Source organism: Rhineura floridana, chromosome 4 (genome assembly GCF_030035675.1).
Source record: "Rhineura floridana isolate rRhiFlo1 chromosome 4, rRhiFlo1.hap2, whole genome shotgun sequence".
Classification (NCBI taxonomy): Eukaryota; Metazoa; Chordata; class Lepidosauria; order Squamata; family Rhineuridae; genus Rhineura; species Rhineura floridana.
Window position 1 is genome coordinate 56,683,930 of NC_084483.1, and position 1,076,461 is coordinate 57,760,390.

Genomic DNA, 1,076,461 nt, shown 5'->3' on the forward strand with positions numbered 1-1,076,461 from the left:
ATCTACTCTGAGTAGCATTGAAATACCATCATAAGTCTCCTAGTTACCATAAGGGCTCATAAAATCCATATCACTGGTCATTCCCATCACAAGGGCAAGGCTATCCTGATCCAGGAATGGCCAAGATGGTGCACCAACTAGTCAGGGCTGGCCCAGCGAGATAACTGCTTCCAAACGCCTTGTCCTGGGGCCTTTAATCTGAACTGATCCTCAAGTGCAGTGGGAAATGCTATCCTGTTTCTAGTGAGAGTCAACTGCCAGTGCAGTTTGCTCCTGTTTGTGGCATAGGGAGGGGTCACCCTCTTATGCTTTGCATCAGGTAGCAAAATGTTTTAGGCAGAGTGAGGCTGCCATCTCAGGCAGCAGACACTGGAAAGCAGGAAGCAGTCATGAAATGCTGAATAACAGAGCTGTGTGAATAAAGAAGCCCTTGGAAGGATGGTGTCCCATTACCAGTGTCAAAATAAGATACAACTACTAATTTGTCCACTTCTGAACATGGAAGAGGGAGAATCTTGTTCCTTGCCTACAGCCAGAGCTGGTAATAGGGACTCCTCCATCTTGTCAAGATTTAGCTTCAGTTTACTGGATCTCATCTAGCCCGTTACTGACTCCAGGCATTGAGTGAATACCAACACAGCTTAATCTGTACCAGTCTGGGATTTAAGATCATCTGCCTCTGGTCTCCTCTGCCTGGAATAAAATATGTTAGATTGACAGGCACACGGGAGCTTTTTCAGCGGTGGCCCCCATCTCTGGAATACCCTACCCCAAGAAGCCCGCTCTGCTCCCTCCCTGTTGGTTTTCTGGAGACTTCTGAAAATGATCTTGTTCCGGAGAGCCTTTGGGAGGGACTGTAGGTAGAGCCTGACACTGATTTTATGTCTTCTGTGTTAAATTTTACCTTTGTAGTCCCTTTAGTACAAATCTCTCTCTCTCTCTCTCTCTCTGTATATATATATATATATATATATATATATATATATATATATCAGAGCTTGGAAAAGTTACTTTTTTGAACTACAACTCCCATCAGCCCAATCCAGTGGCCATGCTGGCTGGGGCTGATGGGAGTCGTAGTTCAAAAAAGTAACTTTTCCAAGCTCTGATATATATATATATATATATATTGTATTTTATGTATTTTAAATTATTGTAATGTTTTTGTGATTTTACTGCTTACAATTTTATTATGTACATGTCTGATTTTATTTTTGTAAACCACCCTGAGTGCCCTGATATAGTGTAGAAGGGCAGGATAGAAATATTTTAAATAAATAAATAATCTGGTTCAGATGGTATAGAAAAATAGAGCTGGGTCTCATCTGCATACTGGTGACACTGAGTTCCAAAATCCCTGATGAACGTTTCCATCAGCTTCATACAGACGTTAAATAGCATAGGGGTCAGAATGGACCCCTGCAGAATCCCATAGCACAGGTGCAAGGGGTTGAGCAGAAGTCTCTCAAGGCCCTGCAGGCAGGAGTGGAACCACTGCAACACAATGCGTCCGATTTCCAATGTGTGGAGCTGTTCCAAGAGGACACCATTGCTGATAGTATCAAAAGCTGCTGAGAGATCAAACCGTATCAACAGAGGCACATTGTCCCTTTTTCTTTTGCAATTAAGGCCGTCAGCCAGAATAACCAAATACGTCTCCGGACCAGAACCAGACCTAATGCCAGATTTGAAATGGGTCAAGATAATCTGCTTCATCTAAATGTACCTGAAATGGCCGGTCACTCCTCTTTTGAGCACCTTGTGCAAAAAGGGGATTTGGAAATTGGGCACTAGTTATTACAAACTGGTGTCTAAGGGAGGGCCTCTTAGGGAAGGGGCACTCTACTACATCTTTCAAGGTGGAACAAACACCCCCCACCACTCACACACACATAATGAGACTCTTAACAGTTGCCTATTATCATTATCAATGGAAAATAATGAAGTTTTCCATAATGCTGTGTACCTCAAGATAAACTGGTCTGGTAGTGGCTATTGCTACTTTGGAAGGGCAAGATAAAAATTGAAATAATAATAAATAAATAATATATTTTTGTATCTCTTAGGCCAGCCTTTCCCAATTAGTGGGCCACCAGATATTGTTGGACCGCAATTCCCATCTTTCCTGACCACTGGCAATGCTGGCTGAGGCTGATGGGAGTTGTGGTCCAACAACATCTAGTGGCCCACTAGTTGGAAAAGGCTGTCTTAGGCAATGTCTACATCTTACTTCTGATCAGAATACTGCTCAGTTCACATTTATTGTAGCATGTTTGTATATGGTCACCCACTCCTTTTACTATTCCCATATTAAAAGTTCATTCTTTGTCATTATGGGGTTACTAGTCTGGCCCAAAGATATCTGAAGTATGCATATATGGATTGTTTTACATGTTACTCCTTAAACCTTTTGCAAGGAAATGTCTGGAAATAAACTAACATTATTTTTGCCTTGTAATTGTGCTTGTTTTGAATTTTCCCTATTATCAGGTATAGCACAGTGGGGAGGACAGCCTGGCTGGGAGTCCAGTAGGGTTGCCAGGCTCAGGACATGAGAATGATTCTGTATCTTTAAGAGAAGAGAAAATTCAGCCAAGAGAAGTTTTTCTTGCAACACTGTAATGGGAAAAACCACAAGGTGAACTTCCCCCTTCCCCCTGCACAACTTTTAAAGATACAGAAGACCTCTTGGAGGTTGGGCCTGACAACCAAGAGGTCTTCTGTATCTTTAAAAGTTGTGCAGGGGGAAGGGAGAATTCCACCTTGTGGTTTTTCCCATAACAGTGTTGCAAGGACACTTGCACTTGGCTGAATTTTCTCTCCACTTAAAGATACAGAATCATTCTCATACCCTGAGCCTGGCAACCCTAGAGTCCAGAGTCTGTGAATTCAAATCCCGCTTGTGTCTCCTGGGTGTCAAGGGCCAGCTACAGATCACCCCCACAGTGAGTGGCTCAGGGGTTATGTGCCCTGCCACCTGTGCAGCCGTGGGCAAGCTGCATAGTCCTAAGGAGCTCAGTTACCCCCAGCTGGCAGTTGCGGACAAGGAAGGGGCTGGCTTGTGCAGTTGTGGCAAGCTGAGCAGGCCCTAGCCAGCTGGGGAGGACTAGCCTCAGAGGGAGGCAATGATAAACCATCTCTGAATACTGCTTACCATGAAAACCCTATTCATAGGGAAGCCATAAGTCAAGATCGAATCAAATGCAGTCCATTTCCATTTTTTTCCATCATAGAGATGACAGACTTATCTATGAAATCTGAAGCATTGCACTTTTTATTATGCAAAATATAAACCAGGAGAAACAATATTCACATGCTTCATCTTTTGACCGAGGGCTATTGAAGAATGATGTATTGGGCAAGCAAGATAACAAACACCTTTTGGAGTCTGTCGACACACAGAAACCATTATGACATCTCTTGTTCATCCACCTGCATTTTTGAAGCATTTTTGAAGTGGTAGCCAAACATTTGCCCTGTCTTCAACCAGTACTATTTTCATTGCATCAGTGTCATCCTTTTCGGCCTACACAGTATTGGTATTCCAAACAATAACAGACTCCAGTCAAAGCTTTATTTTGGGGTGTGGGGGAACTAGTTCTATACAGGCCCGTACAACTTGTTAGCTACCAAGCCAAATGCAGCCTCCCAGCCATGTATCTTGGCTGGACAAGTGCTTGACAAGCCCTTTGTTTTTGCAGCCCCAGGCTGGCAACAAAAATAGGAGGTTTATCAAGCCCTCACTGGCATGTGTTCAGCTTGCAGGTTCAGAAGCTGCGCAAGCCTGGATTTGATTGCATTGAGAGGGAGGTTTAGCAACAAAGAGAATCATAGCACCACAACGAAAAAAGTGGTGGTTTTATTCAATTGAATAAATAAGAAAAATACTTTTGCACTTCTGTGCAGAACATTTTTTCTATTCTGTATGCATAATGAAATACGCCACAAATATTCTTTACTGAACGTGACTTGCTATGTTCAGGGGGGCTGATTTGGATCACAAATATATGCATTATATAGATGAGTGCAGTTACCATATGAGAACAACGTTCTCCAATATGAGTATGGTTCTCACTTTGGCTGTGTGCTATGCACAAAAATACTCTTTACTATTCCCAGTGGTAACAGTGCATCAGTGCCAATATGCAGTAGCTAACATGATAGAGACATTTTTGTCATTATTTTATTCCTCTGCATTGGGCACTTGTGTTCATTGTCCTCAAGTCTTATCCAGAGTATAGCAGGCTTTAGTTTTCCAGCCATTTTTGCTATTCAAGCCAGCATTTTTTCAAGATCAAATTGCTTTGTTTCAGAACATTTTTGAAATGTTTGTCAAAATCCAAGTTTATTGGCAACCCCAAATAGAACAGAACATCCCATAAAGCAATGCTTTTCTAAAAAGGGTTTGAACAAGATCTTTTGAGACCAGCAGAGCAGCTATAATTGGCTCACCATTTTAGGGGTCTTTTGTGGGACACTTGTCTCTCTCTCTCTCTCTAGTTATGTTAGCAGCAGGATTTGTATATCCAGATGTGGCAATAACTACAGCAGTATAAGTATTGTGTAAAGCAATTAGGTTTGTGAGTCTTACTTTATTGTTAGGGAGGTTATTACACTTAAACCATACCGTAAGATAACTTTAAAAAAAAAATTATATAGCATATAGGTCACAATTGTGTAACTTTTCATTTCTCAGAACCAACGTTGAATATATTAACTATGCTTTGTCATTTCTCACTAAAAGCTGTAGAAGTCTGTAAAATAGAAAGTGCTCTAAAATTTGTGAATTACTCTAATGTGTCATCTCTGTTTTTTTCACTATATCCTGCTTTCATTTGTTTCATTCCCACATGACCATGAATGGGTGGGAAACAAAACTAGCAATTGACCAGATAACCATCAGCAAATTATCATCATTATCCAGAATATTCAATATACATTACTTTTGTTCTGTATATTTGATTCAATAATTTGATTCAAGACAATCATAGGTGCAATCCTGTGGTCCCTGGCAGAGTGTTTTATGGACTATAGGATTCAGCAGGGGTGGGCAGAAGGTTGATCGGGATATACTGGGAGATCAGTTAGTAATTTGAGTAGATTAGCAAGGCATCAGACTCAATTGTTTAATAATAACAACAAAAATGGCCTTTTCTTCTTCTTCCAAATTACACTGCTCGGGTGAAGAAACCTTAGGGGGAAATCCAGGGAGGGATTTTGTATAGCAGGACTGTGAGCTCAGTTCCGGTCTTGAAAACTTATTCCTGGGCTGAGCATGTGCCCTAAGGGACACAGTTTCTTACCTATTATTTTGCACCTGGCTCCAGTTGATGGATCTGAGTTCTAGGGAAGACACACAGGGCAGATCTCCCCCTCTGTCTGCAGAGGAAGCCCACAGGTTGAGGGGGGAAATCCACCTATACAAGCCACTTTCTTGTAGGCATGGAAACTTGTGCCACCTTTGCCACTCTAGCAAAAAGGGGGGATGCTGGGGTAGATCAGGGGAGGTTTTGGAACTATTGGAGCCAAAGCCTTCCTGTTCCCCCAACAGACCCCAAGAATAGGAGGAGGGGAATGCCAGTCCTGGAGCTGGCGTACTGATTTTCTTTCTCATTGAGCCCAATGCAAGGAAAAATCTGTAAAATAAACACTGGGTGGTAATCAACAAATGTGTCCTGTCAGCACAAGGATTTCTGCTTATGCGATAGGACTTCCCCCCTCTCCTCCCCCATACATGACCCATGTCCTCTGGAGTAGATTTGGGGAGGATTGGGGGAACCTCTAGAACAGATTTAGCAAGCGGGGGGAGAGAAGGGAAGAATATTCAGTCATGCTAGTAGAAATCCTTGCACTGATACAATGTTCAGGTAACACTACTTTGGACACAACCCACTGGCCCAAAGGGGGAAGAAATGAACATACACACACACTTTCCATCCTGCTGGTACAAGCCTAACAGAGTTTTGGAGGTAGTGGTTCCTCTACCTTTGGATTGCTCTGCCCACTATACATTTACATTTCGATATTTATCAAAAACATTTGCTTGCTTCTAACATCCCTTTTTATAGTTTTCCTAATTGTTTCTTATTAGTTATGGTCTCTAGCCATTATTGTTTGCTAAATGCTAAAACTGTCAAAAATGTAAAAGCAATCAAATTGCAATGACTTAAAAAAAACCCAAGTTTTAATTTACCATCAGATTGTCAGTGAATTTCTAAATACTTTTGTTCTAGGGCTTACAAAAGTGCAAATAACTTGCACTTATTATTTATCATTTCTGATAGACATGGATCTTGCTAATGGTGAGATCTGGAGGTCATCACGATTTCACTGTGGACAAGTAACATGAGTCACCACTTCAGACCGTCTGATAAATAATATGGACAAACACAAATAAATCATGTATAAAATACATACATTGTTTATATGCATTACTTAGAACTCAACTGGACTACTGTTAAATGCTCTGTGTGAGACTACCCTTGAAAACTAGAAACATCAATTGATGCAGCAGAATGCTGCCACTGAAGTCTTTACCGGTCATGTGGCCCTCTTACTATTTCAGCTACACTGACTTCCAATTCATATCTATGTGCAATTCAAGGTGCTGATTATTACCCATAAAATCCTAAACAGATTGAGACTAGGCTACTTGAAAGATTGTCTCCTCTTATGTGAATTTGCCAATCTTTTAAGATCATTTACTGCACCCATCTTATGTCTTACATTGACTTCTGAGATAACACTGGTAGCAATGTCCATGAAGGCAGTCTCTCTGGTGGAGCCCTGTATGTGGAGTTCCCTGTCCCAAAAGGTTCCTCTTTATTTAATCCAGTTAAACAAGTAAAACATAATGTATTGAATCTAGACTTCCCATGAGCAAATGTTATTTTCATTGAATTCCTCCTTCACCCCCTGAAAAGCTACTCTGAAGTGTTAAGAGAACATGGGCACTCAGGGCTCGAAGGGGAACTCTCCCTCTTTCTCACTCACTCACATACACACACACACACACACACACCAGGTCCTCCAGCTGAAGTCTCTGATAGTCACTTTTGCAAACAGAAGGAGCCTGCCCTACCATTTGCACAATGGCATGTCTGAGGTGAACCCACTGGGTATATTTAAAAGGCTTGATTCCACTTCCACATGCCACCACCAAAGCTTGGTAAACTGAATGTCAGGAAGGTGGCTCCATGACTCAGCCCCACCATACACACCTCCTGTTACACCCCTGCTACTGTTCTCAACCTAACACTGGTACTCCTGGGCCTGGTAGCCTCTCCTTCCTATCAGGACCAGTGCCAGGCATGACTGGGCCCTTGGGCACCAGCCTGCCCTGGGCCCCCAGCCCCCCCAACTGTGTGGGACAGTTCCACCTACCTCGTCTCTCTTTCTGTGAATGCCCTGCGTGCTAGGCACCCAGGTCACTGCCATCAACCAAGATGGCAGTGCAGGCTTCTCTAAGGGGCTGACACCCCCATCGCCATCTTCATTGATGGCATGTATGAGCACTAAGCTGCATGTGTGCAGATACCTGACATCAATCAAGATGGTGGTGGGGCATCAGCCCCTTAGAGAAGTTTCTGCTGCTATCTTGGTGGATGACAGCTGCGCGTGCAGTGTACAGAGCATTTACAGAAAGGGAGGAGAGTAGGTGGAGCAGGCGGGCACCGCAGACCTGCACAGACTGTAGGGGGGGCTGGGAGCTCCATCTCTGTGAAATGCGGCAGGGTCAGGAGTTGACCCTGCTGAGGATCATGGAAGGGGAGTGCTACCCCCATACCCTAAAGAGGGGCCCTTCAGGGGCTCCTCCGGGCAGCAGGAGTCCTTGGCCAGGGCCCAACCTGGCAGCCCTTTGGTGCCAGCCCTGCTTCCTATCCCACTTTCTTCCTACACTAACATCAAGCCAAAAAACCCCCTCCTTTGAAGTCCCCCTACTATTCCTACAATGCCTCAAAATGGAATATAATCCCTCCACCCCATATTTTGGTGTCTTGCTAGCCATTATCAGGGCACTGAGAAAGAGAGAGAGAGAATTATATTAACCACTTTTAGCTCTGGACATACCTGCTCCTAGCTATGGCCCTGCCAAATGCTGGCCCTGCCCTCATCCACCACCAGTTTGCGGCCCCAAACCAATTACCTACAAAGGAATGTGGGGCTCAACATAAAAAAAAAATTATGTAGGACTTCCGGGAAGGGTGACTTCGCTTGTGCCTGCTTTTGAGACGGGCTCCTGCCGCAGAAGAAGCTTATTCAGATATAAATCAGTCAGAACTTTTTTTTTTTGACTGATGAAATTTCTCCCAGGCAGGGAGAAACGTAGAGATCAACCTCAAAAGCCTGTTTTTGTTGGGAGGACTGGATTTCATTAATTTATGAGAAAAGGTCCAGCCAGCAATGCCGGACGGACTTCCGAACAAGCTCTATCTGATTAATGCGATACGTTTATCTTTTCTTCAAAGAGAAAACGGACTAACAGGCAAGCACCCTTCTTTCTATTATTTTTTTTACTTGGTTTAAATTGTTGCAGCAAAAAGAGATTTGTCAAATGAATCAGCTTTAAAGAACTTCTGGGTGAGCTATAACTCTTCTTCTCTGTTATTCACGAAATTAACAGCTTATCTCTGTTTCTATTGCAAAAAGCTGTCCTGGAAGTGCATTCTAAAGATATAAACAGAAGAGGGATTTCTATTCCGAGGAACATTATATTGTCTGGGACTATTCTCTTTTTGGTCTATTTTATTTTGACGAATCTGCTTCTTCACGACGCCACTAACTGTTTTGATGCTGGGAACTAAATTTGTTTTGTATTCTTGAACATAGAGAGATAAGGCAGGCTGCTCTGTTTATACTGTGATGTCATCAAGCCTGGAATATTAACCCAATTGTTGCTGAAATAAGAAGTGGTTCTTCTTTATTTTTGTTTTGTTTTGTTTTCGTGGTTTTAAAAATGGCAATCAAGAAAGTGGCTGAGAATCTGGAAGTAATTATGTTTCAGAAAATAATGGATGAGATTGAGATAACGAAACAAACCCTGCGACAGGGCAGTAAGGAGCTGAAAATGGAACTGAGCAAAATGACGCAGGAGCTTAAAGAAATAGGGGATCCTGTGAGAGAGGAGAATGAGATCAGAGATGAGAAAAGAAAAAATAAAGGGAAGATACAAGCCCTGGAGATTGGAACAAATGTGGAATTGGAAAAAGATCTGGAGTTTATGGATATTAGAAATAAAATCTACTGTTTGGAATTTAACGTTATCTCTGAAGAAATTAATGAAGATATTAGAGATAAAGTTATCAATGGCTTGGATAATCTTCTGGACTGGAAAGACGTGATGGAGCTTGATATAGAGAAAATCTATGGAATTAACTGCAGCCATGTGACAATGGAAAAACTCTCAAGAGATGAGCCAGTGCATTCTGTAAAAAAGAAGAACAGAGATATGACTTTACAACAATATTTCAGCAACTTATTCAGAATTGATGGGAAGAAAATATTTGGGATAGAGGAAATTCCCATCAGACTCTTATTATATGACTATGGCTATGACAGCAAGATTATTATGGAATACTGATAATGGAAGATTGGACACTGAAATTACTGGACTTAACAGGACTATTGAAGATGGAAGATGGAATTAATATGGATAATGGAATAATGGCTATTGAAATTATTGGACCTAACAGATTTTGATGAGATGGATTAATCGATATGTTTATTTGGACTATGGTTATGACAATAAGATTATTATTATTATTAACGAGATGGATTAATCGACATGTTTATTTGGAGAAAAATTGATAGATATATTTCTTAAAGAATTGAAACCTCTCTTTGACTTTTTGTGGAAAGAATAAAGTAATGTTTATGAGATTTGATGATTAATTAAGATAACTACTGGAGGAAAGTGATTTTATAATATAATTTAAGAGACAGGATTGTTATATATTGTAGACCTATAACTGATTTGATCTGTGACAAATGGGAAGTCAACATTTTATTTTTTTGTTTAATCATTTTTGTTTTGTTTTGTTTTTTGTCTTTGAATGTTTTATGATTTTGTTTTGTATGTTTTATGAAAATTTGAATAAAAATTATTGTAAAAAAAAAAATAAAAAAAATTATGTAGGTCTCTATAGTATTTATTCCATCAAATGAACAGCCTCCTGAACTTAAAATAAGTTTTGGTAATAATTAGAGATGGGGTTCACTATCTGATACTTTTCCATTTTGCAATTTGTCAAATGGGCTTCCAGTTCCTATTCACTATAAATTATGTTTCACTAATTATCGCTCTCCCTCTAGGATGGAAGCAGAAGATGGAGAAGTTCCATACTTTCTGCAAAAACAAGACCAGGAGCAGACTGCGCTACAGATCATGAACCAGTAATATCGAAAATCAGAGTAAAGATAAAGAAGAACAACAAAGCAATCATAATGCCAAAATACAATTTAAATAACATCCCAGAAGAATTTAAAGATCAAATAAGGAACAGATCTGAGGCTTTAAACATAGCTGATAGAGAACCAGAAGAACTATGGATTGAAGTCGGAGACATTGTCAGGAAAGAATGCAAAAAGACAATACCTCTAATTAAAAAGACCTCAATGGATGTCTGACAAAACTCTTAAAAGGGTTAAGGATAGGGAAAAAAGCAAAAGCAAAAGAAGAGAGAAACATGGTTAGAACCCTAATACAGCAACTAGTACGAAGGGACAAAGAGAACTACTACAATAATTATTGTACAGAAATAGAAGTGGATAATAAAAAAGATAGAACCAGAGCCCTATTCCAAAAGATTACAGAAATCAAAGGGAAATTCAAACCAACAGTAGAGATGTTGAATACTCAACAGGGGAACACACTGAATGATCGAGATAAAATAAAAGGATGATGGAAGCAATACACTGAAGAATTATATAAAAGAGATGCAAGCATAACAGATTCATTCACGGAGAATGAAGAAGAACCAGAAATTTTAGAATGTGAGATGAAAGCTACACTTTAAATACTTGGAAGAAACAAATCACCAGGAATAGATGACATACCAATTGAGCTGCTACAAGTTACTGAGATGGAATCTGTCCAAAAAATTGTCAACAAATATGGAAAACTAAACAATGGCCCACAGACTGGAAGCATTCAATATACATCCCTATTCCAAAGAAAGAGGACCCCAGGGAATGCAGTAATTATCAAACTATTGCCTTCATATCCCATGCAAGTAAAGTAATGCTCAAGATTCTACAACAAAGGCTCTTACCATAAAAGGAGCGAGAAATGCCAGATGTCCAAGCTGAATTTAGAAAAGGAAGACGTACCAGAGATCATATCACAAACATATGTTGGATAATGGAACGGACCAAGGAATTTCAGAAGAAAATCACCCTGTGCTTTATAGATTACAGCAAAGCCTTTGATTGTGTAGATCATGAAAAACTATTGAATGCTTTAAAAGAAATGGGGGTGCCACAGCATCTGATTGTTCTGATGCGCAACCTATACTCTGGACAAGAGGCTGTTGCAAGGACAGAATATGGAGAAACTGACTGGTCCCCCACTGGAAAGAGTGTGAGATAGGGGTGTATTTTATCACCTTATTTGTTTAATCTATACGTAGAACATTTCATACAGAAAGTGGGACTGGACCACAAAGAAGGAGATGTGAATATTGGAGGGGAAAATATCAATAATTTAAGTTATGCAGACAATACCATACTACTAGCAGAAACTAGTAATGATCTGAAACTAATGCTGATTAAAGTTAAAGAGGAAAGCACAAAAGCAGGACTACAGCTCCACGTCAAAAAGACTAAAGTAATGACAACAAAATTTATGTAACTTCAAAGTTGATAATGAGGACATTGAACTTGTTAAGGATTATCAATACCTTGGCATTGTCATTAACCAAACTGGAGACAATAGTCAAGAAATCAGAAGAAGGCTAGGACTGGAGAGGGCAGCTATGAGAGAACTAGAAAAGATCCTCAAATGCAAAGATGTATCACTGAACACCAAAGACATTCAGACCATGGTATTCCCGATCTCTATGTACGGATGTGAAAGTTGGACAGAGAAAAGTCAAATAATTGGGTGTTAGGACAAATTAAACCAGAACTATCACTAGAAGCTAAAATGATGAAACTGAGGTTATCATACTTTGGACACATCATGAGAAGACATAATTCACTAGAAAAGACAATAATGCTGGGAAAAACAGAAGGGAGTAGAAAAAAAAGGAAGGCCAAACAAGAGATGGATTGATTCCATAAAGAAAGCCACAGACCTGAACTTACAAGACCTGAACAGGGTGGTTCATGACAGATACTATTGGCGGTCACTGATTCATAGGGTCGCCATAAGTTGTAATTGAATTGAAGGCACATAACACACACACAATCATCACTATTCCCTGTTTTTCCTTCCCCCCCATTATTTTCTCTGTTATTCCTTATGCTGCTGTATAATGTACCTTATGCTGCTGTATTATACGGCCACGAGAGTGGCTGTATACTATAGCTAGTAGGAATCTTTTGCGTTCTACCATGTTAAATGAAAATACACACACACACACACACTTTTCTGGTGCTTTCTATAGTCCTAATTCAAAACAAAAACTTACAAGTCTTATACTGTTGGATTCAGAACCGCTTGCTCTACAACTCTGAAAGTTTTCTTGGTGGTACACAACCCCCCCATGGAGAATTCACAGGTAAAAGTGAAAAACGGGAGAGAGAAAAACAAGAAGCCGTTTAAACTTTTTTCTTGAGAAGTTGTCATAATCTGTTGTCGTTTATTAAAACTCAAAGATGACTGTAAGGTATCTCTAATCAAATCCCTGAGCTTGCCCCAAACACAGGGCTTCATCTTCAGTATGTTTAAACTAAAAAAACGGCATGGTTTGTTTTTAATTAATAGATAAAAAATGCATTACCGTGGGTGATAACGTCACACAGGCACAGTAGAAACCAGGAGTTCTTTTGTTTTTCTCCCCTCCCCCCTCCCCTTCCAGTTACTTGGAGGAGGCAGGGGAAGTCTTCTGCTCCTGTAATTGGTGGGCAACAGACATGTGACTCACACTGGCCTTCTTCTCAGTGTTGCTCTTCCCTCCTGCTCTGTGTGAGGAAGCATGAGGGAGGAAATGGAGAGCCAGACGGTCAGGAGAGAGAGAAAAAAATGGACGGTGGAAGGAGAAAGCCAGAGGGCAAGGATGACAGAGAAGGCAGCAGCAGAATGGAGTTGAGTGATGGTGATGTGCGTGTGTGTTCCCACCCCCGCTGTCTCCCACAGCCTGCTCTTTCCATTGGATCAATCACCCTGCCAACCCCAACCCCTATCCTTAAATGGGTTTATAAATGACAAAAGCTCAAATACTTTTTGTTTGCAGTGTGTGTGGCTGTTTGACCTGTGCTCATAACATTGTTGTAGTTATTTTGAGATTGTATGAGACTCTTTGTTTGTAACACTTTAATCCTGAATTTAGCTTTTGGTTCCTCTCTCTCTCTCTCTCTCTCTCTCTTCTTTGGCCTTCCTCTTTTTCTACTCCCTTCTGTTTTCCCCAGCATTATTATCTTTTCTAATGAATCATATCTTCTCATTATGTGTCCAAAGTATGATAACCTCAGTTTCATCAGTTTAGCTTCTAGTGATAGTTCTGGTTTATTTTGTTCTAACACCCAATTATTTGTCTTTTTCGCAGTCCATGGTTCCCGTCCATTTTAGTTCACTCACACCAAGTATTGTGATGTTGATGCGTTCCATTTCTTGCTTGACAATTTCTAACTTTCCTTGGTTCATGCTTCTCACATTCCATGTTCCTATTATGTGCGCCGTACAACTCTGGACTTTCCTTTTGCATCTGTGCGCATCAATGAGCTGAGAAATCATTAAGCACATTGAGTGTTACTAAGAAATTTTAAAAATGAGTTTTAATTCTTGAACTTTTTAAAAATTAACTTTTAATAATTTCAGTGCATCAGTTGAACAAAAAGTGGGAGGACACACATGGTTTGAGAAATGTCTTAACAGTTTCTATAGCTGCTCATGCTCAAAACAAAATGATATGTTTAGAGGAGAAAAAGTGACCTGTTTAAATGTTGTGAAATTGCACACTTAATTAGATAGCTTGTTTTGACGTATAAAGAGGATCACCAGATGACAAGGTTGTTTTTAAAAAAGTTTTATTTTAGAAGAGTACTTTTCTACATTCAATCTCCCTCCACGCCCAGGCTATATATTAAAAGAATGCTTATTTTAAAAGATTTTTTAAAATGTTTTTAAAGGTGTTTTGTTTTAATATATTTTAATGTCTGTTTTTATGATGTTTTAGACTGTTTTAGTGTTTTTGTTTGCCGCCCTGGACTCCTACTGGGAGGAAGGGCGGGATATAAATTTAATAAATAAATATTGTTAGACAGGAAGCATTCATCCCATGATCTTCTTTATTAATAGGCTCACTTCCACTAAATGACTAAATACGCAAGAAAACTGGTAGCCTAAGCAAAATGAAGTGTCAGATCTATCGATCTATCTATCTGTCTGTCACATACAGTCAGGCAAAATGGTTAGAAAGCTGAAATATTGTTCCTATGCTATCTGGCATACCCTGATTATCAGAAAAGTAAAAAAGAAAAAGAAAAAACCATTTTTATACCTCTTTCCTGCAATGCACAATATGAAGTTTGCCTCATAATAGAAGCCACCACTCCAGCACTTCAGGGGGGAAGAGGCTCGACAGCACAAACCTATCTATACATGTCCACTCAGAAGTAAGTTCCACTACATACAATGGAGCTTCCTCCCAAGGATTGCTTCCTTAATTACTCTCATGTTTAAAACAGCTACTGCAAAATATTACTATCTTGCTATTAAAAAGGAAAAGAAAAAAATGTAAGAAAACTAATAATTAACCCCCTTCCCCATGGTAACAGAGGCTGCAGCAATAAAGCCACTGGAGTGGTAAATAAATCACATTAATCCCCTAGCTGGAATCAACAGCAAGCAATACAATGAATGATCTGGATTCTGCAAACAGGAAGTGTCTTTGAAGGCACATCCTCCCACTGAAAAAAGCCTTAATAGTGCTTATTTATTACAAAATATCACCACAAATCAAGTTGGGAAGGGGGGACAACCATGGAAGGACAATACAGAAAACACCAGACAACAACAAACTGACGTTGTCTTTCAAAAGCTCTGTAAAAACTGAGTGAGCAAAGTGAGTGGAACTCCTAGGAAAAAAAGGGCTAGTGTGAAAACAGCCCAAGTGCCTTTCACTTATTTCTTTAACCCAGTGCCATTTTCTCCTTGGCTCCTGCATGTTTCTGCTGTCTCAGGTACCTGCACAAGTATAAATTTGCATTCTGATGTAGATGGGTGATAAACTCAAAGCTTTGTGGTCATCATTGGTTGGTGCTGACATATTGGGATAATGCACATTCAATATATGTGTAGCTGCATGAACCAATATACCTCATTTGAGAGAACTGGGCTCTTGCGCCTAGTTACAGTTCATGGTTATATTGCAAGTGATATATGATTCCTATTTTTGCGTTTCATCTGTGACATACAAAATGGGGGACTGAGGATAATTTATTATTTATTTATTAGATCTATATCCTGCCCTTCTTCCTAGCAGGAGCCCAGGCTGGCAATTTATGCTTCCCTTTAATCTTGCAAGCCATCATGCCCCAAACCATCAGCTCTTTATCAGAAGCCAATGCTTCTTTTAACACCAGGAATGCTAAACAAATTATGCTCTTTGACCTTCGCTTTTGTATCCTTTGACTTGTATGCAGAAATAACTTCTGAGCCATGTACACATTACACACTGTAGACAGCATCCAATGATATATTCAACAGTCTTCACAGTTTCTCTTCTCCCTCCCCCTGCTTCTCTAAAAAATAAGAAAAAACAACTTCTCTGGAGGGATCTCATTAAACTTACTTTGTTCTATATTACCACCCTTCCTCCTCTTAGAACTCACCCAAACCACCACCACTCCCCTTAGAGTGTCATTGGTGAGGTGGGTAGTGGCAGCAGAGCAGAATGGTTGCTGAGAAGCTGCCCTGGCCTGTCAGTACTGTTCCTCTGCGACTCACCTGGGACACTGGCCACCTCCTCTGCTGCCCTCTGACACTGCTGTGATGGCCCAGCAGCATTTAGAATTACAACATGATGACATCCTTAGATTTTTATGTATATAGAGGAAATAAATAATAAGATAAGTTTGAAAATCTTTAAATCTTGTAGGAAAAGACTGTCTTCTTTCCTATTACAATACATTCTAATTTTTTTTCTGTTTTTTCTCAACAATTATTAATCAACAGTTGCCGTAATTTCATCTTTATTTTATCATGTCATAAGAATATGTCTCAGTAAAAAGTTTATCTTTGAAAGGATACTCATTTTTATTATCACCATCTTCCCTAAGAAATATAATTTAATACACCCCCATTCTTCCATATTTTCCTTTATCTTATTTTCCAAAATATCATAATTTAGCACCTTCAACTATTCATTTACTCTGAAGAAAACAATCTTTAAGTATTTCATTGTTAACAGAGCAATCCAACTCATGGGAAGCCAGCGGAAGGGGGACTGGCAATGGAGGAGCTGATGGGAAGGTCCATTGCATCCATTTGGCATTTGGGTGCCGGCAGGTCAACTGAGGGCGGGCTCAGCCAGGATCTGCATGCAGGGACCGAAAAGTAAAAGCTGACTCTCACAAATAGAAAGTGCTCCTCATTGACCTCCATTGTAATTATTTTCTTAGACTGACCTTTTTCCTGGCATAACTTTGGCCCAGATTTGGACCTGCAGGAGCGCTCTGAACTGGAATTGGATGTTGCCTAAGTCCCCCTCTCATCCCCACCTCTGACATGCCCCTGGAACACTCCTTTTTGGGCCTCACACCAGCTTCTGCCAGCACTCCTTCTACTGGGCTGGGCTTTCCTGTTGGCTCCCTGGCTGAGCTAGCAGCATCCTGATGCCAGGATGAGGGGATTTTTCTGGCAGAGCCCGGCTGAGCTGGGACCTTGCTGGCTAAGCCGGGGGTCCACCATATCCAGCTTCCCTCAGCCCAGTATAAATATGAGTTGAATTGCACCCTAAATCGAATTTTCTCTTGTATTCAAGATTTTTTAATTCTTGGTCTGTAAGACAAAAAAAGTTAACACTTCTGTTTTTTCTATGCTGAGTCTATAGCCTGCAATTTTATTTATTCTGCAACTTTTAGGAATTCTGTATTAACCAAAGCTACATTGTCTGCATTTGTGCAAACCTTATTTCCTGTTCACCTATCGTTTGCCATTTATCTTAACATTGTTCCATATAGCAATAGAAAAGGTTCTAAATATGAATGAAATACATACTACTGACACAAAGGGCAGCCCTATCTGGTTCCTCTTGAGAAGTGAAATTGAGAAGATAATTCAGTGACCCATACTCATGCCTATGGATAACTATTAAATACTGCTTATCTGTTTTCTAAACCTTGCACCAATTCCATAAAATTTCAAGGCTTGTAATAGATATGAATATTCCATCCTGTCTGAATTTTTTTTCCATGATCCTCTGAGTTACTTTGAAGGGTTTGATTTCACATTAGTTCTTGGAATTTAAATGGATCTCCCATCCTAATCTTTCACATAACTGAGACACTATGATCTGTTATGTAAGCTAAAACAGCATTATTTATTTATAAAATATCAGAAGATTTTGACTACTATGAACTAGGATATATATAAATAAGAATGCTAAGAGTTCAGTGAGTCCAAAGGTTAAGAATATTTCTTTATAGTTGCTTCTTCCCAAACAGCCTCAGATGATGCTTGGCCAATTCCTTTAAAAAGCTGCCCAGTTTCAAAATCATTGTAAGGTATAGCATTGGAATCCTCTGTTCCAAGACAAAACTGATTCTTTTTACTTCATTAGTGCAAGCTATTGCATAAACCTAAGTAACTCTTTGGATCCTGGCCATGGTTTCCTAGCAACTAGAATACATACTTGTTTTTAAAAGGCTTGCCCTTTTAATAAACGATTACTGTCTTTTGTTGGGGTTTTATAACTATAACTTTGACAACTCTATCTTACAGTACTGTGTTTTAACAATTTTATCTGATTACCTCATGCTGGTCATTGACTGTAACAATAAACACATATATATATAAACGATTAGTAACCATACAATTCTATACATGTCTACTCAGATGTAAGTTCCTATTATGTTCAGTGAGACCTACTCCCAGGAAAGTGTGCACAGAATTGCAGTCTAAATAGTTCTAATAGTCTATTTATTGTTCTCTAACTTTAATTATTACTAAGGATGGTATAGAATATTCACAAAATTGGATTTGGTATCGAATTCTGGGATAATCTGCACGTTCATCTCATCATCGAGCAGATTCCCACCTTTTGCATGCATTTGCAGCTGTTAGCGACACTATAATTTTTTTTAAAAAATCTGCCATGAGATTTATGTAATTATTTACATAATTATTTTTGTAATCTGCTGCTGTTGTATACATTATATAAATATTCACTAAATATTCACTAATATTCACTAATAGTGAATATTCACTAATGAGCATATGGTGAGTGGTGGCAACATCTGCCATTTCCAAAGATAGAGAATTATATTTTTGTATGTTTGCTGGTGTTCTTCTTACTTTGCTTCTTTCCTGTCTTACTAATGTTTCTACAGAGAATCTAAACTAGAAAATTTTATTTTCCTCATTATTCATCCCAGAAATCTGTGTCAAATTTATTTTTATTAATTTCAAAGCCTTTTTACTGGTCAGTGTCATATGATGGTGAAGACAGCCTTTTGTGTTTCAAATTGGAGGTTATGTTCTATTTCTATTTTGGGTGCATTAACCGTGGAATATGAAACTATTTCTATTTTGGGTGCATTAACCGTGGAATATGAAACTGTAGTTTGATGTAAAATCAGACTGATTCCAATATGTTGCTCCTTCAGCAATGATTCTAGCTGTTGGGAAAAAGAGGATGCATGTTTTCAGCCTGCTATGTTTAAACCACTTCATTTAAGACAAGGTGGGCACGGTCAATTAAAAACATAGAGCACACCTAGCATTTTGCTAGAATATATTTCACCACCCACTCTTTTATCTTGTGCAAATTGAGACACTCCTGAGGCCCACTGGAGACTATTGTGCAGAATAGTCAGTGCCATTATTATGTTTGGAGTTTTTTTAGTGTAAATTTTGCAAAGTGTTGCTGTACACAAATTTGCAGAAATAGAAACAAAAGAAAATGATTTCGTATAGGAAACTTCACTAAAATTGCAAAGGAAATCAGAGATATTCAAAGTGACCATCTGAACTATATCAACTGTCTTAATAATGTTGCTTCCTCCCTGCTAAAACAAGATCAGCACAGCACATGTCTTCTTTCTATTCTTTGGCTGATTGCAGGTGTTGCCACCACTCACCATATGCTCAGAGGCATGTTACCAAATTCTTCCAAGCTACACAGGAAGTGGATTGGACTGTGAAAGACCAACCCAAATGGTGTTTGTATTTTGACCAATTTGTAGGGCAGTCCAATATCTCAGAGAGGAGTTCAGGTCTCCTGCTCCCCTGGTGCATTCACTATAGCTGCCCAATTTCCCTGCTTTTTAAAGTTTGATAGAAATAGTTGTGGGCTATAGGTAAAACTGCAAGGTTTTTTGCCTATTAGTGAATTTCCCTGTTTTTTAATCTGGGAGGTAAGAGATGGGATCCTGTGCAAGTTAGCACCAGCAGTGACAGAAATAGTTCAGCAGTGTATTTTAAATGTTATATTACCATCAAGAATGCCTTTACTTTTACAAGAGGGTCATGGCTTAGTGGCAGAGAACATGCTTTGCATGCAAAAGTCCCCACATTCAGTACCCAGCATCTCCAATTAGGGCTGGGAGAGATCCTTATCTGAAACCTTGTCAGTCAGTACTGAGCTAGATGGACCAATGGTACGACTTGGTATAAAGCAGCTTCCTATGTTTCCTATACTCTACAGGGGATACACAAAGAAATATGCTTGAGACCCTTTCTTTAAACATTGTGCATCTTGCAATCTATATGACTTTGCAAAGTATCAGCAGTTACTACCTGTTCTGCTTTAATCTCTGAATGCCAGTCATAGGGCTCACTGTGACAGATTATACACTTAAGAAGCAACTGTGTGTTCTGAGATTCTTAAACCTGGAAAGAGTCACATTATCCACAGTATGGAAAATACTGATTAAAATTAAATCGTAGCAGACAACAGCAGTGTTGCAAAGGAAGGCTATATTACAGCCAAGTCACTTTCCAAGCTAACCTCTGACTTATTTATTATTTAAATTGAGCGAGTGAGCAAGCAGAGACGCAGGAAGTGGGAGAGAGTGGGGTTGGGGGGCAGGGCGATTGAGCGAGTGAGCAAGGACAGGCGGGAGGAGAGAGCAGGGGGATGGGCAATTGAGTGTGCGGAGACGCAGGTGGGAGAGAGAGCGGGGGTGAACTCTACATTGCAGTATATGGATGCAGGAGGATTTTTTGTTTAAGTCACAAACAGTAGGGTACTCATCCAGGGTCTCAGGGGGTCTTAGACCCTTTACTTTTTTAGGAGCAGAGTCCCAGCAGGGTCCCTATGTGTCCAGCATCTTATGAACCAATCAGCATGAAATGGGAGTGTGTTAGCTGCTGAGAAGAGTCTTCTAAAATGCTTTCTTGTCCTTTCCTACTGATTGGAGACAATCAGAATGAAATGAGGTGAGTCAGTCACTGAGAAGACTCTTTTCAGTAGCTAATACTCTCGTCTTTTGTGCTTATCCTACGGACGTCTATTGTTATGGGAGAAGGCATTAAAAAGGATCTTATTCTCAACCCAGCAGCAAAAAAAGAAGGAGGGGCATGGCTGTGACTATCATGAAGAGACCCTGCACTTTTTAATTTGCTACTGCACTACTGGTCACAAACAGAAAAACCACTTGGCCACCTCATTAGTGTAATATGGTATTACACTAACTGCAAATGTTTGATGCCCTTGCAAATGTTTGATGAAGACCTTCTATTCTCTGCAAAAGATGAAGAGGAAAATGCCTCTTCCCTATACAGCAAAGGCTTTCACAAAAGTTGGAGGTAGTAGCCAACAAAGCACTAGTTTCAGATGGGGGCTTCAACACAGGACTAATTTCAGATAGTGAGTGAGTGAATGAGTGAGTGAGTGAGTGAGTGAAAGAGATTTAAGATTAAACAATCGAGCTAAATTCAAGATTAAAGTGTTAAAAACGAAGAGTCGCATCAAATCTCAAAATTACTACAGCAATGTTATGAGCACAGGTCAAACAGCCACACACACTTTAAACAAAAAGTATTTGAGCATTTGTCATTTATAAACCCATTTAAGGATTTATACCACCAGCATCAACCCAAACACAAGAAGCCTCTATTTTTCTCCCATGAGTGGGAAAGCAATGATCCCTCCACCCATTGCCGCCCTGGGCTCCTTCTGGGAGGAATTGTGGGATATAAATGTAATAAATTAAAGAAATAAATGCTGCTGCTACAGTCAATTTAAAAGTTCTTTTCAAAAAAGAAAAAGAAAAAACACAAAACCAAGAGACTGAACAACACTGGACTACACTTCAGGGTTGTCATCCACAACTCCCTCTCAGCCCCCCCAATATCTGTACAGTCACACTAGGCTACTTTGCAGGGCTGCTATATCCACCCTCCCCACTGCTGCACTATGCATATACTAATGATTGTGTGTTTGTGTGTGTTTGTGTGTGTTTGTGAGAGAGAGAGAGAGAGAGAGAACAGAAGGGAGTAGAAAAAGAGGAAGGCCAAAGAAGAGATGGCTTGATTCCATAAAGGAAGCCACAGACCTGAACTTACAAGATCTGAACAGGGTGGTTCATGACAGATGCTGTTGGAGGTCGCCGATTCATAGGGTCGCCATAAGTCGTAGTCAACTTGAAGGCACATAACAACAAGAAGAAATATTTGTTCACATTGACACTTCTGTACTTATCCTCAGGTACTTCATTTTTAAAAAAAAAATTGCCTGTAAGTTTCACAGTGGATTTGGTCTTTCCAGATTTAATTAGATTTTAACTATACTACTACTACTAAGAAAGCATAAGACCTAACTACCAAGTTTAAATATAGATGTTCTGGAGTTAATGGTTAATCATCACTGGAATTTTTATCTCGGTTCTAGGAATGGCATAAACTATAGTAATAAGTCCTGATTTGGTTATAGCAGAGGATGAGGATCCTATGGCCCTCCAAATGTTGTTGGACTACAACTTCCATCATCTCTGACCATTGGCCATGCTTACAGGGCCTGATGAGACCCCCACTGCAATACTAGAGATGCCAGCAAGGTTTGCCTGGCTTAGGATGGGAAATAAATTTCAGGGCATAGTAATGCACACCTCAAGGAAAGGTGAGCATTGAAAGTCCCTGAATTCTTCAGTTTAGATTAAAATCCAAGCTGGTAACGACTGCCAGACTTAACTTTCCTTTTGAACAGCTCACTCATGCCTGTTTTTTCCAAGGACAGCCCTTCAACTTAGTCTCCTATGAAAACAGTACAGAGGTTTCTCTGTTACTTTGCCGGGGAGGGGTGATGCATGTGATGAGCTACCCTTGGCAAAACTGCTCAGATTGGCTTAGATTGAACATGATCTTCCTCCTCCTGTGGTAAAGAAGGCTGCTCATTTCTGAGTTGATATAAGGCAAGCACGGAGACCTTGCCCATCTCTAATTTTTGTAATTCATTATTATTTCTGTCCATCTACAGATATTAATTGTGACTGTATAGGGAAATAAGGAGGCAAGATGCAGACTGGGTGAACTGGGCCACATTTATTTATTTTAAGACATCAGATCTGCAGTGGGAAACCAAAGGTGTGGGATACTAACCGCACATAGCAAACTGGGTGAGTCAACTCTACCAAGGGTGAGAAGTAGTGTTTCATCTACCCCATCCCTTAAACCCACCCTTTCAGGTGTGTAGGATTCTGGGAGAATCAAGAGCCACTACTTGTTCCCTTGACCCTTGCCCATCCTGGTTAATCATATATGCCAGAGGGGGAGTGGCTGACTGGTTGGCATATTTAATTAACATCTCCCTAAGGGAAGGTTCTATGCCAACATTGTTGAAGGAGGCTGTTAATGAAAAACCCTTCATTAGACCCTGCGGATCTTAACAACTTCCATGCAGTCTCTAATCTCCCCTTTCTCGGCAAGGTGATTGAGAGGGTAGTGGCTGCTCAGCTCCAAGTTTTCCTGGATGAATCAGACTATCTAGATTCTAGACCCTTTTAAAACTCCCATCAGCCCAGCAACTGCTGGCTCAGACTGAGGGAGGGCACTAAGTTGGGAAAGACAAACTGTGGTGGTAAGTCTTCATAGTATCATGCCTAATGGGGGGGCAGCTTACCCCCAAACCCACCTTTCACAGATCACATCTTGGTAAGGTTGATATTCAATATGCACCCACTAGACAGTGTTTTGAGCAGATGCATCCTATAAAACTTAACTTATCATGTACCCTGTAGATTCTAAAGATTGTCTGTCTGTATATTCTACAAGTGCACATTTTTGCCATTCACAAAAGGATATGATATATTTCTGTAAGGCAGCCTTTCCCAACCAGTGTTCCTCCAGATGTTGCTGGACCACAACTCCCATCTTTCCAGACCATTGGCAATGCTGGCTGAGGCTGATGCGAGTTGTGGTCCAACAACATCTGGAGGCACACTGGTTGAAAAAGGCTGCTGTAAGGCATTCATTGACTATCTTAAGAAATAATAAGAGGCTGCAATTGTTAGAGGAAGAATTATGGGGGGGGAGTACATGGAAAATCTACAGGGGGCAGAAAAGAATGTGTATTAGCCAGCACAAAGGGAATGTGAGGATGGCTCAGAAGATGTCATTATCGCTATTCCAAATGCTTAAATTATTATTTTTAAAGCATCTATCACACAACCAGGATCAGCAGGGAAAGTATTCATGATATGACACTATATTGTTATAAGCTGGGCAGTTATACAAGAAATAATTGCCATTTGGAGAATATTTTGTACTATGTGGAATTTTGCCCAGTTATTAACTTTAATTTGCTCTGGAGGTTTAATTTAGAATATCTCCAACATAGACAAAATTCACAGGAATGATTTGGAAAGAGAGTCCTTGAGTATAGATCTGATGTATCAGAGCACCTTTTTGTATGTGTGTAAATTTTAGGAAATGTTAATTATTAGCTCTAGGGTTTAATTGAAAGTGATTCGGTTCCATGATTTAAGTTTGCACTCAATTGAGCCATTAAGTGTAGAACATTGCCATGCATTGCTTAATAGCTAACAATAGCTGAATTTATATCATCTGCACTAAACAGAAAGCTGAATCATAATATACTGACACCCTAAAAATATCTAATTAGTTTTCCCTTCCTCATTTGCTGACTTGTAAGAGGATGAAGTATAAATTGTTCTGGAAACTTGAGGGCAGAAATTAAAAAGCCTAGTGTAACTGTTTTGAGGAGAGAAAACCCTAACTTTACTGAAAGGTGGATGAGTTTCAAGCAATATGCCCCTTCTATGATGAGCTTCCGCCGGGCCTTGAAGACCTGGCTCTTCAGGCAGGCTTTTGGGGTGGGTTAGGTTTTTATTGTTATGGTTTTAAATGTTAACGTTTTAATGTATTGTTTTTATCTTGTACGTCGCCCAGAGTGGCTGGACATCCAGCCAGATGGGCGACTAATAAATTTAATAAATAATAATAATAATATAACTCTTCCACATTTATGTAGGAGAGATATTCCCATTGAGGGCTCTGTGAAGAAGAAAGAGGGAAGGGGAGTGTGCTGGTGGGAATTGTTTTGGGGTGGCAAGAGAGCAGCAGGGAGGCAAAAGGGATGGAGCAATACCTTCTTAGAGTTCACTTTGGCTGAGAAACTCTTCTGGGTTTTCCCTGGTGGGCTTGGGGGCAGAGGATGAGCCAAATCAAGAAGCTTGGAGGATTTGCTGTACAGTGCCAGCAATAAGGTTGCTTCCCATGCCAGTGTGGATGGTCCTCAGGAAAAGGTGACCCTGGTGTGGAGCCACATCACTCACCCCATCTACATTATTGCCATCCTTTCAACATTTTTGATCAGCTGTTTATTTGCTCCCCACACCCACACCTCTGAATTTCCTTTACCTATATTATTTGAATCCTACCCATCATCAAACAAACAATCCCAGGATATTGTGAAAGAAAACAGAGCTTCAAGTTATGGTTAATCCAGATCTTGCCAGAGACACTTTTATTGAAAGGAAAACAAACAGCTGTTTGGAGAGAAAATTCAAACTGACTAGGAGGCTTCCTATCAGTCCAAAACGTTCTTGCCCTCAATCCAAAAAGTTATCTCCCATAAACAATATTCAGCTCATTCTTATAGCAAATTTTCTAAGGTTTATAGAAGCAGATTTCCATTACCACACTGACATATTTCAACTGTTTCCAAAAGAAACACCTGAGCTACACACATGTGCTATCTACTTTGTGTTTTATAGAAGGTCAAACATCACAGTTTTCTCAGACATTCTGTAACACAACCTGTACATGTACTCTGCAGCATATTCCTCGTCATTTTACCCATCATTCCCTTTGTGTCTGCAAGGTTCAAACCAAAGTTTGAGGCCCACAGAATTTTAATTCCACAATATGTAACATAAATAAAAAGTAAAATCATGGCACAGTAACAATCCATAAAACATTAATGCCACATAAGGATAGTATCAACCTTTCTGTCTACTCCTTGGAAAGAAGTGGAAAGGGTGAGGCTTTCACTGGCACCAAAAGGCAGCCAGTGGTGTTGCCAGCTGTATCTTGGGGGTTTTTTTATTTACTGGCTGTAACAGAATGTTCCATAGATATAATATCCATCAGGGCCGGCACCAGAGGGCTGCCAGATTGGGCCCTGGCCAAGGGCCCCCTGAAGAGCCCCTCCTTAGGGTGGGTGGGTAGCACTCCCTTCCATGATCCATGGCACCATTGGCTCCCAACCCTGCCACAGATCGCAGAGAGGGAGCTCTCAGGCTCCCCTACTACCGCATAGGCCCGCAATGCCCACCTGCATGCCGCATCTACCTCTCCCTTGAAGTAAATGCTGGCTGCGCTGCAGGCGTAAGCCTGCCATCAACCAAGATGGCGGCCGAGGTTTCCCTAAGAGGCTGTTGCCCCTGCTGCCATCTTAGTTGATGGCCGGTATGCACACGTGTAGAACGCATGTGTGCCATCAACCAAGATGGTGGCGGAGGCATCAGCCTCTTAGGGGAGCCTCGGCCTCCATCTTGGTTGGTGGCAGGCATGTGCACACAGCATGGGCAGCATTCACTTCAAGGGAATGGTAAGAAGAGGGGTATTCACACGTTACTCTGTACCCAGGTAGAAGCCCCCTGTACCTGGGTACAGCTGCTCATGAGAAAGAGTGTACACTTGGTGACTTCAAAAATTACCACGTGTACAGGTACCTTGAAAAAAGCCATCTTCTGCTCACGTGGTGATTCTCCCTGCATACTGTCCCGGTGGAGCTGATCGTGAGCAGTTTTTCTCCCTGGGGACTAGGGTTGCCAGGTCCATGGCCTGAGACTGATCCTGTATCTTTAGGAGAAGAGAAAGTCAGCCAAGTGCAGGTGTTCTTGCAACGCTGTAATGAGAAAAACCACAAGGTGGAATTCTCCTTTCCCCCTGCACCACTTTTAAAGATACAGAAGACCTCTTGGAGGCTGGGCTTGGCAACCAAGAGGTCTTCTGTATCTAAAAGTGGTGCAGGGGGAAGGGAGAATTCCACCTTGTGGTTTTTCCCATTACAGAGTTGCAAGAACACCTGCACTTGGCTGACTTTCTCTTCTCCTAAAGATACAGGATCAGTCTCAGGCCATGGACCTGGCAAACCTACTGGGGACAGCCTCAGCCTTGTATCAGCAGCAGCAGCAGCAGCAGCAGCAGCAGCAGCAGCAGCCAATCAGAAATGGGCTGAAGAAAAACGTCAGTTGCTGGAGCCACGGAGAGGGAAAGAAGAATAAAACTAAAATGGAGGCAAGTGCAAGGAAGAGGAAAGGGAGACCAGCCTGAAGCAACAAAAGAGCTTGAGGGAAGGAAAGAGGCAAAAAACGGGGGGGGGAGGCAAAAAATGGGGGGAGAGCTTTGAAGGACTCTGCAATTTTTAAAAAGTCTACTCAGAAGTAAGTCCCATTGAGTTCAGTGCTTCTGTGTGCTGGCAGTGATTGAGTTTGAGGAAAGGAAGGAGAAAAAAATGGGGGAGAGGGAAAGCTTTGGAGAATTCACATTTGAATTTTAAAAAGGTCTACTCAGAAGTAAATCCCACTGAGTTCAGTGGGGCTTACTCACAGGTAAGTGGAGTTAGGATTGCCTAAAAAAAAGCAAGTGTTCTGCCAGAGAAGCTGGAGCTAGGCACGGACATTGTTAAAGTACAATCCTAACCCCATGCCTACTCTAAAGTAAATTCCATTCAGTTTGGTGGGACTTACTCTCAGGTAAGAAGCATTAAGATTCCAGCCTCTTAAAATAAACAGTTGGGGGGGGCAGAGAAAGGGAGGGGAGTTTGCCTCTGTGTCTGCTCACAGTCCAGTACAGTCCTACCCATGTTTACCCAGAAGTGAGTCCCACTGAGTGGGGCTTACTCCTGAAGTGAATGTGAATATAGAATTACAGCCTTTAACTTCTAAATTCAATCCTTTCCTTTAAATATTAGGTGATTTATCAATAAATATTATAATTTATAATGCCTGTTAAATGTTCAGTGTGTCATCACGTGACTCTTACTGTTGCTTGTTACAAGTAGTACACCTACTATTCAGGATAGTGCCACAACTAGATTCCAAAACTTGCTCCAACCCCCCTGTGCAGGTAATGAATAATAGCTGCTATCACAACTGCAATAATAAAATACTTTAATGGCTAGGTAACACATTGCTCAGAAATGATAGTTATCAATAAATAATAGAAATTTTGGGTAATAGCTATCCCTTGTATCTTAACAACATAATCCCAAAGCAGGATTATCGAAAGTAACTTTCACAGTTCAATGGAGCTTACTCTCAAGTAATTGTGCAAAAGATTGTAGCCTTAATCTTATTTAATGCCTTATTTCCTTTACGTGTCAACTTTCTTGCAAAGAGCTCAGTGTGGAATACGTAGTCCTGCACCTCTCAAATATATCCTCAGAACAGCCCTATGAGGTAGTTTAGGCTGAGAAGGTGATTAGCCCAGAAGTCACCCAGTGAGTTTCATGGCTGAATGAGGGTTTGAATCCAGGTCTCCCAGGCCCTAGCTCAGTACTCTTATCACTACACCACACTGGCTTTTGCAGAACTTGTACACTACAGTACCTCTATAAATCCAATATAAATTACCCACTATACTTCTCTTCCTTGGTCTTTTAAAACCTATTGAAATCAATGGTAAGGTAAATTCTGTTGTGTGCTTTCTATTTCCTCTTAAAGGTCAAGAAGAGAAATTTAGCCAAGACTCTTCCAATAATTTGATGACATAGGTCAGCAGTGATACTGGGGGGAGGGGGGAGAATGGCAGTGGCACAGAGATGGCAAGGTTGGCAGTACTTTGGTGGAATGCAGCACAAGCTTGCAGGTGTGTGCCCACGTGCTGCAGGATGGTGGTGCCACCAGCCCTGAACTTGCAGGCACCTTGTCTCATTCAGTGAGTGGCAATGTTGCCATTACTGAGAGAGCACTGCTATTGCAGAGTCAGGGATCTACCCTGTGTTTTACTAGAACCTCAAGAACCACCAACTGCAGCTAGCTGCAAAAGACATACGTCTAGTATGAAAGAACATGGTGTCTGAGAAGCTGCTGAGCACAGGGTTATCAGAACCGAGATGAGCTCACAGTCTTTCCACACATTGATCTATTCCTACTTTCCACAAATATTCTTAATTTCAGTTGTCAGATTTCAAAACGGATGTGTGCCCTTTTGTTGCTATTAAACAATTGGAAGCCAGAAGCGCTTGCCAATTAACCACAAATCTCCCAGGGATCTACCAATAGATTACAGTCTATCTTCTGGCCATCCCTGCACTAAATCATTTGTATGGGCACAGACCTACCTTGCAGGGTTGTTGTAGCATGGTTCAAAGGAGTGCTTGCAAGAATGAAACTACAATAGCAGAGGTAAGACTCTTCAAAACATGGCCAAAGAAGGCATTCTCAAAAAAGCGATGTCACCTTTCTACTGTGCATCCAGAAATTGAGAAGAAAAAAATTGTGGATTTGCTCATCTCTCTGCAGCTCTTACCTTTTATGTCAAGTGTCGTGCATCAAACTTAGACACACCTGATGGTCAAACACATGGTTAATGGCTGCCTCCATTAGAAACTGCTGTCAGGCGTAGCTTCATCACATGGTTTTATGGTAACACAAACCTGCCTTGTAGGCTTGTAATGTTTTGATTATTTATTTATTTATTTATTTTATTTATATCCTGCCCTTCCAGCAGGAGCCCAGGGTGGTAAATACTCTATGGTTCGGATGGTTAGACTTCATGGTTCGACTAGATAAGGATCTAATACTCTAGATCAGGATGGTTAGACTTCAGGGTTTTGGTATTAATTTTATTATTATTATTACAAAAACCCAAGATCCACCAACCACAGCAAGCCACAAAATATATGCACTTAGAGTTAAATAATTCTTAGCCCAGGAATTTGTGTGGAGTTCCAAAATTGAACTGAGCTCACAGTATTTCCACACAAAAATCCACTCAGATTACCCCCCCCCCACACTTTCTTCATCTCAGCAGTATAATGGTGGGGTGGTCATTTTCTTGTTTTCATTGTGAAACAGGAGTCTGAAATCCTCAGTGATCTTCTATGAGTCATCCTGAGATACACCAATACATTTTGATCTACTTTTTGCCCACCCTGCATTTAAAGTGCTGTCCAAAAGCTAAATATTATGACATAGATCAGCGGTTCCCAACCTGGGGGCCGCAAAGTAATCCAGAGGGGGCTGCAAACAGTAAAGAAATTTTTTAAAAAAATTTTTTTAAAGTCTTCACTCCCTGGACACTGTCTGCTCCCCACTGCCACTATAAATGACACCTCCTTGCTCCAAATGAGAGGGGAGGACTTTTGCTGAAGTGCTAGAGCATCTTTCAGGCGCACCAAAGGTATAAAATACATGGCAGATACCAAAGGAGGCTGAGGGTGAAGCTACCAGAAAGGAGGGAATTACTACCACTGACTTCCATCTCCTCACACTACCACTGCTGCTGATGCCCTTACTCAGAATGAGAAGGCTTTTAGTGAAGCAAAAAGAAGCAAGGCTGCAAGCAAAGGCTGCTTTCCCCCTTCCTTCCTGGCAGCCAAGCTGCCTTCCTGGAGGGAGGTCACAAAAATTTTTGAGCTTATAAAGGGGGTTCCGTACTCATAAAGGTTGGGAACCACTGACATAGATCATAAAAAGAGATACGGATGATCACTTTGATACTGAGCTACAAACATTTCTACTGAAAAACCATAGAAACCACAGTCCAGAGCTTTCCTGTTTCCCAAATACCAGGAAAGGCTTTCCAGGGGACAGAGTATGTTACAGTGGGAGCAGTAGGCTGGAAAGCCCAATTGATAAAGAATTTTCCCCACATTTATATTTTGAGTGTAGTTTTGTGTATTAAAACACATGATATCCTCAAGAAAGAATCAGGTGTACCATGTTGGAAGAATAGTTTCAGTTTATACTCTTTTAAGCAGCTTGTTTTTGTTGCAGCCCCCTCCTGAAAATATTTTCATATATAAATATTCAATATATTTAGGTCTGCACTTTCGCAGATTTATCTATGAGTAAGCCCTATTGATCTCTATAGAACTCTATAGACATGTATAGGATTGCTTCATGAAAGCCTACATCAAAAACCATACATACTATAATAACAGGCAATGAAAAATGCAATATTTTAATAACTATAATTATGATAGTTACAGGTGAGTATTTTCTTTTTAAAAGTTGGGGTTTTGATTTTAAAACTTAAGAATCTGCAGGAAAAATGAAAAGAGTAAAACTATATTCCTGTTTCTGCCAAAACTCTTTCTATTGAATGTACCCCTTGACAGGAAACAGTTTCAGGAAGTATAACAGACCCAGCATGCCTTGCCTTGTTGCCAGTAAAAGGGAATTGCTTCAATGGCGCATTTAATAAGTGTCATTGAAGCCATTTTCTTTCCCTGGCAGCAAATGTGTATATAAGAGACAGTACACTCGTTGAATGTTACATGTGAATAACTGTACAAGTGTACAGCCCAGCTACTTGTGTACCCAGGTACACAGACTGTACACTCGTTGACTATTACATGTGAATAACTGTACGAGTGTACAGCCCGACTACTTCTGTACCCAGGTACACAGACTGTACACTCGTTGACTGTAACGTGTGAACAGGGCCCAGGTGTGGCGTGCATGTGGGTGCCGGGGCCTGGGGCAGGCTGGTGCCCAAAGGCCCTGGCATGTCTGGCGCCGGCTCTGATATCCATATATGGAATCAAATTCTGTATTTCCAATTCTCTTTGTATGTGGAGAGCTGATGAGATGGGGTTTTTGTTCAATCTGCCATTTTGCCTGCAATAAAATTACTGGCTTATGTGAAATACGGTAGGGCTCTCATGACTTAACCTAGATTTATGATGGAACTTGTAAAAGTATTTGATTTCAATAAATCGGATAGATTAAACACCATTCTTGTTAACATTTGATAGACATCCTCTTTTAAAGACATCAAATTGGCAAAGAACCTATGCAACATCACTATTAAAATCAAAATTTGGACATGAAATAGTGATATCTCTCAGCAATACAGGTCTTGAGCAATATGCACAATGACCTTTTTATAGTGATCAGAAAATGCATGACACATTTTTTAAAAAGAGAAGAAAAGCATGTAAAGTGACTTAATTAAAAAGCAAAAGCTCTTTTGAAAAACGAGGAAGCCTTTTTTACCTGCCTCAAGTAAAGGAACTTATTTTCTGCAATATTTAGGTGTTAAGTACTCCCGTGCCTCTCTCTAAGGGGACTATAAAATGCTTTTGCAAGCTACAGGGTGAAATGAAGTACTAGAAAGAGTTATTAAAATTGACAATTTAATGCAAGTAATCTGTTACATATAGCATTAGAAATGCCTTCTGTTCAATGGATAATATTCTAAAGATCAATGTATTTCACTTCAATGTTGACTGGTGGTCACTGCTATGGTATTTGTTTAAGTAACCTTAGACTATACAAAGCAATAGTCCAAAATCCATGGTTCAGTGGTGTTATTAGACTGGATACTGGGATGAAATGTAGAGAGAGAGTTGTCTGTAGGAACAATTCATGCTCACTTGGTGGGCCCATGCAGGCACCTTGGAGATATGAAGTGCCACTACCAGGCTAACATTCAGACACTGCTCATATGGAGGTGCCATTTGTCCGAACTATGGCTTTCATATGGAAGCTTATTTGTGGCCGTGAAAGTTTGCACTATCATGGAAATCTTTGCAGTCATCATATATAAAGGCGAATTCATACAAACAACAGTGTCTCATCCGGGGGACATTCTCTTTTACTGAGGCACATATTATGGGGCCTCCAGCTAATGTGAAATGGTCCCTTAGAATAATTTTATTATTTTTCCAGAGACATGTATGTGCTTTCCAAGTGGTAAATCATAGAATCATAGAATAGTAGAGCTGGAAGAGGGCCTACAAGGCCATCGAGTCCAACTTCCTGCTCAATGCAGGAATCCAAATCAAAGCATTCCTGACAGATGGCTGTCCAGCTGCCTCTTGAATGCCTCCAGTGTTGGAGAGCCCACCACCTCTCTAGGTAATTCGTTCCATTGTTGTATGGCTCTAACAGTTAGGAAGTTTTTCCTGATCTCCAGTCGAACTCTGACTTCCTGCAACTTGAGCCCCTTATTCCATGTCCTGCACTCTGGGATGATCAATAAATGACCTTCTAGGGCAGTGTTCTTCAACCCTGGGTCACCAGATGTTATTGGACTACAACTCCCATCATCCTAACCATTGGCTAAGAGGGCTGTGGATGATAGGAACTGTAGTGCAACAACATCTGGGGACCCAGCATCTTGGGCCTAGCATATTGGTTCTAGGGTAGGGATGGGTAATCTGTATCCAGAGCTTGAAAGGAATTAGTTACAAAAAATGAATTACTTGTAATTTATTCCTTTTTTTAGGAATTAGTGGGTAATTACATTTTTATTGTAACAAAACGAGGAGTAATTGTAATGTTTCCAGCATTACTTTTGAGCATTACCGGGGGGGGGGAGCAGGGAAAGTCTTTTGCTCCTGATGTGGCTCAAACTGGACTTCTGCTCAGCGTTGCTCTTCCCTCGTGCTCTGTGGGTATTTAGGAGGCATCGAGGGGAGGAGGTGGAGAGTGAGATGGGGGGTGAAGTAGAGAAAACAATTGTTTAAAAAATGGACAGAGGTGGAGAAGAATGGAGTGGAAGGAGAAAGGAGCTGGAGGGCAAGGATGTGGATGAAGGAGGAGAAGGAGGCAGCAGCAGAATGGAGATAAAGAGCTGTGGAGATGGTGTGTGTGTTACTATTGTTTTAGCACCTGGCATGCAAAGCTGCCTCTGCCACCCTCCCTGGCTACTTTGCTACATTTGTCATTTTTAAAACTTTTTTAAACCCCAGGGGAAAATGTTTGCTTAGGTGGGTGTGCCTTAGTTGGTGGCAGGGCAGGGTCCAGGAGGTGCTTGAGTTAGATGACGCTGGCTGGCTGAGAGTGGGGGGGATTTGCACTTGGTTTGATGTGGAAAGATCTGAGCGGTGGGCTCTGCCTCCCTCCCTGCCTCCTTTCCCTGTGGGCAGACCACCATTGCTATCTTATGGATAAAAAGAATTATTCCACCACCTCTATGTCTGTGTGTTTATTTTTAATGTTGTTTTAGATGACTTAGGTGTGCAGCAGCCAAGGCCAGGATCTTGCAGGCACTCTAGTTTTTTTTTTAAAGTAACTCAACTTTAATTGTAGTGATTACTTTGGAGTAACAGTAAAGTAATTGATTTGTTTCAAAACAATTGTAATTGTAGTGGTGATTTATTCCTTTTTGGGGTGATGTAAACAGTAATTATACCTTTTTAAAAGTAGCCTTCCAAGCTCTGCTTCTATCCCTCCAGATGTTGTTGGACTCCATCTCCCATCAGCCCCAGCCAGCATGGCCAATGTTCAGGGATGATGGAAGTTGCAGACCAACATCTGGAAGAATCCCAATTTCCCCACCCCTGCTCTAGGGTTTCTTGTTTTTGTAACAGTTACAAAAACAGTTTTTATAGTAGCATCAGGCAGACACTCTTGCTGAACTGTTTCAAACCCTGCTAAAAACTTTTTTGTTTCAGCAAACCTACTCAAATATGGGATATTATTATGTATACTTGTTTTTAAATTGTACTGATTTTATCTGTATTTTGATCATTTTATTATGTATACTTTTTAAAAAATTGTGTTGACTTTATCTGTATTTTTTATAAATATTTTATGCTCACTTGTGTACACTGGTTTGAGGCTTTGGGTTTTATTAAGAAGTCTACAAATTTTGTTAAACAATAGTGCAATCCTATGCATATCTACTCAGATGCAAGCCCCACTGAGTTCAATGAGATTTATTCCCAGGTAAATGAGAGCACAAGCACAATTGCAGCATAACAGCACAAGCCTATTCATGTCTAGTCAGAAATAAGCCCCAGTGAATTCAGTGGGATTTACTTCTGAGTAGAGAAAGATAGGATTGCACTGTAAGTCTACTAAGAGCTTGTCCACACCTGAGTTTACTGTGTGTTTTCAGTTGTTTGCGTTCCCATTTAATTTGTGTAATCCATATAACATTACCCTCAAACAACACCAGTCTCCACGCTTTTCCCCCTGTAAAATTTGGGTTAACCCAGTATGTGGATAATGAGATATTCTGGAAGAAATCGGACTTGGGGTCACAGATGATTTGTTTCAGTGCTTGGGAATGAATAGATTGTCACTTTCTGCTACTCCCTTTTCCGTGCCCACTACCTCCACCATGCTTTTATTTCTTTTCCACCTGTGCTCATAACTATTTCTGATGCACTTCTGAATGGAGAAGCATAGCCATGTGTGTCTGTGTGTGTATGGCAAAAAATGAGGTGCCGGTACTCACAACTTGATAAAAGTACTGTGGGTGCCAGAACAAAATGGCTGGCAAGGGCAGCAAAACAAACAAAAGAACAAGAAGAAAGTTGCTGGTACTCTGTACCAGTGAGTACTGTTACAAAAAAAAACACCCTTGATCCTTAAGATTTGGGCAAAAAATAAACTGCACAAGGAAGCCACATTAAAAATATCTATATCTGGAACATTAGTTTTCTGGTTGTGCAGATTTCCAGATATCCAGAAAAGAAACAATGGAGGGGCTAGCTATTCTGCTATTTTTCTCACTGCTCTGGAAGTATACAGTTGCATACTTCTTTCCCGGGAGGAAACCAGTTTTTTTAAAAAGACTCTCATGTGCAGGTCGAACAACCTCATGAATGCCCTGTTTGTCTGCAAATGGTGGGAGTGGAAATATCAAATTAGAAGGCAGGGCCCAGGGCTGGCACGAGCCTGCCTTGGGGACCAGCCTGCCATGGCCCCCCACCCCCCTGTGTGTGCATGCATGTGCACACCTGTGTGCATGCAGTCACACTTAAATATGCACTGGTTGCTCCACCTTGTGCATCAGTGCACATGCCCACCATCACCCATGTTGACTCCACCATCACTACCATCTTGGGTGACAGCAGGTATGTGCACTGATGCATGAGGTGGAGTGGCTGGCTGTATTTAAGCACCTGCCGGCCGCACACACAGGCATTGGTGATGTCATCTGGGAAAGCAGAGCTCCTGCTCTGCAGTCCGTGCCACCGTCCGGTCGCAGCCCGTGGTCCAATGCTGGTTGGATCACAAAGCAGAAGCTCCACCTCCCAAGCTACAGGGGCCCTCATCTAGTGCCAGGGGCCCTTGGCCAACAGCACGGCCCTTGGCCATTGCCAACCTGGCCACCCACTCGCGTTGGATCTGGCAGGGCCACAAACAAGCATCCTGATTGACCCAACATACTGGAACAACACCTAGTATGACTGGGAATGGAGCCCGCTGTGCAGGCCACTGTAACCAAATTCAAAGTTAAAAGGAGTGTTTTTGCAGCGAGACACTGTTCACCTGTGGAGAAGCCCTAAATTCTGCCTTCAGTTCCAAGGTACCAAGAGAACTCTGGAGAACAAGGGAGATGTGATTCCTTACAAGTAAGCATGATTGGAGCAGAGCAGAAATAATCAAAGAAGTAGCCTGTAGGGTCCATCTGAATGTATTGCATTTTAATATTTATTTGCCTCACCAATCCATTGTCATCTTAATGACTCAGGCTAGAAACACACTCCCTGTTCTGCCGGTTCCTCCACTTCTCTCTTCTGAAAACGGGGGGGGGGGATACAACACTAGTCAAACCCTTTTTACAGGAAATCCTGGTGGGAGCAGCTTGAGTGCATTTTTTTTAAAAAAAATCAGCTTCAAAATTATTTCGTAACTGATCAGCTGATCAACCACTTCCCCCTCCAGGTGTGGCTAATGGAAAACCTTTGATCTGCCGACCAGTACGTTCACAGCCTAAGTCTACACTTACTCTGAAGGCCAGGATCTTTTTCCAAAAGGGTTTTCTTTCTGTCCCATTTAGGTATTAATAAGAAGTGCTTTCATGAGCTGTTGGGTTACATTGAATATTCCAAAGCATAGGTGAGCAATCCAGGAAAACCCCTTGACAACACATAAGAATTATTTATAATGCATAAAACCAACAGGAAGGAAATGTTTTTACAATATGTCATAAAAGACTAGGGATTTTTTAAAACTCATTGGTGCTTTATAATTTTGTTGCTGTATGCTGAGTTTTATCTACTGTGTGTGTTTTCCCTCCATAAAGCAACCAGAGAGACTAACAATCTGAAATTTTAGAAAACCCAATTCCTCAAAACAATTGCTTTCTACAAGCTCCTTGGACCTTCGTTTCTGCATTGATGGTCTTTATTGACATTCTTGTCCTAGAAATAGATGAAGGAAATTATACCCTATTGATTAAATCTGTCAACATTCTATTATATCTGTGATTCTGAGGTATTTGTTGTCATTATTAGAAGCCGGGCACAAATGTGCAAGAGTTTTTCTTAACCGGGAGAATCCAAAGAAAATTGTCTACAGGGATTTATACTGAGTGTGCCTCTGAAACTCTTAAGAACGGAGTTTCCGTATTGTTTGGCACATCAAGGCAACTGCATTACAGTTTAGTGCTATCATAATTGTGTCATGTAGATTAGCATTCTAGTGGGGAAGAGAAGGAATGCAAGGCCACTCCACTGGTACAGCTGAGAGATCAGCAACTTGTGGCTCCTCTTTTTGAGCTTTTCCAACTCTAGGGTCATCAGAAGAACTTGCAACTTGTACCTGAGTTTGCATACTTCCTCCTCCCAATTCATTTTCCTTTTGTGTCCTATCTTTTAAACCATGTGTGAGGAACCTTTGGCCCTTGATGTTGCTGAACTACAACTCTCATCAGCCCCAGCCATTCCAGCCAATGGCCAGGATGATGGCAATTGTACTTCAGCAGCTGGAGGGCCAAAGATTCCCCACACATTTTAAATTGTAAGCCTGAGGGCAGGGACTGCCATGTTAGATCTGTAAGCCACTCTCAGAGCCTTTTGAAGGGCTAAAAAGCAGGATAAATAAATAAATAATCTGCTTTTTACCATGTGTCAGACAAACTTTTGTTTCTTTTGTTTTTAAGAGTTACGCCAAATTTTGCTCCTGGGTATTTAAAAAAAAGATGAAAGAGGGATTTTGGAGGATGCAAAAAACCCCAACAGTATCTTTTTGCTGTTTTTCACACTGATTTACGCCTGGAAAATGCACAGGCTTGGGAAATGCACTGGAAAATATGGGATAACACTTGGATGGAATACCATCTAACTTCCCAGCAACTTACCAGGATGAATGCTCAATAAACAGGTCATCTGGGAGTGACCTCCTGGCTTGCTGTGTGTCATTTTCATTGCAGCAAAGAAAGACTGGAAGCATTCGGGATGCACGTCCAGCTGTGAATTGCTTTCAGTGGAATGCACATACAAATGTTCATGTCCATCCATATTCTGAGACAACTAGTCATGTGGAATTATGCACAGTTGGTCTAGGGCTAGGGATTACAAACTGCAGCATATGCTGAAGAATATAGTTCTTTCTTTCTTTTCATTCGTGGCAGTACTCACATTTCTTGGTCTTCATCTTTCAGGAGAACACTTTGTAACTAGGGAGCACTGGACCATTTGCCTTGGCAAATAGATGCATTCCCTCCCCTCCACAAATATTTTGATGTCCCTTTAAACTCCCCAATTAGCCCAAAGGTGCGAAAATGTTCATGAAACGTTCCTCCTTTCAGATGACCTCTCATTTTTGTTTTTATTTTAATTGCTAGAATTATAACCAAAATCACTTTTCTGGGAAAACAATGGCACTATTTTTAGAAGTGCTTTGGACCACTGTCTTCTGTTTTTATCAAGAAAGAATTCCTTTTTAAGCAGCTTTATTTCATTTAATCCTGCATAAAGAAATTGGATCAAAGTTTTTTAAAGTTTCATGCTTGAAAGGAAGCTAGCATTTGAGTTCCTATTCTATTTAGATGTGTCACTTCTGATTGCTATTTAGTGACAGATTTAGTGACAGATTTCCTAATGTTCACCAAGCATTCATGCATCTTATGGTTGTCGCTGTATGCATCTTGAAATGCTCACAGCTCCACTGATTTGGTCATTTTGATTTCTGCTGCTGATTCAAAAAGACTTTGCAAGGGGGCGGAAAATAACAGAGTGCATAAAGCATGGTGACTTCTAATGTAAGCCATTCAATGCTATAATATTACAAAATGTATGCAAAATCTAATAAGAATCTGGTTAAAAATAAACAGAAACACTAAATTCCATTGAGTTGCATCCAACTGTGTTTTACAGAGTAGATCTATTGAGATTGATGGATCTGAGCTAGTCATGCCCTATTATTATTATCTGAATTTATATCCCACTCTTCCTCCCAAAGGAGCCCAAGGCGGCAAACACATCATCATCAATAACATCAAAGCATTCTAAAAACAGTTACAGTTAAAACAGTTACTGTTAAAAACATTCTTTTATTCAGTGGGCCTGGTAGTTTACTAGCAGCCAATGCAGTACTTTCAGGACCAGTGACACATGGTCCCATTGGGCCGCCCAACTTACCAGCAGCCACGTTCTGCACTAGCTACACCTTCTGGATCATCTTCAAGCATAGCCCTCATACAACAAATTACAGTAATCCAGATGAGAAGTCACCAGAGCTTCATGGACAACTAAGGCCAGTCTATCCCAGTCCAGGAACAACTGTAGCTGGCGAATCAGCCTAAACTGGGCATAAGTACCCCTAGCCACATAAGCCACTTGGGACTGTAGTAACAAGTTGGAATCCAGGAGTACTCCCAGAGTACAAACCTGTTCCTTCAAGGGGAGTACAACTCCTCCAAGAACAGGTCACACACTTAATTCCCAGACATGGGAACCACCCATCTACAGCACTTCCATCTTACCAGGATTCAACCTCAGTTTATTGGCCCCCATCCAGTCCATCACTGCTTCCAGATACTTGTCTAACAACTTCACAGCCTCTCCTGATTCCAACAAAATTGAGAGATATACCTGCATGCTGTCAGCATACTGATGACACCATGCTCCAGATCTCCACATGACAGCTCTCAGCAGTTTCATACAGATGCTAAATAGCAAAGGAGACAGAATGGACCTTTGTGGGAACCCACAGCCCCAAAGCCATAGAGCTGAGCAACAATCTCCTAGTACTACTTTCTGGTAGCAGCCCTGCAGGCAGGAGCAGAACCACTATGATACAGTACCTCCACTTCCTTCAGTCACTCCAGAAGAACATGATGGTCAATGGTAGCAAAAGCTGCTGAAAGGTCAAGGAGAACCAAAAGGGTCACACTGCATTAGCATAGAATCATAGAATAGTAGAGTTGGAAGGGGCCTATAAGGCCATCAAGTCTGACCTCCTGCTCAATGCAGGAATTCAAATGAAAGCATTCCCAACAGATGTCTGTCCAGCTGCCTCTTGAATGCCTCCAGTGTCGGAAAGCCCACTACCTCTCTAGGTAATTCGTTCCACTGTCGTATGGCTCTAATAGTTAGGACGTTTTTCCTGATATTCAGTCAAAACATTATTCCCATGAGCTCATTATTCCATGTCCTGCACTCTGAGATGATCAAGAAGAGATCCCGGCCCTCCTCTGTGTGGCAACCTTTCATGTACTTGAAAAGTGCTATCATATCTCCCCTCAGTCTTCTCTTCTCCAGGCTAAACATGCCCAGTTCTTTCAGTCTCTCCTCATAAGGCTTTGTTTCCAGTCCCCTGATCATCCTTGTTACCCTCCTCTGAACCTGTTCCAGTTTGTCTGCATCCTTCTTGTGCGGAGACCAGAACTGGATGCAGTACTCAAGATGAGGCCTAACCAGTGCTAAATAGAGGGGAACTAATACTTCACGCGATTTGGAAATTATATTTCTGTTAATGCAGCCTAAAATAGCATTTGCCTTTTTTGCAGCCACATCACACTGTTGGCTCATATTCAGCTTGTGATCAACGACAATCCAAAGATCCTTCTCGCATGTCATATTGCTGAGGCAAGTATCCCCCATCTTATAACTGTGCATTGGGTTTGTTTTTACTAGGTGTAGAACTTTGCATTTATCCCTCTTGAATTTCATTCTGTTTTTTTGGACCAATGCTCCAGCCTATCAAGGTCCCTTTCAATTTTGTTTCTGTCTTCCACGGTATTAGCTATGCCCCCTAATTTTGTATCATCTGCAAATTTGATAAGCATGCTCTGTACCTCCTCATCCAAGTCATTAATAAAAATGTTGAAGAGCACTGGGCCCAGGACCAAGCCCTGTGGTACACCACTTGTTACTTCTGCCCAGTTTGAGAAGGAACCATTGATAAGCACTCTTTGAGTACGATTCTGGAGCCAACTGTGGATCCACCTGAGAGTTGTTCCATCTAGCCAAATTTAGCTAGCTTGCTAATCAGAATATCATGGGGCACTTTGTCAAAGCTTTGCTGAAGTCAAGATATATTATGTTCACAGCATTCCCGCAGTCTACAAGGGAGGTTACCCAATCAAAAAATGAGATAAGATTAGTTTGGCAGAATTTGTTCTTCATAAATCCATGTTGGCTTCTAGTAATCACTGCATTGTTTTCAAGGTGCTTACAGATTGACTGCTTTATAATCCGCTCCAGAGTTTTCCCAGGGATTGATGTTAGGCTGACTGGTCTGTAGTTCCCCGATTCGTCCTTTTTGCCCTTTTGAAGATAGGGACAACATTAGCTCTCCTCCAGTCATCCGGCACTTCACCCATCCTCCATGATTTCACAAAGATAATAGACAGCAGTTCTGAGAGTTCTTTAGCCAGTTCCTTCAATACTCTAGAATGCAGTTTATTGGGCCCTGCCAATTTGAACTTGTTCAAAGTGATTAGGTATTCCTTGACCATTTGTCTATCAAGCTCAAGCTCCAGTCCTGCCCCTTCCACTTCATGTTTCCTGAGAGGGCCATAGACCCTCTTTTGGAAGAAGACTGAGCCAAAGTAGGAATTCAGCACTTCTGCCTTTTCTTTGTCATCTGTTATCATTTTGCCATTCTCATTGAGTAGCTGTGCCACCATTTCTTTTCTCTGTCTTTTACTATGGACGTACCTAAAGAAAGCTTTTTTGTTGCTTTTAGCATCTCTCACTAACCTCAGCTCATTCTCAGCTTTAGCATCAATCAGAGTGACCAAGACTTTCGGGGTGCCAAAACCGGGGCTGAAACCAGATTGAAATGGATCTAGATAATCTGCTTCTTCCAAGTATACTTGTAGTTGTCACCACCCTCTCAAACACCTTGCCCAGGAACGGAATATCAGAGACTAGGTAGTAGTTCCCTAAAATCTCTGGATCCAATGAGAACCTCTTCAAAAAGGAGCATATTTCTACTTCTTTCATGGTGGTAGGCATGACTCCTTCCCATAGTGAAGCACTGACCATTCCCTGAACCCATCCAATCAATCCCCTCATACTATCTTTTATCAACCATGGTGGGCAGGGATTGAGAGGGCATGTAGTCAACCTCACCATTGCAGGTGTCCTGTCTACATCCTCTGGCTGCAACAACTGAAACTGATCCCAGAAGCTGTAATTCAACGGTGCTCCAAGGACGTCCAACAAACCTAAGACAATTGTGGCATCAAGTTCAGCATGGATCCAAGTAATATCCCCCCCTCAAGTGATTCACAAATCTCTCACAACGGGCTATTGAGTAGCTATTGAGTAGTCCATTGTTAATGGACCATCTGGTTTACCAATCTAAACAGCTCTGCTGCGTGATTCTCTGAGGATGCAATAGAGGCCAAGAGATATGCTCTCTTCACTGCCAGCACTGCCATGTGGTAGAAACAGCTATGTTCTTGTATCTCTCTTTGAGGTCCACTTGATCAATGGGTCTACTGTGAGTAGGACTAACATTGCATACAGTACAACCCCTTGTGCTTTAAAGCAATAAGAGACATTCTATCTGTGTAACGTCAAGGAGAAATATAAGGAATTATGGGGGGAAATCCTGGAAAAGGTGAATAGGTACCTTGACTCAACATCCGTTGATCCCATTACCACCTTGAAAGGAAGCAAAGATCTTCCATGAGTCCACTCTGCATTGGACTACCCAAAACATAAAAAAATAAATGACTCTTTTGCACACTACTGGAGACAAAGAGAGTTCTTCTTTTCCTTCCTTTTCCTTTATTTAAGAAATGTTTGCATAAAATTGCTTCAGCTCATGGCCTACAGTATTTTAATAATTCTGTATCTACAACACCTACATAGACCTGACACCTGTTTTCACAACAGCAGCAGCAGCAGTAGAGCTGCAAAAAATGTCTGCAAATATCAGTAGCTGATGCTGAGAAATGCAAATGTCGTGTTCCCAATAGACTAGTCCCTACTCAAATCTCTTGCCAGCAAACTTTAAAGCTTCATGGAGGTGTCAGCAGTAGGCAACCTGACCTCCTTGCTCATAAATTGCACCTCCATTTTGTGCTAGATGTTCAGGAAAGCTCAGAGATGTGTCAGGATTATAAAGACCTTCAGATGTCAGGTTTTGTCTTGAATTCCTCCCAGTCAAACTAGGCTGCACCACACAATACAACAAAGTAGATGTCACCTTCCAAAGCATGGTGCCATGAATCCATCCAGTTTCCCAACAATCAAGAAGACATTTGTAATGTAATAAAAGATAAGGCATATAAAACCAGTGCAGATGGAACAGTTCTAGTACCCTAACCATGGTTACAAGAGTGTGTTGGGACCATGGGATTGTGCAACTCACTATCCCAGGTCCCTCCCTCCTTTCACAATACTCTGCCTACCCTACGAGTCTTAACTGCAGTTTTGTGTCTCATAAGCACTAACAGTAGTCGTAGTAAAAGTTCTCTCTTGATTATGGAAGCAGCCTCAAAACCCTGGTTTCAAATCTTGGTCAAGAGGAAACTCTGGTTAAGGCTGGCAGGAGAAAACTGAGCCAGAGGAGGGAAGGTGTGTGCAATCCTATTGCTCCCAATATTTTCTTGTGTTGCCTGCTGTTTTAAAACCTGTTTGTTTTAAACTGCTGCCACTTTTGTTTGTAACATTGTTTTAGTTTTAGATTATATTTTATCTTATTTTGTACTACACTGGTTATGTATAAGCTATTTTGTTTACTTGTGTAGAAAGGCAGGGTATAAATGAAATCATCATGATTATGATATCAACAATATCAGTAATAAATCAAATGGCTCTAAAATCTTTGGAACAGGAATAAAATCTTAATACAAGGGAGCTTGCGTGCATCTGAATACAAGCTTAAATAAAAGAGAGCTTGCATGAAACTGCTCACTTTTTAAATTCCCATAGCTTTCTTTTGTACAGTGTTCATCTATTCACCAGCACCCTTGGAAGGACTGGAATCTTCATTTAATCAGAATCCCAGGGTAGAAACACACTCACTGTTCTGCCAGTTCCAGTGCATCCCCACCTCTCTTTTCTGAAAATTGGGGCACATGACACTAGTCAAACACCACCCCTTTTCACTGTAAAACCTGGTGGGAGCAGCTTGAGTGTAGTTTTTTAATTCAGCTTCAAAGCGATTATGCAACTGATTGGCAGATCAACCCATTCCCCCTCCAGGTGTGACTAATGGAAATGGCAACTAGTGTGTTTACAGCCCCAGTTTAAAAATCCAAACTCTTAGCACATCCATTTTTCAAAACACATGCAAATCAATTTTCTTGGATTCATGTCAGATACTGCATCCAGTTCTGGTCTCCGCACTTCAAAAAGGATGCAGACAAACTGGAACAGGTTCAGAGGAGGGCAACAAAGATGATCAGGGGACTGGAAACGAAGCCCTATGAGGAAAGACTGAAAGAACTGGGCATGTTTAGCCTGGAGAAGAGAAGACTGAGGGGAGATATGATAGCACTCTTCAAGTACATGAAAGGTTGCCACACAGAGGAGGGCCAGAATCTCTTCTCGATCGTCCCAGAGTGCAGGACACGGAATAATGGGCTCAAGTTGCAGGAAGCCAGATTTCGACTGGATATCAGGAAAAACTTCCTAACAGAGCCATGCAACAATGGAACGAATTACCTAGAGAGGTAGTGGGCTCTCCGACACTGGAGGCATTCAAGAGGCAGCTGGACAGCCATCTGTCAGGAATGCTTTGATTTGGATTCCTGCATTGAGCAGGGGGTTGGACTCGATGGCCTTGTAGGTCCCTTCCAACTCTACTATTCTATGATTCTATGTGGTCACTTCCCACTGACAAAGGATAGTTTTTTAATTCTGGAAACTTAATCTCAAAGTCTTCAACAAAGAAGCCTAATGAAATCAGTTCCACCTCCTAATCAAATGCTATTGGTTTTTGGTAGCCTAGGTCCAGTAGTATATAGCTAATCTGCCAAATAAATCCAGTACAGATTCATGAGAGCCAGTGTGGTGTAGAGGGTAGAATGTCAGACTACAACTAAGGAGACTCAGCCTCTAATTCACACTCAACCATGAAGCTCATTGAATGACGTTAGATAAATCACTGTTTCTCACCTAGGGAAGGGGTAGAAATTCAATTCAGTTCATGCTTAAAAGTGAACCTACCTAAAATGCAATTTCCAAAGCAATACACAAAACAAACCACAGCCAAGGATGTATACAGAGACACTGTCTGCTAAATATCTTGGTCCCAAGTTTTGTTAGGACTTTATATGCCAACAGCTAAACCTTGAACATGGCTCAACAGCTAATAGGCAGCCAGTGCAGTTTTTCAATATAGGTGAAATATGTGTGTAGTGAGAAGCTCCACTAAGCCCCCTAGCTGCTGTATTCTGCATCAGCTGCAGTTTCTTGACCAAGCATAAAGGAAGCCTCACATAAAGCACATTACAGTAATCTAACCATGAGGTAACCAATGCATGAGTCACAGTAGTGGGATCTTCCTATCCAGGAACGGGCATAGTTGTTGCACCAACCAAAATTGGTGATGGACACTCCATGTAACTAAGGCCACTTGGGTCTCCATGGAGTAAAGATAACTCCAGGAGCGCACTCAAATTATGTGCCTCCTCCTTCAGAGGAAGTGCAGTGCCATCCAGAACTGGTAAACTACCCAGTTCCCAGACCCAGGAACCACCTACCCACAGCATCTCTGTCTTTTCTGGATTCAGCTTCATTTTATTAGCCATCATCCAACCCATGACTGCATTTAGACACTGATTCAGGATGTGCACTGATTCAGGATGTGCACAGAGTCTCCTGATTCAGATGTTATGGAGAAACAGAGTGGGATGTCATCAGCATATTGATGGCAGCGTACCCCCAAACTCCTAATGACCACTCCCAATGGCTTCATATAGATGTTAGATGGGGACAAAATGGTCCCACAGTTCAACTTCCAGGGCCTTGAGACACAGTCACCCAATGCCATTCTCTGGAACCAACCCCAAATATACCCCCAACTCATAGAGGCAGATCGGGAGGATATCATGGTCTGTGGTATCAAAAGCTGATGAAAGATTGAGCAGAAGTAACAAGGTCACACTCCCTCTGTCCCTTTCCCATAAAATGTCACCCATCAGGGTGACCAGGGCAGATTCTGTTCTGAAACAGAGTCTGAACCCAGACTGAAAAGGGTCAAGATAATTAGTGTCATCCAAGAGCGCCTGCAAATGAATCACCACCACTCTCTACAGTACCTTGCCACAAAAGGAGTATTTGCAATAGGGTGGTAGTTAGCATAAAGCTCTGGATTCAAGGAAGGTTTTTTGGGGAAGTGGTTGTACCACCTGATCACACAGAGATAGGTTCATCATTCAAGCCCAGGACCAATCAGAGGGGGGACCAGGAGGATCATTGGGCCTGGGCTTCAAGTTCAAAGAGGCCCTCACATTTAGACCCTTGTTAATTTAAGGGCATTTGATAAGCTTTGCAAGTTATTTTTATGCTTACTAGACCAAAATGTGGCATATACTTTCAGCTTAAATCTGCAAATTAGCACACCTGCATAGAAAAAGTCTAGGAAAACATCTGTTAAATTAAAAAATATTCAAATTATGTCTCTCTCTTTTTTTGGTGCCTTGTTTTCTTTTCATGTATCATCTTTTTTATTATTATAGCTAAAGGCCTCAAAAGGTAGAAGTGGTCCAGACCTCTCTCAGCCTCTGAGAGGACCTGCTCAAGCCATGATGGGCAAGGGTCCAAGACAGTATGTAGTGGGTTACACACATATAAGAGTATTGTCCACATCTTCATGCCTCAGAAACTGATCCCATAAAATAAGACAAGATAGTTCACTGGATGCCTCAGCTGACTCTGCATCAAGCTGGCATGAAAATGAGTGGTTTTGTCCTCCAGGTAATCTTGTGTATAAGCTGAAGCACACAAGCCAGTATCTTTCCTCATACGTGTGTTAAAACTCCCTGTAGCATCTTTCACTTTAGTGTCAAAAGTCCCAAGTGTACAGTGCAGCAATGGTGCACATTTAAAAGAAACTATGGATCCTTTTCAGCTCCTCAGGTCACATGATTGCTCTTCATGGTCCTACTTAAAAGAAGGGTCCTGAGCATTTTCTTTACATAATGCAAAAAAAAAAATTAATGGAACATTTGCATTAATCCATACACTTTATGCAGCATTAACATACAAAATTGCTTTACTTTTGCTAGATTACTTAAAGAAAAATCTTCAGACCAGAGGAGCTGAAGACAGGGCTGAAACTGAAGGTTGGAACTCCTCCAACAGAAAACACGATCCCTTTCAGTAGAGGTTGGTACCCATTGGGACTTGTAGGGCACAAGGCAGGGAGGCCAACAGTAGGTGGATCCAGAGCCAATGAACAGCAGAACCAACTAATTCTGGTTTCTATCTGCATCATCCTTCTTGCTGAGTTCTACAAAGGTAACACTGCAACTAGGGAGAAGGAGGCAGGCCGATGGGGGTTGGCTGAGGACAGGTTGAGTTTGGTGGGGCAGTGCCCCATTTGCCCTAATGGATCAGCTCCCACTGTACCCTTCCACTGTACCCTTGGACAGAAGCCATAATTCCCCCAAAGAAGCAGGAAAAGAAATCACACAATGGCCATTTGGAATTGCCAGGGGATACAAATAGATAGGGGCAGGGGTGGGAGAGAGAGAGCAACCAGACCAGTAGCCTTATATTGGGAAGACCTGTTTTAGACTATGGGCTCTGCCTGCCTGCATATCTTTTAAAAGAACACTGTTTTCTAAGAGCCAATAAAACCATCTGCTTCACTGATCCCACAGTGTCCAAGGCTTCATTTGCATCTCGGTGTGAAGTACAGCATTGCATAGTTGTGCCCGGTTGCAGATTATCTATCTTCCCTCAAGCATTGCATTTTTATCTCAGCGATAAACTTAGATCTCAGTGAATTTAGAGCTCCTGCTTCTTTGGGTTGATGACAGCCTTCATAAATGACTAAACTAATCTATGAATAGCTTTAAAGTCATGTTTGTTCTTTTCACTCTTGGTTTTTTATATATATTGTGAGAAGACACTGTGTCAGCAATGTAACAAAATAACTTTTTATTTTCTCAGGGATAGGGGTGCCATTGGACATGTTTGCATTCTGCACACTTCATGAAGTTCTTAGCATTCAGGTGGCTGAATGGTATACTGTAGATTAAAGAGGCAGATAAGAAAGCCCAGTTTGTTATTTGATCCAAAAGATATTACTTGGTTTTATTGTTTACACCCAAACTTCCCTGAGCCTTGAATTCAAAACAGCCATGGTCATAGGCAGCTATAGCATGTTCAGATATCTACATCATTTTTTCCCTAGACTAAAAAAGTATTTCTTCAATTTTGGATTGCAAAATTGTGCACTTTTAAAATCTGAAAGCTACAGCAATTCCTTAAGAGAAAAATAAAGGCAGAAGGAAAAAAGAGTCAATAATGCAAGATTGGTGAAGAAGTTCTATTTAAAGAGCATTTGGTTACCTAGCAACTGCTGTAGGAGGTAACGGATATCCAAACTTTTTTCCCTACTAGCACTTCTGACATGTGCGTGTGTGTGTGTGTGTGTGTGTATATATATATATATATATATATATATATATAGTGTGTGTGTGTTCATTAGACCACGATGCATTGTGAAAAGGTTTTTAACAGTCAGGAGATGTGACTGTATTTAAGATTCCTTTTTCCAGTCACTAGTTCATTGTCAGCAGCAGTTACAGAGCAGCTTTATATGCTTTTAGACACAGCCAGGAAATTAGTCCTGCATGACTGAGTCAGAGAGAGCACAAAGTATAACTATCATCATCCATTTCCTTTAACAATTGTTTGTTTCTTGGGATGATAACAGAATTCCATGCCACAATAACAGACCTGGGTAGGGTTCCCACACACACACACCAGTTTTAGAAAAGAAACCAAACCTCTAAGGAAACCATGACCTTCTTTGTCAATGATATTCTATGTCCACTCCCAGCTAATTTTTTAAAACTTTTTATTTTAAGCTAAAAAATACTCAGTGATCTAAAGCTTATTGGGTGGCTTCCTTTTTCTTCCCAAGCTCAGCAAAGCTGTTAGGTTGGAAGAAAAGACAAAACCTGGACTGAAGTTAATTGAACATAGAGCAAGCTACCCAAAACCATATCCTTGAAATGAAGGATTCTGTTTCTTTAAAAATGGAGTTTCCATTAATTTAAAATGGGTTTGGCTACAAAAAGGAATGCGGGGATGTGGTTATGGGTTAGTTAGGGTACTGCAATGGGATTCTGAAGACCATGGTTGTGTCCTGATCATTCCATCCCTTCAGGCAAAAAAGGATCTCTCAACTGCAAGAAATATACGTCAAGGTATTTATTTCATTGAAGGGAATTGGGAAACCACTCAATGTGAGTTCTAATGAGCATATGGATCTGGATCAGGCATGCAATCCAAAAAAAAGTTGAGTACCAAAGTGATACTCAAAGGCTGAATCCTTTTCTGGACTGTAGCTGGCCAGCAGCCAGCTCCAGCTCTATACTACATTGCAATGCCTACCTGCTCCAAGGGAGGGAATACCATTTAAAAGCAGAGCTTGGAAAAGTTACTTTTTTAAACTCCAACTCCCATCAGCCCCAGCCAGCATGGGCACTGGGGATTGGGCTGATGGGAGTTGTAGTTCAAAAAATTAACTTTTCCAAGCTCTGTCTAAAAGCCATAGACCAGTTGTTCCTCTGCCTGTCAGTGCCCTGCCATCCCAGTGCCCATGAGGGTGCGCCACTTCACAGCCGGTGCCCTCATGTGACATGGACAGCAGCTGCCAGAAGTAAAGCTTGGAGGGAAGGTGGGTTGGATGGCAAGGCAGGACTTCCAGGAATAAAGTTTCCTTCCTCTTGGTGGTTGAGGGGGCAAGGGAGAGGAGAAGCAGCCACAGCTAGGACCCAAGAAAAGAAGACTCCCAAAGTAGGCAGAAAGTTGCCAGGGGGGTTGTTAGCTCTACCTGCCTTGACCAAGAGCACTGCTCCCAAGGAGACAGCCAGCTACTGCCCAAGCTCACATCCTTTCCTCAAGGCAAGCAGTTTGTTTATTCTGACCATTTGTATTGTCATCCTGCTTAATTACTGTTGTCTCTAAGCAGTGCACAACAGACTCAATCAATGAAACTAAAAATGAGTTCAAACTATAAAATCAGAATTCAATTACAATGTCTAACATAATTTTTTTAAGTCTTTATTAGGCACTAGAAGTTAATCAGGAAGGGAGCCTGTCTGATTTCAACTGGAAGAGAGTTCCATAAAATTGGGTCCACAATACTGTGCACATGGCTCCTGGTGGATCTGAGCCTTGGGGAACCATTAACAGTGACTCCCCCAAAGACCACAGTGATCGGATAGAGATATAAGGGATCAGGTGCTCCCTGAGGTATCCTGTACCCAAGTTGTTAAGGGCCTTGTAAATTAATATAAGAAACTTGAACCTGGCCCAGATCAGACCTAACCAGGAAGGGCATGGGAACCTCCACTACATCAACTTCTTGTTTATTTCCTTTCCCCTGTGAATTGCAAGAGTCTGACTACTCTGCAGACTTTTTTTTGTTACTCCTTGTCTTTTCCTGTTAATCTTGCATAGCCTCAGACAAAGTTACCATTGCCCTATTAAATGGGACCCTCAGCTTCTCAGCTCATTACTACCATCCAGGCCTCCTTCTCTGTGGTAGGCCTCTGTTTTGTTGGGTGCACCAGGAACTCAGGAAGCTGCCTTATACCAAGTCAGACCATTGGTCCATATAGCTCAATATTGTCTACACTGAGTAGCAGTAGCTCTCCCAGGTTCCAGACTGGATTGTCTCCCGGCTCTACCTGGAGATGCCAGGGATTGAAACTGGGACCTTCTGCATACAAAGCAGATGCTCTACCACTGAGCTATGCCCTTCACCATGAGGCCCCCGGTCTGTAACAGCAGTTATCTAGCTGAATTAGAACCTCAGCTCCTCCAGCATTAACTGCTTGATTCCAACAGGGCTTTGCCCATTGTAAGGCTAACCTTCACCTCTACCCATGCTGAACTCATATATAACATATTTATTTATTTATTTATTTATTTATTTATTTATTTATTTCATTAAACTTATAGACTGCCCCATAGCCGAAGCTCTCTGGGCGGTTTACAAGAAAAAGAACAGCATCAGAAATACAATATACATATAACAATATAAAACATTAAAATTTTAAAATGTTAAGATTAAAACAGTTCCAACATATACTAACTAATTAAAATGCCTGGGTGAAAAGTTTTAACCTGGCGCCGAAAATATAGTAATGTTGGCGCCAGGCGTATTTCCTCAGGGAGGTTGTTCCACAGTTCGGGGGCCACCACTGAAAAAGCCCTTTTTTGTGTTGCTGCTCTCCAAGCTTCCCTATGGGTAGGCACTCGGAGGAGGGTCTTCGTTGATGAGCAGAGTGTACGGGCAGGTTCATATCGGGGGAGGCGTTCCAACAGGTATTGTGGTCCTGTGCCATGTAGGGCTTTGTAGGTTAGAACCAGCACTTTGAACCGGGCCCAGAAACATATAGGCAGCCAATGCAAGCAGGCCAGAACAGGTGTTAAATGGTCGGACCGTCTGGTCCCCATTAACAGTCTGGCCGCTGCATTCTGCACAAGCTGCAGTTTCCGAACCGTCTTCAAAGGCAGCCCCACGTAGAGTGCATTGCAGTAATCTAGTTTCGAGGTTACCAGCGCATGAACTACTGAAGCGAGGTTCTCCCTGTCCAGATAGGGGCGTAGTTGGGCCACCAGCCGAAGTTGGTAAAAAGCACCCCTTGCCACCGAGGCTATCTGAGCCTCGAGTGACAGGGATGATTCTAGAAGAACTCCCAAACTACAAAGTTGCTCCTTCAGGGGGAGTGCAACCCCATCCAGAACAGGTCAAACATCCACCAACCGGTCAGGAGAACCACCCACCAGCAGCATCTCGATCTTGTCTGGATTAAGCCTCAGTTTGTTAGCTCTCATCCAGTCCATTGTCGCAGCTAGGCATCGGTTCAGCACGTTGACAGACTCACCTGTAGAAGATGAAAAGGAGAAATAGAGCTGCGTGTCATCAGCATACTGATGGCAACGCACTCCAAAGCTCCTGATGACCGCACCCAGTGGCTTCATATAGATATTAAAAAGCATGGGGGACAGAACTGACCCCTGCGGAACTCCATACTGGAGGTCCCAGGGTGCCAAGTAATGCTCCCCAAGCACTACCCTCTGGAAACGGCCCACCAAGTAGGAGCGGAACCACTGCCACGCAGTACCGCCCACTCCCAAATCAGTGAGTCGGCCCAGAAGGATACCATGGTTGATGGTATCAAAAGCCGCTGAGAGATCAAGGAGAATCAGCAGAGTCACACTCCCCCTGTCTGTCTCCCGACAAAGGTCATCATACAGGGCGACCAAGGCTGTCTCCATGCCAAAACCGGGTCTAAAGCCGGACTGAAATGGATCCAGAAAATCAGTTTCATCCAAGAGTGTCTGGAGCTGGTTTGCAACCACTCGTTCCAGGACCTTGCCCAGGAATGGAACATTAGCTACGGGCCTATAGTTGTTAAAGTTTTCCGGGTCTAAAGATGGTTTCTTCAGAAGTGGTCTTACTGTCGCCTCTTTCAGGCGGCCAGGGACCACTCCCTCTCGCAGTGAAGCATTAATCACTGCCCTGGCCCAGCCGGCTGTTCCAGTCTTTTATTAGCCAAGAAGGGCAAGGGTCCAACCTAGAAGTGGTCGCACGCACCAGTCCAAGCACCTTGTCGACGTCCTCGAGCTGTACCAACTGAAACTCATCCAAAGAATCAGGACAAGACTGTGCACTGGACATCTCATTCAATTCAACTGCTATAACATTGGAGTCCAAGTCCTGGCGGGTGCAAGAGATTTTATCCTGGAAGTGCCTAGCAAATTCATTGCAGCGTGCCTGAGATGACTCCACCATGTCCGTAGGGCCAGAATGCAAAAGCCCTCGGACGATTTTAAAAAGCTCCACCGGACGGCAGAGAGATGATTTAATGGTGGCAGCAAAATATTGCTTTTTTGCTGCCCTCACTGCCCCTAAGTACAACTTAATATAGGCACTTACCAGTGCATAATTGCATCCATCAGGCATTCGCCTCCATCTGCACTCAAGCCGTCTCCTCTGCTGTTTCATCGCTGTCAGCTCCAAGATATACCATGGAGCTGCATGAGCTCTACACAAGAGAGGGCGCACAGGAGCAATCGTGTCAACCGCCTGGGTCATTTCTGCATTCCACAGGTCCACCAGGGCTTCAACAGGAGCGCCAGCCTTATCAGCCGGAAAACTCCCCAGAGCCCTTTGAAAATCCTCAGGAATCATTAGTCTCTGGGGGCGGACCATCTTAATGGGTCCCCCACCCTTGCAGAGGGGAGAGGTCGCAGTAAGTCTAAACCTCAACAAGCGGTGATCTGTCCATGACAAAGGGACCGATGTAAAATTCCCTATATACAGATCACCATCCCCCTGTCCCGTGGCAAAAATTAAGTCTAGAGTATGTCCTGCTATATGTGTTGGGCCAACAACATATTGTGACAGCCCCATGGTTGCCATGGAAGCCATGAAGTCCTGAGCCGCTCCAGACAAGGCGGCCTCGGCATGGATGTTGACATCCCCCAGCACCATCAGTCTAGGGCATCTCAGCAATACATCCGAGACCACCTCCGTCAGCTCAGTTAGGGAGTCCATTGGGCAGCTGGGTGGGCGGTACACCAACAGAATCCCCAATCTGTCACGTTGGCCCAACACAAGATGCAAACACTCCAGACCAGTAACCACAGGGACAGGGTGCCTGGAGAGGGAGATGGAACTCCTATAGACCACAGCCGCCACCCCTCCCCATCCCTCAGATCTACCCTGATGCTGAACCAGATACCCCGGTGGACACAGCTGGGAGAGACCAACTCCTCCCTGCTCACCCACCCAGGTTTCCGTAATACATGCCAGATCGGCTCCCTCATCCACAATTAAATTGTGGATGAGGGAGATCTTATTTTGTACCGACCTGGCATTTAGGAGCAGCATCCGGAGATCCGAGAGCTGGCTGATAGGACAACCAAAAAACCTGTGGGTGTGAGGGAGACCGGAACAAGGCACAGTCATTAGCTGCATGGGCTGAGTTCTCCTCACCTGGCAAGTCTTCCTCACAACGCCATATCTGCCTCTGCCCGTCACCACGCCAACTGGGGCCCCCTCAGATCTCTCCACTCGATTCTGAGTCCCTTCCCCCAGGCACATAATGTAAACCTAAGACTCACACACCATTCACAAACATCCACACTCTCATCACACATAGACCACCTCACTCCCACAAAAACAGAGCTGCAAATACGTGCTGACAATATTGGCAGTTCTTCTCCCAAAGATAAAAAATTGGGGGCGATGGTAACAGCCAAAGAGCGATAACAGGGGCAACTAGTAACAATCGCGACTCTCCCTCGTCAAGTAATAGTGACGTCCCTTCCCGGCGAACAGGTGGAGAGAAAAAGATTAGTCACAGCTGGCGGGCATCCAGGGCTCAGTCCTGCAAAGCACCACACCAGCCAAACTACAGCAGTCCAACCAGGAGAATATAACTGCCTAGCATTAGCAATTATTACAGTAGCAAGGTTTTTATAATATAACTCACTTTGGGGTATCCATCCACATTGAAAGAACAGCTTCAGATTACTCACACTTTCTTTTTTTGGCCCTCAATGCAATCTTAGAGAGCAAAGAGCAGAAAGGATAGCTAAAATGTCTTTTTTTTCTTTTTTGAGGATCTAAAGAGAGTGCATCCTTTCTCCACACATCCCTCTTTCTCCACACTCTCCTGACATACACCAACTCACACCCACCTCCAAACTCCACCAAAACAACCCACTCACGTCCACTAAACACCTCTCAAACAACCCACTAACGTCCACCCAGATTCAACTGTCATCCTTCCATTTATACTCTCAGCCATCCAAACACTCAGCCAATCATCCAGCATTCTACTGCTCATTTACTCCCCCCTCCTCTTTCATTCCACTTGCCGTGTATCTTCTATACAAACAGCACTTACCATATATACATTAACACAGGAACATCACATTTCCCCCCCCTTAAAAATAACGGCAGAGTATTATTCCTGCTCTAGGATTCATACGCCGCGTTAACAATAAAACCAAGTCTTTATGGGGAAAATGTCTTTTTTGTTCCTACGTCTGCGTCACGTCACTGCAGTCCCAGCCACCTGCCTTGACAGTCCATTGGCCAATACATTGCCCTTGCCTTTTATGAACTGGAAGTCCACTTGATAGTCTTGTAGGGCCCAGGACCACCTCTGCAGCACAGTGTTATGGTTTTTCATAGTCTGTAACCTAAAGAGAGTGATGGCATGCAGCAATTCTCAAGTGGGAAGTAATACCCTGTGTAAGCCACCAAGTTTCACCTGAGCAGCAACAACAAAATGAATATCAAAAGTATGCCACACTGTAGATTTTTGAAATCAGCCTCCCTTCCCTGTGTCAGAGCAAAATACCAAAAATCATATTATTTACCTTTATTTTTTGTTTGTCTTCTCCCCTTATGTAGCACTACATTCCTTCAGGATAGAAATACTTTCAATGGAATTTTGATATCACTTGGACCATTTAAATGCAACTGAAAACAATCACTCATAAGGGGGAAAGTGTATCAGGAACCATTTAAATAATAATTACAATCTGTCACTTCCATGCAAGAGAAAATGTTCTCTTTTGTTATTTGCTTAATTGATTTATTTGCTTATTTATATATCAGTTTAATTGGCTAGGCCTGTTTTGTACCAGTGTTTCATCCTTTATCACTGCAAAGTGACAATAGTCACAATTTGCAAATGTTCTACTGCTGGTGTTTTCTTTGGTGTTAGATAAGAAATATTTTTCATTAATTCTCCTTGTCTGTACAAAGCATCAGCTTTATGTTGATACAACACAACTTGTACAAATCAAAACAGGCCTGATTTGTCCGGTGTCTTTCCCCCCTGTTTACAAAAACCCCTTAAGAATATTCTTAATTAATAAAATACAGATGATAAAAAAGCACAGAGTTTATTAAATACATGCAAAAGTTGAAAGATTTTGTTTGCTTCCTCAGTGCCTTTTACTTGAAAAGATTGCTGAGTCACTTGGGTTTTCAATCTTGAATGGGTCAGTGGAAACCAATGAGCAATGGGAAAAGAGTGATGTGTTTCTGCTGTGAAAGATGTCCTAGTATAAGGAAAACATATTAAGTAGCAGGGGTGAAGCCAGTGATTTGGATTTTGCGTACATTCTGTGTGTTCTGCTGTCTTTCACCTGCAGCTTGGCTATAATCTTCTTACAAACACTGTAAGAGCTAACATAGCCTGTAAAATTAGAAGTAGCTATCCAACAGAACGTTAAAAGAAACCTTGAGGCAGTATCAAAACTTCCCATTTTTCCATAGCAGATGCTAGCCACAGAAAATATATGAGATTTGCCAGTTCCCAGACTCCTATGATTTGGTCATGCAGTCGCTCAGTTGCTGCATACCCTTCAGTCTTCTAAGAATGGTGCAGACTGCCAGGGCCGGCACAGACAACCCCACCTTGCTTTACTCTCTCACTACTATAGCACAAGGGTAGTGAACCTTTTTCAGACCAAGGGCCACATTCACATCTAGGTAACCTTCCAGAGGCCACATGCCAGTGGCAAGCGGGGCCCAATGTAAAAGTGGCAAAACAACAAATGTAAAATGTACCTTTGTACAGTATGCTAGGTTTTAAATACACTTGGTGTTGGCCAGGGCCCATTGGGATTGGTGGGGCAAAAAGCAGACCACCCGACAGGAGGTGGATCCAGAGCCAATAACAGGCACAGCCAACTAATGCTAGTTTGGCCCCTCTCCTCCTCCCTTCTACAAAGGCAACACTAAGAGTAAGGGAAGTTGACAGCCAGTGTCATCCTCTGGACTGTTTGTAAATAAGAAGGCATGCAGGTGAGAAATGGCTGAGGGCAGAATGAGGGTGGTAGGACACTGTCTCACTTGCCCTCAGAGACTAGCCACCACAGAACACACTCACAGACCCCTCTCTATCTTCCATCCAGGCAACCAAGAGGTATTATCAGAGTTCCAGGATGCATTCCAGCCAGGCAAAAACACTCAAGGAGGGCTGATTAAAAGTGTGGTCTGGGAAAGGGGGTGTGGCTGAGAAGAGGATGTGGCGTGCGGGCCACATTTGGCCTTCAGAACTGAGGTTTCCCACACCTGCTGTAGCAGTGTCACATGCACCAAGGAATATACTGTTGCCCACAGATGCACTGATCTCTAGGGAAAGAGAGGGTCCTGGTTGCCTCAAGGGCAAAGCAGTTATCATTCCTCCATAAAACAAGGCATGATGCTAAACATGCCAGGCTCCTTTTTATAAACAAATTGGTGCCACATGGGTGCCCAATTTTCTCAAGCCAAGTGCAGGGGGGTTAACCCTTTTCTCCCCACCACAGTTCAAATGAAAATTCTCCAAGGAATGGAAGCCTCCATTGGCTTGCCTCTTACAGCAAATCAGAGCTTCAGAAGAGGGATGGTTTTCATTGGGACTGCTGGGGTGGAGTTTGAAAGGATTAACCCCCTTTCCTACGCACAATGGTCCCAAAAAAAATCCGCTCCCCCAGTGGCTATTTATAGTTGTTAAAAGGGACACAGCACTTGAAGTGATACATTTAGCATCATATTTAGTTTTGCTTTTGGTGCTTGCAAGTTAGCAGCCCAATTCAGGCAAGTGAGAGAAAAGGCTGCCTACTCCAGTTATGTGGTTTGTGTTGGAAGTGTGGCACTGAGCTCCATTTGGAAGGGTGGAACTGGTCTCCTGGGAGAAAGGACGGGATATAAATTTAATTATTAAAAAATAAGAGCCAGTGTGATGTAGTGGTTAAGGTGCTGGACTATGACCTGGGGGACCAGGGTTCGAATCCCCACACAGCCATGAAGCTGACTGGACGACCTTGGGCCAGTCACTGCCTCTCCGCCTCAGAGGAAGGCAATGGTAAACCCTCTCTGAATACCGCTTACTATGAAAACCCTATTCATAGGGTTGCCATAAGTTGGAATTGACTTAAAGGCAGTCCATTTTCAAGAATTCCTATTTGCATACCTAAGGGGAGAGAGAGACAGGGTCCTCCAGCTGGCTAGGCTTCCTAACCTTACCTGTGTTCCTCTACCTGTCTTCCTTCTGTTGTAAACTGATACTCTCAGGAAGCTGCTCTCACTTCCATTCTCTCCTTCCTTCTTTTTCTCCATTCAGCTGAGGAAGAGGAGACATTTTTGTCTTTGTTCCTCCCCTCTAATATGGGGAGAATAAGAATAACCAAGCCTAGCCATTGCACCTCCAACTCAGTTAGATAGAACTAGTTATGCCTTTCCTATCAGCTATGTATTTCTATAAATGAAATAGCTTTTTTTATTTTACAAAGTCTAAAGGCTCAGTGATTTGAGTGCAGGCTAACAGCCTGCTCCTTTCAGGTAAATCACACAGCACACATAACTCCGCAGCATCTTAATTCAATTCTCTGCTAACATATAGCAATAGGTCATGGACCGCAGTTACCTAAAATAAGCTGCAGTGTGTTGAATCCTGCTAAACAGGTTCTGCAAGACAGCCAAGAGCTGGAAAGGTGTGTGATTTACAAAGGATCAAAGGGAAACAAGACCAGAAAGGAAAGCTTAGGATAGGAATCATGGCTGAAGAATCTGCATTTGAAATATATATTGAAAAGTTGGAAAAAATAACTATGCCCTCTGGAGATCACAGCATTTCTGCTAAGACAGGATCTAGTGGAAGCCTTGACTGAAGAGTAGTCTCCAGACGGAGATGAAGCTGCATCAGCTACCTGGAAGCACAGAAATGGTAAAGTTTACAGCATTTTAATCTCTTCAATTTCTGATGAAAATTTGAATTTGTGTCTGGACTGTAGAACTGTCAAAGAAGTTCGGAGAAAGCTTAAGACAGTGCATGAAAAGAAATTTAAAAACATGTTATTTTTTGTACAAATCACTGTACTTGCTCAAGAAAATTCCTAGTGAGTCTCTGGATGAGCATCTAAATAAATTTACAAGTCTGCTCAGAGACCTTAAAAGATGTGGGAAATCTATGGATAAGGAACAGCAGAAAGTTATATTGTTAAATTCTGTCAATGAATGTTATAAAATGACTGCATATTGAAACGAACAGCTACAAATCTAGATCGGATTATGACATATTTGGATGATGAGGATTTTAGAAAAAGGAAAGGTGAAGTTCTCTCTGAGAATGCAAATTCTACTGTGGGCAGAGACAACAAATAAGAGTTATGAGTTATTCTCATGCCTCAAAGCCTCAACAAGGCACCAGAAGGAAAACAAACAAAGAAAGGCATGTCACATATGCAAATCTCATAATCACCTACAGAAAGACTGTCCAAGCAAACAGAAAGGGGAGAGGGCTGGTTTTAAAGAGAAGCAAGCTAAAGGAAAAACAGATAGCAGAGCTAAAGCAAAGCATTCCAGTTTTGCAAAGGGAAATGTATCAAAAGAAAGATTCTTAATTGACTCCAGGGCAATGGCCCACATAATATAAATGATAAATGACTCTTTAAAACCTTAAGCCCCCGTATCAGGAATGTGACTGTGGCAGGAGGAAAAATTTTCTTCTTGAGGAACTGGGACTGTGGTGCTTCTTTGCAAAATGCCAGATAGCACTATAGAGCTTGAATTGAAGGGCTCTCCTTTTGTTCTGGAATTTAAAGACAACCTTATTAATGCCACCAGGATTATCACTTGTGGAGGTAAACTGTATTTATTTGATAATACTTGTAATGTTATGAATCAAGGAGAAATCTGTTGTGCTGCAAAATTGAGAAATGGCCTTTCAGAATTGGAATATTACCCAGCAACACTTGCTAATAAAGTTAAGGACAGCTGTGATTTAGACTGTGTTGATATCTGACATAGAAGAATGAGGCATGCCAGCTTGGCTGGAATCAATGCCCCAGAGAAAGATAGTTTGGGTAGAGGCATTAAAATTGGACAGTGCAAATCCATGGAAAAATGTGAATATTACTTAAAGACTAAACGTGTGAAGCCAAAATTTCCTAAGAAAAGTAGAAGGAATCTCCTCTAGAGCTAATCCACACAGATGATTTTGGACCCTTTAAAATGTCCTAACAAGGCAGAAATATTTATATGTTCTCTTTCATTAATGATGATGATTTATTAAATTTATATCCCACTCTTCCTCCCAGAAGGAGCCCAGGGCAGCAAACAAAAACACTAAAAGCACTTTAAAACATCCTCAAAACAAAAGACTTTAAAACATATTAATCAAATCAAATTTTATTATGCGGCCACAGACCCAATATACAATTGATTGAACAAACAAGGTAAAACAAATATAGCAATTCAATGCGGTAATACAAGATGGCTTTATCCTAAAACAAACAAATTTAAAAAGTACCCTTCTTACGTAAACTCTGGACTGAATTAAAAAACTTTGCAACTGACTCTGAGATTGACTTGTCTGTATCAGACATTAGGTATTTCAAATACCAATCTGTAGATCTACCTGGGAAGCCTTTGATAATAGGAAAGATAAATCTGGAGCGTTCGGCATTATAAAAGTTACGGACGAAAAAAACATGGGCTATTGTTTCAACATCGACAGACATACAGGGACAAACTCGTTTCTCATAAGGAATACCTTGAAAGCGGCCCTCCAATATCGCAGAGGGGAGACAATTAAATCTAGCTCTGGAAAAAAGGTATCGATATTTCGGGATGGTCAAATTTTCCAGGTAAAACATATTAAAACAAAACATCTTAAAAAATCATATTAAAACAAAACATCTTAAAAAATCATATTAAAAAAAAATCTTAAAAACATCATTAAAAAAACAACTTTAGAAACATCTTAAAAAGCAATTCCAGCACAGATGCAGACTGCAATATGGTATCTCCTTAAAAGGCTTGTTGAAAGAGGAAGGTCTTCAGTAGGTGCTGAAAAGATAACAGAGATGGCACCTGTCTAATATTTAAGGGGAGAGAATTCCAAAGTGTCAGTGCCACAACACTAAAGGTCCTCTTCCTATGTTGTGCAGAACAAACCTCCTGATAAGGTGGTATCTACAGGAGGCCCTCGCCTGCAGAGCACAATGATCGACTGGGTATATACGGGGTAAGATGATCTTTCAGGTTATTCGAGGTATAATACAATCTACCAACTTAAAGAGAAAACTCACGTCCTTCTGAATTAAAGGACTACATCAGAGTTATTTCTAACAAATTTGGAGAAAGCCACAGACCATAAGGTCTGACAATGGCAGAGAGTATGTGTCTAAAGCAATGGAGACCTTCCTGTGTGAAGAAGGAATAGATTATCAGACTACTGTCTCATATTCTACAGAACAGAACGGCTTGCGAGAACAGAAGAACTGCACTCTTGGATATATAATTCATTCCCTGTTGGAAGATACACAGTTACCACTGCAGGATGCTTCTGATTGTACATTTGGATATATCCCCCCTTTTTTTTCTCCCCCCATCCCATTAAGACAAAGCACTGACTGAGGAAATATGCAAGTTGTAATTGAAGAGATACTTGAATTGGTAAAATGTACACCGTTGATCTTGGATGTTAATGTTGTGTTGTCGACCCTGTTGTTTCAGGGGTCTACAGGATTATGTCATTACAGTAAAACTTTAATAAAAACGTTATTAAAAAAAGAAATATTGGGGGGAAGTGGCAGTTACTGCCACCTATCTGCAGAACCAACTTCCTGCAACTGCATCAAGACACCATTTGAATTATGGCATGGGTGCACACCAAGCATGGCCTACCTCTGAGTATTTAGATGCAAAGTCTTCATGTACATCCCAAACCAAAGAAGGTCAAAACAATACCAAGGGAGGCATAATAATTCAGTATTCCACAAAGCAGAAGGAGTACAGTCATAGACCCCAAGACTGGCGAAGGTGGACTGTACAGAGCTGTGCACTTTGATGAAGGAAAGTGGCAACACCAACCAGAAGGGACACCACAGCAAACAAATGATAGTGATGAGGAAGTGGGAACTGAGTTGTTCTTCCACAACAAAAGAGGTGTTAGTGATGGAGAAGATGAGGAAGGCAAGGAGTCTGGGGCAGAAGAGCCAACAGAACCAGAAGGGACCAGTGAAATGCCAGCATCCAGACTCTCTGAATGCACCAAAAGAGGTGTACTACCAGACACACTGGCTTACCTCATGAGAGGTTATGAACTCCCAGAAACAGAGACCTGGGAGGACACTGAGGCCTTACCTAAAACTGAAGCTGAGAAGTGGAGGCAGAAGCCAAGGAAGAGCTGGAAGCCCTATGCAAAAATAAGATGTGGACACTGACCAGGCTTCCTCAAGGGAGAAAAGCCATGGGCTGCAAGTGGATCTTCAAGAAAAAGCCAGAAGCTGAGGGACATGTGGAAAGATACATATACAGTATACAAAAGATACTCTCAGAAATATAGAGTAAACTACAACCAGATATTTGCTCCAGTAGTCAAGAGTGCCACCATCAGGAAACTCCTGAGTGTTGCTGCCAACAAGAAAATGTGAATGGAACACATGGACATAAAAACAGCATTCTTGCATGATGAGATAGAAGAAGAAATCTACACATGCCAACTACCAAAGAAACCCTAGTGTGCAAACTGCAAAAATCCATCTATGGACTTAAACAAACTACTAGAGCATAGAATGAGAAACTAAGCCAAATGCTCTTGAAAGAAGGCTTTGTACAAGGCATAGCAGAGCCATGCCTGTACAATAGATTCAGAGATAATAGACTTACCTTCTAAGTTACGTAGATGATCTACTGTTAGCTTATGAGGACTCACCGGACAAGAAACAACTAGAGAATCTTCTAAACAAGGAGGTAGAGATGAAGTGCCTAGGTGATGTCACTCTCATTACCTCAGAGTACAAATTGAAAAGGAAAGGGAAGAAGTTGGATCTTTCTTGATGAGTCAAAGATAAAAGATCCAAGATCTTCTTGAGAATCTGGGACTGAAGGATGCACATCCAGCACCTACTCCAATTAAAGTAGGATACCTGAAACCAGACCACAACAACCAACTATGGGAAGACCATGAGAGCTACAGACAAGCCACTGAGAAACTCCTGTACATCAGCATGTTACCAGGCCAGACATAGTGGCAGCAGTGGAATACCTGTGCAGGAAAACTAGCTCACCAACCAAGAAGGGCTGGGAAGGAGTCAAAAGAGTGGTGACATACCTGAAGGGCACTCTAGACTTGAAGTTGAGGTTAGCAGCTACCCAAGATACCAAACTACTAGGATACACAGATGCTGGATGGGCTGAAGACACCACAGATCAAAAATCCACCAGTGGAAACATCTTCTGCTATGGAGATTCTGCTATGGAGATTCAGATCTGTTGGGCCAGCAAGAAACAAAAGAGACTGTAGCACTCCCTTTCACAGAAACAGAGTATGTGTCATCTTCTGAAGCAAGCAGATAGTTGGCATGGCTGCTTTCACTATTCAATGGATTAGGCATCTCAAGATGGAGTACTGTCCAACTGAAGAGATGACTGCAGATGCTATGACCAAGGCATTGGACAAAGGCAGACATCAGAAGTTACGAGGCAAAATGAACCTCATGGCCTGAACCAAAAACTCATTAAGAAGGGGTGTTGGAAGTGTGGCAAGAACTTCCATTCTCTCCTTCCTTATTTTTCTTCATCCAGCTGAGGGAGAGGGTATATTTTTGTCTTTGTTCCTCTCCTCTAGCATGGGGTAAATGACCAAGCCTGACCATTGCGCCTCCAACTTAGCTAGTTAGACTAGTTATGCCTTTTCTATAAACTATATATTTCTATAAATAAAGTAGTTTTTCTTATTTTACAAAGTCTAAAGTCTCAGTGATTTGAGTGCAGGCTAAAAGCCTGCTTCTTTCAGGTAAATCACACAGCACACATAACTTAACTCTGATGCATCTTAGTTAAATTCTCTGCATAACAATTTGATGCTATGAAGAAGCAGGTCCTCCAGATCACCCCCCTTCCCCCTGTTACAGGCTCTGCCACTGTCCCCTCATCTTTCCCATGTGTAGGAAGTAAGTGGCCATTGGGTACAATCAGACCCCATAAAAACTATACATTTAAAGCAGTATCATAACCACTTTAAATAATCCTGGCTTCCCCCAAAGAATCCTGGAAGCTGTAGCTGGTTGAGGGTGCTGAGAATTGTTAGGAAACCCCTCTCCTCACGGAAGAGTGATTTAAAAGTCCCTTTTTCCAGGGAACTCTGGGGATTGTAGTTCTGTGAGGGGAAGAGGTGTCTCCCAGCCACTCTCAGCACCTTTAACAAACTACAGTTCCCAGGATTCTTTGGGGGAAACCATGACTGTTTAAAGTGAGATGATACTGCTTTAAATGTATAGTGCAGATGAGGCCTCAGAGAAGAAGGAAAGTAGATGGGTTCTTTTTCTTCCTCCTTTTATCATCCTTCTAGTTTCCTAGGATAGCAGCTAATAAAATATCTGATTTTCAAAGCTGATGTCTCTAAAGGAGGTCAATGGAGCTATGAAAAAGAATCAGTCAAAACACATTCATGTAAAGGTAAAAAACCGGTTCCAATTCTGACTGAAAGCAGAGTGATCTCTTCTCCAGACTTCTGGATCAGTACAGACTGAAAGACAACCTCTGTTCCTTCAATAATTTGTACAGGACTGATTTAAGCAAACTCCAGCCAAACTCTAGTGATTTTCGTGGAAGGTGGAAGTGTTTCACTCCTATGATTCACACCAGTGCAGCAAACTCTTATGCATATCTGCTCAGAAGTAAGTTCCATTGAGTTCAATGGAGCTTCTTCCCAAGTAAGCAAGGATAGGATGTGGTTTAACAATCAACCCTTCTTCCTAGGAAACCTTTGGAACTCTAGTTCTGTGAGGGGAACTGGGGTCTCTTAACACCTCTCAGACCCTTACAAACTACAGTTCCCAGGAATCTTTGTATGAAGTCATGACTATTAAAGTGGTATAATAGTACTTTAAATGTATGGTGCATATGTGGCCTTAGTTTATTGTTGATAATATTCCTCTGCAATCTCCTGCAGGAAACACTTCTTTCCAAGTATGAGTAGGAAAGAGGATAATCTAAAGAAGCTATAGACAGGATAGCTGTTTTGAAAGTTCTCCCATGGAGCTGATAATTGTTCTTGTTTTCTTTGCATTTGCACATAAATTACCCTTGTAAGGTCTTCTGCTGTATTGTGTGAGAATATTGATTAACAGCATCTTTAAATGCTTATTCACCATCAATATAATTAAACTTTTTATTCACGTTGGAGCTTCTATAGTGTGTGTTTAATTTAAAAAGAGAGAAAGTTAGAAAAAATCTTATCTTAAGTAGCCTTAATAACCTAAGTAATGCTAATAATTTCACAATGAAAGGGATAAGAGCTCATTGATTGCGAGCAATTAGTCTATAACAGCAGGCAGTAGATTTTATTTCATTGAAAACCTCTCCTTATCTTATCATCAGCCTTATTTTTATACATTTGAAAGACTAAATTGAAAAGAACAGTTAAGACAGGCATTTAAGTAGAATTGCAAAGTAGGAAACAGTGCAGGGAGCCATCTGAGGAAGTAGATGCTGTAGGCACAGATGCCTGGCCAATCTGTGTTTGAAACCTCCCAAGGACTAGATTCTAGAACCTCCTTTCTCAGCATATTCCACAGCTGAGCTGCTCATATAGTTTTATCCTAAGGATATAACCATGCTTACTATGAAGAAAGTCCCACTGAAATTAGTGAGATTTATGTCCTTCAGCATGCTGAAACTCATTTCTTCATATTCTTTCAGTCTCTCCTCATAGGGCTTTGTTTCTAGTCAAAATCACCTGAAGATCTCATACACTGTTGTTGTTTAGTAACTTAGTTTAACATGTACAAGTGGTGCTATTACATTAAATAATTACATAAGAATCAGAGGGGGAAAAGGAACTGATAGGCTTATCTTATGCTTTTGAACAGGTTAAACTGAACATGTGTATGTATGTATAACTTTATTGCTTAGCCATAGGCCATCGCACAACAAATAACACATGCAGCATTTCAGTACACAAGTTATAGTTAAAAATTAAATTAAAATTCATGCGTTGGATACATACCAACTAAAACCTGAAAGTCACAACAGACTGTTGTGCTTCCCAGCTAAAGGCCCACTGTTAAATGATTAAAACCCTGTTAACACCTACAGACTGTTACCATAGGGCATCCCCCTGACAGTTTATTGCATGATCGGAGATGTATTTTGTACGTAGCTTTCGGGCTGCGAGTGCAAAAAGGGCAACCCTATATGTTACGAAAATGTCTAAATCAGACATAAGATAAGAGATGGTTTGGAGAATCTGGTCCGGGCACAAACGGGCCAACAAATAATTCAAGTATTTAGCTCGGGGACAGGAGTATAAAGGGCAGAACAGTAGATAATGAGGCAGATCTTCAACCTCCGAGACACCACATATGCAAAGACGCTGGGACCAAGGGGTCTGTGTGTAACGACCATCCAGCACAGCGTTCAGCATAGTTTGGAAACGAAGCGCTGTAAATGCTTGCCTAAGTTTTAGATTTAAAGGCTGGGTCAGGTATGCAGCTCTATGATGGTCACATTTATAGAGCTTATACCATTTGGAGAATTTAGAAACATTAATGACCTGCCTGCCTAAAATGGCACTGTGCTGATAAATTTCATCTCTAAACTTTAATCTGGTGTTTATGGTAAACGGTACCTGTCTCTGGATGTGATATAGATGATAAAGACTATCGACTCTTGAGGCCCAGTATTTAACTTTTGGTTCTTGCTCAAGGCACAATTTGAGTAGTGACTTGGCTGGGGCTAGTTTGGAGATGTTCCAATAATTAATCAAAGCGTAGTGAACACGGGCTCTAACTGAGGGCAGACCAGTCTCTGCTTGAAGCAGGGCGGCTGGGGTACCATGAGGTAAAAACAGTAACCTTTTCAGGAAACTATTTTGAAGAGACTCAAGCCTTTTTAGCTGGTTTTCTTCCCACCCCCAGACTGCCGCACCATATAAGATCTGCGGAAGAACCTTAGTCTGAAAACTTTTTAAGGCAGGGGCAATTAAATTGGTGACTTCCGGGAAGGGTGACTTAGCCTGTGCCTGCTTTTGAGACGGGCTCCTGCCTCAAAAGAAGCTTATTCAGATATATCAGTCAGTTTTTTCTTTTTTTTTTGACTGATTAAACTTCTCCCGGGTAGGGAGAAACGAAGAGATTAACCTCAAAGCCTATTTTTGTTGGGACGACCAGATCTCATTAATTTATGGGACGAGGTCCAGCCGACGAAGGTGGGACGGATTTTCAACAGCAAGCTCTATCTGATAAAGCGAACGTTCATCTTATCTTCTAAGAGAGAACGCACTAACAGGCAAGCACCCTTCTTTCTATATTTTTCTTTTATTTGACTTAAATTGTTGCTGTTTAAAAGAGATTTGCCAGATTGATCGGTTTTTGACATCTCACTGGGGAGCCATAACTTCTCTCTGCTACGCACTAATTAATAGCTTATCTCTGTTTTTGTTGCAAAAAGCTGTCCTGGATTTGCATTCTAAAGATATACACAGAAGAGGGATTTCTATTCCAGATTTTTATTTTGAAGAATATTATATTGTCTGAGACTACTCTCTTTTTGGTCTATTTTATTTTGACGAATCTGTTTTCTGACGACTGCCATTAATTGTTTCGATCCTGGGAACTGCATTTTGTTTACTTAACTATGGAGAGATAAGGCTGTCTGCTCTGTTTATACTGTGATGTCACCAAGTTTGGAGTATTAACCCAATTGTTGCTGAAATAAGAAGTGGTTTTCCTATATTTTTCTTTTAAAATGGCAATTAAGAAAGTGGCTGAGAATCTGGAAATAACTATGTTTCAGAAAATAATGGATGAGATTGAGATAACGAAACAAAACCTGCGACAGGGTTGTAAGGAGTTGAAAATTGAATTGAGTAAAATGACGCAGGAGATTAAAGATATAGGGGTCCCTGTGAGAGAGGTGACCCTGGAAGGGGTACCTGTGAGAGAGGAGACCCCGGAGATTGGAACAAACGTGGAACAGGAAAAAGATTTGGAGTCTATGGACTTTAGAAATAAAATCTATTGTTTGGAGACACAGGAGATTAAAGACATAGGGGTCCTTGTGAGAGAGGAGACCCTGGAGACTGGAACAGGGGTCCCTGTGAGAGAGGAGACCCTGGAGACTGGAACAGGGGTCCCTGTGAGAGAGGAGACCCCGGAGATTGGAACAAACGTGGAACAGGAAAAAGATTTGGAGTCTATGGACTTTAGAAATAAAATCTATTGTTTGGAACTCAATGTTATCTCTGAAGAAATTAATGAAGATTCTAGAGATAAAGTTATCAATGGCATGGATAATCTTCTGGACTGGAATGATGTGATGGAGCCCAATATAGAGAAAATCTATGGAATTAACTGCAGCCATGTGACAATGGAAAAACTTTCAAGAGATGACCCAGTGTATTTTGAAAAAAAGAACAGAGATATGATTTTACAGCAGTATTTCAGCAACCTATTCAGAATGGATGGCAAGAAAATATTTGGGATAGAGGTAATTCCCATCAGACTCTTACTATATGACTATGGCTTTGACAGCAAGATTATTATGGAATACTGATAATGGAAGATTGGATACTGAAATTACTGGACTTAACAAGACTACTGAAGATGGAAGATGGAAAATGGAACTAATAGGGATAATAGAACAATGGCTACTGAAATTACTGAACCTAACAGATTCTGATGTGATGGATTAATTGAAATGTTTATTTTGACTATGGTTATGACAATAAGATTATCATAATTAGTAATGAGATGGATTAATCGATATGCTTATCTGGAAAAAAAAAATTGATAGATATATTTCTTAAAGAATTGAAACCTCTCTTTGACTTTTTGTGGAAAGAATAAAGTAATGTTTATGAGATTTGATGATTAAGTAAGATAACTATTGGAGGAAAGTGATTTTATAATATGACTTAAGAGACAGGATTGTTATATATTATAGACTTATAACTGATCTGATCTTTGACAAATGGGAAGTCAATATTTTACTCTTTATTTTTTATTTTTATTTTTATTTTTATTTTTATTTTTTTTGTTTAACTATTTTTGATTTTGTTTTTTGTCTTTGAATGTTTTATGATTTCGTCTTGTATGTTTTATGAAAATTTGAATAAAAATTATTGAAAAAAAAAAAAAAAAAAAGGCAGGGGCAATTAAATTGCCACCTACCGTGCAATAAAATTTAAGTATGGCTCCAATTGTTTTTAATGCAGAAGCTATAGTCATATCCACATGCTTTTTCCAGGAAAGATTTTCGGAGAAGTATACTCCCAGGTATTTAAATTCACGGCATTGTTCAATTTGATGTCCTTCAGTTCTCCATGTGAAATTATTGTGCCTTTTGCCAAACACCATCACCTTTGTTTTCTCGTAATTGATCGTCAACTTTTCTTTAGCACAGTAATCACTAAGTTTCAACAGTAGCCTCCTTAGACCATTGCGAGTGATAGATAATAGTATCATATCATCCGCGTATAGTAAAATGGATATTTTCCTAGTTCCAATTGAAGGTGGAAAAAACTCCGGCCCAGATAGATAAGGGACTATGTCATTTATATAGAGGTTAAAGAGTATTGGGGCCAAAAGGCACCCCTGCTTTACCCCTTTATTTATAACAATGGAATCAGTTAGGGAACCAGATATCCCCACTCTTACTCGCGGCGAGGTATTTGTGTGCAGTTCTCTAATCAGGAACAATAGACGTTTGTCAATGTTGGTATTTGCCAACTTAGTCCGCATTAAGTTCCTGTCGATGGAGTCAAACGCTGCTGCCAGGTCGACAAAGGCAGCATATAAACGCTTGGTGGGACCTGCCATACACTGTTTGGCTAAAAAAAGGAGGGTCAGGCAGTGATCAATAGTGCCTATTCCTTTCCTAAATCCATCCTGTTTGGGGTGAATAACCTGGTTAGAGGATTCCCAGTCCTCTACTTTTAACAAAAGATATTTACTATAGAGCTTGGAGCCAATATCCAGGAGGCTAATGGGGCGACATGTGAATCTGCAGGCATGAAGTGCAATTCTACTTAGGTTCTTGGAAGTAAGCACTCTTGTGTTCAATTTAATCCTATGTAATTATGCTTAGTCTTGAGCCTCAGACCCCATGTGCATGATCCAAAATCTCTGATGATAAGAGAACAGTACTGGTATTGTTTTGCTTCCCTCAGCTACATATGCATTTCCTGAGGAGTAAATCAATGGATTTATAACTCTGCTGGACATTGGAGATACACTATAAGGAATAACCGTAGACAGTTGCTGGGAGCTCTCTCCCTTGCTGGACTTGTAAAAACTAAAAATGTTATAGTCGCAGTGCTATTCCCTTACTGCCAGGGATATAATACTCTCCTGTGCACTGGAGTTATTACACTAACTCTTGCTAACAACTGCTATAATGTTTTATCCTGTATACACTCCATGCAACAAAAACCAACATCTGTGGTGGCTGGTATGCCACCACAATTCATTTTACTTTGTGCTTTCTGTCAAATTTTATATTTTCAAAAATGGGGGATCAGCCATTGTGTGTTTCTTTGTCACAATACTCCCATGTGTCCTGAGACCTAACACTTCATAGAGCATAATCTGAAATCTCCCTTCCAATTTAAGACTACCCTTCCAATTTATGATTGTTGACTAAATATAGACTTTGGGTCTACATCATCAAGCCAGTTTTTCTTCTCCGCTCCCTGACCCCTGTTTTGCTTAACAGCCAGCCTGATGAAAAGTTCTGGAAATCAAAAGCTTGCTTATTAATTTGTGACATTTTTAATTGGTCCTAATAAAAGTATTGCCTTATGTGGATTTTATAATTTTTCTAACGGGCTGACAGACTTACTTTGCTTTTGGTGTGCTATCATGATCGCTGTAATGGCCATTAATTTTGGTTTGCCTTCTGTCCATTGTGATAATTGGTAAGATATGGGTTTTTGTTAATAATCATGTCTAGTTATCGCATCTTGCATTTCAGTAATCTCCTGTGGCTAATGTGGAAATAAATCTGAACTGGTTGTTACTGTGGGGTTGTTACCCCAAAACTAAGAGGCATAGAAGGTTTTACAAACCTAATAAAATTAAGCCTTACACATGGTTTGCATGTCAAATGCAGTTCACCTTCATCAATTCCTGCCAAGTATTATGGTCTGCCATGTGCTTGGCAGTTTCCCCTCCCCATTTCTTTTTGTAGTTTCAGGTAGGCAGCACAACCACAAGGCTTATTGAGCCCCTGGTGGATCATCATACACGGCTAATAGGTTACCCTTGTCCCAGCAGGTCACAAGTTGTGTACACCTTAATTAATATTCATAATATGCCAGATTAATCAGTATTAGAGTCTGAAAAGGCAGTATAGTGAAGTCAATGTGACTACACTAATGTAAGTGCTAACTGAATCTTGGGTATTTTATCTGTTCAGTCATGGAAGAATGTTGCCAAAGAAATCTCTAAGATAACAGTGAACTATCTTGAGTAGACAAGTCTACTCAGAAGTGAGCATCATTGTGTTCAATGGGGTTACTCTTTCGTACGTTTATAAAGGATTGCAACCAAAATACATGCAAAGAGATTGGCAATCTACTATTGGAAGAAACCTTAGCTAGATTATCTAAAACAGTGCCATTCTTCATTTTATCTCAATATCTTGGAGATCACTTCAAATGGCTTCTTCGTGACAGCCTCTCTCTTATTTTTGCCATAGAATTTAGAACTAGCCACCATTTTGTTCTTCCACATCACATGGAACCAGAATGCACATTCCTGGCAGCAGATGGCACTACACTGGTGTGGGTATGTTCCATGTGATGCAGAAGGACCATATTGTGGCTGAAGAAGCTGTTTCAAGTGGGCTCCAATCAAGGCAACCTGCAGCTGAGTCCAAAAATAAATTATTGTTCCAGTTCATGTTTCGCTTCTTCATGACAGTTTTTCTTGCCTTACATTTTTGTAGAAACAAGCCTCTTAATAGGCTAAAGAAAAAAGCAAGGCAGTTTTCACCACTAGATTGTTATAAATTTAAAATTAATTAAAGACTGCCTTTTTAAAAAAAAAAGTTGGCCTATGCTACTTCTTTTAAGAGCTTTAAGTGTTTTAATTACTACATTGGAAATTAGGTTGAAAATATTAAAGCTAACTTTGAACCTCCAAAAAAGTCAAGAGGCACTAAAGCAGAGATAGTGTATCTATTCAGGCATTAATACACTGAACAGGAAGTGAGGATGAGTACATTTCCCAGATGTGATTTATTTTCTCCTCAGACCTGGATTATCTTCAAATATGATCTTCAAGAATCCAACATAGACCAGACTTTTAAAAGGTCATTTTTTGTTATCATAATATTGGAAAGGCCCTATTTTCAAATGTGCTCAGCACATTTACCATATGTACCATATATGGTATTTATAGGACTGCAAACTTGTATTAGTTTAGTTGGTAGGTGTTGGGGCTAAGTTATAGACAGCAATCAGAGGGCAGCTGAGAATGTAAAGGAATACCTTTAATACTGGGGATTTTTCATTCTTTGATTCATCTCAGTGAACCAAAGTATGGAAGCCTACAAGGTGCAGAGAATCCTGGGAAACAGCCCCTCTGTGGAATCGTGAGCTACCTGTAAATGTCAGAAGCCAAGGGGCACAGACATCCTGACTCTCATGGGAAGAACCCAAAATTTATGAGTTTATGTATTTGTAGAAAACAGATGCTTCTAACAAACAACAGGACCATCTGGACAAAGGTCATGATACCTTTTGACCTTTAGGGGTTAAAAGATCAATCACCCAAAACCAGGAATTTACAGTAAACATTTTTCAGAAGACAAGAGTCTTATCAGGAAACTCATCTGGTAAAGCCAGAGCCCCTATTGGCAATTCCAAATTTCCACATTCTTCCAATTTCTGTACAGCCCAATGGAGACCCAAAATGTATTTAAACATAGCATTTTGAGGATCGACAGCATGGGCTGGTTCACATATGAGCCAAGATCCGCATTAAAAATGATGCTTTTTCCATTGCAATTGATTTTGACAGTTCCGCCCTCGCTACAAATAAATTGGCTTGAAAGAAAGGAAATCACCTACAGCTGCCCCCTTCCCTGCGGTGCAGGCTTTCTCCCATCCCAACCTGTGGCTGTTAGGCTGTCCCTGTGTGAGATTGGTATGCCTTTGGCACCCCGGAACAAGCCTCAGCATGCATTCTGGGAAACATAAAAAAACCCCAAACAATTATCTTTACTAAAGAAAGCATTGACCATTTAATATTATCGCTCTCCGTGAGTGGGATGAGTGGAGCAGATGCTGGGATGAGATGCCAAGGCAGCTCCCCTTTCCCCTGCACTTTTGGGCACTTATAAATTACCCCAGTGGCACCTTCACCAGCTTCCTCTCGCCATGGCTGCGTGCACTCCAAGCCTGGGTGTAGCTCCAGCGAGCGGCGCATAGTGGCTTGCTGAAACACGCACACACACAGCTCAAGCAAGACAGCCAGCCAAGGCTGAAGGGGAGTCTCCCTCTCTGGCGGCAGGGCAAGCAGGATTTCCCCAGGAAGGAATTTCCCGAGCTCCAGCTCTTCCCTGCTACCCTCGGGGAGTTGTTGGTGTCACTGCAGAAGAGAGAGAATGAAGGGGTGGGGGAAAAACCTGCTCACATCACACGCAGAGAGCTTTCACAGAATTAGATATTCTAGGGTGAATAATTTGGATGAATGTGATTTTGTTTAAAGGAGCAGGGGAGGAAATGTATTGGGAGGGAAGCGGGAGAAAGGGAGGCAAGAGCGACCGGAAGTTGGTTTGTCAACGGCAGGAAACAAAATGACACCCAGAGACAGTTAAAGGGGCAGAGAAAAGGGAGGATGTAATGGCGAAGAAACTGCGCAGCCAAAAAAAGGTGCTTAAAAGGTAATACACGGTAGAAGCACACCGAAGCAGGTGCGGATTTTAAAAGCAATTTCGGGTTTTTATTGCATCGGTTTAATCTGGAGTTAAAGGCAAAAGCAGCAGAATGTACTTGCATTGGCAAAAACATCATGCAAACGGTCCAAATTAAAAGGATCTGCAAAAAGCATCAGATCCAGATTATACCAGCATCTGATCAGGCCCCACTTCTCTCTCAGGGGCGCAACTGCTACCTTACTCTACACAACACACCCTAGGAACAACATCGGGGCTGCAGAGAACCACAAGGACTAGGGAAGGGTTAGATCTTTTGTATCCGGCAAAGGTAATAGGAGGTAAAAGGTGGAGCTTTGGCTCATGGCTAGATTCAGAAGTTCCCTTCTGAACTTAAGACTCTCACTGCAATCTTTAGGAAAGGTATATTCACCTTCAACTCTTGAGCTCCTTTCTTTTTTCTCTCTCTCTCTGTGACTTGACACAACTCTGAATGTGCTTAGGTTTAGGTTCTCTGTCTGATTCTATCTATTCTAGAGCATTAAGGAATGAGTGACTGGGGTAAGAATTAGATGCTGCTCTCATTGACTGTAGTTATAAAATGCAATATTTTTCTTGTTTCTTCTAATAAACTAATCTTTATTTTACTTTCTGTATGCTTTATTGGGGTCAAGGGTAAGGTTATACACACATAAAAGCAAATGATACTGCTACATTCTCAAGGGATGGCATTTGAATTTCCAGTGAGTATACAAGCATGTGGGGATTAAAATGTACATGTGTAACAAGAACCACAAGCTGGGCCAGGGATACAGAACTGAGGGCCCTGCCAGAACACACCCAAGTCAGAAACACTATTGTTGCTCAGGCAAAGTCTCAGCTCAGACTGGAAGCCCTTTATACTTCTTTCTGTTCAGGAGGATCCAATGGTTTAGTCTGGGTAAGTTGGGCCAGTCCATAGCCTCAGAATATTTCATTGCCCAAGGTGGTGCTCTAGTCTGTACTTCTTGTGGTCACTTTATGGGACAGCTGCAAACAGATTTCCAGTTCTTATGACTCCTGAAAGTAGGTAAACCAAGGCATTGTCAGATTAATCACTGGGGAAATTTTTAAACAATAGGACCCAGAGTTAGGGATACATTTGTTTGTTAGTTTAGTGTAAGCTCTTTGCGTTCTAACATATGATTATACTAAGGAATGATAAAGGAAATATTATAGATTTTTTTCCTAATAAGTGGTAGTTTTTGTTTAAGTTGCAAGCTGTGCTTTTCTTCCTGCAATGAGATCAATCCAGTGGTGCTCCTCCACATGCTAAAGGCATTTTCCATTCACAGAAGGGCTGTTTTACCAGGATGTTGCCCTAGAAAAAAATGAAACCGATTCCAACAATGTTCTTTCACAATGTTCAATTGTTTGCACAACATATTGCACAAATCTTGCTCAAATGGAAGCTAGAGAACTGCACTGGAACTTGTTCAAAGTATTGCAGATGCCTTTGGGGAACAGCACTAGCATCTATTTTCCTAACTCTTTGGATTCAACCAAACATCCCCAAATAACACTTTTATTGAAGCTTTGGTACTGTAACATATTTCAAGAACTGATTGATCAGTTAATTGGTCACAAGGTAGCTGGCCAAGCAACAATGAATTATTTAATTGGTTATGTGCATGTGCATTCTCACTACAGTTCAGCAAGTGTACATGAGCGACTGCAAACTGTCTAAGACCAACAACTGAATGCACAGATTTGGAGAGGGAAAACATTCATGCATTAGGCTGGAAGCTAGTGACTATTGTCTCAACAACGTTACCATTGTGCAGGTTGACTGAAAGAGAGTCCCCATCACCAATCCATATGTATGTGTGTGTAGGAGTGAGAAAGAGAGAGAGAGTCCTGCGATATATACCTGCAACTGAGTGATAATAGTTCATGCATCTGATGAAGTGGATAGTAGTCCAGGAAAGCTCACACCATAATAAATTTATTAGTGTTTAAGGTGCCACAAGACTCTTTGTTGTTTTTGCTGCAACATACTAGCATGGCTAGACCTCTGGAAATTGCTACTACATCTTTATTTCCTTTCCTAGCATGAGATTTCCAAGTAAATTTTTTAATGCAGAATGCTGTGTCTGGTCAGCGTTTTATGTTTGTTTATGCCTTATATAGATTTTTTGGGGGTTGTGTGTTTTTTATTTATGCTAACTTGTGTTACTTTTATACAGGTATGAGGTTCCTTTTGTTTGCCGGATGCTTGCTTTGTGATGGTCTGATAAGTAGATACAAATAAATAAATCTGAATCCCTCTCCCTCTGAGAGAAACCAAAGAATGTCCAGAAATCACTGTTCATGTATCATGTAGCCCTTGCTACTAGTCACAGGGTGGGAAATATTCATGGGGTTATCTGTGGCACAGACAACCCAAGAACACCATTCACAGAGTCCTTCATATGAAGACATCTAGAAACTCTATGTTTACCTATGGTGAATGGATGTGATCTAGAGTCCACTTAATTTTAGTGATGGATCACTGGGCTGAGTACTTGTAGACCTAGAGTTATGCTACATCTCAGCTGCTCAGTTTCTGTGATGTAAATGATGTCTGCACTGTCACTGATAGAAGGATATGCTCTGCATTCATTGAATTGGGTGCATATGTTCAAAATCCAAAATTTGTTTGTTTGTTTCCCCAACAGGTTTTTCATTCATTCACCATCTGGAACTTCTTGATGAGTCCTCACCCATTATAGGCATGAACTGCAGATATAATTCTTTGATTTGTCTTTGATAAGTGCCCTAATGGACATGCAATAGACTCATAACCCTTGAAAGTAATGGTGTGAAACTGTTCTAAAACTTGCTTGGAAAATAGATATTGTGTTTCAGCACTGGATCTCTGAGCATCTGCAATCCCATATGCTTCATCTATCATAGAAGAGAGGTGGCATAGTGAGATTCTGGTTATACCCTCAAAAAAGAATGGATTATTATACACAGTTAACCAGTAATTTAGATCCTCATTTTAAATTGTTTTATGCTATTAGCATTTTAAAAAGAGAGAAATTTTAAGTATTGCCTATATGTTTGCCACCTTTGATTGTTTATCAGGCTAATTCATTTAGCATAAGGGATATGGATAATTGTGAAAAGGAATTAGCCAGCAGTGGGCTGAAAGCTTTGCTTTGCTGTAAATATTGTGCCTACAAATCTGATACATGAAACATTTGCCAAAAAAAGTCACTCTTTTCATATGTATTTTTAAACACATAGTTCTCTAAAGGAATAGTAATTTTTTTATTAAAATGTAATTTCCCAGAGAGTGTACTATTATATACAGGCTACCATCAGTATTTATTTGTCTGTCTGTCTGTGTAGTCTCTTAAGTGGAAATCTTTATCCTAGTATTAGAACTAGTTTTAATTTTTCTATATATGAAATGGTTTTAAACTGTTTTTATTGTTGATTGATAGGTGTTTGTTGATGTATTGCTTTGTTAGTAGCAAGAAATTTGATTATTCGCATTTTAATTAGAAACTACCTAATTCAAACTTCTTGAGCCAATCCAGTCATCCTTCAAAATTCACACTTCAAATTTTGCAGTGCAGTTTTTCAACCAAACAAATGTACAAAAATGCATATATTGGGAAAGTGTGCATATAAATCCATGCATTAGTGATAATAACATATAGAAATGCATTATATATGGGGAAAATTCTATATTACTCAAAACTGCATGCAAAACTACATACAAAAATGTCTATATCAGGAAAAATTCACACTAAAATGCTGATGAATTTTCATGCAGATTTTTTAATAGCAATTTTCATTGTGGAAATGTGGAAAAATGAATCTACACTGGAAAAATGTGAAACTGAGACAATCTGAAATTGACAGATTCATCCATCCCTATTTGTCACTGATGTGTTTGCTGCCCTCAGATCCTTTTAGAAGAAGGGTGAGATATAAATCTAAATCAACAACAACAACAAAATTCTAGACTATAGTAATGCACTCTACTTTGGTTGCCTTTGAAAAGTATTCTATTATTATTATTATTATTATTATTATTATTATCATTATCATCATCATCATCATCATCCACCCTTCACCCAAAAGTCCCAGGGTGGGTCACAAATGTTTTAAAATACATCATTAAAAACAGTTAAAAACAACCTATAATCATATAACAAAAAATAGGGTGAGTCCTAAAAAATATACATCTCACGTGTTGAAGGCCAGGGCAATGAGGTGTGTCTTCAGCAATTACCAAAAACTGTACAGTGAAGTTGCCAGACACACCTACATGTGGGGGGAGTTCAGCAACTTAGGGGCTGCCACAAAGAATGCCCTGTCCCAGGCCACCACTCCTGCAAGCTTCTGAGGGTAGTGGAACTATCAAAAGGGTCCCCTCTCTTGATCTCAACACCCAATCTCAGCTATAACTGGTCAGGACAAGGCTATAGCCATGGAGTGGGGGGGGAGGCACTGTGGAAGCCTGGTTCAGTTCAGGATATTCAAACCCCCTCCCTCTAAATGTTCAGCTTTCATTTTTAAAAGTGTCTGTAGACTGTTTACTTGTGAGAAAAGGGAAAACATAGCTAAAGTTTATGTGAAATAGACATGAATACTCACTGATTCTTCTTCCTACAAATTAAACTTTGATAAAAAAATGTTTTTCCATATGTTGATTAAAATTTGATAGAACCTCCAAGGGTCAGATAAAGGTTCTTCAAGGCCTGATCTACCATGTAGGCCTCCAGTTGACATCTCTCTCATGTTCCATTCCTCTTCAAAACAACAGACTTTGGGAGCTTTGAGAGTATTATCTGCTTTTTCCCATTCAGAGGAATTCTTCTGGAGAATAAAGCAACTCATTTCACTGCCAGTACTTCACTCCTCTTCATAGTTTCTTCTTCCTTACTAGCTTAGGCAATGAACACCAAACACCAGATTAGAATAATGCTTGTTTTCTTTTAATACAGGATATACCTGAAATCACACAACAAAAATGATAGGTGTTGCAGTAGGATGAAGACCTAGAATGCTGCAGTCCTTTTTCTCTGATAACTAAATTTAATATAAGAGATTTACCACTGACTGACTGACTGACATGAATTTCCCAGTCCTTAAGGCCTGAATGGAGTTTTATTCTGGAATTTGTCTGATTCAAACAAGCCCTAAAGGGAATCAAATATCCTATATCACTAAGATGTGTGACTCACCTGCCTGCATTGGGCCTTCCTCTCCTTTTCTGAAATGCTCCACACTCACATCACCATAAGTGAAGGAATATTTTTTTCCTCAGTTTCCCAGCTGGGAAACACACACACATCTGGCAGTGAGAGGAGTAATCCTCTTTTTCATGCCCATAATATGGCCATTTCTTCTCCGTTATTTTTTGGCTTAAGAAGGGTGCTTACTGATGCACCATACCTTTAAAGCACTATTATACCACTTTAAGAGTCATGGCTCCCCCCCAAAGAATCCTGGGAACTATTTGTTATGGGTGACCTGATATTCCCCTCACAGAGCTACAATTCTCAGAGTGGTTTAACAATCGCAGCTTACAATCTACGACAGCCCTGACCTTCTCCTCTGTCATGAATATAGTGTTGTAAGAACAAATGGTTGTCCTAAGGAGTTAAACATCCAAGGTTGCCATTCTATATCCATTTACCTAGAAATAAGCCTCACTGAAATCACTTCCAAGTAATCATGTATGCGATTGCACTGTAAGTTGGGAAAGGTGACAGAACAGAAGAATCATATACGGGTCAATTTAAGTGACAGTTACAGAAATATGTACCATGGCTCTGTATGCTTCTTATAATTGTGACTATTTTAAATATAAATACTTTAAACTTCAAAGATTTGTTTCTTATTTGAGCTGGTTTTCAACATTAAGTTTTTTTCTTTAATGTAACCCAAACCTCCAATTATAATTATGCATATTAATGGTAAAATATAACAACACAGATATAATAGCCTAGCAAAATGGGTCATACATACTGCAACTCAAGGATGTCTGAATCTATGTAAATTGTGCCTTTGGAACCATAAAAACATTTGAAGAAAAAATGCTTTTTAAAAAACACAAAATTATTTCTAGAACCGGCAAAATGTATATTCAGGAAGTCTGAAGCAAATCAGAGTAATCATTTTATACCATACCCATTTCTCCCCTTTATTATTTTTTAAAATGAGCTGCTTTTCAGTGATATATGATATTTCACAAGTGTTTCCATAACTCGCTATTCCTTCATATGATTAACTTGTGTGACCTTGTAGGTGCATGTTATAAATGATTTGTATGTATTAAGTAATCTAGCTAGCAACTTCTTACTGAGTAAGACTGTAGCAATTTAGCTCCTAAACAGTATGAAAAATTCAGTCTAATTCTATAACATGAAGCATTTTAGAAAGTATGCTCACTTGAGCTGTACTGAAAGTTGTCTTAGGACAATCTTTGGCTTGAATTTCAGGGTGGCAGAGGGCAGAAAAGAGGCTGAAAATCCCTTGGAATGTGTGTGACAGGGAGAGATTCTATGCAAGTTGTGGAAACATAGCAAATGGTGGTAGTGGCAGAAGCTTTTTCTTTGCATCCTAATATAGGGTTCTCAGGGCTGGGGGCTGGGGTGCAAATAGCACAGACCCATTCTTGTAAACTTTAAATTGTATCCAACCAAGTTGTCCCATGAGCACAAGGACTTCCATTTGGGCAACAGATCTTCCCCTTCCTCTCCTCTCCCTGTGCACCCCATGATCCCCAATTAATTCCAGGGGGGTTGAAAGAACCTCCAGAATAGATTTGGAGAGCACATTGGAGGAGGGGAAGTTCCATTGCACAAATTGAAGTTCGTGCACAAATGGGACAATTTTGTTGGATACAACCCTATATTTCCATTCAAAGACTCAAATACCCAAGCTAAAAAAAAAAGTCAGGTGAAATTTGCATATCGCTGAAGTCATTAGGGTGGAATCAAATTGGTACCCTTGACCTCCTGGAACAGCTGTTGATCCAGTGGAGGAGATAGCTAATAGAAGAGGAGAGGAAGTGATTGTTTCCAACAGTGGTGTAGTTGTCTGGGGGTTTTGACCCTTTACTTTTTTGGGAGCAGGATTCCAGCAGGGTCTATATGTCTCCAGGATCCTACAAGCCAATCAGCATGAAAGGAAAGTGTGTTAGCCCCTGAGCAGAGTCTTCCAGCATGTTTCCTTGTTCTTTCCTGCAGATTGAAGCCAATGAGAGTGAAAGGAGGTGAGTCAGCCACTAAGACGATTTTCTTCAGTACCTGACACTCTCCACTTTCATGCTTATTGGCTCCTAGGGGTGTCTATTGTTGTGGGAGACGGCATTAAGAAGGATCTCATTCTCAACCCACAGCAAAAAAGGAGGGCGTGACTGTCACTATCATAGAGGTTCTCTGCACTTGTGAACTTGCCACTCCACTACTGGTTGCCAATTTCCCCTCTCCCTGTAGCCCCTAGCCCTATCACCACCCCAAAAAAAAACTCCAGAGAGTTGGGGGACCCTCCAGAACAGGGTAGAAGATGGTATGTGAGGTGCTGGAAGGGAAATTGGCAAAAAGTTGCCTCCCCTTCTCTTTCATGAGTGGATGCCTCTGCTGGATTAAAAGCCCTTCTGTTAGCAAACGGGCACCAATTGGATTCCAGCCATGGATTCGAGTATGTGGTCAATGATTTAGGCCTGGTGCTTTTGCTACAATTGTTTCACTCAAGGTTGTGAGTATAGTCATGTTGAACAAATTTATTAGCAGTCCTGGTCATGCATAGAATAGCGAGTTGGTGAGTCTATGCCATGTCTTCATGTGACAGTGGACACCTGTAGCCCTATAAAGCTGTCTTGTACTGAGTCAAATAATTGGTCCATCAAGTCCTGTACTTTGGTTCTGACTGCCAGTAGCTCTCCAGTGTCTCAGACAAATATATTTTTAATTGGGGATGCTGAGAACTCAATCTGGGAAATTCTACATGCAAAGGCTGTGCTCTGTTCCCTGTATGGGTTTAACAAGCTAACACTTCATCCAGACAAGACTGAGATACTGTCAGTAAAATAAAATTAATAAAAATAGTGCTCTAGTGAGGTGCTTCAACTTTTTTTGGATGGGGTGGCACTCCCTTGAAGAAGTAGGTATGTAGCTTTCCCTAGGGGATTTCCTCAGGTAATTTCTAGGAGTGCCTTCTATCAGCTCTGATTGCCATGCCAAATATGGCCTTTCCTGCAGAAGTCTTGGTTTGCTTCAGTTACCTTCAGGCTGGGCTACTGCAATGAATTCTATGTGGGACTGTCTTTGAAAATGGTCCAGAAACTTTAATTGTTCAAAAATGCAGTTGCCAGACTTTTGTCTTTCTCATCTGTCTTTCAGTATATCAACAGGACATTTATACTGATTGTCAGTAATATGCAGATGTGTTTAATAACTTTCTAGAAAGGCCAGAGTATAAGAAGCTGCCTTATACCAAGTCAATTGGTCCATCTAGTCCAGTATTGTCCACACTGACAGGCAGTGGTTTTCCAGGGTTTCAGACAGGGGACATTTCCTGCCCAAACTAGAGATGCTAGGGACTGAACCTGGGACCTTCTGGAGCTGGATGCCAGATGCTTCCACTCTGATCTAATACTGGACATTGCTTCCATATCTCCTGACTTGACATGAAGGCAAATGAGTGCTAAGGGTAGGGTGCAACATTACGAATAGAGTGCAGTACCGGCAACATTTCAAACCCTAACATTGACCAATCTTGCAGGCATATGTCTGTAGAAATGTTTAGGTTTAGGGAGGAAGTCATGTTCTCCATTTTCCAATGTTGCACTGTTCTGTGTAAACCATAGGTGAGCAGCTGAAAGATTTCCCAATATGGAGGTATACTTTTACCATTTCTAAGCAATAACATGGGGTGGGTAGGGGAGAAACAGTAATAAGGTAATTATCTGCACATAATCTTCATTTGTGATGGCAAATCTCCTATACAAAGCACAAGTTGACCAAAGGTAAATGCACTCAGCACAAAGCATTGTTTCTCTCTCAAATACTTTGAAACAGGCAGACGTGGAACCAATTCATTGAGTGTAAATTGCTGCCAACTTTAGGTGGAATAACATTATGCTCCTGAGATTTCTCAGATGTCTAGCCACAGGGAGCTACACAGGGATTTTTATTTTTTTTAAACACATCTGCGAAATGCAAAATCTATCACTCGGGGACATTATGTGGATTTGTCACACTGCCTGAAGGACTTTGTGATCCATAAACCAGTGAATGAATTATACTGAACCATGAATCTAATTTGCTCATCTGGATAAGATACACCATGGATATCCTCCTTATTCATATTTTATCATCTTCATTTCATAAATAACTCTGGTGTAATTTGACTTCTTCATGACTAATTTTTAGAAGGGATTTCATGCTCTGAAATTAAAACAAATGAGAATAAACATAATGGATTTTTTAAAAGGAAGTCTCAGAAGGTATTGCAGCACAGAATGGTCAGGTAAAATGCTATCCCTGAGTTATATGATTGTGACAGCCTGAAATAGGAATTCAAAACCAATAGCAAACTTTATGCATGTTAAATTTCCTGGTGAAAACATATGTCAGCAGAATGATCTTGCTGCTGTAGTCACATCAGCAGCAGTTGCTTTCTCCTTGCAAGAAAACACCAAGACTCCTTACAAGAGTAGACCAACCAAGCTAGGGTTGGATAATGAAAGCACTCAAGCTTTATTTGCCCTGAGTCAGTAGCCTCTACTGGTAGATAAAGGCTTCTTTTTCTGTGATGCTTCAGTAAGAAACAAATGTGTGAACTGGCTCAATGGGATCACAGATAAATGTCTATGAAGCTGATTCTGCATTGTAGTGGGTACAAATATTGAAATGCCATTTGGTTTGTCAACAAATATTGTATTCATTTTGTTGTTTCAGTTCTACAAATTACATTTGATTCATTATTTATTTGTTAAAATGATATCCATTTCGTTTCTCCCATTCATCTTTGGGGTTGTTTGGTTGGTTGGTTGGTTGCACATACACACACTGCCATTTCCTATGGTGATGCACCACAGCAGATTTTGGCAGCTTTCTAGTAACTGCCATCCCCTCTCCTCCATGAATGCTCTCAATGTTACATTGTTCTGGGGCATTTGGGGAGGGGAGTGGCTGCCCCACAAAAAAAAGAGCTCCACTGGTGGCAATAATTGTTCTGAGGTGATGGCTGTCTGTGCCAGCATGTCCCAGGTTCCTGGGAAGGGGAAGTGTTGGCCACTAGACACAGCTGCAAGGGTAAGCTCCTTTGCTACTGCTGCTTCTGGAGACAGGTAATTCCTCCTCAAACAGTGCAGATCAGAGTGCTGAAGAACTTACCCATTTCTACATCTGTGCATTCATCAAACAACTTTTAAATTTGAAGCAAGTATGGGTAAAACCACCTCATAAGACGATGTCGGCAAAAATCCAAAAGGTAACTGTCAAGATTTTGCGTAGGTGGCATTAAACTCCACTTAGGCTCTATCATATTAATAAGGAACTATCCCCTTGGTGTTGGAGAAGTTGTGATGCTCTTGGGTCTTTTAGGCATATGTGGTGGGATTGTGCTCTTGTTCAGGATTTCGGGACCTCTGTTTTTCAAGTAATGTCACAAATTTTAAGTCGGACCTTACTCCCTGACCCAGTTCTGGCACTCCTGTTAGTGTATTTACCAGCTGCAGCCAGGCTAGCAATGTCCGCATAATGAAAAACAGGCGGTGATGTCACAATTCAGTACTGGATGGATAAAGTCTGGGATATACCCCTCTCAGAGCACTTTCTGAGACATAGCAAAGTGGTCAGGGGTGTTTCTAAAAAAGACTGCTTTGACGCTATGTGGTTTCCCTTTCTGAGTTATGTGAATTCTTCTTCCATACAGCCCCTGGTTACTTATGTTTTTTTATGAAGGTAGTATGTAAATGCATCAGAAAGACCAACCCTGGAAGTAAATGGATTCGTTTTTAAACAGTAGTGTCTGTATGTTTCACGGTCAATATTCATTGCAGTTTTACCAACACATTACATCCGTGTTTGTAATGGAAGAAATCATTTGTACTCCACGATTATTATTTATTAGATTTATATCCTGCCCTTCCTCCCAGTAGGAGCCCAGGGCAGCACTAACCCAGTTTCACTACTGAGGAGTCTGGGTTTTGTTGTTCAGGTTTATTAAAAATTTGAATAAAAATATGTTTTTTAAAAAAGTAAGTCCCATTGAATTCAGTGAGGCTCACTCACAGATAAGGTGGTATAGGATTATATCCTTAAGCATATAGGTGATAATAGAAAACCAGATAAACAGGAAACCAAGTGTGATCACGTTAGAGTCTCTTCCTTTAGTAACTCTGAATATGCTTTGAAGCCTGACAGCCTTCCTTCCTCCTGCCATATTCTCTGCCACCTTTCTGCTGTTTTGTTGCTTTTGTTCTCTAGCCATTCTCCAAGAAATCATCCTGACATGCTAGTCTGTGAATAGTAATAATTTGTTACATAATTTGCCTATCAGTGAGTAAGTAGGTGAAGTCTAAAGCTGATGCCAATTCACTCTATATTATGGGAATAGGAGAATATGGGAATATCTTCTTTTACCATGCCTTTCACATATTCCATTATATTCTGAAGGCAGCAATACTCTGTTCATTTGTCAGGGTGCAACTGAACCTGAGCCTTCTGAAGAAGAAACCATTTGGTTGCGCTGCATGCTACACTATTCACGTTGCAACACAGCAAACATTTTTATAAGCTTGATTAAATGAATTTTAATCAATTATTGACCTTTACTTGATCAACTAATCTATTAATTAAATTTACATGTCTTTGCATATGAATAGAATACATTTAGAATAGCCTTTGCATGTGAGTATAAAAATATTTCTCAAGCAAGAAACATATTTTCTTTGTTTTTAGATTCACGTGCATGTCATGTCATCTTAGAAGAGGCAATCCTTCTGGTGTGTGAGAGAAGGGAGAAAGCTTCTTTATAATGATTGTGCTTATCATCTACAGTTTTTATAAGCACTTGTACTAAACGTAACCTTTACTTTTTTTAAAAAATGTTCCCAATTAATCAGGGGCACCTTTTACTTGAATAACAGGGTTTTTAAAAAATCAGTTACTGTAACTACTGAATCAATTAAACTTTGCAGTTCTCATTTTTATCTTTGATTTGCTCTAGATAAAGTTGGTGAAATTAAATGGATTTTAACCAGGTACTGGAAAGCAGTACTATTGCCTTCAAATTCTGTTTCTGGGCTTCCCAAAGTCACCATGTGGCAAAAGGAGGCTGAATTAGGTGGACATATGATCATACCAAGCAGGGATGCTCTTACGTGCTTAACCATGTTTTCAGTTATATGTGGAAATAGGATGTGTCTGTTGAGCCAAACTACAGCCACGAAAGAAGAAAAAACATCCACAAGACGTTTCATATTCTCCTTCAAAGGGATTAACGTTCTATCTTCTGACACCTACCTTTCTGATAGTAAATTTTTGGATGTATATTTGTTCTTTAATTTGGATACTATGCTCTGTCCTTATTCATAGACTGATATCTGCCAAATAGCCAATATAAAGCCACTTTTTTTGAATCACCACAACAGGGTTCTAGTAGCAAAGTATGGTTGCGCACCACCACAATCTTTGAGCAGTGTGAGACTTCCAGGGGTTCTTGCACTTACCCAGGGTTTGGTTTCCTTGCAAAGAAGGTCAGCTGAGACTATGGTGTCTTATAGTATATATGTTTTTATTTACATACATTCCAACCTGAGCTTGAGATGGAGGGGGTCAGAGCATTAGCAGTCCATCAGTTCTTGCTCCCCATGGCCCATAGCTTTGGGGTTACAGAGAGCAAGCAAGCGTCTCTGTCTGTCTCCAGTTCCCAGCCTTGCCTCCCACTAGACTAAAAAACGCAAGCCTCTCCTTGGCTCCAGGATGGGAGGGGAGTTCCAATAGCTCCCCTTGAATATGCAGATTGATCATTTAATAAGTCAATTTAACTCACAGGCTAACTTAACAAAGGAAACTAGTCTGACCAGTAGAACAGGTTTCTTGCTTGCATATCCCAACTTCAGATACAAGATCACAGGCTTGAAGGGGACACAAAAGAAATTGTCTGTCTCATCCCTCAGTCCCATAACACTACCCACTTCCCCTGACAAAGGTCTGTTCCACACCTGCAAACAAACAACAGAATAACAGCTTTCCATGTAGAGAAATAACAGACAGGTTGATAAAGACACTGAAGCATACATCATCAAAAGCATAGTCATAGCACCATCACATTTCCACACAACACAAGTACAAAAATAGTCCATTCCTTTACAGCAAGTTTTCAGTTAATTGCTGTCTCTTTAGGCTTCCTCTTCTTTCTTGGAGCCGCAGTTCTGCATTTAAATTGTTTATCTAGTCCTCATACTTGGCAGTGCCCAAAATAGTGAGTTTCTGACATGTTTAAACCAGATTACAGCCTCAATACTGGAGCTCCTTTGTCCTGCCTTGTGCCACTGCAGTATAGCAGCCCTCAAGAAAACACACATTTTCACTTTGCTCTCCCAAACATACACAAAATCTAACAGGCATGCTACAGCAAATCTTAAATATCAAAACCTTACAGCATAAAGCTAGCAAAATAATTCCTTAAAAGTTCAATAAACATTTCCTACCACCACTAGCATGCAAAGAGCACAAAATAAGTGTACCCTTAAAGATGCCAGTGCATTCATTGCTGCAACATTCTAGTCAACTACCCCATAATGGCTATGGCATTGCTTTAAGTTGCCAGTAAGAGGAGACGTAAATTCAGGGCTAAAACTGAAAAGAGTTCGACTTTTTGTGGAGCAGTGGCTTTTTAACATCTTCAGAGGACTCCTGCTGTAGAAAATGTTGTTTCTTAAAATAACTGTAATGAAAATAATAAATTACTGCTGCTTAGATCTAATGAAAACCTTGCACCTGTTTTTGCTTTAAAATAAGTGTACCTTCAGGTAAGATATCCAAAGGGACTCGGGAAATTGTTTAATGATGCTCCATTATTATTATTTATATCCCACTTATCCTCAAGAAGGCAAACACACCTATCCTCTTCTCTAGTTTATCTTCACAACAGCCCAATTATTTATTAGCCCAAGGCCACACCCACTGAGCTTCATTACTGAGTGAGGATTTGGACCTGGGCCTCTGAGGCCCTAGTCTAGCACTCTAACCACTACACAATGGTGACAGGATAGCATTTCCATCCTAACAAATTCATCTTGGTGTTTGCATTGGCTTTTAAGCCAGACTGGGTATCATCATCATCACTCTAATCTAGCAAGAATAGCAAGAGTTTGTCATGACTTGTGGAGATAAATCTGCTAGCCACTTGCTAATTCATTTCAGCTTTAATAATAATGCACACGCTTTAATGATACTGCACAGTGTTGCAGATTTAACTAGCTTATATAGTTATATAGTTATTGTGTATTGTATTTACATTGTATTTAATATATTTACTTGTATTTTAACCTGTTTTATTATGCTGTACACCGCCCTGGGAGCTTATTGCTATAGGGCGGTCTAAAAATGTAATAAAATAAATAAATAAATAATAAATAATGGGAAACTCCATAGAAGGACATAACAATGTAATGAAGTTTGTTTGACAAAGACCACTTTCCATGCAATCATGCTCGCTAGCATAAATGTAGATGTCTCATTTTCAAACCTTAACAATTAGGTTCATGCTACTAATGCCACACATACTTCCTTCCCACAGCAGTTCCAAGACTTTTTTCTTCAGACTGTTTTGAGATGATCTTTCTCCTACTATTCTAGGCCATCTACCTGTGTGAGCCCTTCAACACCTGCTCCCTGCATTGCTGGCTAAACTTCCACCTGGCCTGGAACTGCTGAAAGGGTGAAGAACCACCTCCCTACTAGTCCAGAAAGACCAGCTGCTCAGAATGGCTATAGGCTATTGGGTGGGAGTTTTTTCAGGAGTTCTTTATGGGGTAGAGATTTAATTTTAGATACTAATTTTTGCTGTTATTGGGACTATGGCTTTGCATTTTTTCTTGTGAGACATTATTATGATTGCTTGGTTTTACTGTATATTTACTGAGATGTTATTCATTTATTGTTTGACTACTTACATTTTGTTTTGGTTTTGTACCTGTTAGAATGAATTAAGTAATTTTTGATGTTGTAAGCCACCTTGAGCATGGCTTAGCTATGGAAAGGCAGCATACAAATAAATGATGATGATTCTGTCAAGACAGCTCCATACTTAGCACACACAAGCACTGTGGCTATGGATACACCAGTATAATAGTAGTATAGGGGTGGGGAACCATTTTCAGTTCAAGGGCCACATTCCCTTCTGGGCAAACTTCTGGGGGCCCAATGCCAGTGGTGGGTAGGGCCAGAGACAGAAGTAGCAAGGGATTTTTAATAATAATAATAGTAATAAAATTTAATTTATGTGTCGCCTATCTGGCCAATGGCCACTCTAGGTGACGTACATATAGTAAAATACAGCAAAATACAATACAATAAAATACAATATAACAATATAAATTATAAATTATGATAACAACAATACAGGGTAGGAGGCATTTCGATCATAAGAACATTAAGCCTCCCCAGAAGTCCCAAAAGCCTGTTGAAAAAGCCAGGTCTTTAAGGCCTTGCGGAACATATTCAGGGAAGAGGCGTGCTGAAGATCTTGTGGGAGGGAGTTCCAGAGGGTGGGGGCCGCCACTGAAAAGGCCCTCTCTCTAGTTCCCGCCAACTTAGCTGATTTGGTTGGCGGGACTGAGAGAAGGCCTTGTGTGGCCGATCTTGTCAGGCGGCATAATTGGTGGCGTTGTAGGCGCTCCTTTAGATAAACTGGGCCGAGACCGTATAGGGATTTAAAGGTTAATACCAACACCTTGAATTGGGCCCGGAAAACAACTGGAAGCCAGTGTAGATCGAACAACACTGGCGTGATGTGGTCCCGGCGACGACTGTTTGTAAGTAGTCGAGCCGCCGCATTTTGTATAAGTTGTAGTTTCCGGACCGTTTTCAAGGGTAACCCCACGTAGAGCGCATTACAGTAATCTAATCGAGAGGTGACCAGGGCATGTACTACCAGTGGGAGCTGATGAACAGGAAGGTAGGGTTGCAGCCTACGTATGAGGTGTAGTTGATACCAAGCTGCCCGGCTCACTTAATAATAAGTAATAGCTGTGTGTCCGAATGGACACCCAGTGGACACAAAGGGACACATAAAAGTTAATCAATGAACCAAGACTACAAATTCAGATTGGAAGCCAGTGAAACACTGACTATGAAATTTTAGTGAAATTAAATAGAAACAGTAGAACAAAGGGGTACATAACATATGTCTTTCTGAAAAACTTCTCTTGACAAAATCTGTCTCCCTGTACACTGTGATGTCTGGTTCTCTGTATCTTTGTTCTTTTATCCTTTTCCTTTTTTCCCCCTTTTTTGGAAAGAATTCTGCTGCAGCAGGGCATGGATCTTTAAGCAGCAGTTTTTTAAATTGTTTTTTAATTCATGTGTTTACTGGTGGGTGGGCAGGCTAGTAAGAATTTTGCTAGGTTAGTAACTTTGTTAGTAACAAAATGTATTTGCAAGGCTGTATTCACTCTTTTCTTCCTTTTGTATGAACCATTTTCACCTCAATCCAAATGTCAGGGCTTATACATGGTATTATTTATTTATTTATTACATTTATACCCTGCCTTTCTTTTCATGATTGAAACCCAAGGCGGCTTACATATGGTTCCCAGGTGGTCTCCCATCCAGGCACTGACCAGACCTGATCCAGGGTGCTGCTGGCCTCATGTGCCTTCAGACCATAGCCTGGTAGAGATGCTTCCACCTGCAAGCCATTTGAATGGGGGGGAAATTGACGCTCAGTAACAATGCCTTTAAAAATGCCCTGAAAAGTAGGCAAAGTGACAAATATAAATATTACCTTTGTATGGTAAGGTAGTTTCTACACACTGTATATTCCATCCAGACAAACCAGAGGCATTATCAGGGTTAAAGGACACAATTCAGTCAGGCAAAAACACTCAGAATGTGAGGCAGTACCGGACTTCCGGGAAGGGTGACTTCGCTTGTGCCTGCTTTTGGGACGGGCTCCCGCCTCAAAAGAAGCTTATTCAGATATAAATCAGTCAGAACATTTTTTTTTTTTTGACTGATGAAATTTTTCCCGGGCAGGGAGAAACGTAGAGATCAACCTCAAAGCCTGTTTTTGTTGGGAGGACTGGATTTCATTAATTTATGAGATAAGGTCCAGCCAACAATGCCGGACGGACTTCCTAACAAGCTCTATCTGCTTAAGCGATACGTTTATCTTTTCTTTAAAGAGAGAATGGACTAACAGGCAAGCACCCTTCTTTCTATTATTTTTTTTACTTGGTTTAAATTGTTGCAGCAAAAGGAGATTTGTCAGATTGATCGGCTTTGGACAACTTCTGGGTGAGATATAGCTCTTCTCTGTTATTCACGAAATTAACAGCTTATCTCTGTTTCTGTCGCAAAAAGCTGTCCTGGAAGTGCATTCTAAAGATAATAAACAGAAGAGGGATTTCTATTCCTGATTTCTATTCCGAGGAATATTATATTGTCTGGGACTATTCTCTTTTTGGTCTACTTTATTTTGACGAATCTGCTTCTTCACGACGCCACTAACTGTTTTGATGCTGGGAACTAAATTTGTTTTGCATTCTTGAACATAGAGAGATAAGGCAGGTTGCTCTGTTTATACTGTGATGTCATCAAGCCTGGAATATTAACCCAATTGTTGCTGAAATAAGAAGTGGTTCTTCTTTATTTTTGTTTTGCTTTGTTTTCGTGGTTTTAAAAATGGCAATCAAGAAAGTGGCTGAGAATCTGGAAGTAATTATGTTTCAGAAAATAATGGATGAGATTGAGATAACGAAACAAACCCTGCGACAGGGTAGTAAGGAGCTGAAAATTGAACTGAGCAAAATGACGCAGGAGCTTAAAGAAATAGGGGACCCTGTGAGAGAGGAGAATGAGATCAGAGATGAGAAAAGAAAAAATAAAGGGAAGATACAAGCCCTGGAGATTGGAACAAATGTGGAATTGGAAAAAGATCTGGAGTTTATGGATTTTAGAAATAAAATCTATTGTTTGGAATTTAATGTTATCTCTGAAGAAATTAATGAAGATATTAGAGATAAAGTTATCAATGGCTTGGATAATCTTCTGGACTGGAATGATGTGATGGAGCTTGATATAGAGAAAATCTATGGAATTAACTGCAGCCATGTGACAATGGAAAAACTCTTAAGAGATGAGCCAGTGCATTTTGTAAAAAAGAAGAACACAGATATGACTTTACAACAGTATTTCAGCAACTTATTCAGAATGGATGGCAAGAAAATATTTGGGATAGAGGAAATTCCCATCAGACTCTTATTATATGACTATGGCTACAACAGCAAGATTATTATGGAATACTGATAATGGAAGATTGGACACTGAAATTACTGGACTTAACAGGACTATTGAAGATGGAAGATGGAACTAATAGGGATAATGGAATAATGGCTATTGAAATTATTGGACCTAACAGATTCTGATGAGATGGATTAATCGATATGTTTATTTGGACTATGGTTATGACAATAAGATTATTATAATTATTAACGAGATGGATTAATTGACATGTTTATTTGGAGAAAAATTGATAGATATATTTCTTAAAGAATTGAAACCTCTCTTTGACTTTTTGTGGAAAGAATAAAGTAATGTTTATGAGATTTGATGATTAATTAAGATAACTACTGGAGGAAAGTGATTTTATAATATGATTTAAGAGACAGGATTGTTATATATTGTAGACCTATAACTGATTTGATATGTGACAAATGGGAAGTCAACATTTTTTTTTTGTTTAATCATTTTTGTTTTGTTTTGTTTTTTGTCTTTGAATGTTTTATGATTTTGTTTTCTATGTTTTATGAAAATTTGAATAAAAATTATTGTAAAAAAAAAAAAGAAAAAAAAGAATGTGAGGCAGTACCAGTGAGAGGTATGGCCTGGAGAGAGAGGATATGATCTGCAGAAGGCCAGATAGAGAGGTCTGGAAAGCCCATGGGTTAAGGTTCTCCACCCTGTACTAGTGGTGCAAAAGCATAAAGGGTTGTCTATGTAGCTATGAACCCGTGAACATATATCAAAGAATTCTGGCCCAATCTGTTTCCAGGTACACGCACATCTGTATTTAAAGATGGAAGGATATCACTCACAAGTGTTTGCTGTGGGAAAAATCAGATTAACTCTTTCTCTCTCTCTGCTATGGTTCCTAAGAAAAAGGACACCCCCCCCAAGAAAAACCCTTTTCAAGGTTGCTATTTGCATTTCAAGGGGAGCCTTCAGTGGAGACTTGCCTTGAAATGTAAATAGTAGCTGCAAGCAAAGAGAGATGGAAATGGAAATGGACTGCCTTCAAGTCGATTCCGACTTATGGCGACCCTATGGATAGGGTTTTCTTGGTAAGTGATATTCAGAGGGGGTTTACCATTGCCTCCCTCTGAGGCTGAGAGGCAGTGCCTGGTCCAAGGTCGCCCAGTGAGCTTCATGGCTATGTGGGGATTCGAACCCTGGTCTCCCAGGTTGTAGTCCAGCACCTTAACCACTTAAGAGATACAGGCAGAGAAAGCGAGAGTTAAGCTCCCCTGTCCTGATCCCACACCCTCCAGAAGCTGCTTGGGCTTCCCCACAGCTGCCTGTATTTTCACAACAAAAAAGGGCATATTAGTTGCACTCACACAATTCATGACAAATTTTGTTTGTCCCTCATTTATTTATTTTATTTAAAATATTTCTGTCCCACCCTTCTACCCTATAATAGGGCACTCAGGGCAGCTTCCAAAAATAAAATCAAACACGTACATAATAAAATTGTAAACAATAAAATCACAAAAACTTTAAAATAAATTAAAATACATAAAGTACAATTAAAATACATAAAATACAATTAAAATACATAAAATAATACACACACATATACATATATGTACTAAAGGGGACTACAAGGGTAAAATTTAATATAATTCAGTATAATGTGGTGTGCTGGAAGCAACCATATCTGCTTTGTAAAGCATTCATGCCATCCCCAGAGGCATAAATTATGCACTCAGGTCAAAGCACTCAGGAGAAAAAGGGAGGGAGGTATAACAGTGCAATCCTATATGTGTCTATGCAGATGTAAGCCCCAATGAGTTCAGTGGGACTTGCTCCCAAGTACATGAGTGTAGATTGCAGCCTAAATGCTTCAAATGAATGAACAAATAAATAAGTACATTTACACTTTAGAACAGGAAACGCAATTACTCAATGTACAGTAATGTTCCCTTCAGGGCCTCTGCCCCAGCACACTATCCTGCTTCTGTGCATCTGAAGATGAGTGTCTCTAGACACTCTTCAAACGCACAGAAGCAGTATGGTGTGCTGGGGCAGAGGCACTTACCTGACCTCCCAGGAGGTGAGTTGCCATTTATTTACCAGGGGGAGGACGAGGCAGGGGGAGGGGGCAGTGACGGCTGTGCAGCGTAAACATAATTTGATAATTGTACTAGAAAACCCTTTGGAAGGAATTCATATATTGATGGACAAATTAAAAGAATTTGGACCGTTAGCAGGATTTAAGATCAACAATCAAAAAACAAAGATGTTGGTGAAAAATTTAACTTTAAGGGAACAGAAAGAGTTAATGGACAAGACAGATTTTACAATAGAAAAAAAGTTGAAATATTTAGGTATCATTATGACAAATAAAAACTCAAAGTTGTTTCATAATAATTATGAAAAATTATGGACAGAGATTAAGAAAGACTTGCTAAAATGGGATAAACTACAACTGTCATTAATGGGTAGAATATCTGTGATAAAAATGAATGTATTACCGAGAATGATGTTTTTGTTTCAAACAATACCTGTAATATCCTCTGATTTACCTTTTAAACAATGGCAAAAAGATATCTCTAAATTTGTATGGCAAGGAAAAAAACCAAGAGTTAAATTTAAACTACTACAAGATGCCAAAGAAAGAGGAGGACTGGGATTACCAAATCTGAGACTTTATTTTGCTGCCTGCTGTTTAGTCTGGATAAAGGAATGGATTTTATTGAGGAATAAAAGACCATTGGATTTGGAGGGCCATAATTTGAAGTGGGGATGGCATGGATATCTATGGTATGACAAAGTAAAAGTAAATGTAGACTTTAACAATCATTTTATAAGACGTCCTCTGTTGAAAATATGGAATAGATACAAACCAAGGTTTTATTCGAAAATACCATTATGTGTCTCAAGTCAAGAAGCGTTTTATAGAAGAGAAATGACTGGAAAAGAGAAATGGTTAACTTATCAAGAACTATTAGAAAATGTACATGGAGAATATACAATGAAAGAGAGAGAACAACTGACAAAGGAAGGATATAGTTTTCAATGGTTTGCCTATTTACAATTGTTAGAAAGATATAAAATGGACAAGAAAATGTATGGGTTTGAAATAAGTAAATCTGATTTTGAAATAGGATTGTGTACAAATGATGAAAATATAATTGCGAAAATGTATAAACTCTTATTGAAAATGGATATGGAGGAAGAACAAGTAAAAGAGTGTATGGTAAAGTGGGCAAAAAATTTTGGTCATAACATACAAATGGATCAATGGGAAAATATGTGGAAAAAAGGTTTGAAATTTACACTATGCTATAATCTTAAAGAAAATTTTTATAAAATGATGTACCGTTGGTACATGACTCCAGAAAAGTTGTCAAAAATGTATAGTAATGTTTCTAATGTTTGTTGGAAATGTAAACAACAAGAAGGATCATTTTATCATATGTGGTGGTTATGTAAAAAGGCAAAATCATTTTGGGCACAGATAGGTAGGAAGATGCAAAAAATTCTAAAGATAAATATTCAGTCAAAACCAGAATTTTTTTTATTGGGTTTTATGGATAAACAAATAGAAAAGAAATATGGAAGAATAATATTATATATGATTACGGCAGCAAGATTATTATATGCACAAAAGTGGAAAATGGAATCAACACCAACAACGGAAGAATGGCTATTGAAATTAATGGACTTAGTAGAGATGGATAAATTGACATGTCTACTTAGAGAAAAATCGACAGATACATTTCTTAAGGAATGGAAGCCTCTCTTAGACTTTTTGTTGAAAGATCAAAATAAAATGATGATACTGGGATTTGACGATTAATCAAGACAGCCTACGGAGAAAAGGGATTCTGTATGTATACATTAAGGGACAGGTTTGATGTATATTATATACTTATAGCTGATCTGCGACAAATTGGAAGTCAACTATTTTATTTTCATTTTTTGTTGATGTATTGTTATGTTTTTTTGACTTTGTTTTGTTTGTCTTTTGAAAAATTTGAATAAAAATTATAAAAAAAAAAATGAATGAACAAATAAATAAGTACATTTACACTTTAGAACAGGAAACGCAATTACTCAATGTACAGTAATGTTCCCTTCAGGGCCTCTGCCCCAGCACACTATCCTGCTTCTGTGCATCTGAAGATGAGTGTCTCTAGACACTCTTCAAACGCACAGAAGCAGTATGGTGTGCTGGGGCAGAGGCACTTACCTGACCTCCCAGGAGGTGAGTTGCCATTTATTTACCAGGGGGAGGACGAGGCAGGGGGAGGGGGCAGTGACGGCTGTGCAGCGTAAACATACCAGTGATGCCAATCTGGCACTGTTTTGCACCATACCACCCTCCCCACTACCTCACCCTTCCCCTTTCCCTCCCAACAAGCAGTAGCAACTCACCTTCTGGCCCATCACACCATCCGCTACTGCATGGAAAACATGCACCAAGGACCCCCAAACATGAGTCCCTGGTGCTTGTCCCCAACTGTTGGAGGTAAGAGACTTCCCTTCTTGCTACAGGAAGTATTGGTATAACAATGGAAAATATGCCCCCCAGTATTGTATGAATCGGCCCTGGTACCCACATTATTAACACACTGGTGGTTTAAGACATCAGCATTCAGTTTTCCTTTTGCATGTAGTACATATTGGCCTCACTTTGTGCTTTACATATCATGATTAAGGTGATGGAAAGATCTCCTTATAATGCCAGTCAGTCATTAATTTTATTGTACATAGCCAAAGGCCTTTACAGTATATAGAATGTATTAAGAAAAATTCCAATGCAATGCTTTGATTGAAAAAGAATTATCTTAAATAGTTGATGAATTGCTTTGGATCAATCCATTTCTGCCATCCTCTAGGAAGGATTAGAGTCTTGGATCTTAAGGACTGATACTTATACATTATGATTCTTGATGTAGCAAGAATGTACCTGCTTAGCTGCCAGTGCAAATTGAGCTACCAAATACATAATAAACAGATGATTATCGGCTAGAAGCCCTATTATCACTTCCTAGGGTGTTCAATCTGAATATAACTGAACAACGGGTGATGAAAAATATTCTCTAGGATCCAGATACAAAGAACAGAACAAGTAATGAGTTATATCTTCAGTCTAGTTACAGCCAAATACACATTTCTGTTCTGTGGTTGGAATTCCAAGGTATCTCCCTTCAACATATGCAGAGGGTATCTGCTTGGAACCTAAGTTCTGTAAAAGCCCCACGAAGCTGCAAAAAAGTCAATACCTCAAAGTAATATGACCTTGCATGATTGACCTTAAATTGAGGGTACCAAATCGAAAATCATGCACCAACAAGAGTTGCCCTGTCTTGAGTAGCATCATGATGAAAGATCCAATTCCTAAGAGCATAAGGACTAAGACATAAATATTTATCCACAGGGAGATGCCTTATAATGCATTACCTCACCCTGCAAGAGCATGGTCTTTGGATTTCCTACCCTAACCTCCTCAGCTTCTGCATTCATAACTGTAATGGTAAGAGGTAACTAATTCCAAATTTCTGATTGTGATCAGGGCTTGGAAAAGTTACCTTTTAAAACTACAACTCCCATCAGCCCCAGCCAGCATGGCCACTGGATTGGGCTGATGGGAGTTGTAGTTCAAAAAAGTAACTTTTCCAATCTCTGATTTGTGATTCATCTTTTAGTGATTCATTAACGTAGACTTTTGGATTTATTGAATTCCATTTAAATGTTGCCATTTTCTGTATTTTTATAATAGCCATTTAACAGATGGTATTCTCTTAAAGCTGTACATCGGAAACCATTTCTGTACCATCATTTCAAAGGTATAGTCATCTGCATCAATTTCATTATCCTAAAAATACTTTGCTGCAATAATAGCATCAGAACATTATTTAATCTAATGTACAATTTTGTTACAAGATGAAAAGGAAATGGACTGCCTTCAAGTTGATTCTGACTTATGGCGACCCTGTGAATACGGTTTTCATGGTAAGCGGTACAGTAGGGCCCCACTCATATGGTGAGTTATGTTCTGGACCCCCGCTGTAAAGCAGAACTCATTGAATAGAATGGCACACGATGCCTGAAAACCACCGTAAAAGCAGAACAAGCACCGTATGAGTGGAGCTTTAGTCTAATTGCGTCTGAGACAGCTGTATTAGCGAAGCGCTGTAAAGCGAAGCGCTGTAAAGTGGGGCCCTACTGTATTTAGAGGGGGTTTACCATTGCCTTCATCTGAGGCTGAGAGGCAGTGACTGGCCCAAGGTCACGCAGGGAGTTTCATGGCTGTGTGGGGATTCGAACCTTGGTCTCCCAGGTCATAGTGCAACACCTTAACCACTACACCACACTGGCTATATTCCACATTAAAGCATCCCTCATAAGGCTACCAGCTTTTTTTCTGGTGACGCTCCAGTGCCTGTAACAATTTCTCTCCTCACAGACATGCAGTGGCAGGAAAAATGTTTACATTTTGTTTGAGATCAGGTTACCTGCTGGATCGCCTTGTTCCACATGTACCTACCTGGCCCTTGAGATCATCCTCAGGGGACAAAGCTTTTTCACTGGTGGCACACATGCACACACTCCACTGCAGAACATCTGTCTGCTCACTGGCTGTCTTCTTTGTGGTGTTTTTGGCACCAGATGAAGGTCTTATTTTCCCAAGCCTTTAAAAATTTACTTAAAATATTGTTCGTGTTTGAAAATTTTAGATTTCTGTTTTTATTTCCTGTTGCTGCAATTTTTGATGCTGCATTATATATTCTTATTATATCATATATTCTTATAAATGTGTATTATTTATTTATTATTTACATTTGTATGTCACTTTTCCATATACATATGATCAAAGCAGCTCAAAACATAACAAAAATGCAAATCAACACAATAGCAATCATATACTAAATCATTTCAAAACATAACACAACAATCCAACAAATAAGTCAGTTTGATTAATTTAATGTTTTTATTGTTATTGTAAGCTGCCCAGAGAACTTGATTATTGGGTAGTGCATAATTACTGTTAATAAATAAAACAATAACATTTCTATGTGTTATGAAGGTGTTAATGGCATAAGAGCTCCAGCAGAAAAATAAGCTGGCAACCCCACTAAGAGTTCCACCAGAAAAAATAAGTTGGCAACCCCACTTGAGATGAGCCATAACTGGAAGCATAATTCTGTCTCCAGTTGTGATGTTAGCCATCCACAAGTGGCCTTAGTGTTCCTTATAGCAGGTTTTACTGGGAGAAAGGTACAGTGCTAGTGTGTGGAGATCCTGTGACCCAACAGAATTCTGGCCCATCATCAGCCATTAATCCTAAATCAGGGGGAGCATTCTACACTATTTCTTTCATTTTAAAAAAACATGAAACTTTGGCTCCATTTATACTATACCAGGAAGGGGAGGTAGCTGTTCTCCTGTGGTGGCCCCCATGCCATTCCCAGTACCATCCACTACCTTTACTCCCATGTTAGGGGTGCATGAAGCCCTGTAGCCAGCCTTCCTTGTTAGGTGGAGCAGCCACATTTCTAGATGCGGCAGTCATATTTCTATGTGGGACATAGGGAGGAAGAGGCAATTAGCGCCAGCCAATCCCCCCCGATGGAGAGGATGTGAGGGTCAGTCCAGGGGAAGGGAAAGGCAGTGACCTTCCCCCTCACTCCTCCTCCATCCAGAGAGTGTGTTAACTTACATGGATGAAGTTTAATTGGTTGAACTGGCTCATCCTTTTTTGAGAGATCCAGAGTCAAAAGCTTGCTTTGCGTATAGCTACAGTCCTCTGTCACCATGTGGTCTGTCCCTGTGTCTGGATTCTTCATAAACTGAACTACTTTGGTAATGATTGTGAGCTTCTGAGCCTGGCTTTGATGCTGCATTAGGTATCTCAGTTTTAAAGTCCACCTGAAAAACAAACTTGTCCATACTACAAGTTTAGGGAAGGGCAGAGAGAAAATAAATATTTTAGGGTATGTTTGTTAAATCCTGCTTGTAGTCTTGTTCCTGGCCTTTAGATTTTCCTTTCTGTTGAATAATCAAGGGAAAGCTTTTTAACTGGCTGCTACATAAAGGACTAACATACACAATTGGAAACTGTGAAAAGCAAATTGATTTTTTTTACTGTTTTTTCTGTTTTACTGTGATTTTTCTGTTCACATACCCTGAAACGGCCTCATGCTGAGCTGCACATATTGGGAAAATCAGAAAATAGGCCTGAATTACAGCCTGGGTGGCCAGGTAGTCAGCTAGCTAGCCAACTGCAGTATATCAGGTTGCCAGGTCTTCGGTTTTTGCCTGGAGACTCTGGATTTTTGGGGTCCTCTCCAGGTGAGTCACCTTAATCTCTGGACTCTCAACTTTCATTTTAAAAAAATTAAGTTTCTAGGTGGTCTGGTTCATGAGATATAGACCAAAACATCAGCCACTCCCTCCACGCAACTTCTGCCTAATGGGCTCATAGCTGGCTGCTCTTACCCCACCCTTTCAGGTTTGTAGCCAATAAGTGAAGTCAGGGCTCTAACCCTGCCCTTTCAGGTTTGTAGCCAATAAGTGAAGACAAGGGATTTGTAGACCCCATTGCAAGGCCAGAAACCTTGTTTTTTCCTGCTTATATGAAAATCTCATAAATTGAGTAAATATATAGCTTTCAGTCTTTTTCTCTCTTGTGTGCAGGAGTCAAACAAGTTTAAATCTTCCTGGGCTATTGAAGAGGGCAATGTTTTGAAAACCTTCCCAATATAAAGCTTTAGTCCAATACTCTTTTTTCTGGGAGTAAAGCTGCAATGCTAATCTCACATACCCAGAGTAAACTTGATTGAATTCAGTAGGGCTTAGTTTTGAGTAGACATGGTTAGGATGGTGCTGTAAATTAATGAAACTTTTGAGTGAACATAGCAAAGGATTGTGTTTGTGTTGTACATTTTTCTCTCCCCCTTCAATCCTATTTTTAAAGCAATTAGGCAGGGTTTACTTAGATATCACTGCTTTTATTATGTATAGAGTTGCCAGGTCCATGGCCTGAGACTGATCCTGTATCTTTAGGAGAAGAGAAAGTCAGCCAAGTGCAGGTGTTTTTGCAACTCTGTAATGGGAAAAAAACATAAGGCGGAATTCTCCCTCCCACCTCCACAACTTTTAAAGATACAGAAGACCTCTTGGAGCCCGGGCCTGGCAACCAAGACATCTTCTGTATCTTTAAAAGTTGTGGAGGGGGGGAGGAGAATTCCATCCTGTGGTTTTTCCCATTACAGAGTTGCAAGAACACCTGCACTTGGCTGACCTTCTCTTCTCCTAAAGATACAGGATCAGCCTCAGGCCAAGAACCTGGTAACCCTAATTATGTAGGAAATTAATACTGATTTGATTTTATTGTTTTAAAAAACGTTCTGCAATGACCAACTGGTTTTGACAATAAACTATTATATGGGGTGAATGTATTTTTGCATCTCCAGTGTATGTGTATATGGAGTCTTTCCAACAACCCTATGAGGTAGAGTTGCCGACTAGAAACCAAGGCAGCTCAGAATAAGAAATAAATCCCTTTAAAATCCAATAACCATTAAAAAAAGTATAAACAGTTGCAAAACAGTTTAACGTGGCATGATTCTGAATTTTGGATTGGGTGAGTGAAGTGCACGCCTGTTTGAGTAAGCCCCATTGAATACAAGTGGAAAGAGACTCAAGGGCTAGAGTAACTCCAAATTTTATTTATGTATTTTATTTACAACATTTATATACCACTTTACTATAAAGAACTTCAAAGTGATTTACAGAAGGAATTAAAACAATAAAATTATTGGCAAAACAGTTAAGGACAGGTATTTAAAAACATTCAAAATAATAAAATAGGCCTGCCTAAACAAAAATGTTTTTAGCAGGTGTTGAAAAGAGTACAATGAAGGCATCTGCCTAATGTCAATAGGCCGGGGGTTCCAAAGCGTAGGTGCTGCCACACTAAAGGACTGATTCCTTACAAGAGCAGAACAAGTACTATGTAGCACCCATAACATGGAAAGAACACCTTGAACTTGACCTGGTAGCAAATCAGCAACCTGTGCAGATTTCAGAGCAGAGCTATTATGTGCTGATATGGTCTCACTCTTGTCAGCAATCGTGCCACAGCATTCTGTACTAACTGCAGCCCCCCAGGTCAGACTGTGTTGCATGGGGATCTCTGTGACCTTGGCTGACTAGCTGCCAGGATTTTTTTTAGTTTTCATATTTGGGTAGGAATCCTAGGGATGCTGAGTTTTCTGCCTTACTCATAGGAATTTTGTTGTTGGTGGTATGGTATTGCATTTAGGACTGTCTTTTATTTTTATTTTTCTGTTTGCATTTCATTTACCTATAACTCCCTTTCATCCATAGAAGCAACAGTGGTTCCATGAGCTCGGCTCAACCCCCTGAAACCCACTGATGATGCACCTTGTTGTTTGCATAACATGTAATATTTACAAGATTTGAAATGAACTACAAATACTGGTTAGAAGGAACAAACTTTACTTAACAGTGTGTTGCTGCAGAATCAAGAGTTGTAATGCTCTTCTTTCATTTTCCTGCTGGTCCCACCCCAAACTGATTCCCCCATACAACTATTTCTAATTCACTTGAGTTCCTACTCACATTACATAACAGTTTGTTTCTTGCCCAATACAGGAAAAAGAGAATTCACATACTGGGAAATGTGGCTGTTGTTCCCAAGCTGCTGTCTGTGAAGGTAGACCAAACCATGTGTGTTTTCTCTGTTAATTATTACTCACTGGAATTGGGTTGGCTATCAAAGTGAGTTTATAGCAGCCCACAGGCAGCTAGACAGAAAAGAGTAGATAATCTTCTTACTCTTACTCATTTCTCAGACCTTTTTCTGAAGTGAAGGGTCAAATCTGTAAAGACGTTTGGAGCAGCAAGGCATTCCAGGCAGGGGGTTGCCAACCCTACTTGGATATAGATATCTTTGCAGAGGATCCCTAGTCAAGCTTTACCAACAGCACAATCCAAACCATATCTTCTCAGAAGTAAGTCCTATTGAGTTCTATGGGGTTTAGTCCCTTAGTGTGTTTAGAACTGCAGCCTTCAGAGGAATCCATCTTTACTCCTGAGTCCTCCCATCTAACATCTCCACAACAGTAGGCTCCTTTCTTCCTACAATGGCCTTCTGAGGGCACATAAATCCTTCTTGTCAGAAGCAAATAGGCTAGATTAAATGTTCCCTACCCAGGTTCCATCTTTTAGCTAAGATTTCTATCTTAATTTCCAATCAGAGAAATGTTTTTGTTTGAGTGGTATGCTCCAAGCAACTGTGGTTGATGCTTAATATATGCTTAATGACCTCACTAGGACCCGTTCTTGTGTCATCACTCAGGACTGCCCCATGACATCACTAGGGTCCACTACCACCCCAACATCACTAGGGCTTGCCCCTGAAATCTCAGGATTTTGGATGCTTTTGGCCTGGCAACCCTAGACACAGCAATATTTCTATTCCTCTGGGGCTGTTTTCATTGTTTGCTATCAATTACTCAGGAAAAAGAAGAAAAAATAGCCACTATGAATGTGAGTATATTGCATGCTCTAAAAGAGTAAAGGGTAACTAATTTTTCAGATCACTAAGTTATCTCTTTATTTCACCTAGTCCTGCTCTATTTATTGCAATAACTGCATAATAAACCAACATTTACTTCTTATTGCAGGGAAACAAACATGTTTCTTTATTGCTGGCTGGATAGAAAACACAAATTAAAATTAAAATTAACAGAGCAAAGGAAAGTCCAAGGCGTGGAGTCTAACTGTAGTCCATAATACAAAGTCCTAATATTTAACTCTTAAAGGGTCATGTCACTATAGAGACTGTTTTTTTTCTGGGTCACTTAAATAATTACAGGGCGATTGTGATAATGAAAAATCCACCCTCAGGGAAAATCTTGAGTGAGCAGACTTTGGGGGCTCTTCCAGATGAGGCTTTTGTTGTCCACACACCCTGCCTTATTCACTGAATTTTTCAGAGGGTCCTATTCTTAAATTGCTCCTGTTCTTAAAACAAGCTATCATTCTTTAAATGGAGGTTATCATATTCTGTTGTGTCACAAACTAAAAAGAAGACAATTTCCCCAAAAAATCCTAAGGGGAGGCAAAACACAGCTTGGGGTGTGTGCAGAGCTTGGAAGTAACTCGTCATTTTTAACGAGTTACTTGTAATTCGTTACAATTTTAAATAACGAGTGGGTAATTCCATTACATTTGGCAAGTAACGGAACAACTAGTAATTTCCCTACTTTTCAGCTGCAACTTTAACGTTTCCACGTTAGGTTGCACGTTACTTGGGGGTGGGAACAAGGGGAAGACAGCTCCTGGCTGTGATTGGTTAACACAAGACATGTGCCTCACACTGATTGGACCTCTGTGCAGACTCTCTCTTCCCTCGTGATCTGTGTTAGGATGCATGAGGGAAGAGGTGAATAGGCAGGGCCTGCTAGCATCTGAGAGGACAAAATGGACGCCGGAGGAAAAAGCCAGGGCAAGGACAACGGAGAAGAAGGCAGCAGCAGAATGGCGAAGAGCTGTGGAGGTGAGTGACGATGATTTGTGTGTGTGTGTGTGTGTGTGTGTGCCCCCCCTTGGCACCGTTCTGCCCCCCCGCCCCCCCCACGGCACTGTTCTGCCCCCCCACTGCCTCTCCTTGCCTCTGCTGCCCCCTCCATCAATCGCAAGGCACTTCCAAAACTTCGGCCTACTTCTCTTCCTTCCCCCCCTTTTTGAACTCTCCCCCTTGTTCCCATGCCTACCTGTGTGCTGTATTTATCCAGACAGAGCACTCCTGCCTTTTAAAATGCCGGCTAGCTTTTTATTGTATATTTATTTGAACTCCATCTTTCTTTTTATTTGTATTTTTGTCCTGTTTAATCACAAGACTGAATTGTATGTGGGACAAAAACTGTCTCAGTAATAATAATAATAAAAATAAAAATAAAAAATCATTAGGCATATAATAAATGGCTTAAGGCTGATTTTTTTGTTCTTGGCAGAGATGAGGTGAGAAGTAGGGTCCTTGCAGCTCCTCCTCTCAGTCCCCCCGCTCTCAAACTCATGTTCTGTGAGAAAGAGAGAGATTCCCAGTCCCAGAGAGAGATAGACTGTTGACAATCTCTGCTAATATCTATACAAATGTACATAACATGCATCACCTGAACTCACATGATCTAGAGTTACCTTAGATCTTGCAAGATTTGCAAATTTATTTATTTATTTATTTATTTATTTATTTTTAAAACTTATATACCGCCCGACTAGCAATAGCTCTCTGGGCGGTGAACATAAATACAATAAAATACAGGAAAATACAAAAGCATCACAATCTAAAATCAAATTTCACAATCTAAAAACTGCATAACTAAGATCAAATTACAAACATTACCATCATTAAACAAAAAATTAAAATGCCTCGGAGAATGAGAACGAGAAGCAATAGGGTTTTATATTAGTTCTGATTGTCTATTGGGCTATCATAGGTTATATGTTTTTTTCATTTTCTATGGCAAAAACTCCAACTTCAGTGGAATTTATGTGATGTGTTCTAATCATTTGAATTTGGCTAATGAATGCTTTATTATTTCATCAGAACTTTAGCAGTAGTACTAAAATATTAATAAAAAAGAAAAGGGAAAGAAAAAATACTTTACATACATCATTCAGCTGTATTGCTAATTATAGATATAGATATAAAAGATAAACGGCATTTTGTCAAAAGTATTTTTGTCTACATTTTATACCTCATCCTTGGTTTTCCAAGCTTGGCATGGAATGCTTCTCATACAGAATTAATTTGAAATGCTGCATATTTATTATCATCATCATCATATTCAAAATAAAAAATATATGTACCGCCTTCAAGTTGATTCCAACTTATGGTGACCCTATGAATAGGGTTTTCATGAGGCTGAGAGGCAGTGACTGGCCCAAGGTCACCCAGTGAGCTTCATGGCTATGTGGGGATTTGAACCGTAGTCTCATTTTGTTCTCACAACAACCCTGTGAGATAATAGGTTAGACTGGCCCAGGCAGGGTTATTCAGTGAGCAAAAATGATGCAAATATGATCTCTTTTAATTGTGCTATCGACCTGCTTACTTCCACTCTGACTGGGGGATCTTGCAGCATGGGGAAGAGATGGGGGCACAACACAGCTGAAGTTCACCGATATAGGAGCATTATCTCTGGTTTATTACAGAGACGCCTGTTGCAGGTTTTGCTGCTGAGAGCAGCAGTCAGTTAGTGCGGCCACTTGAGTCACAGCTTGTTGATCCTGAGGAGGCAAAACTAGAAAGTGAGGTTCAGAAAGGAGGCCCTGTGCACGAGGAGGAGGAGGGCATGAAGCAGTGCCAGTTGCCCACAGCCACATCTGCAGAACAGCAAGTACCATGGTTTGGCTTTGAGAAAGCTTGTACATTTGTGAGCCAGAGTGGGGAAAATGTTGTACGATGCAATTACTGCCTTCCAAGGATCAAAAATCTGAGATCAGCTGTTTCCTCCTCATCCAATGTGAAGAAACATTTTGAGGTAAGCCTTTGTCATGCTGGTCCTCAAAGAGTGTCCATTGGCTATTTATGTTTAAAATGTGAAGTTCCTCTTCCATTTTTTCTTGGATTCATGCTTTGTTCTTCTTCCTCAGAGGGCACACCCTGAGAAGCTGAGAGCAATTGAAGAAGCAATAAAGGCAAGGAGACGTGGCCTTCCTGAACCAATGCATGACACCCCTCCTCCCAAAATGCTGAAGCAGCAGCAGACAACCCTTGAGAGGTGGGGATCTGGCAGGGAGCCTGTCACCCAGAGCAATCTCGACAGGAGAATCATTGATTTCATTGTAGAGGAGACATTACCACTTCAGACTGTGGACAAACCATCATTCATTAATCTGGTTCGCATTGGACTCCCCAAAGATCTCACCATCATATGTGCCAAGACTCTGAGAGACAGAATTGAGAAGAGAGCATGCCACATGAGAGAAACTCTTGCAAACCGAATGGGTGCTGTGGCATATATAGCAACCACTGCAGATGGTTGGACCAATGGCAAGAAGAGTTACTTTGGCCAAAGAACCAGTGGAAGCTGCAGGCACCAGTGACAATGATGGTGATAACCAGGAGGAGGAGGAGGCTGAGGTGGAGTTTGTGCCTATCTGTGAGATCCTGGACACAGGACCTGAGGCAGAGGAAGAAGCTGCAGACTCAGGAGAGGATTTTGTTTTACCACCACACCAGAGATGTGCTAGCCACACCCTCAACCTTGTGGCAATACAAGACATAGAGGCCAAAAGTAGTCTTCTTGGTCCTTTCAAGAAACAGTTTCGTTCCTTGATGGGAAAGTGCAGCAAGTTGTGGTCCAAGCAGAACCAGTCAGCCCAGATTGCTGAGTATATCCATGCACAATGTGGTGTGTATCTGAAGGTACCGAATAAGACCAGGTGGAATTCCACCTTTGATGCGTTGAAGCAACTACATGAGCTCCTGTCAACTGTGCCACTAAAAATCCATGCCATAATGGACCGCTGGTCCTTGTCCAGGATCACAGCTGCTGAGATTGAAGTGGTACAGGAATACACAGAGATTATGGAGCCACTAGCCCAGTCCCTAGATATCCTGCAACGGGAGAACAGCATGTTCATGGGGTATTTGCTACCAATGCTCTGCAATCTGGACCGCAAGTTAGAAGGACTGGAAAACAAACCTGAGAGGTACACATACTGTTTTCAGCTGCTGAGAGGTGTGCGCAAAGCCCTAAGAAAGCGGTTTGCAGCTATCTGGGAGGACAAGAGGCTTCTTCTGGCAGCCTGCCTACACCCTCGCTTCAAACTAGATTGGCTGGAATCGTGTCAGGCCACCACCCATACCAACAAGTAAGAACATTAGGGAAGCCCTTTGGGTGGATTACTCCAAGGGAAATGTTGTCTCAAGGGAGGCATCAGAGGGCTTAAGGTGGTAGGCAGGGGCTGGGCCTTTTCTTCCTCGGGCTCCTCATCACAACCTTGGGTTGCTGCAGGTAATCCTTAAGGGTCTGCTGTGCTGCCCCATGAGTGTGGTGACTTGGTCACCTTCCTACCTTCCATGTCATCATCCACAGGCTCAGGCTGGACCCTGAACCAGGGGACATGACAAGCATCAGGAAATGAAGAGCAGATGATGGTTTCCTAACATATATGTGTTAACATATCCTCTCTCTTTCTTAGATACACAATGGAAGCCTTGCTGAAAGCTGAAATAAAGATGGGTGTACTTAATGAGGACAGTGATCAGTCTTCAGCTAAAGACCAGGAAGGAGATGACTTAGAAGATGACTTCTTTAACTTTCTGCCCCAGGGCAAGAAGTCAGCAGTGGACACTGCTGAGGAGGAACTGGTGAGGTACCTGAGGTCTTCCAGCAGGGAAGTGTCATCACTCCATGGCTTTCCACGTGTGCTGCGGTGTTTTTTGCAGCACAACACAGGCATGCCTTCAAGCGCCGCAGTAGAACGCCTGTTCAGTACTGGTGGCAACGTAATGACTGTAAAAAGACATTCCTTGTCTGACATGCTCTTTGAGCATCTTGTTCTTTTGAGACATAACAGAAACATATTATAAAAGCATTTCAAGTGTAAAATTTGATTTCAAGAGTTGGGGTATCTTCATTGCTTGGGGGGATGTGAGATTCTGTTATGCCATTATGTTAATCTTATGGATAAAATTTTTTATTCTACTACCCCCTGTGTGTGTGTGTTTATTTTTAATATTGTTTTAGGTTTCTTAGATGTGCAGCAGCCAAGGCCAGCACCTTGTAGGAGTTTTTTTTAAAAAGTAACTGAAATGTAATTGTAGTGATTACTTTTGAGAAAAAGTAAAGTAATCAGTTACTTTCAGAGCAATTGTAATTGTAACGGTAATTACTACTTTTTTGGGCCAAGTAATCGTAACTGTAATTTATTACTTTTTAAAAGTAATCTTCCAAGCTCTGGGTGTGTGTGACATCCCCCATTGGCCCCTTCCCAGCAACAGGCTTGGGTGTGTGTCTCTAGTGTATTATGTAATCATGCATTACACATTTAACCACATGAATGAAGATTTCAGAAGTTTTCAGGAATGGCATGGGAGCAGCCATGGGGCAGCAGTACCTATAATGGTATTCAAGGGCCCTTTGAGGCTTCAAGTAATAATACTGTACCTGCTCGATAATATTGAGAGTTTATCTTTCAGTGAGTTTTCAGTTTCAAGCAATGAAATGGAAGTAGTTTTGCAGTATCAACAATACATATTACATTCAAAGGATGAATTCATTCAGTGTAATATTTTCTGTGTAAAGCTTCAGTCTTCATAACTACTACACATTATATTGCTTTCCTGTAGTATTGGTCATGTATGGATGCCTTTTCTTAAGATTTTCTCATTTGATTACCACAGTGCAAATTAACACCAGCAGATGACATGTTGACAGTAAAATCACAAAGGTCAAATATATATCAGATGAAGAAAACAGAGGTTTGTTGGACAATAAGGACTATAATGAGCAAGACTGCCTTCTTCTGGCACAGCTTCTGTGTCCTTAACAGCTGTGTGATAGGCAGAAATTCAAGAGATGGAACTTTCTCCATGGCGGTTAACTCTATGTTGGGAAAGCACCATCTCTTGTTACCATGGTTGCTCAGGTCACATCTGCACATTATTTATTAATTACCATATTTATAACTCACTCTGTATCAAACTGTTCTCAGGGCAGTATACAAGCACACATTTAAACAGTCATTCCATTAATAAAACAAGAGCAGACAAAACAATAAATAACAATGATCTTAAAAACACAGAAGAGGTGACGATTCCAGGATGCAAGGCAGACAGCAGTTAGCAGTCCATGAGGTAGGAGAAGACTCAGGGGAATAAAAGACTAGGGGAGGACAGAAGTCCAACTGAAGAGCAGAAAGAGATAGAAAGAAAGAGGTAGGTAAGACTTGTGTCCAGGCAGTGATAGACTTTCCTTACACAGGAAAGGGGATAGTCCTGGGGACTTCCGGGAAGGGTGACTTAGCCTGTGCCTGCTTTTGAGACGGGCTCCTGCCTCAAAAGAAGCTTATTCAGATATATCAGTCAGTTTTTTCTTTTTTTTTTGACTGATTAAACTTCTCCCGGGTAGGGAGAAACGAAGAGATTAACCTCAAAGCCTATTTTTGTTGGGACGACCAGATCTCATTAATTTATGGGACGAGGTCCAGCCGACGAAGGTGGGACGGATTTTCAACAGCAAGCTCTATCTGATAAAGCGAACGTTCATCTTATCTTCTAAGAGAGAACGCACTAACAGGCAAGCACCCTTCTTTCTATATTTTTCTTTTACTTGACTTAAATTGTTGCTGTTTAAAAGAGATTTGCCAGATTGATCGGTTTTTGACATCTCACTGGGGAGCCATAACTTCTCTCTGCTACGCACTAATTAATAGCTTATCTCTGTTTTTGTTGCAAAAAGCTGTCCTGGATTTGCATTCTAAAGATATACACAGAAGAGGGATTTCTATTCCAGATTTTTATTTTGAAGAATATTATATTGTCTGAGACTACTCTCTTTTTGGTCTATTTTATTTTGACGAATCTGTTTTCTGACGACTGCCATTAATTGTTTCGATCCTGGGAACTGCATTTTGTTTACTTAACTATGGAGAGATAAGGCTGTCTGCTCTGTTTATACTGTGATGTCACCAAGTTTGGAGTATTAACCCAATTGTTGCTGAAATAAGAAGTGGTTTTCCTATATTTTTCTTTTAAAATGGCAATTAAGAAAGTGGCTGAGAATCTGGAAATAACTATGTTTCAGAAAATAATGGATGAGATTGAGATAACGAAACAAAACCTGAGACAGGGTTGTAAGGAGTTGAAAATTGAATTGAGTAAAATGACGCAGGAGATTAAAGATATAGGGGTCCCTGTGAGAGAGGTGACCCTGGAAGGGGTCCCTGTGAGAGAGGAGACCCCGGAGATTGGAACAAACGTGGAACAGGAAAAAGATTTGGAGTCTATGGACTTTAGAAATAAAATCTATTGTTTGGAGATACAGGAGATTAAAGACATAGGGGTCCTTGTGAGAGAGGAGACCCTGGAGACTGGAACAGGGGTCCCTGTGAGAGAGGAGACCCTGGAGACTGGAATAGGGGTCCCTGTGAGAGAGGAGACCCCGGAGATTGGAACAAACGTGGAACAGGAAAAAGATTTGGAGTCTATGGACTTTAGAAATAAAATCTATTGTTTGGAACTCAATGTTATCTCTGAAGAAATTAATGAAGATTCTAGAGATAAAGTTATCAATGGCATGGATAATCTTCTGGACTGGAATGACGTGATGGAGCCCAATATAGAGAAAATCTATGGAATTAACTGCAGCCATGTGACAATGGAAAAACTTTCAAGAGATGACCCAGTGTATTTTGAAAAAAAGAACAGAGATATGATTTTACAGCAGTATTTCAGCAACCTATTCAGAATGGATGGCAAGAAAATATTTGGGATAGAGGTAATTCCCATCAGACTCTTACTATATGACTATGGCTTTGACAGCAAGATTATTATGGAATACTGATAATGGAAGATTGGATACTGAAATTACTGGACTTAACAAGACTACTGAAGATGGAAGATGGAAAATGGAACTAATAGGGATAATAGAACAATGGCTACTGAAATTACTGAACTTAACAGATTCTGATGTGATGGATTAATTGAAATGTTTATTTTGACTATGGTTATGACAATAAGATTATCATAATTAGTAATGAGATGGATTAATCGATATGCTTATCTGGAAAAAAAAATTGATAGATATATTTCTTAAAGAATTGAAACCTCTCTTTGACTTTTTGTGGAAAGAATAAAGTAATGTTTATGAGATTTGATGATTAAGTAAGATAACTATTGGAGGAAAGTGATTTTATAATATGACTTAAGAGACAGGATTGTTATATATTATAGACTTATAACTGATCTGATCTTTGACAAATGGGAAGTCAATATTTTACTCTTTATTTTTTATTTTTATTTTTATTTTTATTTTTATTTTTTTTGTTTAACTATTTTTGATTTTGTTTTTTGTCTTTGAATGTTTTATGATTTCGTCTTGTATGTTTTATGAAAATTTGAATAAAAATTATTGAAAAAAAAGGAAAGGGGATAGTCCTGGGAGAGAGCTTTCCAGTCACAAGCAAAAGAAAGTTGTTCTCAGTTTGATTAACAAGAGAAAAGGAGGAGAAGCATTATGTGAGTAAGAAAATGACATATGGAAAAAATATTAATCAAAAAGATTTCATACTTTATGTGGGAAGGGCAGGTTACAAAAACATTCCTTGGAACAATGTCATAAAGTACCAAAATGTAAGAAAAATAATGCTATATATAAAGATTGACTGGTTTATATAAGACATGGACAACAGAAAAATTCAATTTATGTAAACAAAGTATTATATGTGCTGAATTGCATATAATGGAGTGAATGATATAACAAAGTTTCTACATATGTTTTGAACTGTTGGTACTTTTCTGGAATATCTGTGGAATTAATTAATAAAATTATTTTTAAAAGTACAAGGAAGGAAGGTAACTGAATTTTCTACAGTAAGTATAGCATTTCATGTACAGTATCTTTCCCATTCCAGGCTTTCAATGGCTAACTCAAAAGGTGTACAGTGAGGCTTGATAACGTTATGCACAGAAGTAAGTTGAACATTCGCAACCTTAGGAGGTCCCACACTATCTGAATAGGGGCAGGACTACTCCCTTATCCATGTCAATAGAGATTGCAACCCAATTTGCCCTTTGTGACCAGTTCTGTCCTAGATCACTTTTTCAGGCAAAAGGGAGGCTTTTTAAGTCGAGGTGCTATGAAAACATCCAAACGGTTGTTCTATATTGCTTTTAAAGTTTCTTCATGTAGCTGTACACTGCCCTGATGTTTGATGAGAGGGAGGTATATTAATATTTTTATAAATTAAATTAAATAAATGGTAGGAAAACATCTTCTCTTGGCAACATTTTTGAAATTCGGCACAGGAGCCCTGTCAGAAATTCAGAGAACAGCACAGGAGCACTGTCAGAAATGAAAGGTGGCAATCTGTGAGATATGGTAGCAGAGTCAAAGTTTAAAGGCTTGTGTTGCTTCTCATTGTATAAGAGTCATCAGGTACTCAGCTGGAAACTGTATGTATCTTCCAATGGGCTCATCCATACATTCATATAATGCAGTGGTTCCCAACCTTTATGAGCACGGGACCCCCTTTATAAGCTGGAAAAAAATGTGACCCCCTCCCCCCAGGGAGGCAGGCTGGCTGCCAGGAAGGAAGGGGGAAAGCAGCCTTTCTTTGCAGGCTTGCTTCTTTTTGCTTCACAAAAAGCCCTCTCCTCTCATTCTAAGCAAGGGCGTTGCCAGTAGTGGCAGTGCAAGGAGACCAGAATCAGTTATAGTAATCCCCTCTTCTTCCTGGTAGCTCCACCCTCAGCCTCCTTTGGCATCTACCATGTATTTTATAGGCAGATGCCTGCCCTTAGTGCACCTGAAAGACGCTCTGGCATTTCAGCAAAAGGCCTCCCCTCTCGTTTGGAGCAAGGGGGAGGTGTCATGTGCAGCGGCAGTGGAAAGCAGACAGTGTAGAGGGAATGAAGACTTTTTTAAAAAAATTAATAAATAATTCATTTCTTTACTGTTCATGGCCCCCTCTGGATTACTTTGCGGCCCCTTGGGGGTCCTGGCCCCCAGGTTGGGAACCACTGATATAATGTATAATGTAAGCCCCTTGTGCCTCCATTAATTCATCCTCATCCATAAGACATTCTCCTCCAATCATTCCCTTCCACACTTTCCCCTCCCTTGATCTGGACTTTGCAATACCAACTGTACCCCAAAAAGGAAAGAAACAGCAATTTCAAAGAGGAGAGATGCTGGTTGCTTTGACTTACATTTTAACCTCCTTCCACACTTTCTGCTTCTGTTGGGTTCCCATTGGTTCCCTCTCCCTTCTAATCTGAACCAATCAGCAACACAACAAGACGAGGAGGGAGAGGGGGAGTTTGTAAACAAAAAAGGGCATGCCTCAAAGTGTGGGTGTGGAAAAAGTTTGATTCAAGCACAAAGAAAGTGCAAAGCAATCAGGTTTGGACTACCAGAAGTAAGGAAAATGTGGATACAAAACATTTGTTTTGGGGTACAACAACAAATCCATCTTGCTTCTGCATCCAGGAGGAGGAGGAGGATGGGGAAAGAAACTAGTGGAAGAGTCAAGGCTTGCTTCTAGCTCATACCTCTACCCCTTGACTGGATACTTAGACATAGTTCCTAGAGCAGCTGTCTCACTTTCTGTGATACTGATCATATTCCCATATGTTAGCATTTTCAACGAAATAGCAGTAGCTGTGCAGCCCCAACTTTCTATTATCTTCCATGTTCCTTCCCTTTCACAAAACATGTAATATTCTAACCTCATAAATTAACCAATGTCAACTAGCAGCAGCAGCAGCAACAACAATTGCACAGTGACCATCATAGGAAGCTGCCTTACACTGAAACTGCCTTACACTGAAACAGGCCTTTGGTCCATCAAGCTCAGTAATGTCCATCAACTGGCAGTGGTCTTTCCCAGAGAGAGAAAATGGTGGAGACTGAACCTGGGACCTTTTGCATGCTACACATGTGTTCTACCAGGGAGCTATATCCTTCCTATTAAAATATTCTTTCCTGCCCCAGGTAGCCACCAAAATGTCCAGTGGCTGTGTTGTGGACCCCACCCTTTGGGAGCTGCCTTCAAAAGCTATGACTAGCCTTTTTGGAAAGAGGCTGGACTTCACCCAGTGTGCAGATAATGGGAACAGACCTACCAGGGAACTATGCCACATTAAGCATAAAGAAATAGCCGGGTTTGGATGTAAAGTACACTGTGTTGCAGAATGTTAATTAGATCATCTCAGTCCATCTTCAAATATGTGTGACTATTACAATGTGTGACATTACAATTGGCCCCTTGGGGCATATGACAATCTCATTTAATATGCAGGGCATTCCAGTCATGCACTAGCAATTCCTAGTGAAAAGCATCTGCTATTTTGCCATAGATGGCTATTATTATGGTGACTGCCTATGCTATCTATTTGCTACAACGGTCACAGTCAGCTTGTCCTGATGCATCCATTGTAAGAGCAATGACTTTCACAGGCATAGTAATATAGCTGATTTTAAAGGCCATTTTGTTGGACAATAAAAGTGGTCTTCTGGAAAGAACAGTGCAGAAATATACTTCACTATTGATTCTGCACCATTGCAGAATCTATCCTTTGGGAGTCCTCAAATGCAAATGGCTGCCAACGTATTATTTTCTATTGCTGTACCTTAGTGACACAGCAGGCGGCAAATCAAATGAAGTACAATAGCTTGCTAATTCACTAGAGTGCCTAACATGGGCTATTTTACATTTTTGATTGCAGGCATACTTCCAGGACCCAGCAGGACAGCAGGAAATTCCTGCTATTTTTCCCCTCTTTATTGGATGTTGCTTTCTTAAGCTACACTGGACCCATTGTGTTCTTTTCTCAAGCCTTATCGCATAGGGTTCCATAGCTGGATAAGAAATTATCTACATAAATTGGTGTTGTGCACCCATTTCCTGGTCAGATCCAGAAGCCAAGATGACACTCACATAACCCCTGCAAAATTATCAGCAATCAAGCTGATAATCCGTTGGAGAGGAGGAGCTGGGGGCTAGATTCAGTCCTTCCTGCTCACCCCCCATACATTTATAATCAACACTGTTAGCTATGATCTGCCTCAAACAATATTCATGTAGACCCAACATCAGCCTACATTTTATTTACAGGTGATGTATTAGGCCCCAAAATAGTTGTGCCTCTGTGACTAAACTCCCTAAGTCCTATTTTCCAACTACCCACCTGAACTGACCTTGCCATTTATTTTAAGCAGGAAAACTGGCAAGTATGTGGATTTCTTGTTTTTTGCAATAAAAAACTCAGAGCATGTCTTAGATTTTGTTCTTTTATTGTACTGCTTGTTAGCCTCTTAATTAGGAATCATAAGCACACAATTGATATAAATTAAAGGTGAATATTGCAGTGTGGGGAAAATGCTTTATTTGAGCATTTGATAAAAAGCGACCAGTTCAGCTGGGTGTCTCCAGAAAGAAGTAGTTCCAAAGTTTCAACAACACATTTCTACTGGAGCAAGTTCTAATTATGAAAATAATGTTTTTAATGACCGTACACATTATTCCTTCTTGCACCATTTATTAATAGCATTGTAGAAACAGTGAGCTGACTATATGGTTCCCACAGTTGAACAAACACCCACAGAGGCCTTCCCTGGCACCCACAGTTTCCCATCCCCTCCCTGCTGACGTTAGATTTTAAAGAAGTGTTCTGTTGCAGGCAAGAGGATTTTTTCAATCATAATTGTGGTTCAAAGGTTACAACTGTTTCCTCATAACACTAAAAATGCCCCCCATGCCATAATTAGGCTTCAATGATGCCTTCTGTTGGCAACCATTAAACTTGAAAGAAGTCAGATTGTAATGTAGGGGCAATTTTGGGGGTGTACAGATGAGTTACCACCACCACCACTGAAAATGCCCCTGTGTCTTTTCCAGCTGCAACCTCCCTGAAATTGCCTCTCCTCTACTGCAATTAGAGAAATGGGGGGGGACATTTTTGAATCATAATTGATGTGGAGAAGATCTTCCTGAAGACTGCAACTGAGGAGGGAAGATTAATTCTTGTCTACCCTTAGGTCTTGTCTTCGCTTACATCATGGTGTATGTGGGGGAGCAAAAACATTTTCAAGCCAAATTGCTGGCAGAGGTACATGTGCTCGGTTATAGTACATGCATGTGTGTGGGTGTGGTTGCCATGCACATATGTGCACGAGGTTGTGGTGTACATGCATGCATGTGTGTGTGGTGTGATTAGTGCCCACAACTATATCTTCAGTTTGTAAATGTGCACGCAGGCCCAAAAGGGTTGGTGACCCCTGCATTATACAATAAGAGGCTCTCATATACTCTTCTTCAACTTTGGGTTCCCAGATGTTGTCGAACTACAACTCCCATCAATACCAGCCAGCTCAGCCAATCACCAAGGATGATGGGTGTTTTAGTTCAACAACATATGGGGATCTAAGGTTGAAGAACAGTGCTCTAATATCATAATAAGAAGCACTGCAAACTAATGGGAGAAAAAGATACATCCAGTATTCTCTTTATTTTTGTAAAAGTATATGCCTGTTACAGTGATTATTCCATTACTGTTTGTTGTTGTTATGTGCCTTCAAGTCGATTATGACTTATGGCGATCCTATGAATCAGGGACCTCCAAGAGCATTTGTCATGAACCACTCTGTTCACATCTTGTAAGTTCAGGTCTGTGGCTTCCTTTATGGAATCAATCCATCTCTTCTTTGGCCTTCCTCTTTTTCTACTCTCTTCTGTTTTTCCCAGCATTATTATCTTTTCTAGTGAATCAGGTCTTCTCATGATGTGTCCAAAGTATGATAACCTCAGTTTCATCATTTTAGCTTCTAGTGACAGTTCTGGTTTAATTTGTTCTCACACCCAAATATTTGTCTTTTTCGCAGTCCATGGTATGCACAAAGCTGTCCTCCAGCACCACATTTCAAATGAGTTAATTTTTCTCTTATTCACTTTTTTCACTGTCCAACTTTCACATCCATTCATAGAGATCAGGAATACCATGGTCTGAATTACCTTGACTTTGGTGTTCAGTGATACATCATTGCATTTGAGGACCTTTTCTAGTTCTTTCATAGCTGCCCTCCCCAGTCCTAGCCTTCTTCTGATTTCTTGACTATTGTCTCCATTTTGGTTAATGACTGTGCCGAGGTATTGATAATCCTTGACAAGTTCAATGTCCTCGTTGTCAACTTTAAAGTTACATAAATCTTCTGTTGTCATTACTTTAGTCTTCTTGACATTGAGCTGTAGTCCTGCTTTTGTGCTTTCCTCTTTAACTTTCATCAGCATTCTTTTCAAATCATTACTGGTTTCTGCTAATAGTATGGTATTGTATGCATATCTTAAATTATTGATATTTCTGCCTCCAATTTTCACACCTCCTTCATCTTGGTCCAATCCCACTTTCCGTATGATAGGATCTGCATATAGATTAAACAAATAGGGTGATAAAATACACCCCTGTCTCACACCCCTTCTGATGGGGAACCAGTCAGTTTCTCCATATTCTGTCCTTACAGTGGCCTTTTGTCCAGAGTATAGGTTGCCCATCAGGACAATCAGATGCTGTGCTACCCCCATTTCTTTTAAAGCATTCCATAGTTTTTCATGATCTACACAATCAAAGGTTTTGCTGTAACCTATAAAGCACAAGGTGGTTTTCTTCTGAAATTCCTTGCTCCGTTCCATTATCCAATATCGTCCCTATCTGGACAGACATAACCTGGCTTCAGTTGTCTATACTGTGGTAACTTCCAAATTAGATTACTGCAATGCACTCTACGTGGGGCTGCCTTTGAAGACAGTTCAGAAACGGCAGCTTGTGCAAAATGCAGCGGCCAGATTAGTAACAGGGACCAGACGGTCCGAACATATAAAACCGATTCTGGCCCGTTTGCATTGGCTGCCTGTATGTTTCCGAGTTCAATTCAAGGTGCTGGTTTTGACCTATAAAGCCTTACACGGCTTGGGACCACAATACCTGATGGAACGCCTCTCTCGATACGAACCCACCGTACACTACGTTCAAGATCAAAGGCCCTCCTGTGGGTGCCTACTCCAAGGGAAGCTTGGAGGGTGGCAACAAGGGAGAGGGCCTTCTCAGTGGTGGCCCCAAAATTATGGAATGATCTCCCTGACGAGGCGCACCTGGTGCCAACACTGTTATCTTTTCAGCGCCAGGTCAAGACTTTCCTCTTCTCCCAGGCATTTTAGCATGTGTTTGAAATTGTTTTTATATTGTTTTAAATTTTAAAATTGTGTTTTAAATTGTTTTGAAATATGTGTTTTAATTGTATATTTGTTTTAATGTTTTTGATTGCTGTAAACTGCCCAGAGAGCTTTGGCTATGTGGCAGTATACAAGTGCAATAAATAAATAAATAAATAAATAAATAAAATATATGTTTGCGATATGATCTCTGGTGCCTCTTCCCTTTCTAAATCCAGCTTGGACACCTGGCATTTCTCACTCCATATATGGTAAGAGCCTTTGTTGTAGAATCTTGAGCATTACTTTACTTGCATGGGATATTAAGGCAATAGTTCGATAATTACTGCATTCCCTGGGATCCCCTTTCTTTGGAATTGGGATATATATTGAACACTTCCAGTCTGTGGGCCATTGTTTAGTTTTCCATATTTCTTTACAATTTTTTTGTCAAAATTTGGAGAGATTCAGTCTCAATAACTTGTAGCAACTCTATTGGTATGCCATCTGTTCCTGGTGATTTGTTTCTTCCCAAGTATTTTAAAAGCAGTTTTTACCTCACATTCTAAAATTTCTGGTTCTTCATCATATGGTTCCTCCATGAATGAATCTGTCATCCTTGTATCTCTTTTATAGAGTTCTTCAGTGTATTGCTTCCATCTTACTTTTATTTCATCTCAGTCAGTCAGTGTGTTCCCCTGTTGATTATTCAACATCCCTACTCATGGTTTAAATTTCCCTTAATTTCTCTAATCTTTTGGAATAGGGCTCTTGTTCTTCCCTTTTTGTAGCTAATATGTCAATTCAGAAAGTAGAAATTGGTCATTAGTGCCCAACAGTTCTAAGCAACATATGACCTTCTCCCCGGTTCAAAGGAGGAGCTTTTTCAAAACAATTTATCAGTTGTTTGATGAGGGAAGGCAGAACAGCGAGGTCAGAGCCAGCCCACCACCCATTCTGGTGATGGGCAGATTCAAACAATTTCTGAAATGGACTTTGCACACGCAGCTCCAGATATTAAACTGAAGCAGGAACTATGCACTCAATACCATTTTGAACATGCGCTTGCCCATTCAGCTGGAGGTATACATAGAGCTTACTGGTTCAAGGCAGTTACATACAACCCACCTAACTTTCAGGAATGTATCCAGTTCTGTGTTCTGCATTCTACGTTCTGGGCTCCTACTGGGAGGAAGGGCAGGAAATCAATCAGTCAGTCAATCAATCAATGGTGTAGGTCCATTTAAATTAATGGACCTATGTTAGTTATGTCCATTAATTTCAGTGGGTTTACTCTGAGTAGAACTGACATTGGATTCAACCCTGAGTTTTTATCATTCAGTTTCTCAAAATCTTTCTTCCCCTGTAAAAGAGCTTTCTGTTTTTGTGCCTCAGTTGCAGGGAACTTTAGAATTGCTTTCTAATTTCAGTGGGTGCAGGGTTGAACTTTAGGGTTGCTGAGACGTCAAACCGAATCAACAGAGGCACATTGTCCCTTTTTCTTTTGCAATAAAGGCCATCAGCCAGAATAACCAAATATGTCTCCGGACCAGAACCAGACCTAATGCCAGATTTGAAATGGGTCAAGATAATCTGCTTCATCTAAATGTACCTGATATGGCTGGTCACTCCTCTTTTGAGCACCTTGTGCAAAAAGGGGATTTGGAAATTGGGCACTAGTTGTTACAAACTGGTGTCTAAGGGAGGGCCTCTTAGGGAAGGGGCACTCTACTACATCTTTCAAGGTGGAACAAACACCCCACCACCACTCACACACACATAATGAGACTCTTAACAGTTGCCTATTATCATTATCAATAGAAAATAAGTTTTCTATAATGCTGTGTATCTCGAGAAAAACTGGTCTGGTAGTGGCTATTGCCACTCTGGGCTCCTTTGGAAGGAAGGGCAAGATAAAAATTGAAATAATAATAAATAAATAATATATTTTTGTATCTCTTAGGCCAGCCTTTCCCAATTAGTGGGCCACCAGATATTGTTGGACCGCAATTCCCATCTTTCCTGACCATTGGCAATGCTGGCTGAGGCTGATGGGAGTTGTGGTCCAACAACATCTAGTGGCCCACTAGTTGGAAAAGGCTGTCTTAGGCAATGTCTACATCTTACTTCTGATCAGAATACTGCTCAGTTCACATTTATTGTAGCATGTTTGTATATGGTCACCCACTTCTTTTACAATTCCCATATTAAAAGTTCATTCTTTGTCATTATGGGGTAGCTAGTCTGGCCCAAAGATATCTGAAGTATGCATATATGGATTGTTTTACATGCTACTCCTTAATCCTTTTGCAAGGAAATGTCTGGAAATAAACTTTTGTTATTTTTGCCTTGTAATTATACCTGTTTGAATTTTCCCTATTATCAGATATAGCACAGTGGGGAGGACAGCCTGGCAGGGAGTCCACTAGGGTTGCCAGGCTCAAGGCCTGGGAATGATTCTGTATCTTTAAGAGAAGAGAAAATTCAGCCAAGAGAAGTTTTTCTTGCAACACTGCAATGGGAAAAACCACAAGGTGAACTTCTCCCTCCACCCTGCACAACTTTTAAAGATACAGAAGACCTCTTGGAGGCCAGGCCTGGCAACCAAGATGTCTTCTGTATCTTTAAAAGTTGTGCAGGGGGAAGGGAGAATTCCACCTTGTGGTTTTTCCCATTATGGTGTTGCAAGAACACCTGCAGTTGGCTGACTTTCTCTTCTCCTAAAGATACAGGATCAGTTTCAGGCCCTGAGCCTGGCAACCCTGTTGAACTTATCACATTGTCGTGAGGAGGAGGAGGCTGCTGTTTGTGCTTTTCTTTCCATTCAACATTTCTCCAGTGTTCTTCAGCATGTCTGGCTGCCCATGTTTTCTAATCTGAAAAAGCCCCATGGGAGGAATTACTTTATGACACCTTCCCCTAAGATTTAATTGAAGTGTGGAAAGTTGGGGAGGTTGTCTACAAAGCTCCTGAAATCAGTACACTCAATTATTTTGTTTTTAAGGGAGGACCATCATTTTACATATTTAAAAATGATTTCATGTAAAAACACAACAAAGAGCTGCTGTTAAGAACATAGCAGCCAGTCTCCCTGGCTTCCCAAACGTAACAGGAAAGTCTACTGTAAGCATTTTCAGGAGGTGAGGGGACCTGGGACAGCTGCAGAATGCAGACCATCAGAGAGATAATTTGTAGAATGAAATAAAGGACACTCATAAAAACACCTCAGCCACCTCAAGAGTAAGGTAAGCACAGTGAAAAAAACCCATACACCTATAATTTCACCAAATTTCTCCTCTCCCTTTAATTATTTTTAAATGGAATTTCTTTTCTCATTAACTGATGGAGAAAGGTAAAACACTGCGGAAAGAATTTTTGGCAGACCACTAGTTTCAAATGCTTCACAACAGGCCTAGATTTTAGGGGAATATAACTATGTGTCTTAAGAATAAGCTGCCAACTGAATGTCAAGTAATATGACATGTGGTCAATATTAGCTCTTAGTTCAAAAGCTAAAATCCCAGTTATTTAGGGGTGTGTGTGTATGTATGCATTTGTTTTTAAATGAATTATTCAGACTCACAGAGCAGCCAATATAGGGCACACTAAAATTTCTGGACTAAATTCATATAGAGAAAGAAGAGAAAACAGAGAAGCAAGACCGTGGACACATTTACAGACATGCACTAGTAAGCTTCCTGAACTTACTTCCAAATGTTCTTGTTCTTGTTCCTCTATATCAGGTGTGGGGAACCTTTGGCTCTCCAGATGTTGCTGGACTACAACTCCCATCATCCCTAGACATTGGCTATTGGTCATGCTTGCTGGAACTTGTAGTTCAGCAAAGTCTGGAGGACCAAAGGTTCCCCACACCTGCTCTATATCTATCTACTTTCTCTATATGAACCTCCTCAAAATCTTACAGACATATGCCAATCTTTTGGTTAAACCTAAGATTGTCCTCCCTATTTTACACCACCCTGTGTTCCCATTCTCTTGCAACTCTCTATCACTGGCTAGAATACCCTATCTGACAATTTCCCACTCTTTGTTATATTTAACTGCCTCCTTAAGACACAGCTGTTCACCATCACTTTCCCCAAACAATTATACCACCATTCATGTTCTCCTTAATGTGTCTTGTTTTGAACCTTATAATGTAAGCCAGCTTATTGAAGAACTATGTAAAAAGTTCTCTTTATTATCTCTTGATGAGTATAATAGCTCACAATGCATTAGGATTTTTACCTTTTATTAAACAATCTTGATCACATTGAACTATTGTTGCATGATACACTTTTCGATTAATATAAGAACAAAAGAAAAAGAAAGTCACCAGGAATAGAATGTTTACAAAAGTCCACTTCATGAGGCTTGAAGTGAGAAGTAAGTCTGACTGCGAAAAACCCTCACAATCACATGGCCTTAACATAGAAGGAGTTGTGTGGGCAAAATATAAAAACTGAGGACTAGAAAGTCCAGTAGGAGAGATACTAGGAGACAGAGAAGCTAAGATTTTAAGGCTCTAATGTGAATTGTATGTTTTTATGTTGTGCGTCGCCCAGAGTGGCTGGACAACCAGCCAGATGGGCGACTGATAAATTTAATAAATAAACAAATAAACAGAGAAGCTAAGAGACATTGAGGCAAGAAACTGGGTGGCTAAAGAAGGGGGCAGTGAAAGTAGAGGGCTGATAAAACTGGAAGGAAGAGTAGTTAGAGAAGAAAGGGGCTTGAAGAACAAAAGATCAGGAGAGATAGGGAGAAAAGAACAATCTCTGTGAATAGGGAAATCGGCTGCCTCTGTTCTAAGGATACAACCTCCCATTAGTTTGGTATAAATCAGCTTTATTCCATCCACTTCATCATGGTAATACTGTTTATATCCACTAAGCATCCACTCCTGACTCTGTCCAAGTCCACAGAAATAACTGGAGACCTTGAACTTAGATAGAAATCAAGGAAGTCTAAAGTGTGTATGAACCTGGGGGTACTTTCTACGTACATCCTGCAATGCCTCTGAGCTGTACATTACTGAAATGAAATGGCAAAGTTAAAAGGCACATACTAAAAGACAAAAATGGAAAGAACAAAGTGCATCGTTATAGTGATCCCATTTAAATTCAGTGTGATTCCATTTGCATGAAAACCTGAACCAGTGCTGCCAACTTTTTAAGAATCAGTCTGTTTAAACAGCTCTAACAGGCGCAATGCTAAAATAATTCTTTCCAGGGATAAACAGCGCTCCCGAGAAATTACTGGTGAAGGCAAATGACATATTATGTTCCACCAAACATAATGTTTATCACCTTATGAAAGGTACAAACTGTAAACTGGAAAGTGGAAAAGATGATAGGGGGAAAGGAGGAATGGGTACTAAAGTCAGGATCATTCAGACCATGGTATTCCCGATCTCTATGTATGGATGTGAAAGTTGGAGAGTGAAAAAAGCGGATAAGAGAAAAATCAACTCATTTGAAATGTGGTGTTGGAGGAGAGCTTTGCACATACCATGGACTGCAAAAAAGACAGAAAATTGGGTGTTAGAACAAATTAAACCAGAACTGTTACTAGAAGTTAAAATGATGAAACTGAGGTGATCATAGTTTGGACACATAATGAGAAGACATAATTCATTAGAAAAGACAATAATGCTGAGAAAAACAGAAGGGAGTAGAAAAACAGGAAGGCCAAACAAGAGATGGATTGATTCCATAAAGGAAGCCACAGACCTGAACATACAAGATGTGAACAGGGTGGTTCCTGACAGATGCTCTTGTAGGTCACTGATTCATAGGGTCGCCATAAGTCGTAATCGACTTGAAGGCACATAACAACAAATCTGTTGGGAGTGATATTTAGTTTATTTGAACTACTCCTTGTATATTGATAGATTGCAGAGATGGCCCAAGATGGTTGGTGACACACAACTGTGTTTGTCTGCCAATGGAACAGACTTCTGCTCACAAAACAGGACTTCCCCTTCTCTTCCTCTTCCCTGTAGTCTGCCACACATATCCAAAATCTGTTCCAAAGGACTTTGGGACCTCAGCCACATATTTTGGTGGCATGGGGGGCTGTAGGAAGAGATGAGATGAAGGGGAACTCCCATTGTGTGTGCAGAAGTCAACTTGTACGACATTGGACATAACCTATTTTGATGGAGAGAATCACCCATACAATAATATAAGTAATTTGCTGCCCTTGATTGATTCTCCAAAATGTGCCACATAGCCCAATAGCCAGTCCAGCCCCAGTAGAATGATCTCCAACATATCCATTTTCCACTTGTTTCCTTCATTTAAGAATATATTGCACCAACATGATTAACCTGTAGGTTGACACACTCCAGTTCATTAAACTATAGTTTAGCATATAGGATTGGTCACCAGGACCATGCACTTCCACCTAATCCCTTCCTTCCTCTCATTCCTGTATTGGCACACTGTTTTGCCAAAGGTGTTTTTTTCCCAGAGGCAAGAAAGTTTGGGATCTCAAAGACCATGAAAGACACTTGTGAAGAAGGAAAATTTAGTTCTTTATTGAAGCAAAAACTGTTGGTTTGGCCAAGCAGGCACTTACACTTAAAAGAACTAATGATGAGCACAGATCTTATCTTTCATTCTCCTTTTTCCTGTTGGAAGCCCCAAACAGCAACAGCAGGAGACATCCCCTTTATGGCCCTGTTTGGATTTACACTGTGCCACACTTCCCTTCAGGCCGGTGTTGAGGCCCTTTATTTATACCAAAAATCCCTCTGGGAGGGGACACAGGTGGCACCCATACCTGTGAGATTTTTATCTTTCCCAGGGGTCAGTGTCTTTAGATCTCACACTTCTGATTTTTGTTTACCACTGAGTGGCCTTGATGTTGTTACAGTCTGGCATGAGAACACAGCTGTGAAGCCTTCCCCCGCCCCTGTCAGTGTATGTGAAAGCATTTGTCATAATGAGCTAATCTACGGTTTGTTTTGACTAATTAAACAGCCTTTTCCCAGCTTGTGTTTTCAGCACAGGCAGAGTGAAAAAGCCTCTTCCCAGCTTTTTGTCCTAAACAGAGTTAGAAAGCCTGCAAATTCCTGCACAGAGCTTTCTCAAAGTCCAGTACTATGCAAGAAGTCCACAAAAGCAATAAACAACCGTATAATTCAGGGATATGAGACAAGAATTATGAGACAGGGGGAATGGGGCATGCCACACTAAGCCTCCTCGTTACATCTAGATGTCTTGCAGATTTATTTTCCCCTACACACACCAATCTTATTTAGCTTAAGTTTAAATCCTATTTAGTTCAAACCATAATTTAAGATCTTGGTTAGTAAACTAACATTTAACTACACTTTCCTGTTTTGAATGCAATGAGGAACCTTAGTTTAAAGTAACCAGGACTGGCATACCAAAGCTAGGGGGATGCAGGGAAGGTGTAGTCCTGATGCTTTTTCCTAGCTACTAAATAATGGCTTAGCAAGCCAGAATGTATGGCTGAAATGGACCAATGTGAATTATGCTACACTGGGTGTCTGTCGTTGCTAGGATGACATGAGTGCTTGTTGTAGCAATTGAGACTTTTGGGCTCACAACACATTATATTTTGAGAATCTTTACTTTGTGGCCTGGGATTTTACAGACTCAGAGCAGATGCCTAATGTCACTCACTGAGCAGGCTTGTACAGCACATAAACAAAATGAAGGCATAAGAAGACAGTACAAGAGTTTAGTACTAACAATTTAGTACTAACAATGAATTTCTCAGGTTCTGTCGAAAATCTGCTAAGATGGCGGCTTAGGCGGAGGAGCTTGTTTGGAGCTCCTGCTGCTTAATTTATTTTAACATCTTTTTAAGTCTTGTTATCACCATCTTTTACTATTTTTTAACATCTTTTTAAGTCCTGTTACCATCGTATGGCTTTCAGGGGAGTGTGTGGCTGAGCAAATTGTTTTTGGCACTACCACTTCCCTTGTTCTGCCAAACTTGGCGACTGCGGACAGACAGAGACAGCTGCAACTGGAAGGTGTGGTAATTGAAGCCGGGGATTCGGCGAGGCCTTTTACCTTTCTGCTGGCCCGTTGCTGGGCCTCGCTGGGTTGGTCTCGCTCCTGCTCTTGCCTCGTTCTTGCTTCGGCTTGGGCTTCCTGCTGCTGCTGCTGCCACCGTGGCGTGTGTGGGTCCTGCCTGCTTGCTGTCACCGGTTAGAGTCGTTGGGCTGCTTCTGCTGCTGTCGCCTGTCCCGCTGGCTGTGGGGGTCCTGCCTGCCCGTTGTCGCTGTCGCTGTCGCTTGGTGTCGTCGTCATCTGTTGTCGCCTGTCGCTGCTGCGTTATTCCTGTGCCTGCTGTGTTCCCGTGTTGCTGATGCTGTTGGTTTGTCGGTCGTTGCTGCGGCCGGGTATCGTCTGTCACTTGCCGGGACTGCGACTGGCAGTTGCTGGGTGGTCCGCCCGCTCCTGTTTCTGTCGCCGTGGCAGATCAGGCCCTTGTTGCTGCCCCTGCTAGGAGCTTCACCCTGCATTGCAGCCTGTGCCCCGTGGCGGTGGCGGCTTTGTTCCTTGCTGCTTCTGGCGTTTTTGCGGCTGTGTTTATGTTTTTCCATCATCGCCGCTGCGGTTGTTGCTTCCTGTTGGTGGCCTATGTCTTTTGTCACCACTGCCATCTGACTGTTTAGGAGAGATCTCGGAGCCTGCTCCTACGCGCACAGAGTGCGGGACTGCATTGGTGTGTTGATCTGGTTGAGATGAATGGCTATCATAACCCGGTTCCTGTTTTAAATTGGTGTATGTATGGATGTATAGTTGTATGAATGTGTGAATGTGTATGGACTGAATTGTATTGATTTAGTTAATTAATTTAATTTGATGTAATTTAATTAGTTTAATTAATTAATTAATCGGTTTAATTACTTTATTTTAAATTAGTAAATACTGCTGCTATAGGGTACGGAGGCGGGTCTCCGGACTAATTTTATTAGGGTGGGTGGCCTGCTGATAAGCAGATAGGGATTGAGGCATGTGCAAGCCGGAGAGGGAGGTGGGGGGGCAAGTTATAGGAAGTTTGGGCGGCAGGCGCTGGAAGGGTGCTGCTAGCAGACCACGCCGGAATAGGGGAACACAGGACAGATGCATTATATCCATCCCATGTTCCGGGTCTGCTCAGAACCAGACGGAAACTGGGGGACGCAAAGTTCCTACCGACCTTCGACTGCTGTTATGTAATGCCAGGTCTGTGGCTCAGAAAACCTCGCTCATCCATGATATGATCTTGGATGGGCGCGCAGACCCGGCATGTATTACGGAGACTTGGCTGGACGAAGCCTCTGCTCCAATTCTTGAGGCCATGTGTCCGCCAGGTTTCCGTTACGCACAGCAGCCGAGGGTGGGAAGGCGGGGAGGGGGTGTGGCAGTCATCTATCGATATCCTTGGTTTTTGCCAGACCTCCCCTCCATAGGACTCAATTTGTTGATTGTATGTACTGGAGGTTGGGCCCGAAGGGCAGTTTAGGGATCTTGCTGGTGTACCGCCCACCCCGCTGCACGGCAGATTCCCTGGCCGAGGTGCTGGAGGTGGTCTCGGCTGTACGGGCATTGTCCCCAGAGCTGTTAGTTCTGGGTGACTTTAACGTGCATGCCGAGGCCGCTCTCATAGGAGCCCCTCGGGATTTCCTGGAAACCATGGCTTCCTGGGAACTGTACCTAAGTAATACTGGGCCCACCCATGTAGCCGGTCATGCTCTCGACCTAGTATTTGTCCTGGGAGAGGAGAGAAGTGGTCTGAAGTTGGGAGTGGTTCATTCCACCCCTGTGTCATGGTCAGATCACTACCTGGTAAACATGGACTTCTCGATGCCATGCCCCCTCCGCAGGGGTGAAGGACCTATTAAAATGGTCCGCCCCAGATGCCTGATGGATCCGGGTGGATTCCTGACTGCGCTTGGGGAATTGGAACCTGCTGAAGGTCGCCCGGTCGAAACCCTGGTGAAGGAGTGGAACGTGGGGATCACCAGGGCATTAGACTGGGTGGCTCCGAAACGTCCTCTCCCCCTGAATAGAACTCAGCTAGCACCATGGTATACACCACGGTTGCGTAGTCTGAGACAGGAGGTGAGATGACTAGAGTGCCGGTGGTGGAAATCCCGCTCCGAAGATGTCCGGACACAGGTTAGAGCAGAAGTAGCTGCCTACCAAGTGGCAATAAAGGTAGGAAAGAAGGCTTTCTTTGCTGCCTCTATTGCGTCTGCGGAGTGCTGTCCCAGGAGGCTGTTCCAGGTGGTCCGAAGCCTGGTCGGTCCAGTTGCTCAGGAACCCTTGGAACAGTCAAAGGCCTCCTGTGACTTATTAGCAAAACACTTCGCCGATAAAATCGAACACTTACGGAACTCGATCCCGTGCGCCGTAGACACAGTGGATGAACCAGAGTTGGCCAGCTGCATGCCGGTAAATTGGGATCGGTTTCGGCTTCTCCCTTCTGAGGAAGTGGACAAGGTGCTTTCATCTGTGAAGCCAACCACTTGTCTTACTGATCCTTGCCCTTCGTGGCTCCTTGTGAGCTGCAGAGAGAAATTGGGCGAGGGGATCAAAGCGGTGGTAAACGCATCCTTGAAAGAGGGTGTGATGACATCAGCCTTCAAGGAGGCAATTGTAAAGCCCATCTTAAAGAAGCCCTCCTTGGATCCCCAAGTATTGGATAACTTCCACCCAATTTCGAATTTACCATTTCTGGACAAGGTCATTGAGCGAGTGGTGGCCAACCAGTTGTCAGCACACTTGGATGAAACGGATTATTTGGATCCATACCAATCGGGTTTCAGGACTGGTCACGGAACTAAAACAGCCTTGGTCGCTCTGGTAGATGATTTGAGGAGGGCATTAAATAGGGGAGAATCCACCTTTCTTGTCCTCCTCGATCTCTCAGCGGCTTTTGATACTGTCGACCACAGTATCCTTCTGCTTCGCCTGGAGGGATTGGGAATTGGAGGCACTGTATTACAGTGGTTCCATTTGTTTCTCTCCGATAGGTACCAACAGGTAGCTTTGGGGGAGGAGGTATCAGACCCTTGGCCTCTCAATTGTGGTGTGCCACAGGGCTCTATCCTCTCTCCCATGCTATTTAACATCTATATGAAGCCGCTGGGGGCAATCATCAGGAGATTTGAGCTGCAGTGTCATCAATATGCGGATGACACTCAGCTCTATCTCTCGTTTAAATCTTCACCAGAGTTGGCTGTGGAGACCTTGTCCAAGTGCCTGGAATCCGTGAGTGGATGGATGGGAAGGAACAAGCTGAAGTTGAACCCTGATAAGACCGAGGTACTACTTGTGGGAGACAAGAGAAGGTTGGGCGACATTGACCTGAAGTTCAACGGGGTGAGTCTACCCCTAAAGGACCAGGTCCGCAGCCTTGGGGTTGTACTTGATTCCAGGCTGTCCATGGAGGCTCAGATTTCGGCAGTGAGCCGGGCAGCCTGGTACCAACTACACCTCATATGAAGGCTGCAACCCTACCTTCCTGTTCACCAGCTCCCACTAGTGGTACATGCCCTGGTCACCTCTCGTTTGGACTACTGTAATGCGCTCTACGTGGGGTTACCCTTGAAAACGGTCCAGAAATTACAACTGATACAAAATGCGGCAGCTCGACTACTTACGAATAGTCGCCGCCGAGATCACATCACACCAGTGTTGTTCGACCTACACTGGCTACCAGTTGTTTTCCGAGCCCAATTCAAGGTGTTGGTATTGACCTTTAAATCCCTACACGGTTTCGGCCCAGTTTATCTCACGGAGCGCCTTCAACACCACCAATTATGCCGCCCGACAAGATCAGCCACACAGGGCCTTCTCTCAATCCCGCCAACAAAAACAGCCAGATTGGCGGGTACTAGAGAGAGGGCATTCTCAGTGGCGGCCCCCACTCTCTGGAACTCCCTCCCACAAGATCTCCGGCACGCCTCTTCCCTAAATGTGTTTCGGAAAGCCTTAAAGACCTGGCTCTTTCAGCAGGCCTTCGGGGTATCCGGGGAGGGTTAATTGTTATAACTGTAATGCCTCCTGCCCAGTTTTAATATTGTTGCTGCAGATGTATTGTTTTTATATTGTATTATTATATTTTATCAATTGTATTCTAACAAATTTGTAAGCCGCCTAGAGTGGCCATCGGCCAGATAGGCGACGAAGAAATTAAATTTATTATTAAATAAATTTATTATTATTAAGCACCTCATCAGGGAGACTGTTCCACAGTTCGGGGGCCACTACTGAAAAGGCCCTGGTTCTAGTCATCACCCTCCGAGCCTCTCGATGGGATGGTACTCGGAGGAGGGCCTTAGATGTTGAGTGTAGTGTACGGGTAGGTTCATATTGGGAGAGGCGTTCCACCAGGTATTGCGGTCCCATGCCGTGTAGGGCTTTATATGTCAAAACCAGCACTTTGAATTTAGCCCAGAAACAAATAGGAAGCCAGTGCAGACGGGCCAGAACAGGTGTTATATGAGCGGACCTTCTGGTCCGCGTCAACAATCTGGCCGCTGAATTCTGGACTAGCTGTAGTTTCCGAACAGTCTTCAAGGGCAGCCCCACGTAGAGCGCGTTGCAGTAGTCCAATCTAGAAGTTACCAGAGCATGAACAACTGAAGCGAGGTCATCACTGTCCAGATAGGGACGTAGCTGGGCTACCAATCGAAGATGGTAAAAAGCATTCCGTGCCACCGAGGCCACCTGGGCCTCAAGAGACAGGGAAGGATCGAAAAGAACTCCCAAGCTACGAACCTGTTCCTTCAAGGGGAGTGTAACCCCATCAAGAACAGGATGAACATCCACCATCTGAGCATAGAAGGCACTCACCAACAGCGTCTCAGTCTTGTCTGGATTGAGCTTCAGTCTGTTAGCTCCCATCCAGTCCATTATCGCGGTCAGGCAACGGTTTAGCACGTTAACAGCCTCACCTGAGGAGGATGAAAAGGAGAAATAGAGCTGCGTGTCATCAGCGTACTGATGACAACGCAGCCCAAAACTCTTGATGACCGCACCCAGCGGCTTCATGTAGATGTTGAAAAGCATGGGGGACAGTACTGATCCCTGCGGGACTCCACAGTGGAGAGTCCAGGGTATCGAGCAATGTTCCCCAAGCACTACCTTCTGGTGGCGACCCACCAAGTAGGAGCGGAGCCACTGCCAAGCAGTACCCCCAACTCCCAACTCCGTGAGTCTTCCCAGAAGGATACCATGGTCGATGGTATCAAAAGCAGCTGAGAGATCAAGGAGAATCAACAGAGTCACACTCCCCCTGTCCCTCTCCCGACAAAGGTCATCATACAGGGCGACCAAGGCTGTTTCGGTGCCAAAACCGGGCCTAAAACTGGATTGAAATGGATCAAGATAATCAGTGTCATCCAAGAGCCCCTGGAGCTGGCCGGCAACCACCCGTTCCAGTACCTTGCCCAAGAACGGAACATTCGCCACAGGTCTATAGTTGTTCAGGTTATCTGGGTCCAAAGAGGATTTCTTCAGGAGTGGTCTCACTACCGCCTCTTTTAGGCAGTCAGGGACCACTCCCTCTCTCAAAGAGGCGTTTATTATCTCCTTGGCCCAGCCGGCGGTTCCGGTCCTGCCAGCTTTCACCAGCCAAGAGGGGCAAGGGTCCAGAACAGATGTGGTCGCCCGCACCAGTCCAAGGATCTTGTCAACATCCTCAAGCTGTACAGACTGAAACTCATCCAATAAATAAGGACAAGGTCAAGGAATACCTAAACACTTTGAACAAGTTCATATCTGCAGGGCCCAATGAACTGCATTCTAGAGTACTGAAGGAAAAGGCTGAAGAAGTCTTGGAACCACTGTCTATTAACTTTAAGAAATCATGGAGGATGGCCAAAGTGCCAGATAACTGGAAGAGAGCTAATGTTTTCCCTATCTTCAAAAACGGCAAAAAGGAGGAACCTGGGAACTACAGACCAGTCAACCTGACATCAATCCCTGGGAAAATTCTAGAGCAGATTATAAAGTGGTCGATCTATAAGCACCTTGAAAACAATGCAGTGATTACTAAAAGTCAACAATATTATACAGCAACAAGAGTGGCTGTATACTATAGCCAGCGTGGATTTTTCACATTCCACAATGTTAAATTGAAAATACCCCCATGCCATTCTGATGCTTCCCATAAGCTCATTTCAAAATAAAACCTTACAAAATTAATAGTTCTGAACTCAGAAACGCTTGCTTAACAACCCTTTCAATTTTCATGGCGATAAACAAAACAGTCAGAAAGTCTAAAGTGAGAGAGAGAGAAACCCAGACCCCTTTTGGACTTTTTCTCTCAGAGTTCTCGTAATCTGTTGAAATTCATTAAAAATCATCCACGTTCACAGAGTACTGTAATCCTATTATGGACCTTGCCCCGTACTCTGACCTTCATCGTCTGCAGTTTAAAAGTTTTTTTTTTAAATGCCTGGCTGATTTTTAATTAATTTAAGAAATTTTGGCTGGAACCCTATAACTTCGGGTGTGCTCAGTAAGAACCAAGTGTCAGAGTTCTAAAAGCCAGACTCCCAGCTGCTGGACTTGCCTAATCAGGGGGCCACACCCACACAAGACTTTGATTTCACGTGAGACAGTCATGGCTTCCCTCAGAGAATCCTGGGAAGTGTAGTTTGTGAAGGGTGCTGAGAGGAGACTCCTATTCTCCTGACAGAGGGCCAGTGGCCAGAATGGTTTAACAGCCCCTCTGATTAAAGCTCTGTGAGGGGAACAGGGCATCTCCTAGCAACTCTCAGCACCTTTCACTAACTACACTTCCCAGGATTCTTTGGGAGAAGCCATGACTGTCTAAAGTGAAATAAAGGCTATATGTGCCTGCTGTAGAATAAAAAGGTGGGGGAAACCCTGAAAAGCAATGATACTGTTCACAATGTTTTCCTTTTGGAAAGGAAAGGAGCCCAATGCCTGCCCACCCAATCTCCTCCCCTCCTCCTCCCCTCCCTGCCCCTCCCCCAAGTCAGTGTTGGACTACGACCTGAGAGACCAGGGTTTGAATCCCCACAAAGCCATGAAGCTCACTTGGTGACCTTGGTCCAGTCACTGCCTCTCAGTCTCAGAGGAAGGCAATGGTAAAAACCACCACTGAATATCTTTTACTATGAAAACCCTATTCATAGGGTTGTCATTTCATCCATCCTTCCAGTACTTAGAAGAGGAATAGAAAGGGAAAGGGAAATACTCCGTGTGAATGAATGGCTATGAAGTTGGTGCCGACATGAGAGATTTGGATTCTGGGACCACGGGCTATACTTCCTAGAAGATGGACTGCTGGCAAGTGATGGGTTGCATCTCACAAGGACTGGGAAGAATGTGTTTGGCCACAACATGGAGAAGTTCATCAGGAGGGCTTTAAACTGAATCCTAAGGGCGAGGGAGACGTAAACTTGGTGGTAACGACTGATGAAGGCTTGTGCACAGTAATGGGAACAGAGAGATCGGCTCTAATAGGGCCTAGTAACAGTCCTCAGAAAAAAGCAGTAAGGAAGCCAAGACATAAATCACATGGTCTTCGATATTTGTATACTAATGCACAGAGTATGGGAAACAAGCAGGATGAACTTGAACTCTTAATACAGGAGGGCAATTATGACTTGATAGGTATAACTGAAACTTGGTGGGATGACTCCCATGACTGGAATACAGCAATTGAAGAATATAACTTGTTCAAAAAGAACAGGAGGAATAAAAAGGGAGGTGGAGTCACGCTATATGTTAAAAATATATATCCCTGCACAGAAATACAGGAAGATGAGCTTGGTAGCTCCACTGAGAGTATCTGGATTACAATTAAAGGGGCAAGTAATAAAAGGAATGTGGTGCTTGGAGTCTACTACCGACCACCTAATCAAGGAGAAAACGAGAATGCAACTTTTGAAAAGCAAATTGCCAATGTTTCGAGGAGTCATGATGTAGTAGTAATAGGGGACTTCAATTATCCCGATATCTGTTGGGAGACAAATTCTGCCAAACATGACCCCTCCAAGAAATTTCTGACTTGTGGTGGATACAACTTTCTCCTACAGAAAGTGGAGGAAGCAACTAGAGGATCAGCTATCCTGGACTTGATTCTAACCAATAGAGATGATTTGGTGGATGAAGTGGCAGTTACGGGAACTCTGGGGAAAAGTGACCACACCATACTTGAATTTGTGATTTTAACATAAGCAAAAGCTGAGAGTAGCCATACACGCACCGTGGACTTCAGGAAAGCTGATTTCAATAAACTCAGAACAATTGTAAGTATGGTTCCATGGCAAGCGACCCTAATGAGAAAAGGAGTCCAAGATGGGTGGGAGTTTCTAAAAAAGGAAATTCTAAAAGCACAATGGCAAGCAATTCCAACAAGGGGAAAAAAGGGGGGGAACAGCAGAAGAAGCCAATGTGGCTTCACAAAAAGCTTAGAGATGACTTGAAAACAAAAAAGGACACATACAGGAAGCGGAAAGAAGGCCAGGCCACAAAGGAAGAGTACAAGCAGGTATCACGGAATTGCAGGGATGGTGTCAGGAAAGCTAAAGCTGAGAATGAGCTGAGGTTAGTAAGGGATGCTAAAAGCAACAAAAAAGCTTTCTTCAGGTACATCCCTAGTAAAAGACAGAGAAAAGAAATGGTGGAACAGCTACTCAATGAGGATAGCAAAATGACAACAGATGACAAAGAAAAGGCAGAAGTGCTCAATTCCTACTTTGGCTCAGTCTTCTCCCAAAAAAGGGTCTATGATCCTCCCGGGCAACACGAAGTAGAAGGGGCAGGATTGGACCTTGAGATTGACAGACAAACGGTCATGGGATACCTAATCAATTTGAATAAGTTCAAATTGGCAGGGCCCGATAAACTTCATCCTAGAGTATTGAAGGAACTTGCTGAAGAACTCTCACAACCACTGGCTATTATCTTTGCGAAATCGTGGAGGACTGGTGAAGTGCCAGATGACTGGAGGAAAGCTAATGTTGTCCCTATCTTCAAAAAGGGCAAAAAGGAGGAACCGGAGAACTACAGACCAGTCAGCCTAACATCAATCTCTGGAAAAGCTCTGGAGCAGATTATAAAGCAATCGATCCGTAAGCACCTTGAAAACAATGCAGTGATTACTAGGTGCCAACATGGATTTATGAAGAACAAATCCTGCCAAACTAATCTTATCTTGACTGCGTAACCTCCCTTGTAGACTGTGGGAATGCTGTGGACATAATATATCTTGACTTCAGCAAAGCTTTTGACAAAGTGCCCCATGATATTCTGATTAGCAAGCTAGCTAAATGTGGGCTGGATGGAAAAACTATGAGGTGGATCCACAGTTGGCTCCAGAATTGTACTCAAAGAGTGATTATCAATGGTTCCTTCTCAACCTGGTTGAAGTAACTGCTAGGAATGGAACCATATGACAATGGAACCAATTACCTAGAGAGGTAGTGGGCTCTCTGATATTGGAGACATTCAAGAGACAGCTGGACAGCCATTTGTCGGAAATGCTTTGATTTGGATTCCTGCCCTGAGCAGGAGGTTGGACTTGATGGCCTTATAGGCCCCTTCCAACACTACTATGGTTCTATGAAGGCAGTCTATTTCCATTTTCAAACATTATTGCACAGAAATAAATCCCACTGAATTCAAAAAGTATGCAACTGATCAAACCCACCCTGCCTTCTCCTCCCTCCTATCCCCACCCTCTTGCCCCTTCCCTCCCCCTCCAATCCCCTCCCTCCCCCTCCCCATGGTCATGTTTACCTATCTTAAGCATGATTGCATGGGAGTAAATACCATTGAACTCAATAAGCATGCAAATGATCAAAGCTGCCCTCCCCTGCCCCTTCTTTTGCCCCTCCCCCTCCAACCCCCTCCTCCCCCCTCCCTTCCTTCCACTCTCCTCTCCCCTTCCCCTGGAGGACCCCCATGGTCAGTTTTACCACTCCTAACCATGATTACATAGGTGTAAATCCCATTGAAATCAATAAGCATACAAATGATCAGACCTGGCTTCGTCTCCTTCCCCTCTCCTCTCCTCTCCCTTCCTCCTCCCCTCCCCTCTTCCTTCTTCCTCCTTCCCTGTCCACTCCAGACATCCCTCCGTCCCTCCCCCGGTCAGTTTTACCTATCCTAAGCATGATTGCACGGGAGTAAATCCCATTGAACTCAATAAATATGCAAATGATCAAACCTGTCCTCCTCCCCTCCTCCTCCTTCCTTCACCTATGCCCCTCCCTCCCCTCCCTCCTCCTCCTCTCCTCCCCATCCCCTGTGGTCAGTTTCACCTATCGTAAGCATGATTGCAGGGAGTAAATCCCACTACAAGCCAACATGATTAAACTGAGGTTTTCATACGTTGGACACATCATGAGAAGACATGATTCATTAGAAAAGACAATAATGCTGGGAAAAACAGAAGGGAGTAGAAAAAAAGGAAGGCCAAACAAGAGATGGATTAATGCCATAAAGGAAGCCATAGACCTGAACTTACAAGATCTGAAAAGGGTGGTTCATGACAGATGCTTTTGGAAGTCACTGATTCATAGGGTCGCCATAAGTCGTAATCGACTTGAAGGCACATAACAACAACAACAAAAATCCCACTGAACTGAATAAGCATGCAAATCATCAATCCATTCTCGGCAAGCTTGCATAGGATCCCATTTCTTACCTCCCGGATTAAAAAGCAGAAAAATTCACTAGTGAATCTTATCTCATTTTTTTTATCAGGTAACCTCCCTGGTAGACTGTGGGAATGCTGTGGACATAATATATCTCAACTTAGGCAAAGATTTTGATAAAGTGTCCCATGATATCCTGATTAGAAAGCTAGCTATATGTAGGCTGGATGGAACAACTATCAGGTGGATCCACAGTTGGCTCCAGAATCGACTCAAAGAATGCTTATCAATGGTTCCTTCTCAAAATGGGGGGACATAATGACTGAGGTCCTGGGTTCAGGGCTCTTCAACATTTTTATTAATGAGTTGGATGAGGAGGTGCAGGGAATGCTTATCAGATTTGCAGATGATACAAAATTGGGAGGGATAGCTAATACCCTGGAGGACACAAACAAAATTCAAAGTGATCTTGATAGTCTGAAGCTTTGGGCTGAAAACAACAGAATGAAATTTGACAGGGATAAGTGCAAAGTTCTACACAGTTATAAGTTTGGGGATACTTGGCTCAGGAATACTACATATGAGAAGGATCTTGGAATTGTGATCACAAGCTGAATATGAGTCAACAGTGCAATGTGGCTGCAAAAAATGCAAATGCTATTTTAGGCTGCATTAATAGAAGTGTAGTTTCCAGATCTCATGAAGTACTATTTCCCCTCTTTTTGGCTTCTGGAATTACCTCTCCTATGATATAAGGCAAACACCAACTGTGATGTTTTTTCAGCACTTGCTAAAAACCTTTTTTCCCAAGCATTTGGTAGTCATTAATAGCTGGCTTGTTGGGATTATTACGTTATAATTACTCTGGTTACTGATGTATTTATTGTTTTAATGTAATGGTTTTATCAGGTTTTTATATTGTTGTGAACCACCTTGAAACTTTTAATGAAAGACATTATAGAAGTGCTTTAAATGGATACATAAATTATGACTGAGGCAACAGAAAGGTGATGATGTGTCCAGGTTCTCACTGAGAACTTGCATGGAGCCTTTTAGCATACATTAGAGGTTATTAAAGACCCTTTTATCCTAAATAGTACAATAGGCTAGGTTGCTTGCAGGGGGCAAACTACCACCAGCACATAACACCTTGCTTGCAGGATTTGCACTGGCTGCTGATCTGCTATGGAGCCAAATTCAAGGTTTTTGTACTAACATATAAGGGCCTATATAGTTCAGGACCAGGTGACAGAGACCCCCTTATCCCTTATGTACAGACTGGGTCACTGTGTTCTGTAGAGAACTTCTCCTGCAAGTTCCAAAGATCTCAGAAGCGCACTCTGAGCAGGGAGTAACTTGGGCCGGGCTTTTAGTGTGGATGCCCCTGTTCTGTGGAACAGCATTCCACAGGTGCCCACTATCTGCACTATCCGGAAATAATTGAAGACATTTTTTGTGTTCACAAAGCTTCCCAGCTGGGTAAATTGTTTCTGCCTTTGGTGTCTACTTGATTTCTTTTTAATCTTTTGCTACTTTCTGTATTACTTTAAACTTATTTGTAGTTGTTTTTGTTGCATTTTGTACGTCGCCTTGAAACGCGTGATGAAGGCGATAGAAAACTAACTAACTAACTAACTAACTAATTCTGGAATGTTCACTGGTGGTGGTGGTTGGGGTCCTAAAGAGGGCAGGTTGTACTGTACTCTCCGTTTCCTCAAATATATTATTTATTTATCTTTTATACAATTGTATCATGCTCTTTCTCCTAAGAGGTCAGGGCAGACTTTACAAGGTCCTTACAAGAACCTTGTATGGTTGCTTAGACTGACAGGGAGTCATTGGCCCAGAGTCCCCTAGTGAACTTCATAGATAAGAGGGGATTTGAACTCAGGTCTCTCTGGTCTTACATCCAAAACTATTACATTGTCTCATCAAAATGCCACCCCATATTACTTATCCATATTAATCCTGATTTACAGTTTGCACAGAAAATCTAATAAACAAACAAACAAACTTCAGAAATAGTAATTCTGAATTCAATGGGGAAATAAAATATGGAATGACATCTTGATGAGGATAGCACCATAGACATTGCAAAAATCTTGCATGCATGAGCAGCAACAAGTCCACCATAAACTGCTGTGTGAAAGCATCGTAAGTCCCACTGGATTCTTGAGGTTTACTCTCAGGTAGCTTTTGTAGTTTAATTCCTATGCATTTTAACATTTCAGCTAAGCACATGCTGAGCTCGCTCCAACTGAAATATATGAGATTTTGTGAAGCTTTGATTAGATTGTGTTCATTGTTTTTTTTCCTGATGACATGCAAATGAATGGTGGTGAGAAGCATCTTATTCTGTATTTTGTTATCTTCTTATTTCTGTATTTAGCAATGGCTTAGTGTCACACTTTTCTGGAAGTGCCAATCTAAATACTGTAACAGCAGAGCAATGTGTGGTTGCTTAATGAGCTGACTCTGTTTGTACAGAAGAGCAAAGTTGCCAAGAAGAAAAATATCCTGATTGTCAATTTATTCAAAGCTTAAATACCTTGTTTCTGCTCACAAAACCAGACTTTCCCCAGTACATAAAGGCTTTGTTGTTGTTGCGTGCCTTCAAATCGACTACGACTTATGGCGACCCTATGAATCAGCAATCTCCAACAGACATAAAGGCTATTTGCATACAATATGGGCCACTTATTTCATCTCCAATCAGCAGGTGTGGAGAACCTCTGGCCCTACAGATGATGCTGAACTACAACTCCCATCATCCTTGACCCTTGACCATACTTGCTGGGGCTGATGAGAGTTATAGTTCAGCAACTTCTGGAGGGCCAAAAATTCCCCATAACTGCAATATTGAAATAATAAATCTCTCATACTGTCAAATGTTGATAATCTGGTATAAATGATGTAAAAGTGGACAGGGGGGGAAATGAAAAATTTGAATAGAATCCAGACAAAATTAAAACACTTTTAAATCCCAACCATCTCAATGGAAGAACACCTGCTTAGAATACCATTGAAATCAAGGGAGCTAAAAGGAGCTTTACTTTCCTGGGATTGTACCTCTTGGGTGATTAGTATGATAACTGCACTACTGTTTGTTATCCCAGCAGATACCTGAAAGACCATCTTACCCCTTATGTACCCAGTCAATCACTGTGTTCTGCAGGTGAGGGCCTCCTGCAGATATCATCTTATTGGGACATCTGTTCCACACAACATAGGAAGTAGACCTTTAGTGTTGTGGCACGTACCCTGTGGAATTCCCTTCAATTAAATATTAGACAGGCACCATCTCTGTTATGTTTTTGGTCCTTACCTTCCTCTTTCAACAAGCTTTTTAAGTAGTTTGGAATTGTTTGTTTTGGAATTGTTTTTAAAAAAATGTTTTTGAGATGTTTTAAGAGGTTTTTAGTGTTCTGTCCTTTGGTTGCCACCCTGGGCTCCTTCTGGTATGAAGGGCGGGATAGAAATTTAATAAATAAAAAATAAAAGATAAAACAATAAATGGAACCAATGAGAAAAAATCCAATGAGGGAGGTATTAGAAACTTGCCCATAAACAGCCTAATGTGTTCATGGCATGCCATCAACCAAGATGGCGGCGGAGGGATCAGACCATTAGGTAAGCCTCGGCTGCCATCTTGGTTGATGGCAGGCATGCAAGCACAGCGCGAGCAGCATTCACCAAGGGAAAGGTAGGTAGGTGGAGCGTGCGTTTGTGTGTGTGTGCGTGTGCCGGGGCAGGCTGGTGCCCAAGGGCCCTGGCATGCCTGGTGCCAGCCCTGAGGATGGGTTATGGCTGGCTGGCACCTGGAACAGTAGCATTTCCCTTACTGCAACAATTAACATTTCTGTCACTGCAACACCTGATTAACACTAATAGATAATCAAGTTACCCCATGATTAACTATTAGGCACTTGAGAAAGCTATAACAGACTACAGTTTGCAGACTGTATTAGTATGATCATTTCTAGATATGTAGAGTACTTTGCTGAGCCTATGCCCACTCAGTTTCAAAATCTGCATCGAATCTGTTTTGCCATAAACTGGCCCTTGGCCATATGTCCTGCAGGGGCTATACCTAACATCAGTGTTATTTCTGTTCAGCATTGTTTCTTGACCATGCAGATGAATACTAGTTTTTCTTTTGCTTATCTGTGCGACTTGTTCCTAATCTTCATGAACTGATTTCCACTGATGAGTCTCCCAGAAATTCACTGGGAAGCCTCCAAATCTGACCTCTTTATAGAAGTTAATTATAGGGTGTGTTATCTGGAGGTCTGCAAGAAACAATATCTCATCATTAGCATAGTTATAGTTTATACAGGGTTTTTTTAAAGCACACCTCACCATGTTTGCAATCATGCCAGCTGCTGCAGTTTGCAAAAGGTTACACTAGTCTGTCACTGGTTAGTGTTTTGAATTAAACAGATCATTAAAAGTAGCTTAGGATGTTCCTGACCCATCATGTCTTCAGAACTGATATAAATTCATCTTGAATTTTTTTTGCATTGCAAATATTAATTTAGCATGATTTCAAATCAACATGGTATGAACCAATCTATTCTAAAGAGTGTCAAAATAACGAGATTGCCAACAGTTCAAATATAAGAGATCTTCACCTTTCTCCTGAAGTATGGCAGTAGTGGAGTTCTCTACTATGAAGGGAGTCCTAGAGGCTTGGTAGCGGATTCAAATTTTATGCAGGACAGTTTACCTGCCAATCTGCTATTCCTAAAAATAGGGTAAGGATGAACATGTAAGACTTTTAGCATTATGGCCTATGAGAAAGTAGAAATGAGCCAATGAGGGAGTGCTTTTTCTGAAAGCTTCCAGCATTCTCAGCAGTGGTGCCCTGTTTACAGAACTCCCTTCCAAGTGCCATCAGGTTGTCCTCTGCTTTGGCCATATTCAGGTGAAATTTAAAAGTTCAGATATTTATTTAACCAGGCCTTTGGGGGATAAGGAGTGTTATGTCCCTATGAGACATTGTTTCTGCTGCTGTTATTTACAGTGTTTTATGATGGCTGGTTGATTGTTGTTTTAAATTTTTATTGTTATATTATTTTGTATTGCTGGTAGCCCTGTTACGCCAAAAGGCTCTTTACATCTGGAGGAAGCTTCAATAATCACCAGATGAGAAACCAGAGATATAAAACAACACCTTTATTGATTACCAAACATCTTTTGCAAAAGAGAGACAAAGTATTCGGCTAACGCCCGAATCCTGGTCTGAAAGCATAGCTACACAGATTACATTGATATATGGCTCCAAATCCTCCTCACACATAGCCCCTCCCTTATTGCTTGTTAGCAACACTTGTCAGCGACTCCATTGTCTTTGCATTTAGAGCATTCTAATCTTGAGCGCTCCCTGTGCTGTTCCTACCTCCCCCAGGCACAGCATATTCTAGCTTAGTCCCTATCTTCTTGGAAGGTGTCCAGTTTCATGAGAAGAGCAAACAAGCATTTTAAGTATCAAACAGCAACTGAGCATCTAGCTTCTCAGGCACTTTTAGTATCCACAGAGGAATTTTGCTTTTCTGCTTCTAAGTTAATTCAGGTTAATCCATTTTCTGCTGTGTCATATTAACACTACACATACTATAGTTCCCAAACTATATATCTCATTTATCAGAGCCCTGGCTCTCTTTTTGGGAGGAAGAATGGGTTAAAAGAAAAATAAGTGTGCTGCCAAGTTTCCTGTGGCTGTTACGGGGGCTGTTTGTTCTGCTTTTATGGCATTATGTGTTTATATTTATGTTTTGAATCTGTTGTAAGGTGCTTGGAAATCTTTGGGTAACAAGCGACTGACAAAGCTAATAATAAATAGATAAATACAAAATAAAAGCTCCTTTTTCTTTTCTTAATAACATATAATACATTTACTTCAACTATAAGTAACAAAATATTAAAATTATATTACAAATATTCAAATTATCTAAAATAAAGCTTGGTTAAACTATTTAGATGTTTTCCATCTCTGCCACAACTTCAGTGTTACATTTACTAACCCAGTTGTTCATTGCATTGACCATTACTTCTTAGTCAGAACTGAAAGAATCTGTCACCTCTGTTTTCCACCATAATCTCATTCTCTCCAACGTATATCTCTAGATAGGTCACCCTTTTTCAGCAGTTTCTCAGGAATTGCTCCAAAAAGTGGTGAAAATGTCCATCCACTCAGAATGACAGCACTGCTGATCCAGAAACCATTGCCCTAACTCTCAAAAGCTTTGGGATGTCATGTAGCATCTTCAATGTGCTGGAGGGAGTGTCAAAAAAAAGGCACGTATATACGTATGTGGTGGGAGTGTCAAAAATTTGCAAATTTTAGGCATCTGTAATTAAGGAGATTGAACAGATAACACAACAAAAATCACTCTGATGCCGCAGGTAGCAATATTGAAGATCTTGATATTAAAAATAAGAAGTTGGTAAGTTTTTTGCTCTTAGCAGCAAGGATTACTATTCAACAATTTTGGAAAGATCTTAAAGGAGCAAATATAGATCTTGGTATAAAACAGTTTGGGTTATAGCTCTACTGGAAAAACTAACAGATAATTTAGAGAGCATGACGACAAGGTAAAGGGACTAATTTCCTTTCAATATGGTATGATTTTATTAATAACTTACATTTCAAGATACAAGGATCCCCCTGCCAATAGCATACGTGTGGATATGGTACTATTATTAAATGGTCCACCAAATGAAATGATAGGAATAATATTCAACAATCCTGCAAGAAACAAAAGGAAAGGGGAAAGTATTACTATGCAAATGAAAATTATGTTAATAATTTACTATGGATAATCAAGATATAATCTTTATAAGCAGTGATTATGATCCACATAGTATATTGAAAATGGAAATGGACTGCCTTCAAGTTGATCCCAACTTATGGCGAACCTATGAATAGGGATTTCATGGTAAGCGGTATTCAGAGGGGGTTTACCATTGCCTCCCTCTGAGGCTAGTCCTCCCCAGCTGGCTAGGGCCTTCTCAGCTTGCCACAGCTGCACAAGCCAGCCCCTTCCTTGTCTGCAACTGCCAGCTGGGGGACAACTGGGCTCCTGGAGACTATGCAGCTTGCCCACGGCTGCACAGGTGGCAGGGCACGTAACCTCTGAGCCACTCACTGTGGGGATGATCTTTAGCTGGCCCTTGACACCCAGGAGGCATGAGCGGGGATTTGAACTCACAGACTCTGGACTCACAGCCAGGCTCTCTTCCCCACTGTGCTGTACCAGCTGTTAGACATAGTATATTATTTTATGTTATTTTGTTGGTTATGTTTATTTTGAAAATTAATAAAGTTTAATTAATTAAACGAATGCTTTGGGATGTCATCATGCAGCCCAATAAATAGCTATGTAGCACTGTGATCTCATCACATTCACCATGTAATCCGTAATTGGCTACTGTGACTATTTCAAGGAAGAACACCCAGGGGTTTGCTGTTTTTGTTGTATTCAAAATGGCACAGAAGCAGCAGCATTTTAGGAAAACAATCGAAGGTGTATTTAGGGAAAATGTTTTTGGTAATAAAAAACACTACGTTTGCCCTGAAAATAGTGGTGTCAGCAAACAATCCTGTGATCCCTCCCTTTTTGCGAGGGGTTATGTCCCTCCCTCCTTTAAATATTGTGGAGGGGGAGTTAAGGCCCGGCACTGGCACATGGCCGGGTAGGGCACTGGCCCAAGGGCCCATGATCTCACACAGGGCCCCAGGGGGCTGTCCTGGGGTAAGCACAGGCCAGCAGCAGAGGAAGGAATCAGTGGGTGGCAGCACACACAAGCCTCACCAGCTCTACAGCAACAGAGTCTGTCTTGCTCAGCTGCACCGTTGCAGGGGAAGAGAAGTGCCAGGATGGTTGCTAAGGAGCTGCCCCGCCTGTCCCGAGTTTCAGGCCTGGAAAGAAGGGTGGAGCTTCTTGGCCTGTAACAGAAGAAGCGAGGCAATGCTGAGGGGAGGAAGGCCCTGAAAAAGAGCCTAACTGTGTCTATTCTAACTGCTCAGAAGTAAGCCCCGTTGAATTCAGAAGGGCTTCCTCCCAGGTAAATTTAGTTAAAATTACAGCCTAAGAGTGGGCTGTGGAGCTTGGAAAGGAAGGTAAGAAGGCTTTCCTGGTTTTCTTAGGCTGCAACCCAATAATGTCTACTCAGACGTAAGCTCCATTGGGTTCAATGGGACTTACTCCCAGTAAATGCATTGGATTGCAGCCTTAATTACATAATTATTGTCTCCCCAACCCCTCATTCCCTTTGCCCCACTGATCAGAGAGAGAGTGAGTGAGTTAAGAGCTTCCCTCTCCTTTTACAGTCAATCTTCCATTGTTCAGGTCTGTCCTGGGCAGGGCTGGTTCTAAAGGGCGGCCAGGTGGGGCACTGGATCCCCCTGTCCCTCCGGTCACCGGACAGGAGCTTCTGAGCCACCCGCCATCCCCCCAGTTCACCTACCTTTCTACACGCGTGCATTGCTGCCATCAACCAAGATGACGGCAGAGGCTTCAGCCCCTTAGGGAAATCTCGGCCGCCATCTTGATTGATGGGAAACCTGCGCATGCAGTGCGTGCAGCTGCAAAAAACAGCAGAGAGAAAGGTAGGTGAAGCGGGGGATGGCGGGTGTCTCAGAAGCTCCTGTCTGGCGAGCAGCGGCTGCTTCCATGGATTATGGAAGGGGGGCGGAGGGGCCCAGGACAGGCTGGTGTCCAACGGCCCCAGCATGCCTGGGGCCGGCCCTGGTCCTGGGGCTTTTGTGTACAAATTCCCTCTCTCTCCCCCCTGCCTCCCCATCACCCCAGTAGTAGCTGGGAAGGTCTTATTATTTTCCATTGATATCTTACTTTTTCTATTACGAGCTCAAAGATGGTTCTTCCCCTCCTCATTTTATCTTCTCAGCACCCTGTGAGGTAGGTTAGACTGGGAAACAGTTACTGCGCAAGGCCATCCAGCAGCTTCATGGCTGAGCAGGGATTTGAAACCAGGTCTGGCAGGAGGCCCTACTTATCATGTGTCTTTTAAATTGGAAACTTGTACATTTATGATGTTTGGTGGTAACATGGCATGTTCAGAGACTAATAGTTTGCCCCTAGCAAGACCCTTTTCTTCAGTCCTTCATATGAAACGCTATATTGGTAATACTAATAGCATTAAATCTCCACCAGTGCTGTGTATTTATTCTGCACTAGACATCAGAGGTGATTCCTCTTAGTAGACATGTTTATGAGGATTTCTGATGGATTGAGGCATGCTGGAGTATTGTGCTGCATCTGTGTTTATATGGGTCTACAGTATCTGAAGGTTTCTCTGCATGTAACCCTATCATGTGGAGGTATCCTTTAGTGTCATTTTTGTACACCATGCACACTTCCTAACATATAGGTGCATTGTAGCTGAATTATTGTGAATGCCTTTTTTTTTGAGAAATGGTATTTTAACTTTTAAAAAATAGTATTTGCTTAAAAGGGCAGCCTTTAGTCTACTCTTCTGTCCTTGGCTTGCCCTGGGCTCTGATTCAACAGTGCCACGTGGCAATAAGAAGTTTTAAGGTTAATTCTAGAATGCCTCCTAATATCTCAGCACAGTCGAGTAAGTTGTGAGTGTAGGGAAAGGGCCGTTGCAGCATTTGCCTTGCAGGCAGAAGGTCCCTCAGGTTCAATCTCCAATGGCATCTCCAGGTAGGAGAAGTGCTATCAGGGACTGAACCCGAGCGGCCTTCCGGGAAAGATTCCTGCCTGAAACTCTGGAGAGCTGCTGCCAGTCAGGGTAGACGGTACTGGGCTAGATGGACCAATGATCTGACTCAGTATAAGGCAGCTTCCTGCGTGAGTAGAAAATCCTGGTGGAGAATTGAAATGTTCATTTGAAGTGCTTTTTTAAAAGACCTTTGCAAAGGACAGGAAAGGATGGCTTCAACCCATCCATAGTATTTTGTCAGTGAAAACATTAAAGTAGAGAAGCCAACAGAAACAGAACAGTTAGAATTATTTCTCAGTACTGTACATTTTGTGGAAGATCCCAGGCTCTGATACTATTCATATAATCTGCCTATCATCTGATCAAACGCCCCAAGAAATGGTAGTGGAACTTTTAGCTGACAAATATTTATATATCACATATTCGGTAGCCCAGTTTGCATTGGCAGCTAAGACGTTGAGGGCTCTTCATATTAAGAATTATGCGGTATTATAAAATTTTATCTTTAAGGCCCGAGTGTTTAGCCTTTTAACGGATGTTTTATTTTAATAAGAGCTTTGAGTAAGACGGGTCTTTTAAGCAATATTTTGTATACATTTTTAAGGCCTTTGGCTATATACAATAAAGTTTTTTGTTATTTGATTTATATCTGCCTATCATTAACATGGTAAACCAGAATAAATTCTTAGGAGCTGAGGCCTACACAATAGGTAGATTTACCCCAACAAATTAAATCAAAAGTTTGTTTTTTTATTTTGCAGCACATAGCCAGGAAATGAAGAGGCAAGACAAGATGAAGTGTGGGTAAATCAAGGGCGCCGTTTATTTAAACAAAGCCAATTCAGTGCTTGATTGTATAATAAATGATCTGTAGAGAAACATGTGGGACCTAACTCTTATCCAATCGGGTGAGGACACCCTGCCATGGAAAAGGGGGTGGTCCAATCCCAATCCCCTTCTCTGGCCCTCATCCCTGCAGCGTGGTTAGGGAGGCCTTCCAGCTCCACCCCCCCCAGGACTGCACAACTCTGAGTGGGTGTTACAGGTTAGCCCCAAAGTTGAGCCTTATTCTGCCAACTGGCTGCACAGCCCAGAAGGCAAGCCTCAGATTCCACCTTTCACTTTAAAGGGTGCCTAAGACCAGGGTTCAAATCCCGACTCAGCCATGAAGCTCACTGGGTGACCTTGGGCCAGTCACTGCCTCTCAGCCTCAGAGGGAGGCAATGGTAAACCCCCTCTGAATACCACTTACCATGAAAACCCTATTCATTGGGGTTGACTCATATGGTGAGTGGTGGCAACACCTGCCATCTCCAAAGATAATTACATGTTTGTATGTTTGTTGGTGTTCTTCTTACTTTGCTTCTTTCCTGTCTTACTAATGTTTCTACAGAGAATCTAAACTAGAAAATTGTATTTCCCTCATTATTCATCCTAGAAATCTGTGTCAAATTTATTTTTATTAATTTCAAAGCCTTTTTATTGGTCAGTGCCATATGATGGTGAAGACAGCCTTTTGTGTTTCAAATTGGAGGTTATGTTCTATTTCTATTTTGGGTGCATTAACAGTTGAATGTGAAACTGCAGTATGATGTAAAATCAGACTGATTACAATATGTTGCTACTTCAGCAATCACTCTAGCTGTTCAAAAAAAAGAGAATGCATGTTTTCAGCCTGCTATGTTTAAACCACTTTATTTAAGGCAAGGTGGGCATGGTCAATTACAAACATAGAGCACACCAGAATTTTGCTAAAATATATTTCACCTCCCACTGTTTTATCTTGTGCTAATTGAGACATTCATGAGGTCCACTGGAGACTATTCTGCAGAAGTCAGTGCCATTATTCCACAATTATTTTTGGACTTTTTTAGTGAAATTTTGCAAAGTGTTGCTGTACTTCACATATTCACAGAAATAAAAGCAAAAGAAAATGATTTCCTATAGGAAACTTCACTAAAATTGCAAAGTAAATCAGACATATTTAAAGTGACCATCTGAACTATATCAACTGTCTTAATAATGTTGCTTCCTTACTGCTAAAACAAGATCAGCACAGCACATGTCTTCTTTCTATGATTTGGGCTGATTGCAGGTGTTGCCACCACTCACCATATGCTCAGAGGCACATGTTACCAAAGTCTTCCAAACTACACAGCAAGTGGATTGGACTGTGAAAGACCAACCCAAATTGTTTGCATTTTGACCAATTTGTAGGGCAGTCCAATATCTCAGAGAGGAGTTCAGGTCTCCTGCTCCCCTGGTGCATTCACTATAGCTGCCCAATTTCCCTGCTTTTTAAAGTTTGATAGAAATATCTGTGGTCTATAGGTACTTTCTTAAACCGCAAGGTTTTTTGCCTATTAGTGAATTTCTCTGCTTTTTTAATCTGGGAGGTAAGAAATGGGATCCTGTGCAAGTTTGCTGAGAATGGATTGATCATTTGCATGCTTATTGAGTTCAGTGGGATTTACTCCCCTGCAGTCATGCTTAGGATAGGTGAAACAGACCACAGGGGATAGGGAGGGGAGAATGGAGGGCTGGAGGGGGCAGGGGAGGAGGAAGAAGGAAGAAGGGAGGGGAGGAGCAAGGGGGAGGAGAGGGGAAGGAGGGAAAAGGCAGGTCTGATCATCTGCATGCTTATTGAGTTCAATGGGATTTACTCCTATGCAATCATGGTTAGGAAAGGAAAAACTGACCATGGGGGAGGAAGAGGGGGAGGGGGGAGGAGCGTATTAGAGGGAGGCAAAGGATGGGGAAGTGGAGGGCAGGTTCGATCATTTCCATGCTTATAGAGTTCAGTGGTATTTACTTCCGTGCAATCATGCTTAAGATTGGTAAAACTGACCATGAGGAGGAGGGAGGGGAGGGGGAGGAGGGGGAAGAATGGGATTGGAAGGGGATGGGGAGGGAGGGACAAAGGAAGGGGGAGGGAAGGGGCAAGAGGGAGGGGATGGGAGGGAGGAGAAGGGAGGGTGTGTTTGATCAGTTGCATACTTTTTGAGTTCAATGGGATTTATGTCTGTGCAATCATGTTTGAAAATGGAAATGGACTGCCTTCAAGTTGAGCTCGACTTATGGTGACCCTATGAATAGGGTTTTCATGGTAAACAGTATTCAGAGGTGGTTTTACCATTGCCTTCCTCTGAGGCTGAGAGGTAGTGACTGGCCCAAGGTCACCCAGTCAGCTTCATGGCTGTGTGGGGATTTGAACCGTGGTCTCCCAGGTCATAGTCCAACACTGACCTGGGAAAGGGGCAGGGAGGAGGAGGGGAGGAGAATGGGTGGGTGGGCACTGGGCAGAAGGGAAGCCCCTTTCCTTTCCAAAAGGAAAACATTGTGAACAGTATCATTGCTTTTCAGCGTTTCCCCCACCTTTTTATTCTACAGCAGGCACATGTAGCTTCCCACCCAAATTTAAACCAAAGTTGTCCCTGGCCACATCTATACCAGGCCTTTATTTCACTTTGGACAGTCATGGCTTCTCTCAAAGAATCCTGGGAAGTGTAGTTAGTGAAGGGTTCTGAGAGTTCTTAGGAGACGTCCTGTTCCCCTCACAGACCTTCAATCAGAGTGGCTGACCGTTAAACCATTCTCTCAGGGGAATAGGAGTCTCCACTCACTACCCTTCACAAACTACACTTCCCAGGATTCTCTGAGGGAAGCCATGACTATCAAGTGAAATTAAAGTTTGGTGTGGGTATGGCCCCCTGATTAGGCAAATCCAGCAGCTGGGAGTCTGGCTTTTAGAACTCTGACACTTGGTTCTTACTGAGCATGCCCGAAGTTATCATAGGGTTCCAGCCAAAATTTCTTAAATTAATTAAAAATCAGCCAGGCATTTTTTTTTTACCTTTTAAACTGCAGAAGATGAAGGTCAGAGTATGGGGAAGGTCAGTATTAGGATTACAGGTACTCTGTGAACATGGCTGATTTTTTAATGAATTTCAACAGATTATGAGAACTCTGTCAGAAAAAAGTCCAAAAGGGCTCTGGGGTTTTTTCCCTCTCTTTTTACACTTTGAACTCTCTATTCTCTCTGACTGTTTTGTGTATCGCCATGAAAATTGAGACGGTTGTTAAGCAAGCATTTCTGAGTTCAGGACTATAAGTTTTGTAAGGTTTTGTTTTGAAATGAGCTTATGGGAAGCATCAGAATGGCATGGGGGTATTTTCAATTTAACATTGCAGAATGTGAAAAATCCACGCTGGCTATAGTATACAGCCACTCTCATGGCTGTATAATTAAATGCTTGATTGCATAGTAAATGATCTGCAGAGCCACTTGCAGGACCTAACTCATACCCAATCAGGCGAGGACACCCTGCCATGGAAAAGGGGGCGGTCCAAGCCCAATCCCCTTCTCCGGGCCCCATCCCCGCAGGGTGGTTAGGGAGGCCTTCCTGCTCCACCACCCCCTCAGGGCCGCACAACTCTGAGTGGGTGTTACAGGTTAGCCCCAAAGGTGAGCCTTATCCTGCCAACAGGCCCACAACCCAGAAGGCAGCCCTCAGAACCCACTGATCACCTGAAAGAGTGCCTAAGGGTGCTCACCAAACCCTACCTTGTGAAATTCCCCACATATCTGCCAAACGTGACCAAATAAACCTATTTACAGATTAAACTACTAGGCCAGGCAACAAATCAGGCAAATCAAAATTAAGCCCAATAAAGACAAGCCAATCAGCCAAATTAGAAGAACACTACAGGGTAGATGAGGGGAGACGGAGCAGGGTTTAATTAGCCCACTATGTGACAGGCATGTGTGGCCACACTGCGCCCAAGGGGAAGGGCTTTGAAGCCATGCCAGGTCTTCCCCGGCATGGCTGCAAAGGCCCGCCATCACCAGAGCCCTTGGGTCTGATGATGGCAGGAATTATAAGAGGGGGTTATAATATTGGTGATTATTTGTTTTCTTTGAAAGGAGTGGGGCCACAAAGGAGGAGGAATGTGGTTTGAGGAGGAAGGAGAGGAGACAAGGGCCCACTGATACCCTGTGCCTGAGGGCCCCCAGAAACCTGGAGCTGACCCTGGGGGAGGCAACAGAACATTTGGTAACAGTAGTGCTGACTGAGTTTTGTTGATGTTTTCCTTGTGTGTTTTATATTTATGACTTGTTCTAGGCAATAATACTGTTAGACCCCTAAAGCACACATGGATTTGCTGAATGTGTAACAACCCTCTGAAAACTTAATAGACAGGGTATGCTGACACTGCAATTGGGAAGGAATATAGGCATGTGATTCCTGCAACCTACTCATGAACATAATGGAGGGTTGAGTTAATTTTGATGATTAAGAAGGAAATGATAAAAACTAATTTATTATATGCACCTCTGCATATATATGTACTCTTATTATATGTACTCTGCAAGTACCTATGTAATCCCCCCTCATAAAAGGACCCCTGAAAAAAAGACCAACAAGAAAAATAAACCCTATCATCTCCCCACCTTTATGCAACCAGGCAATTATTTCCTCAAATATTTGGCATATGACAATCTAGTTAAAAGTTGGCAGTAAAGGGGCAATGTCATCAATGAAGCCTGGAAACAAGGAATTCTAAAGATGAAGACTCAGATCTCTAGTTGGCAGTCATATTCTACTCAAACCTGGCTGCTGAACATGGATGTAGTAAAGTTGAATCTGCTAAGTATCCATGAAGCAAATTATATGGCAGCTAAACTAACAATTTGTTTACAACTGGAAGTCAGTTGAGTTCTTGCAGAGCAGACCTTATTCCCAGATTTTCAGTTGTAACAGCAGATGTTTTATAACCAAAAATTTATTCTGGACTTTCATATACAAAAAATAATATATAGTGAGGAAGAGAGATAAATGTTCTCTTCTTTAGTTCCTTGTGTCAAAGGTTGTTCTGATCAGTAACATTACCAATCAGAATCCATGCAGTGTGTAATTGCAACAATAAAACTTCCCTTTTTTAAAAAAAAAATCCAAACCTTCATGATTACAAAAATAATTGGACTGTATGCTCTCTGGAATGTTAATGGATATTTTTCTGACATTATTTCAATCAACAAAAAATGCATCCTGCCGCTAACCAAATGAACTTTAAAGTGAGTGACATTGCCAGATTTAGCAAAGCACTCTCTGAATGCTCTGTTCTCTTTGTGGAATTCAGCAGAGGTGAGCGAGCTACAAAATGATGCCCATTCTAGCTGTGGTGTTTGTTAGAAAGCAATGTACTCTCCCACCTCTAATTATAATACACTTTTTTCTCCAACATCTAAGAGCACTGGCTAGTGAATAGTTCAGCACACACGTGTGTGTGCACGCAGGAGCGTGCACACGCGCACACACACAGAAACTCAGAATCAACAAAAGCAAGCAGGAGAGTGGGAAAATGCTTGTTGAACTTAACCAGAAAGCACCACCCTACCAAGATTTTGTTTCACTGCCTTGCTAACAATAGCCAGCCTGAAATAAACTGAATAGGCAAGGATGTAAAAAGGGAGATTCTAAACAAACTGAAGACGGCCAAATGCCCACATAGCAATGGATACATCTGCATAATAACTGGAAGGAAATAAGGAATAGAAAACAAGTGACAAATGTGAATGGGCTTTTAAAAACACATGCTTCAAAACTGCTACAGTGAAAGAGGGAGGAACTTTAAGAGAGTAACAATGGACCTAGGGAATTGTTCAAAGTAGAAATGGGAAGGATAATGTTTAGAATACAGTAATTGTGGGATAACAAGAATGGTTTTTATGGAATCACTGTGTTGTTGCTAATGCAAAAGTTATGAGCAGGGCTCAATAGGATCCTTTCACTTCATATTAGTTTGCATTTGGTCTTCTGGTGTGGTTTAGTAATTTTTACTTTCATATCCTGCCATTCTTCCACCAGGGAACTCAAGGTGGAATACGTGTGGTGCTCAGACAGTCTCCCTTACAGGTGCTGCCCAGATCCAGACTTACTCAGCTTCAGAAAAGCTTTAGCAAGGCACTAGCTCCATGTGCCTTCAGAACCAGAACCAGTGTATGGATAGAGTGTTGGATGTAGACTAGGCAGATTGGGTTCAAACCTTTATTCAGCCATGAAGCTCACTAGATGACCTTGGGCCAGTCATCATCTCTCAATAGATTGTTGTGAGATTGAAATGTGGGGAGACCATAGATATATATCCTCAGTTCCCTGGACAAAGGGAGGGATAAAAATATAACTAATAAAATGAATGAATGTATCTTTGACATAGGATTTGTACTTCTGTCTATCAGTAACTGTAGATTTTGTTCTTACTTATGCGCTATATTTTAATCCATTGGCGTTCTGTAGTTGATATGGTACTTGGCAGCTTTGACTGAGGCGATAACAGAAATTGTTGTTCTAAGTACAATAGGTGACAACATTTGTACCATATACTTCTTTATGCACTAAGTATTTATTCACAGAAGGGTGGGCACAGTATTTTTTTCCTCAGGATGCACTTCTTACATATTCCATGAAGACTGCTTTTATGTGAGGAAGACAGTAGTCATTGTTATGGTTTTTCCACCACTGTTGATTGTAGCTTCCATTGGTATCTATGCCTGCTTGTAATTTCATTCTGTTAACAGGATATCCATCAGCTGTACCTCTTTCTTGGACAAGTGTACACATGCACACCCACACACAACCAGTCTTCCATGAGTTTGCATTTCTTTACCTCCAATAAAATCAATTAATCGGGCCACACAACTAGTAGTTAAATAAATAATTTATACTGTGCCTTCTCCTTCAAATGCTCATCCTTATCAATCTGCTTATTCCATCACACCATAGACATTTCTTTAAAATTCCATCATGGGTCCATTCAGTAATTTCTCCAATTTTCACAGTCTGTTTTTATCACCCACCCCATACTCTTTGTCACTCCATCTCCCATCAATAGTCTCCTTGGTTGAGTACATGCATTTCTTGCTTCATTCCAAATTAACCATTAAAATGCTTCCACATAGCCATCATGTTGCATATAATTCATTCCCAGTGCACAGTATTCTCCTTGCCATTCTTACCAACGCAACACAGATGTGTCTTTCTCGTTCCTAGAGTCCTCCTCCATGTCCTGATGCCATCCTGTGTGACATTTGTTCTGACTGTGGCTTCTCTTCCCCCCCTTCCCCCTGTTCCATATAATTCAGTCATAGCTTTCTTCAACCCACTATCCTGATTTTGAATTCCATCTGATCCCTTATTCTCCACATTCTCCTTTATGCCATTCAACCCACTTACTGTACTGCCTGTAACCTCCACTTTCTGATTCAACTCACCACAATATACTCCTTCGCCCATTTCCCAGAGCTGCTTCTGAGTGAAGTGACTGCACTGACTCTACATGGGCTGTTTAGGATTCTGGCTTATTCCCTCAACATTCTCCCTTCAACATTCCCTCAACATTCTGCTCTGCCTCTAGGACTCAACAGCCTTGCTAACCCTCTCCTCTTCCAATGTCATCCCACTTCGAGAACTGTCCTCTCCCAGTGGTACTGCTGCACAGCCTGTCTATCCTTGTTTCACTTTGGGAATACCCATTTTGTGGTGTCACATCGGGCACTGTCATATACCTCTGTGCTCTGGACATTGTTATTTTACTGTCAGTTTGCTCTCCATTCCATTGCGCTGCCATTACCATTGACACTCTAATCTGGACAATATCATTCCATGCCCATCATTCTCTCACCTAGACAATATCATTCCACAGCCATCCTTTTTCTGGACACCGTGATTCCACTGTCATTTTGCTTTTCAAATTGTTTCCATTTCAGTGACGATAATTCAGGTTTGGACACTGCCATTAGACTCTGGAGACTAACACTGCATCGCGGTACACATTCTTTCCTATTCCTAGACCCATCCTCGATATTTGTGCCTGGTAGCCTCCTCATAGCAGTTTCCCCCCCTTTCTTTCCTCATCCACCCCCAACACGCACACATCTTTGTGGCATCCCTCTGGGTTCGCTGAGTCCCACTGAAAAACCCCGTGGCTCAGAAACACAGCTGACCTGCCTTCCCTTTATTCTGCAGTGCTGTTTTGATGCATTCATATCTATTGTCATTCAGCTGCGTTCCTTTTGCTTTCAAGAATCATTCCGGACAGGCTAATCTTACTTTCGATGGCCATTCAGTTTTCTGTCATTGGTTTTAAAATGCCCCAGCGCAAAAAAAGATGTTAAAAACAACAATATCTGATCGCATATTTACGCCATCAGGCACCCCCCCTCCCGCGCGCGCAATCGTGCCACAGAAACTAAAGCAGGCGAAACTCCTATCGCTAGGAAGAACGGACAGGCAGAAATCAGTGCAACAATTCCCTCCCTTCAAATCCACCCGCCCTCCCACAGACGGTAACTTAGCGGAAAGAGGGGGAAAGAAGCAGGAATCACAGGCTTCCGGAATCACTTGCTATTGCAGACTGACTGCATCTCTTTCCAGCCATGAAAATGCAGCAACAATCCTAAACCAGAGCCCCTAGATTTGGGGCTAAGAACAAACAAGGTGTTAATTGCAGCCTCGTTGAGAAAACTGCTATTGTTCCCGACAGTGGAAGGCAGCACTTTGAAAGCGGAGAGCTGTGATGTTTTTCCTTGGAGCGCCAGATCATTTAAATCTGTATCGCGGTGGCGAAGTGACAGCTCTTGGGGCTGCGACATAGGGCTTTACGCTTTAAAAGCCAAGACCGAAGGCAGGAGTGGAGAGGGGTGGGGGGTGACAGTAGGAGAAGGAGAGAGGGAGAGAGATCAAAGGCTGCGCTTGGTCTTCTCTCCCGCGCGCTCTCCTTCTCTTGCCCAGTCTCTGAGTTCCGCTCGCAGCCAGGCACAGCCGTGTGGGAACTGAAGCTGGAAAAACCTCCCAGACGCAGAAAAAGACTGGGCTGTTGTGGGGAGGAGGGGGGGGAGGACAGGCAGACGTGCTTAGGATTGAGTAGCTGTGACGTGCAAAACCACACCGCCGCGGCGGTCCCACTTGCCGGAGACGAGGGGGAAGCCTTCATCACGCACGCGCACACAGCGGGGAAAGGCGCGGAGTGGACACTGAGCGGAACCGCGCGGTGGTTGCGCTTAGAGAAATCGGCCCGGGAGAGGGGAGCCGCAAGGAAGAGCAGCGACCGCACAAAAGCACTCGGCACGGGAGACAGCGCGAGAGACCATCGCGCGCGCTCCCACACACGGAGGAGAGGCAGGAAAGCGCACACGCGCACACCAGAGCGCACACACATCCCCATTCTCTTTCTCCCTCACACAGACTCGTGCGCGCGCATACACACACACACACACACACAGTGGCTTGCTCTTCCCGCGCTCACCCAGCGCTTCATCACTCTCCCTTCGCTCTTTCGCTGACTCCTTCCTCTTCCCTCAGCTATTCGACATCCTTGGCCGAGGATATAGCTTCTGTGAGAGATTTTGCGTTCTCCTCCTCCTCAGTCGCTGTCCTTCCCTCAGGTACTTGAGAGCCGGGGGGGGGGGAAGACGAAGAAGGCGAAGAGAGGAACGAGAGCAAGTAGATTGACAACAGCAAGCAAGAGCCTAAGCCCGCCAACAAATCTGCAATAGAGCTGCCGGATCTCTTTTGAGTTTGCTTTTTTGGTTCATCTCTTTCGCTGGGTCTATCTCTGCTGCTGGGTTAGAACACTTTATTTTCAAGTAAAACAAAGCAAGAAAAAGATCTCTACTGTTCAGCCAAGTCCACTTCCTGCAGTCTCTCTCTGGTTTGGGGCTTTTGCCCGGCCCCCCCTTTTATGTGGATTTTGTGGATCTGGAAGGAAGCAATTCTTTGGCCGTGCGGAGCCTCCCTCTCCCCTCACTTCTGCGGTTCCCCCCCTCCCTCATCCCTCTTCTCTCTTCTGCTTTGGTTGTGAATGCGAGCTGAGGAAAATGGGCAGCGGTGCTTCCGCCAGAAGGGGAATCTCTTCGTGCCTGTTTTTGGGACGTGTCCCTGTGGTGGTAGGATCTTTTTAGAGAAATAGCCTGCCTGCTTTCGGAGTGGAAGGTAAGGCATCTGCGTGTCGTGGGGAGAAGGCTAGGGTGTATTAAGCTCGGGGTGGCGGGCAGGACGGCTGGGCTGCTGCTGAAGGAGAGCGGGGGAGGGGGCGCGGAGAGACGCGACCCACAATCTAACGGCATCCCTACATCCAAGTGCTCCCTCGCCTATCGAAAAGTTAGAGAAGTCTCCTCGGCGAGTAGGCAAGTAATTGCCAGCCAGATCGCTCGAAGATTCCCCCCTCCGCAGGGTTTTTTTGGCATGACCGGGGTAATTTTCTTGCGAGGAGAGGAAAGAGGGGGATCCTGAGGTTAATAGGAAGTTTAAGGGAAGTCTGTGGGTCTTCTGTTGTGGAGCAGATCAGTGGAGTGATGGCGCCTTCTAGGCTCGATTAAACTACAGTGTCACCCAGAAGGGTGGAAAAAGCAGGATGCTTCTTGGTTGGAAAGATTTCGGCCCCCGATGAGCAATCTTAGGTCTTTGGGGATCAGTTTTTTAAAGTAGATTTCATCCCCCACCCACCCCCCAAAACCTGATCCATCGGAGCTTCCTGAAATGCGTGAGAACTTCTCATTGCCATTTGCTGCATCGCTGCCCAAAATACCCTCCTCTCCTGCCCTATCGAGTGTACCTAAAACATAGCCTTCTGTAATTGACGGAGGATTGCCTCTTTCCTCTTAAAAAGAAAAGCCAAAACGTTGTCCTTTTGACCATGCTTTAATGGGAACACCTAGCACTGCAGACCTTAGTCTTTTAAAAATCTTATCAAGGTGTTCCCCCCATTCCTTAGGCTTTTTTTTGGTCTTCTTAAACAAAACAAACACATTCCCTTCAAATTTTGAAAGAAATCCCCTCACACTGATAGAATTCCTAATTCAACATTCTCATGCCACATTGTCTTTCAATGCCTAGACCCTCCCGAATAATACTGCGCAGAACTGCAATGCCTGCAAAGTGCTCCAGTAAAATTTGTAAAAGAGTAGGTGATTTTTGCAGGATTTACCCATAGCAAGTTTTTCATTTCTCAGCCTTAACATGGCCTATCAATCCTGTTTTTTCCAAAGAAGCCATTTGCTTGTGATGTAGAGCAAACAGAAAAATCTAATGATTTGAATAGTTGGGGGGGGGAGCTTAATTTCCACAGCTATACCTCTACCCCTCCCCAAATATATATATACACACACACACACACACACACACACACACGTTTAAAACCACACATTTAAAGATAGTCACTGACTGCTGATTTCCTCTTCTCAGTGTTTAGAATTTACAGTTTATAATCTGGGAAGCATAAAATTTCTTTGAGGGAACTGAATCCCCCGGATTGTTTAGCACTACGCAATTGGGGGTGGGAGATGCCTGATCATTCAGAGGGAAGATGAAAAAGCAAGAGTGAGAAAGACTGTGTCAAAAACTCAGTAATTCTTTATATGTATGCCTCCAGACAATCAATGGAAGAGGTTACTGATGCCAACTCAAAATATTAGCTTGACATCACTTTTATCAGCTGCTGCTTATGAAAAGAACAAAAATTACTAAGGGCTATACAACTACATAAAAATTAATGCTGAAAATGTGCTATATGACATTTATTCAGTATGTAGATAAATATATCCAGGACTCACTTCCTTGAATTACACCTGTATAGGAGAAAAGCAACTAGAGATCACAGGCAGAGAACTATAATATAACTACTGTATTTGGAGAGGGACCTGGTAAAGAGAAGATGTGATCGTATTTTTCATCAATCAACATGTTAAAAACACAATTGATAGTAGTAGAGGGCAAAGGACAACCAGAACATATTATCCAGGTTTACTTTAAAAGGAAGTTCTAGCACAAAAATGCTGCCTGGATCCATCTTTGCTTACATGTATTATAGATCCACTTTATGCATCCCAAGAGGCTATATCACACAGAAATTGTAGTATTCAAAATTCTGAATTTCAGTTCTGCTGATAGCCAGCAAAAAGTTCTTCCTGTCTAACCAGCTGTACTTCACCTGAAGATGATGCTTCCAACATTTTAATGTTGCTGAATCTTGATATATCATTCCAACTTTTTGTTTTAAATGAAATTTTAATATAACCAGGATGCTACAGCAATGGCATGCAGCCATATGGGAGATAATGCCCCATCTGTAGCAAATAATAATTGGTGCATTTTAAAAATCATGACTGTAATTCATCACCATTATTTCTAAAACCTAATAGAAAATGCATTGTGTAACAACAGCTGTTCCCAGCTTTTTTCTGGTATGTGAAATTGTTATATAGAAAGGCTCCTTATCTTAAAAATAAATTAATATTCCTCTTGTGATCTATCAGACAAAGACCATTGAACTTCAATTCAAGGTGGAAAGATTCACATCCTGGCAAGCTGAATATATGTTCAGCAAGATGAGGCATTCCAATTAATAGAGTGTGTGGTGTGTGTGTGTGTGTGTGTGTGTGTGTGTGTGTGTGTGTGTGTGTGTGTGTAATTTGACAGCTAGGCTGGCCGCATGGTGGCACTGTTCACTCAGCATCCAAAAGTTCCTTGCATTATAATTCCTTTAAAATTTTTAATAAAAATTACCTGCCCTTCTTTAGGGAGAAAATACGTATACATTCTAACTGGAATATTGAAAACATCTGGCTGAAATTTTGGAAGGTGTTTGGACTTTCATTGCATGAAGCGTTCAACCTGCATTTTTCTTTCCTTTCCTACAGGCCAAATGACATAGGATGAAGGCTGTTCGTAATTTGCTGATTTATATATTTTCCACCTATCTACTGGTTATGTTTGGATTTAATGCTGCCCAAGACTTCTGGTGTTCAACGCTGGTGAAAGGGGTCATTTATGGATCATATTCTGTAAGCGAAATGTTTCCCAAAAACTTTACAAACTGCACTTGGACGCTGGAAAACCCAGATCCAACCAAATATAGTATTTACCTGAAATTTTCCAAAAAGGATTTTAGCTGCTCTAACTTTTCCCTCTTGGCTTATCAGTTTGATCATTTTTCCCATGAAAAAATTAAGGATCTCTTAAAGAATAATCATTCTATAATGCAGCTCTGTGATTCCAAGAATGCTTTTGTATTCCTGCAGTATGATAAGAATTTCATTCAGATACGCCGGGTCTACCCATTCGATTTCATAGGATTATACAGAAAGGAAGATGATCAAAAGTCTTTCTTTGAATTTTTGGTGTTGAACAAGGTGAGCCCAAGCCAGTTTGGTTGTCATGTGTTATGCACTTGGCTTGAGAGCTGCTTGAAGTCTGAGAATGGGAGAACTGAGTCCTGTGGGATCATGTATACAAAATGCACCTGCCCTCAGCACTTGGGAGAATTGGGGGGAGATGACCATTCCCTGGTGTTGCTCAATAACGTAGTGCTGCCCCTTAATGAGCAGACAGAAGGTTGCCTCACCCAGGAGCTGCAAACCACCCAGGTCTGCAATCTTACCAGGGAAGCCAAGCGACCGCCAAAGGAAGGTAGGTGCTCTTCAAGAGGGCTCAGTTGTCTTACAGCCCTTTCTTGTTATTGATTCCACTAATAAATAAGCCTATCTGAGTTGCACTCCACACCAGCTGCCTGTGTGAAAGGATTTCTGAAGGTCTGCAGACACTCATCCTCTGGATTCCTTCCAAGAGGAAGGATTTAATTTTTCTTATTTAATCTGATAGAAATGTGTTTTTTATTTCCATAAAAGAGTTTCCTCATATTTAACTGAGGACTTCTGGTTTTGTTTTCAGACCTACTAAGAATAATGCTGACAGGTTGGAAGCCAAGTTATTATCTCTCTTCTCACTGCAACCACCCAGCTACCATATGCCTATTCACCAGTGATCCTGTTGTTTTGGCTTTGTAAGGAAGTTATTTCCAAAGGCATATGGGTAACTTGAACAAAGTTCCAAAGATCCAGATTGGCCAGGATCCCAGAAGCCAAGGGGGGAGGGTAATCATAAGACACCTTGTGACATCTCTTCTGAGGTATGCCGAAATAAAAAATCATCAGTTATGGAGCTTTGTAAGAAGGAGCCATTGTTAACCCTAGGTCAGACTTTAGGAAGCACACACACTGGAGACATTCAGTATATTCTCTTCTAGTGTGTAGATAAATCCACAAGGAGACCAGCTTCTTCTTCTTTTTAACTGCTAGGCAAAATAAGTCTCAGAAGTGATGGTCTCAAAATGAAATATGATGATATGGAGATTAATAACATAGGTTTCTGCTTATTTATTTAAGTAAGTAGATAGCTGAGCTATGTGGAATGTCAGGATATTATCTAAGACATTATCAAGACATTTCTAAGTTACCTATCTCATGAAAGATTCAGTCAGCTGCAATTATATACACGCTTAAATAGGGGTAAGTTCCATTGAACTCAATGGGACTTACTTCTGAGTAAATGTGTATAGGATTATGCTGTCAGTCACTTCTTTCTGCATGCCTTTTTATCTTGGCTGCTCATGGGCAAGCGCAAAGAGGAAGAAAATGTGGGCGTTGCAAAATCTTAGGGAAACAAACATGATGATCAGAAAGCTACATAGAATGAGATGTTATGGGCACAGAATGGAGGCAATGACATGTAGAAATGTTGATTGAGATATAAATATAGAAAACACAGATGTATTAGTAAAATTTAAAATGACCTAGTACATAGGCTTATATTCCCTAACGTAGTCCCCTGTGCTGAAGAAGGTTGCATTTTAATGCAGGAAATGTTTTTCTCTCCCTGATTTTTACATGGTCACAAAGCTCTCTGTCTGTCGAGAGGCAGAGCCAAGCTCCCAGTCTCCCTAATAGAAGTTGCCTTTGTAAAGGAATGCAAAATTGACACGTTGTACTGTGAGGATTTTCTTTAAGGGCAGCCAAGGCTGAGTAGTGTGGGAGAAGAAAAGTTGAAGCTGCTCAAACTGCTGAGCTGCCAAAGATACTCTTAAGGGATGGGGGCAGGGGAGAGCAGCTCAGCTCTGTTCGGGCTAAAGGAGGATGAAGGTGGGGGGGGGAAGGAGCATACAGGGAAGTCAGAGATGGGGAAGGGGCGTACAGTAAGGGAGCAAGACTTGTGTTGATTTCCTTCAGGTCAGTATTTCTCCATATATAGTGTGCAGCTGGGGATGAAGACTACAGAGTGATTTTAAATTACTCAAGTGCTTGTTTCTTGTAAAGATCCCATAGAAGCCCTTGTAACGGCAGGGATGGTATTTAACATAATTTAAAGCTAATTAATGTCCCTTAGAATAAGAAATTTCCCCCCAAATTGTGGATGCTTGAAGCTGACTGTTAAGACAATTAAACCGCAGAAAGTGTCTGAGAGACATGGGAACCCATTAGCATTTGAAGGCTGTAATTGTTCTTGGGAACAGTTGCGGGCTTTAACCTGTTCCTGATGGCAATGGCAAAACAAGTCTTCATTCCACCCACTTCAGTCCCCAAAGGCCAATTTTTATTAGAAGAGCAACAGCTGTGGGGCAGTTTGCTGTTAACACAATTGGAGGTGGGTGGGTGGATTTACAGTTTTCTGGTTGTGTTTGTGATGAATGCATTAAGATAGCCTTGGGATTTATGGAGAGTGTGACTAATGAGGCTGCCCAGTTCTTTGTTAGCTCACAATTAAAGTTAAATGGAAATTGCCACAAATATGCATCACAGTGGTTTCCCCCTTTTTGAGAAAAAGGCACAAACATTGGAGAGGGATGTGGTAGTACTTGGAATTCCACAGTGTAGAGGAGGCTATATTATTATTTTTTAGCTTCCTTGCATTTTATTGTTTACAGTTTCATAAAGTTAAGATTTTATAACCCTGACATCTATCCAGGGGAGCATAGTGTATGTACCCATGATAATCTATCAAGCTGCCAAATTTAGGGGAAAGGCAAAGGGAGATTCCTTCAAAGTGAAGCATGTATTTTGAAGTAAAAGGCATCTGGCAACCTTAATGTTCATATACCAGAAGAAGTCAGACCTGAATGTTCTTTGGAAAGTGTTCTAGGCTAGTCTGACAGCTAGCACACTTTGGCAAATTGGGGTTTATCACCCCCACAGAGCTTTAGATGGAGCAGTCATTCACTGAAGGCAGAGGGCATGCAGTAAGAGCATTTATAGTGTCATTTCTCAGCTGCTGTATTTTGGGAGCAATTAAATTTTAATTGCAAAAGAGATGCCATTCCTCTTATCGTGTGTGCTTCTCTCAACATCCATGCCAGTTAAGCCACAGGATACTTAGGAAATGAAGACATGTGTGGGTGATAATTATGTTTACCAAATACATGTTTCTACCTAATTTTTTTAATGTAGGTGGAAAGTGTGACTCAGTGCTTGCAGTAATATACCTCATAGAGAGGAGAGTTTGCGAAAACTGAGTTTTATTGCTATGTTTTAAAACATGAAAGTTATAGACCATGCAGAAATGTATTTCACTTTAAATTTTAATTATATTTTATTTGCACTGACTCCTATTTATCATTGATAATATCCTCATGACATTAGCAAACATACCACATTAACATTAAAAAGTCTTCATGTTCTATCTCTTTCACTGTAGGGGATAGATTTGCTTTTGTATGGTGTTAGATTTTGATGAGAAATACATTTTCATAAGTGTGTATTTGTGAAAATTGCATTCAGCTTTGTACTGTTCTTAAGTTTTCAAAGGGACAATATATTTCTTAGAGATAACATCATTGTTTTAGGGTTAGGCATACTGTGTATTGGTAGATTTATTTAGTTTATTCATTTTCAAAATTTCTAACCCATCCATTTATTCAAAGAGTGTCAAGGCAGCTAACAAACAGCAATAAAAGCAGAACTGAACAAACATAGCTCTCCCTTGCATGTAAAGCTAAGCCAAACCACAGCTTAGCATGAACAAGCAAATGTGTAGGCTCTTTGAAAAGGAGGTTATGGCCACTTTGCTCCTCACTGGTTGTTTTGCTGCTGCACTGGACTAAGTTGTGGTTTGTCTTAGCATGTTGTCCAAACCCAGGTTCATGGTTTAGCTCTCTCAGACAAACCACAAGCTATAAACAAAAGGAAAACCTTTGTTACATCTTGTGGTTTGTCTAAAGAGAGTTAACCCATTACCCAGGTTTGGATGACATGCTAAGGCAAACCATAGCTTAGCGCAGCACAGCAGCAAAATGACTGGGAGGAGAGGAGAGTGACCATCATCTCCTCTCCAGGAGCCCACATATTTTTTCATTAATGCAAAGCCATGGTGTATTTACTCTAACTCTGGTATATGGCTCAAAACATGAGCTTGAAAGCTACAAATCTTTCAACATAAGAACATAGCTGAAAAGGTTTCAGGTTTATTTTGATTATCTATGTGTGATAAGAACCCAGATTATAATTTAGCATGTTGAACAGACAAGCCTTACAGACATAGAAGTTGCACAAGGAAACATGTTAGTCTTTTTCTAGTGATGATAGTAGAATTGGTTGCTGTTGCCCTGGGCTCCTTTAGGAGGAACAGTGGGATATAAATTAAATGAATAATAATCAGGGCTTTTTTGTGACAGTACTCCCAACATTTTTATTAGATATTAATTCAAATTTTGATGTGGTCTATACCATCATTATGTAAACAGATATGGAATGGAGATGGACTGCCTTCAAGTCGATCCCGACTTATGGCTACCCTATGAATAGGGTGTTCATGGTAAGCGGTATTCAGAGGGGGTTTACCATTGCCTCCTTCTGAGGCTAGTCCTCCCCAGCTGGCTAGGACCTGCTCAGCTTGCCACAACTACACAAGCCAGCCCCTTCCTGTCTGCAACTGCCAGCTGGGGGGGGCAACTGGGCTCCTTGGGACTATGCAGCTTGCCTGCGGCTGCACAGGTGGCAGGGCACGTAAACCCTGAGCCACTCACTGTGGGGGTGATCTTTAGCTGGCCCTTGACACCCAGGAGACATGAGTGAGGATTTAAATTCACAGACTCTGGGCTCCCAGCCAGGCTGTCCTCCCCACTGTGCTGTACCTCACTTTATTCCATTGACATTGTTTATTATGGGTAACATAAAATGAGTTCTATGTTTTAATTGATAGCTGCTTTGAATACATTTAAGTTACCTGGGAGTAAGTCCCACTGAACCCAGTGGAGCTCACTTCTGAGTAGACATGTATTGGATTGCAGCCCTAGATACACAGCAAATGGATAGATACTTGCTTGAATTAAGAGATCTGTTTGAACCTATGGAAAACTAGTTTAAATGTTTGAATTTCATCTTTGGTGACTATATCCCAACTGGACGGCTAGTTAACATGCCCAATGATGCATCATTGTAATATTTTGTTTTCAGTATTTATCTCATTATTATTTGGTTTATAATTATATTAGAATTTATTCGTTGAATGGTTATCCTGCTTTTTCAACAAATGCTCTCAAGGCAGCTAACAACAACACAAATGCAATGAAAGTATAGTAAAATAAAATAAAACGGCTATAATACAAAAATTAAAATACACATACATGAGAACAAAGCTGGTAAGATATTGATAAAAACAAAATTAAAACTAGTTTCATCTTACGCATTGCACTACAGAGGCCAGCTAAGTAAGACAACCCCCTGAGTTCTCCTTCTCCCCTTACTATGGTAAGATTCCATTGATATTGCTCTATTCCCCTGTAACCCCCAGACACCCCTCCATCTGCTCTAGAGGGCTCCCCAAGCCTTTGGAGCAAATTGGGTGGGATTGCAGAGGGGAAGAGGAATCATGGGAATTTTCCTTCCTCCCTGTTCTGCTGACGGATGCCTTTTGTCAGGAGAGTGACACAAATTGGATTCCACCTAAACTTTTTTGAAGTATAAAAAGTGATTAATTACATCACAGGACCAAGCCAATCAGTACTGTGCACAGCCAGCTTCTGCTGCATCTTAGTATTATGGGCTTCCCTGTGGGCTCAGTGCAGAAGAGAAAGTTGTATATCTGTCTGTATTTCACAGCAGCTTCTACAGAAATTACACACATCTATAATCAGCTTCTCATGACTACTCCTTTGGAATTCACTGAAAGACGATTAGTTGTTCTTTTAGTACTCTGAAATAATAGGAGTGTTTTGTTACTTTGCAAGTTAGACTTTAATTTGCTAGTTTTTCAGTGTGTAGGTTGCAGCTAGGGCTGAGCCAAATATCTTCCTGTTCTCTTTTCACCTTAAAATAGTAATTCCAGCCAAGCTCATAGCACATTCTGAAAAACTCCTTAAACTATTGGCTGTTTGCAGCTTTGCAACCCTTGCCTTCCAGCTGCTGTTTCAGTGACATATTCTCCACCCCTCTGTTTCATCCTACTTTGAGTAATCCTACCCAGCCACAGATTCTAGCCTATGTATCTGCTCTTCATTGATCTTTAAGGAGTGAAAAAGCCCTTCTAAAGTCTTGAAACTGCCTACTATTGTCCATATTATTTCATTGGTGCAGTCTTCAAAATTTGAACAAGAATGTTTATGTTGACCAGACAAATACTACTAATTTATGGGACAAGCTTAATCTCTTATTAATTTTATATGCTTTCAACTAAGAATAAAAAAGAGTGAATTTAATTTGCTATAAATGTAAATATTGGAAAGGAACTGTTAAAATCCGGTGAAAGTAGTATGCGGATAAATATTACAGATATTTACTAATATGCTGCCAGGAATGCCGCTGATGAGTATTTTAAATTGTTATTTGTAATCCATTGAGAAAGGATTATCAAATTTAATAACACTCTTGTACCCTGCTTTTATGCTAAGTCTGTTGTACCAGACAATGAAAACATGCTTTGGAACATGTACCAAAAACCTTGCATTACAGATAGAGATAATAATTAGATATTTTGCAGGAAGTAATTCATTTAATTTCTGTGTACCCGTTCAGTGATATATCTTGGGAAATAAATGGCTCCCCGTTTCCCTTTACAGTATCTAATATTAGAAACTTCTGTCTTTAGTTTTGTTCCAATAGCCTGAGCACACTAACAGTTGCTGCATGATTCTTTTGGCTTAGTAGTGACTGCAAATGTACAGTATTTTAGGTTGCGTTGTATTTTGGTAGGTTGGGGAATCTTGCAGTTGATTCATCTGAGAGAATGCAAAAATAGGAAAAACTAAACAAGAAAATGGTGGTTTCATTCAGTTCTCAGTTCACATATACAATTTTATAACAAGTTTTTGAAATTACTTTTATATTCTCCCAAGTTATTTTTAATATTATCATCTTGATATATCAGCAATGCAGTGTTCAGTTTTCAGTTTTAATTTGTAGTAGAATGATCTGTTTAACATTTCAATATAGAGAAAGTAATTGATTCAGAGAAGAGTTCTTTCTTCTAAGGGAATTAATTTTTATTAAGCTTTTTTCAGTCATACTCTGTGGGCTCTATCAAAGCATTCAAATTCAGTGTTGTTGTGGTTCTTTAAATCTCAAATTGAAGTTTAGCTGTTCCACTGTAAATCTACATTAGTTACGAAAAATAAAGGTCACAGTAGTATTCTATTGGGCATTATTTGTATTTACTGCTAACAGAAAATATAAAACCAGGTAAAGAAAGCCATTATGCAAGAGGGAAAGTGCAACTTTACAAATTATACATCTATGAATATACTAGCAATTAAACTTTTTGTTATTTTTTTTGTTCCTACTGAAATATTTTATGAGTAATATAATCATATTTGTATTGTGTGTAAATACATTTTTTAATTTATTATTATGATGGTTGCCATAAAACTGCCACTGCTTAAAAGCTGTATGGTACAATCCTATGCTCATCTATTTGTGAGTAATCCACACTGAATTTAATGGGACATTTCTGAGTACACAGGATTGCACTGTAATTATTATACTCAGGATTTAGAGTTTCTGTGTAATAAATTTGTGAGCAAATTCCCTTAGATATACAGTCAGATACAGTATGCTTCTCAGTGTCTCTTGCCAGGACCCACAGAAGGGGAGAGTGCTCTTTGCACTCAGGTCCTGCTTGTGGGCTTCCCACGGGCATCTGGTTGGCCACTGTGAGAATAGAATGCTGGACTAGATGGGCCATTGGCTTGATTCAGCAGGCTCTTCCTATGTTCTTATACAGTAAGAAGCTTCTGCACACAGAATAGCATTTTCACATAGTAGAGAAACAGATTTGAATAGCCTTCTTTCATGATCGTAGGTTGGTACAAGGTCTCTTTGCATGTGGTTAAGCTGATCAATAGGTATTGATTGGATCAATGAGAATAAATGTGCATTGACATGGTAAAGAACATGCAACCCAGTCAATGCAATCTGCATTGTTTCTACACTCTAAATTAAACTATGCATTTCTATTCACCTTGATGTGGAAGGATATGCATATTGTGTACTCTGTGGGACTAATGCATATGTCTCTTCCCCATGCAGTACCCGTATTGCACTTTACTACAATTCAGTTGTCAGTTCATATTATAAGAGATTAACTGGATAAAATAAAATGGTTTTCTGGGTATAATTAGCCCAGATGGTAAAAGAGCCATAGCTCAGCATCTGCTTTGCATGCAGAAAGTCCTAGGTTCAATCCCTAGCTTCTCTAGATAAGGCTGTGAGAGTTCCCTGTCTGAAACCCTGGAGAATCATTGATGGTCATTGTAGACAAAACCTAAGTTAGATGGGCCAATGGTCTCACACAGTACAAGGCAATTTATGTAAGAGGAAATATTTGCAGCTGTTGGACTGGTGTGCAGTTGGATTCATTTTAAATTATGTATAGATTTCTAATCCATTGTGTGATTAATGTATGAAGTGTTTCACGTCAGTGCTTAAATAACAATGAGTCTTGTGACACCATAAAGATTAACCAATTTATTGTGGCATAAGATTTCATGGCCCAGAGCTTGCTAGAAGAAAAAAATATTGCAGAGACTGTTAGAACTACAGTAATGAAGTCAGCCTTATGAGAAGTATATGTAAGGCACAATTAGCTTAAAGAAACTGGAGGTCCATTATTTGACCACATTTTTGAAAGATTCAAATCAGGACCTTGGTGCTTGTGGAAGGGTTAGGCATTTCCCTCCTGCACAATTTTCCGAATGAAAGTCCTAGTCCCACAAAGCTGCTATTTGCTCTGTTAGGAAAAATGTAACATGGATCTCCATCTTGTCTAGTTTGTCACCTAGTTTGTCCCAACGAGTGCAGGATACAAAACTGTGAAATGGTTCAATGAGTTTACAAGCTTATGGTGAGTCTTTATAGCCTGCAACAAGTAGTACTGAAGAGAGAGAAAGAGAAACCAGATTGGCAGGTGGTTTGCTATTTAGAATGAACTTACACTTCAGAAAAATCTAGAGTTATGGGAGTAGGTTGTGATATTTCAATTGTTATACATCTGTTTTCCTTAAAAAAAAAAAGATTTACAGGAGAATGCCCTGGTGGAGTTTGGCCTTGTTTAGTAGTGTCCATATGAATAATTAGGTTTGTTGACATACTAGCACCATATATTTTGCTTTTGTGTAATGTGTAGGGTTGCCATATTCCAGTTCCACAAATCCATGTAGGCTAATTTGCACATTATGCAAATTAAGCATATTAATAGTTGCATTGTCCAGTTGTTTTGTAGATCTTACTAATAATTACAACCAAAAACTGGGAGAGGATGTGAGGAATCTTTTTTTTTAATTACATTTTGAGGCTTAAATGCCTGGACTCTAGTTTCCAACACTGTGGAATATTTATTTATTAAGAGGATTTATATCCTGCCCTTCCACTGTTAAAAATAGAGCTCAGGGCAGCTTACACACGTAATAAAAATAATAAAAATACACAGTCAATATAAAAACATAATAAAACACAAAATAGAAACAAACATCAAACAAGTCAATGCAGCAGTATAAAAATCCAGCATAAAACAAAAATCCAGATCAATTAAAAGCAATGTTGTGATTGAGAGGTTATCTGCACCAACAATTAGGGAATGTGAAATGAACACACCACTACAACTTGTAAGGCAGATAGAAATAAATATTTCAATATTATCAATTCAGTCATTCATCTTATCTAAAGACAGTTGTGTCTGAGCATGTGAGAAATGTCTTTAGTTCACTAATTCTCACCAGATAAGGGAGAGGGAAAACACAGCCTTCTATGGTAAAGGCTGGAACTTGATGGAAACTTGAGTGCCTACACTTATTTAAATAAATAAATAAATCAGTGGTTTTGTAGAGACCTGACAAGCTGTGTTAGCATTAGTCAGGGCAGCTGATTATTTATTTATTCATTCATTTATTACTTGATTTATATCCCACCCTTCCTCCTAGCAGGAGCCCAGGGCAGCTGTTCCATTCCTGTTGGTCTTGGGGGGGGGAGGCTACACCCCCACTGCATTTTGTGTGTGTGTGTGTGTGTGTGTGTGTGTGTGTGTGTACACACCAATCTATCCTGGGGGAGGAAATTAAGTAGTGTGATCTTTAGTGGGGAGATGCCTGCTGGTGATTTTGAAGAATGTTGTGTATCAAAAAATAGTTTTTAGCCTTTTTTGAATTGCTCAACAAAGGCTCTGCTGGGCAACAGAGTGAGCAAGATTGCATTCCTATGCAACTACTTGGGAGTAAACACCATTTAACAGGGTGGGGGCAGGGCTGAAAAATGCAAATGCTAATATCACAGCCTTTACTACAGAGAGGTTTGCTTTGCTCAAGGGAGGGAGTGTTTGGTGCATTTATTCCCCTTTATTCCATCATCCATGATGGCAGACAATTCACCACTTAAGACACATACCCTGAGACACAGAGGCAATTGAGATGAAGGCTGCTTCTCCTTACTGATTCAACCAGAGAATCTATGACTAAGGGATGGAACTGCATGTGTTGATCAAGTGAGCATGTGCAGTTTTCTAAACTGCTAGTTTCTGCATATGCAGCAGGCAGGCAAACTAAAATTCTTGATTTTTCCAGGATAGTTGTGGTGTCCCTCATTGGTTAAGAACAATGGAAGGCGGGAATAGGCTGCTTTCTCACAACATGGGCAGAAAACTGCCTCCACATTTTGCCTTGTATCTCTGGATCCACAAGGGCTAGAGACTTGCTCTTTTATTTTTTAATGAAAGGTGGGTATCCGAGCCATCTAATGGGCTAAGCACAGGGTAGCATGGCTAGAATCCAGGTAAAATTCAGCTAACCAGGTGATATGGCAACCTTAGTAACATGAATCTTAGAAAACTTTAGGCAGTTATCTATGCTATTCTAAATATTCTTCCTGTGAAACCTAACAAGGCGAAAGAAATAATCTTTTTTATATAAGGTCATCTGCCATGAGCATAAATGAGGCAAAAGTCATACTGCATGCCTGCTCCTTACTGTGGTAAGGAGTACACAGTACTAATTGTTGGTACAGATAACCTCTCAGTCACAATATTGTTTTTAATTGATACGTTGCTGCCTCCAATAGCTTCTGGCATTGAGACACATGATAAGAAATCACTGTTGAATCATTCTCTGGAAATTGAATGGAGGGGAAGCAGCCCAGCAAAAATATTCAGAATCAGTTAAAGCTTGCAGGGAAAAGATAAGGTTGTTTTAAAAAGAGAGGGAAATGAGGAGAGAAGTTTATATGTTAGCCCAAGGGGTTAAGATAATAATAAGAGCTTTTATATTAAAATCTGGAGGCAGAGAGAAAAGACTGTGTGCATAGGAAAGAGATGAATTAATTGTGATTTTCAAAAGGGAGACTAAGGAAATTATTGGAGCAATGACAAAAAGGAAAAAAATGCTGGGAGATGGCAAACCATGTAAATACTTTCCATAAAAAGAAAGGAAGGTATCTAAAATATATTTTTTTAAAATAGGAAGTTAGCATAATAAAGAAGTATATCTAAAGTATTCTGTAATTATTACCAAAGAAGCATGTATGTAAGGTTATAAAGTGATGGGAGTACTACCATTTGGAAGTATTGTTTTGTCTGTGACAAATAGAATGCTGGTGGACCACTGGTGGAGAGGCTTGCAGGCATTAATATCTATATATGCTTGGACAGAAAAGTTATCTTTACAAGATACATCTATTAAAATACATTGCAATCTATTATTGAAATTATCTTATGTGACTAAATATGTGCAAGATATAATATGTAAAAATAAAATGACATTTTAAATGAAATGATAGCTAAAGATGGATGAGTGGTCAGTTTCAGGAGAAAAGAAAGCGGATGGAATCCAGTTAGCCTTCTTGTGCTGATAGAATGGTTTTTGATCCAGACAGGCATCAGCAAATTGAAGGAGGTAAATTTGGTGATTTTCCTCCTCACTCTCTGCAGCCCCTCAGTACCTGAAAATATTAGCTCGAGTGCATTAGGGGATGCTTCAGATCAGTGGTTTCAATCTGCTTACCCACACTTAAGGTTCACTTACCTAATGAGATTTTAATTTATTATTTATTTAAAGCATTTTTAGCCCACTTTGCATCTGAAGCAGCTTACAAAAATCAGTAGTAAAACAGACCCTGCTCTCAAGCTTGCAAACTAAAAGGTATGCTACAAAAAGGCTTTGGGAGGGAGGAGAAAAACTGGTTTGCTCAATTGCAAATGTATCTATTTTACTCAGAATGTATCTATTCTGGATTTGATTGTAGTCTGAAAGATTAGATTTGCACTACATCTGTTCTCCTTCTGGGGTGACCTGTTCTTTGCTAGCCTCTCAGTCTGTGGCATCTCAAGAACCTTGGAGTTCAGAACGAGGAATGATATCTTCGTGGGCTTCTGCTACCTGTTGTAGAAAGTGTTGAGTTATATGTACCAATGGTCTGATGCAATATAAAGTAGCTCGTTTCTCCAAATTTGAGACACCTCAGAGGACAAAATAAACTAAACACCGATTCTAAATGATATCACTCCGAAATGTGGCAAATGTAACTACTGGCCTTCTGTTTCTTTCACCTTAAAAGGTACTTAATCAGTTTATTAAAGCTGGCTGTGTTTTGGCATTCTAAGTTGTTGGCAAACACTTTGAAACATGCCTTTTGATGTTTATGGTTAGCACAAAAAAAGTGACAAGCTTTAACAGCATACAATTTAGAGTAACAACAGTGAAGTTTAGTATTACAATTTGACCTTTGAGAAAGATGAACTATTCACATCAAATGTTATCCTGTATAATAGCACTTTCATATACAGTAGGGCTCCACTCATACGGCGGGTTATGTTCCAGACCCCCACTGTAAAGTGGAACTCATTGAATAGAATGGTAAGCAGTGCCCGAAAACCACTGTAAAAGCGGAACAAGAGCCGTATGAGTGGGGCTTTAGTCTAATTGTGTCTAATTGAGACCGCTGTATTAGCAAATCACTGTAAAGCGAAGCGCCGTAAAGCAGAGCCCTACTGTAATGGCTATTCATTTGACTTACTACAACTGTTGCATTAGGCAATAATTCATTAATAATTCTAGTGCAAGAGATACTAGTATAAAATAATATCCTTGTTGGACCAACTAGTTATTTAATGACTGGACCTAGGACATGTTGTGCCATCAACCAAAGGCTTAAGTTGGAACTGGTGTGACAGTGGAATGACACAAACAGTACTGAATTGGAGGACTGGTGTGCTGAAATATTCCTGTGCTGCATTTATTTTAATGATGGGTTGTAAATAGGGTTGCCATATTGCCCGGTTAGCCGGGTTTTACCCAGATTCTTTGCATGCCACCCGGCGCCCGTTTAGCCCCTTAGGTGGCCCAGATTCTCAGCTTTAATTTAAAAAAAAAATTAAGGTGGTCCGGTTCTCGAGATACACATAAAAACGTCAGCCGCCCCCGATTGTTAAATCTTTTTTTAAACTACTGTATAGCACTTCGTAGCTTTAACCCCGCCCATTCAGGATTGCAGCCAATCAGTGAAGTGTTTGGTTGACCTGTGGCAGTGTCTAGAAAACCTCATTGCAATGCCAGAAAATGGTGGTTCCCCCCCCCCCCCGTTTATCTGAAAATCTCATAAATTGGGTAAGTATATACATTTCAGTTTTTTCCCCTCTTGTGTGGAGGAGTCAGATCCTGGGCAGTGTTTTGAAAACCTTCCCAATTCTTGCTTTTGTGGGGGTAAAAGCATTGCTAATCCCGTATGCCCAGAGTAAATCCCATTGAATTCAATAGGACTTACTTTTGAGTAGACATGATTATGAATGTTGGAGTGAATGTAAAAAAGAATTGTGTTTGTGTTCTCTTTTTGTCTCCCCTCCAGTCCTATTTTAAAGCAAGTAGGCAGGGCTTACTTAGGTATTACAGTTTTTATTCTGTAGGAAACTGATTTTTTTTAAACTAATACTGATTTTTCTGCAATGACCAACTGGTTTGACAATAAACTATTATATGGGCTGTATGTATTTATACATCTGCAGTATGTGTGTGTAGTCTTTCCAACAACCCTGTGAGGTAGGGTTGGAAACCAAGGCAGCTCACAAGAAGAAATAAAGCCATTTAAAATCCAATAACCATAAAAACAAGTATAAATAGTTGCAAAACAGCGTAAAGTGGCATGATTCAGAATTTTGGGTTGTGTGAATGAAGTTGCTTATCACTTGAGGTTGCAGGTCTGTCCCTGTTTGAGTAAGTCCCACTGAATACACTGGGACTTGCTTCTTTAAATATCTTTACAGTTTGTGTAAATAATAAATATATTTGATAGTCATGCTTATATAAATATTTCATCATTTATCATATTTTTGGTTTTTGGTTAGGAATCCTGACTGGTTGTGAGATGCTTAGTTTTCTGCCTTACTCATAGGAATCTTGTTGTGGTTGGTATGGTATTGCATTTAAGAAATCATGGTACGAAATGGCCTGAATCAGTATAAGGCAGATTGCTTGGTTCCTAAAAGTGGGAAGAGACTCAAGGGCCACAGTGACTCCAACATTTATTTATGTATTTTTATTTATAACATTTATATACCGCTTTATTGTAAAAAATCTCAGTGGTTTACAGAAAGAATTAAAACAATAAAATTATTGGCAAAAGCGTTAAGGACAGATACTTAAAAACATTCAAAATAATAAAACCAACAATGAGTTAAAAACAGATTTAAAAACACAATAGCTTCTATATGCCTGGAGAGGCTTGCCTCAAGAAAACAGGTGCTGAAAAGAGGCGCCTGCCTAATGTCAATAGGCAAGGAGTTCCAAAGCGTAGGTGCTGCCACTTTACAGGACTGATTTCTTACAAGAGCAGAACAAGTACTATGTGGCACCCATAACATGGAAAGCACAGCTTGAACTTGGCCTGGTAGCAAATCAGCAACCAATGCAGATTTCAGAGCAGAGGTATTATGTGCTGATAGGATCTCACTCATGTCAGCAATTGTGCTGCAGCATTCTGCATTAACTGCAGTCCCCAGGTCAGGTTGTGCTGCATGGGGATTTCTGTGACCTTGGCTGACTGGCTGCTAGGATTTTTTTAGGTTGGGTTTTTGGCTATGAATCCTGACTGGTTGTGGGATGCTGAGTTTTCTGCCTTACTCATAGGAATCTTGTGGTTGGTATGGTATTACATTTAGGAAAGTGTTACTGCCTTTTGTGTTGTTTTTTTCCTATTTGCATTTCACTTATCTTTAACCTCACTCCATTACAGCCATAGAAGCAACAGCAGCATATGCAAGATAATTAACTCCCATTAGTGATAAGAGCAAGAATTTATAATTATTATTTTAATTAAAACAAGAGGCTTATGAGTACTTTGAAGAGGACCAGATATTAATTTTGTTTCTGAGCCCAGGACTGGGTCTTTCATGATGCCCGGGGGGGGGGGGGAGCAGGAGAGTAGTTGATAAGACAGACATCCTGGCATTGGTAATCTAATTAGCAAGGTATGTGTGGGGTTGTTGCACACTTCCAGGCCCAGTTTCATTTTGAGTATGGAGGTGGAACCTGTGTAGATGTGGTTGATCAAAGGGAGAAGAAATTTTGAGTTCAGCAAAGCTCTGCTTTTATAAAACCTAAGAAACATACAGATACTTTGAATGTCTGAGTGCCTGCATTAGTGGAATAGTGGAGGAACTTGTAAAACTTGCTGCAACAGTATTTAGAACTGAGCATGTGGTGTGAAAAACTCCTTTTCCTAACATTTTGGCGTCTTGTTTTTCTCCACCCACCACATCTCTGAAATATATCGTATATGGTTAACCGTACTGCTGCCCTGACTTACTTTGTTTGTTGCTATTTTGTGTTTTTATTATGTTTTTATATTGATTGTGTATTTTTATTGTTTTTATTATATTTATAAGCTGTGCTGAGCTCTGTTTTTAACAGTAGAAGGGCAGGATATAAATCCTCTTAATCAATCAATCAATATTCCATAGTGGAAACTAGAGTCTAGGCATTTAAGGCTGAAAATGTTGTTTTTTTAAAAAAAGATTTCTCACATCTTTCCCCAGTTTTTGGTGGTAATCCCTAGGCACAAAAACAAAACAACTGGACAATCCAAATATTAATATGCACATATTTGCACAATATGCACATATTTGCACAATATGCAAATATTTGCACAATATGCAAATAATGTGCAAATAATATGCATAATATGCAAATTAGCCTGCCTGGATTTGTGGAACTGGAATATGGCAACCCTAGTTGTAAAAGTTTTCCCAAACGAAGCCTTTTACAAGTAGGACATAGGGTACTCATTCAGAGAACTTGTTAAAAGCTTGCAACATTTTTGAGCAACTAGGTTGTTCCATTTTTGTTTTTGTTTTATAAATCACCTGTCTTGTACTACAGTCAGTCCTAGATTTGATTAAGGCTTTGTTGTCCTGTTAATGAATAAACTTATGCTCATTATATTTTTTTTGCATTTCTATCTTTACAAAGCAGACAGTATCAGTATCTCGTTTACTTAAAAGTGGGCCCTACTGAATCCTGTTACTTCCACAAAAGCATCAAAGGACTGAGACACGTTTTGCTTCTGGCAGACATGTTATCCTTCTGCAGCAAGCAGGTTTTCTGAGTAATTTGCTATAAGCAAATGCTTTATTTTGTTCAGGCAACATTTAGAAGATTTGTAGAGTAACACTCAGGAAACAAAAAGTAAAAAGACCACTCATGTGGAACAATTTTATGTAGAATATACATACTATGCGTGCCATAAATACTACACATATATACCACAAATATTAATTATAAGGTTTCAAGCAAATGATAATACTGTATGTAACTTTTGTGAAGATTCAACTCTTAATGTAAAAAGGGCAACAGGCTCTTGGAAAGGATTATGATAAAGGGTCTTTGAAGCATATCTGGTGTTGTAAATATGTAAAGAATTCTGCCAAAAATAAATAAAATGAAGCATATTAAAAAGATTGGAGGCCATAAAATTCTCCCCTTCCCCAAATTAATCTTGTTGCATGATGGTTGGAAATATATTTAATTTATACTTACAAAGTTATCTTAATTCATTATTTAATAGCAGTAAAGTTATGTGGAGCCTAATATTGGGGGGAAATTCAACTTCTTAAAATTATACAGTAGGTATGTAAATTGTAGTGATGCAAAAGCTAGTGGATAGTTCAGACGCTTCAGAAGAAAAGTAAATTTCTTGAAAACAGGTCTCCCTTTCTAAGCTATGCAGATTTATGTAATAATGGTATAAAATGGAGACATTCAAAGTCATTTGTATGTTATAAAGAGTGAAATGGATATTTTGGTAATACATAGTGTACTATGTTAAATTATCTTGCCCTTTTAAGCCTTTGGTGGGTTAGGACTGAGGGGTTTACAGCACAACACTATGTATGTTTACTCATAAGTAAGTACCATTGAATTCAATGGAGCTTGCTCCAAAGTAAGTGTACACAGGATTGCACATAAGTATTGTTGCCATCACCATTATTATAATACAGATTTTTTGGTTTGTGAATTTCTCTCCAAAGATCAGTAACATTATCAAATAAAAAACCACAGAAAATATATGACCATCATAATCTCCCTCACGCTGTATACTATGAATAGATGGGTATCTATGCAAAGCAAAGAAGGTGAATATGTGTTGCATGTGTTACTAAGGAGCTCAGTTTCACTGTCATATTAAGCATACCCCTAGTACCCTGACTCTAAGAAATTCATTTATTTTTCTGGAAAAGTGAACTAATGAACTAAGGAAAGGCTTAGGAAACCAGTATGAGACCACCCTTTAACTTCAGGAGTGACTCTTGACAATTATGCAAATAATTAGAAATGCAAATTCATTACTCTACACCTGGTTTCTAATTCACTAAACTCATCCAAGCATTCCCACTATTTGGCCCTTTCAAGAACCCTCACAGAGAAATGGGCATACCTGAAGCATTGGAGGACCCATTGGCAAACATATTATAGGTAGGCAGTCATCAGCCCACATTAGCAGCCTTTTAGGTCAGGAACCTCCACCCAAATTATGCCCACAGAACCCCTTTTGCACCCTGCACTTTGCACAACACACAGGCAAACCCTGTGGCTTGGCAGCTAAAATGATGCACGTCTTCCCTGAAGACTCTCTTCTTTCCTTTTTACTTTGATTTTGTCTTTCTTACCATGCCTCTATTTTTCTACCTCTCTTAACCTCTCAAGGAAGTTAGCCACACATTTGCCTACATTGATTATACTCAGATCCCTTCATCTAAACCAGGCTTTCAGTGTGTCTTCCTAGCGCCTGTTTCCTTCCTTTTCTTACTGGTATAAGGTCCTCTACCACCCCTTAGATTTAATTACCATTCTTCTCCTTTTGTAATAAACTTGATACTTTTACTCGAAACTCTGGTTAGTTGGTTGACTGTTAATTTCCCCTTATTTAAGTGGCATTTGCTCCATAGCTTGCCATGGGTTGAATTCTCAGAATAGACCAATTGAAATCAATGCATTTAAGTTAGTCATGTTAATTGATTTCAGTGGGTCTACTCTGAATATGATTTAGTTGGATTCAACCTCAAGAATCTTCGCTAAAAAGCCAAGCATATGTTATCGGGTACATGTATACATTCGAGTGCATGTACAGATGAAGACATGTGGTAATACATGTCTCATGCCTTCTGCAGTATTCAGAGATTGTATAAAGGAAAACTGTGTTTGCTCTTGGAATTATTCAAATTGGAACATATTAGACTTGAAATTGATGTGATGTATGCAGATGCTATTAATCATGCAACAGCTCAGCAAGCTACATAAGAAGAGCTTGTAAGCTACTGCTTTTGTCAGTCTTTTCAACCCCTCCCTTTACCCATGAAGAAGAACTGATAAAATCCTCTTTAAAGGGTTAGAAAAGAGGTGCTTATTTCTAGATGATTAAAAGACAATGGGCATACTATTTCACCTCAAAAATTGATTAGTTTGGCAATCGTGCCCAAGATTAATCTTACTCATCTACTACTACCAAAGCTTTTCAGTTCACTCTGATTTTAGAGGTATGTTGGTTGTATCAAACAAGAAGAAATTGGGAAATACAGAAAACCATGATGCCAATCATTCAATGAAATACTGCTCCCAAAAAGAAAAGGCTATTGATCATCACTTGGCAAGCAAAAAAAATAGCTTAGACATGAAACATGATTGATTTAATGGCCATGTGTAAAATTTTAATGATGCTACATTGTAGTGTGAAAAATTCAATAAAAATTATTGTTTAAACATAGGTTATAAAGTAGGCAAAATATATAAAGCAAAAGCCTCAATGTATATTATAAATCAATGACTCCAATCCAAGTTGTTTATATGATCCAATAAAGTACACATTTTGCCGCAAGGGAAACAAGTAATTGCATAAATAATAAATTATACAAATTAAATCAGTATTTACCTTGCATAGTTATGCCTCCAAGGTTTTCAAAGAATTTGCCTTTTTGTGTTTTTCAGGATTATGGCAAAGAGGGCAGCTAGGTACAGTAGTTGGAAGGAAGGGCATGAAGTAGATGGGCTATGGTATAAATTAGTAGGCTACTGTTGTTAAGTCTTGGTTCAGAGGCTTCGCTAAGCACTGTCTACATATTTTCTGATTAGATTATTTTACTCTTTGAACAGCATATTTATTCACACACAGAGAGAAGCAAATCGAGGACATCTGTCAAATAATATGATACACTATTGGATGCTTAGGGTTAGATCCAGTCAGATACCAGTTGTCATTTGAGATTGCTGTTCTCCAACATTTCACCAGTTTCCTCTATTTCTTTAAAAAGTTAAATACTCAAATCTTTCCCTTTGAGAATCTTCTATACAGAAAATACCTAGTAACATCCTGTCAAACTGAGTGGCAAAATGTAGAAGATATTCTTCAGGACTAACACCAGAATCCTAGCCGTGTCTGTTCATAAGTATGTCCTACTGAATTCAATGGGGCTTACTCCCAGGTACGTAGTGTTAGGATTCCAGCCATAGTTCTGCGAAGGGAACAAGGTGCTGGCATTTGCAACACCTTCTCCCTAACCTGCAACTCTGGAGCTGGCTTTGGAGAAGAACAATGGGGCAAGGCATCATAAGCTGCTGTGCTACATGCTTGAACTGGAAAGCTTGTAGCCAGCTCGACACCTCTACACCCATCAACTATGTGGCAGCAGGGGAAGGGGAGAATGCAAGCATCAAACCACTCATAAGATGTGAGGTGGGGAGAAGGAGCCACAAGTGGCTAGGCAGTGCAGTGATTGACAGGCTAGGCCTGGCTGCAGAAGTAGGAAGAAGTGTGTGTGTGTGTGTGTGTGTGTGTGTGTGTGTGTGAGAGAGAGAGAGAGAGAGAGAGAGAGAGAGAGAGAGAGAGAGAGAGATGAGAAAGCAACAGTGAGATGGCCAGGACTCATTTGGAATTTGTGATTGTGGCTCACTCACAATGGAATAGAATAGACTAGGCTGTGTGCTGCTGACTGGCAGGAAGCTGATGGATAATCCTGGGCTATGGCTGGACAATAAACCAGAGCTTAGAAGTATTTAGTTACAAAAAACAAATTACTTGTAATTTATTACTTTTTTGAGGAATGAGTGGGTAATTTCTTTACATTTTGATTGTAATAGAATGAGAAGTAATGTTATTAATTTTGAGGAGTAATTTATTATTTATTTATTTATTTATTCAGCTTATATCCCGCCCGACTAGCAAACAGCTCTCTGGGCGGCAAACATAGCAACATATACAATAATAAAATTACAAAGTCAGTATAACAAATATAAAAATACACCATCTAAAATAGAAATTACAGCATTTACATAAATAACTTAAATTAAAATGCCTCAGAGAAGAGAAAGGTTTTAACCTGGCGCCGAAAGGATAATAGTGTAGGTGCCAGGCGTACCTCCTCGGGGAGACTATTCCACAATTTGGGGGCCACCACTGAGAAGGCCCTAGATCTTGTTACTACCCTCCGGGCCTCCCTATGGGTCGGGACCTGGAGGAGGGCCTTCATAGTAGACCGTAGTGTACGAGCCGATTCGTAACGGGAGAGGCGTTCCTGCAGGTATCATGGTCCCGCGCCGTATAAGGCTTTATAGGTTAAAACCAACACTTTGAATCTGGCCCGGTAGCATATTGGAAGCCAGTGCAAGCGAGCCAGAACAGGTGTTATATGCTCAGACTGCTTAGTTCTTGTTAGCAGTCTGGCCGCCGTATTTTGCACTAGCTGTAGCTTCCGAACCGTCTTCAAAGGTAGCCCTATGTAGAGCGCGTTGCAGTAGTCCAAACGTGAGGTTACCAGAGCATGAACCACTGATGTAAGGTCCTCCTTACTCAGACAGGGACGTAGCTGGGCTACCAACCGAAGTTGGTAGAACGCATTCCGGGCCACCAAGGCTACATGGGCCTGAAGTGACAGGGAAGAGTCTAAAACGACTCCCAAACTACGAACCTGATCCTTTAGGGGGAGTGTAACCCTGTCCAGGACAGGGTATGTATCCACCATCTGACCAGAGAAACCATCCACCACCAGCATCTCAGTCTTATCAGGATTGAGTTTCAGTTTGTTAGTTCTCATCCAGTCCATTGTCGCGTCCAGACAACGGTTCAGCACATCGACCGCCTCACCTGAAGAAGATGAAAAGGAGAAGTAGAGCTGCGTGTCATCAGCGTACTGATGACAACGCACTCCAAAACTCCGGATGACCGCACCTAATGGCTTCATATAGATGTTAAAAAGCATGGGAGACAAGACCGAACCCTGCGGGACCCCATATTGGAGAACCCACGGGGTCGAGCAATGTTCCCCAAGTATTATCTTCTGGAGACAGCCCGCCAAGTAGGAGCGGAACCACTGCCAAGCAGTGCCTCCAACACCCAACTCCGCAAGCCTCTCCAGAAGGATACCATGGTCAATGGTATCAAAAGCCGCTGAGAGATCAAGGAGAATCAACAGAGTTACACTCCCTCTGTCTCTCTCCCGACATAGGTCATGACACAGGGCGACCAAGGCCGTCTCAGTGCTGAAACCGGGTCTGAAACCCGACTGAAATGGATCTAGATAATCGGTTTCATCCAATAGCGCCTGGAGCTGGTCAGCAACCACTCGTTCCAGGACCTTGCCCAAGAATGGAACATTTGCCACTGGTCTATAGTTGTTAAAGTCCTCTGGGTCCAAGGAAGGTTTTTTCAGGAGTGGTCTCACCGCCGCTTCTTTCAGACAGCCAGGGACCACTCCCTCTTGTAAAGAGGCATTTATCACTTCCTTGGCCCAGCTGGCTGTTCCATCCTTGCTAGTTTTTATAAGCCAAGAGGGGCAAGGATCAAGTACCGAAGTGGTTGCACGTACCTGTCCAAGCACCTTGTCCACGTCCTCGAACTGAACCGACTGAAACTCATCCAACAAAACATGACTAGACTGTGCTCCAGACACCTCATTAGGACTAACTGTCATAAAATGGGAATCTAGGTCCCGACGAATGCATAAGATCTTATGCTGGACGTGCTCAGCAAACTCATTACAGCGGGTTACCGATGTATCTGCCATGTCCTGTGGGCCAGAATGGAGTAGCCCTCGGACAACTCTAAAAAGCTCCGCTGGGCGGGAGAGAGATGCCTTAATAGTGGCGGCGAAATGTTGTTTCTTCGCCGCCCTCACCGCTCCTACATACTGTTTGGTAGAAGCACAAACCAGCGCATAATTGCATTCATCGGGAGTTCTCTTTCCCGTGAAGCCCAAGCTGGTTTAGGCAAGACAAGTGAATTATAGTTTTACAAGCACTGGGGTTTTCAATTTATCCCTAACAAGACGAACTCCCGATGAATGCAATTATGCGCTGGTTTGTGCTTTGAGACCGATTTGGCAACCCAAGCAAGGAAATACAGCTACCTGAGAGACTAGTCAGTCTCTCAGGGCTGAAAGGGGGGACTGTTAGGGATAAATTGAAAACCCCAGTGCTTGTAAAACTATAATTCACTTGTCTTGCCTAAACCAGCTTGGGCTTCACGGGAAAGAGAACCAAAGTGGCCTTTATTTGACTTTTGATATAAAATGTCGGTTTATTTCCAGGTGACCTGACCCTTACCTACATTCCAGTGGCTTGCATAATAAAAGCCGGTTTAAGCTGGAAACTTCCCTACTATGCATTTCTGTATCACATTTATGCTTATGGCCTTGCTTGTTGTTACTAATGTGCCTTGCATAGAAATGTCAAACGCTATTCCAATGCCCCTCATATCCTTGACTTGTAATATTCCTTTGATATGTAAGCAGAATAATATCATGTCTGTCTCTAGTTTAGGGGGCGCCCGGTTGCAGTTGGGCCTCCCCTCAATAGTTGCCTTTGTCTGTTGCTGCATAGTGCTTATCTCAAGGACATGCGAAATATGCAGACATGGAGTCTGAGAGATAGTCTTGATGTTTCCACTTTGTCCTTCCCCCGGTACCCCTTTACCTCCTTACATATGCCCCAAAGCTATGACAGTTAGCAATTGTTTCTTTTGTATTTTATGTCGTGAACCCGATATTGTAAACTTCGGGGTAAACCTATATAAACCCTTGAACACCAATAAACGAGGTTCCCATGCTGACCTGCTTCGGCTTGTAAGTATTGGGTCCCCTTTGCAAAGGTTTTTGTCTCGTGTTACTTGATCTCTGATAGTGGGTTCATTTGCACTCAACTCCACACTCTTCCCGGGTGTAATAAGCGAGTTGGGGTTGACAGGGCGACTTGCGTGTTGGGTTTGGACCTAACAGTCTCCAACTCCGCTCAAGCCGTCTCCTATCTTGCTTCATCGCTCTTAGCTCCAGAGTATACCAAGGAGCTGTATGAGCTCTACAAAGGAGAGGGCGCACAGGAGCGATCGTGTCCACTGCCCGGGTCATCTCTGCATTCCACAGATTAGCCAGGGCTTCGACAGGAGTGCCAGTCCTATCAGCCGGAAAATCCCCCAGAGCCCTTTGAAAACCTTCAGGATTCATTAGTCTCCGGGGGCGGACCATTTTAATAGGTCCCCCACCCTTGCAGAGGGAAAAGGCCACTGAAAGTCTAAACTTCAGCAAGCAGTGATCTGACCATGACAAAGGGAGAGATGTAAGACTCCCCACATCCAGATTACTATCCCCATGTCCAGTAGTAAAAACAAGGTCGAGAGTATGCCCCGATGTATGTGTTGGGCCACTAACACGTTGAGACATGTAATGTTTCCAGCATTTTGGACATTATGGGGAGGGGAAGCAGGGCTAGTCTTCTGGTCTTCTGATTCGTGGATGAAAATCATGTGCCTCAAACTGGGCTTCTGCACAGTGTCACTCTTCACTTGTGCTCTGTGGGTGTTTAGGAGGTGATGAGGGAGGAGGTGGAGAGTGAGACAAGGGTGGAATGGAGAAAACAATTGTCTGAAAAATGGATGGCGGTGAAGAAGAATGGAGCGGAAGAAGAAAAGAGCCGGAGGACAAGGACGTGGATGAAGGAGAAGGAGGCAGCAGCGGAAGGAGATAAAGAACTGTGGAGGTGAAAGACGACAACATGTGTGCGTGCATGGGTGAATACTGTGTTTGTACTCAGCACACGAAGCAGCCTCCGCTGCCCTCCATGGCTACTTTGCTGCATTTGCACTGTTTTAACTTTTTTGCACCCTAGGAGAAAATGTTTGCTTGGGTGGGTGTCCCTTAGCTGGTGGCAGGGCAGGGTTCGTAGGTGGTTGAGTGAGAGAGATTAAACTTTCTGGCTGAATGTGTGTGTGGGTTGCACTTGGTTTGACATGAAGAGATCTGAGTGGTGGCCTCTGCCTCCCTCCCCGCCTCCCTTACCAGCAGAGAGACCACCGTTGCTATCTTACGGATAAAAAGAATTCTACCACCTCTGTGTCTCTGTGTTTATTTGTAATGTTTTATTTATTTATTTATTATTTGATTTATATCCTACCCTTCCCCCCAGCAGGAGCCCAGGGTGGCAAACAGAAACGCTAACACACTTTAAAACATCATAACAACAGACCTTAAAATACATTAAAACAAAACAATGTTAAAAACATTTAAAAAAAGGGAAAAAAGCTTTAAAATATATTTTAAAAGGGTTAAAACATATTATTAAAAAAATATATGAAAAAGCAATTCTAACACAGACATAGATTACTTTTAGGCTACTTAGTTGTGCAGCAGCCAAGGCCAGCATCTTGTAGGCACTAGGTTTTTTTTAAGTAACTGTAATTGTAGTGATTTTTGAGTAACAGTAATCAATTCCTTTCAGAACAATTGTTATTGTAATGGTAATGTATTCCTTTTTGGCGCCATGTAACAGTAATTGTAATCTATTCCATTTTAAAAGTAATCTTCCAAGCTCTGCAATAAACATACCTTCTCAGTGTACCATCATAGAGAGAGAGAGAGCTGCTGGCCTGCTGTATTCCCAGAACTAGGGACAGAGCGGAAGGCCTCAGTGGCCTGGCTTGGTGAGATGGAAGAAAGGCCCATGGGAAGGCATCATATTCATAGCTTTTGTGGGGGGGAGGGGGGAGAAGACAGTGGAAAACACTGAAAGGGCTTGTGGCTTCTGGAGGGTTGACAATGCTTCATGGAGTCTGGGGGCTCTCTATATGAATCTCCTTTAACTCTACATTGTTCCCTCTTCTTATTCCCCCTCTTTCTAGAAAAAGCTAGTATCAGCCTCGTTCTTTGAGTCATTGCATTATATCTCTGTAAAATAGCGATGATGAGGCCTGTTTTCTGTGATTTTTGAAGCCCTGAGTGCAAGAGCTGGAATTCTTTTTATTTTATCTCTGGGCATTCGCCTAAATTTTCATATATGCATATTAATTAGCATATTAGTTACACATATTGTACGCAAATTTTCCTGTGTGCCTTTTAGCACCTAGCAACACCCCTGAGGTTACTAATATATAAGATTTAGCCAAGGAACATAAATGCAAATAGCAAGGGTATTATTTTGTTTTAGGGCACACACTCACTAATGAGTTTCCACCGCTACTCCAGCCTTCACTTATCTGGAATTCCAGGGCAAAGAGTTTGGCTTCCAGGATAGCTTGAGCTTTACAGTGGCAGCCATATGTTGTTGTGGGCCCGTGTGAAAAATATATTTTGTGGCACCCTCTCTTCCAGTTTAGTTTGATTATACCCCAGTATCCAATTACATCCCTTCTTATAGGAGATTAAACATTATTATGGGAAGAACTTTATTAAAATATGAAATACATATTTTCAACATACATATAAATTATGTATGCATCTTTATATGTAATAATATGAAAATATTATAATGGCAGAAAGTCAAATGGTATAAGAAGTGCATACTGATGTCACTTCATCAGTGCATGTCTTATTCTCCAGGAAATTCTCACTATGGGCTTCTCTGATTGAGAATGCAGGTGAGCTTCATACCTGGCATGTTTCTGTCTAATTAAAAAAAAAGCCAAAATGATTGTATAATTGCACTGCATGATGAAATTACCATATACAATAATTTAAAAAGGTTAGTGGGTTTGGTGGATCCTCGTGGACCTTATGCCCTGTATGCCATATATGGCTGCCACTGGAGCTTTGGTACATTTTTTTCCCCATCAAACAATGCTACCTTACAGTTTTGTCCCACACAGAAATTTGGCATGATGGTATGCCATGACTAGTGTGCAAGGCACAGTCTTCTGTGCCAATGCAGCACTTGCAGACTACTCATTGTGTTGCAGGTAATGATATTGACTCCCTTTTCAACATAAAGTTAGGTATACTTGAACCCATTGATTTCTCAGTCTGTGTTGGATTGTGGTGGCAGAGCAATCATTATGCCTTATTCCAAAGTTCTTTTCTCCTGCTGCAGTTCATAGCATTGTGCTGTTAGATTTTCATCAGTCAAAACTGTTTTGACCGCCACACTGTGAAGATTTTGCCAGAGGTCTTACTCCAAAATAATGATGTGCTCATCTGCCCTAAATGAAAACTTCATTTCTTGAGGATGCAACAGTGTGAAAGAGAAAAAGGAGCTGTTTCTCTCTTCTTTTTTTATGGCCAGAAATTATCTCCTACTGCCCTTGATGTCTCTACAAATGTTACTTGTTTTAAACAAACATCAGAGAATTCTTGCACAATTGCTGATGCATCCTGCTTATTTCCTTGAAAGCCAAATGTGTACACCAGAAGGCAGAGATATGTCCCAGAGATATGATTACAGATCACACATTTTAGAATTACTCCTTTAGGCACATGTAGCTAGCTGTTCTATATAAGACTTGATGTTTCACTCTCTTTCATTTTTAAATAAACTGTTTTAGTAATTATTAATTTTGTGTATCTGATGAAAGCTAGAAAGAAAACAAAATAGCAGATAAAATAGGGTTCCAATCATCTTTGTAAATTATAGACTAGTCTGAATGAAAACTGGATGGCAGAGAAGCTTCAATGCAATTTAATTTTCTCTAAAAGCATGTAAGTCAACAGCAAAATTGCAGAGTCAATAAATTTTCCACACATGCACACACAAATCCTTCAGGAGATAAAAGGATTATATATGACCCAGGTAAAAATAATGGACGAATTGTAGCAATGTGGACAGATTTACCTACACTAAGAGCACAGAAAAATCAAGATGTTCAACGTTGGCTTTTATTTTTGTCTTGTTTTTATTTTTATCACAAAATTTGAGTATTGTGTGTTTACATCAGCTAAGGCCTTGTTCTTCTCTGCCATGTTAATCCTGTGTCTGTGCTGTACTATTTCAGACTGGAATCCTCTGGGGTAGAATCCTATATACAAAAAAGCAAATCCCACCTATAAAAAATAGATGCTAGGAAGAAAACGATGCTAGAACCCTTCTCCCTCTGACATTTAGTATTCTGTGTACTGGAGATGATATTCAACTAAGGCATCCCATCAGTGCAAGAATTTTCATTTGTGCAATGGGACACCCCCCATGTGCCCTGCATCCTTCCCATATCTGCTCTGGAGAGTTGGGGGAACCCCTAGAACAGATTTAGGGGGTTCACAGAGGGAGAAGGGGTGAACTCACACTGTGCATGGAGAAATCTTTGTGCTGATGGGATTGTGACTTAGCACTATGTTGAATACTATCCAGAGGCTTCATTTTTTATATATATGGCACCACATTTTATCATATGAGCCCCTACCTGTAGTCTTAAATAATAGAGCCCAGATACAGGCTTACCCCTCAGTGAGAATTAGATGTAAGGACAATTAGTTGTTCAGTTATGTGTCTTTGATACATTACTGTTCATATCTACATGTACAGTTTAACATCATCGGCAGTTTAACATCATTTGCAATATCCAACTTTGTCTCTGCCTCCTGTGCCCGGCAAGATTTGCTTCAGAGGGTCCTCCATTGCATTAGCAAAGGTCCATTCCACTGGTGGGCAAATACCACTGGATGTCACCCCATATCACTTTAATGTTGTTCCATAGTCAAATGTACTAAGCAGGAGACCAAGTCACTACAAATCAGTTTCTATGCTTTTTCAGTGTGAGCAACTCCTTACATTTTCTACACTATTTTAAACCAGGATTTAAAAAAGATAAGTATGCTGTCACTGAAATGTACAATGCAGTTTAAATTTAAACAATTCTTATAAAAGCTTTTGACATAACTATTTGCTAAACTGAAGTCTAAACATCATCTTCCTTACCACAAATACTATCATTAACTATAATCTGGTGATACTTTTAAAATTATTTTGGACTTTTTTATTTTACTTAACTTTCATCCTGATTTGGGAAAGAAACCACAGTAATGGTTTTGGGGGTATATTTTGACCCAATGGGATTTCCAGTGGTACGGTGGGGTTATTTTTTATCCCCAGAAACCATTTTTGCAGGGTGTAAGCACAAGTGTGCTTGACAATACCCAAACACCCAGAGCCAAAAAACACTTATTTAGAGGAGGTAGAATTTTTCTGAGCAGCAAACACTTGCCCCTTCTATATGCATATTGAGTGTACAACAAAATTTCTGATCCTTTAAAAAGTTATGATTTTAATTTTCTGTATTTATTTATTACTTGATTTCTATCCCACCCTTCCTCCCAGCAGGAGCCCAGGGCGGCAAACAAAAGCACTAAAAACACTTTAAAGCATCATAAAAACAGACTTTAAAATACATTAAAACAAAACAACTAAAAACATTCTTTAAAAAGCTTTGAAGACATCTAAAAAAAAGTTTTAAAACATTGTTTTTTTAAAAGGTTTTAAAACATATTAAAAAGCAATTCCAACACAGAAGCAGACTGGGACAAGGTCTCAACTTGTTGACAGAGGAAAGTCTTCAGTAGGTGCCAAAAAGATAACAGAGATGGCACCTGTCATTTAAGGGTAGAGAATTCCACAGGGTAGGTGCCACCACACTAAAGGACCATTTCCTGTGTTGTGCAGAACGGACCTCCTGATAAGATGGTATCTGCAGGAGGCCCTCACTGGCAGAGCACAGTGATCGACTGGGTATATAAGGGATAAGACAGCCTTTCAGATATCCTGATCCCAAGCTGTATAGGGCTTTGTACACCAAGACTAGAACCTTGAACTTGGCCTGGTAGCAAATGTGCAGCCAGTGCCATTCTTTCAGCAGTGGGGTAACATGTTGGCGATACCCTGCCCCAGTGAGCAGTCTCGCTGCCGCATTTTGCACCAGCTGCAGCTTCCGGACCAACCTCAAGGGCAGCCCCTCATAGAGCGCATTACAGTAATCCAGCCTGCAGGTTGCCAGTGCATGGACAACAGTGGTCAGGCTATCCCGGTCCAGAAACTGGGATTTTCAATTACAATGATGTATTAAAGTAAAAAAGAAGAAGTTAAAATGGCATGAAAACACCGTAAACTTTAGAAACAACTTTAATTTGTTACAACAGAAAATGAACATTGATGGTTTTCTGGGATATTTTCTGACCCTATTAATAGATCTGCAAGAAAACTGTTGGCACTGGGTGCTCTCTGATGATGTTCCTGGTTGTTCTGTGGTGAGCGGTTCCAAGAGATATCCTCCAGGCCCTTCCATTTCTTCCTCTTGTATGCCCAGCTAGATTGCAAAAGGGGGAAAATGCCCTACCTTTAATGCAGCCAGACACACAGCCTGCAGTCTGCTTGGTATACCCAGCTAGATTGGCATAAAAATAGGGAGGGGGAATCCTACATCTCCCAGAACATTGGGCAGGGTGGGGGAAGCTTGGGTAAAGAAAGGGATTTATAATTCCCACCAATTGTAAAATAAACCTTACTTTGCTTGTACAAGCCATGCTTTCTTCTTCCAAAAGCCAAAGGTGTGTCCTGCAACAATGAGACCTTGGAGATGTGATTGCAAGTTTGTTCAGTGCTTTGTCATGTGACTTTGTCCAAAGAGTGCAAACTTGTTTGCCTTTGCAAAAGTGGAAGGATTTGATTCCTGTGCCCTTTGGTTACCAATCCCTAACCTTTCTTTCTATGAAAAAACAATGGGGTCTTTTTTATCTCAATCCACTAACATTGGCGGGGGTAAAAGGGACTCCAGTGGCTAAATTCAATGGTTTTCTGGGGTACATACTGACTCCAGGTGTTTTCTTGTTTCCAGAAGAAAAACAGTAAGTTGTTCTGAGGCTGACAGTTTGTGCCAATGTCCAAGGAGGACCACCCTGTTGGTCTACTTTTGTGTAAACTGAAGAATTAAAAGTATGCATGGGTGAGTAATTGACCCCAAGAAGCAGGATGATGATTAAACACAAACAATCAGGGCTGTTAAATAGTGCTTTAAAAATTCTATAGTGGAAGTTACACACACCCCTTGCATACATTGGATCACTTGGTGTAGGAGGGTGTTTTAGGTTTCCAGCAAAATATGTGCACAAACCATGTGTCAGGTTGCAGAAAAGGTAAACTAGTTAAATTGACATCTCTATTGACTCACCAACTCCCACCCCAAGCAGTATTCAGTTGAATGCAAACACAGTGGAAATCTCAAATAAAACTGGTTGTGCTTGCTAATCTATATATTTCTATAGAATGTAATTAAACTAAAATCCAGCAACTATCATAGTCCATTGCAATTGCACTCTGCATGGCTAGGCACCCAAGGCAACCACTTCTGTAGTCTTATTTTAGAACCAGCCCTGCTTCTATCTGTTCATTGTGTAGTGGTGAGCACAGGAAACAAATTGAGAAAAGTATTAATCATCCCAAACCTTTCATCCTTGGCTTATTTGCCTCAAATGAATCTTTACAGATTTCCATCTCAGTGATACTGTCTGCAATCTCATGTTTCTGACAAAGGGTCTTAAAGGGTGGGTTGATTCACTGGCGGTACATTGCATGTCTGGGTCTCAACCAGCTTTGGCTTCCTATTATGTTTACCCTTGCTGTTATTAGACAGCCACTAAGACTTTTCCAGGAAAATTCCCAGAGCTTCATACCACAACTCTCTACCTCTTCTTTGTGAGATTATCAGTGTTGTTAATTGGGAAGCTCTGTTTATTTGGGACGCCTTTTGTCCTCTTAATAGGAATTGTAAGTTAACATAAGATATTACTAACATATATTATTACCAGTAATGCTATACAAATAATAGTACTCTATTGAGGTTTCTTGATTTTGGAGAAGTTAATAGGATCTTGGGGTTGCTTCAGACATTATGAACCTGATTTCACTGTAGGAATACCCATGAAAACTATGTATGTCTGTTTTGCTTGGCTTATATGCAGTATATACATGCTGGAAATCACAGACATCTAGGCACTTAAACATGCAGTGAAATTGACATAAGTGGAATAACACATGGCAATTCACCTGCTTTCTGCATTTTTTTTACAAGCACAAAATCAGTCATATTTTAAGTGGCCCTTAAAATACGGTCCTTAAGCATTCTTATTTGGAAAATAAATATTAACATTGGTAGTTTTTACTTCCATATATATGTATTTGGCATTAAGATGGAAGTGCCTGAAGTGAGGGCTTCTGTATGCATGCTCATATTGCAGTCATTCATTTGGTGAAAGCAAACTGCCCCATGCAGACAGAGTTGAAATTATTAATTCTGCTTCCTGTTTGTTTTGTGGCAATGAGCTGTTAGCTAAGAAGCAAAATGACAAAATTAGCATAAAGGAGACAAGAAAACCTAAGCGACATTGAGGCTGTAAACCTATGCACAATTACTTGAAAGTAAGCCTTTCCGAAAACATGTCTAATGCAAGGCCCTGAAGACGTGGCTATTTCAACAGGCCTTTGAGATCTTTGGGATGGGTTAATCTCCATGATTTTGTCATCTATTATATGCTGTATATGTAAATGTTTTTATAAATGTACTGATGACTGTCCAGTATTTTATTTATTGAGATTAATGTGACTGCATTTGATACTATTGTATTTTATCCCATTTTAATGTACGTCGCCTAGAGTGGCTATCTGCCAGATAGGCGACACACAAATTTATTATTATTATTATTATTATTATTATTATTGGTCTGTAAATCACTTAAAGGTGTCTCCATTAAGTAGATTATGATCCCTATTAATCACTCAATGTTGTATCATTGGGTTTAAATGACTACAGGATGTATCAGCTTGCTTACAAAAGGTACAGTATCTTAGGGGTGCTGACATATGATCCTATTGAATTTCATGAGCACTATAGAACCTCATAACTTAAGAACTTATCCCAAATCTTAAGAACTTATAACTTAAGAACTTATCCCATATCTGTCCTAAGTATACCTTGTAGTTTAAGCACTCCTGAAGTAAGATTGCAATAGCTGTATCCCATAATGCTATGAGTGTATTATACAGGTTTCCCTATATAATCATTAGCCATGCTTATGAATGGCTCTTCTGAATTCACATGAAAGCCATGCCAAGATCTACACAGTTTGTATCCATGAAGAAAAAGTCCTAGAATTTTATGTATGTTATAATTACTGCCTCTAGTCTTACAGTCTCGGAAGAAGACTAGTCTCTGAAAAATCTATAATGTTCTACAGCTATCAAATGCATTTTAACATTTCCAGTCCAAGCTTAATAATTTGACACTGGAAAGAGGGGCTGACACAACTGGCAAGAAAAACTAAAACTCACATATGGGATTGTTGAGCAGTTCACTGGCAGTATAGGTCAGTTAATTTCATGGATATAAATTGTAGGTCAGCATACTCAACTAGATGGCCCTAAGATGTTTTTTTCTAAAATAATATTGTTTAAGAAAATTGTGAGAATCTCTCATTCGTAGGCATTGTTTATATATTTAAAATATTCATATGCCGCTCTTCACCAGATTTGATTTGAGGGTGGTTTATAGAATTGGAATTTACCTGGGAGTAAATGCCACTGAACTCAGTGTGGCTTTCTTTTATAGGAGTACACTGTTAACCTTCAAAACTCAGTTCAGCTCTCCTTTCAAACTTTTCTCTCTGCTTACAAAGAAGAAATTGGAAAACTAAAGTCACGTGGAGGCCTTATCTCTTCCCTAAATGCAAATGTACCCCCCTCACACACACCAATAAGATGTATATGGTGGTTATCTATACATAATGTATAAAGCAGACCACTAATTTTCAAGATTGCAGTGAAAGCTTATGAGCTCTACCAACTTGCCTTGCATACAGTGCCTTGCAAAAGTACTCAGACCCCTGACCAATGCTTTCATATTACTGAATTACAAATGGTGCATTGTAATTTCGTTCTGTATGATATCTTATTCACTAACAGGCAAAAAACCTTGCGGTTTAAGAACGTACCTATAGCCCACAGATATTTCTATCAAACTTTAAAAAGCAGGGAAATTGGGCAGCTTTAGTGAATGCACCAGGGGAGCAGGAGACCTGACCTCCTCTCTGAGATATTGTACTGCCCTACAAATTGGTCAAAATGCAAACACAATTTGGGTTGGTCTTTCACAGTCCAATCCACTTGCTGTGTAGCTTGGAAGAATTGGGTAACATGTGCCTCTGAGCAATAATGTTGCTTCCTCCCTGCTAAAACAAGATCACCACAGCACATGTCTTCTTTCTATTATTTGGGCTGATTGTAGGTGTTACCACCACTCACCATATGCTCAGAGGTGACATTGGTTTTATGTTGCGAAATGTTTGTAAGAAACATAAAAAACTGAAACATGTTGTTTGCATAAGTATTCAACCCCCACACATTAATATTTGGTAGAGCCACCTTTCGCTGCAGTAACAGCTTTAAGTCTTTTGGGGTGGGTATGTACCAGCTTTGCTCATAGTGTTGAAGGGATTTTGGCCCATTTTTCTTGGCGTGTTCGCTCTAGGTTGTTCAGGTTGGTTGCACATCACTTGTGGATCACAATTTTCAAAGAGTGCCACAGATTCTCAGTGGGATTGAGATCAGGACTTTGACTGGGCCACTGTAGGACATTCAACTTTTTGCTGTTGAGCCACTCCAGTGTTGCTTTGGCCTTATGCTTGGGATCATTGTCCTTCTGAAAAGTGAATTTCATCCCAAGCTTCAATTTTTTAGTGGACTGAAGCAGGTTCTCTTTCAGTATTTCCCTGTATTTTGCTCCATCCATTCTTCCTTCAGTTTTAACAAGATGCCCAGTCCCTGCTTATGGGAAGCATCCCCACAGTATGATGCTGCCACCACCATACTTGAGGCATGGGCACTGTTAGGCTTGCGCCACACATAGTGCTTTAAGTTTTGGCCCAAAAGCTCTACCTTGGTTTCATCTGATCACAAACCCTTTTCCCACATCGCAGCTGGGTCACTCTCATTGTTTCTGGCAAACTCCAGACGTGCTTTCAGATGGTACTTTTTGAGTAACAACTTCTTTCTTGCCATGCTCCCATACAGGCCAGTGTTATGCAGAGCTCTTGATATGGTTGACTGGTGCACCATTACTCCACTCCCAGCCATTTAAGTCTGTAGCTCCTTCCAAGTGATTGTTGGCCTCTCTGTGGCTTCTCTCACAAGTCTCCTTGTTTGAGCGCTGAGTTTTGAGGGACAGCCTTTTCTTGGCAGTGCTTGGGTGGTGTGATTCAGCTTTCACTTCCTGATTATTGATCCAACTGTGCTCACTGGGATATCCAAACACTTGGATATTATTTTGTACCCTTTTCCTAATCTATGTATTTGTATTACATTATTGCTCAGTTCTGTAGAATGCTCTTTGGTCTTCATTTTCCTTCAATGATCCTTCAACAGTGAGGTTTTTATCCTGACAATGTGACAGCAACTTTAATGGTTCACAGATGGAGGCCAATGGTAAGGTAATTGTGTCCTTAATAAGGCAATTTCTTTTATCTGTGTAAACTGGGAGCTTCCACAGCACAGGGGTTTGAATACTTATGCAAGCAACATGTTTCATGTTTTTATGTTTCTTACAAACATTTCCCAACATAAAACCAATGTCACCTTACAATAATTGATTTTGAGTTTCAGTGTTTCAAAATAAAATATCATACAGAATGAAATTACAATATACCATTTGTAATTCAGTAATATGAGAGCATTGGTCAGGGGTCTGATTACTTTTGCAAGACGCTGTATGTAATAAACATTTTCTATTCAGATGTATCTTGAATGGTATTTATGTTTTAAGCTATCTCAACCCAATTATTTTTTCTGCACTATAGTGCTATAAGGTTCTTAGGTGGTAGGGAGTGAATAGCTAAGTAAAATCCTTTTATATTAGAAACAGAATATAAAAATTAGAAACCACCAGGACTGGTTATAGTCCCCCAGCCATACAGCAAATGCCTTTGCACAAGTACATTGTGAAAGCTCATTTTGTTATGACCATGAGGATTAAATGTTTGAACAAAATAGCACATCCATTTCTAGCTTTTTGTGTTGTTTCTTAATTATGAGACACTTAGAACATAGTATTATAATAAATAATGGAAAACGTAAATTAATTGTAACTTATCAATTGAGCTTCATGACGCTTTCCCACATATGGGAAGTGTGTTTTGTGGAGGGACATATAATGCTATGGATGCTCTTAAAATAAATGCATTCTGTTTGATATACAGAGTTAAGGACAAGTGCAAGAAGGAAACCTGTGTGGAAGTTCACCCTTAAAGAGGAATGTCCATGTCATTTGTATCTGTTTACCAAAAAAATAAAGGGATGACTTCCTTTTCCTTGCATTGGCTTGGCTTGGCTTAATTTTAAACTATAATACTTTTTTTAGTGGAATACAAGTAAATTATAAAATTGTGACTTCTGTCACTGGATCATCCCTGTGTAGAGTCCAACTAGGTTTAATGCAGAGAAAAGAAAATGGTGTGTGAGGCTGTGAATGATAAAAAAAATGATTTTTTTTTCATTTGAAGCATTTAAAAGAAAGAATGGAAAGGCAGTATTCCAAAAGTGCTTTTGAGGGAAAGCCAACAATGAAGCAACAAATCAAAATACTGCGGAATAGTTGCAAATGCTTCCTAACTACCAGTGGTTTGGGTAGCTTACTGGGAGCTGGAGTAACTCTGAAAATCCTTTCCTGGAGTGTTTAGCAATTCTGAGCCAGCCGTGCTGGCATGACATGATGGCATCAGGTCTGATTTATTTATTTAACATAATTTATATGTTGCTTAATTGTAATAAAACCTCTAAACAGTTTACAAATAATATTAAAATTATCAATAAACAGTTAAAAACAAGATAAAGATAAATGTAAAGATAATCAAAATTAACAGTAGATTAAAAAGAGATTAAAACATGTCAGTGTCTATGTGTCTGGTTAGGGTTACCTGAAGAAAAATGTTTTCAGCGGGCACTGAAAAGAGTACAGCCAAGGTGCCTGCCTATGTTAATACGCAGGGAGTTCCAAAGTGTAGGTGCTGCCACACTAAATGCCCAATTTCTTACAAGTGCAGAATGAGTAGTATGTGCCACCTGTAACAGTGCCAGTTCCACAAATCAAAGCAGTCAAGTAGGTACATATGGGAAAAGGTGATCCCACATGCAAACTTCTCCCAAGCTGTTAAGGGCAGCCCTATCCGGGCAGGCAATTGGCCAATTTGTCAAGAACCACTTACCCACAGTGCCTCCATCTTGCCAGGATTCAAGCACAGCTTATTTTCCCTCATACATCCCACCACTGCATCTAGGCACTGATCCAGGGCCTGCATGATCTCTTATGATTCTGATATGTAGAAATAAATCTGAGTGTCATCAATGTACAGATGGCACCTGGCCCCAAAACTCCTAATGACCATTCCCAGCAACATCATATAGATATTAAATAGCATTGGGAATAAAATTGTGCCCTGTGGCACCCCATAATGTAACTGCCTCTTGTAAGTAGGACCAGAACCACTGTAACACAGTTCCCATTCCATGGAACTAGCCCAGGAGGATACCATGGTCAATGGTATTGAAAGCTGCAGAGTAATCAGGAAGTAGGAGCAAGGTCATGCTCCCCTTGTCCTACTCTCTATAAAGGTCTTCCATCAGAGTGACCAAGCCTGACTCAGTCCCATGCCAGGACTGAATCTAGACTGGAATGGTTCTAAATGGTCTGTGTCATCCAAGAATGCTTGCAGCAACCCCATCACCATTCTTTTGTCTACCACCTTCCATGGCCAATAGTTATTCCAATCCAAGGGTCCAGGGCCAGTTTCTTTAGGAGTGGCCACACCGACACCTTTTTTAAGGCAACAGGGACCACCCCCTGAAGTAATGAAGCATTTACCACGCTCTGGACCCAACCAGTGAAACCCCCTGTGCTAGATTTAATAAGCCATGGGGACAGGGGTCAAGGGGGCATGTGATCAGGCATATAGCTGCTGACTGCATAAACTGAAACCAATCCCACAAACACTACTAACTGGCATTAGGTACTTCATCTGGAACGGCAACAACAGCAAAGTCAAGGTCACTCTGAAGTCCAGTGACTTCATCATCAAGCTGTGTAGCCAGTTGGTCACAGTAGGTCCTTGAATGTTCTGGAAGTCTCTCTCCCTCAGTGGGAATCAGAAAGCTCTGGACTATCCAAAATAACTCCACTGGCCAGTTACTAGAGGATGCAAAACCAATTGCATAATGAGCCTTCTTCCACAGCCTACACTGCGGCTGCTTAATGGTAGGCATGACTGTGTGCACTAACCAGTGTTCGGATGACTTTAGAGTGAGATTTGTGCCACTTGTGCTCTAGTCTTCGTTTGGCTTTCTTCACAGCCCAAAGCACCCCCGAATACCAAGAAGCCACTCAAGCTCCACAACATCGAAGAGGATCATGTCAATTGCCAGTTTCATCTTGTATTCCATAGGAAGATCAGGGCTTCAACAGGATCTTCATCTTTCTCAACTGGAAACTCCCCCAGAGCATTCAGGAACACATCCAGGTTCCATCAGTTTCTGAGGACAGGCAATCCAAATGGACCTCCCTCCCTTACAGGGGGAAATTGGCACTGCTTGTGTCCAAACTTTACTGGACACTGGTCTGAATGTTCTGGTCCTCTTCACTACACCAGCAAACACCCATAGTGAAGAGGCATTTTTCCCTCCCCCCCACACACCTTCTGCCCTGGCCAGTGCATGTTGTGGGGCTGTGGATTTGGTGGTGGCTACACTACTCTGTTAAGCCCCACTGCGGGCAGCCCAGGGGTTTGGATTTCACAGTACAGCAGATTTTTCTCAGACAGAGGAAAGTGAGTTTTTATAGAATAAGGGAAGAAATAAGTAAAGAGAAAGCGCATTCTGAGACAGAATGATGGGGAAGGGGGAGTGTTGCCAGGGAACGTAATGGAACTTGGATGACAAAGAAGATGAGAAATGTGCATTTTTGTGACAAGAAGAAAATGCAGAGTGATGAGAAGTTGGAGATCATGTCTTATCTTGCCGCTTCCTCTCTCTGAAGAAGACTATGAGGTCAATGCTGATAGCAGGAAAAGCTGTCTGAGGGGCAAATTATTTCAAATCAAAGAAGGCGAGTAAGGGCTGACAGTTGCATTACAGTGCACACACATTTTCTGCATATAAATCCAAGTTTAATTTTCAGAGAGATACCCTTGGATGTTTATAAGAAGATATGTGAGCTCAAACATTTGTGTTTCATGAAACGTGTGTGTTTGAGGAAAATTGAATTTTGCTTTATGATAGAGATAGGGGATTACGAAAGATAATGGGTGGTGATTATGAGTTATCAGCCTTTCTTACTTGTAAAGCTTTTACAGTATGTATCTCAGCAGTTACATTTTTTGAATAAAGTTAAAATCAGCAAGAATGCAGTATATATCACAAATTAGAGTTTCTCACTGATGAACTCTCATTCTCAAAAAACAACATAGTGATGTTTCACTTACATTCAGTGAGAACAACAGATATAGCATGCAAACACTGCATCACTACTTCCATCTGTTTCCTTAGCAGGTTCCTTGAATTATGGTAGTTTTCCTAAATGACAGTTTCATTATACCTATTCATTATTGAGGACAGCCAATATGCATTTTTCCCTACAAAAAAACATTTGTTATACTTACAAGATAAAATAAAAAAATATCAGTTAATGACAGAAATTATTGTTGTGCTATATGATCTTTAGGAACTAATGTTCCCCCAAAGCCTTGCTAATTACCACATCACAAATATTTCAACTTGCTGTTCAGTCTTCTTTCATGTCACGATAAGCACCTGCTTAAATATCAAACTATATTTTTTTAAAAAAATATTTTGAAATAAAGTTCTGCTGAAAGATTTTGGGTCAGTAAAATTAAATTATCCCATTCAGAGTTCTTGTGAAGCACACATGGAGCTTTTGCATATTTGAGGTTCTCATTTAATTTTAATGGAAGGGGTTTCCTTCATCTGAGGTGTCATTCTTCTGAAAGATATCACTCCCATTGAAGAGAATGAGGGAGCACTTACTGACACAAAAACTGCATCAGAGCCTACATTGGAGCCATCATGTCCAGAAGTTATTGCTGGATCAAGACACTTCTATGTGTTCTTCAAAAATTATTTAGATTCAGTTTTTAAAAAATATTTTATTTTCCTATTATTTTTGTTCTCCGTCATAAAATTTTGAATCTTGGGTTGCATCCAGTGATGCATTTGACTTAACAGAAAGTGTTTCTACTTGCACTTAGTTTTCACAAATTACCTCTACCTACTGAAGCCCTCCATGCTATAACCCATTGTATTTCACAGAGTCCTCCAGCCCTCAGGACCAGATTTTTCAAAAGGGACAGAGGCTTTTAAGTAGGCGGGGGGGGTATCAAGGAAAACTGGGTGTCCCATCTTACGATGACACTTTCTGCTAAGGCAAAACCACCATGGGATACAACCCTATGGCCACAGTGTCCTTCATATCAGTGTCCTTCACTTCCAGGAGTGGAGATTCAGGATGCTCACTAATTCAAACCCTATCACTAATCTCACATTGGTCTCACATAAGAATGGGCTAACCAATCCTTGGTCCACCTCCCCTTCTCTTAGCTAGAATTAATTGCCTTTTGGACATTCTCTAGGGAAAAACTATTGTTATCCATCCACTAGGGTGATTAACAAAGCTTCATAAAACTAAGCTTTGTCTCACATATTTCCTAAATATTTTAAAACTAAAGCTAGGTTACTGTTCAGGATACAAAAGATGTACTGATCAATAACATTTCACAGCAATAGGCATTATTACAATTGCCGAGCTGTTTCATTCCATTAGATTCAGGAGTGTATTTCATTTAAAAATGCAAATAAAATTGATTTTTTACACCTTAGCTTTAGGCTTATTTTTAATTAATCATACTGTCTGTTTAAAGGAGCTGTGGCTTGAATTATGATCAATGATAGCTTGCTCAGTGCTTAATAAATACTTAGATGAATTTGTCTTCATTGTCTTATTGTGGAATCCTTTGAATACCAATATACAGAAGTTTGAAATTGTTTACCTGTTACATAGGACATCTGTCTAGATCTTCTGATTAAGAAGATTTGGCTAACTCAGAGCTTGGAAAAGTTACTTTTTTGAACTACAACTCCCATCAGCCCTAGGCAACATGGCCACTGGATTAGGCTGATGGGAGCTGTAGTTCAAAAAAGTAACTTTTCCAAGCTCTGGCTAACTTATTTTCTCGCTAAAACTCAGATTAACTTTAACCAGAGTCTTGGTACTTCTCTCGAAAAGAGAAAAAAGGTGAACCAATATGAATGAATTCAGTGTGTGGGTATACTAAAAACAGATGTAATTATATCCTCCTTCAAAATCACATACGCCTCCACATGCTTGAAAGCTAGATACAGGCACAAAAGAAATATTCTGGTCCATGGAGATGCCTACCACCATGGATAGGTGATGGCCCAAGGAAAGGGGAGGTTAGTAGTCCTAGGGGCCCAGGCAATACAAGGCAAGGAGGATCAACACCTTAGAGAGGGACCTAGATATGTGTATCAGTACCACTGTTAGGTTCCTGAAGCTGAGACAGAAAGCACAAACTGTCTCAACAGTGTCCTGGAGCAACTGGCACACCTTTGAAGCCTGGGCTAGGTATTTATGGACTAGAGTCCCCACCTCCCATATGCTGCATTTGGCCCATTAAAAGACTGATGCCATCCTATGCAGCCATAGGTTTTTCTAGGTCCTAAGGTTTGAAGCTGTGGGGATATTGTGTTGGGTCTCTTGATCTTCCAAAGAGTCTGTGGAGCTTAGTGACAGAGTTGTCTCTTTGGGATTCAGGAAAGGAGATGCTGGCTCCAGTGGCTGTGGCTCCACATGGAATGGATTAGAGAATGGATTGATCTCTTCCTTAAGACTGTTGTCATTTGTAGAATTCTGTGTCCAAGGATTCCTGGTCTGAAGCCATGATAAGATAGGCCTCAAAAAGTGAATGAATGAAACTGCTTATAGTTCATAGCAGCAAAATGCAAAGAATGCTGTGCCAACTTGGATACAAAAAGGCTCATTGTGTTATGAGTTCTTGATGCAACAGTCTACTGGGGCAAATGCATGGGTTCCTAGAGAAGCTTTAGTCCAAAAAGTATTTCAGATAAACTGATATTAAATGGAACTCTTAGGGCCAAACTCAACATGATGTGAAAGACCTGTGATCTCTCAGTATATTTTGCTTTGGTTAAAAGCAGCCAGGGGCGGGGGGGACGATGATTAGGACAATGGTGCTGGGGAAAAGGGAGCTAACTCTTAGCTTAATAGTTGAGCACATGCTTTGCATTTATCATTCTATTTCTGTTCAGAGGTCAGTGTGGATCTTTGTAGCTGAAAAACCATGAGCAATCAGCAAGAAAGAGGTATCAGCAGATGTTGGGGAACATGATAGTTTTGGGGGTAACCCTAAGTGAGGGGAAGAAACGCAAACCATCTGATTGATGACTGAGCACACAGCATGGCTGTGCAGTGCTGGTTGTTGGTTTTTTTGGAGGGTTAGAAAAAACAGTTGGAAATGGGCATGGAATCATATACCATGGAGGAGGATATGGTTGAATGGACTGGAACACTGAAGAAGAGCATTCTATGATGCAACATTTATCCCACTTACTGTATGTGGTTTAAATTTTATCTTTGTTGGAAGCTGTTCTGACAACATGGTTATATGTATAGCTCAGTACCCCAATATCTCTTGGAGCACCACTTCTATTATGAACCCACCCAGATCTTTCGCCCTACCAGGTCCTACCCAGGGCCTTCATCCGAGGCCCCTTGCAGTGATGATAATGATAATAATGCAGCAAATAATCTTTTAAAGAAATAAGTGATTTTCAGTGATAGAATGTTGTGACTGCAGTTGAGAACAGAAGTCCCACCAGGAGCCAGACTAACAACCTGATGCAGAGCCTGATAAGGCTGTAGAAAGAGGAACAGTAAAGAGCTGTGAACAAGCAGTAGCTGATAAGACTATGGGAACATGCCTTCCCTTAGGTAAAAAGTGTATAAAAAGCCAGGTTGTATAGCACTCAGGATCCCTCAGCTCTGCTGGAGTGTGGGGGGGGTGTCGAAGAAAGCAGGAGAGAACCATCCATCGATTCCATCCATGACATCTGATGGGTGATGTATCATGATATGTATTTCCATGTACTTTGTACTTTGGCTCTATGATGTGACTTACAGTTTAATTTAGTCCTTTATCTATTGTAACTTGTTTTAACTAAGATGTGCCTTCAGAGTCTTATGCTTTGATGTTAAATGGATATCCAGCAACGTCTTTCATGCTGATATATATTTCTGTTTTTCTGTTTCTGCAATGTTGCATTTTATTAGTTGTGGTGTGCAAGATATGAATAAATAGCATTTATTATAAAGGCTGTTCTGCTGTCTGAAGTCTGACTCCCAAACAGAAAATTTCTGGTACCTCCCAAGACTCCCAAGACTCAAGGATTCTTGAGTGGGGTCTCCTTTATTCTTCGCCTACACTATTGATTACCTGTGTGTTTAGGTGAACTAATGTTTACATAGAGTCTTTGTCTACATAGACATGGAGGAAGGGAGAAAGCAAGAACCCTTGACCCTATACTTTCACTGGTAAAGGAGCTAATCTTGCTGATATCACACTGGAGAGTCACTGACAGAGCAGACAGTACTGGGCTAGATTGACCAGTGCTTTGATTTAGTATTATTACTATTTATATATTTATCACATATATATCTCACCTTTCATCCAAGGAGTTCAAGGTGGCCTACACAGTTCTCTCCCTCTCCATATTATCCTCACAACAAACCAGTGATGTAGATTAGACTGAGAGACAGTGACTGGCTGAAGGTTACCCAGTGAACTTCATGGCTGAGTTGAAATTTGAACCTAATTCAACACTCTAACTACTGCACCACACTGACTCTCTAAGGTGGCATAACGTAACTTCATATGTCACATGCCTGCCTCCCTGTTTCCCCAACAAATTATTTCCCCTTGAAGCTGTGGTGTACCTAATGTGCCTGGGACCTATTGGTGAAGAGCAGGCAATAACCATAAACATAATCATTGTCATGGAAAAGAACCACACTCAGTTTAGGGTCCAAGTCAGCAGAAAAATTTATTCAGACTGCTTCCAGGAAAGAGCTACAAAGGTCTCAGCCCCCAAGCAGGACTCAGGCACTTAATATAGTAAAAATGATGGGATTTTTTTTTATCAGTTTCTATGTATTGCTAAGGAGTATTGCAAGCAAGTGAGACATTTTGCAGTCAGGCTAGAAATTACAAGGCCAGCCATAAAACAATGCCTTCAAAGGCATTCTTTTTATCACCAGAAGCTCCAAAGACATTCAACAAACAGTTCTTATCAGTGCTTTCTCATACTCAGCACATTTCTCATTCTCTACACATCTTCCCCTCCTTACTGCACATACAGAACCAATCTTCAGATGCCCAGGATCCTTTTCTTCCACAATGAAACTTTTTTCATTTTCACATTAATTACAATTCATCATCATTAACCCTTCAGTTTTCCTTCTTTCTACTTCCTTGCTTTCCTCCCAGTCCTTCAATGTATTTATAACCTGTGTGGGTTTCTGCGTGCTTTTGCTAAATTTCTTAAAGCATAAATGAAGCATGCATAAGAAAATCTGAATGATTACATACAGGACCACAATGCATAATACAAACATTAGGATGCTATAAAGAATCTTCCTTCCCCAAGCTCCTATATCAGGGAGCCAGGAAGTCAACCAAGACCATGGGTCTAAAGGCTATCAGTCTTAGTGGACCTCAGGTTGTACTGAAGCTTGATTTCAAAGGAGTGATTACTAGCACAATCACCCTGATGCTCCCTGCTTGCCTGAACAAGGTTCTGGGGGTCTTGGATCCTGGCCCCAGGGAATGAATAGTTGTCATGTGGTGGTGTCATCTCCCAACCAGTCCATTGTTTTCCCAGTCGATGGCATCTTGGACCAACCTGTCCCGGGAGGTTGGAATATTGTCCTTGCACCAACTTGTCCTCATTTCACCATACTTAGGAAAGCACAATGAGTCAGAAAACTCACTGTGGGGTGGGAAATGTAGTCCAGAATACTCCAGGGCCTTGCCACCCCCTGAACTCCGAGTTCAAAGGTTTAGATATTTGTTTCATTGTCCAGCTTGAGCAACAGCAGACAAACATTTATGACAGCATAAACTCCAATTAATATAGCAAACAATATCAATAAGCCATGTATTATGGTAGAGCCAAGTGATTCAAACATAGACCTGGACCATGACTGTGAATCCCAATTAATAAATAGTTCTATATGTTTTCATACCTGGATGTTTAAACTGTATTTAGCATTAAAGTACTAGGGTACTGAGACATTAAGAATCATTTAATTGATGGCCACCAGAGCCATACACCTTGGGAAAGTTTCACCTTGGTGCTGCAGTCACAAAGGTCCATGGCTTGCTTTCCCAGGTACGTTCTGGCTAGAAATGCAGAAGCCAGACTAGTTCAGAGAGTAGAAGTCACACAACAAGCCACACCCACTTCAGCAGAGCTTGGAAAAGTTACTTTTTTGAACTACAACTCCCATCAGCCCAATCCAGTGGCCATGCTGGCTGGGGCTGATGGGAGCTGTAGTTTAAAAAAGTAACTTTTCCAAGCTCTGCACTTCAGCAAGTAGGATCTAGGCAGAGGGTTTCTTTCTTTCTCTTAAGGTGGTACCTAGTCTGTTGAATTTTGTAGTGGCAAATCCTCTTCGCTATGGAGTGGCAAATGAGTGCTTGGCTTACCACTGGACTTCCATTAAGGGCATTATTATGGCCCTTCGCTGAAGGTTTCTTCTATAATATGCTGTCCTGCTGGCTGGCACTAGGTTCACTACCAGACTGTGGAGGCTTTTAGTCTCCCTCCAAAAAAGGGAAACCGAAGCAGGAAGAAAGTTGCCAAAACAATGAAGAATGGAACTAACCAAACCCAGGAACAAAGCCAAAAGTCCTCTTCTCCTTCAGGACCGAGATGTCCAGGGGACTGACTGGTGCTGCTACTGGAGTCATTAGGTTCTGGCAGTGAAATCTTCTTGCAGTGTGACGCATGAATCCATGTCTGGAGTCCTTGGTGCTTTACAGCAATTGTGGTCAGCAGTACCTGGAAGGGGCCTTTCCAGTGAGGTTCTGGCAAAGACTTCCTTTGATGTACCCAATCGTCAGGTTGCAGTGGGTGGCAGGGCTCGTCTGGTTCCTTTGACAACACTTCTTGGACCTGTGAATAAAAAGACCTGACACACTTCATTAGTGCCTTGCAATATGAAAGAACACTATCATCAGTCAGCTGGAGGTCCACCTGGTGTGGAGGTGGGGGCAGTGAAACTGGTAGCCTCATGGGGCATCCCATGAGGATCTCATGTGGACAGAGTCCATGCTTTCTGTTGACAGTACTTCTAATATACATTAGGGCTAATGGAAAAGCCTCTGGCCATTGAAGTCCGGTTTGAGCCTTCAGCAGTCTTTTGGTAACTGTGATGGTGTTGGCCTTTGCACAGGAATAGGTCTCAACCCATCTGGAATACATACATACGATAACAGGAACAAATTCATAAGAACAACATTTATGCATTTGAATAAAATTAACCTGAATATTTACAAGGGCCCTCATGGTGGAGGATGTGCTGCCCTCTTTGTCCTTACAGCTTTGCCTACGTGGGCTTGGCAAACAGGGCAGGTGTGGCAATATTGCTGGGCCACAGTTGGAAAATTTGGAGCATGCCAATCTTGCTGTACTAATCATCCCCCTTTGCTAGAGTGGGCCATGCCATGGTGTACCCCAGTAAGATAAGGAAGAAGGACCATGGGTGCCACAAGCAGCCGTCTGTGGATTGCCACAAATGGTCCAGGTGCAAGAGGCAGCCTGCCAGTCTCCATTTATCTTTTTCAGAATCTTGGGCCTGATCTTTAATGGTTGCTGTTGGAGACTGGGTCATGGTGGAGAGATAAACAGAAGTGGCCTGAGGTGTAGAAACTTCAACATAAGGGATTTGGTGAGCAACACATTTAACAAGAACAATTTCAGAAGGCAATAGCAAAGCATCAAGAAGCGCATTTAGATATGGACTATTGGTAATCTTTACTCCCCCTGAGGTGAGGAAGCCACATTTCCAGAGTTGCCCATAATCATGCACTGCACCAAAAGCATTCTATTATTTCATGCTGAGAACAAACAGCACCACCAGCAACAAGGTCACCCTTTGCATTTCTTTGGCATGAATCATCTTTAGTAATTATGATTGAGATCTCCTTTTCATAAGAAACCAAGGCTTTGGTGCTGGGATATTTTTTTTCCAGCAACACCTGTAACTTTAAACAATTTTGCAGTGCTATACTTATATCTAATTAAAAATCTAAATGCAAGAGTTAAGAAGGTAGAAGTACTAAAAAAGAGAGAGAAAGGAGCTGCAGAGGAGAAATGAAGCTTCTCTTTGTAGGATGCTAAGAGGGAAAAATCAATCTATAGAAGAGAAAAGGGGAAGAAGAAAAACCTCCCTTAGGCACCGGTGATTAAAACCAAAAATTAAGTAAAACATTTTGTAGTTATGTAACAGACAGACATAAACATTGATAAGACATTAACAAACCTCCCAAAATCTTCTTCATTGGTCATGACTTGGCTGAAAAGAATCAGCAGGTGACACAGTTTATGAAGATTGCATTATGTTCTGAAAATGTGAACTTGGCTTTCTCTAAGCAGATCCATCAAGGCATTATGTTGTTAAATACCTTTGGTTGTTTTTTAACATCAGTGAGCTGGAGTTATTACCGTCTGTTTTTCTGTCCTGTAATTAAATACTAAATGTGGGTAAACTTACGGGTACAGACTTCCAATATACAAATTTATACAGATCTTATCGCCCCAAAATGACAAATTCTAATTTTCTGGGCTTTTTGGAGCCCCTAGCCTCTATCCATGCACAGAGTGCTGCACATGAAAAGTTGCTCTGGAATTCCCATATTACGATGCCAGCATCAGGCTCACTTGTAATCAAAGACTAGCCCAATGCAAACTTTAAAACTGACTCAATTTGTACACCCAAATGTTCTCTAGAGCCAATTAAAATAGAAATACAAATACAAAGATGCTGTTTTAAAAGTGGGCTGGAAAGGAGGGGTAACTGATATTCCCCCTTTCTCCAAGCCTTGAAGTGTGACTTTGCAATTATTTACTGATCTCAAGCCTGCTCCAGAGACCAGGGGAAGAGGAGGCTGAGCTGTTAGCATTAACCCATTATCTAGCTGTCTCCCTTTTGTTCATTTATTTACCAACAAAACATTTCTTAACCCTTCCAAACCTTTGTTACCTGCAAAGTAAGATAGGTAAACAGAAAAATAGTTTTATTCACAAGTCAGACAGCAGGAAAAAACTTATTTCATAGCATTATTTAGACAAAACTTCATTTCAGTTTCAAGTGGGAATGTAAAACTAGACAAAAACTGTCTAGTGAAAAATCTATGATATCTTCAGGGGTCTCTTCTTTAGATTCTTTGGGCTTCAATAGGGGGTACAAGGTACCTTAGGAGGACTGGCAGGCATACCTGGGGTGGTGCACATTTTTTTCCTTTGCTTCTCTTAATTGCTGCTTCAGTTTCTCTTGGGAATCCTTTAGACTCCTCACTTGAGATTCATGGTGCCTTTTTGTCATTCATTTTTTTTCGTACCAACTATAATAGGCATCTGTAAATTTTCTGGAGTCCTCCTGTTATAATTGTGCCATTTATCTAGACACTTGCAAATCTTGGGAGAATCATTCATATACATACAATATGCTTGGCACTTGTTTTGACTGTCCTGAACCCATTATTAAATCAGACCACTCTCACAACAAAGGATTGGCTTATTGAGGGCAGGGGGAAAGTGTCTTGGCCCTGTCTGTCAACCGAGACCAAGCTTATTCAGAGACAAGCGTAGGAAAGTAACAACCTCTCAGTGATAACCATTCAATCGGGGCTGCACACATACTCACATGGGGAGACAAGGAATTTATTTATTTATTTATTTAATTAAGCTTATATACCGCCCGACTAGCAACAGCTCTCTGGGCGGTGAACATTAAAAATACAATAAAAATAACACAATACAATATGTCACAATACAAAACTGTACAAAAAACTGTACAGTCTAAAATCAAAATATAATAATTTAGAATTAACAGGAATTAAAATGCCTCAGAGAAGAGAAAGGTTTTAACCTGGCGCCGAAAATATGATAATGTTGGCGCCAGGCGCACCTCCTCGGGGAGACCATTCCATAGTTCGGGGGCCACCACTGAGAAGGCCCTAGATCTTGTCACCACTCTCCGGGCTTCCCTATGAGTCGGAACCCGGAGGAGGGCCTTCGTAGTAGACCGTAGTGTACGGGCCGGTTCATATCGGGAGAGGCGTTCCGACAGATATCGTGGTCCCACGCCGTATAAGGCTTTATAGGTAAGTACCAACACTTTGAATCTGGCCCAGAAGCATATTGGAAGCCAGTGCAAATGGGCTAGCACAGGTGTTATATGCTTAGACCGCTTAGTTCTTGTTAGCAGTCTGGCCGCCGCATTTTGCACTAGCTGTAGCTTCCGAATCGTCTTCAAAGGTAGCCCTACGTAAAGTGCATTGCAGTAGTCCAGATGCGAGGTTACCATAGCATGTACCACTGATGTGAGGTCCTCCTTACTCAGATAGGGACGTAGCTGGGCTACCAACCGAAGTTGGTAGAACGCATTCCGGGCCACTGAGGCTACATGAGCCTCAAGTGTGAGGGAAGAGTCTAAGATGACTCCCAGACTACGCACCTGTTCCTTTAGGGGGAGTGTAACCCCATCCAGGACAGGGTATATATCCACCATCCGATCAGAGAAACCATCCACCAACAGCATCTCAGTCTTGTCAGGATTGAGTCTCAGTTTGTTAGTTCTCATCCAGTCCATTGTCGCGGCCAGGCAACGGTTCAGCACGTCGACTGCCTCACCTGAAGAAGATGTAAAGGAGAAGTAGAGCTGCGTGTCATCAGCATAACTTATTTAGGAAGTTTGTTCCCCTCACAGTTCACCCCATGTTCATTGGCTGCTGAGAGGAACCACTCAGTGACCCGAGGGACAATTAATTGGAGTACACATTTTGGGAAAACATAAAAAGGGACCCTTTTGGAACTTGCAAATGGCAAGCCCTACTGGAACAGGTGGATGAAACAGCAGGGCTAGCTTACAACACTTTACCAGTTACCACCCGAGTCTTTTAACACCAGACTGAAGTCTCTTCGTGCTGGGCAGCCTGATGACTGACAGGTGCCCCTTGGCTGGACCTTCGGAGGTCCTCAAGCCTGTCAAGCATTCCCAATTCATACTGACAGTCATTCCAAAAGCCATTTCCCACCCCCACGCCACTTCAGATTACACTGAACCCAAGGTGTGGAGTTCCATGGAAATGCTTAAACACTTCTCCCTATAAGTCGGCATAACCAGAATTCTTACTGACTAGAATGGAATATGGACTGCCTTCGATTCTGTCTTATGGCGACCCTATGAATAGGGTTTTCATGGTAAGCGGTATTCAGGGGGAGTTTACCATTGCCTCCCTCCGAGGCTAGTCCTCCCAGCTGGCTAGGGCCTGCTCAGCTTGCCACAGCTGCACAAGCCAGCCCCTTCCTTGTCTGCAACTGCCAGCTGGGGGGGCAACTGGACTCCTTGGGACAATGCAGCTTGCCCACGGCTGCACAGGTGGCAGGGCACATAAGCTCTGAGCCACTCACTGTGGGGGTGATCTTTAGCTGGCCCTTTACACCCAGGAGACACAAGTGGGGATTTGAACTCACAGACTCTGAACTCCCAACCAGGCTCTCCTCCCCACTGTGCTATACCAGCTGTCCTTACTGACTTAGGACTGCAAAAAAAAAAAAGTTCAGATCCCATTACCATGGATCTGACTCAAGGCTATGGGCAGACCTCCACCAAATCTCCATGATATTTTTTTAATGAAGCATCTCTTAACTTCTGGGAGTGACACCAGGGTTTGAAGGGAATCTGTCCATGGTCCTATGGTCCAGTACCATGTTCTGGATCCTGCTGAGTACACCAAATTGTTGTGGAAAAGAACCACACTCAGTTTAGGGTCCAAGTCAGAAGACAAAATTATTCAGACTGCATGCAGGAGAGAGCTACAAAGGTCTCTGCCCCCAAGCAGGACTCAGGCACTTAATACAGGCATACCCCGCTTTAACGTTCGCAATGGGACCGGAGAGTATACTTTAAGTGAAAATCTACTTTAAGTGAAGCAATTGTCTTCACTTGTACTGCACGCAATCACCACTAGATGGCAGCGACGTCATGCCAATAAAATGTACATTATTGCAAAGCACGTGAACGTTAAGCGGGGTATGGGGACGTATGGAGCATGTACGTTATAGCGAGGCAACGTTAAGTGAAGCAACGTTAAGCGGGGTATGCCTGTATAGCAAAAATGATGGAAAAGTTTTCTTATCAGTTTCTACGTATTGCTAGGGAGTACTGCAAGTGAGACATTTTGCAGTCAGGCTAGAAATTACAAAGCCATCCATAAAACAAGGGACCAGAAGGTTCAAAGACGTTCTTTTGATCACCAAAAACTCCAAAGACATTCAAGAAACAGTTCTTATCAGTGCTTTCTCATACTCAGCATTTGTCATTCTCTACACATTTCCCCCTCCTTACTGCACATACAGAACCAATCTTGCAGATACACATAATCCTTTTCTTCTACATCATCATTATCATACCTTACACCTAAAAACAGCTTTGGATATGAGATTTAAACTGGGGTGAGGATAAAGGGTTACCCCCTCCCTTGGTCCTCCAGCATGAGAGCCTCAATCCAAAACATGTCCCTATGACTGTTTTTAACCAAAGCAACAGACATTGGGAGATTTGGTCATGGATCTCCCATGCCATGTTCAGTTTGACTTTTCCCATTACTATAATAAATACCTACAGTTACACACATACACGTTTGTTCCTTGTACCTCTGTCACTTTAAGGCAAATAAAATACAAGGAGTTGACTAATCTGAACAAGAGTGGCTCTCAGGCTGAGGTTCCTCCTGCACCTGCTTTGTGATGGGCGGTGCAGGGACTGAACAAGTGACCTTCTACATACAAAGCATGTGCTCTACAATTGAGATTTTGCATTTCAGAAACTCCATTAAGTTTTTTTAAATATCAGTTTTTTATGCTGAGCCAATACGATTTGTTTTCTTTATGCATTTCTGTTAACTTTGCCTTTGACTTGACAGTTAAGTTGACTTTTGTTTTTATGGTCTTCATACAAGCAAAGTTGGCTTTAGTCCATAAATGAAATTTAAACTGGAATTAATATTTTCAAAGGAACTGGTTTGGAATTTAACAAAGCTATTTATAGAAGACAAAAGGGCTAGCTGCTTCCATCTTGAAAAAGCTCTTAGTGATTGAATGGAGACGCCTCATAAGGAGTGTAATAAAAATTGTTTATTCTAAACAATGTTGTTATAACAGCATTTTGCCATTTATCTGCTAGCCTCAAAGGTGTGTTGTATGAATAAATTCATACATGGGGTTGGAGGAAACATATTTTCTTCTACAAAGGTCTTGGATGCCTTTGTTACTCATTCCAGGCTGAGCCATAAGCAGGTTATGCAGGTCATTCAATTTTATTTATTTATTTCAGGCTTATATGCCATGTTCTGTTCTGTATGGATGATACTCAAAGCAGTGTACAGTCACAATAAAACAAATACAAATAATAAAACACAATAAGATGTAAAACACAGATTAAAGCCAGAATTGATTTTTTTAAAGCCAAAACCATGTCAGCAAAAAGTCCACCTGAAAGAAACCAACATTAGCTATCATTAGCCACCAAAATACCTTCTGAAAAAGCCATGACATGACACTATAGTAGTTGATATGAAGAAGAACGCATGGATAACTGAAGTCACCTCCATATCTGAGTGAAACAGTAGCATCTGGCTCATCAGCCTATGCTAGTGAAAGGCACTCCTGGCCACCTCTGCCACCTAAGCATCCAGAGGCATGAAGGAATAGCCCCAAACTACAAACTTTGTTCCTTAAAGAGAGTATAACCCTACCCAGAATAGGTACAACAGCCATCCCCCCGGCTCTGGGTTGACCCACCCAACAACCTCTGTCTTGTCTGGATTAGACTTTAATTTGTTAATTCTCATCCAGTTCATAATCATATTCAAGAACAATGCTACATCTCTTGATTAAAATGAAAATTAAAGGTTAATGTCATCCGCGTATGGATGTCACCACTTTAAATTTCCAAATGATCTCTCCCAGTGGTTACATATTGATTGGGGTGGCTGACGTTTTTTGGGATGTGGGCCACATTGACTCATAGTCAACCATCCAGGGGCCGTATGTAAAAATAGACTTGGCCAAAGTGTAAACGTGGTTGTAGCTGAAGTGTAAATATGGGTGTGGGCATGTAGAAAAATTAAAAGACAAATGTTGGCAGTCACAAAAACCTTTTGGCAGCACAGAAACATAGCAAGGGACCTGTGGGAGTGGGATTTTTTTTAAAATCAAATTAGGGGGACACAAAAACTTTTTGGCAACACAGTATCACAGGGGTATCTGTGGGAGGATATAGTACAAATATTTTAAAAATGAGTTTAAAAATTAAAATGGACAAATTTGTGGGGGGTTTAGAGGGCCACAAAAACCTTTTGGCATCACAGTGTCACAGCAGGGGACCTATTGGAGAAATTAGTTTAAAAAAATTAAATGGAAAATTAGGTGGGGCTTGGTGAGTCACAAAGTGCCTTTTGGCAGTGTGGCATCACAGTTGGGAACCCATAGGAATGGTAAAAAAATGGGAATGTTTAAATTATTATTTTTTACAATTACAAAGTTGGGGAAAACAAAAATCTATTTGGGGATAGGGACAGGCCACCCCTGATACAGATGATTAAAAGTACTGGGGATGAGGAAATCTTGCAGTGTCCCACAAGCGAAATCCCATGAGTCTCACCAGAAAGCACTCAGTCCTAATTTGAGGCATTGGTACATCATACAAGAATGGAGCTATAGCCACGTAGTACCCCAAATACCCAACTATCTTACACAGTACAAAAAAGATTTGGTAGTCTATAATATCAAATGCCACAGAGAAATCCAGGAGAAAGAGATGAGTTATAATCACTTTCTCCAATACTAACATTAGATCAGAGTTTGGAAAAGTTACTTTTTTGAACTACAACTCCCATCAGCCCAATCCAGTGGCCATGCTGGCTGGGCTGATGGGAGTTGTAGTTCAAAAAAAGTAACTTTTCCAAGCTCTGCATTAGATACAGAATCAGTGAGGGCAACCAGGGCAGTTCCAATCCAAACTCCTGCTCTAATTATTATGAAATGTCTCATCCAAGATTTTCTCCAGCTGTCCTACCACTACCTGCTCTTATTCAGGTCCCCAAGCTTGAAGAAAACTTGTTTTTCAAGGGTGGTGAATTACAGCTTCCTTTAAATGGACCTTTCCTCTAGTTCCCCATGTTTTGTAAAAACATACACACAAGCACAAACAAACTCAAGTAGATTTAGCAAGGTTCTTAAGTTGTGCTTGCTCAGAAGCAGCCTGTTTCCCCACATGCACTTGTGCTGTTCCCCTGCAATTTCATATTCTAGAACTCTGGTGTGTATCAAAGAGAAATCTGTGTTAGTTACCTGATTATTTCACCTAGATACTCTGTTATGTCATAAGACTGGACAAAATGGCCATCTCCTCCTCCTACTCCTCCTCAGTATTATTATTATTTAGGCTATTTCTGTCCTGCTTAAAGTATCTAAATGGTGTAGAGAAGGGTAAAAAAAAACCCCATACAATAAAACCATAATACAAATACATACATAATACATAATATAAATTAACAAATATGTACCAAAACAATTCCCTACCCTTCCCCACTCTTAACCTCCTGGCTCTCACCCATGACTCCACCCATCCACCCTGGCTGTCATCCAGGGCCCAACAAACACAAATCACTCCCAAAGTCTCCCAAGAAGTAAAATTCCCAGGAGACCCCGAAGATGGCATTTAGGACAATTTTGTAGGCTTGGGAACAATCTTGAATGTTGAGGTTTTGTTTCCCATGAACTTGCTGAGTTCTCTGTTGAATTCTCAAACAGGAGCCTGGGATTGTTTCAGCCAGCTAATGGCTACACTTTGAGTTGACCTTTCATTAGTATTCTGTCAGCTGACATCTTGTGCTTGGGCTACTCACCTTCAGCTGAGAGCCACAAGACGAGAGCCCTTTTGTTCTTGCCCTTCAGCTTGTGCCAAAAGCTCATGCCCTTGCCAGGCACAAGGGTTATATACTGGGGGAAGTTGGAGAGAGAAAACAATGAGACACATTCTTCAGTCAGATTTATCTCCTTCTATATCCAGACCAGCCCTACACTTCGGTACCAGGCCTGTAGTCGGGGGGTGGGTACTGGGGACGCTCCACTCTAGAGTTGTACTTTGCCCCCCCCTGGGGTTTTGGGGGAAAATTGTCGTCATTTTAATTTGTGACATGACAGATGACAACCTCCATTTAAAGAATGACAGCTTCTTTTAAGAACAGGAGCAATTTAAGAATAGGATCCTCTGAAAAATTCAGTGAATAAGGCAGAGCGAGTACACAACAAAATCTCATTTGAAAGAGCCCCCCAAAATCTGCTCACTCAAGACTTTCCCTGACTGAGGGTGGATTTTTCATAATCACAATCACCCTATAATTGCTTAAGTGATTCTGAAAACAACAGCCTGTATAGGAGCATGACCTCTGAAGAATTAAATATTAGAACTTTATTTTATAGGCTACAATTAGACTCCATCCCTTGGACTTTCCTTTACTCTGCTTTTCATTTTCATTTTCATGTGTTTTCTACCCAATCAGCAATAAAGAAGCATGTTAGTTTGCCTGCAGTAAGAAGTGTTTATTTATTCTGAAGTCATTATAATGAGTAAGAGCAGGAGTGGGTCCTTATTGCTAAAGGATGAAATAAAGAGAAAACTTAAAGTGATCTGAAAAAATGGCTACTCTTTACTCTATACTCAGAATCATACTGGCTATTTTCTTCTTTTTCTTGATTACTTGATCGCAAAGGAAGAAAACAGTCCTAGAGGAATAGGAATATTGCTATGTACAACACAGTTAGCTATCTGGCTGGCTGAACACCTCACTTGTAACTCAGGCCTAATTTCTGATTTTCCCAATATGTGCCGCTCAGCATGAGGCCTTTTCAGGGTTTCTGGACAGAAAAAAACCAACCCAGCAACCAGTAAAAAAAAAATCCAATTGTTTTCCACAATTACCTTTCAATGGCTTAGTTCGTCCTTTATATAGCAGCCAGTCAAAAAGTTTTCCCTTGATTGTCCAACAGAAAGGAAAATCTAAAGGCCAGGAGTAAGAGTATAAGGAGGGATTTTCAACAAACACACCCTATAGTATTTATTTTCTCTCTGCCCTTCCCTAAACTTGTAGTATGGATGAATTTGTTTTTCAGGTAAAATCTAAAACTGAGATACCTAATGCAGCATCAAAGCCAAGCTCAGGAGCTCACTGTCTTTACCAAAGTAGTTCATTTCATGAAGAATCCAAACACAGGGACAGACCACAGGTGAAAGGGGACTGTAGCTATAAGAAAAGTCAAGCATTTGAGTCTGGTACTCCTGAGGATCTCTCAACAGATTAAAGTTCATTTATGTAAGTTACACACTCTCTGGATGGAGTGATGAGGAAGATCACTGCCTTTCCCTTCCCCTGGTCTGGCCTTCACATCCTATCCACCTGTGGGGTGGGGGGATTGACTGGCATTATGCACCTCTCCCCCCCCATGCCCCACCTAGAATGTGGCTCCCCCACCTAACAAGGAAGGCTGGCTACAGGGCTACCCTTCACAAACAGTTCTAGCCAGGCACAAGGTTTAAGTATTTGGGTAGATTGGAGAGAGGAGGGTAAAACACACAATGCTAGTGGAAAAAAAGGCTGGCATCAACTAAAGCATTCTGTAATCCAATTGGATCCCTTAGGGCAGACAATCTGTACTGGTTTCCAGAGTTTGGAAAAGTTACTTTTTTGAACTACAACTCCCATCAACCCAATCTAGTGGCCATGTTGGCTGGGGCTGATGGGAGTTGTAGTTCAAACAAGTAACTTTTCCAAGCTCTGCTAGTTTCACAGGCCCTTGAAAAGCAAAAAACTGACTGGTGACCAAGTAATGGATTGTTAGACTGCCATGGAACACTTCCTTTCCTGGGAAATTGCCTGCATATCTGCCTTCTATTTGCTCACATGAAATGTGACCAAATGCACACTGAGCTCTTTAAAGTTGATGGAGATTAAGGGACATTACAGTGCTCTATTTGGGATAGTTAGACATTGCCCAACTGGATGCCCAAAGGCAGAGGATCTAGTACACTTTCAACTGGAGTGCCCTTAGAGTTGAGGATCTGAAATCTTGAGCCCCCTATTTTGGGATTAGCAATAACTCTCTTTTAAGCAAAGGTTTGTTCATATTGGCTAGAACAGATTATTATATGGCATATGGGGCTGCTGAATGTGTTCAATTGGCCTTAGAGAAGCAACAAGCACATAGGCAGTTTTGCTAAATGTAACATTTTACCATTCTGATTTGACCACAGCTGGGCTCTGCAGTTCAGAAACCTAACTCTGCCTGCATATTGATTAGGTTTGCTATTTCACAGTTATAGAAATGTGATAAATAAATGTTGTTTTCCTTAAACCATTGGCTTCAATGGGATTGTAACCAGTCTTGGGGACCTGTTCTTGATATACAAGATATCAAGGAAAGCATGTCTTATATGCAGGTTGAATGGGTTGAACCTGAATTTAAATGGAAAAATACATGTGCTGTGTCATCAACAGTAAATGGTTCATATGCATTTAAATGGCCTTGTTGGTTATTAGGCTTTGTGGTAGAGCAGTTGCTTTGTGTGCAGAAGGTTCTAGGTTCAATCACCAGCTTCTCCAGGTACAGCTGGTAAAAACTCCTGTCTGAAACCGAAGAGAGCCACTACTAGTCACTGTAGAGATGACAGTATAAAGCAGCTTCCTAAATTTTTATGTTTATTACAAGGAAATCCAGCCATTTAAATGTGTGTGGGACATTCAGAATTGGCAACATTGCTATGTTTTTGTACCCAAGTTCAAAATGGAAAATGTGAATTAGCTCTAGACAATGTAGATGTAAGCTGACTTGACTACAGAAGTCACCATGGAGTGAAATAAAAATGCAGAAAAAGTTGTCTGGCCCCAGACTGCAGCCTAATAAGAAAGCATGAGGAGGAGGGAATGCTCAAAGTGGAGTGGGTTGTGATTCCACTTCTTTTCTGGAAAACCCATAACCCACTTATTTTCAGACACACCTACCTAAGCTTGGCCTAACCATCCCACTTTGGGCACTGGGAGTAAGGTGCATTTTGGACATTGTCTCAGTAAAATACTTCTTTATTTTCTGTTTGAATTGGAGGACGTTCAGATTTCTGAAGCAAATGCAGATAGCTGTAAACCTAAAACATTAATAGACCAACATATAGGAGATACAGCTAATTAAAAGCTCCTGCTGTAGTCCGCTTTTAGGAAGTGTGAAAGCACTAGATGTTTAATTCACCAGTTCAATAAGAAAGGTGTCACCAAAGGGAGAAATAGTTTAGAAAATCAAAAGTTGTTTCCACTGAAGCACAATCTCATTTACTTGAGTGCAAGCTTATCTGGGATGCAACTGAATGATAGTTACACTGTGTGACTAGAAAACTGTTTAACTGCTACCCCCAGTATATTTGATTCATTATGATATTAATAAAACTCATAGAAAAGATTTTCCAAAGTGTTATAGAAGATTTCCCCCCTAGAGTTCTTTATGTACAGAGAAATTAGGTTTCTGATGGCCCATGATATGATTCATTAATCCAATAAAAATTTTCTCTTGATTGAAAAGTTGCTAATGTAAAAGGACATAATTTTATTTAACTGGTAAGTTTCTACCATTGTGTCATAGCAGTGTAATTAATGCAGAATATTAATTAAAAAGCTGTTTCCTAAGCCAGATAGAGTTAATCATATGCAGGGAGCTAGACAAAAGGTATGATAGGATTTGAGAGCTTTTTTCAGCTATAAATGTTTATTTTTTTTAAAAAAAAATTGAAGTATAATAAAAGCACAGATGTATTTTACAAGTCCATTTGTTGGATATACCTAGTGCATACTAATTACGTGTGAAATATTTCAACTTGTCTATACTGTGTATCTCATTTACAGTGTTTTATAGGCATGAAGGTTGTAAAGAAGACACTACAGTTTATTGGTGTTTGTGTGCTTGGTTAGAATTGTGGGGGTTAAGAACATAAGAACATAAGAAGAGCCTGCTGGATCAGGCCAGTGGCCCATCTAGTCCAGCATCCTGTTCTCACAGTGGCCAGCCAGGTGCCTGGGGGAAGCTGCCTATGTGCTTGTTGCTTCTCTAAGGCCAATTGAACACATTCAGCAGCCCCATATGCCATATAATAATCTGTTCTAGCCAATATGAACAAACCTTTGCTTAAAAGAGAGTTATTGCTAATCCTTGAAAAGTTGAATCCAACTACGCCCCTACCTTCCCAATCATCTGCTCCCACCAGTGGTACATGCCCTGATCACCACTCGCCTAGACTACTGTAATGCGCTCTATGTGGGGTTACCCTTGAAAACGGTTCGGAAGTTACAATTGGTACAGAATGCAGCAGCGCGTCTGATTGCAGGCAGCCGCCGTAGAGATCACATCACTTCTGTGTTGAAGGGGTTGCATTGGTTACCGGTTGTGTACTGAACCCAATTCAAGGTGTTGTTTTTAACCTTTAAAACCCTATACGGTTGTGGCCCAGCCTATCTGAAGGAGCGCCTCCAGCACCGACAGGGATGCCGCTCAACAAGATCAACCTCAGAGGGCCTTCTCTGGATCCCACCAGTCAAAACAGCCAGGCTGGTGAGGACTCGAGAGACGGCCTTCTCAATAGTGGCCCCCGCCCTTTGGAACTCTCTCCCTAGTGACCTACGCCATGCCCCGTCTATAATGAGCTTCCGCAGGACCCTGAAGACTTGGCTTTTTAGGCGGGCGTTTGAGATGGGCTAGTTTTCTACTGTTTTTAAATTTTAATTGTTTTATATACCGTATATTCTGGCGTATAAGATGACTGGGCGTATAAGACGACCCCCAACTTTTCCAGTTAAAATATAGAGTTTGGGATATACTTGCCGTATAAGACTACCCCTGCTGATGACATGCAGGTACTTAGCAGGAAAACTGTCACTTATAAACTTATAAATATTAATATTTGGATTGTCCAGTTGTTTTGTTTTTGTGCCTAGGAATTACCACCAAAAACTGGGGAAAGATGTGAGAAATCTTTTTTTTAAAAGCAACATTAAATGCCTAGACTCTAGTTTCCAACACTATGGAGTATTTATTGATTGATTAAGAGAATTTATATCCTGCCCTTTTGCTGTTAAAAACAGAGCTCAGCACAGCTTACAAATATAGTAAAAACAATAAAAATACACAATCAGAGAAAAACAAGCCAAAATGTTAGGAAAAGGAGTCTTTCACACCACATGCTCAGTTCTAAATACTGTTGCAGCAAGTTTTACAAGTTCCTCCAGTATTCCACTGGTGCAGGCACTCAGACATTCAAAGTATCTGTATGTTTCTTAGGTTTTATAAAAGCAGAGCTTTGCTTAACTCAAAATTTCTTCTCCCTTTGATAACCACATCTACACAGGTTCCACCTCCATACTCAAAATGAAACTGAGCCTGGAAGTGTACAACAACCCCACACATACCTTGCTAATTCGATTGTCAATGCCAGGATGTCTGTCTTATCGACTACTCTCCTGCTCCCCCCCCCACACACACACACACCGGGCATCATGAAAGACCCAGTCCTGGGCTCAGAAAGAAAATAAATATCTGGTCCTCTTCAAAGTATTGATAAGCCTCTTGTTTTAATTGAAATAATAATTATAAATTCTTGTTCTTATCACTAATGGGAGTTAATTATCTTGCATATGCTGCTGTTGCTTCTATGGCTGTAACGGAGTGAGGTTAAAGATAAGTGAAATGCAAATAGGAAAAAAAAAATACAGAAGGCAGTAACACTTTCCTAAATGTAATACCATACCAACCACAACAAGATTCCTATAAGGCAAAAAACTAAGCATCTCACAACCAGTCAGGATTCCTAACCAAAAACCAAAAATATGATAAATGAAGAAATATTTATATAAGCATAACTATCAAATATATTTATTATTTACACAAACTGTAAATATATTTATAGTGCAATCCTAAATTTATTTATTCAGAAGCAAGTCCCAGCGTATTCAATGGGGCTTACTCAAACAGGGACAGAAATGCAACCTCAAGTGATAAGCAACTTCAGTCACACAACCCAAAATTCCGAATCATGCCACTTTACACTGTTTTGCAACTGTTTATACTTGTTTTTATGGTTATTGGATTTTAAATGGCTTTATTTCTTCTTGTGAGCTGCCTTGGTTTGCAACCCTACCTCACAGGGGTGTTGGAAAGACTCCATACACATACGCACACACAGCAGATGTATAAATACATACAGCCCATATAATAGTTTATTGTCAAACCAATTGGTCATTGCAGAAAAATCAGTATTAGTTTTTTTAAAAATCAGTATTAGTTTCCTACAGAATAAAAACTGCAATACCTAAGTAAGCCCTGCCTACTTGCTTTAAAATAGGACTGGGGGGGGGCAGAAAGAGAACACAAACACAATTCTTTTTTACATTCACTCCAAAGTCCCATTGATTTTCAGCACATTCATAATCATGTCTACTCAAGAGTAATTCCTACTGAATTCAATAGGATTTACTCTGGACATATGGGATTAGCACTGTTTTTACCCCCAAAAGCAACTATTGGGAAGGTTTTCAAAACACTGCCCAGGATCTGACTCCTACACACAACGGGGGAAAAACTGAAATGTATATACCTACCCAATTTATGAGATTTTCAGATAAACAGGTGGGGAAACCACAATTTTCTGGCCTCGCAATGAGGTTTTGCAGACACTGCCACCAAACAAACACTTCACTGATTGGCTGAAATCCTGAACGGGCAGGGTTAAAGCTACGAAGTGCTATACAGTAGTTTAAAAAAAGATTTAACTGGGGGGGGTGCCTGACGTTTTTATATATATCTCGAGAACCGCACCACCTAGAAACTTTTTTTTTTTTAAATGAAAGCTGACAATCCGGGCCACCTAAGGGGCTAGCCGGGCGCCGGGTGGCATGCTTAGAATCCGGGTAAAACCTGGCTATCTGGGCAATATGGCAACCCTAATAAGACGACACCCGCCGTATAAGACGACCCCCGACTTTGGAGAAGATTTTCCAGGGTTAAAAAGTCATCTTATACGCCGGAATATACGGTACTGTTTTATCTTGTACGTCGCCCAGAGTGGCTGGACAACCAGCCAGATGGGCGACTAACAAATTTAATAATAAATAAATAAATAAATAAAAAGAGTAGCTTTAAACTGATTACTTGCTCCTTCAGGGTATTCCAGATAAGGATGCATCCCACTAATCTAGTCACGGGAACCACCCACTAACAGAGTCTTTTCTGGATTGTCAGTTTCTTGGCTCTCTTACAATCCATGACCAAGGCCAGATACCAGTTCAGCATATCTACCACCACATCTGCTTGAGTTCTAAAGGAGAACTAGAGTTGTGTGTCATCAGCATACTGATGACAATGCATTCCAAATTTGCAGAGGACTCCACTCAGTGGTTTCATGTAGGTGTAAAAGCATGAATGAGAATATCATACTTTGAGGAACTCCACACCAGATACTCCACAAGGCAGAGCAACATCCGCAAGAACTGGAACTGGCCATCCAGATATGAGCAGAACCACCACAAAGTAGTGCCTCCATCTCCCAGCCCAGTTAGCTGCTCCAGAACGATTCGACGGGCAATGGTACCGAAAATTGCTGAGATGTCAACAGGGCCACACTCCCCCTATTTTTCTGCTGACACAGGTCATCATACAGGGTGACTAAGGCAGACTCAGTGCTGAAGACAGATCTAAACCCTGACTGAAGTGGATCTAGAATCTGTCTCATCTAAGAATTCTTGAAGTTGGTCAGCAAACAGCAAACAGCTGGACAGAACAGACAATGTTGGGCTATATGGGCCAATGATAGGACTTAGTATATAGCAGCTTCATATATTCAGTTATGGAGGCAGATAGATCACAATTCTTCATTCTCGGCATGTGAGGTGAGTGTCTTTGTACTTCATGCATTTTAGAGTTTATCAATTATATGGTAATTATATGGTGAATTGCTTCTGGATTATTATTATTATTGTTAATTTCATAGGAGCAGGATTCAGTATATTCTAATTTTGAGAAAAATATTTGTTAATCAACTAAATCTTGGCATCAAATGTGGGTCACCAAAACAAAATGACAAACCAAACAGTGGCATTGTCAAGTACGGAGAAGGAAGATAGACTTAGAGGTGAATTTTATATTCAGAATAAATGGTTCCTTAGTGGTGTTCTGTCAGTGATTTATTGTTGCCAAGGCCTTAACAAAGCTGTTCAACCTATTGGCTGCATTCCTCCACAAAAAATCAAATTCAGGAATGATGGTTAATTTACATGCACATATAAGAATGGAACAGGTTTTACCAGTTTCCATTCCAGTCAATTTGTTTGTGTCAATTACAAACAAGATCATGGTACACTCCAGAAAGGATGACCAGTGCATGGAAAAAAGGCTACTTTCACTGAATTCTTCCTGCCTGCCTAGATTATTGGAGGGGTGGGGTTGGCACCTACTTCCCATCTTTCCTGCAGGTGATTTTATTGTCAAAGCTGATGGCACTGATGATCTGTTGCTTTGGAGAAAAGAGGTGATCCTTGAGCAGAGTCATGCTGTATGTGAACACCTATGAATTAAGGCAGTGTTTTTCAACCTTGGGTCCCCAGATGTTGCTGGACTACAACTCCCATCATCCCCAGCCATCTTAACCAATGATCAAGGGTGATGGGAGTTGTAGTCCAGCAACATCAGGGGGCCCATGTTGAAGAACACTGGATTAAGGATATTGTGTGCAAGGAATTTGAATTCATACCATATATCTTTGCTTACTCACTACTCCATTTTATACATTTATATGAAATTAGATTCCCTATACTTTTTTGCTGCTTGATCTTGCTTGTTCAATTATAGCTAAATTTCTTTCAATGTAATTTACTGATTCCAGGCTTCAAAGAGACCAATCTGAAGTGGACAGAATCTCATTGTTTGAAATGTCACTTGACATTGGGCCTGAACAAATGCCTAAACATTTAGACAAGTTGAACTACAGAAGTCCTAATATATATCCGGAAGTCATAATTTGCAAAAGCTCTATCTGCAATTTCTATATTTCTTTAAGTGATTTGGTCAGTGGAAATCCATCTGCCAGTCAGCCAAATGCCAAGGCATTATTGCAAAACCTCTCTAGACGCTACAAAGTTATGGGAATATTGTAAATTCCTAATATAATTTACTGTGTAGGTATCAAGTTATTGGAAGAAGATATAACGTCCTAAAGAATTTAGCATAGTCGATTAGCAAAAGCAACACAACAACAACAACAATAAAGAGCTACATTGTTGGGAAGAGCTATAGGTCTGTAGTAGAATGCATGCTTTGTAAAAGGGTCCAGGCTCAATCCCTGTAGAGCCACTGCCAGGCAGATTCGACAAACTGAGCTTATACGGACCAATAGTCTGACTTGGTATAAGGTAGCTTCCTATGTTCCCCTCTATGTGTGTAGATTCAATGGCAAAGTGATATGTGATGAAGGGAAGTTTCTTTCTTCCTTTCTTTAACAAATATCTATTGCTTCCACTAGTCCTGTCGTAGAATTCTCATGCAAAAAAGCAACATGTGCAACATTCAGAGTTTCGATGTCCACTTTAGAGTTAATATCACATTACAAGAGGAATATTTTGTGTTCCTGTTACTATGAGATATGTTAGTATGAAACGGTGAGAATTAAGGTGGTATTTGACTAACTTTTGGCATTAGCACAATGAGGGTCCTGTTTCTCCTTCCCCTTGCGTGTCCTGCACCATCCCAAAAATCTGCTCTGGAGGGTTAGGGAAAAACCCAGAATATATTTAGGAGGCCGACAGGGGAAGAAAGAGATTGTTCTGTCAGGCAAGGAGCAATCGTTGCGCTGATGGAATGATTGCCTTAGCACTATGTTGAATAAAACTCTTAGTAATTGTACTGTTACCTATTCAGAGTGGTAATATGCAAAGTATATATATGATTCTTGATAATAAAATCAGACATCCATGAAACTAAATAATTTTAAAAATAAACTTAATATTTCATACTGGGAAAAATGGATTGCAAATGTAAGAATCATGTAAGAATTCATGTCATGTTTAGCCCTAAAGTAATCGCAGCACAGCTGTAATTCAACTAGATATTTTAAAATGTTATTTAAAATATATCCGTTTAATACTTCATTTTATAAATTAATACAAGCAATACATCTGGAATCAGAACTAAGAAATAGCAGCTTGTGAATCTCCCTTCTGCTACTTCATCCAGGAAGAAGACTACTGCTTTGGGGTGATGCCTAATATGAGTGAAAGAGGCCGTAATTAATTGTACACATATTAGACACGCTAATCTAGAGTAAAAGACTAAAGAAATATCTATGACAGCAGAGCTGGAAGAGTAAACAATTTTGGGATTAATTCAGAGAGCCATGATGCCTCCAGATCAGGGGCTGGAGAACTGGAGCAGAGAAGGTCCAATCCAGAGGTCAGACTAAGAAAAATAATTGTTGAAACTGAAGAAAGTTCTTGAAGTGAACAACAACAAAAATGCTATAACTCATACCTCAAGTGTTTCAGAATACAGGGTTTTCAAAGCTCTGTATCTGTGATTTGTTGTAAAAAAATCAAGGGGGAGTAAGAGTAATATTTTAGACTGCAATGCTGTACAGGCATTTTAAATCCCATTGGACTTCAGTTGTATAACTCTGGGTGGTATTCGGTGCTAGCCCTACTCAGAGTATGACTAGAAGTTAATAGACATCATTGACATAGGCTCATTAATTTCAGTGGGTCTACTCTGAATAGGACTTAGTTGAAAGCAACACTTGTATACAAGATGTACAATCTCCAACATAAATTGCAGTATAATAATAAATGGTAAAACCTGTGTCACTAATAATTCTGACATGTTCCTTGCAGAAATGGCTTTAGTACAATCCCTATTTCACTCACATATCAAGTCATGCAGCATGGTGCCCCAAATGCATAGAACAACAAGCACACAGGTGAGAATTCTGTGATGTGGAACTTTGATGAAAATGACCCTTTGTATAGCAGGAGCACTTTGCATGAAGTAACAAGCAGTCAAGGCTTACAACAAAGTAGGGAGGTTAGACTCAAACTGTATATGCAATCTGGCTTGGGATTAGGGTTGCCAGGTTCCTGGCTTGAGACTGATCCTGTATCTTTAGGAGAAGAGAAAGTCAACCAAGTGCAGGTGTTCTTGCAACACTATAATGAGAAAAACCACAAGGTGGAATTCTCCCTTTCCCCTGCACATCTTTTAAAGTACACAAGACCTCTTGGAGGCTGGGCCTGGCAACCAAGAGGTCTTCTGTTTGTCTCTGCTTTTATGATGGTGAGTAAACAGGAAATATCTTCCTTAGTGAGAAACAAGAATAAGAAGCAAAGTAGATGTCTTTATGAAGAGGATCATTTAACAGGAAGGGGTTCTCCCCAACTCCATCTTACTTTACCAGGGTTCAAAGTCTGCATTTTGCCAGTAGCCTTGATGCAAGAATATTATGAAGGAATTGTTTTTAGGTCTAATTTCTCTAAAGGTGTGATCCTAATTTAATTATAAAATCTGACTTTAGATAGTCCTTCATAAAGGTGGACTAGCCTTTGGACAGAACCATTGGACACCAGAAATAGATTTAAAAAATTATTATAAAAAGAATTGTCCCCAATACAGAATTAATAGGCTTTAAAGATTGCCAGCACTAGATCAAAGTACATACTCACACAATCCAGAGTGTCTTAGAATGACAGAACCCCATGTGAAGGCATTTTACACCCCCGAAGGTGGGACCTCTCAGATTCGAAGAAGACCCCCATTATTTTCCTTGAACTTCATTAAATATCCTTTCCAACTGCCTTTGCCAAACCCACTGTAGCTTCACCAATGAGGTGAACTTCCTTATTGATTCAGCATCATAGCATGACCAATGAGGTGAACTTGTACAGTAGGGCCCCACTCATATGGCGGGTTATGTTCCAGACCCCCTCCTAAAAGCAAAATCCGCAAAAAGCGGAACTCCTTCAGTAAAATGGTGCCCGACGTCCGAAAAATGCTGTAAAAGCAGAACAAGCACCATATGAGTGGGGCCTTACTCTAATTTTAGCTCTGTGATATGACAAGCTGCATCTACTTTCTCTTCATTTTTGTGGGCGATCTGTTGTTGATCTAGCTAGGAGTTTCATCTCATTTGCAAAACAGCTGTTTCTCTTGATATAAACTCCTGTATAGCAACTCATGTGTGCTGAAACCCTGTCTGTTAGGCACACTATGGTCAGCGCTCTGAAAATCATGTTTCATTACTGGCATAATTGCTTTCCTGTAGGAAATTAGGTTTTGGGGGTGTTTTGTGTGGTTTTTGATGTTTTTCTTGCTTGCTCATCTTGAAGAACAGCATGGATCGTAGAAATATTCCATTTAAATGGTTAGTGAAAAAGCAACAGATTTAATCAGTGGGTAGTGAACAGAAACTGTTTGAATTAATTGAGAATAGGTCTCCTCTAATGGTGTTACAATCTTTCTTTCCTGAAGTCTATTACCTCTATGCTATATGCTGCTGTTATCCCTCAGGTAAAAGGGAAAGGGGCATGCAACAGATGATCACATGCCAAGATGTGGATAATTAATCAAAACCTCCTCAGAAATTAAGCTTATGTTAGAAAACTGCAGGATATGTAACCCTGACACATTGGAAGATGAAATGTCCAAAAAAAAAACGTTACAGAAAATGGATTATATGGTGTCTCAACACTGTGCTGAGAGCAGTCCTCCTCCGTGCCTGAGGACTGGAAAGTGGCAAATGTAACGCCAATCTTCAAAAAGGGATCCAGAGGGGATCCCGGAAATTACAGGCCAGTTAGCTTAACTTCTGTCCCTGGAAAACTGGTAGAAAGTATAATTAAAGCTAGATTAACTAAGCACATAGAAGAACAAGCCTTGCTGAAGCAGAGCCAGCATGGCTTCTGCAAGGGAAAGTCCTGTCTCAGTAACGTATTAGAATTCTTTGAGAGTGTCAACAAGCATATAGATAGAGGTGATCCAGTGGACATAGTGTACTTAGACTTTCAAAAAGCGTTTGACAAGGTACCTCACCAAAGGCTTCTGAGGAAGCTTAGCAGTCATGGAATAAGAGGAGAGGTCCTCTTGTGGATAAGGAATTGGTTAAGAAGCAGAAAGCAGAGTAGGAATAAACGGACAGTTCTCCCAATGGAGGGCTGTAGAAAGTGGAATCCCTCAAGGATCGGTATTGGGACCTGTACTTTTCAACTTGTTCATTAATGACCTAGAATTAGGAGTGAGCAGTGAAGTGGCCAAGTTTGCTGACGACACTAAATTGTTCAGGGTTGTTAAAACAAAAAGGGATTGCGAAGAGCTCCAAAAAGACCTCTCCAAACTGAGTGAATGGGCGGAAAAATGGCAAATGCAATTCAATATAAACAAGTGTAAAATTATGCATATTGGAGCAAAAAATCTGAATTTCACATATACGCTCATGGGGTCTGAACTGGCGGTGACCGACCAGGAGAGAGACCTCAGGGTTGTAGTGGACAGCACGATGAAAATGTCGACCCAGTGTGTGGCAGCTGTGAAAAAGGCAAATTCCATGCTAGCAATAATTAGGAAAGGTATTGAAAATAAAACAGCCAATATCATCATGCCATTGTATAAATCTATGGTGCGGCCGCATTTGGAATACTGTGTACAGTTCTGGTCGCCTCATCTCAAAAAGGATATTCTAGAGTTGGAAAAGGTTCAGAAGAGGGCAACCAGAATGATCAAGGGGATAGAGCGACTCCCTTACGAGGAAAGGTTGCAGCATTTGGGGCTTTTTAGTTTAGAGAAAAGGCGGGTCAGAGGAGACATGATAGAAGTGTATAAAATTATGCATGGCATTGAGAAAGTGGATAGAGAAAAGTTCTTCTCCCTCTCTCATAATACTAGAACTCGTGGACATTCAAAGAAGCTGAATGTTGGAAGATTCAGGACAGACAAAAGGAAGTACTTCTTTACTCAGCGCATAGTTAAACTATGGAATTTGCTCCCACAAGATGCAGTAATGGCCACCAGCTTGGATGGCTTTAAAAGATTAGACAAATTCATGGAGGACAGGGCTATCAATGGCTACTAGCCATGATGGCTGTGCTCTGCCACCCTAGTCAGAGGCAGCATGCTTCTGAAAACCAGTTGCCGGAAGCCTCAGGAGGGGAGAGTGTTCTTGCACTCGGGTCCTGCTTGCGGGCTTCACCCAGGCACCTGGTTGGCCACTGTGAGAACAGGATGCTGGACTAGATGGGCCACTGGCCTGATCCAGCAGGCTCTTCTTATGTTCTTATGTTCTTAGCAGTGGGATTCAAAGCTTAAAGAGATAATGCACCTAAAAACATGCTTATTGAGGGGGAAAACTTACAAGAAAAGTATATGCATGCAGAATACTGAAGTCTTTTTTGAGCCTAATACATTGCTGAAATTGCTCAAGAACATTTCATCTGTGTACTAATGTGACCCCCATAAAGCTGCCAAGGTGAACAAGACCCCAAATGATCTGCTGTGTAAGACCCAATCATGCAGGCTAAAACTGCCTTCAGGCCTGCTATATCTTATAATACTCACACCCTTCCTTCCTTCCTTCCTTCCTTCCTTCCTTCCTTCCTTCCTTCCTTCCTTCCTTCCTTCCTTCCTTCCTTTCTTTCTTTTAAAAAGAACACAATGTGTTGATTGCAAACTATTCACATCTTGATCTAGGGAATTTTCCCTTCTCAATTTGGACTCATTTACAATTCATATTATTCATATGGTACAATTTATATTAATCCCTTCTTTTCTTCTTATGCCTTTGTTAACTCACATACCTTACAAAATGTATCTGAGTTTGATGCTAAAATTTAGAAATACAGGGTTGTAAATGCATGAGCACAACAGGACACCTTCCCCTACTTCTGTCCTGCAACTGCCCATGTGCCCTTAATGTCTTCTTTTGAGAGTAGAGGGAACCTACAGACCCGTTTTGGAGACACATGGAGGTCTGCAGAGAGGAGGAGGAGGAAAAGATTAAGTCCCATTTCATGAGCAAAAGTCCACTTGTACAAAGTTGGATTCTACCCACAGGGCCAGCACCAGGCATGACTGAGCCCATGGGCACCAGCCTGCCCCGGGCCCGTGGCACTCTCCGCATGCCACACCTACTGCTCCTGTCACCTCAATGTGTATGCCATGTGCTCTGCGTGCATGGCTGCCATCAACCAAGATGACAGCAGGGGTTTTCCTAAGGGGCTGATGTCCCCACTGCCATCTTTGTTGATGGAACACATGTGTGCTACGTTACACTCGCACATGCTGCCATCAACCAAGATGGTGGCAGGGCAGTAGCCCCCCTTACGTAGCCCCCCTATAGGAGCACCATCTCCCTAAGCAAGCACCCTGTTCATGTGACTACTGATCTGGAGTGTTTGCACCTTATGTTGGGTCAGCGGGACAGACTGGGGATTCTGTTGGTGTACCGCCCACCCCGCTGCCCAACAGACTCCCTAGCTGAGCTGACAGAGGTGGTCTCGGGTGTACTGTTGAGATCCCCCAGACTGTTGGTGCTGGGGGATGTCAACATCCATGCTGAGCCACCTTATCCGGGGCGGCTCAGGATTTCATGGTCTCCATGACAACCATGGGACTGTCCCAATATGCCATTGGCCCAACACATGTAGCAGGGCATACTCTAGATTTGGTTTTTGCAACTGGACATGGAGTAGGTGATCTGAATGTGGGGGGCCTTGCATCGGTCCCTCTGTCATGGACAGATCACTGCTTGTTGAAGTTTAGACTTACAGCGGCTTTTCCCCTCTGCAAGGGTGGGGGACCTCTTAAGTTGGTCCGCCCCCAGAGACTAATGGATCTTGATGGTTTCCAAAGGGCTCTGGGGAGCTTTCCGGCTGATAGGGCTGGCGCTCCTGTCGAAACCCTGGTTGAACTGTGGAATACAGAAATGACCCAGGCGGTTGACATGATTGCTCCTGAGCGCCCTCTCCTCTGTAGAGCTCGTACGGCTCCATGGTATACCCCAGAGCTGAGAGCGATGAAACAATATCGGAGACGGCTTGAGTGCAGATGGAGATGAACTCCTAGTGGATGCAATTATACACTGGTAAGTGCCTATGGTAAGCTGTATTTAGGGGCAGTAAGGGCAGCAAAAAAACAATACAGGCATACCCCGCTTTAACATATGCAATGGGACCAGAGCGTGTATGTAAAGTGAAAATGTACTTAAAGTGAAGCAATTATCTATGCATGTACTGCACTGTAATCGCCACTAGATGGCAGCGGCGTCATGCCATTAAGTGTCCATTATTGCAAAGCGTGTACGTTAAAGTGGAGTATGGTGGAGTATGGAGCATGTACTTTATAGCGAGGCGACTTTAAGTGAAGTGACTTTAAGCGGGGTATGCCTGTATTTTGCTGCCACTGTCAAATCATCACTCTGCCGCCCAGCGGAGCTCTTCACAATTGTCCAGGGACTATTACACTCTGGCCCCAGGGACATGGTAGAACAATCTGAGGCCCGCTGTAATGAATTTGCTAGGCAATTCCAGGATAAAACCTTTAGCATCCGCCAGGACTTAGACTCCAGTGTTATAGCAGGTGAATCAAGCGAGGTATCCAGAGCACAGCCTTGTCCCGATTTCTTGGATGAGTTTCAGTTGGTACAGCTTGAGGACGTTGACAAGGTGCTTGGACAGGTTCGTGCAACCACTTCTGTGCTGGATCCTTGCCCTTCTTGGTTAATAAAAGCTAGCAGGGATGGAACAGCCGGCTGGGCCAGGGAAGTGATTAATGCCTCCCTGCGAGAGGAGATGGTCCCTGGCTGCCTGAAAGAGGCAGTAGTGAGACCACTCCTGAAGAGACCCTCCTTGGACACAGAAAATCTTAATAACTATAGGCCGGTAGCAAATGTTCCATTCCTGGGCAAGGTTCTTGAACGAGTGGTTGCAGGCCAGCTCCAGACACTCTTGGATGAGACCGATTATCTGGATCCATTTCAGTCAGGTTTCAGGCCTGGTTTTGGCACGGAAACAGCCTTGGTCGCCCTGTATGATGACCTTTGTCAGGAGAGAGACAGGGGGTGTGTGACTCTGTTGATTCTCCTTGATCTCTCAGTGGCTTTCGATACCATTGACCATGGTATCCTTCTGGGAAAACTGGCCGAGTTGGGAGTGGGCGGCACTAGATTGTGATGGTTCCACTCCTACTTTGCAGGTCGGCTCCAGAAGGTGGTGCTTGGGGAACATTACTCGGGACCCTGGACTCTCCAGTTCCACAGGGGTCAGTTCTGTCCCCCATGCTGTTCAACATCTACAAGAAACTGTTGGGTTCGGTCATCCGGAGCTCTGGAGTGTGTTGCCATCAGGATGCTGATGACATGCAGCTCTATTTCTCCTTTTCATCTTCTTCAGGTGAGGCTGTCAATGTGCTGAACCGGTGCCTGGCTGTGACAATGGACTGGATGAGGGCTAATAAACTGAGGCTCAATCCACACAAGACTGAGATGCTGCTAGTGGGTGGTTCTTCTCACCAGATGGTGGATGTCTAACCTGTTCTGGATGGGGTTGCACTCCCCCTAAAGGAGCAGGTTCTCAGCTTGGGGGTTCTCCTAGAACTATCTCTGTCACTTGAGGCTCAGGTAGCCTCGGTGGCACGGAGTGCCTGCTACCAACTTCGGTTGGTGGCCCAGCTGCGCCCCTATCTGGACAGGGATAACCTGGCTTCAGAAGTCCATGCTCTGGTAACCTCCAAGTTACATTACTGCAATGCACTCTATGTGGGGCTGCCTTTGAAGATGGTTCGGAAACTGCAGCTTGTGCAAAATGCAACGGCCAGATTGGTAACAGGGACCAGATGGTCCAAACATATAAAACCGATTCTGGCCCGCTTGCATTGGCTGCCTATATGTTTCCAAGCTCAATTCAAGGTGCTGATTTTAACCTATAAAGCCTTACATGGCTTGGGACCACAATACCTGATGGAACGCCTCTCCCGATATGAACCCACCCGTACACTACGCTCAAAATCTAAGGCCCTCCTCTGGGTGCCTACTCCAAGGGAAGCTTGGAGGGTGGCAACAAGGGAGAGGGCCTTCTCAGTGGTGGCCCCCAAATTACGGAATGATTTTGTTGACGAGGTGCGCCTGGCGCCATCACTGTTATCTTTTCGGCGCCAGGTCAAGACTTTCCTCTTCTCCCAGACATTTTAGCATGTGTTTTTTAAATTGTTTTAAATTTTAAAACTGTGTTTTAAATTGTTTTTAAAAGATGTGTTTTAAATTTGTATGTTTGTTTTTGATGTTTTTAGTTGCTGTAAACCACCCAGAGAGCTGTGGCTATGGGACGGTAAACAAATACAATAAATAAATAAATAAATAAATAACTCAGAAGAAGTCTAGGAGTGGGGAGGGCACCTGCGAGAGAAGTAGAAAAGATCCTCAAATGCAAAGATGTATCACTGAACACTAAAGTCAGGATCGTTCAGACCATGGTATTCCCCATCTCTATGTATGGATGTGAAAGTTGGGACAGTGAAAAAAGCGGATAAGAGAAAAATCAACTCATTTGAAATGTGGTGTTGGAGGAGAGCTTTGCACATACCATGGACTGCAAAAAAAGACAAATAATTGGGTGTTAGAACAAATTAAACCAGAACTATCACTAGACTCTAAAATGATGAAACTGAGGTTTTCATACTTTGGACACGTAATGAGAAGACATGATTCACTAGAAAAGACAATAATGCTGGGAAAAACAGAAGGGAGTAGAAAAAGAGGAAAACCAAGCAAGAGATGGATTGATTCCATAAAGGAAGCCACAGACCTGAACTTACAAGATCTGTTGGTTTATAACAGCTGCTACTGGAGGTCACTGATTCATAAGGTCTCCATAAGTTGTAATCGATTTGAAGGCATATTACAAGATCCAAACCTACAACAAAAAGTAGCAATCTTCATACCACATGGGATTAAGGGAAAACACACTTGATTACTACCAGAAACTGGAACAGTAATTGAAACTGAACTGAACTGAACAATTAAAGTAGAAACAGTTAATGGTTACAAATATGGGAGATCTGAGAGATGAAGAAAAAAGGCAACCAATTGCAGTTTTTCTTATAAGAATTGCTGAGTCTCAGTATTTCAGACTTATCTTCTGCCACAGTCAGCCATCAACAAAGCACCTATAACTATGTATATGCAGAACAATTACTATGTTTATTTTTCTGACATCTGACTTAAATGTTTTTTACCCAGCTGCTCTCATTTTCCTATTATCTCTTGAATAAATATAATGAATTAGAGCAAAATTCAAGCTTGGCCAGAAAGAAAGAAAAAGTTCTTTTAGATTTTCCCTTCAGGCAAAGTAAAGGCGTGGTCAAGAGAAGAGAAAGGGAAATGGAGGAGGAGGAGAGAGAAAGAGCCTAAGGGCAAGAGAGGCCAAGAGAGAGAGAGAGAAATAGGACCTTTGCTGCTTGCAGACCTGTGTGTCTGTGTTTGTATGCCTGCACGCACATATCACATCACCTTACATGTATACACACGTACATGGTTGGACACTTTTTCGATGCAGTAATTTTACCATTATACAGCTAGTACAAGAGGACATTTGAACATCCTCATTCAGCACACAATGGTAAGCAGAAGTACACTTAACACTATATGCAGAATCAAGTTTATGCTATGTGCAGTGTTTACATGCACAGACAAATATCTCTGGAGTCCATATGACCACCATAGGCAGGAAACAGCCCATGATATCATAGCTGCCCCACTAGGGGAGGACACAGTAAGGACAGAAATTCCTTGGCTTTATCTTCCAAGGAGGTTTAATGAAGAGGATAATGGCTCATCATCAAATCCTCTACTTAAATATGGGTAAAAGCTTTCGTGTTTGGAGCAGAGGAAACTATAAAGAGGGAATGCTTGCTACCCTTGATGAGCTTGTTTGGAAGATGGACAAAGAATCTTTGCCTTCACACCTTCCAATCCTGGCAAAGACATTGTAGCTGGGGATGATCTGACTCCAGATATTTGATCAAGGACATTCTGGTACCCTTGGCTTAGCCACCTATCAAGGGTGTTTTTTTTAAAAAAAGTGGGGAAAATGCATAGGGTTGAATTCAGTTGTATTCAGAGTAGACCCATTAAAATTCATGAACCTGAATTAGTCATGTCTTACTAACTTTAAAGGGTCTACTAGGAGTAGGATCAACATTGAATATCACCCATAGTTGAATATATATGATGGTCATGCTGTGATAACAAAGAAGGATACTAGAAGAGACAGGTTTATGCAAACAAATAGCAAAGTGTTATCTCTCATGGCATGTAAGCATCTCAGAGAGGGGCCATTTGAGCCTTGTTTCAGCAATACACTTTTTTTTCTATGGAGGTACTATAGTTATCTTTAGTTATTTTCCAGCATATAATGCCATGTCATGCACGCACAGATGTTTAAATTCCTGTACCTGAATGTGTGGAATGTTCTCAGCCTTCCAATTTGCTTTCATATGCATGCACTAATATATCATCATGCAGCTTTAGACTAGTCTGCTGTCTGATGCTAAGATGGCAAAAGTGATGCATGTTGTTTTTCAAAGTAAAATTGAGTGTGAAAGTCCTTAGTCAGCAAAATCTCCACACAAGTTGTTGCTATGTGCCGGCAAGTTGATTACAACTTATGGTGACCCTGTAAATCAGCAACTTCAGGTAGCATCTGTTATAAACCACCCTGTTCAGATCTTGTAAGTTCAGGTCTGTGGCTTCTTTTATGGAATCAATCCATCTCTTGTTTGGCCTTCCTCTTTTTCTACTCCTTCTGTTTTTCCCAGCATTATTGTCTTTTCTAGTGAATCATGTCTTCTCATAATAGCCATCGTGGATTTTTCACATTCCACAATGTGAAATTGAAAATACCCCCCGTGCCATTCTGTTGCTTAACAACCCTCTAAATTTTCATGGCGATACACAAAGCAATCGGAGAGAATAGAGAGTTCAAAGTGTAAAAAGAGAGGGGAAAACCCCAGAGCCCTTTTGGACTTTTTTCTATCAGAGTTCTCATAATCTGTTGAAATTCATTAAAAATCGGCCATGTTCACAGAGTACCTGTAATCCTAATACTGACCTTGCCCCATACTCTGACCTTCATCTCCTGTACTTTAAAAGTTAAAAACAATGCCTGGCTGATTTTTAATTAATTTTAAGAAATTTTCCATTGAACTGTATGATAGTGTCGGGCATGCTCAGTAAGAACCATCAGTGTTCTAAAAGCCAGACTCAAAGCTACTTGGCTTGCCTAATCGGGGCCACACCCACACAAGACTTTGATTTCACATGAGACAGTAATGGCTTCCCTCAGAATCCTGGGAAGTGTAGTTTGTGAAGGGTGCTGAGAGGAGACTGATATTCCCCTGACAGAGCTCCAGTGGCCAGAGTGGTTTAACAGTCAGCCACTCTGATTGAAGATCTGTGAGGGGAACAGGGCATCTCCTAGCAACTCTCAGCACCTTTCACTAACTATAATTCCCAGGATTCTTTGGGAGAAGCCATGAGATTCTTTAGGAGAAGGCCTCCCTAACCACCCTGAGGGGATGGGGCCCGGAGAAGGGGATTGGGCTTGGACCACCCCCTTTTCCATGGCAGGGTGTCCTCGCCTGATTGGGTATGAGTTAGGTCCTGCAAGTGGCTCTGCAGATAATTTACTATGCAATCAAGCATTTAATTATACAGCCATGAGAGTGGCTGTATACTATAGCCATCATGGATTTTTCACATTCTGTAATGTTAAATTGAAAATACCCCCATGCCATTCTGATGCTTCCCATAAGCTCATTTCAAAACAAAACCTTACAAAACTTATAGTCCTGAACTCAGAAATGCTTGCTTAACAACCATCTCAATTTTCATGGCGATACACAAAACAGTCAGAGAGAATAGAGAGTTCAAAGTGTAAAAAAAAGAGGAAAGAAACCCCAGAGCCCTTTTGGACTTTTTTTCTGACAGAGTTCTCATAATCTGTTGAAATTCATTAAAAAATCAGCCATGTTCACAGAGTACCTGTAATCCTAATACTAACCTTGCCCCATACTCTGACCTTCATCTTCTGGAGTTTAAAAGGAAAAAAAATGCCTGGCTGATTTTTAATTAATTTAAGAAATTTTGGCTGGAACCCTATGATAACTTCAGGCGTGCTCAGTAAGAACCAAGTGTCAGAGTTCTAAAAGCCAGACTCCCAGCTGCTGGACTTGCCTAATCAGGGGGCCACACCCACACCAGACTTTGATTTCACTTGATACAGTCATGGCTTCCCTCAGAGAATCCTGGGAAGTGTAGTTTGTGAAGGGTGCTGAGAGGAGACTCCTATTCCCCTGAGAGAATGGTTTAACAGTCAGCCACTCTGTTTGAAGGTCTGTGAGGGGAACAGGACATCTCCTAACAACTCTCAGAACCCTTCACTAACTACACTTCCCAGGATTCTTTGAGAGAAGCCATGACTGTCCAAAGTGAAATGAAGGTCTGGTGTGGATGTGACCAGGGACAACTTTGGTTTAAATTTGGGTGGGAGTCTACATGTGCCTGCTGTAGAATAAAAAGGTGGGGGAACCCTGAAAGGCAATGATACCGTTCACAATGTTTTCCTTTTGGAAAGGAAAGGGGCTTCCCCTCTGCCCAATGGCCACCCATCCAATCTCCTCCCCTCCTCCTCCCCTCCCTGCCCCTTTCCCAGGTCAGTGTGGGACTACAACCTGGGAGACCAGGGTTCAAATCCCCACACGCCCATGAAGCTCAGTGGGTGACCTTGGGCCAGTCATTGCCTCTCAGTCTCAGAGGAAGGCAATAGTAAAACCACCACTGAATACCGCATACCATGAAAACCCTATTCATAGGGTCGCCATGTCAGGATCAACTTGAAGGCAGTCCATTTCCATTTTCAAACATGATTGCACAGAAATAAATCCCATTGAACTCAAAAGTATGCAACTGATCAAACCTACCCTCCCTTCTCCTTCCTATCACCTCCTTCTCGCCACTTCCCTCCCCCTCCCCCTGCAATCTCCTCCTTCCCCCTCCCCATGGTCACTTTTACCTATCTTAAGCATGATTGCTTAATTGTAAATACCTCTGAACTCAGTAAGCATGCAAATGTTCAAACCTGCCCTCCCCTGCCCCTTCCTTTGCCCCTCCCCCTCCAATCCCCTCCCTCCCCCTCCCCTCCTTCTGCTCCCCTCCCTTTCTCCTTCCCTCTCCTCTCCCCTCTCCTGCTCCTCCCTTATGGTCAGTTTTACCTCTCCTAACCATAATTACATAGGAGTAAATCCCATTGAAATCAGTGAGCATGCAAATGATCAGACCCGGCTTTCTCCTCCTTCCCCTCTCCTCTTCCTTCTTCCTCCTTCCCTACCCACTCCAGCCATCCGTCCCTCCCTCCCCCCCGGTCAGTTTTACCTATCCTATGCATGATTGCTTGGGAGTAAACCCCACTGAACTTAATAAACATACAAATGGTCAAACCTGTCCTCTCCTCCCCCTCCTGCCTGCTCCCCTTCCCCTCCTCCCGTGTGCTTCCCCTCCCCTTCCTCCTCTTCCCCTCCCCATCCCTTGTGGTCAGTTTCACCTATCCTAAGCATGATTGCAGGGGGGTAAACCCCACTGAACTTAATAAACATACAAATGATCAAACCTGTCCTCCCCTCCCCCTCCTGCCTGCTCCCCTCCCCCTCCTCCCGTGTGCTTCCCCTCCCCTTCCTCCTCTTCCCCTCCCCATCCCTTGTGGTCAGTTTCACCTATCCTAAGCATGATTGCAGAGGTGTAAATCCCACTGAACTCAATAAGTATGCAAATGATCAATCCATTCTCATCAAGCTTGCACAGGATCCCATTTCTTACCTCCCGTATTAAAAAGCAGAGAAATTCACTAATAGGCAAAAAACCTTGCAGTTCAAGTGCGTACCTATAGCCCACAGATATTTCTATCAAACTTCAGAAAGCAGGGAAATTGGGCAGCTATAGTGAATGCACCAGGGGAGCAGGAGACCTGACCTCCTCTCTGAGATATTGGACTGCCCTACAAATTTTTCAAAATGCAAACACCATTTGGGTTGGTCTTTCTCAGTCCAATCCATTTCCTGTGTAGCTTGGAAGAATTTGGTAACATGTGCCTCTGAGCATATGGTGAGTGGTGGCAACACCCGTAATTAGCCCAAATCATAGAAAGAAGACATGTGCTGTGCTGATCTTGTTTTAGCAGGGAGGAAGCAACATTATTAAGACAGTTGACATAGTTCAGATAGTCACTTTAAATATGTCTGATATACTTTGCAATTTTAGTGACATTTCCTATAGGAAATCATTTTCTTTTGCTTTTATTTCTGTGAATATGTGAAGTACAGCAACGCTTTGCAAAATTGACACAAAAACCCCTCCAAAAACAATTGTGGAATAATGGCACTGACTATTATGCACAATAGTCTCGAGTGGACATCAGGAGTCTCTCAGTTTGCATAAGATAAAACAGTGGGAGGTGAAATATATTCTAGGTGTGCTCTATGTTTTTAATTGACCATGCCCACCTTGCCTTAAATGAAGTGGTTTAAACATAGGCTGAAAACATGCATCTTGGGCAGGTCACGTTTGTTTTTTCCAACAGCTAGAGTCATTCCTGAAGTAGCAACATATTGTAATCAGTCTGATTTTACCTCAAACTGCAGTTTCAGATTCAACTGTTAATGCACCCAAAATAGAAATAGAACATAACCTCCAATTTGAAACACAAAAGGCTGTCTTTGCCATCATATGACATTGACCAATAAAAAGGCTTTGATATTAATAAAAATAAATTTGACACAGGTTTCTAGGCTGAGTAATGAGAGAAATAAATATTATAGATTAGATTATCTGTAGAAACAATAGTAACACAGGAATGAAGCAAAGTAAGAAGAACACCAGCATAAATACAAAAATTTAATTCTCCATCTTTGGTGATTGCAGGTGTTGCCACCACTCACCATATGCTCAGAGGCACATGTTATCAAATTATTCCAAGCTACACAGGAAGTGGATTGGACTGTGAAAGACCAACCCAAATGGTGTTTGCATTTTGACAAATTTGTAGGGCAGTACAATATCTCAGAGAGGAGGTCAGGTCTCCTGCTCCCCTGGTACATTCACTAAAGCTGCCCGATTTCCCTGATTTTAAAGTTTGATAGAAATATCTTTGGGCTGTAGGTACATTCTTAAACCGCAATGTTTTTTACCTATTAGTGAATTATGTGTCCAAAGTATGATAACCTCAGTTTCCTCATTTTAGCTTCTAATGACAGTTCTGGTTTAATTTGTTCTACCACCCAATTATTTGTCTTCTTCGCGGTCAATGGTATCTGCAAAGCTCTCTTCCAACACCACATTTCAAATGAGTTGATTTTTCTCTTCACTTTTTTCACTATCCAGCTTTCACATCCATATATAGAGATTGGGAATACCATGGTCTGAATGATCCTGACTTTAGTGTTCAGTGATACATCTTTGCATTTGAGGACCTTTTCTAGTTCTCTTATAGCCGCCCTCCCGAGTCCTAGCCTTCTTCTAATTTCTTGACTATTGTCTCAATTTTGGTTAATGATTGTGCCAAGATATTGATAATCCTTGACAAGTTCAATGTCATCATTTTCAAATTTAAAGTTACATAAATCTGTTGTCATTATTTTTGTCTTCTTGATGTTCAGCTTTAGCCCTGCTTTTGTGCTTTCCTCTTTAACTTTCATCAGCATTCGTTTCAAATCATTACTGGTTTCTGCTAGTAGTATGGTATCGTCCGCATATCTTAAATTATTGATATGATATTTCTCTCTCCAATTTTTACACCTCCTTAATTTTGGTCCAATCCCACTTTCCGTATATGTTCTGCATATAGATTAAACAAATAGGGTGATAAAATACATCCCTGTCTCACATCATTTCCGATTGGGAACCAATCAGTTACTCCATATTCTGTATGTACAGTAGGGCCCCACTGATATGGCGGGTTACATTCCGGACCCCTGCTGAAAAGCAGAACTCATTGAATAGAATGGCACGCAACGCCCGAAAACCGCAATAAAAGCGGAACAAGTGCTGTATGAGTGGGGCTTTAGTCTATTTGCATCTAATTAAGACCGCTGCATTAGCGAAGCGCCATAAAGTGAAGTGCCGTAAAGTGGGGCCCTACTGTACTCCATATTCAGTAGCCTCTTGTCCAGAGTATAGGTTATGAATTAGGACAATCAGTACCCCCATTTCTTTTAAAGCATTTTATAGTTTTTCATGAACTACACAATCAAAGGCTTTGCTGTAATCTATAAAGCACAGGGTGAAATGAACAATTGAGACAAGGTCATGCTCTGTTAAAGGGTGCAGGATATTTTGTCTTGGGAATCATTGGATTAGGCAAAAACATTTTTCCTGGGATGTCTGAAAAGTCATAGATTCAGTGTGGGGGATTTGTCTTTGTTATTGTTATTTGTTCTGACATCACACAATAAAAATGTAACACAATGTGTGGCGTTCTGAAGCCAGAATAGTCTTGCCTTCCCTGATTATCCTAGAGTGGCTTTTACATGCACTGGACAAAGAGACAATTTTTGTTTTTGCAACTGTCCTTATGTCTGGACAGCTATCTTCATTAAAAAGTTTATTGGTATCTGCTGTGATTAGTTTTGATAATGTCTCCATTAGTTGGCTTCACAAAACAAGTGTTATTTCTCTGTTGGCTTCAAAAATATTTGAAGCAAAAGGCACTATAGTTCACTGCAAATGTTTTCATACGCAAACCTCATTCATTTTAGTGGCCATGTAAAAGCAGATTGTGCCCAAAGCAAGAAAAAATATAGCTTGCGATGAATACAAATTTGTTTTAAATATTAATATCCCATCCTTCAAAGTAGGATGGCTTCAAAACTATTAATAAGCCTACATAAAAGTAAGACAGCATCAAAACCAGAGGCAAGCTTAAATCCAAATATATGAAAATAATAATATTTTAGCCTGCTTCATAAAAATGTGTTTTTTTGATTACCTGGCTTTTAATCATATTTGTAGCATTGAGGTGGGGTGGAGGCACTTTCCTGATCTTCTGGCAGGTGCATTGCTGCTGCTTACAAGGAAAGAGAGGAGGAGGAGGGAGGAGGTGGCAATTGTATGGAATTGGCACACAGAGCAGAATCTCCTCATGATCATAAAAAGGCTCATATGTACCTTTAAACTATGGTAATCCTTCAGCTGCTCCTTTAACTATGTTGCAGTAAGGCCTTAATTTATAAATGCTAATGAAAAGTGCATTCAGCTTTGCACAATTTGGTTTTTTTGTACTGAAAGTTCATGGATTAGATACATCACAAGTATCTTTTTTTAAAAAAACAACACTCAATTATTTTTCTTCTTATTGATATGACTTTCTCACATGACTTAGGGAAATAATTAAGTCTCATTATAAGAAAATGTTTTGTGACCTCCCAGCAAGTGAGTCACTGCTGCTTACTGGAAGGGGAAAGGGAGTCCAGCTTGTTACCTTCCTTGCTGCCTCACCCCTCCACCTCCTGGTAAGTGGGAGCAACTTATCTGTCAGGAGGTGTTGCTGATCGCATGCTGTGGAACACTCTTCCAGCACAGATTTAGCAGGCATCCTTGCCTTTGACTTTCAGGTTTCTCTTAAAAACGTTTTTATGCCAACAGACCGTTTTTATGCCAAAGTAGACAGTCATTTCAGTAATTGTTCTGTATTGCTTTTAAATGTTTTTATGTTGCTGGACACTGCCCTAATGTTTTCAAGAAGGTGATATATATAAACTTTTATAAATAAATAACACTTTGAAAAAATGGTTGGTTGACTGATTCCAAGGACTGGTTCATAGAGTAGCCTCTGAATTAACTCAGGACCTGTGGCACATAGGAATAAAAGCCCATTGGACACTCATGCTTACAATTTCAGTGGGCTTTTTGAACTAGATTTCAATCAATAATATATTATTTAGATGCAAACGTAAGTGGAGCTGCTTTTAAAAATAAATGAATAATAGCACACATAGAGCCAGCACAAAACCATCCACAGCTTTTCTATGCGGACAGGAGATTGTTTGGCTTATTACAGAAAGTGAAAAACAAAGGCAAAAAAGTGCAGTGAGGGGGAGTCTTGGAACCAGCCAGAGCTGAGCTCCTACGCTTAGTCTGTTCTGTTCTGCCTTCTTAGCCTATCGAGAGGAACAGCCCATAAGGGTTAATGAAGTAAAGAAAACCGTAAGCAGGAGGGAATATTGGTGACAGTTGGAGGAGGTCTCACTCATGAAAGAAACAAACAAGAAGAATCATATAAAGCTTTATGTTAAACCTTTAAAAAATGAACAGGAAAGCTGCTGTTTTAAAAGATCCCAACTTCACTTGACACATTTTTTATTCATTTATATTACAATAAAGTTTTACTGTTGCTTTGAGAGAGACATAGGGAGCAATCCAACTCACCCTTCCGCTGGGCTGGGGTGAGTTGGATGCTGCGGATCTCTGGTGGTGCCGGGAGGCTCCCAGCTACACGGGCTGTGCCAGCCTCCACTGGCAGCAGTCCTCTGCTACAGTGGAGATGTAGCTCCGCCAGGAGACTCCCAGTGCCACCATGGGTCCATCAGGGATGGCGAGCCCAGCAGACAGAGGCCTGGCAGAAGCCATCGGAAAGTCCCAAAAGGGGTGTTCCGGAGGCATGGTGTGGAAGGAGCCACCGGGGGAACTTACCCAAGATCCTTCTCACGTTCAGACCCCTCCCCCAGGTCCTGATCTCCCTTTGGATGCTGCCAGCCAAAAGGCCGGCAAAGTAAAAAAAAACACCTCCCATTCAGGCTTACAGAGAGTCCTTACTGCCCAGGACTCCTGTTGGCTGGAGCTGGCACTTTCCAGCCGGCTCGTGTGTGTGGCTCCTGATGGAGCCAGCATTCAGCCGGGCTGGCAGCTCCTGAACAGGAGGAGGATCATGCAGAGCTTTTCACTGGCTCCTCCTCCACCCCCCCTTCCGCCGGCTGCCCGGCAGTTGGATTGGTCCCTTAGAGAGCAATCCTAACTATAGGAAACTTGTGTAAATTATTCTGGCATAAGTTATGCCACCATAAATTTCCCCATTCCAAATTCAATTTTACTGGCTAGGTTCCACCAGTTGCTAGGTCATGAGACCAAGCTGAAAGGGTTTTTAAAAAAGTGTACATCTCCCTTGCCCCATCCTGCCCCTGCCATGCCCCTTTTTGGGGTCTTAGGCTGGAGTAAGCTATACCAACAAGTTCCACCAGCTAAGCTGCGCTGAGGGGTTTATGCTGGCAAATTTGTATTTTAAAACTGTTGAAATCTGTCCTGGGACGTTTGGGTGAAAAGTGGGTAACAAATTTATTATTATTATTATTATTATTATTATTATTATTATTATTATTATTATTATTATTATTATTATTATTATTATTATGGGAAGAAGGGCAGGATAGAATAATAATGATAATTATTTATTTTATTTATTTATTTGTTTCATTTTTAGACCGCCCATAGCTAGTAGCTCTCTGGGCGGTGTACAAAACAGATTAAAAATACAATATTATAATAAAATCAATCACATATATCAACAACAATATTAAAATAAAGTGTAGACATAAACATTAACATTAAAAACATTAAAAAGCCTGGGAGTACAGCCAGGTCTTAACCTGGCGCCTAAAAGAAAGCACCGTAGGCGCCAGGCGTATCTCTTCAGGTAAGCTGTTCCACAATTCGGGGGCCACTACAGAAAAGGCCCTAGATCTGGTAACAACCCTCCGGGCATCCTGGTGAGATGGTACCCGGAGGAGGGCCTTAGATACTGAATGAAGTGAACGGGTAGGTTCATAGCGGGAGAGGCGTTCCACAAGGTACTGTGGTCCCACACCGTGTAAGGCTTTATAGGTCAAAACCAGCACCTTGAATCTGGCTCGGAAACAAATAGGTAGCCAGTGCAAACGGGCCAGGATAGGTGTTATATGCGCAGACCGATTGGTCCTCGTCAATAGCCTGGCTGCCGCGTTTTGCACCAGCTGAAGTTTCCGAACTGTCTTCAAGGGCAGCCCTACGTAGAGTGCATTACAGTAATCCAGTCTAGAAGTTACCAGGGCATGAACAACTGAAGCGAGATCGTCACTGTCCAGATAGGGGCGTAGTTGGGCTACTAAACGAAGATGGTAAAATGCATTCCGAGCCACCGAGGCCACTTGAGCCTCAAGCGACAAGGAAGGGTCAAAAAGGACCCCCAAACTACGAACCTGTTCTTTCAAGGGGAATGTAACCCCATCTAGAACAGGATGAACATCCACCATCCGGGCAGGGAAATAGCTCACCAACAGTGTTTCAGTCTTGTCTGGATTGAGTTTCAGTTTATTAGCTCTCATCCAGTCCATTATCGCGGTCAGGCAGCGGTTATAATAATGATAATAATACATGAAAATGAAGGTGTCCATATATATGTAAATCTTTGCAGCTTGGCCTATCTGTATTTTCATTCTACGGTATTGTTTATATCCCTGTAATTATTTTAAATGAACATAATTATATATTCACGGTAAATTTGTTTACAAACTGTTTGGGTCTATGACCGTAATAAAGTTGTATGTATGATAATAATACATCTTCATCATCTCTGGCTCAGCCAGATGAGGGACAACACAAGATCCACCAAGTTCAAACTTTCTTATCCTGATCAATCTTGGATTTGGATTGTGCTATTAGAGTGCTTCTAGAGGGGTGTTTATGGTGGGATTTTTGCTCCTGATGCATGCAAGCTTTTTTACAGTGTCCACACAATGGTATTGTCATCAAAATGGCAGCCTGCATTCTCCACCTCCACCTTTACCTCCACATCCATCACAATTTACTGGGAACTTACCTTTTCCAGGGTAATATTACACAGTTTTTTTGAAAGTGTGGTTTATAAATATTTAAATAAAAATTAATAAAATAATTTAAAAACCTGTTGCTGACAACCTACTTTCAATATCTTCATGAACCAGCCCCACCTGCAAGCACTTTGATTATAGTTTTTATATCGCTTGTATTAAACTTTTTTTAAAAAAGTGTTATTTAAACATTAAGTGTGCGTGGGTATACCTACAAGTATGAGGACAGGTGTTTGGGTTATTAAAGCATAACAGCAGTTAATAAGTACAATATGTCAATAAGATACCTTTTCCCTGTTGACATTTGGGTTCCACTTCAGGCAGCAAAGTGTCTTGGGCTGGCACTATCTAGGCCAGTGCCTTTCAACCTTTTCAGACCCAGGTCCCATTTTTAACCGAAACATGCATCTGAAGACCAACTTTTTTATTCCCCCCCCCAATATATATATATATATATATATACCAGTAGTTCTGTTGTTGCGCCATCCACTTTAGATAAGGCTGCAACCCAGTACTGGGTTCCATCCCACCAGGTGGAGACCAGTGGTCTAGAGGAAAGTACATGCACATGAATGTATGCATGCCATTGAGATATTAAAATAGTAGTGTTACATGTGCAACTCTTGGATAGTGTGAGATATAGTCTCTCTGCATTTTCTCTGAGCAAGAGCATTGATTTAATTTATAGAGTTCTTCTTTAAAGTATACATCAAAGATGCACCAAGACCTCTCTAGGGCTATATTAAAGGACATAAAAATGTTAAGTCAAATGAAATTAGGGGATCAATAAAGCCTTTGAGTAACAACCCACCCTATTTCTCTCCTGTGAGAACTCCTGGACCGAGAGCAGCACGTATTTATGCAGCATTCCTTACTTCTGTTCGCCACATCCTAAACTGCCGATGAAATCCCCACCTTGCAGTACCATGGGTATTCTCTTTATACAGGTGTACTACTATTTCAAATTGTTTTATAATTAGAAAAATAGCCTTGTGGTGCTCATGTTCCCATGCTCAGAAAATTGCTAATCCAGCCCTCACGTGTTTTTAAGGCCATTTAGAAAAGAAGATTAAAAAAAACCCACTAACATTTATACTGATCTGAAGCTTTTTCAGTAGTGTATTGGCATTGAAAATGTCCTGCAAACATGACTATTTTCCATTTCTGGTTTGACTCAGTCTGAAGTGAAAATGAGAAAGGAAAACTTTGAGCTGAAACTTTTGATATGCATTTGTTGTTCTTTATTATACAGCGACGAGAGTGACTGTATACTATAGCCACCGTGGATTTTTCACATTCCGCAATGTTAAATTGAAAATACCCCCATGCCATTCCCATAAGCTCATTTCAAAATAAAACCTTATCAACCTTACAGTCCTGAACTCAGAAACGCTTGCTTAACAACCCTCTCAGTTTTCATGGTGATACACAAAATAGTCAGAGAGAAGAGAGTTCAAAGTGTAAAAAGAGAAAGAAAAAACTCCAGAGCCATTTCGGACTTTTTTCTGTCAGAGTTCTCATAATCTGTTGAAATTCATTAAATATCAGCCATGTTCACAGAGTACCTGTAATCCTAATACTGACCTTGCCCCATACTCTGACCTTCATCTTCTGCAGTTTAAAAGGAAAAAAATGTCTGGTTGATTAATTTAAGAAATTTTGGCTTGAAGCCAGTGATAACTTCGGGCATGCTCAGTAAGGACCAACTGTCAGTGTTCTAAAAGCCAGATACACAGCTGCTCGGTTTGGCTAATCGGGGCCACACCCAGACCAGACTTTGATTTCATTTGAGACAGTCATGGCTTCTCTCAAAGAATCCTGGGAAGTGTAGTTTATGAAGGGTGCTGAGAGGAGACCCCTATTCCCCTGAGAGAATGGTTTTACAGTCTGATTGAAGGTTTGTGAGGGGTACAGGGCGTCTCCTAGCAACTCTCGGCACCCGTCACTAACTACACTTCCCAGGATTCTTTGAGAGAAGCCATGATTGTCCAAAGTATAATAGAGGCCTGGTGTGGATGTGGCCAGGAACAGCTTTGTTTTACATTTGGGTGTGAGTCTACATGTGCCTTCTGTAGAATAAAAAAGTGGGGAAAATGCTGAAAAGCAATGATACTGTTCACAATGTTTTCCTTTTGGAAAGGAAAGGGGCTTTCCTTCTGCCCAGTGCCCACCCACCCAATCTCCTCCCCCCTCCCTGCCCCTCCCCCAGGTCAGTGTTGGACTATGACCTGGGAGACCAGGGTTCCAATCCTCACACAGCCATGAAGCTCACTGAGTGACCTTGGGTCAGTCATTGCCTCTCAGCCTCAGAGGAAGGCAATGGTAAAGCCACCTCTGAATACCATTTACCATGAAAACCCTATTCAAAGGGTCGCCATAACTCCAGTTGATTTTCAATTATGATTGCCCAGAAATAAATCCCACTGAACTCAAAAAGTATGCAAATGATCAAACCCATCCATCCTTCCCCTCCCTCCTACCCCTCCTACCCCCTCCTTCTTGCCCCCTCCCTCCCCCTTCCTTTGCCCTTCCCTCCCCCTCCCCTTCCAATCCCCCTTCCCCCTCATCCCCCTCCCCTTCCTCCTCCCCATGGTCAGTTTTACCTATCTTAAGCATGATTGCATGGAAATCAATATCATTGAACTTTATAAGCATGCAAATGATCAAACTTGGCCTCCTCTCCCTCTTCCTTTGCCCTCCTCCAATATGCTCCTTCCCCTTCTCCTCCCCCATGGTCAGTTTTACTTATCCTAATCATGATTGCATAGAAGTAAATCCAATTGAACTCAATAATCATGCAAATGATCAGACCTGCCTTTCCCCTCCTTCCCCTTCCCTTCCCTTTCCTCCTCCCCTCCCCTCTTCCTTCTTCCTCCTCCCCTACCCACTTCAGCCCTCCTTCCCTCCCCCTTGGTCAGTTTTACCTATCCTAAGCATGATTGCACGGGAGTAAATCACACTGAACTCAATAAACATGCAAATGATCACATCTGTCCTTCTCCCCTCCCCCTCTTGCCTGCTCCCATCCCCCTTCTCCCCTCTGCCTTTCTTCCCCTCCCTCCTTCCTCCTCCTCCTCCCTTCCGCATCCCCTGTGGTCAGTTTCACCTATCCTAAGCATGATTGCAGGGGAGTAAATCCCACTGAACTCAATAAGCATGCAAATGATCAATCCATTCTCATCAAGCTTGCACAGGATCCCATTTCTTACCTCCCGGATTAAAAAGCAGGGAAATTCACTAATAGTCAAAAAGCCCACAAATATTTCTATCAGACTTGAAAAAGCAGGGATATTGGGGAGCTACAGTGAATGCACCAGGGGAGCAGGAGGCCTGACCTCCTCTCTGAGATACTGTACTGCCCTACAATTTGGTCAAAATGCAAACCCAATTTGGGTTGGTCTTTCTCAGTCCAAACCACTTGCTATGTAGCTTGGAAAAATTTGGTAACATGTGACTCTGAGCATATGGTGAGTGGTGGCAACACCTGCAATCAGCCCAAATCATAGAAAGAAGACATGTGCTGTGCTTATCTTGTTTTAGCAGGGAGGAAGCAACATTATTAAGACAGTTGACATAGTTCAGATAGTCACTTTAAATATGTCTGACTTACTTTGCAATTTTAGTGAAGTTTCCTATAGGAAATCATTTTCTTTTGCTTTTATTTCTATGAATATGTGAAGTACAGCAACACTTTGCAAAATTGACACTAAAAAAACTCCAAAATTAATTGTGGAATAGTGGCACTGACTTTTGCAGAATAGTCTCGAGTGGACATCAGGAGTGTTTCAATTTGCACAAGATAAAACAGTGGTAGGTGAAATATGTTCTAGCAAAATTCTAGGTGTGCTCTATGTTTTTAATTGACCATGCCCACCTTGCCTTAAATGAAGTGGTTTAAACATAGGCTGAAAACATGCATCTTGGGCAGGTCACGTTTGTTTTTTCCAAAAGCTAGAGTCATTCCTGAAGTAGCAACATATTGTAATCAGTCTGATTTTACATCAAACTGCAGTTTCAGATTCAACTGTTAATGCACCCAAAATAGAAATAGAACCTAACCTCCAATTTGAAACACAAAAGGCTGTCTTCACCATCATATGGCACTGACCAATAAAAAGGCTTTGAAATTAATAAAAATAAATTTGACACAAATTTCTAGGATGAATAATGAGGGAAATAAAATTTTCTCATTTAGATTATCTATAGAAACATTAGTAACACAGGAAAGAAGCAAAGTAAGAATACCAACAAACATACAGAAATATAATTGTCCATTTTTGGAGATGGCAGGTGTTGCCACCGCTCACCATATGCTCAGAGGCACGTTACCAAATTCTTCCAAGCTGCAAAGCAAGTAGATTGGACTGTGAAAGACCAACCCAAATTTTGTTTGCATTTTGACAAATTTGTAGGGCAATCCAATATCTCAGAGAGGAGGTCAGGTCTCCTGCTCCCCTGGTGCATTCACTATAGCTGCTCAATTTCCCTGCTTTTAAAAGTTGGATAGAAATATCTGTGGGTTATAGGTACGTTCATAAACCGCAAGGTTTTTTGCCTATTAGTGAATCTAAGTTGTGTTTTCCAGAAAAGATTATAAATCAGTTGGGCAAGCAGTGCCTGTTGGCAGAATTAAAATTCATTTAACTTGCATTGTGGATCATTGAAAATATAGTTCAACTTTTTAAAGCTCAGTGCCCCAGTCATTTTCAACCTTTTGCCTCATTAACTGCATTTATATTAAAATACCCCTCAATTTAAATGAGACAATAATTATAACTCCTAGGATCAAATGAGATATTACTGCAATGAACAACTCCAAAATGAGATGCAAATAGCTTACTACTGCTGCATATCTGCACTGGTCACATTGATTTCCCCCCCACACACCTGTATTACAATATTGCATACATGCATTGCATGCATCTAAACACTAAGACATGGGGTGGGTCAGGGTATCTTTCGCTCGGGAGAGGAAATTTTATTTGAAATGTATTGTTCTTTTACTGTATGTTGTTGAATTGTGTTTTGTTGAAATATGACTTGTATTTTAATATGTATTTTGTATTTTCCTTTTACATGTGTTTAATTGTGGTAGCCTATGGCTCTGAGCAATAAAGATTCATTTCATTTCATTTTCGTATTGCATACTGATAACAACCTAAAGTATGTTAGATTTTAAATACTTAGGGAGAATACAGAATAACAGTTTATGACTCCTGAATATGTGGTGGTGCCACCTATATAGGGTGTACTGTACTCTCCACCTCCTTTTATAGTGGTGTTCATTCCTTGACATGAACCAGGCTTTTGATGGTTAATGTCTGTCACACTGTGCCAACCTTCCTGACACCTTGCCCATACCCTTCTCTCTCCCCATAAGCAGCAGGATATCACTGCCAGGAAACTAGCTTTGTGGCTCTGCCCTGCTGGGCAAGCTTCTTCTGTTAATAGGTTACAAACTTTCCTAGTGCACAGAACTTTCTTTCACTTTTAAAGTGTCATTTGAATATTTGTGTATCCTGACTTTTTTTCTTAATGCTGCAGCAACCATTTGTGACATGTTATATTATTAGATATTAATCACTTCTGTGATATTTTATATTATTAGATGTTGAATCACACACCTAGTGTAATTGATTGGGGGGGTCATTCATACATCACTCTAAACCATAATTAATCTTAACTATGGTTTAAAGGTGAACATACAAGACAGTGCATGGGACTAAAATTGCAGGTGCTTTGCTCCTCTCCTGCTGCTGCTGCTGAGAGCTAAGCCATGATTTGGCTTAGCATTACATCTATCCCTGGGTTCATGTTTTGCTTCTACCAAATACACGAATGGTAAGCCAGTAGCAAAGTGCCCACAGTTTTAGCCCTGTGTACTAACACACTACACATTCACCTTTAAACCGTCATTAAATTTAACTATGATTAAAATAACATGTGAACTAGACCAATATTCATTAAAGTATATTTCTGTCTCCTACAAATAATAGGCAACAGTTACATCTAAGAACATAAGAACATAAGAACATAAGAAGAGCCTGCTGGATCAGGCCAGTGGCCCATCTAGTCCAGCATCCTGTTCTCACAGTGGCCAACCAGTTGCCTGGGGGAAGCCCGCAAGCAGGACCCGAGTGCAAGAACACTCTCCCCTCCTGAGGCTTCCGGCAACTGGTTTTCAGAAGCATGCTGCCTCTGACTAGGGTGGCAGAGCACAGCCATCATGGCTAGTAGCCATTGATAGCCCTGTCCTCCATGAATTTGTCTAATCTTCTTTTAAAGCCATCTAAGCTGGTGGCCATTACTGCATCTTGTGGGAGCAAATTCCATAGTTTAACTATGCGCTGAGTAAAGAAGTACTTCCTTTTGTCTGTCCTGAATCTTCCAACATTCAGCTTCTTTGAATGTCCACGAGTTCTAGTATTATGAGAGAGGGAGAAGAACTTTTCTCTATCCACTTTCTCAATGCCATGCATAATTTTATACACTTCTATCATGTCTCCTCTGACCCGCCTTTTCTCTAAACTAAAAAGCCCCAAATGCTGCAACCTTTCCTCGTAAGGGAGTCGCTCCATCCCCTTGATCATTCTGGTTGCCCTCTTCTGAACCTTTTCCAACTCTATAATATCCTTTTGGAGATGAGGCGACCAGAACTGTACACAGTATTCCAAATGGAGCCGCACCATAGATTTATACAACGGCATTATGATATTGGCTGTTTTATTTTCAATACCTTTCCTAATTATTGCTAGCATGGAATTTGCCTTTTTCACAGCTGCCGCACACTGGGTCGACATTTTCATCATGCTGTCCACTACAACCCCGAGGTCTCTCTCCTGGTCGGTCACCGCCAGTTCAGACCCCATGAGCGTATATGTGAAATTAAGATTTTTTGCTCCAATATGCATAATTTTACACTTGTTTATATTGAATTGCATTTGCCATTTTTCCGCCCATTCACTCAGTTTGGAGAGGTCTTTTTGGAGCTCTTCGCAATCCCTTTTTGTTTTAACATCCCTGAACAATTTAGTGTCGTCAGCAAACTTGGCCACTTCACTGCTCACTCCTAATTCTAGGTCATTAATGAACAAGTTGAAAAGTACAGGTCCCAATACCGATCCTTGAGGGACTCCACTTTCTACAGCCCTCCATTGGGAGAACTGTCCATTTATTCCTACTCTCTGCTTTCTGCTTCTTAACCAATTTCTTATCCACAAGAGGACCTCTCCTCTTATTCCATGACTGCTAAGCTTCCTCAGAAGCCTTTGGTGAGGTACCTTGTCAAACGCTTTTTGAAAGTCTAAGTACACTATGTCCACTGGATCACCTCTATCTATATGCTTGTTGACACTCTCAAAGAATTCTTTGAAAGAATCTAAACAATGCATGACTTGTTTATTGGTTATTAAGAACAATCCAGTCTAAATTAAGCATTATCAGTCTCATCGCTTTCAGTTGGAAGAGACTTCCAAATGAAATTAATGGGACTTAAAAGTGCTTAACTTTCACTGGACTGTCCCATGTTTTCTAGGTGGTAAATGGCTGTTACTTTAATATTATGGATTTTTCTCAAAGGTAGACTCTCATAAAAGTCAATGTTTATAAAATGTGATAAATTATTTCACAGCTAGGGTTACAATTGCAGAAGTGCAGGTGGTGTGTATTAGCCACATGCAGTGCAATTTATTATGTTTTGACTAATAGGCAATCTGGAACACATAGGCAGAACACAATTCGTCAGAATTCCCTAGTAGTAGAATGCAAATGGCAGACTGACATTAAGCTAAACTTGTTTTGGGGCCAGAATCCAGTTAAGCCTTTTTCTTTTTGTCATTAAGCGTTGTTGCTAAAAAAAAAAAAAGATGACAAATTACTTTCTATTTAATTCTCATTCTTGAGCAGTTAGCAAAACAACAAAAATGTCAAGGAGAAGGTAACAGGCAAAATATGTGAAATGTTATCTTACACTTGATGAAGGATTTTTTGGAGAAATCTTTCAAGCTTGCAAAGCACTTCGTGCACCGGTAAGAAGCATGGACCTTGCTTGTGATTGCACAGCAAGAAAGATTTAAGTGTTCATAAAATTTCAGAGAAACACCAACAGTAGATATTTTCTGCTGATTATTTTGTTGTTGTTTTGTAGTAGAGCCATTCAATTCCTTCAAAGAGAATAAAATTACACACAAACTGAAGAGATCTTTACATATTTAAATGTATAAGTAACACAGCATGGATAGTGCCCCATTTTTGCATCTTTAATGTCATATATAATTGTTAGACACAGCTGTGTGTCTAATTCTAGTTTTGCGGGGGCCACAAACTATGATTATGTAGAGGTGAGTCTCCTTGATTTTAATAGAACTTACATCTAAGGCAATATAAACCATAAGCCTGAATGTTTTGTGAGGTTAGAGCTTTTAAGAATAAGAGAAAGGAAATAGTCACTGCAACCCTGTTGAGTTGTTTGCCATTTATTGGATTTTCAAGAAAGGTCACTTAAAGTCTGCTTCCTAATCCATTATTACATGAGACTGATATTTTAGCTTTGAGCCAAATAAATTATAAACCTTTAAAAAAGTTGTTCAGCTTCTAATAGGCTAAAGAATTAAATTGGATCATCCACTGAGAACTGGATGTTTGTCCTTATCCAGGTCAGCTAAAGGTCAGTTCTACACCTAGTGGTGGCTTATTATGCAGGGGTGTCGTCGACCAGGGACTCAGGGGGTCTTGGACCCCTTACTTTTTTGGAGGAGCCAGGTCCCAGCAAGGTCCCTATATCTCCAGCATTCTGTGAGCCAATCAGCATTAAAGGAGAATGTGTTGACTAGAAGTGTTTAGCATGCTTCTTTGTCCTTTCCTGTTGATTGGAGCCAATCACAGTGAAAAGAGGTGAGTCAATCACCGAGAAGACTCTTCTCAGTAACTAACACACTCCCCTTTCATGCTTATTGGCTCCTAGGGATGTCTATTGTTATGGGAGAAGGCATTAACAAAGCAGTATTCAAACCTGGCCAGATTATTCTATAATCTTAGAAGGTTGTATCATCTTAGAAGCAGTGTGGCAATGAGGGGGTGTGATTGTGACTATCATGAAACGACCCTTCGTTTCTAAATTTGACACTACACTGCTATTAGTATGACATAAAAAGTGTACTTTACTAAATAAGAAGTACCCAAACAAGAACAAATACCTGCTTCTTGATCTCAGGAACTGTCATGCAAAATTTGATTACAATTATCAAGAGGTGTATAAATGCACAGCAAACAGATAAACAACTTTCCAAAATATATAATAGATACTATGGCAAACCTTTCCAAGTGACTTTGTGAAGCAAAAGTTATTTATTTATTTATTTTAAATATTTATAAATCACACTTTGATAGAAACAGTAACAAGGTGGTATACAACATAAAATGCAATACTACAACAGCATCAGTAAAAACATCAAAAACATGTCAATAAAAATAGTTTGAACATTTGTGCATGCAGTCGAACAACCACTTGAAAGGGGCTGGTGCTGCAATATACAAAATGCTGGTTGAACATTCTGTGGACTCAGCAGAGGGTCTCAGGTTAGCCTGGGAGGCAATTAAATGAAGAAGAATGGAATGTGATTTGGAGCAAACTTCCGCTACTCACAATTTGCTCTCAGTTTCAGGAAAGTAGATTAAAAACTGTATTGCGATGGCATTGGAATCCAACTTATTTATCTCACATTATCAAGACCATCCCACCCTTCTGTTGGGGGGGGAGGTGCAGGGCGAAGAGTTCTCAGGTTCACTTGTGGTGGGAATGTTGTAAAGTTGCTCCTGTTGGGAAGGCTGTGTTCTCAGGGATTTCATGTGTAATTGGCAGGATGATCAAACCCAATCCAGCTTTGGTTTTGTTACCTATAGACACTTCAAAGACCCACCCCTAATTCATAAGGAATTGGTCTTTTTGATGCTAGCAGCAGTGCAAAAGGAAGTGGCACAGAACTGGAAAGATCCTGACGGCCCTTTAAAGTGTGGCTGGTATGAAAGAATCTGGGGCAGAACGGTTGACAAAATATAGGAAGGTGGTCAGGGGGTAGACAAAACATGATCAATTTGGTAAGACATGGTTTCCATTCCTTAGACATATTAATGAAGTCACACATTTTCCAAGACCTCCACAGTCACAAGCAGTGTTGTGGAGAGGGTACTTGGTAAGGCTACAAAAGGATACTACCATATTAAGGAGTGCAATTGATTATTCTCATTTTTGGTGGTTCCTTGGCCTGGAATATGAACGTTCATGGAATTGTATAGTCTTCACACTATTGAAGTGTTGTTTGTCCTTTGAGGTTTGTTTGTATTTATTGAATATCAATAAAAATAGTCAAAAATAACAATGTTTTTAAAAGACATCTAAAAAAATGCTGGGATGACCCCTTCCACACTTCTATTGGCAAGGAATTCCACAGGGCTGGGACTGCCACACTGCTAAAAGTCAGTTGATATGGAAACCTTTATTCTTGCATGTACAAATAAGTGACTTGGTGAGATCCAGAGTTGTGTGAGAGGAGGCTGCTTGTGGAACAGGCCTTGCCCACATCCTCCATCCCCTACAGCTCCTTACTAGGGATGAAAAGATCTGTCAGTTTAGATTCTCTCCGTTTCTCATTTTTCTAGTCTTAAGTTTTGCAGCAATTTTCATTTTTTTTAAAAAAAATCCTCATGAAAATTCTTCAGCATTTTAGTGCAAATTTCTGCTACTATAAACACATTTTTGTATGCAGTTTTGACTAATGTGCCTATAGTTGCAAGCATTTTTCCTAAAGAATGCATTTTTGTATGTTATTTTCACTAATATATTCATTTTTATGCACATTTCCCCCTTATATATGTATTTTTTAAAACATTGGCTGGAGATTGCATCACAAAATTTGGGTAAGTGCAAATTTTGAAGGATGGTTGCACTGTAGTTCTCACATTGTTTTGGAAAGTGTGAATTTGATAAATTTGGCTTCAAATGTGAATCAAATTGGGTTTCTCCCCCATCCCTACTCCTTACACAGTCTATCAGGATGCTCCAGAAGAATGTGGAATGTGGCTCAGGGAACTGTAGTGGGAAAAGGAATCCACAAAAATCAGGTGGAGGCACTGAATCTACCCTCATATTTTAAATATATGGAAAGTTACAGAAGAATATATCACTAAGCTTTAGTGAATCTGATTATAGGAGTGTTTAGAGACCCCTAGTAAAAACATTGATGGAGGAACACAGGAAGCAGCCTTCTACTGAGTCAGACCATTGGTTCATCCAGCTCAATATTATCTACAGTGACCAGCAGCGGCTCCCCAGGATTCCAGACTGGGTACATTCCCAGCCCTACCTGGGGATGCCAGGATTGAACCTGGAGTCTTCTGCATGCAAAGCAGATACTCCACCACTGAGCTTCCCCTTCTGATGAATATAACTCTGATATCCCACTGCTACACCACTACATGTGGCAAAACAACTACCTGTTCTCTTTTTGTGACCTTTGGGGTTTGAGTCTACAGAACTCCCTTCCTTAGGGGAATTCTCAGATAGACCTCACAGTTAAAGAATGTTGAATTAACTATAAATCCTTTAATTGTTGCTGTCAAAATAAACATTCCATACCTTATACGTACCCAATCACTTGGATGCTTAGGAATAGGTATGGGATTGACACTACCACTAGAGATGAACAAAACTGATATGTTTATTAAGGGAATTATTTATATAATGGAATAAAGTGTTGCCTTTAAGATTGCGTAAGTGTACTGTTCTTAATTATACAATGTTAAATATGCATCATTACAATTCCTGAGATTCAAGAAAGTCTTCCCCAGCTAAATAAGCCCACAATAGGTTTTCCCTCAGGCCTGATTTCCCTAACCTTCACCCTAGTGAAACCATTCACAAATTGGAACAGATGTTATGCTGGTAACACAGCTTCTTGTTCTCCCTAATGCTAACCCTAAAATTATAGGAAAACAAGTCTTTGGTTGTTTCAACATGAAATATAGACACTGGATGCCACCAAAGCGAGTAGATTTTATCCTTAAAGTGATATAATTCTTTTGAAATTAGTTTTGATTATAGCCAAAGACCACATGAAAATGGGTCACAGGAATGATTTCCCTGCTACATATTTTGAGACCAAATGAGGTATAGTATATAGAAATAAGAAAGAAATACATGGACAATTTCAAGATAGGGTTACTGCAGCTCTATGTGAGTCTTCGCTTATGATTGGTCTGGACACTACAGATGAATGCTACAGCCCAACTGCTGACAGCAGTTAGATCCCACCAGCATGTCACTCTTCCACTGAAAGTGCTGTGCTGGCAGAATAATTTGATTCCATCACAATTACTGAAAACATGGAACAAATATAAAAATATTTTTATTATTTATTTATTTATTTATATCCCACCCTTCCTCCCAGCAGGAGCCCAGGGCGGCAAACAAAAGCACTAAAAACACTTTAAAACATCATAAAAACAGACTTTAAAATACATTAAAACAAAACATTAAAAAAATTTTTTAACCTTTCAAGACATCTTTTTTAAAAAAAAAAAAAGTTAAAAACATTGTTTTTAAAAAATTTTTAAAAAACATATAAAAAGCAATTCCAACACAGACACAGGCTGGGATAAGGTCTCAACTTAAAAGGCTTGTTGAAAGAGGAGGATCTTTAATAGGCGCCGAAAATGATAACACAGATGGTTCCTGTCTAATATTTAAAGGGAGGGAATTCCACAGGGTAGGTGCCGCCACACTAAAGGTCCGTTTCCTATGGTGTGTGGAACGGACCTCCTGATAAGATGGTATCTGCAGGAGGCCCTCACCTGCAGAGCACAGTGATTGACTGGGTATATAAGGGATAAGACGGTCTTTCAAGTATCCTGGTCCCAAGCTGTGTAGGGCTTTGTACACCAAGACTAGAACCTTGAGCTTGGCCCTGTAGCAAATGGGCAGCCAGTGCAATTCTTTCAGCAGTGGGGTGACGTGTTGGTGATACCTTGCCCCAGTCTTGCTGCCGCATTTTGCAGCAGCTGCAGCTTCCGGACCAACCTCAAGGGCAGCCCAACATAGAGCGCATTACAGTAATCAAGCCTAGAGGTTACCAGTGTGTGGATAACAGTGGTCAGGCTGTCCCAGTGCAAAAACAGCCGCAGCTGTCTTACCACCCAAAGCTGGTAAAAGGCACTTCTAGCCACGGAGGTCACCTGGGCCTCTAGCAACAAAGATGGATCCAGGAGCACCCCCAGACCTGCTCTTTCAGAGGAAGTACAACCCCATCCAAAGCGGGCAACTGACCAATTATCTGAACTTGGGAACCACCAACCCACAGCACCTCTGTCTTGCTAGGATTCAGACTCAGTTCATTGGCCCTCATCCAGCCCGCCATTGTGTCCAGGCAGTGGTCCACGGTTTGCATGGCCTCTCCCCATTCAGATGTTACAAAGAAATAGAGCTGGGTATCATCAGCATACTGCTGACACCTCACCCCAAATCTCCTGATGACTGCTCCCAAGGGCTTCATATAGATGTTAAACAGCATGGGGGAGAAGATGGTACCCTCCTGCACTGCACAGCACAACTGCCAGGGGGCCGAAAGACAGTCACCCAATGCTATTCTCTGAAAATGACCTTGGAGATAGGATGGGAAACACTGTAAAACAATGCCTCCGGTACCCATCTCACCAAGTCGGCCCAGAAGGATACCATGGTGAATGGTATCAAAAGCCGCTGAGAGATAAGTAAGAGTAACAGGGTTGTACTGTCCCTGTCCTTCTCCCGGTAAAGGTCATCCATCATGGCGACCAAGGCCAATTCAGTCCCATAACCAGGCCTGAACCCAGTCTGGAATGGGTCAAGATAATCTGTTTCATCCAAGAGCACTTGCAGTTTAAAGCTGTGGGCACACTAGTCGCTTGAAAAGCAGCCAGAATGGTTTTTCCAGCTGTGTTTGAAGTGACTCTACCCTCTGCTGGCCATACCTCCCTTCCCCACTGCTGACTTCAGATCTTTAAGTACCATCCACAGCAAAGCGTTGGGCCAATCACTGTGTTTGCTTGAGCCTGCAGCAAAGAATTTCCATTGGCCGCATCTGGAGGACAAATGAGGTGATCTACCAGCAGTTGCAAAATATGCCTGAAACTAATTTTTTTTAAAAAAACAACTCTCACTCAAGCTGATCCAACCAGGGTTTTTAGGGTAAAAAGGGGTGGAGTTTGACTAGTGTCATCTGCTCCCATTTTCAGAAAAGAGAGGTGGAGACGCACTGGAACTGGGACAATAATAAGTGCAGAGCTTGGAAGATTACTTTTAAAAAGTAATAAATTACAGTTACAATTACATGGCCCAAAAAGTAGTAATTACTGTTACAATTGCAATTGCTCTGAAAGTAACTGATTAATTTTTCTCAAAAGTAATCACTACAATTACATTTCAGTTACTTAAAAATGCCTACAAGGTGCTGGCCTTGGCTGTTGCACATCTAAGTAGCCTAAAACAACATTAAAAAAACACACATACAGAGGTAGTAGAATTATTTTCATCCATAAGATAGCAATGGTGGTCTCCCTGCTGGTAAGGGGGGTGGGGAGGGAGGCAGAAGCCACAGCTCAGATCTTTGCATGTCAAACCAAGTGCAACCCGCCCGCCCCCACTCAGCCAGCAAGCATAATCTCTCTCACTTAACCACCTCTCAGACCCTGCCCTGCCACCAACTAAGAGACACTCACCCAAGCCAACATTATCCCCTGAGATGCAAAAAAGTTAAAATACTGCAAATGCAGAACAGAGAGGGTGGTGGAGGCCACTTTGTGTGCCAAGTGCAAATACAGTATTCACTCACTCACTCACTCACTCACTCACTCACTCACTCACTCACTCACACACACACACACACACACACACACACACACACACACACACACACACACGTTATCTTTCACCTCCACAGTTCTTTATCTCAATTCTGCTGCTGCTGCCTCCTTCTCCTCCTTTCTCCATGTTCTTGCCCTTCAGCTCCTTTCTCCCTCCACTCCATTCTTCTCCACCACCATCCACTGTTTTCTCCACTCCACCCCGTCTTGCTCTCCACCTCCTCTTCGTTGCCTCCTACCCACCCACAGAGCGTGAAGGAAGAGTGATGCTGCATAGAAGCCCAGTTTGAGGCACATTATTTTCATCCACGAATCAGAGAAGCAGAAGACTTCCTCTGCTCCCCGCCCCCAAGTAATGCCCAAATGTAATGCTGGAAACATTACAATTACTCAACAAAAGTAATAACATTACTCCTAGTTCTATTACAATCAAAATGTAAAGAAATTACCCACTTGTTCCTCAAAAAAGTAATGAATTACATGTAATTCGTTGCTTGTAACGAATTACTTCTAAGCTCTGAGTAAGTATATTTCTACCCTAAGTCCTGGCATTTCTCCTCTTGCATCTAAGTCTTTGCAGATTTTAAAAGCTCAGCTGTGTAGGAGAGTTTAAAAATTTGGAAAAGTATGGCATCTCAAAATTTGTAGGTGTAACTGTAGATGGACAATTGTTGTCAAGACAAAAAAATTCCCAGAAAGCAGCAGGGTGGATGCCAGCATGGTATCAATATGTTCAAACGCAGACCTGCTTACTGGAATTGTTGGGCCGTGGATTCACATCAAGATAGGAGATGTTATGGGGGGCAGAATAGCGAAAGATAAAATAAAGATACTCTTGGGGGGGGGAAGATGTAGAGTTGGGGAAGAAAAGCCGAGTAAACAGACTGAAGTGGAACAGGGAACTGGAATGAGCCATTTCCAAATGTCAGTGGAATCTGATATGGCTTCATGCTGAAAAGTCCTCATTAAGTCTTTCAAGCCATGTTGAAAATATCTGGCAGGGAACACATACTTGCTACATATAGGGTGGGAATGTTAACTAGCATTTAAGTTTTGGAGGCAAATTGTGTATAATTTCTGTGATATGATTGGGGTCACGTTGAGTCTTACTACTAAACCGATTTTGTTCATCTTCATAATATATCTATAGATTTGAATTAATTAGTTAGGACTTTGATGATAGTAGCAACATTGTGTAGGCTAGGAATGGAGGTGCCAACAAACTCCAATCAACTGGGAATGGTTACTGAAAGTCCAGAACTTGCAGAAATGGATAAATTAACTGTACTGGTCCATCAGAGAAAAGATTGGGGGGTAACAATTTGATTGAGTGATTAATCTGTTTTGTTAATTATTGGAAAGTAAAATATGGGACTATAAGACTGGAAAGGAATCTGTTGTTGTTGTAATGTTTAATGATGAATTAAAAAAGGAAGGGAGATCTGAACTGACTGCTGATTTGCTACCAGGCCAAGTTCAAGGTCTTCCTAGTAGTATATAAAGACCTTAACAGCTTGGGACCGGTAGTGTAGTAGCAAATTCAGAAGTGCAGGGTCCCTTCATGATAGTCATTCCATGCCCCCTCACAGCCACACAGGATTCACTGTCCTTTCTGCAATTACAGAATTATAGAACCACATTACAACAGCTGTGTGCACAGGCACACCTCCCTCCCAAAATCTCTTACTCTCTGGTGGCTAAATGTTGCCAAATATGGGACTAGGATTTGAGAGACCAAGGTACTTTGCCATGAAGCTCACTTCTCACCTAACCTAGGAGCCCATCAACATGAAAGGGGAGACGAGTGTTAGCTAGTGAGAAGAGGCTTCTCAGTGACTGTCTCACCTCCTTTCACTCTGATTGACCCCAATCACCATGAAAGGACAAGGAAGCATGTTGTTAGCCAAGTGGGAAGACTCTTCTCAGTGGCTAATGTACTCCCCTTTCAAGCTGATTGGCTTGTACAAAAAAGTAAGAGTCAATGACCCTCCCATGACCCTGGACAACTACATCCCGGTTTGGGACCAGTGCAACTGAGGTATCGCCTGGCCCCTTTGTGTCTACTCAGCTACTTCTACCTGTGGAACTTGCCCTCTTGCAAGTACCATATGATGTTCAGTGTACATCTTTGAGGAGTTGAGCTTTCAATGTAGGAGCAGGGCTTGGAAAAGTTACTTTTTTGAAGTACAACTTCCATCAGCCCCAGCCAGCATGGCCACTGGATTGGGCTGATGGGAGTTGTAGTTCAAAAAGTAACTTTTCCAAGCTCTGTGTAGGAGCATCTGTTATGTGGAACTCCCTGCCTATTAACATTAGTTCAGGCACCTTCATTGTTTCAGATGCCTATGAAAAACTTTTTTGTTTCAGCAAGCCCCTCTGGACATTTTATTTGTATATTGATAATTGATAATAGTTTTAAATTGTTTTTGGTACTCTGCTTAAGGATTCTTTGATTAAGCTGTTTATAAATTCTTCTAAACAAATAAATAGTATGCTCTAAAGCAGTCTTCCCTAACTTGGTAGCCTCCAGATGTTGTTGGACTATAACTCCATATATACCTACCAGATCTTTATGTTCAGCTAGATAGGCACTATTAAACATGCCACATGATGTTCACCTTGCATCTACTAGACAGAGGGCATTTACTATGTTTGTGTCTAGGCTGAACTCCTTGCCTATTACTATCAAGCAAGCGCCATCAGTTGCGGCCGATGGGTGAAATAAAACGCAGACAAAAGCAATTAAGTTTGAAACAAAGGGCCACTTTATTAAATATATAACAAAACCCATTAAAGCGACCTGCAGAGGGAAAACCTAGGTACAGGAACTAAACCTTAGGCAAGCAGCTTGCCCAACAGCTTTCAGGTGACCAGCCCCTACTGGGGCAAAGGGCAAGCCCCTTTTGCTTACTTACCCCTTGCCCCGGCCACACCATGTAGGTGAGTAGTGGGGCCTTCCTGCATCACCGTCCCCCGGGGCCATAGAACCCTCGGGTGGATGAGGTACGTTGGCCCCAAAAGCAGTCCATATCCTGCCCTCGGTCCGTAAAACCCTAAGAGACAGGCCTCCAGAACCACCAATTACCTCCAAAGGTGCCTAAGGGGGCCACCTAGCTGATCTTTCCCTGATTCCCTTCCCGTACCTTCCCGCCACAAAAGGGGGACAAACCTCTATTTAGTCCCCCTTTACCCCACTGCCGAGAAGCACCTCTCACAGACACCTCTGCAGGTCCCCCAAAATAAGTCGTTACCTGCATCTAACAGGTGAACGCCCGGCCCTATATAGTTCAACCTTTCAATGCTGTATGTGGGGCTGCTAATACTAAACACCCCATGCCCAAGAAGAGCCAACTGAATCTGCTGGTTGACCTTCCTCGTTTGATCAATCCCCCATGGGTCCCTTGCACCACACCTCACCCTGTGTCGGAGCATGTCTGACCACAGCAGATGCGCCAGAGGCCATCCTTGCCTTGTCAACTGCATGTCCTCACATGCGTGCATCAGAGGACCTTGCCTCAAGTAACTGAGGTCATTCCCATCCGGGGGAATGACCACCACCTGCAGCACCGTCCGTACTGAAACTTGCTGGAACCGAGCGGGTAGGAGCCCATCTCAATGCATTCCTCTCTGGCCACGCACTGCCTGCAGCCCCTCAACTGAGGCCCAACTGTGAGCCCATGCTCGTATATTAGGATGTGCTTCTGCTCTGCCCCCGTCCAGCAACCTGTCAAAACAATTATACTTATTAGGCATTCGAATTCCCAGGCCCTCCAAAAGGGGCAAATATAGCCCTTATAAGCACCAGAGGACCAGCGTCCAAAGGCCTGCAACTTTGCCTGGGAAAATCCAAAACCTGCCACCGTATAAGCAGCTTTAAAAGAGGGCAAGTGTAGCCCTTGTAAGCACCAGGGGATCAGTGTCCAATGGCCTGCACCCTTGCCTGGGAAAGCCCAATACCTGCTGCCGCAAAAGCAGCTCCAATTCTAAAAGATGGGATTCCAGAATCTGAGGGGTCATGCCTTAGCCCCTGCGAGGCCCGCTTTGTGAGCACCCAAACAGGTATTTTGTGAGGAGATCCTCACTTGCATGGGTGAATGAATACCCTTCTGTGTCAGGTAGGTAAATCCACTACCTTGTAGGCAACCAATGTCTGGAGGAGCATGATCCGAAAACCCCCCATGGGGTCTGCCGCAAGGCCTTGTGATGCTAAACCACACTTTATGTGGGGAGATCCCTTCTCATGAATATCAGACAACCATGCCTGGAGTCTAAATTATCCAATAACACTATGATGCCCTCACAGTGCAGGTGTCCAGTCCTAGGGCAGGAGAAATGATGGTGTGACCCTTGGGTTGTATTCAATGTACCACTAAGGCTAAGGTTCCATCAGCACAAGGATTTCTCCTTGCATGACAAAATTATGTCCCCCATTCCTCTTCATGTGCCCACCTAAATCTGTTCAGGGTGTTCCCCCAACCTTCTGGAGCAGATCTGGGGACAGTGTGGGATGAGCAAGAGGGGAGGAGAGGAGGGAAATGCCCTTGCACTTGTGCTAATCGTTGCCCTAGCACAGTTAGTTGAATACAGCCCAGTGTATTTTGTTCACTGTGGTAAGCAAGATACTTGTTTTGATTATGACTATTAAGGATAATTAAGGGACTTTATTTCTTAAAGGATGTGTGAATCATGATCGAGACACCACACTATGTACAGCCCACTTATGTTGGCACATTCCCATTGAGACAGTGAGAACTTGGCATAATGCAATGGTTAACAAGATGAGTCATGAACTTGCTTCATACCAACCACCATTTTCTCGGCATCAGCTCTGAAATGTAGCGGTAATAATAATACTGACCTACTTTACAGGGCTTCTGTAACCAATATTGAAATAACATATGTGAAATATTTGGAATTATTGAACTATTTTTGCCGAGTATCAGAGAGCTGTTCAGTCCACAGCCCAGTTACATCAAGTAAATTAGCCTTAAATCAACATGGTTCCTTCCACTAGAATTAGGTCTATATAACCTGCATCATTTATATCAAACTGATTAAGTCAAATTCCCTACAATTACTTGGGCTTCACTAGGTTGTTGACTGGGATGCAAATGATCTCTCCTTTGACTTTTGAGAAGAGACAGACAGACAGACAGACAGACAGACAGACAGACAGATAGATAGATAGATAGATAGATAGATAGATAGATAGATAGATAGATAGATAGATAGATAGATAGATAGATAGATAGATAGATAGATATCACTGTTGCACACGCAACACACATGTATATCAGGATATGAAATGAATAAAATTAAAAACAGGCTGGGGAGTACGTCATGAATAATTCTATTTTCTGTACATGTCAAGTTGCTAAAAAGTAAAGAGCCTCTCCTTAGCTGAAGGAATATCAGTTAACTAGGAAATATTTTTAAAGAAGCTGTTTTGCTTGGCTGACAGTTCTGTTTAGTCCTGAATATCAGCTCACCTCATAAAAGTATTATGAAATCCTTGCAATTAATTGGGGTGCGGGAAGGGGTGCATAGTGATGTTATGAACTTGACTGACTGAATACTTTGACAATGGAATTCCTTATAAAGAATGGGCTGCAGCCAAAGCTGTGCTCAGGCAAGGATGTCCATGCAAGGAGAATAGGGAATTCCTCCACATTACAGCCACCCTGCAAAGGCCTTTCATGAGAATCAGGGGACCTTTACAAAATTACTGGGATATGAGGCAGAAAGTGCAGGGGGGAAATCAAGTGGAGGCAGCTTGAGCAAGCAGAACTCATATGGTGGGGAGCAGATGCTGGATTATTCCCCTTGTAGATATATCCTTGCGAGACCATAGCATTAGCTGCAACTCAGTGTCTTCTAATTATGTTTATTTGATTGGGCTGGTTTGCAAAGAAACTATTGTAGTATTCCAGAGTTCATATATCTCAAAACAATAGATGTGTTATGCATTACGTTGCTGATTCACATGCAGCAGTATCATCCCATTGATTATAAAATTACACCAACTTAATTAAGGGCAAGATCTGATGAGGCTGTAGTTCCATGAGATGTTATACTATGAGGCAGGTACACCTCTTCCTAACAGCAGATATGCAGCTACTTTCTCGCCTCCCATCCCCCAATCTTGACTACTATGAATTATGGAGATGAGCACGAGCGATCTGTGAGGCAGTTTGCTAGGCCAGTGTTTTTCAAAATGTGGGCTTCAGTTGGCTTCTGCACTGCAGCTTCCTTGCTTTCACCTTTCCCAGTCACATTGTGGTGTTTTGTTTGGACTGAACCCAGCAGCAACTAGGGATGTCAGAGAATTATAATGGAAACAGAAACAGGCAAGACTTGCCGATGTTTGCTAATTCGTTCCATGTACAGAACAGAAATCAATCCAGCAAATATGATCAGTATTTGCTGTTGTTTTTAGTCCACGAATGACTACTTTTTCCCCAGTCCAGTCTAGGCAAGAGTTACTTTGCATTCTAAAAAAAGATTTTTAATCATTGAAGTTTCTTTCAACTGGAATTTAAGAATATACATTTAAGGTTAGAACTGATTAGCCCCATAAAGTGTAAGATACATTTTATGACAGTGTCTAAACTTTGAAAAGGGTTGTAGAGTAGCCAGGAAAAGTATATTTTGGCAGCATACTGTGTTCAAGCATTGTTCTATCACTTGGCAAACTCAACAGTTCTCACAATTTAAATTTTATTGGCACTGTTATATCCATATTAGTGAAATACTTCAGTGCCGAAAGAAAGTGATTTAAATGGCTGCATCATGATATGGTTTTGTGATTTTGTGAATTTGGCTAATGTAGCTACAACAGTCAGGGGGGAAACAATATAGTAAAAAGTATAATAAATCATTGCATTTCAGTCACTATAGTAAGTTAGCATAATCTTTTGTGGAAACAATCATTTAACTGCTGCTGCAAGCTTGAAAAAAATAAGGTAGTTAACATTCTGAAGTGGCGTCTATTGAGGATTGTGCAAGTGTTAAAAATGTATTAAAATGTCCATATGGAGCTATGGGTTGTGGGCAATAAAAACAATCATGTTAGATATAATACCAAACCAAACAGTAATTCTACATATTTTGCCACAATAAAAGAGCTGTCTCTCTGAAGAATTGCAGAGTTCACAGACTTATTTCAGATTACACTTAATGGTAGTAGCTCAACTATGCACAATGCCTTCTTCTAATGAGCAGTGGCATGAGCAGATGTCCCCATGGCACTACTAGCATCAGAAAGTGCTCACTGTGGGGAATTTAGGTTGTGCTTCTAGCATCTTAATTGTACTGGTATAGTAATTATACATCTTGTTAAAGTACAGTTATTATTCTTGCAGTTCCTTTTCTATATTGGCAATTTATTTCAGTGTATTCTTTAAAAAATGATGATGATGATGATGATGATAACACAGCCTCCTGAATCTTTTCTAATCTGTAGATTCTTAGAGAGCAGATATAAACCAACCCTCTGGTTAGAGTACTATGGGGAGCCTACATTGCTACATTGTCCCTTTTTGGGGCTTTAGTGTGATTAGAGCTAACATATGTGTGTTCCTAGAATGGAAGAGTTTTAACAATTTATTTCTATATGCAAGAAGAACAGAACACAGAATATGTTATAGAGCTCAAACGGATAACCCCCATCCCAAATTCTCTACAAATTTCTCTGCAAATTCTGGTGCTGAATAGTTTCCAAATGCCCTCAAGTGTGTGAATATTTGGCATATGTTTGATCTTCAGCACCAGTATTTGACATCAAAAGATTTTCAATACCACTATCTGATATACAGCAGTCAGTATTTACCAATGTTTTACAGCTGGCATGCAGGACCAATCAATATTTCACTGTTTAAGGCATGTAGTAATTAGCCTTAACGGGTTGGACCCAAAGTCCTCCTACTTATGGAAAGTACTTTTATACAGCAGAGGCTCCTGTGACCAAATGAGAAAGGCAATTTTTATAAATTCCCCCTGAAAATCTGTTTCAGAGGGTTGAGGGACCTGCAATAACAGGTGTGATGAGGGACTCCAGGTGGGAAGGGGAATTTGTTAAGTTAAGCTCACCTCTGGTTCCCCCTTCCAAATGTGGCTCTTATGTTCAAAAACAGAAGCACCAGGTGATAAATATGAGAGCTGGACATAAAACAACCTGCTGACAACTACCATGCATTAGTAATCAGTATTTGATAATATCTGGCATGAAGAAATAGTTCACAAGGCTGGACAGCTGGCATGCAGTTGTTGTTGTTATGTTCCTTCAAGTTGATCATGACCTATGGCGACCCTATGAATCAGCGACCTCCAATAGCATCTGTCATGAACCACCCTGTTCAGATATTTTAAGTTCAAGTCTGTGGCTTCCTTTATGGAATCAATCCATCTCTTCTTTGGCCTTTTACTTGCATGGGATATTAAGGTAATAGTTTGATCATTACTGCATTCCCTGGGATCTCCTTTCTTTGGAATTGGGATGTATATTGAATGCTTCCAGTCTGTGGGGCATTGTTTAGTTTTCCATATTTGTTGACAAACTTTTGTCAAAATTTGGACAGATTCAGTCTCAGTAGCTTGTAACAACTCTATTGGTATGCCATCTGTTCCTGGAGTATTTTAAGTGCAGCTTTCACTTCACATTCTAAAATTTCTAGTTCTTCATCATACGATTCCTCCGTGAATGAAACTGTCATCTTTGCATCTCTTTTATAGAGTTGTTCAGTGTATTGCTTCCATCTTCCTTTTATTTCATCTTGGTCAGTCAGTGTGTTCCCCTGTTGATTATTCAACTTCCCTACCTTTGGTTTAAATGTCCCTTTAATTTCTCTAATCTTTTGGAATAGGGCTCTTGTTCTTCCCTTTTTGTTGTCCTCTTCTATTTCTATACAATAACTATTGTAATAGTTCTCTTGGTCCCTACGTACTAGTTGTTATATTATTGCATTTAGGGTTCTAACCGTGTTTCTGTCTCCTTTTCCTTTTCCTTTCCTTCTCTTTAACTGCCCATGAATCCAAAGATTTTGGCCTAGCCCATTTGTGCCCATTTCCTCAGTTACTATTGGTAGTCAAACAGATTCCCTAAATCTAGCACACTGAACAAATTATTCAGAAATAATTTGTTTAGTACTATGCTATCTTTAAATATTACCTACTTTGTGTGTGGAGTGTTCTTGCTTATAATTTATTTCTATGTGTAAACAACTGTTAACTTCAGTAGTTGCAAAATGTGATGCCTTAATTTGGGAGGTACAGGAAAGAATGATGGTACTAAATGTTTGCTTCTCTTTTGGGTAGCAGAAAATTGCAAAGTTTTAAGGTAAGTATCGGCAGTGTTCTCTGATCACAGCTTTGATGGCTAAAAAGGAAATCATTTAAAAGATTTTTTGTGCACATTGGCAACCTGTGCCTGCTATCTATGGATTCAAGAACATCCAATGCATTTAGGTTTAGTGGTACAGAATAAAGCAATGGAAATGGCATTTAGCTTTTGGATTACAGTGGTTACAGTGGGATTCCTATCTGAGCTGTGTTGTGTAATGTGAATACATGGGGCAGCCTAGGACAAGTTGCCCTGTAGCCAAATTGGTACTCCTGTTTGCTTTAGAAGTGTTTGCATCTGGTAAAGTATACATAGCACAGTGTTAAACATGAAGGCAAGTTAATTGTGCACATTCTAATTATGAAAATAATCTGAGACATCTCAAAAGATGACAAGATATTTACATATTTTAAAGCCTGTTGTGATCATGGCAGGGAAACAGCTATGCAAATGCTAAGACAAGTCAGTTAAGCCTATAGAATCTCACCAATTAATGTGTCATTCCTATCACCAAGTATCTGTCTTGTGAGGGCTATTTCATGTGCATAACTGTCCCAATCCAGAGGAATGTAGTTACATTTAATTAATTTATTTATTACATTTATATACGGCCCCATAGCCAAAGCTCTCTGGGCGGTTTACAGCAATTTAAGTATCTTGTAAAGTAATGGAGCACATGGACAGCAACTAACTGAAGTTCCATTTATTTCAATAGAACTCAATGTAAGTGACAGTGGATTGGGAACTGGATTTGACTACATCCTTCTGCTATATACATGTAATGATAAACATGCACTTGACAACATATAACATGTGAAATAGCCTAAATAGCATGGCTTGCTCAAACTTTCTAGCCCTGTTCCAGCTAAAATTAGTCATGACTAAAGCCCACTAAAACATACAGAACAAGTCAGTTGTGGATAACAGGTCTCATTGCTTTCAATGGGATTAATTTTAGATGGGTTTAGCCTTTCCCAACCTTTGGGTCCCCAGAGGTTGCTGGACAACATCCCATAATTCCATTGGCCATGCTGGCTGAGGCTGATGGGAGTTGTAGTCAAGCAACATCTAGGGACCCAAAGGCTGGGAAAGGCTGATTTAGAGCTTCTGACAGCATCTGAATATCACCTTTTCCATTCCTGTACTGAAGATGATATAGTACATTTTCATTATTAGCTATGTGTGCGTATGTGTGTGTATATACAGTTCAGAACTCATTATATAGTCAAAGCTGATGGGATAAGCATAGGTGCAATTTCATTTATTTGATTTCTTTTATAATGCTGCCAGTTTAACATGAAAAGTTCAAGGACATGCATCCCCAAGGGTGATTGTCTTATGCTTCAGTAATGGAGATTAAATTTGTGGTAGTTAGCCAGTGAGCTCTTTTTCTTACAAGGGAACTAAAATTCATTAAAAACTAATTAGGAATGTATAGGAGGTTAATACTCCATGTAAAGCCTTATTAATGGGAGATAATTCATAAAGTAGCAAAGAACTGAGAACAGACAAACTTACAGTACCAAGAGAATTATAGTATCAAAAAATACTTTTAAGTGACATTAAGCATCTGGCTTACACCCATCAACACAGAGGTAAAGTAAAATATCTGGTGTTAACTTATTAATCTGATGATTTTGGATGTTGCAGGTGAGTATCACTTCATGAAAAGAGATAAAGGGTAGCATAAAAGTGATATTCCACCATGATAACCTCTAGCATTCATTAAAAGAATACAGCAGTCACTGAGAAAACATAGATTATTAACCCAATGAATGCTATTGTATACATAAAAACAAAATAAAAACATGATTGCCTTCTGGTGAAGATCATAATGACTACAAGGCTTCATCTTTTGATTCATGAAAAAAATTGATACCAATTAGACACTTGTGCATATAACTTGTACTTGTAGCCTTCATCAATAAACCATGTTATTCCAATTGCTTTTCAGCAACAGGGACTTAGCTTTCTAATGATCAAATAAATAATGTGGCTAAATCATTCCTGCTGATTTTATGAAACATTATACCTAAAAGAACATCCTCGTAAGTCATAAGCTTATTCATTTTTCATCTCCCTTGAATTTACAAGTAACTGCATTTTTTAAGTTTATGTTTTTTAAATGACTCCTAGGTTAGCATTTCACTGAGTGAATGCTTTGTACATATCTTCAGAGGGTGGAGCATATGTTAGTTATTACCAGCATTGGCATGGAAGTCATAATTTATACTAAATCCTAGGTTTCCCCAAATCTAAAATGAAAGCTACCAAACTAAAAATGATTCCCAAATGGTGGGTCTTGATCCAGAAAGAAGTCACATAAGTGCCATTTGTGGTAGTCCCCAACATACTAAAACTGAACACTAGAAAAAGAGGAAGGCCAAAGAAGAGATGGATTGATTCCATAAAGGAAGCCACAGACCTGAACTTACAAGATCTGAACAGGGTGGTTCATGACAGATGCTCTTGGAGGTCACTGATTCATAGGGTTGCCATAAGTCGTAATCCACTTGAAGGCACATAACAACAACAACAGGATAATTACTTCTTGTCAATATAGTAAAATAGTCACCAGATTTCTTTGGTTGGGGCATCTTTAGTTGAAGAGGTTGTACTAGGTTCTCCAGCTGCCAGGACTTCAGTTCTCAGCGACAGCTCCCTGTTCTTATGAAATAATTCCAGATATTTACCTATTTAGCTGTTTGATGCAGAATAAAGGGTGTGTTAATCCCAATTCAATCAGGAGCATCTATAAGGGTGTTGTAAAGCAGTCAAAAGTCATCTATGCTATCAGCATATTACACTAATGTGTTTCTCTTACAATGGCACAAACGAATCTTGGAAGGACCCAAGAGCCAGGTATAAAAGACCGAGTTATAGAACACATTTTTAGCTTAGCAATTTGTTTTCAGCCCCAGATCTGAACTGTGTTCACAATATTTCTGCATGAAAGTTCATTCCTGGTTAACTTTCTCCATTTCAGCAGCTTCAGTTCGCATGGAAGTCATTTCATTGTTGAGAAGTGAAGAAAAGAAACCCTTGCTGATCAAATGCAAATCACCCAGATTTCTGCCAGTAGAATCTACCTTCTGCCTAGCCCTGTCTTGGGGATTAAAAAAAAAATCATGGGAGAAGGCTATCAATGATTTCTAATTATGATGGCTAAGTGCTACCTTTAGGTTTGCAGGCAGTATGCCTCTGAATAGCAGTTGCTGGGTGTTATGGATTCACAAATTAAAGGTTCTTAGAGTTCAATCAGTTTTCTTTCATCAGAGGAAAGCTGTGAATTCTCATCCTTAGACCCCTCCTGGAAAATTTATTGTTGCATACAAATTCCTGGCTTCGTGCCCAGGCTCCTTGTTACCCTAAACAAACCTCCCATTCACATTTTAATTACCTCCTCCTGCAATTTCTCCAGATGGTATCCTCCTGGACCAACTCAGTGGGATGGGTATTTGAGGCACTGCATTACAGTGGTTCTGCTCTTACCTTCAGGGTTGCATCCAGAGAATAACACTGTGTGAGTGTTCCCAGCTCCCTGGCACTTGTGCTATGGGGTTCTGCAGGGTACCATTCACTCCTCAGTGCTATTCAACATCTATATGAAGCCATTGGGAGCAGTCATTAGGAGTTTTGGAGCAAGGTGTTAGCAATATGCTGACGCCATGTAGCTCTATTTCTCCATAACATCTGGATCTGTGAACACTGGATCTGTGTCTAAATGCTGTAATGGACTGGATGAGGGCCAATAAACTGTGCTTGAATCCTAGGGAGGCAGGGGCTGTTTGGGTAGGTGGTTCCCATGTCTGGGAGATAGGCAGGTTACCTGTTATGGGTGGGGTTGCACTCCCTCTGAAGGACCAGGGCCGTAACCTAGGGGTACTCCTGGATTAACCTTTGTCACTAGAGGCAAACAGTATCCTCTGTGGCTAGGAGTGCCTTTTACCAGCTTTGTCTGGTTCATCAGCTATGGCTATTCCTGGACAGGGATAGCCTGACCTCTGTAGTCCATGTGTTGGTAACCTTGAGACTGGATTACTGCAATGCGCTCTATGTGGGGCTGCCCTTGGCCCTGGTTTGGAAACTCCAGCTGGTATAAAATGCGGTGGTCAGATTGCTGATGGCGGCACATGGCTGACAATATGTGATTCCACTTTTAAAATATCTGCACTGGGTGCCCATCTGCTACCAAGCCAGGTTCAAAGTCTTTGTAGTAATTCACAAAGCCCTGAACAACTTAGGTCCTGGGTATCTTAGGGACTACCTGAAACCTTATATCCCACCTTGATCACTAAGATAATCTGCAGGAGCGGCTTTGGTCATCTCCCGAGTTAGCAAGGCTCATTGTCAACATGAAATCAGTGTCATCGGCCCAGTTCTCTGGAGAGATTCAGCAGACACCTTCTGTTTTAACTTTTAAGCGCCTGCTGAAAACCTTTGTGTATCATCAGGCTTATGCAGGTAATTAAGAAGATGGGGTTTTTTTTTGCAAAAGTTGACTTTGGTTTTTATTGTATTTTTCATGCTTTTTATTCTATAGTGGCAGTGGTTTTTAACGTGTTGTCAACCACTTTGATGATTTAATGAAATAGTGGTATACAACTATTTTTATAAATAAAAAAATCGTGTCACATTTTCAGATATTTGGGAAAACTGGTAGAGAAAAAGATGTAGCAATTAAATTAAGAGCAGAGTAAAACATTAACTGTCATTCTGACTTCACATTCATTCAGAAAAACTGAAGCTAAAATCCTTTTCAAGGTCAGAATTTCACAAGACTAGTGTAGATTGCCTTTAGGCTATTTTATTCCACAAAGAGAAGTCCCCTGTACATTTTAGAGAGGATGTGAGAAGGAAATAGGTAACTAGTTATGGGGAGAACCAATAGAGGGAAGTATTTCCATTCAAAGGGATTAACAGTAATGGCTTCACTGGAAAAAAAATATTTTAAGGGAGTTATTTGAATCAAAAGAAAGTGAAATTACTTGACAAGTTAAACACATAAGAAATAAGTCTTACATTTTAAAGTTCTTTCTATCCCAAAGGAGCTCTAAGTGCTTTACAAACTGCAGAGATGGATTATTTCATGCACCACTAATGTTCAGCTACTTTTCTAGGTAGAACACAGACTCTGTTTAACAGAGCACAACCACATGACACAATTACATTGAAGGGGAATTCTAAATGTTACCTGGATTTTAGACTCCTGCAGTTCAGCTCTGGGCATACAGAGGAACCAGCTATGTGCAGGTCCTTAAGTGGAAACTTTTCTCTCAGTCTTATGGACTGGTCAGTAGGGAGTAGAAACATCTGAATTTACACAGCTCTCACTCTTCTTTATTTACATCTTCAGGACTGGGAATATATCTTTTGTCATTAGAGCAAAATATGTTTGGTCAATTGACAGATCAATGTTGGTCAAATATTAGTCAAGTATTTTTAAAGCATTAGTATTATTAATATATTTTATTGCTGTTCAGAGCAACATTTCATTATTGTTCATCAGTTTTTGTTATTAGAACAAAAAATTAATCTTCAACAGATTTGATACTTGTGCTAATTGCAGAAAAAAATTAGTTGACTGTTGTGAAAATATTGAATTAACTTTTATAAACATAATGGATTGATTATGCCTTTTAATATTGTTAGGTAAAGTTTCTATAAATGTGAATGAAGTACTGAACAGTTCTTTTTGGCTTTTACCTGGGAACACTGGATTCACTGAGCCCTACAATTATAAAAAAAAGAAAGAAAGAAATGAAAACAGAAGGACTGTATAATGACCATTTTTTCTGTCTTCAACTGTTTTTACCACCAATTTTTTTTAATTCCTCCTGTAAACTGCCCTGATGTTTTTTTACAATAAAGCGGTATATAAATGTTGTAAATAAAATAGTAAATAAATTTTGGAATCACTGTGGCCCTTGGGTCGCATCTCACTTTTAGGAACAAAGAAATCTGCCTTATACTGACTCAGCACTGACGACATGGACTAGCATTGGCTGTCCAGAATTCCAGGCAATAGTCTTTTCCAGAAATTGGATTTGGGTCCTTTGCATGCAAAACATATGCCCTCCCACTGAGCTAAAGCCTTTCTCCTGTTTTAAAAAAATCTTATAAAATTGTTCTTTTCAATTCACTAATGAATGCACAGCATACCCAGGGCAGATCCACACCATTCATTTAAAGCACATTCAACACACATTTGAAGTACATGAATCCCACCACAGAATCATGGGAACTGCAGTTTATTATGGGTGGTGGGAACTATAACTGTGAGGGAGAAACTACACTTGCCAGGATTCTTTGGGGGCAGTCATGCACTTTAAATGCTAGTTGGATGTGCTTTAAATGTATTGTGTGGACCTACTTCATAAACTTTGCCTGCATGTAAATTGTCTTAATTGTTTTTTTAAAATTGAAGTGAGCTGTAAAGTTTATTTGGTGACCATGGGCTACTTACCATCCCTCTGCCTAATCTGTCCCTTAGTATGAAAACAACAAAGGGGAACCATGACCACCCCAAGGAGGAAGGGCACACTTAAAATGTAGAGGAAATAATACTGTACAACCATAGTGTGAAATCCGATACTTATCGGGGCATAGTATGAAGAAATATTTATGTAAGCATGACTATCAAAGATGTTTATTATTTACACAACCTGTAAAGGTATTTATAGTGCAATCCTACACATGTTTACTCAGAAGCAAGTCCCAATGTATTCAATGGGGTTTACTCAAACAAGCATGCACTTCACTCACCCAACCCAAAATTCAGAATCATTTTATTATTTATTTATTTATTTATTTATTTATTTATTTATTATTATACTTGTATACCGCCCCATAGCCGAAGCTCTCTGGGCGGTTTACAGAATCATGTCACTTTAAGCTGTTTTGCAACTGTTTTATACTTGTTTTTATGGTTATTGGATTTTAAAGGGATTTATTTCTTGTTATGAACTGCCTTGGTTTCCAATTGGCAACCCTACCTCACAGGGTTGTTGGAAAGACTCCATTTATACACACATTGGAGATGTAAAATACATACACCCCATATAATTGTTTATTGCCAAAACCAGTTGGTCATTGCAGAACATTTTTGTTTAGAAATAAAATCAGTATTAGTTTCCTACATAATAAAAGCAGTGACAAGAAAGCCCTACCTACTTACTTTAAAAAATAGGATTGGAGAGGGAAAGGAAGATTTACAACACAAACACAATTCTTTGCTATGTTCATTCAAAAGTTCCATTAATTTACAGCACAGTTCTAATCTTATCTACTCAATAATAAGTCCTAGTGAATCCAATGGAGTTTACTCTGGGTATGTGGGATTAGCATTGCAGCTTTACTCCCAGAAAAGCAAGTATAGGATTAAAGTTTCATATTGGTAAGTTTTTCAAAACACTACCCTCTTCAACAGCTGAGGAAAATTTAAACTTGTGTGACTCCTCATAATTAGAAAAGCACAACACATTGTAATGACATTTAGATCTCCTGCACACAAAACAAGAGACTTTTGCTACTGTTGAAAGCTATAAACCTACTCAGTTTATGAGATTTTCAGACAAGCAAGAAAAAAACAGTTTTCTGGACTTGCAATGGGTTCTAGCTATTGCCTGGGGGTCAACAAATCCCTTGTCAAACACAACCCTGACTTCACTTATTGGCTACAAATCTGAAAGAGTGGGGTTAAAACAGCCAGCTACGAGCAGAGTCTGTGGGCAAAAATTGGAGACCTGGCAATGAGCAATGCCAATTCCAATAGAGATACAGACTGGGATTAAGATCTCCACTTAAAAGGCTTGTTGAAAAAGGAAGGTCTTCAATAGCCACCAGAAAGATAATACAGATGGCACCTGCCTGATTTCTACTTGGAGGGAGTTCCAAAGAGCCAGTGCCACCATGCTAAAGGCCTAATTCCTGTATTGTACTGAGGAGGATTTCCACAGGCGGCCTTCTGCAGAGTGCAGTGATCAATTAAGTAGATATGGGGTGAGGCAAACTTTTATGTCTCCTAGGTCCAAGCAGAATAGGGCTTTGTGCACCAGTAACACCTTGAACTTGGCTTGATAGCTAATTAGCAGCCAGTGCAATTCTTGAGGCCATGTGTCCAGCTGGGTTCCTATATGTGCAGCAACCGAGGGTTGGGAGATGGGGAGTGGGAGTGGAGGTCATCTATCAGGGGTCCCTGGTTCTCACCAGACCTCCTCTCCATGAGACCAAGGTTGTGGATTGCATGTACTGAAGGTTGGGCCCAAAGGGCAGCTTAGGGATTCTGCTCGTGTACCGTCCACCCCTCTGCATGACGGACTCCCTGGCCGAGGTGCTGGAGGTGGTCTCAGATGTGCGGGCGCAATCCCTGAATTTGCTGGGGCTGGGGGATTTCAACGTACATGCTGGGACCGCCCTCACAGGGGCACCTCGGGATTTCATGGAAACCATGGCTTCCTGGGAGCTGCACCTTGTTTCCATGGGGCCCACCCATGTAGATGGTCATGCACTTGACCTTGTATTTGCCTTGGGAGAGCAGGGAAGTGATCTGAAAATGGGGGCTACATCTCTTACCCCCTTGTCATGGTCAGATCACTATCTGGTGAGAGTAGACCTTTCGATGCCACACACCCTCCGTGGGGGCAAAGGAAACATTAGGACGGTCCATCCCAGGCATTTGATGGATCCAGATGGATTCCTGAATGCGCTTGGGGATTTTATGGAGCCTGCAGACGGGCACTCAGCTGAATCCCTGGTGAAGGAGTGGAATGAGGTGATCACCGGGGCATTGGACCAGGTGGCTCTGAAACACCCTCTCCCCGAATAGGACTCAGACGGCACCGTGGTATACTCCACGGTTGCGAACTCTGAGGCGGGAGGTGAGATGGCTAGAACACTGGTGGCGGAAATCTCGCTTTGAGGACGATCGGACATGGGTTAGAGCGGCTGCAGCGGCCTACCATGTGGCAATAAGGGCAGAAAAAAATGATTTTTTTGCTGCCTCTATTGCGTCTGCAGAGTGCTGTCCCAGGAGGCTGTTCCAAGTGGTCTGAAGCCTGGTCGGTCCAGTTGCTTTGTAACCGATGTGACATTCTAAGACCGTTTGTGATGAGTTCGCAAAGCACTTTGCAGATAAAATCGATCGTCTAAAGAGTACAATTCCGCATGCTGTGGATACAGTGAGTGAGCCAGAGTCGGCCAGTGGTTTTCTGGTGATGTGGGATCGGTTCCAGCTTCTTCCTTCTGATGAAGTGGACAAGGTGCTTTCAACCTTAAGGCCAACCACCTGCTTCCTTGATCCTTGCCCATTGTGGCTCATTATGAGCTGCAAGAACAGACTGGGTGAGGGGAACAAGGCGGTTGTAAATGCGTCCTTGGAAGAGGGCGTGATGCCATCAGCTCTCAAGGAGGCAGTAATAAAACCAATCTTAAAGAAGCCCTCCTTGGATCCCCAAGATCTGAACAACTTTCGCCCAATATCAAACTTACCATTCTTGGGCAAGGCAGTTGAGCGGGTGGTGGCGAAGCAGTTGCAAGCGCACTTGGAGGAAGCGGATTATCTGGATCCATTTCAGTCGGGCTTCAGACCGGAATATGGGACTGAAACAGCCTTGGTTGCCTTGGTGGATGATATGAGGAGAGCGTTGGATAGGGGTGAATGCACCTTCCTTGTCCTCCTGGATCTCTCAGCGGCCTTTGATACCGTTGACCACGGTATCCTTTTGGACCGATTAGAGGGGTTAGGCATAGGGGGCACTGTTTTGCAGTGGTTCCGTTCCTTCCTTTCTGATAGGAACCAAAGAGTAGCACTGGGGGATGAGGTTTCAGACTGTTGGCCTCTCACCTGTGGGGTGCCACAGGGCTCCATCCTCTCCCCGATGCTATTTAACATCTATATAAAGCCGCTGGGGTCTATCATCAGGAGATTTGGGCTGCAGTGTCACCAATATGCGGATGACACGCAGCTCTATCTCTCATTTAAATCTTCACTGAGGTTGGCTGTAGAAACCCTGTCCAAGTGCCTGGAGTCGGTGAGTGCCTGGATGGGAAGGAATAAACTGAAACTGAACCCTGACAAAACCGAGGTACTGTCCGTGGGGGACAAGGGAAGGTTAGGGGACTTGGACCTAGTGCTGAATGGGGTACAACTGCCCCTAAAAGACCAGGTCTGCAGCCTCGGGGTCATTCTTGACTCCCAACTGTCCATGGAAGCTCAGGTTTCGGCTGTGAGCCGGGCAGCACTGTATCAACTCCATCTGATATGGAGGCTACACCCCTACCTTCCCAACCATCTGCTCCCATTGGTGGTACATGCCCTGGTCTCCTCTCGCCTTGACTACTGTAATGCGCTCTACGTAGGGCTACCCTTGAAAACGGTCCAGAAGCTGCAACTGGTACAGAATGCGGCGGTGCACCTGATTAAAGGCAGCCTCCGGTGAGATCATGTAACTCCAATGCTCAAAGAGTTGCACTGGTTACCAGTTGCTTGCTGGGCCCAATTCAAGGTGTTGGTTTTGACCTTTAAATCCCTACACGGTTTTGGCCCAGCCTATCTGAAGGAGCACCTCCAGCATCATCAGCTATGCCGCCTAACAAGATCGGCCTCAAAAGACCTTCTCTCTATCCCACCAGTCAAAACAGCTAGACTGGTGAGGACTAGAGAAAGGGCTTTTTCAATTGTGGCTCCCACCCTATGGAACTCCCTTCCAAATGATCTCCGCCAGGCCCCTTCTACAATGAGTTTCTGCCGGGCCGTGAAGACCTGGCTCTTCAGGCAGGCCTTTGGGGTGGGCTAGATTTTAACATCATTGCTTTTAGATTTTAATGTTATTGTATTGATGTCATTTTATTCTATTTTGCTTATTTTGTATGTCACCCAGAGTGACTGGTTAGCTAGCCAGATGGGCGACTAAAAAATCCAATAAATAAATAAATAAATAAAATAATTTCAGCAGTGGCATTTAATTAATATGTTTTGAGCATCAAAAATAATTTTAGGGACACAATGTACAACATAAAAACTGAGATTTTAAACAAAATATTGTACTGTAATATTTGATATAAGCTGAACACCATATTAATACATCTGCATAGTTTATAAATGTTTTCAAAAATGCATGATAATATCCATAATGCATTAGCTATGCTCTTTTGCACTCTAGGCAGAACAATATGTAATTTTAATAAGCATATTCTTGATATGTATAGTTTTACTGGTAAAGCTATTCATTATTTACTGCTATTAATTGTGCCTTGTTTTACAAAGGCATTAAAATGTTCATGATACTGAGGAGAGCATAGTTAAAGAAAAGAGAAGACAATGTCAAAATCTTACCTCAGGTTCTACAATGTTTGATAACTTGTTACTAAATTATATCATGTCTCGGTGTTTATTTGCCCATTTTCCCAAAGTTTAGACCAAATCCGTCCATTATCTGAACATCATGGGAGTACCTTCGGTGTAGTTGTTTTCCACATCGTTCTAGTCATGCTTGAAGGGAAGTGGCCCAACTTTTATGCTTACTTTGCACACCATTATCAACCTGCTCTGAGCTCTATATTATGACCTTAATAAATCCGATCAGTAGTGCATGAAAAAATGTGTACCATATAAATTAAATAAAAGTCAAGGCTCCATAAATGGTGCCTCTGTAAGGTGACTGCCACCTGTTACATGTCATTCACAACCAAAAAACAAGAAGCAACTGCATGAGATTCAGACTTGAAATCAGCACTTCCTGGCTTGCAGTTGTGAACCTGATTGATATCTAGGGACGTAAAGTAGTGGTGGTGCACCTCCAGGCACTCTAGAATGAAACTGATTAGCATGACTCTTTCCAATCTAGGTTCAAGCTTGGATTCACAACTGAAACAGCCTTGTCTGCCTGATGGATGGTCTTTACCAGACAAACAGGGGACATGGGACCCTGTTGCTTTTGCTCAATTGCTTAGCTGTTTTTGATACTATCCATCATGGTTCAGTATCTTGCTGGACCAACTCTGTGAATTGGGAGTGGGGGCACTGCATTACAGTGATTCTTCTCCTGTCTGCAGTGTTGGTTTCAAAGAGTGGCATTGGGTGACTATACCTCAGAAGCTTGGATGTTTCACTGTGGGGTGCCACAGGATTCCTTTTTGTTCCTAATGCTGTTTAATATCTGCATGTAGCCTTTGGGAGAGGCCATTGGGGGATTTTGAGTCTGGTGCCATCAGCATGCAGATGACAATTTATTATTATTATTATTTATTAAACTTATATACCGCCTGACTAGCAATAGCTCTCTGGGCGGTGAACAACAAAAAATACAATAAAATTACACAGTAATACAACAGAGCATATAAAAGTACAAAATCTAAAATCAGATTACAACACATTTAAAATTAAAATTAAATTAAATTAAATTAAAATGCCTCGGAGAAGAGGAAGGTTTTAACTTGGCACCGGAAAGATAATAATGTCGGCGCCAAGCGCACCTCCTCGGGGAGGCTATTCCACAGTTTGGGGGCCACCACTGAGAAGGCCCTAGATCTTGTCGCCACCCTCCGGGCCTCCCTATGAGTCAGAACCCAGAGGAGGGCCTTCGTAGTAGACCGTAGTGTATGGGCGGGTTCATATCGGGAGAGGCGATCCAACAGGTATTGTGGTCCCACGCCATATAAGGCTTTATAGGTTAATACCAACACTTTGAATCTGGCCCAGAAGCATATCGGAAGCCAGTGCAGGCGAGCCAGAACAGGTGTTATATGCTCAGACCGCTTGGTCCTTGTTAGCAATCTGGCCGCCGCATTTTGCACTAGCTGAAGCTTCCAAACTGTCTTCAAAGGTAGCCCTACGTAAAGCGCGTTGCAGTAGTCCAAACGCGAGGTTACCAGAGCATGTACCACTGATGTGAGGTCCTCCTTACTCAAATAGGGACGTAGTTGGGCTACCAACCGAAGTTGGTAGAACGCATTCCGGGCCACCGAGGCTACATGAGCCTCAAGTGAGAGGGAAGAGTCTAAAACGATTCCCAAACTACGAACCTGCTCCTTTAGGGGGAGTGTAACCCCATCCAGAACAGGATATATATCCACCATCCGATCAGAGAAACCATCCACCAACAGCATCTCGGTCTTGTCAGGATTGAGCCTCAGTTTGTTAGTTCTCATCCAGTCCATTGTCGCGGCCAGGCAACAGTACAGCACATCAACAGCCTCACCTGAAGAAGATGAAAAGGAGAAGTAGAGTTGCGTGTCATCAGCGTACTGATGACAACGCACTCCAAAACTCCTGATGACCGCGCCTAACGGCTTCATGTAGATGTTAAAAAGCATGGGAGACAAAACCGAACCCTGTGGGACCCCACATTGGAGAACCCACGGTGTCGAGCAGTGTTCCCCAAGCACTACCTTCTGGAGACGGCCCGCCAAGTAGGAGCGGGACCACTGCCAAGCAGTGCCTCCAACTCCCAACTCCGCGAGCCTCTCCAGAAGGATACCATGGTTGATGGTATCAAAAGCCGCTGAGAGATCGAGCAGAATCAACAGAGTTACACTCCCTCTGTCTCTCTCCCGACATAGGTCATCAAACAGGGCGACCAAGGCCGTCTCAGTGCCAAAACCAGGCCTGAAACCCGATTGAAATGGATCTAGATAATCGGTTTCATCCAATAGCGCCTGGAGCTGGTCAGCAACCACTCGTTCCAAGATCTTGCCCTGGAATGGAATATTTGCCACTGGTCTGTAGCTGTTGAAGTTTCCTGGGTGCAAGGAAGGTTTTTTCAGAAGTGGTCGCACCGCCGCCTCTTTCAGACAGCCAGGGACCACTCCCTCTCGTAAAGAGGCATTTATCACTTCCTTGGCCCAGCCAACTGTTCCATCCCTGCTAGTTTTTATTAGCCAAGAGGGGCAAGGATCCAGTACCAAAGTGGTTGCACGTACCTGTCCAAGCACCTTGTCCACGTCCTCGAGCTGAACCAACTGAAACTCATCCAATAAAACATGACAAGACTGTGCTCCGGACACCTCATTAGGATCAACTGCTATAAAATGGGAGTCTAAGTCCCAGCGAATGCATAAGATCTTATGCTGGAAGTGCTCAGCAAACTCATTACAGCGGGCCACTGATGTATCTACTATGTCCTGTAGGCCTGGATGGAGTAATCCTCAGACAACTCTGAAGAGCTCAGCTGGGCGGGAGAGAGATGCCTTAATAGTGGCAGCGAAATGTTGTCTTTTCACCACCCTCACCGCTCCTACATACAGCTTAGTAGAAGCACAAACCAGCGCATAGTTGCATTCGTCAGGAGTTTGTCTCCATCTCCGCTCAAGCCGCCTCCTATCTTGTTTCATCGCTCTCAGCTCTGGAGTATACCAAGGAGCTGTATGAGCTCTACAAAGGAGAGGGCGCGCAGGAGCGATCGTGTCAACAGCCCGGGTCATCTCTGCATTCCACAGATTAGCCAGGGCTTCGACAGGAGCGCCAGTCCTCTCAGCCAGAAAATCCCCCAGAGCCCTTTGAAAACCTTCAGGATTCATCAGTCTCCGGGGGCAGACCAATTTAATAGGTCCCCCACCCTTGCAGAGGGGAAAGGCTACTGAGAGTCTAAACTTCAACAAGCAGTGATCTGTCCATGACAAAGGGAGAGATGTAAGACTCCCCACATCCAGATCACTATCCCCATGTCCAGTAGCAAAGATAAGGTCTAGAGTATGCCCTGACATATGTGTTGGACCACTAACATATTGGGACAGCCCCATGGTTGTCATGGCGGCCATGAAGTCCTGAGCTGCCCCAGACAAAGTAGTCTCAGCGTGGATGTTGACATCCCCCAGTACTAATAGTCTGGGGGATCTCAACAATACCTCCGAGACCACTTCCGTCAGCTCAGTTAGGGAAGCCGTTGGGCAGCAAGGTGGGCGGTACACCAAAAGGATTCCCAGCCTGTCCCTCTGGCCCAGCACAAGGTGCAAACACTCCAGACCAGTAACTGCATGGACATGGTGCTTGGTGAGTGAGATGGAACTCTTATAGACCACAGCAACCCCACCTCCCCGACCCTCAGATCTACCATGATGCTGGACCAGGTACCCCGGTGGGCAGAGCTGGGAGAGACTAACTCCTCCCTGTTCGCCCACCCAGGTCTCGGTTATACATGCCAGATCGGCTGCCTCGTCCACAATCAAATCATGGACGTGGGAGGTTTTATTATGTACCGATCTGGCATTTAAGAGCAGCAACTGGAGATCTGAGAGTTGGCTGAGAGGACAACCAACAACCCTGCGGGTATGAGAAGGACCGGAACAAGGCACAGCGACTACATGTCTGGGCCGCGTTCCCCTTACCTGGCACGTTCTTCTCATAACGCCATACCTCCCTCTGTCCGTCACTACGGCAATTGGGGCCCCCTCAAGTCTCCCCACTTGATGGAAAGACCTCTTCCCCAGGCACATAATAAACTATAAGTACAAAAAACTCATATACACAAAAATACACACTCACTCACAACATACACTCATACACGCACCCACTCATCCAATTCAAACCAACACGGCAAACAGAGTCCCGCATTCTGTGCGCACAGGCGCCAGCTCTAAGCCTCTCTTCTTCACACGAAAAAATGCCACCCTCAAAGAGTCCAGATGATAACGAAGAAGTGTGGGCCGCCAAGGCAAAGCGCAAACCGCAGCGGCAGAGATGGAAGCACGCAGGCGGCCAAAAAACACCAGCCGCGATGGCAGCAGAGCACAAGCCACAACAGGGACGAAGCGCAGCAACAGCAGCAGCAACGAAGGGCACGGCCACGCCCACGATGGAGAAGCACAAACCGCAGCAAAAAACGCCGCGGCCACGACGGCAGCAGAGAAGAAACCGCAGCCCAGCAACGACCAGCCACAAGCCTGGCAAGCAGCAGGGCGACCCAAGCTACACGAGGCAGAAAGCGGCGCCCAGCAACAGCGGCAAACAAGGGCGCAACAGCAGCGACAACGACAGCGACGACAAACAACGAGGACAGCAACAAAGACACAGCGACACAACGACAGCGAAGGGCGCCGCGGCGACAGCAACGGAGGCGGCAACAAAGAACACGGTGGCGGAGGCAGCAGAAACAACGCAGGCGACGCAGCAGGTGACCGCAGGAACCCACACAAGCCGCAACGAAGAGCAGCACGGCAGCAGCGGAAGCACAACGCAGCGCAGCACGAGACCAGCAGAAAAGGTAGGAAGCCTCGCTCATCCCCGGCTTCGATTTTTACATCTCCCACTTCGAGATCCAGCCATCGACAGCATCCACAACGCAGTCACTATTCCACATGTTTGCGAAAGGGCCTTGAGAACAATCAACTCTGTTTCTTTGTTACAATTAAATCAGGTGTGGTTGTCCAAGTCCTGAGCCAATGCCTGGATACAATGGCGGGGGGGGGAATAATCTGAACTTGAATCATGACAAGATGGAGGCCTGGTGGGTAGGTGGTTCATGGGTCCAAGAATTAGGCAATTTGCATGTTTCGGGTAGGATGCATAGTCTGGGGTGGGTGCTCATTCATCATTGTTACTTTGAGGCCCAAGAGGCTGCAGTTACTTTAAATGCCTTTGACCTGACTGGTGTGCCAGCTATGGCCATTCCTGATACTTGCCCACAGTGATCTGTGCATTGGTATTCAAGACTAGACAACTGTAATGTTCTGTAAGTGGGGCTGCCCTTTGAGTTGGATTGGAAGCAGCAGCTTGCATAAAATGCTACGATTAGGTTGCTAAGTGGAACGGCCTACCGTGATCATGTAACACTATTGCTGAAAGAACGGCACTGGCTACCAAGTTGCTACTGGGTCAAGTCCTGGCTATCTGAAGGAATGCCTTCACCCATATTGATCAGCCCAGGTATTGAGATCTCAGGATTGGGCTCTCTTGGTTCTTCTACAGCTTCATAAGTTGTCTGGTAGCAACCAAGGGGAGAGTCTATGGAACCATCACCCCTTAAAATCAGGCAGTCCCCAGCTTTGTTGAGTGCCTCCTGAAAACATTTATTCATCCAGGTTTTTGTGAGTTACTGGTACCAAGACTTTGAGAAATTGTCTGGCTGTTGTAGTTAGTGCTGTATTTTAGTTGCTTGATGTGTTTTCGTTTTGTTTTATTATTTTACTGTGTTATTTTTTAATATTGTAAACCACGTTGAGATTTCTATGAAAGGCAGCATAAAATTGTTTTAAATAAGTAAATAAATAACTGACCTTTTTAAAGTGCTGAGGTCTGGAGGTCCCATTATTTGAACTTCTCACCCTCAGCACAGACCATTGCTGCTCTCAGCTACTGTCATGCTCACTATATCTGGTTCCCAGTGTCACTCCAAAGTGGTCTTAGATGACATGGGCAAGCGAGCTCTTGGCACCCTTTATACACCATCCCTGCTTGAGGACATGGCTCTCCCATCATTCTCAGACTATGAAGATTACTCCAGTGCAGCTTCTCCTGCTGCAAAACCGTGTAGGAGCATGTTGTACCTCCACTGTCAGAGGCAGTATGCCTCTGAGTATCAGTTGCTGGGAATTATAGGTGAGGAGACTGCTGTCGCACTTGGTTCTTCCTATATTCTTGTGGTGCCAGAATAAACTATGGGCCCTTTAAATGCTCCAGGAGGAGGGTAGGCTGCCCTGGAAGGAAAGGCCTTGCCAGCCTTCTTAAGCCTTCAGATGACTCTGGTCCTTTGCATCTTCCATAGTTCAAGCAGTAGGGCATGGTTGGAGCTGCCCAGTGGCCTGACTTGCCTGGAAGAGGCTGTGGCAATAGCTACCACATCCATCATGAGCCCCAAGCCCATACGAACAGAATAGTTATTGATCGTTGCATCCTCTTCCTGTTCCTTCCAATCACTTATGTCACAGGTGGCATTCAATAATAACTGCATATATAGCATGATGTCCTCATGTTCTTTTGAGATTCCTATACACAAGCCTTCCCCAGTCTGGTGCCATTCAGTTGTTATTGGACTACAGCTCCTATCATCCCTGGCCATGGGCCATGCTGGCAGCTTTCTTCAGGAGTCTGGTTGGAAGGCACCTTCTTTTCCTTTGTTCCTCTGATCATTTTTATCCCAACTATCAGTCTAGTTCTTAACAAGAAACTTTTCACCTGGGCATGAAAATACACATGCTCATTGCAGTTAATTGAAATTATGGGCAGTCGTGCTGTGAGAGCAAACTTTGGCCTAACATTAATTTTTCTGCAAAACTACAGATTGTGCAGTTCTGTTTATCACTGAATTGACAGTTACACTACACATTACATTTTATATGTAGCCTGAATCTATATATCTGCTTTTTTCTTACTCCAACAAAGATATGGCAATGTCAGGCCTGGGGCCCGAATGTGGCCCTCCCGGCTTTTCTGTCTGGATCTTGGGACTCTCCCTAGGAAACACTCCCTCCCCAAGCCACACCCCTTCTTATCAGGCCACACCCCTCACTGGCACTGCTCTGTAATCTCCTTGAGTACTATTGCTGGTGGGAATATGCCCTTGAACTATGCTTTTAATTTGTCTAGATTAGCAATTCCCAATGTGGGCAGTAGCGCCCCCCTGGGGTGTGTTACAGCCTTTCAGGGGGGCGTTGGCATCACTACAAACTTTAGGGGGGCGTTTGGGTTCATTAGGGGGACATTGACATTTGGCGGTCTGAAGTTGAAGCATTTAAGTTTGCCTCCACAGATAGAGTAGAAAGAAAGGCGGAAGCACAGCATCATTCTTTGCCCCACACTAACCTACCACAGCTAAAGTACTGAAACATAAGGAGGATGTAGCCAATCCAATCCAGGCTTACTTAACTGTACCTCGAGTCACATGTATGCTACTTCAGAGTAAAGCGGGTTATTTTGCCAGTAACATCGATGTTGGCTATAGATATGTTTGGGGGAATGGAGGCAAGGGTTGCCTGTGGGAGTTCTTGAGCTGTAGGGGAAAGGCCCCATGATCTGCTTATATCCCCAGAGACAAAAGAAGGGAGACTGTAGGCTCAGTCTGGTAAGTAACCTACAGATTTCTTTGGGCAGGGTGGAAAAAATGAGGGGGTTCTATTATTACCTTACGGTGTTGATTTTGCCCTGTTCTTTGAGGTAGGTTTCTCTCCTACGTTCTGATTCACCCTAATTTAAATATGCTCATACCCTCACTCCTTCTATGAGGATTTAATGAGAAGCCAGGATAAGAAGGCAGTTCAAAGCTGACAAAGCTGTGTTCTTTTGGAGGGTCGGGGTGAGGAGGAGAAGTATGTTTATTTATCTGCTTTGCAGCTGTTTTCAAAACGTCTCACCTTCTCAAGACATGTAAGCTGGAGGCTAGAACTACAGAGCTGTGAACTCATCAACATATGAGGGGGTCTGAGTCAGATGGCAAGACCCTGCAGGAGCGGCATGCGCCTTTGCAGTAGGAAGTTTTTGCGGTACGCAGTCTTTTGCCACTGCAGACACTTGCAAATCTTGCAACTCATGCACCTCCCTCTGCCTTCCTCCCAGGTGTCTGACTAACAAGGCGTTATTTGCTCAGGCTGTTGTAATTCTGTCTGTATCATTGTGTCCTGTTTGTGGCAGTGAAGAGACACGGCGCTCGGTTTGCTTGTGTTAGCAGGTCTTTCCTTGCCCCTGCGTGGATTTTTCTTCCCAGTGAAGGCCTTATATGTGTTCAGGTGTCTCTAGGTCAGCGATTTCCAACGCTGAATAGCGGCCAGTGTCATAAGTGTGGACTTAAGTAGTTTTTGCTTATGTTTTTAGGATTTGTGAAATAAGAAGAATAGGAAGCATTGGCATATACTTAATCTGAGGGGGGCGTTGGGCACAAAAGGATTTTGCAAAGGGGCGTTGGGTTGAAAAAGGTTGGGTAACGCTGGCCTAGATGGAGACGGGGTGTGCAGTGTAGTGGCAAATTCAGAAGTGCAGGGTCCTTTCATGTTAGTCACAGCCACACACCCCTTTGTGCTGCAGGGCTGAGAATAAGATCCTTGTTAATGCCTTCTACTACCTCTAGGAGCCAATAAGTATTAAAGAGGAGAGTGCTAGCTACTGAGAAGAGTCTGAGAAGACTCACCTCCTTTCACTCCGATGGGCTCCAATCAGCAGGAAAGAACATGCTATTCAGTTTGTATTTTAATTAATTAATTAATTAGATTTATATCCTGCCCTTTCTCCTAGTAGAAGCCCAGGGTGAATCTACCTAATTTGCACTTTCCAAAACTCTATGCAAATCAAAACTTAGACATTTGCACTTCTCTGAATTTTGCAATGCAGTTCTCCACCCAAGTAATGTCTACAAAAATGCATATACTAAGCTGAGGTGTGCATAAAATGTATATGTTATTTATTATTTACTTATTAAATTTATATCCAGCCCTTCCACCCAAAAAGAGACAATAGTGAAAATAACATACAAAAATGCCTTTTTTTTGGGGGGGGAGATAAATATTTGTTTACTTATTTATTATTACATTTATACCCTGCCTTTTTTTTCTTGGTAGAAACCCAAGGCGGCTTACATATGGTTCCCAGGCAGTCTCCCATTCAGGCACTGACCAGATCTAACCCTGCTAGCTTCAGCAGGGAGCTGTCCTCATGTGCCATCAGACCATAGCCTGAAGGGGAAATATGCTGTGCAAAAATGTATATATTAGGCAGAATTGCTTGCAAAATGAGCCCTTTAAAAAAACAATGTGCAAGCTGAGGTGAAATATGAAGTACTGAACTGAAGAGTGAAAAAATGAGAACAGAGAGAAACCAGCTTTGACAGATTCACCCATCCCTAGTAGAAACCTCTTGAATTTTGCATGGCTGGAATTTAACCTACTGTACAAAGGAAACAGTCACATCCACCGTTTCATCTACATTTGCCTCTGAACCCACCCATCGCTGGCATGTGCCCCGTGGAAGATTTCTGATGAGTCAGTGTGGCCCTTGAGTTGAAAAAGGTTCTCCACCCCTGCTCAAAAGTGAGTATGGGCTTCTTGATCTGTATTGGGACTCCATCACCTGGGAACAGGAAGTTTAATCCCTCCCTCACCAAACCCCTCTCCCCCCAAAATCCTCACTTTCCCCATGGCAGTTAGCAATAGCACAAAGAGGGGTTGTGGCTGGGGAGGGAAAGATTATACCTTTACACGTGCTGTGGCCCTGACCCAGAATGACCTCACACTTACTTTTGAGTACAAGAAAAGCACACATGTAGCTGCAGGTTACAAATTGAATGCAATGTGTAGTTTGACCCTGAGTTTATCTCAGGAAGTGCCTTAACATCATGCCTATACACCATGTGACAAATTCAGAAATATTACACACTGCCGCCCTGGGCTCCTACTGGGAGGAAGGGCACGGTATAAATCTAAATAATAAATAATCTAAGTAATAAATAAATAATACATGGACACTAGAGCATTGCAGGAAGACTTTTTGGTGTTGGTAAATGGTATATGCCTGCATGTATTGCCGTATTGTAGTTTGATCATTGTAATTACCATTACTTTCTTCAATGTGAATGTATCTTCATTGACAAAATTTTGAAGTTGTTTACACAGGTCGTTCTTAATTGTTGTCTGCTATCATATATTGATTGGTTTTGCTGACAAACCGGTCACAGTTTGTGATGCAGTAAATAAATACACAGTTACATTAATAAGATTACAGTTTATGATCTTGATGTAATTAATCATTTAAGAGGGATTTGGTGTAGCTCCATGGAAATCAGTGATTTAAGCAGGGTTTTAAATTTTAAAAAGTGACACTTTTGACTTCTGCTTTAGAGAACTGTACTTCATCACTTTCAGGGTTCACAATGGAGGTGCTAGTTAGTGGTTATAGGCAACCAGCAATGGCAATAGCACAATCTCTTTCTTTTTTCCTATAGGCATTTTTTTTCACGCTACTTCAATTTGCAGCAGCATCAACTATACTGGCAACGAGGCCACCAAAATGCTCCAGATTTACAAAGCAATCCAGACTCTAGGAAGCTATCATAAATTATGCTGGAGTACATTATGCCAAAGTAATTTACCCCTATTCAAAACTCCATCCAGGCAGGGGGTGATGCTGGCTGAGCTGACCTGAGCCTGGCAATGGGTAGTTGCCAGAGGGAAAACAAGTCTTTAAAATAGAGTTTGACTTCCATCACCCTTTTTGCCAGTCTAACTTCTACTGGGTTGTAAGGTCATGTGACAAAGCTAAATGAAGTTTCAAATAGGGGTTAGTCTTTCGCTGAGGCAGCTGTGCCCCAGCTGAGTCGAGATGGAGGATTTCATGCCAGAGACTTCTGCTGGATAAGTCAGATATCCACTCATCCCTCCAGGTCTTGGGTTTGAATTGCTCCCGTAGATGTTTAATTAGGGAAACATTGGCTTTTCTCACTAGTAAAGGAAAGGAGTAGAGCAGGCAACAATCCAACAGGTCATTTGTCTTCCTCATTCTCATTTCAAAGCACATTGTCTTTTTGCAGATTTGCTGTGAAAGGCTTCTCTTGAGTGCAGCAATGACTTTTGCAGCAGACCTGCAAAAAGCAGGTTTCTTCCCCCAGCTTTTTGTAGATCTAATGCTAGAGGAGCTTCTCTCCAGCACAGTGATGCTTGTGACCAGTGTCTTTCTCCCCACCCAACCTCTTGGCAAGGGGGCAGAAAACAGCTTTGCCAGCTGTATGCTCAGCACTTCAGCAGCGCAGGGCTAGCAATGCCCCTTATGCTGCAGTTCCCAAGCACCAACAACCTGCTGGCTGTTGGGCACTTGGGAACACCACAAGGGATTTTTGACAAGTGAGCAGGACACTCCACTTGTCAATCCTGTGATGTCATAACAACATCATGTAATTGACAAGGGATTTTGACAGGTGAGCAGGACACTCCATTTGCCAATCCTGTGATGTCATAATGACATCATGTAATTGACAGGTGGGCAGCCTTGTCCACCTGTCACATTTAGCCTGTAAGGCAGATCCTGATCAGGATCTGGCCCATAGAGCCAAAAAGGTTCTCCACCCCTAGGGTAAAGCATTTTACTCTAGATTTAAAGAGGAATCTAGTTTACTCAGCAGTCAGTGTACAAATGCAGATGTATGAAATATGAGCCCCTACAGCATGAGCATTTTAATGCTATTCATAGTTAACAGGTAGTGAGGGGAGAGATTTTAGGAGGTGAGGAAACAAAAAGGACAGTGGCAAAAGGGTTTTTAACTCCCACAGCATGCATTGTCAGCAGAGCTTGGAAAAGTTACTTTTTTGAACTACAACTCCCATCAGCCCAATCCAGTGGCCATGCTGGCTGGGGATGATGGGAGTTGTAGTTCAAAAAAGTAACTTTTCCAAGCTCTGATTGTCAGTGCTTGGTATGAATTAGTTTGGTTGAATGAAGTTAATTGAATTAGTTCAAAAAATTCTGAACTACACCTGAAAGTAGTTCCCACAATTGCCAGGTGAACTGAACATGAACTAAATTCATTGTGGGGTTGAACTCTGAATGATTTCAAGTTCATCTGGCATCCATTTTATGATAGGCCACAACTTGGGTGCCCATTGAATAGGGCCCATGGCACTCTCAAAAATCCAAATTTGCCTCCAGGCCCAAAAGGGTTGGTGATCAACTGTTCTACTATACATGCATTTTTTGAGGTTTTCTTAGTCCTATTACATGCAAGGTTTTTAATGCTTTAGACTTTTTGGACTTCTAAGCTTCAAGATCATAATCTTTTTAATCTTCTGCTTGCATAATATATAAAGTTTGCTGCTGCAAATATTATAAAAAACATACAGTATTTACAGTGGTGTTTTCTGGTTGATCTGACTGAAGTTAATCCATTGGACTAAAAGGAATGCTCTTCATTGATTCCAGAGAGTGTTAGATTGGCCCTCTAATGACAATGTTAACTAAACCACATTGGTTGAATTAGCAAAAGTAATTGGAAGGGGAAAGAACAAAACTGCAAAAACATTATCCACAATGACAATGAATAATCTGACCTTCAAAAACACACGCACACCCCACACACAGAAAGACACTGAAAGTTCAGCTTGGTGCATGATCTGCTAAAAGATGTGCATGTGCATGCGTGCGTGAAGAATTCAAAGTTTCTAATCAGAGAAAAATTATTCTGCTTTTGTCTGTAACTAATATATATGAGATTAAAGAGTAATATACGGAGATCAAATTAAGTCAAACTTTTAAAAGCCCCTTGGGCTAGTAAGCTAATAGAATATAGTAACCCATTTACATTTATTGAAGTAAATCTTCCAGAAAGTCAGTACACGCTAATTTATTTGTAGGAAAATGTAGTTCTAGTATTGTTTATTTTGCCTGCCACACACACTTAACTGCTACACTTAGATAAATAAGCTTTGGCAATATTTACATGTAAACTTTTACCTCCTGGATTAATATGATGAAAAATTCTCATTTGACATTAAAAATTAATTGAACCAATTTAAACTTCATTATTTTTGTGCTTTATTTTGCAGCTTAAGGCAAGCAACAGCTTAAACTTGTTTGCAGTACATGTTGTAGGAAAGAATTTCCATCAGTGGGACCAAATTTATAACAATATGGAAGCAAAATATGTTGTTGCCCACATCTGTCCATCCGTCTGTGTCTAATCTCTTCACATGTTCCACTTTTTCCAACATATACAGTGGGCATGATCATGATTAGGCTTCTTGCAAAGCAGTGGGTGGGCCCTCCAAGTTTCACCTACTGGCCTACCCCCTTCATTCAACCTTCTGCATGTAAGTACAAGTTGCATGTGTGTAGAATGCATATGAGTACATTAAAAGATCTGATTAATGCTGAAGTTGTGGGTGGGCACTAGAGACAGCAGGTAGAATCCCACTCTCCTCGTCCTCACCAGACACATACAAACAAACATTGATTATGCACAGATTTGTCTGAACAATGCTAATCAGATGTCATGCTATCATTTCTGGGTGAATAGATGGTAAGATGTAGCTTTCCACTTTGCACTGAGAGACACAGTATGGTTTAACTTAGAGGTTACCAAGATTCCAGATTCGAGTTATTGCCCTTATAATTTAAGAGATGGAGGGGATCCACATTTTTTTTAAAAAAATGTTTATATTATCAGTCTGTAGGAGCATAGTGGCTAACCCCCCTGCTGATAGGGGTCCTCATCTCAAAAATTTAAATTCCTGTTTCCTAAACCCCTAACCCCTGCCTTTAGGTGCTTGGTCACAAAAGTTCTAAGTTCAGAGAATCATAGAGTAGTAGAGTTGGAAGGGTCTGATAAGGCCATCAAGTCCAACCCCCTACTCAATGCAGGAATCCAAATCAAAGCATTCCTGACAGATGGCTGTCCAGCTGCCTCTTGAATGCTTACAGTGTTGGAGATCCCACTACCTCTCTAGTAATTAGTTCCATTGTTGTATGGCTCTAACAGTTAGGAAGTTTTTCCTGGTGTCCAGTCAAAATCTGGCTTCCTGCAACTTGAGCCCATTATTCCGTGTCCTGCACTTTGGGACGATTGAAAAGAGATCCCGGCCCTCCTCTGTGTGACAACCTTTCATGTACTTGAAGAGTGTGATCATATCTCCCCTCAGTCTTCTCTTCTCCAGGCTAAACATGCCCAGTTCTTTCAGTCTCTCCTCATAGGACTTTGTTTCCAGTCCCCTGATCATCCTTGTTACCCTCCTCTGAACCTGTTCCAGTCTGTCTGCATCCTTCTTGAAGTGCAGAGACCAGAACTGGACGCAATATTCAAGATGAGGCCTAACCAGTACTGAATAGAGGGAACAAATACTCATGCGATTTGGAAACTATACTTCTGTTAATGCAGCCTAATATAGCATTTGCCTTTTTTGCCGCCACATCACGCTGTTGGCTCATATTCAGCTTGTGATCAACGACAATTCCAAGATCCTTCTCACATGTTGTAATGCTGAGCCAAGTATCCCCCATCTTATAACTGTGCATTTGGTTTCTTTTTCTGATGTGTAGAACTTTGCATTTATCCCTGTTGAATTTCATTCTGTTGTTTTCAGCCCAATGCTCCAGCCTATCAAGGTCCTTTTGAATTTTGTTTCTGTCTTCCACGGTATTAGGTATGCCCCCCAATTTTGTATCATCTGCAAATTTGATAAGCATGCTCTGTACCTCCTCATCCAAGTTGTTAATAAAAATGTTGAAGAGCACTGGGCCCAGGACCGAGTCCTGTGGTACCCCACTCGTTACTTCCGCCCAGTTTGAGAAGGAACCATTGATAAGCACTCTTTGAGTACGATTCTGGAGCCAACTGTGGATCCATCTGATAGTTGTTCCATCCAGCCCACATTTAACTAGCTTGCTAATCAGAAGATCATGGGGCACTTTGTCAAAATCTTTGCTGAAGTCAAGATATATTATGTCTACATCATTCCCACAGGGAGGTTACCCAGTTAAAAAATGAGATAAGATTAGTTTGGCAGGATTTGTTCTTTATAAATCCATGTTGGCTCCTAGTAATCACTGCATTGTTTTCAAGGTGCTTACAGATCGACTGCTTTATAATCTGCTCCAGAGTTTTTCCAGGGATTGATGTTAGGCTGATTGGTCTGTAGTTCCCCGGTTCCTCCTTTTTGCCCTTTTCGAAGATAGGGACATGCTGACTATAGCATACAGCCACTCTAATGTACAGTATTTTGTTCTGTTAATGAGCTTTCTTACTGTATAAATTAGGCAGGTATTTCTGATTCTTCATTTGGTGAAGCAGTATCTGATATTTTGGTAAATCATCTTGAGATTTTCATTGGATTTCCCTTCTAAACTTGACTAATGAACATTTTTATATTATCTGTGGGTGATAACCAACATTAATCATATTCAGAGTAGACCCACTGATATCACCCTCCGTTCCATCTGATGATATGTGATCATAAGTTCATTCAGTTATGCAAGTCTGCATAACTTACTGTTTTTATCAGTCCTTCCTACTCATTAGCAGTGGATCTTGGGCTGCCACAGAGGGTCACCAGAAACAATCAGGAAAGCACAGCTGAGATTGCTATTGCCCAGACAGAGTCCCAGCCTAACCTGGAAATGCTTCCAGCCCTTCTAGTCAGAATGACCTAATGGTCTGCCTTTGTGGGCAGCATCACCCTTGGGCTTAGAAACATGTTACAGTCCATGGAACCTTTTAAGTCTGTGGTGGCTCACCACACATGCAACAGCAGTGCAGCAATCTGAGGGTTTCTTGTTCCGTTCCTGGCATCTTCTAACATTCCTTCATGTTTGTATGAAGCACACCTGGCACTATCACCATCTGACATTCTTACTCACTAAGGCCTTTGGACCTTATTTTTTTGCTTATGTATATATATATGTATATATGATGTATTTTAGGTTTTTTTAATCCTTGTTTTTACATTTGCTTTTAATGTTTGTTTTTGTAAGTCACCTTGAGTTCACTTTTCTGAAAAAAGCAACTAAATAATAATGATGATGATGTTGTATGCTTGCTTGAATGTATATTTTTCCAAGTCAGTTTCTGTATGGCTTGCAGTAAGGGCTTATGTAAACTTTTCCTTTTCATAGTCATCACTATGTTCTAGGTCAAGCAATCTGGTATATACCGGTGCCTGCAAAATGTAGTGGTAGAATTGCACATTTGCTGGTGGAGTAATATTCTTTGATTGCAAAGGACATATATTTGACTCTTTTAAGCCAGTGTTCACATTTGGGCCCTAAAGTGCAGTGAGATTCATCAACAGGATATTCAAGAAAATTAGTGAACATTTTGAAAGCTTTTCTAAACATAAACGTTATAAGTTTATAATTGTAGCAGCTGTAAGCTTTGCTGCCTCTGCTTTAGCATAAACATTTCTGGTTCCAATACGCAAACTACTCTCAGATTAGTGCTTGCATACCTCTTCATAGAGGCCCATGTACTTGCAGCACTGAAAATATCCACTGACATAAAATATTTATGCAGAAATATAGATGTTCCTACTGAAATGGAAATTCTAGGCTTGTTTTGTGTTAGCCTAAACCCCCCATCATTTCCAAATGTGACAGTTCCAGTGCCAGTAGGAGTGAGGTAGAAGTACTGTTAATTACTGTTTAATTTGTGTTATTGTTGGTGTAATTATTTATAATTAGAGGGGGAAAGCATATTTGGTTGGGAGAAAGGGTGGGGAAGGGAAAGTGGGAAAACTGTTAGGGGAATTGTTGGACATTAAAATAAAATGTAAAAATCTTGAATAAATTATTAACAACAATAAAAAGAAAAGTAGTTGAATCTCAGAAGTGCAACCATTTTGGGAAAGCTACTGAACTGCAGGAATATATTAAAAAGTAACTACATGTGTGTCTCTGTGTTTGTGTTCTTGTTTTTCCTTTCTTACTGTTGTGGTTCGTTGTCACTTTTGTTACCTGTATTGTGTTTCTATGCACTGGAAGCCTCTAAAATACACGAGGCTTGAAACTTTCAAAGGTAAAAGAACTGGACAGTTTTATTGTGTGTGTATCATGTTCTGCCAGGGCACAGAGCAAAGATGCCTTCCTTGCCTTCCCAGGATGCCTTCTGCTAGACCAATCTCATATATGACCTGGGATAGATTACATTCCTCTACAGTTCTGGCTAGTCTCCAACAGCACCTGCAGCAAAACACACACTCGCACATAATTGTACTCTGTATCTCTTAAAATTTATAGGTCTCCCACTGTTTGTGTCAGTCACCTTTCTTAAGCAGTTGCAAAACAATACCAAACGCTGCTGCAGTTTAAAAGTCTTATTGCCAATACCATACCAAGCTTAGTTTATTAATGTAATTTTAATTACAAATGATGAGTATTTTTTGTTGTAGTGAATCTCCATGTCCCCATGTCCCCAAATGAACAAATGAAGAGGAATGAAGTTCCTCTTCATTTGAGCTATATCTGGAATAAGAAGTGTCATTGGAAATCACATTTCAAACTTTAAGCTCAGATTCTCAAAGTGCATTGATCTCACTTGGGTCTGTGAGTCTAGTAGAACTATTTAAGAAACCTCTAGCCTGGTGTTTAAATATAGATTAAAGTACCTAACTTTAGACTCTCACCTTTTAAAATGTCCCTTGAGGATTTTCCATAGAATGTGGAACACTGCAAGAATTGTGAATATATTACTGATTTTGTACAAGCTATTAATAACGTATGGTTTATGTAAGTATGAAAGAGGTAATGGGGTAAGTTGTAGCAAGATGCCATTCAAATTTTAAAGCAGAAGACTGGAAAACTACATTTTGGGATCCTAGGAATGTAATCCACGATTTTACATGCAGCAATGGTCAGTCAATTAAAGGGATTAGAATGTGATCCTGTGGTCCCTGGGAAGACATCCCAGGAGCCAAAGGATACTGAGGAGGGAGGGGAAGGTCCACGCATGGTGAGGGAGGGACGGAGGGCCTAACTTGACTGGTGGTGGAAAGTTCTGCCACTGTGGATGACCCACCAGCAATACTCCCCAGGTGTTAAGAGGGGAAAAGGCATTTGGGGAGCATGTGAGGGGAGTGTCTGAAATGGTGAAACCCTATAGCTGCCTTAGAATGAGACAGGATTTAGAATTATTATTATTATTATTAACAACAACAACAACAATAATATAGGAAAAGGTAAAAATCCGCCCACCACCTTCTTCTGTGGGGCTGGTGTGAACCGGTTGTGCTCAGGTTATTGTGGTACCTTTGCCATAGACTCTCCCTATTGCTTTGTTTGTCAATCAATCAGTGTATAATTAATCATAAAGGGACATGGATTAGAAATATAACATGGAAAATAGTTACATTTTATATACAAATATATTCTGAGAGCAGTTACTTAAATGTTTCATTTAACTGTTAGAAAAACAACAACATAAGTTTAAGGAAAACAAAGAGCATATATGTCAAGGAGGAGTTTGTTATCAGAGAATAAATCTTGGTACAGCTTGTTGTTTGTCTGGAGCAAGACAAACCACGAGTCCAGGTTTGGATGTAATGCTAAACCAAACCATGGGTTAGCCCTGGGTAGCATGACAGCAGCAAGACCAGGGAAGGGGCGCTGCAGCCGTGATCTTCACTCCAGTAACCCACCATGGTTTGCCTTAACATTACGTGTGAACTTTGTCACTGCAACCCTAACTGATTACTGTCTGGGATCCACATGACTGATGTTTAATATTCAGGTTGGGCAGTTTTCAAAGCAGATATACTGCTATAATGTATTTATTCACTTATATGTTTTTGTTGCTTTGAAAACAGTTGTTGCTTTTTAATGGACAACTTTTGTTTTCTAAAAAGATTCTTAAATGTAAATGTACTGCAATTAAAACATGCAAAGTAAAGTTTAAGGTATACTTATTAAGGGTTTTAGTAGTAATCTCCGGAGCATATTAAAACTTAATATATGTTGTACAAAAGGAAAAGATTAGCATACAGAGTATTTTTCACTCTAATGCTGACTAGGTTTAATTAGGTGCAAAATGACTGCTCACATGGGGTATAATCAAAACCCTGTTGACTTAATGATATGTGGATCAGATCTCATGACTTCTGGATGTGAATAGTTAAGAGTGTTAATAGCAAGATGGATTTCTTTTTTAAAAATCTGTTCAACTTTTTTCACAAATTGGACAGAATATATCATTAGCAAATTATCTGGAATAATGACACTATGATATTCTTCAACTAAGATAGCAGAAAAAACTATATTTAAGTAAATATGATGAATTTTGACCTATATTCAGTAATTCTGGTTGTCACACATCCTAGTTTTTACATTTTTTTACTTTTTAAGAATATGATTTTTGACAAATTGGATTTCTCCCTCCATCTTGATACTTTTCATTTCCTCTTAGAGCAACTCCTAGCCACATGGGAGGAGCCAATGCATTTTTAAGTAATAGTTATGTGTCCAAATGGACACCTAGTCTTAGTTTTTGGACACCCACTGGAAAAAAAGGTACACACAAAGTTTAATCAAGAACACAAATTCAGATTGGCAGCCTCTGAAACACTGACTAGAGGTATGAAATGTTAGTGAAATTAAATAGAAGCAGTAGAATATAGGGACACATTACACAATAATGCTTATGGTTCTTATAAACCACCACTATTTCTGAAAAATTTCTTCAAAAAATCTCTCTTCCTGTACACTGTGATAACGACTTCTCTGTATCTTTGTTCTTTTTTTCATAAGAATTGTGCTACAGCAGGGCATGGATCATTCAGTAAAACCAGAGCCTGGAAGTAATTTGTTACAAGTAACAAATTACTTGTAATTCGTTAGTTTTTTGAGGAACAAGTGGGTTATTCCTTTACATTTTGATTGTAATAGAACTTTATTACTTGTGTGGAGTAATTGTAATGTTTCCAGCATTACTTTCGGGCATTACTTTCTGGGGGGGGAGGGAAACAGGGGAAGTCTTCTGCTCCTCTGATTTATGGATGAAAATCATGTGCCTCAAACTGGGCTTCTGTGAAGCATTGTTCTTTCCTTGTGCTCTGTGGGTGTTTAGGAGGTGATGAGGTGGAGAGTAAGACAGGGTGGAGTGGAGAAAACAATTGTTTAAAAGATGAACTCTGGTGGAGAAGAATGGAGCGGAGGGAGAAAGGAGCTGAAGGGCAAGAACATGGATAAAGGAGGAGAAGGAGGCAGCAGCAGAATGGAGATAAAGAACTGTGGAGATGAAAGATGACAACGTGTGTGTGTGTGTGTGTGTGTGTGTGTGTGTGAATAGTGTATTTGCACTAGGGTTAGCAGGTGTCCAGTTTTTGGCTGGATTCTCTGGTTTTTGGGGGTCCCCTCCAGGTCTCTGGGTAACTCACCTTAATCTCCGGACTCTCAGCTTCAATTTTTTAAAAAGATTAAGTTTCTAGGTGGTCTGGTTCCCAGGATATACACCAAAACATCAGCTGCCCCTGCAATTGTTAAATCTCTTTAACAGGTCTGTTCTAGCAGCTCCTAGCTCTAACCCCGCCCTTTCAAGATTGTAGCCAAGAGTGAAGACAGGGTTGTGATTTGTTGACCCAGGCAGTGCCTAGACTTAATTGCAACATCAGAAAATGGTAGTTTTGAGATTTTCAGTTTGTTTGAATAAGTAAGAATATGGCTTAAAGTTTTTTTTCTCTTGTGTGCAAGAGTCAGACCCTGGGCTGTGGGAGAGGACAGTGCTTTGAAAACCTTAGTAATATGAAAGTATTTAATCCAATACTTGCTTTTCTGGGAGTAAAGCAATGCTAATCCCATGTACCTGGAGTAAACCCCATTGAATTCATTAGGACTTACTTTTGAGTAAATATGGTTAGGATTGTGCTGTAAATTAATGGGACTTTTGAGTAAACAGCAAAGAATTGTGTTTGTGTTGTACATATTTCTCTCCCCCTCTAATCCTATTTTTAAAGCAATTAGGCAGGGTTTACCTAGGTATCACAGTTTTTATTATGTAGGAAACTAATACTGATTTTTTAAAAAATGTTTTGCAATGACCAACTGGTTTGACAATAAACTATTATATGGGGTGTATTTTTACACCTGCAAGTGTGTGTGTATCGAGTCTTTCCAACAACCCTGTGAGGTAGGGTTGGTGATTGGAAACCAAGGCAGCTAACAATAAGAAATCAATCCCTTTAAAAACTAATAACCATAAAACAAGTATAAATAGTTGCAAAACAGCTTAAAGTGGCATGATTCTGAATTTTGGGTTCGTTGAATGAAGATTGTTTATTTATTTTTATTTATTTATTATTTGATTTATAACCCACCCTTCCTCCCAGCAGGAGCCCAGGGCAGCAAACAAAAGCACTAAAAACACTTTAAAAATCATAAAAACAGACTTAAATATATTAAACAAAACATCTTTAAAAACATTTTTAAGGCTTTAAAAACATTTTTTTTTAAAAGAAAAGGTTTAAAAACATATTAAAAAGCAATTCCAACACAGACACAGACTGGCATAAGGACTGAACTTAAAAGGCTTGTTAAAAGATAAGTTCCTTATCACTTGAGGCTGCAGTTTTCCCTGGTTGAGTAAGCCCCATTGAATACACTGGGACTTGCTTCTGAGTAAACAAACAGGATTGCACTATAAATATCTTTACAGGTTGTGTAAATAGGGTTGCCAGGTTCAGGGCCTGAGACTGATCCTGTATCTTTAGGAGAAGAGAAAGTCAGCCAAGTGCAGGTGTTCTTGCAAGACTGTAATGGGAAAAACCACAAGGTGGAATTCTCCCTTCCCCCTGCACAACATTTAAAGATACGGAAGACCTGTTGGAGGCTGGGCCTGGCAACCAAGAGGTCTTCTGTATCCTTAAAAGTTGTGGAGGGCGAAGGGAGAATTCCACCTTGTGGTTTTTCCCATTACAGTATTGCAAGAACACCTGCACTTGGCTGACTTTCTCTTCTCCTAAAGATACAGGATCAGTCTCAGGCCCTGAACCTGGCAACCCTATGTGTAAATAATAAACATATTTGACAGTCATGCTTATATAAATATTTCTTCCAATTTCACCCTATGGTTGTACAATACTTCCTCTACATTTTAATTGTGCCCTTCTTCCTTGGGGTGGTCATGGTTCTTCATAGTTTTCATCCTGAGGGGCAGATGGGCTGAGAGATGGTGAGTAGCCCATGGTCACCCACTACACTTTATAGCTCATTTGCATTTTGAAAAATTAATTAAAACAATTTACATGCAGGCAAAATTTATTAAGTGGATCCACACAATACATTTAAAGCACATCCAACTCGCATTTAAAGCGCGTGACTTCCCCTAAAGAATCCTGGGAAGTGTAGTTTCCCCCTCACAGTTATAGTTCCCACCACCCTTAACAAACTACCGTTCCCATCATTCTGTGGTGTGATTCATGTGCTTCAAATGGGTGTTGAATGGTGTGGTTCTGCCATGGGTATGATGTGCACTCAAGAGTGAATTGAAAAGAACAATTTTAAAAGATACAGGGGAAGGGTTGTGGCTCATTGGTAGGGCATATGCTTTGCATGGAAAGGTCCAGAATTCAATTTCTGGAAAAGAGTATTGCCTGGAATCCTGGAGAGCCAGTGCTAGTCCATGCCATCAGTACTGAGCTATGTAGTACCAAATGGCCTCAGTCAGTATAAGGCAGATTCCTTCGTTCCTAAAAGTGGAAAGAGACTCAAGGGCCACAGTGCCTCCAAAATTTATTTATGTGTTTTATTACAACAGTTATATACTGCTTTATTGTAAAAAAAACTCAAAGCAGTTTACAGAAAGAATTAAAACAATAAAATTGTTGGCAAAAACAGTTAAAGACAGGTATTTAAAATCATTCAAAATAATAAAACCTACAATGAGTTAAAAACAGATTTAAAAACACAATAGCTTCTGCATACGTGGATAGGCTTGCCTAAACAAAAATGATTTTAGCAGGTGCTGAAAAGAGGCGTCTGCCTAATGTCAACAGGCAAGGAGTTCCAAAGCGTAGGTGCTGCCACTTTGTTGTTGTTGTTCTTATGTGCCTTCAAGCTGATTTCAACTTAAGGCAACCCTATGAATCAGTGACCTCCAAGAACATCTGTCATGAACCACCCTGTTCAGTTCTTGTAAGTTCAGGTCTGTGGCTTCTTTTATGGAATCAATCCATCTCTTGTTTGGCCTTCCTCTTTTTCTACTCCCTTCTGTTTTTCCCAGCATTATTATCTTTTCTAATGAATCATGTCTGAAGGCAAAGGCAAACCACCTCTGAATACCTCTTACCACGAAAACCCTATGAACAGAGTATCCAGAATACTGCCACTTTAGTTTACAGGACTGATTTCTTACAAGAGCAGAACAAGTACTATGTGGCACCCATAACATGGAAAGCACAGCTTGAACTTGGCCTGGTAGCAAATCAGCAACCAATGCAGATCTCAGAGCAGAGGTATTATGTGCTGATAGGATCTCACTCATGTCAGCAATCATGCTGCAGCATTCTGCATTAACTGACTGGCTGCCAGGATTTTTTTAATTTTGGTTTTCCGTTATGAATCCTGACTGGTTGTGGGATGCTAAGTTGTCTGCCTTACTCATAGGAATCTTGTTGTGGTTGGTATGGTATTGCATTCAGGAAAGCATCACTGTCTTTTGTTTTTCATTTTCTGTTTGCATTTCATTTATCTTTAACCTCATTCCCTTACATCCATTGAAGCAACAGCAGTGGTTGCATGTGCTCAGCTCCACCCCCTAAAACCCATTGATGATGCACCTTGTTGGTTTCATGGCAGTTTGTTTCTTGCCCAACAGTGGTAAAAGAGAATTCACATATTTGAAAGTGTGGCTGCAATTGTTGTTGTTCCCAAGCTGCTGCCTGTGAAAGTAGACCAAACCATGTGTGTTTTCTCTCTGCCAATTATTCCTCACTGAAATTAGGTTGGCTGTCAAAGTGAGTTTATAGCAGCCCACGGGGTAGACAGAAAGGGTAGAGAATCTTCTTTCTCTTACTCATTTTTCAGACCTCTTTCTGAAGTGAAGGGTCAAATCTGTAAAGAAGTTTGGAGCAGCCACGTTAAATGATAAGGGCAGGGCATTCCAGGCAGGGCATTGCCAACCCTGCTTAGACCTGGATGTCTTCGCAGAGGATCCCTAGTCAAGCTTTACCAACAGCACAATCCAAACTATATCTATTCAGAAGTGAGTCCTGTTGAGTTCTATGGGGCTTAGTCCCTTAGTAAGTGTGTTTAGAATTGCAGCATTCAGGGGCATCCATCTTTACTCCCAAATGCTCCCATCTGACTTCTCCACAACACTAGCCTCCTTCCTACAGTAGCCTTTTGGTTACTGGCCTGGCCTGAAGGCACTTAAACTCTTCTTGCCGAAAGCAAATGGGCTAGATTAAATGTTCCCTACCCAGGCTCCATCTTTTAGCTAAGATTTCTATCTTAATTTCCAATCAGATTTTCTTTAATTGTATGCTCCAAGCAACTGTGATTGATGCTTAATGTATCACGCTTAATGACTTCACTTGGGCCCACCCCTGTGACATTACTTGCCCCCCCGTGATATCACTAGGGCCCACCCCCGTGACATCACTAGGGCCTGCCCCTGAAATCTCAGGTTTTGGGATGCTTCTGACTTGGCAACCCTAGTTTGCAATTGGCACACAAAGCGGCCTCCACCACCCTCACTGGCTACTGTGCTGCATTTGCAGTATTTTAACTTTTTTGCATCTCGGGAAAATGTTTGCTTGGGCAAATGTCCCTTAGTTGGTGGCAGGGCAGGGTCCCGGAGGTGGTTGAGTGAGAGAGATTATGCTGGCTGGCTGAGTTGGGGGTGGGCGGGTTGCACTTGGTTTGACATGCAAAGATCTGAGCTGTGGCCTCTGCCTGCCTCCCCACCTCCCTTACCAGTGGAGAGACCACCATTGCTATCTTATGGATAAAAAGAACTATTCTACTACCTCTGTATGTGTGTGTTTATTTTTAATTTTGTTTTAGGCTACTTAGATGTGCAGTAGCCAAGGCCAGCACCTTGTAGGCGTTTTTTTAAAAAAGTAACTGAAATGTAATTGTAGTGATTACTTTTGAGAATAAGTAAAGTAATCCGTTACTTTCAGAGCAATTGTAATTGTTAACGGTAATTACTACTTTTTTGGGCCATGTAATTGTAACTGTAGTTTATTACTTTTTAAAAATAATCTTCCAAGCTCTGGGTAAAACAAACTTATTTCCTCATTTTGTATGGGTGACAGTATTTATTGATTTATAATTTGATTTATATCCCACCCTTCCTCCCAGCAGGAGCCCAGGGCAGCAAACAAAAGCACTAAAAGCACTTAAAAATAATAAAAACAGGCTTTAAAATACATTAAAACAAAACATTTTTAAAAACATTTTTTTAAAAAGCTTTCAAACATCTTTTTTTTTAAAAAAGGTTAAAAATATATATTTTAAAAAATATATTAAAAAGCAATTCCAACACAGACGCAGACTGGGACAAGGTCTCAAAAGTATTGGCAAGTGCAGTGACAGTTGACTGAGACTTAGGATTGGTTTCAGTAGATTTGAACTTTCAAACCATTCCCCTAGGTAGTTAACTCCCCTCGCCAACTGTGTCTCATCTGCCATGGGCCTGCTGGCACTCCTCGCCCTCTTGTCTTGCCTGTTCCTGTATCACTGCAGTCCAGCACTGCTGCCCCACACCACAGTCTGGAGCAAAGGGATGCCTCTCATGAAGCAGATCTATGGGTCGTCCAGGCCATCACTGTATGCATGCTGTCCCACTGTCTGCTCATGTTTGGCTACCTTCCTTCCCCCTCTGCACCACTTTGAGCCCAGTGTGACTGAGTCATGCTATGCAATTTGCAGTGCTGCCTATCTGCGATGCTGCAAACTGCATAGCAGGACAGCAGGACACATTGTTATTATATGTACAGACAGAAATCATACAGCATTTTACACAGTGGATTACAGTTGCTGCAATAGGCAGAAAAATCATTACGTGGTCAACCAAGACCCTCAGCAATTTTCAAGTGGAAAAAAAGGTTTAGGAACCACTGGCTTAGAGGCTACAGAGGAATTTTATTAGTAGTGACTCAATGTGGTATTGAAATCACGTTGCTCCAGGTCTGAAATCCAGGACGAATCAAGCCCACAGATGTTCTGAGAAAAGTGATATACAGTGTATGTGTGTGGATGTCCAGCTACAACTGCAGAACCTTGTTCTTCTAAAGAGGTGTTGCGGGCCGGGGGGAGGAGTAAGAGAAAACCTCCTTTGCAGAAAGCTAAAGCATTGTTTTTTTATTACAAAATGGAAAAATGAAATAAACTTATTTTTTCGGTCCTGTCTAATCCCAGAACAATTATTCTGTGATCTTAAAGTTTGATCTTAAAGTTCTGGCATTAGATTCAGTGTTTTTATTCTGTGCTGTGCAGTTTTTTAAATGCCTTCTTTAAGTTACTACAAAACAATGATTCATGTATTTACTGGTGGGCTGGCAGGCTAGTAAAAATTTTGCTAAGCTACTAACTTGTGAAAGTGCATTTTCAAGGCTGTATTCTTTCCTTTTGTTTGTTTTGTTTTTTAGTTTGAATCACTTTCACCTCAACCAAATATCAGGGCTTATATATGGCAGAGAGGCTTCCATGTGCAAGCCATTTGAATGACAAAGTGGATCCCTAGTAAAAATTCCCTAAAAATGCCCTGGGAGGGGCAATTTCCATTTTGATATGTGCTAGGGAAAGAAGAGGTAAGACTCCCTGTACACCCCGTGCCCCATGTAGTAAGCCTAAAATGTAGTTTGCCACTGAATTCCCAAGATTCAAGCTTCAGTGAGACTGACAACGGACAAGGAGCTTGCAAGCTTAAATGCAAACTTCTAAAGAACAAGCGTTTGTTAATAGAGTGTCATCCTCAATAAAAAGAGATTGAGGGATTCAAAACATAGCTTCAGTCTGAGCAGAGAATACCCTCCACAGGGTGATTACCGTATTATATGGAAGGACTGAATTTATATCAGTCTTGCATGATTTCCTTAAAAAAAAAAAAGAATCCCATGGCCCACTCTGTGTCATAAATTTATAAAGCAAGAGTCTTTGATATCTTAACAAATAAGGGAAAACCACTTTGTGTAGACATAATGTAAAAGGAGACCTCACAGAGCATTCTTCAGGCCCACACAGGTTTTAGTCTCTTTTTATCTTATATGCTGCTTTGATAGTTTTATGCTGTGAAGTGGTCTGTACATTTATATCATCATCATCATCATCACCATCATCAAACTTTAGTCATGCATGTAAGCAAATCAAATGCTATGCTAAGCCTTTTAGTCTTGTCCCAAGCCACATGCTCCCTCATTTCCACACTACTGTCTCCTTCTCCACCTTCAGCTGGGAAATCAAACCCTTCTGTTGGATTCCTGAAATGGTAGGAGTTTGTACAGCTTTTTTCCCATGTATTGGATATCAATTCAGTTGATTTTGGCTATGTAGTGACATAGAAGCAAAAGCAACGAGAATGAGGGCAATGTTTTCTGGATTACGCTGTAATCCAAAACACGTTTACCTGGGAGTAAATCCCATTGAACCCAATGGAGTTTACTTCTGAGTAGACAAGTATTGCAGCCTTAGTCCTATAGATGAACTCAGCCAATCAGCAATCTTGTATATAGCTTGTACAGACGTTCTGATGAATATTTAGAGGTGGGACTAGCAAGTGCAGTTATGCACATCAATGGATTATGGGATTCTGCACATATTTATATGGCTATGTCAAGGCTAATTCAGTCTTGGTTCTGAAGTATTCCCTGGAGAATTCCTGTATCTGGAAATGCCCTAGGTGGAAGCAGGCCATAGAATGTAATATTGGATTGCAGAAATTCCTCCAGCAGAAGTAAGAAAATATAACAAAAATACAGGAGAGCTACTAATATTACATTACAGACCATCCTATCTGCTGGGAGATGATAAAACCAGCCTGAAAAAAATAACTTTTAAAATGCATGTTTGCTATGCTGGTATTAATTATACAGAGCGTGGGATCCACACAGTGCCTTGGGCAAATTTATTTGCTTAATTTAATAATGTCATAATATGCTTCCTTCAAGCAAGGATGGGTACCAACCAATGGAGACTAAATTATTTCCAAGTGTAATGTGTGAAAATATAGGAACAGAGTGGTTATAATATGCTCTCACTGCTCCCTATTCCGAAGTAGTGTGCGAGATATTTAAATCAGTGTGTAGAATTGCTTTATTTTCTGCAGCATTTTAAAAATATAGAGTGGTATCCAACTGTGTCCAACCACTGATGGAAATCCATTCGTGGAATAGAGCAGAAAAGCCATTTTCTGTGATTCTCCCTCCCTCTGTATCTTCCCAATCTCCCCTTCATAAATCTGCTCTGGAGTGTTGTCCAGTCCTCCAGAACAGATTTACAGTGGGGGGCTGTAGAGTGAGGAGGAATAGCCAAAAATTGCCTCCTTTCTAAGTTCTGCTGACAAGTTCTGTCCATCAGCAGGTATACTGCACTGAATACCAACCAGTCTCTCCCAGCTATGCCCGCCAGGGTACCTGGTCCAGCATCAGGGTAGACCTGAGGGTCGGGGAGGGGGGGTTGCTATGGCCTATAGGAGTTCCATCTCCCTCTGCAAGCACCCTGTCCATGTGACTACTGGTCTGGAGTGTTTGCACCTTGCCCAGTCTGGTCAGCGGGCCAGACTGGGGATTCTGTTGGTGTACCGCCCACCCAGCTGCCCAACAGACTCCCTAGCTGAGCTGACGGAGGTGGTCTTGGGTGTACTGTTGAGATCCCCCAGACTGTTGGTTCTGGGGGATGTCAACATCCATGCCGAGGCCACCTTATCCGGGGCGGCTCAGGATTTCATGGTCTCCATGACAACCATGGGACTGTCGCATTATGCCATTGGCCCAACACATATATTTATTTATTTATTTATTTTATTCAGCTTATATCCCGCCCGACTAGCAAACAGCTCTCTGGGCGGCAAACAACATAGAAACATATACAGTAATAAAATTACAAGATCAATATAACAAATATAAAAGTACATCATCTAAAATACCAATTACAACATTTACATAAATAACTTAGATTAAAATGCCTCAGAGAAGAGAAAGGTTTTAACCTGGCGCCGAAAAGATAATAGTGTCGGCGCCAGGCGTACCTCCTCGGGGAGACTATTCCACAATTCGGGGGCCACCACTGAGAAGGCCCTAGATCTTGTTACTACCCTCCGGGCCTCCCTATGGGTCGGGACCCGGAGGAGGGCCTTCGTAGTAGACCGTAGTGTACGAGCCGGTTCATAACGGGAGAGGCGTTCCTGCAGGTATCGTGGTCCTGCGCCGTATAAGGCTTTATAGGTTAATACCAACACTTTGAATCTGGCCTGGTAGCATATTGGAAGCCAGTGCAGGCGAGCCAGAACAGGTGTTATATGCTCAGACCACTTAGTTCTTGTTAGCAGTCTGGCCGCCGTATTTTGCACTAGCTGTAGCTTCCGAACCGTCTTCAGAGGTAGCCCTACGTAGAGCATGTTGCAGTAGTCCAAACGTGAGGTTACCAGAGCATGAACCACTGATGTAAGGTCCTCCTTACTCAGATAGGGACGTAGCTGGGCTACCAACCGAAGTTGGTAAAACGCATTCCGTGCCACCGAGGCTACATGGGCCTCGAGTGACAGGGAAGAGTCTAAAACGACTCCCAAACTACGAACCTGCTCCTTTAGGGGGAGTGTAACCCCATCCAGGACAGGGTATGTATCCACCATCTGACCAGAGAAACCATCCACCACCAGCATCTCAGTCTTATCCGGATTGAGTCTCAGTTTGTTAGTTCTCATCCAGTCCATTGTCGCGTCCAGACAACGGTTCAGCACATCAACCGCCTCACCTGAAGAAGATGAAAAGGAGAAGTAGAGCTGCGTGTCATCAGCGTACTGATGACAACGCACTCCAAAACTCCGGATGACTGCACCCAATGGCTTCATATAGATATTAAAGAGCATGGGAGACAAGACCAAACCCTGCGGGACCCCATATTGGAGAACCCACGGGGTCGAGCAATGTTCCCCAAGTATTACCTTCTGGAGACAGCCTGCCAAGTAGGAGCGGAACCACTGCCAAGCGGTGCCTCCAACACCCAACTCCGCAAGTCTCTCCAGAAGGATACCATGGTCGATGGTATCAAAAGCGGCTGAGAGATCAAGGAGAATCAACAGAGTTACACTCCCTCTGTCTCTCTCCCGATATAGGTCATCACACAGGGCGACCAAGGCCGTCTCAGTGCCAAAACCAGGTCTGAAACCCGACTGAAATATAGCAGGGCATACTCTAGATTTGGTTTTTGCAACTGGACATGGAGTTGGTGATCTGAATGTGGGGGGCCTTACCTCAGTCCCTCTGTCATGGACAGATCACTGCTTGCTGAAGGTAAGACTTACAGTGGCTTTTCCCCTCTGCAAGGGTGGGGGACCTCTTAAGTTGGTCCGCCTGCAGAGACTAATGGATCTGGATGGTTTCTAAAGAGCTCTGGGGAGTTTTTCGGCTGATAGGGCTGGTGCTCCTGTCGAAACCCTGGTCGAGCTGTGGAATACAGAAATGACCCGGGTGGTTGACATGATTGCTCCTGAGCGCCCTCTTCTGTGTGGAGCTCGTACGGCTCCATGGTATACCCCAGAGTTGAGAGCAATGAAACAATATCGGAGACGGCTTGAGTGCAGATGGAGATGAACTCCTAGTGGATGCAATTATACACTGGTAAGTGCCTATGGTAAGCTGTATTTAGGGGCAGTAAGGGCAGCAAAAAAAAATATTTTGCTGCCACTATCAAATCATCAATCTGCCGCCCAGCGGAGCTCTTCAGAATTGCCCGGGGGCTATTACAGTCTGGCCCCATGGACATGGTAGAACCATCTGAGGCCCACTGTAATGAATTTGCTAGGCACTTCCAGGATAAAATCTTTAGCATCCGCCAGGACTTAGACTCCAGTGTTATAGCAGGTGAATCAAGCGAGGTATCCAGAGTACAGCCTTGTCCCGATTTCTTGGATGAGTTTCAGTGGTGCAGCTTGAGGACATTGACAAGGTGCTTGGACAGGTTCGTGCAACCACTTCTTTGCTGGATCTTTGCCCTTCTTGGCTAATAAAAGCTAGCAGGGATGGAACAGCCGACTGGGCCAGGGAGATGATTAATGCCTCTCTGTGAGAGGGGGTAGTCCCTGGCTGCCTGAAAGAGGCGGTAGTGAGACCACTCCTGAAGAAACCCTCCCTGGACCCAGAAAATCTTAATAACTATAGGCTGGTAGCAAATGTTCCGTTCCTGGGCAAAGTCCTTGAATGAGTGGTTGCGGGCCAGCTCCAGACACTCTTGGATGAGACCGATTATCTGGATCCATTTCAGTCGGGTTTCAGGCCTGGTTCTGGCACAGAAACAGCCTTGGTCGCCCTGTATGATGACCTTTGTCAGGAGAGAGACAGGGGGAGTGTGACTCTGTTGATTCTCCTTGATCTCTCAGTGGCTTTCGATACCATTGACCATGGTATCCTTCTGGGGAGACTAGCTGAGTTGAGAGTGGGAGGTACTGCTTTGCGGTGGTTCCGCTCCTACTTGGCAGGTCGCCTCCAGAAGGTGGTGCTTGGGGAACATTACTTGGCACCCTGGACTCTCCAGTATGGGGTTCCACAGGGGTCAGTTCTGTCCCCCATGCTGTTCAACATCTACATGAAACCCGTTGGGTGCAGTCATCCGGAGCTTTGGAGTGCGTTGCCATCAGTATGCTGATGACACGGAGCTCTATTTCTCCTTTTCATCTTCTTCAGGTGAGGCTGTCAATGTGCTGAACCGGTGCCTGGCTGCGACAATGGACTGGATGAGGGCTAATAAACTGAGGCTTAATCCAGACAAGACTGAGATGCTGCTAGTGGGTGGTTCTTCTAACCGGATGGTGGATGTCCAGCCTGTCCTGGATAGGGTTGCACTCCCCCTGAAGAAGCAGGTTCGTAGCTTGGGGGTTCTCCTAGAATCATCTCTGTCACTTGAGGCTCAGGTAGCCTCAGTGGCATGGAGTGCCTTCTACCAACTTCGGTTGGTGGCCCAACTACATCCCTATCTGGACAGGGATAACCTGGCTTCAGTTGTCCATGCTCTGGTAGCCTCTAAATTAGATTACTGCAATGCACTCTACTTGGGGTTGCCTTTGAAGACGGTTGGGAAACTGCAGCTTATGCAAAATGCAGCGGCCAGATTGGTAACAGGGACCAGACGGTCCGAACATATAAAACCAATTCTGGCCCGCTTGCACTGGCTGCCTTTATGTTTCCAAGCTCAATTCAAGGTGCTGGTTTTGACCTATAAAGCCTTACACGCCTTGGGACCACAGTACCTGATGGAACGCCTCTCCCGATATGAACCCACCCATATACTACATTCAAGATCAAAGGCCCTCCTCCGGGTGCCTACTCTGAGGGAAGCTCGAGGAATGGCAACAAGGGAGGGGGCCTTCTCAGTGGTGGCCCCCAAATTATGGAATGATGTTTCTGACGAGGTGCGCCTGGCGCCAACACTGTTATCTGTCATGACTGTCATGACTCTAACACTGTCATGACTGTTAAGATAAAGTCTATAATACAAGTAATCCGTAAACGTGAAATACCTGGCTGTAAACTGATTTACTCCTTTTAATATACTTGGGATCAAAACTTTTAGATCTGAATGCTTCATGTTACACTCCAAATTTTGCATTGGATTGCATTTTCAATACACAAACTATATCAGCAGCTTTTAACTGATTTATTTATAACTGGTTTTAGTGTTTTTATTGTTCAACTTTTGTATTATAGTTTGTATTTTTAATGACCTATAAACTGCTCAGAGAACTCAGGTATATAGGTATACAAATGTAATAAATAAATACAAAAGTAAATAGAATGAGCTTTAAAATACAAAATTAATTTGTATACAGAGGCAGGGAATATGATCATGAACATGAGAAAGATTAATAAAACAAATATAAAGAGTGAGAGTCACTGCCTGCCAACTGTGTCCAACCACTGTTGGAAGAAATCCATTCGTGGAATAGAGCAGAAAGACCATTTTTGGTGATTTGCCACAAATCTGTATAGCAGGATCCAAGGGCAAATGTTGTTTGCTTGTGAAAAGCTAAACATTTGCCAATGTGTTAACATCTGAAATTGGTAAAAGACAGACCTCTTTTGCTGACAAACTGCTGCTCAACAGCGGCTGCTCTTGTCTGAGTTAACCCTCCTACCTAGCTGACATTTTCTAATGTAATAGTACATACTTGAGCATGAGAAATATAACTACAATATGGTGGTCAAGTGGTATGACAAGCAAGGGGACTAATTCCATCATGGGATCACAGGCATCAGTGATAAGAGCACAGGAGATAAACCTTAATGAACTGGGTAACTTCTGTTTTAATCTGAGAAAATGGCATATTGCTAGAAGAATGGCATATGGCATATTGCTAGAAGAATCATCAGGCAACTCCAAAACTGAGGTGTTCAATAATATTTAATTTCTGAGATGAGAGGTGCCATGACAGAACTTTATCTAGATGCGCCTTGAACCATAATGCCACCACTCACCATATGCTCAGAGGCACATGTTACCTAATTCTTCCAAGCTACACAGGAAGTGGAATGTGAAAGACCACCCAAATTGTGTTTGCATTTTGACAAATTTGTAGGGCAGTACAATTATGCCATTGGCCCAACACATATATTTATTTATTTATTTATTTATTTTATTCAGCTTATATCCCGCCACAGTCTGGCCACTGGAGCTCTGTCAGGGGAATAGGAGTCTCCTCTCAGCACCCTTCACAAACTACACTTCCCAAGATTCTTTGGGGAAAGAGTGAAATAAAGGTCTGGTGTGGGTGTGGCCCCCTGATTAGGCAAGCCAAGCAGCTGGGAGTCATGCTTTTCGAACACTGACAGTTGGTTCTTACTGAGCATGCCTAACATTATCATTCAGTTCAATGCAAAATTTCTTAAATTAATTAAAAATCAGCCAAGCATTTTTTAAACTTTTAAACTGCAGAAGATGAAGGTCAGAGTATGGGGCAAGGTAAGTAATAGGATTACAGGTACTCTGTGAACGTGGCTGATTTTTAATTAATTTCAACATATGAGAACTCTGACAGAAAAAGTCCAAAAGGGGTCTGGTTTTTTCTTTCTCTTTTTACACTTTGAACTCTCGATTCTCTCTGACTATTTTGTGTATTGCCATGAAAATTTAGAGGGTTGTTAAGGAAGCATTTCTGAGTTCAAGACTATAAGTTTGGTAAGGTTTTGTTTTGAAATGAGTTTATGGGAAGCATCAGAATGGCATGGGGGTATTTTCGATTTAACATTGTAGAATGTGAAAAATCCATGCTGACTATAGTATGCGGCCACTCTCATGGCTGTATCAAAAGAATCAACTTTATAAAACGTTTCCTAGTTGGTTGCCTGAATATAGTTGTTACTTGTCACAGATGATAAAGTGAGCAGCTATTCTGAAGCCTAGTTTGAAAAATTGCTACAGATCATGAAATTGTAACCTTCAGATTATATATCCTGTATGTGCACTGAGTTACATATGCTGATTCCTTGGTGTTCATCCAGTATTGTTTTTATTGGGGGCAGGGAGTGAGGAGAGTAAGATTGTATACTTTCATATTGCTCAAATAAAGAAAGACACAGAGGATGAGTGACTGCTTTTTCTACAGCTAACCTGTTCCATACTTTACCCCTGAAATAATAACAAGATTTACTTGCCACTTGCAAGTGCCAGTTAGACACAGGGAAACATTCCTGGTTTTATATTTTATGGGTGAATCTTCATGTCACTTTATGATATAGCATATGTGGTGTTTGAAACTAGTCAACCCTGAACAGTTTCTGTACAGTTTGTTTTTCTAAAAAGTCATAGTCTCCAGTAGTATTTCTGCGGCTACTTTCCCAACCAAGGCTGCAATTCAATACACACTTATCTGGGAGTAAGTCCCATTGAACCCAATGGAGCTTACTTCTGAGTAGACATGTATTAGATTACAGTCCAATTCTTTGTAACAAAGGACCTGATTTTTTACAAAATCATCTGGTTAGGTATGGCAGTTTTTTTAAAAATTACTATTCATTTTGGTATTAATATGAATAATGAAAGATCAACTACACTACACTGCCTGTAGCAGATTAATTCATAGATAATTCATTAATACACTGCCTGTAGCAGATTAATTCATATATTCAAATGATTAAAGAGTAGATTTTTGTGTACTAGTTTCAATAATTTTACTCTTTGTAAGGTTCAAAACACACTATGTTCATTAAAACTGAAAATGCTTTTGGAATAGTCACATTTTAATAATAAAGCCCAATGAATAATCTCTTACTAATGGTGGATTACACACATGAAGATTTTTATGGGTACTTCCAAGACAACAAAGGGCTTCCAGTGACTAAATCCACAGGGTATAAAAGTCTCTGAGCAGCACCACTGTTAAGTATTAATAGAGACAGCAAATGTTACAGCAAATGTTAATATCTAATAAACTAAACAAGTTAATAATGAACTCTTGAGGAGTGCAAGAATGGTGCCTACAGAATTAATGACAAAATTAAAGAGGGACTTTCTCTGCACCCTGCCCAGCCTCCTTTTTATTTGTTCCTAATTTAAACACACACCCTCATCCTGAATTCTAAAACAATGCTAGCTAATATATAAAGTCATTTTTATAATTCAAATGATTATAGGGCAGAATTTACCTTTCCTTTTAATTACCAGTTCTCATATATCCTTAGTAAATTTGCTCTGTGTGATAAAGACTATTTAGGACAATTGAAAGTATAATGAGCTGTGTGGCTTATTTTTGTGGTCTAAATGCATCTGCAAATACATTTGCATAAAGATATAAACCTGCATTTTTCACTGTTTTGTCATTTTGAATTTGTTTCTATTGTTGATTTTTCACAGATAGCTGAGAATTCCCAGCCCATTAGTGATGCTTTTGCCTCCTTCCTTTATCTGGGCCTTTCACCTATGCATTCTTGACATGCCTGTCCTCCTTTAGGCTGCATCTAGAACAATCTTCAGCCACCAACCTGGATGGCTTTAAAAGAGGATTTGACAAATTCATGGAGGATAAGGTTATAAATTGCTACTAGCCATGATACCTATGTTCTGCCTCCACAGTCAGAGGCAGTATGCTTCTGAATATTAGTTGCTGGAACCCGCAGGAGGGGAGAGTGTTCTTGTGCTCAGATCCTACTTGTGTGCTTTCCATAGGCATCTGATTGGCTACTGGATACTGGACTAGATTGGCTACTGACCTCATCCAACAGACTCTTCTTTTGTTCTTATCTTTTTCTTCAGTATACTTAGTCGTGTTGGATTACAACCTGGGAGACCAGGTTTCGAAGCCCCACATAGCCATGAAGCTCACTGGGTGACCTTGGGCTAGTCACTGCCTCTCAGCCTCAGAGGAAGGCAATGGTAAACCACCTCTGAACACCGCTTACCATGAAAACCCTATTCATAGGGTCGCCATAAGTCGGAATCAACTTGAAGGGAGTCCATTTCCATTTCACTTCTCAGAAACCACATGCGCTTCCTAAGGCATGGTTCAGATCCGTCCTTTAATTCTTATCTAAATCCTTCCTATCTTTATATTTTACGACTTCAAAGTAAACCGCTGTAGCTAACCCCATATTCCCAGTACCTTTAAAGGGATCAACACATGAAACACTAAAGATCTATCATGAGTAATTGCCTCCAACTGCACCATAGTTCGGAACTTCTTTGGGGAAGTCAAGGAGACCATCTGAATAGTCTACATTCAAGGAAGATAGGATACTGCTTAAGGCAGTCTTTCCCAACCTTTGGGTCCCCAGATGTTGCTGGAGTACAACTCTCTTCAGCCCCAGCCAGCGTGGTGAATAGTCAGGAATTATGGGAACTGTAGTCCAGCAACATCTGGGAACCCAAAGGTTGGGAAAAGCTGGCCTAAGAGATAATCATTATTGACTAAATTAAAAAAAAACTTCCTGAGTAATTGAATTTGAAAAAGCATGAAAACATGAAAGAAATTGTGATCAGTGCCCAGAGTAGCCATGACCTAAAATCATCCCATTTCTTTTTAATAGCCTGATTTAGTTGAAGCTAGGCTAATTTAAAATGAAACCATCCCACTTTTCCCTCTTTAACTCAGAGCTGTTTGAAATAATCATTTTTTAAATATTCTTTGCATCACTTCGGTGACACAATGAAAAAACACCCTATTTTTGTTTGAGAGAGAATGCTTTTCTGCTTAATTCTACATATAGCAGTAGAGGCTGCTCTATTAGGGCACATGAGGCACTGCCCCACCAACCTCAGATTGCCCTCATCCAGCTCCCAACTGCTTACCTTTACTTACAGCCAGTCTGGGACCAGGTAACACTACTTACCAGCCGCCGCCTCCTCCATCTCAGTGCTGCCCTTGTAAAACTCAGCAGAGGAGAGAACAGGAAGAAAACTAGAATCTGGCACCCTAGGTGAAAAATGCAATCAGCACCCTCACCCCCAAACTCCAAGGGCAGATCTAGGCCAAAGTTTTTATTAAACATTTTGCCCCTCTTTTCCATTTAATGTTGTTTAAGCATATTTATTTAAAAAGAGGCATAATTATTCAGTTTGTCTGTCCAACAAATGTTTCTGAGATCAGACAAAACAGAGACATAAAGTTTTCAGAATATATTTGTACACAACACCTAGATGATATTTCAGTCTGATTTCAAATAAAAATGCATTAAAAATGTTAATTATAAATCTTTGTATTACAAATCCAAAATCATCCATTACACTATTCTGCTTTAACTGCCATTACCATCACATCCAATATAGAAAGAACTAAGAAAACTTTTCAATGAACGTTAACCTGTAATTACAAAATACTCCAAATCAAAAACATGTTGTGCTCTTAAAAATTATTTTTCTTGTTTTAAGTTTTGAAAATTCAGCCACTAGTTCTTTTAGATCTAGCTTTCCAGCTATTTCATGTTCCATTATCATTGTGACAAGACCAACAGGTCTCTCTTGCACCATTGTGGGATGCAAAAATGTTTTTATCAATTTTAACTTTGAGAAGCTATGCTCTCCGCTAACTATGGAAATGGGCAAAGTTAAAAGAATCCATAGACCTATAAAATGTTTGGTAAACATTATTTTCACAAACAAACTTCATTCCTACTTCAGTATTAAGTAACCATCTCTAAAAGGCACACAGAGTGAGGGAATTCTATATATGTCCTTCAAACCGTAAAAGCAGTCATTAAGGTAATAACTATGTATTGCGTCTCCACCCTTTTGGGCCCAAGGGCACATTTGGAATTTTGAGAAAGTGCCATGGACACTGCCACAAAAGAGCTGTCACATGCAAGGTAGGGCTAGTCACACAATGGCTGCCATGGGGTGTTAACAACTACTGCAAACAAAACATTCATTTCACAGAAGACCTAAAGATAAGCAACTTGCTCAAGAACTTTACTAAAAGGCTGAGGGGGACATATGAGCCCCAAAACATAAAGCCACTCATTTGAACCCAGTCTTCTGCTCCAACATAACATTCATTTCACAAAAGGGAAGTCATTTCCCCAAATTGCCTCCAAATAAAATACACCAATACCCACATTCCCTTTCCCTCCTACACAGGTCCTGGGTCCTCCATTTTTCTTTCTTCCTTACCCAACCCCTGGCTTAGTCCCTCCATTTTCTTTCTTCCCCCACAATAAGTACCTTTCTTTCTTCCGCTGAGGAACAGGAACAGCTGCTCCCTGGCTATCTCCACTCTTCTTCTCTCTCCTTGGAATTCAGAAATGCTCTCCTGCTGCTGAGAGTGTCCAGTTAGAACTATTCTCTCTTCTCTCTATTATTATTGTTATTGTTGTTATTATTAATAACAACAACAATAATAATAATAATGCGAGTTGGATGTGTTTTAAACGTATAGTGTGGATCTTCTTAATAAACTTGGCCTCCATGTAAATTGTTTTAATTAATTTGTCAAAATGGAAATGAGCTATGAAGTTTACTGGGTGACCATGGGCTACTCACCATCTCTCAGCCTAATCTGCCCATCAGGATGAAAACAACAGAGGGGAACCATGACCACCCCAAGCAAGAAATATAGCACTTAAAATGTAGAGCAGTGGTTCTACAAAGTAATCGGGGGGTGGTGGCTGCGAACAGTAAAGAAATAAATTATTTCTTTATTTATTTAAGTTTTTCCTCTCTGGATGCTATCTGCTCCCCACTGCCACTGCAGATGACACCTCCCCCTTGCTCTAAAGAAGAGGGGAGGACTTGCTGAAGTGGCAGAGTGTCTTTCAGGTATGCCAAGGGCAGGTGTCTACCTATAAAACATATGGCAGACGCCAAAGGAGGCAGAGAGCAGAGCTACCAGGAAGACGAGGGGATTACTATCGATGACTCCTGTCTCCTTGCACTGCCACTGCTGATGATGCCCTTGCTGAGAACAAGATGAGAGGGCTTGAAGCAAAAAAGAAGCAAGGTGGCTAGGAAAGGCTGTTTCCCCCCAGGGGCGTCACTACCGGGGTGCGGAGGGTGTGGCCTGCACCCAGGTGTCACCATGAAGGGGGTGACACCCAGAGCCACCCGTGCCGTTGCCCGGCAAGGCTGCTCCAACTCCTCCTCAGAGGCGGGCGGGCGGGCGGGCGAGACCGGGAGCAGCGTCGGCGGGGAGAGGGAGGCGCGCCAGCGTTCCCAGGTCTTCTCCGGCTGGGTGCCGCTCCAGCGCGCACCCTCCCAGGGGCATGGATGGGGTGGCTGGCCTCGAGTGCACGCGCACCCACGCAAGCCCAGCCCCCTCATACATGCCCCTGGGAGGGCACGCACCGGAGGTCCGCACCCCCCCACACTCCCGCTAGTGACGCCGCTGTTTCTTCCTTCCTGACAGTGGGCCAGCCTCCCTTTCTTGGCTCCTGCTTTGCTACCACCTCCATTTAAAAATTATTCTTATATGCGAGGCTGTCCAGATCTCAACTTCAGCCCAGACAGAGCCAAGAAGCAGTGAGGAAGCACAGGACTTGCTCACCCTCCATTTCTGAGGCTGTGTGTGCCACTGTCCCTCCTTTCTTCCACCTACGCTCCGCCTCCCCAGTCTCTGTCTCCATGATGCTGCAGCAGTTGAGGGCTTTCCCCCTCCCACGTGCCCAAATGCATGCATGCCTGCAGATGCTTGCAGGAAGGGCTGGTGTGTTTGTGTGTGGGAGTGCGCTGATCTTCTGATCCGCTTTCATTCTCCAAGTGCACACTAATCAGGTCATCAGTTCTGATGATCATCCCAAGGCCTAAAAGCACTAACCCCCCCTCCTCAATCTGTGCACCTTGTTGTACGCAGTGCACAATCTAGCATCCCCATCACCAACACATTGCTGCTTCTTGATTATTATTTTAAAAAGAAAAGAAAAAAAGCTCAGAAGGTTGGTTGAGGCTGGGATCCTGGTATTGCAGCAGAAATTTATTTATTATTGAATTTATATCCCACCTTTCCTCCAAGTTGCTCGAGGCTCCTCCCCCCCTTTCCATTTTATCCTTACACCAACCCTGTGAGATAGGTTAGGCTGAGAGACTGTGTTTGGTCTAGGGTTGCCAGGTTCATGGCCTGAGACTGATCCTGTATCTTTAGGAGAAGAGAAAGTCAGCCAAGTGCAGGTGTTCTTGCAACACTGTAATGGGGAAAACCACGGATTCTCCCTTCCCCCTACACAACTTTTAAAGATAAAGAAGACCTCTTGGAGGCCCGGCCTGGCAACCAAGAGGTCTTCTGTATCTTTAAAACTTGTGGAGGAGGAAGGGAGAATTCCACCTTGTGGTTTTTCCCATTACAGAGTTGCAAGAACACCTGCACTTGGCTGACTTTCTCTTCTCCTAAAGATACAGGATAAGTCTCAGGCCAAGAACCTGGCAACCCTACTCCTCAGCCATGACAACCTCACTGCCTGGCCTGTTTCATAGGCTTGTGGTAAGAGTAAAATAGGACACCTCCATGAGCTTCTTGGGGAATAACTGTGATGAAAAAATGAAAGCTTTGAATATAACTTCATCATATTTTACAAGTGTACACTGGGAAGTATTATATCCAAAGAGCATGAGCTGTTCTATAGGTGAACATAATTGGAAGAAGTGTACTTTTACATGAATATTGTAATATTGAATATTACATGAATATGTGAAAGTCATCTTACCAGTCATCATAACTTTACATCTGTTGGGAAAGTATATGCTGATAGAACTGAGCCATGTGTCGTCGTCCCACAAATTGTTAAATTTCATTGGCAGAGGGCTATTTCTAAGCAGTTCTGTTCATTCTTTAATTCAGTAATACATTCAGTAATACAGACTTCCTTGTTCTCTGGTCTGAAGGAGAAAGAATTTTCGCAAGACTGCCTGGAGAGGCTTGCTGGAAGATTGATTTTTCAATCTAAAGATCATTTGAGTTAAATGGTGCAATCCACTAGGTTGGTATTTATGTAGTTTCCACCTTTTTAGAGCTGTCATCTGTTGCCCCAAAGAACTCTAAATGTATCTGAGTTTAGGTCATCAATCATTTTACTTGCAGGTGGAGAGTGTAATGTGATACCCATTTTCATAAGACTTTGTGTAGAAGATTATGCCAAATTGTTCCCTCTGGCTAAAATAATAAATAATTAGACATTGCACTGAAAGTTATTTGGCTTCTCATTCCTCCACAAGGATTGACTTTTAGAGTAGGCTTAACAAGATGCAATATACCTATATTACCCTTGTTGTTAGGAATATTAATGTATTGCCATAGTGTGAGTTTAAGGAATATATAAATAAATCTGTGGCTAGAGGTTATGTTGTCATGTGTTAAAATTGCAAGTTAAGCATATTTAACATAGAAGTAAGTTCTACTTAAATTAGTAGGGCTTTCCGCCAAGTGATGAAGTGTACCACAGTGATGGACTTGCTCCCTTTTCTGTGTCTTCTGAGGGGTAAAAACACTTGATGTTACATGTGTTCACATGCACTTAAAAAAAAAAGCAAATAGCACCTGCTGTAGGGAACTAATAATTTTTGTTATCACAACAGGTGTGCAGGGGGTATTTAACCCTTTCTTCCCTTTTGCAGACCTTTCGAGAAGCAGCTAATTGCATTGGAAGGAAATCCTATATTGGCACCAGGAATTTCTAATACAGGGGAGTGAATATAAGAAGAGCACATAGAGAAATCCTGTTGGTATTGAATTATGCAATATGAGGGTAACTGTATAAAGTGTAAATCAAAACTGCATTCTTTTCTTGCTTATTTACATACCTCTCATGCTATCAGATTCCCCATTTCCAGTGTTTTGGAGCTACCTGAGTTAGACCTTAGATCAGCCTTTCCCAACCAGTGTGCCTCCAAATGTTGTTGGACCACAACTCCCATCAGCCTCAGCCAGCATTGCCAATGGTCAGGAAAGATGGGAGTTGTGGTCCAACAACATCTGGAGGCACACTGGTTGGGAAAGGCTGCCTTAGATAATGAGAGGCTGATGCACTGCATATTTCTGTGGCCCTGTGACAATCATCAATGACACGGCCAGAGCTTGGAAAAGTTACTTTTTTTGAACTACAACTCCCAACAGCCCAATCCAGTCGCCATGCTGGCTGGGGCTGATGGGAGTTGTAGTTCAAAAAAGTAACTTTTCCAAGCTCTGGACACGGCCTGTCAATAAGGAAACAAGTCATGTTTTTAAGAAGAAAGAAACTATGTTAGATACAAGATTTCCTTAGAAAGAGTGACTGGCTGATACCATGGCTTGGTAAAGGTATTCAGCAGTGCATTCACACTGAAATCTGTTCGTCTTCACAATGCACTGTTCTGTAAAGATGGCAGTTTTAATAATCCTATTTAAGAGATGCCAAAAATGTTAAAAAGAGAATTAAAATTATTCACCTATGCACGGAGAGAGAAAGACATACCTATATACCATCATTGTCATCTGCAAAGGGAGAGACAGTTTCTGATAGCATGCAGAGAGTTTTCCGGATGTACATGCATGGCCCCTCTTTATTTGTCCTTATGAACACCCTCTGCCCATGTTCATTTTCCATGGATATTAAATGCCTGAAAGGGGTTTATATCATGTCCAGATGTGTATTTAGAGAGATATTTTTGCTAACTCCACAGTTCTAGAAAGTCCTTCTCCCAAAGCCTGCCTAACTTGAGTCCAAGCATTTTCAAGAAGCACTATAAAACTTAGGATTCAGCTGTTTCCGGATGGTGGCTGTACATGAAAAATAAGGTAGCTTAGATCTGGATCGCTGTTAGTATCATTGTTTGTTTTAAAGTTTATTGAAATAGGATTTAAAATGTCCAAACTAAACAAACCATGAAAAACATTTGCATTGTCCTGCACATTAGGTTAAATATGCAAAATTTCTACACATTGAACATCTGTAATCTATATATATAATAGGATTACTATCTGATTGATGTGGTGTGAAAGGGTCCAGCTTTGGACAGAAAAGAGTTAATGGGGCTAGAAGGATTAGTTTAAAAAGTGGCTAGGTGTGCCAGAAAGATTTTGTCAGGGAAATCACATGTAAATGGCCTGGGATAACCATGAAATAACTCAATCTTCCTTTAAAATTGAAAGAAGAATTGTGTAATTTACATTTGTGTGTGCTGTTAGTGGCAGACAAATATTTGGTCCACTGACTTTCATAAGTTTTGGAAAACAAAAAGATTAATCTTCTAGCATGGGCAAAGTCCTAAGATCTTTCAGGGGGTAGTCTGGACTTTCTTTTCTTTTAACAACAACAATGTGCCTTACAGCTGCTTAAATTGACATCCTGGTTATATTCCTGGGACAAAATGCTCCCTTGGGATGACACTGTATCATGACATAGTGTATTTCCAGTGGAATACTTGGGGAGCAGGAAGGTGGCTACCTTCATTCAGACAACCCTTTGTAGTAACTAACAAGTCGAATTTTCCCTTTACTTAACAAAATAAATATATAAGAACTGCATACTAATAATAATGATTAGCATTTATGTAGCACCCTTCATGCATTTCAAGTGCTTTGCATACATTATATCAGATATTCTTATAGCCACCTGTGAGGAATATTATTATTTTCAAATTGCAGGTGGGGGACTTGGGGACTTGCCAGCTTGCAGCTCACCTGGCTTGCTATCATGCTGTACCAGGTTGAATTCCTTTTTGCTTCCACAGTGCATGACCGCCACTTGTAGGGAAAAAGATAATATTGAAGTACCATATTAAGAAAAAGAACAAAAGAGAAAATGCCAAGCTGTTATTTAATACAGGAAAATATAGCATACCAAACTAGGGAGGTTCAGTTGAATAAAACAGGCACTTCTGGGGATGTAAGAGAATTGCTTATCTCATTCAGTCATTTTCTGCTGCAGAAGAGCCTTCCATTTTTGCTGCTTTTGCACATCTTTAATTTAAATCAGACAAATCCTAAAACCTGATGTCCAAAAGCCTTTCCTGCAGGGGTGCGGGTGGGGTGCAGAAAGGAATTTACTAAAGAACAAACAAAATGGGCCAAGCCGTTCCCTTTGATGCCATTGGGCTACTCTTGAATGGTTTTGCTTAAGAAGTTCCTTTAAATCTCTGGCTTGAGACAGAGTGGTATGCAGATTTTCCCCTGTCTAAATATTTTCAACAAGCCTCTTACAGCTTCTTCATTTAAGATGCTTAACTCAGTAATAAGTACATTTCTAAGCTTTTAAAACGTAGAGCAATATTCACAGGGTTGCTATTTCTAACATTACCCTTTCCCTTGATGGAAAGCACGTCCCATATTATGGCAGAAAAAACCATGAAAATGATTTCATTTTGTGGGGCATGTGCTGGGAAGTTACAGCTCGACAGGGCTTAGTATAAAGATACTAGATGTGTTTGCACCATGTGTGCGTAAAATGTAAGGGACAAAGAAGGAAGGGTGTTGGCTTCGTGCCCTTCTTCCAGACATCACAAAGGTATTAGCAGAGCTTGGAAGATTACTTTTAAAAAGTAATAAATTACAGTTACAATTACTTGGCCCCAAAAAAGTAGTAATTACCGTTACAATTACAATTGCTCTGAAAGTAACTGATTACTTTACTTTTTCTCAAAAGTAATCACTACAATTACATTTCAGTTACTTTTTTAAAAAAACTCCTACAAGGTGCTGGCCTTGGCTGCTGCACATCTAAGAAGCCTAAAACAATATTAAAAATAAACACACACACAGGGGGTAGTAGAATAAAAAATTTTATCCATAAGATTAACATAATGGCATAACAGAATCTCACATCCCCCCAAGCAATGAAGATACCCCAACTCTTGAAATCAAATTTTACACTTGAAATGCTTTTATAATATGTTTCTGTTATGTCTCAAAAGAACAAGACGCTCAAAGAGCATGTCAGACAAGGAATGTCTTTTTACAGTCATTACGTTGCCACCAGTACTGAACAGGCGTTCTACTGCGGCGCTTGAAGGCATGCCTGTGTTGTGCTGCAAAAAACACTGCAGCACACGTGGAAAGCCATGGAGTGATGACACTTCCCTGCTGGGAGACCTCAGGTACCTCACCAGTTCCTCCTCAGCAGTGTCCACTGCTGACTTCTTGCCCTGGGGCAGAAAGTTAAAGAAGTCATCTTCTAAGTCATCTCCTTCCTGGTCTTTATCTGAAGACTGATCACTGTCTTCATTAAGTACACCCATCTTTATTTCAGCTTTCAGCAAGGCTTCCATTGTGTATCTAAGAAAGAGAGAGGATATGTTAACACATATATGTTAGGAAACCATCATCTGCTCTTCATTTCCTGATGCTTGTCATGTCCCCTGGTTCAGGGTCCAGCCTGAGCCTGTGGATGATGACATGGAAGGTAGGAAGGTGACCAAGTCACCACACTCATGGGGCAGCACAGCAGACCCTTAAGGATTACCTGCAGCAACCCAAGGTTGTGATGAGGAGCCCCAGGAAGAAAAGGCCCAGCCCCTGCCTACCACCTTAAGCCCTCTGATGCCTCCCTTGAGACAACATTTCTCTTGGAGTAATCCACCCAAAGGGCTTCCCTAATGTTCTTACTTGTTGGTATGGGTGGTGGCCTGACACGATTCCAGCCAATCTAGTTTGAAGCGAGGGTGTAGGCAGGCTGCCAGAAGAAGCCTCTTGTCCTCCCAGATAGCTGCAAACCGCTTTCTTAGGGCTTCGTGCACACCTCTCAGCAGCTGAAAACAGTATGTGTACCTCTCAGGTTTGTTTTCCAGTCCTTCTAACTTGCGGTCCAGATTGCAGAGCGTTGGTAGCAAATACCCCATGAACATGCCGTTCTCCCGTTGCAGGTTACCTAGGGACTGGGCTAGTGGCTCCATAATCTCTGTGTATTCCTGTACCACTTCAATCTCAGCAGCTGTGATCCTGGACAAGGAGCAGCGGTCCATTATGGCGTGCATTTTTAGTGGCACAGTTGACAGGAGCTCATGTAGTTGCTTCAACGCATCAAAGGTGGAATTCCACCTGGTCTTATTCGGTACCTTCAGATACACACCATATTGCGCATGGATATACTCAGCAATCTGGGCTGACTGGTTCTGCTTGGACCACAACTTGCTGCACTTTCCCATCAAGGAATGAAACTGTTTCTTGAAAGGACCAAGAAGACTACTTTTGGAGGAGTCAGAAAGCATGGCCTCTATGTCTTCTGTTGCCACAAGGTTGAGGGTGTGGCTAGCACATCTCTAGTGTGGTGGTAAAACAAAATCCTCTCCTGAGTGAGCAGCTTCTTCCTCTGCCTCAGGTCCTGTGTCCAGGATCTCACAGATAGGCACAAACTCCACCTCAGCCTCCTCCTCCTCCTGGTTATCACCATCATCGTCACTGGTGCCTGCAGCTTCCACTGGTTCTTTGGCCATGAAAACTCTGAACGCTTGCACAAAGTTGGAGCCATTGTCTGTAGTAGTGCACATAACTTTGTTGTGGATCCTGTACTGCACATGTACATCATGCAGTGCTTTTGAAAGGACATTGTATGTATGGCGCCCCTTCAGACGCTTACAAGCCAAGGCCCCGACCTCACGTTTCAGGGTAGTTGGGTTGATCCAGTGGGCTGTTACCCCAAAGTAACTCTTCTTGCCATTGGTCCAACCATCTGCAGTGGTTGCTATATATGCCACAGCACCCATTCGGTTTGCAAGAGTTTCTCTCATGTGGCATGCTCTCTTCTCAATTCTGTCTCTCAGAGTCTTGGCACATATGATGGTGAGATCTTTGGGGAGTCCAATGCGAACCAGATTAATGAATGATGGTTTGTCCACAGTCTGAAGTGGTAATGTCTCCTCTACAATGAAATCAATGATTCTCCTGTCGAGATTGCTCTGGGTGACAGGCTCCCAGCCAGATCCCCACCTCTCAAGGGTTGTCTGCTGCTGCTTCAGCATTTTGGGAGGAGGGGTGTCATGCATTGGTTCAGGAAGGCCACGTCTCCTTGCCTTTATTGCTTCTTCAATTGCTCTCAGCTTCTCAGGGTGTGCCCTCTGAGGAAGAAGAACAAAGCATGAATCCAAGAAAAAATGGAAGAGGAACTTCACATTTTAAACATAAATAGACAATGGACACTCTTTGAGGACCAGCATGACAAAGGCTTACCTCAAAATGTTTCTTCACATTGGATGAGGAGGAAACAGCTGATCTCAGATTTTTGATCCTTGGAAGGCAGTAATTGCATCGTACAACAACATTTTCCCCACTCTGGCTCACAAATGTACAAGCTTTCTCAAAGCCAAACCATGGTACTTGCTGTTCTGCAGATGTGGCTGTGGGCAACTGGCACTGCTTCATGCCCTCCTCCTCCTCGTGCACAGGGCCTCCTTTCTGAACCTCACTTTCTAGTTTTGCCTCCTCAGGATCAACAAGCTGTGACTCAAGTGGCCGCACTAACTGACTGCTGCTCTCAGCAGCAAAACCTGCAACAGGCGTCTCTGTAATAAACAAGAGATAATGCTCCTATATGGGTGAACTTCAGCTGTGATGTGCCCCCATCTCTTCCCCATGCTGCAAGATCCCCCAGTCAGAGTGGAAGTAAGCAGGTCGATAGCACAATTAAAAGAGATCCTATTTGCATCATTTTTGCTCACTAAATAACCCTGCCTGGGCCAGTCTAACCTACTATCTCACAGGGTTGTTGTGAGAACAAAATGAGACTAGGGTTCAAATCCCCACATAGCCATGAAGCTCACTGAGTGACCTTGGGCCAGTCACTGCCTCTCAGCCTCATGAAAACCCTATTCATAGGGTCACCATAAGTTGGAATCAACTTGAAGGCAGTACATATATTTTTTATTTTGAATATGATGATTATGATAATAAATATGCAGCATTTCAAATTAATTCTGTATGAGAAACATTCCATGCCAAGCTTGGAAAACCAAGGATGAGGTATACAATGTAGACAAAAATACTTTTGACAAAATGCCATTTAGATTTTATATATATGAGCCTTGGTAGGGAACATTTAATCTAGCCTACTTGCTTTCAGCAAGAAGGGTTAAGTGCCTTCAGGCTAGGGCAGTCACCAGAAGGCCACAGCAGAGACAAAGGAGCCTAGTGTTGTGGAGATGTTAGATGGGAGCTTTGGGGAGTAAAGATGGAGGCTCCTGAAGGCTGCAATTCTAAACACACTTACTAAGGGATTAAGCCCCATAGAACTCAACAGGACTGACTTCTAAGTAGATATAGTTTGGACTGTGCTGTTGGTAAACCTTGACTAGGGTTCTTCTGCAAAGACATCCATATCCAAGCAGGGTTGGCAACCCCCTGCCTGGAATACCCTGCCCTTATCTTTTAATGTGGCTGCTCCAAATGTTTTTACAGATTTGAGCCTTTACTTCAGAAAGAGGTCTGAAAAATGAGTAAGAGTAAGAAGTATCTTTTAAAATTGTTCTTTTCAATTCACTCTTGAATGAACATCATACCTAGGGCAGATCCACACCATTCCTTTAAAGCACATTCAACACCCATTTGAAGCACATGAATCCCACCACAGAATCATGGGAACTGCAGTTTGTTAAGAGTGGTGAGAACTATAACTGTGAGGGGGAAATGACACTTCCCAGAATTCTTTAGGGGACGTCATGCGCTTTAAATGCGAGTTGGATGTGCTTTACACATATTGTGTGAATCCGCTTAATAAATTTTGCCTGCATGTAAATTGTTTTAATTAATTTTTCAAAATGGAAATAAGCTATAAAGTGTAGTGGGTGACCATGGGCTACTCACCATTTCTCAGCCTATCTGCCCCTCAGGATGAAAACAATGGAGAACCATGACTACCCCAAGGCATACTTAAAATGTAAAGGAAGTATTGTACAACCATAGTATGCAATTGGATACTTATAGGGACACAGCATGACAAAACTGGGTGGAAGTAATGAGTGGGGTACCACAGGACTCGGTCCTGGGCCCAGTGCTCTTCAACATTTTTATTAACTACTTGGATGAAGAGGTACAGAGCATGCTTATCAAATTTGCAGATGATACAAAATTGGGGGGCATAGCTAATACCGTGGAAGACAGAAAGAAAATTCAAAGGGACCTTGATAGGCTGGAGCATTGGGCTGAAAACAACAGAATGAAATTCAACAGGGATAAATGCAAAGTTCTACACTTAGGAAAAAGAAACCAAATGCACAGTTATAAGATGGGGGATACTTGGCTCAGCAGTACGACATGCAAGAAGGATCTTGGAATTGTTGTTGATCACAAGCTGAATATGAGCCAACAGTGTGATGTGGCTGCAAGAAAGTCAAATGCTATATCAGGCTGCATTAACAGAAGTATAGTTTCCAAATCATGTGAAGTATTAGTTCCCCTCTATTCAGCACTGGTTAGACCTCATCTTGAGTGCTGTGTCCAGTTCTGGTCTCTGTCTCAGACAAACTGGAACAGGTTCAAAAGAGGGCAACAAGGATGATCAGGGGACTGGAAACAATGCCCTATGAGGAGAGACTGAAGGAACTGGGCATATTTAACCTGGAGAAGAGAAGACTGAGGGGAGATATGATAGCACTCTTCAAGTACTTGAAAGGTTGCCATATAGAGGAGGGCCGGGATCTCTTCTCGATCATCCCAGAGTGCAGGACACAGAATAATGGGCTCAAGTTGGAAGAAGCCAGATTTCGACTGGACATCAGGAAAAGCTTCCTAACTGTTAGAGCCATACAACAATGGAACTAATTACTAGAGAGGTAGTGGGATCTCCAACACTGGAGGCATTCAAGAGGCAGCTGGACAGCCATCTGTCAGAAATGCTTTGATTTAGATTCCTGCATTGAGCAGGGGGTTGGACTTGATGGTCTTATAGGCCCCTTCCAACTCTACTATTCTATGATTCTATGAAAATATTTATATAAGCATGACTATCAAATATGTTTATTTATATAACCTGTAAAGATATTTATAGTGCAATCCTATGTTTGTCTACTCAGAAGCAAGTCCCAATGTATTCAATGGGGCTTACTCAACCAGGGAAAACTGCAGCCTCAAGTGATAAGGAACTTGTTCTTTTAACAAGTCCTTTAAGTTGAGAGCTTATCCCAGTCTGCGTCTGTGTTGAAATTGCTTTTTAATATGCTTTTAAACTTTTTCTTAAAAAAAATGTTTTAAAGCTTTTAAAAATGTTTTTAAAGATGTTTTGTTTTAATATATTTTAAAGTCTGTTTTTATGATTTTTAAAGTGTTTTTAGTGCTTTTGTTTGCTGCCCTGGCTCCTACTGGGAGGAAGGGTGGGATATAAAACAAATAATAACAAAAAATAAATAAAAAACTTCATTCATTTTTTTAAAAAATGAGTATTAGTTTCCTACATAATAAAAACTGTGATAAACCCTGCCTAATTTCTTTAAAAATAGGGTTGGAGGGAGAGAGATTTACAACACAAACACAAGTCTGCACTATGTTTACTCACAAGTCCCATTAATTTACAGCACAATCCTAACCATGTCTATTCAAAAGCAAGTCCTAATGGAGTTCAATGGGGTTTACTCCAGGTACATGCTTTACTCCCAGAAATGGCTTTACTCCCAGAAAAGCAGATATTGGATTAAATACTTTCATATTTCATAGCCCAGGGTCTGACACTTGGACAGAAGAGGAAAAAAAACATTAAGCCATATTACTTACGCAAACTGCAAAAAACTCAAAGCCACCATATTCTGACGTTCAGCCTAGGCATGCCTGGATCAACAAGTCACAACTCTGGCGTCATTGGCTACAATCATGAAAGGTCGGGGTTACAACCAGAGCTTTGAAAAGTTACTTTTTTAAACTACAACTCCCATCAGCCCCAGCCAGCATGGCCACTGGATTGGGCTGATGGGAGTTGTAGCTAGAGCATGGATCTGTTTAAAAAAAAGTTGTGCGGGGGGGGGCGGTTGACGTTTTGGTGTATATCTCGGGAATTAGACCACCTAGAAACTTACTTTTTTTTTAATTGAAGCTGAGAGTCTGGAGAGTAAGGTGTGGTAGCCAGAGAGCCAGAGCCCCCCCCAAAAACCAGAGACTCCAGCCGAAAACACACACCGGGGCACACACACACACACACAAATCATCGTCACTCACCTCCACAGCTCTTCGCCATTCTGCTGCTGCCTTCCTTGCCCTGGCTTTTTCCTCCGGTGTCCATTTTTTCCTCTCAGAGTCAGACGCTAGCAGGCCCCCCCGCCTATTCACCTCTTCCCTCGTGCCTCCTAACACAGATCACGAGGGAAGAGAGAGTCTGCGCAGAGGTCCAATCAGTGTGAGGCACATGTCTTGTGTTAACCAGTCACAGCTAGGAGCTGACTTCCCCTTGTTCCCGCCCCCAAGTAACGTGCAACCTAACGTGGAAACGTTAAAGTTGCAGCTGAAAAGTAGGGAAATTACTAGTTGTTCCGACTTGAACTTCCGGGAGGCAGCATCCGGTAAGAACGTTTCTTACACAGCTCTTCCAAACATAAAACTCAGAAATTCCATAAACTACTTAATCAACTAGTTAAACAACGAAAACTTTCCCTCTATGAAAGGCAAAGATTAGGAGCACTCATTAACGATGTTATTACTTCCCAAAGCTGCTTCAAAGCTACTAGTCGTTCCGTTACTTGCCAAATGTAATGGAATTACCCACTCGTTATCTAAAATTGTAACTAATTACAAGTAACTCGTTAAAAATAACGGGTTACTTCCAAGCTCTGGGTATTAGGCTAGGCAATCTTGGAACCAAAGTGCTGGGCTAGATGGACCCTTACAGAATAGTAGAGTTGGAAGGGGCCTATAAAACCATCGAGTCCAACCCCTGTGATCCAGAAGATTCTAAGTACACTCCTGTGTTTTAATGAAACATATATTTATGCAATCACACTAAAGATCATCAACATGAAGTTTTCACATTTTACAGAAGTGTTTTTCAGAAGCAGCTCTTAGTTTGGTAATTTTTGCAGAAAGCCTCTAAATGATATTGGCACAAACTGCTGTCCAAGGACGCAATCCAGCTTATATTTCTGCTGGGCTGGGGGGAGTTGGATGCAGTGGACCCCTGGCTGAGCTGGCAGGTTGCCGACTTGCCAGGCTGCACCAGCAGAAACCCCCTGCTGCTGCTGAGCCATGACGCCACCAGGACCATGCTGGCACCGCTGGTGGTCCACCAGAGACAGTCAGCCTGGCAGATGCAGAGCTAGCAGAAGCCCCCAAAATGGGGTGTTCCAGGGGTGGGGTGGGGCAGGAGCCACAGGGGGGACTTACACGACTTCCCCTCAGAGCACTCCCCCAGGTCCTGATCCCCATGATACTTCTGCCACCTAATAGGCTGGCATGGTAAAAAGAATTACAATGGTGGCCGACGGGGGAGCCAGTTCTTCCTGATGGAGCTGGCACTCAGCTGGGCTAGTGGCTCCTGAGTGGCAAGTGGATACCGCAGAGCATTCTGCTGTCTCCTCCGCCACCGCCCCCCTTCCCCAGCTTCCCACCATTTGGATTGCTCTGCCCAGTTAGTAGGTACTTGACAGACCCATTAACCTACTTATCCTCTCTATTAGATTAACAAAGGAGACTCATCTGACCAGTGGAACAGGTTTCTCAGCTGCAGAGCCCACCTCCAGGTGCAGGGTTCCAAATCAGAGGCTGGAAGGGGACTCATAGAAATCATCTATCTTAATCCCCAAAACCATAACAATATGTAGCAAGGGTTATTTTCTCCCCCCATGATTTGGTCCCACGGTACACAAAAATAATGTTGGTATCCAGAAACCAAGTAGGATGATTGGATGTTGCTTTGCTAAGGAAGTACACACCTTAAAAAGATTGTCTCTCTGTATGACACAAAAGTAAATCCAGTGTGTTGGATCCAGAGATATTCTGGTGGCAGGCATTCTGTATGCACAACAGGGTTTTTTACACATACTACACAGCATGTTCAGAGAGCTGCTCCTAGGGCTTGACAGGCCTTCTGGAACAACATGGAATGGAGCACGCAGAGCTGCAGCAGGATGGTGAAATTGGAGCAATTTGGTAGGGCTGCCTTCTGCAAACAAGTAATTTTCCATTCATGCAAGACACCTCTGGATGCAATTTGTATTTATTTATTTATTTTATTTATATACCGCCCTAAGCCCGAAGGCTCTCTGGGCGGTGTACATAAAAGATAAAACAAGCGCAGTGTATAAGTACAATAAATACAATAAATCAAGAACCAAAAACAAACAAACAATAAAAGAACCAAACAACGTCCAAAATACAAGATAATAGTGAAATACTGTTAAAATACACTTTAAAATGCCTGGGAGTATTAAAAGGTTTTCACCTGGCGCCGAAAGATAGTAGCGTCGGCGCCAGGTGCACCTCATCAGGAACACTGTTCCACAGTTCGGGGGCCACCACTGAAAAGGCCCTAGTTCTAGTCACCATCCTCCGAGCTTCTCGATGGGATGGCACTCGGAGGAGGGCCTTAGATGTTGAGCGCAGTGTACGGGTAGGTTCATATTGGGAGAGGCGTTCCACCAGGTATTGCGGTCCCATGCCGTGTAGGGCTTTATAGGTCAAAAACAGCACTTTGAATCTAGCCCGGAAACAAATAGGAAGCCAGTGCAGATGGGCCAGAACAGGTGTTATATGAGCGGACCTTCTGGTCCGCGTCAGCAATCTGGCCACTGCATTCTGGACTAGCTGTAGTTTCCGAACAGTCTTCAAGGGCAGCCCAACGTAGAGCGCATTGCAGTAGTCCAATCTAGAGGTTACCAGAGCATGAACAACTGAGGCGAGGTCGTCACTGTCCAGATAGGGACGTAGCTGGGCTACCAATCGAAGATGGTAAAAAGCATTCCGTGCCACCGAGGCCACCTGGGCCTCAAGAGACAAGGAAGGATCGAAAAGAACTCCCAAGCTACGAACCTGTTCCTTCAAGGGGAGTGTAACCCCATCAAGAACAGGATGAACATCCACCATCTGGGCAGAAAAGGCACTCACCAACAGCGTCTCAGTCTTGTCTGGATTGAGCTTCAGTCTGTTAGCTCCCATCCAGTCCATTATCACGGCCAGGCAACGGTTTAGCACTTTAACAGCCTCACCTGAAGAAGATGAAAAGGAGAAATAGAGCTGCGTGTCATCAGCGTACTGATGACAACGCACCCCAAAACTCCTGATGACCGCACCCAGCGGCTTCATATAGATGTTAAAAAGCATGGGGGACAGTACCGATCCCTGCGGGACTCCACAATGGAGAGTCCAGGGTATCGAGCAATGTTCCCCAAGCACTACCTTCTGGTGGCGACCCACCAAGTAGGAGCGGAGCCACTGCCAAGCAGTACCCCCAACTCCCAACTCCGTGAGTCTCCCCAGGATACCATGGTCGATGGTATCGAAAGCCACTGAGAGATCAAGGAGAATCAACAGAGTCACACTCCCCCTGTCCCTCTCCCGACAAAGGTCATCATACAGGGCGACCAAGGCTGTTTCAGTGCCAAAACCGGGCCTAAAACCGGACTGAAATGGATCAAGATAATCAGTGTCATCCAAGAGCCCCTGGAGCTGGCCAGCAACCACCCGTTCCAGCACCTTGCCCAAGAATGGAACATTCGCCACAGGTCTATAGTTGTTCAGGTTATCTGGATCCAAAGAGGGTTTCTTCAGGAGCGGTCTCACTACCGCCTCTTTTAAGCAGTCAGGGACCACTCCCTCTCTCAAAGAGGCGTTTATTATCTCCTTGACCCAGCCGGCAGTTCCGGTCCTGCCAGCTTTCACCAGCCAAGAGGGGCAAGGGTCCAGCACAGATGTAGTCACCCGCACCAGTCCAAGGATCTTGTCAACATCCTCAAGCTGCACAGACTGAAACTCATCCAATAAATAAGGACAAGACCGTGTTCTGGATGCTTCATTAGATCCCACTCCCATAATATTGGAGTCTAAGTCCCGGCGAATGCATGCGATCTTATCCTGGAAGTGCCTTGCGAACTCATCACAGCGGGCTACAGATGAATCTATAATATCCCGAGGGCCAGAATGTAAAAGCCCTCGTACAATTTTGAAGAGCTCCGCTGGGCGGGAGAGAGATGCCTTAATTGTGGCAGCAAAATATCTCTTTTTTGCTGCCCTCACTGCTACTATATACCGCTTAGAACAGGCACTTACCAAGGCATAATTGCATTCGTCGGGAGTTCGCCTCCATCTGCACTCAAGCCTCCTCCTCTCTTGCTTCATCACTCTCAGCTCCGAGGTATACCATGGAGCTGTATGAGCTCTACATAGGAGGGGGCGCATGGCGCATGGCATATTCTTCTCCTAGGGAGGCCTAGCTGGAAAGTAGTTACCTGTATCCAGTGAAACAGTCTACCCCAGTAATATTGAGTCCAATACAAAATGGTCTAGCTAATCAGAAAGCCTGGAATGCCTTGGAGTTTAAAACTAAACTTGTTTAGTTTTCCATATTTGTCGACAAATTTTTGTCAAAATTTGGACAGATTCCGTCTCAGTAGCTTGTAACAACTCTATTGGTATGCCATCTGTTCCTGGTGATTTGTTTCTTCCAAGTATTTTAACAGCAGCTTTCACCACGCATTCTAAAATTTCTGGTTCTTCATCATACAATTCCTCCGTGAATGAATCTGTCATTCTGGCACCTCTTTTATAGAGTTCTTCAGTGTATTGCTTCCATCTTCCTTTTATTTCATCTTGGTCAGTCAGTGTGTTCCCCTGTTGATTATTCAACATTCCTACCCTTGGTTTAAATTTCCCTTTAATTTCTCTAATCTTTTGGAATAGGGCTCTTGTTCTTCCCTTTTTGTTGTCCTCTTCTATTTCTATACAGTAACTATTGTAATAGTTCTCTTTGTCCCTACATACTAGTCGCTGTGTTATTACATTTAGGGGTCTGACCATGTTTCAGTCTCCTTTTGCTTTTGCTTTCCTTTTTTCTTTAACCATTTTAAGAGTTTCTTCAGTCATCCATTGAGGTCTTTCTCTCTTTTTAAATAGAGATATTGTCTTTTTGCATTCCTCCCTGATAATGTCTCTGACTTCACTCCATAGTTCTTCTGGTTCTCTGTCAACTAAGTTTAAAGCCTCAAAACTGTTCCTTATTTGATCTTTATATTCTTCTGGTTTGTTATTCAAATTGCATTTTGGCATTATGATTGCTTTGTTGTTCTTCTTTAGCTTTACTCTGATTTTCAATATGACCAGTTCATGATCTGTACTACAGTCTGCTCCTGGTCTTGTTTTCACAGAAAGTATGGAACTTCTCCATCTTCTGCTACCAATTATATAATCAATTTCATTCCTATATTGATCATTTGGTTATGTCCACGTATACAGTCGTCTTTTTGGTTGCTCAAAAAATGTGTTTGCAAGAAACAAATTATTGGCTTCACATAATTCAATAAGTCTTTCTCCTGCTTCATTTGTCTCCTAAGCCCCATTTCCCCACAATTCTTAGTTCTTCTCTGTTCCCTACTTTTGCATTCCAATCCCCCATGATTATCAGCACATCTTGTTTTGGTGTGTGATCGATTTCTTCCTGTACTTCTGCGTAAAATCTCTCCAATTCCTCTTCTTCTGCATTTGCCATTGGAGGATAGACTTGAATGATGGTTATGTTAATAGGTTTCTCATTTAATTTCATTGATATAACTCGCTCAGACCTTGCGTTGTAGCTCCTAATTGCTTTCGCTACATCACTTCTCACTATTAAAGCAACCCCATTTCTTCTTAATTTCTCATTTCCTACATAAAATATTTTGTAGTTGCCTGATTGAAAATGTCCCATTCCCGTCCACTTTAATTCACTCACGCCAAGTATTGTAATGTTGATACATTCCATTTCTTGCTTGACAATTTCTAACTTTCCCTCGTTCATGCTTCTCACATTCCATGTTCCTATTGTGTGCGTCGTACAACTCCGGAATCTCCTTTCACATCTGTGTGCATCAGCCTCTGGGCTTCCTTTCGGCTTTGATCCAGCGGCGTCATTAGTCACAGCACTACTCGTCCTTGTCGTTTGTTCTTCCCCAGTAGCTCGGTGAGTGCCTTCTGACCTGGGGGTCTCATCTTCCAGAACTATCTCGTGTTGTATTTTGGATACTCTGTTCATAGGGTTTTCGTGGTAAGAGATATTCAGAGGTGGTTTACCATTGCCTTCCTCTGAGTTTGGATGCAGCTTAGTCTGTGTCTCAGCTTTTGACCATTCCACCTTGGATGCCCCTGCTAGGAGTCTAGCCTCTTGGTCTAGACTCCTGATGGCGTTGCTCTCAGCATCTTCAACACTCTCTAACCCCCTCACCACGTTAAAGTGTGCATCCTAGACAGGCATACAGTAGCAGTTATTATATGATATTTACAGACATGCAGCAATCAATATTTGATAGTATCTGATAGGAGACATGGAGCAGCACCAGGGTTTCACTGCTGATTTGCAACAAAATTTGGTACATGCTTTTAATGTAACATTCATGGAAATGTTTAGATATATTTTATAATTGTTATATTCTTTCTTTTTGTTTTGTGTATGATTCATTTTGTTCTCATGTTATGTATATTGTTTAGAGATTTATTGTTTAGTTATGTTTACTTAAAATGTGAACTATTGTTTTTTATTATGTAGAATTTATATTGATTTTTTTATGTTGTAAACCACCCAGAGAGCTTCGGCTATGGGGCGGTATACACATTTAGTAAATAAATAAATAAATAAATAATACATTCCATATTAACATATTTCATTAGAAGCACAATCCTAACCATGTCTATCCAAAAGTAAGTGCTGTTAAATTAAATGGGGCTGACTTCTAGATAAATTGGATTAGGATTGTAGATTCATGTTTGATATGGGATTTTAAACTGCAATCAGATGGAAAAGCAGTAATGGATATTTTAGGAGGATGTTTTTCTCCTGCCAGAGCTGGCATGGTGACTCATTATATCAAGTGGTACATTAACAGTAGAAAACTTTGCAGAAAATGAAAATGCTCCTTCATGTGCATTTGGAGTCTATAACTCATGGTTTAATATGTGAAATCATATTTGTCCAACATACATTGGTATATTAGAACAATTACACTGGCTTTAACAGTTCAGTGAGTGAGGGTCAAGGGAAAAAAACTTTTTTGCTAGAAAATCACAAACAAACCAATATTTAAAAATCTCTTTTTTTGCATGAGAGGTAGTGCTATATCTTTGAATAGTTCAATATGTTCACAGCTTTCATTGTGCTTGGTTGATAGTTTAGTTAGCAGGAATATAACATTACAACAATGCAATCCCTTAGATGTAAGCTGTAAAGACAGCTGTCTGCAAATAACTTAAACTTCGTCCTTCAAAACAATAGTGGCAGATTGGACTTTCATTAAAACTAAAGTTTTTATTTTACTATGAACCACAATCAGTAGTAGTTGCTTTCTCCATTAAGAAACATTGTTTTTGACATTTACATGACCAGCATTTGATATTCCTGAACACTGAAAAGAATTTGTCCTTCATCGTCTTCTTAACATAATAAAGGTAAGAGAAATGCACAAAAAATAGCAAAATACAACCCTGGAATGTTTTCATGTAATAGAAACGTGCTTCTTGCTACAGTAAGGAAACAGCATTGAGATTAGTGCATCCCTGCATATGTCACATGAAACTTGAAGAGGTTTTTTTGGGGTTTTTTGGTAGCATGTGTCATTTGAGACATGCAGGAGAAAAATGAAGTGTCATTTACCAAATGGTTGCTAGGAAACCACAATTTATAATTCTGATAATGAAATAATCTGGTAGGTTTTTACTGCTTGATGAACATTTGGAAGAGATTATAAAAGTGTTTTTTTTAAAAAAAATAACTTTATTATATCCACAAAAGATAGGATTCGATTACATTATTTACATTAATAATAGCTGTTAAATAATGAAACAATTGGATTCCGAGAAGACTACAGACATGAACAAAAATGGTTGGGCTAGGTCCAGAATTCCTATGAGTAAAGTTCTGCTAATGGTGTGCTCTTTTCAAAGGAGGAAGGCAATTTTAGACAATTCTTCCTTCCCCTCATCGCCCCCTGTACTCCCTAGAAAGCTACTCCAGCTGAGTCTCCAGAACAGCATGAGAGTTGGCACTCAGGGCTGCAGGGGGAGATTGACAAAAATTGCCTCTCTTCCCTTTCTCCAGCAGGAGCCTTCACTGGACTGGAGTTCTCCATGAACAGAAGGAGCCCCTCTACTTGTGGCAGGGCATGTCTGGATCCAACCGAGGGGTTTTTGTCAGTATTTAATGCCAGTTCATACATTACAAAGCAACAAATGTGAGGGATTACCACAGTAAAAAGGAAGCTGCAGTTAATTACACGTCTTAATGGGAATACCCATATGATATGTGGTGGGTTTTTTGTGTTTTTTAAAGAAAAGTTTATCACATTTACACTTCAATTTTTACATGGACAGTTTTTGAAAAAACAAAAATCTTAGGAGTACACCTAAAAAAAAAGTATTCAACTAACTTACTCAGAGTAGACCTAATGAAATGAATGGACCTAAGTTAGTCATAGCCATTAATTTCAATGTTTAGCCTTAGTAAAAGTTAGTAGAATACAAGCTATACAGTGTACATGTGGTTGACATTGTTATGAACTGCTAGGTTCAGAACAGGATGCAAAACATTTAACAATCAGATAGGTCTCTCTCACACACACACACAGAATTTCTCATTTATTTGCGAACTGTATTACAAACTTGACACCCCATTGTAATAACTATAGTATCCCTCTAACAGTGCAATCTTATGCATGTCTACTCAGAGGTAAGTCCCACTGATTTAAATGAAACCTACACCTATGTATAGAATTGCCGCTTTAATCTATAAGGCCAGAAGTGGGTATCAGGAATTTTTGAAATTTTAATTTTTGAAGTTTAATTTTTTTTAGTACTACCTTGCTTCTTCCATAACAGACATTCACATGGCATAGCTAACGAGTTTGCTGTCTGACACCAAAAGCTAAAGTTTTGTAAAGGGACTATAAACTGCTTGATTAAGCAGAGCTATGTAAAACTGCATGGTTAATATGAGACAGTTTTTTTTTTTTTTTTTCAATAATTTTTATTCAGATTTTCATAAAACATACAAGACAAAATCATAAAACATTCAAAGACAAAAAACAAAATCAAAAATAGTTAAACAAAAAGAAAAAAAGAAAAAAAAAAACAAAAATAAAAAATAAAGAGTAAAATATTGACTTCCCATTTGTCAAAGATCAAATCAGTTATAAGTCTATAATATATAACAATCCTGTCTCTTAAGTCATATTATAAAATCACTTTCCTCCAGTAGTTATCTTACTTAATCATCAAATCTCATAAACATTACTTTATTCTTTCCACAAAAAGTCAAAGAGAGGTTTCAATTCTTTAAGAAATATATCTATCAATTTTTTTTTCCAGATAAGCATATCGATTAATCCATCTCATTACTAATTATGATAATCTTATTGTCATAACCATAGTCAAAATAAACATTTCAATTAATCCATCACATCAGAATCTGTTAGGTTCAATAATTTCAGTAGCCATTGTTCTATTATCTCTATTAGTTCCATTTTCCATCTTCCATCTTCAGTAGTCTTGTTAAGTCCAGTAATTTCAATATCCAATCTTCCATTATCAGTATTCCATAATAATCTTGCTGTCAAAGCCATAGTCATATAGTAAGAGTCTGATGGGGATTACCTCTATCCCAAATATTTTCTTGCCATCCATTCTGAATAGGTTGCTGAAATACTGCTGTAAAATCATATCTCTGTTCTTTTTTTCAAAATACACTGGGTCATCTCTTAAAAGTTTTTCCATTGTCACATGGCTGCAGTTAATTCCATAGATTTTCTCTATATTGGGCTCCATCACATCATTCCAGTCCAGAAGATTATCCATGCCATTGATAACTTTATCTCTAGAATCTTCATTCATTTCTTCAGAGATAACATTGAGTTCCAAACAATAGATTTTATTTCTAAAGTCCATAGACTCCAAATCTTGTTCCTGTTCCACGTTGGTTCCAATCTCCGGGATCTCCTCTCTCACAGGGACCCCTATTCCAGTCTCCAGGGTCACCTCTCTCACAGGGACCCCTGTTCCAATCTCCGGGGTCTCCTCTCTCACAGGGACCCCTTCCAGGGTCACCTCTCTCACAGGGACCCTTATATCTTTAATCTCCTGCTTCATTTTACTCAATTCAATTTTCATTATCTCAATCTCATCCATTATTTTCTGAAACATAGTTATTTCCAGATTTTCAGCCACTTTCTTAATTGCCATTTTAAAAGAAAAATATAGGAAAACCACTTCTTATTTCAGCAACAATTGGGTTAATACTCCAAACTTGGTGACATCACAGTATAAACAGAGCAGACAGCCTTATCTCTCCAATAGTTAAGTAAACAAAATGCAGTTCCCAGGATCGAAACAATTAATGGCAATCGTCAAGAAACAGATTCGTCAAAATAAAATAGACCAAAAAGAGAGTAGTCTCAAAACAGTATAATATTTTTCAAAATAAAAATCTGGAATAGAAATCCCTCTTCTGTGTATATCTTTAGAATGCAAATCCAGGACAGCTTTTTGCAACAAAAACAGAGATAAGCTATTAATTAGTGCGTAGCAGAGAGAAGTTATGGCTCCCCAGTGAGATGTCAAAAACTGATCAATCTGGCAAATCTCTTTTAAACAGCAACAATTTAAGTCAAGTAAAGGAAAAATATAGAAAGAAGGGTGCTTGCCTGTTAGTGCGTTCTCTCTTAGAAGATAAGGTGAACGTTCGCTTTATCAGATAGAGCTTGCTGTTAAAAATCCGTCCCACCTTCGTCGGCTGGACCTCGTCCCATAAATTAATGAGATCTGGTCGTTCCAACAAAAATAGGCTTTGAGGTTAATCTCTTCGTTTCTCCCTACCCGGGAGAAGTTTAATCAGTCAAAAAAAAAAGAAAAAACTGACTGATATATCTGAATAAGCTTCTTTTGAGGCAGGAGCCCGTCTCAAAAGCAGGCACAGGCTAAGTCACCCTTCCCGGAAGTCTTGCCAATATGAGACAGTTTTTTTTAAAAAAAAAAACTATCACAAGTAAGGCAGACTTGTGCTGCACCCCTGAATTGCTTTCATTAGGCTGCTTCATGCACATAGTGTAGGTTTGTATTGTACACATATAAGTTAACTGGACAGCTTTGTTATCTAGGCAACTATGGTTAATTTTATATTTTTTAAAAATAGCTTGCATCAGAGCGCTCTGTTGCAGGCGTGGGCTCAAGGTAGATCGGGATCTAGCAGTAGATTTCTGGATGTTTTCCAGTTGATAAGCAAGGATTTCTGACTCCCAATTGCAACTACAGAATGACACACACATACCAAATTACACTGCTGAAATTAAGAAAGCTGGGGGCAGGGTAATCAAGAGTGGATCTTTCTGTGAGCTCTTATGGTATTATTATTTTATTTATTATTTATGAGATTTGTTAGTCACTTGATGCCCAAAGGTTTCTAAGCAACTTACAACAATATTAAAAACGAAAACAAAATATCATACTATAAAAACACAACAACACCACCATACAGTCACAGGAAGCTTTAGCAGCATGCTAACAACAAACATCATCCCAGTCTATCAAATGCCTGGGAGAAAAGGTAAATCTTTATTTGGTACCAAAAAGATGTCAGTGAAGGTGCCAGGTGGACCTCACTGGGAAGCATATTCCACAAATGTGCAGCCACAATGGAAAAGGCCCTCTTCCTTATCACCACCCTCTGAGACTTCCTCAGAGGAGGGACATGGAGAAGGGCCTCAGAAGAAGATCTAACAGTCTGGGTAGGTTCACATCAGGTGAAGTGTTCCAGAAGATATTGGGGTCCTGAGCTGTAAAGAGTGTTATAGGTCAAAACCAGCACTTTGAATTGGGCTTGGAAGTATACATGCAGCCAGTGTCAACAATTGGGCAGCCACATTCTGCACTTATTGAAGCTTCTGAACTGTTTTCAAAGGCAGCCCCTCATAAAATGCATTGCAGTAATTCAACCTTGAGGTTACCAGAGCATAGAGTGGTCTTACTCAGTAGTGTAGTGGCAAATTCAGAAGTGCAGGGTCTCTTCATGATAGTCACAGCCACACCCCCTTTTCCACTTTCCCTCATCTCCCTTGCTTTCCTTGTCTCACAAGTCCACAGTCTACTACAACAGATGTCAGCATGAAAGGGAAGGCTGTGTATTAGCTGTTGAGAAGAGGCTTCTCAGTGGCTGACTCATCCCCTTTCACTCTGTTTGACTCCAATCAGCACAAAAAGACAAGGACTTTTTTCAGTGGCTAACATGCTCCCTTTTCATGTTTATTGGCACATACATAGGGGCCTGGCTGGGACCCTGCTCTCAAAAAGTAACAAGTCTTCAACCCCCACCCCACCCCATCCTGGATGACTACACCCCTGGACTACCATCTCCTTCAGGCAGCCTGGCACCACTCCTTGGAGAGACGCATTAATTATTTCTCTGGCCCATCCAGCTGTCCCCTTCTTGCCAGATTTTATCAGTCATAAAGGGCAACGGTCTAAGACACAAGTGAATGTATGAACCCAACCAACTGCCATGTTCACGTCCTCAGGCCACAACAACTGGAATTCATCTAATGACCTCAGACAAGAAGATGCTCTAGACACCTCACCCGGATTATCAGCATCAACAATGGAGTCCAAAACCTGGTGGATGGAAGCTGTTTTGGAGGGCGGGTACTCATATTCCTGGGCTTGGGATTCTTTAATTCTTTGTGTATGTCTTTTTGCACATAGCTCTAGTTGGTGGATCTTGGGACTTGTTTTTACCAAAGTAAATCCCACAAGGCTGCAGTTTGACCATCCGTGATTTATAGGATAGAATTTTTTGATAGTTGTAGAAAACAGAGGAATTTTAAACATAATAATTGCTTTGTTCTGAGCCTGTGATTTAGAGCACTGGAAATCCAGTTGTGTATGCCCAAGAGAAGATATGCAAGATTCTGGCTTGCTTTGTTTTGTATTCCTCAGGGAAAGATGAACATTTTATTCTCCTTTGCCCCCCATCTTCCTGTTCTCTCTGAATATAAGCATTGGAATAAAGTTATACATACACCCACAATTCTTATCTTACACAGGCTACTGGTTCCTCTGTTTCTCTTCTGGTTAGGTATCAGTGACTCATAAAGATGAGCAGATGCTTACTTTCCTCCATATGATCAGAGATACCATTTCATATTTCAGGGTAAGGGTTGGCAAGATACTTTAATAAAGAAACAACATTCACAGCAAGATTCAAAATTTTACTCTTGGATATATTCAATATTAAGTTAAAAACCTAGGGGGCTTCCAGACCGTTGCTATTGGGGAGGTATTCAAGTGTATACAGACAAATTTGGGTTGCATAGTAATAAATTTCGTGCTCTTGTGCAGCAGACTGTTTCTAAAGAAAAAATTGGGCCAAAAGGTGATAAGGATTGTGATGTCAACATACTCTGATTGCTTTGGGATAACGATTGCTTGTTGTGATGTCATATAACCTCCCTGCAAACAAATCTGAATGTAAACACATCTCAATAAAAAGTCAAACTTTATGTGAACAAATCAAGGCAAATGCTCAATAAAGAGGTAATCTAAAATGACCCGTTTATTTGTTATGGTTAATTATTTTATACCTCTGAAAAACTGTAGTAATATTTTCATTATGGGTCAGTCAGACACCCTCCTCACCCGTTTTTAGCTTTCTACATTTGACATGCATGCCTAATACTTAGACCCATTGAATTATGCCTCAAAGCCAGTTGCTGGGAATCACGTGGAGAGTGTGTTGTTGCACTCAGGTGATTGTGGGCTTGCTATAGGCATCTATAGGATTGATCACTGTGAGAACCGGTTGCTGGACTAGATGGGTCATTGACCTGATCCAGCAGTTCTTAGACACTATGTAAAACCTGTGAGCTAAATATAAATGCTCCTGGGTGATAATCACAGATGATCTATAGTTTGAAACACAGGTGAGAACTCCTCCCACTCTGCTGTCTTTCCTGAATGGCATTCCCCCATGTTAAGTCCTCCCTATGGAATTACATTAATAAAAGTCATAAGTGGCCATTTTGTGTATATGAACAAGGTTTCTATAGAATCCATTCTAGTTTCACACACATACACAAATAGCTAATTCACTTTTTTGCAAAAAACCCAACCCACTTTTACTATGTTGGCCACCGCTAACTGAAACCTAGCAGTAAAGTTGCAAAGGTAATAGCATTTATGCATAATAGGTTAGTTGTATTTGCTTTAAAGCCTGTTGGGTTTACTTTAAGGTTACCAGATATCCGTTTTTCAGCCGGAGACTCAGGTTTTTGGGAGTCCCCTTCCGGTCTCCGGGTGACTCACCTTAATCTCCAGACTCATTTAAAAAAAAAATTTAAGTTTCTAGGTAGTCTGGTTTCAGAGATATACACCAAAACATCAGCTGCGCGCCCCCCACTTCTTAGTTGCTTTAAATTCTGCTCTAATCCCTGCCCTTTCAAGTTCTTAGCCAATAAGAAGTCAGGGTTGTGATTGACAAGGAATTATAGAGCCAAAAAAACAATAGAGTCGCATTGTCTTCCTTCAAGTTGATTCTGACTTATGGTGACCCTATGAACAGGGTTTTCATTGTAAGTGGTATTCAGAGGGGGTTTACCATTGCCTCCCTCTGAGGCTGAGAGGAAGTGACTGGCCCAAGGCTCAGAAAACGTGCTTTTTCTTGTTTTTCTGAACATCTCACAGATTTAATAAGTAAGCTTTCCGTCTTTTTCTCACTTGTGTGTAGGAGTCAGAAAGGTTTAAATTTTGAAGAGGGCAGTGTTTTGCAAACTTCCCAATATGAAGCTTTAATCCAGTACTTGCTGTTCCAGAGTAAACATGCCCAAAGTAAAACTCATTGAATTCAATAGGACTTCCTTTTGAGTAGACATGGTTAGGATTGTGCTATAAATTGATGGGACTTTTGAGTGAACAGAGCAAAGAATTGTGTTGTATATCTTTCTGTCCCTCTCCAATCCTATTTTTAAACCAATAAGACGGGGCTTATTAAGGTATCACTGCTTTTATTATGTGGAAAACTAATACTGATTTTATTTTTTTTAATGTTCTGCAGTGATCAACTGGTTTTGACACTAAACTATTATATGGAGTGTATGTATTTTTACTTCTCCAGTGTATGTGGAGTCTTTCTAACAACCCTGTGAGGTAGGGTTGCAGACTGGAAACCAGTCTGTGACCTTGGCTGACTGGCTGTCAGGATTTTTTTAGTTTTTGTTTTTGGTTAGGAATCCTGATTGGTTGTGGGATGCTTAGTTTTCTGCCTTACTCATAGGAATCTTTTTGTGGTTGGTAGTGTATTGCATTTAAGAAATCATCACTGTCTTTTGTTTTCCTTTTTCTATATGCATTTCCTTTACCTTTATCCTCACTCCCTTTCATCCATAGACGCAACAACAATGGTTCTGTGCGCTCCACTCAACCTTCTTAAACCCACTAATGATGCACCTTGTTGTTTGTTTCTTGTCCAATAGTGGTAAAAGAGAATTCACATACTGGGCAGCGTGGCTGCAATTGTGATAGTTCACAAACTGCTGTCTATGAAGGTAGACCAAATCATGTGTGCTTTATCTGTGTCAATTATATTCACTGGAATTGGGTTGGCTGATGAAGTGAGTTTATAGCAGCCCACAGGAGAGACAGAAAGCGTTAGAGAATCTTCTTACTCATTACTCAGACCTCTTTCTGAAGTGAATGGTCAAATCTGTAAAGAAATTTGGATGTTAAAAGGTAGGGGCAGGGCATTCCAGGCAGGGGGTTGCGAACCCTACTTGGATATGAATGTTTTTGCAGAGGATCCCTAGTCAAGCTTTACCAACAACACAATCCAAACCAAATCTACTGAGAAGTAAGTTCTATTGAGTTCTATGGGGTTTAGTCCCTTAGTAAGTGTGTTTAGAATTGCAACTCTTCAGGGGCATCCACCTTTACTCCTCAGTGCTCCCATCTAACATCTCCACAACACTAGCCTCCTTTCTTCCTACAGTGGCCTTCTGGTGACTGGCCTGGCCTGAGGGCACTTGAACCCTTTTTGACAAAAGTGAATTCTCTAGATTAAATGTTCCCTCCCCAGACTCCAACCTATACTCTGGACAACAGGCTTCTGTAAGGACAACGTATGGAGAAACCAATTAGTTCCTAGTTGGAAAGGGTGTGAGACAGGGGTGTATTTTATCACCCTATTTGTTTAATCTGTATGCAGAACATATCATATGGAAAGTGGGATTGGACCAAGACGGAGGTGTGAAAATTGGAGAGAGAAATATCAATAATTTAAGATAAACAGACGATACCATACTATTAGCAGAAACCAGCAATGATTTGAAATGAATGCTGATGAAAGTTAGAGGAAAGCACAAAAGCAGCACTACACCTCAATATCAAGAAGACTAATGTAATGACAACAGAAGATTTATGTAACTTTACAAGGAGGACATTGAACTTGTCAAGGATTATCAATACCTCAGCGCAGTCATTAACCAAAATGGAGATAATGGTCAAGAAATCAGAAGAAGGCTAGGACTGGGGAGGGTGGCTATGAGAGAACTAGAAAAGGTCCTCAAATGCAAAGATGTGTCACTGAACACTAAAGCCAGGATCATTCAGCCCATGGCATTCCCGATCTCTGGATGTGAAAGTTGGACAGTGAAAAATGCTGGTAAGAGAAAAATCAACTCATTTGAAATGTGTCGGAGGAGAACTTTGCGCATACCATGGACTGTGAAAAAGACAAATAATTGAGTGTTAGAACAAATTAAACCAGAACTGTCACTAGAAGCTGAAATGATGAAACTGAGGTTATCATACTTTGGACACATCATGAGAAGACATGATTCACTAGAAAAGACAATGATGCTGGGAAAAACAGAAGATAGTAAAAAAAGAGGAAGACCAAAGAAGAGATGGCTTTATTCCATAAAGGAAGCCACAGACCTGAACTTACAAGATCTGAACAGGGTGGTCCATGACAGATGCTCTTGGAGGTCACTGATTCATAGGGTCAGCATAAGTCATAATCAGCTTGAAGGCACATAACAACAAACCCAGGCTCCTATTTTTTAGCTAAGATTTCTGTCTTAATTTCCAATTAGATAAATGTTTTTGTATGAATTGTATGTGCCAAGCAACTGTGGTTGATGCTTAAAGTATCATGCTGAATGACATCACTTGGACCTGTCCCATGATATCACTTGGACCCACCCTGTGATGTCACTTGGACCCACCCCATGACATCACTCAGACCCACCCCGTGCCATCACTCGGGCCTGCCCCCAACGTCTCAGGGTTTCTGACCTGGCAACCCTAGTTTACTTCCACATTTTGAACAAGCTCTTTTTGCCCTTTGGGAGCAGACTATTTAACAGTAACAAGGCAGTAACAAACAAACAAAAAACTTTTAGCAGTGGCAGTTTTGCAAAGAACCAGCCCAGAATGGAAAGGTCAGAGGCAGTCCAGTTCCAGGTTTCTGGGGGCCTCAGGCACAGGGTATCAGTGGGCCCTTGTCCCCTCCCTTTCCTCCTCAAACCACATTCCTCCTCCCTTGTGGCCCAACTCCTTTCAAAGAAAACAAATCTTCACCAACATTGTAACCCCCTCTTATAAAAGAAAAAAACAAACTTTTGATTTAATTTGTTGGGGTAAATTTACCTATTGTGTAGGCCTCAGCTCCTAAGAATTTATTCTGGTTTACCATGTTAATGATAGGCAGATTATATGAATAGTATCAGAGCCTGGGATCTTCCACAAAATGTACAGTACTGAGAAATAATTCTAACTGTTCTGTTTCTGTTGGCTTCTCTACTTTAATGTTTTCACTGACAAAATACTATGGGTGGGTTGAAGCCATCCTTTCCTGTCCTTTGCAAAGGTCTTTTAAAAAAAGCACTTCAAATGAACATTTCAATTCTCCACCAGGATTTTCTACTTACGCAGGAAGCTGCCTTATACTGAGTCAGATCATTGGTCCATCTAGCCCAGTACCGTCTACCCTGACTGGCAGCAGCTCTCCAGAGTTTCAGGCAGGAATCTTTCCCAGAAGGCCACTCGGGTTCAGTCCCTGATGGTACTTCTCCTACCTGGAGATGGCATTGGGGACTGAACCTAAGGGACCTTCTGCCTGCAAGGCAAATGCTGCAACGGCCCTTTCCCTACACTCACAACTTACTCGACTGTGCTGAGATATTAGGAGGCATTCTAGAATTAACCTTAAAACTTCTTATTGCCACGTGGCACTGTTGAATCAGAGCCCAGGGCAAGCCAAGGACAGAAGAGTAGACTAAATGCTGCCCTTTTAAGCAAATACTATTTTTTAAAAGTTAAAATTCCATTTCTCAAAAAAAAAGGCATTCACAATAATTCAGCTACAATGCACCTATATGTTAGGAAGTGTGCATGGTGTACAAAAATGACACTAAAGGATACCTCCACATGATAGGATTACATGCAGAGAAACCTTCAGATACTGTAGACCCATATAAACACAGATGCAACACAATACTCCAGCATGCCTCAGTCCATCAGAAATCTTCATAAACATGTCTACTAAGAGGAATCACCTCTGATGTCTAGTGCAGAATAAATACACAGCACTGGTGGAGATTTAATGCTATTAGTATTACTAATATAGCACTTCGTATGAAGGACTGAAGAAAAGGGTCTTGCTAGCAGGGCTGTGGAGTTGGAGTCGTGCAGTCAGAAGCAATGGGTGGAGTCTGAGTCGGTAGAAATGTACCGACTCCGACTCCAGCTTCAAAATAAAAACTTATAATATTATAACAAGAAATGGCCCGCAAACTTGGTGTTTCTCTGGAAAGAGATACCATTAGAAAAATAGTGATTGAAGAAGCCCTTAACCAAAAGGAAGAACTTAAAAAAACTCTGAAGGGACGCTTTGTATTGCTTAAAATGGATGCCTGCACATGCCACAGAGTGAACTATTTTGCCATCAATGTCCGATTTGTTTGTGACAAGAATGAAATAGTTACCAAGACACTGGCAGTAAAAGACACAGAAGCTCATCACACCAGCGAGTTTCTCTAGGTCTTAGTGGAAAAGGTTCTGCAAGATTATGAACTTAAAAAAGAACAAGTACTTTGTATTGTAACTGACAATGCTTCAAACATGCTAAGTACAATTAAACTAATGAATGCAGATAATGAAGGTGACCAACAGCTAGAACACCACTTCAGAGATATAGGAATGTTTGAAATTGAAGAGCATGCTCATGCAACTGAGGAACAAACTGAAGTTGCTACAGAACAAAAACAAAATTTGTTATTACTAGTTAATATACATTTGCCATTTATGAAGGAGTCGGAGTCGAACAGTAGAAAAATAGAGGAGTCGGAGTCAGAGTCAAAGGTTTGGTGTACCGACTCCACAGCCCTGCTTGCTAGGGGCAAACTATTAGTCTCTGAACATGCCATGTTACCATCAAACATCATAAATGTACAAGTTTCCAAGTGAAAGAAACACATGATAAGTAGGACCTCCTGCCAGACCTGGTTTCTCCTGCCAGACCTGGTTTCTCCTGCCAGACCTGGTTTCAAATCCCTGCTTAGCCATGCAGCTGCTGGATGGCCTTGGGCAGTAACTGTTTCTCAGTCTAACCTACCTCACAGGGTGCTGAGAAGATAAAATGAGGAGGGGAAGAACCACCTTTGAGCTCATTATAGAAAAAGTAAGATATCAATGAAAATAATAGGAGCTACCCAGCTACAACTGGAGTAGTGGGGAGAGAGGGAATTCATATACAAAAGCCCCAGGACAGGCCTGAACAATGGTGGTTTGACTGTAAAAGGAGAAGGAAGCTCTTAACACTCACTCACTCACTCACACACTCACTCTCTAATCAGTGGGGCAAAGGGAATGAGGGTCTGGGGAGGCAATAATTATTATGTAATTAAGGCTGCAATCCAATGTATTTACCTGGGAGTAAGTCCCATTGAACCCAATGAAGCTTACTTCTGAGTAGATATTACTGGGTTGCAGCCTAAGAAAACCAGGAAAGCCTTCTTACTTTCCTTCTAAGCTCCACAGCCCACTCTCAGGCTGCAATTCTAACTACATTTACCTGGGAGGAAGCCCTTCTGAATTCAACGGGGTTGACTTCTGAGCAATCAGAATAGACATAGTTACGCTCTTTTTTATTGCCTTCCTTCCCTCAGCATTGCCGTACTTCTGCTGCTACAGGCCAGTAAGCTCTGCCCCTCCTCCATGCCTGAAGCTCAGGACAGGGAGGAGCAGCTCCTTAGCAACCATCCTGGCGCTTCTCTTCCCTTGCAGCGGCGCAGCTGAGCAGGACAGACTCTGTTGCTGTAGAGCTGGTGGGGCTTGTGTGTGGTGCCGCCCACTGATGCCCTCCTCTGCGGCTGGCCTGCACTTATTCCAGGAGGGCCCCCTGGGGCCCTGTGTGAGATCATGGGCCCTTGGCAGAGCTTGGGAAAGTTACTTTTTTGAACTACAGCTCCCATCAGCCTAATCCAGTGGCCATGTTGCCTAGGGCTGATGGGAGTTGTAGTTCAAAAAAGTAACTTTCCCAAGCTCTGGTTGGTCCAGTGCCCTACGTGTCCATGTCCTAGTGCCAGGCCTGGTCAGAGGAGTTATCCCAGAAGTGTTGTGCACAAAAAGCTTCTAGGCTAGTCTGTATTAGTAAAAAGTGCCTGGTTGCTGATAGGTTAACAAGCAATGTAGACCTGCGTCATCTGAGAAATCTTTAATCTTGTTGTAATTGTGTGTCAGATAAAAGGTTTAAAAAGGTAAATCCCTGTCAGATTGCATTTTCCCCATTTATTGAAATTTTGTTTTTCATATTAGAAATTTCCCTAATGCTGAGAAACCAGGGAGGGTTTGCCTTGTGTGTGTTTGTGTGTGTTGAAGCGCAATAATTAATCCTGGCCTCAGTCCAAAGAACATGATGTGTGTCTTGTTGAAATCAGCAGGATGCAAGTTAGTTGCAGTTTACTTCTCCCATTGTTTTCAGTGGGAGTTAAATGTAACTAGCTTTTTCTGGATTTGGGCCCCCTATTTTAAGAATGTAATTATCAAATAATTAAGAGTAATTATACTCTCTGACATAATCATGCTGCAGTTTTAAAATATGGTAATAAATGTTTGTATGTATAATGGATGAGTATAAATACAGTTAAGGTTTCAGAATGGCTTTCTCAACCTTCAAATATTAATTTAAAGGATGCATTTGTCCATTCAGTTTCTTAAATGCAATCATATAAATTGTAGGTATCTTTTCGTGATATAGATATATGAGGGAAAGGGTAGGGACCAGGAGTATGCATTGAAATGGAGCATTTCAAAACTAAACAAATGTCAGGGAAGCCGGTCTAAGGAGGTCACAGTAATGCACTGGCAATTCTTTCTCCATGTTTTGCTACTGGGTTTCAGTTTATTTTAGCACTTTTAAAACTGAAGGACAGTGTTAAGTAACATGGAAGTAGTGTGAATAAGCATGTGGGGGTGGGGTGGGGGTATTCCAGCCAGTCTCAGCTCTCATTTTATATGCTTTAGGCTGCAATCCAATACACACTTACCTGGGAGTAAGACCCAATGAAGCTTATTTCTGAGTAGACATGTTTGGATTGCAGCCTAAGTCTCTACAGAGAAAATTGATACACCTCCTGCAGGAGTTGTATCTCCGGCATGGAGGGAAAAAAGTGTATGGGGGGGGGGAGAGAGAGAATGACAAGTGAAATACAAAGTGCTGGAATTTAAACAGTCTACAAGTTTTTTAAAGGAATATGGCTTGCAGTTGTGAGAGTCAATAATCCAGCCTGTTGAGATGCCCAGGTTGGCTGGCATGTATAACCGCCTGAAATTTCCCCTGGCAAACTTCTAGATTCCCCATTGGAGCTGCCCCAAACTAACTTCTAAGTACTCCTGCAAAGTTGCATAAGGTCAAGGAAGCCATCACTGCCCCAGTGTTGTATCCAGTGATATTGCCTGCTCATTCCCCTTCTGATCTGCTTTTAGTCATTCTGAAACAAATATGCATAATGGCGTGCTCCCAATTAAATCCTCTGTTGTATCAGCCAGTCCAAAGTAGACCAAATATCACATTAGTACCATCTCAGGGGCAGCAAAAAGGCTACTGGCTTTGGTTCTGAGTCTGACATCCCAAACTGGGGGTTGCCGACCCAGTACCTGTGGGTGCCATGCTGCCCACAAAGGCCTTCATTTGTGTCCCAGATAAGGCCCCAGACTGTGAGGTCTCTAGCCCAGGTACCCTTCTAATTTATTTCTGTGAAATAAACCAGCCTGACAGCTCCCACCTGTCAGTGTTTTTAGCCAATGAGTGAGTAGAGTGGGTATGGGATGGCAGCCTAGGCTTTGGTTGAGAACCGCCATTAGGGAAAGGAGGATTATTGTGCCTTTAACAGCTATATCTCCACAATCAGGACCAGCAGGACATAGCTGACTCCGCATGGTAAACATGAGGTTGTCGGAGAGGGGAACTCAATAACTACCCTCTCTAATTTTGTGTTATGCCATGCCCCCATGGCAGCCATTTTGTGACTGGTATCTTCAGAACTCTCTCAGTTTTAAATGTGCTCACTGGTCAAAAAGGTTGGTCATCCCTGTCCTAAGCAATAATGAAAATAAATCAGAATATTCTCTTCTCCATTTTCCTGCTCAGTTGTAGGAAGCTCAACAAAAATGATGCCCCAAATTAGATGCCCTGTTTGGCCATAACATCTCATTGAAGTGTATGGTAGTAAGTGCACATTTGCTGACCAAAGTGCCCTCTAGAAGAAGGCCACTTGAAATGCCTAACTCTGAGACATTCCTTTGACCACATAATGGCACACGTCTATCTTCACCCTGCCGTTTATTATCTCATGATCCTACAAACATTCTGATCCTCTGCTGCCCACCAAAGGCCACTTCAGAAGTTACACTTTACTTAATTATATAAGTGCATAATATGTGGTTTGTATAGTTCAGATGAGCTTCACAAACATTGCTGTGGTATTACTCAGGCTCTACCCCAGTGTTACAGCCAGACATATCAGCTTAGAATTATATTACTAATGAGTAGAACTTTATTGGGAGGCACTTTATTGGGGGATCCCCCCCAATTTAATGAAACTGCTGATAAACCTTAGCTACTGATAGACAATATCAGAACAAAGCTGAAAAGTTAGATCTGATATATTGAAAAGAGGAAAATGCTTCTCTATATTTGAGGCCAAACTACACATTATTATGAATAGTTTTCTTTCTTTCTTTCTTTCTTTCTTTCTTTCTTTCTTTCTTTCTTTCTTTCTTTCTTTCTTTCTTTCTTTCTTTCTTTCTTTCTTTCTTTCATGCAAGCAACGTTGTATGGCTTTGAGATTTCATGGAGGACTTGGGGGGGATTACTCAACCCTTCCTTGAAGGACATTTGTATACTCCAAATGCCCCCATCCCAAGCTGTGTTTCCTTCTTGTGAAGAATTAAAAAATGGGTTTCCATAGCCTTCTCTTCATGGAGGGCAGTTCCGGGCAAATGGCTGGCAGGGAAAGGATTAAGCCAGTATTTTTCAACCTTGGGTCCCCCAGATGTTGGTGGACTACAACTCCCATCATCCTCAGCCAGCTTAGCCAATGGTCAGGGATGGTGGGAGTTGTAGTCCACCAACAATCTGGGGATCTAAGGTGGAAGACCACTGCATTAAGCAATGTCTCGCGCTTGTTCAATCTCAGAGCCCCTTAAGGCCACGTTTGGCTCTTAAACAATTTCTGTTTAATGAAGGTCTTCCTATCTAATTAATTGCATTATCAATAGAGAATATTTATTGAAACATACCAGTTTTACTTTCTCCACTTTTCTGTAATATCCCCAAATGAACAAAATGGCTTGATTATACATGATGGAAACCATCAGCACAGCTGGAACCTTACTTGCTGTTTTCATGGCAACCTTGCCCACTGGATGAAAGACAAATATCCATTTAAAAGGTAGTTTCTCTCAACAATGGACATTTCTGCAGAAAAAGAAGCAAACAAAGCTCTGGCTTCGTGTCTAGTTCTGTATCATACACATATGTTCCTACTTTGCATTCAGCCAATAAATACATTTTACATGAAACAGTAATTATACATAGTAAGATATTAAACCTTTTAAATTTAGCCTAGTTTTGATATCTTGTCTAGACATGCATCTTTTGAGGATCTATTCTAAAGACCATTAGAAAACGGTTGGGATTTGTTAAGGTGTATTTATAGTTATGGTGAATAGTGCTTTTATTCAAAAGTGCTGTAGAGCTAGGTCAGACAAACTGTTAGGTTCACACCTTGATCCGTTAAATCCAAATCTTTACCTTTAACCACTATTACACGTAAGACTAGATTAAGCTCTAATTTTGATCATTACAGTTTTTCTGCTGAACAGTTCTGTGCCACCTGCCCAGATGCCACTAATAAAGCAGTGTCTGTTCTATTTGTTTTGAAGTTGGGCCCTTGTGGATGTTTAATGGTAATATGGCCTCACAGTATGACATGCTTACATTTAATCATGGATTTGAATTTTATTTATTAGATCACTCTAAATTTTCCTCAAGTAAGGCGATTTACTGTTAAAACCCAGCAGAAGCCACTGCCAGGTCAATAGAACAAAGAAGTGCCCAGGATCAAGATGAGCTAATAGTAGCTACTGGCTTCTGCTGGCTTGGGGGCAAATTGGGGGAGCTGACTTGCAGTGCTAGTAAGAGAGCAGATGGCTTAACCCTCTGCACGTTGATGTGTTTGGCGGTTAATGTAAATTGAGGTGAACCTTGTCCCAATCTAATCCACCAAAAGGCTCTTTCCATCCTTCTTAGTTAGCATCAGGAGAGCGCGCAGGGGCGGGGGATAACTTTGGAAACTGCATCAAAATTCAGACAGGGAGCCTTATCACTTTAGTCCTCTATAGGCAAGACTGATTTCATTTTGGACCTAAAGCAAAATTATATCAGATTTCTAAAGCTTCCGGTGCCTCTCTCCACTGAGTGACCATATAACAGCTGCTGCTGTCAGTGCAAGCAGGGACTGCTCTGAAAGTAAGTATAGAGGCTGCTGTCAAAGGGGGAAAATAAAAGCTGTGTTCCTGAGAACAACCATTCAAGGGGGAAAACTCACCCCTCTCCACAAGAACCTCATTGCTCTAAAAGTCCTTTGTGGGGGCTCGGTTCCCCTCCCCCCCAGCAGCCGTTTTCAGTATTGAAGTCTGTATTTTCTCCCGTGCAATTAAATGGACAATATTGTCTCCTTTTACTTGCATTGGGGGAAAATAACCCCATATCAAGAATGCACAAGGCAACATGCCTTGCTGGGCATTTCCTTTCCCTCCCCCCAGTAATTGTTTTTTAGGTTTTATTTACCCCCTTTGCCTGTTATCCTGTTATGCACCTTCAGAGCAGCCCCTGATCAAGCTATCAGTGTGAGCAGGAGCTGTTCTGGAGGTGGTGCATCAGGGTTTAGATACCCTATGAAGCTCAAATGATACCCTATGAAGCTGTGAAGTGAGTGCAAAGCTCTGGCACCAGACCACGACCTTTGAAATGCTTCAGGAAAGACTCAGTTCTTTGGAGATCTGAGCACCTTCAAAGTGACCGGCTTCAGTTTGGTATTTGGGCTTTGTCCAAGGTGAATGCACACCACTAGCTAGCATTTGAATGATAGCCTCAGTTTCTGGGAGAGTCTTGTCCTGAACTACAGTAGGGCCCTGCTTTACAGCGATTCGCTAATACAGCGGTCTCAATTAGACGCAATTAGACTAAAGCCCCACTCATACAGTGGTTTTCAGGCATTGCACTCCATTCTATTCAATGGGTTCCGCTTTACAGCAGGGGTCCGGAACGTAACCCGCCGTATGAGTGGGGCCCTACTGTACCTATGAGCGGGAATCAGAGTCAGATAGGTTAGTATGCTCCTAAACAGCAGCCCAGTTCAGACATTACAGTCTGTCTCATAAACTGAATGAATGAATCTTTATTTTTACCCCACCCTTTTTCCAAAACTGGAACTCGGGGCGGCTTACAAATAAAAACTACACATAGGTAAAAAAATACAAAAATATACAATTAAAATAGAATTAAACTATTTGTGACATTAAAACCATGAAACATACACTTAAGATACTAAGACAATTTAAAACATTAAGAATAGGACCATAGAACAATACAACAGACCTTATGAGGCCCTATCTTAAACATCTTCTAGTCCAAAAGCCTGTTGGAATAAAAAAGTCTTTGCCTGCCGACGGAAGGATAGCAAGGAAGGGGCCATTCGTGCTTCCCTAGGAAGAGAGTTCCAGAACCTGGGGGCAGCCACCGAGAAGGCCCTATCTCATGTTCCCATCAATCGAGCTTGCGAAGGTGTTGGGACTGAGAGAAGGGCCTCTCCTGAGGATCTCAACGCCCGGGCAGGCTCATATGGCGAGATACGGTCTGACAAATAGCCTGGACCTAGGCTGTATAGAGCTTTATAGGTCAAAACCAGCACTTTGAATTGTGACCGGAAACAAACTGGCAGCCAGTGGAGCTGTTGTAACAAAGGGGTTGTATGGTTCCTGTAACCAGCCCCAGTTAGCACTCTGGCTGCAGCTCTTTGTACCAGTTTAAGTTTCCGAACAGTCTTCAAAGACAGCCCCATGTAGAGCGCGTTACAGTAATCTAAACGGGATGTAACTAAGGCATGCATCACTGTAGTCAAATCAGGCGTCTCCAGGAACAGGCGCAGCTGGCGCACCAGTCTTAACTGGGCAAAAGCACTCCTGGCCACTGCAGAGACCTGGGCCTCCAAGTTCAAAGCTGAGTCCAGGAGCACACCCAAACTGCAAACTTGTGTCTTCAGGGGGAGTGTAACCTCATCCAGCACAGGCTGAATCCATATTCCCTGATTTGCCTTTTGACTAACCAGGAGCACCTCTGTCTTGTCTGGATTTAATTTCAATTTGTTCACCCTCATCCAGTCCATCACTGATGCCAGGCACTGGTTCAGGACCAGGACAGCTTCCTTGGCTTTAGGTGGAAAGGAGAAATAGAGTTGGGTGTCATCTGCATACTGATGACACCGAACCCCAAACCCTTGGACAACCTCACCCAGCGGTTTCATGTAGATGTTAAATAACATGGGGGACAAAACTGAGCCCTGAGGGACCCCACATGTCAACGGCCAAGTAGTCGAACAGGAATCCCCCAGCACCACCTTCTGGGTTCGTCCCTCCAGGAAGGAGCCAAGCCACTGCAACACAGTGCCCCCAAGTCCCATCCCGGCAAGGCAGCCCAGAAGGATACCATGGTCGATGGTATCGAAAGCCGCTGAGAAGTCCAGTAGAACCAACAGGGACACCCTCCCCCTGTCCAACTCTCTGCGTAGGTCATCCACCAAGGCGACCAAAACCGTCTCTGTCCCGTAGCCGGGCCTGAAACCAGACTTAAATGGGTCAAGATAATCCGTTTCATCCAAGAATCTCTGGAGCTGGGCAGCCACCACACGCTCTATTACCTTACCCACAAATGGAATGTTGGAGATTGGCCAATAATTACCCATTATAGAGGGATCCAGGGAGGGCTTTTTCAACAAAGGTCTTACAACTGCCTCTTTTATTCACATAGGAATTCTACCTTGTTGTAAAGAGGCATTTACCACTCCCCTCACCCAGTCAGCCAGTCCCCCTCTGGCACTCTTAATGAGCCAGGAAGGGCAAGGGTCTAGCAAACATGTGGTGGCTCTCGCCTCTCCAAGGATCTTGTCCACATCCCTGGGCTGTACAAATTGAAAAGAATCCATTGTTATTGGACAAGCAGGAGCCAAAGTTACATCCCTTGAGACTGTATCAATTTTAGCGTCCAAGTCGGAGCGAATCTGAGCGACTTTATCTGCAAAGTGCTGTGCAAATTCTTGACAGCGGGCTGTTGAGTGGTCTATATTACCCTCTCGGGGGGCTGAATGTAAAAGACCCCTGACCACTCGAAACAGCTCCGCTGGACGGCTCCTGGCAGACGCAATGGTGGCAGAAAAGAAAAGTTTCTTCTTTGCCCGCACTGCCACAGAGTAGGGCTTCAAATAGGCTCTAGCCCATGTTCGGTCAGACTCGTTCCCAGTCTTCCGCCAACGTCGCTCTAGTCCCCGTCTTACTTGTTTCATCGCCACCAGCTCCCTGGTAAACCAAGGAGCTGGTTTGGCTCCACTCCGTGAGAGGGGACTCTCCTGGGCGATCGTGTCCACCGCCCTGGCCATTTCCCCATTCCAGAAGTCAACCAGGGCTTCGACAGAATCGCCTGCTGAGGTGACAGGAAAATCCCAGAGAGCCATCAGGAAACTATGGATTTTAGTTTGATAAACCATGAATTATTAGATGAAAACAACTGTTGTGCCTGTGTGCTTCCTCTTTCTTTCTGTTGCAAGCCTTAATTCAATATAGATCTGAACTGGAAAATTGTGGTTTAAGTTCTCACTGCAGTCAGTCAATTATGGTTTTATCCTTGTTTGCTATCCAGGATTGTAGTCAGAGCTTAAACCAGCTTCCTTGTTCAGACATAAAAGAAAACTGTAGAAGAATTAAGGCTTTCAAGAGAGGGGAAGAATGAGTGGGCAGGCACAAAAGTAGTTTACAGTGTGATAAACCATGGTCATGATCATGGCATCACTTTCCTGGTCTCTTGACTCCTAATTTTTATTTTTTGTTTTGTAGGCTGCTTAGTTTTATTTGTGATACATGGTTGTGTTTTATTTTTATAAAGTTTTTATGATATTTTATTAAATGTTGCTGTGTTTTAATTGTTTTTATGTAAGTTGTTTAGAGGTCTTTATTATATTAAGCAGTATATTTTTTTATAAACAAGCGATGTCTAAACAGAGTCACTGAGGTTTAGGCAAGTCTTGAGCACTCTCTCTCAGTCTCCCTCTCCCTCTCCCTCCCCCCCCCCTCTCTCTCTCTCTTTGCCAGATTCACAAACAAGCACATGATCTCTGAGAAATGACATGCCTTGAATATAATGTACATGTTCCTAGCTAATAGTATATAGCTATAACTTAAATCATTATAAGTAACTTGACATACTTGCTGTACTAAGCTTTTGACACAAAACATAGCAATGTTTCATTAAATAAAAGAAAGTATCTGCCTCTCAAAATTCAATTGGCTCTACAAACGGAAAGCTGCCATGATTTATTTTAACGAAGCCAAGTCATTCCACTTTATTGACATAAGCCAAATCTTTTTTTCTGGTTACGTCATCGGCAGTGCAGATGAAGTGCGAGCACATTCTTCAACATTTATAGCTCACTTAATAAGAGGCCATTGTAAGCATCAGTGGACAGATCTTTGATTTGTCTCCACAGTAAAGGGAGAGGTTGTCATTGAAACCTGTTGGAGATCAAATAAGAAAATACTGCAGATTGCCATCTACCATGATTGATAAAAGTTAAATGTCTGTTCAGCACCATAATCAAGCACAGGAGGCTAGAAAGGAATTTGTGAGAGGATTGTTTAAACAGAAGTTAGGTGATACAGGAGTTAGTCTGAAAAATGAAATTTCATTGCAGACTGAAAAATGAAGTTTCTCTTTTCATAGGAACAAACAAAATGGAAGATAGCAGCTGACCTTAACCAACTGACACTTAATTAATGCTTTTTATCTCCCCAAAATTTTCTGTTCCAAAGGCATAGGAAACTGGCTTATATACCAGGTCAGAGTATTTGTCTATCAGGGTAGGAAGCATGTTTTATGATTTCTGATGTTCAGCGAACTCTCTGTTCCTATTTTTAATTCACAATGTGTTTTATCAGGTCTGGAGCTGCATCTGGATGACTGGTAGGGTTGCCAGATGTTTGGTTTTTGTCTGGAGACTCCGGATTTTTGGGGTGCTTCTGGGTGAGTCACCTTAATCTCCAGACTCTCAGCTTTCATTTTAAAAAAATTAGGTTTCTAGGTGCTCTGGTTCCCAAGATATACACCAAAATGTCAGCTGCCCCTCCTGCAACTTCAGTTAAATGAGCTCATAGCTGGCTGCTCTAATCCTGTCCTTTCAGGTTTGTAGCCAATAAGTGAAGTCAGGGTTGTGACTGACAAGGCAGTAACTAGAGCCCTTTGCAAGTCAGAAAACTGTTTTTTTCTGCTTTTCTGAAAATCTCATCAATTGAGTAAGTATATAGCTTTCAGTCTTTTTCTCTCTTGTGTGCAGGAGCCAAACAAGTTTAAATTTTCCTGGGCTGTTGAAGAGGGCACTGTTTTGAAAACCTTCCCAATATGAAGCTTTAATCCAGTACTTGTTTTCTGGGAATAAAGTTGCAATGCTAATCCCACATACCCAGAGTAAACCCCATTGAATTCAATAGGACTTACTTTTGAGTAGACATGGTTAGGATTGTGCTGTAAATTGCCGGGACTTTTGAGTGAACATAGCAAAGAATTGTGATTGTGTAGTAAATCTCTCCCCCTTAAATCCTGTTTTTAAAGCAATTAGGCAGGGTTTACATAGGTATCACTGCTTTTATTATGTAGGAAACTAATACTGATTTTATTTTATTTTTGTTCTGTAATAACCAACTGGTTTTCACAATAAACTATTACATGAGGTGTATGTATTTTTACATCTCCAGTGTGTGTGTATATATATGGAGTTTTTCCAACAACCCCGTGAGGTAGGATTGCAGACTGGAAACCAAGTCAGCTCACAATAAGAAATAAATCCCTTTAAAATCCAATAAACATAAAAGCAAGTATAAACAGTTGCAAAACAGCTAAAAGTGGCATGATTCTGAATTTTGGGTTGGGTGAGTGAAGTTCCTTGTCACTTGAGGTTGCAGTTCTCTGCATGCTTCCCTTTTTGAGTAAGCCCCACTGAATACATTGGGACTTGCTTCTGAGTAAACAAACATTGGATTGCACTATAAATATCCTTACAGGTTGTATAAATCATAAACATATTTGATAGTCATGCTTATATAAATATTTCTTCATACTATGTCCCGAAAAGTATCTGATTTCACACTATAGTTGTACAGTATTACTTCTTTGGGGTGTTCATGGTTCCTCTCTGTTGTTTTCATCCTGAGGGGCAGATTAAGCTGAGAGATGGTGAGTAGCCCATGGTCACCTAGTAAACTTTATAGCTGACTTCCATTTTAAAAAATTAATTAAAACAATTTACATGCAGGCAAAGTTTATGAAGTCGATCCACACACGTTTAAAGCACATCCAACTTGCATTTAAAACACATGACTTGCCCTAAAGAATCCTGACAAGTGTAGTTTCCCCCTCACAGTTATAGTTCCCACCACCCTTAACAAACTACCGTTCCCATCATTCTGTGGTGTGATTCATGTGCTTCAAATGTGTGTTGAATGTGCTTTAAATGAATGGTGTGGATCTGCCCTAGGTATGATGTGCATTCAATAGTGAATTGAAAAGAACAATGTTAAAAGATACTTTTTTAAACGGGAAGGGTTGTAGCTCGGTGGTAGGGCATATGCATTGCATGCGCAAGTCCAAAATTCAATTTCTGGAAAAGACTATTGCCTAGAATCCTGGAGAAACAATGCTAGTCCATGTCATCAGTACTGAGCTAGATGGTACGAAATGGCCTGAGTCAGTATAAGGCAGATTCCTTTTTCCTAAAAATGGAAAGATACCCAAGGGCCATCGTGACTCTAAAATTTATTTATGTCTTTTATTTACAACATTTATATACCACTTGATTGTAAAAAAATCTTAAAGCAGTTTACAGAAAAAATTAAAACAAAATTATTGGCAAAAACAGTTAAAGACAGCTATTTAAAAATACTCAAAATAATAAATCCAACAATGAGTTAAAAATAGATAAAAACATAACAGCTTCTACATGCCTAGATATGCTTGCCTAAACAAAAATGTTTTAGCAGGTGCCAAAAAGAGTACAATGACGGTGTCTGCCTAATGTCAATAGTCAGGGAGTTCCAAAGCATAGGTGCTGCCACACTAAAGGACTAATTTCTTACATGAGCAGAACAAATACTGTGTGGCACCCATAACATGGAAAGCACACCTTGAACTTGTCCTGGTAGCAAATCAGCAACCAGTGCAGATTTCAGAGCAGAGGTATTATGTGCTGATAGGGTCTTACTCATGTCAGCAATCATGCCACAGCATTCTGTACTAACTGCAGCCCCCGGTCAGGTTGTGCTGCATGGGGATTTCTATAACCTTGGCTAAGTGGCTGCCAGGATTTTTTTCGTTTTCGTTTTTGGTTAGTAATGCAGACTGGTTATGGAAAGCTGAGCTTGCTACCTTACTCAAAGGAATCTTGTGGTTGGTATGGTATTGCATTTAGGAAATCATCACTGTCTTTCATTTTTCTTTTCCTATTTGTATTTCATTTACCTTTATCCTCACTCCCTTTCATCCGTAGATGCAACAACAGTGGTTCCATGTGCTCCGCTCAACCCCCTTAAACCCACTAATGATGCACCTTGTTATTTGCATGACAGTTTGTTTCTTGCCCAATAGCGGTAAAAGAGAATTTACATACTGGGCAGCGTGGCTGCAATTGTTGGTGTTCCCAAGCTGGTGCCTATGAAGGTAGACCAAACCATGTGTTTTCTCTCTGTCAGTTATTCACTGGCATTGGGTTTGCTGTAAAAGTGAGTTTATAGCAGCCCACATGGTAGACAGTACTGGCATAGTTGCATCATTGAATGTTTGTTATTATGAGCTATAATTATACACTGTTGCATTAGAGGTTGATCGTACTGCTTTTTTATCTTAGCATTTGATGCACAGTTGTTGACATCCTTGGAATTAGCCCATTGGTTATCATCCTTTTGCTTTCAAGATTTATTTTCTTGCATTTGTAGGATGTTCAGACAACACATCTCTTTCTTTTTAATATACAGTGACTTGCTTAGAGCCTGAAGGAACACAGCTCTTAGTTGCTGTCTGTCTTTTGTTTTATAACTTTGGCAGATAGAGCTTGGTATCAAAAATATTTTTTTTAGATTCTAACACAGAGCTTGTATTGATTCAGCACCATGTGTTGCCCTATTAATAATGTATACTCTCCTAATCTCAGCACAGTTGTCTAAAGGAATCACAGCAGACACACCTTTCCCCCTAGTTTATTCTTATTGTTGTTTATTGTATAGACTCAGCAACATGCTAGGCACTTTAAAGAATAGTCAAGCAAAAGGTTCCAGCTCTGATCTGTATATGTGTCAGCCCAGTCTTTGTTGTAATTTGTTCACGCGAAAGTATATAGCATCCTTCTTTTGAAGAAATGACAGTACTGTCAGGTTGCTGGTGTTTTAGAAAACTTGATCAATTATTTCTTCCCACATTATGGGATATGTAAGTGTACTAAATTGGATCTAGATTTTGTGCTTGTGATTTTAGAGTATTAAGAATAAAATTGAGAAATCTAGATATGTCAGTATTTATTCATGGAAAATGTAACACAAAAAAGATCTGTGGCTATTTACATTGTAAAATATTTAAGGTGGGAAAAACAATGGTTTCTCATCCCAGCAAGCTATATGGATGCTCATGGTGGATAACTTGTTTTCAGAATGTAAAGTTATGCTTTGGAACTGATTTCTAACTTTGGCTTGGTGTTGCTCATGTTGCTAAATGTGGTATAAATGGTTGCTGTGTTACTATTAGAGATTACAGAAATGCAGGCATAGTGATATATTTTATACGAGCATGTAAGTTTTTGTGTTGTCTGATGTTGATTTTTACTCAAGAGCTGCTTTGTATTTCTTAATTCCTTAACCTTCCTTGATCTCTCTCCCAAACTCTGTGCGAACAGATGTCCATCTATGTATTTTATGGTAGGTTTCATCTGCACTCTGTTGCTACATCAAAACATTTCTTTGGAAGAAGCAACAAATGCATTATTCAGTTGAAATGATAGGACAAAGTTAAATAAAGTTGCATTTTGAATATAGCTCAAGGACACTATGGATAATGACTTTAAAAAGTAAGTGTTATGCTTTGTTGTGTGTTTGTTTTTAAGAGGGAAAGTTGTGGTAAATATGTCACAAACGGCCATGGGGTGGTTTACTTATCCCACCACTGCCCGCCAATTGTGGAGTACTCAACCTCTGGACCACCATAAAGGTGTGATCTCCCACTGCTGGACCACCAAGCTGCCCTTTCATTTTTCAATTTTTTAGACATATTTCTAGGTGTAAGATCCCATCTTTATTTACCTTATGCAGGATCCCTTCTGGATACAGCATAGATTATAACTACTCATTTTCCTTATCCCTTTTATATCCCACTGCCACCATTTGTTTCAAATAAATAGTACCCTTGTTCACCTTTTATACAGTAGTTGGATTTTGGCATAGGACAAACAGATAAGAAGACTATCACTTGAAAGTCAAACAAGTATGTTATAATTTCTTAAACCTGACTATAGCATAAAATAATAGGTTTATTTGCAGGTTGATTATAACAATACTTAGTTTGAAGATGCTTGAAGATGTTACTATTGCTTTAAATATGTTGCATTTACTTTAAGGATGTTACTGTTGCTTTCAGGAAGCATCTATAGGCTTGCTCTAGTTCCCATCCCTCTATCAAACCATTAGACAATTACCTTTTCTACTTCTTCCCCCTGTTAAATCACAGGCTGTTCACCAGAACTCTTGTCTCTGACAAGGTTTTCTTCGCACCAGTTACCTTACAGGTTTTACTTAGGACTTTACCAGAAGTTGTCTTTCTTTGGGTTAACTGTCAACTACTGTCACTCTGGCTTGAGCCGTCCCAAAAGCCTCCTGCTGAAGTCTTCTTCTCTCCTTGAAGGCCTTCCCTCTTGAACATAATATATTATTCTGCACAAGAAGAAATACTATGTTGCAGTGGAATGACAACAAACACGCTGATATTTTTAAAGTAAAAAAAAATCATAAGTACATAAAATATATATCTTCTTTGCCCTCTCACCTATTTGAACACAAAGTTATATCAACTACAGTTTATCAAGACATACGTTTTCCTTCTCTCCTCCTCTCTCCCTTCCCCCCTGCTAAGACTGCGTTCATATTTTTTGAGGTTATAAAACCAGCACATATTGGTCCTGATTCAGATAAAGTTAGTCAGCGCAATCCTCTGCATCAGAAGTAAACCATATTAAGTTTAATGGGGCCTAGTAGTAAATGATGTAGTAAGAGGTAGTGCAAGTGCTGAACTGGTGCGTGGAGGCACTAATGGGTTGGATGTGGGCCAGTAAATTAAATACAAGATGGAGGTACTATGTGATGGATTCTCAGGTCCAGAATTTGGAGAGACATCCTGTTCTAGACGGGGTTGCACTCCCTTCGAAGAAGCAGGTGTGTAGCTTGGGGGTGTTCTAGGAGCCAGCCTTGTCACTTGAACCCCAGGTGGCTTCAGTGCCTAGAAGTGTCTGTTGAAACTATAGCTGGTTCACCAGCTAAGGCTTTCCTGGACAGAGATAGCTTGGCTATAGTTATCTACACTCTGGTAACTTCCCAATGGTCTAGAGGTGGCTACTATTGCAAGATGTGGTGGCCATGGTTCTAATTTGTGCTGCTGGTCAGTTGCACCTAACACCAGTTTTTGAAGAACTGCACTGGTTGCCAAATATCTTCCCAGTCTAATTCAAGGTGATTGGGATGACATATAAAGCCCTAAGGAACTTGGGGCCCGGATATCTGAAAGAATGCCTCCTCCAATACCAATCTGCCTATGCATTAAGTTCAGGAAGCCCTGCTTATGGCCCCGCCATTGAGGGAGGTCCACAGTGCAGGGGTGCACTGAAGTGCCTTCTTTGTGAAGACAACATGCTTATTGAATGAACTTCCCCTGAGGTGTATCATGCATCAACATTATTGTCACTTTATCAACAGGTGAATTGAATTGAATTGAAACTTTATTTTTACCCCGCCCTTTTTCCAAACTGGAACTCAGGGCGGCTTACAAATAAAACTACATGTAGTTAAAAACATAGAAAAACATACAATTAAAATACAATTAAACTATGCACAACCTTAAAACTGTGAAAGGCACTTAAAAATCTAAAAACAATTTAAAATAATACAGATAATAATATAAAACAATAAAACAAGCCTTGTAAAGCCCAATCTAAACACCTTCTATCCCAAAAGCCTGTAGGAATAAAAAAGTCTTTACTTGCCGATGGAAGGATGGCAAGGAGGGGGCCATTCGTGCCTCCCTAGGAAGGGGACGATGTACCTCTTTGTCCAGGCTTTTGGGACAGGTGAAGTTTAATGCTAGCTGACAAAATCAAACAAATTCTGTTCGTACTCGCCATGTATTTATTTATTTTATTAAGCTTATATACCGCCCGACTAGCAACAGCTCTCTGGGCGGTGAACATTAAAAATACAATAAAAAATAACACAATATAATATAACACAATACAAAACTGTACAAAAAACTGTACAGTCTAAAATCAGATTATAATAGTTTAAAATTAACATGAATTAAAATGCCTCAGAGAAGAGAAAGGTTTTAACTTGGCGCCGAAAAGATGATAGTGTTGGCGCCAAGCGCACCTCCTTGGGGAGACTATTCCATAGTTCGGGGGCCACCACTGAGAAGGCCCTAGATCTTGTCACCACCCTCCGGGCTTCCCTATGGGTTGGAACCTGGAGGAGGGCCTTCGTAGTAGACCGTAGTGTACGGGCCGGTTCATATCGGGAGAGGCGTTCCGACAGATATTGTGGTCCCATGCCGTATAAGGCTTTATAGGTAAGTACCAACACTTTGAATCTGGCCCGGAAGCATATTGGAAGCCAGTGCAGGCGAGCTAGCACAGGTGTTATATGCTCAGACCGCTTAGTTCTTGTTAGCAGTCTGGCCGCCGCATTTTGCACTAGCTGTAGCTTCTGAACCATCTTCAAAGGTAGCCCTACGTAAAGCGCATTGCAGTAGTCCAGACGCGAGGTTACCATAGCATGTACCACTGATGTGAGGTCCTCCTTACTCAGATAGGGACGTAGCTGGGCTACCAACCGAAGTTGGTAGAACGCATTCCGGGCCACCGAGGCTACATGAGCCTCAAGTGTGAGGGAAGAGTCTAAGATGACTCCAAGACTACGAACCTGTTCCTTTAGGGGGAGTGTAACCCCATCCAGGACAGGGTATATATCCACCATCCGATCAGAGAAACCATCCACCAACAGCATCTCAGTCTTGTCAGGATTGAGTCTCAGTTTGTTAGTTCTCATCCAGTCCATTGTCGTGGCCAGGCAATGGTTCAGCACGTGGACTGCCTCACCTGAAGAAGATGTAAAGGAGAAGTAGAGCTGCGTGTCATCAGCACGCATGTAGATGTTTATTGATGGTTTAGCTATGGTCAATGTACAGTATTATTTGTCTTAGTTTTTTAAATATTATTTTAAAAATAATATTTTATTAATATATTATTAATGTTTTAATGTATATGTATTCCCATCCCAAGACCATTTGGTAAAGGGCAGTCTATAAATATTTTAAATAAATAAATAAGCGTTTTAAGACTGCAGCCTATATCTTGGTGAGTTCGATGAGGAAAGTTAGCTGTTGTGACTATCCTGCAAGTACAATCCTGTACATGTCTACTCTTAAGAAGTTCTTTTTTTTTTTTTAAGTCTCCCATTTTCTTGCTGCACAGAGAAACCTACTGTCAGGTCCACCATAAGTACCAGGTATCCTCAGGCAGCTGCCAGAACTCTAGCACCAAGCAAATCTGTGGCTGGTAATAAACCAGATTGCACCATGCTGAATGCCCCCTCAAACCTGGAGCCAACTCTGCAGGATGCTGGGGGGAAATAATTCTGAGTTTCCGTGTATTTTGATGCCTAAGATTTCCAAACTTCATGTTTTAACATAATGCTATGCTCATGCTGCCATCTTATATACTTACCTAGGAGTAAATCTTATTGACCAAGGGTATGGACTGAAGGCACATGAAGCCACCACTTTGCTTGAAGCTAAGCAGGCGTGGGTCTGGTGAGTGGGTGACTATCTGGGAACCTCATCTATGTAGGCTGGGGTTCTATGGTAGAAGAAAGGCGAGACATAAAAGGGAAGAAAATAAGTAGAAATCAATTGAACCTCTGAGCAGACTTCCATTAGTTATCACATGGAAGGGCTGTAGCTCAATGGTACAGCATCTGCTAGGCATGCAGAAGGTCCCTGGTTCAGTCCCCAGCATCTCCAGGCAGGGCTAATAAAGATTCCATCTGCAACCCTGGAGAGCTGCAGCCAGCCAGTTCAGAGGATCCTGAGCTAGATGGACCAATGGTCTGACTCAGTAAAAGGCAGCTCCTTGTGTTCTTAATTCACATTGTGCTGCAATCTTCTATGGAAAATGTTTCCAAAGCTTCTCATGAATGTTTCATTGCTGTTTTGGCTTACTGTTAGTTTGTTATTTTTATATTTCAGATTAAAAAATGGTTTTTATTCAGGAAAGATCCCTTATGCTTCTCAGCCTGTGCCGTGCCTTCATTTGCTGAAACCTGCAGTTGGATCATTCAGTTCCCAACAATGTAGTATTTTTAGTACTGGAATTTATAATAAAAAGGACATATATCCCAATGACTAAAGTCATTTAGCAAAAAGGGCTACAAATCTTGGATGTATGTGCAGTGGATAAAGATGACAACATTTCAGATAATATATGTAGAATCTTAATCATGTGCTAATTGGAGAAATAGTGCTAATGTCACATGTGACCATTTTTTTAAAGCAAGGTTGATTTATTTTGGAGAAAGAGAAATTATCAAATGCTTGCCAGAAGTAGCCTACAGCCTCTACCAATAATTCCATTTCATTGATATTAAATAAATGCATTGAAACTGAATAGCACAGCTTTTTAAAAAAAATTAATGCAATGTGAAACTTCAAAAAATCTACTTATTCTAGGACTGGTTCCAAAAAATCAGTTTTGGCATCCTTTTAAAATAGCCTTGTTATGCTATGCTACTGCTTATAGATATTATAATTGTGAAAATATCTCTTCTTTCCCCCCTCCTTCTAAAAACTTTATTGCCTACAGCATTATGTGATGAACAATGCAAACTGTCAAAAGACAAGATAACCAATTTACTGAGGAAGTGAATTAATACCTTCCTGATCTCACATTAATTTTCTTGGAATTTTGTCTCAAGTGAAATCCACTGACTTTCAGGAGAGTAATAAGAATAACTTATTTAGGCTCAACAGACTGAAATGTCAGGAAGATAACTTATGGGTTTTATCCAGTTTTGGCTACTACTGCTTTGGGGATCTTGACTGAAGAAGACTGTACTCCATGAAGATTATTGCAAGGGACATGATTACTCTTTAAATCCAAATATTGTCTTGCTTATTTGGGGGGAATTAGCAAAAGCGCAATAGATGGCAACATTATCTTGCTTTCTTAGTGGCATAAGTAGGAAACACACAATTTACTAATGTTAGAATATTTATTTATGGCTGACACTGATTAAAATGGCTTTGTGGCTTGATACAGTAGTATGTGGTATTACAGAATAGTAACGGTGGTTGATACAAGGCAAAACACAGACCACCCCAAGCCACATTGCCTGGACCATGAGCTTTGTTACTATTACTGAGATAGCAGGGAGAGGCTTAAGACAGGAAATTTCCTCTTTTGGAGGTCTGAGACACTCCTTTAGAAATGGAGCAGAGTGGTAGGGAGACTGAAACAACCAGGAAAGAGAAACATTCATATGCATATCATTTTAGTTCAGATCTCATGATAGCTATAGGTAGGAAGTCCTACAAAGTTCTAAAGGTAGAAAGAAGTGAGAAGGGTGGAATATTTACCTGTCTTGAGGAAGAAGGATCAATCGGAAGTGGTTTGCTGTGTTTTTACTGTGACTTAAAGATGCATGGTTACAGATGACTCCAAAGTTGCAGGAGCAAATTGATTATTTATTTGAGAAGACAGTGGTATTCCTGACAGTTATTCAGAGACAAACCAATATGTCTCTGATTTTTGTTCAGGTAGTCCAACCAGCCATTAGGCTTCGTTTGTCCTGATAAAGCTTAGAGTTAGGCAAGCCAAGTCCAATTCCACCCTCCCAATATAGGTAAAACTTTTGGGGTAGGCACTAGCCTGTGGTTCTTGTCATGCTTCTGACTCCTTCGGAATGAAAAATTACAAATATGGCAGGGAAACAGAGAGGGGGAGGGCTCTAGCTAAGCTGAAGATGATGTCTGGCTCCTACAATGATTTATAGCGTTAGGGCATTTTGGAAAAGAATAGTGTGTAGTAATATGCTGGGCAAAACCAGAGCAATGTGGATTATGGAACAGTCTGGGTGGGGAAAAGCTGGATAACGCGGGGATTAAGAGGTTCCCAGTTATAGAAAAGTGCCTTCCTGATGGACATGGGCTGTGATTTTGTAAAGGTCACGACTAGACTGAAGGTTCATTGTATGACAAAGGGTGCAGGTAGTAAGCTCATTTAGCTATCATAATATTGTTTCCACACCACAGAGTGCACAGACAGTTCAAGAGGAGTCTCTAGGCCAATCAGCTTGCTCTTAGAATACAAATTTGTTTACTTCAGGAAAGGTACCAATGCCTTCCCAGGAAATGTAAATTTAAGGGAACGTGCTTGCTGGAGATTACCTTCATTATTTTAATTAATGATAAATAAGGGTATCTGGTTGCTTTAGATATAGAAGAGGTTCTAGGGACCAATGAGGCATGCACTTACATGATCAATTATACATGTTGGTCACTGCAGAGGAATCCCCCTGAACATCAGCTACTATGAAGAGGACATTTGGCAGGAACTACTGAGCCTTCCCATGATATTTAGCTTGAGCTACCCTTACTTGCTTCAGTTCCCTTGAAAGAGCACCACACGCATTGCTTAGAGCAAATCCAAAAGGTACACAGAAGTGCTTTCCATTAAAGAAAAGTCATCAATGTATACTAGTTTATGTCACCAGTGTGATTAGGATCTTAAGTGACAAATATGACTGACTACTCCATGCACTGTTCAGCAGGGAGATACTGATTTAACAGAACATAATAAAACTGAGAATGTATTTATTATGTGCACTTGAACTAATCTGAATGAAATCTCTCTCTCTCTCTCTCTCTCTCTCTCACACACACACACACACACACACACACACACATTGTAATTATACTGCTTTCGCTCCCCTCTTCTACTTCTATTTTTTTTACATATAAATAGCATATATGATTGCTTGTATTTATGCTTTAAAACTTGTACTTTGTGGCCCTGGGCTGCTCCTGGGAGGAGTGGTGGGATATAAATTTAAATAACAACAAATAAAATAAAGTGATTAAAAGGAGGAGCAGAGTGTATTCAGCCAGTCAACAAGTTTTTCTGTCATGAATTTGACAGCATTCTGTGATTTTTGAATAAATGAATAAGGTTAATTAGAACTTTCCTTTATACCCATTCTGACTGAAAGGGTCTACTGGGGTCTGAGAGTCAGCATATGCTTCAGCTTGCTTTCTCTCTCACACTAGCCTGTCTGTATAAAAACAGGAAAGAGAAAAAATGGCTCAGCTTTCCTGGTTGCTTGCACCTTGCTGGGGAAGCCATTGTTACCAGACCTTCAAATGAGTCACTGCTATCACAAGAGTGTATAATGAAATCACTTATGTAATTCTTAAGTTTCCCACTTTTATTTTACATCATATAGAACAAATTCTGAGGTAGTTTGTGTATTCGCTTCAAAGGCTGTGTACACACCATACTTTTAATGCATGCTGGAAGCACGACTCCCCCCCCCGAATCCTGGGAACTGTTATTTACCCCTCACAGAGCTACAATTCCCTACAAACTTAATAAACTACACTTCCCAGGATTCTTTGGGGGAAGTCGTGTGCTTTAAATGTAAGGTATCTTCCAGATGTTGTTAGACTCCCATCAGCCCTAGCCAGCTGACCAGTAGTCAGGAATGATGGGAATTGTATAGTCCAGCAGCATGTGGAAGGTTGCAGGTTCTCCATGATCCAGATGAAAATCCCACCTTCAGCCTTAGGGGGAAAAGTTCCCATTACCACCAATGTACCAATTTGTTGGGACTGCAGCTGGGGAAAGAAGGTTTTAATATCCTATCTTTGTACAATGTGGTCCCAAAACACTTCCCTCTCTATGCCAGCTAATACATTTCTAAAAACATACCTTGACATGCTTTCTAATATTGATTTAACATCACAACTAGTGTAGTCCTAAATCTTAAGAATCTCCAGATATTGTCTTTAGTGGTGATGGGAGGTACCATGTTTGTATTAGCCAAAGCTCCTCCTTGTCTAGAGCTTAGGACTAGATCAAAAGTTACAGACCCAACATACTGAATGGCCAAAACAGAGTGAGTTAGAAGGGATCTCATTGGTTCTTATGCCATGGACAGTCTGTTTTCCAGGCCAGCTGTCTACGAGTGAAGACCCCCAAACCAATGATGTGACCTATTCCATCTGTTCCAGCACCATCTTGTGACTTAATCTATGCAAGGATCGTGGCTCCTAAAAAACAGAGAACTCCCATTAACCCCAGGCTGCGTGGTCAGGGACGACCATTATTCTAATCCAACAAAATCTGGAGGGCACCATTTTAGTAATTTCTGCCTGGATGAGGGGAAGAGCGTGGCTTCTGTTCTGAAAAATGAATTTACCGGCTAACATTTAAAATGCTGTATGCAAGGTAGTATGCTTAGCTAGAATTGCAATGTCGTTACATTTTCTTTGTAAAAATCAATGTTCCTGTTCAGTGAGCATTTTACTTAAAGCTCCTTTTGTCTTATGGTTGCCTGGGACAACTTCTCAGTAAAATACCATGTATTCTGTTAAAGAGTAAACCAAGCAATTAGGATAGGGGTTGCCAACCTTTTTAAGCCAGTGGGCAAATTTGGAATTTGGAGAAAGTGCTGTGGGTGCCATTCACACATGGCTGCCGTGGGGTACAACATATAAAAAATGTCTACTGTGGCATAACTCAAAATGAATGGCTGCTGCATTGCATTGCAAAATGGCTGCTACATCTAAAAGAGCAGAAAAATAGATAGGACCACAAAATGTTGCAAGTGCCCCCCCTATCAATGGGAGAAAGGCACCTACCTCCGCTCTTTGCACCTCTCCTTTATTCAGAACAGATTGGAAGGTGGGTGTCCAATCCTGGCATCAAATGAAGTGTGGGCATGTTTAAGGGTGTGTAATGTGCAAGAGGCTGAGCTACTGGAGATAGGAACTGAGCAGAAAAGCAAATGCACTGTGGATTTTTGAGGAATATTTACTGATACCTTTCATGAGCACCATAAAAAGTACTGGGAGGCATGACATTAGTAACTACCAAGTTAGGGGAATTGGGAAGAGAACTAGCCTTAGTAACTAATGCTGGTGTAGGTTTTTTGTGTCTTTTCAGGCTAGGACAAATCAATTCTGGAGTATAACAAAAATAACTTTTACGGGACAGTGTGGGATGCTGGTAATTAGAAAGGAATGTGGATTCCTTTCTGTACTCCAATCATGCCACTTTTTTATTTTTTAATGTTTCTTTGACAGACTACAATGTACAACAACATAAGAGACAGTATGGCTAAGTGTGAAGGCAGAGGGGCACTGGCAGTAGCCAGGCAGTTTGTTCTATTGTGTGGCTATTGGGGAAGATATGATGATGCACATTATCTTCATTTCAAACAAATATTCTAATTGCTCATGCAAGTTTTCTCCCTTTCTTTTCTTTTTGTACTTACCTCGAAAATTGCTTGTGTAGGTTTGAATACTTATCTTAAAGGTTAATTAGCCTGTAAGCAAACATTTGAATGAATCAAAGTGAAGAAGATCAAGCTCACAGTGATATGTTCCACCATATTAACATTTCTCCCCTCTCCAAGCAATAAGTCTTGCCTTCCTCTATTGCTCAAGTTTCAGTTCTTAGTATTTAGGGTAGTTAATGATTATGTCTGAAATTTAAAAAAGCTAATGTTGGAGTAGTGCAATATACTGCTCATGATACTCAAAGATAACAACACCCTGAAGTCTTTGTCTAAGAGTTCAGTAGTTCTTTCCACGGAGGCTGAACCTGTGATAATGTTATTATTATCTTATAGTACAATCCCCTCTGTACAATGCTTTACTATTTAAAATCTATGATTTGCTAGTGATAATTTCATGTTATATCTTTTTGCTGAAGACAAGGCCCCCCTGAGCTCTTTCAGCAGACAGGGCAGAATAGAGAAATATCATCATTATCCAAGAAAATGTCCATATAAGAAGGTGGAAATATTCACACAAGAAAAGGAAGAGGCTTTGCCTATCCTTACCCGACTCTGATATCAAAATCTATGGCAGAGGCAAGGGTGGCTTGCATGGATAGGGACATAGGAAGTTGCTGTATACAGGCATACCCCGCTTAACGTTGCTTCACTTAACGTTGCCTCGCTATAACGTACATGCTCCATACGTCCCCATACCCCGCTTAACGTTCACGTGCTTTGCAATAATGTACATTTTATTGGCATGACGCCGCTGCCATCTAGTGGTGATTGTGTGCAGTACAAGTGAAGACAATTGCTTCACTTAAAGTAAATTTTCACTTAAAGTATACTCTCCGGTCCCATTGCGAACGTTAAAGCGGGGTGTGCCTGTACCGAGTCAGGCCATTGGTCCATCTAGCTCAGAATTGTCAACACTGACTAGCAGCAGCTCTCCGGCATTTCAGCAGTGTTCTCTCCCAGCCTTATCTAGAGAGGCTGGGGATTGAATTAGGGACCTTCTGCATGCAAGGCAGCTGTTCTATTACTGAGTTACAGCCCATGCAGTTTAGCAGCTGAGCCATCTATGCTAGGATTAAAGAATGAAGACAGGTACAAGTGAGCCAAAATCAGTTATCAGGACTCATCTGGAGCAGGCAAGTCAAGGTTATTTGTGAATGAATTGATCTGAGAGGAGTTGATTGGGAATTACAACAGGTAGGATGAAGGCAAATGCAAAGTCAAGAAAGCAAGGAGCTGTAAGGTGGAAAGACTTCATTACAAGGCGGCGGCGGCTCTGAAGGGGCAGGCCAAGTCACCTATGGCTCAAGCAAGCTGCAGGCTGCATCTGGAATGAAGCAAGGACCAATCATCTGCCTCTAGGATGGAGTCACAAAAAGTGGCACCTTTGCTGATCAGAGGCTCCTGCTGGGGCCAGCCTGGACCCTAGGGAGAGGTGGAATTCTCAGAGGTCCCAGTTAAAAAAATGTATGCTGAACAGGTATCTACTTGAACTCCTTCTACACACACACACACAGTTACAGCCCTCACTATTATATAAGCAGTTTCTGATAGAGCTGTCTTAGCTGCTTTTCCAAAAATAAGATAGCATACTATGAATGCAAATGATACTACATGCTTCTCCACATTAGGATCACAACTTACTGCAAACTGGTGCAAGCTTTCATAAACTTCCCTGCTGATTTGTCTCTGTAACTTAATTTTATCCTTTGAACTTGTATGCAGTTTTTCAGTATGTATTGCAAAGCTGCTGGACTTTTACAATACATACAGACTGAATGAATATTATGTTACATATAGAAGCCCAAAGCTTTTCTTGTTCAGAATAAATTTAGATCCAGGTCAGTAATGCACTAGATATGTTTTTTCATTCTAAATCATGTCAGTATACTTAATGGCTGAACCAAACATTTTACTTAACTGAGTTCTTCTTTTATATTACTGACCTCAGCCAGAGATAAGTTAGCCACTTGAAGTTGTAATATGGCAAGTTCCATGAGTCAGCCAAAAGAGGGTCAAGCTGTTCCATTTTCACCAGCCTGCAACATATGAATTTGTGCGTAAGCACAATTTTACTAAGCATTTCTGTTCCTTTTAATATGCTTGAAAAGTTTGTAAGTAAACTGCTCTTAGATGCTGTAGTCCATGGGGCGTTCATGTAATCATTGCAATGCATATGTATGGCTATTTTTATATGTATACTTGCCTTTAAAAGGTTAAGATTTGCAAATGGAAGCTTATAATGATGTTTTCTCAGCTTTGAGCACCTGCAAGAAGTTCAGCTTGTTAGATTGGGTCAATGGGTAAACAATCTTCACCCAGCTGTGTCTTATCTAGAAGGCTAATGGGCTGGGAAAGGACCGTTTGATGTACCCTCAAGGATAGTAGCCTTGAAGCTGATCCAGATAGCTCTAATGAGCTGCACGTGTCAAGGAACAGTAGCGCATGTGCCAAGCGAGGGTGGCATAGAGAGGTCAAGATGACCTGTTTACACCGGAACAGTGTCCTCTCACATAGATAGGATAATCCATCAAGTGCCTTGACACCCGCCTAGATCAAGAGACTGTGATACTTCAAAGATAGTGAGTTAGTAGCTATAGCCTATTAGACATAGGGAAGCTTTGATGCCTAGTCTGATATAGCATAATTAATCACGTATCCTGTCAAGATGTGATGATCTGATGTAAGATAGTGGCTAATGATATATTCCGTCACCATTGTGCTTTGCCAAGATTTTCCCTATAAAAGGTACCCATGTAGCCCAGTTCAGTGTTCAGCCTGCAAGTGTCTATGCCAGAACCTTGTAGCCCGTTCCATGTTATTAAGTATGCCTGTGTGCTTGCTAAATTACTCAGTAAATGTCTCCTTTGTGAGTAAACCTTGAATCTGTCTCATTGATTCCTTGGTACTGAAATTTGAAGCAGCCCACGGCCGGGGCAATACAGATGATTTTACCTAAAAGCACTTTTTCTCAATTGGCAGAATGAGCTCTTTCCTGCGCAGGCACCTGCGCTGGGGAGAACCAATTAGCCTTGGTCTGTTGGAGGAAGGAAGAGAGGGTTTGACCTGGTATTGTAGTGCAAGTGTACACTAGTACTTTCTTGGTGGTCATCCTGTGAGTGTATGTACAATCTGTCCATATGGGCATAACACATTTGGCAGTTGACAGAAGAATACTGCAAGGTAAATGTAATGTTATATTATGTAATGTTATTCTGTCCCTCTAAACACGGATGGAGCTCCTGCTGATGCTTATACTTGGAAGTACAGAAATGGAGGACAGAGTAGGCTGACAATCTGCATTGTGAGCAAATGTGTATTTTAAAATATTGACTGATATGTGATACTAAAAAAAGAGAGAATGGAACTTCAGCCAATTTTTATACACGTTTAAGTGCTTACTGTTCTGCATGTGGAAGAGGTTCTTATAATAACCAGCTGATAGGGTGGCCATGTGACCTACTTTACAGAGCACAGCTCTCTATTTGAAGGGCTGTCACAGAACATATGAAGAGAGAGGAGGTGTCCTGCCCAAAGTTGAAGAACTCAGACACGGTTGTGGTTTTTTCTTGTAGTAAGAGACAGCTTCAATTCAGTGTGCTTCATGAATCTATCTACGTTTACTCAGAACTCAGCATCTCTCTAGATCTAATTAGGCACAACTTCGCTGCACTAAGACATTGAATCAGCAACTACTCCCCCCCCCGAGTCCTCTTAAGTAGGCTGGGGGACTTTCCCTCCTGCATGTGCCAACTGTCAATGCTGAGAGCACACACATAAGTGAAGGCTCCGCCTTAACTGAGTCTGTTGAATTTCCCACCTCATTCGCCTCCTGGCACGAGGCAAAGGCGCCCAGGGCCTCAGCCACTTTCTTGTCTTCCCCCCTCTGATGGAGGGGGGCTGCTAACTGACAGTCTGGAGAGTGAACTGGGGGTGCATCCAGCTGGGAAATGTCTTATGGGCCAGGTTGAGTTCCCACAGGGAGGTCTGGAGTTGTGGGGGCTGGGCTGTCAAGGACAGGAGCTAGGGCACCTTCTAAGTCTGTTCCGCTACTTGGACCCTCCCTGGGTTGTTTGTCCCAGTCCAAGTCCTTAATCTCTGCCTCCCTCTCATCAGTCCACCCCTTTCTGGCAGGGCTCATGACAGGAGAGGCCTTGAAGTTACCCATCCAGTCTGTATCTGGACAATAGACTGAGCAGAGGACATGCATCCCAGTCTATGTCTAAATGTTTCATTTTTCTTTATAAAAAATTGTATCTATAAAGTTAAGTCATCATATGCAAATTTTATGTAAATCTGTTGTATATTTCCTCTTTGTTGGTGATTCATCCTACCAGTTAGAATGGAAACAGTTCAGGGAGAAGAGAAGCAGAATGGAATTGGTTTCTCAGCTATTTTACCCTGTAGTAGGCTTTCCTAAGCACCTCAACTCTCAGAGCATTCACATCCCTCTCCTACACCAGAGGCCAGGACTTAGAAATATTCTTGGGCCTAAGAGCCTCAGCTCATAATAGGATAGACAACAACATATTCTATGCTACAAAACTTTAACCATGCACCAGATCTTCCACAGAGGTGTTTCTGCTTTTCCCCACTCTGTCTTCTGTGACTTATAAAGCAGAAACAACCCCTCTCCTCTTTTCAGCTTCAGCACACCCAGGCTTAATTCTCAGCAGCTGATGTGGGTGGGAAGGCAAGCAGCCTCAGCTACTCCTCCAACCTCATCACAGACCCAAAGCCTTTCCCCTGCACGAAGAACTGTTATTGCAAAGTGGTGGACTGGCTTTTTCTTTAAATAATTGTTTTTTTAAAAAAATCCATGCAATGAAGTTTACAAATATCTGTGTAATGCTGCTACTCTTATGCCTTCCAAACTTCTCTTCGCCACAGTATCCTAGTTCTCATGCCCAACTATAACTAAGCCTAAGTGTATCTAAATGTATGTTTGTTCTTTCAGTGTGTACACCAGCTTCCATTCCTGCCCCCCCTCCTCAGTTGTCTCCCCTGTGTTGATCTACAGACAGTAAGCTCTCTGGGCAGAGACTTGCCCTCTTCTACATTGCAAAGTAGGGTTGCCAGGTTCAGGGCCTGAGACTGCTCCTATATCTTTAGGAGAAGAGAAAGTCAGCCAAGTGCAGGTGTTCTTGCAACACTGTAATGGGAAAACCCACAAGGTGGAATTCTCCCTTTCCCCTGCACAACTTTTAAAGATACAGAAGACCTCTTGGAGGCTGGGCCTGGGTCAGTGGGACAGACTGGGGATTCTGTTGGTGTACCGCCCACCCCGCAGCCCAACAGACTCCCTAGCTGAGCTGACGGAGGTGGTCTCGGGTGTATTGTTGAGATCCCCCCAGGCTGTTGGTTCTGCTCAACATCCACACCAAGCCACCTTATCCGGGGCGGCTCAGGATTTCATGGTCTCCATGACAACCATGGGACTGTCCCAATATGCCATTGGCCCAACACATGTAGCAGGGCATACTCTAGATCTGGTTTTTGCATCTGGACATGGAGTTGGTGATCTGAATGTGGGGGGCCTTACATCAGGTCCTCTGTCATGGACAGATCACTGCTTGCTGAAGTTTAGCCTTACAGCGGCTTTTCCCCTCTGTAAGGGTGGGGGACCTATTAAGTTGGTCCACCCCCAGAGACTAATGGATCCGGATGGTTTCCAAAGGGCTCTGGGGAGTTTTCCGGCTGATAGGGCTGGCGCTCCTGTCGAAACCCTGGTTGAACTGTGGAATACAGAAATGACCCGGGCGGTTGACATGATTGCTCCTGAGCGCCCTCTCCTGTGTAGAGTTCGTACGGCTCCATGGTATACCCCAGAGCGGAGAGCAATGAAACAATATAGGAGACGGCTTGAGTGCAGACGGAGGTGAACTAGTGGATGCAATTATACACTGGTAAGTGCCTATGATAAGCTATATTTAGGGGCAGTGAGGGCAGCAAAAAAAAAAATTTTGCTGCCGCTATCAAATCATCAATCTGCTGGCCAGCAGAGCTCTTCAGAATTGCCCAGGGACTATTACACTCTGGCCCCAGGGACATTGTAGAACCATCTGAGGCCCGCTGTAATGAATTTGCTAGGCAATTCCAGGATAAAACCTTTTTCATCCGCCAGGACTTAGACTCCAGTGTTATAGCAGGTGAATCAAGTGAGGTATCCAGAGCACAGCCTTGTCCCGACTTCTTGGATGAGTTTCAGTTGGTGCAGCTTGAGGACGTTGACAAGATGCTTGAACAGGTTCGTGCAACCACTTCCTTCCTGGATCCTTGATCTTCTTGGCTAATAAAAGCTAGCAGGGATGGAACAGCCGGCTGGGCCAGGGAGGTGATTAATGCCTCTCTGCGAGAGGGGGTGGTGCCTGGCTGCCTGAAGGAGGCAGTAGTGAGACCACTCCTGAAGAGGCCCTCCCTGGACCCAGAAAATCTTAATAACTATAGGCCGGTAGCAAATGTCCCATTCCTGGGCAAGGTCCTGGAACGAGTGGTGGCAGGCCAGCTCCAGACACTCTTGGATGAGACCAATTATCTGGATCCATTTCAGTCAGGTTTCAGGCCTGGTTTTGGCACAGAAACAGCCTTGGTCACCCTGTATGATGACTTTTGTCGGGACAGAGACAGGGGGAGTGTGACTCTGTTGATTCTCCTTGATCTCTCAGTGGCTTTCGATACCATTGACCATGGTATCCTTCTGGGGAGACTGGCTGAGCTGGAAGTGGGAGGGACTGCTTTGCGGTGGTTCCGCTCCTACTTGGCAGGTCGCCTCTAGAAGGTGGTGCTTGGGGAACATTACTCGGCACCCTGGACTCTCCAGTATGGGGTTCCACAGGGATCAGTTCTGCCCCCCATGCTGTTCAACATCTACACCCGTTGGGTGCAGTCATCCGGAGCTTTGGAGTGTGTTGCCATCAGTATGCTGATGACACGCAGCTCTATTTCTCCTTTTCATCTTCTTCAGGTGAGGCTGTCAATGTGCTGAACCGGTGCCTGGCTGTGACAATAGACTGGATGAGGGCTAATAAACTGAGGCTCAATCCAGACAAGACTGAGATGCTGCTAGTGGGTGGTTCTTCTGACCAGATGGTGGATGTCCAACCTGTTCTGGATGGGGTTGCACTCCCCCTGAAGGAGCAGGTTCGTAGCTTGGGGGTTCTCCTAGACCCATCTCTGTCACTTGAGGCTCAGGTAGCCTTGGTGGCACGGAGTGCCTTCTACCAACTTCGGTTGGTGGCCCAACTACGTCCCTATCTGGACAGGGATAACCTGGCTTCAGTTGTCCATGCTCTGGTAACCTCCAGATTAGATTACTGCAATGCACTCTACATGGGGCTGCCTTTGAAGACGGTTCGGAAACTGCAGCTTGTGCAAAATGCAGCTGCCAGATTGGTAACAGGGACCAGACAGTCCGAACATATAAAACCAATTCTGGCCCGCTTGCATTGGCTGCCTGTATGTTTCCCAGCTCAATTCAAGGTGCTGGTTTTGACCTATAAAGCCTTACACGCCTTGGGACCACAATACCTGATGGAACGCCTCTCCCGATACGAACCCACACGTACACTACGTTGAAGATCAAAGGCCCTCCTTCGGGTGCCTACTCCAAGGGAAGCTCGGAGGGTGGCAACAAAGGAGAGGGCCTTCTCAGTGGTGGCCCCCAAATTATGGAATGACTTCTCTGACAAGGTGCGCCTGACGCCAACACTGTTATCTTTCTGGCACCAGGTCAAGACTTTCCTCTTCTCCCAGGCATTTTAGCATGTGTTTTAAATTGTTCTTATATTGTTTTAAATTTTAAAATTGTGTTTTAAATTGTATATTTGTTTTAATGTTTTTGATTGCTGTAAATCGCCCAGAGAGCTTCGGCTATGGGGTGGTATACAAGTGCAATAAATAAACCAAGAAGTCTTCTGTATCTTTAAAAGTTGTGCAGGGGGAAGGGAGAATTCCACCTTGTGGTTTTTCCCATTACAGTGTTGCAAAAACACCTGCACTTGTCTGACTTTCTCTTCTCCTAAAGATACAGGATCAGTCTCAGGTCCTGAGCCTGGCAACCCTATTGTAAAGTCCCTTGCACACTGATAGTGCTACATACATACATTACCAATGGGTGATAAAGCACCCCCTGTACTGTGAATCATTTAAATATTGTACATGGCTATAATTCTGGATAAAAGTCTCTCTTTAGCGTTTGCTACTATCTATTTATTAAAAGCTGGCATGTTTTGGAATTGTTGGGAACTGCCATTGAAATTTAATTGATTCAGCTTGGTCTTGTGTATGTGTGTATGTGTGTGATGTGGTATTTTGTGTTTTTCTTTTAAAACATTTTCCTGTATACCTCGAAGCAATTCTTGCTGTCCCGCTCTGGATCTATATGCACACTTAACACCTAGTTTATTAATGGGGGAAGTCATATATCTTTAAGAGATCATGGTGCTATTATTGCATGAGGTGCCTGTTATGGTGAGTACTCATAGAATAACAGAGGTATCAAAGATCATCTAGTCCAGCTTCCTGCTGCCAGAATATCAGAACAATATCCGTAATGGATGGCCATCCAACTTATGCTTGAGTACCAGTTGCCTTGGAGCACAAGTAGGGAGAGTGCTGTTGTGCTCATATTTGCTTGCAAGCTTTCTGTTGGCAGCTTCCCATAAGCCACTGTGAGTACAGGATGCTGGACTAGATGAGCCTTTGGTCTGATCCAAGCAAGGCTCTTATGTTCTTTGTTTTCAGAACCTCTGCTACAGGGTTGACTAACATGTGACCCTCCAGATATTGTTGGACTCCAAATGCCATCAGCCCAGTCAGCATGGCTAATAGTCAGGGATGATGGGAGCTGCAGTCCAACAACATCTGGAGAACCACAGATTTCCACCCTTGCTCTAAAGTGATCTCACATCTTCCAATATTTATTTTATTTACATCCTGATCTTCCTTCCAGAAGGAGCCCAAGGTGGCAATAGAGGTTTGCTCAATTTAAATATGGCATTTGATATTATCTAGATGTGACAATAACAAAAAGCTGTCTTCTCTCACCCATCTAATTCTTTCAACATCCTTTAGTTATTAAATGTGTGCTACAAATTATCAATTTATTGTGTAACTTTGCCAAATATCGGGGAGAGATGTTAACATTTGCCCAGTGCTTTTGAAATGTAAAAATAGACTTATAAATGATCACCAACTCCCTAACTTTACATAACTACTACTAAAACTATATATTAGTTACAAATTACTGTTAGACACATCATTGGTAAACGCACTTTGGAAAACTTCCATGATGTGCTTAGCTGTAATATGGGTCTATAGTGGTGGAATATGCTCCTGTGACCTAGCTACCATGAGGGAATTGCAATCTGGAATTAATTATCCATGGATATTAATTTTGTGAAAAGGGTGGTTTGAAAAGCAGAAAGAAATCATATTCAATAAGCTTTATAGTAATTAGGTGGCAACTTAGGAGCTACTTACAGTGGTGATGTCCTCTCATCTTAATATAATTCATTCCTTTAATAAGTTGTGTGGGCTTTAATGGGACTACAGTAGTGCAAATAGCCATTGATTCTCTCACTTATATTAATAAAGCAAAGCAAAATGATTAATCTAAGGTGACTGTACTTCACCAAGCAATTAAGATTCAATCACACAGCTTATTTATTTAGTAAAATATTGCTTTCTTTACTTTATGAATCAGCTTGAGTCCAGAATTCTGCTGCAGAAAGCTATATCTATTGTAATGTTTCCTCACTAGGTTTTTTAAAGCCTCGTGGCTTCTGAAGCCTTGTGGACTGAATTTTCCATGGCTGGTATTTGCCTGCAAGTAGGGTTGCCATATTCCAGTTCCAGAAATCCAGATGGGCTAATTTGCATATTATCCAATTATGTAAATTACATATATTAATGGCTGCATTGTCCAGTTGTTCTGTTTTTGTGCCTAGTAATTACCACCAAAACTGGGGGAGGATATGAGGAATATTTTTTAAAAAACTTACATTTTCAGCCTTAAATGCCTAGACTTTAGTTTCCAGTACTATGGAATATTTATTTATTAAGACGATTTGTATCCTGCCCTTCCACTATTAAAAACAAGTCAAAATTCAGATAATAATTTTAGAAATACTATAAGAAGTTCTAGATCTAAATCTATTGTGCTACTGGTCCAACTTTGTAAATAATATCTCCCTGCTGATTTTGTTCCTTATAGTTCTTCAACATCTGTTGTACGTTACTAATTCTGTATTGCAATACCGCGATGCTGGTCTGTACAGAAGACTGTAAAATATATGAAATATCTCTCACTGACTTGTGAAACGTTACACTGAACATCCTTGCTAAATGAGGCAGGCAGAATAGCCTTAACTGGGAACAATAACAATATATTCCAGGGCTATGGGAAATTCTGATCATATCCGCAGTATGAGGTAGTGAAAGAAAATGAACAAAATCTATTTGAATTACTCCACATATCTCTTTTTTAAAAAAATACATAGAAAATCTAACAAACATAAAAAAATAATTAAGGCTGCAATCCAATACACACTTACCTGGGAGTAAATTTCATTGAACCCAATGGAGCTTATTTCAGTAGACATGTATTGCAATGTAAATGATACAAGTTTACTAGTCTCAAAAAGCACATCTAAAGTACATTTAAAAGTGCATATAAAAGAGACGGTCTGATCATATATTCCACTACAGTAATCAACACATTTATTCTGTTTCTCTAAAAAGATACATTTTGACCCTCTACATATAATATTTATTCCTCATCTTTTTAGCTCCGTTTAAAAAAAAAACCTATAGGATAACACAGGGGCAGAGTGGCTATAACATGTGATCAATGCAGTTTGTAGCAGTGTACTACACAAGAGAATGCTATTATATACTACGAATCAAAGTCTATGTAGAACACTGGTGTGATATTAGTTACCCAAGAGAAAAGGTTTTAAATCTTTTACAGAAATTGTGAAAGGATTTTAGACTTGATTTTGTAGACTAGACAAGAGATTAGCAGGACCTCCTTTATTACTAAAGTATGTTCTTACATTGATCCCTTTGGATTGAACATTGCCTGGGACTCAGGAGCCACCAGTCTCCCCCCCCCCAAGGGCCCGTGGCACGACTCAGCTCACGTACGAGGAACACCATCCCCTGGACTCACCATAGCAACCTGACCAAGCAAAGGGTGACTGCGGTAACAACAAAAAATTATTCCCGGGCAGCACGTGCACCCGCCAAAGCTCTAAAAGAAAAAGCAAGGAAGTGACGTAGTCGGCTTTATGGATGGAGATTGGTGTCGCTTTGAAGCCCTGGTCATCTCTATGCTGAAAACTCTATATACTTTGCATTGGAAGTCTGGGCAAAATGGGCAGAAAACTGCCTCCACGTTTTGCTGTCTATCTCTGGATCCAGAAGGGCTAGGGAGTAGCTTCTTTTTTAAAAAAAATGAAAGCTGAGAATCCGGGCCACCTAATGGACAAAGCTGGCACTAGGTGGCATGGATAGAATCCAGGTAAAACCTAGCTAACCGGGCAATATGGCAACCTACCTGTGCAAGTGATTGTTTAAGAAGAGGGTACACCTTCTCCCTCCCTCCAATTATATATATTTTAACAACAAGGAATGCATGAATGCAAAACAGTGACTGGGGAAAAATTAACTTCCAATTTGTGCATTCCAAAAAGATAACTTGTTTCTTCTGATGTACTTGATTATAAATGTTTCTAGGAAGTACAGATAGAAAATAAAAGAAATTCAAGTCACAGGGGTTATAAACACTACAATCCATTGCAAATTGTTTGCAGTTAGGAATGTCAACCAGCTAGTTAAAAAAATGACCCGGACTTTCTTATTTTTTTGAGTTGTGTGCCAAAACAGCAAGGGACAAGCGCTTTATTTCCTTGCCTTTGGTCATTGGGCCTTTCCACACTTACCATTTATAGTGGTATTGTTGCTGTTTGATCCAATTTTTTAAGATTAAATTTGTACTTGATTGTCTGATGCTTTTGGTCACATGCTGCTGTTATTAGAGACTGAGTGCAGAGTTTTCTTTTCCAAACTAGTATTGGGTTGTGTCTGAATTGAGAAAAGTTCTGTGGTTGTAGTCACATCTCTTATGCAGCCACGTGTTCCTCCAGCCGGTAACAATGCCCACCAACCTCCATCCCCTCCACACAGAACCAGATTGATGCTTATATACATGTCATACAAATGAAAATACTGAGGATCCATTCTGGATTTTTCACAAAAGTCAGAATTTTTGCAGTAGAAGAAAAGGCAGATTTCTGAGTACATTATTCTGGAGCACTGGTTGAATAATGACAACATTGGGTAGCAGCATGCCAAAAAATCTGGGGGGGAAACCCCAGGATATACACCACTATAAATGGTAAGTGCAGAAAGGCCCATTGTCCGTACATACTAACATTTCTTGAGTTTGCTCTCCGTTCTCCCGGACCAGTCACAAACCTGTTGAGCTCCTCCCTTGTCCCACTGTGTGCCCAGATACCAGCGTTTTGTTTTGTTGGAAACCTTTTTAATGTTTGTTTTCCCCTTCATATGTTTAGTAATTTCCCTTATTTAAATAATATAATCGGAACTCAAATTTCTGGATTTAGTTTCTGTTCATATCTATTGTTACTTTTTGAATAAGCGGTCATTTTGTGATGGGTCCTTCCAGAAATGAAAATGGCTGCTCACAATGTCAGGCAGTGAAAAACTGAGTAGGTTGATTATATTGGGAACTGACCGCTTGTGAAAATCCTTGTACCTTGTGTAAGGCTGCAATCCAGTACACACTTACCTGGAAGTAAGTCCCATTGAACTCAATGGAGCTTACTTCTGAGTAGACATGTATTGGATTGCAGCCTTAATCTGTTAAAAGATAATTGGTGTGCCTTGTGAATAGGGTTGCCAGGCTCAGGGCCTGAGACTGATCCTGTATCTTTAGGAGAAAAGAAAGTCAGCCAAGTGCAGGTGTTTTTGCAACACTGTAATGGGGAAAACCACAAGGTGGAATTCTCCCTTCCCCCTGCACAACTTTGAAAGATACAGAAGACCTCTTGGTACAGCCTCCAAGAGGTATTCTGTATCTTTAAAAGGTGTGCAGGAGGAAGGGAGAATTCCACCTTGTGGTTTTTCCCATTACACTGTTGCAAGAACACCTGCACTTGGCTGACTTTCTCTTCTCCTAAAGTTACAGGATCAGTCTCAGGCCCTGAGCCTGGCAACCCTACTTGTGAATAAACCTCATGCCTAAATATAATTGGGGAAGTCTTACAATATATCTGATTCTTCATTTGCTACTTCATTGTGGGAGGAAGCAGTAGAGAGCTCTTACTGGAAGGGCAGGATATAAATAAAATAAAATAAATAAGATACTTTCCACTTTGTTGAAAAAGAATAGTGGCAGGAAAGAACTCTGCAGTTTTGCGGTTGCCCTTCTTTCCCCCAATGCATGGCGTCTTATCAGAGAACATACTGAGTTTCCTCTGGCTGTGATGTCGTATGGCTTTTGTGAGGCAACTGCAAAATCTACGGGAAATCATAATGTTTCTGCACCATATTGCAAAAATCCCACCATCACCATTATGAGAATATACCTGAAAATGACAAGATTCTGGAGATGTGCATCAAATACAGTTCCTGCAAATATTCCACAGTGCCTTTGGAAAACAATGAGAGAAACATCCCAGAGAGAGATGGCAATCTCAGATATACAATGACTCTTTTTGGAATATATTTACAGCTCTATTTCAGCAACTTTTGATTTTTTGCTATAGATTTTTCCATTTTTACTGCCTTTACAATTTCTCAAAATTTTAATCAGTCAAAGTTAAACAGTGATCAGCAAAAATGCATCCTACTGAAGCAAACTGAAAGAAATTCAGTTTCATAATAACCATGATGTACTGAATAAATATCTCTTTGCTTTTTTATTACAACATTTGGTTTAGCCTCAGCTGAAAAGTGCACCTTAGTCTCTAATAATTGTAGCACCTCTAAGTGGGAATGCAAAGATGATCCTGGTTCTCACGCTGATAATGATCAATAGAAATCGATCATTTCTGTAAGTGGGATTTATTAAAAAATGAAAGTTTAGAATACCTGTCATAACAAAATGCTAGATATGTCAAGCTGCTCAGCTGAGTATTCTGAAAACTGCTATGTGTTACCTATTTCATGGAATTTCTGTGGGTCAATTTGTTCATGCTAGATTAAAGTCCTCCTTGTAGGGAAAGCCATTGTTGTAGCCACATAGAAGAAGTAACATGAAATGTCACCAACACCTTAAAAAGTGTTGCTTTCTGGTAGCAATTTGGGCACATTTTCCAGTCACTCTGCTCATGCAATTCGCAACCAGGAAGCTGCATATGGCAACATGGTCTTGCCTCCATACAGCTGTGCCCATGAAACTTCTCCATTTAGAAGATTTTAAAATGTATGAACTCTTCCTCTTCTTCGTCCTGTTCCAGAAAAAGTTAAGCAAGCTTAAGCTCCAATCAGGTGTTCAGAAAATAATGCCTAGTAGTGCATTTGATTCACACTGAGTCCAAGCGGAATTAAGCATAGGCTGCCCCATCCTTTTTTCAGATTGCAACCATTATTACACCAAGCTCCAGGGTCCTAAGGTAGGCAAACCATGCTTCTATGTTAGCAATGGCTTGCCATTCAAACTGTGTTAGGGGCAGTTTCATACGGGCAATACAGAACCACACACAGAGCTTTTTTTTAATGCTGAAGAAGTAGGGCAGCCCTACTATTGCACAGAGTGAGATAACTCCCTCAGGTAGTTGATTATGGGTGTAAGGACAGCAAATGTTTAATAATTTTCAGTGCAAGCCTAACCATGTCTACTCAGAAGTAAGTCCTATTGAATTCAATTGGGTTTACTTCCAGATAAGTGAGATTAGGATTGCAACCTTAGTTTGTTCTTGTTTTATTTTTAGCGCCTCAGGAGCCAAAATTTGTCCAGCCTGGGAGATTACGTGCCTTGCCTGTAAGGGGGACAGGGGTTCATCATTTGCTGCGACAGCCTTTTGTGTAAATAAGTAGTGAAACCTTTATGCCAGGAGTTTCCAAACCAGGACAGGCCAGAAGTGATGGGAAGAGGAGACTCTGCCTTCCTCAGAAGAATAAAGATGCAGCTAGCAGCAAGATGGAGCAAAGTCCCAAGTAGCAAATAGGGCGACAAGGCATTTGAAAGGACAGAGAGTTGATTCATGAGAATGAAAGGAGCAGAGAGAAAGAAGGGAAGAAGCTAAGAGTTACACCAAGCAAAAAAAAGAGAGCTTTGTATAACATACCCAGCACATCCATCACATTAGAATATTGATACTGGTTTTTTAATTATCTTTTTCCTGCTTCTTTTTATTTTGTATTTTATTGTATTAAAAGTATATATATACTTTAGCATCAAGTACAGTGCATTACAATTGCTCAACAGGCAAAAAAAATTAAGTGGTCTGCCAAGACCCTCAGCAATGTTCAAGTGGCTCCTTTTGCGTATGGAGCTCTCATGGAATGGAGCTAAGTCATATGACCTCCTGCATTGTGGGAACTATTGCTCACATTAATATTACCCAAACAAAGGTAATCATGTGACTGCTGTTTGTACACATACATTTGTACATGGCATGGATTGTTGCTCACCACTGAAGCAGCACAAAAATACCACCTTTGAAGGCATGCACAATGTTCATGTGCAAAGTTTAACAATTGCCTAATCATTGTATTTCCTGCAAGGTTTGAAAGGCAAAATTTGACTTGCTTATGGTGTGAATGTAAACATTTGCTGGAACATATTAGAAAATAAATCTAGAAAGCATGAGATTTTACTATCATGGTAATTTTGTTTGTGCAAGCTGTAGTCTAACACATATTAAATATATTTTTACAAGATTAAGGGTAATATAAAGCCTCCTTAAAAGGCTTCCCTCATTTTCTATTAAAATAACCATATGTTGATAAAAAGTAGCTGCGATCACACAGATAGCTGCTAAATTGAATTTACTTGATAGATGGTTGGTTTTCTTTGTACAGTCAAGTGCTTGAACAAAGATGCAAAAAGATAATATTCATTACAGTTTTGATGTTTGATTTACAGAGAGGACTTTTAACCGCACTTCAAAAAAAAATCCACATTAGCAACAAAAATTAGCAGCCAAGAGTGTTGGGGTTTCTAGCATGGAAAACATGGTTAGCCTTTGTTCAAAAGCTTCAAAGGCTAATTTTAAAAGTTTAGTGTATGCAGAAAACTGTAGAGCAGGAAAGACAAAAAGTAAACAACATTTGCATAGCAAAAGCAAATTGACAGCTCAATTCATAAATATTGCAAATGAGGTGAAACTTCTGTTTTAGATTCACAGCTAAATAAATAAATCCTGTTTGTTTTATCTCAAATCGTCTTCTATTTTGATGAATAGTGTATTTCATATATGTGAACCTTGTGAATTCTTTGAAGAGCAGGCTAATCTGAAGTATTATAACACGCACACACACACACACATTTCATATTTGCAGTTTGTGTACTTCAGAGACAGTTAAGAATATTCAGATGTACACTGATTATTATTATTTGCTTGTGCTCACATCTGGTGATTTTGATGAAAGTTTAATAGAAATCCCATGCCCTTTGGGTTATGGGTTGTTGCAAATGATATTTCCTTATTTTGTCAAGTACTTATATTAATAAGGATAATGTGATACATGGGTGTAAGACTTTTCTCAGGGACTTGTAGGAATGAAAAGGGATTTCTCAGGCATCATTGCAGTAGACAGGAAGTATTTCCCCCCCTTCTGTTTTCTTAAAATAAAATAAAAAGTCTCATTAGTATGGCTACCTATCTGGTTTAAAGCAAGTGCACCCTCACAAGATTTTCATGAGAATAAAAAGGGTGGGTGAGAGGGTGGAGGCTTATGCATGGCAGTGATTTCACTGGATGAAGGCCAGGATAAACTGGAATAATTAGTTCAGTTTCCAGTTTTGGCAAATACTTTTGAATAATGTTTAAGATCTTTGTTCATGAACATATAATGGTTTAGTCTGATTTGCAGTGTTGGTTCAGTCTGATCCATCAAAAGCACCCATGTTTACATTAATAATGATTCTGGAGGATCCAAGTGTTAAATTATGTTTCTGTAGTTTCTGAGTCCCAGTACATTCTTTTGAAAATCCTATAAGTAGTGCAGTGGGACGTTAAGGTCACACTTCCTGACCATGCCCTTAGTTTAGCGGGTGTTGTTTGAATCAGTTTTGACTGAAATGAGTTTCCCTTCACAAAGCTCTGACATTCACCTATCAAGAGAGGATCTTAGATAAAGATTTGACAACAACTTCACAGATTATCATCTTTTTAAAAGAAGAAAAAGAAAGGTTGTCTTTGTGCTTAACCATGATTTACAGGTATGAACAATGCCATGGCACCCACAGCAGCAATTATCCAAACTGTCATTCTGTGACTAAGGTTAATCTATAGGGTTTAATCCAACTCAGTTCATGATGTGTCTGTAATCATCTGTCGCACAAAATGAAAGGAAGTATTGATGCCCATAATACAAGCTTTTTCCTTGTCTTCATGTACTGAGAACAGGGTTGCCAGATCAGAAGCATCCCAAAACCTGAGATTTGAGGGGTGGGCCCTAGTGATAATAATAATAATAATAATAATAATAATAATAATAATAATAATAATAATAATAATAATAATAATTGTATTTCTAGGCCGCCTTTCTGGCTGCGCCAGCGGCCACTCTAGGCGGCGTACAAAATCAAGTAAAATACAGCATATAAATGCACACAGATGTCATGGGGAGGGCCTGAGTGATGCCATGGGGTGGGCTTGAGTGATGTAACGGGGCAGGCCCCAGTGATGTCATTAAGCATGATACATTAAGCATCAATCACAGTTGCTTGGAGCATACAATTAAAACAAAAATCTGATTGGAAATTAAGATAGAAATCTTAGCTAAAAGGTGGAGCCTGAGTAGGGAACATTTAATCTAGCCTATTTGCTTTCAGCAAGAAGAGTTAAGTGCCTTCAGGCCAGGCCAGTCACCAGAAGGTCACTGTAGGGACAAAGGAGCTTAGTGTTGTGGAGATGTTACATGAGAGCTTTGGGGAGTAAAGATGGATGCTCCTGAAGGCCGCAATTCTAAACACACTTACTAAGGGATTAAGCCCCATAGAACTCAACAGGACTGACTTCTAAGTATATATAGTTTGGATTGTTGGAATGTATGAGGTTCAACTCCAACTTGGTGGGTTGAGGCTGCATGGGGTAGCTAGAGAGCTAGACCTCTTGCTGGTTGAGGCTATACCTGCCGCCTCTTCCCTTCCTGCTAGGCTGATAAGCAAAGGAATGTTGATCTCAGTTCCTTCCCGCCTTTCTCAGTGTTCTTTTTCTCTCGAGAGAGGAGCAGACATCTTCTCTTTGTCTCTTCTCTCAACCAGGATGAGGGCGAGTACTGGGACCAGTGCTCGTTGCTCCAGCATAGCTTGTTAGCTAGATATAGTAGGGCCCTGCTTACCGGCGCGTCACATTCCAGCGTTCCGCTAATGCGGCGGTGGGAAATTCCCCTTTTTAAAGCCGATTTAGTGATTTTATGACATTTTACGACATTTTCACATCATTTTCACGCAATGGCCCCATTATAGTCTATGGGTCCCGCTTTACGGCGATTTCCACTTTACGGTGGGGGCCTGGTCCCTAACCCACTGTATAAGCGGGGACTTACTGTATAGAACTCTTTCCTATCAAGCACGTACTTCCAGAATAAAGTAGTTGTTTCTTATTTTAAAGCTTAAAGTCTCTGTCTGACTAATTTGCAGGGAAGGTAGAATCTTAGCAAAGATTCAAACACACACACACTAAGCTCACTCAATACTCTCCGTTCCGCAGCTCTTTGCAACTCTGCTACGCAACTCAATAGATTTCCGACATGGATTGTGCTGTTGGTAAACCTTGCAGGGCTGGTTCTAAAAGGCGGCCAGATTGGGCACTGGCCCAAGGGCCCCGGAGCTACAGGAGCCCCTGAGGGGTCCTCCACTCCCCTTCTGTGATCCGTGCCCCCCCACGCCCCCCACTTACCTGTCAGCCAGCTTTTTAGTATTGCCCATAATGAAGATGGCGGCCGCAGCTTCCCTAAGGTACTGAAGCTGCTGCCGCCATCTTAATTGATGGCAGAAATGTGCATGCCTAGTACACACATGTGCCATCAACAAAGATGGCGGCGGAGGCTTCATTCCCTTTAGGGAAACCACGGCCACCATCTTCATTAAGGGCAATGGTAAAGACTAGACAGGTAGGGGGCTGTGGGGGGGCGAGCGGGGGGGCCACATGCACATACACACCGGGGGGCCAGGGCAAGCTGATGCCCAAGGGCCCCTGCATGCCTGGAGCCGGTCCTGAAACCTTGACTAGGGTTCTTCTGCAAAGACATCCATATCCAAGCAGGGTTGGCAACCCCCTGCCTGGAATACCCTGCCCTTATCTTTTAACGTGGCTGCACCAAACCTTTTTACAGATTTAACCCTTTACTTCAGAAAGAGGTCTGAGAAATGAGTAAGAGTAAGAAGTATCTTTTAAAATTGTTCTTTTCAATTCACTCTTGAATGCACATCATACCTAGGGCAGATCTACACCATTCCTTTAAAGCACATTCAACACCCATTTGAAGCACATGAATCCCACCACAGAATCATGGGAACTGCAGTTTGTTAAGAGTGGCGAGAACTATAACTGTGAGGGGGAAATGACACTTCCCAGGATTCTTTAGGGGAAGTCATGTGCTTTAAATAAGAGTTGGATGTGCTGTAAACTTATTGTGTGAATCCGCTTAATAAAATTTGCCTGCATGTAAATTGTTTTAATTAATTTTTCAAAATGGAAATGAGCTATAAACTGTAGTGAGCGACCATGTGCTACTCACCATCTCACAGCCTATCTGCCCCTCAGGATGAAAACAATGGAGAACCATGACTACCCCAAGGCATACTTAAAATGTAAAGGAAGTATTGTACAACCATAGTGTGAAATCGGATACTTATAGGGACACAGTATGACAAAACTGGGCGGAAGTAATGAGTGGGGTACCACATGGCTCGGTCCTGGGCCCAGTGCTCTTCAACATTTTTATTAACGACTTGGATGAGGAGGTAAAGAGCATGCTTATCAAATTTGCAGATGATACAAAATTGGGGGGCATACCTAATACCGTGGAAGACAGAAAGAAATTCAAAGGGACCTTGATAGGCTGGAGCATTGGGCTGAAAGCAACAGAATGAAATTCAACAGGGATAAATGCAAAATTCTTAGGAAAAAGAAACCAAATGCACAGTTATAAGATGGGGGATACTTGGCTCAGCCATATGACATCTTGGAATTGTCGTTGATCACAAGCTGAATGTCATGGCCCGGCAGAGGACTCATCAGACGAGGATGACTCAGGAGTAACAGCAGCAGACCCAGAAGCAGATGACCCAGAAGAAGAAATGGAGGAAACTCCTGAGAACCCAGCTCCTTCTCCCCCTCAGCTGGAGAGCACCCCAGACACAGCTGAAGCCCTTCAGCCAGACGCAGGCAGTGAACAGGAGACTCCCACCTCACCTGCAGAATGTAGACAACAGAAGGTCAGGCAGAAGAGGGGCAGGCCTGTCCACTTAAGGCCAAAACGCTGAGGGCTCACACCTGCTGACAAACCTGCTCCTTAAAAATCAAACCTTGGGTTCAGCTTGTTGCTGACTACAACGTCATGTGTGACCACTGTGTGTCTTCCTATCCCCTGAACCTTGACTTGGACTGATCTCTCGGCAAACTAGACCCGGACCTTCACGGACGTCTCTTCTGGATTTCTGGCTTGGCATGTAAGCTTGGAACGGCCTCTGCCCTTATCTTGCTTCCTCCTTGCTAGCCTGGCAGATTTATAGCCAAGCTGCCGGCTGAGGACTTACGGCCTGGCAATTACCAAGGAATCTCCAGCCCTGCCTGCATCCCCACCGACACTGCTGTCTCAGTGAAGAGCTGACACTGAATATGAGCCAACAGTGTGATGTGGCTGCAAAAAAGGCAAATGATATATTAGGCTGCATTAACAGAAGTATAGTTTCCAAATCGTGTGAAGTATTAGTTTCCCTCTATTCAGCACTGGTTAGGCCTCATCTTGAGTGCTGCGTCCAGTTCTGGTCTCTGCACTTCAAGAAGGATGCAGACAAACTGGAACAGGTTCAGAGGAGGGCAACAAGGATGATCAGGGGACTGGAAACAAAGCCCTATGAGGAGAGACTGAAAGAAGTGGGCATGTTTAGCCTGGAGAATAGAAGACTGAGGGGAGATATGATAGCACTGTTCAAGTACTTGAAAAGTTGCCACACAGAGAAGGGCCAGGATCTCTTCTCGATTGTCCCAAAGTGCAGGACACGGAATGATGGGCTCAAGTTGCAAGAAACCAGATTTCGACTGGAGATCAGGAAAAACTTCCTAACTGTTAGAGCCATACGACAATGGAACCAATTACTAGAGAGGTAGTGGGCTCACCGACACTGTAGGCATTCAAGAGGCAGCTGGACAGCCATCTGTTGGGAATGCTTTGATTTGGATTCCTGCATTGAGCAGGGGGTTGGACTTGGCCTTATAGGCCCCTTCCAACTCTACTATTCTATGATTCTATGAAAATATTTATATAAGCATGACTATCAAATATGTTTATTATTTATGCAACCTGTAAAGATATTTATAGTGCAATCCTATGTTTGTTTACTCATAAGCAAGTCCCAATGTATTCAATGGGGCTTACTCAACCAGGGAAAACTGTACCCTGAAGTGATAAGGAACTTTTTCTTTTAGCAAGTCTTTTAAGTTGAGACCTTATCCCAGTCTGTGTTGGAATTGCTTTTTAATATGTTTTTAAACCTTTCCTTTAAAAAAAAAATGTTTTTAAAGCTTTTAAAAATGTGTTTAAAGATGTTTTGTTTTAATATATTTTAAAGTCTGTTTTATGATTTTTAAAATGTTTTTAGTGCTTTTGTTTGCCGCCCTGGGCTCCTACTGGGAGGAAGGGCGGGATATAAATCAAATAATAAATAGAAATAAATAAATAAACTTCATTCACCCGACCCAAAATTTGGAATCATGCCACTTTAAGCTGTTTTCCAACTGTTTATACTTTGTATGGTTATTGGTTTTTAAAGTGATCTATTTCTTGTTGTGAGCTGCCCTGGTTTCCAATCACCAACCCTACACACACACACATATATATGCAGGTGTAAAAATATACCCCATATAATAGTTTATTGTCAAACCAGTTGGTCATTGAGGAACATTTTTTAAAAAATCAGTATTAGTTTCCTACATAATAAAAACTGTGATAAACCCTGCCTAATTTCTTTAAAAATAGGGTTGGAGGGGGTGAGAAAGATTTACAACACAAACACAAGTCTGCACTATGTTTACTCAAAAGTCCCATTAATTTACAGCACAATCCTAACCATGTCTACTCAAAACTAAGTCCTAATGGAGTTCAATGGGGTTTACTCCAGGTACATGGGATTGGAATTGCTTTACTCCCAGAAAAGCAGATATTGGATTAAACACTTTCATATTTCATAGCCCAGGGTATGACTCTTGGACAGAAGAGAAATATAACATTAAGCCATATTACTTACGCAAACTGCAAAAATCTTAAAGCCATCATTTTCTGACATTGAAATTAAGCCTAGGCATGCCTGGATCAACAAGTCACAACCCTGGCTTCATTGGCTACAATCCTGAAAGGGCGGGATTATAGCCAGAGCTTTGAAAAGTTACTTTTTTAAACTACAACTCCCATCAGCCCCAGCTAGCATGGCCACTGGATTGGGCTGATGGGAGTTGTAGCTAGAGCAAGGAATTGTTCTAGAGATCTGTAAAAACAGACGTGCGGGGGAGCGGTTGACAGTTTGGTGTATATCTCGGGAACCAGACCACCTAGAAATTTATTTATTTTTTAAATTGAAGCTGAGAGTCCAGAGATTAAGGGGTGCTAGTTGGACAGCTGGAGGGCCCCCCAAAAAACAGACTCTGGCCAAAAACCAGAGACCTGGTAACTCTAACTGGGAAACTATTCCCAATTGCAGGCCTTTTTGTGGCAGCTTTGGGAGTTTTTGCACTACAGTATAATCACTATCCCTGATCTCAAATTCCTCTTGATTTACTTTTCTGTTGCTCATTATCACTCCTGCTTCCATTCCTTGCAGTAGGGCCTGTTTTCCCAAAAGACACCACATACCTTTTGACACAACCAGAAGGATCCTGTGAGTCACTAAGAAATCTGCTGCATATCAACTTCCTGTTTTGACAATCTCAGTTACTTGAGAGCTGCTGGTTTTTGGAAGAACAAGAAAACATCGAACAGGAGGCACATTTGAAAGAGAGAAGTGGCTCTATCAATGGTGGCTTTGCCTTAATTAGCAGTTCCGCAAATCAGGCCACCTGATTTTTGCCAGTACCTCTTACCAGCTGTGCCATGTCCTATTCTGTTCCAGAGGATTCCCCAACCCTCATAAGCAGACTTTGGGGGTTGGGGGTGCTTAACTGGATTGTTTAAAATCTGGTACTTCATCTTGCATGAATATAAACATCTTCCACTAAGGCAAAATGATCATTGCATAAAATAAAGTGATAATTTTTAAAATCTTTAACCAAGATGGGAGGATGATGTTTCAGAAGGTGATGAATATTTTGATTTTATTTTTCCAGCAGGGAAAATTAATTCAGAAAAAGCAAGGGGCAGTGGAGAAAGGGTGGGAGATGACCCCACTTCTTTTCAACTGCCAAACTTCAAGAAGTGGTGGGGGCAGGAGGGAGTGGAAATACCGTGCAGATCAAAAATATTTGCACGTGCCCAGTAACTGAGCAACCAGAGGGAGTAAAAATGTAAAATTAGAGGGTAGGGTCACAAGGAAACAGCAACGCTAAACCTTCCCAGAGGAACACCTACTTTTGTGAATGGAAAACAGCAGATTTGAAGCTATCATTGAACAGTACAGTAAAAGCAGTGTATTTGCTATGAAGAAATGCTCCCATGTGGATAAGCCCATTGTGTCTGGTTAATTAAGAAAGTTCTAATAATAAGGCTCTGCTCCATCTATGAGCTAGAAGCTAGCAAAAGTATCAATATTTTTATTGGAGGAAATGGATTAAATTATATTTCGATTCTAGTCCTACTTACTGGAAAACAAGAGTTCTAAAAAAACACCACTCACCTTCCCCCCCCGCCTTATTCACCACGTTTCACCATCTAAACCCATAATTTGGTAGCATCTAAGCAGTCACCTTTCATTCTTTATAACTGGTAGAGCAAGGGTCTGATGAATTTAACTTATTTAAATAACTTATTTAATAGTGTTACCTATTATTTTAAAATACTTTAAAAGAAGTGTTTTTGGGTTGAAAATAAATAAATAAATGCTGGAATTTGATCTAGAGAAAGTAATATTTACTGCTCAACAAAACAGAAGTATTATTTACAAGAAGCTTGCAGCATATATTTGCATTTCATTTGGTTTAACTTCATTATCTATTGAAGTTGTACCTGTTAGTTATACATTCTTAATCCCTTTAATGGAAAAAAGACTGAGCCCACACAACTGGCTCTGAATTGAAGTCAAAAGTTTTAAAGTACCCTTTAAAAACAAATCCATCTGCTTAAAAACAAATCCGTCTGCTTTTACACATTTTTCATTAGTTTTATAATCATTAATGTGGTAAGGAAGCATAAAGGAAAGGATTGAGATAATTAAGCAGGAGTTAAGTGAAAATATGTTTTCACACGTTATGGATTTTCTGCCTGCAGAGATTTCCATGTAGGAGAAGATGTGTTTCCTATAATGTGTGAAGTGTGATACAAAGCCTTGTCTTGTTCCTTGATTATATGAACTGAGTAACCCAAGTTAAAAGAGATCCGAGAGAGAGCACATCTATGTGGTTATAAATATGCTATTACTGTTCATTAATATGATGCTCTACATCCTGGGTATTTTCCATTGTTCAATTTCCCCAAATGTTGGCATGCTTAAGGCCCAAATCAAACATGAGCAGGCATGATGTAAATAAATATTTCTTAGTCCACCATGTTCAAGTGGGGTTTGAGGTAAATATGTGTGGCAACTGCACCACAACTGTCTTATTTTTAGGTTTCCTTCAGAAAATTAGGTAGTGATGCTTTAGTAAGCCATAGATCTTTCACATATTAAGCAAGAGAGGGGAAGATAATTGTCTCTGTCCAACCTTTCCCTCTTGTCAGAGGAGCAATCCCCAATGTTCTCTACAGAGAGCAGCTTGCAACGTAATCCTGTTCATTTTTACTACCACTCAGTTCAGTGCTGCTGACTCCCAAGTAAATATGAAGATGATTGCGGCCATACTCGGGAGTAAGTTCCATTGAACTAAGTGGGGATTCTTTAAATGTGCAAAAGCTCAGTTACTTGCTCTGAGACTTTAGAAATGTGACCTATAATTCGAGGCCTTTGCACTTTTGGCAGTCATTCACAAACAGCGCAGGCTCCTCTTTACACCATCACCCAATACATTATTTTGCTTTATCATCAAGAGTACCATGATTCAGCAGACAAAGGAGATTTTCTAAGCTTCAGGACTCTGAGGCCAGGCTGCAGCTGGAGGAGGCCAAGTTTCACTTGTCAGTGGCTATTTATCAGCTACATCTTTATCTATAGGACTCTAGTGCCTTTCTGACTTGCATGGTGGAAGTATATATCTTGCTATTTTCCCTTTAAAATATATTATATGTGGTGTAGTGGTTAAGGTGTTGGACTATGACCTGGGAGACCAGGGTTCGAATCCCCACATAGCCATGAAGCTAACTGGGTGACCTTGGGCCAGTCACTGCCTCTCAGCCTCATGAAAACCTTATTCATAGGGTCGCCATAAGTCGGAATTGACTTGAAGGGAGTACACACACACATACACCCCGAAACACTGAGCCAGTGCCAGAGGGTGGCCAGGTTGGGCCCTGACCAAGGGTCCCTGGGTCCCAAGGGGCCTCTGAAGGTCCCCTCCTTAGGGTGGGTGGGTGTCGGCTCCCGACCCTGCCATGTATCATAAGAGGGAGCTCCCAGGCAGCCCCTCTACTGCTACGCAGGCCCGTGATGCCCGCCTGCATGCCCCACCTACCTCTCCCTTGATGTAAATGTTGGTTGCACTGTGGGCACAAGCTGATACCCCTGCCACCATCTTGGTTGATGCCAGGGATGCATGTGTGTGGCACGCATGCGTGCCATCAACCAAGATGGTGGTGGAGGCATCAGCCCCTTAGGGAACCTCGGCCACCATCTTGGTTGATGGCAGGCATGTGCACACAGTGAGGGCAGAATTCACCAAGGGAAAGGTAGGTAGGTGGGGCCTGTGTGCGTGTGCTGGGGCCTGGGGCAGACTGGTGCCCCAAGGCCCCAGCATGCCTGGTGCCGGCTCTGCCAAAAATATATATCAAAAACTCTTCCTTTCAGAGTTACTCCAGTATCTTTCAGAATTAACTGCAATTTCTTGAACAAATGTCTGAACCTGGTATCAGGTTCACCAAACCTCAGGAGATAGAATATTGAAGCAGTATAGTTTCAGATAAAGCATTCTGCCTTGCATCAGTCACAGAAAGTGAAGAGATGCAAGATTTTTTAAAAGTGTCCCTTTGCTGCAGTTTGGATGTATGTTGGATTAGTCTCAGCCAGAGGTGTTCCTTTTTCAGCACCAACAGCCACACCCTATAGCCATTGGCCTGATGTGTTTACTGCCCACAGTGCATCGTCCAGTTATTTCATACTCTGACTGGCAGTAGCTTTCGAGGATAGTATTGTGCCAAAAAGTTCTTCTCTGCATGTGTTTTACCCATTCTCAAACAATTAATGAGAAAAGAAATTGCATTCTAAAACTATCAAAGGGGAGGGAATTCTCATAGGTGGGATGTTTTTGTTGCCCTTCCCTTACTTTCAAGGTGGTGTTAAAGGGGTGTTTGTTAGTGTGCTTTCTTTCATTATACAAATCTTCTCTCCAGTGGTCTGCACTCTTCAGCCTTCCTGGGTGCCCACGCTTCCTGAAAATCCCATTAACTCCTCGGATGATTTTCATATAAGTGTGGGAAGCTGGGGGGCCTGACCTTGTACCTGACAGCTCACACACATAGTGGAGTGTTTTTACTTTTATAAAAATTAGTGTGGAAACATTATTTCAAAGGGTGAAAGGAAGCACTTACCTTAAAAACAAAAGCAGTGAGCACACTGATCTCAGGTGTTCAGTAGCCACCTTTCTCAGCATTCTTCATTTCTGTTAAAGCCCAGAGAAAGACATCAGGAGTTATTTTCTCCCATGAGGCTTTTTCAGATCAGAAAGCACGGGCAGCTGGGGAGGCTGCAGAGCACTGCAGAAGTGTGTAATGGAAAGAAACATAGATACAACACCCTCAGCTACCTCACAACAGTAGGGTAAATTCAAACCCACGCTCACTGGAATTCTAAAAAAAAAAGCTAAAGCCCCCTGTAAATGATGCAGAAAAAACACCTTTCACTGAAAAAAGAAAACGTTAGAGAAACTGGACAACAGGTTTCAGTACAGCCCTACTCCTGGGTCTCAGGCTTAGGCAGGGCTTTCCCACCTTGTAATACGTGGTCCTTTTAATGGGAGACACCAGGGATTAAACTTTGCTCTACTACAGAGTTTTGGTCTATTCTCAAAGTGTGTGAGGTGGGGGGATGTCAAACAACTCGGTGACAGCATTTCTGCATTCTGCAGGTTCAGATTCATGGGAATGATGTAGCCACAGCAGCACCTGCCCTGTGCAAAACACTGCCCATTGACATTAGACAGATTTTGACATTTATACATTTTATCAGATGTGAAAGACTTTTTCTTTTTTCAGGCTTTCCCAGAAGGCTGAATTTACTCACAGGCAGTTGTTATTTTTGTGGTTTTTATTATAGAATTATGGAATGTTATGTGGTATGTTATTTTTATATTTATATCCCACCTTTCTCCCAGGAGCTCACGATGGTGTACATAGTTCTTTTCCACTCCATTTTATCCTCAGATAACCCTGTGAGGTTGGTTAGGCTAAGTGATGGTGCCTGGCCCAAAGTCACCCAGTGAGCTTCATGGATGAGTGGCGATTTGGACCCTGGTCTCCAGGTCCTCACCCACACTCTAACCACTACACTTGTTTTATTTTTATTGTTGTATACCACATATGGGTACTATTGCAATGACTAATTGTTTAGTCAATGTATTCCTTGTAAATAAATAAATACATATAATAGCTAATTTCATTTATTTAGTTCAATTTTGTTATAATAGGTTGATACCACCACCTAGAGAACTACAGTGGGCAAGAATGACAGACTATAGGAGTCCAATTCAGTTGACCATTTCACTATGAATTCTTTTTTTAAGAAAATATCAAGATAACTAGAAGAAATGACCTCATTAAAGCCAGTTTCTTTGATAGTGTGTGTGTGTGTGTGTGTGTGTGTGTGTGTGAGAGAGAGAGAGAGAGAGAGAGAGAGAGAGAGAGAGAGAGAGATCCACATTCAGGGAAGTGCTTGTGATTTTTCTACTCAAAATCTCTTCTATGTCACACTTCTTTAATCAGTGTGGAAAGCTCCCTTTCTTTGTCACATTTACTTGTGATGGAGGGTATGACAACAAGGTATCTATGACAGTCCATAACATGCAGCTTCCATGTTTAAAAACATGCAGCTTCCGTATCTTTTAATATTATCATAGTTTCAATGTTAAAAGTAACTGTGGTTGCACTGGAGTTTCTTTAAAAAATATACATATGCAAAAAGAAGCCTGTAAATATATAAATTCCAGCTTGGAGCATAAACATAAGTAACAAAATAGGGTTTGGCCCAAGTTAGCCTTTAGCTCTAAATCCACTGAAGTCACTGTAGGACAGAATTGGGTCATAACTATCCAAATGGCATTACAACTTGGCTTAATTTATTATTTATTAGGAATTGGTTTTATTGCCTTAAGCAATCCATACTCTGTACTTAAAAGTAAAAGATGTAGGTAAGTTAACACACACAGACTTTATAAAGGTTAATGTTTGTGTGTGTTGGGTGAGTCTCTCTGATAGCGGTTCTCTTTTTTTCTCTCTCTCTCTCCAAAACATCTACAGGAGAGAACTGAGCATGGGTATTTTCTGATTGCCAGTTCCCAATAATTGCTGAGAAGGCTGCCATTTTTATGGGCACACCTACACAAAGCTTTTGAGAGTGCATTAAATCACACTTTTTCAGCATATCCAGTTCCTACAAGCCATGTTGTATTTGCCGGTTTCACTATCTTTCTGCACCACAGCGGACTGTTCTGGGATCAGCACAGATTGTGGGCTCTGCATGCAGCACTCAAGCAGAATGTCATGAATCATGGCTTCGTGTGCATGGACCAACGTGGCTCCTGGAGAGGAAATCATGGCCGCTTGGCTGCTCCCTGGATGTTTTGCTGGTACATTGCATTTACTGCACTGAGCTAAGCTGTGGTTTGGCTGAACGTGTTGTCCAAGCTCAGGCTCATGGTTTAGCTCTCTCCCAGACAAACAAAGAGCTGCAATCAAGGCTTGTCCTATGGGATACAGCTCATAGTTTGTCTGTGAGAGCTAAACCACAAACCCAGGTTTGGACAACATGCTAAGCCACACCACAGCTTAGCTCACTGCAGCAGCAAAACAACCTGGGAGGAGCAAAGTGGCCACAATCTCCTCTCCAAGAGCCCACACATTTGCTCCTTCACAGTAAGTCATAGCTTGGCTTAGCAAACAAGGGCGATATCAGATGTTGTTTAACACTGACATGTCAAAGCAGGATAGCTAAAAGCTCATATGCAGACATGCCTGAATACTACTGGATAGTATTGTGTTAAGCCAGAAAAAAAATATTTGTAAATAAGTCACTGATTCGACTTTTATTTCAGTACATTTATTTGTGCAGTTTGCCATATATTTCTGTTATATTTTACCCATGCACACTTTCTCTTTTCTCATAGCTCTTAAGGGATTCGTTTCTTTCCCATCATTACATAACAAAAACCGGCATCCTACCATGTCTATTTATTACCATAAGTATCTTGTTATCATCCCACTGTTTCTCTTTTCCATATTGTTCTTCCAAACTTCTACTAGTAAAGGGACTCTTATTAAGAGGACTCTTATTAAGGTCACTGGCCTTGAAGATGAATATGGGTTGGGGACTGCAGATGCCGAATTTCACATTCATAACTACTATCTGGTGAGCTTCTTTCCTTGGATTTCATTTAGGGTATGGATATGAATAGTGTAGCACAGATGTTCAAGTCATTTTATTTATTTTTAAACAATTCTGCCTGGAGTTGTGTATTACCTTTAGGGAAGCATAATATAAGGGAGTCTTAACAGTTCAGTATTTCACAAGACCTTGAAGCATCTCAAGTGAAATAAGCATATGTAGAATATTTGAAGTGTTTCTGTTTTATCTGAATAGCACCAAAAAGGGAAGTTGTTTTTTTTCCCGTTGGAACAAGAAACTATTGGCTACATACAATTCTCCAATTTGCCCTATAGTTATTGGGTATCTTGCTGTACATCTACCTGTCAAACTGCAGAAACACAAAGGCTGATGTTTGAATATGATAGCTTGAAGGGAGAAATAGAACTAGAGCATAAATAAAAGATGATAAAAGTATCTCAGTGTGAAGAGATAGGAAGAAAAACATTTCAGATTAGACAAAGAAAAGAGATCTAGAAATCTGTTAACTCTCCATGAATGCTATGCAAAGAATGCTGTGGAAAATAAGCAAGGGTTTAGAGCCAATACTATTCATTCTCACTGTAGCTGGGAGCTTCTGTTACATTTATTCCGAATAGCATTGACAGGGTGGTTTGAAAATGTTTTAATTCCTTAATAAATAATCAAATTAAATACATTAATTCTTTAATAATCAATTAATCATGTTTTAATTCCTTAATAAATAATTGTATGTGTGATTGTTTTCCAAATGGAACAACAGTATGACCTGAATACACATGATGTATCAACAGTCTTGCCAAAGCAAGTCCGGGACCAGTCAGTGTCTGGATGGCAGATCACTTGGCAATCCAATATATGCTGCCTGAATTCTTTAGGAGAAAGGGATGAAACAGAGGTCACCATGGTGCCCCAGGGTACAGTGGCCCCTTGAGGTCTTCCTCTGGAGCATATGAGGCTTCTGAGATCCTGCCCCCTCAGTGCCTCCTTGGTCATGGGTGGCAGCTAGTTGCCTTTTTTCTCCCTTGAATGATATACAGAACTGAGGGAGAAAGTTGACAGAGTGACACTCTTCCCCACATCAGCTCGATAGGATTTTAATGGCTCAGATTACTTCTGCTGGATCTGACTTTTACCCAGATCCCTTGGGAAAGTGATGTGTGTGTGTGCATACGTGTGTGCGTGCACACACTTTCTGACTTTCTAGCTTTTGGGGGGAGGAAGTGTTGGGGTAAGGGAAAGAAAATAACCAGAGCAGGTGATGCCCATGACACTCACTTGGATATATGAATGTGCCCATAAACCTAAATAAATAATGAATGTGCAATGCATAAATGCTGTTGTGGAAAAAGAAGTCTGATCACGTTAAACATAGACTGCAATGACTTTATTCAAAACCCATTCACACAATTGCTGCAGCAATTGAGAGAGAGATGTCCCAAAAGAAGATAGAAAAAGCTCTCTCTGCCCTCCATGAGCAGGTTGCCCAGTACTTATACACAAAGTTACAAGCAAGCCTCATTAAGTATGTGAAGATATGAAAAGAGCAAACAAAGCTATGGGTGGTGTGTCAGTGTTTGGGGTATTTTTGCAAGGGGCTTTCCAGAGTACAAAAATAATGTTCTTTTAACATACCAGGCCCAGGTGTGTTTCTCGGTTACTTTAGAATCTTCCCCAACTGGCCGACCACAAATGGTTTTATTCTATTCCTAGCATTTAGCTACTTTCATACTTCTGAGAAATAACTTTTATATCAGGCAAAGGAGGTATGTGAGAACAAAATGGATGCTAAGGACAAGATGGATTCCAGTTGCTCATTTCCCCCCAACTATGCCCAGTACTGAATATTTCATTGCCAGTGATGTGTAACATTGTCTCCCATTCTTTGTCTAAATGCAAAGAAAGCAAAGTTAGTAGAATGTTTTAGGTGGTATGAAGGAAACCACAGGACACTGGTGGACCTGCATAGCAAATTATGGCCCATAATGGTTTGCCCACAAATAGGAGCCACCACTCAGATTCAGATTCAAGAGGATCTTTGTTATTTTGGTGTCTATCAGATCATCATTTAAGTAAAATTCACAAAAAACACAAAAATGTAGATGAAAACTTAAATTCTTCCATGCAATTAATTTCTCATTCAGTATTAGCTATATTAGAAATCTGTGCCACGCATAAATGAATAATCAGTGTTGTGCTATCCAATGATGTCCATCCTCTTGTACAACTTCACCTTCCTCTCCTTTCCCCAGCAACCTTTTATATGCCCCCAAAATCTGCTCAAGAGGGTTAGGGAATCCTTTGGAAACAGATTTCAAGGGGTGCAGGAGAAAGATGAGGAAGGAGAGGTCACACAGCATCCAGTATTTGCATGCTCCCCTTCCTCAAAGGAGTCCAGGGTTGCATACATGAGATTTACCATGCCATCCTAACCAAACCCCTGTAAATTAGGTGGGCAGAGCAATACAAACCATGGATCTGCTGTGCTGGAGGGGGTTTGGATGAAGCAGAGGTGTCCTTCCACCTAGTTCTGCCCAGCTCCTTTGGCCTTCACCAGCAGGGGAGCCCCTCCAGCCCCAATGCACTCATCTAAATGGCAGACAGAAGCTACCACCAGTGGTATCCCCACCAGCAGTAGCCATCAGAAACCCCTGAAATGAGGCTTTTGGGGAGTGGGGTAGGGAACCTGGGCTGACATAGGATCCAGAGCCATCTCTTCTGCTATCACATGACTGTAACATGCCCAATCTGGTCCTCTTCACTGGGTCAGCCTGGGAGCTGATGTAGTGAAGAGGCATATTAACTGCCCCCACCCTGGCGCTGGTGTGTTCTGTTAAGCTCTGCCTCTGTCAGCCAGGGGCCTGGATTTCATCTTAACTTAAACAGTGACATTTACCAGGTCACCCATTTTACTCCCTGGTTAAGCAGAGATGTGGGAAAGCTGGGTTTCTGACATGGAAGCAGACTGTTTTAGCTACAGTTCTGGCTTAAGCTTTCACCCAGTTCTGGCTACACTTACAGTGGTGCATTTATTATTACTGTATGTAGAAACATGCAGTTATTTATTAGAATGGAAACTGAGATATTTAAAGTTGAATATAGAAATCTGCTGACAATAAGCACAGAACTAAATAATTTTATTGCAGACTTCTCCAAACAAAGCAATTATAGTAGGATGATCCATAATACTACATTCTGGTATGTACATTAGGGGTTCCATATTTGTTTGAAGAATGATAATGGCATTTGATGGATTTCTTGTTAGACAGAGTATGATGTGCCTCTTATTTTAATAAGCATAAACAGAGAAAAAGCAGATCAATTAATGATGTAAAGTGGTTATGGCCACTGATCAGCATCTCCAATGAAGTTTGAAAATGCCCCCTAAGACACAATACCTCAAGCAAAAGATAGAGATGATCAATGTAACTTTATCCCTGTTCTAGGGTGTAGCTGTTTCTTTAGCTCAGCAGCCTATCCATCATATTCTATCAAACAACCTGGAGGTAATATAGTCATTGTTTTGACCCCCTCTCTCCTTTTGCCATAATTGGTCTACAGTGTGTGGCTTAGGCTTAGGGGGCTTCCTGTCTCTCCACTAGTGTTTGTATCTTGTTATTATGATGGCTTAGCTCCAGACCACTTAAATTTGCTTCATTTCTTCTCCCCCCCATGTGTATTTATGACATTCTACTTGTCACATTTTAAAATTTTATTTAGCAAGGTATTTTGGTGCAGGAGGAAAATGGAACATGACAGAGGGAGGGGTAGAGATTTATGAAAGCCTTTCTTTAAGGTTGAGGATTTTCAATGAGGGGAAAGAGAAGGGCTGTTGTTTTTTTCCTTCGCAGAAGTGTGGTCCAAGAATTGTAATTTGGGTCTTACGCAATAGGGGTCTTCCCAGGTTATATTCAATTACTGTACAATCCATGTACGCAAATAGTTGATTGTACACTCATATATTTATTCACATATAACATTCAGCTAATGTGCAGTCTGGGTACTTGTACACAGTAGCTGAGCCGTAAAAATCAAGTGCACACAGTTTTACACAAATATTTGTACATGTGTAGCAATAGCTTGTAGCTGTGTTTGGTATAGTGTGTGAACAAGCCTAATGTCATACACATACGGGGAAAGGAATGTTCAATGGGCTGAAGGTAGCTAAGGTGGAACTGGCAAGACACCATTAGGATGGGATGTATAGCCCGTAGAAAGCCCTGACTGAGATACAAAAGGTCACACAACTACCCACATTTTCTAATGGTTTGTTTCCTTCTGCTATTCTTTGTGTACCCTCAAGAGTTACTTCTTAGGGTCAGGAGACTCTCCAGCATAACATCTGATGCATCAGGAGGGAATGTAGTAGAAGGAAAATTAGCATATGCAAAGAGGTGGGTGGAGGTTCATTCTTAGAACTGCTGGGACAGGAGATCAAGGCTGCAGAGCTAAGTTTACACTGAGCGGTCCAAAAGGTATAAGCACACTGGCCACCAGGGGTGTAGTCATCCAGGGTCTCAGAAGGTCTTCGACCCTTTACTTTTTTTGGAGCAGGGTTCCAGCAGGGTCCCTATGTTTCCTGTATCCTGAAGGCCAATCCATTATGAAAGGGAGTGTGTTAGCCACTGAGAAGAGTTTTATAACATGCTTCCTTGTCCTTTCCTGTGGATAGTAGCCAATCAGAGTGAAAGGAGGTGAGTCAGCCACTGAGAAGAGTTTTCTCAGTGGCTATAACTCTCTTCTTTCATGCTTCTTGGCTCCTAAGGATGTCTGTTGTGGGAGAAGGCATTAACAAGGATTGTATTCTCAACTCAGCAGCAAAAAAGGGGGAGGAGGTGGCTGTGACTAACATGAAGAGACCCTGCACTTCTTAACTTGCCACTATGCTACTGATGGACACCATAAATACAGCATTCATTTCTTTCATTTGGTTTATTCTGTTCATATAGAGCATTCTTGTTCTAGGACTTAATTACATCAACCAGTTTCTTACTGTCATCCTTCTGATGCAGCATAGACTATGAAATGGTTATATGGAAAATAAGAAACATGCTCACTCTGGGACACCTGCATGACTTTCTAGCAAATGCTCCTCTCTTTTCCCCATATTTATGATCAGCTTGCAAATGTATTTTCTTGGGGGGGATGGAGGGAAGACTATTTTTGTGTGTGACTCCTTTCTAACAAGCTGAAGAGCTTTGGAGCTATCAGCACTTGGATAATCACCAGTAACTTGCATTTATCTACGTTACCTGGTCAATTTGAGAAAGGTCACTCTGGGTTTACTGCAAGCCATTTTTCATTTGGCTCTTTGTTTCAGCATTGATTTGAGTCACTCATTCCAGGCAGGTCTTCCCAGTTTACCCATCCTTTACATGTGAACAGAGCAGAGATGATGGAGAACAAGAAAAAGAGAGGGTTCCCCCCCCCCCACTTGTTTGGGCACAAATGTTAACAATAGTGTGAAGAAAATCACTAGGATATATTATATTTGCAAGCGTATATATTTTGTACCTAGATACATATTTGTAGTATCATTCAAGAATTCACAGATTTCCATCATTTCTCATTTCTTGACTGAAACCATAGCAAGCTAGGACCCACTATAGCCTGTTATGACAGTGGAGCATAGGATCCAGTGTGTAGTGTCAGAATGTAGGCGAGAGGCTTCTTGTTCCTTTATCACAGCATGTAAGCAGAACCTTTTTTATGTTTTGCACCACTTGTCACCAGCAGCCATGTTGGGTGCAGCTATCCTGCATAGATTTGGATTAAAGTTGAAGGGAGAATGGTGAGGCCAATAATGGACACTTTGCCCACCTCTGAAAAGCCATCAGCATAACCCTGCCTCTCTAGTGGTGACACATGATTGTACTGACAAAACTTTATAAGGAGTTTTAGGGCTTTTCAAAGGTAAGTGGGGCAAAGGTACAAGGTACTTCCCCGTTTATCTAGTATATGATTCTTACAGCTAAAAGTAGCATTGTAGGGGATGGATCTGCCCCATTAAGTTTTGCCCAGTGTTGCACTATGAAATATTCTTGATGTTATGCTTCGTGTCTCTCGCCTCCCACTCCAATTCAGATATTACTGAGTCTGGATTGTTTGCATTCATCAAATGGTTTCCAGATTTATTAGAAGTACTGTTTACTGCCTGCAATATCTGCAGATGGTGGTAGGGAGATTAAATGCTTTTTAGGGACTTCATTTTTTACTGAAAGGTTTGTTTGCATACACATAGTATATTATTGGTAAAGGTTTATTAAAGTATACTGTGTGCTGAATATTGTATACGATTGTTCATATTTCCGCTAAGAAATTAGATTAATAGAATCTGCAATGGGCTATTGAAATTCTCAAATTAGGTTTTTGCATAAACCTGGGTATTTTTTTCTTGTCAGATGTTTATGTAGCATCTGTGAGTTAAGGAATGTTAACTTCTATATACAGTTAGATCAGATCCTCTTTCTGTTCTGCATCACCCACTGTGTTTTATAATGTTGGAAGATATCAGCACTATAGTATATACAGTGCGTTGCAAAAGTAATCAGACCCCTGACCAATGCTCTCATTACTGAATTACAAATGGTACATTGTAATTTCATTGTATGATTTTTTATTTTGAAACAGTGAAACTCAAAATCAATTATTGTAAGGTGACATTGGTTTTATGTTGGGAAATGTTTGTAAGAGACATACAAAAATGAAACATGGTCTGCTCTGAGTGTGCTCTATGTTTTTAATTGACCATGCCCACCTTTCCTTAAGTGGAGTGGTTTAAGCACAGCAGGCTGAAAACATGCATCTTGGGCAGGCCAAGTTTGTTTTTTCCAACAGCTAGAGTCATTGCTCAAGTAGCAACACATTGGAATCAGTCTGATTTTACATCAAACTGCAGTTTCAGATTCAACTGTTAGTGCACCCAAAATAGAAATAGAACATAACCTCCAGTTTGAAACACAAAAGGGTGTCTTCACCATCATATGATATGGACCAATAAAAAGGCTTTGAAATTAATAAAAATAAATTTGACACAGATTTCTAGGGTGAATAATGAGAAAAATATAATTTTCTAGGTTAGATTCTCTGTAGAAACAATAGTAACAGAGGAAAGAAGCAAAGTAAGAAGGACATCAACAAACATACAAAAATATAATTTTCCATCTTTGGAGATGACAGGTGTTGCCACCACTCACTATATGCTCAGAAGCACATATTACCAAATTCTTCCAAGCTACACAGCAAGTGGATTGGACTGTGAAACACCAACCCAAATTGTGTTTGCCTTTTTACAAATTTGTAGGGCAGTACAATATCCCAGAGAGGTCAGGTCTCCTGCTTCCCTGGTACATTCACTATAACTGCCCAATTTCTCTGCTTTTTAAAGTTTGATAGAAACATCTGTGGGCTATAGGTATATTTTTAAACCGCAAGTGTTTTTTGCCTATTGGTAAACAGCTATTAAGTACCAAAACTGTACTTGTCATGAATTAATTTATTTTTCTTCAGTGGATTCAGCTTAAGTTGATCTCTGCACCTTTCATTTTCCAAAGCATTCACAATGGTCTAGGCCTGTTCCCTCCCATACCATTAATTTATTAATTAATGCCAGGATAGGCCTCTAAGTGGTTTGCAAAATATAAGAGTCAATTACACAACATTAAAATATAAAATATACAATACCATTAGACATTTAAATATAAGAATCTATAGTTGAAATATGCAATAAAATAAGCCCATTAAAGCACAATTATTAAAATAGGAGACTTGGGTGAAGATGTCAAGGAAATGCCTCTATAAACAGGTGTGTTTTCAAACACCAATAGCATGCCAATACAGAAGCCCTGCTCTCAAAGCATTGTCACCCCTCATTCTGCTTCCACTTTCATCCACTCCCCAGGGAGATAAAGCTGCCTCTATACTATCCAAATGGTTGCCCAAGAGGTCTTCTGTATCTTTAAAAGTTGTGCAGGGGGAAGGGAGAATTTAACTGTGTGGTTTTTCCCATTACAGTGTTGCAAGAAAACCTGCACTTGGCTGAATTTTCTCTTCTCTTGAAGGTACAGAATCATTCTCAGGCCCTGCACCTGGCAACCCTAATCCTGACTGATATAAAAGTAGCAGGGGGCAGCTGAGGCATCAAGCTGAGACAGCGATTAACAGCACAATTCTATACATATTCAGTGCAGTTTATTGCCGGGTAAGTGGGCATTGGTTAGTAGCCTTAAGCTGCATGAACCAGTTAGCCCAGAGGTCACCAGCCATTAGGGACCAGAGGGCCTATTTCAAATTTTGAGAGAGCTCTGAGGGCTTCAGTCAGAAAATGGCTGCTGTGGGATGTGTAACATAACACAAAATTAGAGAGTAGTCATGATGACGTTTTTCCCATAATTGTATTTCCATACTAGAAAAGGCATGAATTTCTGCCTGCTATACAGCTGTTAAAGGTATAAGAACCTTGTTTTTAATCAGTGCCGACCCTAAACCAAAGCCTGGGCTGCCATCCTGTACCCACTTACCTGAATAACCAATACATTGTACTGTCAGTTAACTATACAGTGAATTCTTAATGAGTCCCTGATCTTTAGCTCTTGAAAAGCAAGATAAATGCCTAAGCCTCTGCAAAGCTTTCATATTTGGGAGGAGGGAGATTTTTTAACATTAATTCAGATTTATTGTATTGTAGTATTTGCAGAAAATAACTTCTAGGCCCTACTTGATCTCAGGTGAACCCAGCATAGGAAAGATGGTGTCCAAACAAGCCACTTGCCTGGTGTCCAAACAAGTCACTTATCAATCACAGCTCTGACTTCACTCATTGACTAATAACATTAAGCAAGTTGGCTCATTTCACATAAATAGCTTGGAAGAGTGCCTGCACATTTTGCTCCATAGTGTTCTTTCTAGAAGTGCAAGAGACTTGCTTAAAAAAAAGTAAAGCTCAGATTCTGGGCCACCTGCTTGGGGGTACTACTGAAGGTCTTTGTGGGCAGAATGGCACCCATGGGCAACAAGTTGGTGACTCCTGAGTTAGCCCATAGGCAGGCCAACCCAATTTTTTAAAGTTTGCATTAGCTGCATATATCTTGCATTATATATAGCTGCTAATTTAACTGTTTATTTGATATTGTGTCTTTGGACTGAAATGTTATTATGATGCATGTATTGCTTAAATATCATTTCTGTTCTGACACTGGTAGGTAATGCAGAATCTATCTGAAAATGCAATCCAAAACAAAACGTAGATGTGTATGTGTGTAGTCCTTTGTGTCCAGTTATTCCCAATTTAGTCATTTAAAACAATAATGAGATTACAAACAGGCATGTGTACTACATCCCTGTAATCCTCAAACCAATCATTCTGATCTCAGTGGTAGTACTCTTAACTTTGGTAGAAGGTGCAGCCTAAAGAGGATTCATCTTTCATCCAAGAATCAGGTATTAGCAGAGGGACTTCTGAATGGTGTACTCCTTCCCTTGGAAGTGCACTGAAAGGCCACTTGTTAGCCACTTCACTGAGAGAAGGCCTCCCTATAGGTCAGATACATACAAGACATCCTTTGTTAGGATCCTGGATCTGCTTCCAGATGGCATAGCACTGCTTAGAAATCCTTGTCTGCTCCCGCCCCCATCATAATGCTCTTCCCATTGGCAAGGAATACTTTTGTCTATTGCACTTCGGCAATTTTTGTGAAGAATCCTTCATCACAGGTCATGTGGCTTATTGCCCCTGAGTTGCTGCACCAGCCTGTTGTGTCACCTCCCTGAGTAACTTTAAAGGAGCTACTCCATTCTTCTGCTATGGTTTCCTTGCTGTTGCCTTGACTCCTTCTTTGGTTGCTCCAGGCACCCTCTTCCATTGCTCAGCCTTTCAGATTGAGCAGTCTGTCTTTAGATGTCCAGTTTTTTGGCAGTAAAAACACATTCTAGTTTCTGTCCTCTGCCTTCACCTGCCTAGAGAACTGTCTCTAGTCCTTCACTGTCCTTGTCTGCCATGTTTTCCTTCCTGCAGCCTGCCTTTAACGTATTCTAGAGTCAGTTCTGTTTCTAACCTTGTCGCAGGAGCATTAATCAGAAATTGTGTGATTCATGGAAACTGCATAGCAGTAGTACTGTGACATGATTGTCTTTCAACTCCTCCCCTCCATAATTTCCAGCATGGAATTTGCATGCTCTCGAATCTCCTGGTCTCTTTTCAGCCTCCTCCCATACAGGTTACATAGCAGGCACAGTTTACTGTTCAAGTTTGCATGCTCACACAGTCTTTGTCAGGCATTCCATATACTTTTAGGTATATCTTCCTTATGTGAATGGGCTGGTCATCTTCTGCAAGCAGGATGATCACGGCCTTTGCCTGCCTATTTTTTTTTGTCCCAATTGTCAGAGTTGTCAGCAGGTCTGTCTGTGTTCAGCCCTTCCCAGAGGTCATCCTTGGAGAACAGCATTTCTAGTTTGAATTTAAATAACTGGTCATCCCCATTGGTCAGCTTTGTAATTCCCAATTTAAAGTCTGAGCAGCTTGCTATTTTTCTCAGAGGTCTGCTTTGGGCCTTCTTTCCTTTTCTTGCTGAGTCACAGTCACTGTTTACAGTAAGTGTGGGGAACCTTTGGCACTCCAGATGGTGCTGAGTTAGAACTCCCATCAGTCCACCAAGCACAGCCAATGACTAGGATTACAGCAACAGCATTTCTGGGCCCATAACCTACTATGAGAGGCACTTAAATAATGCAGATGGAACTGAGAGAGAAAATTCTGATAAAAGTTTACTGGACAAACTGAACTAAACTGTATACAACTTAAGTAGCAAGAAACAGAGGGGTTTTGCCTTTTGAAAGCCTTTGTTGAGAGCAGGGAGACATTAACATAAACATTCGCAAGAAAGCTCCCTCCCAGCTAAACATCCTGACAAGGAACGTGATACCTCACTAATCATCATGCTACCTTCCCTAGTTGCTGTGTAGCACCTCCACCCCTTTTGGCTAGTTGACTTACTGACAGCAGAATAAAACCTTAAGTTGCACATTGAATGATTTCTGCTGTTGTACTTTCAAAATCAGGAGCTATTTCAGATTTCAGTTTGAGGGCTGGGAGAGGGTAGGCCACATTTCACAACAACTTTAAATTGTCTACCTTTGTGATGTGTGCATAGGTTTAAGTGAGCTTTCAAGAGTAAGTTTCTCTTTCTTCCTTGAGGCCTGGGTGGACCCTCTGTCTCTCAGGGCCAAACTAACTAAAGTTAGCAACATAAGTATACATCAGCAATATATTGTAGTGATTTTTATTGTTGTTGTTTATACAAATTGTCAGCACAATGGTGGGGGGATGATTCAGATTGGGGCCTAGTGTGGAGGTAGGAGCTATGTCCCTGTTCCAATTTGCATTGGGAGTGAGGAGATCTTGTGATCACTTCCATGGGAGCTTCATTTCCTATGCAAATTGCAGTTGCTGGCCATTTTGTAAAAAAAAACACCACTGCATTGAAAGGTAGAGATACATAGCTTACATGACACCTGTTTTGGCTGTTAATGCTGGCCGTGGAATTGTTGAGGAGTACTTCCTTTCTGCATGTAATATAGTTCCTTAGAAGATAAGTGTTGCTTATGTTTGGAAGTAATAAAGAAGCCTGTTGTTGAAGTTATCAGAATCTCTTGTGTGCTGTCTAGAGAGCAGTGCCAAGGGGTGGACTGCAAGCTGGGCAGATAAGCTCACCACCATACCAACCACACTGGAGGGTGTCAGAAATGGGCTGCACTTCTCAGAAAAGAAGAGGCTTCCAGGATCACAAACTGGTATCAATATGAAAAGATGTTGCATTTCCAAGCTCTCTGAAGGTTAAGCTTTACTGAGAAAAAATTACAAACGCTGGGGAGGGCAAATGGCTTCAAAAGTACTGTTATGCTGCACTTCATAGGAGAAAGGGCATAAGAAAGATGTAACACTGTCCTTGATATTGCTGTAGACCCAGCAAACAAGACACAAGTAAAATATTGTGAATTCAGGAAAAACCCTGCTTTTAAACAGTTCCTGATCTGGTATGTTTGTCTTTGCACCAGGCATAGATTCTTTTGTCACAGCAATAAATCCCAGTACGCTGAATTTGTGGCCTCCAGAGATCTAATGCTGAGATATAAGCGAAAGGATAGGCGCAGTAGCCGGAATATCTGCAGAGCATTATCTTGCCATCTACTACTGCTCTGCATTTGCTACATCCCTCTCTGTAAGAAGAGAAGAGCCGTCAGCCCATCCCTGAAGGAAGATCCACTCCCCCACTGATTTTCAGCAGCTGGCTTTGCGGCCAAGACTCCTGGGTGGTGGATGAGTGGGAAATTCCTAGGATAACACAGCTGACCTTGGGCTGGGAACTGCTTTGGTTGCCCTCTACAATGATCTGTGTTGGGAGAGAGACGGGGGAGTGTGACTCTGTTGTTCATCTATCTTTCAGTGGCTTTCAATACCATCAACCATGGTGTCCTTCTGGGGTGACTGAGTGTTGTGTTGGGGGCACTGCATTGAAGTGGTTCAATTCCTGCTTGGATGGCTGACTCTAGAAGACGGTGTTTGGAGAGTCTTGCTTGACTCCATGGGTTCTTCAGTATGGGGTCCCATAGGGGTTGGTTCTGTCCCCCTTGTTGTTCATCTACATGAAACTGCTGAGTGGGGTCATACAGAGTTTTGAAGTGTGTTGTCATCAATATGCTGATGGCATGTGGTTCTATTTCTCCTTTTCATCTTCTGCAGGTCAGGCAGTGGATGTGCTGAATCAGTGCTTGAGTACGATAATGGACTGGATGAGGTCCAATAAACTCAGATGTTGGTGGGTGGTTCCTCTGACCAGCTGAGTGGAGTGCAGCTTGCTCTAGATGGGGGTCACACTCCCTCTGAAGGAGTGAGTTCATAGTTTGAGAGTTCTCCTGAATTCATTGCTATTGCTTGAGGCACAAGTGACCTCAGTGGTGCAGAGTGTCTTCATCAGCATAGGCTGGTGGCTTGACTGCTAACCTATCTGGATAGGGATAGCCTAGATACAGTAATCAATGCTTTGGTAACCTCAAGGTTGGGTTATTGCAATGCGCTTTACATGGGGTTGCCTTTGGTTCGGATGCTTCAATTATTGCAGAATGCAACTGTCCAATTGTTGATGGGTTCAAGGTGAACAGTTCATATAACACCAATCCTGTTCCAGTTACACCGTCTGTATGCTTTTGAGCTCAATTCAAAGTGCTGGGTTTGACCTATAAATCTCTGTACGGCTCAGGAACCCAATGTCTTCTAGAACGCCTCTCCCAATATGAATCTACCTGAACCCTTAGATCTTCTTCTGAGGCCCTTCTCTGGGTCCCCCCTCTGAGGGAGGTTTGGAGGGTGGTGACAATGGAAAGGGCTTTTCAGTTGAGGCTCCCCATCTGTGGAATACACTCTGCAGTGAGGTCCACCTGGTGTCTTCATTGACATCTTTTCGGTGCCAAGTAAAGTCTTATTTTTTTGCCCAGGCATTTTCCATTCAGCCTCTGGGCTCAAAGAGATCTGGGGGCAGAGGGCTTTGTGGCCACACCAGGAATAAAGCCTGGCTTGGCTTCAGCCGCACAGTGTGCGTAGGACACACGGTGCGTTGCTGGAGGGTGTGGTTAGGTGCGGGTCTTTTAAGCCCTCTCTGCCACCCTCTTTGCTCTTCAAAGCGCCCACCCACCCTCCCTACTTTGGCCCAGTGCAGGTCTCACTGGTTGCCTTTAGAGGGCCGAGTAGGAGTTTTTTCTGGTCAGCCATTCTTTGGTGACTAGTTTTGTTGCCTACTCTGCATTGTGTCACTCATTTGGCTGATTCAGCTGTTTATTTCATTTGGCTTAATCTGGCTCCTGATTTGGATTGGCACATTAGTTGTGTAAATAGGTTCATTCAGCCATGTTAGGCAGGTATGTGTGAGAAATCTCACAGGTTAGCGTATTGGTGAACACCCTTAGGCACCTTGAAGGTGAAAGATGACACCTGAGACTGGCCTTTCATGTTTGTGGGGGGCCGTTAGCCACATAGGGATGACCTTTGGTGCTAACCTGTGCTACCCACTTGGAGTTGTGGGGCACCAGGAGGGGTGAGTCAGGAAGGCCTCCCTACCCATCTTTAAGGATTGGGCTAAGGGAAGAGGGTGGAGTTAAGGCCACCCCCTTTTAGTAGGCAGGATGGGTCTCACCTGAGAGATTAACATCTAGCTTCCTGAACAGTCACACTGCAGATAGTTTGGTTTATTTTAATAAAGTTGTTGAAGTTTATTAAAGTTATTTACCTGGCCCAAGTTTTCACCCAACTTCACCTGTGTCATGCCTCTTTATTTCATGGTTATGGCTGCAATTGATAAGGTAAGATAATGTTGTTTGTATTATCGTCCTGACAAAGCTGTATGGGGGTGGTTTTGTTGTGTTATTTTGTTTTATGGTATTAAGTATTTATTTTAGTTTTTAACAAATGTGGTAAACCGCTTGGAGACCTTCATGTAACAATCAGCTAATCTAATCTAACCTAATAAATATATAAATAATACAAGACTGTTGTCAGCTCTTCAGATAGCAAACTCAAAGGGAGGCTCTTGGAAAACTCTAATTTGACTCTACCTGAAGCAATCAACATCAGCAAAGCAAAAGCTTTGCTAGGTAAGATGTTGCTAGGTAGGATGCTGACAGCCAGGACTTCTGAAGTAGTATTCTCAGTACAAGGCCAGCTAGACAGGCGCAACATTGTAGTTTCAATGTGTTGAGGAGATAATGTTGTAAGGAGGAGGAGTTTGGATTTGTTAGGCACTGGGGAACATTTTGGGATAAGCCAGGCCTGTACAAAAGGGAGGGACTCCACTTGAACCGGGATGGAACCGGACTGCTGACACTTAAATTAAAAAAGGTGGCAGAGCAGCTTTTAAATTGATTGAGGGGAAAAAGCCAACAGGAGCTGTAGAGGGTCTGGTTTGGAATAAATCTCTTGCCTGAGATAAAGACCACTCCAAATGATGAAATTTTAAATGGAGGTAAGCCTTGAACTAGGCACTGAGAATGGAAGGGCACTAGATAGCCATCCACAGAGGCAAAAGTACCACAGGCCAAACCAAAAGTGCCAAAGACACTTGAAGAGATACACTGTATACAAGTGTTTATACGCTAATGCTAGAAGCCTCAGAGTCAAGATGGCAGAACTGGAATGTTTGGTCTTAGAGGACAGCATTGATACAGAGAGCTTAATGGAAACATGGTGGAATGGAGAAAATGGAGAAAACCAGTAGGACATGATTATCCCCGGATTTAACGGTATCAGAAGAACAGGGAAGGAAGTATTGGGGGGGGTTGCTCTATACATGAAAGAGGCCACTGAATCCAGCAAGCTAGAAATTCCCAAAGAAGCAAACTCCTCCACAGAACTATTGGGGGTGGCGATACTGGGCCCAAGAGTAATTTAGTATTGGGGGCATTATCATCCCCATAACCAAAATGCTGAAGGAGATCTTGAGATGAAAAATGAAATTGAGGAAGTATTCAAACTAGGAAATGTGTGACTTCAACTACCCTGACATAGACTGGCGACATATGTGCTCTAGTTATGACAAAGAGGTAAAATTTCCAGGTACCCTAAATGGCTGTGCCCTAGAACAGTTGGTCATGGAACTGACTAGAGGGATGGAAACCCTAGACTTAATCTTAAGTGGCACCCAGGAACCGGTGCAAGATGTAAGTGTCAAACCGATTGGGTGCAGTAACCATAGTGCTATTAAATTAAACATACATGTAAATTGCCAGTTGCCAAGAAAATCCAATACGGTCACACTTGACTTCAAAAGAAGAAGCTACCCCAAAATGAGGGGATTGGTATAAAGGAAATAGAAAGGCCAAGTCCAGAGGGTCAGATCACTCCAAAATGCTTGGGAGCAGTTTAAAAACACAATATTAGCTCAACTGGTGTATATATCACAAATTAGAAAAGGTACCACCAGGGCCAAGGCAATGCCAGCACAGTTGATAAGCACAGTCAAAGAAGCTATTAGAGGCAAGAAGGATTCTTTCAAAAAATGGAAGTCTTGTGCAAATGAGGAGAATAAAAAGGAACACAAACTCTGCCAAAAGAAACGCAAGAAGACAATAAGAGATGCTAACAAGGAACTTGAGGAGCACTTTGCTAAAAACATAAAAACCAATTAAAATGTTTAAATACATTAGAGGCAGGAGACCATCTAGGCAGGCAGTTGGATCCTTTGGCAAGGGTGTCAAAGGTGTGCTTAAGCATGATAAGGAGATTGCGGAGAAGCTAAATGAATTCTTTGCATCTGTCTTCACAGTGGAGGATATAGGACAGATCCCTGTGCCTGAACTAACTTTTGCAGAAAGGGAGTCTGAGGAACTGTCCCTAATAGTGGTGACAAGAGATGAAGTTCTAGGCTTAATAGACTAAATAAAAATGGACAAATCACCCAGTCTGGATGGCATTCACCTGAGAGGTCTCAAAGAACTTAAATGTGAGATTGCTGATCTTCTAACAAAAATATGTAACTTGTCCCTCAAATCTGCCTCCATACCTGACAACTGGAAAGTGGCAATGTAACACCAATCTTCAAAAAGAAACCCAGGAGGGATCCTGGAAATTACAGGCCAGTTAGCTTAACATCTGTCCCAGGAAAACTGTAGAAAGTATTGTTAAAGATAAAATAACCAAGCATATAGAAGAGTGACAGTGGCGTACCTAGCGTATTTGACACCCGGAGCGGATCACTTTTTAATCCCCCTCCTCTTAATAGTCCCCTCCTACCAAGACCCTCTGCAATTTTGAAGTGGTCCTTGGGGGGAAAGGTTTGGGAACCCCTGCGCTAGATTCCCCCCCCCATGAACTACAAACAGACATGTTTAAAAGTGGAAACATTTGACTCCTCTCTACTGGCATTCCCACAGTAACAACCTCAATGTGATTCCTGCTGCCGACCTCAAAACTGTCTTGGAATTTATTTAACAAGCTCCCATCCAGCTAAAACCATGCACAGGGGGGTATTTTATTTGCTTATATGATGGCATCACTGTTCCTAGTGCTTTACAGGTACAAGAAGAGAGGTCCCTGCCCCCAGGAGCTTCCAATCTAAAACTTCCACAGGGGCGGGGGAAGCAGAAGGCAGCCCGTGGAGGGTTACTTACAGCCGGGCACGGGAACTCACAGGTATTCAGAGGTGGTTTACCATTGCCTTCCTCTGAATTTGGACACATATCATACTTTGGACACATAATGAGAAGACATGATTCACTAGAAAAGACAATACAGAAAAAAGAAGGGAGTAGAAAAAGAGGAAGACCAAACAAGAGATGGATTGATTCCATAAAGGAAGCCACAGACCTGAACTTACAAGATCTGAGCAGGGTGGTTCATGACAGATGCTATTGGAGACCACTGATTCATAAGGTCGCCATAAGTCAAAATGGACTTGAAGGCACATAACAACAACGAAGTGGCAGCACCTACGCTTTGGAACTCCTTGCCTATTGACATTAGGTAGACGCCTCTTTTCAGCACCTGCTAAAATCATTTTTGTTTAGGCAAGCCTATCCATGCATGTAAAAGCTATTGTGTTTTTAAATCTGTTTTTAACTCATTGTTGGTTTTATTAATTTGAATGTTTTTCAATACATGTCTTTGTTTTTGCCAATAATCTTATTGTTTTAATTCTTTCTGTAAACCGCTTTGAGATTTTTTACAATAAAGCAGTATATAACTGTTGTAAATAAAATACATAAATAAATTTTGGAGTCACAGCTTTTAAAAATGTTTTTAAAGAAGTTTTGTTTTAATATATTTTAAAGTCTGTTTTTATGATTTTTAAAGTGTTTTTAGTGCTTTTGTTTGCTGCCCTGGGCTCCTACTGAGAGGAAGGGTGGGATATAAATCAAATAATAAATAAAAATAAATAAATAAACTTCATTCACCCAACCCAAAATTCAGAATCATGCCACTTTAAGCTGTTTTGCAACTGTTTATACTTGTTTTATGGTTATTGGTTTTTAAAGGGATTTATTTCTTATTGTGAGCTGCCGTGGTTTCCAATCACCAACCCTACCTCACAGGGTTGTTGGAAAGACTCCATACACACACGCACACGCACACGCACACACACACACACACACACTTGTAAAAATGCACCGCATATAATGTCAAATCAGTTGGTCATTGCAGAACATTTTTTAAAAAATCAGTATTAGTTTCCTACATAATAAAAAATGTGATACCTAGGTAAACCCTGCCTAATTGCTTTAAAAATAGGATTGGAGAGGGAGGGAAAGATTTACAACACAAACACAATTCTTTGTTATGTTTACTCAGAAGTCCCATTAATTTACAGCACAATCCTAACCATGTCTACTCAAAAGTAAGTCCTAATGAATTCAATGCGGTTTACTCCAGGTACATGGAATTAGCATTGCTTTCAGGGCTGGCTCCAGGAATGCTGGGCCCTTAGGCATCAGCTTGCCCTGGGCCCTGGTGTGTGTGTGTGCGTGCACGCATGCGCGCACACACACGTGGCCCCCACCTACCTGTCTGCTGTCTTTTACCATGGCGCTTAACAAACATGGCGGCCGCAGTTTCCCTAAGGGGATGACACCTCTGCCACTATCTTTGTTGATTGCACACATGCGTGCTACGCACGCACATCTCTGCCATCAACTAAGATGGCGGCAGGGGCTTCAGTACCTTAGGGAAACCGCTGCCACCATCTTCGTTAAGGGCAATGGTAAAAGACAGCAGACAGGTAGGTGGAGGGGCGTGGGGGGGCGCAGATCACGGAAGGGGAGCAGAGGGGCGGCTGAACCAGTCTGGCCAGTGCCCCACCTCGCTGCCCTTTAGAACCGGCCCTGATTGCTTTACTCCCAGAAAAGCAAGTATTGGATTAAATACTTTCATATTGCCAAGGTTTTCAAAGCACTGCCCTCTCCAACAGCCCAGTGTCTGACTCTTGCACACAAAAGAAATGTTAAGCCATATTCTTACTTACTCAAATTTAAGATATCAAAACCACCATTTCCTGACATTGCAATGAAGCCTAAGCACTGCCTGGGTCAACAAATCACAACCCTGGCTTCACTTATTGGCTATAATCCTGAAAGGGCGGGGTTAGAGCCAGAGCTTGGAAAAGTCATTTTTTTGAACTACAGCTCCCATCAGCCCAATCCAGTGGCCATGGTGGCTGGGGCTGATGGGAGTTATAGTTTAAAAAAGTAACTTTTCCAAGCTCTGGAGCTAATACAAGTACAGTGTTGGTACTTAATAGCTGTTTACCAATAGGCAAAAAAGACTTGCGGTTTAAGAATGTATCTATAGCCCACAGATATTTCTATCAAACTTTAAAAAGCAGATAAATTGGGCAGTTATAGTGAATGTACCAGGGAAGCAGGACACCTGACCTCTCTGAGATATTGTACTGCCCTACAAATTGGTCAAAATGCAAACACCATTTGGGTTGGTCTTTCACAGTTCAATCCACTTCCTGTGTAGCTTGGAAGAATTGGGTAACACGTGCCCCTGAGCATATGGTGAGTGGTGGCAACAGCTGCCATCTCCAAAGATGGAGAATTACATTTTTGTATGTTTGTTGTGTTCTTCTTATTTTGCTTCTTTTCTGTGTTACTACTGTTTCTATATAGAATCTAACCTAGAACATTCTATTTCTTTCATTATTCATCCTAGAAATCTGTGTCAAATTTATTTTTCTTAATTTCAAAGCCTTTTTATTGGTTCATGTCGTATGATGGTGAAGACACCCTTTTGTGTTTCAAACTGGAGGTTATATTCTATTTCTATTTTGGACGTGTTAACACTTGCAGTTTGATGTAAAATTAGACTGATTACAATATGTTGCTACTTCAGCAATGACTCTAGCTCTTGGAAAAAACAAACTTGGCCTGCCCAAGATACATGTTTTCAGCCTGCTGTGCTTAAACTACTCCACTTAAGGAAAGGTGAGAATGGTCAATTAAAAACATAGAGCACACCTAGAATTTTGCTAGAATATATTTCACCTCCCACTGTTTTATCTCGTGCAAACCGAGACACTCATGTCCATTGGAAACTATTCTGCAGCACAGCCAGTGCCATTATTCCAAAGTTGTTTTGGGAGGTTTTTTTTTTTAGAGTGGGGGCAAGAGCACACCCTTGTCTAACACCACGTGAGTAGATAATCTCTTTAGAGAAGTGACCTCGATTCCTACAGCGTACCTGAGCAGATGTGTTGTGATACAATGTGCGGATCAAAAACCATAGCCTTTTCTCAATGGAGTGCAGTTCTAGTTTGCTCCACGGGCGGTCACGTGAAATGGAATCAAAGGCAGATTTTAAGTCTATAAAGGCTGTGAAAAGTTTACCTCCTCTTGGTTTAGAGTGTTTGTGCACTAAATGGGCCAGCACCAAACAGTGATCAAGGGTAGAACATCCGGTTTTAAATCCTATCTGCTCTTCCCCCAAGATGTTATTGTCATTGATCCACATTTTCAATTTAAGACCTAGAAAACTAGCATATACTTTCCCTACTATAGATAACAAACTGATAGGTCAATAATTGCTTGGATCGTCCTTGGGGCCTTTCTTGTAGATAGGAATAATGAAGGGTTTCAACCAGGCTGCAGGGATTATACCAGATTTATTTATTAAATTAAAAAGGGAGGCCAGCAATGGGGCCCACCAGCTGATATTGCCTTTCAGCAGCTCCAAGGGAATGCCATCTGGTCTGGGAGCCTTGCCTGACTTTAGCTGGAGTAATAATTCTTCAATAGTGTTAATGTCAACAGGTGGCCATTCAAGAATATCGGGGTGCACATAGGGGGAGGAATTAGAATTAGATATGTTTGAATTGTAAAAAATTGAACGAAAGTGATGTTCCCAAATATTTGCTGGAATATGACAGTCAGGGCTTCCATTGTTATCGCTTAAAGCTCCAGAGACAAGCTTCCAAAAAGATTTAGAGCTACGTGTGATAGATGCTGCAATCGGCATTTGCCATGAGTCCCTAATTGCCTCATTTTTTTATGGTGTAAAAGCTTCTTATATTCTTTCGGTAACATGGTGGGAGCGATAAGTAGAATGAATTCTTCTAAAGTTAGCACACTCCCTGTCAAACCACTTATTTGTTCTATCTGTTGAATGCTTTATAGTATCAGCTGAATTTTGGAGGGAGAGATACATATTCTGCATCACCTCCTCGAAAGCTGATATACCCTTCTGCAGTGAATTGTCCACTGTTACTTGTTGTAGAGTGTTTATTGTAAGAGGAGAATGAACAAAACTATGGGAGGCCTGCCCTGTTTTGTTAGACAATTTGATCTTTTTAGATCTGACCATGGTAGTTGGACTGGGAGGTAAGTGATATAGCATGTTCAACTTTAGCATGCCTGGTATAAGAAGGGATAGTTCCAGCGGCAAATGATCACTGTCAGAGCGGTCTGCTACTCTAAAGTTATAGCCCAAAGTTTTCACATATATGTCAATAGATTTGTGACCTTTTGTTTGCCTGCACTCCCTACTAAGGGAAAGGGTAGGGCCAGTCAGGGACTGAGCTTCTTGGTTTCTTCCTCTCTTGATGCTAAGATAAAAGAGCTTCCTAACTGCGACTCTTTTTTGTCAGCATTGACCTTGGAGATGAGGACCACTCAGCTGACCCTGCTTTTGTTAAATGTTTATTTTCCCCCAGCGGCATGCAGGGAAGACGCTATGTCAAATTGGCTTAAAACTGAATGTTATTATACACAATGGATGGCTAAATTTCCTCACATGTTACTTATAATTGCAGGTGATTTTAACGCAAGGACTGAAACCTATTTGGTGGATGTTTCCACCCCATATGTCTATCCCTCTGTAGGCAAGGATCAACTTAAGGGCAGTTTACGTCATTCAACAGATGCCTTTGTAAACCCTACGGGGGTTGGCTTGCTTCAATTTGCCCCCACCTGCCTGTCTCCTGTCTTTTACCATTGCCCTTAATGAAGATGGCGGCCGTGGTTTTCCTAAGGGGATGAAGCCTAATCATGATTAGGATAGGTGAAACTTACCTGGGGGAGGGGCAGGGAAGGGAGGAGAAGGGCAGGAAGGGGGAGGGAGGAAGGGGGAGGGGAGAATGGGTGGGCACTGGCTAGCAGGGAAGCCCCTTTCCAAAAGGAAAACATTGTGAACAGTATCATTCTTTTTCAGGGTTTCCCCTACCTTTTTATTCTAGAGCAGGCACATGTAGCCTCTCACCCAAATTTAAACCAAAGCTGTCCCTGGCCACATACACACCAGACCTTTATTTCACTTTAGACAGTCATGGCTTCTCCCAAAAAATCCTGCAAAGTGAGGTTAGTGAAGGGTGCTGAGAGTTGCTAGGAGATGCCCTGTTCCCCTCACAGACCTTCAATCAGAGCAGGTGACTGTTAAACTACCTTGGCACTGGAGCTCTGTCAGGGGAATAGGAGTCTCCTCTCAGCACCCTTCACAAACTACACTTCCCAGGATTCTTTGGGGGAAGTCATGACTGTCTCAAGTGAAATCAAAGTCTGGTGTGGGTGTGGTCCCCTGATTAGGCAAGCCCAGCAGCGGTGAGTCTGGCTTTTAGAACACTGACAGTTGGTGCTTACTGAGCATGCCTGACATTATCATTCAGTTCAATGCAAAATTTCTTAAATTAATTAAAAATCAGCCAGGCAGTTTTTTAAATTTTAAACTGCAGAAGATGAAGGTCAGAGTATGGGGCAAGGTCAGTAATAGGATTACAGGTACTCTGTGAACATGGCTGACTTTAAATTAATTTCAACACTTTATGAGAACTTGGTCCAAAACGGGTCTGGTTTTTCTCTCTCTCTTTTTAAACTTTGAACCTTTGATTCTCTGAGTGTTTTGTGTATTGCCATGGAAATTTAGAGGGTTGTTAAGCAAGTCTGAGTTCACGACTATACGTTTTGTACGGCTTTGTTTTGAAATGAATTTATGGGAAGCATCAGAATAGCATGGGGGGTATTTTCAATTTAACATTGCAGAATGCAAAAAATCCATGCTGACTATAGTATACAGCTACTCTTGTGGCTGTATAATTAAGAGGAACAGTATGTTAAATTCCAATACCAGAATTATAAAAGCATCATCATAATACAATTCAGGATTAACTTTCTAATGTAAAAAAGACGCATTGCTCGGATCTGAACCACCAGGAATATGTATTGCACAACATCTGTGGAAATACTGTGCTACAACACTAGGTCATAACTGCAATAATAGTTTTCTTAACCATTTCTGCATTTTTGTGGGGATTTTTATGATCAATATGAAAGTGCTTTAGAGTAGTCCAGAAATATTTTACTTGCACTGTATCTTGACAGTTGTGCCTTGAAATCCTTTTGACACTGACACTAGGAGACTATCTCCTAGTAAGCATGCATAGTATTAAGTTCTTACAGCAATATGAGGGCCAGTGTGGTGTAGCGGGTAGTGTCAGATTGAGACCTCGGAGAGCAACGTTCAAATCCCTGCTTGGCCCTGAAGCTTGCTGGGTGACCTTGGGCCAGGAACAGTCTCTCAGCCTAATCTACCTCACAGGGGTGTTGTGAGAATAAAATTGGGAGGGGGAGAAACATGTTTGTACACTACCTTGAGTTCCTTGAAGGAAAGGTAGAATATAAATGTAATAATAAATAAAATAAATATCCTATGCATGTTTACTCAGAATCAAGCCCCACCAAGTTCAGTGTGTTTAGGACTGCAGCCTTACAGTTACAAACAAATTTAGTGATAGGTTATGTACACAATATTGCAGGTAGATTGTACTGCCTGTTGCATTGTTTGCCTTTCATACAGCTGTATGCATTTCTGTGCTATATATGTACACAACACGCTGGTTTTAATGTTGAGTAGAGCTTCCATTACTGAACATGTATTTGGTATGAGCAATATGCTAGGAACTGTACAAGAACACCTGCGCTTGGCTGAATTTTCTCTTCTCTTAAAGATACAGAATCATTCTCAGGCCCTGAGCCTGGTAAACTTAGGCCCCAGCTGGCAGGCTTACAATTAATTGGAAAATGAGTTGGGCTTCATTTGTGTTGCAGTAGATAAGATGGCAGCCTACCCTTCCAAGTGGGATGGAGGCATCTTTTAAATTGGGCCAATAAGACTTGCAGTCTTTGAATTTTGAGTTTGACACAGGTATACAAAATCCCTCTAGCAAAAGTGAACAGATTTGGAAAGTCAAGGGTTAGATTAGGGAAGGCCTGTTGATGAAAGTAGATGCATGCCATCCATATTTTATATCTAACAAATTTGGTATTGTAATAGAAGGGATGTAGCTCAGTGGTAGAGCATCTGCTTTGCATGTAGAAGATCCCTGGTTCAGTCCTCGGCATCTCCAGGTATGGCTGCAAGGGACCCCTGACTGAAACCCTGGAGAGCTCTTGCCTGTCCAGTGTAGACAATACTGAGCTAGATGGACCAACGGTCTGACTTGGTATAAGGCCACTTCTTACTTTCTGCTTTACCAAATGTGAAGTTAAACTTGTGGAGAATAAAGTATGATTAGAATGTAGGATGAGATGAGGGGCAATTTACATTTGGAAATCTCTTTTTGCTTTAGGCTTAATTTGGTCCTTAATTAGTTTATTTTATCTTGTACCATGGCTGGAATGAAATACAGGAACTGCTGTATTTTAGATGTCTTTAGTTTCTGTTACTGGCCTTATATCATATGTTTGCAAAATTATTTTTGCATGGCTATAACTAAATAGATAAAGCATTAATATTGGAATCATGTCTTACTTTATTGCAACTTGATAGATGTAGGCTGGAACCTTAAAGCTTCCTTGAAATAATGGCTTTTATTCCACTTTTGTATATCTTCAGATATTCAGATACTTCAGATAGAAATTGGTTTTGCACATTCTATAATTATTTTTTGTATTTTACTGGTGAGTGGAAATGGGTATACCTAATAATGAAGATGGATATTACATGTTATTTGTATATTTTCTTTAAAAATAAGCTCATTTACCTAGGCATTCTGGAGGACATAACTGTTGTACTTGGATGAATATCTGGAAACCATAGGGCTACATAAACAAACTGGGTGGAAGACTGTATAATACAGCATCCCAAGAATAGTTCTGATAACTAAAGTTTAAAAGCACACAAGAAGTATCTTTGTTTTCTAATGCAGAGTTACGTTTAACTATCTCAGTGAAATAAATGCGACTTTGAAGTAATGTTAGTTGGATCATGCCCAGGTAAATATAATTCTTAAACTACAAAAATGATGAAATATATCCCCAAATATAGAAGGAAAATGTTGCATTTATCTAGCACTGATAACTCTAACCATATGAGACAACTTATTTTGGAAATGCAGTGCAATAGCATGCTAAAACAAGGAAAAGATTATCATAACAGATTTTAATTTTAAATATTCTTTAGGACACATTTATCTCATTTTTCCTCCAAAGAACTCAGGGCAACATAGATAGAGTTAATCCCATTTTATCTTCACAATAATCACTTGAGGTAGGTTAAGCTGAAAAAATTTGTCCCAAGATCAACCAAATAGTCTTATGAATGTAGAGGGATGATTTGAGTTCAGATCTTCCCACTCAAGTTCAACAATCGATCCACAGCAACAAATTTATGGAACAGAGGTTAGTTGTTTGTTAATTAGAAAGCCCCTCTGCACTTATAATTTTACATAATAGCATATATTGCTCATTTTAATTTAATGCAATGACTTTTTCAGATTACAGCCTATTGACAAGTTTATCCTCCTCCAAATATAAATACCCTCTTTAGTTTTTTCAGAAGCAGTTGCTCAGGAGTGATGACTTAAACATCTAACAATGTTCTTATTTTTACTTTGTTATCAAGGGAGTCCCCATTTCTTTTCTCATTATGCCTGTAAAACTACAATTCAGATAATTATGCTGAAGGTGTTACATTTACCCAGAAATAAAATAAGAATGCCCAAAACTTCATCAAAAGAAACAATGAAAACATGTACTCAGCAGGAGCATCACTGAAAGCAAAGCATGTTTGCTATCCATGCTGTAATAAAACTCTGGAGTAATATAGGCTTGCTCATTCAGTGCTGTCAGCTTGACATCATTAAAAAAAAATAAGAATCCTGCTCTGCTACGTAACTTCTACGTTAAAAGAATTGAAAAACTCTAATTGCAATATGCAAAATTTCCAGTTATTCCAGATGTCCATTTTATCAGACTGAGTCATCTTACTAATAGTACCGGTAGTTTAGAGTGATAACTATATGTAGCACGTTTTATGAGGGTTGAAAGCACTTCACATCATAACAGTCCTGCAAGTGGTTATAATAGTTATCATTTATATCATTCATATATCTCTTTATATGGGTGAGTGCTGTTGCACTTAGGTCCTGCTTGCAGGCTTCTCATTGGCATCTGGTTGGCCACTGTCAGCACAGGATGCTGGATTAGATGGGTCTGGCCTTTAATTTAATCTAGCAGGGCTCATTTTATATTGTTTAAAGCATATCAGCTCAGCAATAACTACAATAACATTGCAAGGTAGGCCAATATTATTCTCTTAATGCAGGGGGATCAAAGAGGTACTGGGCTGTTTCGGATATAATGCTGAACTATAATTTAATGTTCCAGTCATGAGCCTAGGCAAGCCTTGGCTCATGTGCTTCCCTTCTCCCTCTCTGGTGCAGCTATCCCTTGTTTTAGATTAATCACAGCTTGCTGTGTCATTGAACCCAACAAACTTAACTATAATTCATAAGATAAATTGTTTTTAAATTTTTTTAAATTGTGTTTTTAAATTTTTTTGTGTGTTTTAAAATTTGTATATTTGTTTTTAATGTTTTTAATTGCTGTAAACTGCCCAGAGAGCTTCAGCTATGGGGCAGTATATAAATAAATAAATAAGAAGAACCTGCTGGATCAGGCCAATGGCCCATCTAATCCACCATCCTGTTCATACAGTGGCCAACCAGATGCCCAAGGGAGGACTGCAAGGAGGACCTGAGTGCAAGTTGCAACAAGCCAACTTCATACCATAGTTTAATTCAGTCTTTCCTGGCTTGGTGCCCTCCAGATGTTTTGGACTAGAACTCCCATCATCCTTGACCATTGCCATACTTGCTGGGGCTGATAGGGGCTGGAGCCCTACAACATCTGGAGGGCACCAGGTTGAGGTAGACTGATTTTAAAAGTTGGCCTGTTTCAACAAACCATAGGTAAGGTTAACTACAGGGGGGTTGGGGATTGGTTCAGAGTGTAGTGTATTGGCCCTCCAGACTTGCCATACCAGGAACTGCAGAGTCAGCCCCAGGCTGTGGCAGTTTCAGTTCCAGGCCTGCCTTACAAGTAGCACCATGCTGTGGGCCTTGTTCTCTGTATATAATTAGTTATAGTAAAGTTCTTGTTACTTTTCACAGACATCATGCTAAACTGTGATTAATCTAAAATAGAAGAGGAAGCTTCCAGTCTCTTCCTCATGGCTATGCCATTGAGGAGAGTACAAACCATGGTTTGACATAATGTGTGTGTACAAGGCCAGTGGTTTGTGTGAGGCTGTCTATCCCAACTCATACCGGCAGTGAGATTTGAAGCAGGAGGACTTTCTGGCCATCTGTTCACATTTATAAAAATAGACTACCCCCCCCAATTCTCTGTGGCATTATTCTTAACCCTTAAGATATTCTTCAACAACTATCTCGGGGAGGGGGGATCATTAATGCCAGAGGGTAGTTTGTTACTTCCCCCCCCTCTTTTTTCATCATTTTGTCATCATACTGAGGAACTTCCCAGGGAGAATTACCATGTGGGAATACATTGCCAGAGAGTTCCCTTGTACATTTCAAAATGGAATGTACTCAGAAGCAGAAGTGATGCACTTTGACACTTCCGTCCTGTCACTTCAGTTCGTTTTGCAAAGTACATGGTGAATCACAGAGACTCTCAGAATTGCCCTCTTTTCTTCATCCTTTATTAGATCATTTAATTTTAGGATTGTTTTTCACTCAAGATCTATCCTACTGATATTTTTGTTGAATTTGGTTTGCTGGAACAGAATATGGAAGGAGTGAAAACAAACAAATAGCACTTAGATCCTCATTTTTACTGCAGACATGTTCAGCTTAAATTAAGGCACATCCTGCCATCTAGTGATGAAAACAAAATTATACCAGCCAGATGTGGGTGTGACTAAAACACCTATTTAGAAGAAATTTAGAAAACAACATCAAGTAACTGCAAATGATGCTGAAGACTCCATGCTGTTTCACTTGGTGTGACAGAACTGTGTTAAGAAATATGGAAAAAAGAATAATTCATTTAAAAGTGTCAGGCTTCCTGGGTCTTAAAATTAACCTTATCTATAGAAGCAAAGCAACTTTACTGGTTTCAGCATTAATAGTCTAATACAGCTCTTCATACTGATTATTTGCAGATTTCTCCAGACAGACAGCATTGCATTTTGGCTGAGAAATTTTCATATATACTGGTACCATATCAAGGAGCAGTACTTGGAAAAGTTACTTTTTGAACTACAACTCCCAACAGCCCAATCCAGTGGCCATGCTGGCTGGGGCTGATGGGAGTTGTAGTTTAAAAAAGTAACTTTTCCAAGCTCTGGTCCGAGGTAGCAATAATTTTGGTACAGAATTCTACCTTACCCCCCACCAATTATTCAAATCAAGTGTATCACACCACAATAGCATGGATGAGTTTTAGAAATGAAACCAAGTGTGATGTGGAGCACCAAAGCTGTTCCACTATCCAGAGAAATACATAGAGGCATCCACATGCACAATGAGGATCCTGTTCTTCTATTCCCCCCACCCCTTGTGCCACATTGCAAGGTGCTTTTGGGGGAAATGGGATATGTTTTGTATCCAACACCTCATTGCTAAACAAGTTGGCCAGGTCTCATATCCAGTAATGTGCAACTAGAAGCACATGACATCAACAAGTTCTGGAATGGTATATCTCAGAACAATTCGTAAGTCGGCCCATTTAATCTCATCGTGATGTTGCACCAGTAGGGGGAACCTTTGCACTTTTATCCTCAGCACTCTGATAACTGAAAGACTGCAAGGCAGTGTTCCTTAAGCTATAGCAGCCTTTGCCAGCCTGGTGCCCTCCAGATGTTGTGAACACTGAGATATGAACTATAGAGATTCAGCAGGCTGGCATCCGCTGTTACTGTTTATACATTTATTTTTTTTAAATGGTTTCAGGTGCATTAAAATCCAGGAGGAGCACTAGGGTTGCATACCTTTTCTCTAAGGTCCCATCTGCATTACATATTTAAAGCAGTACCATACCACTTTTAACAGTCATGGCTTCCTTCAAAGAATCCTGGGAACTGTGGTTTGGTAAGGGTGCTGACAGTTGTTATTCCCCTCATAGAGCTACAATTGCCGGAGTGATTAACAATCAATCCCTCTTCTCAGGGAACTCTGGGAATTGATACTGCTTTAAATTTATAGTGCAGATGGAGCCTAAGACATATATATCACAATACAGTAGGGGCCCACTCATATGGTGGGTTACATTCCAGACCTTCGCCTAAAAGCGAAACCCGCCAAAAAGCAGAACTCTGTCAATAAAATGATGCCTGACACCCAAAAAACGCTGTAAAAGTGGAACAGGCACCGTATGAGTGGTGCCTTACTCTAACTGAAAGCCGCTGTATTAGCAGAACGCCGATGTATAGGCATTATGCCTTGATGTACTTTCAGATTGTGATGTTATGCCCACTACTTATCTATAAAATCACTGGAGAACAAGTACAAATCAAGTCATTCGGTTTGGTCTACTATGAAGTTCTAAAATCCACTAACACAGAACATTTCATGTTGCTACATGTTATTTGGAGAAATAATTTTCCCTTAGGTATGTATCTTTTCATATTGTTGGCAGCACTACGTTGCTGGGTAATAAAATATAATCAAACCCAGTTATTATCCCATCATTTAGAGCCCATGTGGCTCAGCTTGGATTGGGTTCTGCCTTGTTCTCTTTCGTCTCCAGTGAAGAAGAACTGAACCTCATATTGATTCCATTATTCATACTGCTCAGGTTAGATAATTACCTAATATCTTAAGTTTACAATCCTATGAATACATATATGAGAATAAGTCCCATTTAACTCTGTAAGACTTACTTCCAAGTAAACCTGTATGGTCTGTGCTGTTAGGATTTCTGTTTTCATCAGGGGTTGTTCCATACAGTATAACTAAATGGGCTCCAACAACCATATCTCTCAATACCTCTGGAACTACTTCTTATAGCAAAGCAATCCCACTGTTGCAGTCTTCCATTCTGAAAATGGTACCAAGTAGCATACAAGTAACATTCAAGAAAGAAACAAAGCATCCTATCTCTCAGCTGCTTTATGTGTAGGCCAAAATGCCATTTTTGCAACAGGCCTGCACAATTTTTGCGTGTTTATTTCCCCAGTTCTGGAAAGCCTTGCACATTCAAACATGACAGCTTGCTGGTCATGCACAGGATTTTGGATCTTCAAGTGAGCTATTGGTTTAGCAAGAGTCTAGCTCACAGAGAAAGTTTAGCAGCTGAAGACTCTGCCCCTTCCTGTTTGTCAGCCAGATCCTGATCCAAGGCAAGCTAGCCAGATAGCTAGTGGACCCGAAGCTCATGCCTGGCTCACCACCTCCTTTGCCCCTGTAGCATAAGCAAGTGGGGTCTGAAAGTTATCCGAGAACCCAGGCAGCTAGCACGGAGACCTCCAGGTCTGCAGTTGTACTGTTTGGATCCAAAGACACTGGCCACATACACACCATACATTTAAAGCACCATTATTCTACTTTACTAAGTCATGGGTTCCCTCAAAGAATCCTGGGAACTGTAGCTTGTTAAGGGTGCTGAGAGTTAGAAAACTACTTCACAGAGCTACAATTCCCAGAGTAGGGAACTCTGGAAATTGTCGCTCTGTGAGGGGTATGGGGATCTCCTAACAACTCTCAGCATCCTTAACAAACTAGTTGCCAGTATTCTTTGATACAACCATGCATTAAATGTTAAGATGCAGATGTGGCCTTTGAGTGAACAGTGGATTTCTCGGGGTTTCTGGCAGTGCTGGGATTTGCTGGGGACGGGTGTCCTGCTCCCCTTTTCTGAAGATATCTCATGTTCCAGGTCTGGTTAGCTCTGAACCTTGACAGTGAGCCACTAAGCTAGACACGGCCTAATAGGGGCTCTGTGAAATTCCTGGTTTTGCTGTCTGACTAGGATTCCAAACATAGAAGGGCTGTCAAGCACCTGGCAGGTCTCAGAGTGTAGCTGATAGCAGGGCCGGCATCAGAAGTCAGCATCACTAGGCACCCTTTGAGGCCCATGAAATGGGATGGGGCCCACTGCCAGTCCCTGGTGCTCCCTACTTTTTTTTCTCTTTTTCTTTTGTTGCCTGCTCATGATCTGCCCTTTTCAAGTGAGCAACCCTCAGTGACAGGAGTGAGAAAAAGGAGCATAAGTCTCCTTGCCCTTTGTCTTCTTCCTCTGTGAAGTGCAACGGATTGGGTCCAGAGGGATAGGCTAGGAAGAAGCAGTGGCAACAGTTGTGGTGGTAAGGAGGAGGGGGAGACTCCTGAGACCAACTTGCTCAAGGGCCCCTCAGAACCTGGAATTGGCACAACCTGATGGGCCTCATATAGCTTGGTGGAACACAATTATTTTACTGGTTGGAATGTGTATATTTGACCCCATATTTACAATATTCATTTAATTACAGATTTTAACTATTGCTCCCAATGAGCTCAATAATAATAATAATTAATAATAATTTTAAAATCTTTCTCTTCTACACCAGGAAATGTAAATCACATAGGTAAAATAAAAATAAATATAAACTTGGCTTTTGGGGAATAGGTTGAATATTTAATCTCTGTTAAATAATATAATTATGCTTGGTAAATATTTTCAGAATTCATGTAAAATGTATAATAAAATTCACAAATATATTTTATTAATTAGTTGTTTAAAATAAATATTATCTTTAGAATGCAAAATGTGTGACTCTTCGTACGTGAATAATTAGTTTTTTAATATATGATTGAACCATGAATATTTACAGAGAGATGCTATTTTGGAAACGTAAAAACCTGTCAGCTATCAAGGAAAAACTGTTCAAAATGCCTCAGGAATGTGGGGGCTGCTACTGGACTCATAGCAACTCACAGAGGGTTGTGTGCCATTTGTGAGCACTGAGATCTGCATGCGTGCCACTTAGAGCACTCATCAATGTGGCCTGCAACTGGCACCCTGATGCTTATTGTGATAGCATACTTGCCTCCGTTACTCATAATGGAGCACCATGTGCTGTGATGCTGCACTGCTGTAGGTGCAGGGGCACCCAGTCATAAGCACTTATATACTGGCATAGCAAATCTTAGACTCGAGCTGTTAGAGGTTAAGTGATTTGCCAAAGGCAGTGGAGAAGATTATCAGAGTTGGGCTTTATTTTAAATACCATCTCATGATTCCCACATGGGAGTTTTTAACATAGATTTTCCCCTATTAAAATCAAAGTAAAGTTCTGTTTTAGAATCAACAGCAGAAAAAAAGCCTTGGGCCTTCCATGGTCTTTGAAATAAATGAGAGTTTTCTGAAGCAACAAAAATAACAGACACAGCTGCTATTGCATCCAGCTTATCATTAAGCATTTTATGGCCTGCTTCATTATGCGACATTGGCTCTGTTCTCATGAAAGCCTCCTTGCCAGTCCATCAGTCTGAATGAAGAGTAGGAAAAGTATTGATCTCTGCAGGAAACACTAGCTTCTGTCATAAACAATAACACTTTACTCAGTGATGGCAGTTTTCTGGTGTGGTTTGCACTGATTTAAAATATACTGAGTACAATGTCTTCAGTTTAACTGGTTTTGTCCCACAGCTGATTTTTAGTTTGTGTCACCATACTGATATGTTTGTATCTTTTTAAAAAAATTAAAACAAGCTTCTGGTTTAAACCTCTCTCCAGACACAGAGTTAAGAATATATATAATTTTTATAAAGTCCAGCAAGCCAACTCGATGTTAACTGTCATGGTCTGAAGCTTTACCAGTGCCCTCTTCAGGTGTTTTTTGACAAACATATTGCATGAGATAGTATGTAACTTTTTGAGAAATGTCTTCGCACAAGCTTTCATAAACCTTTATTCTGTCTTTAGAATTTGGAATGATGGGAGATCATACAATTAAAAGTCAGCGACCTCGATCTGTTCATGAGAAAAGGGTCCCCCAGGAACAAGCTGATGCTGCTAAATTTATGGCACAAACTGGTAATACATTAGTTACATTTTTCTACTTATTGTGTTTAATTTTAGCAAAGCCACTGCATGTCTCCATAATCTTTTGCTGCATATTTGTCAGTTTTCTAAGCTGATACTTTTTTAAAGCCATTTCTTCTTATTATTTTTACCACCAGTTAAAGTCCATAAATAAAGTAGCTGAGGATTAGACAGATTGTATAAAAATACACATTATCAACTGCTAATACTGTTAATTTGTCATTCTTTAAACAAAATATTTCTTTTAATATATAATAATAATAATAATCTTGAATATAAACTTTTAAAGAAAACCACATGAAAAGACCCACACAACTGTTTAGAAGGAAATTAAATACAGCATATATTAAATACACATAACAGTTGTTTCAAAAATAGATGTCAAGGAAGAAAATAAGATATTCAGAATTTCTGAAGATAACTAATAGAGTAGTACCAAGCTGGCAGTCCCAGGGCCAAATCTGGTGCTCCGAGAAGTGCCATTTCTCCCCTCGCCCCTGTCAGTTGCCAGTTAGCAGGCAATATAATAATGAGGAACTGGTGTCTATAGCAATGAGACTGGCTGGCAGTTCTCTTGGGTGGGAGAGGAGTTGGCCCATTACCCTCTATTCTCCTCGGAGTTACTGAACAGTTACTGAATGGGGAAACAGAACACCAGAAGTCTAACCTCTGCCTTCTTAATGGATCAGGTACATTAATAACTAAGAGAAAACATGCATTCATTTGGCATATAATATTTAGTGGAACATAAGATGTTCTGTTTTCTAAATGTTTTTTGCTGCTAAATTCAACTACCCATAAACAACCTACTAAAGAAAGATAAAAGAATCACAGTGTTCAATTTCTAAGACATGTTTTTAAATTAGCTCCTTTAATAAGACCCAGATTGTCCATTTTTGTTGACTTGGAAAAATCTACACTTACTGTACAAACATATATATGTTTACTCAAAAGTAAACATACATTGGATTGAACAAAAGTATCACTGCCTTATTCCCAGGGAAGTGTGCATAGGATTAGTCACATATTAGAAAGACACATGCGCTGCTAATGTAGATTGGATTAAAATGTTCATCTGACTGTGCATTTGCACTATGATGTGCGTTTGGGTGCTAGACATTCAGTGCAGCTCTCGTTAGCACTACAAAGTGTATATGAGACAGTACTTACCCAGTGTGTTGCAATGCAATGAGAATGTGCACCGCATATCATTGTCCTGCACTGTGCATCCATTGTTGCAGATGACTATATCTGCATTAAGGCCCAGTAAGTTTACTAAATCAGATAGAGCACTTGAAAAGTAGCTAGTGAATCAGATCAAATACACCAACACAATATCATAAAGAATTATACACCCTGACCATTAAATGTCAATATTTACCAATAGCAATTACACTATAGAAATTAAAAGACTACTGCCATTTTCAGGAAGCTCAGTGCCATTTTCCGTTTAAATGAGGATTCCTCTCCAAAAGCATTGCTCAATCTAGGATTATAGTTGTCAGACTACTTCTTCCACAATATATACATTGAAGTCGGATTATTCAGAATTAAAGTGCAGCTATTAGCTGACCTGTTTATTTAACATTTTAAGGCCACAAGCATCCAACCACTTACTCCATGGTATTCCATGAAATAAGTGAATGAATGACAGAGTAAATTGTATGAAGAATTTAGTTAAGGAATAGATTCTATCAGTTATGACATGTTTTGTAACATTTATCAAAACCCAACATCTTAAAATTGAGTCCTTGTTATGTAAGGAAGAGGTGAGTCCTCATAAGCATTTATCCTATAGCCAATGTGTGCTAGTAGGCCATATGACAACCATATCTACTTTCTCCTCAATACCCTTTGCTAGGTAATTGCCTGATATTATCAGTGGTCCCTTTTATCTGAATATGCAGAGTGACTGATGATAGAAGTTTTACAAGTTCAGGTTTTCAGGTGATACCTTACAGTTTTCACCCAAATAACACAATGTCTGAACTCACCATCTGTTGTTTACGATGTAATGGCACACTGTGTTTCCTGAAACATCTTGTTCTGTACAAGATATTTAAACCAACCAACCAACCTCCTGTCTGACTTTTTCAAGCACAGTGCTTATAGACCCACATTAGGACAATAAGAAATGAACTACAATTTAATCATGATGCAACCTTACTTTCATAAGTATAGGTAAAACACACTGCATTTCTCATAGAATAGGCACATTCAAAACATTCTAGTAAAATTCAGCAAAAGACTCTTATCGCGAACATTACAATCTGAAAAACATCACATCTAAGGCTTCCTTACAGAGTGGAAGCTGCTTCAGTGTGGTACTGATGTGGCCATGTGGGCAGGGCTGACTATTTGCATTTTCCCTGTGGAACTGGCATCCTCTCTCACATTGACATACCAATTCCATGGAAAAGACCCATGTGAACAGCCCCACAAAAGCAGTTCTGCACCATTTACACATATACCCATGCAGTAAGGTATAATATCAGTTTGAAACAGCTCCCACACTTTATGGCATGTCTGTGAAGAGAGCTTAATTGGACATGGGAATTGGAGGCTGTGAGCTGATGCCACATCACAAACTTCTGATATAAATTACTCTCACACTCAAAAGAGGCATTCTTAAAGGGGATCCCTGAATCATGCTTTAGGACTTTACAGCCCACTTACCAGAGCTGGGAAATATTAGTATGGTCCATCCAAAGTTAAACATTGTTAAGTCCCATTGGTTTTAATGGGAGAGTTAAATATATGCTTTAAAATCTTTGCTGTAAGTGTTTCACTTTGGATAGATCAGTGCCCCATCTACAGCTGTAAATTATACATAAATTTCCAAAAGATCTTTAGTCACATATATCTTTTCCAGGACCACCAGCCTTTATTGATAATTCAAGCAGGTTTATGATATCCGCTTCTTATAACCCATGTGCTTTTAGTCTGCTTCTTAGTTCCAAAGAATTACCATAGAACTGTGCTATAGTCTGCTGTAGCTCTTCTTGTGTATGCAGTTTGCTTGAGCATATACTTCAATGCACTTACTTTGGTCCATAGAAAATTGTGTTATAAATGCACTCTCTCTTCATTGTAAAAATATGAAGAGGTGATTATGGGGGTAACAGGAAGAGGACATGAATGTTAAATTTCCTCCAGCTTATTTTCCCAAAACCTGGCTTGAAAACATGTGTCTGCTTTTTCAAACAGAACCTACTTTTTTAATATTGAGGGAAAAATGACCCAGTTTGCATGTAACACTAAACCAAACTGTGGCTTGGTAAGAATAAGCATATGTATGGGTCCCTAGAATTAAAATCATGACCCTGGTCCTGCAGCATTACCTGGAGCTAAGCATGATATGAACCCAGACTCATGGATTGACTCACTCCTCTCACAAACCATGAGCTGTCACCAAGATTTTCTTTGGTTTACTGCTTGTGGTTTGTTTGGAGAAGACAAACCATGAGCCTGGGTTTGCATGCACCACTAAGCCAAACCATAGCTTAGTTCTTGGTAGTGCAGCAGCAGGACCAGGGGAGGAGTGAAATGGCTGTGATTTTTGCTCTGGGTCCCCAGATGCTTGCTTATTCTTACCAAGCCATAATTTGGCTTAGTGTTACATATGAATTAGGCCATTGTGTAGTTTGCATACTGTAAGATAATTTATTTTACAAAATATTGTGCTCTTTTTTTCAACATAGTTACTAATATCCATCTCTTCTTTTTTCATATTGATTTTCTTTTTGTACTGATCATTGCTTATGTGGTTCACTGTGCAGCTTTTCTTTTTCTTGGTTGTATTAATATGTATCTCCTTCAGTAGAATCATTAGGATCTTCTAACATGCATCGTAGATTGACCTGTACACACTCAGAACTTAATAAGCCTGATAAATAGAGTTTTGGAAAAGGCATTCATTTGTTTATGTGACTCAAAATTATTTCTCATTTACTTTCTTTTATGTACTGACAAATTAATAAAAGAGTCTAGAAAATAAAATCCTGGTTATGTGTCATGTCATACAGTTATTTATGAGATATGGTCAAAATTGTTCAGAATAATGCATTTGTTCCCATTCAACCCATACTTGCCCCATCCAAAATTCCAGAGATATTACTGAAATTGAGGAGGGGAAAGAGTGTGTGTGCTTGGAATGGTGGTTTTGGTGTGACTGATAGCAGGCAATGCAAGATGTACAAATATTTTGTGGGTAAAATTATGCTACATTCATGCACCTATTTAGTTTACCCCAACACCACAGTCTAGAGAACTTTCCTCTGATGCACACACAGAGCTTTTGGACGTACAGATTGACCCCTTCGCTTCAGTGGAACATGGAGGGCCAGTTCTGTGCATGTATTCTTTGTCCCCTCTGTTGAAAAGAATAGAGAAATGCTTGTGGAATACATGTAAACTGTGAGACAAACATATATAAGAAGATATAAAGACAAGATAACATGATCTTTGCTCATGCAGAGTTGTGGATTGATTTTGGGTCATTCTGAAACAGTCATCATCTTGCATCTCCATGCCTCCTATTTCCCTTTCAACGAATGATCAGCAGGATTGAGGTGGGTGAGAAACATGTTAGTTCATGACTAAACTAGGAAGCTGAGTGCATGGTGATGGAAGAAGATGATGACTTTATCGTATGTCAAAGCAAGCACATAGCTTACTGCAAGCAGGACATCATGCACATTGGTCCTAAAAGGACATAACCACAGCAAGACTGTCTGTTTTTCTCCAACCATACATTATGCTTTCCTCCAAATTGTCCTGTCTTTAGGTGTAATGGATTATAGAATTATAATTCAGGTAAGTGTTACATGGATTCATGAGTTACCCCAGTCAATGCGTTATGTTTTTGCTACCTTTTAAAATTAATTTTACTATTTATTTGTAGCCTAATTCATTCTCAATGCTTTGGGAAAGTAACAAGGCTTTTAGGACTAAACCCATAACAAAATAAAATCATACTAATAGTACCTCCTCATTTACTACAAGCCATTAAATGAGAACTCAGAAGCCCCTGGCCAACTCCTACATGCATAAGGAGCTCCCTGCAAGTAAGGAAGCAAAGGGAATGCAAAGTCCTTGTGAGTGGGAGCTTCACATACATACTGTCAGAGTTTGGAAAAGTTACTTTTTTGAACTACAACTCCCATCAGCTCAATCCAGTGGCCATGCTGTCTGGGGCTGATGGGAGTTGTAGTTCAAAAAAGTAACTTTTCCAAGCTCTGCATACTGTTCCCAGATCCTCAAAGATCTGGGAACAACACCTCACATTCTTTTTAGTGAGTAATCAACATGAAGTATAGGTAGTAGTTCAGTCTATAGAAAATGTTGTTGATAATAGAATTACACAAGTATTCACTTGTGATATGCATGCTTAAGCTGCAAACAATTCTACAAAAATCCCTACACATAGATTCATCAGTAGGGTAAGCAGATACAAAGGAAGACAAAGCTCCAGTGCATTTAATATTTGTGAGTAGGGATGATTCAGTTTTCAGAACAATACAGAAACCAAAACACAACAATTTTTCAAAATTCACACTTTGAATTTTGAAATGTAGTTCTCCAGCAAACTAATGTATACAAAAATGGGTATACTATGGTAAAATATGCACAACGTTAAAATTCATTATATTAGTGGGAATTGCTTTGCAAAAGTATGTATACTAGGCAAAATGTGCTGGTGAGTTCTCATGATTTTTTTTAAAAAAATCGCTAACTGATGCAGAAATGTGGAGAACTGAATTTACGAATGGAAAAAATGAGAAACTAAGAGAAACCAAAATGGACGCATTCACCCATCCGTACTTGTGAGGGAGGAAACTGTGGAACAGGTGAAGCTTGTTATGCAGGGCCTTGAGCATTGTCCTCCTTTGCCTTTCAGGCTACCTGTTCATCAGTGCTTTTCACTACCAATAATTGAAAAATCCACTACCCAGTCATGTTACTTGTGTTCTCCCTTTTGACAATTAAATTGCAGAACCCACCCCATGCTGAAAATGAACGTTTCAAGAATATGAATATATTATTATTGAATACTTAAGTAAGTAAGCAATACTTACTTGTAATGCTAATTTACATAACGAGGAACAAACTGAGCACAGCTTTGACTATTGGTACTATTTGGCCTTTCTTTTAAATCACCTTGACAAGGGCAAAAACAAGTGTAGGAGTGTAGGAAATTAACTAAAAGGCCTTATAAAGAATAGGAATGTAGAAGATTGTACTGCAGCAAAGCAGAGTGTTGAATCCAGAGAAAGTTATTAATGGTTTAGTCCCATTGAAATAAATGGGAAAAGTTTGTCATGAATAACTTGTCATGACTAACTTAAATTCCATTGAGTTCAATTGATGGCTCTTGCTTTTAACAAAGAGATAAGATATGTCCAAAGGATGGCTTAAGTCCGTGCACTCAAAGCATGCAATTTCACAGAGAATGTAGGGAAGGACTATAGTTCAGTGGGAGAGCATCCGTTTCACATGCAAAAGATGCCAGGTTCAATCCCCAGTGTTTATAAGTAGGGCTGAGAAAGACCTTAGTCTGAACCCGAGAGACTCACTGCCAGTCAACATGGAACTGTACTAAGGTAGATGGACCAATGGATCTGACTCAGGGTAAGGCAGCTTCTTATGAAAATAGCGACACACTTCTGCACTTGTAAACTGTCATACTCATTGCACGGCACCCCACCCAACTATTACATATTGCAGAAGGCTCTAAGCCTATTTCATATTATTTTATATCTCAGTATCTGAAGCAGTATGTGTCATTAAGCTGACCGTAGTTGTATCCTTAAAAAAAGTAAGAATGAGAATGTTCAATAGACAACATTTAGTCTCACAAAGGATTCATGCTGTGCAATCCTAGGTTTGATCAGAAGTAAGTCCCACTGTGTCTAATGCGAGTCATTCCCTAGGAAGCGTGTTTAGGATTGCAGCCTTCATTGTACTTACAGATAGAGTAGTAAACATATTCAGCAAGTGTTAGTTTCTAACAAGGCAGTTCTACAAGGGTGCAGGGAAAACAGTGCACTAGCATTTTGTGTTTAGACAATCAGGAAAGAATGAATTGGTCACATGAATTGGAAGTACTGCCAGGGGAGGGGGGCCATAATTCTCCTATACACAAGTTTTTCAAAACCTAAAAAATGAACCAGGCTGCAACATAAGAAATGCAAGGTTCTACACTAGAAGATGCCTTCATCATCATCATCCTATGAAGTAGCAAACCTTAAAATATACCTTTAAAAATGTTCCCCGTGATTGATTAAAATATCCAAAGGTGACAGAATCTAACCAATGCATTAACAATGAAGAGAATTACCAAAACAAAACCCCACAAACAATACACAAAACACAACCACCACCAAATATATTAAAAGGTAAATATATCTTTGATAAAATTGCAAACTCCTTAGAAATATTTTTTAGGTGGCAACACATTGTAATGGATGAACATAATAACCAAGTGGTTATTATGACTCAACTCCCTATATGACACAACTCACACTGGCAAATGTAATATGTTTAAAGCATCAAAAAGTGGATCAACTTCCATAATTTTACCATTCTCTCCCCACCCCCAGACAGTCTGCTAAAGAAATAATAAGAACTAGTAAAATCCCATCATTGTAACAGGGATGGTGTATGTGCACTGACTGTACATTTAAAGTACTATGATACCACTTTAAACAGTCATGGCTTCCCCAAAGAATCCTGGGAACTGTGGTAAGGGTGCTGAGAGTTGTTAGGAGACTCCTATTCCCCTCACAGGGCTATAGTTGCCAGCATTCTCTGGGAAGAGGGATTGACTGTTAAACCACTCAGGGAATTGTAGCTGTATGAGGGGAACAAGGGTCTCCTAACAACTTTCAGCTACCTGAACAAGGTACAGTTCCCAAGATGCTTTGGGGGAAGCCATGATTGTTTAAAATGGTATGCTACTGCAGATGGGGCTGAAGATTTGGACATTACAAAGACCTTCAGGATCCTCTACACATACACATATCCCATGGGATCCCATATAAGTGTGTGTCAGAGTACCTGGTGTCAGGATTAGTAGATCAGTTTGGCTCACTCCTCAAACATTTTCATCAAGACACAGTGCTTTACATTTTCCCATAGGTATAAATTACAAACTTTCACTTTATATAAAAGAAGGAAAAGGAGAACTCTTGATAATTCACACTACACTCCATCTGTCCTTAGCCTCTCTCTTCATTTTATGTAGAGAATAGGCCTGCTATATCTCACTTATAGTGAGAGTGAGGAGTCCTAGATGACATTATGTGTTGACATATTGTAGTGAACGCAATCAACACCCTCCCCTCATAATACTGCAGAAGCAGAAAAAGGAAGAAACAATTTCCTTTTTCCATCGTTCTGTAGAATATGGAAAGTGAGCCTTTTGTAACAGAATCTCCAAGTAACATTGAACTTCTTTATTCCAGTGTTTCGCTAGTGGTTTGTGTAACTGTAAGAAGAAACCATTATTTGTTATTTATGAAACACAGGCTGGATTAAGAAGTTTAATCTTTTAAACATTTGGGGCTTTTCTCAATAGAAAAAAATAGACTGAAAGAAGAAACATACATTACATACTTCAAGTAAAAAAAAATGATTTTTTTACTGTCATCACCCCACTTTCATTTTGATGTGATAATTACAGTTCAGGTACATTCATTTGTTCTTCTGTCATTTAAAATAGATTTCTCTGTTGTTGCAGGGTCCAGAGAGCAGTGTAGTTTCTAGAACAGTGAAAGGCAGTGGATTAAAATTGTAAATCCTGATAAAACTAGATCCAAGTGTGTATGTTTTTAGTGCCACATATTATATGATTTTTACCTTTTTGACAGTTTATTTTCTGTTTCACTGCATATTTTTCCATAGGTGCTTTATTTCAGTGATCTTTTATTTTAAATATATAGCATCATCATCATTATTTTCTATATGATACTTGCATGCCATCAATTATTTTACTACAAATCTATATTACTACTCATTGCGGTATTCATGTTTGTTTATTGTCTTGGATACAGGTGAATCTGGTGTTGAAGAGTGGGCCCAGTGGAGTACATGTTCAGTTACTTGTGGTCAAGGGTCGCAGGTGCGAACCAGAACTTGTGTATCACCTTACGGGACACACTGCAGCGGCCCTTTAAGAGAATCAAGGGTTTGCAATAACACTGCCCTCTGTCCAGGTAGTGTTAGCAGCCAATAAATGAAATTGTGGATGTTATTGAACTGTTTAATGCTAAGCACTTGAAACGCTACTATTTAAAGATGTGGCTTGCTCATAGGCACTTTAATTAGGACAAGTGAGTGGAAGTATTAGTCATCTGTTAAATCTTTATTGTGTGTTCTTGCTTCTGGAACTGTTGGTGAACTGTAAGAGGGTTCCAGCAATTTTAAGCAAAAGCCTCCCATATCACTCTTTGTCATACTTTGGATAATAGCCCCATAATATGTTTTTATATCTTATTGGTTTACAAGACCACATGGTTAATCTGAAGCTGAGATGATTAAATATGACAAAGACTGCTGGGCAATGAAAGTTTCTTGCCTTGCCTCTGTTTTGTATTGAGATGTCAAAAAAAAAATTTTTACATCCTTATTATAAGCAGTGGCATGACATTGTAGAACTACAACATCCTAGGGTTCCCCCCCCCTTTGTGTAAGATAGTGATTGGTTCAGGACAATCACTCTGAATCTCTCACCTCTGAATTAATTTTGGGTAGCAATGATAATGTAAACAAAGCTTGGCCAAAGGCCCGTTCACACCACCAGTCAGGGCACAGAAGCCACCATGGGTCAAAGTTAGCCTCTGCTAGCTCCAACTTCTGGAAACAAGCAGGTTGTGTGAAACCCTTTGCCCCATGCTATGACACTAGAGAGTTTGGTGGAGTGAGGGGAAGATGCTGCCACTTTTCTCTATTTTGGGGTGGATGGGATTTATTTATAGCATTTGCAAGCTGCCATAAAACAGAGTTCTCAAGGCAACTTATAGCTGGCACCTCATTTCCCCCCTCTTAACATTATTCCTCCCCCCTCAAAAAAACCACACACATCTGCATGTACACATGCATGGGGTTTCCACTGGTGAGTTGTTCAATAGTTATTACACTTCCACTTTAAACAGTGCAGTCCTATATGTGCCTGCTCAAAAATAAGCACTGAGTTCAGTGGGATTTATCCTCAGGTAAGTGTGCAGTGGATTGCACCCTAAAAGGAATAGATAATACTTTTTAATGAATTCTTCATGATATTACCTCTGGGAACATCACATAGTAATGTCTGCTAGCATTTCTTTCCCCAGGAAGAAGTCTGAGGGAATCCAGAGACTCATTCTCTAGACATACATAGACATAGACATATACACACCCTTTCTATTCAGCTCCAGCACAGCATATGAGAATGACAAAATCTGTACACGTAAACAGTTAGTTGGTACAAATGTAACACTGACTCCTTCCTTAACATGGTTAAGAAATGGGGAGCTGGTATAGGGATTGTGTCTTCTTTCTCTCATCTCTTCCCCTCTCAGGGGCAGATTTCCCCTTCTCTGTCACCATGTTTAAGGGAAATGTTGGCACCAGCCTTAACCACAGTTAATGCTGACCAGGGTCTGGATTTCACCATGATCTGAAACTGCTGTATAATATTGGGCTCAGATCCTGGTTAAGCAGGAGCTTTTGTTACAGTTAACTGCAGTTATGTGGGTGGAGGAACACGATCATGAGACAGCAGGTTAAGGGGGAAAGGAGGAACCATGTGGTCCTAACACTGGCTCCTGATCTCTTAATTATTACACTCCAAAGGAAAACATGCCTGAAACTGAACATAAAATTCTATACTGAAGTGAAAGGCATTAGTTAAAACTGAATATATTATCTAAGTAAGCAATTAGCTTTCATAAGAATGTCTATCCATAGCTGCTAGTATTACTTAGGGATGTGTCCCATATGCCTGCACATATATCACTGAATCAGAAATCTGGTGTAAGGGAAAATAAATCCTAAGAACTTCAATTTTCATTTTTAGTGTTGCTATTTGTAGAGTAAGATTTAAATGTATATAAATAGCAATTAACCACTAAGGGCTCAAAAATGAGAGGAGGTTTGGGGATTCACAGTAAGAGAATAGTAAGAAAATAGTGCAGTTTTTACTTAATACCACGTTCCCTTTCTGTATAACATACTTCATAACACAAAATGGGTATTTTCTTTGAATACAATTTGGATTCTATTTGGCCAAAGAATCTGCATACATTGTTGCAACTGAACACTTCAGATATAGTTGCAGAACAGGGTTGGACCAGCCTCTGTGGCTGCAATGGGTAGAAGAGACTATACCACTGTTTTAAATCAGAGAGACGCAGCTCTTAACAGAGCTGGTGCAACTCTTCTTGGAATTGACAAATGTCAACATATTTTGCACAGGATTCAGGAGCTTTCATCTTTAAATGTAGTTCAAGGCATAATAATTTCAGCCATTTGGTATCTGAACCAGTGCTTGATAACCAAAAGGCCTGATTGTGTCATTGAGGAAGATATATAAATACTAAACATGCATGGACATCTAGATCTCTGGTCCACCTCCATTATCTATTTTTGATGTAGTGTGTCACTGATGCATACCAATGTAGAATATAACACTCAAAGATTCCTTGGGTTTATATGCATTGGACTCTATCTGGAAACATACCAGTTATACACTACATCAAATGTCTATAGAGTAGGTGGTTCGAGGGCAGACAGGCATGGTCCTGGTGTTTCACCCCATGCTGATTCAGCATACCTTCCCATTTGATTGAAGAAGGCTAACCCTAAACCCCACTTGTCATGCTTCCTTTGAGATACTGTGTACAAAGTCCCATTGACAGCAGACAAGTAAAACTGCTCTGGACATTTAGTTAATTAACTAAAACAATTTATAAAGGAATTTAGTCTTTTCATCTCCATTGCATTTAGAGGATAACACTTTTAGTAGGTGATATCAGTAGTTATGGGTCAAATGAGACAAAAGGAAAAGACTTTCAGGGAGTGTTTGCTAGCATTTTCTTTATAGTAATTAGTATACACGCTGGACACAATCCAAAAGATTGTGGGCATGCTTAGGTTTGGGTCTCACTGGGGTGGTAAACCTCTGCCTAGACTGTACAGAGTAAACAGCGGGTGGTGGCTCACATGATTAAATATATATATTCCCTACTTAGAAAAATGACATGTCGGGGCCAGAAAACTAGGCTAAAGCCTTTCCCTGGATCTACTTTTCTCTGTGGAGAGAATGGATTTTTAATTATTATTTATATAAAGGAACGTTCATTCCTGAGCTCTCCTCTGCAATAGGAGGAAATATAGTCAACATACAGATTTGCCACCTGAATGAGAACGGAGTCATAATGTTCCATTGAAATGGTATTTGTGCTGGGAGTGCATCCATGCATGCAACTATTGATTTCAGTGGACTTAGTGTGCTTAATGTTCTCTTGATTATGCTCATTGGTTTACTAAATATGTTATCTGCATGTGAATGTATATGAATATATGTATAAAGTTTGGTGTTTATGTTTCATACTAATTTAGGAAAGCAACTGAAGCAACTCTTATCGATTAACTTATGTAAAACTGATAAATGGGTGACATTTTGTTATTTAATGCAGTAAAGTGCAACTAATTCTGAAGTGTCATGTTTCTAACTTATATAAAACCCCTATTGTCTGCTGTATGTTTGCTTGAACCATTTGCTGTTCAGAATTTTCATATTCAAAAATGGACCCAGATCAGTAACCCCAAGATGAATTTTGTCTTGTGTATGGTAAACAATCTGCAAGAGCCATTGAGCAATTGTCAGGTATAAGTGATCATTTACTGGCTCATGTCCATCCATCTGTCCACCTGATGGTAACAAATTTGTTTTGTATTTGTCACATGATTACTAAATACATGTGACATAAAACTGGCCCCATTATGGGTTAATGTAGTTGCCTTTGTTACAGTTTGTTGTTGCTGCTGCTGCTGAAGAACACTTATACCATATTCAGTGATCTATTTCAGGTCCAAGATGTCCCAATGCATCCCTGAAGCTCGCTAACAATATGGAGTCCCATTCATTTCTGTGGAAGAAGCAGATTTTATCTAAATTTCCTTTGTAAGTGTAGACCAGCTGTCCATTGGAATGAATGGAGCAGATAGCAGACAAAAGAGAGATGCATGTTCTTTGGAACACAAATAGATCTCTGGATTAGGGTCAAAGGCTGTGATTATATCCATATGTACAAATCTATAAATCCCATTGACTGCATTTGATTTTTGATTTTTTTTAAAGAATAGCATACAAGGCTACAATCATAAGCCTGGTTTGGTGATCAGTAAAACTGCAATACTCTTGCATTAATTTATATTTATGAATGGTGGAACTGCTGTTGTTATTGTTTGTATTCCTTCTGATGCTGGCCATTAATTCCACTTATAGTTTTACTATGTTTGTTTTCAACCCACTTGGTTACTCATATTCTTTTATTGTTAAAGCTTCTTTGCTTTATTACAGTACATGGAGTTTGGGAGGAGTGGTCACCTTGGAGTTTGTGCTCATTCACATGTGGTCGAGGCCAAAGAACTAGAACAAGGTCATGTATACCTCCCCAGTATGGGGGAAGATCATGTGATGGACCTGAAACACAGCATAAGCCTTGCAATATTGCTCTTTGCCCTGGTGAGCATATGTAGAATAACTGTTTGCTACTTACAAGGTTTGTTTGTTTTTCCAGTGTAGTTCCTTTGTGGTCTCCATTGTTATTTTGTGCAGTTTAAGCCTAAAATCTACAAGAAGGATGCATTACTGTAGTTTCTGGGGGCACTAATAGGACTGTTCAGAGGCAGGCAAGCAGACTTGTGCTTTCCCTGAAAAAACATTTGTACACCTTAGACCAGCCTTTCCCAACCAGTGTGCCTCCAGATGTTGTTGGACCACAACTCCCATCAGCCTCAGCCAGCATTGCCAATGGTCAGGAAAGATGGGAGTTGTGGTCCAACAACATCTGGAGGCATACTGGTGGGAAAGGCTGCCTTAGACTGTTAAAGTTGAATGCTTGGAAGTCCTCAGGGGAGTTCTCTGAGTATTCAACTCGATGCTCAAAGGGCACAAATGCTGGATGCTTCCTAGTCATCTTCCCCCAAGACAAATAAATAGCTTCCCAAGGAAGACTGGAGGGTCCCAGCAAGCCACCATTTGGCCAGAAATGATTTCCTTCTGAGAATCATGTAGTCTAGTCCATAATTCCCCAGTGGAAATAGGCATTCTGTATGTCATTTCCTGCCAGATAGGCAGCCCACTGGGAGCTCCCTTCCCCATTCACTAGCTATCACCCCATTTTCCCACTCTCCATACTTAGGTTTTTTGAGTGTCTTGAGAGAGGGGTTGGAGGTGCAACAAAATGAAATCATGGGTCTCGGTCCTGTTCATGGCATGTCAAGCAGAAGTGCTTGCAAAGTCAAGCATCACTGTTTGAATTCCTAACCCATATTTAGGGTTAGGGCTTTATTGTGCTCAGTTTCTTATCCATGAACCTGGAGATAAAAAGGATCCACAGAACTGTGCAAGTAGTTCTATGAAGGAGTCTTCAGGCTTGTGTTTTTCAAAGAGAACCTCCTCTCGTCATCCACATGGGAAACCATTTTGACATGAAGGGGACTTCGTAAAATAATTTTTGAAATGGCAGAGAGATCCATTACTCAAAGAAGAGGAAAATCAGAATCAGTTATGCCTTTAGTCTTACATTAACTAGCTCTTTGAGTCCTGATCGCTAAAGATAAAATGTATAAAAAATGCCTTAGATATATGTGCATCTAATGACCAAATGATGACTTAACAGTGGGCAAGACTCAGAGAACAAGAAACAGCTCTGCTCATGCAATCGGACTTTCCCACCTTCTTGCTGTAGCCTCTTGCATTCCCCCAAGGCAATAGTGAGGGTCCGGGGACTCTCTGGAAAGGTGTGGGAAGAGGCATGGAGAATACAGCTCAGAGAAAGACTTGGCAGAAAGAGGACCCCATTTTATACTCTAGATCCCACCCATGTTTATAGGTTGAAAAGCTGTGTTTGCAACAATATTACCGAAGACAGCAGTGGGTTAAGGAAGATAGTTAAGTAGATCCTGAACAAGCACAAATTTCCATTAACATTAATTAGTATTTTGGAAATTGTGATATAAGGTGCGGCTTAAAATTTGCATTTTTGATTTTGTCCAATGTTATCCAAAGATAATACTAATATTATCTAAAGATAATACTAATATTATCTAAATATATCTATTTATATTATGAACAATATACAGTACCTTATGAGAAATTCTGTAAATGCCTGTTTTGTACTGCATGCTAATCCATTTATATGAAATACTCAGTGTGTTGGGGCAAAAGGCATAGTTAATGGGGTGGAAGAAGTACCACTCATGATTTTGGATTGCCGGTATGATGCCCTGGTGATAAATAGGTGATCCTGAAGTCTTTGATGGCTACTCCATGACTACAACTGAGTAAGAAGCATAACTGCATCCATGTGTGCATCACAGCCTGTGTAGCACTACTGTTGGGACCATAAGGAGAAGGTCTCATGTTCAGGTTCTATTACTTCAATGATTTTTCCCTCTCAACTTGCTAGTAAAAGCACACAGAAATGTATGTGGTGAAAAGGCAGCAACAATCCCTATGATTAGGAGCAATATTAAATGATAGAGTATCATCAGAGCCGCTTAACAAGTTTAGTAGAAGGAGGTATAAGTCAAGTGTAAGGACTACAGAGCAGTCCATGGGCAGCGGTAGCTAGGAAGAGTTGGGTAGCTTGCTAACCATTCATTTCAACCAATTATTTCACAATACACAATCATGTTTCACAAACACAAGTCATACTCTGTAATCATTCTTTGGCCTGCCTGTTGCCTGTAATATACTGCACTGGATTTGAATTAGAAAGAAATTAAATTTAATTTCTGCAGGACTTCACCTTTGTGTGAGGCCACAAAATATGCAGATTCAGTGGATATCCATATTTGGAGAGGCTTCTCCAATTTCCTATTCAGGATGGTGTAGTCCTTCATAAACTTGTGCAGCCAGCTATATTATGAGATTTTGGCAGACTTTCTGATGAAACTAATATATCCGCATTCAGATAGTTAGTACTTGGCACATGGTGTTGTTTTCAGTAGTTTTTGTGTTATAAAATATAGGCACAATTCCAAGGATTATAACAGGAGTTAGATATTTATCACACAATTGTCTGTTATGAGTCTCCCACAATCCTCTTGTTAGTACATCCCGCCATATGTAAAAAGCCTTTACTGCTGTCCAAACCTCTGTCCAACTTTTTTGTATGATTCCTAAACCTTGGAATAAATGAAGAATGTACTGTTATATAAACAAATTGCTGTTAATCTTTGCGTAAGTTCAGAGCTTTATATTGTTGCCATGATTTCAATTATTCACAGTTGTTGCATTCTGCTCTTGAAATGCCATTTCTTCTCACTCTCAGATGCACTGAGTAATTTTTTCCTCCTACAATATAATGGACAAAAATCTGTTAATATCTATGTAGCTGGCAACTCAATCATGCAACAGAATCCTGTGCATGCTTACTCAGCATGCTTACACATGCCTAATGTGCATGCTTACACATTTCTAATGTGGCTTAGTCCCTACTAGTGTTCAGAATTGTTGCGTTAAACACATTATATTGAAGTCCATTCCATCAAAGTCAGTGCAACTTACAAGTGTAGAACAAATGCAACCTAATGAGACATTGTTTTTTTGCATTGTTGCACCTAAAATAGTCTCTCATCTTACTCTTCATCTGTGGAATACAGCCATCCATCTCTCCTCACATGCCTTGGCAGACACCCTTTAGAAAAAACAAGGCACTTGACTGGATGGATAGATAGGCCCTGACATCTCTCACAGGGTTGTTAGGTTGCCATGCTTCAGAATAAGTGCCATCCCTGCTAGGTCTTTGAATGTATAATGCAGTGTCAGCCTGTAGGAGGACTGACATCAGGTACTAGTGCCCATGGTGGGATTAGTAGCCTCAGCAAGATGCTATAAGTCAGTGATGGGCAATCTGTTATGGCAAGTCTGCCACAAATCAAGTCTGAAATAATGCTACTCGGTGCTCTGAACAGTACATGTGTACCCTGGGATGGTTTTGCATCTCGTGTACTGTGGTGGGAATCAAGCAGTAACACAGAGCAAGAGTAAAAGCAAGATTCTGTCTCATATTCAGGCTTGGGGGCCAACCAGCTGACTGTACTACTTGTGGCTCCCATGATGGTGTGGGTTGGATAATCATGCTGTAAGTACTATGCCTAGAGAATCAGATTTACTTTTAAGGCTCCAGCCACAGTGAGACATATGGCTGGTGAGGTGGGGTAGTAGGCAGTATTTGCCCATTACCAGTAAGGGTGACTAAGAAAGGGAGGACTTATGCCCTTATAACAGGACATCATAGAGTGGTGTCCAAGGCAGGTGGTGCCTGATGGTGGTGGAGGAGGTGTGTGTGGCCTATTCTGATGAGAGTTCTGCCATACTTGAGATGGTCAAAACATAATTCAGTGACCACTCTTTCACCTACACCTCAAGGGCACCTATGATGTAGAAAGGGAAGTCATGTGTTCTTTTCCTGTATTGTCCCGTCTCTTTCTCTCATCCCCAGCACCTGGGTTGTCAAGTTACTCCTGCCCAGACATTTTAAACAAAGGCTGCCATTCTTCAAGCTATTTGTGTGCTGAGGGGGAAGGAGGGCCCATTGGTCCCTTTGACAGCCATGGGACACATCAATACCCCCAGAAGACAGCATCCTCAGTTTTCTGAGTGTGCCCTAATTACTTGTTTGAACAATATTTTCTATAGCAAGCCAGCTTTTGTCATCATGAAATTATAATTTAGACTAATCCAACAAGAAACTTATCATGGTAGCCTTGCTGGTAAGGTAATCTGGAATTTATTTCTGTTTTGTGTGTATTGCAATAGTTGATGGACAGTGGCAGGAGTGGAGTGCTTGGAGTCAGTGCTCGGTGACCTGTTCCAATGGCACACAACAGAGGAGCCGACAATGCACAGCAGCTGCTCATGGAGGCTCAGAATGTAGAGGTCCATGGGCTGAAAGCAGGGAGTGTTACAATCCTGAATGTACAGGTACATAAGATCCTCCAGGAGAAAAAAAAAAGTATTCTTATGGGAAAAGATTTCAATTCATAAAAAGGATATTTTAATCCTCCCTTTTTCCTCCACAGAGTTTAGGCTTGTGTACAAAGTCCCCCTCCCCCATTGTATCCTCTTAACAGCCCTTTGAAGTGGGTTAGACTGAGAGACACTGACAGGCCCAGGGTCACTCAGGGAGCTTCATGCCTAAATGATAATTTCAACCCGGGTCTACCCACTCCAACATTCTAATCACTATGGCATTACTGACACTTTTTGCTCCATAAACTGGCCTGTGGCAACGTGACATGTTTGTTCCCTGCTAATGGAAAATGATCCCTTACTTATTTTTAGGGCACATGTGGGAAATAATGTAAACATGTGGAGCAGTCCTATTTTTTTATTTTTTGTTTGGGGGAGGGCAATATAGACCCAGTCCAACCAAAGTAAAAAACGTTCAAGTTCCATTGATTTCAGTGTGAGGTATAAGCCTGAAATGTAAACTGAAATTGCTTAATTTTGGCTGGATCACGTCTTGTGGTACTAAATTTGCACCAGCTGGGATCTTCACGTACAGAGATAGCTTGGCTGCAGTTATCCATGTTCTGGTAACATCTCATTTCGATTCTACTAATGCTTTGTAATTAGAGCTACCTTGGAAAAGCGTCTGGAAGCTTTCATTGGTGCAAAATATTGCTGCTAGATTACTGACTGGGCCAGGATTTACATATATCACCAGTCTTAAAACAATTGCACTAGTCTCCAGTTCACTTCTGAGTACCCTTCAAAGTGCTGCTGTTGGTCTTTTAAGCCCTTTACAGTTCGGATCAAAATATCTGAAGGACTATTTGTTCCCTCACGAATCTGCCCAGATGCTGAGATCCTTCTCAGGGGCTGTTTTTCACACCCCTCTGCTAACAGAGATGAGATAGCTTTTTTTGGATGGCGGTTTCCTGTATTTAGAAAGCCTTTTTCCAAGGATGCTTGTCTGGTGACGACATTGTTATCTTTACAGTGCCAAGTGAAGAACTTTTGGTTGGGACAGGCTTTTTAGTGCCATTTTAATAATGGTTTTAATCATGCTTCACCCTGGTTGTAATCTGACTTTAATATTTGTTTCTACTGCTTTATTATTGCATTTGTTGTTTTTATTTTTTTATTTGTAACCACTCAGGGAACCTTTTGCAAAGAGCAATTTAATATATGAAATAAATAAAGCGTATCTCCAAGCAAGTGTATTCAAGGGGAAATCCAACATACATTCCTTGAAACTATGGCCAGGGGATCTACAGATGACTCTTTATAGGAAAGCTATGTTGGATTCCTTCAGTTTTGAATTTGTTTGGGAACACTATTTTTAAATAAAAATAATAATCTTGAAATACATTTGAAAGGTTAAAATAATTCCAAAATATTGGCAGAATGAGCAAACGCTGCCAACAGAAATTATTTCAACTGTTATAATATATTAAAAGGATTCTTTCTTAGACTTTTTGATATGAGTTACACAACAGTGAAGTATTAATGAAAATCATACTGAGAACAGCATAAGGGACATGAACAAAAAAAATACAGATGAATGCAAAGAAAAGAGTACAGGACAAAAAAATTACTGAAATGTTAGTGTAGCAGTTAAAATAAACATAACTTGGGATAGCTTTTTAAAATACTGTGTTTTATGCATTCCGGTCATGCTTTGAAACCATGGTTGCCAACATCAGTCCATATTTACAATGCAATCCTATGCATGCCTACTCAGAAGTAAGCCCTATTGAATTCAGGGGAACTTTCTCCCAGGTAAGTGTGTTGCAACCTGAGTTCAGGGATACCATTGTCTTTGCTTTCTATAGGCCATTGAAATCCAATGGTGTCCATGCATGAGCAGAACGGACTCCCACTTCTGCAACAAAATTTCCACTTCCCCTCCTCCCCCTATATGTCACTGCCCTCCGGTACACCTCACAAATCTGTGTTGGTGGATTGGGGGATCATCTGGAACAAATCTGAGGAGGTATTGGGGGAGAAGAAGAAGAGGAAGTTCCACTGCATGAACAGAAGGCAATTTGTGTGATATTGGGTACAACTCATGGGGCTTGGCATAGACAATGTTAAGCATATTGAATTCCCATTTATTCCAGAGAAGTTTTAAGCACATGCTTATCTCTCTCTCATTGAACTGAAAGAGAGTTATAAGTGATTAGATTTGGCTGGACCATGTCCATAGAATTGTCTTTAATTAGCTAGCTCATTTTTGAGTTGTTCCTTTTGCTCATATACCAAGCTTAGCCACTTTTTAATTGCAATCAATCCTGATGACACTCAGCTCTATTTCTCCATAACATCTGCATCAGGAGAGGTTGTACAGGCCCTGGACTAGTTCCTGGATGCAGTGGTGTGCTTGATGAGGGAAAATAAACTCAGCTTGAATCCTAGCAAGACAGAAGCTCTGTGGGTGAGTTGTTCCTGTGTCCGAGAAATTGGTCAATTGCCTGCCCTGGGCAGGATTTCACTCCCTCCAAAGGAGCAGGCCCACAGCTTTGTCAAAGAAGGGTCAGATGGTCTTCGTGGCCAGGTGTACATTTTGCTAGTATGGTAGCTACCATTCCTGGCCTGGGATAGCTTGACCACAGCAGTCCAGCCATAGGTAACTTCAATACTGCAATGCAGTCTCAGGCTATGGTCTGAAGGCACATCAGGCCACCACCCTGCTGAAGCTAAGCAGGGTCAGGTCTGGGCAGTGCCTGGATGGGAGACCACCTGGGAACCATATGTAAGCTGCCTTGGGTTTCTATCATGAAAAGAAAGGCGGGGTATAAATGTAATAAATAAATAATGCAGTCTATGTGGGGCTTCCCTTGCGATTGGTCTGGAAACTGCAATTAGTGCAGAATGCTGCAGCATAATTGCTGACAGGAGTGAGATCCTATCAGCTTATTACACCTCTGCTCAAAGATCTGCACTGGCTGCTGATTTGCTACCAGGCCAAGTTCAAGGGCTTTTATTATTAGTATATGAATCCCTTAACAGTTTAGAATCAGTTTACTACAAGGACCACCTTGCCCTTATGTGCCTGCTTAGCCACTTTGATCTTCAGAACTTGCACTTTTACATTCTGCATCTGTGAGGAGTCTATATTTTAGGGTTGCAGCACCTATGCTTTGGAACTCTCAGCTTATTAATATTCGGCAGGCACCATCGCTATACTGTTTTAGATGTCTCCTAAAAATGTCAGCAAGCCTACCCAGATATAAAATTTAGATATGTAGATATTCAGATATGATTTTATGTGTATTATTGATAATTATGTTATATTATTTTATGTGTACACTTCTTAGAGCAGCCTTTCCCAACCAGTGTGCCTCCAGATGTTGTTGGACCACAACTCCCATCAGCCTCAGCCAGCATTGCCAATGGTCAGGAAAGATGGGAACTGTGGTCCAACAACATCTGGTGGCCCACTAGTTGGGAAACGCTGTCTTAGAGCTTTTTATTATTATTTAAGTAGTTTATAATTTTTTTCTAAATTGAAAAATAAAATAAAAAATTGAAATTGACCATTAGCTAATTTTAAACAAAGGGCTGGTCTAAGGACATGGCTAAGCCAACAGTGAGGCTAGGCTTGGGAGTGCGGGTGGGAGAGGCTAAACTGTCTGATAAAATCTGTTGGTTTGGTTTAAGGTTTGGTAACAATCCTATATGTACTTTAACATTTGCAATCATGCCATTTGTTTGTATCTTGACTGTTACATTCTTCCAAGCAGCTAATGGTCATTGGAATCACTGGGGCCATTGGAGTGGGTGTTCCAAATCATGTGATGGTGGCTGGGAGAAGAGAATAAGGATATGTCAAGGAGCAGCTGTTACTGGGCAACAATGTGAAGGAACTGGAGAGGAAGTTAGACGGTGTAGTGAACAGCGGTGCCCAGGTAAGAAGCTTATGTTTATCGTATACAGTTTAGTGCACATTTCTAGCTGAACACAATCACATTTAGGATTTACTTTTAAGAATAAGAGAACAGTTAACAAAAATCCATCAGAAATAATGCCATAGTACTTTTCTTACAAAATAATAGTAATGTTGAAACTATATGCTTAGTCAGTGTTCATAATTTGTTACCCCACTAACTCATGAATTCAGTTTTAACTTTGATACAAGAGGCCATTCTAATGCACCAAACGCAGTGCAATTCACAGCCAAGTTAAGTTAAAATAGTTTGAGGTAAGGTGATACGAAGCAAAAGAGTGTTTGCCAATTGGGGTTTGGGAGACAAAATCAGGTCAGAATTGCAGTGTTATGTTACAATGAATGCCTGAAGAGTGAGGAATGTTGACAGTTACATTTCAATATTCACAATGCCAGGTAAATTTTCTGTGGATGTTTCAAAACTCAGAGATTCACTGGTGAATGCTTACTGTTGTTTAAATGTGATTGACAGGATTCACACATGTATGTCTGAAAAATGATTGACAGTACAACTCTCTGGGGGCTTTCATAAAATTCATCTGAAATTGTGAACATTTGCATGTGAATGCCAATCATTCAGCAGATTTGGGGCATCCATAGAGAGAACATAGGAAGCTCCCTTATACCAGGTCCATCTAGTCCAGTACTGTCAGCACTGACTGGCAACTGTTCTCTAGGATCTCAAGCAGAAAGATTTTTCCAGTCACCTAGTACCTGAACCTTTTACCTAGGGATCCTAGGGACTGAACCTGGAACCTTCTGCATGTAAAGTGTGTGCTCTCCATTGAGCTACGGTCCCTCGCCTGTAATATATACTATGAGAACTATGTAAGAGAGATGTCTTTTAAAAAGTAAGGCTACTATTTAGCCAAAGCACTTCTAAGAGTGATTTCCATGGGGATTTAAATAACCAAAAACACTTAAACATGCTTAATTTTGGCTAATTTGTGCTCAGATATAATTTATGGATTTTTTTCTCTTGGCAAATATAGCAAGGACAAAGTTTAGTTAAATCATCTGTAGTAATAACTGGGCAAAATTAATTGGTGAAAATTATTCTTTATGTCCCTGGTTTTCTGCAAATGGGAAATTAGGAATTTATTTATTTAATTATTATGTATTTTGGCCTAGCACCATCAAAGTTACTTTCTGATTTTTCCCCTTCTCATTATATTTTTTATATTTATTTTATTTATTTATTATTTGATTTATATCCCACCCTTCCTCCCAGCAGGAGCCCAGGGCGGAAAAGAGAAGCGCTAAAAACACTTTAAAACATCATAAAAACAGACCTTAAAATACATTAAAACAAAACGTTAAAAACATTTTTTTAAAAAAGCTTTAAAAACATTTTTTTAAAAAAGCTTTAAAAACATCGTTTAAAAAAGGGTTAAAAACATTATTAAAAACATATTAACAAGCAATTCTAACACAGACGCAGATTGGGATAGGTCTCAACTTAAAAGGCTTGTTGAAAGAGGAAAGTCTTCAAAAGGCGCCAAAAAGATAGCAGAGATGGCGCTTGCCTAATATTTAAGGGGAAGGAATTCCACAGGGTAAGTGCCACCATACTAGAGGTCCGTTTCCTATGTTGTGCAGAACGGACCTCCTGAGAAGATGGTATCTGCAGGAGGCCCTCACCTGCAGAGCGCAGTGATCAACTGGGTATATAAAGGGTAAGACTGTCTTTCAGGTATCCTGGTCCCGAGCAGTATAGGGCTTTGTAAACCAAAACTAGAACCTTGAACTTGGCCCTAGCAAATGGGCAGCCAGTGCAATTATTTCAGCAGCGGGGTGACATGTTGGTGATACCCTGCCCCAGTGAGCACTCTCGCTGCCGCATTTTGCACCAGCTGCAGTTTCTGGACCAACCTCAAGGGCAGCCCCACATAGAGCGCATTACAGTAATCCAGCCTGTAGAAACACGAAATATAAAAACACAAATACTACAAACAACAAACAACTTTTGTTATAATTCGAGGGTAGTTGGATAGCTTGGTTTATGGTTTTAGTAGTTCAAGACTTGCTGTTCCCTGTTCTGAAGTTCATCATGTGGGTCTGTTTCATTGATCATTCCCAATGCAAGTACTAGACCTGTGAATGGAGGGATCAACATAAGGCTCAACAGAGCCCTTGTTCTCTACTCCTTCTTGGTGAATGTATATGGCAGGGCCAGCACCAAAGAGTGGCCAGGTCGGGCCCTGGCCGAGGGCCCCTGCAGCCCAGAGGGACCCCTGAAGGGCCCATCAGGGTGTAGGGGTAGCACACCCCTTCCACGATCCTTAGCAGGGTTGACTCCCAACCCTGCCACAGATTGCAGAGATGGAGCTCCCAGCCCTCCCACACACTGTGGGCCTGGGGTGCCTGCCCACTCCAACTACCTCTCCTCCCTTTCTGTGAATGCCATGCATGCTGCAGAATTAGGACTGGTCTGAGGGCACATGAGACCACCACCTTTCGGAAGGTAAGCAGGTCTGAGTTCGGTGAGTGCCTGAATGGGGGACCACCTGGCAACCACATGTATACCGCTTTGAGTTCCTTGATGAAAGAAAGGAGGGATCTAAATGTAAGAAAATAAATAAATAAGTAGGAGCCCTCAGATTTGCATGCTGCTGTCACATGTGGTAAGGTTTTCGTTGTGCCCATGCCTGCCATCAGTCAAAATGGAGGTAGGGGCATGAGCCCCTTAGAGAAGCCTCTGCCGCCATCTTGGTTATTGGCAGCAACCTGTGTGTCCAGCACGCAGGGCATTCACAGAAAGAGATAAGAGGTAGGTGGAGCGGTCCTGCACGGTCGGGGGGGCCGGGAGCATGGGTCCTGGGGCAGGCTGACGCCCAAGGGCTCAGTCACGCGTGACGCCGGCCCTGTATATGGGTACCTATGACAACAGTGCAATGAGCGATTACAGGGAATAGTGTGTGCACAGCCATCCATTATAGGCAATGGGAAGTATATGCACGCTTTCCATAATCCCATCCCTCTTCACCTGGTCAAATTACATGAGCTCTAGAATGCCTGTGCTATACCTTAGGCAACGATTAAACAGGAAAAAGTAGTCAGATAAAGTGGATAATCTTGTTTCCCAAAGCCATAGGCAGACCTGGAAACCTTTATCATCCTTCCAGATTAGAGAAAGCAGAGCCACTTTGGAGTTGTTTAGGAATATATCATGGTCCAACAAAAGCTCCAACCTGCAGTCCTAGAGCCTTCCCACACGTGACAGCAGCATGCAAATCTGAGGGCTCCTACTTATTTATTTATTTTCTTACATTTAGATCCCTCCTTTCTTTCATCGAGGAACTCAAGGCAGTATACATGTGGTTCCCAGGTGGTCTCCCATTCAGGCACTGACCAGACCCAGACCTGCTTAGCTTCAGAAAGGTGGTGGTCTCATGTGCCTTCAGACTAGTCCTAATTCTAGCCCTAGCAGCTCCTGACTTGGAGCTTGTTTGAGGACCAATTTGGGGAGTGGGGTGGTGGTGATGAAGGGAGGGCTGGATAGCAATATGGGAGTTATGCATGCACTTCCCACTGCCCATAATGGATGGTTGAGCATGCTTTACGGGGATTATTCTCTCTCTGTGTGTGTGCTGCACCCAATGCAAGCAAGATCATACCTATTGTGTTTGCTATTCAATTTGTATGCCACTTTCCACAAAATTTGCACACAAATGCAGCTCATTATGCTCAGAAAACAGAATCCATAGAATCAGCACTTCAAAAAGCATACTATTCAACCATCAGTTCCATGATATTCAGAATATAATTAGAAAATGAATTAGCTGCTCTTTATCTCCATAGAATTCTGGAGGCCGAGACAGAGTTTAGATTTGATTTTCTTGATGAACAATCCCTGAATGCACTGTAACAAATGGCTTCTAAAAGTGAGAGGATTTTCAAAAGCAGCTTGTGATATGGCATGTGAAGCTTAGCTGTTTGAAGCAATAAAACAAAACAAATTCACGATTCTGGGCCAGCACAAGCCACTTGCATAGGCTCAAGTAGCTCTTTCAGTTCAGGCTTAGTATCCATTTGTACACAGTATTTTCCTGTCAGGTATCTAGAGTAACAGAGCTGCACAAATCTGTTGTGCAAAAGGTGTCAGTAGGGATCAGCAACTGGAGTTTCCCATACCAGATTTAGCCCCCTGGAGCTAAATCATTTCGTCTTCCATTTGCCAATCCAGAGGAGGAAGAGGAGGAGTGCAGACCAAGGGCTGACTGGCAAGTCACATTGAGCAAGGCCAATAAGACTTGGGGCAGGGGCCCTCCACACCTCACTTGGTTTGCAAAGTGGTTCTCCAGAAAAATCTAGTTGCTGACCACAATACAGTCAAAGCCAAGTCCAAATTATTTCAAGCAGGAAACTCCGGGCCGGCACCAGGCATGACTGGGCCCTTGGGCACCAGCCTGCCCTGGGCCTGCAGCGCCGTAGCCCCACACACATGCCCATAAAGATGGTACGGGGCTAACCCTGCTGCAGATCACAGAGAGGGAGGTTCCAGGCACTTTCCCCAATACAGACAGCGTGGGCTTCAATAAGCCCACCTGCACTCCCCACCTACCTCTCGTGTCATGTGAATGATATGCGCGCATAGTACGCGTGCCTGCGATTAACAAAGATGGCAGTGGGGGCGCCAGCCCCTTCGGGTCAGGTTGCAAGACCTGATGCTGCCACAGATCGCAGAATGGGAGTGCCACTCTCCCACCCAAAGGAGAGGCCCTTTAGGGGCCACTGGGGCCCTCAGCCAGGGCCCAACCTGGCCCCCCTCTGGTGCCAGCCCTGAGGAAACTATCTGTACTGATGATGAGTATCTTCTCTTTAGTGGATTGCTTTAACATTGTTTGACTTGAAGTGGTTATAATATGTACTATTCAATAAAGCATAAGACTAATGTGAATCTTTTTGAAAAGAAGAGTCAGATGAACAGCACAGAAAATATTTCTCATAGCTAGTAAATATTTCTAACATATCCAGTTTTCCTAGATTGCCACCTGCTGTTAAAATATTTTACAAATGGTTTTAAGTAACATGTATTTAGATTGTGTTCACTTATTTTGTCTGTGGAGTTTATTCAATCTTAGTCACAATCAGGATGCCTATAGGAATTACAACTGATGTTAACACTAACCTCTAGAGCACCTTCTAGAGCATAAATAAATTAATAAATATCAATTTATGATTTGATACAGGCATATACATATGTAATACTAACAATTATTATTGACATATGTCTTCACAAAATTATAGTTGGAGATTTTCATGTTGGTTAACAGTGCAATTCTATACAATTCACATTACACTGGGAGCATCACCAGTGTGTCTCTGCCACCATCTCCAGTGTATACTCAGGCCAGAAGGGAAGCAGAAAAGCACAACACCAGCATATATAAAAAGGCATAGAACTACAGACACTCCTGCAGTGTCTCTGCAACCAGCACCACAGCCAGCCAATTAGGGACTGTGTTGGCAATGATGCCCAAACACTTCAGACACAGAGGCAGCCAATCCAGGGGCATGTCCCTCACACCGCCTTGCTCCCAACATATAAGAAATGCATATTAGAACTAGGCAGCTGTCACAGGCACAGACAGGGGAGCCCTGTGGCACCATCTGCTATGGTAGCCACAAACCCACACTTAGGAGGTTTCTGGTTCCACTTCCCCCATGGGTAAAACATTTTTCTGCATCCATCCCCAACAGAAGGAGGGCATAAACCCAGACAATAACAACAAGATGAAGCAGTAAGGGAATTACATGGTGTAGTCAGAAAGCAGGTATAAACATGCTCAGGAGAATGCTGGTTTGAATCCTTCATGGGCAAAACATTTTACCTCAACTTTCACCCCCACCCCCAAGCCCCAATGGAAGGAAAGCAAAACTGGGCAGGAGCATCAACAAGCAAGAGTTGGACTGTGGCATAGTCTGTTATGCAGGCATCAACATGCTCAGGAGGTTGCTACCTCAAATCCACACAGGGTCCCTCCTCTTTCCTGGTAGCCATTGTTAATTGAAGGGGATAATCAGTACAGTTATGAAGAGACACAAACAAATAGAATAGAATAGAATAGAATAGAATAGAATAAAATAAAATCATAGAGTTGGAAGGGGCCTTGTAGGCCATCAAGTCCAACCCCCTGCTCACAGCAGGAAATCCACAGCTAGAGCATCTCCCGCAGATAGCTGTCCAGCCTCTGCTTGAAGACATCCAGCGAAGGGGATCCCACCACCTCCCTAGGCAGTCGGTTCCATTGCCGAACTGCCCTTACTGTCAAGAAGTTCCTTCTAATGTCCAATCTGAATCTACGCTCCTGCAACTTAAAACCATTAGACCTAGTCCTACCCTCTGGGGCAGCAGTGAACAAATCTGTACCCTCCTCTATGTAACAGCCCTTCAGGTACTTAAAGAGTGTAATCATGTCACCCCTCAGCCTTCTCTTCACCAGACTGAACATGCCAAGTTCCTTCAACCTTTCCTCATAAGACTTGTTCTCCATACCGGCTATCATCCTTGTCGCCCTCTTCTGAACCCGCTCTAACTTGTCTATATCCTTCTTAAAATGAGGTGCCCAGAACTGAACGCAGTATTCCAGATGAGGCCTGACCAATGCAGAATATAGTGGGACTATTACTTCCCTCGACCTGGAAACTATAGCTCTGTTTATGCATCCCAAAACCACGCTTGCCTTTTTTGCCGCAGCATCACACTGCTGGGTCATGTTCAACTTGCGATCCACTACAATTCCAAGGTCCTTCTCACACGCACTACTGCTAAGCCGGGTATTTCCCATCCTGTACCCATGCATTTTGTTTTTGTGGCCTAAATGCAGAATCCTGCATTTGTCTTTATTGAATGTCATTTTATTAATTGCAGCCCAATTTTCTAGTCTATCCAGGTCCCTTTGGATTTTATTCCTGTCTTCCATTGTGTTAGCTATCCCTCCCAGTTTCATATCATCCGCAGACTTCAAAAGGCTTCCCTCCACCCCATCATCTAAGTCATTGATAAAAATGTTGAAGAGTATCGGCCCCAGGACAGAACCCTGTGGCACTCCACTCGAAACCTCCTTCCAGTCCGAAGCAGAGCCACCGACGACCACTCTTTGAGTACGGTTTTCCAACCAGTTGTGAATCCACGTGACAGTATTTCCATGTAGTCCGCATTTGATGAGTTTGCTAATCAAAATGCACACATTCTCACATGGGCTCTGGTTCAAAGAACCCTAAATTAAACACGTACACCTAACTTATGCAACACTTCATATTGCATGAGAAGGTTTGAAACAGGATGTTCCCGAGAAGGAGCCAGCACCACACCCGGGCCAGGATGCACATAGCATCATGGACCAGCAATGCATCACCATGGACTTCTCTGGGGTGAGGTAAGCATGCAGCTGCCGGGGGTGGGGGGAAAGGGTGTAGCCATGAGCACCAGGTTGCTGGGCCAAGGTGAATAGTCAGGTTGGATAGCCTTGCCAAGCTAACCAGACACTGTACCTGGGGGCACGGGCATTGCCAACATCCTGGCACTGCGCATTCTAGGGCTGATGGGTACTCCAGAGACATGCCCACAACATCATAACGTGATCCCTCACTATAAGATGGCTGGTTGGGGTGGAAATGTCTACTCAGACATACCTGCTACTCAGAGATGCTCAGGACTTCTCCAAGATGACTACAAATCAGTAACGGGCACCATGTACTTTGAGGGTGGTCTGAGGGGGGTGGTGTGAGAGAGAGACATAGCATGCTGTCACATGTGCATCCTGATGAAGTTGTCACCAAAGCTGGCCTGAGAGTGTGCCCGGCAATGACTGCAGAAAGGAGACTAGTGCCTGTTCTGCAGTATGAAGGCTGTTAGACCACATCTGTCAACCCTGATAGGAAGCTCCACAGTCTCAAACAGCAAGGCTTGGAAGGCGGTCTAAGCCAAGACAGTATGCATGGAGGGACAATGAGTGCTGCACAGCCCAGCTACACAGGCAGCAAGAGGCTGAGAAGTCCACCTTCCACCAAAAGGAGCATGGGCATCAGGAATGCCACAAAGTGCTTAGCCATGACCTGCCTGCCTCCTCTGACTCCATACTCTGAGTCTGGAAGTTGGTTGGGAGGCCCACAGTCTGGCACAGGTACGCACAGGTAAGTGCCTGGGAGAAGGAATGCATGAGAGGGGTGAGCTGAGTGAGGTTGATCCCCAGCTCTGCCATGGCCATTTCCCCTTCTTCCCACAGCTGCCATACCATGTAGCTCACCACCACTGCAGTGGGAGTGCACCACCATTCAGTGTATTGCCACTGCCTTGAGGATGCCTGCTGTCTCCACCACTCGATCCTTGGCATCCTTGCTGCCAGTAGTCAGCAGCTCTGAAGAGTCCATGGCACACCGGGGTGGATGAAGCCAGCCTTCAGGAAGAGCAGGAAGAGCAGATGCCACAAACTGCACAGATACCACCACTATCCATGCAGGCAGTGATGCCAACCAGCTGAACAGCACCTCCTTCTGCAGCATGAATGTGCTGACAGGACTTGGCCTCTGAGTATGCTGCTTTGGATATTTTTTGAATGGTTTGGATGGCAACTTTGGTTGCATCATGTGAATCTGCAAACCTGAAGGTTGAGGATTCTTCTTTCCTTCTGCATTCCTCACAAGGGATTGGTGTGTTTGCCCCAATGGGCATCTGTTGCTCCTTCCCACAGATATATGCACAGAACTGGCTTCCTCCATCCTTGGATGGGGAAAGGGTTTTGAACTTTTCAGTGGTCAGCATGTTTTGCCTGGCATGCTTGCCCAGCCCATATGCTTTACCAGTGGCCCATCCTTTCCCTGTATCCTGTGACATGGGGGGCAGGGGATGCAGCGAAAGCACCTCTGGGTGCAGCTCAGCTTCCCTGGGGACTGACACATTTCCTTCCCTCTCCTGGGAAACAGGAGCTGGGAGGAGAGGCCAGTTCTTCTAACACCATTGGCTGTCCCCTCACCGGCATACCAATCTTCCAGCATGACTATGGCTAAGCAAAAGGGGAGGAATGAGGGGCTGGCCTTGATGGCCTTCTGTCTTCTTTATTTCCACAGGTTGTTGCCTTGGATGCTGCCTCCTGACTGGACAGAGGCACATCCTGTATGGCCAGGTGACAGTCTGGATGGTGTGGAACACCAATTTGGCAGAGGGATGCCTCTGGGGCAGCATGGGGCTTGGTGTCTCCAGAGGGCCTTGGATCAGGCTGAGTGTCCTGTGATGCACCTCCAGATGGACCTGATGCTGCAGCCGCAGCATGCTGATGCTGAAGGAGCAGCTGCCTGTCCTGGCTGCTCATCATCCTGCCCCTGTCCTCTTCCTGCTCTACTACCCCTGACTTTGTATAAATCCCTTGCTCCCCTTCCCACCCTGACTCCATGCCCTTCTCTGTTTCTCTCCCCTCTCCCAGTTGGTAATCACTTTGTAATGCCCCCTTCTGTAAAAACAAACAAACAAAAAGCCATTCTCCCCTTTTCTACCAGTTTCTCTGTCTCTTTTCCATTTTGGGGTCAGTGGCTTGCCTGTGCATGGTCTTGGCTTTCTGTGTAGGTAAGGCAGGGAATTTGAGGGGTGGGCCCTGCCCTGCTGCCAAGCTCCCATTGGTCTGGCTGCTGCTCAGGCTCCAACCCATGGCTGCCTAGTTGGCCAGTTGCCTGCCAGTCATGTCCTGACCCTTCGCTCCCAGCCTATGTCCACCCAGCAAGGGGCCTGACTGCACAGCCCTGGCACCTCCCTTTCCTTGGCTCATGCCCAGATATCCAGGCGAGACCATGTGCTGACTGGGATCCATTCCTACCTACTCTATTGTATTTTCACTGCTGGTGGGGCTGCGTAGGGTCTCTTACCACCCTTGCTATTTCTCCACTGTCTGGCTGGGGCCTGTTTACCCATGGGTGTGAGAAAGGATCCCTATCTGCCTACCATCACCCAGTGAATACAGAAACAGCACATGTGGCAGGGTAATGATATTTACTGCCCAGCACCTGAGATCTTGAAAAGCAAAGGCAGATGTCTGGGGTTACCAGCCAGGTACTCCAGCAAGGCTGCAGAGCAGAGAGAAAAAGGTGAGATTTCCCTTATAGCACCACGCGGAGAACATCTTCACACCAGACAATCTGTTACGGTCTTCTACACTGGAAATCAATGAGGGATGAGGAAGCTGTGGCTCTCCAGATGTTGTTGGACTCCATACCTCATCATCCTTGATAATTGGTCATGTTGGCTGCAGCTGATGGGAGTTCTAGTTCAATAACATCTGGAGGGACATAGGCTCCACTTAGGACATCCATGTAATAAATGGAAGCCATGGTGCCATAATATCTTTTTTTTTAAAAGTACTTACGAGCAGTATACATAAGGCACACAACAAATATTATAATCATTATATTTACAGTATATCGGGAAACACAGTGATGATTCAATAGCCACAATTCAGAGGCTCCTTACAGACGTAAGGGCTTGGATAAGAAAATGAGGTTAGAGACACACTTCCTGTTCTGCTGGTTCCAGTGTGTCTCCACCTCTCTCTTCTGAAAACTGGCACATGACACTAGTCAAACCCTGCCCCTTTTTACTGTAAATCCTGCTGGGAATAGCTTGAGTGGTGTTTTTTAAATTCACCTTCAAAGAGATTTCACAACTGATCAGCAAATCAACCCATTCCCTCTCCAGGTGTGGCCACTGGAAACACTTTGCTGTAGGCGACTATTATGCTCACAGCCTCTAGCTCTAGCATGCAAAAAAGGCTTTCCCATTAAATGAACAGGAACTGGTATGTTTCCCCACTATCTGCCTAGAGCATACTTTGCACTGAACAGAATGGGGAAATTTATGCTAGGCTGGTGTATCTGCCGAACTCCAGATTCAGCTCAACAATTGCTTGCACTAATTTGAAGGAATTGTTTATCACAAGGTAAACAGTTCAATCTGTGTGCAAATGGAGAAATTGTTAGATCTGCCTGTTGTGAGGATAAACCAGATAAGACTTGCAAAACACTTACAAAATGCTGTAAAGTGGTAAGTAATAACACACAAATCACAGCCCATCATTTTCACATTTTGCTTAATTTCTTCCTCCCTTCCCCAATGGAGGCACTATACATTTTGTTTTCAGAATAAAATATTCTCTTTTTTATGATACTTATAATACTGGGTTGGATTCAGATGTAGTTATGCTTAGAGTAGGCTCACTGAAATCAAAGAGACTTAAGTCAGTCATGACTAATAGGTCTTCTCTAAACAAGACTAACTCTGGATCCAACCCAATATCTTTAAGTGATAATTTTTGGAGGTTGAAAGCTTCCAATTATTTTTATGGTATTTAAAAGATATTATTCACGCTTCACTTAATTTTGATGCAAAACAAATATGTCAAGTAAGGAACAGAGCTGCTTTTCAGCTAGAAAGGAAAAAAACTCACCCATAATAAAGAAATGTTTGTGACTAGATAATTAATGTATGTAATGACATAGTAGGCTTGGTATTAACCTAAAGATGAGGGTTCATCACCACTTTTGTTAAAGTACAGCTATGATTTCTTTTTGAGTGAAGGCAATTCAGCAGCTCCAAAGACACAACCAGCGCAGTGATAATATGGCATAGAATAAAAGAAATCCTTTATTCATTGACTGAACATTAATGGTGACAGTTAATCTGAAAACTTGGATGAGACATAAGTTAGCACTGCCTTGTACAGTGTTTTGCAAATTAAAATTGACTTGATGTTTTTTTTTTTTGTTCATAAGTCATGTGGCTCTGAAACATAAAGACTTTAGTGAGCTAGGATCAAAAGATTTCCTATTTTAAAGTATTTTCATTTCTTGTCCAAAAGGCTTAGGGTGGCTTATAATATATTCCACAGTTAGGCCAAGACATTTTGTTGCCTGAGGCAGACCAACAAATAACTGTGTATGTCTCTTTGCAAATATATGTAAACATCCAGAAGAATATATCCAATATATGCGTACAGCTGTGCCAGTAGTACTGGTATCCATGTGGGGACTTTGTTGCACATATGTGATTCCATAGTCTGCCTCAATCATGGGATATGTTACAGAGCATTTGCAGACACCTGATACAGTCTGCAGGATATCCTTGGCCATAGCTGGGTGAAGAAAGCAAAAAATTAAAAAGAAGTACTATATTTTCTGCTACATCTATGATACGGAGAAATACCATGTGAGATATTTGTCATTTTCTTTCAAATAGAACAATACTGTGGCTATGAAATTCCAGATACAGTTTAATGTGCTGTTCAAGTAAAGAAGGGATCATAGCTCAGTAGTAAATCTATAGTTTGCACGCAGAATGTCCCAAGTTCAATCTATGGCATCTCCAGGTAAAAGGATGGTGATGGGATAGACCTCTGCCGGAGACTTCAGAGAGCTGCTGCCAGTTAGAGTAGACAATATTAAGCTAGATGGACAAATAGTCTGACATGGAGTAAAGCAACTTTCTGTATTCCTAATCATGGGCAACCACCCTTAGCAGTGAGCACGCTTGTGCTTGGGAGCAGGTGAGGTAGAAGGAGCCTGTGGGCTTCTGGATGGTCCAGGGGTGATGCTTCACACTGGCTCTTCAGTAAACTAATCCTGGCCCTGGTAACTGGCTAGGAGGTGAGGTGTTGGGGTGGACCAGAAAGAAGAGTTCTGTTCTCTGGGCTGTGCTGAGTCTTTAAAATCCCAGATTTTCTGCCCCTGACGACTTCAGGGCTCATGGTGATTTCCCCACTGTCCTACCCTTGTTTTAAGTACTCTTGCAATGGACATCATCACTAGTTCACAGGGCTGGGAAGGAATTTTACTCTCCACACAATTGGCCTTTTCACGGTGAGGCTTTCACCTTCCCCATAGCAAATGTAGTTTTGTGTGTGTTATGTTGCTAATTTTGTCACAACTTTGGGGGTCTTGGCTTTGGGGGGGGGAGTTGAGGCAAGTCACCACACACCCAGGCTGTGGGTGAGGCCTAGCCAGAACACACTGGGTTGGAATGGGCCCCTTTTCCCCTTTAAGATATTTGTGGTTTCTGCAGGTGGCGAACTGGGGGAATTGGCCAGCAGGCAGGCTGCCTGATCACTGGGTCCTAGCTCTATGCCATGCTAACCCAGTTTATGACTGTAACCAAAAAGGGCAATAAAATGATTTGGCTTTGTTGACCCCAAACCAGTCTCTGTGTTATTGGCTCCTGGGCTGTCACATTATGCACATTAAGTACATGAGTACTTCTTAGCAATGTGCAGCATTGTCCTTTTTAAAGTCTAAATATGCACATGGCTGTCTGAACAAACATTCATTTTTAAGTTTTTTTTAAAAGCAACACGGATCAAATACATACAAATATTAGTTCCAGAAAACGCAGGTTTTAACCCCCCCCCAAAAAAAAACTCCATGGCATTTAAAGAAATAAATGGCATCATACTCATACCCTAACTTCAATGTAAGAGAAGGCATCAAGTATGTATCCCTGCTGGAGGGGAGGGGGAAGCAATATCTCTTCCCCAACACTTTAGAATTCTTTTTCTATGGCACTTAGGGTGAAATAAAAACAACTCCCTTTCTTAAACATTTACCATTAAGACATATTCTTGCTCTTCTGGCACTGTCAGCTTTCTTGACAAGATGTGAGAGAACTGATGTTGAAACATATTTAGCAACCTATTTTATATGCTTCTTACTAGCATCACTGAAACATCTGCAAGTATCATTTTGTCAAGGCACTTACTTGTTTCCACCATTGGTCTCGCTCATTTCCACACTCATTTCCATGAACTAAATTTTGTTTGTAGCTTTATGGCAAAAAACAAATTGTCCAAGTAGACAGGGGTTGACTTCAGACTATCTCTATTTTGTGAGAGGGATTCAGTCGCATACCAGAAATTTCAGTTTGTGCAACCAAAGTAGATTCAAGTACTCTGATGGAAATAAAACAAAACAAAATAAAAAATAACCACCTTTGAAAACTCAAGACTTTTTGTGGTTTATTGATCAGAAACCATATAACCCCTGTGCAACAAATCAGGGTGAAACTAGGATGAATGCTCATTGCTTTATTACCTCCCTGCAAACAAATCAGAACAAACAGACAATAAAGACTGGCAGGGCCGGTTCTAAGGGGCGGCCAGGTTGGGCACTGGCCCGAGGGCCCTGTAGCTACAGGAACCCCTGGGGGGCCCCTGAGGGGTCCTCCACTCCCCTTATGTGATCTGCGGCACGAGTCGTGCCACGGATCACAAGACAAAACCTTCCAAGCCACCCGCCATCCCCCCCACGTCACCTACATTTCTCTGCTGTTCTTTGTGGCTGCGTGCACTGCGTGCACAGAGTTGCCATCAATCAAGATGGCAGCCAAGGTTTCTGTAAGGGACTGAAGCCTCTGCCGCCATCTTGGTTGATGGCAGCAATGCGTGCGCTGAAAGGTCGGTGAAGCGGGGGGGATGGCAGGGGGGTGGCAGGTGGCTCGGAAGGTCTTGTCTTGCGATCCGTGGGATCACAGAAGGGGAGTGGAGGGGTCCGGGGCAGGCTAATGCCCAAGGGCCCCCACATTCCTGGAGCCGGCCCTGAAGACTGGCTATATATATACATTTTAAAAATATGTTTTTAATGCTTTTTATTTAAAATGTTTTTAAAGATGTTTTGTTTAAAGTTTAAAGACCGTTTTTATGATGTTTTAAAGTGATTTTAGTGCTTTTGTTTGCCACCCTGGGCTCCTACTGGGAGGAAGAGCAGGATATAAATGTAATAAATAAATAAATATAATCTAAGCTCCATGCAAGCTTTGTGCAAGCAAATCAGGATGAATGCTCAATAAACAGATTGTCTGGAGGAGCCAAAGTCATTTCTCATAAAAATGTCCAAACACAAAAATAGTTGCCCAATAAAGCTGTAGCAGAAGTAAGACTGCACAACCATGCCAGGGTGGTGTAGTAGTTAGAGTGTTGGACTAGGACCTGAGAGACAAGAGTTCAAATCCCCACTTAGTCATGAAGGTCACTGGGTGACCTTGGGCCAGCCACTGCCTCTCAACCTATCCTACCTCACAGGGTTGTTGTGGGAAAGAGCCATGCATGCCACCTTGAGCTCTTAGGAGAAAAGGTGGGATATAAATGCAATGAATAAATCAATATATTTGTGTGTGCGCACACTGGGGATGGGGGAGAAAATGGATTCCATTCACATTTAAAGCCAGGTTTATCAAATTTGCACTTTCCAAAACGATATGAAAACCAAAACGCAGCCATCCTTCAAAATTCGCACATATCTGACTTTTGCAATGCCGTTCTCCAACCAGGCAATGTTTATTAACATGCATATAAACATAGGGGAACATGAATATATGCAAAATGAACATATTGGTGAAAATAACAAACAAAAATGCATTATATTAGCTTGCAAAATGTGTATATCAGTCAAAACTACATAAAAATGTATTTATTAGGAGAAATTTGCACTAAAATGATGATCATGAGGATTTTTTAAAAAAATGCAAATTGCTGCAGAGATGTGGAGAACTGAATTTAAGATTAGAAAGATGAGAAATGGAGAGAACTGAAACAGATAGATCCTTCCATCCCTAGTGCACACACATAAAAATGTAATGACTCATTGTTCCAGTCATGAATTACTTTTAAAATATCTGGTTGACTACGGTCTTGCCAGCAGCAGCAGCAGTAGCATCTTCCAAACAGACTTCTCTGCCGAAAGGCTAGTCCTGCCAATGGAGAGGGAAAGAGAGGTGACTTTTGTCAGTTTCCCTTTCCCCCTGCAACCCACATTGCCACCTCCCTCCCTTTTCCGCCTTATTTCTGCATAAATGGGTGATATTATTTTTAAAACTACTTACATTTGCACCAATTTGGGGGCATAGGAGGTCTTCTTTGAAAAAATAAATAAATAGGATTTTCCTGGGGGAATGGGGGGGTCACTCAAGTCTGTAATGAATGTCTCCCATTACAGCACTCTTCAGTGTTTTTTTTTTCACTCAGTGTGCCTGCATATCAGTTACCCAGTTTATTAAGAGCGGTACAGTAAGAATTATTTACACTACAAGCTTAATCCTGAAATTATTGTTTTTATGATGGTACTGAACATTCTCTTTTTAAAATCTCCCTCCCTCCCCCACAGATTCAGGAGGGAAAGCCACATTAGCCTGTTGCAGCAAACTGATGAAATGGGCTGTAATTCACAAAACCATATGCCAGGCTTGGGGAACCTTTTTCAGCCCAAGGGCTACTGGCCCTCATGAAGAACCTTCCAGGGGCCACACACCAATTGTGGGTGGGGGCAAAGACAAAAGTGGGTGGAGCAATGCTACATTCCAGCCACAAGTCACAGGTGTATACACATCCACATCCACACCTCCATCTTTATCCAAGCAAGTAAGAGACTCAATCACAGTTCAAAGACTCATTCTAGCCAGGCAAAAGCTCTTGAAAAGTGTGCAGAACACAGCCAGTTTCTGGTGTGGCTTAGGAAGAAGGAGGTGGCCAGAGGAAAGGCATGGGCTAGAGAGAGTCCCAAAGGCCAAATAGAGAAGGCCACATTTGGCCCCTGGTCCTGAGATTCTGCACCCCTCATGTATGCTATAATAAATTTATTAGGTTTTAAGGTGGTATAGGAGTCTTGATTGTCAAAAGTCCCAGAGGTTAGGAAAGGCATAGGTTAGTTAAGCAACTTCAGTGCCATACTGGAAGCATTCCCAGATTTTGGTGCTAAAAGCAAATGAGAATTGAGTCTCAGTGAGGGGAATTAAGACTGCATGTGCATATACAATTGTCAAAGCCTCCATTCATGTTCCGCATGTTTAAATTACAGCACCTTATGAAATATGCCCTGAAGATTATTTGATATCAATGGTCTGGAAAAGGACCCCTGCAGGTGATCTGGCATTCAATCGGTGTCCCCTTAATGCTACAGGTACATCTATTTATTTATTTATAAAATCCAACATGCATGAATATTATGAAATAACAAGGAGGTTATATCCATCTGATATATATATATATTTGAGCATAAGTTATACTCAAAGCAGATCTACAGAAATGAATGAATTTAGCCATGTCCATTAATTTTAATGGGTCTGCTTTGAATAGGACTAATGTTGGATACAACCCAGATTTAAAAAAAAAATCTGACTGACTTTTCATCTGAGCTTCCCCTGTCCTAACCAATCATCTAGATGAAATGTTTTAAATTGGATTATTACAGTTAGCCCTCATGTATTAAACAGTAATGACAGTAATTGATACCGTATATAGTTGAGCCAGCTTGCTGGACATTATGGCACCCTCTTTCAAATTAAAGAATGCTTTAAAGGTCAAGCATTGCAGGGAAAACCCAATTGGCTCCTGAATAAATGCTAATTCTTCCTTGCATGAAATTTTATTTGTGTGTGCTTGCTTAAAAATAACATGGATAGGCTTCTTAGGCTCTGAGTCTGTTGTTTCAATTCCATAAATGTCTTTTCTTTGTTCTTTGTGATTTGCAGGCACCACTAGCAGACGCTGCTCTCTCAGTCTTCATGGAGTGGCCTTCTGGGAACAACCTAGCTTTGCTAGATGCATATCAAATGAGTACAGACACTTGCAGCATTCAGTAGGTGCAAAGCCAGCTTTAGTACTTGCTCTATTTATTCCTTGCTAAAACATTGACATTAATGGGATTAACTGTTTGCTGTCTAGTTGGATCTTCTGTGTAAAAGGAAAGAAATACTACTCGAGAGATGAAAAAAGGGATAAAAATCCATTAGATGCAATTTATTTTCTTCCTACTTTTTTTTAAACCATCATCAGCGTTCCTGTAACTGTTAAATCATTGCAGTTTCTGGGTTTTTTATTATTCCCTTTATAAAATGTTTATAGGGAGTGGAAGGCAAAGAACATATTTAGGGTTATTGGGAAACGTGATAGTGAATAAATTAGATTTACTGGAGATACTGTAGAACATTTTATAACTCATTCAGCACTTTAATGGCATGCACATAAATCAGTGACACTGATGGATCTTTCTCTGTTCTAACCTTGCTCTTCAGCTGGGGACAGCGTAAATTACCATAGGGAAACTACAAAAGAAAAACAGTAACTAACTTCATATGCTGAAGTGCTGAATGCTTTTCAGAAGTAAATAAAAAGCCATAGCCAATATTCTTAGAGTTTCAGCCTTAATCAGGTATGCTATTTCTTAGACGCAAATGGGGAACATATTCATCAGCCATATGTCAGCTGAATGGCTGAATAACCTGCCAGAGGGCCTCAGGCACCTGGAAGCAGCACTATGGAAATATGTATTTATTTCCATACAGGAAGAATTAAAGGAGGAGGATGATGATGATGATGATTAATAATAATTTATTAATTTATTAATTATTTGATTTATATGCCGCCCTTCCTCCTGGCAGAAGCCCAGGGTGGCAAACAAAAGCACCAAAGACTTTAAAACACAATAAAAACAAACTTTAAAGCACATTAAAACAAAACATCTTTAAAAATGTTTCTTAAAAAAGCTTTCAAAACATTGTCTAAGATTAAAATCATTTAAAAAAGGTTTATTAATAATAATAATACCTTTTATATTGCTTGTTTTCATTTGCATCCCACTGTAGTTTTCATATGTAAAATTGTGGGATTTGTCTTCTAAGGCAAGAAACACACACAGGTATTTGGTCTTTTTGGATATGACATTTCCTAAATCATGTTTTAGGAAGCCAGGAACAAGCACGCATCCCATGTGTTCTGCCTTCATTCCTCCTTCACACACCAATTATCTTGGTCTCTTTAAACCACAGTACCCCAGTTTGTCCAAACTGGGTAACTGGTTTAATGTTGGCTTACTAATTGGAATCTTAAATTCCTGTTACATCCTTGTTTAATCTATTTAGTAAGCCCAACGTTAAAATTCAGATCCCCATTTTGGATGTAACAGGGAACTGTGATTTAAAGAAGCCAGGATCATAGCACTAAAATCGGGGGGGGGGGGAAGGCAGGGATGGGCAAGAAGCACATCAACCTGAGGATTAATCCTATCTTAATAAACTATGGTTTGTGAAGCCAGGAAAGTTACATTCAAACTGGCTTACTGTGGTCTAAAGGTACAAGAAATTAGAAAATGGAAACATCTTTGAATTGTTGATAAACTGGAACAGCAGGATTCATACAACATTTCTGTGGTGTAGAAATCACATCTCAGTTAAAGCTACATCCCAGCCTAACACATTGGAAGCCACAAAGGCAACAAATCCTTGGTTATCAAAAATATTATAATATATCCCATAAAAATGACTTCTGTGCTCCTTACAAGTTCGTGCCATAATTTTGCTTTCACCCTTCCCTCACATTACTGCAAATGCTGAGATGAAATGTAATTTGATCAAAAGAACTTTGAGGTGAATAATGATTTGCTGCAGCTCATTAGAGCTGATTTCAATTTTTTCCCAAATTACATTACAACGGCCGCATATCATCCAGTCTCTCCCTTCCTTGATGAAATGAGTGCTCCAATACTGGGAATGAAACGCTTTCTTTTGCACAATTTATTCTTTCCCCAGACAGTTTATTAAAAGGAATCAGCCTGAAACATTTATTATTATTATTATTATTAATCATAATCATAATTATAATCATAATAATGATTTCTTTTAATAAATAAGTTAATAAATAACTTTCCTCTTTCAACAAGCCTTTTATGTTGACACCTATCCCAGTCTGCATATATGTTGGAATTACTTTTTAATATGTTCTTAAACTTTCTTTTTTAAAATGTTTTTAATCTTAGAAGATGTTTTGATAGCTTTCTTTTTTTAAGTAACGTTTTTGAAGATGTTTTGGTTTAATGTGTTTTAAAGTTTGTTTTTATGATGTTTTAATGTTTTTGATGTTTATGATGTTTTAATGTTTTTAGTGCTTTTGTTTGCCGTCCTGGGCTCCTGCTGGGAGGAAGGGTGGGATATAAACATCATAATCATAATCATAATGATTTGAATTTGGAATTATAGTCCTCCACTGCCCGCAAAGGGTCTCTATTTTTACCACTGGCCTTTGTTTCAAGACCACTCCTCTCCACTCACCCATATCATACTTAACTGAGAGCCAACTTGTAAACTTGCAGTTGAATAGTCCTCCTTTTAGAAAGCATCTGTTGGCCTGTACAACCTAGGGACAGGCTGTAGCTCAGTGGTAGAGTTCATGCTTTGCATGTAAAAGGATTCAGGTTCATTCCCTGGGACCTGGGAAAGACCTGTCCAAAGAGTCCCTGCCAGTCATTGTTATCAATATTGAGCTAGGTGGACCAATGGTCTGACTTGTTATAAGGCAGCTTCCTGTATATCTATGTACTAAGACATTCTCTTCCAACTGCTAATTGGGATCCCTTCTATGATTTTATGAGACACTTACAGAAATGCATAAAAGGTATAGTCATCTTTTCAACACAAGAGTTTTATTTTCCACTGGTGTGACAGGGATTTGCTTGAACTACTACTAGTATTCCCTGATTGCAGTGATACTTAGCTAAATCAGACTATGATCAAATGATGCTCTACTTCTTCCCTCTCAAAAAAGGGAAATAAAGGCCATTTTAATTCTCTTGAAAAAGGGACAATTGCATGAGGTCTGCCTCATTTCTTCCAGAATGCATTGGACTTTATCTAATTCCAGAACAGTAATTATGTTCGTTTCTTGTAGCAAAAAACAACCAGGAATGTTTTGTGGCCTAAAGTAGTTCTTGCTTCAGTCAGTTTGTAATGCAGATATATAACCTACATCGGCCATAGGGTTGCTAGGCTCGGGGCCTCAGACTGATCCTATATCTTTAGGAGAAGAGAAAGTCAGCCAAGTGCAGGTGTTCTTGTAACACTGTAATGGGAAAAAACACAAGGTGGAATTCTTCCTTCCCCCTACACAACTTTTAAAGATACAGAAGACCTCTTGGAGGCTGGGCCTGGCAACCAAGAATCCTGAGTCATGTGTGTTCTTAAGACTTTTAGATCACCTGTCTTAAATAAGAGATGATGGTAAGTTTGACTACAATATATTATCCTAAGATATTTATTTGTCGCAACAGAAGATTTATGTAACTTTAAAGTTGACAACGAGGACATTGAACTTGTCAAGGATTATCAATATCAAATTAGTCATTAACCAAAATGGAGACAATAGTCAAGAAATTAGAAGAAGGCTAGGACTGGGGGGGGCAGCTATGAGAGAACTAGAAAAGGTCCTCAAGTGCAAAGATGTATCACTGAACACTAAAGTCAGGATCATTCAGACCATGGTATTCCCAATCTCTATGTATGGATGTAAAAGTTGGACAGTGAAAAAAGCAGATAAGAGAAAAATCAGCTCGTTTGAAATGTGGTGTTGGAGGAGAGCTTTGTGCATACCATGGACTGCGAAAAAGACAAATAATTGGGTGTCAGAACAAATTAAACCAGAACTGTCACAGGAAGCTAAAATCATGAAACTGAGGTTATCATATTTTGGACACATCATGAGAAGACATGATTCACTAGATAGACAATAATGCTGGGAAAAACAGAAGGGAGTAGAAAAAGAGGAAGACCAAACAAGAGATGGATTGATTCCATAAAGGAAGCCACAGACCTGAACTTACAAGATCTGAACAGGGTGGTTCATGACAGATGCTACTGGAGGTCGCTGATTCATAGGGTCGCCATAAGTCATAATCAACATGAAGGCACATGACAACAACAAACCCAGGCTCCATATTTTAGCTAAGATTTCTATCTTAATTTCCAATCAGATAAATGTTTTTGTTTGAATTGTATGCTTCAAGCAACTGTGGTTGATGCATAATGTATAATGCTTAATGATATCACTAGGGCCCACCCCATGACATCACTAGGGCCCACCCCTGAAATCTCAGAGTTTCAGATGCTTCTGACCTGGCAACTCTATTCAATGCTCATATGCTCACAAAGGCAGAGGGGCAGGAACAGACTCTCTCTATTGAGCCTATGGACCTGGTGAACAGAATATGAGCAGATAGGATTTTTAGTTTACAGCAGTAATTTGAGATTCATTACAATATGACAAATAGAGATCATGTTAGTAGGATATATATCAATAGACAGAAATACCAATCTTTATATGAAATTGAAGTGCAATGTAAAAAACAGAGTTCATTTGAAGTACAATCACATGTAAAACCCCAAGCTTTAATTCCCTGATAAGAAGACCCATGCGATTTAACCCCAGGCTACATTATGTCTGTCACTATATATGTGTGTATTTGTATGTATATATGTATATGTGTGTATACACACACACACAGACTAGGGATGGGCAAGAAATTAAATTCAGTTCACACTTGAATCTCCACAGCCATCCTTCCAAATGTGTACTTACTTGTATTTTGCTATGCAGTTTGCCATGAAACAGTGTTTATAGAAATGCATATGTTAGGGGAAAGTGCATAAAAATGAAAAATACATGAGTGAAAACAGCATACAAAAGTGCAATATATAAAGAGAAATTACTTGCAAAAATGTCTACATCAGTCAAAACTGTCTATAAAATATGTTTATTAGGAGAAACTAACACCAAAATGCTAGAGAATTTTCAGGAAGAGTTTTTTTTAAAAAAATTGCAAATTGCTGCATAAATGTAGAGAACTGAATTTAAGACTGGAAAAATGACAAACTGAGAGAACTGAAATTGACATTCCATCAGTAATACGTGTGTGTGTGTGTGTGTGTGTGTATTATAAGTTTTTCAGAGTCATCATTCCCCTTTCTCTTGATTTTTTTCCTCTTGCCAACTTACATTATATAAAGAGAGAACACAAAATCTTAACGACATGTCCCATGGTTAAATAACAACTGCTGCCACCAAACTGCTCACACAGCATTCCAGTGTCAGCAGGTTTAATCACAGACAATTCCAGTATTAAGAGGTAAGACATAAAGCCATCAAATAAATGCTATAAAGCAGACCCAGGGAGAAAATCAAGCATGAACCTATTTCTGGGGCTGTGTCCACTACATTTGCTCTATCAGTCCTTATCCTTCAAATAACTATTGTACCTCCTAGTCCTATAAATACTATGGGTTTCAATTCTATTAGCTTATTTTTATTTATTTATTTTGTACTATTGTAAAAATTGCCTCCCTGCAAGACTCTTGAGAAAATGTACAACAAAAGAGTAAAAGCATGGATATTTAAAAACCATTCAAAATAATCCGACAATTTAAAAAAATCACAAAAACAAAGAGTAAAATTCCTAAGGCAATAATACAGCCACAGCAGTAGTTTCACCCCAAAGCCAGACAAAATAGGCAGATATTTCTGAGTAAGTGGTAAATATATTGCACAGGAATAATTCTAAGCAGAATAAAATACAGAAATACTGTATATAGGGGACAAATTCATTTACATAAAAATACCACTCATAGAGCAGACCTATTGAAAATAGTCATGGCCATTAATTTCAATGGGTCTGCTCTAATATTGGCTACAACCCATAGGGTACAATCCTATGACCTCTGAAAGGATGTCACATGAGCCGTAGGATACATCAGAGTTTCTGCTCCAGTGTTAGAGGGGGAGATCCAATGTTGAATCACTACCACTGCAGCAACCTCCAGACTCCAGGCCCAAACTGATGTTGATAGCACCTAAAAGGGATGGGTGCGTGCCAGAGCAGTTGAGGGATGTGCCAGGAGAGGACTGTGAAATTTCTTGGATCCAGAGCATCCCAGTGCCCTGACAACTCCCCCTCTCCCCCTCCTTTTTTCCTCCCAGAATTTCCAATTGGAGAATTAGAAAAAAATCTTCAAAACAGCAGGAGAGCTCCTCCATCCTCACTTCCACAGCTGTCCTGCTGACATGAGCCCAGCAGTGCATTAACTGGGTGGTCAAACTACCTTTGGATTCCCCACTCCACCTGTATTAGGAGTTCACCCATATATGCCTGAAGTGATTGGATTTAGTATCTTTATGATCCTAGTATGAGCAGCACTCAGGCTTCTGCTTTACTCTGGCATTCCATTATAAAACCTGTATGGAACACACCTAAATTTATGAGGAAAGTTGAGCTTTGGGAGTTGATGCATTTGTGTAGGCTATTGGCTGCTAAATGGCATTAGCAACAAGGATATAAAACATTATGCATTAGCAATTGCATCCATAAAGCAGCTACCACAGCAGAAAGGACTTGGTAAGCAGTATATGCTATTAGATCATAACATGTTCACAAATCCATTTTCTAAAACTGTTCAGAATGTTGTGTGGAGCTTTCTATATTAAAGTGCTTTGTTTCAAAAGGAAAGCTTCTGATCCATCCATCTACATTGCTAGAGAATTTAAAACTCAGCATTATTTCTTCTTGCTTGCTGTGCTTTTTGGCACAAAAATAGAACAGTCAGGGTAAACAGATGCAGCGAAAGATAGGGCTGCTCTGCCTATAGGAGGGAAAACAGCAGATGCAACTTGGCAGATCATATGGCTAACATTCCTTTTCTACACAAGTCTTAGAAAGCACAGGAGGCCTGTCCTCTATTATTAGGGTTGCCATATTGCCTGGTTAGCTGGGTTTTACCCAGATTCTTTGCATGCCACCTAGCGCCCGTTTAGCCCTTTAGGTGGCTTGGATTCTCAGCTTTAATTAAAATAAAAGTTTCTAGGTGGTCCGGTTCTTGAGATATAAATAAAAACGTCAGCTGCCCCTGACTGTTAAATCTTTCTTTAAACAGTACTGTATAGCTACACTTCGTAGCTTTAACCCCGCCCGTTCAGGATTGCAGCCAATCAGTGAAGCCAGGGTTGCATTTGGTTGACCTGAGGCAGTGTCACTCTAGAAAACCTCATTGCAATGCCAGAAAATTGTGGTCCCCCCCCCCGTTTATCTGAAAATCTCATAAATTGGGTAAGTATATACATTTTAGTTTTTTTTTCCTCTTGTGTGCAGGAGTCAGATCCTGGGCAGTGTTTTGAAAACCTTCCCAATACTTGCTTTTGTAAAAGCAATGCTAATCCCATATGCCCAGAGTAAATCCCATTGAATTCAACAGGACTTACTTTTGAGTAGACATGGTTATGAATGTGCTGAAAATCAATGGGACTTTGGAGTGAATGTAAAAAAGAATTGTGTTTGTGTTCTAACTCTTTCTGTCCCCCCTCCACCTCCAGTCCTATTTTAAAGCAGGTAGGCAGGGCTTACTTAGGTATTGCAGTTTTTATTCTGTAGGAAACTAATACTGATTTTTAAGAAACTAATACTGGTTTTTCTGCAATGACCAACTGGTTTGACAATAAACTATTATATGGGCTGTATGTATTTATACATCTGCAGTGAGTGTGTGTGTGTGTGCGTGTATGGAGTGTTTCCAACACCGCTGTGAGGTAGGGTTGGAAACCAAGGCAGCTCACAACAAGAAATAAAGCCATTTAAAAGCCAATAACCATAAAAACAAGTGTAAACAGTTGCAAAACAGCCTAAAGTGGCATTCGGAATTTTGGGTTGTGTGAATGAAGTTGCTTATCACTTGAGGTTGCATTTCTGTCCCTGTTTGAGTAAGCCCCACTGAATACACTGGGACTTGCTTCTGAATAAATAAACCTAGGATTGCACTATAAATATCTTTACAGTTTGTGTAAATAATAAATATATTTGATAGTCATGCTTATATAAATATTTCTTCATTTATCATATTTTTGGTTTTTGGTTAGGAATCCTGACTGGTTGTGAGATGCTTAGTTTTCTGCCTTTCTCATGGGAATCTTGTTGTGGTTGGTATGGTGTTGCATTTAAGAAATCATGGTATGAAATGGCCTGAATCAGTATAAGGTAGATTCCTTTGTTCCTAAAAGTGGGAAGAGACTCAAGGGTCACAGTGACTCCAACATTTATTTATGTATTTTTATTTACAACATTTATATACTGCTTTATTGTAAAAAATCTCAAAGTGGTTTACAGAAAGAATTAAAACAATAAAATTATTGGCAAAAGTGTTAAGGTCAGATACTTAAAAATATTCAAAATAATAAAACCAACAATGAGTTAAAAACAGATTTAAAAACACAATAGCTTCCACATGCCTGGAAAGGCTTGCCTCAAGAAAACTGATTTTAGCAGGTGCTGAAAAGAGGCGTCTGCCTAATGTCAATAGACAAGGAGTTCCACAGCGTAGGTGCTGCCTCTTTACAGGACTGATTTCTTACAAGAGCAGAACAAGTACTGTATACTGTACTATGTGGCACCCATAACATGGAAAGCACAGCTTGAACTTGGCCTGGTAGCAAATCAGCAACCAAATGCAGATTTCAGAGCAGAGGTATTATGTGCTGATAGGATCTCACTCATGTCAGCAATTGTGCTGCAGCATTCTGCATTAACTGCAGTCCCCAGATCAGGTTGTGCTGCATGGGGATTTCTGTGACCTTGGCTGACTGTCTGCTAGTTTTTTTTAGTTTGGGTTTTTGGTTATGAATCCTGACTGGTTGTGGGATGCTGAGTTTTCTGCCTTACTCATAGGAATCTTGTTGTGGTTGGTATGGTATTACATTTAGGAAAGTGTTACTGCCTTTTGTGGGTTTTTTTTCCTATTTGCATTTCACTTATCTTTAACCTCACTCCGTTACAGCCATAGAAGCAACAGCAGCATATGCAAGGTAATTAACTCCCATTAGTGATAAGAGCAAGAATTTATAATTATTATTTTAATTAAAACAAGAGGCTTATCAGTACTTTGAAGAGGACCAGATATTTATTTTCTTTCTGAGCCCAGGACTGGGTCTTTCATGATGCCGGGGGGGGGGACAGGAGAGTAGTTGATAAGACAGACATCCTGGCATTGGTAATCTAATTAGCAAGGTATGTGTGGGGTTGTTGCACACTTCCAGGCCCAGTTTCATTTTGAGTATGGAGGTGGAACCTGTGTAGATGTGGTTGATCAAAGGGAGAAGAAATTTTAAGCAAAGCTCTGCTTTTATAAAACCTAAGAAACATACAGATACTTTGAATGTCTGAGTGCCTGCACCAGTAGAATACTGGAAGAACTTGTAAAACTTGCTGCAACAGTATTTAGAACTGAGCATGTGGTGTGAAAGACTCCTTTTCCTAACATTTTGGCTTCTTGTTTTTCTCCACCCACCACATCTCTGAAATATATCGTATATGTAATGGTTAACCACACTAAAAAATGTAAATAAGTTTATTTCAGTCAATGACCAGCAAAGGTTAACCATACTGCTGCCCTGACTTACTTTATGTTTGTTGCTTTTTTGTGTTTTTATTATGTTTTTATATTGATTGTGTATTTTTATTGTTTTTATTATATTTGTAAGCTGTGCTGAGCTCTGTTTTTAACAGCAGAAGGGCAGGATATAAATCCTCTTAATCAATCAATCAATATTCCATAGTATTGGAAACTAGAGTCTAGGCATTTAAGGCTGAAAATGTTGCTTTTTAAAAAAAGATTTCTCACATCTTTCCCCAGTTTTTGGTGGTAATTCCTAGGCACAAAAACAAAACAAGTGGACAATCCAAATATTAATATGCAAATAATTTGCATAATATGCAAATTAGCCTGCCCGGGTTTGTGGAACTGGAATATGGCAACCCTATCCATTATGGACACCCTAGTTAATAGATCCCTGACCCTACCAATGGCTCACTGTGTAAATATAATGCTGATTGGTTCATATGTTTAAATATTGAGTGGGTGTGTGAAAGAAATATGGCCATAACAATGGACTATGGCCAAATGGGTACACGAATACTATCTCGGTATCTTTCCCTGTTCCATTTGTGTGCCTCATTTTCACTTTCCTTGGGCCTGTTCCCTCCAGTCCTCTTTTATTTGTCCCCTTGACTTGGTCCCATACCTCATGTGCCCCTTCCCTCAGGCCCTGCTCCCTTACCATGCCCCCCTTGTTTCATAATACCACAAAAGGGTGTGGCTCACCATGAAGTATAGAATCAAATGTTTCCTGAAGATGACTAGTGTGGTGTAGTGGCTAGATGCTAGAGCAAGGGAAGGGAATCATTTTTTGGCCTGAGGTCGATATTTTATCATGAGTGACTTCCGAAGGCTGCATATGCAAGTCATAGACCGGAACAGAGGCAAAAAGCGGTCAGAGTAATGGATATGGCTCTTACCTTTGTACAGTAGGCTACATTTCAGTCACACAAAAGTCAGAGATTTCCACGCACACACATGCATGCACACACACTTCCATCCCACATGCAGGCAAGCATTATTACAATTCAAAGACACATTTCAATCAGGCAAAGCATTCAAGGAATGTGTGGAGCAGTCTGGCGAGAGAGAATTCTGAGGGCCAGCTAGAGAAGCCTCCAGGCCTCAGGTTCCCCATCCTTTAGCTAGAGCACTAGACTAGGCCTGGGTTTGAATTCCCATTCAACTATGAAGCTTCTTGGTTATCTTGAGCTACTTACTTTCTCTCAGCCTAAGTTACCTCAGAGGGCTGTTGTGATGATAAAATGTAGAGAAGAGAGAGCCATATATGCTGCTCCTTGGAGGAATGGCTGGATAAAAATGTAATAGATAAATAAAATTGCCTTGTGAGATTTGACTAGCCTTCTGTCTCCACCAGTGGACAACAACAAACTGCTAGGAAGCTCACACATAGGGTGTGATGGAATCCTAGTGACATTATAGTGAACCAAACCATCAAGTGTAATTCCACTGTTCTATATATTGGTTGAATTTTCTTCAATATTCTTCCTTACAAAAAGTAATGCAACATTAAGTATTTTTGTTTCTTATGTTAAACTGTATGTTATGAGAATATGTGAAGGCAGGTTCCATGTTGGGGTTATAGTGGTTCATTGTTCAGAACAAGTTATTGTTATGGCCCCGTCAGAGGACTCATCAGACGAGGATGACTCGGGAGTAACAGCAGCAGACCCAGAAGCAGCAGACCCAGAAGGAGAAACGGAGGAAACTCCTGAGAACCCAGCTTCTTCTCCCCCTCAGCTGCAGAGTACCCCAGACACAGCTGAAGCCCTTCAGCCAGACGCAGGCAGTGAACAGGAGACTCCCCCCTCACCTGCAGAACGTAGACAACAGAAGGTCAGGCAGAAGAGGGGCAGGCCTGGCCACTTAAGGCCAAAACGCTGAGGGCTTACACCTGCTGACAAACCTGCTCCTTAAAAGTCAAACCTTGGGTTCAGCTTGTTGCTGACTACAACGTCATGTGTGACCACTGTGTGTCTTCCTATCCCCTGAACCTTGACTTGGACTGATCTCTCGGCAAACTAGACCCGGACCTTCACGGACGTCTCTTCTGGATTTCTGGCTTGGCACATAAGCTTCGAACGGCCTCTGCCCTTATCTTGCTTCCTCCTTGCTAGCCTGGCAGATTTATAGCCAAGCTGCCGGCTGAGGACTTACGGCCTGGCAATTACCAAGGAATCTCCAGCCCTGCCTGCACCCCCACCGACACTGCTGTCTCAGTGAAGAGCTGACAGTTATAAATAAATAAGAAATAAAGGGCTTTAAACGTTAAAAAGAAAAAGAAAAAGTAATTTTGTACATGTGTATAGCACCTCTTCTTAAATGCCAGGACATTTTATTATTTTTAATGTACTGTTTAATGTTGCCTCAGAAATATAAGTGAAAAGGAAAATATAAGGAGAACCAGTTGACACTAATACAAGATGTATAGTTTAAACCTATATAAGCTATTCAAACTAGTACTGCAGAATACGCAACCCATTAGAATTTGTACAATGCCATTTTCCTTTCATCTACTATATCTTTGGTCACATTGGGCCTTCTGAGGTGTTTCTGCTACTTAAAGGACACACCACACTCAAAGCACAGCATAACTGACAGAAGCCAGGGGGCTGATTTTCTATGTATTGACATTGGCTGTTTGGCAGCTTGTGTGCTGCATCTGCTATCCACCCCTCCCTGTCCCTGATACGGAGTTGTCCTGGCCAGGCCACAAGGAAGGCTTCAAAACTATCCTTTCATTTTGCCTTAGAAGGGCATTGACTTAATGTGTCATTGGAGTTGTGTGTGTCCCACCCCTCTCACGGACGACATTATCAGGATTAGGATGACAGTATTTGGGGAAGGAGGTTCAATCCTTTCCTTCCATGTTGCTGTGCTGACAAAACTCCCTCTCCCCCTCCAAGCTGTTTTTTTGCTCAGGAGGAAAGTGGCTATTGATCCAATGGAAGCTCTTTTCCTACAGCCAAGAAGCACTTGGGTAGTGTTTTTACAGGGCCATAGGATGGAGGAATGGATTAACCCCCTCTCACTCACTAGAGTTTTTTAGACACACAACTTCAAGAGACACATTTAGCATCACACTTGCTTTTCCCCCAATTTCTTTAACCAACACACATTGAATGAATGCATACCAAATTACTGAAAAGTAAGTAAATTATATTGTTCACACAATTGATCTTTCTATCCTATCAAGTGGAAATGAAGTAGCTGTTCACTGTACTTTGGCTTCCAACTTTGCACTGTGTACTGTGTTTTGACAAAATAGAGTACTGTAGATCCCGGATCAATGTCCAGTAAGTACTGAAAGACAATTTTACATTGACATGTCTATTGTGAGATGGCAACTGAAGTACTGCTTTAACAGATGCTTTATTCCACTGTCTTGTGGCTCATAAACTATATCTTTAATAAGCCTGTGTGTAAGAACACTAAAAGATGACCTTCACATAGAAAGGATGACATTGTTGAAAAGAGCAACTTTCTCGAGCAACAGAAAGCTCTTTTTCTGTCACTTTGCTTTCTGACTTACATGTTAACATGATAGGTATGGGAAGCTGAATTCATATTTTTGAAGGGTCTCAATAAAAATAGGTATCAATTAACTCTTTCTCTGTTCATTAGCTTGGAACACAACATGTTTGCCTCACTTTATATGGCCAGAGGCCCCCAAAGAAGCCACCCATCTGAGCCCAAATTACTATTTCCAAATTATTCCAATAGTATTTTCAGTCTAAAATGGGGTAGCTAACCTATAGCTCTCCAGATGTTGTTGGACCCCTGTCCAATTGCCATTAGTTCCAGCCAATATGGCCAGTGCTCAGAGATGATGAGAGCTGTAATTAGGTTCATCTGGAGGGTCACAGGCTCCTCACCTGTGATATAAAGGCCACTTTAAGGCAGCCTTATTCAATGTATGGAAGTTATATTGTAATGTATGGAATATGTGATGAGTGGATAGTTTGCCATGAATATGCAGAATGAACAACTGGTAAGTGTAATAGCTGTCCAATGGATAAAATCCCTGTGGACACTTCATAGTTTATACTTAAATAAAACACATTGTTTCAGATATTTTCATCTCCATACAAATATGAACAAATGACACTTCTTACTGAAGGAACTACTAGCAATTATCAGAGCCTAAGGTAAACAAAAAGAGGGCTCAGTATCACATTATGGAAGGCCCTTCACAAGAAACCTCTTGTTCAGGCAAAAAAATAGGGTGTTTATCCTAAGTATTCACAAAACTGATTAGGCAGAAGTGACATACCCCACCGCTTTGGATGAATCTGTCCTCCATCCTGTCTTTCCCTGGGCCCATTTGAGCATTCTTGCTGTTCATTCTTGGGCCCCTTATTGACAGTGATAAGGGGCAATAAAAAAGACGTTGAGAGTGCTTTTTTTCAGAAGAGATGTCTCACAGAACAATTTCTAATTCTTGTAGCTGCTGCTGCATTTATCTCTCTGCGGTTCTTTATCATTTATCCTTTGCTCTTTAGGGGGATATCTTTTACTTTTCTTTTTTTCTCCTGGTTTAATATGGTACAAAGATTAATGTGCTGGCTTTATAACATCCCTCTGTTGCATGTTGTAAAATATCTATTTATTTTGTTTAAGGAGTAGCTGAAACTATTGGATTTGCACCAACTGGCAGCTAAGGAGAATGTGGTTTAGAAGGTCCCCATATATTCTGTGTATACATATAGCAATTCATAGATCTTGTCTTTACACCAAAACAATTTCCTTTTGTCATCAACATTTAGATGGATGAGCAGGTCTATTATAATTATTTTTTAAAAAACACTAATCTTCTGTTATTTTTATAACTGTTTTGTAACATTAAGCTGTTTTTATTATATTTTGTACATTGCCTTGGGACTTGTGGAAGGTGAATAATAATAACAATACATATAAACGCATGACTGTCTGTCATAAGAACTGTGATGACATCAGCTGTCAAGGCCAGTCCCGTACCTTGAAGTAGGTTCCTTTTTTAATCCACTACTATTCAAATAGATTAGGCCATGTCATCCAAACAATCTTTTTTTTCTTTTTTCAAACAGAGAGGAGAAAAAGGAAAAGAGAACCATGTGAATATCACCTGGAGACTACAGGGAGTGGAACTTTTGTATCTGTGCAAAATAGAGTTTATTATGCCCAAATAAGTTCCAATGTGTTTTGAACCTACCAGTTGTTGTTTTAGGGGTAAATTGCTCAAAAATTGTCACATTCTATTGTGGTACTCTCTTTGCAGAGACACAAAGGAACCTATAAGTCAATGTTTTGCCAGTGACTTGAATACAATGTAGGTTGCTCTCATAAAATTGTTATTTACATACATATCCATTATATATATATATATATATTAAAATTTTAAAAATAATATGTCCAGATTCTCCAACTCAGTGGCTTACTCTGACCCACCATATTTCTGTGTGAAAGAGTTAAGAACCCACCCAAGCAGCTGCCTTGTTTTCTGCCAAATGTATTCCATGACATCCTATGTAAAAGCGACAGCACGCCTAAGCTGCAAGTTGTTACAGTTTCTCTAGAATATTATCATAGTGATCTGTCAAGTTCATGTGCTGGTGAATCTTAGAATATATAGTAAAGCAGGTTCTAATAGTTATCTCATTGTTTTAATTTTCACAGATTAAAGAACATCTTGCAAAAGGACAGAGGACACTGGCAGGTGAAGGAATGTCCCAGGTGACAAATACCCTTCTGGATTTAACCCAGAGGAAGAATTTTTATGCAGGGGATCTCTTGGTTTCTGTGGAAATTCTCAGAAATGTTACAGATACATTTAAAAGAGCAAGCTACATCCCTGCATCTGATGGGGTCCAGGTAAGTGAAGCTGTAGTTATAGAACAATGTGGGGAGGGCCATAGCTCAGTGGTAGACATCATGCTCTGCATGCAGAATTCAACCTCTGCTATCAACTCCTGCCATCTGTAGTTAAAAATATAACAGATAGCAGAACAGCTGCCTGAGACTCTAGAGAGCTGCTACCACTTAGAGAGTGTATGGTTGGACATATCATTCCCTGACCTGGTGCCTTCCAGATATTTTAGACTGCAACTTCAATCAGCTCTAGCCAGCATAAGAAATGGTCAAGAATGATGATAAATGATCAGGGAGATGTACAACAACATCTGGAGGACACCAGGTTGCGGAAGGCAGGGCTAGTTGGACTAATGGTCTGACAGATGTGTAGAAAGTAGCTTCATATGTTCATAGAAAATTTAATGCTATGGGCATAGATTACTGTTATCAGTTTCTCTCGGAGACATATTCCACATTGTAGGGCTTAGGAGGAACAGTAAGTGTTGGTTTTGAATCTAGCAGAGCCAGGTTAAAAAACCCATTGGTTCACTGGATGGTTAAGGGCCAGTTCATGTACTCACTAAAGCTGAGTTTTGTATGCATAGCTGGGCCTGCTTGTGCTATATTTATCCTCCTTAGCCAACAGATACAGGCACTGACACAAAGGTTTAGCTTCAAATGTAATGGCAAAACCATGGATTGGCTGCCAGGTCTGAGCCTTGAGCTTGAACTATCCTTCCCTTCCATGTTTCAATTTCTTCCCTGACTTTCAGTTTCATGCAAACCATATTTTGTCATTACTTCTAATCAGCGAATCATCGTTTCCATTTGCTCTCAAAACCACAATTGGAAACCCACTTTAAACCATGGTTTCCTGTTCTGGTTTGAAGGGCAAGCATAAAACATTGCTTGCCCTGAAAAATAAGTCAGCGTGGAATTGGGACATGTGAGAAGGGGGAAAGCACAAGAGTCCCAAAGCCAAACTATGGTTTGGTCATTATGTTTGAACCAAGTCTTCCTTATTCATGCCCAAACTTTCTTTTCCTATTCATGAAATCTTTTACCATCTTTGCAATATTGTAACCCTCTTCTTCAGGCTAGCCAGTCCATAATGTGCTCAAGCTCCTCCTGCTAGCATCAAGGACTCTATTCCCACAAAATGTCATTGCACAACATGAGGTCCGGTGTGCTGGGACCACTTATGTTAAAATGTACCTCAGTACCTTTTGTATGTTTGTGATGACCAATTGTTTTCAATAAATAAATTTGACTGACTGGTAGATGGTATAATACAGGTAACTGTAGAAGTAATGCATAAAAAGGTAAAGGTGTCCCCGCACTTACAGTGCGAGTCGTTTCCGACTGTTAGGGTGACGTCTTGCGACGTTTACTAGGCAGACCATATATATGGGGTGGGATTGCCAGTTCCTTCCCCGGCCTTTCTTTACCCCCCAGCATATGCTGGGCACTCATTATACCGACCACGGATGGATGGAAGGCTGAGTGGACCTCGACCCCTTTTACCGGAGATTTGACTTCCTCCTTCCGTTGGAATCGAACTCCGGCCGTGAGCAGAGCTTCAGCTGCGTTACGGCCGCTTACCACTCTGCACCACGGAGGATCTTGTAATGCATAGCCTATCTGATACTAAATCCTGGATTTTGCCTAAAACTCTGTTAAACAAAGTCAGAGTCAGGAATGTTGTTGCCTATTTCATATGATGTTATACCCTGTCTAAAATGTATAAAGTTCATTAAAATAAAATCTTAGCAGGAATCGCAGATGATTTATTGGTAATTCATTCTTATCACAAAATTCAGGTGTACATTATGAAAAAAGTGTAGTACATCATTTTCAATATGAAATGCTAAATGATTAGTCATAGAAAGATTGATGAATGATGTGTAATGCATATTTAGGTTGTAATCCAGTGAGCCCCTTTATGTATGCACAAGGGATTGTGCACATGTGGCATATGCTAATATATATAACTGTCAGGCCCAGGATGTGACTCAGGAACCAGACCAGCGGTTGTAGTTAATTCGTGTTTTATTAGGGTAATGTCCAAACAAAGACTGCGTTTTCTCATGAAGCAATACAGGGATACAGGTCCTGCGGCATTGGGAGAAAGTTGACAGAGCAAGGGACTTCTTCCCGCCTGTTCTTTAAGAAGGGGCCAAACGGGCGCGCAATCTTTCGCTCCTCCTTAACTGCCCCTCAGGTACTGCCCGCCTTCCCCCCTTCTCTCCTGTCTTTTCAGCTGTCTGCGTGTGCGCGGTGAGGGGGGAAGCATCACCCCCTCCTCTTCTGAAGTTTCCGATTCCAGGATGGGGGATAGGGGAGGGGCTGATGGTAAACTGCCTCCCCGCTTTTCGGCTGTGAGCAGCCCTCCCTCTTCCCCCTCTTGCTCTGAGCCTGAAAGAGGGGGAGGCGTGAGAATGCCAGGGAGGGCTCAGGCTCCCCGTTGCTAAGCGACCTTATCACTGGCAGTTCCTCTGTTTCGTCTTCGCTCCAAAGGGGGGAAGTTCCTCCCCCTTCCCTCTGCCATCCATCCGAATACTCTTCTCCCAACTCTCCAGGATCCAGCTCCCCGGGATTGGGACCCCAGCTCTGCCTTCCGACAACATCCCCCCTCCCAGGCTGTGCCCCCCTCCCCTTGTCTGGCTTGGGACGGTGGGGAAAACGTTGATGGAAATGTTTTACCAATTCTGGAGCATGCACATCAGCTGCATCTTCCCATGATCTGTCAGCCACCCCATAGCCTTTCTAGTGAATCAAGTACTGCAGCTTGTGGTGTCTGATCCTGGAATCTAAGATCTCCTCAACTTCAAACTCAAGCTGCTCATTTACCAGGAGTGGAGCTCCGGGAGGTTCCTCCGGCCGTAACTCACTGGGAGGGGCGGCTTTCGTTAAGAGGGATCGATGGAACACAGGATGTATTTTAAACGTGTCAGGCCGCTTTAGTCGGTACGCCACGGGATTAATTTGAGTTTCTATTTCGAAAGGACCCACCCTCTTGTCTTGTAATTTTCTACATTTGCCCGGCATCTGGAGGAAGCGGGTGGACAGCCATACCTGGTCTCCTGGTTGAAGGGGGGGGGCCCTCCTTCCTGTGCAGGTCAGCAACTTGCTTGTAGTCCGTTTTGGCTTCGTTTAACTGCTGTTTCAGTGTCTGTTGCGCCGCTTGCAATTCCTTAAGGAAGTTCTCAGCTGCCGGTACCAGCATTCCTTCTGAGCTGCTTGGAAAGACTTTAGGATGGAATCCATAATTAGCGAAGAACGGGGTTTGTTGAGTGCTGGAGTGCAGAGAATTGTTGTAGGCGAACTCTGCAAAATGCAAATATGATACCCAGTCAGTCTGTTGATAGGACACATAACTTTGTAAATATCTTTCCAAAACGGCGTTCAAGCGTTCCGTCTGCCCATCTGTCTGGGGGTGATGGGCGGAGGAGAGTTTTAATTCCGTCTGCAACTGTTTCCACATTGCTCTCCAAAATTTGGCTGTGAACTGAGTTCCTCGGTCTGAGACTACGCTGTTTGGCAATCCATGCAGCCGGTAGACTTCTTTTATGAATAACTTGGCCGTTTCTTTAGCCTCTAAGGCCCCTGCACAAGGAAGAAAGTGTGCCATTTTGGTAAGTAGATCCACCACTACTAAGATGGCTGTCATTCCTTGGGACTTGGGTAGATCAGTTATAAAATCCATGGAGAGGTTCTTCCAGGGTTCGTGTGGGACAGGCAACGGTTGTAACAGTCCTGCTGGTGTCCCTGTTTGTGTTTTTGTCCGCAGACAGACAGAGCAGGACTTTACATAACTCTCAATATCCCAACGCATTTTAGGCCACCAGAAGTCCTTGGCCACGTTCTGAATGGTCTTGTAAATCCCGAAGTGTCCCGCTGTGATGGAATCATGACACTGGCGTAGGATTCTGAGCCTTAATTCCCCTTCTGGCACATATCTGGCGGTTTTGAACCATAATAGTCCATTTCTCCAGTGAAAGGTTACTTCTGAGTCTTGACCTTGTCCCGTCTCCTGCTGATATTATAGCATGTCTGCATCTTCTTGTTGTGCCTTTTTGAGTTCCTCTTCCCATGAAGGCTGGCATACTCCCAACGTTAATTTCTCTGGCGGGATTACGTACTGAGGCTGGTCCTCGGATTCACTTTCTTTGTATTGTGGCTGTCTGGATAAGGCATCCGCTCTCTGGTTTTTGGCTTGGGCATGGTAAGTAATCTGGAAGTTAAACCTAGTGAAGAACTGGGACCATCTTATCTGTCTCTGGTTCAGCTTTCTGGCTGTTTGGAGGCTTTCAAGATTCTTGTGGTCGGAGTGCACTTCAATTCGATGAGAGGCCCCCTCTAGGTATTGTCTCCAGTTTTCAAAAGAGTCCTTGATGGCCAGCAGCTCCTTCTCCCAAACTGTGTAGTTCTTCTCTGCAGGCTTTAACTTCCGAGAGAAGTACGCACAGGGGTGCAGCTCCTTCCCTTCTTGGTCTAATTGTAGCAGGACCCCCCCGATGGCAAAATCTGAAGCATCTGCTTCCACTACGAAAGGGCGGTTCGGATCAGCAAAGCGCAGAATGGGCTCAGTAGCAAACCTTCTCTTCAGCTCCTCAAAGGCCTCGGTGGCGTTCTCTGTCCATTGAAACTTCTTCTTCCCCCTTAAACAGTCAGTCAGAGGAGCTGTTAATTTGGAAAACCCTGGAATGAACTTTCTGTAATAATTGGCAAACCCCAAAAACCGTTGTACATCCTTTTTGGTGACAGGTTGGCCCCAGTCCAATATGCAGCTTACTTTCCCTGGGTCCATCTCCACGCCTTCCGCTGAGATTCGATATCCAAGGAAGTCTAGAGACTTGAGGTCAAATCCACATTTCTCTAATTTAGCATACAGGTGATTTTCTCTCAGTCTCTTCAACACCGTCTCCACATGCTGGTCGTGGTCTTCCTGGTTCTTTGAGAACACCAGGATATCATCTAAGTAACAGATTACATACGTGTCCAACAAGTCTCTAAACACGTCGTTCATGAATTTTTGAAAAATTCCTGGACTTCCACAAAGCCCGAACGGCATGACCAGGTATTCATACTGTCTGTAAGCGGTCAAGAATCCTGTTTTCCATTCATCTCCCTCCTTCATTCTGATCAGATTGTACGCTCCTCTCAAATCCAACTTCGTGAAGATTTTTGCAGAGCGCAGTCGGTCCAGCAACTCTGAGATCAGGGGCAGCGGGTAGCTGTTGGGGATGGTGATCTGGTTCAATGCGTGATAGTCGTTACAGGGTCTGAGTCCCCCCCCTTCTTTTTCACAAACAATAGTGGCGCTCCAGCATGGGATTGTGAGGGGCGTATGAATCCTCGCCTCAGGTTTTTATCCAGGAATTCCTTCAGGGCCTCCCTCTCATTCTCTGTGAGAGAGTAGATTCTCCCTGATGGGATGCTGGCTCCTGGCACTAGATCAATAGCACAGTCGTAAGGGCGGTGGGGGGGTAAAGTCTCTGCCTCTTTTTCATCAAACACATCTTTGAATTCTTCATACTTTGGCAGCAGGGTCACTTGCTCGATCTCTTGCACTGCCCCCGCTAAGGTGTTCTTGATTCCTTCAGGTTGACAGTTCTCCTGGCAATACTGTGAGGTGAACCACACCACCGCCTCCTTCCAACTTATTTTGGGTTCATGCTTTGCTAGCCAGGGCATTCCCAGAATCACCTCAAAGTTCGAGAGATCTGACACGTATAGCGAAATGAACTCTTCGTGCCCAGGGATTTGAAGTTTCACTTCCTCCGTGGCTTGTGTCACCCCTCCTGACTTCAGGGGTCTCCCATCGATAGTCTCCACAGCTAGGGGAGCGTCCAGTTTCCACTGGGAAATTCCATGACGCTTGACTAACTTTGCATCAATAAAATTTGTGGAGGCTCCACTGTCAATTAAGGCAGTGGAATTAAACACCACTCCTCTGGAAGTTGTAATCCGAATCGGCAAGACCAACACCCCCTTTGAGGGAGGTTGGATCGTTGGGGGGCCTTTATACAACGCTGCCCCCAGTCCACCGGCCTGCACGTGGACTGGGTGTTCTAGTTTCCCGACGGCTCAGCTTTCCCCCCTTTCAGTCCACAGTCTCTGGCCACGTGGCCCGGCTTTGAACAATAAAAGCATAAACGTTCCCGACGGCGTCTTTCCTTTTCTTCTTCCGACAGTCTTGGCCTAGCCCCTCCCTGTCCCTCAGTTGCATTACCTGCCATCCCTGCAGAAGGAAGGATCTTGCTGCGGGATGCCGAGGCTGAGTATCTCGGGACCTCCTGCTTCCTTTCCAGGTGCCTTCCTTCCATCCGGTGATCTATCTGTAGGCATAGCCGGATGAGCCCTGGTAGGTCAGCGGGGGGGGAGGTCCTGGCCAACTCATCCAGGATTTCAGCATTTAATCCACTCCGGTACATAAACATCAGGGCGGTGTCATTGTAACCAGTTTCCAGGGACAGAATTTTAAAAGCGTTAGTGTACTCGGAAACAGTCCCTTTAGCTTGCTTCAGAGCGCCTAGTTGCCGCGCTACTGTTTCAGCTCTTTGCGGGTCTTGGAACATCTCGGTCATCTCCTGTATAAATCCTCTGTACCTTCTTAAGACAGTATTCTTTCTCACGAGATATGGAGTCACCCATTTTGCAGCTTCTCCCTCCAGGAGGCTAATCACGAAGGCCACTTTAGCCCCATCGTCTGGAAATTCCGTGTACCTGACATCCAGATATAACTCACATTGAGCCACGAAAGTTGCCAACTGATCACTTTGTCCCACGTATTTTGGGGGCAATCCAATGGGAACCTTTACTACGGCAGCTGGAGGGGCTGTTCGCATCTGGTCTATCGTGGCCTTCAAGGTTTGATTATCCGTCTTCAGCGCCTTGACTGCTGCTATCAGGGCTTGAACATCCGTCTGCAAATCAGCTACCTTAGTCCTCAAGAGTTTCACTTCTTCCGTCTCAGAAGTGGGGTTCGTCCCCCTCGCTGCTCCCTTTGACATCTTGTCCCAGTCAAGTGAAGAGAGCGTTGAGGGTGATTTAGGTGGCTCTGTCAAGCTGTCAGGCCCAGGATGTGACTCAGGAACCAGACCAGCGGTTGTAGTTAATTCGTGTTTTATTAGGGTAATGTCCAAATAAAGACTGTGTTTTCTCATGAAGCAATACAGGGATACAGGTCCTGCGGCATTGGGAGAAAGTTGACAGAGCACGGGACTTCTTCCCGCCTGTTCTTTAAGAAGGGGCCAAACGGGCACGCAATCTTTCGCTCCTCCTTAACTGCCCCTCAGGTACTGCCCGCCTTCCCCCCCTTCTCTCCTGTCTTTTCAGCTGTCTGCGTGTGCGCGGTGAGGGGGGAAGCATCACCCCCTCCTCTTCTGAAGTTTCCGATTCCAGGATGGGGGATAGGGGAGGGGCTAATGGTAAACTGCCTCCCCGCTTTTTGGCTGTGAGCAGCCCTCCCTCTTCCCCCTCTTGCTCTGAGCCTGAAAGAGGAGGAGGCATGAGAATGTCCAGGGAGGGCTCAGGCTCCCCGTTGCTAAGCGACCTTATCACTGGCAGTTCCTCTGTTTCGTCTTCGCTCCAAAGGGGGGAAGTTCCTCCCCCTTCCCTCTGCCATCCATCCGAATACTCTTCTCCCAACTCTCCAGGATCCAGCTCCCCGGGATTGGGACCCCAGCTCTGCCTTCCGACAATAACTAGGAACTGCTAGAGTGCTAAAAGTCTACATCAGCCTTTCCCAACCAGTGTGCCTCCAGGTGTTGTTGGACCACAGCTCCCATCAGTCTCAGCCAGCATTGCCAATGGTCAGGAAAGATGGGAATTGTGGTCCAACAACATCTGGAGGCGCACTGGTTGGGAAAGGCTGGTCTACATAAAAGTTCTTGTATCCCTGGTGCAGACAATTTTCTTGAATTCACTGCCTGTCCAAGACTACCCAATTTATTTTCTGCTGGAGGAAAATGTTATTGGATCGATGTATAGATGTTCGCATAATCTAAGTGAAGGTTGGTTTAAGAGTGATGTACATCCAAATTGCTAAATAATCTGAGTCAAAGTCCACATTTGGATATGCATCCTGCTAGCAGTTACTAAATGCAAATTATCAGAGACACCATGCAGAGTTGCTATGGACATCAAAGGCCATGGTGTACAAAAGGGGAATACCTCAGAGTGGAGATGCAAAGGCGCAGAAAAACCCTGGAAAAATTAGGAAAACAGTTTTTCCAATTTTTTTACATAAAAAGCATCCTGGGCCTTCACATCTCTACTCCAGAGTAACAACGGGGGAAATTGCCATATCTGTACAAGGCAGTAAATCACCACAGAGAGATGCTGCAATTTGACAAGTATTGGAACTAATCAAATTTTGAATCTCTTTATTTTACATGAAATTAGTTTTTTAGGCTGATAATTAAGTATGAATGATGGAGGAAGTTCCATACATGATACATGCAGCTATTCTGCCAAATTGTTTTATGGTTAGAAACACCATTAAACGTTTTACATATTTCAAGTGTATTTTAGCAATTGAGATGTATTTACATAACTCCTGGCAGAACAAAAACATCCTGCACATGCACATACACAGATCCCACCCATTTAAACAGCATGCAATACACATGTTTGCACATCTCACTAACCAGATGTTGCTGAACTCCAAGTCCCATCATCCATGACTATTGACCATGCTGGCTGGGGCTGATGGGAGTTGAAATCCAACATCTGCAAGGAGACAGGTTACCTCTTTCCTGTTTCTTCCTTGAGCACATCCTTCCTTGAGCTCATCCTCTCAGACCCTGTCTAAGTGAGGCTAGAGGCACCATTCAGTTTGTTCCTGGGTGGTTTTTGCTGGAACAAGATTCTCTAATCTGAATTATGACCATGATTCTGAACTAGAACCAGAATCCAGCAGATTCTGGCATAGCTGCTCTGTGATGATAAAAAGATCCCAGAATAACTGTTACGTTTCTAGAATGCCCTGCAGCTCAATGTAATAACATAATTACACAATGAATATGTATAGCATGTCTGGAGTCTTTGGACATATGTAGGGAGGCCATGAAGCATGCTAAGTATTTAAGTATTTCACAGGAGGGAAGATATGTTATGTGGGTAATGACACACATCAGTGTTTGTGTACCATGTCAGGCCTCACATGCGTGTGTGGTAATGTCAAATATTTGAGGCTGGGAGACATTCGCACTAGGTGCTGTATGCACAGATACCACCATTGTAGCATGCATGTCAGTAGTGCTGTCAGCCCTTGACATGGTAGAGACCTCCACAAATGTCCAAGGACTGGTAAGGTCCAAATACTTACAATAACCTACTAAACCTATTGACAGCATCCAACAAATCTTATTTGGAACCATGTCTGTCCCAGTCACTACCTTCCTGGATCTTTCCTCTTCTTACATATATGCGTGCTTATCATGTTCTATAAACCTTGTGCAAGTGCCATTGAAATTAATGAAAACATTCCACAAAAGGTTTTTGGTGAGTTGTGACCTTAGGTACCAACACACCAAGTGCTTCTCCCATGCATTTATTATTATTTTCAATCATTCTTGCACAGATGAACTGCATGCAGAGGATTTTTCCTTCATGCCACTATTATTTTGGGCAGGACCTTACTAGCCTTATGCACAGCTTATTTTTGCTAGTATTACTTAACGAAGTTATGGATTTTAAAATCCAAATTGACTTAGAGTAGGAATGGAGAACCTCAAGCCCAAGGACTAAATGCCTCTCTATCTGGCCCTTGGCGCTTTGCCTAGACCTATGAGTGTATGCATGTTGGAATTTGTGAACATCCAAGGGTGAATATCCAGAGGAGGGAGAGGCAAGTCCAGTGGGATAATTCCACTACCCGCCCATGAATAGCTTCTACCCACACAGAGGTTTGTCTAAACTGGGTCCCTCATTTAGTATCATGAGTGCCCTAGATACTGCAAAATTCATAACAGGAGAGCAAACAACATCACCCTTTCAGAATGTGAGTTGTCCATGTAGGAAAAAAATGAGTAATAAATGTACTGCTATTTCTGTTTTTTAGAGCTTGTTGCTTTTAAAATTACATTTCTTTTTGAAGCATGGCATTGTACTAATAAGACATTTGAATCTAAATTAAAATCAGTAAGGCTCTCTGGACATTTTTAACATGAAAGCCTCTCCTTGTGGCCTTTAATTAACCTTTTAGAAGTGCAGACACATTTAGGGAATGTCTGTGTTAGCCTTGTAATCTTTTATGCTTCCAGAGGTACTGGAAAAGGAAGAATTATAGAAATAAAGTTATCTCCTCTGGGAAAAATATTGTTGGTTAAATTCCTTCTCATTTTGTTTTCACAGTCTGTTTTATAATGGCCTATATATTACCGCTGGTCCAGTGATGCAGTGTAGTATATTAAAGGGATGCATCACTTATTTGCTGGCAAATATATTGGGGATCTGATTCATCACTTCCTTTAAATTCAGTGAAGAGTTTCCCCATTGCCTTTATGTTGAAAACTGGATCAGGTCTTGAGAATTTTTCTCCTGGTTTCTAATTAGTCAGTGTAATAATCTTTGCACTTGTGAATTTTCTAATTTGCATACAGAATGTCACAGGTTCAGTCTTTGGCATCTCCAGATAGAGCTGGAAATGTCACCTGTCTAAAATCCTAGCGAACCTCTTCAAGTCAGTCTAGACAATACTGAGTTAGATGGAACAAATGTCTGACTTGGTGTAAGGTAGCTTCCTATATTCTATGTTTTAAAAGGCCTGCTACCTAATGTAAAGCACATAACAGCCGAAATTCAACCAAAAAGTAATAACTGGCACATGTTCAGAAAGCCCATCAAAAACTTCAGTTATACAATTAAGTTAAATATTTACCCCAGTCCAATCCCATATATAAAGGCAGTTTTAGGCTTCCAGAAAATTATCAGGTCTGGCATTTTTCTCTTTTGCCTCTATAGTTATTCATCGCAAGTGAGCCAATGAGGTTGCATTCTTTGCCAATCTGAAATCAAATCATGGGGCATCAAGAAAGGGCCCCACTCTACTGTGATTAAGACAATGGGGAGGGGAGATGTTGCTATATTTATTTATTTATTACATTTATATCTTGCCCTTCCTCCCAGTAGGAGCCCAGTGCAGCAAGCAAAAACACTAAAAACACTCTAAAACATCATAAAAACAGACTTTAAAATTTATTACAAGAAACCATCCTTAAAAACGTATTAAAACAAAACATCTTCAAAAATATCCTTTTAAAAAAGCTTTAAAAACATATTAAAAAGCAATTCCAGCACAGACACAGATGGGGATAAGGTCTCTATTTAAAAGGCTTGTTGAAAGAGGAAGATCTATGGTAGGTGCTGAAAAGATAACAGAGATGGCACCTGTCTAATATTTAATTTCAAAGGATAGGTGTCACTGTACTAAAGATCTGCTTCCTGTGTTGTGCGGAACGGACCTCCTGATAAAATGGTATCTTCAGGAGGCCCTCACGTGCAGAGCATAGTAATCAACTGCATATATAAGAGTTAAGACAATCTTTCAGCCATCCTGGTCCCAAGCTGTACAGGGCTTTGTACACCAAAACCAGAACTTTGAACTTGGCTTGGTAGCTAATGGCAGCCAGTGCGATTATTTCAGTGGCAGGGTGACATGTTGGCAACATCCTGCCCAGAGCTCGGAAATGTTACTTTTTTGAACTACAACTCCCATCAGCCCAATCCAGTGGCCATGCTGGCTGGGGCTGATGGGAATTGTAGTTCAAAAAGTAACTTTTCCAAGCTCTGATCCTGCCCCAGTGAGCTATCACAGCTACATTTTGTACTAGCTGCAGTTTCCGGACCAACCTCAAGGGCAGCCCCACATAAAGCGCTTTACAGTAATCCAGTCTGGAGGTTACTAGTGCATGGACAACAGTGGTTGATGGTAGATTGGGTGGGCCCAGACGGGGGTGGGTTCCATTCAATCACCATTGAAGCAGGAACAGTGGTTCAGAAACGGCCGTAGATGTCTTACCAGCCGAAGTTGGTAAAAGGCACTCCTAGCTGCTGAGGTCACCTGGGCCTGTAAGGACAAAGATGGATCCAGGAGCACCCCCAGACTACGAACCTGCTCTTTCAGAGGCAATATGGCCCCATCACAAGCAGGCAACTGACCAATTGTTAGCAATGCTATAGTGGAGTGATCATCTAGCGAGTTTCACCCTTGTAACAGGAATATTTCGGGACTAAATCGCTCAAATCAAATGAGACATGGGATTTGGCCTGGGGGTTTTGGCTGGGGATTTGAAGTGGGAAGTGAGCACAGGGTCCATAAAAGTTCCCACCCAAGCTAGCTAGGCCAGGCAGGCATTACAACCCACCCATTTGGACCAGTGTGAATGTGCATTCATGCCAGCAATAGGGAGAGAATGAGAATTTCCCCAGGAGGACTATCTTGACTGAGGTAAGGGATACATAAAACTCATAAGCTCATATAGCTTAGTGGTATTGTTATGTTTACTCCACTCAAAATATCTCAGGCAGCTACAAGACCGCTTTCTAGGGTAGTGAAAATATGGTTCAACTGGTAGTTAGAGATTACTTATATGGGGAACTTCCCTTTCACCTGCCTCTCCCTTCAAGGGGAACAGGCTACAATTTGTTAAGTATAGTTCAAGGTTGCTAAGTAGTGCTAGGGGGAACAACATCACAACTGGCTATCCATTCTGGTCTTCCTGAGTACCACATAGAGAGGGGTTAGAATTATCCCTTCCACGGTGGTCTCGGCTAATCCATGTATGCCATGTTCCATGAATACGATTGTGGCCTGTTTAAACCCATTTCTTGGTGTCTGCTTTTTATTCCCTTCTCTCTGCAATGGAAATATCTATATGTATGTCAGAAATAGCACTGGTCTGGAGTCCAGTATAAGAAAAACAGACTTGAAGCCATTGTACACATAAAATTGATTTTTCACAGTTTGATATATCTTCTACAGAAGTAGCATACTATGCCCATATTTGGTGGTGATGAAATATTTAAACTTTTCTCTGCAGAGTTCAAAAAGGTTAGGGTTCACTAAATATTACTCCCAATTAAAAGTGCATAGAATTGCAATGTACAGTGTTGGGCATGTTCTTGAGGGAGGGCATCTATGATGACATAAACAGGTCTGGTTTCATGATGTAGTTGTGAAGGTGCGCACCTTTCCCCACACTTACAATCAAGTGTAGAAGATATACATATCTCTATGCATGTGTATTTTGATAATATGAAGTAGGATTTTAATGAGCGTGGCAAATTAAGTGATGTAAATAGCTTCCCCCATGTGGAGATATAAAATATGGAAGAAAGAGATGTTAATATATTTTCAATATTCCTTTGCATGATGCAAAAGGGAAGTGATTCAGTCTCCAAGGTACATTCAGAATTGGAGCTGAAATTTATTAGTAGTTTGGCACTCTCACGCCGCATTCATAACAATGGGTTTAGACACAAGATGACCAGACTATGCCCTGTCTTTACAAAGTTACATTTCTTTTAACAGCTAATGTTCCGAATGTTACTTTGCCATAATTTTTGAAGAACTGAAGGCTAGTTTATATAGTTAAGCACACAAATACAGGGTTTGTGTGCTTAGCTTTTTCTGCACCACCAGATTTCCACCCCATAACTTCTCCTTCCAGCTGCTGTTCATCCAGTTGGGTTTCTAGATGTTTGCATGCCATGTAATGGAGAAAAACAGACCCAGGAAGCAACTGCACAGGGAAAAAAGGGAAGTGGGAGAAGGGTTAAGAATCGTCCATCCTCCACTTTTTTCCTGAAAATTTTGCCCACTCCACATTGCTTTTCAGCCATTTGGTGGAAACCCAGACTCCTTACCCAGAAAGTCTTGCCCTGGGAAAAGGCCCTCTTCCTCAGAAAAAGTCATGATAATAGGTCAGGTGCTCTGCCTCTGGAGAGTCCTTTGGCAGGAGTCTATCTGGAAGGATGAGTGTAACAACAATGTCCAATAGCGAAGCATTAATTTGCTGCTCCCTGGCCCCTGTCACCTGAGGCAATTGGCTCATCTCACCTATTGATAGAACCAGCCCTATCTAATGGAAAAGGTTATTAGAATAGAAGGAATATAACACAAATATATTGTGTTCATTTTTTGTTGAGCCCACAGCAATAAGCAGTTCAGTCCGGCTTCTTTTTGATCTTGGATCAAGTTGAAGGCTTGCATGCTAAAATGCAAAAGGTGGCAAGATCATGGATAAACCTGGATTACTTTTTAAAAAAATGTTAGCTCTCTGAGCTGAACTTTTACAAATAAAGATAGAAGTAATACTAGATGGACTGAAATATTATGCTAGAAGGTATTTAAAAACAAAGCTAATGGAAAGGAATAGTGTTATTTAAAAGCTGTCTTGTACAATTCTAAATGTCAGATGTGATTCACTTAAAAATATTCCAATAACAATAATCAAATATAGAAAGTAACAGCTTAAGTTCAAAACGTTTGAGAATTTTTTTTCTATTTCAGTTTCTACTTTTCACAACCAGAGCAAGTGTGCATTGGTTTTTACATGGCTGTAAGTTTTCCTTGGTTTCACTGGTAGACTGATATAAATTAACAGCTCAGACCCATTCTTGTTTACTCAGAGGTTCAATAAGGGCTACTATCAGGTAAGTGTGCATAGTATTGCAACCAAAGGCTGTAAAACCTTGTAACTTAGAAATAAGCCTGTTGAACTAAATGAGATTTACTTCTGAGTAAACATGCTCAGCACTTCACTGCAAATATGCACACTTATTCAGGAAAAAGCCTCACTAATCTCAGCAGGATTTACTTCTAATCATGTATGCGTGGGATCAACATATATGGCAGCAATCCTAAGCATTGTTACATGGCAGCAAACTGCATGTACCATTAAACTCTCTGGGATCTATTTTTGTATAAACTCTGCATGGGATTGCACTGCATAGGTTTAATTCATTAATTATTAGTGGGCAATATTAACCAGTGGAACAGTATTTTAAATTTCTGAACCAGAGATTTAAAGACATAGCTGCTACTTTTGTAAGTAACACTTTTGTAAGTAGTACTTTTGTACTAGTGGTTTCCCAACTTTCCCCCCCCCACAGATCACTTGAAAATTGCTGAGGGTCTTGGTGGATCTCTTAATGATTTTTCTTCTTCTTGTAATAAATTTTAATGTGCTGTGGTAGATGCTGTATTATTTTTAATTGTATTTTTATTGCTTCTTTTATTTCTTATATGCTGTATTTGATTCTATTACCATTTGAATTCCATAGAATTCAATTTGTAATAAAATAAAATACAATATAAGAAATAAAAGAAACAATAAAATATAATTAAAAATCAATATGAATGTTTAATGCCATGGATGTGCAATCTCCACTCTTCAACCACAAATCCATAGACAGACTATGGACACCTGAATGAAGCCCATTGACCCCTGAGTTAGAACATTTTGGTATCTTCAGCAATGGCTTGCAGCTTTTGCTTAATAAATGATACCTTTTTTTGATATCTCAGAAAGGCATGCATTTTGAAGTTTTGATAATATATGAATCGATTCCAATATTTGGCAACATCACTAACATATGTAGCTAATATACAAGTTTGTGTCATTACAGCATTACAGGTGATAATCATTTTTATTTTGAGAGATAGTCCCTACAAATATGAGTAACTTGAAATACTTCGTAGATGTGAACTCTCCTGTTCTTCAGGTTTAAGCATGTACATTTCCATGGGATCCAAAGATGTTTTAGGTGTGCTCAGAGGCATATGTAGAATTCTTGACATTTCCCCAGAACTTTATGCCATATCATAAACTGTTTCTGAAACTCCCCCCAGTTTCAAAAGCAAACTTCATGTACAAGCTTTATATTGCTGGCAATGAAAAAAGAATAATCTATGCTTGTATGGTTATGCTGATCATGGCTCCTCTACAATCACAACAGTGCGGCTATGTCTCTAATCTCCCCTTTTTGGACACGGTGATTGAGAAGGTAGTGGCTGCTCAGCTCCAAGTTTTGTGTTTCCCAACCTCTTTTTATTTTTTTATTTTTATTTTTGTTGGACTACAACTCCCATCAGCCCCAGCCAGCATGGCCAATGGTCAGGAATTATGGGAACTGTAGTCCAGCAACAAAAAAAATTAAAAAGGTTGGGAAACACTCTAGACCCTTTTCAATCAGGCTTCAGGCCTGATCATGGGACAGAGACTGCCTTGGTCACCCTGCTACGACTAACAACTGGGTATCAGACAGGGGGAGTGCATCCCTGTTGGTGCTGCTGGACCTCTCGGCGGCCTTCAATACCATTGACTATGGTATCCTTCTGAGCCGTCTACCTGGGATGGGATTGGGAAGCACTGTTTTACGGTGGCTGCGGTCCTAAGGACCCAGAAAGTGGTGCTGGGAGGCTACTGCTTGGCCCCCTGGCTGTTGGTCTATGGAGTACCGCAGGGTTCCATTCTGTCTCCCATGCTCTTTAACATTTATATGAAACCACTGGGAGAGGTCATCCGGAGATTTGGAGTACAATGTCATCAATATGCTGATGACACTCAACTGTATCTCTCGCTACCACCTGATTGCAGGGAGGGAGTGCTCATCCTAAACCGGTGCCTGGAGGCTGTGAAGGGCTGGATGTGGGCTAACAAACTGAAACTTAATCCAGACAAGATGGAGGTACTGCTGGTCAAAGGGAAAACTGCACCAGGGATTGGGTTGCAACCTATTCTGGAAGGGGTTGCACTCCCCTTGAACAAGCAGGTCCGCAGTCTGGGAGTCCTCCTGGATCCTGCCCTGCTGCTTGAACATCACATGGCTGCGGTAGCCAGGAGTGCTTTTGGCCAATTTAAACTGGTCTACCAGCTGCGCCCATTCCTGGAAGCAGTTGACTTGGCCACAATGCATTGGTGACATCGAGGCTTGATTACTGTAATGCACTGTTTGTGGGTCTGTCTTTGAAAATGGTTCAGAAATTATAGTTGGTTCAAATTGCAGCAGCCAGAATGTTAACTGGAACACGGTGCAGGGAGCATATCACCCCTGTGCTTTATCAACTCCAATGGCTCCCAATTTGCTTCTGGGCCCAATTCAAAGTGCTGGTTCTGACCTTTAAAGCCCTAAACAGCCTTGGGCCAATATACCTGAGGGACCGCTTAAGCCCATATGTACCTGCTCGGGATTTAAGATCATTTGCCTCTGGTCTCCTCTGTGTGCCTGGAATGAAAGATGTTAGAGTGACAGGCATGGGGGAGACATCCTTTTCAGCTGTGGCCCCCAAGCTTTGGAATACCCTACCCCAAGAAGCCCACTCTGCTCCCTCCCTGATGGTTTTCTGGAGACTTCTGAAAATCATCTTGTTCCAGAGAGACTTTGGGAGGGACTGAAGGTGGATCATGGAACTCATTTTAGCCTTCTATTTTAATTTAATCCTCTTTAATCCTTCAGTATCACTCCCCTATATATATACATACTAACTAATAGGCAAAAAACCTTGCGGTTTAAGAATATACCTATAGCCCACAGATATTTCTATCCAACTTTTAAAAGCAAGGAAATTGGAGAGGAAGGAGGGGATTGGAAGGGGGAGGGGAGGGAGGGGCAAAGAAAGGGGAGGGAAGGGGCAAGAGGGAGGGGATAGGAGGGAGGAGAAGGGAGGGTGGGTTTGGTCATTTGCATACTTTTTGAGTTCAATGGGATTAATTTCTGTGTAATCATGTTAGAAAATGGAAATGGACTGCCTTCAAGTCGTCTGGACTTATGGCGACCCTATGAATAGGGCTTTCATGGTAAATGGTATTCAGATGTGGTTTTACCATTGCCTTCCTCTGAGGCTGATAGGCAGTGACTGGCCCAAGGTCACCCAGTGAGCTTCATGGCTCTGTGGGGTTTTGAACCCTGGTCTCCCAGGTCGTAGTCAAACACTGACCTGGGGGAGGGGCAGGGAGGGGGGAGGGGAGGAGATTGGGTGGGTGGGCACTGGGCAGAAGGGAAGCCCCTTTCCATTCCAAAAGGAAAACATTGTGAACAGTATCATTGCTTTTCAGCGTTTCCCTGAAGACTGGGCAAGGGGATCAAGGCAGTGGTAAATGCGTCCTTGGAAGAGTGCGTGATGCCATCAGCTCTCAAGGAGGCAGTAATAAAACCAATTTTAAAGAAGCGCTCCTTGGATCCCCAAGATCTGAACAACTTTCGCCCAATCTCAGACTTACCATTCTTGGGCAAGGTGGTCGAGCAAGTGGTTGCGAAGCAGTTGCAAGCGCACTTGGAGGAAGTGGATTATCTGGATCCATTTCAGTCAGGCTTCAGGCCTGAATATGGGACTGAAACAGCCTTGGTTGCCTTGGTGGATGATATGAGGAGAGTGTTGAATAGGGGTGAATGCCCCTTCCTCGTCCTCCTGGATGTCTCAGTGGCTTTTGATACCGTTGACCACGGTATCCTTTTGGACCGCTTGGAGGTATTAGGCATAGGGGGCACTGTACTTCAGTGGTTCTATTCCTTCCTCTCTGATAGGCACCAAAGAGTAGCATTGGGGGATGAGGTTTCAGATCCTTGGACTCTCACCTGTGGGGTGCCGCAGGGCTCCATCCTCTCCCCGATGCTATTTAACATCTATATAAAGCTGCTGGGGTCTATCACTTGGAGATTTGGGCTGCAGTGTCACCAATATGTGGATGACACACAGCTCCATCTCTCATTTAAATCTTCACCGAGGTTGGCTGTAGAAACCCTATCCAAGTGCCTGGAGTCGGTGAGTGGCTGGATGGGAAGGAATAAGCTGAAACTGAACCCTGACAAAACCGAGGTACTGTTCGTGGGACACAAGGGAAGGTTAGGGGACTTGGACCTGGTGCTGAATGGGGTACAACTGCCCCTGAAAGACCAGGTCTGCAGCCTCGGGATCATTCTTGACTCCCAACTGTCCATGGAAGCTCAGGTTTCGGCTGTGAGCCGGGCAGCACTGTATCAACTCCATCTGATATGGAGGCTACGCCCCTACCTTCCCAATCATCTGCTCCCATCAGGGGTACATGCCCTGGTCTCCTCTCGCCTAGACTACTGTAATGCGCTCTACGTGGGGCTACCTTTGAAAATGGTCCGGAAGCTGCAACGGGTACAGAACACTGCGGCACGCCTGATTAAAGGCAGCTGCTGGGAAGATCATATCACTCCAGTGCTAAAAGAGTTGCACTGGTTACCAGTTGCTTACCGGGCCCAATTCAAGGTGTTGGTTTTGACCTTTAAATCCCTGTACGGTTTCGGCCCAGTCTATCTAAAGGAGCGCCTCCAGCATCATCAGCTATGCCGCCCAACAAAGCCTCAAAATACCTTCTCTCCTTCCCATCAGTCAAAACAGCCAGACTGGTGAGGACTAGAGAGAGGGCTTTTTCAATTGTGGCCCCCACCCTGTGGAACTCCCTCCCAAATGATCTCCGCCATGACCCCTGTATAATGAGTTTCTGCCGGACTGTGAAGACCTGGCTCTTCAGGCAGGCTTTTGGGGTGGGCTAGATTTTATCATCATTGTTTTCAGATTTTTAATGTCTGTTATATTTGTATGCCTATTTTGTACATCGCCCAGAGTGGCTGGATAGCCAGCCAGGTGGGCAACTAAGAAATTCAATAAATTAAATTAAATTAATTCCCCCACCTTTTTATTCTACAGCAGACACATGTAAGCCTCCCACTAGGGTTGCCAGGTTCAGGGCCTGAGACTGATCTTGTATCTTTAGGAGAAGAGACGTCAGCCAAGTGCAGGTGTTCTTGCAACATTGTAATGGGAAAAACACAAGGTGGAATTCTCCCTTCCCCCTGCACAACTTTGAAAGATACAGAAGACCTCTTGGAGGCCGGGCCTGTCGATCAAGATGTCTTCTGTATCTTTAAAAGTTGTGCAGGGGGAAGGGAGAATTCCACCTTGTGGTTTTCCCCATTACAATGTTGCAAGAACACCTGTACTTGGCTGACTTTCTCTTCTCCTAAAGTTACAGGATCAGTCTCAGGCCCTGAACCTGGCAACCCTACCTCCCACCCAAATTTAAAACAAAGCTGTCCCTGGCCACATCCACACCAGGCCTCTATTACACTTTGGACAATCATGGCTTCTCTCAAAGAATCATGGGAAGTATAGTTAGTGAAGGGCTCTGAGAGTTGCTAGGAGGTGTCCTGTTCCTCTCACAGACCTTCAATCAGAGTGGCTGACTGTTAATCCATTCTCTCAGGGGAATAGGAGTCTCCTCTCAGCACCCTTAACAAACTACACTTCCCAGGATTCTCTCAGGGAAGCCATGACTGTCTAAAGTGAAATAAAGGTCAGGTGTGGGTGTGGCCCCCTGATTAGCCAAGCCCAGCAGCTGTGAGGCTTTTAGAACTCTGACAGTTGGTTCTTACTGAGCATGCCCGGCGTCATCATTCAAATATTTCTTAAATTAATTAAAAATCAGCCAGGCAGTTTTTTAACTTTTAAACTGCTGAAGATGAAGGTCAGAGTATGGGGCAAGGTCAGTATTAGGATTACAGGTACTCTGTGAACATGGCTGATTTTTACTGAATTTCAACAGATTATGAGAACTCTCAGAGAAAAAAGTCCAAAAGGGATCTGGTTTTTTCCTCTCTTTTTAGACTTTGAACTCTCTATTCTCTCTGACTGTTTTGTGTATCGCCATGAAAATTGAGAGTGTTGTTAAGCAAGCGTTTCTGAGTTCAGGACTATAAATTTTGTAAGGTTTTGTTTTGAAATGAGCTTATGGGAAGCATCAGAATGGCATGGGGGGTATTTTCAATTTCACATTGCAGAATGTGAAAAACCCACGCTGGCTATAGTATTCGACCACTCTCATGGCTGTATACTATATATAGTATATTATGTATTTTAATTGTATTTTATGTATTTTAATTTATTTTAATTTTTTAATCTTTATCGTATACAATTTTATTATGTATGTGTTAGATTTTATTGTAAGCTGCCCTGAGTGCCCTATTATAGGGTAGAAGGGAGGGATAGAAATATTTTAAGTAAATAAATAAATGCACTCAAAAACAACAAATGGAAGTGGGCTGGAAGTGAGGTGGAATTTCCTCATATGGTTTCAACTAACTTTAGAAACACGGCTATATTCTTTGGTTGTATACCCATTCTAAAGTGTATGCAATGCATTATAAACCCATATATTAAAGGAAAAATGATAAATAATATATCTGCTCCCTAGAAAATCTCCCTTAGGTGAGACTTTTAATGACCACAGATGATCGCATATTATTAAGGTAATTGCAGCACCTACAGAACTCAGTGACTACTGAAATACAATAACCATGATCAGCGCATGTGATTGTTGCTAGAAGTATATTGGTACTTGAGATATGAAATAGAAAACCACAGACTTTTTCTTGACTTCAGGCAGTGGTAGCCAACATGGCACCCTCCAGACGTTTTGGACTCCAGATCCCAAGAACCCCAGCCAGTCAGGGATGATCAGAGTTGTCGTCCACAATACCTTATATAAAGCTGCATTATACATACTATGCAGTGTTTATTGTGTTGCATGCTATATATTCTTTTTATATAAGTTGATTGTCTTCTTGAATTTCCAGAACTTCTTTCAAATAGCTAGTAACCTTCTGGATGAAGAGAACAAAGAGAAATGGGAAGATGCACAGCAGGTAAATTTGTGTAGATGACTACTCATTCACTGTTGGACATTTCCCCCCCTAGCAATAGTGATATCAGTTATTTGTATTGGTTAAGTACTAAGATAAAAGTTATAATCTCTGCAGGATTTCATGGGGAAACCTCACCGTAAAATGACACTAAAAGTTGTCTTGAATTACCTGCAATGGAGCTGAAAGAGAACAACTTACTGTTTTCTCTGGGGAAAATAGTCATAGCTCTTTTAAAATGACTGCCAGACTCCAATGTAGGCTTGCAATTTTTCTTCATGATATCATTCATGTGACTGGGGAAAGGGGTTTTGTTCTTACAGCAATAAAACAAGCTATGTCTGAACAAAGTGTTAGCCCCTCACTGCAGAACGTGGCAGGCTTTAAAGAGGGGAGTCTATGCTTTTGTGCTGTGAAGGCCTGAGGAACAAATATTTAAGGGCCGCTTCTCATGCTACAGTTTGCATTAAGGTACAGATACGGGGGTGGGGGCGGGAGATATACAAATACCATGAATTAGTTGTGAAAAGTACACAAGAGTCTAAAACATTGTTTCCTCTTTTAAAATGCACCGAAGTTGTTCAGTGTGTATGGTAAAGAAATTACTGAATAGTTATCCATTTTAATGGAGGGGATGCAGTATTATGTGATATGAGATATCTTTGATTATTTATAAGCTTTATTTATTTTTGTTATATTTATATATTGCCTTGCTTCTGTCATGTGGTTCCCAGGCAGTCACCCACCTAGGTACTGACCAGATCCAGTCCTGCTTAGCTTCAGCAAGCTGATGGTTTCATGTGCCTTCAGGTCATACCCTGTGGCTTTAGCATTCTGCCTGTTCACTGTCATTGTTTTCCTAATCTGCTGCTACTTCAACCCTTTTTTCCTTACAATCATGGAGTTGTCTCTTGCTTGGGAATAGCTCACCTTACTCCTTCCAGACAACCAGGGATCATAGAATTAATAGAATGATCTCACAGTGATACTTAGCCAGTCAAATGTGGCAAACAAAGCAGCTTTCAGGCACTGCTGTCACTTTCAAAAGTGCAATTGAAACAATAAATCAAGAAGGCAGCAGCATCAGATTAAAACAGTTTTAAGGCTGCAAATCATTTGGACTAGATGTTTGTCTGAACAAAGATATTTTCAATACCACACACACATGGGAAACAAAGGGGCTTGCCAGACCACACTGGGGAGAGCATTCCAAAGTTTTGGTGCTGCCACCTAAGTTATAGGTGATGGGACAGAAAGCAGGGCATCTTAAACCAATCTCAGGGCTTAGGCAGGTTCATATGGGGGAAAGCAGCTCTTGAGCAATAAAGGCTAATGCTATCACTTTAAATTGACCCTGGAAATAAATAGAGAATCAGTTGTTGTTACATGCCTTCAAGTCAATTTCGACTTATGGCGACCCTATGATTCAGCAACCTCCAATAGCATCTGTTATAAACCATCCTGTTCAGATCCTTTTGTCTGCTGTGACAAAAGATTCTGAACTTACAAAAGGAAGTACTTCAGACAGTGCATAGTTAATCATTGGACCTTTGTTTCCACGAGATGGGATGAGGACAACCACTAGCTTAGATGGGTATTAGATAAATTCATGGAAGATAAGGCTATCAGTAGTCATAATGGTTATATACAACTTTCAGCATGCCTTTGAATGCCAATTGCTGGGGAACAACAGCAGGAGAGGGTTACTGTGCCCATGTCCTGCTTGTGGGCTTCCAAAAGGCAACTGGTGGGCCACTGTGGGAAAGAGGATGCTAGTCTAGGTAGGCATTTGGCCTCATCTAGCAGGGCTGCTCTTATGTAGTCATATGGTCCATGAAAATATATTTGCCAGAAGCATCTCTGTTTTGTCCTAATTTATTAGAAATATATTGAATAGAATTCCAAATAGTATTAACAAAGAATCAGAGTCCTGTTATTGCACATTTTAAAGGCTATAGCCACCATTCATACAAGTGAGCATATGTTGTGTGTGCACATGCAAACAACCTTCACAACTGGCATAACATGCATGCATTCGAAATAAATATTTTTACTCACTCAAGTTTTTGTGCGGAGTATTGTATTCCTGCTGCTGATTTTTTAATGCTGTTTTCTTAGTGCTTTGGTAATGTATGTATATTTTAACTTTTTATTCTTGTTTTGTTGCATGTTGCCCTGAGTGCTCTTAACAAGTAGAAGGAAAGAGCATAAGATTTCAATAGCTAAATAAATCCCTGCCAGAAAGTCAGGGCATTTGTTCTGTCAAACAGACTATGGGAATAGTGCCTTTCACACATTCAGAGCTGTACAGTTACAGTCACGTCATCTCCAGAAAATCATGTCATATCCAGCAAATAAAATAGAACTCTTCTAGGTTTGCACATATTTAATTTAGAGTGCTTGAAACAAAACAGAATGAGATTGCTTAGCTGGAAGCCCACTTCCAATAAGTTGCTATTGTTTAGATTAGGTAAAATACTCATTGTCTATCTTAAACGATACATGCATAATTTATAACTCATGAGAAGATGACCTAGTATGAAGACTTTTAAAAGTCCTTCCACAGGATTTTCCAGGTTAGGATGTCCTGCGTAATCTACTCTGAATTACATATTGCTAGTCGGGCGGTATATAAATTTAATAAATAATAAATAAATAAATAATAATAAATAAATAACATATTTTAAAATTACCAGCATGTTTTCTTGGGGCTGAGAGAGAGTTGTGTTTGGGTGATCCAACCGCTGAGCGGGAACAGTTTGTACTACTGTAGATGTTCACATGGGAAAAAAACTTTTCTGAAATCTCCCACCACCCCAACCAGTATCAAAAGCTCTGCATATATCCAGTTAGCCTGCCAATGCCAAACTAGACGAATAAATATAACAGCAGTAGTAATAGCAGCGGGAAGCTAGGGTACATAGAGGAAGGGGTTAATCTTTCCTAAAATTGCACCACCACCACCATGATTGCTCTCCACTGATGGAAGAGATTAAAACTCTTCTGTCTTCATGCTTGGGTATATATCGTGTGCCCTAAAGGCCAAAATAAAGGTTGCCTTGTAATCAATTGTAATTTAAATACTGTTTCGGACATGATAGTTTTGTTATGCTATAACTGCATGTTGTTATTAGTAATATTGTATGTGGTGGGGTTTTTTTTGAGGCCTTGCAATAATTGTGTGTCTGACCTTTATTTTTAGATCTACCCAGGGTCAATAGAACTAATGCAGGTGATTGAAGATTTTATACACATTGTTGGAATGGGAATGATGGACTTTCAGAATTCATACTTAATGACTGGAAATGTAGGTAAGAAATAGGAATTTATTTTATCATAAATATGCTATGTTGAAAAAGTATGCATTATATAAATATTGCTTGTGTGACAAGTAAAATTGGGATTCATCCTCACTTCCAAACCTACCTTTTGTTGTTACTCATAATTTAATATATATGCTATTCTTGGTGGATGTATCTTGTATTTATTTATTAGAAACCAGTCTAGGAATCATGTTACATAACATACTTTTATAAACAAATATTGCAGTATTTCTAACCGTACTGTGATTCTAAGATGGCCGCTTTGCCTTGCCAAAAAAGAGGATACACACAACAAAAAACAGACACCAATTTGCATAGAATCTGCATATACAAAATTATATGTGTATATGCAAATTAAAATAATTACTAGAATTTAAATTTCACAGAAGACAAGCAAATTAATTTATCATCCAAATCACCCCCATAAATTCTTAAATGAACTTTGATCTCACCCAGACTACCCATTAATTGTTCAATTAATTTACTCCCAATTAATTTACAACCCAGATGATCCAGTTCCTGCTCCACAACAATTGCTTTTCAGTTAATTCAGATCTCTTCTATTCAATTTAATCTTCACATAATTCCCATCCGTAAATCAAATTGAATTCAAAATAAATAGAGCACACATTCAAATTCTCTTTGGGTAGGGGAGGATTCTTACTATGAGAGGGAGCTGGTGGGTTTGTCTTTCTCTCCCACACCCTTTTTAAAAACTTGCTTAAGCCAAAGTGGCAGCTGAGCTGATGCACCCCACAAATAAAAATCTCAGTATCTGCCCCTAGGAAGAGGAATAGTGGTATTTTCATTTCACTTTTCAGAACCATTGTCCCCAGAAAGGAAATGGAAATGACATTGCTTCCCTTCCCAGGGCAGACACTGAGATTTTGATTTGCCTGTTACATCAGTGACCCATCCACTGCTGGCATGTGGCCCTTGAGAGACTGCCCACAAGGTACTGTGGCCCTTGGGCTGAAAAAGGTTCCCCACCCCTGCTGAACAGCCTTGGAAAAGATGGAATGTGTTTTTCAAACACACATATAATGATATCACAAAATAGAAACAAATTGACTTCCCCACCCAAAAAACCTAAAATACTTCACACATTGGTGCAAACCTATTTTAAACCTATTTTGACATGGATAAATCAAATGGACATTATAAACAGTACCTTCTCTGAGAAGTAGTAATTTGTGTAATTGCTACAGTTGAAATTTTAGAATGAGCTGCATAAATTTTTAAAATGTCACATAAAAATGTCCTTTATGTAAACAATGCTCTGGCTGCTATCTTTTCATCACAGAATAAATGTTTGAGGTTAATATAATCAATTAGCAGAGAATCTGAGAGGCTAAACAAAAGGAAAATGGTTATTAAAGATACTACACCTAGCAACAAGTCCAATCATATAAAATCACTGGTGCTGAAAGAGCAGGAGGCTGCTCCTATACTTACTAATCAGATGTCATTCAAGAAGAGTGAAATTGGCACTGAAAAACTCTATTCATAATTTTTAGATGGTCAGCAGAATCAATTTTGACGCAAAGACTGATCATGACAGAATAACAAGAGGTGAGAAGCAGTGTCTGGACATAAAAAACAGGGAGAGATGAGATGGTGCTTGTTTAAACAGCTGTAGCTAACGTACTGATATACTTAACATGCATATTCACAACTGCCTTCAGGAACAAAGTGTGAATTTGCAGAACATCTGAAAACTTCACAGTAAAGTTATTACTATGTCAGTTATTTATACATGCTTTTTAAAACAATGAGGTAGAAGCATACATGACATAAAACGTGGTGTGTGGGGTGGTGGTGGTGGTTAGAGTGTTGGACTAGGGCCTGGGAGACCAGGTTTCAAATTCTCCACTCATCCATTAAGCTCATTGGGTGACCTTGAGCCAGTTATCATTTCTCAGCCTAACCTACCTCACAGGTTTATTGTGAGGATGAAAATGGAGAGGGTGAGAATCATGTACAGTATCTTGAGCTCCTTGGAGGAAAATTGGATGATGATGATCACCCAGTCCAGCTAAAGTTAACCATGTGCTCAAAAACCTCACAGCTAGATTGTGGTTTTTTATTTCAGAGCACTCCTTGTACAACAGATGAACACTGATAGTTTCTGGAACTGTTCAGTAGAACTTATTTCAGAGTAACAGTGTGTTTAAAATCACAACCTCAGCATAGGAAATTATTTTGGCTGTTTTACCATGTTAACAGTATGTGTTATGGGTGGTGGCTACTGCCTATGTGCTGCTCTGTTTGCTAGAACTGGTTTCTATACCCTCTAACATGGCCCAGAGAAAAAGAGAGAGATGTGGATACTTTTGAGAAACTAGCAAGTATCCCTGTTAGGCTCTCTGCCTGAGTGATAAGACCTGCACACACACACTTTGCTGAAGGCTATTCTCCAGCTGCTGTTCATTAAATTGACTGTAAGAGTTTGCGTTTTTTTTAAAAAAAAAACACTGAAGAATATTGAATAGAATGTTTAATCTCCCAATAGATCTAGTGGCACTTACTATGGAATAGCTGCAATTCAGACACGTTCAGCAATGAGTACTATTGGAAAAGCAGTTGTGGGGGATGAAGGGAAGTAATGCACTGGCATTTCATGTCCATCTGTGTGCATGTACATGTGTCCACATTAAAGTCAATCTGCTTCTACTCAAGATTTAATTTCTAAAGGCCAAAATTCTCCCTTAAAGCACAAGGACAAAAGAGAAACTGATTTATCAGGGATAGGTACCAGAAGATAGGGATTACCCCTGATATAAATGAGCAAGGCAGCAGATATAGTTTTAATGTTACTTATCTCACATGAAGACCATAGGAAAGCCCTTATTCATGGGGTGTAACATATCTACAAGTGCATTGTTAAGTGCAGTTCCCACAGCACTTGCAATATTTGTGTGTGGCTCTTGCGGGTTGATACTGAACATGGCAGGAGTTGAGATGGAATTGAGGAGTTGTAATCAGTGTTTGAAGATGTAAGCCTCATCCCTTGCCTTATTTAAATGATTGTTTTCCGAATTCAAATAGTCCTTTTTTTCAAGAGTGGTTTTACATTAGTTACTTTTCTTTTGGTATGATAAGAGGGCTGCCAGATTATAACAAGGGTATTCAATAATTATTCTTTTCTAGAGCAAACTCATGCGATTGATCATTTTTGCCACATAACCTCATCAAGTGTTTTGATACTGGTACAAAATGTTTAGCTTTATGAGTAGCTCATTTCTTTTTTAACACTTATGTGGCTGATATGCAGTCTTTTTTAAAGCATTTTGCTAAGCCATATAAACAACTTGCTGTTATGCCCCATGTACAAAAAAAATCTACTGCACTTCTGTCCTTTAGTATGATCAATGCCTTTTAAGGATGCTTCATTGCAATGTAAGTGGAATCAGCCTCTTTTCATGTTATGTACCATAACTCAAAGATTGAAATAACCCAGGTTTATATTGAAGGTGTAGTTCAGGATAGTGCTGAAATGGAAATGGACTGCTTTCAAGTTGATTCCGACTTATGGCGACCCTATGAATAGGGTTTTCATGGTAAGAATTATTCAGAGGGGGTTTACCATTGCCTTCCTCTGAGTCTGAGAGGCAGTGACTGGCCCAAGGTCACCCAGTGAGCTTCATGGCTGTGTAGGGTTCGAACTCTGGTCTCCCGGATCATAGTCCAACACTCTAACTGCTACACCACACTGGCTCTCTTTCAGGATAGTGCTAGTCTGCATTAAATTCCTTAGCAACATCTCATATTGCTTTCAGTTCATTGCTTTGGAATCAGATCTAAAAGAGCTGGCCATTATAGTTGTTCCATTTTGCTGGGTTTGAAAATGTTTTATGAATTGTTTCTGCTAGAGTACTATTCTTATTGTTTTTTTCTAATAAATTGCTACTTAAATGTTTGGGCAGCTGGGGACAGAAAGTCAATTTAGAACTCCAAATATGTTCTTTAACCATTTGTCATATTGCAAACACCTATAAATATAGACAGGTGGGAGATGGGGGGACCGTAACAGTGGAAGGTTCAAACCTCTTCTATCTTCTAATATCATTTTTGTTAAGTAGCATTACTATAATCAAGATGTACTTGGGAAAGGTGACAAAATACAATTGTGTTTTTTATTTGTCTTGCTGCAGTGGGATGATTTATCCTTGGGAAGCTACCAGAATCATGATTTGTAAATTATGTGCACAGAAATTATTCTACAATGACCTCTTTATATTTGTATTCTGCCTACATAATGATGCAGAATGTTTATAAATACGGCATGCAGATACAACAGGCCTGCAAGACTGTTTCCTTTAACTATTTCTGAACCAAATAATAATTACCCACTACATCAAATAATAATATCAACTATTTCTGAACCAAATAATAATAATAACAAAGAACATTTTAACTATTATTATTAGTGTTTGTGACTCAAATAATAATCCTGTCTAAAATAAATAGCCTATCCCTCTTTATCATTTAATATCCCCGTTTAAAACTCATGTCCATGATTTATTTCTTTTGAGAGATTTATTAGCCAAAACTGTCAAAATGACTCACTAAAAATTAAAACAAATCTAAAAACTTGATAAAATACACTACAGTTGCAATGTCATATGCACTTACCTGAGAGTAAGCCTCATTGAAATCAGTGGGACTTACTTCTGAGTAGATCTGTATAGGATTATGCTGTAAGACAGTAAAAATAAAACAGAGCAATGATAAAATTCCAGCATGGAAATGTAAAGTGGACAGATCTAAAATGCTTGAGCAAATGAAAAGATTTTCACTTGATGCCCAAAAGACAGCAAGGATGCCACCTGGTAAACCTCTCTGACTTGCCACTGTCTATTCCCTATCCAAATGCTATCACACAACATCACTGCAGTGCTCTGGAGGGACCAGGAATGTAGCTCTTTGTGCTTTCTGTTTTGTGAGCTTCAGAAAAGATTATGCTTTCTTTGTTGAACTATAAAGAGCCATTGTCATGATCTGTATAGTTCACCTACTGGAGAATAACAACAGTATCCATAAATGGTAGAATGGGGTGGGGAGATGGAGAGATTCTGTTTCTTAAGTGAATCAAATAAATGTGCAGTGGTAACATCTGGAACATATATTGTGACCAATGTTTCTCCAACCATTTTTAGATCACTAAGTCTTCCCCAGAGACAATGATTTTAATGGCTTTGATCTTTTAAGATAATCTCCTGTATTTTAGGTAACAAAGCTTTTATTGTCTGTAATGATGTCTATTGTGCCTCTTGAAACACTTATGCTCAGCTAATTTACATTTTTAATTTTCTGCTTTGATTTCCATGAATTCAGTAAGCCATGGATTTTTGTTGGGTGGGGAAGAGAGAGAGAATAAAAATCAGTATTACATTGCCTGTTTAACAGATTTTTTTTGGGGGGGGAGGTTTTGTCTGTATCACTGTTAAAAAAAAATCACCATATCACATGTGAGATCTTTAAGCACTGAGTTCTGCCAGTGGATTATTTGGGTCCAGGAAAAATACATATATCTGGCTAATAGTTTCTTGTGACTGTAGTTAATTGTTGATAATTGTTAACTGAAACAATTGAACAAGTATTGTTTGTTTGTTTGTTTGTTTATTGTATTTGTATACCGCCCCATAGCTGAAGCTCTCTGGGCGGTTTACAGTAAGCTGTTGAGGACTCCAGTAGCAGAAAGAAAGCCTAAACAGTTAAATATAAATACAGAAAAAATAAAGCAAATGCTGCTAGTGGGTACCACAGCATCTCTAAAGCACAAACGCAATCTGGTTTTCCAGGTTGTAAGAATAAATCAAATAGATTTGGGGTCATACGGCAAGCTATAGAAAGGCCTTTAGCTACATGCATAAAGCAATAATTGGTACTGTGCTGATGTTAAGTCCACTGCTGTACACTAAACTGCATTGAGAGGCACTTTTAAAGCCTCTTAAAAATGTACATAAATGCCTGATTTTTTTTTTAAAGAAAACCCTGGTAATCCCTCTCTCCTTGAATATTTTGATGCATTGCAAGCCCTCCTTGCTAAACATGTTGGGGGGGGGAAGCAACACTGGTTCAAGAGGCACACAGTTATTGTTATTATTCCCTGCCTTCATTCAGCTTGGCACTAATAATAATTAATGAATCACAACCTGCATGGAAAGCCATTCCATATCTACACATGTAACAAAGAATGCTAATGCTAGAAAATATTCACATCCTTATTACAAAAACATTTTATCTTAATTTTTTACTCTTCTTTTTTTTAAAAGTACAATGAATGGAGAGAGAGAGAGAGAGAGAGAGAGAGAGACAGCAGTAGCAGCAGTACTGGAGGATGAACATTAATGTAAAACTCTTCTTGACTGCCAAGAGTTAAGACAAGCTAACAGGTTGCAGAATTGCTGAGCATGAAGAGAAGGCAAAAGTCTACTACAGCTTCCAGAAAATATATTCCAGATTGGTATACAATTCATTTTTAGCTTTTCCTGCCCCCTCGTGGTCTCATTAAATTAGAAACAGCAGACCAAAGTTAGTCACATAAGTCCATTCTGAATCTTGTGTAATCAGAGAAAGCAGTCCTGTGTACATCTAATCAGAAAGAAGCCCAATTGACTTCAATAATTACTCCCAGGTAAGTTTCTATAAAAGACAGAGAATGTTTCTTTAGCCAAGGGCCACATTGTCTTCTGAGCAACTTTCCGAGGGACACATGTCAGTGGTGAGTGAAGCGAAAGGCAAAGGTAGGCAGAGCAATGAATGTGAAGTTTACCTTTGTACGGTAGGCTAGTTTCTACACACATACACACTCACACAGCCCTCTCTATCTGCCATCTGTACAAGCAAGAGACTTGAGTTCAAGGACACATTCCAGTTAGACAAAAACACTTGGGGTTCAAACAGGACCAGTGAGGGGTGTGGCTTAGGGAGAGAAGTTATAACTGGGAAGAGTTCTGAGGGCCAGATAGAGAGGCCTTGAGGGCCACATTTGACTCTAGGCCTGAGGCTCCCTACCCTTGGTCTATAGGATTGCAGTCCAGGGGCCAAAGTCAATGCTACTCATAGCTGTGTGTAACTTTACCCCAGTGTTTATTGTTTTTGCTCAAAGCAGCCTTGTGCATTCACAGCCACCTGAGGCTCTGGCTGCCTTCCTGTCCCATCATCCAAAGCTTTATGGGCATTAGGTGTGATAGGAGGAACCTTGTAATTTTTAGCTGGTGGCATAGCAGCTGTGGACTTGATTGGCTCCTCCTCCTGCCTCTAAGCCTTGGCTATTACTCAATGGGCCATTGCAATAGGCAGATATAGATAAATGGAATAGCAGATGGCATGGAAGGGAATGCAGAGGGGGCGAAGGGGTTGTTGTCCCACCTAGATAAACCATAATCCCCAGATTCCCAGTTTTCTGTCCTTTTTTAAAAGTAAGTATCTAGCATTTGTAGAACCCTATATATGAGGTAAAACTAGAGCAGAGCAAAACGCCCATTATCTAGATTATAGAGAAGGAGCTTATTTCAGACCCTTAAAAATGTGATACCCCCCCAAGTTTGTAAACAATTTTTTAAAAAATCTGCAAATGCCAGTGAAGATAAAGACCATCATTATTATACTCATTTTGGAGGGAACAGGGCTGTAGCAGAGAGGGCGTGGGTTATGCCATGTTTTTTGTGTTGCGGGGGGTGTATTTATTTTCTTGCATTTGTGTCTTGCCTTTCTCCCATCATGGAACTCAAGGCAGCATACATGTGGTTCCCAGGCTGTCACCCATCCAGACAGTGGCCAGACCCAAACCAGTTTAGCTTCAGCAAAGTGGTAACATCATGTGCCTTCAGACCATCTCCTGGGCCCTTGTACGGTACTTAGTGTATAACAACCCTGAAGTGTGGTCCAGCATTGTTATCCTAGTGTGTTGTTGTTTGTTTGTTTGTTTGTTTTAGAGAAATGCAGTGGTGTCTGGGAAGTTGTTTGTAGCAGCAGTCTAATTAATGAAGGGGTGAAAGGTGCCAGGCAAAGAACTGATGATCAGAGTAGTGAGTTGAAATTTGGATTTCAGGTTCTGTTGAGAGGGCTTAAAATTCCTCCACTTGAATTTCCTCCACTTGGTTTTTTTGTTTGTTTTGCTCCATTTCTCCCAGAAGAGAGAGAGAGAGAAAAAGAGAAACAGAGCTACTAGTCTCAATTAGTCTCTCTTGACCACCTGTCAGTTGATCAGTGGTGTTTTGAAGTTTCTGGGGCTGCTGTGGCCACACCTTCTTCTTCACTGGTCACTTACAGCCAGCCAGCCAGCCAGCCAGCCAGTTGATTCCCCCCCCCCACACACAGAGAGGTTTTCTTTTCTCAGTATTCCATGGCTACTGAACACTGGACTCATTGGGCTGTTTTCAGTTCTTCCCTTAGGGATTTTTTGTGTTTCTTTTTTTTTTGGGTACTGCTGCAAAACTTAGGGCTTCCTCCATGCCCACTGATTCCTCCCTCTTGTGCATGGTTGGTACTGCTTTGGTTACATAATTGGCACATGCACCTGAACTTCACAATATTCTAGGGTTAGGTTTGGTGCAAATTTGACCTTGTGTTAATTTAATTTTTAGTGTTTCATTATTACTTGGATAGCATGATGGGGTATAACTTAACAATGTGAGGCAAATCTCTGTTTTGTATATCATCCATTAATATATCCATCTCGTCCTTTGATTATCTGCCAAAGAGAATCTTGTTCTCTAGATATTGGCGCAGTGGAATGAACTGACATTTTGTGTTCTATAAAAGAATTAAGAACTTACTTTGGAAGAATGCAGATTTTAAATACATTAATGCATTTATGGATGTCTACTTTACATGCAAAATATCCCTCAAGAAACACACTCCTGGAGGAAGTAATAATAATATTGCATATGTAATAATAATGGTTCTCTGGAAGGTGAAACTGGTGACATCTCAGGGCTCATGGTTTACTGGCCTCATCAACACATGCAGCAGATTGGGTGGGGAGTGGGAGACAAATGAGGGACATTTTGAAGAATAGAATTATACTGGAAAACTTTTTTAATCCAGTATGGCAACATCTTGCTATTTTACTACAGGTTGGATCCAGGCTAAGTTACAAATACATTCAGAAATTAAGACATCCAGAGGGGTATCTATACTAAGTCTCTTGCAGCAAAATCAAGAGTCTTGTGGCACTTAAAAAAACTAACAGAGCAATTCTACATTGAGGAAGCTGGCGTAACTTAAACTGGCTGAAGTTGCTGTAGCTTAAAGTATGCCAGATACTAACTCCATTCAGAAGCCTTTAGGAGGAAGGAACGCTGGCTCAGTCAGCAGAGCCCAGTGGAAAGAAAATAAAAGCCACAAAAAAACCAGAGTTATTGTGTATTTTTACTTAACTACCCTTTTTCCTGGCTTAATTTACTCCAGGACTGGAGGTTGCATGACAGAGTTGAATGAATGAAGGATACAGTGTAAGTCCTTCCTCCCCTTGGTCCTGCCCCCACCTTTTGGGGGAATTTACGCTGGCTTAACTAATGCTGGTATCAGCTGAGCTGGCTGAACCAGGTGGGGCACACTTACCTGGGAATAGGTTTCATTGAAGTCAATGGAACTCACTTCTGAGTAGACATACATTGTTTTGTGCTATAAATTATTTACTATGACATAAGGTTTATATATACAGACACAGAGGGAAATCTCCGTTTTAACAGAGCATCATTTTAAGTTGTGTTTATTGTGTGTGCGCAGTATGGTATGATCCTAAGCATATTAACCCAGAAGTATTCTGAAGTTCAATGTGATTTACTTACTAGCAAGTGTGCTTAGGATGCAGCCTTAGTGCATTCCTTAGCACATGAAATTTGAAGAAAAGTTGTCCCAATGCAATTAAAAGTTCATTTTAAAGAGGCCATCATTACCTCAATGTTTGTGTGAATTGGCCCTCAGAGGACACAGCCCCATAATTCTCTCACCAGTAGGTAACATGATGTAATTAAAATTAAATTTGTGTTTTACAAATGAAACTCTATCTTAAGAGCTGTATGACAGATTTAATTTTGCCCTCTGTCCTCTTCTCCTCCAGTCCATGAAAATGCTGATATTGCAAAGCCCGGTTGCTCAGGGGGGTGCTGGGGAGGAGGGAGAGAGAGTTCAAATAAAGGGAGTATTTGAATTCCAGTCTTGTGATCTCCCAAACATGGATTTTTGGGGAGGCACTATCAGAAGTATCTTGCTTTAGTTAACTCTCCCACTCCCTGCAGTTTAAAAGGTGATGAGTCTGTGAGATTGCAGGATTCAGAACTTCCACTATATCAACTGGCTGATTGCATGGATATCAATATAAGAACATAGATCATTGGTCTGTCCATGCACATTTCTGCATTTCAGTTGCTAGGAACGTTTCTAAGATTCTTCTAATCAAATTTTGTCTTGAGTTTATCGGTCTTGTTTCTGAAGTGGAACAAATGCATTTGGAATCCTCTGTTACATGTTTTTATCTGGATTTTCATCATTGAGTTTTGTATAGAGTGCTACAGCGTCCATTTCGCTCTTATCTCCATCCTCCCCTTTTACCATTACAGATGATCTCATGTGTATTAATAACATACTGCAAGCACACTCATACAAACACCACAATCTCGCTGTGATTATATGTATGAGTGTCTCAAGATTCTGTGTGGTGTTTTACAGAAGTCCATACTTTGGTAAGACATCTTCCATAATGCAAGGACACATATGATCATGGCAAGATTGCTTTTTTTTTTTGCAGTATTGTACCAATGCATACATGTGCATTCTCATTAATAACACAGTGGAGGCTGCAATGTAGCACACTGTGCATCCTCTGGTTCCAGAAATTATTTTAGAATTCAGGAGGAGTGGAATGCAGGGTAGCAAGAACCTAGGGAACTATAAAAGAATGGAATGGAAGAAATCCACTTATCCTTCACGACTGCTGAGGTTGGGTCAGGGCTGGGGCTCCTGCTTGCCAAGGGTAAAAGAAAAATTAATGTAATAGTTTTCAGCTGTGGCATCCCGATATAGTCCAAGGAGGAGCAGGCTGAACCTTGCTTTTCATCATATAGCATTTTTCTTTACTGTTCATCTATGATTTTGAGGTGCTGAATCTGAATCCAAAGAGTGCCACTCTCTAAACCTTGGGAAAATTTCACAATATTACCTTTAAACCTTGATTTTAAAGCTTGGGTTTTAATCCTTGATTTAATATTGAAATATTGAAACAAACTCCCATCATGCATGAAGTGTTTGACAGATACTGTGAGAAAAGTATCAGAGCTCCTACATAAAAAAAATAACAACCAGGTAGCAAATTCCAGGCGATACCAACAATACCAACTCTCTCTGGCTTCTCCACTAACAAAAAGAGAAGCGTTACTAAACTCTACGAAGATAAAAACACAATTGATTGATAATCGTGATTATAATCACGATTGATTGTTGATGCACTAAGTAATGTTGATGCCAACAAAGCCAACAGTCTGATTTTATGCGGCCCATCAACAACACATGAGGAAGCTGGTTTAAATATTGTGTACATAGCTGTGAGGGAGGTGGCAAATGCCCCAGATTTTCCAATAGGAGTGAGGTGTGATGACACATCTGGCTGCTGCTGACATACCATGTATAAACCCAACACATATTAACACTGATTACTATGGATGAATGTCATGGGTCAAATCAGTAATTTACGGAACTAATGTTGTCATAGCTCACAACTTATATATAACAGATATGCTAGCTGCCCACAACTTCATCTCTTGCTGGGATTGGTAAAGGCAGCATACTGAACATTCTCCAAAAGTCTAAAGGGAAACTTAAAAGCTGTTGGTAACCCTGTTTCAGAAGAAAGAGTTGTAATGAAACAGTGTGACTACCTTTGTTGCTGAGCGATACAACTGAGGGGAGGCCTCGACAGAAGGCTTGCATGCTTGTTTGTGAAGAAGAATATGACCAGCAAAATAGTAAGAAACATGTCAACATGTTCTAAGTTGCCTCCAACATCCTCCGCACTGTAGCAGCACTATAAATGAGCACATCTCCAAACAGCACTATGGAAGGCTATCCATCTAATAAGTTCACCTCCAATGGACCTTCTGGATTTTGTATGGGAGATTTTGTCAATCACTGGAGAGGAGTACACACCTTGCAAGCTGCTACGAGGTACCCCTCTAGCACCTAACATGGTACTGAATCTTATCAGATGTTCATGCACCAAACATTATAGTCACGTATGTGGGTGCAGTAAAGTCCAATTAAGGTCTACAATATTTCTGCACTTTCCAAGGTGGATGCAGGAATAGAATTATAGATGATGATCTACACAACAGTGATGGAGATGTTTCTGCTGATATTTAAAATTAATAAAATAACTATAGTTATTTATTTTTTAAATTTAGTAATTAAAATGCTTCCAATGCTTAAAAATACCATCTAAATTTATAAATGCATTAATAACTGTTTTGGAGTTCTGCATTTTTATTTGAAGTTCGGCAACATGCTTGACACTCCTGGAAAAGTGCCCCCCCCACCAGTATCCTTGTATCCACCACTGAACAGTGTCCTCAAAATAATGTTGAACTATTTAATAATTTAGTTCAAAATAATTTTGAACTATTTGAGTCTCATGCAGTTGAATAAAATGAAGTATAAAAGAAAAACAAAAAGGTTCAGACTATTGAGAAATTTAGAATTGAAATTGTGGAATTTCCCCACAGCTTAGAGAGTGACACTCTTCGGATTCAGAATCAGCACCTCAAAATCAAAAGAACAGTAAAAAAAACCTTTATATGTGATGAAAAACAAGGTTCAGCCAGAAAATGGCCCTTCTCTCCCAGACAATTAGTCTGTTGCAATAGTTGGTTGCACAGTCATGTAGCACCTTAAAGATAACATGGCCATTCCTGCCATTAGCCGAGTGAGGCAGCCACCTTGGACAGCTAATTTGTGGTGTGGTGAAAGGGCACCAAATAGTTTTAAAATATATTTTTATTCAATGCATCTTTACTGTCAAGGAAGGAGAGAAGCGTTTGTGGAATTTTCTGCTTCAGATACCAAAACAACTTGGCTTGCCTTAGATCTTGCGCATCTTGACATGGACAGGGGCACAGCAAAATATTTTGGGCCAGCCCTGTTTTATTATAGTGAAAGCTTTTATGGGTTGGACTCCACTTTTATCAGATGCATGAAGCATTATTCTCAAAAACATATGCCATAATAATTAAAGGTGCTACAAGGCACTGTTTTTGTTTTTAATTTAACAGTTGTAAAAAAAAAAACACCTTTAAGACTGTAGTTCCCTGAAGGTTTGATTCCTGGGCCACCTGTTTACTTGGTCAGTTAAACCGATATGTATTCCCAAACATTTTCCTTTCTTCCTAGTTAAATCGGGTAAGAAGAAACCAAATCTGGATAATATAATCACACCAAATCTGTTTTTTACCCTAAACACTAATGTGCAGTGTAAATCCCTTAATTTGATTCAAAAGCATGCAGCAGTTCTGAAATAACTAAAGTTTTAATTAAATATACATCTTTAGCTGTTTTATGTCTCTCATTTAGATAGGCATTCCTGCATAACAGTTTCTTGTCAACACTTAATACAAAGTGATTTCTGTGTCTTCTATGTGCAAAACAATCCTGCTACTTCTGTTCTAACATAAATAATGAAAACTGGTTAAATCTTTTTATAAGATCTAGGAAAAAATTGTGCTAATCTTACCCTGTAATTCATATTAGAAATATGAATCTAATCCAGTTTTCGCTTTCAAATCTACAGTTTTGCCATTGCAGAGATGCATTATAAAATCAAAGCAAATATCATTTTAGTTAATATAGTTACAGTAATATGACATCAGAGTTTGTGAATATTGTTTCATTTTGCAATGTGGGTATTAATAGCAAGTGATTGAATCTCTGTGTTGTATGGATTCAAATCTGCATAAGTTCTAGTATTTCTCACTGAAGGGAAATTAAACTTATTTTATGCTTAGGATAGATTGTGTGCCATTTTTCCTCCACAAATGAATAGAACAAGGAGGAATGCATGCAAAAATAAAAAGTTACATTGTAAAAAAAATCACAATGGATTTTTGCAGGAAAAAAGATGAAAGAACTGAGTCAGCAAAAATTTAAGAACCTGTGTGGGTATCTGTTCTGCAAAACCTACATGTACTTTTCATTCCATCATGAGATTGCCTCCATATATGCATCCACACATACACACGGATAAAAGAAAAAATACTACATTGAAATCTGCCTTGGTTGGAGTTGGGTTATATCGTTTGTTTTGAAATATACAGGACTAAAAGTGGAATCCTAAGGGTTTTTATTGAGCCATGAACTTCCTTTCTTGATGACCAGACAACTGATTCCCTCATAGTCTTATGGATAATTGTACAAGAGTTAGTTGAATGAGCATGGACCAGCCTCTTCTTGGACATACTCATAAATTAATACAGTCAGAAATTGTTTAGGCCACAGTCTGCCAAATTTATATGGCAAGTGAGCACATTTGGAATTTTGAATAAGTCTGGTGGGTACCAGTGGCAAAATGGTTGTTGTAGCGGCATGATAGCCACATCTAAAAGAGCCGAAGCAGAGAAAGGACCACAAATTGTGCAGGCATGTCCACCTCCAATCAATGAAAAAAGTGCTACATCGGCCACCACCATGGTCCTGCACAGAGAGAAACTCTTTATACCTCTCTATTGAGAACCGAAGGGACGGCAGGTGTCCAATCCCAGAGAGGCTGAATTAGTATGAACAGGAACTGAGCAGGAAGATCAAACAATATCTCATGCATTGTGGATTTTAAGGGATTTTTTTTTACTGAGACCTTCCACAGACATCATTGGAGATATTGGTGGACACTCTGGAACCTATGGGTGCCACATTTGTGACCCCTGTTTATACAAGTGGGATCTGCAACAGCATGTTGCAGTATGGGGTGCTCCTTTTCCTCTTCAGCATCTCTATTTCATTCCCCTCTTTCCAATTTTTACTGCCCCCAACAGTCAGTCAGTATTCCATGCCCACTGATCACGCTCAGTCCTCATTTGGGTTATTTGGGGATTTCCTCTCTCTTTGGGTTTTTTTCCCTAAAAGGGTGGGTTTGTTTTTGGGTTTTGTACTTTTGCAAATTTTGGCATTCCCCCAGACCTGCTGATACTTTATTGAGTGTGTGTGTGTCTGTGCCATTTTTGCTACCTTTTGGATACATAAGGATCCACACATGGAGAATATGATTCTGCATATGAAACCATCCTTCACAAGGTTAGGTTACATGTGCTTATTTATTACAATGGCAGCCAGCCACAGGCTGCCAAACCTAAGGATGTATACTCAACAAGCACAAATAGGGAGCTGGATTCACTTTCTCCAACATACTAACTGTCTTAATTGACTGCACCAAGCATCTCTTTGGAGATTCATGTATAGAGGTTGACCCCTTCCAGAATGAGTAACTGAATGTGCAGCACTGGTTGCAGAGCCTTTTGCCTTACACAGAACCCTTTGTGCATTAGAGTAGCACCCTCTACACACATACATCATGACCCATTTTGGCATAAGTTGTCCACATATATGCACTCACAAGTGCTCAACCAATTCACTTAGTGAAAATTGGCACTATATGAAGTGTTACAATTGTCCTGAAGCCACCATCCATGTGAAGAATTTAAGAACTCCTATGACCCCCACTGAATTTTTGTGACCATGGTTAAAGAGAGAGAGAGAACAAGAAATGCTGCCATGATTGTAGAATAGGGCTGAGTTTATTCAATTCTCTGCAGTCAAAGGTTTATTTTCTTAGTTCACTGTATTATTTTCTGGTTGAGCAGCAAACGTCAGTTTCTGGAGTATGTCAGTCTCCCATAGGATTATACTTGGAGTGATGTTGTTTCAAAGTGCACATTGATCTGGATATTGGTTGTACCCTAGAATAATGTTAAAGTTTTTTACAAAGATCTGAATCTAGACTTTCTCTTCTGTGAATGGAAGGGCTCTAGATCATTAATTGATTCATTCATTTTATTTAACAATATTTATATACTGCTTCATATCTATAACAATTTAAAATATTCATAATAAATAGATAAAATCAGTATTTTAAAAACAATTATACACAATAAAATTGCTTGTCTGGGTAGACTTGCTTAAACAAAAATGTTTCTAGCAGGTGCTGGAAACAATACATCAAAGGCACCTGACCTACCTAATATCAGTTTGGAGTTCCAGAAAGTGGATACTGCCATATTGAAAGGCTGATTTTTTGCAAGTGCAGAAGAAACATTATGTGCCACCTGTAAAAGTTCCAGTTCCTCAGATCAAAGTGGCTGAGTGGCAACATAAGGGCAAGGTAATTCTTGAGGTAAATTGCTGCCAAATTATTAAAGCCTTTATACACCATTAGTAAAACCTTGAGCTTGACCTCAAAACAAATTGGCAACTGGTGCAGATCTCTGAGCAGAGGTGATTTATGCCGAGAGGATCTCACTTGTGTCAGCAATCAATATTCTGCACTAACTGCAGTTTCAAAACCAAGTGCAAGGAAGGCCCCCATAGAGTGCATTTCAGTAATCCAACCTTTAAGTTACCAAAGCCTGGACTACTGTGGTCAAGCTATCCTGGTCCAGGAACAACACGGCTGTTATACCAGCTGCAGCTGAAAAAGGTGTTTTTAGCCACCAAGGCCATTTAGACCCCCAGCGACAAACTGAATCCAGAAGCACCCCGAACTATGTACCTGTTCCTTCAAAAGGAGTGCAACCTCTTCCAGGGCAAGCAGTTGACCAATTCCTTGGACATGGAAGGAACTGAAAACCAATGGAGGCTCCCACTAAATGAATATCATGACTCTTCTTCAAGAGATGAGGTTGAGGACTTGGGATCAGAAGGGGAATGGCACACAGCAAGCAGTTCTACCGAAAACTTGTGGTGCCTGGGCCCCTCTGACCAAAGAGGTAGTGCTGTAGTACTTGGACTTCAAGGACTTTATTGCAGAAGCCCCAGTGAAACCAGAGTCTTCCTCCTCTCCATCAGAGCAGAAGACTGCTAGAGTGGGCTGGGGCCCTTTAATGGAAAAAGCATCTTCCAGTGAGGATGGGGCTGGCAATTGGTATGTTGCTACTGCTGCTACTATATAGGGCCCTGTTTCATCCTAGCCTCATGACCATCATGAGCTCTGCTTGGTATCCAGCCTGCTCAAGCACTGGGCTTCAGTTTGTCCTGCTAGAGATTAGCACCTGCATCTCAACAAGGTGGCAGCAGGGGAGACAATATTTGCCTATCCCGCCATCCCCATGCAGGATCATTGCATCCTAATTATGATTCAGTATTATTGGGATGGGCCTATATGGAAATAAGCCTGACTAGATAAGGGGAAAAGGTTAGACTATTATTAATTCTCTCCCCCCCCTCCCCGTTCTGGTCAATAGGATTAGCACTGTAGAACCAATCAGCCTCCATCTCTTCAGGTTCTCCTGGTAAACATCAGTTCTCTAACAATATCCAAGAATTAATTCTAGAGGGAGGAGTTAGTCTACGATGTGTGGTAAGGTGTCTCAAATAGGAGATAGTCAGGAAATACCTAGTTAACCTAAATGAGTTCAAATCTCCAGGGCCTGATGAACTGCATCCCAGAGTATTGAAGGAACGTGCGGATGTACTCTCGGAACCTCTTGCCATCATCTTTGAGAAATCCGGGAGAACGGGAGAGGTGCCGGAGGATTGGCGACGGGCAAACGTCATCCCGCTCTTTAAAAAGGGTAAAAAAGAAGATCCGGGGAATTGCATGCCGGTCAGTCTGACTTCAATACCGGGAAAGATATTAGAACAGATAATAAAAGAGTCCATTGGCAACTATCTAGATGACAATGCTGTGATTAGTAGGAGCCAGCATGGGTTTGTCAAGAAAAAATCCTGTCAAACTAATCTCATCTCTTTTTTTGATTGGGTCACTAGCCTAGTAGATGGTGGAAATGCTGTAGATGTCATCTATCTAGATTTCAGCAAAGCGTTTGACAAAGTCCCCCACGACCTTTTGATTAGCAAACTCGTCAAATGTGGACTACATGGAAATACTGTCAGGTGGATTCACAACTGGTTGGAAAACCGTACTCAAAGAGTGGTCGTCGGTGGCTCTGCTTCGGACTGGAAGGAGGTTTCGAGTGGAGTGCCACAGGATTTTGTCCTGGGGCCGATACTCTTCAATATTTTTATCAATGACTTAGATGATGGGGTGGAGGGAAGCCTTATGAAGTTTGCGGATGATACGAAACTGGGAGGGATAGCTAACACAATGGAAGACAGGAATAAAATCCAAAGGGACCTGGATAGACTAGAAAATTGGGCTGAAATTAATAAAATGACATTCAATAAAGACAAATGCAGGATTCTGCATTTAGGCCACAAAAACAAAATGCACGGGTACAGGATGGGAAATACCCGGCTTAGCAGTAGTGCGTGTGAGAAGGACCTTGGAATTGTAGTGGATCGCAAGTTGAACATGACCCAGCAGTGTGATGCTGCGGCAAAAAAGGCAAACGCGGTTTTGGGATGCATAAACAGAGCTATAGTTTCCAGGTCGAGGGAAGTAATAGTCCCACTATATTCTGCATTAGTCAGGCCTCATCTGGAATACTGCGTTCAGTTCTGGGCGCCTCATTTTAAGAAAGATATAGACAAGTTAGAGCGGGTTCAGAAGAGGGCGACAAGGATGATAGCCGGTATGGAGAACAAGTCTTATGAGGAAAGGTTGAAGGAACTTGGCATGTTCAGTCTGGTGAAGAGAAGGCTGAGAGGTGACATGATTACACTCTTTAAGTACCTGAAGGGCTGTTACATAGAGGAGGGTACAGATTTGTTCACTGCTGCCCCAGAGGGTAGGACTATGTCTAATGGTTTTAAGTTGCAGGAGCGTAGATTTAGATTGGAAATTAGAAGGAACTTCTTGACAGTAAGGGCAGTTCAGCAATGGAACCGACTGCCTAGGGAGGTGGTGGGATCCCCTTCGCTGGATGTCTTCAAGCAGAGGCTGGACAGCTATCTGTGGGAGATGCTCTAGCTGTGGATTTCCTGCTGTGAGCAGGGGGTTGGACTCGATGGCCTACAAGGCCCCTTCCAACTCTATGATTCTATGATTCTAAATATGTACAGTCAGGTATTCTGCTCAGCACCAGTAGAGAGAGGTGCACTATGATAGTGGCAGCGTTGCTATGATTGGTAGGATCTGTTTTACTGATCTTGAGTGCCTGGTGTTGAGCTCTTGGAACGTTCTGGGGATTTTTATAGCATATCATCTACCATCACCGCCTAGGATGCTCTGTAGACCTGTGTATGTGCATGTGATTATATCCATGGATATGAACATGTGCAATGGATCATACCTCCTCTATTTATTAATTTGGAACAGAGCCTACGTGCACACAAATGTAAAAGAGTCTTCAAAAATAGGAAGTCCCAGTCACATGGAGAGACCTTACATGTGTACATTTATACCTGGAGATCAGGGGCAGGACCAGTGGGTGCCCCCTCCAGTGGGAAGATGCAAAGCCTTTCTGAGATTCAGAAGAGTCTGGGATTGAAGTGATAGAGTGCTCCCTGTTGGAATTTGACCTTGCACAGTAAACCCCTGTGTGTACATGTACACACACACGATGCACGCGCACACACACACACACAGAGTAAAAGCCTGAAAGAGCTTTAAATGTGGCCTTGTTGATGTGGTGCTCTAATACGTAACCAGGTTAATTTGGGACCAAAAGCCAGTTGTCAAGCAATATATTCTGCAGAACTAATTCTGTAGAACTAACACCTTAATTTTCCTTGTCTCTTTATTTGAATTGCAATTGCCTTTAAAATGAAATCCATTTATGAGAAGCCAAATGATTTTCTACTATAATTTTGCTGTTGTGACTGCCTTTAGAGATCTCCCTTTTGTCTTTCTCTTTTACCCCTCTCTAGGGCACTTGCAGTAAATTGGTTATGCACATCATTGTCTATAGATGCAATGTACAAATGGCAGAGATTATTACCCTTGTAAAATTATTAGAAAAATCAGTGTGCAAAAATAATTATCACTCTGCCTCACATTAGAAATGGAGCTCTGAACAGATTGTTTATCATCTCTGAGAATGTGAATAATGTTGCACAGGCCTGTTAGAGGCTTAGAAGTAGCCTGAATCTTACTTGAAATGGGCAGTGTTGCCATGGAATCATGCTCAGATTGTTAAAGCTGCAATAACCATGATTTCTAATATAACAACTGCATTATAAATAAGGAAACAAAATTTCAGCTTACCTCTTTCAGAATGGATCTGCTATTAATACTGCCGTTTTCCACTCTTGTAGCAATAGTAAAAAATAGGTGGATATGCACTTTCATTAAAAATAATATTCCATATCTGCATTTGGAGTGATGTATATGCCAGTGTATGTTTGCATATGTGTTTAAATTAACTGTAGTGGCTTGCTGGATTTTGTGTATTAACAGCTAAATCTTATATATGTTATTCAGAAGAAAGTCCCACTGTGTTCAATATAGCTTACTCACTAGTGTGTTCTGGAATGTAGCATATCCTAAATATAGTTGTGAGAGAATACATCCCATTGGATACACTGATCTGGTTCAGATGGAGTGTCAAACCATAGTTTGTTTGTTAAAGTTGTTTTGTGCATCTCAGCTTGCACTTTATTGTTGCTTCTAATTTTGGCCTCCTGGTTTGTTGTGTCACTCTGCCCCCCTCCCCGCTCCCCTGGCTGCAGAGATGTGAGGGGAAAGCGCCTAGAAAATAAAACCCCTTATGCATCAAAGAGACTCTCACTGGTGCCTTCATAAACCTTGCCCTCCCTCTTCACTCTGCTTGGCAACGGGCTTCTTCCTGACCCTCACCACCTCCCTGTTGAATTTTCCCTGTTCAACTTGGCTGAAGGAGAATTAAAGGGGCCATTGTATTTTTACTTATGTCTAACAATAATAATTTAATAGCACACATTTGTTCTTAGCAAGCTATATCAACAGTTCAACCGATACAGTTACATAACCTCTCACTGAGCAGAATAAATTCTGTAATTAAAAAACTGTCTTTATTGAGAGAGTAGACACAAATGTAGTCAAATGATTTCTGGGCACAATGGGAGATCAGCCCAAAGTGCAGGGCACAGAATAATGGGCTCAAGTTGCAGGAAGCCAGATTTCAACTGAACATTAGGAGAAACTTCCTAACTGTTAGAGCCATACGGCAATGGAACCAATTCCCTAGAGAGGTAGTGGGCTCTCCAACACTGGAGGCATTCAAGAGGCAGCTGGACAGCCATCTGTCTGGAATGCTTTGATTTGGATTCCTGCATTGAGCAGGGGGTTGGACTTGATGGCCTTATAGCCCCCTTCCCACTCTACTATTCTATGATTCTATGATTGGAAAATATGGGCAATGTGCTGTGTGGGACGCTTGAATCACTGAAGCCATGGAGGGGAATGAGTGGGCTCTCAGAGCTGGTGCATACTTCTCTTCTACTCATCTGTCACCTTGGTGAGAAGCAAAAGCCACCATGGGCTGCTACCCAATTGCATTAAGAGCTCAGAGATGTGCAGGAAGGACTTTTGTTCAGAAGGGTTGAAAGGATCCAGGTAAACAAAGAGGCCAGAAAGCTTTCCTTGGGAATTGTCTAGAAATGGGGAGAGTGGGGAGAAAAACTTAAGGAGCATTTTTTGCTCAGCTGCTGGTCCCCATCCCATTTCTGCTGTTGGGCAATAGCAAGAAAACTGGCATCATGGAAATTCCCTTGCCAGCATTTGGGCAATGCCAAGAGCTTATGTTTTACAGAGGAGCAGTCAGAGTTGCACAGAGGAGGCAGACGTAAATCAAATCAATATTAGTAGGGCCGGTGCAAGACATTGGCAGCTTTGCCACTGCTAGAAATTCTGTTAAAAATTAGTTATAAGTTTAAAGTTAAATATTAATTAACTTCAAACAATTTCCAGCCACTGCAAAACAATGAATGATGGCCCTTTGGATTTACTTGAGAGTAAACAGGATTGGATTTCACTGTAGAAGAAATTCAAAACATATAAAATTGTTATGTTTCTTCTTCTTCTTCTTCTTTTGACAATTTATATACTGCTTATATTTACACAAAACTTGAGTGATTGACCACATTAGTTATAACATCTTAAATAAACAGCTAATACAAAAAATAACAGGGAATTTCTACATTGTAAAAAAGACATGATTAACAATTATATAGAGCATCCTTTTTAGTTTCAAAATAAACATTACACATAAAAATCAGCTACAAAAATACAAGGCAAATTCAGAAAAACCATAGTAAAACTACTAAACAAAATATCCTCTAAATATAGGAAATAAACTATTACAAATAAAAATCAATTGAAAGTATAAATTCAAAATTGTAAAATAGTATGATAGACAAATAGGCAAAAGAAGATTAGTTCACTTCCCAACCACCACACATCAATCACAGATAATTAAACAAACCAGTCAATAAATTCCAAGTCCCCTATAAACACATCTTAATCTAGTTTAACTCCGTGTTCATATTGAAAATGAGATTGGACCAAGATGGAGGTGTGAAAATTGGAGGGAGAAATATCAATAATTTAAGATATGCAGATGATACCATACTAGCAGAAACCAGTAATGATCTGAAAGGAATGCTGATAAGTTAAAGAGGAAAACACAAAAGCAGGACTACAGCTGAACATCAAGAAGACTAAAGTAATGACAACAGAAGATTTATGTAACTTCAAAGTTGATAATGAGGACATTGAACTTGTCAAGGATTATCAATACCTTAGCACAGTCGTTTAAAATGGAGACAATAGTCAAGAAATCAGAAGAAGGCTAGGACTCGGAAGGGCAGCTATGAGAGAACTAGAAAAGGTCCTCAGATGCAGAGATGTATCAGTGAACACTGAAGTGAGGAGCATTCATACCATGGTATTCCCGATCTCTATGTATGGATGTGAAAGTTGGACAGTATAAAAAGCGGATAAGAGAAAAATCAACTCATTTGAAATGTGGTGTGGGAGGAGAGCTTTGCACATACTATAGACTGCGAAAAAGACAAATAATTGGGTGTTAAAACAAATTAAACCAGATCTATCACTAGAAGCTAAAATGCTGAAACTGAGGTGATCATACTTTGGACACATAATAAGAAGACATGATTCACTAGAAAAGACCATAATGCTGGGAAAAACAGAAGGGAGTAAAAAAAGAGGAAGACAATACGCTAAACCAATATCCTCAAACGTACTTAGCACACCTCAAATCACACTCTTCACAATCTGCAAGCACTTACATAATTCAGTTTCACATCTGCAATCAACAACCACTTTCTCCTTCTTTCCAACACACTGGGCAATGACACTTCCCTTTGTCTCTCATCCGAGAGACCAAAAACTACCCAGATATTAGGCTCTCACCCTAGGAAGATATAGGAATCAATACCATCAAATTCATATGTAATCTGACCATTTCGTTGTTGTTATATGCCTTCAAGTCGATTACGACTTATGGCGACCTTCTAAATCAGCAACCTCCAATAGCATCTGTGGCTTCCTTTATGGAATCATTCCATCTCTTGTTTGGTCTTCCTGTCATAGAACCACACATACTTTTTTAATTTATTTTATTTTTAATTTTAATGTTTTTTTAAAAAAATTACTAAATTTATTAAGGAGCAATCCTAACCTCTCCTTCTCACCCTGCTCCCAGCTTAGCAGGGCTTTACAGATTGGCTGGGTTTTCATTGCATGCATAGTGCTGCTGTATACAGCAACCCGGGGCAGAATGGGGAGCAAACAGTCTTTGTGAGCCTATGGATTGTCATAGATTGGCATAGGCCAGCAGGGATGGGTGAAGGACATCCAGTCCCTCCACCCCATCAACCCCCACCCCCCCTGGCTCAAAGCCAACAGCTACTATCTCTCTCTTTGGGCATCTTATAAAGAGTAAAAAAAATGAAGACAAAAACAACAGGTATGAAAACAGCATCAAACAATTATAAAAAGGGGCTAACAGCTATATGAAACAGCCCCAAAACAGCTTTAAAGAATCGGTCAATAAAACCTACAGAAACAGAATTTTAAAAAAGAAAATTTAAAAGAAGTAGTTTTCAAAAGCCTAGCGAACAAAAAGCGGTTTGCTGAGCATTGAAAAGACATCAAAGTAGGTACCAGGTGGGCCTCTCTAACCAGCCCAATAATAAAAAAGTCATATAACTATTATCAGCGAGCCAGTGTAGACCAGTGGATTTGAAAAAACTTGAGCGTATATCCTGCTATGCTGCAGTTTTACTCTGTAGACATCCAGCTGGTGCTCTGTAAATAAGAATTTTGGGCAGTTTGTAATCTGTCACCTTCTCACTTTCCCATTTGTAAAATGGAAATATCAGTTACCTGCCTCAAAGGGCTGTTGTGAAGGTAAATGAATGAAGGTTTCCATAGCACTCTGCTCACCAAATGTGTTGAGCAAAAGAATAATAAAATGGTAATAATTACATTTCACAGTGAGGAGTAATGGAAGATGGCTTGGGAGATACTGGTTGCTATTTTTTGCTTTGTATAGAAACAGACTACAGGCTGCTAATATGTCAATCTACTTAATGTGGCTTATTTTTAAATCTTATTAGGCCTATGCAAGGAATAGTGGCATTGTTATTGCTTCATTAGCCTGGTTCTAGAAGTTATATCTCCCCAAGCAATTTGCAGCATTCTCTTCCTAGTTCTGTCATTTTTCCTCCGTTCAGAATGTGCTCTGAAGACACAGCTCTGCTATGTCCTTCCATGTGAATTTCAGGGCATAAGCCAACAAAGTGAATAATCTCTGTTAAGGTATTAGACCTGGCTGACAAGCGAGAGCATCAAGGCCATAACATCCATCCCTGGTCTATCTATTAATCACATATAAGCTTGTCTTCTTCATGGTTCATATCTTTATAAGGCTACAATCCTATACACATTTACCAGTGAGTAAGTTCCATTACACTTAATGGGGCTTACTTCAGAGTAAACATATATAGGATTGTACTGCACACATTTTTTAAAAAATAACTATTTGAAATATGATCATACAAAACTTTTTATTAACCATGTTTTCTCATAGTCAAAATATGATCTTCTAGCAATAATACTGCTCTGAAGGATAAAGCAAGAGCTCTGTTTGATTTTTTCCCCTCTCTCTTATATGCTTTTTATTAATAGTGGCAAGCATTCAGAAGCTTCCTGCTGCATCTGTCCTAACGGACATCAATTTTCCCATGAAAGGAAGGAAAGGGATGGTCGACTGGGCACGAAACTCAGAAGACAGGGTTGTCATTCCAAAGAATATCTTCACCCCTATGTCAACAGGTAAAAGTTGGGGGGGTGGGAAGCCTCCTGTTCTTATATTTCCTTAGGACAAGAGCACACTAAAGTGTTCAGAATGGAGAGTATGGAATCACAGGCTCATGGCTATAAGCTTGCTTTATTGCTCTGAAGATTACATTACAGTTCAATTTTTTCATGGCTGCATCTGCACAAACTCCTTTTGTCTAGCATAAGAGGTGGTTGTTAAGGCAATAAACCTTAGCGATTGTCATCTGCAGCCAAATTTCTCTTATTAGAAGGTGGCAGGTCTCTATAGAGATGGGGGGAGAGTTGTTGCACACGGAGGTGCAAGTTCTTTCACATTTCCCACAGTATAGTTCTTATATCTTTGAACACGTGGGGCACTCTTTGCACTTCTTTTGTGAACCTCCTTTTGGTCTCTATCTACTCCTGCCATATTCAGGTTCACACTGGCATTTATATTTCCATGGAAATCAAAATGATGTTGGGAATAAACGAGATGGCCACACACCAGCAGACCAAAATGTAGAGGGGCAGCCTCGGGGACTATCCCCAACTGTTCGGCTGTACTCCACAAGCAAATGTTTAGATCTGAGATGCTGCCATAATCTTTGGGCCTCTTCACATGCTATAGGAACTACCTGTTTCTGATCCTCACAAAAGCACAGCTCTGCATGTGAAGAAGAGATTGCACTAGGATTCCATGGAGCCAATTCTTCCTCCTCCTCCTCCTCCCTCCTTTTCCCCCAGGTGTTCCTTGAGTGAGTATACATGGGTGCATGCAGATCAGCAGAGTAACCTAAGCTAGGTCACTGGGAAGGAAGAACCTGGACCTATCACTTTACTGAAGTCATGCAATAACCTCCCATTTTAATATATTCAGAAATTATTACTCACTTCTGCACACAAACATGGGGGACAGTTGGGAGGACGGAAAGCGAGAAGTGGGCTCTTAGGAGTCCTATGGTTATCACCTTTCCATATATAGATTGATCTTATGTTTTTAGGTATGTAGGGTGCACATCTGAAAATGTAATGTATGAATGCAATAAACATTGGCATCATGTAGGTGGGATTGACTGTGGTTCCCTATTGTGTGATGGGTTAGTGTAGAGATCTGCTCCTCCATCAACTTTCCCAAGGCCCCAAATGTGTTGGTTTGGTATTCCAGAGTTACACTACAATAACGCCAAATTGCTGCAATGGAGAGTCTGCCCTGTTCAGTGTTAAAGGGGTAGGAGAGTCCTCTAAAAATAACCTCCATGGACCTTAATCAACGCAGAATATATCATGAAATGCTGGCGCAGTTTAGCAGCAAATGATGAATCTCACAAAACAGCCGGTCTTCTGAATGCTTTAAATCTTGTAAGATTTTCCAGTTGTATAGACCTTTCCCTCCTCGTACCTTAATATATCATATTAAATTTTTATGACAGCATACTTGGAAATATATTTCACATTGCAATGATGATTTCCTTAAAGATAAAACGTATACCACAATGATAAATACCGTTCCACATATCTGTGTGCTGACTATGTTGGAAAGGCAGGAGATTTAATGTACACATTGTTTCCCTCTCTCCCCCCCCCTTTCATTTTAGATCTAGATGAGTCCACCGTATTTGTGCTTGGAGCAATATTATACAAAAGTTTAGAACTTATTTTACCCACCTTAAGGTAAGTGATGTCACTAGGAGACAGAATGATTTATACTACTTCAAGAATATACCTCTAAGATGTATTGAGTTGAAAGTGGATAGCAATCACCATGTGTTTTTATGCAGTACAAGACTTTCCCCGTCAATTTTATCTAGAATAGGGATGGTCACCTTGGCCTGGGGACTAGAGCCCTCTCATCTCACCAGCAAAATTCTGCCTGCTTCTCTACTCCTCTCTGGTATCAGCTCCAGTTTGAGGTGAGTGGGCAACAGAGAGTCAGAGAAATTACAAGGGAGGGGTGAAAGAAACATGGAGATGCGGAAAACATTGGACCATCTAAAGGAAGTGTGTTGGGTAGAGATGGGACAAGGGAATTTAAGTGGCAGCTGCTGGCAATGCAGGAGAAGGCAGTAGTAAGTGAGGAGGAGGAAGACAGGCCTCAGGTACTGAGCAGAATTACCTTCTTGGCCCATAAATGCATAATGAGGAAGGAACTATAGATGATCTGGGCTTCCACCAGAGCTAACAAAAATGGATAAACATTCCAACATTTAATTGTGCTTTTATCAGATCCTTCTTTTTGAATTTTGTATTGTTATTCCATTTGTTTAGTGTTTTCATTTTTGAAAACTGCCTTTAAATCTTTTGAAATAAGGTGATATACAAATGTTTTGAATATAGTCTTTCACTAGCATAAATGCTTTCAGAACATAATTATATTTAGAAATTAAATTAGAGACGGTCCTGGATTTCAGGCTTCAAATGAATGTTACATGCTCTCTTTATTTAGTACTTGCCACTACTACTACTATTACTACTACTAATAATAACAACAACAACAACAATAGTTATTATTTAGCCCTCCCTTGGACATAATTTCTGCCTTGTATCTCCCTTACTTGGGAAACGTTTTTGCTGCCACACCTGCACAGTAGACTCAAGAGACATAAGACTGGTGTAATGTTATATTTAATCAAATATAACAAACTTTTCTGGAGGAGCTGCAGTCCAACTAACTGAATTAACTAAATTCAAACCAAATCCAAGCAAATTTAAACTGCTTGGGCAGGTGAGGCCTAAACTCTGTCTGATAGGACAGAATCCCTCCAGTCCTTTCGGCATGTCAGCAGCTATTGGCTGTGGCTCCCCAGGCAAGGATGGGGAAGCAAATTCATCCCTTCTTGCTGGCTGAGCCTTGGGTATGCACCCCACCTCTGTATCCTGGCCCCACCATCCTAGCGTTCACCCAGAGCTTGGAAGATTACTTTAAAAAGTAATAAATTACAGTTATGATTACATGGCCCAAAAGTAATAATTACCTTTACAATTACAATTGTTCTAGAAATTACTGATTACTTTACTTTTCTCAAAAGTAATCACTACAATTACATGTCAGTTACTTTTTAAAAAAAACACCTAGAAGGTGCTGGCCTTGGCTGCTGCACATCTAAGTAGCCTAAAACAACTTTAAAAATAAACCCACACATACAGAGGTAGTAGAATAATTCTTTTTATCTATAAGATAGCAATAGTGGTCTCTCCGCTGGTAAGGGTGGTGGGGAGGGAGGCAGAGGCCACTACTCAGATCTTTGCATGTCAAACCAAGTGCAACCCCCCCCCTCAGCCAGCAAGCATAAACATTAACCACCTCCCATACCCTGCCCTGCCACCAACTATGGGACACTCACCCAAGCAAACATTTTCCCCTGAGGTGCAAAAAAGTTAAAATATTGCAAATGCAGCACAGTATCCAGAGACGGTGGTGGAGGCCACTTTGTGTGCCAAGTGCAAACACAGCATTTACACACACACATACATGCACACTCTATCATCTTTCTCCTCCACAGTTTATCTCCATTCTGCTGCTGTCTCCTTCTCCTGTTTTATCCATGTTCTTGTCCTTCAGCTCCTTTTTCCCTCCACTCCATTCTTCACCACCACCATCCATTTTTTTAAACAATGTTTTTCTCCACCACCCCATCTCACTTCCCACCTCCTCCGTCGCCTCCTACCCACCCATAGAGCATGAGGGAAGAGTGACACTGCACAGAAGCCCAGTTTGAGGCACATGATTTTCATCCACAAATCAGAGGAGCAGAAGAATTCTCCTGCTTCCCCCCACCCAAGTAATGCCCAAACGTTATGCTGTAAACATTACATTTACTCCAGAAAAGTAATAAAATTACTCCTAGTTCTATTACAATCAAAATGTAAAGGAATTACCCACTCATTCCTCAACAACGTCATGAATTACAAGTAATTCGTTACTTGTAACGAATTACTTCCAAGCTCTGCGTTCACCCTGATGTGCAAGTCAGGTCACCAGGACACCCCCAAGTACCCCACATGCATAAAGCACTGGCAGTTTCCTAAAAGGTGCCCTTTGCCCAGTAATGCCTCAGTATACCTGCTGTTTACTCCTCCCACCACCTTCATCACCTGCCCAAACTGCACTCCGCAAGAGGCGATCAGCTGCAGCTTGATCACCTCTCACTCTGACAGACCCGACTGAAGGTCCTCCAAAAAGAAATCGTAGCCCTAGAAGGAAAAGTGAACCCCGTCTTCTCTGAACACATGGGGAGAATATTAATGTATCCGACCATGAAGTATGAAAGCCTACCCATAGCCAAGAGCATTCTCCTGATCATCCTATTCGCCCAACTCTGAGCCCTGTCAATCCTACTAGGATGAACAGCACCACGCCAGATCCTACACTCGAGCATCTCTGACCACTCAACAGGTCAGGAAAATTACCCTAAATCCAGTGAAAGTCGTGAGTAACCCTATGCAGCAGGTCGATACCTGGACACTGCACAAAGTCATTCTCCCCCAGGTGTACCGCTGTAACATGTGATACTGGGCCAGCAGACATTATTCTCAACACGGTTGGAATAAATTCTCCCCATAACACGTTTAGCCATCCACATTTAGCCATCCATCACACCATAGCCCAAGCTGAGTGGTGCAACTGGGTCTCCACCATACAAGAACTAGCCCTCCTCTGGGCCCAGAAGAGGATAGAGTGGCCACATAGGACCACATGGGCTGGGGCTGGTAGGTGCCTCAAACCTGCAAGAATAAAGAACGAAACAAAGTCAGAACAATTTAAAGCACATCACAGCCGAACATAGACCTTAAACGCAGCAGATCACCATCTGCCAGTGATGTGAATATCTTCCACGTGAGGGCCACTAGGACCATGGCAGTGGCCCCCCAATCTGGAAGGAGTGCAATCCAAACACTCCAGGGTCTCACCCACTAGCCAACAAGGCTCTCTGAACAACGGACCAGAACTGAAACTGCATCAGGGCGGACCCATTGAGGTGGATGAACAAATAACCTTGGGCCGCTGGCCTGGAAGAGAGAAAAGCCCGTAGGGCAGTAAATTGGCATAAAGTGAGCAATGGGCAAGGGCCCAGAACTACTGATATTACCTTGCCCCTCTGGTCGATTTTCAACCTTCGCAATGTCAAATGGACCATGGCTTCAGCCAACATGCAATCCCCAAAACACGGCCCTGCCCAAAGTGTCAAACTGAGAACCGGGCAAGAAGTCACTCAGGCAGAAAGTGTCATAGAAGGCTGTCAAGGCCACAGCCACAAATAAAGTAGTCTCCAAGGAGGCTGAGTTAGGGGCAGAGCTGGCTTATAAGCCGCACTCAGCCCCTTCGTGATTGGCCCTACGGATCCCCACATGGCTCAGCCAACCCCTCCCTCAGGAGTTTCACTCTTGCGTCATCTTCTTATGAGGGTGATGGTGGCTGCAAACACGCCCCCCCTGTGAGAGTGGGAATGATATTCTCTGGGTTTAATTGATAAATTTACCTGCAGGCATAACTGTGGAATTAGATGTTATCATACACTTCTCAGTCTGGACAGCCAAGGATCATTCCTCACACCTCTGTGTATTTCCCTTCAACAAGACAAATTTAGATGGATTTTGAAAATACTGAACCATGACATAATTTGTACCTATCAATGCTTCACTGATCGCACAGGTTCTGTTTTTGCAATCAGTGTAGGCTTGTTTCCTGTTTAACATAAGTTTCATGCCAGAAGTGTCTTGAGGCATTTCACAAACTCATAAACAATAAGTGGAGGCTCATTAAACAGAAACTCTTCCAGAATAAGTAAAATGTCAATCTTTATTTAAAAACAAACAGAGACTCAGCAGGACTAGATTTTGCATATGAAGTATTGTGATGAAAGAGCTAGATTCATAAGAGTGAGGTTCAAAGTGGGCTCAACTAGATAAATTTACTTAGTCATAAGGTATGACATGACACATAAACAGCCAACCCATTCATTTATGGAAATGGAACAAAACATGGAATATTTGAAAAGCTAATCAGACAATTTTATGCCCAGCATGATATATAAGAGGAAATCTGTATGTATTGTATTCCAATCAGCTTTTGCACTCCCCTGTTTATTGCATGCTTTTGAGTCACTTTCCAAGACACTTCCAGCACAGTACATAGAGATTTAAATGCTGTATTTCTAATAATATGAATGGTCATTTCACAACTGCCTCTACATATGACATTGACACTATTCCTTTTAGTATTAAAAATGTATTTACTTCAGAAGTTTATTTGGCTTTCTCAAGGGAGTATTATACAGCCACGAGAGCGGCTGTATACTATAGCCAGCGTGGGTTTTTCACATTCTGCAATCTGAAATTGAAAATACCCCCATGCCATTCTGATGCTTCCCATAAGCTCATTTCAAAACAAAACCTTACAAAACTTATAGTCCTGAACTCAGAAACGCTTGCTTAACAACACTCTCAATTTTCATGGTGATACACAAAACAGTCAGAGAGAATAGAGAGTTCAAAGTCTAAAAAGAGAGGAAAAAACCCAGAGCCGTTTTGGACCTTTTTCTCTGAGAGTTCTCATAATCTGTTGAAATTCAGTAAAAATCAGCCATGTTCACAGAGTACCTGTAATCCTAATACTGACCATGCCCCATACTCTGACCTCCATCTTCTGCAGTTTAAAAGTTAAAAAAATGTCTGGCTGATTTTTAATTAATTTAAGAAATTTTGGCTTGAAGCCAATGATAACGCAGGGCATGCTCAGTAAGAACCAACTGTCAGAGTTCTAAAAGCCTCACAGCTGCTGGGATGGCTAATCAGGGGGCCACACCCACACCTGATCTTTATTTCACTTTAGACAGTCATGGCTTCCCTGAGAGAATCCTGGGAAGTGTAGTTTGTGAAGGGTGCTGAGAGGAGACTCCTATTTCCCAGATAGAATGGTTTAACAGTCAGCCACTCTGATTGAAGGTCTGTGAGAGGAACAGGGCGTCTCCTAGCAACTCTCAGCACCCTTCACTAACTACACTTCCCAGGATTCTTTGAGAGAAGCCATGACTGTCCAAAGTGAAATAAAGGCCTGGTGTGGATGTGGCCAGGGACAACTTTGTTTTAAATTTGGGTGGGAAGCTACATGTGCCTGCTGTAGAATAAAAAGGTGGGGGAAAGGCTGAAAAAGAATGTTACTGTTCACAATATTTTTCTTTTGGAAAGGAAAGGGGCTTCCCTTCTGCCAAGTGCTCACCCACCCAATCTCCTCCCCCTTCCCTCCCTGCCCCTTCCCTGGGTCAGTGTTGGACTATGACCTGGGAGACCAGGGTGCAAAACCCCACACAGCCATGAAGCTCACTGGGTGACCTTGGGCCAGTCACTGCCTCTCAGCCTCAGAGAAAGGCAATGGTAAAACCACCTCTGAATACAGTTTACCATGAAAACCCTATTCAAAGGGTCGCCATAGGTGGGGATTGACTTGAAGGCAGTCCATTTCCATTTTCAAACATAATTGCATGGAAATAAATCCTACTGAACTCAAAAAGTATGCAAATGATCAAATCCTCCCTCCCTTCTCCTCCCTCCTATCCCCTCTCTCTTGCCCCTTCCCCGTTCCTTTGCCTCTCCCTCCCCATCCCCATCCCCTTCCAATCCCCTCCTTCCCCTTTCCCCTCCTGATCAGTTTTACCTATCTTAACTATGATTGCACGGAAGTAAATACCATTGAACTCTATAAGCATGCAAATAATCAAACCTGCCCTCCCCTCCCCCTTCTTTTGCCCCCTCCAATATGCTCCTTCCCCTTCCCACTCCCACTCCTCCCCCTCCATGGTCAGTTTTTCCTATCCTAACCAAGATTGCATAGGAGTAAATCCCATTGAACTCAATAAGCATGCAAATGATCAGACCTGCTTTTCCTCTCCTTCCCCTCTCCTCTCCCTTCCTCCTCCCCTCCCCCCTTCCTTCTTCCAAGCTACACAGGAAGTGGATTGGACTGTGAAAGACCAACCCAAATTGTGTTTGCATTTTGACCAATTTGTAGGGCACTACAATATCTCAGGGAGGAGTTCAGGTCTCCTGCTGCCCTGGTGCATTCACTATAGCTGCCCAATTTCCCTGCTTTTTAAAGTTTGATAGAAATAGCTGTGGGCTATAGGTACTTTCTTAAACCGCAAGGTTTTTTGCCTATTAGTGAATAGAACACTAATTTACAGTGTTACTGAAAAAAGCAGAAACTAATTCAGGGCAGGGTAACCTGGTGATTCTGCAAGAGAAAAATATTAAAATATTTTCCAGTGAATTCTAGATTTTTGTTTTGTATTTATCTTCAAATTATTTGCCTGCAGTAGTTACATGCAGTAGGAACACTTGATTGCACAGTAGCAGAAATATGAATGGGAAATATAGGCGCTTTAAAGTATAAACAAAAAGCTGCAGTATACAATTCATATTTGAAATTACAGATATTGTTCCTCATTTAGAGCTTCATGTTTGCATGGAGCTCTGCTGCGAGGAGGCTTCCACATTCATTTCATGAGCACAGAGATGTCTCCTTGATTAAAATGAATGGAGAAGGGGAGGGAGCTTGGAAGAGCACCTACAAGGAGTCAGTAGACTGGGTTACTGTGTTCATCTTGTTAATGAACACCTTTTTTTCAAAAAAGATTTTGTATTTTTCTTTGCATTTTAAGCCCCAATTTCTCCTGCAACTTGTGTCCATCTCAGACATAACAGAAAATTTTCCAGCTGGTGAAGAGACTGCTAAATATTTGTTGCCAATTTGGGGGTGTGTATGTGGGTGGGGGTAATTAATCTGTGAAAGTTACCAAAGTAACAAACATCATTGTTCCAACTGATGGTGTAGGTAGGCGTTGCACATTCCTCTTTTGCTCTGTTAAAAAAAATACATTGTTAGTAAAATATAGGACAGATGAATATTTTAGTGAAAAACTGAACAAAAAGATATCATACAATCATATAAAACCACTAGAAAAGGAAGTGTGGACCTTACATGAAAATACAAGCAGGGCATAAAGGAGATATCTCCCCACTACCCCCTCTCCCTAATTCCACAGCAACTGGTGCTTGATGGAATAGTGCCTCTGAATAGACTGTATCACAATGTGGACTGTATCACAACTAGGGGTGAAAAGAGCTGCCAATTTCGGTTCTCTGTTTCTCATTTTTCCAGTTTTAAATTCAGTTCTCCACATTCCTGCAGCAATTTGCAATTTTTTTTGAAAAAAAATCCTTATGAAGATCCTGCAATGTTTTAGTGTGTATTTCTCCTAATAAACAACACATTTTTGTGGACAGTTTTGACTGATGTACATGTTACAAGCAATGTCTCCCAATATAATGCCTTTTTGTATGTTATTTTCACTTAGCGAATTTCAAAGGAAGGCTGTGGTTTGGCTTTAACTTTGGAAAGTACGAATTTGAAAGATTTTACTTTAAATGCAAACTGAATTGAATTTATTCCCCATCATAATATGGTTTGTAGGAAATTCTGTGATAAGTCATAAGATAACTATCACAGAAATGTAGACATAACATCACTTATGCAGTTAGGCATATGGGAGTGTCAGGTGTACTGCCCATATAAGCACCCCTGAAAGTTGTCATCCAGTTCCCTTGGTGATTGCTGCTAGTCCAAATGGATTAGCATAGATGGCACAAAAACGTCTACAAAAAGAGGAACAGAAGGTACCTGTGCTAGCAGGTATTATTTCTTTGATTTGCTGTCATCCACGCAGCTCCCCCTGCTCATGTCTCCACCATCCACGTGTTACCATTGACGTCTGAGGTAGGAAGCCTACACACAGAGTTCTTCTCTAGATCCTGATTGTTCAGGCTTCCAAGACACCAGGAAGAGCACATACAAAGGGGGTCTACTCCATCTGAGATGTCCATGCTAACACATGGACAGCAGGAGTGTCCCGGCAGGAGGTATATGTCATTGGGGACAGGGCCAAAGGCATAGCCCAGACTCCCTTTCTACCCACATTGACTCTTCACATGAGTAACAGATGAGGAGAACATCAGAGTTTCTAAAATTGCTTCCAGAACTGGACCATGAACAGTTTGTCATACCTTTCTATTCCTTTAGTTTGTTTATAATTTCTCTCCCCCACCCAACATTACTCATATTTATATTGATAAAATCCTACAAAATAGATAAATAAAAACAAGCAATTTTGAAAATAAAACTAGCAATTTTAGCAAACTTTTGAATGGTGATGCAGAGAAGGGAAAAATCATAAATGGAAAGGACTGAAAGCTGAAGTAAATGACACATGCTTAATACTTTGTTTGACATTCAGAAATAAATAATGGAACAACAGCAAATTGCTAATACATCAGTTAGGTAATTCAAAAGGCCATAATCCAGAGACAAATGTAAATAAGGGAAATTCTGGCACCAACTCTATCCAAAATATTGGATCTAAAGTCACCTGAACTGGAACTCTGCTAGTTGGATACTCATATAGCAGAAGGAAGGAGATGTGTTCTTTTCTGATTTCCCTTCCCCCCCCCCTCCAAATTGTTCCAGAGGGTTGGGGACTATCCAGAACAGTGTGGTACTGGGTGCTGAAGAAGGGAAAAAAGCAAAAATTAGCTGCTCAACTTTCTTAAGCAGGGAACCTCCATTGGATCTGAGCCACTTCCACAAGCAGAAGGAATCCTTTTTTATTTTCTATTATTTTTAGCAAATTAACCTTGAAAACTCATTGTCCTCACCCTACTGATATCTGAAATGGGGTACCTGAGTATATGACTAAACTGGAGAAAAAGTGATAAAAGGGACAAAATATGAGGCAATGCTACTTTAGGATGAATAGCTTATTAAGGCTGCTATCATCAAAATATTTTTTACATAAGAACATATTTAAAATAAATGGGGTCTGGTAGAAGTAGTTTGATTATTGTCACCTGGGGACCAAGAAACTGATATTAACTCTCCTCATGATTTCAGCGGTCATTAATTTATTATTTATTTATTTTATTACATTTTTAGACTGCCCTATAGCAATAAGCTCCCAGGGCGGTGTACAGCATAATAAAGTCAAGCTTTCCTGACATTAGAAATAAGAATCTCAGAGGAAAACCTTAGGGCCTCACCAGTGAAAGCGGTTTGTAAATTGAAACCTTCGAATATCTTTCGAACAATCTAGTTGCTCATTATATGGAACAAAAGGGTTTTTAAGTCTCTCTAGTTAGTAGATGAGAAAAACTGATTCTGAGGAAACTCTCATTGCTGTCATCCATCTTAACTTTTTTGGTTAGTAGTCAGCAAAACAGCCACACTAGAACTTTGCAAGAAATATGTATTGTTTTCTGGAAAACAAGCCTACTAGGTTCACTTTGAGATAAATGAATTTGCAGGCATTTAAAGCCTTGCCTGAAGGTTTGTGTTGTCAGTCTGTCTTTTTAATCAATGAATCATACTTAAGGAATGGTTCTTGGATCAACACGATGGCTCTCTTTAATTCTTTACCATATCTAACAACACGGGCAATTGTATTTCTGATAAACTGTGTGTAGGGATGTTAATTTAAATTCTCATCTAGGCATCTCTTCAGAATATTCATACTATTTCTCTTTGCTTGATTGCATCAAATTATGGTTTCAATTAATGTTGTGTTTGTAACTTGTTTTTCAGAAATTATACAGTTGTGAATTCCAAAATCATTGTGGTCACCATAAGGCCTGAGCCCAAAACATCTGATTCTTTTCTAGAGATAGAGTTAGCTCATTTGGCTAATGTAAGTATAGATGTAGTGAATTGTTGTTAGCCTTTTTTTGAAAAACTAAGAATGTATTTAAATAATTGTTTTGTCCTCAGGGCAATTTTCAGGTTTTCTTCAGATAAATTCTTCATCAACCCATTTCCTTTACTTCCCCCCTCTTTTGTTGGGGTTGCTGTTTTTATATTACAATTTGAATTCATGGTGAAATCAATGTTTTACTTTTCCTCTTCCTCACCCCATTATCTCTGACCATTGTCCATTCTGTCTGGGCTGGTGGGAGTTGTGAGTCCAACAACATCTGGAGGATCAAAGGTTAGGCACACCTCTGATATAATGGAACAGCCACCCCTGGATTATATGGTATAAAACCACTTCCATTATACAAATCTCACAATTGCCCAAGTTAATTGCTCATCTGTAAAGCAAGCAGCACAATTTTATTCAGTTATTTGAGCACTAGATTTCCCCCAGATTTCCCTAGACTAGGTTTTATAGCTAAACCTTACTAACATTTCAATTTATGTATTTGACTTTGTAAGTCAAATGAATATTTTGAGGAGTCCCTGGCTTCAACTGTATAATGTGATGGATATTGATGTTAGGTGGTTTTGTGGTAGGGGGAGAAATAGCTTTTTGCTTTTAGTTGTTGTATGGCAGGGATGGGAAACCTGCAGCCCTCCATATGTCGCAGGACTACAAACTCTCATGATCCCTGTCCCAGCTTCTAGCTGGACTGCTGGGAGTTGGCGTCCCTATCCCTGGTGCTTGAAATCACTGGAAGTGACATAACAATCAGAATTCCCTCTCTGGACAAGCTGGTGCATACCCACTTTCCCAACACACATAATATCACATGTTACACAGGTTCTCCACACAGGTAAACTTGATAAGAATGAGATTTTCCCCAGCCCTTTTTATTTTTTGAGGGAGAACGTTCATGTCACGTGTAATATTAGATGCAAAAGGGAAGGGGTACACTTCCTGCCTTTTCTGTGGGAGTTTGGTCATTGCTGGATTAATGTCTAAGTTGGGCCCATGTATTATTATATTGTGCTTTTTAAACTTGAGGAAACTTCCAACATGACATGATTTCTCATGCAAGTACTAAGTTTACTGTGGGTAGGGGAGCCCTGAACCCTGTTCCTATATACAGACAGATTCTTCCTCATACACAAAAGCAGCATGTGAGATTGTGGCTTTTGCAGTTAAGTATCACATCCTCAAAATCTTCTATCAATAGAAGTCCTCACTAACAGATAAGGACTTCATTGTTGAAAATAAGAATTTAAGTTGTTATTAGGATCCATTATCAGTTTATTTATGGTCATTTCACATCTGAACATCCAGCATGGATATTGCTACACAAAAGGTCCTGTGCAGAAATTGAATGTTTATTAGCTTGATTCTGGCAGCAGAAGATGCAGAGCATTGATGGTCATTTGACTTTGTCCACCTTTCTGTAACAGGATAATGACTACCATATTTGAACAGGGCCAGGAAACACTGACAAGGCAAAAAAACAAAAGGAACAGCCTTGTCAATAACATCCTGGAAGAGGTGTTGTTTCCTTCTGGCTCTGTTTGAATCCAAAATGTCTGTTCTCTCCAATGATGGATCTGATTTTGGATTCAGTCCCTCAAGATCTAAATAATAGACAGGTGGGAGACTTTATATAGGCAAGGTCAATCTATGCAGAAACCACTACCTAATACCTGCCAGAATCTATGTAAGAAATGCCATCTTCCGTTGAATCTTGAGTGAATTGCATTGATACTAATGGGTCTCAAATGCATAGAACTTCATTGGCCCTTTTAGGACTTGATCTGAAAGGCTTTTCTCATAAATGGAACACTATTTTGATCTTCCCCCTGACTCCATTCTATACTTTCCCTGTATTTTATGAAGTAGGGAAATTACATTTGAGGGGCTGATCAGTGCTACCAGCTGAGGTGTGGTGGTGGATTTGTGAAATTCCATCCCTCCTTCTCTCTTTCTCTCTCCCTTACATGCACACACACAATATTTCTCTGCATTATAAATTACTGGAGCCACATGATATGAAGTATGTGAAATCTCTCTTACGAAACATCAGGGTTGCATACAGCAATGAAAAAACATTTAAAAGCAGTACATAACAATAATTAAAATAACTGGCTACTCAAAAAACATTGAAAACAGCTGTATAGGCTTGTGGGCACAAATATAAAGGTAAGAATGGGCGTACCAACAGAACAGTCGCACTACTGGGATGAGAGTATTTTCTCCATTCTATTCCTTTCTTGTTTTTTGTTTCATTCTAATTTCTAACAATAATTCTGGAAATGGAATATGCACACTTCTCTATATCTTTCAGTTTCTTCAGTTCATCTGCATCTTTGGTGCCTGCTCTCCATTAATGGTTTTTCATGTGTGCATTGATGAAACACTTTATTTTTTAAAAAATAAACTTTGATGGAATCATGTCACATAAGGATGACCTCTTATGGAATTTTTTTAGCAATGTGCATGTGTGCATTGATTATGTACAGTGTGTGGAAAAACACAAATGAACTGAAAGAGATGGAGGTTATAGCAAATCATGAATGCACAAGGCTTTGTACAAAATTCAGTAATTTAAAAAATGGAGAATTTCTGATAAGTTCAACTTCAGAGACAAGAGCAGGTAACTTAAAACTCCAGTATTCAGAGAAAAATTTATGTGAAAGGATTTCCAGAAGCATGCCAAAGATTCACAAATAACATCATTGTAATGAAATTGCATTGATGTCATGACAGCACTCTATTGGACTTGACTGTGTACATGGGGGGGGCTGTTGGACTAAGCTCCCATCATCCTTGGCCATTGGCCATGTTTGGCTGGGGCTGATGCAAGTGGAAGTCCAACAACATCTGGAGGACCACAGGATCCCCACCCTCTGTGTAAATGTTTAGGATTGAGATCTTACTGTGTCTTCGTGCAACAGTTCTTTGTTATTATTGCTGGAATGAAAAAGAGGCAGATTAAAAATAGCGATTGAAAATGCCATTGCTAATTAATCAGTATCTTTTTCCCCTACTTGCTTGCTTAATTATTTTCTTTTTTTCTTTGCTATAATTTACCTGAATTTAAGACTAGATAGTAATTTTTGTAATTAAAATGTCTTCATTCAGCACAGTTTGTCTTTGAACTTTGTGCTTTACTTAATAAGGTGAAAGTAATTTTGTTTCATCTGTAGACCTTGAATGTTATATATTAATGGCTTACAAGACACTCATGTTCATGCTGCCAATTAAACAGGCTAATTATTTAATTAAATTACTGAATAAGAAATAAAATCCTGAACTTTTATTCAATTACTTTTTTCTCATGTTACATGGATAACAGCTCACCATGATGTATGATTTGTTAAATAATTCCTTTATTGTGTAATTTGATCAGGATGCTCAGACAAACATAGGAGACTAAAGCCACAACTTTAGTGAAAATCCTGTAACATAAATAATGCTTGAGTGAAGGGATACCAGCATGGAAGGATGCCAGTCATGCTGTATCTGCCAAATATTTGCACTTCATCCGAAGAAGACTGCCATGGGCTGATCAGCTACAAAATCCTTCCTGCACCAAGTCATCCACCCTACACATCAAAGAACAACTCAAGTCACAGTTCTGCCATGTCTGTTCCTTTAGAGGAAGATGGAAGTGTGAGGAAGAGGGAGTCTGTAGTATATCATCCCTAATACTAAGCAATGGTTCACCAGCTCCATCTTCTGGAAAACGTCCTAGATAGGAATGGAAGCACAACAAGGCAGTGCATCCATCCCCCAGTCTGGGCAGCCTACACAGATACCATTGTGGATGACATTGAAAGCCACAGAGAAGTTCTGGGGAATTAGCAAGGCTGTGCTCTCTCTGTCTGTTTCCCAGCATAGGTCATCTATCATGGTGACCATATTGCCAAGGCAGATTCTGTGCCAAAATGAGAACTAGAATCAGATTGACATTTTGTGTTAACTACTGCAACAGGAAGAGGTCAGCTTAGTTAACATCCCGACTTCCTCTCAACTGACTGCAACATACTGCTTCAAACCATCTGTCATGGTCCTCCAATATAGTTCAGCCCTTTCCTCTAAAAGGTGCACCTCACCCAATCTCTGTTCCATTTTGCTAACTCACACCATCCCTTAGCCCTACTCCAACTTAAAAAGAATGTATGGGAGAATAAAGTGTGGAGGAGGAGTGGGCTGTGTGTGCCAACTCCACCCCCAACACCCCTGTACTTGCCAGCTTCACCCCCAACCTTCCCATGTTGAGCTGGACAATCTGAAAGAGGATTTTTCATGTGTTCTGCTGAATATTTGGGTCACAAGTAGTCTGCTTTCATTTTCATCTCCATATGTATTCACTAGCATAGGATCCTATGGATCTCCATAATATGTTGTTGGACTCCAACTCCCACCAGTCCTAGCCAGCATGGCCAATGGTCAGGGAAGATGGAAGATGTAGTCCAGCAACATCTGGAGGGTGACAAATCAGATGATCAGTTTTTGCAGTGTTAATCATCTTTATTGTCATACTTACCACTGTAAAGCAGTAATATAAATGTCCATAGAAGCATGTAATGCACATTATCTAATACAACAACCCAGTAAGATTATGATCTTCCTATAGTACATGGAGGAGCTAAGGCTGAGAGATATAATAGTTTGCCTAATGCAACCTAGAAGGTTCATGACAGAAGCAAGGTTTGAACCAGGAATATCCTTGTTTGCATGCTCCAGTTGAGATGCTGGTCTTGGATTCAGAACCTCTTCCCAAAGAGGTGATCTGCATAATCAAAACTGATCGTGCCAACCATCTGTTAGGAGATAAACAGACCCATTTTAGCACTAATTGTAATATGCACAGTTCCTAGTGTAGGTTGCAGTTGTGTGCAGCGGCGTCACTAGCGGGAGTGCAGGGGGGTGCGGACCTCCGGCGTGCGCCCTCCCAGGTGCATGGACGGGGGTGGCTGGTCTTGTGTGTGCACGCACACACACACACACGCACTCACCACGCACTCCAGGCTGGTGGTGGGAGGCCTGTCCCGGCTTCACCGCCAGCGAGCGGGCGCCTGCTTTTGGTCTTGCCTGCCCGCCTCCAAGGAGGAGTTAGCGGGGGGCAATGGTGCAGGGCAGAGTGGCTCTGGGTGTCACCCCCCTCAGGGTGTCACCTGGGTGTGGTCCGCACCCTCCGCACCCCGGTAGTGACGCCCCTGGTTGTGTGTTGTTTTAACTTCATGCAATATAATTTTGCTTATCCTAGACCCAGTCTAATAAGGGAATTTACATGCAGAGGCCTTGCTGGAAATGTACTATTGTGTTTGCCATAAATATCAGCTAAAAATATATGACCAGTGTCTCTGTAGTGCCATTGTTCAGTGTGCCAGTGTGGTGTAGTGGTTAGAGTGCTGGACTGGGACCTGGGAGACCAGGGTTCAAATCCTCACTTGGCCATGAAGCTCACTGGATGACCTCTCAGCCTAAACTACTTCAGAAGGTTGTTGTGAATATAAAATCAGGAGGGAGAGAACCATGCTGTGTGCCACTTTGACCTCCTTGGAGGAAAGGTGGGTTTTGAATAATAAATTATAAATTTTAAAACGTTCATAGAGCAAATCAGACGTTATCTTTCATTAGTCCAATCAGAAAGCTGTATTTCATGCTCTACAGAACTCTTATTCATGTTCAGTTGTGAAAACCATATATAAATATTACATACTATTTAAGCCTGTGGTAGGAACTACCTTGTTTTTTCAATACAGTCTGTAAGCCACGCTGTGAGCTTTTTCAGCTGAAAAGTGGAGTAAAGATGCTTTAAATAAATAAATAACAAGGCTGATATTTAAACGAGAAGCCTGGATAATGGGGGGAGGAGAGAAACCTTGCTCTTATTTATTTATTCAGTCATTCATTTATTTAGCTTGTTAGTTACTTAACACTAGCTATCTCTAGGTGACTTACAACAAATGTAAAACATACAAAAGTTTCAAACAACAATAATAAACAATTCAACCTCCAAAAAGAGAAAGAAAACAAAGATATTATAAACAGTTCAGAAAGTCATCAATGAATAAGCCAGGACAACTAACTCATCATATCCCATCAATTGCCTAAGAGAATAGTTTTTACCTGGCACCAAAAAAGATATTCCTGTCAGTGCTCAGTTTCTTGATGAGGAGAACATTCCATAGATAAGGGACTACAACTGAAAAAGCCCCCTGCTTTGTTACCAACATGTGAACTACAGAATCTCCCTGTGCACATTTCTGACTCAGATCGTCAGTTTCGTACTCCCTCTAATAATGGGCTGTTTGGATATGCCAGCACAGAACTGCTGTAAAAAATTACATATTATCTGTTTGCTTACCTATGCTAGTTGGACATAAAACAGCTGATTCAGAAGCAGGCATATAAAAAGGAGAATTTCACTCTTGCATATACCACGCATAAAGTGTCCAATCAGTAAAGAAAGTGAAGTGGCAAAGTCTTGAGGAATGCTTTCATGTACTTTCTCGGCAGTCTGGGTCAGACTGACCTGGGCTGCAGCCAGATAGGGAATGCTGTGTGGAACCTTTTACACACAGCTCCCCAAATGCTTTTACTGCAGTGTTTTGTCATGACAGCAGCTAGTCGAGGCTTATTCCATGCCAACAAGAGGGCAACAGGCTGCTCTGTGTGGTCATCAGTACTACCCTTGGCATTTTTTTAAAAAAGAGCTTACTTTTGCAATGAATTATAAATGTTTTTAGTATAATATGTGAACTGTTAAGGAAACAAGAGGAGACACCAGTTAGCAATTATAAAATATGAATGCTGAAACATTTGCAAATTGCATCTATGGGTCTCAGAACATAATCTGGGTGTGGCTAGTTGACCCAAGAGCAGAATTCATTCTGTATTTGTAATGTACATTTACATCCTGGTATATACCTTAAATTATCTCATGTGAAAAGTCATCTTCTCCTTAATGCCTTCAATATTTTGACAACATCAGCCTTTGACATTTTGGTGCTTGAACCAGAAAAGAATATGAGCTCTACCCTTGGCACTTCATAAAGTCAGACAGAATAAAATGCTTCATCCTGGTCCTCTATGCTACCCTTGGGGTAGTTGGGTGAGTAGTATAATCCTTTGATTGGTAGCTGAACAAGGACTGTGAAATAAGTGCCTTTGTAAACCAACAACATAAATGTACATTACAGTATTTTTGTACGTGTATTTAAATAAATGTACATGTATTTGGGCATAAATGTACACTAGTTATCTCTGTGAGTAAAAACATGTTTTGATGGGTGGTGGTTGTTTGTTTCAGGGCACATTGAATCCCTATTGCGCACTATGGGATGATTCAAAAATGTAAGTAACAGATGTTTATTGCTATTACTTGGGATTTAATATTCCAGATCACATCAAATGTTTGAGTAGCCAGGAGATTAAGAGGCATGATTACCAGGCACTAAGAAAAGTGATGTGCATGGAATTAAATGCATAATAGTTCTGATACGCTGCAGGGCTAATTTCAAGTTTTTGTTTTAGATATTATTATTAAAATATTAGAAACCTGACATATGTTTGCCATCCTTTGTTATGGCATTGATCTGTTAGAAATGGCAATACCCCTGTAGTCCTCACAGTATATAGATGTGCAAGGAAATCTTCACGGGAACATGTGATTTCAAGATGATGCCTCATGATTAAATGCCTGTTTCTGTTATCGTTACTCAAGAGCTTGTTGCTGGGCAACATAATATTGAGTACAGTGTCAATTTTTCAAATAAGAAAGTCTAATACTTCCTATGGTTGATGTCATGAATTTAAGTTACTGATTTCAAATATATCTATGAGTATACTCTCTCCAGTTTATCAAATAAACAATTAGTTAACATTCATATTTGTAAAGAAAATCCAAAGGAATCTACCTCGTGCCGTAGAGATGTCTGTGTATGTTTTTCCATGTGGATGTTTTGATTTCATGGCAGCAATTAGTGTCCTTTTTCATCATTAAATATCATAGATTTGTCTGTCTTTTTCTCATTAAAATAAATGATTAACAGAGCAACTCATGGGAAGCCGGTGGAAGGGGTGTAGGCAGAGAAGGAGCCGGCGGGAAGGTCCGTGGCATCCAGTTGCTTTTCAGGAGCCTCCAGGCTGGCTGAAAGCAGACTCAGCTGGGAGCTGCATGCAGGGACTGGAAAATAAAAGATGGCCCTCATGAATACCCCTTCTGGGGAGTAAGCGTGCTCCATAGACTTTGATTGCAATTATTTTCTTAGATTGGCCTTTCTCCCTGTGTAACTTTGGCCCAGTTCGGGATGCATAGGAGGGCTCCAAATGGGAGTTCGATATTGCATGAGTCCCCCACTCAGCCCCTGACACACCCCTGGAACGCCCCTTCCTCCTCCCGGCACCCCTTCTGCTAGGCTGGGCTTCCCAGGCTGACCCTTGCCTGAGCCAACAGGGTTCCAGCTGTGCCATGGCTGAGCCAGGGTGAGAGGCTTCTGCCAGCAGAGCCTGGCTGAGCCAGGACCCTGCCAGCTCAGCTGGGGGTCCACCATATCCAACTGCCCTCTGCCTGGCATAAATCTGTGTTGGATTGCGCCCTAAGGCTGCAATCCTAAGTGCACTGACTAGGGAGTAAGTCCCATTGAACATAGTGGGACATACGTCTGAGTAAAAATGCATAGGGTTATGCTGCAAGGGTGTATTGTAATGCACCCTTACCTAGAAATAAGCCCTATTTAATACAGTGGGGCTTACTTTAAACAAACAAGCGCAGAATTGTATTGTAGGAAGTTCAGTGTTACAGACTACATTTTTATTAATTGTATTGCGTACAAAGAAAATGTCATGTGCATTCTCCTTCTAGGCCTTTCTATGTGTACATTGGAAAACTGTGCTTTATTATTATATTTGGAAGAGTTTTACCGCTTTAAGGCCCCTTTACAACCAGGGTGGTTATAGAATCATAGAATAGTAGAGTTGGAAGGGGCCTATAAGCCTGGCCACTGTTGTCCACGCACTGGTATCCTGCAGGCTGGATTACTGTAATGCGATCTATGTGGGGCTGCTCTTGAGGTTGGTCCGGAAGCTGCAGCTGGTGCAAAATGCAGCGGCGAGACTGCTCACTGGGGCAGGCTATCGCCAACATGTCACCCCGCTGCTGAAAGAACTGCACTGGCTGCCCATTTGCTACTGGGCCAAGTTCAAGGTTCTAGTTTTGGTGTACAAAGCCCTATACGGCTCGGGACCAGGATACCTGAAAGACCGTCTGACCCGTTATATAACCAGCCAATCACTGCGCTCTGCAGGTGGGGCCTCCTGCAGATACCATCTTATCAGGAAGTTCGTTCTGTACAATACAGGAAATGGACCTTTAGTGTGGCAGCACCTACCCTGTGGAATTTCCTTCCTTTGAATACTAGACAGGCACCATCTCTGCTATCTTTTCGGCGCCTTTTGAAGACTTTCCTCTTTCAACAAGCCTTTTAAGTTGAGACCTATCCCAGTCTGCATCTGTGTTAGAATTGCTTTTAATATGTTTTATTTAATAATATGTTTTTAACCCTTTTTTAAAAAGATGTTTTTAAAACTTTTTAAAAAATGTTTAACATTTTGTTTTAATGTATTTTAAGGTCTTTTTATGATGTTTTGAAGTGTTTTTAGCATTTCTGTTTGCCGCCCTGGGCTTGTGCTGGGAGGAAGAGCGGGATATAAATAAAATAATAAAATAATAATAAATAATAAATAAGGCCATCGAGTCCACCCCCCTGCTCAATGCAGGAATCCAAATCAAAGCATTCCAGACAGATGGCTGTCCAGCTGCGTCTCGAATGCCCCCAGTGTCGGAGAGCCCACTCCCTCTCTAGGTAATTGGTTCCATTGTCGTATGCACATCTGTTTATCTGAACAATAAAACAATACATACATGATGACAGAGATGATTCTGTAACTCCTATATTTTAGAGAGCTGCTTCCAGTGCCCTAATGATAAAGAATACAATATGTATTCCCTGTGCTCCGGTTTCAAAGATAAGATTCCAAAAACAATTTCAAGGAGTCGGTGAGAAATTGATGTCAATTGCAATAATGAGATTAAACAAAAAATTATACGGGCTAGCTGATATCCAATATTAGTTAGAGTCAACCCATTGAAATGACTGGACCTAACGTATTCATTTTAATGGGTTTACTCTGAGTATTACTGAGTTGGATATCACCCACCCTGCATCAGTAATGAAAGAAATAGCATGTTCTTAATACTGTCTGGAAGAAACAAAAATGTGACTTCCACAGTAAACCAGCCTCATGTCAAGTCTCCTCTTCCATTTTTGTCAGCCTGTAGTACTACAATATACTCTGTGTTGCACATTTCTTCGCTAGAGGCAGCTAATGGGAAAGATTAGGGATGGGGAAACACATGGCACAGTGTATCAAGACGCAAGGTAAGTTACATTTTACAGAGATGAAACTTGACATAGGGCTGCCATTTTAATAACAGCCTTGTGTTTCTTTTTTTTTTTTTGATAGCCAGTGTGGCGTAGTGGTTAAGGTGTTGGACTATGACCTGGGAGACCAGGGTTCAAATCCCCACATGGCCATGAAGCTGACTGGGTGACCCTGGGCCAGTCACTGCCTCTCAGCCTCATGACAACCCTATTCATAGGGTCGCCATAAGTCGGAATTGACTTGAAGGCAGTACATTTACATTTTGTGTTTCTTTTAATATTTAATTCCTCCTTCAGATAGCCCTGAGTGAGGAAAGTGTGCTAAACAAAAGCAAGGTGCTGCAAAACTCTTTATTGTTTTTATTGTGACTCGTAAACTACTTTTCTTCATCATGATTAAACTTATGTCACAAAAAGCAATTAGATCCTGCTATTCTGGGTGCTGCCATAAGCCACTGATTCTGAAGAAACATTTCAAGTATTTTGTATGTGTTTAGTAGAAGTTAGCGTAGTTGTCTGCTGTTCTTATCTATATTTAAAACATACTCAGTGATTTAGTAGGAGGAGGTAATTACGAATGGTCCTCCAGACTGTCAGTATTTTGCAGGAGTGATTCAATTTCAAAATGTAAATCTAGGTTTGTGCATTTAAAGAGGATCAAAACACTCTGTTGCCCTAGCGCAACAAATCCACTTAAAAAAAAAAAGCATGTATTTATTGCAGTTTGGAAGGTGATAGGGAAATGCACTGAAAAGTGTGAGAAAAACAAATGACTGACAGGAATATGTGTAAACACCCTGCAGGCAAATCAGGATGAATGCAGGATAAATGCTCATAGTTGTATAACTCACACATCAGAGTGAATGCACAATAAAGACTACATATAATCCAACCTTTATGTAAGCTTTGCGCAAGCAAATGAGGATGAATGCTCAATAAATAAGTCACCTGGAGGAGCCCTAACAGTTCACTCCTGTAAAAGAAAGGGAGAGCAGAGCTTGTATAACTTAGCTCCGTGTTGGAGTAAGCCTCTGCACTGCAGTGGGCTCTTGTATAAGTTGGCTCTATATCACCTGTCCTCCCTCCTCCACCCATGCAAAGTATGGGCTCCTGCTGGAAGGAAGGGCAGGATATAAATAAAATAATAAATAAATAAATAAAATAAAGTATTGCAGTAACGTATTCTGGAATTCCTGAAAATGGCATAAAAGAACCTACGGTAGGAAAATGTTCCAAATTTCAGGCAAAGAAATATTTCACTAGTTTTAAATGGCTGTTCCTTGAAGCTGCTTAAAGATTTTCAATAATAGAAACAATCCAGTAGGAGATGTTTTAGTCATCTGAGAGGAGGTGGGACCATAAAAGATTGATGCTAAGTACCATTTGCTACACTTCTGTAATTTATCAAATGGCTATCACAACTGCATGCTGTTTGTGCATTTTATGGGGCTGGTGTTTTTTCTCCTGCCTCAGAGCTTAAGCTGATCACCCACAAGAGGTCAGAATAGCATTCTTTTTTCCCCCTTACATTTTGCCATCACTTTTTCTCTAACTTCTTGAGGGAAAAATGGACATTAAGGACATAATGTTAACTGAGGCTGTTTTATGATTCATTACTATTTTTTTCTCAGCAGTGATTTATGATAGAGTGTTTTACTCTATTTGATTGTTATGGAATTTGTATTCTGATACTGTAGGTTTTAAATTGCAGTGAAAGCTCCCAGCATGCTAGAATGGAAGGATACTTAGGATTTATAAATCTAAATAAAATGTGCAGCATTGTGCCATTGAACAGATGTATAATAGTAAGGCTGTTTTTTTCTCCCGGTCTCCATCACCCTATGCTTATACTTATACTTCATTCTATAACATCAAATTTTTCATATGTGGCAGATTGAGAGTCTGATCCGCTGTTTATAAATCACACAAACCTGGGATGTCCTCACATCCTTCAAAAACGGATGACATTTTGCTTTGGTTGTTTTGCAGCTCATACTTGGCAATCACTTTGGCACCGATCCAACAAGAAAGTAAACTTTTTCTAGTTAGGAGCTTTTGCTTGTTCACTGCTGACTCCAGGAAATTAGGGGAGCTCTCAGTGAAACCGGTCCTCATTGTATTGTATTAGGTGACTATAATCAGAAGAATCAACAGCCAGTACCTGGGCCATGCATTCATGAGCCTGGTTTGCATGTCACTTTAAACCACAGTTAAGTTTAACTTGGTTTAAAGGTGACTGTGCAGCAGCATGGAGAGGAAATCAGAGCTACTTCTCTTCTACTTCACTCTTGCTGCTGTTGCCAAGCCATGGTTTAGATGGGCATTATGTCTGAATTCAGGCTCATGGTCTTTCTCTCTCCAAACAAATCATGAGCTGTAACCAAGGCTTGTGTTTGGCTTGTCACCTGTGGTTTGTTTTGGGGACACAAACTATAAGCCTACATTCAGACATAACACTAAGGGTTCCCAACCCTTTTTTCCACATGGACCACTTGAAAATTTCTGAGGGTCTTGGCTGAGCATTTAATTGTTTTTCTGCCTGTTGTTGCAGTTGTCATGTGCTGTACTAGATGATGTATGATTTTTATTGCTTCTTTTATTTATTGTATTTTGTTGTATTACAATTTGGATTCAACAGAATTCTATAAAATTCAAATTGTTAGTGTTCTTCACACACATGCCACAGACCACCTGAATGAAGTTTGTGGACCACTGATGATCCACAGACCACAATTTGGGAATCCCTGCACTAAGTCAAACCATGGCTTAGTTCCTGGTAGCACGACAGCAGCAGGAGCAAGAGGGGAGTGAAACAGCCACAGTTTTCTCCCCATGCACCAGCACACTGTGTGTTCACCTTTAAACCACCTCTTCAAAGAGACGTGAGCCTGGTGCCATCAATAACAACATTTAGGTACCAGGCAAAGACATTTACCCAGGCATGTGGCTTTTAATTGGGATCATATGGTACAACGATACCCTAACCTGTATTGGTGTTCATCTTTTAGTAAAGTGAGGTAGGATTTGTCCTTTTTATGTAATTGCACCATGAGTAAATAAATAATAAAAACAATGTATTTAAGCTTAACTATGGTTTAAAGCAGGAGTAGCCAATATGGTACCCTTCAGATGTTGTTGTAAACCCCTGGTTTAAAGTGACAAGCAAATCAGTCCATTTTAACATATTAGAAGTTTGTGCACAGTAATACTTTAATAATCTCACATGCTGTTAATGTATCCTCTAGGAAACAGGAAAAACATTTTTGAGAAGCTATTCATTGGTGAATATTGATTTATTCCTGGTAAGTTTTAGGACACATCTCAGGGCAAAAATAGACATGAATTCAATTAACATTGCATTTGTAATCTAAATAGCAGTGATTAGAAGCTTGAGTAGCCTCAAAACCATGGTGGCTGAGAAATATCCCCTCTCTGAAACTTTTACATTTCAAGAATATGGACCGTGAAGTGTGTTCATTCTGGTTCTCTTATTTATTCCATTTGATATATGCTCTGTTTTCTCTTGGCCTCTCCCGGTAGATTGCAGCATTTGATCTTATCTCATTGTTCAGGAAAGATCATGTTGGAAGATTGGGGAGACTGAGCTTCCCAAAATGGTTATCCCTGAGGCAAGCTGCCTTCACTTTCTCTGCTTTGTCAAAAGCAGCTCAGCCAGAGAAAGAGGCCATGGTTATTCTCTATAGCAGCCTTTCCCATCCTTTGGGTCTCCACATGTTGCTGGGTTACAACTCCCATCAGCCACAGCCAGCATGGCCAATGGTCATAAATTATGGAAGCTATAGTCCTGCAACATCTGGGGACCCAAAGATTGGGAAAGGCTGCTATATAGTATGCTTATGCTATGCTCAGGAACTTTGCATGTGAGTCAGGAGGCTCCCTGTCTGAAACCCTGAAGAGCTACTGCCAGTCAATGTAAACAAAACTGAGCTAGTTAGAGCAACGGTTTGACTCAAGGCAGATTCCTATGTTTCTAGGATTCCTTTGATGCTTCTTCTGTCCAAAACAAATACTGAATGCTACAACTGCAAGGCTGGGTTCATCTTGACTCCATTCATGGTTCTGTTTTAGACTGCAGAATCCAATCACCTTTCTCATTTTTTTAATCTTAGTGAGAGATAAGTATTGGCACACAAACCACACCCTTCCATGTGGTGGCAATACTGCAATTTTTAACCATTCTGTATGGTATCTTAAGGGGCTTGGAGACCATGGAGAAATCCCAGGCAAAGGATGTTCAGTACCAGAAAAATGATTCTGTAAGAGGAGATGCAAGCCTCAATCTAGTGCTTGAGTTTTATTCTGGCAGAGTAAGAACGATGAGTGCCAAATGTTTTTCCATTGGAAATCTTTCTTAGGGGTAAAGAGATCTGACTGCTATTCTTAAATTACAAAACTGACTCTCTTGGGAATATTTTTCTACGGGATTCCCTCTCAAAAGCCCACATATTTATCAGTCCAGATGTCATATTTCATATTTTGAATACCTAGAGTAATATGGAAGGGATAGAATCTGATGCTTTGCACCTATGAGGTCCCAACACCTTCATTTAAAGGAACTCAGAGTGCAGTACTGGAAAAGATCTCTACCCCAGAATTGGGAGAATGACTGCAAGTCGGAGTAGATCAAGGATAGGCAATGTGATGCTTTCTATATATTGATGGACTCTGGCTGCCATCAGCTTTAGCCAGTATAGAAAATGGAATTATGGGAGTTGTAGTCCAACAATATATGGAGAGCACCACATTGGCTAATCCTAGAGCAGATGGTATTAAGCTAGATGGACCAATGGTGTGAGTCAGTGTGGAGAGGCTTCACATGTTTGTATCATAGATAATTTTCATGGTCGATAAAACCTTTTAGTCCTAACTGGTTTGCTTTAAAATACTAGTTGCTATGTTTCTAACTCTTGAAATTATACTTTAACAGTAGTCTCCAAAGCACTGCAAAATCTTTGTCTTGCTCAGATACCAATATAGATACAGATATCTATGTTTTTCCACTGGTCATAAAATTTCACACACGTTGATATTTCAAAACACCAGTATCCTGGACAGAACTAAATGAACCTTATTTTCATGACCAATTGTGTAATAATACATGAAGCTGACTGTGATGGAAATCTGAACAGCCTAGTCCACATAAACCTTCCTCAAATTGGTTAGGCATTCCATTATCAAAACAAAAATAAATTAAAAAAACAGCTGAAAGCATTAAGTGGATTGGCTGAGTTGCCAAGCGGATTCCAGCTTTTATTAATGGTAATCTTAGTGAATTAGATGTGTGAGCTAAGAAGCCACAGTATTCCCCATCCCACTTGCAGACTTCTGTAGTAACACACACACAAACAGAAGAGAACAGTAGCAACAGCAGTTTGCTGCCTGTGAAGCAATTGCTCCAGCTGTTCCTTTTTGTCTTTTGAGCCATTTGACTTACATACAGTACACATGTATCCTGTAACTTGGTTCCCTTGTAGTGTGAATCATCACACTTCCTGTTCCTTCTCCCTCGTGTGATCTTAGATTCCCATGGCAGCATATTAATTTGTTGCCAGATGAAATAACCTTAGAAGTAGCTCCTGTCTTCCACCATGGTCCTTGACTTCTTGCCACATCTACCTGCAGTACAGACTATGTAAAATGAATGATATAGAAGGTGCTGATCATAAGGAAGTGCTTTAGCTACAATAGCACAAAACATGGTTTGTGCTGTGACCACCAAAGTAGCATCCTATACTTGCCAAGCGTCACAAAGTTATGGAGCTGTGATCCAGCCCCTAATATCCCTTCTTTTTCAAGACAGCAGTCTTACATTTCAGTAGTGAGGAGGCAAAGAAATTTTAGTATTTGCAGGGGAAGGCTCAGGAGTCAGCAAGTTCCAATGTTCCATTCAAGGCTACATTGCCAAAACAAAACAAAACCGCACAGCGTTTCAGGATAATTTGCTGTGCTAATATGTATTTATCCTAATAACTACAGCAATCTAATGAACCTACGTCACTCTTTTTTTTTGCTTTTAGTATGCCAAAGGAACAAATCCCATTGCATCATACTTAGTACACAATGGCATTTATTTACTTATAACAATAATCTGTGTTTAGAATCTACAGTTTGGCCAGATATATAGTCATATTGGTCCACAGAAAAACAATCACAAGTCTTCTAAAACATAGCAGAATGGCATGTGGTCCAAGGACAAGAAAGAAAGTGCTGATTCAAAATTCCAGTGGGCTCCTGTTCACAAACAGAATGAGGATGGAACACACACTTGCCAAGTTCTTTCTCCTTATAACATTTAGTCAGACATGCCTGTTTTATTTCTCTACACCTGCTGGGAGCAGCCAGTGATATGGAGCAGCAGGCAGGGAAATTATACATATAATCCTAGACAAGATAGGATGGAGAGCTTGACATGGGGCTTCAATTTTCATTGGCAGCCCTGTGTCGAGCATCATGTATAGTTTTGCCCTGAAACACTGTGCTAATGCTGAGAATAAGACCTTTGATTCAGGGGTGTCACTGGGGCAGTGCGGCAGGTGCGGGCCGCACCGGATGACTCCACCAGACGGGGTGACACCCACAGCCACCCCCCCGCACTGCCTAGGCTCCAACGAGAGCCTTCGTGTGCCGCGCCGGCTGCCTTCCTCGGCTGTTAGAAGGTGGCAGTGGCGGCGGTGGCAGCGCGGCGGCGCGCTCCTGGGCCCCGTTGTTCGGCCGCGTGCGCTGCGCGCGTGATCACTCACACTCTCGGGAGACAAAGCGCTGAGGGCCGCACCGGGTGACACCAACCCTAGTGACGCCACTGCTTTGATTAAACATAGTTAAGCAGAAGCTAGCTTTTATTGGGATACCATATGGTAGCTTCAGAAGCAAACATGTCCCCTTTTTGATACCCCGTTTCTTCTCAGCCCTGTCTTGAGGTATTGGGGCATTTCTGTGGTCCTTCAGCACAATAGTTTGACTGGAGGGAATTTTCTTAAGGCTGTTTGTTTCTATCGTGGCAGGGGGTTAAAAAGCTAGGGTACTGTAAGGTTCATTTAGCATATTACAGCTTTTGGGCCAAGGCATTTTTGTCTCCATCAGCACACTGCTGACAAAACCACTCAAAATGGCTTTTGATGAGTCTACAGAGCACTGAAGTAGTACTGAACCCATCAGGGGGAAAAAACACATAAAAAAATAAATTGTTGCTCTCCAAAAGTAGAAGCGCATCTATCTGTTTCCATTTATATCCAGTGGAGACTGGTCCATTAGGGCAGAAAGAGCACTTCAGTGTACCCTCTGCCAGCCTCCCACCTACCTGCCTTCATACTTACATTCAGTCCAGAGGATGGCACTGGCTATCAGTTTCCTACTCCATATTCTCAGTGTTGCTCCTTGTAGAACTCGGCAGGAAGGAGGATGAAGACAAAACTTGAATTAGTTGGCTCAGTTTACCACTGGCTTGGCCTCCTGCCTTATACCCTACCAAACTCAATGGATACGTGCCACCTTTGTTTAGATCCCATATATAGATGTGAAGGCCTGGAAAAAAACTGGAAAAATAGGAATGCCCCCCCCTCAAATTTCCCCTGGTCCCTCACATCTGTAATCCTACCTTTCTTCTGTTATGGGACTCAGGGCGGCATACGCATGGTTCCCAGGTAATCAACCATCTAAGCAGTGGCCAGACCCAAACCTGCTTAACTTTAGCAAGATAGTGGCTTCATGTGCCTTCAGACCATGCCCTGGGGTAAATAGGACCAGGTTGTTGTTGTTGTTGTTGTTGGGCACAACCTTAACATTAGACACAGATAGAAACATGAGCACTCAGAATTTCTGTTTAAATATTTTACCCATCTATTATAAGTACTATTTTGTGCAAGTTGAATTTCTGGCAAATTGCAAAAGATAACTAAGTACTTGGACAAAGGCCACAAAGGACTCCTGTGTTTTCAGTAGGAGAGATATTTATGTTTGATTCTCCCATTGAAATAAGTGACTTTTAAAAACCCAATCCTATACTTGTCCCATTGAGTTCAACAACACTTACTACAACGTAAATGTGCACAGCATTGCAGCCTAGTTAGATCTTGCTCTTGGATTTCATATGTGCCATATAATAATTTAAAAAGATGATGATATAAAAATTCTGTTTTTAAACCGTGTGTTTGTAATGCTGATATACTGAGTTGTATGTCAAGACTGCAGTTTTGTTTCCTCATCAGTATCATGCATAAAGCTAACAGTAATCAAACACATAAGAAAGAAAAAGAATGCAGATAAATTAGTTTGGTTGAAACCTGGAATGAAAATGTAAGAAACAGGATTATCAAACATGTACATAAATGATTTATGAGTAAGTTGAATGGTGCACAATTTTGCACTGCAGTGTATTTGTTAATTTTACACTTCATTGCATGCCATCATGAAATGGACTAGGTTTCAACTGCCATGCATATTTTAAGAAGCACAGGAAAGTCAAGAAAGTTTATTTTCTTTAAAATGAGTCCTGGATCAGCAAGGTGCTTATTATTTACATTAAAACAAAACAAAACACCTCATGCTGTTTTGCAAAATTAACATATCATACCTGATTCCAGAGTGGGAGTCAGTTTTGCAAAAACGAATGTGATTCATTCATATAAAATCCTAGAGCTACATTGCAAGATTGCCTAAAATGGATATGGTGTATTATCACAGTGTGATGTTGACCTGGTTATGTGCCTACTATTAAGGATAACCCTTTCACAAAGTTCTGACCTGCTGTAGCATATTCCTTTAAGATATCTATGTTCTGCTGTAATGTCACATCTCCCTCTGCCAAGTCTGAATGCACAAGTTGAGGAAAGCTTACTATCTAGCAGGGGAGTTGGACAACTTCAGCTGTAGTTAACACTTTGACAGCCCATCTCCCATCTTCCCAATGGTGTTGAGCTCACTTATTTTATTTATTTATTTATTCTACCCACCCTTCTTCCCAGTAGGCGCCCAGGGCAAATTATGTACCCATCCTGCAGTTGGCTGGGTCTAGCAACCTGTCACTCAAAACCAAGTGGGCACAGAAGACCATAAATACCAATATGGTCCTTGTATTCCTTTGTCCCTCATCTTTCATCAGACTCCAGAGGTGACCATCGGCAGAGGTGACCATCGGCAGAGGTGACCATAAGAGTTTGCCTGAGGTAGGATTAGATGGACAGGCTATTTGTCTCCCAATGTTGCTTAGACCATCTGGGCTATGCTACAGGTTTAAAGTGTCTGTGAATTCAGGAGAGAGAATAAGGCTGAAGTTACCAGGCAAGAGACTTGGAATTTGGCAAGCAATCCCTCTACTCATGAATAGTCCACTGTAAAGCAATATGAATCCTGCATCCCTTGATCTTAGTTGACAAAGAAGCAGTTGGTGGCAAGAAGAGAAAAGTGGGATGGGTCACCCATTGCTAGTGGCACTGAAGCAGGATGTTGCCATCTTTTACAAATCCCACTTCCATTGATAAGGGAATCTGAACCCAGATTAAGTGCAACATCTCATTTCTTACCATTACAGTATGGCTATTTTGCAAATCATGCAAACATGAAATGCTAACCTTTCTCAAACTTTTGTATGAAAAACAAAATTTTCCAGGAAAAATGTCCAGCTGAGTGCCTGAAACAAAACATAATATTAACATAATGTCCTTTGTGTTGCAGCAGCGGTAGTCTAAAATGTTTACCCAATCTTGTCCCTTTCCCCCACAAACAGGTTGGGGTGGTCTTGAAATCCAGAGAAGTGAGCATGAGGCCAGATGGGCAATGCCATCACTGGCTATCCCACTTGGAAGGGTAGGATCTCAACAGCCTGAAAACACCACCCTTGTGCTGGGTGGCCAATGGGAGATGGGATGCTGGGCAGAATAAAAGCCAGCAACCACCTTCCACATGCATTTGCAACAAAAAACCACCCAGCACAAAGTAGTACTGGTTGCTCTCCTTCAGAAATAGAGTAGGAGGTTCCCGCAGTGGCCCAGATTAGCTCTGGGAGTTCAGCTGAATCTGGATGTTTAATTTTTTTAATGTGTACTCTGCCCTGTTGTTGCAGTGTCTTACTCAGTGTCTTAAAATCCCCCCTACAAAACACGTCTCCACTGGGAGAATTCCACTAAAGGGATAGTATAAAATATGGGGACTGGCAGGCACCCTGAGGCATCAGCTAGTTGGTGAAGGAGGTTACCATAGACCAGCACCTCAGGGCCAAAGGGCTCAGGGGGACAGAGAATGAAACCATTCTGAGATCTCTTTGACTCACCTACTTAGAGCCAAAGGGCTCAGAGCAATGTCAAGGACAGGAATCCCTCAAGGCAGCTTAGGAGGTGTGGCTAGGAGGTGATGGGCTCAGAAACCGGACCTGATTAGTGTCATCAAACTAGGGTGGAGTCATCCTAAATGTCTGGGCTGCATCAGTTTATTTTAAAAAATATTTTTATTTGAAAATTTAACAATAAAATGTAACACTAAAAGGAAAGAAAAAGAAAAAATAATGAAATAAAATAAATAAAAATATTAAAGATACAAAAAAGAAAAATAAATAATATATGAACGCTACTAATAACAATAAAATCTCTTATCAGTTTACATTTCAGATACAATAACCATGCATCTTGAATTAAGCAGCTAAGTTAATATAAACCTTCCAGATGTCCAAATAGGTATCCACTCAAAATTGATGTCTGCATGAAATATGTTCAAATATAGCAAGAGCAGTAAGGTCCTCATTCCATTGCATAATAGATGGTGTGTATTTATCCTTCCAGACTTGAAGTATAAGTCTCTTAGCTACCATATGGGCTTGCAAAATCCACTTTTGTTGTCCTGCTGTTAACCCCCATACTACAGAAATATAATTGAAAAGTGCATGAACATTTGCAGATATCAAGGACTTCAGCAGTACAAAATTAATACAACTTTAGACCAGAAATAACATATCACTGAACAAGCCCACATCATATGCCTCAATGAGGCATTCTCAGCATTACACCTTCAACATCTGTCTGTACTGAACAGTGCCTTCCTGTACAGTCATTGTGGAGACCACTATACTTGAAATATTAATTTTTGCTGAATCAATCTCAGTTTCAGATCCGAGGAAACATTCTGTATAGATTCTAAAGCAGTTTTCCATTGTTTAGGCAGTACAATACATTCTAATTCCCTATTCCACATCTCTCTGATTTCCTGAACTTCTGCCCTGCAAAGATCTATTAAACTTTTATAAACAACTGTTACAGCTTTTAGCTTTCTGTAAGGATCCAGTAATTACCTCCAACAATTTAGGAGATGCTGAAGCACTCAGAGCAGATGGTTCATAAATAGATACCAGCAAATGTTGTAATTGAAGATATTGCCATTCCAAAGTCATCGGTAACTGATATATAAGCTGTAAAATAGAAAATGACAAAATTTCTCCATCTGAACCTATCAGTGGAACTAATGTATATATCCCATATTCAATCCATTCCACAAAAAAGCTGTCTGTCTTCAAATCTGGATTGCCCCATAAAGTTAATTTAGCATGGGTGTATGGATCAAATTGTAACTGACAAGCCATTGTATGCCATGTGTCTCTAGTTGCTAAAACTGAAGGCAGAATTGGTCCTTTCTTTTTATTATATGTAGACTCCAACACTATTTTATTTTTATTATATTATTATTTATTTATTACATTTCTACCCCACCTTTCTTTTCATGATTGAAACCCAAGGCGACTTACATATGGTTCCCAGGCAGTCCCATCCAGGCACTGACCAGACCTGACCCTGCTTAGCTTCAGCAGGGAGCTGGCCTTATGTGCCTTCAGACCATAGCCATCCAAAGAGGGGTATTAAATAAGCCATCTCTAAAATTACCCAACCCAGAGTATTCATAGGAGGAGAAACTTGCCAATCATTTGTACATGCTAACAAATATCCCTTATGATCAGTAGTGTAGTGGCAAATTTAGAAGTGAAAGGTCCCTTCATAATAGTCACACTCTGCCCTCTCACACCCACATCCTCTTTTAAAATTATGCAATCTTCTAAAATTATTTTATTTATTGAATTTATATCCTGCACTTCCTCCCGCAGAAGCCCAGGATGGCAATACAATAAAAATGTATTTTATACAATAAAAATTAACTTCCAGTCTCTGCGACTGAAAAGTGAGTTGTTTGGACACCAGGAATGCCGGTGGTCCTACAGAGCTGCTGTTTGTTTATTTATTTATTTATTTATTTATTTATTTATTTATTTATTTATTTATTTATTTATTTATTTATTTATTTATTTATTTCGATTTCTATACCGCCCACAGCCAAAAGGCTGTCAGGGCGGTGCACAACATAGAGTAAAATACAATAAAATTACAAAGGTCAGTAAAAAGCATACATATTAAACAGTAAAACAGCCTGGTTAAAATGCCTGGGAGAATAAAAAGGTTTTAACCTGGTGCCGAAAGATAAAAGTGTAGGCGCCAGGCGTACCTCATCAGGGAGACTGTTCCATAATTCGGGGGCCACTACTGAAAAGGCCCTGGATCTTGTTACAACCCTCCGAGCCTCTCTGTGGGTCGGGACTCGGAGGAGGGCCTTTGATGTTGAACGTAGTGAGCGGGTAGGTTCATATCGGGAGAGGCGTTCCGCTAGGTATTGTGGTCCCGCGCCGTGTAAGGCTTTATAAGTCAAAACTAGCACTTTGAATTTAGCCCGGAAACAAATAGGTAGCCAGTGCAAACGAGCCAGGACAGGTGTTATATGTGCGGACCGCCTGGTCCTCGTCAACAGTCTAGCAGCTGCGTTTTGCACTAGCTGAAGTTTCCGAACTGTCTTCAAAGGCAGCCCCACATAGAGCGCATTGCAGTAATCCAATCTAGAGGTTACCAGAGCATGCACGACTGAAGTGAGGTCATCGCTTTCCAGATAGGGACGTAGCTGGGCTACCAAATGAAGGTGGTAGAACGCATTCCGTGCCACCGAGGCCACCTGAGCCTCGAGAGACAGGAATGGATCGAAAAGAACCCCCAAGCTACGAACCTGTTCCTTCAGGGGGAGTGTAACCCCATCCAGAACAGGTTGAACATCCACCATCTGGGCGGAGAAGGCACCCATCAGCAGCGTCTCCGTCTTGTCAGGATTGAGCCTCAGTTTATTAGGTCTCATCCAGTCCATTATTGCGGCCAGGCAACGGTTCAGCACATTAACAGCCTCACCTGATGAAGATGAAAAGGAGAAATAGAGTTGCGTGTCATCAGCATACTGGTAACAACGCACTCCAAAACTCCTGATGACCGCACCCAGCGGCTTCATGTAGATGTTAAAAAGCATAGGGGACAGAACCGATCCCTGCGAGACTCCACAATGGAGAGTCCAGGGTATCGAACAATGCTCCCCAAGCCCTACCTTCTGGAGGCAGTCCACCAAGTAGGAGCAGAGCCACTGCCAAGCAGTACCTCCAACTCCCAACTCTGTGAGTCTCCCCAGAAGGATACCATGGTCGATGGTATCAAAAGCAGCTGAGAGATCAAGGAGAATCAACAGAGTTACACTCCCCCTGTCCCTCTCCCGACATAGGTCATCATACAGGGCGACCAAGGCTGTTTCAGTGCCAAAACCGGGCCTAAAACCGGATTGAAATGGATCTAGATAATTGGTTTCATCCAAGAGCACCTGGAGCTGGCTGGCCACCACATGTTCTAAGATCTTGCCCAGGAATGGAACATTCGCTACCTGTTTATAGTTGTTCAAATTATCTGGATCCAGGGAAGGTTTCTTCAGGAGTGGTCTCACTACTGCCTCTTTCAAACAACTAGGGACCACTCCCTCTCTCAAGGAGGCATTTATCACTTCCCTGGCCCAGCCGGCTGTTCCAGTCCTGCCAGCTTTCACTAGCCAAGAGGGGCAAGGATCTAGTACATAAGTGGTTGCACGCACCAGTCCAAGCACCTTGTCAACGTCCTCGAGCTGTACCAACTGAAACTCATCCAATAAATGAGGACAAGACCGTGCTCCGGATACCTCATTAGGTTTAACTGCCATAATATTGGAGTCTAAGTCCCGGCGGATGCATGAGATTTTGTCTTGGAAGTGCCCAGCGAACTCGTTACAGCGGGTTTCCGAAGATTCTATAATATCCTGAGGACTAGAGTGTAAAAGCCCTCGGACAATTTTAAAAAGCTCCGCTGGACGGTTGAGGGATGATTTAATGGTGGCAGAGAAGTGTCGCTTTTTCGCTGCCCTCACCACTTCTGTATACAGCTTAGTGGAGGCACTTACCAAGGCATAAGTGCATCCGTCAGGAGTACGCCTCCATCTGCACTCAAGCCTTCTCCTCTCTTGCTTCATCACTCTCAGTTCCAGGGTATACCATGGGGTTGCATGAGCTCTGCATGGGATAGGGCGCGCAGGAGCGATCGTGTCCACAGCCCGGGTCATTTCCGCATTCCACAGTGCGACCAAGGCTTCGACAGGACCGCCTGTCTTATCAGCCGGAAAATCCCCCAGAGCCCTTTGAAAACCCTGAGGATCCATTAGTCTCTGAGGTCGGACCAACTTAATAGGTCCCCCACCCTTGCGGAGGGAAAGGGTGGCTGTAAGCCTAAACTTCAGCAAGCAGTGATCTGTCCATGACAATGGGGTCAATGAAAAACTCCCCACCTCCAGATCACCATCTCCGTGTCCAGTGGCAAAGATCAAATCAAGAGTATGTCCCGACACATGCGTTGGGCCAGTAGCAAATTGAGACAGCCCCATGGTTGCCATGGAGACCATGAAGTCCTGAGCCGCCCCAGATAAAGCAGCCTCAGCATGGATGTTGAAGTCCCCCAGTACCAATAGTCTGGGGGACTTCAACAAAACCTCCGAGACTACCTCTGTCAGCTCAGTTAGGGAAGCTGTTGGGCAGCAGGGTGGTCGGTACACCAACAAGATTCCCAGTCTGTCTCCTTGACCCAGCACAAGGTGGAGGCACTCCAAGCCAGTCGTTACCTGGACAGGGTGCTTGCTGAGCGAGAGAGAACTCCTATAGGCCACAGCCACTCCACCTCCCCGACCCTCAGATCTACCACAGTGTTGAACCATATACCCAGGTGGGCAAAGCTGGGAAAGAGTAACTCCTCCCTGATCACCCACCCAGGTCTCAGTTATACATGCCAGGTCGGCACTCTCATCGACAATTAAATCGTGGACGAGGGAGATTTTATTATGTACCGACCTGGCGTTTAGGAGCAACACTTGGAGATCCGAGAGCTGGCTGATAGGACAACCAACAGTCCTGCGGATGTGAGGAGGACCGGAACAAGGTACAGACACAACTTGTCTGGGACGAGTTCCCCTTATCTGGCATGTTCTCCTCACAACACCATACCTCCCATTACCCGTCACTACATTAATTGGGGCCCCCGAAAGTCCCCCCGCTCAGAGCAAAGTCCTCTCTCCCAGGCACATAGTAAAATACACATAAATTCACACTCACGTACTCATACACTCACTCAGTCTCATTCACACAAAACACAATCCACAAATTAACTACACAAAGATTCAAACTAATACATTTGAATAAAGACTCAAACTCCTTCACACTAACACACTAAACACAGTCTACAATTAAACAATAACAACAGGCGTTTAAACATTCAACACTCAATCAGATGGGACTGCAGCGGCCGACTTGGCCAAGATAGTGGGTCTCCCAAGCAGGCAGTGGGTCTCCCAAGCCCCCTCAGCCAGCCGGCTTATATATCCCCTCCAAAGAAGGGACAGATGGAATAGTATCAGGCACAGCTGGCTGAGTACCTGGAGCCTGGTCCTGCAAGGTGCCCACATGCAGAGCAGGAGCCCAAGAAGGAGAGAGCAGAGAGGAGAGAGCCAAGCAGAAGCAGAAGCAGCAGCAGCAGCAGCAGCAGCAGCACAAACAGGCAGATGGCTCTCCCTCCCATGGCGGTGATGGTCCTCTTCCCCTTGCAGGCACTGTTTCCACCTCCCTGCACTTAGCTAGTGGCTTCTGCCTCCTTGTAATCTCCATTTGAGATGAGGTACACCTTATAAGTTATTTTCTGCAGATTCTGCTACACAGTAAGTGTGGGTGGATGTTAACAATCCCATGGTATACATGTGTACTCAGGAAAGCACGTTTCTTTGTGTTTAATGGGGCTTACTCCAAGGTAAGTGAGTACAGTTTTATAGCCTAGGCTTTCTTGTGAGGAAGGGGCAGAGAAAGAGCCCCTTTCATGGTGAAAGAGCCCCTTGTACACACCAACCTGGGAGTAAGCACACTTGAATGCAATTGGAACTTATACATCCATTTAAACACAATAATCATGCCAGATTGGTTGAAGCCTGGAGGTGTACTACGGGAGGTAGGAGGTAGAGACAAAAACATTTCCCTTCCTTTATAAAGATGCATCATTTTGGTTAAGGGAAGCAAAGTTTGATGCCTATTATACAAGCATTAAGGCTGCAATCCAATACATGTCTACTCAGAAGTAAGCTCCATTGGGTTCAGTGGGACTTACTCCCAGATAAGTATGTATTGGATTGCAGCCTAAGTCCCCCTTTGCAGCCATTTTACACCTCCAGGCCGGGCTTGGCAACCAAGAGGTCTTCTGTATCTTTCAAAGTTGTGCAGGAGGAAGGGAGAATTCCACCTTGTGGTTTTTCCCATTACAGTGTTGCAAGAACACTGCACTTGGCTGACTTTCTCTTCTAAAGATACAGGATCAGTCTCAGGCCCTGAGCCTGGCAACCCTACTCCCAAAGCTTGCTGCTGGCTGGCAGGCAGAGCTTGCAGTGATCATAAGAAAGTAAGGACTTGGGCCTGGCTGTCCACCCTCCTCTCTATGTAAACTTCTATCTCTCAGGTCCTCGTGACTCTCTCTTCTTTCCCAAGGCAACCAGGAAATGCACACTCTGCACTTGGGAACTGCACAACTTGATTGGCTGTAGAGACAGAGAGACGCTGAGAGGGGGCCGTCTGCAAAAAAAGTAATGGGACTGCATCCCCAAGGCGTCCCATTGTGAAAACACACCTGCTTATGATACAAGCTATAAGCAATATAATGATATAAGTGAATGCAGCCAAACACTAGTAAGTGCTCATTGTCAAGCCTACTTAGTGGCACTGAAGGCGGTGAAAAAGGCATACTTTGCTGCTTCCATTGCATTCTCACTGGGTTGTCTAGCAGAGCTTTTCCAGGCAGGAGGCCTTTTACAGTGGCCCAAAGAAGGTGATAGAACCTATGGTGGCTCTCTGTGACTTGTTTGCAAAACATTTTGAGGATAAAATTGCTTGACCTTGACTCCACTGTTAAGAGATGAATTTCAAGAGGTGTCCAGAGCACTGTCTAGGCCTGTTGTGTTGAATGAAACTCAGTTCATAGGGCTCAGGATGTGGACTAGGCTCTTGGCTCAGTTTGGGCAGCCATTTGTGCTCTTGATCCTTGTCCCTCATGATTGATAAAAACTAGCAAGGAGGGACAGCTGGCTGGGCCAGGCAGGTGATTAATGCGTCCTTGAGAGAAGGGGTGGTTCCTACCTGCTTAAAGAAGGCTGCGGTAAGATCACTCCTTAAGAAACCCTCCTTGGATCTGGAAAATTAAATAATTATTACCCAGTTGTTAATGTTCCCTTCTTGGGCAAGGTTCTGGAGCGCTTAGTTGCAGGCCATATCCAGGTTCTCTTGGAGGAAACCAATTTTCTAGATCCATTTCCACTGGGGTTTAGACCCAGTTTTGGTATAGAAACTGCCTTGGTTGCCCTGTATTATGACCTATGTCAGGAGAAAGATAGGGGGTGTGTGTCCCTATTAATCCTCTGTGATCTCTCAACAGCTTTTGATACCATCAACCATGGTATTCTTCTGGAGGGGCTGTCTGAATTGGGGATAGATGGCATTGCTTTGCAGTGGTTCTGGTCCTGCTTGTATGGTTGTTCTCAAAGGATGTTGCTTGGGGAGTATTGTTTGGACCTGTGGGGTTCCACAGGGTTCGATTTTATCCCCCATGTTATTCAATGTCTACATGAAACTGCTGAGTGGAGTCATTTGGAGTTTGGGAGTCCGCCGTCAGCAATACGCTGACACACAATTCTTATCTCTCTTTTACATCACCAGGTGTGGCAGTGCTAGAATGATGTCTTGCCTGAGCAATGGATTGGATGAGAGCCAGTAGACTTAAGGTCAATCCAGACAAGGCTGAGGCACTGTTAGTGGGTGGTTCCGTAGACCGGATAGAGGGTTGTGGCCTGCTCTTGATGGGATTACACTCCCTCTGAAGGAGCAGGTGCATAGCTTGAGGGCACGTTTGGATCCATTATTGTCATTTGAGGCTCAATTGGCCTTGGTGGAGAGGAGTGCCTTCAATCAGCTTTGGTTGGTGACACAGTTACGAGCCTTTCTGGGCAAGGATAGCCTGACCTCTATTGTCTATGCTCTGGTAACCTCTAAGTTAGATTACTGCATTGTGTTATACATGGGGCTGCCTTTGAAAACAGTTCAGATACTGCAGCTGGTGCAGAATTCAGTAGCCAGATTCCTCACCGGGGCAAGATGGTTTGAGTACTTAACATCAATTCTGGCACAACTGTGTTGGCTACCAGTTAGTTTCTGGGCTCAATTCAAAGTGCTGGTTTTGACCTATAAAGACTTATACAGCTCAGGACCCCAATATCCTCTATCTGGACAGGGATAACCTGGCTTCAGTTGTCCATGCTCTGGTAACCTCCAAGTTAGATTACTGCAAAATGCAGCGGCTAGATTGGGAACAGGGACCAGACAGTTCGAACATATAAAACCGATTCTGGCCCATTTGCATTGGCTGCCTGTATGTTTCCGAGCTCGATTCAAGGTGCTGATTTTAACCTATAAAGCCTTACACGGCTTAGGACCACAATAAATAAAATAAATATTGTGTTTTAAATTGTTTTTAAAAGATGTGTTTTTAAATTTGTATATTTGTTTTAATGTTTTTAGTTACTGTAAACAGCCCAGAGAGCTTCGGCTACGGGGCGTATATAAGTACAATAAATAAATAAATACCTGATGGAACACCTCTCCCAACATGAACCCACCCATACACTACGCTCAACATCCAAGGCCCTCCTCCGGGTGCCTACTCTTTGGGACGCTGGGAACAAGGGAGAGGGCCTTCTCAGTGGTGGCCCCCAAATTATGGAATGATGTTTTTGACGAGGTATGCCTGGTGCCAACACTGTTATATTTTCGGCGCCAGGTCAAGACTTTCCTCTTCTCCCAGGCATTTTAGCATGTGTTTTTAAATTTTTAAAATTGTGTTGTTAAATTGTTTTTTATGTTTTAAAATTTGTATATTTGTTTTTAATGTTTTTAATTGCTGTAAACCGCCCAGAGGACTTCGGCTGTGGGGTGGTATATAAATGTAATAAATAAATATATCAAGGACTGCCTCTCCCCAGAGAGGCATGCCAGCCGCCACCATTATCTATAGTTATCTACATTTAGGCACCAGTCAAAAACATTTCTCTTCTTCCAGGCATTTGGCTCTTAATTTTGATGGGCTTTTGATGTTATAGCCTTGTTTAGGGGGTGCACTGTTCCACTGCCTTTTTAATTTGTGCAATATACTTTATAACTTTTTATTTGTTTTAGTTGTTTATATTAGTTTTAAATCTTTTTATTGATTGTGAGTTGCTTTGAGTTCAATTCTGTGAAGAAAGGTGGCTAATTTAATAAATAAATAAATGAAAATAAGCTGATATCTGGAAAATTAAAATCATATCGGTTCATTAAGATGATGACTACCTGCACAGATCCAAATAATTAACTGCACTGGATTTTGTGAGCTCCCACTAAATAAATGACTTACAACACTGCAGATTTTGTGGTAAAGCAATGACGTCATGCTGTTCTTATCCTCAACAAAATTTATCATATTTTTATTTATAGGTGCTTTTGGGGGGAGTGTATTGTAGTGTGTGTATACTATTCAAAGTTGTCACATATTGTTGACTTTAGAGCTGACATACTAGCCGCTTGGTTAACTTGCAGCTAATTGCCCCAAACCTGAGTAACTGTTTTTCTGTGCTTCACTTGAAAACTCAAGAAATCACTGTTGGATTAGGACTGAATCTGACAGGCCTATATTCACTGGAGTGTCCCACACTTTGGCATGAATATGTTGCAATTATTTGAATGACTAAGAGTCTCAAGGTTGTGCTTTAGAGTGTTAAATATTGTGCATGTGGTTTCTATTACAATGACAGAAAGTAATTTACGAATTGTGTGCTTTATTTTATTTATTTATTATTTGATTTATATCCTGCCCTTCCTCCTAGCAGAAGCCCAGGGCAGCAAACAAAAGCACTAAAAACACTTTAAAACATCATAAAAACGGATTTTAAAATATATGAAAACAAAGCATCTTTAAAAACATTTTGCTTTGATGCTTCCAGTCATCTAAATAGTTAGAAATAGATATTGCTGCTGTGATGTTAAAATCCTTGAATGAATATGCTTGCAAATGTGTGTGTCTTTGTATGAGACACCATACATGAAGAAAAGGGGGTACATCAGGGCTGACATGGATTAATTCTTAATGTGACAGATGGCTCTTCTTGTTTCTTGTTGCCTTGGTGGAATATACTCTTCACAGAGCTATGGGTATATCAATTATATATAATACACCTAAAGGTGTGTATGTGTATGACATACACACACATACGTATATAGCATAGTGTAGCTAGAGAAAAATCATTCTGCAATCCATATTCCATAGTGGTTTTTTTATTTCAATGTGACTACTCCAACCAGATGTGTTTTTTAAAAAAAAGTATCTTTGTCAGATGTGGACTGTATAATATAGAGTGTGAGGAGCCACAGGTCATTCTGCACTTCATTTCTGAATTCTCCCATGTTCCAGTTTATGATCAGACATGGACATCTCACCAATGTCTTCAGTATGAAAACTAGCTCTCTTTCTATGTATTTTTAACTGTCTCTGTGTGGGAAGACTTTGACATATGGGTACTTTCAGAGAAGTTACTTTCATGCACATTCTGAGATAGTACAGTCTCACCAGAGGATTATACGCCCTGAATTTCCAAACATTTGAATTGACTATACTGGGATTTAAAGGAAGAATATGTATTAGCCATGTACAATTCCCATCCTGATGGGAAAGGGGAATGTGTATCTGCCATGTGAAGTGCACTGGGGGTTTTGCCTCATAAGCAAGTCAGAGATAGAAGTGGTACACCACTGGGAATGGGAAGCATCTGGGCCCAGCATGCCATTGCCGGCATCCTTGGCTCTGTTCTTTGAAGTTGCACTCCAGAGAAAGGAACAACAGGGAAGCAAGCTGGGCTTCAGTAAATATATCCCTCCAGACCAGCTGGCTTCCATCTGCTAGAGGCAGTGCTACAGTGCTACACTGCCCAACCCTAGGGCATCTAAGGCTACCATGAGTAAAGAGCTGGAGTTTAGCTAGGGTCTCTCTCTTTTGACAAGTCCTTAGCCCCTTGGACAGTGGTAGCCAATGCAGTGTTCTGTAGATGTTGTTGATCTACACCTCTTATCAGATCCAGCCAATGTGGCCAGTGGTCAAAGATGATGGGAACTGTAGTACAACAACACCTGTCCTAGGAACTCTGTTTGGAGCTGAAAGACTCCAATCTAAGCCCTCCAAAAACTGGGGATAAATCCAAGGCTCATTTCCAGGCTCAGAAATAACAGCTACTCTAACTGTAGGGTGGGAGACAAAAGCCACATCATAGAATGCACTCCTTTGCCTGACACTGGTAGAGTGTGCATAATCTTTCAAACCGGAAAACTAATGTGATACTTTCAAAGCCATGCCTTGAAGATATGCATTCGTCTTTGTTGGCTTGTTCTGACCAAATATTCAAATAAAATGCATTTCATTTTGTTTTTCTATCTTACCACAACTAAATGAATATTTCATTTTGTATAGTGTTACACTGTGTCTTAGTTTTATGATGTACTTCATTGAATCTAGCCTAGGACTACTACACTGCCTCCCAGAAGTAATAGATACAATTTGTGTTTAATTCAGCCCCCCTTTTAAAATATTTCAAATTCTCTATGTAGTCAGACTGATTGAATTCATTATGAAAGATAAATACTAAAAGCCAAGATTATGTCCTCTATGTCTTCATAGAGTCACAGTATTTTCTTTAGGTTAGTAAAGACAAAGTTCATACTACTTACTATATAATATGTTTGGAAGATATTTTATTAAGCTTATGCAGGATGGCCATATTTATTAAGTCAAATACAAGAGTATTTTGGGATTTAAGCATATTGAAACAGAAGGTATTAGTGTCAAATGAGCAACATCAAGCTAAGCAATTTCACTATAAAGGCACCCTGTTGAATAACCACCAGATTATGGATGGATAGGTTTTTATTTTATTATTTTTGGTTGAAAGTATTGCATCATTGTGATGATCCTTTTAGAAGGGCTATGTTCATTTTTCCTAATAGTGGTGAATAAGATTTGAATATATATTTGCTCTTGGATAGTTAGGAGAATGCAATATGTGCATATACACTTGAAGTGGTTGTGCCTGTGAGTATCTACCAATTCATTCTATTATTTTTCAGCAATGGGGAAAAAAAGCACTGAGTCTAAATTCTGTATGCTCTTGTTACTGAACAAACACTGCATGCTCTCCTACTTGGTATAACACACAATCCGCAAAGCATTGCATGTTAAAGCTATATCCCATCAACTGCTTGAAGTGGTTGGCTTTTTGACCCTGTTGTGCTAGGAAACAAAGACAGATAGCACGTTTGGATGTCATAACCTGAGTCTCAGGTCAGCCTTATACAGGACCAATACTAAGATGTGCAAATAAGGGAACTGAGGAGAGGAGGGGATGTATGACATGAAATGGATTATCGAGTCACTATATTGAGTAGAATGGGAGTCTTTTCATTATGTACGATAATGCATAAAATGTTCACCTTTGAAGTCTTGGAATTACACTTTGATATCTCGGAAGTATCCAAAAGTCATTCAGTGCCCCAGTTAGCAATGCAATGAAAGCCTTTCATTAACCCAGCACTTCTAAGCTTAAATTGGCTGCTGAAGAAACTGGTCTACTACATATAGTCCTTAAGAAGGGAAGAAAGGAACATTTGCTTTTACATCAAACATAGCTAGAGATAAATCATTCTTGAATAAGATTTTGAGATAGAATCAGGATTTATTGTGACTCTTACATGGAGACCACTTAAAATTGCCTCTGTGCAGCAGCACATCCAAGTTGCATACTGTCGTTGCCATCTTGTCAGGTTCGAATCCAGTCCTCACACAGTCATCCAGTTTGCCCATGGAGCACCTTTGAAATTGATAGCAAAGTCTACTTCTCACAGTATGACTGACATGGAGGCTTATTGAAACAGCCTTGGCATGGCAGATCTTCCTGCATATATTAAGCATGTCCAGGTATGTTAACTCAGTATGTAGATCAACCCCAACAAAGTTTCTCTCCTTGCTACTATCCATCTTTTCTGGTGATGGCTTCCAGGAGACCATGCAGTGCAGACCAATCAATGTAGCAAGCTTATACGCACAAATGCCTTACTTCATGATGGGTCAGCTGCACTGCAGACTGACTTCTATGTCGTAATATTATAAGAAGAGGCATATTAGTTCGGCTTAACATGTAATGCCAGACCATGATTTGTAGTTACATGAGAAAACATCTGATTGTCTCCGTATCTCAGCAAATCATAGTTTGCCATTTTGTCTGAACTGGCAACAGAGGTGCCAAGTACAGTGTGTGTGGATTGGGCCCTCTGTCCCATATGCAAAAGAGGGCTCAAAATTTGAATTAATTGGAATGTTTTTGTCATATGCAAATTTGTGCCTTGTTTTGTGGGTGGGACAAAAACCCCAAAAATAAATCAGGGGCCACACAAAAGTAATAAGATATCTGACATATGTATGGCATGGAGAAGCTTTCTCCATAATTGTACTTCCATACTTGTAAAGGCTTAATCTGTTGAATTTTTGTTAGCTGTTAAAGGCAGCCCTGCTCTCCCACCTATCTAAATCATGCAATTCTTTCATCAATTGATCTTAGGCTGGCAAAACTACATTCAGTGCAAGTTAACCTGGCATGGTATTTCTATGGCAGGGTGGGGATCAAAAGAGATTTAAGATTTACAGCAACCAAGGTTCAGATAACCATGCTTGGATAAATTCATGATTAAATTGTTTAAAAGCAAGCAGTATATTCTAAGACCATTTGTTGTGATTATTTATTTATACCTCATAATAACTACAGCAATGTTATTGGCACAGGTCCAAACCAAATTGGGCTGTTTTCTGAAGCACCAAGCTGAGATCCACGTTGAACCTTGTGGTCAGTGCACACCTCTAATAAGCACCGCTAATTGTTTTCAAAGGCATTTCATGGACAATAACAACACAAGGTGTTAAATATCTGAAATATGAACTTGGTCTTCCACTTCTCTGTGGCAATATTAGTCAGAATATGATTGGTGCTTCTGAAGAGCAAGAAGATTTTTGTCTGAAATATATTTTATTTTTTCTGGATTTGTAATAAACAATTCACAAATTACTTACTTCGGGTACGCTTAACATATACTGTTGTTAAACGTGGAACTGAGGTCTAACATTGTGGTGCTATGTATTATTACAACTCTTGCTGCAACAGACTCTTGACAAACCAGGACAACTGAGAACATAAAGTATGCAATGTGAGAATTCAGCCTAAGATATTACAGGTTATATTAACACAATATGGTTGTTTTCTATTAAGGCAGAGGTGGGAAACCTCAGGCCTGACTGGGAGCCAAATGCAGTCCTCCAACTCTCTAACTGGCCATTCAAACACAGCCCAGACAATACCCCATTCCTAGGCCACACTTCTCCTTGGCCTGGCTACACACCCTCCTTGAGTGCTTTTGAGTATTCTTGAAAGTATGATAATACTTCTTGCTTGCCTGGATGGATAGATGCATATGTGAAAGTGTGCATAGAACCTCTGGCTGAATGTCACCTACTGTACAAAGGTAAGAGTCACATCTGTTACTCCACCCACTATTGCATCTGGCCCTGCCCACCACTGATATATGGCCCTTGTTAGGTTGGTCATGAGGGAATGCACCCCTTGGGATAAAAAAGCCCTCCCCATGTTAAAGAATAGCTATCAGGTAGATATCTAATTTGCTTTTGGCAGTGCTTTTTTGCTAAAAAAAAATGAGGTACTCATACATTGATAAAAGTACTATGGGTGCCAGCACAAAATGGCTGGCATGAGCAGCAAAATGAAAAAGAGGTGCTGGTACTCCCTATCAGTGAGTACTGTCACGAAAAAGCCCTGGCTATTACCAATATATCAATTTTTGGTCACAGATTTTATTTATAAAGGGAGCATATGAAAACAGGTCTAAACATTGAGTGGGGACAGCATTCCCTGTGTGAGCTCATGAATTGCATTCTGTATATTTCTTGTGTCTAGTTCATGGTTTCATCTCTGGAAAGGTTAGATTGAATTATGAATCACCAGCTAATATTTTCATGTAAAAGCAGTCATGAAATCCCCATTAAAAAATCAGTTGATGGACATTTAAAAATGCATCACAGATTGTTTAGAGTTTTGATTTTAAGAACATAAAAAGAGCTCTTCTGGATCAGACCAACAGTCTATCCAGTCCAGCATTCTATTTCCCCCACTGGCCAACCAGATACCTATGGGAAGCCCACAAGCGGGGCACGAGAACAATAGTCTTCTTGTTCCCTCATTATTGTTCCCCAGAGAGTGGTATTCAGAGGCATGCTGATTCTATTCCTGGAGCTAATATGCAGTCATTACTAGTTGCCATTGATAGCTTTATCCTCTGAATATGTAGCTGATACTATGGAGAGGGAACAAAGCCCAGAACCTGTAGATAAAACATTCACAAATATGCTGCTTTCTATTTTGTTGGGAAATTAATCAAAAAGAAATATGTAAGATCTGCATGCAGCAGAGCCAAGCACCATTAGATAATATGGATTTTCCCCACCTGTTTACCGTGCTACTTAATAGACTAGAATATACAATTTGTCACACTAGATCAGACAGCAAGCATTCTCAACATAAAAGTAGATAAAATTAAAGGACAGAATGCTTTTTAAAAAAAAATGCATTTTGCTATATCAGAGAGAAAAGCTTGCTACATTAAACAAATACATTATATTGTAAGCTGCTAGTTGTGTCTCTTAACTAACACTTTGTCTTCCTATTTTGTAATTGTTTATCTAATAAGGTTAGGTCAGATGCATCCTTTCATTTTTCTCTGAGTTTTACTGTTATATCTAATATTTCAACTTGGATCATCCGAAGCAAATAGAAAACACAAGAAGCACAGTGGAGCTAAGAGCTAAGATTAGAACAACAAAATAGATTTCCTGTGTATCAGCATTGTTTTCTAGTCCCTAGAACTGTATTGTGCTGCTCAGAGCTGAATCCTGCCTTTTAGAATTCATGACAGGATTTCCAGAACCACATCATTTGAGTGTAGGAAATAGAGATTTCTCCTCTATGTTTCAATACATATTTTGGTAGAATGAGATCTGTTTACTTTGGTCTCCTTTATCCTTTAGTGGTGGTGGAGGGGGGTAGGGATCAGAAGAATTTTTGCTCTCTCTTCCCTGGATCAACACAGGCCTTGTAAGGCCAGATTCTTTTGGAAGAACAGTTTTAAAAATTATATATTTGTAAATTTATAAATATGCATATTTGGAAGGAATTATAGGGGTGCAGTGTACCCCTTAGCAACATCAATACATATGCAGTCCAACAGTCTAAGCAGTTCTAAACACAAGGGAACAAAGTAGGCTTGGTAATGCTTAGAAGTCTATTCTGTTTTTCTAGTAGTTCTGAGTAGGGGGAGGGCATTTACTTCAGATGTGTTCTGAATCCAGAACTGAAATAGCCCACTTTGGAGAACTCCAGGGGTCACCCAAACCTAAGCAGGTCCCTTCCAGATCATGGTTGACAACTAGGTCCCATCCACACCATACCTTTAACACATTCTTGTACCACTTTAACAGTCATGCCTTCTGCCAAAGAATCCTGAGAACTGTAGTTGGTTAAGGACCTATGGGAAGAATTATCTTTAGGATACATAAAGAGTTTTCTGTGTAACATGTTGTCAGAGAACAGAAGAAAATCTAATTAACAAGGCCAAGCATGATCAACAACGAGATGCTATCAGCATAATCTAGTGTGGTAAAATACTTGAGAGGAAAGAGTTTTATGGATCTTCATTTGCCCAAGGACATATTACAGCTTTCCAGGAGATGCTGTATACAAATGCTTGTAGCTCTGTCGAAAAACAAATTGTAAAAGCAATTATATTGTTTCACATGTGTACCCATTTTGCTTTCTTTTTATTTAAAATATTTTGAAAGTATAAGAACAATTAGGAACATGTAAATTTTTTCTGCCCCTCACTCTCCCACTCTAACCCAAATCCAAACCAGGTTAGGCTTCAGCTGAAAGAAGAAAAGAGGAAGAAGAAGAGGGGGACTGAGAATGTTGCAATTTGTTGTATGTTTAAGTTTCATATAGCTCCAGGGGCACATGCCAAATAGAATGGGTTGGAGTCAAAGGTTTCCTTCTGCACAAGGAACAGGACTTACACTCATGGAAGGGCTCACTGAAGGTACAGGGCACCTTACAGAGGGCACCACAATCCTGGCGCTAGGCCTGTTTACAAATCACACTGGAACACTGCATGAGAAAAGTAAAATTAAATCCAAAGTTGTTCTTCCCCCGTCTTTTGCAAGAGCTCGCACAAGGAAATTTGCAAAGGGCTACAAGGCTGCAGTTTGCAGTCCATTAATTTCAATGGGCCTTCTCTGAGTATCTTAGTTACATATGACTAATGATTTTTTGAAAGTGCTTTCAGAATTCCTTGTGGTTCTTTGGCTGCAACCAAAGTGCTGTTGTGTTCATGTCCTGTTTGTGGAATTCCCAAGTGCATCTAGTTGGCCATTGTTATAACAGAATGCTAAACTAGACAGGCCTTTGTTCTGATCCAGCAGAACTCTTCTTATATTAACCCTATGGAATTTAGCATTTACATCACATCTGTTGAAAATGTTGAGGAGTTTTTTTAACAGTGAGGTCAAGAAGGTTCAAGTCACAATGTGGGGGTTATAATCAGCTCTCCAGTATTATACTGTAACACTAACCCTTTGGTCACAATTCCGTGTTACCAAGAGTTCTGCATTTTCTAGCTATATGAGAAACTTCACATGGTCTCAGATTTTCCCTTTTATATAATTTATTTCTCACACACACCCCGAAAGAAAATTACAGAGCCTAAACTTTGAACATTTGCCAGCTTGATTTTGTGTGTAGCAAATAGGAAAATAGTACACTATCAATACATCTGCATGACAACAATTGTGGTGAGCATGGAAAGTGGTCAGATATTAATTCACTTTCCTTGCAATCTGAAAACTGCAGTCTTGTAGCTCTCTGAAAATTTCCTTCTTGGCATTCAACTGAGCTGTCAAAAGATGTTTGAAGTGATGTAAGAGTCTGTATTCTGGACTACTAACATGCAAATAGATCCAATCTCTGGCTTGAAGGATAGATACCTGGGAAGTACTAAGTCTTTTACGGCAGCCCTTTATGTGTTCTTCTCAACAGTGCTGTTTCTCCTGGGCCTCAATACCTGTCATAACAAGTGTATGCCATTTATCAGTTTATATGGGCAAAGAATCAATCAGGCTAAATATTCCAACTTTACAGCTCCCTTGTCATATTTTCTTAATAATGAGTTGGCCTGAAATTTGTGAAGCAGAAAATTCAGTCTCATTTTGCCTAGTGACAAAAGCAAAGGAGACCAACCTTCTCTGATTTATTAATAACAATCGCATCTCAATATTTCTGATAACCTCCTAAATCATCTCCAAAAGCCAGAAAGCTCACCAAGTAACCATTCTGCTGTCTCTCTTAATATTCTGAGAGATATAAATTCAACTACAATGAAGTGACTTACATCACTTTTTTCTCCTCAAGCTTGAAGAAACTGCCACCTTTATTTGCCTGTATATTAAAATTAATTTAATGGGGCTGCTAACACTCACCATGAACAGTGGAACCTATTAAAATGCAAACTGTGTGTGTGTGTGTGTACGTACATGTGTGTGGATTACCCATGTCAGTAGACAGTGCTACATAGCAAGAAATGAATTAACAATTGAAAAGAAGTACCACAAAACTTTTATAATAAGAGTTTACTGACACAAATATTAAAATTCTGTTTTTCTGTATCAGTATTTGAGTAATTTCACATTTTCCCAGATCCGTAAGAGATTTGAAAGGAAAAGGATGTTGTCCATTCTCACTTCAGTCATCGTTTAAACATTATACCCTTACAGCGTGCAGAAAATAGCATATTCAGTTCAGCACTAAATCACATTTTCCCTCCTTTTATTAAATTTTAAGCATTCGTTCCAGGAGGATGTAATTTTAGATTGACAATTACTTTCTTGTTAATGTAATAAGTGAAGTGTGTTGCAACTCTCAAACGGTACAGGAGCAGCAAAAGGGCAATCAATAACATTTCAAACATAGTATTTAGTTGTTTTTCTTTTTTTAAAAAAGCCCTACCTGAGCCAGGATGGAGGTTTATGAAGGACTTATGCCAACATATCTCTGGTTAAGTCAGGATAACCTCAGCCATGCCCGGCACCATAGGGTGGCCACATTGAGCTGTGGCTGAGGGCCCTGCAGCCCAATGGGGGCCCTGAAGGGCCCCACCTTATTGTGGGAGGGTGCTGCTCCTGTTCTGCAATCCATAGCAGTGTCAGGTCCTGCAACCTGATGCTGTCATGGATTGTGGAGCAGGAGCTCCCCAGCATCCCCCATACAGGCAGCGCAGGCTTCAATAAGCCCACCTGCATGCACCACCTACTTCCATCAGCATTCACGCTATGCACGCATGCCTGCTATCACCCAAGATGGTGGCAAGGGTTTCCCTAAGGGGTTGATGACCCTGCTGCCATCTTGGTTGATGGCAGGCATGTGCGCTAAGCACGCACGGCATGCACAATGATGGGAGAGGTAAGTGGGGCATATGGGCAAGCTTATTAGCTCTGCACCACCTATATCAGAAGGGGATGTTGGGCTACAGTGTCGTGGCCCTGTGGGAGTCTGGTACCCAAGGGCCCAGTGATGCCTGGTACCCACGCTCAGTGGAGTTCCACCTATTTCAAGTTCCATTCATCCTGGTGGATCTTGGGTTTGGATTCCTCCCTAACTCAGTACTAGTGAGCAATGCTGTTACAGTCTTAATAGATGGCCCTTGTTAGGTTGGTTAGATTTTGTATTTTGGGGTTTAGAAAGAACACGTGGACCCAATTCCAACACACTCATGAGAAGAGAAATAGCATGGATCCTCAAACTGAATACCCTTTCCCCAAATGGACTGAATGAGGACCTGGATTTTCTTCCCTTATTGTAAAGATACGCACTTGACACAAGATCCCTAGACTGCAATTACATCATGCATTTTATCCCAGCTGAAAGTACTTTGCGACCGACTATATTATACTCCACAACCTACAACGGACACACTCACCAGATTTGCCCTGAAGAATGTGTTGCTGATTCTCAACAATCCTGTGGAAAGAATCTGATACATTACAGCTTTGATTTAAGAAAATATTATAGACAGGCATGTGAGTAAGGAATGACACATACTCCCACCCCATTGTTTTTTAAAATAAAACTGTATGATGATAGTTTGCTAAAAATGTAAAGTCACTTCTGTATTATACAGCCACAAGAGTGGCTGTATACTATAGTCAGTAGGGATTTTTCGCGTTCTACCATGTTAAATGAAAATACTCCCCTACACCCCTTTCTGGTGCTTTGTATAGTCCCAATTCAAAACAAAAACTTACAAGGCTTATACTGTTGGATTCAGAATCGCTTGCTCTACAACTCTGGAAGTTTTCTTGGTAATACACAACCCCCCCACGGAGAATCCACAGGTTAAAGTGACAAATAGGAGGGAAAAAAGCTAGAAGCCGTTTGGACTTTTTTTTCTTGAAATTGACATAATCTGTTGTCTTTGATTACAACTCAGAGATGACTCTAAGGTATCCCTAATCAATTGTCCGAGCTTGCCCCAAACACAGTACTTCATCTGAAGTAGGTTTAAATTAAAAAACCGGCATGGTTTATTTTTAATTAATGTTTTTAAAAATGCATTGTTGTGGATTATAACGTACCGCATGCGCAGAAGGCAGTTCCCCTCCCCCTTCTAAGTGGAGAGCCAGACCACGTGGAGGGCAAGGATGAAAGCAGCAGCAGCATGGAGGTGAAGAGCCTGAGAGGCAGCCAACTGAGGAAGGAGACAGAGGAGGGAAGGGAGGTGCAATGAACAAGGTCCTCTCTCTCTGTTTCTCTCTCTCTCTGATCCCTCAGTCCCTCCTTCTCCTTTTCGTCAGGAGTGAACTAACTGAGGCGGCTACGACTGCTGGAAACGAAACATGAACAAACACAGCCTCCCCTCGTTTTCCTCAGCAGAGCGTCCTCAGTCCTCAACGAGGGAAATGGGCCTCGTTATTCTTCCCCCCCTTTTTTTCTCTCTCTCCTGGCTACAGCACCTCTTACTGCTGCCATTTAAATGTGTGTCTGTGTGTGTTTTATTGTTTCTCTGTAGCACGGACACTCCCCTGAGAGGCAGCCAACTGAGGAAGGAGACAGACGAGGGAAGGAGGTGCAATGAGCAAGGTCCTCTCTCTCTGTTTCTCTTTCTCTCTGGCCCCTCAGTCCCTCCTTCTCCTTTTCGTCAGGAGTGAACTAACTGAGGCGGCTACGACTGCTGGAAATGAAACATGAACAAACACAGCCTCCCCTCGTTTTCCTCAGCAGAGCGTCCTCAACGGGGGAAATGGGCCTCATTATTCTCTCCCCCCCTTATTTTTCTCTCTCTCCTGGCTACAGCTCCTCTTACTGTTGCCGTTTCCATGCCAGCCAGCCAGCCAACCAACACGTGCTAGTGAAGTGGTGAAACTTGCTTTGTAGGAGTTGCTGTGTGAAAGTGTTTCTCTGCCCACTACTTTCAAGGAGTGCAGTGCATATCCGACCTGTTAAAAATGGATTTGGTCAGCTGTTTCCTTTCCCCCTCCAGAAATCTGAGCTGTCCTGCCTGATGGTATTCTGAGATAAGGGATGTTTTTAGGATGCTGATGTGTGGTGGGAAGACATAAAAGACTAAAATAAGGAATGCTTTTTAAAAAATATTTTATTATATTATAAAATGTATATGCTGTTTTTAAAAAAAGGTTTTGGCCACTGGTAATTAGATCATGTTAAAAAGAAAATAGAAGCCATAAAATGCAACATTAAATCTAGGCAATAAATAGAAACATAAGAATAAATCAAAAGGTAGCTTGGTGAAATTTTAAAAGCCAGTGTCATTCATATTATATATATGGGGTTTTTAATCTTTTTTCTAATGCTACTATTATGCAGTACTGTCACCTCTTTCCCCTCCCTTTTTTTGGTGCTGGTACCTGTAGTACCTTTATGAAGGAATGAATAGTGGCACCTCATTTTTAGCAAACAAACAAAAAGCTGTGTGTGTATATAACACATACAGATATTATACAGCCACGAGAGTGGCTGTATACTATAGTCCGCAGGGATTTTTCACGTTCTACCATGTTAATATAAACTGCTGACTATAGTATACAGACACTCTCGTGGCTGTATAATACAGACTATAGTATACAGCCACTCTCGTGGCTGTATAATATCTGTATGTGTTATATACACACACAGCTTTTTGTTTGTTTGCTAAAAATGAGGTGAGGAGTAGACATAACATTAACAAGCTGTTAAAAACAAGAGAAGCTTGAAGAAATGAGGGGAAAGGGTGTACATTACAGCAAAATTTCTCTGTGTTGCTTGTCAGTCAAAGACTGTTCAATGGAAACGTGGTTTTAGCATGGTCATGAGGAAAGATGGAGAAAACCCAGCATTTTTTCATTCTGTATCCTGTATCCAGGTGGAGATTAAGGGTTTGTGGGGAAGGAAGGTTTTACTTTCATTAATGCCAGGGAACAGAGATACCAATTTCTGCTACAGAGTTTATTATTGATTGAACAGTACTTTGCACCAAGAAATTGTATAACAAGATTCCGACTTATGGCGACCCTATGAATTGGGTTTTCATGAGGCTGAGAGGCAGTGACTGGCCCAAGGTCACCAGTGAGCTTCATGGCTATGTGAGGATTTGAACCCTGGTCTCCCAGGTTGTACTCGAACAACTTAACCACTACACTACACTGGCTCTCACTTCATATGAACTGAGTGCCAAGAATATAACCAGTCTCTTTCCATTAAAAGAAATAAGAATAAGGAAAAGTGGAAACCTTAGATCTGGAATTGTCTGTGGTTTCTGCCAGACAGCATATCAAATTATCGGACCTTCCTTGTATTTCAGATACAGCAGTTTCTATATTATAAAAGAAAATGTCAGCAAGACAGATGCACAGATTTACACATCATGTTAAATATATTTTTTATGAAATCTGAAGCTGCAATCCTAAATAGGATTGCATGGGAGTAAATCCCATTGAACTGAAAATCTGGTTTCCTGCAACTTGAGCCCATTATTCCGTATCTTGCACTCTGGGACAATCGAGAAGAGATCTTCGCCCTCTTCAGTGTGATAATGTTTAAAGAAGAATGCTATCATATATCCCCTCAATCTTCTTTTCTCAAGGCTGAACATGTCCATTCCTTTCAGTCTGTCCTCATAGGGCTTTGTTTCCAGTCATTGAAGTAATTTAGAAAAATGTTGAAGAGTACTGGGCCCAGGACCGAGCCCTTTGGTACCATGCTCATTACTGTGACGCCCTTCCCTGGCTCTCCCTGTCAGGTTCCTACCTGCTCGCGGTTACTGCCTGTCTCTAGGCACCACCAGGGACTCCACCAGTCCGGACTGTCCTTTTATATGGTTTCTCTCCCCGCTCTAGCACAGATCTCAACAGATGCCCCTGCTAGGCAGCACCACCAGTCACGTCCTATAACCAGTAGTCCCAGAGACTCTGCCTGAGTCTCTCTATCTGGTTACCTCTGTGACTGAGTGCTAAAGCTGTCCCAATCCCTTTGATTTACTCAGACTGCTTGTGGTGTTATTCTCTTCACCGCTGCCACCATTTGTTACAGTTCCCCTTCAGCCTTGGTCATTACCTTACCCTCCCTTCTGGTCTGTGAAACCCCAGCCAAGGATCAGGCCTTTGGTAAACCAAATAAGTATTTTATTATATAACAGAGATAACAAGATTTCTTTAAAAGGCACTTAAGCATATGGTTACATCTATTCCTGAGGTACTGGTCTTAGTATTAATCCGAACTCCACCCTCTCCTCTCAAAACCCACCAAAACAACCCTCTCAAGTCCACCAACGTCCACACCACATCCACACCACATCCATCCAGATTTACCTGACATTCTTCCTTTTATACTGTCAGCCATTTTAAACATTCAGCCAATCATCCAGCATTCTACTGCCCATTCACTCCCCCTCCTCTTTCACTCCACTTACCATGTATCTTCTAAACAAACAGCACTTACCCTATTTACACTAATATAGGATCATCACATTTCCCCCCCCTTAAAACAACGGCAGAGTATTATTCCTGTTCCAGGATTTATACGTCGCGTGAACAATATAACAAGTCTCTATGGGGAAAATGTCTTTCTTTGTTCCTCCGTCTGGTCACGTCACTGCAGTCCCAGCCGCTTGCCTGGAAAGTCCATCGGCCAGTACATTGTCCTTGCCTTTGATGAACTGGAAGTCCACTTGATAGTCCTGTAGGGCCCAGGACCACCTCTGCAGCATAGTGTTATGGTTTTTCATAGTCTGCAACCATAACAAGGCCCGATGATCCGTTGTTACTGTGAATCTTCGTCCCCACACGTATGGGCGCAACTTATTCAGTCCCCACACGACCGCTAGGCACTCCTTTTGGACCGACTAATAGTTTTTCTCCCTCGGCGTCAGCTTGCGACTCAGATACGCCACTGGATGTCTGGTGCCTTCTCCCTCCTGCAGCAAGACGACTCCCAGCGCGAGGTCCGACGCATCTGTAGCCACGATGAATGGTTGCTCATAGTCTGGTGCTATTAATATGGGTCCTTGGCACAAGGCTTGCTTCAGCAGATCAAAAGCCTTCTGACATTCATCCGTCCATACCACACGCTCAGAACACTTCTTCTTGGTCAATTCATGCAAGGGGATAGGCCACGATTGCACTGCCTCTACCTTGCTCCATAAGGGGGTGATTTTTCCACTCCCCGCCTTATCTCCTACACAGATTACTTCACTCACAACTTTCCCATTCACACGGTATGGCATAGATCTTATTGGGGCATGGTCTCCAGTATCAATGGAATGTCTGGCTATACTGGTTCGGCCAGGTTTATTGCTGAAGAGATTCCTATAAGTTTTCAAAACTCTCAGAATCTCTTCTTTTACTTCCTCCTGCACCTCTTCTGACCATTCCACTTGATCTACCCCTCCTTTGTCTTTGCTTTCCTGTACCAAATCTGGAAGTTCAGGCCCACTTCCCTCAGGGAATAAGGTAACTTGCAACACCTGTGCATCCCTGGTATGGTAAGGCTTTAACATATTTACATGAACCACTTTGCTTTTGTTTAATTGGTCTGTGGTGATTACATACGTCACTGTGTCAAGCCTTTCTCTGATGGTATATGGTCCTTCCCAGTTAGCCTGTAATTTGTCATGTTTCCTGGGTATGAACGCCATAACCCTATCTCCCACATCATACACATGTTCCCTGGCTGTTCTGTCATACCAGTAACTTTGCTTCTGCTGTGCTTGACCCAAATTCTTTTTCACCACCTCCATCATTGATGTTAATTTATTGCGGAATTTCAATACAAAATCTACTACAGATGTTTTGTACTCTCCCAGGGTTCCTTCCCATGAATTTTTTAATAGTTCCAAAGGTCCCCTCACTTTTCTAGTGAACATGAGTTCAAAGGGTGAGAAGCCTGTTGACTCTTGAGGGACTTCTCTGTATGCAAATAAGAAGCATCCCAAACGTTCATCTCAGTCTTGTGGGTGATCTTGAACATAGCTTCTGATCATGCCCTTCAAAACGCCATTGAATCTCTCTGTTAACCCATTAGTGGCGGGATGGTAAGTAGTGGTCTTTAGATGTTTTAGACCACAACATTTCCACATACATTGCATCACTTCTCCCATGAATACACTGTCTTGATCCGTCAGCACTTCATGAGGGAAACCCAGCCTCATAAAGATTTTTAATAAAGCCTCTGCCACTACAGGGGCTTCTACAGATCTTAGTGCTTCTGCGTCTGGGTACCTGGTGGCAAAATCCACCACCACCACTAGATATTTCTTGCCATGCCTTGTGGGTTTGGAAAAAGGGCCCACCAAATCTATTCCCACTCTATAAAAGGGTTGTCCAATTATAGGAAGGGGCTTTAAGGGTGCCTTTGTCTTTACTCCACTTTTTCCCACCTTTTGGCAGATACCACAAGATAGACAATGTTGTTTTACATCTTTGGAGATGTTTGGCCAATAATAGTGTGCAGCCAATCTCCTCTTGGTCTTTTTTATTCCCGGATGTCCTGCACATGGGACATCGTGGGCTACCTCTAGCAATCTGGTTCTGTATTTGCTAGGTACTATCAATTGCTTCACTGGTTCACATTCATCCTTTCTCTCAGCAGGCATCCACAGTCTATATAAAATCCCATTCTCACACACAACTTGATTCCTCAGTTTGTCAGTGAAAGGAATCTGTTGGGTCAGGGCTTGCTCCTTTATTTGATTCAAACTGGTATCCTTATTCAGTTCTTCTCTGAAATGCTCTGTCTCTTCCCCAGAGACCAGCTGATACAGTTTGTCTCCTTCAGCAGGCCTGCTAGTGGTTGCTATGGCGACCTGAGGCTCGCTAACAGTTTCCACCCTGTTTGCTTCAGCCCCCCTTAACATGGCTTCTTTTTCTCTGCCAAGTTGCTGTCTGGTCACCACATATATTTTCCCTTGGGCTCCCATAACATCTCTTCCCAGTATTACTGGTTCTTGTTGCTGGGCATTAATGCCTACTTTATATCTGCCCTCTCGGCCTCTCCACGCCATTTCCACCAGGGCCACAGGCAAACTTTCTGGTTGACCCCTCACTCCTTGGATAGTCACCATTTCCTGAGGTAATATTTCCTCAGATTTTATTAAATCTGGCCTCAGTAATGTCTGAGTGGCACCAGTATCAAGCAATGCCCAATAATTTGCCCCTTGTACACTCACTTCCTCTCTCAGACTTGAATCAAGGTCTGTTACTTCTGTCCAGTTTATCTAGCAGAACTGAACCTTTTTCGCTGTTTCTAAAGCCTTGGGCTCTGTTTTCACTGTCCTTGTCTGAGCAGGATTACTAATGGGGTTGGCAACCTCACATTGAAAACGTAGGTGCCCCAGTCTATCACATTTGTAGCATAATTTCTCCTCACTTTTAGGGTACACAGATCCACTCTGGGGTGTCCTGTGCCCTTCAGATTTTACTGGAGGATTCACTCGCTGTGGCACCACATCCCTTCTGCCAGCATTATATGGTCTGGGTTTAAAATCTCTTGATGTTTTCCCCACCCAGCCAGTTCTATTGGAGGCGAAGTGATCCGCCATCTCTGCGGCCTCCTGCACAGATGTAGGGGAACAGTCTTTGACCAGGAGCCTTATTTCTGGTGGTAACTGATGGTATAATTGATCCAGTATCATGAGGCTTTTCACCTCTTCCACTGACTGAGCTTTGGCACTACTCATCCACTTTCCAAATATATCCATCAATTTTGCTCCCAGTTCCACAAAAGACCTCCCTGCTTGGATCTGACAGTTTCTGAAAAGCTTTCTAAAGTAGTCAGGTCCCAGTCTGAACCTTTTGTATACTGCCTCTTTAAACTCAGCATAGGTGACGGGCTTGTCTGAGGGGAAATATTGGTATACCTCTGCCAATTCCCCTTTGATCAGGTTTGATAAATACTGCATGTATTTATCTTCAGGTAGCCCCCACAACTGAGCTGCCTTTTCAAAGGTTGTGAGATAAATTTGAGGATCTTGACCAGGCTCATAGACAGCAAAGTCCTTTGGAGTAATTTTTATTTTTGCTCCATCTCTGTCTTTCCTTGTCTCATCAGAATGAAACTTCTCTCTTTCAAATTTTAACTTTTCTGCCTGTAATTCCGCATCCACTCTCATTCTCTCAGTTTCCATCCGCGATCTCTCAGTTTCCAACTCTCGCTGTTTATCTTTTTCATCAGCCTCAAAAACCCGCTGCTTGTCTTTCCCATCAGCTTCCATCCTCAATCTCTCAGCTTCCAACTCCCTTTGCTTGTCTTTTTCCTCAGCCTCCCATCTTAACTTCTCTCTCAAGTACTCTATATAAGTGGGATTGCTTAAATATCCATCTGGGGTCTCTTCCCTGACAGGTTGTTTTTGCTGCACAGTTGTAAATCCTATTAGTGCTACTCTCAATTCATCTACCCCTTTACCCTCGTGAGGTAAATTGAATGTTATGCACTTCTCCACCAGCTCCTCTCTTTTCATTTTTATGTATTCAGCCATGGTGTTTGAGTTCACTCACTCTTTGCCACACACTCTTTGCCAGTCACTCTCACAAGTAATCTTGTTTTGTTATTTCTGTTTGCCACACCACTGGTAGGGATTCTCTAGTATTCGTATCTCACTGCTACAGCCAACACCTGTGACGTAGTCTCCTTTGTCACCACGTGTCTTTGGGACTCTCTTTGGTTCGTATCCCACCGCTACTGCCACCACATGTGACGCCCTTCCCTGGCTCTCCCTGTCAGGTTCCTACCTGCTCGCGGTTACTGCCTGTCTCTAGGCACCACCAGGGACTCCACCAGTCCGGACTGTCCTTTTATATGGTTTCTCTCCCCGCTCTAGCACAGATCTCAACAGATCCCCCTGCTAGGCAGCACCACCAGTCACGTCCTATAACCAGTAGTCCCAGAGACTCTGCCTGAGTCTCTCTATCTGGTTACCTCTGTGACTGAGTGCTAAAGCTGTCCCAATCCCTTTGATTTACTCAGACTGCTTGTGGTGTTATTCTCTTCACCGCTGCCGCCATTTGTTTCCCTTCAGCCTTGGTCATTACCTTACCCTCCCTTCTGGTCTGTGAAACCCCAGCCAAGGATCAGGCCTTTGGTAAACCAAATAAGTATTTTATTATATAACAGAGATAACAAGATTTCTTTAAAAGGCACTTAAGCATATGGTTACATCTATTCCTGAGGTACTGGTCTTAGTATTAATCCGAACTCCACCCTCTCCTCTCAAAACCCACCAAAACAACCCTCTCAAGTCCACCAACGTCCACACCACATCCACACCACATCCATCCAGATTTACCTGACATTCTTCCTTTTATACTGTCAGCCATTTTAAACATTCAGCCAATCATCCAGCATTCTACTGCCCATTCACTCCCCCTCCTCTTTCACTCCACTTACCATGTATCTTCTAAACAAACAGCACTTACCCTATTTACACTAATACAGGATCATCACAATTACCTCCCCCAAGCTTGAGAAGGAATGATCTCATCATTCTCAGCAAACTTGCAAAGGAACGCTAAACATGCAAGGGAACCCCACCTCCATTATAAAAAGCATGGAAATCCACTAATAGTTAAAAATCCTTTTGGTTCAAGAATATAGCTATAGATACAGATATTTCTATCAAACTATAAAAAGCAGGAAAATTGGGCGGCTATACTGAATGCTCCATGGGATCAGGAGACGTGATCTCCTCTCTGAGATATTGTACTGCCCTACAAAGTTGACAAAATGCAAACATAATTTGAGTTGGTCTTTCACAGTCCAATGCACTTCCTGTGTAGCTTGGAAGAATTTGGTAACATGTGCCTCTGAGCATATGATGAGTGCTGTCAACACCTGCAATCTGCCCAAATAACAGAAACAAGATATGTGCTGTGCTGTGCTGTGCTGTGCTGTACTGGTCTCATTTGAGCAGGGAGGAAGCAACAATATAAAAGTTTATGTAGTTCACATATTCACGTTAAATATGTTTGATTTACTTTGCAATTTTAGTGAAGTTTCCTATGGTATATTATTTTCTTTTGCTTTTGTGTCTGTGAATACTGTATGTGATGTACAGCAACACTTTGCAACACTAAAAAAAAGTTGGAAAAACAATTGTGGAATAATGGTACTGCCAGTTGTGCAGAATAATGTCCAATGGACATGAGGAGTGTCTCAGGCTGCACAACATAAAGCAGTAGGAGGTGAATTAAATAAAAATATGCAAATTTTAAGTGTGCTTTCTGTTTTTAATGAACCATGCCCATCCTTCATTAACTAGAGTAGTTTAAGCATAGCAGGCTGAAGGCATACATCTTTGCAAAGCAAAGCTTATTTTTTCCAACAGCTAGATTCATTGCTTAAGTAGCAGCATATTGTAAGTCTGATTTTATATCAAAGCGGCAGGCTTAGATGCAAATGTTAATGCACCCAAAATAGAAATATAATAAGAGTCTGGCTAGGAGGGGCCCCCTAGCTCAGCGGCAGGACCCACACAGTTTGTATGCAGAAGGTCCCATACTCAGTACCTGGCATTTCTACTTTACAAAGGGATCTCATGTAGAAGCACTGTGCATTTTATATGAGACCTTGTACACTTGCTAATCAAGAGTATATAAGTCTGGGCCTCTTGGGCCTATGTTGTGGATCAGGATAAAATAGCTTCATGGATTTTGCTCATTAAGCGAAATCAGCGTGACCTACAAAATGCAAGATACTGTAAGCTAGGTCCAAACACCAGCCCAAGGAAATGCAAATGCCATCCAGAAACTCATTATATAAAATAGAAAGTTATTTTAATACAATACAAAAAGTCACTTTAATATGTATATGTATCATATTGTATACTATAATATATAGTGTGATTTATTTTGATCTGAAGATTCAAGGTTTTAAAGAAATGGATATTTATTATTATTATTATTATTATTTCCCCAAGGCTTGGAGTGGAAGAATAAAGACGTACAGCAAACTTGGCCTGGTCAAGATGCATGTGTTCAACCTGCTATATGGGCATGGTCTATTCAAAACATAAAGCGCACCTAGAAATTTGCATATCATCCAACAATTGTTTTTGGAGGTTTTTAATGTAAATTGTACAAAGTGTTGCTGTACTTCACATATTCACAGACTCTTTTCAGATTTAAGAATGTCAGAACTCACAGTTGCTTCTTAAGTGTATAATCTGTCACAGTAGAGTTCACCCCCCACCCCCGCTGTCTATCCCCACCCCCGCTCTCTCCCCTCACCTGCGTCTCTGCACACTCAATCGCCCTGCACCCTGCTCTCTCCTCCCGCCTGTCCTCTCCGCTTGCTCACTCGCTCAATCGCCCTGCCCCCCCAACCCCGCTCTCTCCCTCTTCCTGCGTCTCTGCTCATTCACTCACTCAATTTAAATAATAAATCAGTCAGAGGTTAGCTTGGAAAGTGACTTGGCTGTAATATAGCCTTCCTTTGCAACACTGCTGTTGTCTGCTACGATTTAATTTTAATCAGTATTTTCCATACTGTGGATAATGTGACTCTTTTCAGGTTTAAGAATCTCAGAACACACAGTTGCTTCTTAAGTGTATAATCTGTCACAGTGAGCCCTATGACTCACATTCAGAGATTAAAGCAGAAGAGGTAGTAACTGCTGATACTTTGCAAAGTAATATAGATTGCAAGATGCACAATGTTTAAGGAAAGGGTCTAAAGCATATTTCTTTGTGTATCCCCTGTAGAGTATAGGAAACATAGGAAGCTGCTTTATACCAAGTCGGACCATTGGTCCATCTAGCTCAGTACTGACTGACAGGGTTTCAGATAAGGATCTCTCCTAGCCCTAATTGGAGATATTGGGTATTGAATGTGGGGACTTTTGCATGCAAAGCATGTTCTCTGCCACTAAGCCATGGCCCTCTTGTAAAAGTAAAGGCATTCTTGATGGAAATATAACATTTAAAATACACTGCTGAACTATTTCTGTTACTGCTGGTGCTAACTTGCACAGGATCCCATCTCTTACCTCCCGGATTAAAAAGCAGGGAAATTTACTAATAGGCAAAAAACCTTGCGGTTTAAGAATGTACCTATAGCCCACAGCTATTTCTATCAAACTTTAAAAAGCAGGGAAATTGGGCAGCTATAGTGAATGCACCAGGGGAGCAGGAGACCTGAACTCCTCTCTGAGATATTGGACTGCCCTACAAATTGGTCAAAATGCAAACACCATTTGGGTTGGTCTTTCACAGTCCAATCCACTTCCTGTGTAGCTTGGAAGAATTTGGTAACATGTGCCTCTGAGCATATGGTGAGTGGTGGCAACACCTGCAATCAGCCCAAAGAATAGAAAGAAGACACATGCTGTGCTGATCTTGTTTTAGCAGGGAAGAAGCAACATTATTAAGGCAGTTGATATAGTTCAGATGGTCACTTTGAATATGTCTGATTTCCTTTGCAATTTTAGTGAAGTTTCCTATAGGAAATAATTTTCTTTTGTTTCTGTTTCTGTGAATATGTGAAGTACAGCAACACTTTGCAAAATTTACACTAAAAAAACTCCAAACATAATAATGGCACTGACTTTTGCAGAATAGTCTCCAGTGGACCTCAGGAGTGTCTCAATTTGCACAAGATAAAACAGTGGTAGGTGAAATATATTCTAGCAAAATGCTAGGTGTGCTCTATGTTTTTAATTGACTGTGCCCACCTTGCCTTAAATGAAGTGGTTTAAACATAGCAGGCTGAAAATATGCATCCTCTTTATTCCAACAGCTAGAGTCATTGCCGAAGTAGCAACATATTGGAATCAGTCTGCTTTTTCATCAAACTGCAGGTCCAAATTCCACTGTTAATGCACCCAAAATAGAAATAGAATATAACCTCCAATTTGAAACACAAAAGGCTGTTTTCACCGTCATATGACACTGACCAATAAAAAGGCTTTGAAATTAATAAAAATAAATTTGACACAGATTTCTAGGATGAATAATGAGGGAAATAAAATTTTCTAGTTTAGATTCTCTGTAGAAACATTAATAACACAGGAAAGAAGCAAAGTAAGAAGCACACCAGCAAAAATACAAAAATATAATTCTCTATCTTTGGAGATGGCAAGTGTTGCCACCACTCACCATATGCTCAGAGGCATGTTACCAAATTCTTCCAAGCTACACAGGAAGTGGATTGGACTGTGAAAGACCAACCCAAATGGTGTTTGCATTTTGACCAATTTGTCGGGCAGTCCAGTATCTCAGAGAGAAGTTCAGGTCTCCTGCTCCCCTGGTGCATTCACTATAGCTGCCCAATTTCCCTGCTTTTTAAAGTTTGATAGAAATAGCTGTGGGCTATAGGTACATTGTTAAACCGCAAGTTTTTTTGCCTATTAGTGAATATATTTATTACTTACAGCCCCTGATGAAGGCTACATAACACTAGCCGAAACGCGTTGGGCTTTTTTGTAAACCATTTTTATCCTTGAAATTGGAATAAAAACTGTGATTTTTCATTTATAGTTTTCACTTACATTTTCTCGTCGCCCCCCCCCCCTTTTTACCTACTTGCCTTATTGGACGACATCCACTTTTTACTCAATTCATTTACAAAGATCTGTAAAACAGATGTAACAGTCGCACAGGGGGGCAGTTGACATTTTGGTGTATATCTCGGGAACCAGACCACCTAGAAACTTAATTTTCTTTTATATTGAAGCTGAGAGTCTGGAGATTAAAGGGTGCTAGCCGGAGAACTGGTGGGGACCCCAAAAAACCAGAGACTCCAGCCGAAAACAGGAGACCTGGTAACGCTAATGATGCCCAGGGCCGGCGCTGGAATGAAGGGCTGGTGGATCAGAATAGCTGAGGGAAGGACTGGGGTCTATATATCATTACCCAGGGTGTCATTAATAGTGGTCTTGTGAAGATCAGAAGGGAGCCAGTGACTGAGGTGATCTGATAGGCTACCCTGAACAAAGGCCTTGCTGGAGGGAAGTGACACAAGAGGGTTATAACGCTGGCTAAACTATCCAAACAGCTGGGAGGACAACCAGAGGAGCTTTGGGTACAGAGGCAGATTGGCCCCAGTAGCTGGACTTGTTGTGCAAGTAATTGGCTTGTGTGAAGGTTTAGGGAAATTGGCCACTTAGAGGCTGGTGTCAGCAACAGTCTCTCTACAGTCTTTAGAACACTTCAACAAGCACCTTTAAAGATCCAAAATAACTCCCCTTTGTAAATAGCATGCCTTTAATAAACCTACAACCATAGTTTAAGATTTAAGGTTTAAAAAGTATTCTGTGTGAATTGGTGGCAGCGAAGAGTTAAGCAAGCCTGTTTTTACATGAAGAGAGGCTCAGGGACCTGGAGGAAATCCCTGACAGAGCTTCATGGCTGAGTGGGGATTTGAACCCTGATCTCCCAGGTCATAGTCTAATCACTTTGCCACCTAGCTCTCAAAGATAGCTTGAAGATGTGGATACTGAGATTGTGTTGCTGTTTTTTACCTTAGCCAAAATGTCAATAGCTAAATATTGGAGGGAAATAATTTTTGCCTCCTCTGTCTGAATGTTTTGTTTAGAATTTGGAACACTACAGTTACATATAGACTTAGAGGAAGGCAATGGTAAACCGCCTCTGAATACTTCTTACCATGAAAACCCTATGAATATATATAATATATATATATTCATAGGGTCGCTATAAGTCGTAATCAACTTGAAGGCATATAACAACGACAAAACATATTATATCTGCACAAGAGAAGTATAATATATGAAAATAAGATTGTAAGAGAAAATGTTATATCCTTATGTAATGAAAACTTTGAGGGAAATGTAAGATCTTTTTCATTATTTTCTTTGGTTTAAAACCATGGATTTTCTTTTTCCTCTTCTTTTTTATTTGATGAATGGTTATTTAGTCAATTTGTTTTCTATGTACTTTTCTGTGCTTTTATATTGTTCATAATAATAATTTTTAAAAAAACCCCTTTTTTTGCTTCCCTCCAAACTCTTCATGAGTTTTGCTTTATCAGAAAACTCCAAAATCCAATTCAGGTAAGCATGCACACTGCTAGGGTAGTGGTGGCAACCCTCATGATCTGCATGATCAAATTAGTTTTAGTTTTGCTTTTTCTTTGTTTTTGCTCCCTGAATCACAGCATACATATAGGGCTTGCAGAATGTGAATAATTCATTCCCCCCTACTATCAAAGTGTTTATCAGAGGCAGATAACCTAGACCAAGGAAACAGAGCATGTGTGACACAAACAATGGGTGGGATCCATTATGACCAACTTTGTCTAGAGCTCTCTTGTACAACAGTGAGCTCGTAGAATAGGGGTGGGGAACCTATGGTTCTCCAGATGTTGCTGGACTTCTAGTTCCCATCACCTCCACCCAGCATAGCCAATGGTCAGGGATAATGGGAGCTGTAGTCCAGCAACATCTGGAAAGCCACAAGTTCCCCACCCCCTAATATTGTTTGGCAGGGGCATGCCATAATTCTGTTGTCATAGCTAGAGATGAGTGTTGTCTCAGCAGATGTGGAATTTCTACTGCCACTTTGAGAGCCCCCTATGAATGCAGTCTTGATGAATTACAATCAGCATATTTCATGGCAGGGATTGCATGCCTTTAACCAAGCAAAGTAATGGGTGAGACAAGTGCAAGCTTGGAACATTAGAATTACTGAATATATTAAACATTTTTGTCTTTTAGTATATTGGTTTTAAAGTTTTCTTCAGTTAGGGGTGGGTGGTTATTTTTTCCAGGAAAATATGCAATTCAGTTCTAGGTAGGCAGTCTAAGTGTCCATCATAATAACTGTCATTTTTTTGTTTCATGAGGCAAAACCACACAACTACAAAATTGTCATCAGAGTGCCTTAAAATTAAAACTGGGTCCATTATCAAATACTGTGGAGAATTGAACACAAAAACCTGTGCTAATCTAATAAAGCTTAGAGTGCAATTCTACTCTGAGAAGTAGTTATATTGAAGTAGTACCATGGGGCTTGATATTTATTATTGTATCTCTGTGACTTCTGTTTCATATTGGTTTAGTCATATTTGATTGGGGGAGGGGATGCTTTCTCAAAAAATTCAGAAATGGATGATGAAGTTACCCTTGGTCCACCAGGTATCTTGACTCATTTGCATTGGCTACATTCAGATACCACATTCTCTGCTACTGGTTTAGAGGTATTGCTAAAACCACTTTTCTGATTTAGACAAACTGTCTTTTGACAAACCAGGAAATGTTCTATTAAACCAAGTGCACAAGAGGAGAATGCAGTGTGTGCATACAGCAGTGTGTGCATGTGATGTCTGAATTCAGCTACTGTAGTAAGCTGTCATTTATCTTGAGATAGATATTTTACTTTTACAGGATCTATCAGTGGTGGCTGCTGCCCCTTGGGACTGGTATGTTGGAAGTCAGGGAGCCCCACAGTATGTGGAGCCATAGCCAATGACAGGTGGAGCCAACTAATTCTAGGTTTGCCCCTATCCTCCTCCCTGCTGAGTTCTAGAAGAGACAACAATGAGACAAAGGAGGAGGAAGCTGACAGGTAGTTGTAAGTAAGAACACAGGCAGCTGGGGGCTGGCTGAAGGCAGACTGACATTAGTGGGGCAGTGTCCCATTTGCCCTAATGGGCCAATCTCCACTGGGATCTCTGAAGTGTAACTTTATCACTTTTGACAGACTGTTTCACATAGAGCCCTTAGGGCAGGAGTTGGGAACTTTTTCAGCCAAAAGGCCACATTTCCTCATGGGCAACTTTCCAGGGACTGCATGCCAGTGGTGGGTGGCGCCAGAGGCAGAAAGCAAGTGGAGGCAAAAGCAAAGTGGATGGAGCAACAGATGCAATTCTGACTTTTATACTGTACAGTAGGGTAGAATCTCCAAAGTTGGAGAGCCCACACCTCCCTGTGTAATTGGTTCCATTGTTGTACTGCTCTAACAGGTACAAATTTTTTCCTGATGTTCAGCCAAAATCTGGCTTCCTGTAACTGGAGCCCATTATTCCGTGCCCTGCACTCTGGGATGATCAAGAAGATCAACCTTTCAAGTACTTTAAGAGTGCTGCCATATCTCCCCTCAGTCTTCTCTTCTCCAAGCTAAACATGCCCAGTTCTTTCAGTCTCTCCTCATAGGCCTTTGTTTCCAGTCCCCTGATCATCCTTGTTGCCCTCTGCTGAACCTAATGGGTACATTCCATCCATGCAAAAGTCAAGACGTTTCTACATTCAGTAAGTCACATGTCTCTGTCCTTTATTCATGCAAGCAAGAGGTATTATCACAGCTCAAGGATTCATTCAAGCCAGGCAAAAGCACTCAAGGAGAGTGCAGCAGGGCTGGTGAGGGGTGTGGCCTGGGAAACAAGGTTTGTGATCTTGGGTGTCTTGAAGGCCCAAATAGACAGGCTTGGGGGGCTGAATTTTGGCCTCTAGGCCTGAGCTTCCCCACCCCTACCCTAGTGGATTCATAACATGTCTGAACACTCTCAACACTACCCAAGTCCCATGAGTCCTTGAAGGGGCCCAGTAGACGCATATCATCAAGCAAAAATGTAGAGCAGAAATGGAAGGAAAGTTCCGATTACCCACATTCTGCCCCCTTATCCTACCAGCTTACATTTACTCACTCTGCTAAGTCTAACTTGACAGGCGGAACAATCCACTGACACATCCCAAAGCTGGATAGGGCACAAGGTGGAGTAATAGTTCTTCCTTCCATTTTGCTATGCGAATTTCAGGCTGACATAACTTAGAGGCCCCAAAATCAGATCTCTTTGGGGATCCATGGGGCTTCCAATCCACTCCATCCATCCAGGGGAAGTTACCTTCCCCTGTTTCAGAGCCTTTTGTTTGCTACCACTGTTGGGAGCTTTGTACCTGCTGGGGCCTTCACTCTAACAGATTCCCCCCAGCAGCACTCCTCTCCACCAGTGGAGACCAATGGACAGGTGCCTATTTGCCATCTTAACTCACCACAGCCATTAACATTGTGGGGTTGGAATCACTGAATCATAGAATAGTAGAGTTGGAAGGGGACTATGAGGTGATCAAGTCCAATCCCCTGCTCGATGCAGGAATCCAAATCAAAGCATTCCTGACATATGGCTGTCCAGCTGCCTCTTGAATGCCTCCAGTGTCAGAGAGCCCACTCCCTCTCTAGGTAATTGGTTCCATTGTCGTATGGCTCTAACAGTTAGGATGTTTTTCCTGATGTTCAGTCGAAATCTGGCTTCCTGCAACTTGAGCCCATTATTTCGTGTCCTGCACTCTGGGACGATTTAGAAGAGATCCCGGCCCTCCTCTATGTCACAACCTTTCATGTACTTGACGAGTGCTATCATATCTCCTGTCAGTCTTCTCTTTTCCAGGCTAAACATGCCCAGTTCTTTCAGTCTCTCCGCAGAACGTGCTCAAATCATCTGGTCTGCTGATTTACCAATTAGTAGATCAGATGGTGTGCGATAAATGTCTCATAGAACCAAGCTATCGTGATAGCTATAGGAATCTATACTATAGAAGGGTGATAATATTCTTATAGCCTCTGCCATTTTGGCCAATACTATCTCTGTGGTGAGAGCCTTCTCTTGAAGTCTGCCAAGAGACATTTCTCCAACTGATACAATTTTATGAATATCTGTTATTTTTGGAATATATATTTTTGGAAATAGGCTCAGCATGTTTTTCAGCTGCCATTATATGAATTAGTGTTATTGCTTTCCAGGAGGTGAGCCAGATAACAGATTATTAAATTCCCATAGGAATACTTTGAATGAGAGTATATACAGTTCTCTATTATTCTCACCACTAATTTGTAGGGTATTTGTTTAATGCTAGTGTGGTGCCACTGGTAGTTTGTTGGATTAGAATTTAGGAGATCTGGGGTCAATCTCTTATTAGCCCTGAGCCAGATAGCCAGCAAGTGAGCAGATGGGGGGGAGGGTGAGTGAGCAAGTGGGAGGGGGAAGGCCAACAAGTGGGTGTGGGCAGATGGCGGGCAGCTCCCTCCCTCACGGAAGGAGAGCGCTACTCCTCTACCCTAATGAGGGGTCCTTTAGGGGCTCCTGTGGGTCACGGGGCCCTCAGCCAGGGGCCCTTGGCCAGGGGCCCTTGGCCAGGGGCCCTTGGCCAGTGCCCCACCTGGCCACCCTTTGGTGCCGGCTCTGCACCCACCCCTAGTCTTTATACCTCAACCCAAAAAGCCAGTAAGATTCCTCAGAGTTCTTCTGAAAGCAGCTCCCTTATGAAGGCTCTCAGGGCTGCAGGTTGGGCCAAGGCAGCTGGAACAGCCATCCTTTGATGGCCAACAGAAGCTCTCACCTCCAAAACTTATTTCTTCTGTTTATGCATTGAATGTTAATGCCACTGTTGATCCTTGTGATTAAAGTATGTTGTTGTTGTTGTTGTTTATTAGTGGCTTTTTGTCCAAAATGGAACTCAAAGCGACTTACAAAAAAAAATTGTGCTCAAAGTGGCTTACAACAAAAGCAAACAAATACAAAAACAATTCCATAATAAAATAATACAACAGCAGTAATAAAACAATAACAAATGTCACAGCAAACACAAAAGCCTTTTCAATACTATAAATATAATATTACATTCTTTAGCAAGCCACGTTACACCTCTTGGCAATATGGCAAAAATAAAAGGAAATTAAGACAGTTTCAGCTTTGCTCCTAGAAACACCCCACCCATGATGTTACTTGCAGTCTCACTCCTGCACCCTCTTCTTGCAAGCCCTCCAAAGGCCGGAGGTAGTGGGGTAGCTAGAAACACCACATTCATGATTTTATGCACAGTAGCTCAGACAAGTCTCATCATCTTCCAGAGAACTTGCCATATTGATAAAATTGCAACCTCAACCCCCTTTTTAATACCACTGTTAAAAGTGTGGGGGTGGAGAAGAGACTCTTGCTTCAATATGGCTTTTGAAGGTGTTCGTTTCCGTTGGCTCTGTACTTCTCCCGGAGCCGTTGCACCTGCTCCACGCTGAGGCTGCAGCTCTCCCGCACGCCGAAGTGGCACAGAACTTCCTCGGCCGTCAATCAAACGAGGTGTAGTTGCTCTTCTGGCTCTGTATCTCCTGCTCTTGGAACTACAACCTGGCCAGGTGCTTCTCCAGTGCTTCCTAGTCCATCATGGGCAGGGGAGGCTCCTGCTCGTTCCAAGCTGTCCCTCCCAAGGAATTCTCCAAGGGGCGGAGGGCAACCAGCGGACCCCCATTACTCAGCCTGCCCAGGCCCCTTGGCTGGGCTTTCTAGAGGTGAGGAACTTGGCCATGGCCCCTGCTGCCTTGGCGCCCATTTCTCATTATATTTATTTATTTATTTATTTATTTATTATTAAATTTGTTAGTTGCCCGTCTGGCTAGTTGTCCAGCCACTCTGGGCGACGTAGAAGATAAAATAGTACATAAACAGTTAAAAATTTAAAAAACAGTAAAAACTAATCCGTCCCAAAAGCCTGCCTAAAAAACCAGGTCTTCAGGGTCCGGCGGAAGCTCATTATAGACAGGGCATGGTGTAGATCATTAGGGAGAAGATTCCATAGGGTGGGGGCTATTATTGAGAAGGCCCTCTCTTGAGTCCTCACCAGTCTAGCTGATTTGACTGGTGGGATCCAGAGAAGGTCTTCTGAGGCTGATCTTGTTGAGCGGCATCCCTGTCGATGCTGGAGGCGCTCCTTCAGATAAGCTGGGCCACAACCGTATAGGGTTTTAAAGGTTAAGACCAACACCGTGAATTGGGCTCAGTACACAACCGGTAACCAATGCAACTCCTTCAACACAGGAGTGATGTGATCTCTACGGCGGCTGCCTGCAATCAGACGCGCCACTGCATTCTGTACCAGCTGTAACTTCCGAACCGTTTTCAAGGGTAACTCCACATAGAGCGCATTACAGTAGTCTAGGCGAGTGGTGATCAGAGCATGCACCACCGGTGGGAGCAGATGATTGGGAAGGTAGGGGTGTAGCCTCCGTATCAGATGAAGTTGATACAGAGCTGCCCGGCTCACAGCCGACACTTGAGCTTCCATGGACAGCTGGGAGTCAAGAATGACCCCCAGGCTACGGACCTGGTCTTATAGTGAGATGGATCATTGGACCATCTTCCCATCAAGAAACTATGAAGGTACAACACATATAACTGGCTGTAATACGCATATGCATGGATATTTAGTAATTGTGCTGAACTGTAGGTGAACTGAACAGAAGATAAACGTGCTTGTAATTCCATTGTATGGCATATAGTTCACTGGCTTTTTATTTTTGCTTTTAATGTAATCCTTCTCTGAAATAGTAAAGGTTACACATAACAATCCTGCTGGAAGATAGTAGAAAACATATTGCATCATCGATACTTTTTAACAGTCATCTGTTTTAGACTGCTGCAAATACAAAGCAATTTTCTTATCCACAAAAGCTGACATAAGCAATATTCTTTTACAGTTATTTCAGTTCTTCTGATGGCTTTACTTCCATTTTCTAGCCCAGTCCTGAGCTGCATGGTAACTCAGATATGCACATAAAACTGGTCCCTCCAGTGAAATTAAAAGAGAAATTAAGTCTTGGAATATTCAAACAAAATGGGGAAGGACCCATAGCTCAATGGTACAGCATATTCTTTGGTTGCAGAAGGTCCGAGGTTCCGTCCCTGGCATCTCCCTTTAAAAGAATCATATAGGAAATGATGGGGAAGACCTCTGCCTAAGACCCTGGAGAGTCTCTGACAGTCAGAGCAGATAACACTGCCTTAGATGGACCAACTGTCTGACCTGGTATAAGGCATCTTCCTTTGTTCAGTGTGCAAGATGTCACTGGGCCAGAGTGACCATACTCTGCATGTGTGTGCATGCACAGTACAAAGGATCAGTGTGAATCTGTCTGTATAATGATTACAACAGCAAAGTACTCCAAATGATAGGATCCCACATGCACACACACACTAATGAGGTCTGAATACCTCTGGATCTGAAGACAGGGTCATAACATGCATTGATAGCAGCAGATTCATGGTGCATTCAAACCAAGCAGCATTTGAAAAAGAAAAAGGCTCTTTGGGGGCACAACACATAAACTGTAACCTTTCCAAACTCTAGATGCTTAGTGGGACCTTCACTAGATATTCACTAGAATTCACTGTTCCCCAGTCAAAGATGATGCCTGGTGGATTTAACTGATGGATGGAATCTCCACTGCCTGTATTCAGTAGATCTCTTCCGAAGTTGCTGACCTGGGCTCTGTTGGGAGGAAGGACGGGATATAAATTTAATAAAAAAGTAAAATAAAATAGTTGTTTAAACTGAATCCCTGCCCCTCCTTGGAAATGAATATAATTGAGATAAGTGGTACTTACCCCCCAAGTTAGAATGCATAAGATTTCTGCCATCAAGAGGGAATGCTTACTTTTAAGACTGGCAAAAATCTTGTTGATATCACCTAATTAAATCTACTGAAACAGGCTTCCATTTCAGATCCAAGGCATGGAAAATAATTACTCTGGTTTTTAGGTTGTGATGTTATACTGCCTGTCTCAGTACATTATTGAATCTACAGTACATTGCTGGAAGTCCAGGAAATGAAGTGTAGTCTTTAATTTTTCATTCTTGAGTTGCTTACAAAAGAAAGCTTAAAAACATACAGGCAAAATAAGGTACCTTGGAACAAGAGCTTGTTTTTCTGTGCCCATCTTTTTGCAGCATTTGATTCCCACCCCCCTTTTAAAAAAACTGTATTTGCCTCAGTGAGCTTGCCAGCATACAGGGATCTTGGTAGTATGCCTTTCTAAAATTACTGTTGCCAAGTAAATGAAGGAAGTCACAGTTTTACTTGATGAAGAAGTTTCTAATGCTGACAAGGTCATATTATAAGCCTTGATTGGCTGTTCAGGACCCTAAGGCAAGGCTTCAGTCTAGCAGCCGCAAGAGCATTGGGCTATGAGGCTGACTTCACTAACAGATCTGTTGGTAATTGTGAGGTGGCCTGTGGGAGTTTCAGGGTCAGTCTGCGGCAAGTCGCAGGACTACCCAAATTATATTGTCCTTCTTTACTTACCCTTGAACATTAGAAATGTGAGCTTTGTCATGCAGTAAAGGATATATGTACATCTTTTCATTTTATCAATCTTTGTATGAATCAAGGGGATATTTTTCCATTTTTTTCCAAGGAGATGTTTATTTTTTGGTACAATATTAGCTCATATTTGTATGACATTGCAGATTGCCTCAATATTCCTGGATAGCTCAAGGATTACATTGATGTCTGCAGTCTTCTAGGATCTTATTCTGTGATCCCTAATGTTGTTATAATTGGGAGCCTTTATGATACTTTTCAGATTGGCATATAATAAGATACTAAAACACCTGAATAGTTCCATTGGGCACAATCTAGAAAACATTAGTGTTTAAATGCTTAGTTTAATAGGACAGGAGTTAGCAACAAAAAGCCCATGGGCTATATTCCCTACACTACTGCTAGGTGACAGCTCACCAGCTATAAGCCAGCTATTTGGAGGTGGGGATGAAATGGTCTGATTACAGTGACTGGACATAGTTGACTCCTTACCAAGTGATGACTATGGCACAGAAGCCACTTGTTGAAGCATCTGCCTCCCTGGTGAGAATTTTTTAATCTTTTTTTATTTATTAAGGTTGCAATTTTTTATACATTTTCCTGGGAACACATGCCATTGAACTCAATGAGTAGATTTGCATCGATCTGCACTCTAAAGAGATTGTATCCCACCAATTTACTTTAAAATAAAGCCCTCATTGCAGCTTACCAACAAATTAATTTAAAACACAGTCAATACATTTAAAAATCAATAAAAACGTTATTAAAGTAGCAAAAAACAGAAAAGAAACCAATGAAACAATAAGCACAATAAAAACTGCTAATAACAGATAAAGAAGATCTTAAAACACATTTAAAGCAAGAGAAAAAAAGACATCAACTGGAACGTAAAAGATAACAATGATGGTGCCGAGTAACGATATCTAGGAATTGTGTTCCCCACTATGAGCACTGCGGCAGACAAGGTCCTTTCTCAGGTACTTACCCTCTAGCCTCAGAAGATCAGTAGCACATGGAGAAGCATCTCTGAATATAATATAATAATATAAATTGATTTTTGTTGCCTGTCTCTCATCTGGACTGTGGGTCCCGAGGCAGATTACACAGATTTAAAAAACAAAGCATACATAAAATTATATGGAAATTTTAAAATACAAAAACATAAAAACCCTTCATAAACAAGTCCATAAAACCTTAAAACAATTAAAAACATTAGAATACAGGTAGACATTTAGCCAAATGCTTGTATAAAAAGATGGGTCTGCAGCACCGTCTAAATATGGGAAGAGAGGGGACTGATCTTACCTCACAGGGGAGGGCATGCCATAGTCTAGAGGAGAAGGCTGTGTTGCAAGTATTTGCCAACTGGGCTTCAGATATAATAGGCACTTGCAACAGGCCCTCTTCCCTGGCTCTCATGTGATGGACATGACTAATGTGGGGAAGGCAGGCAGAGAGATACCTAGGTCCCAAACCATTTGGGGCTTTAAAGGTCAAAACCAGCACCTTAAATTATACTCAGAAACAAACTGGGAGTCAATGCAGCTCTTTTAGCCCAGGAGTAATGTGCTCAAAGTGGCTCTTTCTAGTTAACATCCTGGCAGCCACATTTTGAGCCAGTTGAAGCTTCTGAGTAGCCTTCAAAGGCAGCCCCATGTACAGCATATTACAGTAATCCACACATGAGGTGAGTAGGGCATGGGTGAGGGTGGTGAGATCTGAGCGACCAAGATAGGGCCACAGCTGACACAACAGCTGAAAGCTGAGTGAAATCCCTTCTGGATTGCTATATTTCAACATCTGAAGGGAAATCTGGGAAAGTAGTTTTATTTGATTAGATTTATATCCCATCTTTCAAGCTTCAAACAGCATTTGGGGATTTGAACCTAGGTCCCCCCAGCCCTAATTCAAAACTCTAACCTCTCCACCAACCTGGCTCTTTGTTCTCACTACTAGATCTCCACAGCATCACTGGAATCCACTGGAAAAATACCAGCAGTTAATAGTTAGTTGTGTTCATCCTTTGACTACCTATACAACAAATCTGAGAACATGCCTTTCTCAGGATCACACATTTTTCTGTTTAAATACCACTGTTATCTCTCAGAACTGAACGAACTGTGTTTATTTTTAAAGCTAAGATAGAAATATTTAGAAAATGACAAACATTGTGGTAACATATGATGATGATGATATACTTGTTAAGATTTTTGCCTTTAGTTCTTCTCCAGTGGAAGTCTGTTATGTATGTACACACAAAGGTGAGAGCTTTTCTGTAGTGCTCTCTCGACTTTGCAATGCCTTCTCTAAAGAAGTATGACTGGCACCAACATTAGTCTTTTCAGCATCAGTTTAACACATGAATTGGCAGACTTTAGGCTTGCAGGATCTACTTAATTTTTTATTAGAACTGCAACACCCACCAACTGAAACCAAGTGCCAAGAAATATACTGGATGATGATGATGATGGATTGCCTTCAAGTCAATTCTGACTTATGGCGACCCTATGAATAGGGTTTATGGTAAGCGGTAACCTTTCTCTGAGGCTGAGAGGCAGTGACTGGCAACTCTCAATATCCACCTTTCACACATACTTTCTTCATTTCACCAGTATAATTTAGGGCGGGTTTCATTTTGCTGTTCTCACTGTTAAACAATTAGGAGTGAGAAATCCTCGCTGATCTACTTCAGATCATCTAGACATCTAGCAGTAGATCCAGATCTACCTTCTGCCCACCCTTGGATTAAGTTATTTTTATTTGATCAGGCTTTTTTAATGGTTCTGTTGCCACAATTTGCCTTATAGTTTCATAACCTCAATCTTTTCTTTGTATGAAGGTTATTGCTTTTATTGTATTGTATTTGATATGAATAATTTTTATTTATTCCTGTTTTACGCTGCCCTGGAATCATGTGAATGAAGGATAGTCTAGAAATATTTTAACTACATACATAATACTTCTAACACAGTGATATTGGAAGATTTTATTCTATTGAATATACTTCAACAGATATGGTATAATCACCAGTTAGTAAAAGTTTCTATTAACTTTATATTGATTACACTCCACTGAGCCAGGAACTGAATTTTCCTACTCTGGTTGTTGAACGAAGAAATGTTCTTCTTACCTTCTATCCCCAGACACTGGGAATTCAAGGGGACAGTTTAGAACAGATGATTCTTACCACACTTGCCAGTTGACAAAGCTTCCTTAGGTTGTAATCCTATGGTCCCTGAGAGGGTACTATAGCGGCCATAGAATATTAATTAATTATTATTAATTATTAAAATATTTTTAACCTTCCCTATATCAAATTGATCTCAGGGTGGGATACAGGAATATATTTTTAAAAATCATTACACCAATAAATCAAAAGCAGAAAACAAAAACACAGAGAGGCTGGTTTCCCTATTACGCCACTGTGGAGTGGACATTTCATATGTTCCTGAGAAAATAACTAGGTCTTAACCTGGCCCCAGAACTGAGCTAAAGTTGGAAGCAGACAGACATCAGAGCGGAAGGTACTCCTGTCAGCGAGCCACTATAGAGAATTCCCTTCTTGGATCTCCCTCTCTCACAGCGGAGAAAGATTTGCCCTCAGAGAGGGAGATGCAATCCTATAAGGTCCCTGCCCTCCAGTCCTTGCCTTACTGGCATTGGAACGCTGGCTTCAGTAGAGGTAAAATGTGTGCATGTCTGGGGTGGGGCAGACAAGGGGAAGACATGGATAAAAGTATCTACAGCCTTCCCAGTCCCCCCAAACATCCCTGAAACAGGAGCAAACATATGAAAGCCTGAAAACTGGAGTTGATTTCCCGTTGTTTAAATAAAACCAGAAAGGGCAAAAGAAACAAAAAATGCTGATGTGCCTTCACTTCCACCCTGAAAGTCTGAACCCAGCACAGGATACTGGAAAAAGCAGTTCATCCACCTTAGACTCTTTCTCCCTGCTTCTGTTTGGATTGCTCTGCCCAGCTGCAATCCTCTACACACTAACCTGGGAGTAAGTCCCATTGAACTATTGAGATCCATTGAGTGGTTAGAGTGTCAGACTGGGACCTGGGAGACCAGGGTTCAAATCCCTGCTTGACCATGAAACTGACTGGGTGACCTTGGCTCAGTTACTGTCTCTCAGCCTAACCTACCTCACAGGGTTGTGAGGATAAAATTGGGAGGGAAAGAACATGTTTGTATGCCACCTTGAGCTCCTTGGGGGAAAGGTGGGATATAAATGTAATAATAAATAAAATAAAATAAAACTCAATGGAATTACTGCAGAGGACATGTTTGGGATTTATATTGGCCATCAAGAGTTTTGCAGCACTAAAGCAGCCTTCAATAACCTGGTGCCTTCCAGATGTTTTGGACTGCAATTCCCATCAGCTCCAGCCAACATGGCTGTTGGGAGTTGCAGTCCAAGACATCTGGAAGGCACCAGGCTGGCAAAGGCTACACTAAACACAGGTGTGCAGACAGATTTAATAAGGGTTATGATATCACCCTATTTCCACAGAACTCAGGATCCTATTTTAGCTTTACAAAACCTTATGAAGTAGGTATGGCTGAAGCACAATAACTTAGTTAAAGCCAGATTTTAATTTGGATTAGGGATGGGTGAGAAATTCTATTCAGTCCACATTTCAAGCAGAATCTATCAAATTTGCATTTTCCAAACCATATGAGAACCGGAACACAACCATCTGTCGAAATTTGCACATATCCGAATTGTGCAAAGCAGTTCGCCAACCAACCAATATTTACAAAAATGCATAAATTAGCATGTGCATAACAATGAATATATGAGTGAAATGGCTTGCAAAAATGTGTACATTAGTGAAAACTGCTTACAAAAATGTGTTTATTAGGAAAAATTCACTAATACGCTAGGAAATTTTCATGAGGATTTTTTTTTAATTTGCAAATTGCTGAGAAATGTGGAGAACTGAATTTTAAGACTGGAAAAATGAGAAACTGAGAGAACGGAAAGTGACAGATCTTTCCATCCCTAATTTGGATTGCCCATAGCTAAATCCATCATCCCAGCAATTGTACTACATGGGCTCAGGAAGCTCTGAAGTATAGACATACACTTTTGTCCCTTTACCAATGCCAAACTAGGCCAGTGGATTTGGCTATTTAAAGATCTGGTGCAAATGGAGCATTGATCATTATTATACAGTCAAAACAATCAACATTGTCCTTGCATCTAATGTCACAGTCTGCAATGTCAGCCAGCCCAAATATCCCATCTGGAAAACATTATAGACCCAGAGGAAACACTAATTCCCTTATTGGAGTGGAGTATCTGGCAGTGGAATTTGCAGTGTAACAACAGCAAAGTTGGGGGTGATATCAAAAAAGAAATAATTTGACATGATGTACCCTTCGTCATTATAAAACAAATTAAAGCAACTATTAAAAGCTAGATGCATCTTTAGAATGAACAAACTTACAATTTTCTGTGCATAACAAACACCAAATGTGGTTAGACAATAAATTGGTCTTCTTCAGTGGCTTAATATCACAACAATCACAGTTTCACACATATAATGAAAATAATCCCCTCCCTCTCTGCCTACTCTACCTGTTGTTTTTATTATATAGTATGAAAATGATGTCACTACTTAAAACAATTTCCATATTCATATTAAGGGAAAAAACAAGAAACATTTAAAGGGCTTTACTTGTCTACCATCCCAACCTATGGGGAGACACCACTAAGAGCTCAGAAACCACTTGAGACTGACAGAGGCTGTGTTAGTGCACAGTATTGGAAATTTCATGGTCAGGCTTGGTGGTTTGACATTCACCAAAACCATCAGAGATAAAAGGGATCCCCTTGCAAATGGAAAAGGAAGAAAAGGTTCTTGTCAGGCTGGAGAGACAGTCTTTTCGTTTAGTATTAAAAAGAAAGGAGAAAAAAAGTTAAGCACACAAATCCCAAACTGAAGTGCTTTGCCTCCCCAACCAGAGATTTCAGCTTTGGGCTTTTGTCTGTGAAGATCATGCGAAGCCTGAAACAAGGTGAAACCAGCCCAGTTAGGCTGCAATCCAATTCAGGTCTACTCAGAAGTAAGCTCCATTGGTTCAATGGGACTTACTCATAGGTAAATGTGTATTGAATTGCATCCTTAGTCAGGATGCAGGGTTTGGGACAGATATGGCTGTGGACTTTTGGTGGGAAAGGATTCAGCTGAGAAGGGAATAGTGATGATTAGCAGTTAGACCATCAGTTAGGGAAAGGCCTGTATATGAATAGTGTGAGTTCATGAGTATTGCATGTGAGGAGAGAATGGGTCTATATACTTTCTCTTCTCAGGCATTATTAGAACAAGGGTTAATTAACTCGTGTGGGGGATGTGGGGCTCCACACACTGGCTCCACCCTCCACATCCGTATTGGCTCCTTTTCTGATTTTTACCTGTTCTGCATTCCAACTGCATTCAGCTGAACACATTTACAAATCTCCCTGTGATCAAGAACCCTGCACAATCAAAGGTCTTGATCATGGGGATGCTTCTAAGCACATCTAGTTGAACATGGTTAGATGCACCCTTCAGATCTTCATGCTTAAGGTGCAAAAGTCAGAAGTGGTGTTGGAGGGGATGTGGACATTGTGTGGCAGGGGCAGTGTGCACAGCCCTGCAATCCCTACACAAGCTGTTTAACTCCAGTAAATATTGCCTAAATGCAGCTGATGTAGCTCTGTGACTGAAGCAGTGTGGAGCGAGTGAAACGCTGAAACACTATTTTTCAAATATATGCACATAAACCCATGAATTCACATGGGTGGCCACATACTCATCATCAGAATACAAAGACATTTTACTTCTAAGAGTCATTTGTTTAAATGTAATGTCTTGTATTTAAAGAAAATGGGCTCTCATGAAAGCCTGTCATTTTTAAGTGAAGGGAAATGTATTATGCAAGAGACATGCTGACAGTGTATTGCATTCTTAAGAATGGGATTAATATACAGTAACTATACTAAAGGAATTGCTTTCAAACTCCCTTTTTTGTTGGTAATGAAGAAATAAGAAGAGCCTGCTAGATCAGGCCAGTGGCCCATCTAGTCTAGCATCCTGTTCTCTCAGTGGTCATCCAGTTGCCCATGGGAAGCATGTGTTCGGGGGGGGGGGGATCCAGGAATCCCGGAATCCCTGTGTCTAGTTTTAAGGCAGCCATTCCACTATTCCAACATGTCTATTCCAACAATTATCTCTAGCTGCAATACTATGCTTTTTTCAAATGATAAACATAAACACAGCTACAGAAAATCATAGCACAGCTACAGAACATTTACAAGGGCCATAGAGAATCCATGTTTCTAAGTACAGGTGACTTGCATATCTATGGATTAAGACAGGCTCTGATTATACAGCCACAAGAGCAGCTGTATACTATAGCCAGCGTGGGTTTTTCACATTCTGCAATGTTAAATTGAAAATACCCTCATGCCATTCTGATGCTTCCCATAAGCTCATTTCAAAACAAAACCTTACAAAACTTATAGTCCTGAACTCAGAAACGCTTGCTTAACAACACTCTCAATTTTCATGGTGATACACAAAACAGAGAGAATAGAGAGTTGAAACTGTAAAAAGAGAGAGAAAAACTCCAGAGCCCTTTTGGACTTTTTTTCTCTGAGAGTTCTCATAATCTGTTGAAATTAATTAAAAATCAGCCATGTTCACAGAGTACCTGTAATCCTGTTACTGACCTTGCCCCATACTCTGATCTTCATCTTCTGCAGTGTAAGAGTTTTAAAAATGCATTGCTGATTTTTAATTAATTTAAGAAATTTTGACTGGAACCCTGTGATAGCTTTGGGCATGCTCAAAACCAACTGTAAGAGTTCTAAAAGCCAGACTCCCAACTGCTGGGCTTGCCTAATCAGGGGGCCACACACACACCAGACTTTGATTTCACTTGAGGCAGTCATGGCTTCCCTCAGAGAATCCTGGGAAGTGTAATTTGTGAAGGGTGCTGAGAGGAGAATCCTGTTCCACTGAGAGAGCTCCAGTGGCCAGACTGGTTTAACAGTCAGCCACTCTGATTGAAGCTCTGTGAGGGGAACAGGGCGTCTCCTAGCAACTCTCAGCACCCTTCACTAACTACACTTCCCAGGATTCTTTGAGAGAAGCCATGACTGTCTAAAGTGAAATAAAGGCCTGGTGTGGTGTGGAAATAAAGGCCAGGAACAGCTTTGGTTTAAATTTGGTGGGAGTCTACATGTGCCTGCTGTAGAATAAATGGTGTGGGAAACGCTGAAAAGCAATGATACTGTTCACAATGTTTTCCTTTTTGAAAGAAAAGGGGCTTCCCTTCTGCCCAGTGCCCACCCACCCATTCTCCTCCCCTCCCCCACTCCTCCCTGGCCCCCCCTCAGGTCAGTGTTGGACTGTGACCTGGGACACCAGGGTTCGAATCCCCGCACAGCCATGAAGCTGACTGGGTGACCTTGGGCCATTCACTGCCTCTCAGCCTCATAGAAAGGCAATGGAGAACCACCTTTGAATACCATTTACCATGAAAACCCTATTGATAGGGTTGCCATAAGTAGGAATCGACTTGAAGGTAGTCCATTTCCATTTTCAAACATGATTGAACAGAAATAAATCCCACTAATCTCAAAAAGTATGCAAACGATCAAACCCACCCTGCCTTCTCTCTCCTATCCCCTCCCTCTTGCCTACCCCTTCTTTTGCCCCTTCCCTCCCCATCCCCTTCCAATCCCCTGCTTCCCGTTCCCCCTCCTCCCCCTCCCCTTCATCGTCCCCATGGTCAGTTTTACCTATCTTAAGCATAATTGCACGGATGTAAATACCATTGAACTCTGTAAGCATGCAAATGATCAAACCTGCCCTCCCCTCCCCCTTCCTTTGCCCCCCTCCAATATGCTCCTTCCCCCTCCATCTCCCCCTCCATCTCCATCTCCCCCTCCCCCATGGTCAGTTTTTCCTATCGTAACCATGATTGCATAGGAGTAAATCCCATTGAACTCAATAAGCATGCAAACGATCAGACCTGCTTTCCCCCTCCTTGCCTTCTCCTCTCCCTTCCTCCTCTCCTCCCCTCTTCCTTCTTCCTCCTCGCCTGCCCGCTCTAGCCCTCCCTTCTTCCCCCCCTGGTCAGTTTTACCTATCCTAAGCATGATTGCATGGGAGTAAATAACACTGAATTCAATAAACATGCAAATGATCAAACCTATCCAACTCCCCTCCCCCTTCTGCTTGCTCGATCCCAGTCCTCCCCTCTGCCTTTCCTCCCCTCCCTCCTCCTCCTCCCCTCCCTCCTCCTCCTCCCCTCCCCATCCCCTGTGGTCAGTTTCACTTATCCTAAGCATGATTGCAGGGGAGTAAATCCCACTGAACTCAATAAGCATGCAAATGATCAATCCATTCTCAGCAAGCTTGCACAGGATCCCATTTCTTACCTCCCAGATTAAAAAACAGAGAAATTCATTAATAGGCAAAAAACCTTGCTGTTTAAGAATGTACCTATAGCCCACAGATATTTAAAAAGCAGGGAGATTGGGCAGCTGTAGTGAATGCACCAGGGGAGCAGGACCTGACCTCCTCTCTGAGATACTGTACTGCCCTACAAATTCGTCAAAATGCAAACACAATTTGGGTTGGTCTTTCACAGTCCAATCCACTTCCTTTGTCGCTTGGAAGAATGTGGTAACGTGCCTCTGAGCATATGGTGAGTGGTGGCAACACCTGCAATTAGCCCAAATAACAGAAAGAAGATATGTGCTGTGCTGATCTTGTTTTCGCAGGGAGGAAGCAACATTATTACGACAGTTGATTTCCTTTGCAATTTTAGTCAGGTTTCCTATAGGAAATCATTTTCTTTCGTTTCTATTTCTGTGAATATGTGAAGTACAGCAACACTTTGCAAAATTTTCACTAAAAAAAGTCCAAAAATAATTGTGGAATAATGGCGCTGACTATTCTGCAGAATAGTCTCCAGTGGACCTCAGGAGTGTCTCAATTTGCACAAGATAAAACAGTGGGAGGTGAAATGTATTCTAGCAAAATTCTAGGTGTGCTCTATGTTTTTAATTGACCATGACCACCTTGCCTTAAATAAAGTGGTTTAAACATAGCAGGCTGAAAACATGCATCCTCTTTTTTTGAACAGCTAGAGTCAGGCCCGCCCTTAGCATGTGCGGGGCCCAGAGCAAAAGCATAGTTAGGCCCCCCCCCACATTCTTTCTCTCTATATATTATATATATATTGAGAGAGAGAGAGAGAGAGAGAGAGAGAGAGATTTAATTTACGAATATATGTAATTATAATATTTAATTTACATATGAGGCTAACAACCTATTAATACAAATATGATTACCTTCACTTCAAGGAATAGGCCTCTAGTATTTATATAATTTATATCCCACTTTTTGGGATGAATGTGCAAAAGCAGCTCATAAATTTCTAAAGTAAGACATTAAAACTGAAACATTTTTTCAAAATTGAAACAGATTTAAAAGCAGTTGTAGGGTAAAAACACATCACCGATGCAGTTCTAAACACACATAAGCCCCACTGAGGTAAATGGGACATACAGCTGCGTCAAGACTTTCCTCTTCTCCCAGGCATTTTAGCATGTGTTTTAAATTGTTTTTATATTGTTTTAAATTTTAAAATTGTGTTTTAAATTGTTTTTAAAATATGTGTTTTAGATTGTATATTTGTTTTAATGTTTTTGATTGCTGTAAACCGCCCAGAGAGCTTCTGCTATAGGGCCGTATACAAATGCAATAAATAAATAAATAAATAAATAAACCTCCTTTAGGTTTCTATTTCCATCCATGTTAGTCTGCTTACACCAAGTCAGACTATTGGTCCATCTTCTTCTGTATCATCCACAATGACCAGCAACAGCTGTCCAGGATTCAGGCAGGAAGTCTCCCCAGCCCTACCCAGAGATGGAAGGATTGCACCCAAGACCTTCTGCATGCAAAGCAGGTGCTGGATCACTGCACTACATTTTTATTTCTTTACACTGCATTTCACAATGATGATTTATTTCATTATTCATCTCTTTATTATTTATAATAATAAATAACCCACCTTTCACAGAATGGTCCCAGGGTGTGCTACATAAAATGATTAAGGATCGTGATAAAATCACCACCACCACACATGAACATGCTACAGTCTATCTCTGCCTTCCTCAATCTGGTGCCCTCCTGATTTTTTTGGGACTCCAGCTCCCATCGCCATGCTTAGTCACTGGCAGTACTGGCTCCCGGGAGTCCAACAATATATGGAAAGCATTTATTTTATTTTATTTTTATTTATAATTTAATTTATATCCCGCCCTTCCTCCCAGCAGGAGGCCAGGGCGGAAATCAGCATCAGGCTCAGGGAGGCTGGTCTAGCTAACCCTATTATTAACAACAACAACAACAACAGCTTTGAGGATGAACTCCTGAGGAGCCGATGCCAGTCAGGGTAGACAAAAATAAGCCAGATGGACCAGAGGCCTGACTTGGGATAAGGCAGCTTCCCATGTCAGCTTTTTTACTTGGTTATTTATTTGGGGAAGAGCCGTATCTCAGTGGTTAGAACACCTGCCTGGGCGGCGGCAAGCAACACAATGACCCCCCTCTGCCTCAGCCCGGCTTGGAGGGAGGTCAGGGGGGATTTCCGTTCCCTTCCCCCACCTGGGCCCCCGCTCGGTCCTTACTGGACAGTGCCACCTGCTCCTTCTTTCTTCTCTCTGAGGGGAGACTGGGAAAAGGGGGAAGGGGAGGGAAGAGGACGCGTTTCTCTTGGCGGCAGCAGCGAAGGCGACAACAACAGCCGGGTCTGCAGCTTCTCCTTTTCCCTCAGAATGTCAGATGCTGCAACTGTGCAGGCGCCGAGCTGCGGCAGCACAGCGCAGACGCCAGATTCGGGAACGCTGAGAGGGTCAGCAGCGTGTCGGTCAGCACTCCCAGCACAGCGGTGGTGTCCTTCAGGGTTTCCAGCAGGGGCTGGAGGCTTGAACTCGGGCAAAGTGGGATATAATATGCAGATCGCCAAATGCAGGGAGCCCCCAAAGCACGGGGCCCAGGGCAACTGCCCCGCTTCAGTGCCTAGGGGCGGTACTGGCTAGAGTCATTGCTGAAGTAGCAACATACTGTAATCACTCTGATTTTACATCAAACAGCAGTTTCAGATTCAACTGTTAATGTGCCCAAAATAGAAATAGGGCATAACCTCCAGTTTGAAACACAAAAGGCTATCTTCATCATCATATGACATTGACCCATAAAAAGGCTTTGAAATTAATAAAAATAAATTTGACACAGATTTCTAGGATGAATAATGAGGGAAATAATCTTTTCCAGATTAGATTCTCTGTAGAAACATTAGTAACACAGGAAAGAAGCATAGTAAGAACACCAACAAACATACAAAAATGTGTTTCTCTATCTTTTGAGATGGCAGGTGTTGCCACCACTCACCATATGCTCAGAGGCACATGTTACCAAATTCTTCCAAGCTACACAGGAAGTGGATTGGACTGTGAAAGACCAACCCAAATGGTGTTTGCATTTTGACCAATTTGTAGGGCAGCACAATATCTCAGAGAGGAGGTCAGGTCTCCTGCTCCCCTGGTGCATTCACTATAGCTGCCCAATCTCCCTGCTTTTTAAATATATGTGGGCTATAGGTACATTCTTAAACCACAAGGTTTTTTGCCTATTAGTGAATTTAGATATATTTCAACCTCCCCCATCAGGAGGAAAACTTGCTACAGCAATGTTCAGTTAAAAAGAACAAATTTTATAAGGCAATATTCAACATTAGTCATACTCAAAGCAGACCTACTAAAATAAATGGACACAGTAGTTTCAGTTAGTCTATTTTGCGTATGACTTAGTTGCATACCACCCATAGTTTCCACTACCTTAAAACCTTTGAGCAGTAGACGACCCCTTTCCATTTATGAATAACCACTTTTTACCATGTATTAATTACTCCTGATGTCATAGTTTTGTGTATTTCCTTATCCTTAGCAGCAGCAGCCAATAGCGTGGGTGGAAGTGGAGAATTGTACAATGCTGTTATACAAAAATGCAGGAGCAACCATTTTTAGATGTTCCTCCTTACACTAATTACATTAAAATTTGCTGCTTTGGGTAGTAGTCACATGTTCTACCCCAGTAGTCCCCAAAACACTTTTCTACCCATGAACCACTTGAAAATTGCTGGCTGACTTAATAATATTGCTGCCTTTTGTAGCAATTGTCATGTGCAGTGTTAGATGCTGTATGAGTTTTAATTATATTTTATTGCTTTTATTTCTTGTATTTTATTGTTACATTAAGAAACCCATGGAATTAAAAGTGTAATACAATGAAATAAAATATAAGAAAACAAAATAAGCAGTAAAATATAATTAAAAAGCAATATAAAAATGTAATGCGATGAATCTCCCATCTTCAACCACAAATCCACAGGCACACTATGATCCACCTCAAAGAAGCTTGCGGACCACTGGTGGTCTGTGGACCATGGTTTGGGAATCTGTTCTAGCCCATGTTCTAGAACAGGCTAACAGCAGAGGTAAGTGGGAATGAATCTGGGGGGAAATAATGTATCAGAGCATGTTGTGTTTTTCATATAAGGAATGCATTATTTTCTTATAGACAAATTCATGGTGGATCAGGCCATCAGTAACTACTATTCATATTGACTACATACAGTTTGTATGAGGAATAACAATGAAAGAAGGTCATTGCCCTGATGTCTTACTTGTGGGCTTCCCGCGGACATCTGGTTGGCCACTATGGGATGCTGACTTGGACAGCCTTTGGTATGATTTGAAAGGGCACTTCTTATATTCTTAAACTGGGATACATTTCTTCAACAACTTCTTCCATGCAAGCTACATCCTTGATATGAACTGTGTTGCAGAAGTACATGACTGCCACTTCCTCATTACAACAGTTCAGAATATCAGGCCAACAGAAATTCCAGAAGCGCATATCTATCATGCTTTAGCTCTACCATTCAGGCTTAAGAGCAAATCAGGTTTGATTCAGTGGAATTCCAATTCCTGTATGCCCATCTGTAACTCTCACTTCCTTTACTGATTTGGGGACTGATTTGCTAGTATGTTATCTGCTTGCCCCGGTGAAGTTATAAAGAAGTGTTAAAGATATTTTTATTTCCTCAGATCTGCCACTATTGTTTTGGTTTAGCTGTAGTAGCATCTTAGTGGGCTTCAAATAGTTGATTACAGTATTGCTGCTTCTTTTGGTCCCTGACAAAGTTTTTAGGTTTTACTATTGAGACTATGAAGGCTTTGGAGAAACCATGGAAATTGTGTTATTCCATTAACTTGGCATCTGTAAAATTATATCCAGAAATCAGGGCTGGCACCAAAGGGTGGCCAGGTTGGGCCCACAGAGGCCCTGGAAGGGCCCCTTGCTAGGGTGGGGGAGTAGCGCTCCTGTGCTGTGATTTGCGGCAGGGTCCCTGCCACGGATCACAAGAAGAGAGCTTCTAGGCTGCCCACCCATTCGCTCTCTCCACCTACCTCTCTCTCCTGTGTTCTGTAGCTGCGCACACTGCTCACACAGGGCTACCATCAACCAAGATGGTGGCAGAGGCTTCTTTAAGTGGCTGATGCACCTACCACCATCTTGGTTGATGACAGGCATGTGCGTGTAGCGTACCATGCATACGTGCCATCAGCCAAGATGGTGGCGGGGGTATCAGCCCCTTAGAGAAGCCTCTGCTGCCATCTTGGTTGATGGTAGCCCTGCACGCACAGCGTGTGCAGCAGCACGACACAGGAGAGAGGTAGGTGGAACAGGTAGGAGCCGTGCTGCCAGGGCAGACTGGTGCCCAAGGGCCCAGTCATGCCTAGCTGCGTGTGTGCATGTGGGTGCTGGGGCCTTGAGCAGGCTGGTGTCCAAGGGCCCCGACATGCCTGGTGCTGGCCCTGTCAGAAGCTATTGCCAATACTTCATGAGGTCAGTGCTTCAAAAGTTACCCCTTACTTAACTGCCAAGGAATTCAGTAGAAAGACTTCAATGAATTAGGCATATGCAAGAGCATTTTCAGGATGACATAGGAACATAGGAAGCTGCCTTATACTTAGTCAGACCATTGGTCCATCTAACTCAGTATTGTCTACACTGACCAGCAGTGGCTCTCCAGGGTTTCAGAGATTGTTCTGCATGCAAAGCAGATGATCCAGCACTGCGTTATGGCACTTTCCCCTGTTCAGTCTGTTAGGTTTGTTCACCATAAATTCAGAATCTGGGATGTGATTTTATTTTATTGTTGAATATCTTTAACAATTGCAATTACACATGTCTTCTTTTATATTTATCAAAAAGGTGTTGAACCTTACCAATTATAGTAACATTCACCCATCCCCAGTGATAGTGCCTGTTAAAACAAAACAAGGGTATCATCCAGCAAAAATCATGCTCTTATAAGTTCCATTGATTTCAATTAATATTTAAGCATGTGCCAAACTTTGAAATTGAAATCAGTGGGACACCATAGGGGTGCTTAACTTTGGCTGGATCATTAAAAAAAAGTATACAAGAGCCCATAATCAGAAAGATATTTGTTGGTATATATGCTTGAAATACAATTATTAAATCCCATTATGCTTCTCCATCTTGGCAGCTTTATATTCTTTTCTCTCATAAAACACTTGATAAAAACATTTTTGTTTTTCGGGGGGGGGACGCTCTAAATGGTACCATAAAGAAGCACTCATCTTGACTCCCACTCAGAAATATTCATGATCTGTTGAGAATGTTGATGTATTACTCTTGTATACCTGCCTGGGAATATAGGAGAGGTTCAGAAACAAACAGGAAGAGGTTAAGAGAGTCATTAGCAATGGGAAAAGAAATATGTAATCATAAATTGCAAAGCATATTTCAATCAGAAGTTAATGTTTTTTTCTATCTGACTTAAAATTGGGAGGGAATTTGTGTGACCCAAAGAAAACAGGAATCACAGTCTGAGCGTATTCATGTGTACTCTTAAGTAAGTAACTTTCCAAATAAGTGTGTTTAGAATGCAGCTGAAAAGTTTGATAGCCACATTTTTAGCATGATGCCATATTACACATACTTAAAAACACAGCATTTAGTGTTTAAAAACCGTATCTTTTAATATACGTGCAATATAGGTATATGCTGCTGGATACTCCTGATTGGCATTTTTTCCCTGTGGCATGTTCCCAAATGGGGAAAATGTATATTTTCTCAGCTGAATGTATGAAGCAGCCCTAAACTAGTGATTATGGTTCGAAATAAACTTGGTTTGGGCATAAATTAGATTTATAGTAGATGAGAATATGGTCCACTTTTTTATTTTTTTAAAAGCATTTTAGGTGTGTGCTTTTCAACCGGAAAAATGTGGCGATAACATAGAGGTCTCAACATGATGAAGAGCATTAATGGCATGCAGATTGCAACAGAATTGGCTGTGAGATAGATTGGATTGTCCAGCAGCATCCATTGACTGGTGTTTTTTGTTGTTGTTGATTCTTGACAAAATGAGGGTATAGATTACCAGTACTTGATATTTGAGTGAGTCCTTCATAATATGCTGGATTTGTGAGGACAATTGACATCTATTGAAGTAGCTGATTAAAAAGATGAGGCAGTATGTTGACCCAGCATCCATTCAAGAGTGGAGTGTTCAAAACAGCTATTAAGTCTGGCGATTGAGAAAAAGAACGTAGAAATACCTCATATGGATTTATATGTGGGTCCTTACTACTGTATGCTATTAATAGGGAGCATATTGTTATTGGTGAGTATAAAGTTATGTCACACACTTTGTGTCCTTCAACAGTGCCATAAATCTAGGAAAGTTCTGTGTATTAAAGCCTTAGCTGCTTTTAAACATCTGTTCTGTGGTGGTACTTAGACTGGGAGCCCATTTACCACAGTGAGGTGCTTCTATGAGGATCAGCTGTGCCCCTGCAGAGATGAAGTTGTTGAATTGTTGGATGACGGGATTTTTGCATGTAATTTTTATAGGGAAGAACATAACAGGCTACTTGGCCCTATTATGAGGAACTTTCCTGGTAGGACATTGGATTGGTATCTGAAAATATTTTCTGGCTGATACCAATAAGCTTAGTGTCAGTGGCCAAGTTCCTCTTCTCTGCCCAAAGGAGTCATAAGAGGATTCTTTTTTCTTAATTGTAATCTCTTTTATGTTTTATCTTCTGCATTTCTGTATTTAACTATTTTGATGTTTTATTATTTTATTTATTTTAATGGATCTGTGATCGTATATCAACCAACAACAACAACAAAACCCACAATGGCATCATTCAGCTTAGTCGAAGACTTATGCCTAGGAGGCAGGGTTGGAGCTCCTCTCTGAATCAAGATAGTTTTATCACACTTTTTTTAGTACCCCTTACTAGCCTTGCCTTCTTACTGTGCCCAGTGACTACCCACATGATTCTTCTGTGGAACAGATGACCCTATGGCTAGGTAATTTGAACTATTATATGTTGGAGGAATGCCTGGTTATCATATGATGTTGTAAGTCAGCTGCCCACAGTGGCTGCATCACAAAAGGTATATTATTATTGTTGTTAAAATTTAGAAGGTGGCATTCTTTTAGCTACCTTTTTCCAAGGCAAACTACAGCTCCCAGGATTCTTTGGGACAAGCTGTGATTATTTAAAGTGGTAAGATACTGCTTTAAATGTATAGTGCAGGTGTGGCCTAAATCTGCTTGGTCCTAATTCTGGATGAGTCTCTGAATTAAAAGGGAAAAAATCAGTAAAAAAAGTTGTATTTAAATATGTATTTCATCTCAATGTATGTATTTCTAAATATATTTTACCCTAAAATGCTGCTCTAATATGCATTTTGGTATATGTTTTTTAGCAGAGAACTCTGTTGCAAAATTCTGAGAAGTGCGAAATGTGAAGATTAATTATGTTCTAGCCTGGGAGGTGTGAATTAGGTCAGTCCACTTAAAAATGTGGACCAAACAAAATTCTCCTCCAGCACTAGATGGCAAAAGATAGTGCTTACTCCCATGGAACTGCATAGGATTGCAACCTTAAATTTGCTGCATCTAGGCTCACAGAATCATAGGCCACAGGGTTTATAAAGAATAAATCTCATCGTGTAGTTTTGATTGCTTTTTGAATATAGCTGCAAAATTAATGGATGTGTGGAATAATGTATACATAATATATTTATGTTTCCATTCAGCAATTGGTTCACTGTCCTTTCAAATCTTCAATTGCATATTACAATTGGCATCATTTGTGATTGTGCTCATAAAAATGAGCTTAAAAGACTCTGCAGAAATAAATAATAAACGATGTACAAGGTTGAGAGAAGGCATCATAAGAGATGGCTCAGAGTTGATTGCCAAGATAGGAACTTATTTAATATCTCTATTAATGACCTGAAAAAGAACATAAACAGCACATTAATTTTTTTATCGTAAGTAATAGCTGATTACTACTGGCTATGAAGTATGATCAATAATAGAAACTGGCCTAAAGAGCGTGGAAATATAGGCAAAAATAATAAATGATACTCAGTTCACAATAACTAGGGCTAAAACACCTGGAGGAAAATAGTCCTAAATATCTGCATCCTTAGGGATGGGAGAGCGGAAATCAGTGGAACAGTAATGTGTAGTTTTAGCCCTGATTATAATTTATGCCAGTTGCTGATACATATGCAATGGCAAGCTCATAGATTTCTTTACCTCAAACTGCAGCTCTACAGAGCCAGGAGACGCTCTTACTCTCAGAGACAAAATGTACTCCTTGCATGGCAAAATCTCATTGAAACTGGGCCATGAGTATTCGTCTGCCTCTGATGAGCCCTTTGTTTTAGACAGAGCTGCCATTCACTCCTCTTTTCCCACCACCAGAAGTCTCCTTGCTGCAACAGATGGTCAAAGTCCATAACTTCCTCCTTCCTAGGCCTTGTTCACGGTCAGGTTAGGGGAGATGGAGAAGCAATGATGCTATACCACCTACACAACTAGCTATACTTCTGTCTTCTTTGGGCCTAGTGCTAGAGGTGGACTCCTGTGCAGCCTAGTAGTTACATAGGACAACAAGAACTATTTCTGCCAGGATTTAAACTATTTAACAGTAAGAAAGGTTCCCACCCCTCTTTTTGAGCAAGAAATAAACAAAACAAAACCACCCTCAAAATATTTGCATACAGCCACATTTTAATTAATACGGTTATGCACAGCTCTTTTATTTTTCCTATAATTGTAACCTTAAGTTCACTGGCTATCTGGACCCAGAGAGAGAGGGGCAGGGAGGGAGAAGCCTTATTCAGTCTCCACATGTAGAAGCTAGTCACAGAAAAAGGGGCAGCAGGACCATATTGCAGGTCCTGCCTTGAACATCATGCATGCCGCTGTCCTTACCTCCTGGATCTCCATGCATTGACAAAGATGTCTTCACTGAGAAAGCCTGCTTATGTGCAGATGTCTCAGTACAGACATCCATGGCAATGCATAGATGTCCAAGGGTCAGGGTGAGTGCCACACACATCAGTGGCGGGATCAGTATGGTCCTGCTACCCCCTTTGCCGTGCATAACTTCTGCACATGGAGCATGCCTGAATAAATGAGAGACGTATTACGAAGCAGGAGTTGGCAATGAACAATGGCTGAAATAAAGCCCATTACGTACATAAAAGTCATATGCCTGAAAGTTTCATAATAGGATTGTGCTTCTTATTGTTTGTTCAATTTATTCTCCACCTTTTAACAAAGTTTCAAGACAACTAACATTCTGATACAATAAAACATAATAATAAAAAATGATTAAAAAAACAGCAGGACACAGTAGAATCAATAAAACTGTACAGCACTAGGGAGCTCCCTCCTGGAATAGTCTTCCCTATTCCTGTGAATATTATTATAGGCAAAGAAGGGAAATTGCTCTATGAACAACATCTAAAGATGATGTCATGTGTACATTGCCCATCTTTCAAATCACATGTGATTTGTTCCTCTGGATTGAAACACCTTTCTTTTTGGCTAAGGCACTCATTCCACATACTGGCTATTTTATAAACAGTTAAATGGCCCTATGTAGTATTATCGTTAGTAGTAATAGTATTTATTTATTTAGCTAGTCACTAACATAAAAGAGAAAAGTTTGCATGCAATTTGCAGAAAAAATTACTAATACTAGATGCATATTCTTTTGCTTAAAAAAGAGCAAATATTTGACCATTGTTGATAATGAGAAACTATTATAAAGTTATGAGAGATCAAATGTATCTAAAATAGATGTGCTTACAATAGGATTTTTTTTTTGCAATTTAATCTTTAGTATATCCAAGACCCAGACCTTTAAACCTTGCTGATAATCTTGTTTCAACACAACATGAAATGGTACATTTGCTGCTATTGTTTGAGATCTCTTAAATTTTAGAGCAGAAAATTGTATTTTAAATCTGACATGTGGGATGTTGTTGTTCAGCCTTGCCAGAGTTTGAGGACATAGAAAAGTCACCTCTGTAATGTTACCTTTGCAGTGGTCCGTAATAATTACAGAGACTGCCCCTTCAAGCAGTGTTAAATGTTCCGCTCAAAGAAGACAGATTAGAATGGGAGATGCAGACTCTGATGGGCCCACAAAGGAGACTGTTCTCAGTGAAGGACACAGGCGCATGCATGTTATTGTCCTAAGGCAAATATTTTTGTAGACCAAAATAATAAATAAAAAATATCATTGGGTGTCAAAGAGAAAAGACATCAAGCTGCCTTGTGCAGCTGAGGGAAGTTTCCCTCCAGTTCATGTTGGCGGAGCAAGAAAGGGAGGCGGAGGAGGATGAGCTGGTTCATATGATATGGAAGAAAAGCTGCAAGCTTCCTCACCGTGAATGTCTGTGTAATAGTGATATGTGTTCCCCAGGTCTGTTTCCCGGGTCTTCTGCCCCATTAAACGTTCTCTATACACACACACACACATCTGCTATGTTACATACTGTCTTGGGGAGGTGTCTGGTCAGAAAGGCACCCAAACAGTCGCTATGTTTACTGGTGTCCACCATGCTACAGCAGCATATTTGCCTGGCAGGTCTTCCAGAACTGTGCTTTTGTGATATAGCGCAAAACTGAATGCATTTTGCATGTGGCTTTTTGCATCTTGCCTTTTGCGCTTGCCAAACATGCCCTCCGATTCCAATTATTTCTCCAATAAATGTAAACAACTTTGGACATGTCCTGTAGTGTATAGCCTCCTCACAGTAAATGTCTGTGTAATAGTGATATGTGTTTCCCGTTCAAGTTTACCCATCTTGCTGCTGCTTCCACAAATGTGCTTGCATTGATTTGCACTGTTATGCAAAACGGAACTATTCTTCTGCCTGGTTAAACTGCTTTTGATATACACACAGTATGATCGGATGGCGAGAGCATGTTCCTTTGCTGTCACCCTCATCCTCAGCGCTACTGCCACCCCACCTCCACTCTACCAGCCTCTGCCTTTTTGTGTAGTTTGATTCAGCAACGTTAACTGCGGTATCCGCAAATGTCGCCATTACCACCTCCTCCTGCTCAGCGCCCCCTCCCTCCGCGGCCAGTCCCCTCACCGCCACCCCCGCAGGTCCCAGCTTGCTTCCCATCCCAGGATGCTGCTCCTGCAAAGAGCTTGCAAAGACAGTTTCCTCCACCCTCTGTGAGGGAACTGATGGGGTTAGGGGGGCCAAGGAGAGCAGGGGGACATAGGGGGGCTGTGCCCACCCCCCTGACACTACATTCCCCTCTCCGCCACTACAGCTCTGACCACCCCAGCTGCTGCCACTCTGTCATCCACCCTTCCTCCTGCCTGATCCATGCCAGGACTTGCAAGCAGCTGCCGGCTTGGAGCTGTGGCTCGTCCAGCACTTTCCTTATCATTGCAGGCAGCTGGAGAGGCATGAGAGCGAGCCAGCCTCGGCTCTAAGCCGCCCCCGCTGTGATCTCTCCTCTCCCCCCTCCGTTGTCACCACGCCCCCTCCGCTCCCCAAGGAAAGGGGGGAGCCGGCTCCGCAGCCCTCGTGGGGACTCCCCCATCCCTGCTCTGCCTCCCAAAGGAACCCCCAGCTGGGGGGGGGAAGTGGAAAGATGCAATGGTGGGCAATCACTTCTTTCTCCACTACCAACCAACGTTAACTGCGGTATCTGCTTCTGCGCAAAAGTGTATTTCCGCATCTGCGCAGTATATCCAATTGCTCAGATTGGTTAAGTTTTCCCGGGCTTTTCACATAGGCGTTTGCGCACATGCGCAAATGTGAAAACACAGGATTGGATGGAAAAGAGGAAGAGGAATGGGGAACCGCCCAAGGACCGCCCATGCACCAGCGTCATCTCTAAAATCCGTGGTATTGCATCCGGGTGGCTGAAGGCACAGCGGATGATTCACGCTTTAAAAAAGATAATCGCATTTTCCGCGGTTGTGCCAAAGCGGATTTAACCGTGCGAAAACACGCTTTTGCGCACGATGTCATCAGGACAACCAAAAAATAATGACTACACAAAGCGATCATGTCACACATTATACAGTCGTCTGGATGAGCCCTTAGTCAAAAGTGCTTTCAGAGACTATGGGCCCATCCATACCTAACTGCAAAATCCACATTTTCCATATTCAGTTGGTGACCTCGAGATCCATACATGTCCTGTTTGTGGTCAGATTATTGTGAAAACCCGATTATCAAGCATCCATATGTGTAGGCTTTTTTTTTTTGTCTAAATTGCTTTAGCATTGGCCACTCCCCTAAGTCCACCCCTTTTCAGTGATTGGTCCATAATGGTTGTTTGCTTTTCATGCACTTTTTCGGAAGAGCACAGAAATGTATATCTTTTTAAAAAAATTCCCACACATGAGCAGGGTTGTGGATATGCTGTTGGATGAGAAGGGAGACATGGGGCTTGGCATATAACAGAGGAACGCCCAGGGCCGTCTGTTGCAGGAAAGTCCACAGCATTGCATCCAAGCACACAGACATTAATGCGATTGATCAATACAGGAAAGCATATTGGTTTTTCTGTGGTATTTCTAATGTGGATTTGTGAACATGAAAATGCATACTAGCTTGCAATGTCATATGGACGATGGTGAATTAATGACACAAAACAATAACATTGCAGGTTATATAGTCATATGGATGGGCCTTATATCAAACCACACTAGTTATCTAATAAAGACTCAAGGCCAAACTGAGTCATTCCTGGATCATGTACTTAGGAGCATTCTTATCAATCTTCATCGGTCAATGTAATGCTGCTCTCTAAAAAGGAAGAAAACATTCTAAAGGAAGGAGCTAAATAAATAAAATATAACTCACTTCAGCTGAGAGATATGCCATAGCACTTTGGAAATGTGCCTGTTTGAGTTTTCCATCCATAAAAGCTTCATGTCCAGACTGTGCCTGTCCATTTGAATCCATCAGAACAGCCCAGTTCTAAATTTGGGTCCACTGTGGGTCCACTGGTACTATAGAAAGAGGAGAATGTGCAAGGTCTATTTTTTTCCAATTCTTTTATCCACTCGTATCTCTGTGTTCCCTTCCCACCCTGCTCCTTCATTGGCTCCAGATGGTATTCTTACCTCTGTACACCCATAATTTGATACTATTACTGCTCCTCTTCAGCAATATTCTGCCTATCTGCCAGCAATACTCTGTGTAGCTCCAACAAGGGATTATATTATTTCAGTAGTATGTGATTGTTTTCATGCTGGCTACCTTCACTTCTGCGTAAAAAATATTGATGCTACATGGATTTAAGTTACTAAAAACCATTGGCTTCTGATTTTTCACCTTAATTCTTTTCATCCTAAAATTGTAAGCCTTGTCACGAAGTGCCCAATAAAACACTGTTCTTTTATTTTAGTTCCTTTCTCTGTGCTTCCATTCAGGGTAATTCCACTTGCAAAAAGGATTATTCCCAGAGTTATAAATGAAGCAGCTTCAGGCAATTTATCATTCCATTTATACAATGCCACAACCAACATAACCAAGTAAAAGCAAAGTCTTGAGGAAACATAAGTAACATATACACTAGCTATTTATTACTGCTATACTCGATCAGTGTTCTGTTATCTTTTCTGTGATTGGAAGGAAGAAATAAAAAGTTTATTTCTAATCCCTGTCACTGAAACAATCCCTATCAGTAAAAAAACAAAACAAAAAACCAACACCCTTACCTTTCATTTTGTAGAGATAGCCTTTCAAATCGGTGACACCTTTGTGGGGGACATGAAACTAATACGACTTTTTTTGTACATAAACCACTGGACAGAATGTACTGTGTGATGGAATGACATAAATGTAATTCCTTTCTCCCAAAATTGCTTTAAGATGTTACTTTGTTCCTTTTGCTTTTGAACTGCAGCTCTGAAAAATGTATTTGAAGGACACACACAGCCAAATTCACTGTGATCAGGGCGGTATCCCGAGCTCTGGAGAAGCAAAACAGTTAATCTGAAACATATGGCAAGTAAATGATATTCCAACAGATATTGGTCAGTACACCTAGCCTGTGATATTAAACTTACTAAAAAAAAATTGAATTGAGGATAAAAATACTTTCAAAATATTTCAAGAAAGCTTTTGCTAAAGGACATTTCCTGTTCTCAAGTATTTATGCTGAGCCATCATTTCCCCCCTGTTGCTTCATCTGGAATATTATTTTTATATGAATTCAGGCTAATGATTGTGTTGAACAGTTGTACTTTTATGCATACTTGCACCCAAGAACTGAAAATATTACCAAGTCAATGGAAGCTTGTTGACTCAGAAATAAGTTTCACTTATCAGTGGAACTAAATAATCTATATACTCAAATTGCAGATCAGAAGTGTTGCAATTTACACTTCCCATTGATTTGAGCAATTTTCTTGCCTGCCTGTTAACAGAGAATTTGAATCAAAAATTGACCATATGTTTGCTGGGGTTTGCCAGGATACGGCAAGTTTTCAATAACCAAATCAGCTGCATGCCTCAGATGGTTAAAGTTTTACCAGGATTCATCAGGACATTTAAAATTCTACAAACCTTGGGTTAGATTTAGTTTGCCATTCTGCAAATTGAGGAGTTTCTGCCATTCGCCAAAGTGACTGAGATCTAGCAGTTACTTCCTGCTGGAAGCTGCAGGAAGGAGCAGTTGGCTTTCTTCCCTTTCCTGTAGTGGGAGTGTCTCATGAATGGAATTTCATTCATAGGAAGTCTGGCTCCAACTCCAACCCATCTGCTTTTAAGAAAAGAGCTTCAGGTGAATCTTAAATGTGTGACTGAAGTATGTATTCCAATCAGTGGATCTCAGTAAAACGCAACTATTGTATTTGGATGGATAAGTAAGGATTTTAGTCAACAGCACTACACAGAAGACTGCATCAGTCCTGCTCAAAGACATTTACTATTCAGGTGGATCTTCTTTTTGTGTGTGAGCTTTACAAAGCATCTTTCTCTTGGGAATATTCTGTCTTGAAAAACGTCTATTGGTTCATCTTCCATTTAGAAAACTGCGTTGCTAGAAAGACAAGCACTAATGTTGGCTATCTTCTCCCAAAGCTTGCAGCAGTAGAAGCAAGACTCACTCAGCAATAAAGAGCCTTTTGTGGAATGAGGTCATATAGCACAAATGATTGCTGTCTTAGTTGTTGCAGAGGATGGTGCTTGGATATTTGGAGGAAAAGATTGCACCTTTTTAGTTTATCATCAGGTCATGGCTGCTGTGTGTGCGTGCCACTGATTGCCTTTAAAGTAGGTCGCCTTTGTCAGGACCTTCAGCAGCTTGTTTCCCAAATTAGAAAAATGGTTAGAAGGAAGAATTCTTCCCAGTCATTCTACATCAGCTTTCCACAACCTGGTGCCCTTCAGATGTTGTCTGATTCTCTCATCATCCCAGCCAGCAAGGCTGATGGTCAGGGATGATGGGAGCTGGAGATCTGGAGGGCACCAGATTTGGGAAGGCTGTTCTGCTTGTTTTCAGAAAGTGAACTATCTGTTTTAAAGTGGTGAAACAGCTATGGCTCTTTTTCTAAAGTTAATGCCAAATTCACAGAAATAGACTGATTTTGGCAATTAGAATCATAGAGTTGGAAGGGGCCTATAAGGGCATCGAGTCCAACCCCCTGCTCAATGCAGGAATCCAAGTTAAAGTATACCCGACAGGTGCCTGTCCAGCTGCCTCCTGAATGCCTCCAGTGTTGGAGAGCTCACCACCTCCCTAGGTAACTGGTTCCATTGTCATACTGCTGTAACAATCAGGATTTTTTTTCTAATGTTCAGCCGAAATCTGGCTTCCTGTAACTTGAGTGCATTATTCCTTGTCTTGCACTCTGGGATGACTGAGAAGAGATCCTGGCCCTCTGTGTGGAGAGTACTTGGAGAGTGCTATTATAAACTCCACTCAGTCTTCTCAAGGCTAAACATGCCCAGTTATTTCAGTCTCTACTCAGAGGACTTTGTTTCCAGTCCCCTGATCATTCTTGTTGCCCTCCTCTGAACCTGTTCCAGTTTGTCTGCATCCTTCTTACAGTGTGGTGTCCAGAACTGGGTGCAGTACACAAGATGAGGCCTAACCAGTGCCGAATAGAGGGGAACCAATACTTCATGCGATTTGGAAACTACTTCTGTTAATGCAGCCTAAAATAGCATTTGTCTTTTTTGCAGCCACATTACTCTGTTGGCTCATATTCAGCTTGTGATCAACAACAATCCCAAGATCTTTCTCTCATATAGTATTGCTGAGCCAAGTATCTCCAATCTTATAACTGTGCATTTGGTTTCTTTTTTCCTAGGCGTAGGATTTTGCACTTATCCCTGTTAAATTTCATTCTGTTCTCTTCAGCCGAATACTCCAGCCTATGAAGATCCTTTTGAATTTTGTTTCTGTCTTCCAAGGTATTAGCTACTCCTCCCAATTTTGTATCATCTGCAAATATGATAAGCATTCCCTGCACCTCCTCATCCAAATCATTAATAAAAATGTTGAAGAGCACTGGACCCAGGACTGAGCCCTGCAGTACCCCGCTCATTACCTCCCCCCATTTTGAGAAGGAACCATTGATAAGCACTCTTTGAGTACGATTCTGTAGCCAACTGTGGTTCCACCTGATAGTTGTTCCATCCAGCCCACATTCAGCTAGGTTGCTAATCAGATTATCATGGGACACTTTGTAAAAACTTTGCTGAAGTCTATAATATGTCCACAGCATTCCCACAATCTACCAGGGAGGTTACCCAATCAAAAAATGAGATAGGATTAGTCTATCAGGATTTTTTCTTGATAAATCCATGTTGGCTTCTTGTAATCAGTGCATTGTTTTCAAGGTGCTTACAGGTTGACTGCTTTATAATCTGTTCCAGAATTTTTCCAGGGATCAATGTCAGGCTGACAGGTCCGTAGTTCCCCGGTTCCTCCTTTTTACCCTTTTTGAAGATAGGGACAACATTAGCCCTCCTCCAGTTATGCCCATCCTCCAAATATAATAGATAGCGGTTCTGAGAGTTCTTCAGCCAGTTCCTTCAATACTCTAGGATGCAGTTCATCAGGCCCTGCAGATTTGAACTTGTTCAAAGTGATTAGGTATTCCTTGACCATTTATCTATCAGTGTCAAGCTGCAATCCTGCCCCTTGAATTTCACATTTCCCAGGAGGGTCATAGACCCTCTTTTGAGAGAAGACTGAGCCAAAGAAGGAATTGAGTACTTCTGCCTTTGCTTTGTCATCTGTTATCATTTTGCCATCTTCATTGAGCTGTGCTACCATTTCTTTTCTCTGTCTTGTACTATGGATGTACCTGAAGAAAGCTTTTTTGTTGCTTTTGGCATCTCTCGCTAACCTCAGCTCATTCTCAGATTTGGCCTTCCTGACAGCATCCCTGCAGTTCCATGCTACCTCTCTGTACCCGTCCTTTGTGGCCTGGCCTTCCTTCCACTTCATGTATGTGTCTTTTTTGTTTTCAGGTCATCTCTAAGCTTTCTCTGAAGCCACATTGGCTTCTTCTGGTGTCTTCCCCCTTTTTTCCTTGACAGAATTGTTTGCCATTGTGCCTTTAGAATCTCCTCTTTTAGAAACTCTCACCCATCTTGGACATCTTTTCTCACTAGGGTCGTTTGCCACAGAACCTTACTTACACATTGTTCTAAGTTTATTAAAATTTACTTTCCTGAAATCCAGGGCAAGTGTATGGCTACTCTCAGCTTTTGCTTCCTTTGAAATAAAAAACTCTAGTATAGCGTGGTCACTTTCCCCCAGAGTTCCCGTAACTGCCACTTCATCCACTAAGTCATCTTTGTTGGTTAGAATCAAATCAAGGATAGCTGATCCTCTAGTTGCTTCATCCACTTTCTGTAGGAGAAAGTTATCTCCCACACAAGTCAAGAATTTCTTGGAGGAGTTGTGTTTGGCAGAATTTGTCTCCCAACAGATAATGGGGTAACTGAAGTCCCCCATTACTACTACATCATGCCTCCTCGAAACATTGGCAATTTGCTTTGCAAAAGTTTCACCCTCATCTTCTCCATGATTGCGTGGTCAGTAGTAGACTCCAACAACCATGTTCCTTTTATTCCTTGCCCCATTAATTTTAATCCAGATACTCTCAGTGGAGCTACAAAGCTCATGCTGCTGTATTTTTATTTTGTCCATGTATACAATTAACACAACCAATGAAATGGGACACACTCTATGGGCTGGACATGCTACCCATGCCTCTGACATTTATTTATTTATTTATTTATTTACAGCATTTCTATACTGCCCATTAACAAACAGTTTTCTGGGCCATTCAAAAATAAAAGTTAAAACCATTTAACTTTTAAACATTAACATAAAACCTTAAACTGCTGTGGGAACAGCTGCAGCACTAGGGGACTGAAGAAGACCTGCCCTGGGAGTGAGTATCTGAGCATCTGGGTACTCGCTGCTCGCTCCTTTGGGGTGCTGTCTCTCAAGACAGCTGAAGTCCCTGGTAAGTGCTGCAAGGACTGGGACCCCCTGCCTGACCTTGGCTCCAGAGAGAGGCTGCAGTTAATCTTGCAGCCTTTTGCATCAGCTGCTCGCTGGGTCAGGAGGCATAAAAGCCGAGCTGCCCTTGGGTGGCAGGTCTGCTGCTGGCGGGGTTACCACCAAAGGGGCGACACCAAAGGGAGTTGCCCCTTGGGGATTCCCTTAGGGAGCCCTGAGGGAAAGGGCGCTACCCCCTTCTATTACCTTTAAAAAAAATTTTATTATTTTTCTGTTAAACCAATCTAGAGGAGATTGGAGGTGGGGAGGGCGCATGGTGCATGTGTAGTTCCTGCACAGGGTGAGAGCCTGTGCAGTGAACTGAATGATAGAAGAAAGTCGCCAGATGCCTTCAGAGTGAGACTTTGTAACTGGAAAAGGCTGGCCCTTCTTGGGTGTGAGACAGAAGGGGGAGTAGATGTGCCCTGTCTGAAAAAGTTTGAATGGGTATGTCTGTTCCCAATTCTCGCATAGGCCTACTGGGATAATTGGCTCAGGCAGGTTTTGTTGGTGGGCTCTTGTTGGGTCCATATCAGGTGTTTGGGAGGAGTCTTAGTACAGAGGAACATAGGTGATGCCACCCCAATTTCAGTGATCACGGGTAGAGGGAAATATAGCCATGGGGAGGTGGTGAATTACCATAGAAGAGGAGGGTAAGGCTATCTGCACCTTGTTCCTTGCTGCCACTCCTGTCATGGATGAGTTCCTCGTTTCTCATCTGCTGTGCCCACTGGCCTGTGTGTGTTGTTGTTTAACGCCAGATCGGTACACAATAAGACCACTCTCATCCATGACTTGATTGTGGATGAAGGTGCCGATTTGGTGTGCATTATCGTGACCTGGGTGGGTGAGCTGGGAGGAGTTGATCTGAATCAGCTTTGCCCACCTAGATACTTCGTGCAACATCAACACAGACTGCAGGGGCAGGGTGAAGGAGTTGCAGTGGTCTACAGAACTTCCATCTTTGTCACCAGGAAACCACTCTGTCTTGGAGCTGGCTGTGAGGGCCTGCACCTGGTATGAGGCCAAGGAGACAATAAACTAGGGTTGCTGCTGGTGTACCCTTCACCCTGCTGCCTGGCAGCTTCTCTGACTGAGCTGGCGGAGGCCGTCTTGGCTGTGGTGTTGGAAGGGCCCAGAACGATAGTGCTGGGTGATTTCAGTGTCCATGCTGAGGCTGCCTCTAGTGTTCTGGTTTGGGACTTCATTGCCTCCATGATGACCATGGGGCTGTCTCAAGTTGTCACTGGCGCAACACATAGGGCAGGGCACACCCTTGACTTGGTTTTTGCTCCAGATAGAGGAAGGCGTGGTCTGGAGATGGGGGGGTGGATGTCACACCATTGTCATAGACCACTTCCTGGTGAAGTTTAGACTTATGGCTCTGGTCCTTCCCACAGGGGTGGTGGACAGATTAAGATGGTCCACCCCTAGAGACTAATGGAATCCACTGGATTCTTGAATGCCCTGCGGGAGTTCCCAGTAGATAGAGCAGGTGACCCTGTTAAAGCCCTTGTCCTGCTGTGGAACAGCAAGGCACATCGGGCTCTTGACACGGTTGCCCTTGAGCGCCCCCTCCAGCACTGTGGAGCCCCATTTGCCCCTTGGTGCACCAGTGAGTTAAGGGCAATGAAACAGGCTGGGTGACAGCTAGAGCACAAGTGGCAAAAGATGTGCTGTGAGGCTGATTGGGCATGAGTAAAACATCATAACCATGTCTACTGTGTGGTGGTGAGGGTGGCGAAGAAGGCCCACTTCTCTGCCTCCATTGCATCCTCAAGTAGCCGTCCACTGGAACCTTTCCGTATTGTCAGGGATCTGTTGACATCAACTTCAGGAAATGGCGATTTAGACCCTTCACGGGCTCACTGTGAATTGTTTGCAAGGCACTTTGAGGGTAAAGTTGTTCACCTCCATAGCAGTCTTGATGCCCCTTCCACATCTACTGTAGTCCCCAATGAGGTGTCCAGCGCAACGTCTGTTTCAACTTCTTGGGAATGGTTTCAGTTTATGTGGCCTGATGACGTAGACAATGTGCTTGCGTCGATGTGGCCGGCAACGTGTCGTCTCAACCCTTGCCTTTCTTGGCTTATTAAAGCTTGCTGAGGAGATTTAACTGAGTGGATCCATGGTGTGGTCAATGCACCATTGCGGGAGGGAGTGGTTCTAGCCGTCTTGAAACAGGCGGTGATCTGACCACTCCTGAAAAAGCCCATTGGTTTGTGACAATTACCGACCGGTCGCTAATACCCCCTTTTTAGGGAAGGTGATTGAGAGGGTTGTGGTGCAGCAATTGCAAGTATTCTAGGATGAAACAGATTATCTTGACCTATCCCAGTCTGGGTTCAGGCCTGGTTATGGGACTGAATCGGCTTTGGTCACCCTGATGGATGACCTTTATCGGGAGAAGGACAGGGGGAGTGCAACCCTGTTATTCTTACTTGATTTCTCAGCAGCTTTTGATACCATTGACCATGGTATCCTTCTGAGCCAACTTGGTGAGATGGGTATTGGAGGCACTGTTTTACAGTGGTTCCAATCCTATCTCCAAGGTCATTCTCAGAGAATAGCATTGGGTGATTGTCTTTCAGTCCCTTGGCAGTTGTGCTGTGGAGTGCCACAAGGTACCATCTTGTTCCCCATGCTGTTTAACATCTATATGAAGCCCTTGAGAGCAGTCATCAGGAGATTTGGGGAATGGTGTCAGCAGTATGCTGACGATACCCAGCTCTATTTCTCCATAACATCTGAATCTGGAGAGGCCGTGTAAGCCCTGGACTGCTACCTGGACTCAGTGGTGGGCTGGATGAGGGCCAATAAACTTAGTCTGAATCCTAGCAAGACGGAGGCACTGTGGGTTGGTGGTTCCCAAGTTTGGATAACTGGTCAGTTGCCTGCTTTGGACAGGGTCATACTCCCTCTGAAAGAGCAGGTCCGTAGTCTGGGGGTGCTCCTGGATCCACCTTTGTCGCTAGAGGCCCAGGTGACCTCAGTGGCTAGGAGTGCATTTTACCAGCTTCGGCTGGTAGGACAGCTTTGGACGTTTCTGGACTGGACGTTTCTGGACTGGGATAGCCTCACCACTGTTGTCCACACACTGGTAACCTCCAGACTTGATTACTGTAATGCGCTCTATGTGGGGCTGCCCTTGAGGTTGGTCCGGATGTTGCAGCTGGTGCAAAATGCGGCGGCGAGACTGCTCACTGGGGCAGGGTATCGTCAACATGTCACCCCACTGCTGAAAGAATTGCACTGACTGCCCATTTGCTTCTGGGCCAAATTCAAGGTTCTAGTTTTGATGTACAAAACCCATATACAGCTTGGGACCAGGATACATAAAAGATCATCTTACGCCTTATATACCCAGTCGATCACTGTGCTCTGCAGGTGAGGGCCTCCTGCAGATAACTATCTTATCAGGAGGTCTGTTCTGCACAACATAGGAAACGGATCTTTAGTGTGGCGGCACCTACCCTGTGGAATTCCCTCCCCTTAAATATTAGGCAGGCGCCATCTCTGTTATCTTTTTGGTGCCTATTGAAGACCTTCCTCTTTCAACAAGCCTTTTAAGTTGAGACCTATCCCAGTCTGTGTCTGTGTTGGAATTGCTTTTTAATATGTTCTTAAACCTTTTTTAAAATGTTTTTAATCCTAGAAGATGTTTTGAAAGCTTTTTAAAAAAAACATTTTTGAATATGTTTGATTTTAATGTGTTTTAAAGTTTTAAGTGCTTTTGTTTGCCGCCCTGGGCTCCTGTTGGGAGGAAGGGCGCAATATAAATCAAATCATAAACAAATAAGTAAAAAACAATTAAATAGAATAAAACCACCAGCAGAAAACAACTGTGCAAAGAACTTTAAAAACACCAGAGCTAAAAAGCCTGGTATGGGAAGAATTACAATGTAGGTGCCAGGCAAACCTCTCTTGGAAGGATATTCCACAACTTAAAAGGCCTTCTCTCTAGTGGCCACCTGTTGCACATCATTTGGTGGGGGTACAAGGAAAAGGGCCTCTGAAGAGGACTTTATGGTCTACGCAATTACTATTTGGGACTTTGAAGGAGTTTGAATTGGATCCAGAAATGAATTGGAAGCCAGTGCAGATAAAGCAGTGGTGTAATATGTTTACATTAGCCAGTCCTCGTTAGCAATCTTGCTGCTCTACTTTGGACTAATGAAAGGTTCCAGACCATTATCTGGAAGGCAACTCAATGGATAAAGCATTGCAGTAATTCAACTGGGAGGTTGCCAGAGCATGGATAACTGCAGGAATCTCTGGTTAGAAAGGGTTACAATTGGTACATCAGCCTAATCAGATAAAAGGCACAGCTGTGCCTCAAGAAACTGTACTGGATCAAGGAACAGAACACCCACAAACTACACAACTGATCCTTTTGGGAAGGGGGTGCAATCTCTCAAAAAAGGATTGAACACCACTCACCTCGTCAGACCTCCATCTTGTCTGGATTGAGTCTCACATTATTGCCCTTATTTAGTCTACTTCTGTGCCCAAGCACTGATTCAGAACATCCATCCAGTAGTGTAGTGGCAAATTCAGATGTACAGGCCCATGATCATCACAGCCACACTCCCTTCTAAGTTTATATAGCCTTCTTAGAATAATCTGGCTAGGCTTGAATACTGCTTTCTGCTTCCCTGTCAATGTCGCAATTTGACACCTCCTTTCACTCTGATTGGCTCTAATCAGGAGAAAAGGACAAGGAAGCAAGTTAGAAGATTCTTCCTAGTGGCCAATACACTCCCCTTTCATGCAGATTGGCTCATAGGATGCTGCAGACATAGGGATCCTGGCTCCCAAAAAAGGAAGGCGTCTAAGACCCCCCAAGACCCTGGATAACTACACCCCTGCATCCACCTGGAATTGATGAAAAGGAAAGACAGCACTGGGTGTCCTCTGCATATTGGTGACACCCAGTCCACATTTATGGATGACCTCAACCAGTGGCTTCCTATGGATGTTAAACAAGTGAAATAAATAGAGTCCTATGAAGCCCCACAATGTAACTACCAAGGGGCAGAGCAATAACTCTCCAGCACCACTTCTGGGCATGGCACATCAAAAGTCTGCCTATGAAAGTAATATCCAATATGGATAGGCCTCAACTGCGTCATGGATTTGCCAGATATTTTCCAGGGAATCAACCATGCAATTGACGTCTTTTCACATTGGAATTTATGCATGGAGGCTGACAGGACATGCTGTTCCATGTGTATGGTGGGGGTAGGAATGACAGGTATACCCAGAGCTTGGAAGATTACTTTTAAAAAGTAATAAATTACAGTTACAGTTACATGGCCCAAAAAAGTAGTAATTATCGTTACAATTACAATTGCTCTGAAAGTAACTAATTACTTTACTTTTTCTCAAAAGTAATCACTACAGTTACATTTCAGTTACTTTTTAAAAAAAACACCTACAAGGTGCTGGCCTTGGCTGCTGCACATCTAAGTAGATAAAGTAGGACATATAAGTAGGACTAAAAATCTAAAAGACATCTTAGTCAGGAGTGATTTCAGAGGTAACCCACATTCCAACATAAATGTCCTTCCAGGCACCAACCCACCAAAAGGACATTATCCATGTGGACGATGCATCTTTTGTAAATATAATCGAAAAACAACAGTATTTATCAATTCAGTCAACAACAAAAAATATACTCTGCGCCACTTCTCCACTTGCAACACTGCAAGGGTTGTTTATGTCATGCAGTGTAGCTGCTCGAAAATGTATGTGGGACAGACATCTAGGATGATCAAAAAACGCATTTAAGTAACCTAAGAAACAACAGAACAGGGCCCCCTCTAGTTGGACATTTTAACCAGTGCTCACATTCCATAATGGATTTGAAATTTTGGACCTTAGAAAAAGTATATGGAGAAAGTGAAGAGCTTTTATTGAGGAGGGAATTATTCTGGATACTGGAATTAAAAATGATGACACCTAGTGGCTTAAATGAAGATTTTGAACTTCTTCCCTTAATATAAAACTTTTAGAATTTACATCGGCCCCTTAAGAAGACACTTCTATCCAGGTGCTAATGTTTCCATCAAGAAAAAGGTCAAATAATTTATCCCCTCCTTAACAAGGGGTCGAGGCTAGTAGTTCCATTAAGAAAAGGTAAAATAATTTAACTCCTCCTAAACATGGGATTGGTGGTATTTTTCCGTGCATGTAGATATATATGTGCAGGCGATCCCTCTTAGCATTGTATAAGAGGATTGTTATCAGTGCAATACAGGACCAAAATTGTTCAGTTAACCATTGAAAAAGTTTATTATGTAAGTATGGATTTTGGTTGTTTTAAGAAAAATTATTTCAAACAAACTTTTTAAGAACATTGTGTTGAATTTTTTAAAAAAACATGTAAATACGTGCCTATACAGTGTATAGTTATGAAATGACATTTGGCCCCACTGTTTTAATATATTATAGCCCCTGACGAAGGCCTCTGATTACAGGCTGAAACGCGTTGGGCTTCTTTGAAAAATATTCTGCAATAAAACCAGTTTGGGCTTTTTTGAAAAAAATCTCGCAATAAAACCAGTTTTCTATAAAATACTTCAGCATTCTGGTCTTTGACCCCCTTTTTCTACATGCACATCTAAGTAACCTAAAACAACATTAAAAATAAACACACGCATACAGATGTAATAGAATAATTCTTTTTATTTATTTATTCTATTTCTATGCCCCCTTTTGGCCAAAGGCCCTCAAGGCAGCTCACAATAAAATAAAATAAACACAAATACAAAATACACATCAGAAAAGAATACAGTGCACAAAAATTCAAACCACTAAATATTAACATTGTTTAAAAAACAAGGTTCTTTACAGGCCTGGAGGTAATCTGTCCTTAAAATATAGCACTGCCACTCCAGGAATTTTAGTCCTCAAACATTGAGCAGCTGTTGTAAAGGATTTGCTCACCAACACCATCGGATTCTTGCCCGAAATCATCGTCCATAGACTTGAAGTAGAACTTGTAGCTGGGCCAGTTGAGGAGCGCCTTGAAGTCGCCCAGTGACTTATTTTATCCATAAGATAGCAATGGTGGTCTCTCCACTGGTAAGGGAGGCGGGGAGGGAGGCAGAGGCCACAGCTCAGATCTTTGCACGTCAAATCAAGTGCAATCCCCCACACACACACTCAGCCAGCAAGCATAATCTCTCTCACTTAACCACCTCCCGGACCCTGCCCTGCCACCAACTAAGGGACACTCACCCAAGCAAACATTTTCCCCTGAGATGCAAAAAAGTTAAAATACTGCAAATGCAGCACAGTAGCCAGGGAGGGTGGTGGAGGCTGCTTTATGTGCCAAGTGCAAAAACACACAGACACGTTGTCATCTTTCACGTCCACAGTTCTTTATCTCCATTCTGCTTCTGCCTCCTTCTCCTTTATACATGTTCTTGCCCTCTTGTCCTTTTCCCCTCCACTCCATTTTTTAAAACAATTGTTTTCTCCACTCCACCCTGTCTCACTCTGCACCTCCTTCCTTGTCGCCTCCTACCCACCCACAGATCATGATGATAATGAAAGTTAAAGAGGAAAACACAAAAGCAGGACTACAGCTGTACGCCAAGAAGACTAAAATAATGACAACAAAAGATTTATGTAACTTTAAAGTTGATGATGAGGACTTTGAACTTGTCAATGATTATCAATACCTTGGCACAGTCATTAACCAAAATGGAGACAATAGTCAAGAAATCAGAAGAAGGCTAGGACTGGGGAGTGCAGCTATGAGAGAACTAGAAAAGGTCTTCAAATGCAAAGATGTATCACTGAACACTAAAGTCAGGGTCATTCAGACCATGGTATTGCCAATCTCTATGTATGGATGTGAAAGTTGGACAGTGAAAAAAGTGGATAAGAGAAAAATAAACTCATTTGAAATGTGGTGTTGGAGGAGAACTTTGCGCATACCATGGACTGTGAAAAAGACAAATAATTGGGTGTTAGAACAAATTAAACCAGAACTGTCACTAGAAGCTAAAATGATGAAACTGAGATTGTCATACTTTGGACACATAATGAGAAGACATGATTCACTAGAAAAGACAATAATTGTGGGAAAAACAGAAGGGAGTAGAAAAAGAGGAAGGCCAAACAAGAGATGGATTGATTCCAAAGGAAGCCACAGACCTGAACTTACAAAATCTGAACTGGGTGGTTCATGAAAGGTGCTATTGGAGGCCTCTGATTCATAGTGTTGGCATAAGTCGTGATTGACTTGAAGGCACATAACAATGGTTTGCAACAGGAGTAAACATTCACTGGTACATGGTAATACTGGAATGTAGCTCAGCCAGTGCAGATCATAATTTTTGGAGGGCTCTTGTTTCTGCCTATCTGTACTTGTCATCAGAAGAACGTTGCTTGATGTCTTGACCCGCTGTTGTTGCCACCTTTATGGACTGTATTGGGAAATTTTGGCTAAGTAGCTTCATAACTGCACTGACTTTTCCCCACCACCACCCTGATCACAAACAAGGGCTGCTAGCTGTTTCTATAACTAGTTTTGGTTCACCCTGATGCTTCTGCATCTGATGCTTTACACAGGAGGAATCAAATGGGATACACACACAACCCAAACTCAGCTGGGTTGCACCATTTATTTATCAAATATATGTCCCACCCTTCCTCCTAAAGGGCAGCAAACAACAAGCAATAAAAGCATACCAACATCTTACAAACAATTCCAATAGAGATGCAGACTGGGATAAAGGTCTCTGCCTAAAAGGCTTAAAAGCTGTACAAGCTCTTAGGAACAAGGTTCCACCTAGAGTGTCCAATGCCTTACAAACAAATAATTTTTCATAGAAAGAGTCAATTTAAATTTACCCATTCCATTTCCCCCCGCCCCTGTGCTCCTTGCTTGTATGATGTTTGGAAGAAGCAGAGTTAAAGATAAGTGACCCAACTTTGCCAGAATGACTCATTTTTGGCCAGAGCTGTTTCAAACTCATAAGAACATAAGAAGAGCCTGCTGGATCAGGCCAGTGGCCCATCTAGTCCAGCATCCTGTTCTCACAGTGGCCAACCAGGTGCCTGGGGGAAGTGGCAAATGTAACGCCAATCTTCAAAAAGGGATCCAGAGGGGATCCAGAGGGGAACTCAGTTCGATTAATCTGGATTTATGCACAGTGATTAAAACAGCGCATTTCTAAACACAGGGATCATACACAGTTATGAAAAAAAAGCATGTTAGTGTGCATGCCTCTTCCTTTCTCCCAAAGCCATAGTGTCAGGGGCTGCTGTTGCTAACCTTACGCACTTGACAGTCTCATAACTGCTCTGTGGTGACTCTTAGCTCTCACAAACAAGACTAAAACAACAAGTGACAATTCATGAGAATAATATAGCATGTGTTTATTTTATTTTACTGCAAAATTTCTACTTCACCTTTCCCATACAAGTCTTCAAGAAGGCGTACAAAATGCAGTGAAATTTAAAACAATGGGTGGTATCCAATACTGGTCATATTCAGGGCAGACCTATTGAAGTTCATAGATATGAAGTTCACAGAACTTTGGTCTATTAATTTAAATGGGTCTATTCTGAGTAGGACTAGTATTGGATACAATACCCTGAGACTAAGACAACAATGCAAAAAGCAATATAGAACAAAAACTAGCAGAACCACATGGATTTTAAAAGGGAGGGAGGCGACAGGCACGAGGGGGGAGGCAGCGACAGGCACGAGGGGGGAGGCAGCGACAGGCACGAGGGGGGAGGCAGCGACAGGCACGAGGGGGGAGGCAGCGACAGGCACGAGGGGGGAGGCAGCGACAGGCACGAGGGGGGAGGCAGCGACAGGCACGAGGGGGGAGGCAGCGACAGGCACGAGGGGGGAGGCAGCGACAGGCACGAGGGGGGAGGCAGCGACAGGCACGAGGGGGGAGGCAGCGACAGGCACGAGGGGGAGGAGGCGGCAGGTGGGAAGGGGGCAGCAGGATGAGCGGTGGGGGCACACACACACCATGGTCACTCACCTCAGCTCTTCACCTCCATTCTGCTTCTGCCTTCTCCTTCATCCTTGCCCTCCAATGCAGTCTGGCTCTCCACTTCCTCCCTTGTGCCTCCTAACACAGAGCACAAGGGAAGAGCAACACTGCGCAGAAGCCCAGTGTGAGGCACATGTCTTTTGTACACCAATCTCAGGAGCAGATTTCCCCTGTCCCCCCCCCCAAGTAACATCCAAATGTAATGCTGGGAACATTACAGTTACAGCTGAAAAGTAATGAAATTACCACTTGTTCTGTTACAAGCAAAATGTAACGAAGTTACGCACTCGTTACATAAAAAAAGAGTTACTTCCAAGCTCTGGGTATACCCTTCTTCTCTACATGATGAACCATACCAGGCCAAAGATATCACTGCTGCATTGCTGAGAAAGAGCATTCAAAAGCTCGTTGGTGTATACTGTGGTAGTTCATCTTCTGATGGTGGTAGGCTGGGCAGATCATGTAAGACCAGTACTTTCAATCACTGTGCTAGCTATCAATTAGCTTCTGAGTACTGTATATAAAGTTTTAAGTAACACTTGTCCCGCATACCGTTAGATAAACTCTTCCCTTAAAAAAAATTAAGGCTGAAATCCTGCTAACACATGTATTCAACGGGATTTACTTCTGAATCATGCATAGCATTATCTTATAAAGATGGCTGAGATCGCTTCATTAAAATTATAATCCATGCACTAGGTTATAAATCAATGAGTACTAAGATGTTCTTTGGACTGGTGCCACAAGTATGGAACTCCTTTCCAAGAGACAACTACCAAAGCCCAATTCTTCAGATTTTTCCCTCAGACACTGCAACATGTTTTTGCTTATGAAGGTTTTTAAAAAATGAACAAAAGCTGCATTTTTTACAAAACAATTAAATGCTTTGAAATTGGTTTTAAATTGAGATATTCATTCTGAATGTTGTTTTTATTTTTTGGATCTATTCTAAATTGCTAATTATTTCTTTTTATCAATTGTAAGCCATACCGCATTCTTGCAAATAGGGTGGAAGGAACTGTAATATATAAGTAAATAAATAAAGCGTAGTAAATGGAAATCTGACTGATAATGATCTGTGTAGGTGGCATTACATTTTCCCTCCAGCGTTAATAAGCAGTTCTTAACTTGCAAGCACAGATTGTCTCTGTGGACATAGAACTGCAGTGTCAAATTGTACCTGCCTTTTGTGTATGGATAAACGCAACACCCACCTACTCCACCATTTGTTCATGTCATATCTGCATCAGCCTAAGCAGCAGCTAAGAACGGAAATGGAAACTCCTTCCAGAGATATGTTGGAGCTTGCAATAGATGACAATATGTTCTTGCACATCGTTCCATTAAAATATCAAAGGGTTGGTGTAACATTTTGTTCTTTTGATGCAATTTTTTCTCCAATGCATGTTTTCTCTTTGTCAGTTTGTAATTTGGCATTGGAACTGCTGCTAGGTAGAAAAAGAAGAAAAAACAGTCGCCTTTTAGATCTCTCCACACATTCATTGTGCTTGTGGATTACAGCCTATGTCCTTAAAGAAACTGCATTAATTACTATGATAACGATTGTTAGAGCTTACCATCAGCATCAGAATTATTTCTCTTCAAAATTTACAAAAGTATTGTGTTATCTTTAATAATAAGTTTGTCATGGCATGCGGTGTCAAGAATTCAAATGTTCTCACCAGGGAGCCAGCTGCCAAGCCCAGGGCAATGGATCCTGGCCAGTCACAATCTGTGCCTCCCTTACCAGGGCTGAGTTAAACCAACACCAACCCTGCAAGGTAGATAGACTTCCACCACCCCTTAAACCTGGTCACCTGCTCTGGGCCAAGGGGAAACCAAAGTGCCAGAAATAGACCTGCCAAGAATTCAAAAAGACCAGAGCCAAGGATGCACTCTTTGTCTTGGAGCCTTAAGGCAAAATACCCAACTATATGGTAGTCTGTGGCTAAATGGCCAAGGTGCTGGATTTAGAGCCACTTTCCCCCTGAAATGAACACATACTGGTAAATAAGAGATAGCTTTATTAAAATAAATATGAGTGCAAAAATGTAACAGCAAAACAATTCCTTAAACCAAACACCTCAAGGGTTGGGTAAAATACAAAATGCAGAGAGTTCAAGTCACAGACAAAAATAACAAATCTGTCTATCCTATTCTGTATTCACACATTATAGGAAGATAGGCTGAATAACTCCATGGTTCCACCTCTCCCTCAAAATGTATAGCTTGGATAGCAGATGGAAGATGGAACCCCAACATCAGGTAACACCAAGGAACATTGGGGAACAAAGAAGCAGAATCTTAGTTCTGCTTCTTTAGGAAAAAACCCAGCAACAGTCAGCTTTCTGATGATGAAATCTTCCAGAGCCTTCACATCTGATGGCCACATGCTTCTCCAACCTTCTCAGGCCTATGGCCGTGAGGTACCCATTTCAGGCTGATAAGCAGGTGTTCTTACTCATTGCCTAATTAACTGAGTTCAGCTGTGAAAACCTACATTGTCATGGCCTTCCAGAGGCCCTAATTCAGGCAAGATGTTCCCCCCACAATTCCTTGCCACAGAACCATTTTAGTTAATAGCCTTGCAAACCAGGTGTTCTTGACATGTGGTTCTTATGGCAAGTTCCTACTTCATGAAATGCATGAAGTGGACAGTGGCAACTTTTTTCTCTATCCTCTCTTTTTCTCTGTTAGACTGGATTTTTAAATTTGTTTTTAATATTTATATTCTCATCATATTGTGAGCCGCTTTGGGAAGACTTAGGCCTTGAAAAGAGATATTTAGATCAGTGGTTCCCAAACTTTCCCCCCCATGAACCACTTGAAAACTGTTGAGGGTCTTGGCAGACCTAATGTTGTTTCTGCATCTTTTAGCAATTGTAATGTGCTATGCTAGAGGCTTTATTATTTTTATTATATTTCATTGCTTCTTTTCTTTCTTATATATTGCATTTTATTGTATTACAATTTGGAATGCAATAAAATACAATATAAGAAAGAAAAGAAGCAATAAAATGCAATTAAAAATCTATGTGAATATATAATGTAATGGATGTGCCATTCCAGTCTCCAACCACAAATCCACAGACACACCACGGAATGAAGCTTGCAAACCACTGGTGGTCCACGGACCACAGTTTGGAAACCCCTGATCTAGGTCATCTCCAGACTGTAGGTATTTTGCAGGAGAATTTCAGTCACGTATGGAAATATAGATTTGGTCAATTAAAGTGTTCTGGTGCAACAAATTCACTTTTAAAAAAAGGAAAGTGATGGTGAAATAAACCAAACAGTGTGGGATAAATGAATGATTGACAGGAAGACATATAATCTCTGTAGAAGCAAATAATGATGAACACTTGCTGTAGGAGAAAGAGAGAGAAATCCTCCAGTGCTTGGAATGAACCAGTTCAGTTGAACAAAGTTCACTGAGCTAGTTAAAAATCGCTGAACTATAGCTGAAAGTAGTTTTCAGGTGTTTCAAGTTCTTGTGTCCAGGAGATGGGAAGACGGCCTGTTCTGGATGGGGCTGCACTGCCCTGGAAGGAGCAGGTTTGTAGCTTGGGGGTACTACCAGCATTGTCAGTGGAGGCTCAAGTGGCCACCGTGGCTAGGAGAGCCTATTTCCAGCTATGGCTGATTCACCCCTTTTGGAGAAAGATGACTTGGCAACAATACTCCATGCTCTGGTAACTTCCAGATTGGATTATTGCAATGCACTCTACATGGGGCTGTCCTTGAAAATGATTCAGAAACTTCAGCTGGTCCAAAATGCAGCAGCCAGATTTCTGGCTGGGGTTGCTTTTAGAACTCATATAGCCCCTGTTCTAAAACAGTCAAATTGGTTCCAGTTTGTTTCCAGGCCCAACTAAGTTGCTCGTGTTAGTGTTTAAAACCCTAAACTCCAAATATCTCAGAGACTGTCTCCTTCCCTACAAACCCTCTCAGATGTTAAGATAATCAGAGGGGACCTTCTTGGTAGTTCCACCACCCTCAAAGGTTTGGGGGATGGTGGCCCAGGAGAGGACTTTCTCTTTTGGCAGCCCCTAAGATGTGGAATTCCCTCCCTACATAGGTGCATCTGGCACCTTTGCTATACAGTTGTTGGTGAATGCTAAAGACACATCTCTTTAACATGGCCTTCTGCACCTGAGATGTGTGTTTTCAGGACCCACGCTACACCTGTGAATGTAATGTGTTTTAATGGTTCTTAATATTGTGTTTTAAATTGCTGTAACCCACCCTGGGACATAATGGTGAAGGGTGAGCAATAATTTATTATTATTGTTGTTGGGTGAACTAAAAGAGAATTAAGTTTGTTTGGGGGTAGAATTTTGAATGATTTCAATTTCATCCTCATGTTCATTCTCTTCCCCCCACCCCCAAGCAGGAGGCCTGGAGTCTTAGCTTTAATTTTTTTTAAAAAAAAAGTTAGTAAATCAAACTTTCTTTCTAGAAGCAAAACATGGAAGTAACATAAAGCTTATTAAGCAGTTACAGAGGGGCTGCTGTTCCTAAGGACACTTAGTTACTTAATCACTGCTGCTAAGCAATCAGAAGGAAGAAATGGAGCCATTTCCTGTATTTTCCTGCTGAAGAGATTTACTTCTTTAGGCATAAGCAGTTTGCGGTCAGAAGTACAGGTGCAGGAACAAAACAATTATGCTTTGTTCCTTTAAGAGCTTTGTGGCTGGCACAAATTAGAGAGGGTAAGCCTCCCCTTTTAGTGTGGAAATACAATTATGGGGTAACATGTCTTTGTGGAGCTGGTGTAACGGAATCTGTTGAACATGTTCTACTGTCTTGTAATTTGTACAGTGAATGCAGAAAGAAGCTAATTTTCTCTCTATTAACTGCTTTGCCTAGGAGTATTTCTGCAAATTTGGTGTTGATCTGTTTAAGGGATGTGTCATCTTCTGTTAACAAAAGCATTGCAAAGTTGTTGTTTTTAATCACAATGCAAATTAGGAAAAAATGCTGCCATTCTGACTGAGGAACTACTTAATTTGTATTTATCTGGTTTGTAGTAATTTTCAGCAGTTGTGTTTTATATGTATTTTAATTTTTGTGGCTTTTTATACTAATTTTAATATTTTGGTCTGTGACCATAATAAATTATTCATTCAATCAATTATGGGGAAAGCTTCATCTACTGACATTCTGTCTGTCGCACATCTTATTACTTGTGTGTAGCTCCTGATTTACATTTAGACCCCATACTTCAGCACAACTAACTTTCTGAATGCTGAATTTTTTATGCCAAGGAACTTTTTATGAACTAAGAAGTTAATTTGGATTAACTTGAGCTGAACAGGTTCATTTTGTAAAAGGGTTAACTTGAACTGGAAGTAGGTCCTTTTTAAAACAAAACTTTTCAAGCACTGTCTTCATGCATCTCATGGCATCTCACAGAGTAATAACTTGCCATAACGATTGCTTAATAAAGAGTGGGCATTGTATAAACCCCACGTAAGCTTTGGGCAAGCAAATCAGGATGAATGTTCAATAAATAGGTCATCTGGAGGAGCCCTTAGAGAAATAAAATAAACTTAAGTCGACAAGATTCAGTCACAAGCCAATAGGTGTATATAGGTGGGACCAGCTACACCAAACTCTTGCAGGCTGCTCACAATTCAAAATGGTTATGGATAAGATAATTAAGAGCAACAGAGTAATCTTACAGTGACCTTACATGTGTCCCAGCCAACAGAACTCTAGTGCAAGTAGAAGGCACTCCTGTTCATGCAAGGGGGAGTTTCCATTCCCTAATTGCCACAGCTTCCACCCCATATGCTACATTGAACATAATTCTGTAAGGCCCTTCAGTCCTATGGAGCGGCCTTTGCGTGGTGCACAGGGCTGCAGTGGGGAGAAGAAAGTAAGAAAGCACTGCTCCAGAAGCAGAACTCCAGTTGTAGTTCTTAAGATCCAAGTGACTGGTTACAATCCTGTTCACAGTTAAGCTGCTTAAATGCCACTGAAGTCAATGGAGTTTTAAGCAGACTAAGTAGAGTGGGACTGCATCCTTGAATAATGTATATTTTGAACTATCATACTGGTTGCAGGCTTGTGTTCTGATAGAGGTTTTGAGATTCCAAACGACTTATATTTAACAACATGAGATATCCATGTTGCAGGTGGGGAATTCAACAATATGGTGTAATGGGTTATTTTCTAACCTTCCTAACCTGTGGCACATACCCATAATGGCAGGATGCAATTTCTTTTAAGTGTGAGAGGTGGACGTAGGTTTTTCTAAGTGGACTCTGTCTCCTGTGGCCACTTTGTTCCTTCCACTAAGGTTGATTTAGTCCATAGACACTCTCACCTCCAGGTTATTGATTTTGGCTGACATTTGATTCAACCTGTTAGCAGTTCTCTGAATCATCTAAAAGAATGGGAAGAAATAACCACTCCATTAACTTCCTCTTCAGCTCATAATGGCCACAGGTGGAGTTTACAAAAGGCTTATTGCAAAGGGGAAACACTCTGATAAGAAAACTATTCCCTGTAATTGTCCCACACATCTGTAGATTTGATATTGGAATCTAGGAATGTGTACTATACCTTTTCCCCATCCTTACTTTATACTCAAGAGCTGAGTATTTTGATACTGACTTCTAAAAAATACATGATTATGGATCGTAGGCATTTTATTTTATTCAGTCCTGCCAAAGAAGATTTAGCAACAGATTTATTTCAATTTGTGTATGTTATTTAAATAGTTTTTCATCAATTAAAATAAGCAAGGGAATATATGCAACTACATATTTACATAAGCCATATCTTCCAAGAAAAGTCTAAAGAGTACATCTACACTATGGGTACAATTAAACAAAAGCCACAACTGGCTTTTTTCATATTGAAATAAATTAGACTTGTAGACATGACGAACCCCATAACAATGTTTTCAGTGGGACTTAGTCCACCAGATTGTGACCTAAGAATTCAGACTGTTTTTAAATCTGTTATGTCTTGTCAGGAAAAGGACCCTGGGAACTGTAGTTCTGTGATGTAACTATGAACTGATAATAGAATTCTCTGAATCATCACAAGGGTTCAGTTCCCAGAGTTCTTGGAGAAGCCATCACACTTAAAGTGGCTTAAAAATCATTGCTGTGTGGAGCATTAAAACTGGAGCAATATGGTGATGGCGATCGTGATTTCTTATCCACCATGAGGTCCCAGGGCAGATTACAACAATTTAAAAATACAGTGCAGTCAAGAAGCCCAAACAATCCATTCTCCAAATATTTGTTCATTTTTGTGCTTGTGAATTTATTTTGTTGACCTGTAACATCATATTCTTTCTAATGTAGTTAGCATATGTGCAATGGCATTAATTTATTTGGCTTTAGCCCGATGCTATTGGTTACAAGGTGGGAGCAACTGCTGAGTTATCTTAGAGGCACAAAAAGTTAGCATGATACCTAGTAAGCAGATACACCAGCCCAAAAGTTTAGGAGTGGGTTAAATTACTAGTGGTGTGCCCCATATTTAGATGAATCCTGAGCCAAGGTAGGGTGCTTTGGAAGGAATTTGAACCTGTCCAAGGCATAGGATCTCTACAAGACTGCATAAGTCAAAGCACTTTGTGGCACCTTTGTGATCCAGACATGAAAAACGCTGCTGACATGTGTCTACAAAAACAAATTAGGTCTCTAATGTGACCATTTAAGGAAACATGCACTGTTTGGGAGGAACTGAAACTTACAATTCTAGCTGAGCTGAAGAAAAATGCTATGATGGGGGGGTGAGAGGGAGGTCTGACTGGTTTAGCTTGTAATCAGAGGGAATAGTTTTACCAGCACTGCCCAACACCACTGCTTTGGGGGAAGGAACATCTATGCAAGCTTAAAGAAGATGACAGGATGGGGAAGAGAGAAGACAGAGGGAATGTTCTGTTGTGGCTGACAGGTCATGCTTGTAATAAGAGGGAATTCTTTTACCTGGAAAGTTGCTTCCTAACTTATTTCATACATTACACAGAAACAAACTTAGATTTGCCATCAAGCATACATTCAGCAGGGAATCATAGCCGGTCACATCTTCCTGAGAAGTATACTTGTATTATACACATTTTTCCAATGTGTGTCACTTTTACCTTTTACATTTTTAAAAAGTAGGTAGTATTTTTTACTTCTGTGTGTGCAGAAATCCCTTCTAATCATCACCAAGCAATCCTTGAAAGCTTCATCATTTGAGTATCTTCATGTAATTCATTGCAAGTATTTCAATGACCAGAAAGAAATGACAGAACTATATAGGACTGTTGTATGCAAACATCCTGAAAATGTCCAGTAAATATATGCACAGTCTGATTCTAGCAATATTTACTCATGAATAAATCCCACTTTCTTCAGTACTGCTTAATCTTAACTAACTGTACATAAGATTTCAACTTGAGCCTAATTCAGGTTTATTGCTATTGCTCTTGATTCTGGAGCCCTGTCACTGTATTAAGTTGTTTTATAGTCGTTGCTTTATAGTGTAGTGATATAGTAGCTCCTAAAAATTTTTTATTACTTAAGTTTGATCACACAGGAATAATACAGTAAAATTTATATTCCATCCTTCATGTCAGGGTAGTAATGTATTATTTCCCAGGCAAAATTACAAAGAAGCTACACTACCTTTTTAAAGAAGGTTGTAAAGGTTCAAAATAAAGTCTGAAACGGCTTAATGGCAAGAGTATGTTAGTGACATGGGTCACAAACGATGGAACAACAAATATTGAATGTGAAGGTTGATGAAGATACAGGCAGCATTCATGCAGACTTGTGGGGTACTTTTTGACCCCAGGTGCCCTTTCATTGTATAAATAATAATTAATAAATAATTTACACATAACTAGAACTTCAGGGATGTCCTTCTAGGATATTGTCACAAAGTGTCACCCATACAATGTTCCCAAATTCCAGCCAGCTACCACTTATCTTTTTCCTTCTGGAAACGGAAAAAAAAAACCCTGGGGTCCAAAAATACCCCAAGAATTTGTTGTTTGCTCAATATGCATGGAGAACAGATCAATGTATACTGCTCAGAAACATTCTACTTCCTCTGAATAAGTGTTTTTTGGCTCGTGGTGCTTTGGTAGTGTCAAGCACATTTATGGTGACAAAAAAAAGTCATTGGGGTCTAAATATACCCCAAAGTCAGCCGGTGTGATTTTTTTTTTTTTTGCTGGGTCTGCATGATGGGTAGTAGGTGGTGTAAATAACTAGACTGGATAGATAAAAGACAATGTTTAAACTAATTTGAACTTCCATTGACTTGGGATTTACGTAGTGTGAGAATGCAGCCTAAACCAATATTTTGAAAAATGTAAAGCAAATAGATAGATATTTATGTACTTTTCAAAGCCAAGAACACCAGTGAAAGTTAGATTTACAAATGGAGAGAAATGTATGAAATCCTGTAGCATTCCTGTGCATGGTTCAATGAGACTTACTCATAGGTAAGTGTGTATAGGATTGCAACCTTATTCTTTGTCCATTATCCTTATCCACATTTCCCTTTATAGTCTTCCTTTCATACCAGTCTTCATCAAATTTATGGCATTGTGTGGCTGTGGACTGCTTTTGAAGTCTTCGTTTCACTCTTTCGTTCTTCCTTTCTTTCACACAACTTATTTTATTTTACAATGTTTGTCCCACTTTGAGGCAGCTTACAGTCTTAAAAGAAACAATTTCCCAGTACTAGACCATGTTACAAAAGGATACAAATCTTTGACTGAAGCATGGACAAAGAGTTGCACAGCTCCTATTCTTAGAGTGCACCCCACTTATTTGGATAATTCCTGACTCTTCCTTATGGGCATATCATTTTCTAGAGGAGTATGGCTTCAGTGACCGGTATTTTATTTCTAGTTATAGGTATAAGTGATGCAAGATTATTTGTTTTGATTCACTTTTGTAGATTCCTACTGTAACCTCTCCCACACCCCAAACCCCTTAGTTGTATTTGTGCCAGACGACAAAGTGCTAACTTGACCTTTATTGCAATACTTTTTGTCTCCTCATGTTCCATAAACTAATAACAAATTATTATTATTATTATTATTATTATTATCTTTATTTATACCCTGCCCTTTTTCCAAACTGGAACTCAAGGCGGCTCAGTTCTCCGAGTGTAGATCCTTATGTAGCCAAAATTGCACCATCCACACACAAAAGGAAGGCATCATCAGGCTTTTGGGATTCTCTAAAACTTTTAGAAGTGCAAAAACTGTTTAGGAAAAAACATAAGGGGTTGGCTGGAACTCTGAACACCATACTGCAACATTTTGTTGCAGGTCTCACTTGTCATTCCTTGATTTTTAACTTCTCTGGACATGGAGGACAGTTTTCTCTACAGCCTTCTTCAAGGTTCATCTCAGGCCAGAGTGTTTCTCTTATTGGCCAAAGGTTTCTTTCTTTCTTCTTTTAAAGTACACGTCTATCAAGGTGATATTCCTGCTGCTTTTTGAAGCAAAGTGCAGCTTATTAGCCTCATGAGGCAATCACATAACTGTTATACTGATATTACATGCTTATATTATATCAAACTATCTAGGCATTTTTAGCAACAAAGCACCTAGAATGCATTGTCCTTTTCCCTGTGGGTCTCTGGGAAGGTGCTTCTCATATACCAGTACTAATCTTTTAAAGAGATACTACAAGAAACATTTTAGGTATTTTTATGTTTTCAGACACTTTTATCTGCTAAACTTTGCCAGATGGGTATTTTTTGTGCTGGTATAAAGGAGCAATATAGTACATGGCTTTCAGCACCTTTTGCATGCAGGAGTTCTGCATAAGAGGGCAGTGAACAAATAACCATTTGTAATAGGGTACCTGGAAGAAAGCATAAAATGTCAAGAAGAATGTTGGTAAATACGATGATGAACATAACAAATAGCAGATTACAGTATTATTCATATATGTATGTGTATATGCATATGGTTACTTTTTTCTACCCTCACCATCTCCCAAGGTCTGAGACTGAGTTACAGAACAGTTTGTCTAGATTTAATTTTTGCCAGCCACAAATTAGATATATGCTTCACGATAGGTTAAGTTTTATGGCTGTGTCAGGATTTGAACCTGGGTCCCCAATGTCCTGTACATTAGTGGCTATATACTGCATGCTGCTTGGAGTTTGCTTTACCATTTGCATAAGTCAGAGAGAAACTGAAAAGCAATAACCTTCTAGCAAATCTTCCTCACTGCTGGTTATTACCTCTGTCTTCTCACAGGTAAGTTTTTTACATGGGAAGTCACACACAGGTAAGGTGCTGACCTTTCTTGGGAAATAAATTCCAAGATGAGCCACGGAGATTTCACCCATCGCTAGCTCTTTTCACTCGAGCCATAATTAACTTGTGGAAGTCATAGACAAATTCATATAGCAGGTGTTCTGGTCCATTGTGATGTCCACCATCAAACGGAAGATGATTAAGACCAGTAGTTCCAGGGTAGACTATAAACCTAAGGCAAGGCACAGTCAGGACCACATTTAGCAATCCTACAGCTGAGGGAGAAAAAGCAGGTTATCTCCACAATGGAACAGGCGGCAGAATTTCATAGTAAGTAGTCAAGATGAAGTGCCATCCCCTGAGTATTATGTTAGGCCAGTAAAACCTGGTGCATTTTTCTGCAGCCATTGGCTTCATTTGAGGCAGCAGAGTTTCAGACGGCAGAGGCATATTTGGGAAAGTCTCTTTAGGTCCTTTCTGATCCACCAGTGCCAGCAAATCTACACAGGAGTGACCAGAAAGTGAATTCATCGCCTAAGAGCTACCGTTGTAGGAAGACTCTACATCTGAGGATTGCTGGTTCAGGGGCATGAACCATGTTGTATCCATTGGTCTTATCCAGCAGCGCTCTTCTTAGGACTTATCTTGTCCTCACTACCCTATTCATCTAAAATTGGAAATGTCTTGGTGCTGGAATTCCATTCTCCCTGATATCTACCCTGCTCTAAAAGCTTTAAAAATTGCTGTAAACTTAACTATTCTTTCCTGCCTTTTTGTTTTTTTCATCATTTCTTCTCATTCTTCCCTTTCCCTTTGACTTGGTACTTCATCTGTTCTTCCCAACTGCATTCATCCTCCATTCCCCACGAATGTGTCATTTCTACTTTGGATTGTAATTCTGCAGGCAGGGATGGTATCTGCTTCATTGGTGTGTGTGCAGGCTCTAATTACCGTTAATGCTTGATAAATGCTACTATTTCGATTACTACTAGTAGCTGCTCGGTATTAATATTTGGATCCACTTTGGAGGCATTTGAAAGCCTTCTAAAATAAAAAGGGCATGCTTTAGTTTTCTATGTCTGCAAATGATTTGCTGTTCTCCATTTCTTACTTTCTACCTCTGGTTTATTTTTTCCTGGGATCCTAAAACACCTTGCAATCTCCACAAAGTTTCTCTTTGGAGGCCTACATTCATCCTGCTATTTGTGCTCTGATGTGATCGGCAACCTGTGATTATATTCTGATTGTACTCTTGGTCACATGCGGTCAGTGGAATCAAAGAGTAACTTTGTGTTTTTGTTTAAATCCCTCCTGTTATGCTTGGTCTGCTGGTATTAGATCACAAGTTCAGCTCTGGAGTGGCACTTTGCCATAGGCAGTTCTGTTTGAGCAAGAAATCCTGCCTGTGGCACAGGACAGATCAATGCAAGCCAAACAAGAGTGATAGGAAGAATTAACACCCAAGTCATTACAGATGCACCAGAAATAAATTTTGCCTGCTTTTAAAGACCTATTTGTCGTCTCAAAGGCACTCTCAATTATTGAGGAAGGCCATAACAGAATCCAAGTGGCAGGAATGAGAACCAAGAATTTTGATAGTCACATTTACACCCTGCGCTCCTGTGGATAAAAATCCATAATGTGAACCATGGGCCTAAAACTTTTTATGCATTGCAAAATGCTCTTCAAGAAAACCAGAAAATAACTTATAAGAAGGGAATGATTTAGCATGATATCTCTCATTCTCTGGTATGATCCATTTTGCAAATGGTAAATGATGGAACATTTCTAATATCCAAACTTTCCACATTAGGTTCGCAAGTGGATGTGGCAGAAGAAATGTTGTGAGATAATTTTAGAGCATCAGTATATTTGTCTCTAGAATATTAATGCAAATGTAAAGCTGCATTGATAAACCAGGTTGTCTAGGGAACGCATGGACAGATTAAAAAGTGAGGCCAGAGTGTGACACCTACAAGAGTGGTTTCATAAGAAAAAAAATCAAGCTTTGCAGGGCTTCATTTGCAAAAACAGAAGTGGCAGGGCTAAATACTTCGGAGGCATAATGTCTGACCCAAAAGCCTGGTCTCCAAATGCTAGACTTTGGGTGCTCTTGGTACTTACCAACTGGTAAGAGAAAGGCACCCTGCCCATGTATAGATAATTTTATTATTGTTTCATATCTTCTAGGGCTATGTCCTGCCACGGGTCTCAGGTTCCAGAGCTAAGCACAGGTAAAACTTCACTCAGGCCAAACACTGGATGTCCTAATTTTTTTAAGAGTTGTGAGGAAGAAGAGTCCCAAATGGATCGTAGTCATGGTGCTGGTGGATGGGAATAACCCATTTCCTCATGCCATTTTCCTGATATAAATTGTTCCCAAAGCATCTATGTAGATTGGGAAAACAGTCTGAGGAAAAGGTTACAGTCTAAGAAAAGGTTTAAAAAATCCTCCAGATATGCAGCTCCAATCTAATTTGTGTCCTCCTCCTACATCACAGCTGTTCTTTCTTTAGTTAGGAACCATTATTATAAATCTTATGCTTCACATCTAGACTGGTATTCAGGCTCAAATTATGTTACACAGAACACTATTTTATCCCTCTTGTATTTTCTGTTAAAAAGCTAATATCACCCTAGTTTAGGCTAGCCAAGAAAAGAGCACAGATTTGCATAGAATATGCATATGGTAGAATATGTATAGATGCAAATTTATCAGTAATTATAATTTAAACAAATATAATAGCTCTTACCATAGTGAGGAAGACTGACCAGGTGACCTGTGTGATTGCTGTCCAGGCACTGCTAGCTGCTGGTGGTCAAATTCAAGGCTGCTGCTTCCCCTTCTTGCGGTTCTTCATCTTTCCACTGGACTTGGAGCAGACACTCCTTCAAATAAAGAAATGTCCTCTGTAAAGTAGGATATATGGCAGTCCTATTCTGGATAATATGTATGGGTTGTATTCAATGTAGTGCTATGGTGAACATTCTCCCCCCTCCTTCCCCTGTACACTTCCTAAATCTGTTCTTGGGGTTCCCCCCAACCCACTAAAGCAGATCTGGGGATGGTGTGGGATGTGTGGGTGCAGGGGGAAAGTCTAATTGTACAACTGAAAGCAGTTCCATTCACACAATTATTTAGTTGAATACTGTTCATAAGATCCATGTATATTCACTGTACCTTTCCCAGTGGTACAAAAAAAAAGCTTCAATGAAGTAGTTTTGCGTTTTAAAAAAACTACAGAGGAAAGAGTTAAGCAGCTTCTCTCTATCCACCCTGCCCCCTCCTTAACTCACAGCTTGTTCAGACTAATTTTGGCTTTAAAACAAGCAAAACCTATAAAACACTGAGGGAGCAAAAACAGTATTCTATGCAACCTGTAGTTTGAGCTTCAGAGAAAGAAATGATTGATATTTTGAAAGGAATTATCAGTATTTGAAAGACATTATCAATATTTTGACAGAAACTATCAATATTTTAAAAGGAATTGTCAATATTTCAAAAGAAACCATATTTTGAAATGAATTATCTATATTTTGAAAGGAAAGCAGCTTTCTGTCCTCCTCCTCCTCCTCCTCTGCTATTATAGGCTTGGTTTGCTTCCTCCCTGCCTGGAGCTTGAATTATTCAAGGGGGGGTGGCAGAGAAGGGGGAGAGAGCGAGAGCACTGTACTGCTATGAGTAAAATCAATAAAAACAATATATTCAAGGGGGGAAAATACAGTGGTGCGGGAAAGCTGCTGAAGTTCAGAGCAAACAGGGCTGCTCCTCAAAGTTTGCGAATGTGCAGACCATTGAAAACGCTGGTGCTAAATCTGAATTCAACATAAATCTTTTATCCATTCCTAATGCAGACAAGGATGTATGTCAGGTGGGCATGGCTTGGCCAAGACAGCCTCACAGGTCAGTTGGGGAGGTCTGGTGGGCTAATTAGGTCCATGGGCCAGAGGTTCCCCACCACTGATCTAAATGATACTTTTTACCACCCTTTAAACTGGAAGTGGGCAATATGGAGCCCCCAATCTCATTTTATGCAGCCACACACACACACTGCCTGAAGGTGCCCTATTCTTCCATCCCGTCAGAATGCCTTCCTCCCTGTTTATTAAAAGTTGTCTCCCTCTTTCTAGTTTCAGGACAGTGGGAAAGGGCAGTATTTTACTGATAAAAAATAACTTGGGTTTTTTTCCTGGTTGTGTAGCTTAGGTAAAAGACACACACACCCCGCTGTCTGAAAACAAATTGATGGTTTTCTGCCATGTGTATGTGTGTTTGTGTCACACTGAAAGAAAAAAAAAATATTGGCACTTCTTTCCAGAACAGTAGCAATATTTGTGTGATTTTTAAAAAAGTCATCTGTATACTTATTTGAGAGGAACACTGTTAATGGGCTCAGTTTGGGGAGCAGATTTGTGTGCATGGTGAAGGGTATCACCCCAGAAGCTGTGGAATGGAATGGAAGAAAACCTTGGTCAAAGGACTCTGGCTTATGATGGAAATGCTTGTTTGGAGGACAGAAATGTGTTTCTCTCTGGAGTGTGTGAGAAGCAGAAATGATGGCAAGGCCATAGTTGAAGTAAGACAATGCACTTCTGTGAAGAAGGTACAAGATTTGTTACTCCATGCAGCCAGCAGCACTGGGTGTCCAATCCCTGTACCCCAATAAGGCTTGGGGTCATGTCAACCCCTAAATTTTCAAACCCCATTAAACCCAATGGGGCTTTCTTTTGAATAGACCTGCACAGGATTGGGGATTCCAACCTGAGGTAGCCATGGTAAACACTGAAATAGGGCAGATTTCATTTCAGATTAGTTAATCTAGAACATTTTGGTCTCTGGTTCCATCAGTCATTGGCTCTGGCTTTGACTCTACCCACCACTGGTAAGTGGCCCCTGACAGTGTGGCCCTTGGCAGAAAAAAGTTTGCCCACCCCTGCCTTGAACCATGCCTTTCTTCTCTAGATATCATATTGAATAGCAGGGTATTGCAAGGCACATAGACTCATGACACAAATTTGCATAACATGCATATGCTAATTTATATGTATAGATGCCTCTAGACAATTTTAAATGGCGAGTGGTTTGGGTCTCACCAGTGCTATGCTTTACATTGTGCTTACTTGCCCTGTAAGCAAAGTTTAAAAAAAGAAAAAAGTGGGGAAAGGAGCAGGAGATCTAGGGTTTAGCGCAAAAGATGCAGGGCTCAGGATAGTCCAGCAGTTTCCCATACATTACCAACGTAGACTGGGGGCCACTTCCTGTGGTGCTCTGGTAACATCTAGTTGAAGGAACCATGTAGGCAGAGCCAATGCTATGACAGCATCACTTTCATTGTGGCCAAACACCATATCTGAAGGAAAGAACCATTTCATTCAGCCTGCCTCTCTGATTCCTCCATCTAAACCAGAGGTGGGAAACCTGTGACCTGTCAGATGTTGCTGGACTCCATCTCCTGTCATCCCTGGCCTTTGACCATGCTGGCTGGGGCTGATGAGAGTTGAAATCCAGCAACATCTGGTGGGCCTCAATCTAGACATTGCCAGACTGGAATGGGAATGCACTATCATACGCTGGTTTTACACCAATGCAGTAATATACCAATTGTGCCTGTTTATAACAGGTAACAACTTTCCTAGCATCTCTTACATGGAGTCTTCTGTCTGCCTAGGAGTAACTGTATGAACAAAAAATTATTTATTTATTTATTTTATTAAATTTATTAGTCGCCCATCTGGCTAGCTGACCAGCCACTCTGGGCGACGTACAAAATAAAAACATACAAATACATTAAAACATTAAAAATTTCAACAATAATAATAAAACCTAACCCACCCCAAAAGCCTGCCTGAAGAGCCAGGTCTTCAAGGCCTGGCAGAAGCTCATCATAGAGGGGGCATGGCGGAGATCATTTGGGAGGGAATTCCACAAAGTGGGGGCCACAACTGAAAAAGCCCTCTCCCTAGTTCTCACCAGTCTAGCTGTTTTAACTGGTGGGATAGAGAGAAAGCCTTTTGAGGCTGATCTTGTTGAGCAGCAGCCCTGATGATGTTGGAGGCGCTCCTTCAGATAGACTGGGCCGAAACCGTATAGGGTTTTAAAGGTCAGAACCAACACCTTGAATTGGGCCTGGAAAACAACCAGTAAGGCCAGACACAATGTTGCTATTTTTTGCATTATGAAACCATTATGTAACTAAACTTCAGTGAAGAATCCCCATTCTCTGTCTGCATGGTGAAGCTGAGTAATATCTGTGGGAAGTCTGGAAAGAGGCTTAAAGTGAGTTCTCATGTGAGAAGCAGGGAGAGAGAAAACGAGAAAGCTCTGCTTTCATATGTATCCCCCGACTTGCAGGACTATCTGTCATGTCTAATGTGATTGGGAAAGGACAGCTGAGGAAACGAGCAAAGTAAATTCACTAGACTTGGGGCCAACTCAATAAGCCACTTACCCATCACTGATGAAGGGTCAGCCGCTGACCCATCACTGATGATGCTGGACAGGGGTTTGAGGGGCATTTATTGAGAAATGAATGATCCAGGGAAATGTTTCTTTGCAAGACTTCCTTTTAAAATGTAAGGCAGATGGTGAGACTATACCATGGGGATATATTATGGCTGGTAAACAGACTGGAAACGGCATGCAGCCCTGAAAGCTAACTTCAAACAATTCAGTCCCTGAGCTAGAAATGTGAAATTCAGCATTACTTGGAAGATAAATAGATAGATATGCATTGAAATATACTCTGTGAACACCATTATGGATTGGGTTTGCTGCAGCAAAGAAAGGTACAGAGCACTTTTAAAAAACATAATATAGGAATGCCCACAATACATTCCACAAACACACTGGATAAAAACTTTTTTTGATCTCTCCAAACTGAGTGAGTGGTTGGTAAAATGGCAAATGCAATTCAAGGTAAACTGTATAATGATGCATGCCAGGGCAAAAAAACCCCTTAATTTCACATATGTGCTCATGGTGTATGAACTGGCACTGTCTGTTCAGAAATGAGACCATAGGGTTGTAGTGGATAACTCAATGGAGATGTTGGCACAGTGTGCAGCAGCTGTGGAAAAGGCAAATTCCATGCTAGAGAAAGGAACTGAAAATAATAATACTGATATCATGCTGTTAGACAAATCTATGGTGCAACCGCATTTGGAATATTATGTACAGTTCTGGTCGCCTCACCTGAAAAAAGAATTGTAGAATTGGAAAAGGTTTAGAAAAGGGCAACCAAAATGATGAAGGGAATGGAGCAACACCCCTATGAGAAAAGGTTAGAGAAAAGGCAAGTAAGCAGTGATATGATAGAAGTGATATAATATTATGAATGGCATGGAGAGTGTGGATTTTTCTCCCTCTCTCATAACGTTAGAACTGTGGACATCCAATGAAGCTGAATGTTGGATGATTCAGGACGGACAAAAGAAAATACTTCTTCACACAGCACATAGTTAAATTATGGAATTCGTTCCCACAGAAGGTAGTAATGGCCACCAACTTGGATGGCTTTAAAAGAGGACTAGATAAATTCATGGAGGATAAGACTATCAGTTGTTATTAGCTATGATGGCTATGCTCTGTCTCCATGGTCGGAGGCAGTTTGCTTTTGAATACCAGTTGCTGGAACCCAGAAGAGGGGGGAGTAATTTTGTGTTCAAGTCCTGCTTGTAGGTTTCCCATGAGCAACTGGCTGGCCACTGTAAGAACAGGATGCTGGACTAGATGGGCCATTTGCCTGATCTAGCAGGCTCTTCTTACATTCTTATCTGTTAATTCAAGGAGTCTTCAAGACATTCAAGCCTCTTCCTCACACCCGGAAAATAAAAAATGATACCAAATGCTCAAGTAAGTTCAGAAAGAACTTGCTATGTTTTGCTAGTAGAGAATTTTTTTACTCTGGACCCAGAGACCAGACTGAATAAAAGTCAATTTGGTTCCAAATGAACAACAGTATGAATGGTGGGTGGGTGCTGCAGAACCTTATAGAAAAGAAAATAATCATAGAATCATAGAATAGTAGAGTTGGAAGGGGCCTATAAGGCCATCGAGTCCAACCCCCTGCTCAATGCAGGAATCTAAATTAAAGCATACCCAATAGGTGGCTGTCCAGCTGCCTCTTGAATACCTTCAGTGTTGGAAAGCCCACCACCTCCCTTGGTAATTGGTTCCATTGTCGTACTACTCTAACAGTCAAGACATTTTTCCTGATGGTCAGTTGTTATCTGGCTTCCTGTAACTTGAGCCCATTAGTCCGTGTCCTGCACTATGGAATGATCGAAAAAAGATCCTGGCCCTCCTCTGTGTGACAGCCTTTCAAGTACTTGTAGAGTGCTGTCATATCTCCACTCAGTCTTCTCTTCTCTTCTCTCCTCTTCTCAAGGCTAAACATGCCCAGTTCTTTCAGACGCTCCTCATAGGGCTTTGTTTCCAGTCCCCTGATCATCCTCACTGCCCTCCTTTGAACCCGTTCCAGTTTGTCTGCATCCTTCTTAAAGTGTGGTGTCCGGAAAAAAGGGGGGTCAGAAAAACCAACTAATTATAAATATAATTTTTATCTAAAAAGGTTAGTTGTGCTTTTATCCAGTGTGCAAATGTAAAATAGGTTTCTTATCCAGTTTGTTACTCCATTGTTTGGGGTATTTAAGACTGTAATTAGCCTTTGTGTTCTTCTGCAAATTTGGCATTTGTATAAATAACATCAACATCTGTCTCCATACAGCCATCTTGTAGTAGTTTGATGGTTGGCTTTGCCCTTGAAGCCAACAATAGGAGAAATTTAATTGATTCAGAAACATTCTGCTGCCACACTTTCTCATTCTGTTGCAGAGAAGGGGGCATGCTCAGGGTATACCATGATTTCTAGCTTCTCGTGTATTTTTAAAGTAGTTGTGACAATGCTCCAGGTCATTGTTTTAAAAATGTGTTCGAAGGGGCCGTGGCTTTTCCCAAAACTTTTCAAGAGTTGCTCAATGAAAAGATAATTAATGGCAGATAGAATGCACACTTTCGTAAACAGCAAATAGAACATAACTTGACCAATTCATCAAACAACAATATTTTCCAGTATTTAGAGACAATCTCATATATTCAGCCTTGTTTTCCTATCTAACTATCCAATTTTTAATTGACTTCCTCATAATGCCATTTGTTTCTCTGTGTAGTTTAATAAAGGGGCTCATTCAGTTATGTCTTAAATTTAGAGTTCTGATATGCTTAGTTTATCCATGAAGACTTTCAATTTATGTGTGATTGTAGTGGAATAATCATGTGCCATACCTTCAGAAGTGAAAGAAGGGCAGCATGAAAGAAGGCCAGAAAAAAGCAAAGTTGGAAATTAACATCAAGCTGATAACAGAAGAGACGGTTTTTAAAAATATGATTATATTGTCCAATGCATTTTGACAAGTATCTTCATTGGGGACATAAATAAATAATCAGTACACAAAAATGAACTAGCTTATGATGCACTGGACTTGATTACTCTGAGTACAGTAGGGCCCCACTCATGGCGGGTTACGTTCCGGACCCCCACTGAAAAGCAAAAACCGCTGAAAAGCAGAACTCATTGAATAGAATGGTGCTCGACACCCGAAAACCACCGTAAAAGCAGAACAAGCACCATATGAGTGGGGCTTTAGTCTAATTGCATCTAATTGAGACTGCCGCATTAACAAAGCACTGTAAAGCAAATCGCCATAAAGCGAGGCCCTGCTGTACACTTGGAGAATATAATCCAGAAGAAGGAGGCTTTTAATAAATGAAATAAAGTAATAAATAAGTAGTATCTATCTCATTTTAAGTGTGGAAGGTTGTTTGAAAATCATTCATTTATCAATATCTTCATCAAGGGAATCCAATGTCTGAAGCCTAACTGTGGAAAGTGCTGAGTGGGAGCCCTGTTACCTAGTTGGTCATCCAGAAGATTTACAATATGATTTTAAACAAGGTTCTTAGCCTTTGAGAGTTTGGTGGAGGGGTCTGTTACTTCCTCTAAGGGCCGGGTATCTCACATTTTCATAATTTTGTTGGAACTGACATTCTCCTCCACTTGCAGTAAAGGCATTAATGGGAAGCTGGTTTGGGAGTGGAGATGGATCAAAATGTCTGGAATCATTTTTGCACATCCAAATGACTACAAGTATTAAGGAAAATTCCCTTAAAAAGCTGCACTGGTGGTATTGCACCCTGGTACGAATGTCATGGATTTTACACCCAGACACAAACACAAAACACATATTTAGAAATGAATCTACAAACACATCTATACAAAGGAATCTACCGTTCCCTTCAGGCATTCTCCTCCACATTATTATAGTTACAGGGGGGGGGCACACCTGCTCCCCCACCCTCCACTATCATGTTTCCTACCAGCCCTGCCTCCCACACTGTGCATGCATGGAGAGAAGATCTAAAGAGGGGAGCCTCTTCATACAGTGCATACAGTTGGTTCCCCTGTTCAAACCTTCTCTCTCCCCCTCTCCATGCATGGATGGTGTGGGGAGCACAAACTGTGATATGATGGTGGGGGTGAAGACAGGAGGCATGCCCCCACTCTTTTCCTCTTCACAATTACAATCCCATGGAAGAGAATGCCTGAATATTACAATAGCCAGTGGAGGTTGCTCCATTAGGGAAAATAGGGCAGTGCCCCACTGACCTAAGTATGTCCTCACCTGCCTGCCTTCCTACTTACAACCCCTTCCAGGGGGTGGCCCTGCCTGTCAGCTTCCTCCCCCTCTTTAGTCTCACTTTTGCCCTTGCAGTGTGCAGCAGGGAGGAGGACAACACTAGAATTAACTGGCTCCACCTCGCATTTGCTGCACTGTGAATCGCCTTCTGCGCTATCAGTCCCAGGGGGCACTAGCCACCACTGACAATAGGGTGGGGGTTTTTTAATTAAAATTTATATACCGCATGATTGTAAAAAAAAAAACTTTAAGCACTGCATATCAGCTTTTTACTTTATACCTTTTTAACTCTGAAGATTTTTTCCCCAAGAGTGTTATTCCAGTATGGTGGTAGTGTTCTTATACTAACTTATACTAACTTTACTTTTTATTCATGTCAACTCATGTCTACAGTCACCCCTAATAAAGACACTTGTCAAAATGTGTTGGGCTGTTTAATCGTATTGATAAACTCAAATTTGGCCCCTGGTTGAGGTCAATCCCTTGTCTTTGCTGTTTTTGCTATACCCTGAACAACTATTATTTTGAGGAAGAGTGTCCCTGTTATGGAAATTTGTATAGGCAGTGATCGTCAGTGGTCTGAGATGCGTGTGTGCCAGTGTGTGTATTTACCTAAGTAGCAGGCTTTTACCCTGCATGTAGATCACTGAAACTTAAGAATTAGTAAAATAAGAAAAGCTACTTTATTTGTAGAAATACATAGTAGATAGGGAAGGCATACCTAGTTCTAACTAAGTTGAAGGCACAATCCCCAGACGTGGGTATTGCTCTCATGGCTCAGGAGAGAGCGCAAAGACAAAGATGTCTCCTCTCTTCTCGGACAGTTGAAGAAGAGAACAAAGGAAGGAGGGGCAGATAAGCTTCCCTGAGCATATCAGTCTACAACAGAAGGAAGTTAGGCAGAGAACAGCACAGGTAAAGGTAGTCAAGCCTAGCCAGCTGGAGGACCCTAATTCTATCTCCCTTCTGGAATACAAACAAAAGAACCCAAACAGGAGTTGCTCCTGCCCCCACTTCCAATACTCCCTTCCCAGAATTGTGCCAGTACAACTACATATGCCACTCTCAGTAAATCTGCAGTCAGATCAGCAGTGTTCTCAGCAATTTAAATGATGTGAGAGTGGGTGAAAAGGTATGAAATTTCAAGCTGCTTAATTGTGCTTTTTAACCGTTCTCCAAACTTCTGAGGGTCTTGGTTGACATTTTTGGCAGTCCTGCCTTTTTCCCATCAGGGGCAGTTAGAATATGTGCAGTGCCGTTCAGTTCCTAAGGAAGCTACGGAGTAGATGCAGATTTTTTCACCTTTATTATTTTATTATTATCATAACAACATGCATAACTCTTATCACAAAGAGATAAAATTATTAATCATAGCCAAATATACAACAAAACCGTAATCACATAATTAAGCAATAATGTTGAAAGCCATATCCTCGCAGGATAGTGCAAGGACAGTGGATGCAGAATTAAGCATCCTTTTTTCATAAAAGCAAGGTGTTCTGTTTTTTGTTTTTTTTAGCCCATTTTTGAAGGTAGATTTGAAAGGACACGGGAAATACTTGGTAAAAGAGATTAGAGGTGGTGGGAGAGAGAAGCTTAGCATGATTTTCTGGTCATGGAATGAGGCTTCACTGTCTTTAACCCTCACTTCCAGCAGAAGCAAATTCAATTATGCAGAAATAATATGTATCATTTATAAGAACATAAGAACAACCTGGTGGATCAGGTCAATGACCCATCTAGTCCAGCATGCTGTGTTTACAGTGGCCAATCAGATGCCTATGGGAAGCTCACAAGCAGGACCTGAGTGCAACAGCACTCTCCCCCCTTGCGTTTCCTGCAACTGGTGTTTAGATGCACACTAACTCTAACTGTGGAGGGAAAGCATAGCCATCATGGCTAGGAGCCATTGATAACCTTATCTTTCATGAATTTGTCTAATCCTCGTTTAGAGTCATACCAGTTGGGGGCCATCACTGCTTGTGGATTCCAAAGTTTAACTATATCCTGCGTGAAGAAGTACTTGTTTTTGCCTGTTTGAATCTTCCAACATTTAGCTTCATTGGATGTCCATGAGTTCTAGAGTTATGCAAAAGAGAAAAAAACTTTTCTCTATCCACATGCTCCATGCCATGCATAATATTATACACTTCTGTCATCACATCACCTCTTACTTGCCTTTTGCTCTAAACTAAAAAGGCCCAGATACTGCAGGCTTTCCTCATAGGGGAGTATCTCCATTTCCTTAATAATTTTTGTTGCTCTTTCCTCAACCTTTTCCAACACTATATCTTTTTTGAGGTGAGACGACCAGAACTGTACACAGTATTCCAAATGTGGTCACACTGATGATGATGATGATTTATAACTTCATCATCAGTAGGCTTCAGGGCGGGTTACAAAATCTAAAATACAATATTAAAAAGAATTAAAACTAATTTCAAGCACAAGAATAGGGAGTGTTCTGAAAACATGTATATCATACTTCTGAGGGTGGTGGAACTACCAAGAAGGCCCTCTCTGCTGATCTTAACACCCAAGAGGGTCTGTAGAGAAGGAAACAGATGTTTAGGGCTTTAAACACTAACAAGAGCCCCTTAGTTGGGACTGGAAACAAACTGGCAACCAATGCAATTGTTTTAGAACAGAGGTTATATGAGTTCTAAAAGCAACCCCAGCCAGTAATCTAGCTGCTCCATTTTGGACCAGTTGAAGTTTCTGGGTCTTCTTCAAGGACAGCCCCGCATTGCAATAATCCATCTGGAAGTTACCAGAGAATGGGGTACTGTTGCCATCTCTGGCCAAAAGGGGTGAACCAACCATAGCTGGAGATAGGCACTCCTAGCCATGAGGCCACCCGAGCCTCCAGTGTCAATGTTGGATCGAGGAATACCCCCAACCTAAGAACCTGCTCCTTCCAGGGAGTTCAACCCCATCCAGAAGAGGCCATCTTTCCTTCTCGTGGACTCACAAACTTGGAACACACAACAGCTTTGTCTTTTCAGGATTCAGCTTCAGTTTTTTTGTCCACTTCCAGCCTATCACTGCCTCCATAATGGCATTATGACACCAGCAGATTTATTTACAATTCATTTTCTAATGAACCCTAGCGTGGTGTTTGCCTTTTTCACGACTGCCACACACTGGGCCAACATCTTTGTTGAGCTATCCACTACGACCCCAAGGTTCATTCACCACCAGTTCAAACCCCATGAGTGTATATGTGAAATTAAGATTTTTTTTGTCCCCACATGCATCATTTACATTTGTTTACACTGAATTGCATTTGCCATTTTTCCACCCATTCACTAAGTTTGGAGAGGTCCTTTTGGAGCTGTTCACAATCCCATTTTGTTTTCACAACTCAGCAAACTTGGCCGCCTCACTGCTCAACCCTAACTCTAGATCATTTATGAACAAGTGAAAAAGCACTGGTCCCAGTACCGATCCTTGGGGGACTCCACTTTCTACATCCCTCCACTGGGAGAACTGTCCATTTATTTATACTGTGCTTCCTGTTTCTTAGCCAGTTCCTGATCCTCAAGAAGACCTTTCCACTTATTCCAATGACTGCTGAGCTTATTCAGCTGTCTTTTGTGAGATACCTTTTTGAAACTTGAAAGTCCAAGTACACTATGTTAGCTGGATCACCTCTACCTATATGCTTGTTGATGCAAATAATTCTAATAAGTTAATGAGTCAGGACTTAACCTTGCAGAAGCCATGCTAGTTCTTCTTCAGCAATGCTCACTTTTCTATATGCTTGATTATTTTTTCTTTAACAATGCTTTCCACCAGTTTTCCCAGAACAGATATTAAGCTAACTGACCTGTAATTTCCAGGATCCCTCCAGTGTGTTCACTGCTACACCCACAGGTATGGAGGCAGATCTTAAATACAAGTTACATATTTTTGTCAGAAGATCAGGAATTTCACATTTGAGTTCTTTGAGAAGTCTCGGGTGGATGCCATCCAGATCTGGTGACTCCCTTTCTGCAAAAAATAGTTCAGGCACAGGGATTTGTCCTATATCTTCTGCTGTGAAGACATATGCAAAGGATTCATTCAGCTTCCCTGCAATCTCCTTATCTTCTTTTATCACACCTTTGATTCCCTTGTCATCCAGGGGTGTAGTTGTCCAGGGTCCTACTTTTTTGGAAGCAGGGTCACAGCAGGGTCCTTATGTCTCCAGTCACCTTTCATGCTGTTCAGAGCCAATCAAAGTGAAATAAATCAAATCAGCAGCTAACACACATGCTGATTGGTTCCTAAAGACATCTATTGTTGCAAGAGAAGGTGCCCGTGGAAAGGATTGAGGAGTGGGGAGATGGGAGCAAGCAAGCAAGGGAAAGTGGTAAAAGAGGGAGGGGAGGGGAGAACTTGGGCTGAAGGGGGCTCTCTGAATTGGCGATCTGCATTGATTATTGCAATGCATCACTAAAGAAAAGTACCCCAAAGTAAGAGATTTAAAGCACATTTTATTGTTTCATCTTAGGAGTTGTGGCTGTGAGGGGGAATACCTGTGAGGGGGCACGGCATGAGTATCATGAAGGGACCCTGCACTTTGAATTTACCTCTACACTACTGTTGTCATCCAAGGGTCCAAATGCCTCCTTAGATCGTCTCCTGCTCCTAATTATTTAAAGATTTGTTGTTGTTTGTTTGTACAAGTTGCAGTATACAGCATTTCTGTGTATATGTGTTGACTCAGAAGTAACCAAGTTCAATGGGATTTACTCCCTAGTAAGTGTGCTTAGGTGTTCACTGTAAGGCTGCAATCCTATGGACACTGACTTGGGAGAAATTCCTGTTGAACTCAGTGTGAAGTACCTTGGAGTTAAAATGCATGAGATTGTGCTTTAAGAGTGGGGCAGAGCAATCCAACTGCCGAGAAGCCAGCAGAGGAGAAGCCAGCAGAAAGCTCCTCGGGATCCTCCTCCTGTTTGGGAGCCACCGGCCCAGCTGAATGCGGACTCCATTGGGAGCCGCATGCACGGGCCAGCCAGGAAGTGCTGGCTCTGGCAAACAGGCCTACTGGGGAGTAAGCACTCCCTTGTGGCCAGTGAAGTTTGCAGGGGGATTGGGACCCAGGGGAAGGATCTGAACACAATAGGTATCTTGTGTAAGTCCCCCCCCTGCGGATCTGCCCCGCCATGCCTCTGGAACACCCCCATTTTCAGGGCTTCTGCTGGCCCTCTGTCCACTGCGCTGGCCGTTCCCAGCGGCACACTCTACAGCATCCAATTCACCCCAGCCCAGCAGAAAGGTGAGTTGGATTGACCCTAAACTGCAAAGTCCCCTGTTTAAATCTCACCAGCCATGAACTCACTAGGTGACCTTAAACAAGCACTGTTTCTTAAGCTCAGCAGGGCTGTTGTAAGAATATCTAGCAAAGTATATGTGAATCACTTGAAAAGAACTATAATCCTGTTATTATTACTTAATAACAGCAACCTGTTTCATTATCTTACCCTCCCTCAGCTCCACTTCTCATTTTGTTCTTTTGTCACTTTCCCTCCCATCATCTGCAACCAAGAAATTCACTTTTTATTTGCTCTTTACAGGAATTTTACCTCAGTCACAACAAGACTACTTAAAAAGAATATTGGGTTGTGTGCAACTAAGTCCTGCTCAGATTAGACTACTGATGGGTTCTGTTTGTGCAGTAATCGGATTTGCCATTGGATTAATTATTATTTCTGATATTCTCTTATCTTTGCGGAAAGAATTTTGAAGTAGCAACTCTGGTTTCCAATTCTTTCTTTTTTTCTGATTTTTAAAAAAAATTCACTTAGAAATCATTGATAGTGTGAGTGATACTTTAATTGATATATTTTCTATGTGAGCTCTTCAAATGTGGAGACTCATGAATAAATAGCAATTATAATATCAACAATTCTCCGCAAAGCAAAGCAAAGCAAAAAAAAAAAGATCATAAATATGAAAAGGTATCAGAGGAAAAAGGAATCAGATCATTAATGACCACAGGGGGCCACACTTAAAAACAAAATGTAAAAAAGGAGAGGATTCCATCCCTAGAGTAAACCCATTAAAATTAATGAATCAAATTAGCCATGTCGATTAACTTCAATGGATCCGCTCTGAGTAGGATTATCATTTGATACCACCCATTGTTGTGTTGATGGCCCCTCCTATAGCTAAATAAATATGTAGCAAAACTGGGTATCAGGTTGCTATCTCTCTGTAAATTCTTGAGCTAATGTTGCATTGAACATGTGCTTCTCACCCAGTGAAATAAGTGCTTTTCACCCAATGAAATGACTTATTAGCAGGGATAGGATTCTGCCCTCAGCTTTACCGTTTACCACCTATGGCAAAGGCAGTACACTCATGGACCATTGACTAGTTCAGACCTGCAAAACATATTTTAGTGACCTGCCAGCCCTTATCTTCCTCCCCATCACAGTGCTGCAAGGGGGAGGAAACTGCCCCATCACAGCCCTGGGCTTTCTGAAGAGAGTTAAACCTCTCCACCAAGTCCAGCACTGTGGTGGGATGGTTTGAATGTCCATTGCAGTGCTCAGCTGAGAGCAGACCTCTCATCTCAGCTCAGGACTGATGGAGAACTCACTCCATCTCAGTGGTGGATTGAGGAAAAGTTTAAACCCTCAGCCCAGCACTTTAATAGGATGTGTGTGGTGTTTGGGGGGGGGAGAGACTGTATGTTGTGTGGATGTGCATGTGGATGTTTGTGTAGTCTGTATGTGTGCGTTTATTTCAGAGCTTGGAAAAGTTACTTTTTTGAACTACAACTCCCATCAGCCCCAGCCAGCATGGCCACTAGATTGGGCTGATGGGAGTTGTAGTTCAAAAATGTAACTTTTCCAAGCTCTGGTTTATTTGTGCTGGGTATGGTGTGCATGCATGTCACGTGGCCAAAAACGGTTAAGTCACTCCTTTCTTTTTTTCTTTCTTTTTATTTCTCTGTCTTTCCTACTCTGTGTTTGCAGATTCCCAGCTATGGAAATGTGGATGTGCATGTGGATGTTTGTGTAGTCTGTATGTGTGCGTTTATTTCAGAGCTTGGAAAAGTTACTTTTTTGAACTACAACTCCCATCAGCCCCAGCCAGCATGGCCACTAGATTGGGCTGATGGGAGTTGTAGTTCAAAAATGTAACTTTTCCAAGCTCTGGTTTATTTGTGCTGGGTATGGTGTGCATGCATGTCACGTGGCCAAAAACGGTTAAGTCACTCCTTTCTTTTTTTCTTTCTTTTTATTTCTCTGTCTTTCCTACTCTGTGTTTGCAGATTCCCAGCTATGGAAATAAATATATAATATTTTTTTATTTTCATACTAAAATCAAACACAAATAGTATTAAGTTGCCCCCATCAGAGCCAGCTGTCATCTCATTTTCCCCTGCCTCCCCTGCATAAAAAGCATGTTTGCCCAATGGTTATCACCACAAATATTAATGGTTTTAAATAATCATATGCAATGTTATGTGCAGAAGTAGAAGTTGCATTCATGTTTGGCATCTTTAATTCCCTGGTATAGGCAGAGCTTTCCACTACCAAGCACCTGGTGTGCAATTAATTTAATGATGGAAAACTTACTTTCATGTGTTGAGAGCTCTAGACTCCAAGGGCAGTATCCAACAAATTCATTCCACCAGTGCAAGGTTTTACAGATGTGGAACAGAGTGTTCCCCCATGTCCCCTTAATCTGTTCAGCCCCCCCCACCTTCCAGAGCAGATTTGGGGAGCATGCAGGACTTTGCAAGGAGAGTAGAGGAGGAGAGCTCTGTTGCACAAGCTTAAATCCTTGTTCTGAAGGAATCATGAGGGCAACATTGGATGCAACCCCTTATCCAGTCGTATTTACAACAAGCCATATTATGTTGGTTTTCATATGTGCCTTATTGATGTCATGCCCAGCAGTCTTCTTCATGCCTCAAGGTCCTATCTTGTCAAGCACTCTGCAAATATAGAAGGCAGTCCAAATCCTGTACAGCTTATGATAAAAATAAACCTCAACAGGAGTACAAATATGAACGATTAAACAATTCCACCGTTGAAAGAGTGCTCCATCTGGACCATATGTGAGATAAAAATCACCAAAAACCAATTTATCACCACTCAGACCATGCTGTATCCACTGAAATGACAAAAAAGTGTTGGAGAAAATTGGAGCTTGTCAGTTCACAAGTGTGTGATTTAGAGTTTGCTATCATTAAACAGCGCTAAAAAGCTCTGCTGTCAATGGAAAATGCAAAGTTATGCATTACGAACACGATGACTGAAACTACTGCCTTCTGGATGAGCTCAGGGTTAGTTGTAATATATATACAACCAAAAAGCATAGAACTGGGAGTAATAAAAACATAGGGCTTCTAAAAGCAAACTGTGTAAAATGGGGAGGTTTACATTCTTTTCCAGAATGATATCACATTAATACGTTTCTGAATTGGCCCCTCTTTGTAACTGATGGACAGAATTGCGCCTTACAAGGTTTGGGAGACATTTTTGTTTTAGAGTTTGGAGTGACATAATATCTTGAGCATGCCAGTTCAGTAATCAAAGCTACGTAAACCTTTTGTCCATTTATTCCTAATTTCACCATCCATCTGGGACTCTAGAGCTAAGGTGTGAGACAGCTGCCTGAACATTAGGTAGAAAGACAGAGTTGATCTTTTTGCTGACGGGAAGGAGAAAAAAATATATTTTCATTAATATATTTATAGGTGTTTTCCACAGAGTAGAAACCTCATGGGTCACTGCCACACTGCTGAATACAATTTACTTCAAAGGCAGTGAAGAGCAGCACATCTGAAAAGTAACTCTGGCATATATAACATTTGTTGATTTGGTGAGAACAAGCTTTCTTAATGTGTGAGAGAAGCAGGCAATGTCTATCTAAGAAAAAACAGAAATCAACATCTTGATTTTGGAGCAAACAAATCTGCCCTCCTGCCCTGGTTAAACATAGGGCAACGTTGCCCTTGACACATCTCTAAGCCAGTTCCAACAACTGAATTATGTATTATTGTTTATTTTTTACATATATATCCCATCTTTCCTCCAATAAATTCAAGGTAGTGTGCATGTTCTCACCTCCCTATTTTATCCTCACAACAACCCTGTGAAGTAGGTTAGGTTGCAAGACAGTGACTGGCCCAAGGGCACCCAGTGAGCTTCCTGGCTGAGTGGGGATTTGAACCCTGGTCTCGCTGGTCATAGCCCAGCACCCTAAACATTACACCACACTAGATCTTTTTCATTGAAACCACAGTGAGTCCTCTACCCCATGGTATTCAAAGAAGCTTAACCTCACTAAGAAGCAGTTAGATTATTACACCAGAAAGTGTCATGTTTGAATAAATTCACTGAGAGACAAAATATTCTTCTATTTTAGCTTATGGTCCATGGCCATGAATCACCAAGCTGAATAAAGCACATTCTACTATGTTTTATAGGATGGCTTAACCCAGTCTTACACTGTCACTTAATGGCTGCTCCATAAGCTAAAGTTCAAACCACAACATCTGCAGTGACCACCTATTGAGATGCACGAGAGACAGAGTATCTCGCAGCTTTATACCTGCATGCAAAATTTCCAAACTCCTCCTCCCAGACCTTGTTATTGTATTTTCCCAACACAGACTTCTTTTGGCACAATGGGGAAAAACCCACTGTAAAAAAAATCACTTGGTTTATCAGTAGATGTACTTCTTTTTCTGGGGTGGGGTGGGGTGGGGGGAGCTTAACTTCTCAAGCTTGTCTGATGCTGCAAATAATTGAAGCAATGCTTTTGCCATGAAAATGTCAAATGTAGATCATGGAGTCAAGACCTCTTCAGGTGTATGCTTGAACACACAAGGGTTAGAAGAGTGTAGAAGAGCAGGGGCCTGCACACAAGCCCTGCCCCCAGTTGCCCCATGCACATCTGGCTCTTCTCAGTTTTTCACACATTCATGCACAAAGGTCTGAAGGGAGCTTCTAATGGTATTCAGCTGGATGCAGTTAAAAGTCTCCTAAAAATTGGGAATAATGCAGAATTCTTGATTTGCATTCAGCTCAACTTATTTAGAAACCTTTTTCAGATCTTAGCACTAAATATGCAAAGGTTGGAATAAGAAACACACTGACCTTGCAGATATATTCTTGGTTAAGTAGGCAGAGACCTATTAAAAGGAGATGCCTTCAAAATTCCATTTAGAAACATCTCCCACATTTAGTGTCTGAGATCTGGCTGCACAGCAACACCCACAGAGGTCTGGCAGAACCCTCTGCTTCCTTGCTAAGTTGCTGCTGTGCTGGGTATGCCCCACCCACTGAAGTCAGGCAAAAGCTCTCCTACATCTCAGTAGGAGCATCTGACAGTTGGTTCTTCACCAGGTCCAAAAGGAATAAAGCTTTGAGAGGGTGCCTAGGATACCTTGAGCTGCTGGATGCTCCTAGGTGAGATGTGGCACAACCTCTGCTTTATGTAAGCTGCTTGACTGCATCAAGTGGTGGCCTGGCAAAGGAGCAGACGGTGCTGTCTAGGTGGTTATGTAGCACCCACATGTAAGCAGTTACTGAATATAAGAAAGATACTGACAACTGAAACTTCACAGTTGCATTTAAAAGGTGTCCCCATCCCTGACTTTTCCCCCAAAAGAGAACCACCACCACCCCAAAAAACCCACCAAGCATCGGAAACAGAATCCAAGTTGCATCATAAACATAAAAAAATTAAAATAGCATTTAACTTATCTCTACTTCCTTCCTCCCCTTGATTGTTTTTCTTTGCCCCACTTGACAATGACTTGTTGTCGCATGTGCGCACCCCACCCCGTACCTCAGAAGCAGCTCATTAAAAAGGACCAGAGGGGACGGGTGGGTGAGTGAGGAGGCAGCTGTCCTTCTAAGCTATGGACCCTGGCAGATGCCCAACTATACCAATTGCTACTGTGGGACCAGTATACCTATCTGAAACAACAGCATAATGACCCTGTAAAGCCAGCATAATGTCAAGTCTTTTGGTGTAAGTCTCACAACTGGAATGACTCATCCTGTGTCCCAACTTATCTGCTAGTGCAATGATTCCGAATTTGGTTATCAGGTCACTTTTAATTTATTTTTATCCCTGCCTTTTAAACCAAAGGCCCCTCAAGGCAGTCCACACTTACTTACATTCATGTTGCCCTATTAAGCTACACTAACATAAGAGGCATGTGAACTACCCCAACCTTTGTGGATTTCTGCAAGCTCATACTTTATGTTCCCTAGGCATCAAGAACCCCATGAGATAGATTTCAAGAGAAAACTATAAAAGCATTTTAAATGAACTACATACACTGTTCCTGTAAAAGTTCTTTCTATATAAATTTTATTTTAAATGTAGACCTTAAAATTTTGATTGATCATATAGCCTTGCAAGGCTGGAAGCTCCACTATGTGTCTAAATAGAGAGGTGAGAATTTTCCTTTTACACAGTTGCTTCTTCAGTCTCTTCAGGACTCCCTGGGGCAAAATTTTAAAACGGTAACATTTTTAGGTACAGGAGAGGAAAATGCTAGGCTAGAGACTTGTTCATTCAAGCTTTCATGGAGGCATAACTCTGCAAGGACCTTTTCTGGTCGTTTGTTTTTAAAAAAAGTATTTTTTTATTTCCTTCAGTTAAAAAAGCAAAGCAAAGCTACCATTCATTGTAGTGATCCCAGGGTGGGTTGCAACATAAAACAAAGCAGCATAGCACAAACTGTGTTAAAGCATGGCAGAGCTTTTTGACACATTCATTTTAGTTTCACAAACTTTTACGCCGATGTAACTCTTGTCCTGCTGTCACTGGGAGTGCTGCTGCCAGGTCACAACTATTTTGTTTCCCCACCTTCATTTTGCCTCTCAGCTTCCATCTTGTTTGTAGTTGTTAAGCTGACAAAGGGTCTGTAACCAGTACAAGAATGTTTGGCAGCTAGGACTGACTGCCATTCTTTATTGACCCAGAAAAGAGAGGATCCTACCCTAATTTCCATGGGCTATGAAACTCGCTCCCTCCCATTCACTGACAATACCAAGAGCTCTGTTTTCTTTTGTGTAGACCTAGCACCAAACACATCCATCCAGTGCCACTCTTTTCAGAAAGTAGCCCGGGCATCTCCACCTCTTTGATTCCCCTGGAAAGCCCCTTTCATTAGACACCCTGGTTTTTGTTTCCTTATAGTCTGAGGCCATCCCTGCCTTTGGATTTCTTCTTCTTTTGGGGGGTGGGCTGTCTCTGCTAGAATCCACATTGCCCACAACTCTCAGTTCCCAGCCATGTACCCCATTTCATGCATCATTTACCAAGGTTTCTATCCAGTTAAGCCCCTGCTGTGGCCTGAGAATGTTGGACATCCTGGATTCCTTCCACTCCTGCCTCATGGGCAACGTACTACAGCCCCACCTCTCTGCTTGGGCCTAATTCTGCCACTCATGACCATTCACCCCCTCCTTCTCTTCCCCCTCCCCACCCACTCACCCTGTACATCAGAAGGACTGGTAAACCCTCTTCTTCCTGCCTGCCTGAGTCTTTTGCACACTTATTGCCCCACTCCTCCTCCTCGTTCTGCCTTCCTCCTTCTCTCTCTGACCATCATCTGGCAAGATTATTGCTACGATCTGCAGAGGTTCCCCTACAAGCACCAGACCACATTCTTCAATTGTTCCCAGAAGGGAACACTCCCTAAATATGGAAAATATATCTGAGACATATATGCTGAGCAACAAGCATGGTAACAGTATCCTCACTCTTGGCATATTGTACTGGGGTGGGCAGGAGGGAATATCCCAATAAAAATACTTTTAAATACTTTTTAAAATACAGCAGATGTGAAAGGTGCATCCATTTATTATAAGACGTGTGCCCCTTTAACCTGATCTTTTCCCTGCTGCTTCTAAGGTGTTAAAATGACAACCAAAACACCATTGTGACCTTATTTTTGTATTTGTTTGTTTGTTAGAGGGCATGCATGTCCAAAATACAAAATGTAAAGTAATTCTCCCACTGTTGCCAGACTGGTGCTTTCCTCGCCCATGCCACCACCCTGCCCTACTCCCTCCTGGTGAGTGGTGAAATTGCCACAGCTGGATGGGCAGCACAGTGGCAGTGCCTCACCTTGTGTGCCACGATGGCTTCACTTTAAATAGGAAGGATATACCTTTACTACTCTGCCCTTTCTTCCATAGTTCCTCTTATGCCTGCAGCAGCCTCCCAGAATACATGCATCTTGCCACCTTCCTTGTTTTTTTCTTTTTAAAAACCTTTTTTTGGGGCACAATCCTTGGTCCCCATATCCCCCGTTCTGTAACCAAGCCAGAGTAGGGACATGTTTATTAGTAGGAACTAGCACTTGGGCCGGGGGGGGGGGGGAATAGCAGTGTTTGGGGAAAAGTTTGGGGCAAGAAAACAGAATGGGACAGAAAAGGTTAACCCCCCCTTCCTCTCCCCTGTGGGAAAGCTCCATGGCTCAATGGAAGAGTGTCTGCTTTGCATGCAGAAGGTCCCAGGCTCAATCCCCAGCATCTGCAGATAGGCCTGGGAATGTCCCCTGCCTGTGACCCTGGGGAGTCACAGCCAGTCACTGGAGACAGTACTGAGTTAGACTGACCAATGGGTTTGACTCACTATAAAGCAGCTTCCTATGTTCCCAGTACTACAGTCTATATCAGAACTCCCTTTGTTTCTTTTTTCTGAAAGACAGATGGCAGACAGTGTCAATTGTCTGCTTTAGGAAAAATACATGAGTGGTAACACATTTATTTTGTAGCTTAGTCACATCTCTTTTTTATTATTACACTTCTATGCCACCTTTCCTCCAAGTAACTCAAGGTGGTATACAAATATGGTTCTTCCCCTCCCAATTTTATCCTCATAACAACTCTGTGACGTAGGTTAGGCTGAGAGACCTTCACAGGCCCAAGTCACCCAGTGAACTAAGAGGCCAAGTGGGGATTTGAACCCTGGTCTCCCAGGTCCCAGTCCGACACTCTTAACCACTGCACCACACTGGCTCAATTAAACAGTTCAGAGAAGGCAAGCAAGAAAGGATCAGACTATTTATTCCAAGTGTTTTAAAGAGGCAATTGCCTAATGAGTTCACAGTCTTCATACCTGTCAGAGCACTCATATATTTTGGTATGCATCATTTGAACAAAGTGCAAAGTAAAAAAGGGGGGGCAATAGCATATTTGTGCATGAATTTAGCCTTCAGGCTGTATGATGTGAATGACTGCTGAATAAAAACTGGCAAAATTCTATTTCTTCGCCATTTCTATTCAACTTAAACCCACCAGTGGAAATACAACAAATGTTTAACAGTACAATAGTTTTCCCTATTTGGAAAAATATAAGCATTTGACAATGCAGCACTTTGTGAAAGCCAGTAATTCTACCATATCTGTCTGGAAGTATTAACAGAAAGCTACAGAGCAGAGATGTTACGGTAGCCTAATTTAGGTTTCATGGAAATCAATAAGAATTTGACTTCTGCGTGAGTAGAATGAACAACTTAACATTTCTGATAAACTCCTTCTTCCAGTTAATGAAGTAAACCTAGAAATCTTTTCCATGAAGTGATTTAACTGATACTGAAATGGAAATGGACTGCCTTCAAGTCAATTCTGACCTATGGCGACCTTATGAATAGGGTTTTCATGGTAAATGGTATTCAGAGGCGATTTCACCATTGCCTTCCTCTGAGGCTGAGTGGCAGTGACTGGCCCAAGGTCACCCAGTGAGCTTCGTGGCTGTGTGGGGATTCGAACCCTGGTCTCCCAGGTTGTAGTCCAACACTCTAACCACTACACCACACTGGCTCGCTAACTGATACTAGAGTTCTATAAAGTCCATCAGACTGTTTAGATTTCTTCCCTGGATTGGGCCCAGAATTTAATCCTGGATTCAGGACAGACTAAAAGAAGTACATAGTTAAATAGTGCATTTTGCCACTACAAGACGTGGAGATGGCCACCAACTTGAATGGTTTTAAAAGCGGACCAACTCATGGAGACTAGCCATGATAACTACATGTTACTTCCAGTGTCAGAGAGAGTATACCTCTGAATACCAATTACCAGAGATCACAAGTGGGGAGAAAGCTGTTGCACTCATGTCCTGCCTTAATGCTTCCCATATGCACCTGGCTGCAGTAGCAGCAGGCAGGGCACCATGGGCAGGGCGACATTGTTTCCCTGGCTTCCTTAACACCGGATGTCACTGTCGGTTACTGAGAGGGAGGGGGAAGGCAGCAGGGAATGTGGTGTGGATGCAGTGGCAGACCCAATCCAACACTCCTGCCATTGCACAGTACATCTTCTTTAATGTTCAGCTCCAAGAGTGTGGACATTCACATAACCCCCAACCAGGGACATCACAAAGGGGGAGCAACCTTAAACTTCTAGAATTCAAGGAAGACACTGGCCTTAAAGGCCCAAGAAGCTCAAGTCAGGCCTTTTCCCAAGAGTGCTCAGAAAAAGAGTGTTCCATTCTGCACTTTGAGAGAAGAGGGTGAGTTATCAAAGAGGTGAACCCTGACATCAATAGCCTGGCTTCTCTTTTGCGTTCCAAATTTACTCCCAAACTTTTCTCTAAAGCAAGTAAAGCCTCATGCCTAAAGTCAAAGACGAAGAAAGAGAAAGCAACCTCATCAGCCTTACCAACTGAGGTATAGGCACCAGTCAAACCTCTAACAGTGCCTTTTCTGAAATCCTTTGAGAGGTAACTCACAGCAGAGTGGTCCAGTGCAGTCAGGAACAAGATGGTACATAATTTGGTAAAAAAGCTATACTACCAGAGCCACTCAGTCACAACAACTCATACTTCTGCCAATAGATCTGCCCGTTGCAGCACCATCCTCTTCAGCAGTTATTCCTTCCTGAGAGTGAGGGGGTCTTTCCAGGGCATATGCAACAACAGAGTAGAGGTTGTGTAGCACAAAATCTTTGAAGCGTCAGCAACATCTTTGAGAATGTTGGTCATCATCTCCGTTTTTGCCTGAGCTTCCTCCCTGTGAGCAGAAGAGACTAATCTTAATCTTCACAGCTGCCTTTTTTAATCTCAGAGGATAATGACAGCCCTCCTGCCTTTCCTCTGAGAGAATTGGCATTTTATACTTCTGTAAATTAACATTCCTGAGGGGAGCAGTCTCCCACCACTCAGATGTTCATTGGAATCCGATTTGCACAATGGGAATATTTGGGGAGGTAGATAAGGCTCCCTGGGATGTATTCAATATCATTTGTCACCTAAAAATGCATTTTATAGTTCTGCTTTACTGGCATACAGTCCAAATGATGTGTGCTAGTTTGGTTTTTCTAGGCTTGTTATTATGTTAATAGCTTTTTCGTTTTCTGTTTCTGTTAGTTTTTTTGGTACGGTTCCTCTAGTTTTTCCAGTCATGGGGAAGAAAGTGACCCATCAGAAGGAGGACTCTGTCACCAGATGGGCCCGCCTCTTAGCTGGTCGAAGGGGATATCCCAGAGGATAATGACTCCCCCCCTGCCTTCTTCAAGAACCATTCTATATATATTATTATTGAGTGTTCTGGGAAATTTGTTCAGGCTAATGAACTTCATATATTAAGTAATCCAAATACAATTCAGTAGAAAGTAACCTAACATAAATTAATTGCATTCTGCATTTTTATAGCACTCTCACAAACTACCATGTATCAGGAGCATGCAGGTGAATGTCAATTACTTGCACAACAAGAAAGGAGACAGGTCAGTTACTTCTGTATGGTGATGGTGCCCCCACTGAACTGAAACATTTTTGCATGTTCAGTTTTACTGTGCAAGCTTAAGCATGGGTATATGAAGGTAACTCCCAGTTCGGTTGGAAAGTAACTTTCAGTTCTCTTGGAACTAAAGGCCCAAACAGATGTAATGTGGGAGATCTGTGATTGGATCTTCTAATAGGTTGTCTTTATTTCAAAGTAGTCAAGAGGGTGCTAATTTGATCAGGGAAATGATGCTTGGAAAAGTTACTTTTTTGAACTACAACTCCCATCAGCCCCAGCCAGCATGGCCACTGGATTGGTCTGATGGGAGTTGTAGTTCAAAAAAGTAACTTTTCCAATTAACCCTTCTACCCAAATGCAGTTTCCCTAATCTAAATCACCTCCAGAAGCTGCAGTGCCAAACTATACAGCAAAAGTAAAAAAAAGAGGAGACATCAAAATAACCAAAAAGAGGAAATGGCCCTCATATAGGTCTTAGAAGAAATGTAAGCTTTATTAGGTTGTTCAACATATGCCACGTAGATATACATTGGGGCAAAACTGTGCTGCAAAGGTATTTAAGCGAACACATTTCTTTTTGCTCCAAAATAAGTTACAAATGTCACTCCTGATGAAGATTTTATCAAACACATTGGACAATTTAATAACAAATCATTTATTCTTAGCACCTGTTTGAGGTTCACACCTCTCTCTCTCTCTCTCCCTCTCTGTCTCTGTCTCTCTCTCTCTGACTTTTCAAAAATAGAGGCTCAATGCCAGTATGTGTATTTTTCCACACTGGCGCTGGTAGAAGTTTGGAAAGTGGATTATATAGATCATGGACATGGTTTTAAGGAAAGGGTTAATCTCCCTTTCCCAGCAGCTCCCCTGATCAAATGAGCAGCCCACAGGCAAAGGCAACCTGTAGACCTGATGATAGATCTCTCCTCTTGTGTCTGTTCTGATTCTAAAGTCAAGTCTTCATGTCACATGATCCATTGTTATTACTGGGCAATTGTCATAGCATCTTATGCAGTTATGCCTGTGCAAATATTAAAGAGAGTCATTTAACAGCGTAATGGATTGTCTTCTTGCAGCTCTGCATACATTGTTGCACAGTACTTTCATGGATGTTTTGATCTAAATATAGCAGGTGATAGTCAAAAACCCTAAACATTTAAGATATTCCATACAGATGAGAGAGCTTTCAAATATAGCAATCCATATCCATCTCAGTCTGTCACTGAGCACTTCAGTCAGTGTGTTGTAGGCCTGAGTCCTTAATCCAGCTGTAGCGCTCTCTCTCTCTTGTCTAGTGTGAAGGATCATAAAGGATCATAAAAAAGTTGCAAACATCCAGTCAGAATCCCTGTCAGAGGGCAGGGAAGAGAAATCCACTGCTCAGCCCATCTTTATAAGTTAAAGACTGCCTCTTATTTTCCATCATGATCTTTAAGTTCTGCCAAGAACATCCTTTTGACTGTACTGTCTGTACAGCAAGTCCACTTCATAAGCACATGTAGAGAGGCAATGAGTTGGCAGCTTCACAAATGTGGTATTTTCTTCTGCTGAAGACATCCCCAAGTCTGAGCCTGAGTATTTTCCAGAAGCACTACAATACACTCTTTATGCTGAGTTGTAATAGACTAGATTAAACATATATGAGGCATTCCTTATTGTATTATTTTACTATTATGTGGCTCAAGGGATATTTGATTAATGGCTTTAATTAATTTTTCTAGTGTTGTTTTCCATCCATACACTTAAATTAATTTATAATTTTAATTAATAAGTGATTAGTCTAAGTCTTGCACCCATCCTCTTTCAGCTACATTTCTACCTTATGTCATAGAGGAGTAAAACAAGGCTTCATTATGCAGAGAACTCATACAATTGGCTTTAAGTTTATTGGAGACTTTTAAAAAGAACCATATTTTTATTACTACTACTACTATTAATTAATTAATTATATACCATTGAATGCCAGAATGACTTCTAAGCGGTTTGCAAGCAGTTTACTATTATTTGTAATAGTAGTCATTGACATAATGTTTTTGTTTTTATTAACACCATGTTTGTGTTGGGACTAGTTCTGATACTCCAGAGAAATGTAAACAGATGCCTGATGTTCTTGCAGGAAGCTCTGTTATACTTAATCAGGTTGTTGTCCGTTCAGGTCAACATTTTCTATACTGACTGGCAGCAGATTTCCAGAGTTTCTCCTACCTGGAGATGCTGGAGATTGAACCGGGACCTTCTGCATGCAAGGCAGATGTGCTATACCACTGAACTACAGTTGTTCCTCCTTCTCTTGTGGCACAGGAGACTGAGGCAACATGCAACACTCGTTCCTTAGAAAGAAGTGAGATCGTTTTGTCTGGGTGCAGTTTGAAACAAATCTGCACTCATCTGTACACATCTTTATTGTTTGATTGGAATATACCCCGCTGCTGATGTAAGACCATTTAGGACTGCCCACAGTATTTCCATTGGACGTACCTTGGAGTCGCAACAGGTTGATCGACTAATCAGTTTTGCAGTCAGTGTGAAGCTAGCTTGAAGATAAAATGCATCCAATCTCAATTTCCCAGAGTTTTAGTAAAAAGGGGCAGAGTTTGACTGGTGTCATGTGTCCAGATTCACAAGACAGAGGTGGAGACGCACTGAAACCAGTATAATTTGCAAGTATGTCCATAGCCTAATATAACTGATAGCTCAATTCTATCTTATGTATGTTTTCTCAGAAGTATGTCCCCTTGAGTTAAGTGAGATTTACACCAGAGTAAATATTCACATCATTCTGCAACTTGATAGTGATCAGTGTTCACTATCAATCTCTTTTTTTAACAGTAAAAATTATTGTGCATAGGAGCATCACTCAGTTTTGCCTACAGTGGAAACCAAGGATGAGAAATGAGAGCAACATACCACTGCAGGGTGGGGAAACAGGCCACAAATTTTCCAATCAAGCACCTTCCAGCAGTTTGGCATTAAGAAGGCAGGGACCCAAACATGAGAGTATCTGATACAAAACTCAGCTGAAGACAAGTAATGCACGCACCATTCACACAGAAAGATCCCATTCTGCAGTTCTATTCCTCATTGCACCCTAGAATTTTCCTTACATGGTAAGCTTAGAGACATTTGTTTTGCTTTTAGCAGATACGTTGTCTGCTGTGTTTTTTGTTTGTTTTGTTTTATGCCTAAATTGCTGAGACATCATGAAGTGTTTCAGAGAGTCACTGCTTCAGTGTCAGGTTTCCTTATACAGATCTCATATTAGTTAGGACAGGCCCAGAATTCCTCCAAAGCACCCTGCTTTGGCCCAGGATTTGCTCCACTTAATATGTAATAGAAGCATGGAGCGCACAGGCTGCAGGGAGAATATAGATAAGATTTTAAACCTATATGCCATAATTTTTAGATCCTATCTATAGAAAATCTATGATGAACTATCTCTACACTATATTTTGTAAGCATCACACTGCAGTTTGCAGCATCACAGACAGGTGGCACTAAAAACTATAGTGTGATGACATGGGTGGTGGAGAGCAGGCAGCCTCAACAAACCACAGAGTGATAGTCTGGGCCAGCTCCACAAGGTCTTAGCATCGCTACCATCAGGTCTGCAAAGCAAGAAGCTTGCAATCTATTTGGGGTGGGATGAGGAGGAAGAGAGTGCTGGAGTCAGCAAGCAACCAGTGCCAGGCACTGGCCTGGACAAGCCAAGGAGTGACAGATGGGGCACCTCTGCGAGGCCTCAGCATAGCTTCAGCCAGGCCTACAAAGCAGGAAGCTTGGCGAACTGCCGGGGGGGGGGAGCTTGGCAACTTGTTTGGGTTGGGGGAGGAAGATTGGTGACCCATGTGTGGGGGGACCACCAGAGTGAGCAGGAGAGCAACCATGAGCCCAACATCTTGGCGACCTGTGGGGTGGGGAGAGAAGGAAGCTTCGTGGCCAGTTTGTGGGGAGGTAGGAGAAGAGGAAGCTTGAGTGCACCAATGCCCAGAGGTATTTGGGGATATTGTGAGGGGAGTGGGGTACCTGGGGTATGTTTGGGAGTCCCTGGAGTATGCATGCATATGTTTGGGAATCCAAGGGTTGTGTGTGTGTGTGTGTGTGTGTGTGTATGCACACACATGTGTGTTTGGGGTGCCTGGGGGCCTGACTTTTGGAGTGCCTAGGTGTGTGGGTGTGTTTGGGAATGCCTGTGTGTGCATGTGTGCGTGTTTGGGAATCCCTGCGGGGAGAGTGTGTGTGTTCGGGAGTGCCTCTGTATGTGTTTGAGGTGCCTGGGGGTCAAAACGTGCAGGTGCAAAGCTCCTAATATGGAAATAAAATGCATTATCCATTCTGTCCTCAGTGTCTTGGACATGCCTATTTATAATTTATTCCCACCTATCCTGTGGTACAAGGACAAGATTACTGGCTTACCCGACCTGCCAATTTTTACAGTGATCCATAGCTATATAGTATTTTTTTTAATATCGTCATTTAATATCCTTGTCATTTAGGGAAAAATTAACAGCAGCAGCAGTCTTTCACCAATCATTGGCAAACCTACAATTTTTAATATCCAGGAAGAGTTTTTGATGTTTCTGTTTTAGGTCTCTGGCAATAAGTGCTTTAATAAGGTGGCACATGACTAGAAACCATGATACATGATGGGAGAATGTGACAAAAATATATAAATTGATAAATCTATAATCTGCAGATTAAAAGCAAGAATGGATAGACCTCAGGCTTGCAGGATCTCTCTTGGGCAGTATGCAATGATGTACTTCCATTAGCACAAGGACTTCAGTTTGTGCAGCCGAACTTCCCCTCCCTCTGCTCTCCCTATGTGCTCCCCAAATCTGCATCAGAAGGTTGGGAGGAAGCCCAGAATAGATTTAGGGGGAGCACAGGGAGAGGAGAATGTAAAGAAGTTCCATTGAACAGCCAAACATCATTGCACTAACAGAACTACTGTGTTGGCTACCCTGTTTTGTTTTGTTTTGTTTTAATACCAGATCCACCAAATGGATCCAGAGGCAAAATAGTATCAAGGGACAACACAAAATTAAGGAAAATAGTGCCTCAGAGTATATGCTCAGCCCAGTTTAGAAAATTCATTTCAGTACCAGAACAAAAATTGACTCCTAGTTTTCCCAGCATTCCACTTTTTAAAAATCTCAGCAGCCTAATTTAGAAGTTTGGTTTTTTAAAAAGTCTTTGTTGTAGCTGTTGTTAAACAGTTTAGCGTCAGATTCCCTGATGATCAACTAAAACAATAGTCTAATTATATCACCATATACCTTCTACCCATTCCTGGATTAACTGAACTGAGCTGTTCCTAAATTTAAAGGTGAATTTGCAAAGATAAAAGATAGGGTTGTATTCAACTAAGTCCTGTTCAGAATAGCCCCACTGAAATTAAAAACCTGTTAATCATGTATATTAACTTCAGTGGATTCACTCTGAGTAGGACTAGCACTGAATACCACCCATAGATTCTTAACTTTCAGTAAGACATGCTTGTTCAGCATCCAAAGAGTGCAAAGAGAAAATGGGGCTGCTTTGGTTGAAGGTTTTAGTCAAAATGCCTTAACTGTACAAGCTTACACATGTCTACTCAGAAGTACACCTGTGTATTCTCTGCGTATTACTGATAATTATTTTCTATTATTTTATGTAAACTGCCCACAGATTTTTTTATAATTTTTTTTTAACAAAAATTATTAAATAATTTTTTTCTAAACTGTGTTCAGTGAAACTTATTCCCGTGGTGTAAAATTGAGAGGGAGGAGAACTATATGTGCCACCATGAGCTACTTGGAGGAAAGGTAGGATATAAATGTAATTAATTAATTAATTAATTAATTAACTTTTCATGCACAAAAGGAGAGCTATTCTCACAAAAGGTTTCCTTTTGTTCATGGAAATACACCTCTTTCTCTGTGGAAGACCCTTTCTTTCACAGAGCAAAGAGTTAGTATGCACGCCATTTTATGTATTTCATGGCTATGAGTGAAATTAGGATTTAAATCTGCATTAGAAATTGGAAAGATGGGAACCAACACAGGATGCAATCTCAGACAGCCATAGAATGGACGAAGGAGAAGGTTGTGCACAGGGAGTTTGTAGGATTACCAGGTCAGAAGCATCCCAAACTGTGAGATTTCACGGGTGGGCCCTGGTGATGTCATGGGGGTGGCCCCTAGTGATGTCATGGGGAAGGTCTGAGTGGTGTCAGAGGGGCAGGCCCTAGTGATGTCATTAAGCATCAATCACAGTTGTTTGGAGCACACAATTCAAACAGAAATATTTCTCTGATTGGAAATTAAAATAGAAATCTTAGCTAAAAGATGGAGCCTGGGTAGGAAATGTTTACTCTAGGCTACTTGCTTCTGGCAAGAACGGTTGAAGTGCTGTTAGGCCAAGCCAGTCACCAGAAGGCCACTGTAGGAAGAAAGGAGCCTAGTGTTGTGGAGATGTTAGATGGGAGCACTCAAGTGTCAAGATGGATGCCCCTGAAGACTGCAATTCTAAATGTACTTAATAAGGGACTGAGCCCCATAGAACTCAGTACTTACTTCTGAGTAGATATAGTTTGGACTGTGGTGTTGGTAACGCTTAACTAGGGATCCTCTGCAAAGATATCCATATCCAAGCAGGGTTGGCAACTCCCTGGCTGGAATGCCCTGCCCCTACTTTTTAAAATGGCTGCTCCAAACGTCTTTACAGATTTGACCCTTCACTTCAGAAAGAAATCTGAGAAATGAGTAAGAGTAAGAAGATTCTCTACTCCTTTCTGTCTACCCTGTGGACTGCTGTAAACTCACTTTGACAGCCAACCCAATTCCAGTCCAGTGAATAATAACTGACAGAGGAAAAAACACATGGTTTGGTCTAATTTCATAGGCACCAGCTTGGGAACAACAATTGCAGTTACACTTCCCAGTATGTGAATTCTCTTTTACCACTATTGGGCAAGAAACAAACCATCATGCAACCAACAAGGTGCATCATCAGTGGATTTAAGGGGGTTGAGCTGAGCACATGGAACCACTGTTGTTGCTTCAATGGATGTAAGGGAGTGAGGTCAAGGTAAATGAAATGCAAAGAAAAATGAAAGACAGTTATGATTTCCTAAATGCAATACCATATCAACCACAAGAAGATCCCTGTGAGTAAGGCAGGAAACTCAGCATCCCACAACCAGTCAGGATTCCTAACCAAAAACCAAAACTAAAAAAATCCTGGCAGCCAGTCAGCCAAGGTCACAGAAATCCCCATGCAGCACAACCTGACCCAGTGGCTGCAGTTAGTGCAGAATACTGTGGCATGATCGCTAATGTCAGTGAGACCCTGTCAGCACATAATACCTCTGCTCTGAAATCTGCACTGGTTGCTGATTTGCTACCAGGCCAAGTTCAAGGTGCGCTTTCCATGTTACTGGTGCTACATAGTATTTGTTTTGCTCTTGTAAGAAATTTATTATTATTATTTATTTAAAATATTTCCATCCCGCCCTTCTACCCTGTAAGAGGGCACTCAGGGCAGCTTACAATAAAATTGAACACATACATAATAACAATAAAATTGTACACAATAAAGATCACAACAACATTAAAATAAATTAAAATACATAAAATACAATTAGAATACACACATATACACACACACATACACACACACATATAGGGGAGTGGTACTGAAGGGACTAAAGAGGTAAAATTAAAATAGAAGGTGTAAAATCAGTTCCAGGCTCCACCTTCAGTCGCTCCCAAAGGCTCACTGGAACAAGATGGTTTTCAGAAATCTCTGGAAAACCATCAGGAATGGAGCAGAGTGGGCTTCTTGGGGTAAGGTATTTCAAAGCTTAGGGACCACACCTGAAAATGCTCTCTCCCATATGCCTGTCAGTCTAACATCCTTCATTCCAGGCACGCAGAGGAGACCAGAGGCAGATGATCTTAAATCCCAGGCAGGTACATATGGACATGAGAGGTTCCTCAGGTACATTGGTCCAAGGCCGTTTAGGGCTTTAAAGGTCAGAACCAGCACTTTGAATTGGGCCCGGAAGCAAATTGGGAGCCAGTGGAGTCCATAAAGCACAGGCATAATATGCCCCCTGTGCCATGTTCCAGTTAACATTCTGGCTGCTGCATTTTGAACCAACAAACCATTTTCAAAGGCAGCCCCACATAGAGTGCATTACAGTAATCAAGCCTTGATGTCACCAATGCATGTGTCACTGTGACCAAGTCAACTGCTTCCAGGAACGGATGCAGCTGGTAGACCAGTTTGAGTTGGCAAAAAACACTCCTGGCTACCGCAGCCTCCTGATATTCAAGCAGCAGGGCAGGATCCAGGAGGACTCCCAAACTGTGGACCTGCTCCTTCAAACGGAGTGCAACACCTTCCAGAATAGGTTGCAACCCTACCCCGGCGTTATCCCTTTGACCAGCAACACTTCCGTCTTGTCTGGATTAAGTTTCAGTTTGTTAGCACACATCCAGCCCTTCACAGCCTCCAGGCACCGGTTTAGGATGAGCACTCCTGCCCTGCAATCAGGTGGTAGGGAGAGATAGAAATTTATTTATTTATTTATTATTTATGTCATTTATGTCATTTCTATACCGCTTTATATTATTTGGAAAACAAATCTCAAAGCGGTTTACAACCTAGATTAAAACATTGAACAAAACATCACAAAATATTAAAAGAAAACATTACAAATTCAAGCCAAATATAAAAAACACATTCAAAACAGCATAATTATCAGAAAAATAAAAGTATTCTCTTAAACATAAACATTATGAGTTAAGAATCAAATACAAAATACAAACTCCCAAAACAGCATCATTAGTTAATTAATTAAAACAACTATACTAGGAGCTACACCCCCCCAATAATCCCTCCCAAATATGTCAACAGTCCTCCATGTCTAAATCCCACTCTGATTCATTCCCACAAACCATAGAGATAACTTCTCTCCAGCCAAACCACCATAAGGAACAAACACTTAGGCTACAAAAATACATAGCATCCAACGCAACCACTCCCTCCCCGTCTCTCACCCAGGTAAGGCCATACTCAATACCAGTTCAGTTTCTCATACTAAGTGGTATTGGGCATCTCTGAAGCATACAAAAACATGACAACCCACTCTGGGCTGCACATGCACATGCATTTATTTAATTTGTATCCCGCCCTCCCTCCCAGCAGCAGCCCAGGGCGGCACACAAAGGACCAAAAAACTTTAAAACTTCATAAAAACAGATCTTAAAATACATTAATACAAAACAGCATTAAAAACAATTAAAAAAACAACCTTAAAAAGGGTTAAAAACATTATTAAGAAACATATTAAACAATTATGACACAGATGCAGACTGGGATAGGTGTCAACTTAAAAGGCTTGTTGAAAGAGGAAAGTCTTCAAAAGGCGCCAAAAAGATAGCAGAGATGGTGCCTGTCTAATATTCAAAGGAAGGGAATTCCACAGGGTAGGTGCCGCCACACGTCTGTTTCCTGTATTGTGCAGAACGAGCCTCCTAATAAGGTGGTATCTGCAGGAGGCCCTCACCAGCAGAGCGCAGTGATCAACTGGGCATATAAGGGGTGAGACGGTCTTTCAGGTATCCTGGTCCCCAGCTGTATAGGGCTTTGTACGCCAAAACTAGAACCTTGAACTTGGCCCGGTAGCAAATGGGCAGCCAGTGCAATTCTTTCAGCAGCGGGGTGACATGTTGGCGATACCCTGCTCCAGTGAGCAGTCTCGCCGTCACATTTTGCACCAGCTGCAGCTTCCGGACCAACCTCAAATCAGTCCTTTAGTGTGGCAGCACCTATGCTTTGGAACTCTGTGCGTATTGACATTAGCAGACACCTTCACTATACTCTTCAGCACCTGCTAAAAACAGTTTTGTTTAGGCAAGCCTACCCAGGCGTGTAGAAGCTATTGTGTTTTTTATCTGTTTTTAATTCATTGTTGGTTTTATTATTTTGAATGTTTTTAAATACCTGTCTTTAATTGTTTTTGCCAATAATTTCATTGTTTTAATTCCTTTTGTAACGCGCTTTGAGATTTTTTACAATAAAGCGGAATATAAATGTTGCAAATAAAATACATAAATAAATTTTGGAGTCACTGTGGCCCTTGGGTCTCTTTCCACTTTTACTTTTACTAACAAAGAAATCTGCCTTATACCGACTCAGGCCATTTGGTACCATCTAGCTCAGTACTGATGGACTAGCATTGGCTCTCCAGAATTCCAGGCAGTAGTTTTTTTCCAGAAATTGAATTTTGGAACTTTGCATGCAAAGTATTTGCCCTACCACTGAGCTACAACCCTTCCCCTGATTAAAAAAGTATTTTTTAAAATTGTTCTTTTCAATTCACTAATGAATGCACATCATACCTAGGGCAGATCCACACCATTCATTTAAAGCACATTCAACCACATTAATCACACCACAGAATCATGGGAATTGTAGTTTGTTAAGGGTGGTGGGAACTATAACTGTGAGGGAGAAACTACACTTCCCAGGATTCTTTAGGGAAAGTTATGCGCTTTAACTGTGAGTTGGATGTGCTCTAAATGTATTATGTGGATCTGCATTACTACATAAACTTTGCTTGCATGGAAATCATTTTAATTAATATTTTAAAATGGAAATGAGCTATAAAGTTTATTAGGTGACCATGGGCTACTCACCATCTCTCAGCCTAATCTGCCCCTCAGGACGAAAACAACAGAGGGGAACCATGACCACATCAAGGAAGAAGGGCACACTTAAAATGTAGAGGAAATAATCATGTACAACCACAGTGTTAAATCAGATACTTATCGGGACATTGCATGAAGAAATGTTTATGTAAGCCTGACTGTCAAATATGTTTATTATTTACACAACCTGTAAAGTTATTTATAGTGCAATCCTATGTTTGTTTATTCAGAAGCAAGTCCCAGTGTATTCAATGTGGCTTACTCAAGCAGGAAAGTGTGCATAGAACTGCAACCTCAAGTGATAAGGAACTTCACTCACCCAACCCAAAATTCAGAATCATGCCACTTTAAGCTGTTTTGTAACTGTTTATACTTGTTTTTATGGTTATTGGATTTTAAAGGGATTTATTTCTTATTGTGAGCTGCCTTGGGTTCCAGTCTGCAACCCTACCTCACAGGGTTGTTGGAAAGACTCTATACACACACACACACATTGGAGATATAAAAATACATACACCCTATATAATAGTTTATTGTCAAAACCAGTTGGTCATTGCAGAACATTTTTTTAAAAAAATCAGTATTAGTTTCCTACATAATAAAAGCAGTGATACCTAAGCAAGTCCTGCCTAATTGCTTAAAAATAGGAGTGAAGGGGGAGAGAAAGATTTACAACACAACCACAATTCTTTGCTATGTTCACTCAAACGTCCCATTAATTTACAGCACAATCCTAACCATGTTTACTCAAAAGTAAGTCGTATTGAATTCAATGGGGTGTACTCTGGGTATGTGGGATTAGCATTGCAGCTTTACTCCCAGAAAAGCGAGAATTGGATGAAAGCTTCATATTGGGAAGGTTTTGAAAACAGTGCCCTCTTCAACAGCCCAGGAAAATTTAAACTTGTTTTGATCTCTGCATCACGACATTCCTTGTTAAATACCAGTATTCTATTTGTGTAACTTCAGGGTCTAGCCTAAAGAGCTTAAGAGCACTACAAAAGCCTGGTTCCATCATGATTGGTGGGATCCAGAGTGTGACATCAGATGGATCCATATCTATCCTCTGCCTCATGCTGCCTTTGGACCAGGGAATATCTCTGGCATGGAAAAAGATAGAAAAATAGAAAACCACTTTCTTACCAGTGTCCATATCCATACTAAATCTGCACCTCATGAAATATGCATATAGCCAGGGGAAAATATCTTCCCATTTAATACAAAATAGAAGGCAGCAAAGCTGATATGAAGACCTTGCTTGGCTGGTCTGGCATTATTCCTGAGCTACTGCAATACATAGCATATGCTCATTACTTTAGTGTTACTGTGATAAATCCTATGGAGTTGTGTTTTTTCCAAGTGTTGTTTTCTGAGCAGCTTCAAATCTCATTGGGTTAAAATTTGGTTTCTAGCCCAGATGCACATTTGTTTTACAAAAATAATATTTAAATGGGATTAATTTTTGATTTAGAGATCAGCAACAGAAAATCTCAGGGCTTTTTTGTTTTTATTTTATTTTATTGGCAAATGTACACATTCAGGGGAGATGGGAAGTGTTTAGTCACATTTATTAAAATGCTAAAATCTTTCTACATACTTGAAAGGGAAAGGCATAATTGCTAATCTGTCTGGTTTCATCTGCAGATTGTAATCCATACCATACAAAGTCAATGGGTATTTGAATGGCAGAATATTTACATTCATTTTCTTGCATTTGTTCATTTTGGATATTCAGTATTTATTTTTTGTTGTGTTTAAATGTGAGCAAAATAAAGATATTAATCATGAGTTTAAAATGCATTGCTATGAGCTTTTCAGATAACATGTTATTAGCTGATGTGGTCTAAAGGATGACTATAAAATTTCCCTTTAACCAAATTCCCCTTACAGTTAGGTGAGGGATTCAATTCAATGGCCATGTTCCAACATAGAGTTAGGCATGTTCTAGCTTATTGATTTAAATGGACTTCAGCACACTCTTGGCGGAACTCTAACCCAGGGCTGGGAAATCTGTGGCCCTCCAGATGTTGCTGGACTGCAACTCCCATCATCCATGACTATTGGCCATGCTAGCTGGGGCTGATGGGAGATGGAGTCCAACAACATCTGGAGGGTCACAAGGTCCCTCCATCCTTGCTCTGTAAGAATGGTCTGAACCTGAAGAGGAGAAATGTTTGAGGTTGTGAAACAGTTTCCAGTATGGTAACACAGCTGAATTCTAGTAAGGAAAACAAAGAGGTCGTTCTGTTTCTGACTAAAGGAGTGAAGTGAGAGTACCATTCTGATACATGACTTGTGGCCTGCCCTTTTCAAAGACAGATTGAAAGAAACTATCTTTCTCAACAGGGCAGAACTATGTCTTTCTTCCATATTAACACAAAGCATCTGGCCAAGTGACATTTGGTGTGAAACTCAAAGATTGTTTCTCTAAATGTGGCAGTAGCTAAAATATTTTGTGGTCAGTCTTCCTGTACATAAATTTACCTAACAATGTGACAATAGTAGAAGTTTTCTCCATCATCCTGCATTGCTCAAGTAAGCCCATAGCACATATAAGAGTAGGCTCAAGTAAGCCTATAGCTCAAGTAAGCCCACAGCACATGTAAGAGTAGGCTTTATATCCTGTAAGCATACTGGTGTGCAGTTACTCAGATAATTAGTAACTGGAATCGGGAGTCACCAGTGTGAGTAAGGGAATAACAATCCACTCGGTAATAAACAAATCCTTTTTTTCTTACATTGGCAAGGATTCATCAGAGGAGAATAATATGGTAATTGGTGTACATTATGTGATAAGTGCATTGCTACATGAATAGTTTTTAGAGTAGTGCCCTGGCACATTCTCAGTAATCATTATTTTTAATTATACAAAATAGCACTGCAGTTAATATGACATTTGCACCATATATTTCAACAAGACTTAAGACTCATGCATGGGCATACTGTGTCATTACCTACAAAATACGGTATACTACAGAATAAGGGAAATGTGGCTGCAAGTGCATTGTGTGTCATCTGTGATCCGTTTTGGCACTGTCATCTCTGTGCATGATTCTTGCTATGCAAAGATGCTCAGAGGTAACATTTCAATGCACTAGGTCTCATCTCAATCTAAAATGTGTGCCCCAAATGAGGTTGGATTATTGTTTCAAGTGCAGACTTTGCACAGCAGGGGAGTACATAGCCAGCAGGTAAACTCAAATAAATTTAAAATAAAATAAAAAGCAAAATTTAATGAAAGGATGGGGCTCAATGAGCGTTGAATGAGGTTTTGCAGTAAGGGAGTCCTTTATGTCCTCAATCACCAAGGACATAAAGAATAATATATAAAAAATGTTCACAGAATGGAGGAAGGAGTTATTAACACTAGTGATGCCACAGGTAATAACCTAAGATCTAGTAGATGGCAACTTAAACACCAACATGCTACAATGCAGGAAAGGGGAACCTGTGACCCTCCAAGTGTTGTTGAACTAGAACTTCCATCATCGCTGACCAGTTGGGGCCAATGGGAGCTGTAGGCCAAAAATATCTGAATGGCCACAGGTTCTACATCCCTGCCACAGGGCAATTGCAAGCAACTGTTGTGCAAATTTTAGAGAACATTTCTCCTTATATTATATTATATTATATTATATTATATTATATTATATTATATTATCACCATGTTAAAAAATGATTGGTTCTTGGTTTACCTAGCATTTCATTACTTGGTTTTATTTTTTCAAGATGAAAGCTAATATCTGAATCAAAAAATTAAATATGCCCATGTTCAGAATATTCTTTATTCCATTATTGTATGTAAGCAGGAAACCCTGACTTTTGGGGCATTGCATTTTATTATGCTTCCATTTTGGATGTACTGTGTTTATTAATAATTTTACTGTATTGCATTGTTGTAATATATGACAAGACATACTGCTAATGAACTGAGTGGAAATAGGATTGGAATGAACAACCTGGAGGAATGCAGCATTTTCTTATGTACAAAATGCAATACATCCAGTACTGGGTAACTGTAATAGCCCCCCAAAAGAAGGTTAATCTCAAAAGAAGATGCTAGTGCTACGTACCATAATTAGGGAATAACTTTGCATTCATTCTGCTAAAGTCTTATTATATAGAAAGACAGCCCTGAGGCTCACAGAAATAGGGGTAATTTCCAAGGATAAATATATTGAGTATATTATGAGACATAAGGAGATATGTATATCATGCTATCACATTTTCTTACATCTTTGTACAGCAAATAAATGTATACCAAATTCTGCATATTTCTGTGATGCTATGCAATGACCCCATCAGGAGTCTAGACCAAGAGGCTAGATTCCAAGCGGGGCACCCAAGGCGGAATGGTCAAAGCTGAGACACCAGACTAAGATGCATCCAAGCTCAGAGAAAGGCAATGGTAAACCACCTCTGAATACCCCTTACCATGAAAACCCTATAAACAGACTATCCAAAATGCAACATGAGATAGTGCTGGCAGATGAGACCCCCAGGTCAGAAGGCACTCAGCGAGCTACTGGGGAAGAACAAAGGACAAGTACGATTAGCGCTGTGACTAATGGCTCAGCTGGGTCAAAGTTGAAAGGAAGTCCATAGGCTGATGCACACAGATGCAAAAGGAGACTCCAGAATTGTATGACACACACAATAGGAACATGGAATGTAAGAACCATGAATCAGGGAAAGTTAGAAATTGTCAAGCAAGAAATGGAATGTATCAACATTACAATACTTGATGTGAGTGAATTAAAATGGATGGGAATGGGACATTCTCAGTCAGGCAACTACAAAATATTTTATGCAGGGAACGAGAAATTAAGAAGAAACGGGTTGCTTTAATAGTGAGAAGTGACATAGCAAAAACAAGAGCTATAACGCAAGGTCTGAACAAGTTATATCAATGACATTAAACATGAAAACTATAAACATAACCATCATCCAAGTCTATGCTCCAACAGCAAAAGCAGAAGAAGACGAATTGGAGAGATTTTATGGAGAATTACAGGAGGAAATTGATCACACACCAAAACAAGATGTTCTGCTAACCATGGGGGACCATGGGGATGTTCTGCAAACGCAGGGAACAGAGAAGAACTAGGAATTGTGGGGAAATGGGGCTTAAGAGATAGAAATGAAGCAGGAGAAAGACTTACTGAATTCTGTGAAGCCAATAATTTTTTTCTCGCAAACATATTTTTTGAGAAACCGAAAAGATAACTGTACACATGGACATCACTAACTGGTCAATATAGGAATCAAATTGATTATATGAAAGGTAGCATAAGATGGAGAAGTTCCATACTTTCTGTGAAAACAAGACCAGGAGCAGACTGTAGTACAGATCATGAACTGGTCATATTGAAAATCAAAGTAAAGCTAAAGAAGACCAACAAAGCAATCATAATGCCAAAATACAATTTAAATAACATCCCAGAAGCATATAAAGGTCAAATAAGGAACAGATTTGAGGCTTTAAACTTAGTTGACAGAGAACCAGAAGAACTATGGAGTGAAGTCAGAGACATTATCAGGGAAGAATGCAAAAAGACAATACCTCTAGTTAAAAAGAGAGAAAGACCTCAATGGATGACTGAAGAAACTCTTAAAATGGTTAAAGAGAGAAGGAAAGCAAAAGGAGATAGAAACACGGTCAGAACCCTAAATGCAACAATACAGTGACTAGTATGTAGGGACAAAGAGAACTATTACAATAGTTATTGTATAGAAATAGAAGAGGACAACAAAAAGGGTAGAACAAGAGTCCTATTCCAAAAGATTAGAGAAATTAAAGGAAAATTTAAACCAAGGGTAGGGATGTTGAAATCAACAGGACACACTGACTGACAGAGATGAAATAAAAGGAAGATGGAAGCAATATACTGAAGAACTCTATAAAAAAGATGCAAAGATGACAGATTCATTTATGGAGGAACCATATGATGAAGAACCAGAAATTTTAGAATGTGAGGTGAAAGCTGCTCTTAAAATACTTGGAAGAAACATATCACCAGGAACAGATGGCATACCAATAGAGTTGCTACAAGTTACTGAGACAGAATATGTCCAAATTTTGATGAAAATTTGTCAAGAAATATGGAAAACAATGGCCTAAAGACTGGAAACGTTCCATATACATCCCAATTCCAAAAAAAGGGGATCCCAGGGAATGCAATAATTATCCCATGCAAGTAAAGTAATGCTCAAGATTCTACAACAAATGCTCTTACCATATATGGAGCAAGAAATGCCAGACGTCCAAGCAGGATTTAGAAAGGGAAGAGGCACCAGAGATCATATGTCAAACATACGCTGGATAATGGAACAGAACAAGGAATTTCAGAAGGAAATCACCCTGTGCCCTATAGATTACAGCAAAGCCTTTGATTGTGTAGATCATGAAAAACTATGGAATGCCTTAAAAACAATGGGGGTGCCACAGCATCTGATTGTCCTGATGCGCAACCTATACTCTGGACAAGAGGCTACTATAAGAGCAGAATATGGAGAAACCGATTGGTTCCCCATTGAAAAGGGTGTGAATCAGGGGTGTATTTTATCACCCTATTTGTTTAATTTATACACAGAACATATCATATGGAAAGCGGGATTGGACCAAGATGAAGGAGGTGTGAAAATTGGAGGGAGAATATCAATAATTTAAGATATGCCGACAATACCATACTCTTAACAGAAACCAGTAATGATTTGAAACGAATGCTGATAAAAGTTAAAGAGGACAGCACAAAATCAGCACTACAGCTGATTGCGGCCTATTGCCGAAATAAAACACAAACACCATTCATTGGGTTAAATCATGGGCCACTTTATTAAACGGAATCAATTAGAATAATGAACCTGCAGAGGGGAAATCGAGTGCGGGAGCATTCTGATGATCCAGGCAAAGCCTGCTTGCAGCCATAGGGCGACTAAACCTTGCCTGAGCCCGGGGCTGCCCTATGCCAGACCCCAGCTCAAGCCACACCCTGAAGATGTGTAGGGGGTCCAACCCGCATCACCGCCCCCCGGAGCCGTGAAACTCCGAGCGGATGAGGCACGTTGGCCCCAAAGGCGGCCCGTGTTCTGCCCCCCGGGCCGTATAGCCCTGAGCTGCAGGCCCCCGGACCGCCAATCGCCCCCAAAGGTGCCTAAAGGTGTCACCTAGCTGCCCTTTCCCTTTAAACCTTTTCCCGCACTTCTTTGCCACAAGTGACCGTTGACATATTGAAGCTAAAAACACACCAATCAGCCTATTAACCCCAAAGGCACCCGTGCTAACCCTTGACCCGTCCCCCCAACCACAGTGTGGAGTAGGCAAAAGAAACCTGCCAGCAAAGCGAGGCAGGCAGGCCAAAAATTCCTAGTCGGCCCCGTAGCGACCAAATGAATCACACTGCAGTAGAGGGAGGGTCGGGCGGGCGCCGCCAAGATTCAAAGGAGGGCGGGAGGCTGGTGGAGTGGCCTTAAATGGCCTTCAGCTGCCCCGCCTCCTTACTGTGCGTCACGACGGCGCGCTGGCGCGCCACGTGCGCACGCACACACCCTTGATGGCGGCCTGGCTTCGGCAGCAGCCGCAAACACGCCCCTTTTGCCCGGCAGGTACCGGGCACGGAACGGGATTGCGGCCTATTGCCGAAATAAAACACAAACACCATTCATTGGGTTAAATCATGGGCCACTTTATTAAACGGAATCAATTAGAATAATGAACCTGCAGAGGGGAAATCGAGTGCGGGAGCATTCTGATGATCCAGGCAAAGCCTGCTTGCAGCCATAGGGCGACTAAACCTTGCCTGAGCCCGGGGCTGCCCTATGCCAGACCCCAGCTCAAGCCACACCCTGAAGATGTGTAGGGGGTCCAACCCGCATCACCGCCCCCCGGAGCCGTGAAACTCCGAGCGGATGAGGCACGTTGGCCCCAAAGGCGGCCCGTGTTCTGCCCCCCGGGCCGTATAGCCCTGAGCTGCAGGCCCCCGGACCGCCAATCGCCCCCAAAGGTGCCTAAAGGTGTCACCTAGCTGCCCTTTCCCTTTAAACCTTTTCCCGCACTTCTTTGCCACAAAAGGGGGACAAGCCTCTGCTTAGTCTCCCTTTACCCCACACCCGATAAGAATCTCATGCAGACCCCTCTGCAGGTCCATCAGGAGGATGGCATCGTTGCCTCCCGAACTGCATGTCCAAGCATGTCTGCCACTGAGGGCCTTGCCCTCCATGTCTGACCACAGCAGACGACCCAAGGCTACCGTGGCCTCAACTGCATGTCCTCACATGCCTGCCACTGAGGGCCTTGCCCTCCATGTCTGACCACAGCAGACGACCCAAGGCTACCGTGGCCTCAACTGCATGTCCTCACATGCCTGCCACTGAGGGCCTTGCCCTCCATGTCTGACCACAGCAGACGACCCGAGGCTACCAAGGCCTCAGCTGCATGTCCTCACATGCCTGCCACTGAGGGCCTTGCCCTTCCTGTCTGACCATAGCAGACGACCAGAGGCTATTGTGGCCTCAACTGCATGTTCTCACATGTCTTGCCCTTCAGTAACCTTCTGCCCTGAACCCTGCTGGAACGACATGGGTAGGAGACCATTCCAGCGCATACTCTGTCGACCCAGTTACCAAACCATGGCCCACCATCAGAGGCCCAGCTGTGAACCAATGTGCGTTTGCGGCCCCAAGGCCAGCCTATGAGCTCATGCCATGGCTGCAGAGTAGACTGCGCATCTGCTCCATCCCCGTCCAGCAACCTGCCCAAAACAGAAACAATCGTGAACAGTTGGGTCCCAGACCTTCAGACTCGCCCCTGGGGTGAATGTATTCCATGCGCCCCCTACTTCCACCTCCTAGCGGCCTGCACCTGCATATACAAAACCAAATAGACCGTCCCAGGTAGGCAATTCCACTGCCGGGTAGGCAACCCCAATTCCGGGGGGCCTGGCCCTCAAACCCCCATGGGTCCGCTCCCAGGCATCGCGACACTAGACCGAAACTTTATGAGGGAAGATCCCTCCCCCTGAATATCAGGCAGCCAGGCCTATAGCTTCCGGCCAAAAACACTATGTCGCCGTCATGGGGAAGTGTCCAGTCCAGGGGAGGGTAAAATAATGTGGAATGACTCTTGTACCCCTGGTCTGCCTGGAAACAAACCTTGGACCCCAGGATGGCTCGAAGGGAAGTCTGACCTGGCCCCAAACACCCCCACCCCCCATCCGGAAGGCTCCAAAATTAAGTGTGAGGGGTGCTACATGTAACCGCTGAGCTTTGAAGCATGATGGTCACAGGGCACCTCCCTGATCAACCATCCCTGGCGGGTCAGGTGAACATGGAGGGTGAGGATAAGGGGTATGGGGGTGTGCATGGGCCAGCTGGCCAGCACATGACATATCCCAAGACATGTGAATGGTCCTAAAGGCCCCCTGCAAGCCTACCTTGCGACACACTGGCAGACAAGCTTTACTCCTACCATCTGTGATGAATTCCAGGACGAGATTCCTAGGAATAGGCCACGCTTTGCATAGCCCCTGCCATCCCCCAACTCCCAGGAGTCCCCTCCTGCCCTGACCATCTCTGACTCCCCTCCCCCATCTCCCAGTATGCGGTATGGGACTAGCAGAGTCGGTCCTTCCTCTAACTGGAACACCATTGACGCACTGCAGGAACGGAGGGGGCCACACCGCAGGTTGGCGCATAAGGCAGCCAAAACCCTGAACCTGTGGTGAGGCTGTGAAATCCCTGTTATGGCACTATAAACCCCACCGCAGAAGGCCCCCAATACCTGAAGGGCAGAAAGCAAACACTTTCCCAGCCCCTGAAAACTTCAGGATCTTGATCTGCAACAATTCAAGCTTTTTCCAGGCAGCCTGCAGCCCTGGGTCCAAAAGTCGATTTTAATACCCTGGAAGGTGAACACTGGGGCAGGATCCTCCACTTTCCCAGCTGCCAAAAGAACTCCCCAGCTCATAGCTACGCTATAAACTGTGCCATCAAGCGCTAACATGCACCCAAAGTCTGCCCTACCCGAGAACTGGACATCATGAAAATAGTGCCCCACCGCTTCTGGGGCCTCTCGTCTCCTGGCTGTCCCTTCCCAGAAGGGGCTGAAGTGCTCCATGCAAGAATACAGCAGCCCATAGGTAATGCTCTGCTGCATAGTTGACCTAAAAGGCAAAACTCAGCAGCTCAAAATCCACCATGTGTAACAGCTGGCAACGCAGGCAGATTAGCTGCCACACTTGCCCATAAGGCATCTCTGCCACAGGTGCGCACTATATTGAATGAAGTGTAGTGCACTGTGCATAGACTATCTGGTATGAAGCCATCACTGACTGACCCCACTTGTATGACGGATGGTGGATCAGGTAGACTTTGCCCACTGCCACTTTGGGCACTATACAGGGGGGGCACTGAGAGAGCAGAGGTAGGGGATGATGGGAAGGGGCCAATAACCCTGCCCAACTGTGTGTCTTCATCAATTGTCCCCTGGACCAGTGCGTCCATAGGATCCGGAAAACCGCATAATAAAGAAAAACCACATCATAAAATGAGTCTCCCCATAACTGGGCAGTCTGCAAGCAAGGTCCATAGCCCTCGAGCGTAGCTGGGAAGGGACACTTTTCTCAAGCAGCCTCTGCTGGGGGCTGCTTCCCACTCCTTTGGGGGGCCCTGGCCCCACATATCCTTCTGGCTTGTTGTTGTGCCTTTAATAGCAGGTTCGTATTCAGCAGTTATTAGATGGCATGGAGTTAAGCAATGTCATCTTCTAATGTCTGCAGATCAGATGACTCTTAAAAGCACAGGACTAGAGGCCTGTAAAAAAGGTGGGCACCTTATCTACAGACCAGTTTGTAAACTAGCTAAAGAGAAGATGCAAGCAAATGTGCAGCCTGCACGTGATTAATTCCATTATGTTTAAATAATTTACTCAGAGAAATATGAATTGGACCAATTCTATGCATACTTACTTATGAGAAAATCCCCGAGTGTATCGTTACTTCTTCCCCCGGAAGGGTGCATGTGATTGCACACATACAGCAGAATCCTATGTGTGTTTACTCAGAATACCACAGATTAAATGGGTCTTAGGACAGAGGTTTATGGGACTTAACTGATGGAAAGGTTCATATATTTTACCTGGGTTTTGAAGAACGTATTTGGGGGGGGAGAAGCTTGACAGTGAAAACAGGGGGAATGAGTTCCCCTTTGCATTTGGAGTTGAAGTAGTTTTGGAGGTGAGGTTGCAGCACTAACTGGGGGTCCCTACTGGCTCCTGCAGCCTCCTTTCTGTCTCCAGCTGCCCCCCACCCTCATCAGAAAGCCTCTGCTCTTTGTAATTACATTGCATTGCTCCAATCCAAATGGCCGCTACGTTATGACAGAGCATCTTTCTAGGTTATTCTGCAAAAGAAGTGGCGGCCACAGGCAGCAGGAGGGTGAAGTTCTCCCTAATTGACTAACCCCTTCTCTGAACTTTCCTGGTTTGCAAAACAGTGAGGAAGTGGGATGGCCTTCTCAGTACATCCCTTAATAAAAGCATCCCCTTTCCAGCTGCCCCTGGAATGCCCCCAGTGTCAGATAGCCCACTACCTCTCTAGGTATCCAGCTGCCCCTGGGTAACTGAAAAGTAACATTTAGTTTAAACTAAAAATACACTTCAGTATCGAGAAAAGGAGTCTATTCCTATTTTGCTTTCTGTAATGGGCAGGGGACCCCAATAGAAGTATCTCCTGGCCCTAACTGGAGGTTTGCCACCCATTACAGCATTGTGAGAGACATGTAGTGAGCAAGTGGCAATGTCAATTGCCACATAAGGTGTGGAACTGGACCTAAATACATAGGAGAGGAGAGAGGCAGCTCTTCGTCTATGCATCATCCCTTTACCTGCTGCATTACTATGCTTAGAGAAACAGACAGGAGCTCTCCATGAATACTTGCCTCTATGTTCTGCACAGAAGCCTGCCTGCATAAATATTTTGTTTAGTTTAAATAGAAAATCCTTAAAATAACCTTTTTCCCTACTGTTCTTTTCAAATTATATTTAATCCATAAAATGCTGACTGTAATTCACCTTCCGCTAAAGTAAACATTTCTCTCTGCATACTTAAAACACAGACACACATGCCCTGGGTTGTAAGACATATTTGGCCTTTTCAATCTCTCTTTTACTATCAGCATAGAATTAAATTTTAAACATTGTCTCTCCCCCTACTCCACATATTCCAGGTTTATGATAGAAAGTCTAGGGTACTATTTAACTAGAAGTAGGTTGTTGTGTTTCCCTTAATCCCAAACATTATTTCTATGATAAATGATGGAATCAGAAGGTGATAGTTTGAAGGAAAGAAACAGGAGAGAGCAGAAGAGCATCAAAGGTGCCCCCATAGCAGTGCAGTTTGTTTAGGCCTGACATGTTCTGAATAAAGATTCTTCCTCAGGGGTAACTGAAACTGAAACCGTAACTGGAAAGCCACCCGTGCCCCGCTGCGGCTGAAAGTCCTCACGCGTCTCGTCGCAGCCGCAAGGCCGGCCCATCAGAGGCCTCACCGCGGCTGAAAGTCCTCCCGTGCCTCGCCGCCGCTGGAAGTCCCCATGTGCCTCGTCGCAGCCGCGAGGCCGGCCCATCAAAGGCCTCGCCGTGGCCGGAAGGCCTTCCGAGCCTCGCCGCGGCCCCAAGGCCCCTCGCGTCCCGCTGCCGCCGCTGCCCCCGCTAGGCCGGCGCACCAAAGGGCCCGCCGCGGCCGGAAGGCTCCCCGCGGCGCGCAGCAGCCGCCGCCACAAGGCCTCCGCCGCCAAAATTCAAAGGAGGGCGGGAGGCCAAAGGGCCCGCCGCGGCCGTAAGGCTCCCCGCGGCGCGCAGCAGCCGCCGCCACAAGGCCTCCGCCGCCAAGATTCAAAGGAGGGCGGGAGGCTGGTGGAGTGGCCTTAAATGGCCTTCAGCTGCCCCGCCTCCTTACTGTGCGTCACGACGGCGCGCTGGCGCGCCACGTGCGCACGCACACACCCTTGATGGCGGCCTGGCTTCGGCAGCAGCCGCAAACACGCCCCTTTTGCCCGGCAGGTACCGGGCACGGAACGGGAATGTCAAGAAGACTAAAGTAATAACAACAAGATTTATGTCACGTTAAAGTTTATAATGAGGACATTGAACTTGTCAAGGATTATCAATATCTTGGCACAGTCATTAACCAAAATGGAGACAATAGTCAAGAAATTAAAAGAAGGCTAGGACTGGCAAGGGCAGCTATGAGAGAACTAGAAAAAGTCCTCAAATGCAAAGATGTATCACTGAACACCAAAGTCAGGATCATTCAGGATCATTCAGTATTCCCGATCTCTATGTATGGATGTGAAAGTTGGACAGTGAAAAAAGTGGATAAGAAAAAAATAAACTCATTTGAAATGTGGTGTTGGAGGAGAGCTTTGCGCATATCATGGACTGTGAAAAAGACAAATCGGATGAGAATACATTAAACCAGAGCTATCACTAGAAGCTAAAATGATGAAACTGAGGTCGTCATACTTTGGACATATAATGAGAAGACATGATTCACTAGAAAAGACAATGCTGGGAAAAGCAGAAGGGAGTAGAAAAAGAGGAAAACCAAACAAGAGATGGCTTGATTCCATAAAGGAAGCCACAGACCTGAACTTACAAAATCTGAACAGGGTGGTTCACGACAGATGCTCTTGGAGGTCACTGATTCATAGGGTCGCCATAAGTCTTAATCGACTTGAAGGCACATAACAACATTGAGGTTTGAGGTCAGAGTTACAAGCGTGAGCCAGTGACTCAGTAGAGAAGCCTCAAGGAAGTTCAAAGAACAAAAGAAAACGTGGGAGGATAGCTTTTTGGGAAGATAGGAAAAGACTAGGAGGAGAACTCTGGTTCAGTTATTGTGGTCAGATATCTTGACAGCTCTGCACCAATGGTAGTAACTGCTCAAATACTAATTCTAAGAAATACATCACACTTTCCTCAAACCAAACAGAATTCAAGATCAAGTTATAACATGTAACAAACTGTTGTGGCATTATAATAATTAAATTCTGATACAGTTTGCTTAGGCTATATATGTAGTATGGCAAACCATTTAAAGTTGCCTGCTTTATCATTAACAGTTTCCCCCAAGGAACTTAAAATTACACTTTTGTGGTGCTTCTGAGAATTCTCCATTTGAGAATGCCACCCACCACACAGAATAAATTTCCCAGGATTCCATTTAGGGAATATAACATGTAATCTGTATTTAATCAGATTTAAGTATATGCCCCAGAAGTACCATGATGCAGTTGCATTATCTTTACTCAAATGGAAACAGAAATAAGAGTGTGTGAAATTGACCTTCAAGATCTATCCAGGCATCCCAAAAGGTAGCAGCCTCAGGCTGCAATCCTAATTTCACCTATCCAGGAGTAAAACCCATTGAATTCAACAGGAGTTACTTCTAAGTAGACATAGTCAGGATTGCATTGTAAATTATTGAAAAACTAGCGCAAGCTTTGTAAAAATGAAAATAGCAATTGGACAGATTCTAAGGTAGGAAGATGGAAAATGCACAGGCACAGGACTGGATAGAATGACCATCTAAATGTGTGTGCATGTGTATACATGCACATACACTAGATGTACACACACATACACTAGATTATATGTTATTATGTTACTTGCTTATTTATAATTATAGTCAGCGTCTTTGGAAAATACACAGAAAGTACCAAACAGGCACCTTTCCTGATTTTTTGAATATATACATGAAAATAAACACTCCGTACGCTGAAGTATTTTGTGAACAGTGAAGTTGTGGGATAAATGTAACTAGTCATGTTGTTATGCAACCTTGATTTATTCTCATTATTCTTTAGGTCCACTGGTCTTACTTTATACAAGTTTTCACATGCCTGCTCTTTTGTTTTGTTTTTGAAAAACTAGACCTGCCAATAAAATTTTGTTACTCTTCTCCAAATGTGGAGTTTCTTCTGCAAAGCCATATTTATGAGAGATGAACTGCTGACAATATTGAACCCCCAATCTGTGTCAATCTTAATATCAGGCATTCCAAGAAGGCAAATAAGGAAAGCATGCATTCAGGAGAGAGTTTTCAAAAATGATTGTTTCATGGACCTTTGCTTGGATCCAAAGAAGAGCACGTTTCACTTCACCCAATCAAGGGATTTTCTTCTCTCCCCTTCTGCCAGCAACATAGGGACACTGTGAGCCATCTTATGCCACTTGTCCATCCGTCTTGGTATTGTCTGCACTAAGTGGCAATGGATTTTATATGGGAGCCTTTCCCAGCCATACTTGGAACTGCCAGGTACTGAACTGGGAATAATCTAATAGCCCCTAACTTCTGAAAAGTTGGAGATGTGACCCCAGAAGTGAATTAGTCCACCCATGCATTACGACCTTCAAATGAGGCCACTGTGGATAGCAAGAAATATATCAACAAAGGTCATAAACTGTAATGGCCATAGTATTTTTATTCATGTACATTCAAATAAAAAACCAATAAGATGAAATCAAATTTGAGTAGCTGGGTGGGAGATGGTCTATAATTTCAGTTCTTATCCGTCCAAGGTACTGGCCTGGCTTTCCATGCTGCAGTCGTCCTTGCATTGTCTGCTCATGTCTGAGCACTCTGCCTAAGGAGAAGACCTTGTTCGATGAAGACAGGTCCTGACTCAACGTTTGCCAAAATCATGTATTTGCATGGCAGTGTGCATCCCAACCCACATGTGAATCTATTTACGGGCATCTCCCCAGCCCTGGATAGACTCTTCTCCTCTGGCTAGCATCATAGGAGAGAAACCTCCCTTCACCCAAGATGGCCCATAAACTTTCCTCACACACACATTATGCCGCCCACTTCAGAGAGGAGTACACTCTGCTTGGCTCTCTCCCCCCCCCAACACCTTCAACACCCCTTTAAGGGAAATGAGCTGTATTCTGCAGATACAAGTTTGCACCCTTCAGGAGAACAATTGATGTTCCCCTGCAAAGTCGAGCATTTTCTCTGACTATACCTGGCTGTCTCAAGGGCATGCCACTGATCCACCTTAAATTTCTACATTCCTGTTCATTTTGCTGTGTTCTGTGGGTCCCCAACCTTCTGCCAAGCCCTCAGGATTATCTCTACCCCTACTACATATATATCTGGGAACAATTTGTCAATGTTTTGAAAATCCCTAGTAACCATAGTGACAAACTCCAAAACTGATGTCTTAACGAAGTCATGCTTTCCCCAGGAAGGGTTGAATGACACTGACACTGCATCTGTTCATCACTAGGTGGTGACATTTTTATTGTATCACATTTAAATTGTTCTCTGCTCTCTGTTCTTGTTTTGGATTTTTGTTGCCCCTCTGTTTTATTGTTGTTTGAACAATGTGTATATTATTATATGGTGTTTTTATTAAGGTATACCACCATGGAATCCATCTGATCAAGGGTGGTTTAGACATTTTAAAAATGAATCAGGGCATACAAACCTTTTGGGGAAGTATACGTGGCTGCACCAGAGAGAGGGGCATCAAGAGGTCCCTCATATACACGCAGAGAACAGAGGGTTGGAGCCAAGCTCTTGTTTTTCTGTTTTGGGTTTTTGTTATTTTTAAAAAATGGTTCTTTGATGTTCAGGGTGCTTCCATTTGCCAGAAATGGCGTATGTCTCCAAGGTGGTGTAGAAAATTGTGGCCGAAGCACAGTTGTTTTCATTGCTATCCTTTTGGAGATAAAGATGATAGCATATCAAGGACACACTGGGAGTCAAGCAGCGTTAGAGGGTTCAATAACAGAAAGCACAATATTCCAAGGGCTGTTGTTGCATCCTATGTTCATTTCAATAGGGTGTGCACAGTGCAGCATCATTTTTATGTAGATAGCACTCATGCAAATCTAATGTGATTTTTAACAGTATCGTAATAGAAAAGGACCTTGACATTGCACAAACCCTCCTGATTTAACTACCTTGTGATCCTCTTCTACTGCTTCCTCCACTCCCCCACTTTTCTAAAAGGGGATTAGACAAATTCATGGAGGATAAGGCTATCAGTGGCTAGTAGTCATGGTTGCCTCCAGTATGTGAGATGAAATTTTACCAATTTACTTCAACACACACCAGTTTGGAAACCCCAACCTCTCTCCCTCCATTGCATTGCCCCATGCGTTGCAGTAGTTTTAGAGTATAAACAGAAATGTCCATGGTTCAATTCACAGTACAGCCATGAATTTTATGGATGGCCTTAGGCAAGTCTCCCTGTATCACCCATCCATTCAGGTGCTGGCCTACCTTAGAGCAAAATTCTGACACAATGCTATATTAATATTAAAGATTTACTTTCCTTTGTAAATCCTATGGGTCAGAACAGAACCATTTCTATGTTTGGTAGAGCAACTCACATCCTGTTCTTCATAGTAAATAAATACTAAATGGTGCAAACTTTGCATTTGAGCAATTTTAGGTCCAATGTGCCTTTTACATATTCAGCATGGTTACTGATGCAAACCCACTTCCCCAAGGTTTGGCTTTCCTGTTTCATCAGAAGAATGTCAGAGTTCTACAGCTAACACTATATTGTTTGCCTTGATCCCATGATTATTTCTCATGCTATAGCCACACCTCCAAAGACCTCTGATGCTGACATGGGAAGTAACTACATGCAGTTCTAAGCAACTGTCTGGAGTGGTTCTAATACATGAGGCATGGAGTCAGCCACAGGAGAAGTGATTTTACAAAGGCAGCAATACTAAAAAAAAGTAATATATACATTAGCTTCCAGGAAGACAATGGCCCTTATCCAAAGGGCTCCATTGTAAACTGTGCAGAGCCTATACGTTTCTCAGCCTCCCCTTTCCCTCTGTGCCATCAGACAGACCATCTTCAAACTCAGGGAAATTGTAGATGTGGAGTTGAATGCAGCACACTGGAGAAAAGAAAATGGAAGAAGTCCAGGGCATGCAGACAAAACTTTGTGTGTGCCCAAAGGGGCTTTGGGGGGTTGTGACAAATGGCATTATATTCCCTGATGGGTGTGTACTCCAGTTTGCATCATACATAGCACTCTTAGAAAGCCAAGAAAACCTCACCCTGCTCTCAGCCTGTAGTGTACTGCAAACCCAGGAGCTGGATACATGTGGTATAATTTAGGAATGAACTGGGAGTTGTGAATAGGTATGGTGGCAATCAAGTAAGCCATCTCAGCTGGACTAATCAAATCCTGGAAATGGTCGCTTTCAACCAACCCACCCATCAGGCAGCCACCCTACACTTTCCATGGCCAGTCCACCCAAGTGTATTAAATGTCTCTCAGAATGGATAATAACACTGCCTTTATGTGTTAAGCCACGTCAGTTTCCCTTAAGCTCCCATCTTCTTTAATATTTAATCACCCCTGATAAATGTATTTCATTTGGGCTTTAACAGCGTGTCACAATAAGACAAGATCCAGGAGAATGAATAAACTGAGTATGTGAGGTTAATCAGTAGCAGGTAGACTTCAGAACGTATGTGTAATTTAAAGCAGGGCTAATGGTCCCCAAATTTTCGACGAGTGTGACTTATGGGGCTACAGCCGGACCGACTCGCACAGCCTAGGTGTGGGGGCTTTCCTCGCCCACGTCTTTCGCTTTGTTTATGAATCGTATGGGCAGTGAGCACATTTGTAGTGCCAAGTGTCGAGCTCGCAGGGTGCTGAAGGCAAGTGGCACGTGGTGGGGTGGGATGATGTGCTCTTTGAAGCACTAATGGCCAGGGCGCGAGAGAGTCCCTGCTTACGGTGATCGCCGTGAAAACACGTGGGAAATCCAAAGCCAAAGGGGTGGCTCAAAGGGCCCACCTCCTTCCCCTTTCCCCTCATTTTTAGGTGCCTCGGGGAGGAAATTGAGCCCACTTGCTGTTGCTGGCAGCAGACTTGCTGGCATCGATGCACAGATAGCTCAGGCAATAACAGAATCCCTGCATATGAAGCCTGGTTGTGGAAAGGGGGGCGGGAGGGAGAGCTTGTGCGAAGGGGAAGAAAATAAGCTACCCTGTTCTCATACTCAGGACGCTGCAAACGTTAACAGCCGTTTTGAGTTTGACGAAGCCGAGCGGTTCTCCGTAAGGAGAGACCCCCTCAAGTCCTTTGATTCACTCGGAAACTCCAGATTCTTCTATCTTTCCCCCACCCCCACTCCCGCCTTGCTCTTTTTCTCCGCACAAGGAAAACGTGGGTTGATACCATTTTATTGTTTTGCTGGGGAGGATTTGAGAAGAAGCTTTTGTACTTTTTAAATGGCTAATCAAATCAAGGGCGTTTTTTTTTTTTTAACACACACAGAAACGGGGGTAGTGAAAAAGCCCCAGCAAACGATTCCTTCTCACTTGTGTCCCCCACCCCACTCCATATACCGCCACCCTGAAAAGGGAAAGCAGGGAGGGACTGAGGGCGAGTTGGACAGAGTGGTCTGGAGGGCGAACTGGTGTCTCTTCGACGATGTGGTGCCCTGCTAAAATCCACCCCTCTGCTGGAGCTCAGGCAAAAAAAAAAAAGGAAGAGTTGGAGGAGGAATCATCCGCTGCTGCCGTTTTCAGGGTGATATCCGCAAGGCTGAACATTAAAATCAACAAGAACAACAAAATACCTACAACAACAACCACAACAACCACCTAGCCAGCAGAAAAGAAGAGCCGGAATTGGCCAATCTAACCAGTGTTAAACAGACAGATATTACAGAGCCATCTGCGTTTAAATTACACACACACACACACATACGGAAGAGAGGGAGCGAGGTAATAGCTTCACAGAAACGTAGAACCAGACCCAGGCATACCAGGCTGGCATGAAAGAGGCGGAGGGAGCCACAAGGGTCTTTTGTTTTATTCCCCCCGCGATGAGTTTTTGCAGTGATCTGAGCAGTTAGGAAAGCGGCGGGCAGTGGCGAAGGTTTCCGCTTCTATTGCTAGCAGAAAGAGCTCTTACAGAGCTCTTTCAGCACCGAAAGCTCTGGACAGCTCACTGCGCGCGGCAGAGCTGCCTGCTTGCCTTCTGTCCCCCTCCCTCATCGCCTCTTCCCCCCCCCGCATTACTGTACAGCTGGAGATGCATCTAAATTAAGTCCTATTCAACAACAAGTAGATCTCTTCTGTCCGGGAACCATACTAGACTCTGCTCTCAATTAAACTGCATTTTCTCTTCACGGAATTGACCGTCAGCTGTAATTATCCCGCTTTTCTCTCTCCCTCCCTCTCCCTCCCTCCCTGCCTCCCTCTCTCTTCTTGCAGGAACGACTCTTTGGGAACCTGGTCCACCCAGGGATGTAAAACTGTGCTTACCGATGCATCCCATACGAAATGCTTATGTGATCGTCTCTCTACCTTCGCCATTTTGGCTCAGCAACCTAGAGAAATAGTAAGTAACAAAGAAGGGAAAGAAAAAAAGCCCAGAGTTTAATGCAAAGGATGGGAGAATTTTTTATGTGTCCAGCATTAACTCCAGGAATATTTCAGATGTGTGCATTGAGGAATTGTATCAGCGTTGCAGGTCGGGAAAAGACTGGCTGTTCTGTTATCTATTAGCACCTCTTAGTTTATAAAAATAAATAGCCGATTTTGCCATATAACTAAATGTTAGTCAGTTTCAGATGTCTGGGAACTCCCCTTTTCTCGGAGAAAACTTAACTGTAATGTAATGTATGGGGGGAGGGGTTAAAAAAGGAATGTACAAGGATTTTTATTGTTGCTGGTAGTAGCAGAAACCCAGCCACGCTAGTTAAACAGATTGCAGTTCTGCATTGAGCATTTTCATTACAAGGAATCAGTGCTGTCTGTTGATATCTTGTGAAAGAGACAATCTAGTATGCATTCAGCAAGGAATATAGAAAAATCAGATCTCAAAAGTATTAATGTCTATAAAACGGGTTAAAAATAAAAAGTACCTTGAAGCTCTCAGGAAAATAGGTTTTAACTGTATAGTCAAGATTCCTGTTAGCATTAAATTAGAAGTGTTTGACAGAAATAAACTTAAAATCTAGGATAAGATATATATTTTGCCTTGCCTGGATGACAAATCATATCTTGATAAAATGTAATTTATTCTGGAGCCTTGAGGCTTTTCAGCAGCACATTGCTAAATCAAGCAGCATATCACTGCAAACTTCCAGATCTAATTGTTTTGAACATGTATGTTTTTAAACAAAAAAACTGGAGAAAATGCTTGTGTGTGAGGGCAGAGGTGGGATAATTGGGGGCATTTCATAGCACAAAAGAAGGTTCTTCTGCCTCAAGGTCATTTATTCTTCAGTTCTTATAAATATTGAACATTAGAAGTGATATTGTTTTAGAAGTCCATATCTTTCAAATGCTGTACACTTTTTCTTCTTTTCTTACACTGGTATTCTTTTAGCTGCTGAGAGACACACAAAAATGAATGCAGGCTTTAAGGCAAAGTTACTCTAAAGTCAGAAAGTTTGATCTTGGATTTTGGATAAGAAATTTGTTGGCATTTCATTTGTCAGAATAAACCCAATTAATTGTTAGAACATTACTTTCCAAATACTTCTGTCTGTCAAGGGGGAAATACATTTTTACATGTATCATTTTAGAGCTAGAGAGCTTTTTAATGTCAATGAATGTTATGGGTGCCCATAAAGCTGTTGGGTTCACTAGTCTCTATTTTTTTTCTATTTGTTTGTTTTGGTGGGATAAAATACTGTAGACCACTGGGAATATTATCCCAGGCCAATGGGGATACTGTCTTGGTATTTGGTAAGTACCCAGGCCTTAGAGTCTTTAGGAGCTTGAACTGAGGCTAAAAGTAGGGAGAAGTAGTTTCTTGTTGGTAATATCATTTAAGTGGAGTGGCTAATCACCAAGTTAGATTTGCGTCTCTTCTGTTGTAGTTGTGTGCTTTAGTTACTGGAATAATGGTTTCATCTGATAGATATTTATTATGACCCACAGATCATGGAATCATCTGGTGCTCCCTCAGTAACCCTTATAGTAGGCAGTGGCCTTTCATGCTTGGCTTTGATCACCCTAGCAGTTGTCTATGCAGCACTATGGAGGTATGTAATTGAACTGTGTGGGTTTATAGAAATGTACAACTATTCACAACTGAGGGGCCATTGAAGTGTTTCAGTCTTTAACCTAATAAGGTCTCTGTTGCAGAAGAGTTGTAAACCATGCATCGGAATATGCAAATAAATCTGATGAGGATGACAGGGCTTTTGTTCTAGCTGGGCCCAGTAGTGGTCAAATGTCTTAATCTCTCCTCCTTTCTAGCATTAATGATATCTGCTATTATCAACCAATTCTTTCAAGCAGTGGGAGCTGTGATCTCCATTCAGAGCAGCACCACCCTCAAAGGGGGAAAGTGTGTGGAACTGCCCTCTCAAATGAGAATCCTACGTATCATAAGTTTTAGGTTGCAGCGACAGCCCTTCATTGTGGTACTCATATTTGTAATCAGGGATTTCTCTTTAAAAAGAGAAGCTGAATGACATCTATTCCAGATTCCTGGTCTTATGGCACAAGCAAATGCTACTTTTGCTCATCACTCAAACGTTGAGTCTCAAAAGGTCCCCAGTAACTTCATCCTGAGACTTCACACATTCATTTTTGTTTTAACACAGTGCTCTTGACCCCAGATGTTCGTTGGCACAGTAAACATCCCACAAAAACTGAGATTCCCTATAGTTGTTTCCACATGTCAGCTATATTTCTTGAGATCTCAGTTTATGTGAGACATTCTCTGTCAGGAATGGGAAACTTGTGGCCCTCCAGATGTTGTTGCTCTGTGTGAATTCATCCTCAAGGACCATTTTGTGGATGCAGAATTGACTGTGTGAGCTGCCCGTAGATCACATGCACAAAGGGAAGCCATGGAGAAATTCCAACTGAAGCTATTGCAGTTTAGAAGGGGGGAGGATGAATCAATCAGTAAGTGGAAAAGTGACAGTGAGTTATGTTTACAGTTGATCCTTTCCATGACATATGAATAAGTGGACACTTCTTGAAATTATTATATATTTTTTTAAAAAATTGTAATACTAATCAGTGATTTATTAATACTATTTGTTGCAAAATGACACTGACAAAAACTATTAAATCTGCATACATAAAAAGTATAGGTGGGGGCTCATATAGTTGCACATTTATCTAAATGAATATAATAAGCATTCCAACAATATGATGGGAAAGCTATAAAATACCAAGTTATATCTAATTATTTAGTAGAACTGGTCAAGTGCATTGTGGGATTGCTTTTGTAGCATTTGATGGAGTCTAACACTAAGAATGGATAGGGTTAGGATCTGTCTGAATAATAAACTTGTTAGTGTCTATAACCATGAACTGGAAACAAAGTCCTATAGGAGACTGAAAGAGCTGGCCATGTTTAGCCCTGAGAAGAGAAGATTGAGGGGAGATATGATATCACTGCAACTACTTGAATGGTTGTCACGCAGAGGAGGGCCAGGATCCCAGAGTGCAGGACATGGAATAATGAGCTCAGGTTACAGGAAGCCAAATTTCGACTGAACATCAGGAGAAACTTCCTAACTGTTAAAGTGGTACAACAATGGGACCAATTACCTAGGGAGGTGGTGGGCTCTCCAACACTGGAGGCATTCAAGAGGCGGTTGGACAGCCACCTATTGGATATGCTTCAAGTTGGATTCCTGCATTGAGCAGGGGGTTGGACTCAATGGCCTTATAGGCCCCTTCCAACTCCTCTATTCTATTATTCTATGAATGTTATACTCAACTATGAACTATTTCCAAAATGAGAAAAAATGTTGAATGTATCCTAGTTTGTATTAAAAGTAGTAGTGCACAAATTACTTATGATGAAAGTAAGTTAGAAAAACATGAATTATTTGAATCCTGGTGTGAGGGTGGGGATAGATTCTTATCCACAGTGTGAGTTTTCTTTAGTACAGGGAAGGACAACACTTTGTTCTCAGGAGAGTGTGCCAACAGATGGAAGTTTTTTTTTGTCACAGATACCAATACATTCATGGATGGTCAGGTGCTATAATAATGATTTACCACATAGTGGTAAAGGCTTCACGGTAGGGTGGCCAGATGTAAAACAGAATAAGGCTCCCCTACCTTTAATAGTTCTGTAGAAGAGGACATTGCAGCAGCTTAAACTTGCATGATAAGGTACACCAGCTGAAATCCCACTTCTATACAGCTATTATAGGTGTTTTAGCCCTGTCTTCTTTTGCCTCTGTCTGCTGTACTTCACAGTTGTGGGGCACATGCACTCAGGCGCACTCAGGGCTTTCAATATGTAACATTAAATAATGGAATGGCTCTCTCACACACTATTATTTATAAACAAAAATTTGCTCAAGCTTTTATTATACCCTGATTAAAATCCAGAAGGACTGGCAGTGGGCAGAAAATATTGCTTTGGGGAACAGATCCAGTCCATGGGCTGGCAGTAGATCAGCCCTTGCTTAATTCAAAGCAAGCCACTGGAAACCCTAACATATTTCTGATTGATCCACAAGCCAGTTGACTAGATGTACTTGGGTTGCTATCACAGACAGTATAGACTTTCTTACATTTTTTGAGCTCAGCTGAGTTGTAGATCAGGGTTGTTGATCAGGCTGATAATTTAAGACTGAAAGATCTAAATGCTACCTTTTCCATTGGCAAGGATAGATGAAAGTATCAGGGGTTTTGGTAACAAATTTACCTGTGAAATTATTCCCATTACTTTTTTTAAAAAGAAATTTTTTACAAGTTTCTTGTTTGGTAGTGATTTCTGTTAGAAGTGATATAAACCTCAGATTATTGGTTGAATTGGTCACATGGTAATCAGTTCTCTAGCACAACAGTAAACATGGATCACATCATAGCTTCATGGTTTATTAAAATGCTAATGTCCTTTTGTACTCAGTTTGCCTGCATGCTATACTTCAAAAATGTTTTCCCGACAGAAAACTGAGAAACTTCATAATTCAAGACTGGTGTGATGTTTGCCTATTTTCACTGCAGTGGGGAAGGGGGGTTGGCAAAGATCAGGAGGAGTCACCTTGCATAGCAGAGCCAAGATGTGAAGATGACCAATTGTTTTTATAGATAATTTATTTTAAACTATAACATTTTGCCCTGTTGGCAACAGTGGCATCTGAGCCAACTTGTCCAAGTGAATTGTACAAATAAACTGAATTTCTGAGGTTCTAATTATATGAAGTTCCCACCAATCTTTGGAGGTAGAGAACAGCATGAACTTTCAACCAGAATATTTGTCATTTATTGAAATGATTCTCCATATCAAGTAGCATGCAAAATTATATTTTGTAAAGTTGTCTGTGATAATCAAAATTTGAACTTTTACATACTAAACAAAGTTCCTAAATTACTTTTAAAATTAATGATAAAGCAACTATTGGCAGTGGTGTGTATGTGGCACTATTAACTGTAAACTAAATTTGTGCAAAATTATTAGGCAATAACAAAAATGATCTGTATCCTAGTTTCTATACACAAGTTATTTTGCAAATACAATCTAGCATCATAATTAATGAGCATATTTAGTGTAGACTTATACATGCTTAAATGTGAAGAATCAGTTTCCATAATATTTTACCACATCCATGTTTATCATTTTTGTCTACACGCTCAAATTTTCATACCACATAATAGGCAGTGGGCATCTCATAGAAACAAGTAGCAGTTAATAAGCAAGAGTACTCATTTCAGTAGGTCTTCTACAGATCAATTCCTTGTGGTTGGGCCACTCATAAGCACCTACATTATTCTTGAACTGGATGGTGCAAGCTACTAATTTCAATACATTATATGATAAGCATCAAAGTTATGAACTTCAAGCACCAATAAACATATAGCTAATGTCTTGGCATTGTTGGAGCATTATGGAGAACTTGTTACATTTTTTGTTTTTCTTTATGCAGTGCCATTGTTAATAATTACTGGCCCATACAATGCAAATAAAAATAATGTATACGTCTTGATTTTAAAAGTTCTCTTGAGACTTCTGGCAGAAGACCTTTTATGTTTTATAACTGCTATTAAAATCTTAAAGAATTGTCACTGTTAATGATTGTTTACTTAAGAATTTACAATATTGGTATGCAACGCATTTAGAAAGCCTTTTGTTGTGTGTGTTTATTTGGACAGATACATCAGATCTGAGAGGTCCATAATTCTAATTAATTTCTGCGTATCTATTATCTCATCAAATATCCTTATATTGGTTGGACAAACACAGACACATAATAAGGTATGACTAAACTGCATTTATATTTTAATTGCAATCTGTTCTTATATAGCTGAATATGTTTCCCTTTTTTGTTGTTTTGGCAGAAAAGAATTTTTAAAAAAGAATTTTGTAGAAACTGTTTTTCTAGTGAAATATGAAAAAGCCAAAGAAATGATTCATTGTGTTTCCCAAGTATTTTTCCTCAAACTCTCTTTTGGTAACATTCCCTATAGATAATTAGTGTTTTCTGTAGCAAACTTGTATAGCTAAAAACAGTTCAAAGACATGATACACCAAAAACATAGATTCTGGCTCATTGTGGTGTTGTAAAAGGATTGTGTTACAATGTTTTTGTCTTGTCTATTAGCATACTAACATTCGATAGGCAAGTATAAAAATATGTACAGCACAATTCTGTAGTGTTTACTTGGAACTAAGCTCCAGTGAGTTCAGTGGAAATTACTCCCAAGTAAGAGCACATAGGGTTACAGCCTTAGAGTATTTTTCTTGAATATGTGAACAGACCTGCATGCCAAGTGATTGCTATAAAAACTAAAATAGATGCAGCTGGTCATATTGTGATAACTGATGTGTTTACAGTGTAACCTGTTTTCTGTCTATATTGTGCGTATTGAATATTGGTGAAAAATAAGGCCTTTTTATGAAATGGGTCATGACTGACAGGCATGATTCAATATAGCGGAAATGCATGGGATACATTCAGTGATCCTATCAATCTCATCCTAAACCCAGTACACAGCAGTTCCATTTAGATCAGTTGGGCTTATTTTCTATGTATTGGTTTTGAATCACGATACAAATTAACTTAAATCCATTTACCTTGGTACTGGCTTCTGGATCGGGCTGATATTCAGTCATGTTGAACAGTTATTTGTGGGTCATGGCTAGACATTTGTGCAAGAAACAAATGAAAATTGTAGTGTGAGTACAATGGCTTATCCTGTTCAGAAAAATTAGTGTTTAAGATCTGTACATGGGTTTAGTGCATGGATCCTGTTATCTATGGTCTTTCTGTTCTGTGGTTTGTTTGTTTTTTCCCTGGCTATGTTAATACTTCCAGTTGTTAACAAATTGACTAATTGGAGAGAGAGAGATCCACTGTTCATGGTCTGATCCCTAAAACTTGCTGCCCCAGCAAATATATAATTAGAAGGGCATATCTAGCACTGTGTCACTCCAATATTGCTAGTGCAAACAAGTTGCAAGGATCCTGTGTTGCACTGGATGATCCATGGCAAATGTTTAGGATTGTGGTATCAGTCCCATTCTTTAGCTGCATCCAGGCCAAACTGATGTTGGATGTGTATCTATGTAACACTGGAAAACTAGCTACTACTAATTTTAGCCATTGCTTTCTAACCTTTGCTTTCACATAGCACTTAATAGCTCTCATGTGTATACCCTAAGAAGGTGCTGTTCCAGTCTATTAAAATCAATGGATATTCTACCATTGGCTTCAAAATGAAGAAGAGCAAATCAAATACATTCATAGACCTCTAATGTTTGACTCCACAGATATGGGTATCAGAAAATAGTGGCTTTTTAGGCTACCATGGCTATTCTGATCCTTCATTTTAATGTATCTCAAGTCATAGGGTGTATCTCTTAGATTACATTTAGTAGAGCATTCAAGTGGCAGTACAATGTGGGAGGAAGCAATATTATACACAGCAGCAACAGTTGTGCACAAGGCATGGCAGAAAGCTGAAAACAGGGTGAGTTTCCTTCCCTCATGTTTTACTGCTCACCGAAATATTCCTCTGCACTCTTGAATATAATGCATAAATCAGCACTCATATCTGAAAAAACACATTCTATCACCTCCTATCCACAGAGAGATGAGTCATTTCCCTGTGGTGTGTGATCGCATGCTGCTGGCAACTGTGTGAGTGTGTGAATATTACAAACACATGGGCAGGGCCAGTTGTGTGGATCTTCCCACCTAACCAGCATCCTGCCAACAGAAAGCATGTGTGTACAAGAGTGGGTGTATATAAAGGGGGCATGCATGCCTGATATATTCAGATAATCGGCACCTCCTACAAAATGTATCTGCCATCAGTGAGTAAATGCTCATTATTCCACTTCTGCAAAGGTATTTTGAGATTTTATACCCTGTGTTGTTTAAGTGTTAGTGTGTTTCCGCCCCATCCTACCACTTCCCCACCCCCACCCCCCAAATTGCAATGAAACCAAAGCAAATTTACAACCCAATTTTGTTATAGCATAACAATGATTTTACAGAAAGGTGGGTGTTTTTTTTTACCCCAGTCTACATCTTCTCTCAGTTCATAGTTACAAATTGCTGAGAAAGTATGTTGTATGGATGAAGGACAGAGTAAGACACTCTGTGCCAAAATGTGTCTTCATTAATTACTGGCAAAATTTGATTTTAACAGTTTTGTTTACTGCCTAGCTAATATATTCTGTTACCAGCTCAACCTTGAATTTGTGCAGTCTCGTGTATTTAATGCTGAATTGTCATATGGCCATAGTTCAGCAAAGCTTTGTGTACTTTGGTGGAGGTCAGATGCTGTTATTACTTTTTAATGAAAACTAGCATGTATAACAGTTCAAAATGCAGATGTGAAACCAAATCTATGCTTATATTTCTCCTACATGGTTTATTTGCTTATGCATATGAAAATATTTACGCTTGAAACTAGCCTAGCTCCAAAGCTGCCTGTAAATAAAATCTGTATAATCAAACATAGGTTGAGTGTGAATTACCATAACCACATTCTTATTTAGGATTCCAGTTTGTGGGTTTTTGCACTCTCATTCAGTTTTTTATACTTATTCTTATTTGTGATTTTTTGGTAGGGATTTTTGAAGGAGATGTATAATCCTGCTGCTCCCGCTCAAAACAAAGAGTTACAGCCATGTTCAAAATATTCTCCTCTTATAGGACAGCCCAAGAAAATTAAAGACCTGGGCAGCACAGAGCCCATGTATTGTAGCATCTAGAACAAGGATAGGGAACCTGTGTCCCTCCAGATGTTGCTGGAATACTACTCTCATCATCTACAAGTGTGGCTAGGTGTGATGGCAGCTGGAGACCAACAACATCAGGAGGGTCACAGGTTCTTCACCTCTGGTTGAAAGATTGGGTGTAAATGTGAGAAAACCACATTAATATCCCTACATGGTGATGAAGATCCCCCTGTAGTCTTGACTATCTGTACATGATCCACAAGTCCATGAATGAGAGCAGGCAATACAGATACGGCAAATAAATAAATAAATACTTGTCCTACCTTTTCATGATATTCCATCAAAGGCCAAGGATTGCCACTAACGTTATTTATGTGACACTCCTTTCATTTTCATTAGAAAATATACCAGTCTAAAAATGTAAAACATGCAATAGCTGGTCTACAGAAAAGGGGATTCTCTTGTTATTACTGTTCACATGATCCCAAGCCTTTGAAGGCAGAGGAGCCAGTTATACAGCAACCCCCTCCCAAGTATTTGGAGTGGCTCATGCAACTATAGTTCACTGGTTGCTCCTTCTATCTCCTTGTTGTTGCAGGTACAGTGGCAGTATATACATCTCCTGTGTTGTTGTTGTTGTTGTTTTTGGCGATGCACAGGGTCTGCAGTTCCTGGGTTATTGAGCATTTGTTTGCTACATAGTTGGTGTTGAGACAAGCTGGCCTCCAGTACTGAACAATGGCATTAGTGTGATCTGTTCCGAAATCTCAGCAATAACATTGTGATTGGTTCCCTTCTTTAAAGCAACCCCTTAAAGCAAATCCATGCAGTATTCTTTCTGTTTCCGTGAGCAGTCCTAACTGTCCTTAGACACCTATTGCTCACATGAAGAAACATGATGTTTGTACCAGTCAGTCATGAATTTAGGTCTAGGAAAGCCCTCTATTTAATAAAGAAGCATAACAAGAGAGAGCAGAGGCCTAGAATTTACCCATCAATGGTTACCAGCACCTTGACAGCAGACTAAGCAGGAACACAGGTCAGACTGATTATTAAGTGTAAGAAAACACTGAACCAAATTGTTTTAAATATTTTTTAGAATTGAATCCAATAATTAACATGTATAAGGAGTGTGTAGATTAGCTGTTCTTGTCAGCAAGCAGGAAATGGCCACAGAAGATACTGTTATCTTTGAAGGTTTGCAGAAAAATATTATGCTCTTGCAGTGGAATAGTTGAGGATATTAAACAATGGGTATTAAACATTAGTTCTTATGTATTAGGCATTATAACTATGTTTCTGTAGTTCCCCTGTATGAATTAAGAGGAGATAAAGTTTTGAGGACTTCAAGAGACGGTACTTTTGCCTGGTTAAATTACCTCTTCTTCAGTGGTGACAAAGTTAAGATGTATCTGTGCCAAAAGAAGAGGCTGAAGCTTGCATAGAGGGGGCCATGCAAAACCACCTTGAATTCTTCAAAGTGGAAGTACTTTGTAAAAATGTTGAATGCACACAGCTTACAGTGAGACATTTTTTTCTCTCTCTCTCCGTCTGTGAACCAGTATTTAAGCTGGAGGCTTCAGAAGTGTAGGTCACACAGTTTTTTTTAGTGCTTTTTAAGATTGATAGTGCAAAGTGGGGGGAAAGGGTTATGGGCTACAGGGAGATTTAGATTGGAAGATATGTTGTCAGCAGAAGGAAAAAAAATCTGACTGTATTTTAGTCAAGCAGGTGGATCATTTTGCTGGAGGGCTAAGGGGAGAGTTGTTGGCTGTCTTGGTATGTAAACTTTCTAAGCAAAGAAAATGAAAACCTTTTTTGGAAGTTTCATCAATGCATGAAACCATTGTGGAGATTTTTGTTTTAAACATTTATGTTACCATAAATATTTATTTATTTATTTATTAGATTTATCTCCTGCCCTTCTTCCCAACCAAATAAGGTTGAAAGCTCTGAATAGAAACCTCTGGCCATGGACAGTGAAGCCAGGAAGACCCCAGTGGCCTCATATTTTGTTTCAGGGACCCTTGAAAGCAATTACTAGCCAGCATATTGACATTAGATGTTTCAGGAATCCAGAACATGCTATCCAGGACCGTAGTGCCCATTTTGAGAGACTGAGAACCCTACCTCTGGTCCTTGCAGCCTCTGAGGAATTCAGTGGACCCAGAAAGGAGTTACCCAGAGGCCAGGGCTCTTGCTGGATCTTGGGAGGCAAAGACAGTAGATGACCAGCAAGCAGTTTGGTGTTAGACAAAGTAGACAGGCTATAGCTCCATCTTGAATTAGCAGGTGACACTGGAGGGAGATCCAAGCAACAAGACAAACGTTGGAGTGATACTGTTTTGTTTATTTCTCTACCAGTGTGTTCAGTGTACACCATGGCTAAGGCCAGTATTTGGATTTAAGCTGATGTCCTCCCACTGGCTTCAGAGGGATTGTGAGTGTGTGTGTGTGTGTTATGTGCCTTCAAGTCAATTATAACTTATAGCTACCCTATGAATCAGCGACCTCCAATAGCATCTGTCGTGAACCACCCTGTTCAGATCTTGTAAGTTCAGGTCTGTGGCTTCCTTTATGGAATCAATCCATCTCTTGTTTGGTCCTCCTCTTTTTCTACTCCCTTCCGTTTTCCCCAGCATTATTGTCTTTTCTAGTGAATCATGTCTTCTCATGATGTGTCCAAAGTAGGATAACTTCAGTTTCATCATTTTAGCTTCTAGTGACAGTTCTGGTTTAATTAGTTCTAACACCCAATTATTTGTCTTTTTCACAGTCCATGGTATGTGCACAGCTCTCCTCCAACACCACATTTCAAATGAGTTGATTTTTCTCTTATCCACTTTTTTCACTGTCCAACTTTCACATCCATACATGGAGATCGGGAATACCATGGTCTGAATGATCCTGACTTTGGTGTTCAGTGATACATCTTTGCATTTGAGGACCTTTTCTAATTCTCTAATAGCTGCCCTCCCCAGTCCTAGCCTTCTTCTGATTTCTTGAGTATTGTCTCCATTTTGGTTAATGATTGTACCGAGGTATTGATAATCCTTGATAAGTTCACTGTCCTCAATGTCAACTGTAAAGTTACATAAATCTTCTGTTGTCATTACTTTAGTCTTCTTGACGTTCAGCTGTTGTCTTGCTTTTGTGCTTTCCTCTTTAACTTTCATCAGCATTCGTTTTAAATCCTTACTGGTTTCTGCTAGTAGTATGGTATCATCTGCATCAGGGCTCTGGAGTCGGTATGTCAAACCTTCGACTCCAACTCTGACTCCTCTATTTTTCTACTGTCCGACTCCAACTCCTTCATTAATGGCAAATGTATATTAATTTTTCTACTGTCTGACTCCGACTCTAACTCCTTCATAAATGGCAAATGTATATTAATGTATTAATATTAATAAATTAATATTAATATTAAAATATTGATTTTATTTTGAAGTCGGAGTCAGTACATTTCTACCAACTCCGACTCTGACTCCATCCAAAATTGCTTCCGACTCCCCGACTCCAACTCCACAGCCCTGATCTGCATATCTTAAATTATTGATATTTCTCCCTTCAATTTTCAACCTCCTTCATCTTGGTCCAATCCTGCCTTCCATATGATATGTTCTGCTTATAGATTAAACCACTCAGTTTCTCCATATTCTGTCCTTACAGTAGCCTCTTGTCCAGAGTATAGGTTGTGCATCAGAACAGTCAGATGCTGTGGCACCCCCATTTCTTTTAAAGCATTCCATAGTTTTTCATGATTTACACAATTAAAGGCTTTGCTGTAATCGATAAAACACGGTGATTTTCTTCTGAAATTCCTTGATCCATTCCATTAATAATAATAATAATAATATTTAATTTGTGTGTCGCCTATCTGGCAGATAGCCACTCTAGGCGACGTACATTAAAATGAGATAAAATACAATAATATCAAATGCAGTCACATTAGTCTCAATAAATAAAATACTGGACAGTCATCAATACATTTATAAAATATTTACATTTGCAGCATATAATAGATGACAAAATCATGGAGATTAACCCATCCCAAGGATCTCAGAGGCCTGTTGAAATAGCCACGTCTTCAGGGCCTTGCGGAATACATCCAGGGAAGGGGCGTGTCAAAGATCAAACGGGAGGGAGTTCCAGAGAGTGGGGGCCACCACAGAAAAAGCCCTCTCCCTAGTACCCACCAACCTAGCTGTTTTGGTTGATGGGATTGAGAGAAGGCCTTGCGTGGCTGATCTGGTCGGGCGGCATAATTGGTGGCAGTGGAGGCGCTCTTTCAGGTAAACTGGGCCGAAACCGTACAGGGTTTTAAAGGTTAATACCAACACCTTGAATCGGGCCCGGAAAACAACCGGCAGCCAGTGTAGATCATTATCCAATATATGTTTGCCATATGATCTCTGGTGCCTCTTCCCTTTCCAAATCCAGCTTGGACATCTGGCATTTCTTGCTCCATATATGGTAAGAGCCTTTGTTGTAGAATCTTGAGCATTACTTTACTTGCATGGGATATTAAGGCAATCATTTGATAATTACTGCATTCCTTGGATCCCCTTTCTTTGGAATTGGGATATTTATTGAACGCTTCCAGTCTGTGGGCCATTGTTTTCTTTTCCATATTTGTTGACAAATTTTTGTCAAAATTTGGACAGATTCCATCTCAGTAATTGTAGCAACTCTATTGATATGCCATCTGTTCCTGGTGATTTGTTTCTTCCAAGTATTTTAAGTGCAGCTTTCATATCACATTCTAAAATTTCTGGTTCTTCTTCATACGGTTCCTCCGTGAATGAATCTGTCATCCTTGCATCTCTTTTATATAATTCTTCAATGTATTGCTTCCATCTTCCTTTTATTTTATCTCGGTCAGTCAGTGTGTTCCCCCTAAATCTAATGAGCTAAACTGGGTTTGAGATCTGGCAGATAATCTGCACAAATACAGACCAAAGCATGTTAGTACTTGTGCACAAGCAGAGAGCTTGATCAGTAGAATGAGTGGAAAGATGTCATGCTTGTGCAATTCACCTAATTATTAAAATCTATTCTGTTGTCAAATAGTAAGCAACTGCCATAAAATTAATGGATACTATTTTTTATTGCTAAAGTGTTGTTGCTTTTCCAGGAAAAAAATAGGTGTGTGTGGTTTTTCGGTTTCATTATGATCATAAGCCATTCAAGCTTACTCAGCAATAGGACATGAATTTGAGCATAGAACATTAAATGCTTGTTGCTTCTAGACAGTGACCAAGGAGAAAGGGAGCACCATATCCTCACTGATAGCCATTGTGGAGAGGCAAAGGTGATGTAGCAGGACTGCAGTACCTGGCATGATGCTGCCTTCACTGGCCTTTGCCTCCGCTGCTCCCCAATGACAGCCACTAGTGAAGATGCAGCCTCTTCTTCCCCACAGATCTTGCTCAGTGCCATGTACTACCCACCAGCCTCTGCCAGTCTATCATGGCCTTAGATACCTTCTTATTTCCTCTCACTTCTCTTCACTGCTCCTTGCACTGCATTAAAAGCTGCATCTTAAGTTCCCCTGAGTTCTGTAGCTTCCAGAAGATGTAGAGTCAGAAACAGAGTTTGCTACATCATTCTTTAGATTGTGGCCTATATCACATAGCTCTTTCCATATTATTATCTACTTCTTCTTGCTCTCTGTGCCACCAAGAAAAATGACTGCATTTTGTCACTCTCTGGAGCTTGCTACTATAAATTGTTTGATTGTGTTCTAGCTTTAACACAATTGTGGGCTTTCCCCTACTGAGACAGTGATTGGTATTGGCCTGAATAATATTTTGTATGTGTGTGCGTGAATGCATGCACACGCGTGCTCATCCATGCACGAACACTTAATTTCATTTTATTCTTGTTCTGAAACTGTCTCCTTCAACTTCATTAGCAATGGCAATGTAAATAAAAACACATTAGCCATCTGAAGTAAGCAAAACGTTACCTATTTGCCTTACAAAGACAAGATTGCACCATTTACAAAAATGGATTGAGGCAGATGGAGGTAGCTAATTATGTTGCACCTTCCGTGTTTCTTGGTGTGCATAAGCTTTAGTCTGCTGATATGCCCTGCTGCCTTAAAGGGCTTTGCACGGCACATGATCATTTATGGAAGAATGTAAGATTGCTTGTCAAAACATATGTAGAGTACTTTAACATCCCTATCTAATTATAGCATTACAGTTGTTATTCTCTAGTAAAGACTTTGGAAGAGAGGGAATTCTAGGAATGCTTCTAGAGGTCATCTAGTTTAATATTATGGACATTGTAGAATAGCTGTTTCTGGCAAGTTAGCAAGAAAAAAAGTGGACAGCAGGGGAGGGACATGCTAGCATTTATTAGGGCCCCAGATTTGTATTCATGACCATCAATTAACAACTCATATTCTAAACTCCCACATGTCACTCTGCCAGGACTAACATCATGTTGCCTTAGCCTAGGAGCATGAAAAGCTGCCTTATACCAAAACAGGCCAATGGTCAATCTAGCTAACTGTTGAACCAATCACCTAGGAAGATGGTGGGCTCTCCAACAGTGGAGACATTCGAGAGGCAGCTGGACAGCCGCCTGTCCAGTATGCTTTGATTTGGATTCCTGTGTTGAGCAGGGAGTTGGACTCGATGGCCTTATAGGCCCTTCCACTCCTACGATTCTGTGATTCTATGACTATAGTGCCTGGCTGCAGCTCTCCAAGGTTTCCAACAGAAACTTGTACCAGCCCTCCCTGGAGATGCTGGGGCTTGAACCTGGGATTTTTGCACACAAAGCACATACTCTGCCACTGAACTACAGCCATTTGTGATCTTTTCAATCTCTTGCTGGAGTGTGGAGCATTCCATGAGGTTCATACCACCCCTCCTATAATGCATTGAATATGACATTTATTCTACTTATTTAACCAATGGTTATGTCAGAACTATCATGTGGTTAGGCCACCCATGGTGATTTTTCCCTGTAGACAAAAGTGGGTGAAGGTGATAGGGGGCACACCTAAGTTTCATAACACTTTGGGCAGCCCTTAGACCAGCATTAGATTCAAATTCACTGTTTGCCAACCATACACAGTGTTCTTCCTTACTCACAGCTATGTATCCAGATCCAAAGTCATTCCACCACACAAATAGTGCTGCCCTTCTTCTTCATTCCCTCACTCCAAAACTGGAATGGCATTAAACATTTTTGACTCACTATGTCTATGTAGGCAATGGAAAATAAGTTGTAAATCTTCTCTCCACTTCCTATTAGGTATCTTCAGAGTGGAGAACCTTGCCCATCCAAGAGCTCTACTGAAACTTTATGGAGATCCTCCTCCTCTCACTCTCACAGAAGAGGAAGAGGCTCTGCATAAGTAGCAGGGGACAGTATGCCATATGCTCAGAGGCACATGTTACCAAATTCTTCCAAGCTACACAGCAAGTGGATTGGACTGTGAAAGACCAACCCAAATTGTGTTTGCATTTTGACAAATTTGTAGGGCAGTACAATATCTCAGAGAGGTCAGGTCTCCTGCTCCTCTGGTGCACTCACTATAGCTGCCCAATTTCCCTGCTTTTTAAAGTTTGATAGAAATATCTGTTGGCTATTGGTACGTTCTTAAACTACAAGCCTTTTTTTTTTTGCCTATTAGTGAATTCTCTGTAAAAGCAGCCCATAAATACTTTCTGAAGCTCAGTTATTGGTCGTAGGAAGCAAATGAAACATTTTGATACCTATAAGGTTTAGACAAAGGAAACGGGTGGGGAGAATATGCGGGACCTCCAACAAAATGTTGCAGGGCGGAGTGTTTCTAGTTCATGATTCCAGCCACTCCACTCCATTCCCTCCCCCCCCCTAATTTTTTCATCACCCCCACCAAAAAAATGCTCACTTAGCATTCCACGGCCTCTGAGCACATTCCATTTCTGTTGTTCTATTTAGGGTTCTCCTCCCCAATTACAATTTCTTAAAAAACTCTTTTTTGAAGGGAAAGACTTCTGCAAATGTTAGAGTTTCCCCAAGTCTCCTGATGTCAACCCACCTCTTGTGTGTAGGTGGTGCTGTTTTGGCTTACCTGCACTTACAACCTGAACACTGAAAACAAAGGAAACAAGTGGAGCTCCACAACAAAATGTTCTGTATATTTCCTAGGATGGGAAGCTTTCCAAGCTCTCTTTTTTCAGGCAGGAAGCTGCCGAGAGTGAGTGAGCGGTGCATACTGGCTGGTGAGAGAGAGAGTGAACAGCTTATGAGTGAGCAAGTGAATGGGTTGGTGTTGCCTAGAGAGAGTGAGCAAACAAATGGATGGGCGCCTTTATATCTGTAGGATGCTTCCTTCTTTTCCAGGCACTCCCTTCCATTCTCTCTCCCACCTGGTTTTCAGGTTTTTTTTTTTTTCAATCGTCAGTCAATATTTACTGGACACTAGGCATATTTAGTCTTTATTGGCTGTTGTCAGTGATCTGTCCCCCCTTAATTTTTACATAAATATTTGTTGTACTTCTGCAAACCTCTGGGTTACCCCAATAACATGTGGCCCTTGCCATTTTGGCTACATACTTTGGCTGTGTAAGTGGAGAACAGAATCAGAATTAGAATATAGGATGATATCCAGGATTAGGTGATACAGCTTGAGCTGCAGTGAGCCCTTGAAAGCATCATTGCAACAGCAAAAGTATATAATTTCAGGCATTTTAATGCAATTTACTCTTGTAGGATTCAGGATCCTGACTGGACTACCTCAGTGACATCATGACATGCTGTTCTGAAAATGGAATTTGTTGCTGTGCATTCCCTGAGACCTATTTTAATTGTTTTTCTCCTCTGGAAATCACCCCACCCCACAGCCATATAGAGCAACAACACATCCCTTTGCAAACACCTGTTACAGTAGTTTGAGGCAATTTGTTGATGACTCAAGGAAGCTATTCCTGGTGTGGCACTATTTTTCCCACTCTTGCTTTTACATTTGGTTGTATTATAGCTCAAATAACAAAAACAGTAAATGAATAGCTGAACAAACCCTGATCTGTCAACAACAAATGATCCTGACTTTCTGAGTTTTTTGAAGGTGGCAACTTGGGGCACTTTCAGACTGTCCGGTGGAATTCAAACACATATCAGCAAATTCAGGTTATACAATTAAAGCTGATTTGGAGGTCTTGCACAACAACCTGCTTCCACGCAAAATTTGACTTTTTGTGATAAGGAAAGTGATGAGAAAATGCACTGGAAAGTATGGAATAACACTTGCTTGACATAACATAAACTAATCTCCCCGCAAACAAATCTGAATGAATGCTCAATAGCCATCATCTTCTAACCTCCCTGCAAACAATTACTTGGTGAACAGGTCACCTGGAAGCATCCGTGGAATTCTAAAGACTGATTCTGGCATTGCACCTCTCATCCATATAAGCTGTGGTCATTCTTAAGTCTACACTTACATGCGGAAATATGTGTGAATGAGGTGCTCATGGTTATTAGTTGGCTATGGTTTCTGTAAATACGGTAGCTGAGGAAGGAGAGCCACAGTCATGGAAACTGATGCCTGCTAGTAACTATGATAACTTGATTCACATGTTATTAATTTCTTTTTGCTTGTTTATTTTACATAGAGGCATATATTCAACCAGCTCTCCTCTGGCAAACAGCAGTGTCTGAATTGGTCCTAATTAGGGATAGCTATCACAAGCAGGGATTTTAAAAGCAAATGCCATTCTGATTAGAAATATCTAAAATAACCATTCTAGTAACAGACCACCATTTATTTGGCAATCTACTAGCGTGGGAGAAGAGTTTTGTTTAACGGAGAAGTTATGACCATTTCTCCTCCATTCTTGGCAAACCATGGCAGTTCACAAAACACACAGGTGCAAATAAAAGCACTTGCAAGGAAACAGGTTTTTAAAAATGGTTCCTTGGTAATAAATCTGTGAAAGCCATTCACTTTCCTGAGTGCTAAAACATGTTAAGAATGACACAGTCCTTTTTGAAGCTAGCTCTGTTTCTGAATGGCACAAAAATATACATTTGGCACAGCAAGGTTATTGAGTGTTGTCAGTACTCTCTGACTGACATCCACTAGCTGTGTGCTTATACGTCTTTGCAAATGTATGGAGAGTTTCAGCATACAGAACTTTGTGATCTTTGTTCTCAGTTAACATTTTCTTTGGGGCCTGAGCTTGTCATTGTTGAGTCAATTGGAATTTCTACTTCTGGGATAATTTCTGAAGTAGGAGGCCAATTAGATAGGATAATATTTCTGTCTCTAACAAACCTTTTCCCTCCTTTGTTTTTCAAGATTCAGTCTGATAAATCCTGGATCTTGCCACCATTACACACAGCAAGTCTTAAATACCAAAGTACTTCTGGCATACTGGCAGAGATTTGCTGGTAAATATTTTTTTCAGAGAAGACTGGAAGGATCAAGCACAGAGATTCTGACAGCTTTGTGCGAGTTGTATCTATGCCAGTATGGCAATGGGTTCTGCTAAATTTCGCTGCTGTGCACCCGAGGCTGCAAAGAGACTTTACTATCTCTTGCAGCTCTTTTTATGCCTGCATTTGTATAGCAGCAGTGGCTGAAAATTATTTCTAAATGCTTGATAATGGAGTTGTCACACTGAGGAAGATATGTGGTCAGTCTAGAGCATTATTCAGGTCTTAACAGTGGCCAGTACCAGCTGCTTTCAGGGAAGTTGGCAGCAAGTAGTTCTGGAATCATCGTCTCCTGTGTTTGCTGAGTTTTATTTAATGGCTAATGCAGATGAGCTAAATTCAGTGTGGTGTTAGGATGTAAAGAGAATCCCACCCTCACCCACTCCAGTAAATCGTTTTCAGATACGGGGCAATTGTCAGTTGAAACATGGTTTCATCTTCATGGATACTAGTAATAAATCAATACAGGAAGTTACCTTATATCAGGTCAGACCATTGGTCCATTTAGCTGTGTATTGTCCTCTGTGACTGCCATCATGTCTTCTGGGTCTCAGCCAAAGGTCTTTCCCATCACCTTCTATATGGTCCTTTTAACTGGAGATGGCAGGGATTGAACCTGGGATCTGGATGTAAGGTATGTACTCTTCAACAAAGCTGTGGCCTCTCCAGTTGAACAGTGGGAGCATGATTCAAATCCTTACTCAGCTGTGATCTCATTGGTGTCACTAGGATAGTCACACTCTCCTACCTCATAGGACTGTTGTAAGAATAAAATGGAATAACACCCTTGTAACCCATTCTGAGCACCATGGAGAAGGATATGATACAAATGTAAAAGAGAGAGAAAACTTTCCCTGTGAATTTTGTTTAAAGTTTTGAACAAGTATTGTGTTATTTTCCCCCTCCCAAAAATTAAATCAGCAGACCTTTGTACTGCTGACACTGAATTTGCCAGGACCATGAACCCATACTGACTATCGTTTTACCACAGATCTGCACCACAGAGAACTCACTGTTGAAGCAGGTTGGTTATACGGCTCCATGTGGTGCCATTATTGTTCTCGAAACCTTGCATGAAATTCTATCCATGTCAGAGACACAATATAGCTGTACTCCAGATTATTCAGCTGACATTTGTGTGGCTGGCACTTGTAAAGTATCTTGGGAGTACAATGTTGTATAGATCATCATATGGTTTCAGGGGGTGGGTAGGGAGGCAAAACCAGGCATATAAGGTTATACCAGTTTGTCCCGTAAGTAGGACCAAAATTATGGATGAACACCTAGGGTTTTTTTTTTCTTTTTCCCGTGGTTATGGTTGTCAGTATTATGACAAACAAGGATATTGTAGGCAAATAATGAAGTCCTGTTGCGCTGTTCTCAGTATGTGATTGTCCAAAGAAAAATTGTGAAAAGGAAACTGTAAATGTTAAGAAGCATTAACTTTTTCAGTAATCATGGCCTTGTTAACAAACGTAGCAGGCAGATTGTTCAGATCCCTGTAGGGAAACTGTAATTTTATTTTTTCCAAAAAATATAAAAATATTAGAAAGCCCTCAAGCTGTTTAGCCTGATAGAATTCCTGTAGTGTCAGAAAGTTCAGACTAGTGAGTTTTAAAGCAAGGATAAAGAACACATTTTAAGATCTTCCCCCTGATGAAAACTGAAGTGTGTCTGGCATAAGTAGTCCAGCAGCTGGGTGGCAGTCCAATTGAGTTTGGCACAAAATTGCAAAACGACAGCAAGTAGTTATATAATTTGGCTTTGAAAAGAATAACTCTATATAATTTGAAGTGGGTCTTTTTACAGTATAATGATTAAATTTCCAAACATACTGTTTTTGTTAAATAATTTCTCAAAGCGCCAGGGTCTGAATAAATTTCCTAAGCTTAATGTATGGTAAGGTGAAGGCACAGAATCAAAATGTTGTCTTTTAACAATCTTCACTGAGCCCTCTAAGGGATGACTAAACCCAGCAAGTCAGGAAACATGCCACTCATTAAATCTTGAGTTCTAAGAAGATGGGATTAATTTAAATCTGTTGTTCTTTCCACTGAGATATCTTGCATTTCAGAAGGCTCTCAAGTTTTTGTCTTTGACTGCCTATCCTCTTATGCCATGTCAGTCAGAATTCTATCTTAAGTGGTACAAATTTAATTGCTGGTGTAAAAAGCTGCATTTTAATGCAGCTAATGAATGGAAGTAGATAAAGGATACTAGTAATGTGTCACTTATCCAACCAAGGAATCCCAACAATGGGATATAGTTTCATTAGAACAGGAAGGATACATTTCATTTTTACTAATTGCATCTCAACCTCAGTAATCACATGAGCAACATTTAATACGAGGGTTGGGTAAAATGAGGCCCCAGAGCCTCTCTCTCTCTCTCTCCCTCTCCCTCTCCCTCTCAGTCTCTGTCTCTGTGGCTGCCTCCAGAATGTTAATATTTGGTGGGAGGGATTCCACTGCATACTGAAAATTTAGATTTGTGTCCTAGCCAACCACATTAGATTCAGACCCGAACTCACTGGTTTGTTTTTCTCCATTATGTTTAAAGTAGAACTTCAGCTTAGAGTATTTCATATATCAGTTTACACTGGATTCTGCATTTCTATGCAGCATAACTAGGCATGACTACTCAAGCTAAAACATTGGCGCAGCAATTGGACATGCCCCTTGAGACCCTTTAAGTAGGTTCGGAATGGGGTTTCTATTTGCATGGGGGAGGTTTCTTGGAACAGGACTGGGTTGGCAAGCAGACACTCCTATGAACAGGTTGAAAAGCTGGTGCTATCTGTTCGCACCTGTGCATCTGCTGGTGCATCCTTGGCAACAGGTGGAGGAACTTCAGCCATCTCCTCCTCTGACACTGACTCTGATTGAGCCTCTGATTCCTCCCCCTTGGGGGAAGGCACGACAGCTTGCGTGACAGGTAGGGCTGAGAGGCAGGACAGAGGCTGGCTTGCTGTCAGACAGCGCTTCAGCAGACATAACTGAAATTAAGGGGGAGGAGCTGTCACTGCCTAAGCTGCTGAAGTCTTCTCCTGTTTGAGCCCCCTCCCATTGCAGCCCACTGGGTCTCTCTCCAAGATCCCAGACCTCCTCCTCCTCATCTTCACTCCACCATCAACTCTCCACGGGGCCCATGACAGTTTGCACAATTAAAGAGGATTAAAGCATTCTAGCTTTCTGTCACAACAAATCCATTTCTGGGGGGGGAAATTGACTTTTTGAGATTAGGAAAGTGATGGGGAAATGCACTAAAAATTGTGAGATAAATGATTGATTAATGGGATCACATATAACTACCACTGTGTTATTGTGTAAATAACTCAGGATGAATGCTCAATAAACAGGTCTTCTTGAGGACCCCCCCCTTCTTAAGAGAAAAAGAGAGAGAAACTGTGAGGGCTGTTGATCATCTTAAGAAAGAAATGGAGAGAGGATGGGTGGGGGGTGGGTCTAGCCCCACTAATGCTGACTCTGGTTCTGTCCCCAATGCCAGCATGAACCCTCTCCAGAGATCACTTCAAAGGTGGAGATGGAGGGTGAGAAACTACCCACTCCTGTTTTATACCATGCAACAAATGTTCACCAAGCTGGCTAACACAGTATTCCTAAACCAGCTCACTATAGTGTTGTACCACAAAAAACGTGTGTCCATATCAGGTGTTTAGGAGGAGTCTTAGTAAGGAGGCACATGGGTGATGCCAGCCCGACTTCAGTGATCATGGGTAGAAGGAGGTATACCCATGAGGAGATAATGAACTACCATAGAAGATGAGGGCAAGGCTAACCACACCTTGTTCCTCACTCCCACTCCTCTCCTGGACGGGTTCCTCGTTGCTCATCTGTGCCCACTGGCCTGTGTATGTTGTTAACACCAGATTGGTACACAATACAACCACCTTGATCCATTATTTGAACATGGATGAAGGTACTGATTTGGTGTGCATTACCAAGTCATAGGTGAGTGAGCTGGGAGGAGTTGATCTGACCCAGCTTTGCCCAGTGGATACTCAGTGCAACACCAGCACAGGTTGCAGGGATTGGGGGGGAGGAGTTGCTGTGGTCTACAGAACTTCCATCTCTGTCACCAGGAAACCACTCTCTCCTGGAGCTGGCTGTGAGGGCCTGCACCTGGTATCCAGCCAAGGAGACAGTAAAACAGGCTTGGTGCTGGTGTACCGTCCCCCCTGCTGCCCGGCACCTTCTCTGACTGAGCTGCCTGAGGCTATCTCGTCTGTGGTATTGGAGCAGCCCAGAATGATAGTAATAGGCTAACTCTAGTGTTCTGGCTCGGGACTTCATGGCCTCCATCACGACCATGGGGTGTCTCAAGTTGTCACCGGCCTGACGCATAGGGCAGAGCACACCCTCGACTTGGTCTTTGTTCCACATGGAGGAAGGGGTGGTCTGGAGATAGAGGGGGTGGATGTCACCTCATTGTCATGGTCAGACCACTTCCTGGTGAATTAGACTTATGGCTCCGATCCTCCCCTGCAGGGGTGATGGACAAATTAAGATGGTCCACCCCAGAGACTAATGGAATCCACTGGATTCCTGAATGCCCTGGGGGAGTTCCCAGTATATAGAGCAGGTGACCCTGTTGAAGCCCTTGTCATGCTGTGGAACAGTGAGATGTGTCGGGCTGTTGACAAGGTTGCCCCTGAGCACCCTCTCTGGCATTGTGGAGCCCAATTTGCACCTTGATACACCAGTGAGCTAAGGGTAATGAAACAGACTGAATGACAGCTAGAGCGCAAGTGGTGAAAGACGTGCTATGAGGCTGATTGGGCATGAGTAAAACATCATAGCCATGTCTACTGTGTGGTGGTGAGGGTGGCGAAGAAGGCCCACTTCTCTACCACCATCCTCAAGTAGCTGTCCAGTGGAGCTTTTCCGTATTGTCAGGGGTCTGATAACATCAACTCAAGGAAACAAAGTTTTAGACCTTTTGGAGGCCCACTGTGAATTGTTTGCAAGGCACTTTGAGGGTAAAGTTGCTCACCTCCATAACAGTCTTGATGCTCCCTCCCCATCTACTGTGGTCCCTAGTGAGGTGTCCAGTGCAACGTTTGCTGCAACGTCTGGGGATTGGTTTCAGTTTATGTGGCCTGATGACATGGACAAGGTGCTTGTGATGATGCAGCCAGCAATGTGTCCTCTCGACCCTTGCCCTTCTTGCCTTATTGAAGCTTGCCAAGGGGGGTTGACTGAGTGGATCCAGGTGGTGGTCAGTGCATCGTTGCAGGTGGGAGTGGTTCCAGCCTCCCTGAAAGAGGTGGTGATCCGACTGCTCCTGAAAAATCCAACCCTGGACCCATTGATTTGTGACAACTACCGTCCTGTCACAAATACCCCCTTTTTAGGGAAAGTGATTGAGAGGGTTGTGGTGCAGCAATTGCAAGTACTCTTGGATGAAACAGATTATCTTGACCCATTCCAATCTGGGTTCAGGCCTGTTTATGGGACCGAATCAGCCTTGGTCGCTCTGATAGATGACCTTTATCGGGAGAAGGACAGGGGGAGTGCAACCCTATTATTTTTACTTGATGTCTCAGCGGCTTTTGATACCATTGACCAAGGTATCATTCTGAGCCAACTTGGTGAGATGGGTATTAGAGGCACTGTTTTACAGTAGTTCCAATCCAATCTCCAGGGTCGTTTTCAGAGAACAGCATTGAGTGATTTGTCTTTCGGTCCCCTGAGAGTTGTGCTGTGGAGTGCCGCAGGGTACCATTTTGTCCTAACGCTGTTTAACATCTATATGAAGCCCTTGGGAGTGGTCATCAGGAGATATGGGGAAAGGTATCAATGATGATACCAGCTGTATTTCTTTGTAAAATCTGAATCGGGAGAGGCTGTGCAAGCCCTGGACTGGTGTCTGGACTCGGTGGTGGGCTGGATGAGGACCAATAAACTGAGTCTGAATCCTAGCAAGATGGAGATGCTGTGGGTTGGTGGTTCCTGAGTTTGGATAATTGGTCAGTTGCCTGCTTTCGATGGGGTTGTACTCCCTCTGAAAAAGCAGGTCCATAGTCTGGGGGTGCTCCTGGATCCATCTTTGTCATTAGAGGCCCAGGTGACCTCAGTGGTTAGGTGTGCCTTTTACTATCTTCGGCCATTTCTGGACTGGGATAGGCTGACCACTGTTGTCCATGCACTGGTAACCTCCAGGCTGGATTACTGTAATGTGCTCTATGTAGGGCTGCCCTGAAGGGTGGTCCGGAAGCTGCAGCTGGTGCAAACTGTGGCGAGACTGCTCACTGAGGCAAGGTATCACCAACATGTTACCCCGCTTCTGAAAGAATTGCACTGGCTACCTATTAGCTACTGGGCTAAGTTCAAAGTTCTAGTTTTGGTGTACAAAGCCCTATAGAGCTTGGGAACAGGATACCCGAAAGACCATCTTACCCCTTATATACGCAGTCAATCACTGCGCTCTGCAGGTGAGGGCTTCCTGCAGATACCATCTTATCAGGATGTCCATTCCGCACAACATAGGAAGCAGTGTAGTGGCACCTACCCTGTGGGATTCCTTCCTCTTAAATTTTAGACAGACGCCATCTCTGTTATCTTTTCAGTGCCTACTGCAGGCCTTCCTCTTTCAACAAGCCTTTTAAGCAGAAAATTTATCCTGGTCTGCGTCTGTGATGGAATTGCTTTTTACTATATTTTAAAGGTTTTTTTTTTAAAAAAAAATGTCTTCAAAATGTCTTCAAAATGTTTTTAAAGATCTTTTGTTTTAATATATTTTTAAGGATGGTTTGTTTTTAAAGTCTTTTAAAGTCTGTTTTTATGGTGTTTTAAGGTGGTGTTAGTACTTACGTTGGCCACCCTGAGCTCCTACTGGGAAGAAGGGCAGGATATAAATCTAATAATAAATAAATAAATAAAATAAAAATGAATCCATTGTCAGGTGTGTCTCCAAAACTGCACAAACCATTATCCTACTGTACAAATAAATACTAGACCTTAGCTGGGAAAGGGGGAATTTTTCGAATAGTTTTGCACTCCATAGAAAATGCAGTCCTTTGGGGGTATTGTTCAGGGAATCATTGAAAGGGTGCTTAAGTATTTGTTGAGTGAGTAACCAGGCTGACATTCCATGTTCTGATGAACTGTGCTATGGCAGTGAAACCACCACAGAGCAGCATAACAGGGATTTGGCACTGGATATGCTTCCGAATGCAGATTCATGAATGTATCCCAATAAGATCTAATCCCTGTTAGTTTCATTTTCAAGGAGTCTGTTTACCCCGCCCTTCTCCCTGTGGGAGCTTCCAGACACTAAGATCAAGAGGAGATGTAGCCTTTGATCTTGCAAACGGACTATCACCCACATTGGCTTTTAGTGGGAAGACTTATATCAGGAGCTTCCATTTGAAATTCCATCTTTTGGACTATACAGGCAAGAAGCCCTATTAGTGAAATCTAGTTGCCTAGTCTTTATTGTTTAGCTTTGATGTTTTGATGTTCTGATGCTCTTGTTGTTTTTGATGCTCTGATGTTTTATATGTTTTTGCCTTGTACGTCGCTCAGAGTGGCTGAGTATTCCAGCCAGATGGGCGACTAATAAATCGAATAAATAATAATAATAAGAGAGTCTCAGTAAGATGCATGGTTAAACATGGATGCCAGTGCACACCCAGCTGCACATCCAAATGCAGAGAACTGTGAATGCAACATAATCCTGCAGTTACCAAGACAGTTGGGCAGTCTTCCCTCCCCCCTCGCCACTATGCTCCAAGGTAGGGGTGGTGCAATAATTCAAAGCGGTAGTGCTCAATTTGCTCAAATAGGACTCCTGTCCAATTTCTTCCCACCCTCCAAGCCCTCTGCCAGCTGCTACCCTGCTCCCTCTCTCAGACAACGAGGACTTACCTTAAGGAAGCCAGATGGCATAGCAGGTGGTGGAGGGCTGTGATGAAGAAGGAAGAGAGCTGGGGGCTTTCTTGCTTAAACCAAATGATACTGCCCTTGTCTTTTGTCACCAGAGATCATGGGATTAAACCACTAACCCAATGATCCCCAGAGTGAAATGATGTTGCCAGCATCACTTGCCTGTAGGAGAGGCCCCTATCCCCCTTCCCAGAGATAGATTTTTCCTTAGATTGAGGGAAAGGAGTGACTGGTGATAGGTGGATAGTATTTTCCTTTCAAAGACACAGAAGAAAAAGAAGAAGAACCTCAAGAGATTTCAAGCGTTTGATGGGAATGTTTGGAGGACCCAAGTGATTTTCAGTGGGAGCAACAGGCTGCTTGCCCATCCTAGTCTATGGGCAATTTCATTGCCTGATGGGGGAGAGGCGAGAGCGTGGAACACATTGCCATGTTGTCAAGGCAATCAGGCACTGCTCCTTATTTTTCCCTGCTGTGCTGCAAGGGTGGATTTGTTGTTCACCCTTGTCACACAACATAGCAAGAGAGGCAGTGCATCCCTGCATTGCTAAGGCAACTGTTTGTCGCTCTGTCTTTTGCTGATATATGCTGTGAGGGCAGGCAATGAAACTGCCCTCAAAGCACAGTGTGGAAAGATAATGAGCATCAACCAGTTGCCGTGACAACATGGGATACATTCCCTCTCTCCACTGTTATGAAAATTATTTTATGTTTGCACTCTGTGACTAGGCTATGTAGGCAAATCTCATTGGCTACCTAGTATCATTACATCATCTCACTCACTATGTGCTTCCTAATTGGCTGGGATCACATATTGAGAAATAAGAAAATGGCACTGGAGAAGCAACAGAAAAGGGGAACAAAGTAGCTGCAACAGCCACCAAAAATAAAAAATAAAATAAAAACAAGGACAAAAAGCCCCCCCCCATCAGGTAGCTTCACAACCACCTGAAAAACTCTTTTTGCCCTGATTTTTTCAGATGAAATTTTTTTTTGCAGCATTGAAGAACAGGTTGCAGAAGGCTGCCGTTAGCCAAAAGTCCCACACAGCAACTAATACAATCCAACATCTATATAAACATATTCCACCCAGATTTTTAAAACTGCTTAATGAATAAGTACTTCATTCCATAAATATCTTAATTCCATGTCTGTGTTCATTAACCAGTGGTCATTAATCCATTTTTTCTATTGCTTATATATGAATAAAACATGCATTTTTTAAAAGACAAAGGAATACTAAGGCACTAATGATGAGAAGCTTTAAAAGCACCTATGTAAATAAATACCCCTGTTCAGCAGGTAACAAGCTTGTTGTTTTGATATAGGGAATATTGAAACAATTATTTAGAATAGGAACTCCTGTCCCCACCCCCAACTCTGTTTGCTGGAATGACATAATAGATCTGCCAGGTCTACTGGTTTTACAAATTATTAGTTGTGCATGCCTACTTCACATTACTTTTAGGAGCATGACTTCTTTTGGCATTGCCAGGTAATACTGGAAATCTGTGGCCACATGGAAAGAGTCAGCACTGCAACTCCTTCCCATGCTAGTGTTACCGTCCATGGTAGGTGGAGCAATGTTGGCATAGGAAGGCACTGTGATGTGAACTCTCTCTCCTCTGACCACATATTTCCAACACTGCCGAGCATGGAGGAGCTTGCCATGCTACAAACACTTCATGTCACTTAACTTAATGTCAGAATGGGTTCTTATCATGTGATACAATGCACAACCCATGTAAACTAGTATACATGAAGTCAAGCCCAGCACAGTTAGTCTGAAAGATGTCATTTTTAGTTAGTGTAGTTTAGCGGTTAACCACAGCCCAGACAAACTCCACTGTAATGTAAGAATATTTAATCCGCTTATGTGCAAGTAGGTTGAGTTTAGTGATTTGCAACTGCAGAGCAGCAGCATCTGTGTACTCCTATCAGTGTGCAGCAAGTTGCATTTGTTTGTGCAAATTTAAAATCTGTTAGAGTTTATTTTTAGAGTCTTAGTATGTATGGCAAGACATAGACAGAACTGACGCTGGCAACTGTGGAGTTTGCATCATACGATTACAAAAAAGTCAAACATCTGCAACTTGGTGCACTACTTAGATGAGTGTATGGCACCTCATATTATGTAGAAGGAGGTCTGCATATTATTATTTTAATGAAATGCAGATACTGGGGTTGCCAATTTGATCAGAATAGTGTGGTGAAAATATTCAGCCCTTTCCTTAAGCTATTTTCATATTAAAATTGCCTACTCCCCCCCCCAAAAAAACCCCCTACTTTTTGCCCCATAGGGAAAAAAACATACTTATATTTTTCTTCTGTGAGGGGATTTTGATTGGGGATATGGCAAGCAGAAAGGAGTTAAACACATTCCTTCACCCCATCTGATCAAATTGGCAGGCTCCCACAGTTGCATTTAATTAAAAACAGAAAATGTTGGGAGATCCAATACAGATATCCTGTATAAAGTCTAGTTTGCCACCTCAATCTGTCTATGTCACTAGCATAAACTCTGATAATCAAAATCTGATAACTGCATAGAACTTAAAAAGTGCCTCTGTGGGGAGATCAATTCACTTTTCATATTTAAGGCACCAGATTAAAACTTTGCTCCTTCCCCCATCCCCAGTATTTAGTGCTATTTTGAGTTATTAACTTAGGCTGCAGTCCTATAAATATTTACCTGAGAGTAACCACAATTTAAATTGGTGGGGCTTACTTCCAAGTAGACAGGCATGGGATCATGTTTTCAGCAGTCACCCCAATATGATGCCGACTCTTGCTAAATGGTTTCTGTGAAATTGCAGATTGTCGGTGACATTTTACTAATATTGTTTTTAGTCTTCTTTGTTGTAAGCTGCCTTGGACACATTGTGGTTGAAAGGCATATCTATATTAAAAGTTCAAAAACAATGAAGTACCCTTCTCATACTGCTTGCATGAAGAGAGCATGTATCTTGAAAGGGGTTGCAGGTCTTGCATTTAGCCCCATCCCCAAGTCATGTGGCTTCTCTTCCCCCCCCCATTGCAATGTCAGGGCACAACTCCTGAAATGGGGAGTCTGGTCCCCATGTGATTTAGAGCCCTGGGCATCTCAATCTTGTAGGAATTCACCAACTTAGGGCTCATCCAGACGACTGCAAAATGTATGATACACCCGCTATGTGTGTTCATTATTTTTCGGTCGTCCAAATGATGTCTCACGCTGTTACACATTTTCGCGGGTTAAATCCGCTCCCTGCAATACTGGCAAAAATGTGATTTGCTGTTTAAAATCGGGAATCATCTGCTGTGCCTTCAGGAGGTAGGATGCAATACCGCGGACTTTACAGCTGATGGGTGGTTCTTGGGCATTTCCCCTTGCCCCTTTCTCCTCATTCCAGCCAATCACATATCTGCACCTTTGTGTATGTGCGAGAATAAGCCTGGGAAAATTGAACCAATCATCACAGTGGTGGGGTGTTGGGGGGGTCTGCAACTACTGCGCAGATGCATTTTATTTTTTGCCAGCCTGCAAACTGGGTGGCCGCTCTGGGTGAGATCTGCAGTGCACAGCAAGCGAGAAAGGGGCTGCTGGTCGGTTTCATGCCTGCCTGGGAAAGCTTTGTCAATTTCATTCTACTGGCTGGGGTTTTTGTTTCAAATTTTGCGGAGGGAAGGAAAGGGAGAAGGAGGGGTGTGCGACACGTTTCTTGCTTTTTTGGAGAAATAAGTGCAATTGCCAGCATGTGTATCTCCTTAGAGACTGGAGAACCATAGAGAATGAAATTGACAAAGCTTTCCCGAGGCAGGCGTGAAACTGACCAGCAGCCCATTTCTTGTTTGTATTTGCGATATTACGCTTAAACGAATGTATGCTTTTCTGCCTGTATGGATATTTAAGGAGATACACACGCTGGCAATTGCACTTAATTCTCCAAAAAAGCAAGAAACGTGTCACCCCCTCCTCCCTTTCCTTCTCGCAGCGAAATGATTTGAAGCAAAAACCCCAGCCAGTAGAATGAAATTGACAAAACTTTCTGGAGGCAGGCTGAAACCGACCACCCGCCTCCTTCTCAGAACTCCTTTACAGCCATATTGTTCTTCGTTGCAAAGGGGGAGACCAATTTGCTGACCAATTGTTTGATAGGAGGAGGTTTTAGAGGGGGAGCTTGAAAAAAGCAAAAAGAATGTAGGGGTCTTACTGCTGCGTGTGTGGGTGCAAAAAAGCGTTTTTTTTAAATTGGGAAAGAGCGAACTAAAAGGCAAAGTGAGGACTATCACATGACAAACCGAGTATGGAAACCGTGGATTATCCCGCTTCGTTTGGATAAGCCCTTATATAGCTTTCAAAGAGGATTAGGCAAATTTATAGTGGATGAAAACTATCAGTGGCTACTAGCTATGATGGCTATGTTCCGCTTTCAGAGGCAGTATGCCTCTATATACCAGTTGCTGGGAATCACATGTGGGGATAGCCCTGGACTCAGGTCCTGCTTGTGGGCTTTCCATAGGCATGCAGTTGGCCATTGTGAGAGCAGGATGTTGAACTAGATAAGCCTTTGGAGTGATCCAGCAGGACTCTTCTTATGTTCTTAATATAAGCTCTGCAATGTCAGGACAAACAACCCCAATGTTGGGGTTGCTTTAACTGAAGCTTCCATCTCTTTAAATTGCTGTAAAAAACAGACACAGAGTGGGTGATTTGGCTTAGGGCAAAGCATTGAGGGAGGGAAGCTTAACTCTTTCCTCCCTGCCATCCCCCCCAAACAACTACTATTTGCCCTTTAGCAAAAGCTTACAATATATAATAAGCCACACACACACCCTTGCAGTGCTTTTGTTTTTTATTTTAGGTAGTTATTCTTTGTCTTTCTACTGCAACACATCACTTTTCTCACACACTCACACGCACACACTTATTCATGGATTACCAATGTCTTCTTGTCTCACTTGCCCTCTAACCCTATCCCAGCCCAGCACAATGAGCTGATTTGCATGTCATGGTAAACTCATTTATTTTGATGTGCATCACCAGGAGGAGCCACAGAAAGACTCAATCCTGCACATTTCCCTCTTCTTTCCTCCTGTGCAGCTGGGAGAAGGGCTTCATATATCTAAAGCACATGGCTACCCTCCAGGATTCCTGGGAACTGTAGTTTGTTAAGGGTGCTGGGAATTGTAGCTCTGTGAAAAGTAGACTATAGTTCCCCCAGGATTCTTTGGGGGAAGCCATGACTGTTAAAATTGTATACATGTGTTTTAAATGTATGGTGCAGATGCAGCCATTGTGTCATCTGGACTAATAAATATAGTAACACTTCAGTTAACAAATCCTTCAGGAAAGAAGCTTCTTTTAACAAAGTCTTTTGTGGGCGTGGGGGAGCACACTCTCTGATATAGTCAGAATGTGGCTTCTTGTATACTGGACTGCGGTTGCTGCAGGCAGCTCTCTCACATGTGGCTAGAATGGTGCTCCCTGCCAGAAGGTACAGGCACCTCCATAGTAAACAGTGCTTCAGGTGCCATAGAAGCACTGTTTACTACAGACACATCTGCTCAAGTGTAGAGGAGGATGGCAGAGAGAGAGAGAGAGAGAGAGAGAGAGAGGTAGTGGTGGCTGCCCCTTGCCTGCCTGCTCAAATATACGGAGAGGAGAACTGTGCTCAAAGCTTTAGATTGCTATAGCAAGATGCTGCTTAATAAAAGAAAAAAACCAAAGCAGGCATCCCTGGATGCATTTTGGAAGAAGCCGTCAAGTGGTCTGTATACATGGCTTACCTAGGGTTGCCATATTCCAGTTCCACAAATCCGGGTAGGTTAATTTGCATATTATGCAAATTATTTGCATATTATTTGTATATCATTTGTATATTATTTGCATATTATGCAAATATTTGCATATTAATATTTGGATTGTCCAGTTGTTTTGTTTTTGTGCCTAGGAATTACCAGCAAAAACTGGGGAAAGATGTGAGAAATCTTTTTTTTTAAAGCAACATTTTCAGCCTTAAATGCCTAGACTCTAGTTTCCAACGCTATGGAGTATTTATTGATTGATTAAGAGAATTTATATCCTGCCCTTCTACTGTTAAAAACAGAGCTCAGCACAGCTTACAAATATAATAAAAACAATAAAAATACACAATCAATATAAAAACATAATAAAAACACAAAATAGCAACAAACATAAAGTAAGCAGCACGGTTAACCATTACATATATGATATATTTCAGAGATGTGGTGGGTGGAGAAAAACAAGCCAAAATGTTAGGAAAAGGAGTCTTTCATGCCACATGCTCAGTTCTAAATACTGTTGCAGCAAGTTTTACAAGTTCCTCCAGTATTCCACTGGTGCAGGCACTCAGACATTCAAAGTATCTGTATGTTTCTTAGGTTTTATAAAAGCAGAGCTTTGCTTAACTCAAAATTTCTTCTCCCTTTGATAACCACATCTACACAGGTTCCACCTCCATACTCAAAATGAAACTGAGCCTGGAAGTGTACAACAACCCCACACATACCTTGCTAATTCGATTATCAATGCCAGGATGTCTGTCTTATCGACTACTCTCCTGCTCCCCCCCCCCCCACACACACACCCCGGGCATCATGAAAGACCCAGTCCTGGGCTCAGAAAGAAAATAAATATCTGGTCCTCTTCAAAGTATTGATAAGCCTCTTGTTTTAATTGAAATAATAATTATAAATTCTTGTTCTTATCACTAATGGGAGTTAATTATCTTGCATATGCTGCTGTTGCTTCTATGGCTGTAACGGAGTGAGGTTAAAAATAAGTGAAATGCAAATAGGAAAAAAAATACAGAAGGCAGTAACACTTTCCTAAATGTAACACCATACCAACCACAACAAGATTCCTATGAGTAAGGCAAAAAACTAAGCATCTCACAACCAGTCAGGATTCCTAACCAAAAACCAAAAATATGATAAATGAAGAAATATTTATATAAGCATGACTATCAAATATATTTATTATTTACACAAACTGTAAAGATATTTATAGTGCAATCCTAAATTTATTTATTCAGAAGCAAGTCCCAGCGTATTCAGTGGGGCTTACTCAAACAGGGACAGAAATGCAACCTCAAGTGATAAGCAACTTCATTCACACAACCCAAAATTCCGAATCATGCCACTTTACACTGTTTTGCAACTGTTTATACTTGTTTTTATGGTTATTGGGTTTTAAATGGCTTTATTTCTTGTTGTGAGCTGCCTTGGTTTCCAACCCTACCTCACAGGGGGGTTGGAAAGACTCCATACACACACATGCACACACTGCAGATGTATAAATACATACAGCCCATATAATAGTTTACTGTCAAACCAGTTGGTCATTCCAGAAAAATCAGTATTAGTTTTAAGAAAATCAGTATTAGTTTCCTACAGAATAAAAACTGCTCTTCTTTTTTTGTGGCGTAGAAACCTATCACTATTCTTTCCATGTTATTCCTATCTTTGATACCAAAAATTCTGTTAAAGAAGTAATGTCCAGGAACACGTGTACTTCATTAACTGAGGTATTACTGTAGGGCATAAGATTAACTATGCTTAGTTTCCGACAAGTAAATTTTAAACTGCAGTTTCTGAGTACTAACTATTGTTAATGCTGGCCACAGTTTCCGCTTTGGACAACACAGGAAACTGTGATTAACTGAAAGTGGAAGCAAAATCTTCCGAACTCATCTTCTCATCCATTCAGGAGGGAAGGGGAGGGGAGTGCTTGAGTCTGGGGCTCACTGCAGCGTATTCTTGGTGCATTTAACTATGGTTTAGCATTTTGCATACTGTCACCAAGTGACCAGCCAAGCATTACATATCCCTGCAGTGATTAATGGAAGCCTACCAGGATCTTAATAAAACTTCCCCATTTTGCCTCTTGCCTTGGGTTATAAAAAAATGGGGGAGTGGCTGACAAGCATGTTGTGGGTCACAATTCATAGTGGATGGACCAAATGTGCTAGCCTTTAAGAAACCCATTACATATATATTAAATAAAGGAATCTGCCATTTTAAAATCTTGAATTCGTCAGTGGCTTTGAGGGGATGAAGAGACAACAAATCACATTTGATAATGGGTAGTTATGTTAAATAATTACAAGTGTTTTATCCTCTTTCCCTTTAATCATTATTTAAAGTTTCCTTTTCTCCACAAACGGTCAATTTCACATGTTCCTCTTGTAGAAGCTGGCAAGAATAACAAATAAAAAATAAATCCCTATTAGAGCATTATTGTAGCTTAGATGTACTTTAGGAGATTTCCGAAAGGTACAAAATGCAGTGGAGAATAGAAAATGGACAATTACAGATGATCATTAAATTACCTTTTTATATTATTTCTCCTGAGTTCTTTTGATGGATTTTGTAATAACAGTACTGTGCTGCAACAAATCTTTTTGCACCTGTGTTGGGTTGATACAGGATTTTGTTTCAATGGCTTGTTCAGAGATTTCCACATTGGTTTAGAAAAACCTAACGTCAGATATTCACTACTTGAAGGTGGCCATATAGATTCATGAAAGCTCCCCCTTTCTCCACATGCCGTTCCCCCAACCATTTTGCTGCTACTATACCTTTTACCCATGCTCATTAACTGAAACCCTGCATCTCTGGTTCTAACATACCAGTGCAGCCCCCATTCACAAAAATGTAGTTGTCAGGGAAGCTTCAATATTTGGAATGTGCTTCATTAGGAACCCTGGAATGCCAGCCAGTTTGAATCAGTTCTACTACCAACTAGCTTATAAACCCAAGCTACCAATGCACTGATTCATTTCTAAATGTTTTACTTCTGTTTCTCATATTCTGTTTGTCATATCTAGTTGATCACTGCACTCTGCCTCCTACAACTACCATCTCATTGGAGGTCCGTCCTGCATAGGGTTGCCATATTCCAGTTCCACAAATCTGGGCAGGCTAATTTCCATATTGTGCAAATTATTTGCTAATTATGCAAATTAAGCACATCAGTGGTTGCATTGTCCAGTTGTTTTGTTTTAGTGCCTAGTAATTACCACCAAAAGCTGGGGGAGGATGTGAGGAATATTTTTTAAAAAATATTAAATATTACATTCTCAGCCTTAAATGTCTAGGCACCACTTTCCAACACTTTGGAATATTTATTTATTTAGAGGATTTATATCCTGCTCTCAGGGCAGCTTACAAAAACAATAAAAATAGTCAATCGGTCAATTAAAAGCAATATTGTGACCAAGAGGTTGTCTTAGCAACAATTAGGAAATGTGAAGTGAACACTACATCCTGTAACGCAGATAGAAATCAAGATTTCAATATTATCAGTTCAGTCAATAATATTATCTAATTAGCTTCAAAGCAAGCAGTGCTGTCATATAATCCTTTCCAACACCAGACTATACTCCTGCATAAATCTGAAGTACCTGAAGACACCCAAGGTTATGCTTATGCTGAGCAGTAGACTGAAGATCAGCATAGGAATGATATGTTCTATCTTTAGAGTATTTAATATGCCACTAGAAAGAACAGAACCTTGGTGTGCAGCAAGGTTTGCCTGAACTTCAGATTATTTTGAGCATACAATGTATATGGAGTCCTGTCAAAAATAGTAGCAGTAGCAAAAATATTTATATATTGCTTTTCAACAAAACGTTTCCAAAGTGATTTACATAGCAAAATATATAATGTTTGAAATTTGGCTGTATAAAAGAATATAGCTACAAGCCAATCATTTTCATTTCACATTTTAAATAAAGAAAATTCTCCCCACTTCTTGCAAAAACAAGAATTGGACTTTGAATATGTGAAATAGTAATAAAGAAAATGGAGCCTCTAAATATGTGCTGAGAGCATTCTACAGCACTAAATTATAACCTTGCCTCTATTAATTTGGCATTAGCAATAAAGGATTTCAGCCACTGCCGGGGGCACCAAGAGCAAAATATACCACATAGTAAGCAAATAACTTTTCCCAAGCTGGTGAGTGTAGGGTGGATTGTTCCATTACTATTGGTCTTAAAGGGGGGAAAGGTTGTATCCCCCTCTGCCCTGAATATATATGGAGTCTGTGTGTGTGTATATATGTGTGTGTCTGTGTGTGTATGTATGTACATGCTTACATACATACATATAAGTATATATATGTGTGTGTGTGGTATGTGTACACACCACACACACACACACACACACACATCCATCCCTGAGGAGGAAATGAAGTAGGGTGATATTTGGTGGGTGATGCCTGCAAGTCATTTTGAAGAAGGAAATGTATTTTTTTTAAAAAACTTTTTAGTCTTTTCTGAATTGATGAACAGAGGCTCTGCCAGGCAACAGAGTGAGCGAGGCTGCATTCCAATGCAACTTTACTTGAGAATAAGCACCATTTAACAGGGTGGGGGCAAGGCCAAAAATGCAAATGCTAATACCTCAGCCTTTTCTACTGAGAAGCTTGCATTTATATTTGTATTTGTTCACGGAGGGAGTGTTTGGTGAATTCAACCCCCTTTATTCCATCCTTCATGATGGCAGGCAGACCCTCCCATTGCATTCACCACTTAAGACACATTCCCTGAGACACAGAGGCAATTGAGATGAAGGCTGCTGCTCCTTGCTGACTCAACCAGAAAGTCTATGAGTAAGGGGTGGAGCTGCATGTGTTGATCAATTGAGCATGTGCAGTTTTTTAAACTGCTAGATTCTGCATATGCTGCAGGCAGGCTAAAATTATTGATTTTTCCAGGACAGCTACGGTGCCAGAAATAGTTATTGGTACAGAAGCTAAGAACAGCCTATACTACCCTCAACAGCACGTGAATGGTATGAAGGATAGTCACCCTTTTAAGGGCCGTAATGGTCTGTTCCTCTCAACTTCCCAGAGTCAGGATACAGTAGCACTGGCAGCCTGATACTGTTAGCATTGCCTCACCTTCCACCTAACATAGGATGGCCTTCTGGTTCGACATCAGTGTTTCTTTAAGTCACCATATGTAAATTTGAATTCTTAATACTTAGGGAAAGCAGTGGACTCCACAGTAGGACTGCATCACATACCTGACTTCCCTCCCGCTGAGTTGCTCCTGCATACTAGGAGAGGGGCGGCAAGGTCAGCGCAGTGCAAATGCACTGGCAGGAGCACTGGATTGTCTTTGTACCATGCCAGCCTTGTGCCTCCTTCTCTCCATCCTGGCATGCAGGAGTCACTCGGCCAGAAGGCGGTCTGGTAAGTGGTACAGCCCCACCACGTCATCCCCTACTGCTTACGGTTATATATTTTATGAAGCAGACAGATTCAAATTAGAAGAGAGTTGAAAGGAGGCATTTGCTAATGAGTGCTGGTTAAAAAGAAAGCTACTAAAAACTAGGCTAATATGCTGCCACCAGAGGAGTTTGACCAGCTAGCTGACTTCCATGCCACCGATAGCATGATGAATGCACAGTAGGTTCAGCTATTTGAAAATCACATTAACGCAGAGCACTGGATCACTTTCAGCCACTCATGACGTTTCTAGAAAAAGGTCCCACGTGCTCTGACAACCATATGTTTGCACTAGTGCAAGGAAAAGAAAATTTGTTGTTGTTGTTGTCTGCTGCTTTCTCTGCAGCGTCATTAAATGTTGAGGCTCTCTGAATCAGGGTGGCTTCATTCCTTCATTTACCACTCAACAATCCGGGGCAGAGAGGGAGGGAAAAATGTATTGTGCTTCCTCTTGTGCATACAAATCCACACTTGTAGCATACTTTTAGTCATTTGCTGTGCTGCTCTTAAGATAGCTTGCTACTGAAAAATACCCTTGAGATGCTTCTCGGTGATGTGATGCTTTTAACTGTATAACTGAAATGTATTGGGCTAGTAACACATGCTATCAGTGTACGTGAAGATCACAGTGTTTTAAAAACAACCACCCCAAAACCCACAGTCAGTGGTATTTAAATTCTTGACCAAAGTTTCCCAATAAGGACAGTCCAATTGTGTAATTCTTAAAGGACAAGAGTGTGAACCAGAAGGGATCCAGCCATAGTCTTTGAATTTTCTAACTACTCTTTTTGGGAAGAAAATAATGATTTGCTCCTAAAGTCCATTTTAAAAGCATCTCATTGTCTTAAAATATGGTGCTTCCCACTAATTGTCCTTACTCTGCCCTCTCATTCTTATTCTGCTTTCTTCATTCATCCTTTCTCTCCGTCAGTTATTTATTTATTGTTGTTGTTATGTGCCTTCAAGTCAATTATGACTTATGACGACCCTATGAATCAGCAACCTCCAGTAGGAACTGTTGTGAACCACCCTGTTCAGATCTTGTAAGTTCAGGTCTGTGGCTTCCTTATGAAATCAATACATCTGTTGTTTGGCCTTCCTCTTTTCTACTCCCTTCTGTTTTTCCCAGCATTATTGTCTTTTCTAAGGAATCGTGTTTTCTCATTATGTGTCCAAAGTATGAAAACCTCAGTTTCATCATTTTAGCTTCTAATGATAGTTCTGGTTTAATTTGTTCTAACACCCAATTATTTGTCTTTTTCTCAGTCCATGGTATTGCCAACGCTCTCCTCCAACACCACATTTCACATGAGCTGATTTTTCTCTTATCTGCTTTTTTCACTGTCCAACTTTCACATCCATACATAGAGATTGGGAATACCATGGTCTGAATGATCCTGGCTTTAGTGTTCAGTGATACACCTTTGCATTTGAGGACCTTTTCTAGTTCTCTCATAGCTGCTCTCCTCAGTCCTAGCCTTCTTCTGATTTCTTGACTATTGTCTCCATTTTGGTTAATGACTGTGCCGTGGTATTGATAATCCTTGACAAGTTCAATGTCCTCATTCTCAACTTTAAAGTTACATACATTTTCTGTTGTTATTACTTTAGTCTTTTTGATGTTCAGCTGTAGTCCTGCTTTTGTGCTTTCCTCTTTAACTTTCATCAGCATTCGTTTTAAATCATTACTGGTTTCAGTTAAGAGTATAGTGTTGTCTGCATATCTCAAATTATTGATATTCTCCCTCCACTTTTCACACTGCCTTCATCTTGGTCCATTCCCGCTTTCCATATGATATGTTCTGCGTATAGATTAAAAAAGCAGGGTGATAAAATACAGCCCTGTCTCACACCCTTTTCTGATTGGGAACCAATCGGTTTCTCCATATTCTTACATTAGTCTCTTGTCCAGAGTATAGGTTGCGCATCAAGACAATCAGATGCTATGGCACCCCCATTTCTTTTAAAGCATTCCATAGTTTGTCATGATCTACGCAATCAAAGGCTTTGCTGTAATCTATAGTGCACAGGAAGATTTCCTTCTGAAATTGCTTGGTCCATTCCATTATCCAATGTATGTTTGTGATATGATCTCTGGTACCTCTTCCCTTTCTAAATCCAGCTTGGATGTCTGGAATTTCTCACTCCATATTTGGTAAGAGTCTTTGTTGTAGAATCTTGAGCATTACTTTACTTGCATGGGATATTAAGGCAATAGTTTGATAATTACTGCATTCCCTGGGATCTCCTTTCTTTGGAATTGGGATATATATTGAACACTTCCAGTCTGTGGGCCATTGTTTAGTTTTCCATATTTCTTGACAAATGTGGACAGATTCAGTCTCAGTAGTTTGTAGCAACTCTATTGGTATGCCATCTATTCCTGGTGATTTGTTTCTTCCAAGTATTTTAAGAGCAGCTTTCACCTCACATTCTAAAATGTCTGGTTCTTCACCATAAGGTTCCTCCATGAATGAATCTGTCATCCTGGCATCTGTTTTATAGAGTTCTTCAGTGTATTGCTTCCATCTTCCTTTTATTTCATCTGGGTCAGTCAGTGTGTTCCCCTGTTGATTATTCAACATCCCTACCCTTGGTTTAAATTTCCCTTTAAATTCTCTAATCTTTTGGAATAAGGCTCTTGTTCTACCCTTTTTGTTGTCCTTTGTGACTTTACTCCATAGTTCTTCTAGTTCTCTGTCAACTAAGTTTAAAGCCTCAAATCTGTTCCTTATCTGATCTTTATATTTTTCTAGGATGTTATTTAAATTGTATTTTGGCATTGTGATTGCTTTCTTGTTGTTCTTTAGCTTTACTCTGATTTTCAATACGACCAGTTCATGATCTGTACCGCAGTCTGCTCCTGGTCTTGTTTTCGCAGAAAGTATGGAACTTCTCCATCTTCTGCTACCAATTGTATAATCAATTTCATTCCTATATTGACCATTTGGTGATGTCCATGTGTACAGTCGTCTTTTTGGTTGCTCAAAAAATGTGTTTGCGAGAAACCAATTATTGACTTCACAGAATTCGATGTCTTTCTCCTGCTTCATTTCTATCTCCTAAGCCCCATTTCCCCACAATTCCTAGTTCTTCTCTGTTCTCTACCTTTGCATTCCAGTCCCCCATGATTATCAGCACATCTTGTTTTGATGTGCGATCAATTTCTTCCTGTACTTCTGTGCAAAATCTCTTCTATTCCTCTTCTTCTGCTTTGCCGTTGGAGCGTAGACTTGGATGATCGTTATGTGAATAGGTTTCTCATTAAATCTCATTGATATAACTTGCTCAGATCTTGCGTTATAGCTCCTAATTGCTTTTGCTACACCACATCTCACAATTAAAGCAACCCCGTTTCTTCTTAATTTCTCATTTCCTGCATAAAATATTTTGTAGTTGCCTGATTGAAAATGTCCCATTCCTGTCCCAATATTGTTTTCATTATTTGGGGTCATATTGCTATTGCATCCCTCCTTCTTTTCATTATACATGTTCCTCCTAAGCAATCTTCAACCCAACTTTTAAAGTTCTTTTTCAGTTCTTCTGTCAACCATGACTTTGCTTTTCAGTTTAGCTTCTGTTTCTTTTAATTCTCACACACTTTGCCTTTCCACCTCTTCCTTTCTTTTCTCTCAAGTCTTCCTCTTTCATCTTCTACGTTAACTTTGCTCTCAGACTTTCAATAGCAATGAATTGCACATGCTTCACACTGATTTAGCTATCCATCAAGTGAAGTACAGTATATGAACCTTATGGCTTAACTCATAGTGGCAGGGAACTTCCAACAGTGTCAGTCACTGAAATATATTGGTGCAGTTGACTCAGAGAAACTTACCTCTATGGCAGTAAAAGCTTCCCTTGATTCTTTTCTAGCCAGTACATTAAAACACAACTAAGCTTAAACAGTAAAGCATTATAAAGATCTCCTAATCGGAATATAGATAAATAGATATCTAGGTAGATCTGCACACATACTCAGAATGGATTCAGTACTTACCTGCCTATTTCTTGTCTATGTCACTTTTGCATGTTTTTACCCATAAATCCATTCTATTCCATTTCTACATTAATCTGCATAGTGGATTTTATTTTATTTTATTTATTTAATTTAATTTATAAACCGCCCATAGCCAATGGCTCCCTGGGCGGTGTACAACATACATTATAATACAATATGTCAACAAAAATCAATAAATATAGAATACAGATACATAATAACACAACAATATTTAAGATAACTAAAGCATTAAGACATTAAAATACATAACAATATATTAAAATGTATTAAAATGGGTTTAAAATGCCTGGGAGAATAGGAAGGTTTTAGCCTGGCGCCGAAAGGATAACAACGTAGGCGCCAGGCGTACCTCCTCGGGGAGACTGTTCCACAATTCGGGGGCCACCACAGAAAAGGCCCTGGATCTTGTCATTACACTCCGAGCTTCTCGATGACTCGGTACTCAGAGGAGGGCCTTAGATGTTGAACGAAGTGTACGGGTAGGTTCATAGCGGGAGAGGCGTTCCAACAGGTATTGCGGGCCCACACCGTGTAAGGCTTTATAGGTCAATACCAGCACCTTGAATCTGGCCCGGAAACAAATCGGCAACCAGTGCAAGCGGGCCAGAACAGGTGTAATATGTGAGGATCGATTGGTCCTCGTTAATAATCTGGCTGCTGCATTTTGCACTAGCTGCAGCTTCCGAACCGTCTAAGTTCTGATAGCTAAGTTCTGATCACCACTGTAGCCTGAGAGGCATGGGTCAGTTCATTTTGGATAGGAATTCACAAAAGCCAAATTCCTCAAGCACCTCTATATTGTTCCCTCACAACTTGATCCCAAAATGGCTTTCATATTCCTGTTTGTGCCATGTGCCTCTGACCTGTGTTCTCTAGGTACATCATAATAATTAATTTTTTTCCTCGCAATCTTTGTTAGCTAAGACAGTTTTATCATCCCCTTCACTAGACAGGAACATCATCACAAAGAAAATAACTTGAGGATACATGTGAATAATGTCTGCCTTCATTTGAAGAAACCTCAGATCATTCAATAAATGCTTCTGTCTAATCCATAAAACTAAGAACATCTCTTGTGTTTATCAGATTATAGGACTTTTTATTGATTGGTAGTTAAAATGAAGTTATACTTTAATTACTTTGCAGTGTTGCCTTTGCTTCTCATTCAGTTAATCCTTTTTTTCACTGGACCTTTATCTTGAACCATGTTAAAGTTATTGTAATTAAATAATAATAAAGCAAAGGAAATTGATCCGGCAACTGAATAAATTAAGAGACTGGGCGTTGTGAGGAGATCACATAGGAAACAACTTCTCCAGGCCAAACTCAAGTTTTCAAACATGATACTGTCATAAGTTAGTTTAGGAACATTATACTAGAAATTTTTACTCATTCATAACAACATTAAGAACAGCTTGCCAAATCAAGTGAAAGGCCCATCTAGTTCAGCATCCTGCTCTCACAGCGGCCAACCAAATGCCCTAGGAAGCCTACAAGCAGAACCTGAGTGCAATAGCACTCTCCCCACCTACAGTTCTCACAAACTGGTATTCAAAGACGTACTACCTCCAACAGTGGAGGAACAAAGCCACTAGTAGCATTATCCTCCACAAGGCTTGTCCCTTTCACCGCCTTATTTTTCAAGGAAACTTGTGTTCTGGTCTGTGCGAGGAAGTTTGTAGCCAAGCCATTCAAGCTCCTCTTCAACAAATGGAGGCAGTTCCCCACTTTTTTGTATAAAATCTTATACTAAACATCTATGTTATACAAAAATACTAAAACGTTAGATTTTAGTAGTGCACTCGGGGTTAAGTCAACCCAAGAAGTAAAGCAGTGAAAGATATGCTCTCTTGTCACTGGAACAGTTGCTTTTCACTGCTCTGCTGATGCACAAAAACCATATTCTTCTTACCTGGCTGATTAAGCACTTGGTTCGTGGCTGCTTTGCATCGCTGAAGCATCGCAGAGCAGCCCAAGCATAGTCCTGGATTTGACCTCATGAGCTGATACTCAGTGGCTGCCTGCTAGATGCTTGCAAAACAGCCACTGTCGCATTGGTTTCAGACATTCTCAAGAAACAAGCTGTAGAGGAGGAACTTCACGGTTTCCAAAACCATGGTAGCGGTATTATAATCTAGGGCTACATTTTCAAAGCCTTGCTTTGGGCTTTTAAACTGCAGGATATGCCTAGTTGTAATGGCAGTAACATAAAATCAAATATTGCTGTGATCTTAAAATGAAGTGTTTTCTGAACAGTATAGGGAAAAAGTAAAAGGAGAGAGTCTAGAGACTCACATAAATGTTAATGGGACAAAGACAACTGATCCTATAGATGTATCCCTTAGCATAAAGTTCTTCAGGCAGAACATCAGAAGCCTCACTTCTGCATACTTTTAGATGATATCATAAAAGATTAATTGCAACAGATAGCAAAAGTAGAGTTTGTACTTATCACGGTGTTGGTTAGTCTAGTTGACACTCAGTTTTTGCATTATATATTGTAGCCCCATCCAACTTGGTGTCTTTTTCTTGTGTGTATGAGAAAGAGTCTTTTGTTATATATCAACAATCATTTGGATAATAAAGCAAGAAGTGCAGATTCCAGACCTCAGAGTGTTTGTTTTACACATTAGAGTTTAAACCATACTAACACTTCCTAGGTGTTAAATATAACAACGTGTGAGTATGTAGATTTCTTGCTCATATGATAGTCCATGTAGTTATGACAGTTTCAGCAAAGTAAGAAAATGCTGGATGGCTTGGGTTTGTCGGCTTGGGTTTGTCAGCTTTGTACAAAAATATATGGAATATAGCAATGTTGGGGGGAAATCACCCTTAACATTCAGTTAAGGAAAATCCAAATCACAATCTTTTGGTGCCATATGGTAGAAATTTATTGAATACACAACAAAGCATTATTGTTATGAACAGTTACTAGCAATGGCCAAGACAATTTGGATGTCATAATAATGTTGTTTTTTGTATAATTATGCCTTGATTTTCTTACACTATGATGATCAGAGTATATTATTCCTCAAGATTCCTGTGTATCTGCTGCTGTTTTTGTTTTGAAATTTGCTTTTTGTGTCTGGAACAAAATTAACAGAAATATTTTTAAAAGCATATAACTGAATGAATACTGAAATCCAATAATATTTCCACCAACATTCCATTCCCTGTTTGGGGCTGTGGGAGAGGGATTGTATGCAGAAAGACTCAAGAAAATGTTTTATATTAAAGACTTGTGACATTATATCCAGCTAAATTTACTGTTCTGTCTATTAAGCTTTTCTCTGAGCAATCATAATACTGACAAGAATCCCCTGTTAACATTTGAAAGTAGTTGAGGCAGGGTGGGTTGATTTGTGTACAGTCTCCTAAGGCATTGTGAGTATTCCAATCATGTTGCAATGCACAATGACAGGTTTGTTCCCCAGAGCAAGTGTGCCCTTTGTTCCTGGGGCCTCTAAAGCCCTAGAGAACTAAGCAGAAACCTATTCGCAGAATGAAAATTTTGTATTGATTTGCTGTGAAACATGAAACTGCTTTAACTTTGCAGCTCTTCAATTATAAATTGTAGTTACCATATGTTAACAAAAGCTCAGGTGCCATAGAGAATCCCAGATTGTTTGCTTTATGAAGCTGGCTTGTTTCAGTAAACCATAGGTGAGATTATTCACAGTTAGAGTTTGGGCACAACACTAAACTGTGGTAATTGAAAACAGAAGCAAGCTTCTGATCCCCTTGCAGCTGTACTGAGAGGAAGAGAGGTGTGAGAGAAGAGGGGATGCATGACTCAAGGCTTGCAGTGTCTCATTCTTGTAACTCTACATCATAATTTAATACAGAGGTGGCTAACCTTAGCTTTCCAGATGTTGTTTGACTGACACCAATCAGCCCCAGCCAGTATGGCAAATGGGCATGGATTATGAACGTTGAACGTTGAACAACATATGGAGAGCCACCTCTGGTTAGCACGGGCACTAGCTTGAATTAATTTTCCATGTCATCTTTACCTTAAAGGAAAAAAAGAATTGATTTGTTGCCCTTTACCCAGTACTTTGGCAATGATATTTAGTATTTCACTGGGGATTTTTATTGATGAAGCAACTCACTAATAATTGTTACATTGACTGAATAGGGTTATGCTCTTGTGAAACGGTCATTTTAGCCATTTTGTTTGCCTTTGAATGTAACATTAAGATAGTTGAAATTCATAAGATTTTTTTTAAAATCAAGAAACACTTTGCAGGTACTAATAATTTATCTCATTCTTTTGGAGGATTATGGCCATTTTATGAATGAGGAATCAAAGCATGAAAAACTAGATTTGTCAGGAATTTCTGCACCCTTGCAGTTCCTGGATTCTCTTGCTCTACAAGTTGTTAACAAATTATCCCTAATTAATATTTAAATAGCTATCCCTTGCCTGGGATAAGGTCTGATGATTTCCTCAAGCAAGAAATAAGAAAGACAATGGTAGAATCCTGGACACGTTTGGCAAGAAGAAACTTGCCAGACCTCTTTAACTTCAAGATATCTGGTGATGTTTCTGGTTGGAGGGGAGGATAGTTACCTGTAGTTGTTGTTACTTACCTATTAGTCTATGTGGCATAATGCTGTTTTGTTCATTACTTGTTGTACTGGTGCTGTACTAATACTGTTTTTCAGTAGCAGCAGCAGCAGCAGCAGTAGTTATAGTAGTAGTAGTTATGTGCCTTGAAGCCTGCAGCCTGTGGCCTGATGATGTGGACAAGGTGCTTGTGATGATGTGGCCAGCCACGTGTCCTCTCGACCCTTGCCCTTCTTGGCTTATTAAAGCTTGCCAAGGGGGTTTGACCGAGTGGATCCAGACTGTGGTCGACACATCATTGTGGGAGGGTGTGGTTCCGGGCGCCTTGAAGGAGGCGGTGATCCGATCACTCCTGAAAAAGCCCACCCTGGACCCATTGGTTTATGACAACTACCAACCGGTTGCAAAAAAACCCTTTTTAGGGAAGGTGATTGAGAGGGTTGTAGCGCAGCAATTGCAAGTACTCATGGATGAAACAGATTATCTTGACCCATCCCAGTCTGGGTTCAGGCCTGGTTACGGGACTGAATCGGCCTTGGTTGCCGTGATGGATGACCTTTATCGGGAGAAGGACAGGGGGAGTGTGACCCTGTTATTCTTACTTGATCTCTCAGCGGCTTTTCATACCATTGACCATGGTATCCTTCCGGGCCGACTTGGTGAGCTGGGTATTGGAGACACTGTTTTACAGTGGTTCCGATCCTATCTCCAAGGTCGCTCTCAGAGAATAGCATTGGGTGACTGCCTTTCGGCCCCCTGGCAGTTGTGGTGTGGGGTGCCTCAAGGTACCATCTTGTCCCTAATGCTGTTTAACATCTATATGAAGCCCTTGGGAGCAGTCATCAGGAGATTTGGGGCGAGGTGTCAGCAGTATGCTGATGATACCCAGCTCTATTTTTCCGTAACATCTGAATCAGGAGAGGCCATGCAAGCCCTGGACTGGTGCTTGGACTCGGTGGTGGGCTGGATGAGGGCCAATAAACTGAGTCTCAATCCTAGCAAGATGAAGGCACTGTGGGTTGGTGGTTCCCGAGTTCGGATAATTGGTCAGTTGCCTGCTTTGGATGTGGTTGTACTCCCTCTGAAAGAGCAGGTCCGTAGTCTGGGGGTGCTCCTGGATCCATCTTTGTCACTAGAGGCCCAGGTGACCTCCGTGACTAGGAGTGCCTTTTACCAACTTCAGATGATAAGACAGCTGCAGCCATTTCTGGACCTGGATAGCCCGACCACTGTTGTGCACACACTGGTAACCTCTAGGCTGGATTACTGTAATGTGCTCTATGTGGGCAGGGCCAGTTCTAAAGGGCGGCCAGGTGGGGCACTGGCCCAAGGGCCCTGGAGCTACAGGAGCCCCTGAGGGGCCCTCCGCTCCCCTTCCACGATCCGCAATTTGCAGCACCATCTACCTGCCCGCCATTCCCTTGCCTCACCTACCTGTCTCCTGCCTTTTAGCTTTGCCTTTAATGAAGATGGCGGCTGTGGTTTCCCTAAGGTACTGAAGCCACGGCCGCCATCTTAGTTGATGGCAGAGAGACACGCGTGTAGCACACACATGTGCCATCAACAAAGATGGGGGTGGAGGAAAGATGGGGGCGGAGGCTTCATCCCCTTAGGGAAACCGCAGCCACCATCTTCATTAAGGGCAATGGTAAAAGACAGGAGACAGGTAGGTGGGGGCGTGGGGGGCTGCGCACGAGCTGCATGCGTGCATGTTTGCACTCACGCGCACACGCGCACACGCCAGGGCCCAGGGCAAGCTGATGCCCAAGGGCCCCAGCATGCCTGGAGCCGGCCCTGTATGTGGGGCGGCCCTTGAGGTTGGTCTGAAAGCTGCAGCTAGTGCAAAATGCAGCTGCGAGACTGCTCACTGGAGCAGGGTATCGCCAACATGTCACCCCGCTGCTGAAAGAACTGCACTGGCTGCCCATTTGCTACCGGGCCAAGTTCAAGGTTCTAGTTTTGGCGTACAAAGCCCTATATAGCTCGGGACCAGGATACCTGAAAGACCGTCTTACCCCTTACATACCCAACCGATCACTGCGCTCTGCAGGTGAGGGCCTCCTGCAGATACCATCTTATCAGGAGGTTCGTTCTATACAATATAGGAAACGGACCTTTAGTATAGCAGCACCTACCCTTTGGAATTCCCTCCCCTTAAATATTAGGCAGGCGCCATCTCTGCTATCTTTTCGGCGCCTTTTGAAGACTTTCCTCTTTCAATAAGCCTTTTAAGGTGAGACCTATCCCAGTCTGTGTCTGTGTTAGAATTGCTTTTAATATGTCTTTTAATATTTTAACCCTTTTTTAAAAGATGTTTTTAAAGTTTCTTTTAATGTTTTTAACGTTGTTTTGTTTTGATGTATCTTAAGGTCTTTTTATGATGTTTTAACGTGTTTTTAGTGTTTCTGTTTGCCGCCCTGGGCTCCTGCTGGAAGGAAGGGTGGGATATAAATCAAATAATAAATAAATAAAATAAGTCGTTTATGACTTATGGCAACCCTACGAATCAGTGACCTCCAACAGCATCTGTCATGAACCACCCTGAGTAGTAATAGCAGTAGTAATAACAACAAAAATAATAATGCACCACTGAGTTCAGTGGGATAAGTGTTACTTCTGGACAGTGTATATAGGATTACAACCTAAAAGGACAGAATTTATCCATTCTGAGACTATGTAGCTGTATAAGGTTCCTCAGTCAGGATGTGCAATTAGCCTCAATTGTGAAAACAATTGACTCTGACACTGTCCATAAAATATATCTCACTTTATAGGAACTATTTTTAGAAAATCCTCTCACTTGTCACACTTTTTAAACCAATATTAAACCCCTCCTGTGTCATAATTTTGCTACTCTCACCCCCCCCCAATGTATGCTGTATTTTATGCCAGACTTCCTCAACCTGGTACCCTCTAGATATTGTTGGGCTGCAACTCCCATCATCCCTGAACATAGGCTATGCTGTCTGGGGACAATGGGAGTTGCAGCTGAGCAACATCCGGAGGGAACCGGGCTGGGGAAGGCTGATTGATGGATGCCTGATCCCTACTGGGCTGGCGGCTGTAGCTGTTCTTGCCACCTTGCTGCTTTTGTCCCCTTGAAATGATTAAAGACTGTACAAGCAATGCTTAGTGAATTGTTACCAATATACACACAAACACATACACATACTTTTCTGAAGATGTCAAGGAGTATTTCATTTAATAAGATGACGATAGTGCTATTATTATTATCTTCAAGGTTCCATTTTCTTTCCAACTTCCCCCTCCTCTTATTTATTGTTTTTCCCATTGTCCCTTATTGTTATGGATTGCACATCTCAAACACAACACAGGATGAAAAAGAAATAGGTTGAGGAAACAGCATGCAATTCTGTAGGTCATCCTTGTGCCTCAGGGTGGAAAGATTCCTATCAATGGCCAAGAACTGGTTATGAGCTATACAATTAAGCTGGTAAAAGCAGTTAGCCATTATTAAGCATTATTTTCATACAGCACATTATGTGAAATTTCACCATTTTTTTATTCTCAACATCTCAACATTATGACATTTACAGCTGAATGTTAAAAATTGTGATGAGTTAGTTATGATCATATGATATATGGATTTCTCCTCTTTTGCTAATATTTTGAAATGAGGCTCCCAGCAGTGAAATCTTCTCAGGAATTAGTTTTAGATTTTCCATACTTTTCTGAATGAGGCTGCAATCCAATGCACATTTGGAGTAAGATCCATTGAATCCAGTGGAGCTTACTTCTGAGTAGACATGAATTGGTTTGCAGCCTAAGGCTTTTAATTTTCTCATAGCAAATACAGTTACCAGGTACATAAGTTTGAGGACAAAACTAGACATGATATTTGTCACATAGTTCAGCCAATAATTGTATATATCATCCAAGTGTGGGGAACCTTTGGCCTTCCAGTTGTTGCTGAGTGACTTCTAGGGTTGCCAGGTTCAGGGCCTGAGACTGATCCTGTATCTTTAGGAGAAGAGAAAGTCAGCCAACTGCAGGTGTTCTTGCAACAATGTAATGGGAAAAACCACAAGGTGGAATTCTCCCTTCCCACTGCACAACTTTTAAAGATACAGAAGACCTCTTGGTTGCCAGGCCCAGATACAGGATCAGTCTCAGGCCCTGAACCTGGCAACCCTAGTGACTTCTATCTTTCCTGGCCATTGGCCATGCTTGCAGGGTCTGATGGGAGTTGTAGTTCAGCAACATTTGAAGGGCCAAACGTTCCTGCACACCTGGCATAGTCTGTGTCCCAGTTCACACATAACATTAAGCCAAATCAGGGTTTCTTTATTGGTTGCAGGTTGTGGTTAGTGAGAAGAGAGCTTAACCATGAGCCCTGGTTTAGATGACACACTAAGCCAAACCTAAGCCAAATCAGAAAAAGAAACAGGGACGAGCAAAGCAGTCCATGAGGACTATATGGGAGTCTCTATACATACTCTCAGGAGGTTTTAGTACGGATATTACCTGAAGCAGTTCAGTTCAGCCATCAGAATAATCAGCTATTTTTCTTTGAGTTTTATATTGCATATCCAATGTGTGGTTCCACATTTTCCACATCTTCTCATGCATTATGTGTATAGCTGACATCTACACTGATGAACAGTCAGCTTTTTGTTTTGGCAAACAAGGTATTTCCAGCAGCGTTTTCTCTGCCCAGCATTCCTTTGTTTGTGTGTTTATAATCATGCAAATAATGATGAATCAGTTCCCACAACAGCTGAGAATAAATAACATCTGCATATGCCAGGTCTGCAATATCAAAATACAGAAATACTGCATGTTCCTTATTTAGAATACCATTCTCTTTATCATCTATCCTATAACAACATAGCTGAGAGATAAAGAACAGGCCCATTTAAGCCCTCTTTTGTGTGATTCAAATGAACAGGCCATCATGATCTGAATGCCAGTGCCATACTTCTAGCTTGTATGAGTCTATATATATTCTCTAATAGGCAAAAATCCTTGTGGTTTAAGAACGTACCTATAGCCCACAGATATTTCTATCAAAGTTTAAAAAGCAGGGAAATTGGGCAGCTATAGTGAATGCACCAGGGGAGCAGGAGACCTGAACTCCTCTCTGAGATATTCGACTGCCCTACAAATTGGTCAAAATGCAAACACAATTTGGGTTGGTCTTTCACAGTCCAATCCACTTCCTGTGTAGCTTGGAAGAATTTGGTAACATGTGCCTCTGAGCATATGGTGAGTGGTGGCAACATTTATCATCTCCAAAGATGGAGAATTATATTTCTGTATGTTTGTTGGTGTTCTTCTTACTTTGCTTCTTTCCTGTGTTACTAATCTTTCTACACAGAATCTAATCTAGAAAATTATTATTATTCATCTTAGAAATCTGTGTCAAATTTATTTTTATTAATTTCAAAGCCTTTTTATTGGTCAGTGTCATATGATGGTGAAGACAGCCTTTTGTGTTTCAAATTGGAGGTTATGTTCTACTTCTATTTTGGGTGCATTAACAGTGGAATTTGGACCTGCAGTTTGATGTAAAATCAGACTGATTACAATATGTTGCTACTTCAGCAATGACTCTAGCTGTTGGAAAAAAGAGGATGCATGTTTTCAGCCTGCTATGTTTCAACCATTTCATTTAAGGAAAGGTGGGCATGGTCAATTAAAAACATACAGCACACCCAAAATTTTGCTAGAATATATTTCACCTCCCAGTGTTTTATCTTGTGAAACTGAGACGCTGCTCATGTCCATTGGAAACTATTCTGCAGAACAGTCAGTGTCATTATTCCACATTTGTTTTTGGAGCTTTTTTTTAGTGTTGCAAAGTGGTGCTGTACTTCACATATTCACAGAAACAGAAGCAAACGAGAATGTTTTACTATAGGAAACTTCACTAAAATTGCAAAGTAAATCAGACATATTTAAAGTGACCATCTGGACTATATCAACTGCCTTAATAATGTTGCTTCCTCCCTGCTAAAACAAGATCAGCACAGCACATGTCTTCTTTCTGTTATTTGGGTTGATTGCAGGTGTTGCCACCACTCACCATATGCTCAGAGGCACATGTTACCAAATTCGTCCAAGCTACACAGCAAGTGGATTGGACTGTGAAAGACCAACCCAAATTGTGTTTGCATTTTGACCAATTTGTAGGGCAGTCGAATATCTCAGAGAGGAGGTCAGGTCTCCTGCTCTCCTTGTGCATTCACTATAGCTGCCCAATTTCCCTGCTTTCTAAAGTTTGATAGAAATATATGTCGGCTATAGGTACGTTCTTAAATCACAAGGATTTTTGCCTATTAGTGAATTTCTCTGCTTTTTAATCTGGGAGGTAAGGAATAGGATCCTGTGCAAGTTTGCTGAGAATGGATTGATCATTTGCATGCTTATTGAGTTCAGTGGGATTTACTCCCCTGCAATCATACTTAGGATAGGTGAAACTGACCACAGGGGATGGGGAACAGAGGAGGAGGAGGAGGAGGGAGGGGAAGAAGGGCAGAGGGTAGAAGGGGGATGGGAGCAGGAAAGAGGGGGAGGGGAGGAGGACAGATTTGATCATTTGCATGTTTATTGAGTTCAGTGGGATTTACTCTCGTGCAATCATGTTTAGGATAGATAAAACTGACCATGGGGGAGGATGAGGGGGAAGGGGAAGGGGAAAGGGAAGGAGAGGATTGGAGGGAGAAAAGGAAGGGGGACAACAGGTTTGATCATTTGCATGCTTATAGAGTTCAATGGTATTTACTCCCGTGCAATCATGCTTAAGATAGATAAAACTGATCATGAGGAGGAGGAAGGGGAGGGGGAGGGAGGGGCAAAGGGAGGGGGAAGGGAGGGGCAAGAGGGAGGGTATAAGAGGTAGTAGAAGGGAGGGTAGGTTTGATCATTTGCATACTTTTTGAGTTCAGTGGGATTTATTTCCATGCAATCATATTTGAAAATGGAAATGGACTGCCTTCAAGTCGATCCTGACTTACTTTTATTTATTTATTTATTTATTGCACTTGTATACTGCCCCATAGCCGAAGCTCTCTGGGCGGTTTACAGCGATCAAAAACATTAAAACAAATACACAATTTAAAACACATATTTTAAAAACAATTTAAAACACAATTTTAAAATTTAAAACAATTTAAAACACATGCTAAAACACATGCCAAAATGCCTGGGAGAAGAGGAGAGTCTTGACCCGGCGCCGAAAAGATAACAGTGTTGGCGCCAGGCGCACCTCGTCACAAAAATCATTCCATAATTTGGGGGCCACCACTGAGAAGACCCTCTCCCTTGTTGCCACCCTCCGAGCTTCCCTCGGAGCAGGCACCCGGAGGAGGGCCTTTGATCTTGAATGTAGTGTACGGGTGGGTTCGTATCGGGAGAGGCGTTCCATCAGGTATTGTGGTCCCAAGCCATGTAAGGCTTTATAGGTCAAAACCAGCACCTTGAATTGGGCTTGGAAACATACAGGCAGCCAATGCAAGCAGGCCAGAATCGGTTTTATATGTTCGGACTGTCTGGTCCCTGTTACCAGTCTGGCTGCTGCATTTTGCACAAGCTGCAGTTTCCGAACTGTCTTCAAAGGCAGCCCCACATAGAGTGCATTGCAGTAATCTAATTTGGAGGTTACCAGAGGATGGACAACTGAAGCCAGGTTATCCCTGTCCAGATAGGGACATAGTTGGGCCACCAACCGAAGTTGGTAGAAGGTGAGTGCAACCCCATCCAGAACAGGTTGGACATCCACCATCCGGTCAGAAGAACCACCCACTAGCAGCATCTCAGTCTTGTGTGGATTGAGCCTCAGTTTATTAGCCCTCATCTGGTCCATTGTCACAGCCAGGCACCGGTTCAGCACATTGACAGCCTCACCTGAAGAAGATGAAAAGGAGAAATAGAGCTGCATGTCATCAGCATACTGATGGCAACGCACTCCAAAGCTCCGGATAACCGCACCCAACGGTTTCATGTAGATGTTGAACAGCATGGGGGACAGAACTGACCCCTGCGGAACCCCATACTGGGGAGCCCAGGGTGCCGAGTAATGTTCCCCAAGCACCACCTTCTGGAGCCGACCTGCCAAGTAGGAGTGGAAAAACTGCCATGTAGTACCTCCCACTCCCAACTCAGCTAGTCTCCCCAGAAGGATACCATGGTCGATGGTATTGAAAGCCACTGAGAGATCAAGGAGAATCAACAGAGTCACACTCCCCATCTCTCTCCCGACAAAGGTCATCATACAGGGCGACCAAGGCTGTTTCCATGCCAAAACCAGGCCTGAAACCCAACTGAAATGGATCCAGATAACCGGTCTCATCCAAGAGTGTCTGGAGCTGGCCTGCAACCACTCGCTCCAGGACCTTGCCCAGGAATGGAACATTTGCTACCGGCTTATAGTTATTAAGATTTTCTGGGTCCAGGGAGGGCCTCTTCAGGAGTGGTCTCACTACTGCCTCTTTCAGGCAGCCAGGGACCACCCCCTCTCGCAGGGAGGCATTAATCACTTCCCTGGCCCAGCTGGCTGTTCCATCCCTGCTAGCTTTTATTAGCCAAGAAGGGCAAGGATCCAGCACAGAAGTGGTTGCACGAACCTATCCAAGCACCTTGTCAACGTCCTCAAGCTGCACCAGCTGAAATTCATCCAAGAAATCGGGACAAGGCTGTGCTCTGGATACCTCGCTTGATTCACCTGCTATAACACTGGAGTCTAAGTCCTGGCGGATGCTAAAGATTTTATCCTGGAAGTGGCTAGCAAATTCATTACAGTGGGCCTTAGATGGTTCTACCATGTCCCTGGGGCCAGAGTGTAATTGCCCCCGGACAATTCTGAAGAGCTCCGCTGGGCGGCAAATTGATGATTTGATAGTGGCAGCAAAATATTGTTTTTTTGCTGCCCTCACTTCCCCTAAATACAGCTTACCATAGGCACTTACCAGTGTGTAATTGCATCCACTAGGAGTTCGCCTCCATCTGCACTCAAGCTGTGTCCTATATTGTTTCATTGCTCTCAGCTCTGGGGTATACCATGGAGCCATACAAGCTCTACACAGGAGAGGGCACACAGGAGCAATCATGTCAACTGCCCGGATCATTTCTGTATTCCACAGTTCAACCAAGGTTATGACAGGAGCACCAGCCCTATAAGCTGGAAAACTCCCCAGAGCCCTTTGGAAACCATCCGGATCCATTAGTCTCTGGGGGTGGACCAACTTAATAGGTCCCCCACCATTGCAGAGGGGAAAAGCCGCGACCCTATGAACAGGGTTTTCATGGTAAACTGTATTCAGAGGGGGTTTATCATTGCCTTCCTCTGAGGCTGAGAGGCAGTGACTGGCCCAAGGTCACCCAGTGAGCTTCATGGCTGTGTGGGAATTCAAACCCTGGTCTCCCAGATCATAGTCCAACACTGACGTGGGGGAGGGGCAGGGAGGGTAGGAGGAGGGGAGGAGATTGGGTGGGTGGGCACAGGGCAAAGGGAAAGCCCCTTTCCTGTCAAAAAAAATACTGTGAACAGTATCGTTTTTCAGTGTTTCCCCCACCCTTTTATTCTATAGAAGGCACATGTAGTCTCTCACCCAAATATAAACCAAAGCTGTCCCTGGCCACATCCACACCAGGCCTTTATTTCACTTTAGGAAGTCATGGCTTCTCCCAAAGAATCCTGGGAAGTGTAGTTAGTGAAGGGTGCTGAGAGTTGCTAGGAAACACCCTGTTTCCCTCACAAAGCTTCAATCGGAGCGGCTGACCGCTAAACCAGTCTGGCCACTGGGCCTCTGTCAGGGGAATAGGAGTCTCCTGTCAGCACCCTTCACAAACTACACTTCCCAGGGTTGTCTGGGGGAAGGCATGACTGTCTCACATGAAATGAAAGTCTGGTGTGGGTGTGGCCCCCTGATTAGCTAAGCTCAGCAGCTGTGAGGCTTTTAGAACACTGACAGTTGGTGCTTACTGAGCATGCCCCACGTTATCATTGAGATCAAGCCAAAATTTCTTAAATTAATTAAAAATCAGCCAGGCATTTTTTTAAATTTTAAACTGCAGAAGATGAAGGTCAGAGTATGGGGCAAGGTCAGTAATAGGATTACAGGTACTCTGTGAACATGGCTGATTTTTAATGAATTTCAACAGATTATGAGAACTCTGACAGAAAAAAGTCCAAAAGGGCTCTGAGGTTTCTCTCTCTCTTTTTAGACTTTGAACTCTCTATTCTCTCTGACTGTTTTGTGTATCACCATGAAAATTGAGAGGGTTGTTAAGCAAGCATTTCTGAGTTCAGGACTATAAGTTTTGTAAGGTTTTGTTTTGAATTGAGCTTATAGGAAGCATCAGAATGGCATGGGGGTATTTTCAATTTAACATTGCAGAATGTGAAAAATCCACGCTGGCTATAGCATACAGCCACTCTCATGGCTGTATAATCTAAACAAGATATTGTTAACATACTAAAAATGGGGGTCGCATCTACTTTCAAACACACTTTAAAACCTCCACTGGGTGTATGTGTGTGGGTGGGTGGTCTGATCCGCTTGTAGTGGCTGCAGCATCTATTGTTCCTCATATTACACCCAGCAACCAGAGCAAGTTAGTTCTTAACAAATCATCTGTGTCAGTGCTGATGATCTGTCAGGAAAATCAAGGGGAGGTTGGATTCTTCTGTTTCCCTCTTTCCACTCCCAGACAGATGATAGGAGGATAACCAACTATCTAATGGATATTGCGCACTGAGTGGGTTTCCTAGTGTCAGGAACCTTCTTATGCAGTACTTGTGTGCTTTTGTGGCTCCTTGTCCAGCTAAGGAAATATGTTCAGAAACCTGCTTTCTGATCAACCTTAAAAGTCTGTTTTGGGGTCTTTTATTTGTTTTCTAATTATCTTGCCAACTGAAAAGGTTTAGCATCAGAATTGTACATGCTCCTCATAAGTTTTATTGTACCAGCCTCCCCCCCCCCAGTCTTCCCACATTAAAATGGGATGAACTGAGCATTGTGCCATTATCACAAACTATAAAGTTGTACTTATGTTGCACAGATATTACATGTGTGATGTTGGCATAGCTGGCAGTACCAATATTTAGAACCAGAGTGCAAGCTAGCTCTTGAGCATAGAATTTGCATATCCCAGGTCAGATTATTTGTCCATTTAGTCTAGCATTTAAGGGTGGAGGAGGAATCAGTTTTAAATAGATTTATAAATGAAGTTAGGGGTTCTGACCCAATCAAGCTTTGGCCACATTGGACCATTTTGTCGTAGAGTGCCCACTTATGTCAGAACCACTTCTGGCTTTTTGGGCTTATTTACTTCTTTAAAACCCTACTAAATGTAAAATGTAAATGTACTGCCTTCAAGTCAATTCCAACTTATGGCGACCCTATGAATAGGGCTTTCGTGAGGCTGAGAGGCAGTGACTGGCCCAAGGTCACCCAGAGAGCTTCATGGCTATGTGGGGATTCAAATCCTGGTCTCCCAGGTCATAGTCCAACACCTTAACCACTACGCCACACTGGCTCTCTAATTATATGCATATAATTATAATTATATGCAAAATTATGTGCAAATTTATGCACAAAAATATGTATATTATACATATAATATGTATAAAAGAGTCAAGCCCCATGTGGTACTATTTTACTGCAACATAATTTTATATTAACACATATGTATTTTTATACAATTATGTATATTTATCTATTTATATGCCGCTTATATGCCAAAATAGCTTCTAAGAGGTTTACAAGTATAAAATTAATTATAAAATCCATACATAATTAAAACACACAGTAAAACAATTCCCTCAAAACATTAAAAACATTTGTGGTTAAAATATGCAATCAAACAAGCCAGTTAGAAAGTATAACAATTAAAACAGTTAAATCAGGAAGCTCAAGTTCAGGAGAATGCTTGCCTAAACAGGTGTGTCTTCAAGTCGGCGGAATGCCACTACTGATGGGGCCACTTGCATTTCAGCAGGGAGGACATTCTACAACATTGGTGCCACCAGTAAAAAAGCCTGCCTCCATGCATTGCTGTAACCATCTGTTCATGCCCTGGTTGCTTTGGGAAACCTTGAGTGTGTATGTGTATAATATTATACATAGGATAATGTGTATACCAATATGCATAATATGCATATAAAATGCAGGAATTGGTCATAGTTTTAGTGGAACTGGTAATAAAACCTCACTGAGATAAAGGAGTGAGACAAGAGTTTTTAAAAAATCCATGTGGATAAGCTCAACATTGAGATGTTCAGAAAATTCCAAGGCAAACAAAATGCAACCTATCGTGTAAAGGCATAGTCGGTGTGATTTCGCTGCACCACCATCCATCAGCCTCTTTATGTGTTTGACTAATCACATGGTATAGTAAAATTAATTAATGGATTAAGTATTTTGTCAGAGGCTAAATGTCTCTTGTTTTGAAACCAAAATCTCCTCAGGATTTATCCAGCGGTGGGAGACCATTATCCTGCGACAACATTATAAGTCACTGAAATTATCTATGTATTATCGTGAATGGTAATGTGCATTTCATTTTGGTAATAACTGATGTAAATTTATACCTTTGGCTCATTTTCTAAAATGTTCATTAACAATGCTTTTCCAGCAATACCCATTTTCTGTTTTAAAATTAGAAAATGTTTTATTTTATTTAATCTGTGGATCTGGAATGTTTTAATGGGACAAAAACACCAGAATGCCAGTTTCTCTGCCTTCTTTCAGAGCTATTTGGCAAGAAGGCAGATAATTAGGCTCCCGCTGGGAGGAAGGGCAGGATATAAATCAAAGAGTAAATAAATTGGGGGAAGATCGTATTTTTTAGGTAAAACAGGTATGAACTCAGGATTGGAGGAAACTATTGTCCTGATCCAGCCAGGGGACACACGCATCTAGAAGCAGTCTTCCCCATATTATGCAACCCTCTCCAGTTGGTTATCAGTGTGTATGAACAGGTGTTCTATGTGATTCCAATCTCTGATTCAAGAGCCTGGATGGGGGCGAGGAGGGGGAATGATGTCACTCTTTTTACAAAGCCTAAATTGTGCCGCCAATCTGCTCATTTGGAACTGGAACGGGACAGGATTTAGTCTTCACCTTTTGAAAAAGAGGGGGCTAATCATGAATAGTCCCTGCTGATTTGTATGCACTCTGTTGGATCAGAGCCTATGAGTCAGCATTTGGTTATTTTGCTAACCATGGTAAGTGGACTGCAGACCTATGGCAAACAATAACCCTTCTTCCCAAGCCTGAAGCTGCAAAGTTTAGTGGGGATCATCTGGTAGTTGCCTGATATTCCCCACCTCCTCCCCAGCTCCAAGCTTGGGAGGAATGCTAGAGAATAGTTTGGCTACTGTTTTGCCAAGACGCGCAGAATACTTTCAGCAATCCCGCAATCACATGTGTGTATGTGTGTTCTTTTCTGCTCCAGAGCAGGAAAATGAAGCAGGCAAGCTGCCTTGGTCACTGCTGCAGGGAACAGCTAGATCCCTCCACACAGCAGTGTTGAAAGCTATCACACTCCTCTCCACCCTTTCCTGCAGCAACTGCATATGGCAGTGACCAAAGCTGGCATACTCTCTGCCACCCTTCCCTGCATGAAGGGATGGTGCAGGGCTTTCCTTGCCACTGCTGTTGGAGGAAGCAGGGACAGCAACTACGACTGTGGTTACCAAGGCCAGTCAAAAGTCTAGAACCCTTCTATATCAGTATTGCCTTTCTTTAGCCAAATGTTTTCTCAAGAGGCCTCATTATTAATTTCAGTTGTGTTCCCCACTTCAGAAAACAACTAAGAAGGAAATATATTGTGGCGATTTTGAGCTCAAGAAGGCATCAATTTCAGTGGCAGAGCTAAACTTCAGGACATTTAGAAAGGTGCTGCTATTTTTCTACATTCCCCAGCTGTTACTACCAATCTATCTATTGCCTTCAGTAGATGAAGCAATAATAGTCACTCAAGTATCAGCAGTAAAATGGAAGCAAGTGACTGATGCCAGCACTATTGGCCTGGGTTGTTGAAATGCATTTGTATCAGTTTTACTGGGCATTTTGCCACTATGAACAAACAAAAACATTGGTTTTAGTCTGAATAAATATGGCATATTGGTAGGAAGTGCTTTTTGTGCTCCTCTCCCTTAGTTATGCTAACAGATTTCTCTGGATTAAATTCTTAGACACAGCAATGAAAAACATACCAACCAGCTTCAAGATGATGCTTGTGGCTGGTAATTAGATGAGAAAGAGAGAATCAAAGTCGTTAGATGCTAAATGGCATTTAGAATAAACATTTTGTTGATTAGGAATTGAATGAGATTGGTTTCCTAACCCGATTCAAACCCTTGCATATAATGTGCTCTCTTTTGAGGGTTACTCTTTCTGCAGTCAAATTTAATTAAACATTAAAAAAAACCTAGAACAAAACTGCAATTCTTTTTCAAGCCTTCTCCACAAGATTGGCTGCTTCAGTCTCAAATATTAAATCATTCTTGAAAAGGATGAGAGGTCATCCTTAGCCTTCTGGGAATGTAGTTTGTTGAGGCTGGCTTAATGATCTAGTCAGGTTTTAAATCACATGTCAGTGCCCAGGCGCCATCACTTTTTCACTGTGTATGGGAACCAAAGATGCTTATTAGCAGAGAAAATTGCATTATAATTCAGCATAAGATTAACCAGGCCCTAGATAGCTTCTACAAACCCAAGAAATGCTCTGTGCCTATATTCCCAGATCATTTTAGATGCTTTGCTTTCTAAGCTAACACATCTTTAAAACACCAAGTGGAGTGTCCTTTCATTTTCTAATAGCTCGTCCAGATGTACTACTGAGGAAACAAAGAATGCTTTGACAGTTATTAACTAGTATCTGAATATGGTCCCTACATTGTATATAAAGTTGTGTCCCAGATATTATTGATATGCTCTTATAGCCAAAATAAATGTCCATAAAATTAAGACTGAAGCATTTTCCTTTCTAACTAGTTCTTAAGAGTTTCATCCCACCTTCATTTCTTGTTTTTCTGCTTATCACCTGTGATTGCACCCTTCTTTCTCTTTTATTGTTCAGTTATGCCGGATTTTGCAGTTACAGCAGAGTACCTGAAGCAGAGATGGTGTTATCTCCAACTGTTACCACTTCTGCTGAATCCAGCTTGTGTCTAAAAAAATATGTTTGGTTGATTTATGTTCTCATACAAAGAGCATTGGTGTACAATTCTTAATTTGCATAACTGCTTATAACCGACTGGGAGAATCTGGGCTTCAAAATGGCAAGATTTCCAGTATACTAAGGTATTGAGGCAACTAGGAGATAAAATGCAGGCACATGGACATTTTTCTTTTTTGCATGAGGGGACAGTGCCTGGGTGCATTCATGAGGCTGCTTCTTCTTGACTTCTGCCTCAGTGAGTGTGCATGGAAACCATGCACCAGAACATTCCAGGGATTGGGAGGTCTATGCGCACCTCCCATATCTCTAGCCAGACATTCCTCTCTGCACTGTCAAAGTTACTCAAGATACAAATCTTGAGATGGAAGACTGGACAGGGATACGAGAGGCGCACACAAATCTGCTATTTCCAAAAATGCCCTGGTGTGCTGCTTCTGTGTGTGTATGCGCTGAGGTGTCAGCTGCGGTAAGAGTAGAAATGGGGCTGTATAGATTCCTCCATGAGTGAGCACTGAAGCTCACACATAGGGTTGAATTATACCCAGATCATGAAATTGTTTTATTTTTTCTTACAGCATATGGATTTAAAGCAATAAGGCTGCCATCATCTGTACGTTTACTTGGGAGTAAGGTCCAGGGTATGGTCTGAAGGCACATGAAGCCACATCTTGCTAGAACTAAGCAGGTCTGAGTCTGGCCAGTGCCTGGATGGATAACTGCTAGAGATGGGTGAATCTGTCAGTTTTTATTTCTCTTAGCTTCTCATTATTCCAATTTTAAATTCAGCCAAGTGTAGGTTTTCTTGCAACACTGTAATGGGGAAAACCACAAGGTGAAATTCTCCCTTCCCCCTGCACAACTTTTAAAGATACAGAAGACCTCTTGGTTGCCAGGCCCAGCCTCCAAGAGGTTTTCTGTATCTTTTAAAGTTGTGCAGGGGGAAGGAAGAATTTCACCTTGTGGTTTTCCCCATTTTCTCTTCTCTTAAAGATACAGAATCATTCTCAGGCTCTGAGCCTGGCAACCCTAGTCTATAAGTGTATCAGCATTTATAAGGTTTAACATAGGAAAGTAAATTATGGGAGCCCCTTGCCACTGACCTGTGCCATGCCCCACTGTTCACAGAGTGACCCTCCTGGTCACACAGAGTTGGGAAGACTGCAAATCCCCAGTGTTGGGGCAGGATTGGGCTCTTCATATGGTTGCAGAGAAAGGATGTTTAAAGTTGCCTTGTTCTTTTTTAATCATCGTGTTGGACAAATTAAAATTATTTGGAATTTCTTCAGTTAGTCTGTTAAAGTTGTTCCATACTGGAGGAATAAAATGTGTAATGTGAGTGAAGCCAACAGGATAACATGGGGTGATGTGATAGCAAAGGATAATCTATTTAAAACATTTTGCTCTTCCTTTTAAAAAAAGTTGTATTATAAAGACAAGAACTGGAAAATTGAAGCTACTTTAGCATAAAGAAGAATACGAGCAAATGTGTAAAGTCTCATTCAAGAGATAATGTTGAAAGACAAGAGGAAATTGATTGGCAGGACTAGAATTAAGTATTACAGGACATCAAAAGAAGTTGAGAGTTACAATTTGTTGTCCTGTAATGAACACATTCCAGAAGTGTTTTTGTTTTAAAGAGTAATACATTTTGATTGAATAGCATTCACCAATCTCATTTCTCTCCCTTCTTCCCATTCTGTTCTTATGGAAATCACATGATTTCAACAGCATTCCCACATTACAAGTAGCAAAAAAACTTTAATTGGGAGAATGTATGAAATGAGGCATTTGGATTGTCAAATCACTGCCCCTTCACTATAAAGCTAATTTACTTAATTGAGCTTGTGCCGGCAGAGTACTTTTTGAGGGTCTGAACACAAGAGCTTTAGGTGGCCACCACCCATATGTACTTGAAGGCTGCTTAATTAAAATTCCCTTTGGACCTGTTATCATCTCAACCATCTTTCATCATGTTTGATTTCATTCATTCCAAGTTGCCATTGAGAGTACAAATGTCAAGGCTAGAATAAGGACAATTTCACAATATGTCTTGGCAGCTCTATGCCAAGAGGTTTCCCCCTTCTCATATTTAACCTAATTTTCTCCCCTGTAACTTCAGCTTCTTGTTACGCTTCCTCCCTGACTAATGAGAATAATTGATTTCTGTTGTTTCAGTATGAAAGACCAATGCTCCTTGGCTTACCACCTAAGTTTAATTGGTTGGGTATTGGCACCTTAATTCCATTTGTACTGTCAGCAACCGCGAAAAGTAGTAAACTGCTGAAATTCACACCAGTGCCTTTGCTAAGTGCTTTGTAAAGCCTCTGACAACTTTTGTGGCAATGACATAAAACTAGTCAAAGTGTGGGGGAGGTGGGTTTTTTTTAATTTGGGATTTGCCAAGTACATTTTGATCTTCCAGGGTTAATATTTCTTTATTATTAATGATGTAGCACAAATTGTTTGAAACAGAAGACTCTTTTCTCTCATGTCAGCTCCCTTGGGTAGTCTTTACTACTGTGCTAAATGAGTACATAGCCTTTCCTTGCTGAGATGCTTACAATTTGTACAGGAATTGCAAAGTGGTGTATAAGCAGTGCCAGCTCCAGATTTTGGGAGACCCTTGCAAAAGAGGCCCACAGTGGGACCCCCATATCTGACTTGACCCACAACCTCCTCAGCATTAGAAGCCCTGACAATTTGCGTTCTCTCTCCCTTTGATCCCAATCTGCACAATTGCCCAGAGGGATACCATGGGGCAAGTGGAGGGTATTGTTCCATCTTCTTACTCTGTTCACTGCCTACATACTTGAAGCAGGCAGTGTCAGCAAAGAAGTGAAATGCCAGGAAGTTCCAGGGATTAGCAGCAGGTCTCTTGCATACTGACTTTGCAAGTGCCTGATTATGCTAGCCCTGTGTAGAAGACATAGAGTTTGTTAGGGTTGCAAACTTTTTCTCTGTTTCTGTAGAAGAAATCTATAACCACAATAGGAAGTTCCAAAATTTCCACAATGACTTTATTGGCACATGTTACCAAATTCTTCCAAGCTACACAGCAAGTGGATTGGACTGTGAAAGACCAACCCAAATTGTGTTTGCATTTTGCCAAATTTGTAGGGCAGTCCAATATCTCAGAGAGGAGGTCAGGTCTCCTGCTCCCCTGGTGCATTCACTATAGCTGTGCAATTTCCCTGCTTTTTAAAGTTTGATAGAAATATCTGTGGGCTATAGGTACGTTTTTAAACCGTGAGTTTTTTTGCCTATTAGTGAATTAATTACAGTAAACAGATTGGGTGGGTGGGCACTGAGCAAAAGGGAAGCCACCTTCCTTTCCTAAAGGAAAACATTGTGAACAGTATCATTGCTTTTCAGCGTTTCCCCCACCATTTATTCTACAGTAGGCACATGTAGCCTCCCACCAAATTTAAACCAAAGCTGTCCCTGGCCACATCCACACCAGGCCTTTATTTCACTTTGGACAGTCATGGCTTCTCTCAAAGAATCCTGGGAAGTGTAGTTAGTGAAGGGTGCTGAGAGTTGCTAGGAGATGCCCTGTTCCCCTCACAGAGCTTCAATCAGAGTGGCTCACTGTTAAACTAGTCTGGCCACAGGAGCTCTCTCAGTGGAACAGCAGTCTCCTCTCAGCACCCTTCACAAACTGCACTTCCCAGGATTCTCTGAGGGAAGCCATAACTGTCTTAAGTGAAATCAAAGTCTGGTGTGGGTGTGACCCCTGACTAGGCAAGCCCAGCAGCTGTGAGTCTGGCTTTTAAAACTCTGACAGCTGGTTCTTACTGAGCATGCCCAAAGTTATCATAGGGTTCCAGCCAAAATTTCTTAAATTAATTAAAATTCAGCCAGGCATTTTTTTAACTTTTAAACTGCAGAAGATGAAGGTCAGAGTATGGGGCAAGGTCAGTATTAGGATTACAGGTACTTTGTGAACATGGCTGATTTTTAATTAATTTCAACAGATTATGAGAACTCTAACAGAAAAAAGTCCAAAAGGGCTCTGGGTCCCCCCCCCTTTTTAGACTTTGAACTCTCTATTCTCTCTGACTGTTTTGTGTATCGCCATGAAAACTGAGAGTGTTGTTAAGCAAGCGTTTCTGAGTTCAGGACTATAAGTTTTGTAAGGTTTTGTTTTGAAATAAGTTTATGGAAAGCATCAGAATGGCATGGGGGATATTTTCAATTTAACATTGCAGAATGTGAAAAATCCCCGCTGACTATAGTATACAGCCACTCTTGTGGCTGTATAATTTCATCATGTCAAAAAGATATTGACTGTATTCAGAGGTCATATTCTTTAGAAAGAAAGAAACCCTATGCATTTGCACTCTAATCTATACTTGTACATCTTGTATCTTACAAAACATAGGTCAAAACTGTGGCTTGCCAGCCCCTCTTCTCCCACAATATGCCCCAATTTGCTGGATTCCATTCATGACTGGTGGGTTGTATACAGTTTAGCCCAACATTCCCAACCTGGTACCCTCCAGACGTTTTGGACTACAACTCTCATCAGCTAGAATGGTTTAATGCCATGTCTAATATCCATGCAAGGAAGGAGGGACAGAACTTAGAAGAAAAAAGTAAATTCACAGGTGCATTTAAACTATGGAATTTGCTGCCACAGGAGGTAGTGATGGTCACCAACTTAGATGGCTTTAAAAGAGGATTAGACAAATTCATGGAGGAGAGGGCCTTCAGTTGGTATTAGGCATGATGTCTATGTTCTGTTTCCACTTTCAGAGGCAGTATGTTTCTGAATATCACTTGCTGGAAGCTCCAGGACCGGAGAGTGCTTTTGCACTTCCCATAGGCATGTGGTTGGCCCCTGTGAGAACAGGGTGGTGGACTAGATGGGCCTTTGACCTGATGCAGCAGAGTTCTTCTTATGTTCTTATGCATTCACTGTGCATATCGATGGCTACATGGTGCACATGGAATGAGTCACATGGCTCTTTGATCATGGCTGGTGTGTCAATATCACTTTGTTTTATATGTCATTTCAATAATTGCGTTACATTTTCTTTTTAAAACTATCCAAGGCAAACATGCGCTAGAGAGAAAAATAACAGCATCCTGGGTAGGGGGAGAGTAATCCTATAGTCTCAAGATACTGGAATGTAGAAAAGTTTATGGATCCAACTATGCCCGCTTCCTGAGGTGGCATTATTATATTTTGAACTTAAGTCAGTGTTGATCTAAATGTGCAGATAGGTGACATTTTGAACAAATTGGTGACGCTCTGCATGGTTTTCCTATTTCCATTTGGGTAGTTTTATAGTTCCTGCTGAGGCTTTTTACATCAGTTGCCTTGACTACCAGAGAAATCAAAACAACTTCAAAGATCAGCAGAGCCATCTTCATGGTATGTTAGTTTGCCTCTTGTTACAATATTCTTAGCCTGTTTTTATCTCAAGAGGTCCTAACATCTCCTGATTTCTCCTGCTGGTTTGGGTACTATTGTGAAGTAATAATGAGAGTAAGCTTAAAGGAAACATTGAGGGGGGGAAATGTGCTTCAGTTCCTAGTAAGGCTGTTCCAGGGAGATGCTCTGCCATGGCTTGGAAAGAACCTGGAATATTTGTCTTCCATTTTGTAACTTACCAAACGTAGGCCAAAATTTTGTGTGCTGCTGGTATCACACTGCCTCACCACAGGCTTGGCCTACAGTGGCAGAAATCCACAGGTCAATTTACATTGGATGCATGCCCAGTATATGATCAGTCCATTAGACTAGAGTCAGTGTACAGTGAATCAGCACCCAGTTGGTATGTACCACACCTTTCCAGATTTTAGAGGCACAACTTGTGAGGGTAAGAGAAAAAGAGAGTAATTGCCAGAGCTGGCGGGTTCCAAGTGTCCATATGGTGAATGGAACCAGGGACTGCTTGTTCCCTAGGTGGATAACTGCATTTTTATTTATTTTATTTTTATTTATTAATTACATTTCTAAACCGCCCTATAGCAACAAGCTCTCAGGGCAGTGTACACAAGATGAAACCACAATTAAAATACGAACAAGTGTGGATTATAAAACATATTTAAGAACAGAATTAGAATACAAAATTAAAATAAAAATTACAATTAAGTTTAAAATTAAAATTAAATTTAAGCTTAAAATGCCTGGGCAAAGAGGTAGGTTTTTACCTGGCGCCGAAAAGATAACAAAGAAGGCGCCAGGCGTATCTCATCTGGGAGGGCATTCCATAATTTGGGGGCCACCACCGAAAAGGCCCTAGATCTAGTTGCTGTTCTCCGGGCCTCCCTATGAGTTGGGACCCGGAGAAGGGCCTTAGACGTTGAGCGCAGTGAACGGGTAGGTACATAGCGAGAGAGGCATTCCATCAGATATTGCGGTCCGATGCCGTTAAGGGCTTTATAGGTAAGAACCAACACTTTGAATCTGGCCCGGAAACATATTGGTAGCCAGTGCAGTTGGGCCAGAATAGGTGTTATATGGTCGAATTTCTTCGTCCCAGTAAGAACTCTGGCCGCAGCATTCTGCACTAGCTGAAGTTTCCGAATCGTCTTCAAAGGTAACCCTACGTAGAGTGCATTACAGTAATCCAATCTAGAGGTTACCAGAGCGTGAATAACTGAGGAGAGGTTTTCCCTGTCCAGATAGGGTCGTAGTTGGGCTACCAGCCGAAGCTGGTAGAACGCATTCCGTGCCACCGAGGCTACCTGAGCCTCAAGTGACAGGAGCGGATCTAATAAGACTCCCAAACTAAGGACCTGCTCCTTTAGGGGGAGTGTAACCCCATCCAGGGCAGGTCTGACATCAACCAACTGGGCAGAGTGCCCCCCCACCAACAGCATCTCAGTCTTGTCAGGATTGAGTTTCAGTTTATTAGCTCTCATCCAGTCCATTATCGCGGCCAGGCAGCAGTTCAGTACATTGACAGCCTCACCTGAGGAAGATGAAAAGGAGAAGTAGAGTTGTGTATCATCAGCATATTACTGAAAACGCACTCCAAAACTCCTGATGACCTCACCCAGCGGCTTCATATAGATATTAAAGAGCATGGGGGACAGAACTGAACCCTGTGGGACCCCATATTGGAGTACCCAGGGACTCGAGTAGTGCTCCCCAAGCATCACCTTCTGGAGACGATTCCCAAGATAGGAACGCAGCCACTGCCAAGCAGTGCCTCCAATTCCTAAATCCGTGAGTCGCTCCAGAAAGATACCATGGTCGATGGTATCAAAAGCCGCCGAGAGATCAAGGAGAACCAACAGAGTTACACTCCCTCTGTCTTTCTCCTGACAGAGGTCATCATACAGGGCGACCAAGGCCGTTTCTGTACCAAATCCCGGGCGAAAGCCCGATTGAAATGGATCCAGATAATCAGTTTCATCCAAGAGAGCCTGGAGTTGGTGAGCGACCACGTGCTCTAGAACCTTGCCCAGAAATGGAACATTTGCTACCGGTCTATAGTTGTTGAAATTATCAGGGTCCAAGGAGGGCTTTTTTAGAAGTGGTCTCACCACCGCCTGTTTCAGGCAGAGTGGGACCACTCCCTCTCGTAAAGAGGAATTAATCACCTCCTTGGCCCAACCGGCTGTTCCATTCCTGCTAGCTTTTATTAGCCATGAGGGGCAAGGATCCAGAGCAGAAGTGGTCGCCCGCACCTGTCCAAGCACCTTGTCCACATCCTCGAGCTGTACCAACTGAAACTCATCCAATAAAACCGGACAGGACTGTGTTCTGGTCACCTCATTAGGTTCGACTGCTACAATATTGGAGTCAAGGTCCCGGCGGATGTTCGTGATCTTATCTTGGAAGTGCCTCGCGAACTCATTACAGCGGGCTATTGATGGTTGTATTGCATCCGGAGGACCAGAGTGTAGAAGTCCCCGGACAACTTTATAAAGTTCCACTGGGCGGTTACAAGATGACTGAATGGAGGCAGCAAAGTACTGCTTCTTTGCTGCCCTCACCGCCTTCACATAACGTTTGGAAGAGGCCTTCACAAGTGCATAATTACAGCCGTCGGGAGTTCGCCTCCATTTGCACTCAAGGCGTCTCCTTTCTTGCTTCATCACTCTTAGCTCCGAGGTAAACCAAGGAGCCAATTGAGCTCTGCAGCGGAGAGGGCGCACCGGGGCGATTGTGTCAACTGCCCGGGTCATTTCCGTATTCCACAGAGTGAACAGGGTTTCGACATCTATCTGGAATGGCTTAATAAGTCTGAGCAGGTGAGAAAAGTTGTGACTTCCAGTTCTACAACTTGTATGTTCTGAGAAAAATAAAACTCCTAAGCTCATAACTCTCCTCCATCCTCCCAAAACCTCAGACCGGCCTCACTCCTCCTCAAAATATCCACATCAAGGAAGAGTCTTGCTAAGTGATAGGCTTGCACAGGGATAAAACATCTGATGTGGTTCTGGGGAAACCAAGTCCTAGGATTCCTCCTGGCCTCCCTTGCCATCTCACAGACTCTGTTAAGTGCTCAGTTGCTGAACACCACCTGCTTAATCACTGACAATGTTTGATATTCTTTTTCTACACTAGAATGTTCCCAGCCTGTTATCAATGACAAGAAACCTTACTTTTTATTTATTTTTAAAGCTTTAAAATAGAAAGCAAGTGCCTTTTGCTTTTTTAAACTTCTGTTTTCTCAAATCTGTATCCATCACTGGCAAATGACATTGTGGTCTGCTGTGTCTCATTTTCCCATTTTCCCACAGTGATTGGCATGAGGTAGTGATGCATGCCAAAAGTGTGGTGCAGTATTTTGTCTTTGCCAAAATACATTCCAGCTTTGAGGGGCTAGCAAACTGCTACAAATCTGCTAAAACCTTGAGTTTCCTTAATTAAAGGTTTCATCTTTAGAATGCGAGTGATTTGTGAGTCAGTGAGGAGTCTTGTAAGGCAGTGTTGAAATGGTTCTGCCAATGCAGGTTGCCGAGATCAATTGATTAATTGAGAGGAGTGTCACCAGCATAAGAGTCCGGGAGGAGAGAGAGAAAGGACGATCATTCCATACACAGTGATGTCAGCCAATGATAATATACTACACTGTGGGTGGAAAAAAATCATGCTGCCAGCCAACTCAATGCAACATGAAATAGTGAAGAACCCCAACTCAAGATTTGTGGTTAGAAGCTAAGAATAGCAAGGTTAATCACAGAAAGAAGGGAGAGAGGTGGGCAAAATCTCAGTCTCATCCAGCTGTTGCCACAGCCCTACTTCTAAAATAACAAGGATTACGATAAAGCTGTCACAGTGTTAACACCTTGAAGGATTGAAAACAATTTATCTCCTGAAGCGATATGCTTGTCATGCATCAGGAAGGGAATGTTAATGAGGAAAGGAATCGTGGGTGGAGCAGGGTGAATAACAACATATTTAAAGAGAGGAGGATTTAAAATCAGTGACAAGAGGCACACAAAAAACAAATGAGTCATTTGTTAGGCAGTGACAGATTTAGCTAAACACATACTGAAAATTCTGCCCTCATTTGGACATTTGCTTCAGACCCAAATAAGAAGGTCTGTAAGCTTAGTACTTTGGCCCATCTGTTGAGGAATGTATAAAGCAAAGCGTGAGGAATTGTAGTGAAGCGCTGTGGCCTAGACTTCATTTTAGATGTCCCTTTTCCACTGGGGGAAAATAATACTGAAATTAAACAGCTATTACAGCATCATCCTGATTTATAGCATCTCTGATTAATAAGACAAATGTATTGAATGTTGCTGGAACGACTGGCTATGTACTAGCAAAGAAGGAGAAACTGGTCTTTCTTCAAGGAGACTGCAGTCTGAACAGGAAACAACTAGCCAAATCAGGCATGATTTAGAGTTCTAAATTAGAAGTCACAGATATTTCAATGTGTTCTCTCTTTTTAGTGAATCCTCAGTGAAAGGCCACTTACAAGAAACATATCTTAATGCAGTGATCGCAAACATTTTATTAGGGGACACAACCACACTTCCCTATTGAGTATGAACCTCTTACCTATAAGCAGCCATATCTCAGGTGTCATCTCTGTTATCTTTTCGGCGCCTTTTGAAGACTTTCCTCTTTCAACAAGCCTTTTCAGTTGAGACCTATCCCAGTCTGCGTCTGTGTTGGAATTGCTTTTTAATATGTTTTTTTAAAACAATATGTTTTTTAACCCTTTTTTAAAGATGTTTTAAAAGCTTTTTTAAAAAAATGTTTTGGTGTATTCTAGGGTCTGTTTTTATGATGTTTTGATGTGTTTTTAGTGCTTCTGTTTGCTGCCCTGGGCTCCTGCTAGGAGGAAAGGTGGGATATAAATCAAATAATAAATAAATCTCTCCAAATAAGCACCAAAAATCCTAAAAGACAAACAAATATCAGTACGCATACCCAACTTTTCAAATGTAGACTTTCACCTTATAATTTCAAGGTAAGATAAAAGTTGATAAAGCTTTGGGGAACACTGAATTTTACTTTGCAGTACAGAGGAACACAGTCAAATGCTTACCTAGGCTGTATCAAAAATGGCTGTTTTTAAGAACTCAAGAGGAACCCTGATGGATCAGACCAAAGGCCTATCTAGCCCAGCTTCCTATACCCAACAGTGGCAAACCAGAGGCCTCTGGGAAGCCCACACATAGGAAATGAGGGGAATAGCCTTTTACCATTGTGTTTCCCAGGTGATGACATTCAGAGGCATATTGCCTCCAAACCTAGAGGTAGGATATAGCCATCATGACTAGTAACCATTGATGGCCTTGTTATCCATGATAGCTTCCAGTTGCTTTTGCAATCTTGCTTCTCCTGTGCATGGAAAGATGATATCAGGTGGGTAACTAGCTCCACCTAGTGCTTGAAGGCAAAAGAGTACTGCTGACGTTTTACTGTAGGTCCGTTCCTAGTCTGCGCCTGCTCCGTCCGCAGTTTTCTCTTTTGCCTTCACCGAATCTGGTTGATTCCTCTCTGTCTCCGTGGGTTCAGGCTTGTATTGTTTGTCTTTTAAGTCTTACCAGTTGGTTATTGCTGTTTCTTGCCCTCAGTATATGTTTTGTCTTCCCCTGCTGTGAAAAGTTTAAAGTTTTTTTTTTTAAAAAAAACTCCTTGTGTCTTTTCCTCCTGATCTTTCTCGGTGGTGAGGAGCATCCAGCCCCTCCCCACGGCTCCTGGGGCCGTTGGCCTCTTTAGGCTCCCTTCCAGGCCGAATTCGCTACCGTTCCTTCTAGTCATCAACTCATAGCGTCGGCAGCATTAGCCTTAGAGGCGATTTTCACCGGAGCTCGGAACTCAGGCCCATGCCTAGGATTTTCGCGCTCCCTTTTCAAGCGGCTTTCCTTTTATCTGCTCCATAGCGGGGGGGGGGTGAGGCAGACGCGCAGACACCATAGCAGGTCGGCGGCAACCGCTTCTAATCTTCCTGCTTTGCCCAGCCGCTTATTAATCAGCGTTGTCAGTCACTACCAGCGGGAGCCTTCCATTCACATTTTCATTAACCCCTTAAGTCCCGCAGTGTGTGCCCGCTATGGGGAAAGCCACACACAAAACAAAGCACCTTTCAAAGGGGTCGAAAGTGCTTCCCCGCATGCCAGCAACAGGCGCAGTGCCAGAACTCATTCCCATCCTGGGATCAGAGCAGGCTCATTCTTCGGGGGATCATTCCGAAACAGCGGTGGCCCGCCCCTCTACCGTCAGGCACGAGGTGGCTGAGGCTCAGGTTTTGGCGGGCAGGGTGACTGCAGAAGGCAGGATTCCTGTTCCACACAAGTCAATATTCCTCCCACCATTCAAGCGACCAGAGGGACCTGGAACCCCTATCTGATGAGGAAGGTGGCCAGTCTCACCCTTCCTTAGATGCTATTTTTTCTGACACCTCCTCTCCCGAGGCCTTCACAGGGTTTTTGGAGGAGCCAATCCCTGTCCAACAAATTCATGATGCTGGTGGACACAGGCTTTATCCATCTCACCCTCAAGCTCGCCCTATTCAGCTACAGCTTTCAGCACACTCAATTCAACAATTAAAAGAGCAGCTTAAGGATGCCCTTTTAATGGATCTGACTAGAGATTTGTCTTCTCAAACTACATCAGGCTCACAACTCTCAAGGCACCTGCCTACAGGTCACTCGAGGGCAAACACACGCCCTTCCCTGGGCCGCACATCCCCAGACCCCTATGCTGCATCGCAGGGCAGACACCTTCAGCTCCCAGAGCAGGAGCTCATAGACACAGAAAATGACTTGATTGTCTTGGATGAAGAGGAATGGAGTGGGGAATCAGAATCTGAGGAGATTTTATCTACTAGAATATTTCAAGAGGCTCATTTCCTTCCTCTGCTATGCAAGGTGATGGAGGCTCTTACACTCACCTCTGCAGAGGATCCTCCTACTCCACCCTCCTCGAGAGTTTCAGCAGAATGTCCACATCCAAAGCCTAGGTCTAGAGTATTGAAGCTTCCTTCTCTTCTCCCCAAGGTGCTCAAATCAGAATTTGACATTCCCTTGCAATTCAAAAAATCGGTTTCTGTAGCCAACAAATGTTATACACTGGAACAACCGATCATGGTTCAGCTGAAAGTCCCGCTCATAGACGCGCCTATAGTCAATCTATTGAACCCATCATTGAATCCTAAAGACTCAGATGCTCACCTTAAGGATACCACTGAGCGCAAGATGGACCAGGGACTTAGAAGAGTGCACGAAGCTAGTGCGCTATCAATCAGGGCAGCAGCAGCCTCTTCTGTGTTTGCTCGAGCCTCCCTACTCTGGTTGGAAGACCTGCTAGATGGCCCACAGCAGGATGCAGCCCGGATACGCAAATCTCTGCTGAAGGTCTCTCAGGCAGTTACCTTCATAGCAGATGCGTCAATGGATGCCATGCAGTTTGCAGCTAGGTCTCTCACTGCAGGGATCTTCACGCGAAGGACCCTTTGGCTTCGACATTGGGATGCAGACCCTGCAGCTCGTTTGAATCTTGCCTCGGAACCCTACGTGGGTGGCAAATTATTTGGGGACACTGCCCTCGCGAACATATTAGAAACCAAGGAAAAGAAAAAGTCCATGCCATCCACCAGAAAAAGGGAGGATGGAAGGACCTTTCGCCGCTCATTCCATCCATATCACTTGTCGCAGTCCTTTTGGGGCTCACGTCCCTTTGGAAGGCAGAAGGACGCCCGCTCCAGCCGTCCCTTCTGGAACAGACAGCGCAACCAACTTAAGTCCCAGCAACAGCTCCCAGAACATTCACCAAGATAGTGGTTACCCTGGTGGCACACCTCAGGACACAGGGGATTCATATTTTTCCTTATCTGGACGATTTTCTGATCCGCTCACCATCGTTACACAAGGCATGGGAGTGGGAGGACCTCCATGTCACCCTGACCTGTCTAAAGGATCATGGTTTCCTGATCAACAAAGCCAAGAGTCATCTCTTTCCGTCCAGACGTATCACACATTTGAGAGCGACTATAGACTCTCAAAATGGCCTCATTATGCTATCTCCAGACAGGATCAGCAAGATCTGCAAAGTGGCGTGGGATGTCCTATCCTCCCCCTCTACAGACCTGATGGAGTTGGCAGCACTTCTCGGTTTGATGGTATCCACGTTCCAAACGACACCATGGGTACGTCGTCATTCCCGCACTCTTCAGTGGGCACTGCTGCCATTCCAGAACGACATAGCGTCCAGGCACCACCGCATGGTCACTCTGTCACCACAGGTTCATCAGTCGCTGTTCTGGTGGACCCAAGAGCCCTACCTGACGCGAGGCATCCCTTTCCAGGATCCACTCCACACCCTGATAACATCCGATGCCAGCTTATCTGGATGGGGAGCCATCTGCGATGGGCAGATGATTCAAGGCGCGTGGTCGGCCCAGGAATCTGCACTGCCGATCAACCTACTCGAACTACGGGCAGTCCGTCTGGCCCTCAGGCACCTTGCGAACACCAGATGGTTAGGGGCAGTGCTTGTCAGAACAGACAACGTGTCGGCCAAATCGTATTTAAACCGTCAGGGAGGCACACACTCCCTCATTCTTCAGAAGGAGGCCTTTCTCCTCTTCCAGTGGGCGGAGACCATTATCGTCTCGATAGCGGCAGAATATCTCAAGGGGGAGGACAACAGCCAAGCGGACTGGCTCAGTCGGGAGAAGCTGATTCAAGGAGAATGGAGACTTCACCCACAGTCCTTTCGTCAAATAGTGGAACGTTTTGGCCACATTCAAGTAGACCTCTTTGCCACTAGTGTCAACCGGCAGGTGCAGAGGTTCTTCTCCCGATACGCGACACCAGGCACGGAAGGGATAAATGCCTTGACTTCCAAGTGGCCTCCGGGCAGACTATATGCATTTCCTCCAATTCCAGTGATTTCCAGGGTGCTCAAAAAACTTTGTGCCGAAAGGGCAGCACTTCTATTGGTGGCTCCATGGTGGCCAAGGAGACCTTGGTTTCCAGACCTTCTCAACCTGTCGGTGAAACCACCATGGAAGATTCCAGTGCGAACGGACCAGCACCCAGACCCAGAGTGGTGGGCACTTCATGTATGGAACTTGAATGGAAGAGACTCTTGAAAAGAGGCATCTCTCCGCAAGTATTAGAAACCATGATGGCTTCTAGACGCCCATCCACACTCAGAATTTATGAAAGCACTTGGAAGGCCTTCTCATCCTGGTCGCAGAAGCAAGGGGTTCTTCCTCGAAAAGCGGGAGTAAACGAAATCTTGTCCTTCCTGCAAGACGGCGTATCTTTGGGTCTCAGACCAAACACCCTGAGGCGCCAAGTTTCAGCCTTATCGGCAATCCTTTCCAGATCCCTGGATAAGCCAATCGGATCGCACCCTTTCGTCAAGCGTTTCCTCAGGGGAGCAACGATAACAGCACCTCCTACGGTGCATCGCTACCCAACTTGGGATCTGCATAAGGTTTTGTCAGCCCTTCAAAAACCTCCGTTCGAACCTCTGAGTCAAGTTTCTCTCCGTCTTCTTTCCTTTAAGGTCTTGTTTCTCGTGGCCATTACTTCGGCCCGTAGAGTGTCTGAATTGAATGCCCTGTCTGTCCATAAAAAATTTTGTGTATTCCATAAGGATAGAGTAGTCCTGCATACTGTCCCTTCCTTTCGTCCCAAAGTGTTGTCTGCCTTCCATTGCCAGCAGGAGCTGGTATTACCGTCCTTCTGTCCAAATCCTGTCCATCCTTTAGAAAAAGCCTGGCACTCTGTTGATGTGAGAAGAGCCCTTAAAGTTTATATTTCCAAGACTAAATCATTTCGGAAAACAGATAATTTGTTTGTCTCCTTTCACCCAAAATCCATGGGAAATAAAGTTACCACATCTACGCTAGCCAGGTGGATCAAGGCATGCATATCCTTGGCATATGCCTCTCTAAGATTATCCCGTCCTGCCGGGGTAGTAGCTCATTCAACTAGGGCAGCGGCCGCATCAGCAACCTTTTCCCATAATGCCTCTCTGGGGGAGATATGTAGGGCAGCCACATGGGCCACTCCCAATACCTTCATTAAACATTATAAAATAGACTCCTATGCTTCAGCCGAGGCAGCCTTTGGAAGGAGGGTACTACAGCATGTTCTCTCAGATCACTAGTAGCCAAAGCCCAGCACTATTCCCACCCTACATGGGTCAGCTTTGGTATGTCCCACCTGATATCATCTTTCCATGCACAGGAGAAGAGACATTTGGTCTTACCGTGAAATCGGTCTTCTCTGTGCATGTCAAAGATGATATCAGGGCCGCTCCCTATGACGGCTGGGCTGCCTTTCCAAGCGCTGTTAGACCTTGAGCAGAGAGTGTATGAGTACTGTTGTCTGGTCTTTTTTGTGGTGTTATTTCATTTTCTTCATGTGGGCTTGTTATTGAAAAACTGCGGACGGAGCAGGCGCAGACTAGGAACGGACCTACAGTAAAACGTCAGCAGTACTCTTTTGCCTTCAACCACTAGGTGGAGCTAGTTACCCACCTGATATCATCTTTGACATGCACAGAGAAGACCGATTTCACGGTAAGACCAAATGTCTTATCTGACATTGGGCAGTGCATGGGTTGCATGTGGCTTCCTCAGGCCTTGTCTGTGATGAAAATCTCATGAAAACCATGCTCCACTGCAAACATCTGATCTGATTTACACCTTCCTTCCCTTTTCTTTTCCCTAGGCAGAGAAGGGTTATCCCTGGACTGACTACTCAAATTATTGCTTGGGGGAAGGGGAATGAAACTTCCATAGATAGTCAAAACTTTTAGAAGGAGGATGAACATCTTTAAAACATCTTTAAAATCCAACAGATCCCCAGTGTCAAATTCTAAGGAAATCAGCTTTAAAATGGGGGGGGGGGAGAAGAATATTGTTTCTCTCCAAATGATCAAAAGTGCAGATAATCACGCAGTGGTAGTGATGGTGAAAATATATCAGCCTGTTGTTTGCATGTTAGCATACTGCACTCCCCATCTTCCTCGCCATCACAAATGGGGGGGGTCAGTGAGGTGGTGGTTCCAGGGTATGGTATGAAGCCACCACCTTGCTGAAGCTAAGCAGTCCAGGTCTGGTCAGTGCCTGGATAGAAGATCTACTGGGAACCACATGTATGCTGCCTTGGATTCCATGACAGAAGAAAGGTGGGGTAAAAATGATCTAAAATAAAATAAACAGAAGTGTGTGTGAGAGAGGAGGCAGAATCTGTATCTGTATGTGTGCAAATGATGTGAATGTCCCTATCCTGGCTGCACCCACTGGTGCAATTATAAAACTGTACAAATTCAATGTTCAGTAAAAAGGAAACATCCAAGCATGCAAATCCAGGAGAAGGAAGCTCCTGTGCACAGGATATGTATAAAGATCACTTGCAGAACAGCAGTGGAAAATGAAATAAAATGTGAAGAAATCTTTGCTAAGACTTTTTAGGCTTTACCTGGTGATTCCTCCTGTCCTATAGGACTATATTCAATTTTCTACTCAGAGTAGACTAGAGACAGAAAGCGCTGTCAATTTTGGTTCTCTCAGTTTCTCATTTTTCCAATCTTAAATTCAGTTCTCCACATTTCTGCAGCAATTTGCTATTGTTTTTTAAAAATTCCTCATGAAAATTCTCCAGCATTTCTCCTTTTTTGTAGGCAGTTTTGACTAATGTACACATTATTGCAAGCAATTTCTCATCATGCAATGCATTTTTGTTTGTTTTTTTCACTCATTTATCCATTTTTATGCACGCTTTCCCCTAACATAAGTATTTTGTGAACATTGGTTGGTTGGTGAACTGCACAGCAAAATTCAAATAAGTGCATATTTCAAAGGCTGTGCCTTGGTTTTCATACTGTTTCAGAAAGTGCAAATTTGATAGATTTGGCTTCAAATGTGAACTGAATTGAATTTCTCATCCATCCCTAGAGTAGATCCACTAAAATTAATGAACCTAAGTTAATCATGTTCATTAACTTCAATGGCATTCACACTTCCATAGCAGGCATTCACACTTCCATAAGAACCACTAATACCTGATTAGTATATGCCTGGAACATCTCCCTTGCTTCATTCAGAGAGTACTGAAGTTAAAATAATACCACTGAGGAATATGGTGTGGTTATTTCTTTAAAAGTAAGCAGTAATTTTTCTGGATGTATGTAAATGGACAGTAATTTTGGTGGAGACCTTAACATGATTGAGAAATGAAAGACCCTGGGGAGTTAGTCATGGAGCTTTGCAGATGTTTGTGTGGCATTCAACTTATCCTATTACAATGAAACTTTTTATAATTGGACCTGATGGGCTGGATCTAATCCCCCATTGTGTGAGTGAAAAGTGCTTCCATGCATGGAAGGATGATTTTTCTGTCTAACAGCAGCTCATGCTCCTTCATGGGGTTCTGTTCCAGAGGACTCGTGATCTTCAGGAGGGGTTCTATAGGAACATGGGTTCTATGGGAACATGGGCCTATTGCCAGAAGGGGGAAATGGAAAAACTCCCAAGCACCCCAAGCAGAAGCAACCTCACATGAATTTAGACTCAACTCAATGTATGTGGAGGGTTGTGTGGTTGTTGTTTAGTTATCATCTGAAAGGTATATTTAGAAGAACCAATTGTCTTGAATTACTGCCATTACTCACTCCATATCTATCTCAGTTAGTTTAAGGTAGTGTGTGACGCCCTTCCCTGGCTCTCCCTGTCAGGTTCCTACCTGCGTGTGACTACTGCCTGTCACTAGGCACCACCAGGGAATCCACCAGTCCGGACTGTCCTTTATTTTATTTTTTCTCTCCCCGCTCTAGCACAGATCTCAACAGATCCCCCTGCTAGGCAACCACCAGTCACGTCCTAATACTAGTATTCCCAGAGACTCTGAATACTGGTATTGTTATTCTCTTCACCGCTGCCACCATTTGTTACAGTTCCCCTTCAGCCTTGGTCATTACCTTACCCTCCCTTCTGGTCTGTGAAACCCCAGCCAAGGATCAGGCCTTTGGTAAACCAAATTAAGTATTTATTAAAGATAACAAAGCTAACAAGATTAACAAGATTTCTTCTTAAGGCACATAAGCATATGGTTTTACTCAATACTAATCCGAACTCCACCCCCCTCCTTCTCCACTCTCTCCTGGCAAACAACTCTCTCAAACCCCACCAAGCAACCCACTCTTTCTCTTCTCCCCCCAGATTCCACTCTCACTCTTCCTTTTATACGTTCAGCCATTTTAAACACTCAGCCAATCATCTCGCATTCTACTGCCCATTCACTCCCCCTCCTCTTTCACTCCACTTACCATGTATCTTCTAAACAACAACACTTACCATATATACATTAATATAGGAACATCACATTCCCCCCCCCTTAAAACAACGGCAGAGTATTATTCCTGTTCCAGGATTTATACGTCGCATTAACAAATAAAAGTCTCTATGGGGAAAATGTCTTTCTTTGTTCCTCCGTCTGGTCACGTCACTGCAGTCCCAGCCACTTGCCTGGAAAGTCCATCGGCCAGTACATTGTCCTTCCCTTTTATTAACTGGAAGTCCACTTGATAGTCCTGTAGGGCCCAGGACCACCTCTGCAGCATAGTGTTATGGTTTTTCATACTCTGCAACCACAACAAGGCCCGATGATCCGTAGTCACTGTGAATCTTCATCCCCACACGTATGGGCGCAACTTATTCAGTCCCCACACGACCGCTAGGCACTCCTTCTGGACCGACGAATAGTTTTTCTCCCTCGGCGTCAACTTGCGACTCAGGTACGCCACTGGATGTCTGGTGCCTTCTCTCTCCTGTAGCAAGATGACTCCCAGCGCCAAGTCCGACGCATCTGTAGCCACGATGAATGGTTTCTCATAGTCTGGTGCTATTAATATGGGTCCTTGGCACAAGGCTTGCTTCAGTAGATCAAAAGCCTTCTGACATTCATCCGTCCATACCACACGCTCAGAACACTTCTTCTTTGTTAATTCATGCAAGGGGATAGGCCACAATTGCACTGCCTCTACCTTGCTCCATAAGGGGGTGATTTTCCCACTCCCCACCCCATGTCCTACACAGATTACTTCACTCACAACTTTCCCATTCACACAGCACGGTACAGATCTGATTGGGGCATGATCTCCAGTATCAATGGAATGTATAACTATACTGGTTCGGCCAGGTTTGTTGCTAAAGAGATTCCTATAGGTTTTCAAAACTCTCAGAATCTCTTCTTTTACTTCCTCCTTCACCTCCTCTGACCATTCCACTTGATCTACCCCTCCTTTGTCTTTGCTTTCCTGTACCAAATCTGGAAGTTCAGGCTCACTTCCCTCAGGGAATAAGGTAACTTGCAACACCTGTACATCCCTGGTATGGTAAGGCTTCAACATATTTACATGAACCACTTTGCTTTTGTTTAATTGGTCTGTGGTGATTACATACGTCACTGTGTCAAGCCTTTCTCTGATGGTATATGGTCCTTCCCAGTTAGCCTGTAATTTGTCATGTTTCCTGGGTATGAACGCCATAACCCTATCTCCCACATCATACACACGTTCCCTGGCTGTTCTGTCATACCAGTAACGTTGCTTCTCCTGTGCTTGACTCAGATTCTTTTCCACCACCTCCATCATTGATGTTAATTTATTGCGGAATTCCAATACAAAATCTACTACAGAAGTTTTGTACTCTCCCAGGGTTCCTTCCCATGAATTTTTTAATAGTTCCAAAGGTCCCCTCACTTTTCTAGTGAACATGAGTTCAAAGGGTGAGAAGCCTGTTGACTCTTGAGGGACTTCTCTGTATGCAAATAAGAAGCATCCCAAACGTTCATCCCAGTCTTGTGGGTGATCTTGAACATAGCTTCTTATCATGCCCTTCAAAACGCCATTAAATCTCTCTGTTAACCCATTAGTGGTGGGATGGTAAGTAGTGGTCTTTAGATGTTTTAGACCACAACATTTCCACATACATTGCATCATTTCTCCCATGAATACACTGTCTTGATCCATCAGCACTTCATGAGGGAAACCCAGCCTCATAAAGATTTTTAATAAAGCCTCTGCCACTACAGGGGCTTCTACAGATCTTAGTGCTTCTGCGTCTGGGTACCTGGTGGCAAAATCCACCACCACCACTAGATATTTCTTGCCATGCCTTGTGGGTTTGGAAAAAGGGCCCACCAAATCTATTCCCACTCTATAAAAGGGTTGTCCAATTATAGGAAGGGGCTTTAAGGGTGCCTTAGTCTTTACTCCACTTTTTCCCACCTTTTGGCATATTCCACAAGATAGACAATGTTGTTTTACATCTTTGGAGATATTTGGCCAATAATAGTGTGCCGCCAATCTCCTCTTGGTCTTTTTTATTCCCGGATGTCCTGCACATGGGACATCGTGGGCTACCTCTAGCAATCTGGTTCTGTATTTGCTAGGTACTATCAATTGCTTCACTGGTTCACATTCATCCTTTCTCTCAGCGGGCATCCACAGTCTATATAAAATCCCATTCTCACACACAACTTGATTCCTCAGTTTGTCAGTGAAAGGAATCTGTTGGGTCAGAGCTTGTTCCTTTATCTGCTTCAAACTTATATCTTTATGCAGCTCTTCCCTGAATTGCTCTGCTTCTTTCTTATCAGAGACCACTTGATACAGTTTGTCTCCTTCAGCAGGCCTGCTAGTGGTTGCTATGGTGACCTGAGGCTGGCTAACAGATTCCACCCTGTTTGTTTCAGCCCCCCTTAATATGGCTTCTTTTTCTCTGCCAATTTGCTGTCTGGTCACTACATAGATCTTTCCTTGGGCTCCCATTACATCTCTTTCCAGTATTACTGGTTCTTGTTGCTGGGCATTAATGCCTACTTTATATCTGCCCTCTCGGCCTCTCCAAGTCATTTCCACCAGGGCCACAGGCAAACTTTCTGGTTGACCCCTCACTCCTTGGATAGTCACAGTTTCCTGAGGTAATATTTCCTCAGATTTTATTAAATCTGGCCTCAGTAATGTCTGAGTGGCACCAGTATCAAGCAGTGCCCAATAATTTGCCCCTTGTACACTCACTTCCTCTCTCAGACTTGAATCAAGGTCTGTTACTTCTGTCCAGTTTATCTGGCAGAACTGAACCTTTTTCGCTGTTTCTAAAGCCTTGGGCTCTGTTTTCACTGCCCTTGTCTGAGCAGGATTACTAATGGGGTTGGCAACCTCACATTGAAAACGTAGGTGCCCCGGTCTACCACATTTGTAGCATAATTTCTCCTCACTTTTAGGGTACACAGATCCACTCTGGGGTGTCCTGTGCCCTTCAGATTTTACTGGAGGACTCACTCTCTGTGGTACCAGATCCCTTCTGCCAGCGTTATATGGTCTGGGTTTAAAATCTCTTGATGTTTTCCCCACCCAGCCAGTTCTGTTGGAGGCAAAGTGATCCGCCATCTCTGCGGCCTCCTGCACAGATGTAGGGGAACGGTCTTTGACCAGGAGCCTTATTTCTGGTGGTAACTGATGGTATAATTGATCCAATATCATGAGGCTTTTCACCTCCTCCACAGACTGAGCTTTTGCACTTGTCAGCCATTTCCCAAATATGTCCATCAGTTTTGTCCCCAGCTCCACGAAAGACCTCCCTGTCTGTATCTGGCAGTTTCTGAAAAGCTTTCTAAAATAATCAGGCCCCAGTCTGAATCTTTTAAACACTGCCTCTTTGAACTCAGCATAGGTGATGGGCCTGTCTGAGGGGAAATATTGGTATACCTCTGCCAATTCCCCTTTGATCAGGTTTGATAAATACTGCATGTATTTATCTTCAGGTAGCCCCCACAACTGAGCTGCCTTTTCAAAGGTTGTGAGATAAATTTGAGGATCTTGACCAGGCTCATAGACAGCAAAGTCCTTTGGAGTAATTTTTATTTTTGCTCCATCTCTGTCTTTCCTTGCCTCCTCAGAGTGAAATTTCTCTCTATCAAATTTTAACTTTTCTACTTGTAATTCAGCATCCAATGCTCGTTGCTTCTCCCTCTCCTCAAACCCCAATCTCATTCTCTCAACTTCCAACTCCCTCTGTTTGTCTTTTTCATCTGTTTCAAAGACCCTCTGCTTGTCTTTTTCCTCAGCCTCCCATCTTAACTTCTCTCTCAAATACTCTATATAAGCGGGATTGCTTAAGTATCCTTCTGGGGTCTCTTTTCTGACAGGTTGTTTTTGCTGGGCAGTTGCAAATCCTATTAGTGCTACCCTCAATTCATCTACCCCTTTACCCTCGTGAGGTAAATTGAATGTTATGCACTTCTCCACCAGCTCCTCTCTTTTCATTTTTATGTATTCAGCCATGGTGTTTGAGTTCACTCACTCTTTGCCACACACTCTTTGCCACACACTCTTTGCCAGTCACTCTCACAAGTAATCTTGTTTTGTTATTTCTGTTTGCCACACCACTGTTAGGGATTCTCTAGTATTCGTATCTGGATTCTCTGTTGTTCGTATCCCACCGCTACTGCCACCACGTGTGAGGCGTCCTTCCCTGGCTCTCCCTGTCAGGTTCCTACCTGCGCGTGGCTACTGCTTGTCACTAGGCACCACCAGGGACTCCACCAGTCCGGACTGTCCTTTATTTTATTTTTTCTCTCCCCGCTCTAGCACAGATCTCAACAGATCCCCCTGCTAGGCAACCACCAGTCACGTCCTAATACTAGTATTCCCAGAGACTCTGAATACTGGTATTGTTATTCTCTTCACCGCTGCCACCATTTGTTACAGTTCCCCTTCAGCCTTGGTCATTACCTTACCCTCCCTTCTGGTCTGTGAAACCCCAGCCAAGGATCAGGCCTTTGGTAAACCAAATTAAGTATTTATTAAAGATAACAAAGCTAACAAGATTAACAAGATTTCTTCTTAAGGCACATAAGCATATGGTTTTACTCAATACTAATCCGAACTCCACCCCCCTCCTTCTCCACTCTCTCCTGGCAAACAACTCTCTCAAACCCCACCAAGCAACCCACTCTTTCTCTTCTCCCCCCAGATTCCACTCTCACTCTTCCTTTTATACGTTCAGCCATTTTAAACACTCAGCCAATCATCTCGCATTCTACTGCCCATTCACTCCCCCTCCTCTTTCACTCCACTTACCATGTATCTTCTAAACAACAACACTTACCATATATACATTAATATAGGAACATCACATAGTGCTCTGCGGAAACCTGTCCTCCAACTTCTCAAAAACAAGTTCTTTCCCTCTGAAAGAGGCTTCTATTTTTCTGTCTCATTTGCAGGGCCCTTTAGAGTTTCTATATAATTACAGAGGGTATGGGGTTGAGCTTATCGTTAAACATTTCTCCATCACTCTCCAGATTCCTAGCTGCCTGCACTTTATGGAAAAAATCCCATAGGAGTAGTTTCCTCATGGCATCTTCTCCCAAGCTTTAAGTGAAGCATGAGAAGCTGGGATGTCTGGCTACCAAGCGCCTGAGATCGGTCTGTTTGCTGGTTTTGTTTTTAAGGAAAGTGCTTTCTTTTACCTTTAAGAACAATCTTTCCACACTGATTTCTTTGAAAGCAAAAAGGCTTCACTTAAAAAAAAAATACACACACCTGTCAGGCACATGGTAGGCAGCCTCCCTGCCTTCCCATGCTTACAGAAAGTCAGGCTGAGAAAGTCATGGGGTTTTCAGGAAGCATGGAAAGGCTGCAGACCACCAACCACCAAAGAGATGAGTTGTGGAATGAAAGGAAGGACACTCACAAATAGGGTTGCCAGATCTCTGTTTTTTGGCCTGAGACTCCAGTTTCTGGAGGTCCCCTCCAGTTCTCCAGCTGACCCACCTTAATCTCTGGACTCTCAGTTTCAATTTTTTTAAAAAATTAAGTTTCTAGGTGGTCTGGTTCCCAAGATATACACCAAAACATCAGCCGCCCGCCGCTACTGTTAAATCTGTTTAACGGATCTGTTATACCAGCTCCTAGCAGAGCTTGGAAAAGTTACTTTTTTAAAACTACAACTCCCATCAGCCCCAGCCAGGATGGCCACTGGATTGGGCTGATGGGAGTTGTAGTTCAAAAAAATAACGTTCCCAAGCTCTGGCTCTGACCCTGCCCTTTCAGGATTGTAGACAATAAGTGAAGCCAGGGTTGTGATTTGTTGACCCAGGCAGTGCCTACACTTAATTGCAATGTCAGAAAATGGTGGCTTTGAAATCTTGAGTAAGTAATAATAATGGCTTAAAGTTTTTTTTTCTCTTGTGTGCAAGAGTCAGACCCTGGGCTGTTGGAGAGGGCAGTGCTTTGAAAACCTTGGCAATATGAAAGTATTTAATCCAATACTTGCTTTTCTGGGAGTAAAGCAATTCTAATCCTATGTACCTGGAGTAAACCCCATTGAATTCATTAGGACTTACTTTTGAGTAGACATGGTTAGGATTGTGTTGTAAATTAATGGGACTTCTGAGTAAACATAACAAAGAATTGTGTTTGTGTTGTAAATCTTTCCCTTCCTCTCCAATCCTATTTTAAAGCAATTAGGCAGGGTTTACCTAGGTATCACATTTTTATTATGTAGGAAACAATACTGATTTTTAAAAAAATGTTCTGCAATGACCAACTGGTTTGACAATAAACTATTATATGGGGTGTATTTTTACAAGTGTGTGTGTGTATATATGGAGTCTTTCCAACAACCCTGTGAGGTAGGGTTGGTGATTGGAAAACAAGGCAGCTCACAATAAGAAATAAATCCCTTTAAAACCAATAACCATAAAAGAAGTATAAACAGTTGCAAAACAGCTTAAAGTGGCATGATTCTGAATTCTGGGTTGGGTGAATGAAGTTTATTTATTTTTATTTATTATTTGATTTATATCCTGCCCTTCCTCTCAGTAGGAGCCCAGGGCGGCAAAGAAAAGCACTAAAAACACTTTAAAAATCATAAAAGCAGACTTTAAAATATATTAAAACAAAACATCTTTAAAAACATTTTTAAAAGCTGTGACTCCAAAATTTATTTATGTATTTTATTTACAACAGTTATATATTGCATTATTGTAAAAAATCTCAAAGCGGTTTACAGAAAGAATTAAAACAATAAAATTATTGGCAAAAACAGTTAAAGACATGAATTAAAAAACATTCAAATTAATAAAGCCAACAATGAGTTAAAAACAGATTTAAAAACACAATAGCTTCTACCTGCGTGGATAGGCTTGCCTAAACAAAAATGATTTTAGCAGGTGCTGAAAAGAGGTGTCTGCCTAATGTCAATAGGCAAGGAGTTCCAAAGCGTAAGTGCTGCCACTTTATTGTTGTTGTTATGTGCCTTCAGGTCAATTTTGACTTATGGCGACCTTATGAATCAGTGACCTCCAATAGCATCTGTCATGAACCACCCTGCTCAGATTTTGTAAGTTCAGGTCTGTGGCTTCCTTTATTGAATCAATCCATCTCTTGTTTGGTCTTCCAATTTTTCTACTCCCTTCTGTTTTCCTGTATTGTCTTTTCTAGTGAATCATGTCTTCTCATTATGTGTCCAAAGTTAGAGGAAGGCAATGGTAAACCACCTCTGAATACCTCTTACCATGAAAACCCTATGAACAGAGTATCCAAAATGCTGCCACTTTACAGGACTGATTTTTTACAAGAGCAGAACAAGTCCTATGTGGCACCCATAACATGGAAAGCACAGCTTGAACTTGGCCTGGTAGCAAATCAGCAACCAATGCAGATTTCAGAGCAGAGGTATTATGTGCTGATAGGATCTCACTCATGTCAGCAATCATGCAGCAGTATTCTGCATTAACTGACTGGCTGCAAGGATTTTTTTAGTCTTGGTTTTCGGTTATGAATCCTGACTGGTTGTGGAATGCTAAGTTGTCTGCCTTACTCATAGGAATCTTGGTGTCATTAGTATGGTATTGCATTCAGGAAAGCATCACTGTATTTTGTTTTTCATCTGCTGTTTGCATTTCATTTACCTTTAACCTCACTCCCTTACATCCACAGAAGCAACAGCAGTGGTTGCATGTGCTCAGCTCAACCCCCTAAAACCCATTGATGATGCACCTTGTTGGTTTCATGGCAGTTTGTTTCTTGCCCAATAGCGGTAAAAGAGAATTCACATATTTGAAAGTGTGTCTGCAGTTGTTGTTCCCAAGCTGCTGCCTGTGAAGTTAGACCAAACCATGTGTGTTTTCTCTCTGTCAATTATTACTCACTGGAATTGGGTTGGCTGTCAAAGTGAATTTATAGCAGCCCACAGTGTAGACAGTTATTGATTTCTTATTTTTCTTATTTTAATTTTAAAATATTTTAATTTTATTTTTTCTTCCTTTATTAATTTATTTATGTATATATGTTAGTACGCTGTAACAGACATTTACATTGTTATGAAGTTTTTGATTTATATACTTAAGAAGTTGATTTTTAAAAAAGGAAAAGACAAGAAAGAAAGAACGTAAGAAATGTGGTAGAAATATTTTGAGTATTTTGGTTAAGGCTTATTGTATATGGGGTTAGGTGAGTGTGTGGGTGTGTGTATGTACATGGACCACTTTTAAAAGACTATACAGGAAAACTCAAAGTGGAAAAGAGAACAATTATTTAACAAGGGCATTTAACACAAAAAGGAATCTTCATATGTAACAACGTGAATAATGCTTTTCTTTCTTTCTTTCTTTCTTTGCTATGTATTGTTTTATACTGTGCTGATATTTGTGTGGCAAAGAAGAAATAAAATGTGTTTAAAAAAGAAAAAAAAGAAAAGAAAGGGTAGAGAATCTTCTAACTCTTACTCATTTCTCAGACCTCTTTCTGAAGTGAAGGGTCAAATCTGTAAAGAAGTTTGGAGCAGCCACATTAAAAGATAAGGGCAGGGCATTCCAGGCAGGGGGTTGCCAACCCTGCTTGGATATGTATCTCTTTGCAAAGGATCCCTAGTCAAGCTTTACCAACAGCACAATCCAAACTATATCTACTCAGAAGTAAGTCCTGTTGAGTTCTATGGGGGCTTAGTCCCTTAGTACGTGTGTTTAGAATAGCAGCCTTCAGGGGCATCCATCTTTACTCCCGAATGCTCCCATCTAACATCTCCACAACAGTAGGCTCCTTTCTTCCTACAATGACCTTCTGGTGGCTGGCCTGGACTGACGGCACTTAAACTCTTCTTGCCGAAAGCAAGTAGGCTAGATTAAATGTTCCCTACCCAGGCTCCATCTTTTAGCTAAGATTTCTATCTTAATTTCCAATCAGATATTTTTTCTAATTGTATGCTCCAAGCAACTGTGATTGATGCTTAATGTATCATGCTTAATGACATCACTTGGGGCTGCCCCATGACATCACCTGGGCCCGCCCCTAAAATCTCAGGTTTTGGGATGCTTCTGACCTGGCAGCCCTACTCACAAACATCCCTTGGCCATCTAAAAAAAAATCCCTTGGCCATTTGGTATGACCAACCAAAATCTTACACCCTACTCATAAGAATTTCATTCACATTTTCTCTCCCCTTTGATAATTTTCAAATGCAATTTCTTTTCACATTTATTGATGGAAAGTGGGTTTTTTAAAAAGCAGGAGAAATTTTCAGCTCAGCATGGTTTAAGTACATCAATTGTAAGACCAGGGTAACAATGTCGAGGGTTAGAGTGACTGAAATGTTCCCCGCTTGTTGGACATTTTTAATATCTGGTATGGCTCCTTTCGAGAGCCAGTGTGGTGTAGTGGTTAGAGTGTTGGACTACAACCTGGGAGACCAGAGTTCAAATCCCCACACAGCCATGAAGCTCTCTGGGTGACTTTGGGCCAGTCACTACCTCTCAGCCTCAGAGGATGGCAGTGGTAAACCACCTCTGAATACCGCTTACCATGAAAACCCTCTTCATAGGTCAGAATCAACTTGAAGGCAGTCCATTTCCATTTTCCATGGCTCCATTCTTTTTTTTAAATAGAAACTAACCTATTGCAAACTGCTGAAGGACATTGCTGACAGGCGATATGGCTTTCTGCAGAGTAGAGACAACATGGAACAGTCAGAATACCTGTGGTGGGAATACATTGAAGACTGCATGCTCCATCTAGCCATACAGTTGTTGGTATTAAATAATTTCTTGTTCTAGCTGCTGTTCCAGTGATCTCATCTGCAATGTGCATTTTCTGGGGAAAGGTGCCTGTTTCTTCTTTATTTAGAGGATACTGGTATGGTACTGTAAAATGGATGGTTTAAATCAATATACTATTTTAATCCTATACCATGGCAGGCTGCCATGCAATAAAAGCAGATTGCTGCTGCTTCAACTTATTTTAATCACTAATAGTGAGAAATGGAATTGCTGCTGATTTTTCCCTTTCCTGCCATCATTTTGATTACCAAGGAAACATCCTCAAATTGTAATAGTTTCTGTTCATAAGTCTGAGTCAACATTAGTCCATGGAAGATGAAAGTATGCTGTGGTAAATGTCAATTAATGCTGATGCCCCCAAATATCTGTATACAATGAATGGGTGGGCAAGCACATTTTGATGAACAACGCACCAAAACTCAATTGGAATACTCATATGTTCCAAACATACACACATGAATTGCACTTCTGATTTCAAGAATAGCACCTGGCATCTATACTTCAAGAAGAAATCAAAGCTGAGTGTTATCTGGGGTCGGAAAAGAGGAGAGAGAGAGAGAGATATGTATAGTATAACTGTAATATCCTGTACCTAAATAAAGAACTATCCAGCATCAAACAATGGTCACTTAACAGCCAAAGTTACGCATTTCAACATATTTAATCAATGGGAAAGGAATGTAATTAGCTTTGGCAAGATCATGCCTAATGTTACTAATTTTACCGGTTAGGGTTTTTTCCCCATAAAACTCTTCCTTGCCAGTCCACTTTGTAATTTGTCAGGATTAGGATTTCCTTTTCTTTTTTTAATGTTCTCTATCTGGAATTTTGAAGATATGAAAATTAGTAGTGGGATAGATAAAATGTGTGTCTGCAAATGAGCTCCTTTGCAGAAAATGTCCATTCTACTAATCAATTGTAACCATTTAGAGTGCCTTGTACATTCATTTGCTCTTGCAGGTATTAGCTGTGCCCTTGCATTAGTTCCTCAGCTGTTGGGCTCTGAGATGCAGTTCTCTCTCATATAAAGGGCAAAATTACCCAATTCCAAAATGATCAGATTTGGATCTACAAGGCTAGTCCTTCTAGAAACAACCCATGAAAATATTTTTTGTTTTAAACTCTGATTTGTGTTGCACTTAGGTTATGTGAATCATCTCTTGTATCTGTGAATATGGCAGGCCAGCAGACTTTTATTAAATTAAACTAGGCTATGGCACATGTCCAGTATGTGATTGCCTGCCATCTATTGCCCTAATATTTAATTATGAAACTTCATTATAAAAATGGCTATACCTTTGTCAAGGGCACTTGTCTTCATTCTGCATTTTATCTTTAAAAGCAAAAACAGGCTTAGGTGCTTTTCTGAAGGGGTCCTGAGAACATTCTGAAACTGCTAGAATGGGAAAGGGTAGCAACCTCATAAAAATGATTCACACCCTGATCCCACTAGGACAGGGATAGGTAATCATTTTCAGTCCAAGGGCTGCATTTCCTTCTGGGCACCTTTCCAGGGGCCACATGCCAGTGGTGGGTGGAGCCAGAGGCAAAAGTGGGCAGAGCAACGGGTGTGAAGTAGGGATGGGATCCACTGGCCAGTGCCACTTCAACAGCATTCCGTGGATCTCACCAGGCAGTATCAATTTGAGTTCATTCTTTGTCTGCTAACCATTGCTTTTACCAGCCCGATTTTTTTCCTCCCCAAATATGTCAACGTTAATATCGGCATTTTACAAGGGATTATCAATTTTTTGAAAGGAAAGTGGCTTTGCATCCTCACCTGCTATTATAGGCTTGGCTTGCTTCCTCCCTGCTTGGAATTTGGATTATTCAAATGGAGGGAGGGTGGCAGAGAGAGAGAGAGCTGGACTGCTATGCTGTGAGTAAAATCAATAAAAGAACAATATATCTGAGAGAATATTCAAGGGAAAAAAGTCTGGTGTTGTGGGAAAGCTGCTGAAGTTTGGAGCAAACTGGATCACTCCTCAAAGATGGATAATATGCGGACCATTGAAAATTCAGGTGCTAAATCCGAATTCAGTGGAATTCCCATCCATTCCTAGTCTGAAGTAGGTTAGTTTCTACACAAACTGACACATATTCTTTATCCTCCATCCAGAAATGCAATAAGCATTGAATATTTAAGGGCACATTCCAGCCAGGCAAAAGCACTCAAGGAGAATGCAAAACAGGGTCCGTGAGGGGCTGTGGCCTGAAGAGAGGCTGGGAAGCTGGGCTAGGGTGGAGCTGTGGAGAGTCCTGAGGGCCAGATAGACCTGGAAGGCCACATTTGATTCCTGGACCTGAGGTTCCCCAACCCTGAGCTAGGAAATGCACACATATCAGGGCAACAAGGATGATCAGGAGACTGGAAACAAAGCCCTGTGAGGAGAGACTGAAAAAAAAGCATATTTAGCCTTGAGAAGAGAAGAGGGGAGATATGATAGCACTCTTCAAGTACTTGAAAGGTTGTCACACAGAGGAGGGCAAGGATCATCCCAGAGTGCAGGACACAGAATAATGGGCTCAAGTTATAGGAAGCCAGATTTCGACTGAGTATCAGGAAAAACTTCCTAAATGTTAGAGCAGTATGACAATGGAACCAATTACCTAGGGAGGTGGTGGACTCTCCAACACTGGAGATGTTCAAGAGGCAGCTGGACAGCCATCTCTCGGGTATTCTTTAAGTTGGATTCCTTCGCTGAGCTGGGGATTGGACTTGATGGACTTACAGGCCCCTTCCAACTCTACTGTTCTATGATTCTATGAGGAAACAACTTGCCTAGTTGGACAGAGAGTTAAAACTCATATGATTCTCCAATGCTTTTTTAAAAAAGCCAAAATCCTGCTGATTAACTCTCCTGGATGGGGAGCAGAAACCTGGATTTAGGATTGTATCCAACCAAGTCATCCCACCAGCAAAAGGACTTCTGGCTGCACCATGGGACTTCCTGTCCCTCTCCCTACACCCACTCCCAATCTGCTTCAGAACATATTTAGGAGTGAGTGAGCATGCTCAGAGAGGGAGAGGACATCCTGTTGCACAGGTGGAAGGCCTTGCACTAAGATAATGACATCATTGGATACAACCTTTAGTTTCTCTGTTCTCTACCAAACAGATGCTGCCCTGGGCTCCTTTCGGGAGGAAGTGTGGGACATAAATCAAATATCTACAAAATAAATTAGCAAGATGTTTTTATTTTAAAAAAGATTATATGCGCTGAGCCTTGTTTGCTCTGTGTGTGTTGGGTTGGATTAAAGGGTCTGTCTATATGGCATTGAATTTAATTCAATGTTTATGGCATCTCACTTACTTCAGCTCTATTTGGGAATTTCTGTCTGCTGCCTCTACGTACGGGATGAAGTAGGGTAACCCTGATGTTCCGTAGATTTTCTTTTCCCTCTCTTGCACCATCTCCAATAATAGTTTAAGTCCCCATGTATGCCTGCGTGAACAGCTTATCCAAAGTTTGCTTAAGTGTGTATCTAAACCAGGACTTGTGGTTAACCTCTCCCCTTGCTAATCATGAGCTGTAGCCAAGGTTTCTTCATTGCTACAGCTCATGCTTAGTAAGAGGAGAGCTTAACCACAAGTCCCAGTTTAGATGCTACACTTAACCAAACTTTGGCTTAGCTCAGCACAAGCAGCAGCAAAAAGGACTAGGGGGCAAAGTGACTGTGGTCTCTTCTACAGGAACCCCCACATTTACACGGTCTCACTGAGCCATAGTTAGGCTTACCGCGTTGTGTGAACCAGACCATTTTGACAAATGCTAATGATAAGCCTTGTTCAATTACAAAGAATCCACCACCACCACCTTCCCACCCCAACTGTGTAACATTAATAGATACAGCCACTTTCACAGCTTGGAGGAATACCTGTTGTCCATCTAGGCAAAGAGGAGATGCTGTTCTTTAAAACTTACAAACTGTAGGGAGGTTTTGATTTTGGTTTCATTTTGGTTTCTTCCTAAGGGCTTGCTCTCCTGGGTCACAGCAATTTTAAAACACAGTATATTTATGCAAGGACAGAGTTATCATGCTGCACAAGTTTGTTTTCTTCTGGAAGAGTAGACATTTACTTTGCTTAAAGATTGGTGCCAGAAGCGTTTAACATAGGAGGTACTGAGGATTGTGTCCTACACTAATCGTGATTTTTTTTTTTTAAAGGTTGAAATTCATAAAATTGTTTATGTGGACTCTCTCCTTTGACAGAAATATTTTATAAGGCAGTATTACTGAGAACTCTCTCATGCCCATTTGTTCCAATGGGAGCTTCCTCTTTCCCCCCCCCAAAGCAAATTGCGGACATGGAAGGACAGGACCAGTTTGGATTGGGACCTCAGTGAGGGCAAAGGAGTAAACTCCCCTACTCTCTACACGAAGGCCCTAATCTGGAAAGGGACCCCACATTGGCAATTTATGAAAGAATAAGTTTGCACTCAAGGGCAAACTGCACGATTAACATCACATGATGTTTGGTCCTAAGCCATATTCATCTCAGAGCGCTGCAAGCTGTGCAGTCTGCATTAGGAGCTTCCTTTACGAGAAGACTTACCCTTTTAAAGCATTTTAAGTGTTCAGGTCTTTTTTGCTGTATACTTTTTTGTTGTGGAATTTATATGCTGCTTTGCAACACAAGCTTTCAGAAAGGCTAACAAATCATAAAATCAAATGAAAGCACAGTAATAACTACACAAATACCTACACATATGCCCCTTCGGCCCACTCACTGTATCAAAGGAAAGCTAAGGGGAGAACCTTTTCAAATAGAAACAAAACTCATCTTGGTTGATTTGGAAAGAATAATTCATGCCAGAGTTTGTGGAATAAACTCCCCCACCGCCCAATCTGTATTAAATGATCTGAGAAAATTGGCATGGCTGCAGAACTGTTCTGCATGAACATGAGAAGCCATTCATATAATGATAATTGGAAATGCCGCCATCTCTCCATGAAACAACATGATAAGAAACTGAACAAAGTGGTCTTTGCCTATGCAACAGAGAAGTTGGCAGTTAAAGTAAACTTTAAGAAAAAGAAACCCACATGAAACAAAGGATCCAAAGGGAGATTGCATGAATTTCCTCAAAGCTGCATTGTTACTACTCCACAATTTACAATGTGAAAGAGAGCACATAATGCTCACATTAAATCCCTTTTCAACTGAATGCTTTTATCCAAGGGCAATCTAGAACTCCCAGTGCTAAAAATTTTAATTCTGTAACCCAAAATCTAGGAGACGAAATGTGTCAAAGCATAAAAACCTGGCAGCCTCCTCTCTCAAATGGGTTTATCTTCACTTTGAACACCAAACACCACAGACAGAACACTGACTAAACAGGACCAGTAGCACAGTGGCAGATTCAGAAGTGCAGGGTCTCTTCATGATAGTCACATCACGCTCCCTCCCGTGCCCCTTTTTCCACTTTCCCTTGTCTCCCCTGCTCTCTGTGTCATCTCCAAGTCCACACTCCACTACCACAGATGTACCTAGGAGCCAATCAGCATGAAAGAGGAGACTGTGTGTTAGCTATTGAAAAGAGTCTTCTCAGTGGGTGATTCACCTCTTTCACTCTGATTGGTTCCAATCAGCACAAAAAAACAAGGACACTTCTCAGTGGCTAACATACTCCCCTTTCACGCTGATTGTCTCATATATAGGGACCTGGCTAGGACCCTGCTCCCAAAGTAAAGGGTCTATGACACACACACACACCACGATCCAGGGTGACTATATTCCTGAACATGACCAAACAAAACTTCCTTCCCCACTGGCAATGGCTCCCAAGACATGTCTTTCTTCTTTAGATATGCACATAAGTAGCCAAGCAATTCAAAAGCTGATACCCTGAGACTATCGCCAATACATGAAGAATTAATTAGGCTGCTGAAGATCGAATCTGCTTCCTGGAAAGTAATACAGGACACTGGGGGGTTTACCATTGTTTGGAGAAGGAAAAGCCAAAAATGGATGCTTCCTTTTCCTTTCAAAGAAAGAGGGAGTGCTACCAGAACTGCAAATTCAGCATCCTGATTAGAGATGGGCAAGAAATTTTATTCAGATCACATTTCAAGACGAAGCTACCAAATCCACACTTTCCAAAACAATATGAGAAGTGAAATATAGCCATCCTTCAAAATTCAAACTTATTTGTGTTTTGCAATGTGGTTCGTCCACCAAACCACGTTTACAAAAATGCATATGTTAGGGGAAATTATACATAAAAATGAATATCAGTTAAAATAATATACAAAAATGCATTATATGATGAGAAATTGCTTGCAAAAATGTGTACATTAGTCAAAACTGCCTACAAACGTGTTTATTGGGAGAAATTGGCACTAACATGCTGGAGAATTTTCATGAAGATTTTTTTTCAAAAAAATTGCAAATTGCTGCAGAACTGTGGAGAACTTAATTTGATTGGAAAAATGAGAAGCTGAGAGAAGCAAAATTAACAAATCTTTCCATCCCTAATCCTGATATAGTCGTCTCAAGTATGAGAGAATCTTTTGGAGGTATGTTTTAAGAACAATAATCCAATGAAGGGGAAACATAGCACTGATATCAAAATCAACACCATCAGCAATGACTGGAGCCTGATGTGGGTGTTATAGCTCCCATATTGATGAACACAGGATCAAGGGGTGATTCCATCCTGAGTGGCCCTGCCCCCTACATCACATGCTCTTGTTTACACTCTCCCACAGTGTCCATGCCCCATACAATGCAAACATTTGTTGGAAGCAGGCTTTTGCAGGTGTAATTATTTGCACAAAAGCGCCATCCTGGCAGTTCTTTGCAGTGTATGCAGTGATGTCAGAAAAGGAATGCATGACATTGGGATGGGTCTAGTTGGCACAGCCTGACTCCTTTATCCACACAGGAACTATAATGCCCACAAGGGGCTAGAGAGGCTCAAGAACACATATTAAAGGAATTAGGCTGTCCATGTTCCTTTTTGTTGTTGTTAAGAAAGACAATGAAGTTCTAACTTTTAAAAAAGGATCTCAGGTTCGCCCTTCCATTTGAAGGAATCCAGAGATGGCACATGTTTTTCCTACAATGCTCATTATTGCTGCTATTTCGCTTAAGGAATATTTTGCAGTTTAGGATACAGAATTAGAGCTAGAAATTGCAGATGATTCATTGCACTCATGTATTTGACGGGCACATGTTCTCTGTATGTGACGCAGGTCACACCTAAGTGACTGAAAGGAATCCCTGATGTAGGTGAAGCAAGCAGGGTCAAATGTCCATCTTTCACCCCTTTCCTGGCAGAGGTCCACGACAATGCAATCTCCAACCTTGCTGCTTGTATTATATTGCCATGAGAGTGGCTATATACTATAGCCAGCATAGATTTTTTTGCATTCCACAATGTTAAATTGAAAATACCCCCATGCCATTCTGCTGCTTCCCATAAACTCATTTCAAAACAAAATCTTACAAAATGTATAGTCCTGAACTCAGAAATACTTGCTTAACAACCCTCTAAATTTTCATGGCGATACACACAACACTCAGAGAGAATCAAGAGTTCAAACTGTGAAACAAAAGAAAAAAAATCCAGACTCCTGTTGACTTTTTTCTGTCAGAGTTCTCATAATTCGTTGAAATTAATTAGAAATCAGCCATGTTCACAGAATACCTGTAATTCTATTACTGACCTTGCCCCATATAATGTCCTTCATCTTCTGCAGTTTAAAAGTTCAAAAAAAAATGTGTGGCTGATTTTTAATTAATTTCAGAAATTTAACATTAAATTCTATTATAATGTCAGGCATGCTCAGTAAGAACCAACTGTCAGTGTTCTTAAAGCCAGACTCATAGCTGCTTGGCTTGGCTAATCAGGAGGTCACACCCACACCAGACCTTTATTTCACTTTAGACAGTCATGGCTTCTCCCAAAGAATCCTGGGAAGTACAGTTTGTGAAGGGTGCTGAGAGGAGACTCTTATTCCCCTGACAGAGCTCCAGTGGCCAGAGCAGTTTAACAGTGAGCCCCACTTTGTGGGATAGTAGCTCTGTCAGGGGAATAGGGCTTCTCCTAGCAACTTTATTTCAAAGGTCTGGTGTGGATGTGGCCAGTGACAGCTTTGGTTTAAATTTGGGTGGGAGGCTACATGTGCCTGCTGTAAAATAAAAAGGTAGGGGAACCCTGAAAAACAATGATATTATTCACAATGTTTTCCTTTTGGACAGGAAAGGGGTTCTTTTTCTGTCCAGTGCCCACCCACACAATCTTCTCCCCTTCCCCTTCCCCATGCTTCCTCAAGTCAGTTTCACCTATCCTAATCATGATTGTATAGGAGTAAATCCCATTGAACTCAAAAAGCATGCAAGTGATCAAAACTGCTTTCCCCTCCCCTCTCCCCTTTCCTCTCCGTTCCTTTGCCCCTCCCTTTCCCTCCCCTTCCAATCCCCTCCTCCCCCTCGCTTCCCCTTCCCTCTCCTGTCCCCTCCTCCTCCTCCGTCATGGTCAGCTTTACCTATTCTAAGCATGATTGCACAGGAGTAAATCCCATTGAACTCAATAAGCATGCAAATGATCAGACCTGCCTTCCCCTCTCTCCTCTCCTTCCCCCTCTCTCCTTCCCCTCTCCTCTCCCTTTCTCCTCCCTTCCTCTCTTCCTTCTTCCTTGTCCCATGTGCACTCCAGCCCTCCCTCTCTCCTCCTCTTCCCCCATGGTCAGTTTCACCTATGCTAAGTATGATTTCATGGGAGTAAATCTCATTGAACTTAATTAGCATGCAAATGATCAAATAAGCCCTCCTCCCCTCCTCCTCCCACCTGCTCCCCTCTGCCCTTCCTCCCCTCCTCCTCCCACCTGCTCCCCTCTGCCCTTAATGCACCCAAAATAGAAATAGCACATAAGCTCCAGTTTGAAACAAGGCTGTCTTGCCCATCCTATAACATTGACCCCTGCTGGTCTGTGACCGAAATAACTACATTCATTCATTCATTCATTCATATAACACTGACCAATAAAAAGGCTTTGACATTAATAAATTTGACACAGATTTCTAAGATGAATAATGAGAGAAATATAATGTTCTAGGTTAAATTCTCTGTAGAAACAGTAGTAATGCAAGAAAGACGCAAAGTAAGAACACACGAACAAACATACAAAGATATAATTCTCCATCTTTGGAGATGGCAGGTGTTGCCACCACTCACCATAAGTGCATGTAAGAGGCACATGTTACCAAATTCTACCAAGCTACACAGGAAGTGGATTAGATTGTTTGAAACAAAAACATCATTCTCGGTAATACATTCATTTTTATCACAGATATTCTACCCATTAATGACAATTGTAGTTTATCCCATCTTAGCAGATCTTTCTTAATCTCTGTCCATAATTTTTCATAATCATTATGAAACAACTTTGAATTTTTATTTGTCATAATGATACCTAAATATTTCAACTTTTTCTCTATTGTAAAATCTGTCTTGTCCATTAACTCTTTCTGTTCCCTTAAAGTTAAATTTTTCACCAACATCTTTGTTTTTTGATTGTTGATCTTAAATCCTGCTAACGGTCCAAGTTCTTTTAATTTGTCCATCAATACATTAATTCCTTCCAAAGGGTTTTCTAATACAATTATCAAATCATCAGCAAATGCTCTCAGTTTATATTCTTCTTTTTTTATCTTTAATCCCGAAATCCTTTTATCTTGCCTTATATCTCTAAGCAGCACTTCTAAAACCAGAATAAATAGAAGGGGAGATAATGGACATCCCTGTCTTGTACCCTTTTGTATTTCACATGAATCCGTTAAATCTCCATTAACAATTATCTGAGCCTTCTGAGATGTATAAATTGATCTAATCCATTTTATAAAATTGTCTCCAAAATCCATTTGCTCCAAAACCTGAAACATAAATTTCCAATTCAAATTATCAAATGCTTTCTCAGCATCTAAGAAAATCAAAGCTGTAATATCCTCTGATTTACCTTTTAAACAATGGCAAAAAGATATCTCTAAATTTGTATGGCAAGGAAAAAAACCAAGAGTTAAATTTAAATTACTACAAGACGCCAAAGAAAGAGGAGGACTGGGATTACCAAATCTGAGACTTTATTTTGCTGCCTGCTGTTTAGTCTGGATAAAGGAATGGATTTTATTGAGGAATAAAAGACTATTGGATTTGGAGGGCCATAACCTGAAGTGGGGATGGCATGGATATCTATGGTATGACAAAGTAAAAGTAAATGTAGACTTTAATAATCATTTTATAAGACGTCCTCTGTTGAAAATATGGAATAGATATAAACCAAGGTTCTATTCGAAAATACCATTATGTGTCTCAAGTCAAGAAGCGTTTTACAGAAGAGAAATGGCTGGAAAAGAGAAATGGTTAACTTATCAAGAACTATTAGAAAATGTACATGGAGAATATATAATGAAAGAGAGAGAACAACTGATAAAGGAAGGATATAGTTCTCAATGGTTTGCCTATTTACAATTGTTAGAAAGATATAAAATGGACAAGAAAATGTATGGGTTTGAAATAAGTAAATCTGATTTTGAAATAGGTTTGTGTACAAATGATGAAAATACAATTGCAAAAATGTATAAACTCTTACTGAAAATGGATATGGAAGAAGAACAAGTAAAAGAGTGTATGGTAAAGTGGGCAAAAAATTTTGGTTATAACATACAAATGGATCAATGGGAAAATATGTGGAAAAAAGGCTTGAGATTTACATTATGTTATAATCTCAAAGAAAATTTCTATAAAATGATGTACCGTTGGTACATGACTCCAGAAAAGTTGTCAAAAATATATAGTAATGTTTCTAATGTTTGTTGGCAATGTAAACAACAAGAAGGATCATTTTATCATATGTGGTGGCTGTGTAAAAAGGCAAAATCATTTTGGGCACAGATAGGTAGGATGATGCAAAAAATTCTAAAGATAAATATTCAGTCAAAACCAGAATTTTTTTTATTGGGTTTTATGGATAAACAAATAGAAAAGAAATATGGAAGAATAATATTATATATGATTACGGCAGCAAGATTATTATATGCACAAAAGTGGAAAATGGAATCAACACCAACAACGGAAGAATGGCTATTGAAATTAATGGACTTAGTAGAGATGGATAAATTGACATGCTTAATTAGAAAAAAATCGACAGACACATTTCTTAAGGAATGGAAGCCTCTCTTAGACTTTTTGTTGAAAGATCAAAATAAAATGATGATATTGGGATTTGACGATTAACTAAGATAGCCTATGGAGAAAAGTGATCCTGTATGTATATATTAAGGGACAGGTTTGATGTATATTATATACTCATAGCTGATCTGCGACAAATCGGAAGTCAACTATTTTATTTTTTTATTTTTGTTGTTGTATTGTTATGTTTTTTTACTTTGTTTTGTTTGTCTTTTGAAAAATTTGAATAAAAATTATTAAAAAAAAAAAAAGGAAGTGGATTAGATTGTGAAAAGGTAAAGGTAAAGGTGTCCCCGCACTTGTAGTCCGAGTCGTTTCCGACTCTAAGCGTGACGTCTTGCGACGTTTACTAGGCAGACCGTATATATGGGGTAGGATTGCCAGTTCCTTCCCCAGCCTTTCTTTACCCCCCAGCATATGCCGCATACTCATTTTACCAACCACGGATGGATGGAAGGCTGAGTGGACCTCGACCCCTTTTACCAGAGATTCGACTTCCTCCTTCCGTTGGAATCGAACTCTGGCCGTGAGCAGAGCTTTCGGCTGCATTACCACTGTTTACCTCTCTGCACCACGGAGGATCTCTTAGATTGTGAAAGACCAACCCAAATTGTATGTGCATTTTGTCAAATTTGTAGGGTAGTACAATATCTCAGAGAGGAGGTCTGGTCTGCTGGTGCTCCCCTGGTGCATTCACTATAGTTGCCCAATTTCCCTGCTTTTTAAAGTTTGATAGGAATATCTGTTGGCTATAGGTACGTTCTTAAACCACAAAGGTTTTTTTGCCTATTAGTGAATTGAGTACTGGATGGAATTAAGGACTTGGAGACAATGTACCAAATGGAACACATACAAGTTATCTTATAGCAGGTTACAAGATTTGTTCATCTAGCCCCATATTGGTTTTCCTAAAGGGTAGAGGTTCTTCAGGTCTGAAGCAGAGGTCTTTCCTAACAATACCTGATCCTTTTAACTAGAGATGTCAAGGACTGAATATGGAACCTTCTTTATGCAAAATATATGCTCTGCCAATGAGCAATGGTCTCTCCCTTGTCCCTTGTGCCAGAAGTTCCAGAGGGATTATAAGCAGCAGCTGCATGATCAGAGCTCTGAAGGACCTGACCATGTACAACTGAATGCATACTGAATGGTGTTTGTTTAGGTTTTTTATGAGCATGTGTTCACCCTTTGCCTTCTTTCTAACTTGGTACATACTCTTTTTCGACCAGTCAATATGGGGACCTCAAAGCACTGTATGGATTCAGGCAGAAGGTGTGTGGTCTTTCAGCAAAAGAGATACATACATTTTATACATTTCTTCTGCATTTAGTGCACTCTGCCTGATGAGACAGGAAGAGAAAGAAGGGTGGGTTTGATGCAATAAGAAGAGGTGAAAAGAAAAGTCTCAACTGCTGCTGCCCAGATAATTTATTTTTAAACAGTGCATAGGAAACTCTGTAATTTTGAAGGACTTTCTATCTAGCATGCATTTTTAGAACAGACAGCTTGATTCGCAAAGGGCTGCATCAATATAAGGCACATTCATATATCTTCTATCAGGTTCCATTTTCTTCTTTTCCTAAATCAGCTTCCAGGTTGTTAAAGAGATGTGACCAGGCATATCATCCTGTTTGGTAACACCATGAAAAATGGCCATGGTTTTAACTCCTCTCTACTACCTTTAGTTCTTAAGAGGGCTTTTAAGAATCCAAATAGATTTTGTGCTGCTCGGAGTTAAAAAAAAAACAAGTGAACAGGAAAAGATAAAACCAAATGTCCTACATTGTATCTCTGTGGAATATTGTGGAAGTTTGGCTGAAACTACTATTCTGCAATTCGTGAAGAATTTTAAATGTAAGATGTCCAAAGTCCTTGAATGAAATGAGGAGGGGTAGTAGTGGGCAGTGCTGCTCGCTGACCTCTGGCCAGACATGTTGCCATTGCTTACTGAGAGGAAGAGGGGTGAGAAGGCAGTGAAGATGGTGCACTGCAAATGTACCAGTGGAGCCAATCTGATGCTGCCACCAGTATGTTTGCACCATACCAACCTTGCCACCACCTCACCTGTCCCCCTCTACCTCCTGGTAAGCAGCAGGAGTTGACTACAGGTCAACTGAATGGTGCCACCCTGCCATGCCAGCCACTGCTGTGTGTAAAGATATTCTCTGGTTGGATTGAGCCTCTTGGTACACTAATCAAAATTAATTAATCTGAGCACTTAAAAATCTCTCTCCCCTCATAAAAAAGATATATTTTTGAATAAAGTGGAGTGGCTTTCCAATATTTGTTATTAATATGCTTGAGCTGTACAGCAGCAGTTTCTTCTCTCTCCCCGCCTCTCTCTCTAACTGCATCTCCCAGATTCATGAGGAAAAAAAAGAATAATTTGCTACCTGACACAGACATCTGTCTTCAAAGGCAAATTGTTTATTAAAGAGGGGGAAGCAGGTTACTCAGATATTCATGCAAGTTAAACACTGAAAGCTCAATTAAGTTTTCCAGAGACAGAGATTGCATTGAAGAACGGGAGAAGTAATGCACACAACAGTGGCTGAAAACTGAAGCCAATATCTTGCCTCTTGTGGTGTCTGCGGAATAAGAGTGCCCAAAGAGCACTTTACTGCCAAGCTGCCTTAAACAACAGCATTTTAAGCATCCCCCACTCTTTCCCGTCAATGGAAAATGGCATGCCATATCAGAACTATACTATATATAACAGCCCAGCATGCTGAATCTGAAAGTAGTCAGAACACAGGTGCCTTAGAACAATGAATGATCTGATCACCCAAAAAACCCAAACTACATATGCACTAAACTGGGGATGGCCAATTCCTCAATTCTTGGGAGCCACTTTAATCTCCAGAAAGTGATGCCGGAGGGACAGAACTGAACATAGAAAGTTGCCTTATTCTCAATCAGAACATTGGTCCAGCTAGCTCACTATTACCTGAGGGTTTCAAGTAGGGGTCTTTTCCAGCGTTCTGAAGATGCCAGGGATTGAATTGAGGACCTTTTGTGTGCATAACATGTGCTCTACTACTAAGCTGCAGCCCTTCCTCTTAAGAAAGGTACCTCACATGGACAGTTGCATTGTTGTTGTTGTTTTAATTTCTATTCCTCCCAAAAGAGTGCAGGTCAGCAAACCATAAAACAGCAAAACATACTAATTTTTAAAAAGCATTTTAAAACATCTAAATCAGACATGGGGACCATTTGGCCCTCCAGATGTCGCTGAACTACAACTCCCTGGGTTTCTACTGGGAGGAAGGGTGGGATATAAATTTAATAGATGAATCCTTGGCCATTGGCCGTGCTTACTAGGGCTGATGGGAGATGTAGTTCAACAACATCTGGAGGGTCAAAGATTCCCCATTCCTGATCCAATAAATTATAAAACAGTCACATCCTCAAAGCTAATAATTTCAAGGTTACCAGGAACAGTATATTTCAGCCATCAAATGCCTGGGTGAACAGTAATCTTTTAAAATTTCTCCTGAATGTTAATAAGGCATCCCTACCCCCTGGGCCTAATGGTAGGCTTTGCCATACCAACTGACTTTCATATGGATGGGTCAGGATCTGTAATAAAGTTGGCACCGTCTGGCATTAAGGGCTTTACACGTAGATGGACAGGCATAGTCATTTAGAGAATCCATGACAAGATGCCATAGTAAAATGTGCATTCTCATTCTCTCTTTACAGATTTAGATCATTTCTGACCTTCTCCTCATGTGAAAAACTGGGGGAGGGAGTTTCACTACCTCTTGTTTACAACTGGATAGGGCCACCAGGAGCCAGATGTAATTGCTTCATGAGTGCACTAAAAATTGCAATGGAAGACCAAAGCCCTATCAATTGCTGAAGTTCCAGTACAGGCATAGTGGGGAAATCTGCGGGAAATCAAAGACAGTCAATTAACTCTATTTAATCTCTTACTTATTTTTGTATTTACTTACTGTATTTATATACTCCCTCTAGACAACAGAAGAGTTATGTACTTATTACTGTCATTAGAGGCCCTGGTTACCTCAGTGACTCAGAGCACCCATTACCAACTTTGGGTAGTGCACCAGCTATGCCCATTCCTGGCCTAGAATAGCCCTGCCACAGTGGCCTATGCACTGATATCCTCTTGATTAAATTACTGTAATGCACTGGATGTGGTGCTACTCTTGTACCTGGCTTGGAAGCTGCAGCTAGTGCAAAATGAAGTTGCTAAAGTGTTTAGCTTTACATATATTACACCAGTGTTGAAAGAGCAGCCTGGCTGCCTATTAGCTACACTAAATCAAATTCAAACAACTTGAGGCCAGGATACATAGCAGACTGCCAGTCCCAGTACAAACCAAGCCGATTTTTAAGTAGTAAATCATGAATGACTACCTTCTTAAAAAATGGAATTTGAAATTCTAGCTTGAGAAGAAGAGGAAGACTGATAAGATGCTAAGGCAGCTTTGGGGAACTTTGGCCTTCCAGATGTTGCTGAACAACAATCTCCGTCATCCCTAGCCATTGGCCATGCTTGCTGGGGCTGATGGGAGTTCTAATTCAGCAACATCAGGCAGGCCAGGGGTTCCCTACACCTGTGCTATAGCTTTCCTGCCTCTCATTCATTGCATCTTCTCTCGGCTTAACTTAGGTCACAGAGTTATTGTGATGATTAAATTGAGGGGCGAGGGCACACCATGCATGCTGTCCTCCGTTCCTAGGAGGAAGCAAGTAGCTTGTGCTTGCTGCCTGGGGCTCCTACTGAGCTACTGTGTTCAGAAGAAGCAGTACTACTATTCTCAGGTACAGGTCTCTTATGTAATATAGAAGTAAGTCTTCCCTCTGAAGCATGATTGAAAAAAAATTGAAGGATGATAGAGAGATAGAAATGTATCGTGCTAGTACACTCTGCTGTGTAGGCTCTGGAGCCCACTGCCAATCAAGATCTTCTGCTCAGTTGGTAATGCAGCCAGCAGCCACAGTGCTCAGCAGTAATGCAACTGTTCAGTCACTCAAAACAAGTTTTCCCAGTTGCCAGCCTTTTCCTCTCCCCTTCTTTCTGAGTTTGGGAGAAGCTTACAGTTAGAAAGGAATAGGGGGGAAATGAATGTGTGTGGTGTCTGGATCCACATAATGTATCTATTCTGTATAATTCAGTGCACATGTAACACCAACCCTAACCTATTTGCATTTTTTGAAACAATCTAAAACTAAAACACAGCCATCCTTCGAAATTCGCAACACTCTGAATTTTGCAATACAGTACTTCAGTCAAGTGATGAGGACAAAATGCATATATTAAATGTGCATAAAGATGTACATATTAATGAAAATAACATACATAAATGCATTGCATTAGAGAAAATTACTTTGCAAAAATGTGCACGTTAGGCAAAACTACACACAAAAATGGGTATATTAGATGAAATCCCCACTAAATGCTGATGAATTTTCACGAGAACTTTTTAGAAGGAAAAATCACAAACTGATGTGGAAATGTGGAGAACTGAATTTAAGATTAGAAAAATGAGAAACTGAAATTGACTGATTCACCCATCCCTAATTATGAATGAATATGTTTTCATAAATGCTTTTGAAGAGGAAAAGTATCCTATTTTTAATTTATAAAACATTTCTGTACCTCTTTTCAGTTCTAAGACATTTATTTTAAATCACCCTTCTGGTGCATTAGATTTCCGGTATTATTTTTTAAAAACAACAACAACAACCCACACGTACAACTGCTGCTAAAACATGCTATTTGTCTGGCTTTTGAAGCAAATAAAAAGAGATTGATTTTCAAGATACTACAGTGCTTGTCAGGAGATTATTATATTGCAAGATTAATTATCTGCAACTTTAAACCTTAAGTTCTGGATCCAATCGGAATCTTCCTGTACATTCAACTCCTGTCAATAGCAGCCAGCATGGCCAATAGTGAAGAATGATGGAAGTTGTAGTGCAGCAATATCTGGAGGCCACAAATTCCTCAGCCTTGCTGTACGTCATTCCAAAGAACAGATATACAAACTACTAAAGGTTAACTCTACATGGCATATACAACAGAGTCCCAATGCCAGCTGTTAATATTGTTAAATCTTATACAACCTTAACTGTGCAAAGTGCTTTAGTCTTAGAATACTTCATCATCACATTCAGCTTCATATGGATTATGTGAGGGAGGTAATTATATTCCATTGCTTCAGAGTGCTGAGAGAGCATTCTTGATTTTCCTGAAAATCCAATCCAACCATTGTAACTCTGCACTGTGGAGAAATTCACATTCCATATTCATTGAAATATAACGTGTTGACTTAATTAAGGATACTAATTTTCTGCCAAATGATATATGTATTTGTTTCTATCTCTGTATCAGTGTACAGTGTGTGTGTTTTCATAACATGATCAGTGTGCTTTTATTCATCCAGAGTAGGTTTCCTTGGTGATCCTTCAGTAAAAGATTCTGCATTGGCAAGAGCTCCCTTGTTGCAAAAGTCTGCACAGTATAAAACACTTAAACGTTTACAAAATGACTGATGGGAAGGCAAAAGAAAACGTGCAGAATGAATTCCCAATATATCTGTCCCGAGCTACTGCATGTAAATCCAGGCATCCTCAGAGTTTCTGTGCTTCTTTCATTGTATGCTCTTGGCAATCAGTTGCAATTGCATACATACTAGAAATGCCTTTATAGTAGTCATTTATTTATTTATTATCCCACACTTCCTCCTAGAAGGAGCCCAGGACAGCAAACAAAAACACTAAAAACACTCTAAATCATCTTAAAAACAAAAGACTTTAAAACATATTAAAACAAAACATCTTAAAAAACATATTAAAACACAGCATCTTTAAAAACATTAAAACAAAACATCTTAAAAACATCCTTTTTAAAAAAAGCTTTAAAAAATCTAAAAAAGTAATTCCAACACAAACACAGACTGGGATAAGGTATCTACTTCAAAGGCTTGTTGAAAGAGGAAGATCTTCAGTAGCCGCCAAAAAGTTAACAGGGATGGTGCCTGTCTAATATTTAAGGGGAGGAAATTCCAAAGGGTAGGTGCCACTGCAGTAAAGGCCTGCTTCCTATGTTGTGTGGAATGGACCTCCTGATAGTATGGTATCTGCAGGAAGCCCTCATCTGCAGAGCGAGTGATCAATACCTGGTGGAGCGCCTCTCCCAATATGAAACTACCCGTACACTGCGCTCAACATCTAAGGCCCTCCTCCGAGTACCATCCCATCGAGAAGCTCGGAGGGTGGTGACTAGAAATAGGGCCTTTTCGGTTGTAGCCCCTGAACTGTGGAATGGTCTTCTCGATGAGGTGCGCCTGGCGCCGACGCTGCTATCTTTTCGGCGCCAGGTGAAAACCTTTTTATATTCCCAGGCATTTTAATGTGTACTATTAATATTTATTGATGTATTTCGTTGTTGCTTTGATTTTTGTTTACGTCTGTTTGGTTTGATTCCATTGTATTATTGTATTTATATATTTTCTGATTGTTTTATTGTTATGTACACCGCCCAGAGAGCCCTCGGGCTTAGGGCGGTATATAAATTAAATAAAATAAATAAATAAATAAATAACTGGGTATACAAGGGTAAGATGATCTTTCAGGTATCCTGGTCCCAAGCTGCACAGGGTTTTATACATCAAAACCAGCACCTTGAACTTGGCCCACAGCTAATGCCAGTGCAATTCTTTCAGCAGTGGGGTAACATGTTGTTGATACCCTGCCCCTGTGAGCAGTCACAGCATCGCATTTTGCTCCAGCTGCAGCTTCTGGACCAACCTCAAGGGCAGCCCCACATAGAACCCATTACAGTAGTCAAGCCTGGACAACACCAGCCAAAGCTGGTAAAAAGACACTCGTAGCCACTGAGGTCACCTGGGCCTCTAATGACAAAGATGGATCCAGGAGCACCCCCAGATAACAAACTTGCTATTTCAGAGGGAGTACAACCTCATCCAAAGCAGGCAACTGACCAATTATCAGAACTCGGGAACCACCAGCCCACAGCTCCTCAGCCCCTGGAGGTAGGATTGCAACCACTGTAAAACAGTGCCTCCAATACCCATCTCACCAAGTCAACACAGAAGGATACCATGGTATCAAAAGCCACTGAGAGATCAAGTAAGAATAACAGGGTCACACTCCCCCTGTCCTTCTCCCAATAAAGGCCATCCATCAGGCCTGAACCCAGATTGGAATGGGTCAAGATAATCTATTTCATCCAAGAGTACTTGCAATTGTTGTGCCATGACCCTTGCAATCACCTTCCCTAAAAAGGGGGTATTTGCAACCAGGCTATAGTTGTCACAAACCAATGGGTCCAGGGTGGGGTTTTTTGGGAGTGGTCAGATCACCACCTCTTTCAGGGTGGCTGGGACTATTTCTCGCAAAGACACATTGACCACCGCCTGGATCTACTCAGTCATACCCCCTTGGCAAAATTTAATAAGCCAAGAAGGGCAAGGGTCGAGAGGACACATTACGGGCCACATTGTTGCAAACACCTTGTCCATGTCATCAGGCCTCATCAACTGAAACTGATCCCCAGAAGTTGCAGCAGACATTACACTGGACACCTTATTTGGGACTACAATATAACATTTAAGCAAGTTTTTCATGAATTCTGCTCCAACCTGTCCTGGGGGCATCCATTTCTCTATCAATGACACCTATTGTAAACATAGCAGCATTAATCCATCAAGTTGCTCCAGCATAATATTCTGGTTCAACGAGCAAAACCACAACAATGCAAAATGATGCCTTATACTCTCCCCTCACTATTTGTAATTGTGTCAATTTAACTGCTTATTGAGCAGGCCCAGCACCAGTGGGCAGCTAGATCAGGCATTGGCCGAGGCCCCCTGCAACCTAGAAGGCCCCTGAGGGCCCCTTCTCAGGCTGAGAGGATGGAGCTCCCACTCCTCTCACCAGCATTGGGTCATAGGGCCCAGTGACCTGACACTGCCATGGATCACAAAGGTGGACCTACACCCCAGGAAACACCCCCATGCAGGCGACACGGGTTTACATAGGCCTGACCGCCCCATGTACCTCCCACTGCTTATGCATGTCTACTATCAATCAAGATGGCAGCAGGGGCATTCCTAAGGTGTTGACGCATCTGCCATCATCTTGGGTGATGATAGGAGTACATGTGCAGTGTGCTACTGCACTGATGTGGCAACGTGGGAAATAGGTGGAGCGAGCCGGCCTGCTTAAGCCAGCACCACCTGTGCCAGGAGGGGGTGTTCTGGAGCCTGAGGACATGGGACCGGGGGAAGTCTGGTGCCCAAGGGCCCAGTCATGCCTGGTGCTGGCCCTGTTATTGACTCTCAAGTATGACCAAGATTTTTAAAAAAAAAAACAAAAACACCTCAGAATAAAGTATTTATTTTGCAACTGGGCTTACATGGAGGTTAGATATTTCTGGTCATTACTGAGCATTCATTTTGATTTGTTTGTGGGGACGTTTTATGACAATAAGCATTCACACTGAATTTATCCTGATTTGCTTGTGTGGTCGTTATGCACCCTCTCATTAACCATTCATTCATCCAACGCTTTCCTTGCATTTCCTGATCAGTTTCATAACTGCAAAAAGGCTGTGGTGTGTTTTTTTAAGTGGATTTGTTGTTCCAGGGTGACAGAGCACTTAATTGCACAAACTTAAATTTCCCATTTGTATTTGAATGCCTCCCACAAAATACAGTCTGGAGTCAAGTGCTGTCTATAAATAACAATGAGTTAATGTATCTTTATCACTGTATCCTACAACAGCAGTCCTAACACAGATGCTGAGCTCTTTGTTTTTTAGATTTATATTCTGCTTTTCAACTAGAATCCTCAAAGTGGTGAACAAGATTTACGAACTGTTCCATTAAGATAAGATATCTTATCTGTTAAATAAAAACCCTCCCACACAGAGTCAATAATAATAACAACAACAACAACAACAACAACAACAACAATAATAATAATAATAATTAATTTATGTGTTGCCTATCTGGCCGATGGCCACTTTAGGCGACGTACATGTAAACAGTTAAAACACAATGTGATAAAATACATTAATACAATATATAAACAATACAGCAGCAACAACAATATTAGCGCAGGGTAAGAGGCATTTCAGTCATAAAAGTTAACCCTCCCCGGAAATCCCAAAGGCCTGTTGAAAGAGCCAGGTCTTTAAGGCTTTACGAAATACATTTAGGGAAGAGGCGTGCCGTAGATCTTGTGGGAGGGAGTTCCAAAGGGTGGGGGCCGCCACTGAGAATGCCCTCTCTCTAGTTCCCGCCAATCTAGCTGTTTTTGTCGGTGGGATTGAGAGAAGGCCCTGTGTGGCTGATCTTGTCGGGCGGCATAATTGGTGGAGTTGAAGGCGCTCCTTTAGATAAACTGGGCCGAGACCGTATAGGGATTTAAAGGTTAATACCAACACCTTGAATTGGGCCCGGAAGACAACTGGAAGCCAGTGTAGATCGAACAACACTGGTGTGATGTGATCCCGGCGGCGACTGTTCGAAAGTAGTCGAGCCGCCGCATTTTGTATAAGTTGTAGTTTCCGGACCGTTTTCAAGGGTAACCCCACGTAGAGCACATTACAGTAATCCAATCGAGAGGTGACCAGGGCGTGTACTACCAGTGGGAGCTGATGAACAGGAAGGTAGGGTTGCAGCCTTCGTATGAGGTGTAGTTGATACCAGGCTGCTCGCCTCACTGCCGAAATCTGAGCCTCCATGGACAGCCTGGAATCAAGCACAACCCCAAGGCTGTGGATCTGGTCCTTCAGGGATAGACTCACCCCATTGAACTTCAGATAAACATCTCCCAACCTTCTCTTGTCCCCCACGAGTAACACCTCAGTCTTATCGGGGTTCAACTTCAGCTTGTTCCTTCCCATCCATCCACTCACGGATTCCAGGCACTTGGACAAGGTCTCCACAGCCAACTCTGGTGAAGATTTAAACGAGAGATAGAGCTGAGTGTCATCCGCATATTGGTGACACTGCAGCCCAAATCTCCTAATGATTGTCCCCAGCGGCTTCATATAAATGTTAAATAGCATGGGAGAGAGGATAGAGCCCTGTGGCACACCACAATTGAGAGGCCAAGGGTCTGAAACCTCCTCCCCCAATGCTACCTGTTGGTACCTATCGGAGAGAAAGGAACAGAACCACTGTAATACAGTGCCTCCAATTCCCAATCCCTCCAGGCGCTGTAAAAGGATACTGTGGTCAACAGTATCAAAAGCCGCTGAGAGATCGAGGAGGACAAGAAAGGTGAATTCTCCCCTATCTAATGCCCTCCTCATATCATCTACCAGAGCGACCAAGGCTGTTTCAGTTCCGTGACCAGTCTTGAAACCCGATTGGTATGGATCCAAGTAATCCGTTTCATCCAAGTGTGTCGACAACTGGTTGGCCACCACTCACTCAATGACCTTGCCCAAGAATGGTAGGTTCGAAATTGGAAAGTGGAGCCTGCTCCACGAACTAGAGGGAGCCCCAGCTGACGAAGCGTCAAGGTGAGTTAAGCAGCAGAGCGAGTTCGGCAGCAGGGCGAGGAGGCCAGGGCCCCCCACTCTGCCCGTCTGTTCCCTGACCTCAACTAAACTGCAGTCTCCAACCCATTGAAGTAATAAACCTTAAACAAAACTATGCAGGTAAGAAGCCAGCAGGGGTGTGGGGGCTTTCCAGTGTTTTGCACTGCCTGCAGCATGTACGACTATCTGCCTGTTGGACAGAAGTCGTGGGTGTGCTCTCGGTGCAATGAGCTCCTGGCTCTCCGGGAACGACTTCATTTCCTTGAGGCCAAGGTGGCGGACCTGGAAAAGCTGAGAGAGGCAGAGAGGTGTGTGGAGGAGGCCTTCAGGGACGTTATAGCTGTGTCCCACTCCAACGATGATAGCTCTCCTGCTATCATGGAGAACGATGGTCTCGGGGAAGGACAGCATCCAGCTGAGGAAGAGGGAAACGATCCCTTAGAAGGGACCCATTCCTTGGGGGATGAGCAGCTATCCTCTCGTGCCGAGGATATATCTCCAGGGGGTGGAGGGATCCTTATAGTGGGTGATTCGATCATTAGGAACATAGACAGTGGGGTGTGTGATGGGCGGTGTAGACCGCAAGGTGTTTTGCCTGCCTGGTGCGAAGGTTGCGGATATTGCCCGTCGTTTAGATAGTTTGGTAGACAGTGCTGGGAAGGAGTCAGTGGTCGTGGTGCACGTTGGCACCAACGACATGGGGAAATGCAGCCGTGAGGTCCTGGAAGCAAAATTTAGGTTGCTAGGTAGGATGCTGAAAGCCAGGACCTCCAAGGTGGCTTTCTCTGAAATGCTACTGGTTCCACGCGCAGGACCAGCCAGACAGGCCCAGCTTCGCAGTCTCAATGCGTGGATGAGACGATGGTGTCGGGTGGAAGGGTTTGGATTAGTTAGGCACTGGGGAACATTTTGGGACAAGCCGGGCCTGTACAAAAGGGACGGGCTCCACTTGAACCAGAATGGAACCAGACTGCTGGCACTTAAAATTAAAAAGGTAGCAGAGCAGCTTTTAAACTGACTGAGGGGGGAAACCCGACAGGAGCTGAGAAAGGTCCGGTTCGGAATAAACCTCCCCCCTGGGATAAAAACCAAAGAAATGATGAAATTTTAAAAGGGGTAGGCCTAGAAGTAGGCATTGTGAGAGCAGGGGCACAGGATATAAATTCAGAAGAGCAAAATTACCACAGGCCTAACCACAAGTGCCAAAGACACTTGAAGAGAGACGCTGCTTACAAGTGCCTGTACGCTAATGCTAGGAGCCTCCGAACCAAGATGGGAGAACTGGAGTGCTTGGTCTTAGAGAAGAGCATTGATATAGTGAGCATAACGGAGACCTGGTGGAATGGAGAAAACCAGTGGGATACGGTTATCCCTGGATATAAACTATATCGGAAGGACAGGGAAGGACGTATTGGTGGCGGAGTCGCTCTATACGTGAAAGAAGGCATTGAATCCACAAGCTCGAAACCCCAAAAGAGGCAGACTCCTCCACAGAATCGTTGTGGGTGGTGATACCGTGCCCCAGGAGGGACTTAATACTGGGAACGATCTATCGTCCCCCTGATCAAAATGCTCAGGGAGACCTTGAGATGAGATATGAAATTGAGGAAGCATCCAAACTAGGAAATGTGGTAGTAATGGGTGACTTCAACTACCCGGACATAGACTGGCTGCATATGTGTTCCAGTCATGACAAAGAAGCAAAGTTTCTAGATATTCTAAATGACTATTCCCTAGATCAGTTGGTCATGGAACCGACCAGAGGGACGGCAACCCTGGACTTAATCCTCAGTGGGGACCGGGACCTGGTGCAAGATGTAAGTGTTGTTGAACCGATTGGCAGCAGTGACCACAGTGCTATTAAATTAAACATACATGTAACTGGCCAATTGCCAAGAAAATCCAACATGGTCACATTTGACTTCAAAAGAGGAAACTTCACAAAAATGAGGGGACTGGTAAAAAGAAAGCTGAAAAACAAAGTCCAGAGGGTCACATCACTCGAAAATGCTTGGAAGTTGTTTAAAAACACTATATTAGAAACTCAACTGGAGTGCATACCGCAGATCAGAAAAGGTACCGCCAGGGCCAAGAAGATGCCAGCATGGTTAACGAGCAAAGTCAAGGAAGCTCTTAGAGGCAAAAAGTCTTCCTTCAGAAAATGGAAGTCTTGTCCGAATGAAGAAAATAAAAAAGAACACAAACTCTGGCAAAAGAAATGCAAGAAGACAATAAGGGATGCTAAAAAAGAATCTGAGGAGCACATTGCTAAGAACATAAAAACCAACAACAAAAAATTCTATAAATACATTCAAAGCAGGAGACCATCTAGGGAGACAATTGGACCCTTGGATGATAAGGGAGTCAAAGGTGTACTAAAGAACGATAAGGAGATTGCAGAGAAGCTAAATGAATTTTTTGCATCTGTCTTCACAGTGGAAGATATAGGGCAGATCCCTGAACCTGAACTAACATTTGCAGGAAGGGATTCTGAGGAACTAAGACAAATAGTGGTAACGAGAGAGGAAGTTCTAAGCTTAATGGACAATATAAAAACTGACAAATCACCGGGCCCGGATGGCATCCACCCGAGAGTTCTCAAAGAACTCAAAGGTGAAATTGCTGATCTGCTAACTAAAATATGTAACTTGTCCATCGGCTCCTCCTCCGTGCCTGAGGACTGGAAATTGGCAAATGTAACACCAATCTTCAAAAAGGGATCCAGAGAGGATCCCGGAAATTACAGGCCAGTTAGCTTAACTTCTGTCCCTGGAAAACTGGTAGAAAGTATTATTAAAGCTAGATTAACCAAGCACATAGAAGAACAAGCCTTGCTGAAGCAGAGCCAGCATGGCTTCTGCAAGGGAAAGTCCTGTCTCAGTAACCTATTAGAATTCTTTGAGAGTGTCAACAAGCATATAGATAGAGGTGATCCAGTGGACATAGTGTACTTAGACTTTCAAAAAGCGTTTGACAAGGTACCTCACCAAAGACTTCTGAGGAAGCTTAGCAGTCATGGAATAAGAGGAGAGGTCCTCTTGTGGATAAGGAATTGGTTAAGAAGCAGAAAGCAGAGAGTAGGAATAAACGGACAGTTCTCCCAATGGAGGGCTGTAGAAAGTGGAGTCCCTCAAGGATCGGTATTGGGACCTGTACTTTTCAACTTGTTCATTAATGACCTAGAATTAGGAGTGAGCAGTGAAGTGGCCAAGTTTGCTGACGACACTAAATTGTTCAGGGTTGTTAAAACAAAAAGGGATTGTGAAGAGCTCCAAAAAGACCTCTCCAAACTGAGTGAATGGGCGGAAAAATGGCAAATGCAATTCAATATAAACAAGTGTAAAATTATGCATATTGGAGCAAAAAATCTGAATTTCACATATACGCTCATGGGGTCTGAACTGGCGGAGACCGACCAGGAGAGAGACCTCGGGGTTGTAGTGGACAGCACGATGAAAATGTCGACCCAGTGTGCGGCAGCTGTGAAAAAGGCAAATTCCATGCTAGCGATAATTAGGAAAGGTATTGAAAATAAAACAGCCGATATCATAATGCCGTTGTATAAATCTATGGTGCGGCCGCATTTGGAATACTGTGTACAGTTCTGGTCGCCTCATCTCAAAAAGGATATTATAGAGTTGGAAAAGGTTCAGAAGAGGGCAACCAGAATGATCAAGGGGATGGAGCGACTCCCTTACGAGGAAAGGTTGCAGCATTTGGGGCTTTTTAGTTTAGAGAAAAGGCGGGTCAGAGGAGACATGATAGAAGTGTATAAAATTATGCATGGCATTGAGAAAGTGGATAGAGAAAAGTTTTTCTCCCTCATAATACTAGAACTCGTGGACATTCAAAGAAGCTGAATGTTGGAAGATTCAGGACAGACAAAAGGAAGTACTTCTTTACTCAGCGTATAGTTAAACTATGGAATTTGCTCCCACAAGATGCAGTAATGGCCACCAGCTTGGATGGCTTTAAAAGAAGATTAGACAAATTCATGGAGGACAGGGCTATCAATGGCTACTAGCCGTGATGGCTGTGCTCTGCCACCCTAGTCAGAGGCAGCATGCTTCTGAAAACCAGTTGCCGGAAGCCTCAGGAGGGGAGAGTGTTCTTGCACTCGGGTCCTGCTTGCGGGCTTCCCCCAGGCACCTGTTTGGCCACTGTGAGAACAGGATGCTGGACTAGATGGGCCACTGGCCTGATCCAGCAGGCTCTTCTTATGTTCTTATTGAAAACTTGGGGATCCAAGGAGGGCTTCTTCAAGATGGGCTTTACAATTGCCTCCTTGAAGGCTGATGGCATCACACCCTCTTTCAAGGATGCGTTTACCACCGCTTTAATCCCCTTGCCCAATTTCTCTCTGCAGCTCATAAGGAGCCACGATGGGCAAGGATCAGTTAGGCAAGTAGTAGGCTTCACAGTCGAAAGCACCTTGTCCACATCCTCAGAAGGGAGAAGCTGAAACCAATCCCAACTTACCGGCATGAAACTGGCCAACTCTGGTTCACTTACTGTATCCACGGCGCACAGGATCGAGCTCCGTAAGTGTTCGATTTTATCGGCGAAGTGCTTTGCCAATATGTCACAGGAGGCCTTTGACTGTTCCAAGGGTTCCTGGGCAACTGACCGACCAGGCTTCGGACCACCTGGAACAGCCTCCTGGGACAGCACTCCGCAGACGCAATAGAGGCAGCAAAGAAAGCCTTCTTTCCTGCCTTTATTGCCACTTGGTAGGCAGCTACTGCTGCTCTAACCTGTGTCCGGACATCTTCGGAGCGGGATTTCCGCCACCGGCGTTCTAGTCGTCTCACCTCCTCTCTCAGAGTATGTAACCGTGGTGTATACCACGGTGCTAACTGAGTTCTATTCAGGGGGAGAGGACGTTTCGGAGCCACACAGTCTAATGCCCTGGTGATCCCATCATTCCACTCCCTCACCAGGGTTTCGACCGGGCGACCTTCAGCAGGTTCGAAATCCCCTAGCGCAGTCAGGAATCCATCCAGATCCATCAGGCGCCTGGGGCGGACCATTCTAATAGGTCCTTTGCCCCTGCAGAGGGGGCGTGGCATTGAGAAGTCTATGTTTACCAGGTAGTGATCTGACCATGACACAGGGGTGGAATAAACCACTCCCAACTTCAGAGCACTTCTCTCCTCTCCCAGGACAAACACAAGGTCGAAAGCATGACCGGCTACATGGGTGGGCCCAATATTACTAAGGTGCAGTTCCCAGGAAGCCATGGTTTCCAGGAAATCCCGAGGGGCTCCAGTGAGAGTGGTCTCGGCATGCACGTTGAAGTCACCCAGCACTAACAATTCTGGGGACAACGCCCATACAGCCGAGACCACCTCCAGCACCTCGGCCAGGGAGTCTGCTGTGCAGCGGGGTGGGCGGTACACTAGCAGGATCCCCAAACTGCCCTTCGGGCCCAACCTCCAGTACATACAATCAACAAATTGAGTCCTATGGAGAGGAGGTCTGGCAAAAACCAAAGACTCTCGATAGATGACTGCCACGCCCCCTCCCCGCCTTCCCACCCTCGGCTGCTGTGCGTAACGGAAACCTGGTGGACACATGGCCTCAAGAATGGGAGCAGAGGCCTCGTCCAACCAAGTCTCCGTAATACATGCCAGGTCTGCCCGCTCATCCAAGATCATATCATGGATGAGCGAAGTTTTTTGTACCACAGACCTGGCATTACATAACAGCAGTCGAAGGTCGGTAGGAACCTTGCATCCCCCAGTTTTCGTCTGGTTCTGGGCCGACCCGGAACAGGGGATGGGTATAATGCATCTATCCCCTGTTCCCCTATTCTGGCGTGGTCTGCCAGCAGCACCTTTCCAGCGCCTGCCGCCCAATCTTTCTATAACTTGGCCCCTCACCTCCCTCCCTGGCTTGCACATGCCTCTATCCCTATCTGCCAGTCAACAGGCCACCCACCCTAAAACAATATTGGTCCGGAGACCCGCCTCCGTACCCTGTAGCTTCCAGGGAGATTTCCAGAACTTTCAGGATAGCACCCTGCCCCTGGAGAGGATCTTCCTGATTGCATTGCTGTCCCAAAGTTATGTCCTCTGGGAGACATGCAAAACAGGAATCCATGGTTAGAAAATTTCTTGTCTGTTGAACTTAGGGGAGGAAATCATGAGATTATCCTGGAGCAGGTGTGTAATGGTGTGATAGTTATAACTATAGGATGAAAGAAGCTGGCTATGAGTGTAAAATTCTTATTAAATAAGCTTTTGCTTTGATATGAAACTGTGAATCTTGCTATCATGTTGAATGCTAATTGTCAGGACCAGCTTAAGGTGTTTTGCTACCTGAGATGAAGGATGAGATGACAAATCATCCCATTCTCCATCCCAAAACAGACTGGACTGATCGTCGAATCTTACTTTGACACTTCCTTCACTGCACCTGAGTGCAGCAAGTTTGCTTAGCAAGCACAGGGCAGCCCATGTGGCACACACACTCTGTCCATTCCCAACCCCATAGCATTTGCTGCCTGAGGCAACTGCCTCACTCTGTCTGCCTATGGCAGGCCAGTCCTGCTTGTCATCAGAATACTAATTCAGAACAGGGTTTCCCCCAATGTTGTTACTGATAACAAAACCAAATGTTGGAGTATATTTCAAATTTACTTAAGGGTGTGTGTGTCTGAAAATGCACATTTAGGCTAAAATCCTATGCCCATCCACCTGGAAGTAACCTTCACTAAAATCAATGGGACTTACTTCTGAGTAGGCAGTTCAGATTTTTAAAAGTCTTCTATATGTTTCTCTTTTCTTTTATGTTATTGGAAGCATCTGCACACCCTGCATTTGAACAACACATTGGGGTTTTTTCACCATAAACTTAATAGCTCAATTATACTTACACGGATGGGATTTTTGGTTCCTTGATTGGCTTTCAAAATCATCTGTTTATGTGGGCAAGTATAAATACTGCAATATCTCACCTAGGCAAGCATAGATAAGGTAGGTAGGTAGGTAGGTAGGTAGGTAGGTAGGTAGGTAGGTAGGTAGGTAGGTAGGTAGGTAGGTAGGTAGGTAGGTAGGTAGGTAGGTAGGTAGGTAGGTAGGTAGGTAGGTAGGTAGGTAGGTATAGATAGACACACACTAGTTTTTGCTGCATGCCACTGCCAGCATTTACAGGTATATGTGTCCTGCTTAAATGTTTAATTGCCAAAATCAATAAAACTTTTGTCTCTGATTTCAAGGGGATTAAAATAGCATGCTTTTCAGAAATTGCTATGCTAAACACTCAGCATAGTCTTGAAGCCTGATTCTCAAACCATTCTGCATTGTAATCCTCATTATACCTTTAGATCATATCCTTATAAGCCCCAAAACTAATGACTTGGATTAAAAAAAAAACTGCAGGCAAAATTCTGCTTGCTCAAAGTGGCTTCCCTACCCCCTGCATGCTGTACCTCCTCATGCCCTTCTTGAAAAACTATTTCTGAAAGTTAGGGGGACTTCCAGGTCAACCTGTGACACACTGCTGAATTTGGGAGATATCAGCAGAAAATGGTGATCCCACCAATTCTGTAAGAGGTAGTGCATGTTACTCATGCAAGGGGTTGCTAAAATTCAAGCCATAAAATCTAAACCAAGAGACGTTGTGTGAAGATTGCAGTGGTGTGAACTTTGCTACCTAGCAGGGGTGTAGTCATCCGGGGTCATAGGGGGTCATAGACCTGTTAAATTTTGGGGAGCAAGGTTGTAGCCAAGTCCCTATGTATGAGCCAATCAGCACGAAAGGGGAGCATGTTAGCTACTGAGAAGAGTCCTTGTCCTTTTGTGCTGATTAGAGCCAATCAGAGTGAAAAGAGGTGTGTCAGCCACTGAGAAGACTCTTCTCAGTAGCTAACACCCAGCCTCCCCTTTCATGCTGATTAGCTCCTAGAGACGTCTGTTGTAGTGGAGTGTGGACTCACAAGACTACAGGGAGACAAGGGGAAATGGAAAAGGGGGTGTGACTGTGAGGGGATGTGGTGTGACTATCATGAAAGGATCCTGCACTTTGCCACTATACTGTTGCTACCAAGATCTTCAACCCACTGAATGTAGGAAGTTGCCATTTATTTATTTATTTAATTAATTAATTTTATTTTATTATACTTGTATACTGCCCCATAGCCAAAGCTCTCTGGGCAGTTTAAAGTAACTAAAAACATTAAAACAAATACAGTTTAAAACAATTTTACTGAGTCAGACCCACTATTCTGTCTAGTTCTGTATTGTCTCTACTGACTAGCAATAGCTTTCAGACAGGAGATATTCCCAGCCTTACCTGGAGAGGTCAGGAATTGAACCCAGGACCTTCTGCATGCAAAGCAGATGATCTGCCACTGAGCTACAGTCATTGATTGTTTTCATTTAAAGCCGCTCTGTTGTTTCATTATGACTTGCAGGACTGTTTGCCAACAATCAGTTTGTTTTAAATTTTAAACTCTTGAATTAAGAGTCAATTTGCAGCTGTTATTTGTTTACTTGGTTGTGCGATTTAGATATATATATATATATTTAGCCTAACAAAACAGAGATACTCAAGTCTAAAAGCAAAACATTTTGCATTCTTTTATCAGAGCAGCTAAAGAACATGGAAAATGAATCATTGCAAATGAAGCATGTGCTGTTAAAACAACAGTGCACCTTAAAGACTAACAGAGCAGGTCCCAGGCTATTGTCTGAAGACACATGAGGCCAGCTCCCTGCTGAAACTAATCAGGGTCAGGTCTGGTCAGTGCCTGGATGGGAGACCGCCTGGGAACCATATGTAAGCCGCCTTGGGTTTCAATCATGGAAAAGAAAGGCGGGGTAGAAATGTAATAAATAAAATAAGTAAATAAACTGTAGAAAGCGACTGTAATTTATGTTGCGGTAATTTATGCCAGGGTAATTTAACCTTATATCAAACTCCATTCAAGAGCAGGGCTATTGCCAGCTGAGCTGGCCCAAGCCTGGCAGAGGGAAAACAAGCCTTTAAAATAGTGTTTGACTTTTACCACCCTTTTTGCCAGTGTTACTTCTGCTGGGTTGCTAGGTCACATGACTGAGCTGAATGAAATTTGGAATGGGGTAAGTCTCCCCCTGCCCCATCCTGCCACACCCCCAGAAGAACATTCCTTTGGGGGATTTACCTCAGCTGAACTAGGATGAGGGACTTCAGGCAGCATAGTCCCAGCTGAGCCCAGGCTCAGACAGTTCACCTGGAACTTCTGCTCCAGACACTGCTCATCCCGGTGGGTTTCGGGTTTGGATCGCTCCCTTAAACATTTATTATGGCATAAGCTTTTAGGTATATATATATGTATTGATTCACTGCAGCTTCCAGGATCCAGAGCAAAACTTGTCTGAAGTGCTGTTTGATGCTTTTAAAAAAATCATATTGGTATATATTTAATATTGCAATATTTTAGTAATTTTTACCTTGACCTTTATATTGTTTCTATTCATTATCTTGTGTTGAGGAATAATTCGTATTTCTCTGTGTGTTGTGACAAGATGTGATCTTAACACCAGTGTTGCAGGCAGCTACTTCAGTTAATATACTTAAGATCAGGAAGTCAAACAGCACTTCATGACTGAATTAGATTAGATGCTGATTTGACATCACAGAAAATGAACCATTTGAGAAATGAGCTTGTCTTCCCCCCCACACTACAAGTGCGTAAACTGCCAAAACCCCTTTCATCTCAGCATACATAAACATTTTCAGCAAAATCCTTCCCCACATGAGTGCACACCGCCTGCACACAGCTGGAAATAGAGAAGAAGAAAGACTCTAATAACTTAATCATTTTAAATGTTCATTCTTCTGTTTTAGACAACTGTAAGCTGCCAATAAATGTAACCTACGTGGTATATCCTTTAAACCACCCATGTTATTTCAATGCTCGAGTGCTACTATGCCATTCCGTATAATATGAAACCTACAGTATCTAGGGACCCATACTGAATGCAAAGCAGGGATATGAGGATCATAATTTACTTCCAATAGAAAGCTCACTTATATGAGTTATTGTGTCAAGTTTAATTAAGCAATATAATGTCAGAGGAGAGCCGTTCATTGATGGGGTCATAGAGCCTCTCAGACTGCAGGCAACTGACATACATAAGAGAGAGAAAAAGAACCAAATAACTGCAAAGGTTTTTGTATTACTTAAATCAGACTTCAAAATATATAGAGATACAGCAGCCAAATATATAATGAGCTTCCCATATGTTGAAATTCTTTACAATTTGCAATGAAATCTATGTAAAGCAAGGAGCTTTTTAACACCCCTCTCCTTGGAGTTCAAATTTACACTTACAGTTTGTCTGCATGGTGGTAGTGGTGGGGAGATCTTGCAGTTAGGATTGCTGGTCTGTAGTTGATCTGTTCTAAAACTGAAATGTGCTGTAGATGTTGAGCCATGTGTGTTTTATATGTCTGACAGAAAATGAAGACAAACGGGAACCTTCTTTTCTGTGCTATTGCATTTCCCGCACAAACTAAACACTTCAATAGTTAGCAGACCCAGTGCATGTCAGAGAGATGTCTGGATTGCAACCCTTGGCTGTGTCCATGCCACACTAGGGTATTAATGCATACAAGAGGTGCTGCTTCTGTGTGTGTGTGTGTGTGTATGTGTGTGTCTGTTTGCGCCTTCTTCAACACATGAGAGCTTTCAATTTTATGCTTCCCAAATTTATTTCAATGGTTTCCGTCCACACTACTAGGAAGTGCTTGATGGGTTATATTCACACTGTGTGTGTTATTGTCCTCTCCCATCAGCCAGTATTTCCCCACCCACCATAAGTTCCAGAAGATTTGTTGTGGGCATGCATGCAAGTATTTGCCTGGTGCACGTGCACTTAACAAATTTTTTTTTAAATACACATTTTTTGTTCTACCAGATTTTCATAAAATAGCTGTCAAAAATAATTTTAAAGTATCTGTGTGTGTTGCTCCAAGCCCATTGTGGGCATGCACACAGGAATTTGTTTATCTGTGCACCAAGCCAGGCAAGGATTTGGAGTCGCTCACACGAAAAGCTGTTGTTTCCTTTTTTCCCCTTCCAGCCTCCTGTACCTGCAAGGGCCAATGTTGTTTTTATTTTTAATACAGCTGTTTTGTGCAAGAGCAGTCCTGCACAAAAGAGCTGTTTTAAAAATACCCCTAATGTGCCTACAGCAACAACCAGTAGGAAAAGGCAGGCTGTATCCCTTCCTTTGGGCTGATGGAAGCAGGGAGTGTGTTGATAGACAGCACCCAGCAAAATATCACCACTTGTGCAGAAGAACCTGCCTGCACAGTGCAATTCAATGTGTCCACAGTTGGGTAACGTGGTTCTATGTTGATTTTTTCCCCTCTGTTGGATTATCAGCAGATTAGGAAAATCCAAATTTAGCAGGGAGGAAGTGCAGGCTGCCACTTGTATGAAGAAGACATCATGTAAATGCTGCAAAAAAATAAATAAATAGAGGCACAAGCAGCTTCAAAACCACATTGCTTCGTCGCTGTGGATTTGTGTTCTCTTGCCACTGTTCCAGCTTTGCGTTGCGGCTTGCGCTTCTTTGTCGCTGCCGTTGCCGGGCATCTTGGGTGTCTCCGGCTTCGCTTTTCGGATCAAGAGAGACACGAGTAACTTTTGGGGGAGCCTGGTTCCTGATGATGGCACTGCGCCGAAGAGGTTAGCTGACACAGCTGATGCATCTGACACACTCCAACCATCTTTAGTGTTGTCTGACGACGCGGCCCTCTCGTTCGAAGAAGAAGGGTTTTTGGCATCAGTACCTGTTGTACTGAGTGTGGGATTGTGTGGAGGCGCTTGATTGTGGATGATGTGTGAATGTATATATGTATGTTTGGTCCTTGTTATGTATATGTAAGTGCGTTTGATGTGTATGAGAGTGTGTGTGTATATATTGTTTCATTTTATTGTTTTTAAGTTTTTGGGTATTTAAGTTCTATCATGTGCCTAGGAGAGAGATTTTCTTGCCCATTGGGGGGACTGGAGGGGGCCCCAATTAGTGTAGTGACGGGCAGAGGGAGGTATGGCGTTGGGAGAAGGACATGCCAGGTAAGGGGAATGCGGCCCAGACATGTAATGGCTGTGCCTTGTTCCGGTCCTTCTCACATCCGTAGGGTTGTCAGTTGTCCTATCAGCCAACTCTTGGATCTCCAGGTGCTGCTTTTAAATGCCAGGTCGATACAAAATAAATCTTCCCTCGTCCATGATCTGATTGTGGATGAGGCAGCCGATCTGGCATGTATAACCAAGACCTGGGTGGGTGAGCAGGGAGGAGTTAGTCTCTCTCAGCTTTGCCCACTGGGGTACTTGGTTCAGCATCATGGTAGATCCGAGGGTCGGGGAGGTGGGGTCGCTGTGGTCTATAAGAGTTCCATCTCACTCATCAAGCACCATGTCCATGCAGTTACTGGTCTGGAGTGTTTGCACCTAGTGTTGGGTCAGAGGGACAGACTGGGAATCTTGTTGGTGTACTGCCCACCTTGCTGCCCAACGGCTTCCCTAACTGAGCTGACGGAAGTGGTCTCGGAGGTGCTGTTGAGATCCCCCAGACTATTGGTACTGGGAGATCTCAACATCCACGCTGAGGCTACTTTATCTGGGGCGGCTCAGGACTTCATGGCTTCCATGACAACCATGGGGCTGTCTCAATATATCAGTGGCCCAACACATGTGTCGGGGCATACTCTAGATCTTGTCTTTGCAACTGGACATGGGGATGGTGATCTGGATGTGGGGAGTTTTACATCTCTCCCGTTGTCATGGACAGATCACCACTTGCTGAAGTTTAGACTTACAGTGGCTTTTCCCCTCTGCAAGGGTGGGGGACCTATTAAATTGGTCCGCCCCCGGAGACTAATGAATCCTGAAGGTTTTCAAAGGGCTCTGGGGGATTTTCCGGCTGATAAGACTGGCGCTCCTATCGAAGCCCTGGTTGAACTGTGGAATGCGGAGATGACTCGGGCTGTTGATACGATCGCTCCTGTGCACCCTCTCCTTTGTAGAGCTCATACAGCTCCGTGGTATACCCCTGAGCTGAGAGTGATGAAACAGGATAGGAGACGGCTTGAGCGGAAGTGGAGACGAACTCCCGATGGATGCAATCATGTGCTGGTAAGTGTTTCCACTAAGCAGTATTTGGAAGCGGTGAGGGTGGCGAAAAAACAATATTTCACTGCCACTATTAAGGCATCTCTTTCCCGCCCAGTGGAGCTTTTCAGAGTTGTCCGAGGGTTACTCTATACTTGCCCTCAGGACACGGTAGGGTCATCGATGGTCCGCTGTAATGAGTTTGCTGGACACTTCCAGAATAAGATCTTATGCATCTGCCGGGACTTAGACTCCCAGTTTATAGCAGATGATTCGAGTGAGGCGTCCGGAGCGCAGTCTTGTCATGTTTTACTGGATGAGTTTCAGTTGGTTCAGCTCGCTTGCACTGGCTGCCAATATGCTTCCGGGCTAGATTCAAAGTGTTGGTTTTGACCTATAAAGCCCTATACGGCACGGGACCACGATACCTATCGGAACGCCTCTCCCGATATGAACCTGCTCGTACACTACGCTCCACATCGAAGGCCCTCCTCCGAGTTCCGTCTCATAGGGAGGCTCGGAGGATGGTGACAAGATCTAGGGCCTTCTCAGTGGTGGCCCCCAAACTGTGGAACAGTCTCCCCGAAGAGGTGCGTATGGCGCTGACATTGCTCTCCTTTCGGCACCAGGTTAAGACTTGCCTCTTTGCTATGGCGTTTTAATATGTAACTCGTTTTAGTTTTAAATTTTGTTGTAATTGTTTTTGATTTCTTGTTTTATATATGTTTATGCTGTATTTATTATGAGATCTGAGATGTTTTGTATTTTTATATTCTGTTGTTCACCGCCCAGAGAGCTAATGCTAGTTGGGCGGTATATAAATCTAATAAAATAAATAAATAAAATAAATTAAACTCCAATGTGTATGAGCTCCTTGTCCCCAATGAACTACCTTTCCACCTGCAGGGAGCTTGTGGCGGGAGGTATTCAGACATATTTATTTCTGCACATTTGAGTTTGAATTGTTGCACACAAACACACATCAGGTAGGCACTCTTTTCCTGTCCTCATGTGAGGATTAAAATTCTGCTTATTATTCCCTTTGCCACTGCATGCACTGCATTTTCAATACTCCCTCTGACTGGAGCTGTTCCTTCCCACCAGTATGACAAGGGAATTACTTGAAGACATAGGTGATTTTAAAGGAAGCAAGCCTGTGCGCACACACAGGTCAGAAGACACTCCTCCCTCCCCCACAATTTTGGCTGGGGATCTATACAGTCAAGGGTATCCATGGGGGGGAGGCAAGGGGGCGCTCTCTAATTCTAAATGTAATGGTGGATGGAATGGGTTGCCAATGGCCTGTAGTAACAATTCATAGACCTTGCCCTTACCCCACCCCAGAAATATTTCTGTGTACTATACATGCAGTGTAACATTTCTGTGTACATGGTGTAACATTTTATCATTTTCTGGTGTAAAAGTAGACTTTATTGCATAGCAGAAGTCAAACTGCTGAAATATAACAGTTGTCTGAGGAACTGACTATCTCTGAGTATTCAATACAACCATTCTCTCTCTCTCTCTCTCTCTCTCTCTCTCTCTCTCTCTCTCTCTCTCTGCAGGGCATCTGTACCACGACCACGGCATTTTTACATTTCTTCTTCTTAGCTTCATTTTGTTGGGTTTTGACAGAAGCGTGGCAGTCATACATGGCTGTTACTGGAAAAATTAGGACACGACTCATAAGGAAACGCTTTTTATGCCTTGGATGGGGTGAGCTCCTATGACTCAGCTGAGATGTTTTTCATCTTAATGTTTCATGCACAGGAGACCTTTGGAACATGAATGCATGTTTCAGTAATCCTGACAGGTAGTAGATTGCATGGTTTCTAAACTGAATATCTGTACTGGGAGATTTTCTACAGAATTGCAAGCACAAATATAATTTAATTCTATTGATCTGCTTCAAGATATTGTTGATGATGAATGTCCCATTGATTATGAGAGTTTGTCATATTGTAACTTATAGCCTTTAGCAGATTTTCAGTAAAGCATGGTAATACAAAAACAAAAGAAGCAATGGGGGAGGGGAAAGATGCGGACTGAATTGCATCACATCTCAGGGCAGTTTCTTTATGGCATACAATGTCAAATGTACTGGTCACTTCGCAACATAATAATGATTCATACCGGGATTGAAGCTGAGCTGTTGACAAACTCCTGGAAGGGGAAGTGTGTTTTAGCATTATATGCTGGTGAAAACCATTGTATGGTTCTTTCCATATGAAGTCGATCTTTATAGGTTAATATAGCAAACTGTGGCTTTTCATGTCCAAGCAGAAAGATAAATTGTGGCTCACAAGGATAATGATCACTGGATACATTTTAGGAGAGTAACCATATTTATCTAGCGCAGCAAAAACCACAGAGATACTGTAGCATTAGAGATTGACAAATATGTTGTTTCATGAGCGTTTGCAGGCAGGTGCTATGTCATTAGATGTTTGGGGAAGTAATTGCTGGGGTTTCTGTTACAGGTTTGCCAGCGCTGGTGGTGGCAATATCAATAGGCTTTACCAAGACAAAAGGATATGGAACCAGTAACTAGTAAGTCATTCTATAATAATAAACTTTGTTTTCAGTGACAGCTCCTCCATCCTTGTTTATCACACAGTTTATATTTGGGTATTGTTAGTGTCCTCAATTCTGCGCTGACATGGCGGTTGTTAGCGGTTAGAATACGTTAGCAGTTGGAGGTACATATACAGGTCCAGCTGAGGGGAAATGTGAATTAGTGGCAGCAAACTACCATACAATAACATATTGCTCTCTGTTGAATAGAGAATTGCCCTCATCTCTTCAGAGTATTATACAGGCACCAGATCCTGTGGTTTCATCCCTAGTATGGGTGGTCTGGCCTCTTCTTTCAGTTATTTCTAGGGGAAAACATTCTCACAAATGCACCTTGTCCTTCCAGTAGCTCACTGTGATATGATTAAGAGTTTGGCCAAGGAGACATAGTGGGCCCATATCAACTCCCATGTATTGGGGCAGGAACATTTGTCTCCCCTACACAGCTGTTCTACAGAAGTTGAGATAGAAAGGGAAATGGATTTTAGTAGTGGGAAATGACTGGAAATAGGTTACTTAGGAGCACTGCAAGGCTCCTTGAGATCTAAGAAAAGATGACAGGGGGAATAAAAACAAAGGTTCAGTCCCAGTGATTTATTTGAAATGAAGGGGGCCAGACACACCCTGCCGGTGGAGGTGGTACAGTATGGAAATAAGCAGCCTTATCTGTTCTTGTGCCTTTAGAGAAAAGGCCACTCATCCACAAATGCTCATCTCACCTTCTGCCTTAGACCAGCCGTCCTAGCTGTCTATCTCCAGAGGTTTTGGACCACAGCTTCCATCAGCCCTAGCTGACAGAGCTGCACTGGCTGGGGCTGATGAGTGAGTTGTAATCCAAGACATCTGGAGGGCAACAGGTTGGGGAAAGCAGCCTTGGATGAAAAGTGAGTTAAAGCCTGCTAGTACCCCACCATTCCTTTTGCAAATGCCGAGCAAATTAACTCAAGTTCCCAGAGCTTGGAGAACATGCAACATCTCTTGAAGCATTTGCAACTAAGACAGGCTCCTTATTTGTAGAGAGCCCTACATGTAATCCATGAAAGTCATTAACATCATTATATCTTATTAGTAACTTCAGTTGAATGGTTTGGCGTCTACTTCATAAAGTATTTTGAATAGAAATATCAATGAAGTGTTAACACAAAAATATTTAAATTGAGTCTTTCAATCTGTCAAAAATTCTTGGAAGATGCTTTGAATGTGACAGGATGTGAGAAATTAGCATTAGAATTGTAAGTTGAAAAGTATTTATAAATTAAGCTATTTTTGCACTTTAATGCAAACATATTCCCAAAAAAGAGTTTCCTAAAAGGTAGATTTCTACCTGATGCTGAATGACAATAACCTAAATATTCAGTACTAGCATGAACATTTTTTAAGTGTGAATAGCATATTTGAAAAGTTTAGGAAGCATGAAGATCCTATAATCTTCTCAAACACATTTTTCCACATAGAACTAAACTACATTCCAGATAGTATACAACACATAGCAAGTTTCCAACCATATATGTTCGGTCCCTATTGCATCCATGCTAGAACAGTAAGTACGGTTGCATTCTGCAAGCCTAGCTACTTTCTGAGTGACTGCCACTAATGTCCATTCCCTTGTCTGAGGTATGTTGAAACATGTAGAGGCAAAAGTCCCACTCGTGTAGCTGGTACCAGGTTTATATACCTGGCTGCAACTTCAGATCCTGCATCCCCGCATCTGAGACTGGTTCAGAACTTCCACAGCCCAGCATTCCATAACATCTGTGCCCTACTTGGTCTTGTGCTGCATTGTAGGTGTCTATTATGAGTCAACGGTGTCCTGCATTGCAAAGGAGAGAGAAAAAGGTCCCATTTTCAGACTTTAATAGCTTATTGGCATGTGCAGGCCTACATGTGCAATAGCTTCTTGGTTTCTAATTATGTTGAAGATATCTTCAACATTTGTGAGACCCCAATTGTGTAGACACAGTCATTGGGGCTCCACAATCAATTGAAAGACAGATATATAGATAGACAGATAATACACTTTATTAATTTGTATTAGTTCTTTTCTAATGTTCTTTCCAGTTGCTGGCTGTCTCTTGAAGGAGGACTTCTCTATGCTTTTGTTGGACCTGCAGCTGCTGTTGTCCTGGTAAACATTAAAATCACATATTTTAAGTAACCATGATAATATATTACTGAGTGGCTAGTATGTTAGTGTTCTAGATTTTAGTCTGGAAGTTTGGAATACAGATTTCTTTTGCGTATACTTTCAATATATGTGATGAATGTGCAGAATATACTCAAATACACAGAGGCTTAAAGGGTGTCTCTCTTAATATATGTCAAATTTGTGCATTTATATTTATAAAAGGGGACGCGTGCAATATGTCTGCAGTATTCTTCCTGTGCAGGAAGAAAATCTAGGGAAACTTCTGTCAGATTACACTATAACTGTACTGTTCCTTTCATGATGAATCCATGCAGGAAACTATTGTATGCTAACAACAAATGTTTTATCTTGCTTAATTATACGAACAGTCCCATCTCTGTAAAGCTTTCAGCACTCCGCTCCTTCTCTGCTGCTGGCCACATTCCCTTCACTTCTAAAATATTTCCTGTTGTTCCTTCCAACCCACTTCTTAAAGGAACCTTACCCTTCTAATAACTGAAAGGTCTTCCAGGTGATTACGCTTTGTGACTTAAACATTCTAATCAGTCAGAATATTAAAATGCTTCTCTTCTCTGGATTCCATGAAATAAATGGCATTTCCCCACTCACCCTGGAAGGAAGATAGGAGACCAGTCGGTTTATCCAAAGCAGTTGCACTTGTTTTTTCCATCTGATTCTGTAGATGGGTGCACAGTAGTGCATAGAACATTTAATATGAAGCAGTCACAAACCCAGAGACAGTTTCAGTCCATTTCTGAGAGCACAGGGTCTTGAACAAGAGCAGCAGTAGTTCTAGAAACAGCTGCAGCTAGCCCGGTATAACAAGCAAGCTCACGTAACAGTTCTCCATGTTATTGTGTTCTCGGAGTACACAATTGCAGTGAGAAAATAACTGCGATGTTTGTTTGTGTGAACCAGACTTAGGCTGCTATTTTTAGAGGGTTGGCAAAAAGGGCATTCAGATTTTGCCCAGCTAACAAAAGGTTCAGCACAGTTTGGGGGCATCCGTGTCAATTTCCCCAGAGAGAAAGGTGCCATTCTTAACCATCCCTCATCTGTATGTGGGCAATCATCTCCAGACACAGATTTGGTAATAGAATGAAACACTCTGGGATATATCTAGTATTAGTCATATTCAGTAGGTCCATTGAAATTAGTGGACTTAAGTCAACTGAAACAGCTGGTATAGCACAGTGGGGAGGAGAGCCTGGCTGGGAGTCCAGAGTCTGTGAGTTCAAGTCCCCGCTCGTGTAAATCTCCTGGGTCCTGGGTATAAAGGACCAGCTAAAGACCACCCCCACAGTGAGTGGCTCAGGGGTTACATGCCCGGCCACCTGTGAGGCCAGGGGCAAGCTGCATAGTCCCAAGGAGCCCAGTTGCCCCCCAGCTGGTAGTTGCAAACAAGGAAGGGGCTGGCTTGTGCAGCTGTGGCAAGCTGAGCAGGCCCTAGCCAGCTGGGGAGGACTAGCCTCAGAGGGAGGCAATGGTAAACCCCCTCTGAATACCACTTACCATGAAAACCCTACTCATAGGGTCGCCATAAGTCAGGATCGACTTGAAGGCAGTCCAAGTCAACTGATTTCAGTGAGTCTACTCTGAGCATGACTTAATTCAGGCATGAGGACCCTTTTTTATCCCAAGGGCTGCTTTCCCTTTGGGCGACCTTCTGAAGTCACAGGCCAGTAGTGGGCAAGACCAGAGGCAAAAATGGGCAGATCAAGAAATGTAAATTTTACCTTTGTACAGCAAGCTAGTTTCAACATACACTCACACATATTCTTCTATCCTCTATCCAGACAAGCATTATCAGAGTTCAAAGACATATACCAGCTAGACAAAAACACTCAGTGTGCAAAGCAAGGATCAGTGAGAAGTGTGGTCTCCAGACAGGGGGTGTTGCCTGCGGAAATTTCCAATTGCCATCTAGAGAGGTGGTGGCTTATTTGGCCCCGGTCCTGATGTTCCCCACTCCTGACTTAGATGGATATCACTCTCTGTGGAACTCTCTCCACACCTGCACTTTGTAAAGAAATGCAAAATGGACCGTCCGGTGCAGTCCCCTTGAGCTGCCGCACATGAGTTTAGCACAAACTAAATAAAGGTCAGATTTACAGTGCAATCCTATGTGTCTTTACTTGGAAATAGTTCTCCCTGTCATCGTTGAGGTGTCCTCACTAGTAAAGGCGTTTAGGCTTTTAGCCTTATTGACCTTGTATCAGGCTGCAGTCCCAGTACGGCTGAGTTGCTTTAACACAAATTTCTTTGGAACTTATGTGTTGATGGGGGCTGGGGAATCACCTTGAGGTGAAATTCAGAAAAGCAGGCAAAGAGAAGAGAGCATGAACATTTACATTCTGTCCTCCTTCATGTCTTAAAAATAATAAGCCCTAACGAAAGTCCTAGCAATATAAGCTTACAATCGCCTGCTTGCTCACTACTTACTTCTTCCCCCTGTGCACATTCATAGAAAATGCTGACTGCATGTGTATTGATCCTCTGAATATTCTGAATGCAGATCTGCCTTCAATTTTACTAATCCTTTGAAGTGAATTGAGTTGGAGCCGAACCTGCCATATATTTATTGGCTCTGAAGCACTTTCAAGCCCCAGAGAATCTATACCTCTGCCTGGTTGCTTTGCAACTAACACAGTACAACAGGAATAAGCCTTCACATATGAAACAGTTCAGTAATTCAAACAAAAGAAAACAATGTCCCTTTTCAAAACAGCCTTTTTGTCAGAATTCTGCATTTTCCCACCTCATCAAATCTTTGGCCATATACCTTAAAAAAACTTTTAAAAACACACCTATACTTTCAAACAGATGGCAAAACCTCATCTAGGTCATTTGAATGTCATCAGCATCAACCTGCTTAATCAAGCTACTTCGTGTGTCTTCCAATTAATATCCATCCTAACTTTTAAACTTGGACAAAAAGCCTCAGAACCTCTCCAGATTATGTTGCTAATCCTGTACTACTCAAGTGTAGAAGCAGTCCTGTAGTCCAGATAGATCCTCCAGATAACCTATTTATTAAGCATTCATCCTGATTTGCTTGCTCAAAACTTGCACTGAGATTATAAGATGCCCACTCTTTATTGAGCATTTGTTTTTATTTGTTTGCATGAAGGTTATACGATAATGAGCATTCATTCTGATTTGTTTGTGTGAAAGGTTGTATGATTTCTCATCAAGTGATTGTCATCCCACACTTTTAAATGCGTTTCCTCATCACTTTCCTTACTGCAAAAAAACTGTTGTTGATTTTAGGATGGATTTGTTGTGCCAGAATGCCAGGGCATTTATATACCACTTAATCATTATTTTATTTTAAAAATCTATTAAATGTATATCCCACTCTTCCTCCCAAAGGAGCCCACGGCTGCAAACATGTCAATAATAAAAATATAATTAAATAGAATTAAAAATAAAATGAACATTCTAAAATATTCAGATGAAAATATCTAAAAACATTGAAACAATAACATATCTGAAGCAAATTTAAGAACAAATATAACCAAGTCACGTGTCTGGAGGGGCCTGTCAAAACAGGCCTGTCGAAACAGAAACATTTTCAGCAGGCATCTAAAAAAATACAGTGAGGGTGCCTGCCTAATTATTAGCATTTCTTTTTTTTTTTTTTTTCCAATAATTTTTATTCAGATTTTCATAAAACATACAAGACAAAATCATAAAACATTCAAAGACAAAAAACAAAATCAAAAATAGTTAAACAAAAAGAAAAAAAGAAAAAAAAAAAAACAAAAATAAAAAATAAAGAGTAAAATATTGACTTCCCATTTGTCAAAGATCAAATCAGTTATAAGTCTATAATATATAACAATCCTGTCTCTTAAGTCATATTATAAAATCACTTTCCTCCAGTAGTTATCTTACTTAATCATCAAATCTCATAAACATTACTTTATTCTTTCCACAAAAAGTCAAAGAGAGGTTTCAATTCTTTAAGAAATATATCTATCAATTTTTTTTTCCAGATAAGCATATCGATTAATCCATCTCATTACTAATTATGATAATCTTATTGTCATAACCATAGTCAAAATAAACATTTCAATTAATCCATCACATCAGAATCTGTTAGGTTCAATAATTTCAGTAGCCATTGTTCTATTATCTCTATTAGTTCCATTTTCCATCTTCCATCTTCAGTAGTCTTGTTAAGTCCAGTAATTTCAATATCCAATCTTCCATTATCAGTATTCCATAATAATCTTGCTGTCAAAGCCATAGTCATATAGTAAGAGTCTGATGGGGATTACCTCTATCCCAAATATTTTCTTGCCATCCATTCTGAATAGGTTGCTGAAATACTGCTGTAAAATCATATCTCTGTTCTTTTTTTCAAAATACACTGGGTCATCTCTTAAAAGTTTTTCCATTGTCACATGGCTGCAGTTAATTCCATAGATTTTCTCTATATTGGGCTCCATCACATCATTCCAGTCCAGAAGATTATCCATGCCATTGATAACTTTATCTCTAGAATCTTCATTCATTTCTTCAGAGATAACATTGAGTTCCAAACAATAGATTTTATTTCTAAAGTCCATAGACTCCAAATCTTGTTCCTGTTCCACGTTGGTTCCAATCTCCGGGATCTCCTCTCTCACAGGGACCCCTATTCCAGTCTCCAGGGTCACCTCTCTCACAGGGACCCCTGTTCCAATCTCCGGGGTCTCCTCTCTCACAGGGACCCCTTCCAGGGTCACCTCTCTCACAGGGACCCTTATATCTTTAATCTCCTGCTTCATTTTACTCAATTCAATTTTCATTATCTCAATCTCATCCATTATTTTCTGAAACATAGTTATTTCCAGATTTTCAGCCACTTTCTTAATTGCCATTTTAAAAGAAAAATATAGGAAAACCACTTCTTATTTCAGCAACAATTGGGTTAATACTCCAAACTTGGTGACATCACAGTATAAACAGAGCAGACAGCCTTATCTCTCCAATAGTTAAGTAAACAAAATGCAGTTCCCAGGATCGAAACAATTAATGGCAATCGTCAAGAAACAGATTCGTCAAAATAAAATAGACCAAAAAGAGAGTAGTCTCAAAACAGTATAATATTTTTCAAAATAAAAATCTGGAATAGAAATCCCTCTTCTGTGTATATCTTTAGAATGCAAATCCAGGACAGCTTTTTGCAACAAAAACAGAGATAAGCTATTAATTAGTGCGTAGCAGAGAGAAGTTATGGCTCCCCAGTGAGATGTCAAAAACTGATCAATCTGGCAAATCTCTTTTAAACAGCAACAATTTAAGTCAAGTAAAAGAAAAATATAGAAAGAAGGGTGCTTGCCTGTTAGTGCGTTCTCTCTTAGAAGATAAGGTGAACGTTCGCTTTATCAGATAGAGCTTGCTGTTAAAAATCCGTCCCACCTTCGTCGGCTGGACCTCGTCCCATAAATTAATGAGATCTGGTCGTCCCAACAAAAATAGGCTTTGAGGTTAATCTCTTCGTTTCTCCCTACCCGGGAGAAGTTTAATCAGTCAAAAAAAAAAGAAAAAACTGACTGATATATCTGAATAAGCTTCTTTTGAGGCAGGAGCCCGTCTCAAAAGCAGGCACAGGCTAAGTCACCCTTCCCGGAAGTCCCCTAATTATTAGCATTTCTAAGTGGTGTACATAAAAATAAACTATACAGAGAATAAAACAGTAAAAATTCATCATAAAACCAAACACTACCTTAATTTAATCCCTCTTGCAAAATAGTGACTGGAGGTGACCATAGATATAGATGTAGAGTTGGATTCAGAGTTGTATAGAGCAGAAGTCTGTGAACTGGATAATCCCATGAACAGAATGGCAGAGGTGATTTCCCCCCCTCCCTCCTCTAGCTCCAAAAATTTGCTCTGGGTGGGTAGAGGACCCTGTACAACGAAGTCTGAGATGGGACTGTGGGCTGCAGGAGGAAGGAGGAATTGGCAAAAAATCCCACTTTCTTCCTCCAGGGGGAAGCCTCAGGTGGTTCACGATTTCCAATGCCAAGGGAGCCCTCCCATTCCCAGAGAAGCAACTCTGAATCTAACCTGTTGATACAGATATAAGAAGTGACAAATACCATCAAAATTATTTTGTTCTTTCAGGAATGTCCTGCTATTTTCTACTTTTCCTCTTTTCTTTTTTGATTTAGTTCTTTGAATGCCCTACACTTTCCCTCTCCTGTGTTGCAGTGCACACTTACTCAGCTAGCTTTCCACAGCCACTACCACCTCTTCATTCAGCGTCAGCAAAAGGGTGACTGTTTTTTGTCTTTTTATCTTATATTTAACAGGTCAACATGGTGATTGGCATTCTGGTGTTTAATAAACTTGTTTCCAGAGATGGAATCCTAGATAAAAAGCTCAAACACAGAGCGGGGTAAGCAGAAGGCCTACTGAAAATCTGTGACTTATTTTCAGTTATATATATGTCTCTTGTATATTATATTCACCAGACATGTATTCATTTGATTGCCCTTGAATCTTTTTGCTTAGTTTAATGATCTGTCTAATCAATTTTATTCATCTCCAAATTTGCAGTCACACTATTATGAGGAATTGTGACTGAGCAACAGTAAAATAATAAAACACAAGTACAGTGGCATTAAGTTAAGTGCAGTGGTATGAAGTCACTCAGAAACCTGAATAATGGTTTTACATGTCAAACTCTTGGGTTTTCTAAAATTCTGATTGGCCTTGCATGGAATGGGCATGCAGACTTACGTAATTTTGGTTGGTTAAAATATTCCCCTTTTAGAATTGCCAGAGGGCCTCTCAGATAAAATAGGTGATAGTTGGGCCATTTGTTTGATTGTATATGCAATATAAGACTGTAAAATATCAGAATATAATGCCAAGCAAACAAAATATTAACACTATAATTAATGATTATAGTGTTTTCTGTAGATTGATCTCAATGCATGCAGGAGTTCCTCATTCTTGCCTATGAGAGGAAATGCTTTGCATTCAGTGGGATATGCCCATGCAGCTATGAAGCGTTTCCCTTCTGCCAGGGGCTGGGATCCAGAGTAGTTTATTCTATACATTGAAGGGCTCCTTCCTTTTACAAAAGGGACTTGGATCCAACAGAGCATCTCGTGGAAGGGGAGACAATTTTCATTGATTTCCCCTTTCCCCTATACCCTTTTATGCTACCTCCCATGCTTTTCCAGAGGATCTTCTAATCCTCTGAAGAAGATTGGGAACACAAGATGTAGCAGAGAGAAAGAGGAATCAGCAAAACTTGACTCTTTCACTTTTGTTCAGCGGAGCATTCCATGAACAGAACTTCATTCACAGAATCTCTGCACTCAACCCATGCAGTTCCTGAGCACACAGAGCTCTAGATGAGCTTGATAATATATCAAACTATGTTATTTTAATATTAAAAGAGAAAGGGTTTCCCCCTTTGCTTTCTAGTGAAAGAAATGGATTGCCCTCTTGCCCTGAGTGGGTTGATCTCAATTGTGATAAATGAAAATTGTGTAGCAAATGTAAAATTGGTACATATAAAATGGGTGTTTCTCTCCCACCACTGTGATTTATATATGTTCATGCTGTTCCCTCCAATTTCTGTAACTTCTTCTAGCCTTCTCTCATTTGAAATGTTTCTGATAACTCTACTCAGTTAATATCACATTGCAATGGGCAAGATCCAGACACAGTTAAGCACTGTTAACTCCCATTTGCTCCAATTTAGGTTGAGTCTATACAGTCCCAGAAGCAGCCTTCCACATACTAGTTGGATGCATGGAAAAGCTGGATTCCTGCCAATTTGTTGCTGCTGCTGCTGCTGTTATTTATTTGATTTCGTACCCATCTTTCACCATAAGGTCCCAGGGCGGGTTACAGTAGTTTAAAAATACAATACTAAAATCAGTTTAAAACAAATACAATCAAGAAAATAGAGTGAGTCCTAAAAAACATATCTCAGGTGTCAAAGGCAAAGGGGTGTATAATGAAGGTGTCAGATGGACCTCCGTGGGGAGGGTATTCCAAAATTTAGGGGCTGTTCAGAAGAGGAACTGGGTGCTAGATTCAATCATCCCTGCTTTCCCTTCAGTTGATCAGCAAGATTACAGCTTCTTTTATTCAGGTAAGCACACATTATATTGGATCAGGGGTTATTGATTCAGTGGAAAAGATTTAAACATGTGCTTAACTCTCCCAGTGGGGCTTATGTGTGCTTAACTTTGACTAGATCATACCCCATGATATTTCACTATCGACTATTACTGCTTTATTTACTTGACAAGATTGCATCCTTTGAACATAATTGAATTAGCATGATAAAACAGCTCTGTTCATCAAAAGTGATCTTCAATAGCAGTTTCTCAAAAGCAGACTATCACATGAATGTTGACACATGATTTGGCCCCACTTACATTTTCTCTCTCTATACCCATATGTACGTATGACTGACTCAGGTGAAGTAGGCTCTAGTCTATGCAAGCTTGTACCACAATAGATTTGTTAATCTTAAAATGCCACAAGTTATGATTGTTGAAGTTGTCTCTGAAATGTACGGTGGTGTGAATCAGCACCCATAAGGCAGCTGTTGTCAGTTTCACATTGCAGAATTGCTGTGAAGGGGTTCTATGCATTTTCATTCAGTGAATCTGGCAATTGGTTAGAACATACAACACCCCTAAAGGTGGTGAGATATGGTTTCGCTTTCACATAATCACTGCCTCTTTAAGATGGCTTGATCAAAGTTTCAAAACTGAGCAATCCTTTAGAGCAGTGTTCTCAATACTTGTATCCTCTTCATAACCCTGAGACACTCTCAAAGCAACATAAAAGATTATCTAAACAAAATCACTCTAGTACAGGAACAGAAATTATATGGTGTCTGTATGGAACCCAGAATTGTTCATTGGGTTGTATCTGACTAAGTCCATAGCAGATTTGTTGAAATCAATAGACTTACATTAATTACTATCTTAAGCTCATTGATTTCAGTAGGTCTACTCTATGAATTAGCTGGCTATGCCCTAGTATTTTGTGGTTTCGTCCTTGTTCTTCCCTGGTGTTGTAACAGACAGCAGTTCCTGCCAAAATCCTCTGAGGCAGGACTGGTGCTGAGTAGCTGGAATTCCATGGAAGACACTTGTTAATATTCTATTCCTCCTGCTGTGAACAAAGATATAATATATAGAGAAGAACATGATGGGTGTTGTTTTGAACCTTCGCAGTATATGATGACCCTGAACATATGGCTAAGGCTAATCTAAGCATAAAGCCAAAGCTAACAAGTAAGCATAAGGTCAAGGCTAACAGGGACAATTATATACCCCAGACAATGATCTTGGAACTGTACATATTTTACATGGTTTTTGTTAGGTATTTGATTTTTCTTGTATGCTGTTTTATGGGCCTGTGGCCAAAAAGCAACATGAAAATAGATATTGACATGACATTCCCATTTCCAAGAACCTCTGTGTGTGTGTGTGTGTGTGTGTGTGTCTGTCTGTCTGTCTGTCAAACAAAATGAAACACTGACATTGTTATATTGATAATGGTGTTAATATGGGTTCTAGTTATTTATGTCTATATTTTCAACAGAAAGTAAAAAAATGGATTAAAATTATGTCTGTAAAATCGTCCATCTATGTTACTCAGATAATCTCAAGAGGGATAGGGAAAAATAATTGTTCATGTGACAAGATCTATCACTTGAACAAGCTGATCCTCCCTACCCTAGCCCTAGAAACAGCTGGGCCATTACACCAGGAGTCTGAAGTCTTTTGGGTCCCAGGGGAACACAAGAAACCTAAGGAGCTGTTGTGGGTGCCACAAAAAAATGGTGATGCTCAGAACCACCACCACACACACACAAAAGAATGGTCAAAATGCCTACACACACTTCAAAACAAATAAATTGATAAAAAGGCAGGCAACAACTCCCCCAACCAAGCAACCCCCCCAAAAAATAATCAAGCAAACCACTTTGCAACCAAATAAAAGAGAAAGGATGCAAAACACCCCCCAAATAAACAGCCAAACAAAACACAATAACAGGCAACACCCCCAAACACACACACAAAGCAGCAAAACTGGTCACAGGGCGCAGAGGCATTTTGTGGAGAAGGAGGTGAGAGAATGGGATGCCTGGAAGCCTGTACTTCACTTTCTAGTCAGTCTAGTGCCACCCATACTAAAAAGCAAAAAGGAGGAAGTTTTTGATTCTGAATTTTTAATCTACCAATTGCACCCTAAGTAAAGATTGTCTTTAAAAGTAGGCTATCTTCTGGGATGGGTAGCTTGGGAGGTGTAAGATTTCATGGGCAGATTGGGGGGAAATAAGATTTTTCTTCATTATATAAATATAAAGTGTGACATCCAATGTTGCATGAGCAGGCTTCCACTTGCACAACAGGACTTCTGCTTCCCCCTGTATCCTCCTGCACCCCTCAAAATCTGCTATGTAGGTTCCCCCAAACCTTCAGACCAGATTTGGGGGGCATACTTAGGGCTGCAGGTGGGAGAGGGAATCTATTCTCCCAATTGTGTCTGTTCTGCTGTTGTACAGACACCATTGGATTTCACCCACAGTTATTTCTGCTGGTTGATAACAAATATTCCACCATGTATTATTTATTTAATGTATTTAGTAAAATAATTTCTAGATTGCTTTTCATTTAAAAAATACAAAGTAGTTTACAACCAAGTAAAATAATACAATATATAGTATTGATTAACAAGTAGTAAAACATATCCATAAAACAAGAACACACCACAAAGAACCAGTGTGGCCTGGTGGTTAGAGAGTCGGACTGGGACCTGGGTTCAAGCTTACTGACCTTGGGCCAGTCACTGCCTTTCAGATCCACCTCACAGGGATGTTGTGAAGATAAAATAGGGAGCAGGGTTCAAGCTCACTGACCTTGGGCCGGTTACTGTCTCTCAGATTCACCTTACAAGGATGTTGTGAAGATAAATTGGGGAGGTGGAGAACCATGTGTGCCATCATTAGCTCCTTGAACATAACTGTAAGCATAAAATAAAATAAAAATAATTACAGTACCAGAATAATTAAAAACAGGCACCATTAGTCAGCAAAACACCTGGATTGTTAATAAGCAATGGAAACACATCACTGTTGACACCTGCCATATTATGGAGGGGACCCCATTCCATAACACAGGTACAATTGCGGAGAAGGCCCACCTCCCTGTTGCCATAAGATGGAGTTCTGCAGGTTGCAGCAAGGCTAACAGAGTGCCCTCAAAAGATCATCGTGATCTAATGGGTTTAAATGAGGGGAGGTGTTCTTTTAGGTAATCTGATCCTGAGTTGTTTAGGGCTTTGTATATGCTAATAACAGAACATTAACCCTAGCTCTATAGCAAACTGGCAGGCAGTCTATATTTGGAAACACTGACATTTTTATGATGGATGGAATAGCCAAGCAGTGAATTTTATTATCATAGTGTATCGGGGAAGAAGACTGAACCAATTGTTAGCTCACTTGCGATATAGTATGCTGTACAAACATGCACATCTATATTTATTAATCTTAATGCTTGTGTACTGTGTTTTACTACAGTGAAATGTCATTTTTCTAGCCTGAAATAATACTTTCATTAAATTCCATACATTTCAAACCCTGTATCCAGACCACCAACTAGCATAAATTTAGAGTAAACTAAGAAGGAGCTTATTCATTATTGTACCAAAGCTGCTTCATTCTCTCAGCCAATGTCATTGCACAGACTGACTGAACCATCTTGATTTGTGGTCATTTTCCAACTTAGTCCACTTCTTAATTAATTAGAAGTGTGCATACCCTGCCCTGTCAATTTCTCTTATTCTTACTTCCTGACTGACTGAATGATCATGGGCATATTGGTCATCTTAAAGGTCTGAATACAGGGATTTCACTTTGTGTGTCCTACACTAGCATGTGCTTGTTTACTTCAGTGTTATCAAGTGACATTTATCTCAGGACACTGTAGGCCTTTAAAAAAAAAACTTAAATGGAAGAAATAGATCTTGCATGAAGTGAAACCTCCCTCCCCCAAATAACATTAATTTTTTTTATATAAAATGTAAAACAATGTATGATACAAATAGAACTTTGTGATAAATTAGAACATTTCATCCTGAATAAATCTACTTGCTATTTTTTTCTTGCATGCCATCATATTTTAAAAGCTAAATTTCAGTAGCGACTTTTTTTGGTGACAAAAAATTCAATATTTTGTTCTTTTTTGTGGGTGTTCTGTTTGTTTGCAGTCAGATGAGTGAGCCTCATAGCGGTTTGACGCTCAAATGTGCCAAGTGTGGAGTAGTTTCAACAACAGCTTTGTCAGCCACCACCGCCAGTAATGCCATGTTAGTCCTAATCATTTACATCTTCTTGTTACAAATCTTATACAGTGCATGTGAAAAAAATGCTACAGTTATGAAAAAGTATGATTACTAATACTGAATATAGTTAATTTAAAAGAAAAGAAATGGCAACCACACTTTTTAATTCAGTTGGGGTAACGTGTAGAAATAAAATGTTGATCTTTATATATCTCTATATATTTGTCATTGGCTTTCACATTAACAAATAAGTTGCCATCCTTAAATATGTTATAGATAAAAGATATAGATATATAGGGAGAGGGCTGTATTGTCCATTCATAGTTCTGCAATGTCACTGTTGGTGCTCTTTTCCTTTCTCTCTGTCACTGTCTAGGGCATCCCTTTGGAGTTCCTGTGTTGTGTTGCCTCTCCTGGCTCTGACTTGGATGTCTGCAGTTCTGGCAATGACTGACAAGAGATCAATATTATTTCAGATACTATTTGCAGTGTTTGATTCATTGCAAGGCTTTGTCATTGTCATGGTCCACTGTATCCTCCGAAGAGAGGTAAGAGGCCACTTCCTGGTGGCATTTGTTATGAGTTCTCAGCCACTGCTGTGAAATTTTACAACTGTACTGAATGCTCAACAGAAAGTCAGTTGCATATCAAGGAAAAAGCAGCACAATTTAACAATGCTCTTTTGAAACAGACAGATGTGACAGCCTATTGAGGAAAAGAGCCCCTATGTAGCACTAACAAAGAACTAGCAAACTGATTGAAAAGGTAAAGAGATGGGTGGAAGTTGGGCGGAGTTGAAGTCAAGAGAAGCCTGATTAATTTCAAATGCAAATGTAGTAAGAGCCAAAATAGCCCAATGAGTAAAACATTTTCTTTTCCACCTTTTCTGCCGTCAAGAGGTCTTCTGTGACTCCTTCTGGTATTTCAATCAACAATAGTAAATAAAGGATCAGGCCAGATTCTGATCTAACGTTTGGTGTGTGGATGAGGCCTTCAGGGACACTATACCTGTGTCCCACTCCAAGGATGATAGCTCTCCTGCTATTATGGAGAACGATGGTCTTGGGGAAGGAGAGCATCCAGCTGAGGAAGAGGGAAACGATCCCTTAGAAGGGACCCATTCCGTGGGGGGATGACCAGCTATCCTCTCATGCCAAGGATATATCTCCGGGGGGTGGAGGGATCCTTATAGTGGGTGATTCGATCATTAGGAACATAGACAGTGGGGTGTGTGATGGGCGTGCAGACCGCAAGGTGATTCGCCTGCCTGGTGCGAAGGTTGCGGATATCGCCCATCATTTAGATAGTTTGGTAGACAGTGCTGGGGATGAGTCAGTGGTCGTGGTGCATGTTGGCACCAACGACATGGGGAAATGCAGCCATGAGGTCCTGGAAGCAAAATTTAGGTTGCTAGGTAGGATGCTGAAAGCCAGGACCTCCAAGGTGGCTTTCTCTGAAATGCTACCAGTTCCACGCGCAGGACCAGCCAGACAGGCACACCTTTGTAGTCTCAATGCGTGGATGAGACGATGGTGTCGGGAGGAGGGGTTTGGATTTGTTAGGCACTGGGGAACTTTTTGGGACAAGCTGGGCCTGTACAAAAGGGATGGGCTCCACTTGAACCAGAATGGAACCAGACTGCTGGCACTTAAAATTAAAAAGGTGGCAGAGCAGCTTTTAAAATGACTGAGGGGGGAAACTCGACAGGAGCTGAGGAAGGTCCGGTTCGGAATAAACTTCCCCCCTGGGATAAAGACCAAAGAAATGATGAAATTTTAAAAGGGGTAGGCCTAGAAGTAGGCATTGTGAGAGCAGGGGCACAGGATATAAATTCAGAAGGGCAAAATTACCACAGGCCTAACCACAAGTGCCAAAGACACTTGAAGAGAGACACTGCTTACAAGTGCCTGTACGCTAATGCTAGGAGCCTCTGAACCAAGATGGGAGAACTGGGGTGCTTGGTCTTAGAGGAGAGCATTGATATAGTGAGCATAACAGAGACCTGGTGGAATGGAGAAAACCAGTGGGATACGGTTATCCCTGGATGTAAACTATATCGGAAGGACAGGGAAGGACGTATTGGTGGCAGTGTCACTCTATACGTGAAAGAAGGCATTGAATCCGGCAAGCTTGAAACCCCCAAAGAGGTGGACTCCTGCACAGAATCGCTGTGGGTGGTGATACCGTGCCCCAGGAGTGATTTAATACTGGGAACGATCTATCGTCCCCCTGATCAAAATGCTCAGGGAGACCTGGAGATGAGATATGAAATTGAGGAAGCATCCAAACTAGGAAATGTGGTAGTAATGGGTGGCTTCAACTACCCAGACATAGACTGGCCGCATATGTGTTCCAGTCACGACAAAGAAGCAAAATTTCTAGATATTCTAAATGACTATTCCCTAGACCAGTTGGTCATGGAACCGACCAGAGGGACGGCAACCCTGGACTTAATCCTCAGTGGGGACCGGGACCTGATGCGAGATGTAAATGTTGTTGAACCAATTGGGAGCAGTGACCATAGTGCTATTAAATTAAACATACATGTAAATGGCCAATTGCCAAGAAAATCCAACATGGTCACATTTGACTTCAAAAGAGGAAACTTCACAAAAATGAGGGGACTGGTAAAAAGAAAGCTGAAAAACAAAGTCCAGAGGGTCACATCACTTGAAAATGCTTGGAAGTTCTTTAAAAACACTATATTAGAAGCTCAACTGGAGTGCATACCACAAATCAGAAAAGGTACCACCAGGGCCAAGAAGATGCCAGCATGGTTAACGAGCAAAGTCAAGGAAGCTTTTAGAGGCAAAAAGTCTTCCTTCAGAAAATGGAAGTCTTGTCCGAATGAAGAAAATAAAAAAGAACACAAACTCTGGCAAAAGAAATGCAAGAAGACAATAAGGGATGCTAAAAAAGAATTTGAGGAGCATATTGCTAAGAACATAAAAACCAACAAAAAAAATTCTATAAATACATTCAAAGCAGGAGACTATCTAGGGAGGCGATTGGACCCTTGGAAGATAAGGGAGTCAAAGATGTACTAAAGAACGATAAGGAGATTGCAGAGAAGCTAAATGAATTTTTTGCATCTGTCTTCACAGTGGAAGATATAGGGCAGATCCCTGAACCTGAACTAACATTTGCAGGAAGGGATTCTGAGGAACTGAGACAAATAGTGGTAACGAGAGAGGAAGTTCTAGGCTTAATGGACAATATAAAAACTGACAAATCACCAGGCCCAGATGGCATCCACCCGAGAGTTCTCAAAGAACTCAAATGTGAAATTGCTGATCTGCTAACTAAAATATGTAACTTGTCCCTCAGGTCCTCCTCCATGCCTGAGGACTGGAAAGTGGCAAATGTAACACCACTTTTAAAAAGGGATCCAGGGGGGATCCCGGAAATTGCAGGCCAGTTAGCTTCTGTCCCTGGAAAACTGGTAGAAAGTATTATTAAAGCTAGATTAACTAAGCACATAGAAGAACAAGCCTTGCTGAAGCAGAGCCAGCATGGCTTCTGCAAGAGAAAGTCCTGTCTCAGTAACCTATTAGAATTCTTTGAGAGTGTCAACAAGCATATAGATAGAGGTGATCCAGTGGACATAGTGTACTTAGACTTTCAAAAAGTTTTTGACAAAGTACCTCACCAAAGACTTCTGAGGAAGCTTAGCAGTCATGGAATAAGAGGAGAGGTCCTCTTGTGGATAAGGAATTGGTTAAGAAGCAGAAAGCAGAGAGTAGGAATAAACGGACAGTTCTCCCAATGGAAGGCTGTAGAAAGTGGAGTCCCTCAAGGATCGGTATTGGGACCTGTACTTTTCAACTTGTTCATTAACGACCTAGAATTAGGAGTGAGCAGTGAAGTGGCCAAGTTTGCTGACGACACTAAATTGTTCAGGGTTGTTAAAACAAAAAGGGATTGCGAAGAGCTCCAAAAAGACCTCTCCAAACTGAGTGAATGGGCGGAAAAATGGCAAATGCAATTCAATATAAACAAGTGTAAAATTATGCATATTGGAGCAAAAAATCTGAATTTCACATATACGCTCATGGGGTCTGAACTGGCGGCGACCGACCAGGAGAGAGACCTCGGGGTTGTAGTGGACAGCACGATGAAAATGTCAACCCAGTGTGCGGCAGCTGTGAAAAAGGCAAATTCCATGCTAGCGATAATTAGGAAAGGTATTGAAAATAAAACAGCCGATATCATAATGCCGTTGTATAAATCTATGGTGCGGCCGCATTTGGAATACTGTGTACAGTTCTGGTCACCTCATCTCAAAAAGGATGTAATAGAGTTGGAAAAGGTTCAGAGGAGGGCAACCAGAATGATCAAGGGGATGGAGCGACTCCCTTACGAGGAAAGGTTGCAGCATTTGGGGCTTTTTAGTTTAGAGAAAAGGCGGGTCAGAGGAGACATGATAGAAGTGTATAAAATTATGCATGGCATTGAGAAAGTGGATAGAGAAAAGCTTTTCTCCCTCTCTCATAATACTAGAACTCGTGGACATTCAAAGAAGCTGAATGTTGCAAGATTCAGGACAGACAAAAGGAAGTACTTCTTTACTCAGCGCATAGTTAAACTATGGAATTTGCTCCCACAAGACACAGTAATGGCCACCAGCTTGGATGGCTTTAAAAGAAGATTAGACAAATTCATGGAGGACAGGGCTATCAATGGCGACTAGCCGTGATGGCTGTGCTCTGCCACCCTAGTCAGAGGCAGCATGTTTCTGAAAACCAGTTGCCGGAAACCTCAGGAGGGGAGAGTGCTCTTGCACTCCTGCTTGCGGGCTTCCCCCAGGCACCTGTTTGGCCACTGTGAGAACAGGATGCTGGACTAGATGGGCCGCTGGACTGATCCAGCAGGCTCTTCTTATGTTCTCACAAGGTCCTTTTCCGCATGAGTTACTTCCACCTTCCACATAACATGCATTTCCATACAGCTTTTCCAGAGTGAAGTCGTTGAGCATGAGCCATCTAAATACTGGGATCCTGCTCATGGATCTGTCCTGGAAAATTTATGTGATTAAAAAAAACCATGTAGAGATCACTTTAAGAACTGGATAAGATATTACATTGTAAAGCTTACCTAAGTATTTAACTCCCCTCAAAGTTAATTATCTAAAGAAAAATAGATTTTTAACTGTCTATAATAGATTCCCTTTCCTCTCATCCTCAAAAACAGACCTTTTCGTACATGAAAATGTAGATTGGGTGGTGAGTAAATGAACTAGCAACCTCAGATTCTACATATAGTTTCAAATCATATCAATGCCAAGGTGAAAACAGATGTACTCATTTATTTATAAGTCTAAGAAAAAATCTTATCCTGCTTACTAATGCTGCCCAGAACAATTCTCTATGATTAGTTGGGTCTGCTTCAGGGCAGAGATGCTTCAGATGCAGTCTGGAGTTTATCACAATGTTGATTTCAAAACACTGCACACTAAACCCAGAAACTGAAGACAAGTACCACTAGCTGAGTTCGTGGGGGGAGGCATGCACCCAATCAAGTTCCATTTCTCATGCTTTCAGAGAATGGCAACTACAACTAACATCTGCCCCAGACATCATGCTCAGGTGTCAGAGATAATGGGAGTTATAGTCAAAGACATTTGAGGAGCACCAGGTTAGGGAAGGCTGCTCTGGAGTAAAAGCAAGGTAACCTTGGTACCAAACTTCAAAAAAAAGAACACCCAGCTTTTGCACACATTGTTGAAAACATTGCCTCATCAACAGCTTCACAAATAATAGTCATCAAACCACATTGCCCCTTATAAGATAACTCATGGACTAAAAAGTTTTAAACATTGTAATCTTAACCTTCTGTGTAAAACAGAAGTAAGTTCCACTGAGTACAATAAGATTCATTCCATGTTGTACGTATTTAGGACTGTAGCTGTAGTTTTTAGATTTCTCCATCTGAAAACCTACCTGACTGACTTGTGTACTTAGGAAAACTTGTGTCAACTTGCCTATAATGCTTGATTAATAGATAATGAATTCAGCATGCCACATCTGCCATTCATGCATATAAAATATGGTATGTGTCTCTCTAAGCCAAATAATAAATTTGAATGTCAAATTACTTGTCACAGATAATGTCACATCTTACAGTAAAAGTCACACCGCTTTTGCTCTTCCCATACTATGACAACAATATAAGATGCATGAAATATCAAAAACACAATTGATTATATAAGTGCAGAATAAATGCTAGTTACTTAAGTAGCAACTTTTCTATTGAACAAAGTTGTTTCTGTCATATGATACCACTCCACAAATCCCTTCCCTGGCTACCTATCCTCTTCCACATCTAATACACATTTTGTTTTGAAAGCTTTCTGTGCCTCTGTCCTCCACCCTATCTTTCTGCCCTTAGATCCCATCATATCACTGCCTGTGACCTTTGCTCTTCCAGCTGTACAGTCTTCTAGCCATCAAAAAATCTGTTTTTTGGAGTCTACATAGTCTGCCTTGCAAACCTCTATGACTGTCTCCCAGGCCTTGTTGCCATCTCTCTCTTTTCCTTCAAATCATTCGCTAGAACCCACCTCTGAAGCATTTGGCATAGCACTCCTTATCCAAAACTGATGGGAAGCTTACACAGATGTTCCATTACCCTTTCCTTTCCTTTCCTTTCCATTCACTCCCCTTTCTTGTGTCTCCACTCTCAGAATTGTCCGCTTCTTAGGAAAGGGATATGTCTTTTTTTTTTTTGCCTACTTATCTTACTCTGCAAAGTGCCTTGTATGCTGAAGGCAGTGTACAATGTTAGTGCTACTAATAATAGTAGTAGTAATAGCAATAGTGATAGTTTATTAGAAGTGCAAACTAAACCTCCAGCCCCCATCAGCCCCATCAGCCCCAGGCGGCATGGCTAGTGGGCAGGGCTAATGGAAGTTGTAGTCCATCAACATCTGGAGGGTCAGAAGTTCCCCACACCTGATGTAACTGATAAAAATGGTCACTGTCTTAAGTGGGCAGAAGTTGACATTATTTGTATTTCACTACAAGATTCATCCTGAATGGCAGTTTTTGAATTCAACCATTTTTAAACATTTTTTATAGAAAGATAGATAGATAGGGCATATATAAACATAGTCTGTTCAGAACCTAATTTAAACTATGTCAAACACTAAATATTGGTGATAAAGTGAGGAGCAGTGTTTTGCTTTCTCCTTTTTCTGGGTTTTTAATTGGACTGTATATTCATTTAAATTGCATGGACTTTAAAAAAAAGCACACGTGAGAGGAGAAGGCAAGTTATAAGAGTTTTGAATTGGTTACTGTTGCTAAGGAAACCACTTCCTTGGTACCCGCACGTTCAGCACATCTGTATCTCTTGCTCTGTCTAGCTCTGAGAGAATCTTGCAGCTTCATGTCAGAAGGGAGAAAAAAATAGAGAAGCTGCTTTAAAGAAATATACCATCAGCACTGCATAGGAGAAAAGCTAAAGGAACTGCAAGGGAAAGTTTAAGATGTTTATTCAATTGTTTTGAATAGCATACTCAAATAATGGTGATCGCTCACAAGGTGGCCATTCTTTGATAGCTCTAGGCATTTGGAAAAGACCAACAAACAAACCGTGCTAGTCAGATGAGTTCTCCACCAAGCTGGCCCATCAAAGCATTCATTTAATTCATCCTCTGATTTGTACCTTGGGGGTGTTCCTTCTGGGCCCGTTGCTGCAGTTGTACACCTGGGTGGTAGTTTTGGTTACCTTTTGTGTCTCCTGCCACATGAGATAGGGCAGGGGGGCACACAGGACAGGACTTTTGTGGTTGCATCATCACAGCTGTGGAATCCTCTTCATGGAAAAGCTCTCCTCGCCACCTTTGCTGGCCTTCCACCATGCACTAAAGATGCAGACAGGGATGTGTCTAAGAATGATTCTTGTTATAATCTCTGGTGACATAGGAGGATTCCATTGTGCTATATTTTGTTCTATCTCTGTACAGAGGATGGAGAACCTGGGCGCTCCATATGTTGCTGGAGTACAACTCCCATGATTCCTGACCATTTGCCATGCTGGCTGGGGCTATGGAAATGGGAGTCCAACAACATCCAGAAGTCCACAGGTTCCCCATCCCTATTACAGAGTTTGTTTTAGAGTGGGTCATGGGAACACAGAAAACTGCCTTATATCAGGTCAGCATATATATTCTGTCTGGCAGCAGCTCTCTCTAGGGTCTCAGGCAGAAGTCTGATTATTATTGTTCTTCTCTAGGAAGTGGTAAAACAGCAATTTGGTAAAACAGCAAACTGTGAGGGCAGTCCTACTTACCTGGGATTAAACTCCATTGAACCTAATGGAAAATTCCTACTAAGTAGTCATGTATAGATTGTGTTGTGTATTAATGTAACTGTGGTCCCAATTTAAGTATTTGCTTCAGTCCTGTCAACTACACTGTATCATCAAAAAATGGTACCATAAATGCCACTGTGTACCAACTGAGAAAACTAAAGATAAATCAGCCATGTGACTACTGTTTTGAATAATTTTGTCATATTTTAAGAGGTATGCTAAATCACTGATATCTTTCACCAGGTTCAAGATGCATTTAGGTGCCGTTTAAGAAACTGCCAGGATCCAATCAATGCAGATTCTTCAAGTTCGTTTCCTAATGGACATGCTCAAATCATGGTTAGTTTTTATTTGATCCTTGATTGCTACTCCTAGGTTACTCTCATGAATGCATATATACACAAATGCAAAGTGAACATATCAAGTATCTACAAGTCTACAGGGTTTTTTTTATTAAAGGCATTGCACAGTACAAGTCTGCCTTCATTACAGTATTTTATTTATTAGATGATCTTTTGTATATAGAATGCCCTCCCTCTTGAAATCCGGCAGGTGCCTGTATTGGTTGGAGTTTGGCATCAGCTAAAAACTTACCTCCATAGCCAGGGTTTTGGTGATGTGGGTTGTTGATATATTAGGACACCGACTTTTAGAGTAAGGAGGAGGAGCTGCAATACTTATCAGTTTTATATTGTTTTAATGTTTATTCTATCTGCTGGGTTGTTATTTTGATACTTTTCATTTGATGTACTCTGCCCTGGGAGACTTTGGTCAATGAAGGCGGTATATAAATGAATACACATACACACGCACACGCACACATGCACAAACACACAGTAAACTTATTTTACAGTTTCTGAGAGAGAACACTTGGGTCATGTAGAGTTAACAATAAGAATAAAACTTACTCTTTCCGTAGTACGTTTCAAATGTTGAAAAGTGTCTCGGGTATATTATCTCAGTAATCCTTAAAACAAGCACATAAGACAGGGAAAACATAACAGTTTTCAAATATCTGAAAGGTTGTTACATAGAAGATGGAGCAGACTTATTGTCTGTTGCTCCAGAGGGCAGGACTTGAACTAACGGGTGGAAACTGCAAGGAAGCAGATTTTGGCTAAAACTTAGGAAACTGACTAATGATAAGGCAGCTGCTTAACAGTGGTACAGACTGCCTTGGGAGGTGGTTGGCTCTCCTTCACTGGAGGTGTCTAAGCAGCAGCTATACAGCCATCTGTCAAGGATGCTGTCATTGCAAGGTTCCTGCATGGAGCTAGGTGACCTCCAAGGTACCTTCCAGTTCTAAAATTATATGATATATGATTCTATAGACCAATATTATAATTCCCATATTGTAGACTAGTGGATGAGAGTGGCTTTCTTAAGGCAAGCTCCTAGCTCAGACTGTTGGCCATAATGCTACACCATATCCATTTCTAAACTAGTAGTTACTTTGGCAGAATTTGCTTATCCTTATATCCTCCCTTTCCCATAAGCACAATGTGGAATTTGGGAATTACATTGTAAATGATACAAAGGATTACAAGAAATGAGTGTACAGCTGGTCTTCTGCACAGTCATTTGAATGCATATGGTGGAAAGGAACGTAGTGAATCCCAGCAGCTCCCTTAGAATTCCACACTAATACTGGGCAAATTGCTTTAATAATTTGTTACATCTACACATTGTAGATGCACAATGGAGCCCTTTGGAATGCTCTTCTTGGGAAGAAAAAAGAATGCCGTTGAACTTTTTATGAAACAGTTTAGCTGCATATTATGTGTATAATGTTTTATGTGTATGTGGAATACTTTATGTGGATACATTTTGTTATGTGGAGGGAGCATACAGAGCCCACTTCTCTCAGCAGCAAGCTAGGAATCATTGTATCGCTGATTCTTGTGGCTATGTAAACACAGCATTACAGGAAGACCCCATATAAGTAAGATTTTTTTTTTCCGGTGGCACACTTAACAGTCTGCCGCCTTCTGATTTTTTCACTTGGGCTAAAAGATTCCTTGGCATATCCCTACATCTGAGGTAAAAGGCATCAACAATCCAGCAGATTATGTTTTAGTGATGAGGATGAAGTGGAGTAAAAACACTGGGTATCTAACTAGTTAACTAACAGCCCAATCTTGAGTTTAAGTGAACACCGGCACAGAGAATGTACTATTAGGCACCCAGAGCAGATTCTTCCAGTACCACCACCCCATTTCACATACCGCATGCAACATATAACTAGGCTCCTTTGGGAGAAAGGGAGAGAAATAAATTTAATAAATAATAAGCAAATAATGTTGTGAGTGTGGATGATCCCTGTGAGTCCCCTTCTAGCCTCTGATTTGGAATCCTGTGCCTTGGGGTGAGGGGCTGGCTCTGCTGGAGTTTTTTTTGTTAAGCTAATAGCACGGCCAGGTTGTTAATGGGTCTATTAGGTGCCCTCCGTGGCACAGAGTGGTAAGCGGCGGTAACGCAGCCGAAGCTCTGCTCACGGCCGGAGTTCAATTCCAACAGAAGAAAGAAGTTGAATCTATGATAAAAGGGTTCGAGGTCCACTCAGACTTCCATCCATCTGTGGTCGATAAAATGAGTACCCAGCATATGCTGGGGGGTAAAGAAAGGCCGGGGAAGAAACTGGCAATCCCACCCCATATATATGATCTGCCTAGTAAACGTCACAAGACATCACCCTAAGAGTCGGAAACGACTCACACTGTAAGTGCGGGGACACCTTTACCTTTACCTTTAGGTGCCCAGCAGCTAACGAATGGGCCAGGAAGATCCTTTTGTCATTGAAACTCTTCAGGAGAGCCTCCCCCCCTTCTGGAGGTTAGCAGAGGTTTGTGCTTTGAGTGTGTTTAGAGTTGTCTGGAGAAAGGCTGGGGAGGCAGGCAGAGAGGCTGGCTCTCTGCACGATGGCTTTAGGATGCCTCCTGTAACACTGATGGAAAAGCTGGATATTGGACTGCTGATGCCTTGAACCCCTCCATCCTAAGCTCAGGTTGGAATGTGTGTAAATAAATAAACCATATTTCATAAAGACACCACAGTCTCTGCTGACCTTCTTCCCAAGGAAACCAAACCCAGAGCGAGCACAGGGACCCGTGAAATCTCACCGCTCGGAGATTGGGGAGGCGCGCAACAATAATAACTTGGTTGTTGCCATTTCCATGGATGCTCCCGGGCCATTCTCAGGAACATATAAAATGTTATTGAGCTTCCTTGCATGTGCACAAAAGACTTCCTAAGGGAGCAGCCTCTGCTTTTAAATGCACCAGGAAACTCAACAAGGTGGGCAGGATGGCCTTCCATTTTTGTTTTCTGTACAGTACTTGCACTTGATGAGTGTTATGCAAAAGCAGAGGCTGCTCTTCCAACATTTAAAGTGACATGCTGCTATTTTTGTGATAGAAGTTACACTTTAAATTCCTGTGTTATCATTTTGGTGGTCAGAAAATGCTCTCTGACAACAGTTTTAGTAACAGAAGCTCACCTTTAAGGAGAGGTAATTTACTGGGCCACAGTTGTGGACCTCTGTTAAGGGTGAGTTGGCTGAATCACATTCTGCTAGTATAATGAGAAATGGATGAGTAAGCTCTATTGCATAGCTAATTAGAAAAGGGTTTAACAGACTGACTTGAAACCTGGCAGTGTAGGAGAGGTATGTTTGAGTATGGTCCATGCTGCATTTGGGGTAGAATTGATATGAAATGGCATGTTTTGAATGAGGTAAATGTTTGATAGGACAATCTGGCAAGTTGACAGGTGGTGTGTGTTTTGTTCCATAGATTTTGTTGGAGTGGTTTTGAGGAAAAGATTTCTCCATCTGCATGTTTTATGAAACAAGCTGTTGTTTTAGGTCAAGGTCAACATCTAGTATATTTCATTACCAGGAGTTTTTATTACCTTTTATTAAAAGGTTGCTTTTATTAAAAAGGCATTTTTCTCTTAGTAAATGGAATTTCATACAGGTGTCTCCTGCACACGCTCAGCATGAACCTGTTGTGCGAGAAGGTTAAGTGGAGGGTGGGGGCTGAATGCCAGAAAATTACAACTATTAAGGGCCACAACTTTAACAGATACATTATTTAGGCACTATTGTTATAGTATAAGAACATAAGAAGAGCCTGCTGGATCAGGCAGTGGCCCATCTAGTCCAGCATCCTGTTCTCACAGTGGCCAACCAGGTGCCTGGGGGAAGCCCGCAAGCAGGACCTGAGTGCAAGAACATGATATGTTATGATATGCTATCCTATGGTTAGATCCAGCTTCATACCAGGCGGCTAGATAGCTGTCAATGGCAGAGGGGTGGACATAAATCCCAGATTTATCTGTTCAGAGGAATAGACATATGGAGCCTATAAAACTGAAGCTATTATACAACTGAAGCTACCATTCTATCTTACAAGTGTCCAACTGGCAGTCAATCCAGATAGAATGACAGAGCTGGAAGACCTGGCATGACCCTTTTTACTGTTATTTATTTAACAAAATTTATATACCACCTGAATGTAGAAAACCTCTAAGCAGTTTACAATTTTTTAAAAAAATTATCAGGAAAATAGTTAAATGCAAGTAAGAACATTTTAAAAACAATTAAAACAGCACTAGACTAAAAAGAGATTAAAACACATCAATATCTATGTGTCTGGATAGGCTTGCCTAAACAAAAAAGTTGTAAGCAGGTGCCAAAAAGAATACAGTGAAGGCTCTTGCTTGATGTCAATAGGCAGGGAGTTCCAAAGTGTAAATGCTGCTGCATTAAGAGAACGATTTCTTACAAATGCCGAATGAGTATTAAGTGACACCTGTAACAGTGCCTGTTCCATAGAACAAAGTGGTCAAGTGGGCACATATGGGGTAAGGCCCTCCCACATGGCAAATGGCCCCAAGCTGTTGAGGGCTTTATATTCCAGTAGTCACACCTTGAACTTGGCCCGGTAACAAATTGGCAACCAGTGAAGATCTCTGAGTTCAGGAGTTATATGCTGAGAGGGTCTCGCTTCTGTCATTAACTGTGCTGTAGCATTCTGCACTAATGGCAGTTTCCAGGTCAAGCACAAGAGAAGCCCCACATACAGTATAGCCCCTTAACTGCTATAATTTCCCAACTTTTGGAGCTTGAATGGAAAGCCCTTAATGCAATATGTTAAATCAATTTTTTTAATTAATTGAATTAAGCCATAGTCCAGTGCAGGCATGAACAACAACTCTGGGATTCAGTCTGATTTGTAAGACCTGAATTTAATCCAGTGTACTCCCACTGATTTCAACAGGTGTGATAGCCTCTTCCACCAACCCACTAAGATTGAACACACTTCAAGCCATGGAACTCAGTGAGGACAAATCAGCTCAAATCCCACAACTATACTTTCAGTGGGTATAGCAGATAATCTAAATCAGCTTAACTCCATCTGCGTTGTATGAACTAGTTTGTGACTGGGCTCTATGAATATGCAGGTACTTTAGGTATAGCTCAGGATGTTATAAGAGAGCGTTTTTAGCTGCTACCGCCATTCCACATGACCCTCTGTTCCTGCAAAACACAGAATACAAGCAACATATGGCCTCGTATCATCACACTGTGTATCACCCCACCATCACCTCCTTTTGCACTACTCATTGATAGAGGTGCGGTAGTGCCCTGTGCAGTGATGACATGTCATATATTGCATTAGAAATAGTGAGGAATGAGAGCTGAGGCAGCAGTTCTGTGTCACATTCAACATCTAGCTTGACCTTTAGTAGATGATAATGCTTTTCTTAATTAACTTTTATTTGTTATTGTTACAGACAGACTTTGAAAAAGATGTGGACATTGCCTGTCGATCAGGTAAGGCTGTCAGATTGCCATTTTAATGTAGGCAAATCAGACAGGAAGTCCCTTTGTTATTATGAAAAGAAGTGGCAAATATACATTCAGGCAAGACTTTTACTGCCAAAGTCATTTACCAACATGGAGATAAGAAGCTTCTTGAAAATGGAAATGGCCTGCTTTCAAGTCGATTCCGATTTATGGCGACCCTATGAATAGGTTTTTCATGATAAGCGGTATTCAGAGGGGTTTTTCCCATTGCCTTCCTCTGAGGCTGAGTGACTGGCCCAAGGTCACCCAGCGAGCTTCATGGCTGCGTGGGGATTTGAACCCTGGTCTCCCAGAGCGTAGTCCAACCTTGTAACCACTACACACACTGGCTCTCCAAGAAGTTTCTGAACAGGATATCAATACTGGATGTCACAGCCAAAATTATATTTCGGTATCCAGAATGAATATGACAAAATGTACATGGCAGTGCAGGCAGAAGGTTCTGAAAATTTAGTCTGTGTTTTCTAGTAATCTTAATGAGCATGACCAAAGAGGCCAGGGTATACAAAGAGGGAGGAGTCTAATAAATGTCCAACCCTTATGTGCAGCAGGCTTGAGAAACAGCTCCTTGTAAGCTTCTCAGCCTGTAGACAGCAGAGCTCTTGCATCTGCAAGCATTCATTGGATTGGGGTAATTGTATGCAGCTAGATTATCATGGTGATTTAGTAAGAAGCCTTTGAAAAGCTGCTTGTTATAGGAATAGCAATTAAACAAGCACACACAGCCCCACTATCTATTCCATCCCCCCAAAAACATCTTTCTGAAAATACAATTAATACTATACCAAATTAAAGTGTATTTACCATTCTTCTGAATTTAATGCAAATTGCCATCACTGAATTCTAAAAACTGAATTTTAAATGGTTTAGAGTTTCTTTCTGATTGTGCTTGCTAAAAAGGGTTTGTGATCAGCAGTTTGCTTTGCCATTTAACAAAGCATAAGAAAGGAAGTGAGATATTCCTCTGGTTCTAATCCTGTACTCTGCTGTGCTAGCAAAGAGTCACCTGGCTATGGATTGTTCCAGTCAGTGTACTAGAGCAACACTGAAAACAATATATTAATGTTAGTTGTATACCATGATGCATATTTCAAACTGCATTGTTTCATTGTAATATAAACATTTGTAAATTCCATCTGCATTTCACAATAATGCCTTTATCACCCTTCCTTAGTACTTCAGTAGTACTGTGGTTTTTAGATGTAGATTTTAAGAACATGAGCATCCAGATCAGCTCCCTTATGATCGAGTAAATGTGGCATTACTTTTTTTGAGCATTCATGATTAGAAATTGAACAAAAAAGAAAAAAATACCTTGCAGAAAAAGATTGGGCAGACATGACCAGATTTTGTGGTGTATAAATCAAGGGATTTATATTTTACTCTTCTAAAAATGAGAGACCTAATAGGAGGTGACTGGGTGAAGCAACTTGATATGTGTGCTTAGAAATAGTGTAATGACCACTTTGCATTTTCTAAAATGGATTTTCTCCTTTTCTGTTAAGTCATACATTTTTAGAAGAGTTGAAATGGCTTAGTCTCTTCTATACATATCCTTGCTTCAAGGCAAATAGTCCTTGTTTAATTGAAAATGGAAAGACAATCACATCTGTCTGAACAAAGTAGGTTGTCTCCATGTATATGCCTGTGTACTGTGATAAGTGTGATGTCTGGGCCTCTAGTAACTTCAGCTACCAAAAAAAGGAACAAATCCAAATCATAATATATCCCAAAATGATAATACTTTTCCTTGTTATTTACTGGCATTATTGCATTGCTTAAAGCTTGCCCTAAATCAGGGGTGGCTAACTCCCAATTCAGGGGCCTGATTTTTCTTGGTCCCCAAGACACCACTGATTTTGGCAGGGGCAAAAAGAAAATAAATTAAAGAAGACGTATCACAGGGATGGACAGAACTCAGCACCCTGGCAGGAATGTAAATTGCCCCTTCCTCAGTCATCAGATCAATAATTTGATGACCAGAGTAGGGGCGATAACCCCCTTCCTCAACTGAAGTGCACAGTTAGCTGAGAAAGGAGGGTTGTGTTCATGTGTGTCTATGCTTGTCTGTTGTGAGAGTGTAGGGTGGCCACACCCACCTTTGATCATACCCACCATTAGCATGCAGCCCCAGGAGGGTTAGCCAAGGATGAATACCTTCCTTGGGCCAAAAAAAGATAGCCACCCCTGCACTAAATTAAATTGGGAGGAAGACATCTTTGCAGCCAGAGTGAAAACTACCTGTGGGACCATTTAAATCCTTGTGGCCCTGCTTTCTCATTCACAGTTCTCCATAAGGATCTTGGACCCTGCAGAGCAGCTACAATAACAGGAACCCTTTCTAGAATCTCACTGAATGATGATGAAGAGGAGAAACCTGCAAACCCTGAAGGAATGAGCTACTCAACGTTGCCTGGGAATATAATTTCTAAAGTTATCATTCAGCAATCTGGAGCCATGCATATGCCCATGAGCATGAGTGAGCTTGCCAATCAGTGTCTGAAAAAAGACAACACAGAGCTGCGGCGGACTGTGTATTTATGTACTGATGACAATCTGAGAGGTGCAGATATGGACATCGTCCATCCTCAGGACCGAATGATGGAGAGTGACTATATTGTCATGCCCAGAGGCTCAGTGAACACACAGGCATCTCTAAAGGATGACAGCAAATTGAATATAGGCATGGAGACCTTGCCTCATGAAAGGCTCTTGCACTACAAAGTTAATCCTGAATTTAGTATGAACCCCAGTGTAATGGACCAGTTCAATATGAGTTTAGATCAACATCTCCCTACCCAGGAACACATGCAGAACTTGTCTTTTGAACCCCGCACAGCAGTTAAGAATTTCATGGCTTCAGAAATGGATGATAGCACAGGACTAGCAAGAAGTGAAACTGGATCAACCATATCAATGAGTTCTTTGGAGGTCAGTGTTATAAAAACTATGTGTATGCATCATGTTGTCCTAAGTGTGTTGAATTTAGGTAGTTATGGGTCTTTGACCCCCTTTGTACACACAGCAGTCGCAGCAGCAACATGGAAGCACCTTCCCCATGGTACAATTTTACATTGCTGCAGAGTATGTGTGAATATCAAAACCGCATTTGTGGGACTGATCATTCACTAATCCAGTGAGAAAACACAATGAGATACATCTATCATTGATTTTACACATTCATGGACAATAAGTCTATCAGTGGCTGCAAGTCATGATGGTTGTGTGTTGTTTCCTAGTTCAGAGGAACTAGGCCTCTCAAGTATCAGTCTGTTGGGAACAATTGGGGAAGGGGGGCTATTGTGCTCATGCCCTCTTTGTGGACTACTTTTTCAGCCCAAGGGCCACATTCCCTGGTGGGCAACCTACTGGGAGCCATATGCCAGGGAATTTTACCTTTGTACAGAAGGCTAGTTTCAGCTCACATTTGCACAAGCCCTCTTTCCTCCATGCAGGCAAGCAAGAAGCATTATCAGGGTTCAAGGATCAGGCAACAACACTCAAGGAGGGTGCAAAATAGGGCTGGTGAGGGTTGTGGCTTGGGGAAGGGGTATGACCTGGAAAGAGTTTTAAGTGCCAGGCAGAGAGGCCTGGAGGGCTGCATTTAGCCCCTGGGCCTGAGGATCCACATCCAGGAATCTCTTCCCTCTGTGGCCTCTGGTATAATTCGTTCCCAAGGACAGGCTGCTGCTGCTTCAGTAAAGCTGGCCCAGAAACTAGCACAATGTCCATATTATCAGGAGCACCATGTGGGCAATTTGGGGTCTTCTGTCTGGATGGTGGAGATTTGTGACCCAGAAAAGTTCATTTTTTAAAGGCAATAGACAAAATCACAGTCGGGTTACTGACGACTGTCCCAGAATGGATGGAAGAAAATGGGGAGCTGCAGTGAACTGAAGGCTGACAGACCTCATCGGAGTGGGGGGCATGAATGAGGAGGAAGAGCGGGGCAAAGGAAAGAAAGCTAGAGGTGTTAGCTATTCTTCTGTCTGCTGAGACATTCAAAGGAAGGTAGGGCATGTAAGATCCTCGGTGACAGGGTAGATCCAAAGGCAAGGAGAGCAGGTGTTCCCAAGCTACAACAGAGCCTTTGCCAAACAGGACTGTGGGAGGCAGAGGTGTACAAGCAGACTCCCGGCTGGGGTCTTCCAGCTTGCCTTTAGGATTGCTCTCAGAAAGTATACATAGTTCAGAGATCCAAAATAGTTCAGTGCTGAACCCCCAGCCTGTTTTATGCAACTCTTTCCCCTACCCCCACCCCCATGTAAGTGGGGTGTATTTTTCTGCCACTTTTGCAAGGGGAAAGAACTTGGGTGCAATTTTTCTGGGAAGTGCAGGGGGGGTTCTCTCTTCTTCTTGCTTTTTACCTTTAAATATTATGAGGTGGCCAAGTGCTGTGTGTTCTGCTAATCCTTTGCCAGCTTAGCAGCTATGAACAGACAAGATGAAAGCCAGAGGCTATCTGGAAATAAAACTCTTTCCCTGCCCGCTGTTTATCTGCTTCAAATGCGCTCCTTCAACGTGGCTTTTCTCCATGCAAGATTTTAAATGTGCATTTGAAAGGCAAACATGGATAAGGATTATAAACCTCCATTTTGGAGTGATTTGTAATGTGGAAACAGGATGTTGGAAAGGTTATGCACCCCTTTGTCCCTCCCTTGTTTCACCAGTCTCAAACATCACCTCCGAAACTCTTTTTCTTAATCATCGTCAGAGGATTAACATGCATTTGTACAAAACATGTAGTTACTTCCTTGGTTGTAAATGCACCATAACTCATGAGGGTCTGCAGTTGGCTGGAATCCTACAGTTGTTTATATCTATTTTAAATGAGAAGGGTAATGATGTTGGATGGGAAGAGATTTCACATTAGTAGGCTTAGTCAAGCAGTAAGAGGATATGACACAGGGTGAATTTATCAGCCACAAGACCTTCATGAAAGACCAGGAAGGGAAGGGAAGTTGAATGAGAAGGGAGCTGCTGCGTGGGAGAAGAGAAGAAACTGGACCACATATGAGTGGGCTTCTTATTATACTTTTCATTTTTATGAGAATTTTGTTTATTATTATTATTACTATTTTCAAATATATAAACTATCAAGAGGGGCAGGTTCTGCTTTCTATTCCCTGGAACAGGCTGCCAAGTTCTTCCTGCACTGGAATTAAATGGCAGGGAATTAAATGGCAGATTTTGGGATCCGCACCCACAGTAGAATTTCTGCAATAATTACCAACATTCTGGTGGTTTATTTTTATTTTATTTAAAATATTTTTATACGAGAGTAAAACACAACTTAAGAAAACAATACATTAAAACAATGTAAAGTAAAAAAAACACATAACGACAGACTAGTAAAATGCAGACAGTAACCACAGGAGCCAGACATCTCTCAAGGCTTGGTATATCAACCTAGGTAAATAAATGAGATATCGGGGTGCCAAAACCTCAGCATAGTTGTAGCCTGCCGTATTTCAGAGGGGAGATGGTTCCACAGGCTGGGTGCCACAACAGAAAAGAACCACCAGAAGGGCCTTGTCCTAAGATCTTAATAACTAGACAGGTCTATATGGTTAAAGACATTCCTTCAGATAACCAGGTCTCAAGTTGTTTAGGGCTTTATGAGTCAACAGTAAAACCATAAACTTGGCCTAGTATCAAATTGGCAGCCAATGCTGCTCTTTCAGCAAAAGTGTTCCATGATCACAGCAAACTACTTCAGTTAGCTGCCTAACCACTGCATTTTACACAAACTACAGCTTCTAGACCAACCTTAAGCACAACCCCTCACAGAACACATTACAGTAGTCCATTCTTGAGGGTACCAGCACATGGATTGTTATGTCCAATTTATCTCTGTCCAGAAGCCGTACACCATCCAAACCTGGGAAAAGGCGCTCCTAACCATTGGAGCTTCCAGTGATAATGATGGTTCAATGACCATCCACAGATTACACATTTGCTCATTAAAGGAACGTGTAGTCTCATCCAGAATGAGTCAAACTGCCTAATTCCTACACCCAGGAACCGCATTCCCACAAGGCCTCCATCATCAGACTTTAGCTTCAGATTATTGGCTCTCATCCAGCCCACCACTGCATCAAGGCACCAGTCCGAGACTTGCATGGCCACACCTGATTGAGTTGTAACAAGCAGAGTTGGGTGTCAGCCACATATTGATGTCACCACACTCCAGATTCCTAATGATTGCTCCCAAAAGCTTCAAACAGATGTTAAATAGCATTGGGGATATCATCCTACAGCATAACAGATAAGATGCAAAAGAATAATGACCTAATGCCATCCTCTGAACTTGGCCCTGGAGGAAGGAACAGAACCACTGTAATACAGTGTGCCCCGCTCCCAACCCACACAGCCATTTCAACAAGATATCATGATAGATCGTATTAAAAACTGCTGAGCAATCGAACAAGAGCAACATGGTCATGCTCCCCTGATGAGAGAGGTCATCCATCAGGGCAACCAAGGCTGATTCAGTTATGAACCCAGGCCTGAACCAAACTAGAAACAGCCCAAATAATCAGTTTTCTCCAAGAGTGACTGGAGCTGCACCACCACCACCCTTCCTCAAAAAAAGGATATTGACAACTGGATGCTAATTATCATAAACCTCTGGGCCCAGGACTGTTTTTTCCCATAACGGGCAGCTGCACTACTACCTCTTGAAGGGGGAAGGCACTGTCCCCCTTAAAGAAGTGTTTACCACAGTTTGGACCTATTCTGTTAATGCCCTCCCCCAAGCTTGCTCAAATCCACTGTTTTGGGCTAGGATCAAGAGGGCACATGGTCAGCTGTCCAGTTACAAACACCTTGTCCACAACCTCAGACTACACAAGGTGAAACTGATTCCATAAAATTAGAATAAATGGTGTGTCATGCTCCTCAACTGGATCTGTGCCAACAATAGCATCTAAGTCACAACAGAAGCAAATGACTGTAACCTTGAAATGTCTTACAAATTTGTTCCAGGAGGTTTCCAAGTGTTCCACCACTCCATTTACAAGGGTAGATGTTACTAAGTTCCACACCACTTGGAAAATTCTTGTTGCACGGTTACTTTAGGATACAATTGAGGAGATGATTCTGTGCTGTAGTATGTGTTTGCTCACTGACACTTAGTGCCATTTGTGTTCTAGCTGTCACCTGACCTGTTTCATTGGCATAAATAAAAATGCCCCCCATTCAAAGACAAACATGGTAGAACCTCACAAGAGGCACCATATTTGTCTCTGGATAGTATTCTTTTCTATGTATGCAGATGCATAGTAAGCTATACAGCTTTAAACCAAGATGGGGGTAGCAGCCAGCATCACTCTTGGGGAGCAAAGCCTGAGACCTGAAGCAACCCTGTTCCCAGGCTGATTCAGCTTTCAACTGCACTGTTATGCACCATTTCTTCTACCTTTAAGTCATGGCTTTGTGTCATCTATAAAGAATGGAAATCCCAAAACTAATGACACATTTTAATCAAGAGCTGAGGGAAAATGAATTATTTATATCTCAACTAATTTGGCTCATACCATTTCATTGCAATAAAAAGACTTTATATATTATTACGTTTATATTCAACCTTTTCTCCAATGAGCTTCTTACCCTCCCCACTACATCCTTGCAACAACCCTGTGAACCCTGTGAGAGATGGCAACTGGTCCAAAAGTACCCAATGAACTTTATGGCTGAGTGGGGATTTGAGACCTGGTCTCCCACATCTTAGTTTTGCACTCTGACTAAATTGAGGCTGAATCCTGAAAAGACGAAGGCTTTATGTGTCCAGAGTTCTCATGTCAAGGAGATGGGGAGATGGCCTGTTCTGGTTGGGGTTGCACTCCCCTCAAAGGAGCAGATCTGCAGCTTGAGGGTTCTCCTGGATCCAACATCACTAGAGGCTCAAATGGCCTCCATGACTAGGAGTAACTTTTTCCATCTCCATCTGGTTCGCCAGCTTCAGCCCCTTCTAGACAGAGATGATTTGACCATAGTACTCCATGCTCTTGTAACTTCCAGATTGGATTATTGCAATGTGCTTTACATAGGGCTGCCCTTGAAGATGACTTGGAAACTTCAACTGGTCCAAAATGCAGACAGATTACTGCCTGGGGTTCTCAGAACTCAAATAAACCTTGTTGTAAAACAGCTGCATTGGTTGTCAGTTCGTTTCTGGGCCCAGTTCAAGGTACTCATGTTAGTATTTAAAGCCCTAAATGACTTAGGACCCAAATATCTAGAAGGCTGATCCTTCCCTACAGATCTTCCCTACAGATCAGCAGAGGGGGCCCTTTTGGTAGTTCTGCCACCCTCAGAAGCTTGGGGGGGGGTGGAGACTCAGGAGAAGGCATTCTCTACTGCAGCCCCTAAGCTGTGGAACTCCTTCCCCACAGAGGTGCATCTGGCAAATGCTGAAGATGCACCTCTTTACCCTGGCCTTTGACACCTGAGATGTATATTTTTAGGATGCACCCCATTTTTGTGATGTTGTGGTTTTAGGTTGTTTTTAATGATATATTTTAAAGCTATTGTGACCTGCCCTGGGACCTCTGGGTGAAGGGCGGGCGATAAATCTAAATAATCATAATTACAATAACAATAACAACAACCACTATACTGATTCACAAACCCATATCATCTATGTGACTATAGACTGGTCCATCACGTCAACAGGAATGTCCCTCTCTGGTACACATCTCACTAGTGAGAAAATTAAGTCCCTTCCATTAAGCAGAAGCTACTACTGAACATGCCATTGAACAGATGACAGAAAGATGTGTTTCCCAATATTCATTCTAATCATCACCTCTGCTATCATGATAGCTTTCTGCATAATTTACATTGCCATTTTATCATTACTTCCATGTAATTAATTAGTCATGTCAGTAAAGGGCACTTGTGTGATTTGTGGCCTCTGTTCATCAATTTTAAAATCTGAAAATGCAATACCAAAGATTGTTGGATGCATATTAAAAGAGATAAAAGATTGCCAAGGCAATTAAGGGAATTGTTTAACTAGGAAATGACTTACCAAACTACCATGATACAAATAGACCTTCTAGTTCCCATTTCCATTGGGGACTCTGATCAACTTCTGACTTTTCTTGGCATAGTTTATACTAAGAATATTTTTTTGTTCCAACAGGCAGAGCACTGATAATGTTTGAGCAATCAAATATTACTTCACACAGAAATATGATGGGTTATTAGTGGCTATTCTTTGATCCTGTGTTTTTACTTTTGTTGTTATGTGCCTTCAAGTCGTCACAGAGCTTGGAAAAGTTACTTTTTTGAACTACAACTCCCATCAGCCCAAGCCAGTGGCCATGCTGGCTGGGGCTGATGGGAGTTGTAGTTCAAAAAAGTAACTTTTCCAAGCTCTGTGAAGTCGATTACGACTTATGGCGACCCTATGAATCAGTGACTTCCAAGAGCATCTATCATGAACCACCCTGTTCAGATCTTGTAAGTTCAGGTCTGTGGCTTCCTTTATGGAATCAATCCATCTCTTCCTCTTTTTCTACTCCCTTCTGGTTTTCCAAGCATTATTGTCTTTTCTAGAGAAGCATCTAATGGACCTTGCAGAATTAGAACTATTGCAGAAAATATAAGCCTATTGCTATAACTCTACTCAGATATAGAAGGGGGGGAAACCACTAATATAAGTCATTTGAAACAAATATCCATACTTTTATGAGAAATTACTTGGTTGGATCCAAAGTACCACTGGCCAAAGGAAAATAGGCATTAGTGCTGTTCTGCAACCACTGGTGGAAGAGTTTACTCAGTCGCATATTAAGTAGGCAATTTAACTATTGTCATGTTTCTTCAAGAGTTTGAGCAGGTGGAAGAACGTACTTGGATTTCGCTTCACTTGTCTCATGTAGTGCTCCATTGCAAAGTGTATTAAAATAGGCTTTCTGTGAGTGGAGGACATCTTTGGATGCAACCCAGAGGTTTTGTTTTAATTGAACTCTTAATACATACAAAGTGTGTATCCAACATTAGTCATACTCAGAGCAGACCCAGTGAAATCCATGTACTTAAGATTCCTATGATTTCAGTGGGTCTACTCTGAGTATGACTAATGTTGGATATCATCCAAATAGTGGTTGCGTTTTGTCATAGGCTTAGGGGACCTGTCAGTCAGGAAATGAAGCACAAACATTATTGTCTCACTTAAACAAGAATAGAACAGCAACGTGAAACTCCTGAAGCCACTCAGAGTGCCATCTAGTGTCTAAACTATGTAATGACACTATCCACACATCTACCCTCTTTTAAAGAAACGAATCAACATTGTTGAAACATCTGGTCCTCTCTAAATCTTGAAGACTTCTGGGTAACTCAGCTGGAGTGAGTGATGAGTAATATCAGCACGGTCAGTTTTTATAAAATGGCTTTGGCAGTAGATGATCTTGGGGGGTTTTAAGCATCAATTGTGCATTTGGTGATTATACCTTGTCAGGATTAGGAAGAAGATATTATCAATTTCTGTTAAGTATACCAAATTTAGCATCAACAGAATATTATTTGAGTATTTCTTTTCTTTCTAGTATAGTAGCTGGAATTGCCATGTGTTTTCTCCATGAATTTTGATATAAACTCTTTCTCTGGGCTCTGAGTTAGATCTTGGGCTGAATTGTGCCAGTTATAAAAATGTTCATAACCTCTCTTAGCTTGGTAATTAAAGAACAGGCAACTTTAAAGTGAGGTTTTTCCTTTAGGATTGGAATTGTTGTTCTGCTTTATCTCCCCATTAGCAATCCTACAGGGCTACCTCTTGTAGCTATTAATGGTATAAAAGGTTTTAGATAGCCAAACTCTTTTTTATATTTCTATAGCATTTTTCTGTTTTGGTAAGAATTCTGGACCAGAATGTGACTGGCATCCATTCTGCAGTAGCTGGGTGTGGGTTTCCCAGGGGAGCAGAACAACCATAATAGCCTCCCAGCACCAGCTTACCCACAGGGGGAAGGCAGCAGCAAGGTTGGGAGGCTGTTGCTGCAAACCAATTCGGATAGTAGTATTCCACCTAGTTCATAGCTGCTTGTATATGTGCTAGCCATTTTGAACTTGTTGGCATCATAAAACTATAGGATTGCAACATTGGAGATCATGTCTCTTATCTGGTTCCCAAAACCAGGACATGGTGGATTTCAATAGTAATTTGTGAAGTTGTGCCTCTGTGGAGATGTCTTGCAAATATCGTCCTAGATAGTTTACCATTCCCAGAAACCATCTCCATTCTGTAATGTTAGACAGTGCTGTCAGTTGTTTGATGGCATTTACCTTCTCTGGGTTGGCTTTGTTCCATGTTGTGCCATTATTTGACCCAAGAACTATAACTGGTTTAGCAAAAAATAAATTTCTTCTTGTTTAGCTTGAGTCTGAATTCAGGACAATGATCAGTGTTTTCTTGTGGACTTCCAGTAAATGTGTCATGTATTAGGATGTCATCCATGAAGACAATAATTCATTTTATGTCTCTGAGAAATTTTGCCATTGAAAAATCTTGAAAACATTCATGATTCCAAATGGCAAATCCTGAAAACAAAATACCAAAGAGTGCAATAAATGCTGTCAATTTGCCACTGTGATGTGTCACATGTATTTGCTAGAAACTGTTTATGAAATTATTTGGCTCCTATCACTTTTGGGAGAAGATTGTCTAGTGTTGGGAATACATATTTTACCTGACTACACTTCCAGTAAAATTTTAAAATCTAAGCAAATGCATATTTTTCCCATTTTTCTTGATGATCAGGACTACTAGTACACATGAATAGGCCCGGTAATTTCCCGAATTATTTATTTGTTTGTTTGTTTCTTTATTTATTTATATCCCGCCCTTCCTGCCAGCAGGAGCCCAGGGCGGCAATTATGCCATGTCCCTGCCTCTTTTTCAGCTCCATTTCCACTTTGTAGGGCAAAGAAATGGGAGTATTTATACAATATATATTGTACGGTTTAGAGTCAGGTCTTAGAACTATGTCCATATTTTAATACACTAGTGTCTCTAAACATCCCTTTAGTAGCTTCCTCTGTAGTTAGTCCCATTCTGGCCACTACTCTACAACTGAGGGGATTATAAAGGTATTGACCTTGTATCACGTACATAGTGATCACAAACTGCTTCTCTTTATACCTTGTTCGTGGAGTTAAGCATCCAAGACAGTGGCCTAGTTCACACATCACAGTAAGCTGAAGTATGGCTTACCATAACTGCACAACCAGCTAACTCCCACAAAGGCACTTACTCCCGATTTGCTCCTCCCTGAACTTTTCAGGGCAGTGCAGGACAGCAGCTAAGCCAAGGTTTGGCTTAGCATGGTGACTAAACCTGAGACCATGGTTAAGGGCTCTCCTATTTAACTGTGGGGTAAACTTTGGCTACAGATTGTGGTTAAGGAGGAGAGACTTTAGCTGTGACCCCAAATTGTGATGACATGCTAAGTCAACCCACGCTTGCACATTACAGCTTCACTGCAACGGTGAACTAAGGGCAATGAAACAGACTGGATGACAGCTGGAGCGCAAGTGGCAAAAGACATACTATGAGGCTGATTGGGCATGAGTAAAACATCATTACTGTGCCTACTGTGTGACGATGAGGGTGACAAAGAAGACCCACTTCTCTGCCTCTATCACTTCCTCAAGTAGCCATCCAGTGGAGCTTTTTCGTATTGTCAAGGGTCTGTTGACATCAGGAAATGGAGTTTTAGACCCTTCAGAGGCCCACTGTGAATTCTTTGCAAGGTACTTTGAGGGCAAAGTTGCTTGCCTCTGTGGCAATCTAGATGCCCCATCCAGATTCTACTATCTACTGTAGTCCCCAGTGAGGTGTCCAGTGCAACATCAGCTGTAACGTCTTGGGATCAGTTTCAGCTGATGCGGCCTGATGACATGGACAAGGTGTGTGCAACAATGCAGCCAGCAACATGTCCTTTCAACCCTTGCCCTTCTTGGCTTATTAAAGCTTGCCAAGGGGGTATGACTGAGTGGATCCAGGGTGTGGTCAACACATCTTTGTGAGAGGGAATGGTCCCAGCCTCCCTGAAAGAGGTGGTAATCTGATCACTCCTGAAAAAGCCCACCCTGGACCCATTGGTTTGTGACAACTACCACCTGGTCGCAAATACCTCCTTTTTAGGAAAGGTGACTGAGAGGATTATGGCACAGCAATTGCAAGTACTCTTGGATGAAACAGATTATCTTGATCCATTCCAATCTGGGTTCAGGCCTGGTTATGGGACTGAATCGACCTTGGTCGCCCTGATGGATGACCTCTATCAGGAGAAGGACAGGGGGAGTGTGACCCTGTTATTCTTACTTGATCCCTCAGCCGCTTTTGATTCCTTTGACCATGGTATCCTTCCAAGCCAACTTGGTGAGATGGGTATTGGAGGCACTGTTTTACAGTGGTTCTGATCCTACCTCCAGGGTCATTTTTAAAGAATAGCATCGGATGATTCTCTTTCAGTCCCCTGGCAGTTATGATGTGGGGTGCTGCACGGTACCATCTTGTCCCCAATTCTATTTAACATCTATATGAATCCCTTGGGTGCAGTCATCAGGAGATTTGAGGTGAGGTATCAACAGTATGCTGACAATACCCAGCTCTATTTCTTTGTAATATCTAAATTGGGAGTGGCCGTGCAAGCCGTAGACCTGTGCCTGGACTCAGTGATGAGCTGGATGAGGACCAATAAATTGAGTCTGAATCTTAGCAAGATGGAGGCATTGTGAACTGTTGGTTCCCGAGTACAGATAATTGGTCAGTTGCCTGTTTTGGACGGGGTTGTACTCCCTCTGAAAGAGCAGGTCTGTAGTCTGGGGGTGCTCCTTGATTCATCTTTGTCGCTAGAGGCGCAGGTGACCTCAGTGGCTAGGAGTGTCTTTTTACCAGCTTTGCCTGGTAAGATAGCTGCGGCCATTTCTGGACTGGGATAGCCTGACCACTGTCCTCCATGCACTGATAACCTCCAGGTTAGATTACTGTAATGAGTTCTGTGTGGGGCTGCCCCCTGTGCTGGAAGCTGCAAAATGTGGTGACACGACTGCTCACTGGGGCAAGGTATCACCAACATGTTACCCTGGTGCTGAAAGAATTGCACTGGCTATCTATTAGCTACCAGCCCAAGTTTAAGGTGCTGGGTTTGTGTACAAAGCCCTATGCAGCTTAGGACCAGGATACGTAAAAGATCATCTTACGCCTTATATACCCAGTCGATCACTGTGCTCTGCAGGTGAGGGCCTCCTGCAGATACCATCTTATCAGGAGGTCCATTCTGCACAACATAGGAAACGGTCCTTTAGTATTGTGGCACCTACCCTGTGGAATTCCCTCCCTTTGAACATTAGACAGATACCATCTCTGTTATCTTTTCAGCGCCTACTGAAGAACTTGCTCTTTCAACAAGCTTTTTAAGTAGAGACCTTATCCCAGTCTGCATTTGTATTGGAAATACTTTTTAGATGTTTTTAAAGCTTTTTTTGTCAATATGTTCTAAAGATGTTTTGTTTTAATATGTTTTGAAGATGTTTTGTTTTACAATGTTTTAAGTCTTTTGTTTTAAAGATGTTTTAGAGTGTTTATAGTGTTTTTGCTTGCCGCCCTGGCATCCTTCTAGGAGGAAGGACAGGATATAAATTTAATAAATAAATAAATACACTGCCCCCAAAAAGCTCAGGGAGGAGCAAAGAGGCTGCAGTCTCCTTCTTGGGAGCCATCACGTCCATGCTAAATCATCGTCTGACTCAGAGTAACTTCTGAACATGGCCCTTGTAGGATACACAAACACACCTGCCCTCCAGTTCTGTATAAAATTAATTCTGCCTTATGCAGCTCTGAGAGCATCTGTAATCCTGTGTTGTTCTCCTCCAAAATAATTGTGACATCAGTTCCTGAATCTATTTTTAAATTAACAGTTGTCCCATAAATTGTTAAGTTTATTCTTCAAGAGACTCAGTGTCTTTACAGAATATACAGTGTGTCTATATTAGGACAGCAAAAATGCAATTCCTGCATCGTGCCCTCACTGGACAAATTCACAGTGTTCAGGATTTAATTAAGGCTCTTACAAATGTCTCAACAGTTTCTCCAGCCTTCTGTGCCCTTTGATGGGAACAGGCTCTCTCATAGACCACTTTCTTCTTGGAATGAAATGGGCATCAGATTTGTCCAGACTGCTCTCATAGTTGTGCTTGTGGCCCTCTTCAGCAAAAGTAAAGGCTATGTATGCATTGCTGGCTTTTTTTCCCCGTAGTATAAAATAGTTGATTTACTTGCACTATTCCTTCCTCTCTGTAGAATTTTGTGACTAGGTGAAAGCAAGCAAATCTGCTTTTCAATCCAGGCTGTGTTGCCAGATTATTAAAACTGAACTGTGCCATTTTATTATTGGAATTCTGTGGGTTTAAACCAGGGCTGTGGAGTCGGTACACCAGACCTTCGACTCCGACTCCTCTATTTTTCTACTGTCCGACTCCGACTCCTTCATAAATGGCAACTGTATATTAACTAGTAATAACACATTTACTGTAGTAAAATGGTAGCACAAGGCATTTCATCACCACCACGTGAATCCAGAGCTTGGAAAAGTTACTTTTTTGAACTACAACTCCCATGAGCCCAATCCCTGGGGCTGATGGGAGTTGTAGTTTAAAAAAGTAACTTTTCCAAGCTCTGGATTCACGTGGTGGTGGTGAAATGCCTTGCGCTACCATTTTACTACAGTAAATTTGTTATTACTAGTTAATATACATTTGCCATTTATGAAGGAGTCGGAGTTGGTACATTTCTACTGACTCCACCCAAAATTGCTCCCGACTCCGACTCCAACTTCACAACTCTGACTCTGACTCCGACTCCACAGCCCTGGTTTAAACATTGACTTCTGGCATCATGCCATAACATCAGTCAGAAAGCTAGATAAAAACCTTACTGTCTCTCATAAACAAGAACTGAAGCTAGACAAGAACTTTATTGTCTCTCATAAACAAGAACTGAACACTAACAGGAAACTTTGACCCCACCTAGATACAACTAAGTCCAGTGTGACCAAGTAGTTCAGTCATAAATATATGAAGAAGTGCTTTTCGGAGGGGGGAAATCAAAACCAGAGATCCATGTGGTCCTTTGAGTAAGTAAAAAGAGGCCATCTCCTTATGTAAGGTATCCTCCAATTTCCACTGATTCCCCCTTCCCACTTGCAGTCCCTTGTGCCACATTTTCGTAATCCCCTCAGAAGCAGCTTTGGTGGGGGTGGAATATAAGAGGCTGCAGCAGAACTGAAGGCAGAAAATTTCACTGTGTGAGCAGATTTTCGCTCATGCATCTCTGGATCCAACCTAAAACGTAGCATTTGCATGCACAATTATAATATATTGCTAAAATGTTATACAGTGATAATAATAACATTCAGATACTTATAAAGCAGTCTTTTCAGTTAAGAAATTGCAGTTAAATCATTCTGAGTCACTTGGCATAAAAAAAAATCCAAATCTAAGATCGCCACTTAGAGCAGCTCCACACATTCCATGCCAATTGTGTTCATCACTAGGGTTGCCAGGTCTCCAGTTTTCACCTGGAGACTCTGGTTTTGGGGGGGTCCTCTCTGGTTCTCCAGGTGTGTCAACCCAATCTTTGGATTCCTACCTTTAATTTTTTTAAAAAATTAAGTTTCTAGGTGGTCTGGTTCAAGAGATATACACCAAAATGTTAGCAGCCCCCACCACAACTTTTGTTAGTTCCAGCTGCTCTGATCCCCACCCTTTCAGGTTTTTAGCCAATAAGAGAAGTCAGGGTTGTGATTGACAAGGTATTAGTTGACCTGCGGGCAATAGCTAAACCCCATTGCAAGTTCTGAAAACAGTTTCCTTTTCTTGCTTGTCTGCACATCAGGAATTCAGTAAATTTATAACTTTCAACAGCATAAAGAGTACTTTCTCTGTGCAGGAGATCTGAATACATTGGGGCTTGCTTTGGAGTAAAATGCATAGGATTGCACTAGAACAGAAGATCACAGCAGGATCTTGGTGGGCATGTACAGTAAACAATTTCAGTTATGATTATAATTAAAGTGTACATGTAGGTTTTTTAATTGCACAAATAGCATATTATGCATTTTATCTTTCAAATAATTTTTGAACACAAATTTTAAAAAGTGTACATGCGTTCAGCTTATGATGCCATTACAGTGTATTATAAATTTCTAATTATGAGTCAAACAAGTTTAGATTTTCCTGGTCTGTTGAAGAGGACAGTTTATTTGTCTAATTCATAACCTGTTTTGAAAACCTTCCCAATATGAAGGTTTAATCCTGTGCTCACTCTTCTGGGAATAAAACTACATGACTACTCCCACATTCCCCTTTAGGATGCCAGAGCTTGGAAAAGTTACTTTTTTTGAACTACAACTCCCATCAGTCCCAGCCAGCATAGCCATTGGATTGGGCTGATGAGAGTTGTAGTTCAAAAAAGTAACTTTTCCAAGCTCTGTAGGATGCACACCTTAACATGGTGAGGGGGTTTGAGAGTGTTGAAGAAGCGGAGAGGAATGCCGTCAGGAGTCTAGACCAAGAGGCTAGACTCCTAGCAGGGGCATCCAAGGTGGAATAGTCAAAGCTGACACACCATATTAAGATGCATCCAAACTCAGAGGAAGGTAATGGTAAATCACCTCTGAATACCTCTTACCATGAAAACCCTATGAACAGACTATCCAAAATGTTACATGAGATAGTGCTGGAAGATGGCACTCACCAAGGTCAGAAGGCACTTACCGAGCTACTGGGGAAGAACAAAGGAAAAGTACAAGTAGCGCTGTGACTAATGACGCAGCTGGGTCAAAGCCAAAAGGAAGCCCAGAGGTTGATGCGCACAGAGGCGAAAGGAGATTCCGGAATTGTACAACACACACAATAGGAACATGGAATGTGAGAAGCATGAACCAGGGAAAGTTAGAAATTATAAAGCAAGAAATGGAATGTATCAACATTACAATACTTGGCGTGAGTGAATTAAAATGGATGGGAATGGGACATTTTCAATCAGGCAACTACAAAATATTTTATGCAGGAAATGAGAAATCAAGAAGAAATGGGGTTGCTTTAATAGTGAGAAGTGATGTAGCAAAAGCAATTAGGAGCTACAATGCAAGGTCTGCGAGTGATATCAATGAGATTAAATGGGAAACCTATTAACATAACCATCATCCAAGTCTACGCTCCAATGGCAAACACAGAAGAAGAATTGGAGAGATTATATGCAGAAGTACAGGAGGACATTGATCACACACCAAAACAAGATGTGCTGATAATCTTGGGGGACTGGAATGCAAACATAGGGAACAGGAAAGAACTAGGAATTGTGGGGAAATGGGGCTTAGGAGACAGAAATGAAGCAGGAGAAAGATTTATTGAATTCTGTGAAGCCAATAATTTGTTTCTTGCGAACACATTTTTTTTTTTTTTACAATAATTTTTATTCAGATTTTCATAAAACATACAAAACAAAACCATAAAACATTCAAAGACAAAAAACAAAATCAAAAATAGTTAGACAAAAAAAAATAAAAAGTAAAATATTGACTTCCCATTTGTCACAGATCAAATCAGTTATAGGTCTACAATGTATAACAATCCTGTCTCTTAAATCATATTATAAAATCACTTTCCTCCAGTAGTTATCTTACTTAATCATCAAATCTCATAAACATTACTTTATTCTTTCCACAAAAAGTCAAAGAGAGGTTTCAATTCTTTAAGAAATATATCTATCAATTTTTCTCCAGAAAAGCATGTCGATTAATCCATCTCATTAATAATTATAATAATCTTATTGTCATAACCATAGTCAAAATAAACATTTCGATTAATCCATCTCATCAGAATCTGTTAGGTTCAATAATTTCAATAGCCATTATTCTATTATCCCTATTAGTTCCATCTTCCATCTTCCATCTTCAATAGTCTTGTTAAGTCCAGTAATTTCAGTGTCCAATCTTCCATTATCAGTATTCCGTAATAATCTTGCTGTCATAACCATAGAAATATTAACTTCCCATTTGTCACAGATCAAATCAGTTATAGGTCTACAATGTATAACAATCCTGTCTCTTAAATCATATTATAAAATCACTTTCCTCCAGTAGTTATCTTACTTAATCATCAAATCTCATAAACATTACTTTATTCTTTCCACAAAAAGTCAAAGAGAGGTTTCAATTCTTTAAGAAATATATCTATCAATTTTTCTCCAGATAAGCATGTCGATTAATCCATCTCATTAATAATTATAATAATCTTATTGTCATAACCATAGTCAAAATAAACATTTCGATTAATCCATCTCATCAGAGTCTATTAGGTTCAATAATTTCAATAGCCATTATTCTATTATCCCTATTAGTTCCATCTTCCATCTTCCATCTTCAATAGTCTTGTTAACTCCAGTAATTTCAGTGTCCAATCTTCCATTATCAGTATTCCGTAATAATCTTGCTGTCATAACCATAGTCATATAGTAAGAGTCTAATGGGAATTTCCTCTATCCCAAATATTTTCTTGCCATCCATTCTGAATAGGTTGCTGGAATACTGCAGTAAAAACATATCTCTGTTCTTTTTTACAAAATGTACTGGCTCATCTCTTGAAAGTTTTTCCCTTGTCACATGGCTGCAGTTAATTCCATAGGTCTTCTCCATATTAGGCTCCATCACATCATTCCAGTCCAGAAGATTATCCATGCCATTGACAACCTTATCTCCAATATCTTCATTAATTTCTTCAGAGATAACATTGAATTCCAAACAGTAGATTTTATTTCTAAAATCCATAAATTCCAAATCTTTTTCCTGTTCCACGTTTGTTCCAGGCTCCAGGGTCTCCTCTCTCACAGGGACCCCTATTTCTTTAAACTCCTGGATCATTTTGCACAATTCAATTTTCAGCTCCTTACAACCCTGTCGCAGGGTTCGTTTCGTTATCTCAATCTCATCCATTATTTTCTGAAACCTAGTTACTTCCAGATTCTCAGCCACTTTCTTGATTGCCATTTTAAAAGAAAAATATAAGAGAACCACTTCTTATTTCAGCAACAATTGGGTTAATACTCCAAACTTGATGACATCACAGTATAAACAGAACAGCCAGCCTTATCTCACTATGCTTAGGAAAACAAAATGTAGTTCCCAGGATCGAAACAATTAATGGCGTCGTCAGGAAACAGATTCGTCAAAATAAAATAAACCAAAAAGAGAGTAATCTCAGACAATATAATATTCTTCAGAATAGAAATCAGGAATAGAAATCTCTCTTCTGTGTATATCTTTAGAATGCAAATCCAGGACAGCTTTTTGCAACAAAAACAGAGATAAGCTGTTAATTAGTGCATAGCAGAGAAGAGTTATAGCTCACCGAAAAGATGTCCAAAGCCGATCCATCTGGCAAATCTCCTTTTACTGCAACAGTTTAAGTCAAGTAAAAAAATATAGAAAGAAGGGTGCTTGCCTGTTAGTCCGTTCTCTCTCTAAAGAAAAGATGAACGTGTCGCTTTATCAGATAGAGCTTGTTGAAAATCCGTCCTTCCTTGTTGGCTGGACCTCGTCTCATAAATCAATGAAATCTAGTCCTCCCAACAAAAATAGGCTTTGAGGTTAATCTCTTCGTTTCTCCCTGCCCGGGAGAAGTTTCATCAGTCAAAAAAAAAAATGTTTTGACTGATTTATATCTGAATAAGCTTCTTTTGCGGCGGGAGCCCGTCCCAAAAGCAGGCACAGGCTAAGTCACCCTTCCCGGAAGTCCCCCGCGAACACATTTTTTGAGCAATTGAAAAGATGACTGTACATGTGGACATCACCAGATGGTCAATATAGGAATCAAATTCGTTATATAATTGGTAGCAGAAGATGGAGAAGTTCCATACTTTCTGCAAAAACAAGACCAGGAGCAGACTGCGGTACAGATCATGAACTGGTCATATCAAAAATCAGAGTAAAGCTAAAGAAGAATCACAAAGCAATCATAATGCCAAAATACAATTTAAATAACATCCCAGAAGAATATAAAGATCAAATAAAGAACAGATTTGAGGCTTTAAACTTAGTTGACAGAGAACCAGAAGAACTATGGAGTGAAGTCAGAGACATTATCAGGAAAGAATGCAAAAAGACAATACCTCTAGTTAAAAAGAGAGAAAGACCTCAATGGATCACCGAAGAAACTCTTAAAATAGTTAAAGAAAGAAGGAAAGGAAAAGGAGATACCAATATGGTCAGAACCCTAAATGCAACAAAACAGTGACTAGTACATAGGGACAAAGAGTGCTATTACAATAGTTATTGTATAGAAATAGAAGAGGACAACAAAAAGGGAAGAACAAGAGCCCTATTCCAAAAGATTAGAGAAATTAAAGGGAAATTTAAACCAAGGGTAGGGATGTTGAATAATCAACAGGGGAACACACTGACTGACCGAGATGAAATACAAGGAAGATGGAAGCAATACACTGAAGAACTCTATAAAAGAGATGCCAGGATGACAGATTCATTCACGGAGGAACCGTATGATGAAGAACCAGAAATTTTAGGATGTGAGGTAAAAGTTGCTGTTAAAATACTTGGAAGAAACAAATCACCAGGAACAGATGGCATACCAAGAGAGTTGCTACAAGTTACTGAGAAAGAATCTGTCCACATTTTGACAAAAAAATTGTCAAGAAATATGAAAAACTAAACAATGGCCCACAGACTGGAAGTGTTCAATATATTTTATTTATTTATTATTTCAATTTATATACCGCCCTTAGCGAAATAGCTCTCAGGGCGGTGAACAAACAAAATAAAATACAATATATCATAATAAAAATACAAAAACATATACAAACAAACAACGAAAAGCACAGCAAAAACAAAATAAATACTACAAAAATTAAAATACAGATTAAAAGATTTAAAAAGTTAAGAAGATTAAAATGCCTGGGAGCATAAAAAGGTCTTTACCTGGCGCCGAAAAGATGGAAGTGTAGGCGCCAGGCGTACCTCTTTGGGGAGGCTGTTCCACAACTCAGGGGCCACCACAGAAAAGGCCCTAGATCTCGTAACCACCCTCCGGGCTTCCCGATGGGTTGGTACCTGGAGGAGGACCTTAGATTCTGAACGAAGTGAACGGGTAGGTTCATAGCGAGAGAGGCGTTCCACAAGGTATTGAGGTCCCACGCCGTGTAAGGCTTTATAGGTCAAAACCAGCACCTTGAATCTCGCCCGGAAGCAAATAGGAAGCCAGTGCAGACGCGCCAGGACAGGTGTTATATGCGAAGACTGACTGGTCCTCGTCAATAATCTGGCAGCTGCGTTCTGCACCAGCTGAAGCTTCCGAACTGTCTTCAAGGGCAGCCCTACGTAGAGCGCATTACAGTAATCCAATCTTGAAGTTACCAGAGCGTGGACAACGGAGGCGAGGTCGTCCCTGTCCAGATAGGGGCGTAGTTGGGCTACCAGACGAAGATGGTAAAACGCATCCCAATTCCCAAGAAAGGGGGATCCCAGCGAATGCAGTCATTATCAAACTATTGCCTTAATCACCTATGCAATGCTCAAGATTCTACAACAAAGGCTCTTACTATATATGGAGCGAGAAATGCCAGATGTCCAAGCTGGATTTAGAAAAGAAAGAGGCACCAGAGATCATATTGTAAACATACATTGGATAATGGAACAGACCAAGGAATTTCAGAATAAAATCACCCTGTGATTTATAGATTACAGCAAAGTCTTTGACTTTGTAGATCATGAAAAACTACGGAATGCTTTAAAAGAAATGGGGGTGCCACAGCATCTGATTGTCCTGATGGGCAACCTATACTCTGGACAAGAGGCTAGCATAAGGACAGAATATGGAGAAACCGACTGGTTCTCAATCGGAAAGGGTATGAGACAGGGGTGTATTTTATCACCCTATTTGTTTAATCTGTACACAGAACATATCATATGGAAAGTAGGATTGGACCAAGATGAAGAAGGTGTGAAAATTAGAGGGAGAAATATAAATAATTTAAGGTATGCAGACGATACCATACTACTAGCAGAAACCTAAATGATTTGAAACGAATGCTGATGAAAGTTAAAGAGGAAAGCACAAAAGCAGTACTACAGCTGAACGTCAAAAAGTCTAAAGTAATGAGAACAGAAGATTTATGTAACTTTAAAGTTGACAATGAGGACATTGAACTTGTCAAGGATTATCAATACCTCGGCACGGTCATTAACCAAAATGGAGATAATAGTCAAGAAATTAGAAGAAGGCTAGGACTGGGGAGGGCAGCTATGACAGAACTAGAAAAGGTCCTCAAATGCAAAGATGTATCACTGAACACCAAAGTCAGGATCATTCAGACCATGATATTCCCGATCTCTATGTATGGATGTGAAAGTTGGACAGTGAAAAAAGTGGGTAAGAGAAAAATCAACTCATTTGAAATGTGGTGTTAGAGGAGAGCTTTGCACATACCATGGACTGCGAAAAAGACAAATAATTGAGTGTTAGAACAAATTAAACCAGAACTGTCACTAGAAGTTCAAATGATGAAACTGAGGTTATTATACTTTGCACACATAATTAGAAGACATGATTCACTAGAAAACATAATAATGCTGGGAAAAATAGAAGGGAGTAGAAAAAGAGGAAGGCCAAATAAGAGATGGCTTGATTCCATAAAGGAAGCCACAGACCTGAACTTACAAGATCTGAACAGGGTGGCTCATGACAGATGCTCTTGGAGGTCACTAATTCACAGGGTCACCATAAGTCATAATCAACTTGAAGGCACATAACAACAACAACAATCCCACATACCCAGGAGTAAACCCCACTGAATTCAGTAGGACATACTTTTGAGTAGACATGCTTAGGACTGTGCTGTAAATCAATGGGACTTTTGAGTGAACATAGCAAAGGATTGTGTTATAAATATTTCTCCCCCCTCCAATCCTTTTTAAGCAATTAAGCAGGGCTTACTTTGGTGTCACTGATTTTATTTGGTAGGAAACTAATATTGTTTCTAGTCAGTCATCGATGAAAGAAAATCATACAATTTTAACAGACTCTATCTAGAAGTATTTGGTTTTTTTAAAAATTACACTACTCTTTAGCCAAAAAGGCTCCCTGAGTGGCTTACAAGATCAATAGTATCTTACCTCAGACTTAAAGTCTAACAGACATGACACCCAAAGAAAAAGGGATGGGGAGGGAGAAAGAAAAAAAGGCAAATTCAGACACTAGTTCTTAAAGCTAGCATCCTTATAAGCAACTGGTACAGAAACAGTTCAGGTAACCTGATGGAATGACTGCCACAAGGTGAAAATTGGGGGAGGGCTAATGGTAGCTGATTTTTCAGCAGAAGTAATGGAATAGCCATTTTTCTTGTCTCCCACTGCTCTGCAACTTGATGGAATAATGTGGTTCACAAAAAAAATCACACCAGGATCAATATTAGCCACAACATTTTGGTGAATCAGGAAACAAGTCGTGATGATGTGAACATGTAGACATTTTGCAGTTCAAACAACTCAATATACAAATTTGCCCATATTTTTGGAGTCTTGTGTAACACATACACTATATTGTATTATCCGTAAGTCATAATGTACTTATGGAATACCATCACAACCATGGTGTTAGTTTGTTTTCACCAACATACTCTTATCCAGCCATTTCCTGTCTTGACATACTGACGTTGATTCAACTTCCTTGGCTTCAAAGGAAATCTCTTAAAATGTTCTCCTCCACTTCAAAGTGATCAGTTTTTCCTGACAAAATCATTTTCCATCCTTTTGAACTGGGTTGTGCTTTGAAAGAATATGCCCAGACAACTGTTTTCATTTAAAGGAAATTACTTTGAAAGAAAACAGCAGCTTCCCAGGTGTCTTGATTCATAGATGGCGGGGGAGAGTCGGGGAGAAGGTGGAGATCTTTGCAAGACGTCTCCAAATTAAGCACAACTCTTTTTTCTAATGGTGTAGGAAAATGCGTGCGTACACAAAACAAGCAGATCTCTCTTCCTTGCCTTTTCAGAAAAATTTCCAACACAAACATCCTCAGGGAGAAGAAATAGTTCACTCTCTCTAAAAGTGTGGAGTAAACAAACCCCCAAGCAAAATTGTACTATGTTAATTAAGGCTGTGACCAAGCAACTTACTTGGAAGTGTATTTCATTAAAATCAATTGGATTTTTGAAATATGTTTAATAATGAGATATTAAAATGAAAATAAAATAAGGTAGATCTTCCATACATTTTAACCCAGGGGGTGCTAAAACAGTGAGGTAGAGGAGTGCCATGAACCACTCCCATCTGCTGCACCTATAGAGCCAGAGTGAATCAGACCCATCACATGAATAGCAGATAATATAGAGGCACAGTTCCTTTGATTCTTCCTCTCAAACAGGTAAGCAAAACTATGAGAACAAGCCTCATGCAGATACACACTTTACTACCATGCTGTTTCAGCATGCACCCCAGCCAGAAGAATAAATCAGGGCTAACTATCTTTTGATTCTATGGAATTCATACAGTGCCAAAATAACACTGGTATTAGTTTATGAAAAATTCAGAACTGCAAGAGTGAAATGAGACATCCCAGGAATAACAACGGAAGTATGTAAAATAAAAACTGTTGCTCACATCCGACAATGTAACATATATCCCCATTCTATATGTTGCCAATGCAGACAGAAAACCATCAGTCAAACAACCTGCACTTTGCCTTAGTCCTTGCAGATGTCATCAGAGCAGTGTCTAAAATACAAGGGTATCCTGCATCAAACTGAAGCTGTTCTCTGGGGTTTTGTGAACAACTTGTGACAGAACTGGTATATATATACTGATGGAAGTGAGGAACTGGTTTTAGTGGGACAAGGAACTGGTACAAAATACAGAAGAGTGATGTGTGCAGGGGGATCTGTTATGAAGACCTAGTCATTATGATAGTTGTGAGAACTATAGAGACCTTTTCTCGAGTTATTTAATGGCAACAAGTATCATCAAAATCCATTTTAAATGGCTTTAAGTAATTCAATATTGGAATCCTTTAGCATTGCTGAGGCACTGCTTTTTTGCAATAAACTGGAAGTGGGATTAAAACAGTGCTTCCACAGAACATTCAATATGTCTCATAAAGCCTTTCCTCATGACCAAAAGTTTTCTATACTTTTAATTCATAAATCAATCCCATTGAGTAAAGGTATTTTCCAGTGTTAATTAAAAGCTTCCTGCTTACAGGATGAGCTAATTTTAATGCTTTGTGTTGAATGTGGTTGAGAAATCAGAGAAAAATAGATTATTAATTGCCTCTTGAATACCCTTCCTTAATTGCTTCTTAATATAAATTCCTTTTCATATGAGGGGAGAGATTGCTTTAAATACTGATTTCATTCCCACCCTCTTATCATACTTATATATACAAAAACCTCTGGAAGCAATAGGATGGGCTGAAGCTGCAAACAAGAAGCTTTTAAGGCACAGTAGCCCTTAAAAGCATTAACAGCACTTTGCCTGTCCACAGTGGACAGGCTGGTGCTGCAATTGCATTTTACTACAAAAAAGAAAGAACACAGAAAACACTGGAATGCAATGAATTGTCAGTTATGACATCTAGATTCTCTGTAAAAGGAATCAACAAAGAATGGCAAGTCTCTGGAAAACAGGTAGTATGGAAATAACCTATGTACAGTATAAGTTACAACAAACTCCAAAATCTGATGGACTTTTGGCATTCATCAGACATTCGCTCTATACTAACTAAAAGCCTAAGTCATAGCTTATATGAGGTCTATTAGGTAAACACATAGTCACACATATCTCCCAGAAACATTTTGAATTTATTCAGGTATATAGTAAGCTAATACAATAAAACTGCTAGGTACAGTACATTTCAGCACTCAAGAGATTCTGCTACATATGTAGTATTTTTTTGGTCATACTAAATCACTCCTATGACTAGCCCATAATAGTGACTAATAGTCTGCAAATCTTACATGGAACCCTCTTGTGCCAGGTTTCTAAAAAAGAGGTGTGCATAAAAGGATATTTGAGGCAAAAGAAAGAAAAGCAAATAATCTATTCAAGTGCACTTCTAAATCCCCAAAACAAGCAAAAGATGGTTGTTTCTTCCATTTAATTTTGTAGAGGGAGAAAAGAAATGCTTTCCTGGGCTGGGATCCTGGATGTCAAGTTTAATCTGAGAGCAAATTATAAATTGCTGATAATAAGGATTTATATTAATGGAAACATGGGTACAAGCTTCTCTTGTTTCAATTATAGCCTGTACTGCATAATGTATCTTGAGCTATATCTTATGTAATTAATCAGGTGGCCGATTAGAATAAGGAATACAGCAGGAATTCACCCTGTCTCACTGAAGGAGAGGGCTTGCATTAGTCATTGGGTGGGAGCCGTTTCCTCCTGCTGCCAGCAGCTTAGTGCAGGTTGCTGTATGAAAATTATCCTTCAGCACTAGTCTATTTTTGTCCTCCAATGAGCAGAGTTCAAAGTTGTTCTGGAATAATATAGCAAAAGCTCTACATAGTTAGTTCAAAGCCAAATTGACTCAAAATGAATTGTTGCTGCAGTCTTCCTCTCCACAGGTTTTTACTCTCTCTTTCTCCCTCTCTTTTCTTTTCTCTGTCTTTTGCTTCCAGTGTACGATGAAGCTTTGTACCTTAATGTGGATTTTATGATTGTCATATAACCATGGAAATGGATGAGATGGAAAAGATGCCATCAGGTCATCATTTCCTGTCATTGCAAGAATGTGAATAGATTACATTGACCCTGTCTCACCTATCCCAAACCTCCTGCCCAGTTTAATGTGAATATGTGCCCACGTTAATTTGTTCCACAGTCAGATTAAGTAATGGGAATATTTTACTCTGGCATTCAACGTAGATACTCTTTTCTTAATTTCATACCATCAGTTTTAATGAGCAGCTTCTCGGGCATCAACCACCCTACATTATGCCTAATGACTTTGATTAATTGATATTTACTCACTTGTAATGTTTTCTGCAAACTCACAGCAGTAGTTTATCCAACCTGGATAGCTCTTTTCATTTTCTTTCACCTCTTTTAGAAAACATGCTGTTTGTTTGTTTGGGCATTTATATCTTGCCATTCAGCCTTTCACAAAGCCTCAAGGTCTCACCTTTCCCTTTAGACAGGGGTGGGGAATCTGTGGCCCTCAATAGGCCATGCTGGCTGGGGCTGATATGTTGAACTATTAACTCTCTTCAGCCCCAGCCAGCATGGCCAATGGTCAGGGATGGTGGGAGTTGTAGACCAGCAACATCTGGAGGGTCACAGATTCCCCACCCCTGCCTTTAGAGGTGACTCGCTCTATATTACTATCACCGACTTATTCAATCACCAGGCTTGGGAGGCCAAAGAAGTCATCAATTAAAATATGGGACATGAAGCAGCCAAAGCTAAGCATTTTAGATCCTTTTTGATTCCAGTGAGAGTAGCAATAAATAAATAAATAAATAGCTGAGAATTAGTGAGAGTTAAAAGTGCATGGTTGTAACTGAGTTTTGCCCATAGTAATTTGTCAAAGGTACTTCCTAGGAGACAATTTTGTATTTGGTGATTGATCTCCATAGAGCAAAACCTTACATGCATTGAGGTACAAGAAGTACTGTGTCGTGTGTAGAGATAGGGAAGAAATTTGATTCGGTTTGCATTCAAAGGTGAACCTGCTTCATTTGTACTTTCTGAAATAATATACCAACCAAAATACAGCCATCCTTCAATTTGCGCTTCTCTAAATTTTGCAATGTAGTTCTCTAGCCAAGTACCGCACACAAAAATGCATATACTAGGATAAAGTGTGCATATAAATGCATACATTATCAAAAATATCATACAAAATTGCTTTGTGAAACTGTGCATATTTGGCAAAACTGCATACAAAAATATGTACGTTAGGAGAAAAATCACAGTATAATGCTGATGAATAGTCATGAGGGCTTTTCTTAATGCAAACTGATGTGGAAATGTGGAGAACTGAACTTAAGATTGGGAAAATGAGAAACTGAGAGAAATCAGAATTGAGAGATTTGCCCATTCTTTACTGCTATGAGTGCACTAACCGCTATGCGCAAATTGGGTAGCTGTCATGAGTACTGCCTGCTCAATCAGTTTATTTAGCAGGGAAAGCAAAAACCAAAACACTATTTGGTACCCATTGATACATGGGACATTTTAAAAATATTTGAAGCGGCCCTAAGGCAGTTTCTCTCATTGCCAATTGATATAACAATTTAGCCAGTTTTATCAATACATGACACTATTTCTGAAGCTTGTCCAATTGCTTACTATAGAACAATAGGCAATTGTGAAAAGAGCTAACAGAAAGTGTTAGCTTCACCGTGCCACAGTCAGAGACTATTACTGACTAAAAATAATGGCACTCAGAAACCATAAATTATGAGTAACAGAGCTTATGCAAGAACCATTTCCTTTGGAAACAAAAGTTGGTATAAAGTGTTTTAATCACTTCTGTGCAGGTTGAATAGAGTAGAGGTGACAGACTCTAGAAGTAACAAATTTCCTATACCACTCCCGCTATCCCTACCAGAGAGGCAAAGGCCAGTTCTGTCCTTACGTACACAGTGCTGCAATATTTGCATCACTCAAAAGTAGACAAACTGGCACAATACAAATGGATTCTAATTACTTTGTTTTTCATTTTCTGAAGTACAGACTTCACTAGACCACATCTGTTCATTTTTAATAACAGCTATCAAGTCAATGAGTAAAAACAAATTCACTGTCACCTGATGGTTTTTCAATGACAATTTTAATGACCCGATTAGGTATGGAATCAGCTGTTTTCTGTCAGGGGCCATACAGCCAGGTCTGGTATGTTTGACATTCTCATTTGAGGATATTGTAGCCCTCTATAAAGTCACTATTTTCTAAAACCATGTTTAAGTTTTTCTTTAAACGTAAAGTTTCATGTTTAAACCATTGTTTGACATTTTTTATTTTTGTGGTGTAAGTGTTCTAGTCAGTCTTTAAATATCTTTCCTAGTTAATGAAAAAGATGAAACTGAGGCTTTGCTTTTTCTAATAATCTCTTTTCTAACATTAGAACTGCAATCTTACACCCCCTTGGGAGCAAGCCCCACTGAACTCTGAAGGACTTACTTCTGGTAGACACGTATAAAACTGTGGTGTAAGGCTGCATTTCTGTGAACATTCACTTGAGAGTAAGCCCAGTTGAACTCAGTGGGGCTCACTTTTGAATAATCATGTGTGACAAGTGAAAAGCCACACTCCCATTTGCAATCTGGGAAGGGAGTTTGAAAGCCTACACAAACACTTTGATTAAACCGTGCTTATTATAAATGGGGAAGGGATACCTTTTCCCAGCATATTTCCCCTTACAGATCTGTATTCTTTGCTGGGGAGATGAATCAGCACTGCAGGATTATTATTATTATTATTATTGTTGTTGTTGTTGTTGTTGTTGTCCTTGTCAAGTGCCTTTTGATGCTGTGGAATTCCCCGGGTATTCTTCTGAGGCGAAGCTCGCCTGCTGCCCATTCTACCTCACATCGCTGTTTTGTTCAGTCTCCACCACAGACACTCCAAGAACTTAAGCACAGTCTCCCATGATCAGACGTCCTCCACAAACTCACCACAACAGCTGTCCCATACTACTCCACTTCTTCTCTCCGCCTGGCTGAACTGCCCTCCGACTGTCACTCTTCCAACATTCCCATCCCCGTGGCAATGGTTGCCAAGCCTGCGCAGAACTCTCACCCCACACTAATTTCAATTTTATTTATTCCTAGTTTTCCCCAGGCAACTGGCCTTGTGAAACATAATAACACAACAGCAGAAACATTAAACAACATATCAAAAGCATATTAATAGATACATCATCTCCCACGCATGCATAGGATCACTCTGTAAGTTCTTAACTTGCTGAAAGTAAAATCAGTCGAGCATATGACAGCTTTGTAACACCTCTTTGAATTGCCTTCGAACACGACAACACTAAAATCAATGGGGGTTGCAAAAAATGAAAACATTGCATGCCAGTGCCCTCCAGCTGTCCTGATGCAGCTACAATAGCCATGTCTTTCAGAGCCTTGTCCTGGGCACACATACCGTTCCAGTCACCCCACTTTAAAAAAAAACCCTTTTCCTCCCCCTCTTTTTTGCATTATACATAGCAACTGATGCTAAAGCAAGGAGTTATCACAATTAAACTCCCTATTATGTTTTGTTGTTATGTGCCTTCAAGTCGATTACGACTTATGGCGAGCCTAAGAATCAGTGACCTCCAAGAGCATCTGTCATGAACCACCCTGTTCAGATCCTGTAGGTTCAGGTCTATGGCTTCCTTTATGGAATCTAACTTTCCTTGGTTCATGCTTCTCACATTCCATGTTCCTATTGTGTGCGTCGTACAACTCTGGACTCTCTTTTCGCATCTGTGCGCATCAGCCTCTGGGCTTCCTTTCGGCTTTCACCCAGCTGCATCATTAGTCACAGCGCTACTCATACTTGCCCTTTGTTCTTCCCCAGTAGCTTGGTGAGTGTGTTCTCACCTGGGGGTCTCATCTCCCAGCACTATCTCATGTTGCATTTTGGATGCTCTGTTCATAGGTAAGAGGTATTCAGAGGTGGTTCACCATTGCCTTCCTGTGAGTTTGGATGCATCTTAGTCTGGTGTCTCAGCTTTGACCATTCTGCCTTGGGTGCCCCTGTTAGGAGTCTAGTCTCTTAGTTTAGACTCCTGACGGCATTGCTCTCAGCTTCTTTGACACTCTCAAAACCCCTCACCACGTTAAGGTGTGCATCCTAAAGGGGGCCCTATTATGTAGTATATGCTTCTTGTTTTGTATCTTTAGTTAGACCAAATGAGGCAATTGCCTTAGGGGGCAGTCCCTGGCTATTCTTCCTAAGACTACCACCAAGCTACATGGCCTGTCCTGAGGCCCCACTAAACTATCCTGCTGCCTCAGGTGTGGCAGAGGCCACTATCTCATTGCCAGTGTTGAAGTAAGATGCACCTGCCCATCCAGTCACCTTTTCTACATGGAATGAGGCAGGGACACCTCGCTCCATGTCTCTGGCAGCAAAATATCCTGGGCTGCCCCTTCTGAAGTGATGGCAAAAGATACGTGCAAAACGCTTGTGTGCTTTCTAATAATTCCACATAGCTACAACCTGCTAAAGAAAGTGTGGGGAAGGAAAAAAGGAAGGCCTCAGGCCACCTCATGCAGATTTGTTTTTTAAATCCACACACAGAATGGATGGGACTGGATTTAAATCAATCATGTACAAAACTGACACGGACCAAATTGAGATTGATGTATCCATTCCTTCAGAGGTACCTTTATTCCCTCTTCCAGGACTCAAACCTAGGGTTTAAAATACAGACTCCCATGGGACAGTCTTGGCAGAAATTGTCCACGGGAGGGGAAGGAGAGGTTAACATTAGAAAGGAGGGAGGGCGAAAAATTTGGAGCGGGGAAAGAACTTGCTCGGTAATGTGTTGCTGGAGAAGGGAGAGCAAAGAGTGGGCTGCTGTGTTGAAGCACTATAGAATGGGTGCAGGCTTTTTTCTCTGTTTATGATTTGCTGGCAGTGGAAGTGGGGGTCAGTGCTTAATTTCTAAATAGAGAGCTACTGTGCCTTTCATCTGGGTGGGAGATAGGTCATCCCTCTGTGAGCTCCGCTTTAAGTCAAAGCAGGTGGGGAAGGGGAGGCTACAGCTGTTCAGTGGGGAGGGAAAAGTGATCTGTATGTATTCAGAGGCACTCCTGTTTAACAGCTGTTTCTGACTAAGGGCTCATCCAGACGACTGCAAAATGTGTGACACGCCCGCTATGTGTGTTCGTTATTTTTCGGTCGTCCAAATGACATCTCGCGCTGTTACGCATTTTCGCGGGTTAAATTCGCTCCTTGCAATACCGGCAAAAATGCGATTTGCTGTTTAAAATCGGGAATCATCCGCTGTGCCTTCAGGAGTTAGGATGCAATACCGTGGACTTTACAGCTGATGGGTGGTTCTTGGGCGTTTCCCCTTGCCCCTTCTCATTCCAGCCAATCACGTATCTGCACTTTTGCGCATGTGCGAGAATAGGCCCAGGAAAATTGAACCAATCATCGCAATGGTGGGGGGTTGGGGGGGGTCTGCAACTACTGTGCAGATGCATTTTATTTTTTGCCAGCCTGCAAACTGGGTGGCCACTCTGGGTGAGATCTGCAATGCACAGCAAGCGAGAAAGGGGGGGTGGTCGGTTTCAGCCTGCCTCCGAAAGCCTTGTCAATTTCATTCTACTTGCTGGGGTTTTTGCTTCAAATCAGAAAAGCATACATTCGTTTAAGTGTAATATCGCAAATGCAAAGGGCTTCTGGTCGGTTTCAAGCCTGCTCCAGGAAGCTTTGTCAATTTCATTCTCCCTGGGAAGGAAAGGGAGAAGGAGGGGGGTGACACATTTATTGCTTTGTTGGAGAAATAAGTGCATTGCCAGCATGTGTATCTCCTTAAATAATAAAGGCAGAAAAGCATACATTCCTTTAAGTGTAATATCGCAAATGCAAACAAGAAAAGGGTGTCAATTTCATTCTCCGTGGGAAGGCAGGTGTGAAACCGATCAGCAGCCTTTCCTTCCAGGGGAGAACTCCTTTACAGCCATATTGTGCTTCGTTGCAAAGGGGGAGAGGAGCATACGTAATTTTTTTGCTGACCAATTGGTTGATAGGGGGAGGTTTTAGAGGCGGAGCTTGGAAAAAGCGAAAAGAATGTAGGGGTCTTACCGCTGCGGGTGCGGGTGCAAAAAAGTGTTTTTTTTAATTGGGAAAGAGTGAACTAAAAGGCAAAGTGAGGACTATCAGATGACAAACCGAATATGGAAACCGTGGATTATCCCGCTCCGTTTGGATAAGCCCTAAGAATGCTATGTGGTATGGATTTGCTAACTGATCCTGGGCTAATCATCCAAACTGCCTTAGTGGCCTATTGGAGGGGTAAATATCTAAAGGATAACAATTATTGCTATGCCTTGATGTTCCTCAATTGTAAAATGGAAACAATGTCCTTTCTCTCTCTCTATATATATATACTGTATAATGTAGTCTTCTCACTTGGAATCATGTGCTTGTTTAAACTTTTAGCTTCTGTTTTATACTTCTGTTCTGGCACATATGTATCTGGATTGTTTTGGCCCCACCATTGTCTACCAGACAACACCATTTGACTACCAGACTCTCCCTATCCCTATCACTTCATGGATGGGAATGTTGCCTTCTTCATATGTGAAATGTTGGAAGGTATATATTCTCAAAAGCAAGCTTTGAAATTTTCACCATAACAAAGTATATGCATTTTGACTCATGTTTGGGAATGGAGAATCTTTAAAGCAGGAATAGGGAACCTGGGCCTCCCCACCCAATCCTATTCATTCCAGCCAGCATGTCTAACGGCCTGGGATGACAGAAGTTGTAGCCCAACAACACCTGAAGGAATTCAGGTTCCCCACTGCTGGTTTAAGGGCTTCCGTTGTCTGAGTATGGCAGTACAGATGAGCAGGTCCTTCTGGGTCAATTCATACAGCTTGTCAAGGCAGAAAGGTAGAGATCCTCATGCATTCTTTCAAATCCAGCTGTGATCCAAAAGCAAGTTTTATTATTTATAAAACCCAGATTAAAGAAGATCTCTACCATAATGTGACTACAAAAGCTACCTGGGAATAGAAAGGGCTGTTATGTAGACCCATGCTAAGTTCCCAGTTTTGGCTTCTGTTAAAATGGAAATGGACTGCCTTCAAGTCGATTCCGACTTATGGCAACCCTATGAGTAGGGTTTTCATGGTAAGCGGTATTCAGAGGGGGTTTACCATTGCCTTCCTCTGAGGCTGAGAGGCAGTGACCGGCCCAAGGTCACCCAGTGAGCTTCATGGCTGTGTGGGGATTCGAACCCTGGTCTCCCAGGTCATAGTCCAACACCTTAACCACTACACCACACTGTTAAGTAACCAGTTATTTTTACAAACTTTGGAGCAGTAGTTTTACAGAAGAGAGGTTTTTCTTATGCATATTGACGTAATGAGCAAGTGAAATCTGGTTGAAGTACTGCTCTTGTTCTACTAAACATTGTTGCACCAAAGATTAATCTAAAAGAATTCCATAAGGTATAACTGTTACTATGTTAATATTCAGTTAAAGAATACAGAGTTTCTTAATGAGCAAACACCAAATTAATATGCAATTGTGCTTTTTGTTTTCTTTCCCCTCAATGCTTAATAGAGAAGAAAATCACGTTATTCTGACCTCGACTTTGAAGTAAGTTTCCTTCTGTTATTTCTACTTATTTCAATTGTATTTGATTTAAATCAAAATTTATTTATGTATTATTTATTTATTATTTGATTTATATCCTGCCCTTCCTCCCAGCAGGAGCCCATAAATAAATGTGAAATGTTTGTTTTAATAGCTTTTAGAGAGATATCATGTTTTAATTGTATGCTAAACTTCATTTTCTGTATGCCCTGCTAAAGTTGTATCTTTTCAATGTCATATATTGTGTTACATTCATAAATCTGCATTTTTTCCAGATAGTGATTTTTTAAACATTTCCATAGCTCCATTTTCTTAGTCCATTTGCTTTCACTCTGAACTTGCAAGAATAATTTCCCCCCGTATATTAAACCTCTTTACAATATTTTGGAACTCTCTTCTTTCTTGAGGATTACACTTTTTTTACATATGTTAATCCATTTAAACACTTTGCACAGTGAGAGTGCTATTGCTGAATTTTGAGACTGAGCTAGATAAAAGAAACCCCAGCTAGCAGTCAGGGCAACCAGCCAGGACAGGGTTGTGGTGGGGTTTTTTAATGTAATACAGTAAAAGCCCTATTACATGTTGAGCTGGGCTATTGTCAGCTCGAGCAATGGTCAGCTAACATCATCCATTTCCACAGTTAATCTGGAGTGAAGGTACTTCTAGAGAGATCTGTAGCTGTGAGCTGTGGATAGGGTTGCCATATTGCCTGGTTAGCCAGGGTATACCCAGTTTATAGCCCTGCTACCTGGCGCCCGCTAGGCCCATTAGGTGGCCTGGATTTTCTGGGCAGGTGCCGAGCTGCAAAGACTGGTGAGAAGAGAAGAGAGGTGCGGGGGGAGGGCAAGGTGGGCAGTGCTCAGGGCCCTAGTGCGCGCATACACGCATGTTGCACCTACCTACCTCTCCCTTGACATAAATACTGGGCGTGCTGCGGGTGCAATCCTGCCATCAATCAAGATGGCAGCTGAGGCTTCCCTAAGGGGCTGATGCCTCCGCCTTTATCTTGGTTGATGGCAAGCCTACGTGCTACATGCGCGCATCCCTGCCATCAACCAAGATGGCAGCATAGGCATCAGCCCCTTAGGGAAACCTTGGCCGCTATCTTGGTTGATGGCAGGGTTACGCCTGCAGAGCAACCAGCATTTATGTCAAGGGAGAGGTAAGTGGAGTATGCAGGAGGGCATCACGGGCCTGCGTAATGGGGAGGTGCCTGGGAGCTCCCTCTCGCTATCTGCAGCAGGGTCAGGAGCCCGGATTTGGGACTAGAATATGGCAACCCTAGCTGTGGACATGACAATATTCCAGGTCTTTATGGCCTCTGGAACTCCAAGGGTATACAGTGAACATGCAGGGAGATGGGAATCATGCCTGCAGTTGACTTACATAATTAGGCATGGAGAAAAATGGAACATACAAAGTTGCCTTCTGCCAAATCAGACTATTTCCCCATGGTTACAGGCCTGCTATGACAGCTGTTGACTGAAGATGTCATGACCTGTAGTTGGGGACCTTCTGCTTGCCAGTTGTGTGGTCAGCCACTGAGCTGTGGCTCTTCTCCATAATCTTCTGTTCTAGATCTTCAGTGCATTTGCTTTTGAAGTTTCAGATCCCTTGAGGCAATTTTAAATTGGACATTAAATATGAAAGGACAAAAACTTGCTATTTGTTCTTGAAAAGCATGGGCTTGATGATGTAGTTGATGGAGGCATGGGTGTTTTGTTTTTGTTTTTTTAATCTTCACTGATGATGATGCTTTAATCCTAAGCACAATTACTATCTAGGGGAAAAAAGAGTTAGATGAGATGAATGAAACGCATACAATTAGCATGCAACACTCTCATCCTAACCCCACTACTTTAACATAAGTGCTGCTGGCTTCAGGAGAAGCTGCTTTCAAGAAATGTGTTTAGAATTGAGCTGTGCCTCTGTGTACTCAGAGCAGAATGTCCCTTGTCTGTTCAGTAGAATATTAACGATTTGTGGAATCTTGCTTTATTCATAAGCTTCCTGTTTATGCAAGTTAACTATCTGATATAATTAATTATGTGTTCCTCTTGTGAAGCCAAAGCCTCGCCGTGTTTGCATAGCCAATATACACTTAGGATCACTTTATCATCGTATGAGAAGCATGTACAAACTGTAATTTGAAAAATAATCCATAATAATGTGAGTGGGCACAGAGCAGTATATAGCGGAAGATATGCTGTGAACAGCCTTCTTGCGTTTAAGAGAAGAATCTGGTTTACCATTATCATGTACCTGATTAAAAATACTGTGTAAAAAAAAGGTACTGTTTGTGAACTGTTCATTATAAAATACCTCTAATCTAAAAAATATAATTGTCATAGGAACATAGGAAACTGCCATAACTAGCACAGTACATCTAGCTCAGTATTGTCTACACTGACTGGCAGCGGCTCTCTAGGGTTTCAGCCGGGCTGTACCTGGAGATGCCAGGAATTGAATCTGGGACCTTCTGCATGCAAGGCAGATACTCTACTGCTGAGCTACAGCCCTTTCCAACTAGCATTATTAGGAGGTTGTTGTTAATTCAGAGGATTGTGGGATATATATCTATATCTATACACACACACACTATATACCCCAATCCCCAATAACTGCAGCATAAGGTTTTGATTACAGCATTATTATTATTTGTTATTGTTATTGTTTTAATTTGCAGAGGTAGTGTCCAATCTTAACCCCACTTACCTGGGAGGAAATGCCACTGAAATCAATAGGACCTACTTCTGAATAGAGATGGTTAGGCTTGCAGCCTAAATTGATCAATCATTTAAGTCATTTAATCAATCAGCTTTAAGTAAGTTTTCATATCTACGCATTTTTCAGCAATGGTGATTACTTCTTTTCCCCAAAAAATGATCTTAACAACAGAATGTCACATGTGATTAATAATAACTTTTATTGTTAGTTTTAAGAATGCTCCTGTAATTTATTACTGAGCTTCTTATATCCAGCCATTAAAAATACTGGCCACCATTCATGTCAATCAGCACTTGTGCCCTTGTAGCATTACAGCCAGCCAATAAATAGCTACAGTGAAACCAAAGACAGCTGCTGCTATTATTATTATTATTATTATTATACTAGTGAATGCCTAGCAGTAGTGAGGTCAATAGGGTTACTGGCCTAGGAACCTGCATTCAATGGCTAAATGCTCTTTCTGGCAACTGACAAAGCTCCACAGCTGCCTCAAATTTCAGACTGCAGACTAGCTGTGGGGCAAATTATTATAAAGCTGCTCAGGTTGCTGCTATCTGGCTCCTTTGCATGTGGAAGCATTGCCAGAAAACTCCACTGCCTGTGCGAGTGAAAAATCTAGAAAAAGCAAAAACCCATATAAGGACCATCTTGCCATGTATTGTACTTTTCTTCCATGTTAGTTGACTTCTCATGCTATCACCTTTTTCTTCTCCTTCACCCCCCAGCAATACAAAGTTCTCTCTAGGGTGCCCATATTTTTAAAAATGTCAGAGCATCTGACTCTGTAAGAGCTCTGAAGGAGGCAGAAGTTCCACAGGTGCAGCTCCTCCGGACAAAAGTGGTATAGTGAAGGGGAAAGCTAAACCTGTGGAAGGTTGCCGTGCTTCAGGAGTTCTGAAGAAACCCTGTCCCCTTTAGAATATGATCTCCTTAGAATGTTGCCTTCCCACGCTACTGATTCAGAGCGTGTGAATGAGACTGAAGAGAAGGCAGATGAAAAGGTTTGCTGTGTTTGCTGTTACCTGACAAAGAGCAAGCCCAGTTCAAGAAAGCAAGGAGAAAAACAACACTTCATGCAATTCTGCCCGGGGTTTCCTAGAAACAGTATGCCACGGGTGGGGAACCTTTTCAGCCTGAGGGCAACCTTAAAGGGGCCACGTGTGACTGGTGAGCAAAATTGAGCAGGGCAACTCATTTTTATCTTTTGCACAGTAGGCTATATTCCAACCGTGCAAAAGTGTGTGTGCGCACACACACACAGAGACTTTCTTTCATCCAGGCAAGCAAGAGGCATTATCATAGTCCGACTCCAAAGACACATTCTGGCCCAGGCAAAAGGGCTTGAGAGCAGGGCTGATAAGGTATGACCTAGGGAAAGTCCCAGGGGGTAGTTAAAGAGGCTTGGGCCAGATGTTCCCCACCTCTGCTCCATGCAAACCATTTTGGAGATGTCAATTGGATGACGAGGGGAGGATGAGGTTGAGCCAGCTTGTCCCTCCGCCTGATTTCCACATGGTGATGAGCTCTTCTGCACAAAGCCTGTGCTCATGCAACACTGGGGGGCAGGCCAGGCAACCCTTTCTCCTTCCTTCAAGTGTTGATGTCCTCAGAACTGTCATTTCTGCAGGGCGATTGTATCCACATGAAATGAAGAAAAGATACAAGTTCAGTCTGGAGCATTTCAAGTTTTGGAGTCAAAGGTCCCGATTGTTCTGCATCTTTTCCCTATGCCCACCGCAAAAAAATAAAATTTAAAAAGGCATCTACTTAAACAGTCCTCATGAAATTGCATACTGAGTAGGAAGCCTATGACGCATTAACAACCAAATCAACCTACCTAAAGGCAATTATAACTTTTTAAAGTATATAAGGAGAAATTATATAATCACCATACTGAGCAAATGTTGTGAGTCATACAGTGCCATTTAGAAAGTCAGATATTCAGTTTGGTTCTCTTTCTTAGATAATTTTTCTCTATGGCAACAGATTCGAAGACATCCTTCCTGTCACTAAGAGAGCAGATTTTAGCCTCTGAAAAAAAACAGATGCTGCTGCGTGCATCTAAAACATTCTGTCCTCCTTTATCTGTCATCCTGTTACATATTTCAAAATTATTTGACAGTGATTCCATAATGCATATACATTTTGGCAAGTTCACCAACTGCTGCTTCTTTTGTTGTTCAAAGAAGAGTGTCACAGATATCACTTTGGTATGGAAGTGCACATAGCTCAGGAACTTTACAGAAGGAAAGTTTATTATACCCTTCTCCCCACCCCTGCAGTTATCTGAGAAGCCTCTCTGGAGATTCAGGCTCCCCTCCTGAACAGTGTGAGGGTGGAGCACAAGGGAGGGCTGATGGGGGAGGCAGGAATCCTGCCTCCCACATGGTTCAAAAGGTCCTTTGACCATCCAGAGGGGGCTTTGGGGGTGTTGCAGGTGGCTGGAGATGGGAGAAAGGTATGGGCAACTCTCCCTCCATAACCTGAAGAACATAAGAAGAGCTCTACTGGATCAGGTCAAAAGTCCACCTAGTCCAACATCCTGTTTTCATAGTGGCCAAGAATGCAGGAAGGATCTGAGTGCAATAGCACTCTCCCTAGTTGGGATACCTCGTAATTGGTGTTCAGAGGCAGTGAGGTAGAGCATAGACATCATGGCTAATAGCCATTGATTCTCCATGAATTTGTTTAATCCTCTTTTAAAGCCATCCAAGTTGGTGGTCATCACTATATCTTGTGGACGTCCCAAAGGCTGAAATATTATAACATACTTTTGTGTAGCTACAGTAAAGTCAGTTGTGTGTCTTTAATTTCCCTTTAGATCCAAGCCATTGTAAGAGAGCTGAACTTATGCTGCCACTCATCGTATTCCAGCTCGTTGTTTGTGTTCCGCAAAGACAACCAAATGTGACTTATTTAGGCATTGAGAATAAGATATCCAAAAGCAGAGTGAGCAACACCAGGGGCTGTAAAGATTTATCCTAGCTGGACAGACCCCTCATTCACACTCAGAGCTTCAGTCTAGGTCAATCTTATTTCACAGAGTTGTGCTTGACATGGCTAGCTTCAACTGACTTAACATATTCCTCCATGATGTGATAGTGAAGAGGTTACCCACTGTCCTGCCTCTCCACTCTAGAGAGCTTAGTCTTTCCTTGTTGGGGTGAGTGGGGAGATGATGAAGGGAAAGAAAGCTGAGCTCTATTATTCTGCTTCATTCACTCCGTTCTACATCTAGTACATATCTCTGTGCTCTTAGCAAGGTTTAAATGCAGAAAAGAGCAAAAACTATTCTGCATCATAGTAGCTTATTTTCTGTTTTTTATTTAAACGTTTCTATCCTACGTTTACATTAAAATGCTTTCAGCACGGTAAAAAATTGAAATACTAACAAAAAATAAACGAATAAAGAGATAAAGACAGCAGTTGAAGGGCAGGTATGTCAAGGAAGATTCCGGATCCAGCATCAGTCCCCTCCTACCCAGTCTCACCCCCTCCTTGCCCTTTTTGGGGGACTTAAGTCAGCCTCGACTGAGCTGGCCTCGACTGAGATGGCTGGGCTTTGGCAGAGCCGAGATGATGGACTTGTGCCGGTGTATCTGCAGCTGATCCAGGTTTGAAGACTTACACCAGCCTAGCCCTGGCTGAGCTGGAGATCTGCCAGATCCTAACTCGCTCAATCTTTGCTTTGGATTGCTCCCTTAATTCTTGAGGACAAGGAGATACTATTTTCAGTGCCAGCCAATCCTGAAATCAATGCCATAAGAACCATAATCCCTATTCACATGTTACTTCTGTTGAACACTCAGTTGCAAGCCAGAGCAAGGCTGCATTTCTTGCCCTGTTTCCCCCTTCACATCGGCTCCTCCTTCTGACAACCACACATTGAGTGTACTTGTCTGCAAGGGGAGCCTTGTGAACAATCAGGTGCCCATGCCTATAGAGGTTCCGCACAATCAGAAACCCTGCATAATCAAAGATGGTGTGGAGCCCCGGCAGGCAACTATGCTCAGTGCCTGGTTGTCAGAGCCAGTGCAGGGATGGAGCAAGAAGCACAGTGGTGCTCTGGCTTGACAACATGAGTGCCCAACATGCTTGTGTAGGGCTTAGGGATGGGCAAATCAGTCAGTTTTGGTTTCTCTCAGTTTCCCATTATTCTAGTATTAAATCCAGTTCTCCACATTTCCACAACCATTTGCAAATATCCTCATGAAAATTCATCCACATTTTAGTGTGGATTTCTCCTAATGAACACTTTTTAAATATGCAGTTGTGACCAACTTACATATTTGTGCAAGTAATTTTCCCTAATATAGTGCATTTTTGCATGTTATATTCATGAATATAAGCATTTTTATACATACTTTCCCCCAACATATGCATTTTTGTACATACCGACTGGAGAACTGCATCACAAAATTTGGAGAAGTGCAAATTTTGAAGGATAACAGTGTTTGTTTTGTGAAGTGTGAAGTAGGTAGTTGCTCATTAAAATGCAAACAAAACTGAATCCCCCCCCCATTCTTTCTAGGGTTATATCGTTTTACAGCCCAAGTCTACTCATATTTATTCAGAGGAAGTCCCAAAGTTCACTAGAGACTGCTAGTTCCCAACAAGTGAATGTAAAATTGTAGTCATTGCTCCACAATCCTGTTATTTTTGTTTGTGCTTTTGATTGGGGTTTTCAAAAAGCTTGTTTCCTATATTGGGACTCCTTCCTTAAGCCAGTAATCACTTTGGAAGTGGAACCAAATGTGCGTGTAGGGCTGAGCTTGCTACCTAGTATTAGTAACCATAAGATGAATATCTTGTAAATCTCCAGAAAGTTGCTTATCCAAGACTTCCTTCATAAATCTAGGTCAGCTATCTTGTAGGAGAATTATGTTTAAGCAAGAAATATTTCACTGAATCCTGTAGAACTGTTTCCTGTTCATCCCCCACAATTCTTGTGAGGTTAATTATTTTATAATTGCTTGCTATGTTATCTCGCTCAAATTTGTGAATTGTGTAGCCACTTCTTAAGGCATCAGAAATCTAATCTCAGATTCAGAGTTCTTCTGATCACTTTAATCCTAAACTAGTTTACACAGTACCAAGACTTAGATCCAGATGTAGGGAGCAATCCAGACCCAAGATCCACCAGGATGTGGGAGGGTTTTTTTGGCTCAGCCAGGCTTATGCCAGTTGAAGTCCCCCATCCCGGCTCAGTCAGACACATCAGTGTAAGTCCTCTATCCTGGGTAAGTCCTGAAAAAGGGGTGTGACAGGTTGGGACAGGGCAAGGGGAGACTTAACCCTATTCCAAACTTCTTTCAGCTCAGTCACATGGCTTAGCAATTCAGGGGAAGTTACACTGACAAAAAGCGCACTCGAAACTCTTTTAAGGAGCGGTGCTACTCCAGCTAAGCTGGCCCCTGAGCCTGCCAGAGGGAAAGTGAGTGTAAACTGACTCAGGTTGCAAGCCTGTGCTGGGAATATGTGACACTGAATTAATTGGACTCGCAGCTTCCATTAGAAATGTATAGGATTGTGCTGTCATTAGGCAATAATCTCCCTTAGACACGGGCTGCATCCCTACAATTCTATGCTCACTTATGTGGCAGGAAACTGTTGAGCCTAGTGGAACTACCTTATGAGTAAACAAGCATTGGATTGGGTTGCATGACTGTTGCCTCATCCCCAAAACTATGGATTTGGAACCAGTGTGTGTAGTTAAGAATATCAGACCAGGACTGGGGAGACGTGGGTTCAAAGCCCCATTTGACCATTAAGCTCACATGGCCCAATCACTATAAAAAAAATCAGGGGGAGAACCAAGTGCGTTGAGTCGAGCTCCTTGAAGGAAAGATGGGATATAAATGTTATAAATGACTGCATGATTATTAGTGGTGGTGGTGGTTAGGCTTTGCATCATGATAACTCTGGATGCTGTATTCCAAACAAATATTCTGTGAGGAGAGTGGGAAACCTTATTCAGCCCAAGGGCTGCGTTCTTTCATGTTCAGCGTTCCAGGGAACACATCCTAGTGGTGGGCAGAGTAATTGTTGTTATGTGTCTTCAAGTCAATTTCGACTTATGGCGACACTATGAATCAGCAACCTCCAATAGCATCTGTTATAAACCGCCCTGTTCAGATCTTATAAGTTCAGGTCTGTGGCTTATTTTATGGAATTAATCCTTCTCTTGTTTGGTCTTCCTCTTTTTCCCAGCATTATTGTCTTTTCTAGTGAATCATGTCTTCTCATTATGTGTAAAAAGTATAATAACCTCAGTTTCATCATTTTAGCTTCTAGTGACAGTTCTGGTTTAATTTGTTCTAACACCCAATTATTTGTCTTTTTCGCATTCCATGGTATGTGCAAAGCTCCCCTCCAACACCACATTTCAAATGAGTTGATTTCTCTTTTATCCACTTTTTTCACTGTGCAACTTTCACATCCATACATAGAGATCGGGAATGCCATGGTCTGAATGATCCTGACTTTGGTGTTCAGTGATGCATTTGAGGACCTTTTCTAGTTCTGTCATAGCTGCCCTCCCCAGTCCTAGCCTTCTTCTAATTTCTTGACTATTATCTCCATTGTGGTTAATGACTGTGCCAAGGTATTGATAATCCTTGACAAGTTCAATGTCCTCGTTGTCAACTTTAAAATTACATAAATCTTCTGTTGTCATTACTTTAGTCTTTTTGACGTTCAGCTGTAGTCCTGCTTTTGTGCTTTCCTCTTTAACTTTCATCAGCATTCGTTTCAAATTATTACTGGTTTCTGCTAAGAGTATGGTATCGTCTGCATACCTTAAATTACTGATATTTCTCCCTCTAATTTTCACACCTTCTTCATCTTGGTCCAATCCTGCTTTCCGTATGATATGTTCTGTGTACAGATTAAACAAATAGGGTGATAAAATACACCCCTGTCTCACACCCTTTCCGATTGGGAACCAATCAGTTTCTCTATATTCTGTCCTTACAGTAGCCTTTTGTCCAGAGTATAGGTTGTGCATCAGGACAATCAGATGCTGTGGCACCCCCATTTCTTTTAAAGCATTCCGTAGTTTTTCATGATATACAAAGTCAAAAGTTTTGCTGTAACCTAAAAAGCACAAGGTGGTTTTCTTCTGAAATTCCTTGGTCCATTCCATTATCCAATGTATGTTTGCAATATGATCTCTAGTACCTCTTTCTAAATCCAGCTTGAACATCTGGCATTTCTCGCTCCATATATGATAAGAGCCTTTGTTATAGAATCTTGAGCATTACTTTACTTGCATGGGATATTAAGGTAATAGTTCAAGAAATACTGCATTCCCTGGGATCCCTTTCTTTGGAATTGTGATATATATTGAACACTTCCAGTCTGTGGGCCATTGTTTAGTTTTCCATATTGGTTGACAATTTTTTTGTCAAAATTTGGACAGATTCAGTCTCAGTAGCTTGTAGCAACTCTCTTGGTATGCCATGTGTTACTGGTGATTTGTTTCTTCTAAGTATTTTAAGAGCACCTTACCCTCACCTTCTAAAATTTCTGGTTCTTCATCATACGGTTCCTCTGTGAATGAATCTGTCATCCTGGCATCTCTTTTACATAGGTCTTCAGCGTATTGCTTCCATCTTCCTTTTATTTCATCTCGGTCAGTCAATGTGTTCCCCTGTTGATAATTTAACATCCCTACCCTTGGTTAAATTTCCCTTGAATTTCTCTAATCTTTTGGAACAGGGCTCTTGTTCTTCCCTTTTTGTTGTCCTCTTCTATTTCTATACAATACCTATTGTAATAGTTCTCTTTGTCCCTATGTACTAGTCGCTGTGTTATTACATTTAGGGGCTGACGATGTTTCAGTCTGCTTTTGCTTTTGCTTTCCTTCTTCCTTTAACCATTTTAAGAGTTTCTTCAGTTATCCATTGAGGTCTTTCTTTTTAACTAGAGGTATTGTTTTTTTGCATTCTTCCCTGATAATGTCTCTGACTTCAATCCATAGTTCTTATGGTTCTCTATCAACTAAGTTTAAAGCCTCAAATGTGTTCCTTATTTGATCTTTATATGCTTCTGGGATGTTATTTAAATTGCATTTTGGCATTATGATTGCTTTGTTGTTGTTCTTTAGCTTTGATTTTCAATATGACCAGTTCATGATCTGTACCGCAGTCTGCTCCTGGTCTTGTGTTTGCAGAAAGTATGGAACTTCTCCATCTTCTGCTACCAATTACATAATCAATTTTATTCCTATATTGACCATTTTGTGATGTCCACTTGTACAGTCATCTTTTCAGTTGCTCAAAAAATATGTTTGCAAGAAACAAATTATTGGCTTCACAGAATTCAGTAAGTCTCTCTCCTGCTTTGTTTCTGTCTCTACCATTTTCCCACAGCTTCTAGTTCTTCTCTGTTCCTTACGTTTGCATTCCAGTCCCCATGATTATCATCACATCTTGTTTTGGTGTGTGATCAATTTCTTCCGGTGCTTCTGCATAAAATCTCTCCAATTCGCCGTCTTCTGTGTTTGCCATTGGAGTGTAGAGTTGGATGTTGGTTATGTTAACAGGTTTCCCATTTAATCTCATTGATATCACTTGCTCAGACCTTGCATTATAGCTCCTAATTGCTTTTGTTACATCACTTCTCACTATTAAAGCAACCCCATTTCTTCTTAATTTCTCATTTCATACATAAAATATTTTGTAGTCGCCTGACTGGAAATGTCCCATTCCTGTCCATTTTAATTCACTCATGCCAAGTATTGTAATGTTGATGCATTCCATTTCTTCCTTGACAATTTGTAACTTTCCCTGGTTCATGCTTCTCACATTCCATGTTTCTATTGTGTATGTCATACAACACCAGACTCTCCTTTCGCATCTGTCATATGGCAGAGTCATAGCCAAAAGTAAATGGTAATGGCCATATCCCTTGCTTATGTACAGTAGACTTATTCCAGCCATACAAAAACCAGATGTTTCTACACAATGCCCAAACATCCCCATCTAGGCAAGCAAGAGATATTAGCATGAGTCAAGGCTATGGTCTGAAGGCACATGAGACCACCACCTTGCTGAAGCTAATCAGGTCTGGGTCTGGTCAGTGCCTGGATGGGAGACTGCCTAGGAACCACATGTATGCCACCTTGGGTTCCGTGGTGAAAGAAAGGTGGGGTATAAATGTAACAAATAAATAAATAATAAATACCAGACAGGCAAAACCATTCAAGGAGGGCATGAAGAAGGCCAGTGAGGAATGCAGCCTGGAGAGACAGGTTGTACATCTGGGAAGGGGGCATGGTCTGGAAGAAGGTCCTGAGGATCAGATAGAGTGGCCTGAAGGGCCTCATTTAGCCCTCAGGCCTAAGGTTCCTAATCCCTGCTCTGTGAGAACCACCTATGACTTTTGGATCTGACATGACCAGCCTGTTAAATGATGAGTCTCTCCCAAGGAAAGAGAAAAAAACTTTTTCAACACTTAGTTCATTTCTTTAAAACTGGTTTTAATTAACAGACAGTGTAGCTCTTTCACAGTGATGGCTGCTATATTCATAACACATCTGTGGTAACACAAAAGAAATAGCTATTGGTTTGGACAATTTAGTAAAGGGAAGGAGAAAAAGCAACACTACATATCCAAAAAGTGTGTGTTACAAAGATCAGATAGGAGACGGTGCAATTCATTTCCAATTCATTGTGTCTATAGGAAAGAGACAGCCCAGCCAAATTCAGTTTGCTTTATTAAGTTGGAAGAAATAATGGTTCTTTTAAAACGATGCCATGATTCATTATAAAATATTAAGCAATTATATTCTCTTTTGCAGAAGGTCATGCATACGAGGAAGAGGCACATGGAATTGTTTCAGGAATTAAATCAGAAATTTCAGACACTAGACAGATTTCGAGATGTACCAAAATCAGTCAGTATGGTAAGTATATTATTTGTTGCCATCCTTTTATGTACTTTTCATCTTTTATCATTGGAGAATTATTGAGAAAATCATGAATTTAAAATAAGACCCTCTCAAAAGAAGATCATATTACTCTGTTTTAATGAGAAATGCCCACTGGAAAACTGCCCAGGATCTAGAGCAGGGGTGGGGACCCTCAGGACCCAGGGTCTGAATGTGGCCTTCCAGGCCTCTCTGCCCAACTCCAGGGACTCTTCCTAGACCACATCCCACCCCAAGCCACTCCCCTCACTGGTCATCTTCTACAACCTTGAGGACTTTTGCCTAGCTAGAATGTGTCCTGGAACTGTGATGATGCCACTTGCTTACTGGATGAAGGATGGAGGGTGTGTGTGTGGAAACCTCTGGCTTTTGTATGGCAAGAATGTGCAAAGGTAAGAATTGCACCCATTGCTCTACCCTTTTTTGCCTCTGGGCCCGCCTACCATCTCAGAAAGTTTCCCACGAGGAAATGTAGGCCTTGGGCTGATAACGTTTCCAGTCTTCTGGACCAAAGCAATGAGGGTATAGAAAACAGAGTTCAAATCTGCTGCTCAGCTGCAAATTTCATTGGAAAATCTTGAACAAGCTTATTACGCTTACCCAACTTACATGGATGAAATCAACTTTTTACACAGTACCCTCAGTTTCATGGCTGAAATGTGGGATACATAAATAATACCCAGTTCTTTCATTTTGGTCATGCTCCATTGTTACTGTTTGTCATGCAACGGGTAACAGAAGTGGAGTTCTCTGCATGGAGTAGGCAAAGCCTCAGGGCCCTCCCTCTCCCATTTCTCCTTTCCATGCATTTTCAGGGACTTGTATTTCGCAGGTGAGCAAATGCACAAATAGCTTTAAAGGGCCTAAATAACGTGCTGTGTCCATTCTCAAATGCAGAAAAATTATTGCAAACAAATATTCAAGTCACATATTATTGGATATAAAATCATTACCCTAAATATGAATATTTCTTGAATATTCAGCATCAAAATTCAGAGAACCATTCTTGTTTACAATTATATATTTTTACATTTTTTACTCATAAAATAGTTTACAATTACAATTTAAAGTTAAAACAAAAGCAAAACTAAAAGAAGCATTACAGTATTTTAAATGACCCTGAAAACCTTCCAGCATATCATCTCTAGGTTGCTAATTTAGGGCCAGCTGTGGTGATGTGTCTTTATTGTAGTGTTAAATAAAGGTTCAGTATGTAAATGAAAATGAAAATGAAATGGAAATGGATTGCCTTCAAGTCGATCCTAACTTATGGCTACCCTATGAATAAAGTTTTCATGGTAAGCAGTATTCAGAGGGGGTTTACCATTGCCTCCAAGGCTAGTCCTCCCCAGCTGGCTAGGGCCTGCTCAGCTTGCCACAGCTGCACAAGCCAGCCCCTTCCTTGTCCGCAACTGCCAGCTGGGGGGCAACTGGGCTCCTTGGGACTATGCAGCTTGCCCACGGCTGCACAGGGGGCAGGGCACGTAACCCCTGAGCCACTCACTGTGGGGGTGATCTTTAGCTGGCTCTTGACAGGAGACATGAGCAGGGATTTGAACTCACAGACTCTGGATTCCCAGCCAGCCTCTCCTCCCCACTGTGCTATACCAGCTGTTCAGTATGTTCAATAAGTAAATATAGAGCTTAAATTTCAGGGTTCACTAGCAAGTGCTTTATTAGTTGCTGTGTAAGGTAGAAAATGACTCCATATTAGGAGAAAATCTTAGTAAGGCCCTTTTTTTAAAGTGCCACTATTGACTCACTTGAGAAATTGTATCAGGCTTCCATTCTTTTCGCAAGCTCTGTTTTTGCTACCATGGGAAGAAATTACAGTATCTCTGGTGACCATTTCATGTCCATGTACTGAACTGAGTGGTAAAAGTTTTGAATTATTTGGAAACTGATGAGTAGTTGTTAAAGATTTCACGCTTGCTGCCAATTTTGAAGAGAATTTATGGAAGTACGCTCATTTCAGCTCCAAAAAATAATCTTTAAAAGATAAAACATCAGCTTAATTGCTTTGCTCCTACATCAGATCAACCCAGGCAATGACAAGTGGCATAGACTACACATCCAGCAGGAACTGAACTTTGATGAGTCTCCAAGAAAAAGAATCCTATAACTGTTGCACAACCACCAAGAATGCCTCCCTGTATTTACCCTCCTCATATATTCTTGGCATGCAGCTGCCATGAATAAGACAAGTATCCTTGATTAATCTTAGAGATTGAAATAGGGCTTAGGCAGGAAAAGGATGTTGAGAACTTTATAAGTCAAAAACTAGCATTGGAGAGAGATATTTCTAATCTCAGATGCACACTTGGGCTGCAATCCAGTACACACTTACCTGGGAGTAAGTCCCATTGAACCCAACAGAGCTTACTTCTGAGTAGACATGTAGTGCATTGCAGCCTTAGTCTCAAGTGCTAGAGTATATTCATTGCATATTGAATTCAAGGAACACTTACAGTGGTTATGACTAGCCTTTAAATCCTGTTTTGTATTTGAGAGGAGAGCTTTCAGCATGTTTTGTTGCAGGACCCACAGCTAACCCAAACACATCCATGATTTTCAACCAGGCTGTGAAACTTGCTAGGAAGTGCTCAATCACTCCTTGTCAAGTTATTCCTGCCCACCTTTCTAGGAAATTGCAACTAAATATATAGCTGTCAGAGGTGGTCAGTGAACTTTTGCCTTACTCAGTTCCAAGCCTGCCATTGGGAGTTTGTTGGCAGATCTGTTGGCAAGTCTTCCGGTGTGCTGATTGCTTGTAGAAAGAGAGATGAGAAACAGACTCTGAATATTGGCTAGCCTGTCTCCCTTCAAAGCCACCTTATCTCTTTGACGTCTGTTTTTAATGTGATCTCTTGAAAGACTGGCACTATAAAAAGGAAGTCGTTTAAAGTTGTTTCTCTCTCCCGCCCCATCCCCTCCATTTTCATAGGAAAATCCACCAGCAGCCGGCAAGGCTCCCTGGGACAGTTACAAAAACACAAGCGAATACCAACATTATACCACAATAAATGTATTAGATACAGAGGCAAAAGATGCTTTAGAACTAAGACCATCAGAATGGGAGAAATGTCTGAACTTGCCTCTAGATGTACAAGAAGGCGATTTTCAAACGGAGGTTTAACAAAAGGTGAAACAAACTGAAGCAAAAGCAAAATACTGAACAATTTTGTTTGCACTGACACAGGAGACTTGGGAAGTCGGACATGCCTCTCTGAACATTGTGGCTAAGGCGTGTCAGCATCTTCATGTGCCAAATGTCAGTGGTTACTTTTCGTACAATATATTCCCACTAGCAAAACTAGTGGAGAGCCCAGGTGTACAATTCTTACCATCGTGTCTTGTAAGTACCCGTGGAATGGATTTGTAAGGTAAATCTTTATAGATAAACCTCAAGCAACGGTTCATGTTGTAACAGCTTCATTTGGTTTAGTTTTCAAAAAACTTCACCATGAAGCACAATGTATATATTTATGCAGTTTTTAAAGTTTATAACAGTCTGTTTGGCCATTACTACACTTTTTACTTTATAATATAAAAAAGCAAAGTTTTGTCGTCATTAAATGAATGTCTGTTGAGCTACATTCTTCATTGCTTTAAATGCAATAAAGTAATAATCTCACTTTTATATGAATAATATATTTCACATCTTTATTATTGCAGTTTTCTCTGGAAAGCTCAAAGTAGCTTTTCCTGCTGCAGCTGTGTATAAAATATTTAAAATGTTGTATGGTGTAAATAAACTTTTGTCTACATATCAGTATTTTCAGTGCATTTTATTTTGGATTTGTTGATCTGAAATTTGCATATTTATAAAGTTTTCTTTAACAAAACAGAAGCTCAAAATGTATTCAGAATTTGAATAGCATACTGTTATTACTCCTTTGAGACTAATGATTTCTCAAATGTAATAATAGGTTTGTGTAGCTGTTCTATTTTTTTCTACTCTGTGGAGGCAACATACAATGTAAATTAGACTTGTCAGAACATTGCTACATTAGTTCTATTATACACAGGCTTTTCCATCTAGCTGTAGAAGACCACTTTTAGACAAATACTGTTCAAGTTTCAACACGCAGAACTTGACAAACATGGTCCTCTGGCTCTTATTGCCAACATTTTACAATGCGGCTTTGTGATCATTTCTTCTTCTTCCTCTTTTACTAAGATTTATTACCTCCTTCATGAGGACTTGTATTCATCCTCAGTGGCGTCACTAGCGGGAGTGCGGGGGGGGGTGCGGACCTCCGGTGCGCGCCCTCCCAGGGGCATGAACGAGGTGGCTGGGCTTGCGTGTGCGCATGTGTGCGTGCGCACTCAAGGCCAGCCACCCTGTCTATGCCCCTGGGAGGACGCGCGCCGGAGGGGCACCCAGCCGCAGAAGGCCTGGGAACACCGGCGCACCTCCCTCGCCCCGCCAATGCGTCGGCACAGCCTTGCCGGACAACGGCATGGGGTGGGGTGGCTCTGGGTGTCACCCCCCTCATGGTGATACCCGGGTGCGGGCTGCACCCTCCGCACCCCAGTAGGGACGCCCCTGTTCATCCTACTCAGAGCAGACCCACTGAAATTAATGCACCTATGTTTGTTGGGTCTATTCTGAGCAGGTCTAGAATTGACTGTCACCCATAGCATAGGTCCCTGTAAGGAAAAAAATAATATATTCTATAAAAAGATTCAGTGGGATGGATTTCTGACCACAGCCTAAGACAACAACAAATCATATTTTAACTTCAAACAGAATTAAGTTTACCCAATATTTTGTATTATGAATCAGATTTTTATAGTATGTAAAGAAGGCAGTACTGAACAAATACATCGTTAAACTGGCCTGTGTAGAATAATGAAAACATGCTGATAAGTGGAAATGTAGAGTGCTCTCTCCAATTATATAATGAAAATATCTGCCATTCTGTAAGATGTCCTCCACACTTTTATAGCTTTGTTGGATTGGGAAATATGTACCTCTTTAAACTATTATGAGAGAGCTGCTTTATGTTCAGGATCAATCTCCCACATTTTCAGGTGTAGGGGCTGGTTCTTGTGTGCTCCTGTACTTCCTGATTAGAACTTTACTTTGACACTTAGTGCTGAGATCCCCAAGAGATGACTCTTGTTTGATTACAACTGTTGCTACAAGCCAGATAAAAGTCAACAGTAAGTTTGTTTGGCCACTAGCCACTCTGAATAAAGGCAAAAACAGGCACTCCAGCTGGTATAGTTGGTGACAAGACAGAGTAGTTTCCATAGCTAACACACCACTGTATGCATAGCAACTGCACATATTGATCCAGCTAAAGTACTAGTCATGCCTGGTTCACACATACTCATTTACTGTTTGATTACTGCAACGTGTAGTGATGATTTGCATGTGCGAGTGGTAGGCATAGTACCACCTAAGCTTTCATATTGTCTTGCCCATGGTGCTTTTCATTGGGGCAGCTCATGCACTGATGTGCCATTCTTTAAGTGATGTGCAAGCCGCATTTCAGTTGCAATTCCATTATAAACAGTCACTCTAAATATTGGTGCATAGAATTATATGGATGTAGCTAACAAAGTTCTTAAATCAGGTTTATCTGCAGTTAGCAAAATGCCATGGATGTGAATCATCCCATTGTGCTCCCATCATGTTTCTGCCCCTTTCAGTTCTGAAGGTTGTACTACTCTGCATCTGGCAATAGCAGCAGCAGCTCACAGTGTTGTAACTGCACAGCATTGTGGGTCATCTCACAATACCATGAATGGCAATGTTGGACTGGCCCATTCATCAAGCCATGGATTGCTGATGGAGTAACTGAACGTTGACAATAGTGAAAGCTACAACACTAGCCGCACTAATCATTTACTATGCTGGCTTTCCTGTAAAGACAGTAATAATATACTCATAACACATTAAATACTTGTAGGGCTTTCTAAAAGTATGTCAGATTACAGAGCTCTCAATTATTTATTTGACTGGCTTAGTGTTAAACTTGAAAATGTACTTTCTTCGGGGACACAACTATGTTTACTAAAAGTGTTTGTTTTGTTCTTTTCCTATGGAGCAATACAAGATGAGTCAGGCTGAGTCAGTGTTGTATGAGATACCTTGTCAAAAGCGTTTTGAAAGTCCATGTCAACTGAATCACCTCTATCTATATGCTTGCTGGCACTCATAAAGAACTCTAATAGGGTAGTGAGACAGGGCTTGTTCTTGCAGAAGCTATGCTGGCTCTGCTTCAGCAAGGTTTATTGATCTATATGCTTCATTATTTTATATTTAACAATATATTCGACCAGTTTTCCTAGAACAGAAGTTAAGCCAACTGGCCAGTAGTTTTCTGGATCCCTTTTTAACAATTGATGTTACATTGGCTGCTTTCCAGTCCTCAGGTATGGAGGTTCTTAGGGACAAGTTATATCTTTTTGTTAGAACATCAGTAATTTCACATTTGAGTTCTTTGAGCACTCTCTGTGAATGCCATCTAGACCTGATGATTTTGGAGGTTTTGTTTTTATGTGTCTTCAAGTCGATTACGACTTATGTCGACCCTATGAATCAGCAAACTCCAATAGCATCTGTCATGAACCACCCTGTTCAGATCTTGTAAGTTCAGGTCTGTGGCTTCCTTGATGGAATCAATCCATCTCTTGTTTGGCCTTCCTCTTTTTCTACTCCCTTCTGTTTTTCCCAGCATTATTGTCTTGTCTAGCGAATCATGTCTTCTCATGATGTGTCCAAAGTATGACAACCTCAGTTTCATCATTTGAGCTTCTAGTGATAGTTCTGGTTTAATTTGTTCTAACACCCAATTATTTGTCTTTTTCGCAGTCCATGGTATGTGCAAAGTTCTCCTCCAACACCACATTTGAAAGGAGTTTTTCTCTTATCCACTTTTTTCACTGTGCAACTTTCACATCCATACATAGAGATCGGGAATACCATGGTCTGAATGATCCTGACTTTAGTGTTCAGTTTTTAGTTTGTCAACAAAACCCACTTTATCTCTTGTCACCATTTGCTTCAATTCCTCAGACTCCCTTCCTGCATCAGTTAGGTCAGGCACAGGGATCTGCCCTATGTTTACTGCTGTGCAGATAGGTGCAAAGAATTCATTCACCTTCTTTGCAATCTCCTTATTCTCCTTTAGCATATCTGTGACTCCTTTGTCATCCAAGGGTCCAACTGCCTTCCTAGCTGGTCTCCTGCTATTAAAGTTTTTTTTTTGTTGGTCTTCATGTTTTTAGTAATGCACTTCTGAATCTCTTTTTTTTAGCATCCCATAGTGTTTGCTTCCATTTCTTTTGCCAGAGTTTGTGCTCCTTATGGGGGCTTGTAACATTGTGTTTTTAAATAGCTCCCAAGCATTTTAAAGAGATGTGACCCTCTTGACTTTGCCTTTCAACTTCCTTTTTAGTAATCCCCTCATTTGGGAAAAGTTTCCTCTTTTGAAGTCAAATGTGACCATGTTGGACTTTCTTGGCAGTTGGTCATTTACACACACGCACGCACGCACGCACGCACGCACGCACGCACACACACACACAAACACACACACACACACACACAGAGAGAGAGAGAGAGATTTACATATATATTTCGTTTAATAGCACTAGGGTCACTGCTCACAATTGGTCCAACAACACTTATATCTCACACCAGGACCTGGGTACTACTTAACATGCTTCAGATCCCAGGGGAGGGGGCAAACATTTACATGGATATCCCTAATTGGATAGGAACTGCAAGCACAGCAGCTGTGCCAATACACTGTCAAGAGTGCCAATCAGTTCTTTGAGAGCAGAAGTGGGGATCCAATTTATTTTCCTCCCCTACCGTCTCCTTCTTCCTAGGGACAGCTTTGTAGTGATCTGCCAATCCAGTGCTGGATATATGTTTTAATATTTTTATTTAAATATTTATACTTTAATGAAATAGATTTTCAACAAAAATTAAAATTAGCCGTTATTTTAAATGGGTTTTTAAGTAATTTTATTAATTCTGACACAACATCAGAATACAATACAATGCCCTTGCTATATTGTTTCAGATACCTGCTTAAAACCTTGGGGAGGGGGAGCTGGTAAGCCTACCCAAACATATAATTTAGTTGCCTACATTTGTTTTTAAAGTTTTACTGATTTTAACTGTGTTTTAATTGAGATACTTTTATGTATATTTGTTTTTTAACTTTCATGCATTTTAGCTGAGTTTTATCTACAATTTTATTTGTACACTGCTTGGAGGGCTCTGTGCTTAAGCGGATATAATATAATATAAAGTTGTATGCTTTCCAGAGCTGTATAGTTCAGCACTGGAACTGCATTTGTGAAAGCTGACTAGATATCAAGTCTAGTATAATTAAGCCAAGCATCCAAAACTTCTATAACCATGCGTGGAAAATTTGTACGCAGCCAAGATGCCCTGGGTTGTGGGCACAGGAATTCTAGCAGGTATGTGAAGCTTCCCAACCACTGAAGTGACTGAACTTCCTTGAGGAGCTGCTCCATGCGTGCACTAGAGAGATCATGGAGCTCTGAGTCTGGCAGCTCGTTCTCTGTGCTGGCTCCCATCACGCAATTGTCCAAAGAGTTAGTTATTTCTCAGGGACCAGACAATGTTGAGGAGCACTGCTAGTATCCTTTAGTATCTAGTATGACTGCCACCATCCAGGATGGTAAAAATTGCATAGCTTCATTGCAAGCTTCATTGCATTAATTGCAAGCTTCATTTGTTCCATTCTTCATTCTATACAACTGTTTCTGTACCGTGCCTTATCCTGTGTCCCTTTTATTCCAGTACTAGGGAGGAATGCCTCAATAAATGGAATTCTAAAGTGCTCCATTTGTTTTGTACACCATTTTCCCCTATCCCCCGATATATATTAAGTCCCTGGTGGCATCTCTGTCTTCTAAGGTAGCTGTTAATCACTTCTGTTGAAGTTATATTGCAACTGCCGCCAAAATATTGCTAACTGCTGGTGGTTATTGTGCCAGTGTTATAGTTCCAAATGTTATAAATATGAAGCTTGCAAGAAGCCAACTGAAGAATGTCCTTCTTTGGCAAATTCTTTCAGGTAGACACCTGCTTCTTCATCAGATAGTCTCCTCTATTGCAAGAATTACTTCTTTTATCTTCATGGAGCTAATGTACTATTGGAAGATAAGGGTACACTCTATTTTTGGTACAGTCTCGTCTAATAAATGTGGCACTTCTATCTCCTATTGCTCTTTCAACAGGAAATGTTTTAGGTCACAGTACCAGCATTCACGGTAAAATAATATTTTTTGTTTTTCCCCAAAATCCATTGGTTTAAATTTGTACAAGGAGTTACCATGTTTGTATATTTTCCCAGGATAATTTAACAGTTCTTGCTGTTTCTGAAGAAGTAAATATGTTTTATTAGTCTCTCTCTCTCTCAGAAATGAAACATTGCCTCTGTAAATAAAATTCTGCCTTTGATAAGAGATTTTGAAGCAACCACTCACCATTATGATCTACTGCCCTATGTAGAGTTGTGCTCTTGAAGGTGCAACTGTCCCTTGAATACTCTCACAGGATATGAAGACTCAAAGCAGGGAGTTGCAATCAATAAAATGTAAGGTTGTCATTTGTTAAATAAAGTTGTGCTCATGGTTGAAGTAGCTAAAGATGTCAGAGTACATACATCATCTTCAGTGCTGCATTATAAGCTTCCTTTCCCACCCCTTACTTGTGTGGACATAAATCTGTATTCACAATCTTATTCTGTCTGGACGCTAGAGTCAGAGTTCTCAACTAACACACATATCACTATTTAATCTTTAGGCATTTCTGTTTCACTTCATGTTCTTTTTTGGGATCACAGAATATTTTTATTTCATTTTTTAAAATTCTCCTCCCACTATACTGCCCCCATCTCAACAGATCTGGGAATACTTATCTGGGAATATTTATGCAAAGGTCTTCTACTCCTTGTTGCGCCTCTGTGACTTGCTTAAAGTGAAAAGTTCTGATGTGAGTTTCCAAAAGTTTTATGCAAAGAGAGTTGAGTAAAGAATGTCATTGTCAACAGTAACCCGACAGTGAATTCTACAGCATTTTCTTTACTAGAGCATCTTTCTGCAGCCACATTGCACAGTGTTTGCGTCCTATTACCAGTTCATGCTTGTGTCTGTTGCTGGATGGAAAACATTTTGGCCATAAAGTGTGCTATTTATAGATTATTGCAGAATTTGTGCATTTCCAGAATTTTATAAAATCTACTTATCAACATATGAAAATGCATTATATTAGGGGAAATTGCCTTACAAAAATGTGGACTTTTCTTCCTGTATGACACAGTGTGAGATGGGACCATGGCAGAGAAGGCGGGAAGTGAGGCATCTGGGAAACAAAGATGGCCAGTGTAGGAGCGAGGCGATGGGGTGGCTATGGCTTGGATGAGCGAGGTGAGTGGCTGTTAGTTGGATAAGTAAGGAGCAGATGAGTAAGGGGTAGATGAGAGAGGGAAGCAGTTGTGGGGCGGACGAGCGAGGGGCAGATGAGCAAGGGAAGAGGCTGTGGGGTGAATGAACGAGGGGTGGACGAGTGAGGGAAGTGGCTGTGGGGGGCAAACGGGGGGGCTATGGAGCAAGCAGGTGAGCGGCCAGGAGGCAAGTGGCAGTGGCAGCTCCTAGAGCATCTTCCTGCAGCACATGGCAGTGTTTGCTCCCTGTTACCAGTTCATGCTTGTGTCGGTTGCTGGATGGAAAGCAGATAAGCGGGCTAAGTGGGGATGCAGCCTAAGTACACTGTGTGGCAGCGGCAATGCTGGCCTGGGCAGGAGGCAGATAAGCAGGCTACCTGAAGAGATGGCCTGGACCAGTTTGAAAGTGCCTAGGAGAGCGCAGACATCCATTTTAGATGCTACTTTTACCTCCCCTTGAGAGACATTTAAAAACATGCCTCCTAGTTAACAAAAAATCATTCCATTTACAGGCCAAGAAACCCTATTTGATAAGCATCACTTATATAAAGAGCTTCACTAAAGGAAAGAGGATAGGGTTTCCCAGTTGTATCTTATTACTACTCATCTCCAGAAATCATTTCATTTCCTGACACCATCATCTCCAGTAAATCCTGCTACTGGACAGCTATGGTTTTCTCTCAACTCAATGGTAAAGAATAGCCTCCAGGTCTTATGCACCCTAATATGTTCGTACAGGAAATTTGCTGATTGTCGAGGATGCATATGAACTGGATATTAATTGGACTTTGTCAATAGGAACAACAGTTAATGAAATGCTAATGAGGCATTACCATTTGCATGGAGTTCTAGTAATATGCTTGCAAGTACAGGAATGGCCTCATCTCATAAAATGCCTTCTTTCGGTTCCCTCTTCATCCATCCTGATTACAGCACAATCCTATACATTCCTGCTCAGAAGTGAGTAGTTCAGCTGAGTCCAGTGAGACTTACTCCCAGGGATGGGGCAGAAATTTGATTCAAGTCTCATTTAAAGCCAAATCTCACACTTTCCGAAACAATATGAGAACCCAAAGGCAACCATCCTTCCAAAAGGGCACTGATCCAAATTCTGCAATGCAGCTTGTGATGTTCCTGTAAGTTAGCATCTGTAAATATGGTAAGTGCGGGTCTATTAGGTGATGTATGGTAAATGACTGAGAGAGAAAGGAGAAGTACATGGGTTAGAAGCTGAAGTATGCTGGATGATGATTGGCTGAGTGGCTGGCTGGCTGAAGGTATAAATGTGAGGGTGAGAGTTGTGAGAGGGGGAGAAGTTGAGTTGGTTGGAGTGAGGTCGTTTGGTGAGGGTTGGTTGGCAGAGTTCTGATGGAGGTTTGGATTATATTTGGCTGATATTTAGAAAGTATATAAATGAACAGAAACATAGTGACACTAAATGAAACCATACGCTTGTGAAACAATCTTAAGTAATCTTGTTTTTTCCTGGTATTATTGAATAAATACTTATTTGGTTTACCAAAGGCGTGATCCTTGTCTGGGGAATATACATACCAGAAGGGAGGGCAAGGTACCAAGGCTGAACAGAAACAGTATCTAATGGTGGCAGCGGTGAAGGGAGATATTGTAACAAAGACAAGTATGCAGAGCAACCCAGAGTTGTATGTTTTATAGAGACAGATACAAGGGGGTTGGGAACAGCATAAGCACTCAGTCACAAAGTAACTAGCTATAGAGAGACTCAGGCAAAGTCTCTGAGAGTATTGGTTACAGGACGTGACTGGTGGTGTTGCCTAGCAGTGTGATCTAGTGAGATCTGTGCTAGAGCGGAGTGGAGAAAACATAAAAACGATGATCCTGACTGGCGGTGACCCTGGTGGTGCCTAGGGAAAGGCAGTAGCCACAAGCAGGTGGGAACCTGACAGGGAGAGCCAGGGAAGGACGCCACACAGCTCTCCAACCAATGTTTATAAAAATTAATGTATTGGTGGAAAGTGTGAATAAAAAGGAATGTCTTACTGAAACAAAATGCATTACATTAGGAAAAATTGCTTGCAAAATGTGTACATTGGTCAAAACTATATACAAAAATGTGTTTATTAGGAGAAATGTGCATTAAAATGAAGAATTTATGAGGATTTTTTAAAAACAAAATGGCAAATAACGGCAGAAATGTGGAGAAGTGACTTTAAGATCTGAAAACAACAACAGAGAACTGAAATGGGCAGATCTTTCCACTCCTGTTCCCAGATATGTATGTGTAGGATTGCACTCTTAGACATACAGCTCTACACCCTTAGAGAACCTAAGAGTGCATCTTCGCAGCTCAGGCTGGTTCGCCAGCTGCAGCCCTATCTGGAGAAAGAAGACCTGGCCTCAGTTACAAACCAACTGGCTGCATCTTGACTAAAACGCTCTAGTGATTTCTATGTAGGGCTGCCTTTAAAAACAGTCCACGCTTTTCAGCTAGTGAAATATTTAGCTGCCAGAATGCTTGTGTGGGCTAGGCAGCTTGATGACATTGTGGCAATTTTGCATCAGTTGCATTGGTTACCCAAATGGTATCCTGGCTCAGTTTAAAGTGTTGGTATTAACCTTTATAGCCCTAGAAAGGTTGGGACCAGGTTATCTGGATGACCACCTACACAAGGGTTGAAGAAGCTTTTTTCAACCCAAGGGCTGCTTTGATAATTGGTCAGCCCTCTAGGGACCACATGCCACTAGTGGGTATGTCCACTCTACACTCTGCCAGGCACACCACACCCAGACACATGAACTCAGACAACCACATATAGGTTGTTGCCCCATTTTCACTCTTCAGATGATCAATCTGATGAGTGTGGAGGAGTGATTTTCAATCCCATGATGGCGGTGGGAATGAAAAATGCTATTTCCCTCTCTGTGCTTTCCCCCTGCCCTGAAGTGGTGCTGTTGCCACAAAATTAAGCCATGGATTGGTGAACTGGTGTTTTATCCCACAATATCTTGACAACGGGTAAAATCTCCATAACACTTTGTATCTGCTGGAAAAGCTTGTTGCAGAACCAAATAGTGCATGAGTATGAGTGGAAAGCCTACCCATAACGAGCTTATCACTACGTGAATGAGCCATGCATTTCTCATCTGCATCCAATCATGCGTTTACAAGCTACTTTGTTATGCAGAAAGGGTTAGTTCAGCTAATGCTAACTGTCCAAGTAAAACATGGCTCAATTTCATAGTTGTCTCCTGGTCTCTAATGTGATAAGTTTAGAAACTGAATCCAATTCCAGTGTGGAGATTTTAGGCATGAAAGGTCAGACACCTATTGCATTTGGTGAGAGTCTGAAAAGCCATAAAGGCATTAACTTTGTGGACTTTGTGCAGACAATATCTTGCACACATCTTTCCTTCTCTCCCCCCCCCCATAAAATCATGGGGGATGTATGAAGTGAAATCTAGGAAGTGGGTTCACTTTTCTGTAGTGTACAAATGGTCCCCTTAGCACATAAAGAATGAGAGTAGGATAGAAAAGCTGGGAGTGGGGAAAGGACAGTTGCTGGCAGTTCATACCTAGGAACCAGCACTACGCTCAAATCCCACGATAAACAGACTTTGCATTTTCCATTTTTGTACAAGTAGAGAGAAGGCCTCATTAGCCACACATGTGTAGCAGATCCAGAAAATAGAGTCATGGTGTGCTCAGGTCCCATGTGCAGAATCTACATGTGGTAGGACACAGGAACAAAACTTGGCCTCACATTTTTACACACATACACACTGTGCAGAATGTCACATGTGGCCTACGCCAGACATCCACATGCACAGATGCACCATTTGTGTGAGCATTCCTCTGGCAAACACATACCCACACATGCATGTGTTGTGTCCCCACATGGTGTTACATAGCCTATAGCGACATGCACATGAACCTCAAGTTTCACTCCTATGCCTTAACATGTGGACAGCATACATGCTGAGGGACCTGGTGAATAATGTTATTCTGTTTGAGACTATAAACTACCCTGAGAATGCCAATGAGCCATTGATGGCGAAAGGTAGAAATTATAGAGCTAAATGATAAGGAAATAAAAATGGCCCAAAGCTGTAACTCCTGCTGACTTTGACTCCCCAGTGCATGCTATACATGAACACTCCATTAAAAAACAAGGGGTGTAAAGGAGCAAGAAATGTTTCTTGTGTGCAGCCTTCTCTTTTTCCTGTGGATGCTTTGTCACAACTGGGAGGGGGCAAGTCTTATTTTCCTTTTCTGGCACCTCTGGCATACCCTGCATTCTTCAGAACAGTAATCAGATGTCCTTTGTGTCTTTCTTCATTGCCTATTGTCTATTATCAACTAAATACACCTACACAAGGGTAGGTTTGTGAAAGGAAATAATATAAATCATCTTTTGTTCTCAAGGAGTTGGCAAAGTACATAAAAACAATGGCATTAACAGGCTGGACATAGACAACCAGCATTTTTCCTAGTGTAGAGAACTTTTGCAGTTGTCATTCTGATGGATCTGGCGTGTTCAAAGGAATCCAGTGCACAATGGCCCTCTTGTTTATTATTCTGTTATCCCATTCTTCTTTTTGGAAGCATAGAGCACTTTATATGGAACCCCTAAGCAGTCTCCCATCCAGCAGTCTCCCAGTTGCAACATGTTGAGCTTTAACAATGTAACACCATCATAGATCCTTATTCTGTGGTCTACTGCCCTGGGAAGAGCCCCTATAATTTGATGTAGCTAAACAGCACCACCTAGAGTGTCTGGGAATTCCAGACACCCCCCCCCCCGTGAAGTGTGAAAAAGGATATCCCAGCCCTTGTTTTTGAATAAGTGTATAGGGATTAAGTTATTTTTCACAATAGTGCAACAGGCCTGAATTGGGCACTCCATTTAAAATGTGAGTTCAGAGTCATTAAGGAGGTGGAATTAGGCTCTTCTAATTTTCTGGTTGGCCAAAAAAACCACTGACATCAGAGATGGGATTTATTTTGCAACTGGGCCAAACAACAGTCTTAGGAAAGAGGCCAACTAGTCTCAGCTCTCCATAAATATGTGAGGCTCAGTCTTGATCTTCCTGGAAACATTTGATGAGGTATTCCAGTTGCTCTCTCTCAGAATGCTGCAAATGCTCTGAAACCCAAGACTGTGCTCAAGCACAGGCTAGACTGACATTACTGATGTTATTTACAAGCCTGCGTTGTGATAGTTGCCTTCCCTTTGTCCTCCTTTCTCCCCTATTAAAATTATTTCTGTTTTGACATTTGACTTCCTTAAGTTTTAAAAGGCAATCCTCTGAAATGTTTAACTAAAACTTTGCCAGATTTGTTAAGACTGTGTGGCTAAGCAACATTTTGTCTTCTAAAGATAGTTCAAAATGTGTTGTGAGATTTGGGGCTTTGTTTATGTTTCCCCCACCCAAAGGTGGGTCGAAGGGAGTTTCCTGGGGAATATAGCTTAGAAATTCCCACATGCAGATGAATAGAATGGGGTGTGACAGAAGGTTCATCCTGTCAGATGGTAGCCTGTCAATTTGTTGTTGTTGTTGTTGTTTGCAGGGAACCCTTAGAAAGGGAGGATTAGCCAGTAAAGGAAACCCCCCCACACACACACACAGAGAGAGAGAGAGAGAGAGAGAGAGAGAGAGAGACCAGTGCATGCCCTCAGCTGCAAAATTCATCACCTTGGGCGCTTTTTCTACATCCACCTATAGGGCAGCTTTTTATATTCTTTAATATCAACTCTCAGGATCCAAGTTGCAAAAAATCAAAAGAAACTTCCAATCACAATGAGTTACACTATACAAAGTAACATCCTACAAGCGAGTGGTTCGGTATTACAGTTGTGAGTGCAACACTTTTTAAATGCCAACGCTGACATTATACAGCTTGTAAGCTGAGAACAGACACAAATGAAAATAATTCACACAGCAATTTAAAAAAGATTCGGTTCCCCATTCCATGCTCCCTTCCTTAAACAGATGGCCATTGTTTCCTCCAATAATCTAATAGTGTTGCACCCATGCAGCCTTGGCTGGATGCCTCTTTTTTGGTTGTACTAAAGAAGCAGCACAGTTGTTTCCTCCTGTTATTAATGGAAAAGCTAAAGAGATGGGTGCAAAAGCCTGCTTCCAGTAATGGTCCTAGCTCGAATGAGCTCATCATATCTGAGCCGCAGCGCCCCATTCATAATATGATAATAATCCTGGCCTGATTCATAGGGCGGGGTGGGGAAGTGGACCCAGCCAGATCTGGAACTGGTCCATCATCCTGTCAATCACCTGGTGTCTTGTCAAGGCGGGCGATTCAAATTTCCCACCAGGGGAGCAGACAAAAGCCTCTGCTGGTGCCATAGGTTGTTGTAAGGCTTATAACATAAGCATTGCTGAAACAGCGTTTTAGTGAAATTATTTGAGCACTCTTAACAATGTGATCTTTTGCTAGTAGATGTACATTCCATTGAGCTCAGTGGGCTTTATTCACAGGTAAGTGGGTCTAAGATTGCAGACTGACTCAGGCTGCAATCCTAGCCCAAAGTGTTGCTACATGCTGCTGCTACAGGATAGCATCATTTAAAAAGACAAAACACAGACAGTGGCCCACCTGCTGTTTTAAGGCTAGCTTGGCCTGCAGTCAGGTTACAAAGGCCACCAAGGGTATCTGTCCAAGCAGTGAACAAGCCCCTTTTGCCATCCTAGCAGATGGGCACAAGTAAAGTGGCCTGTATAATCTGTGCATTAAACAGGATCATCAGGAGCCCACATATTATAAAATCATTCTGCCCTTAGGGCTTTAAAAAGAAAGAAAAGTAGGCAAATGTGGATTAGACTCAGTGCTAAACAAGGAGGAGAGATTCAGACAATGGAGACTAATGGTTCCAATGTCAGTGGGGTTGTGAACCTGCTCTGGGTTTTAGTCCAAACTTTCAAGGAGCTGCACAAGGTGCATGGCCCCACTGACATGAGGGCCACCAGTCTCCACTGGATTCAGAAAGGGAGAACTGACATCCAAAAACAGCATGAGGTTTGTTTTTGATTTTTAAATGGAACGGCTTGGTGGGAGGTCCAGAGAGCCAGGTGAACCATATTTCCTACTGCTTTTCTCTCTTCACAGGAAAACATCGGAGAAATGGCCAAGACTAGCTTGTTAAGTTCTGCCAAAGCTGACAATGAATCAGTGAGCTCTGTGTGAAAATCTGTCCCACAGCTTGTTGCTGGCTGCTGAATACCGAGAACAAGTAAATTGATCATGGACGTAGTCATCGCAGCATGAGAAACAAACCATTTTTCATCTAGAAAACAGTGGTATTTCAATATGTGTGTATGTGCTTGTGTGTGTATGCATGTGCACACACACACACTCAGTTAGTAGGGGCTGAATGAGAGCTAGTTTACGCATGCATGTGCTCCATTTGATGACTGAATGTATATTATGGAAGGGCCATAGCCCAGTAGTAGAAGCTCAAGCACAAAGTCTAAAGGTTCCGTCAGTAGTATCTCCTGTTAAAAAGGATCTTAAGAGCTTAGTACTGTGGAAAGCTGCTGCCAGTGACCGTAGAACAGGGCTTGCCAAAGTCACACTTGCAGGTGCCAGTGTGCCTGCCAGCAGCTTCTATGGCACCATGAAAGGACTTACAGTATTCTTTCAAAAATCTACTGAGCAGTTTGCTCTTCCTGCTCAGTTCCACTTTGCACTGGCCCATTCTCTCATACACTGAACACAACCCCTTAAATATGCCCACATCACATTGGTGCCAGGACTGGACACCCCCTCCCTTCCATTCTAAGCACAGGACAGGTACAAAGAGGATTTTGTGTTATGCCATGCGCATTTTGTGTCTGGTGCCCATGATATTTTCTCAAAATGTGTCCACAGGCTCAAAAAAGTTGGTGACCCCTGCAGTTGACAGTGTTAGAATAGACAGGGATGGAGAACCTAACAGTGTGGAAGGAATGAAGAGTTGTAATCCAACAACAGTTGGAGCATCACAGGTTCTCCGTCCGTGAATTAGACTATTTACATAAGGTATGAGAAAGCCCCAGTGCCTTTTTCTGGTGGCATTTGCATAAGGCCAGATTCTATTACAGTTATACAGAGTAGCTAGTTAATACAGCAAACCTAGAACTTCTAACATAGTGTAGTGAAAATTGAATTCTACTTTTCTCAGTATTGGTTCACTTGTGTCATTAGCCTTTTTCACACATTCAGTGAACATCGGGGGAAGGGGAATCCAGACTGTATTTGCAATCCGAGCTTCAATCTTCAGGCATTTATCTTAAGATCTATAAAAGGCATGTTTGTGTACAGTTGTTTATTCTTTACAAGGTTCTGAATCACAGAGTCACCCATTGTGCATATACCTATTCAGACCTTCAGATTAACACCATGAAATTTAGTTGGGAAGAATTCCATTTTTTACAAAGAAATAACTGATCATTGTTTAGAGATCTTGAGCATTTTTTTTGTCACACCTAACTCTCCCCAAATGTAGAGTCCCCCTCATAACCATGCAGTGTTGGTTTTCTAGACCAGGAGTGGAGTTGAATGTCACACACTCATCAGAAGTAATTCAACTAAAGGGCTAAGCCCCTATGGAAACATTAGGTCCTAAGCTCTATGTAAGTGTTATCATACAGCCACAAGAGTGGCTGTATACTACAGCCAGCATTGATTTTTTTGCATTCTGCAATGTTAAATTGAAAATGCCCAGTGCCATTCTGCTGCTTCCCATAAGCTCATTTCAAAACAAACCTTACAAAATTTACAGTCCTGAATTCAGAAAAGCTTGCTTAACAACCTTCCAAGTTTTCATGGTGATACACAAAATACTCAGAGAGAATCAAGAGTTCAAAGTGTAAAACAAGAGGGGGGAAATCCAGACCCCTTTTGGACTTTTTTCTCAGTGGTCTCATAATTTGTTGAAAGTAATTAAAAATCAGCCATGTTTACAGAATACCTGTAATCCTATTACTGACCTTGCTCCATACTCTGACCTTCATCTTCTGCAGTTTAAAAGTTAGTTGATTTTTAAAGTTAGTTGAGTCAATGATAAGAGCAAGCAGGCTCAGTGAGAACCAACTGTCAGTGTTCTAACAGCCACACTTACCGCTGTTTGGCTTGGCTAATCAGGGGCCACATCCATGCCAGATCTTTATTACACTTTAGACAGTCATGGCTTTCTCCAAAGAATCCTGGGAAGTGTAGTTTGTGAAGGGAGCTGAGAGTTGTTAGGGGACTCATATTCTTCTGACAATCCTCCAGTGGCCAGAAAGATTTAATAGTCAGCCCCTCTTCTGGGGATTGTAGCTCTGTGAGGGGAATAGGGTATCTCCTAGCAACTCTCAGCACCCTTCACAAACTTTCCAGGATTCTTTGAGGGATGCCATGACTGTTTAAAGTGGAATAAATGTCTTGTGTGAATGTGTCCAAGGCCACCTTCAGTATAAATTTGTGTGGGAGACTACATGTGCCTGCTATTGAATAAAAAGGTGGGGTAAACTATGAAAGTGAGTGAATTAAAATGGACGGGAATGGGATATTTTCAATCAGGCAACTACAAAATATTTTATGCAGGGAATGAGAAATTAAGAAGAAGCGGGGTTGCTTTAATAGTGGGAAATGATGCAGCAAAAGCAATTAGGAGGTATAATCTAAGGTCTGAGCGAGTGACATCAATGAGATTAAACGGGAAACCAATTAACATAACCATCATTCAAGTATACGCTCCAACGGCAAACACAGAAGAAGAGAAACTGGAGAGATTTTACCCAGTAGTATAGGAAGATATTAATCACACACCAAAACAAGATGTGTTGATAATCATGGGGGACTGGAATGCAAAAGTAGAGAACAGAGAAGAAGTAGGAACTGTGGGAAAATGGGGCTTAGGAGATAGAAATGAAGCAGGAGAGAGACTTATTGAATTCTTTGAAGCCAATAATTTGTTTCTCACAAGCCTATTTTTTGAGCAACCAAAAAGACATTCATTCATTCATTCAGTTTAAATAACATCCCAGAAGAATATAAAGGTCAAATAAGGAACAGATTTGAGGCTTTAAACTTAGTTGACAGAGAACCAGAAGAATTATGGATTAAAGTTAGAGACATTATCAGGGAAGAATTCAAAAAGACAATACCTCTAGTTAAAAAGAGAAAAAGACCTCAATGGATGAAGCAAAAGCAAAAAGAGAGAGAAACATGGTTAGAACCCTAAATTCAACTATTCAGAGACTAGTATGTAAGGACAAAGAGAACTATTACAATAGTTATTGTACAGAAATAGAAGAGGACAACAAAAGGGGTAGAACAAGAGCCCTATTCCAAAAGCTTAGAGAAATTAAAGGGAAATTTAAACCAAGGGTAGGGATGTCAAATAATCAACAGGGAACACACTGACTGACCGAGATGCAATAAAAGGAAGATGGAAGCAATACACTGAAGAACTATATAAGAGAGATGCCAGGATGACAGATTCATTCACAGAGGAACCGTATGATGAAGAGCCAGAAATTTTAGAATGTGAGGTGAAAGCTGCTCTTAAAATACTTGGAAGAAACAAATCACCAGGAACAGATGGCATACCAAGAGAGTTGCTACAAGCTACTGAGACTGAATATGTCCACATTTTGACAAAAATTTCTCAACAAATATGCAAAAGTAAACAATGGCCACAGACTGGAAGCGTTCAATATACATCCACGTTTCAAATAAAGGGGATCCCAGGGAATGCAGTAATTATTGAACTATTACCTTAATATCCCATGCAAGTAAAGTAAAGCTCAAGATTCTACAACAAACGCTCTTACCATATATGGAGCGAGAAATGCCAGGCATCCAAGCTGGATTTAGAAAGGGAAGAGGTACCGGAGATCATATTGCAAACATATGTTGGATAATGGAATGGACCAAAGAATTTCAGAAGGAAATCACCCTGTGCTTTATAGGTTACAGCAAAGCCTTTGTGTAGATCATGAAAAACTATGGAATGCTTTAAAAGAAATGGGGGTGCCATGGCATCTGATTGTCCTGATGCACAACCTATACTCTGGACAAGAGGCTACTGTAAGGACAGAATATGGAGAAACCGATTGGTTCCCCATTGGAAAGGTGTGACACAGGGGTGTATTTTATCACCCTATTTGTTTAATCTGTATGCAGAACATATCATATGGAAAGCAGGATTTGACCAAGATGAAGGAGGTGTGAAAACTGGAGGAAGAAATATCAATAATTTAAGATATGCAGACAATGCCATACTACTAGCAGAAACCAGTAATGATTTGAAACAAATGCTGATGAAAGTTAAAGAGGAAAACACAAAAGCAGGACTACAGCTGAATGTCAAAAAGACTAAAGTAATGACAACAGAAGATTTATGTAACTTTAAAGTTAACAATGAGGACATTGAACTTGTCAAGGATTATCAATATCTTGGCAACGTCATTAACCAAAATTGAGACAATAGTCAAGAAATTAAAAGAAAGCTAGGACTGGGGAGGGCAGCTATGAGAGAACTAGAAGAGGTCCTCAAATGCAGATATGTATCACTGAACACAAAAGTCAGGGTCATTCAGATCATTGTATTCCTGATCTCTATGTATGGATGTGAAAGTTGAACAGTGAAAAAAGCGGATAAGAGAAAAATCAACTCATTTGAAATGTGGTGTTGGAGGAGACCATGGACTGCAAAAAAGACAAATAATTGGGTGTTAGAGCAAATTAAACCAGAACTATCACCAGAAGCTAAAATAATGAAACTGAGGTTATCATACTATGGACACATAATGAGAAGACATGATTTACTAGGAAAGATAATAATGCTGGGGACTACAGAAGGGAGTAGAAAAAGAGGAAGGCCAAACAAGACATGGATTGATTCCATAAAGGAAGCCACAGACCTGAATTTACAAGATCTGAACAGGGTGGTTCGTGACAGATACTCTTGGAGGTCACTGATTGATAGGGTTGCCATAAGTCATAATTGACTTTAAGGCATGTAACAACAACAAAACCATGAAAATCAATGATACTATTTATAATGTTTTTATTTTGGAAAAGAAAGGGGCTTTCACTCTGCCCAGTGCCCACCCACCAAATCTCCCCCTCCCTCTCCCCTCCGCCTTCTTCCTTCTCCCCTCCCTGCCCCTCCCCCAGAACAGTTTCACCTATCCTAATCATGATTGTACAAGAGTAAATCCCACTGAACTCAACAAGCATGGAAAAAATCAAACCTGCCCTCCCCACCCCCTCCCTCTTGCCCCTTCTCTCCCCCTTCCTTTGCTTCTCCTGCCTCCTTTCCCCTCCTGTTCCAATCCTCTCTGCCTCACTTCCTCTCTTGTCCCCTCCACCCTTCTCCTCCCCCCGGTAAGTTTTACCTATCGTAAGCATGACTGCATGGGAGTAAATCCCACTGAACTCAATAAGCGTGCAAATGATCAAATCTGCCCTCCTCCTCCCCTCCCCCTCCCCCTGCTCCCATCCCCTCCACCCCTCTGCCTTTCATCCTCCCCTCCCTTCTGCTCCCCTCCCCCTGCCCTTCCCCCTCCTCCATGACCAGTTTCACCTATCCTAAGCATGATTGCAGGGGAGTACATCCCATTGAATTCAATACGCATGCAAATGACTGATCCATTCTCAGCAAACTTGCACAGGACCCCATTTCTTAACCTCCTGGATTAAAAAGTAGAGAAATTCACTAATAGGCAAAAAAAAACCCTTGCAGTTTAAGAATGTACCTATAGCCAACAGATATTTCTATCAAACTTTAAAAAGCAGGGAATTGGGTAGCTATAGTGAATGCACCAGAGGAGCAGGAGACCTGACCTCTTCTCTGAGTTACTGTACTGCCCTACAAATTTGTAAAAATGCAAACACAATTTGGGTTGGTCTTTCATAGTCTAATCCACTTGCTGTGTAGCTTGCAAAAATTTGGTAATATGTGCCTCTGAGCATATGGGGAGTGGTGGCAACACCTGCAATCAGTGCAAATTACAGAAACGTGCTGTGCTGATCTTGTTTTAGCAGGGAGAAAGCAACAATATTAAGACAGTTGATGTAGTTCAGATAGTCACTTTAAATATGTTTGATTTACTTTGCAATTTTAGTGACGTTTCCTATAGTAAATCATTTCCTTTTCCTTCTGCTGCTGTGAATTTGTGAAGTACAGCAACACTTTGCATAATTTACACTAAAAACCTCCAAACACAATTATGAAATAATTGTGAAAATTGACTATTCTGCAAAATAGTTGCCAGTGGACATGAGGAGTGTCTCAGTTTACACAAGATGAAACAGTGGGTGAAATATATTTCAGTAAATTTCTAGGTGTGCTCTATGTTTTTAATTGACTATGCCCACCCCTCCTTAAGTGGAGTGGTTTAAGCATAGCAGGCTGAAAACATGCATCCTGGGCACACCAAGTTTGTTTTTTTCCCAACAGCTAGATTCATTGCTTAAGTAGTAACATATTGTAGCAGTCTGATTTTACATCAAACTGCAGTTTCAGATTCAACTGTTTATGCACCCAAAATAGAAATAGAACAGAACTTCCAGTTTGAAACACAAAAGGCTGTCTTCACCATGATATGATATTGACCAATAAAAAGGCTTTGAAATTCATAAAAATAAATTTGACACAGATTTCTATGATGAATGAGAGAAATATAATTTTCTACATTAGATTATCTGTAGAAACAGTAGTAACACAGGAAAGAAGCAAAGTAAGAAGAATACCAACAAACATACAAAAAATGTAATTCTCCATCTTTGGAGATGTAGTCCTGATTGCAGGTGTTGCCACCACTCACCATATGCTCAGAGGCACATGTTACCAAATTCTTCCAAGCTACACAGCAAGTGGATTGGACTGTGAAAGACCAACCCAAATGGTGTTTGCATTTTGACCAATTTGTAGGGCAGTACAATATCTCAGAGAGGAGGTCAGGTCTCCTGCTTCTCTGGTGCATTCACTATAGCTGCCCAATTTCCCTGCTTTTTAAAGTTTAATAGAAATATCTGTTGAGTATCGGTATGTTCTTAAACTGCAAGGGGTTTTTTGCCTATTAGTGAATTAGCTTCTGAGTTCAGCAACATGGGAGCAAGGAGCAGCATGCACATATCAACATTTTCGTTGGCTCGCACAGGAACAAACAAACTTGGAAAAGTTAAGACGGGCCCTATCTTCTTGCTTGTGTATATGGTACAGTTATGGTACATGAATGAAAAATTGTCTTCAGAAAAATGTTGTGGTTGTGTTTTAGCAAGCTGCTTTTCCTGATGTAGTGGTTAGAATGTCAGACTGGGAGCTGGGATACCAAGGTTCCAATCCCCACTCAGGCATGAAGCTCACTGGGTGACTGTTGACCAGTCACCATCTCCCATCTCTTAGCCTAACCTTACATCATTGTTGTGTGGATAAAATGTGGGGTCAGAAAACCATGTACGTTGAACACTTTAGAGGAAAGATAGGATATAAATATAATAAATAATAATAACATTGTTCCCTTAACAGGGGCCCAATAGCAAACAAGCAGCAGCAGAGTATAAACTGTGAATAAGCCTTTATGGAAATGTAAGATTACAGAATTTGGGCATTTTTAAATCATTGAAACTACACAGGGAATAAATACACTGAAATGTGTGGGGAAATGGGATGTTAAACAAAAGCACGTTGCCAGAAGGAAAGGCCATCTTTAATATTTTTTTTCTTTCCACCCTTTTATAGTAATACACAGGAATCAAAATAGCTGCAAAAAAATATAAACAATTGTGCTATTAATTCAGCCTCGCCAATTAAAAATTGCCCTCACTAATTAAAATTAGTCCCCACTGATTAATCAGTGAAAGCTTTAGTTAATTAATCTACCAATTAAGTTGGCAACCCTAATTAAAATGAGTATAATATGGATAGTTGAAATACTGTAAGACTGCAGAATGCAGCGAGGATAGATGATGCAGAGGGATTTAAAATTCTCCTCCCTGCCATCTTTCCAGTGGAAATCACATACACCCAAGCTGCTATTCCTCCAGGGGAATGGTAGGGAGACAAGCACCGATACTCTGCCTGTCTTTTGGGTGGAGGGGGGTAGACATTTCAACTGAGAAAAAATTGGAATGGTAGGAATGAGTTAAGCACCCCAAAGGCAATACAGCCCCCATCCTCACAGACACTGGGAAATAAAATCATGGATATCTCGTTTCATTTCCAGGCAGGACTGGGAAAGACCTCTATCTGAAACCCAGAAGAATCCCTGCCAGTGAGTCAGTACTGATATTAGTGACTGACTGATGAGATGAACTAGCGGCCTGACCCAGTATTGGGTTCAGCGTGTCAATATTGATTGACATGTATCTCTGTTGGCTTCCCATATTCATCCTTCCTTGATCTTTGCAAGAGTAGCCCCCCATAGTTCCTTTGTACTATAACTGTTGCATTTTAAGCCTATCCATTCAGCTGCTGATTTCATTTCATTTCTTCCACATTTTATTTATTATTTAAAATATTTATATCCCTCCCTTCTGTCCTACAGTAGGGCACCTGTGGCTCACAATAAAAATAACACACAATAAACAACACAACAAAACATTAAAATAGATAAAAAATACATCAAACACTGTTAATAGTTCAAAGGGAATGATATTAAAAGGGCACTAAAGAGGTAAAAATAAAAAAGGGGGGGGAAATAAAATCAGTTTCAGGTTATACCTTCAGTCCCTCCCAAAGGCTGTCTGGAACTAGATAGTTTTCAGAATTCTCTGAAACACATTACCTCTTCCCTCCCAAATATTTTGTTGTCCAATTCTTAACAGCTAATCAGTCACAGTCTACATAGCTTCAGTTCTTCAGCCATGCACGGCTAGAAGAGGAAGGTGGGAAAATGTGTTCTTTCTGGGAGGAGACTTTTTAAACAAAGCACACTGGAGTGAAAGAATGTGATTTGGGTTATAGGTACAAGCTTGAAATACAAGTGCAGGTATTGGAAGGTAAAGGTGAATGTGAAATGTTTAAATTTGATATGCAGAGGGGAGGGAAGTAACTTATTCTATAATGGATCCCTTGATCAACCTTCAGAAAGCTAATGAAAATAGTCTGTTTCCAATTAAGGGATTCAGCACAAACCTGAAATTTCACCTGCTTAAGAGAAACTGTAATAGCAATTCCTTGTGGTCCAAAGTGACACTGCAGTAACCAATTCTAGTGATTGATGCTGCATGGCCTTTTCTATCTTTTCAAGTGCTTGCAGTAATTTATTTTTAAAGCTCAGGTGCTTTAGAAATGCTTCATTCCTTCACATCTGAGCGCTGATTAGACTGAAGGTGAAATAAATAAATACGTAAAAAAATACAATGTAGACATTTATTTACTACAGCTATCAGTATGTCTCAGCTAGAGATTATCTCCCAGCTCCTCATCTGTTTGGATTATTCTCTTGCCTAGTGACAATTTTTTAAAGAGAGAGATGCCAGGCCTCACTGGACCCATATCCTACGATTTGGAAATCCTGCCCTCCTAATCTTAGATATTGGGGGCAGGGAGAGGGCTGCGGCTGTTTAGTGGTAGGGGAATGGCCAGCATTTAAGCTTACTAGAAGTTAGGGCCAGAGCCTTTATTCCAAGTGGATGGGAATCAGCTAGCGTGGATGAGCATACTCAAAGGCACACACTCAGTGACTACTTTTCTTGATCTAGGGCTGGACCTTGGCATTCAAAGGCAATCTAAACAGGGCTGAACCAGTTTTCCCTTCACAGCTGGCGAAGGAAGATATTGCACTGTTGTGGGTTTGCCTTGAAGCAACACTGTGTCACCACTTGGAATTTGAATAAAAGGGTTAATGATGCTGGAAAAACTGCTTCATGGTCAGTTAGTTGTCAGATACATCTTTTGTTGGGGAAATTGAAAAATGGAAAAACAGGCTATGAAATCCAGCAGAGTAGGTGGCATTCCTTCCTTGTTCTCCACCCCAGTTTGGGATGATGTGATCTAAGGTGTGTGCATCTGCAAAGGAACCAAAGAGAAAATGCAGTTTGATACAAAGGGACAGAGTGGCAGACATGGCAGAAGGATATTGGGATCCTGCCCTTCTTGGGGTGCTGTGTGCCTTTCGAAGAAGCTGATGTAGGACACTGGGTATGCTGCAGGTAAGAGGGCTAAGCAGTGGACCTCCACCTATACTCTCCTTTGAAATAAACTCAAATATTTATCAAATACTGTCAGTCTCAACTGATGCTTCCTTCCAAAGGGAACCAAACCTCAGCTAAGCTCTTCTGGGGAAGTGGGCACGCATAACTGTATAAATGCACCCAAGGATTTGGAAACTGTTTGGCTTACCTGACAAATTCCAGTAGGGTAGAGTTGCATCCTTGTCCTCCCTTTCTCCCCTTACCATACAATCCAGTGAACCTTGAGAGCAGTACAGGTTATGCATCTTCCAGCACACTTTCATGTCTCCAGGGCAGCCTTCTGCACTGAGATTTGCATGGGGTTCCACACGTGCTATCCTATACTGGATGTGGCTTTGTTTGCTTTTCTGATGTGCTAAAGCTGTTTCTGCCTGCATATTTTATGTGTATTGGGGAAAGGAAATGTTCCGTCTTAGTTCTTGTGAATCTGCCTTATGCCAGGGTCAGACCACCTAGCACCAGACCATCCACAACTGACAGGGTGTGAAGCTTTGGGGCCCTCCAGATACTGCCAACTGCCACCATCTCTATCCATTCGATGTGCTGGATGGAGCTGATGGGAGCTGGAGACTGACAGCATCAGGACAGCTGCAGGTTCCCCATCCCTGGCTTGAAGGGTGCTCTTTTTTAAGATGTAAAAATAGGGTCTGTAGCTATTTCCTATGTTTTGTGTGCAGCTCCCTGATCCCTGGGTGGTAGAAACATCCAGGGATGATCCATGACAAAGGGCTGGGGAACCTGCAGCCCTCCAGATGTTATTGGATGCCAACTCCCATCAGCATGTCCCAGCCAGCATGGCCAATGGTCAGGGATGACAAGAGTTGTAGTTCAGCAACAACCGGAGGGGACCCCGCATTACAAGATCAGTTTCCTTGTGAGGACAATGCGCAGTAGTCCTATGGCGATTTTGTGATTACTATTTATGTACAAATACATGCTGAGCCTTGGGTAGAAGGCAAGCACTCAGATAGCGCTGGTCTGTAATGCAGCATCATTTTTCTCAAAAGCAATCAACATCCACTTGGAAGGGGAAGGGACAAAGCTTAGTGGCTCTGCATGCAGAAGGTCGCACATCCGACTTCCGGGAAGGGTGACTTTGCTTGTGCCTGCTTTTGAGACGGGCTCCCGCCTCAAAAGAAGCTTATTCAGATATAAATCAGTCAGAACATTTTTTTTTTGACTGATGAAATTTCTCCCGGGCAGGGAGAAACGTAGAGATCAACCTCAAAAGCCTGTTTTTGTTGGGAGTACTGGATTTCATTAATTTATGAGAAAAGGTCCAGCCAGCAATGCCGGACGGACTTCCGAACAAGCTCTATCTGTTTAATGCGATACGTTTATCTTTTCTTCAAAGAGAAAACAGACTAACAGGCAAGCACCCTTCTTTCTATTATTTTTTTTACTTGGTTTAAATTGTTGCAGCAAAAAGAGATTTGTCAAATGAATCAGCTTTAAAGAACTTCTGGATGAGCTATAACTCTTCTCTGTTATTCACGAAATTAACAGCTGATCTCTGTTTCTATTGCAAAAAGCTGTCCTGGAAGTGCATTCTAAAGATATAAACAGAAGAGGGATTTCTATTCCGAGGAACATTATATTGTCTGGGACTATTCTCTTTTTGGTCTATTTTATTTTGACGAATCTGCTTCTTCACGACGCCACTAACTGTTTTGATGCTGGGAACTAAATTTGTTTTGTATTTTTGAACATAGAGAGATAAGGCAGGCTGCTCTGTTTATACTGTGATGTCATCAAGCCTGGAATATTAACCCAATTGTTGCTGAAATAAGAAGTGGTTCTTCTTTATTTTTGTTTTGTTTTGTTTTCGTGGTTTTAAAAATGGCAATCAAGAAAGTGGCTGAGAATCTGGAAGTAATTATGTTTCAGAAAATAATGGATGAGATTGAGATAACGAAACAAACCCTGTGACAGGGCAGTAAGGAGCTGAAAATTGAACTGAGCAAAATGACGCAGGAGCTTAAAGAAATAGGGGATCCTGTGAGAGAGGAGAATGAGATCAGAGATGAGAAAAGAAAAAATAAAGGGAAGATACAAGCCCTGGAGATTGGAACAAATGTGGAATTGGAAAAAGATCTGGAGTTTATGGATATTAGAAATAAAATCTACTGTTTGGAATTTAACGTTATCTCTGAAGAAATTAATGAAGATATTAGAGATAAAGTTATCAATGGCTTGGATAATCTTCTGGACTGGAATGACGTGATGGAGCTTGATATAGAGAAAATCTATGGAATTAACTGCAGCCATGTGACAATGGAAAAACTCTCAAGAGATGAGCCAGTGCATTTTGTAAAAAAGAAGAACAGAGATATGACTTTACAACAATATTTCAGCAACTTATTCAGAATTGATGGGAAGAAAATATTTGGGATAGAGGAAATTCCCATCAGACTCTTATTATATGACTATGGTTATGACAGCAAGATTATTATGGAATACTGATAATGGAAGATTGGACACTGAAATTACTGGACTTAACAGGACTATTGAAGATGGAAGATGGAATTAATATGGATAATGGAATAATGGCTATTGAAATTATTGGACCTAACAGATTTTGATGAGATGGATTAATCGATATGTTTATTTGGACTATGGTTATGACAATAAGATTATTATTATTATTAACGAGATGGATTAATCGACATGTTTATTAGGAGAAAAATTGATAGATATATTTCTTAAAGAATTGAAACCTCTCTTTGACTTTTTGTGGAAAGAATAAAGTAATGTTTATGAGATTTGATGATTAATTAAGATAACTACTGGAGGAAAGTGATTTTATAATATAATTTAAGAGACAGGATTGTTATATATTGTAGACCTATAACTGATTTGATCTGCGACAAATGGGAAGTCAACATTTTATTTTTTTGTTTAATCATTTTTGTTTTGTTTTGTTTTTTGTCTTTGAATGTTTTATGATTTTGTTTTGTATGTTTTATGAAAAATTGAATAAAAATTATTGTAAAAAAAAAAAAAAAGGAGCTTACTCCAAGATACCTATACGTATGATTGCTGTCATGCCAATCCAAATAAATTGGGTAAAGTTATGTACATGCTGTTGCTCTTTGATGGATGAGTATGGAGGTATGTACACACGTGTGTGTGTGTGTGTGTGTGTGTGTGTGTGTGTGTGTATATATATGAACTCTCCTTGGGGGCACAGCTGTGGGGGGTTGTTATGATGAGCACTTCAAACAGCAGTGTTGACTACTTTCCAGTTCTCAACCGTTTTTTCTCCAGATGTCACTTGAGATTGTGTGGTGTGTCACAGACAGTAGCCACCACCATTAATGCTCATTAAAGAAAAGCTTCTCACCATTGAAAGCCATTTAGCAATCAGCTTCAACTAGCTCTAGAAACATCAGCTAGCCATCACTGCCCATTAACACACAATCAAAGATACCTCCAGACCGTATTTTGCAGGAGGGATTCAAGGGCATATCACAAATTTAGGTTTGTACAGTTAAAGTGGAGTAAAGCTCTTCAACACCTTGGCACAATAAATTCACTGGAAAAAAGGAACCTTTTTGTGGTTAGGAAAGTGATGGGGAAATGCACGAATGATTAGCAGGAATATGTATAATTTCTGTGCAAGCATGGATGAATTCAGGATGAATATTCACTGTCATATAACTGCCTGGTAAACAAATCAGGATGGATGCTCAAAAAAGACCAGACATAATCTAACTACTGTTTAAGCTTTGTGCAAGCAAAACAGGATGAAAGCTGAGTAAGTAGGTTTAAAGATGTGAAGATTGTGATGTGATGATGATGATGATTCCGGAAAAAAGAAAAGGAAAAGGAAAATTGGTGGGAAACTGTTGTTGTTTTTCATTGTTTTTGTTTTTTAATTTTTCTGGTTTTTCTCCCCAGGCCTTCACATTTCTAAGCAGGTTAATTGGAGGAGCCCCAATTTATGCAACCGACAGTTATCTCATTGCTTGACAATGTACCGCAACGTTTCTAAACCCATCTCAGATTAACCCAAGCTGCTGAATCCACTGTGGTTAATGTATGGGATAAAAGTGCCTAACTTCATTACCTTTACTCTTGTTTTCCACAACACCAAGAAAGTCAAGTAGCTTGTGTGCTTTTGAAATCTATTTGCTTCCCATGGATTTTTACTCTGCCTTTCCCCTTCAGCTGTCAACTCCATCTACAAATCCAAACCACTATGGGGCCACCTCCATTCTTATCGTTTTAGCACATGAGCAAAGCTCAACTTGCATACTATAAAAACAAGGTGGAGACATTTATAGAAAGATTTACTGCTTGCAGAACTTTATTTAGGAACACAGAGGTACATGCCCTGATTAGTATGCCCTGAACTGGCAAAGTAAAAGAAAAAGAGAAGCATTGCCATCTATTGCAATACGGAGAATGACCTTTGAAAATGTTATCGTCCCATCTAATCTTCAGACTATTGAAATAACTTCAATTTGTTTGGTGTGGAATAAGGACACATTCAATCATGCATACTAGACCTTTGCAGAACTCTTAGGAAGATTTGCAGATGTAATATAATGAAAACAAGTCCAGTGAAGAAGCGTGCCTTAAATCTCCAAAACAGACCTTCCACCTCAATTTGCTCTTTTTAAATGCATTCAAATTAGAACAGTTCATGCAGTACTTATGGTGGGATGCCAGAAGACTCTAATGTTCTTCTAGGGAACCAACTAAACAAGATGAACATCGACTCTTTATCAACTTATGTTCCCAAGCAGCGTTAAATAGCAAGGTTGTTTACTATGGGAAAGTTTCATTTCAACTCTGGCTATCAGCAAGCCAATATTTTACTGGGCCAACCAGTAAAATGTTGGTTTTGGGTCTGAAAAGGCAATAAATGCCAGATTTGCCTTACCCATCACACTTTGTCCTCCCAACTATGGGAAAGGGTCATAGCTCAGTGGCAGAGAATCTCCCCTGCAAGCCAAAGATCCCAGGTTCAATCCCCGGCATCTCCAGATAGGCCTGACAGCCTGGAGAGCTGCTGCCAGTCAGTGTAGATAATACTGAACTAGACCCTCCGTGGCGCAGAGTGGTAAGCGGCAGTAACGCAGCCGAAGCTCTGCTCATGGCCGGAGTTCGATTCCAACGGAAGGAGGAAGAAAATCTCCGGTAAAAGGGGTCGAGGTCCACTCAGCCTTCCATCCATCCGTGGTCAGTAAAATGAGTATGCGGCATATGCTGGGGGGTAAAGAAAGGCCGGGGAAGGAACTGGCAATCCCACCCCATATATACGGTCTGCCTAGTAAACATCGCAAGACGTCACCCTAAGAGTCGGAAACGACTCACACTATAAGTGCGGGGACACCTTTACCTTTAGATGGACCGATGGTCTGACTCAGTTTAAGGCAGCTTCCTGTGACTCTGCCTACCCTGGCCTTGCCCTCTCGCCCAACCAGCAGACTGATATTTTTGAAATGAAAAGCTGATAGCTCTGGTTTTAGAGCCAATATGGTTAGAGAGTCACACTAGGACAGGGAAGACACAGATTCAAATCCCCACAGCCATGAAGTTCCCTAAGTGACCTTGGACCAATCTCTCACGCACAGACTGGCTTGCCTCACAGAGTTGTTGTGCAAATAAAAGGGGGGGGGAGTTTCTCGGAAGATGGGTGGGACAAAAATGTGGTTCATAATCTTAATTGCAACATACATATGTATAATATTAAGGGAGTAGAAGTCTCTTATTTATCCAAGTTTAATGAGAAATAAATAATCTGTAATTTATTTGCCAAAGTTAAAACAAAATAAACATAGCAAAAATACTGCTCAGAGTGGTGCCATTTTACCAATGGCTTTTGATTTAAGATCTTTAAAAACAAAACAGCAGAGGAAGAGGATCCTCAACAGTGTAATGTGCAAACACAATACATCTGAGATGTATTGCCAACTTTGCACGTTAGCAGTGTTGGTGGGTTGCTAATGGTTTTTTCACCAACCCAAATGAGTATCCAGAGGATCTGAAGTCATTCTAATTGGCCAGGCCATTAAAGGCAAAAATATGTATGACCTGAAGGTCATTATGTACTTATTTATTTTTTAAAGGTCTTCTATCTGAAAGTTTTCATTGCTTTGCAGTAAAATAATTAAAATCTCCCACAAGATCAAGAAGCTATGAAAATAAAGGAAAAACACCACTAAAGTGCAATCTTGCAGTCACTAGATGAACACTACCTTTCATCAGATTTGTTGACCTACAATGCTCAGTAGGTGTATAACAAATAAGAGCTCTCTGCATTTTGAAATATACAAACACTGACAAATTCTTCAGGATACCATTTCATCAGCCTGTAACATACCCCAAATAATGTCACAGTGGAATTGTTATCCTGAAAAACACAAGTTCCCAAATCTATGTTTGATCAATGGAGGTGAGGAAAGGGGTGAGGAAAGAGGAAAATCAGTCCACAGGCCCAACCTCTTCCCCACTGGATTCATCATAATGATGGGCATTTTGCTAGTTTTTGCATGAAGCCATTGCTAAAAGAGACTTTGAGATTCCTGTTGTACAAATTGAAAATCCCATCCAGTTGCCTTTATTACGGGTGACGCACATTGCACAGCTTAGAACAGTTTTCATTATAAGAGATGATCCAGTGCAGGGATGGGGAACCTTTGGCCCTCCAGACATTGCTGAACTACAACTCCCATCAGCCCCAGCAAAGCATGATCAGCAACATCTGGTGGACCAAAAGTTCCCCACCCCTCATCTAGTGCATAAAATCAGAGCTGAAAGGGATCTCAAAAGTCATGTATCCCAGCTGATGCAGCAGTCCACAGCTACAGCATCCTAACAGATGGCTGTTCAGCCTCTTTTAAAAAATCTTTAATTGAAAATCTTTAATTGAAAAGAGTCCACCACTTTCTGAGGAAGTCTGTCCCATTGTTGCACATCTCATGCCATCAAGAACTTCCTCATAATGATTAAACCTTTTTTCCTGCAAGTCCTGGGTTCCTGCTTACCTAGGGCTCCAGTTAGTGCCGTCATGTGGGTGTGAGGGGGGGAACAACCCATCTGAGCACATGGCTGATGTTCCTAAAGACCACGGACAGTGCCTGGAAGCACAATGGCCCAGGCTCTGCTGTGAGAACCAATTAACTACACTGGGTGTCCTCTAGAGTTGGGCCCAGGGATTAGACCTGAGGGCAACTTTCCCCCTCTGGTCTACTCCTGGGTCATATATGGGGTGTGTGTGTGACCTGCTGACTTCCCCACCGACCCACCCCTTCTAAGATTTGTGTTTTAATTTGCTATGAATGAAGGTTAGCCACCAGTTGATGCCTCTAGGAAGAAATTTTACCTATCTTTGCCGTTGGACTTCACATTACAGGGCTTTTGCTTCCTCACAGCAACATTGTCCGTTGTTGTTGCTATCTTTATTCTATAATTTGTCACCGCTCATTATTGCAGGTGCTGGGAGCATTGGTCCTCCTGATCCATAGCAGAGGTAAGTGGCGTGCAGGCCACTTACCCACTGAGGGATCCTAAGAGGGGCTGGCATGGCCACTACCACACCCCAGTTTTTACAATAAACCCATAATATTGGTTCATGCTGCAGGGGGCCTGCTGGTCATGCAGCTCCTGTCTTCGTGATCCCAAAACTTGGGCTGGGATAGTGGTATTTTTCCAGCAGCCAGGCTGCCCATTTAATGGATTCTAGCTCTCTACCATGCTAAACTCTGTGAACCATAATCAATAAAGTTGTAGCCATCTATTTTGTTTTTCTCGCATGGCCTGCACCACACTCAGTGCTGAGGCCAAAATTTGAACCCATTGGTTTCATTCCTACCCTCTGAAGCAACAGAAAACAAATTTGCTCCATCATGTATGTGTCATTTAGGGATGGGGAGACATATGATTCATTTCTCAAATAAAGCCAAATCTATCAGATTTGCACTTTCCGAAACAATATGAGAACCAAAACATAACCATCCTTTGAAATTCACACTTCTTCAAATTTTGCAATGCAGTTCACCAGCCAAAGAATAATATGTGCATAGAAATGGATATATTAGTGAAAATAGCATACAAAAATATATTAGGAGAAATTGCTTGCAAAAATGTATACATTAGTCAAAACTGCATACAAAAATGGTTTTTTAAGGAGAAATTCACACTAAAATGCTTAAGAATTTTCATGTGGATTTTTTAAAAGAAATTGCAGATTGTTGCACAAGTGTGGAGAACTGAATTTAAGAATGGAAAAAATCAGAAATGAAAAGAACCAAAATCGACAGATTCTTCCATTCCTAGTGACGGTCCTTCAACTACTTAAAGACAGCTGTTGTATATCAGCTTAATTGTCTCTTTTTCAGGTTAAGCATCACCAGCTCCTTAAACCTTTCCTCACAGGACTTGATCTCCAGGCCCCTCATCATCTTTATTGCTTTGGGATTTGACATTTCACAACACCTGGTTCTAATTTCTACTTCAGCCATAGACTTGACAGGTAATATCTCAGCTTCAATCACCCATCTATAAAGTGAGGACATTCTATCAGATTGTGCTTATGGACAGTGAAATAACTGGTGCTGATTGTATGACCCCTTGTGGTAGTACAGAATGGTCTGTTGATCTACTTAAAGGCCTAAACCATTTGCAATCCAAATTCTTGGAGGGAAGGGAAGGTTATCAGTTTGCCTGGGATTAAACCTTTTCACAAGGGAAGGCTGTCATAGAGAAACTAATGGCCAGGAAGCTCAGAGGTAGGGAAAGTATGCATAGGCAATGGGTGAAAAGGAAGGGTAAATGTAGAATGAAGTTTAAGAAAGAAGGAAGGGGAGAGATTGGGGCAAGAGGTAGCTGATCAGAGCTCTGAAAAAAACCTCATAGTGCTTAACAGCAGGAGGGTCTAAATACTAGGGAGGAAGAAGGTGTGCTAGGGAATTTGGGCAAAAGGTAGTGTGGCTAAAAACATGAACCTGCAAAGTAGGAACCCGATGGGGGGATTTAGGTTGTGGAGCCAAGGAAAAATAGGAAGGAGCCAAGGAAAAAGTAGAAGCAGCATAGGGTTGCTAGGTGCTGAATCTATACCATGACAAAGGAATTCTACCTGTTATGGCATCACCTGTCAATTAGCATTATGACCTGTCAACTCTAAAAAGGCAACAAAGCCCAAGAAGCAATGCACGATGAGGTTGGGGTGGCCTGAACTTGACATATAGATATCAACTAGCCCACCCATTATTTGGCTGCAGGCTTGTAGCACCAAAATAACCTACCACATAATGGAGTTATTGGGATTAATGGGACAGAGATGGCAAAGCACTTTGCTAAAACATGTGTATAAATGATACCACTTACTGTCTCATTAACACCCCAAAACTACCCAAATTGCTTGTTATTGCAGCAGAAAGCAGCTAAATAAAAAGATGTGCAAGACTTGACAAAGAAAAAGAAAAGGGAGATTATAAACTACACTTTGTTTAGATGAGCTGGCTCTGAACTACTGAGCAGGTAGTACACAGCTACCACTTTATGAAGGAAGAACTTGTAAGGAGCTGCTAGCCGTAATCTACATTAATTTTAGAAGCAGAGCATTCATCTTGTCTCAAGGCTGCATGTGTTAAACACAAACGAAGCCTCTTTATTGAACCAGAATAGATCAACACAACAGATTCTGCAAGCCAGACAGAAGGGAGAATTATCACTCCAATGGGTCATTAATAAAGAAGTGAATTATCTTTAGAACATGTTCATAGTTTAGCATTAGCCCTCTATATTGCAAGCAAATATACCCTAATGCATCTTTTGAAAAGTGATGTCTCCCTGTGCTGCTGTGTTGCATTATTTATAATCACACCTTCTTCCTGTGGTGCATTCTTGAAATAGCCCTCAACAAGCACCAAGTCACTTATCTATGGTTCTAGAACTCTAACAAGAACAGGAATAGACATTTTATTCTTGTATTTTAATGATCAGCAATTTAACAACATCCTGGAGGTCAAATTCTTCCCTGATTTCCTGCATAGGTATTCCCCTCCCCTTTCCCTTGTAGCATATTATTATTATTATTATTATTATTATTATTATTATTATTATTTATACCCCACCTTTCGGCCAAAGGCCTTCAAGGCAGCTTACAAAGAAAAATAAACACTATAAAAATACATCAATGAAAGCAATACAATTTACAAAAACTAAACTAAATAACAAATAACATTATTAAGAAAAAAAAGTCACCTGAAGCTATTTGCTCTGCAAGTACCTTTCTATAGCATGCCAGTTCTCCATGTGGGGCAGACTGTGGCCTCAACTGTGCTAGATGATCTTAGGAGTGATAGTGAGAATATCCTCTGCTGCTTCACATCAGTAAACTACATTTAATGACCTTTTGATCTCTTCAGTTTTATTATTCTGTGGCCCCCGAGTTGTGGAACAGCCTCCCCGAAGAGGTACGCCTGGTGCCTACACTTCCATCTTTTCGGCGCCAGGTAAAGACCTTTTTATGCTCCCAGGCATTTTAATCTTCTTAACTTTTTTAATCTTTTAATCTGTATTTTAATTTTTGTAGTATTTATTTTGTTTTTGCTGTGCTTTTTGTTGTTTGTTTGTATATGTTTTTGTATTTTTATTATGATATATTGTATTTTATTTTGTTTGTTCACCGCCCTGAGAGCTATTTCGCTAAGGGCGGTATATAAATTGAAATAATAAATAAAATATAAATAAATTCATGTCTACAATATTTTTTTTTAAAAAGCTCCACTCATTCCCAAAAGGAATCTGCAAGGCATAAAACAGTATAGAAACTGCAGCTGACAATCTCTACAGCTTCACCCTCATCAGTATGGACTGAAAGCAAAGCACCACACATCAGGGGGCCAAATATGAAGACCTGTCTCTTCCAGCCATTCCTAGAAAGCACAGAACTTCAGGGCAGCTTCCCACACTAACAGTGCAATCCTATGCATCTCTGTTTGGAATGGAGTTCAATGGAATTGAGTTCGATGGAATTTATTCCCAGGTTTAAATGTGTATAGGACTGCAGTGCAGTCTTAGCTTTCTGTTTGAGTACAGATACTCAAGTACAAAATACACACATATCAGTGGTGGTGTGGGCATGATCATGTATTCTTTTTATCACTAATTCCTTTAAAAATACACAGATGTGATGAGTGATCTTTTCCCATTTGACTCCTCCATGATTTTAACAGTGATATACAATGTGAACCCCTCCTCCAGGAAAGGGAGGGCTAAAGTTGGGGTTTCCCCTCTTCACCTCCCACCCATCTGTGCATTCTAATCAAAACCCAAGAATTTCACGACTGGAGTGAGGATTAGAATAATAGAATCGTAGAGGTGAAAGGGGCCTATGAGGCAATCAAGTTCAATGCGGGAATCCAAGTTAAGAAACTGATTAGAAACAGATAATCTGATACCAATGTGACAATCCCTTAATCGCCTTTTTGCTCAATAGGAAGCCACCCGATACCAAGTGAGTGTTGGGCTACTGTGACTTATGTGTTTCTCACAGAAAGAGAAACAAGAGAGGAAAAGCAAAACCTGAAGCAAAAGGGTTAAAGCTGTTGCCAGGCTGCCCAAGGCCAGCAGCTGGTTGACAAGGGCAACCATCTAGATAAAGAGCTGAACGCACGGCCAGTTCTGGTGTGGGGGATTTTGTATGGAGAGAGAACTGTATTTCAATGAATCTTAATGTCAGTAAAGACTCTTAAGGAATACTTTGCCTGGTCTGGATCATTTCTAACCGATCTGCATTGGTACCGATTTATGGACCACACTCACACGCTACACGCATGCCATCAGTGAGACCACTGAGCTGTCCTGCTCAGTATTGTCTACCCCAGTGGTAGCCAATGTAGTGCCCTCAGATGTTGTGAACTACAGCACCCATCATCTCTGACCTTTGGCCATGGTGGCTGAAGCTGATGGGAGTTGTAGTCTAATAACATCTGGAGGGCACCACATTGACTACCCCTGATCTATTGGCAGAGCAACTAAACAGCACAAGGAGGAGAGCTGCATTTATGAATCTTACTTGAAGTAGTTAGTAGTACCTTTTCTCTGGATATAATCACACTGAGACTCTAAGGTTCAGAAAAATAAAAAAGGAGTTTCTAGTTCTTCTCACTAAGCTTTTGTGTTCTTTTGCTGCTGGAGAGAGACAAAGGATGGATGTCTTCTCTCCCAAGATCAGACAGAAGGAGGAAGCAGAAAATGAGGTCAGCAACCCTAAGAGTATCAGTTTACACCTGAAGGAAGGTCAGCCACAGGTTAGGTCAGGAAGGTGTAGGAAGCATGGAAGTTCCCCTCTGTCCATCTAGTTTACCACATTCAAATCCACCAAAGTTGAGTTGCCTCTCCTTTGGTCTACATTGGCTGGCAGCGGGTTCCAGACAGGACTCTTTCGTACCAACAAGTAACAAATATTAAAACACTGTGTAAGTCCTGCAAATATATTCTCGCTTGTGTGTGTGTGTGTAATTCACTTCATGCACCTTCCTGGCATAGGACTTAAGCAATTTAAAGGCTTCCTTTATATGAGGTCTACATTGTATGAAAGGTTTGGCAAACCTGGGTGTCCAGTTAGCTGAGACACAGAAACAACATTGAAAAAATATGTCCTTTTAAAAAAAAACACCACTCACCTTTGGTAGTTCTTTGTTGGTGAAAAATAAACATGATATTCATTGTAAATGGATTCAGATTGAGTTAAATAAATTTCTATTACCCTAGAAAGATAGCTGAGCTTTTAAGAAAGAGTAGTTGCCTAACTAAATAAAATAAAAGATAGTGGTAGCAGACTGGACAGTAATTAATTAAATTATAAACTATTGCTCAGGTAACTGTCTGGGAAAAATCCAATAGTGCTAAGAGCATGTATCAGTGTCTAACAAACTGACAATCAAATAAGCCTCTGTGTTGCCATTTATAAGCCCTGTCTGGTGTTACCAAAGTGCTCCGCCTTGCTGTCATTTAAAGTATACCCCTTAGCACCTTGACTTCTAAAGCTGTGCTTTGAATATAACTATGCCATGCAAGGGCTTGTGCCAGCTCAGCTGAGGAAATGAACAATGGTGTACACTGGCTATCCTCATAAACAGGAAACTGGCTTATCCTTGGGACACACGGAGGTGTAAGGATTCTGGATATATGCAAATACCTTATATTTTACCCAATTCCTTTTGCATGCAGGCACCACAAGTATGCTATTTAGCCATTCAATAGTCCTGGCACGATCAAAGTATCATTCACAAAAGTACTGTCCCTACTGCTATTGTAATCAACAGCTATTAGCATTGGTAAAGGTTAGGAACCCTACTCCTAGGGTCTGCACATGAAACTCCAGTAGGAAACCCTGGATTAAGACCACAAAGCCGGATTATCCATGATACAATTGGAGCAATTGCACCAGGTCCCTGCCTGCAATAGGGCCCAGACTCTGAGCTTTCATGTTTTAAAAAAAGTAGATCGGCCTTATATTAAGGAAATTAGGAAACAAAATGTGCAGACAGATGAGCCAGTCTTGTTTCTCCTGCCTTTTCAATGTTTTCAGTCAGTGAGTGCAGTCAGAGCTGTGACTGACAAGTCAATTGTTCCAACACCAGGATATAGAAATGCCCAGGGTCCTAAACAGCAGCTTTCCCCCCTTCCCTTTAGTTTCTGTTTCCCTGGCTGCATTCACACTGCACTTTTTTTTCTGTTTTCCTGATGATTCCTTACCTCATAATTTCTGCATTTTATTTGATCATTCACACAATATAAAACCCAGTTTGTGAAATCTAGTGGCGGTTTAGTGTTCATTTCCATGACAATTGCTTCCAGAAATAATATATCGCAAGCTTCGAAACCTAGAAAATTGTGGGAGTTTTGTGTTAACTCCAGCCACTCACATGAGAGGCTGCAATGCAGCATCCCAGCAATTCGTCTGACAAAAATTGTGCTAGTATTTCAGCATACAGGGAACTGCACTGCGCAAGTGCATAATGGGTGGGCAGGGGCAACAAGTTTCTTGTTCGTCATTGCGATGTGAATGACATTTAGCATGACATGGTGCTATACCAGTCAAAAAGGCATGGTTCCTTAATGCAACAGGTACTGCAGTGTGAAAGCCATAATAGAAATTGGGACAGAAGTGCTACCGTTATAATCATATATATAATGAATGGCTGTAGAAAGTGGAGTCCCCCAAGGATCGGTATTGAGACCTGTGCTTTTTACCTTGTTCATAAATGAACTAGAGTTAGGGATGAGCACAGGGAGGTGGCCAGGTTAGCTGAAGATGCTAAATTGTTCAGGTTTGTTAAAACAAAAAGGGATTGCGAAGAGCTCCGAAAGGACCTTTGCAAACGGAGTGAACGGGCAAACGGCAAATGCAATTCAATGTAAACAAGTGCAGTTATGCATACTGGAGCAAAATAATCTTAATTTCACACATACGTTCATGAGGTCTGAACTGTTGGTGACTCACCAGGAACAAGACCTTGGGGTTGTAATGGATAGTGTTATGCAAATGGAGAGCAACTCAGCAGTCTCAGCTGCATGTGCCACTGTGTGTATTTACCTAAGAAGCAGGTTTTTACTCTGTGTTTAAATCACTGAGACTTAAGAGTAAAATAAGAAAAAGCTACTTTATTTACAGAAATACATAATAGATAGGAAAGGCATATCTAGTTCTAACTGGGTAGCGCATAGTTAAACTATGGAATTTGCTCCCACAAGATGCAGTAATGGCCACCAGCTTGGATGGCTTTAAAAGAAGATTAGACAAATTCATGGAGGACAGGGCTATCAATGGCTACTAGCCATGATGGCTGTGCTGTGCCACCCTAGTCAGAGGCAGCATGCTTCTGAAAACCAGTTGCCGGAAGCCTCAGGAGGGGAGAGTGTTCTTGCACTCGGGTCCTGCTTGCGGGCTTCCCCCAGGCACCTGGTTGGCCACTGTGAGAACAGGATGCTGGACTAGATGGGCCACTGGCCTGATCCAGCAGGCTCTTCTTATGTTCTTATGTTCTTATGGGTAAGTTGGAGGCACAATGCCCAGACTTGGGTATTGCCCTCATGGCTCAGGAGAGAGAACAAAGAGATATCTCGTCATTCCTCAGACAGTTGAAGAAGACGACAAAGGAAGGAGAGGCAGGTCAGCTTCCCTGAGCATATCAGTTTACAATGGAAGGTAGAGAAGAGCACAGGTAAAGGCAGGCAAGTCTAGCCAGCTGGAGGACCCTAATTCTATCTTCCTTCTGGAATACAAACAAAAGAACCCAAACAGGAATTCCAAACAGGAAGCCATACCTCCTTCTAAAATGATACAATTAAATTTGCTTTCAGTCTTTTACTTTGGTGTCCTTTCTCTTAGTAATGCATTGCAACGATCATTGTAGATCTCCAATGCAGAGAGTCCCCCCTTCCGCCTACTCTCCCCTTCCCTACTTCCTTTTCCACTTTCCCTTACTTCCTTGCTATTGGTTGTCATCTCCCCACTCCTCAGTCCTTCCCATGTGCACCTTCTCCTGCAACACCAGATGTCCTTAAGAGCCAATAAGCATGAAAGCGGACTGTGTTAGCTACTGAAAAGAGTCTTCTCAGTGGCTGACTTGCTCCCGTTCACTCTGATTGCCTCCAAACAGCAGGAAAGGATGCTGCAGACATAAGGAGCAGGGTCGAAGACTCCCAGGACCCTGGACAACTACATCCCTGTCAATTAGATCCTTATATATTTTATCAAGGGCTAGTGAATTAAGATGGAAAAGGGGGGCTGGGCAGTTCTGCAAAATGAAAACTACAGAAAAAAAGAACAGGGAAAAAAGAAGGCTGTAATGGATAAAGTACCAAAACTAACCTCATTTTTCAAAAGTGGTCCTGATACTGCAGTTGCTTCTTGCTCCAATGACAATGTAGGCACTGAAAAATGGATCAAATGTGTAGTGAAACTGCATCCCCTCATACTGAAATTTGATTAAAGTGTTTTGACAGTGAAATTGATTTGTTTATATTGTCATCTGGTCCTGCTTTGTAGAACTCATTGTCATTTCATCTGATATTAGACACATACCCACAGTTTTAATTTTTAGTCACCTACTTAGCATTTTTATTTTGACCTTTTCTAGTGTGTACTCTGCCATTGTTTTATTATTGCTATTTCATTCATGGGTTTTCAAAATTGTGCACCATTCAGATACGAGTATGCATGTGTTGCAGTTTACAAAAACATCTAATAAATAAAGATTAATTCAATAAGTTTTTTTGTTTAAATCTTGCATTCCTTTCTGGGACCAGGGCCCCCAACCACCTTAATCCAGCCTTAGGACACCATCATCCCAGATTCTCCAATTCTGTACACAGTGCCCATCTCCACTTTTTTATTCAGCACGAATAATTAGGAAGCTTGTGTCCAAATGCCCTTGGCAGAAATGCTTAAATCCTCAAGAACATCCCCCCATTTCTTTAAATTACTCTCCTTTTATTCTAGGTAATCCCTCCCATAGCAAACAGAACCTGAAGAGCTCTTTCCCCAGATATGTTGTTCAGTCTTCATGAGATCTTGCCTGGTTTGTTCAATCCCTAGTCATCTTCCTAGTCCTACCTCCTTGACCCTCATCTATTCTCTGCATTCATTATTTTGTTTGGTTTTAGTAAGGAGCCCAGGGGACACACACAACTTTACATCCCTCTTTTCAAGCCAACTCTATTTTTCACCAATTAGGAAGGTTCAGGGAAAATACACATAGCTTGTCATGAGAAGTGCTGCTGCATCATGTGGAGTTCAAAGGAACCTTTCAGAAGGCTCTGCTGTTTTTGGTTCTCCGTAACAGCATTTGCCTTTATGGAAACAAAAAAACAGCCGCCAGGGTTTGTAGAGGAAGGGCAGATTATCCACACATAAGTCATATGGAACAACCTCAAGAAGACCTCCGATATCCAATTCTATCCTCAAACATCAGATCATTGTGAAAACCTGAGAGGGAATTTCCTTACTCTTCCCTCCATTCTGGAATAGGTAAATTATCTGCACAACAACTTTTGTACTTCTTGTTTCTTTGATTTCTCTTCCTGATTGTCTATTTTTCCCTCATGTGCCCAAACCCCATGTTTACATGTTTGCTGCACTGCGCCTAGGCCTCCCTCACAGCCTGCTAGATGCTGCTCCTATCTTCTTTGGTTGTAATTGCTCCCTATTCCCATCCCCCCCTGCCGCCTGCTCCCAATAGAACTAATCCAATTAGCTGTCAGTCTGGGACATTCTTTGCTGGTGTGGTCTAAACATGTTATATCCGCTTTGCATAGCTGCATTCTGTTCTGTCATAAGAACAAAAAATTTCTTTTACCACAAATCTGAAGCTGGTCCCCTATTGCTTATTCTCTCTGTTCTTAACAGAAGAGGCAATATCCCTGTGGCACACCATGTCTCTAGGTTCAAGATCTTGAAAAGTGTGCTTCCTTTGGTGACATGTATAGGACATTTGGTCACCTGTGTATAGGAGCAGGTGTGATAAAGGACATGTGTTAACAATAGTTGTATGGAGGTTAAAATAAGGACTCAGATGTAACATTAATGGAACACTCAAAAGAGACAAGGACGGTTGTTATAGGAGGATCAACCCTACTCAATCATTCCCCCTGACCAGTCTCACCTGAACTTGGAAGCAAACACTGTGTCAATTGTGTTTTCTCCCATTTGTACGTTGTTGAGTAAGTCTCAGTGACACTTCTCTAGGCTTTTGACTCCCCTGAATAACCTGATTTGCCTCTTTCAATCTTGGGAAGTCCCAGCTCCTCTTATTCTTTATTGAGGGAAGTTCTCCGTTTTTGAGAATTAATGTATACTGGAGAACATCTTTAAAAAAGTGAAGTACATATGAAGAAGTACCACAGTACTCAGGTAAAGCTTTGCTATTTCTTTTAAGACTGAGTTTTACTCAGCAAACAGGGCTCTTTTCACATGCTTTATTGTACAAGAGATTTGAAAATTGAGTTCTTAATGTAACATTTTGGTATTATATTATCAGCCCAGTTTCATTACACATGACTACAGTAGTATATTTAGAATCCCAGAGCTATCACAGACAATGTTGGTTTTGGGTGGCTTTTCCAAATCAATGGCGTTAACTTAGGTTAGATAATTGAACTGGGATATTGTCATAAAGAGGGCAATTCTGTTCCATAAGGAACAACAGTGAAACTCCAGCACTTTGGAAAGAGGAACAAAACCCAGAAAACTAGATGTCTGCTGCCAGAGAAATGAAGTGGTTTCTTATTAGTCTGTTCATTTAGTTCCTTGCAGGTATGAGCCTCTAATGGAGCTCCCCAGTTTGGAAGAGCTTCCAAGTTAATTTCAGGGAATGGTACAGCTCTCTTCTTGCACAGCAAACTAGGAGCGACTTCTCCCACTGCATAAGTGAACATAGAAGTCTACCTGCACAGGAGCGCCATATGCAGTGCATATAAGTTTTATATATGAAATAGTGTTGTGTATGTTTTTATTGTTGATTTGATTGTTAGCGTATTTTGTATCTTGATGTAGAAAACAAAAACTGGAGTTTAACAGTACAACTCTTTGCATGTCTACTCAGAAGCAGGCCCCATTGAATTCAAGGGAACTTATTCCCAGGTAAGAAAGAACTGCAGCTCAAACTTTGCTGCTACTCCTCTCCCTCCCCCCGGGTCCTTTATAAATGTAACATGTTCCAATGCAATGTTCCAAAGGTACGTATTAAGTCTTTGCGATATCTTCAAACTTTGTTGGCAGACAATTAACTTTTAATATATTTATAACAGGAATTCAAATGTGTGAGGAAGATTTCTTGTATGAGTCTGCAAAGGCAGAATAGTTTTAATACAAGACATAAAACTGTCTTTTGCAACAAAACAGACAATCACTGGGTGGGTGTGAAATGATGAGCAGAGGATAACATTAGGATGAAAGCAAGGTGTTTTGTTCTTTAAGACATGTCACTTGCTCAGAAAAATCCAAGCTAGAATTTCATTTTAGCAGGTAAGAGCAATGCGGCATGTCACTGAATTGTTTCCAGCTTTTACCCATAGACGTATCCTCCTCTGCTAGGGCAGCTCAGACATTTGTGTTGGGGTTCCAACACTCCCCTGTCCTATTCATGAACGTTTAAAAAACACATGAACAGCCCCTTCTGCCTTGAAATCACAGAATGGTTCGTTATAGCTTTCTGCAGCTCATGAGAAGTAGGGAAGTACTTTATTTAAGCTGAATGAGTATCAGGTAATATCTCCCATCTGGGATTACCAGCAGCTAATGTGAGATGTAGAAAATTGCTCACATGGAAATGGCAAGGAAGAAAGTCCTCATAAGAATTTATGAGAGAAAAACAGAAGTTTGCTTAGATGGAATTACAAAATAGCCTGCATTTTAACCAACCATAAGAACTGCTTCATTAAAAAATTAAAATTCCTATGAACAGATTTTACTGATTATGCAGGACTGGTGATAAGAAATGAGTATCAACTTAGAAGCTATCCTTATATCTCCTTTTCCTCTCCTCTTTATTTTATTTCCTCACCTGCCATAGTTTAGACCAGGGTATGAAACCTCAAGCCTGGAGCCAAAATGCAGCTCCCAGGCCTCTCTGTCTGGCCCTTGGAACTCTCTTCAGGCCGTACCCATCATTAGCCCTGCTTGGAGAGTTTTTGCCTGGCTAGAATGGCTTCCTTGAAAGGGGAGAACAGCATAGGTGTTATGTGCTTGATCTAAATCAATATTCCCAGTTTGGTGCCCTCCTGACATTTTGGACTGCTAGATGGGGGATGATGGATTTGTAGTCCAAAGTATCTGGAGGGCACCAGGTTGGGGAAAGCTAGCCTACATCCAATGCATCATGTCAGGGGATGAGACACAGCTAAAACAAAACCATCACAGTAGAAAAATAAATTGTTTTCCTTGAAGTGACCTCTAGTGAGAAATAAGGCTCACTGCATTTATACACATCAACATTTCCAAAGGATAGAAAGTGGGGTTGCTTGATCCAGACTGCAAAAGAACTTCTACACCATTTAAAACTGCCTTGAAGGGATTATTCCCCCAGGTGTAGCATCACCCATGCAGTGCTGTGGTTGGAGGGAGGGAGGCTACACAGTCCTTGGCTATATTCCCATGATGTCTGTATAGCTCTTAGAGGCATAGGAGTCTTCTCTAGGACCGGCACAATAACCCACATGGAAATACTGTGGCAGTCTGAATGTTTTGGGTTTCAAAGCCCCATCCCTGGACATAGTCCTCCCCTCCTTTTAATCTCAACTGGGTGTGCTGAGAAAAGACAACAGGCTGTTTGAAAGAGGGGATGGCCTCAGTTTCAAATTCCATGTGTCACTGGGTGGAGAGAATTAATAAATAACAAGCAAAAGAAAAAAAAGAGGACTTGCAATGAGATGCTGTTGCAGCAACAAACAGTTTGCTATGCAACCAAACAGCTTTATCAACATTTTGGTAGATGCATTTATAATGAATGCAACGATACTGCAGAGAGTAAAGAGTTAATCATTATAGGATTGGCCACCAGCCTTCCAGAGGGAGCATGGGAAGACTAGCTCCTTGTATTGATAAGATAGCCAACTGTAATTAGAGTCTCTAGGCCTCAATTGTGTTTTATTTTAAAATAAACCATGAAGTTCCATTAGTAAGAGTGAATGGAAGTCTGAGAACACCTCTAATTCTCTGTTATTGCAGTAAAGAACACAGGTTTTGACTATCCATTGATTGTACAAACATCAAATGAGCTTAACAGAACTCTGGGAACTACAGAATTTGACCCAGGAATTCTAAGAGAAAAAAAAGGCTCAGCACCCTCGCTAAACTACAATTCCTCAGATTCTTTGGGGGTGGGGAAGTGTGGTCCATGATGTTTAATTGATCTAAAACTGATGAAGCTGTACACATATCCAAACCTAAACACATTAGCACCAAGCAAGACCACAGCTCTTTTGTAACTGTCCATAACAAGGATTTCTAAACCATTGTGCTGTGACTTTGAGAGAACTGCTAGTTTAGTGTGGAAAATAAATTGTTTTTTAAAATTAAGAAGTCTCCTTTGTTTTTTTTTTTTTTAAATAATGCCCACAGAGGAGGCTGCCCATTGCATCTCTCGTGTCTTTATAATGTACTGCTCTGCCTTGCCTTCTTTCAGTCAGTGTCTGCTGAGGGTGGGTAATTCTGTCGCATCTCTGCGTCAGGCAACGGACTGGATTACTCAATCACTCCCAGTGCAGAGAGACAGCAGAATTAACTATCTTCAGAGGAGGTGCGCCTACAACACTGACTCACCCAGGAACACAGAGGCACAAGGACTCCCAGTCCACCCAGAGAATATTGAACTCTTTCATCTTCTATCAGATGAATTGTAACAGCTGTTTTAGAGTTAAAGCAATTAACTGGCTCCACGCAGAAAATACATTCTTCACTTCTTCCTCCTTGCCGCTTCTTGGGCCAGTCCAGTAACATGCAACAAGAAGAGCTCTCTTCACTATTCCACAAGCCAAATGTCTACCTAGAAAATAGGTAGTATGAGAGGGGGACATTTAAACATGCTCAAACTAAATCATCTCTGTAGCTCAGTTTGTACATAACACTTAGTCAAACCATGGCTTAGCTTGCGTATGGGGATGGGCTCCATTTCCCAGAGAGGAGATCATGGCCACGGTCTTCCTTCTCTGGTCCTCCTGCTACAGCACTCCCTCAAGAAAGCCCATTGTTTGATGTTATGAGTTGTTCAAACCCAGGCTCCGTGATTTGTCTCCTCTAGGCAAACATCCAACTGCAAACCAAGATCACATCCACACCATACATTAAAAGAACTCTTATACCACTTTAACAGTTATGGTTTCCCCCAAAGAATCTTGGGAACTCTAGTTTGCTACAGAGCTTGGAAAAGTTACTTTTTTGAACTACAACTCCTATCAGCCCCAGCCAGCATGGCCACTGGATTGGGCTGATGGGAGTTGTAGTTCAAAAAAGTAACTTTTCCAAGCACTTGCTGACCTGACAAGCTATAAATCCCAGCACCCTTAACAAACTAGAGTTCCCAGGATTCTCCATGACTATTACAGTAATATAAGAGTACATTAAATGTATGGGGTGGATGTGACCCAGGAACAAACCTTGTTTACAGCTCATGGTTGGAACAAAACAAGAGCCTGGTCCAGATCACAGTGGCCACAATCTGCTATCTGGGAAGTGGGAACCTGTGTATTTGAGCTAAGCCATGGTTTGGCTTAGCATTAGATCAATATTTGCCTAGTTTTGAATAAGGGTAGCCCAGAATGTCAACTGCCTATTCTGACTGTGTATCATCTAAAAGATGATAACTTTGTGCTGCTTCGCAATTGGAAAATATCCACTGGCACATGTGAATTAGATAGAGATCTGAGACACGCATCTGGGCAAAACATTCTGAAGCCAATAAGCTTTTCAAAGTTTTCAGACCATTCATACATATTATGAAGATAGATTTCTATAGCCAATTTCTGACATGAGTTTTAAAAGACTGGTGAAGTTACTGATTCACATGCAACTTCCCAAGTATAGCTTTTAGGGAAATTTGTATTGAGTTAATACCAAGGTTTCAAAGCAAACTGGTGCTGCAAGAACATTGCTTCAGGCATTCAACTGTACTTAATGTTTTTGAAAGTGATTCTGGTGCCCAGGGGCCTAACTAACACCATATCTAGAGGGCAGCTGCCCACAATGCATATGCAGCACACTAAAAGAACATAAGAATAGCCTGCTGGATCAGACCAATGGCCCATCTAATCCAGCATCCTGTTCTCCCAGTGACCAATCAGATGCCCATGGGAAACCTGCAAGCAGGAACTGAGTGCAGAGAGTACTCTTCCCCCCTACAGTTTCCAGCAAGCTGGTATTTGGAAGCATACTGACTACGCTTATGGAGGCAGAGTATAGCCATTATGGCTAGCAGCTATTAATAGCCTTTTCCTCCATGAATTTGTCTCATCCTCTTTTAAATCCATCCACCTGGTGGCCATCACTGCCTCTTGTGGGAGCAAATTCCGTGGTTTAACTATGCACTGTGTGGAGAAATATTTTCTTTTGTCTGTCCTGAATCTTCGAACATCCCACTTCATTGGATGTCCACATGTTCTAGTGTTATGAGAGATGGAGAAAAGCTTTTCTCTATCCCTTTCTCCATGCCATGCATAGTTTTATACACTTCTATCATATCTTACGCATCTTTTCTCTAAACTAAAAAGCGCCAAATGCTGCAAGCTTTCCATGTAGGGGAGTCACTTCATCCTCTTGATCATTTTGGTTGCCCTTTTCTGAACCTTTTCCAGCTTTACAATATCCTTTCTGAGGTAAGGCAACCTGAATTGTACACAGTATTCCAAATGCAGCCATACCATAGATTTATGTAATGGTATTATGATGTCAACAGTTTTATTTTCAATACATTTCCTATTGATCTGTAGCATGAAATTTGCCTTTACAAGCTGCCACACACTGAGTTGACATCTTCATTGAGCTATCCACTACGACCCCAAGGTCAGCCACCACCAGTTCAGACCCTGTGAGCGTATATGTGAAATTAAGATTTTTTGCTCCAATATGCATAACTTCGCACTTGTTTATACTGAATTGCATTTACCATTTTGTCACCCAGTCATTTTGTTTGGAGAGGCCCTTTTGGAGCTCTTCGCAATCATTTTTTGTTTTAACAAACCTGAGCAATTTAGTATCATCAGCAAACTTGGCCACCTCACTGTGCTCACCCCTAATTCTAGATCATTTATGAACAAGTTAAAAAGGACAGGTCCCAATACCGATCCTTGGGGGACTCTACTTTCTACAGCCCTCCGTTGGGAGAATGGGGAAGGGAGACAACACAAAAGGCATCCCAGGAATTAGAAGGTGCTTTTCCTCTGTCCCCTTCCAAAACATCTGCATGTACTACAGAGTATGACATTTCCCATTGCACTGTGGAAGAGCAGACTTTGCTGAAGCCTCCCAACATCTGGCCTGGGAGAGGGCATCAGAAGCATTCTGACAGAAAAGCTGAAGCAGCACACCCATTCCCTGCTGTTTAGGTTGGCTAGACTCTAGATGTATCCCAAATCTTGACTAATTTCATCCAAATTCTGGATAAAAGTTGCTCAAATTTTTTTTGAGCAACTTTTATCGTGACAATGCTCAAAAGTAATTCAGCCAGTTTGATCTAGTATCTAATATGATATTGTCCAATATTACCCTCCCCTTTCTTGTCACACAGAACACAACTGGTAACACAAAATATACCAAGTTAAGATAAAGCATAAGGGGAATGGGATATTTACTTCAGAGTCTGCATTCGTCTGGACAGAGTTCCTAATCTGTATGTTTTATTATTTATCGGATGCAATGTATTGTATTATTCAGCTACAGAACGCTTCTTTCAATAAAGTATTTTTCATGTCATGGTCATCAAGGTGTTTTGTAAAATCCAGTACTACTTCAAATGAAAAAAAGGGGGGGATCTGTTATAAAACAGTTTTTAGTTTCCCATGCAGCATTACATTGTGGTCTGGTTTGCACAACATGGTAAGCAAGAGTTAACTTATGGTTTACTGGGATTGTGCAAATGTGTGGCCTCCCAGAGAAGAGCTTACAGGTATTATGCTCCTTCCTAGTCCTTTCTATTTGCATGCTGCACTGAGCTAAGCCAAGGTCTGTCTTAGCATGTCATCTAAACACTGTCATCTCACTAACCATGAGCTATATTAGCCAAAGTTTGTGAGTTTACAGTTTGTCCAGCTTTCCTTACATTTTAGGGCACTCATAGCCAGTAAATGGGGGGGGGGTAGAATGATGTGTTGATAGATTGGACCCGGAGAAAAGTAGGGTGTTCATTCTTTCCAGGGGTTGTTAATTAGCTACTTACTGTTAGTCAGCGGATCTTATCAAGGCACATGCATACATGCCAAATTCTAGCCTGCATCAACCTTCATTGGATCCTTTCAATCCTGGTTCTGTTTGCTCAGTAGCAACCCAGTGGAACAGGGAGGAAAATACAATCTATGACTGAAAACTACAAACCCAAACTTATAACTTAAACAAATACACTGGTTTATAGATGCACAAAACTTAATGGTTTTATGAGATAATGAACTGATAGACAATAAAACAAGGATAATATTGGAATTACAACAACTTAAAGAAACATACAAAATATCTTAAGGCAATGTGATAAATATATATGCATATACTAGTGACATGAATAACAACAAAATAATAAAAATAGGAACTAATAACATTAGAATTGACAAAGCAAACATTCAGGATAAATTTTTCCTCCTAACTCCCTCCAGCCAAACCACATGTGTATTGTAGCTCTACGTTTCCTAGAATAGGAAAGAAAGTTATACATACCTATGAGTAGAGATGTAAAATTTCTGGAAATTTTGAAGCCATGGGGAAAACCCAGATTTTTTCTTTTTTGTCAGAAAATTTTCAACAGAAAACAGAAATTTTCAAAAAAAATCAAAAAGTGAAATATTAGTACTTTTTACAAATTGAACATCACTTTGTTACTTTAGGAACATAAAATGTAATTATGTACAAGTTGGTTTGGCATAAAATTACCACATTTGGTATATTAAAAGTACATTTTATTCAAACAATTACTACAAATTGAATTTCCTTTTTTAGATTTTTACTTTTTTTTGTAACAAATTGATCTACAAGATCCTGAACTGTAAAGAACATCTGAACTGTAAGAAGCCTCTTTCATTTTGCCAGTTTATGAGCAGGAAAAAAAACAATTAAAAAAACCAGAAACCATCAACATTAATAACAATGAAAATTACTTATTTCTCTGCTAGTCCTCCCCAGTGTCAAGCAGACATAAAGCATCCATTCCTATAAAAAGAACTGAGAAGAAAAAAAGGGGGCAAGATTCAATGAAACATTTTATTCATCATACTAAAATAAAACCTTCCTAATCCATTTTTCTTCATTTTTTTATATTTTTCTAATTTTTCAAGAAAAACCCCCAAAACGGCTTCGGGTAAAAATGAAAAAAACACCACTTTTTTTCTGAATTTTTCCAGATTTTTTTCCAGGCCTTTACATCTCTAACTATGAGTGAATAGTCCTGAAGCTTGGGCAAAACACACAAAAGTAGGAAGCGAGGCAGATACCAGTAAAAAAAGAAAGAGACTGTAATCCAAAGGTACTCCCTGGCAAGAAGAACTAACTAACCCAAAATCTGAATACCTTTTATATGAAGCAGCAAACTGGAACAGGAGGTAGACATTATCCAATAAGATTATAAAGCCACAAGAGTGGCTGTATACTATAGCCAGAGTGGATTTTTCACATTCCGTAATGTTAAATTGAAAATACTTCAATTGATGCTTCCCATAAGCTCATTTCAAAACAAAACCTTACAAAACGTATAGTCCTGAACTCTGAAATGCTTTTTTGTTTCAGGAACAAAGGAATCTGCCTTATACTGACTCAGGCCATTTGGTATCATCTACCTGATGACATGGACTAACATCGGGTCTCCAGCATTCCAGGAAATAGTGTTTTTGAATTGTGAAGGGGAAACTACACTTCCCAGGATTCTTTGGGAGAACTCATGTGCTTTAAATGCAAGTTGAACATGCTTTAAATGTATTGTATGGATCTACTTAATAAACTTTGCCTGCCTGTAAATCATTTTCATTATTTTTTTTTAAAACGGAACTCAGCTACAAAGTTCACTGGGTGACCAGGGGCTACTCACCATCTCTTAGCCTAATCTTTCCCTCAGGGTGAAAACAACAGAGGGGGACCATGACCATCCTAAGGAAGAATGGCACACTTAATATGTAGAGAAAATAATAATGTACAACGATAGTGTGAAATCAGATACTTTTCAAGACATAGTAAAAACATTTATAATGCAATCCTATGCATGTTTACACAGAAACAAGTCCCAATATATTCAATGGGGCTTATTCAAACAGCGAAGTGTGCACAAGACTGCAACCTCACATGATAAGGAACTTCATTCACCCAGCCGAAAATTCAGAATCATGCCACGTTAAGCTGTTTTGCAACTGTTTATACTTGTTTTTATGGTTATTGGATTTTAAAGAGATATTTCTGCCTTGGTTTCCAGTTGGCAACCCTACCTCACAGCATTGTTGGAAAAACTCCATATCCATACACACACTGGAGATGTAAAAATACATACACCCCATATAATAGTTTATTGTCAAAACCAGTTGGTCATTGAAGAACATTTTTAAAAAACAGTATTAGTTTTCTACCAAATAAGAGCAGTGACACCTAAGCAAACCTTGCCTAATTGCTTAAAAAACAGGATTGGAGGGGGAGAGAAAGATTTACAACACAGTCCTTTACTATGTTCACTTAAAAGTCCCACTGAGTTACACCACAATCCTAACCCTGTCTACTCAAAAGCAAGTCCTATTGTATTCAGTGGGGATTACTCTCAGGTATGTGGGATTAGCATTACAGCTTTACTCCCAGAAAAGTGAGTATAGGATTAAGCTTCATATTGGGAAGGTTTTTAAAACAGGCTATGAATTAGACAAATAAACTGCCCTCTTCAACAGCCAGGAAATGTAAATTTGTTTGACTCCTTATAATTAGAAAAGTATAACACGTTGTAATGACATCATAAACTGCATGTACACTTTTTCCAATTTCTGTTCAAAAATTATTTGAAAGATAAAATATGCTATTTTTGCAAGTAATTAAAAAACCTTGCATGTATGCTTTTATTATAATCATAACTACAATTGTTTACTGTGCATGCCTACCAAGTTCCTCCTGTGATCTCCTGTTAGATCTCCTGCAGATTACATAGAATGAAATCACTCTTGCTACTGCTGAAATAGATAAACTTACACAACTTCTGATGTGCAGACAAGAAGGAAAAGGAAACTGTTTTTAGAATTCGCAGTGGGTCCTAGCTATTGCCTGGAGGTCAACAAGTCCTTCATCAGCCACAACCCCCACTTCACCTATTGGCTAAAACCAGAGCTTGGAAAAGTTACTTTTTTGAACTACAACTCCCATCAGCCCAATGCAGTGGCCATGCTGGCTGGGGCTGATGGGAGTTGTAGTTCAAAAAAGTAACTTTTCCAAGCTCTGGCTAAAACCCAAAACTCCAGGGATTAGAGAAGCTAGCTACTGGCTCATTTAACAGAAGTCGGGAGGGGGATTTTTGGTGTGTATCTCTTCAACCAGACCACCTAAGAACTTGATTTTTTTTTTTAAAAAAAATCAAAGCTAAGAGTCCGGAGATTGGGGTGACTCACCCAGAGATCTGGAGAAGACCCAAAAAAACCCTGGAATCTCCAGGTGAAAACCGGAGACCTGGCAACCCTAGTTGGGCACCCCTGCTGCTGTGCTGTGAGGCCCTGCCACACACCCCAGAACAGGACTTGACCCACAAGCCTCCCATGTCTGACCCCAACATATTATTCATTAAGCCACTCATCATTATTACTGCTTAAATTTTGGCCAGAGGAGACAAATTTTGACCAGCCTTGGAAGCCAGCCAAAATGGGTTTGCCATGAGCCTGCCTACCCTGCAAGGGGAGAGGGGAGGTGTTGCTTGATTTCATACTGTGATCAAAAACCAGAGTGTCTAGGGTAGGAATAGCCTGTCCTCTTCCTCAGCTCTGTTGGAAAGGGGACAAGGGCTCATCCCATTGCCCTGAGCCTCAGAGACACTTGGAAATCTGCAACAATTCTACTTTCCAAGTATTTCTCCAGGGCTCAGTATTGCATTAAAGACAGCCCCAGAACTTTCCCCAAATAGGGAGAAGGGAGAAGATCTCTGATGTGGTCCTCACCTGGTTAAATCATGCACTTGCCAGGAGTGAGTGTATTTGTTGGTCCTTGATTTTGGCCAGTGGGGGATGCATGTGTTATCATTTTAAGTTAAGAATGAGGCCAGTTATGAATAAAAACATCCTTGAAGTGGTAAACAAAGGAATACACAAATTTAGTTACTACCATGGAAATGGAACTGATCATCCTCTATCTCTGCATTTTTGCTGTTGGCTGTCCAAATAGTCTTCCAGGACAGCCTATATAATTTTGTGGTACAGACTAACTTTGTGGTACAGAGCAGGGAAGTTGTTTGCATTTCTGAACTACAATGGACCATGAACATTGTTAAATTCCCCTTGGGCTCCTATATTCTCTATATTATCTCTGTTTTTCTCTGAATTGCTAAGTTGCTCTGATGTTCAAATGGTTCTCACTATGTACATTTATATACAGTAAGTGGAGTCTGGTTGTGATTGACTTACCTGCGTTCATGTCATGAACAGGCTTGTCATGAAGGCTTTGGAGATGATAAAAGCAGAATTCTGATTTCAACTAGCAAAGTACATGAGACTGAACCCATTCTTCTACATCAGTACTGCATGATATGTGAAATACTACTTTATTGGTGCAAAAGTTCATCAGTCTTGTGATCATTTTGATGAAAACAGATAAATAATGCTCCATGTGTACTTATGTGTGACATTCAGCACACTGCATGGCCAAACAGTCAGCAAATTCCATCTACTGTTTTATCGTGATGAAATGTGTGTTGACTGTCCACTGATGGTGAATCAGACATGTGATCGCCTCATTGTGAAATCTAGTCAAACCTTGGCACTTCCATTCACATTTTGAAGCTTTGTAATAACAGAATGAGAAAAACGGTGAAGTAAAGTGGCTCAGTCTACATTTTACCACATCTATGGGGTTATTTGAATCAGTCCTCAGTCATGCCTCCCTCATTTAATTCAATGCACCTAAGCCATTGCAGTTTGCAGGATCATTGTTGCTAAGCAACCCTCTCCATCTACTCTGTACTGACTTTTTATTTTTTATTGAGAAGAGGCAGAAATTTTTGCCACACCAAAATAGTGTTGTAAAATCCTTGCAAGATCTGAATAAAAGAGTGTTCCACTGAGGGGCTTGAACAGCCTCAGCAGGTAACTCCAGCTGAATCAAAATGATAATGGCACATTTGTCTATTTATACCGAAGGCTATTTCATTCGCAGCATTTTTCCTATGTGGAGATAATCTTGGTGTTAGAACAACAACAAGTGAACATCATGATTTTGTATTGTTTTTAAATGTTGTTGATGTTTTGCGCGAGGGCAGTATATAAGTACTTTTATAAATAAAAATAAATAAATCATATGTGAACATTGTACTTGTGTCTATAAGCCAAAATAGACATTATTGGGAATATTTGATCCATATATCTCACAAGATGATGATAGCAGCCACAGGTGTCCTGAATCTGATTAGGCTCATCCTGCTGGGGCAGAGGGAACCAATTCTCTTTCACACACACAGACACACACCATTTTTTCCAGTTACAAAATCCCCCAAATTGGTATTTGCTCCATGAGCAAATAGCATATTTGACAGAAAGGGGATTTTAATTGGGAAAATAGAATAGGAGGAAAGAGTTACGCCCACACACAGCACCAGAGTTCCAGTTCGACCTCTCTCAACATATGGCTGCTATATATACTTACAAGTACACAAGATCCTAATTGCAGATCTCCAATCCCATGTCATGGCTAGCTGCACCTTTGCCACTGTCACAGATGTTTGGAACCCCCAGCATAGGGCAGTTTCCAAATATGTCTGGCAGCAATACAGTAAACTCCATTGCATTTTTAAAATACACAATGGAGTACTTATTCCTTCTTCTGCAGAGATTGCGTTACACACATGCGTCAGGTATGATCTAGCTCATGGGCCTATATACTGTATCTGCTTTGCATGTAGATGTTCATCTTGGTTTTTCTTTTTTGGCCAAGTGACTGGAGAGGAAGAATTAAAACCAGTGTGAGTGGGAAGTCAGAGAAAGAGGGGGAATATTAATGTTCTAATTACAAGAGAAGAATTTAATATGCTCAGTGAAGCCTATCTGCAGCAGATCAGTCCTTGAGAGTAGAATAAAAAGTGGCTGCGGTAACCTGAGATATTTCTGTCTCCCTTCTCTGGTTGTTTTTTTTAACATAGAAGAAATCATTTGTAGGAAAGGAGGCATTTCTATTATAAGCTGTTATTCTTAATGAGAAAATGAGATATTATTGGAAGGGCTAAGAGTTGGAAGGCTTGGAGTCAAATTCTCCTGTGTAAGGCCAATTGATATGGACACATGTATTCCCAGGGCATGTTCTGAAGGCACCTGATGTATGTGAAAGCTAAGCATGTATACATCTGTTCAGTGCCTCAATAGGAGACTCAGAAACCTATGTAATGTGTGCTGCCTTGAGTTCCATGGAAGAACGTTCAGATATAAAGCTGTTTAAGTTTTTAAAAAGGAGGTTTCACAGTAGATTACGTACATCTTTGGTTCCTACTCCTGAGACTATAACAAGTCTTCTAATGATCCTGGAGCACTGATTGATAAGTTGGAATCCCAGTATCAGTGCCTGGCATGGCATTATATATTTGGATATAATTCCACATATGCAGTATGCCCATAATAATGAGATAGTAGATATTTTATTCATTCGTATATATTTTGTTTTCTTCTGTATTTTACATACACACTGAGAGGATTAAAGTTGAATATTATTTATTTATTTAGGCATTATGTTTTCTAGAGTTAGACACAAAAACCCAGATTTGTATTGCTATTCATTTCTGGAGGTCGGGTTTATATTTCCTTGCTCTGTTATATAGTTATAGTGGAGCAAATGTCAGGTCAGGGCCCACCAAGGCCAATACTGGCATCTTGCAGGTGTGGATATGTGTGTGTGCACTGTTATTTTTCCTTTTTTTAGGACCTGGAGCTAAGAGAAGAAGTGCTGAGCTAGGCAGCTATAGGTACCACCATCTTTATTTCTCCGCAATGTCTCTGAGTCCCATCCCTGACGAAGTGATGCCATATTAGTACTCATATGCTTTGTGAAAAAAGCAAATGTGGTGGCAGCTGCAGCTTCCCAGTTTAAAGTTCCTTTTATCTGTGCCTGACAATAAAACAAGTTAATGTTTTTAAAAATGCTGCTGCCTGTAATCTTGCCGCAAGGGTTTGAAAAATGATGCAGAAGTTCACATGGACAGAAATGCTTATAACATATGTGGCTTTACAGATAAAAGCCAGCATTGAAAGCAAACAGTTTCCTCCTTGCATGTGTCAAGAGATGAGTGTCACATTGTGCACCAACTGGAGCTTCTGAATAATTTTCAACAGCAACTGCAGCATTCAGTGCATATGCAGTAACTGACTTATCTACTCAGAAATAACTCCTGGGACTTACTCCCAGATAAATGGGGTTAGGATTGCAGCCTAAATCCCTCTTGCCTCCCTTTTATTTCATATGGCACTTGCTTAGCTAACAAATAGTTGCAAGGCTTGCATCTGCAGAACACCTAAAGTTTTGAGCATTCCTAGAGAAAACTCACCAGGGAAAGTATGCATATCCTTAACCCAAAGAGAATTTTGTGTTGAAGTTAGTTTTACTCCTGACTGGGGATAGGCAAGACATTTGATTCAGTTTGCATTTCAAGCTGAATCTATCAGATTTGCTCTTTCCAAAACATGAGAACTGAAACACAGCCATCCTTCAAAATTCACACTTATTTTATTTCAAAATTGCAATGCAGTTCACCAATCAATATTTACAAAAAGCCATATGTTAGGGGAAATTGTGCATAAAGATGAACATATGAGTGAAATTAATGAACAAAAATGCATTATATGATGAGGAACTGCTTGCAAAATGTATACATTAGTCAAAACTGTCTACAAAAATATGTTTATTAGGCAAAATTTGCACTAAAATGCTGGAGAATTTTCAAGAAGATTTTTTTAAAAAATGCAAATTGCTGCAGAAATGTGAACTGAATTTAAAACAGGAAAAATGAGAAACCCAGAGAACCGAAATTGACAGGTCTTTCCATCCCTACTACTGACCAAGAGGCTTAATTAACAAGATTAGTTGTTATGGATAGTCCCCAGCTGAAATCTTCAAAGCAGAGATCCTGTGTTCACAGAAAAGTGAAAGGTATATTCTATTCACTTGTCTAACTCTCCAAGATAAAGTACATCTGTGCAAAAATAATATTAGACAGGGAGAATCCTATTGATTCGTGATTACTTTCCCTAAGCTAAGTAATTACTTTCCCAAAGCAACTTTATAACCTGTAAGCAAGAAAGGGGGTCTTGAAAAACTGTGTTTTAGATTGGCAGAAAAAGAAAAACAAACTGATTTGGCAAAGAATGCTGTATTCATCTCACTCAAATACCATCTCTGACTTAACTGTAGGAGCCATCCATGCTGTTCTATTGTGCAAGCAGGAGAGGTAGTTAATCTCTCTTGAGTTTTTAAAGAGCTTTTTACTAATTAAATGGTAGTTATTTAATAGGCATTGATAACCACTTGATGTTCCAAGGACCTGGAACTGCAGGTCACTCCCTTTTGCCAGGATGTGGGTTAAAAGAATCAGTTTTGTTGTTTGAATCTAACCAGGAAAATAATAAAGATGCATACACACCATACATTTAAAGCACACGACTTTCCCCAAAGAATACTGGGAACTGTACTTTACCCATCCCAGAGTTACAATTCCCAGCACCCTTAAACTGAAGCTCCCAGGATTCTTTGGGGGAAGTCATGTGCTTTAAATGTGATTAAGAAGCAGCTATAAAATATATCATACAATTAGGGCTGCCAGGTCTCCAGTTTTGCCTGGATTTTTGGAGTCATCTCTGAGTCTCTGGGTGAGTCACCCCAATCTCCGGACTCTCAGCTTTCATTTTTTAAAACAGTTAAGTTTCTAGGTGGTCTGGTTCAAGAGATATACACCAAAACATCAGACGTTTAATGTTCCCTACCCTACCCTACTCTGATTTCCAATCAGATATTTTTTTTGTTTGAGTGGTATGCTCCAAGCAACTGTGGTTGATGCTTAATGTATCATGCTTAATGACATCAATAGGGCCCACCCCTGTGACATCACTACAACCTGCCCGTGACATCACTAGGGCACACCCCTGAAATCTCAGGCTTTGGAATGCTTCCGAAGTGGCAACTCTACATATAATATGCTTTTGCTTTTTGAAAACTTGCTGCTCTAAAGGCTCAAAGTGATCGTTTGCATTCCTGGTTGCTTCCCTACCACGGTCAGTCTAAATATTTGTAAAGAAAACAATATGATTTTTTTTAAAAAAAACAAGGCACCTACAATCACTCAGAAAAGTGGAAGCTATACTGTAGTGCAAACGTATGCAGGTCTACTCAGATGTAAGTCCCACTGAGTTCAATGGGGCTTACTCCCAGGAAAATGCATACAATTGCAACCTGATACTCATTCATATTGCTGTAGTTTGCTTTACTCCTGTCTCCTTTATTTAAAAAAACTTTACATGTCACAATATTCTGGTTATAAAGGTTTTCTATGGGTTTCTTTTTATAACCTCGTAGCAATGGAATCACTGTGGAAACAGCACTGCCTTACTTCAGTTCTCCCAACATGTTTTATACTAATCTGAAGGCATCCAGTATGTAGTTCTATCTCTGGATATATTGCCACTACTAAAGCAGCTGTGTTAGCATCTCCAGCTACCGTTTTTCACTCTCCACAATGCCCAGGATCTAGCATCCTTCTAGGGTTGCCAGGTCAGAAGCATACCAAACTCTGAGATTTCAGAGGCAGGCCTGAATGATGTCACAGTGACAGGCCCGAGTGATGTCATTAAGCATGATACATTAAGCTTCAACTACAGTTACTTGGAGCAAACAATTCAACCAGAAACATTTCTCTGACTAGAAATTAAACTAGAAATCTTAGCTAAAAGATGGGGCCTGGGTAGGGAACATTTAATCTAGCCTACTTGCTTCTGGCAAGAAGGGTTTAAGTGCCCTCTGGCCAGGCCAGTCACCAGAAGGCCACTGTAGAAAGAAAGGAGCCTAGTGTTATGGAGATGTTAGATGGGAGCACTCAGGAGTAAAGATGGATGCCCCTGAAGGCTGCAATTCTAAACACCTTTCCTAAGGGACTAAGCCCCATGGAACTCAATAGGACTTACTTCTGAGTAGATATGGTTTGGATTGTGCTGTTGGTAAAGCTTGACTAGGGATCCTCAGCAAAGATACCCATATCCAAGCAGGGTTGGCAACCCCCTGCCTGGAATGCCCTGCCCCTACCTTTTAATATGGCTGCTCTTTCACTTCAGAAAGAAATCAGAGAAATGAGTAAGGGTAAGATTCTCTACCCTTTTCTGACTACCCTGTGGGCTGCTATAAACTCACTTTGACAGCCAACCCAATTCCAGTGAGTAATAACTGACAGAGAGAAAACACATATGATTTGGTCTACCTTCACAGGCAGTAGCTTGGGAACAACAATTGCAGTCACACTCCCCAGTATGTGAATTCTCTTTTACTACTATTGGGCAAGAAACAAACCATCATGCAACCAACAAGGTGCATCATCAGTGGGTTTCAGGGGGTTGAGCTGAACACATGGAACCACTGTTGTTGCATCTATGGATGTAAGGGAGTGAGGCCAGAGATAAATGAAATGCAAATAGAAAAAGACAGAGATGATTTCCTATATGCAGTACCATACCAAGCACAACAAGATTCCTATGAGTAAGGCAGAAAACTCAGCATCCCACAGCTAGTCAGTTTCCTAACAAAAAACCAAAACTAAAAATTCCTGGCAGCCAGTCAGTCAAGGTAACAGAAATGCCCATGCAACACAACTTGACCCAGGGACTGCAGTTAATGCAGAATATTGTGGCACAATTGCAAGCATAAATGAGCCCCTATCAGCACATAATACCTCTGCACTGAAATTTGTACTGGTTGCCAATTTGCTACCAGGCCAAGTTCAAGGTGTGCTTTCCATGTTACGGGTGGCACATAGTACTTGTTCTCCTCTTGTAAGAAATCAATTCTTTAGTGCAGCAGCACCTATGCTTTGGAACTCCCTGCCTATTGACATTAGGCAGACACCTTCATTGTACTCTTTTTAGCACCTGCTAAAAACATTTTTGTTTAAGCAAGCCTACCCAGGCATGTAGAATCTTTTGTGTTTTTATCAGTTTTTAACTCATTGTTGCTTTTATTATTTTGAATGTTTTTAAATACCTGTCTTTAACTGTTTTTGGCAATAATTTCTTTGTTTAAATTCCTTCATTCATTTAAAGTACATTCAACATATATTTGAAGCATATGAATCCCATCACAGAATCATGGGAACTGTAGTTTGTTAAGGGTAGTGGGAACTTTAACTGTGAGGGGGAAACTACACTTCCCAGGATTCTTTGGGGGAACTCATGTGCTTTAAATGCAAGTTGAACATGCTTTCAATGTATTGTATGGATCTATTTCATAAACTTTGCCTGCATGTAAATCCTTTTAATTAATTGTTTAAAATAGAACTTAGCTACAAAGTTTATTGGGTGACCATGGGCTACTTACCATCTCTCAGCCTAATCTGCCCCTCAGAGTGGAAACAAGAGAGGGGGTCCACGTCCACGCCAAAGAAGAAGGGCACACTTAAAATGTAGAGGAAGTCGTCATGTACAACCATAGTGTGAAATCAGATACTTACTGGGACTTGTATTCTATAGGGCTTACTCAAAAAGGGAAGAGTGCACAGGACTGTAACCTCAAGTGATAAGGAATATCACACTCACCCAACCCAAAATTCATAATCATGCCAATTTAAATGGTTTGGCAACTGTTTCATACTTCTTTTATGGTTATTGGATTTTCAATGGATTTACTTTTTGTTGTGAGCTGCGTTGGTTTCCAACCCTACCTCACAGGGTTGTTGGAAAGATTCCACATAAACAGACATTGGAGATGCAAAAATACATACACCCCATATAATAGTTTATTGTCAAAACCAGTTGGTATTGCAGATTTTTTAAAAAAAATAAAATCAATATTAGTTTCCTACACAATAAAAGCAGTGACACCTAGATAAGCCCTGCCTAGTTGGCTTTAAAAAATAGGATTGGAGGGGGAGAAAAAAGTTTACAACATAAACAATCCTTTCCTATGTTCACTCAAAAGTCCCATTAATTTACAGCACAATCCTAATCATGTCTACTCAAAAGTAAGTCTTATTGAATTCAGTGGGGTTTACTCTGTGTACGTGGGATTAGCATTGCAGCTTTACTCCCAAAAAAGTGAGTATTAGATTAAAACTTCATATTGGGAAGGTTTTCAAAACACTGCTCTCTTCAACAGCCCAGGAAAATTTAAACTTGTTTGACTTCTCCATACAAGAAAGAAAAAGACTTTTGCTACTACTGAAAGCTATATACTTACTCAGTTTATGAAATTTTCAGATAAGCAGGAAAAAACAACCATTTTCTGGCCTTGTAATGGGGTCTAGCTACTGCCTGGAGGTCAACAAATCCCTTGTCAGTCACAACCCTGACTTCACATTAGCTACAAACCTGAAAATGTGGGGTTAGAGCAGCCAGGTATGAGCTCATTTAACAGAAGATGCAGGGGGGTGGCTGACATTTTGGTGTATATCTTGTGAACCGGACCACCTGGAAACAATTTTTTTTTAATGAAAACTGAGAGTCCGGAGATTAAGGTGATTCACCTGGGACCCAGAGAGGACCCCAAAAATCTGGAGTCTCCAGGCAAAAACCAGAGACCTGGCAACCCTACATCCTTCCAAAGCATGGGGGGATGTCAATCGCTACAGAAATGGTGGAGAATATGCAGAGAAAATTCTGGAATGTGATTTTCCCCACTAGCGGAATAAGAAAAAGAAAAAATTCAGAGATTTTGTCAGACAAAAATATCTGCTGAGAAATTTTGGTTCAGCTCTAATAAAAACCTCCTGGGGTAATTTTTTTTTTCACCTGCAGCACACCTCAGTGAATTAAGCAGGTCTTTTAAGTTCCCAGTCTTCATGCCATGTAGGCAGGGCCGGTACCAGGCATGACAGGGCTCCTGGACAGCAGCTTGCCCCAGGCCTGCTGTGCCGTAGCCCAACTCACCCATACAGGCAGCACAGGGCTAATAACTCCCCTTGTGTGTCCCACTTACCCTCTCCTGTCCCTGTGAACGTCCCATGAACCAAGATAGCAACGGGGGTGACAGCCCCTTAGGGAAGCCTCTGCCACCATCAACCAAGATGGCGGAGGGGGCATCAGCTCCTTAGGGAAGCCCCCATTGCCAACTTGGTTGATGGCAGGCATGTGCACACAGCGCGCACATCATTCACATGAACAGGAGAGATAGGTGGGGCATGCATGCAGGCTTACTGAACCCTGCACTGACTGTATTGGGGGGGTGCTTGGGAGGTCCCTGTCCATGATCCATGCCAGGGTCTGGAGCCAACAATGTCGTGGAATGGGAGCACTACCCTCCAACCCTAAGGAGGGCTGCAGGGGCCTTCGGCCAAGGTCCGACCTGGCTACCCTCTGATGCCTGCCCTGCATGTAGGGCTTTGAAAGAGGAAAAAAAGAGCAAATTGTGCTCAGAACATCACTGGAAGCCAGTGAAGCTCTTCTGATTCAAATACAACACAGAAAGAAACTCAGATTGGGAGGATGGGGAGAGAGTTATGAGAAGACATGACATTGGAAAGAAACACTCTGAGAGCTGAGAGGAACAGTTAGTGCTTGCTATGTATCTATCAACTCGCAGTACACAATTTCTGCATAGCTCAGGGGGTTAGCCAATAAATTATCCTGACCACTTTGTTATAGAAGTAATGTTTTGGGCAGGCCCAAATATGGAGAAAGGAACATAGTCTCATGTAGCCACTTGTTTGTCTAATTAACCCAAATGCAAGTATTATTTTTGCAGAAATATTCCACATGCTTCAGTTAGATTTTTTTTTTATTCCCTTCATCTGCTTCTAGGTCTAGCTCTCTATTTATTAATCACTATTTCCTATATATTACAGCAGACTGCAAGGTACCGGGTTCAGCTTATTGGGTAGCAATTAACAGAGCTTGACTTCAGCTATAAACTTTTACCTCGAAGTCCTGCTTTGATGTATGTATCAACAAGTTCAGAAGACTGAAGCTCAATTTAAGATTCATGCTTGAATCAACAGGAGTAAAGCTCCACTATTTAAAAGGCCTTTCAAATACAATTTTCAAAAAGCTCCTCTTAGTCTTTGAAACTTACTGCTTACTTCAAAAAGCCAGGATAACCTAACACTCCATATTGTGTTAATTAGTAATGCATTATTAAAGTATCCAATTTAAAACAACATGAAATTCATATCACTAAATCTTCTGTCCATAATTTCACTGTGGTGAATATGAGAAGGGAAGGGTGGGTTTTAATGAAAAAGTTAATGCAACATCTTTATGCTAGCTGCTCAGTACTTTGCACCATTTAAATTATTAAAAATTGAGGAATACCACAGAAATGTGGCTCTCAATTCTGTTAGAAGCAAAAAGGGACTTCTTGGTCATTGCACCTCAACTGTTGAAAGATTTGTCTTGTGCCTTCTTTGTTATCTCTTAGGTGTCAGGCAAAGTCTACCCTGGTGGTTAATTCTGATGTTAATTTGAAATTGTTTCCTGTTACTGCTATTAGCATTGCATCTGAGTGGGCTGCAGGAATGGGCCTCCCTTCTTTATATTTCTGCTGTTGCCTGTACTGGGGTAGAAACACACTCACTGTTCTGCTGGTTCAAGTGTGTCTCCACCTCTCCCTTCTGAAAATGGGGAAACATGATGCTAATCAAACCCTGCCTCTTTTTACTGTAAAACCTGGTGAGAGCAGCTCAAGTGCATTTTTTAAAATTTCAGCTTCAGAGAGATTTTGCAAATGATCGGCAGCTCAACCCATTCTCCTTCTAGATGGAGCTCATGGAAACACTTTAGTCTGGTGACTAGTGTGTTAACAGACTTGATTTTTTATTCTGTTGCTGTTTTGTATTTTTATGATGTTATAGTTTATGGGCTGCATCCAGAGAAGTTTCCTCCAGTGAAGAAAGTACCTTTCAGAGGTCCTCTATCCAAGGAAGTTTCTGTGGGTGCAGTGCTATGATGATCTTTTGTTAATGGCAACTTGAATGTCATCTGGCAGAAAGGTAGCATATGTTGTTGTTTTTATTAAGTAAAATAAATAACACTGGTGGAAAATGCAGCAGTGTCAACTGAGGTGACTGAGCAACAAAAAAAATTCAAACAAATAGAAGGAAGGAAGAAGAAACTTGTGCTTTCTTCCTAGAAGTGGGATATGAGAAATATAATTTATCTCATCACATCTACTGTACCAACTACAAGAATACTAGTATAAATTGAAATATTGTAGTGACTTCAAAACAATGTTTCCTTATTCAATAATAAGGAGCTGATCTGGGCACTACTTACACTTCATTAATTAAACTACCCCCTCCAAATCATTTAAATAATCATGGATTTCTTGGTTGATAAAATAGCATTTTAGGTGCATGGGCCATGTGTACATACATAAATCTGTTCCAAGCAGTTACCCTTTGCAGAATTTCTGGTGAATTAAGAATGTCAAGAAAAGGACAAAAAAATAAATAAAATGTATTTGAATACAAGTGTGCAAACTCATCTCAGACTACAACGACCTTGAAAAAAGAGCACATTGCGCTCCTGTCATATATGAGTGTGTGAAAGAACACAATGTAACATTATCAAATGGACATTCATTCCAATGCTAAGATAAATGTCTGCCAAATGTGTATCAATATTTTTTCCTACCCACGGCTTCATTATTTGATTTGTATTTTGACTATTTGTTTCCTTTAAATGTTTTGTCTTATAAGAAAATATGGACAATTCAACACTACAAGTATATTTCACGTCATCTGGAGATGTGGCCAGCATCTTCTGCACATGGCAGCACGGGTTGTGACATGCAATGGGAGAGGAAAGGGAGGCAAACAAACCAGTCACATCAACAATTCCTTCGTGTTAACTTCACCCCTGCCACCAAGTGGATATTTTCATCTCTGGTTACCTCCATTAAACAGATTTTAAACTAGTCCAGCCTACTCCATATATTAGGTGGAGTGTATGGCACTTAGGCATGGGATGAATAATGAGACCTCAGACTATTTTTCCCCCAAGACAAAGGGATAGATTCAACCAAATCCTATTCAGAGTAGACCCATTGAAATTAATGAGCCTAAGTTAGTTACGACTATTAACTTCAAAAAGGTCTACTCTGAGTAGGACTTACGTTGAATAACATCTACACTATGCTTTTACTTAAGGTTTAGTAATTAAGCAGCTTTTGAGAAAATGATTTGAAAACAAAACAAAAAGCACTAATTTTACTGTCTGGGTAGTTATCCATAAGACCAAATGAAAAAGGGAGATAAATGCATCCACTTATACCTATTCTAGGCTGCTTCCCTCACCAAGGCAATACTAACCAGTTTGCATCCCTTAGCAGGGCCAGTGCCAGAGGGTGGCCCTGTCAGGCTCTGGCCAACGGCCTGTGGCTCAGAGAGGCTCCTGAAGGGCCCCTTCTTAGGATGGGAGGGTAAAACTCCCATTCTGTGATCCACAACAGTGTCAGCTCCCAACCCTGCTGCAGATCGAAGAGAGGGAACTCCCAGGCACCCCCCATACAGACTGTGCGGGCTTCAATAAGCCTGCCCGCACACCCCACCTATTTCTCCTTTTGCTGGGAATGCTGAGCACGCTGCACGTGCATGCCTACCATCAACCAAGATGGCAGTGGAGGCTTCCCGAAGGAGCTGATGCCCCTGCTGCCATCTTGGCTGATGGCAGGCATGTAGCATGTGTAGTGAACATGTGTGCCATCAACTAAGATGATGGTGGGGGCATCAACCCCCTTAGGGAAGCCCCTGCCGCCATCTTGGTTGATGGCACGCAAGCATGCACAGCGCACAGGCGGTTAACATAAGGCAATGGCAGAGGTAGGTGGTGTGGTGGGAATTCACTGAAGAAATTTGGAGACCAGGTCAAGCAAGAAATTCTTTATTGAATAATAATTTGATTAGACATGCATGCAAGGAGAAGCCTCCAATCTACAGCAGAACACAGCTGCTGCATAGTGGGTTCCACTCATCATAGGATCGCTACCAGTTCTTATAGTTTCTTTAGCAGTTCCTTTTTTAGCAGAACAGTGGAAAATTCAAGCAGAAAAACATGTTCCAAGCAGAAAAACATGGTTACCAGCTTTAGAGGAAGCTATTGCAAGCCTTGGAGCATCTTGTGACTTCTATTCTCCCCTACCCTTCCACTCTGTCACGTACACAGCACATCATATAGCTTCTGAGCAATGACCCAGAGGCCTATGAACATTGACCCAAAGGTCTCTGTCCCTCCATAGTGAGGTAGGTGGGCAGGCGGGCACTGCATGCCCAAGGCAGGCTGGTACCCAAGGGCTCAGTCATGCTTGGCACCAGCCCTGTCTCTCAGCTCAGCTTCTGGATTCTTTTGTGGCCTTCTTCTAGCTTCTGCTGCAATGCCCATCCATGCTCATTAACATTTCCGGTGTTTCAGCTCTCTTAAAATGTTTTAGCCCTTTTCCTGGTTTGCAGCTCTTCACCTCTTCAAGTTTCTGATCCACATGTTCCTGATTCTTCTACTCTTTCAACTCTATTCTATTTTTCAACTTAACTTTTACAAACAATATTTTCATTACCTGACCCAAGCTTTTAGCCAATCAGAAGGAGAGTAATATCTTGGTAAAATTTCTATTGCCTCTTAATTGCAATGTTCGTAGGATGGACCTTTGACCCTCCTGCACAAAATTTTCCCCTGTACTTTTGACCACCCTCAGCAAAACATCCCCTGGTACTTTTAATCTTCTTGTGAACTTTTGACCCTTCTATGCAGAAGAGCCTTTAAAGCAAAGAGCAACCATTTTACAACCCAAGTTTTACAACCAAAAACTCTAAACAAACTAGCTGAAACTGTTATTCCTTCACAGCATACTTCTTAATGCTTTGTTTACATCCCTTAAAGGATAGCTACCCAAGTAACTGCTGCTGCTGCTACTGAACAACACACAAGTTGGGAAACCTTTTCCACCCAAGTGATGCACAGCCTTTTTCTGCAAGTCATCAATTACCAAAAAAGCCTACTTGACTGCAGGGATTTATACAATGAATTCTGGCTAAAGATGAATGCAGTTGTGGCATTCTGAAAGCTGTCTCAGTAACGTCTTCATCCCTGGTATGAATCCAGATTCACAATTTGTGTTGCAAAAATACATACCAGCAAGTTGGGTTCATGACAATTAGGTGTGTGTGCCTTTAATTTTGCTATATATCTGATGCATCAGGCAGGTTGTTGTTGTTTAAAGCAGTTCTTATACACATATACATTCATTTTTCACATTACAAACATTTTTAATTGCTCCAGGGATTAGGAAGGAAGGATTGTGATGTCACAGGTGTTAGCCAGTAGGTGTCCATCACAACTGTTTTCCCCCCCTAGTTTTAGTGATGGCAGGGTTCTGCACTAGACTCAGTCCAGATCCACCCATCAAAGTTTGAAGGTACACTCTATGTCATGGTGCTTATATGTCAGCATTCCTCTACAATATACCATCAGCCATTCTGCATTGCAGCAGTAGTCAGGGTCCAATCCAGGCCTCAAAGACCTTCAGCTTCATAAAGGTCTTGAAGGCTACAATAGGTGTGTTGTGCATTTGAGGCATTCAGGAATCATGGAAATTGTAGCTCCCATGGTACCTGGGACTTCAGACTCCATTGATTCTGAAGGGGCACATTTTTACATTTCTATTTTAAACTCTAGCAGCACCAGAGTGGCTCTTCTGATGCAACTGCACAGCCCCAGTTTTACCACTGCCCCACCAAGGGAACATGCAGCAATGCCATTGTTATGAAGGCAGCTCAATGGCTCTTCCTCACAACACAAGCCACTACTGCTCTGGATAAAAAATGCTGATTTGTCTGCAGGGCAGCAACAACACAATCCAGCCATCCAAGTACTCTTGGATGAAACAGATTATATTGACCCATTCCAATCTGGGTTCAGGCCTGGTTGTGGGAATGCGACCCTGTTATTTGTACTTGATCTCTGAGCAGCTTTTGATAGTATTGACCATGGTATCCTTCTAAGCTGACAGTGAGATGGCTATCAGAAGCACTGTTTTATAGTGGTTCCTATTGTATCTCCAGGGTTGGTTTCAGATAACAGCACTGGGTGATTGTCTTTTGGCCCCCTGGCAGTTGGTACCTTGTGGCACCCCACAGGACATCTTGTCTCCAATGCTATTTAACATCTATATGAAGCCCTTGGGAGTGGTCATCAGGAGATATGGGGCAAGGTGTCAGCAGTATGCTGATGATATCCAGCTCTCTTTCTCTGTAACATCTGAATTGGGAGAGGCCGTGCAAGCCCTGGATCATGGCCTGGACTCTGTGGTGGGCTGAATGAGGGCCAATAAACTGAGTCTGAATCCTAGCAAGACGGAGACACTGTTTGGTGGTTCTTGAGTTTGGATAACTGGTCAGTTGCCTGCTTTGGAAGGGGTTGCACTCCCTCTGAAAGAGCAGATTTGTAGTCTGGGGGTGCTCTTGGATCCATCTTTGTCTCTAGAGGCACAGGTGACCTCAATGGCTAGGAATGCCTTTTACCGGCTTCAGCTGATAAGACAATTGCAGCCATTTCTGGACCAGGATAGCCTGACCACTTTGTCTGTGCACTGGTAATCTCCAGGCTGGATTACTGTAATGTGCTCTATGTGGGGCTGCTCTTGAGGTTGGTTTAGAAGCTGCAGCTGGTGCAAAATGCAGCGGTGCGACTGCTCGCTGGGGCAGGGTATCACCAACATGTCATCCCACTTCTGAAAGAATTGCACTAGCAGCCAATTAACTACTGGGCCATGTTCAAGGTTTTAGTTTTGGTGTACAAAGCCCTATACAGCTTGGGACCAAGATACCTGAAAGATCATCTCACTCATTACATACCCAGTCAGTCACTGCGCTCTGCAGGTGAGGGTCTCCTGCAGATACCATCTTATCAGGAGGTCCATTCCACACAACATAGGAAGCAAACCTTTAGTGTTGTGGCACTTACTCTTTGGAATTCCCTCCCCTTAAATGTTAGACAGGCACCATTATCTTTTTGGCGCCTACTGAAGACCTTCCTCTTTCAACAAGTCTTTTAAGTAGAGACCTTATCCCAGCCTGCAACTGTGTTGGAATTGCTTCTTAAGATGTTTTTAAAGCTTTTTTTTTAAAGAAAATATGTTTTAAAAGATTTTATTTTAATATATTTAATATATTTATTTAATATATTTAGTTTTAGAGTGTTCTTAGTGTTTTGTTTGCTGTTCTGGGCTCCTTCTGGAAGGAAGGGTGGGATATACATTTAATAAATAAATAAATAATAAAATAATCCAGTGCTCAAATTATTGGGGAGGGCACTAAGCAGTCTTTAATGAAATCCACATACCCCACCTTGATTTTTAGCAAAATCATTTCCCCAAAATCATGGTCTCCACCATAGCCTTTTAAGGACAGTAGATAAAAGGGCCAGCACGAAAAGGCAATGGACTGGGCCCCTTCTTGCTTTCTTGCAATTCAAGCACAGAAGCAACTCCCGCCACTCTCAGAGTAAAGTCAGACATAACATTTTATTGCGTGTCCAAGGGATGGGGGAAGATACTGTACAGGAAGGACAAATAAAAGGCTATCTACATACAGTTGTGTATTGTATTATCACGCTGGGAGCCCATTTCTACATCAGTTGGGCATTTTTTTAAAAAATCCACATGAACATTCATCTGCATTTTCATGCTCATATCAATATATTTATATAGGTGAAATTGCATACATTTTTGTATGCAATTTCACCTAATATACATATATTTGCAAGCAATTTTGCCTTACATATATACATTTTATATGTATTTTATTTGGTTGGAGAAGTGCACCACAAAAATGTGGAAAATGTGCACATTTTAAAAGATACCTGCATTTCATTTTGCGCATTTGGTTTGGAAAGTATGAATTAGGCAGGTTCAGAATAAAATGCAAACTGAATTAATTTCTCTCCCATCCCTAATTAATAGAATGTATTTGTTAGTCCCTATCCTGCAGCACCTGCACCACTAATTATGATGAAAGCATTATGCATCCAGAACCTGTATTCGGTGGCAGGACTCAAATCAGAAAGAAATGAAGTTACTTACATAAGTGCATGATTTTAACAGAGCGCAGAGGAGTTTCCCCTCATCCTTGCCTAGCCACTAGTGGTGTAGTTGTTCAGGACGCAGGGGGTCATAGACCCCTTACTTTTTTGGGAACAGGGTCCCAGCAAGGTCCCTATATGTGAATCAATCAGCATGAAAGGGCAGTGTGTTAGCTACTGAGAAGAATCATAGAAACATAGAATAGTAGAGTAGGAAGGGGCCTATAAGGCCACTGAGTCCAACCCCCTGCTCAATTCAGGAATCTAAGTTAAAGGATACCTGACAGGTGGCTGTCCAGCTGCCTCTAGAATGCCTCCAGTGTTGGAGACCCCACCACCTTCTTAGGTAATTGGTTCCATTGTCATACCGCTCTAACAGTTAGGACATTTTTCCTGATATTCAGTCGAAATCTGGCTCCTGCAACTTGATCCCATTATTCCTTTTCCTGCACTCTGGGATGATTGAGAAAAGATCTGTGTGACAACCTTTCAAGTACTTGAAGAGGGCTATCATATCTCCTCTCAGTCTTCCCTTCTCAATGCTAAACATGCCCAGTTCTTTCCATCTGTCCTCATGGGGCTTGGTTTCGAGCCCCCTGATCATCCTTGATGCACGTTCAGACTCTGTGTTTATTGAACACAAATTATGCACTACAAAAGTTTCCATATGTCACACAGGATTATCTTAGTCTGCATTCCTAAACACACTTCCTAATTCCTAGGGAGAAAGCATCACTGAACACAGTGCAACTTCCTTCTGAGTAAGCATACATAGGATTGCAATGCACATGAAAGACGTAACTTTCCTCTCCAAAAGCTATACAGAAGGACATTGGCTGCCTCCAGTATGAACTGGCACCCTCCCCCCCAAGATGTAACATGTTGCTTTAATGCATTGCTTCCACTTCACTATACCAGTCAGCTCAGTTTTGAGTAAAATCATTAACTGAACTGCACAAATAACACGTCAACCTGAAGTTTCCTAATGTCTTTTTTGTACTTCCATAGCCCAGAGCAAAATATTAATGTTTAAGTACAGGGGGAAAAGCTGTCTTGAATGAGGTGGCTGCCATGTCTAGCATTTTTCCAAGTTTCTAGGCAATTCCTTTGCTGTTCCATAAAGACAGCTGGGTAAATGGACACAAATATACCCAGAACTGCTGGAAATCTATTGCACAACCCAGTACATGAAAGGCTTTGGCTTTATAACTCTGTGTAGCAAATATCAAAAGTATTTTTTTTAAAAGTCACCATCAGATCAAAACTATAAGAACAGGATTCTTGATAGCTGTTTTATAAATGGCCAAGAGATAGACTGGCAGGTTTTTAAAGAAGCAACTATGAGTCATTCTGTGATAAGGCCAGTTCATGTATGTCCCACTGTCAAAATCCTACTTGCAGCATGAGCATAAGAGCATAGCAGATATTTTAGAGCATGTAGGCCTTGCCCACAAATGTGTTCCTAGACAAGATGAACACATACATGTGAATGTCAGTCCTACATCTCACTACATATTAACTACGGACACAGAAAATCACATTTGAACCAGTCCCTACTGGAATGATAATAAACTGCCCCATTTGCTCATAAATCCAAGCGCAAGCAAAGACAAGGTATCATATTGAATTCTAACAGATAATAGCCAGACTAGATATGGATCCCCTTTGTCCTTAGCCTTTCTTATCCAGACTTTGTTCCTACCACAAGTAAAGTCATACCATGCATTTACTTGGCTGAAATCAAGTGCTCTTCTTGCTGGAAGATTTTTGCCTGATCATTAAAGGCCATTCCAAACAACAGCATAGACCAAGCATCTTTATAACTATAATTACTTATTAATGTCTGAAAGGAGAGTGTATTAACACCCCATATTTTCCTTTAACGTTGCTCACCTCCATCCCATGATGAAGTTTGTGAAATAAATACATATCCATTGACTTGGAATTGTTTCATGTATCACCATGGCTTCCACTTAGTGAGAGCTCTATACTACCGTGGTAAAGGGTACTGTACTTTTATATATAATTTGAGCTACCTGGGTGTCTTAGCTTGTTCTCATGCCACCACGAGAGGCTCCAGTGGAGGTATGGATCCCAGCATGGGCACTTACTGTCTGAACCAGTTGAAGCAGATGATTGGGATTTGTATGTGGTTACATTGTGACATCAAGATCTGACCATACAAAAGGATTTATCTAGCAGCCACCACAAAATCCAGGTAATTATGAAAACTCTCTCAAGAGTCAGTTCAATCATTCACTGCCTGAGGTGACAAACTCCTCTCAAGGGACCATGGTGTATATTTTCCCAGGTGGGAAGTTATTTACTTGATACCCAAGCTGCAGTGGCAGTGCCTGCTTTGATGGGTAACCTGGCCCTTGGAGTCACTGTGAGCCTCCATTCCACCTGAGCTCCCTCTATCTACCTGAGACAGTAAAAAATCTTGATGGCACTCTATGAGAATACTAAAAGTAGAAAAGTCACATGCAGTTCTCAAATGGTCAAGTAAGAGGTGTTACAAGTGTTATTGGCACTGAATGGAGCACCACTAACCTTCATCTTTAGAATATCACCACATGCATTCTCCTAACACACATGGGGAGAGCAGGGTCATATAGAGTAGCTCCACCCATATGTCAGCTGTGCAAAGTAACTCCTCCTATTAGCATTTGTGTATCTGCAGGGAAAGGAGGAGGCCTTTCTGTCTATGAATTCCATGTGACCTAGAACCCCAATCAGGGTTTCAGGTCATGTGGAAGTCTTCATGTGTATGATTGTATGTATGAAGATTCCTTTCCTGAAGTCATTCCACACTATGCACACAGACATCAAGGGGAGGGGCCAGTCTGCATGCATAATATGGGGGCAGGGCTACTTGGTGCATCCCCACTTGGTGTTGTGTGTTATATATTCTGAAGAGGGCTTACATAGAAACTGCTTATGGCAGCTTGCATACAAAATCTGCAATGTTTGGAGTGGCTCTAAGTAGATAGGACAGAGAATATATGAACAAGGAAGGGTTTTATCCTATTATGCAGATGGGGAATCAATATACAGAGAACGACTTTGCCCAAGGCTGCACAGAGACACCAATGTCCCAAGGCCCATTCCACATAAAAACTGTGTGATTCCTATCTATAGAACAGTACATATTCCCAAACCTTTTGTGAACATAATTATGTTGTAAAAATAACTGTCAGACACAGAAAAAAACACTGCAGGGGCAAAAAACAAAAATCGAGAAGAGAATGTTTAGTGCTATTCATCAAGTAGTAGAAACTGTGTCAATTGAGCTTATTCACAAGATCACCTAATAAAGACATACATATTCACAGCAGAATAAGGTGAACTGAATCCTGAGGTGGTAAAACTATAGAGAAATGCCATTTTTAAGGCTTATTTATATAAAAAATGTCTGCAAGTTAAACAAACAAGCAAACCCACTGAAAATTCAAGCTTATTCTGCCCAAAGATCTACCAAATGAAGTCAGTGGGTTACCCAAGTATGATGTAAAGCTAGACAAGCTGCTTAAAAGAAGCTTAGTGAGGCTAGGGTTGCCAGGTCGGAGCCATCCAAAAACCTGAGAAAATGGGGGCGGGCCCTAGTGACGTCACGGGGTGGGCCCTAGTGATGTCACGGGGCGGGTCTTAGTGATGTCACAGGGCGGGCCCTAGTGACATCATTAAACATGATACATTGTATCAACCACAGTTGCTTGGAGCATACCATTCAAAAAAAAATTCTCTGGAGATTAAAATAGAAATCTTACCTAAAATAGGGTGTTCCTAGGTCCATCTGAAGTGACAAGGTCATTCTTTCTCACAAGCTTAGGGTGATGCAAAATGGAAATGGACTGCCTTCAAGTTGATCCCAGATAGGGTCTTCATGGTAAGCAGTATTCAGACAGAGGTGGTTTACTATTGCCTTCCTCTGAGTCTGACAGGCAGTGACTGGCCCAAGGTCACCCAGTGAGCTTCATGGCTGTGTGGGGATTCAAACCCTGGTCTGCCAGGTCACAGTTCAATGCCTTTAGGGAACATTTAATCTAGCTTACTTGCTTCTGACAAGAAGGGTTTACGTGCCCTCAGGCCAGGCCATTATAGAAAGAAAGGAGCTTAGTGTTGCAGAGATGTTAGATTGGAGCACAGATGGATGCTCCTGAAGGCAGCAATTATAAACATGCTTATTAAGGAACTAAGCCCCATAGAACTCAACAGGACTTACTTCTGAGTAGATATAGTTTGGATTGTGCTGTTAGTAATGCTTGACTAGGGATCCTCTGCAAAGACATCCATATCCAAGCAGGGTTGACAACCCCCTGCATGGAATGCCCTGGCCTTATCTTTTAATGTGGCTGCTCCAAACTTCTTTACAGATTTGACCCTTCACTTCAGAAAGAGGTCTGAGAAATGTGTAAGAGAAAGAAGATTGTCTACCCTTTCTGTCTACTCTGTGGGGTGCTATAAACTCACTTGGACAGCCAATCCAATTCCAGTGAGTAATAATTGACAGAGAGAAAACACCCATGGTTTGGTCTACCTTCACAGGCAGCAGCTTGGGAACAACAACTGCAGCCAGACTTTCAAATATGTGAATTCTCTTTTACCATTAGTGGGCAAAAAACAAACCATCATGCAGCCAACAAGGCACATCATCAATGGTTTTAGGGGTTTAGTTGACCACATGGAACCACTGTTGTTGCTTCTATGGATGTAAGGGAGGAGGGTCAAAGGTACATGAAATGCAAACAGAAAATGAAAAAAGACAGTGATGCTTCCCTAAATGCAATACCATACCAACCACAGCAACACATACCAAAGGGTCAGCATAACCCTTCAACTTCTGGGTAGAACTCTTACTAGGACATTAGGGACATTTCTTGGGAGGTGCAGTTCTGATGCCTTCTAGTTTACTTGCTTCTGGCAAGAAGGGTTTACTTGGCCTCAGACTTGGCCATTATTGGAAGAAAGGAGTTTAGTGTTGCAGAGATGTTAGATGGGAGCACAGATAGATGCCCCTGAAGGCAGCAACTGTAAACATGCTTATTAAGGAACTAAGCCCCATAGAACTCAATAGGACTTACTTCTGAGTAGATACGGTTGCAGCCATGTTAAGGACAAGGGAGGACATTCTAGGCAAAACAGACAAATAATTGGGTGTCCGAACAAATTAAACCAGAACTATCACTAGAAGCTAAAATGATGAAACTGAGGTTATCATACTTTGGACACATCATGAGAAGACATGATTCACTAGAAAAGACAATAATGCTGGGAAAAACAGAAGGGGGTACAAAAAGAGGAAGGCCAAACAAGAGATGGATTGATTCCATAAAGGAAGCCACAGACCTGAACTTACAAGATCTGAACTAAATAGGACTTACTTCTGAGTAGATACAGTTGCAGCCATGTTAAGGACAAGGGAGGGCATTCTAGGCAAGCAGTTGGCAATCACAATTATACAATTATACAATTACCTCTAGTATTAAGGTAAAGGTAAAAATGTGACAGAAATAAAACCAATAGCACCAGGTTACAAACAATTTTTTTATTAACAAACACTATCTTTAAGAGAACAAAGGCAGGTTACATCACCAATCAATCTGCTAATCATAATCCAATTGCTAGTCCCAACTAGAATAGAGACCCACTGAAGCAATGAAATTGCAGCTGGTTTTAGACATTTATCTCTCTTACAAAAGAGAAGTGGATGACATCCAAGGGATGTTTTCAACCATTATACACATTATAAACAGTATTACTCTTTATAAAAGAAAAACAGAATGAATGAACAAGGTGCTTTCACTGTAGGAACTGGTGGATGCGTCGGCCCCGTCTCGGCAGCGGCTGCTAGGAGACGGGTCCGATGCGGCTTGTCAGCCTCAGCAGGAGCCGTGGAGGGCAGGCTCCATTGTGTGTGTGCATGATGTTTTATTTATATGTACAGTCAGAGAATGAATTTGCTATTAGTATATAGGATTTTGAACAAGGGTCTGGAGCCAGGTTTTTAAGGACACAATCCTGTTCTCGGTATCCTCCAACTGTGCAGCTTTAGGAAGTAGTAGAAGCCTTACTATGCAGGCAGATCTTGAGATATGTTGCCAGAATAGCGCATACCAGCAGAATTCTCCTGATATACTTGTGGAAAACACTGCTGACAGAGCCATTCAACTGGTGAAGATATGCTCACAGAGCTGCTGACAAAGGGGGAAGATATGGGCAGCACAGAAAAGCAGCCCACTTAAACCAGATCCTATACCAGTGAATCTGCATCCATGTCAACAGCAGAACTTTTCCCCATAAGGAACTTCCCTTTCATTGATTTCAGCAGGAGGAGGAAAATTAAATATAACTGCCCCCATTATCTGCCATCCTGCATATGTTGCCAAGACTGAGGAGAAGGCATGGTGTAACTGGGAATGTTAGAGAAATTTGCATTTGTGTATTAATTTGGGATGTTCATTTTAGTTTGATTTATTTTATTTAAAAGTGTTGCTAAACTGCTTAATATTTAAAACTCTAGAGTATACAAAAATACAACATAAAAACAATAAAACTCTATTATAAAAAAGCTTTTAAACACACACACACACACACACACACACACACACGAGAGTCGATTCTAAAATAAACTTTCCCCTCCCCTTGGAGCAAAATTTCTTCTGAGGAGATTAGGTAAATCCATACATCAATTTTTTTGTACAAAAAAAGAGCATTTGGGGGGAAAGAGCTCACTGGCAATTGTACAAGTCCCAGTTGCAAAATAGTTTTGTACTAAAAAAATTAAAACATGAGGTTTGCGAGGAATTGATCTGAACTTTGGAACTGATATAAAAAAAACTAAAAAAAGAATTTCTTGACAGCAGGCTGCGTGGGCCCCATCTCGGGAGCGGTTGCTAGGAGACTGGGCCTGCGCAGCCTATCAGCCTCAGCAGGAGCCGTGGAGGGCAGGCCGGGCCGGCTCCTTAGCCCCGGAGCCGGTTCCCCTGCTCCAAAAAGGATGGCTGCTGGCTTCACCCCTCCTGCTGTGGGTGCCGCTGGGGGGCAGTGGCCGCGATGGGCCCCCCCAGCGGCGCCCACAGCAGGAGGGGTGAAGCCGGCGGCCATCCTTTTCGGAGCAGGGGAACCGGCTCCGGGGCTAAGGAGCCGGACCGGCCTGCCCTCCACGGCTCCTGCTGAGGCTGACAGCAGGCCGCATGGGCTCCATCTTGAAATGCTGGGCGCGGTAGTGGCTGTGATGCCCCCCCCCAACCAGAGACTGCAGCAGCCTGAGCCCCAGGGGAACTGGCTCCGGACCAGGCCGGGGCTAAGAGGGACTGAGGAAGCCAGGCTGGCCCACGCTGGCCCAGCCTAGCCTCCGCTGCCACCGCTCGCCTCCACCCACCCATGGGCCATCAGATCACCCTCACGCGCCTCACCTCAGCCTGTATGTTCTGTGGGTGGTGGCGGGAGCGGGCAGGGGCTGCTGCTGGAGAGGTCCCTCACTGTGGCGGCTGCTCAAGTCCTGCCTGCCTGAATGATAAAGAGCGGAAGTCGGCCAGCCACAGCCCAACTTATGCGTGGTCAATCACGCATGTGTGGCTGAGGGGGCCAATAAAAAGCCGGAGATCCACCTTTTTAACTGAAGTACAGCCGGAGGCCGGAGACGGCCCTCTTTTCCCTGAGTCTCCGGCAGAATGCCGGAGACCTGGCAAGCCTAAGTGAGGCCTACCCCAGCAAGGATATTTGCAGTACCCATATGCCCAAAGACAGATGTCAGTACAAAATAGTGTTTCTAGGCAGAGCTTGGAAAAGTTACTTTTTTAAACTACAACTCCCACCAGCCCCAGCCAGCATAGCCACTGGATTGGCCTGATGGGAGTTATAGTTCAAAAAAGTAACTTTTCCAAGCTCTGTTTCTAGGTCTCCAGTTTTCACCCCAAGACTCTGGATTTTTGGGGCCCTCTCCAGGTCTCTGGGTGAGTCACCTCAATCTCCAGGCTCTCAGCTTTCATTTTTTTTAAAAAAAAATTAAGTTTCTAGGTGGTCTGGTTCAGGAGATATACACCAAAATGTCAGCCGCCTCCCAGCAACTTGTTAAATGAGCTTGCAGCTGGCTGCTATAACCCCACCATTTAATATTTGTAGCCGATAAGTGAACTCAGAGTTGTGACTGACAAGGGCCTCCAGGTACTGGCTAGAACCCATTGCAAGACTGGAAAACTGTTGTTTTTTCCTGTGTATCTGAAAATCTCATAAATTGAGTAGGTATGTAGCTTTCAGCAGTACCAAAAGTTTTCTCTCTCTTGTGTGCAGGAGTCAAACAAGTTTAAGTTTTCCTGGGCTGTTGAAGAGGGCAGTGTTTTGAGAACCTTCCCAATATGAAGCTTTAATCTAATACTCACTTGTCTAGGAGTAAAGCTGCAATGCTAATCCCAGATACCCAGAATAAAACCCATTGAATTATAGGACTTACTTTTGAGTAGACACGGTTAGGATTGTGCTGTAAATTAATGGGATATTTGAGTGAACATAGCAAAGAATTGTGCTTGTGTTGTAAATCTTTCTCTCCCCCTTAAATCCTATTTTTACAGCAAGTAGGGCTTACATAGGTATCACTGTTTTTCCTATGTAGGAAACTAATATTGATTTTTTTAAAAAGTCCTGCAACAACCAAATGGTTTTCACAATGAACTATTATATGGGGTGTGTGTATTTTCACATCTCCAGTGTGTGTTTGTATATATATATATATATATGGAATCTTCCCAACAACCCTGTGAGGTAGGGTTGGTGATTGGAAACCAAGGCAGCTCATAATAATAAATAAATCCCTTTAAAATCCAATAACCATAAAAACAAGTATAAAACACTTGCAAAACAGCTTAAAGTGGCATGATTCTGAATTTTGGACTGCGTGAGTGAAATTCCTTATCACTTGAGGTTGCAGTTCTGTGTATGCTTTGCTGTTTGAGTAAGCCCCATAGAATATGATGGGACTTGCTTCTGAGTAAACCAGCATAGGATTGTGCTATAAATATCTTTACAGGTTGTGTAAATAGTAACCATCTTTGACAGTCATGCTTATATAAATATTTCTTCATACTACGTTCTGATAAGTATCTGATTTCACACTATGGTTGTACGTTATTACTTCCTCTGCATTTTAAGTGTGCCCTTCTTCCTTGGGGTTCCCTCTGTTGCTTTCATTCTGAGGGGCAGATTAGGCTGAAAGATAGTGAGTAGCCCATGGTCACCCAGTCAACTTTATAGCTCATTTCCATTTTAAAATATTAATTAAAATGATTTACATGCAGACAAAGTTTATGAAGTAGATCCACTAATACATTTAAAGCACATCCAACTCACATTTAAAGTGTATGACTTCCCCTGAAGAATCCTGGGAAGTGTAGTTTCCTCCTCAGTTATAGTTCCCACCACGCTTAACAAACTATAGTTCCCATGGTTCTGTGGTGTGTTGAATGTGCTTCAAATGAATGGTGTGGATCTGCCCTAGGTATGATGCACATTCATTAGTGAATTGACAAGGACAATTTTAAACAATACTTTTTTAAAACAGGGGAAAGGCTATAGCTCAGTGACAGGGCATATGCTTTGCATGCAAAGGTCCAAAATTCAATTTCTGGAAAAGACTGTTGCCTGGAATTCTGGAGATCCAATGCCAGTGTATGTCATCAATACTGAGCTAGATAGTACCAAATGGCCTGAGTCGGTATAAGGCAGATTCCTTTGTTCCTAAAAGTGGAAAGAGACCCAAGGGCCACAGTGACTCCAAAATGTATTTATGTATTTGATTTAAAACATTTATATGTCGCTTTATTGTAAAAAAATATCAAAACGGCTTACAGAAGGAATTAAAACCATACAACTATTGGCAAAAACAGTTAAAGACAGGTATTTAAAAACATTCAAAATAATAAAAGTAATAATGAGTTAAAAACAAATAAAAATGATAATAGCTTCTACATGCCTGGGTATGCTTGCTTAAACAAAAATGTTTTCAGCAGGTGTTGAAAAGAGTACAATGAAGATGTCTGCCTAATGTCAATAGGCAGGGAGTTCCAAAGCGTAGGTGCTGCTACACTAAAGGACTGATTTCTTACAAGAGCAGAACAAGTACTATATGGCAGCTGTAACCTGGAAAGCACACCTTGAACTTGGCCTGTAGCAAATCAGCAACCAGTGCAGATTTCAGATCAGAGGTATTATGTGCTGATAGGGCCTCTCTCATGTCAGCAATCATGCCACAGTTTTCCGCATTAACTGCAGCCCCCAGATCAGGTTGTGCTGCATGGAGATTTCTGTGACCTTGGCTGACAGGCTGCCAGGATTTTTTAAGTTTTGGGTTTTGGGTAGAAATCCTGACTGGTTGTGGGATGCTGAATTCTCTGCCTTACTCATAGGATTTCTTTTGGGGGGGGGTCGGTATAGTATTGCATTTAGGAAATCATTACTATCTTTCATTTTTCTTTTCTATTTCTATTTGCATTTCATTTACCTTTGACCTCTCTCCCTTACATCCATAGAAGCAACAACAGTGGTTCTATGCATTCTTCTCAAACCCCTTAAACCCACTGATGATGCACCTTGTTGGTGCATTGTTGGTGCATTAAACTGCATGACGGTTTGTTTCTTGCCCAATAGTAGTAAAAGAGAATTCACATACTTGGAAGTGTGGCTGCAATTATTACTCACTGGAATTGGGTTGGCTGTCAAAGTGAATTTATAGCAGCCCACAAGGTAGGTAGAAAAGAGTAGAGAATCTTACTCTTACTTATTTCCCAGACCTCTTTTTGAAGTGAAGGATCAAATCTGTAAAGAAGTTTGGAGCAGCCATGTTAAAAGATAGGGGCAGGGCATTCCAGGTAGGGGGTTGCCAACCCTGCTTGGATATGGGTATCTTTGCTGAGGATCCCTAGTCAAGCTTTATCAACAGCACAACCCAAACCATATCTACTCGGAAGTAAGTCCTATTGAGTTCCATGGGGCTTAGTCCCTTAGTAAGTGTGTTTAGAATTGCAGCCTTCAGGGGCATCCATCTTTACTCCTGAGTGCTCCCATCTAACATCTCCATAACACTAGTCTCTTTTCTTCCTGCAATGGCCTTCTGGTGACTGGCCTGGCCTGAGGGCACTTAAACCCTTCTTGCCAGAAGCAAGTAGGCTAGATTAAATGTTCCCTACCCAGGCTCACAGTGGGGAGGAGAGCCTGGCTGTGAGTCCAGAGTCTGTGAGTTCAAATCCCTGCTCGTGTCTCCTCGGTGTCAAGTGCCAGCTAAAGATCATCCCCACAGTGAGTGGCTCAAGGGTTACATGCCCTGCCACCTGTGCAGCCGTGGGCAAGCTGCATAGTCTCAAGGAGTCCAGTTGCCCCCCAGGTGGCAGTTGCGGACAAGGAAGGGGCTGGCTTGTGCAGTTGTGGCAAGCTGAGCAGGCCCTAGCCAGCTGAGGAGGACTAGCCTCAGAGGGAGGCAATGGTAAACCCCCTCTGAATACTGCTTACCATGAAATCCCTATTCATAGGGTAGCCATAAGTCAGGATTGACTTGAAGGCAATCCATTTCCATGTCATACAGGCTCCATCTTTGAGCTAAGATTTCTATCTTAATTTCTAATCAGAGAAATGTTTGTTTGAATTTTACGTTCCAAGCAACTGTGGTTGATGCTTAATGCGTCATGTTTCATGACATCACTAGGGCCCACCCCATGACATCACTAGAGCCCACCCCTGAAATCTCAGGGTTTGGGATGCTTCTGACCTGGCAACCCTGGTACAAAATCAAGCAGAGTCTTCTTTATTGTGAAAGTTTTGATTTTCTGTAAGGAAAAAAAATAACAGAACAGTGAATGTCAGTGCTGAAGATATAGAATTCTTTTTTATTTTCCTTGGAAGGACAACCATAATACCTCATCCATAGTAGTTATCTTCCTGTAAATATGTAACTGGGGGGGGAAGAGTGACAAACAGTATGAATTTAGCAAAGCAATGTTACAAAGATCAATATTTGCAACCATATGATGCGTGTCTGTGTGTGTATTTCAAAAAAATCAGCACCCACCCCACCGCTGCTAAGTAAAAGAAGATTTCTAATGTATTCTGCAGCTTCAGACTCCTAATGGTAAACAAGAAAAGCTATTTTAGTTCACTGAGCAGAGGGCTAACTAGAATGCTGTGACTACAAATTTTAATCTGAGACAAAGTCTTGAACATTATAGTAAATAATTGGCACTTTTCACTCAGCTGGATTTTTCCCTAACAGAGGGGGACTAGAGAAGTTGCTATTTCTACCTCTAGGATTAAGAAAAATGATAAGAAAAATGAAAAAGTATCTGCAATGCCACTGTTGTTGGCGGGGTGAGAGAATAATCTTCTACCTATGCAGAAACATTATTATTGAGAGAGTCACAACATTAATCCATCTCTATTTATTTATTTGTTTATTAAATTTATATCCCATCCTTCCTACCAAGGAGCAGCCAGGACGACAAACAAAAACACTAAAAACACTCTACAAAATCTTTAAAACAGACTTTAAAATACACTAAAACAAAACATCTTTAAAAACATGTTTTTAATAAAGCTTTAAAAGCATCTTAAAAAGCAGTTCCAAAACAGATACAAACAGGGATAAGGTCTCTACTTAAAAGGCTTGTTGAAAGATGAAGGTATTCAGTAGGCACTGCAAAGATAACAAAAATGGTGATTATCTTATATTTAAGGGGAGGGAATTCCAAAGGATAGGTGCCACAACACCAGAGCTTGGAAGATTACTTTTTAAAAGTAATAAATTACAGTTACATGGCCCCAAAAAAGTAGTAATTACCATTACAATTGCTCTGAAAGTAACTGATTACTTTACTTTTTCTCAAAAGTAATCACTACAGTTAGATTTCAGTTACTTTAAAAAAAAACGCCTACAAGGTGCTGGCCTTGGCTGCTGCACATCTAAGCAGCCTAAAACAACATTAAAAATAAACATACACATACAGTGGTAGTAGAATAATTCTTTTTATCCATGAGATAGTAATGGTGGTCTCCCTGCTGGGAAGAGAGGCAGGAAGGGAGGCAGAGGCCACTACTCAGATCTTTGCACGTCAAACCAAGTGCAATCCCCCCCCTTCAGCCAGCAATCTCTCTCACTTAACCACCTGCCGGACCCTGCCCTGCCACCAACTAAGGGACACTCACCCAAGCAAACATTTTCCTCTGAGATGCAAAAAAAATACTGCAAATGCAGCACCGTAGCCAGAGAGGGTGGTGGAGGCCACTTTGTGTGCCAAGTGCAAGCACACACATGTTGTCATCTTTCACCTCCACAGTTCTTTATCTCCATTCTCCTGCTGCCTCTTTCTCCTCCTTTATCCATGTTCTTGCCCTCTGGTTCCTTTTTCCCTCCACTTCATTCTTTTAAACAATTGTTTTCTCCACTCCACCTTGTCTCATTCTCCACCTCCTCCCTTGTTGCCTCCTACCTACCCACAGACCATGATGATAATGAAAGTTAAAGAGGAAAGCACAACAGCAGGACTACAGCTGAACACCAAGAAGACTAAAATAATGACAACAGATGATTTATGTAACTTTAAAGTTGACAATGAGGACATTGAACTTGTCCAGGATTATCAATACCTCGGCACAGTCATTAACCAAAATGGAGACAATAGTCAAGAAATCAGAAGAAGCCTAGGATTGGGGAGGGCAACCTTGAGAGAACTAGAAAAGGTCCTCAAATGCAAAGATGTATCACTGAACACTAAATCAGGACTATGGTATTCCTGATCTCTAAGTATGGATGTGAGAGTTGGACAGTGAAAAAAGCTGTTAATAGAAAAATCAAATCATTTGAAATGTGGTGTTGGAGGCAGTGCCAGAGCGAGGCTATTTTGCGCCCTAGGCAAGGCTAACTACCTGCACCCTCCCCCAAAATTGCTAACTTCAATTTTCAAAAACAGATGTCTTGTAGAAAAAATGAAAAGCACAAAACTTGAAACTGCTAAATTTATTTTAAATTGCAAGAATAAGTAATACAACAATCTTTGATTATCTTTTTCAAATACAAAAGAAAATGTTTTAGCACACAAATCATTTTGAATAATCTTGTGAATTGTGATGTTAAAATCTAAGTCTCTTAAAAGTTTCCATTTCAGGCACATCAAAATATCACTTTGTGTGCCTTTTCCTTTGCAAATTTTGTCACCAATTCCTTCAGGTCAAGTGCTGATGCTGGGGTAGGTTCAATTGATATAGTTGCCAAGCCAACTAGTCTCTTTTGCAACATTGTAGAGAGTATGTAAGTTTTTATAAGTTTGAGCTTTGAGAAACTGCGTTCACCACTTGCCACTGACACTGGAAGTGTGAGAAGGATCCTTAGAGCAACAGAAACATTAGGTACATTATCCAAGAATTTTTGTTGTAGTATGAAGAGAAGTACTCCTTGTGGTGGCATAGACTTTGGAAGTCTTCAAGCTATTGCTATAAGTTCACAGCACAGATTTTCAGCATCAATATCCTTGTTTCCATTGTGCATCAATGATTTTTCCAAATTCTTGCAGGCCTTAAGTACATCTTCAGTAGATTTTTTGCTGATACTGTATATATCATACAGGAAGCCAAATAGGGAATTATATTGTTGTAGCTGTTGGAATCTTTCTTCAACAGATTGTATGGCCATGTCTAAGACAGCATAGTAGAAACCTACTTTGAATTTCTGCTTTGGAACTTGAGGTGCCTTTTCTTGGGCCTCATACTCAAACTGCCGTTTTTTTCTCCTTTTTCTAACCTGTTCTGTCTCAAAGTTTGGTAGTATTTCTAGCTTCTTTGCAATCTCAGTAGCATCTATCAAAACTTGTTGAAAACATGGGGACATGGTAGAACCATCTGAGGCCCGCTGTAATGAATTTCCCAGGCATTTCCAGGATAAAATCTTTAGCATCCGCCAGGACTTAGACTCCAGTGTTATAGCAGGTGAATCAAGCGAGGTATCCAGAGCACAGCCTTGTCCCGATTTCTTGGATGAGGTTCAGTTGGTGCAGCTTGAGGACAAGGTGCTTGGACAGGTTCGTGCAACCACTTCTGTGCTGGATCCTTCTTGGCTAATAAAAGCTAGCAGGGATGGAACAGCCGGCTGGGCCAGGGAAGTGATTAATGTCTCTGTGCAAGAGGGGGTGGTCCCTGGCTGCCTGAAAGAGGGGGTAGTGAGACCACTCCTGAAGAGACCCTCCCTGGACCCAGAAAATCTTAATAACTATAGGCCAGTAGCAAATGTCCCATTCCTGGGCAAAGTCCTTGAATGAGTGGTTGCGGGCCAGCGCCAGACACTCTTGGATGAGACCGATTATCTGGATCCATTTCAGTCGGGTTTCAGGCCTGGTTTTGGCATGGAAACAGCCTTGGTCACACTGTATGATGACCTTTGTCGGGAGAGAGACAGGGGGAGTGTGACTCTGTTGATTCTCCTTGATCTCTCAGTGGCTTTCGACACCATCGAACATGGTATCCTTCTGGGAAGACTGGCTGAGTTGGGAGTAGGAGGGACTGCATGGCGGTGGTTCCACTCCTACTTGGCAGGTCGCCTCCAGAAGGTGGTGCTTGAGGGACATTGCTTGGCACCCTGGACTCTCCAGTATGGGGTTCTAGAGGGGTCAGTTCTATCCCTCATGCTGTTCAACATCTACATGAAACTGTTGGGTGCGGTCATCTGGAGCTTTGGAGTGCGTTGCCATCAGTATGCTGATGTCACGCAGCTCTATTTCTCCTTTTCATCTTCTTCAGGTGAGGCTGTCAATGTGCTGAACCGGTGGGTCTTCTTAGTGGTGGCCCCCAAATGATGGAATGATCTCCCTGATGAGGTGCACCTGGCACCAACACTGTTATCTTTTCGGTGCCAGGTCAAGACTTTCCTCTTCTCCCAGGCATTTTAGCATGTTTTAGCATGTTTTAAATTTTTAAATTGTGTTTTAAATTGTTTTTAAAAGATGTGTTTTTAAATCTGTATATTTGTTTTAATGTTTTTAGTTACTGTAAACTGCCCAGAGAGCTTCAGCTATGGGGCGGTATATAAGTACAATAAATGAATAAATAAAACCCTCATCACACCTGCAGCCCACAAAGTAATTCTTTGTCACTTGCAATTGGCTTGTAGCTAAATTTAAATCAGCTTCCTTATTATGTAGTCGCTTGCTTGTAAGATTGACTTCAAAAAGGATGTTGTACCATGTAAAAAGGGATACCACAAACTTGAACTTACAAATTGCATCAGCAAGGGCCTTAGCTTCAATTCGGGGGAAGTATTTCGAGATAAACCTTTTAGGCTTGTGTCATCAAAGATCTCTATTAAAGCATCATATATACTACCAAGATGATATCTCAGTGGTTTCAAAGCATCGATCCGACTCTCCCATCTTGTTTCGCTCAATGGCTTAACAGTTATGCCTAAGTCTGATACATGGCTAGTTAGAATTTGCCAATGCTGAGTCGATGCAGAGAAATAATTATAGATCTGTTGAACCAAACTGAAGAAACTAGTTGCTTCCAGACAACACTTAGTGGCATCGTTGACTACCAAGTTTAAAGAATGTGCATTGCAGGGCACAAAAAAGGCATGTGGGTTTATGTCCAGGACTCTCTTTTGTACGCCATTTTCTTTGCCTTTCATGTTACTCCCATTATCATAACCTTGACCACGCAGATTCTCAACTGGTAATCCCATTTGCTCAAGCTGTCCAAGAAGATGGCCATGATGGCTGTGCTGTGCCACCCTAGTCAGAGGCAGCATGCTTCTGAAAACCAGTTGCCGGAAGCCTCAGGAGGGGAGAATGTTCTTGCATTCGGGTCCTGCTTGCGGGTTTCCCCCAGGCACCTGGTTGGCCACTGTGAGAACAGGATGCTGGACTAGATGGGCCACTGGCCTGATCCAGCAGGCTCTTCTTATGTTCTTATGTTCTTAAGAGTTTCTGTCATAAAGGCACCTGTAGTCTCCTTTAGTGGAACAAATCCCAAGAATTGTTCTCTTATGACAATCTCAGGCTCAGACATCTCATTAACTGATGGTTTGATTACATCAACATAATGTACGATCATTGTCATTTGTTCAATATGATTAACATCAGGTGTGCAGCCCAGAATTATTTATTTATTTAATTAATTTGTATCCCGCCCTTCCTCCCAGCAGGAGCCCAGGGCAGCAAACAAAGCACTAAAACACTTTAAAACATCATAAAAACAAATCTTAAAATACATCAAAACAAAACAGCATTAAAAACATTTTTTAAAAAATAATAATTGAGTAGTATTTGGCTGAGTTTGCATTTCTGCTTTATAGCACCTGCTAGAAGCTGTTTACGCTCATTTTGGATACCTTTTCCTAGGTAGTGAACCATTGTTTCTTGATCTTTAACTCTGCACAAATGTTCATTCATGATAGGATCAAAAAGGGCTAGATATTCTACAAACTTCAAAAAAATTCCATTGCTAGCACTGTACAACTTTTCAGTTGTACCACGGAATTCCAAGTTTTGTATGCCAAGAACTATGACCAAAGCAATCAAGCGTTCCAAGATTTGTCACCAATATTGTTCTCCTTGCCTAATTTTCTGCTGGTTAATATCATCAATTGTTTTTCCTTTAGATAAGCGCAATTCAAGTTCTCTCCAGGTCTGATAGTTTTCTAAATGGTCAGTATTCCTAAAATTGCACAAACACGCTGTTACTCACTCGAGTATAAAAAGGATAAATAAAAAACAGAATATAGAAATTTTTCATAAGACTTTATAATTAATTATATTCCATAGCACTGTTGTGGTATTTATCTTAAAATAAAAAAATATAAATTGTCAGTTGCATTTTTACAAAGGTTAAAAAAACTAATCTGTATAAAACTGCGTCCCTCAAAGGTCAGTACTGCGCCCCTCTGAGGTCTGCGCCCTAGGCGGCTGCCTAGTTGGCCTAATGATAGCACCGGCCCTGGTTGGAGGAGAGCTTTGTGCATACCATGGACTGCGAAAAAGACAACCATTATAACCAAGTAGCTTCCTGGAGCTATTATCACAAGTAAATAGTCTGAATGCCAGCACTCCTCCTAGGCTGCTAGATCTGAGGCTTTGATTTGTAAGTTTGACAGTTTGATTTAACGTCAGTTCACAAAAACACCAGTCATCCAGATAAAAGCTGGCTGCAGGATCCCCAGTTCCAGTCTCAACTTTATGGTCCTTCATAAGTCATTTGAAATCTGCTATATTAATGAAGCATTATTGCCGGATACCCCAATATCTCCACACACATACACTTTTTCATATGCGAAGGCAATTCCAGATACATAGCCCAACAACCTCTTTCCGAGTCTGTCTACTACCTCAACACTTTCAGTAAGCTGGGAGCCTCCAGACAGAGAGCTCATATCTCAGTAGCAGAGGATGTGTTTTGCATGCGCTGAGGTCCTAAATTCAATCCCTGACAGTTAAGAGGATCTCAGATGACAAAGCTAGCAAAAGCCCTTGCCCTGAGCTGCTGCCAGTCAGAAGCTGTAATACTGGGTTAGATGAGCCACTACTCTGGTTCAGTATAAAGCAGCCTCATATGTTCAGAAAACATGTTCAACTCGAGGCATCTTCTTTCAAATCCACAGAACTTTCCAAACATGATACACACACTCTCCCCTATGAAGAATTCAATATCTGACAGAACTTCCTGGGTTTTTAGGACCCAAATAAAATATCCATAATTCCTCCTTCATTCAGAACCTGGAGAACTAACAGTCTACCCTATTCATGTTTACTCAGAAGCAAGCCTCATTCCCTGATCCATCTGTACTTGACCATTTGTGGGGAGGAAAGCAAATATTTCACCAGAGAGCAGGGGTGGGGGTAGGGGTGGGTCCAGAGTTCTATAACAAGAGCATTAAGTTCAATTGGACTTGCTTCCAAACAAGCGTACTTATGATTCCAGTCACTATGCAGCTCAATCCTATGTACATTTAGCGAGATCAATGCAACTTAGTCCCCTAAGTGTGTTTAGGCTTGTGCATTAAGTACTGTGAACCAATCCTATGCATTCTATTTAGTGAGATCAAAGCAACTTAGTCCCCTGAGTGTGTTTAGGCCTGTGCACTAAGTACTATGAACCAATCCTATGCATTTTATTTTTTTACACTCAGAAGTAATCCACCAAATTGACCCCCATACCCAATTTTAGGTGGTAAGCTCCTCCAGGCAGGCACCTGTCATGTGCCTTAATATGCACACTGTTGTTACCTAAAAAACAATAATGCTCACCAGTGAAGCATGCATAGCAGAGAGAAGGGGTGGAAGGGCGACAGGGCGAGTGAGGGGCAGGTGGGGGCAGAGAGAGGGGGTGGGGAGCAGCAGGATGAGTGAGTGAGTGGGGGGCAGGTGGGGAGAGAGCGGGGGGCAGCAGGCAGGGTGAGTGGGGGCGGCAGGCAGGGTGAGCGGGGGGCGGCAGGCAGGGTGAGCGGGGGGCGGCAGGCAGGGTGAGCGGGGGGCGGCAGGCAGGGTGAGCAGGGGGTGGCAGGCAGGGTGAGCAGGGGGCGGTAGGCACAAGCGGGGGGCAGGGGGCAAGCACAAGCGGGGGGCAGGCGGCAGGCACAAGCGGGGGGCAGGGGGCAGGCACAAGTGGGGGGTGGGGGGAAGGCACAAGTGGGGGGTGGGGGGCAGGCACATGTGGGGGGTGGGGGGCAGGCACACATGGGGGTGGGGGGAGGCACATGTGGGGTGCGGGGGGCAGGCACACGTGGGGGCAGGTGGCAGGCACAAGCAGGGCAGGCGGCAGGCACAAGCAGGGCAGGCGGCAGGCACAAGTGGGGGCAGGCGGCAGGCACAAGTGGGGGAGCAAGTGGTAGGCACAAGAGGGGGTGGGCGGCAGGTGCGAGCAGGATGGGTGGTAGGTGCAAGCGGGGGGGTGGCAGGAGCAAGCGGGGGGGTGGCAGGAGCAAGCGGGGGGGTGCACACACATACACATCATCGTCACTCACCTCCACAGCTCTTCACCTTCATTCTGCTGCTGCCTTCTCCTTCATCCTTGCCCTCCGGCTTTCTCCCTCCACTGGCCATTTTTGTAGCAATTTTTTTCTTTCTCTTTCCGCTCCACGACTGACGGTCTGGCTCTCCACTTCCTCCCTTGTGCCTCCTAACACAGAGCACGAGGGAAAGAGCCATACTGCGAAGAAGCCCAGTGTGAGGCACATGTCTTTTGTCCACCAATCACAGGAGCAGAAGGCTTCCCCTGCTCCCCCCCCAAGTAACATCTAAAAGTAATGCCGGAAACGTCTAAAAAGTAAGGAAATTATTATTATTATTATTATTATTATTATTTAAAATACTTATACCCTGCCCTTCTTCCAAGGAATTCAGGGCGGCTAGTCATTCTACTAGTCATTCTATTACTAGCAAAATGTAATGAAAGTACCCACTCGTTACTTTAAAAACTAATAAATTACAAGTAACTCGTTATTTGTAACGAGTTACTTCCAAGCTCTGCACAACACTAAAGGTTTGTTTCCTATGTTGTGTGGAACGGACCTCCTGATAAAATGGTATCTGCAGGAGTTCCTCACCTGCAGAGTGCAATGATTGACTGGGTATATAATGGCTGTTTCCATGTCTGAGATCGCAATTTGCCTGAAGGAATTATCCTCTAATTGTTGCCTGTGGTATTTAGATCAACACCTGTATCAGAAATATTTCCTTGCAACTTGGCACCAGACTTAAATGTATAGCTCTCTAAGCATGAGGCTGCAAGGAATAATTCACAAGGGAAATCGATAATATTTCAAGAAATTGCTCAATACTTGCCGCAACTTTAACACAATGTGTTCATTTCACAGGACCAGTCACTGGAGTTATGCAGACAAGGCAGAATGGGTCTCTGATTTTCCCTATTGTTGGGGTCACATGTAGTCCCGCATCAACATCAACATGATGGCCACCCTCTTAAGCCCACAGCTAAAGCCCGTCCTGCTCTCTGATCACAACCTGCCTCCTGGAGAGATGCTCTGCCTTCAGAACAATGGACACACAGGCCCGCCGAGGCTTGAGTTGGAGCCTCACAGCCGGCAGGCACTCCCCCCGCCCCCCCCGTGAGGAAGAAGATGCAAGAGAAATGGCACCAGGGGAGCGATAACCTTTTACCTGCTTGTTGCCCTCCTCCATGGTCAACATAATTTCAGTTTTCTGACACTTTTATAGAGTGGGGAGGGCGGCTTATGGGCTTCCCTTGGTGAATTCTGACTTTTATACTGTGTTTATGTTTATGTTTATGGATATTGTTTATGTATATTGCTTTGTAAATTAATTTGATTTTGTAAATTAATTTGATTTTTTATTGTAACTTGTGTGTTCTGTTGTAAACTGCTTTGAGATCTTTTAGATAGCAAGTGGTCTATAAATAGGAATAATAGTAATCATAGTAATAATTGACAATGTCTTCTCTGTTCTGTGTTGCAAAATCCCAAGCAGAGAAATATTCCTGCCTTACCCACAACCCCAGCTCCATTGCCCCCTTTCTTTTAAACCTGACTTACTTAACTGCACTGGGAGCCTTTTGGTCTGGCCATGAGGAGAGGGAAGGAGGGGATCTCCCGTTCCACAGTCCTGGCATGCTGCACAGCAATATGCTAGGATGAAAGGTCCTGGTGGCTCTTTAGAAATGTAATTTTCCCAAGGGCTACTAACACCCAAAGTTGATTTGGCTTGGAAATAAGTCAAGTAATTTCATGTTTATTTATTTAGGTAGCAGCTCAGCTTATTTTCGAAGCTTCTTCAACGTGAGCCCAGGGGAGGTTGCTGGTTCCTCGTGCCATGCTCACAAATGCATGTATGTGCGCACACACACAGAGAGAATTTTATTACAGACATTAAAACATGACTTACATCAATGACTGCCTAATTAACAATACTAATGAACATAAATTCTCCTTTCTTGCACAAAGAAAGGGGATAGATAATATCCCCTTGGAAGTTATACTTGGATCAAAATTTTAGATATATGTTCCTGAAGGATTGTGAAATCTCATCCCAAAACTGAACAGACCTATTGAGGCAGCATGTTAATTTACAACTGAATAAAAAGATAGATGCATGTCTCTATACTGAGGTCAAAAGGGTTGTTCCAAAATGAAAGCATACTCTTGGGCCATAATTATGGGAATTTATGATAATAACTAATTAGTATCAGCCTGGAAATTATCATTTGTTGCCCCCATGAGTGGGAAAAACCAGTGTATGCTTCCAAGGGACTGTCTGAGATCATTCATGGGCTTGCTGGGAGCTCACATATTTGTGGAATGCTTCTTTATTAATGTTATTTTATTTATCCTCTGCCTTTTTGCTGGTAGAATGACAGCAGTTCTACATATTATTCAAAAATAATTCACTAATAGGCAGAGCTTTGAAGTAACTCGTTATTTTTAACGAGTTACTTGTAATTAGTTACAATTTTAAATAACGAGTGGGTAATACCATTACATTTGGCAAGTAAAGGAACGACTAGTAATTTCCCTACTTTTCAGCTGCAACTTTAATGTTTCCACGTTAGGTTGGTTAGGTTAACTTGGTTAGGTTGGACGTTACTTGGGGGCAGGAACAAGGGGAAGTCAGCTCCTGGCTGTGATTGGTTAACACAAGACATGTGCCTCACACTGATTGGACCTCTGCGCAGACTCTCTCTTCCCTCGTGATCTGTGTTAGGAGGCACGAGGGAAGAGGTGAATAGGCAGGGCCTGCTACCGTCTGACTCTGAGAGGAAAAAATGGACGCCGGAGGAAAAAGCCAGGGCAAGGAAGACAGCAGCAGAATGGCGAAGAGCTGTGGAGGTGAGTGACGATGATTTGTGTGTGTGTGTGTGTGTGTGTGTGTGCGCGCGCGCCCCGGTGTGTGTGTTTTCGGCTGGAGTCTCTGGTTTTGGGGGGGGCTCCGGCTCTCTGGCTACCACCCCTTACTCTCCGGACTCTCAGCTTCAATTAAAAAAAAAAAGTAAGTTTCTAGGTGGTCTAATTCCCGAGATATACACCAAAACGTCACCCCCCCGCACAACTTTTTTTTAAACAGATCCATGCTCTAGCTACAACTCCCATCAGCCCAATCCAGTGGCCATGCTGGCTGGGGCTGATGGGAGTTGTAGTTTAAAAAAGTAACTTTTCAAAGCTCTGGCTGTAACTCCGCCCTTTCATGATTGTAGCCAATGACGCCAGAGTTGTGACTTGTTGATCCAGGCATGCCTAGGCTGAACGTCAGAATATGGTGGCTTTGAGTTTTTTGCAGTTTACGTAAGTAATATGGCTTAATGTTTTTTTTCCTCTTCTGTCCAAGAGTCAGACCCTGGGCTATGAAATATGAAAGTATTTAATCCAATATCTGCTTTTCTGGGAGTAAAGCCATTTCTGGGAGTAAAGCATGTACCTGGAGTAAACCCCATTGAACTCCATTAGGACTTGCTTTTGAGTAGACATGGTTAGGATTGTGCTGTAAATTAAAGGGACTTAATAGACAAATTCATGGAGGACAGGGCTATCAATGGCTACTAGCCATGATGGCTGTGCTCTGCCACCCTAGTCAGAGGCAGCATGCTTCTGAAAACCAGTTGCCAGAAGCCTCAGGAGGGGAGAGTGTTCTTGCACTCGGGTCCTGCTTGCGGGCTTCCCCCAGGCACCTGGTTGGCCACTGTGAGAACAGGATGCTGGACTAGATGGGCCACTGGCCTGATCCAGCAGGCTCTTCTTATGTTCTTATGTTCTTATATGAGTAAACATAGTGCAGACTTGTGTTTGTGTTGTAAATCTCTCTCCCTCCAACCCTATTTTTAAAGAAATTAGGCAGGGTTTATCACAGTTTTTATTATGTAGGAAACTAATACTCATTTTTTTTTAAATGAATGAAGTTTATTTATTTATTTATTTTTATTATTTGATTTATATCCCACCCTTCCTCCCAGTAGGAGCCCAGGGCAGCAAACAAAAGCACTAAAAACACTTTAAAAATCATAAAAACAGACTTTAAAATACATTAAAACAAAACATCTTTAAAAACATTTTTAAAATCTTTAAAAACATTTTTTTTTAAGAAAATGTTTAAAAACATATTTAAAAGCAATTTCAGCACAGACGCAGACTGGGATAAGGTCTCAACTTAAAGGACTTGTTAAAAGAACAAGTTCCTTATCACTTGAGGCTGCAGTTTTCCCTGGTTGAGTAAGCCCCATTGAATACATTGGGACTTGCTTCTGAGTAAACAAACATAGGATTGCACTATAAATATCTTTACAGGTTATATAAATAAACATATTTGATAGTCATGCTTATATAAATATTTTCATAGAATCATAGAATAGTAGAGTTGGAAGGGGCCTATAAGACCATCAAGTCCAACCCCCTGCTCAATGCAGGAATCCAAATCAAAGCATTCCTGACAGATGGCTGTCCAGCTGCCTCTTGAATGCCTCCAGTGTTGGAGATCCCACTACCTCTCTAGTAATTAGTTCCATTGTTGTATGGCTCTAACAGTTAGGAAGCTTTTCCTGATGTCCAGTCGAAATCTGGGATCATCGAGAAGAGATCCCGGCCCTCCTCTGTGTGGCAACCTTTCAAGTACTTGAAGAGTGCTATCATATCTCCCCTCAGTCTTCTCTTCTCCAGGTTAAATATGCCCAGTTCCTTCAGTCTCTCCTCACAGGGCATTGTTTCCAGTCCCCTGATCATTCTTGTTGCCCTCTTTTGAACCTGTTCCAGTTTGTCTGCATCCTTCTTGAAGTGCAGAGACCAGAACTGGACACAGCACTCAAGATGAGGCCTAACCAGTGCTGAATAGAGGGGAACTAATACTTCACATGATTTGGAAACTATACTTCTGTTAATGCAGTCTGATATAGCATTTGCCTTTTTTGCAGCCACATCACACTGTTGGCTCATATTCAGCTTGTGATCAACAACAATTCCAAGATCCTTCTTGCATGTCGTACTGCTGAGCCAAGTATCCCCCATCTTATAACTGTGCATTTGGTTTCTTTTTCCTAAGTGTAGAACTTTGCATTTATCCCTGTTGAATTTCATTCTGTTGTTTTCAGCCCAATGCTCCAGCCTATCAAGGTCCCTTTGAATTTTCTTTCTGTCTTCCACAGTATTAGCTATGCCCCCCAATTTTGTATCATCTGCAAATTTGATAAGCATGCTCTGTACCTCCTCATCCAAGTAGTTAATAAAAATGTTGAAGAGCACTGGGCCCAGGACCGAGCCCTGTGGTACCCCACTCATTACTTCCACCCAGTTTTGTCATGCTGTGTCCCTATAAGTATCCAATTGCATACTATGGTTGTACAATACTTCCTTTACATTTTAAGTATGCCTTGGGGTAGTCATGGTTCTCCATTGTTTTCATCCTGAGGGGCAGATAGGCTGAGAAATGGTGAGTAGCCCATGGTCACCCACTACACTTTATAGCTTATTTCCATTTTGAAAAATTAATTAAAACAATTTACATGCAGGCAAAATTTATTAAGCAGATTCACACTTAATTCACACGGAGCTTTTTAGGGTGGTACAAGGGCTCTTACATTCTGCCCCTCATGATACTAAAGAAACATCAGAAGCCCGCTGCAACGAATTTGCGGAGCACTTCCAAGACAAGATTGCTTGCATCCGTCGGGACTTAGACTCTGATGTTATTACAGATGATTCCATTGGAGTGTCCAGAGCGCGGTCTTGTCCTTCATTGTTGGATGAATTTCAGTTGGTGCAGCTTGAGGAAGTGGACAAGGTGCTTGGAATGGTGCAGGCGACCACGTCCGCCCTGGATCCTTGCCCATCTTGGCTGGTGAAGGCCGGCAGGGCTGTAACCACCGGCTGGGCCAAAGAGGTGATAAATGCCTCCTTGAGAGAGGGAGTAGTCCCTGGTAGTCTCAAGGAGGCAGTAGTGAGACCTCTTTTGAAGAAACCTTCTTTGGACCCAGATGTTCTGAACAACTACAGGCTGGTGGCGAATGTCCCTTCTTTGGGCAAGGTCTTGGAACGGGTGGTCGCCGGCCAGCTCCAGGGGCTCTTGGATGACACTGATTATCTTGATCCATTTCAGTCAGGTTTCAGGCCCAGTTTTGGCACCGAAACAGCCTTGGTCGCCCTGTATGATGACCTTTGTCGGGAGAGGGACAGGGGGAGTGTGACTCTGTTGATTCTCCTTGATCTCTCAGCAGCGTTTGATACCATCGACCATGGTATCCTTCTGGAGAGGCTCGCAGAGTTGGGAGTTGGGGGCACTGCTTGGCAGTGGCTCCGTTCCTACTAAGCGGATCGTCGTCAGAAGGTAGTGCTTGGGGAACACTGCTCGACACCCTGGACTCTCCATTGTGGAGTCCGTCAGGGGTCGGTCTTCTCCCCCATGCTTTTTAACATCTACATGCAGCCTCTGGGTGTGGTCATCAGGAGTTTTGGAGTGCGTTGCCATCAGTACGCTGATGACATGCAACTCTACTTCTCCTTTTCACCTTCTTCAGGTGAGGCTGTTGATGTGCTGAACCGTTGCCTGACCGCGATAATGGACTGGATGAGAGCTAATAAACTGAAACTCAATCCAGACAAGACTGAGACACTGTTGGTGAGCTCTTTACCTGCCCAGATGGTGGATGTTCAGCCTGTTCTAGATGGGGTTACACTCCCCTTGAAGGAACAGGTTCGTAGTTTGGGGGTCCTTTTTGACCCTTCCTTGTCGCTTGAGGCTCAAGTGGCCTCGGTGGCGCAGAATGCATTTTACCATCTTCGCTTAGTAGCCCAACTACGCCCCTATCTGGACAGTGACGATCTCGCCTCTGTTGTTCACGCTCTGGTAACTTCTAGATTGGACTACTGTAATGCACTCTACGTAGGGCTGCCCTTGAAGACTGTTCGGAAACTTCAGCTAGTGCAAAATGCGGCAGCCAGGTTATTGACGGGGACCCATTGGTCCGCGCATATAACACCTGTCCTGGCCCGTTTGCACTGGCTACCTATTCGTTTCCGAGCCAGATTCAAGGTGCTGGTTTTGACCTATAAAGCCTTCCACGGTGTGGGACCGCAATATCTGATGGAACGCCTCTCCCGCTATGAACCTACCCGTTCACTTCGTTCAGTATCTAAGGCCCTCCTCCGGGTACCAACCCATCAGGATGCCCGGAGGATTGTTATTAGATCCAGGGCCTTTTCTGTGGTGGCCCCTGAACTATGGAACAGCTTACCTGAGGAGATACGCCTGGCGCCTACGGTACTTTCTTTTAGGCGCCAGGTTAAGACCTGGTTATACTCCCAGGCATTTTAACGTTCATGTTTTATATTCAATGTTTTTTACTCTACCTTGTTGTGACCTTGTATGTTTTATTGTAACTTTGAAATTTTAACTCTGCTGTTCACCGCCCAGAGAGCTATTCGCTATGGGCGGTCTATAAATAAAATAAATAAAATAAAGTAAAATAAAATATGTGTAAAGCACATCCAACTCCCATTTAAAGCGCATGACTTCCCCTAAAGAATTCTGGGAAGTGTCATTTCCCCCTCACAGTTATAGTTCTCACCACTCTTAACAAACTGCAGTTCCCATGATTCTGTGGTGGGATTCATGTGCTTCAAATGGGTGTTGAATGTGCTTTAAAGGAATGGTGTGGATCTGCCCTAGGTATGATGTTCATTCAAGAGTGAATTGAAAAGAACAATTTTAAAAGATACTTCTTACTCTTACTCATTTTTCAGACTCTTTCTGAAGTAAAGGGTCAAATCTGTAAAAACATTTGGAGCAGCCACATTAAAAGATAAGGGCAGGGTATTCCAGGCAGGGGGTTGCCAACCCTGCTTGGATATGGATGTCTTTGCAGAAGAACCCTAGTCAAGGTTTACCAACAGCACAGTCCAAACTATATCTACTTAGAAGTCAGTCCTGTTGAGTTCTATGGGGCTTAATCCCTTAGTAAGTGTGTTTAGAATTGCAGCCTTCAGGAGCCTCCATCTTTACTCCCCAAAGCTCCCATCTAACATCTCCATAACACTAGGCTCCTTTGTCTCTGCTGTGGCCTTCTAGTGACTGCCCTAGCCTGAAGGCACTTAACCCTTCTTGCTGAAAGCAAGTAGGCTAGATTAAATATTCCCTACCCAGGCTCATATATATAAAATATAAAAGATAAAAGATAAACGGCATTTTGTCAAAAGTATTTTTGTCTACATTTTATACCTCATCCTTGGTTTACCAAGCTTGGCATGGAATGCTTCTCATACAGAATTAATTTGAAATGCTGCATATTTATTATCATAATCATCATATTCAAAATAAAAAATATATGTACCGCCTTCAAGTTGATTCCAACTTATGGTGACCCTATGAATAGGGTTTTCATGAGGCTGAGAGGCAGTGACTGGCCCAAGGTCACTCAGTGAGCTTCATGGCTATGTGGGGATTTGAACCCTAGTCTCATTTTGTTCTCACAACAACCCTGTGAGATAGTAGGTTAGACTGGCCCAGGCAGGGTTATTTAGTGAGCAAAAATGATGCAAATAGGATCTCTTTTAATTGTGCTATCGACCTGCTTACTTCCACTCTGACTGGGGGATCTTGCAGCATGGGGAAGAGATGGGGGCACATCACAGCTGAAGTTCACCCATATAGGAGCATTATCTCTTGTTTATTACAGAGACGCCTGTTGCAGGTTTTGCTGCTGAGAGCAGCAGTCAGTTAGTGCGGCCACTTGAGTCACAGCTTGTTGATCCTGAGGAGGCAAAACTAGAAAGTGAGGTTCAGAAAGGAGGCCCTGTGCATGAGGAGGAGGAGGGCATGAAGCAGTGCCAGTTGCCCACAGCCACATCTGCAGAACAGCAAGTACCATGGTTTGGCTTTGAGAAAGCTTGTACATTTGTGAGCCAGAGTGGGAAAAATGTTGTTGTATGATGCAATTACTGCCTTCCAAGGATCAAAAATCTGAGATCAGCTGTTTCCTCCTCATCCAATGTGAAGAAACATTTTGAGGTAAGCCTTTGTCATGCTGGTCCTCAAAGAGTGTCCATTGTCTATTTATGTTTAAAATGTGAAGTTCCTCTTCCATTTTTTCTTGGATTCATGCTTTGTTCTTCTTCCTCAGAGGGCACACCCTGAGAAGCTGAGAGCAATTGAAGAAGCAATAAAGGCAAGGAGACGTGGCCTTCCTGAACCAATGCATGACACCCCTCCTCCCAAAATGCTGAAGCAGCAGCAGACAACCCTTGAGAGGTGGGGATCTGGCAGGGAGCCTGTCACCCAGAGCAATCTCGACAGGAGAATCATTGATTTCATTGTAGAGGAGACATTACCACTTCAGACTGTGGACAAACCATCATTCATTAATCTGGTTCGCATTGGACTCCCCAAAGATCTCACCATCATATGTGCCAAGACTCTGAGAGACAGAATTGAGAAGAGAGCATGCCACATGAGAGAAACTCTTGCAAACCGAATGGGTGCTGTGGCATATATAGCAACCACTGCAGATGGTTGGACCAATGGCAAGAAGAGTTACTTTGGGGTAACAGCCCACTGGATCAACCCAACTACCCTGAAACGTGAGGTCGGGGCCTTGGCTTGTAAGCGTCTGAAGGGGTGCCATACATACGATGTCCTTTCAAAAGCACTGCATGATGTACATGTGCAGTACAGGATCCACAACAAAGTTATGTGCACTACTACAGACAATGGCTCCAACTTTGTGAAAGCGTTCAGAGTTTTCATGGCCAAAGAACCAGTGGAAGCTGCAGGCACCAGTGACGATGATGGTGATAACCAAAAGGAGGAGGAGGCTGAGGTGGAGTTTGTGCCTATCTGTGAGATCCTGGACACAGGACCTGAGGCAGAGGAAGAAGCTGCAGACTCAGGAGAGGATTTTGTTTTACCACCACACCAGAGATGTGCTAGCCACACCCTCAACCTTGTGGCAACACAAGACACAGAGGCCATGCTTTCTGACTCCTCCAAAAGTAGTCTTCTTGGTCCTTTCAAGAAACAGTTTCGTTCTTTGATGGGAAAGTGCAGCAAGTTGTGGTCCAAGCAGAACCAGTCAGCTCAGATTGCTGAATATATCCATGCACAATGTGGTGTGTATCTGAAGGTACCGAATAAGACCAGGTGGAATTCCACCTTTGATGCATTGAAGCAACTACATGAGCTCCTGTCAACTGTGCCACTAAAAATGCACGCCATAATGGACCGCTGCTCCTTGTCCAGGATCACAGCTGCCGAGATTGAAGTGGTACAGGAATACACAGAGATTATGGAGCCACTAGCCCAGTCCCTAGATATCCTGCAACGGGAGAACGGCATGTTCATGGGGTATTTGCTACCAACGCTCTGCAATCTGGACCACAAGTTAGAAGGATTGGAAAACAAACCTGAGAGGTACACATACTGTTTTCAGCTGCTGAGAGGTGTGCACGAAGCCCTAAGAAAGCGGTTTGCAGCTATCTGGGAGGACAAGAGGCTTCTTCTGGCAGCCTGCCTACACCCTCGCTTCAAACTAGATTGGCTGGAATCGTGTCAGGCCACCACCCATACCAACAAGTAAGAACATTAGGGAAGCCCTTTGGGTGGATTACTCCAAGGGAAATGTTGTCTCAAGGGAGGCATCAGAGGGCTTAAGGTGGTAGGCAGGGGCTGGGCCTTTTCTTCCTGGGGCTCCTCATCACAACCTTGGGTTGCTGCAGGTAATCCTTAAGGGTCTGCTGTGCTGCCCCATGAGTGTGGTGACTTGGTCACCTTCCTACCTTCCATGTCATCATCCACAGGCTCAGGCTGGACCCTGAACCAGGGGACATGACAAGCATCAGGAAATGAAGAGCAGATGATGGTTTCCTAACATATATGTGTTAACATATCCTCTCTCTTTCTTAGATACACAATGGAAGCCTTGCTGAAAGCTGAAATAAAGATGGGTGAACTTAATGAGGACAGTGATCAGTCTTCAGATAAAGACCAGGAAGGAGATGACTTAGAAGATGACTTCTTTAACTTTCTGCCCCAGGGCAAGAAGTCAGCAGTGAACACTGCTGAGGAGGAACTGGTGAGGTACCTGAGGTCTCCCAGCAGGGAAGTGTCATCACTCCATGGCTTTCCACGTGTGCTGCGGTGTTTTTTGCAGCACAACACAGGCATGCCTTCAAGCGCCGCAGTAGAACGCCTGTTCAGTACTGGTGGCAACGTAATGACTGTAAAAAGACATTCCTTGTCTGACATGCTCTTTGAGCATCTTGTTCTTTTGAGACATAACAGAAACATATTATAAAAGCATTTCAAGTGTAAAATTTGATTTCAAGAGTTGGGGTATCTTCATTGCTTGGGGGGATGTGAGATTCTGTTATGCCATTATGTTAATCTTATGGATAATTTTTTTTATTCTACTACCCCCTGTGTGTGTGTGTTTATTTTTAATATTGTTTTAGGCTTCTTAGATGTGCAGCAGCCAAGGCCAGCACCTTGTAGGAGTTTTTTTTAAAAAAGTAACTGAAATGTAATTGTAGTGATTACTTTTGAGAAAAAGTAAAGTAATCAGTTACTTTCAGACCAATTGTAATTGTAACGGTAATTACTACTTTTTGGGCCAAGTAATTGTAACTGTAATTTATTACTTTTTAAAAGTAATCTTCCAAGCTCTGCTAATAGGCAAAAAACCTTGCAGTTTAAGAACATACCTATAGCCCACAGCTATTCTATCAAACTTTAAAAAGCAGGGAAATTGGGCAGCTATAGTGAATGCACCAGGGGAGCAGGAGACCTGAACTCCTCTCTGAGATATTCGACTGCCCTACAAATTGGTCAAAATGCAAACACCATTTGGGTTGGTCTTTCACAGTCCAATCCACTTCCTGTGTAGCTTGGAAGAATTTGGTAAAATGTGCCTCTGAGCATATGGTGAGTGGTGGCATCACTTGCCATCTCCAAAGATAGAGAATTATATTTTTGTATGTTTGCTGGTGTTCTTCTTACATTGCTTCTTTCCTGTGTTATTAATGTTTCTACAGAGAATCTACACTAGAAAAAATTATTTCCCTCATTATTCATCCTAGAAATCTGTGTCAAATTTATTTTTATTAATTTCAAAGCCTTTTTATTGGTCAGTGTCATATGATGGTGAAGACAGCCTTTTGTGTTTCAAATTGGAGGTTATGTTATTTCTATTTTGGGTGCATTAACAGTGGAATTTGGACCTGCAGTTTGATGTAAAATCAGACTGATTCTAATATGTTGCTACTTCAGCAATGACTCTAGCTGTTGGAAAAAAGAAGATGCATATTTTCAGCCTGCTATGTTTAAACCACTTCATTTAAGGCAAGGTGGGCACAGTCAATTAAAAACATAGAGCACACCTAGCATTTTGCTAGAATATATTTCACCTCCCAGTGTTTTATCTTGTGCAAATTGAGACACTCCTGAGGTCCACTGGAGACTATTCTGCAGAAGTCAGTGCCGTTATTCCACAATTTTGTTTGGAGTTTTTTTAGCTTAAATTTTGCAAAGAGTTGCTGTACTTCACATATTCACAGAAATAGAAACAAAAGAAAATTATTTCCTATAGGAAACTTCACTAAAATTGCAAAGGAGATCAGACATATTCAAAGTGACCATCTTAACTATATCAACTGTCTTAATAATGTTGCTTCCTCCCTGCTAAAACAAGATCAGCACAGCACATGTCTTCTTTCTATTATTTGGGCTGATTGCAGGTGTTGCCACAACTCACCATATGCTCAGAGCCACATTTTACCAAATTCTTCCAAGCTACACAGGAAGTGGATTGGACTGTGAAAGACCAACCCAAATGGTGTTTGCATTTTGGCCAATTTGTAGGGCAGTCCAATATCTCAGAGAGGAGTTCAGGTCTCCTGCTCCCCTGGTGCATTTACTATAGCTGCCCAATCTCCCTGCTTTTCAAAGTTCGATAAAATAGCTGGGGGCTATAGGTATGTTCTTAAACCACAAGGTTTTTTGCCTATTAGTGAATTTCCCTGCTTTTTAATCCGGGAGGTAAGAAATGGGATCCTGTCCAAGTTTGCTGAGAATGCATGGATCATTTGCATGCTTATTGACTTCAATGGGATTGACTCCCCTGCAATCATGCTTAGGATAGGTGAAACTGACCACAGAGGATGGGGAGAGGAGGAGGAGGAGGGAGGGGAGGAAATGCAGAGGGGAGGACTGGGAGGGGAGCAGGCAGGATGGGGAGGGGAGGAGAAGGACAGGTTTGATCATTTGCATGTTTATTAAATTCAGTGCGATTTACTCCCGTGCAATCATGCTTAGGATAGGTAAAACTGACCGGGGGGGATGGAGGGAGAGAAACACTGACCTAGGGAAGGGGCAGGGAGTGGGAGGGGAGGAGATTGGGTGGGTGGGCACTGGGCAGAAGGGAAGCCCCTTTCCTTTCCAAAAGGAAAACATTGTAAACAGAATCATTCTTTTTCAGGCTTTCCCCCACCTTTTTATTCTACAGCAGACACATGTAGCCTCCCACCCAAATTTAAACCGAAGCTGTCCCTGGCCACATCCACACCAGGCCTTTATTTCACTTTGGACAGTCATGGCTTCTCTCAAAGAATCCTGGGAATTGTAGTTAGTGAAGGGTGCTGAGAGTTGCTAGGAGACGCCCTGTTCCCCTCACAGACCTTCAATCAGAGTGGCTGACTGTTAAACCATTCTCTCAGGGGAACAGGAGTCTCTTAGCACCCTTCACAAACTACACTTCCCAGTATTCTTTGAGGGAAGCCATGACTGTCTCACATGAAATCAAAGTCTGGTGTGGGTTTGGCCCCCTGATTAGCCAAGCCCAGCAGCTGTGAGGCTTTTAGAACTCTGATAGTTGGTTCTTACTGAGCACGCTGCACGCTATCATTGGGTCCCAGCCAAAATTTATTAAATTAATTAAAAATCAGCCAGGCATTTTTTTAAACTTTTAAACTGCAGCAGATGAAGGTCAGAGTATGGGGCAACGTCAGTATTAGGATTACAGGTACTCTGTGAACGTGGCTGATTTTTAATGAATTTCAACAGATTATAACTCTCAGAGAAAAAAGTCCAAAAGGGCTCTGAGGTTTTTCTCTCTCTTTTTACACTTTGAACTGTTTATTCTCTCTGACGGTTTTGTGTATCACCATGAAAATTGACAGGGTTGTTAAGCAAGCGTTTCTGAGTTCAGAACTATAAGTTATGTAAAGTTTTGTTTTGAAATGAGCTTATGGGAAGCATCAGAATGGCATGGGGGTATTTTCAATTTAACATTGCGGAATGTGAAAAATCCCTGCTGGCTATACTATACAGCCACTCTTGTGGCTGTATAATAAGTAAATAAATAAATACTAAGTAAATAAATATGAGATTCGGGATTGTGCTACTTAAGAATGTGGAGCAGAGGTCAAAGAGAGTTCATCAATCCACTAAGGAGAGCAAATCCACATCAGATGTGGGTTAGGTTTTGCCTTATCTTCACTGGATACCAGATTGCAGTCCTTTCGCTTTATTCCTTAGAACTGCGTAGGAACCAATGAGAACTGTGCCAGATTCCATTTATATAGCCCCACCCCTTCTATCTTTTCACATGAAACCAGAAGCACTATCCACATGTTGCTCATGTGCCAAATACTCACAGATTGAAGCTGGGCTGGGGTTCACACTCCTGACCCAGGGGTTGCCCCACCCCATGTTTGATCATGGCCATTGCAAAGGTACCCCATGTATAAGCAGCTGCTCACACTAAGAGACTCCATATGATCAAGATACCTAGTCTTAATTCCCAAACAGCTGCTCAAGTCTAGGATTCTTTTGCAGATTACCACCATTAATGTGCAGATATTGAGGGTCAGAGCTAGCCCAGGAATGCAGCAGTATCTTCATTCCTGCTTCAAACTGGGAGTGCTGTACATGTGAATAATACATGAACATGGCTGGAATGTGATAGAAAATGGAAATTTATCTTACTGTGAATTTCTGTTTGTAGATAGGGCTAGAGGACATTCTCTAATAGGGATGACTCCTCCTACTGGTCTTGACAGGTAGGCAAATCCTTTTGCCTCCTCTCCAGGGGGAGGAGTCATCCCACTGTCCATACTGACCTGGCAAAGCAAAGACAACCCCTCAACCCCATCTGAAGATTCCAGACAGGAACAGTGAACACTGACAACAGAGAAAGAACGGAAACTGGAAAACACAAGCCAAATAACAACCCATGGTGGAAAACATAGACAAATCTAAATATATGAAAATGTAAGGCGGTGGCATAAGTTCTACAAACCCAAAAACCCTCCCTCTAGAGAGATGCTGTGGAGGAAGGAGGGGTGGGCAGAATGTCCTCCAGTCCTATCTATAAATAGAAAATCACGGTAAGGAAAATTTCCATTTTTCCATAGGACTATAGGACATTCTCTAACAGGGATATATAGCAGAGCAGTATACGCAACCACTGGGTGGGCTTCCTTTGTTCCTCTGCAGCGTGTGCGTGAAGGCACCCTCTGGAGGACCTTCCTTCCAAAAAATTAGCTAAGAAATATGAGTCCACATTGTAATATTTGACATTGTAATCTTTGTGAAGAGGCCCAGGGGGCATTCTACAAATATCCACAATGGGGAAACTCTCCCTTGCATGCCACTGGTGTCATCGTGACCCTGAGCAAATGCACGGCAATACCTGGTGATTCACTCCATCTGCAGAAGATCCTGCCTCAGAGTGCTGGTCAACACCAGCGAAAGAAGCACTGAAATCCAACTAGTGCCCCCTGTGACAACCGCCACAGCCAAAGGAAGCAGAAGCAACAGGCAAAGCCATCAGTGCCTCCCCACATAGCCAGTGGTGGGGAGCAGCCAGCTGTGCATGAACACTACCCATGCATTGCTCAACCCTCCAGGAACCCGCAAGGCCGAGAAGATCCTACAGAATGGCTGCTTGAAGGAGAACTGTAAGATCTCCTCATAATGTGACTTGTGGACCCAAGTACCCCTTGTCCTTGTGTCCTCTGCACATAGGAGTTCTCCCCCAAGGGGAAGGACCTTTTAATCTCCTGGGAATATATACAACCTCTAACCAGGAAAGAGACTTAGGAAAAAACACTTTCTGCAGGGAAGAACGCTGGCACACCAGAAAAGGCAAGATTACTCACCCCTCCACGCTGATAACAGCAAAACCGATTCATGATCAGGCAGAAAAGTTATAGTGCTTTGTAGCCACCTTAGCATCTAAATTAGTCTTTATTAAAGTAGACCATTGAGCTTTCCATATGGCACCAAAAGCCATACACTGTGATAGGTTTACCAAAAGTGGAAGCAAAAACCTTCACTGTCCTCATAACTGATGAATGAGAAGAAACATCCTCCAACCCCCGGTAAGCTGTGAAGGCCTCCATACTTTTCCCCAGTAAGGGCTGGAAAAACTTCACAGGTAAGCCACCTTGGTTGAGGCTGAACCACCAGCCCTTCTTCCTCAGCAAGTCCACCCTCCTCCCTTGCAGGATTAGAGGTAAAAGGTAAGAGTCAGGCAATGCTTCCTCTTCCCTTTAGGGAAATGTTGAAGGCAAAAACATGATCAGTGCCATCTGCCCTCACAGAACAATTCTTAGCTGACTGCAGAGTGACAGAAGTGGAATAAGAGGAAGGAGAGCCCAGAGAACTGCTACTTGCGGGATCTCTTTCCCTTATGCCTCCTGGAATGGTGCCACCTTTATAGGTTTTCTGTGAAAAGCATCTCCCCCTCCTCAGTTACCATGAGGGAGGAAGTCCTTAACCTCTTGGAAAAACAGGGGCACACCCATGAGAGAAACCCTTGAAGAAAAGTCCATGACTTACATAGGAAGCATCATGATAGTAAAGGCACAAGACTTAACCCAGGGCACAAATTCAGGGAACTGAAGAGTGCGGGGGGAAAACATTATGGCCATCACCATGAAATGGGTACTCACACACACACCCTGCTGCTCCTGCTTGGGGCGGGTGAAGAAACTGCCCTCAGCCTCAATTCTTCTAGCAATGAGGCATTTTGGTCAGACACGTCTCCCATGTAACCAGAGGCATGGTGAGAGACTGTTGAAGCAGCAGAGGAGGCCATTAAAACGGCTGTCATGACTGTCCTACACAGCTATGAAAAGTGCAGGAAGCTGCTAAGGACACGCTTCGCCTCCACATATGCGCTGCTCAACCTCTGGATCCAGAGAACAGCTGAAACTCAGATGACAGCACCGAAGCAGGAAACATTGGGGGTGGGGGAGAGACGGGTGACAGCGATCCAACTTGGTATAGATGTTGCAGAAACACATTCCCCATGGAGCTACTGGGCCACTCAGACCTCCAAAGTCTAAAGTGGCAGCCATAATAGCAGTACACCAATGTGGCTTGCCAAACTCCATAATCTCCAAGCCGCGAAAGCAGTCCCAAACACCTAGCCAGGCAGTCTCATCCCCCACACTCCTTACCAAAACTGCGGTTGCAAAGGCGGGAGAAAGTCACAACAATAGGAAAACTGAGGAGATAACAGGAAAGAGGCTAGTGGTGAGGGACAAAAACAGGAGACAGAAGAACTGAGGAATGAAGGAAAGGAGAAAAATGAACAAAGAATAATTTTAAAAAGCCAAAAAATACAAAGGATTTGAGCAACAGTGGAAAGACCCATCTTTCACAGACTGCAGGCAGGGTTGGTCTGGAAGGTGGGATGACTCCTCCCCCTAGAGAGGAGGCAAAAGAATTTGAAGATCCTGCCTCTCAAGACCAGGAGGAGTCATCCCTATTAGAGAATGTCCTCCAACCCTATCTAGCAAACGTGGACTTTTTAAGGGCACAAGAGTGTGAGTGTCAGGAACTGGCTATTATAGATATAGATTGTGTGTGTAAGAGAGAGAGATACAGAGAGATTGATTGAGGTTGTCCTGCCTCCAATTGGGGTAAACCCCATGCATCTGGAAAAAAGGTAAGGGTCTACATTTTTGTGTTGATTCAGAGCCAGCAAAGTGTTCTCTGTGGGCCCTGTCCTATGTGGGGGAGCCCTGGTGGCTTTATCTGGTAGTGGCGTCAGCAGTGGCCAGCAGTACTCTGCTCAGCACCAGGTGTCTGGTAGCTGCTATTTTAGTTTCCCGTAATGCCTCCGGTATAGCATCACTCTTACAATTGTAGGGAAATAAAAATGGTAACTTCCAGACCCAGCTGCCTGGCACTGACTGGTATCACTGGGGGCAAAGGGCATGGCAGGCTTTATACCTCTCTGAATCCTAGGTTAGGGGCAGGCAGACATGAAGCTTGCAGGATCTACTTTCTTTTTTCCTAGAATCCCTCCTTCTGCCCCAGGTTCAACAGCTGGAGTCAAGGCAAGATAGAGGCTTAGAAAGGGGGACAGACAAACTCAGAGGTGGCTTGTTCTAATTCTAAGTGTATCTCAGTCCAGCAATTTGTTATGAGAACCAGAACAGTCCCTTTCACAAAGAATCCATTCCTGAGTTTTCTCCAGACTGTCTTTGTCTTGTTTCTGGGTTTTTTGGGGAGGTGGAAGGGGGGAGTTGTTGCTATTATTAAACAACTGGGAGCCAAAAAACCTTGGTGATCTACTGCAAATCACCTTGTGATATTTACCAGTAGATCACAATCCTGCTTCTGCCCACCCTGGTCTAGATATTAGGGACAAACAAGAGTGGATGGCTATTACCATTCTACTTGACCTTTGAGGACTTGGAGGCCTCTGATTTATTTATTTATTTAAAATATTTCTATCCCGCCCTTCTACCCTATAATAGGGCACTCATGGTGGCTTACAAAAATAAAATCAAACATGTGCATAATAAAATTGTAAACAGTAAAATCACAAAAACATTAAAATAAATTAAAATACATAAAATACAATTAAAATACATAAAATACAATACACACACACACACATACATATATACATATATGTAGGGATTGGTACTAAAGGGACTACAAAGGTAAAATTTAACATAGAAGGCATAAAATCAGTATCAGGCTCTACCTTCAGTCCCTCCCAAAGGCTCTCCAGAACAAGATCATTTTCAGAAGTCTCCAGAAAACCAACAGGGAGGGAGCAGAGTGAACTTCTTGGGGTAGGGTATTCCAGAGCTTGGGGGCCACAGCTGAAAAAGCTCTCTCTCGCATGCCTGTCAATCTACCATCTTTCATTCCAGGCACGCAGAGGAGACCAGAGGCAGATGATCTTAAATCTCGGGCAGGTACGCAGGCCCACCCTTAGCATGTGCGGGGCCCGGGGCAAAAGCATAGTTGCCCCCCCTCACATTCTTTCTCTCCCTCTCTCTCTCCTTCTCTCTGTGTATATATATATATATATATATACAGAGAGAGAGAGAGAGAGAGAGAGAGAGATTTTATTTACGAATATATATAATTATAATATTTACATATGAGGTTAACAACCTATTAAATACAAATATGATTGCCTTCACTTCAGGGAATAGGCCTCTAGTCAACCTGTTCCATACATATCCATTTCTTCACTGGTCTCTCGACGTCTGTCTTCCCTTTGTTGATATCTGCTAGATATGGCAGTCTATTTCTAGGCGTATTTTCCCATCTTTATTTTCCTAACTAAACAATTGAAAACACTTTGTGCAGGACTTCCCAGAAGGATTGCTCCGCCTGTGGCTGCCTCTGAGCTGGCTCTGTCTCAGAGGAAGCTTTTTTTAGTTTAAAACCAGTCAAGAGGAAACTTTGACTGGTGTAAATGTTCCCCCAGGCAAGGGTGAACCGAAGAGATTATCCACAAAAACTTCGTTGGGCTGTCGGTGGCTGGAATTGACCAGGAACCCCCTGGGAAAGGAAAGTATACCTAGCAGCCGAGGACGGAGTTAGGACTTCCAGCAAGCTGGACTGAAAAAAGCGAGACGTTTATTATTATTTTTTAAATGATCTATAACGGGCGAGCCTTCTTCTGTGTAATCTTATCATTTGGCTTAAATTACTACAGAAAAAGAGATTTGTTTGAGAATCAGCAATTAAGATACCTGGGTGAGTTACACTTTTCTTTTCTATACAAGGCATCAAGGAGGAGGAAAGAAAATCTAAACAACTTATTTTATTTTCTATGGCAAAAAGCTGGCCTGAATTTGGAATTATAAAGATTAAAACGGATGAGGGGCAACTTATCCGATGAGAAACTCTAATTTAGATGATTATTTGATTGATATATATTTGGGACTATTTTTTCTTGGACTACTTTCTTTGGACGAATCTGCTGTTCGTGTATGTTACTAATTGTTCGGTGCAGTGAACCAAATTTGTTTTGCATTCTTGGACATGAGGGAGATAAGAACTGTGCTGGCCAGATGATGTCAACAAGCCTGGAATATTAACTCTTTGATTGTCGGAAATAGACTGCCTTTATGTTTGGGAACAGTGGTTAATATCAGAAATTAAAGGCTTCTTTTAAGAATGACAACAAGGAAAACAGCTAAGGCTCTGGAGCGAAGAGGTTCAACTGATGTACAGGAAGGGGCTATCTTCCCAAATATGCTTCAGAAAATAATGGATGGGATTAATGACCTGAAACAAGAAATGATACAGGACAGACAGGAGACGAAAGCTGAATTTGGCAAAATGAAACATGAACTGAAAGATATAAAGGACCATATGAGAAAAGAAGTGGACGAGATTAAAAATACAATTGGACAAGTAACTGAGGATGTAAAAAATACTAAAGGAAAGGTGCAAACCTTGGAGAATAGAACAGATATTTTAAATGTGGAACTGGAAAAAAACTTGGACCATATCGCTGTGATGGAACTTAAGCGTTCTATAGAAGGGAAATGGCTGGAAAAGAGAAATGGTTAACTTACCAAGAACTATTAGAAAATGTGCATGGAGAATATATAATGAAACAGAGAGAACAACTAATAAAAGAAGGATATAGTTCTCAATGGTTTGCCTACTTACAATTGTTGGAAAGGTATAAAATGGATAAGAAAATGTATGGTTTTGAAATAAGTAAATCTGATTTTGAAATATGTCTGTGTACAAATGATGAATGTATAATTGCAAAAATGTATAAATGGAAATGGAAGAAGAACAAGTAAAAGAGTGTATGGTAAAATGGGCAAAAAAATTTGGTTATAACATACAAATGGATCAATGGGAAAATATGTGGAAAAAAGGATTGAAATTTACACTATGTTATAATCTTAAATAATTTTTTTATAAAATGATGTATCGTTGGTATATGACTCCAGAAAAGTTGTCAAAAATGTATAACAATGTTTCTAATGTTTGTTGGAAATGTAAACACCAAGAAGGATCATTTTATCATATGTGGTGGCTGTGTAAACAGGTGAAATCATTTTGGGCACAGATTGGTAGGATGATGCAAAATTTTTTAAAGATAAATATTCAATTAAAACCAGAATTTTTTTATTGGGTTTTATGGATAAACAAATAGAAAAGAAATATGGAAGAATAATGTTATATATGATTACGGCAGCAAGAATATTATATGCACAAAAGTGGAAAATGGAATCAATACCAACAACGGAAGAATGGTTATTGAAATTAATGGACTTAGTAGAGATGGATAAATTGACATGCTTACTTAGAGAAAAATCGACAGATACATTTCTTAAGGAATGGAAGCCTCTTTTGGACTTTTTGCTGAAAGATCAAAATGAAATGATGATAATGGGATTTGATGATTAATTAATGATAGCCTATGGAGAAAAGTGATTTTGTAATGTATTAAGGGACAGGTTTGATATATATTATATACTTATAGCTGATCTGCGACAAATCAGAAGTCAACTTTTTAATGTATTATTATGTTTTTGTTTTTGTTTTTTGACTTTGTTTTGTTTTATGAAATTTTGAATAAAAATTATTTAAAAAAAAGAAAAAGAAAACACTTTGTGCAGAACCATTGTTTTAAATATTGAGGATGACAGAATTTAATCATTTCTGTAAATGTCTGGGCCTGGCTGCTTTGTTGATGGGCAATTACTTTCGGATTAAAATTAAAATACAGATATAAGAAACTATATATTTATTCTCAAAGATTTATTTTCCTTGCTTTCACTTCTGCAGAATCATTAATCAACTTGTCAAAATCTAGATTTTCACAGCTGATGAGCGGCGGCAGCACAGGGAAGCCACTGACTCAGTCATGCAGCAGAAGAGCAGGCAGGGGATTCAAACCTCCCGCCTAAAATTAGCTGGCTAAGTGCCGCACACCCGCTTCACAGCTGATGAGTGGCTACAGCACAGGAAAGCCACTGACTCAGGCATGCAGCCGAAGAGCAGGCAGCGGATTCAGACCTCCCACCTAAAATCAACTCGGGAAGCAGCTGGCAAGATGACTGCTGCACAGCTGAAGAGAGGAAAAACCCCGTCGCAGCCCAGCTTCTCAGATCGCCAAGCGCAGGGGCCCCCCAAAGTGCAGGGGCCCCCAAAGCGCAGGGCCCGGGGCAACTGCCCCGCTTCCCGGTACCTAGGGGCGGCTCTGCAGGTACATATGGGCATAAGTGGTCCTTCAGGTACATTGGTCCAAGGCCATTTAGGGCTTTAAAGGTCAGAACCAGCACTTTGAATTGGGCCCAGAAACAAATTGGGAGCCATTGGAGTTGATAAAGCACAGGGGTGATATGCTCCCTGTGCCGTGCTCCAGTTAACATTCTGGCTGCTGCATTTTGAACCAACTGCAATTTCCGAACTGTTTTCAAAGGCAGCCCCATATAGAGTGCATTACAGTAATCATAAAATAAGTTTATTTCAGTCAAAGACCAGCAAGTACAAAATAAACAAATTGTAATCATAAAATGCGTATTTACAAGAGAAATGATTGGTCACGATTAATAAAACTGATAAAACCTTTTAAAATCTCTAAGTTATTACAGTAATCAAGTCTCAATGTCACCAATGCATCTGTCACTGTGGCCAAGTCAACTGCTTCCAGGAACGGATGCAGCTGGTAGATCAGCTTGAGTTGGTGAAAAGCACTCCTGGCTACCACAGCCATCTGATATTCAAGCAGCAGGAGGACTCCCAAATTGCAGACCTGCTCCTTCAAGGGGAGTGCAACCCTATCCAGAACAGGTTGCAACCCCGTCCCTGATGCAGTTTTTCCCTTGACCAGCAGTACGTCCATCTTGTCTGGATTAAGTTTCAGTTTGTTAGCCCACATCCAGCCCTTCACAGCCTCCAGGCACTGGTTTAGGATGAGCACTCCCTCCCTGCAATCAGGTGGTAGGGAGAGATAGAGCTGAGTGTCATCAGCATATTGGCCACTGCTGTAAGCAAAGACTGGCCTAAATGGTCTGTTTTTATATTCTTTATCTGGAGGAAAAGCAGTTCTTATCTTGTGCTATGGTCTGACATGCTTCCTAAATTTCCACAAGAAAAGGCAATTGAACCACATTCACACAGTGTCTAACATTTGTCAATAACTGTGTAACAAGTGTATTAGTTGTAATGTCTTAGCTTTAACCCTGACATTTATAACTCTGTCAGAGCAAGTAACTGAATTAAAGTACAGCATTCACTTACCATATGTCTAGCCCTTTTAGCCTGAGGAGTCCTTTACTACCCTTACAGCATTCATATTCAAAATGAAACTAGGAGGCAGGTTGTTTGAAAACTATCATTTTGCCCAAAGAATGCATGCAAAAGTTAGTGATTTGGGGTCTGAGAAGCCAGTTCCCCAGTGGTGTAGTGGTAAAGTCTGAGGTGTAGGAGCTCATCATGACATAGCTCCATTGCCACACCACCAAAGAGAGTAAAAACAATTGCAGGCAGCAGCATTGATCCTTATGTAAAATCTCTCAAAAATACTGGTACATAGCATAATACCCAAGGAATTAAGATCAGCTGCCATTGATAGAATAGTGAGTTGGCAAAGGATGGCATAGTGGTTAGCATGTTGGACTTTAGCTGGGGAGACCTGGGCACATCCCTGGTCAGCTATAGCAGGTGTGGAGAACCTTTGGTCCTTCTGATGTTGCTAAACTGCAACTCTCATCAGCCCTAGCCAGCATGTCCAATGGCCAGGGATGATGGGAGTTGTAATTCAGCAACAGCCGGAGGGCCAAAGGTTCCCTGTGCCTGAGCTATGGAGTTCACTTGGTGACCTCCGTTCGGTCATTGAGCCTACCCCACCTTCAAAAGAGATCATGTGCCAGGCTACATCTGTCCTCCAACCCCCAGCCTGCCAACTTAAAACGCTGGCAAATGTTGCTCCAGCAGATGTCATAATTTGTGAGGTATAAAAAGGATCAGAGTTGCACTCCCTTACATTTATCACCTAGTACTGAGAAGATAAAATTTGGTTCACCAGGGTGGGGGTGGGGGTGGGGGTACAGCAGTCTCTTATCCATCCTCAAGGGAAAGGAGCAATAATTCTCTCTAGCACTGTAAGAAGAGGTGGCATTATATACATACTATCAAACAACCATGAAGGAAAACTTAAAAGCTTACTCCATTAGATATTGTTCTCTGAAGAAAGAATAATTCAAAGTGTGGTGAGATGGTTCTTTTCACCCACATGGATTTTATTATAGACTATGACTATGTCGTCATTTTCTGTATATCACAGCTGACATGTCAGACATCAAAAATAAATGGGATTCATGACTATACCTGTCACCTGGGATTCAGGAGAAATACTGAGACCAGAAGCATTCCCAGTCTATGTATCAAGTATTTTAGGTGAGATGAGATCCTGTCTATAACTAGACCACCTAACCTCCAGCCCCACTAAAGAGATCATAATGCATCATAAATTCATCTTTGTTTTAAATACTACTGTTGTGTTCTAGAGCCAAGCCAGGAGTGGTTCTTCCCTAGAAACCACTCTAGGTTACATCACACAGTCTAGATTACAAGAAAGGAATTGTAAAGCTTCTTCCCAGATCCCGAAGGACATCTGCTTTCAGTCAGAACATGAACATCTGTTCTGTGTCCAGAGCAGTGTGAATCATCATGGGAAGCCAATTTCAGAACAGCAGTTTGGTTTGATTTCTGTAAATGTAGGCAGATCTACAAAAATCCGTGTGAATTCATCACCATGGTAACTCTGCTTTGATGGCTCCTTTTTATTTTAAATTGATCATAGTATAAGACCTTATTCAGAGGTCACTAGCTAACTTATTGGAAGCTGGATTCTCACTTTTTAAAAAATGTCCATACATACCTCTTCATAAGTTTGAATAAAACAATCCTTCTGAAAGCTTAAATGCTAAGACCTAAACAAAAAAAATTAAAAAGGTGAAAACTGGCATTAAGATTTTAAAGGGTGCTGTTATGAACACACTGTTGCTCTTAACAGAGTAATCCTACCAGAATGGTTGCAGTGAACAAATGGGCAGATCCAAAGTCTTGTTAGACTTGTATAACAGAGCAGAAGATAGGGTGGCTGTGTTTTCAGCTTGCCCCCATTTTTCTAGCTTTTCACAAAAAGACTTTCCTTTCCATTGATCCCAGTGGGAAATAAAACCAGCATGAAAACTCTGTTCCAGAGGAAAATCCAAAGCCTTCCTTCATCCAGCCCCACCATTCCTCCAGAACACACTGATGGTTGGCCCAGCTGGCTAGGGCTGATAGGAATTGCAGTACAACAACCTCTGGCAGTTCACAGGTTGTCTAGCCCCATCCTATACAATAGTACATAGATGTACTGTGGCTTGCAGGGATCCAAAAAAGTTAGCTCTGCACATAAACAATGGCTTTGGGCTTTTGTTTCGTAAGCAGCATCCCACCCATTATGCTGCACGATGAGGCACTTTTGAAACAAAGGGGGCTTTCAAAAATAGTTTGCAATACAGCAGGCCCAATTCTGCTGACCACACCTATGGTATGTCTTTAGATCCCAGAAATGCAATATATCCCCATTAAGAAATTAACTAGCTGTACAGGGAAATGTACATTGTTAAGACAATGTGTACTCAAGCACATTGAAGAGAGTATACATTAAAATCAATTCCAAAGTTTAAAAAGACCACATGGATAAATAATATATTACACATAGGGTGGGGGTGGGAGTATTGGTTAAAAATATCCCTATGTCAAAATCTGCTTCTGTGACTGTAAGAACTCAGTGTTCTGCACATCCTGTTTGCAGCCAGATTTCCAGACCACCACAGGATCGCTGCTACCTCACATACTCTAGGCTCTGCAGAACTTCCTAAGATGTTATTCAATTCCCTGAGTCATGTTTCTTTCAGCGTGTAGAGCGCTTTAGAATTGCTGGCACATTTATCCCATATAGGTTTGCCTAAGAGTGAAGGGTACTCAGTAAGTTTAAATAGTTGACTTGGAATTTGAGCCCAGGGTCAACACCTTTATAATAAGACTATCCAGTGCACCACAGTGCCCAACTCTGACTCATTTGGATGCTCTACCTCACTCACTCAAACATCTTCACAGAATTTAGGACAGGAGTGGGAGAACTTGGAATCCAAGAACATCTGGAGGGCCACAAGTCCCATAACCCCCACTGGCACAGCCAGCTGTCAGGGGATGAGAGAGTTATAGGCTAAGAAACACCAACAGCCTTGATTTTGGACATTAATAGCAACATTAAATTTTAATCTCCTACTGAAGATGTGTGTCATTTCAATCCTGCCTTCTCTTCCCTAGATAGAGTTCTGAAGTCTGCACACTTCTCAGCACTAGCATACATATTTAGAGAACAAGGGATTTCATTTGGCTTGTTTCATTTCATCTTTCTACACTGTTATCATTTATGATCTCACCCTTCAGAGAGAACAAGAACAAAATACCATCTTGGGGCTTATCCACATGGGAGCAAAACATTGTATTAAAGACGCCGCTTTCCGTTTTCTGTTTGCACAGTCCACATAGGGGGCTCAAAGCCAGCTGCAAACACAGGGCTTTTCATTCACACTGAAGGGAAAGGATCAATTATACAGCTTCATAATGACCACACCCTCTTAACATCAAAATTCCACTTCCTCTTGTTACCTTGGCAACCGAGCATGCTCAGTGTGTTCCAGAGTTTCATTAAAAAAAACACTGAAGCACAATTATTCGTATTTTCACTGCTACAATCCAGCTGGAATGCAAATATTTGCTTGAACATAATGCAAATATTATGCTTTTGTGCACAAATTATGGGGGGAAAATAAACCACAGTTTGCAGGAGTCTTGCAGAAAGGGAGCTAGCAGCCAAACAGGAAATGAAATGAAAGAAGGGAGGAGGAGGGAGTGGGCATGGAGAGGGGAACAATTGACACACTCACCTAGAGCACTGGAGTAAAGTGTCTACAAGCACAAGAGATATGGACTGGAGATGTTTTTTCCTTCCCTTGTTGGATTAAGAACATTGATATACTACGGATTTAAAGGGGAAAACTGCGTTCTAGCTGCTGATTGCCTGCAATGTCATGTGATCCATGCAAATTAAAAGGACTAAACCTCTGTGTGAACCAGCCCTCGGTTACTGGCTTGGCTAAGCCCAAATTAATTTTCTTAAATGGAGAATGTAGCTTGCATAAGATGACTGGCTACAAGTTACTCCTATAAAAATGGAATATGCATAATCATAATGCTTTTTTTTTTTAGAAGTAGGCAGTATCAGACAGCAAACAGATTCCATTCTTTGGTAGAACTGCAGGAACACCTTCCTAAATGCTGAAGAAAACATAGTAATATTTGTACTAAACAATTAAGTATTCTTGAATGAGCTCATTCTTTGCAATTAATATTTTCATGGGTAGAAAGTGTAATCCAGGATTTTTATATAGGCCTGGATCCTAAGATAAGCTTGCTATTCCTGAAGGTCTCTCTGCATGGTTTGAGGGGGTGGGGGGAATTCCTGAACAATGTTGGATGGGATACTCGGGGCTGCTGGGGAGGGGAGAATAGCCTAAAACAGGGAGACCCTCTACCTGCTTTGGGGCAATTCCCCCCTCCCTTAGAAGACCCCAGTGCCCCATCCAAGAATGTTCAGGAGGGCCCCTGACCACATACCCCAAGAGGCCTTCAGGAGTTGCAGATAGCTGCAGATGGAGAAGTGGGTGGGAACTCTTCTTAAGCTAACTTATTTTAGGATCCACTCCATAGTGCCCAATTAATGAACGATTTATGCCAGTGGCTCCATTACTGTTAACTATGTCACAAAGACAGTAATAACTCCACCTTTTTAGTTTGGTATCGAGAAGGCCCTAACATTATGCCTCAACTCTGCCCTGGAGGACTTTTTGGAGGACTCCATTGAATCAGTCATTCTTCCTGCAAACACATAAAACTAGTTTAAAGGACTACTGGGAACTGTCTATTGCCTCTATCTGGCAACTGTGATTTGTTTGTGTTTCACTTTGCAAATAAAATGGTTTGCATTCAGATTGACCTCAGGGCTGCCACTTCAAATTTAGAGTTGAATCTGAAGTTCTGTCTTTTCCTGCTTACTTGAATTGGTTTCAAGGAGTCTTTGCCCCTAAAGCAAACAATGTACTTAAGGACATGTGGGCAACCATTGCACGGTGACTGTATGCCCATCCATGCAAGTAAAAGCCAATTCTACCTTCCAAGAATATTAAGTCATTTATGTATAAGGTATGGGTTTACATTCTCTTTCTAAAGATGTCTATAAACTTTCAGACTGAAAACTTAACAGACTTTGTGTGTGTGTGGGGGGGGAGAACTTTAAATGTTGGCCAACACAGGCAGGATAACATTTAAAACTGACACAATCATGAAATTCAGTGGAGATTACAGGTGTGCTGTGCAAAAAATTTACACTGTTGGGGAAGTGAGGATGGGGCAATTGCATGGAGGCCCACACAATTGGCTTGCATTACCTGGATTACATGAAGCTACACAGAGAACAGCAGGGTAACATTTAAAAAAGGTCCTTAAGTTAGCTGACATTCTGAACTAAAGGATAAATGCTAGCCACAGACTGTAAGGACTATTATGCAATTTCATATAGGGCAAAAAGAGTGGTACTTCAAGGAGTTAATGCATGGGTTGCAGTAGGAAGCACTTGCACAGTACTGTTTATCCTACAATTGGGATGATACTGAGAACAAACACAACTCCAAGGCCTATTGGATTGGAACTTTTGATTCTTACATAAGTACACCGAAACTGGTAGCTGACTAGCATTAGTTTTCACTCTTTTGAATAGGCACCAGCAAGAATGGAACAAAAATGGCCAGGATTTTAAAATATTTTGACTTCTAATGATGCATCTCAAATGACCAGGCTCTTTTTTGAAGCTCTTTCCATTGGTATCTTATGTATCTGATCCAACTTGAACTCAACAAGTTAATGTACTTTTGAAGTGAATTCTGGTTCTCAGTTTTAGTCAAATTACCTGCATCTGTCTCCAGAAGAATGAGAGGAAAATTTGGTCTATGAATATTTATAATAGTGACTGCCAACATTAAAGTAATACAGTACAGAAACTTCTGTGGCACTTATGATCAACAAATTATTAAAGTGCTATATATCAACATTCTGATAAAGCCATAGCAGGTACATTTATGAAATGGACTGTTGGTCTCACCTGAAAGGTGGTTTCCTCAGATATCATGTCATCATGTGGATTATAGTGCCATCTAGTGTCCAAAGGCAAGAATGCACAAGGGTCAAGACCCAGGCTGTAACTTCTGGCACCACTCCAGCTCATTCATGACGAGGCCAAAATGAGACATCCAAACAGCAGTCATAAACAGAACAGGCAGAACAGCAGAACAAAGGACAACTGCCCCAAAGAAGGAGCAGCAACAGCTATAACCTCTACACACTGGTCTTGTCTCATTAACACATTATAAACGTATTGAAATTGAAGTAACCTTACCACTAAAAAAGTATATGAAAAAGTAATACAATATAATATACCCAGGCAGCCTCCATCAGGGAGGGCCATGATGGCATGATACCTGGGACAACCACCTTTCAGATGAGACCAACAGTCTATTTTCCCCAGGTAGCATGCCATCTCATGGGATGTACCAAAGCAGCCCTAGTAGGGACTACCCACTGCCTAAACTTATGAAACAACCTGTTGCAGAACACGCCTTCCAAAAGAAGCATCAGCAGAGACATAGTAGTCTATCTTATAGTGCCCAATGAATGAGTCTGGAGTAGACCATACCGCCATCCTGCAAATATCTGCCAGAGGTGCATTTGTTGCAAATGCAGATATGGTAGCTGCGGATCTGATAGAATGTGCCGTGATATTGCGAGGCACTGGAAGCTCGAGTGACATGTAGGCCAATGCAATGCAGGCACACAGCCAACAGGATAAGGTGGATGTCGCCACTTTCTTCCCCAGAGTTCTCGGGTCAAAAGATACAAATAGGGATTCCGTTAGCCGTATGTCTTGGGTACAGCAAAGGTAGACCTTAAGGGCTCTGCAAACATCCAGCGGGTGCCAAGGTTTTTCGAGTGGGTGAACAGGATTAGGACAAAAGGACAGGAGTACAATGTCCTGGTTACAGTGGAATGCAGAGCTTACTTTGGGCTGGAAAGATGGGTCCAGCTGTAAAACTACTTATGAAAAATGCAGAGATGGCGAGCTCCCAACTCTGACACCTGTCTAGCTGAAGTGACAGCCACTAGAAAAAGGACTTTGAAAGAAAGCACCTGCAAGGGCAAGGTCTTGAGGAGCTCGAATGGAAGGCACTGCAATGCTTTCAGCACCTTCTGTAAACTCCAAGACGGAAAACAATGACATACTGCTGGAGCAAGTGAAGCAGCTCCCTTCAAAAAGCATTTAATGAGAGGATGGAAACCCATGGCGATACTCAACGGAATGACAGCCAAGACTGAATAGATAGCAGAGGCTTGGCGCAGTAAGGTATTAGGCTTCAGTCCCATCTTTAAACCTTTTTGAAGGAACTGTAATACCTATTGGACAGAGGCTTTAGAAGGTTGTAGACCACGGGAGACACACCAGCTGGAAAATGCCGACCACATACTTTGGTAAAATTGATTAATTGAGAGCCGTTTAGAGGCCAGAATAGTATCAATGACCTCCTGCGATAGGCCGGTGTGGATCAACTGTGTCTGCTCAAATGCCAAGCTGTCAGCTAGTCTGGATTCAGATGCCAGATCAGTCCCTGAGAGAGAAGATCCGGCCTCATTGGCAACCTCCAAGGATCTGCTATTGATAAGGAGAGATCTGAGAACCACAGGCTGCATGGCCAGTATCAAAACTAATTAAGCTCGACTTCCGGGAAGGGTTGCTTTGCCTGTGCTGCCTCCGAGACGAGCTCTTGTCTCAGAAGAAGCTTTTTCAGCTTTAAAATCTGTCACAACACTCTTTTTGACTGATAAAGATTTTCTCCCGGTCAGGGAGAAACGTAGAGATTAACCATAAAGCCTGTTTTTGTGGGGAGGACTGGATTTCATTTATTTATGAGAGAAGGTTCAAACTGCAATGCCGGACGGACTTTCATCAAGCTCTTGCTGATTACAGAGACACGTTTATCTTTTCTTTAAAGAAAAATGGACTTCAACAGGCAGATAAGCATCCTTCTTTCTATTTTCTTTTTTTTACTTGGTTTAAATTGGTGTAGCAAAAAAGAGATTTGTCAGTGAATCAGCTGTGAAGAACTTCTAGGTGAGATTATGGCTTTTCTCTTTCACTAACGAAATTAAGGAGGAAAGAAATCGAAAAAGCTTATCTTTGTTTTTATCGCAAAAAGCTGTCCTGGAGGTGCATTCTAAAGATACCAACGGAAGAGGGATTTCTATTTCGAGGAGGGGGGAACAAAAACTCTTTTTTTGGTCTATTTCATTTTGACGAATCTGCTTATTCACGACGCCACTAATTGTTTTGATGTTGGGAACTAAGTTTGTTTTTGTATTCCTGAATACATAGAGATAAGGCAGGCTGTATTGTCTACACTGATATAAGCAAGCCTGGAACATTAACCCAATTGTGGCTGAAATAATTTTTGTTTCTGTGGTTTTAAGAAAAACAACCAGGAAAGTGATTGAGACCATGGAAGAAATTATGTTTCAGAAAATAATGGGTGAGATTGAGATAACGAAACAAACCCTGAGACAGGGTAGACAGGAGATGAAAATTGAATTTAACAAAATGACGCAGGAGCTTAAAGAAACAATGGATTTTGTGAGAGAGGAGTTTGATGGGATAGGGAAGCTACAAGCCCTGGAGATTGGAACAAATGTGAAATTGGAAAAAGATTTGGAGTTTATGGATGTTAGAAATAAAGTTTACTGTTTGGAATTCAACGTTGTCTCTGAAGAAATTAATGAAGATTTTGGTTGTAAAGTTATCAATGTCTTGGATAATTTTCTGGACTGGAATGATGTGATGGAGCTTGACATAGAAAAAATCTATGGAGTTGGCTACAGATATGTGACAGTGGAGAAACTCTTAAGAAATGAGCCAGTGCATTTTGTAAAAAAGAAGAACAGAGATATGACTTTGCAGCAATATTTCAGCAACATATTCAGAATTCTTGACTGGAATGATGTGATGGGGCTTGACATAGAAAAAAGTTATGGAATTAACTACAAATATGTGACAGAGCAGAGATGCACCCAGAGCAGAGATGTGACTTTACAACAATATTTCAACAACATATTCAGAATTGATGGCAAGGACATATTTGTGATGGGGGAAATTCCCATCAGACTCTTGTTATATGACTATGGCTATGACAGCAAGATCATCATGGGATACTGATAATGGATGAATGGATACTGAAACCACTGGATTTAACAGGACTATTGAAGATGGAAGATGGAATTAATATTGATAATGGAAGAATGGTTATGGAAATTATTGGACTTAACAGATTTGACGAGATGGATTAATTGATATGTTTACTTGGACTATGGCTATGACAACAAGATTATTATGGGATACTGATAACGGAAGAATGGCTACTGAAATTACTGGACTTAACAGGATTATTGAAGATGGAAGATGGAATTAATATAGATAATGGAAGAATGGCTATTGAAATTATTGGGCCTAACAGATTTGAATTAGATGGATTAAGCGATATGTTTATTTGGAGAAAAATTGAAAGATATATCTCTCAAGGAATTGAAACCTCTCTTGGACTTTTTGTGGAAAGAATAAAATAATGTTTATGAGATTTGATGATTAATTAAGATAACTACTGGAGGAAAGTGATTTTATAATATAATTTTAGAGATAGGATTGTTATATATTGTAGACCTATAACTGATCTGTGACAAATCGGAAGTCAACATTTTATTTTATTGTTTGGTTGTTTTTGTTTTCTTCGTTTCTTGTGTTTGAAAATTTGAATAAAAATTAATGATAAAAAAAAGAACTAACTAAGCTCATTTGCTGCAAAGTTTCCTCAGTGTTCTGCCTAGCAGGGAAACAGGTGGAAAAGCGTACAGGAGGCCGTCCAGCCAAGGAATCCAAAGAGCATCTACAGACTCTGTGTTTGTCTCCAGGTACTGTGAGAAGAACCAGGGAAGCTGAGAGTTGTTGCTCGAGGCAAACAGATCCACAGTGAAAATGCCGAAGCAGTGCTGGAGGAGGAGAAACATTGCCGGATATAACCTCCATTCCCCAAGAATCATTTGCTGTCTGCTTAGCCAGTCCACAGTGACATTCAAACCCCGCTGAGGTGTTCTGCCCTCAAGGACAGCAGGTGTTCCTTGGCCCAATTGAATATCACAGTGGTCTCTGCCTGAAGAGTTTGAGACCTGGTGCATGTGTTGTCCGTACGGATCAGGACACAAATCAAAGGAAACACACTCTGAATATGACAGAGAGCCAGATGGACTGCCCTCAGCTCCAGCAGTTTATGGTGTGGCCTTTCTCTGACATGGACCAAGTGCCTTATGTGAAGCGGGAGTTGCAGTGGGGCCCCCAGCCAATCAGACTGGCATCTGTTGTAAGCACAGTCCTGTCCGGCTCTCAGAATGGAGCCCCCTTCTGAAGATTCTGAGTTAATGAACAGCATCGGAAGAAAGACCACACTGAGGGGAAAATGTGAATCACCTGGTGTATGGAGTTGGCAATGTCCCACTGAAATGGCAATAAGGCCCATTGGAGTGGATGAGTGTGATGTTGAGCCCAAGGGACAATATGGATGGTTGATATGAGCATGCCCAGGGCTTTCACCAGAAACATCACATCTGCTATCTTGTGGCTCATCAGGAGCCGAGCCATGTCCTTGATAGCTGAGATTTCCTCCTGTGATAGAAAGACCATGACTTGAGCTGTGTCCGGAAAGGCTCCCAGGTTCTGAAGTCACTGAGTAGGAGATACTTTTCTCAAGATTGACTGGGAACCCATGGTCCCTTAGGGCTGTGAGGGTATGATGAACCTCAATTAAAACCTGATCCCTGGATTCCACCTGGACCAGTTGGTCATCCAGATACAGATCAATGTGGACACCCTGTAGGTGGAGATGGGCAACCAGGGTGACCATCACCCTTGTGAATACTCTCGGAGCCAGTGAGAGGCCAAATGGCAGGGCTCAATATTGGAAATTGTGATGGGTGAATGCAAACCTCAGGAAGCATCTATGGACAGGGCAGATTGGAACATACAGATATGCCTCCTTCAAGTTGATGGGTGCCAAAAAGTCCCCCTCCTGTACTGCTCTGATTGAAATGAGGTCTCTTGCCCAGGAGTCCATCATTATGTACTGCCAATGTTCGGTAAAATGAAGTAATCTGTAGGGTTTGGCATCAGTAATGTCTCTGTTGATAGCGACCCCTCTCCGTATAGGAAAAAGAGGGACCAGGCCTGCCCTGGTGTTGAGCATACCCGTGGAATCGCTGCTTGGACCAAGCCCCTTTGGGGGATCGAAAATTGCAGCCCCTTCCCCCAGTTCATGTTCCTTGAAATGGCTGAAAGGAACAGTATGGGGCAAACCTTCTAAACGACCTCCAGTCCTCCACACCGACCTCCTCTTCTCCTTAGGATCCACCAAGACAGATTTGAGAGCCTCTTCTCCAAATAACATAGTGCCCGTATAGGTGCCATACAGAGATTGGTTTGAGCTGTAGTATCAGCATCCCAATGTCTAAGTCAGAGAGTCCTCCATGCTTCCACACCTGCCGACATAGCACGAGTTGTGAATTGTGTCGCATCGAGAGTGGTATCAGTCACAAAAGCTGTTGACTTGTGGAGCTTCAGAAGACCCCTTCTGATCTTGGCAAGATCAGGGTTGTGGTCATCCAGGAGGTCATCCAACCACATCATGGAAGCTCTAGTGAATACAGACACTGCACACGTAGCCCTGATAGAGTAGGCCATTGCATCATGACTTTTATGAAGGGCAAAAATCCATTCTCCATTCAGATGAGTCCTTGAACTGTGAGTCCCCTTCTTTGGGAAGAAGAGACTTGGTAACCAAACCAGAAATTGGCTTGTCCACTGCCACAATTTTCCAATGGTTCATAACATCAGTGGCCAAGGAATAGTGTCTATTAGCCAGGGCTGAAACTCATCTGGTGTGCAGAGGACAAGCCCATTCCTCCTTTGCCAACTTACCAAGCGGGTCCAGAACAGGAAGAGAATGTACCATGGGCTTAGGAGTTCTCAGAACCCTTGCATCCTTAACACATGGGGGGTAGGTTCCAAAGGAGCAGATTGAAGGCCCAATGTTTCCAGAGTCCTGTGAAACAGAAGCACAGTTTGCTAAATCAAAGAGACTGTGACAGGAATCCTCGTCTGCCTCTAATTCTCCACTCCAGTCATCCCCTTCAGTGTCCAGTGGAATAAAAGGGTCCGGTGTGCAGTGTGTGCTCAGGCCTACCCACAAGGTATTGGGGTGCAGCACAGCCCCGATTGCACTTAATAATTTTAGGTGTTTTTAAAAATTATATATAGGCCTTCAAGGAGAGGACCAACTGACAGAATGGAGGCAAACAGGGCTAAAAAGCCTTCAACAAAAGGGTGGGGAAGTTTAAACAAAAAGAGCATGAAAAACTTAAAACAAAATGGCAGACAGGAGAACAAAAAGAGAGAAGAAGCTGCCAAAGTCCCTGGTAAGTGCTGCAAGGACTGGGACCCCCTGCCTGACCCTGGCTCCACAGAGAGAGACTGCAGTTAATCTTGCAGCCTCTTGCATCAGCTCCTGGCTGGGTCAGGAGGCATAAAAGCCCAAATGCCCTTGAGTGGCGGGTCTGCCACTGGAGGGGTCACCACCGAAAGGATGACATCAAAGGGGATTTTCCCTTGGGGAGCCCCTTAGGGAGTCCCGAGGGCAAGGGTGCTACCCCGTTCTATTTCTTTTTTTAAAAAACCAATCTAGAAGAGATTGGTAGTGGGGAGGGCGTATGGCGTATGTGTAGTTCCTGTGCAGGGTGAGAGCCTGTGCAGTCAACTGAATGATAGGAGAAAGTCACCAGATGCCTTCAGAGTGAGAGTCTGCAACTGGCAGAAGACTGGGTGTGAAACGGGGGGGAGTAGATGTGCCCTGTGTGAAAGATATTGAGTGGGTCTGACTGTTCTCAATTCTCTCAGAGGCCTACTGGGATAACTGGTTCAGATAGACTTTGTTAGTTATCTCTTGTTGGGTCCATATCAGGTGTTTAGGAGGAGTCTTAGTAAGGAGGAATATGAGTGATGCCACCCCCAACTTCAGTGATCATTGGCGGAGGGAGATAGAGCCATGGGGAGGTAGTGAACTACCATAGAAGACTAGGGCAAAGCTATGTACGCCTTGTTCCTCCCTCCCACTCCTCTCATGGATGAGTTCCTCATTGCTCATCTGCTGTGCCCACTAGCCTGTATGTGTTGTTGTTTAATGCCAGATTGGTACACAATAAGACCACACTCATCTATGATTTGATTGTGGATGAAGGTGCTGATTTGGTGTATATTACCGAGACCTGGGTGGGTGAGCTGGGAGGAGTTGATCTGACCCAGCTTTGCCCACCTAGATACTTAGTGCAACACCAACAAAGCCTGCAGGGACGGGGGGGGGAGGAGTTGCTCTGGTCTACAGAACTTCCATCTCTGTCACCAGGAAACCACTCTGTCTTGGAACTGGCTGTGAGGGCCTGCACCTGGTGTTGGGCCAAGGAGACAGTAAACTAGGGTTGCTGCTGGTGTACTGTCCACCCTGCTACCCGGCAGCTTCTCTAACTGAGCTGGCGAAGGCCATCTCAGATGTGGTACTGAAGCCCAGAGTGAAAGTGCTGGGTGATTTCGTTGTCCATGATGAGGCTGCCTCTAGTATTCCAGCTCAGGTCTGGGAGAGTTCCCAGTAGATTGAGCAAGTGACATTGTTGAAGCCCTTGTCACACCGTGGAACAGTGAGGCATGTCGGGCTCTTGACATGGTTGCACCTAAGGGCCCTCTTTGGCATTGTGAAGCCCAGTTTGCACCTCGGTACACCAGTGAGCTAAGGGCAATGAAACAGGCTGGATGACGACTAGAGCGCAAGTGGCAAAAGCTGTGAGGCTGATCGGGCACAAGTAAAACATAACCATGCCTACTATGTGACAATGAGGGTGGCAAAGAAGGCCCACTTCTCTGCCACCATCGCATCCTCAAGTAGCCGTCCAGCGGAGCTTTTCCATATTGTTAGGGGTCTGTTCGTATCAAATCCAGGAAATGGCATTTTAGACCCTTCGGAGGCCCACTATGAATTGTTTGCAAGGCACTTTGAGGGTAAAGTTGCTCTCCTTGGTAGCAATCTTGATGCCTTATCCACATCTACTGTAGTACCCAGTGAGGTGTCCAGTGCAACATCTGCTGCAACTTCTTGAAAACAGTTTCTGTTGATGCAGTCTGATGACATGGACAAGATGCTTGCGATGATGCAGCCAGCAATGTGCCCTCTCAACCCTTGCTCTCCTTGACTCATGAACACTTGCCAAGGGGCTTTGACCGAGTGGATCCAGGGTGTGGTCAACGCATCATAGCGGTAGGAAGTGGTTCCAACTGCCCTGAAAGAGGCAGTGATCCAACTGATCCTGAAAAAGCCCACTCTGGACCCATTGGTTTGCGACAAATCCTGACTGGTCACAAATACACCCATCTTAGGGAAGGTGATTGAGAGGGTTGCAGCACAGCAATTGCAAGTACTCTTCGATGCAACAGATTGTCATGATGCATTCTAGTCTGGGTTCAAGCCAGGTTACGGGACTGAATCGGCCTTGGTCGCTGTGATGATCCCACCTTTGGCTCCACCTGTCAGGTTCCCACCTGCTTGTGGCTACCGCCTTTCACTAGGCACCACCTCAGGACACCACCAGTCAGGATTGTTGTTTTTATTTTTTCTCACTCCGCTCTAGCACAGATAAGAACATAAGAACATAAGAAGAGCCTGCTGGATCAGGCCAGTGGCCCATCTAGTCCAGCATCCTGTTCTCACAGTGGCCAACCAGGTGCCTGGGGGAAGCCCGCAAGCAGGACCCGAGTGCAAGAACACTCTCCCCTCCTGAGGCTTCCGGCAACTGGTTTTCAGAAGCATGCTGCCTCTGACTAGGGTGGCAGAGCACAGCCATCATGGCTAGTAGCCATTGATAGCCCTGTCCTCCATGAATTTGTCTAATCTTCTTTTAAAGCCATCCAAGCTGGTGGCCATTACTGCATCTTGTGGGAGCAAATTCCATAGTTTAACTATGCGCTGAGTAAAGAAGTACTTCCTTTTGTCTGTCCTGAATCTTCCAACATTCAGCTTCTTTGAATGTCCACGAGTTCTAGTATTATGAGAGAGGGAGAAGAACTTTTCTCTATCCACTTTCTCAATGCCATGCATAATTTTATACACTTCTATCATGTCTCCTCTGACCCGCCTTTTCTCTAAACTAAAAAGCCCCAAATGCTGCAACCTTTCCTCGTAAGGGAGTCGCTCCATCCCCTTGATCATTCTGGTTGCCCTCTTCTGAACCTTTTCCAACTCTATAATATCCTTTCTGAGATGAGGCGACCAGAACTGTACACAGTATTCCAAATGCGGTCGCACCATAGATTTATACAACGGCATTATGATATCGGCTGTTTTATTTTCAATACCTTTCCTAATTATTGCTAGCATGGAATTTGCCTTTTTCACAGCTGCCGCACACTGGGTCGACATTTTCATCGTGCTGTCCACCACAACCCCGAGGTCTCTCTCCTGGTCGGTCACCGCCAGTTCAGACCCCATGAGCGTATATGTGAAATTAAGATTTTTTGCTCCAATATGCATAATTTTACACTTGTTTATATTGAATTGGATTTGCCATTTTTCCGCCCATTCACTCAGTTTGGAGAGGTCTTTTTGGAGCTCTTCGCAATCCCTTTTTGTTTTAACAACCCAACTTGAGATCTCTCAAGATCCCACTGCTAGGCAGCACCACCAGCCACTCCCTGTAAACAATACTGCTAGAGACTTTGCCTCAGTCTCTCTATAGCTTGTTACTTTGTGTCTGGGTGCCCTTGCTGTCCACAACCCCCTTGTATCTTTGTCTATAAAGCATACAATCCTGGGTTGCTCTGGATACTTGACGCTGTTACAATATCTCCCTTCACCGCTGCCACCATATGATACAGTTTCCCTTCAGCCTTGGTAATTACCCCGCCCTCCCTTCTGGTCTGTGTATTCCCAGCCAAGGATCAGGCTTTTGGTAAACCAATAAAAGTATTTATTTGATAACAACAGCAAATAACAAGAGTACTTTAGGAATGCTTAACAAGCATATGGTTTCATATAGTGCCACTCTTTATGTTTCTGGTCATATATATATACTGTCTAAATATCAGCCAAATATAATCCAACCCTCCCTCAGAACTCTGCCAACCAACCCATCCAAATAACTCTCCACTAACGACTCTCCGACAACTCTCACCAACTGACCCTCTCAACTGTCATCCTCCCATTTATACCTTCAGCCATTCACTCAGCCAATCATCATCCAGCATTCTCCAGCCTTCCAACCCATGTTCTCTCCCCTCTCATTCAATTCACTTACCATATATCCCTTAATAAACACACACTTACCATATTTACAGGTTTTAACATATAAGGACATCACAGTCGCCCTGATGGATGACCTTTATTGGGAGAAGGACAGGGGGAGTAGCACCCTGTTACTCTTACTTGATCTTTCGGTGGTGTTTGATACCGTTAACCATGGTATCCTTCTGGGCCGTCTTGGTGAGATGGGTATTGGAGGCACTGTTTTACTGTGGTTCTGATCCTATCTCCAAGGTCATTTTCAGAGAATAGCATTGCGTGATTGTCTTTTGGTCCCCTGGCAGTTGTGCTGTGGGGTGCTGCAGGGTACCATCTTGTCTCCCATGCTGTTTAACATCTATATGAAGCCCTTGGGAGTAGTCATCAGATTTGGGATGAGATGTCAGCAGTATGCTGACGATACCCAGCTCTATTTCTCCATAACATCTGAATGGGGAGAGGCCGTGCAAGCCCTGGACTGCTGCCTGGACTCAGTGGTGGGCTGGATGAGGAGGGCCAGTAAACTGAGTCTGCATCCTAGCATGACGGAGACGCTGTGGGTTGGTGGTTCCCGAGTTTAGATAATTGGTCAGTTGCCTGCTTTAGATAGGGTTATACTCCCTCTGAAAGAGCAGGTCTGCAGTCTGGGGGTGCTCCTGGATCCATGTTTGTCACTAGAGGCCCAGGTGACCTCAGTGGCTACGAGTGCCTTTTATCAGCTTCGGCTGGTAAGACAGCTGCGGCCGTCTCTGGACCGGGATATCCTGACCACTGTTGTCCATGCACTGGTAACTTCCAGTCTGGATTACTGTAATGTACTCTGTGGGGCTACCCTTAGGGTTGGTCCGGAAGCTGCAGTTGGCACAAAACGCAGCTGCAAGACTGCTCACTGGGGCAGGGTATCGCCAGCATGTCACCCTGCTGCTGAAAGAATTGCACTAGCTACCTATTAGCTACTGGGCTTAGTTCAAGGTTCTAGTGTTGATGTACAAAGCGCTATACAGCTTGGGACCAGGATACCTGAAAGACCATCTTATCCTTTATATACCCAGTCGATCACAGTGCTCTGCAGATACTATCTTAGCAGGAGGTCTGTTAGGCACAACATAGGAAACAGACCTTTTGTATAGTGGCACCTACCCTTTGGAATTCCCTCTCCTTAAATATTAGACAGGCGCCATGTCTGTTATCTTTTCGGCACCTACTGAATACCTTCCTCTTTCAATAAGCCTTTTAAGTTGAGTCTGCTTCTGTGTTGGAATTGCTTTTTAATATGTTTTAAAATCTTTTTAAAAAAAATAAATGTTTTTAAAGCATATTTAATAGATGTTTTTAAAGATGTTTTGTTTTAATATATTTTAAAGTCTGTTTTTAAGTTTTAAAGTGTTTTTAGTGCTTTTGCTTGCTGCCCTGAGCTCCTACTGGAAGGGTGGGATATAAATCAAATAATAAATAAATAAAATGGCGGTGATGGGAAAAGGGCAGGAGAGCACCAACTGTCTAAAGCCGCCGCCACAACCGCCAACAGCTCAGAGCTGCCACCACAAGCTTAAAAGGGCTTACCTCAGCCTAGCCTAGCTACCATGGGTGCTCCAGCTGGACCATGCAATTAAGCACCGCCGCCCAAGCAGTCTACCGGGGCCACAGCCACAAGCTCCAGTAAGTACGTACAAGGAAAGACAAGCTTCTCTGCGGCTGCAGCAGGGAGCCCTGCAAGGTAAAGCAGCTGTCTGTCTGTCAGAATAGGCAGATGGCTTTCTCTACTCCCAGCTCTGTTTCTGATAGCAAGGGGGGATTGTGGGGCCACAGCCACGAGCCCTGCAAAGGTGGAAGCCAGGAAAATCCCTGGGTGCCGTGTCTGGTAGTGGGCTTTCTCCACTAGCAAGGGAAGGGTCTGCAGGACCACAGCCACCAGCCCTGCAAAGGAGAAACAGATAGGGCAGAGAAAGGAAGGAAGGTGGACAAGGCTGGGATGCTAGGGCTTGGGAGCCAAGGAAAAGACCACCACCCCACACACTGTCATGCTGCTCACACCTCTCACCCACATACAAAAGCTCACAAGACATATTGGTAAGGAGTACTGCCTTGGAGGAAGGCAAGAATGAACTGGAGTGGGGCTGGAAGGAGCAGCCCAGGTCTCGACTCCTGTGCATTCTTGCCTTTGGATGCTAGATGGCACTATAACCCACATGATGGTATGCTGCCTGGGGAAAAACACAGCCTCTTAGCTATACCTTTGAAGTGAGTGCATGCATGTGTGTCTTGGATGCATATTAATACATGGAAGTTACAACACTTTGGGTAAATATACCACATGTTGCCCTTATTCCACAGTATTCTTTTCTAAAATTACACACAGATGCAAGCTAGTGCTTGAAAGCATCAATAGAATGGACTTGCAGATCAGGGAGAATTGAAAGACCATGAATCTGTGCTTTATCTTCATTTCCTAGATTGATTCCTTAGCTCTTCTGCCATCGTGTCTGCAGACACAATTCTGAAATCATGGAATAAAGAATTTTTTAAAATTTAGACTAAAGTTTAGATCCCAAGAATGCAGTCAGTCTGCAAACTGTATATGAACTATAGGTTTCTCATAACTGTTGCTTTAATAGGAAATCATGTATGTTATTCTCTGTTACTAGTTTCTGAACTAAAGTAATAGGCAGGAATTACGTTTGGCTAATTCTGAATTCATGAAAGCAGTGTTGAACGATTTTTGGATTCTACTCCAAAAACAGATTATGAAAGCAGCAGTGGGGCCAATGCTTTAGTTCTCACCATACAAATGTCACCAAGGCACGTGGGTCGGAATTAGCCCTTTTTAAAAAGGCATGTAAAAGATGTATTGTTTCTACAATAGCAAATGACAAAAATGACCCCACCTCTAGAGAAAATACAGATCAGGAATGGTACTTAACAAGACAGCTTTCCGTTCTCACCTCTGATGCATGGGCTTCATTCCCTCAATGCCTTAATTCACTGTTATGCTTTATCTGCAAAATATTGTGTAGACATCCTGGGATAAAAAGTCTGCGCTCTTACTGTTTGTATAAAATAATGGAACCAAGTTTAAACATACACCATGAAATGAGTTTCTTCCATAAAATCGACTTATTTCAGAAAGACACACAACATATAGGGTCCTTCAACAGTCAGTGGCTCACTTCAAGTCAGTCATTCTCCATTACCAGCAAAGTTAAATGAAGTGAGAAAGCTTCTTGATGTTTATTCCTTGCACAAAATCTAGTAGTACTTTACTATTACATTTCACTAGGTACTGTCTTGGCTTACTTTGTCACTATCAGATTTTGAGGAGAAAAAATGCATATGGAAAACACCAGCAACTTTTGATGGTATATATGAACTGCAGTGGAGGAAGGAACACAAAAGGAATTTCAGGGCAATACATACAACAGCATGATGATAAAGCCAAGAAATAATGGATTTGTCTTACAAGCAAACTGTCAGGCCCAGGATGAGACTCAGGAACCAGACCAGGGGTTGTAAGTAATTCAGTTTTTATTAGAGTAATGTCCAAGCAAAGACTGCGTTTTCTCATGAAGCAGTACAGAAATACAGGTCCTGCGGCATTGAGAGAAAGTTGACAGAGCAAGGAGCAGCTTCCCGCCTGTTCTTTAAGAAGGGGCCAAATGGGCGCGCAACCTTTCGCTCCTCCTTAACTGCCCCTCAGGTACTACCCGCCTTCCCCCCCCTTCTCTCTTGTCTTTTCAGATGTCTTCTTGTGCGCGGCGAAGGGGGAAGCATCGGCCCCTCCTCTTCTGAAGTTTCCGACTCCAGTATGGGGGATAGGGGGGGCTGATGGTAAACTGCCTCGCTCTTCTCCCTCCTGTTCTGAGCTTTGGAGAAGGGGAGGTGTGGGAATGTCTGAAGCTCCAAAGCTCTCAGACTCTCCGTTGCTAAGCAACCCTATCTCTGGCATTTCCTCTGCTTCGTCTTCGCTGCACTCGGGCGAAGTTGCTCCCCCTCCTCCCTGCCATCCGTCTGAATCCCCTTCTTCCAACCTGACAGGACCCCAACTCTGCCTCCCGACACAAACAAAAAAAGAACTAAAGGCCATTTCACATATTACTTTTGCCTCTCAAAAGAAAAAACCCATGGTTCTCAGAAATCTGAAGGATTTCATCAGAGTTTTCTAATGATCTTCCTACAGTTGTTATTGAGAGACACACTTACCTGGTAGTAAGCCACATTGAACACAGTGGGGCTTACTTCTGAGTAAGCATACACTGGAATGGATTGTAAGGCTGCAATCCAAGGCACATTTACTTAAGAGTAAGTCCCCACTGAAAAAAGCGCTCGCTCGCTCGCACGCATGCACACACACGTTACCTGAACACTCCCCCTTCAGAAAACTCCTCCCTGGGGCAAAGGAAAGGAAGCACTTGCTGGCAGAACATTATC

The 1,076,461-nt window shown here is 41.5% G+C and overlaps 1 protein-coding gene, 1 long non-coding RNA gene and 1 other non-coding gene across 5 annotated transcripts; 1 reads left to right on the top strand and 2 right to left on the bottom strand.

The window, feature by feature from the left end:
- Positions 1 to 51,038: 51,038 nt before the first annotated feature.
- On the bottom strand, positions 51,039 to 51,107 carry TRNAT-UGU (transfer RNA threonine (anticodon UGU)). The gene has a single exon. It is a non-coding gene; the product is annotated as a tRNA-Thr (tRNA).
- A 106,830-nt stretch (positions 51,108 to 157,937) lies between these two features.
- ADGRB3 (adhesion G protein-coupled receptor B3) lies at positions 157,938 to 942,027 on the top strand. Of its 3 annotated transcripts, XM_061623067.1 has the most exons (31): positions 157,938 to 158,990; positions 161,696 to 162,464; positions 442,883 to 442,993; positions 452,056 to 452,217; positions 456,567 to 456,731; positions 461,037 to 461,201; positions 464,969 to 465,133; positions 481,996 to 482,097; positions 482,669 to 482,775; positions 498,050 to 498,244; positions 519,839 to 519,907; positions 523,107 to 523,215; positions 548,465 to 548,611; positions 550,192 to 550,267; positions 560,223 to 560,325; positions 567,641 to 567,684; positions 732,637 to 732,763; positions 734,314 to 734,417; positions 738,508 to 738,610; positions 860,800 to 860,950; positions 861,715 to 861,784; positions 863,867 to 863,933; positions 870,260 to 870,345; positions 876,204 to 876,302; positions 876,655 to 876,826; positions 884,835 to 884,930; positions 890,388 to 890,427; positions 892,748 to 893,391; positions 925,785 to 925,820; positions 938,350 to 938,454; positions 941,423 to 942,027. In XM_061623067.1, the coding sequence occupies exons 2-31, from the start codon at positions 161,711 to 161,713 to the stop codon at positions 941,612 to 941,614; spliced, it is 4,566 nt and encodes a 1,521-aa protein (XP_061479051.1). In that variant the 5' UTR covers positions 157,938 to 158,990; positions 161,696 to 161,710; the 3' UTR covers positions 941,615 to 942,027. The 3 variants fall into 3 exon arrangements, with proteins under 3 accessions (XP_061479051.1, XP_061479052.1, XP_061479053.1); XM_061623068.1 differs by lacking the exon at positions 876,204 to 876,302; XM_061623069.1 differs by lacking the exon at positions 442,883 to 442,993.
- LOC133383078 (uncharacterized) lies at positions 677,020 to 725,214 on the bottom strand. The gene is made up of 3 exons (XR_009762165.1): positions 724,876 to 725,214; positions 688,785 to 689,159; positions 677,020 to 677,149 (listed from the first exon to the last, which is right to left on the bottom strand). It is a non-coding gene; the product is annotated as an uncharacterized LOC133383078 (long non-coding RNA).
- Positions 942,028 to 1,076,461: the final 134,434 nt, after the last annotated feature.

Bases quoted from the DNA above. Each gene is read 5' to 3' on its own strand.
- ADGRB3 (XM_061623067.1), top strand. From the start codon at position 161,711: ATGAAGGCTGTTCGTAATTTGCTGATTTATATATTTTCCACCTATCTA. The intron at 738,611-860,799 runs GTATGACTAAAC...CTCTCTCTGCAG, and splicing joins AAACACAGACACATAATAAG to GGCATCTGTACCACGACCAC. The intron at 893,392-925,784 runs GTCAGTGTTATA...AATGCTTAATAG, and splicing joins TATCAATGAGTTCTTTGGAG to AGAAGAAAATCACGTTATTC.